General features: G+C 45.3%; 1 protein-coding gene and 1 pseudogene across 1 annotated transcript; one reads left to right on the top strand and one right to left on the bottom strand.

The window, feature by feature from the left end:
* Positions 1-43780: 43780 nt before the first annotated feature.
* Positions 43781-43886, bottom strand: LOC124527419 (uncharacterized; annotated as a pseudogene).
* A 379268-nt stretch (positions 43887-423154) lies between these two features.
* DSCAM (DS cell adhesion molecule) lies at positions 423155-1051633 on the top strand. The gene is made up of 33 exons (XM_047100488.1): positions 423155-423185; positions 424108-424425; positions 441690-441836; positions 741075-741221; positions 750669-750947; positions 754389-754664; positions 762886-763182; positions 764015-764290; positions 788202-788480; positions 802950-803069; positions 821557-821730; positions 913066-913262; positions 914289-914385; positions 915745-915873; positions 925056-925223; positions 936878-936948; positions 954346-954586; positions 956105-956251; positions 962160-962315; positions 972879-973012; positions 989906-990059; positions 994551-994668; positions 996039-996202; positions 997692-997790; positions 1001668-1001856; positions 1003271-1003561; positions 1006901-1007077; positions 1018271-1018301; positions 1025132-1025247; positions 1028858-1029007; positions 1036941-1037138; positions 1038465-1038767; positions 1051281-1051633. The coding sequence occupies exons 1-33, from the start codon at positions 423155-423157 to the stop codon at positions 1051631-1051633; spliced, it is 6027 nt and encodes a 2008-aa protein (XP_046956444.1).
* Positions 1051634-1067800: the final 16167 nt, after the last annotated feature.

Below are 1067800 nucleotides of genomic sequence, written 5' to 3'. Positions count from 1 at the left end.
TGGACATCCCTCCCTTGGGTCACTTGGGACAGTGGGGGTTTGGTTCCAGCAGGCAGACCTGCTGCTTGCCATTAGGACTGGACTTTGGGACTTTGGGGCTTGCTGGGGGTTTGGGGGACGAGCCCTCTGGGAGAAGTTTATCTCCTTAAAAAAAAAAAAAGTTTATCTTCTTGGGACTCGAGTTTAAAGGCGGCCAATCTCCATTATTTACCAGCGGCCATAAGCCAGGCTCTTACACGCTTTCTGTCATCTACTCCCTAAGCAGCTGTGGGCAGTGAGCATCAGCACCCCCAGTTTACAAGCACCCCCAGGCCACTGAGACTCGGAGAACAAGGAGCTTGCCCCATACTAAGCGAAGGGGTTGCTGCACCCCGGAACTTCAGAAAGAATTTGAGGGCTTTTCCTTCATCAACATTTTTAGAGCACGTCCACGTAAGTGAAGTTTTTCTCTGGTTTTGAAAGAAAATCCTCTAATGCATCTGTACTTAACAAGGGCAGGGAACAGTAGCGTTCCAGTCACGAAATGGAAACAATCTTGCCCTACTGGTTCTGGAAGGCTGGAGGCTGGCTGCTTTCTGTTTCCGAATGTCGCCATTGGGTGGTGAACTCGCCTTTCCGGCAAGTGACGGCTGCAATGTTTTTATTTTTCCAGCTCTTGGTGATAACCTTGGGCCGGGGCATTTTGTACTTGAAGGTGGAGGCTAAATAACTAAGTTCCTATCCTTGAGGACCTGTTGTCACCACATGGGACATTGAGCCTGATGGAGTCCCTTGATGGAAACCACGTGTGGACCCTGGGGACAGGCTTGCACAACCCAGGGAAGGACAGTCAAGGTTATGAAAATCATTTTTGGCTCGGCGCCCCAGAATGGAGTCTGGGGGCTCCCGCCTGACCTGAGCCCTCGGTAGCATTTGATCCAGGGCTGACCATCCCGCCTCCGGTCTCTTTTCTCTGGACTGTCTGCCACCCCTGCCCCGGTTTCCCTCTGTCCTCGGGCCTCAAGCCCAGGAGATGCCGGCTCCAAGTGGTACTTGGTCCGCCCTGTGGGGCTCTCCCAGAACCTTGAAGAAGGTGGCCTTCAAGTATCCCATCAGTGAGCAGGAGTCACCAGCTCAGCCCAGCCGTCTCTGCCTCAGCTCCCAACACGGAGACCCTGCGGCCTCTGCCCCCAATGGGACACCTCCGATTCAACATGGCGGTCACAATGGGGACTTCTTCCGCTCCCTCTGGACCTGCCCCTGTGACGACCCCCACACGTCACCCCCTCACTTCCCACAGGCCCTGCTCAGAGGGTGCCTGTCTTTGTTTCCAGTCCCAGCCAGCCAGCCCCCTCCCCACCCTGCCCAGGAGCCCCCAGACCCTGAGGCTCCCCTGCCATTTTGTGTTGCAACCTCCCTTCCCAACTTCCTCAATTTACCCCCTCCCTCCCTCTCCCTACTCCCCCTACTTCCTTCTCTCCACCCCTGCCCCTCACCCCCTCCCTTCCTACTTACTCTCCCCCTCCCTCCCTCTTCCTTTACTTCCTCTAACCCTTTCCCTCCCTCCTCACTCTCTCCTACCCCATCCTATTATCCCTTGTCCCTCCCTCCTTTCCTTCCCTCTTCCTTTCCCTCCACAGCGCTTACACTTTATAATAAACCATACAGATGAGTCCCTCATTCTCTTTGCAATCCACTGTCCCCTGTCTCTCTCTGGGGCACACCTCCCTCCCGCAGCACATAAGGTCCACGCGGGCCGCAGTCTTTGCCTGTTCTGTGTACGACGCATCCCAAAGGCCCAGGACAGAGGTTGGCACGCTGAGCTGCTCAGCGCATATTTATTGAACTAGTGAAGGAAGGAAGGAATTATAGGGGCCCCCAGATCCCCCCAGGTCTTCTCCTGCTTCCTGGAGTCCCAGCATATCCTGTTCCCCGGGTGGTCCTTAGAAGTCCTCTTGGCCCCTGTGGGCTGTGCTCGGTGCACCACCGTCTGCTCTCGGGAGTGGGAGGCCGCATCCCTCCTGGTGGGGTGCGAGGCCCTCTACTCTAGAACGCGGCAGAACCTTGGGCCCAGCACCTGTGGTTGGAACCTGTTCTTCATCTTCCGGAAGGAGAACAAAAGAAAAGACTCTCAAGGAAAGGCTAGAAGCAAAAGCTGAGGACACCGGAGCCTTGCTCCCTTCCTTCCTGCAGATGCTAACAAGAGTATCCTGGTAAATAAAACTTTTATTAAACATAACGTCTTGGAGGGGGTGGGGAGGGCACCTGGGGGGGCTCTGCCAGTTGAGCGTCAGACTCTTGATTTGGGCTGGGGTCATGATCCCAGGGTCACGGGATTGAGTCCCGCCCGAGTGGGGCTCCGCACTGAGCGTGGACCAGGCTTGAAATTCTCTCTCTCTCCTTCTGACCCTCTCCCTCACTTGTACTCTCTTGTGCTGTCTCTCTCTCTCTCTCTCTCTCTCTCAAAATAAATAAACAAATAACGCCATAGGAGTTTAAGTGATTTGCTTTTAAATATTTCTTTATTTGCTTATTTTAAATGTTTATTTGAGAGAGAGTGGGCGATAGTGGGAGTGGGAGAGGGGCAGAGAGAGGAGGAGAGAGAGAATCCCGAGCAGGCCCCGCACTGTCAGCACGGAGCCAGACTCAGGGCTCAAACCCACAAACCGTGAGATCCTGACCTGAGCCGGAATCAAGAATTGGACACTTAGCCAACTGAGCCACCCAGGCGCCCTTAAGTGATTTTCAAGTGAGTGGGCGTGGAAAGTTAATTTTTGGTGGAAGAGTGATACAATCTCTCACCACTTTCTCACTAAATATTAAGGGTATTCTGTAGCTCCTCTCTTACACGTTCCTACAAATGCGATTGAGTCACAGGTTCTGTATGGGAAACACTTTTCCTTTTTTTTTAAATGTGTCCTTATTTTGAGAGAGAGAGAGGCAGGCCAACAGGGGAGGGGCAGAGATAGAGGGGGACAGAGGATCCCAAGCAGGCTCCAGGCTGTCAGCACAGAGCCCGATGGGGGGCTCGAACTCACAAACCGTGAGATCATGACCTGAACCAAAGTCATATATTTAAGTGACCAAGCCACCCAGGTGGCCCAGGAAACACTTTTCTAAGTCATGGTTCTTTTAAGTCTATTTATTTCTTACTCTGACGATTTCTCATATGATATACGTTTGTCTTATACACTTTAAGTATACTTTATATACTCTAAAATATCTTTTAAAAAGTCCTTGGGACGCCTGGGTGGCTCAGTTGGTTGAGCGTCCGACATCAGCTCAGATCATGATTTCGAGGTCCGTGGGTTCGAGCCCTGCGTTGGGCTCTGTGCTGGCGGCTCGGAGCCTGGAGCCTGCTTCCGATTCTGTGTCTCCCTCTCTCTCTGCCCCTCCCCTGCTCGCACTCTCTCTCTCTTGCTCTCAAAAATAAACATTAAGGGGCGCCTGGGTGGCGCAGTCGGTTAAGCGTCCGACTTCAGCCAGGTCACGATCTCGCGGTCCGTGAGTTCGAGCCCCGCATCGGGCTCTGGGCTGATGGCTCAGAGCCTGGAGCCTGTTTCTGATTCTGTGTCTCCCTCTCTCTCTGCCCCTCCCCCGTTCATGCTCTGTCTCTCTCTGTCCCAAAAATAAATAAACGTTAAAAAAAAAAAATTTAAAAATAAACATTAAAAAAAATAAAAAATCCTTATGTTCTTTTGGAATTAAGATACGCAAGCTCTGTGAGTGGGTCTGGTCATGGAATCTCCGGGTACAAGGTTTTCGACTGTACCTGCCGCGGGAGAGAACACAGGAAGATGCTACGTGTACCCAGAGTGCCGTGTGCCTGGAAATCCCGCCGGGAAGGAAACAGAAGGGGAAAACAGAGACGCACTACGTTGCATATGGGCCCATTCCCAGTCTGTTTATCTGTCCCGTACGTGGCCCAGCTGTCTTCTTCCCTTTCCACTCCTTGGCACGTTCTGAGGCTCGAGCGGGTATCTTCTATCAACCAGACCAACCGGCCCTACGTGCAAACATCTGAAGTAAAGCCGAGAACCCGTGCGACGGAGGCGGGCTTGGGAGGCTGGCCAGCGTTTACGGGGGGGCCTCACCTTTACCGCGTCATTTACAAACCATCGACCCGGTGTCCCAGAAGAGGAAATTATGGGGCAGAGGGGTTAAGTCGGTAACCCCTGGGGAGGCACCTGGTGCGGGGTGATCTCGTGCCGAGAGCCTTTTGCACAATGTAACATCCTACACCCATTTAAGGAAGGCACCGGAGCTCCGGTATCTGTGCGTCTGTAGAGGAGAGGAAGAATAAGTTACTCCAACGCCCGAATAAAACATTCTACTGCATGAGTATTCTACGATATCTAAAAAACAATATCGCGAGGCATGGTGAACAGTATCGTTAAGGGCTTCGCTAGCTCTTACCCTGTAAGAGGAGCTGCCTATGTGTCCCCACTGTCACAAGAGGCCCAAGGTCCCCGCACCATCGCCCTACAGGCGAGGAGACCCCGTGCTGGGCCCCGGTCCCCTCTGCAGAGGCATCCTCGGCTCCTGCCGGCCAGGACTGCCCCCGTCTACATCTCCCAGAGAGCAGCGCCAGCCCGGCTCGCTCTCTCCCCTCCTGAGAAGCACGGCCGAGTCCTGACGTTACCCGAAGCTGGGTTCGCCTCCTCAAGCCAGAAGGCACAACAACCAAGCCCAAGAATAGGACAAGGAAGGCCGTTCTTGGAACAAGCGAAGGAGAACACGGGGGAACTGTCCCAGAGCAGCGTCTCCTCAAACGACAAACGGGGGCACGTGCTCAGCCAAGGATGATGCATGTGCAGGAAGGGGCTTGCGCCATAGGGCGTGCAGCCGGGAATTGGGGCGAAGGCCATCGTAAGGTGACAGAGTCCAGGTCCCCATGATGGAAGCCCCGGGCTGGCCAGGGTTTGGGGCCACCAGCCCATTGGCTCCCGCTGGTCTGGGATCTGAGCGCTCGAAGGGGTTTAGATCCTGCACTGGTAACTCAAGAACGTGTGGGGCCAGTCTGCACGTTGGAACCAGCGCGGGGGCTGATGGATCGTCCCTGATGCCATTAAGGCAACCTCCTGGCCTGATGGTGGCTGCTCGGTCTTGCCTTCTTTTCTTCCCTGGGAATGGTTAACTGCTGGGGGCTGTTCTGGAGTTCCAACATATCCCAGGAGGCTCTGCAAAAATGTGCTTTGGGCAAATAGCGCCCGTCAGGCATGTGGTGTGTGTCTCCATGGACGGGGGTCCCCATATGTGGGGTGACAGTCGGGTGGAAGCCGGTTTGCCCAGGGGGTCGTAGGTTCACTTGAGGTAGAACCAAGGAGACAGAAGTTTACTGAACACACCGCAAGGGATTGGGGGGCAGGACAGCAGAGGAGAGACGGCAGGGGATTGGGGGGCAGGACAGCAGAGGAGGGACCGCAAGGGATTGGGGGGCAGGACAGCAGAGGAGGGACCATATTTAAAGGGGAAGATGAGGAACTTTGGGGACAAGAGGGATGTTCCCTTCTTGGCAACTATGCCTGGGTGTAAGTAGCCCATCGGTCAGGTAGGGCTTATGGATACTTGGGGGTCGGTGGCCCAGTGGGCCCGGTTGTATTTAGCCGGGTGTTCGCCGTGGCCATTCGCCGTGGCCCTCTCCACATTCCGGCGCTCAAGCCTGTCGCCTAACGGTGGCCTCTCCCAGGGATAGACCGCACGGTGGCCGCAGCCTAAAATAACTGTTCTTACGTCTCGTCTTTCTCTTTCTGCTCAACACCAATGCCCTCGGGAAGGCTTCTCAACCCCCCCGTCCACAGCAACCTCTGCCCTCCTTTGTCACACACACACCACACACACACACACCCGACACAGACGATCTGTGAGTGATTGTAAGCCATGGGCCCCTTGACGCTGACTCTCAATGGGCTCTGACGGGGCAGAGGCTTCTCGATCGCAGAAAAGCAAGTCTCCCAAAAGCAGAACCAGCAGAGGCGCATTGGTCTGACTCTCTCTGGACGGGTCACGGTCTGGAACACTCAGGGGACACCGCAGGGACACGGTGGTGTCCTCCCCGACAAGCTGCACCCTTTGCCCCGCAGTGCAAGGGCTCAGCCGCCCCCCTGCCGTCCACTGCTGCCCCCAGGCCCACCTTCCACACGCCCCCAGCTCACCATCAGCAGGCCTGGCACTGAGCTCACCAGAAATGCTGCATTTGAGGAAACCTTAGCGTTCGTGAGCTCAAGACGCATCTACCCAGGGCCGGATCCCGTGTCGTCTGCAAGTGCTGCTGCCCCTTTCCGATCTCTTAATGGGCAGGCGTGGGGGGGCCAGGTCTCCAGCCCCGGTACTTTCTCTCCTGCGGGTCTGCTCGCCTGGAGGGGCCAGCCGGGCGTTGTCTGCACTCCACCTTCGGAACTGCAGAAACAGCACAAATGAGCTGCAGTGACACGAGGGCCCATTCCCGGAAATCGCTTTAGTGGTGGCTGTTCCCTTTCTCCAGGGGTCCTTCCTGGGGCCGCCAGGGTGCTTATGCATGAGGCTCCCCCTTTTTTCTAAATTTTTAAAAATGTTTTTTATTTGAGAGAGAGAGAGAGAGAGACACGGAGCAAGCAGGGGAGAGGCAGAGAGAGAGGGAGACAGAATCAGAGGCAGGCTCCCGGCTCTGAGCTGTCAGCACAGAGCCCGACACGGGACCCGAACCCACGAGCAGCGAGATCATGACTCATGACCTGAGCCGAAATCAGACACCCAACCGACTGAACCCCTAGGCGCCCCCACTGCCAGCATCGTTTTATTTTTATTTTTTAACGTTTATTTAGAGACAGAGCATGAACGGGGGAGGGTGAGAGAGAGGGAGACACAGAATCCGAAACAGGCTCCAGGCTCTGACCCGTCAGCACAGAGCCCGACGCGGGGCTCGAACTCACGGACCGCGACATCCTGACCTGAGCCAAAGTCGGACGCCCAACCAACTGAGCCCCCCAGGCGCCCCACATGAGGTTCCTTTTTAAAATATGGATGTGGCTATCAGATCGGTTTGAGTAAGTTCAGTCCCCAACTGGTTTTTCCTCCCCCGAGGTAAACTTTTTCTTCCAGATAAAATATATTTATCTTCCAGATAAAAAATATATTTAAAAAAAAAAAAAAAGGAGGCGTGCACTGGTCTGTGTCTGTGTGCGTCTCTTTCAGAAGGGTCGATGAATCCTTCTTTGTTCGTGGCTACAAGCCCGGGCGTTTTTGTCCCCCGTGGCTGTGTCCATGTGAAGCACTGTACCAGGTAATGAAAGGATTTTTCTAATGTTTCCGTGCTTTGTTTTCAAGGAACAACAGAGAGGGGGTATTTCTAGGCAAGTGAGTGAGTTCCCAGAAGCGAGTGGCCAAGGACCTTGAATCCTGGAGAGCAGGGCTGAGTTGGAGAAACCGGGTTCCACGTTTCCTAGGAAGCTGCTGATTTCCTTTCGTCCCCAAAGAGTGACCTCCCGCTCTCGTCACTAGCAGGCGTCCACGGGGTCGTTCTCCACCCTGAGCGGCTGGAGGCCAGAGGAGCCAAACTTGGAGATCCCCCCCTTCGGATGGAGTCTGGTGGCCCTGGGCAGCCTGGGGTGCAATTTCCCTGGGAAAGGGGGCACTTGGGCCATTGCAGTGCAGGCCCCACCCCTCAGGGGGGTCTCACTGGCTATAAAGCCTGGCTCTGAGCCATATGGAAATACCAGCTTATCATGCCAATTGGGCCAATGATCCATCGGCCTTTTGGGGCGGGGATTTGACCTCCCCGCTGTGCGCTGACGTCCTCCCAGGGGACCCCCAGCAGCCCATCCTGCCTCCACCCCCAGGAATGTGTCCAAAAGTCATTAGCTCCCGGGGGACTGTCATCTGGCCCTGCAACCCTCTCAGGTGTCACCTGCTTCATTATTCCCTCCTGGCAGGTGTTCCAGGATGCAAAGGTGACACCATAATTGCATTCATCTAGCGGAGTGGGATCCGTGAAAACAAGAGTGAGGGGTGACAAGGTTTGGCAGCTGCTGGCTCACAGATCAGGGCAGAAGGTAGGCAAATAGCTGCTCCTAGGACTTTGAGCCTAAAGGTGTGACAGGTGTTCACTGAGGTAGGACAGGTGTCTTCGAACTTGTCCTGCTTCCAGACCTTCGCCGAGCCAGGGGCTCCGGATACTCCTGTCCTCTGTCCAGGGAAGTCCCCAGCTCAGGGGCGTCCGGGGGTCCAGTCTTTGGAGGATAATGGTATCCATCAGGGCCCCGGGGACTCTGCTGTGTCCCCTGCGTGCTTGTCCACCTTACCCCCTCTCCTGGTTGTTACCCCGTCCCCATCCCGTCTCCCCGTAGCCTCTAGTGGCATTCCTGACCTCACCTGGCGGCTCCTGGACGCCACGGTGGCCTCCCCCTGGCCTCCACCCCTGAGGACAGACCTGACTGGTCTTCAGAGGTCACAGAAGGTTCCAGCCCCATGGCATTCTTTGTCACAAGAGCCACGTAGGAATAAGTAGACCCTGGATAGTGTCTATAGACACATTTATGAGCGTTTATTTAATAAACGCTTTGCTTTTCTCAGACATCCCGTATTTGAAAAAAGATGTGTGGTTGCCATTGATCGATAGCCGAGAAGCTCTCTCTGGGGGGTTGGGCGATCATCCACAAGACATCTTCGCGGTCACAAAACCTGGCACTAGACGGTGGCTCTAGTTACACCCATCCCTCCGATTCTCCCTTTACCTCAGGGCGAGCAAAAGAGACCCTGCATGCTTACAGCGCTTTAGATCAAACAACGTCAAAAAAGAGCCCATATTCAATTCACAATAATTGGATTGTCTTCACAAACTCAGGAGGCAAGGAGAGCAAAAATGATCATCTCTGGTTTCCGCACTGGGCAAACGGAGTCTTACGTAAGCCTAAGCGATCCGTTTGGACTCACAAATAACTAGTAGAGGGCACAGCTAGAATTTGATTGTAGATTTTCTGGCTCTTTCTACCAAAGACCCAGTCTCTGGTCTAAAATCACGGATTCCGGATGTAGTTACGTGCCCTACTACACCCACCCCACCCCCCCACCGCCCCCGGTGTGTTAAAAAACAAAATTCAACTAAGTACATTTGAAGAGCTAATTGGCTTTATCAAGCGATTCGAGAATTCGGCAGCAATTAGTTACAAAATGGAAGGGTTTTCTGGGGGGGGGGGGGGTGGAAGTTATTAGCAAAAGAAAAGAAAGGATCGTTCCGGCAAGGTCACTAGCCTCGGCGGGAAGGGCCCCGGGGTCTTAGCTCCCTTTGGGTGGGAGGGATGGAGAGGACGTAGGAGACCGGTTACCTCAGCGATAGGGACTGAAAATTCCTGACCGACTGGGTAAGACTACGCTTCTGGAAGGGGCCGGAAGTGCAGTTAGGTTAGGTATGGAGCCTTGGTTTGGTGGCTTGGCCCAAGTGCCCCCGTTTTCGGCCTGTGGTTGTCTTTCTAACACACGGAAGCCAATTCGCTGATACACACACAGCCTCGGGTGGCCCCAGTCTCCCGGGCGTGGCCCCCGAGGACGGAGCTGTGACCCCAAAGGTGGCAGAGTGTGGCCTGGCTGGGCTCACCTTTAGGAGCTGGAAGTGGAGCCTTTCTGGATAATCTTTATAGAGAACAAATGAGAACAGCTGTGTAATTGGGGGATTTAAGGAAATCCTTGTCCCAGCTTTTCCCTACTGGAGGCACGGAGGTGGGGGCAGGGTCGTGTCAGCAGCATGACGAGCCTCGTACCGGACAGTGACCAGGGGTCCACGCCGAGTGCCACGGTCCTGTGTCCCGGGAGCTCCTGGAGGAGGGATGGGGTGCCCGCCCTGTGCTCAGCAGACACGGGGCGCCAGGGACCCCAGGAGCCCATGTGGGCTCCCGGAGAGACGGCAGGGTTAGAGCAGGAAGGAACGCAAGCGAGGAGCAGGGCTGCTGGACCAGAGACACCCCAGGGACCAGGAAGGAGGGGGAGAAGGATGGACAGTCAGGACGGGGCTTTAGCAAGAGCCTTGGCAGAGGACCGGCTGGTGGCCAGGGGTTAGCCTGTGGACCATCAGTCCCAGCTGAGTGAGGAGGCCTGTTTTGTCCCCAGGGCCACCGATCACACTCTGAGATAGTAAGAAAATGCCAGAAAAACCGGTTTTGTGACTGGATATGCTACTTTCTTCTTGTCGCACTTTTTCAACTGAGTTCTGAATGCTTTGCTGCGGGAAACATCTGTCACCTGGCACAAAGCCGCAGGCCCTCTGCGTCCCCCTCGTCATGGTCCCAGTTGTTCCAAACTGGACACGCTGGGATTTCTTTTAACTCAGCCTTCCTCTCTTGTTTCCTTTTCTTTCTCTCTTTCTTTCTTTCTTTCTTTCTCTCTCTTTCTTTCCTTTTTTCTCTTTCTTTTTCTCTTCCTTCCTTTGCTTTTTTCTTCTTTCTTTCTTTCTTTGCTTTTTTCTTTCTTTCTTCCTTTGCTTTTTTCTTTCTCTTTTTCTTTCTTTGCTTCTTTCTTTCTTTCTTTCTTTCTTTCAAGTTTTATTTGTTTAAATTATCTCTGCATCCAATGTGGGGCTCCAACCCACGACCCCGAGATCAAGAGTCACATGTTTTTCCAATGAGCAGGCCAGGCACCCCTCCCGTTTCCTTTTCCATGAGACAACCCCACAGTCGCGTTTGTGAGGGGAGAATTCACTTCCCTTCATCGCGATTTCCCCACATGCATTTGCTTCCTGTTCTTGACTCTTTGGCCTTGAGTAGTGACACTGGCTTTGGGAGGCTCCTCTGACTTGCTGTGTCCCTTTCTCTAAGGGTGTGGAGGCGAAAATGTGCTCGGCACCAGGTTATAAATGGCTGTTTGGGGTCTAGGAAGGGCGCGGACTTGGAAGGCGACCACGACTTAGGTCATCCTGGTGCCAGCCTTTCTGGGCCTCGGTTTCTTCCTCTGTGAATTGGGACAATCGTACCCCCTTCACGGGACAGGCAGACGCGGTGTGCTGTCCCATAAAAGCTGGCACATGGGGCCTGGCACACGGGGGCTCCTCCAATGTGCCCTTGCTTCCCTGGCCCCCTTCCTACCACGTTAGCCCCGGGACTAAGGGCGCCGGGAAAACTCACAATTTATTCTGTGAATCATTTACAAAATTGTCCGTAAGAACACGCCTGAAATCAGGACGCAGGTCTGCTCCGTGAGGCTTGTGTGCAGAAAGAAAAACTCAGAAAACCTTCCCTTGTAGACGAAAAGCCCAGGTGCCTCAGAGGCCGCGGTTGTGGGCATGGTTAAAGGCGAGGAGAAAAGTCTGGAGGTTTGCTTAGACATCTGATTGGATTCTTCTCCCAAGTGCCAGGCTGTCAGCGCGGGGAGGCCGCTGGGGCTTGGAGTCCCGGCACCCGGGGGAATCGGCCCCGTTGGGCGAGGTTTTTCCACCGCCTACTGGCCGGTGCCTGTTTCTGCTGACCCAGGGCACACGGGGCCCTCTGTTCTGGTGAAGTCAGGTTCACCAGATGATGGCGCAGCGTGACTCCCAGTTTTGTGACTTGACAACAATTTCAGGACACACGGTGGGCTCCCCGGGTCCCCGGGCAGTCAACGAACACCTGAGCGTTGCTAACTCACACAGCCAGGACCTTCCGGTCACCCATGTGCTTGTACGGCCTGCCAGACTGTGCTATTTATTCTAACGTTTTCTGCTTTTGTTTTTTAATCTGTTTTAGAGAGAGAGAGTGTGTGGGTGAGGGGCAAAGAGAGGGAGACGTAGGCCCCAAAGCGGGCTCTGCGCTGACGGCAGAGAACCCGACGTGGGGCTCGAACTCACGAACCGTGAGATCGTGACCTAAGCCGAAGCAGGACGCTCAACCCCTGAGCCACCCGGACGCCCCGACACTGTGCTATTCACGGAAGCCACTGCTCACACAGAAGGTGTGCGATTTGGGGCCGACGTGGCAAAAGCTAGGCAAAGCCCTTGAGCTGAGTACCAGGGAGGTCACCAGACTCCCTTACTCAGGGGCCGGGAGGCAAGGTCTGTGGTGGGGCTGCCCCCGGGGTGGGGGGTGCTGCTGCCTGCTGGAATCTGCAGCGGGAGTCGGGGGTGGAGGCCTGGGGGGGGAAGGCTGCCCCGGGATGAGCGGGGAGGGGCGTCCCCCACCCCGGAGGAGCCCAGCGAGGCCTCCGTGCTCCAGAGGCTGGTGACATCCGCCACAGATGCTTCAACGGGAGAAGCCTGACCAACAAACGAAGTCCTCCAGGGGCCCCTGGGCCCGTGGAGGTTTACGTGGCTCTGGGCGGGAGGCCCGGGTTATTCCACAGCGGGACGCCTCAGGCAGACGGCAGGGTGGCGCGTCTCCAGTCAAGGGGCCCCCGAGACTGCTGGCAAAGCCCCAGAGGCTGGGGGAGAGCTGGAGTAGATGCTTCCTCCCTGCCCTCAGAGGGACCCAGCCCTGCTGACCCCTTGAGCTCAGACTTCTGGCCTCCTGAACTGAGAGACCGTAAATTTCTGTCGTTTTAAGCCGCTTGACTCGCGGTTGGCTTTAAGGCAGCCCCAGGACCTTTGTACAAGAATCCTGCCTGGGGGTCGGTTCTGGGCCGTCGTCTCCAACCCAGGGACAGGCACTACCACTGTCTTGGGGCTGGGGCACCCTGGCCTTGTCTCGTGTGCGACACGGTCCTGCCCCTTTGACCAACTGACCCCAGCATCAGGGTGGGGCAGGGGCTCCTGAGCTGTGGGGACAGAAAAGACCCCCAGCCCCCATATGGCAGAGGCTGGAGGCCGGGGGTGGCTTCTGGTCCTGAAACTTCCAGCTCAGCCAGGAAAATGCCTCCTGCTGCTGGCTTCTGAGTCAGATGTCCGGAAGGAAACGTTCCGTGGGGAAAAGTTGCGCGCAGTCGATTCAAGCCGTTCCTCTCTTCCCAGGGGCTGCGACTTGCCCTGGGCACCCTGCCACCTTCGTCCTCCCCCCAGGGCTGTCTCTGTCCTGTCCCATGGCCGCTGGTTCCCGCAGAGATGTGCTCCAGGGGCCAGAGCTGGTACCGGCCAGCCCCTCGCCCTGGCAGGCAGGAGTCCATTCTTTTTTTTTTTTCAACGTTTATTTTTATTTTTGGGACAGAGAGAGACAGAGCATGAACGGGGGAGGGGCAGAGAGAGAGGGAGACACAGAATCAGAAACAGGCTCCAGGCTCCGAGCCATCAGCCCAGAGCCCGACGCGGGGCTCGAACTCCCGGACCGCGAGATCGTGACCTGGCTGAAGTCGGACGCTTAACCGACTGCGCCACCCAGGCGCCCCAGGAGTCCATTCTTACGTGCAAGATTTGGAACTCTCGTTGTCGCCCCTTTCCTCCCTTTCTGCCTTGGACGCGTCTGTCCTACTCGTTCCTCTCCTCTTTTCTCCAAATGAAGACCGTTTTCCCTGGCTTGCTTTTCCGTATCAAGCTCCAAGTGGTTTTAAGGTCACAGTGCTCTGGGCCGGATAGCTATAGCTATGTGGGAAACCGATAGGCCTTTATAACCAAATAAATGCGGAAATTATCCACAAAGCAAACGTTAATGGTGACCAACAGCAGTGAAACCAAGGACATTGGAAACTGTGGCTTCCTGAGGGTTCCTACAGGATCTCTTGCCAAACTTTAGAATCTCAAGTACACGTGAGTAACCCTCCCCCCCCCAACATGCAGTGCCTGCCCCCCTCCCCCCAGCCTTGTCTGTAGATTTTCTAGAATGACGAGTGTGGTCACTCTACGCGTGACACAGGGGCCCCGGGGTGCATGTGTGGTGGTCGAAAGTGGTCAGAAAAGTCTCCTTCTGGGAGCCCTGCCCCTCAGCATGAAGGACAAATGGCCCCCGGTGACGCAGATGCTTCTGGAGACTATCTTTTCACTCCCTCGCTATGGCAGAGGGGCGATCAGACCAACGCCTCGACCACTGTAGGCTCTGGAGGGATGAGCTCAGGCTGGTCCGCAGAGCAGAGGCCTTGGTAGGAAGCCCGGCTCTGCGTGGGGTCTCAGGCAAGCTCCTGAATCGAGCCTCAGTGTCCTCATCTGTAAAATGGGTGTAATAATAATACCAACCTCACCGTTTGTACAGCGGCAATCAGAACAGGCTGACTGTAAGTCCTAAACACAAATGCCTGTGGGGTGAACGTGCAAAGCACGCAGCTGTCTGTGGGCGGCAGGGGGCAGAGGGCCGGCTGCCTGGGGCCACCGGGCGACGGGACGGGCGCTTGGGGAGAGGTGCCCGCAAGGGAACGCCGGGCGAACTTTCCCCGCTTCACGGTCTTTCTTTCCTACCCTGCTTCTCCCGATCAGAATGCGAATGTCATGTCAGACTCACACCGCGGATCCCTTTTCCTGCCAAAACGCCTCTTCTAAGCAGCGAGCAAGAAAGTCGTTTGAGCGAATCAAGCCAAAAGCCCATTTGGCAAGAACGCTGTTTTGGAAAATGATCAGCCGTGTGGGTTGGGATGAGGTTTTCTGTGCCTTTTCCATTATTTCTTCAGCTTCACGTAACCCTGACTGAGCAGTGTTCAGCTGAGTGAAGCCCGGCCGGGCAGCAGACGGACAGAGATTTTGCCCAAACGGTGCCGAGCCAATTTCAAAACACACAGAGAAGAAAAAAAAAAAACCAAAAAAACCCACCACCCCTTGTTTCACCTTTTCAGTGTTGAGAGGTATCACAGGCACACACAATTTTAAACTTCCCAATGAGATGTTGGGAGTGGTAACGCAGAAATGGGAGGGAATTGGTATTTACTGACGAGTTTCTCACCCCAAAGCCCAAACCCTTCCTGTACTTTTCACTGCCCAGAATTCAAGAAGTGGGCGGGTGGGGTTTTTGCCGAAGAGTGTGTGTGTGTGTGTGTGTGTGTGTGTGCATGTGGGAGACATATTATGCAGGGATGTTCAAAATGACGGCAGGGAGCACCCGTTTGGATTAATTCTGTGAGAGTAAATAGGCACTGTCAGGGTTTTTCGTCAGCTCAGTTCGTGGCCCGTCTGGGTCAGCCACCCAGTGATTGACTGATGGACCCATTCCAGTACTTACCGAGTGTCCACAGTAGCCAGACAGGAGTTGAGGCCCTGGGAATCCAGCGATAAACAAAGCAGGAGAAAAGCGTGGCTGTGTAGACCCGGCCTTCTTGGGCAGGGGTGGGGAGCGGTGGCCAGGAGATATCCTATCGCAAGCAGCCATAAACACGGGCCACAACCCATGGCAGGGGGCCAGGGACCTGTTTGGGACTCTCCTCGTCGTGTTTCCAACTTCCTCGCCGTGTCTGTCTCTGGCTGCACACCCTGGCTCCCCGTGCGGATGAACCCCCCCCGCCAGCCTGCCGCCCCCCACCGCCTTCTTCTGGGACTTAGAGGCAGCTGGGTTCAAAGTGGGGCTGTGCCACTAACCAGTGGTGGCGTTGGGCCAGTTCAGTCCCCTGTCTGAGACTCAGTTTCCACATATGTAAGAGGGAGGCGACGCCTTTGCATAGAGACGGCTTGAGGATAGAGACCGAACGCCCAGATGGGGGCTGGGGCGCGGTTAATGGCCAGGAAGCGCCCGTTGGGCTTGTGATTGATTCTCCCTGGCGTTGTAGACCTGAGGAGCTCCGAGGGCGGGCTCCGGCTCCTGGGGGCTGCGAGACCCTCCCTCTCCAGGATGCCTGGCAAGGTCCTGGGTGCACGGGATCTATCCTTTGCCTGGAACCCAGAAACAGAGGGATAGAACTGCGGCCACTGTCCGCCCTCGGGGGAGGGTGGCGACAGGTGAGGGGCTGCGCCCAGATCCCACAGCTGAAGGGGCTGCCCACCCCTTCTCTCTGGCCGGGAGAGGTCAGGGCGAGGAGCAAGGAACGTCCAGAGCTCTCTCAGCCAGCTAGATGGCGGACACCCTTCTTTTCTTGGACACGACATCTGTGCCCGGTGTCTGGGTCCACTTATCCCGGGGGTCTCCATGGTCCCGCTGCCCCTACCGCACTGGGGAGGGCCAAGCCCTCCCGAGCGGCCAGAAGCACCGAGGTCCACCTTCTCCGACCAGGACAGAGCCAGTGCGCGAAGGGGAACCGGCCTGCACCTGCCAGCGCTCGGACTCGGTGCGGGGCCGGCCTCCGCGGGGCCTGCCGGGGATGTTACACAGGTGGGAGGGCCGGCCCGCCTTCCCGGATTGATTGTTTACGGGGACACCACGGGCTGACCCGGGCTGGGTACCGCCTTCTCGCCGCTTCTCTCCTGAAAAGGGTCCGGGAGCACCCTCTGGGTTGCTCCCCAGCTCAGGGGACCGGCGAGTCGGGCCGTAGCCGCTTGCAGACCGCCGTTCAGCTGCCTAGTATGGGGAGAAGCCATCGACCCCCACCCGCACCTCCGACAGCGGAGCTCCCGGCCTGCCACCGGGAGCCCCAAATTCCCGCGACCGGAAGGGTCTGTGCCAAGGGGAATCAGACAGAGCTGGCAGCCAGGGGAACAGAGCTGCTCAGTAGACTGGAGTCTTCCCGGGGGCGGGGAGGACGCTCCTGCGGGCACGCTCCTTGGCCCAGGTGTCCTCACACAGCCCGGCTCGGTCCCCGCCTCTGTCGCCTGTGTCCCTGACTCCATCACCCGTGTCTGTGTCTCCGTCCCTTCCATCCCTGCCCCCGTCACCTCTGTCCCCACTTCATGACCTCCGCCCTGCACTCTGTCCCCCACATCCCTGCCTTCGTCACCTCTTGCCTGCAGGCGGTATTCTCCGTGAGCCAGCAGGCCCACGGGCAGTGTGTGGGGCGTTGCCACTTGCCAGGTATGAAGGTGGAGACGAGGTGACGGGCCCAGTGTGGCCTGAACACGGTGTTCTGCGCCATCAGCTCGGAGGCAGGAGGTAGGGCTCCGTCACCAGCAGCCGACGCCGCACGCAGATGCCCAACGCAGCCCGGCTGCCCTTAAAGGGTGGCAGGTGCTCCGGGTGACTGGGGAGGTCCGTGCACAGGCGGGCCCGGGGGATGGGCAGCGCGGGCCATCGCCTTACAGACCTCCGGGCTGAGAGAGGGTTTCTGCTGATAGTCTCCCGAGTTTCCACAAGGCACCATCCCCGGTCCTGAGTCAGAGCCCCTACGTGGTGGTCCTCACTTTTGAATGTACTTAAGGATCCACCAGGGTGACCGCAGGGGGTCAGATGCCCAGCCCTGATCGCAGGGAGCCCGATTCTGAGCTCCAGCTTCTGGAACCCAGGGTTCCGCACCTGGACCCCCGCCTCACGGGACTCTGCTGCAGGTGGTTCAGGAGCACCTTCCAGAAAGTTCTCCCAGCCCACTCTCTGAGAGGGATTATTGGGGCAATGGCCGGAGAGGGACACACACAGCCGAAACGTCAATGACTAAGGCAGGTGATGGCCGGCTTGTTTTCTGCGGCGTGCCACATTGAGAGTATTTTCTTTACGGTGATGAATATGGATAAAACAAATCATAAACCCTGTGCCCCCCTTCTCCCACCCTCCGTACGTCCCCTGCTGAACACCAAAGAGCTGAGGCTCTGAAGATGATTTGTGAGAATAAGGTAAATAGGTAAGTTTGTGGGAGGTTCCCATCCGTCCATTTCTTCCACTGGGGCTGCTCCCAGGACAGTGCTCAATGACCAGCGTCGGTCCGGCCAGTTGCAAGTAGCAGCATTCAATTGGAGACATAGCTGCCGGAGAGATCGGTACGTATCTTGATTAAAGCCTTAAAAACGAGGGGCGCCTGGGCGGCTCAGTCGGCTAAGCGTCTGACTTCGGCTCAGGTCATGATCTCACGGTTCGTGGGTTCGAGCCCCATCTCGGGATCTATGCTGACAGCTCAGAGCCCGGAGCCTGCTTCGGATTCTGTGTCTGTCTCTCTCTCTCTGCCCCTCCCCTGCTCATGTTCTCTCTCTCTCTCTCTGTCTCTCCCTCCCTCTCTCTCAAAAATAAACATTTAAAAAATAAAAAAAAATAAAAAAGGAAATCTTCTGGGTCTAAGGGGAAGAGTTTTCAGACTTGCCACCAAAAATCACACCCATCAAAGGAAAAATTGTTAGAGGTGGAAATTGTCAGAGGAAAAATTGGCTGAGGTCATGATCTCACGGTTCGTGGGTTCGAGCCCCGCGTCGGGCCCTGTGCTGACAGTTAGGAGGCTGGAGCCTGCTTTGGATTCTGTGTCTCTCTCTCTGTCTACCCCTCCCCTGCACGCACTGTCTCTCTGTAAAAAATAAATAAACATTAACAAAAAAAAGTGCCTCACATAGGTCTAGGGGCTCCAGGGTGGCTCAGTTGGTTAAGCATCCAACTTTGGCTCTCGTGGTCATCATCTCATGGTCCGTGGGTTCGAGCCCCATGGCGGGCCCTGTGCTGACAGCTCGGAGCCTGGAGCCTGCTTTGGGTTCTGTGTCTCTCTCTCTCTCTCTCTCTCTCTCTGCCCCTCCCCCTGCTCATGCTCTGTCTTTCTCAAAAATAAATAAACATTAAAAACATTTAAAAAGAAGCCTTGAAAATGGAATAAAAACTGAGTTCAGCATACTCAGGGAAAACAACGCCGCGTCTTTCTTCATTTTGAGGAGCTGTTACCACCCACGACCTCGCAGTGGCCGCCAGACGACAGTATAATGTAGGTGTCGCAGCCGCCTCTGGGCGGTGGGAACTGCTTCAGGAAAACCTGCCCTCAGACGTCGAAGGCCCTGAGAATAAAGGACTGGCCTAGATCTGCAAAATCATGGCAAAATCTGATATTCCTGCCTTTGCCGTAGCGTGAGCAAGTGTTTGGGGGGAAATTGCTGCCTATTTTAAAGAAAACGCAAGAGCTATTCAAAGGACTGAAGAAAATAGAAAGCAACAATTTACCTATATCGACCTCATTTGAAGGTCTTAACATAAATATACGGTTAAGAAAAGGCAAAGGAATCTGACATATGATATTCCAGAACCTTCTAGAAATAGGTCTGTGGCTATAAATGGTGTCCATAGCATATTGTTGATATTTTTACAAAATAGGTTAAATTAACATGTAAAATGTAATCCTTTAGAAAATGCACGTTCTCTACATTTTAGTTTAAAAAAATAAAAATATTTTCTTTTGTACAAAAATGAAGTTGGTAAAGAAAAGACTGTGCGGCTTCTCTCACACAAAGTTACACACAGGGAAACCTTTTTAAACTTTGTGTGGTGACAGGAGTTTCAGGCTGTCCTTCTGTCTTGGTGACCATCTCTCTCTGCGGCCAGAACGGGGGTAGACCAGGTGGTCCGTTTGTAGCTGGTCTCGTATTTCTTGACCTTAGATTTTTCTAGCCCAGCACAAAAGGAACACATACTTGAGAAAGGTTAGAAGAGTAAGATCTAATCACGCCCCAGAGGAACTTACACCCAGCGGGGAATACGTCACTCACACAAATAATCCCGATAAATATGGTCAATGTTCCTTTGCCTGCGATGCTCTGCTCCCTCCTCCTTCTTACCTGAATGACCTAGGCTTATGCACTAACATCTCCAGGAAGCCTTCCTGAGCTCCTTATGTCGCCTAAAGGCAGCATTCACTCTTGCACCTGCTTCTCTGTCCCAGGGCCTTTGCACAGCCAGAGCACAGGGCTATCTGAATGTGCCGGGTATAGGCGTCGGTGGTGGATGGGAGATGGTGATAAACACCCAGCTCCTAACCCCTTGGCAGGACACCCTGGGGGCACGTACCACACAGTCCCCCAGACATCCCTGGCGGGAAGGAGCTGGATGTTCACTGTGGCAACCAAGCACCATGCAAGGGCTCCTTTCCTTCTCTATCTTGTGTCTCTGTCCCCCCCCACCAGTGCTTCGTGGGACCACCTCCCAACTAAACGGTTAGACCAAATTCTTGTCTCGAGGTTTGCCTCTGGAGGAATCAAGCCTACAACAGGGAACGTCCCTGTCCTAGCACATACAGACCGCATTAGATATACCTGTTTTCTGCTGTGGGTCTCTCCCCACCCCAGGCTATGAGCTCTAAGAGAACGATGGTCTCTGGAATGTAACAGTCTCCCAATAATTTTTTATTGACCCCTTGAGTCTCTCCAGAACTCAATTATTGGCTTGAAAGAAGGGGAGCTTGGGATGCCTGGGTGACTCAGTCGGTTAAGCGTCCGACTTCGGCTCAGGTCATGATCTCACGGTTCGTGGGTTCGAGCCCCGCACTGGGCTCTGTGCTGATGGCTCAGAGCCTGGAGCTGCTTCGGATTCTGTGTCTCCCTCTCTCTCTGCCCCTCCTCTCATGCTCTGGCTCTGTCTCTGTCTCTCTCTCGAAAATAAATAAATGTTTAAAAAAGTCATTTTTAATAAATAACTTAAAAGAAGGAAGGGGAGCTAGCATGTCGCAGACATTTCTTTGCCTACTAATTGGAGGATAGTTTTGCTCAAAAGCTACTCCTGAGCAGAAGAGGCCAACAGATTTGTTTCAATCTGTGACCGATGAGAACTGTTTTCTTTTTTTTTAATGTTTATTTATTTATTTTATATTAAATATAATTTATTGTCAAATTGGTTTCCATACAGCACCCAGTGCTCATTCCAACAAGTGCCCTCTTCAGTGCCTATCACCCACTTTCCCCAAAGTTTATTTGTTTTTGAAAGAGAGAGAGAGAGCACACAAGCAGGGGAGGGGCGGGGCTGGGGGGGAAATCTGGAGAAGGTTCCAGGCTCTGAGCTGTCAGCACAGGGCCCCATGCGGAGCTTGAACCCACGAACCACAAGATCATGACCTGAGCCAAAGTCAGACGCTCAACCGACAGCCACTCAGGCGCCCCGTTTTCTTTTTTTCTTGGTCCATCCCATCCAAAATCCTCTCTTCTGGGTTTGGGCACTGACACCCCCCCCAAAAAAACACACCTGCCTGGGATGCCCCCTCCCCTACTCCTCCCTTCCCTGCCCTTGACTCCTACTCCTCCTTCCCAACCAGAGTGCCATTTTCTCTGAGAAGCTCTCTCTGAGATGTTTCTCTACATCTCTGTAGATGTTTCTCTACAGTTTCCGCACACACTGGCTGTGTCTGATGCACAGCATGAACGACAGCACCCTAGCTCTGCGAGGAGAGCCCCGTGACCTAATGGCTAAGAGTGTGAGCCTCGACCCTGGAGCCATACTGCCTAGGTCCTAATCTCAGCTCCCTCACCCACCGGCTGCAAGACTCGGGCAAGCTACCGAACCTCCCCAGGCCACAGTTTCTTTCTTTAGGATTGAAGACAATAATAGTACCCACCCACAGAGCAGTCGTGGGCTGTCGCGGGGATGAAATCAAAGTCACGGTGCACGTGAAACACAGGGGTGCGGAACCCAGCACATGAGGCCCTCGATATGCACCTGCTAGGACGTCACTGCTTCATAATGTGAGGATTTTTGTCAGTTTCCCCATCTAGCTGAAAACTGGGGATTCTGGGGGGACAGGAAAGAGGGTAGAGGCAAGAGACCGAGCTCCATGAAGGGAAGACATGTTGACCGAAAAGTTAAATGAAAGTGGGTGAACTTTTGTAACACACACACACACACACTTAGTACACACTTAAATTACGCACACTTTTTCCTTTTATTTTTTAAGTAAACTCTCCCAACGTGGGGCTCGAACTCACGACCCCGAGATCAAGAGAAGCTCACTCCACCCATAGAGCCAGCCAGGCGCCCTCAAAATGTGCCCAGTTTTTTCGCATGAACGCTTCCGCCCACATTCTTGGGCCCTTTGCACATGCTGTTCCTTCTGCGTGGAGCTGTCCCCAAGCGGTCTCCCCCATTTCTGTCACCCGTCCCGGCTTAGTTCTCCTTCAAGACTTGGCTTGCGCACCTTCTCTGAAAATGCTCTGTCAATACACAGGTCTGCAGCAGCCAGCCCACCTCAGGTGGCCTTCTCCCGCGGTGAGGGGGGGGGGGGGGCTCTGTTTCCGACCTTGACCTTGACGCCTTATGTTAACCGCCAGCTTCCTTTCTCCTTGGGGGTAATTACCTCCTGCACCGTAGCGGCTGGCATTTACTCCATAGGTTTGACTTCTTCAAATGTTACAAACCCCACAGTTAGAACTGTTGCTTTCCACAGATATTTAAAAAAAAAGAGAGAAGAAAATATTTAATACCTACCTCATTTTTTAAGGTGTTTATTTAAAAATTGTTAAGTTTATTTATTTATTTTGAGAGAGACAGAGAGAGAATCTCAAGCAGGCTCGGTACCATCAGCACAGAGCCCGACCCCAGGCTCTAATTCACAAACTGTGAGAACATGACCTGAGCCAAAATCAAGCGTTGGACGCTTAACCGACTGAGTCACCCAGGGGCACCAACCCACCCTCATTTTTGACTCACTTTTCCTCTTCTGGAATTCTGTATTTCCTCCAAGCACATCTATTTCCACCTGGTACCATTTCATTCTTTGACCAACTTCTGTGATATTTCTAGTTGTACAGGTGTGCTGGTGACAAACTCTCTCGGCTTTTGTTTGCCTGAACAGGCTCTTATTTCATTTTTCTTAATGGTTTATTTTCTCTGGATATGAAATCCTAGGTTGATGGATTCTTTTCCTGTTTTTTTTTTTTAATGTTGTTGTTCCATTAACATATGGCTTCCTTTTTTTGTGATGAGAAAGAGAGACTGTTCATATATCTTATCATTGCTTTCCCTTATGTGATGGATCTTTTTTTTTTTCTGGCTGCTTTTATTTATTATTATTATTTTTTGAAGTTTGTTTATTTATTTTGAGAGAGAGAGAGAGTGCATAAGCAGGGGAGGGGCAGAGAGAGAGGGAGAAAGAATCCCAAGCAGGCTCCATGCTGTCAGTGCAGAGCCTGATGTAGGGGTTTCATCCCAGGAACCCTGAGGTCATGACTTGAGTCAAAATCAAGAGTCAGATGTTCGGGGCGCCTGGGTGGCTCAGTCGGTTAAGCGTCCGACTTCAGCTCAGGTCACGATCTCGAGGTCCGTGAGTTTGAGCCCCGCATCGGGCTCTGGGCTGACGGCTCAGAGCCTGGAGCCTGCTTCCGATTCTGTGTCTCCCTCTCTCTCTGCCCCTCCCCCATTTATGCTCTGTCTCTCTCTGTCTCAAAAAGAAATAAAATGTTAAAAAAAATTTTTTTTAAAAGTCAGATGTTCAACCTACTGAGTCACCCAGGTACCCCTCTCTGGCTGCTTTTAAGATGATCTATTTATCACTGGTTGTCAGCAATCTGGTATCATGTGCCTTTGGGGTGAATGTTTGTGTTTATTCTCTCTGAAGGTTTGTGGGTTTCTGTTTTCATCAAATCTGGAAATAGTTTGGCCATTATTTCTTTCCTTTTTTTTCTTATTGAAATCTAATTAACGTACAGTGCTATATTACTTTCATGGGTACAATATGATTCAGCAATTCTATACAGTACTCGGTGCTCATCACGATAACTATACTCTTAATTTCTTTTATTTATTTTACCCCCACACCTCCCCTCTGGTAACCTCCAGCTTCTTCTCTGTAGTTAAGAGTGTGGACTTTTTTTTTTTCTTTTTTGTAAGATTTTATTTTTAAGTAATCTCTACACCCAACGTGGGGCTTGAACTCACAGTCTCTAGTTTAAGAGTCACACGGTCCACCAACTGAGCCAGCCAGGCGCCCCTAAGAGTCTGTTTTTTGGTTTGTCTCTTCGCTTGTTTGCTTCATAAATTCCACATATCAGCAAAAACATGTGATATTTCTCTTTCGCTGACTTATTTCCCTTAGCGCAATACCTTCTAGGTCCATTTCCACTGGAAATGGCAAGATCTCACTCTTTTTTATGGCTGAGCATTTGGCCATTATTTCTTCAAAAAATTTTTATGCTCTAATATCTCTTCTCTCTTCTTCAGAGACTCCAATTATTTGTGTATTAGATCACTTTAGGCCACGGAGGCCCTCTTCAGTTTCCTTCGGCCAGACCCAGCCAATGAGTATTTTATTTTACACGCTGTATTTTTCTGTTCTAAAATTTCCACTGTGTTCTTTTTTAAAACAGTTTCCTCTTGTTTATTGAGATGCCTCATATGTTCATCATTATGCTCATGTTTTTGCTTTAAGTCTGTGACCATAATGACAACAGTGGTTTTATTTTTTATTTATTTAAACATTTTTTAAGTTTATTTATTTTTGAGAGAGAAGCAGAGAGATTGAGGGGGGAGGGGCAGAGAGAGAGAGAGACAGAGACAGAGACAGACAGAGAGTCCCAAGCAGGTTTCACACTGTCAGCGTAGAGTCTGACACGGGGCTCGAACTCACCAACCATGAGATCATGACCTGAGTTGAGATCAAAAGCCGGACGTTTAACCGACCGAGCCACCCAGGTGTTCCTGATCTTAGATTTCTGGCTCCTGGGACTGTAGGAATAAATGTGTGTTGTTTTGAACCATAAAGTTGTGGTCCTTTGTTACAGCAACAATAGGAAACTAACTTAGCACCTTATAAATATGCGTTGGACGGACTTAAGTGGAAAAAGTCCTGAGGAAATTGAGGTCGTATGACACGAATGCGTTGGTGATAACTGGCTAACAATCCACTGTGGTTTGCAATTAAATTTTTTTTTTCTAAATGTTCATTCAGCTTTTGAGAGAGACAGAGTGTGAGTCAGAGTGAGAGAGACAGTGTGTGCCCTCGAGGGGCAGAGAGAGAGGGAGACACAGGATCGAGCAGGCTCTGGGCTCTGAACTGTCAGCACAGAGTCCAGCTCAGGTGTCGAACCCATGAAACGTGTGATCATGACCTGAGCTGAAGGTGGCCGCTCAACCGACTGAGCCACCCAGGGGCCCCTGCAATTTTTGACAAGTTGGATCTGGAACAAAGAGCTGAGAGGAGGCAGGAAAGGGTCCCGAATGTCAATGTTAATGGGGCAACAGGGTCTGGGAGGAGCTGTCATTCCCCTGACACGCAGCGTAAGGGAGGGGAACCCCAGTTCCATGGGGCCAGAATGTCAGCGACCTTTAAGGCAAAAATCCTGGACGGATCTACTACGTTAGTGGGGATGGAAACTTTTTCAGATATGTTATACTTCATAGACAAATTTCGGGGATTTGAATAGGCTCACACTGAGGTGGGAGTCAAACCCCGACCCGTCTGACCCCAAAGCTCAGCGCCTGAACCACCTTGCAATTTCAACCTCACAGGAGCATCGTGGGGCCTCCGCTCCCTGATTGGCTGCTGGATGAATGGGACAGGCAAGTCCTTCCACTCATCCCAGAGTGCCTACTCCGAGCAATAAACCGTTTGCCTACTTAACTTCTCAATTTCCCCTCCTCGGAAATAAACCCCAGCCCTGTTAGTATAAAAAGAGTGATTTTATTCACACCCCGGAGCCTCTGCCCTGTCCAAAATTTCTCTTTGGGCATCCACTCCTCTGCTCCTCTGCAAGGAACCAACATACTCAACCCGGAAAGGGAATCAAAGAAAAGAGGACTTCGTGCTCTCTCCAGACTCACCTCTCTCTGCCAAGAGTAGCTGGTGGTTTGCTACCGAAAGCCTGGCCCCACACAATTCCCGGAGGAGGTGTGTCCCTTTGTGCGAGGTGTCCCTCTGCCCTGTGGTCTGTGGGTGGTGTGCGCTTCTTTGCCTGTAACTGGCAGCTGCCCGTTTACATGTCAGTCCCTGAGCCACAGATTCATCCTGGTCCACAATTACTCGATTCCCCAGCCTCAGTGTGATTATAAATAGCTCTGTCTGTCCCAGGACGAGTAATTCAAGACTCACGCTCTGGTCGCCGTTTGATTGTAATTACATAGCCCTGTCTGTATGCACTGCATGAGTCAAAAAAAAAAATTGTTTTAACCTTTTTATTCATTTTTGAGAGATGGAGAGAGACAGAGTGTGAGCGGGGGAGGGGCAGAGAGAGAGGGAGACACAGACTCCGAAGCGGGCTCCGGGCTCCGAGCCGTCAGCGTAGAGCCCGACGCGGGGCTCGAACTCACGACCTGTGAGATCACAACCTGAGCCGAAGTCGGACGCTCAACTGACTGAGCCCCCCAGGCATCCCAATGCACTGCATGAGTCTGAAAGGAAACTGATAGATATTAGCTTCTGACACTCAAGATTGGGACCTTGGCTAAGGCGACTGTTTCTTGTCACCCCCAAGAAACTGATACCAGCCCAGATGTTCAGCAATTATGGAACGTTGTCCATAGGGTTCAAACCGCCGCTTGGAAAAGCTAGAAAAAACCTCTCGGGATATTGGAAGTCGATCTTTTCTGATGTAACTGAAACCATGAGAGGGAGAGAAAGGACTGGGGAATATTTCCCGTCAGGCCACATAGAAAAAAATTGTGCTGGGTGTGGCTTGCTGTGCTGACGGGGCCCTAACTTCAGAAAGCTCGTCATGTGCTTTGTCTGCGGACGGTAATTTTAATACTCCTATGTGCTTGACTTGTACATGTTTCACTGAAGATTTTATTAAGGGCATCTTATGGGGACACATATTAATTACGGGCCCGCTACAGCAACAGGTGCTGTGGGGTCCTAGGGCCTATTTCTGACTCAAGGGCAAAGCCAGTAGCCCTATCTCTCAGATGCTCATCTTTGCTTGATGTATGCTAATTTCTCGTCAGCATTTGAAATCGATTCCTTGCGTTGATTTGGTATTAAATATCGGGCACCCTCCGAAGGGCGGGGAAACGAACGAGAAACAGCTTATTCGAACACCTGATGGACTCATTCCCGACAGGAATGTAAACACACGTGGTCTTTAAAAGACGTAATTTCGAAATTTGAAAAGGGCAAGGCACTTGCCTCAGATGGATGACTCAAATGTGGTTTTTTCCTTATCCGTGTGGACAGCTCCGTCCACACGCTCTTGGAGGGTGGGCCTCACGGCGGGTCTTCGACCACCCCGTCCGGCGTGAACTCCCGAGGGGGAGGGGAGAGTTGCTCCTGGTGCTCTAGTTCATTCATTCGGTAACTAGTAAGCCTACTGTGCGCCAACTGGTGCTCTAGTTCATTCATTCGGTAAATAGTAAGCCTACTGTGAGCCAACCTGTGTTCTAGATAGCTCCCGACCACGTGGAGCTCACATTCTACCCGTTCTGTTTTTATAAGAGCGAAGAGATGTCCTGCACTACTTGGTCAAGGCCAGACCGCTTCCCGCCACACGGTCTCTGGGTTGTGGTCAAGCACGCGCCATCCCTGTCACCGCCGTCTTGAACCGCGGGCATTTGTTGCACGCCGGCCCACGCACATAGGGTTGGGTCGATCACAGCCATCACCGCGTGCGTGGTAACTGCACACACGTTTGACAGCCCCTTCTCTCGCTGTGTTCTTTATTTGTTAATGTGTTCATTTCTCTCCTGTCTTCACCCCCCCCCCCATCTCCATTTGCCCCCTCTCCATCCTATTCAACTGATGTGCTTAACGGGAGTATTTAATTGAGGGTGATCTTTTAAAAAGGTAGACTCTTGTCTTACGGGCACACGTTTTGATTTTCCGTAAATGATGAGGAATGCGGCCTCTCGAGCCCCACGGCTTACATTCAAACCCAAGCTCTGCCATGTATCATCTGTTGACCTGGATCTAGTTACACGACCTCTCTGGGCCTCTGTTTCATCGTCTATAAAATGGAGCTGATAATGGTAACCCGCATCCCTCGATCGCTGTGATGGTTAAAGTAGTTAATACAAGTAAGGTCCTAGAGGGGAATCCGGTAGGAAGTCACCTCCCCAATGCCCCCTAAGGGTTAGCTACGGTCATGACTAGTCTGTTTTTAAAGACAGGCTGATTGGGGCACCCGGATGGCTCAGTTGGGTGTCCGACCCTTGATTTCGGCTCAGGTCGTGATCCCAGGGTCGTGGGCTGGAGCCCCCCTCGAGGCGCGGAGCTGGACGTAGGGCCTGCTTAAGACCGTCTCTCTCTCCCTCCTCCCCCAAATAAAAAAATTAATAAAGACGGGCCGATGTTTGTATTCCCCACCAAATGCTGGAGAGAGACGAGGATTATTTTAGTTGATTGACCCTTGTTAATCAGGCCATTCGTTGTCTCCCACCAGCTGACCTGTGGCCCAGTGTGGGGTCAGTCGCTCTGCCCTGAGGCCAAATGCGTGCCCCGCTCTGGGCAGAGAACAACTTAACATTCCCTGAGCAGAGCTTTGGGGCAGGACCTTTGTGGTTAGAAATCTGAGTCCAGTGAAGCGACAGAAGTCACCTGGTGGGCAAAACAGGGCACATTTAATAGAAAGGACACTGGCCCTGTGATAAGAGAGTAAGTCTGAGTCACCAGGAAACACCACGGAAGGGCCGACTCAGTTCAGATCTGGCAGGAGAAGGGGCAGTTCGGCCACCGGGCGGCAGGAAGGTTGCTGGTCTGGCCAGGCCAGAGCCGCCGGAGCTGCTGGGCCAGCCGTAGGTCACCCCCAGGGGCACCAGTCCCGGGGTGGGGCGGACGTCCCCACACCGCCCAGACCGCTTGGAGGCTGGAAGCAGCGGGAAGCCTCTTCCTTCTCCGTGGCCCTCCAGCTCCCTCTACTGAGAACGCTTAGCACAGCGCTGCGTTTAAGGAGCCGCTTGAAGCCCTGCGGCCAACGGTCCCAGAACTTAATACACAGGAGGGGGAGTCGTCTCTGAGGGGCAAGGCGTTGGCGCCGGTAGCCACGCCCACGCCACGCTCCGCAGAAAACGCTGTCGGGCTGAGACGTGGGGCATCCACCCATCTGCAGCGGCACTTGGCCCTTCTGGAAAATTGCTAGACTGTGTCCAGTGTGTTTTGAGTGTTGGCACCCTTCTGGTGCTGAGGGGGCCAGCGGTAGAGATGGGCAAGAGGCTTGTGCTCACGGGCAGCACATTCTAGAAGGAAGGAGATAAACTAATATACAAGAAGATATTGGGTAAGGGTCAGTGCCGCGTGGAGTACAACGGGTTGGTGGGCGGTTAAGGAAGTACTTTCTGAGGGGTGAGCTTGAACTTGAGGTGTAAATGTCAGGAAGGGACTGGGGGGGTGGGGGGTGGAAGGGGTGAGTGGGGGGAGGTGTGGAGGAAAGGCATCCCAGGGCAGGAGATCAGCCGGAAATGCTAAAATGTATCCCAGAATCACAAATATCCGCAACGAACCAGCCCTTCCCGTTTTGTAGATAAGAAAATTATAGGGGCACCTGGGTGGCTCGGTCGGTTAAGTGTCCGACTTTGGCTCAGGTCATGATCTCACGGTTCGTGGGTTCGAGCCCTGCATCGGGCTCTGTGCTGACAGCTCGGAGCCTGGAGCCTGCTTCGGATCCTGTGTCTCCCCCTCTTTCTCTGCCCCTCCCCTGCTGCTAGTGCTCTCTCTCAAAAACAAAACAGAAATTAAAAAAAAAAAGAAAACTATACGTGTGAGTCGATAACTGAATATATCACTTTACATTTATTTATGTTTTATTTTGTGTGAGTTGATAACTGAATATATCACTTTACATTTATTTATGTTTTATTTTGATGTAGGTTAAAACTTACATCAAACCCTTGTGCCATGTTGCTGTATTTCCTTGGAGACTCTTAGATTTTCCGGGGGCGGGGAAATTTATTTGTGGCTCAGTTGCTGGCTCTTTCCACATGAGGGTATGGGTAAGAAGTGAGGAAGGGCTTAGAGGATGTGCCCCCGCCCCACCCCTGGCTTCGCAGAGACAGGCGGCAGTACCCCCCCTGCCTTTTTTCTCTAGCACCTTCCTTCCTGGCCTTCCTGGGAGAACCTGTGTTGGAGGAAACCTGTGTTCTTGGGCTGCGTTGCCACAGGTCTCCATTAAGTACTTTTCTCCTAAGAAGAGCGCCTGGGCGAAAAACTCTCCCTCACCCTCCCTTCCGTCTCCGCCATCCGATCTCTTGTGTAATCCATCACCACTTCTCAGACACCGTCGCAGACAGCACTGGGGCTGATGCGCTCTCTGTGCCGCCATTGAGATGACCAGATACTTTAATGTGTTACTTAGTCCCAGGCGTATCAGGGACAGAAAGAGAACTTTCTACAGCGATGCCTTTGGCATCAGCTGCAGACGGATGGAGGAGACAATTGTGGACCCGGGTAGGGGGTTTTTCCCTCGCGTGTGTGCTCAAGCCTGGTCCAAAATAAAGGAACGAGGCTGCTTTTGTGTCTTGCACATGCGTGTGTGATCCAACGATCTCATTTTATTTTCTGTTCCCGCTGGGCTTACTTGCTGATGCAACACATAAACAGCAGCCGAGGAACGGGTAAGTGAAATGCGGTGTGTACCTACAGCGGGGTATTTTCAGCCTTAAAAGAGAGGGAAATGGTGCCACCTGCCACCATGTGAATGAACCTTGAAGCCATTGCACGGAGCGAATCGGCCAGCCGCGAAAGACGAAGGCTGTGCGATTCCACCTGGATGAGGTCTCTGGTGATAGTCAGACCCCTAGAGACAGAGAGTGCTGGGGGCTGGGGGATGAGGGGCTGGGAATTAGGGTTTCGGGGGACAGAGCTTCAGTTTGGGGAAGAGGGAAAAGTTCTGGACGCGGACGGTGGTGATGGACAGTTCACCACAGTGTGAATTACTTAAGGCTACCGGTAAATTTTATGTTATGCATATTTGATCGCAGTCAGAATAAAGCGGGAGGGACGCGCGTCCTAGGCTGCAGGGCTCTGCTGGTTTCAGCGGGAAGAAGAGGGCAAGAATAGCATGAATTTATTCCCGACAGCCGGCGGGGACAACCTGGGGCTCTCTGGGGCAGCTGGTCATCCGCGGAGGAAGCACCGTTCCTCTCTCGTCCGCTTGGCCAGCGTTATTTTTGCAAACAGCTTCCCTCACATCCTAATGCCCTCCGAGCACCTCTTCTGCTGGGAAGAGGGGTGGCCTTCAATCCCAGCCCAGATTCTGGCGGAGCGGGGGAGCCGGACCCTTGGCGGGGAGAGCCTTGCCTCCTGGACGGTTACTGTCGTTGAGGAAGGCGAGCCCCACCCCGACGAGCAGAGCACGCGGGGGCACTGCCTTCGTTACTCGCGCTTCCGGAGAACGTTTTGCAAACGTAAGTGGCGGTTTTTGACAGATTGTACCTCTTATCGAATGCGTCTCGGGGCTGTGATTTGGCCGAGTCCCCAGAATGTTACAATATGCCTTCCCCCCAGCAGACTTTTCCTGGGCTTCTGCCACTTCCCAGAACGGGTATAACGAGATGACTATTCCCTATAATGACATCCCGCTCCGACGGAAGGAACGCACGCCTTCCAATTAGCGAGCCACAGATGGGTGGCCAAATCTTGAGTGTCTGAGCGACTGAAACCATCCCAAAAATCAGGTTTCACCAGGCCACGGATTACCGTTCCCTCTGATACCGGTAGGTTATTTCATATTTGTTCCGTGGAGACGTACAGAAGGAGGAAAAATAGCTAGGATTTGGAATCCTGGCACCTCTGGAGAAAGACACGGCCCCAAGTCGCAAGGCTTTGATGCTGGAACATTGCTGTGCACCTGAAGGAGCGCAGCGAACCTAAAACGCGTCAGTGCCTCCGGTCGCACAGCATCCCCAGCGCCAGTGTGGACGTGCCGTAGAAAATCAGGCGCACAGCCGGTGCGTTTCATTAGTTCCAGCTCGTTCCGGTTAGAGAGCGTCGGTTCGCGCTGTAAACGAGCAGCTGGGTTACTGTCGTTTGCAGGGCGTGGGTCGCACGCTTTCTTCTGACCTGTTCTTTATTTTTAAGAAGGTTTACAGAACAAAACCCCCCGAAAGCATTGCTCGTCTTTCCGATGCGGCGCAACCTGTCGGGCTTGGAGCCAGCCCTTCGATTTGGATGTCACCTGCCGAAGAGGCCGCGTCAGAACCCGCCTGCATCACCCCTCTCGTTGGCGGGGTGTTGGCACATGGCTCTAGGCTCTGGGACAGCGTTTTCGGAGGGTCTAGCGGGGGGGGGGGGCAGGTCCTGAGCTAGGATTTGTTCCTTGCAGTGGAGCTGTGCTCCCCCCCCACCAGCAGGGCGGCTCAGGATGTGATTTGTTCTCCCAAGCTTGCGTCCTGAATCTGGTGAGAACAGCCGGATACGCTCATGCATTCATTTCTTGCGTCCCCCAGTCAGAGGGCGATGCGCTGTGCGCAGCCGACCCCTGACTGATCCAATATCGTGGCCGCACGCACGTGATCAGGAAACATTGAAAGACCCGTTGGAAAAACGCACACCCAATTCACAGCGGTGCTTGCTTCTGGGGAGGGAGGGAGGGAGGGAGGGAAAAGAATGGAGTCAGGGTTGGTAAGAAGCAGACTTCAGTTCATTTGGCTCTTTTGTTCCTCTTACTAAACATCAAAGCGAGTATGAGGGGCGCCTGGGCGGCTCAGTCGGTTAAGCGTCCGACTTCAGCTCAGGTCATGATCTCGCACTTCGTGAGTTTGGTGAGTCCGAGCCCCGCGTCGGGCTCTGTGCTGACAGCTCGGAGCCTGCAGCCTGCTTCGGATTCTGTGTCTCCTTCTCTCTCTGTGCCCCTCCCCGGCTCGTGCTCTGTCTCTCTCTTTCTCTCTCAAACATAAATAAACATTAAAAAAATCACAAAAACTTAAAACAAATATGATAAATATTATTTAAATCTTGGCAAGAGACTATGGAAGAATTTGGTACGTAGTTTTTACTGTAAATTTAAAAATATCCATGGAACCACAACACAAAAAACTCAACAACACCCTGGAACAAGAGAGGCACAAAACATCGTTGGTGGCTGTGGGTGGTGATGGGTGGTGATGGGAGGGGAGGCAATAGTGAACAGGTATCAGCGCATGCCTTGTGCAGCCTACCACGCGTGCGCCCTAGATGTGCAGTGCGAAACCTGCACAACTGCATTTGGCAGCTCTGGGTTAGCCAGTTGGCTACGGGAAAGGATCCTTGTGCACAGGTTGTGGGAGATAACATTGAAACGCCAGACCGCCATTGGGTTGTGGAGCTGTGAATACCACGTCAAGATGCTGGAGATTTTCTAGGGGAGGGGAATGACTCCATCTAAAAAGTGGATGTTTGGAGAATGAGTCAGCATCTGCCGACCGGACAATTGTGGGCAGGGAATAGGAGCTGGGACACCAGTTAGATGTCACATTGACTGGTGGCAGGGCCTGGAAAGCCACATTACCCCAGTTAGGAATCAGAGGCTCAGGTTTGAGTGTCGGTGATCGTCAAACCAGAAAGCGTGTCCCCGGGCAGTGGCCCCTGTCCCGCTCTCTCTCTGAGAGACCCACACTCACAGACCTGGTAGCTGCTTCTGGAACATCACACACCCAGTGAATGTCTGCTCTGACCCTTGCAGGTCAGGCTCTTTCCTAAATGCTAGTTCCTCTGCCGTGTCTCAGACAAGGCCCGACACAAAGCTTTTGTTCCAAAGGCTCCTTCTTTTTAAGTTTATTTATCTATTTTGAGAGAGAGAGAGAGAGAGAGAGAGAGAATGCATGAGCACGAGAGAGGGACAGAAGGAGAGGGAAGAGAGAGAGAGAATCCCAAGCAGGCTCCGTGATATCAGTGCAGAGCCCGACATAGGGCTCGATCCCACAAACCGCGAGATCACGCCCTGAGCCCAAATCAACAGTCGGACGCTCAAGCTCCCGAGCCCCCCGGGCGCCCTCCGGAGGCTCCTCCCACTGACTCACATCTCAGCTCCGAAGGCACGAACCCCCCGGGCAGCGAGGAGCGAGGCTGGTGGGATGGTGCTTTCCCATTTCACTGGTGAGGAGATTGCATCCAGAAGGACAACGGCTGCGGCCAGGACTCACGGTGAAGCAGCAACGAAACCGGCACTGAAGTGTGAAACTGCTGTCCCCGGCGGTGACTTAGATGTCACGTGATGTCACTAACTCCAGGATTGCCCGAGCCCCAGAGGCAGGGCACGGATTCCCCACTCCGGCCACCCGCAGGAACCAACACCTTGCCCTTGGACGTGTGTCCTCCAGAGCTGTGACGCAGCAACGTCCCGTGGCCTTCAGCCCCCGGATGGTGGAAACTCTTTGGTGGCAGCCGTGGGAAGCTGACCTGAGTGAGACGCGAGTCTCGTGTGATTTTATGATAAAGCCAAAGTCCTCTGAGAAAACGTGGGCTGTGGTGCTTGAGTGGACGGCTGGGAGTAACTTTCATTCTCCGGCCGTGGAGATTCCTCCGTGGAAATGCGGAAGCCCTTCCTGATCCCATCTGGTGCCCTTGGTGGAGGAGATTCAGAAGGCTCCTGGGGTCCGCTGCCCTGGGAGTCCACTGCTCTGGGCTCGTGCGGGTCGCCATCGGTGCCCTCCTCCCTCACCGACCTGTCCGTCCGGCCCTCGGGATCCGGTCCGCGTTCACTCCGTGTACCCGTTACTCCGCGTCCACTCTCCCTCTGCCAGGAGTCGTGCCCCTCTCGGCCCTGCCGGGACCTGCTTCTGGCCGAGGCCCAGTGTCCCACAAGTGTCTCCCCGACCACAGGGCAGGGGAGTGGGCCATACGGTCCACGCCGGTCCCAGCCGCAGGCCCCGGCGCTGAGGGTGCGGGCCTCCCCGAATGGCATCCTTCGTCGCTTCTCCAGCCGTCCCCTGCTCTCCTCCCACTCTGACGCCTGCCGTCCTCACTCACGCCCCGGCTTCCTATCCTCCCCCCTGGTGGTCTCTCTCTCACCCCACACCAGCCTTCCTTCTCAGAGGTTGTCATTCCCAGAACCCTCCCCTGTTCTTCACAGCCAAACTTGGGGAAAAGTCACCCACGCCCATGGTTTCCATCCCTCCCCACCCTGGGCCGTCCCCAACCCTCTGTCACCGGGCATCCACCCTGTAGCGGCTGCTAACTCCGGTGAATCTGGGCCCGTCCTTGTCTCAGCTCCCTGCCCTGCAGCCTGGGCCACTGTGGACCTCACTGTCCTCAGAAGATGCTCGTCCCAGGTCTCTGACGCTTCACGCCTGCTTGGTTCTGTCTCCCTCTCCCCCGCTGCCCTTCCACGTGCTTGTGACTTCATCCCCCTGCCTGGGATGTTGAGGCCGGTCCAAGGACCTCTGTGCCATTCGCACAAACTCCCGAGCCACCTGTCATGTCTATAACATAACAACCCATCCTGATAACACCCCAAACGGCATCAACGTCTCAGACCTCCCCTGAGCTCCTGCCCCGGTGAGCCACCTTCACCCACGGGGCAACCCCACGTGGTTGCTCCTCAGTTTCTCCGACTCAAACGTGTTCCAAGTGAAAATGGACTCCCTGTTATCTAAAGCTATCTTACCTTCCAGAATTTCTGTCTCTGGGAATACAGTAACATCCTCTATCGAGTTGCCCAAGCCAGAAGCCTGGGCGTTTTCCTTGACTGTTCTCTCTCTCCCTCACCTCCCACATCCAATCCTTCACCTCATATTGTTTCTAGAAGAATCTCTAGAAGCATCCAGTTCTCTTCATGTCCCCAGCAACTACCCTTTTCCGCCATCTTGGGTCTGGACGATGCGACGGCTCCTCACCGTGCTTCCAGACGTGAGCCTCCCCAATGCACTCCAAACTGCATCCAGAATGATCAATCGATAATGCACATATGACCATGTCTCAGTTTGCTTAAACCCTTCACAGGCTCCCCATGTACTCGTTCATGCCGAAGGGTGCCTTCCTCTCCAATGCCCCCTCTTGGGTCTAGAACCCTGAGCCCTCTCATGGCGTACTGCTCACGGTACCCAGACATGGTAGCCATTCGTGTTCTCTTCCTCTCCTTGTCTCTCTAACTGCTAAGCTAAGTCCTTAGTTTCCCCCCTGCTGGGCAATCTGGCTCTCCCTCTGCCTCCATTCCTTGTTGACCAAGCCAACTCTTATCATCCACCCATCCGGACTGACTTCACCCTCTCTCTGGAATGATTCCCAATTCCTCAGGTGACACGATCCCACTCAGCTCGTTGTAACCCTTGCATGTACTTTATGATGCCTCCTCACGTGTTGTGCTCCCCTCCAATCTGTAAGCGCTAATCTGCACCCCTGCTTTGTCCACTGTTCTGTCCTTGGTGATCAGTATGTCACCGGTGTTTAGTGAGTATCTGTTCAATGGATGAATAAGTGTAAGTTGAATGGGTTAGATACCGTGTGGAGCTCACATCTAGCTCATCCAAAGACAGCGAGAGGGGCACCTGGGAGGCTCAGTTGGTTAAGCATCTGACTTTGGCTCAGGTCACGATCTCATGTTTCCTGAGTTCAAGCCCCGCATCGGGCTCTGTGCTGATGGCTCAGAGCCTGGCGTCTGCTTCGGATTCTGTGTCTCCTTCTCTCTGTGTCTCTCTCTTTCTCTCAAAAATAAACATTAAAAAAACCCAAGACAGATAGATAGACCATTTTGGATTCGTCGTCATATAAGTGGGATCATGTAATATTTGTCCTTCTGTGTCTGGCTTATTTTGCTCACCATAAACAGCCTCCAGGCTCACCCATTTTGTCACATACGGCAGGATTTATTTCCTTCTTTCTTAAAGCTGAAAGTCGAGGGGGAGGTTACAGGGTCTGGGGGGCTAGGGTCTGTTTAGTTAATGGTGACAGGTTTGTGGGTATATGCGAATCTCCAAACATTAAGGTGTGTAACAAATACATACAGGCATTTGTAAGTCGGTCATAACTCAATCAAGGGGTTTTAAGAAATAAAAACCCAGATGGATGGTGTCGTTACTGAGTGATGATACTGAGCCTGCACCCACAGGGGTCAGTGCACCCGCGCGACAGCACTCAGCGGGCACGTGAAGGTCGCGTCAGGACTCTGCCCGGGGGCCGCCGTTCCAGGGTCAGGGTGAGCGCCTGCAGTGGTTCAGTCGCCTGAAGAAACGGTTCCAGTCATAGCTGGATGCGGTTTTCCGTCCCTCCTGGGAAACGTCACCTTGCCTCACCTCAGTGCACGTGCCAGCCATCGCACAGGCTTGGGGCCCTGCAGCATGAGTGCTGGGAAGGGGCTGGGTCATCAGAGAAGACATGGTCATGGCCCCAGGGAAGGGCTGACCTTGTCACCTTCCGATGGCGCTGTGGCCCACGGGAGCTACTCAGGATCACTTTTAGGGAATTGAAGGACGCGGATAAGCGTTTTTAGGTCATTGTTTAACAGTGCCCCGCCTTGCTGTTTGGTTCTCTGATCTTAGACGGATTTCTTACATTGTGTCATGCTCAGTTTCCTCATCTCTCAGGTGGGACAATTTTTATTCATCTCAGAATGAGATGAATTTTTATTCATCATTCATCATTCATTCATTTTATTCATCATTCATTCAGAATTTTTATTCATCTAGACATCTGTCTAGAGTACAGGGCATGGAAGGACACATCGTGCCCCGTGCTGACTTGTGTTGGGTGCTTAGTTCTCTCCTAGGAACTGCAGACCAGCTCAGCATTGGGGATGGAGTCCACGGGTGCATGGAATCCCAGGCGGTACCTAGGACCGGTACTTGATTGTGTGGGGCACTGGGCCACACGCCTCTTTGATATGCAGGGTATCTTAGCTTGTGGTTAGGGTAACAAAAGGAAGCGTGAGACGGGATGAAGCCCAGCTTGTACCCAGGCTGTTGAGTTAATTGGTCGTAAGCAGATTTTCCCACGAGTAAGGAGGCAGGTTGCAGACCCCGGAATCAGGCGGCGGAGGCTCTGAGACCCTCGGCCCCTTCCCACTGTGGCCAAGCAGTGGGGAGCGGCTTCTTTATCTGCAAACCGGGAAGGTAATAATTTTGACCCCATGGGGTAGCTGTGAGGCTTAATGAACTCATATACGTAGGGCTCTTGGAGCACCGACTGGCTGAGGATTAGCACATGGCGGATGCTCGCTATCATCATCCTCCGCCTCACCATCATCAGGGTCATCTCCATCCTCGCCATCACCACGATGACCTTCCTCATCATTACCATCATCATCATCACCACCGTCATCAGCGAAAGAGCGAGAAAATCCAGCTTCGACGCAACTGTTATTTTCCTACAACGACAGAACCGTCTACGTTGTGACTCTTTCCTCGGGAGTCAGAGGGAGGTTAATAAATCACAGAAGAGCAGAGCGACGATTTAAAGGTCTCTGTGATCAGTCGCAAGAGAGAAGTACCAACTGAAATGTTGGGTGGGAGGAGGCCCCACGCCAGCAAGTCCAGCGGTAAAAGAGCAGGAGACACGTAGGCACGTCTTGTCCACGAAACCCAAGCGTCAGGATTTGGAGTTGTGGCCTCTGTTGCATTTGGGAACACTCAGCTCGAGTAACTCTGGGAAAGCAACGCTATACCCGGGAAGAAGCAGACACGCTTTTGATAACAGGTGTTCACCTGGATGCTGACATTCTACGTTCCTGTAGTTGTTTTTCTTTTTCTTTTTTTTTTTAATGTTTATTTTTGAGATAGAGAGAGACAGAGCGTGAGCGAGGGAGGGGGAGAGAGAGACGGGGACACAGAATCCGAAGCGGGCTCCAGGCTCCGAGCTGTCAGCACGGAGCCCGACGCGGGGCTCGAACCCACACACCGCGAGATCGTGACCTGCGCCGAAGTCGGACGCTCAACCGATTGAGCCACCCAGGCGCCCCCGGTGGTTGTTTTTCGTACTCAAAGTGGTAGTTGTTTTACTCACATAAATGTGGCCTCGTGTTTTCTTGCGGCCAAAGTGTGTTGCAAAAAATTTGCCTTGGAGGTAGGTCATTACGTGAAAGCCACCCATTTGTATCAGAGCTTTAGAGACAGCTTCTCCCCTCTCCCCCACATCTTTGCTTTTATTTTCCTTCATTCCTTTACTCTGACGGAACAAAAAATTAATTACTTTTTAAGTTAGATACATAACAAAAATATAGATATATAAATTCAATACATGACTGTTCTAACAAACCCAAACAGCTGTTCTAATGAATTCAAACTAATTCACATTTGGGGCGCCTGGGTGGCTCCGTCGGTTGAGCGGCCGACTTCGGCGCAGGTCACGATCTCGCGGTGTGTGGGTTCGAGCCCCGCGTCGGGCTCTGGGCTGACGGCTCAGAGCCTGGAGCCTGTTTCGGATTCTGTGTCTCCCTCTCTCTCTGCCCCTCCCCTATTCATGCTCTGTCTCTCTCTGTCTCAAAAGTAAATAAACGTTAAGAAAAAAAAAACCAACTAATTCACATTTAAGTAAAATGTGAGTTTTCCACCACATCCTAAAACACTTCCATTTAGTCTCTGATTTCTTAACTCCCTCATGGGCCTTCGTTCCCCACGGCCATGAACTTTTACACCTCCTTCTCTCTCCCCCACTCGTCCTCCTCCTCACCACTTACCTACATACTCACTCATCCGTCGTGACAATTTTCGTTCGTCGATAAGATATTGTAATCTTCCAACATTACCGCATACACATCATTTTGAAAACAATTGTATTTCTGTTCCTGGTACAAACGCAGATGATTCCCATCATCAGTACTCGTATTCACTGCCTCAATCAAAGCTGCCACGAGTGACCTTTGCACCTTATCTGGGCTCCCTTGGGCCGCTACTTCCTTAGGATACAAACGGCGTTGCTCCGGCAGAATGTGTACGTGTTTAAAATTTTGGAACTGACGCATTTTTTCCCCTGTATAACGTTCGCATCTGTTTATACTTTCACGAGTAATACGCGAGAAAGATAATTTCCTTAGAGCGTCGCAAACAGCAGTGTTTTCAATCTTTAAATTTTATGTCAATCTCATGGGCAAAAAAAAAAAAATTTCATCTCAGGATTGCTTTCATCACGCGTTGGTTTGCTTTTTGGCAAAAAGGCTGTGATGTGCAAACCTTTTTTTTTTTTTTTTTTCCAGCCCGCCATTTGTCACCTCGGTTAAGTTGGAAGTCTGTATCTCCGAATCTATCCTTGCAGGACACCGGGTAGAATTCACCAAAGGAGTTTACATGAGATGTGGGAGAAGGGCAGCCTCAGTCTTGCTCTCTTTCGGGGCTGTTTCTGTAGTCAAGAGGCGCACAGAAGTGGTGATGGTTGCAGGCCCCAAGCGATCTTTGCTCTCCTCTGCTCCTGGTTCGGCTCGTCCCCACCGACTGGGGGACGGCACAGCCTGGCACGAGCCGCCCTTCCCAGCCTGACTGGGGAGCTGGACGTGCTCAGAGTGGCTGGTGGCTGATACCTCTACCCCTCCAGCTTCTCCCCGACCACGCCGTCTGCGTCCCACCGCAAACCCTCGACCCCCAAACGCACATGGGTGACTCGCCTGCCGTGCCTGCACTGTCCTTTTCACTTTGGTCATGGGTCCTTTGCCGGGTAGGATTTTGCCTTTTTATTTCATTTATTTATTTATTTTGGGGGGTTTTGCCTTTTTAAATACTCAGCGTTGTCACTCTCCTTTAGGACTTCTGGCTTGTGCCCGGCTGCCAAAGATCCCCTACGCTCTGTCTGTAGAAAAAAAAAAGTATTTTCATATTTCTTCCAGTGCATTCGTGATTCGTGAAAATACGTAGCTCTTCGGTCCATGTACAGCATCCGCCTATGAGATGAGGTAGAGATTTAATTCATTTTACCTACATGATTAGCCAATGAGTCCCACATTTAGCACATCATCCGTTCTTTGCCACGCTACCGATGTGAGTTGCAAACCTCAATTCAAAGCCCTGCTTTGTCACTTACCATGTGACCTTCAAATCTCCCTGCCTCTGCCTGTGTGCCTCTGCCCTGCCTCTGTGACTTTCTCATTCGTAGGTTGGGGGCTGTTCCCAGACTTAGCTCGTAGGATAGCGGGGCTATTCTGAACGGGCTCGTTCATAGAAAGTGCCACGAGTAGACGCCAAATTCTCACTGAAGGACAACTCTTCTTAGTTCTGTGGTCACGAAGTCTTCTCGTTGAGGAATATCCATCTCACGAATTATTCCCAACTTCCTTTATGCCCCTCAGGAGAGATTTGTAGTTTCTTCCTATGTCTTGTGTACTGTCGTTCAGTTTATTCTCGGGTTTTTTTATTCGTTCGGTTGCTGTTGTGTGTGGTCTCTTCATTTTGTCACATCTTGCACTCAGTGATTCGTTGTATAGATATTATTATTTTTATTTTAATGCTTATTTATTTTTGAGAGAGAGAGAGAGAGAGAGCACGTGTGTGCAAATGAGTGGGGGAGGGGCAGAGAAAGAAAGGGACAGAGGATCCAAAGCAGTCCCCGAGCTGACCGCAGTGGGCCCGATGCGGAACTCTACCCCATGAACCGCGAGACCATGACCTGAGCCGAAGTCGGACACTCAACCGACGGAGCCACCCAGGTGCCCCTAGTTATACTTACATGTTTTAAAAACTTATTTATGGGGCGCCTGGGTGGCTCCGTCGGTTAAGCGGCCGACTTCGGTTCAGGTCACGATCTCTCGGTCCGTGAGCTCGAGCCCCGCGTCGGGCTCCGTGCTGACAGCTCAGAGCCTGGAGCCTGTTTCGGATTCTGTGTCTCCCTCTCTCTGACCATCCCCAGTTCATGCTCTGTCTCTCCCTGTCTCAAAAATAAATAAACGTTAAAAAGAAAAATTAAAAAAAAAAACCCAAAACTTATTTATTATTTAATTTACATCCAAGTTAGTTAGTATGTGGTGCAACAATGATTTCAGGAGTAGATTCCTTAGTGTCCCTTACCCCTTTGGCCCATCCCCCCTCCCACAACCTCTCCAGCAACCCTCTGTTTGTTCTCCATATTTAAGAGTGTCTTATGTTTTGTCCCCCTCCCTGTTTTTATATCATTTTTGCTTCCCTTCCCTTATGTTCATCTGTTTTGTCTCTTAAAGTCCTCATATGAATGAAGTCACAGGAAGTTCTCTGACTAATTTCACTTAGCATAACACCCTCTAGTTGCATCCACGTAGTTGCAAATGGCAAGATTTCATTCTTTTTGATTGCCGAGTAATACTCCATTGTATATAGATACCACCTCCTCTTTATCCACTCATCCGTCGATGGACACTTGGGCTCTTTCCATAGTTTGGCTATTGTCAATAGCACTGCTATAAACATTGGGGTGCGTATGCCCCTTTGAAACAGCACACCTGTATCCTGTGGATAAATGCCTAGTAATACAATCGCTGGGTGGTAGGGTAGTTCTATTTTTAACTTTTTGAGGAACCTCCATACTGTTTTCCAGGGTGGCTGCACCAGTTTGCATTCCCAGATATACTTATTTTTGTATATTTACTTGGGGTCCTGCCCCCTTACTGAACCTTGCTATTGGTTCCTCTTAGTTTTAAAACTGACTTATTTAGATTTCCTAGGTAGATATTATATGGAAACAACTATCCTTTCTTTTACTTTATATTTATATGTTTTCTTCTCTACTCCCACCCTTTCTTATGGCATTGATTAAGACCTCCAGGCCACAGCAGAAAAATTTCTGCAGCCCTAGAAATGTTCTCTAGCTGATGCAGTTTTTGAATAATGGTGGGGGTCCAGAGTTGATGGCGAAGAAAGAATTTTTGAAGACATCTTTGGTGCAAAAGGTGAATTTATTAAAGCTCAGGGACAGGACTCGTGGGCAGAAAGAGCTGCACCGGGGTTGTGAGGAATGACTGGTGATATGCTATGGAGTTGGGGGCGGGGTGGGAGGTACTGGTAAGGGGAAGTTTCCAAAAGGACCTTTATATGCTAAAGAGGGCTCATCAGATACTGGAGGCCTAGCTATTGTGGAGCTAAAGTTATTTTTCCCTCTCGGAAAGCATTAACATTAAGACAGCGGGCAGTTCCTGGAGAAATGTTATACTCCCTTTGCCTCAAATATTTGTCAGTGGGCTTCAGGTTCTAAAGAAATTTAATTTTATTTACATTTCCTTCTTGCCTTTGTTCCCCACATCACCATGGAGGGGAGGGTGATGTTAGGGCTCCAAGAAACTGACTCTGTAGGTTTCTGGAGACTGACTTTTTTTTTTTTTCCTTGTAAACTGATGGAGACTGTGATCTCTATCAGTGACCATTAATTTTTCCCTTTCCTTCGTTCTTGGGCAGCTGGGAGTGCCCGAGGAATGTCACACATGTGTCCCATGGGGGGGGGGTGGTGGTGTCAGCCTGCCTTTTCCTCATCATAGCTACACTGTTTGATAGGTGAGTCGTCAGCCACCTGTGCCTCCTGAGCACTTGCCACGCGATGGCTGCTACTGGTGAAGCGGGTTTTTAAATTTTATATTTAATTTTAAATAATTAAAGTTAACATTTATGTAGCCGACTCTCCCTCCTTGTGGCCCCACCATGCCTGCCCCGTGTGTTTCCATACCGCGAAGGTAGCATAAACTTGGGTTCCACAGCTATATGAAGCCCAAGCATGAGTTATTACGTGTCAGGGGGCCACTCAGGGTGCCGGTCTGGTGTCCCCTTCCTTGCTCCTCAGGAGAAATGGCCAGAGCGTTTCGAGTCCCATTTTCCCAAGCAGGGTGACTCCTGAGGGCTCCAGCCTTGTGGAGGGATCTCAGTTTTTGCCCTGCACCCCACGAGGTCATCGGGCCACCTCCCTGGGCCTCTGTTGGGAGGCTGATACCTGGGTCCTTTGGGCCAGGGTAGGGTCACCTCACGCTTAGTACTCTGGCTTACACTGTCCCCCTTGTTTCTGGCCTTTGATGGTTTCTCCTTCTTTATTTTGAGATTGCTGTGCATCTCAAACAAACAAAAAACCCCACCCAATTTATATATATTTATAACATTTTTTGACAGGAAGTAGGATTTATTGGTGGGCATGAACGCGGAGGGCCATGAGGGCAGACCCCACCATTTGTCCAAGGGCCCACAATTAGGGACGTATTTGACCCCACAGCTATTGGAGATGAGCCACTCTTCAGCCCCCATGTCTTCAAATTCATCCTCATTGGACTCGGTAAAGCCCCACTTCTTGGAAATGTGGATTTTCTGGCGGCCAGGGAACTTGAACTCGGCCCTGCGTAGGGCTTCACTCACATGCTCCTCGTTCTGTAGCTTGGTACGGTGGACGTGATGACTTGGCCAAGGTGGACCCTGCCCACTGTGCCCTGGGGCTTTCTAACGGCACCCCGCATGCCTGTCTGGAGCCTAGATGGGAGATAGCATGAGGCCAAACCTCAGTGTCCACCGGAAAGGGCTGTCTCCCAGGTCCCTGAGGGCCACCCAGACAATCAACAGGCTGTATACACTACCGAGGAGGCTGCTGTTCCCAGCCACTGCACACCCGGCTTTTGGATACATTCAGTCCAGCATTTCTCTGAGTTTTTGTACAGGGTGCGGGCGACGATACCACAGTCATCCATCCTGCCAGAGACTGTGCGTCCTTTATCATCCGGAATGTTATGTGTGTAAATCAGACTTGCCAGAGGCTATTTGGCTGGTCTTTGCAGGGAATTACCTCTTGATTTTATTTATTAACCTGCTAACTTTTGGGGGGGGGCTTCTATTTATTTTTTCCTCTTATCTTCATTAATCCTTTCCTTTAGGCTTCCTAACGTTTGGTTGTTTTGACTTCTTGTGTTAAATGCTTAGCTCATTTATTTTTAATTTCTATTGTTTTCCAATGAAGCCGTAATTGTTCCTTGAATTACTAATTTGTGGTATCCTATAGGTGTTCATAGCTGGCGTTGGCATGACAATGTCTCCTTTAATGCAGGAGCGCTTTAGCAAACCGCCTTTAAGATTTCCAATGACTAGACTTTGGGGGGGGTATTAATTTAGAATATTGTGACATTGAGATCAGAAATCCTGCTCATGTAAGATTTCTGCTACTTGGAAAACCGTGAGCTTTCCTTTGTGGACAGCTTTTTTTTTTTTTTTTTTTTGACAGGAGGGAAAAGGATGGGGAATGAAGGAAGGGTGAACTTGGAAAAGGAAGGAGGAGCAGGAGGTCTGGGGGAGACGAGTATATCTAAGCTTCCCCTCGTGTTGGGATTTGGCAGGTGTGGAGACAGAGAACATCCGCAGGGAGATTTATCCCACAGGCTCAGACGTCAGGGTCACTGTGGAAGTCAGGGAGAGCTACGGGCTCAGCTCTTTCTTCTCCTTCCCTTCCTTTTAAACTGTCCGCCCATCTCAGTGTTCCTGGTGCCGGATGCTGTAGGAGGGCACAGACTGCAGCCTTGGTGGTCGTGGGGGTGGCACCTGCTTTTCTTCCGCAGGGGGCACTGAGGATAGGCCACTCTTCCCCCTGTGTTCCCTGCCTTGTTAGAGCTGGAAGGCTAAAGGGGAGAACTAAATATGCATTCAACACACACACATGTTCCAGGCACCGTGTGCTGGACGGGAAGGACACCTCTGTCAGCTGCCGTGTGCCACACCTGTAGTACCGTGGCGAGCGAGCGTCTTCTTCAGGACTACAGGGCTCTGCGGTGCTGAGAAAGGCAAGGACAAGTCAAGCACGGACTGAGAGAAGCAGCATGGCATGGTCAGACCAGCCCAGGCCCACGTACCTGTCCACTGTGCACCTGCCGTGGGAGCGGCTGAGGGTCCTGAGCCTGGGTTTTCCCACCTGGAAGGATCTGCACATCATGGGGTCAATGCAAGGAGTCCTTGGCCTGAAACAGGAGCGTGGTTTGCACCCTGCTCAGGACTCAGCACGTGACTGACACGCATCCCTTGACCAGATGCGTCTTCCTCAACCTCCCCGCAGCGCTGAGCACTTCTGACAGCTGCATCCCCGGGAAGGTCTCCTGCATCCAGGATCCCGCTTTCCTACCCTCTCCTGCCCCTGCAGCTCTCTCTCCTGTGTCCTTCCCTGGCCCCGCCGGCTCTCCCGTCCTCTAAAGGCAGCCTCTATGAAGATCAGCCCGGGTCCCCCTCCTTTCCCTTGCCAGGGTCTCCTGTCCGCTCTTTGAACCTGCACTTGCCATTGGAGGACTCTTACTGGGTGTCCGTGGTTCTGACTTTCCCCCAGATCCTGCGCCTCATTTCCATTTTCCTGCCTGGTACCTCCATTCCTGCAGCCTGAGACCGAGCTGCCCCGTGCTTTCCCGGCCTGGAAACCCCGGAGTCAGACACACTTAACTTCTCCCTCTTCACGTTTTCCACGTTCCCTCAGCTGTCGCATCCCGTCAAGCCTGATTCTGCGGCCTCTCACGTCAGCTGTGGCATCTGGCCTCTGGTTTCCGTTCCCATTCCCATCCTTGTATCTCAGACCCTCATTACCCCGCACGTGGACTTGGGCAGCCGCCTGCTTGTGGGGCCCCGTTTCTTCCTCTCCCGCACCCTGCACCTCTGCTCACACAAATCTTTATCAAGTATGGCTCTGGTTAGATCTGCGCCCTGCTCAGGTATCTGTAGTGGGTTTTCTTGGCCGACTGGACGTGGCCTTCCATTCGGGTCTTCAGGATTGGAAGCCATTACTTGAGTTGAGTTGAGTTGAGTTCCTCCATTACTTTCTCCCCGGGTCTGTGGTCCGGCTAGACAGGCTCCTCCCTGTTTCCCCGGACACTCCTCAAGGTCTCCCCCTCTGTGTCATTGCTCATCACGAGTGTCCTTCCTTCACTCTGCACTTTCCAGATTCTCTTCCCTCCTCCTGAGAATCTGTCTCCAGGTACCCCACGCAGTGACAGCTCCCTCCCTGGGGCCCTGCCCCGAACTCCATCTCGCACACTTCTCAGAAAATATCAGGCTGTAGGGCACCGTCAGTGCCCTGGGAAGTCAGACGTATTCAAGTGTGTAACCCACCTTTGTCCCCGTCGGGCTGTGGGAACTTGAAGTCGCTTTCCTTCACCAGATCTATATATTCACCCCCAACAGGGTGTTATTTCACAGTGCTGTGCAGAGGAGTAAATAAGATAACATCTAAGACACGGGGCACCCAGAGCATCAGTTTCTTTCCCTTAGGGAATCTCTTATTTTGTGCCTGATATCATCATTCAGAGACATCTGGGCCTTCTCTAACTGGACTATGTATGCAAATAGCTTAGCCCAAAGCCTGCCATATGCTCCACAAGTTGTTCTGGTGTGGATCTTGTTACCTGTGAAGGTTGTGCTTTATTTCCTGGGGATAAATAAGAGAGAGATTAGAGCTTACTTGGCAAATGTAAAACTTTGGTAATGGTTATGAATCTATCAGTGTTTTCAAAGTTGAGTATTAGTTTTTGACTTGCTAATGTTAACTCTGCTAAATCCCTTGCAATTTATTTTCCTTTAAAATCTTTGGGGTTGATGGGGCGCCTGGGTGGCTCAGTCGGTTCAGCATCCGACTTCGGCTCAGGTCATGATCTCACGGCTTGTGAGTTCAAGCCCCACATCGGGCTCTGTGCTGACAGCTCGGAGCCTGGAGCCTGCTTCAGATTCTGTCTCCCCCTCTCTCTGCCCCTCCCCCGCTCGCACTGTCTCTCTCTTTCTCTCTCTCTCTCTCTCTCTCAAAAATAAATAAACGTGGTTTCACTCTTATGTGGATCCTGAGAAACTTAACAGAAACCCATGGGGGAGGGGAAGGAAAAAAAAAAAAAGAGGTTAGAGTGGGAGAGAGCCAAAGCATAGGAGACTGTTAAAAACTGAGAACAAACTGAGGGTTGATGGGGGGTGGGAGGGAGGGGAGGGTGGGTGATGGGTATTCAGGAGGGCACCTTTTGGGATGAGCACTGGGTGTTGTATGGAAACCAATTTGACAATAAATTTCATATATTGGAAAAAAATAATAAATAAATAAATAAATAAATAAACACTAAAAAATTTTTTTTAAATAAAAAAAAATCCTGGATTACTGAAGTGGGCCCAATGTAATCACAAGAATATTTAAAACCGGAAGAGGGAGTTGGAGTTGGAGTCGGAGATGTGGTAACGATTTTTAAGACCAGAGTCGTGTGCTCACTGTCTTTGAAGGTGAAGGAACCGGGTCACGAACCAAGCAATGTCGAGGTCCTCTACAAGCTGGAAGAGACAACAAAGCAGATTCTTCCTCAGAGCTTCCAGAAGGAATTCAGCTCTGCAGACACCTTGATTTTAGTTCAGTGGACCCATTTTGGACTTCTGGCCTCCAGAACTGTAAACTAAATACTTGTGTCGTTTTAAGTCCCTCCATTTGAATTAATGGGTTATAGCACCGATAGGAAACCCATACAGACTTGTATTATTATTACTATTTTTTAGAACTGTAAATGGCTTTGGAATGGGCAGTGGGCAGAGGCTTGAAGAATTTGGGGGAGTATTACACACTGTTTAAATAGAAATATGGATGTTTAAGAGTGCCAGTGAGGGCCCACAAGGGGGGTGAGACACGTGGGACAGAAGAAATGTAAATTGCCACGAACAGACTGTTGTTAGAAATATGGATGCTAGAGATGTTACTCGCGAGGACTCACGAAGAAAAGAGGAGCCCGTTGCTGGAAGCTGGATGGGAGGAGAACCTGGCCGCATAGTAGCAGAAAGCTTGGTAGAGTCATGTCCCACAGTTGGGTGAGAAGCAGAACTTGTACAGAATGGGGCGCCCAGGTGGTTCGGTTGGTTAAGCGTCTGATTCTTGATTTCGGCTCAGGTCATGATCTCACGGTTTCACGAGTTTGAGTCCCGCGTCCCTCTCTCTCTGCCCCTTCCCTGTCCCCCCCCCCCCCGCCTCTCTCTCTCTCTCAAACAAATAAATAAACATTTAAAAAAAAAAGAGCTTGTAAAGAACGAACTCGCAGATTGAGCTGAGGAGATCGACAAGCAAGGTGTTGAAGGTGCAGCCTGACTTCTTCCTGTCGCGTATCGCAAAATTCAAGACGAACGAGACAACTTCAGAGAAGAAATGTCTAAAAAGGAACCAGGCCTCAGTGGTTTTGAAGATTCTCATCCCACCCACGATGCAAAAGATGCTAAGCGTAAGGGATTTACTGTCAGGAAAACATGCTCTTGAGAAAATGCTGAGCGCATGGCTGCACAATTTTTCCTAATGTCTTCAAAAATAAAAAAAAATCCGAGTTCTCAGTCGTATGAATGTTTCCTGGAAGAGATTAAGAGTGTGACTCGTAGACTCTTTAGGTAAACCAGAGGACGTCTAGAAGGCTTCGGAGTATTGCCTCCCAGCCATCTCAATAGACGCGGAAACTGGAGGTAGGATTATTCAGGAAAGACTCGTGGATGAGCCTTTTGTTTAATGGGATAAATCCCCATGATATAAATGGGAGACCCACGTAGTTCTTGAGAACTTTATAGGAGTAAAAACCCGGCCAGTTTGGACTAAAAAGGAGAGACAGTCTGAAAGTAGAGGTCGCTGGTTCTGCAAAAGCCTAAGACAGCCTGCTAAGACTACTCATGCTACTTTTCATGAAAAAGGAAGGATGTCTCAGTGGGTGGACTCACGAAGGCTTAGGGCTTTGTACACGATGGGACTTGACTGAGTGGATTGCAAAGCTGACTGGGACCTGTGACGGTTTCTGTTGTCTCCATTTCCTCCCCTTTGAACTGAATGTCTAAGGCTGCTCTCCTTGCTTGTCCCATTGTTGTCTATGGGAGATAGATATCTATCTAAGATAACTTGTTTTCTACTTTCATAGATCTACAGATAGAGGAACATTCTTCCCCAGGATGAATTGCACCTGGAGCGTCACCCCTACTGGACTTAGATGATGAAATTTGGGACTTTCCATCCGACAAGAGTTAGATGAGGTTTTAGACTTGGAGCTGATTCTGTAATGGGTTGAGACTTATAGGGGCATGGGGATGGGGAGAAGGTACTTTTCACTGTTATCTACAAACAGGCCAGGCTGTGATAGGACAGGCAAGGTAAAAAACTCAGCTGTGTGGTGCAGGATTGTGGAGCATGGCAGATGCCAGGTGAAAGACTCCAGATTTCATTCCGTGTAAAGCGAGAAGTCTCCGTAGTGTGCAATGATACAAATGAATGGGATATAGCCAAGCCTATGGAGTTTTGGAGTAAACAACCCTCTGTATCCAGCCCTCAGTTTCAACCTCAGGAAGCAACAATCATTCAAAAGGAAGTGGCTGGAGTGTTATCTCAAGCTCCTGGAATATTTGACTTCTCTAGGCTTTCCCTCTGTCTAGAATAGATGCTCTGGTCAAAGAACTGAAGGCCTCCCAGAATATAAGCAAGAATGCTTTAATCATGGCTTTCAAGAAAGAAGATAGTGTGATTTTGATAATGATTATTTCTGTTAATTTATATCCAAGCTAGCATAGAGTGCAACAATGATTTTAGGAGTAGCTTCCTTAATGCCCCTTCCCCATTTACCCCACCCCCCCTCCCACAACCCTTCCAGTAACCCTCTGTTTGTTCTCCATATCTAAGAGTTTCTTATGTTTTGTCCCCTTCCCTGTTTTGATATTGTTTTTGTATCCCTTCCCTTATGTTCATCTGTTTTGTATCTTAAAGTCCTCATATGAGTGAAGTCATAGGATACTTGTCATTCTCTGACTGACTAATTTCACTTAGCCTAATACCCTCTAGTTCCATCCACGTAGTCGCAAATGGCAAGATTTCCTTCTTTTTGATTGCCGAGTAATACTCCATTGTATCTATATACCACATCTTCTTTATCCATTCATCCATCGATGGACATTTGGGCTCTTTCCATACTTTGGCTATTGTTGATTGTGCTGCTATAAACATTGGGTTGATAATTTTTTTTAATTTTTTTAATGTTTATTTATTTTTGAGACAGAGAGAGACAGAGCATGAACAGGGGAGGGGCAGAGAGAGAGGGAGACACAGAATTTGAAACAGACTCCAGGCTCTGAGCTTTCAGCACAGAGCCCGACGCGGGGCTCGAACTTATGGACCGCGAGATCATGACCTGAGCCGAAGTCGGACACTTAACCAACTGAGCCACCCAGGCGCCCCGATAATGACTATTAAGTGAGGGTCTGGAAGTCAGGGAAGTGGGCTGAGGGCTTCAGGTCCCTCAAACAAACACTCCCGTGTTTGGCACTGAGAGCCACCTTGCCACCTTGCCAGTGTTCCATCTCTGTGTGATGCTGTATTCTGCACTCTTCCCTGTCATGCCCTTCTTGGTCTCAGTCCCGTTGATTCCCAGGACTGTAATCAAATGTATGCCTACTTCCAACTCCTGTATTGATCAGGTGAATCGAAACAGGTGTTCCCCACCATGTCCTCACTCTGTCCCCCAGACTATATTGTCTCCTCCCATCCTTATAGTTTCTCCAGCTCCAGTCCCGGAGTAAACACATAAGACCTGCTGAACCTCCATCTGGAGACTAGCAGATGCCATTTAAATGCCAAACTGCATACGCGCCTGGGTGGCGCAGTCGGTTAAGCGTCCGACTTCAGCCAGGTCAAGATCTCGCGGTCCGTGAGTTCGAGCCCCGCGTCGGGCTCTGGGCTGATGGCTCAGAGCCTGGAGCCTGTTTCCGATTCTGTGTCTCCCTCTCTCTCTGCCCCTTCCCCGTTCATGCTCTGTCTCTCTCTGTCCCAAAAATAAATAAACGTTGAAAAAAAAATTAAAAAAAAAATAAATAAATAAATGCCAAACTGCATACGTCACCTTCCCCTGAAACCCACTCTCACCTTTGCCCCCTGATTCCTCCTAAGTGACTTCTCCATCCACAGGAACTTCCACGTTAGAAGCCTGAGTGTTCTCTTAATCTCCTTTTCTCTTTTATGCAGTTTGTTCACTCAGTCCCAGGTACTGCTAATTCTGCTTCTTAAATCTCTCTCGCTCCTCCTTCCTCATCGTCACTGCCTTTGTTCTCATCTTCATCGTGTCTGGGCACCTACCTGCTCAGAGAGCATCCGTCACTGGATCTCCCCAACAGTCCCCATCCTCTTTCTGCTCATCCCTGCCCACTGCTGTTCTTGGTTCTAGTGGGCAGCCCATCGTCCGACTCTGGCCACATGGATGCTACGGTGGCAGGAGCGTGCTCCGGATACTTTCCACATTTGAAAGGATGAATAAGCATCATTTTGTTGAATGGCGGGGCTTGTAAGACACAGGTCCAGGAACGGGCAGCTGTTCTTCCAGCCCCTGCAGAAGTGGGAGTGGGGGGACCATCAAGTGGCCAGAGATGGCACACACAGAGAGAAACCAAGGCCAGAGGGCGCAGAGAGGATGCAGGGCACTACGTCCTCCGGTGTTGGTGTCTTGGCTCTTTCCATGCTCTTCCTTTGTGTGTCAGCCGGTGTAGCAAGAGTCCTGCAAGAGTTTCTTCCATGCTTCTGTCGAAGTGTTAATTTGCCGTCCTTCTCCATTGCTTTATGTTTTGTTTTTTTTTGTTTTTGTTTCTGTTTTTGTTTATATTTGAGAGAGAGAGAGACAGAGAGACAGAGAGCGAGTAGGGGAGGGGCAGAGAGACAGAGACAGAATCTGAAGGAGGCTCCAGGCTCTGAGCTGTCAGCACAGAGCCTGACGAGGGACTGGAACTCACGAACTGTGAGATCATGACCTGAGCCGAAGTCCGACGCTCAACCGACTGAGCCACCTGGGCGCCCCTGTCTCTCTCCATTTCTAGACAGCTCCTTCATTTCCCCTTACTAGTAGAGAAGGTTCCAGCTCGTCAGCACAGCCAAGGTCCTTTTTATATGACCTCGGGCTTCCTCTTTGCCCTGCTGTCCTTGCACGTCGCCCACTTTTACTTTACATCTGAGGGAGAAAAGCAAGCAGGTTATGGTTTTCTGAACCTGTGTCATCCCCCAGCTGAGCTGTCTCCCCGCTTGAGGGGCCCCTTTCTGAAGCCTACCCCCCACCTCTGCCTGGGGAGCTCTGGGCTCTCTCTTCTGCTGGGAAATAGTTCTCTGTTCAAATCCGGGCTTCCTTTGACCAGCCACCCCCTCCCAGTCCCTCAGATCAAATTACTTCTTCTCTGTGAGGTGCATTTCCTTCTTTTGCTGGACGGCTCACTTTGTAAATTAACTTATTGGCTTAGCTGCCTGGTTCCCTGCCGGGAATGTAATGGGAGCTCCTTGAAGCAGGGGCTGTGCTAGAACACAAGGCTTGGCACATGGTGGGCGGTCAACAATTACTCACTTGAGGATTTAAGTGAAAAAGATGGTAACAAAACAGCTTTGGCGTGGTTCCTGTGAACTCATGTTGACTCCAGGGGATTGAGGCTCTTTCCTAAGTTCTCTCAAAGCCAGGGTGACCGTCCTCCCATAACTGGCATGGCAATCGGAGCTAACTGCACTGGTCCGTAGCTTCCATCGGCCATGGTCGGTCTGCTGACATCATGGGACTCACTGGGATCACTTAAGTAGCCCCTGGTCTTTATGGGCTGAATTGTGTCCCCCAAATTCATATGTTGGAGTCCTGACTCCCAGCACCTCAGAATGTGACTGTATTTGGAGATGAGGTCTTTAGAGAGGTAAAAGGGGTCAGTAGGGTGGCCCTACCCCAATGTGACGGGTGTCCTTATAAGAAGAGGACTTCGGCACACAGACACGCACAGAGAGACGACCCGGTAAGGACACAGGGAGAGGATGGTGTCTCCACACCCAGGAGAGAGGTGTCAGGAGGAACAAGTCCTGCCCACACCCTGACCTTGGACGTCCAGCCTCCCGACTGTAGGAGAACGATGTCTGTTGGTTCAGCTCTCAGGTCTGTGGTACTTGTTACGGACACCGAAGCTGACTGATACAGATGCTCTGTGACTTCACCCCAATTTCAGGATCCCTGGGGGACACTCAATCAGCTTGGCGAGGTGGCCCATTTCAGGAGTTCAAATTCTCTTACTGAACCCTAACCTACTCTGGGCTTTCTCTCCCTGGGCATGTTTATTCGCCATTTCGGTTTGGCCACAGCCACAACCAACTTTAGTGGGTTCCTCTCGTGTACAGTTTCTGCCAAAGCACATGATCTCATGAAATCCTCCCCACAAATTCTACAGCATGGATTCCATTATCGCCCCGAGCATAGAGATGAGAAAACGGCTTGCCTTAGGTCAGAGAAAGTAGCAGAATCGAGCTCCAAACCAGGTGTGTCCACTTGTGTCCTTATCCGTTGCAAATATGGATTCTCCTTGGAGCTCAACCCAGCAGGAAAGCTGGTATTGATTAATTATATTTTTTGCTCTGTCGTCTTACTCATGCAACACACACCTGCTCCCTCTGCTCCCCGTACATTCAGTGCGTGCTCTCTATATGTCAGCACCAGCCTATCCTTCCTGGATTTTCTTCTTGACCACCACGGCCATATGAAAACCCATCGGAGTTTTCACAAATGCTCACACTGCACTTTTGTCCTTGAGACATCAGTTTTGCCTCAACGTGTCACAGTTTGGGAACGTTCCTGGAGTACTGGTCTGGTTTGGGATGTCCCCTTCATCTTTCAGATGCGGTTTTTACAGTCCGTTTATCTGAGAGGCTGTGGGACAGTAGTCTCTTTTCTTCCAGAATCTCCGGCGGCAGGTGCATGCACATCTTCTCCGTGAGTTTTCGCGGCACCTCTGCTGTTCCATTCTCTTGTGACCTCACTGATGATTTTGTGTCTCTCCTGTGTCCAGGAAGAAATTGCCAAGGCCTAATGTGTATGTCTGTCCGATGGCCATGACACCTTCCCTTATTCTGGCTCTGGAAAACTCTTGCCAGGATGATTCACAATTTCTTCTGTAACAATTGCTTTCCCTCTCAGTGTGGCCTCTTCAGTTGAACCACACTCATGTCTGACGCACTGCTCCAGGACCCTTGCGTGTGCCATTTTCTCTGCTTAGAATGCCTTTGCCTCCTCTCTCTTACCTCATTTCCTGAGAACAGTCTTCCCAAACACCCTCAGACTATGGGTTCCCCACATGTCATAAGTTCAATTATGTCCCCCTCAGAAGTCATATATTGAAGTTGTCACCCTCTACCTCAGTAGGTGCCATTATTTAGAAAGAGGGTCATTGAATTAGTTAAGATGAACTCATGTTGGAGTAGGAGGAGTCCTTACTCCACCAATAAGACTGGGATCTTTGGGGCACCTGGGTAGGTCAGTTAATTGAGCGTCCAACTTCGGCTCAGCTCATGATCTCCCAGTTCGTGAGGCCGAGCCTCAGTCAGCCTTGCTGCTGTCAGCACAGAGCCCGCTTGGGATCCTCTGTCCCTCTCTCTCTCTCTCTGCCCTCCCCCTGCATAACCTCTGTCTCTCAAAAATAAATAAACATTAAAAAAAGAACCTCACAGACTACTGTGAGAGTTTGTTTTTTTTTTTTTTTAAAGACCAGGATCCTTATAGAAAGGGGACGTGTGGACACAGATGCACACATAGGAGAGACTGCCGCATGAAACGCAGGCAGAAATTGGGGTGATGTTTCTATAAGCCAGGGGACACCAAAGACGCCAGAAAATACCAGGAGCTGGACAAGAGCATGGAGCAGATTCTGCCTCACAGCCTCGGTAGGAGCCAGCCCTGCCCACACCTTGACTTCCAGCACCCAGAGCTGAGAGACAGTTTGCTGTATGGTTACAGAACCCCAGGGAAGTGATACACCGTTTACAGGTCTCTCTGCCAAACTACTCTTCTCCTGCTTGAGAGTGACCACGATTAGAAGCATTTATTCAACGTCTGTGCTTCCCATTAGATTCTAACCACCCTAAAGGCAAGGATGAAATCTGTATGCCACCAAGTATTCATAGAATCCAGCACGAGGCAGAGTGTCTGCTCAGTATTGTCCGTTAATGTGAAGGAAGTAAAGAAAGGAAGATAAATGGGAGTAAAGTCTTGAAAAAATATTTACTAGTTCAGGTTTTTTTCTCTAAATTATAAGAAACGCTATCATATTTGAACTGAACGCATTCCATTCAGTCCAGCTCAGAGGTCTGCAGTGTTCCACAGGAGCAGAGTTTGAGAACCACTGCTCCAAAAAAGCTGCACTGTTTACCTTTCCCCTGACCCCTTCATTTTCATGATTCTATCCACACTGTTCCTTCTGCCAAGAGTTTTCATGATTCCTGTTTCCCCTACCAAATTCTACCCATCTTTCAGGATTCAGCCCAAATGCTCCCTTTCGCCGCCATGATGTCTTCCTTGCTCCATTTGAGGGGTCTGATGTATTTTACCTCTAATGCACCTGAGCTATGTGGCACAGCACCATTAGAAGCAGAACCTGGGAAACACAGCCCTCCTCTGTGTTTAGAAGGAGAGAGACACGGCTTTGCTGAATAGTTTAGCCAGCCATTGTCCTGGTTGTTTCCAGATGATTCTGGCGTGCCTTCATGGTAGGGTTTCTCTTCACAGTTGAGAATCACTGCCCCAAACTGGATGTCCTCTCTCCCTTCTTCAATTCCCAGATAAAGTTTTTTCAGCCATTGTGTTCTAAAAATTGTTACTTTCAGCCTTCAACTAAAGGTGTTTATGTCCATGACATGAGTCTACTATATGAGAACAACGGGGCAAATGTGAATGCCCTTTCTACAGGTTCTCTCAACATGGTAACCTTCTTGTCTGCAGCCAGGGGCGTGTGTGTCCACACCTCACATTCACTCACTTAGCCACGAAATATTTCAGATGTGTCTTCATGATCTGACCCAAAGCATATACCCAAACCCTACCTTTTTTAGTGAGCTGGGACTGAATACGATTCCAGGAGACTGATGGATATGAAGGATGATGTGGTCAAACAGAGGGAGTTGGTACCTGGGCCACGTTAGCTGTTGACAGGGAAGCATCTACAGGGAGGGTGGGGTGCCTCTGCTCCCTCTGCACCCTCTCCTTTATGTTATGCCCTTCTGTACCTCTTAGTTTGCTTTTTTAAAGAAGTATTCCTAAGTCCAGTAATACACTATTCCATTTTATTTCATCGAAGTTACTCTCTGCCCAGATTGTCACGTTTATAATTACAGCGTGCACAAGGAGAGAAAGAGAGGATGTGTGTACACGGGGGGAGAAAGAGAACTTTACAAATTGTGTTGCAAGTCTCTGCTGGCCAGGGTGCTTCCATTATCAGCTAACTTTTGATTGATGTGTCACTGAAGTCACCTAGACTGATTATACACAGAGGATTTCACTAACTATGTATTCATTAGTCCCACCAAGAAGCCTGGTTTGATAGCCAAAAGCTACGCCGATGCTTCTGGAAAAATATTTTATTTAAAAAATCCTTTCTTCTGGGAAAACAAGAGAGAGATGCCCTATAACCCCATTTCTACTTATTTCCTAAAAAGTATCATCTTTTATGTTGACCTTCGAATGACAAATTTGGCTCCATGTTTTCTGCTCTTAGGGAGTCTATGAATCTGCGAATTAGTGCGTTTTTTCTATACCTGCAGACCTGTTAGGACCAGTAGTGTGATCATATCACCATGTGATCTGGAGGTTGGTTAGACTTGGTGGCTGTGTGCGATATTCATTGTGTGACGTAGATGATCTATTACACATCACATTTACTGGATCCATATATAGAGTGCTAATGCATTCCTGATGATTTTTAAGGAGCATTTGAAGACACTTACTATAAAAAACAGTGGTCTTGTATAAAAGAGTGAGACCTAATCTTATAAAATGAGGTGGGTTTGCAGCAATGGGGTAGTAGCCATAATGAGTACCTGAAGCAACACTGTTTTCTCTTGGCCGTGTCGCGCCCTGATAAGGATCCCCCTCTTCTCTTGCAGCGGGCCAGGCTTGGTCCATGGCCCCAGTTTCTACTCTCAAGGTTGGCAAGACTGTGGAATTTGATGCTGGCGGTGCTCCCAGCCCTGTGGGGAGGGGCTGGCTTGCATCCCTGAGCCAGATCCCCTTCCAGCTCATATCACAGTGGTTCTCAAGTGTCCCCTCCTTCTGTGCCAGAAGCAACCCAGCTCCTCAGCTCCTCGGCAGAAAGACATGGAGAGACAGTGGGGAGTTGCAATGGCCCCGTGCATTCCTGGGTAAAAACAAAACAAGGCTGGTTTCTGCCCTCACCCGGTTTGCAGCAGCAAAGCCAGACACGAAGGGGCTTTCCTTGTCTTTGGTTTTCTGGCTTCAGATAGGCCCACGTGTCAATTATCACCCGTACATTTACTTGGCTGGTTTTCAAAGAGCGGGAGGATCAGAGTTTATGATTGTTCCAGAGAGCTTATGCTGGATGTATGTTCCATATCTGCAGCGAAGTGTTGGCTGGTTGATAGCACCCACTGGCTCTGATCATAAGGGACTCAGCATCCCAAAGAAGTAAAAATAAGGAGTGACTGGTCTAGCTGGTGACAAGAGAATCACTACATGAAAAGGCAGACATGTGAGGTTTTGTTTTTTGGGGTTTTTTTGGTCATACTGAACGTCTGGAAGTTATATGTGGAAGCAAAAACAATTGAACATCAACAGAAGAAGAGAAAGACAGGGCACCCATCAGGCACTCTTGATCAATTCAAAGAGAAGTTTTAGCACCTTTCCATATCACACACGGTGTCTGGAAGTGGGCATGTCCACAGATGCTACACGTGGGTCCCCAGAGAGTCACGCACGGTCCTCATCTGTTCCAGGGGGGCCAGTGGAAGGGCTCCGAAGCTGGGTTCCAGTTGCAGAGCCGGGTGCAGGAGTCTCCCTCAGGAGGGCTGAGATTGGCAGCAGAGGCCACAGCCCAGGTGATGAGTAGGAGCGCCTACGAAACCAGACTTCTCTCTGAAATTGCCAGGGGCTCACCGGCAACTCATGGAGGCCCTGGCTAAGTCCAACTGGTGGCTCCCAAGGAAAGTGGGGCCATGCTCTGAGCTCCAGCCTCCCTGGTCTGCCTGCACCCTCATTTCTGCCTGCTTCCCACAGATTGTACTGGCTGTCTCCTAGGAACACCTTTCCTACCTTGGACATTTGATCAGATCTAGAATTCAGCTGACGTAGATGTTGTGGGAGAGACTAGCAAGGCCAGCAATACACCTTAGCCGACCCATCTCAGGGATCTGCCAGCTCCGGAAGGTGTCTTTCTTGGTCACCCGTGCCCTTCCCCACCAGCCTCATGTGAGCTGGGCCACCCTCATATGGGCCCCCAGGGCACCCTGTGCTTTCTCCATTGTGGCTCTTCTCAAGCCCTCTGCTGCTTGAGTGTCTATACCCCGGGATGGAGTATAGGCATTTGTAGGCATTTCTCCAGCAGAGCTCTGCATGCTGGTGGAAGCTGGAGGGTGGGGTGCAGCCTCCAGCAGGGTATGTTCTGGCACGTGCATACATATTATGCGACATCTTGACTTCCGCAATATGGAGGATCTTTCTCTCTCCCATGCCTGAGAAGCGGCATTCATTAAATATGTTTTCTTATCTGTTTGTCCTGACATTGGGGTGTAGGAGTGGACAAAGGACAGGGGATCTCACAGAAAGTTGTTTTGGAGTGGCCTCCACTGTGCCCATTCAAGGAAAGAAGTTCCGTAGAGAGATGTTGTAGGAACTCAACACAGACCTGCAGATAGAAAAACATGGTGTAGGGGCACCTGGGTGGCTCAGTCGGTTAGGTGTCTGACTTTGGCACAGGTCTGATCTCACCGTTTGTGAGTTCAAGCCCCATGTCGGGCTCTGTGCTGATAGCTCAGAGCCTGGAGCCTGCTTCGGATTCTGTGTGTCCCTCTCTCTCTCTGCCCTTCCCCCATTCATACTCTGCCTCTCTCTCTCTCTTTCAAAAATAAATAAACTTAAAAAAAAAAGGAAAGAAAAACATGGTGTAGACACACAGCTGGGGTTACTTGTGATGAGTCATGTCATGGAAATGACTCCCACGGAAAAGAACAGGAAGATTTCTAATCATAGGAGAAAACTGTGCCCAAAGCATTAAGGAACCGTCAGGCCAGAGATGATGCTGTTCTTCTGGTAAGAGAGAATATACAACTCTACTTCTCAGGGTCTGAGCTTTACTCATCTTTGGATTTGGGGGTAATTCAAGGGTCTTTCTTCCCTTGGTTGGAAGCACCCAAGTGGACTGCTTGAATTCTGTTATTCTTGTTAGAATTTTTACCCTCTTTCCTGGGAGCAGTGGGGACTCATAGCTTACTGGGTTGGGGCACTGGACTGGCATTTGAAACAAAAATTGGATTTCCTATGTGATGCTGCAGATGTGCAGAGCTGGGTGAGGTGGGCAGAGAGGTGGGAGTTCAGTGAGGAGGCTAAATCCAACCATGTGTGTGATTAATGTCTGTCCAGCATCCCTGCTTTGAGAGAAACATGCTCCCTTATTTCTTTTTTAATTTTTTAAAAATGTTTTTATTTTTGAAGGGGAGAGAGAGAGAGAGAGACAGCATGAGCAGGGGAGGGGCAGAGAGAGAGGGAGACACAGAATCCAAAGCAGGCTCCAAGCTCTGGGCTGTCAGCACAGAGCCCGATGTGGGGCTCGAACCCACGAACTGCGAGACAATGACCTGAGCTGAAGTCGGATGCCCAACCGACTGAGCCACCCAGGTGCCCCTGAAACACGCTCCCTTATGATTAATTGAATTATTGTATCATATTACAGGTACCTGCTGGGCTGTTAGGCAGGGTGGCCACATTGCTCAAGCAGAGTGGGTCACCCACTGCCATTTCCTGGATGCATGGATTATCGCAAGGGGGTGAGCTCTTCACTGAGCCTGATGCAATTAGAGTCCTGGTAATTTTCTAGACCAAAGGTAGAGGGCAGACTAAGGTTGAATAGCTTTCTCTTCCTTTTGGTTCATGGACTAGAAGAATGTTGTTTTGGGATTGTGGCAACAACTCTCTGCCATAGGGAGAGAGATTGCAGACGGAGCCCAGGGGAGACCAACAGATATAGAAAACCAGCGCAGGGATGGAGGATTCTGGCAGTACTGAGCCCTGAGTCTAGCTCCCAGGTATACAGACTGAATAACAAGACTCTCTCCCTTACTCTTCACTTCTCAAAGGTACCCGCATTAGTCAGGATTCTCCAGAGAACTAGAACCAATAGGATTATAAAAAAAAAATCAATTAATTATTTGAATTGGCTCACATGATCATAGAGACTGAAAGGTCCCGAGATCTGCAGGTGGTAAGCTATGACCCGGGAGGGCCATGGTATGGTTCCAGTCCAAAAGCAGGAAGGCTGGAGACCCAGGAAGAGCCAGTGTTTTAGTCTGAGACTGAAGTCAGGAAAACCCCCGATGTCCCAGCTCTAAGGTAGTCCAACAGAAGTAGTGCCTTCTTTCTCAGCCTCTCCTTCGATTTAGGCCTTCAGCTGACTGGACGAGGCCCATGCACACTGGGGAGGGCTCTTGGCTCTACTCAGTCCACCAAGTGAAATGCAAGTCTCATCCGGAAACACCCTCCTGCACCCAGAATAGCGTCTGAGGAAATATCTAGGTACCCCGTGGTCCAGTCAAGTTGACCCATAAGATTAATCATCAAAAGTCCACCCCATGTGAACTTAAAAAAAAAAAAAGTTTATTTCTTTATTTTGAGAGACATAGACAGAGAGAGAGAGAGAGAGAGAGAGAGAGAGAGAGAGAGTCATGAGTGGGGGAGGGGCTGAGACAGAGAGGGAGACACAGAATCCGAAGCAGGCTCCAGGCTCTGAACTGTCAGCACCGAGCCTGACACAGGGCTCAATCCCATGAACCGTGAGATCACGACCTGAGCCAAGATCAAGAGTTAGGTGTTTCTCCATTTGAGCCACCCAGGTGCTGGAGATGCTGCATTTAATGTTGCAGCTTACGGAGTAACAATGGACTCTGCCATTCAAACTGAACGGTTTCTTTGGTTGGTTGGCTGAAACCTGGACCAAACAGGGGCTCACAGTGAGCAAGTCAGAAATGCTTGACCTACCTTGGTTTGATGTAGAGGAAGGGATCTAAAGGCTTAGGGAGATTGGAGTGTTGGGGGTGGATTTGTCACTTAAGACCAACTCACCCACCCTGGGGGACACACTTTTTGTCACAACTGTGAGAAGTAAATTCATGAAGGGGGCAAACAACCTTGAAGATCTCCGTGATTGCTCTTCTGTGCAGCCCAGACCTCACAGTGAGAATCGCAGTCACAGGACTGGGGAACCTAAATGCAGTGGGAGTAATTGGGTCCCAGAGTGGCAGGGGCCAAGAGGTGGCTCTCGGCTGCCAAAGGCAAGGTGGGCGTAGACCATAGAGGACAGCAGGGTTAACGTAGCAATCAGAATAGTTTCACTCTCACGGGCCTGTGCCATTGATCATGGGGCTTTCAAAACTGAAATACAAAACCTACTCAATCTTACTTAATCTCCATTAGCAGGAAAGTTCTAGGTTAAGTGAAGAAAAGCCTAACTTGAATCATAAAACCAGAGACAGCCCCTCAATCAATTCCCAAACTTAAACAATTGGTAGATCTGAAAATGTGTATCATTCATCTTTCTTCTCGTCTTCCCCAAAGAGATCTATAGCCATTAACCTTGGTAACTGTGCATCAGTGAAGAGGAAATAATCAGATACTTCAGGGACTACTGGACACCAGCTCTGAACTGACACTGATTCCAGGAGACCCAAAACGTCACTGTGGTCCACTAGAGTAGGGGCTCGTGGAGGTCAGGCCATCAGTGGAGTTTCAGCATGGATTCATCTCACAGTGGGTTCAGTGGGTCCCTGAACACATCCTGTGTTGTTGTTGTTTTCCTTCCAGTTCTGGAATGCATAATTGGAACAGATATGTTCAGCAGCTGGCAGGATCCCCACATTGGCTCCCTGACCTGGGGAGGAAGGGAGGTTAGTGCAAACACTAAGGACGTGGAATATACAGGGGTGATGATTCCCATGACATCCCCATTCAGCTGGCCTATGTGGTCCGTGCAGAAGACAGGTAGGTCCTGGAAATGGCAGTGGACCATAAACTCAACCAGGTGGAGACTCCAATTGCAGCTGCTGTACCAGATGTGGTGTCATTGCATGACCAATGAACACATCCCCTGGTATTGGGTATACAGCTTTGATCTGGAAAATGCTTTCTTCATACCTGTTGAGAAGACCCACCAGAAACTAATGAGGCCAGCAATACACCTTCGCTGATCCATTTCAGGGGTCTATCCGCTCTCCAGCACTATGCCAAGATTTAGTTCTTTTTTTTTTAACTTGTTTTATTTATTTATTTATTTTTTAATTTACATCCAAATTAGTTAGCATATAGTGCAACAATGATTTCAGGAGTAGATCCTCAGTGCCCCTTCCCCATTTAGCCCATCCCCCCTCTCACCACCCCTCCAGTAACCCTCAGTTTGTTCTCCATGTTTATGAGTCTCTTCTGTTTTGTCCCCCTCCCTGTTTTTATATTTTTTTTGTTTCCCTTGCCTTATGTTCATCTGTTTTGTCTCTTAAAGTCCTCATGAGTGAAGTCATATGATTTTTGTCTTTCTCTGACTAATTTCTCTTAGTATAATACCCTCCAGTTCCATCCATGTAGTTGCAAATGGCAAGATTTCCTTCTTTTTGATTCCATTGTATATATATATATATATATATATATATATATATATATATATACCACATTTTCTTTGTCCATTCATCCATCGAGGGACATTTGGGCTCTTTCCATACTTTGGCTATTGTTGATAGTGTTACTATAATCATGGGGGTGCATATGTCCCTTCAAAACAGCACACCTGTATCCCGTGGATAAATGCCTAGTAGTGTGATTGCTGGGTCGTAGGGTAGTTCTATTTTTAGCTTTTTGGGGAACCTCCATACTGTTTTCCAGAGTGGCTGCACCAGTTTGCATTCCCACCAGCAGTGCAAAAGAGATCCTCTTTCTCCACATCCTTGCCAACATCTGTTGTTGCCTGAGTTGTTAATGTTAGCCATTCTGACTGGTATCTCACTGTGGTTTTGATTTGTATTTCCCTGATGATGAGTGATGTTGAGCATTTTTTCATGTGTTGGTTGGCCATCTGGATGTCTTCTTTGGAGAAGTGTCTATTCATGTCTTTTGCCCATTTCTTCACTGGATTACTTGTTTTTTGGGTGTTGAGTTTGATATGTTTTTTATAGATTTTGGATACTAACCCTTTATCTGGTATGTCATTTGCAAATATCTTCTCCCATTCTGTCGGTTGCCTTTTAGTTTTGCTGATTATTTCCTTTGCTGTGCAGAAGTTTTTATCTTGATGAGGTCCCAATAGTTCATTTTTGCTTTTGTCTCCCTTGCCTCTGGAGACGTGTTGAGTAAGAAGTTGCTGCGGCCAAGATCAAAGAGGTTTTTGCCTGCTTTCTCCTCGAGGATTTTGATGGCTTCCTGTCTTACATTGAGGTCTTTCATCCATTTTGAGTTTATTTTTGTGTCTGGTGTAAGAAAGTGGTCCAGGTTCATTCTTCTGCGTGTCACTGTCCAGTTTTCCCAGCACCACTTGCTGAAGAGGCTGTCTTTATTCCATTGGATATTATTTTCCTGCTTTGTCAAAGATTAGTTGGCCATACACTTGTAGGTCCATTTCTGGGTTCTCTATTCAGTTCCATTGATCTGAGTGTCTGTTCTTGTGCCAGCACCATACTATCTTGATGATTACAGCTTTGTAGTATAGCTTGAAGTCTGGGATTGTGATGCCTCCTGCTTTGGTTTTCTTTTTCAAGATCGCTTTTATGGTTCTGTGAAGAATGCTAGTGTTAATTCGATAGGGATTGCATTGAATATATAGATTGCTTTGGGTAGTATCGACATTTTAACAATGTCCTTCCTATCCAGGAGCATGGAATATTTTTCCATTTTTTGTGTGTGTCTTCTTCAATTTCCTTCATAAGCTTTCTATAGTTTTCAGTGTATAGATTTTTCACCTCTTTGGTTCAATTTATTCCTAGGTATTTTATGTTCTTTTGTGCAACTGTGAATGGGATCGATTCCTTGATTTCTTTTTCTGTTACTTCATTGTGGGTGTACAGGAATGCAACCGATTTCTGTGCATTGATTTTATATTCTGCAACTTTGCTGAATTCGTGAATCAATTCTAGAAGTTTTTTGGTGGAATCTTGGGTTTCCCATATAGAGTATCATGTCATCTGCAAATTTGCTCTCCTCCAGGCTGATTTGGATGCCTTTTATTTCTTTGTGTTGTCTGATTGCAGAGGCTAAGACTTCCAATACTATGTTGAATAACAGTGGTGAGAGTGGACATCCCTGTCTTGTTCCTGACCTTAGGGGGAAAGCTGTCAGTTTTTCCCCATTGAGGATGATATTTGTGTTGGGTAGTTCATATATGGCTTTTATGATCTCGAGGTATGCTCCTTCTATCCCTACTTTCTTGAGGGTTTTTATCAAGAAAGGATGCTGTATTTTGTCAAATGCTTTCTCTGCATCTATTGAGAGGATCATATGGTTCTCATCCTTTCTTTTATTGATGTGATGAATCACGTTAATTGTTTTGCAAATATTGAACCAGCCCTGCATCCCAGGTATAAATCCCACTTGGTCGTGGTGAATAATTTTTTTAATGTACATTGGATCCGGTTGGCTAATAACTGGTTGAGGATTTTTGCATCCATGTTCATCAGGGAAATTGGTCTATAGTTCTCCTTTTTAGTGGAGTCTATGTCTGGTTTTGGAATCAAGGTAATGCTGGCTTCATAGAAAGAGTTTGGAAGTTTTCCTTCCATTTCTATTTTTTGGAACAGCTTCAAGCGAATAGGTGTGACCTCTTCCTTAAATGTTTGGTAGAATTTCCCTGGAAAGCCATCCGGCCCTGGACTCCTGGTTTTTGGCAGATTTTTGATTACTAATTTGATCTCCTTATTGGTTATGGGTCTGTTCAAATTTTCTATTTCTTCCTGTTTCAGTTTTGGTAGTGTATATGTTTCTAGGAATGTATACATTTCTTCCAGATTGCCCATTTTATTGGCATATAATTGCTCATAATATTCTTCTTATTATTGTTTTTATTTCTGCTGTGTTGGTTGTGATCTCTCCTCTTTCATTCTTGATTTTATTTATTTGGGTCTTTTCCTTTTTCTTTTTGGTCAAACTGGCTAGTGGTTTATCAATTTTGTTAATTCTTTCAAAGAACCAGCTTCTGGTTTCATTAATCTGTTCTACTGCTTTTTTGGTTTCGATAGCATTAATTTCTGCTCTAATCTTTATCATTTCCTGTTTTCTACTGGTTGTGGATTTTATTCGCTCTTCTTTTTCCAGCTCCTTAAGGCATAAGGTTAGGTTGTGTATCTGAGATCTTTTTTCCTTATTTAGGAAGGCCTGGATTGCTATATACTTTCCTCTTATGACTGCCTTTGCTGCATCCCAGAGGTTTTGCGTTGTAGTGTTATCATTTTCATTGACTTCCATATACTTTTTAATTTCCTCTTTAACTGCTTGGTTAGCCCATTCATTCCTTAGTAGGATGTTTTTCAGTCTCCAACTATTTGTTACCTTTCCAAATTTTTTTCTTGTGGTTGATTTCAAGTTTCATAGCGTTGTGGTCTGAAAATATGCATGGTATGATCTCAATCTTTTTGTATTTACTTAGGGCTGATTTGTATCCCAGTATATGGTCTATTCTGGAGAACGTTCCATGTGCACTGGAGAAGAATGTATACTCTGCTGCTTTAGGATGAAATGTTCTGAATATATCTGTTAAATCCATCTGGTCCAGTGTGTCCTTCAAAGCCATTGCTTCCTTGTTGATTTTTTGATGAGATGATCTGTCCATTGTTGTGAGTGCGGTGTTGAAGTCTCCTACTATGATGGTATTACTATCGATGAGTTTCTTTATGTTTGTGATGAATTGATTTATATATTTGGGTGCTGTCACATTTGGCGCATAAATGTTTACAATTGTTAGGTCTTCTTGGTGGACAGACCGCTTGATTATGATATAATGCCCTTCTGCATCTCTTGATACAGTCTTTATTGTATTTTATTTTAGTTATTTTATTTTTTTTAATGTTTATTTATTTTCGAGACAGGGAGAGACAGAGCATGAACGGGGGAGGGTCAGAGAGAGAGGGAGACACAGAATCTGAAACAGACTCCAGGCTCTGAGCTGTCAGCACAGAGCCTGACGCGGGGTTCGAACTCATGGACCGCGAGATCGTGACCTGAGCTAAAGTCGGACGCTCAACTGACTGAGCCACCCAGGTGCCCCTACAGTCTTTATTTTAAAGTCTAGATTGTCTGCTATAAGTATGGCTACTCCAGCTTTCTTTTGTTGACCATTAGCATGATAGATGGTTCTCCATCCCCTTACTTTCAATCTGAAGGGGTCTTTAGGTCTACACTGGGTCTCTTGTAAACAGCATATAGATGGATCTTGTTTTCTTATCCATTCTGTTACCCTGTGTCTTTTGATTGGAGCATTGAGTCCATTGATGGTTAGAGTGAGTACTGAAAGATATGAATTTATTGCCATTATGATGTTTGTACAGTTGGAGTTTCTGGTGGTGTTCTCTGCTTCTTTCTAATCTTTGTTGCTTTTGGTATTTATTTATTTATATATATGTATATATACATACATACATATATATATATTTTTCATCTTTTCTCCCCTCAGAGAGTCCCCCTTAAAATTTCTTGCAGGGCTGGTTTAGTGGTCACAAACTCTTTTAATTTTTGTTTGTCTGGGAAACATTTCATCTCTCCTTTATTTTGAATGACAGCCTTGCTGGATAAAGAATTCTTGGCTGCATATTTTTCTGATTCAGCACACTGAATATATCCCACCACTCCTTTCTGGCCTGCCAAGTTTCTGTGGATAGGTTTGCTGCAAACCTGATCTGTCTTCCCTTGTAGGTTAGGGACTTCTTTTCCCTTGCTGCTTTCATGATTCTCTCCTTGCCTCAGTATTTTGTGAATTTGACTCTGATATATCTTATTGATGGTCAGTTTTTGTTGAATCTAATGGGGGGTCCTCTGTGCTTCCTGGATTTTGATGTCTGTGTCTTTCCACAGGTTAGGAAAGTTCCCTGCTATGATTTGCTCACATAACCCTTCTACTCCTATTTCTCTCTCTTCCTCTTCTGGGGCCCCTATGATTCTGATGTTGTTCTTTTTTAACAAGTCACTGATTTCTCTAATTCTTAAATCGTGCTCTTTTGCCTTAATCTCCCTCTTTTTTTCTACTTCGTTATTCTCTATAAGTTTGTCCTCTATATCGCTGGTTCTCTGTTCTGCCTCGTCCATCCTTTCTGCTGCTGCATTCATCCGTGATTGCAGCTCAGTTACAACATTTTTTATTTCATTTTGGCTATTTTTTTACTTCTTTTATCTCCACAGAAAGGGATTCTAATCTATTTTCGACTCCAGCTAGTATTCTTATTGTCGTGATTCTAAATTCTGCTTCAGACATCTTCCTTGTATCTGTGTTGGTTAAATCGCTGGCTGTCATTTCTTTGTGCTCTTTCTTTTGGGGTGAATTCCTTCGTTTTGTCATTTTGAAGGGAGAAAAGGAATCAATGAGGTGGAAAAATTAAAATAAAAGTTAAAATTAAAAAATTAAATACACACACACAAAATCTAACAAATGATGCTAGATTCTAGGTGTGTTTTGGTGTGGGTGTTGAAAGTGGTTTGACAGATGAGAAAAAAAAAGGAGGGGGAAGGAAATCGTTTGAGAATTTGAAATAATGAATACACTGAAGTAGACTAAAATGAGATGATGGGGGTAAAATAGAATTTGAAAAAATATGCACAAAAGTAAAGAATATAGTAGAAAAAATTAAAGAAAAATATTTTTAATAAAAGTTAAAAATAAATACGAAGTTTTGCGTTTTTTGTATTTAAGAAAAAAGAAAAGAAACGAAAAAGAGAAAAAAGATAAAGAAAATAAAAAAAGAAAAAAGAAATCGTTTGAAAATTTGAAAAAGTGAATACACTGTAGTAGACTAAAATAAAATGATGGAAGTAAGATAGAATTTGAAAAAATTTACATAAAAGCAAAAAATATCGTAATAAAAATTAAATTAAAATATTTAAAAAAGAAATTTAAAGTAAAAATGAAGTTTTTTCTCTTTCTGCATTCAAGAAAAAGGAAAGAAATGAAAAAGAAAAAAAAAGAAAAAGAAAGAAAAGAAAAGGAAATTGTTTGAAAATTTGAAAAGGTGAGTACAGTGAAGTAGACTAAAATAAAATGATGGAAGTAAAGTAGAATTTGAAAAAATTTACACAAAAGTAAAAAAATATAGTAATAAAAATTAAAGAGAGATATTTTTAATAAAATGAAAATAAAAATGAATTTTTTCCTCTTTCTGTATTCAGGAAAAAGAAAAGAATTGTAAAAGAGAAAAAGGAAAAAGGGGGAAAAAAAAGAAGAAAATTGAATAGATGAACCTGCTAACAGATTGAAGTAGGACTGAAATTGCTTCGTTTTCCCCTAGAGGTCAGTCCACGTATCTCTTTATAGCCCATAAACTAAGTAGGCGGTGAGACTTGTGTTCTTGAAGAGCGAGGTTGGCCCAGCTGGGCGGGGCTCCGTGCAACAGCTCCGCTCTCCACTAGATGGCGCTGCTCAGCTCACTGGGGTGGAGTGTTGCGGGGCTCGTAGGTGCGTATGCGCCTGCGCGGCCGTGGTAAAAATGGCGGCAGCCAGCTACCCGGTCTGTTCTCCCCATCAGCAATCGCGCACCCGTCCTCTGGCTTCAGCTCTCGTCCACTCCCTGCTTTTCCACTCTCTGTGACCAGGTCCCAGGCAGTACCTCTCTCCCGGGTTTTGTCCCAGATGCGGCTGTTTTCCCCGGCCCCTTACTTCCGAAGGACCTCGGCTTTGACCCGCTCCGCCCCTCTGCGGGAGGGTCTCACGGAGCCATGGCCAAGCGAGCCACGGCCGAATGTCGGCTGCAGCCAGGAACGCCCGCTGGACCCTGTTGTTGCCGGTGCCGCGAGACTGCGGCCAGGTGCCCGCCCGTCCCAGAAAACGTTCGCGAGACAGTGTAGCAGCAACGTTTGAGGGATTGTGGAAAATCACAACATGCGTCTGGCACCAGGCTTTACCCTTAACGACCTTGTTCGGGCACCAGCGAATGTGGCCGCCTTCCGGGGTCTGCTGGGACCGGGTGGCTTCAACGGTCTCCACCAAATGTCCTTCCAGCAGTGGAACCGCTTTTCCCCGTGTGGCCCGAGAACCTCCCGGACTCCACTCTGCTCCTGGGGATTTGCCCTTCCCACCAGAGCACCGCCAGGTAGGGAGCTGCGGGGTTGCAGCCTTTGCGCTCCCCTTGTTTACAGTCTTAATTGGAATTTAAACCTTCTCCTTTCTCCCTTTTTAGTTTAGTCCCTGCGGCCGTTTCCAATTTTCCACTTTCTCTCCAGCTGCTTTTGCGGAGGGGTGCTTTTCCCGTATTCTCCCCCCTCCCCAGCCTCCGTCCTCTCTCCGCTCACAAAAGCACCTCCCTTCCTGCGCCTTCTCGCTCCCCAAGTTCACTTCTCCGCGCCGAGTACCTGCTGAATTCTGTGTTCAGTTTGTGCAGATTGTTGTGTGAATCCTCCAATCAGTTTTCTAGGTGTGTAGGATGGTTTAGTGTTGGTCTGGCTGTATTTCATGGACACGAGACACACAAAAAACTTTCATGCTGTTGTCAAGATTTAGTTCTTGAGGATTTTGGCACCTTCCCTTCCACAAGGTATCACATTGGTCTATTTCATTGATGACGTCGCGTTGAGTGGATCTAGTGAGCAAAAAGGAGCGTCTACTCTAGACTTATTGGTAGACATCTGTGTGTTTGAGGGCGGGAAATAAATCTGATAAAAATTCATGGACCCTGTACCTCAGTAAAATTTCTAGGGGCCCAGGGGCGTAGGGCATGCCAGGATATTCCTTCTAGGTGAAGTATACCTTGTTGCATCTGGCCTCTCTTACAACCAAAAAAGAGGCACAATTCCTAGGGGGCCTCTTTGGATTCTGGAGGCAACATTATTCCTCGTTTGGGGGCGCTACTCTGGCCCATTTGCCAAGTGCCCCAAAGTGCTGCTGGTTTTGAGTGGGGTCCAGAACAAGAGAACGTTATGCAACAGGTCCAGGCTGCTGTGCAGGCAGCTTCTGCCACTTGGACCCTGTGATCCGGCAAATGAAGTGTTGCTTGAATTGTCAATGGCAGGTCGAGATGCTGTTTGTAGACTTTGTCAGGCCCGTGTGTGTGACACAGTGCAGAATCTTAGGAGTTTGGAGCAAAGTCCTGCCATCCCCTATGAACGACTACTCTCCCTTTGAGAAACGCTCCTGGCCTGCTGCCAGGCCTTAGTGGAGACTGAATGGTTAATGGTGGGCCAACATGACCACCACTCCCGCCAAGTCATAGAGCTGGGGCAAACACAGCACTCCATCAGCAAATGAAAGTGGCGTATGTGTGCGTCGGGCCAGGCAGGCCCTGAAGAGCACAGTAAGCTACGTGAAGAAGTGGCCGAAGTGGTCCAAGTGTCCGTGGTCCCCAACCCTACTACACTGCTTTCTCTCTCCCAGTCCTCATTTATGGCCTTGTGGGAAGTTTCTGCAACTAGTTGACAGAGGAAGAGAAAACTTGGGCCTGGTTGTCAGATTGTTCTGCGCAAAATGCAGGCACCATCTGAAGGTGGAAAGCTCCAGCACTGTAGCCCCTCTATGGGACATCCTTGCAGGATAGTGATGAAGAGAAATCCTCCCGATGGGCGGAGCTTAGAGCAATCTATTGGCTCGTCCACTTGGCTTGGAAGAAGGAATATACTTATTCACTGGCTGTGGCCAATGGTTTGGCTGGGTGGTCAGGGACTTGGAAGGAATACGATTGGAAAATTGGTGACAAGGAAATTTGGGGAAGCGATGTCTGGATAGACCTCCCTGGATGGGCAAAAACTGTGAGAATATTAGTGTCCCATGTGAATGATTACAAAATGGTGAGCTCCGCAGAAGAGGATGTTAATGATCAAGTGGATAGGATGACCCATTTGGTGACTACCAGTCAGCCTCATTCGCCATGCACCCCACTCTTATCCCGTGGCTCTTGCACAAAGTAACTGTACTACTCAGCTCAGGCCGTCACAACAAAATACCATAGACTGGGTAATTTAAACAACAAAAATCCATTTTCTAGCAATTCTGCACCTGAGAAGTCCAAATTCAAGGTGTCGACTGGTTTCATTTCCTCATGAGAGATCTCCTCCTGGCTTGCAGATGACTGTCTTCCTACTGTGTCCTCACATGGCTGAGAGAGGAAGCACTTTGGGGTTTCTTCCTCTTCGTGTAAGGGCACCAGCCCTACCAGATTATGGCACCACCACTATGATCTCATTTAACCTTTATCACCTCTTGACAGGCCCTTTCTCCAAATACAGTCACGTTGGGGGTTAGGGCTTCAATATATGAATTTGTTGGGGGGGAGACACAATTCAGTTCATAGCATTCCACTTCTGATCTCCCAAATTCATGTCTTTCTCATATGCAGAACACATTCATCCCTTCCAACGGCCCCCAAAAGTCTCAATTTATGGCATCATCAACTCAAAAGTCCAGAGTCTCACCTAAACATCATCTAAGTCAGACGCAGGTGAGACTAAGGTACAAATCACCGTGATACAAATTCTCCTTTGGCTGTGACACCGGGCGAGTGACGTGTCTCCAAAATACCGTGGGGCCACCATTGCCCTTTTATTGCAAACTTTTCATCTCTTCTTGCCTGTTTATTTTTCCGGATGAACTTGAGACATTATCAAGTTAAAAAAATATTTTTAGCATTTTAATTGGCACTGCATCAAATTTACAGATTAATTTAGTGAGACTGACATCTTTTTAGCATTCAATCATTTTATCTGAAGTATGTTTTTTTTTCAAGTCCCTGAAATAATTTTTATGATCTTTTTTTTTTTAAATTTTTTTCAACGTTTATTTATTTTTGGGACAGCGAGAGACAGAGCATGAACGGGGGAGGGGCAGAGAGAGAGGGAGACACAGAATCGGAAACAGGCTCCAGGCTCTGAGCCATCAGCCCAGAGCCTGACGCGGGGCTCGAACTCACGGACCGCGAGATCATGACCTGGCTGAAGTCGGACGCTTAACCGACTGCGCCACCCAGGCGCCCCTTTATGATCTTTTGAATACAAAATTTTTCATGTTGGTTCAGCATGTTACTTATAATGTTTATGTCTAGGTGTGTCATCTTTTTAGGTGACAATTATAAATAGAACTTTTCTTCTTTTGATACTTGCTAGTAATATATAGACTACATGTACAGGAAAGCTATTAATTTTGCATGTCAACTTTGTGGACTTTTATCAACTTCTCTTTAATACTTTTATTTTTCTTTAGTTTATTCTTTTGTTTTTTTTCTAGATGCAAAATAAAATTCAACAGTAATCGTAATTATGCCTCCTCACTTGCCATATTGACTTTTTATTTCTTGCATTTATCAATATTCCTAGGTCAAAACTAAATAATAGTGGTTATTTTGGGAATCGCTGTCACATCCCTATTTTTTTAAGCTTATTTATTTATTTTGAGAGAGACAGAGACAACCCAAGTTGGGGAGGGGCAGAGAGAGAGGGAGACAGAGAATTCCAAGCAGGATCCCACACCATCAGCATAGAGCCTGAAGCGGGGCTTGAACTCACGAAACCATGAGATCATGACCTGAGCTGAAACCAAGAGTTGGACACTTAACCGACTGAGGAGCCACCTAGGTGCCCCTACCACATCCCTAACTTTAAAGGGAGTACTTCCAATGGTTCCCCAGATTAAAACAATCCATATATATACATATGTCCATATATATATATATATATATATATATATATATAATTGTGGTAAAATATCATAACACAAAATTGGCATCTTAACCATTTTTAAGTGTACACTTCAGTGGCTTTAAGTATATTAACACTGTTGTGCAACCTTCGCCACCATCCGACTCCAGGGCCCTTCATCCTTCGAAACTGAAACTCCGTCCCCTTTCAATACTAACTGCCCCTTCTCGCCTTCCCCAGCAACTGGAAACTACCGTTGTGGTTTCTGCTTCCGCGAATTTGACTATGCTAGATTCCTCGTGTAAGTGGAATCATACAGTATTTGTCTTTTTGTGAATGGCTTAATCTACTTAGCATAATGTCTTCAAAATTAGTCCATGTCGTAGCATCTGTCGGAATTCCCCTCCTTTTTAAGACTGAATAATATTCCACTGTATGGAGTCTATCACCTTTTATTTATCCATACCTCCTCAATGGATGCTTGCCTTGTTTCCACCTTTAGCTGCCGTGAATAATGCTGCTATGAACGTGAGGGTACAAAGGTTCCCGGACCTTTTCATTTGAGATATATATGATCGGGGAGAGGAACCAGGGCTGTGTGGACTGAATTGAGACTTGGTGGGTGTGGATCAGATTCAGGGGCCGTTTTACAAATTGGAGATTGTCGTGGCACCTGAGGTTGGAGCTTAAGTGGGGTCCTGCCCTTATAGTGAAAGCTAGGGGGAGGTTGTGGGTTAAAAGCACGTAGATAAGTTAAAACTAGGACATGATGGATAGGAGGCAAGGATGGTCCTATCTGAAGTCCAGGAGGATTGGGAGTATTAACAAAGCCAATTAGGTAACGCGTGGAGACATCAACCCCAGGCAAGACCCAAACCACTACTTCTCCCCCAAATTTTATACATTGTCTCTGTGGCAGGAACAAAACCCTGAATAGCCAATGTAGGCACTGAAATTAGGATCAGGTAATTATTATTTTAAAACTAAGAATGATAACAGCTACCGATTATTGAACTCTTACTATATAGCAGGAAGTGTTTTACAATCCTTACCCGTTTAGTAATCCAAGAAGTTCCTGCACAGAGAAGAAAGTTAAATAACTAGGTTATGGTAATGAGCTGGCAAGTAGTAGTCAGATTCAAGTCCAGTTCTTTGACTTCTGAGCTGGGCTCATTTTTTTTTTTTTTTTTTGAGAGAGAGAGAGAGAGAGGGAGAGAGAGGGAGAGGGAGAATCCCAAGAAGGCTCCGCACTGATGGTGGACATGGGGCTTGAACCAACGAACCGTGAGATCATGACCTGAGCCAAAACCAAGAGTCAGATGCTTAATTGACTAGCCACCAAGGTGCCCCTGAGCTGGGCTCATTCATAACCAATGGGCTATCCCGCAGACGTAAGTTGAGTCAACTGGGGTCATTCAGATTGGAAATCAAGAGCCATAATACTTCTTTTTTAAAGTAACATTAAATTATATCATTGGTTCTTAAGCCTGGCCATACTTTAGGATCACAGGCCAGGGTGGTACCCTCAAACAATTTCGAGTCTCATGATTTTGTAGCTTGTTCTAATAGGTATACAGGAAATATTTTTAATAACACATCGTCAGTAAAAGACAGGCTCTAGCCTCACATTGACAGGTGTCATTGTTTTATGCCAGGTCCCTGGTACTCTAGAAGGAAACATGAGAAGAGCCTGTGTCAGGAGGAAGCAATGTTGAGGATCTAGGCTGTATCTACTGGAAAGACCATTTGGTTAATAGAATTCCACACCAAATTAATCAGAATTAGACCTTTGACTATATAGATATAACTTCAAGCAGATTCATGATTCCATGAAACTTTGAGATCAAGAGGAACACAGAAATATCTAACTCAGTTAATCACTCTTGGTTTTGAGGAGATATCTCCTCTCCTCACAATCTAGAATCAGTCATCTCTTGGACACAGTCATGAACATCAATGAAGCACAAGTAAGAAAGTCTGTTTTTATTGTCTGTATCTTATACTGTTCTTCTCTTTAAAGGAAAGAGAGAAGAAATTTGGCTTTGTTTTTTTACCTCAATGGAAGAAATGACTTATTCATTGGACCATGAAGGGAAAAATAACCTATGAGAGAAAGATTTTGTCCCCCGAGATAATGGACAGAGTGGACATCCTCTGAGCTCAAAAGAGCAGTGAGAGTTTTGTTGGGTAGGTTCTAACAGGTGCCTTTCCTAGAACTTAATTTGTGCTCAGCAGCCTAGATGTTGGGGTCCTCTGCTGGGAAGAAAACGGTTAATGTTTCGGTTTACCTCTATTCCCCCACTCTTTGTGAAAATGCTTCCATCTTGTTTAATTTAAATGCAGCTCTGCCCTTCCAGTCAGAGCATTCATTCCCTAAGATAGTGGCCAAGTGGGTAATTCCCAGTTTAGGCCTTGAACATCTGGTGGCCTTTGAATCTGATGGCATGTAATTACAGCAGGGGCAGCCGGACAGCTGGGGATTAAAGGGATGTTGTTTAATCTTCCACCATATGCTCCCATTTAACCCCACCTCCCTCTCCTCTGCACCCGGGTGCGCGGGAAGAATCTCATGGCTGCCCCTGAAGTCTGCCCCTTGGAGTTTACAGTTTAAAGACGGACCATCTCTGGCCTTCCAGCACTCAAGTGGTTCTGATTTCACTATCCCTTGTATTTCCATGCCCTAGTCATAAGTTTGTTAATCTAATCAGTATGATCGCGACCCAGAAAGCAAAAAGTCTTACAATTTATTGCCTCCCTGGGAAAAGGTACCTGTGCTTTATTACAGCAACTGCGACCTCATACGCAGCCAGACCTTGTTCACATCCTTTGTATGTCTTCATGGACATTGAGTGGGTGGATGGGTGCTAGGAGTTTTTCAGAGCTAGACGTGAGTCCTATGTTTCTGGGCTGAGGATGTTGGAGCTACCTGATTGGAGATGTGACATTTCTCCCAGGATGAAAGCCAGGGGGCGGACCCAAGCCTTCAGGCCCAAGACGCACTGTTAGGTGTCCAGCCTTCGTAAGAACCTCCGCGTCGTCTTCGTGTAGCTGTTCTTGGCACATGGTGGAGCGTGCGAACAGTGGCTATTATAGGTGCGAGGGAGCATGAGAGGGCTGAAGGGCGAACAGTTGCTTCGGGAAATAAAGGTAGCTACAGAATGTCAGTCAGCAAAGCCGAGACTCACACCCAAGTCTTTGGACGCTTTCCCGTTCCACCACATGTCCTTGGCGTTGGGTGGTCCGGTAACCAAAAGCTCGACACGTTGTTCCTCAAGTAATAAAAATTAATGATAATTCTTGTTTTCCACTTATATTCTTGGGCTTTATACAGAACAAAGTGCTGGGAAAATTGAATAATAAGAGTCCACAAAGCCATCAAGAAGACCAGACCATCGCTTGGTTCTCCTTGGGCTTCCTGGGCTCATTGGTGTGAGCACTGGAGACACGAGCCAGGGCACTTGGTGTCACAGGATGAGCAGGAGTCCCCAGAGCTCTCCAGAACCCTATCTCCGAGCTTGTCCTACAGTCTCTTGCCCTACAGGCTTTCTATTCCAGACTGTTGGACTCTGCCTACTGCTACCAAAAATGGTCCCACCTGTACCCTTGGAAACTTCCATTTTGATTCCTGTGGGCTGCACAGTGGTCCCTCAAGATTTCCACCTCCTAATTTCTGGAGACTGTGACTGTTACCTTAGATGGCAGATTTTGCATATGTGATTTAATAAAGGATTTTGAGGTTGCCCTGGACTACTTGGGTGGGCCTTCAGGGCAATAACAAGTGTCCTTGTAAGAAAGAGGCAGAGGGGTATTTGACACAGAAGGAAGAGGAAAGGCCCATGCGACCACAGAGGCGGAAATAAGAGTGATGTGGCCATCAGCCAAGGAATGCTCGTGGCTACCAGAAGCTGGAAGAGGCAAGAAATAGATTCTACTCTAGATATTCCAGAGGACGCGCAGCCCTAGCCACACCCTGGTTTCAGCCCAGTGGTGTCGAGTCCAGACTTCTGGCCTCCAGAACTGTGAGAAAATAGGGGCACCTGGGTGGCTAAGTTGGCTAAGTGTCCAGCTTCAGCTCAGGTCATGATCTCATGGTTCCTGAGTTCCAGCCCCGCATCAGACTCTGTGCTGACCACTCAGAGTCTTGGAGACTGTTTTGGATTCTGTGTCTCCCTCTCTCTCTTCCCCTCCCCCATTCATGCTTGCTCTCGCTCTCTCTCCTCTCTCTCTCTCTCTCTCTCAAAAATAAACATTAAAAAAATAAAGAGAAATAGAACTGTGAGAAAATAAATTTCTGCTGTTTAAAACCACCAAGGTTTTAGTAATTTGTTACAACAGCCACAGAAAACGAATACTCCAATAGGAGGTTAAGGGACTCGGGCAGTATTTTTTTCTTTTTTTTATGTCACATATTTGGCCATTTCGTTTTTCTATAAAACATAAATTGAGAGTCTACCATATACAGAGGATGGGCTAGATGCCAGGAGGTGGCAAGGCATAAAAATGACATAAAACAAATAATGTATTGAATCATATTAAATTGCTAATATTTGACCATTTTAACCTACAAAGTGGTACTTTTGTGAGGCTCAATGTTATACTTCCTCAGTGAGCTTGTTTGATGAATTATATTTTTTAAAAAATGGCCACAAAAAATCTCTTATTCTGTATGCTTTTCTTTTTAAATTTTTTTATATTATTTTTTACACACACACAGAGAGAGCATGAGTTGGGGAGAGGGGCAGAGGGAGAGAGAGAGAATCTAAAGCAGGGTCCACACTCATCATGGAGCCCAATATGAGGCTTGAACCCACAATTCTGGGATCATGACGTGAGCGGAAATCAAGAGTTGGACACTCAACCAACTGAGCCACCCAGGTGCCCCTGTAGGCTCTCCTTTAATGTGCCTTTGACACTCTTCTTATCAAGAGCTGGAGGGTCTGTATATTCTCCCTTGAATGCAGGTATTTGTGTGACAATGCAGAATGACACCACATGCCTTTTAAACATTTTTTGAAGTTTATTTATTTATTTTGAGAGAGAGAAAGCATGTGAGCAAGCAGGGGAGGGCCAGAGAGAGAGAGAAAGAGAGCGAGAGAGAGAGAATCCCAAGCAGGCTCTATGCTGTCAGCACAGAGCCTGATGTGGGGCTCGAACCCATGAACCATGAGATCATGCCTTGAGCTGAGATCAAGAATCAGACGCTTCACCGACGGAGCCACCCAGGCACCCACACCGCGTGCCTTTTAAAACTAAGTTGTCAGAGGCAATGAAGCTGCCACCTCGTTCTCTTAGGCATTTACTTTGTAGACCTGAGCCGACAGATACGAGGTCTGAGGCTGCCATGCTATGGGGAAGCCCAAGCCCAATGGAGAAGCCATATGTAGGTATTCTGGTCAACATCTCCTAGGTGACAGTGAACATCGACCCACAGACACATGAATGAAGATGCCTCAGAAGAATCCAGCCACCAGATATTGAATCACACCTGATCATCCAGATGCCCAGATGAGACATTCTGTAGCACAGACCTTCTACCCATGCTCTATCCCTTACAACTTCCTGACCCAAGAATGTGTGAGCATAATAAAATGATTTCTTTAAGCTGCAAAGTATGGGCATAATTTGTTACACAGCAACATGTAATCAAACAGCTTTTTTTTTTTTTCATCTGAAAAAAGGAAGCATGTCTACATCGCTCTTTTATGTTGAATAAGAGAGGAGAAAATGGTTCCGTATACTGCTATGGAACAATGACTCACACCATAGTGGTTCTCCTTTCTTTGGCATCAAAGATCTGATGATCTAAGGAATGAAACAGATGTCACAAATGAGAGGCAGTAGTAAGTAATGAGAAGTCTAAGCATCTGTAACAAAGAATTCCCCCAATACAGTGGCTTAAAAAGGATAGAAGTTGACTTCTCTCTCATGTAACAGTGTAAGACAGAAAGTAGCTTTTCTCTACATGATCTTTTCCGGAAGGGAGAAGTTTCTTTCATCTTTGTGTTCCACCATTCCCAAGGACCTTGTGCTCATCTGCAAGCTGATGATGTTGCAGCTTAAGGAGAGAGAGAGAGAGAGAGGGAGAGAGAGAGAAAGGGGGTAGCCGATTCCTTTAAACTAAATGATGCAAAAACCACATATTAGTTCTGCACATAGATGCCCATAGCCACACCTAGCTGCAAAGGAAATTAGGCATGCATAGCTTTTCAGGTTGGCCTCCATTGCTCCCTGTCACTCTACTTCTATGGACAAAAGGAGAGAATGAATTTCGGCGGGCAAGGCGCAATTTTTGACACAGAAAAAAATGCCGAAGGTCTATAATTAAAGTGAAAAGCACTGTAAGAGGACAGGAATTGTCACTAGTTTGGGCTTGAAATTTCGGGTTAGGCTTTCTTTTATTATTATTAGTTTTAAATGTCTATTTGTTTTTGAGAGAGAGAGAGAGAGAGAGAGAGAGAGAGACACTGAGAATCCCAAGCAGGCTCTGTAGCTGTCAGTGCAGAGCCCGATGTGGGCCTCAAACCCATGAACTGTGAGATCATGACCTCAGCCGAAGTCGGATGCTCAACCGACTGAGCCACCCAGGCGCCCACATCATAGTGGTTTTTAAGCAACCGACCCATCACCAAAAGGCTGACCCTCCCTGGTTCGTGATCCTTTGAGGCTCAGCTCATTTGATGTTGCCCTCAAAATGATCCCCAAGAGGCAAAGGTGCTATTGTCATGTAGCCCTTCTGAGGTCCTCAAGTGCTGAAGAATTACAGTGCCACAGTGACTCACCAGCTCTGATGTCTTCCAATTTCAGAATCTGACTTTAGACCTTCATCATTCTTTCCAGAGAAGCCACCTATGGTGCCAAAAGAGAAAGCCACAGTCAGAATGGGGGAACAAATAAACATATGATCATTACCTACGGGACTTGCATACTAGTAAACAAGGGAAAGAAAACTCCTGAAGCTACACAGCGTAGGAGAGAAGTTTTCGTACAGAATACAGCTCCCAAAGAGGATTTGGTAGATGATCAACATTTTAAGATGCATGCACAATAACAGGAAGATCAATTAGTTGCTTTAGGGGGAGTAAAGGAGTCTCTCTCTAGGGAGACACGTGCATGTTGGTGGAAGTTTGGATGCGTGCCTCAGGTTGGAAATGGAGCCTCCAGTTCCTGGACTCCCCTGTAGTCTAGGATTGAGGGGAGGGGGCAGAGTTGCTGTGCCTCAGGAGGCAGGTGGAGATGCCAGCTGGGACTGGGCACTGGTTGGCTGTGGGAATGACGGGAAAGGGGACCCTTGGTTGGTGAGATGAGAAGGAGAAAGGTATGGATTGTCGAAGAGTGCCCCGTAGGCTTGTAACGTAAAAGTTTTCCCAGCCCGTCTTGCGATGGAAATTCCACATTGCCCTTTAAAGTTCAAGGGAGGCTCCTTTATTTGTGGGAATTTGAAGAGGAGGGGTGGGATTAATAGCACCGCTCCCAAGGCTCAACCTCCGATTACTCTCAAGTATTAAGAAGTAGTCCCATGGTCACTTCTCAGTGCATTTCATTTTGGAAATGAACGCCTGTTCTGTTAAGGGAAACATGTTTTTGGCATGAAAAAGTAAATTTCAAGGATCTTCTGCTTCTGATGTTTCTTTGGGAATTCTCCTTCTCTGGAGGGAATGAGAGGAATTATGGAGGAAGCCTGGTTTACGAATGCTTCTGTGTCAGGTTCAGACTCCGAGGCGTGGGGTCCGTCTGTCCCCGAGGACGTCTGGTGTGCTGGCATGTTGCTGTGGAGCGGAGAAAGGAACATTTCTAAGTTGCTTCCTAAGAACTGAACCACCATTATTCCCGTTTTGCCTCAATTTCGTCACTGCTAAATCTGAGTCTCGTGATTTCAAACCTACCTGCTACCAGGTAAGCATACATGACTTTGTCATTTATTTTCAACAGAGAGGGGGAATGTGGGCTTGATAGAATACTATTCTATTCTGGATAAGCAAATTATTGTTAAAACAAATAACTCCCACATCCCAGTGACTTAACACCTATGAATCTGATGGGGTCCCATGGCTTTCCTGGGTGGCTTTCCTCCAAAGGCTAATTAAAGAATACAGGTTTCTACCATCCGGTGGCTCATCACATTTGATGTCATGGCTGGGAGAGATGGAGTGTGGACGATTATAGGAGATGCTCCAGGGGCCGGGTGGAAATGGCATTGCACCTTCATTAACTGACCAGAGCCTGATTAACTGGTCAGAGTCAGATGGTCCCAACCAAACAGCAAAACAGGTTGGAAAATGGAGACTTCCATGTGCCCGGGAAGGCAGACGGAGATTTGGTGTGTAGTTAGCTATTTCTGACATTCATAATCAAGGAAGCTTTTGTGTCATTGATGATTATCAGTCCCGTGTGTAATTCCCACAGGGTAGCACGCGCGTTGTTCTGTTCCTCTAAGGCAGAGTTGGGGCCACGATACAGAAGATCGTGGCACGCTCTCATTGCTGCGTAGGGGGCTCCTCTGTATTTACCTCCTCCCTCCCTCCTTATCCCAGCTCCCCTTCTCCCTCTCTCTCTGATAACTGTGCAATCTAATGTGTCTACTTTGTTCTTGGGTTCTCATGTATTCTGTAGAACAAGCAGTGTGGGATGGGGGTTCCCATCCCCCCACATCTTTTCCAATTCTTGGCATTTGTTTTCGATCTACGTTTGTACTGTGGTCTCGCATTGCAGTTGTGCTATTTTGGTCACTAGTGATTTTGATACCCATTTTTGTATATTCATCGATAATTGCTCTATAATTGCTTATTCATTTTTTTCAGTAGTGTTTCACTTTCCTATAGGGTTTTTTTAATTGATTTATAAGAGCCCTTATGTATTCTAGACATGGATGCATTATTGATTTTTGATGTAACAAGCGTCTCCTCTTAGCTTGTCTTCTGCCTGGGAACTTTGTGGTGTTCATCCCTAAACAAGAAGCTTTATGGTGCGTCTGGATGGCTCAGTCCATTAAGCGTTCGGCTCTTGATTTCAGCTCAGGTCATGATCTCACAGTCTGTGGGTTTGAGCCCTGCATCAGGCTCTGCACTGATAGTGTGGAGCCTGCTTGGGATTCTCTTTCTTCCTCTCTCTTTGCTCCTCCCCTCTCCATCTCTCAAAATAAATAAATAAATAAAAACTAAAAAAAAAAAAAAAAGAAGCTTTAATTTTGATGTCGTCAGTTTGATCCACTAACACATTATCTCATGGTTTATTCTTTTTTGGTTCCTGTCTAAAAAGTCTTGTGCTGGGGCGCCTGGGTGGCTCCGTTGGTTAAGTGTTCGGCTTCGGCTTAGGTCATGATCTCCAGGTCCGTGAGTTTGAGCCCCGTGTCGGGCTCTGTGCTGACAGCTCAGAGCCTGGAGCCTGTTTCAGATTCTGTGTCTCCCTCTTTCTCTGACCCTCCCCCATTCATGTTCTGTCTCTCTCTGTCTCAAAAATAAATAAACATTAAAAATAATAATAATAAAATAAAAAGTCTTGTGCTAATTTTGAGGCATGAAGATATATTCTTGCATTTTTGCAATTATCTTTAACTTTTAGGGTTTTAAACTGTCTGGAGGTGACATCTTTATATGGGATCATCTAGGAATACAGCTTTATTTTCTTCAGTTCCTTGCAAGTTACCTGCTAAAGAATTCCTTCTCCCCCCATTGCTTTGTGCTGGTGCCTTTATTGTACATAAAGCTGGTGTGGGACTGTCTCTGAGCTCCTTCGGGTGTCCCATTGGCCTATTTGTCCAAATCTGTGCCAGAACCATCTTACTTTCATTCCACTGGTTTTCTCAAGTCAAGTCTGTCCTGATCCTTACTTGTTCTCCATTTTCAAGAAGCATTTTAGCAATTCATGGAATCTTTATGGCTTCGTATAAATGTTAGAGTTCTTGTATTGAAATCATAAAAAAAAAATCCAGCTGGAATGCTAATGAGGACTGCACTGAATGTACGTATTAATTTAGGAATAATTGGTGTAGCTACTATATCGAATTGGTTAATTGCTATATTTACTATATTTGGTAAACCACATTGTGCTAATTTATACCAGGAACGTGGCATTGCATGTATTCAGATGATTACATTGAAAAATTTTCATAAAGGTGTCAAGCTAACTTTTTAAAGCATGGGTACTACTTTAACAGAACTTAATTGGGGACGCATCCGTGTGAGGAACTCTTGTCCCATTCCATCACAAATGTCTGTAGAAGTGCGTCCCTCCCAGCTAGAGTTGGCATGCCTCACTTCCATCCTCCCTCTTAGAGGGAGCTCTTCAGAAAACTTAAAAGCGCCAATCAATTCAAATAAACGAACTGCACCCTGGGGATAAGATTTAAGACACGAACTCTGCCCGAGTAGAAAAAATTCAGTATGTTTGCCGCCCAACAAGGCTTCGACAGCATTAACGCTCCAGGGGGCTCGGAAACCTTTATTTTCCTTATCGGAGTAACATGCGCTAAGAAATGCGAAAGCTGTAATGAGTGCTCTTTTGGAGAAAGACCCGGGACTCTTCAGGCTTCTCCAGCAGCGTAATTTGGCAACAGAGAAAGGAGAACGTCCACCATCGGTGGGTCCAGGGCCCAGCCGAGGATGGCGTGAGGCCAGTGCAGATCTTGTCTTGAAGGCCTGTGTTTAGTGAGAAAAACTTTATTGAAAATTTGGATCCTTCTCCAAAATGTGTTGATTACAACTTTTTTCTAGGCACAACACAGTCTGAAGTCAAATGGAGTCTGGAAGGTTGGGCCACACTTAACCTGTGTCTTTGGGCTTTGGGTACTTCCAATCCCGCTGTCCAGGGGCCCAATTTGAAGGGAACAGTGCTATATATACATATATATGTATATATTTTTAATTTGATAAAATTTTAATGCATTCCTTGTACATATAAGCCAACTTCAACAATTATCAACCAATGCCAATGTGTTTTGTATCTAACTTTAGTGACTCTCTCCTCTCCCAGATTAAAAAAAAAATCCCAGGTATTTGATCATTTTGTAAATAAATATTCCAGTGTGTACATTCAAAATAGAGGGATTACTTTTGATATAATCATAATACTATAATGTATAGTATATACATATATATACATGTATATATAGTATAATATACATATCATATACATATATACATATATATAGTATAATCGTATAATCACACTATCTAAAATGCATGATCCTTCCAAAATATTTTCAAATATCCAATCAGTATTCCTTTGTTTCATCATACATTTGTTTTATAGTTTCCTTGAATCAATATCTAAGTGTTCCCTTTATTTCCTAGAAGTTGTCAGTTAGACTCACAGGTTCAGATGAAACAAATTTGGGTTTGATTTTTTTTTTAAGAAGACATAAATAGTGTACATTTGCATCGATACATACACTTAAGTCATCTCTCTGTGATGTTAATAGTAGCTGAGGACCATTGCCAAATCATTATTCATTTGAAATGGTGATTTTCATCATCCTTTTTTCATTTAATTGCCACACTGCTTTTAAAAGTTTGTTTTTGAGAGAGAGAGTGTGAGCAGAAGAGGGGCAGAGAGAGAGGGAGAGAGAGAATCCCAAGCAGGCACAGAGCCTGTCAGCACAGAGGCTTGACATGGGGCCGGAACTCAGGAACGGTGAGATCGCAACCTGAGCCGAAATCAGGAGTCAGACGCTTAACCGACTGGGTTAACTGGGTGCTTAACCGACTGAGCCACCCAGGTGCCCGCCCAACCCCACTACTTTTAAAAAGACTAATTTCTGTTCATCAACTATTTAGTTACTCTGGGATAGAGTTTATTTTTATTTATTTATTTTTGCGGGGGATAGAGGTTTTTGTCTATTTATTTATTTTAAAAATTTTATTTAAATTCAAGTTAGTTAACATAGAGTGTAATAACAGTTTCAGGAGTAGAATTCGGTGATTCATCACTTACACATAACACCCAGGGCTCATCCCAACAAGTGCCCTCCTTAATAGCCATCACCCATTTAGCCCATTCCCCAACCTAATTTTTTTTTTATTATAATGTGCTAAGGGGTTGTCATTGGCTGGAGTGTGTCCCCCCCAAATTCATATTTGAAGCTCTGATCCCTGGTGCTTCAGGACGTGACTGTATTTGGAGCTAAGACCTTTAAGGATCGGTTAAAATGAGGTCATTAAAATGGACCCTAATCCTACCTGACTGGGTCCTTATGAGAGGAGAAGGACACAGAAGCACACAGGATGACCAGGTGAGGACACAGGGGGAGGATGGCTTCTACATGCCCAGGAGAGAGGCCTCAGGAGGAACCAGCCCTGCCCACGCCTTGACCTTGGACGTCCAGCCTCCAGCACTGTGAAGAAACAAATCCCCTGTGTAAGCCCCAGTCCGTGGTATTTGCTACAACTGCCCAGGCCACCTGAGCATCCGTATCAGGATAGGGGGCAGAATTGCAGGAATATGGGTTAGTTTAGTTTTTCTTCTGTTTTTTAAAAGTTTATTTATTTATTTATTTATTTAGAGAGAGTGCATGTGAGAACGGGGAGGGGCAGAGAGAGAGGCAGACAGAGAATCCCAAGCAGGCTCTGCACTGAGCCCAACGCGGGGCTCAATCCCACGAACTGTGAGATCATGACCTGAGCCAAAATCAAGAGTCGGATGCTTAACCGACTGAGCCACCCAGGTGCCCCGGGGTTGATTTAGATTTTTTAGAGCTGTGCGTGCAACCTGGTGGCTCTCTATCCTGGTTTGGTCCTTCTACAAACTACGGGGCTGTGGGTATCGACCAGCACAGAGATTAGCATGGGCTGAAGGAAGGAAGAGGGGCCCAGCAGGATTAGCGGATGGTACCGGGTACTTGATAACGGGGAGCCAAGAACTCGACCTAGAGGTGAAGTGGTGACTTTCTAGAGGAATCCGAGGAAAGACAGTGCACTGCTGCCACCATGACCGTAATTGGAGGATTAGCATAGTAAAAGGAGAAGGGTCAAGGGTTGTTCAGGTGGTGCCAGGGCCTGGGTGGTGGAAAGGGCTTGGGAGGGGGCAGCACAGCTCCCAGGGAAGGGGGCTGGGGCACAACACAGCTCAGGCCTTAGATGAAGTCCGATCTGGGAGCCGCTGGTGATCCACGGGTAACAGCTCAGAGAAGGTCAGTAAAAAATGGATTTCCCGGCCTGAAGAAAACATGGACCAGGGAAGAGGCCGGGTGCGGGCTGCCGGGAGCCTGCCCGGCACGGGGCCTGGGGTCTGGGGACAGGAGAGCCAAGCTGCTCACAGGAGCCTGGGAACGCACGCAAGCCAAGCGGGACATTTGCTCGCCTGCTTGTGCTTGTTCAGCAGCCTTTGGGAGGGCTTCCTCCTGACTCAGGCTCCGGCTAAGGTGCCAGAAGGGAAATGGACCATGGTCCAGTCACATCAGCTACTGAGCTGGGACGTCTTCACTTTCCCGGACACGGAGCCGCTCTGGGTGCCCGCGGTGGGGCCTGGCCTCCGGGCGCGGAAGCACCATCTGCTTCCAGAAGGAGAAGCAGGAGGTCCCAGGAGGAGGTCACGCGAGGAGGGACTTAGCAGCAGTTTGTGGGGTGATTTGCAGGGGGGACCAGCGACCCGAAGGAGCTGTCCCAGGGCGGCCCCGTGCCTGGATGTGCGGAATCTGTCCACAGCGAGACAGGAGGTTGTCAGTGACATTACAAAACCCCAAGCTGCAAGATTTGAAAACAAACAATTATTTTAGCAGAAAATGAGAGATCAGCTTCAAGTTTTCTTGTTAAGGGCTTGTTTCTAAACAGCTGAATAATTACTGTCGTCTATTTAAGATTTCCAGATGGTTTCTAAAATTTCCTGCTTTCTTCAAAATTTCTCAGTCTTTTTACACTTGTCTCAAAGATTGCTATAACATTTCTAATTGGATGACTGCATTTACAACAAACATTTCTGGAAAGCCCACTCTGCCTAACGCTGCTGAGTGAGACGCATAATATTCCAGGGCTATTTTAAGAAGAGACGGTGCCTGTATGATTTGGTGTTCTTAGGAAGTCTTTTTTTTTCCATTATGGTCACTGTTAAATCAATATTGACAAATCAAATGCTGATTTGATAAATCATCTAATTCTGGACAAAAGAGAACATTTCATACGTTTTCTGTAAAACTGCTATTTTAAGTTGACTTTAAAACACAGTTTAGTAACAACTTGCGCTTTCTTTTTTTTTTAAATTTTTAAATGTTTATTTGTTTTTGAGAGAGAGAGAGAGAGAGAGAGAGCGAGCATGAGAGAGAGAGGGAGACACAGAATCCGAAGCAGGTTCTAGGCTCTGAGCTGTCAGCACAGAGCCCGATGAGAGACTCGTGCCCACAGACCATTAGATCATGACCTGAGCCAAAGTCAGACGCTTAACTGACTGAGCCACCCAGGTGCCCCTAACTTGTGTTTTCTGATTCTATATAAGTAGGCTGGATTTTTCTATTCTTTTGCAGAAAAAGTCAGTCTTTTTGAGGATCCTCAAGTTTCTGATTTTTCATTAGGAAAATTAAGCAAATCTATCTCAAGTTCTTGGAGTGGTCACCCCAGTCCTGACACTCTTATAAATATTTGTCATTGGGGCTCCTGGGTAGCTCCATTAGCTAAGCATCCAACTCTTGATTTCGGCTCAGGTCACGATCTCATGGTTCATGGGTTCCAGCCCCGTGTCGGACTCTGTGCTGATAGTGTGGAGCCTGCTTGGGATTCTCTCTTTCCCTCTCTCTCTCTCCCTCTCTTTCTCTCCTTCTCTCAAAATAAATAAATGAAAAAAAAGTTGTCATTGACATTGTGTTTCGGGGCCACTGAGGGACAGAAGGGCTCCAGGGCTGTAGCCCCAACCCACCTTCTCAGCCTTCCTCACCCTGTTTGTACATCTTTCCTGAGGGTCCTGAGTATGTTTTTCTCCCTTTGTGTACACATTGCATTTTTTTTTTTTTTGAGAGAGAGTGAGAGCGAGAGAGAGTGCACATGAGCCAGGGGCAGAGAGAAAGAGAGAGAGAGAGAGAGGGAGGGAGAAAAGCGGGGCTCACCCAAAGTGGGACTCAAACTCAAGAACTGTGAGATCATAACCCGAGCCAAAGTCAGACACTTAACAACTGAGCCACCGAGGCACCCCCTCTCATTTCATTTTTAATTTTCTTTTGAGCGACTGTATTTCTATTTTGAATTACAAATATGTTCCTCTACAGATATGTTCCCATTCCTCTTGATAAATTATAATGTTTGAATAAAATATAATATAATGCTTGATAAGTTATAATATTCCTCTTGATAAATTATAATATAATATAATATAGCTGTTAAAGATAGATAGACAGGTGGATAGACGAACAGGGGTACAAATATAGGAGAAGATACAGAAGTAGGCATAACTCCAGGAACAGGTACAGATATTCCTTATTCCGTAGAATGTGTGCCCTGTGAGGACAGGGGTTTTTGTCCCCTGTGATCGCGGCAGCATTCGCAGCATCTAGAACACACCTGTCTGGGTTAAACGCCCACCTGTGCGTCCACGGCACACCTGGAGCGCTCCCTGGCGTGGCGTGCACTCACAGGGGGATGCAATCGCCTGTTCGCCGTCCTCCTCCCTGTGCTGCATCCCGTGCTTCTGAGGGCAGGTCTGTGCATCATTTATTGTCGTGTCTCCGGCTCTTTCAATACGTGATCAGCAATTACAAACACACGAGACATAGATGTATATGGCGCGTCCCCAGGAACTGAAAGTTGTATGAAAAGGAGGATCGGACGAAAATGTCACGGCTCAGTCACTCATTCCTTTGTGTCTTTACACAGATGTCACTTTAGAAGTGAGGTCTCCCTGGGCGTGCTGCTCTGTGAGTAAATCCAGTATGCTCCCCCACCCAGCACTCCATTTTCCCCTTTATTTCCCCCCAAAATACTTATGACCGCACCATATGCTTACAACTTTCTTTCTTGCTGTCTCCGTGAGGTCGGGGACTTTGTCTTCTCTCCTTGCACAGAGAGCAGGTGCTCAAAGTGTTTGTTGCAGAAGTGGAAGGCTGAAGTATGTTATCAAAATATATCTGAAGAATCATTAAAAAACTTTTTATGACTTTTTACTTTTTATTTTTTTTAAATATGAAATTTATGGTCAAATTGGTTTCCATACAACACCCAGTGCTCATCCCAACAGGTGCCCTCCTCAATACCCATCCCCCACCCACCCCTCCCTCCCACACCCCATCAACCCTCACTTTGTTTTCAGTTTTTAAGAGTCTCTCATGCTTTGGCTCTCTCCCACTCTAACCTCTTTTTTTTTTTTCCTTCCCCTCCCCCATGGTCTTCTGTTAAGTTTCTCAGGAGCCACATAAGAGTGAAAACATATGGTAATCTGTCTTTCTCTGTATGACTTGATTTTTTAAACTGTTTATTTATTCTTGGGGGGGGGTGGGTGGAGCGGAAGAGAGAGAGAGAGAGACAGGATGCCAGGCAGGCTCAACGCTGACAGCAGAAAGCCCAATGCGGGGCTCAAACTCATGAACCGTGAGATCATGACCTGAACCAAAGTCAGACGCTTAAAGTGTCTGAGCCACCCAGGTGCCCCAAAACTTTTTATGATTTCTAAAATAAACATTTAAAAAAATATAAGGGGCACCTGGCTGGCTCAGTCGGTTAAGCGTCCGACTTTGGCATAGGTCATGATCTTGCAGTCCCTGAGTTCAAGCCCTGCATCGGGCTCTGTGCGACAGCTCAGAGCCTGGAGCCTGCTTCGGATTCTGTGTCTCCCCCTCTCTCTGTGCCTCCCCCACTCACGCTCTTTCTCTCTCTCTCTCAAAAATAAACATTAAAAATTAAAAAATAAATTCTATATATTTACAGATATATTAAATACTATAAAAATAAATTTATATATAAAATACATAAAATACATTTAAAAAACTTGAAAAATGAAAGTGTAATGATAGCTTTACATCGATGCTATATATGTACCTCTCTACAGGGAGCAGTTAGCTGGTGAAATTCCATATGCTCTGGGAGGGTCGCTGGAGGGGGCCTTCCTGTTACCTGGATGGGGCAGCTGACATTGGGCACCCCCACCCCCAGGACAGTCTGGAACAAGGGCTGACAGGAGCTGGGTCACCATGGCAGCTCTTTCTTTCCCAGGACCGATTGGCAGTAACAGTTCCAGCAGCCTCGAACAGGTGGCAGAGTGGGTGCCTGGGCTTGGCGCATCCTCAGTAGATGTTTCGCGAAGGAGAGAATATTGATAAGAATAGTTCTCCAATGCTCTCCAGAAACATAAGCTTCACAAATTAAATTTGAGGCTTATTTATGTTATGTGAGTTCTTCTAAATTAAATGCAGAAAACATGATTGCGAAAGTGAACTTTGCGAAGGGTCTGCGGCCTGCGGGAGGGGACGCGCGAGGTGGGGCAGCCCGCACGTGCGCGAGGTGGCGTCTGCGTCAGGAATTAGGGCGGGGCAGGTCTGCCGGCGTCCACACGTGGGAACCAGGGGACGTCCTCCGTCTCCACAGGCACTGGAAATCCAGGTTCCGGGCAGCCCATTCGCGGGTGAGCCTGGAGCGCAGGGCACTTTCTGAATGGGTGCTTGGCGCTGACGTCACGCATGACCCACAGCTTCTGCTCAACACGTGTCTTCAGCCTAATTTTTATGGCGGGCAGGCTGTGCCCTTAGCAGACAACAAATACGAATTTCCGTGGAAGATGGGAATTTACCAGGATGTTGCCAAATTTCTCACGATCCCCTGTATTCCGGATTAAAAAAAAAATGACACCTCTTAAAAAAATAAATGATACCGTATTTGGGGCTACATGTTATATTTAGAGTTTAAAACAAGGGACTGCAGTGAAAAAATAAACTGAGAGATGGTTTGGTGATTTATTTTCTTTAATATGTGATAACAGCTAAAAACCCCAATGGCTTGCTCACTGCATGCACATTCACACACACAGGCGCGCACACGCACAGGTGCACACACACATGCAAATGTGCACACACAGGTGCACACACATCCCTACACATGCTCACGCATGCAATGCCCTTTGCACACTCTGAGACCACCCTCCCTGCTGAATCCGTAACCCAGAGGCACACCTTCTGCTTACACAGAGCCAAACACGGGCTCCTGGCCTGGACCTCACCTTGAGGTGAGGTGAGGTGAGGTGTGCGCACACAGCAGCCTGGCTGACCGCGGAGCGTGGGCTTCTGGGAGGAGAAGCAGGCCTCTCTCGCTGTTATCTGGTCCCTTTTGTGCTTTCATGTCTCTTCACTCTCCTTCTGTCCTTCCCACCACTGCCCCTCCCCTCCCCTCCCCTCCCCTCCCCTCCCCTCCCCTCCCCTCCCCTCCTCTCCTCTCCTCTCCTCTCCTCTCCTCTAGCTTCCTGTCCCTCCAGACAGATGGAAGGAGAGGCTGGTCTTTTCTCTGGATATACCCCAGACCCATTTTTTTTTTTTTTTCTGTTTGGGCTTGGCCTCCTGGTTTGAAATGTTCATGGAGGAAACTTCTCGAGGGGACTCTCCGGGGGGGGTCACCTGTGCCTTCGGTGGCTTCTTTCTCTCCCTGTTCACAGCATCTTGGCCCTTTCTCCAAATCTCCCTTCCACCCTGAGAACTGTGAAGATAATGGGGTTGGGTATGGAGGGTTCCTCAAAGGCCTTTACAGCTTCATTCTTGGGGATGCCAGGAGTCTCTCTTATACTCTGGAGGGGGGTGAAGGGGCAGACTGAGGGGGGGAGGGGACCATGACCACCCATGTCTGCCCCAGCCCCTCTGAGGCCTGGCCTCCTTTCCTCTGCCTCGTCTCCTCCCCAGCCGGGGACCTGGGTGACAGCTGTGACCCCTGTGCGGTGAGTGCATGACCCAGCTGACAGAGCCGTAGGAATGTTCCAGTAGATCAGGGCTGCACTAGACTTGGAAGCTCTTAATGTGCTTTTCATTTCACTTGTTCTCACTGGTGCCATTTTCCATTTGTGTCTGTCACCTTTTTATTGTGATGAAATACACATAACATGAAATGCACCATTTTAACCATTTTCAAATGTACAGTTCAGTGGCCCAGAGTACGTTCAGGTTGTGCAACCATCACACTATGTTGTGAGTGTCATTTTCCACATATGTGCCCCAAGACATTGTTTCCTGCTCTCTGTCGGTCATCGGGAATAGCTCTGGGCAGTGATGGGTGTGCAGACTAAACCAGAGGCTTAACTGGATGGCTTTGTGGGAAACGCACAACTTCAGCCAGCTTCTCTGTGGCTGGCTCCGCCGGGTCACTTACCCCTCAGGACCAGCAGAGGGGGCCAGTGGGCCAAGCCTCGTGGAACCGGTTTCCCTGCACATCCCCGCACCAAACTCGGAGGAAGACCGCCCGGCAGGTGCCTGAAGCAAGCCAGCATTTACCCAGCAGAAGCACCACACTATATAAGGAACACTGAGCCAAGCAATGTTTTAGTTGTTCAAAGTTAACTTTTTCTGCCAATTTCACTGGTGAGGGAAATCAGCAAGGAGGAACAATTCTCCCCTTTCTTCCGGGGGAGGGGGTGGACATCTTTCTTTGATTCCAGGCCTTTCTGCCCCCGGGGAGGGGGGTGGGCAGTTAGCAGCATTCCTCGGGTATTTTAAACTGGATGGACAGCCCTTGGGTGTCTCCTGAGGTCCAAGTCAGGGAGAAAGACCCAGGCTCTGTTGCCAACCTGGGCGTGAAATTTAATGTGGGTTAGAGAAAGATGTAGAAATGGAGTGGATGTCTTTTGTATCTGGAATGGTGTGGAGCACGCCCAGGAATGCTCGGGGTTGCCAGGGGTAAATGTCTCTCCATGGAACCCGCAGCCACTCACTACGTTACTTAGAGAAGACAAAGAAATCGGGACTCCCAGCGTCTTCCTTCCCAGAGTGAACTCAGCTGTGAATAACCGAAGGCCAGTCATCTGCACGGAGGGTCTATATGGGCCAGCCACGTTCCACCATCCACAGGCAGCTAGAACGTTTTTAGCAAATCACCCAAGGTATGTGGAAGAATTCTTTAGAAAATAGAACCCTGGCAATTATAGCCACAGATAGATACAGATAGATGGGTGTTCTCAACAAAGGAAGTTAAAAAGACAGCTCAATTATTTTCAAGCCTGATCACCTAGAATTAGTTGAGAAGAAAACTCAACACAAAGCTACAAAAAATCCAAGCATCCGCCCTCCCAAAAGCCATAATCCTTAATAAACCTTTACTAGAAAAAACTTGTTATCTTACAGATGAAGCAGTGCTTTTTCTCCTGGACCATTCTCTACTCCTTTTCTGTGGACACTTTCAGGGTTAAAGACAACAAAACAAAACAAAACAGAAAGCAGCAAGCCTGAAAAACCTACGATGAGTTGCTTTTTATCATCCTGTTTTGAATTGCACTTTATTTTCCAGACCATCTTGTTTTGATATTGGCAAATATTCACTGAACTTTGGAATTCTCTTCCTTTCTCATCCCTCCCTGGAAAATGAAGTTCTCTCTGCAAATTATTGCCTTATGTCTGACCATCTTGGGTCCGTGTAATGGGGTTGCTAACATTTCTCTGACCTCCTAGTGGAATAATTAGGTGCTCTGGTTACCAAGCAACAGAAAGTCGGATGACCCAGGAGCAGAGAGTCCTGGGCAGACTCAGAGATGGAGTCTGTTTCTGGAAGAGCGTCCACCAGACATGGGGGTGGCCATCTTCCTACCACGGTGGCTGACGCTCTCAGGTGGCCAGCTGGCCTCCGCTGTCCCCAGGCATGGGGCCGACAGGACGCCAGCCTGCCCATCACGGGTCCCTGAGCTCATGCTCGTCACACAGCAGCCTCTGTGCAGAGTTCAGGGAAACCTTTTGCATTTTTGTCTTTTGATTTACTTATTTTATGATGATAAATGCACATACATATACCATGAGGTCTGCCCTCTGAACAAACATTTGGGTGTCAGGTGCGGGATTGTTCCTGGAAGGACAGTGTCATGCGGCACATCTCTGGCACGTTTTCTTGCACGACTGAAACTGCTCGTTCAGCAGCGGTTCCTCATTGCCCCTCCCCCAGCTCCTGGCGACCACCGTCTACCCTCTGCTTCTATGAGTTTGACCACCTCGGGTAGCATGCACAGGGGCAACCATGCTGTATTTGTCCTTCTGTGGCTGGCTTATTTCACTCAGCATCAGGGCTGCTCAGGGAGCTCGGTCCCGGGAGGGACTGTTCATCGAGACCCACTCCATGCACTGACAAGTGGCGGTGGTATTTCTGATGGACGGGTTTTGTGATTCAGACCACAAAACCCCGAAGACGAAAACCGCAGCACCAGGAGATGTTGTCCTGCAAACCCAGTAGCTCCTTCATGTGGCGTCAGGAGCAGACCAGCGCTGAAAAGAGCATCGTGCCAAGTCATATACACGGAGTACACAGGTCTGCAAATGTACGTGCGCTTAGGAAGGAAACTCCCAGACTGTAAAAGCTGTGTCCCCAATATCAGGTGTGACTATGCCTGGTGTCGAGATTATGGGATTCTGAGTAACTCTTAATCATTTTTAAACCTTTATTTTTTTTTGTAAATGTTTATTTATTTTGAGAGAGAGAGAGCGCGCGCGCGCGCGACAAAGAGTGAGCACAAAGGGGGAGGGGCGGAGAGAGAGGGAGAGAATCCCAAACGGGCTCCGTGCTGTCAGCACAGACCCTGACTCAGGGCTTGGTCTCAAGACCATGAGATCATGACCTGAGCTGAAACCAAGAGTCGGATGCTTAACCGACTGAGCCACCCAGGTGCCCCTATTTTATACTTTTCTATATATTTCAAACGTTCTATAATTGATATTACTTTTATATTAGCACATGTAGACAAGCAAGCATGTGGATAATAAGTGTGCATCCATGGGCATTATGTTGTATGTGTGTATAATGCCCAGTGGTTTGCTGTTGAAAGGGTGATTCTCTTTGTAAAAATGAGTTATTACCACATAAATCTACTTATTCGAGGGAAGACATAAAAAGATCTCTTGAGCAGTGACGTGAATTGCCTGGAAAACAGAGGGGGGATTATCCACGGGACTCAGACTCAGAAGACAGGAGACCCTGTGGTTCTCTGCCTGTGCATTTCAGCCACCTTCCTGAGACAGACTCTCTGGTCTTAATTCGTATACCCGAGAGCCAAGGTCCACTGAGTACTCACCACGTTCCAGGCCTGCTAACCGGTTTTCCTGTTAATCCCGTACCAAGCCTGAGAAGGAGGCTCCACGATCACCGCCATGTTGCAGACGGGAAAACAGAAGCACAGAGTGATCAGGTGATCCGGCCAAGACGCCCGGTGGGGAGCGGAGTCCGGGAAGCGGCCTTCGGAAACCACGCCTCCACCACGGTGCTGTGCTGCCCCTTCCAGACGGGGGTGACGGACGATAGGATGACCTAGGGGATGTGTGGGGCTTACAGAGTCAACGGCACTGGAGACGCCCTTGGGAACTAAATGGCATTTCAGGATGAGTTATTTACGACTCGTCTAAAATTTTGATTCTCGCAGTACGGTCCCCGTACGTGGGGCTTTCTAGGCCTGGGATGGGAAGCTGCCTTCTCGTGGGATCTGCTTGGCCACAGTCACTGGCTGTCCAGGTGTCTTTCAACTGTGGCTACCTGCTGTTCCGGCGTCCATCTGGCCTCGGTGGGCGTGAGTGCCCGGGGCCTTCCCAAAGGCCAAGGGGCTCAGCCCTGGCAAAGGCTGGGGGCGCTTCTGGGAAGGACTCCAAGGTGATTTCCCAGGTGGCAGAGCCTCGATGCTGTGTTCACGCTAAGGTTTAGCACATACGTCTCCGGAGTAGGTGATGTGTTGACTGACTTACGTCCACATTCAAGAGCATGATGTCTCAGTTGGCTTGGGTTGTTCTAACAAAAGACCATAAGTCGGTTAGCCTGTAAACAACACAAATTTATCTCACAGTTCTGGGATCTTGGTGGGGGCCTCCTCCTGGTTTACAGATGGCCAGCTTCCTCCTGTGCCTTCGCATGGCAGAAGGGGAGTGGCCAGCTCTCTGGCCTCTTCTGACACGGGCATGCTTGTCATTCGTGAGAACTCCACCCTCCTGGCCCCGTTACCTCCCAGAGGCCCGCCTGCGAATACCCTTACATCGGAATTCGGGGTTCAACAAATGAGTGTGGGGGGAAACACAAGATTCAGTCCATAGCAGTGGTGGCTATGAAAAATTTCCCTGACGGTAGGTTTGAAGAAGCTTCCTATTAATAATTTTAATTAGCAACCACTCTAGAACAGGAATAGGGAAGTCAAGCTCGTTTTTGTCTGTCGTAGACACGGAACCATCTGTCCCTCTAAAAATACAGGTTCTTCAAAGATTCCGGCTCAGTCGACTTCAGACACGTCCCTCGCATTTGAAACAGCCGTGTGATCTCAATCCCAAGCAAGTCCTAAGCCACGTGGTCACGCAGTTTTGAGAGAGGCCCCTGGAATCCTGAGTTCTAGTTACTGCTGGTCATGGCGTGGCTCTCAATGATCCCAACTCGAAAATGTTTCTTAGTTTTAAATCAAACTAATCCTAACACCTCTGTTGTCTTTTGATCGTCGTGTGTGAAAAAAAACCAAACACTTTGTAGCTCTTTTTCCTTTTACACATCATGCCAAGTCTTTTTGGCCAAAGGAGACAACATTCAGGGGTGCTCCGTGGTCCGTCTCTGCTGGGAACTGAGCTCTCATTTACTCAGTTGACAAACACTGATTGAAATGCAAAGAGGGGGCAGAAGATACTTCTCTGCCCTGGAGAATCTCACAACCCAGTGGAGACACCCACAGCCTTGGAACAATGACTGTGGGTGCACACGTGTGTGTGTGTGTGTGTGTGTGTGTGTGTGTGTGTGTGTGTGTGTGGCTAAGAGGCAGCTCGGGTCAGGGTTTAACAGAATCAGTTTTGGACTAAATGCATTTTGCCATGCTTTTGGGGCTGGCCTGGCTGAGCCAGAGCTGAGTGCAAACAAGGTCTGAATTACGTGCAGTTAGAAACTTCCCTCCCCTTCATCTGGCTTTGTCCTCATCCAGCCCTGTTTCTTGCTCTTGTGGCCATCATCTGGCCTGGCATCCCCTTCGCAGAACAATGTCCATGAAATTAAATTCACAAAGGCCTTGGCGGCTAATTCGGAACCCAGCCCTGACATAGTCCCTGCCTGGGGCTGCCACTCACTGGTGGCCCTGGTGATGGGGACAGGGCAGGCGGCCAGCAGCCATCTGTAGACCCTCATGTGAACCCTGTGTGGCTGGGGCGGGGGGGCGGGGAGAGGATGGCAGGAGGCTAGGTGATGTGCAGGGAAACTGAGCGTCCTTGGAAACCCTCAGTCTCCTTCTTCTGGAACCCTAATTCCCTAGTCTTCAGTAGGGAAGTCCTGAGAGACACTTTTCATCAAGTCAGGCCCAGGGGTTAGTAAGTTGCTTCAAGGCACACAGTGCTCAGAACCCAGGACCCCAGGAGCTATTTCCATGATCTTCTCACTCTACCAAGTTACTTAGGCCCTGACAATCCCCACCACCCATATACTGTCCCTGCTACCTTTTTCCAGCTGAATAATTCGGGCTGTGCAAAACAGAGGTACGAAAGGTGATTGTTTCGAGCCTTTTAGGAAACGGGGCTACAGAAGGGACCTTTCAATCCCCAAGAAAATTGCTTGTTCTCTGCAAAATACATTGTACCATTCACTTCTCCACGTAGCCATTTCTATTCTGACACAGCCTCCTTTCAGATTCGACATACCGTATGTAAATGTGAGCCAACGACCAAAATCTCCTTTCTAAAATTGAAACTCTTAATATTTTTCTTTGAAGATCGTCACCTCTTTTGGGCAGGAAATTACTGTCAACCTTCTTGCTGCCTGACAAGTAGTTAACTGAGCATTTTCTCCCATTTTTTTTTTTTTTGAAAGGAAATATTATGCCAGGGACCATTTCTAGAAATACGTCTACATTTAAAAATCATTATCTTCAAAAATTGGCATCAGAAGTCACTGACGGTGCTGTATTCACGTCAAGTAGCTGGAGTACAGGTTAAACATCTTTTCATTGTATGTGAACTTGGTAACTCTTGGTCTATTTTAGAACGCTTTAGTTCAGTGTAATTACTACGGCTTCTAAAGGCGTTTCTGTGTAATTAGCACGCAGTTTATTTCGTGGTAACTATGCAATTAACTTGTCCCTCTTCTCTAAATGGAAAATACTATAATTCTGATAAGAATGCTTTGGATGCTCATTTTCTCAACCGTACTTTAAAAATATCTATATTTTTAAGTGCTTTCTTCATAATGTCCCTTCCCCTCCTTCAAATAACCTATCTGGTTTAATTAATTATTTCTTTCTTTTTTAGACCAAAAAAAAAAATAACAAGGTGAGATTGCTAAAATTTTGTGAGGCAGCACTGAATTTTCAAGAAGTCTTTTGAGATGTTAAAAAAAAAAAAAAATAGCCAGACTGAAATTATCCATACGAAGGAATGCCGAGTCGGGGTCTTTGATGAGTCTGTTGAGGTGTGATGGAAATCGGGTCGTGAGTCCGAAGAAAACGGCTACGTTTGTCTCTGCTTCTCATTAGCTTTGGGAGGAAATTGGCTGCATTTTGGGCCCTTTTGTATTTTCTGCTGTGAAGGTGAGGGTGGCGTTTGGAGAGTGCCCTAGGGGACGTTCACTCTTCTCGTCTAAGGCACAAGTGGGAGGGATGGGCCAGGGCACCGATATGAAGCTTTGCAAAGTAAAACCAACCCCAGTGCTAATTACAACCTAGAGGAAGATGGGAAACACCAGCCCACAGAGTTTTTCAAAAGTCATTGTGCTCGTTCCTGTCTGTATGACCAGCTTGGATGGCATTTGTATGGCTTATGGAGGCCGCTGATAAATTCATCTCCAAAAGCAAATCCTTTTACCTGTCACAGCATGGGCCCCAGGGCCAGCCATGGGCATAATTCGTATTTCCCTAATCTAATAAATCCATCTGTCCATCCAGCTATCCAGACATGCAGTAGAGAAGGACTGCCTAGGTGCTGGGGGTAAAGGGGACGTGTCTCTGCCCTTGAGGACTGCACACCCTTTTCGGGAGGCAGTGGGGCAACAATGATTACAATAAGACAAGAGAGCACCGTGATGGCAAAAGCAGATGTTTTATAACATGCTTGGCCATTCTGCAGATGTTCTACGAATGTGCTAAGTACCTTCTACGTGACCTTCAGTCATGGAGCTGTAACAAAGAATGAGCCTCATAAGATCCCGGTCCTAATGGTGGTTCCATTGTAGTAGGAAGACAGAAAATAAGCAGGTCAACCAGTAAAGATGGCACCAATCGCCGGCAGTGCCGTGTTCTGCAAGCGAGCGGGGGAAGCGATGGAGAAAAGAAGGTTGTGCTGGGCACGGTGGTCATGGGAAGGTTTCTCTAAGAAAGTGACATTTGAGCAGAGACATGAAGTCAAAGCACGAACCTCGTGGAGTCCTGAAGGAGCCAGTCTCCGAGGTGGGATCCGAAAGTGTCAAAGCACAGGAGTGGGGAGGCCAGAGAGGAATGAGCCAGGACGCATGCCACTGGAAATGAGGCCAGAGAGACGCTGAGTGTCAGCACTGCAGGGAGCTGGAGCTTTTATTTGTTGTGTTGTTTCTTTGTTTTTGCGTGGGATAGGAAGTCGTGAGAAGATTTTGTGCAATGGTCAGGCAGGATCTGATTTTTTTTTTTTTTAAAGCAAAGTTCCACTCTTTGGCTCCCATGTTAAAACCAGACCAAAGGAGGATGAAGTAAGGACAGCAGGGCCAGTCTGTAGAGCATTCTGTGGGAAGGATGATGGCAGCTTAGGCTGGAGTGTGCGTAGAGGGGCTGTACAAAGTACAGGGAGTCTGCTGGATATGTTTTGAATATACACTCAATGCTGAGTTGGGTGGAAGGGGGCAGAGAATGAAGCAGGCAAAGATGGCAGCTGGGATTTGGGCTTGAGCCACCGGAAGAATGGATTTGCTGAAGTCAGGAAGGCTTTGGGTGTGGCAACATTGGAGCTGATGAACCAGGGTTCATTCCCGGGCATGCTGTGTTTGTCATGTCTGGTTGACATCCAGGGGGAGACATTGAATAGGCATCTGGACACACGAGTCTGGAGTTGGGGAGGGAATATGAGCCAGGAATATAGATCAGGGAATTATCAGCTTGCAAGGGGTGCTTAGAGCAGCAAGACTGGATAAGCTCAGCAAGAGAGCAGGTGTAGGAAGACAAGGGGTGAGGGTTGAACCTGGAGCCCGCAATGTTGACACACTGGCAAGAGGAGGAAGAGCTCATATCAGCAAATGAGGCTGAGGAGAGGCTGGCAGGGGGGTGGGAAGGAAACTAGCAGGGCTTGAAGTCAAGGGAGGCAAGGGAAGGAAATATTCAAAAGGAAAGGGATGATCACCTATGTCCAACACACTGGGAGGTCAAGGAGGATGAGTGAACTGCCCACTAGGCTTGGGAAGATGGAGGTCACTGTCATTCCAGTTGACAACGGGGATCCAGGGACACATTTGGGAACAAAAACCTAAGTAGAGTAGGTACGAGGAACGGGAGGCTAGGTGGTGGAGACAGCCAGCACCCACCCCCTTGGGGGGAAGTTTGCCGTGAAGAAGGGGAAAGATGGAGGTGGTGGATGGAGGTGAGCATGGGGCCAAGGGAAATCTTTTAACAGGGAGGGTATTACAACACATCTGTGGGTTAAGGAAGTTGTTCCACGGAGAAGGAAGGACTTGACAATGTGCTAGTGAGGAGGCAAGCTCAGAAGGAAAAATGAGTCCCAGAGGAGCTGTGAACAGAAACGCGTCTCGGGGCAGGGGAGGCAGAGTATGTGGGTACAGAGGCATAGAGGGGGCTGGGGCTGGAGAAGAGAACAGAAGCAAGCTCAGCAAGGCAGGTGACCCGAGACCCACTCAGCCAGAGCCACAGAGGAAGGTGGCAACTGAGCCATCCTGCAAGCCGCCTCTCTGGGCTCCAGGCTTGTTCCTCCTCTTTCAAGTGTTCTCTACCACCACGGTCGGCAGCCTCGACCTCCTCCTTCTCCAGGCCAGTAGGATGTGCAGTCAGCCTCCACTTCCAAGTGCCTCGTACTCCTGTCTTTGATAGACAATTTTCATTCTAGATCTGCCCTTGTCTTGTGTGTGTGTGTGGTAGGCAGATCGATGGCCTCTCCAAAATGTCTGCGTCCTAATCCCCAAAGCCTGTGATTGTTAATTTAAGTGACAAAAGGCACTTGGCAGATGTGATTAAGGATTTTGAGATGGAGAGAGTACCCTGGATTGTCCGGGTGGGCAGACACAGAGTCTTTTTAGGAGCTAAGCAGGAGGGTCAGAGTCAGAAAAGAAGACTTGACAGCTGAAACAGAGATTGGAGTCAGAGGACGGGGCTGTGAACCAAGGAATGTGGGCCAATTCTAGAAACTCGGATAAGACAAGGGAATTAATTCTCCTCTGGAGAGTCCAGAAGGAACACAGCCCTGCAGAAACCTCGATTTTAGTCTCGTAAGACTCATTTCAGACTTCTGACCTCTAGAACAGACAGACAATTAATTTGTGTTGTTTTAAAAGCTACGAGGTCTACGGTCATTTGTCACAGCAGCAACAGGAAACTAGTACGTATTTTATGAGAATTTACGAGGTCTGAGATCCGTGCTTTCGGAGCCCTGTTCCCACACATGTGGTATACTAACCTTTGTGAAGACATTTAGGGGGCTCCTCTTTGGGAGATGAGGACAGGCTGGTCAGAGAGCAGTGGTGAGGGAACAGCTTCCGGCATCCATCATATCAGAGGCCAGTCAGGCTAGAGGCACAGCTACGCTGGCCCCAACCGTGACCTCCGCTTTGACAATGCTCATGGTAAAGGGAGGCATTTCAGTAGCATGGTGGCCAGGAAAACGGGGAACGGTTGCAGCTCTGCATTCTGCCCTGTGCCCCAGAGACCAAAGCTCTGACCCCATCTTTTAGCCCCTTTCACAAACAGAAGGTCTATGGGGGTCTGCGGGGCTGAGTCAGGCTTCAGGGTGACAGAAGAAAGTCCCTCCATTCCACCTCATTGGGGATTTACAGCATTTTCCTCTTTGTAAAGTTGGGACTTCTCCAAGGCAATCCCAAGAAGGCTGCCATTGGGTGGCTGTAGGTCACCCCTGCTGTTCTTAAACTATTTTAAGCTGTTAGTTGCCATCCTTCCCTAATGTTTTCGTTACTAAAATTAATGTGCAGATTTTCTTCACGTGCACCCTTGGATGATTTTGTCTTGGGTGGAATTTTAGAAAGCAGAGATTCACATGTATTGTGATCATCAAAGGGGGCATGAACTATCTGGCCGTGGAGCCATTGTAGTTTCCCATAGTTCTCCAGGAATGGGTGTCTTCATTCTTCCTCTGAACTTTCTACTTCCAGGGCTACTACGGAAGGTTAGAAACAGGAAGACAATAGCATTCCGCGTTCTCTCCCTCACAAGTTGGACAGGAAGCTATGGTCCTAGAGTAAATCCTAGAACTAAAATATTGTCCTATCATAGCTCTGCAGTCAGAAGCCCAGCCAGTCACGAGACCTTGCTAAATCTTATGAAATGAGATACATTTGCGATCTGGATTACAACTCTGGAGTGCTCCGAACGAGTCCATAAATTAAAACAAATGGCGTGCGTGTCATATGAGAGAACCTGAAGATGCTTCTGGGTAACTTACAGGTCAGGTGTGTGGAGACAAAGGAAGTGGAAAGGACACTAGTCAACTAAATCCATATCCTTTGCTTTGGTGTGCTGCGACTGGGGAAGGGGTCAAAGACACAGGTTCAAGTCATTAAGGATGAGGCGTTTCAGAACTGAAGACTCCTCTGTCTATGAGCACAGGATCTCCAGAAGAAGGACACGACTGTTGTGGGAAGCCCCCCCCCCCCCCCCGGTGGGAGACAGGATGGGCTACCCTAGGCCTGTCGGCAGGGGATAGAGGTAGCCTCTGCCCAGAACAACATATTTTCCAGTGGATCAGCTCTTTGGGCACCCGTTTCAGTGAAGGGTTTTTTTTTTTTTTAATGTTTATTTGAGAGAGAGACAGAGACAGAGCACGTGCGGAGGAGGGGCAGAGAGAGAGGGAGACACAGAATCCAAAGCAGGCTTCAGGCTCTGAGCTGTCAACATAGAGCCCTATGCGGGGCTCGAACTCACAAACCGTGAGATCATGACCTGAGCTGAAGTTGGACGCTTAACTGACTGAGCCACCCAGGCGCCCCCAGTGAAGGCTTTTTTTGTTTTGCACACCCTCCACTCCCACCCCCAGGGGAGAAACTGAGGTTCTGGATTTCCGTGGTACCGCTCTCACACTTTCCTGGTTCTGTTATTTGAATGTCACTGTCCTCATTAAAAGACAGGCTTCTTAAGAGCTGGGTCACAGTGTTACTTATCCCACATCCCCAGTGTGCCTCCCAATGTCTGGCTCATTGTTGACTCTCGGTAAATATTGTTTGCACGAAGAAGGGGGATCCTCTAAGTCAGGGGTTGCATCCTATGGGCCTTGGATCAAATCGGGCCTCTAGCCCGATTTTGTAAATAAAGTTTTGTTGGAACACAATTGTACATTTTGTCTATGGCGCACTACAAAGGCAGAGTTGAGTAGGTGCTACTCTACCACCCACGATGCCTGAAATATTTGCTCTCTGGCCCTTTACATGAGTTGTTTGCTCCAGGACAAGTGCATCTTCTCTTGGAGGTTCTATCTTAAGGCAATTTACAATGTTATACTGAGAACCTTTTGGAACTTTCCTAATTTATCCCTCAAACGAATCAGAGACCACCTAAGCCCAATACATTCAGGATTGAGAATGACCACAAACCCTTCCCTTTATTCAGGGATGGACTGTCCTTAGAATCTGAAGGATTTCCTGCCCCCCCCCCCTTCCCCAGTGTTTTGGAAGGGCTCAGCAAGGCTAGTCTCATACAGAAAATACTGAAAGCAGCTTTCTGACCTTAAATTATTTCCTCATTCACTTGAGCCCACCACCTAAAACTTCTTCAAGCACCCCTGTGAGAATTGAGGATGTTATTGCTTTGTGTTTCAGTTTTCAGTCAAAGTGCTTTCCTTTTCACTCTGGTCTGAGGTCAGTGACGGGGGCGAAAAAGATGCTCCGACAGTTGTATGTGTGGTCCCGGTGGTGGGTGGAGGGGAGGAAGACAAAGAGGCCACAGTGTTCCTTCGAGCTGGGACCTCTGGAGGGAGAAAGGCCTGAGTGGTCCCTTGGAGCTGGGACTTGGAGCGAGGTGAGCACGGCAGGTGCTGGGGGCCTGGAGAGGTAGGAGGAGGCATGTGGAGGGGGACCATGGAGATGGGGTGGGGGGTGTCCCAAGACACATCTCTCCACCTCCCATATGTGTCCTTTGTCAGTGGCTGTGAAAAGGGCCTTCCTACCAGCTGGGCAAATGCATTTAATCCAGTGGCTCCCAATGGGGGTGGGCGATTTTGCACATTTGGCAACATCTGGAAACGTTCTGGTTGTCAAAACGATGGGTGGCTGGGTGCTGTTGTCATCTATGAGCAGAAACCAGGGACGCCGTTAAGCATTCCACAGTGCACAGGAAGTCCCTCCCCACCGTCCCTCCCCCGACACATACACAGCAAAAATTCTCCTGGCTCCATATGTCGGTGGTGCTGAGGTTGAGAACCCCGATCAAATCCTTGGCGAGCTCGCACACTTCCTCTGACGTGATGAAAGACACTTGGAGCGGGGTTGCGCGTGGAAAGGTACCTGCTTGGCTGGGGCCTAGTGAAATCTTTTGCCTAGAAGATTGCAAAGTAATTAGGTGGGGCATCTACATTCTGTTTTGGGAGAATAGGAAGAATTATCTTGTCATCACAGGGCAATTATCCTGTGAATATTTTGGCTTTGCTGTGTAATTGCACATTATGCTTTGCTGTGTAATTGCAATTAACATGTAAGTGATCTAGCGATTCTGGTAGTGTGTCGCCCCCTCCTCTGGAAAATACATGACGAATGCCATGGTGACAGCCACACATGGGTGACATGTGTCTAAAGAAGGGGTGGCGTAGGAATCAGGCACATTGCTGCCTTCTTACCCAGCCCCCCAGCACTCATACGGCCATGTTTTCAGATGAATTTTGGGTAAGAATGTACAGCAGGCGCTTGAAAAGCAGTGGCAAATTATCCATATCGACAGCGGTTATGTGATTTTTCTGTCTCTGAGAAACACTTTCAGGTTCAACACTTTGCTCGTTTGTTTGTTGCAAGGCCAGCACATTCTTGAGGAAAAAAAATATTTTTTTTAGGGTTTATTTATTTTTGAGAGACAGACAGAGGGTGAGCGGGGAGGGGCAGAAAGAGAGGGAGACGCAGAACCCAAAGCAGGTTCCAGGCTCTGAGCCGTCAGCACAGAGCCTGACTGGGGAGGGTTGGGGCTCGAACTCAGCAACCGTGAGATCATGACCTGAGCCGAAGTCAGATGCTTAACTGACTGAGCCACCCAGGTGCCCTGAAAGGCCAGCATATTCTTGATAGCAAGGAATATTTTATCTCTTGTAACAACAGAATAGAATTTCTCTTCCCATATCTATAAAGGTTCTTTTGTAGATTAACGACACCCACACCCCCCACCCCATGAAGATCTCGTTTGTCCATTAGAATTCTTGGCTGTACATTATTCTCTAATGCTTAGCTTTGATGTACTTCCCATCATTGTGTGCATTTGAGTATCTACCAAAATAACCTTTACTCGGTTTTCAATTCTTTTCTTTAATGAGTAGGTTTTCTGAAAGTGTTTTATTTTGAACTGGATTTCTTGTCTCCTCTATGCTCATTTCTAGCAGCAAAATAGGGAAGTTATAGAGTGTGTTTGGGTGTTGAGTGGCACTTTGGCCAGACTCTGGCTTGCTGCTCAGTCTGAGCGGGGTTTCCCGGCTTGGTGTGTGTGCCCAGCTCCTGGTGCGCAGCTGCTTGGCATCACGGAGGAGGCCCTGGCTTATGCCAAACCTGGTTCTCTCCTCTCGCACGGAGCTGAGAGTCAGGCTGGTGGGGCCATCCTGGCCCCGCTACTCATCCTTCTGGATCTAGAAACTGAGTTTCATTAGAGTCTTTGGCGAGCCTCAGGCCCTTGGAAAAACCTTCCTCACATGTGCTAACCCGCACAGGGTGGATGTGTAAACCCTCGGGTCAAGATGCTGATTTCAATGATTCCAACACTTCAGCTCTTCCAAGGAGACAGAATTGGTTATGGTTCCCTGTCCCACTGTCTGGATACCCTAACCAGGACTCCCTTCCTAACTACCCCACCCCCCCGCCCCCGCTTTTTTTTTGGCAAGGACAGCAGTGTCTTTTAGTCATCTGGGCTCACTTTGGTTGGTTTCTGATGCCAGGAGTTTCTTTCTCCCGTATACGCTCAGCCACCCAACTGTGTGATGTGCTCACTGCTCCTTCCTGGTGTCCCCGCATCTCTGCGTTTCCTCTCAGCCGCCACAGCCTCATCACCTGGGTCAGGCCGGGGCTTCTGCAGTAAACGTGTGTTCGGGCCAGCACATCCCTGACTAGCGGCCGGTTCATCTTCTACGGCCCAGACGCACAAATCAGGAAACACGAGGGAAAGCATCATTGCGCAGGAGGATTCTTCATTTACAAAAGGGATAGTCATTATTTATTTTACTATCGTTGTCATTTTACATGTTAAGTTTACAAAAAACCAGAGCAGAGCTATGGCCACAGATGAGCTATGCAGACCTTGTTATCACCGCTATTTTTGTACTTGAACATTTTTTTCCGAAACATTTCATATGTGCATTAGCTCCCCTGGTACATTTAAGCACAATTTGATTTCCCAAGAATTAACTTGCACACAATTTTTAGAAGTGTCCACACCATACCTACCATGATTGCACAAAGTGGGAAGTGGGCGTCGTGTGCGAGCCCGAAAATGTGGCCTTTTACGGTCAAGCACAGGACTGCACATGAGGCTTCACTCTGAATCCAAACCCCTTCCCTAGATGCATTCACTAGCTCCGGATGCCCATCAGGCTTCCCGTACCCTGTCTAATTAGGCTCCAATCCTGCAATATCCCTTCTGTACAATCATTTCATAATGGTTGCATCGAAGCTGCTAGTTTAATAATCTAGATAATAACACACTTTGTGCAGAATCATTGATAATAGCTGTGCATTTATAATCCATGCTGTGAATGCTTTCGTCTTTTGAAACACGATAGCATATTTCTCATACCAATTTTGAATCCCTACATGATCTTATTTTCTTCTCAACTACTGATTTTTTTTTAAATTTTTTTTTTTTTCAACGTTTATTTATTTTTGGGACAGAGAGAGACAGAGCATGAACGGGGGAGGGGCAGAGAGAGAGGGAGACACAGAATCGGAAACAGGCTCCAGGCTCCGAGCCATCAGCCCAGAGCCCGACGCGGGGCTCGAACTCACGGACCGCGAGATCGTGACCTGGCTGAAGTCGGACGCTCAACCGACTGCGCCACCCAGGCGCCCCTCAACTACTGATTTTGTCCCGCTACTGTTGCTGTTGTCATCTGTCCCGGCGCTGCCGGGGACACCCCCCCACCCCCGGTCTGTCACCCGCACGCTTTGCCTTCATCTTTTCCAATCACGGACGCTCATTCCCCGGTTCAGCACTGGCTGCATTTGGGAAACACCCCAAGGCCTCCGGTTTTATCTTGCACATTCTAATTCTTGGAATCGAAAAATTCACAGCCCACTTTCTGCTTATTAGTGCTCTCAAATTTTTTTTGTTTTTGTTTTTGTTTTGTTTTTTGTTTTGTTTTAATAGGATGCCTTGTGCTCTCCCTTGAAAGGGGAGGCGTCCTACCTGCTGACGGGGAGGGCGCCCAGGTCATCCTGCCGACTTGGGCTGAGTAGCCGCATTCGGCTTTTTCCTGGCTCCATCCAGGAGAGTAATGACGAGCATGGCTGGCTGGCTGGCCCTTGGGTGGTGGGGGGGGGGGACGGCTGACATTTGTCCCCTGTGCATTGGCTGATCTCACCAGTCACACCTTGAATCATTTATTTAAAAAAATTGTAATTGTGGTTACTATTTTGTTCCACTCAGAGCTGGTGTAAAATGATTACAAAGATAACATTTTGTTGTCTTGGAGGAAAAAAAAAAGCACGGCAGTTTGGATCAGGCTGTTGTGAGCCGATAATAGGTAAAAAAAAAAAAAAAAAAAATCTGGGTGTAGCTAACCATTCTTTGTGAAGCTAATTAGCCATTAATCGGAAAGCCAAGAACTCATGTAAGAGTTGGCTAGCAGCTGGTTTGCAAATACATTGAAAAAGGAGTGTCCGTCCCCAGGAGCTAAATGGATTTGCTTCATACAAACCAGGGAAGGACACTGGATTCCTCCCCCCCCCCCCCCCCCCCCCCCCCGCGAGGTTAGGCAGGTGCAGCACAGGACACGCAAAGGACATCCCATGTCCTGCCTTCCCCTCAACCCATGTCCACTTTGGTTAAATGTCATTGCACATAGTTATGTGTTATTGTTATTTGAAGTTGTGAAATTTTGATGGAAATAAATAATTAAAACCAAGTCAAAGTTATAAATAAAATCCTGTGTTGTGCCTTAAAACATGAACTCAGAATCAGCACTCCTGTATTCTTTGGATAAATTCTCAGTAGTGCTATTCCTGGGTCATAGGGTAGATCTATTTTTAATTTTTTGAGGAACCTCCACACTGTTTTCCAGAGAGGCTGTACCAGTTTGCATTTCCACCAACAGTGCAAGAGACACTTAAATACGGAGAACAAACTGAGGGTTGATGGGGTGGGGGAGACAGGAAAATGGGTGATGGGCATTGAGGAGGGCACTTGTTGGGATGAGCACTGGGTGTTGTACGTAAGCGATGAACCATGGGAATCTACCCCCAAAACCAAGAGCACACTTTATACACTGTATGTTAGCCAATTTGACAATAAATTATATTAAAAAAAAAAAAAAGACATGAACTCAGAGCATTTACCATTGACCTGGGGTCTGGAGGGACAGTGAAGAGAATGGAAATTGAAACATTTGCTTTACAAATGTTTATTTTTTTTATCACGACGGAAATACATGGCCATGGCAGAATATTCGAAAGAGTACAGAGCCACCAAAAACCCACCACCTTAGAACAACCTCTGTTGACATTTCATACATTTCCTTCTAGCAGTTTTTTACAGGCTTTTTCCTTTATTTTTATTTTTTAATTTTCCTTTTTAATTTTTTTAACGTTTATTTATTTTTGAGAGAGACAGAACGTGAGCTGGGGAGGGGCAGAGACAGAGGGAGACACAGAATCTGAGCTGTCAGCATAGAGCCTGATGTGGGGCTTGAACCCACAAACCATGAGATCATGACCTGAGCCGAAGTCAAATACTTAACTGACTGAGCCACCCAGGTGCCCCAGGCTTTTTCCTTTTTTTTTTTTTTTTTTAGCAAAGTTGAAAAAAAATGTAGGTATTAATCCTCACAAGTGAAAATGGTTGGCAGAAACCAACCATTCACATACGGATGAATGGAAATTCTGATATTGTGTTCAGCAAGCATCATTACAGATACAGGTGTAGGGAGGCCTGGCTGCCCGTGAGTTGGAGTGCGGAATCTTGTGTTTGTAGTTGATTGCTGGATATGGGGAAATATTGCCAGCAGAATCTTAACATTAATTGAAGAAAGTACAGTGTCCAGCTCAAGGGAGATCATCTAGGGCGTTTTTGATCGTATACTACTGTTTGGAAATAACTTTGAGTGTGTGCTTTAATACACATATATTTATGTGTATATTTATTTATTAATCATACACATGCAACTCCAGTAATATATCTTACCTTTATGCATGATCATCTTTACCCATTACACACACATATATGCACACATACACAATCTAATTACATGCATGTAACTCTAGTAATATGGTATATGTTAGTATTATAATATAGCAATGTATTAATGTTTATTAACATAATAATATATGTTTATGTTGGAAATCAGACATCTAAAATAGTGTGGTCTGCTCTGGGCATCCCAGTATGTAACTCTCACTGTAGACCATTACCTGGGACAGCGGGGGTCTGCTTAGCAGCTCTGTCACAGACTCGAGACCACAGGTCACCGAAAAGCCCTGTGTTCTGGTACCAAGGAACGTGTCGGTTTCATCCCTCTCTGTACCTTTTTATCTCTTCTGTCACCATTCCATGGGTGTGCCATGTGAAATTTACATTGTATCCAGGCATTGCCAGAACAGGAGGAGGGGACCTGGTTAATCATTCTTGATATTAAAAAGACCAACTGCAAATACTACATAGGTGTAAAAGTGGCCCCAGTTAGCCAATCATTCATGTTAGAACTCCAATCATGTCCCATCCCCCTGATCAAGACACTTATTTCAAAAAAATCACATTCTCGGAGCGCCTGGGTGGCTCAGTTGGTTAAGTGTCTGACTCTTGATTTCGGCTCAGGTCATAATCTCATGGTTCAGGAGCTCGAGCCCTGTGATTTTGGTTCAGGTCATGATCTCATCATGGTTCATGAGCTCAAGCCCCGCATTGGGCTCTGCGTTGACAGTATGGAGCCTGCTTGGGATTCCCTCTCTCTCCCTCTCTCTCTTTCATTCTCTGCTCTTCCCCTGTTCATGCTCTCTCTCTCTCTTTCTCTATCTCTCAAAATAAATAAACTTAAAGAAATCGCATTCTCATTTCTGGAAATATTAGGCATAATAAGGATAGGGGAATTGATATGAAAGACCTTTCATATTCTTTAAAAATTTTTTTTTCTTAACGTTTATTTATTATTGAGAGACAGAGAGAGACAAAGCATGAGCATGCGAGGGGCAGAGAGAGGAGACACAGAATCCGAAGCAGGCTCCAGGCTCTGAGCTGTCAGCACAGAGCCCGATGTGGGGCTCGAACCCACAAACTGCAAGATCATGACCTGAGCCAAAGTTGGACACTCAACCGACTGAGCCACCGAGGTGCCCCAAGACCTTTGATATTCTTAAAAGATATGTCTTGAGATCTGAATACATACTCCAGTTCTCAGATGCAATGACAACACTTAGTTTTGCCCGTGGAAAAGCACATGGCGGGCTTGCCAGAGACCAAGCCCTGCTGAATTGTCACCTCACTCCTCAGTATGTGCTCTGTCCATACCCTGAGAAAGAACGAAGGCTCTCCGAGGCTACCTTTCTTCCTCTTCAGTTCGATCACCAGTACTCGCCAGTGGCTGGCCTTTGTGGTCACTTATTCCTCTAGGAAGAGGAAGGGTTCAATCAATTCATAAGAGCTACTGGCTGTGACAGGAAGCAGAGAACCACCTGGGTTTTTGCAAATGGGGATGCTGGGTGGTCAGCAGGCTCATTCCCCAGCCAAATGATTTGCTCCAACATGCCAGCTTCCTAACTGGCATCCAAACACGGGCCTTAGCAAAGTCGCAGATTATCATTTGTCATGGACACTGGAGACCAGAAAGAACAGTGAGCTCCATTTTTGAATGTTGAAGGACAAGTGTGATGCCTGCTGTTTCTCCTTGGTTACTGAGGCATCCTGGGAATGTCCTCAGCCTTCTTGAGAAGTAGTCATATGGTAGAAGAGGCTTAGGGTCGCTTAAAAATGCTCTTATTGGCCATCTCGTTTGGCAGAAAAGGAATTCTGGGCTGGAGGCTGTCATAGTGAATTGGTAAAATAACCCTAACCTCCATTCCCTCACCTGTACAGGGGTGTGGTGGGGAGGGGGTTAGAGGTAATGTGCACATGCCCAGAATTAATAAGACAGTCTATGGAAACAATCCTTCCTAAACTGGGATTAAAATCCAGAATTCCGAAGTCACGATCTTGGTATTTCTTCCAAGCCACAGCTATGGCCATCTGGCCAAAGCTTGACCCATGGCCATTGAAATGCTGTCTACAACTCTTAATGATACAGGGGCACAATCTTTCTTAAAAAAAATCATTATTTTGGGGCACCTGGGTGGCTCAGTCGGTTAAGCACCAGACTTTGGCTCAGGTCACGACCTCAGGGTCTGTGGGTTCGTGCCCCATGTCGGGCTCTGTGCTAACAGCTAGAGCCTGGAGCCTGCTTCAGATTCTGTGTCTCCCTCTCTCTCTCTCTGCCTCTCCCCTGCTCACACACACTCTCTCTCTCTCAAAAATAAATAAACATTAAAAAAATCTTTTAAAAATCACAATTTTGGGGGCACCTGGGTGGCGCAGTCGGTTGAGCGTCCGACTTCAGCCACGTCACGATCTCGCGGTCCGTGAGTTCGAGCCCCGCGTCGGGCTCTGGGCTGATGGCTCGGAGCCTGGAGCCTGTTTCCGATTCTGTGTCTCCCTCTCTCTCTGCCCCTTCCCCGTTCATGCTATGTCTCTCTCTGTCCCAAAAATAAATAAACGTTGAAAAAAAAAATTAAAAAAAAATCACAATTTTTCCATGTCATTTGTCTGCATGGTCATTTGTGGCAACCCTATATTCAAAGGGAATAATGTCACGGATGAGTTATGTTAAGTCAGTACAAAATTTCCTTTCAGTAAGATATGAATGAAAATCTCTCTGTAATAAACAAAAAGTATTGTGTATAATTTCCCACTGGTCTTTTTTGTTAATTGGGCTCTTACTGTTGAAGCCTTTAATGTAGAGAATAAATGAATAACCGGCTTTTATGCACAGACTCCTTTCATTATGTACAAGGGCTCAAAATTTAAAGTGAACTATTTTTAGATCTTACATTATGATATAAAAGATTGTTTATTGCTGGTAATGCAGGAAGCAAATTGCATTTCAGCTTCTGCCTGGGTTTTCCGTGGTGGGATTTGCGTGAGCCTCCTCCATTCTTGCTGATTCATTTGTTATGTCCCCAAATGACTTGAGTAAAATCTTATCGTTTTTCACGCGGAATGTGGTTCTCGAACATTTTCTGGTACAATTCAAGTTCAGATTCTGCTTTGGCCATTCCAGACGGCGATTCTTAGATGAATCAAATTAAAATTTTCTTCTGGGAACCCTGTTGGGGTAAAAACACAGGAAGTGGGATATCGTGTAAAGGGGGGGGGGACAAATCCTCATGATGGTGTTTGCCCCAAACACTGGTTCTCTGTACCTTCTCTCCTCCTCCTCCTCCTCCAAAACCCTTCTTTCTCTGCAGTGTTTCTTCTCTCCTTCTCCTTCTGACTCATGTTCCAAAATTACAACTCTCTTTTAATGTGACAAAATGTCACGGAATCTCACGGATGGCTCCTTATATCTAATGTGGTAGAAACAGGAAGAACACGCAGCAAATAACAGTGCACTCAACAACCTCTTACAATTAACTTTAATTCGTCACAATGGTTTCTTTCTTTTTAAATGTTTATTTAATTTTTGTGCGCGCGCGCGAGAGACCGAATGTGAGCAGGGGAGGGGCAGAGAGACAGAGGGAGACACAGAATCCGAAGCAGGCTCCAGGCTCCCGGCTGTCAGCACAGAGCCCAATGCGGGGCTCGAACTCATGAACCGAGAGATCACGACCTGAGCCGAAGGGGGACACTCAACCGACTGAGCCACCCAGGAGCCCCCACAATAGTTTCTATATCCTTTCTTGTTGTTATTTTTATTTAAGTTTTATTTATTTATTTTGAGAGACAGGAAGGGGGAGGGGATCCCAAGCAGGATCCACACTGTTAGTGCAGAATCCAATGCAGGGGCTCGGAATTCGCTAACCATGAGATCACGACCTGAGCCGAAATCGAGTCGGATGCTTAACCGGACTGAGCCACCCAGGCCCCCCTCTGTGTACATTTTATTTTAATTTAATTTAATTTTATTATTTCATTTTATTTGTGTGTGAGAGAGAGGACACAAGTGAGTGAGGGGCAGAGAGAGAGAGAGAGAGAGAGAGAGAGAGAGAGAGAAGTGGGGCTCGTGCTCACCCCATGTGGGGCTTGAACTCATGAACCGTGAGATCACGACCTGAGCCAAAGTCGGATGCTTAACCGACTGAGCCACCCAGGCGCCCCTAATATACATTTTAAAAAATGTTACATGTACACATATGAAATTTTTTTTTTTCAATTTGTGGGACAATATGGACCCCAGGACATCTCACAACACAGCTACGGCTGCTCATGGGTTGGGAACCAGTGCACTTACCATAGCTAAGTTTTCGTTTATTTATTAGCTGCTTACTGGCTCCCAGGGATGTCTGGGCACTGCCGGTAAGTAGATGGACGAGAGATGATCCTTGTCTGCGGGTGGACACAGTGTGAGCGAGTGAGAGGCGGGGCCCAGCTGGAGCTTGGTAGCTGCCTGACCCTGGGTAGGCTGGTTCTTCTCTCCGTATGCCAGTGTTCTCACCCATAAAATGGAGGTAACATTCTTCCTTCACCCGGTCGTGCCCAGCGAATTAAGGGAGTGACGGCACATCAAGTATTCGGAGTGGCTGTCGCCTAAGTACTGCGTGTGGCCGTCATTACTGGTTCCCAGTGGGAGGGGGTGGCCCTGGGTCCCGGCCCCACTGGCCTGCGTGTCTATGAGGACCTCACTGTTAGATGTATGATGACTCTCGGTCCCTTCTCCTTAGCAGGGACGCCCCTTCAGTCTTCCGGGAAGTGGCCACCGAGACGGCTTAGGAAACGCAAGAGGTTTACTGGGAAGTCAGGGCGAGATGCAGAGTGGTGGCGGGGAGTGCCCCAGACCCACAAAGCGATGGAGGTGCCAGGAGGATTGGGCCCGGGGGAGCCTCAGACGGCCACCCCCACGAGGCAGCCTCGGTGGCCAGGTGACAGCGAGCCTCAGAGCAGAGATTGCTTGCAGAGGGGGCCTGTGCTGGGCAGGAGGGCCAGGTCTGTAGCTCCCACAAAGCTCAGTGTTGCTGGGGCAGCCCGGGGAGAGCTGGCCTCGGGTGATGCTTGCCACGTGTCCTGGCGGTGCAGGCGCCAGAGGCTGGCCGCTCACGAGCTCCTCCGGGGCAGATTGTCCCTGGAGGGAGGTCTGAGCCACATGCACCTGCATCACAGCCTCCGGAGCCCTTCACCTTCCCTTGAACCCCTGGGTGTGTGTCAGGGAGGGAATGTCAGCCCAGCGCTCCTGTCCCAGCCCCTCTGGGCTTGGCTGCCCGCTGGCTCTGAGGACAGGAGGGCTGCCTTTCCTGAGTCCCCTAGACTTCCCTCTCTCCCCTGCATGGACACTTGCTTCGGTCCTGGGCCTCGAGGGTGGCCTCTTCTGCCCCAAGTCTCTCCAGATGAGTCCCCCGTGGGCATAGCCTTCGGCTCCCCATCCAGCCCCCCTGCTCAGGGCAGGAACGGGCACAGCCCATCCTTGGCTTGTACCGTCTCTAGCTCTCCGTCCGTTCCCAGGCGCCTCTGTCTGCAGTGAGCGAGCAGCCCCAGCCGCTCCCCTTTCCCACCCAGCCTGTCCCGTGCACGCCAACTCTGGCCACTGTGCATGGACCTCCAGCCCTCGGGCAGCCACCCTGGTGGGCGCAGGGCTCCCAGGGAAGGCTTCCCCGCAGAGGGAGCCCCTTCCTGAAGGATGGACGGCAGATAGTGGGGGAAGGTGCACTGGCAGAGAGGGCCTGCGGGGCCAAGGAACAGAACTACTTGCCCCTTCACCTCTCCCTTTGTCAAGCACGTGGCCATCCTAGCCTCTGTTTCTAGGGAACAAGTGAGGCATTTCTGCAGCGGGGACGAGGCAGCTAGTTTGAGATTTCTCCTGGACAAAGGCTTGCAACTCAAAGAACAAAAAAAACCAGTTTTTGCTTGCAGCACCTTTTCTGTTTTCTCTGTGGGCAGGTGTTAGTGTCGCCCCGTGGGAACGGGCATTAAAACCCAGGAGCTGTTTTTCCCCACAGGAGCCCTTGCTAGGAACGTAGGTGTACAGAGGTCCTTGGACTTGAGGTCCCGGCAAGCCACCTGGGGGGCTTGTTAAGACCCAGGTGGCCGGGTCCCATCCAGAGTTTCTCATTCCGTGCGTCTGGGGTGGGGCTCTAGAGCCCGCTTTCTTAGCAAGTTCCCGGGTGAGGCCGGTGCTGCTGGTCCGGGGACCACACTTGGAGGACTGCCACGTCCTCCACACCCCAGCCATTGTGTGGATTTGGGTCTTTCCATATCCTGACTCTCTGAGCCTACTGCTTCCCTGATGACACCAGGATGTTACTGCCTCTTTGACGAGGCTCATCGTTACTGATTTATAGAGAGCCCCTTCCGCTATTTCTTGAAGGTGTTCCTTTCTTACCCAGTTATCCCTTTCCTGGGTCTATGTAGACGGTTTAATTTCCCTCTTCCGTTAGAACACAACAGTGAAGGTTGTTTATTGTCTTTTGATTTCTGACTTTGTCCGATTTTAGGTCCAGATTCAAGGTAATAGAACCAATAGATTCAAACCAATCAATCCCTCCCAGTCCCCCCCCCTGCCCCGCCCCCAGCCAACCTCAGTTGAACCCGTCCTTCTCGAAATAGCTAATTCCACTGCTTGCTGGTCAAGACATAGTAAACAAGATTGGTCAGGTTAGTCGTTTGGCCAGATAAGACTCGAAGTCTAACGTGTCCGGTCTAGGAGCCCACTGGTGCGTCTGGGAAGGTACAGGAGACATTCTCGCCTCCCAGTCTTGCTGCCTGTTTCTAGAATGTACAGCTACCAACCTGAAGGGTCAGTGTTGTGGCCAGAGGGCTGTTCTTTGGCAAACATCCCTCCAGTTGTAAGAATATCCCAGGAGTGACCGAAACAGTGAGCTTCTTGGACATCAAAACATTCCCCGACCCAGACAACAGAAGCACTCTCTAGAAAGTGAGGTTATTTCTGGCGTTTGATGGGAGATCTCATTCAAAAGCGCTGCGGCATTGACATCATGAAATATTTACCATCCTTTCCATAATCTTCTGTTCTTGTATACAACCCAAAGCAACCCGTGGAGACGCAGATAGTTTAAAGAGAGAAGTGTGTGCTATGAAACGGTTAGCCTGACTTGGAGTCACTTCTGTGCCACATTTTGGTTTCCAAATGAGAGGAAGTAAAGTGGAGTGTGCGCATTAGCGCCCTGCTGATGGCCAGGTGCGCCCTGAATTTCGGGAAATTGCCAGCAGGTGGGACGGGAGTGTGGCTCCCTCCTGGAGGCAGAAAGCAGCACGCAGAGAGCAGAGAGAGCACTGGGCTGCCTCCGCCGGAGAGCAAGCTGCTTGGGGATGCAGAGAATATTGTAGGGTAGGTGCAGCCTGGTGACTTCAGGTGAGGCTCACGCCCCCCCTGTTGTGTTCCCGGAGCTGACTGCCGGCCCCCGGCCTCTGGCGCACCAGGCACGGTCCATTCGTCCACATGCAGGTGTATCTCGCCCTCGCACTATCTCCCTGTTCCCTCCTAATCCTACCTTCATTAAAATTTAAGGTATCCAATATCCATAAAATAATACAACTCCCTTTAGGAGGGAGGAAGCTGTGGCTGAGTTTTCACTGGTACCTGACTTGCGGTCATGGGGTTGTTAGGACGCCAGGCCAGACCAGCGACACCAAATGAACGCCAGCTCGAGCAGTCAGCGTGTGCCCTGTTGTACCCCGTGGCGCTGCCCTCGTTAGGGTCTGTCAGTGGCTGCATTCTGATGGCCCTTTTACGAGGGGCTGACCCTGCCAGCTGGTCACCGTCACCCACTCGGGGCCGTGGCATAATTGGCCAGTGTTTTGCATCCTTGGACTTTCTTTAATTTTGTAAATGCTGGTATTTGTCTTTTAGAAACGTGTGATTTTTTTTTAGAGAGAGAGTGGAGGAGGGGCAGAGGGGGAGGGGAGGAGAGAGAGAGAGAGAGAGAGAGAGAGAGAGAGACTCCCAAACAGGTTCCGTGCTCAGACTATTAATTAAATACTATTTACCTATTAGGTATATATAATAGTATTTATAAAAATAGTATTTACCTATTATAACTAGTCATCTCTTTCTCTCTTGAGAAATTGTAGCTCTTTGGGTCAAAAAGTTGTTTGTCTTAGGAAAGTTCCACAGAGCACAGGCTGAATGATTTTATTTAAAAATACAAATAGGGGGTGCCTGGGTGGTTCAGTCGGTTGAGTGTCCAAGTCTTGATTTTGGCTCAGGTCATGGTCTCGTGGTTCCTGGGTCCGAGCCCCATGTCGGGCTCTGCGTTGACATCGTGGAGCCCACTTGGGATTCTTTCTCTCTCTCTCTCTCTGCCCCTTCCCCACCTTTTCTCTCTCTCTCAAAATAAATAAATAAACCTAAAAAAATAAATAAAAATAGTGGTGGCTGGCTAGCTCAGTCAGTAGAGCACGTGACTCTTAATCTCAGGGTTGAGTTAGACCCTAGCGTTGGGCACGGAGTCTACTTAAAATTAAAAAAAAATTAAAATAAAGGAAGGAGACAGAGAAAGGAGATTCACGGCTACACGAGAGAGAAGAGAGTGGCCCAAAGAAAACAGACGTGGGTAGTTACAGAAAATTAACAAGGATCTAGGTTCATGGAGCAGGAAAGTGCCTTAGAAACAGTGCCGTGAGGGCCTGAGTTCTCTTTCACAGGGGCTGCGGTCAGTGGAGCCTCCCGAGGGCAACACGCTCGTTGCTGTGCATTTCCTCTGCATCTAGACCCTGCAGCCCCGTCCTCTCGGCTATTTCTTTTTCCGGTGAGTCCCTTTGGGGTGATCACAGTCAGCTCAGAGGACGTGGGGTAAGATGATCTATATCCTCAAGGATGTTCCCCCCTTACTGTGGCAGCAAAACTGTCATCCATGGGGGAGTATGCTAACGCAAGAGGAAGGGAGGCCTGATCACGGTGTGCTCCCTGGAGGAGGCAAAGGATAGAGTCCTTGTTCTGGCCATGATTCACATGAATCGCTGCTTTGTGCATTATTTACGTGTTACTCAACATCACGATGGGCACACCGGGTCTAGTGAGGGCCAGGCTTCCGGAACATATTACCCTAAATTGTTGAACGGAGCACATGACTTTCCTTTTTAGGCCCAAAGTGCACACTGTACCTCCTGTTGATGTGTGCAGGGATGTGGCCTGTTTGAGGGGCCTGTCCATTTTAATCCCCTGGGAGGAGACTCTCTGCATATTTTTGCCCAGTTATAATCCCCCCTCCTTTGACATTGATATAACTACTGACGTAACCTTAATAACCAATCAATAAGCACATAAACACAATGCAATGACAGCTAGTTTGCAGGAAGAGAAGTCCGTCATGTGCCTCAGTCTTGCCACGTATTAAATGGGGCTTGGGAAGATTAAATGAATTAATAGGAGTAAAGCTTTTATAGCTCGGTGCCTGGCACATAATAGATGCTCATTTTGTGTTGGCTGTGCGGATGGTGGTGACGATGATGGTGAAGAAGAAGACGAGGAAAAAATGGAGGAAGAAATAGGGGTGGGGGAGAGACACAAAAGCATAGGCTGGTAACAACTACATATACTTAAAACAAACACATGTGCATATGTGTGTGTATACATACATATATTTACACACACATACAAACACAGAATCACCTTCAATTTCATTTTCTTATCAAAACTTTACATACAGGGGTGTCTGGGTAGCTCAGTCGATTGAGCGTCCAACTTCGGCTCAGGTCATGATCTCGCGGTTCATGGGTTCAAGCCCTGTGTCAGGCTCTTTGCTGACAGCTCAGAGCCCGGAGCCTGTTTTGGATTCTGTGTCTCCCTCTCTCTCTGCCCCTCCCCCACTCACTCTCTCTCTCTCAAAAATAAATAAAAACATTAAAATAAAACTTTACATACATACACAGCATCACTGCGTATCACAGGTAATACAATATTGGACTTATTTGGGGGCTATGTTCAACGTTATGTGCTTGTTAAAAGAAATTTATCATTATTGTCTTTCCTTTGGGAAAGCTTGTACTACAGAATGAATAATTAAAGTAGAAATATTTTTAGATAATCCCAAATAGACAGCATTTGACTTACCTACTGCCCCACTACCGTGGTGACTAGGAGTACGGACTCTGTCCAAGAAATCGCTAAAGGGACACAAGACAGAAATCGCATAGCCCCGATGCACTGACTCTGCCAGCCCTTTGCCCAGCCCTCACCTGAATCTTCTCTATGTCTTGCAATGAATTGTGGGTGCAGGTAAATAACGTGCACTAATTCTTTGCAGTTCCCCCCACCCCCTGAGTCTGGGATGGCCCCGTCACTTGCTTTCACCAGTGGAACACAGCAGAAGTGATGCTATAGGAGTTCTGTGTCTGGGCCTCGGGGGCTTTGCAGTTTCTGCTCTCACTGCTGTGGAAGGCGGGCCGCCATATGCAGAAGCCTAGGCTAGCCGACTGGAGAGCTCCACTACTGAGCCCGTGGGTGTCATCATCACATACCGTCACCCCAGTTGAACTGTCAGATGACTTCATAACAGACCAGCAGAAGAACTGCCCAGAAGATCCCAGTCCACACCGCTGGCCCAGGGAATCGAGAGCAAAGAAAATGGTTGTTGTTTCAAACCACCGAGTTTGGGGATGGTTTGTTAGGCCGCCATCGGTCAGTGATACCAGGTTGGACCATTGGGATTTTCAGTCACATTGGATTTGCCAAAAGTCATGTCCAGAGTTCCGGGATTTTGAGATGATGGGAATTGAGGTTCTGGGACTTCAGTATGTTAGGACTTCAGCATTCCACAGAAATGCATGTGCCTGGAACATCAGTTGAAACAGGATGTGACAGGAGACAAAACTGAAAAAGCGAAGGGAGCCTCTGATGCCCCACTAAGGACATTGGACTTCTTGGGCAAGTGATGAGAAGCAGGATGTCTTTGGTAGGTGGGACAGGTGTTCCAAATCTGTATGCAGGAATCACCCCATGGTTCATGGGAATTGGACTGGGGAGATGTAAGCCCGGATGGACCCCCAGAAACACAAAATGAGGCAGGACTTGTGAGAGACTCAGGTGCTCAGGAAAGGTAACGTGGCAGAAAGGTGAAGCATCGCGTGTCAGGAGCCATTAGGTCTGCTCCTGCACCCAGGATCTAACTCCTGGGTACACATTCCAACATCTGGGAGACCCATCAAAAAGTGTCAATCTCCAGGGCCCATCCCAGACACTCTTGATCCGGGTGGACGGACATGAGACCAAGGCATTGGTACTTTTGGGAGGCAGCTTGGGTGTTCTCCTGTGCAGTCCTGGTTGAAAGCCATTGGATTAGATACATGGGTGGATCTGAAGCTCAGGAAAGACGTCAAGTCTGGTGGTAAAGATTTGGTTCCAACCCAGTGAGAGCAGGCAGAGGGAGGAAAGGAGCACCGGCTGAGAAATGACTCAGAGAAGCCAACCCTTAAGGGCAGGAAGAGGAAGAGGGGCCAGTCTTGGGAACAGCAGGGGGGTCGAACCTCCAGAGAGGAAGAGGGGGGAGGGGGGTGGTGGCGTCCTGAGCCAGGGCTGGAGCCCCGGGGCCTCGAAAGCAGCTGGTGCCACGGGCGTGTGACAGAGCCCTAACGGGAGGATGGTTGGCCGCCAGCCCAGGTCGACACACCAAGCTTTCCTCCATGTGACGCTGCTGTCCCAGTGCAAGTGAGAAATGCACTCCTGTCACACGCATGGGACGGTGGCTCTGCTATTGACCTTGTGCCGCTAATGATCTAAAGGACCGCCTGCCGAAGGGTGGACTTCCTTTGATAAAAACTCAAGGGAAGAACACCCAATGAAGTGCAAAACAGAATATTTAAATTCGGGGCAACGTACTGAAGGAAGGAGTGTGGCAGGCACAATGTTTATCAGAGGAAGGCCATTTCTAGTTAGATAGAAGCCTGGAAGTGACCATGATTTCTGAGACTGGACGGTTGCTCGGGAGACCAGATTTCTTTATTGCTGCCATTCTTTTAGTCGTCGTTTTCGTAGAATTGTGACCGCTTGGCTTTTGTTCCGTACCTACTTGGGTTTGGGAAGTCAGATGTTTCTATCCCCCACCCCCCGCTGCTGCCAAGATGCGTAACTGTTACTTTGAACAGGCAAACGCCACAATATACTTTATCGTTTCCGTCACTGTTCCACGTGGCCTCGTTCCCTCCAGCCTTGCTCTTGGATGAAATCTTGAGCAAGCCAATAACTCCTTGAATCTTTGACACACAAGGAAAAGGTGTTCTATGCAATTTTAGATCCCGAAGCGGTCTTGACTCAGTATTTAAAATGTCCAATCTATGGGACACCTGGGTGGCTCAGTCCGTTAAGTATCTAACTTCGGCTAAGGTCATGATCTCACAGTTTGTGAGTTAGAGCCCCTCGTCGGTCTTGGTGCTGACAGCTCAGAGCCTGGAGCCTGCTTTGGATTCTCTATCTCCCTCCACCCCCCTCCCCCCTCTGAGAAATAAACATTAAAAAATTAAAAATAAATAAAATGCCCAATCTGGAGGCTGGGTGGCTCAGTCTATTAAGTGTCTGACTCATGATTTTGACTCAAGTCATGATCTCAGGGTTGGTGAGCTCCAGCCCCATGTCAGGCTCTGCACTGATGGTGGGGAGCCTCTGTGGGATTCTCTGTCTCTCCCTCCCTCTCTCTGTCCCTCCCCCACTTGCCCTCTCTCTCTCTCAAAAATAAATAAACTTAAAAATAAGTAAAATGTCCAATCTAATTTGGCAGCCCCAAACCCAAACTGTATTCAGAATTGGAGGTTCTTCCCACCCCTGGGACAGGGGCGGGGGGCAGTGGTGGTGAGGTTTAGCCGACCTTTCCTGTTTCCTTTGTTGTTCTTTTCTCGTCTTCTCCACCCCACCTCACGGCGCTCCAGAGTCAGAGCTGAGTCTGGTGGGAGGAGGGGAGGGGCAGGAAGGTGACCGACTGGCATGGCTGAGATACGGACTTAGTGCTCCCTGGGCTTTGTCTGTGGCCATCATTGACCCTTGCCCTTGTGGGGTTCCTCAGACTTCCCACTGGGAACACCCATGGGCTGGTCCTGGGATGCGGGCTTGCTCATGAACCTCCCTCCACCCCCTCTGCTGACCTCGTTTCTCCCCTGGCTGGGGGCCCTCTGGGGTGGGTGGATCATTTGAAAAGGTGCTGCAGCTAACGTGTGGCACCCCAATTCTGTCTCTTGGGTCCTCATCATCTTAGTAATGCCTGTGACTCTGTCTCATGGTGGCCAGATGACAAATGCCTCTGCTTTCTCAGGTGGGCAGTTGAAGTGAGTTCCTCACATCTCTTTGTGGATCCCCAGCAGACACTGACAGAGTGAGTCAGACCCCCGTCCCTGCCCTTTTACTGGCAGCCTTCGTCCCCTTCCTGCACACACTCCCTGTGATCGCCCCTCGTGTAAACCGTTGCCCTCACATCTGTGTCTCTAGGTCCACTCTGGGGGACGCTTAACCTAAGAGGAGACACATCTATACCCCTCTTCGGTGGAGACATGGCTGGCTCCCACAGTGGCCCCCCTGCTTGTTCAGCTGCCAGAGTCTAGCTGTAGCCTCCCACCCACACACCTCCCAGCACCCAGACACCGGGCTCCTTGGGTCAAGGGACGTGTGATAAGATCTCTGAGAGGTCCCCTTGGGGCTCTCCTTTGGACTCTAAGCTATAGGACAGCACAGTCTCCCATCCTTTCTTCATGGGGTGTGGGATAGGGAAAATGCCATGGTGTTGCAAACTCCCCACCCCAAAGTTCTTTGGAAGGGACTTTTGTGTTAAACGTGCAATCAATCATCTGTCCATGAAACAGAGGGAGGGAGGGAGTGAGGGAGGGACTGAAGGAGGGAGAGAAAGAGAGATTCTAAGGAATTGGCTCTATGATTATGGAGGCTGCCAAGTCCCAAATCTGCGGAGCTGGTGTCCTGGGTGAGTCTGAAGGCTGGAAGCCGCTGTAGAACCAGAAGAGCAGGTGTTTCCAACCAAGAGCGGTCAGGTGGTCAGGCAGGGGACTTCCCTCTTACTCAGGGCAAGTCAACCTTCCTTCTGTCTGGGTTTTGCTTCCCCTGGACGTGGCCCATCCACACCGGGGAGGGCAATCTGCTTTACTCGGCCACTGCCTCTAATGTTGGCCTCCTCCTGAAACACCCTCACAGACATGCCCAGAACACATGTCCAAATATCTGGGCGTCCTGTGGCCCCATCAAGCCGACACGTAAAATTAACCCTCACAACTACCAAATGTTTAAAACCCCAGCAACTTCTAGGATCATTGGAGATGTTTAAAATCCAAACTTTTCTGAAGGATTCTGATGACTAGGAGGAGGGACCTTCTATTATGTCTTAGCATTTTCTTATAACTTTCCATTGAATACCTGGAGGGGGGGGGGCGTGAGGACCTGGGGGTGAGGATTATCGTTTCCAACTTCAGGGGGAGGAAACCAAGGCCCAGAGAGGTGGAAGGACTTGCCCAAGTGCACGTGATAGTGATGTGGGAGGGGGATAGGACCAGGCAGAGATTTTGGAATGGGGCTTTGGCACTTTTCAGAGCGAGTGCCACGTGCAGCCATACTTTGATCGTATGTGGGCTTGGTTTCCTAGCATGGCCATCATGGATTCCCACAAACTGGATGCCTTAGAATAACAGGCATTTACTGGGCACCTGGGTGGCCCAGTTGGTTCAGCTTCCAACTCTTGATTTCAGCTCAGGTCATGATCTCATGGTTCATGGGTTCAAGCCCTACATCAGACTCTATGCTGACAGCACAGAGCCTGCTTGGGATTCTGTCTCCCTCTCTCTCTGCCTCTCCCCTGTTGGCTCTCTATCTCTTTCTCAAAATAAATAAATAAACACTTAATAAAATAAAAAAAATAGATATTTATTTCCTTGCTGTTCAGGCCAGAAGTCCAAAATCAAAGTGTTGGCCAGGCTATGTTCCCTCTGAAGGCTCCAGGGTAGGGTCCTTCCTTGCCCTTTCCTAGCTCATGGGTGGTGGCAGTCTCCGTGTTCCTTGGCTTATAGGCACGTCACTTCAATCACAAGATGGTCTCTCTGTGTCTGATTCCAAATTTGCTTTTTCTTACAAGGACACAAGTCATGGATTTAGGGCTCACCCTAACCCAGGGTGACCTCATCCTGACTTGATTGCATCTGCAAAAACCCTATTTCCAAGTCAGGGCAGGTTCGCAGGAACCAGGGGGTTAGGAGATCAACTCTTCTGGGGACATCAGTCCCACCCACTTCTGGGGACATCAGTCCTACCCACTGTGTGTGTCGTCAGGCATTTTCTCCCAGAGACCAGGATCTGCTGTTGGAGGAGACAGAAGAAGCAGGCAGCCAGGGGAGGTGTGGGTGGCTGTGTGGTTTGAAGCCACAGGGCTGGGGTCACCAAGCCAGATTACTTGGAGCTCTGGGCCTTCACGCTCCTGAGCCCTGCTGCTGTGACAGCCCACGTGAATGTGGGTAAGCGATGTCCTGGCGGGATCTCGCCTATCACTTTTATCTCTGTCTGTGTCACAGCCTTCCCCAGGTGCAGCCCTGAACGGAATAGCTCCCCGCATGTGAGCTCACTATTCTCGCCTGCACACTGGCCGATCTAAAACTGTTTCACCGTCAGATCTGGAGCTGTTCAAAGGGAAAAATTTAGTGAGTTGATAAGAGTTCTCCAAAAGAGCATGTAGTGGTTTTCTGAATAGTCTGTGCACTAAGGAACAGAGTTTGCGTGCAGTTTGTAATTGATTAGCGCGTGTCTACGCGGACTCCATCCTTTCGGGTGAACCCATCTTGCGGAGATGTGATGTATCCCAGAGACCCTGATCCCTGGGCTCATGACTTTTCCTATCCCTTAATAGCTATAGTGAAGCGTATTCTGGAAAATGATGAAGCACTATGAGCAATGAATACAAAGGTCGCCTCTTCGGTGCAAACATACTCAGAGGTATCCGTGGTCGTGGGTGACTCAGGAAGGAGGGAGACTTGGTTGGATTGCCTTCCTCAAGTTCTTTCTTACCTGAATTCACTTTGGAAACATTCCCTTTAGGATAAGTACCAGATTTAAAAAATTTATTGTCTAAAAGTAAACGTGCTGGAAGGTTTTCAATAATTCAAAATATGGGCTTCTGGTGGAATCAGGGCTGGAAACTCCACGAGCCCCGTTTGGCAGTGTCTGCCTTGCTGATCACAGGTGCTGGGGATAAACTGGATGTCCCCTCAGTGCTTTTGCTGGGACACCCAGTGCGGGGTGGTTCATCTGTGACACCTCCTAGGGGGTTTGAAAGGAGGATGACCTTTAAGGTAAGAGCTTTGTGACAAAAAGATTCTTCCTATGAATATGATCTTGCTTTTCTTCCTCTTTTAAGAAAACGTTTGTTTATTTTTCAGATCAATTAATTTATTTTTTTAATTTACATCCAAGTTAGTTAGCATATAGTGCAACAATCGTTTCAGGGGTAGATTCCAGTGATTCATCCCCTACGTATAACACCCAGCGCTCATCCCAACAAGCGTCCTCCTCAGTGCCCCTCCCCCATTTGGCCCATCCCCCCTCCCACAACCCCTCCAGCAACCCTCAGTTTGTTCTCCATGTTTAAGAGTCTCTTATGTTTTGTTCCCCTCCATGTTTTTACATTATTTTTGCTTCCCTTTCCTCATGTTCATCTGTTTTGTCTCTTGAAGTCCTCATATGAGTGAAGTCATATGATACTTGTCTTTCTCTGACTAATTTCGCACAGCATAATACCCTCCAGTTCCATCCACGTAGTTGCAAATGGCAAGATTTCATTCTTTTTGATTGCTGAGCTATTTATTTATTTATTTATTTTTTAATGTTTATTTATTTTTGAAAGAGAGAGAGACAGAGCAAGAGCAGGGGAGGGGCAGAGAGAGAGGGAGACACAGAGTCTGAAGCAGGCTCCAGGCTCCAAGCTGTCAGCACAGAGCCTGATGTGGGGCTCGAACTCACGAACCGTGAGATCACGACCTGAGCTGAAGTCGGACGCTCGACTGACTGAGCCACCCAGGCACCCTGATTTATTCATTTTTGAGAAAGAGAGAGAGAAATAGAGGCAGAGAGAGAGGGAGACAGAAAATCCAAAGCAGGCTCTGAGCTGTCAGTGCAGAGCCCGATGCGGGGCTTGATCTCACAAACTGTGAGATATGACCTGAGCCAAAATCAAGAGTCGGAAGCTTAACGGACGGAGCTACCCAAGCACACCTTGCTTTTCTTCCTCTTACCCAGATGGGAAACCTGCTGTCTTTTATTAAGTGCGTACCCATGGCATCACAAAGGTTATTTTCTGCTTCACAACTTAGACCCAGTATTTAACGTGCAAACCCAGCTCATGTCACTTCGAAATCTTTAACATACTTTACTAGTCATCAGAACTTTACTAGTTAGTCATCAGACGTTTAGAACTATTCTTTGCTACACGGTTATGGACTCTCAACCTGTGTTGGGATGGGATCTTGGGTTGATGGCTAGTACCTCTGGGAACAGAATGAGGCCATCTATCTGGCGACAGATTCTTGTTCGCATTTGAAAGGATCACCTTGGGAGCCATGGTGCTCTATGCCTGGAAGGTTCATTTCTACCTTGACCTGCGTGTGGTGGAGGCAATTTGGAGACAGAAACACTAGTCATGGCTCTTCTCTTCAGCTCCAGTCCCGAGACTTTTGCAAATCGGGTTCAACGCACTCACACGGACCCACATCTGCTTGAACGTTTCAGTTTCCAGGCTGGCCGTGGGTCACATAACTTTGCTAAAGCATGGAGCTTTTCCTTGCTGTTTTGTTTTTCTCCCCAGGTTTATCCCGAGGCATAAAAATCAGTAATGACCAGTCAGAAGCATAAGTGAGAGCAATGTAATCGCATGCTGGGGGGCGGCCACAGGCGTCCCAGGCTTTTTGCCGCTGGGTGGGGGGGAAGAACTGGAAAGCGGCTGCCCCCTTCGATGCCCTGTGGAGCCTCAGGGTCTCGGGGTAACGGACGCTCAGTGGTGCTCACTCTGGCTCCGAGACATGGCAGCCTGTGACGGTGAGCCAGCCCTAATCTCTCGAGACCCGCCTCCCTTATCTGCAAAACCAGTAGGAGAACGACATCCACCCAAGAGAGTCAAATCCACATGGATCAAATCAAGGGTGGTAAGGATAAATCTGTGAGGAGTTGCAATCCTGTGTGTCTAGCCAAGTTCCTGATATACAGTGAATGCTTAATAAGAGACACAGGATTAATTCACAGATAGCTAAATGTAAGAACGTTTGGTCAGAGTGGGGATGCCTGGGGGGCTCAGTCGTTAAACATCTGACTTTGGCTCAGGTCATGATCTTGCAGTTGGTGAGTTCGAATCTCCTGTTGGGTGAGCACGAGCCCCCACTTTGGGTGAGCCCCGATTCTCTCTCTCTCTCCCTCTCTGCCCTTCCTGGGATTCCTCTCTCTCTCTCTCTCTCTCTCTCTCTGCGCCTCACTCACTTGCACTCTCTCTCTCTCTCAAAAAAAAAAAAAAGAAACTTATTTAAAAAAAAACAAAAACAGAATGAGGCAGGATTGGAAGCCAGGGACGCGTTCCGCTTTGCAGCACGGGGATCGGATGTGAGGCCAAGTATTTCTGGGCTCAGGGTTTGCTGCTGCAGCAGGAAAAAAACCAGAGTAATGTAATTTGGCAGGTGTTGATAAGGCGCCTACTACGTTCAGGGCCCTGTGCGAGGTGTGTTGGGAGAGAGGTGAGTTTCGTAGGGCAAGATAACAGCCTCTGAGTCAGGCACTCCCCCGTCACATCTGCCAAAGGAGATGAAAATAGCACGAGTCACAAAAATATACGACTCAAGGCAGGGGGGTTGCCGGGCAAGTGAGCCCGCCTGCCACACACTGGTCATGCTGGATTTCCTCAGTAAAATCGACGTGAATCGCACTCAGGCTGCAAAACGCATCTCTGAGTATTAAAATTGTTCCATCCATAACTGCTCCCCTAATTCCTTAGCACCCAGTGTCTAATATTTATCTCGTGCCGTATGTACTTGTGTGCGTGTCTGTGGCCAGCACAACCGTGCATGTTTCAGGACTACAGAAGCCCCCGTTAGCTGTCCCTTTTTGCCTCTGATGTCGGGGCACGTAGTAGGGATACGTGAAAAAGAACCGTGTAGGCAGGTCTGGGAGAACACATCGGCGACTTGAAAGAAGGCAGGTACTAATCCTTTTCCAGGGCTGGCATGGGGTGGGGGTGTCTCATTTCATGCCCCATCTGAACTCTCCCCCTCTTCATACACCATCCAACCTCTCATCTGACAGTCCTTTGCTTTTATATAATCATTATTTTTACATTGTGGTAAATATACATACAAAATTTTACCCTTTTAACCATATAGGTTGGCGGCTTTAAGTATGTTCACACGGCCGTGCGACCATCCCGGCCATCCATCTCCTGAACCTTTGTCATCTTGCAAAACAAAAAACTCTGTAGCTACTAAATGATACCTCTCCACTCCACCCCGCCCCTGGAAGCCACAGGTTTTCATGCGTGAGATGAAACATAGAAACAGTGAGGCCTGTAAAATACACAAATATTATGTAAATGACTGGATGAAATTTTGCACACCTGTAAACTATGCAAAACTACCAAGGGTGAGGTATAGAATATGCTCATCATCCCAGAAGGCTCCAGAATGATCCTTCCCAGGCAATACTCTCCCAAGAGATAAGCACCACTGTGCATTCAAACACCATTGATTAGTGTGGTCCGTCTGTGAATGTCAAATTAACTGGAATCATGAGGTGACCACTCTTTTGATTATGACTTTTTTCCACTCGGTGTAAGGTCTGTGAGATTTATCCAGGATGTTTTGTCTATCAGTAAATTGGCTCTTACTTATGGAATGGTATTCCAGTGCATGCATGGACCACAGTTTATTTTTTTTTTAATTTTTTTATATTAAATATAATTTATTGTCAAACTGGCTTCCATACAACTCCCAGTGCTCCTCCCAACAGGTGCCCTCCTCCATGCCCATCCCCCATTTCCCCCCTCCCCCACCCCCCATGGACCACAATTTATTTTATCCATTCATTTGGAATGTTTCCAGTTTGGGTCTAAGTAAAGTTGCTATGAATATTTGTGCACGCCTTTGCATTTGTGTGGAATAAGCACTCATTTCTCTTGGTATAAACCGAGGAATGGGATGGCTATGTGGTCAAAGAGTAGGTACGCGTTTACCTACAGCAGAAAATGCCACACCATTTTGTACACCGATTGTACATTTGCACCCTCATCAGCAAAGTATGAGACTTCCTGTTGTACCGTGTCCTTGCCAACATTTCCTTGACAGCTTCACTCTTGTTCATTTTTGGCTTTCTAGTGGATGTGTCGTGGTATGTGAAGTTTTGTATTCTTGGGAAGTAATTTCATTCAGCACACTGTCGCGTGCCTGTTGGCCAGTTTGACATCCTCTTTGGGGAAGGGTCTGTTAAAGGCATTTCCCCACTTTTTAAAATCTGATCCTTTGTCTTTTTAAAATGGACGTGTAGGTGTTCCTTAAATACTCTTGACATGGGTCCTTTGTCAGGCATGTGCCTCGTGAACGTTGCCTCCTACTCCGTGGTTTGTTTTTTACTCCTTTTTTCTTTACAAAAATTTTTTTAAGTTTATTTATTTATTTTGAGACAGAGAGAGAGAGAGCACGAGCAGGGGAGGGGCAGGGAGAGAGGGAGAGAGAGAGAATGTCAAGCAGGCTCCGTGCTGTCAGTGCAGAGCCCGATGGGGGGCTTGAACTCACCAACCTCATGCCCTGAGCCGAAATCAAGAGTAAACACTTAACTGACTGGGCCACCCAGGTATCCCTTGTTCTTTACTCTTTAAATGAAGTCATTTGATGAACAGAAATTCTTTTTTTTTTTTTTTTTTTTTAATTTTTTTTTTCAACGTTTATTTATTTTTGGGACAGAGAGAGACAGAGCATGAACGGGGGAGGGGCAGAAAGAGAGGGAGACACAGAATCGGAAACAGGCTCCAGGCTCCGAGCCATCAGCCCAGAGCCCGACGCGGGGCTCGAACTCACGGACCGCGAGATCGTGACCTGGCTGAAGTCGGACGCTTAACCGACTGCGCCACCCAGGCGCCCCGAGAAATTCTTGATTTAATTGAAGTCAATGGCTTATTTTTTTGTTTGTGCCAATTGGGTCCAATTTAAGGAATTTTTGCCAAAGTCATAAAGATCTCCTACATTTTCTTCTAGAAACCTTAGTGGTTTTGCTTTCATAATTTTCCATCTCGGATTAAAGTGTATGGATAATATGAGGTAGGAAGTCAAGGCTCGTTTTCCCCCATGTTGATATTCTATTACTCCACTACCATTTATTAAAAAGATCATCGTTTCTTCCCTAAATTGCATTGGTGCCTGTGTTACAAACCAGGAAATTGCATGTGGGGGTCAGTTTCCAGACACTCTATTCTGATCCATTGGTCTATTTCTCTGTCTTTGGGCCAATACCAAACTGCCCCGATTAGTGAGTTTTTGTATTACGTCTTGAAATCTGGTAATAGAAGTCCTCTGATTTTATTCTTCTTCCAGATTGTGTGGACCATTCTAGGTCCTTTGCTTTACCACATACTTTGTAGAAGCACTTTGTCAACTTACACACACACACAAACACACACACACACACACACACACACACACACACACACACACACACACCCCTACTGGGGATTTTACCTGGTATTGTGTTGAATCTGTAGATCAGTTTGGGGAGAAGGACATCTTAACAATATCAAGCTTTCCTGTTTGTGATCAAGGTGCATTTCTCCATTTTTTAAGGTCTCCATTAATTTCTTAGTAATGTATTTTCGCTTTCACGTCAATGATTTGGCCTAGCTTTTGCTAGATTTATTCCTAAGCATTTGATTGTTTTTTTGAATGCTATTGTAAATAGTATTTTTGTAAAATTTATTTTAAAATTATTGTTTTAGAAGCCTAGGCTTGAGTTCAGATTCTCTCATTTACTAGCTTTGTGTCTTTGGACACTTTCCTCTATCTATCTCAGTTTCCCCACTTATAAATGGAGCTACAACAGTTCCTCCATCAGTGTATCATAAAGAGGCTCCACTAAGATGTCAGTGCCAGACCAACAGATATTCAAACCCTGCTCTGCTTGGACATTCTTTTGGGCAAGTTGGTTGTGGGCCTTTTTTGAGGTCCAAGCTCTAGGAAGACTCAAGAATTATTAGCTCCTTTCCGCACATCCCCTTGGAAAGTGAGAGAATCTCTTTCTGTGAGAGAATCCAATTGTCAGATCTTTAAAGTGGGAGAGGCCCTGCATGCTGCCTGAATGGGCCTATGCTATTGGTCCAAGTGTCCCCATTTTTGGAAGGGGAGAGTAGTTTTCTCGATTTATCATTTTTGCAATTCCTTGCAAGGGTGCCATTTTAAGAGCCCACTTGTGGTTTTCTGCCGACCGCTTTGCCTCATGACCACCATTTAGAACATACTTACTGCCCAAATATACCGGGCGAATGTTCTGCATGAGTTCTCTCTCTAAGTAGATGGTTTCCTTTTGATCATAGTAATTGAAAGTTCAACCCTTTGAGGGGTTTCTGGAAAGTGTGCGTCTGGTGGACAACTGCTCACAGAGCAGGGGGAAATTATCTGAGAGGCTGTGCTTCCGGGTGGATGGTTGATTATGGAAAATAAGCTTCCTGCAAATAGGTTCTTCCCCTCAGTTGCCTCTTTGATCCCCACTCCCTGTATTTTTGTCCAGGTCTGACGGGGCCCTCACTACTCCCCTCTATTGCCTTCTCTGCCATGTTGGGCTTTAACTTCTCTGTGTACCATGCACAGCCCCGTGAGGGGATGACATACGAAGACCTACCTTTTCCTCCTTTCAGAAGTATTCTTTCCCTGTCCACACCCAGACCTGCCTTGCCACTGGGAGGTCCTCTCTGCCACAGAAGCTCCTGTCCCCACGGCCCGCCCCAGGGAAGGCAGCTGAGCACTGCCAGTGGCCCTCTGCATGCGGCTGGATGGTGCATTCCAGATCTCACATTCCCCTCTCTCCCCTTGGCCGTATGCACTCTCGATGCTGCTCACTGCCTCTCCAGCTACTAAACGAAGAGTCAGAATCTTGCTATACTCCCTTCGCCCACACAGGCTCCTTTTATGACCATCGTTGATGGAGATACCAGCGTCCCATGTCTAAATAGAGAAAAGGAAAATTATTCAGATTTGAAGTTCAGCAACTCAGAACATGATTGATGGTCAATCACGTTAAATTGCACCTCATTCCTAGAAAAAAATTTAGAAGATGCTCCTCCTTATCTGTAAAGCCTTGAGTTGCCGAAGACCCAGGGGCTGCTCTTGGCACAGGATGCCTGGTGATGCTGGGGGCAAGGGGGCTCGCCCTGGCACTCCATTTCAGAAACCGGATGCAGTTTCCACAATGTTTTGAGTCCGCAGCTAATGATAGGTGATGGCGAGAGTGACAGACAGTCCTGAGACAATGGCTCAGCAACGCCCGGTGCCGCAGGCCTGCGTGTCCCAACAGCTCATAATTTTACCGGTTCCACTTACTTTGGATCCCATGGTTAATCGGGACCGTGGGGATCTCCAAATTTTCCCTCCAGAGTCGGAATACTTGGTGAGGAGAAAGAGCCTCTGGGGAGTAGGATGTTCGTTCGATTGTGTCACAGGAAGCAAGACACCTGCCTGATTTCAGGGCTCCCCTGAGAAGGAGATCTGAGCCTGAATCTTTTGTGTCGGGGACACCAGGGTGCCCTGAGAAACGTTTTGACTTCTTCGTGAGCAGAAGAAAACTTGATTGTCTACAATCCCTAGCACACAGTTGACGCTCAGTAAAAGGCTGTTAAATAAAATCATGTGTGCTGGCTCCAAAGGGGGATCTTTGAGACCATCTATCCCCACCCCCACCCCCCACCCCCGGTTTCTGGATAAAAACCATGAGCCCCTGATCGGCTACCTGGTTGCTGAGCAGCTTGAGAATGACATCTGGGCTCTGGGTCTGCTGCCCACGTCCCCCCCTTGCCCAGCCAGACCGCATAGCCTCTTGGAGTCTCAGCCAGAAGGAAGTCACGGAGGCCTGGGTCAAGGTGAGCCAGATCCCCGGATGCCCTTTGGGCTCGCTTGCTTTGCATGGAAAAGCGGGAAGAGGGCCCCGCTGGCCTGGGCACGGGGGCAGCTGTGGGGGGGGGGCAAGCTGTCTGCGGGAAGTTAGGCTGAAGGGTTTGTGGCGACATTCACAGGACCATGTGCGTCCGCAGGCCCCTCTTCAATAAGTAGGGGTGCTGTAGGGGCGCCTGGGTGGCGCAGTCGGTTAAGCGTCCGACTTCAGCCAGGTCACGATCTCGCGGTCTGTGAGTTCGAGCCCCGCGTCGGGCTCTGGGCTGATGGCTCGGAGCCTGGAGCCTGTTTCCGATTCTGTGTCCCACTCTCTCTCTGCCCCTCCCCCGTTCATGCTCTATCTCTCTCTGTCCCAAAAATAAATAAACGTTGAAAAAAAAATTAAAAAAAAAATAAGTAGGGGTGCTGTAGCTCCCCGGCGCCCCCACGGAGAACAGACGCGCGCATCCAAGATGAAGATTTATCTGCAGTGGGTGTGACAAGAGTACTTGCTCGTTGGCATTGGTAAGGGTGTGTGGCACTTTCACAAGTGGCTGCTACAGAGCACACACTTGGTGCATCTTAGCCGTGTTCATTATTCTTGGTTGTAGAGCGACCTGGGCAGCACACGGCAGGACGGTGGAAACGGGGGGGTCCGCCACACGACTGGAGAGTCAGGAGACATTCTCTTTGTCAAGGGCGCTTGGAAGACAGCATATCTAATGCTTGCAAATGAACAACACGACCTCTCTGGGTGACTCTGGGTCTCCCCGTTTAAGATAATCTGTAAAATGTCTTCGAGAGAGCTAGCTTGTGTTGTCAGAGATTTTAAACATGTGTGTATTTTAATCAGACCCACGTGGCAAATACTGGAGACGTTCTGTTCTCTCGTGTTGGGGATATTTTGAAAGCTAAAATAATTCCAAGTTCTGATTTCCTTAAAAAAAAAAAAAAAAACAACCAACCCAAACTTTAAAAACCTTCATCTCCGTTTCCACTCTCCTTTTTCTGCTAAAGCTAAATTTTAAATCATAGAGTCAGATTATCAATGTTCACCCAGAGGATTGTAGCAGAGTCATTAAATCTTATTACAAAGCGAAGTGCAGAAAGTAATTGCACATATTTGTAAGTAGCTTAGAATTGATTAAAAATGCATAAGGAAAAGCTGCAAAATTCTCCGCAGGCCCAAGGATGCTACCTCCTCGGGGAAACCATTACAGCTGCTTATTCTCTGAGTAGCCTTCTCTGTTTCCCTGTGAACAGGCAGGAAGGCAGCTAGCTCCCGAGCAGAGCAGAGCAGGAGGCAGTCGAGAGGTTGCTATGGCTTAGCAAGCCCAGGGGGAGTGCAATTCATATTCCTTTCGGGAGGCGTAAGGAAAGCTCCTCGGAGTGAACTGATGGAGTCTTACCCATCCAGGCCTCCGAGGCTGCATTTTTGCAAGGTAGCATTTGCTCCAAGGGTGCACTGCAAGGAGAGAAAGGGAGACAAAACGCGGGCAGGAGGCTTCACCCACGTGCCTACGGAAGGCACAGCAGTTTCGCTGACGAAACTGCTGGGTTTTCAGCGAAAGTGTAAGAAAATGCCCTCGTATTTGTCTGTCCTGCTTGTACTCTCTTGGCAATCACTTTCTGCAGCAATCAACCGACCGTTACGCTGTTAGGTTCAGGGCCTGCCGTATACCAGCCGCTGTTTGGCACAGGAGGGCGAGAAGTGATGTCACTCAACATACATTTAATGAGCACTTGTTATGAGGCAAGAATTATTCTTGTCTTCATTTTACTAATTGAAGTATAATCGACACACGATGTTATATTAGCTTCAGGTGTATGACATCGTGAGTCGACAATTGTATACATCACATGATGCTGGCCACGTAAGTGCAGACACAATCTGTCACCGCGTATTGACTCTATTCCCCCGGCTGTACTCTTCATGCCCTGACTTATCTGTTTAAGAACCGTTTAAGGATTGAGGAAACATCCCCACCATCCAGGGGTTCACGCTATGGTGGAAGGAGGGGTGTGGGCTATCGATGGATATCTGTGCTATAGTACGAGACATGTCTTTAAAAAGAAGGGTCTTGAAGTATTTTGTTCTTTTTCTTTTTCTTTCTTCGTATTTATAAAATAGATAAGTGTTGAACAATATATACTGCGAAGCCCGTGAATACAGCAGGAGGAAATGTCCTAAAGAAACACACACCTGTAAATAGCACCCAGATCAAGACCTAGAACGCTTTGCACCTAAAGCCTCGATTTGTGCCCCCATCAGCCATTACTTCCCCTTAGAAATACTCTAGACTATTTTACTTGGATTTTGACCTTGACCAATAAAAGCATACTTTCCGCAAAAGAGGGTTGCAATACACATTTGACTGTGCACTGATTTTAAGAATGGCCACAAAAATCTGAATGCATCCAGGAAGGGGTGTTAACGCAACCGTCTAATTTGGCTGCAAAATCACAACTAAAGGTCGACACACTACCTGCATCACATTTTTTCCCTTGACTCTTTTAAAAGCCACGCATTCCCTTTGTTTACTCAGAGTTCAAGGTCTCCGCCCCTGGAATGCCACTTCTCTCCCCTCTCTGCCCTTTGGCCATTCTGTTTTTTTGTTTGTTTGTTTGTTTGTTTTCTGGCAATCCACATATGTTTCTTTTTTCTTCCTCTCAAAACCCTATTGAAAAGAGAGTTAGGGAATGAAAAATGAATTAGCTTACGACCATAAAGAGATTTGGAAGGGAGCCATTGTTGAATGACAGCTTGCTTTGCATTTCCTGAAGGTGAGAGCAGGTGGAGTCTTGATGTCTAATAATAAATCAGGGGCGGAGAGTCCAGAGGGGAATGTGACTGGAGAGACCCCACACTGCACACCTGCCCGCCGCCCCGCGGGACCCCACGGAGGCTTGCAATGGAGACACGCTTTGGAGGGTGGGAGTGAGATGTTGGGGGACGAACCAAAACCTGAGCCCTGACAAGCCCCTTCCTAACCTTCGGGCACAGAACAGCCACCAGGCAGATGTTTACCCTCCAGGCAAAAAAAAAAAAAAAAAAAAAAAAAAAAAAAAAGCAAAAGATTCTTCACTAAAGAAACAGCTAGCAAGGTCTGGCACCAAGAGCCGCGTTTGCCGGGTCCTGGATGGGAGGGCTGTTCCCATCCTGCTCGGGCAGCAGCGAAACTTTCCATGAGGGGCCTCGTTTGCAGACAGCAGCTCCCGGCTGCTGCAGTATTTAAAAAAAACATTTTTTTTTTACATTTATTTATTTTTGAGAGGCAGAGAGAGACAGAGCGTGAGCAGGGGAGGGGCAGAGAGAGGAGACACAGAATCCGAAGCAGGCTCTGGGTTCTGAGCTGTCAGCACAGAGCCGGACGCGGGGCTTGAACCCATGAACCGTGAGATCGTGACCTGAGCCCAAGTCGGATGCTTAACCCACTGAGCCACCCAGGAGCCCCCGGCTGCTGCAGTATTTAAACCATGAATGGACAACAGGATGTCATGGGCATATGTAGAGAGTCTGGAATGCAAAGGAAAAAAGCAAAGATAAATAAGCAAGGAAAATGACCCAGGAGGAAACAAATAATTCAAGGGATAAAAGAACACTTAAAAAAATCCCAATTGGTGTCCTCAGAGAGTGCGATTTGAGAAGGTATAAAATCTACACTCCATCAACAGGATTTAGCCTAGAAAGACTCTTAGAAAAGAAGAATGATCTCTTGGAAAGCCAAACACGATTTTCAAACTACAAAACCCGACAGAAGCTTTCAACAACAAAAGCCAGGAAGCCTCCCATAATGTAAGACAAAACCACAACAAAACAAAAGGATAGAAATATGCACGAGTGCCCCAGATGACGCCTATCAGTTTAAAAGGCCAACAGACGATCAGAATGTCCAGAAAGACAGGACAAAGAAAACACAGTTTTAGAAGGAATAGCACAAGATGATTTCCGGGAGATGAAGAAAGCATATGACCCTGGATGGAAATCATCCTCTGATCCCAGCATAACTCACAAGGAAGTTGACATCGAGGCACATTGTTACTGTGGGTCAAAGTACACCAATCAGTGGAAGGTTCTGAAAGCCTCCAGAGAGTATGACACCGTTGTTTTTCACCTAAGCTCAGAGTCAGACTGCCCTTGGAATTCCTACAAGCCCAATGTCACAGAACAAGGAGGAATGTCTTCTCAGTTCTGAGGTGACTGATTTACAGCCTCCAATCACATATGCAACAAAATTATCAACCCGGTGTGAGGACAGATTGTTCAAGAACCCAGACTTTTTTTTTTCCCTTAGACAACCATTGTGACAAAGGCATTCAAGGATGTACTCCAGCCAAACAAAGGGGTGAACCAAAAAAGGAAGGCTTAAGATCCAAGAATAGATTTTATACAGGATGATGGCTCTACGACGGAACTGGAGAGAGATTAGTCTAGTGCCGAAGGGCTCAAGAAAGATAAAGGAAGAAAGAATATTCTGTATATTTGAAAATGTCCTTGCAACAGATAATGGTAAGGGATGTGATGATAGACAGATAGATAGATAGACAGATTTTTAAGTACCTCAGGAAAAATAAAATCCATAGAGAAGGGGAAATTACTTATAATGTTATGTATACTTATTTCATAAGTAATAAGAAATTACTTATAATGTTACCAATTGTTACCTTTTAGAAGACCAGTTGCCAAACCAGAGGCCAATCACAATAATGGTTACAGAACAAAGTGTATATATTGTTAACCTTGGCCATGAAAAAGCAACAGTCTAACCATCTGGAAGGGTTTAAACCTGGATTTAAGATTAATCTTTATTTTTTAGTCTCCCCCCCCCCCCCTTACTCCTATTCCAGAGTAAGGAGATGAGGTGTTCTGACCACTGTGTTTTCTTGGAAATGTCCAAATGGGTACCAATGAATGCTACACGATGAGGGTATACACACGTGCGCTGTCACCGCCTTTCTCTGGGAGACAGCACATTCAAAGTGAAAAACAAAAGAGGCAATTATCCAGGTGTATTGACAGATGAAGGCGGTTGTTTTCGTGCAGTGGTAACGGGGCTGGGTGCACGTTACTGGGTTTTACTGCTGCCATATTTTATTTACCCGCAAAATTGAATGTTTTTTCCTTGGTATTTGAAACTGGTTTTGGCTAGGCTAAACAAATGTGTGTGCCTCTAACATAAGGCATCGTGGGCATACTTCTGTTTTCTACAAGTGGTAAAACCAGGCACCTCTACACTTATCCAACCAGACACTGTCGTGGGGACCTGTCTGAGCTGCTCAGCCTCCCAGCAGAGCACAGGACTACAGTAAGCTCGTGGGAGAGGAGGAGGGACCAAAGACCTGGTGTCAGTTACGCGTCACTTGGTCTGACCCTCAGGAGGAGGGGCAGTCTCCACGGCTCTGATGCGGGCAGGGCCCCTTCCTCTGATGGGAAGGCGGGACAGGACCAGTCTGGTTAGTGTTTCACAAACAGCCCCAGGGACCTCAGAACCTGGAGCAGTGCCTACTCCTCCCTTTCTCTTCCTGATGTCTGGGCACATGCACCAGTGTGCAGGTGTGCAAGGCATGTGGAAGATAGGTCAACGCACTGGAGGCAGAGTGTGGCCTATACCACATTATATGCATCTATCTATCTGTCTATCTATCTATCTATCTATCATCTATCATCTGTCTATCTATCATCTATCTATTGTCTATCTATCTATCATCTATCTATCATCTGTCTATCTATTGTCTGTCTGTCTATTGTCTATCTATCTATCATCTGTCTATCATCTATCTATTGTCTATCTATCTATCTATCATCTGTCTATCTATTGTCTATCTATCATCTGTCTATCATCTATTATCTATCTATCTATCTATCATCTATCTATTATCTATCTATTATCTATCTATCTATCTATCATCTGTCTATCATCTATCTATCTATCTATCTATCATCTATCTATTGTCTATCTATCTATCTATCTATCTATCTATCTATCTATCTATCGTCTATCATCTCTCTATCTATCATCTATCTATTGTCTATCTATCTATCTATCTATCTATCTATTTATCTAAATTTTCAAAATACACACGTTCATTGTAAAAAAGTACAAACCCTTCAGAGGTGCCCTTGAATGTCACGCTCAGAAGATCAGTGTATCTCCCTGGATGGTTTCCTCTTCTTGTTCCGAAACTTCCTTTTTTGGTCCTGTAGCATTCCTGCCATTGAAAAACACGTCTAAATCTGAAAGTGGCTGGTCCCCAACGTCCTCACCATGCGTGCTGAAAACTGCCTCTCCATTCAGCTACCTCTGCCAGCAACCCGCATGGCTCTTCAGTGCTGCGTTCCCTTGCTCCTGAGCTCCGGCTGGCATCCTGACAAAATGCCACCATCAGCAGTGTGCAGGGCTGTGCCCAAAGGGGACATCTGGTTGCCTCGCTGTGGGCGGCTCATTGTCCTGCTGCCCGGTATTCAAACCACACTGAATAATTTCCTTGCATCAACTTTCTTAAAGGAAGTAGGCCGCGGGGTGCGTGCGTGTGTGTGTGTGTGTGTGTGTGTGTGTGTGTGTGTTTATATGATGAGTTTGGAAACATTTAAAATAGGATTTTACTTACATACACACACAGACACTTCTGAGAAAAGGCTTCAGCTCCCTAAATCCTGAGATCTCACGCAGGCTTTTGGGGGTGCAAATATTGTACATATGCTCAAGCCAAATGCTCACTTGTTTCCAGAATATTCTTACCCTTCCTAGAGTGTCCCACATTTTATCCCCGGTCCCCAGCCTGCCCGTCCCGGTCTCTAGTCACTGGACTGCGGATGTCTGTCTGTGCCTCCCTTTCAGAGCATAATGATTTACGTGGAGCACAGTTCCTACTTTTCTCTCTCCTCCCCTGTGTATGAGTGATAAATGCTGGGAGGCGTAGCGAAAAAATATAACCTCCTCTCGTCTACTTGGGGGTAGGGCAGATTTGGGCAAAACTGCACAATCCCTACAACTTTCTGGGAAAAGCCTGTTTTCTCCAGCAGACTGGATTTAACACGTGGGGTGTGAGCTGTTCTGGAGGAAGGAGCCCTCGGCAGAGGTGAGTGAGTGCCATTGTGAAGGCAGTTAGTCGTGGTGAGCCGGGAGGGCACAGGGGTGACGCCTGTGATGTCCATGATGACGGCGGTGACCCCACCATCTGACACACGTCTGAGCCTGCAAGGAGCTCGTTTTCCTCTTATTTCTGGCCATGAGTGTCAGGGTAATAGAACAAAGCCAAGAACTGGTTCAGTCACATTCCCCCTGACTACGATTGTAGTTTACCAGGCTTGTTATTGTAAACGGGCTTATTAGATGTGCTCAATTTTTTCAACATCAAAGACTTAATGTTTTCCCTTTTCCAAAAATAATGCATTTTTAAAAAATCAGAACATAAAGACGAGGTACCATAACAACGTTCATCACCTCCCCCAGCTTTGGGCACTCTCATTTATATAATTCTCAACTTCCGTACATACTTACAAGTCAGGAAAAATTGCATCCTACAGTATAGTTTTGTAGACCACTTTGTCACCACAAACCAGCACGGGACAGGTGAGATCTGGATGTTGTTCTACAACAGTGGCGAGATCTGCATTCACCGTAGGAATATTCCATACTTGAATTAGTTCCCCTAGTCTGATATTTAGGGTTTTTCTTAATGTGAGAAATGAATTAGATCAGCATTATTACCGTTTTATGAATGATCCGGTCCAAATTCTGCTTTGACTTTAACGATTCAAATAACGAAGGAAGGAGAAAGAAGGTGCTATAGTGTGGCTCGTGTGCGTGAGGGGGCACAGTCTCTTTTCTGGTAAAATCATGTAGGTTCCCTTTCTTGCATCACCAGGTCTAACTGCCAGGTGCCTGGCCTCCTTCTGTTCTGCCTGGCCCGCAGGGGGCGCCACAGGGAAGTGCCCATCACGCTGTTATTTTGAGGTTGACATTCTAGAAACCTGCAATCAGGTTTTCTGTACATGAGATGCTGTTAAGTCAATGCGGCCCCTCAGCCAGAATCCAAGCACCACCTTCTCCAGAGCAGCAGAGCAAACATGTGTTCATGAAAAATCATGACTTCAGTGGACACTCTGAGCCCTGGGATACCCTAACCTTCGCAACCGACATAGGTACACAGTTGTAAGGTTTAGCTCAATAAAACCTTAATGATACGGCTGGATGAGGCCAAAGGTTTCCATGGCAACTGAACTGCTACACGAGCCCTTAGAAGAGGGTGTCCCACAGGCCCGAGAACCAGAGAGGAGGGTTGATGTGGTGTGAACACAGGAGATCCCACCTTCGCCGCATCAGAGGGGAGCTGGTGCTGGGCCACGCGGTCAAAGGAGGAAATTTCAGCACCTTCCTCATCTCCTCCCTCCCCTCTCCTGTCCTCTCTCAGCCCCACCCTGTTGGAGCATCTCGGAATCTCCACCTGGCCCCGGAGCTGGGAAGCATGCCACCGAGCAGCCTGTTTGTCCCTCCTTCCGTGTTACACCTGTCACAGGCTGTTTCTCAGCCACCTGTTTAAGGGCTGGTGGTGGTCACCTGGAGGCACTGTCACGTTGACGGCTGTGGAGGGTGAGTGTCCGTGGAGGAGATATCCTGGACAGTGTGCGACATCACCCCAGGACTGGCAAATAGGTTTCCCTGGGAGTTGAGATCCAGCCTTGATTGTTAGCTTCGGTGTTGAGAACGACGAGCCTGCGCACAGGATGGGAAGGAAGGACATTGTGATCAGCTCGTGACACATGTTGACAAACCAGATGATGAAGGAAAAGGAACACGCTAGTTGTCTCCACTGCTCACATCTACATGGAAAACTGGGTCTGAAAAGGTGGATTTTGCTTTTTCTGGTCATCTGGATTATCTTCTCGAGTCTTAAGAAAGTATGTTCTAGAACTCGAGTCCTTGGAAAGAAGAAGTCTCCTCTTGCTTTGGTCTCACGGAAATGGTTTATATACTCCGCAAAGTGTGCTTGTCATGTGCACAGACACTTGGAAGTTAGGGCCAAGTACCTCCCCCAATCAGACATGCATGTGATGTCTAGAATATGGTCTGTTAGAAGCTTAAAATTATCCTCAAATTTAGTTTCTATCTAGTTATGCTGCTATACCAAAAATGGAGCACGGGCCTCACGAATACCAATCACATTTCAAGAATGTACTGTTTGGGATGAGAAACTGAAAAGTCTGGAAAGACGGTGCGTGGGAGAAAGGGTGTTTCTCCTGCATCTAAATGGCAGGGACAGCGAGCCCACGTGAAGGGGGAAGCTGATGGCTGCGAGTGTGGAAGGGGCCTTCGTACTCTCTCGGGTCCTCCAGTGTGCTGCCTCCCTACAGCTGCTGTAACAATCCAGCACCAAACCAGTGGCTTCAAACAACACGCATGTCCCGTCTTACAGTTTTGGAGGCCACAAGTCCTGAAATCAAGCTGTCAGCCTGGCTGGTTCCTTCTCAAGTCTCGGGGAGGGGGCTCTGTTTCCTCACTTTTCCCAGCTTCTAGGAGTCGTTTGCATTTATGCCTCATGGCTTTTTCCTCCACCTTTGAAGCCCACCCTGTAGCCTCTTCCAGGGTGTCCCCCCCTCTCTGCTTCTGTGGTCCCATCTGTCTGTGTCCCTGACCCTCCTGCCCCCTTCTTTGTCCATCTCAAGACCCTTCATCACATCTGCAAATTCTCTTTTGCCATGAAAGGCAGCAAATTCACAGGTCCCTGAGATTAGAATGTGAGCATGTTTAGGGGGCCATCATTTTGCCACCACACTAAGGGTCAGGGAGTGTCCCCTGTGGCCTGATCCCAGCGGGGTTGAGCAAGCTGGTCGAGGTGCTGCCTGTTCTGTGTTGTTAGAGTCTGAGCTGCTACTTTCACCTCGAAGACAGCAACAGCCAGACCTTTCGATATTTTAATTTTTTTTTAACATTTATTCATTTTGAGGGACACAGAGAGAGAGAGAGAGAAAGCATGAGCAGGGGAGGGGCAGAGAGAGAGGGAGACACAATCTGAAGCAGGCTCCAGGCTCTGAGCTCTCAATACAGAGCCCTACACGGGGCTCGAACGCACCAATGGTGAGATCATGACCTGAGTTGAAGTCAGACACTTAACCGACTGAACCACCCAGGTGCCTCTGGCGCCCCCTGACCTTTCCGTATTTTAAAGAACAAGGAGCATCAATTCTGCAATTAAGAAGTAAATAATTTCTATCCTAAATACCAGCTGTGGCTCTGTATAAATTACAACAACTAGATCTTTAGAAACAAAAGCAACCCTTTCAAGACAGCCTGTTGACACAGACGAGTTCCTCCAAAACACAGTCCATGGTGACATTTGCACGAGCTTTCCGGCTTCAGAGGGAAATGCGTTTGCCTTGGCACGAGCCAAGTGGTGCTTGTATTTTGTTTTGTTGTGACTTTTTCTTTGCCGAATTCCTCCTCTGATATCAAGAGGTCTGATGTGGAGGTTCAGGGCGTTGGTCACAGCTGAGGGCACACCCATGGATATTATGCTCTCGTCTGCCGTTGCCTTTCCCCTAGCTGGAATCACTTTTCAACAAAACAGTAAGAGAGGTTTGATTGCCTTCGGAAGTCACGGGCTCAGGTATGTAATCAGGCCTTAATTGGAAGTGCTGAGTGCCGAGTCTGGCTGGAAGATGAGCAGATTCCCTCCCGGGGAAACGATGAGTGTGGACCTCTTCGCGGGGCCTCTCGAAGCCCCTCTGCGCTTAATAATAGAAGCGGAAGGCTCCCTGAATGGGCCCATCTAGGCAATCAACGCAGCTGTTTTCCGCTGCATAAAACAATTTCAACCAACTCAGTAAACTCAATTAATCCTCTTTAAAAGACACCGAGTGGGAGAAAAGAGATTTATTTTGAATATCCTCCCCAGAGCTGTCAGCACCGGGGCTCAGCGGGGCAAATATGAGCTGGAGATTGAATGACTCCTGCAGGCGTGGACCCAGCCGCGAATCATATTCCACAAACAGATACCCAAGAGCGAGACTCAGGGTTTGGGGGCCTCCAGGGCTGGGGGAGGGCTTGGGGATCCTCTCCAGTTTCTGTAGAGGGGCCTTTTTTTTTTTTTTCCTTCTCTGTGATGTGATTCTTCAGGTCTGGTCTCTGCTCTTTTTGCCTAGATTGGGGGGGGGGGCATGGGAATCTCCGCCTGGTGTCCCCAGTGCAGCCTTGCGAGGGGTCCACCAGCTGTCCCCTCTGGCATTTCCTCTTCTGGCTTCTGCTGTCACTTTTATGACGGTCCCCATTCTTCCTACATCAGCCCCAAGCCACAGCCTCCAGCACAGACGACGTTCCCACTCTGTCCTGCTTGCCCTGCATGAACTTAGGCTCTCATCAAAGACAGAACAAGTTGTGACTTTCAGTAGCTTCTGTCTTCTGGCCGAGACAAAGAAATAATGAAACCGGTCACCTTCCTTCAATAGAGGAGGAGGAAAGGGGGAAAAGAATCGAGTGTTTACACTGCAAGTGATTCTGCTGCAGATAGATACGGCGAACTGTATGTCACAGGGCCCCTGTGATGTGTAGAATTCCAGGTGGGCAGTTTCAGCCCCAATGGGTGGGAGGATGGGGGGGGTGGGGTGAGGAGAGTGAGGGGGACAGGGCCAGCCACCAGGGCCAGGCACTTGACAGCCATGTGTCCAGGACTTGAGTTCCTGAGAGGGTTGGTTGGAAGAAGGCTGGACTCAGGCACCCGGAAGTGGGACCCAACAGGAACTGGGCTCACTGAGATCCAGACCCTGAACCTGGGGCATCTGATGGGGATGTGGTCAGAAGATCTAGCCAGTTAAATGGAGGTGCAGGTTCCAAACAGAACAATAGCAAGGCCAACGATGCTAGGCTTCCATCTATGAGTTCCTGAAATCCTTGATGAGAAGCGTCATGGTTCCAGAGCCAGGGAGAGGGTTTCCCCATTGCCGTGTCCTATCCATGTTCCTCTCCACTCGTCATGGGCGACAGCTTGCTTGAGTGGCTGCTGAATGGTGTCACACTGCTTGGACTGTGAGTTGGCCTGTGTGGTAGATTGGACCACCCTGACTGCTGAATTAGCATCCCTCAGCACCCTCCCCCATGTGCCGAGGTGGTGAACACTTCACCTGGGTCCATCCCCTTTCTGCATGCCTGGTTCTTGATGTAAACAGCCATGCCTTGCTATATCCAAGACTCATCCCTCAATACTTTGCTCAAATGCCACTCAACGTATGAAGCCCAGGCAGCCCAATCACCTCCTAGTTCTCTCCATAGCTGTTACTTGTGGTTGTTTCCAAATTCCTAACAGATGATGAATCTTCGGGATTTGAGATTGAGAAATCTCAATTTGGGGGGATTCTTAGGAGTGCCACGATCCTAAGTTAGTCTTAAAACTCTTCCAATGTTCTTCATACCCTTTGCTTACTGTTAACAAAACCTAGAAAATGTCATAAGTAAGAAATATCAAGTTCAGCATTATTTTCAAATTACTGCAGCAAAGATTCAAACAAATATCCAAACAAACATTCAAGAGCAAATATTCAAACACCAGGAAATGCTGGTGAAGATTAGTAAGACTTCATGGAAAATTTGGATCTCCTATCCAGGTCCATAGAACTTTGCAAAATTGACAATTTAAGGACTTATTTTGCTTTCAACATTTATCGTTCCTCAACACACCTCTTATAAGATCTGTGGAAAGTAAGTACGTGATGAAGCAATTTCCAAGAGTGCCTCACTGTGCCCATCCGGGAGCACACACTGTTAAATACGGCAGGTGCAGACATGAGGAACTACGGATCACATGACTGTTTATCTCCGCCTACTCTGGCCCCAAGTCACCGGAAGTGTGTACCTTGGCTGTTGACTCCGGTGTCCGGGCTTTCTGCTCCCACCTTCAGTGGGATGTCAGTAGATGCCTTCCAAACAGTCACATCTTTATGTTGGTCGTACAGCTTATTGTCTCAGAAGAACTCTGATACTTCTTTCCGTTTTCCTATGTCTTGGCCAGTTTTTCCTTAACTTGGGGGTCTGGAAAAACAGATTTCTTGGGAAGGAATCCCTGCTCGGAAGAGCTTGTCAGGTGTATGTGTGTTAGCGCAGCGTTGTCCAGTTAGCACAGAAGAGTCGCCGTGTACCTGTGTGTGCATCGTACGTCCCTTTCCCTCAGTTCATGAACGCATCGGGAGCAAACCGATGCCATGATGATGTCAACAATGGCAACTGTGATGTTCTTATGTTATTAAGTTGTTAGTAAATAAGTGTTTCTGCTGAATAAAAGTTTTTGTGAAATAAATTCAACAACAAAAATTTCCTCTTCCTCCTCCTTTTCTCTTCCTCCCGTTTCCCTCCTCCTTATTCATTGAGCATTTGCCATGTGGCAAATGCAAGGTGGAGAGCTTTACATGTATTTTTTTTTAGTTTATTTATTTACTTTGGGGGTGGGGGAGAGAATCCCAAGCAGATTCCACATGGTCAGTGTGGAGCCTGATGTGGGGCTCGGACTCATGAACCACAAGATCATGACCTCAGCCAAAATCTAGAGTCAGATGCTTCACCGACTGAGCCACCCAGGTGCCCCTGCATGTATTTTTAAAATCAAGCTTATTGCAGTATAATTTATATCCAATAAAATGCACTCTTTGAAGCGTAGAGTTCAAGAGACTTGACAAGTCTATAGGTTGTGTCACTGCCACCACGATCTTGATGTAGGATGTCCTCATCACTCCTGAAATTTCTCTTTGCCTGTTGCAGTCTAGGTAGGCAATGACCTGCTTTCTGTCACTGTAAGTTAGGTTTGCTTTTCCAGAAACTCAGAGGCGCGGCTTTATCAGTATGTTCTCTTTTGGGTCTTAACTTCTTTTGTTTAGCACACCTGTGACATTCATCCAAGCTGCTGAATGTACCAGTAATCCATTCCTTCCTTTCCATTCCCCTTCCCCCCTCCCTCCCTCCCTCCCTCCCTTTCTTTTCACTGAGTCCTATCCACTGTGTAAATATACTGTAGCTGGTTTATCTACTCACTTATTTCAGACATTTGGGTTGTTTCCAGTTTTGAGCTACTATGAATAAAGCGGCTGCAAACGTCCACGTACAGGATTTTGTGTGGATACACATTTTTATCTGGATAAATAGTTAAGGTCGGAATTCTGGGTTGTATGCTAAATATATGATTCACTTTGTCCAAAATAGCGACACTGCTTTCAAAAGCGGTGGAACTATTTGACGTTACCATCAGCAACGGATGAGAGTTCCAAACGCTTTCCATCCTTGCCAATTTGGCAGTCTGGCTTCTTAATTTTGGACATCACTGGACCTGTAATGGTATCTCATTGTGGCTTTAATTCGCATTTTCCTAATGGCTAATGATGTTGAACATCTTTCAATATGTTTAACGTGTTTATCGGCCATTCCTGTATTCGCTTTTGTACTATAGCTGTTCAAATCCTCTGCTCATGTTTTAGTTGGGGTTTTTGCCTTGTCAATTCGTGCACATTCTTTATACATTCTGGATATGAATTCTTCATCACATCTATGTGTTATCAGTACTTAAAACAACGGTTTATCTTTTCATTTTCTGAAGAAGAACAGAAGTTTTAAATTTTTTTTTTCAACGTTTATTTATTTTTGGGACAGAGAGAGACAGAGCATGAACGGGGGAGGGGCAGAGAGAGAGGGAGACACAGAATCGGAAACAGGCTCCAGGCTCTGAGCCATCAGCCCAGAGCCTGACGCGGGGCTCGAACTCACAGACCGCGAGATCGTGACCTGGCTGAAGTCGGACGCTTAACCGACTGCGCCACCCAGGCGCCCCAAGAACAGAAGTTTTAAAATTTGATTAAGTCCAACTTATAATTTTGTCTTCTGTCCTTGCTCTTTCTGCTTGGCTAAAAAAAAAAAACCACTGCAAGAACACGAAACTCGTCTCCCATACATTCTTCTACAGGATTGAAAATTGTAGTTTTCAGGTGGAGGTCTATACTCTGTTTCAAACTCATCCCTGGTACGCTTTAGGTAAGGGGGGAGCTCCCCTGGCCCACCATCGAGGATACCCAGATGTCCCAGTGCCAAATGTTGCAACACTCTTCTTTTTCTCAGTGAATTGTCTTGATGCCCGTTGGAAAGTCAATTGACCATCTATTCGTGGGTTTATTTCTTAATTCTCCTTCTCTCTCTCTCTCTCTCTCTTTCTCTCAGTGAGCTTGTGATTTCTTGGTCATGCACAACGTAGCCCTTGGCCTAAAAGGTAAGCAAAGATTTGTTGAGCTAGTGTCAGTATATACAGTTGCTGCCGTAAGGGCGTCAGCTTATGTGTGGGTGGAGGGTCCCAGCCCTGCCTCCCCTCTCAGTGCACCTTACGGTTTCCTGGCTCATGGTCACGTAGCTACGGCTTGGTTGCTTCCCATAACAGGGAGCTTATTATCACACAAGGCAGCACACCCCATTTTGGGATCCTAATTAATGCCAAGTTCCCCAGCCAGGACACAAGTGGATACTAGGCAGATGAAAGCTTACCGAGATTTTCTGCAAAGGAGAAAAGGCGTAAAGCCGGGAACTTGGGAGCATGAAGGCAGACTTCCTTGATCATTCTTCCCAGCGTTAGCTCAGGGGTTGTTTATCTTCGAGCCTCCTGGGTCCCTGCCTCGTGCCCTTACGCAGCCGGGTGACAGCTCATCCAAGATGCTGTGTCAGGAATTTATGTATGCTGCGTGAGTGGTGGGCTGGGGCTGGGCTGCACTGGGTGACCTCCCAGAGTCTCCTGACTTCTCAGAGCCTTCGACTCAAGCTTCCTTTTCCTGCTTTTCTTCAGAAGGGTTATTTACAGCCAGGCCTACAAAGTCGAAAAGGCTAATCCCTGTGATTATGTCTTCCTGCACATCTTTTGGCTAGAACATACGAAGGGTTTATTTAAAGCGTCTCCACTATTGTCCTCTGCACTGTATGATCTAATTTCATTGGGCCGGTGTCCACATCTTCCTCCCATATTTCTGAGTCCTTGCTTCCACCCCTAAACTTTATTGTGTGCAGCTGGTCTGGAATCTCAGCGGCAACAAGACTGTTCTCAGTAGCAAGGACTCTAGAAATCCACGTCCCAATGTCTCCGCTTGGGCCTTGGACAGACAGCTGGAAAGTCAGGTCTGCTATGTATGTATTTGTAAACTGAGAAAGTTTTGTTTATTTTAATAGAGCATTTTAATTTCCTTTGAAGAAAACAAAAAAAAATCTAATTGAAGATAAAGAATGAGATGACCCCATGCCTGGCATTCCTCGATCATAGTGATTTCTGGCTTTGAATAACCTTGTTAATTCAATTCAACTGTGTGCCTGGGCTAGCTGTGCTGAGGCTTAATCCAAGGAGACAATGGAGTAAATTGGATAGCAGAAGACACTTCCTGTCCTGCTGGCCTGCTTCTCTCAAAGGACAACAGATGATGCAAAGCTCTCAGCTTTAGCCACGAATACACCACCTGCTCAACTAACAGAAAAATATATTTAACTGTCGGTATGGACATTTAGAATAAAATACCATTATAAATTACTTCTCATATAAATATTTCAAATGCAACGTACGTGACAAAAATATTGATTGGCAAGACTGATAGTATTGAACATCAAATGAGCCTTTGCCATGCCTAACAGACAAGCCTAATTCAATCATCTGGCCGGACTAATCTCTATGAGTTTACAAGTGTTTGGCCAAGGATTTGCAAGTCTATCAGCAATTCTGGTCGAAAGTCCCAATTTCTGGGATGTAGAGTCTGACTTTCAAAAATGTTATTGAAATATGTGACCTGGGGCGCCTGGGTGGCTCAGTCGGTGAAGCATCCGACTTCGGCTCAGGTCACGATGTCACGGTTTGTGGGTTCCAGCTCCGCATCGGGCTCTGTGCTGTCAGCTCGGAGCCTGGAGCCCGCTTTGGATTCTGTGTCTCCTTCTCTCTCTGCCCCTCCCCTGCTCATGCTCTGTCTGTCTAGCACTCAAAAATAAATGAACATTTGGGGAGCCTGGGTGGCTCAGTCGGTTAAGCGTCCGACTTCAGCTCAGGTCACGATCTCGCGATCTTGCGGTCCGTGAGTTCGAGCCCCGCGTCGGGCTCTGGGCTGATGGCTCAGAGCCTGGAGCCTGCTTCCGATTCTGTGTCTCCCTCTCCCTCTGCCCCTCCCCCGTTCATGCTCTGTCTCTCTCTGTCTCAAAAATAAATAAACATTAAAAAAAATTAAAAAAAAAAAAGAAATGCGTGACCTCTGTTTGGTTAGAAAACACACAAAGTTTCCCCAGTACTATTCTTTCTGCTTAATTTCACTACTTTGGTTTCCCACACCTGTCATTAACCAAACATACATCTTAACCCTCCGTATCAAGAAACTGATTTTGTCAGAAGTCTGACACGGCCTTGCATGAACACTGCCAATTATTTTTGCTGTTTATATTCCCCCCGCTAAGCCACATCCTGACTTTTTATCTCTTATTTTCCCCCTAAAGACTCAACCCTGGACGTGAAAACAAATTTACTTTTTTGAGGGGGAAGATAACTGAAGATCACCCTATTCATTGGGTTTTTGCTTTTTAAAACCTCGTGTTCTACAACATGGGAGATCCAGAGAGCCACGTAAACCCATGCAAAGCTAATTCATCACTGTAATGTGACAAAGTTGTAACCAGTACCCACATCAAAAAGAGCGCTTCTCGGGGCACCTGGGTGGGTCAGTCGGTTGAGTGTCCGACTTTGGCTTAGGTCACAATTTTGTGATTGACCAGTTCGAGCCCCGCGTCGGGCTCTGTGCAAACAACTCAGAGCCTAGAGCCTGCTTCAGATTCTGTGTCTCCCTCTCTCTTCTCCTCCCCTGCTCGTGTTCTGTTTCTCTCTCAAAAATAAATAAATATTTAAAAAAATAAAAGAGTTAACTATAAAAAGAGCACTTCTCTACCCACCCAGAAGTTTCTCCATGCGCTTCCTCTCAGCACACCAAATCCCCCCAAAGTAACCAGTATCCCGACTTCTGTAGTGATAACTCTCTTGCATTTCTTTATAATTTGTAAAGCCTCAGACAGTATAATTTTGTTTCACCCATTTTTTCCCTAGCTTGACAGTTTCTCAAGTCTCTTGTAATGTACAGGTTTCTCCTCCATCCCGTGTATCTCCTTTCTTATCCTTACAATTTACCTGTAGAGGCACCTGAGTTGTTTGAACTGTGGTGTTTCCTAGTCTTGATTTTGCTGGACATACATGCCTGGTACAGTCCAGGATCATGTACTTCTCTCATATTCCCTGCACATTGTGAGCTGGAACCTGAGGTTTGATCAGACACAGATTTTCAGATTCGGTCCCTTTGACAAGACTTGGAGAAATGGTGGAGTGTTCTTTCATCAGGAGGCACAAGGTGTCTGACTACCTTTTCCTTTTTTATAAATGTCTGTAGTCACTGGAGCTCATTGGCTCAATCTGTTCATTCATGTGGGTTTTTTGGTTTGTTTTATTTTGTTTTGTGGTAGGAGAGCTTGCCATTTGTTGATTTCTTTTTCATTTGTTAGCTGGGATACTTAAAAAGAATTTTTTTTTATTTGAGAGAGAGAGAGAGAACACAAGAGAGGGGAAGAAGAAGAAGAAGAAGAAGAAGAAGAAGAAGAAGAAGAAGAAGAAGAAAAAAGAGAGAGAGAGAGAGAGAGAGAGAGAGAGAGAGAGGGAATCCCAAGCAGGCTCCACACTCAGCACAGAGCCCAAATGGGGGGCTTGATCCCACAACCCTGGGATCATGACCCGAGCTGAAATCAAGAGTCAGACACTCAACTGACTGAGCCTCCCAGGCCCCCCTGAGATATTTTATAAAGAGATACTTCCTTACTGTACTATTTGGTTACCCAATAGTTTAGTTGATATATAAAAGGCAATTAATACTCTATTGTTTCTTTTATTTGCCAGTTTTCAAGGTAAATGCTATATTCTTCTTTCTTTACCAGTTATAAAAACAATTAATTGGTTCCCTATCATTGTTCAAAGGAGACCAAGTAGCTTTATAAAAAAAACGTCATTAGGAAAGAATCAATCTTAGTATATTTGCTAGGTTTCAATGCATGGTAATTTTTTTTAACGTTTTATTTATTTTTGAGACAGAGACAGAGCATGAGCAGGGGAGGGGCAGAGAGACAGGGAGACACAGAATCGGAAGCAGGCTCCAGGCTCTGAGCTGTCAGCACAGAGCCTGACGCAGGGCTCGAACTCATGAACTGTGAGATCGTGACCTGAGCCGAAGTCGGACGCTTAACCCACTGAGCCACCCAGGCGCCCCGCATGGTAATTTTTTAAAAATTAAAGTTGGAATTATTCCATCTTTGGCTGGTGGGAACTTTTTCAAGTTGTTCTTTGTTTGACATGATCCATTATTTTATGATGTGAAAAGATATTTTAGGCTCATCTTGTGTATTTCCTGTGCCAAACCTACATTAGCCATTTCTTTAAGAAGTCCTTGTATCTTGGAGGCACCTGGGTGGCTCAGTTGGCTAAGTGTCTGACTTCAGCTCAGGTCATGATCTCATGGTTCATGGGCTTAATCAAGCCCCATGTTGGGCTCTGCACTGACAGTGTGGAGCCTGCCTCAGATTCTCTCTCTCTCCTTTCCCTGTCCCTCTCCACTCTCTCTCTCTCTCTCTCTCTCAAAATAAATAAATAAACTTAAAAGAAAGTCCTTGTGTCTTTTAATGGAGAATATAATTTCTGGTCACGATACAACAATCAGGTTTGAGGGATGGGATTGTTTTAAGCCTGTAAGCCATTTTAGTGGAAATGTATAGGACACACACACACACACACACACACACACACACACACACATTATCTTATGAATACATTTTGACACTTTGATTCAAAATAAAACAACAACACACTCTCACAATCCAGCAATCATACTCCTTGGCCTTTACCCAAAGGGATTGAAAACTTATGCCCACACAAAAACTTGCACATGGATGCTTACAGCAGTTTTATTCATAATCATCAAAAACTTGGAAGAAACTAAAATGTCCTTCAGTGGGTGAACGGTTAAATAAACTGTAGTCCATCCAGACAATGGAATAGTCTTTAGTGATGGAAAGAAATGAGCCATGAGAAGATACAGAGGAATCTTAAGTGCATATCACTAAGGGAGAGAAGCCAATGTGAAAAGGCTACATACTGTATGTATGACTCCAACTATGCGACATTCTGGAAAAAAAGAACTATGGAGACAGTAAAAAAAGATGGGTGGTTTGCCAGGAGTTGGGGAGGGGAGGGATAAACAGACGGACTACAGAGGATTTTTAGGGCATTTATACAAACATCAAGAGTGATGTAAACGTAAACTGTGGACTTCTGTTTGGTTCATTATTTGTGACAGTTGCACCATTCTGGTGGAGAATGTTGCAGGGGGGCTGTGTGTATGTGGGGTGGGTGCTCTCTCTGTGCGGTCCCCTCAATTTTGCTGTGATCCTAAAACTGCTCCAAAAAATAAAGTCTTAATAGAAGAATATAAACAAATAAATAAAGGAAAAGGAGACAACCTATCTCCCTTCTCCCAAACTAAGAATACTCATTCTCAATGACAAGGGGATGATAGAATACCCAGAATTGTGTGTTTCTCCCCCTTTGCACACGCAAATCTCATAATACCGATGCTCATACCATCACAGGATTTTTGCTGGAAGCATCAAACTTCTTGTTTGCACGTGTTCTCCCTGTTTGCTCTGATACCAGATCTATGTTGTCGGAATGCACAGCCAGTTTGCACCACACTCTTTCTTTTTTATCCCCCATGAAGACTTCGCTCTAGAAGGAATGCTACAGTAGATGCTTGGCAATAATAGTCGCGTCTACGAGTCCTCTGGTTTTCTGAAGCTGTTTCCTTAGCAGGTTCCCCAGGAAGAGCTCACACATGCTGAAAACAGTGCTCCTGTGCCTTTCATACACAGAAGTCAGCTTGTGGATGGTAAACCTTGGACTCACATTTTTTTCTCATAGTCGTAAACGTGACTCCGTTTTCTTATGGCCTAAACCATTGCTCTGGAAAAACGTGTGAATGATCTTCTTTCGCCTCCTTACAAAGCACTCATTCTTTTTTTAAACTTTTTTTTTAATGTTTATTCATTTTTGAGAGACAGAGAGTGAGCAGGGGAGGGGCAGAGAAAGGGGGAGACCCAGAATCCAAAGCAGGCTCCAGGCTCCGGGCTGTCAGCACACAGCCTGACGCGGGGCTCGAACTCACGGACTGTGAGATCAGGACCCGAGCCGAAGTCGGATGCTCAACCGATGGAGCCACCCAGCGCCCCGCAAAGCACTCATTCTTTTCTCCTAGATGCCCAGATAACTTTTCATTATGTATTTATTTAATATTGTTAATTTTTCCAAATACATTTTTAAAGTTCAGTCATTTTGGGGAGGGGGGGCACTTGGGTGGCTCAGTCGGTTAAGCGTCTGACTCGATTTCGGCTCAGGTCATGATCTCACGGTTCATGAGTTCAAGCCCCGTGTTGGGCTCTGTGCTGACAGCCTGGAGCCTGCTGGGGATTCTCTCTCTCTCTCTCTCTCTCTCTCTCTCTCTCTCTGCCCCTCCTCCCTCTCTCTCAAAATAAATAACTAAACTTAAAAAATTATCAAATTAGGTAATCTTGGTATGTATTGGGAGGATAGGTTATATCTGGGTCGTATCGTCAGATACACAATATTGTCAGTTTTTGTTTATGGAAACAATGCTTTTCTGTGTACAATTTCCTATCAACATTTTAGTGGGACGGTAGCATTAGATTCCGGAATTTCGTGAACAAGGTTTGGGGAAGGTTCTGGGGCAAAGCTCACTGAACCACAGCCTGTAGGCCATACCCGCTGGCCACCTGGTTCCTTGGGGCCCACAAGCTAAGAATGGTTTTTACATTTTTAAATAGTTAAATTTGAAATGGTTACATAAGTGCCTACATAATATCTTACATGTTGCCTTTTGGACCTCAAAGCCCAAAATATTTACCATCTGGCCTTTAAAAAAAAAGTATGTTGACCCCTGTTCTACAGGAATTATTGCAATAAACAGGGGGAAAGTATCCAGGGAATAGGAAGGGGCTGCTCAGACCAGGAGATGAAGTGTATTTGTCCCAGACACTGCAGGCTTTGGTCTCCTAGCTTCTGCCTTAGACATTCTGCAGCGACACCGAACCCCTCCTCCCTTCCTCTCTCTCTGTGTCTCTAGAAAGCTTCTCTCACAGTGGGGACTTGAGATTTCATTCTCATTCAGGTGTAAAAACCTGCTGGGAAATATTGCCCATTCAGAGAATTTTCATCTTTATAAAAGGGGATAATAGCTTTAAGACAAAAGAACAGGTGCCCAATTTTTTAACCCCAGGATTCAGCCTGTCAGTGTGTGTGTATGTGTGTGTGTGCATGCGTGTGTGTGTGTGTGTGTGTGTGTGCATGCATGTTTGCACGTATGCACATGCATGTGTGGGCGATAGTGTGGCAAAATTAGATGAGTACGTAGGGGAGAAAAAGCCTGAGAATTACCTGGAAAATAATTAGAACAGTAGTGGGGGAAATTTATACTACATTTATTTAATGTAATCAAATCAATATTGTTTTAGCATAAAACAGATGAATTAATGTCATAGAACAGAGGATCTTGAAGTCAATTCCAGTATGCAGGAAAATTTAATTTATGATAAAGATAGAATTGACATTTATTTGGAAAAGTTGGCTTATTAAAAAAAAAAGGATTCTGGCACAACTTATTGACTGTCCATCTGGAAAAAAACAACATTAGACCTTAAGTCAGATTATGCCCCAGAAGAAATTGCAGGTTGATTAAGGAACTATGGTTTTTAAAAACCCAACAAAGGTTGTAAAAGGAACTCTAAGGGTAGAGAGACATTGTTCACAAAGAAAACAGAAAAGCTACGAAGTAAAGAAACCCCTATTTTTCTCTCTCAATGCTCCTATGGTAGGAAGATGCCATGAACAAAATAAAAAACGAAACATCTGGCAGTGTGTTTGCAGTGGAGGTGCCCAACAGAGCTCTGATGTTTTATAAAAATGAAAAGGAAAAGAGCACCAGTGCAAGAGGACAACGGGCTGGGATAGAACAGGAAGATGGGACTCTCCTGGAGCGGGACCAGGCCAGAGGAGGCTGGGACCAGGGCCCGCGTGGTGGAGAGAGAGTCACCACGCGCCTCGGGCACTCCTTACTGCTTTCCACGTCCCGTCACTCCTCCTGCCACAGGCGTTGGGCTCCCAGCGCGTCACCCCTGACTCGTGGCTCCCGCCTTTCCTCAGGGAGGGGTCCTACAGCCCTGCCAGGTGTCTTAGCTCTGACATTTTCCTGCAGTGACAAGTTTCTCTCTCCCCAATAGACTGGAAGCCCCAGAAGCTTCTAGAAACCCCGTGGGAACAGAGACCGTGACTGTCCTTTTCAGCATCTCGTGCCTAGACGCCACAGGGAGCCCAATCCACCTCGCTGTCCCGTGGGGGGTGTATGTTGCCATGTAAGACTGTCGTTTGCCCCCTTTTAAATAAATTGAGCCAACGTTGAAAACACGTAGCTGAAAAAGCCATTTAAAAAAGGGAAAATCTGGCAGCGTGTGTCTGCACCCCCAATGTCTGCAGTGGCAGTGCTGGAGCTGCTGGGTCCCTCCCCCCCCCCCCACCATTCAAACACCCCCCTGGCCTGCGGGCACTCCAGCTGGGAAGCTTGCAGGCTGGCCTCACACACGCTCCCCCCACCCCTCCCCCTCCCCATATACCCTTGGTTTTAGCCTGCTGCCCTCGGGCACCCTGGAGGGTTCTGGAAGGAGTCTACGTGACCATACCAGGAACTTTGATTTCGCTCAAACCTGAGTTTGCTCTGGTGGCTTCTGCCTTTAGGCTCAGCGGACCTGGCTCCTGTTTTCCCAGCTTCTGAAAATGGCAAGTTTCATGGTTTGTGTCTGTCTGTCTTTCTACCTACCTGCCTACGTGTTTCTCTATCGCTCACCCATCCCTTTATCTACCTAGTTACCGTCTATTATCAGTCCTCTATCCACCCATCCATACACACCCACACATGCACTTACAGCTGCATACAAATAGATGTACGTGTGTGTGCATATACACGTATTTAGGCACACGTGTATCTCAACATTTATATGCATATGTACATGCACTCGCATACTTACTGTACCCATGTATCTCAACCTTTTTTTTTAACATTTATTCATTTTTTGAGAGACAGAGACAGTGCAAGCAGGGGAGGGATAGAGAGGGGGAGACACAGCATCCGAAACAGGCTTGGGGCTCTGAGCTGTCAGCACAGAGCCCTACGCGGGGCTCGAAAGCACGAACCGTGAGATCATGACCTGAGCCAAAGTCGGATGCCCAACCGACTGAGCCACCCAGGCATCCCAATCTGTACCCAAATATCTGTACTCTAGATCTATACTTATATCTGTGTCTATACAATAGCTTTTAGACTATTTCTGTCCCAGGGATTAGGACTCAGTTTCCCGCTGCAGAAAACATATATGGAGACATCCCTGCTGCTCGTTTGGGGATCAGTCGTGCCCTCCTCAACACACCCCTCTATTTGAAGTCTGTTATCATGAGCAGCACAGCAGACCCTTGTGGGAGCAAGGCCTCAGGAGAGCCCCGGGCCTGAGCTCTGGGAAGGGGCTCTGTTCGTCCAAGCTCTTGCAGAAAACAAAAGCAGACCTGAACTTTGAAACTCATATGAAAAACTTAGGCTTATGTTAAAAAAAAACAGGGGCGCCTGGGTGGCTGAGTTGGTTAAGCGTCTGACTTCAACTCAGGTGATGGTCTCACGGGTTTGTGGGTCCGAACCCCGCGTCGGGCTCTGTGCTGACAGCTTGGAGCCTGGAGCCTGCTTCGGATTCTGGGTCTCTCTCTCTCTCTCCCCCTTCCCTGCCTGTGCTCTATCTCTCTCAATTAAAAAAAAAAAAAAAACAACAAAAACAAAAGCAAAGGCTTGTTTCCCCTTGTGATAAACCACCCTCCCAAGCTGCATTTTCTTATCCCTCGTTTACAGAAAAGTTAAAAAGGAAAATTATGAGATAAACCCCTTGAAATGTACAGATACGTTTATTTTCCAGTGTAAATTGTTTCAGAAAGCTGCCGGTCTCTGGTGGAGACACACCTGACCCACGATGCCAGGCTTCCGGTTCCGCAGGAACAAGCTGGTGACGCCGGGCTTCCCAGATGCGTCTGGAGAGTGTCACCTGGGTTCCGGCCGCCCGTCTCTTGCTTCTGGCCTGAGCTTCGGCCTCAGCTGCAAGACCCCCTTGGCTGACTTGTTCATTCCTACTCATGCTCAAGAGAAAGCTCGGTGGGGCTCATCTCCCCATTTGTGTCCTTTTGGGTGGCTGGAGCCCTCAGCTGTCCACAGATCTCCGGAAGGCAGTGCTTTCCTCCACTTTGCTCTTTTGGAATCACTAAGGGAGATGCAGGTTTTTTGAACTGTTTATTTATTTTTGAGACAGAGAGAGAGGGAACGAGCAGGGGAGGGGCAGAGAGAGGGAGACAGAGGATCCGAAGCAGCCTCTGTGCTGACAGTGGAGAGCCCCCATGCAGGGCTCGAACTCATCAACCGCGAGATCGTGACCTGAGCCGAAGTCAGACGCTTAACCGACTGAGCTTAACCGACTGTGTCCCAGGGAGATGTGGTTTTAATCGCCTGAAACCACCATTCAGCTGGCACCTCTGCTCGTCTATGCCCAGGAGAGGCGGGCGGCAGGGGCCTGTGGCTCAGGGGCATCCGGGAGCCGTCCTGGCCCCAGGGAGGCCAGCTCTCTGTGGCTGAGTGGTTCTGGTTTGTCTTCCACAGGCTCCGTGTGCGGTGTGGGCCCTGCCCTGCTTGTCCCTGCTGCTCTGGAGGAGGGGACCGTAGCGGCCACCCCCATAATGCAGTGCAGGGACTGACCTGGGGCAAGTTACTAAGGGTCACTGGGCTGAGCATTTTGCTTTGAACTCTGGTGACAATGCTGCCTTTTCCACGTGGGACATGTGAGCAACTGAGTCTATGTGAATGCAGGTGACTGGCTTGGCGGGCAGGTCTGGTCCTGCCTGTCTCCCCACAGAGGAGGGCCGGGCACTGATGGCCTGGAGGAAAAGCAGGTCCCTTGCTTCCTGGCTGGGTGACCACTTACCCCCAGTACCTGTTTCCTCTTCTGCAGCATGTGGATGAAAGAGTCTCTCCTCTTAGGATCGGTGCGAGCAGTAGTAACACGTTGAAACCCCAAAGCTCTCATGAGAGCCCGGACACATCCGAGGACTGGGTGTGGTCATTGTCCAGTCACCCCAGACAGGAAGACAGCATTTCTCAGGGAGAAACTGAGCTGATTAATTGTCAGGCATTTGCTACATCAGTGTCCGGATCACATTCTTTTTTCGTTATATTTTTTCCCTTTTCCTTGTTTGTTTTTACTGCTCTCAGATTTCAGTCGCACCCAGGGTCTGTTTTTCACCAACCCCGAACATCCACGTGCACAGTGATGCTGTTGGGCTCCCAGAAAGCACACCTGCATGCGTGGCGATTCGTTACCCACATGGTAGTTACCCTGCATTTGGGGGAGCTAGAGCTTTCGAGAAACAGTCCTCATTTGGGTAGTGAGCACATATTTCCCCTGGTGGTGAAGGAGTCTTTGTGGTGACTCCCCTGTCTTCTCCAGGAAGTCACGGCAGGAAGAGGCAGCTGGAGTGCCTTGGGTCTCCGACTCGGTCCTTAATTAACCCCTTGGTGTTTAAGCCCCTGCAGGGATCTTACACTCCTTCCCTGACCGTGGCCCTGGTTCTCCTCCTTCCCCACCTCCCAGTCTCTGCTGGGCGTCTACTCTGGAGGTACACCCAGGAGCCCAGGTCAGTGAGGAGAAGATTCATGTTGTATCTCTTCTGCCTTTTCTCAGTCAGGCTGTCTCGGGAACATCTACCCTTCCCGGCCACTCCCAGTTCTTAGGTCAACATGCCTCCACTTTTGTTAGGCACTATTATGTGCTGAATCGCGTCCGCCCCAAAATGCATAGGCGGAAGCCCTAATCCTTAAGTGATTGTATTTGGAGACGGGGGTTTTTACAGAGGCAACTGAGGTCAAACAAGACCACTAGGGTGGACCCTAACTCAAGGTGTCCTTAGAAGGAGGGCAGATGAAGACACAGATACACACAGGGACAACCACCAAAATACAGGGAGAAGATGCCCTTCTAGAAGCCCGGGACAGAGACCTCAGGAGAAACCAACCCTGCCCATGCCGTCCAGCCTCCGGGATTGAGAAATACCTTTCTGTAGTTTGAGGCACCCAGTGTGGGGACCTTTGTTGTGGCCACCTGACTAATCTGGGCATTCGGTGCCAGATACCAAAAGTCAGCTGTGACTCTGTCACTCTGAGTAAGCCGAGTGATGCACACAGAGCGGCCAGCCAGTGCCTTGTCTGCTCCCGGATGGTGTCGGGCACTGTACTTTCAGGGGGAGCGTGGGAGGGACGAAGGCGACCGCACGTTGACTCAGAATATTTTTTTTTAATTTTTTTTTCAACGTTTTTTTATTTATTTTTGGGACAGAGAGAGACAGAGCATGAACGGGGGAGGGGCAGAGAGAGAGGGAGACACAGAATCGGAAACAGGCTCCAGGCTCTGAGCCATCAGCCCAGAGCCTGACGCGGGGCTCGAACTCCCGGACTGCGAGATCGTGACCTGGCTGAAGTCGGACGCTTAACCGACTGCGCCACCCAGACGCCCCTCAGAATATTTTTACACTGAGTGATCCCCTCCCCACCCTCCAAATTACATTAAAATAGATGATACACAGGTTTTAGCAAGAAAAATAGTACTTCTCTTTCTCCTAATTAGGCATTTTTACTCTTTTTTTTTTTTTCCGAACAAAGAAAGAGTGATATTTAGAATTCTGGCGGTAAATTATAAGAATCCCCATTGAATTCAAAGAGAATAGCTCTTCAGCTGACACCTTTTTGCCTTTCGTCCTATTTTTTTTAATATGAAATTTATTGTCAAATTGGTTTCCATACAACACCCAGTGCTCATCCCAACAGGTGCCCTCTTCCATGCCCATCACCCATCCTCCCCTCCCTCCCACCCCCCATCAACCCTCAGTTTATTCTCAGTTTTTAAGAGTCTCTTATGGTTTGGCTCTCTGCCTCTCTAACTTTTTTTTTTCCTTCCCCTCCCCATGGTCTTCTGTTAAGTTTCTCAGGATCCACATAAGAGTGAAAACATATGGAATCTGTCCTTCTCTGTATGACTTATTTCACTTAGCATAACACTCTCCAGTTCCATCCATGTTGCTACAAAAGGCCATATTTCATTCTCATTGCTAAGTAGTATTCCATTGTGTATATAAGCCACAATTTCTTTATCTATTCATCAGATGATGGCCTTTCGTCCTGTTTTTTGAGAACGAATTAACCAGAGGAAAGATATAAACAGAAGACAACTGAGGCAAGAAGGAAAGTTTATTTTAACGTTCACAGAATTTTTTATTTTTATTTTTTTAATTATAAATTTTTAATGTTTATTTTATTTTTGTTTTTGAGAGACAGAACATGAGCAGAGAAGGAGCAGAGAGAGGGAGACAGAAAATCTAAAGCAGGGTCAGCCCAGAGCCTGATGTAGGGCTCGGACCCACGAACCGTGAGATCATGACCTGAGCTCATGTCGGACACTCAACCATTGGAGCCACCCAGGAGCCCCAACATTCACAGATTTTTTTTTAAAAAGAACCATGTGGCACTATGTTAATTCATTTTATCCAAGAAGGAAAATACCTTTCTGTAAAATAGCTCACCAGGTCCTCCTGAAACACAACATGTATTTCCAGGGTGCATAGATATGTTCAAGCCTCCAAACATGAGCTGCCTCCTGAATATTCTATGGCTTTGGACAAGGATGAGCGAGCAGATGACATGCACCTATCTCTTGCACCTGTCCTCAGCACATGCGTCCTCATTGCTGGGTGGTGCACGAACCACGGGACTTTGGCTTTCATTTTCTTACCGCCCTGAATATGCTAAGAAGAGAAACCGCATCACAAGAATCCAGTGGTTTAAATCTTGCTGTGCAGGTGTTGGAATGCCATCGAGTCTAGTTGCCCTTAGAAACCCAAGTTCATTACTGATACCCGCCCTCCACGTATCTTCCCATGAACATCTGATCGTAGAGCAATGCTGCCCCGCTTTACACCCCTTGGAGATTCTCTTCTGCACACAGAATAAGATCCAGACTCCTCACCAGGGCCACCCTTGATGGTGTCTTAGCCTTGACTTAGATTATTTGTCTTTAATGTATTGGTCTGAAGACCATTGGTGAGCTTTTCGAATATCCTAAGCCCTTTCCAGGTTCAGAGTTGTTCTGTCATCAGAGAGAACAGAGAGAGGTCACTCTCACCTTCCAACCTGAACCATGAGCCCTGTTCAATTGCCTCACGGTTTCCTAAGCTTTTCCTTTATGTCACCTGGCTTGGTTATGAAAATACATAATTTTGTGTGATCGTGGAACATCTATCTCCCCTAAGCTGTAAGTATCATGGAGGAGGGGCCCCAACTATTCTGTCCGGTTTCCCTCTGAGCTGATATGCACCCTTGCTGTCTCGCTACGTACTTGTTGAATATAGGAATTAATGAAGGCACAGGACTATTACCTGGCACCTGACTGTTGTTTTAATAAAAGTGTGTACAGACTTCCTGAGCCTCGCTTCTTTAGGAAAAGAATGCTATCTTGGGATACTCCGTATTTTGCTAACCGATACTCATTAGCCGCTGGGAATGAATTTTCAAGCAGTTTGAACTGGAGGACGTATTCGTCACCAGATGGGAGGAAATTACTCCTCCCTAGTCTTGAATGAGGTCTCCTAAGAACGATTGGTCTTAGACAGCTCCCTTGACCTTGGGCAATTGTGAATTACCTCACATGCAAATGAGGTCATGTGGATCCCCTTTTCCGGCTGTTTCCAGCCTTAACATGTGATGAGATCACAAACAGCAGTACTAGAATGCCTTTGATTGTGTAGCATTTCAGCATGTACAAAAGGGCAGTTTTGCCTTGCAGCTGGGACTCAGGGAGAAAGCCTTGCCGTGCAAACCTCACCATATCCAGGCCTCATCCTTGGGGGTCTTTCAGCCCCGCTGCCCACTGCTGCCCACGACCTCCTTCTCGGCTCACCTCCAGGGTCCGTAAACTCCAGGCCATGAGCCAGATTAGGTCTGCCGTCTGTCCTGTGTCACCTGTGAGCTAAGAATGGGTTTTACATTTTCAATTGGTTGGGAAAAAATATCGAAGGAAGAATAATTTGTGACATATGAAAATGCCATGAAATTCAGATTTCAGTGTCCATAAATACATTTTTATGGGAGCACATCCTCTCCTGTTCATTTACTGTCTGTGGCTTGTGCTATAATGGCAGAGTTGAGTAGTTGGGACAGATGTGGTCTGCAAAGCTGACATTATTTTCTAGGTAATTCTTCATGGGGGAAGTTTGCCAACACCTTGCTTATGTGGGGTACGTTCCAAGGTTATCGCCTTGCCTGCCTGTCCACTGAGCTTCTGTCCCCTCCTTCAGCATCTCAGAGTCACTGTCCTTGCTTCCCGGAGGCCCTCTTTCCCCTGCTTGGTGTAGGTCCCCAGTCCCTAGTCTCTTGTGATTCCCCTCCCCTCCCCCACCCGCACTGTGTCTCTGTCCTAACACTCGCTACCATTGATACTGGTGGGATTAGGGGGTTCACATCCGTGCTGCTCCACAGACTCAGCTTTGTGAGAAGACCATGTCTGTTTGGCCCAACATTGTATCCTCAGTACTCAACAGCAGGGAGATATTGCTAGAGTACATGACCGAGGTTTTGAATGCCCATCGCACACCCAGAACAACCTCATATACAAGAGAAGGAGCCTCCAGGAACTCAGACCATCAGAGCCTATTCTTCATACGGGCAACTCCTCCTGACCCTAAGCCACGAGACACGGCTAATCAGATCCAAGGGTGAAAACCTCCTACTTTAACTCAGGAAACCTCACAGAGATCGCTAATCAGAAGCAGAATAACCAATGTTTACACTTCTTGGCAGAAATTTGTGTTTTAGGTTTATTTATTTATTTTTGGGAAAGAGAGAGAGCACAAGCAGGGGAGGGGCAGAGAGAGGAAGCTACAGAATCCGAAGCAAGCTCCAGGCTCTGAGCTGTCAACACAGAGCCTGACATGGGGCTCAAACCCACGCACTGTGAGATCATGACTTGAGCTGGAGGCTTAACCAACTGAGCTACCCAGGCTCCCCTTCTTGGCAGAAATTTTACCAAATGATGGAACAGGCAGTACCGAGCGATCTAGATGGTGAGCTCACTTTAATGGACTTTTACGATACACACATCAGGGCTAAGTTCTACAGGCATCATGAGGAAATACCCTACGCCCATCTTACAGATGCAAAACACAGGCAGAGGAGTCATGTCCTTGTTCAGAGTTTGGATTAAAAACTATATCCACTTATCCCATTGTCCCGTGAGTGGGACAGGGTTGAGTATAAGGGTCCTTCACTAAATGTTAAGTCTAAAAGCTTGCCAATGCTTTGGCATCCCTCGGGGCCAGAAGGGGCTGTCAGATGTGCGGAAAATGGGCTCCAAGGAGCGGCTGAGAGAATGTCCCAGACCCAGTTGCTGCTGATGGCTGCGGGGCACCTTACCTGGAGCTGATGATATGTTTATGACACAACACTGTAAAAATGATCCACTTAGAAGGTATTTGTCTCAAGATTTCCCTTGGGTAATTCTGAAGGGCAAAGTCATTTTGAGACCAGAAGCTCACGGTGTTGACTGTTCCACCTTGTAATGGGAATAATTGACTGCTTGGGGCCGTTGACTTCAAAATCAAGCTAAGGGGGTATGTGTAATAGACTGTTTTTCTCACACTAGGTAATGCTTACAACCCACGAATACTGTATACAGTGAACACGACTTTTGGTCATCATCCGCTAAACAGTCCCCAATCAGTATTATTTTTTCCTCACCTCCATATCCAACCTGACAGGAAGCCTGGGTGTTTTTTTGCCTTCAACATAGAGGAGTTTGAAAGTCATTACTCCCAGCCTTACAACAAGAAAAATAGCTGAGAACCAACACGTTTCTCTGACCCCATTGGAGAACTGACGTTGAAGGGAAAATGGGCAATACAGAGTCTGGAGGGGTGGATGCACTTGGGGAGAGATACAGCCACGGAGGTCTGCTCCCCAGAAGCAGAACCGCTGTGGCCATCCACGGGCACGAACACTTGAATGGTAATTTTGATGAATTGCTGGAGGCTGAGTGTGCATAGTATGAGGGAAAGAAAGTCCTGGGAGTATCAGACTTCGGGGCCCCTGCTTCTGACTCGCCACCTGGTTCTCATGTCGAAGAGCGAAGGAAGATGTTCTTGTGTCTCTGGCGAGGGGAGGGGCCAAGTAAATGTGCCTGGGGCATCCCCCATGACAAAGGCACTGGAAAAGATTTAACCAGAACCTCATTCCAACATCCCAGCTCACCCCCTTTAGCCTTCTTGTCTCCCGGGAGGGAGGACAACCGCTAGGAAACACTTGTGAAGATCAGAGACCCACTGAAAATACTACGATGTAAGCGCAGGTATTGGAATGCGTCCTCCCCCACATCTGAGCATCACATCGCCAGGCTGCAGTGTAGTGACAGTGGTTTAGAGCGGAAAGAACCACCAGACACATACTCCACTTAAGGAAAAGTTCTTAGAGAAGCATAAGGACAACAGGGAAGGACCAAAATAAGGGCACCGGAGGAAGATGAAGTCACTAACACACAATAACACCAAAGAAGGAGGGTGAGGAGAAAGAAGACAGAAATACTGCGGTGTAAATCTAACAAAGTGGGGGTGCTGGGGGGCAGGTTTGTCACTGTTGAAGTGGTAAGTTTCTAGATAAGCAAGGGGAGGAGGCTAGAATGATCCACGTGGCGATGGGTGAGAGTTTGAGACATCAGTATACACTCATGTTTAGCTTAATATATGGATATAGATGGTGACATATAGGAGGATTTAGGAATATGTGTTTATACAGGATTAGCATGCACACGTATATTTCCTTGTTCTGTCTACTGACTGGGCTGAGAAGCAATGAAATCCCTGTAGCGAGGAGCACAGCTCGTGCTCAGATCTCGCGTTCTAGTGTCGTTCTCCAGGAAGAGGAACCAGCACTCCTCGGAGAAATGAGTAATCCTTTGACGAGTACAGGAAATATACCAGATGAGCCCGGAGCATCTTGAAGTGCCAAAAAGTAAGGAACATACACACACACGTACAGACACACTGATGTGAATTTATCAAAGGAACACGAGCACCAATTGAAAGAACTCCCAGGGATCAGAGCTGTACCCTAGTGAACACCAACACATCGGATTATAACTCAGAGTATAAAATAAATATCCATGAGTCCATACTGATAGAAATGTGAGATAGAATGAATATAAACAAACAAACAAATAAATAAAATAATAAGGAAAAATCTCCTATGGAAAGAAGCATACATCTATGTGGATAACACATCCTCAAGGAGATGGAACATAATTACTCCCACCTTAGGTGTGGACTATACATGGTGACTTCCTTTCAGAGAGGACACTAATGGAAGGGGAAGGAAGAGATATTTTTACCATGAAGGCAGCTGAGAAACATGACCTCAATCAGGTGACCAAGGTCAACATCAACAGTGGACACTTCATGTTAATGTTATGTGCCCTTGATATGAAGCAAATGGTACTTTACCTCTGTGATCTGCCTCAAACCCACAACCTAGTCCAACTGTGAGAAGGATATTGGGCAAATCTTTTTTTTTTTTAATTTTTAATGTTTATTTCCTTTTGAAAGAGAGAGAGGGAGAGAGACAGAGTGTGAGTAGGGGAGGGGCAGAGAGGGAGACACAGAATCCGAAGCAGGCTCCAGGCTCCAAGCTGTGAGCACAGAGTCGGATGCGGGGCTCGAACCCATGAACTGTGAGATCATGACCGACCTGAGCCGAAGCTGGATGCTCAACTGACTGAGCCACCCAGGCACCTGCTTGTTTATGTTTTTTCAGGCAAATCTTAATTGGGGAACATTCTGCAAGTACCTGCTGTGTGTGTGTGTGTGTGTGTGTGTGTGTGTGTGTGTGTGTGTGCAAAATCTGTCTTCTCTGCTCTCCTATATGACAATTCCCATGTCATATACAACCACCCTACCTCGCACAGAGAGAGCTGTGGACATCATTTCTCAGCCCTCGTTCACTCGCAGGGCAGCCCATCCACATTTGGATCCGTCCCTCCCACTGGTCTGTTATTTCCCTGTTTTGAACCTTGTAAATAATATGAGGGGGATGGTCCTAGGATGGTTGTGAATATTTAGTAAGACAATGTAGTATTGTAAGACAATGTAATATTGTAAGACAATGTAAGAGTATTACCATGTAAGACAATGTAATATTGTCTTACTAAGTACATATATATACTAAATACAAAGAGTAGATCATCAGTCCACTTTAGTTTCTACCATCAAAAGTGCTGTATTTGGCTGTTTGGCTCTGCGCTTGGGTCTTGACATCACTATCCTGACGAATTTCACCTTGTGTTACTTCCCACTCCACAAGGACGGTTCCTCCTCCAGCAGGAGGCCTGTGTTTTCTTCTCTGTGAAGATATCTTTCTCCTTCTCTAGAGGTGACATCACCGCTGGGTGAGGCCACCAGGGCTGCAGTTGACAAGATAATACGGAGAAAGTACGGTAGGACACGCCGGGACTCTGAGCGAGACGCACTGTGAGTCCGTACCCTTCATATTAAACAGCTGTCGTCACGGTGGTGCTTTTAACAGTAAAGACAATGTGTTACAGAGTGTGCAAAAGTAGAGTAAAATATCCGCTTTTCTCCTACATGAACAAAACTGCTTTTGGTCTTTTCCTTCTTCATTCCAATCCACGCCGTGATGCATCTATGTAAAATATCACCGACCTGAAATAGAAAGGAAATGTTTTGATTTAACTCATGCGTTCCTGCAAGCAGCCTCTATTTCCTTTACGCTGATGAAGATCTGAGGGCATAGAAGACAAACATTAGCACCCCTCTGATGGTTTCCTCAAGGCACGCGGGGATGACAGGACTTTTTCCGGTGTGGCCCTTTTCAGAGGAACATTAGTTTTTCCAGGGAGATCTGGAAAAGCTGAATCTCCGTGATATGCACGTGCAGCTTGTAATATGTCCCACTGTTTGGAACAATTCTTTTGCAAACACATGCTTTTCCCCACAAAAGCCTCTAGGGAGAATGCTACATGAATATTTAGGAAAAGTTGCCTGTACCTGTGGTCTGTGACAAGTCGGGAGACACACTTTTCCTGGATAAGGGGACCCTCCGCACCCCGACAGAGCTGAGCTGGAATAGTGATATTCTTTCTTTTTTTTTAAATTTTTGTCTATTTTTGAAAGAGAGAGAGATCGGGGAGGAGGGGCAGAAGGAGAGGGGCACAGAGGATCCAAAGAAGGCTCCACACTGACAGCAGAGAGCCTGATGCAGGGCTCGAACCCACAAACCGTGAGATCATGACCTGAGCCGAAGTCGGACGCTCAACCGACTGAGCCACCCAGGCGCCCCCAGTGACGTTCTTTCCAAGAAAAGCAACGAAGGCCTAACAGAGATCACTTCTTGGCCTCTCGCCATGCATCGGTGTGGTCACCACTGCAGAGGTCCTGTCTGTCTTCGTGTCCAGCCCCCTCCAGCTGGCCAGACGTCGGCGTGTGCTCCGGGCCGGAAGGAGAAGCCTGCCTTCCTTGACATCGACCTATGATTGGCTTCGTTGTCAGAATATTCTGGCATCCAAGGGGCCAGGCGAGGTTGAAAGCCGTGCTAGGTGTTCAGATTACGCCTTTGTTAAAATTACGAGAAGGTGGTCACGGTGCATCTCGGTCCCCCCTGAGGTGGCTCACGGGTCAACTCGGTGGGCTTGCTCTCTATCTTTAGGTAGGAAGCCCTTCCCATGACCTCTCCTGATCCGAGTTTTCGCCGAGAAAAGTTGGTGGGCACGCTTCAAGCAGATCTGTATTTCACGGCCTGCTGTCCCGCTCTGTCTCATCTAGTCCTCGCAATGTCATCTTACAAGTGGGGCGATGGGGGCGTGGAGAGGTGCTGTTGCCTGGAAGTGGCGGGCCGAGGGTCCCAGGCACCTGCTGCGATTCCAGAGCCTGGGAGGCCCCCGCGGCTGCTCTTCAAGGCAGCAGAGACGTTGCCCTGTCCTCCACCCTGACAGCCCCGGCGAGGCAGACCCCGTCCGGCGTTCTCGAACCGCTGCTGGCCATGAGCGTTCCCGGAGCAGCTGGGCCTCCCCACCACCCTTCCGGGCCTCAGTGTCATCCCGGCAGCGTCCGGAGGGAAGGGGGAGAATCCAGACCCTTCAGGGCAACTGTCAAGCCAGTGGTCTAACTCTCTTTCCATTCTGATGGGTGAGTGTGTGTGTGGTGTGTGTGGTGTGCCTACCGTGTGCATGTTTGGTATTAACATGTGCTGTGTGTGCACGTGTGGTATGTGTGGGCACGCGTGAAATATGTGGGGTGCGTTTCTGCGGGGCTGTGTTAGCAGTCTCGCCCTCCCCAGGTGAGGGTAAGAGACTCGCAGAGAGTAAGTCTCATGTCCTGGGGAACTGTTAGGAGGTCGTGACAGAGCCCTGGGAGGGCCCGTTCGGTGTTCCCTTCCCCAAACAGCCAATGTGCACGGTCCTCTTCCTGCTCCGGGACTAAGGCTGAGAGCTCAGATGGTCTTATCATCACAGAAGCGAACGTTTTTCTGCCAAGTAGCACACGAATTCGATCAAGTATCAGGCCGAAGAAAAAGCACATTCGACTCCTTTTATTGGAGAAATGTGTTTGATGTTGCACCGTAAAAATCTCGAATAGAATATGTAAACTCTACTTAATAAAGTAACAAATTGAAGAAGTCAGTTTCTGAACGTCCATGCTTAGAAGAAGGGTAGGAGATTCTGAAATGGAATCCTGAAGAAAGAGGGAAGGAAGCTAGTCAAGTCTGAAGTGTGCCTGGGCTCCGGGATCCCACCCTCGAGTTCTCATTTAAAAATTCTACAAATGTATTCCTTTCTGGTGGGTGGCACTCAACTGGTCTATCCTTGAGGTCGTATCCCATTGTCCTAATTACTGTAGCTTTATCATATAACTGAGTTATATATTTCATTAAATCTTTTCCAGTATTTGGTTTGCAGTGTAGATTTCATGCATATCTTTTGTTACATTTATTCTCAAGCATTGATGTTTTCTAACACGATTTGCAATGATATTTAAATGTTTCATGTCATAGTCTTTGTTGATAGTATATAGGCAAACATTTCGATACTTATATATTTACTGTTTGTCCAGCAAACTTGGCAAATTCACCTTTTAATGCCATTATTCTCTTTGTAGATCCACTCTGTCTTCTTAATGTACAATCATGTCATCTGTGAATAATGACAGTTTTATTTGATTCTTTCTAACACTTAAAATTTTTTTATTCCTTTTCTTGCCCTTTGCACTGTCCAGGACCCCTAGCACAACATTGGATGGGAGTGATGATAGTGGAATCTTTGTATTTTTTTCTAAATTTTAGAGAAAGATTTTAATATTTCATCATTAAGTATCATATTAGCTGTTGGCAAACATTTTCAACAGACTAAAGATTCCTTCCATTTCTAGTTTGCAGAAAGGTTTTTTTTTTTAATATTATGAAAGGTGTCAGATTTTATCACTGCTTTTTCTGCACCTACAGAGATGAACATATTATTTGTCATCTTTATTTTGTTAATGTGGTGCATTTAATCGATCAGTTTTCAATGTTAAACCATCTTTTCATTTCCATAATGAGCTTCCTATGACCATGATATTTTGTCCTTTATATTTAGGGCTGGATTCAATTTGGTAATTTTAAAAAAGACTTTTGCACCCATAGACATAAAAGAGATTGGCCCATAATTATCCTTTCTTGAAATGACCATGTCAATCAAGATTATAAAATTATTTGGGAAGAGTTCCCTGATTCTCTGTTTTCTGAAACTGTTTGTAAAAATTGCTATTATATATTCCTTAATATTTTTTTAAGTGTTTATTTTTGTGTGTGTGAGAGAGAGAGAGAGAGACAGAGTATGAGCGGGGGAGGGACAGAGAGAGGGAGACACAGAATCCGAAGCAGGCTCCAGGCTCTGAGCTGTCAGCACAGACCCCGATGTGGGGCTCAAACTCACAGACTGTGAGGTCATGACCTGAGCTGAAGTCAGACGCTTAACTGAGCCACCCAGGCGCCCCCCTCCTTAATATATATATTTTTAGGTTTACTCATTAGAGGGAGAAGGAAGGAAGGAAGGAAGGAAGGAAGGAAGGAAGGAAGGAAAGAAAGGAGGGAGGGAGGGAGGGAGGAAGGAAGGAAGGGAGGGAGGGAGGGAGGGAGGAAGGAAGAAAGAAAGAAGAAAGAGCGAGCGAGCATGTGTGCACCTGTGTGGGCAGGGGCAGGGGCAGAGAGAGAGGGAGACAGAGAATCCCAAGCAGGCTCTGTGCTCTCGGTGCAGACCCTGATGAGGCACTTGAGCCCATGAACCCCAAGATCATGACCTGGGCCGAAGTCGGACATTTAACTGACAGCCACCCAGGCTCCCCTCCTTAAATATTTTGAACAAGTTCACCAGGGAGGCCTTCTTAATCTAGAATTTTTGGTGGGAAAAATTTTAATGGGATCAACTCTTTAGAAAATACCCAATTCTTCAGGGTTTTCAATTCTTCTGACAGTGTTACTAGTGTGTGCTTTTAATATCTTGTCCACTTGAGGGGCGCCTGGGTGGCGCAGTCGGTTAAGCGTCCGACTTCAGCCAGGTCACGATCTCGCGGTCCGTGAGTTCGAGCCCCGCGTCAGGCTCTGGGCTGATGGCTCGGAGCCTGGAGCCTGTTTCCGATTCTGTGTCTCCCTCTCTCTCTGCCCCTCCCCCGTTCATGCTCTGTCTCTCTCTGTCCCAAAAATAAATAAAAAACGTTGAATATCTTGTCCACTTGATTTTTCAAAAAATTGGCATAAAATCATTAATAACATTATTATTTTTTTAATTTTATTTTTAATTTTTTTAAATTTACATCCAAATTAGTTAGCATAATAACATTATTTTTTAATGCCAGTAGGATTTATAGTTATGTTCTTTTTTAAATATTGATACCAAAAATTGGTAATTTTTGTCATTTTTCATTTCTCTTGGGTGGTCTTATAGAGGGCGTAATGACACCATTAGTCTTTGCAAAATATCTGTTTTTGGCTTTATTGATTTTCTGTATTAACTGTTTTCTTTCTATTAAATTGATTTCTGTTCTTAATTTTACTATTTCCATCTCTTCTGTCGGGTTGAATTTGCTTTTCTTTTTTCTAGCTTATTAAGATGCAATTTTAGATAATTAATTAACCTTATTTTTAAACACATTTATTAAAGCCATAAATGTTCTCCTGCTTCTTCGGCTTCTTTCTACAAGATTGGAAATGTTAAATCATCATTATTATTTAGTTGAAAATATTCTATAATTTCCGTTGTGATTCCTTATTTAACTCAGTGTTCTTTAGACACGCATTGCTTAATTTTCAAGTACCTGAGACTATTTTAGTTACCTGGTAGGGACGTGCAATTTAATACCACCAAGTTAGAGAATGTGATTTGTATGATTCTGACTTCTCAAAATTTGCTGAGATCTACTTCCTGGCTCATCCTAACGCCTATTTTGGTGAATGTTGCGTGTGAACTGGAAGCATGTTTCTTTTGTACGTCAGGATTAGGTTTCCACAGTGTCAGTTGGGTCTACTCAGCTAATCATATTGCTTAATTTTCCTATGGCCTTACTAAATTGATTCTTTTTTTTCCTTTTTTTTAAATATGAAATTTATTGTCTAAATTGATTTTCTGTTTGTTTCCTATTCTCTCAGTTACAGGAGAGGTTTGATAAAATCTCCAAACTTGACAATGGATTGTTTATTTTTCCTTTGTGTTCTGCAAATGTCTGCTTTAGGTATGTTTTAGTTACGTTATTAAGTACATACACATTTAGGAGTCTTTTTTTTTTTTAAGTTTATTTATTTATTTTGAGAGAGACAGAGGGAGTGCGACTGGGGGAGGGGCAGAGAGAGAGGGAGACAGAGAATCGCAAGCAGGTTCTGCACCATCAGCACGGAGCCCCACACGGAGCTCGAACGCATGAAAACCGTGAGATCATGACCGGAGCTGAAACCGAGAGTCAGACGCTTAACCGACTAAGTCACCCAGGTGCCCCTTAGGAGGAGTTTTATCTTCTGGCTCAGTGGATCCTTGTATCATTATGATAAAGTCCTTCCTAGTCTCTGATCTAATTGTTGCCTTACAGGTACGACACTAATATAGAATATGGCCACTACAGCCTTTCCTGGTTCTGTTAGAAGGGAGTTATACCCACATCCATCCTTTGACTTTTTTATGACAATATTCATCTGTTATTGTCTCTTGCAAACATTAAATTATTGGAGGGGCGCCTGGGCTGCTCAGTAGGTTGAATGTCCGATTTTGGCTCAGGTCATGATCTCCCAGTTGGTGGGTTCAAGCCCCGTGTCGGGCTCTGTGCTGACGGCTCAGAGCCTGGAGCCCGCTTCGGGGTCTGTGTCTCCCTCTCTCTCTGCCCCTCCCCCGCTCATGCTCTGTGTCTCTCTGTCTCTGAAAAAATGAATAAATGTCTAAAAAAGTATTAAATTATTGGAGCTTGTTTTTAATAAATTATTTGTCTTTTAATTCGACTGTTTATTCCAGTCATCAGGAATGTAATTAAGAAAATAGTTGACTTTGGGGAGCCTGGGTGGGTCAGTCGGTTGAGTGTCTGACTTTGGCTCAGGTCATGATCTCACGGTTGGTGGGTTCAAGCCCCACGTCGGGCTCTGTGCTGACAGCTCGGAGCCTGGAGCCTGCTTCAGATTCTGTGTGTGTGTCTCTCTCTCTGCTCCTCCCCTGCTCGTGCTCTGTCTCTCTCTCTCCTTCAAAAAATAAATTTAAAAAAATTAAAAAAAATTAAAGAATGTAGTTGACTTTAATTTTATTATCTTTTCATTGTTTTCTATCTGTCTCCTCTGTTTTTGATTCTTTTATTTGTCATTTCCTGACTCCCTTTGGATTAGGTGTATTTTTTCAAAAATTCTCACTCTTTAGGTTTTTGTTCTATATTCTTCTCATTTGTGTAGCGGTACTGTGGGAAATTAATGTTCATCCCAGAGGAGGATTTAGCCTCACCATGTCTGGGAGAATGGGAGACTCTTACCCCAGTGTGACCCCGTCTGTGCTCAGCACCTGCGTGAGCAGAGTCATACATTTGTACTTCTGCTTATGTGGTTAACCACATGAGACGCTATCATCACTTTTTGGATTAATTCATTATTAAGATTAAGTTATTGCTATTAAACAGTTAATGACATTTGTTTTCACCCCTGTATTGACTCCTCCCAGGACTCTTAACTCCTTTAGAACTTCAGTGTCTGGAAGCGAATTAATTCAGCATTTACTCTCCTAAACATATCTTTATTTCGTGCATTTTTGAAGGACATTTATGAATTTATGATGGAATAAAATGCTGGGTTGGAAGGTTCTTTTTTTTCCTTCTCTCAGAGATTTGAAGACATCACCCGTTGTTTCTGGCTTCTATATATTGTAGCTCTTGGAAGGTTATGTGTCTTTCCTTGTTGGAAAGATTTCCCTCCTGTATCTTGTTTTCAACATTTTAAATAAACCTGCTTTGGTACGTTTTTTTTTTTTTTTTTTTTTTTGGAAGGGAGTAACCACCCTGCTTATGTCGTGCTGAGTTACTACAATATATGGGTTGAGATCTTTTATCGGTTTTGAGAAATTCTTAGCCGTTATTCCTTCAAATATTTTTCTGTCCACCCTCTCTCCTCCTTCCTTTCTGGAGCTTCAATCACACATGTATTAGAGCTGTGGACTATGTCCTGACTTGTCTTTATGCTTTGAATTGGTTTCCCATTCTTTTATTTTTAATGTGTTTCAGCCTGGATATTTTCCATGCACTGTCTCTGAGCGCATCACTGCCATTTTCTGCTTTGCCAGCTCTCCTGTTAAATCTATACAACATCTTCTTAACTTCAGATATTTAAAAAATTCCAGAATGTCCATTTGCTTATGTTTTCTACTTCTACCTTATAGCAATATTTGCTATCCTTTCATTACTTTCACTGCTATTTTTCTATTATTTTACATATTAATTATAGTTGTTTTAAAGTCCTTGTCAACATTCTACAATACCTGGATCTTCTGTGAGTGTACCCCTAGTTTTTGAACATTTAGGGCCTTTTTTAAAATAAACTTTTTATTCTAGAATGGTTCTATATTTACAAAAAAGGGGGTATGAGAAGAATGCAGAGAGTTTTATGTCCTCTGAACCCAGTTTCCCTTATTATTAATATATCAGTGCAGTATATTTTTCATAATTAATGAACCCATATGGAAACGTGATTAACTAAAGTCCATACTTTATTCAGATTCCTTTTGTTTTTACCTAACGTCCTTTTTCTGTTCTAGGATTCTGCATTATATTACTTGTCACGTCTCCTTACGATCTTCCAGGCTGTGGCCATTTCTTAGCCTTCCCTTGTGTTTGATGACAGTTTTGAGAAGCTCTGGTCAGGTAGTTTGTAGAAAGTCCCCAGTCATTGCTGATTTGCTTGATGTTTTTCTCACGATTAGAGCAGACTTACAAGCTTGAGGGAAGAACAGATATAATGTGCCATTCTCATGCACGTGTCTAGGATACACATTATCAACATGACTTACCACGAGTGATGTTAACCTCAATCCCGCAGTGGTGTTCCACAAGTTACTCTATATTGCGCGCTTTGGAAGGAACTCCCTAAGCACAGTCCACACTCAAGCGGGGAGTTACGCTCCACTTCCTTGAAGGTGAAGTATCCACATAAATTATTTGGGATTCTTCCAAATAGGAAGACTGTCTCTTCTCCATGTAGTTACTTATTCAATCATTTATTAATATCGGTATGGACGAATGGATATATATGTTACATTTTAGGTAATAATCCAATATTACTTTATTTTTTGCCCCAGTTAACCTAGTTTTCACCCTTAGGAAATCTTCCAGTTGACTCTGGTGTTCCTTTGACATAAACTATCATTTGTTTTGCTTTTGAGCATTTCTTTACATTCTGGTAACATGCGGGTTTGTCTTGTGTATTTTCTGCTCTGGTCCTAGAATCAGACATTTCTCCAAGGAGCCCTGGTTCCTTTGATGAGAAAGTAGTATTAGAAACCAAGTTTTGGGGCCAGATGTGCTGCTTGATAACACGTCGACAAACATTTCCATATGTAACCATCTGGACTATAGTCTGTGAACTGTGAGTTTGCATTGATGGCTCTGACTCCAATCCATTACCACCCAGATCGTTCTAGCCTCCTCCCTCTGCTAATGTGTAAACTCCCACTACAACAGTGAGGCACCTACTTTCCACCCCTGCCACACTTGCTGTGTTAAGTCTAGTACACACCTGGATTAGTTCCAGAATTAATCCATAATCCCGTGGGAACCATTACCAACGAGAGCCCTCTGCCTGTGTGCTGTTTCTTTTACTTTTAGACTTACGGGCTTCACTCCTTTCCAAAGCTCCTTAGGTCAGTATATTTTTCACTCCTTTCTTCACTGGGGTTGTTTAATAGGGTTGAATATGCTTTGATCCTTTTGTTATATTGTACATTCCAGGCTGGGATCGCTGAACTCTGAAGTGATTTAAAATTTGTATACGTTATCATTTGCTCTTTGTGCTAGAAAATTCAGTGGGTTTTGGTAAAGGCATAGTGCCATATCTCCAACAATACAGTATCAGACAGTTTCAGATAGTTTCACCAAGTCCAAGAATAGGGCTATCCCGTCTATGGTATACTGCATGTTGGATTTCATCAAGGCCGGTTCTAACTTGAGTATACAACATGGTATAACATCCCTGAGTGCCCCTTCTAGACATGACATCATCTAAGTGTGTATTTTTGGGTGTGTGTCTCTTTTGAAGCATACAAAATACCCTATCCTATCCCATCTTTCACTTTTGGAGGGTAGCTTGCTTGTATATAATTATAAGTTGATTCTTTTTATTTTTCAAATTTAATGTTTCACTTCACATTCTTCTTACTTACATTGTTTCTGATGAGACACCTGCTGTAACTCTGATCCTTGTTCCTCTATAGGTTAGGTTATTGTTTTCCCCTCTGGCTTTTTTCCCCCCAAGATCTTTTCTTTGCCTTTGGTTTTCTGTAGTTTGAATTTGGTGTGCCTTGGTATTTTGGGGAGACGGTTGGTATTTATGTCATTTAGTGTTCTCTGACCATCCTGGATCTGTGGTTTAGTGTCTGCTTTTCATTTTGGAGAATTCTTGGCCATTATTATTTCAAATGTTTCTTCTGCACTGCACTCTATTTCCTCTCCTGTACCAATTGCACATATGGTACAACTTTGAAATTATTCCACCATTTTTGGATATTCTATATCGGGATTGCTTTTTTCCCATTCTTTTTTCTCTTTGACTTTCAGTTTGGGAAGTTTTCCTTGATCTGTCTTCAAGTTCGCTAATGCCTTGGCTCTGTTGCATCGACAGATGAGCCCATCCAAATAGCCTTAGTGTCTCTTACAGTATTATTCTTAACATTTTTTTTTATTCTTAGAGTTTCCAACTCTCTGCTTACATTACTCATCTGTTTTCACATGTTGTCTGCACTTTCTCTTATATACATCAGCAGAGTAATCATAGTTTTTTAAAATATCCATCTTTTCAGGTTTTGCTTCTTCTTGCTTTTTTGTATGGCTTGTAATTTTTTTGTTGAGAGCTGGCTGTGGCATTTCAGCCGGCAGGAACAGGAACTAAAGTGAATAGGGCTACGGTGCTAGGTGTTCTAATAATCTGGCCAAGAGTTAGTCTGCACTCAATGCTGGTTGCTGTAGGTTCCAGAAACTTCCTATTTCTTCAGTGTCGCTGTTTTTTCCTCCCCTGCTGACTTCGGGCTTCCCTAGGTACTCTTCCCTATATAAAGTCTGCATTCTGCAGCTCTTTCAGCTTTAATCCATTGTTCCATACACCACCAGCCCTGTTGGTATGGTGGTAAGGTGCAGGGGAGGGGAAGCTCTTATAAACTTATGATTAAATCTCACTGGTTAGCGGGACTGTGACCTTCACAAGTGTCTCTCTAGCAACCCACCTTTTCCTTTTTGCCCTTGCCTCCTACTCTGCAGCATTCCCAATCTGCCTCCTTGAAGCCTTGACCCTCGATGACTATGTTTTTTTCCCCTTACGTGAGGCAGGAAGGACACATGGGGCTTGACTGGGAGGGATGCCCTCCTCCCAGCTGAGCTAAGGTTCTGACACCTTTTTTTTTTTTTTTCTACTGAACACTAGTCCTGTGTTGTGAGGATTCTTTCATTTCACAAGGATTGCTTTTCCCTACCAGAGCCAGAAGGACATCTTTCTCAGATCTTTACCAGGGGAACCTGGTGTAGTTCCTGAGAGTAAAGGTCACAATCCCAATACACACACGCTAAAACTATGCCCCCAGGAATTTCTTAGTCTAGCAATTAATCAAAATTGCTGTTTAAACATTCCTACCAGTCTGCAATTGCAGTGGCTTCCACTCCAGATAAGCAGATTTCAGCTGGGATTCTCTAGAGTCTGAGGTAGTGGTTTAACCTATGACCTCAATTCAAGGATCAGTTCAAGGAAAGTCATTGATTTTCAGTGTGTCCAGACTTTTATTGTTGTTGGTAAGTATAGAATGATGAATTCCAAGTTCTTTACATGCCAGAACTGAAATCATATACTGCTAATTAAAAAAACACACACAGGGGCGCCTGGGTGGCGCAGTCGGTTAAGCGTCCGACTTCAGCCAGGTCACGATCTCGCGGTCCGTGAGTTCGAGCCCCGCGTCGGGCTCTGTGCTGACTGCTCAGAGCCTGGAGCCTGTTTCCGATTCTGTGTCTCCCTCTCTCTCTGCCCCTCCCCCGTTCATGCTCTGTCTCTCTCTGTCCCAAAAATAAAAATAAAACGTTGAAAAAAAATTAAAAAAACAAAACAAAACAAAACAAAAACACACACATTTTCTTGGTTGTTGGTCCAATTGCTTGTCGAGTGATGTGTGTGTATATATATATATATATATATATATATATATATCCCAGACGTTGCATCATATCCCAGACGTTGCATACAAATAGATCATGTGTGCTCTAGATAATACCTTCAGTCAGTGTGGGTTCCCTTTTCCTCTAGTGGGCATGTAGAGAGAGGATCTGATCACTCCAATGCAATTAAGAATACCTTGGGTTGGGGCTGGATTGTAATCTTGGCCAGATTTGTTCCTATCTGGTAAATCCTTGTTTCTTGGCTATAGTGTTCCTCAGCTTTTGCTTATCTCCTCACCCCCACCAGAATGTTCTCCCCTTCCAAGTTTTTTGAGCTTAGCTGTTGCCTCACCCAAATGAGACTATGGCCAATAACCTGAAAGGGAGACTGGCTCTGTGTTTTCTGCAGAGCTTCTCTCCCTAATGGGACTTAGTTTCTTAAGCACTGTACGAAATTTCCGTCTGTGTCAGTGTCTACAGTCCCCAGTTTCCAGCACTGCAGCAGAGCTCAGCAAATGTCTCAAGGGGAGACATGCTTGTTTGGGGGTTACTCTTTCAATCCATCACTCCATCCACAAGGGATGGCCCAAAGTCTTCTGGGAGCGTTCCTCAGTTTGGGCAAGCTTAGTCTCCAACTAATGTTCAGAATTGGCAACCACACCAGAAGAATAACACAGTCCGCGATCAGCATCTTATCTAGGAGAAGCTGTTGTATCTCTCTGGCTTGAGTTCTTCTGGTCTCCACAAATTCTATGCCTCTTCAATCCAACTTTCTGTCAAAAATATGAGTTGTGTAATTTGTCCAGTGTTTTTTAAAAAACTGGCCGTGGTGGGGGCACTTGGGGGGCTCAGTCGGTTGACCATCTGGCTCTTGGTTTTGGCTTAGGTCATGATTTCATGGTTTTGCGAGTTCAAGCCCCGCATTGGCCTCTGTCCTGATGACGCAGAGCCTGCTTGAGGTTCTCCTTCTCTCTCTGCCTCTCCCCTGCCCACACTTTCTCTGTCTTTCTGAAGAAAAAAAAAAGAAAGAAAGAAACTTAAAAACATTGCCATGGTAGTAGAGGTCTGCATGTATAGGTCTACCTGGAATCAGAAGATATAGATCATTATTTTTTCATAGGAAAAATTAGAATTCTTTTATTTGGCAATTTTCTGTATGTACCATGCTACCAGTGGGGATTGGCAAATCTACCTAATTCTATCTGTTGACTCACAAAGTAGCTAGATATCTGCAGTCATCTCCACATGCTTAGTGTTGAACTGTCAACAAGAGTGGGCATCCAATATTGGTGTTTCCAACTTTGAAAACTATAATAAATATACACCTATGGTTCTTACAGGAATTTAAGGCAGCACAGTGGAGGAGAATCCTGCATCTGTAAAAAGGAGCAGAAAACGTAATAGACAAAATTGCACAATAGTACATGAAGCAGAAGAAAACGGGGATATCCTGTGGGACACTTTAATTAAAGCCCAGAAAATTGCAATTTCTTAGAATCAACACAGAAAACAGGAAACACCCGGTATAGATTCACAAAGGACTACTTAGAGGTATACCAAAAAAATTATACTGGAAATGACGAACAGGGGAGGAAAACTTAGAAACAAAAGAAAAAAAAAAAAGACATGAGCTTCAAAAAAAAACATCTCAAAATGTTTCAACATTGTGTAATGCCAGTGGGGTCAGGGTGCTGCAGAAAAGCCAGAAACCCCCACATTAATGTCTCCATGTCCCTGGAAAGGATGTTAATTGTCAAGTCCTTGGGGGAAAATGTGAAACAAATAGTCTGTATTGACTTCAACTTGGTTGGAGTGCAGGATAGATGGTGGAGGTTAGTAAGGTTGTAAGTTTCCGACTATAAAGAGATCTTTGTTCACTTTTGATGTTCCTTAGCATCAAAATGCCTGCCTGTTCACAATGTAGAGTGTATTATACACATGTATTTGTGGCGTGCGTGTGTGTGTGGTGCGTGCATGTGTGCAAAGCCTGAAGAATTGTGTGTCACTAGGTTCATCCATAAATATGAGAACTCTCCTTCCCAAAACAAACGAAGATCAACCATCTGACGTATGTGCATGTGTACTAAGGGCTCCCAAGGGACACAGTGTCTAAAACCAATGATGTTCTGTAAAATTGGGATGCCATGCTGGAGCGGTAGAGAAAGTGTGGATTCTGTGGTCAGACTCGGGTGCAAATCCTGGCACCGCACTTAACTAATAAACGAGCATGAGAAGATCATTAACCTTTCTGAGCTTCAGTCTCCTCGAGTGTGGAGTAGAGATAATGTCCACCTCCTGGAGTTTTTGTGGTGACGAAACTAAGTGATACATGGTGAACACCAGGCACAATACTAGTGTATTGTGGGACTGGTGTACCAGAAATGATAACGCTCATGACTGCGCAGTGCACACGGAAGAAGAAAGATGGGGTTGTTGTGGCAGAGGCACGACTAGGAGGGACACCTCAGGTTGAGAGGAAGGGGCAGTGGTGGCTGTGCACTAAGTGAAGTCACTAGGAGATCAGAGGTGGGGGAGCAGAGGTAGAGGGTGAAGGATTCTGGTGCCAGTATTTCTAGAGAACATGGGTTCTAGGAAAGCAAGAAAAAAAATGATGAAAAATGCAGGACACAGGTGGGAACCCCTCAGAGGCAATTCCCTGAGTGTGGCCTCTTCTAGATTCTTCTAAGCTGTGGTTTAGTTGTGAGCCTGTCATAATGAGGTCACAACAACTGGTAATCCAGGGATCCTACACTGTGGCCACGTCTCCATGGTTGCCCTCCTACAAAGCTAGTACAGTGTCTGATAATTTCCGGATTCATGTGTGATCTAATCCTGCTCTCAGGAAAGCCACCATATGGGCTTTGGCAGGCCTTGCGACGGCATCGTTCCCACTAGCCTCATCTGCAAGAGGAGGGGTTGATATCTTTGAAGTTTCTTACAAAAGCTAAAAAAACCCCATAATATATAAGTTGAATAAATGCCTTGTAATGTTTTTAAAAAGGTCAAAATAAGAAAAGAAATGTACAAGTGTAATCTGCAAGAAGAGGTAAAGCAAATTACCAATTGTAAGAATAAGAGGAAAATGATGCAGAGGGTCATAGTGGGCTACAAGCCAGACACACATCCTTGTTTGTGGCCCTGCTGAAGAACAGAGGTTGACTGGGGGCAGGATAGGCAGAAGGAGCAATTTCAACTTGTGCAATCAGGTCAAATCACCCTTCTCTGAAGCCAGTGCTTCCAGGTTGAGAAATGGTGGCTACCTTCCTCTCAACAAGGAGCCATCCATAGAGAGTTTTAGAATGGGGTCCATTTTTGCTTCCATGGCTGGAAGTGCTTTCTCTCCTATGTTTAGCCTTTAGCCCAGGCATGCTTGGACTCGCTGAGTGACTGGCCTCTTAATTAAATTTACCTGATGAAGGAAACATTTTGTGCTTGGTCAAACAGTGAGTAAGGACCGGGTCTGGAAACATACCATCAGCTTGGAACAAACCTACTTCTAATGAGGTCAGAAAAGAATGAGGAACATTTAAGAGAAATTGGCCACAGTGGATGAGGGAAGGACCGGTCAGATTTCCGGGAGCAGAAGGTTGTATATGTGACCCCTCATTAAAAAAGATGTTAGCTATGATCAAGCTTCAAGTGAAGGGCTTCTGGTCCTGCCCTTCGGAAAGAGGGGGGTCAGTGCTATCTCAGTTTTCCTGCCAGGGAACAGTGCCTCAAAAGTTTACAAATTAACACCTCAGTATTTCATCCCAAGGTTTCTGAAAGGATGGTCTTTCCTCCCCTTCCCCCAGCCCCACTTTGTTTAGGCAACAGGTCACGGTCATGAATGGGTCGGGACCAGAGACCTATCACAGTGGGAGCCACTGCATGGGAAAGGAAACCATCCTTTTTCCTTTAACTTTCCCACCAGTGGGTAATGACAGAACTGTGGCAAATTGACGGTAACCATGTACCGGTAAACAGCTGCTGGGAAGCTGTGCTGGGGGAGAGTTGCTATAACGCTTTTTTATTTTATTCCCTCCTGTGGTGAGCAGATCCTAAGGTGATCCCCAGTGATCCCTGCCTCCTGGTGTTCGTGCCTTTGTGAGCATAGGTGGGATCCACAGCTTACCTCTGGTCACTAGATGATGGCAAAGGTGGTAAGATGTGTGTTCTGTGATTGCACTGTGTTGTGTAAGACTCTGTGGCATTAGCAGGCTCACTCTTGCTCTCCTGTGGGCCCTGAAGAAGCAATATGCCATGCTGTAGACTGTCTGTGGGGAGACCCATGGGACAGGGCACTGTGGGCACCTTTAGGAGCTGTGGACAGTCTCCGGCCAACAGCCATCAGGGGATTCTGCCCACCTCCTGTGCGCGCTTGGAAGTGAATTCCTCCTCAATCCAGCTTCCGGATGAGAACGCAGCCCAGCGGGACACCTTAGTTGCAGCCCTGGGAGACCCTGAGCAGTAGACCAGGTAGGCTGTGCTTGGAAGTCCTGAACCACAGAAACTGAGATAATAAATAAGTGTTGTTTGAAGCCACTAAGGTTGTGGTAATCTGTTAGGCAGCATAGAAAAAATTAACACACCTCCACAGACTATATTCAACATGGGGATTTTGACGTCTTCATATTGAGAGTCCTTGAGGCCTCGGGTGATGGCGCCCAGCCCTTCCTTCTGTAGGCTATCTACAGCAGCAGCTATGAGCATCTATCCATGATTGGATGACCTTCTGAAGCACGTCTATAATCTTGAGGCACAGCCAGCAATAGTGGTTCAATGAACACAGTGCTTCTCTTTGGCATGGATTCACCTACTTCATGATTCTCCCGATGTGTCAGATCCTGGGCTAACACCTCAGCAGAAATATTAATGGTGAAGATAAGAACTGCCTACAAAAATCTAGAACTCAGTGGAGGAGAGGAGTATTTAGATAAGTAGCCTCAATTAAAGGCACATCTGTTGTCCAGGCAGTGAGGCAATAAGGAAGATGTGGACCATTCCTCTCTGAACGTCTTCTTCCCCATTTTGGCCCCACTTGCTGGGCTGCCTGGCCCTCCACATTCAAATGTGCTTGTCTGAGCTGACTTTGCTGCCTATTCCCTTCTCTTCTAACACAGGGGCACAAATGAACCTCACCTCCCATGTCAGAGCCGGCTGATTTTTATGACGTTCTCAAATGTGCATTTTGTTTTCTAAATGATTCAGTATACAGTGGTGCTCATTCTCTGCAAAATTTTGTATAGGGTGAATCTGGTCTTTAGCACCACTGCTCTTTGGTTGCCGCATCTTCCCCTATTTCATCAGTCTCTCTCTCCTTCGGGACTCCCATCCTTCCCCTCTATCAAGTGCCGATCTCAAAACGACCATGCATCTGCTGGGTTAGTCATCCACTCTGACGGTCTTTCCCAAGTGGTCCTATACGGTGGTGGCACCTTTCGTGGGGGTATTTGCAGATTCAGCTTAATCACCGTGGATGAAAAGTTTGGTTACCATTTAAATGGGTTAATTATGGGGGTGTCTAGGAAAACCTCTTTGGACAAGGAGGAAACGATCTGATTGGGTTGGGTGTAAAACCAGTTTTTCCGATCTCATCTGTGACTGGGACCACGTGAAATGCACGGACTACGGTATCACATGTGCGTTTACCATAGTGGTTCTCAACCGGAGCGATTTTGCCCCCTACTGGACATTTGACGATGTCTGGGGACATTTTTGGTTGTCACAACTCAGGGGTAGGGGTGTTTCTATTGGCACCTGGCTTTCAGAGGCCATGACTACTGCTGAATGTCCCCCAGTGCACAGGACAGTCCTCACAATAAAGAATTATCTAGCCCAAAGTGTTAGCAGGGTTGAGATCGGGAACCCCTGATTTAATAGACTCAAACTCAACTCCCTATATTTGGCAAAGAAAATAGCAATGGCAACAAAGATACATAACGTGAGAATTCTCTCCACATACCCCATTTTTTCCCCTTCAGAACAATCCTTTCCTCCCCTGGACTCACCGAAAGTGAAGCTCAAAGAGAAATGAAGAAGGGTTTTTTCCCTTTGAATTGCTGTTAGGATTTAATATTCATCTTTATTAACTTTATCCTGAATGTGTACCTGAGGTGTTCTGGATTAGAGACAGATGATCATTATTCATTTAGAAAGCAAATAATGTCTGCAGGCTCCCGTGTTTTGATTCTCACCCCTGGGGTGACGTGGGGAAGTAGGCCAAGGCCACACACGTGCATGTACACAGAGTCTGCATCTGAGTGAAGAATGAATTCTCTCCTGATGCAGGGGGGCAGAGGGAGGGGAGAGGCAGCTGCCCTCCTGTCCCCTCCCCAAAGGAGGTACTCCCTAGAGGAGGAAGAGAAAGGATCCAGGGTTCTCTGTTCTGTTTGGAGTGTGAATTCATCCCTTCAAAGGCCAGGTGAGCCCTGGCGTCAGTTTTCATGGCTTAGCGGTGTTTCCAAGTCTCTGGGCTTGAAGTGTAGACATCCAGCCAGAGCTGGTGCATCCCTCTGGGGTTCTTGCCCTCGCCACAGTTGTACTTTAACTTCCCGGGGCTCTCTCTGAGCCCGGGCTCCCCCCTTTTGCAGACAACGGTGTTCAGAAAGCCCCAACACTGCCAGAACACACACATGGTTTCTTCCCACCCAGCCATTTCCAGGTCCTTTGGGGACTTGGGGATGGTTTAAGGACCTTTTTTGACTTCCTGTCCCGGTATGTTCTCCTGTCACACAGAAGAAGAGCAGGACGCACGTGAGCAGAGCCTTCCTGGGAATCACGTTGAGGTTCTTCCCACACATCTCATCAGAGAATTCTGCTGAGTTAGTAGAGCGCCCGCCATTTTGCAGATGGAGGGTTTACAGTCGAGAAGGAGCCTCCATTATGTCAGGGTGGGAATTTGGCCCTGGGGCCAACTGGGGTGGGAATATTCTAAGTTTCCCTGAAATCAGCCTAAGGGAGTTGACATTTGCACCCAAGCGACTGGCAGCTCTGTGGCCCCACCATGGCAGCCCTGGCTAGGAAGGACATCTGCCTTTTCTGGATTCTTTTCTCCCCTGCCATGCGCACGGCTCACACAGTCGGCGGCCCTGTTCGACAGTCGTAACACACTCCTGGCCTTTGGGGATTATTAGAAACAGTGCTAAAAATGAAGGGAAAGTCATTTTAAGATTCCTTCAAATTGCACTATCTGGGGGTAAATGTGCTCTAAATTATTTCCAAGGGGAAAAAAAATAAAGCCATCAAGTCGCTACTGTATATCTAGAATATAAGAGACCAAATAGCACATATTAGGAAGCAGGTGTTTGTAGTTTATGAAATAAAGCTCTAAGGTGAAACATTAAATATATTACTTACACTTCGTTGTGGAGGTTTAAGTATTCACTGGGGAGAAATTGGTAAGAAACCAGAAGCTGAGTTTGGATCCTGTCATCCATGCTGAACATCCCAGAGGTGAGGGGCCGTTTGGCCCAAGTCCATGTTCTAGAAGGTCAGTGGAAAAGCAGCCTGTCAGATTCCAGTGGTGCTCCAAGCCTCCTTTATCCAGAGAGCAACACAGACAATGGCGGTGCGTTTTAAAGATTAGCTATTGGGCACTGTATTCCGTGATTCCATCATGTGACATGAAACTCATTCTGTTTTGGTTTTTGTTTGTTTGTTTGTTTTTAAGTAATAAGTAGATATTTTCAAAGAGGGTGCCATTTGCACTGAAGCTCAGGGGTGACATGTACCAGTTGCCATCCAAAGGTGTCTATTGAGCTTGTAATTGTCCTAAGATGACACACGTTAAGACAGCCCAAGTCCTGCCTCCCAGAAACTTCCTATCCATGACGGGCACCAGAACTATTGAAAGGGAAATTGGGCATCTGCCTCTGGGTTTATTTTCAACTAGAGAGCTTCCCCTGTTTTAGGCGGGAAGGTGAGGTGTATTCTCTGGAATAGTTTAACTGACTAATGGTTCCACTTCTCCAAGAGCAGTGTGGACATGGCCCTGCGTGAAGTCACTGTTAGATTAGATGGTTTCAAGACTCTTCCATTTCACCTGAGTTAAATGTATGGCACTTGGAGCCCAAGGTTCAGAAGACTGTCGAGGCCGGGGAGGCAAGGAAGCTGCCCATGGACAGGTTGGTCACTGTTCTTTCCTCAAGATCCCCAGGGTTCAACCAAGCCATGTTTGCAAGAGCTCAGTACATGGTCAACCCAGGAAGACTATAAGAAAGGACACAATGTCCTTTGGTCTCCGGAGAACACAGAACCTGTAGGGCGTGAGCGTGAACGTGTTTAACGGGGCACTCTGAGCTCACTGATACGACGACTGTTGAGGGTCGACCAGATGGCTCAGGGAACGAGATCAGGAACATGACAGATACCATCCTTTTCCTCACAGAGTTTTACAATTTAACAGAGGAGAAAAGAAATTGCAAGACGGTGGTGGCCACATGTGACGAGCACCTGAGGGAAAGACCCAGCCTGTTTCCGAGGTCATGGGAGGTGTCCCTGAAGAGCCTCTGTCAGAACGCAACGTGAGGTTGGGGCAAGCCCACCAGGTGTGTGGCCTGCAATGTTGGCTGCTGCCCTGGGATGTGCCCAGCAGAGTGCAGGGTCCTGAGCACCGGGGGCTCCTCTGGTAAAATAGCTGGGGATTTATTCTTCGGTCTCTGATAGAGAAACCCACGACACCCCCTCCTACTGCAACCATGGACACCATTTTACAGGACGCAGTGTTTTTTGTTTGCTTGCTTTTTATAATTTCTCTCTTCCTCCCTCTTTCCCTTCTCTTTTCTTCCTTTCCTGTCTCTTTTGTAGAAAATATAAGCCAACCTCATTCATACCTGTGAGGGCTCACGTTTCAATATCTGCTCAGAACTGCTCAGCAAGAGACATGACATAGGGAGGCACAGAGACTGAAGGTTTGGCACTGAAGGGTGAAGCCAGCGCTAGGTGAGAGGGATGTATAGCGACCGCCAGAAGCGAACTCTGGTTGTGCGTGTATTTGATAGTACTTAGCAGCTGTTTGCAAACAATTTTTATCATGATCTTCGTTGCTTGCCTGGCTTTTGTCTGTTAGTGCTTGTGCTTTGTCTTGATGAAACCTGACGACCCGACCCCATTCCTGGTTCATGCAGAATGCAAACTAACAACTTCTTAGCTGGTGTGAGGGCCACTGGTCTGGTGTCCAGTGAAACAGCCCTTGTTACAAAATGGCATCTGCACAGGAGACCAGGAGACTATTCCTCTTTCCATTATGTGCTCCCGGCGTGGGTTTCCAGGGAGAAAAGATCGGGCAAGATGATTTCTCTTCTCTTCTTGCTCTGAGACCTTCGGGTTTGTGGAATGGGACTTTGCCAGTTTCGGGGCTTACCTAGACATGAAGGAGAAAACCCTACAGTCCTTGTAGGCACAACGGGACATCTCTGGAGATGCTCAAATGTAGGAAGATCGGGTGAAATGGCCTCATTAATTAGGGGGTGAAAAATAGGTCACACCGATCTTTCAAAATACGGTGGCTTACAGAAATTCAAATAGCACACAAATCAGAATTTTGTGCTACAAAATGATCTTGTCACGTAAGTTGGGTGTGCTGACCTGGACAGTTGTGGTGACATAAATACTTTTAGTGAGCACAACCTTTGAGCCCTGGGGTGTGACTTAATGGTCCCAGGCTCAGACTTACAATCAGTAATTTTGTGAGTCTTTTTTTTTTTTTTTTTTGAGAAAGGTAAATGTGGGCCATTATTCTTATGGCCCCACATTAATGTTGGCATGCCTTGCCAGGAGTCTCATTATATTACTTATTTCAGAGTCAAAGTGCTTATGTTATAAACAAGCTAAAATTTCACCTGTAAGAAAATTGGCACAATTTCTTATTTTCCCATCCTCAGTGCCAAGCATAAAAAATGCACTTTCTGTTTGGGCAATTTTGCACAGCAGGAAATTTAAATTATTTACAGCTTTCCTTGTCTGGAAGCAGAGGAAACACACCATTTTCCAGGCCACAATTTATACTGTGAAATGTTCTTAAGATAAAAAATGGGAGTAAATTACTGATGTGTGCAAGAATGAGAGAAAGAACAAAGGAGTGTCAAAAAACAAGGGGTGTCTTTCCCTTCCTCTAACCAAGGTGGATCTGAGGGAACCGCAGGGCAGGTAAACATCAAGACAACTGGAAATTGTACTGTTCTTGGAGGCTTCTGCAAAATGGTTCCAAAACAACTGTGAATGACCACCAACGGGAATGACGTGATCAAAACCTGGGTGTGAAATTGGAAGCCAGTGCTGGATGGAGGCGAGAGCTGGTGGCTAAGGGTGCTGCATGAAGGTTGGTCTGTGTCTCCTGGGGGCCAGCCGAGGACGTGCGTTTTGGGAACTCAGTGCTCTGAGCATTTGCGCACCTGGGGAGGCAAAAGGGAGGAACAAAAGTCATTTTCCTTTCCTCTCTTCCCAGCCTTCAGTGTTCCACCAGCCTCTTGCTCACTCTCCCTGCCGACCGAATAGCCTGTGTGCTCCAAGCACCCTCCGCACAGCGTTACTAAGCGTTGCCATATGTTAATCAGTGTTAGTCTCCACTGCTGATGAAGAATTTCACATCTTGGTTTGGAACTGATCGCCTGCCTGTTCAATTAGTGAACATGAGTCCATTAAGGTTAACATTCTGGACCTGCATGGTTGGAGACCTCACCTGACGGTGGAGAGAGGGGTCTATGCGCCACTCTTCTCGGGCTTTCCTTCTAGTTCTATTAATGGACTCATTTCAGCTAAACACAATAACAAAAATGGTTTATATTCACTGAGCAGCGTTATGATGAGTCTCATGGGGGTCTCCTCTCTTCATGCTTGTCTCCAATCTATAGACCAATTCAAATTTTACAGCTGGGGAGACTGAGGCTCACATAGGTAGAACGAGGTGCTGGTGAGATTCAGCCTAGGTGCTCTGCCTGCAGAAACCACCCTCCCAGCTGCTCTTCTGTCCTGAGGAGCAAGTAAACCCTCCCCGGCTGGAAGCTATCACTGGATGGATCTCACGGCGCCCAGACATTCAAGAGCACAGAAAAGAGCGAGTAAGAGAGACAACGGGAGAGCCGGTCTGGGGGGATAGCACGTCACCCCACTGCTAGCACAGCTACCTCCAATACTCTTTAAACTGGTTCAGGGTATAGAAAAAAAAGAACATCTTACTTTTTAAAAAAAAAAATGGAAGCAAACACAGCTTTGTTATCAAAGGATAAAAAAAAAACAGTATAAAAACAAAAACCACAGGCAAATCTCACCTAATAACAGCATCCAGCAACACACTGGGAAAAAATAATGCCGAGAGAATTTTGTTCCCAGAATACAGATGTCCTTCACTATTAGGAAAGGTTTTAGGGGCGCCTGGGTGACTCAGTCAGTTAAGCATCTGACTCTTGCTTTCTGTTCAAGTCATGATCTCATTGTTCAGGGGTTCGAGCCCCACATTGGGGCTCCATGCCCAGCATGGAGGCTGTTTGGGATTCTCTCTCTTCTTTCTCTCTGCCCCTCCCCTACTCGCTCTCTCTCTCTCTAAGAAAAGAAAAGAAAAGAAAAGAAAAGAAAAGAAAAGAAAAGAACCAATGCAAGATATAGCAAACCAAATGAAACTTGTGATTTATGATTATTTCCTGCCATGTAATCCATTTTGGAGTCATCTGGGCACCTTTGGAAATGTGAGTATTATTATAATAAAGCTGGGTATAATAATAATTATTAATTTTGTTTCATTTAATAATGATTTGTGTCCATGTAGACAAACAGCATACTTCTTTAGAGATCCGTGATTTCTGTTATTTGCTGGAAATCAGTCAACAATGTGTGTATATACAGATATGGTGTGTGTGTGTGTGTAAAACAAATAAGACAGGATGTTAGCAATTGCTGAATCTAGGTTATTGGGTTTATGATGTTTATTTTCTTATAATAAACATATATACTTTCTAATTTTATTCATGTTTTAAATATTTATGATAAAATATTTTTAAATAGACACCTCAATCCAAAAGGCACTTTCATGCTTCGTAGGGAAACACTAAAAACATCCCCATAAAGTCAGGAGTAAGACTGAAGGACACGAAGTGTTACTACTCTTATTGATTTTAACTGGACAGTCAATGCAACTAGAAAGGACAAGGAAATTAGACATGGAGGAAGTAACATTTTCATCTTGTAAAAAAGTGGAAAAACCAAGAGGAAACAGTTGGAAAGCAATTACACATGAGAGAATCCAGAAAGGGTCAGAACAGAACAATTAATATACAGGTATTAATTGCTATCATACCCCAGCGGAAGGAGGTTATGATGGAAGAGAAAAGCCACTTATAACATCTCCGAAAACCATGATGTAACTGGGGACGAGCTTACCAAGCAAGGGTGAAGATCATGAAGAAAACGGTCAAGCCTGTAAAAGGATATGACAGACTTGATAAATGGGAAGGCATACCCTGCTTGGACAGCACTCAGCTTTATGGAATTACCAACTTTCCCTTGGTGAATCCATACATTTCGTGTAATTACAATAGCCTAATGGCATTTTTTGCAAGAGGAATAAACAAGCATTCTGAAAATGAATTTTGAAATAAAATTGCAAGAATTAAATCAAGGTGCTGCTGGCATTAGAAAAGACAGACAAATGGAAAAAAGACACATATAATACAGATCCCATTAGGTAAAGAATTTCAAAACGTTATTTTAGAGAGGAAAATTTTCATTATTAAATAAGGATTGTATAGATAACAAGATAGTATTTGGAAGAAATAAATTGTGGAAAACAAATTTTCAATAGTTCAAACTATAACTATATATATAAATATATAAAGGATATATTTATATACAAATAATATATATTTATATACAGAATATGTATTTGCATATATACATAATATATATTTGGATATATAAAAATATATAAGAATATATAAAGAATATATACAATATAAAGAATATATTTGTGTACAAATAATATGTATTTGTATATATAAAGAATATATATTTGTATATATAAGAATATGTATTTGTATATATAAAGAATATATGTTTATATAAGAATATGTAGGGGTGCCTGGGTGGCTCAGTCGGTTAAGCGTCCGACTTCGGCTGAGGTCATGATCTCGCGGTCCGTGAGTTCAAGCCCCGCGTCAGGCTCTGTGCTGACGGCTCAGAGCCTGGAGCCTGTTTCAGATTCTGTGTCTCCCTCTCTCTCTGACCCTCCCCCATTCATGCTCTGTCTCTCTCTGTCTCAAAAATAAATAAACGTTAAAAAAAATTTTTTTTAAAAGAATATGTAAAGAATATATGTAATATAAAGAATATATATTCTTTATATAATAATATACAATAATATATAAAGAATATATAATATAAAGAATATATATTTGTATATATAAGAATATGTATTTGTATATATAAAGAATATATATTTGTTTATATAAGAATATATAAAGAATATATATAATATAGAGTATATGTTCTTTATATATAAAGAACATATATAACATAAAAAATATATATCCTTTATATATAAAGAATATATATAACATAAAAAATATATATTCTTTACATAAGAATATGTAATATAATATAAAGAATACATATTCTTTATATTATGATACATATAATATATAATAATATATATGATATAAAGAATATATATTCTTTATATAATAATATATAAAGACATACATAATATAAAGAATATATATTTGTATATATGAATAATATATATTTGTATATATATAAACAGTAAAAGCAGTGAAAGAAAGCACGAGAATGAATTTCTCTTTGGCTGTTACACTAGACCTGGGCTGATAAATTTCACTGCATATAGCCCTGAATCACAAACAAATTCAAAACAAAAATGACAGTCTTGCAAAAAAAATTGCAGTTTTTATCACAAAGGGTTAATTTTTCTAGCAAATCAAGAAGAAAATATTTGAAATAAAATAGAAATTGAGTAGGCCATAATACAGATAGTTTTCACCATTCCACCAAATACAAATACAAGAAGCTTCTAGACACTTGGATATGTGTTCTGCCTCACTCAAGTCGGGATTCGTGCAGATTCAAATGATATCCTGACTGTGGTTCACCCGTCAGGCTGACGTGGATCAAAGACAACAGCATTTGGGGAAGTTAGGGGGAGAGAGACAAGCTCTTGTTTGGGGCTGGAAATTGTCCTTTGATAGATCTTTTGAAGGTAAATTTGGCCATTTTTATTATGAATTCTAATTATGCTTAATTAGTCATATTTCCTTATATATTTATGATATTTGAGGATATGTCAATAGTATTATTTACTAATAATATAGAAGGTCTTTATTAGGGAGACTCTTTTTTTTTTTTTTTTAATTTTTTTTTTCAACGTTTTTTATTTATTTTGGGGACAGAGAGAGACAGAGCATGAACGGGGGAGGGGCAGAGAGAGAGGGAGACACAGAATCGGAAACAGGCTCCAGGCTCCGAGCCATCAGCCCAGAGCCCGACGCGGGGCTCGAACTCACGGACCGCGAGATCGTGACCTGGCTGAAGTCGGACGCTCAACCGACTGCGCCACCCAGGCGCCCCTTATTAGGGAGACTCTTAAGTCCATCATGACACGTTCATTTAGTGGCCGCCATTACAAAGGATAAGGTAAGTGTTTGGTGCTGACATTGAAACACCTCCAAAGTGAATATGAAGTGAAAACCAGCAAACGCAACAATATTGTGCCCAGCACGCTACGAGCTGGATACTTTTTCCTCACACGATTGTGTTGCCCAAGCCCAGGATACCCATTTCCATGAGGATCCGCAAGCAGCTGGTAGCCTTGCTCGCCTTGGGGGGCAGGCAGTGGAGAGGGGGTTGGGGAGAAGCTTACATCCTGCCGTACAACACTTCTACCTTAACTTTTGCATCATCTGCACTGTTTGTTTTTCAAATCATGACTACAGTTTTGAAGACAACGACCACAGCGGCGAACAGCACGTTCACCATATGCCAGGTGCTGCTCCCAGGGCCGTAGACATCTCGGGCCACACTGTCCTCCTGGCCTCCGGAGGCAGGTGCTGTCATTACAGACAGCGAACGGAGCGCGAGGCACAGAGTGGAACAAAAGATGGGGAAGCTTCGGCCATCTGCCTTGGCGTCTCTGCTGCATCAGGTGCTTGTGGAGGAAATCCCAGTAGAAAGGGGATTTCTCTGTGGCTGATGACGCTGGTTAAGAACGGGGCTACAGAGGATGGAGAGGAAGCCTTTTTCCAGAAGTGTGAGTGGATGGGGTCCAGACTCCAGGCTGGGTTGGAGCTGGTTCAGACAGAAGTTTCCTGCTCGTCTCAGAAGAGAAGGATGTGGGAAGGACCGATGCCGTCGGCATGTGATTTGCATGGCTGGTGATCAGATGCTTCAAGGTCAGCACCAAAGTCCTACCTCATCCTTTGTAACAGCTGCTTCCAAATAAATGCATCATGATGGATTACGTGTCTCTTCTTATAGGAATTTAGGGTTCGTTATTTTTTTCTGCGGGAGAGAGAGCAAGTGAAAGTGAGCAAATGGCGGAGAGAGAGAGAGAGAGAGAGAGAAGTGGGGCTCATCCGATGCAGGGCTCGAGCTTACCTGATGTGGGGGTTGAACTCACAAACCGTGAGATCGTGACTTGAGCCCAAGTCGGGTGCTTAACTGATTGAGACACCCAGGCGCCCTCGTTTGTTTTTTTAAACTAATTTTCTATTACAGTTTTATTATAGTTTATATGTTATATATTTCTATTATATTTCAATTTATGTTCTATGTAATATAATCGTATTATACTTACTATAATAGTGAGGTAAGGACGTTCAAGAACCTGAAGACCCACCGTGCAAATTAGAGCCGTGTTGACATGAAGATTCACCCCAGCCCGGAGGGCTAGAATCCACAAGATGAATACTGGGGGTGGGCCGCGATGTGGATGAACTGGAAACCTCGCACACGGCAGGTGGGAACGTACAATGGCGCAGCCACTTTGGAAAACAGTCTGGTAGTTTCTCAAATGGCCAAACACACCGTTACCCTATGACCCAACAATCCCTCTCCTAGACGTGTATACATAAGACAAATGAAAACACGTGTCCACACAAACGTCTGTACAAGAATGTTCATAGTGGCTTCCCCACCCCCAGTAATAGCCAAAGAGTCAAACAACCCAAATGTCCCTCCCCCGAGAATGGATCAAGGGTGGTACATCTACGTGACGGAGTAGTCAAGAACCAAGTACAATATGGATTGAAAACCACCTTGAAACATTCTGCCGTGTGAAAAAAAAAAAGCCAGTCACAAAGGCCACATATGGTATGACCCCCCCGGTCTTAAACAGAAGCTCCAAGAACGCAGGACTTGACTTTGCTTGCTGAGCACGGTGTGTCCCCCGCGGTGCGCAGGGAGCTGGCTGGAGCTGCGCCTGAGAGCATTCTGCCCTGATGACACAGGCATTGCCACGCCCACCGTTCCAGGGGGCCGGTGCACCCCCACCCTGCCCATCAGCCCAGATTCCATCCCGGCAGTAACCACCACACTGGAGACACATACACTGTGCCCTGGCTTTTTTTCCCCCCCTGAGGCTGTGCAAGCTCCTTTGCATAGATGGTTTTTGATGTCCACAGCCAGAAGTGTTATCGAGGCCACAGTACAGATCGTGGCCGGGACTCAGAGGTGGTGGGCAACCTACTCAGGCCCCTCAACTTGCAGGCTTTGAGTTTGAGTCTGAAGTGGGTCTGGCGTCCAGGTCGGTAGGACGGCCACGATCCTAGGCCACCTCTTCATTCATTTCCTATTTATTGCGCCCCCCGCCCCGCACACTGGGCACCCAGCTTGACGATAAGAACATAGAGATGGCCTCCAGGAACCTGCAGACCAGCTGGGGAGACCCCACTCTCCCGCGTGGTACCCCTCGCAGCACCCCCAGTGCTTAGGAACCAGAACTTTCATGCAGCTGTTAGACTTGTAGGACATTTTGACATCCCTGGTTGACATTACCTGGGTCATGATGACTTTGTCAACATGTAAAAATCGCTGTTCTTTAAAAATACCAAAAAACTGGGTGCCTGGGTGGCTCAATCAGTTAAGCATCCGACTTTGGCTCAGGTCATGATCTTACGGTCTGTGGGTTCGAGCCCCACGTCAGGCTCTGTCAGGCTGTCAGTGCAGAGCCTAAAACCTACTTTGGATTCTGTGTCTCTGTCTCTCTCTGCCCCTCCCCTGCTCATGCTCTGTCTCTCTCTCTCTCAAAAAAACAAATAAACATTAAAAAAAGTGTAAAAAACCCAGAAAACTGCTTGCAACAGGCATTCTTGGGTCTGACTACATCCCTAACTCCCACCCTTGCCGAAAGCTATTTCCGTAATCTATAGTAGCAAGTTCTAGAGAGTCCCTCTCTCTCTTTCTCTCCCTTTTTCCGTGGCAAGGTATTGCTTTTATGATCAGAAAAGTAGTAAAGGTTTTTTTTCAAAGTTGATTAGAACTAGACTCTCTTCTAAGCCTAGTTGCCCCAAAAATCACACGTTGTTAAGGGGGTTTTATGATATTAAATCTATCACAGAGAGTGTAGAAAGGACATTCAGTTTTTGAACTGAGGATTTCCTACTATTGCTAGACTCAGAATAAAGAATGATTTTGTGGCACTGATTTCCTTTCCTTCTCACTCGCCAGCCCAGTGGCCAAAGGAGGTGTGGTCAGTCAGGAGGAAAGGGTATTGTGAGCAGAACAGGTTCAGCAGCGTGGATAACTGGGTGGTTTTTTTTAATACTAGTTTTTTCAGGTGAACAGTTTTACCACTTTTGGATGATACGTTTACTTGCAAATGTTTATTGAATACAAAAGAGGCGAAGTTTCCCTGCAGTTCTGTCCTCCAGCCACCCAATTTTCTTCCCGAGAGGACACACAGGTTCCAGAATCCTGCCAGAGTTCTTACACACATACACCAGCTCATGGTTAGGCGTGAGTGGGTACAGAGACACAAACATGCGGACATGCATTTATGTGCATAATGCATGCACCCATAACACAGATGTAATATACATTACAGATAGAGATTATATATTTTTACGTGGATTGTAGCTTTGTTTCATGCTTTCCTCTCGTTGTTTCTCCCAAATCCTGCCTTAACGAACCATCTTCTACAAACCGACATCAGCTAATCTAAGATGCCTTGATAATAAGACATCCTATTATTTTATGTGCCACGAACAAGGGGAAAAAATGCCGCTAATTAAAACATGCCACAGTGTTGATTGTCAAACTCGGCCAATTTCCAAAATGCATCTTAAAAACTGATAAAATATAGCACACTGTCACTCAAGGCCCTAGGATAAACTTCCCGGGGTGGGACGGCACGTTGAAAATACAAGTTTATTTCTAGTTTTTAAATATCTAATTGTGCTCACTGAGGATCTGCTAACTTACACTTGAACGCATGAAAATGCTCGATTCCCCACTTCTTCTCAAATTCAGTGTCTAAACAGACTTCTACTTTTTTTTCAATATAATAAATTAGAAAATGGCATAGTTTTGTTTTGCTTTTTTTTTTCCTTAGAAATGATGCTGAACTTGACTTAACAGCCATTTGAGTTTTCGTTCCCGAGAACTGTTAAATTCTTCGTGCATTTTCCTATTGACTTGCTGCATTTTATATGACTTTCTAGGTGCTTTTTCTATTTTCAGAAAGTCAGCCAATTGTGATATGAGTTGCACATTTTTCCCCAGAGTTTTCAATTTGCCTTTTACTTTGTGGTGTTTTGCGTTGCAGATTTTTTTGGTTCACATTTGTTTATTTTTGAGAGACAGAGAGACAGAGTGTGAATGGGGGAGGGGCAGAGAGAGAGGGAGACACAGAATATGAAGCAGCTCCAGGCTCTGAGCCATCAGCACAGAGCCCGACGCGGGGCTCAAACCCACAGACCGTGAGATCATGACCTGAGCTGAAGTCAGACGCTCAACCGACTGAGCCACCCAGGGGCCAGATTTATGGTTTTAAGTATAAATTCATAATATGTATATTTTCTGATTGGCTATCAAGTTGTCCCAGTGACATGAAGCATCACCCTAAGTAGATAATAAAATCCCACTTGCATTTGGATCTATTTCTGGAATCCTCCCAAGTTCTTATGATATTATCACCTATTTCCGTTCTTTCTTGACTCTTGTATCTTTCTACTGGATCTTATCCTTTGACCTTTGGGCTTAGACAAGGTTTTTTATTTACCACAAAATAATACTCTCTCTCAACACTACATGATCCCACATCTGAGTCTATGCCTTTTCACCTTTTTTTTTATAGCCAAGCTTCTAGAAAGAAAACAATTTCATATTTTCTGTCTCTATTTCTCCGTGTTCTTCATGATCTGGATTCTACTCAATGCTACCTTAAAATCGTTCTTTTTTAAATTTTTTATTTATTTTTTAATGTTTATTTATCTTTGAGAGAGAGAGAGACAGAGCTCGAGTGGGGGCGGGGCAGAGAGAGAGGGAGACACAAAATCCGAAGCGGGCTCCAGGCTCCAAGCTGTGAGCACAGAGCCCAACTCGGGGCTTGAACCCACGAAACTGTGAGATCATGACCTGAGCCGAAGTCAGCCGCTTGACCGACTGAGCCACCCAGGCACCCCAGTTGTGTGCCAAGTTGACTTGTGTTTGATTCATCACGGCTGATTGTTACATTTTCCAGAATGGTGTGAGCTGGTTGTTAAATGCCAAATTATAAAAATGTGATTATTAAAAATCAATGTTATTAACTTCCAAGTAAGAAAGTTATACTAAAACAAAGGTAATAAATATTTGAAACCATCAGTTGCTATTATCTATGCTCTTGAGATTATTTTGCTCGGAAGTATCTCCCTGGTGGTAATCCTATCCCTCCTGCACATCTTCCCAGCCCTGCCTTCAGTGACGTCACATTGGCCACCTGAACTGTGCCGTGGCAGGAATATTTTCGCCATGGAAATTGGCAAACATTACCAACCAGAGCTGGATGTATTGCTTTGTTAGTTTGTTGGACTTAAAGTGTTGGAGGAAATGTCAATAATGTGGATTGTGCGTTAGAGGGCGTCATGCCTTTAACCGTTATGATGAGAATAACTCAAGCGTTTGAGGAAAGCAGCTTCCAGGATTCAAAAATTCCTGGCCTATTCAGGAAAGAAATAGGTCAGGTCGTTGACCAATGATTGAAGTCCTGACCTACACCGTCATTATTCCACTTTGTGTTTCTTGTAAACGAAAATAGCAACCAGTATTGGTGTGGGAAACTTTATCAGTTGGAACACAGGTTCTCTAGAGGTTTAAGGGTTCTGCAAAAATAAATAAGACATATTGTGAGAATCCATTTGCTATGTGGAATTGACAATAAAGAGTATTCTGTACATTGCTATTATTTGCAAATTGTGGGCTGCAGTTTCCTATGACAGTAAAATTCCTATCTTAGTCCAGTCACTGCCTCCTCCCAAATGAATTATCGTGCTGGACCCTAAGGCCTCTTTGGAGCCACTCCTGCTTGGCCTTGGAGCCGCTCTCCCCCAGCCCCACCCTGTGCATCTTTCCCTCATCCCCGTTCCCACTGAGCCAATGAGAAACCAGCCTGGTGAAAGCCTCAGGCTCAGAGTTTGCTTGAGAAAAGAATTTGAATAAAATCTGGAGCCTTATCCTTATTTCAAGTACAATTTGTTACCCAACATGATTGCTGCAGGGGAAATGTCTAGGGTGAACGAAAATGTCATCGGAAGTGCTCATATTTTAAATGAAGGAGGTAGAATTGGATTGTGCCGCACAGTGACTGTGTCACAGGAGCTGTGCCCTACGCAAATGAGCCTTTCTTTCCATGGTTCCACCTGCTGTCAGTGGGCAAACGATGGCCAGTGAATCTGCTATGGTCTGGCCAGTGGGAGGAGGGCCTTCTCCTTCACAGTGGTGGAGCAGGTGCATTAGTTTCTATTGCTGCTGTAACAAATCACCACTACCTCCATGGCTTACAGCACAAATCTATTGTGTCACAGTTCTGTAGATCAGAGGCCCAGCACCGTGTGGCTGGTTTCTCTCCCTGGGGCCTCACAAGGACGTAATCGACGTTGGCCAGGCTGGGTTTTTATCTAGAGGCTCTGTGGCAGAGCCCTCTTTCGGGCTTGCTCAGGAGTTGGAAGATTCTTTTCCATGCATTTGCAAGACAGAAGTCCCTGTTCCTTTACTGGCAGCCGGAGGTCATTCACAGTTTCTAGAGGCCTCCACTTTCTTTGCCTCACAGCCCCTTCATCTCCAAAGCCAGCAACGGCCTATCAAACACTTCTCCTGATTCAAATCTTTCTGCCTCTTTTAAGGGCTCATGTGATGATATTGGGTCCACCATGATAATGTAGCATAATTAGTCCACCTTAAAATTTTATTTATTTATTTATTTATTGAGAGAGAGAGAGAGAGAAAGCAGAAGAGAGGCAGGGAGAGAGAGAGAGAGAGAGAGAGAGAGAGAGAGAGAGAGAGAGAGAATCTCAAGCAGGCTCCACACTCAGCATGGAGCCCAATGCGGGGCTTGATCCCACGACCCTGGGATCATGACCTGAGCCAAAATCAAGAGTCAGACACTCAACTGACTGAGCCACCCAGGTGCCCCAATGTCTTTACGTTAGTAGCCTTAGTTACATCTGAAAAGTCCCTTTTGCCAAGGTACATAAAACATTCATGGACATAGCACCAGGGGTTAAAGTCACAATGACCAAAATCAGCCCCTCCCAGTCTGTCTGTTTCATACCCATCCCTCTCGCCGCCTAACGTCCTCAAAGGTCCCGTCTCATCACAGCATCAACCCGGAGTCCAAAATCTCATCTAAATTTCATCCGTTCTAGAGACCAGCACTCATCATCTGAATCGGGTGCAGCTCCCGGCACATCCTTCCCCATCTACAGGCCGGTGGCTAAAGACACAAGTCACCTGCCCCCCACACAGAGCAGTGGGACAGGTGTAGGCTAAGCGGCAAATATTCCCCTTCAAAATCTGGAAAATGGAAGGTCGGGTGGAACCCCCAGTCCCAGCCAGGTGAATTTTCTGAATTTCCAGGCCTGGGGCTAATCTTCTGGGGCTCCCAGCTCTGCACCTGGGCTCTTCCTCCCGCCCGGGGTCACCTTGCCTTTTTCACGCAAGGGCAGCTTGCTCTTGGCTCAACAGTTTGATCAGTCTGCCAGGAAGGAATAGAGTCTGTGGGGAGGGTCCAAAGCCTTTCATTTCATCCTCTTGCTGTTCCTTCTGGTCCCAACTAGCCGCACCTCAGCTCATCTGAAATTCTCAAGGACCGTGTGGGCCCGCTGGGAATACCGCAGAGTTCACACCATTGGATGAAAGTCTGCTTCGTGGGTCCCTCATCCTAAAATGCCAGTGTCGTCGTAAAATCATTATCATGGAACTGCCCGTTTAGAATGTCTTTGTTTCTCTCCCCCAATCTTGGCAAATTAATCAAGGAGTGACATGAGAGCACAGATGTTCATTTGTTTGAGGTGAACTTGATTTCTGGAAATCTGATTTCAGGAAAATAACAATCGAGAAAGCAACCTGACTCTCTTTTAGTCTTGTGGTTACAGAACTTAACACTGTTGCAGCCTTAAGCCCCTGTGGCTGATTTGCTCTTTGTTTTTCGCACCTGTGGATCATCTCATATCATGAATAAGAATATTACAAAATATAGGAGAGCCTGGGTGGCTCGGTCGGTTGAGCGTCCGGCTTCGGCTCAGGTCATGATCTCACGGTTCGTGAGTTCAAGGGCCACATCGAGCTCCGTCTGTCAGTCTGTCAGTGCAGACCCCCATCGGATCCTGTGTCCCCCTTCTCTCGGCCCCTCCCCTACTTGCACTGGCCCCAAAATAAAAATACAATATTAAAGAAAGGGAACGTTACAAAATATCACTCAAAATTGCACTTTGAGAACCCCTGGTTGGAGATAAATGCTAAAATATCACATTCATTTAATACACATTTCTGAAGTCCCTACTTCATGCCTGGGGTTGTTCTAGGCACTTGGGATTCAGTAGCCAATGGGACAGGTACGAAGACTCTTTGCCCTCATGGAACTTATTTTCAGTGTCGAACGTCACACCGTCTTAGGGTAAGGACCGACATATGCAGCTTCCTGTGAGTGACATTCTGGGGGTCCACCAGCGATCTGACTGGAGGCACACTCCAGCCTTGGGCTATCATCAGCTCAGAGCCAGCCACACCGCGTGCAACGGGCTGACGAGCAAGCGAGGCACAGGCTGACGTGGGTGGGTGGCGGAGGCTTGTGAGTCACGAGCAGACCAGCGGAGAATCACGGCAGGGATTGAGATGGTCCTGGCAATGCTTCCGAGGACACACAGGATGCATCCGAGAGAGATGAAGAAAACTTCACTGTGTCGCATGAGTTCCCTGAGCTGAGGAGGGCTGAGATACTTCCTTGTGAAATGGCGAGCTGGAATTAGGAGTTAGCCTAGTTAAGCTGGTGGTTAACCTGGTTTCCATGGACAGCCAATTTCTTGAGGAATTAGAGTCTTTTCTGGACAGAGAGAAGAGCCTTGCAGGGACCAAGGCTTGGTTCCCTCCTTTGGAATCACTGACAGACATACTTACCAGCAGGAAGTCCACAGCGGGCAGATGCCAGTCAGTGACCAGCATAGAAGCAGGGGTGGCTGGTGGCGAGGACTGAATTAGAGGGCACGGGTCTGCAGGAGGGGTTATGCACGGACTCGAAGCCACAGGACCTCTGTGGTCATAGCAGATGGCGCCCCTCCCAGGGAAGACGCACAGGAGGGGGAGAATCTGTAATTACCAGGAAGACGCCGTCAGACTGAGAATGTTTGGGTAGGGGAGGCACCGGCCTGACCCAGGATCACAGGGAAAGTTGGATCAGGTGAGACCAGGAAGATCCCAGCCCCAAATTCCCAAACCCCTCGAGACCTCAGCTCAAATCTGAAAGGGGTTTGTCTCCTCGAACTGATAAAAGAAATCGCCACAGACCGGGTGGTTTGGAACAACAGAAGTTTTCTCTCGCGCTTCAGGTGACCGCTAGTTGGAAATCCCCTAGTTGGCAGAATGGGCTCCTTCTTGGGGATTCTGAGGGAGAATCGTCCCGGCTTCTCTCCCAGCTCCTGGTTCCAGGCTATCCTGTGGACACCCCCTTCCAGCGTCTGCTTTGTCTCCTCACGGTGTCCTTCTAGCGTGAATATGTTCATCTCTTCCCTCACGAGGATGCCAGTCATTGGATTTAGGGCCCTCCCTAATCTGGGACGGCCTCACCTCAAGATCCTTAACTCCATCACATCTGCGAAGACCAATTTCTAAAAAAGTTCACCTTCACAGGAACGGGCGTTAGCGAATGTCTGTTGGGGTAGCAGTGGAACCTCGTACCTTGTCCTGATTGCCACTCTCGTCTGCCTTCTCCACAGGGGCGAAACTGGGTTGTTGGGGCGGTGGGGCTGGAGGGGGAGTAGGAAAGGTCCAGCTGTGCCAGGCTTGAGAGAGCTTGGAGGGGACAGGGGAGAGGACGGTGAGAGATCTGGGACGAGAAACATAGAAAGCGCCTCGGGAAGGGGGGATTTTAAAGTAGCAACACTGTGCTCTGCACATCATGAGTGGAATCTTCCTTTGCCAAGTTTGAAACTTCCTTACAGATTTAAACTGCATTTACATAATCATCTGGTAGCCAGACTGGGGATTCTTTGTGACATTGTTGCCACGTAGCGAGAGATGGTCTTCCCGGCAAGAGCGAGAGGGTCCGGTTTTATACTTTTGGAGCAGACCTGAAACGACTGTTCTCCCACAGGGTAGTATTCCAAAAACCCGTGTTTTTAAAAAATGTTTATTTATTTATTTTGAGAGAGAGAGAGAGAGAGAGAGAGAGAATCCCAAGCAGGCTCCACGCTGTCAGCACAGAGCCTGACATGGGGCTCGATCCCACAAACCCTGAGATCATGACCTGAGTCGAAATCAAGAGTCAGATAGTTAACCAACTGAGTCACCCAGGTGCCCCCCACCCCCCTGCCAAGCCATATTGATATAACTGTATCTTTCTACAGGCCAGAAGGAGTTAATTCCAAGGAGTCAAAAGGTATTGCCCAATCACCTGAAGGGTTTGAATCATAAATACTGAGTGAGGAAGATTCTGTCCCTGCCTCCTTTATCTCCGGGACACCAGGCTACATCTGTTAGTGTCTCTTCATATGGAGAAACACGTTTTCTGGAAGACTCAAGCTTCCGTCCCCTACTTTCCTCTGACGAGCCCCCGTGTTTGGCGGTCTGCGCTTCTCTTCTGGAAACTCCCTGCAGTAACCTGATGCACACCTGAGCAGAGGGCATGTGTCTTCCTGAAGAGCCATGACTTGACATTGGCAGAGAGGAGAGCCACATCTCAGTTTCAGCCACTTTACAAATAATTCGCTCAAGTTAGAGGCAGCGGGAGTGACATTACGTGCTGTATGGAACTGGGACGCTATCACAATTTCTTGAGGAGTCCTTACTTCAGTTTATTTTTCTCCATAAAAGCAAATATTGCATGGAAGAATAGTAATTAGAAATGTATCCCATGGATAAATCATTCCTTATAGTTCCCAATTTTAGTTGATTTTCATGCGTTCGCCCAGCCCATATTTCTTGAACTCCTACTATGTGCCAAGGTTGTCTGAACTGGTTGATCGAATACAGCTGACTCTGTATTTCGGTGTTTTTACCAGTTCTCTTTTCCTGTTTCCGTGCATGGCCACATGTAGTTCCTTCCCTATTTCTCAAGAAGTACATTGTTAAAATCTGAATTCCCTTCTCCCACTTTTCTAAAGCAATAGTAATAATGATTACAGTCAGAAGAGGTCAAGCTGATTTAATATATTAAAATATTAACTTGCTAGCCAATTTCAAGGCCAACATTTAAAACCGCTAATATAAAAAGGGTTAAATGTGACAAGAAAAATAGAAAACTCAGGTACATTGTGCCCGTCAATGACCTTGGGAGCCTGTTATAAAGTCTCTTAAATTTTGAAAGAGTAAAATAAATGATTGGAGAGAGACATTTAAAAAAAATCATACGCAGTTATAACAGTGGGGGCCTGTTTGCGGTAATGAACCAACCCGACGTCCATCAGCCACGCATCAGTCAGTGTTAACAATGGTGACATTGTGTGCTCGCGGGATGCAGAAGGTTGTGATGTGAAAATTATCCTTCTGTCGGCTCCTTCAACCCTGGTTCCAAATTGAACCCTTGGAGAAATATTTGGTTAGGCCTGTGCTTTTCAAAATAAAGCAAATGTACTTTAAAAACATTAAAATAAGTTAGAGACAATGGCTTTACCAGAACCATGTGGATTAGGGGGATTTTGCTGTAATTTTAGACGAAACAAGGTTAGCTTCAGGAAAGTCACCAACAGTAGTTTTAAAAAGTTAAAACCTGCCAATATGTTGGCGGTCCACACTGACTGCCTGGGGGTGGGATGAAGTCATGGCCTCAAACAGGACCACCTCAGAACTATAATGATGACTTATTAAGACCAAGGGAAATCAACAGGTATAGAGTATGCCTAGAGGTTTTAAAGGAGTTTAATGATTTGGGGACACCTGGGTGGCTTGGTTGGTTAAGCGTCGACTCTTGGTGTTGGTTCAGGTCATGATCTCACTGTTTGTGGGTTCAAGCCCCACGTGGGGCTCTGCACTGACAGCTCAGAGCCTGCTTGGGATTCTCTCTCTTTCTCTCTCTCTCTCTCACACTCACTCAAAATAAATAAACTGTGAAAAGGGGGAAAAAAGGAGTTTAATGATTTTGACTAAAATCATCGGTAGACAAAGATGAATTTGCACAAGGTCCACCAGTGGAAGGGCAAAGCAAGTTTATCATACGCAGCTCAAAAGGACCACCTCTCTGAAGTCAAACCAAAAACAAACTAGCTGATATCGAAGCAAAAAGGGGACCGTATTGCCCAGTGTGTGGAGATTAACGACAGGTACCAGCATCCCCGTGTGTCACCTCATCCCAGGCAGCACTTGGAAGGTCTTTACCGTGAGGCCGGATCACCACAGCAAGTTCAGTCCAAGGGTTTGCTGGTCTCCTGACAGCCAGAGAAAACCCGTGCTCTTTACCAGGTGTCCAAACCTGGGGTCTTGTTACTGGTTGTTTCTTCCAGCCTGTGTATCCCTGACGGCGAGGCTCCCTCTTACCCCTTTGCTTTTCTTTCTGTCCTTCTGGCTTTTCACTCCCCTCCAGCACCCAGCACATTCATTAAGGCCAGGAGTCCTTGGCTCATAGGAAATCTGAAAGCTTCTCTCCTGTCTTTATGAGTCTGACCCCCTTGAACTGAGTCCACTAGTTTCTAGAGGCTGCTGTAAGAAATGACCACAGACTCTGTAGCTCCAAACAGCAAGAGTTTGCTCTCGTACGGTGCCAGAAGTCAGAAGTCCACCAGGGGTCACCCAGGACAAAAATCAAGGTGTCACCAGTCCTGGTTGCTCCTGGAGACTCCAGGGGAGAATCTTTTCCTTTGCTGCTCTTATGGTCTGAATGTTTGTGTCCCTTCCCCCAAATTCATATGCTGAAATCCTAACCCCCAATGTGGTGGTATTAGGAGGCGGGGCCTTTGGGAGGTGAATCATCATGATGGTGGGGTCTCACGATGGGATCAGTGCCCTTATGAAAGGGAGCCACCCCCCGGCTCTTACACTTTCTCTGCCATGGTGGGGGTGGGGTGGACACAGGAAGACGTCTGCCATTTGCAACCCACAAGAGGGCTCTGCCCAGACCCCGACCATGCAGGCAGCTGGTCACAGACTGGCAGCCTCTAGAAGCGTGAGGAGTGAATGTCTGTGGTCCGGATTCTCGGTCTGTGGTGCTCTGGCACAGCAGCCCTGGCCAACTAAGGCACCCGCCTTTCTCAGCTTCTGTAAGCTGCCCTCGTTCTTTGGCTCGGGCCCCCTTTCTCACCTCACCCTGACCTCTGCTTATGTCATCACATCCCTGACTGTCTCCCTTCTGTCCTGCCTTTTATAAAGAAATTTGAGCTTACCCTGGACCCACCCACATAATCCAAGATAACCTCCCCATCACAAAACCCTTCATTTAACCACATTTGCAGGTTCCTTCACCAAGGAAGGTAACATATCCACTGGCTTCGGGGATTAGGATGCGGACACCTTCAGGGGCCATTGTGCTGCCCACCACAGGGCTGACTAAATTGTCCCCTACAAAATGTGTCCTGTCTCCTCCAGCAGCTGGGATCTACCAGCCTGCCTGAGAAGTTTCCAACCCCTCCTTGCGATGTGTGCTGGCCATTCAGCTCTGATCCTTAGTGGGGCAGGTCTGGTCCAGTAACCAGGCCCTCAGGCCTTCTGCTGGTGTCAGGCTGGGTTCCTGCAGGGGGAGGCAGGGAGGATCCAGGGCATTTCACATCCATCTCTGGGTGGGTGAGGCTCCTGGCATCAGTACATGGCCTCCATGGTTTCCCTCCTGCTGGTGGCCCCACTCTGGCTTTTGTCCCCTGCCCTAGCATCTCCAGCCCCAGGTGTGGCTGTGGCTCTGTCGTGCTGCTCCTCTCGGGGTTGTCTCACGTCCCCATGTGTCCTCTTCCAATTCTTCTCAGCACCTTTGTGTTCAATTCTCCCAGTTATATTCCTTCGATTTCATTTATCTGGTAGGATTTTGTTTTCCTGGTTAGACCCCGACGGATGCACTATTTCAACAGTGTCAGGGAGGTGGACATAGAAGTGGCTTGACTCTTGCTCTCAGAAGTTGACGGCGTGGCCGAGGACACATTGGATCAACTGGTGTCATGCAGTACGGGTGGGGCGAGGCCACAGTCCTGCACCAACAAGGCGCCATGGGGCGTAGAGATGGGACCCTTCTGGAGACTTGAAGCTTAAGACACCTTTGGTTTTGAAGGATGGGGAGAATTTCAAGACAACGGGCAGGGAGGACATTTCAGGAGGAGAGAGGAAATCAGCAGGAACACAGAGGTGGGACTGGGCAGGGGCACTGAAGAGGGGACAGTAGGCACGCGTGACTGCAGACCACACACATCCTTAGTGGGGGAGGGGAAAGGAAGGGCGGTGAAAGGTGGCAGGGCTGTCCATGCATGTCCTGGGGCTGCTGCAATGAATTCCCACAAACCCTGTGGCTTTAAGCAACGGAAATCTGTTGTCTCGCATTTCTGAAAGCCAGCGGTCCCATATGAAGGCGTGGCAGGCTGGGCTGTCTCAGACCTTTTCCAACTGCTGGTGGCTGCCTCTCTCCTGTCTCTGCCCGGGCTGTCACATGGCACCCCTGTATGTATCTCTGCGCTCTTGCCCAAATACCCCTCTTCTCGCAAGGACACCGGCCACTGGAGTCAGGGTCACCTGCTCCAGTCTGACCTGCTTGTAACTTCATCACATCCGGAAGGCTGACCTTTGAGCAACACACGTTTAAAATTCATGGGTTGGGGCTCCTGGGTGGCTCAGTCAGTTAAGCATTTGACTCGTGATTTCGGCTCAGGTCATGATCTCACGGTTCGTGGGTTCGAGCCCCGAGTCAGGCTCTGTGCCAACAATGCTGAGCCTGTGTGGGACTCTCTTTCTCTCTCTTTGCCCCTCCCCCATGTGCACTCTCTTCTCTCAAAAAATAAATAAACTTAAAAAATAAAATAAAATTCATGGGTCCACTTAGACGCAGAATTTGGGGGGGGTGTAGATACGGTACAGCAGTCTAAAGATATTTCCTCTTCCTTATGATTTTCTTTTCTCTAGCTTACTTTAAGAATATAGTATTTTGGGCACCTGGGTGGCTCAGTCGGTTGAGTGTCCGACTTCGGCTCAGGTCATGATCTCGCGGTCCGTGAGTTCGAGCCCCACGTCGGGCTCTGTGCTGACGGCTCAGAGCCTGGAGCCTGTTTCGGATTCTGTGTCTCCCTCTCTCTCTGACCCTCCCCCGTTCATGCTCTGTCTCTCTCTGTCTCAAAAATAAATAAATGTTAAAAAAAAAAGAATATAGTATTTAATACATATAACAAAACAAAATATGTGATAAACGACTTTTGAGGTTATCTGCAAGGTCAACAGTAGGCTCAGTAGAGAAGTTTTGGGCGAGTCAAAAGCTATGCCTGGATTTTTGGCTGTGCAAGGGGTCAGGGGTTGTTCAAGGGTCAACTGTATTTTTTTTTTTAATTTTTTAAATGTTTATTTATTTTTGAGACAGAGAGACAGAGCATGAACAGGGGAGGGGCAGAGAGAGAGGGAGACACAGAATCAGAAGCAGGCTCCAGGCTCCAAGCCATCAGCCCAGAGCCCAACGCGGGGCTCGAACTCACGGACTGCGAGATCGTGACCTGAGCTTAAGTTGGACGCTTAACCGACTGAGCCACCCAGGCGCCCCTGTATTTCTAAATAATATCACACTGACCAGTACTGAGGGTTAGGGTTTCAACATATCTTTTTGGGGGACACAAAGGCAGGTGATGGAGAGCCCCCAGGGCCTTGCTGAGGCCTGTATATTTGATGACGGATTATGGTTTATTGGGTCAGGACCACAAGGGAACTCTTGTCTGCTGCTACGTTTTCATGAGCATTTAAATCAACCAAAACAGAGCTACCTGATGACCCAGCAATTACACCACTAGGTATTTATCCAAAGGATACAGGAGTGCTGACTCAAAGGGGCACATGCACCCCAATGTTTATAGCAGTGCTATCGACAATAGCCAAAGTATAAAAAGAGCCCAAATGTCCATTGACTGATGAATGACTAAAGATGCGGTGTATACATACAATGGAGTACTACGCAGTGATCAAAAAGAATGAAATCTTGCCATTTGTAACAACGTGCATGGAACTAGAGTGCATTATGCTAAGCGAAATAAGTCAATCAGAGAAAGATAAATATCATATGATTTCACTCAGGGGTGGGATTTAAGAAATAAAACAGATGAACAGAGGGGAAGGGAAGGAAAAATAAGATAAAAAGAGAGGGAGACAAACCATAAGAGACTCTTGGATGCAGAGAACAAACTGAGGGCTGCTGGAGGGGTGGTGGGTGGAGGATGGGCTAGATGAGGGAGGGGCATTAAGGAGGGTGCTTGTCGGGATGAGCACTGGGTGTCCTATGTAAGGGCTGAATCACTGAATTCTACTCCTGAAACCAGGACTACACTGTATGTTAACTAACTTGGATTTAAATAAAAATTTTAAAAATAAAAAAAGAAACCAACCCAGTCTTTTATCAGCAAAAATAAAACAAGACAGCAACCTTCCCCAGCACCACGTGTTCACATGTGTGTCTCCCTCCTAGAAGACATCTTGTCCACACTTGCTGCCCCCCCGCCATTCACATCCCATCTGCTTCTCTACCCGCTGGCTCTGACTCCCATTACTTTCTTGTGCTCTCCGCGTCGTCACCCTCCACCCCTCCATCTGCTTGCTGATGGTACCCCACCCTGCTAAATAGCGGCACTTACCTGTTCTGGCCCTTGCCTGCGACTCAACTTCTCCAAAATGGAACCGCCTACCTCCCCGTCCTTGAGTCCCCCACTGCCAGTGAATGACCCTGCTAACCCGCTAGCTCTCCAACCAGCTCCAGAGTTACTCCCAGTGCCTTCCTCTCGCTCATACCGTGTCCCCTTGTCCTGGAAACTCACCATCTCTCATGGAGATTGCTCGACCATCTCCTAAATGATTCCCGCCCCTCAGTCTGGCAGCCCTGAAATCCTCAGAGCAGCCACGGGGACTTTTCTTGACCGTGAGCCGGCCGTGCACCTCGGACTACCTGTAAGGCACAGACGGACTGCTGGCAGGCTGCAGGGGCTGAGCCCGCCCGACTTCCGCTTCTCACCGTGCAGGGGTGTGTTGCCTGCGTGCACCCACTCAGGTACGACGCTGCTCACATTTCCATCCCCGAAATATGCTGCTGCTCGCCTTTTACCTCAAGGCCTCTGTGCAACGGAAGAACTCTCTCCCTTCCTTTTCACCCAGCCAATGACTACTCATTTCTTTTTATTTTATTTTATTTTATTTTATTTTATTTTATTTTATTTTATTTTATTTTTTTAACGTTTATTTATTTTTGAGACAGAGAGAGACAGAGCATGAACAGGGGAGGGTCAGAGAGAGGGAGACACAGAATCTGAAACAGGCTCCAGGCTCTGAATTGTCAGCACAGAGCCCGACTCGGGGCTCGAACTCACGGACCGCAAGATCATGACCTGAGCCGAAGTCGGCCGCTTAACCGACTGAGCCACCCAGGTGCCCCTCATTTCTTTTTAATGAAGCGGTGAGCAGAGAGACGAGTGAGAAACAGAGGATTGCAATTTTCCTTCTGTGACTACCTACTCCCTCCAATCCTCTCCACTTAGGACAAAACCCAGGCAACTGCTCTGCCCACATCACAGGACCGAGCCTGACGCGAATGCAGGCCCAGCCCCGGGCCCGCCTCCATTGCACGTCCAGTCTCCTAAATGATGGGAGCATTTCAAATACTCATCGGACCTCTAATGGAGAGGGTAGAGCTGGCAGTTCAAATGACTCTCTGATGTCCAAGCCAAGATGATCTAATTTACATAAGTGACAAAAAATGCATGCTCCTTTACATCAAAGCCCTGTGCGGTTCCGCGTGGACCTGACCATCTGTGAAGGGTTTGGCTAACAGAATCCACTTTAGAAAGCACATCCAAGGGAAATTCGCCAATTTCTATTTCGGGACAGACCAATAATATCCAGGCTGAAAATGGCCTTGGCCGTCACCTGTGCAACCACTTTGCTCTCTACAGGCCAGAGCAGATGGGTGCAGAGGCGGCTGACTCCCTCCAAGGTGACTCAGCTCATCATGGGACCGGCGGACACAGGGGCTGGATGTCACTTGCCCAGCACCTGTTCTTTCTGCGGGCAGTCCTCCCCTCCATCACAGCGTAGAGATGAAAAGTCAACCGGGATTTAGAATCTAATCCCCAAGAGTGGCTGGCCAGCTCCATGATCCTGGGGGAGCTATCTGTGGCGGCGCGGTACCCCATCTATCCCCAGGGGATAGAGATCTCTTTCCTGCCAACCTCAGGGGCCTGTTCAGTCTGCCATTATTCGTCTATCCCAGCATGCACTCCTTCTCTTGCTGGGCATTGGGTGCCGTGCTGTGTGGTGCAATCCAGACAAATAACATGTGGTCCCAAGAGGAGCCTCCAGAGCTATCTCCCCAGCTTGTGGAACCCCACGTTTCTCCTGACACACACTGGAAGCGCCATGGCTAAGGCCTGCTCTCAAAGATGCTCTCGGCAGGGAGAAGCTGGGCTGTGCCTCTGACATCAGGCCTGGGTCCCAGTGCTCTCCAGGGGCTTCTAGACGAGACTGCTGTGACCTCAGGTGTCGGTCTGCTCCAGCTGCCATAACGAAGTACCGTGACCTGGGGTCTTCAACAACAGACATGGATTCTGTCCGAGTGCTGGAGGATGGAAGTCCAAGATCAAGGTGCTGGATGATTAGCTTTCTGGTGAGGCCTCTCTTTCTGGGGGAAAGTATGGTACCTTTCAGATGGTACCTTCTTACTCCGTCCCCATGCGGCCTTTTCTCCACACGTGTCACACACAGAGGGAACCAGCAAGCTCTCCGATGTCTCCTCTCATAAGGACACTCATCCTGTGGAATCAGGGGTCATCCTCCTGACCTCCTTTAACCTCAATTACTTCCTTTGTGGCCCCATCTCCAAGTGCAGTCGTTCTGGGGATTGGAGTTTCAGCATACAACTTTGGGCGGGGAGGGTGATCCCATAAGTTCAAGGGCCGGAGCAACCACTAGGCTTGATGCCGTGATGTTCCTCTGCTGCCCAGACAGCTCATTCCGTGATGCACGTGCCTGAATCTTTGGGGTTCCCAGGGAAACGCATGGCTCTTGTAGGCTTTATTCTTTACTCATTCAGATGAGCAGGGAAGCAATCTTCAAGGTGTTGGTTTCTGTCTCCGGAATGAAGATTATTATCCTTCCATTCACTGAATCGACACAGCAGGGCCGTGACAACTTTGTCGGCCACCTCCCAGGCTCCTCCTCCTCTTCCGCAGGTATCAGGTGGGCCCAGCGTGTCCTGAACAAAGACTGCATTCCTCAGCCTCCCTTCCAGAGTGAAGGTGTTGCCCCTCGTGCGGATCCTGGCTGAAGGGGCAACGACAAAACACGTTTGGCAAAACAAAAGTGAATGGGGAGAGCCTGGGCTGCAAGTGTGCACAGAAGGTGCGAGAAGGCATGCCTACAATGGATTCACGCTGAGCTGTGAAAACAGCCATGTTTTTAGTTTATTTGTTTATTTTGGGTGGGGGAGAGGCAGAGAGAGAGGGAGAGAGAGAATCCCCGGCAGGCTCCACACTCTCAGCACAGAGCCCGATGCAGGGCTCCAACTTACAAACTGTGAAATCATGACCTGAGATGAAACCGAAAGTTGGACACTTAATTGACTAAGCCACCCAGGTGCGCCCACCAATTTTTAATGTTGATCGATGTGGATTTCAAGCTAGGCAATAATAGTAAGAGAAAATAACCTTCGCAAGAAGGGGTGGGATAGAGCTACTGAAGTGGGAGAGACTGAAATTCTATACTTTGTTAGAATTACAGGAAAGCTAAGGTGTTACCAATTTTAGAGCAACAACCACAAAACAGAAAGCAATTTCTGACTTCCTAACAGATGGGGATTAAGTGCTGGTGAGGAAAACAAGGGGCGCCTGGGTGGCTCAGTCGGTTGAGCCTCCAACTTTGGCTCAGGACATGATCTCAAGGTCTGTGAGTTCGAGCCCCACGTTGGACTCTGTGCTGACAGCTCGGAGCCTGGAGCCTGCTTTGGATTCTGTGTCTCCTTCTCTCTCTGCCCTTCCCCCACTCATGCTCTGTCTGTCTGTCTCTCTCTCAAAAATAAATAAACATTAAAAAAATTTTTTTTAAAGTGCTGGTGAGGAAAACTTAAAGAAATCAATGCAACAAAAGGCAAGAAAGGGAAAAAAATAATCAAAGAAAAAAAGCAGGATAAACAGAGCATAGGATGGCAGAAAGAGATCACAATAAATATTAGGTTGAATGTTATGAGATCACCATTTTGTGTAAGTTTATTTATTTTGAAAGAGAGAAAGAGAGAGAGAGAGAATCTGAGTGGAGGAGGCACAGAGAGAGAGAGAGAGGGAGAGAGAGAATCCCAAGCAGGCTGCACACTGTCAACGCAGAGCCAGACATGGGGCTTGAACCTACGAACTGTGAGATCACGACCTGAGCGGAAATCAAGAGTCAAAATCAAGAGTCAAAATCAAGACTCGAATGCTTAACTGACTCAGCCACCCAGGTGCCCCGCAAGATGGCCCTATTTTAAGTAAGAATATCTAAATATTAGTAACTGCATATGGCTTAACTTATTACAAAGCACGATTACATGTCCTCACTAAAAGATGACAAATAAGGGAATGGATTTTTTAAAATTCAAGTTGATGACGTTGAAAAAGGCGTACCTAAACAGAACGCGGGAGAAAGACTAAACGCGCAGAGCAGTAAAAGATGTGCAGTCAGTACTAACCGAAAGGAAGCCAATGCAGCTGCTGTCATTTCACCAAAATACACTTTAAGGCAAAAAGTGTCCTTAGATAGGGGGAAGGGAAGGAAAAATAAGATAAAAAGAGAGGGAGACAAACCATAAGAGACTCTTGGATGCAGAGAACAAACTGAGGGCTGCTGGAGGGGAGGTGGGTGGGGGAGGGGCTAGATGGGGGATGAGCATTAAGGAGGGCGCCTGTTGGGATGAGCACTGGGTGTCCTATGTAAGTGATGAATCACTAAATTCTATTCTCAAAATCACTAGTACGCTATGAAACCCAACTTGGATTTAAATTTTTTTAAAATAAAAACCAATCCATCAATCAATAATAAATGGAATTTTAAAAAGTGTCATTAGAGATGAAGAATTATGTGGTAAGGATAAAACCAACATTTTCCTGAGAACACGCAGCAGCCACAAGCCTGTGCATGTCTGAAAAATGTGTGGCTTAAGATACACGAAAAAGGCAAACTGTCAGACTAGTGCACTCACTCATCTATGTCTCTAATCCAGGAAACCGTAAGAGGAAGCAGACCTGTGCATAATCTTAATGGGAAAATTTAAGATAACTCTCTCAGAAATTGATAGAACAGAATAAAAGGTTGTAATGTTATAAACGGTACGAAAAATACCATTTTACACAGTGGATTGGAAAAAATATATATCCTTGCACTGAAAAAATGGAGGCTGTACATTCTTTTTAAGTTCATGTAGAATATTTACAATGGTCCTGCATGAAATCACCGAGAAAAGTCTTCAACAAATACAAAATAACGAATACTATTCAGATGGCAGTGGGATGAAATCAAAGTGGAAATTAAAAACCCCCCAAAACCTTACTTTGTAGAAAATTGCCCTGATGCAACCGTTGATCCTAAGTACACTGTTAGGGGGGGCCCTCCCAGGGATGATGCAACAGAAAGGAACACGGGCCGTATTCAGATGCTTGAATCACACAGTTTGTTAAACTCAACCTAAGTCACACGGAGGGAAGTGAGGGGAGAGAGGAAGGGTAAGTTAACACACTTCAGAGCAGGTGAAGTTCCTGAATCCTAGGTACACGGTGCTCATGGGTCCTGTTTCTCTCCCTGCTGCATCAACCTTCCCCCCAAGGATGCTGTTATGAGGACTGGGGCCGAGTTTTGAAGAAGGGGCTCCACAAATGGAAGCTTCCCTGGGTCACTGGCACCTGATATCTCTTCCTTGGAGAGACACAGGGGCAAGGAGGCTTGACTTGGCCGCAGCTCACTAGGCAGACTGTCGAGAAGTTGTGGTTTTCATCTGTGCTCCTCAGGCAGAACATCGGGGCTGCGGAGAGATCACCATGGGTGTCACTGATGGTTGGCCAAATCTGGGGGCAACACAGTTACCTGCCCAGAGGTGGCCTGATCATGACCTAATAAAGCATCTACTTTATTATGTCATATTTTAAGGATTTATTCTATCTAACCTTGATATATCTTACAGGTTACTAACCTTCCTTTCTGTATGTAACACACCTATTGATTTTACTGTATTTCACAAGCTACTTCAATATGCTTGAATATTCATGACCTATATTTAACCTTCCATATGATTTTACTCAATCTCATAAACTGAAAGCTTACTTAAGATCTATGTTTAACTCTTTTGTGAATGTCCTAAGAAAAGCCACATGATCTCTGGACTACCTGAATTATCTCCTTCTTCAAAGCACTCAAAGGTTTTAGTATGGGTATAGCCTCAAAGGACTGCACCACTGCTCACAGAAATACACACACACACACACACGCGCGCACACACGCACATGCACATTCGGATAGTTTTCCTTATGAAACAATTGAATATTTTCAGATAACAACACACACTTTTCTTAAAAAAGTTTTTCATTAATGGAAAAATCTCAGTGGAAATTATGAACTAGTTGGGACAACAATGGAACTCTGCTTCATAGGTCTTATGAGATGCAGCTAACGCCGTACTTGGGTATACATTTATAGCCCTAAATGCTATTATTGAAAATAAGACTAACAAGCATGAATTAAGCATTCAATTAAAGAAGCTAGATAAAGAAAAACCGAGAAAAATAAAGACATAAAATAGAGAAGACTTTGATTAATAGGAAAGCCTAGGTGGTTTCAGTTAATGAAGAGCTCCCTGGCCCCAGTGGGTGCTGAATTAACCAAACACAATGTGAGGCTTAATATAAATAAAATGCCATGTGCCAGTGGTGGTGATTGTCACAGAATGTTCCTTATTGCAAAGTTCTTCTCCTGGGCTTTAAGTTAGCAGACCAGTACGCAAGGAACACTGACTTGTTCAGAAATTACTGTAGAAACTGTGAGTGTTTCACCTGGATAAAAGATCTATGGGAGAATCTGAAGGAGAATGGATTAGACTCAACTTGTCCAGGAATTTAGGAATAATTCGTTTGGAATTACAAAAAGTCAAATGTCAGGTTGTCGTAAGTAAAGACACTCATCTAACAACTAGGCATTGGTGGCCATGTAGAGCTGCTTCTCTTGGTTCCATTCTGAAGGAGTCTATGGGGGCTGGGTTCCCTGCGAGTACCAGGGAGGAGCAGAGGTGATGGGGGGGGAGTCCTGCTCAGTTCAAAAAGTCTATTAATCCAGAATAATAATAGTCTGCTGGCATGGAGAAAACCCTGGTATTTAAATGTTGCTTTCTTCCACCAAAACTCTGTTAATTATAAAAGTTAGAAAATTATAATATCATAACATGCTCCTGGGACATGAGTCACCTTGGGCTGGGTGACTTTTGTAATGGTCAGAAACGATCTTGTGTCTTACTTGCTTATCCACATACTGTCTTTGTTCTCCCTGAAGGCAGGGACCATTTTATCCCAGACTTTGGACTACTTGGCACCTGGAAATGTGCTGGGACCTAGTAGGTGTTTGATAAATATTTGTTCAAAGAATGTGTCTAGGGTTCTTAACTCTCTAAATTATCCATGGGTCTGCTTCAGGGGGTTTACAAACTCGCCAAATTTGTGTCTAAATTGGGTTTCTGGGGGGAGAAGGCCCATAGATTTTATCAGAGGCTCAAATGAGCCCCAGATCCAAGCAAGGTTGAGAACTATGAGTTTAGTGATGCCAGGAAGAGACAAAGAGGAGTTTGTCTTTTAAAACATTATGGAAAATTTAGGGACACGTGGGTGGCTCAGTCGGTTAAGCATCCGACTTTGGCTCAGGTCGTGATCTCACAGTTCACGAGTTCAAGCCCCGCGTCGGGCTCTGTGCTGACAGCGCAGAGCCTGGAGCCTGTTTCAGATTCTGTGTCTCCCTCTCTCTCTGCCCTTCCCCCACTCATGCTCTGTCTCTCTCTCCCTCTCTCAAAAATAAATAAAACATTTAAAAACAAATAAAACATTATGGAAAATTTAGATTTCATGGAGTTTCAGCTGAATGTTAATGTGCTTGCGTTACTGGAAAATTATATGCATTTTCTAGAAGTTGATCATCTTTATAGGGTGTAAATCTGATAACTTAGCCTTAACCACAATAGTTGATTAGATGAATTCCTTCTTCTGCCCCATCAGATTTGTTGCAGATTCTTTTCAGTTTTCAGGAATATTTGTACTTCTTAATAACACAAAAAATTTAAAATATCTCTGGAGCACCCGAATCACCTTTTTTTTTTTTAAAGTACTCAAAGATTTTAGTATGGGTATGCTCCTGGGACAGAATTGCTGTTTAGAGAAATACACACACACACACACACACACACACACGCACACACACACACAGAAAACCCACATACATACACAGAGTCAGTATACCAAAGGGGGAACGAAAGTGACTTTGGGCAGTTTCCATGGGAAAGATGCATCCTTAAACTGCAACATTTTTATTCCTGAACAGGTAATTTATCATTATGTGTTTATGGGAATGGTTACGGCAAGTCCAACTCCGTTAGCGGTTAAGTACACACTTAAAATGAATCCTGCTAACAGTTGTGATTGGCGTACAAAAATAAAATAGATTATTTTATCATGTACATACCCTATTATTATCAGTATTTGCATTATATTATTTTATCATCATCCTATTATAATGTTGATATCATAAAATCTTACGGGTCTTTGACTTTAAATGAGTTACTCTGTCTCGGAATATCACTCATTGTCTCTTCCCTCACACCCGCTATAAAGTCACAGGGAATTACAATCCCACTCAGGACTATCATGCTGGCCCTCAAATGTTCACCTTCTTTCTTTCCGGCACCTGTTTTCTTCTTAGAAGGCTGGTGGGCCCTGTGATATACAACAAAATCAATCAGGCACATCTCACCATTCTGCCTAAATACAAGCCCTTGTCTCACCCTGAACCACAAAAGAGAGCCACCCCCTATCTCGGAGATGCTTCCTCAGGGTCTCACATGCAGGAAAGAGAGAGGGTTCCCTTACCTGTCCACACAGGTGAGTGTGGGCACCTCCTTGCTGTCCAGTATGGCGTCCATTCAAGAGGGAGAAAGAATTTTAAAAATGTGAAAATATCATCTCAGAGGGCTCTTTCCATCTTGTCCTTTGGTCTGAAGCTAGAAAATGAGTAAGAGTGACTTTTTTTTTTATTCAGAGGGCAGAGTTCAAGTGGGGAGTGGGGCAAACATCCTAGTGTCTGCTTCCAACTCGGAGAGACGCTTCCCAACTGGTTAGAAAAACAAATTCTGTTTAAATCAAGAACTCAGACTTCGAATTGGAGAGAGATTGCTTTTTCACGAGCCTTACCTCTCCCCGCCGCTCCCCTCCCCCGACACACAGCATATATGAATCTCTTTCCACAGGGAGCATCTGGGATTTTCAATTATTAAAAGGAAGCTCAGAGCCAGGCGCTTCCTTGGGGAGCCCAACGAGACTTAGGCTGCAGGTTCTGTGTAACCCCTGGCATTCAGTAACATTTCCAATACCTTGGCTTAAATCTGGACGTTTTAGATTTGGGGGTGAGCACTGGCATGGCGAACGCAAGGGGAATAAATAAATAAAGGCGTGAGTGAAGAGAGTCTCCCCCACCCCTCCCATGCAAGGACCATGTTTCTTGCAGCGATGTAAACAACCAACCAGCGGGCAGGCAGGTCGAGCGTCCAGCTCCAGCATCTTTCTGGCCGGGCCCCTCCTCTGCCTCTCCTTCCCCAGCCCTGCCGTGCCTCTCTCAGTAAGATCCAGAGGCCGTTCCCTGGCCTGACACGGGGATGAGCTTCGCCAGTGTCTGCTGCGCCTCCTTCCAGCCCTTGGGGTTGAACGGGGCTCTTTTCCTTGTTGGCTTCCTTTTCCTCTCCATGGCCCAACTCTTGTCGCCTCCTAACACTTCGGACAAATGAAGTTTGTGAGGTCATGATTTCTCCAGGGGCAAGTAGAAAGTCGCCTCCCACTCCCCAACACCACATTAGAAGGAGAGACTTTCTTCCCCCCCCCCCCCGTTCCGATTCATGGGATGGACTTGACTTTTCTGGCTGATATCTCTGCCGCCTTTCGAAGCCTCTTGGTGCGAAGAGGCAGCAAATGGTGGTCACCTGAACACTGAGCTGAAGGATGGCGTGTGCACAAAATTGTACCAAGGCGCCACGTACAGAGAAAAAGATGGCACCCCAGTGGTGTTGCACCTAGAGTCCGTTATCACCCCTAGAATTACCCTGCAGATTCTATGTCCCGTTGTGCCACTTAATTGCACAAAGAATCACGTTGGGTGCAAGCATGCTCCAACACTATCCCTCACTGTGTGCACGTCGACCTGCGGTGCGGGTCCAGGGGCAGGGGCTTCCACTCGTCTCGCACCAGGCTTTTTTTTCAGAATTCACCAGCTGGGAGCGTCAGGCAAGGACAGCCACCGACCCTCCTCCGTGGGTCCTCCCGGCGTTTCCATCCTCACTTGCCTATGAACATACACTCGTGTCCCCTTCCTCTCACCAAAGCCGGGCAGCTGGTCAACCTGGCGTTAAAGGGAGGTTAAGGCAAAGACGGAAATTAACGAGAACGGGAAACATTCTTCAGAGCCCCAAATCAAGAAACGTTATTTCCTTTCGCGTTTCTAGAGACATTCAAAACAATTCCTGGACGTGAAAAATCCATGCGGAGTAATTGAAATCGAACTGTGGAAGGCCTTACGTGGCGCTAATCCATTTACAGTGGTGTGAATTGCTTCTCAAAGCCAACTGCCAGACGGGCTGCTTTATTTAATGACTCGAATGCTCAAGTTCCCTCGGGGGAGGAGACGGTTTTGCCACCAACTGTGGCATTTCCCCACTTTCTCCTTTGTCCTGAGGTGGCCTGGCTGTGGTCCAGGCTCTCCTGAGATCTCAGCCAGCGGGAGCAGGTACCTGCTCAGTCTGCTCCCAGCACGGCACATGCTTTATCCCACACCTGCTGAGTCTCGAGGAGACAAAAAGGGGGTAAAGAACACGTCCTGTTTTGTTCCCATGCGCTGATGGCTCAATTCTCGTAATTTATGGGAATCAAATATGCATGGCTGTTACACCTGAAAAGAAGGAACAGGAATCGTTAGCAATTTGTCCACAAATAGAACCATCAGAGAAAGTGCCCGAACCAAGGGCCCCCGGGGGGAAAAGGTGTCAGGAAGACGGCTGTGGTTGAGCAGCTCCAGGCTCTGGGAACTGCTTCTCCTAAGAATCCAGGCACTCAGGGGCCGCACCAGGATGGCCCTCCTGTCTTCTTCCCCCAGACCCTGAGCTCTTCCTGCTGATCAGGTTTGATAGTGAGTCCATTTATTTGCCTCGTGGTGAAGATTTGACATTGTAGAGATGTCAGGACGAAAAGTGAGGACAGCAGTTTTCCAGGTGTGGGCCATGGACCGCTGGGAACCCCAAGTGCTTTCACAGTCCAGGATCACGTCATCGAAACAATCTTCTTTTTTTATTATCTTTATTTTTTAATGTTTTATTTATTTTTGAGAGACAGAAAGAGACAGTGCAAGCAGGGAGGGGCAGAGAGAGAAGGAGACACAGAATCCGAAGCAGGCTCCAGGCTCCGAGCTGTCAGCACAGAGCCCGACGCGGGGCTCGAACTCACAGACCACAAGATCACGACCTGAGCTGAAGTCGGACGCTTAACCCACTGAGCCACCCAGGCGCCCAAAAACAATTTTCTTAATGCCTTTTTCTTTGCCTTTTTCACTGAGTTGACCTTTGCATTGATGATGCGGAAGCATTAATATTAATAGGTATATTAGTCTCCAGAGAAACAGAATAGGGTGTGTGTGTGTGTGTGTGTGTGTGTGTGTGTCTGTGTAGAGAGAGAGAGAGAGTGAGTGAGAGAGAGAGAGAGAAACAATGCTCTTTGGTGGGATAATACGAACATATGTAATGTATATTAGATGGATACAAAGAGATAACACATACACACACACAAGAGAGAGATTTTAAGGAATTGGCTCACATGATTGTGGGAACTAACATGTTCAAAATCTGTAGGGCAGGTCAGCAGGCTGGAGACCCAGGGAGGAGTGAATGCTGTAGCTTGAGTCTGAAGGCAGCCTGGAGAAAGAATTCCCTCTTCCCCAGGGGACCTCGGTCTCTTCTTGTAAGCCTTCAACTGATTGGATGAGGCCCACCCACATCATAGAGAGTCATGGGCTTTACTTCATGTTCACCGATTTAATGTTAATCTCATGTAAATAATCTCTAGACTGGGGTTTGATGAGGCAATGGGGAACATAGCTTAGCCAAGTTGACGCATAAAATTAACCATCACAGCAGGTAAAACTGCTTGTGCCTTAGCATAAATGAAGGCCATGGTGTTAAACTGGACAGTAGTCATTGGCTTCTTCCCTACTGTGTACTCAGAGGAAAGAGAGAGAGAGAGAGAGACAGAGAGAGAGAGAGAAAGAAAGAAAGAAAAGAAAAGAAAGAGAAGGAAAGAAAGAAAGAAAGAAAGGAGGGAGGAAAGAAAAGAAAAGAAAAGAAAGGAAGAAAGAAAGAAAGAAAGAAGGAAAGAAAAGAAAGAAAAGAAAAGAAAGGAAGAAAGAAAGAAGGAAAGAAAGAAAGAAAAGAAAAGAAAAGAAAAGAAAAGAAAAGAAAAAAGAAAAGAAAGGAAGAAAGGAGGAAAGGAAGGAAGGAAGGAAAGGAAGAAAAAAAGAAAGCCAGTTTCACCTAAGAATATCTTTGATGAAATGCAGGAAAGAGTCAATTTCACTAAACACCCCCAAGAGACTGCTCATGACATCTACCGCCCACCGTCCGCAGAGGGCAGCCTCCCGCACTGCCCACCCTCCCGCCTGCAGGCCCACATCCGTGGGGAGCTGAGGCCCACTGCTAAGTAGTGCCCGCACTGCGCGACACCCACACGGGCTGCCTCTCCGCCAGCGACAAGCTGGCACGCCGGGTCGTGCTGGGGCTGGGTGGCGCCCTGCTCTCCAATTCCTGCCTCCCCTCTACGCCACCAGCCTTGTGCTGGCCGACCCCTGCCACGAACCACCCCCACCCCCACCCCCACCCCAACTCTGAGCAGGGCCATCCACACCTGGCCCAGCCTAGACTGGGTCTTGGGGCCGTGCCCGCCTCCTCCCTATGCCCGTACCACGCTGCGCCTGTTTGCAGGGCCCCTTGCGGCCCCCTTGGATCCTACCCCCAATGCCTGCCAATGCCCGAGCCTCAACTGGAGCCTGGTGGGGGGACACTGATGTCGAGGTTGTGGATGTGGGCACCGGCGCGTGAAGGCTGAGGCCTCCCTCGGGCCTCCCTCCCGCCTCTGCAGGGCAGCCTTTCTCCGGGGCCTTCCGCCAGGCTGCCAGAGCTCTCGGGAAGTCCTGCCTCCTGGCCTTGAAGACCTACGATGCAGCCAAGGCCGGACCCTACCAGGACGCTCGCAGGCAGCTGTCTCTCCTCCTGGACCAGCAGGGCCCGGGGGCTTGGCCCTCAAAACCAGTGGTGGACAAATTCAGAGTCTGAAACCCACCTGCTGAAGCAGACGAGGTCCCCAGGAATCCCCTGCATCCCGGGCCCTCCCTGTGAAACCTCGCGGTGCGAGCCCAGCCCCTTTAGCCTCCACAGCAGCTTTGACCTCTGCTGCCCTAGTTCCATGGGGACCGTCATCAGGTGCTCGCTGTTTCCGTGGCGCTCTTACGTCTGGGTCTGAGCACCGCCTCCCACCAGTGCAAGGATGGCGAAACCAAACTCGTTGACTTGCCCTCCGGGGAGCAATCGTCGTGTGCTGCCCCCCAAGGGGCCTGATGGGCCGCCCATCCCCCCCCCCAAACGCGCCATCCGCGCATGCGCAGCGTTACCGCGCTCGTGGAACGTCTAGGAACAGGAAGGACGTGCACCGCGTGCGTGCCCGCTGCTGTAACGGAAACGCACCCCTTTGCTGTCGTCGCCGAGATCCCTGCTGCGGCCACTGTTGATGGGCATATTGCCCAAATTCAGCTTCCGCAGGGCGGGGATTTTGTGGTCATGCTGTCCCCACGGTCTAGAAGAGCGCACGGCCTGTGATCAGGTGCTGGATTCCCACTTGTTAATGCAACAAATACACGAAAAGGGTTCAGGTTGCTTCGGGCTCCTGCAAGGTGAAGCTGCCTTAAGCGTTTTTGCACGACTGAGGACGATGCTTCTCTGCGCGCAGCCACCCTGCCCGCGCGGGTGGCCGCCGCGTGCCCCGCGTCTGCTCCTGTGGCCGGGCGGCCTCGGCTGCGCTTCCTCAGTTTGCTCCAGCGATTTCTGCCTTCCCCTCCTCCCCCGCTGCCCTCGGCCACCTTCCCGCCATCGCCGTGTCTTGTCAGCGGTGCGGCTTCTCATCTGATGTGGGACAGTCGTCGCCAGCGAGTGTTCGCACATAGCGCAGCCGGCAAGTGCTTCTCGCCTAGACGGTGTAACAGAGACCGACGAAGGAGCTTATTAGCGTTTTAAGGGCATTTCCTGTGATGTCTGAGGAGCCCCTCGGCCCACTGAGGACAAGCCTGGGGCCTGCAGAGGGCTCCGGAGGGGCCGGCCGAGCTGCAGGTGCACTGAGCACTGGCTGAGGACGGTGCAGCTGACTCCACCGTCGTGTTGGTTTTCAGCTGCGCGTGGACGTTGGCCGCAATTCGGACGGGAACTTGAATGGTGGTGTTCGTGCTTCTAAACAAAGAGCGCATTTATGAGAATGGGAGCAGGAGAGGGACGGCAGCCAGAAAGGAAGATGGTCTCAAACACTGCCTGGGGGAGGGGACGGCTTCTGGAAGCCTCATGCGTACACAGAGGAAGAGGGGCCTCTCTGTTATAGGCGGGGTGGGGCTCCCACCTGCTGGCCGCTGGGCCCGGCTGATGCCTCAGAGCTTCCAGTCGTCCTTGGTCCTTGGGCGGTTCTGGGTCCTCAGGAAGCTGTGCCCTGAGCAATTAGACGGGCAAGAGGCTTACGGGGGGGGGGGGCGGGGTGCGGGGAGGAGAGGGGGTGTCTGCGCGGATGAACGAGAGAGAGAGAGCACAAGCAGCCAGGGAGGGGCTCCCAGAAGCAGGGCTCCCATGCATGCAGAGCGGGAGGAGGGAGGGCTGTGTAGGAAGGGGCCTGGCACCGAGATGCTTGGCCAGGGAGCCCTGGTGCAGAGATGGCTTTAGAGCAGCCGCGTGTCGGGCAGAAATGGCCTGCCTCTTGCATGCAACGGGGGTGGCCCCGGGAGCGTGAAGCCTGCGGCTGGGCACGGCCACCCAGTTAGGCACCTTGCAGCTGGTTTCTCTCCAAGGGCGAGCTGAGTGGGGCATGCCCGTGGCTGCCTCCGGGGCCCCATGACCGCTCACAGGCAGAGGGGCCCCTGGAAGGTGGCCGCTCAGAGGCGGCCTTCTCTTCCTCCCTCTGGCTCCTCCTGAGCTGCCGTCATATGCCTGGTCCTGGTTGTGTGCCAGGCTGTCCAGCCTCTCCCAGGAGTGTTCTGGACCCCATTAGAGAGGGGGCCGTGGGGAGAAAGAAGACGCGGCTAAGGGGGAAGCAGTGTCATCAGGAAGGTGTCAGGGAAGGCAATATATTCTGGTGACGGTATTTTCAAACGCTCAGTTCCTGGGAAGGGACCCCAGGCCATAACCGAAACACCAATGACTGAGGGAGAGTGAGTCCTTTGAGGGAAGCCACAGCGGGGTTGGCAAAAGAGACACACGGGGGAGGGGACAACAAAGCCCCCGGTGGGTACAACTGGCATGATTGAAAAGCCACTGCCGGGTGAATCGTTACCCATGGCTAATAGCTTTTGTTGGTTTTCTTTTCTCTTTCAAGGACATTGGTCAAATTTAGGCTACCTTGCATAGAAAGGCAGTTTTTCAATGCCGGCTGGGCTGTGAGGGGCTGCCACGACTTTATACTGTGGTTCCTCCTGCAGTTATGCAGTGTGCAACCTGGATCACTGTGCCCCTGCTACCGTGCCCTGTGGGCAGCTGGGGCCTGAGCTGAGATTAGCGGTCACAGCTGTGGCCCATGTATATGTATGTATGTCTGTATGCCTGTATGTATGTATGTATGTATATGTATGTGCATATATGAATGCATATACTGCATACATATGCATACATATATATTGCATATATATATATATTGCATACATATACCATACATACCATAATATATATGCATACATATATAATATAATATATGCATATAATATATATGCATAATTGCATATATAATATGCATATATATAACTGCATGTATATTCATACATAAATGCATATATATAATGCATGTTATATATTATATATATAATATGTATATATTATATATAAATAAATATATATAATATATAAATATATATAATATATAACATATTTTATATATATAATATAATTTACATGCATAAATATATAAATGCATATATATGCATACATATATATTGCATATATATATATATACACACCATACATACCATAATATATATGCATACATATATATTGCATATATATAATATAATATATATTATATATGCATGTATGCATATATGTATGTATATATTATGTATATATATTATGTATACAATATATGTATGCAATATGTATGCAATATATATTCATTTATATTCATTATTTATTTACCTAAAGATGTGTATTTGTTCAGTGTAAATTTATTTATTTAAATGTATTTAGGCTCAAATGTTATCTTCTTTTGCATGTGTAACATAATTTCACCTTAATGCACATTTGATGTTTTCTAGGAACGTTTTGAGCACACCAGTTTTCCATTTTTTAAAGTTTATTTATTTATTTAGAGAGAGAGAGAGAAAGCACACAAGAGCAAGGAAGGGTCAGAGGGAGAGAGAGGGAGAGAGAGAGAGATAATCCCAGGTAGGCTCCATGCTGAACATGTTGGGCTGGAACTCAGGAACTGTGAAATCATGACCTGAGCTCAGTATGATCTCAATCTTTTTGTACTTGCTGAGGGCTGATTTGCGTCTCAGTATGTGGTCTATTCTGGAGAATGTTCCATGTGCGCCGGAGAAGAATGTACATTCTGCTGCTTTAGGGTGAAATGTTCTGAATGTATCTGTTAAGTCCATCTGGTCCAGTGTGTCCTTCAAAGCCGTTGCTTCCTTGTTGATTTTCTGATTAGATGATCTGTCCATTGTTGTAAGTGGGGTGTTGAAGTCCCCTACTATTATGGCATTATTATCAATGAGTTTTTTTATGTTGTGATTAATTGATTTATATATTTGGGCGCTTTCACATTTGGCACATAAATGTTTACAATTGTTATGTCTTCTTGGTGGATAGACCCCTTGATTATGATATAATGCCCTTCTTCATCTCTTGTTACGGTCTTTATTTTAAAGTCCAGATTGTCTGATATAAGTATGGCTTCTCCAGCTTTCTTTTGTTGACCATTAGCATGATAGATGGTTCTCCACCCCCTTACTTTCAATCTGAAGGGGTCTTTAGGTCTACAGTGGGTGTCTTGTAAACAGCATATAGATGGATCTTGTTTTCTTATCCATTCTGTTACCCTGTCTTTTGATTGGAGCATTGAGTCCATGGATGTTTAGAGTGAGTACTGAAAGATATGAATTTATTGCCATTATGATGCTTGTGGAGTTGGAGTTTCTGGTGGTGTTCTCTGGTCCTCTCTAGTCTTTGTTGGTTTTAATATCTCCTTCTATTTTGAATGAATCCAGCCTTGCTGGATAAAGATTTCTTGGCTGCATATTTTTTTTTACTCAGCACATTGAATATATCCCACCACTCCTTTCTGGCCTGCCAAGTTTCTGTAGATAGGTCTGCTGCAAACCTGATCTGTCTTCCCTTGTAGGTTAGGGACGTCTTTTTCCTTGCTGCTTTCATGATTCTCTCCTTGCCTGAGTATTTTGTGAATTTGACTCTGATATGCCTTGTCGGTTTTTGTTGAATCTAATGGGGGTCCTCTGTGCTTCCTGGATTTTGATGTCTGTGTCTTTCCCCAGGTTAGGAAAGTTTTCCACTATGATTTGCTCAGATAACCCTTCTACCCCATTTCTCTCTCTTCCTCTTCTGGGACCCCTATGATTCTGATGTTGTCCCTTTTTAATCAGTCACTGATTTCTCTAATTCTTAAATCGTGCTCTTTTGCCTTAATCTCCCTCTTTTTTTCTGCTTCATTATTCTCCATAAGTTTGTCCTCTGTATTGCTGATTCTCTGCTCTGCCTCATCCATCCTTGCCACCATGGCACCATTCAAGATTGCAGTGCAGTTGTAACATTTTTTTATTTCATCCTGACTAGCTTTTACTTCTTTTATCTCCACAGAAAGGGATTCTAATCTATTTTTGACTCCAGCTAGTATTCTTATTATCGTGATTCTAAATTTTGGTTCAGACATCTTGCTTGTATCTGTGTTGGCTACGTCCCTGGCTGTCGTTTCGTCCTGCTCTTTCTTTTGGCTAAATTCCTTTGTTTTGTCATTTTGAAGGGAGAAAAGGAATTAATGAGGTTAAAAACAATTCAAATTAAAAAAGAATTTAAATTAAAAAATTAAAAACAACACACACACACAAAATCAAATAAATGATGCTAGATCCTAGGTGTGGTTTGGTCTGGGTGTTGAAAGGTGCTTGATAGATTAGAGAAAAAAGGAGAAACGGAAAAAAAAGGAAATTTTTTGAAAATCTGAAAAAATGAATACACTGAAATGGAATAAAATGAAATGATGGAAGTAAAATAGAATTTGAAAAAATGTACACAAAAGTAAAAAGTATAGTAGAAAAGAAAATTACAGAAATGTTTTTAATAAAAATTGAAAATAAAAATACAATTTTTCTCTGTGTTCAAAAAAAAGAAACGAAAAAGAGGGGCAAAAAAGAATATTGAATAGATGGACCAGCAAACAGACTGAAATATGATTGAAATTACTTTGTTTTCCCCTAGAAGTCAAACTATGAAGCGCTTTATAGTCCGTAAACTAAGCAGGCGAAGAGACTTGTGTTCTTCAAGAGCGTGGTTGGCCCAGTTGGGTGGGGCTCAGTGTAACAGCTCCGCTCTCCACTAGATGGTGCTGCTCAGCTCACTGGGGTGGATTATTGTGGCGCTTGCAGGTGCGTATGAGCATGCGCGGGAGTGGTGAAAATGGCGTCACCCAGCTCCCCAGTCTCGAGTATCGGAACTCTGTTCCCCTCCATCAGCAATCGCGCACCCGTCCTTTGTCTTTGGCTTCCATCCGCTCCCCACTTTTACACTGTCTGTGACCAAGCCCCAGGCAGCACCTCTCGCCTGAGTTTTAGCTCAGCTGCGGCTGTGTTTGCTGACCCCCTGCTTCTGAGGGACTGCGGCTTTGACCCATTCTGCCCCTCTGTGGAGGGTCTCACGGAGCAATGGCCAGTGCCGGCCACACGCAGGAAAGTTCGCGGGACTGTGCTGCTGCCAATGCCCAGAGACTGCGGCTGGGCACCAGCCCGCCCAAGAGAAAGTTCACGCGATTGTGTAGCAGCAGCATTTCAGGGATTCTGGAAAATCACAGCACGCGTCCGGCGCCAGGCTTCACCTCCAACGACCTTGTTCCAATACCAGAAGATGTGGTTGTTCTCCGGGGTCTGCTGGCACCTTTGCCTGTTGGGGGTGGAGGGCGCCACACCGCCTCTACCAGATGTCCTCCCAGCAGGGGAACCGCCTCTGCATGTGGCCCAGAGACACCCAAACCCCACTCTGCTCCCGGGGATTCGCCCTTCCTGCCAGTGCACCTCCAGGTATCAAGCTGCGGAGTTGCAGACGCTGTGCTCCCCCTGTTTAGAGTCTTCGTGGAATTTAAACCCTCTCCTTTCTCCTTTCTCCCTTTTTAGTTCAGTCCCTGCGGCTTTTTCCACTTTTCCACTGTCTCTCCAGCTGCTTTTGGGGGGGGGATGCTTTTCCTGTATCCCCCCCATCCTCTCTCTTCCTTCCACAGCTTCTCTCTCCCCCAGTTCACCTCTCCACACCATGCACCTGCTGAGTTCTGTGGTTCAGGTTGTGCAGATTGTTGTGTTAATCCTCAAATCAGATTTCTGGGTGTGCAGGACGGTTTAGTGTTGATCTGGCTGTATTTCATGGATGTGAGACACACACAAAAAACCTTCCATGCTGTTCCGCCATCTTGGCTCCTCCCTGACCTGAGCCCAAATCAAGAGTCGGATGCTTAGCTGACTGAGCCCCCAGGCGCCTGGAACACACAAGTTTTCCTGATGTGCTACTGAGCGCTGTCTGCGGTGGTTTGGGTCTGGAACGGGTCTGTAATTGACACGTGCATCAGGAAGCTTAATTACCTAACGATGGCATCTATTTTTTCTGGTAGAGGTGAGGCTGTTGATGTCCACATTTCTCATGCTCCCGCTCCCCCAGTGTAATCACGGTGGTGGGGGGTGGCCGGTTAAACACGTCTCCACGAAGGCTCTGTAACCAGCAACAAATGAGACCTGGAAATGTTTCAGGAAGATTTTCATCCTCCAGACGCTGGCAGCCTGGTCAGAGAGGAGACACAAGGAGTTCTTTCTAAGGATAGACGCTGACTGGGTACCCAATGTGAGGCAGTGACGTTAAATTCCATGCGGGAGGAGTCAGTAACAATGCCACATTTGGCTTGTGGCTGTTCCTGCATAGAAGAAATTGCACTAATAATATTTAATTACTGTGATAGTGTCTGAGCGGAGTATTGCAGGGTAGGGCCCCCCAGATGGCAAGGATATGAGAAAGTGTGACAGGGAGGCACGTGGTGCTCTGGGCAGGGAACCACATAGAAAGGTGCTGGGTGACTGAGGCTGGGGCTCTGACCTGCTCGATTGAAGCAAAAGGTTCATTAAAGTGGGGTGATGAGAAATGAGTCTGGAAATTAGGACAGACACCTCAGGGCTGGTAGTTCTAGGACGCACTAATTCTCAAGTGCTGTGCTTTCAGCAAAGATGGCCAGCCTACCCGTAGCCTGTGACTCATCAGTGCCTCTGCCATAATTTTATGTAAAAAGTAATCCAATGTGCCCCATGGAGCCTTTGATTTGGAGTTACAATGCCCCAAGGTTTCAGCCAAAAAGGAAGGGGTGGTGCCTGATGGGAAAAGATGCATGTCCTAGAGGCATATCCAGGATGAGCCGGGGACACTCAGGACTTCTATTTCATAAGGATCTTCTAAAGGCTGAGCCTTTGTCCACTCGGGCTGTGATAACAGAGTAGCATAGACAGCGTGGCCTAAGACAACAAAAGTTTGTCACTCACAGTGCTGGAGGCTGGGGAAGTCTGAGGTTGGGGGCCCCTGTGTGGTTGGATGAGGTTGATCTTCAGGTGGCCGACCTCTCGTGTGTCCTCACAGAGGAGAGAGGTAGGGAAATCTGTGGGATTTGTAACAGCATGAATCCCATTCATGGGGGTGCCACCCTCGTGACCTGATCCCCTGTCAGAGGCACCCCCTGAAACCACCACCCGGAGCGTTAGGACGTCAGCATGTGAATTTTTGTTGAGACACAGTCGTCCAGACCATAGCAGTCTGAGTTTACTATTATTGCCAAAGGTGTTGTTCTTTTCCTACCAAATATTAAAACTATGCCCTTTTCTTAACCCTTCTGCTTGTTCTTACTTTCATCTTTGGCCGCATCAGAGTTAAAGCTGACGGCCGCAAAAGCCATTTTGTTTGGCAAATCAGTTTCGTTTCCTACAATATCTTGCTTCATGACAATTCAATGAGGAAGTTGATGTAACGATGTTAGACGCTCAGGTTTGGGACTTGCTCCTCTGGTCAGGTCCCGTTGGGGACAATGAGTGAGCCCACATGCCCGCTGAGCTGGTGACTGGAGATTGGCCCGTCCTGGGTGTTCTCTGCTCTGCTGTGCTGAGCTGACCTCCAGTATGTGTCTTCCCAGTGCCCTTGCCCACTGGCTTCTGATGGAGTCACCAGTAGAAAGTGGGGCAAAAGACTTGAGGGTAGAAGGGGAGAAAAGTTTAGAAGTGGCTTCCGGTGGTAGTCCCCAGGTACTCGGTAGCTTCCTTGTCTGCCTACATCTCAGAAGATGGTTCTTTAATTTAACTCTCTTCCAAGAGACCGATGAGAAGGTGAAGGCATTTCCCCCTCCTCTTGAGGGGGAGGGACTTCCAATGAAAAGAGACAATCCTTTCCACGTGCCACGGATCAGTACTAAGCAGCAGGCACCTCGGTGTTACACACATCACCTTCCTTCCTTTTCACAGCAACCCCTTGGGTTTCGAGGCCATTTGGCAGAGGAGGCAGGGAAAGCCGAAACCCAGGTCTCTGACCCTGTAGACCACATTCACCTGTATTTGTGCTTACCCTCTACGACTCTTCCACGTCCCGAGTTTTATTTGATTTTCTCAATGAGATTCCCCATTTTCGTCACATCCATTAATAGCCAAATGGACATCATTTTGAAATATTGAAGTCTGAGGAAGGATTTTTCCAGTTCAGATACGCGGGGGAAAAATATCATTTTTGGTCATTTATTTCATGAGTTTCTCAAGTCTATTAACATTTGTATTCAACTGCTCAAATGACCTGGCTTCGTTTTTCACAGGAGCAGACCTGGTACACACTGGACTTTGCTCTCTGGTGTTGTAAGCAGATAACAAGTAGCATTTCCGAATCTCATGGAAGCATTTGGAGAGAAGTTGTTTTATGAGGTTAACGAAACAGATTCAAAATGTAATCTACTGGGTGACCTGGCTGGCTCAGTCGGTCAAGTGTCCTACTCTTGGTTTTGGCTCAGGTCATGATCTCATCACAGTTGGTGGGGTCCAGCCCTGCCTCTGTTTCTGTGCTGTCAGTGGGGAGGTTGCTTGGGATTCTCTGTATCTCCCCCTCTCTCTCTGCCCCTCCCCTGCTCATGCTCACTGTCTCTCTCAAAATAAAAATAAGCTTTAAAAAAATAATATAAAATGAAATACATGCATAATATGCCATACATCTGGTCAGACTTACAAGCAGACTTGATTCATGTGCTTCTTTCTTAGTATAATGTATTTGTGAAAATTATTTTTATAAATTGGTCAATCGTAAATGTTTTATTTTTTAATTATTTTTATTTTTAATGTTTATTTAACTTTAGAGAGAGAGAGAGGCAGAGCATGACCGGGGGAGGCGCAGAGAGAGAGGGAGACAGAATCAGAAGCAGGCTCCAGGCTCCGAGCTGTCAGCACAGAGCCTGATGTGGGGCTTGAACTCACGGAAGTGAGATCATGACCTGAGCCGAAGTCAGACGCTTAACCGCTTAACCCGCCGAGCCACCCAGGCGCCCCTAATCATAAATGTTTTAAATACTGGGTTCTTTTTTTTGATTTAAACAATAGGCATTTATATTCTTTTGTACTGAAAGATAATACTTTTTTTTTATTTTTGGTACTATTGGGTTCTTATTTGAATGTGTTATTTATATCGAAGTCATGGTTTACCCTTCCCTTTGCACAAGTTGCCGTCCCTGAACTTGGACTTGAAACCAACATAAACAGGAAAAGAAAGCTCCCTAGCACCTTCTCTAAACATGTTCTTGTCTTCAAACCCATCATGAGTGACAGGACCCTTAACACCCAAATTTGTCACAACATGGCAAGAGGTGACACATTGTACCTTGGCTTTTAGCTCTGCCACCAAGAAGATTTTACATACGATAAGCCTATTTCGTTTCACTGGGACAACCTTTTTTGTTTTCGTCATGCATTATTTATTGTGGCAAAATACACGTAATAAAAAATATGCCTTTTAGCCACTTTGGGTGAGCAGGTCAGCGGCATCAGGTGGGTGCACGCTGTCGTGTGACTGTCAGCACCATCCCTCAGCAGACCTTCCCTCTTCCCCCACTGGAGCTCCGCCCCCATGGGAGCAGTGGAGTGTTTTTTTTCTCTTTTTCTTTTTTTTTTAAATGTTCATTTTCAAGAGAGAGAGGGAGAGAGGCAGAGCACGAGCGGGGGAGGGGAAGGGAGAGAGGGAGACCCAGAATCCGAAGCCGGCTCCAGGCTCCGAGCTGTCGGCACGGAGCCCGACGCGGGGCTTGAACTCACAAGCTGTGAGATCTTGACCTGAGCCGAAGCCGGCCGCCTAACCGACTGAAGCACCCAGGTGGCCCTCTTTTTCTTTTTAAAAGTATTTGTTTTTGAGAGAGTAAGAACCAGAGTGGCCAGGGGAGGGGCAGAAAGAGAGGGAGACAGAGGATCTGAAGTGGGCTCTGTGCTGACCGCAGAGAGCTCCATGTGGGGCTTGAACTCACAAACCGTGACATCATGACCTAAGCCGAAGTTGGATGCTCAACCGACTGAACCCCTTAGCACCCCCTGCCCCAGCAGCAGTGGTTTTAAAGCTCGATTCTGCATTGATGTAGGGTCACCTGTAACAGCAGGTGTGGCACGGACAGTCAATGAGCACACTGTCCTTGTCTGACTTGTTGAGGAAATACGAACGTGGGAAGTCAAGATCACGGCCCTTTAGTATGCCAGTAGAGAATTCGCCTGTCCCTGTAACAACCTGTAACCCCGCCCTCTGGAGACAGTGCACAACTGGCTACCATCGAACTGTTCAAGGAGTCTCCCGCTTATGACGTCCACTGTGTCACAAGAATGTCACCTCTTGGTCAAAGGACTTGCTGAAATCAAGCTAACATCCCCCTGTGATCTTGATCCCTGAGATTTGGCAGATTCTCCTGATCTAACAGATCAGTAATCTTGCCTTTTTTTTTTAAAGATGCCTTTTTTAAAAAAGTTTCTTTTGAGAGAGACAGAGCGTGAGTTGGGGAGGGGCAGAGAGCGATGGGGGGAGAGAGAGAATTCCAAGCAGGCTCCACACCGTTAACGCGAAGCTTGACGTGGGGCTCAAACCAAAAACTGTGAGATCATGACCTGAGCCACAACCAAGGGTCAGATGCTTAACTGACTGAGTCACCCAGGCTCCCCCTTTTTTAAAATGCTTCCTCTTCATGAGCCCGTGCTGGTTCTTCAAATACTCAGAGACACATCTGCAGGGGCTGTGTGTCCAGCGTGTTCCGTTGTCTTCCCCCGGGGAATTTGGAGGGCCCACTTGTCTGTGCTGTAAAGTGCCAGGTAGGGTCTCGTGGTCTCATCGCTGCCTGCCACACCATTAGGCATCTCCGCACCCTCCCAGCTGCCACCATCCCCTGCAAGTGTCCTGTGACGGTGTCCCTTCGGGTAGCTCAGATTCACCGAAACAGGCAGCTTTGTATGTCTGACTTATTCTCATAGAACCTACCACTTGCCAGGTATTGTTGTAAACTTCCAACCTCAGAACAATCTTTTGGGCTAAGTAGCATTTCCAACCTTCTTCTTTGGGCAAGGAGTTGGTCGTGGAAAGGCTGAGTCACTGCCCAAGAACGGGGATCACGTGAAGCTCACAGTGTCCCCGCTCCAGCCTTGCGCTCTGCCGAGACCCCCGATCAGACCGGTTGTGTGTTAGCATTTGTATTAGATGTCTTCTTGTCTCTTCTTAAGTCTCCTGAGATCCAATTTTCAGCCTTGCTGGCAAGGCGATGATTTATTAGATGTTGTCACTTAAAAGAATGAGATTTCCTGGGCGCCTGGGTGGCTCAGTCAGTTAAGCCTCCGACTTCGGCCCAGGTCATGATCTCATGGCTCGTGGGTTCAAGCCCCGAGTCCGGGTCTGTGCTGACAGCTCAGAGCCTGGAGCCCACTTCGGATTCTGTGTCTCCCTCTCTCTCTGCCCCTCCCCGACTCACACTCGGTCTCTAGCTCTCAAAAATAAATAAACGTTACAAAAAGTTTAAATGAATGAGACTTCCTTCGGATGCTCACACGATGGAAACCCTCCACGCTGTGGTTACAAATAATACAGCCAGTGCTCTCCTCTGACCGGGTACAGGAGAGCCCCTCTTTGCTCCCTTCCCCACATGCTCTTCATGGTTTTGTGGGCGTTCGGATAGTCACATGTCCTCTGGGCACAGAGCGCCACAACTTCATCTTCTCGACTAAATATTGAATTTGGAATGGAAGAAGGCAACAGTACGTGTCATAAGACCCAAAGGAGAAGTATTCGTATCTTTGATCTAAAATTCTAAGTGCTCCGGACCCAACGCCCACACCATCTCAGGTCTCACTGTGGACGCAGGCAGGGAGTAAGGCCGCTGCTTCCTAGGATCTCTGTGGAAGTAACCAGTGACGATCAATAATTTGCAAAGCGGTAACAGCAGCTGGGGCATCATTATTGCTCCTTCTGCTTCTCGCCGAAATTTTTTCCCCAGCGATTATTCCCCAAACAATTTTAACCTAAGTGCATCAGGTGTATTTTCTCACGAATTTATTTTTCCTTCAAATCGGTTTAAATAGCTGCTTATGTCAAAAGGCACTGAAATCCAGTCTCCCGTTAAGACTCGATCCCAGTAAAAAGAAGATTGACATCAGTACGTGTTGTATAAACACAACAGTTCTCGGAGATTTTTAGTAAGTTCAAAGAAATTGCTGGAGTTTTAAAAACCTCTTAAGTCTTACAGTCTTGGCTCTGAAAAAGCATGGGCTGAAATCCAAAGCTTCAGGTAACCAGACACTTTTTTTTTTTTTTTTTTTGGTGAGAGACTGTGAGCAGGGGAGGGGCAGAGAGAGAGAAAAGAGAGAGCCCACCATGGGGCTCAATCCCATGATCGTGAGATCGTGACCTGAGCGGAAATCAAGAGTCAGACACTTAACTGACTGAGCCACGCAGGCACCCCCCAAAATAAGAGTTTTTAGTCCACCTGGGCCTCAGAGGGGTTGATGGGCACTGCATGGCTCTGGTTACATTTTGGATAAATCTTGTGTCTCCATCGGACACGGTCTCTCCTTTCATGCTTGGAATTCTCTTTCTTCTTCCTTTTTTTTAAAATATAATTTACTGGGGCGCCTGGGTGGCGCAGTCGGTTAAGCGTCCGACTTCAGCCAGGTCACGATCTCGCGGTCTGTGAGTTCGAGCCCCGCGTCAGGCTCGGAGCTGATGGCTCGGAGCCTGGAGCCTGTTTCCGATTCTGTGTTTCCCTCTCTCTCTGCACCTCCCCCGTTCATGCTCTGTCTCTCTCTGTCCCAAAAATAAATTAAAAAAAACATTGAAAAAAAAATTTAAAAAAAAAATATATAATTTACTGTCAAATGGGTTTCCATGCAACACCCAGTGCTCATCCCAACAGATGCCCTCCTCAATGTTCCATCACCCACTTTCCCCTCCCCCCACCGCCATCAACCCTCAGTTTGTTCTCAGTATTTAAGAGTCTCTTATGGTTTGCCTCCCTCCTTCTCTGTAACTTTTTTTTCCCCTTCCCCTCCCCCATGGTCTTCTGTTAAGTTTCCCAGGATCCACATAGGAGTGAAAACATACGGTATCTGTCTTTCTCTGCCTGACTGATTTCACTTAGCATCATACCCTCCAGTTCCATCCACATCGCTGCAAAGGAAACAATCAACACAACTGAAAGGCAACCGACGGAATGGGAGAAGATATTTGCAAATGACATATCGGATAAAGGGCTAGTATCCAAAATCTATAAAGAACTCACCAAACTCCATACCCCAAAAAACAGATAATCCAGTGAAGAAATGGGCAGAAGACATGAATAGACACTTCTCTAAAGAAGATATCCGGATGGCCAACAGGCACATGAAAAGATGCCCAACACCTTCTCTTTCAATCAATGATCTGTAAGTTCACTTCTTGGATCAATAGTGTATGATTTTTTAAAAATTTTAAAATATTTATTTTTGAGAGAGAGAGAATGAGTTTGTGTAAGCAGGGGGGCGGGACAGAGAGAGAGGGAGACACAGAATCTGAAGCAGGCACCAGACTCTGAGCGGTCAGCTCAGAGCCCGACTTGGGGCTTGAACCCACGAACTGCGAGATCATGACCTGAGCTTAACTGACTGAGCCACCCAGGCGCCCCAGTAGTCTACAATTCTAAATTGCCAGAATGAAAACCTCCGTGTGTACCACATGGATTGGCCTCTTTGCCTTCTGGGTTTTTGTGTTCAATTATGCTTGTCCCTAAAAAGTCAGGCCTCAGGCTTTTCAAAAGCAAGTTCTGCCAATTCTTTTGTGGTTTGATTCGGAGGGGGTTGGGGTCACCCCTGCCCCCGTCCCAGCTCTCTTAAACAATGTGGGTTCCCCCCACCCCTTAATAAACTATTTTTAAGAGCAGTTTTCAGTTCACAAAAAAATTGAGTGGAAAGTTCAGAAAGTTCCCATAGTTCCCCTGCCCCCACACAGGTGCAGTCTCTCCCACTGTGGGGTGCCTTTGTCACAGCTGATGAATCCACTTGTCATTATCATCCAAAGTTCATTGTTACTTGCAGTGGGGTTCCCTCTTGGTGTTGCCCATTCTTCTGGTCTTGGCAAGTGCATAATGATACATATCCACCATTACAACAACATACAGAGTAGTTTCACTGTCCCCAAAATCCTCTGTGATGCTCTGTCTATCGTCCTTCCTTCTCCAACCCCCGCGACTACCGATCTTTTCACTGTCTCTCTAGTTCTCCTTTTCTAGAATGTCATATAGTTGGAGTCATACAGTATGTGGCCTTTTCAGACTGGCTTCGTTCACTGAGTGACGTGGGTCAGGTTCCTCCGCGTCTTTTCATGGCACGATAGCTCATTTGTTTCTAGCACCGAATAATTTTCCATTGTCTGGATTGATCGGTTTATTTATCGCTCCACCTACTGAAGGACACTGGTTGCTTCCAAGCTTGACGGTTATAAATAAACTCCTGTAGACACTGTCCACAAGTTTTTGCGTGGACATAAGCTTTTAGCTCCTTTGGGTAAATATCAAGGATGTGGTTTTTAAATGCCCAGTGACAAATGTCTGGCTCTGCACTGGGCAGAGTTCCTTGAGAAGTAAGGGCTTGTCAGCATCCTTCTCTGACCCCCTGGGTCCTGTCACGTGGTGGGGACTACAAAATGAGCCCCTACCAGGTGAACTGTGCTGTTTAATGCTGTGGGAGAGACAAAAGTTGTCCCATGTGGAGATGGCATCTAAGGACCTCAAAGTTTGGACTAGGAAACAAGACGGGGGCTCCCTAGGGTACACGAGTGACACCGAGAGTGGTTAGCCAGGATGGCTCGGATTGGGAGGGTGCAATGGTCTGGGCTGCAGCGAGCTGGAAAACTCTGGGAGTTGATGGCAGGCACCTGTGCCCTGGAGGATGAGGCACGCTGTGTGCTGGGCACAACCTGCAGGGTCCTTTGTGGGGAGGACGTTTACATTTTTTTAACATTTATTTATTTTTGAGAGACAGAGCAAGACAGAGCACGAGTGGGGGGAGGGGCAGAGAGAGAGGGGGACACAGAATCCGAAGCAGCTCGAGGCTCTGAGTTGTCAGCACAGAGCCTGATGTGGGGCTGCGAGATCATGACCTGAGCTGAAGTCGGACGCTCAACCGACGGAGCCACCCAGGTGCCCCCGTCGTGGGGAGGATTTTTAAAGGCAACCGGGGGCAGAAAGGTTGAAGACATCCGCCCTGCCCTCCTGAGGTGTCTACTTCCCTCCCAGAGTCACCCTCTGGATGTTGCCTTCGTCACTGGGCTGCTGATGGGCGTCAGGGTCTTGCCAATGGCATTCAGCCTGACTGGGTGGTCATAGTTTCCTTTCTCACCCGCCACATTGTCTCTTTGTCACAGTAAGCATTTTCTATCTTGTCCAGAAGTACCCATCAAAACGCTAAGACACAGTCCTGTATGGCCCTGGTACAACGAACACGTTTCGAAAAGTCATCTTCAACATTCCCCGTGGCCACGCAGAAGCCGCAGAACTTGATGTAGGACGTGGGTTGTCTTGCCTTCCGCCTCTTTCTCGGATGCAGTCAACAGTGAATGGTCTATTACTGCTAAGCTTGGCAAAGCCCGTGTGCCTTGGCAAGGTCCAATCCTCACCCCGCGGCAGCAGGAGATGGGCCGTGTCCCCGGGGGCCAGCGCACGGGGCAGACCCCCATCCGGCTTCTTTCCTTTGCTGTCTTCGGACGCACTCCCTGGAAACACCGTCTCCAGTCCCAGTGGTGAACGCGCTGTGGAAAAACACGTATTTGTGTAAAACCCCAAAGCTTCACAATCGTCATTCATGAGGAAACTACGGCTCGGGCGATCTGCCGTGATACACCAGATTCGGTGGGACAACCACGGGAATCACGACGATTCCCAAATGCTGCGGGAATCTACCATCTGAGGCCAGCATGGGGCGGGCAGTGTTTGGCAGTCTCGGCGTTTGGGGCCAACCCCGTGTCAACTTTTTTTTGTGCTTTTTGACAGACGATGGCTTCTGTGGTTTACCTGTAGCCCCACCATTCTGTTCGGTCTTCCAAACTTTATGCTTCCCGCCTGGTCTGAACTGGCCAGCCCCCCTCCTCCCCCCCCCCCCAGTGACAGCAGCCTGGGGTCCTCCTTGGGGACCCTACTACAAAGTTACCCGAAATCATTTTTGTCTATCTGTCGCCTCGTGTCTTTTCCACTAGCAAACGATAGCCATAAAGGCAGAAACCTCTCTCCCCGGTTTACCATGTCCTGTCCGGGACCCAGTAGGGGCTCTGCGACCACAGGTTGAAAGAATTATGTCATTACTGGCGGGCACTCCAATGTCCCCGAGAGAATGCAGGACAGGCTGTCACCCCACCACTAATGACACAGAAATTAGCGGACAAACCATTCTGGTGTGTGTGGCCTGTCTTTGGTTCAGCTCTCGGATTTGAAAGTCTGGCATGTGGATCTTTTGTCTCTCCTCCGGGCTTGGCCTTCCCTCCCAGAACACGACGTACCTTTTCTTCTTTCTGGCCTTCTGCGTTTTGAATGCAGTTTGATGACGCAGTGGAATGGAACTCTCTGAACCAAGCTAGGTCCCTTGAAAGGAAATCACTCTTTCTGCCGTATATATATGGAAGTATTCCATTTTTCCCCTTTAAAAACTTTGCCTGTTTCTGTTAAGCACCCAGAGAGGGTCCCGAATAGTGAATCCATACCCTTGTCTTCATGCCCTAAAAATCTGGAGACATGAAGGAGGGATGCAGGGCAGCTGCTTTCAAATCTGATATGACCGTTTACCTGAGTCCCTCCTGTGGGACAAACACGACACGCTGTGCGTGCCTCCGCTTGATGACTAGCGAAGCATCTGTTTACCGGAGATGATAATTCTGGAAAAGGAACAGCCTCTGTGGCCGTGAGCCCTTGTCATTCTTCGGGTTGAAGCGGGGAAGACCCCGGACCATTTTAAGCACAGAGAGGTCACTGGGGGGATAACAAGGTTGCACAAAGATAAGAAGGGTTATTTTGATTCTGGTCTCGGAGATCGGGAGGGAGGCTGCCATAACCACGTACAGGAGTCATTAGGGAGGTTGGACACAACACTCACACGCTTTAGGGCCCCCAGATAAAGCTGTGGCAGGTCACCGGGACAGAGTTTGGAGGGCACACACTATAGGAGCTTCACTGAAAAGAGCGGTTTCTCTCCCTGCCAGCAAAAAAAAAAAAAAAAAAAAACCCGAGTGGTACCAAGGGCTTTGTGTTGTATCGTTTGTTCTTCCTTATCGTCTGGCCTTTATGTGGGTCTGTCCTCTTCAAGGTTCAAGCAAATATGCAATCACCACAATACTCGAGTAGGCACCCTTTGAAAACTCCCCGCAGAGCAGAAATAAATGTCGCTGGTTTGGTGTTCTGCAAGCCACGAGGCTGGTAGGCCCCCCGCCCCCCCTCCGCCAGCCCGGACCTGGGTCCTGGCTACGGAGCTGGGTGCAGCTGGACCATTGAGCCCGGAGGTGGAAATCACAGCAGCTCCCGGGGCTTGGTTCTGCGTTGGCCGGGGTTGCCTGACCTCGGTGGAGTGCCCCTTTGGCCAATAGAAGGTGACTTCAAATTAAATCTCAAAAGCGTTCCAACAGCACGGTCATTTCCTATGCCTGCCCTCCCCGCACGTGCCCCATTTGGGTACCCAATAGCGAGGGGTCCTTGGAAACGGCCCCCTGCCTTTGCTAACTGGCCTTCCCTCTGGGTGAGCAAGTGGAACTTCCGCGGAATGTTCTGAGGATGTCATCTGTTAAGAGCCTGCGTATTCCTGCCATAGTTTTGTTTTGTTTTTTTAACCTTTACCTATTTTTGAGACAGAGAGAGACAGAGCATGAACGGGGGAGGGGCAGAGAGCGAGGGAGACACAGAACAAGAAGCAGGCTCCAGGCTCTGAGCTGTCAGCACAGAGCCCTATGCGGGGCTCGAACTCACAAACCATGAGATCGTGACCTGAGCCGAAGTCGGATGCCCAACCGACTGAGCCACCCAGGCGCCCCCCTGCCATAGTTGTAAACTCTCGCAGGGTTTTCTGTGTCCCCAAGCGGGCCGAGCGAGCCCGGCAGCCTCTGTCCAGGCCGCTGGGGGAGGCTGAGCTGTCCTGCCATTTCCCTCCCACGGTGAGTGCCAAGCCCAGGTTGAAGGTCCCGCCCGGGTGGGCCGGCAGCGCTGAGAATCACAACGAATGTATCCTAGCAGCTGACTCGGACCAAGCCGGGACCGCGTCCGCAGCTGTTCCGAGCTCTTTCCCGGTGCAGATTCGCTGCATCTTCTCCGTGGCCCCGGGAGGCCAGGCATCAGCTAGGGCTCGGCCGGGACCGTGGGGCGATGACGAGCCCGAGTCTCAGGAGGACGCCCGGGAAGCCCTGGCAGACCTCCGCCCCGGATGCCTGCATAGCCCCCGCCCGGCTCCGCCGCGTCTGTGCCAGCCTCTCCCGGGCAGAATCTAACGGGAACCCACCGGCACCGGGAGGGGAGACGGAGGCTACGGGCTTTGCTCCTGGGAGCCCTCCTGGGAGCTGGCGGGGGGGAGGAGGGTTTCTGAGGGCAGCCAGGTGCTGGAGGCCAACGCGTCAACATCCAGGACTAGGTGATGCCGCTCTCGCGTCTGCTGCACAGACGGGAAACGGAGGCACGGAGAACGCAACTCACGTGTGACTTGCCCGAGGTGTGCAGCTCGGAAGTGGGCTCCAAACCCAGGAACTCAGCTTTGCGGGCCACACTCCAGCCGCCTGGACCGTGTGATCTTTCTTCTAGAAACCACGCGAGCCAGCCGCTGCGGCCAGAGGGCTTTAGGGGGCCACTCCGTTCCTTCCTCTGGGCGGCGGAGGAGGGGGACAGCGGCAGAAAAGGGACCCTGGGACCGTCCCCGTCGAAGAGGTCAGGAGACACGCCAGGAGTTGTGTCTCCCCCGGGCGTGCTGGCAGCTGCCAGACAGCAGACAAGGAGCTGAACCATGTCCCCCATCCCTCTGGGCTGATGCTACAGAAGGAGGCTGGGCCGAGCTCCCCAAGAAAGGACTTTGCCCTCCCGGAGATGTCTGCTGTGGCTTCCACAGTGGCTGGGGATCACAGAGGTTTCTTTCTTTTTTTTTCAAAATTTTTTAATGTGTATTTATTCCTGAGAGAGAGACAGAGAGACAGACGGGGGGGGGGGGGGTGGTGAGAGAGGGAAACACGGAATCCGAAGCGGGCTCCAGGCTCTGAGCTGTCAGCACAGAGGCCGACACGGGGCTCGAGCCCATGAACCGTGAGCTCGTGACCTGAGCCCAAGTCAGACGCTTAACCTACTGAGCTGCCCGGGTGCCCCCATCACAGAGGTTTCTTGCCCGGGGTGGGGGGTGGCGGAGGGTGTGAGGTATGCTCTTGAAAAACCCATGAGATGGGGCACCTGGGCGGCTCAGTTGGTTCAGGCGTTGGACTTCTTGGCTCAGGTCGTGATCTCACGGTTCGTGGGTTCGAGCCCTGCGTCAGGTTCTGCGCTGACGGCTCGGAGCCTGGAGCCTGCTTCAGATTCTGGGTCTCCCTCCCTCTCTGCCCCTCCCCCGCTCCCCCCCCCAAAAATGCATAAACGTTAAAAAAAATTAAAAAAAAAAAGAAAGAAAAACCCATGAAAGCGGCCCTGAGGGAAGGAGATTTAGGAATTAGGCGAGGCCGACTTTGTAATATTTGGAAACGGAACCTTACAAATACCTGAAGGGGACGGAGAAGCGGTGTCCCAGAGACATCATCTAGCTCCAAGGGACGGGGATCTGAAAGCAGTTTGGAAGACGACGATGCGGTGAACGCAGCAGGACGATTTCCTGATCTACCCCACCCCCCACCCCCATTTGGCTCCTTCGGTAAACTGGTGGCCTGCACATCGTCACCTCGATCCTCTCAAAACACTCAGAGGTGACGTCATTACCCCCATTTCACAGACAAGAAAGCTGAGTTTTCAGCGTGAACTGAGTCACCTGCTGTAAGGTCACAGGCTGGAAGACAGAACCGGACGGACAGGTGTTCCCGTGGGTCAACGGGTTAATGCAGGTAAGTCAGGTGAGGACCTGCCTGAGGTCAGATGTGCTGATTGAATCCTCCTGAGAGAGTCCGTTCCCGGCTAGATGTTGGACACTTGGTGACGGCATTGTCATAAAACCTCGTGGAAGCCGTTATATCAGCGCTTAATGGGAAACTGGTGTGTAGTTAATGAATCCTTAATATTCCAGCGAAGCAGCCACTAATCGTGATATTTGGTAAAGAATCCACGTCTGCGGAGCTATTAATGCTGGAACCTGACATAGATTTCTTCAGAAGGGCACTAGAGTGGGATTTCATTACTGGGCATGAGAGAGACCTGGCCGATGTGACAGATCTGGGAGGCCAGTAATGCCGTAGGGATCGGTGATCAGCTGGGGGAAAAGAGGCTATTGCGGGAACCGGGATATAATATTGCAGACTCAGTTCCATGCAGGGTGATGCCCAGGTCGGAACGCGCTGCACTTGGGGGTGCACCTGATGCCTGGAGTCCGAGAGGAAATTGTAGTAAGTAAAGTCCTTGCAACCACGAAGGGCCACGGGTGGCCTTGGCTTTCTAGCATCTCCGGGTGACCGTGATGCCAGCTGGGGCGGTTCGGATCCAGGTGGGTCTGCCCCTCGCTCCCTGCTGCCTGCATGTGTTAGTTCCTCTTCCCTGTCTTCAGGATTCCACTTATCTGCATGTCTATTCATCCTAAATAGTCGCTCCCCGGATTATTATTGCCACGCTGCCCCCGTTACCGCTATCCCCAGCATCACCATCACTAATCACTATGTCGTTCGTGCCCCTGCCCCCAGAATGCCTGCACTTCGGTCACAGTCCTATTAAAGTCATGCGCGAAATCACATGATTTTGTCCCGTGGAACACTCTTACAACCTCTAAGCACAGCAGCCACGCAGAAGGTCCAAAAAGTCTACCCCGTAAATGTATAAGAAAACACAATATGGCATAATATAAAGTAGCACGTGCTGGGGAAGATAGTCCGGAAGGGCCAGGCGGAAGACGGAATCTTAGCTTCAAGATATGTTATTGTGCTGCTTTTTCATTCAGCCTTGTGTATTTGAATCCACGTGCCTGCCAAAAACATAAAAGAAAAGGCTCCTATCTTGGGGCAAAACTTCCTAACTTAGAGGAAAACTGAACAAATTAAATTTTTTTTCCAAATCTTTATGTTGGAGAGAGAGGGAGAGAGAGAGTGCGAGCAGGGGAGGGGGTGGAGACAGAGGGGGATACAGAATCCAAAGCAAAATCCAGGCTCTGAGCTGTCAGCACAGAGCCCGACGCGGGGCTCGAACTCATAGACCATGAGGTCTTGACCTGAGCTGAAGTCAGACACTTAACCCACTGAGCCACCCAGGCGCCCCCAAATGGAGCAAATTATATTAAGTCAAATAAAAGCATCAATGATTCATAATTTTGCGCCCCAGGCCATTAAGGAAGTTTCAAGGCGATGTGAAAACGATGTCTTCCGTGCCTCCAACCTGCAGCGTCGGGACGTGGTCATACGACACAGCCAGGGAGGCGCGTGCTGTCTGGTCTCTCGCCCCAAAGGCTCTGGGGGTCTCCGCCAGTGTGGGAGGGAACCCACGGATGACGGCCGGACTCGACTTCTGTTACCCTCGGGCATGAAGTTCCACGAAGGAATGACAACTTAGAAGTCACTTGCAAGGGTACCACGTAAAGGTTTGTTAGAAACTCCGCGCGCCCGTGCCGTGTTTGCGCCCCCCGGTGCTGTTAGAAGTGCAGACCGAAGGGGAGTAGCCCTGTGTGAACTCCACACTCAGCATTTCCTGTTTGATAGAACAGTTATTTGGTGGCGTGTGGGTCGTAGTGCCCTTTGCTTCCGGATCAGACAGGAGCTGTTTCCGGCCCTTGGAGCCACCCCTTCTCCTTTACGGAGACAGACGTCGTCAAGGCCAGGCGAGCAGTGACCCGAGATGAGTGGGATCGTGCGGAAGGCGCACCGTGGCGACTCTGGGGTCACAGCTGAGCCAACACGCGAAGCCCGCGCTTTGCAGGATACAGTTAAGACTGCAAGCCCTCAGCAGTGGATGAGTTTAAGACGATTTTCATCATCAGCTTGGGTAGGAACAGGGCAAAACTCTTTGCTGTTCTTATTATATCGCTCAGGAGTCTAAAATATCTTTTTGGGGGTTTTAATTTTTTCAAGTTCATTTATTTATTTTGAGAGAGACAGACAGCGTGAGTAGGGGAGGGGCAGAGAGAGAGGGAGAGAAAATCCCAAGCAGGCTCTGGTGGGGCTCGAACCCACACTGTAAGATCATGTGCTGAGCCAAAACCGAGAGTCAGACACTTAACTGACTGAGCCACCCAGGCGCCCCAGGCCTCAAATATCTTATTAAATCACCTAAAATAAAATCAAGTAATGTTTTAAAGCTTATTTATTTATTTTTGAGATGGAGAATGTGCGTGCGTGCGTGCGTGGGTACGAGCCGGGGAGGGGCAGAGGGAGGAAGAGAGGGAACCCCAAGCAGGCTCTGCACTGTCAGCACAGAGCCCTAAATGGGGCTCAAACACGCAAACCTTGAGATCATGACCTGACCTGAAACCAAGAGTCGGACGCTTAACCGACTGAGCCACCCAGGCGCCCCAAGCCCTGGGGTTTTAAACATAACAAGCTTACTGTCCGACACCCTTTTAACTAGAATTCTCTGTCAGCTTTAAAAAAAATCTCTCCTATGAAAATTGATGTTCAGAATAATGGCTGTGGAGGGGAACAGGTGAAGCTGGTTGAGTTTGACTTTGAGGGCCCTGGCCTGACGTTCTGGATTCTTCTCCAGAATGGTGTTTCCATTTTTTTTTCTTCCCTCAGAACTTAAGACCCTTTTATTTCCCAGTAAAGTTCTGCTTTTACATCAGTAAGTGTATGTGCTTAAGGAGATGCCTGTATGCCTCCAGGTTTAACTGAGATCTGTCTACAAGCAGGAGCTCATGTCACAGACATGAAATACTAAGAAATTCTAGCCACTGAAGAGTTGGAAAGGTATTTGGGAGGGAGACACAGTAATACAATCTTATATCCCTGAAGCCGTCTTACAGACACTGCTGTCCCATTCTGAAAATGCCCTTGGACTCATAAAGACGGAACTGTAGTCCAATGGTTGGGATGCAAAGTACTTTAGTGCAGTCTTCTGCGTTCAAAAAATAGCAATCAGCTTACATAGGATCATGGTTTTTTTTAAGAGTGCCTCAACGGAGTGCCAGCCATCGTGTTAAGTCTTTGCACGTTTGTTGTCTCGTGTAAGCCACCTTTTATACGTGCCCAGATATCACCACGCCCCTCCCTCCAACTCTCTCTGGACCCATGCAAGTCCTTGACCTTCAGAAACCCTCTTCTGACCTCTCCTGCCCCAGTGATGCTCAGTCCCATTGAGAGCATTACATTTGTGGTTAATATGTTAGTCCAGGGCTTAGGAAACCGCAGCCCACAGACCAAATCCAGCCAGCCACAATGGCTTTAACATTTTCACATGGTCGGAAAATCAAAAGAGGTGTATTTGTGACACGCGAAAATCATGTGAAGTTTAGATTGGTGTCCATGGGTAAAGTGTTGTCGGAGTTGCGTCACACGCATTCATTTCCGCGTTGTCCGTGTCTGCTTTTGTGCTACTAAGGCCTAGTTGAGCAGTTGAGACTGAGGCGTGGCCCACAAAATCTGAAATATTTCCTATCTGATCCTTTCAGAAGGAGTTTGCGGACCCCTGCGCAGGCCTTCACACTCCAGGTCTTTAACCTTTCAGTTCATGCTTGAATGTTTACTGACCTTCTCACATACTGACAGCACAAAGGGAGCGTGTGCTTTGGTCTGAGCGTGAGGCTTACGAAGTGATTCCCAAAAGAAATGGATAATTCAGAGCGGATAATCAGGATCTGACTCAATACTGGAAAATACAGTCAAAACAGTGCATAAGACTGGCTGCATTTACTCAGTGCTACCTATCATCTACACTCCTTACCGCTATCTCATTTAATTGTCACTTTGGTCCTGCATGTGAAGTATTATTTTGCACCCGTTTTACAGATGAGAAAACTCAGGCAGAGACTGGTTAGGGGATTTCCAAAGCTCAGCTAGTCCGATGTGGAGGTCAGCTTTGAAGCCAAATCAACCTGGCTCTGAAGACTGCCGTCCTAGCCACTTTACCCTGCTGGGTCAAACCTTTGGTGGAAAGTCAAAAACCGAGTTCAAATCCTGGCTCCCCCAGTAATTAGCCACGGGATCTTGGGCAAGTCCTTGACCTCTCTGGGAGCACGGAAAGAGTTTCCACACAGGCTTGCGGTGAGGCTAAAAGAGGTGGTGTCTGAGGACGTGGCTGGTGCACCTCATATAAAACATGGCGGTCAATGTCAATGAGCTATGGGCTTTATAAAATAGTCTAATGCCCGGCAACATTTATTCTTGATTTTAAGTGAACTGTTTCCATTAATCACAGTACTTTACTTATTTCAAGATTTTAAAAGTGATGTGGCTTTGATGTTGATCCACACCGTTGGGATAGGCACCTGCCACAGACACCAAGGCCCCGAGTCTGGTGTCTTGTGCCAGAACCCACGAAACAGTAACAGGCTAACGTGTCGGCGTGTGAGTGGGGTCGAGGGTCTCCTCCTTACAGTTCCTGACGTATGATGCTGCAAGTTTATCAGGATGCAGACAGCGGTAGATAAAAGTATGTGGACCTTTCGTTAGTTGTACTCAAAACGGTTTTCTGGGGCATGAGTAAATAATGATGATGATAATAATAATAATAATATCTGATGTGTACTGAGCCAAACGCTGTTCACTGTGCTTTGTCTGTATCTCTCTTTTTTTAAATGTTTATTTGTTTTTCAGAGAGACAGAGAGAGCATGAGCAAGCTGGGGAGGGGCAGAGAGAGAGGGAGACACAGAATCCGAAGCAGGCTCCAGGCTCCAAGCTGTCAGCACAGAGCCCGACGCGGGGCTCGAACTCCCGGACCGCGAGATCGTGACCTGAGCTGAAGTCAGACGGTCAACCGACTGAGCCACCCAAGCGCCCCTGTATCTCTCTTTTTCTTAAAGTTTATTTATTTATTTATTTATTTTGAGAGAGAGAGGGAAAGAGAGAGAATCCCAAGTAGGCTCTGCACTGTCAGCACGGAGCCCGACGAGGGGCTCGAACTCATGAACTGTGAGATCATGACCCTGAGCCAAAACCAAGTGTCGGACGCTTAACCACCTGAGCCACCCAGGCGAGGCGCCCCATGTCTGTGTTTCATTTATCACTAAAAGCACCTCTGTGAGGCAGGTTCTGTTACCACCATCATTCTGCAGATGAGGGAACTGAGGTGCTGAGAAGCTGTGTGGCCACCGCTAGGGAGCGGTGGAAGTGGAATCCAGCCCACTCTCCTGGCAGGGCCCTGCCCCTGAGCAGTCGGGTAACGAGAGGGTTGGGCCCCAGGGAGGCGTGGGCAGAAAATTATACTGGATTGTACGACTTTCAAGGAACTGTTATATACAGCAGTTTAAACCCGGGATAGAACTAAGACCTTAAGCGGATAGAGGGAATGATATAGATCTATTTGAAAGACCTGCGTTCCAAATACTGATTCCAAAACCTATACCGTGAGTGTGCCCACCTGTACACGGCGGCTTGACAGGTCTAGGAAGAGAAAGTTCAATTCAGTAACATAGCCAGACACGTGGTCTGGTTAAATTGTTTATTCTGCCCGTTGACGGTATTGGTATCGTAGATGCAACATGAGAAAAGGTCTAGCCTGACCAAAAGGGGTCCAGGAGGGCACTGGACCCCTGTCTCCATCCCACGCTGCAATGGTGCCTCAGCGGGTGGGGGTCATTGCCATCTTTCCCAACAGTGGGCAAACATTTCTCAGGCTTCTGGCATTTGCAGCCCCAAAGGGCAAGGGGGGCATGGAGTCTGGCCAGAGGAATTGACCGAAGTGCCTAAAATCCGAGACAAGAGGGTCCAAGAAGAAAAGGTACATGGAATGTGACACGGAGGAGAAGACCAAGATGTGACTTTAAAACTGTCCCCAAGGTCATCAAGGGCACTTTATGGACAATGATGCCTGTTCTAGAATTTTGCTGAATAAATGAATGCAAATCATAACAACAAGTTAGGGAAAGACATAAGACAAACATTGTTTTTTTCTGAAAGAAAAGATTTGTTAAACATGGACCTGATTAAAAAATATCATGCAATGTGCCCTTGGCGGCTAAAGAAATATATTGTCAACTTTTTCTTTTCTTTCCTTTTTTTTTTTAACTGAGAAAATGTGGCTTTACTATGTGCTAGAAAGTAGGAAGGGGAACCAGGAAAAGATTCCTGGAAGGTAACCCTTGGAGGGTCTAACGTTTGTTCTACTATGCACCATGATGTTGCTGGCTAGGCTGGGCTGGGGTGGTGGTTCTTTTCCCTCAGATATTTAGTCTTGGCTTATAACACTTTTGTCCCTTAAATGTTTTATTATTTTTATGATTTTAAGAAGTAATACGGTTACTAAGAATAAAGTTGAAACAGGAACTGTTGTGATTCAGTATTGAAAAGTGGCTTTAGAAAATGCAGGTATAACCTTGGTGGCAGGCAGTTCTGATTCTCTGTCCAGCAGAGGAAGGACCTGGGGAGAACGTTGAGACCAGAAGGGAAATGGCAGGAGACCCCAATTCAAAAAAGTAGTGAGATAAAGGACAGGTTTTTTGTTCCCAGTATTTCTCCAGTTCACCTTGCTTGGATCAAACCCCACCAAACAGGTGCCAGGTGCCTGGTCACCCGGAGAATCCAGGAATCGCCGCTACTTTCCCGGGAGCCCTGGAGAACCCTACAAACCCCAACTGTCCCATTAGTAGGTAATCCTGTGTAGGCTTCAGCCACCAGGTGGGGCCCAACTGCACAAAGGACCAGCCCGGATTTGGCCATGTGCCCAGAACCCCTGGGCAGGCAAGCTCACCCGGGATATTCATTAGCCTTGAAAGAATGCCTCCCTGCATTGACATCATTTATTTTATTTAATTTTATTTATTTATTTTTACACTTATTTATTTTTGAGAGACAGAGAAAGACAGAGCACAAGCAGGAGAGGGGCAGAGAGAGGGAGACACAGAATCCGAAGCGGGCTCCAGGCTCCGAGCTGTCAGCACAGAGCCCAACGCGGGGCTCGAACTCACCAACCGTGAGATCATGATCTGAGCCAAAGTTGGACGCTCAACCGACTGACCCACCCAGGTGCCCCTCACTGATTTATTTTAAACACTGTGTGTGTGTGTGTGTGTGTGTGTATTTTTTTCAATGGCATTTTACTCTGGCATTCCTGGATTATTGAAAAAAAAGGGTACCTTACGCCACCCTCCCCACCCCCAGCCTGCATTCCTCAGAAGCTCCTTTTAATTTTTTAAGCCTCTTCCCCATCTTCGTATTTATCTCCATATTTCTCAATAACCTGCTTACCTTGTGATTTCTCCATTTTGTTCAGGTGAAGACATTGTCTATTGACTTCCTTCCTGTGGCTAATGGGGTCTTGGTTCTCTAATACCTCTTTCTGCCCCAGAAGAGGGCACGGCCCTTCCCTCCTCGCTCCCGATATACTTGTGTACTGACTATGGCTAACTCAGTCCCAGAGTTCACATACTCACTGTGTAAACACCGGTCATGGTTGAGCCAATCCAGTCCTACAATTACATTTCCTTTCTTGTATCAGTTTTGTTATTCCTGGAGGTAACAGGTGCTCCGTTTCTTCTGCTTTGTTTTCTCTCTCCCTCATTGACCAGTTCCAGACCTTCAAACAGAACTATCCCCTCCATCCACTCAGAAACATCAGGCAATCTGCTAGTAACTCTTTCTCCCCGGAAGCTCTCTCTTGCAGCTCTCTGTGCCCCTGCTCCAGTGTGGACTGGCTGCCCTCGCCACGGTTGACACTCTTGTCCCAGGACCTCCCTTATCAGTCCTTCTGCGGGTTTCCTTGCCTTTCTCTTGTGGGGGTTCCTGTCTTCCTAAAGGCACAGAGGATGTCTCTATCTCCCATGCTTCACTCCCTCGTTTTGGTGAAGGAAGACTTCCGAGAGCTTTGGGAGAAGGGATTCATGGGTGTGTGTGTGTGGGGGGGTGGGGGTAACACCTCAGAGATCTGGTTTATTTTTATTCTACCCTTACACGGTGAGATTGGGTTAGACTACCAATTCTTTCTGCTCAGATTTCTAGACATTGCTCCTGTGTCCTAACATTTGGGACTGGTATGAGAAACACGATGCTCTTCTGAACTACTATCCTTTAATGTGGACAATTGTAGGAAACGTTAGCATATTGCCCTTATCCCTGGCAGTCAGACATTTTCTAATGAGTGCTTTGGAATTAATTAATTAATCAATTTTACATTTTTATTTATTTATTTATATTCAGGGTACTCAGTATGCCTTCTATTTTATGCCAGAAGCTCACGTGCTTCGGTCCTGGGAAACTTTCTTGGATGATTTCCTTGATGATATTTTTACCTCTAAATTCTTTCTTTTCTTGTCTTTTTCTTTTTTTCCTTTTTTTGGAAATTCCTATAATTCAGATATTGTATCTCCTTGATTCATTTTCTAATTATCTTTTTTTTTTCCTTTCCGTTTTCCATCCCTTTCCTTTTTGTTCTCCTCTCTGGGAAATTTCCTCACAACTTTTACCTTCCGATCATCCTACTGACTTTGTGAAAACGTTGCTGCTATCGTATTTCAGTGCTCAAGAGCTCATTCCTACTTTATAAGTGATACTCTCACAACGTGTTATTCTTGTTTCACAGTTGACAAGGTTTTGGTTATTTCTCTGGGGTCATCAATTGTAGAATTCTTTTTTTTTTCTTTTACGTTCCCTTCTGCCCTGTGTTTTGTTCCTGTTTCTTTCCACTTGTCTCTTGTCTTTCGTGTTGGAACTTGCCTACAAATGTCTGTTAATCCTTGGACGTACACTTATGTTTCAGAAAGAGAATAAACGTGTTCACAGGAAACTACACACCATGTGTGTGTGTGTGGTGGGATGGAGGACCCTGTCAATTAGAAGCCTTCTCTCGGGGCGCCTGGGTGGCTCAGTCAGTTAAGCGTCCGACTTCAGCTCAGGTCACGATCTCACAGTCCGTGAGTTCGAGCCCCGCGTCAGGCTCTGGGCTGATGGCTCAGAGCCTGGAGCCTGCTTCGGATTCTGTGTCTCCCTCTCTCTATGCCCCTCCCCGTTCATGCTGTGTCTCTCTCTGTCTCAAAAATAAATAAATGTTAAAAAAAAAATAAGCCTTCTCTCTAGTGGCATTAGTTGGCTTTTACCACTGGGGAGTTGCAACGCCAGTATCTGTGAGTCTTTTCACCTGAAAACATCACTTCCCCAAGGAGAAGTCTGAGTCTCACGGAGGGAGCAGAGGGTTCAGGCAGGGATAAAGTAAGTTTTGCTGCCTGTGTTCTGGAGCCGGAGCAAGCAGAAGGGAGGCTACCAGTGCAGGGATGTGGATTTCAACTGAATTACTTCTTTCTAGAGGGATGAACCATGGCTTTCTAGAGGCTTGTCCACAAGGATCCTGGTGACTGATGACTGGGTCCAGATGCTCCCTGGAGGTTTGCCTAAGTCTCCTGCCAGGATCTAGGAGACACCTGCATCAGGCTGCCTGGGGACGGGGGTGTCTGGGATATCACCTGCCCTTTGAAGACTCTACCTTCAGAGTACCTGTGCCCCAGGGCTCTCAGTCATCCCAGTGTCCTAGAGTCAAACCGTCTTGCCCCTCGTTGACCGCCCCCCCACCATAGGCAAAGGACGCAGCTTCTCCCCCTTGTGAGCCACACCAGTGAGCACACAACCTCCCTTTCCAGCCTGTTCAAACTACATTGGTACTTTTTGCCTGTGGATATCCCCTTCCATTCTCTTTGTCCTTTTGGATTCTTGAGTGGGGTTCATGAAGGGCACTTGTGTCCAGCTCTCCATGGTTACTGGATATCCCTTAGCTTCTATCATATCTTGCATATTTTTAGGCCTTTGGAGAATGAGCCACAAATAATTTAGGAAATGTTTGCTAAAAAAAAAAAAAAAAGTTAGGGACTGTGAAGACAATGTGAGCAAGCCACAGAATGGAACAAGGGCCCGGGAACACCGGCCGGCAGTTGGAAAGACTGAACTTTGCTTGTCAACCATTTGCTTATTTGTGGACAGGTCACATTTCTCCAAATCTATTTTATCCTCTGGAAAATGAGCCTAATCTACTAATAGCTGCATTATACAGTTACTCTGAAGATGAGGAGCAACTGGGAATGTTAATGTCCTCTGAAAAGTCGGAAGTGTTTTGCCGTAAGCAGCCTGTTTGGATCACCTATCTTGAAGATGGCGTGTTTATGAGTGCAATATAGTATTTGTTTAGCCTTTTGAAAAACATGCTAGAAACAATGATGTAAGGCTAGATTTCGATAAAGGACCTGGACTATATGCATAGAAGTAGACCAGTGCCCTTTAAATTTTTTCCGGATTGGCATGCCTGGGTGGCTCCGTCAGTTGGGGAACTGGTTTCACCTGGGCCATGAGCTCCTCCTGGTTTGTGAGTGTCAGCCCCGTACTGCATTGGGCTCACTGCTGTCAGAGCAGAGGTGGCTTCTGATCCTCTGTCCTCTTCTCTCTCTCTCTGCCCCTCCCAGCTCACACACACTCTCTCTCTCAAACAAACAAACAAACAAACAAACAAACAAACATTTTTAAAAAATTTATGGGGCACCTGGGTGGCTCAGTCGGTTAAGGCTTGGCTCAGGTCATGATCTCCAGGTGAGTGAGCCTGCATGGGGCTCTGTGCTGATGGCTCAGAGCCTGGAGCCTGCTTCAGATTCTGTGTCTCCCTCTCTCTGCCCCTCCCTTGCTCTTACTCTCTCTCTTTCTCAAAAATAAGTAAACATTAAAACAAATTAAATAAATTTATAAATTTTTTCCGGATTGAGTCTACTCCCTCTGCTGTTCCAGACTCCATGGCACCCTGGGCTCTCCGCGGCTGCTTTAAGACTGCAGAGCGCCCCAGCGGCCAGAGGCAGGGGAGGGGGTCCCCGCTCGCCTCCGCGCCGCTCGCTCGCTCGCTCGCTCGCTCCGCGCCCGCCCGCCCGCCTCCCAGGCAGGGAAGGTTAGCGAGGGCTCACTGCGATTCGGGCCGCGGGAGAGGAAAGATGAGCCTGCCCGCCCGCCTGCTGCCTGGATGTGGAGGCTGAGGGCCGGCGCACGGGAGGCCGCTTGCTGCGCAGTCGGGGCGCCGGGTGCCCGGGATGAGCTCACGCCCGCGTCTGCGGCTCCGTCCACCTGCCGACCTGCCGGCGGCCCCCTGAGCTGACGGCGCACCTGGGCTGCAGCCCCGCCGGCCCGCTCTGGCCGCAGCGTTGGGCGCGGCGCCCGGGAGCAGGTGTGCAGGAGCGCAGCGCGCGGCGAGCGCAGCCCTCGCCCCGGAGCCCGGCCGCGCCGCGTGCCCGGGCGGCTCGGCAGCAGCGGCGGCGGCGGCGGGCGGGCGGCGGCCCCCGGGCAGGTGGCGAGCGAGCGGAGCCGGGCGGAGCGCGGGGGGCGAGGCGGGGGGCCCGTGGGTACGCGGGCTCTCCGTCAGAGGGTGCGGCGACCGCGCCGCTGGCGAAGGTTGCTCGGCGGCTTCAGTTTCCGCGAATTCACGCGTGTCCTAAAAGGACACTGACCTTCTAAACAGCTTTCCACTGATTTTTCCCTCGTTTGTGTTACAGCTGAGAAGCTGCCAACAACCGTGTTCGCCTGCAAGCTGGATTCGCTAGCAAAGCCAAGGCTAAACTAACTTGTAGCGAATGACCCTTTGATTTTCTCACCACTCCTGCCCTTCGGCCTCCCAGCTCACTTGCCCCTCTCTCCCCCTAACATTTCGGAAGAGTCTCTATTTCTTACCAGGTTCCTCCTCGAGGTGGTTGGACAGGGACAGAGTCTGGGGTTGTGCACAATAGAGGCACTCAGTTGTATGTTGTTGAAAACTCACAGGGTAGAGCCTTTTGAGGGGGCCTATGGCGATGTCTTCACTCCGCTTCCACATTGGGCTTACATTAGTGCTGACACCCACCCATCCCTGATTTAACCCACTTCTTGGTTTTGCTTTTGCAGTTGGCCGAGAGCATCAGCGATGCGTCTTTCCTGGACAGAACAGGAAGTGAAATGAGCTGTTTCTGGTCATACTCCACTAAGGTTGGTCTTTTGTGGAACACAGGATGCCACAGGTTTGTTGGGCTCTTTGCTGTCTTAAAGTGCTGTCTGAGAAAGGCATCTTGATGAACCAGGTGTTTCAAGGTCTGGCAGAGTATTCCCTCTTTGGTGCCCCCGGCTGGTGTAAGTATCCTCTGGGGACACTCTTCTCAATGCTTTCTCTCACTACTATCTGTGAACAAACTTGCCATTCCTGACTGACTCATGCTGTTCCCTGCATGTGCCCAGGACAGAGAAGAGAGGCAACTTTTTATCCTCATCCAAAAACTGGTTCCTGTCTAACTGCCCCATGTCTGCCCTAACTGACCGATACACCTCCAGTGGAGCTGCCTTCTTTGGGGCATGATCAGTGATTTGTAATTCATATGTTTTCGTCACATATGTTGTCTTCCTACCAATAACCAGCCATCGCGGTTCTGCAACATTGCCTGAGCGCCTGCTGTGTACTCTGAATCCTGGGCTGGTACCCTGTAGGTATTAGCTCCGTTGATCCACACATGGACCTTCATAGGTGAACATTAACCTCCCCAAGGTACAGGTCCAGCACTGGTGTTGGTAGGTAACATGCGGGTCACACAGCAGTACATTATGAACATACATAATCTAAGAGAGTGGCTTATAGATTGATCTGCAGAAATCAGCCCTGACCCTCATACGTTGCTGGTGGAAATGTACAGTGGTGTAGCCACCTTGGAAAACGGTCTTCGAGTTCCTCAAAAAGTTAAAAATAGCATTACCATATGACCCAGCAAGCAGTTCCATTCCTAAGTTTCCACCCAAGAGAAAGGAAAAGGAGTCTCTGCACAGAAACGTGTGCATGAATATTCAGACCAGCGTTATTTCTAACAGCTCAAAGTGGAAACAACTCCAACGTCTGTAAGCTGATGAATAGAGACAGCGAACGTGGAATATCAATACAGTGGAATTTTATCCAGCCATTAAAAGGAATGAAGTCCTAGCACAAACTACTACATGGAGGAAGCCGGTCACCAAAGGGGACATACAGTACAGCTCCATTCATATGAAATGCCCAGAATAGGCAAACCCACAGAGAAGCAAGTAGAAAGGAGCTTGTCTATCGATGGGGGGTGGAGGGAAATGGGGACAGATAGCTAAAGAGTGCAAGGTTTCTTTGTGGGGTGATGAAAGTCTTCTAAAATTAGATTTGATGATAGTTGCACACCTCTGTATACATACAAAATTATTGGATTGTATAGTTTAAATGGGTCAAGTGTAAGATGTGAATTACCTCTCAATAATGCTATTATATACAATATCAGCTCTCTGAGTCATGATCGCTTGGACATACTGAATGTATACCAGTTGTCTCCCCTTATCTGTGAGGGATCTGTTTCAAAACCCCCAGTGGATGCCTGAAACTGTGTATAGTACTGTTCCCTATGTATATTATGTTTTTTCCTATATGCACATTCCTGAGAAAGGGGGGAGCAAGGGAGGGGAAACTGCTATAAGTCACTTAGGGCTTGGGAATAAAATACTTGTCCTTAAAAGGGAGGAACAGAAAATACTTGCCCTTTTGAAATCTCGGAGGTATTATTGTTTTTGTGGATTTATTGACACATAGGAATCAGGGTTTGAAAAATTGTAACCATTCTTTCCTGAGTAAAATATTCATCTGTATTTGCATGAACAAATGGGCAATGATCAATCCACACTATTTGTTCCTTAATTTGGTTCAATGAGGAAGCAAATAAACAACTACTTCTGGATCGCCATGGAATAAAAAAATTGCTTTAGTATTTGAAAAAAAAAACTGTAACCCTCAGAATTTAAATACTAATATGCAAAGCATATTTTCTGCTTTCTATTTCTTAATTCATAGTAATAAAAATAGAGAAATAATAACAATAATCAGACATTCCTATAAGCTTTCATAGATTCTTAATAATTTTTTAATGTTTTACTTATTCTTGAGAGAGAAAAACAGAACATGAGTGAGGGAAGGGCAGAGCAAGAGAGGGACGCAGAATCCAAAGCAGACTCCAAGCTCCGAACTGTCAGCACAGAGCCCGACGTGGGGCTTGAACTCATGAGCCGTAAGATCATGACCTGAGCTGAAGTTGGATGCTCAACCGACTGAGCCACCCAGGCGCCCCAATAATTTTTAAATATTCTATTTTTTGTTTTAAAAATATATGAGAAAAATAGCACAAGCGATTCTCATTCGACAGGTGCTTAATATCAAGGGTTAGAGATGTCAAGCGATTTATGCCAAATCAAAGAATTTGCTGAGGTGGGTGAGCCTAAAATCCAGGGCACCGCACCCCTGCTTTACCATACTGGGCTGCTTCATTTTAACGCAAAGGGATGACTTTGTTTCCCCATCCTTACGGACACTGAGAGACACATGGAGATTGTTTTATATTTCAAATCCCTTCTCTAATCCTAATCCTCAAATTATATATGCGTTCAGGCTCCTAAAAATCAAGTGCAACACTGGGGGCAAACACAGACACGTGCTCCTAGATAACTTATCTCCCTGTGGAACCCCCTGGCCCTGCCCCCTTTCCACGCCTGGAGAATAGACTGCTCCCTGTAGGAGACCAAGGGTCTGGAATGACTCTTCTCTTGGAGACCCACCTTATGGGCTGTTTTAATTCTGTCCCTGTTTATAGCGGACCGAGGGCTAGAGCTATAAAAAAAGGAGACGAGCAAAGTCATACCATGTCTCTGTTCATGACCCGTGGCCAGCCGTGGGCCCCACACCGAGAGAGGAGGTGCTGTGTGGGAAGCTGGGCGTGTGCACTGGGGTCAAGACGGCTGGCGTTGATCTCAGCCCCATCACTGCCTGGCTGTCATCTTGAGGGAACCCTCGTTGGTTCTGATTGTCTGTACCTATTGCTGAGGATCTTACCAGAGGCAGTGCGTGGGAAGGCAGTTTTTTTAAACTCTAAAGCCAAATGTGATTGTGCCCAGCGGACACTCTAGCGACGAAGCGGGACTCGGCATTTTCTGTGGTTTTAACAGGGTACGCAGCCCGGTGCTAACCGATGTGGTGGAGGGGTGAGGCTTATCCTTGATGTCCCTGCATCGGTGTCCTCTGGGCAACACAGGACCCCCCCCGACACTCACGCACCCGATCTCCACCCTTCCAGCTTTGGGAGCAAGGAAGGCATTCGCCGAATCTATGGAGTTTCTGGCACTCTGTTAGGAAGTTGACATCTGGTCACCCTGCTATGGGGTTGATAACAGAGGCTATCTCAGGTAACCTGGTGGAGGATTAAGCTTTATGAAGCCAACTAGCAGTCCTGGCAGGTCCCGGGGTTTGCACAGATAAGACGCTCACGCTGCCAGCCCGGTGAGGAGTGCGTGATTTGACGTCTGGCTCCCAGGTAGAGTGTGGGCACCCGGAGCTGGCCCGGCGGGATCAGCCTCTGGGCTCCAGTGGCCACTAGCCATGTAACTTTGGGCAAATGCTGCAGCTTTTCTGCATTTGGGGTTCCTGGTCAGTAAAACGGGGAAGGAGTTCCCTCTACCTCCTAGAGTATGAGGACACGTGTGAAAAGCCCCTCCACAAGGGAGGAGCAAGGAGTTCCCCGTCAAGAGCTGAGTTGTTGAGCGTGATCCGAGCATGGGGGCACTCGGCGGCCCCCCGACGTGCCGTGGGTCGACAGCCAGCTGTGTGGAAAGTCTGGGAAAGCAGAGAGGGTGCGGTAGCCCAGTCTGGGTGACGAGAGGTGACATTTGAACTGGGCCCAGAAGGGTTAGGGGCGGGCTCGCCTCAGACAGAGGGAAGAAGGGAATCTCTGGCAGAGACCGGCATGATGCCTTTGGTGTGTTTGGGGTGATGCCAGCACCTGGGTGACCTGGGGAAGAGGAGAGTCCAGGTTGGGATGAGTGTCCAAGGGCCTTCCACGCCATGGGAAGGAGTCTGGATTTTATCGTGGGAAACTCTTTTAAACAGAGCTCCCAAAATGTGTTCCTAGAACACTAATTCTTTAGGGCTGCTTTTTACCTTCTACATGCTGGATATTAAATTTCTCTTTCTAATTTTTTTTTAATATTTCTTTTTTTTTTTTTTTTTTTGAGACAGAGACAGAGGGAGACAGAATGTGAGCAAGGGAGGGGCAGAGAGAGAGGGAGGCACAGAATCGGAAGCAGGCTCCAGGCTCCGAGCTGTCAGCACAGAGCCCGACGCGGGGCTCGAACCCACGGACCGCGAGATCATGACCTGAGCCGAAGTCGGACGCTTAACCGACGGAGCCACCCAGGAGCCCCTTAAATTTCTCAAGACGAAGTACTTAAGTAGTACTTCTTGTTACAACCAGAAAAATGATGCCATGTAATGAATGGCAACAATCTCTCTCCTGCCAGATCCCCTCCGGCTCCACCCCCCAAGGTAACAAGCGTGGTCAGCCGGCCGTATCCTTCTCCACACACATGTGTAGACACACCCTTAGACAAGCCCCTGCTTGAAGGGATGACCCTGTCACCGCACAGGGACCAGTGGAGGGGTTGGTACTGTCTGACAAAGCTCTGCCTGGAGGTCCCTCAACCATACGATCCCCACGACTGACTTCTCTTAAAGTCGGCCTTTGTGGAGGTCACGAAGAGACAGGCTCATGATAAATGAAATGCCGTAAATAGTTCTCATACTGGGCCTTTTGCTTGCTGTAGCGAAAAAGCTTCTAAATACACCTTCAGCTGGCCCGAGGAGATCTGATATTACGCAACCTGAAGGAGGAGAGGCACCCAGACCATACTCACAGTCGATTCGCTTGGGAGGAAAAACTGGACTTTTAAAGTCCAACTCTGTTACTTCAAGGGCCTCTCTTGTCTGCTGGCAAACAGACAAGAGACGAGGCCACCAGGTGGAACCGCCTGACAACCCATCCTGGCCTGCCAACTCGAATCTGCGCGGCCAAGGGCTACTTGGTGTTTGTGGACACACAAACGCCGAAGGCCAGATGTGATGTGATGAGTCTGAAGGGTGGAACTAATGCCTCCTTTGACCCTAGAGGGTTTGTGTTGAGGAGGAAACTGATGTGAAATGCCCTGTCTCCACTGAGGCCCCCCAGCAGAAAATAGATGGCAGGCCCAGCGGACTGGGTACTGAGGCAAGGGCACCAATGAGAGATGAGGAGGTAACCAAGGCATGGTCCCAGGGGAAAGCTTTTGCATTTCTAAGAATGAAAAGGCTAGGGGGCCGGGGGCGGGGGGTGTTATAGGACGCTGAGACAGTTAGAAGTTGTGGAGGACAGTATGGTAGGGAACAGAAGTTGTAGTTATGACCAAATTGGTTATTGCCAAACCATGGTGTGGCTGGGAGGACGAGAGTTACAGGATCAGACCTCTCCCTTCCGGCCCTGTGGTCTCCTGCCCTTCTCTTTTGGCTGAACCTGGGGAAGCCCGGATACCAAGGAGCCTGGATGGTGCAGTCCACGGAAGTCAGCTGCTTGAGGCACAGGTGCAGGGAGGGGTGGAGGGGCAGGTGGAGACCATCCGGTAACGCTACACCTGGGGCATAGGCATCAAATCTGCCTTTGTTATGCTTTTAACGTTATAAATAAAAATGAGTTGAACCTATGTTTTAATTATTATGTTTCTAAGCCTGTATTTTCTAAGATTTTATATTTTTTATAATTTTTTTAATGTTAGTTTATTTTTGAGCGCGAGAGAGAGACAGAGTGTGAGCAGGGGAGGGGCAGAGAGAGAGGGAGACCCAGAATCCGAAGCAGGCTCCAGGCTCTGAGCTGTCAGCACAGAGCCCGACGTGGGGCTCGAACCCACAAACCGTGCGATCGTGACCTGAGCCGAAGTCGGATGCTTAACTGACTGAGCCACCCAGGTGGCCCCTAAGATTTTATTTTTTTAAAGTTATCTCTGCACCCAACTGGGGCTTGAACTAACAGCCCCGAGGTTAAGAGTCACATGCTCTACCGACTGAGTCAGCCAAGCACCCCATTATTTTTTAAAGTTTATGTTTTTTTTTTAAGTAATCTCTACACCCAATGTGGGGCTTGAACTCATGGCCCCAAGATCAAGAGTCGCCTGCTCTTCCCACTGAGCCAGACAGGGACCCCTGTTAACCTTGTATTTTTAAGAGATGATGGGCTATTGCTATGAAACATTTGATCTTACATGAAGAATATCATGGCTTCAGGGTGAAAAAAATGTAATCAGCAAAGAGTATCTATGCTCACTGAGAAATTTTGGTAAATATAGTCTGCAACATTCTATCTGCCTCTTGCTTAAGTATTTTTTAAATAGCGGTAATGAGATAGAAATCACGTACCGTGCAATTTACTCATTTAAGGTGTACATTTCAATCAAGGGCTCTTAGGATATCCACAAATGTACATCCATCATCAAATCTAACTTCAGGACATTTTTGTCACCCCGAAAAGAAACCACTTACCCCTTAGAAGTCAATTCCCCTTTCCTTATAGTACTTCCCCAGCCCTCAGGAACCATTCGTCTATTATCTCTATGATTTGCCTCATCTGGACATTTCATATAAATGGAATCAGGGGCGCCTGGGTGGCTCAGTCGGTTAAGGGTCCGACTTCGGCTCAGGTCATGATCTCGCCGTTTTTGAGTCCAAGCCCCATGTCGGGCTCTGTGCTGACAGCTCAGAGCCTGGAGCCCGTTTCAGATTCTGTGTCTCCCTCTCTCTCTGACCCTCCCCCATTCATGCTCTGTCTCTCTCTGTCTCAAAAATAAATAAACGTTAAAAAAAATTTTAATGGAATCGTAGAGGACGTGGCCCTTAGTGACTGGCTTCTCTCACTTAGCATGGCATATTTTCATCCTTGCTGTAGCATGTATCGGTCCTTTATGCCTTTTTATTTATTTTTATTTTTTTTAAACATTTATTTATTTTTGAGAGACAGAGCACGAGCAGGAGAGGGGCAGAGAGAGAGAGGGAGACACAAAATCCAAAGCAGGCTCCAGGCTCCGAGCTGTCAGCACAGAGCCCGATGCAGGGCTCCAACTCACAAATTGCTAGATCATGACCTGAGCCGAAGTCGGATACCTAACTGACTTAGCCACCCAGGACCCCTATGCCTTTTTATTTTTGAATATTTCATCAAATGTATATGCCATATTTTATTGATCTATTCATCATGATAGTTGCGAATTATTATGAAGAACATCTCTAAAATCTTTATGTACAAGTTTTTGTGGGACTTAAGCCTTCATTTCTGTTTCCAAAGAGGCTGAATCATTTTACATTTCTAGTGACAGTGAATGAGGGTTTCAGTTTCTTCAAGTTTGCAAACATTTGTATCATCTCTTTCTGATGCTTAGAGAAGTGGTTTCTCATGGAGGTTTTGATTTGTATTTTCCTGATGACTAGTGATGCTGAGTGTGTTTTCACCTGTTATTGTCCACCCGCGTATCTTCTTTGGTAGAATGTCAAATCGAGATCTCGTTAACTTAAGTGGGTTATTTATTCTTAAATCATTGTGCTCTAAGAGTTCTTCATCCTGGCTATGTCAGACATATGATTTGGAAATATTCTCTCATTCCATGGCTGTGTATTGACTTTTTGATAGTGTCACTTGCAGCACGAAAACTTTTATTTTTGATTTAGTCTGATTGATGCATTTTTCTTCTGTCCTTTGTGCTTTTGATGGTGTATCTAATAAGGCTTTGCCTCATGCAAGGTCACAAAGTGTTATTCCTCTGTTTTCTTCTGAGAGTTTTCTAGTTGCGGCTCTTATATTTATTTCGGTCTGTGATCATTTTGAGCTAATTTTTGTGCATGGTGTGAAGTCCGGGTCCAATTTCATTCATTTGCATTGTGACATCCAGTTGTCTCACACTATTTGTTGAAAAGATTATTCTTTCCCCCCTTGAATTGTCTTAACATTTTTGTTGCAAATGTAAGGGTTTATTTCTGGACTCTCAGTTCTGTTCCATTGACTTCCAGACCACACTGTCTTCATAACTGAAGCTTTGTTCTAAGTTCCTCCTCTCAGTTTTATTGAGATATAATTGATGTATAACATGTATAAGTTAAGGTGTACAGCATAATTATTTGCCATGTGTATATATTATAAAATGATTACCCCAGTAAGTTTAGTTAACCTCTGTCACTTTACATAATTACAATATTTTCCCTTGTGACGAGAACTTTTAAGATTTACTCTCTTTGTAGTAAGTTTTTGAATTGGGAGTGTGAGTCCTCCAACTTTATTCTTCCTTTTAGGATTGTTTTCACTATCCTTTTATATATGAATTTTAGGGTTAGTTTGTTATTTTCTGCAAGAAAGCCAGCTGGTATATTTTGAAGGATTGCATTGAATCTGTAGATCAATTTGGGGAGTATTGTCATCTTAATGATATTGTCTTCTTTTTTAAATTAAGAATTTTTTTTTAGTGTTTATTTATTTTCAGGAGAGAGATAGACAGAGCATAAGCAGGGGAGGGGCAGGGAGAGAGGGAGAAATAGAATCCAAAACAGACTCCAGGCTCCAAGCTGTCTGAACAGAGCCCAATGCGAGGTTCGAACCCACAAACTGTGAGATCATGACCTGAGCCGAAGTCAGACACTTAACTGACTGAGCCACCCAGGCGCCTCTTAATGTTATTGTCTTCTGATTTATGAGCATGAGATATTTTTCTTCTTTACTTTTTTCAATAATGTTTTATAGTTTTTGGAATGCATGTTTTGCATTTCTTTTTTTAAATAACATTTTTTAAAAGATTTTTTTAAAGTAAGCTCTATGCCCAACATGAGGCTTGAACTCAAGACCCTGAAATCAAGAGTCACATGCTCTGTTGACTGAGCCAGCCAGGCACCTCTGTATTTCTTTTAAATATATTAGCAAGCATTCTGTTCTTCTTTATGCTATTGTAAATGAAATTGTTTTCTTTATTTCATGGTCAGGTTGTCTATTGAAACCATATAGAACAAGATTGATTTTTGTATGTTGACCTCATAGCCTCCAAACTTGCTTAAATTGTTTACTTGTTCTAATAGCTTTTTTTTGGTGGATTCTTCAGGATTTTCTATATACAAGATTATGTAATTTACAAATAGAAACAGTTTTATTTTTCCTTTATAGTCTTGATGCCTTTTAATTCTCTTCTTGCCCATTTTCTTGGGTAAAATTTCCAATACCACATTGACCAGAAGTGGTGAGAGTATATATCCTTGCCATGTTGTTGATCCTATGGGAGAAGTATTCAATATTTCACCATTAATTATACTGTTAAGCTGTGGTTTTTGTAGATGCCCTTTGTCAGACTAAAAAAGTTCACTTTTTTTGCTAGTTTGCTGAGTGCTTTCATCATGGAAGTGTTTTGAATTTTGCCAAATGCTTTCTCTGCACCTATTGAGGTGATCCTGTGTTTTTGTCATTTATTCTATGGACATGTATGTATTATGTTAGTTGATTTTCAGATGTTAAACCGATCTTGCATTCTTGGGCTAAATGCTATTTGGTTACGGTGTACAGTTCTTTTTATATGTTGCTGGATTCAGGGGGGAGGGAGAGTTAAGATCGCAGAGGAGTATGGGGACCCTGGGCTTGTCTTGTCCCTGAAATGCAGCTAGATCAGCACCAAACCATTTTGAACACCTAGGAAATTGATCTGAGTATTAACACAACAATCTGTGTAACTTGAGCCACAGAACTCAGCAGGTGTGCGGTTGGAGAGGTGAACTGGGGGAGAGAAAAGCGGTGGAGGGTAGGGAGCTGTTTTTGCAGAGAAAGGACAGAGAAAGAGAAAGGGGGAGAGTGTGGCACATTGGGATTGTGCAAGAAAAGCACTCCCCTGAAAGTAGCTGGAGAGAAAGAGAGAGAAATAGTGAAAACGCTCGCAGGGGACTGAACAAGAAATCTGTTCTCCAAAACCTTTGATGGGAGGAAAGGAGAGGGTTTCAATGCCACCAGGATTCTATAAACAGTGGAGTGCAGAGTCTGACGTTTTGGAGCTCAGTGCCTGGTGGTGCTCTGGTGAAGAAGAGGGGCAAATCTCCAGGAACAGACAGAAGGGTCTGAGGGGTCTGTGTGCCACACGGGGAGAAGCAGTTCCCCTGTTTGGGGAGCATTTGGTAGAAGCGATACTGCCTCCCCACAGACACAGGTCCCAGCTCATCCCAGAGAGCAGCCACGTTTGCTAGTATTGGGATAAAGACGCCAGGGCGTGGTGAAGCCTGGCATCAGCTGTGTGTTGTGATTTGCCATAATCTCTGAACCTCTGCTGCAGCGCATTCGCACAAACATCTTCTGGGGCAAGCCGGGACCCGGCCATTGCTCAGCAAGACCCTCCTCCAGAGAGTCGGTGTGGGTCAAAGCCCCAGGGATCTCTGAAGTGTGGGGGTTTTGAAATACAACCCTTTCTGAGGTAGTATTTGCGAGGGAGGTGCCACTTGGTGGGCAGACAGCTTGGACATGGACAGGGTGGAGGCAGGGAGAGGAGGGAGGCCTGAGACAAAGAAGGGGTGCTTGATCACAGGTTGGTGAAAGTGCGAAATTCCTGTGTCAGAGGCTAGGGAAGCTGGGTGAAGCTATTTCCACCTCTCGCATGCAGGTGGATAGGCGTGCCACACTGATCCACTCCAGTAAGCTAAGCAGCGCCACCTAGTGGAGAACGGAATTGTTACACCCAGCCCTCCCCAACTGTGCCCTCCAAGCACATCCCCTAGAAGACCAGTACAAATCCCTCGGCCTGCTTAGTGTATGGACTATAGAGTGCTTCATAGTTTCAGTTCTAGGGGAAACTGGATGTAACTTCATTCAGGTTTCATTCTATTTTTGGTTCAGCTCTTTGTTCACTGTCTTTGCTTTTGTTTTTGCTTAAATTGTTTCTTTTTTTCTTTTCTTCTTATTTCTTTTCTTCCTCTTCCTCTTTCACAGAAAGTGAAAATTTTATTTTTATTTTTATTTTTCACTTTATTTTTATTAAAAAATTATTCCATTTCATTTTCTTTATTTCATTTTATTCTATTTTATTATATAATTTTTTTAATTTTTAAATTTTTTCTTACCTTTTTTTTTCCATTTTCTTTCCCTTTTTTCCCTATCCTATTAAGATTCTTTCAACAAGAAGACCAAAACACACCTAGGATCTAGCTTGCCTTATTTCATTTTTTGTTCTGTTTTCAAATTTTTAAATATTTATTTATTTTTGAAAGAGAGTGCAAGTAGGGGAGGGGCAAAGAGAGAGGGAGACACAGAATCTGAAGCAGGCTCCAGGGTCTGAGCTGCTAGCACAGAGCTTGACATGGGGCTCAAACCCATGAACTGTGAGATCATGACTTGAGCCAAAGTCAGATGCTTAACCAACTGAGACACCCAGGCTCCCACATTTTTATTTTGTTTTTAATTTTTTAATTATAATTTTTTTATTTTATTAATTTTTTTCATCCTCTAAAATGACAAAATGAAGGAATTCACCCCAAAAGAAAGAACAGGAAGGAATGACAGCCAGGGGTTAATCAACACAGATAGAAGCAAAAATGTCTGAACTAGACTTTAGAGCCACAATTAAAAGAATACTAATTGGGGTTGAAAAAAGCATAAAATGCCCTTCTGCAGAGATAAAAGAAATCAAATCTAGTCAGGATGAAATTAAAAATGCTATAACTGAGATGCAATCTTGAGGGATGCCATGATGGCAAGGATGGATGAAGTAAAGCAGCAAATCAGTGATCTAGAGGATAAAATTATGGAGAATAATGAAGGAGAAAATAAGAGGGGAACAAAGGCAAAAGATTATGATACAAGACTTAAAGAACTCAAAGTGTCTTAAGGTCACTTAAAGTGACTTATTAAAAAGGAATAACATCTGGATCATAGTTGTCCCAGAAAATGAAGAGAGAGGAAAAGGGGCAGAGGTTTATGTGAGCAAATTTTAGCAGAAAACTTTCCTAATCTGGGGAAGGATGCAGACATCAAAATCCAAGAAGCACAGAGAACTCCCATTAGATTCCCCAAAAACCGACCATCACCAAGGTATATCAGTCAAATTCAAGAGATACATAGACAAGGAAAGAATAATGAAAGCAAGGGGAAAAAAGTCCTTAACGTATAAGGGAATATAGATCAGGTTTGCAGCAGACCATTCCGCAGGAACTTGGCAGGCCAGAAAGGAGTGGCAGGATATATTCGATGTGCTGAATCAGAAAAATATGCAGCCAATAATTCTTTATCCAGCAAGGCTGTCATTCAAAATAGAATGAGAGATAAAGAGCTTCCCAGACAAACAAAAATTAAAGGAATTCGTGACCACTCAACCAACCCTGCAAGAAATTTTAAGGAGGACTCTTCAAGTGGAGAAAAGACAAAACTAAACAAAAAAGACCAAATGCAACAAAGACCACATATGGCTGGATTCAGTGTCTAGCATTTGGATACAACTTTTTACATCTATATTCATAAGTGACATTGTTCTGTAGTTTTCTTGTGACATTTTTGGCTGGTGTTAGCCTCAGTTTAATATTGGCCTAGTGTGAATTGGCAAATTTCTCCCTAATTTTTGGAGGAGTTTATGAAGAGTTAGTATTATTTACTCTTTAAATGTTTGGGAGAATTAACTAGTGAAGCCATCTGAGTCTGAGCATTGTGGGTTTTTGGTTACTAATTCAATCTCTTTACTTGTTGTAGGTCTGTTTAGATTTTATATTTCTTTTTTTTAATGTTTATTTTGAGAGAGAGAGAGAGAGAGAATGGAGCGGAGGGGGGGGGGAGAGAGAATCTCAAGCAGGCTGCACACCATCAGTGCAGAGCCTTAACATGGGGCTCAATCCCACGAATCTTGAAATCATGACCTGAGCTCAAATCAAGAGTCAGATGCTTAAACAACTGAGCCACCCAGACTCCCCTTCTATTTCTTTTTGAGTAGTGTCAGGAATTTGTGTTTTTCTAGGAATTTGCCCATTTTGTATAAATTATATAATTTACTCATATGTATTTGTTCATTATATTCCCTCAATATTTTTTAGTAGATCCACAATTTCCCGTTTATTTCCTAATTTTAGTAATTTGACTCTTTTCTCTTTTTCTTAGTCAATCTACAAAAAGCATACCAATTTTGTTGATTTTTTAAGTGTTTATTTATTTTTGAGAGATAGAGAGACAGAGTGTGAGCAGGGGAGGGGCAGAGAGAGAGGGAGACACAGAAGCAGGCTCCAGGCTCTGAGCCATCAGCACAGAGCCCGATGCAGGGCTCAAACTCACGAACTGTGAGGTCATGACCCAGGCTGAAGTCAGCCACTTAACTAACTGAGCCACCCAGGCACCCCCAATTTTGTTGATCTTTCAGGAAACTTTTCATTTTGTTGCTTTTCTCTATTGTTTTTTCTATTTTCTAATTTCATTCCTTTCTGTCTGATCTTATTACTTCCTTCCATTTGCTTTAGGTTTACTTAACTTTTTTTCTTCCCCTGTGTCTTAACGTAGAAATGTAGGTGACTGACTTGAGATCTTTCTTATTTTTTAATATAGGCATCCTCAGCTATGAATTTCCCTCTAAAACACCACCTCATCTGCATTCCACAACTTTGCATATGTTGAGTCTTTCATTTTCATTCCATCTCAAAATATTTTCCAATATCTTTTTAGATTTCTTCTCCAACCCATTGGTAATTTAGGAGCATGTAGTGTCATTTCTGAATATTTATGAAGTTCCAAAACTTCCCTTTGTTATTAATTACTCATCTATTTCATTTGTGGTTAGAGAACATACTTTGTATGATTTCAGTACTCTTTGTTCAGTCTCGTTTGATGGCTCTGTATATGGTCTACGTGGAGAATGTTCCATGTACACCTGAGAAGAATGTGTAATCTACTCTTGTTGGGTGCTTTAGAGATGTCTGTTAGGTCTAGTTGATTTCTGCTTCGTTGTTGCATCCATTATTGAAGTGAAGTATTCAATAATTAATTTTTGTATTATTTAATCCTTTCTTTAGTTCTGTCAGTCTTGCTTCACTCATTTTGGGACTCTGTCATTAGGACATATGTGTTTATAACTGTTATATCTTGTTGAAGAATTGACGTTTTATCATTATAAAATTTCCCTCTTTATCTCTAGAAACACTTTTTTTGTTGTTTTGGTTGTAAAGTCTAATGTGTATAATATTTATATAGCTGCTCCAGTTCTTTTATGGTTGTTGTATATCTTTTCTACCCTCTTACTTTCAAAACTTTTTTTTTAATCTTTGCATTTAAAATGTGTTCTCTAGATACCATGTAGTTAGGTCTTGTTTTTGTTTTGTCCAGTCTGACAATCTCTGCCTTTGGTTAGATTATTTAACCTATTCACGTTTAGTGTTATTATTGATATGGTTGAATTTATGTACCCTTTTACTTTGTTTTTTATGTCTTTTTTTGTTTCTTTGTCTCATTTACAGATTTCTTTTGCATTAAGTGAACATTTTCTAATGTTAATTTCTTTAATGGCTTTCACTATGTATTATCTAGGATTTTTTTTCTTAGTGATTGCTCTAGATTTACAATATATATCTTCATATCAGAATGTATTTTAGGGGTCCCTGGGTGGCTCAGTAGGTTGAGTGTCCAACTCTTGGTTGTGGCTCAGGTCATGATCTCATGGTTTGTGAGTTGGAGCTCCCCATTGGGCTCTGTGCTGACAGAATGGGGCCTGCTTGAGATTCTTTCGCCCTCTCTCTCTCTGCCCTTACCTGGCTCTCTCTCCCTCTTAAAATAAATATATAAACTTAAAAAATGTATTTTAGGTTTAGACTAACTCAATTCAAGTGAGATTATAGAAATGGTAATCCTATTTAACTCCACTTCTTCCTCCACTTTCTTATATAATTAGAAATTTGTTATATTAACCTTATTCACCATTTCTGATTTTCTTCATTTATTTCTGTAGATTTGAATTATCTTCTTGTGTCATTTTCTTCCTCCAATATAATTTTGTTTCCATTGGCCTCTTTTGTATTGTTATTGCCAAATATGTTATAATTTTGTATGATAAAAGACCAATAATGCAATTACATGCATTTTTTATGCAATTGATTTTTTAAAATCTTTTATTTTATTTTTGAGAGAGAGAAAGACAGCATGTGAGCAGGGGAGAAGCAGAGAGAGGGAGATACAGAATCCAAAGCAGGCTCCAGGCTCTGAGCCATCAGCACAGAGCCCGACACGGGGCTTGAACTCACGAGCTGTGAGATCGTGACCTGAGCTGAAGTCGGACGCTCAACCGACTGAGCCACCCAGGTGCCCTTTATGCAATTGATTTTTAAAACAGGAGAGAAAGGAGAAGATATTTGGAATTAACTACATATATATGTAACTACAATAACAATTAACTATGTGATTACCTTTATTGATACTCCTTGTTTCTTTGTATGAATTTGGATTACTGTCTGATGTCAATTTCATTCAGTCTGAAGTACATCCTTTAGTATTTCTTGTAAGTCAAGTCTGCTAGCAATGAATTTTCTGTTTGTTTTTCTTTTCTTTCTTTCTAGTAATGTCATTATAGCACTTTCACTTTGGAAAGATAGGCTTGTGGGATATAAGATCCTTGGTTGACAGTATTTTTTTTTCCAGTTAGCAATTTGAATATGTCACCCCACTGCTTTGGCCTCCATTGTTGCTGACAGTCAGCTGTTAATATTGGTGGGGTTCCTTTGTATGTGATAAATTGTTTTTCTCTTGCTGCTTTCAAGATTCCTCTTTGTCTTTGGCACTCAAAATCTTCTCCATAACAGATATGGGTTTAGATCTCTTGCATTTATGTGACTTGGAGTTCATTGAACTTCTGAAATACATGGATTAAAGATTTTCATCAAATGTGGGCTGTTTTTAGCCATTGTTTTTGAATATCTTTTGTGTTCCTTTCTCTTCTGATGCACTCATTACCCTTATGTTGGCATGCCTAATAATTTCCCACATTTACTGAGACTGTGTTTACTCTTCTCATTCTTTTTTAAAAACTTTTTATCATTTCTTAACAACTTATTGTCAAGTTAACTAACATACAGTGTAGACAGTGTAGTCTCATCGTTTTTTCTCTGTTCTTCAGACTGCATGATCTCTATTGGCCCATGTTTAAGTTCATTGACACCTTCTTCTGCCAACTCATAGCTACTACTGAGCCCATCTAGTGAGTTTTTTTATTTTGATTATTAGGCTTTCAACTCCAGAATTCTCAGTTGCCTTGTTTTTATGATTCCTATCTCTTTGTTAATATTCTCAATTTGATAAGACATTGTTATCATACCATCTCTTAATCCTTGAAGCATGGCATCCTTTAGCTCTTTGAACATATTTACAAGATATGCTTCGAAGTTGTTATTTACTTAAAACAAAATCTGAGTGGGAAGTGGGAACCTCATGTTCTTGGCTATATCTGCCTGAGGTAGGGCTGCTGCTGCTGCTTCTTCTTCTTCTTCCTCTTTTTTGTTTAAGTTTGTTTGTTTGTTTATTTGTTTATGTATTTATTTTTATTTTTTTATTTTTTATTAAAAGTTCTTTAATGTTTATTTATTTTTGAGAGAGAGAGACAGAGTGCAGGTGGGGGGGGTGGTGGTGGTGGCAGAGAGAGAGGGAGACACAGAATCTGAAGCAAGCTCCAGGCTCCGAGCTGTCAGCGCAGAGCCCGATGTGGGGCTCGAACTCACGAACCATTGAGATCATGACCTGAACCGAAGTCGGATGCTCAACCGACTGAGGCAACCAGGCGTCCCTTCAGTAGAGCTTCTATCACACTGAGGTTGGAGTGGGGTGGGGAGTGAGCAAATAATGGCTCAGATGCTACAGACACTCACTGTTCTTACCAAGATATAGTAGACTTTCTTAAATAAATGTTTCTCCATTTAACATATGTCTGCTGTAGTCCTTTAGGACAATTTCCAAAGACTTAATATTTTTTTAATAATTTTTTCCAATTATGGTTATTTCACTGGGGAGAGAGTATATGTAGCTTCTCAAGTCACCATTCCAGAAGTGTTCCTTTTTATGTTGTCTATTTTTGTTTACCATTTTAGTTATTTAAACTTTTTCTCATACTTACACGTGTACTACATTTGGAGTCATATAGTTTACAGGGTTTGCTGCAGTAACACTATTCCCACCCTTTTTCTTTTCTCCTCCACAGAGAAAAATCACTCAATTCTTTTAATTCACTTAAAAAATTATCTCCTTGTTTAGAAGTAACATGCTTATATAGCATCTTTTTCTTCTTATTTTTTAAAAATTTAAATCCAAGTTAGTTAACATATAGTGTATTAATGATTTCAGGAATAGAATTTAGTGATTCATCACTTACATATAACACCCAGTGCTCATCCCAACAAGTGCTGTCCTTAATGCCCACCACCCATTTTCACATCCTACCACCCAACGCCCCTCCAGCAACCCTCAGTTCATTCTCTGTATTTAAGAGTCTCTTATGGTTTGTCTTCCTCTCTGTTTTTTTTTTTTATTTATTTTTTATTTTTTTTTTTTAAATTTTTTTTTTTCAACGTTTATTTATTTTTGGGACAGAGAGAGACAGAGCATGAACGGGGGAAGGGCAGAGAGAGAGGGAGACACAGAATCGGAAACAGGCTCCAGGCTCTGAGCCATCAGCCCAGAGCCCGACGCGGGGCTCGAACTCACGGACCGCGAGATCGTGACCTGGCTGAAGTCGGACGCTTAACCGACTGCGCCACCCAGGCGCCCCTTCCTCTCTGTTTTTATATTATTTTTGCTTCCCTTCCCTTATGTTCATCCGTTTTGTATCTTAAATTCCACATATGAGTGAAATCATGATAGTTGTCTTTTCTAACTGACTTATTATGCTTAGAATAATACACTCTAGTTCCATCCACATTGTTGCAAATGGCAGGATTTCATTCTTTTTGATTGTCAAGAAATATTCATATATATATATACCACATCTCCTGTATCCATTCATCAGTCGATGGGCATTTGGACTCTTTCCCTACTTTGGCTATTGTCGATAGTGCTTCTATAAACTTTGGGGTCCATGTGCCCCTTCAAAAGAACACTCCTGTATCTTTGGATAAATACCTACCACTGTAATTGCTGGGTTTTAGGGTAGTTCTATTTTTAATTTTTTGAGAAACCTCCATACTGTTTTTTAGAGTGGCTGCACCAGTTTGCATTCCCACCAGCAGTGCAAAAGAGATCCTCTTTCTCCGCATCCTTGCCAACATCTGTTGTTGCCTGAGTTGTTAATGTTAGCCATTCTGACAGGTGTGAGGTGGTATCTTATTGTGGTTTTGATTTGTATTTCCTTGATGATGAGTGATGTTGAGCATTTTTTCATGTCTGTTAGCCATCTGGATGTCTTCTCTGGAAAAGTGTCTATTCATGTCTTTCCCCCATTTCTTCATTGGATAATTTGTTTTTTGGATGTTGAGTTTGTTAAGTTCTTTATAGATTTGGGGTACTAACCATTTATCTGATATGTCATTTGCAAACATCTTCTCCCATTCCGTTGGTTGCTTTTTAGTTTTGCTGATTGTTTCTTTTGCTGTGCAGAAACTTTTTGTTCTGATGAGGTCCCAGTAGATCATTTTTCTTTTTGTTTCCCTTGTCTCCAGAGACATGTCAAGTAAGAAGTTGTTGCGGCCTAGGTAAAGAGGTTGTTGCCTGTTTTCTCCTCTAGGAGTTTGATGGTTTCCTGTCTTACATTTAGGTCCTTCATCCATTTTGAGTTTATTTTTGTGTATAGTGTAAGAAAGTGGTCCAGGTTCATTTCGTGTCCAGTTTTCCCAACATCATTTGCTGAAGAGACTCTCTTTTTTCCATTGGATACTCTTTCCTGCTTTGTCAAAAATTTGTTGGCCATACATTTGTGGGTCCATTCTGGGTTCTCTATTCTCTATTCCATTGATCTATGTGTCTGTTTTTGTGCCAAGTACCATACTGTCTTGATGATAACAGCTTTGTAATACAGCTCGAAGTCCGGAATTGTGATGCCTCCTGCTTTGGTTTTCTTTTTCAGGATTTCTTTGGCTATTTGGGGTCTTCTCTGGTTCCATACAAATTTTAGGATTGTTTGGTCTAGCTCTGTGAAGAATGCTGGTGTTATTTTGATAGGGATTGTGCTTACCTAGCATCTTTAAAAAATATTCCAGTGGTACCTGTGTGGCTCAGTCAGTTGAGTGTCCCACTCTTGATTTTGACTCAGGTCATGATCTCAAGGTTTGTGGGATTGAGCCCCATGGTGGGCTCTGTGCCAACAGTGTGGAGCCTGCTTGGGATTCTCTCACTCCCTCTCCCTCTGCCCCTTCCCTCCTACCTCTCTCTCAAAATAAGTAAATAACAACCTAAAAAAATATTCCATATTCCAGTTTTGGGTACTATTAACTTCCCATGACGGATGAGGATTGAGCTTTAGTTCACTCTGACTTTGCCCTGTGCACATGTGCTTCCATCATGCATCTTTCAAGATAGTTGTAGTGTTGATTATACCGACATCCCATGTTTATATTTTCAATATCCAGCGTCTTGAGTACTGTCAATTTTCACAGCTGAGCTACACAGTATACTCCTTTTGTTTTCCTTCCCATTTTTAAACATTTGTTTTCCCAAGAATTAACATCCATTTGGGTCTTTTGTTTGCTTGGTTTCCTATGTGCTTACTGCTAATTCCACACCCTCTTCCATTTGTGTAATTCTCCCCACAATGTGTTCAAACACCCAGATGTCTTACCAGTTTTACCTCTCTGAAGACATCTCTCCAGGAGCTTCTGAGATACTGTCTGGACTCACTGCTCTCCAGGCTTGTGGTCCAGCTGCTCTCTGGGGTCCTCACCATGATCGATCCTGGAGACTGTCTGAATCTGTGACTTGTTTTAGACCTCTTATATCCTGTATGTCACATCTTCTTTCTTGGTTTCACTTTCATTGTCGTGAAGCTCATCCTTCAGTATGACCTTGATAAAGGGTGTCAGGGAGGTATATTTTTTGAAAGCTTGTATTATGAAAATGTATTGATGCCAGTTATTAATAGTTGGCTTACCTGGGCACAGGATTTTAGGTTGGAAATAATTTTACCTATGATTTTGTATGACATGTTCTTCTGCTTTCTAATTTCTAACACCATTTTTGAGAAATGCAATGTCATGCTGATTCTTAACCCTGTGTATTAAACCTGATTTTTTTTTTTTTTACTAGGAGTTTATAGTATCTTTAGTGCTGTGCTCTAAAATTTTATAGTGTGCTTAGGTATAGGTCTGTTTTCATCTTTTGTGCTGGATATTTGATGGTCCTCTTCAGTCCAGAAAATCATGTCCTTTGGATCTAACAAAGTTTCTTGAATTATTTCATTGATGACTTTCTTCTTTCCATGTGATCTTTCCTCCTTTATCTCCTTTAATTTAGATGTCAGCCTCCATGGACTGGTCCGCTAATTAAAAAAAAAAAAAAACTTTTCTCTAAATTTTTGTTTTGCTTTCTAGATCGTTCTTTCCAGCCCCTCTGTTGGATTTACCAATGTTGCTACCATATTTTCAGTTTCTGAGAACTTTGATTTTGATTTTTGACTTTTCCTTTAAAAAATAGCATTTGTTCTTATTTTTATGGATATCGTATCTTTTATCTTTTCTCCCCGAGACTATTGGTTGATCTAATGAAGTTTTCTTGCTGAAGAGTCTCTTTCCTCTAAGTCACTATTTTTTTCCTATTTGTTTTGATCACTCACTTTCATAAGTAATGCTCTCTTCACGTGTCTTTGCACTTTTGAATATTTAATCTCTGTATTTTTAAATGTTTTTTTTAAGTTTTATTTATTTATTTTGAGAGAGCGTGAGAGAGAGAGAGAGAGAGAGAGAGAGAGGCAGAGAGGGAGGTGGATGCAGGATCTGAAGCCGGCTCTACACTGACAGCAGTGAGACTGATGTGGGACTTGAATTCACAAACTGTGAGATCATGACCCGAGCTGAAGTCGGACATGCAACTGAACCACCCAGGCGCCCCTCTGTATTTAAGAGAAGAATTAGAAAGTGTTGTTTGGCAGCTCATCAACTCTCATTGAGAGTCATGGTTCTCAAAGTATGGTCCGTGAGGACCAGCTGTGTCGGCATTCCCAGGTGCTTATTAGGTATGGATGTTCTGGAGACCCTCCTGGACCTTCTGAATATGAATTTCTGGTGGTTGCACCCAGGAATCTGCATTTTAATGCCCCTCTCCCCATAATTTTTATTCGTGCTGAAGTTTGAGAAGCACTGAAAAGTATAGCGTATTCTGCCTGGATGGTTTCATTGGGGGAACTCTGCGTGTCAGTGTCTTTATGCCCTTTTCTTGGACGGACCAGGAATCCCAGGGTGATCTCTGGCTGCCAAACTGCAGAGAGCCTGAGTAGGGAAGAAGCTTGGGAAGTCCCAAATCAAGGCGTAAACGTTTCTTTAATGCCCTGTTTCCAATTTGTATTTAGTTCTCAACTGTGTCTGCTTCCACCCAGCCTAGAGATTCTCTCCTTCTCTAGAATTAAACCTTCAGTCGTCAGCTGTGTGGCCGAGGGGCTCTTCCCTTTGTCCATCTTGCTGGTTCTGCTACACCTCACCCTCCACGCCTCTGGTTTCCATCTCCCCATTTGGCTCCCCCATTCCAAATAAAGTCTGCCAGAGCCTTGCAGGATTGGGCGGCTGCCTGCACCACCACACCTCTTTCCCTTGGTTACCAAATTCCTGCTCCAAGGACTCCCAGCTGTTCTGTGAGTGTAGCAGCCCTCCCGGCCTGGAGCCTTGGCACAAGCTTCTTCTCTAGTGATGCTTTCTTCATCCTCCTTCACCTAGCCCAATTCCTTGCCACATGTAGTGGGTTGAGATGTGTCCGCCCTCCCCCAAAGCTATTGAAGTCCTAACCCACAGCATCTGTGAATGTGACTTAACTGGAAATAAGGTCTTTGCAGATGATCAAGTTAAGATGAGATCATTAAGGTGGCCCTAAGCCAGTAATCCAATAAAATGGGGGAAATTTGGACAGAGACAGGACTGCACAGAGAGTGAGAGCACTATGCAAACATGAAGGCAGAAATTTGGGTGATGCTTCTACAAACCAAGGAACACTGAGGATGGCCAGGAAGCCACCAGAAGCTGGGACAGAGGCCTGGAGCAGAGTCTCTGTCACGGCCCTCAGAGGGAACCAGCCCTGCAGACATCTTGATCTTAGACTTCTGGTCTTCAGAACTGTGAGAAAATACATTTCTGTTGTGTAAGTGGCCCGGTATGTGGTGCTTTCTTACAGTAGTACTAGCCGACCAGTACCCTACCCTCTGTTCCTCCTCTGTGATGCCTTGTCTGATCTCCCACCCTTGGTTAAGGACTCCTTTGGTATATCTCTAACTTGTACTTTTCCACCAAAGTATTTTCATCAGTGCAATTATTTAATTGTAATGGATTTATTTATTAAGTGAATACTTACTTAATTTCTTGTGCAGTTATTGGTTGTATTGGATTTATTTATTAAGTAAGTGAATACTTACTCAATTTCTTGTGCAGTTATTGGCTGTATTGGATTTATTTATTAAGTAAGTGAATACTTACTCAATTTCTTGTGCAGTTATTGGTTTTATTTGCTCCACATGGGTCTCCTGCATGCAGGGAATTGGGGCCATGTCTATTTTGTTCACTCCTGCATTGCAAAGTGTCTGCCAGTACATGGTAACCTCAGCGCTGGATGAAGGACTGAATTTGCTTTTGTTCCATCTTTCTACCTCCCTGGGGAAGCTAGGTCAGCTTTGGATTTATAAAGCAGTCTTTGACCTTGGCCCATCTATTGGATGGGACGTCCTGAGCCAGCCCTCCAGCCACACTTACTGCGGGTGGGTCTCCTACTGCACCTCCTCGGATGCCAGCAGAGAATGAGGGAACTGACCTTTACTGACAAAGTGGGTGGCCCACTGAACTCATTGGGCAACTTATGTCAGAGTTGCCGGAGCCTTGATCCCACTCCCGACCAACCTCCCTGGGTGATTCTAACATGAGAATCACTGCCCCTAAGCCCGTTTGCATCTGTCTTAAGTGGAATAGGAACTTACTTGGTCACCTGGATTCTGAGCTCATAGCAGATTGAAATATATGAATATGGAAGTGGAGATTTACCAGAAACTGCTCCCATACGCCAAACGATAGAGTTCCTCAGATGCAACAGGGCCACTAAGTACAGGGACAAATAGACCTCTGCCCTACATTGTGAGGCTCATAATGATGAGGTTAAGTTATCAGCAAAAATTTTAGAGCTCCACATGCATTCTGTAAGAAGTCAGGATGCAACAAATCACTGTCAAAAGTATTGCCAAATCAAGCATTTCTGATGTTTCGGGCACAGCCCTGAGCAGGGAGGATGCTTTGTTTAAACCTTACAAGAGCCTTCCGGGTCATGTTCTGTTGATGTTTGCATTTTGCAGATGAGGAAACTGAGGCCCTGAGAGATGGAGTGAGCTGCTTGAGGTCCCTTTACAAGTAATTGGAAGGACAAACCGTAGCCCTCATTTGTCTGAGTCTGAAGTTGGTGATATTAATCTTTATTTGAAGAAATTCCTTTTGTTCACCTAAAAGACAAATTTTGTTAAGAAAGTTAATTTATGAAGAACATGTCATCATTTATCAGCACGGTATTAATGAACCACTGTTACATTTACTTAAAAATTACCCACAGGAAAAGGGGCGCCTGGGTGACTCAGTTGGTTGAGCATCCGCTTTGGCTCAGGTCATGATCTTGTGGTTCGTGAGTTCGAGCCCCGCATTGGGCTCTGTGCTGTCAGCACAGAGCCTGCTTCGGATCCGTTGTCCTGCTGTCTCCCCCACTCATTCTCTCTCTCTCTCTGTCTCTCTCTCTCAAAAGAATAAATATTAAAAAATAGTTCACAAAATTATCCATAGGAATGGATTGGATAATGGTTGGCAAATGTGAACTTTCCAGTACTTATTTAATTTATAATCAGAGCACTTTGGTGGATAAAGAGAAAAACAGAACTATCGTGTTTCATTCCTTTGCATCTTCCGAACTGTGGCAGATCCACACGAGGGATATATGTGCTGGGTTTCCACAGTCTGCGTAGCACCGACCGGCAGAAGACTGCTATTTTCCCACACCTTCCCCCTGCTGGCCTGTCCGAGGCTACCCGGGGAAGGGGCTGGCCCGGCATAGTACGCTCCTGGTCAGCTGGGCGCCCCCCCACTTTGGCCTCACTTCCCCGCGTGGTGAGTTCAGATCAGGTTGTGATGATAAGCCGACGCTCACACGGAAGTGTGGGAATAAGAGAGAGGGGAGCTTGCAGCGGTGTGAGATTTACTTTCTTCTCACGGTAGCAGGAAGCTCCCTCTGGATCTCTGCTTGCAGGTACGACCGCAGCTTTGCGTTTTCTCTGCAGCCTGGAAGTTCTGTCCTCTAAGACAGGTCATCGCATTTTCTTCTAGGAAGTCCAAAGACAGGAAACAGACATGGAGTGAGAGAGCGTTTTGTATTCATCCCCACTCTTTCCTCTAGTGGTTGATTATGGAAACCCCCAACCTAACAGATGGTTGGGTGTGGGGCTCTGTGTTGAAGATACTATTATTAACAAATGACATGCACGTGTCCTCCACAGAGAGTTCCAGGAGGCCAGCTCTCCAGCCAGACGATGCTCTGATATGTTATTGTCTGGGACTAAGGCGGCTCCATGCACAGACGAGAGAATAAGCTGTGTTCTCTCTGAAGGGCAAGGATAAGAACTGAATGGCTTATTGGTTTGAATGGCTAGAAAATACGTAAGTTCCCACCGGATTGATTAAGAAGCACAGATGTAATTTTCAGAGTAGACATGGGTGGGCGATCCCTAACTGATTTGTTGGTTCTCTGTGTTTATTGAATCAGATATACTGATAGCAACCCTTAGGGCTCCATGGTTCCTCGAGCTTCACTCTTAGCTGGGATTATACTTGTGGCTTCTCAGAGTCGAGAGGGTCCTCAGAAGCCTAAATGAGTTAGAGAATGAGGGATCCAAAAAAGGGAGAAGGTTCCAGAATTTATACAGTAATGAAAAAAAAAATAGGATGATTTGGGGCTGTCGCTTATTTTTGGTACTTTATTCTTGCAACCAGCGTCCATAACTATTGATCAATTTAGGTTGCCAGGTGGCAAAAGTCCCCAGACGTGGTAATACTTAAAATATATATGAAATATTTTAGAGCTGTAAGTCATGACACTGTAAAAAGTTGTAGGGATGAGTTTCTCACGTTCCTGCTGGTTAACAAGGAGAGAGAGAGGGAGAGATGCACATTAATGCCTGCCTTGTTCTGTAATGCAAAATCCGTTCCCTAGTTCTCTTTTGCATCAATTCTATGAGGAACACTGAAGGCCGAGATATTTCAAGAAAAATTCTCTGGCTCTGGGTCCAGCACTGTCCGATGTAACTGTCCGCAATAATGGAAATGTTCTCTGTGTTCATTGTCGATGTGTTAGCCACTAGCCACGCATGACCGCTGGACCCTTGAAACGTGGGTAGTGCAACTGAGAAACTAAATTTTCAGTTGATTTTCATTAATGCACCTTAACACATAAATAGCCACATGGGGCTAAGAGCTAAGATAGTGGTTCTGACCTGTTGGACAGAGTTATGGACAATATCTTCCTATAGCTCACTGGTGTCTTTTTATGCTAGTGACTTTTAATTGAAAAAGTACAAATATGCATGTAAAGTGAAATAAAAGTAATCAGAAAACATCTGTTTGGTAAGAGAAGACTATTTCGTGAAATTACCCCACCCGACTTCTTCCGCTTCAAAACATCCTGACGGCGGTATACGGGCTATGAGGTTGCCTCATCTTTTTAACGGCGGCGTAGTATTCCATTGGCTAGCTGTACCGTATCTAACTGGGGCCAGTAGTGGATATATATTGTTTTCACTTGCAGTTCAATGACTTTCCATCCACTTACCTCTTTGCACGTGTGCGGGGCCGGTCTTTTCTGTGACAGCAAACGGCACGAGAAGAAAAGTCTCTAAGACAACCCCGGGATACAGATCAGTTAGGATTTAATAAGTGACCCTCCTTGCGTTGTTCTCCGGAACGAACCAGAGTGAGCAGAGTTTCCACGTGGTGGGTGTGACGCCGATTGGAAGCACCGCGAGAGAAGTGGTTGCCGCCCACTTGTGCCCACCATCCCAGTCCGTAACAGGAGCTCAACAAAGTTTGTTGAATGAACAAGGAGATGTTCCAGTTGTGAGTCGTACCCTGAGGTCTTTTGCCTACTTTGGAAAGCCTCAGCTGAGGACTGAATGGGTGCCCCTTGTCATGGAGAGCAAAAGCTATCACTAGCTCTGGCAATCAAGTATTAATTAATTAATTACTTTTAGAGAGAGAGAATTGGGAGAAGGGGCAGAAGGGGAGAGAGACAGAGACAGAGACAGAGACAGAGAATCTCAAGCAGGCTCCATGCTGAGCATCCCATGTGGGGTTCCATCCCGTGACCCTGGGGTCATGACCTGAGCCAAAATCAAGAGCCCGCTGCTCAACCAACCGAGCCATCCGGGCACTCCCAATATTATTTACTTTTTAATTGCCTCATACCCATTCCTGGAATAATATCCACTACTGTTCCTAGAGAAATAGTAATAAATAAGCTAAAATACTGAGAGTTGCTCTTCAAAAGTTTGCCTAAAATTTGGTAAAATCCCATGGAAACTGGTAGGAAGAAAGATGTCATTGCCCATTTTGTGCACTGCGAGTTCTGCTTAGCTGCTCCCGTGGGCCTCCCTAAACTGAAAGGATCCCGTCCCCGGCCAGTGCACGATGTCACATTTCTGCAAGGCAATGGACGGGAGCCGTGGCACAGAAGGAGAAGCCGAGTTTGCACGGCCGAACTTGGGCACAGTTTCCAAGTGGAAGGTCTCTCCTTTCCAGCTCTGCCCACCACAGAGCTCCACGAACACTCTGCCCTTTCTTCCATAACCACCCCATCTCCCTTCCTTTCCCCTGAGCGCTCACCTGTGCAGGTGCTTGAACCAGGTGAGCCCTGGAGACCGGCCTCCTTTTCTTCTGTCACCTCCTCTGGGTGTTGGCTTCTGACTCCTCCCCTACCCGATGGCTCAGCGTCTATGGGGCAGTGGGGAAGTGAACCTTCCCTAGGGGTTTTTATAAGAGACAGTCGGAATGAGCTTTCACTCAACACATTTTCAGTGTAACAAGGCAGGACCAGAAATTTCGGTCAGGAGGGAAGGAGACCAGCGAATGTGGACCTTTAGGGTCAGCACTCCTACTCCGCATGTGCCCTTTGTATTACGGCGCCCACAGACTGCGTCAGTCTTCCCAGTTGACTTTATTTTATTTCATTATTGCCTTTTAATATTTTTATTTTTATTAAAATTTTTTTTTAATGTTTATTCATTTTCGAGAGACAGTGACAAAGCGTGAGTGGGGAAGGGCAGAGAGAGAGAGGGAGACACAGAATCCGAAGCCGGGTCCGGGCTCTGAGCTGTCAGCACAGAGCCTGACGCGGGGCTCGAACTCACGATGTGAGATCGTGACCTGAGATGAAGTCGGACGCCCAACCGACTGAGCCACCCAGGTGCCCGTAATTTTAGATCTTCTTATCAAGAAATTAAAAAGGATCGAACAACTCAGAAAAGGTAATAAACAAGTAAAATATGGATCTACTGTTACGCAGACAACTACCGTTACGTTCATTGCAACCGATTTCACACAAAGAGCTCATGTTATACGTTGTTGTACTGGGTTTTTCTAAATCAACCTCTTCCTTTTTTTCTTTCAATGATTTTCTTGCTTCTTTCTCCCCGTTTCCCATCCTCAGCCCAGTCAGGGAAGAGATGTTTCTATCTGGTGTGCAACATTTTCCCACCTTTACGAAGTTGCCTGCACACACATATGCACTTACATGCACACACACACATATAGGCTTTCTGTTATTGTTTGAGTTATGAAATTAGATATTTTATATATTCCTCTGCATCTTTATTTTCTCAATTAAATGTGATGGAAGTGTCCTCACATCACTGATTTTTTTTTTTGACTGTGATGTTCCAAATGTTTGCATGTTCTAAAATTCATACAGCATCCCTCACTGATGGGCGCTCAGATGATTTTTCTCTTATTCATTCTTTCTTTTTCTGTCTATTGTCTCAGCAAACAATGCTCAGTGGATAGCATTGTGCAAATAGCTTTAAGTACTGGTTATTTTTTACCTCAATGGGAGAGATTCCCAAGAGTAGGATTGCTAAGTTGAAGGTAAGTGTATTTTTGTTTTGTTTTGTTTTTTTTAAATACATATTGCCAGAATCTGTTAACAATAAAGAAAGCTACAAACACATTGCATCGCCACCAGCAGTATCTGAAAGTGCCTTTTCTCCCTGCACCCCGCCAACATTAGGATTCCACCTGCTTACTTTTGGGTTTTGCGGTGAGAGGCAATGTGTGATTGTTATTTAAATTTCCATTTTGTTGCCTATTTACGCGATTGAGCGTCCCCTCAGGTCCGCTGGCTGGTGTTGTCTTCTGTGAATGGTTGTGTTCAAATCCTGTACGCGTTTTTCTATTGGCTCGATCGTCTTTTTGTTATCGACTGGTGAGTGTTCAGTCTTCTGTTGCTGTTGGGACATTAGCTATCCTGTGTGTGGAGACAGGGCCCCCAAGTCACTCCACCTTTGCCTTCTATGTTGTTTTGCTGTATTTTGCTGTTTAATGAATGCTCGCAGTCGACTGTCTTTTATTTTATAGCCTCTGGACTTTCTGTCGTGTTTACAGGTATATCCCTGGCCCCTCGGTCACAAATACGTTTTCCAGGATATTCTACTATCTGAATTGCTTGGTTCAAAAACATTTCTTTTTCATCTTCCCAACGTGGGGATTTTTTGGTTAGTTTTTCACATGAAGCATTTAAATATGTCTGAAATGAAGGAAGCGTCCAATTTTATCGTATCCCGTTTGACTCCTCTAAAGATGTCCAGTTTTGGTTCCTGTAAATCGAGAGGAGACCTTTGCTTGTCTAGTGCCGTCTGGATGTGCTGAGCTGTGGCTGGGGACACGGGGATCACCCGATGGCCCCGGACTGCCTCCCCGACTGCTGCCCTCAGGGCCGCACTGGGTCGCTGTCAGACAATGCCAAAGTCACAGGCTAACCCCGCGTGTGATTCCTTCTCCACGTCCAGAGCCGGGGCACCACCTGACGGGAGGCCCAAAGCCAGCAGCGTTGAACTTCTCAAGTCTCACCAGGGGGTGGTTTGTAACCCCTGGTTTCGGACTCAGGCCGACCTGCACGGGCTCAGCCGCAAGGGCTCTTGGGCTCCTGCCGGTGGACTCTGTCATGCTCTGCCGTCTCCCCTCCTCCCGGCCAGGCCGCCCTCCTGCACTGAGCCCGGGCCTGCATGATGCACCTGCTCCCACGGGCCCATGCTTCCCTGTGAAGCGTTCTCTGCTTCTGAGACGCCTCTGATACCAACCTGTTTTGACCTTTTCTTATAATTCAAATCTGTAGATTCGGGAACTCTTCGTTTGAAAATTAACTTGTTAGAGTGGCTATCAGCAAGGCACCTGCCTGGTTGGGAGTAAAGAAGGATTTATTTTGATGAAATGTTTACGCAGATTGAGATGAGTTGACGTGTAAGAAGGCTTTCTCCCCCTTCCATCTGGGGTCCCTTCCCATTCTTCTAATCCGCTCTGCCTCCCAGCAGGTGGATGAAATGTAGCGAAGGCCTTGGGGGGGGGAGTCTTGCCTCATGTGCGGTTTCTCTTGAAACCCCGCTTTTCTTTGTCGTCATTCAGCAGATGTCCACTGAGCACTTACTACATGCTGGGCACTGTTGTAGGGGTGCTGACTGCGACAGGGAAGAGAAAGACCAGGCCCCAGCCATCACAGAGGTGGATGTACCTAGGAATAAATACCTATGTGTGTAATTAAATATGGAGGGTAAATACCGCAGGGCAGAATATGCTGCGGTTTGGGGGCTTGTCAGGAAGGCTCTCTGTGGGCAGCCGAGGGAACGGTGTTTATGGAGAGGGTGGGGACGTGTTGGTTGTGTTTGAGGAGAGGCCAGGAGCCAATGTCCAGGATGGGAGTGGGGAGGCAGCAGGAGACCTACTGCACAGAGCAGGGTGGAGGTGGCGGAGTTGGTGGTAGTGGAGGGGCACAGGGCCTGCAGCCATGGTGCGGACTGAGCAAAAGATCAGAAGGCAATGGAGAGATGTGAACGGAGCTTCCCGTGATCTGGTGTGTGTGTGTGTGTGTGTAAAAGATCATGTTGGCTGCTTTACAGCGGTGGGTGTGATGGTAGAAGGGAACAGGAACATGAAAAGCCTCTGAGAGATGGTGGTGTCCCTGTTTTTGGTCAGCGGCTCCTCTGTCCACACAGGCACCCAGATGGATCCCGGGAGTCAACTTAGTGTCCTCCCTCTCCTTCTCATCACTTCCTGCTTTTCCCTCACCACTTCCTCCCTCTCTCTTACCACTTCCCCCCACTCTTCCTTACCAATTCCTCCTTCTCCCTCACATCACTTCCTGCTTCTCTGTCACCACTTCCTTCCTCTCCCTCGCCTTTCCTCCCTGTCCCTCACCACTTCCTGCTTCTCTGTCACCACTTCCTCCCTGTCCCTCACCACTTCCTCCCTCCCCCTCAGTACTTCCTGCCTCTCCATCTCCACTTCCTCCCTCTCCCTCACCACTTCCTCCCTCTCTCACCACTCCCCCTCCCTCTCACTACTTCCTCCCTTTCTCTGACCACTTCCTCCCTCTCTCCCTCACCCTTCCTCCTCCCTCACCACTTCCTCTCTCTCCATCACCACTTCCTCCCTATCTTTCCCTGCTTCCCCCTCCCTCTCACCACTTCCTCTCTCCATCACCACTTCCTCCTTCTCTCCCTCTCACCACTTCCTCCCTGCCCCTCACCACTTTCTCCTCTCTCTGTCCCCACTTCCTGCCATCTCTTCCCTGTTCTGAGGACACTGATCCTTACCAGACAATAGAGGGCTGTCCTTGGATTCAAGCTCTGCCCCTACCTGGATGTTTCTGGACCCTTCTGAGCTGAGGCTCCCCCAGCTGAAGAATGGGAATGACAGTCACGGCACTTATGTCACAGAGCAGAATTGAATTTGGTAAGCATCCACAGCACTGAATAACCACCACGATGACGGTGACGGCAGCTGTCATCGCCATCACTGGTGTTTCCGAGTTCGACGGTCTCACCTTCCTACTGTGTCCCAATATTACAGGACGCAAATGTCTTCGTCCCAGTACCGTGGCTCTCATGGGGTCTCAGTTGTTCTCCATCTGGACTCAGGCTAACTTTCTGACTGTCATCCTGTGACCTTCTCAAGTCCCCTGGCCGTTCTCCGCCGCGTCCCTAGCAGGGAATGCTTCCAAAGCATAAATCTGATCATAGCACTTCCTGCTTCCCATATGTCAGTGGCTTCCGCTCACTTTCACGATGAAGTCCAAACCCTTCTCGCACCAGTTCCTCTGTTCCTGTCTCGTTTCCTGCACACTGTTCCCAACACACAACCACTAGCTGAATCAATGTGCCACCCCCCAATTACAGAGTTTATTTCATCAAATTATCGTAACTATTATCCGAATCCCCCATTGAATTGTGAGGTTAGTAGGGACAGTGTCTTAGCCATGATTTTTTTTAAATGTACAGTCAAGTGTGTAAGTGCACTAATCTTAGGTGTACAGCTTAATGAATTTTTATGTGTGTACGTATCCTTGTGACTTCCACTCAGACACAGAGAACATTTCAAGCAACCCAGAGGCTGCCTAGTGCCCCCTACCTCCCTGCTCCATACTGACTCCTCTCTGAGCTCCCGGGGACCGTTCTAGTTGCTGTAAGTAGCAGGCATGCTCTGAGTATTTGCGGAAGGTGTCCATGAGCTCAGTGGAGGAAAAAAGGGACGGGCCCCGGACACTCTTGCCCCTCTCTACCCTTTGCAGTTCTCAGCAGTATAATAGTGCCTGATTTCAATTCAACCGAAGTACCAGCCTCCAGGATCATCAATTTACTCAGCATGTTTCTACAGGTCCGGCCTCAGACAGTAATGACCGTAGGTGGCGGTGCTCGGTGTAACCCCTATCAAACCAGCTCCCATACCTCATTTTGTCAGCTTGACAATCTGTAAGGTAAGAAGAACATATATGCTTATTTTCATTTTCCAAGGGAAGAAATCGAGGCTCCGGAGAGCCTGAAGTCCTTCTCTGGGCACCACGCAGGGGTCTCTGGTACACACAGCACGAGCAAGGGGTGTGGGGTCCATGGCCATTTCTGTCGGGACACCCTTCCCATGCCTTTTGCTTTTTGATTTCAGGCTTCTTGGGTCCTGTTACGGGGTCAGTTGTGTCTCCTCCAAACCATATACTGAAACCCTAACCCCTGGTATCTCAGAATGCAACCGTATTTAGAAGCAGGGTTGTTACAAGTTGCAGATGTCGGTAAGATGGGCCCATACTGGATTAGGATGAGTCCCTCAATGAGTATGACTGCCGTCCTCGTACAAAGAGCAGAAGAGACACGGTCACGCAGTGGGACGACGCCACGTGAAGCTATGGGCTGGCGTGCGGCACCTACAAGCCAGACGACGGGGAGGACTGCCTGCCGGCCACCAGAAGCTGGGAGAGGCAGAAAGGATTCGCCTACAGGCGTCAAAGTAGAGCTGTGCCCACACCTTAATTTTGGACTTCCATCCTCCAGGACTGTGAGACCAGACATTTCTGTGGCTTTCAGTCATCCGGTTTGGGCATCCAGAGGACGCTGCTGCAGGCTCACTTTGGGCAACTACTTGTCCCCTTGGTCAGAAAGGAGCGAGCCCTCCCACCGCGGCCACTGCTGACATTTCTAACCCCAAGTGCCTCCTCACCCATCCCATCTATGCGTCACCCCCAGCCCCTCCTTTAGAACGTGGCTCAAATGCCACCATAGAGAGAGATGCTCTTCTCAATCCTGCAAGAGAACATGGAGGAGAAACAGACGATGAAATCAGATGCTGCCGCCGCCCCCCCCCACCCCCACGGCCCTTGTTGCCTATTTAGCATAATTCAAGTGGGCGAAAAGTAGCCTCGGACGCTTTTATCTGTCTTGTGCCGGGGGTGGGGACGGGAAGACAATAACTTACAGAATGCTTTCATTTCAGGTCAGAGGTTGATTTTCAGGAGGCCAGGTGTTAACATTAAGTTGGAATACAAAAAAAGAATTCCATTGTTGGGAGAGGTTATGGAGAGGACACAACCTCTGGTAGACTGAGGGCTGGCCCGAGGCTCTTTTCCCCTCCACCTGCCCCGCCCCCCCAAGCACCTTCAACCATACAACCTGGAGAGAGTAAGGTGCAACTGAGACCATCTGGAGGGTACACGGAACTGGCTCTCTTCAAGGCCTCTCTATGAACTTTTAGGATTCTGGAAGGCTGGGGTAGATGTGGTTCTATGCAGGGGAGGGCAAGCCTCCCATGTAAGTTGCCTTGTTTATTGCACGTGGGGCAGACCCCGCTGAAGCAGCTGGTCAGTTTCCTCAGCCTCCCCTTGTCAGGGCACGTGCAGGGTGTCACTTTCAAGTTTCACCCTTTAGAACTGGCAGAACTCCTGAGGGGGTTTTGAAATAACACAAGTTAAAACCTAAGTGTATTTGGTCAAGTTCCTGGTGTCTGCTTGATCAGGGTAGAGCACCCCCTTCCCTCTGATTCAATTTTGCCTCTTGACATCTTAATGGAACCGGAAGGCTCAGCTAGATTGCCATTTCCCCCCAAAAGACTTCTCCAAGGGTGAGAGTGAGTATTCTCTTTCTCTTCTGAATTTCCACATAGCGTAATGTGTACGTATCTTAGAGCAGGCTTCGCTTGCTCCCTGCATTACAGATCTGCATTCCGCTTCACAGCTGTTTCCTGGGTGTGTACATGTGCCAGGCCTCGGGGACAGCTTCCTAAGCAGGAGACATAACGGCGCCTCCATTCACGGAGCTCACAGTTTTGTGGTATACGTGTGTTTTTATATTGAAATATGTTCTAGAAGTCTTTGTGGGAAGAGCTGCTCTGTTAAGCCTATTCTAGATCACTACTAACCTAGTCAATCTGGGGCAGGTGTGTTAGATAGACCGCCACAGACCCTTCATTGGCCTCCTGGGGGTCAAATCCCAGGCATTTGCACTGGGGTCCTGCCTCCCAGAAGGACGTGCACTTGGGGTTAAATGCTCTGCAGTTGCCATCTTGAAATGTTCATTGCTTTGAACAATTATGTTGATTTGGCATTTATGCCTCCTATGCTATCCTGCCACCTTCCCAGGAGGGGTTCTTGCCTACCCACTCCCTCACTCCCGTGGCGCCCTGGGTCTTGACCAGGCTCCTCCCCACCCCATCCCGCAGCCAGTGCCATCTGGGTAATGTGAGAAGAGGAGGCCTGGATGCTGTCACCCTCAGTGTGCCTGGTAGGGGCCTTGGGTGGGCACGCAGGGAGTGTTGAGGCTGCGCATGCACATGGCGTGGTATTTTAGGGGAGGGCCTAGCGGGGACTGCCCCTGCCCCAGGCTGCCCTTGCCGGGATACGGGATACATTCCACAGGTGACCTGACCGGGGCCAGACTCTCACCGCCCCTGATCCGGCTACAAGTGCTTCCCGGCTTGCAGGCGGAAGCCCCTTGAGAATCTTCTATCTACTGTGCACCGGGGCAGTGGCCTGTGGGAAAGGCAGGACCCTGGTGGGGGCACAGTGCATTGGCCCAGTGGAGGGCGGTAGATGGGAGCTCCTGGGGCTGTGCTGAGTCACACGCCCTTGCCGGGGGACCATTCCCAGGCCCGAGGGAGCAAGGCATTAAATAGGAAATAAAAACCGCCACGGTCGGTTGAGAGAGACTGAGAAACAAAGGGAAAAGTTTCATATTTTAGTCTCTAATAGCGATTCTTTCCCTTTTGAAAAAGGCACTCCCCGTTTTCATTTTGCACGGGATCCCAGCCCCAGCCATAGCCGTGCCATGATTTATTACAGGGACCACACAGGCTAAGGAGACGCACAACCACACGAGTTAGGAACCTTGGGAATGTTCGTTCTGCACGTGACAATAACCAGGCACAAGCCGCACCTCAGGTAAGTGGCCAAATGGTGCTCGGATGTCTGATCCCAGTGCCTGAGCGCCTGACTGTGAAGGCGGAGAGGAGCCTCACACATGGCCGCTGTGCAGTTAGCATTCTGTGCACTGAATGAATGGGTCGAGGAGCTGGACGTGGGAACAGAAATCACACCCTCCCCTGCCCTCCCGGACTGCATTTAGGAGAGCCCGGTGAGCGAGCACCCCACGGGTGCAAAGCCGGAGGACACCCGGGGGCCGGGTAGGGCAGGGCTGGGCCTGCGGTCCTGAGTGGGCGGCAGCACGTGACCACCTGCAGCTGCAGAGCAATGGCGAGCGCGCAGCATCACTGGCTCAGCTGGCCCTTCCTCCCACACAGGGCCTGGCCATCTTGTGCCCAACTCTGGTAAAGCACCATTTTGTTTCTGCCTCACCATTTGCTTTTCCTGTTATTTTGCGAGCCGTTGTAGGTGTGCTTATCCCTCCTTTTGCATATGGAGGGAACCATGGGGCCCACTCGTTTCCCATGAGCCCACCCTCCTCCACCCCGGACGCTTCTCCTCCTCAGGCCTGATTGCCCTGTCCCTGAGCATTCTACCTTGGATCCGAAATTGGGGTGCATTCCAGCTTGTTTTGTTTGTTTTTTGCAAAGTGATGAAACATGGGTGCATGTCGCTTTTAAGGCTTTTATTTTAATATTGTGACTTCAAGAACCATACAGAACACTCAGGAAATCTAATCATACTGGCTTTTCACAGTAACGTGGAAGGGGTTGTAGGTTTGGAATTACTCAAATTACCACCAATTTTAATCAGGCTTTTTTTTTTTTTTTTTTTTGCACCATCCAGAGAGCAAAATTAGAATTGCCTGTGTTTGTGTTCTACAATGTATTTGAGATAATTAAAAATTAGCCCGTGAAACCATCGAGATCATTATAGGAGCAGGAAGGATATGGAGGCGGCCTTTTCCCTCCGGGCAAATGAACTGGACTTTTATGAGAGTAAATACGAAATCTGAATCCGGCTGCACATTTTACTAAAACTGCTAACATCTCATGGTCACCTCTTGCCTAGCTGGCAGGCCTCCGGAATAGCCACCCCCGGCCGTGTCTTATTAGCAACCTGCAAGAAAATAACTAAAAATAATCGGCCGTTGAAATGATTATTTAAGCCTCTAAGAAACGCATCCTGATGACTGTGCGTGACTGTGTGGTGGCTGCGCTCTCGTCGCTCCTGCCTCTCCAGTCCGGCTCCACTTCTCCGCTGCTGCTTTAAGACTGCAGAGCGCCCCAGCGGCCAGAGGCAGGGGAGGGGGTCCCCGCTCGCCTCCGCGCCGCTCGCTCGCTCGCTCGCTCGCTCCGCGCCCGCCCGCCCGCCTCCCAGGCAGGGAAGGTTAGCGAGGGCTCACTGCGATTCGGGCCGCGGGAGAGGAAAGATGAGCCTGCCCGCCCGCCTGCTGCCTGGATGTGGAGGCTGAGGGCCGGCGCACGGGAGGCCGCTTGCTGCGCAGTCGGGGCGCCGGGTGCCCGGGATGAGCTCACGCCCGCGTCTGCGGCTCCGTCCACCTGCCGACCTGCCGGCGGCCCCCTGAGCTGACGGCGCACCTGGGCTGCAGCCCCGCCGGCCCGCTCTGGCCGCAGCGTTGGGCGCGGCGCCCGGGAGCAGGTGTGCAGGAGCGCAGCGCGCGGCGAGCGCAGCCCTCGCCCCGGAGCCCGGCCGCGCCGCGTGCCCGGGCGGCTCGGCAGCAGCGGCGGCGGCGGCGGCGGGCGGGCGGCGGCCCCCGGGCAGGTGGCGAGCGAGCGGAGCCGGGCGGAGCGCGGGGGGCGAGGCCGGCGCGTCGCTCGCGGGAGGCCGGGGAGCAGCAGGGGCATGTGGATACTGGCTCTCTCCTTGTTCCAGAGCTTCGCGAATGGTGAGCCTTTCGGTTTGTGGTCAATTTCCTTGCTTGTATTGACCGGAGCGTGGGGGGCATCGGATGCATGGGGGAAGTCTTTCCCTTCTCCTTCCCCCTATCTGTGCTTAAACTGTCATGCGTTTCTTTCTTTTTTTTTTTAAATATTATTTTTATTTCTTTTGGGAGGAGAGGAGGCAATGTAGAGAGGCCGGGGGGTGGGGGGGGGATTGCTCTGTAATCATTTAAAGGAGCTTACCTAGCAAAGTGACAGCTGCGAGCTAACTCCAGGGCTAGATAGCTACCTCATTCAGAATAAACCAGGTTTGGCGAGAGGAGGAGAGAGGGGAGATCGCCACTTTGACACATTACAACCTCAAAGGGACATGACATTCCAAGTGTGGGCAGGTGGGGGGGTCAATTAAGAGCGGCTGGCTTCGCATTCAGAGCTTTTTGAGCTTTGAAAACATGTGCTTTAAATCTGCTACAATTCGTCTCCGGCAGCACTGAAGCCTTTAAGAAAGATCTGTCCTTCCTCCCCCCTCCCCCCTCGCTAGTACATATCCCTCACAGTCATTTATGTAAAATTATGCACTCCTCAGCATTACATCATCTGAGCTGTTGACAAATTTTTAAAAACACCTGTATAGTTGCACAAATGACATCAGCGAATATTGTAAAGAGGTTCCTTTCCTCGCGCCCATCAGTGTCACATTTTGAGATGCTTTCTTCCTGGGGATTCGAAAAGCTATTGCTCTTGCCTGAGTCAGACCCAATTAGTAAGTGTGCCTGCACCTCAGTTTGCCTGTCGCTGTGTAAATATGAACTTACATGTATGAATGGCTTCCTCTCACTTGGGAACTAAGGGAAACTGTCCTCATTTGGTATTGCCCGGGAGTAGTTACAGCTTCAATTCCCGTTCCAAATTTTGGGACACAGAGCTGCATCAAATGTATGACTTGCTGACAGTGAAAATTAAACCATTAAGCAGAATCCCCTGCCCAGGAGAGACAGAGGGTGGGGGTGAGGGGGTGGGAAGGAAGAAAGAAATCTCGCCCTTGTGAGAAAATACCAGAAGCCAAGGGGAGGCTCTCAGATTTTCTTGAAAGATGCGCACGGGTGCATTTTCTGTGCTGTCTAGATAGTGTCTAAATCATGCCACTGACAGGCCAGAGGAAACACAAGAAACTTTGTAAAATTAATAATAAAAAAAAAAGGCGATTGAGAACAGGTAGAGAAGAAGGCACTCCTGAAATTAACAGGGAAATGATGCTTTGCTCTCTAATATAACCTACAGCAAAGTGTGCACAACTTTCATTTGGAGGTTTCCCAGCAGGAGAGGATTGCAACAAGTTCTGACATGACCCCATCTTTCCCAGAGGGCACTCTCCCTCTCCTGCAGCCTCCTGGGAATTTACCTTGGGGGAGAGATCTGCTGTAGCTAATGTGTGCTGATGCATCAGGAAAGTCGGCCCTTTATGCTGCTCTGCTAATGTGAACCAGGAGAAGACGTAAAAATGCTCACATACATGTCCCTGTGCCTCAGAGCGTTGACGGCCTGTCTCACCTGTCAGGGCGTACCTCTCCGGACTCCTGGAAAAGGCCGGGATCATAGGATGAAATAAGGTTTCCATCCTGTGGGGAAATATGTGTTTCAGGATGACAGACGACTTTGTGCTTCTGAGTGTCAGTCTGTACCTGTTTTACGGTTTTACTGTTAGAGGTGACAGAAATAGTGTGGAAGAATTTCTGGAACAGTCTCTGATGCAGGGATGCTATATGTGCGTATGACTTTTAAAAAAATCGATCTCCATACTGAAATGATAAGAAAATCATAGTGAGACAATTGTGGAAAACCTCAAATATGCTACAGGGAAAATCTGTGCAAAGAAATGCATGCACATTTTGAGCATTATCCTCTTACACCTTTTTCAAGACCTTTAGGGTTGATTGATGACCACCTTATTGGCTCTGTAATGAATGCAGGTAGATTTCACAATATAAGGATGCATATGCAAATGAATATTGGATGTGGCTGTATTACGTGGTCTGACGCTATCTATCAGAAGGCTGTGGAACTCTTATATAAAAACGGCCCTCTCTTTTTATGACCAAGCATTCAAAAAAAAAAAAAAAAAAAAAAAAAGGCCTGACTGTAGAGCTTTGGGCTCCTTTATTCGGCGGCGGGGGGGAGGAATTAGCTTTAAAGAGTTTCTCGATGAATGATGTTCAACGGATGCTGTGCAAAAAGGATCATAAAATACATAGTCATGTGAAAATAGAGTAAGAGTCCAAATTGGAATGCTATCTGTTCATAGGACCACATTTCAAAAATGTGAAATTAAATGGTTCCTACCCATCTATCTGAATGAGACTTTAAAAAAAAAAAAAAGGATTTTTTTTTTAACAACTATCATAGTTTGGTCTACCTTAATTTCGAAAAATTCCTGAATGTGTGTGATAAAAGATCTGTGAATTCTAATACCTAAGCTGATTACCACTAGGCCTCAAATAGCAAAATGTCTGACAGGATTTACACAAATATATTTGTAAAGGATTATGCAGTTTGATAGTCTGGGGTGCTAGCAACATAAGAACCCCACAGTGCATTTTACCAGTAGACAATAGCGTTTTTCCCGCTGATGTAATGCGGTGCACATGTATTTCTTAGTGAAAGCACGGTTGCTGGAGAGGCTGCAGACGGTATTTTGGGTGAAAAATAAAAGTGAGCGAGCAGTCCCTTCATGGGTTAAACGCTTGAATGAATTACCTCACCTGATCAGGTGCTGTCATCATGTTTAAAGCAGTCAACTTGCTCTGCAACGTTCTGGAAATACTCACCGGAGACCTTCTGTTACAGTGTGAGGAAACGGGGTCCATATCTGTGCAGACACACGTCCCTGGATGTCTCTTCAGGACAGGATCACACTGCATTGTGCTTGGCCACAATGTCTCTTGGTTTTAACCCCCCAGAGCACATTGTAGTTTAAGATTCCTGTTAAAAGCAGGAGCAGGCCTCTGGATAAGCTGAATAAGGAACAGTGAGCATATTTATTGCATAGAATACATTTTTGCTAGTATCTTTGCGTCTCTTTATGTACACACGTGTCCCTGACATCTTTTCCTGAGCCGTGGAATCTTGACCTTTGTGGCTTTGCTGTTTTCACAGAGCTCGTGGAGATTACAGGAGGTGGGTGCTGGGAGAGAGACAGGTGCTCATCAGAACAAAAGTAGGGTGTCAGCCCCTTCCCGGCATCACGGGCTCGTCTCGACAGGATATTGCATGCTGCAAACTGGGCATTTTATTTAAATTTAGGAGCAGGCCTTTGTGAGTACAAATGCACCTTGAGACTTTTTAAAATGACTTTTATTTTATTCGGGTAAATAGACGTAAGTAAACAGTGTTGCCAGGTGAATAATTTCAGGGCCTCCTGCCCTCCTCTCCTTCCCCTGTTTTTATTAAGCAGGTTCAAATTCTATCTCAGAATTTCAGAGCTCATCTAAAATTTCTAGGTCTCTTAAGCTGTGTGCCCCTGCCAGATGCCCTCTGTAGGAAAACAAAATGCCATGCAGACCTTTAATAAATGCCAGCCCATCCTTCTCGACTCTCTCCTGGATGCCCCTTTGGTGTGACGGCAGTTCATTGCTGGCCCCGGGGGAATCAGGGGCCCACTGGGCAGGAAAGGGTTCCATATACAGAGGTGCTGGTAGGGGAAATAATGTTGACCAAAAAAAAAAAAAAAAAAAAATCCCTAATTCCTGGACCTCCACGTAGCTATCAAAGTGTTCTATCATTGATATGTCTGAGATGGGATGCAGTGAGGCTTTCCTGAAGACACTCCATGCAATGTGCGTTGAAACTCGATATAAGAGGGCCGAGAGAGAGAGAGAGAGAGAGAGAGAGCGAGCGAGCGAGATGGGGAAGGTCATTTTATAAGGAGAGACCTATGAACACAGCAGGAGACTAGAAATTTCTGTATGACAAATTAAAGAATGGATTTCTCAGTGGATGCATTTACAGAATCGATGGCATCCGAATTTCACAAAATTAGCTGAATTCTCGGGGTGAGATCATGAATGTACCTCATCAATAATGAATAGGCAGTGAAAATGATACATTTAGCGTCAGGTTAGGCAGGGCAGCGGCAGCGTTTGCGTGGTGTGCGTGTGTGCGGGGCGCAGCGGGCAGAGCGCGCAGGGCCCTGGGGCGTTTCTCGTGCAGACCCGCCGCGGCTGGGCATTTTCTCGGCTGCTGCGCGCGGAAGTGCACGCTGGCTCCTGGTGACCGGCTCCCTCGGCAGGCCCGGGAGGGAGAGAGGTGCTGGTACCTGCATGTCAATTGTGTCCCCGCCATAGGACACTAGTGGGCGGCAGACCTCGCAAGACTGCTGCAGCCAGCCTTCCTCGGCAGAGCAGGCAAAACGGCCGCCTCCGGGGAAGCTCTGCCGTGTGTGCGTGGCGATCGGAGGCCCTCCTCCCCGCGGTTTCTCCGGTTCCAGTGCCCAGACCCCCGTGGCACGGTGCACTTGCCCGGGGGCAGTGCGCAGGCTGTGGCGGGGAGGCGGTGTCCGGCCGCGTTTGTTGCCGATTTTTACAAAGGAAGACCGCGTTCGTTCGTTCGCAGCGCTCTCCTGAAACCTAGAAGGTGCACGGCGAGGAAGGTGCATTTGCATAGCCCCTTCCAAACTGGCGGGGGAGCCCGGCCCAGGCGTGTGTGCGTCTCCTCCTGGAGGTGGCGGCTCCGGGAGCAGCCCCGCGCCTGATTGGCTGACCTTCCAATGTCATTCCAGGAGGCCCTGCTCGCTTCTCCTCCCGCTGCTGGCGACAGGGGTGATGCTGCCGCTCCTCTGCAGTCCGGCTGTCTCACTGCCCTGCCTGCGGGACTCTGCGGCCAGGAACCCCCTCCCCCGCCCCCCACCCCCACTCCGCGGGCAAATTGGGCAGCACCTGTTCACCTGGACCAGGATTAACTCTTCACCTCCCCGAGGGCCAGGTCGCCCCCGCCCCCCGATTTGTGTTCTTTCCTTTAATGTTTTGAAAATAGAAAATTCAGAGTTGTGTTTCCCTCCCTGAGTTTATGGGTTAAGATAAGACAGTGGGCATGGAAGATTCCAGCAACCCCACATGTACTCTGTGGGTGCAGCCCACAGGGTGCCTTCTGCAGGCGACACCATCCACGAAGGTGGCAGGAGGGAAGTGCCACGGAGCGGGTAGATTACTGGTTTCCGGTTCAGAAGTCAGACAGCTTCTGGCCAGGATGTTGGGCAGGGCTGGATGCAGAGACCTCCTCCAGATTCGGTCCTTACATTTAACATAGAACCTTGGACGTTCCCTCCACGGTGTCTAGGGCAGCAGATAACTTTATTCCTTTGCTGCTTATGTGGCTAGTGACTGTGTCCTCTCTAGAAGGTGAGACTCACGCAGTGCTCGAGTGTGCCCTTAGACACCCTGTGCTGAGCGTATGCACAGAATAGGTGGAAATAGATGTTGGCTGACTGGAAGGAGGCCCAGATGATGGGCAGAGCCCTCCTCCCCTTTCCTCCTCCCCTCCCCCTTCCCTCCTCCCCTCCCCCCTTCCCTCCTCCCCTCCTCCTTTTCCCTCCTCCCCTCCTCCCTTTCCCTTCTGCCCTCCTCCCCTTCCCTCCTCCCCTCCTCTCTTCCTCCTCTTCCGTCTTCCCCTCCTCCCCTCCTCCCCTTCCCCCCTTCCCTCCTCCCCTCCTCCCCTTCCCTCCTCCCTTCCTGTCTGCACCCTTCTCTCCTGTCCCCACCTCACCCTTCCTTTGCTCCTTCTGGGCCCCTGTCTCTAAACCATTGTGAGAAAGGTACCTAAGTCACCGTCAGGATTCCTTGGCTCCTGCCATCTCGTTCTGACACACAGACCTGATGGCTGAAGAAGGGTTTATTTGCTAGAAATGCGTCTCGGGCATTTTCTGCTCTTTACTGAAGTGGATTCACATCTGGAGTACACGGTGGGACTGCATCACGGGGTCACTGTGGTGATGCAGCTGTTTGAGGTGCTCTTCCTGGTGTGGATTGGGTCAAGTGTCACAGAAAGTAAGGTTACAAACACACCGGCCCCCCTTGTTCTCAAGCGAATGCTGCTAAGTGCACGATTCAGAAACCCTATACGATGTTTACTGCCCTGTTGCATTCTGAAAGCCCGTCAGAAGCGTCAGATCCACACAGAACTTTCCCTCGGGATTCTTGGGAATTCATTTCTTCATCAAAGGGCCACCCAGGACATCAAAACAAAGCTCAGTGTCTTAGGCCTTAATTGACTTAAAAAAGTCACATTATTATTTTCTTAAGTGTCCCACTGATTCCAGAGTTTCTCAGCATTATCTCTCTTTTTTTCCATTCTCATTTTGCAGCAGTTGGTTGCTTCCTCAAAGTAGCATGAAAGGAATACGTTTTATTCATTATTGAAATTTCAACTTCCGTTTAAACGAAAGAATCACGTTGGGTGTCACGGTGTACAATATTTATTATCTTTTGATATCGGGAGATCTGTGTTCTGTGTTGATCAGTAATTACAGTATTTAAAAAAAAGTCATCCAGGTGGACTAATTTTTGGTCTCGAAGCCCCCCTGGATTATGTAAATGTATATCGTAGGTCAGCAGAGGGGAGAGAACGGGGGTCGACAAGATATTTGTTGAGGTAAGAGGGAGGAAGGGTCTCCCGCGCAGCAGAATGACAGAGATTAATAAATCTTGCTCGCATCCCTATTTAAGTTATTTTTACGCAGACAACAGTGAGTAAGATTTAAGAGTGAGCCAGCAGTCCTATTTATAGAAAGCCGTTTTTAAATGCAGTGGTTCAGACAGTGAAAGAAAGCGCTGAAAACGTGAGAGATCACCTCCATACCGAATGCCGGCTTCCTCTAACTTCCCAGCAGGGTGCAGAATTTTTGGAGGAGACCAAAAAAGGCATCCCAGCTCTTGCTGAAGTACTGGGAAACCGCTTCGGATGCTGCAGAATGTTCTAGAAATGCTCTGCGGGTTTAAGGCCGTGTCTGATTCGGGGAGTGGGGCGGGAGCCAGTGTATATACTGCTTGGAAACTGGGCTTGGGTAGGTCTGGGGGGTGGGTAAGGGGACGATGTGGAGCGGGCTGCATGGCCACAGATACTCATTGGGCGGCGTGCGTCGCCTCTCTCGCAGATGGTCAGCTGCAGAAAGGGAGAGGGTTGGGTCCGCGTGCGTGTTTGTGGCAGAGCAGTTAGTGAGAGAAAGGTTCGGATGTAGGGTCTTGTGATTATCACAGGTTCGTCCGTGTTACCTAAGTTCTGGAGATTTAAATTGTGCTGTGCACTCCTCTAGATGGTCAGTTCAGATGGGCAGGCCAAGTCACCACCAGCTGACACGGTTCGTGGGTTCGAGCCCCGTGTCGGGCTCTGTGCTGACAGCTCAGAGCCTGGAGCCTGCTTCGGATTCTGTGTCTCCCCCTCTCTCTGCCCCCTGCTCCCCTGCTCACGCTCTGTCTCTCTTAAAAATAAATGAACATTTAAAAAAATTAATAAAACAATAAGCAATTATGATGTAAGTATAAGTTTCCTGTTAAGAATTCCTGGGGGCGCCAGGGTGGCTCAGTCGGTTAAGCATCCGACTTCAGCTCAGGTCATGATCTCACAGTCTGTGAGTTCGAGCCCTGCGTTGGGCTCTGTGCTGACAGCTCAGATCCCAGATCTTGCTTCGGATTCTGTGTCTCCCTCTCTCTCTCTCTGCCCCCCCATCTCAAAAATAAATAAACATTAAAAAATAGTTAAAGGGGCTCTGGGTGGCTCAGTCGGTTAAGCGTCTGACTTCAGCTCAGGTCATATCTCATGGTTCATGGGTTCGAGCCCCATGTCAGGCTCTTTGTTGACCACTCATAGCCTGGCGCCTGCTTCGGATTCTGTCTCTCCCTCTCTCTCTGCCCCTCCCTGCTTGTGCTCTCTCTCTCTCTCAAAAATAAATAAACATTAAAAAAATAAAAAAAATATTAAAAAAAATAGTCTTCCTTCCTAGGACTGCATCTGTTTCTTGTAACATTTTGGTTTTTCTAGTCCCAAGTGGGTTGTCCTTTCTATTAGGAGTAGAACTCTATTTTTTTTAAATAAAAAGTCTTTATTTTACTTTTAAAAAACTTATTTAAGTTCAAGTTAGTTAATATACAGTGTAGTATTGGCTTCAGGAGTCAACACAGCGATCCATGACTTCTATGCAACACCCAGTACTCATCCCAACAAGTGCCCTCCTTGGGAGGAGAACTCTTTTTTTTTTTTTTTAATTTTTTTTTAACGTTTATTTATTTTTGAGACAGAGAGAGACAGAGCATGAACGGGGGAGGGGCAGAGAGAGAGGGAGACACAGAATCGGAAACAGGCTCCAGGCTCTGAGCCATCAACCCAGAGCCCGACGCGGGGCTCGAACTCACGGACCGTGAGATCGTGACCTGAGCTGAAGTCGGACGTTTAACCGACTGAGCCACCCAGGCGCCCCAAGGGAGGAGAACTCCTAAATTTGCATGGAAATACTGCTGGTTTACAGGTTGTAAATCTGAACAAAAGCCAAGTTCTGACCTACCCTTGAGCCAGATGCTGTGAAAAGCATTTGCCTTTCATCTTGTGAAGAAGTCTCTGTAAAATGGGTCATTTTGTAGCCAGCTTCTCCAGACTGCATAATGGCCACGTTTGCTGAGGTGATAGAAAGAGATTCGAAGCCTTTAATTACCAATTTTGATTGATGTGAGCCTTGTCTCTTTTATTATTGGGATGAGGAACCAGGAAATGGCTTTAAGCTTTATTTTACACAGAATTTAAGCGATTCTTGTTGGTGCCCACTGTGCACAAATGCAGCGAAAGCTTACAGTTTTTTTCTATATTATGCAAATTCTCCAATTATTGGCTACTTCTGCAAAACTACAGTGGCCATAACGCTCCCAGTGAAGATCCTGATGACCTCGGGGTCCCCGAGTGCCCTCTGCATCCTCATGGGACCTCCATGAGGATCACGTTAAACTGGGACTAGGGCCTCCCAGAGGCAGGATGCTTATGGAGGGACCAGGCCGTGTGAAACGGCCGATGGCGGTGGGAGACCCTCACCGTTCATGCCTCTTCCTAACCTTGAACGAAGCACTGATGTACCTCGTGAAATCCCCATTCACTGCACGAACTTCAGGGTGATGGGAACATTTCTGTGATTATGTCCGAGGACAAAAGCAAAGCCCGAGGATAATGAGAACCACTGCATTCCTATGTGTTTTTAAATTGTATTCCTTTTTTTTTTTTTTTTTTCCTACATAAAGGACCTGAGTTGTAGCGTGGAAACTTCTGAGTAAACACATTTTTCTCAGTCGAGAAACCCGAGATTCATTTCTTCTCTCCATGGTGGCCTGATCTGATCTTGGGCTCCCACGGGACCCCAAAACCTCCAGATCCCAGCCTGCTTCATTACAGTGTTTGTTTCTCAGTGTTGGCTATAGAGCATTTTTATTTTTATTTAAAAAAAATTTTTTTTCAACATTTATTTATTTTTGGGACAGAGAGAGACAGAGCATGAACGGGGGAGGGGCAGAGAGAGAGGGAGACACAGAATCGGAAACAGGCTCCAGGCTCCGAGCCATCAGCCCAGAGCCCGACGCGGGGCTCGAACTCCCGGACCGCGAGATCGTGACCTGGCTGAAGTCGGACGCTCAACCGACTGTGCCACCCAGGCGCCCCTACAGAGCATTTTTAATAACTTGATTTGTAGCTGCCAGGGTAGAAATAACAATGCTTGGTAATATTACGTGTGAGACTTAGGGGTGAGCTGAAGACCCCCAGCCACAGTGGCAGTTGGCTCTTGCAGACGACTGGGCGACTTGACCGAGAGAGGGCACCGGGGTTACTCTGTCGTCCACCTCGGACCTTGCCATTGCGGTGCCTGCAAAGGGCAGTCATGTGCCCATCTGGTGGCCAGTGAACAAGAAATGCACAAAAAATCATTCTAAGAAAAAGAACCATTCCTTCGTAAATTCTTCAGGCCGGTAGAACCCAAGTTAGCAGACTCTGTCTGGTACCTTGACGTGAGAGCAGAAAGCAAGAGGGAATAATTTCCAGATGTGTGCGTGCGTCTTATGATCCACCAGAATCAATGCCTATTAAGCCTTTGGTGGCTGCTGTTCTACAACAGACTTGCTGGGTATTTACGTAGAAAACCGGGAAGACAAATTTTGACCTACACGTGGTGTTGGTATTTGCCCTGGCTACTTACCTTGATCCGTGGTTCCTCTGTGTCTTGTAGCATCTCACATGACCAGCCGCAGCCACCCACCTTGTTATTAATGGTCACGAGAGACCCCTCTTGCTCCCCCTTGCCCTGTCGCTGATGAGGGGAGTGGGCGGATCCTCTTTAGGCTTCCGTGGCATCAGGTGCTTAAAGGCAACGGGAGGACAGGTTATGGGAAGACCACGAATATGGAGGAAGGGGCTGCACCAGCCCCCGTGTCAAGATAAGAGGAATAGACGGGGAGGAAGGAGGATACAGGCTGCCTCCAGGCCGCAGTCTGTTGACATCTTGGGTCTTGTTCTAGTTAACGTGTCTCCTTCTGGATCTTCTCAGCTAAGGATCGAGGCCGTTGGTTCTCAGTGCCCATGTGGGCTGGGTCAGGGAGGAAGAAGTTACAGAAATTTCCCGGAGGGTTTTTCCCCTCACGAGTCTCGTACTGGAGATTCTAATGCCAGCACCATTTTGGGAATGGACCATGATTGGAAAAGTTCCTCAGGTCTCCTTCCAATGGGTACCTTTGCCATCTCTCCTCCACCCCTGTCGGCCCCCAGCTTTGTGCAGAAGCCTCAGATAATAGTTGATATGGTCTCCCAGCTCCGGCCACCAGGGAGTCTGGTTCTGCAGCCCTGGGGAATGTATGGTTTGGGAAACTGCATTGTTTTTCTAGGTGGCCCATAATCCACCTCTGGAAAACACCTACTGGGCAAGGGGCTTCCCGGCCCCTGTTTGACAGAGGGCCAGACACGAGCTAGAAAGCCAACCCAATGAAATTCCAAGAGGACCTCAATTCTTGGGGAACTCTGTATTGAGTAGTGATTCTTTGGGGGGTGGGATGTGTGGGGTTACGTAGTCACTGACTACATATGGTAACAGGGATTTGGGCAGGTTTAGGGAGAGTTGCGGTAAAAGCTGGTGACAGGGAAGCACCTGCATGCGGGGAGGTGTGATCCCACCAGGGACACTTCTAATTTGCATTCTAGTCGCTGGAGAATCATTTATGGCTATATCGAATCTCTGTTAGCATCTAAATGTGGATATGTGTGCCTATATATGTGTGCCATTTTTCCGGATTGTTTGAGTTCGTTGGCTGTTCAGGTTCATTGCTAGGTATGCGCTTCACTTAAGGACTTGGTTCCGTTGTGTTTTCTCACACTGACCCCCTCGTTGCAGCTGGGGTCCTAGCAGGGAAGCCTTTTGGAACCTGAGTGTAGCGCCACGGCTCCAAGCAAGAGGCCAATAGTGTGCAACCGTTTGGGTCCCTGTATTGAGCAGTCTTGAGACATGAGCGAGAGTGGATTGAGACCGGACAGCAGAATGGATCTGTTTGCAGCATGAGGTTTTACTTCGGTGCCAAACTGGGAACATTACATGCGCCTTCATTCAAATGTCAGTGCCCAAGCTCCTTCCAAAGCCACATATAAACGACTTGGGGATCGTCTACTCTTTGGGTTCTCTTGGTCTCCGCTTCGTCCTTTTAGGCAAATGACCCCAAATTGACCGTATTTATCACATGAAGCATGTGTTGTCATGCTAAGTTGTCATAAAAAGGAAAAGTGGCGTATAGGGACATATATGCATTTTTAGACCTTGTCACATGCATGATAAAATCGAGGACAATTACTGGCGGCAGGATAATCCTTTCAAAACACCGTGTCCTTGATTTTTGCACTAAAATAGACTTGAATGTGTGCCGGGGAGAGGCCTAAATTCAGAGCCTTAAAAAATACCCTTTTGTGTCCTGAGATCTTATTTTAGATAATATTAAAAATAACTTTCCCTCCTAGGCATCTTAAACAAGTTTGATGTTATAATGCTCTGGCGATTTTATTGTGATTCACCACAGAGATGATCTTTCAGAGCGGCTGTTTTGATACTTTGCTTTAGAAAACGGTATGAAAGACATAGCAGGCCGAAGAAATGGGATTTCTGCTTACTCAGAACTACACGAATTAGGGGAGACCCTGTCTCTCTACAACAATAGGTTCCTACTTCTCCATTCCTTTAAAAGGGGGGCATTGTGTTAGGAAGTCACAGGCTCTGCCCCGGGGATTTCTGGAAGAAGGAATCAGTCTAAAATAGCTCCTCGTCCCTCTCTGATCTGGAGATTTCACAACCTGCACGGTTTGTACGGACTGTTCTCTTTAAAATTTTGTAGTTGGCCTAGGTCACTCTTTCTTGATCTCTCCTCCCCCCCACCCCCCGGAAAGGGCATAAATATTTCCATCATCAAATTTAATGACCTGCGGGAGACTCACGAGTCATTGCAAATGGTTAAACACTTTCCTTAGAAAAAATACGAACGAGAGGTCGTGTGACTCAGATTTATTATTAGAATAAATCACCTTAACTCATAGAAAATATTTATTACACCCTGTAGTACGTGTTGAGTGTTTTTTTCCCCTAGGTTCCCAGCATCTGTGTCTGTCCACGAGCACAAGCATCATTAGGGCTGGTCTGTCTAGTGGCCCAGCCGCTTTGGGCAGTGCAGTGAGCCTCCCGTAGTGGAGACAGATTCGCAGGGAACGGAGGAGCTTTCTGCATTTAGTCTCTTGTCATTATTTTCACCTTCCTCTCTCCCTCCTTGGAAACTGGAGCAAATATCAGAACTTAACGTGCACACAACCGGAGTGTGGGAAGAGAGCCGTATTTCCCCGGGGTCTGAGGCTTTTGCTGGCTGTACGGATTTCACAGGGGGTTTGCTGTCACATGGACAGGGGTAGGGATACCTGCTGTGATCCCTCAGCTGAAGTCTGGAAGCAAGGGACAGTGTCCTTTCAGCCTGTGGGTGACCCACTCAGGGGACCCCGTGGAAGTCTAGAGATCATTGAGTGGGGGCAGGCTGGTATTTAAATATTCTTCTAACGTGTACAGGCCTAGGCATTATGGGTTGTTGTAGAGCTCCAAACGGAGCCATGAGGTACAATTAAACTCCATGGCGCTGTTATTTTAGGCTCATTATTTTTGGCAGATGGAAATACCACCCCCCCACCCCTCCCGCTTTTATGATGTGATCATTTTAAAAAGGGGTATGGTCTTGACAAATGTGTTCTTCAGTTAGATCAGTAGTTCTAACTAGGGGCGATTTCACCTCCCAGGTGACGCTGGGCAGTATCTGGAAAAATCTGCAGGTGTCGCAATGCTTGTGGGGGAGGAGAGGCCACTGGCGTCTAGTGGGTGGAGGCCCGGGGTGTCCTCAACATCCTGGAATGTGCAGGACAGACACCCCCGCCTGCCATGACAAAGAATTATCTGGTCCAAAATGTCAATAGTGCAGAGGTTGAGAAAACCCTAGGTTAAACAGCATAGAGCCGAGATACTACCATAGAATATCAGTTTTGTGCTTTTCTGTGGATGCTGGCGTGGCCCTGGAGAGAGAAAGCCGGAAGGGGGATGTTCTCAATCTCGGTTATAATTCCTTGGCTACAAAACTCAGAGCTGGTGATACTCGTCATTGATGAAGCTTTCTTTACGATTTGCTTTTTCTTTCTTTCTTTTTTTTTTTCACGAATAACAAGAAGAAAACCAAATCTGGATCCCCTTTTAGGCCAAGTCGCTAAGAGCAGGAGCACCGAGGTGTTCCTGCGGCCACTTCTCCCCTCAAGTGGTTATGCTAATTAGTGTTTGATCAGATGATTAAATTATAATTCGATTAATCCGTGCGGCGTGCTCTCGGGATGCGCGTCTCTCGCCGGGTTACCTTGCGCCCGAAGCGCCCTCCGTAGGCCCGCTCTTCCTGAAGACGTGGATTTCTGTTTTCAAAGCGCACTGCGGATCCTTTGTTGCCTGGTCAAAGGGAGAGGGGATATTTCTGTCACCTGCTCACCCAGGGAAGAGGCCTCTGGGAAACGTGGGAAACCCGGAAACCCTGATTAGAAAGCACCAATTATTGGAAGACGTTGGATGCAGAGGATCTGGAGGGGCAGGGAGCGTGCCTGCCCCAGGGCGTGTGGCCCCCAAGGCTGCCAGCCAGGCCTCTTGCTCCTGGAAGGGGGGAGGGCACCTTCCCTGCCGCCTCCCTCCCCCACCCTGCAGCTGTGAGCTGCCTGTGTGCACGCTGGTGGTGGCCCCCGTTTTCTGTGTTTATTTCAAGTGTGTATTTCCTTAAAGGAGGGTTCCACCATTTTGTTTCTGTGTGTTTCAGCTTTTAACCCGAGGCTTGAGGTGTCGGTGTTGTTTAGTGACTGCTTTTCCCCACCGGGCACTTCGGTCTAGGTGACTTTGAGGTTTGTCCAGGTAGATGCTTATAAAATGCCCTCTGACAGGAGGCACTTGAGGTGAATTGGAAAGAACGTGAGTGGGAGCTTCTGAAGGCCAAGCTGCTGTGAATGGATTTCGCCTCCAGGACTCGAGGTTGCCATGGCTCATTTTGTGGTTCCAGGAGATTTAGCAGTGGTTGGATTTTCCTTTATACCCTGTCACTTTTTTCTCCCATTATGTTCTTGTAATGGGGGTCGTCTGGTTACCGGAAGCATAAGTATTTGGGATAGGTTTTCTTTTTAAGTTTATTTTATTTATTTTGAGAGAGAGAGAGAGAGAGAGACTGGGCACATGTGCATGTGAAGGGGGGAGGAGTGGAGAGAGAGAGAGAATCCCAAGCGGACCCCTTGCTGTTAGCGCAGAGCCCGATGTGGCACTCGATCCCACAACCTGTGAGATCATGACCTGAGCCGAAATCAAGAATCAGAAGCTTAGTCGACTGAGCGTCCGAGGTGCCCCTGGATTTTTTTTTTTTTTCTATCAGAATGTGTATGTATTTGGATCTGTCTGGAACTTACAGCATTTGCATTTAGGAACAGGCCAGAAGGTGATACGTATATCACCGGCCCCTCATACCTCATCCTGAGAACTACTTGGGACCACAGAATTTATGACAATATAGGGACTACATACCTGCTTAGGTTTTCACATCTCCCCTACTCTGAAAATCTTGCACTATCATTTGTGAGAGATTACAGTCTCTTCATTGAGTGAAATTTGGCTTGTAATTCTTCCCAATAAAAAAATGAAAGTAAGAGGAAACTCACTGAGCATCTGAAGTGTGCAGGCACTTGGCTTACTGTCTTGGGTGCACTTGCTGTGTTTCTTAGTAATAATAGTGAGGATAATGTCGGTGGTAATCGCTGGCATTACTTATTGCTAAGAAGCAGGTCCTCCTTTAAGAGTTTAGGGTATTTCCTGTAATGCCCGGAGCTGGGAGGTAGGCATTATTACCAGCATCATCTCCAGAAGGTGGGGTTAGATGGTTTGCTACGAGTTCCATAGCTACTAAATGGCAGGACAGGGCCTGAGCCCAGGTTGTGTACAAACCCACGCGGCTGTCGGGCTTCCGTCCATCCTTACACGGTTGAATGAGGAGGTACTTCAGTGCAACTTTTGCAGAATAAGATGCGGGATTTGCAGATGCTGGATGTGGACCCTGGTCAGGTGGGGGCCTCTTGATTCCAGGTCCCGGTTATCTCTGTGTTGGGAGCCTTTTCAGAATCTCCCAACGAAGCCACACTTCCTCCTCTGACTTTTTTTGAACTTCAGAAATGATGATGTTAAGTTTCCTTTGGAAGTTGAGCGGTAAAAAGTTGTCTTGAGAGAGTGAAACATCAGCTTTGAAGAATGGGTGTGTACATGGGGAAAATCCATGTACTTTCCCTTGTCAGCCTCCATTAACGCATGTGCTAAGTTAGGCAAGTATGGGACAGGTTAATTAACTTCTGTCGCCTTCAAAGGTAGAGCTCGTTCGCGGTATCGTGTTCTGTTGTTGGCGCGCTTAAGAGGGACATTTATGTTCCCTTCATGTTACGTTATGTGCTGGGACCTTCCCCAGCCCCCAAATTTAGATCGCGTAGCTGTTTTTTTTTTTTTTTCAACATTTATTTATTTTTTTTTGGGACAGAGAGAGACACACAGCATGAACGGGGGAGGGGCAGAGAGAGAGGGAGACACAGAATCGGAAACAGGCTCCAGGCTCCGAGCCATCAGCCCAGAGCCTGACGCGGGGCTCGAACTCACGGACCGCGAGATCGTGACCTGGCTGAAGTCGGACGCTTAACCGACTGCGCCACCCAGGCGCCCCTTTTTTTTTTTTCAACATTTATTTATTTTTTTTTGGGACAGAGAGGCGTAGCTGTTTTTAAGTACATTACATTTCATTTGTCCCGAACAGGTCAAGGTCAAAGTGTTAGAGTAAAACTAGTTTTTGAAGTTGGGAATTGAAGACTGGAACAGGGTGTGAGTTTGGTATCCGCGGGACTGTCGGGGAAAAAGACACAAATTAGTTTTGTGCGCGCAAGTCTGCACCTTCTCAGTGCAGCTGCATTATTTTCCTGGCTCGTCCAACGTATATCTGGAGTCGAGACGTTCACACTGACGGTAGCTGAGAATAACACCTGTGTGTGTACACGGTAGCCACCTCGCAGACCTTGGGTACTGGTCCCCCAGAAGACGCGACCACAGAGAGACGAGAAGATATCGGGCGTCCTCTCTACTGGCCAGGCAGCCTGGCGTTTGTGGCCAAGTATCCCTCTACAGTCCCTTTCGCGTGGCATGCGGACCGAGCCTGTGCATAATAATTGCTGATACTTCCGGAACGCCGACTACGGCACCAGGCGCTGTGCTAGTAAGTGCTGGATTGTATCATCTCCTTTAATCGCGAGTCCTATCTTTGAGATACTTACTCATATTATCCCTCGTTTTATCCTTGGGAGGAATCAAGGTGAGTCACCTTGTAAAGGTGAGTCTTGTAAAGGTGAAGAGACTTTCCAAAGTCCTATGTCCAGTGAGTGGGGGAGGCAAGGTTTGAACCTGCGCAGTCTGCTTCCAGAACGCGTACATCGACTACCTGCCTATTCTCACCCTTTAGGGAGCTCCTAATATCTGGGCTGGTTCCTGAGTGCACACGCTAGCGTAAGCGGCAGTACTCGTCTGGAGATCTGGAAATGTGGGGTGTATCACTGGAGAGTTGCGACGGGCCGGTTTAAGTTTTCTTGGAGGAAGATGCTGGAAAAATGTGGCAATGTGGGACTTTCGGGGTTGGGTTGTTTTAATCCCATTTCTAGAATCTCCACTCATTCCCGGATTCGGATGCTCAGTTGCCAAAGTGTCACCAAGCACACGCTGCCTATCTCATGCTACCAAGCACCAGTCAGCACCATTTCCCAGCCTGGAGCACGTGACCCGTGTCTCTTCATATCTATCACGATGGCGTTCGGATTGAAAATTAAACTCTCCGAGGGCACCTGACTGGTTTAGTGGGTTCAGTGCCCAACTCGTGGTTTCAGCTCGGGTCACGATCTCACGGTTTCATGAGTTCGAGCTCTGCGTTGGGCTCTGCGCTCACCGTGGGGAGCCTGTTTGGGATTCTCTCTCCCTCTCTCTCTCTGCACCGCCCCCAGCTCCCAATCCCCCCCTCTTTCTCCCCTGTCTCAAAATAAATACATGAACATTAAAACGTATTAAAAAAAGAAAATTAAACCCTCCAGATTTCAGTAGACGATGCCCAAAGCCTTGTCTGGTACAGCACCTGATGGCTGGCATTGCTGTTTTCTCTCCAACACGCTTTCCCTCTGATCCCTTTCACCCAGGTGCTCAGGCCTTCCTTGACTTCTCCTTGCCTCAGAGACGTTAGACTTTAGGGTACCCCTGATAAACCCAACCCAGCCTCTACGCCGCCACGCTGGGGCAGCTGGGCTTGACCAGAGGAACACACACACTGCTGTTCTCGTTGGTCTTGTCTTATGTTGTGACCACACACCTCAGCTGAGCCCTCGGATCTGTCCTCGGTCCCGCCTGACTGCCCCATTGCCTCCGGCTTCCGTGGGAAAACTATCTTCCACCTTCTCCCTCCTCCGCGAACCTCAGACTCCCCTTCCTTCCCCACTTCCAGTCGATGACCTTGATTCCTTTACCAAGAACCTAGAAGAATTGAGGGAACCGCTTGGAATATCCCCTCCTCCCACACCCAGTTGATCATTCTGTCATGTCTGTACCTGCTTTGAGTTTCCCTTCCTGGTTAGTGAGGGAAGGGTTCAGGTACGGGGACGTCTGGACACCCGACACTGGACGCGGTAACAGGTGAGGTCGACAGCCAGTCTCTGGTCGTGTATGCCCATGGCCCGAGGGCTGAAGACGGCCACACGGGCCAGGCCACGCTCAGGAACAGACGGAGGGCGGAGCAGGCTGTGTCACGTCAGGAGCGTGAGTGCCCCCTGGTTCACACGGAGGACAGAGTTGGCTCATTGAACGACTCCGCAGGTCCACAGGCTGGCAGGGAATCAAACCTTGCTGCTCAAGGGATGGGCAGGAACTGTGCCCGGTCCCTCAATAAGGAGGCTTATTTGGTGGTGGGGGTGGGTGGCTGGGGGAACTTGGCCTGTGGGAGCAGAAGGAGACAGAAGAACTACTGGCCCGGCCGTTTGTAGCCCTTCTGATTTTCCCAGGTGGGGAGAACATTAATTTCAGGTCTTGCGCCCCGATACCCACATACACTGCCTTCTGCCCCTGACGGCGGAAGCACCTGCCTCGATCCCCCCAAGGGCTGAGGCCTCCGTCCGAATCCAGAGTCTGAGCGTCTCCCATGCACTCAAGAACCTTGGCTTCACATCCGTGATCTCACTCCCCGGCACCTCACCTGTCTTCTGGGTTGTGTGCCACACGACGTTCTCTCACCCATAAACACACCAGCACGTGGAATACACCAACTGATACACCTGTTCCTCCCCCCCCCCCCCCCCCCGCCCCCGTCCCGCCGCTCCCCTCGCCTACCTCCTTTCTCGGACACTGTTGATTGAAAAACTACCCAGAAGAGTTGCGATTGCCAGTACTTGTCCCACGACTGGGGTGGGGATTTGTTTCAGTGTCCAGTCGCCGCAGAGTGATGTGACGTCCCGCGGGACCTGGCTAGCACGCAGGTGGTTGTGCACGCGATTTCCACGCGGTTTCGGTGCGCGGTTTCCACGGCGCTTGGAGCTGCGTGTACCCCTCTGGCCGGGATCAGAGGCGGGCCACACGCTCTGGGACCGTGTGGCATCTCGGGGTCACACGAGGGGCGAATGCTTGCAGGTCTGCGGAGGGCCGTCTGAACCCCCCAGTGCCTCCGTCGCTCAGTCTCTCAAACACGATCCCATCCGTGTCGTCTCCCAAGCTCCACGGAAGCTGCTTTGCGGGGGTCACCGCTGACCCCCGTGTGTCTGGTCTCGCCTCGTGAGACCCTCTGCAGCCTTTGACAGAGGAGGCCCCCCTCCTTCTCGAGGCACCTTTCCTGGGATCCTGGGTGCCCTAGTCTTTAGGTTTGTCTTTGCGTCTCTGGGTTCTCCTTCATGTTGTCTTTGCTAAGTCTCCTCTCCAGTCAACGCCAAGGGCTGGGATGCCCCAGGGCTCCGTTCGCAGCCTCCCCTCCCCATCTATGCTTACTCTTTCTGTGATTTAATGTAGGCTGAGGCACAAAATACCACCTGCATGCTGATGACGTCCGCATTCGTCTCTCTGTCCGTGGCTTCCCCTCTGAGCTCCCATCCAGACCCTCAGATCCAGTCGCCTACCCACCATCTCCCCCTGGAGATCCCGTAGGCGTCTCCAGCTTTGACCTAACACGGAGCTGCTAGATTTTTCTCCCCGCGTCGGCTCCTGTCCCAGGTCTTTGTCATCCTCACTGAGCACTGCTGTTCATCCACTGCTCAGGAGCGAGCACCCTTGACTGCTGTCTTTCCTCCCTGACTCCTGTGCAAACCACCAGCAGGTGCCAGTGACTCTACCTTCAGAATATGACCATTTCTGGGGCACCTGAGGGGCTCAGTCAGGTGAGCATCCAACTCTTGATTTCAGCTCGAGTCATGATCTCAGGGTCGTGAGTTTGAGCCCCATGCTGGGCTCTGTGCGGAGCACGGAGCCTGGTTGGGTTCTCTCTCCCTCTCTCTCTGCCCCTCCCCTGCTTGCTCGTGCTCTCTCTAAAGATAAATAAATTAATCAATAAAAAAAGAGAACATGGCCTTTTCTTCTGTTTCCACCTCAATTCACGCCACTGTCCTCTCTTGCCGGGTTCTCTCTGCACCCGCTCCCACCCCGCAGTTGGATTTAGTAGCCCCAGGGGCCTGCTGAAATTATAAATCAGACCACGTCACCCCTCTGCTCAAAGCGCGTAGGGACGTCTCCCATCACTGCTAAAATAAGCCCAACACTCCTTACTGCGACTGGAGGCCCCTCTAGGATGTGGCTCAGGCTGACCACACGGGCCGCCTCCTCTCCAGCCACCCCAGCCTCCTGGGATTTGTTCCAAAGTGCTGAACTGTACGTGCCCAGCAACACTCGCTGCTTTTCCTTCCTGGGATGCTCTCCTCTGGACCTTCCATCGTCTGCTTTTTCACGTCATTCAGTTCTCTGCCCAGACACCATCTCCTGGGAGAGGCCTCTCCCACGATCACACGAGCTAAGGCGAAGCGGCCTTCTCGATAACTCCGTTCCTCCTCACCACACTCCGGGTTTCCTCAGAGTCGCTATGGGTGCCTGGAATAACAGAGCTGTGTGTCTGTTATCTGTCTCCTCCAACCGGGGAAGCAGGGACCTTGTCTCCAGTGCTCACCTCTGAGTCTTGGGCCCCAGGAGAGTCCCTGAACACCTCAGGTATCCAGAAAGTATTTGGTGATTGAACGATTAAGTCAAGGACTGCTGTTTTACAGCGATCTAACCCTGAGAGCCTTGATGACATTGCTTTTTTAAATTTGACTCTGTTCTGTTTTTCCCCAGTGCAATCACAGTATCTCTCTGCACACAAGGAGTTTCTGGGGAAGATTTAGACGTGCATATTGATAGAAAGATCAGCAAGCATCATGCCCTACAATTTTCAACCCTGACCTGCTCTTAGAGGCTTAACAATAAAAGATGCCTTAATTAGAAAAAACAAGACAAAAACCTTTGTCACTATACTGAGGATTGTGCAGAAAGGAGACTGTTTTTTGGGTCTTCTGTCGGTCATGGCAAAGTCCCAGGGAAGAGAGGACAAGCTCACGAGTGCAGAAGGACCTGGTAATTATCACCACACTGGACATGCAGAGAAGGTTCTGCAGTGTTTATGGAGGCAGAAACCACTTCCCATTCGACTATTTAAAAAGTGCTTTAAGGAGAGGGAGATTTCAAGACTTGGCTTTTAAGGATGTGTATATTTTCTTTTTTTAAGTGTTTATTTACTTTTGAGAGAGAGATTGAGAGAATCTCAAGCAGGCTCCGCACTGTCAGCACAGAGCCCAACGTGGGGGTCAGACTCGTGAATCGTGAGGTCATGACCTGAGCTGAAGTCGAGAGTCGGAGGCTTAACCGACTGAACCACCCCGGTGCCCCTGGGATGTGTATATTTTCACTGGGCAAGGTGGACCGCAAAAAAATGTCAGGAGTTACGGGGAAAAGCAGTGGGTCCATTCAGCTTCTGTGTGACATCAGAGTGGAAGGTACATCTAAAAATGGGGCAGGGAGCAGAATTCAGAGGCCCAGTTTATAGTTATGTTCAAAATCTTTGTGTTAAAATCATAATCTAAGTCCCGTGAGTGATCAGTGCTGTATTTTGCCTGCGGTGCGCGGGAAAGGAGAGGACATCGGTGGGAGGGTGGCCAGGCAGAGCTACGTCTGTGGTGCAGGAAGGGGCCAGTTGGCTGCTGGGATGGCAGTGGATGTCTGGGTGCTGACAGAGGGGCAGGAGGGGTGAAGAAGGAAATCAGCGGGGATAACCTAAGCTTGACTACTAGCAAGGTGGGGTCTAGATTACCCCACGGGCCATCTTACTATGTGGAGTCGCCAGGAAGCCAAGGGCGTGAATGGGTTTGTAGCTTTTGTATAATAGTTATGCTCAGACTATTCCACTTGAATATACATATTTTTGAGACTCTCTGGAGTTTGCCTGCTGGAGAACTGTATGCCATTGGCAGGGTTTTGTAGCACCCGATGAGGGCCACTGTGTCCTGGAGTTATCACAGCGTAACCCGAGAGAGGCTGGAAACTGGACAGCGGTCTGTACAGATCAGGGCCACATCCCGAGACGTGAATCAGTGAAGTTAAACCAGCGGAAAACCAACAGTCTTCATTTCTTTCAGTTTTCATATTTCTCTCAAAAGTAGATCATATAAAAATTTAATATCGACCATGGGTTTGAATTCTAGTTCCACTGGAGCGACCGCTGTCTATTATTTTGTGGGTGATTGAGCTACATTTTGGATCCGTTTCGGGTGAACCTGTTCGGGTTCTAGAGTCACCAGAAAAGGAAGGGTCAAGCAGAAGTAGGAAGATGTATACTTTCATGTAATCTAACTAAATTAAACTTAAGAGGCTCCAGTGTGGAATGTCATCACCCAGAAATCCATTTTCTTTTGCTTACGTACTGTGTTCCACAGAAATCCTCGGTATGGTTAAGAAATTGTAAGTGTGATGGCTGGGTGGCTCGGTCGGTTAAGCTTCCGTGTCTTGATTTTGGCATGATCTCACGGTTCACGGGATCGAGCCCCACGTCCAGCTCTGTGCTGACAGTGTGGAGCCTGCACACGCCCATACTCCTTCTCTCTCAAAATAAATAAGTAAACTTAAAAAAATTATAAGTGAAAAATTTTCTTCTGTGCTGTGAGTTTCCTGAAGTTTCTCCATTTTTAAAAAAATTATTGTCAAGTTAGCTAACATACAGTGTAGTCTCGGCTTCAGGAGTAGATTCCCATGATTCATCACTTACGTACAACACCCAGTGCTCATCCCAACAAGTGACCTCCTCAGTGCCCATCACCCATTTTCCCCATCCGCCTAACCGCCATCAACCATCAGTTTGTTCTCTGTGTTGAAGAGTCTCTTATGGTTTGCCTCCTTCTTTGTATCTTATTTTTCCTTCCCTTCCCCTATGTTCTCCTATTAGGTTTCTCAAATTCCACCTGTGAGTGAAATCGTATGATATGTGTCTTTCTCTGACTTTTTTCACTTAGCATAATACCCTCCAGTTCCATCCATGTTGTCACAAATGGCAAGATTTCATTCTTTTTCATTGCCAAGTAGTATTCCATTGTGTGTGTGTGTATACGTATGTATATATGTGTGTATACATATACACACACACGCATATGCATACCACATCTTTATCCATTCATCAGTTGATGGACATTTGGGCTCTTTCCATCATTTGGCTACTGTTGAAAGTGCTGCTATAAATATTGGGGTACATGTGCCCCTATGAATCAGCACTCCAGTATCCTTTGGATAAATTCCTGGTAGTGCTATTGCTGGATTGTAGGGTAGTTCTATTTTTAATTTTTTGAGGAAACTCCACACTGTTTTCCAGAGCGGCTACACCAGTTTGCATTCCTACCAGTAGTATAAAAGGCTTCCCCTTTCTCCACATCCTCACCAACATGTTGTTTCCAGAGTTGTCAATTTTCTCCATTATTAAGTCAAATTTAGATTCAACAAAATTCAGCTTAGTATTAACTTCAGCCTCAAAATGATTTACAGTCCAGTTCATAATCCACATTCATGGTCTCATTTCTTGTGCAACTTACAGGGTGTCTTTTATGGTTTATCTCTTTTGCCAACTTCTTTCCTCTCTTCCTTTCTTTCCTCATCTTCTATACTTGTTCACACACACACACACACACACACACACTATATGTGTCCTTATTTTAAGAATTATTTTTATAATTATTAAAAATTTTTTTGCTTTTGAATTTGCTGGTAAAGAGTTGTGTTTTCAGAAATGAAAATTGAAAAATTCAGTTTTCAGGCCTGGAAGTCATATATATATATGATTATGATGAACTGTGATCATCTTATGTGGTTGATTATTGCTAGCACGTTATTAATGACCGATCATGAAAGCAACATGAACTCAAAACTCACCCAATGGGTTTTCTTTGGGGAGGATTTCTTAATTAACCAGAAAATATTTACTGTGCATATTTTATGTCCATTGGGAATATGGAATAAGAGAAGAAAAGTGTGAAGAAGATTTCTGCCCTTGAAGAATTGACCATTTCGTTGGGAAATCGTGACATATATAAGTATAAGGAAATAAGATCTTTCTAAAACCAAGAGAAGATAAACTGGGTAATCTAATTTAGATTAAAAGATGAGCTGCTGATGGTTCAGAAAAGGCATTACATTTAAGAAAAAGAGAAGAGAGTAAGCTTTGTGAGGTGAAATCGGGGAGGGCTTTATGGAAGAGTGACTTCAACAGAATCCGATGAGGTGTGGATCAGTGCTGGGCAGCAGTTTGAGAGTGGGCTTGGCTTTGGCAGCAGTGGGGTGTGTGTGTGTGTGTGTGTGTGTGTGTGTGTGTGTGTGCGCGCGCGTGTGTGCATGTGCCTGTGTGTATGCACGGGCATGTGTGCACGCACAGGTATGCATGAAGCTTGCAGGCTTGGAAGTAGGGGTGAGTGTTATAAATTTGGAGACTGACCCATGGTTCTGTTAAGAGGCTGAGAAGTAAAATTCAGGCTACAACAAGAAGTTGTGAAAGACTCTCAAAAAGTTAAGTTTCCCACGAGAGCGAGGCGTTTAGAAATGGTCAGAAGCACCCAGGCGCCTGGGTGGCTCAGTTGGTTAAACATGTGATTTCTGCTCAGGTCATGATCTGGTGGACCGTGAGTTCCAGCCCCGCATCGGGCTCTGTGCGGACGGCTCGGAGCCTGGAGCCTGCTTCGGATTCTGTGTCTTCCTCGCTGTCCGCCCCTCCCCCACTCATGATCTGTCTGTCTCGCTCTCAAAAGTAAATAAACGTAAGAAAAAAAAAGAAATGGTCAGAAGCACCTCTGGGGGACTCGGACCCATGGTGAATGGCTGTGGCGTAGAGGCAGCAACGACCGCAGCTATTTCAAACCCCAGGATTGGCCCTGGGTTTTTACAGCGGGGAAAGTAAAGGGTTCTTATTTAAAGCAGGGCGAGATAAATGGAAGAAATAAAATAAGAAAAGAAAAAACCCAGTGAATTCCCCATCAGTTACAAAGGAAGAGCTTTACAAAAGGTAAAATTTATGACCTCTCTGTATGCTAACACCAGCCATGTTTTATGATCCTATAATTATCTCAAATATCTTGTGATGTCTATACACACACAGAGGGGTTTACACTGTCGATAAAATGAGGAAAGGCAAAGTCTGTGCTAAGATTATTTGCCCAGAAGAGGGTCTTTATCACCCAGCAGGAGTCTCAGGGGAAAAAAAAAAGATCTTTAATTATTCATCAAAGTTATAACCTAGTCAAATTTAGTCTTATTTGAGACTTTCACCTCAACCTTTTAGGACGCAGACTGGGTTTATATTTTAGTTCTCGGACTCTATTTGAGTTCATGATGTCTCTTAGCTTTTGTGATTTGCTGTATGTTTCCTTTAGTTACACGTCCTTCCTGAAGAGAAGCTTACGCTTTTTCATATCTTCCCTCCTTAAAGAGAGTGATTCTGTTTTTTAAAATTCTACTGTGGTGACTCATTGAATGGTGGTTTTGGAAGAACATTCTGCAAATGGCACACAGGAATGATGGACCCTGGGGGGACTTGAGAGGGGACAGCGAGCTGGGCACTAGAAGGCGAAGCCCAGAGTGAGGGGTGAGCCCTGCCGAGAGGGGAAAGGAGGAGATTGAAAATGCCCTGACTTCTCGGATGGGAAGAATAAAAAAAAAAAAAAAGTCAGCGTGATAAAATCAAAATGCAGAGATGTTTTGAGAAATTGGAATAAACGTGTTTGCCACGTTGGAGTGAAGATGCTGCCCCGATTATTGATAGTGGAGTGATTATTGATATTGATAGTTAAAGGCATATAGAATACAATCTGTTATTATGCTTTAAGGAAGTTATTGCGTAATGAGGGAACGAATGTTAATTCGCACATGGAACGTGCGAGGCCCCGATGTTTAGGGTGGCTTAGAGCCTAGACAGAGCTGGGCTTCCCGTCTGAAGACGCTGCTTCTTTTTCTTTTCTTTATCTTTTCTTAAGCCTGTGGAGTTCAGCTTTAAGATAATTTTTTTCCCTCAGTATACACTTGTGACTATAATCTTTAACTCAGGTATTTATTTATTTTTTACTTTGTTGGCCACCTGCAGAAAGCCTTCATTTATTTGTATGTCCCCCACGCACATTATCCTCCACAAATTTTCACCTTCCCACCTCCTCACGTTCTTGATAGTGACACCCTGATTTTGATGCTGAAGGCCTCGGCGTCCTTGGAGCCATGGACAAGGAGACAAGGAAGGGACCCTGGCAGCCACCTTGGAGAGGCCCGAGGGAAGGGGACCAAAGAGAGAGCAGACTTCTTTCCTAAGACACATTATGATTTGGACAGAGCTAACATTCATCCAGCTGACCTGCCTCCCAGGTACAGATAATTTCCATCGTGCTGAATACGTGAAGGGGAAGGACACCAGAAGAGACTGGAAAGTCACATATAGGTCAAAGCAGATCAAGATGTGCGTACTCTCTTGTGTGATCTCACAGCTTGGCTCATGCTCGACTGTGATGGGTTCCTTATACCAGGAGTTCATGAGGATTAGCAATTGTGTGGCATTAGCTCTATGTCCTTAAATTTGTGGCTTCGTGGACGGTAAATATGGCTGCGATTGGAAACATGTCCACCGCTGGTGTGTGTTTAATCCTTGCGTTTTTCTCCCAGGACTGAGTGTCTTTTGTGAAAGTCCGGAAAGATGTTCTACTGACAGGGACACCCCCCCTGTTCCTGGGAGGGATGAACATGGGGACGGAAGGTGCCCATCCCTGGGTGCAGCCCAGCACAAGACTCTGGCTGCAGGCGATCTGTGTTCAGTTACGGTAAAACGTTAAATTAGCTGAAAGAGAATTTTTCTGGTTACTTGAGTTTGCCTGTTGGACTCCATTAATTATTCAGTCATTAAATCATTTACATGAACTCTTTCTTAGTCTGAAAAATAATCAGCCTTTAGGCGGCTTACTGTTTGTTATTCCTCACTGGAGCTTTTGTGGACAAGTAGCCCTGGGCCATGGAAAAGAATCCAACACAAATTAAGGTGCTCAGGGTCGATTGAATGGAAGCAGATCCATTAGATCACATGTTCTGACTTCTTTTCCTGCTTTAGTGAGGAATACTCCAGGTGCGTTTCAAATCTAATTTTTATTTTAATCTAGGAGAAACTCTTCTACAGTGGTCATTTTATTTAATTTTATTATTTTATTTTTTAAATTTTATTTTAGAGAGAGTGAGTGTGGGGGGAAGAGGCAGAGGGGCAGAGGGAGAGAAAGGGAGAATCTTAGGCAAGCTCTCGGCTCAATGAGGGAGGAGCCTGATGTGGGGCTCGAACCCACGACCCTGAGATCATGACCTGAGCCGAAATCAAGAGTTAGATGCTCAACCGACTGAGCCACCCAGGCGCCCTCATAATTGGTCATTTTAAAGTCATGGTGTCTCATTCAAAACAAAAACAAAAAAAACCTCCAACCCTACATCTGTTTTCTTTTTTGTACATTCATTTCTTGTTTCCAAGGCGTTTTAGTTGTTACATGAATTTGGTGTTTCTCTTAGGGATTACCATATCTTCTAGAAATGAACTTTCATTTTTTTTTTATTAAAAGAAAAATTTTTTTAATGTTTATTCATTTTTGAGGGACAGAGAGAGGCAGAGCAGAGGCAGGGGAGGAGCAGAGAGGCAGGGAGACACAGAATCAGAAGCAGGCTCCAGGCTCCGAGCTGTCAGCACAGAGCCCGACGCAGGGCTCGAACCCACGGACCGTGAGATCATGACCTGAGCCGAAGTCAGATGCTCAACCGACTGAGCCCCCCCAGGCGCCCCTAGAAACGAACTTTGAGAAACAAGAATGTTTTCAGTGCCATTCCATCCTCAGCCATCTTGGTGGGGAATTGGAAAAGCAAATAGGAAGTTGGGAATCTCCAAACTTGGAGTCAACTTGGGCCATTCTAAGAGCAAACCATCCTGCTCGCATGTGAGCACAGAGCACACCCCCATCTGCCGTGGCTCTGTCGTTTTGTTCACAGAGAAGCCTTGTGTCGCCAGGGGAGGGGCTGCGTGCCTGCGGGGCCCACAGGGACAGGCCGCTGTGTCTTTTCCCATCCGCGGCCTGGGGACAGCTTTCGTCACCAGGAGGCCTGCGAAGTGATGAACTGTGCGGCATCGTATTCTTACCTTCTTCCCTCTCCTATAAATGATGACAAATTGCCTCGCTGTAAATTTGAAAGTCCCTAAATGGCGTTTTTGTCAAAGCCTTTAGAACAAAATGCTTACTCAGAGAGATTTTTAAGTATTGGGAGCTGGGGTGGCTGGGAGCAGGCCTAATTATTATGCATCATGACACAATGCATTATGCATCACCCTCGCATTTCTGCTTCTTAAACACTTGTTACGGATGATGAAACTAGTTCCCGTGGACAAACGGGGCGCTCTCCTGCACGTCGTTCCTGTGATGTCATAGTCGTCTTCCAGGGGGCTTCAGTGCCGCCTCCCACGGAAGCCCCTCACACATGCGCATTTTAATAAGACACTTTAATAATTGGCTCGGAGATAATTGTCAGTCAAGGGAAAATAACCTTTTATCAAAGGTGCCTTGGAGGTGGCCTGTTCAGAGAAGAAACAAGCGATCTCATTTGCACTTATCTGGCTCCCCTTTCCCTCCTGGCATTTATAGGGAATAAGCTACCTCGAAGGAACGTAAAAGAAGGAAGGGTGTGGGTGTGGAAGGGAAGGGGAGCTGTCAAATTGTTAAGACAAATGGGGCTTTGAGAATCCTAATTAAACCTCAAATTGCTTAGAAACGGGAAGTATGTATTCCTGATCATTGGCACCAGGGAAAAAAAGGTCTAATTTACCACATATCTTTAGATAAGGGTAGCCCGCTATTTGGCTGTGCGAGGTGTTGGCCTCACCTGTCGTGTAGGTGAAGGTAATGGCTTCAAAGGCTGTGAAATCCGCGTCCGAGGCTCCGCGTCCGATGTCATGGATACATTGACAAGCTGGAAAGTATGTGTAGAGTTCCGTTTTGAATTTTCTTCTCCTGGAAGCTTTCTGGTTGTGTCCTGGGAGAATTTTAGTGCATTCAAACCGTCCACGGTGTTGTTCGGGTATCAGAAAAATACAATAAATAACAGGTCCGTATTCTTGAGACTCAAGGTATATATTCGCAAGAAAATAGGTTTGTTTGGAAGACAGCCCTGCTTTCAAGGGGCGCCTGGGTGGCTCAGTCAAGTCAAATGTCTGACTCTTGATTTCAGCTCAGGTCATGATCTCACGGTTCGTGAGTTCAAGTCCGGCGTTAGGCTCTGTGTTGACAGACCCTGTGATTCTCTCTCTCCCTCCCTCCCTCTGCGCCCCTCCCCTGCACACACATGTGTGCATGCTCTCTGTCTCTGTCTCTGTCTCTCTCAGAATAAATAAACAAACTTAGAAATCCTAAAATGATTTTGGTTCCTCTGGAGGTGCTGACGGTCTCTGATGCCGAGGGGGACCACGCTTTCTCCTGTTACTCACCTCGTGATGCAGAGCATGAGCCCTCCTTTTCATGAGGGAGGCCGAAAAGGCTTCCAGCATCACAGAATCTTGACTTCATCCTGATACAGTCAGCAGCAGAGCTGAGGACAACCCACTCCCATTTGTATAGCCTTCGCTCAAGCTGCAAACCATACTTCTCTTTCTATAGGACTTTGGCTTCCATTAATTTAAAATACACGTTTAATACAAAGCCCCGCCCTTTATTTTATTTTATTTTTAAAAAAAAATTTTTTTTTTCAACGTTTATTTATTTTTGGGACAGAGAGAGACAGAGCATGAACGGGGGAGGGGCAGAGAGAGAGGGAGACACAGAATCGGAAACAGGCTCCAGGCTCCGAGCCATCAGCCCAGAGCCTGACGCGGGGCTCGAACTCACGGACCGCGAGATCGTGACCTGGCTGAAGTCGGACGCTTAACCGACTGCGCCACCCAGGCGCCCCAAAGCCCCGCCCTTTAATAAAACTTATTTTTTTTTCTTTTTAAAGTTGTTTCCTTGGTACAACTTGGATTGCTTTTGGAAAAAGCAATCGTCCTGGAGTAGGAGGTAGGGCAGTGTCTCTAACTTCGGGATCCTTCTGTTTCTAGTTGAGTCTTCGCCTCTGGGATCTGATGGGATCTTGGCAAGTGTCCTCATCTGTGGGGAAAACAACACCCATGCAGAATATAGTAATGAGGGTGACAGTCTGCTGAGCACTTGCTAAATGCCAGGCGCTGTACTAGGACTATCCCACGTGACTCTCGCTGGCAGTCCTTTATTTTACGGCTCTCTGTCCTTTACGACGAGCGCACTCAGTCGCAGGAAAGTTGAGAAAGTTGCTGAAGGTCCGTTGGAACCCAGATCTTCTGACTCAGGACCAGTGTTAGTGCCCCAGATCCCCAAATTCTGGCTCATGCCACCTTTTTTTAAAAAAAATTTTTTTTAACGTTTATTTATTTTTGAGACAGAGAGAGATAGAGCATGAACGGGGGAGGGGCAGAGAGAGAGGGAGACACAGAATCGGAAGCAGGCTCCAGGCTCCGAGCTGTCAGCCCAGAGCCCGACGCAGGGCTCGAACTCACAGACTGAGATCGTGACCTGAGCTGAAGTCGGACGCTTAACCGACTGAGCCACCCAGGCGCCCCTCATGCCACCTTTCACACGTACCTCATGAAGTCATTGTAAACATCGAACCAAATGGTCGTAATGCCTGTGGGAGCACCTCGAAAAGAGGACATTACCCTGGCGTCTGTCGTGCTGCCGTTCTGACCACTTTCTCATCTGGGAAGCAGACACAATCACAGCTGCCCTCGAAGACATTGGTGCTCGTTTAAGTGGAAGGGAATTGATTAGCGTTGGGAAATTCTGTCTTTGACTTCTTCCAGCAGAGGTTGGTGCCAGCTTTACCCTGGGAGATAAAGGGACCTACATTTGCTCATAGTCACTGAATAGGTTCTTGGGTCTCCGGGAGGCAGCAGCCCGCCTTTGAGGCATTATCTATACCAGCCCAGGTTGTGGGCTCCAGGAGGAGAGCTTTGTTTGGGGGAGAAAAGGGCCTTATCTGGTGGAACTCCGTCCATCCCTATCTGTCCTGAGGACGTTACCCAGCAGCAACTGATGGGCCCCTCACCGTGTGCCAACGCGGAAAGAGACAAAATGGCAACAACATGAAGGTTGAGGCTGGTGACAGCTGGTCTCTTTCCTCCGTTCAGCCCCTAAATGGTCGGCTCGAACTTTCGGCCCCATCGTGGTGCTGTAGCATTTGAGCGTGGTCTGCAGAAGCAGATCAGTTCACGTTTCGAGGGTTTGACACGTGGCTCTTGTCAGGAGCCCGTTTTCAATTTGTGCTTATTTTAAGCTTGTACGTTGCCATCAGGTTTGTAAACCTGGCGATTGCTGGTTCTTACTGAGAAGAATATGGGATAAATAGGCCTTCGTTTGCCATCTCATAACCAAAGGTCAGTGCACGAAGCTCCTAGGCGGCTCAGTTATCTGGTCTACCTCTCGTCACCCGGATGGCCTCGTTGCTTCTCGTGGATGGTACTAGTATTTTTATTTCTATCCGTTCACCTGAAGGACTGAGACTCCGCGTCAGTCTCCGGGTCGGCATTTCATCTTGTTCTTCCGTTCTTTCCTTTTCTCTCTTTGCCCCAAGACGAGCTAAAATCTCTCGACGTCCGTGAACTATTTGTCCGTGTTGCTGCTAAGCCTTTGGTGCCAACGTGGTAGAGATGAACAGTCTCCTTCCTCATCAGTGCGTATCTTTGTGTGAGCTTTGAAAATAGCTCTTAGATGTAACTGAGCAAAAGCAGTGTTTCTTTTCATGGCCTGTCTTTGCACAAGAAGTTCCAGCATCTCTAACTTTGATCCTTCCTCTACTATGCCAGGAGGCGGGGCTCCCACGCTGATCATTCTTAAGGTTTCAGTGACAGCGCTGGTAAAGCTATAAGCTTGGTAACTTCAGGTCAAACATCGGACGCGTTTTCTAGAAGGGTTCTGGAAGGTGCGCCTGGTCGTGGACACAGCCGGAGAGGCGGCATGGTTCTGTGGCCGGCTGTCCCCGTGCAGGAAAATTGTGCAGCTGGCACACCCAGCCCCTTGTTTGGGGGCACGAGAAAAGCGGTTTTTCAGAACGTTCTAGTTGCATTCTGGTCACAGCTGCTTATTTATTAGTGCCTTTGCTCCCCGCTTCCTCCGGGGTATCATGTGGTCGCTTGGCAAGTGGCAGTGAATTTCAGCTGCGTCCGTGTGACCGCTGGCAAATCGCCAGTGACCAAAAGATCCATGCATCAGGCCTGCTTCACACCCCTGTTTGCATGCTTCACGGTGTTTTAGACTAATAAGCACATGCATGGTCTCATCACCCTCTGTTCTTTTACCCCACCATGGCCTTCAGGTCAAACAGCGTGGTTTCAACTTCCTTTTTATTTTTAAAAATTTAAAAAATGTTTATTTAGTTTTGAGAGAGAGAGAGAACATGAGCAGGGGATGGGCAGAGAGAGAGGGAGACACGGAATCCGAAGCAGGCTCCAGGCTCCGAGCTGTCAGCACAGAGCCCGATGCGGGGCTCGAACCTACGACCAGTGAGATCATGACCTGAGCCAAAGTTGGACGCCCAAAGGACTGAGCCCCCCAGGCGCTCTTTCGTGTGACTTCACATTCACTCAAAATCCCTCAGCCTTTTTGTGGAATGAAAATCACATCTCCATTACATTCTTTAGAATATACTCGATTTGGCTGCATTTTCATGCAAATTTGCTGTTTGTCATTTACCCCACTTGCTACTCCTCTCTTACCTCCCTTTATACTTGAGGCAGAATTTCCCTCTGCAAGTCTACGTTCACTGCTCCCACGTCCTCACCTTGGACTCACTCAACACCTCATCTGTCAGTTCCATGCGGCCCTTTCTGCCCTGTCCCTTCACTGGAACGGACCACTCCCAGGCCACCGGGGACTTCCATAGCACCAGATCCAGTGGCCAGCTTGCATGCGGTCCTCACAACCCTTCTCAGTACCGGGGAGGCCTCTGTCCTCGCTGGGACAACCTCTTCCTTGGCTCCCAGCTTCCCACACTCTCCTTTCTCCTGCCTCCCCAGTCTTCTTGGCCAGCTCATGCCTGGCCTTTCAGCATTAGGCTCCCCTAGCACTTTACCCCTCTGTCTTTATCCCCCACTCTTGTCCCGGCTGATAAAATGCATGCCCAGGATGGACTGACGGTTTCCTGCTCTCCTCTGAGTCTCATACCTGTCTGCTCAGTTGTTGAGGCTCATCCGCTTAGAGCTCAGAGTCACTTCTAAAGTGAGTAGGACCAACCAAAGGCCGTCTTCTCCCTCTGTCCCCCACAAATAGGCATGCCGTAAGGTGCGGGCAAAGATAGTTCAGATGCATCTGCAAAGAGCGCGCAGGAGGTGGGAGTGAATTCGGGTGTCTTGGGAGCCCTGGGAGTGATTGACTTTGAGAGGCATGGTGGCAGGGTTGTCTGAGTGTTGAGGGATGGTTCAGGGTGTAGCTTGTGGGCTCCTGAACTCAGGACGTGAGGCTTCCTTACCTGGGAAGTCTGGGGTGCTCGTCCCCTTCTCTCACATGCTCCAGTAGGATGGTCTCTGCCCTGAGAGCCCACGGTGAAAGTGAAAAGGTTCGTTTCTTGTTAAGAGTGGCTGTTCAGGGTGAGGAGCTTTGTGAAGTCAAGAGCTGGGGATTTCCGGATGTTTCTGTTATATTTGTTATATTACTTGGTACTGCTTTCTGTCCCTCCTCGGTTACTTTTCCTCATCTAAATTTCCGCCTCCTTGTAAGACATTCCTTCTCCTGCCCAATACCAGGAGATTGGAGGATGGAGAAGGAATGTTCTATTTTCACTGGAGCATCAGCTCTGCAGATGGAGAACATAGTGATTGTGAATCAGAAGCCAAAGGGAGTGAGAAGGGAGGAAGCCAGAACCAGCCAGAAAGTTGGACTTGGGATAGCCCACATGCCTGTCCTATAGGAGATGCCATACGAGTCTTCGAGAAATCTGCTCTGCTTGGTTCAGCCCAAAGAGAGGGTAAGTGGGAGATACAGATTTCTCAAGACGAGAAAGTAAGGCCAGACCTGAGAAGTGACCCAGAGCTGACTGGCCATCTGTCTCGGTCTCCAGACTCACAGTGTCTCACCTGTTTCTCTCTGAGTATTGGATCAATCCCCTGTCTGTAGATTTCCTCTATCTGTTCTCTAGCCCGGGTGCCCAGTTCTGCAGTTCTGGGACTTTCTTTCCAATCCCTGGAGGAAAGAATCTGTCCCCGGTTAGGCCTATCTTTGGGTGAAATTTAAACCTCTTTATAATATATGTTCTGTTCATGATTCATGTTGGCGAACTGGGGGGAATATTTAAGTCAATGAAAGTTCAAGGAACAGTTTCGGGCATTTGGTCGGTATCAGACACTTGGCAGAGTGAAGTCTGGATTTATTCTTGAAGGGTCAAGGTTTGAAAGGGAAATGCGCACTTGAAATGATGGCTCTCTAAAATACAGAGCCGCAGATGCTAATTTGGGGGTTCTGACTAATAGAGAAATCCCTCAAAAAGTCAGTCTGAGTTTCATATATCATACAGCGCTCTTTTCCTTCCTTTCTGAGTCTGTGTGTTCAAACATACAGTGATGAATCAGACTCTCCCGTCTCCGACAGACACCCACTGGAAAGGGCTTTGGAGACCCTGGTCAAGGGCACACCAAGCCTTCCAGTCTTACTTGATGACAGGCTGTGCCAGGGCCTCTGTTCATTTAGCTTAATGACATGCCGTCCCTGGGGGGCTCACAGCACCTAGCTGAGTGTTTCCCCGCACAATGCCATCAGTCATGGCACATCTCCTTTCAAACCTGCAACGGACTTGTGCACAAGTGAGGAAACTGAGGTCCAGAGAGGTTACAGATGGGCAGCTGGTAACGGATGGGGCCGGGACCCAAGCCCAGATGTCAGACCCCACAGTCTGGACACTCTGCTCACCTGCCTACATTCCTGGTTCAGAAACTCCCCAGCAAGAGTAGGCTGGGCCTCCTGGGCCTGGGAGAGCTCCCACATGAGTCCTCTTTTGCTCTGAGTCCCTTTGCAGGAAAAACCAACCTGGGTTCCTCTAAGAGAACTCCCCTCCCCAGAATATGCCTGTGCTGTCCCTCCTGTGTGCGTCCCTGCTGGTCCGCAAGGACATGTGTGCACAGCAGCCTCTGGACGAAAATGCAGAACCGCTTCAGCTGTCTTCCCTTGGCCCCGAGTTCAGCCATGTGGGCCGTGATCTGACGGTTTTGGTGGAAGAGCCAAGCAGCCTCTGGCTTCTGCGCAGCAGCGGATGGATGGCTGCCCCTTCTGGAGTGCCACTGTCATCTGGCCCGAAATCAAGAGGCCACACCACATTCGCTGCGGATGGTTGTTTTTTTGTTTTTTTCTTCTCCCCGAAGACTGATTTGCTGGGTCTTTAGCTAAATGTCATGTCTGCTTCTCACACCCACATCGTTGCATTTTTCCTAGACGCGGTGAGTCACTTACAAGGGGCCATTTGGGGAAAGGATTTTGTAAAACCTTTTTTTAAAGCATTGTAACTGATGTCCACCAAAATGCCCCCCCACCAACCCTGCCCCCCGCCTCCACTAGGATTCAACTCAACAAATAATTGTTGAATGGTTGCTATAGGCAAAGAGCTCTGAATATAACAAAGATGAAAATGCCATTTGACAAGTGGCCTTGAAGCTCCTCGGGGACACGGACACATACCGATAACTCTAGTCTGAGGTGGGCGGGGTCTGTGCTGGGCGATCACAGCCTCCGTCTATTAACTACCTACCTACTTTCTAATTTTATTTTTTATATTTTTAGCATCTTTACGGGGGTATAATTTACATGCCGTCTGATTCACTTGCTTCTAGTGTCTAAGTCATTGATTTTTAGGAAGTTTACAGGGTTGTGCAGATATTTCCACCATCTAATCCTAGAATCACCCCAAAATACTCCTGCGCCATCCAAAAATAGCCTTCGTGTCTGTTTGGCAGGCATTCGCCATTCCAGCCTTTCCCCCTAGTCCCAGCCTTGGGCAGCCGCCTCTGCTCTACCTTGTTTAGAGATTGGCCTTTTCTGTATATTTCATACAAATGGAATCATGTAATATATGGTCTGCTGCCTGGCCTCTTTCACTTACCGTTATGTTTTTGAGGTTCACCCACCTATCGGCCCTTCATTCCATTTTTATTGCCAAATAATACTCTGTCATATAGACGGACCACATTTTGTTTATCCATTCTCCAGTTGATGGACGTTTGGGTTGTTTATGCTTTTTGGCTATTGTGAAGAATGTGGTGCTATGAAAATTCATGCACCAGCTTTTATATGGACATATGTTTTCATTTCTCTTGGGTCTAGACTGGTGGTAGACTCGCTGGGTCACACAGTAAACTTACATTGAACTTTTAAAGCAGCTCCCAAGCTGTTTTCCTAAGGGGCTTGCCCTACTCTGCCTTCCCACCAGTAATGTTCGAGGGTTCCAGCTTCCCCACTGCTTTGCCAACACTGGTATTGTTTCTCTTTTGTATGATACCATTCTACTGGGGGTGAATTGGTATCTCATGGTGGTTTTAATTTGCATTTCCCTCCAGACATAACGTGAAGCATATTTTTGTATGCTTCCAAGCTATGTGTATATACATTTTCGGTGAAATATTCACTCAAACTGTTTGCTTGTTTTTTTTTTTTTCCCTGTTGCTTTTTAAGGAAAGTATGGAGAAAGATGAGCGACACAAAAGTCTCCAGGGGTGGGTGGTCCATTTTAGAAATTAGCACCAACACAACATTCCCTACATTCTGGCTTATCCTGTCTGGTTGTTGACGTCTATCATGGCACCTACGTATTTCAACGGCCACGGTAGGGTGTCAGACTTAATCAGTCTACACCATGGCAGGAGAGGGGATGCAGTGGACAAGATGCAGGCTGTGTTGGCCATCTGACATGCCACCTGGCCCTAGCAGATGCTGGACTGATGCCCACCCAGGTGTCCAGATCTTTCTGTGTCAGTACACTCTAGAGATTTCCAACTGCCAGCATCTGCCGCCTCCTGCCCGTGGGCTTTGCCCACAAGCTTGGTCCGCCCATATAGGGCAGGCTGGAAGTTTCAGAGGATTCACATCCGCATAGCAGCCCTCAACCAACAGCTGATGATTGGGGGTGGGTCTTACCAGTATAGGTTTTTATAACAGAGCACTATAGGCATGATATCTTTTCAAAGGCTTAAATATCATCAGATATTCACCAGCTAAACTTGGAGAGATGAGTTTGTTGGTCACCACTGTTTACTGAGATCTTACAGGGCTTAGTAGCAGCAGGAATTTTTTTCTCCTAGTTCTGGAGGCTGGAAGTCCGAGATCAGGAGGCCAGCATGGTCAGGCCCTGGTGAGGGCTCTCACGTGGCAGAAAAAGAAGGAGCGAGAGCTCTCTGGGCTCTTTTGCATAAGGGCACTAATCCCATTCGTGAGGGTTCTTATTACCTCCCAAAGGTCCCACCTCATAATGCCATTGCATTGGGGGTTTGGATTTCAATATGTGAATTGGGGTGGGGGGGGGCAGCCCACAGATACCCAGTCCACGCCAATGGGTATATAAATAACCTGACTCCCTTGAACCACAAGTACGAATTCTGGGGTATGTGCTTTGTACTATGTCCCAGAGTTTTTCTGCAGAATGAAGCCTCAGGAGCACTCTGACAGAGTCGACAGTGTATGCCCCCTGGGGGGCAGGGGCAGTAGATGTCATACACTTGAACTCTTGGGTTAGGATCTGTCTCAAGAGAACCCACACCCACACTGCCCGTGGTCTAGTCTCATGGGCCGCTGGTCCTGCCTGGGACACGGGCAGTGATTGTGCTGGCCTGGGGCACCCTGAGCGTTTCCATACGTATCCCGACAAACCAGAGCTGGTTGGATGCAAAAGGACTGTTAGGGTGGGGGCAGGGCTCTCACCCAGTGGGCAAAGGAACATCGGAGATTGTTCAGGAAAGGCCAGGTGGCACTGGGAACGGTCAGCCGAGAGGGTGTAGGGCGGTCTCTGGGATGAAAGTTAGAGGCTAGACACAGGTTGAGGAGGCTGGGCTTGATGATCTGGAGGGGTAACACCACGATGCAAGGCAGAGGGCCGGCGGCCTGTGGACCGCATGTGCTCTGGGCACGATTCCGACTCACGCCGGGCAGCAGGTGAGTGTGTGACCCCAAAAGTCTCTTTCAACTTTAATATTATAACAGCTTTGTCAAAAGGCCAAGACTTCTTAGGATCTCAAGGTCAAAGGTCATGTTTAGTGGGCGTCTTTGGGCCTGCTGGTCTCCCTGGGGCCTGGTAAGCAGGGATGCTGACTGATAGAAGGACAGTGAGGACGGGGCCTCCGTTGCCCCAGTATCGGAGCAGGGAGGGTTTACATCCTAGGTCACATCCAGGGAGACAGATCCCGGGAAGATGTGCGTGCAGGAGATTTGGGGGAGATGTTCTCAGGAGCCACACCTGTGAGCAAATAAAGCCAGGAGGGCTGGGCAGAAGAGAAGTGCGGCGGATCTTGGGAGAAACCCTGCAACCCAGGTGTCCCTCGGACTTTTCCCGGTTGGGCTGGGCTCCCACACCGCCTCTGACCAGTCTTTGGATAAGTGACGTCTGCGGAGACAAGGTTTCTTTTGGTTGAGGGCAGTTCTCCCTGCAGGGCGTCTGCTCTGAGCTCTCAGCAGGTAGCGTGCCTGGGAAGTAGGGTCCGAGTACCCGAGTCCTGAAGCAGATTACAGGGTCCGCCACAGACAGCAGACCAAACGAAGCCCCCCTGAGACACAACAGCCCCCACGATCCTACTCAATGGACCGGTGCCCCTGTGGCGGATACTAGAGGAAGGTGGATGGAATCCAGGCTTTTGTCCCCTGCCTCAGCACCCGCTTCTCGCTTCTCCTCCTTCCCCGGCCTGTGGGCTGAAGCTTTTCAAGAGAGGTGGCCGGGAGGATTGTCCCCCGGAGGGGGTCAGGGTGGGAGGACCAAGAGGCTGTAATTTGGCGGATAGCCGGGCCAGGCACTCAAAAGACCAGCGACAAGAAGCGGTTCCTGAGTGGCCATCCCAAGGCTCAGGAGGCTGACCTGGAGGAAAGCAGGCATGAGGACCCATATTTAGCCTCCAGGTTCATAGGACACAGATATTTCCTTATAGCGAAGAGACTGGGACGCAATAGCGTCAGGTGGTCAGCCCGCCATAGAGTTCAATAATAATCAACCACTGATCACATAATTATAATGCTTTTCATTGTATATCGCCTCACGTCTGCGCCTCTGCAACACTAATTTCTTAGGTTGATAAAATGAATGGGAGCCAGCCCTTAACTATGTTCCTACTGAGGTCCAAAATGAGGGATGAGTTTTGAATACCTCTAGGGTTTAAAAGTAAATGATGTCACTTTTTACCTCAGACTATCCAAAGGTATTTATGTAGCAATGCTATATTATACGAGAGCTAGATTTACTGTATTTAAAAAAAATTTTTTTAATGTTTATATATTTTTTGACAGAGAGAGACAGAGCATGAGCAGGGGAGGGGCAGAGAGAGAGGGAGACACAGAATCCGAAGCGGGCTCCGAGCTGTCAGCACAGAGCCCGACGTGGGGCTCGAACTCACCGCGAGATCATGACCCCAGCCGAAGTCGGACGCTCAACCGACTGAGCCACCCAGGTGCCCCTAGATTTACTTTAAATATCAGATATGCACCAGGTAAACTTGGAGAGACGAGTTAGTCGGTCAGCACTATCTACTGAGCTCCTACAGGGCGTCAGGCACTGAGGGAATTGGGTGTCACCCACACGGTCCCTGCCCTTGTGGGGATGACGTTAGAAAGTTACAGGAATGGGAGCATTTCTAAGGGCATCAGCACCAAAGTAGACCCCACACTGGGAGTATGTAGTAGGGGGCTTCATCTAGCCTGTGGGTCAGGGAGGGCACAAAGACCAGCCTTGGTTGTGGCCTGGCCTCCGGGGATACAAAACGTGGCCTGCTGAAGGATCTGAGAAAAGCTCAGCCGGGCTGGAGAGCAGAGGATGAGGGTGTAACAGGCAGGGTCCCAACAGGAAGGTGATGGCACTCGACAGTTAGAAAGCACCAGGAATGTTTAACGAAGAGACCGCTTATGAAAGTGTGGGCTGCGTATCAGGCGGGCACGAAGGACCGTGCAGTGCCCTGGGTCCCGAGATGGCTGACATGTCCCCGTGCATAGGCCCGGTCGGGTCAGGGTGTGAGGGACTGGTTCCCGGGACCTGGAAGGAGATGGCCACCTTGACAGGGTGGGTGACCGTTAGTTGACAGAGGCACAAGCCAAGGAGACCCGTCCGGGAGTGAGCCAGGGGGTTAATACGTGACCCTGCTCTCCTGCCTGCCTCTGACCTGCTATGATCTGAGCTCGCCAGGAGTCAGAGGGCACGGGCAGCTGCTGATGTAGTCAGCACTCGTCAGCAAACCAGGTAGGGATGCGATGTGGACGAGCAAATGGAAGGAGTCTTCCGAGAAGGAGAGGGATGCAGATAGAAATGGGGGTGTGGGCAGTGGCCAGATTAAAAAGAGATGGTTAGCTCATATCCAGGATTCCATTTCATTCAAAGGCTACCAGGCAGTGTTTTATGCATTGAAGCAAGGAAGTAACGTGAGCGTGTTATCGTAGAAACATAACAGCGTAGCAGAGTAGAGGATAGACTTTGGAGGAGGAAGAAGGGATTTTGGAAGGCTGTTTAGGAGGTGGTGACAGCTCACTAGGAGGCAGAGTGGGGGCTTGGACCAGCTGAGCCATGTGTCTGGGGAGAAGTGAGCCAATTCGAGGTGTCTCATTTGGGCAGCTGGGTGCATGTTCCTGTCACTGATGCGGGGAACATTGGAGTCAGACCGGTTTGTAGTAGCAGCTGGGTTTGCAGATCTGGAACTTGGGAGATGGGCGTGGGCGGAGTGGACAGGTGGCTTGTCGATGGTCGTTCAGGCGCGGGCTGTGTGTGAGGTCTCTAAAGAGCAAGTATGAGTAGGGTTAACCAAGAAGAGGGCCCAGGTTAGAATCCCTAAAAGCACCAGGGTTGGGGGATTCGGCAAAGAGCGATGACCCAGTAAAGAGGGCTGAGAAGCGCTGTCTGTGGATGGTAGAAAATCCACAGGAACAGGGCAGGGGAGAGGGCACACGGGGTTGTGGAGCGTCTGAGCAACGAGGACACGGAGCCTGGGGTGTTTGCGTCTCCCCAGGGGATGTCTGCTGGGAACGGGGAGGCGCGAAATCAGCCAGTAGTGGGGGGAGGGGGGACAGGGGGAGCACTGTACTCTGTGAGAGGACTGGAGCATCCTTGATGGTGCCCGGAGTCGGCAGAGAGGCAAGGAGCCAGGAGGCCCCCAACAGTCGAGAACAGGGTGGAAAGGAAGGAGAAGCCAAGCCTTGCCGCCCACAGAATATCCGTCCCCAGGCTTCATCACCTTCTGGAAGCATGGCTGCCGTGCTTCCGTATGAAGGAAGGTGTGCAGACTTTGGGCTCTCCTGATTCCAAACCAGACTCAGCACTGGCAAGGCCACGCCCGCTCTCAGAACCGTGGGGGCCGGTAGAGGTTAGTGACCACACATCGGTAACGGCACCGGTTTGCCCACTTGTGGGATTTTCAACAGCCACACTCGAGGGTCTGATACAGGCATGAAGGTGGCGTTTCCCCATCCTCCCTCCCTCCCTCCCTCCCTCCCTCCCTCCCTTCCCTCCCTCCCTCCCTCCCTCCCTTCCCTCCTTCCTGTGAAGTCAAAACCGGAGTTCGAAGTGTAAGGGTCTCTGTATTCTAGGAATTACCAACTCCCTGGACAGCGCAGAGGCTTGGCGATCACAGAAACACAGAATGTTCCCTTTACAGGTGATGAGCTTACGAGGAGAAGCAGAAGGGAAAGGTGGAGGCGTGGGGTTGGTCATGGGCGAGGTCCGCGATGGCAGAGGTGTCTGGTGAGGGGACGTCTCTGCATCCCGGCTCCTTTAGGCCACAGTAAAGCCTAAAGGTTTTACAGTTTTCTTCCGTGGGGTTTCAGACATGTCTGTGGTTCTCTTTGATTGTCCTTGTTTCCTCGGGCTGGGAAGGGTGACGGGGTGGCGCATGCGCGCTCACGGGGCAGAGGGGCCATGGGAAAGTCAAAGGCATCATTTGCATTTGTGAAGCAAAAGCCGCTGCTCACATCTGTATCTGCCATATGGCACACGTGCCATAATTGTTTCTAGAACGTGAGTTTTCAGCTGTGCAGCACTCAGCAGAGACTTGGGGAAAGAGCAAGGAATTTAAGAATGAATATTGCTTTCCCTCTTAGAAACCCACTCGTGTGACTTACCTCTAACTTAGTGCTTCTGAAGAGAATCCTGGCTTATCGGAATTCTAATATGTCAACAAAGACCTACCAAGTTGCTCCTCTGAGAGGCGGGATTCTGTAGGTTGGGCCTTGCCTAGCTGACTGGCATGTATGGTAACCTGAATTATGTGGCCACACCCAGCAGGATGGACATGTGCTAACCCCTAGAACCTGTGCACGACCTATTGCATGGCCAAGGAGACTTTGCAGGTGTATTTCAGTTAAGGCTCTGGACATGGGGAGATTATGCTGGATTATCTAGAAGGCTTGATACATTCACAGGGTTCCTTCTAGGAGGGAGGCAGGTGGTCAGAAGGATAGGAGATATGATGTGGAGCAAGAAAGGGGAAGGATGGGAGGAGGGGCCGTGAGCCAAGATGGTGCAGGTGGCCTCAGGACACTGGAGAAGTCAAGGGGACAGATTCTCCCCCAGAGCCTCCAGAGGGAGGTCTGCTGATACTTTCACCTTAGCCATGTGAAACTGATCTTGGATTTCTGGCCTCCAGAGCTATATGAGAATACATTTGTGTTGTTTTAAGCCACCAACTTTGCGTTAGTTTGTCAGATTGACGAGATATTAGTATTGTATAATTATTTGGAAGTCCCCCCCCTTTTATTGCACTGATCAGTTGCCCTGATGAATTTACATGTTTGGTTTCCCTAGATCAGAGGAGGTGATGCAAGCAGTGAACTTGAGTTAATGTGCTAGCTCCCATCTTAACCTTTCGGAGGCCTATAGATCAGAGTTAGTGACGAGGAATTTCCAATGTAAAACACCAGCAGCCTGATCCTGTCAACCCAGCTTGCTCCAGAATATAGCAGGTGTTCTGGAAGGAGGGTCACCTTGCAAAACCGGACTCTGAATTTAGGAAGTGGAATTTTACTTTGGGTCCAAACCATCCCCTTACATGTGTGACTCGATATTGGTATCTAGAAATGTCTGTGTGGATGAATGGCATTTTTCAAAAATATGCCAGTTTACTCTTGGAAGTAAGAAATATCAGTGGTTTAGGGTATAATTTGATGGGATTGGAAAGAATGTTACCCCTCATTTATGCTAAAATGTTTTATCTGAACTGCTTCAGTTTTAAATTATTGTATTTTTTTAATGTTTATCATTTTTTTCTAATTGAAAACAATATATACTGAATGTGTAAAATTTGTAATACACTTGAACACAAGCCGAAAAGGCAGGAAAACATTTGTAGTTCTACAGTGTGGAGATAGATACTGTTAACATTCCAGATATTTTTGTCAGATATTAATAATCAGGTGCTTGCCCGATTGTTTTACTGCTTCCTGAGCATTTCCACACGTCAGGATATATTCTTCTGCAACGTGGTTTTGTAATAGCAGCATTCTATTTTATTATATGTATCTTCCACAATTTACTTAGCCAATCTCCCTAATGTGCATTTAGGTTGTCCCTGAATTTTTATTGTTGCCTGTTCATGTGCATTGCCCATTTCTTTTTTGGTGTGTTATTTGAAAAATAGGTTTGCAAACTTTTTCTTGTTGTGTGTTAGGGTTATTAATTTTTAAACAGGTATGTACAATTTTGAAGGCCATTGTTTGCATTTTAATTTTGTTTATGGTGAGCTTTTTTGGACATATATGTATTATTAAGTTTTATGTACTCTAAACTATTTAGCTTTTCATTTCTTGGCATGTCTCTGGCGATTTCTGTTCTCTACAATTTACAGATTGATTTTCTTCAGTTCTGATGGCATGCCAGATCTTAACCAGCTTTTCCTTTTAGATCAAAGGCAACTTTCCTTCTTCATGGGGGAGCAGTGGTATTTCTAATCCTTAACCAATGACTTAGTTCATTTTAGGTTAAGAAGTTTTTTTTTTTTCCCTTTAGCGTATTTTGACCCATAATCTCCTCTATTGGATAATTTGATTGTTTGGCCATGTAATCTCATCTTTTAGCAGCTCCAGGCCGAATTCAGAATACCTAGGGATCAGTATTATGTGAGTTTGTGAATGTGTACATATTTATATTGTGAGTTAAATACCTATGAAAAGTAATTTGCATCTAATGAAGAGCTGCTTTTCCCCTGATGATAATGAAAGAGAAAATACCTAGTATACGGCTTCCATTTTCCACATTAAAGTGATGTCCCTACTCTTAACAACATAAACTGATAAATTAGAAAAAAAAATCAGATACTTCCAATTGCGTTAAAATTTGAAGAAAAAGAAATGATTTCTTTCTAACAAGGCAGGAAAAAAAAACCCAAGCTGAATAAGCTCTGGGCTTCTGGAATTTCACATTCAGCTCTTTCTCTGCTTATGTTCCAAACAATTGCATAAAAGCAATCCTAAACAAATGTTTATAGAGGCTGCACTCTGAAATACTGATAATGAATTCTACATAACAAGCACACTCTTTCCCCCGGCTGTTTGAATTTAAAGTATACATTTTGCAGTAATTTTGATGACTTCATTTTGAAACGGTTCTTAACAGACATTTTGGAAATGTCTCATGTCATGAATTTATTCATAAACCAGCCTGTCAAAACCCTTAGCTTTCACCGGGGAGAACGTGTCTCAGATGCATGGGTACTTGCTCTGCCTCTGTCATCCGCCATCTTGAAAGATCATTACTCATTTCCGTTACTACTTGGATGTTCTGGCTCACTGCCACTGGGTTTTAGGACGTGTGGAGGAGATCATGGCTGAGTTTTCAGTTATGTACCATCTGGTAAGGACTATATTCCTCTTCTCATTATTACAGTAACTTGTACTTGGGAAGCTGTGGTGTGTACTGTTATGTTTAGTGGTCAATGTCACTCAACAAAAGGGTGATAAACCAATAATGGGGTCTTGGAACAGGAGAGTACAGCACAATGTGTCATTTTTTCACATGTTCACAGTCCCTCATGAGGACTAATAGGCACTCATGTTTATTTGTTCAATACACAAGCCATTGGGTTGTGAATACGAGGTCAGCATAGCCAGTCATAAGGTGTGAGCTGCTTTATCAAAGAGCATTATATGGTGGCTAGAGCAAGTACTGGAATATATTAGAATGCTGTCATGGTAGTTACCGCACAGATCACTCCCCTTCTAATTGGGGAGGGAAATAAGGTGATGCTTCTGCTTCTCTCTCTCTCTCTCTCTCTCTCTCTCCCTCTCCCCCTCTCTCCCTGTCTCTCCCCTTCCCTCCTTCCTTTCCTTCCCTCCCCTGCTTCCTTCCTTCCTTTCTTTTTAGTGAGGGGGGGGCAGAGGGAGAGAGAGAGAGAGCAAGCATCTTAAGCAGGCTCCACACTCAGCACAGAGCCTAATGTGGGGCTCGATCCCATGACCATGGGATCATGACCTGAGCTGAAATCAAGGGTTGGATGCTCAACCCACTGAGCCACCCAGGTGCCTCTCTGCCTTTCCATTTGTAACTCATGGCCTGTTGATCTTGCCCTTTCATGAAGCATGACATCATGCAGGTGTGTTAAACCAGAACTTCTACTTTAGTGTAAACATATATCGTCTGAAGATTTTGTTAAAATTCAGACTCTGGAGTGAGAGACTGAGATTCTAGATTTCACCCAACTCCCAGGTGATGCTCATACTGTTGCAGGTCCCCAGATCATAGTGAGTTGTGTGCTCATTCTGGTCTGCAGGACAGAGGGTACAGAGCCCAACCCAGGTAGATTCAGTGCTTAAGGGGCAGTGGAATATACTGGATAACAGTGTTATCCAGTGTAATCCAGCATTAACAGACTCTGGATGTGAATCCTGGCTCTGCCATTGCTGAGTTTTGGGTCATAAAAACCATAAACAGAAAGAGGAATCATGATTACAAAAATGGCTTAGGTGAGGAGGAAATTATGAGTTCGCTATGGAGCATAAATTTATGTTGCCAAAGGGAGAACCTGACAATGAAGTTGGAAGAAGTGTTTCAGACAATCTATGAACCAGCTAACCAGATTCACCAATTGACGATCCATTAACTAATACATTCTAAAGGTGTATCAGTCTCCGTGTATAGAAGGGAGAGTGTAGACCAAGGCATATGCAATGCTTGAGTGGTGAAGAAGAAGATCTTTATTAATGCAGTGGCTTATCTTACCAGGTGGGTAATCTTCTTGTCCAGTTTGACTAAGAATAATAGGCACAGAGTATTCATGATTGTCTGTATTTGGAGTGGTATGTTGCAAAACAAAGTTAATGCATTAAATTTAACTGTGATTTAAATCGATGTTGCCCGAGTCCCCAGAGACCAATGAAACCCAAGTAGGGTGGGAAAAGCAGCCACTTCTGTTGTTGCCTAATGATAGAGAAGATTTGAAAATCAAAGGCATTGGTTTCGCCTCACTGTGCAGCAAGGAACAAAACCGAATTAATTATAAATAAGATGAATAAATAATTCAAATATATCACTTATTGCCTCTTTATTGCTCAACCCTTGAAAAATTATTTCAATTAGAAACTTAAACTCAGTTTGATAGACGACGAAGAGTGTGCAGCTGAAGATAAATGTAAATCCTTTTGTGATATAAAAATTTGATTTTCAGTATGAGGTCTATTAAAATGAAATTAATAATCTCCAGAAAAAAGAGGTAGTGACAAGAAAGGTTGGCTTTTTCCCACAGAATATGGGTTATTTTAAGAGAAAAAAAATCAATAAGCTTATTATAGAGATAATTAAAAAAAAAATCAAAACGACAACATCCTAAGCACCAGCCTTCCAAACAACAAAACTAGTAAGTATTTGTTTCCCTGGGTTTCATATTAACATCATAGAGGGGATGTGCTACTTATATTACACGTGATCTCACTTTTCTGTGCTCAAGGAAGCAATTCATTTTCTCTGTGTTTGTTGGCTTTGTGAAGCACAGTAGAGCACTGTTCATCTGTGGCACCCGCAAAGCGAGGGATTTGTCTGTCTGGAGCCATACTGGATCCTTTTCAAGGCAAGAATGTCCTAGTAAGTTGGTTTGATCCCTGTGCTTCCATGTTCTGGTGCTGCAAAGCTCTCCTTCTGCCATCCCTGATGGGTATGGCTAATTGATAAGAGCGCTGTCTTTTGTGTGTTCAGTCTAAACCTCATTCCTTCTCATCACAGACTCAAGGCAGTTACTTCTGAAAGTTGATCAGAATAGGCATGAAACCTACCTGCCATCTCTCTGAGGATCTAAGAATTTGGTAATATTTATCTGGCATGTTAACAGTTTGCCTCATTTGTTAATGACACGCAAACGTCTTTCACCTTATGCTTTAGTTCAGGCTGTAGAAATGAGTTCTTTCTGTCCTCTATATAGACAGTCTTAATATGTACTGATCATCAGCTTCCCTTCTGCTTCTCATCCCATAAGAAATGAAATACTCATTACCCAACAAAGAGTAAACACAAAACACGCAAACAACTGCTGGGTCACCAGTGCTGGTCCAGACAGTTTTCAACTGATTTGGAAAGTTGCCAGAGCATTCAAGGTGGCAGTGTCGGAGATCCTGAGCTCACCTTCTTCCATGGGCACGACAAATCTACAACTACCTTTGGAATAATTCTCTCTTAAGGGGATGTAGAAACTGGAAGAACAGAGCCTCTATGACAAGGGGCAGTGCTGAAACAGGTAAGGGAGTCAGAGATACAGTCACAATAAGGAGAAAACTACACTCCAGACGTGGAATTCCGTTGTTTGGAGAGATCTCAAAGGTGTGGAACCTCTCACTGTGCAGCAAGAAATTTGACCTGTACATCAGACACCCCAATCCATAGATCCTGTGATGGACAGATGAGCCCCCAAAACACCTGGGTTTGCAAGCCAACAGGGTTGCAACAGGGACATATCCAGGAGAAGTATAGAACTCCAGGGAAGGGAAACCCACTCTTAGAGGGCTCAGTGCAGACTCAGCACTAGAAACCAGCACAAAAACACCAGATTGAAAATTGCATAGACCACAGGTTAAGGAGACCTACGTAATAGTCTTAGAGCTACTGTCAGAGAAGCAGGAGGAAGCTGGGCCTCTGCCTGGGGACGAGGACACCGGTGGTAACCATTTTTACTCCTTCTTTCTACCAGCTGATCCCAAGGCTGGTGGACACCATTTTGGAATTCTCACTCTAGACTTTTCACACCAGGGGGCATGTCTCACTGCGAGCCGGGTGCAACCCTGCACCTCTGCCGGGCCTCACAGCAGATAGGACAGTAACCGCACCCTCCAGCACACAGCAGTCATACCTGTCACAACAAGAGGTGTGTGCAGTCCATACAGGGGACCCCTCTAAAGCATCTGGCCATGGTGGTCAAGGGAAATTGTGCTTCTGGGTCCCACAGAACATCTGCATAAGGCCACTCCTTCAATACTGGGAGACATAGCTGAACTACCTAACACACAGAAACAAACAGAGTTAAACAAAATGAAGAGAAAGAGGAAGAGGTTCCGAATGAAAGAACAAGACAAAATCTCAGAGAACGAAATGAAATGGAGATACGCAACCTACATGATAAAGAGTTCCAAGTGATGGTGATAAGGAAATTTCAGCATACTGAAATTGTGTGAAGTCTGGATGAACACAGTGAGAGCTGCAACAAAGAGAAAATATAAGAAAGTACCAGCTGGAGCTGAAGAATATAAGAACAAATGAAAAATACACTAGAGGGAATAAACAGATTAGGCGACACAGAAGAATAGATCAGCGAACTGGAAGATTGGGTTCATACTGAACAAGAAAAAAGAAAAAAGAATTGTAAAAAATGAAGATAGTGTAAGTCACCTCGTGACAAAATCAAGCTACTAACATTTGCCTTATAGGGATCCCCAAAGGAGAAGAGAGAGCGAAAAGGCAGAAAACTTACTTGAAGAAATAATAGTTGAAAACTTCCCAAACCTGAGGAAGGCAGCAGGGCTTTTTTCCAGGTCCAGGAAGAACAGAGAATCCCAAACAAGGTGAACCCAAAGAAATCCACAGCAAGAAACAAGTAGAAATGCCAAGAATTAAAAACAAAGAATCTTAAAAGTAGCAAGAGAAAAGAAATTAATTACATAAAAGGGAAGCTGTGTAAGTCTGTGAGTGGATTTTTCAGCAGAAACTTTGCAGGACAGAAGGACATGGCATGATGTATTCAAAGTGCTGAAAGGAAAAACTTAACCACCAAGAATACTCTTACCCAGAAAAGTTATTATTCAGAATTGAAGGGGAGGCAAAAAGTCACCAGGCGAACAAAAGCAAAAGGAGTTCATCACCACTAAACCAGCTTTGCAAGAAATATTAAAGGGACTTCTATAAGTGGAAAAGATAAGGCTATAACTACAAATAAGAAAATACATGCAGGAAAAATCTCATTGGTAAAGGCAGATGTATAGGAAATGGAGTGGATCAACCGCTTACAAAGATAGTATGAAGGTGAAAAAACAAAAATAGTAAAATCAACTGTATCTACAATAAGTAAGGGAGTACACAAAGTAAAAGTATGTCAAATACGATGTCAGAAACATAGAACGTGGGGTGGCGAAAGTAAAAAACAAAACGTAACACTACGAAGGTCATCAAATCACAAGGGAAGAGAGCAAGAGAAGAAAGAACAGAGAAGAAATACAAAAACAACCAGAAAGCAGTTAGCAAAATGGCAATAAGTAAATCTCAATAATTACTTTAAATGTAAATAGACTGAATGTTAAATCAAAAGAGATAGATCCATCTATATATTGCCTACAAGAGACTCACTTCAGATATAAAGACACACACATACTGATAGTGAAGGGATGGGAAAACATATACCATGACAATTAAAATGTAAAGAAGGCTGGGGCAGCACTACTTATGTTAGGCAAAGTTTAAAACAGGATGTGACAAGAGAAAAAGAAGGGACTTACGTAATGATAAAGAGATCAATTCAACAAAAAGATATAACACTTGTAAACATTTAGGCACTCAACATATGAGAACCTAAATATATAAAGCAAATATTAACAGACCTAGGGGGATAAATTTAAAGTAATACAATAATAGTAGGATACATTAACACCCCAAGTACATCAATGGATGGGCCACCAAGACATGAAGTCAGTAAGGAAACATTGGCCTTATGTTAGTGCTTGAGCTCTGCTTCAATGATGAGAGTGGTGAGGATGTTGAGATCCCATTTATATGATACTCTGTCTACCGACTTCCCAATCCACAGTTCATTTCCAGATCCCTTCTAGTTGGGGCAAAACTTGTGCCTACCCAGGCACATAAGCCTTACATCCAATTGAGAACTTTTTTTATTGACACTTTCTACTGTTTAGAATTGGAATTCTTAATAAAGAGTTATTAATGCAAAAAAGGTAACATTGGCCTTAAATGACACATTAGACCAAATGACTTAACAGATATATATGAAACATTCCATCCAAAAACAATGGAATACACATTCTTCTCAAGAATATGAGGCACATTCTCCAGGATGGATCACATGTTGGCCCACAAAACAAGTCTTGATAAATTTAAGAAGATTGAAATCAGATCAAACATCTTTTCCAACCACAATGGTATGAAAACTGGAAAAAAAACCCAACTAACCCATGAACACATGGAGACTAAACAACATACTATTAAATAAGCAAAGGGTCAACAAAGAATTCAAAGGGGAAATAAAAAAATACATGGAGACAAATGAAAATGAAAAAACAAATGTCCCAACATTTTTGGGACACAGCGAGAGAGGTTCTAAGAGGGAAGTTCATAAAGATACGGACTCACCTCAAGAAAGAAGAAAAATCTCAGTCTAACCTTACACCTAAAGGAAATAGAAAAAGAACATACAAAACCCAAAGTTAGTAGGAGGAAGAAAATAATGAAGATGAGAATGGAATAAATGAAATAGAAACTAGAAAAAAATTAGAAAAGATCAATGAAACCAAGGACTGGTTCTTTGAAAAGACAAACAAAATTGATGAACCCTTATCAAGACTCATCAAGGAAAAGAGAAAAGACTCAAATAAAATAAGAAATCAAAGAGGATAAGTTACAATTAATATCCAGCAATGTAAAGGATCATACAAGACTACTACAAATAATTGTATGCTAACACACTGGACATTCTAGAAAGAAATGGATAAATTCCAAGATTCATACAATCTTCCCAAAGGGAATCAGGAATAAATGGAAAATCTGAACAGACCAATTGCTAGTAATGAAATTGAATCAGAAATAAAAAAAAATTACCAACAAAAGCCCAGCATCAGACAGTTTTACAGGTGAATTCTATCAAAAATTTAAAGAAGAGTTAATGCCTATTATCCTTAAACTATTCAAAAAATTTGAAGAGGAAGGAATGCTTCCAAGGTCCTTTTATGCCACCAAGAATTACCCTGATACCTGAACCAAAGACACTCCCGCCCCCCCAAAAATTACAGGCTAATATACCTGATGAACAGCAATGCAAAAATCCTCAACAAATTATTAGCAAATATTTTGCTAATATTCAACAATGCATTCAACAATACATTAAAAGGATTATACACCATGATTAAGTGGGATTTATTCCAAGGATGCAAGGATTGTTCAGTGTCCACAAATCAATCAACATGCTGTACCATGTTAATAAAACACAGGATAAAATCATATTATCATCTCAAAAGATGCAGAAAAATCATTTGACAAAATTCAACATTTATTTATAATAAAAACTATCAACGAAGTGGACATAGCGGGAACATACCTCAACATAATAAAGGCCATTTATGACAAGCCCACAGCTAACATTGTACTTAATGGTGAAAAGCTGAAAGCCTTTTTTCTAAGATAAGGAACATGACAAGGATGTTGTGCACTATTGCCATTTTTATTCAACATAGTATTAGAAGTACTAGCCACAGTAATTAGGCAAGAAAAAGAAATAAAATGTGTCCAAATTGGAAAGAAAGAAGTAAAACTGTCACTATTTGTATATTGAAAACCCTAAAGCCTCCACTAAAAGACTATTAGAACTGATAAATGAATTCAGAAAGTCACAAGATGAAAAATGAACACGGAAAGCTGGGTGCCTTTCTATACACTAGTAATGAAATATCAGAGAGAAATTAAGAAAACCCATTAGCAATTGCCTCAGAAAGAATAAAATACCTAGGAATGAACTAACCAATGAGATGAAAGAATTGTACTCTGGAAATTATAAGACATTGGTCAAAGAAATTGAAGACAGCATGAATAAAGTGTAAAGATGTACTTTGCTCATGGATTGGAAGAATTAATTTTGTTGAAATATTGGTACCATGCAAAGAAATCTTACAGGTTCAATGCAATCCCTGTCCAAACATCAATGGCAGTTTTCATAGAACTAGAACAAATAATTCCAAAATTTTTATGGAACCACACAGACCCCCAAAAAACCAAAGCGATCTTGAGAAAGAACAAAGTTGGAGTTATCAGACCCGCAGATTTTACACTATACTACAAATCTGTAGTAATCCAAATAGTATGGTTACTGGCACAAAAACAGACACATGGGTCTATGGGACAGAATAGAGATCCCAGAAATAAACCCACACTTAATGTGGTCATTTAATCTATGACAAAGGAGGCAAGAATATACAATGGGGAAAGACAGTCTGTTCAATAAATGGTGCTGGGGAAAACTGGATAGCTACATGCAAAAGAATGAAACTGGACCACTTTATTACACTGTACATAAGAATAAACTCAAAATGGATTGGAGACTTGAATGTACGATCTGAAACAGTAAAGCTTCCAGAAGAAAACTGTAGGCAGTAAACTAGTTGATGTTATTCATACTGAATTTTTTCAGATCTGTCTCCTCAGGCAAGGGAAACAAGAGGGAAAATAAATAAGACTACCTCAAACTAAAAGGCTTTTGCATAGTGAAGGAAACCATCAACAAAAAGGCAAACCAATGAATGAGAAGAGGTATTCACAAATGATATATTTATATATAAGTGTACAAATAAGAGGTTAACATCCGAAATATATAAAGAACCCACAAAACTTGGCATCAAAAACCAGTCTGATTGAAAACTGGGCAGCGGATCCAAAACAGATATTTTTACAAAGAAAACACAAAGATGGTCAACAGGCACTTGAAAAGATCCTCAACATCACTCATCGTCAGGGAAATGCAAATCGAAACCACAATGAGCCATTACTGCACACCAATCAGAAAGGCTAGAATCAAAAAGGCAAGAAATAGCGATTATTAGCGAAGATGTAGAGAAAAGGGAACCCTCGTGCACGGTTGGTGGGAATGTACATTGGTGCAGCCACGGAAGACAGTATGGAGGTTCCCGAAAAACTAAAAATAGAAACACTATACAATCCAGCAATTCTGCTTCTATATATTTATCCGAAGAAAATGAAAACACTGATTTGAAAAGATTTTAGCATTATTTAAATAGTCAAGATATGCAAACTATATATATATATGTGTGTGTGTGTGTGTATATATATACACGCATCATATATATATATATATACATATATATGATGCGTGTATATATATATAAAGATATGCAAACTATATACGTATATGTATATACGATGTGTGTATATATATAACACATGTATATGTGTACCTATACATATATGTACATGGAGATATGTACATATATATGTACATACACACAATGGAATATTTAGCCACAAAAAGAGTGAAATCTTGCCATTTGTGATGACATGGATGGACCTAGAGAGTATTATGCTAAGTGAAATAAGACAGAGAAAGACAAACATCGTATGATTTCACTTATACGTGGAATCTAAAAAACCCCACACAAAACAAACAAAACGGAGACTCACAGAACAAACAGGTGGTTGCCAGAGAGCAGGCAGGTGGGGGAGGTGAGCAAAATAGATGAAGGGGTTGAGAGGGACAGTCTTCCAGACACAGGGATGTAATGTACAGCAAAGGGAATATAATTAACAATATTGCAATAACTTCATAAGGTGATGGATGGTAATTATACTTATGATGAGCACTGTGTAATGTACGTGAATACCAAATCACTATGTTGCACACCTGAAGCTAATGCAATTATTTGTATGTCGGTTCTTCTTCAACTAGAAAAAAGGAAGTTGCCTGAAAGTGTACAACAGGGGTTGCAGACTGTTAGTGCTCAGCCCCCAGATGTGTTTTGTTTGGCCCGCGGGCTGCTTATGTCTTTAATTTGCGTGTGGGGGTCCCCGCTCCGCAGACATCACAGGCTCCTCCCGTGCCTGTGGCTTGATCCTGATGATGCCTGAGGACAGCTGATGTTGTGACTCCTAGCAGCAGACTCTGTCCTTCCTTTATCTCAGTCGCTCCTCCTTCCTGTCATGGATTAGAAATGTGTCCTCCCCAAATCCATGAGTTGAAACCCTAACCCTGCAACATGACCAGATTTGGGATGGAGCCTTAAAAAAAGAGGTAATGAAAGTCTAATGAGGTCACAGGGTGGGCTGCTAATCCAGTGGAACTGGTGTCCTTAGAAGAGGGGGAGACCCCCGGGATGCATGTGAACAGAGAAGAGGCCACCTGAGGACACAGTGCGAGGCGGGCCACCCACAAGGCAAGGGGAGAGGCCTCTGGGGACCTTCATCTTGGACGTCCAGTCTGCGGAACTGTTTAAGCCACACACTGTGTTCGTCGGAGTGGACTCAGACACCTCCCGTACTCCCGAAACCACGGGTGGGACTGTGGTAATCTCTGCCCGGTGCTGAGAGGGGACCCAAATCAGGGTGCTCTGTCCCCAAGGGTCCCCTCAGAATTCTTCCTGGTTTTCTCTTTTTCTGAGGGTCTAAAGAACCACCTCGATCCCTGAGCCAGAAGGGACTCACCCGCGAGTCCAAAAGACCTCAGGGCTTCTTGCAAGAAACCAGATTTTTTTTTGAAGGGGCAATATTTTTTTACTTTGAATCTTTGGCCAGGTAAAAGGAAAAGACAGCGTTAAAATTAATTTCATTTTCTCCCCATGCCTCACACCTCCTCCACCCTCCACCTGCTAAGGAGACACCTGTGTTGGACAGGAAGATAGTGACAATCTGGAAGGCGTGGGCAAGGGAAACAAAAGTTCGAGAACCCAGAAAACGAGGTGTTTCATATTGGGAAGGGCAGAGAGCTGTTGGTGGAGGAGGAGAATCCCTGTTGTAAAGGGGGAGAGATGTGGAGAGGGGTTGTGTGGCCCAGAGACCACGTGTTTGGAGAACTCGGAGGGTGATGGGAGAGCAATCTGACAGATCAGCCTCTGCGTGTGTGTGTGTGTCTGTGTGTGCACATGTGCCTTTGCACACATGCATGCACATGTACGTGTGTGTGCCCATGTGCATGTGTGTGTGTGTGTTGGGGACCGTGTGATGGAGAATGAGGACTCTGTCTTTGTGACTTGGCATGATGAGTGCAGTTGCCCTTTGCCACGCTGCTAGAGATTTCTTTTTTTTTTTTTTAATGTTTATTTATTTTTGAGAGAGATGGAGACAGAATGCAAGTGGGTTAGGGGCAGAGAGAGATGGAGACACAGAATCCGAAGGAGGCTCCAGGCTCCAAGCTGTCAGCACAGAGCCCAACGCGGGGCTCGAACTCACGTTGTGAGATCCAGACCTGAGCCGAAGTCGGACGCTCAACCTACTGAGCCACCCAGGCGCCCCTGCCACGCTGCTAGAGATTTCTTAAAGCTTTAATCTTACCCAAATTGTCTTTGCCTGTCAGCCTGGTGTTCTTTTGATTCGTTTTTCCCAGTAGCACTGACTTTTATCCATTCAGGTTACGTCACCTAAGATTGTTACCTGTTGGGTTTAAAGTGCTCATTCATGTAAATGGATGAACAATTTCAGTGGATACTCCATATACCACATAGTTAAGTCAGCCTAAAATGTTTTTTTGGTATTTCTGTGCTCATGCCCATCATGAGTGAAAGCATCCTAGCAGCATATACGCAGGTATGCATATATATGTATTAATGCACATACACGTGCATATAAACATATACACACATATATGTGCGTATGCATCTATATAGCAGGTTAAAATGGTTTTGGCTTATAGTGGTCTTAATAATAAACGGGATTTGACCCGTATTATATCAAGCACAAACCAAAGCAATGGCTTCCCAGTTTATAATTTTAGACAAGTTCTTATTTTAATCATGGTTTTCCTCTTCATATAATTTTGAGTCAATGAAAACTGGTCCTTGGTCCTTTGTTCGTGGGTCGTGTTCACTTTTCGGGAGGAAATACTTTCCTTTGCAGCATCATTGTGTGACAGCGATCTCACGGGATGTGAGGGGCCTGCTTTTATCAACGGTGATAATGTCGCTCTTAAACTTGTACGGAATGAGAGGCCAGAGCTACAAGGGGTCTGCTGCTTGAAGGTGGTTATTATATTATAACGAAATCAACCAAGAACGTACATGCAGTGGACGTTTGCCAAGACTGTCCCAGCACAGTCCCACAGACACTTGCTGCCTCCCGGTTCTGGAGGCTGCAAGTCTGGGAGCAGGGTACCAGCGTGGTTGGTTCTTTTGGAGGCCATGAGGGACGATTTGTTTCAAGTTCTCTCCCAGCTTCTGGTGGCTTGCTGGGAATTTCAGTGATCCTTGGCTTATCTATCACTGCTTTCATCTTTGCTCATCTTTCTCCCTGTTTGCATGTCTCCGTGTGTTCAAATTTCCACTTTCTTTTTTTTTTTTTTTTTGTAAGGACACCAATCATACTGGGCTAGGGTCCCACCCTTCTCCAGACTAATTATATTTGCAATGGTTCTATTTCCAAACAGGGTCATATTCTGAGGGAATTGGGATTAGGACCTCAACATAAACTTTTAAGGGGACATAATTCAACCCATGACGCAAGTTAATTTATTTACCTAACAACTATTACGTAAGGCTTTTCTGTCCATCTAAAGAAAATCAAATGCACCTCCAGAAAAATGAGTATTTCTTTTCCCTTTCCAGTTTGTGCTCTTGAAGGATGCCTTATTCAGCTTCCTTAACTGAGCAGTGTGAGGGGTGATGGGACAGGACACTTGGGAAGCATGCCTCAGTTAGTCCGGGAGCTTGAGGACATGCCTGCAGTGTGTGCTTCATGGCTCAGGTTTCTGAGCCTGGGTTTAAGACCATGTACAGAGAAGCACACTTATTTATAGTTCAAACAACGATGTAGCCCCTTAGGAATAGGACAACAAACGATTTCACTCTGTCTGGACTTCAAGAATGAAAATGGCGTATGTTGATATTTTATTGTTCCATTTATTATACAAATAAGTAGCAACACGTGACCGCTTAAGAGTATATTGTCACAGTACTGCATGCTATTTTCCTCCTTGATTTATTAGGGCTTCTTAGAAGACAGGCACAAAACCGTCCCACCCTCCATCCATCTACATGAGTGCTCGTAAAGGCAGGCAGTCAGTGCTAAACATACCTCCTTAAGGATGTTTTCCCATTACATGAAGCATCAAGTGTGTCCTTTTGGCTAATAACAAATATGAGTGGAATATTTACTGTTTATTTCTTATGTGATTCCCTTGGAAATTTCACAAATTCTCATTTAACTTATTTACTGCACTCTATTTTATAGTATCCCAAACATCTTCAATGCTTTATTGCGCTAGAATCAACATGCTCCCATGTATACGTGCACATATACACACGTGCGTGTACACACGCACACACACATTCATGCCCTTATTTTCTTCGAGAGTAAGCCAACCTCAATAGCCTGTGCAACTGATTTCATATAACAGGATGGGAATATGAATCTCAGAAGGCCATGATAGAAATCATTTACATGAATTTATCCCATATAGCATTCTTTATTTTTTATTAAAAAATATTTTTTAAGTTTATTTATTTTTGAGAGAGAGAGAGAGAGAGAAAGCTCATGGCAGGGGAGGGGCAGAGAGAGAAAGAGAGACAGAATCCCATGTGAGGCTCGAACTCCTATGAGATCATGACCTGAGCTGAGATCAAGAGTCAGATGCTTAACCAACTGAGCCACCCAGGCACCCTTATTTTTTATTTTTTATTAAATTTTATTTATTTATTTTGAGAGAGGGAGAGAGAGATGAGGAGCAGGGAGAGAGGGGGAGAACGAGAATCCCAAGCAGGCTCTGCACTGTCAGCACGGAGTCCAACCCAGGACTTGAACCCACGAACAGTGAGATCATGACCTGAGCAGAAACCAAGAGTCGGAAGCTTAACTGACTGGCACCACACCATATAGCATTCTTTAAATTTCCAGCACTTGGAAGGGTGAGGAATTGTGAAAGAAGGCAAAACCCGTTGTCCGCACCAGTATGGGTTTTGTTACGTCTGGGATACATTGGACTTGAATCAGGGCCCATGGGAAAGGCCACCTATAGCACTCCATCAAGGCAAGCATTCATATCCTGGGGGTGCTTTTTAACTGGAAGGTTTGAAGTTTTCCTGTGAGTTCTGGATAGTGGCTTGTGGACCTCTGATCCTGGGAAAAAACAGGAATCCTGCATCCCAAGATCAAGTCTTAAAAGTAATGGCTTGGCTATAGTGGGGAGGGAGCTAGATCGGCTGGGGAGCCCATCACAGCCACGCGGACGACGCGGACGACACGCAGATGGCCCAGGCTCCCGGCGCTGAGGCTGGGAAGGAACGTCTGACTTTAAGAAGTAGAACAGAAAGAATCCATCTACTCTCCTGCATCATGTGTGACATTTTAATTACCTAGGCAGCTTATCAGGACATAATGAAGCAGCTGCTATGATTATGGCATTTTGTCCCAATTATTTACAAAGCCACACAGCCACTTAAACACCGTTGTTGTCACATCTAGCAAGTTAGATTCTCGACTAGGTGTTAGGCCTGATTTATTGTCCGACTCAGATAATTATTCTATTGCTGTCACTTTTTTGTTTTTGAGCCAAAGGATTAAGATTTGAGTTATTCTCTAAAAATGGGATTGATTTTTTATCTCAGTTGTCTTCTTCTGCTCTCCGTGATCTTCCCTCATGTTCTGGATTGTCTCAGGGCTTCTCTGGTTTCATTCTGTCTTCTGGAAGAAACTTCCAAGTCAGATGCTCTGGAAGTATACTTAGAGCAGAGGGGTGCACGGTATTCTCTAAGGATCCCAAAAGGTAGGGTGAAGCATCCAGGAAAATACTTTTTGTAGGTTCTTGGCAGTAGGTGGCTGTTTCAGCTTTAATGAGTGCCAAGCAGTGACTGAAAAATATTAATATTTTTCTAGTAGACATTCTAGGCCTACATTCTGATTGCTGAAGAGAAAACAATTCTTTTAATGGTCAAATCTAAAACTATAGGATTATTGTGTTGTTCCATTGCACCATAAAATAGGGTAAAAAAGACACTTAGCTGAATTAATCCTTTTGCTTGACTCTTCATGCCTTCCTAAATAATCTGGTTTAAAATAAAAGTTGGATTATGGCTTTAGACTTGAATCATCATGGGTTCCCCTCCATATGTTTTTACAGTAAGTGGATTCTCATATTGAAACAAAATCCACATGTGATCTTCTTTAGGAAGTTAGACGTACTGTGTGTCCAAATCGTTGAATTAATAGGACGCTGGAGTTTGGAGAACGTGGCTAAAAATAGCCATGGCCAGAAATCACTTAATGTGAAGAGCCCCAGGGCAGGGAAGTTGGAGACCAGAACCAGTGATCCCAATTCAAAATGAACCAGAAGAAATGGACTGACGCGGGTAAGACATGTGCAGGTTTATGAGGCCAGGCTTATGCTCCTGTTTTGTCGGGAAATGCCAACATACGGCATTTCCCCCAGCGAAGCTATAAAATGAAAAGTTCTTTGTCCTCCACTCCAAAATTACACTTTCCTCCAAAGGGGAGCCAGATTTATTTACGAACACGTAGGATAGGTAGTGTCCTATCCCTATTGCCTGAATTCCATAATGTTCTTTTAGGTTGAAAAGAAATGTGTCCTGGGGGTGCCTGGGTGGCTTGGTCAGTTGAGCGTCTGACTCTGGATTTCGGCTCAGGTCACGATCCCACAGTTTGTGAGTTTGAGCCCCAGGCTCTGTACCTGACAGCGCGGAGCCTGCTTGGGATTCTCTCTCTCTCTGTCTCTCTCTCTCTCTCCCTCTCTCTCTTCCCTTGCCCCTATTTTTTTAAATAGACTTTAAAAAAATGTGTGCTGGTTCAACATTTATTTTTATTCAGAACGCAGGAAAAAGATGTACAAACCAAAAATCAAATTATGTAATGGCATTTTCTTAGTTAAATGGCATGTGTTCGTGTCAGAACTAAGCACCTTTAGTTTGTTGTGAGTGGTTCAGGAATTCTTGGAAGAGAGGTGAGGGAAGGAGAAGGCGTTTTGGATTCTGGTGTCAGTTTTCTTGGTGACCCACGCAGATGGACGGTCCGCTTTCTGTGGAGCAAACCGAGTCTTTGACTCTGGGTCAGCAGGGTCCATTTTTTGGTGGCTTCTTTTCCTACTTCACGTTTGCTGTTAATGATCATTTAATACCAATATCCTCAGCATGAAATTGGGGATGCAGAGGAGAAGGTGAATGTTGCGGCCTGTTCCCATCCCCCTCCGTAATCTTCGGGATCTGACCTAATTCTGGTCCTTCTACTCCCCTCAGCGTGATTGGCTGCCGTTGCTGAGTTCCGTTAATTTTGGTTTGAGCAGTTCGTAATTGTGAATGTGAAGAGCTTCCTGCGATATTGCACTGCTTCTTTGTGTGTAGCAGGGACTCAATATATAGATCCAGAGCGGGTGAACAACCGTGACCGTGTATGGAAATATCAGGACTGAGCGGATTCTAAGATGAACCACAATTCAAGTTTAAGGAATACGAGATAATCCACGAGTGCTGACATTATAAGGAAGGTGGATCTTGAGAAATGGTGTGGGGTGTGAGTCCCAAGCATGATATGAGCACATGGTGGGTCCATTTGTACCAGCTATTTAGGGACAATGGGAGGAGATTTACAGAAGTCTGCTGTGTGTCTCAAAGGATTTTTATGTCATATATGGTAGTGGCATGCCAATAAAGACAGAATCGAACAGGATGTAGCCAACGTGCTGGGTCTAGAGGTAATCCTTAAGTTGTTTTGTGACCCACTAAATGGCCGGAATGTAAGCCTTACATTTAAAATTGACTTTGGGGTGCCTGGGTGGCTCAGTCGGTTCAGGGGCCGACTTTGGCTCAGGTCATGATCTCGCGGTCTGGGAGTTCGAGCCCCGCGTCAGGCTCTGTGCTGACAGCTCAGAGCCTGGAGCCTGCTTCCGATTCTGTGTCTCCCTCTCTCTGCCCCTCCCCTGCTCACACTCTGTATCTCTCTCTCTCTCTCAAAAATAAATAGACATTAAAAAATTAAAAAAAAATAAAGGTATTTACTAATATTTTTCTGATAAGAGTGGCCGGTCAGTGAAAACCATTCCTGCCCCTTATTTTAGAAACTTCTGGAGCAGGTAGGACCATGAAGGCAGTTTTCCATGAGGGTAGTTCTGCAGTGAGGCCACAAGAGGTGCACGAATACCTCTGGTTGTTTCTTCGTTTACAGCCCCTCAAGCCCTCTGCACAAGAGTGCTTTCTTATTAATGTGTTATCACAACTCCTGGAGGAGCAACCAACCAACTGGGAAGGTCATGGAATCCAGATTTCCTACATACGTGCCTGTTTGTATGTGCAGGTTCCTGTGTGCAGCGTTGAACGTCACCAGAAATAGTTGATGTTTGTAGTTCAAGACAAATTGCTTTGCCCTAATGTGAATTCATCTCCACCTGAATTGTACTGGTCTCTACTTCTAAAAATATTTTCAGTGCGGAATCATTCAGTTGATGTGGAAACTGCCTGTCCATGTTTTGAGACTTTTTGAGCTAGAATACTGGCTGATGTATTTTAAGTGGGTAACCAAAAGCATGGAGTTAATAAGATGTGCCATGGGATGGCCTCGTCTAGAATGAAGGTGTTTATGCAGAGGTGATTCTGATGAATGTCGACTTATTTCTAGAAATTAATCTGAAGATGTTTTGTATATTTGCCAATAAAATACACACGAGCTATACATACACACACACACACACACACACACACATATATATATATATATATATATATATGTATATGTATAAAAACCAACACTTGCCTTAAGACAAAATTTTTTTCTAACCTCTCCAAACACTGCATGTTCATTAGATGATATACAGAATCAAATTTGACCTTTTCAGTATTTTAAAGGCGTGTATAAGAAGAGAGAGGGAAAGCAATTTTGGCAGTGGCTTTGGGATGTGACCCCAAACAGATGTCTGTGGAAAGCAATAGATTCTTCCAAGTGGGATTGTCAAAGCGTGCCAACAGTTTGCTCTCAACGGTTTCGTGCTCATGCACATAAGAGGGACGTTTTTAGGCAATTGTGTGTGTGGTGAGGTGAGTTAAAAATACCATCCAGGAGCTGCGTCATCCTGGTCACATGTGTGCCGTCCGTTGCTCCAGCTCACGGTGCAGCAACTGCAGACGTTTTTTGGCAATTTACTCTCTGTCCCATGTGACTCCCTGGGTGCCTTTCCTTTGCGGAAATGGCCTTTCCATTTAAAGTCGTCTTAAAGAAGGCCCATTCTCCAAGAGCCGAACTGAGGACTTTCCATGGCTTGCTATTTTACACACACACACACACACACACACACACACACACACACACGGTGGGAGGTTTCAAGCTACATGTACAATATCCAGTCTCACCCCACCTGCTGCTTTGCAAATGCTGGGTGCAGCTTGGTGATGACGGATAGATGTGTTACCGTAGGTCATTCCTGGCAGTGACACGTGTTGCCGCTGGTCAATGGTGCGAGAGCTGGCGCCCACTCCTCTTCTGCTGTAAATCAACCCCCTGGGCTTGTGAGGAATTGCATCCTGGTGTGAGAACTGGGTGTCACAGTGTCAGCAAGTTCTGCCTCCTTCGCAAGAACATCATCCTTTGATCGGGCTTTCTCGGCTCCCATTTTTTATCCTGTTTCCTCTCTCTCTTCTTACAGTAATTTGGTTTGTCTGCAGGATGAAGAACAATACCAGTAAAACCACCAGATGCCTCCCTGGCAGGTTCAGGGCATGAGCACCATGGTCTTAACCTGTCACACGTGTGTCATGAAGGCAGGTGACCGAATGGCTGCTGTGGTCAGCCTCAACTAAAGCGTATCATACAAAAATAAGCGGAAAGTATTCCTATTGAGTTATTTTTAAAACACTGATGATAATTGAAGAGATGAATGTTTAAACATCTATTTTGGTTTCATGGAACTTAATAAATCACCTTCAGTGGCTTCAGAAATGATTATATGAATATATATATGTATACACACACACACACACACACACACACACACACACACTCCATGTATGAGTTTGCTTGGGCTGCCATGACGGAGTGCCCCAGACGGGGGTGGTGGGGGCTTTGTCAGCAGACATTTATTTTCTCACCGTCCTTGAGGCTGAAAGTCTGAGGTCAAGGTGTCTAGTTAGGTCATTTTACCTCAATTACCTCTTTCAAGGCTATACCTACAAATACACTTATAGCCTAAGGTCCTGAGGGTCAGGACTTCAACATATACATTTGGGGAGGACACAAATCAGTCTGTGACACTGATTGTCTGAAGTGTTACGACAGAAGGAGGGACTGTTGCTATGGAGGAGCAGTTAGAGTGGTGGACCTACCTTGGGTCTTGTTGGCTGGGACTATGACCGCTGGATTCACAGCAGTTAGTTATCCTGGGGAAGGGTCTTCTCGGTGAAGGTCATAGACTAAAGATGGGCATCTGGAATTCATTCTCTACTTTAAGGTGACCTGGTCGCACCTTCTTTGGGATCACGGAAATAATCCCTTTAGTTTTTGATTGTTGTTTCCTCCTCTGATGGGACTCTGAAAGGGCCACCCGGTGTTAGAAACAGGTTACCCAGCTTGCTGTTCCAATCAGAGCTCCCAGCCCTGCTCGTCCATCTCCGGGCTGCATCGGACGTAGCCGTTCGGCAGTGATTGATTACCGCCGACTCTCTCCTTATCGTTACCCCTGGAAAGCTGGTTCCACAGCAAAGAGCAGATACAAAGGAAAATCAGATTGTTGTAAACTCAAGTCATGCATTTAGATTTTCCCTCCTTTTCCTCCTTTCCCCACTGTGTTCCCCTCCTTAATCTCCCTTTAAAGAGAGGGAAAAACATCTACCACGCGTCCTTTGTTGCAGCCTGCAACATTAACGTTGGAAGGTAGAAACCAGCGTTTTATTTTTTTGCAAGGCTAAAGAACATTTTCTGAGCTCAGTCGTTCTCAGTGAGGGAAGCCATCTATCCAAAAGATTATAAAACAGAATACTCTGCTCTTTGGTGCCCGCGCGTGGCAGAGGGAAGATAAATCACTTGCCCGTGCACAGGGAGTCGGCAGCGAATTTGGTAATTTGATCTCCTCCCACTTTGCTCTTTCTGCAACTCTGTTGGGTTAAGGTGGACGTTTGGTGTAAATAATGCATGACACAAATTTAAAGTGAGGCCTCTGACGTTTTTCGTAAATGCAGATGGATGACGAGACACTTGGAAGTCTTCCCAGTCTGATTCTGTGGCAAATGAGACGGTATTCCATAATCATTGAACGAATGGGTCCATGTCCGCCTTGAGGTGGATGACAAGTGGCGGCTGTAGTCAGCACATGCTGAGGTCATTCTTGTACAAATAGAAGAGTTACTGCCAGTAACGTCCCCCTCCCCCATCCCGTTTTACTCAGGAGGCGTTGCAGCGTGGGGTTAATGAGCAGGGTCCCTGGCTTCAAATCCTGGCCTTATCACCGAGGAGCTAGATAGCTTTGGGAAAGTTACTGAGTCTCTCCGTGCCTCAGGATTCCGTCCATAAAAGCAGGTTATTAATAATAATAATACTCCCTTGTAAGGCTGCTGTGCTTGTTGAGTGAGAGAATATATAAAACACTTAGAACAGTACCTGGCACGTGGTAAGAAATAACACAAATACTGGCCACTGTTACAGTTGCCTGTTGGCATAATGCCTCACCTTGATGCTTCAGACTTGCCAGAATATTCTAGCACTCATATAGATCGTATGTGACAAGACCTCCAAGAAACGATGATTCCTATCAACGTGTCTTGACTTGTGAGGATCACCTTTTGGGATTTTATTTTTATTTTTTTTATATGAAATTTATGGTCAAATTGGTTTCCATAGACCTTTGGGGATTTTATATCCTACAGCTAATGAGTCTTTACTGGGTCTGTGCAGTCACGGGACTGGCATGTTTATTGCGTGTTCATTCAGGCTAGGAAGACTTCAGAAACACAGGAATGCAGCCAGAGCTCGGTTCCAACTCTTTGTGTGCACACATAACGCTTATTAAATTTAGCTAACATTCAGAGCAGTTAAATTGGAGATGAGATCAGGTCACAGAGCTTTCTGCCCCTAAACCTGAATGTACTAGGTAAAGCACAGCAGAGTGTACATGGGCAGAAACTAACAATAGGCGACGGTCTGACCTTCAAGCAGTGGGTCCTTTCTGGGTAAGGAGAGGCAGGAAAAATCTCAGGAAATACTACATCCCTGAGCAGTAGCACCAGGGAAGGAGAATAGACAAGGTTCTGAAAAACCTCAAGAGCGTACACATCTCCACCAAATTTGGAGAGAAGCAGACTGGTGGTAAAATCCAGTCAACCAAGCTGGAATCCAAAAGAACTCAGGAATGGAGGAACAGGGGCCGGAGAAGTGCTGGAGAGCTTTTAAGGCTACCTAACTTTAGAGTTGTAGTTACAGGATTTAAATGTCATTAAACATGAAAATGTGGAATAATCTATATTAAACTGGGGATGAGGAGGAATAAGGAAGGGCAGGTAGCAGAGCTGATGGGACACTGCTTGAAGCCACTGAACAAAGTAATGAGCACTTAATATTATAACCTCCAGAAGGACTAACACTACATATAAAACTTCAAGATTACCGAAGGGGAAATGCACACAACAGAGTAACATCCATCCAGAGGGACAAAGATGAATGGCAATGATGACAGTCATAGGGATTGAGTGCTTACTGTACCTGCTATGTGTGAACTGCTTTCCATCAGTCACTCCTCAAAAGAATCCTGTGTAACAGGTTCTGTGCAGGTTAATACTGTATACGTGAGAACAGTAGGGGAAAGAGAGGAACTTGTAGTTCCTTAGGGCCCGTAAGTACAAGAGCTGGGATTTGAACCAGAGTCCAGTCCTTTGGGGAGAAGGCGAGAGAATTTTGTAAAAGAATTAGGTGGGTGTTACATGACTTGTACCCTATTTATTCAGCTTGTCTTGGATGCAGAGGCAGTTGATTAGAATAGAAACAAGTCTGGAAATAGGTTCAATTACATGTGGGGATTTATTATACAACAAAGGTGGCTAAAATCAGGAAGGGAAATATGAATCTTCAGTGAATGAAACGGGAGCCTCTGGTTATTATTTAGGAAAAAAAAATAAATCTGAATGTGCCCCTTAATTCTTGCACCAAAATCAGTGATAAATGAAATAAATATTTATATCTAAATGTGAACCAAAAAAGTGCTAGAAAAATCGATCTTCAAATAATCCTGGGAAAATATTTGTAATAGTAATAAGAAAGAGATATAACAAAGAACTTTCTTCTCTTACAAGGAATGCTTAAAAAGAGAGAACGATGAGTCACTCAGTAGAAAAATGAGCAAAGCATATGAACAGGCAGATGCACCAAATGAAATCTGAGTGTCCAGTAAAGACATGAAAACCACCAACTCTCATGATTGACGAAGTGCAAATCAAATCGACACCATGCCGTCTTTTATTTAGCAGATGGATAAAAATGGAAATCTGATGCTGCACTAGCATGGATATGGGGACAGGCCCCTTCACTTCCCACTTCTGGTGGGAGTGTGGATTGGAGCAGGAGGCACTGGGAAATGGAAACACCCAGCATGCCCTCTGCTTGGAATACTCTGTGATATTCTCACACAAGAGACATGTGCAGCGATATTCATGCAGCACTATTGGTAATGATGAAAACAGGAAGCAACGCTGTGATAAAATATATGGCCATTTATATTTTTAAATGTCTATTTTTGAGAGAGCGAGCGAGAGAGAGCGAGAGAGCATGATGAGTGGGGGAGGGTGAGAGAGAGAAGGAGACCGAGAATCCCAGGCAGGTTCCACACTATCCGCACAGAGCCCAACACGGGGCTGGATCCCACGACTTTAGTAAGAGCATGACCTGAGCCGAAATCAAGAATTGGATGCTTAACTAACTGGGCCACCCAGGCACCTCAAAATATACTGCCATTTAAATTAATGGAGTGAGGGTGTGCCTGGATAGCTCAGTTGGTTAAGCATCCAACTTCATCTTAGGTCATGATCTTGCAGTTTGTGGGTTTGAGCCCCGTGTCAGGCTCTGTGCTGACAGCACGGACCCTGGAGCTTGTTTAAGATTCCGTGTTTCCCCCCCACCTCTCTTTCTGCTCCTTCCCCCTCTCTCTTTCTCTCTTCTCTGTCTTTCTCTCTCAAAAATAAACATTAAAAAAGTATTTAAATTAATGGAATGAGGGAGATCTATGTGCATTGACATAAAACAAGAAATTATCAAATGACCAAAATGAGGTGCTGTTATAATAGCATACATATTTTAATCTTGTTTATGCATTTCAAAAGTACATATTATGTACTTTTACATATATATTATACTTCTGATCTGGAAGAATTCATAGGAAAATATTACCCAGTGGCTTTTTCCTTTTGTACCTAAGTTTGGGAGTCATAAAGGCAAATTTTTGCTCTTAATTTACAACTTTCCCATACTTTAAAAAATGTTTTACTGTAAGCATCATAAAAGTATAAGTCATCAGTTTTAGGGCATTTGGGTGGCTCAGTTGGTTGAATGTCTGACTCTTAATTTTGGCTCAGGTCATGATCCCAGGGCCGTGGGATTGAGCCCTACATTGGGCTCTGCATTGAGTGGGGAGCCTGCTTGGTATTCTCTCTCTTTCTCTCTCTGCTCCTCTCTCTCATTCTCTCTCTCTAAAAACAAAAGAGTAAATCATCAGTTTCAAAGAATTGAATGAATCAATTTAATGGCCACTACTAAGAGGTTTGGGGTTCACCCATGTGTGTTGAGGGCAGTCCTGCCCCTGGAGTAGCTTCTGGGGAGTACACCCCAATAATGGTTCAGAAAGGTAGTAGTGTCCCATCAAGGCTCTGCCTCTTCTCAGTTTCTCCAGAATTCTTTCCAGCTGTTCTTCTGTGATCCTGCAGAATCTAGAGTTCAAATCCATCTCCTATAGCCAAAGACCATGGCTTGGGAGATTTTTTTTCACTAGGATTTGCTAATTCTTTTGTTGAATGATGGGCCCAAATCTTTGTTGAACTCTTCCCCCTGTTTAATTATGCAAACATTATTCCTTTAAAATGATCTCCCAATGTAGTCAACCCTGTGTTCAAAATCGAAACCCTTGCACTACCTGATATCATGTACTCCTACTTTGTTGGAGTTTCCTTCAAAATGTTTTCTCAGATTTTCTTTTCAACTAATTATGGCTCCTGTGTTGGGTGAGGATCCTTCAGACTCCTCTGCACCTGTGGGCATGGCTAGCGTTCCTCTTCCTACTCATTAAAAAAAATTTTTTTAATGTTTATTCATTTTTGAGAGAGAGAGAGCGCGCGCGAGGGAGCATGCACAAGCGGGGGAGGGGCAGAGAGAAAGGGAGACACAGAATCTGAAGCAGGTTTCAGGCTCCGAGCTGTCAGCACAGAGCCTGATGTGGGGCTCAAACCCATGAACCATGAGATCATGACCTGAGCTGAAGTCAGACGCCCAACCAACTGGGCCACCTAGGGCCCCTCTTCCTGCTCATTTGAAAATGTTTGCAAGCCATTGGCAATCACCCACTTCTGGCTTATGTATCCCTGACCCGAAAGTGCTTCTATAAGCACCATTTTCTCTTTATTTTTTAAATTTATTATTATTATTATTTTATTTCAAGGAGAGAGAGCACAAGAGGGGGACAGAGAGGAAGAGAGAGAGAATCTTAAGCAAGGTCCACGCTTAGTGCAGAGCATGATGCGGGGCTCGATCTCATGACCCTGGGATCATGACCTGAGCTGAAATCAAGTCAGATGTTCAGCTGACTGAGCCATCCAGGAACCCCGCGCCGTTTTGTCTTTTAAAACTTACCATGAGATCGTAGCTTTCAGTGTTACCATTCTGAATTTAAAGATCAGTTGGCAATCATAAGCGGAGTTTATTATCGCAGGGAGTAACAAGACTATCAGACAACAATTTCTAGTTTGAGTGTAGACGTAGCAGTGATTACCAGGAACTAAATTCAATTCTTACTTGTGATGGCTGCTTCATCATAGGATGCTGCCATACTTAATTTTCTCTGCTCTCTATAGTTTCTCGTAATAATTACTTTCAGCTTATATGCAAGATGTATAATAAATAGTGTACACATAATTTGCATGTAGGTGGCTCATAAAATCACAAGTGGTCAATAAAGCTGTAAAAACCATTTCCCCTTTACAAGTTTTACATGCTCGAGTGGTTGTATGTCAGGGTCTCAAGCCTCATCCCGGCGTCACCGCAAGACGATGTCTCTTGGCTCATGGTGGGAATAACACGAACTTTGGAAGTCAGCCCAATGTGGGTTTAAACACTCTGCTTCTTGGAAGCCGTGTGACTTGTCTTGCTCTGACTCTGCTTCCTCAACATGACGGTGGAGGTGATATTGTCTACATGTGCCATTTGTTGTCGTAATTGGAGAGATGGTGTGTATGAAGTCTAGAGCACGTAATAATGCCCACTAATGGCGCGATCCCTGCCTTGTGTGAAGGAAGACACGCTTACGGGTGTGACATACTCAACAGTGTCTTTGTCGCTGCTCCCTTCCTCACAGACATGGGTGTGTATATAAATCTTGGCGATCTCTTTGAAAAGAGCCCAGTCAGCTCCTCACTCATCATACATGGGCCACGTGGGCATTTTTCTGTCCCTGGGCTCTGCCCTGGGAGTTCCGCTTCACAGATTACCCCCTGCTGTCCCTCTGCCAGATGCTGTTCTCTGGGTCACTCAAGTCCTGGCTCAGGAGACCTTCACTGACTCAGACCGTCACCTCACCGGTTTTATTTTCCTCCTAACATTTTATTATCTGAAATGATTACTTCTTTTTTTAAATTTTTTGTAACGATTTATTTATTTTTGAGAGGCAGAGAAAGAGAGAGAGGGAGAGGGAGACACGCCATCTGAAGCAGCCTCCAGGTCTGAGCACAGAGCCCCAGGCAGGGCTCGAACTCATAAGTTCATGAGATCGTGACCTGAGCTGAAGTCGGACGCTCAACTGACTGAGCCCCCCAGGTGCCCCAGAAATGATTATATCTTGACTTAATTTTTGTGTGAGTTGCCTTCCTGCCTGCATGGAATGATAGGTCCACGAAGATGTGGATTTTGTCTGAGTCAGTCCCTCCTAGGATCTAGAACAGTGCCTGCCCTTGGTTCATATGCAACAAGAATTTAGCAAGACTATTTATACATAACGTGGGGGCATCGAAGGGGGCAGACTTCCTGGAGAGAAACTTGAGCAGTGCCTATTAGAGATTATAAACATTCACATCTCTTTGACCGCACAATTTCTCTTCCTCAGAATTTAGTCTGTGGACACAGTTGAGCATGTCCTTGAAAAGTTGGCTGGAAGGGTGTTTGTCGTCACTCACGTAGGGTTGCCCTCATGACCTCCTGATAGCCAGCCTTGCATCTCTCCATTCTCTTTTTTTCATACTCAACCCAAGAATGTTTTCTTCCCCTTTAGTCGATATTCTTATCAAAATGATCCTGGTTAAGAAGCGAAAGTCTGGTAGACTGGGAACCATTGGTTTGCTGTCCCATCTCTCCTGGGCCCTTCTTGAGACAGTTGTGCAAACTCTAGCTTTGTCTGTGTGTGTTCGTTGTCACAATTGGTGAGTTGAACTTCTTTTTCCTACCTTACTTTTTTCCCAACTTGACTATATTTATACTCTCTCTTATCTTTCTTTGTGTGATGCGTTTTTCTTTTTTTCTCTGCTTGTTTAGGATTTATGTTTTCTATTTCTTAAAAGTGTAGATGTCACCTTGGAATTCTACCGTGTGTATCTAAACCAGCAATGTCTACAGTTAAAGAATAGCCTAGCTATTCTCTATGAGACACAGCCCAGTCTGCTTGTTTTTTTTTTTTTAATGTTTTTATTTATTTTTGAGGCAGAGAGAGACAGAGCATGAGCAGAGGAGGGGCAGAGAGAGAGGGAGACACAGAATCCAAGGCAGGCTGCAGGTTCCCAGCTGTCAGCACAGAGCCTGATGCGGGGCTCAAACTCATGGACTGTGAGATCATGACCTGAGCCGAAGTCGGACGCTTAACCGACTGAGCTACCCGGGCGCCCCAGTCTGTTGTTTTAAAGAACATTCTCATCATTATTAACCTCTTGCTGACAGCATGCTAGTTGCCTGTAGAACAAAGACCAGGATCCTTGAGTTGGTCTCCAAGGTTCTTTTTTTAAATTTTTGTTAATGTTTATTTTTTGAGTGAGAGATTGACAGAGTGTGAGCAGGGGAGGGGCAGAGAGAGAGGAAGACACAGAAGCAGGCTGCAGGCTCTGAGCTGTCAGCACAGAGCCCAACACAGGGCCCGAACCCACGAACCGTGAGATCATGACCTGAGCTGTAGTCGGAGCCTCAACCGACTGAGCCACCCAGGTGCCCCAGGTCTCCAAGGTGCTAAATCGCTTTCTCCCCACATGGGATTTCAGCCTCATCTTAAATCATGGTCTGGCTTGCTTTCAGCACTCTTCTTGTTTCCGATGGTGTCTCAGGGATTTGCACACATCCCATTCTTTCTGTGCGAAGGGCCTTCTCCCTCGGGCCCTCTCAGCCTCTGACCCTCTCCTCCAACTCCCAAATAGATAAAATCACCCTTGCACATAGCCTCATAACATCATGGATCCTTTGTAGCACTTATCAGAAAGGTCATTTTACTTCCATTTCAATGATCGTTTGATCAAATCTGTCTCTCCCACGGGAGCGCCGTAAAGATAGTAATTACATCTGACTTCGCTTCCCAGCTCTTCCCCAGTCTCTGTTGAGTGAACAAATGCATGAAGGAATGAGAGCTGAGTAACAGCGATAAGAAATCTTGGATGGTCCATCTCGGCCTGTTTTTTGAGGCTCTTGAGGAGATCGGAGTTGAGCCCGTTGAGTGATCGCGGCAAGATGTTTAACCAAACTGACTCTTTGATGTGTCTGAGAAACAAGCAAGACTAAGGAGTGATCCGCGTGGCTTCCAGGGTCAAGATGCTTTATTTATGTCTCAGGCTTTCAACGTAGTGTCCTCTTAACTTCACGCGATACTCCCTTGGTTCATTATAACGCGCTGCCATTAAGACTGACTCATGTTGGTGGTAAAGGATGTGTTTGGGTGTGAGGATGCTGGGATCCTCAGCTGCCCGGGCAAGGAGTGGTTGCCCAGGCGGACCTTCCAGAGCTGCAAGGCAGCGGAGGCCCCCAGACAGCTGTGGAGACCATGTTGTTTCCTTGGTCGTCCAGGTGCAACTCAGGGATCTTCACTCTGGCTCCCACCATGCACTTCCGTTAGGTTCTGGGCATAGCTGCTCTTACCCGTGTCTCTCTCGTTTCACTGCCCACTATGCTACCAGTATGCTTGTTCCTTCTTTTTATTGCTTTGGTGCTCTTTGACTCAGTGTTTTATATTAGACTCTCAGAGAGGAAGAAAATATGGGTCTTAGGGCAGAGCTCTCAGAAACAAGTCCTGGGTGACTGTCCTCGTAGCATGTGGTGTGAAGGGCACGGGTGTCTGAGGCGCTCGGGGACGTCTCTCCTGTGTGCTGGACAGTGTCGCTGCTGGTGCTGGGGGCTCAAACCAATTTCAGCTTCCCGTGGGACCAGTGGCTTCCTTCTTATTGGGGGTGCACCTGAGCCCAGCTTCAGGGGCTCCCCAAGTCTCCTACGTGCTGGATATCCAGCCTTCCCAAACCACTGGCATGGAAACCCACGCTCCCTGTGCCCTGGTTGCCTGGCTTTTCCCTTGCTGACAAGATTGCTGTCACACTTGCCTTGTAAGGGACAGCGGCACAGTGAAGGGGAATGCCCTGGAAGGTCATGTCCGTCAGGGTTCTGGCCCCACGTACCTTGCTGTGGGGTCAGAGCAAAGATCGGGCGACTGCTGCCTTCTGTTGCGGACTGTGGTTTGTAGTACTTGCTCAGTTGTCTTAGTTTGGTAGAATGGGCTGAAAAGTATCCCCCCCTCCCCCAAATCCACGTTCACCTGGAACCTCAGGATGTGACCTTGAAAATAAGGTCTCCAGTTCGCGTAATGATTTAGAGAGGAAATCGTCTTGGATCAAGGGTGGCCTCTAAATTCGATAACCGGTGTCCTTATAAGAGAAAGTAGAGGGGGATTAAGACAGAGGCACAGGGAGAAGGCTGCGTGAGGGGGGGGTGGCAGATATTGGAACGACGTGTCCACAAGCCCGGGTCCACCAAGGATTGCTGACAGAACCAGAAGCTGGTTCCTTCCTCAGTCTCCAGAAACCCAACTCTGATTCCACCTCAGTCTCGGATCTCTGGCCTCCAGAACTGTGAGCGAATAACTTCCGGATGTTTTAAGCCACTCCATTTGTGGCGATTTGTCACGGCCACCCCGGGGACCCCATGCTGTTGGTTTCCAAGAAGCGGAAAGTGAGGACGGGTTTCTTGGGCAGGTTCCCGAAGGGTTCGTTGAGGAGAGGCAGCACGAGGAGCAGGTGTATCAGGGATGTGGTTCCTGCTGATGGCTGGAGGTCAGTCCAGGCTGTGAGTGGTCCAGCCTGACCCCCCAGGGGAGCAGAGCATCCACAGGGTTGCTCTGCCCGTGGGGCCGACCTCTTGAACCCTCGGTCAGCCAGAGATGGGCTGTGGGCCGTCAGGGAGGACGGGGAGGCATCCTCCAGGGTGATCTGGTTCCCATTTGGTGTAGACAGTTCTCTGGGGGCGAGGAGGCATCTGGGCAAAGCTGAGGAGCTGTTAGCTGCTAACTCTCAGCAGGAAGATGGGCGCACTGGCTCGTGCCTGGGTACCACTGCTCCGACCGTGCCGGTCATTATTTCTCTATCCAAATCCTGATGCGTGACAAGTGGCAAACGCTTTGCCTGACTGGGGACACCCACAGAGGATACCCACCAAGGACACTGTTCTTCCAACTGTCTGCAGTCGGGAGGGGAAGTCATTGGCTACAGACAGGTGTCAGGGACAGACAGGTAGCAGGTACTGGGAATGTGGCTGGGCTCCCGAGCTGACAGGGACAGCTGGGAAGGTTGGGGCTCCTGCTGGGGGAGGACGGGGGCACCTCCTGAACCTGCCTTGAGCTCCCCGCGGAGCCGCGAGTAGCAGAAAGTGTAGGACCCAGCTCTGAAGGAGCGAGAGAGGCTACGATCGCCAGATTGCTTTTTCACGTGTTACTCACAAAACGTTTAATAACCAAACCTAGGAATCGAATTTGCCTTGACACAGCAGGACGTTGTCTCAATCCATGTTCTGAAAATTCTGTATCAATTCCTGTCCATCTCATGTTGCCCGTTATCGGCACAGGGAACACAAATGACTATTTTTCATGGCCTCTTTCCCATTAACGGGGTCACGTTTTACAAAATAGTAACGAACATTCCCACAAAGATGACATCATAAACTCCAGTCTCCATTTTTATTTTCCCTCCACTGTGTGCAACGTACGCATTTTCCCCGGACATAAAACATGCATGTGAAATCAAATTAGCTGGCTGTGTTAGCTTGCATTCCCGGCGTCCCCACTTGGAATGCCTTTCAAAATCAAAAGCAAGGTTTTGAGGCAGTAACAGTAGCATCACAAATCAAGCAGATCGGTTTCAGAGTTTTACCTACAGTAATTGAGAATAAAAAATGTATTGTCCGGGGCTCCCCATTGTATCTTCCTATTTCCATTAGCCTGCGCTTGATCTGCTTAGAGGCACAGTCTAGGTGGCAATGAACCGCGCACTGAGGGACAGAGGAGGCGGACTGAGCAGGTTCTGGCATTCGCTTCCCTCGGCCGTGGACGTGCGCCGCGCAGAAACGGGGTCAAGGATTTGCCTTGTCTCACCCAGTGGAGGTGCCAAGACATAACTTGGTCACGGTCCTAGGCAGTGGAATGCACGGTTCCAATTGTCAAGGAGTTCTGCTTTCAAAACTCCACGTTTAGAAAAAGCTTCACGGGCGCCTGGGTGGCTGAGTCGGTTAAGCGTCTGACTTCGGCTCAGGTCATGATCTCACGGTTCGTGAGTTCGAGCCCCGCGTCGGGCTCTGTGCAGACGGCTTGGAGCCCGGAGCCTGCCCCTCTCGTGCTCTGTCTCTCTCAAAAATGAGTAAACGCTTAACAAGTTTTAAAAAGCTTCCAAAGGCACAGTGTTCTTTGTGGTGACCTTCAGGCTTTTCCATTCCCAGTACTACCGCCAGCATCCCGTTCCCTCCATCTCAGCAGCCTGCCCATGACCGAAGCCGTTGGAGGACACCCAGCCCAGTGCCCGCTCAAAGAGGCCACTGGCTAAATGAGCTGTGTGGGTTTTGTCCTGAAGGCTCATTTCCTTACGCAGCCCGTTTGTCCCGCCTGCGCTCAACCCACCCAGCCAACCCCTTTCCTACCGCTTGGAGCCCAAGCCTCTATGTCTGCCCAGCCCCACTCACCACTGATGCTCAGCAGCCCCTAGCAGGTGCCTCGGAAGTCGGCCGGCTGGCCTGGGAGCGCGTGTCATGTTCACGCCCTACCCTCCCGGAAGCTGCCTTATGTTCATCCCATCCACTCGCCTTCCATGGCTGCTGCTTCTCTTTCTAGACGTTCTAAATCTTTCTGCGAGTTTCCAGAAAAGACTCCCTAGGTCCTCACGTGCCCCTCAACATGGCAACTTTTGACCTCGTTTATTTTTTACGCGTATGCCCTCAACGTGGTTTTGCCTTTGCTGAGTAACTGCGAGAAGGTTTCTTCCTTAGGCTATAAATATCTCAGGGTCAGGAGCTCTGTTCCCCTTCATTCTGTATGGTTCTGGCAGCTTGCCTAATGGTTTTGTGCCTCTGTTTTCTCATCTGGAAAGTGGGGATGGTAATGATGTGTGCCTCCCATAGGGTCGCTGTGAATTTGTGCACTCTAAACAGGTTTAGAGTCGTGTCTGGGCACAGGCAGCTGGTCACTGCTGGTTTTCTTCCTCCTCTGAGACAATACAAAGGGCTGTGTTACCTGAATTGGCCACACCGGTGACTTGGGCAATATTAAACTCTGATTTCATGGAGAAAGTCAAATAAGGGCTACTCAGGGGTGAGTCTCTATGTTGGTGCACAACCACCCCCGTATTTCTGAGCCCCGGACTCTGGTGGGATGCTTGCACATGAGTTCACCACACTCCTGGGCACTGAGTTGTAAGCCCCAGCATGCTACCCTGACACTGTGACCCTCACGTGCCAATGGAGAAAAAAATGTTGAAAAGTATTGGGAGCTGATTCCAAATTTGGTTTCCGTATGTCAATAAATGTGAGGACAAACTGAAAACATTGAGAGAAAAGGCTCTTTAAAAAAAATGTGAGGGGTGCCTGGATGGCTCAGTCAAGAGAATCTGACTCTTGATTTGGGCTCAGGTCTCGATCCCAGGACCCTGGGCTCTGTGCTCAGTGTGGAGTCTGCTTAGGATTCTCTCTCTCCCCCCCTGCCCCACCGCCTCCTCCCCATCTCCCTCTGCCCCTCCCCTGTGCTCTCTCTCACTCTCTCCCTCTCCCTAAGAAAATAAATAAAAACAAAATAAAACCGTGTGAAAGGCGACCTCCTCTTGTATCCCGGGGATAATGAAGACCAGTTATGTAACACCTCCTTTTGATTTTTAGGAAGATGTAACTTAGAGGATGTTCCCTGGTTTGACTTGGGGAAGAGCTCAGGGTTCTCCGGGCCTGCACACAAGCTTCCCAGGTGTGGTTGAAGGGGGCCTGGCCTAGGATTCGGGGCCCTCTGCAGGGCTCTCGCTCTGATGATGTCGATGCTGGTGGTGCTCCTCCTGTGCTGGGGTGGGTGGTGGGGGGACTCACCTCCTTTGCCCCGTGGATGCAACACCACAGGCCCGCCTCAGTGCCGGAGGTCATCTGTGGGTCTCTGGTCAGGACCCCCCACGTTCCCCAAGAGGACAAGGGGCTCTGAACATGTAAGGTGCTGCAGTATCTTTTCTAGAAGCCTGCTCAGAAAATTCAAACTATGAAGAATATTTATGGGGCGACACGCGGTTTATCACAGGTGTAAATGTTACTCTGGTTCTGGAATGGTCCTGGGGAGGGGAGGGATGTGGCACTGATCACGGCCACTCAGAGCCTCGGGGGAAATTGCAGAGGGCGGGGGCAGGACACCCGAGATTCTAAGGCATCTACTCCAGGGAGTCAATATGAGCCAACATCCCCCAGCTGCCCTCTAGAGAGGGGTCCAATTTTTTTAAGTTTGTTTATTTTTGAGAGAGAGAAAGAGTGCGAACTGAGGAGGTAGAGAGAGAGAGAAAGAGAGAAGGGGGGCAGGGAGCAAATCCCAAGCAGTCTCCGTGCTCTCAGTGCAAAGCCCAACATGGGGCTCAATCTCACAAACCATGAGATCATGACCTGAGCTGAAATCAAGAGTCAGATGCTTAATAGACTGAGCCACCCAAGTGCCCCAAGACAGGTCTAATTTTTTAGCTGCGAAATGACTTCACTTTGACATTGAAGGAGGCCTTTAATTGCCATATTTAATATCAATCCTCCGATAACCTCCCCTTTTGGAGCAACTTCAGCCATACCCCACGCAGCTCTGTGCCTCCCTTTCCAAAGGAGAGCAGTTTTTGTCTCATTTGCCATCAGCCCTCCCTCCCTCGGGCCGCACCTCTGTTCCTCACTCCTGGTAGCTTCTGGCTTCACTCTGATCACAATTACCACGGTTCCTCCTTCCTCGGGAAGCCTGCTTTTACCTGCAAGCACTTCCAGACGGGGCAAAGTGCATGGGAGCCTCTAACAGCAGATGGATTCCTAAGTTTGCCAGGGAAAGACCGTCCCGTGGTGTTCCCTGAAGCTGGCAAACACCGGAAGTGGAAATTGTGTGTGATGAGAATGAACTCAAATCGGGTGGATTTATGAAGCCCGAGATATTGGTTGGCCGCTGGTCTTGTCCTCACCGGGACTTGCTGGGAGGGATGGCGAACAGTCGTTTCCATTGGTGGAAGACAGGACGTAATGGTGGTCAGCGTCAGATCAGACCCATAAAGTCATGGGGAAACTTGCAAAAAAAACGCAGGACAAATGTATATTATGATGCTGTTCTCAGGTTGATCACCCTGCAGCCCCAGAGGGAGTGTCACCGTAGACTGGTGGGGCAGGTGGGCAGGTCCCCTCTAGTGGCCCAGAGCTTAAGTCTGGGGTCAGAGTAGACCCGGGGTGACCTCATTTCCTTTAGTGGAGCCACAGCCTATGTGCTACAAGCCCAGATAAATTTCTAAAACCCACCCCTGTGTTGTCTGCCATTAATCAGCACCAAAGTGGTTTTTTTAATGTTTATTTTTATTTAGTTTTGAGAGAGAGAGAGCGAGCGCAAGTGGGGGAGGGGCAGAGAGGGAGACAGAGGATCTGAAGCCGGTTCTGCATGGACAGCAGAGAGCCCCATGTGGGGCTTGAACTCACAAACCTGTGAGATCATGACCTGAGCCGAAGGCAGACGTGTAACTGACTGAGCCACCCGAGTGCCCCTAAATGTTTATTTTGGGAGAGAGAGTGCTTGAGCGCATGAGTAGGGGAGGGGCACTGAGAGGACGGGGGAACAGAGGTTCTGAAGCAGGATCTGTGCTGTCAGCACAGAGCCCCATGCGGGGCTCGAACTCCCGACCCAGGCGCCCCATCACCAATAAGTAGTTTCCCACTCAGTCACATTCTTTGTTATTTTTGTTTTTTTGGGTTTTTTTTTGCCCGTCACCAAGCCTTTGCATATGTAGGAAAAATAAAACTTGATACATCTCTTGGTAAAACCACAGAGGGAGGGAGAGAATGAGAGAGAGAGAGAGAAGGAAGGAGGTGGGGAGACGGAGAGGGAGGGAGACAACGGTGAGTGATGTACCAGGACCGTAATTGGCAGACTGGTGATGTGAAGTCTCTGTGTTGCTCACAAGATCCCAAATGTCACACGGGGCCGCCATCAGCAGAACTGGTAGTTTATCCCGTCTGTTACCCGTGATGTCCAGAACCAAATATTAGCATGGCTGGAATTAATAATACCAAGTGATCATTTGCATTTGAAATGTAGCGGGAGCCACCGTGAGATACCCAATCCCGAGGTGTCGCTGTTCTGAACATCGGCCAGGCTGACACTTGGACGAGGGTTTGCGTTCCCAAACGTAGACGGGGCGCGTGTTCTTCTGTGCATTTTCCTAGCTGCGGAAGATTATGCAGACGTGTCAGCCTAAAGGTCAGCCTTCTCAGGCTGAGAGAGAAAACAGGCGTCGGGCGAAGCCGAGGGCTGCTGTGTGTAGGGAGTGTCTGGCCTGACTTGGTGGGTGACAGGAGCCCCAGTCACCCTCCGTCCGGCACCCGCCGATCGTCCGGCACCCGCTTTGCGCTTGGCTGTGTTCTTGCTCCGAGGGATTTGGACCCCGAGTTACTGGCAAGGGCTGTCAGCACCCTAGTTTTGCCTGAACGCGCCCCTCCCACCGGGCTGCTAGCGTGTTTGAGGTGACAGTGAAACCCATCTGTGAATTCCTTTCCTTTTCTCTCCCCTCTCCAGCATCCCCCGACCGTGAGTCTTCATATTCTTAGCTGAGTATCTTTGCTTTCAAAACAGAGTGCAAAATAATTAAGAGGCTTTTATTGTTGTTTATATATATATGTTTCTATATATATCTACACACACACACACACACACACACACACACACACACACACACACATATTAGCGATGGTTAAAACTTGGAAATTGTCACTTCCGTGAGGCTTTCAAGGTTATGTTTCTCTCCATTTGGTGCCTTACCAGCAGTCATTTTCTTGCAGTAAAAATCATATGGGAAAAGAATTCTAAATGACCTACTTTATCATTGAGATCAAGCCTTAATGCTCATAGTCAGTTTCTACGTAGTATCCCGCCTTCCATCAAGTACGAGAATGGCGTATGGCAGATATTCTGTTCTGATACATATTGAGTTCTTTCATACACATCCATAAATACCAAAACACATATAAAGTGGGAAGGGTGTACGTTGAGTTTGGATACATGGGGGGAAATGGGGAGAATTTCACCTGACTTTGCAATTTGGCCCTACCAGTTCATTATTTTTAATAAGTAGCGATCTTACCCATAGCACTTTCCCATCGTAGATTTAATTAGTCTCCCCCCCCTCCCTTTTCCTAGTTGACAGAGCTGAGAGGAGGGAAACGGCGGCAATTTGAAACCTTGTTAGAAATTTATGAAGTGCTAAAATGTTTTATTCCCAGAGGGTGGCTTGCCAGCTGTCACCGGAACGTGCTCGCTGGCTGCCCCCCCTCCGCGGGTCGGGGAAGCAGGGTGGAGGTAGCCTGCCCTGAGAGCGGGCACGGGGCTGGGTAAATGATGCCTTCCGTAATTAGCACAGGGTGGAGGGAAGCTAATTATTTCCCCTGAAATTGACCAGTGGTGTGTAAGATGAGAAATGAGGGGGCATCTGGAGAAGAAAAGGCAGAGCCTGAGCTCAAGACCCTGGGCTGCCTTTAGCAAAATGCGCTGGCAGGGCAGTGAGAGGGGTCGGCTTTGAGTGTGGACATCAAAACAAAGAAACGCCTCGCTCGTCGGTGGCTTCCAGCAGATACTGAGCCTGTTTCTGGCAAAATGGCCCTGAATTCATTTTTTTTCTCTGGAGAAAACGCCTTCTTGCAAACCTCACAAAGTGTTCCGGATGGTCTTGTAAAGGGGCTGTATCTTACCTGCAATGTGTTAACACCCGCCAAGTCCTTCCCCCACCATCTCTCCAGGGCCCCAGATTTCTTCCTCAGGGGACATTTTGTAGTGTTCTTAGTTGGAGATATCACTTGTGACCACAGACACCCTGGAGAATAAGCAACTCATAATAAAGGTGCCGTGTGGGACGTGATGGAGACTGGGGATCCCGCAGAGGCAGCGGGGGGAGCCAAAGGGCTGACCGGGGACGAGAAGGGGGCCTGGCTGCCCCCTCACAGTTTGCCACCTAGCCGTGCTCTGTGCAGGGAGGAGCTGATGGTCCCGGGGACGGCGTCCTGGGCTGCGGGAGGCTCAGACCTTTGTTTCAGTCTCCAAGCACTGAGAGCTGGCAAAGACGGGGGTCAGGAAATGATGCCCTAAGTCGCCCCTCGCCCAGCCACCTCCCCTGCCTCTCCAAAGAGTGAAATGTTTTTGGTGGCACAGAACTTTCTGACAAGTTAATTTTTGAAAAGATCTTACCTGGGGTGTAGCAAGACACTCTGATTAGGTTTACTCTCTGTGTTCGTTTGCTGGGACCCTTGAGACAAAGCACCATGAGCTGGGCACTGTAAACAATAGACGGTCAAGGTGTCGGTGCTCTCTGGCCCGGGAGGCAAGAATAGGGTCCAGGCCTGTCCCCTTGACCGGTCAGTGGACATCACCATCTTCACGTGGCCTTCTCCCTGTGTGCGTGTCTGGGTCCAGATGTCCCCCTTTTTATGAGGAGACCAGTCGTTTTGGATGCCGGCATACCCCAATGACCTCGTTTTACCGTGATTGCTTTTGTAAAGATCCTGTCTCCGAATAAGGTCACGTTTTGAGTTAATGGGGGTTAGGGTTTCAATATATGAGTTTTGAAGGGAAACTACACCGTCCATTCATTTATCCAAGAACTGCATGTCAGGTGGCCATCCGGGACAAGGCCCTTCAAGATCTAAAACTTCAGAAGAGACAGCTTCTACCTTGTGAGTCCGCACAGCAGACCCGGATGGGGCATGGATTATGACCCAGGTGGAGACTTACAGGCTGAGTGATAACTACCTGGAACCTGCCTGTATGCCACCTTGCATGACAGTGAGGACTTTGCAGATGCAATTAAGTTAAGGATCTTGAGATGGAAAGATGACCTGGGTCCTTAAAAGGGGAAAGCAGAAGGGAGAGTGGGATGGAGGGGGAGAGGGAGAGAGAGAGAGAGAAGGAAGGGGCCGCAGCTAAGGACTGCATGTAAGATTTGGAAGCCAGGACAGGAAAACATCTTCTCTTGTAGCCTTTGGAAGGAACGTAGCCCCGCCGACCCGTTTCATTTCTGACCTCTGGAACCATAAGATGATAAATTTGCATTATGTGAAGCCACTAAGTTTATGGTTATAACAGCAATGGGACGCTAATACAGGTCCCAAGCTGGTGGGCTCGGAGCAGCCTGGAGCTGTACCTGGGCTTACAGAACTGCACGGAGTAAAGGTGATAAAGTCCAGGGGCGCCTGGGTGGCTCAGTCCATTGAGCGTCCGGCTTCGGCTCAGGTCATGATCTCGCAGTTTGTGGGTTTCAAGCCTCACGGGCTGTGCTGACAGCTCAGAGCCTGGAGCCTGCTTCGAATTCTGTGTCTCCCTCTCTCTCTGCCCCGCCCCCCCATTCTGTCTTTCTTTCTCTCTCTTAAAAATAAACATTAAAAAATTTAACAAAAAGGTGGTAAAGTCCACTGCTCAGGAAGAGGGTGGATGACGCCTGCTGCTCGACTTAGACAACTCCCTGGCAACATTCAGGCCCCTGCCCAGGTTGCATTCAGTTCAGATACCAGACCAGCTCGTCCCCTGGGGAGTTAGCTGGTTGCAGACCGAATGGAAGCTCCACGTATCCACACACACACACACACACACACACACACACACACTGTGGGGTGTAAGTGGGTTGACTTGGGGAACCCTGTTCTGATTATGCTGGAACTCCAGCTGAGAGGAGGACGGGATAGATGGAGGGCAGTTTGGGGTCAGGCAAGCAGGGCGCACTGTTCCCAGAGGCCCTGGGAGAGTCACACCCGGCTTCCCAGGGACAGGAGACGACCAGGCGAGGCCTCGGTGAGTGGACTCCCGGAAAAGCCAGCTTCCTCCACCTCTGTGGGAAATGCCACCGCTGCGGGGACTTCCCTGGCGGTTGCCTGTCCCTGCTGTGGACACAGAGCATCTGTAGGCGGCCCTCTCCTGCTTCTTGAAAGGTCTGCGGCTGGGGCCTCTGGTGAAAAGAGCTGCGTCTTTGGGGTAAGGCTGGCGGCAAGCAAATCCAAATTCTGCTCGAAGGGCAGATTTTTGTGCAAGATCAGCACCCCTCTCAGCCTCAGTTTTCCCATCCGAGAAATGGGAACGATCCTATAATGTTTGGAGCAGGACCAAGGCAAGGACCAATGGAATGGAGGGATGTGAAATTTCCAAAGGCAGCGCCGGGTTTTCTGTGGGGTTCTGAAAGGTGGGTGCCTGTGGGGTGTGGAGGGCAGTGGCTGGGATAGCGATGGGAGGGGGGAGGGCAGTGCTGCGGGCAGGGGCACCCCCCCTGGTCTGCACACTGACCTCCTCCAGGGAGCACACTCAACAAGAGATCCTGCAGTTGGAGGAACTGGGCTAGTATTTGAACCAGGGTTAGCTGGTTCTCGTGCCCATTTCGCGAGTGGTCTGGGCGCCCCACCAGCCCCCCCAGCAATCTGAGAACAGCAGTGGGTCTGTGCCGAAGGCGGCACAGAAGGGTGTGTGTCCCCTTGTGTCTTGGATCTAGAAGAGGAAGGGGAGGAGATAAGTGAGCCAGTGGGCTGCCCTCAAGAATATGGGCATTTGCCAGCGACTGGCAGGGCAGAGAGGAGACACAGGCTCCAAAGGTGGTTCGACTAGTTATTTTATTCGGATTTCCAAAAAAGCACACCTGGAATCCAACCCACAGAGACTCCAAAGGGCGGAGGAGAAGCCAGAGAGAAGTTGGCTGTCAGGCCGCCCTGATGTTGGAAGAAGCGGGGGCAGTTGGGGATACCCGACTGATGGGGTTTCAGGCAACGGTGGGGGTGAGACGGGATGGACAGGATGGGGTGAGGGTGTGGGAGAGTTTGAGAGCCTGGGGTCCACCTGGGCTATTGGTTGTTGTTCCCTTGAAGGAAGACCCGACACGGATGGAGTGGGACAGGCTAACGCCCTGCTAGGGAGGAGCGCTATTTTCCCCTGTCCATCCCTCCTCCCGCTGGCCCTCTCTCTGCCCCGCTTCTCTCTCCTACATGGCTCCGCCCCTCACCCATAGCCGGCACTGCTTTCTAGCAGCCCCGTGCAGCCTAGACTCCTCTCCTCTGAGAAATGTCCCAAATGCACATCCTGGCTCCTTGTTTGGGGTAGTTTACTCACTGGGATAAGTGTTGGGATGCAAAGCCAGATGAAGGGCTGCAGATCAGAAGTGTTCCTTCCCATCACCTGCTGGGATGGGAGAATGTCCCAATCTGGCCTTGCGAAGAAACCCATTTCTCCTGAATTTCTGCCAGATGTGTTTTCGCTGGTAGGAAGACGACTTGGGATGTACTGTTTTGGGGTAAAGGCTCTTTGAGGAGCCGGATTAGCTTCTTGGTCTCCCAAGGTCATAGAGCCGACCCTCCTGGCCCTCACCCGAGCAACAGCTGACGCGAAACCAGAGGTGGCCCCAGAGAAGAATGGGTGTGACCAAAATGGTTTATCCATTTGATTCCAGAAGCTACTGCACCTCCTACTTTCTGTGTCTCAGTTTTGGTTCCTCACTTTGTGTTTTCCTTCTTTCATGCCCAGAACATGTATGTGTCAGTCTCCCGGGGCTGTGACAGAGTGCCACAGAGCAGCTTTAAACAAAAGAAATCCGTGATCTCACAGTTCTGCTGTCTGAAGTCGGAAGTTGAGGTGCTGAGAAGGTTGGGTCCTTCTGGAGAATCCAAGGGAGGATCTGTTCCATGTGTCCCAGCTCTTGTGGTTGACGGCAGCCCGTGGTTTGTGGCCACCTGACCCCAGTCTGTGCCTCTGTCATCCCATGGCATCCTCCCATTGTCTCTGTCCCCGCATCCCTGGGTCTTTGATTACATCCACAAAGACCCTATTTCTGTACAAGGACACAGAAACAGGGACTGTGAACAGGGACTTGAACAGCCCTTCTTGGGGGACACAGTTCTGTCCACAGTGCTGTGTATACTGGGTCCTTCATGCAAGCCAGTAGCAGGTGCACAGGAAGGACCAGATGAATCCCAAGACCAGGAATCAGAAAGCAATGGGAAGAAAATCCTGCAGGCCATTCTCTCTCCACTTGGTTTAAATAAAGGGATTGGGAATATTCTGTCACCAAGGCGCAGATAGAAGTGTCACATTTGGAAAGTGCCCCCTGGGTGCTCTAGCTGCCCATCCCGCCCAGCACCAGCTGGGTGCTTTCCCGGCCACTCCTCTGGAAGGACACAGCTCCTCTGTGGTTTTGCTTGCGAGCTTTTCACGCCTCTGATGAAAATGTTGGCTTTCTCCTTGATGGGGGGATTACTGCTTCATCGTAGCTAGGTTGAAAAGTATGGCAATGTTAAATATTTCCCTGAGGGTTTGGGAATGCTTCCTGGCTGTTTCGTTTCGTTTCTTTTCTTTTCTTTTCTTTTCTTTTCTTTTCTTTTCTTTTCTTTTCTTTTCTTTTCTCTTCTCTTCTCTTCTCTTCTCTTCTCTTCTCTTCTCTTCTCTTTTTTCCTTCCTTCCTCCCTTCCTTCCTTCCTTTCTTTTCTTCCAGGTTTTTTTTTTAATATAATTTATTGACAAATTGATTTCCATACAACACCCAGTGCGGCCGTTCATAAATTCGCCTTTTGACTTAGACCTGGAGGAGGTGGCAGTTTGAAAGCTTTCTAGGTTTAGTTTTTTCCTTTGAGCTATGCTGGCTTGGCCCCGAGCATTTAACTCTCCCTTTAGACACCAGCGATTTGCTCAGGGCGTGAGTGAGGTGTTTGCCTTCAGACTGTTGTCAGTCAAGGCCATGGTATTTGTTTGCTTTAATTTTTTGTATTTATGTATTTTTAAAAAAATGTTTATTTTTGAGGGAGAGAGAGAGTGAGCGCAGGGGATGGGCAGAGAGAGGGAGAGAGAGAATCCCAAGCAGGTTCCGTGCTGTGAGAGTGGAGCCTGACGCGGGGCTGGAACCCACGAACTGGGAGATCGTGACCTGAGACAAAGTCAAGAGTTGGGACCCTTAACCGACTGAGCCACCCAGGTGCCCCCTGCTTTAACTTAAAAAAAAAAAAAAAACAACAGAAAAAAGTTGGTTCATTTATAATGACTCTTTAAGTTAAATTTTGGTAATTTTTGATTATTTCGCTGTCATTCCACTGTTACCATGAGCTCATTTTACAGATGAAGAAACTGAGGTTTAGGGAAGCCTGGTCCCTCAGCACTGGAGGCAGGGCTGGGGCAGGAACAGTGGGAGAAGCCAGAACTCAGGGCTGTGGGCCAGCAGAGCGGGCTCGGGTTCGTGTGTGAGCGTGCATTTGGGGTAGTTTTGTAGTGGGGTGGGGTGGGCTGACCCAGACACGAGTAAGACCTTACCAAGGAGATACCGGGTAGAAAGAAGCAACAAGAATATTCCTCACCTGCATCAGGCGGTCAGGCTGACGTGGAGGGAGGGTGGGGGGTGGGGGGTGGGGGTGCAGAGAAGGAGCCGTGGCTCCCAATTCCCAGGACCCGAGGGGGCTTCATACGACAGGTGGCACATCTGTTTCCTGCGACTGTTCTAACAAACACAGATTTGTAGCTGGAAACAACACAAATTTGCCATCTTCCCATTCTGGAGGTCAGGCATCTGGAAATAGGTTTTATTGGGCCAGACCCAGGGTTCCAGCAAGGCGGTGCTCCTCTCCAGAGGCGCTCTGGGAGAATGCGTTCCTCACCTTCTCCAGCCCCTGCAGGCCGCCTGCAGAACCTTGGCTCATGGCCTCCTTCTGGTGATGGCATCAGTCTGACCTCTGCTTCCACTGTTTCCGCGCTCCCTCTGGGACGGACCTTCCTGCTTCCCTCTTAAAAGGACCCGTGTAACTACAGTGAACCCACCTGCACCCTCCAGGATGCCTTCTATCTCAAAACTGAATTGCACCTGCGAGGTCCCTTTTGCCGCATCAGGTCATACGTTCCCAAGTTCCAGGCATTCAAGTGTGGACATCTTTGGAGGGGCCATTATTCTGCCACGCACAGATGGTAGGGTTGTTTAGCCAAAGGAGATTTCTAGGCTTGGAGATGAGCCTGAGGCAGGAGACAAGGGGAGGCACAAGATGCATTTGGGAAGCGGGGATGGAGCTGTGCCCGGTGGGCAGAGCATAAGGAGGGAAGGACAGGGAGACAGAGCTGGAAAGTAGGGCTGATCCGTGGAGGGTCTTGAATGCCAGGCTAAGGCCAGAGACGGGGGTCACTGCAAAGTTGCAAAGAGGTGTATTAGATATTTATTGTTGTGAACAAACCATGCCTGGACTTAGTGGCTTAAGGCGGCCACCATGATGATTTCATGACTCCGTGGGTTGGCCGGGCGGTTGTTCCAGTAAGAGTAGGCTCTGCTGGGAAGTTGCATTCGTTACTTGTCCGGGTGTCAGCTGGGACGGCTGGGAGAGCCGGGGGCCCCCCCACCCCCCGTGGTCTGGCCCAGCTTGTACACATGGTGGCCGTCCCACATCTCCATCCCACATCCCCAGGCATTTTCAGCCCTCTGCTTGTGTTACGCTTGTCAGTGTCCTGTTGGTTAAAGCAAGTCACGTGGCCAAGCCCAGATTGAAGGAATGGAGCAGCAGAGTCACATCGCGTAGGACGACGTGCACCCAGGAACAGAACTTTCTAGGCCATCTCTCACAAATAATCTACTACAGAAGTTGAGTGACATGATCTCGGGTATTTGTAGTGTAGTAAACATAATGCACATATCGGCCCTTGTCTTACAGAGCTGTAGAATGTTCTAGAAATTAATTGCACAGGCTTGTGAGTTACATCACCGGGCACGCAGTTCTGGTTCCAGGACGTACAAACCGTATCACCTCTGACCAACTTTTATGTGGCTGTTTCCTCATCTGCAAAACGGGAATGATAATACCTCCCTCCTAGGGATGTGGGTGCTAAGGACCCAATGAGTTAAAATCTGGAAAGTGCTTATCACAGTACCTGGCATACTGCAGCTGCTAAGTAGATGCTCTTTGTTGTAGTTACGATTTCATTTTGCTCTTGAACTCGCATGTCCGCTAATGTATTATGGTGCGTGCGTGCGTGCACGTGTTGGGGACTGCTATAGACACCGCAACCAGCCATGGCAAACCATGATGTTACCTCGAGCCTGCTCTTCCGTGTCCTTCCATTCACCGTGTCCACGCTGCTGTGCTTCTCAGGGGAGCTGGGCCTCCCTCTCCTCTTTGGGTCACCCTCAGCCCACACAGGGTGTCTGTTGTCTCAAACTACCCCTTCCCGCGGGGCTAAGCCACCTCTCAAGAGCCGACATGACGTCTTCACTTCAGTCTTATCCCCCCACGTCTGTCCGTGTCCTGCATGCTGCCACCCTCACCTCTCTTCAGGATGCAGGATCTCCGTCCTGAGGTCACATCTTTGGTCTTTTCCATGCCGTGTCTTATAGCTGGACTCCACCACCAGACCACTTGGCTTTGCTTGCTCGGATGGATTTGGGGATTTAGAAAATGCTTTTTTCTCTCCATTGCCCCTTAAGACCCTTATCTCAGACTTAAGAAACAAAATCGGGAGCTCAGGGCTGAATCTAGGCTTATCTGTCCTCTCTGACCCAGTAGCTATCATGTTCTTGGTGGTTAAAGGAGCCTTGGGTCAATTAGTAAGTGAAAACGTGCGGTTTTGTAGCATAAGCTCTTGGTGCCCGCCCAGGCCCGCCCAGTCTTTAGCATTTCCGGGCAAGTAGTCAGACTTCTGGCTGCTGGCAGGAGCCACGCTTTGCCTAAGGGCTCAGCCCGGAGCACTTGGGAATTGACTCCCAGGAGTAGCCTTGAACCCATGTCTGTAGGAGTTAATAACACATACCTGAGCCTCTCGGGCAGGCTGACTGCGGTGTGGTTCTATACTGGGTCTCAACGTGTCCCAAAGCGTAAGTGACCATTGCTCCTAGTGGTGAGTTCCCTGAAAACTCACGCTTGACTCACTTGCCTCCTTCAGTGCCTCTGTTTCCTGCAAACGCCTCCCAATAGACTACTTTCACTTGGGTCCCTGTCTCAGGGTCCCTGTCTTCTGAGGGGATCCGGAGGTGAAGCGATTTAACGTGTCGCGTGCATTACTCCTGCTACAATTTCACCTGTTGGCACCGTGGAGAATGGATTGGAGAAGCGTGGAAGGGGAGGCTGTCCCGGTGGTCCTGGAGGAGGGTCCTGTGCATGCACGGGATGGTGATGACATCACCAGGAGGCTCTCCCCCGCCCCCCCGCCAAGAGGACAGGACAGTGGCGGGGCAGCAGGAGGATGGGCTTGGGTCCACGGTGTCTGGTGCGGTGACTGAGAGGGTGTCGGTCCCTCCAGTGGAGCTGAGCACGGCAGGGTGGAGCTGGCCTGATGGCAAGAAAGTCTTGGCCACTGTTTCTTTCCCTTTCGTTTCTGCCACATTCATAGATTCACTGCCCATAGCAATGGAAAGAAATGTCAAACACACAATTCCCTTCGAGTTGCAGTTGGATATTTGAAGTGCGGAGAGACGGGAGCCGCAAGCCCAAGGTCATAAAGCTAGCAAGCTGCGGAACCATGAACCAGTACATGAAGGCTGGGGCCAGCTTTGCTCCAAGGGCGCTGCAGATGTTTGTCTGTCTTCATTCATTCTACAAAGCTTCATTTTATCTTATTTTTTTTTTTTTTTACTTTTCACTTCTTGATTCTGTCAGTTGTCCTTTGTATGCATATGAGGTGTGTGTCCCCCATTAGGTTGATCTGTGGCATAATTTCTACAATAGAAAAGGGAGTTAAATGGGACATTTGAGATGACTGTCCTCATCTTAAGGTTATTTAAAAGCAATTACTACCACCAGTTGGAAGTGCTACCTCGGGCTCCACTGATAGTAATGTGCACCTAAGAATCCAATTAGCTTATAAATGGATTAGTCTATTTGTTGACCGATGCATTTGCTTCAAATTCAGCACAATTTAGGTCTAAGGGGTATCAGTTTTATCTGTTTAACCTTTGTTTAAAGGTGTGTTTCCTTTTTAAGTAGAGGATTTACTCATCCCCTTTCCCATTGAATGTTACTTCATTTATATTTTTGCTTCCTCAACTATGATTCATGTCTTGATTCCATAATTCTTATTAAATCATTTCAACACCTTCTGTTGTTTTAAGGTGTATCCGCAGAGATCCCAGGCGAAGGTGATGCTGTAACATCAAATCACATGCTATCTTGGTACTCTCTGGTCCAACTTTCTGTGACGATAGAAGTATTCTAGAACATGAAGCCGTATAGTGGCTGGTAGCCACTCGGAAGATTTGACTACTGAGTCCTTGAAATGGGGATAGAATGAGTGGATAGAATGAGGGGTGGAATTAGTAGTTTTGTTTAGTCTTGGTGAATTTGAATTTAATAGTCAAGTGGCTGGTGGCTGCCATATTGGAGAGCGTAGTTCTGGAGGACAGAGAACCCTAACCTAACCCTAACCCTAACCCTAACCCACAGAAGGTTTTGACCAACTCACAGTCTTCGTAGTTCAGAGATACCAGTCTTCGCATCGCCACGTTGGACTTGCCAGGTACAGCTAGATTTTCCACGGAGCGAAGTCGTTTCCTGGAATCTAAAAGACCAAAGAAGACTTCCTGATAGGCTACATTGGATGGATGCTTGTAGATACTCTCCTAAAACATAAGTTGATTAATATGTGTTTTTTATTCATCAAGCACCTGCCATGGGGCAGGAGCACAGACAGGCTGGCTTCCAAAAGAGAAGGGCCCGGGGTCCAGGAGACAGAGGCAAAATGTGTGTTTACGTGAGCTTTGCCACATAGCGGAGACTGAAGGGCCGGTGTGGATTCAGATGTAGGATAATAAGTGTTAGAGATTTTGGACCGTATTTTATCCTGTCGTTTGACATCCGTCACTGCATTCATTCATTCGACAGGTATTTATTGTCTACTATTTAATAATTGCTGGGGGATATACTAGTGATCAAAGCAGACTCCCTTCCTGTCTGTCTGTCTCACATCTATTTATCTATGTATCGATCTATCTGTCTATCTTCTATCCATTATCTATTGATCTGTCTTCTCATTTAGCTATCAGTTATTTATCAATCAGTTATCTATCTATCGTTTGTTTATTTCCTTGAGCTTTTTTCACAGGGCTTTATTTGACAGTTTGAGTTCTTATCCAGTCTTACAACAATATTTTAAAAATCAGGGCATGTTTTCTCACGTATCGCCTCTAATGTTCTTGGTCTTCATGCCGAACGGTCAGCTATCAGTGGAGCCACAGGTTCCACTGATTTTCCTAAGGAAGGACGGCAGGGGAGTCTCTGCCTCATGAAGCAGTTTTCAGCTGCTTTCAGCAGAAAGCCCCTGCGTGGGAGAGGGGCTCAGCAAGAGAAAGGGTGGGGGGTGTGGCAGAAAAGAAAGCACCCACTTCGACAGAGCCTCTGGGAACTGCTCCTCCTTTCTGGGAACAAACCCTCACGGTACTAAGTAAAACCTGTGGCTTGTATAATTCATCATTAGGTATTTTTTCATCATTCCCTTGTGCAAAGCGTTGTCGGGGTTCAAAAGGACAGATAGCCTTCGCTTTGTTACCTTGACTCTTCTTGGAGGTCAGTCATCTGGTGGGGGGGAGTTTCGCCATCCAGTTGGGCTGTGGACCTAAGAACGGGTAACCTGGTTTTGCTGCACGGTCAGTTTGTAGTACAGCCACAGAAACAGAGCAGGGCATCACATCAGTGACGGGGCCATTTATATATGAATATCGGATTCCAAAGAGGTGATGTGGTTGGGTGTGCTCTACATGATTTTTCTTGCCTTTTTAAAATGTAATTTGGGGGCGCCTGGGTGGCTCAGTCGGTTGAGCGTCCGACTTCGGCTCAGGTCACGATCTCACGGTTCGTGAGTTCGAGCCCCGCGTCAGGCTCTGGGCTGATGGCTCAGAGCCTGGAGCCTGCTTCCGATTCTGTGTCTCCTCTCTCTCTGCCCCTCCCCCATTCATGCTCTGTCTCTCTCTCTCTCAAAAATAAATAAACATTAAAAAAAAATTTAAAAAAATGCAATTTAAAAATTTGTTGCGCCGGGCGCCTGGGTGGCTCAGTTGGTTAAGTGTCTGACTTTTGATTTCACCTTGGGTCATGATCTCATGGTTTGTGAGTTCAGGCCCCTGTGTCGGGCTGTGTGCTGGCAGTGTGGAGCCTGCTTGGGATTCTCTTTCTCTGTCCCTCTCCCTCTTGCACACATGCATGTGTGCTCTCTCACTCTCTCTCAAAATAAGTAAATCAACTTGGAAAAAAATGTTACGTCGACGGAATGCAAGCATGCGTAGAACCTGCCTATGTAAAGAAACATGAGTGTCCTTGAAAAGCCCCTATGTGTTCCTCTCCGATGACTCCCCTCCCCAAGGAGGGAGCCCCTCCTGAATTCTGTGTTAGTTAACCCCTGCCTCTCTCTCTCTCTTGTTGTACCTCATGCGCGTACAGCCCCGAGTTGTACCTTGCTGTGATGTGCATGGTCTTGAACTTGAGGCCATTACGGTCACAGAGGAGGTGTCCTCGACACCATTGCTTTGAGATTTTTCCATGACAACCCGTGTCATTTGTCCATCGTTAAAAACAAAAAGTTTTCTGGGCAACGAACGTGTGCCACATGTTGATGCTGGGTGCTGGGGAAACAGAGCGAACAAAATAGGCAAACCCCATGCCCTCACGTAGCTTCGTTCAAAGGGACAGGGGAGCAGCACACAAGAGGAACAGAATGTGTAGCACGTAACTGGTGTGAGGAGAAACCCGAGGCAGTGAAGGAGAGACATTGTGGGGAGATGTGGAGTCTCAGGTGGGGAGGCTAAGAGGGGGGCTTCTGAGTGAAAACTTGGAGGGGGTGAGGGAGAGAGGCTTGGAGACGCTGGGGGGAGCACTCCAGGCGGAGCAAACAGCAAGCGCCAAAGCCCTGCAGCAGCCTTGTGTCTGGCGTTTCAAGTAGTTGGGGGGGGGCAGGGTAAGTGGCGGCAGGGGTGTGTGGGGAGGAGGTGAGTTCAGAGAGGAGGTGGGAGATGGATGCCACCGGAAGGGTGTGAGCGGTGACACGGGGTGATATTGCGCATTGGCGTTTTGGCATCGTGTATGTGGCTGCTGTGTTGAGAGGACGCGGGAGGACATGGAAGCAGCCCCCAGGGAGGAGTCCCTTAGCACTTTGAGAGATGGCACCACCCGTGAAGGGGGTCACCTTGTCGGCGTAGACATATGAAGGCTGCGTGTTGGGATGTCCCGATGCTTGCATTGAGGCTGGCAGAGAAAGTGACAATTGCTTTTTAATTCTCATCTACTTCTGATGGCTGTGTGATGAGCAATACGATGGCGGAGGGGCGGGGTGGGGGGTGGGCAGGGAGAGAGGAGCCAGTGGAGGGAGGAGGGAGAGACCTGGGCTCAGCCGGGAGCCCGCTCAGTTTGTGATGCGAAGCCACATCCTGTCCTGGTGAGCCTGGAGGGGGCTTTCACAGGGGAGGTCTGGGCTGGGACTGGAGAAGTAGGAGACGCCAATCTAGTGACACCGCTGAAACCCTCAGGGTGTGCGTGAGCGCAGGGAGCAGGTGTGCGGAGGGTAGAGAAAGGTCCGAGGGCTGAGTGCTGGGACGCTCAAGTTCAGAGTCAGGAAATGAGCGGGAACCAGGCATCATCAGTTGTGTATACTGTCCCGCCTAGGGTGATGCGTGTGGTCACTGGTGACTTTTGTGACGGCAGTTTTGGTGGAGCGATGGGGACAAAAGTCTGCCAAGAATGTGAGAAGAGGAGGCCGGAGGGAAAGGTGAAGCCAAGGGAGGACCTGAGGGGAGGAATAACAACACTTCGGGTGTGTGTATGCACCTAGGAATGATCTAGTAGAGAAGGGAGATGTGATGATTTAAAAAATAAGAGGAAATAAATGGTTCTACAGTCTCTCTAGTTCGATAGAAAGATAGGTAGATACATATATTGACATGAGTGGGTAATTGGTAAAGAATATATTCTGTTGTTGACAGGCTTTTGGTTAGTTCACCGATTTGGGGTTTTTGTACAAATACATACCAGCAACAGAAGCATGTTTTCATTTCCATTGTTTCAGATCCTGGTCAGCACTTGGTATTGTTAAACTTCCTAATTTTTACTAATTTCATGTGAAATCTACATTCCACCCCCTTTTTTTTAATGTTTATTTATTTTTGAGAGAGACAGAGACAGAGCTTGAGCAGGGGAGGGGCAGAGAGAGAGGGAGACACAGAATCGGAAACAGGCTCCAGGCTCCGAGCTGTCAGCACAGAGCCCGAGCGGGGGCTCGAACTCACGGACCGTGAGATCATGACCTGAGCCGAAGTAGGACGCTTAACTGACTGAGCCACCCAGGCGCCCCTACATTTCCCTTTTAATGAGGCTGATCATCTTTTTAAAAAAATTTAAAGTCTTTTTTAGAGAGAGTGCTAGCGGGGGGACATGAGACTCTTAAGCAGGTTCTGTGTTCAGCACAAGGCTTGACACGGGGCTCGATCCCACGATCCCGGGGTCACGACCTGAGCCGAAATCAAGAGTCAGATGCTCAACCGACGGAGCCGCCCAGGTGCCCCAGGGGCTGAGCATCTTTCCACGTGCGTGTTGCCAGTCGTGTGAGGTGCCTGCCTGTGTCCGGCGCGCTGACTGTTGTCATCGTATTTGTTTACTTCCCCCCTCTTTGTTTGTTTTTTTTTTTTTTTAAATTTTTTTTTCAACGCTTATTTATTTTTGGGACAGAGAGAGACAGAGCATGAACGGGCGAGGGGCAGAGAGAGAGGGAGACACAGAATTGGAAACAGGCTCCAGGCTCCGAGCCATCAGCCCAGAGCCCGACGCGGGGCTCGAACTCCCGGACCGCGAGATCGTGACCTGGCTGAAGTCGGACGCTTAACCGACTGCGCCACCCAGGCGCCCCCCCTCTTTGTTTTTAAATGTTAATTATACATTGTTTATGCTGATCCCGTGTTAGTTGTATGGCTATAAATATTTTAAATGTTTTCCCATTTGTTGCTTATATTTTAACTTTTTGGTTCTCTTCTTGATGAATAGGTGATCTTAGATTCATTTCACTATTTTTTAAAATTTAATTTAATTTTTTAAAATTTATTTATTTAAATTCAAGTTAGTTAACATACCCCATAGTCTTGGTTTCAGGAGTAGAACCCAATGAATCATCTCTTACACATGACACCCAGTGCTCATCCCGACAAGTGCCCTCCTTAATGCCCATTTAACTCCTCCCCCACCCACCTCCTTTCCAAAAACCCTCAGTTTGTTCTCTGTGTTTAAGAGTCTGTGGTTTGCCTCCCTGTTTTCATCTCATTTGTCCACGTCACCATTTTTGATTAGTGTTTTGTGCCTTAAAAAATGGCTTCCTACCATAAGCTTTCCTACCTTGTTTTCTAGAATAGTTGGTATTGGGTTTTCTCTCCTGAAGCCCTTGATTCATCTGGGGTGGACTTTTGTCTGGTGAGAGACAGGGATTCGATTTCATTGGCCTCCATCAAGATCACGAATAGTCCCAGCCTCATTCAGTCGGCATTTCCTCCTTTCATTGTCCATAGCTTCCCTCACGCAGGTGGGCTTCCACACGTGTGCAAGGTCTCTTCTGGCCTCTGTCGTCTGTTCCAGAACCCACCCGTGTGGCCCGGCATCAACACCACACTGGCTCCGTGACCATGGCTTCATAAGTAGTCTGCTTTTCTGGAAGGGCGAGTCCGTGCTCCTCTTGGCTCGTTAGGCTTTTGTGTAAATTGTGAAGCAAAATATCCAAATTTCTCTGAACGTCCTTTTAGGACTTTGTTGGAACAGCAAAACATTGTGTTTAAGAAGACCCTGGAGCCCATATCCTTAGCACAGAATTCTGCTTCTTACTAACTGTGTGCGTCACTTCCTTCCCCAGCAAAACAGAGATGGTAGAAGGGTTTTCTCACCATGGGAAGAGTAAGGAGTTGCTGTCCACGAAGCCCTGGAGGGTTGTCTGGTATTCAGGAAGTGCTAAGTAAGTGTAAGGTATCCTAATTATTGTGATTTTTTATTGGGCTTACTTTTGATCTATTGATCAGTTTAAGGAATTTTGACCTCTTTATATCGCAAGGACAAAGATCAATTTTGAGGGATGATAGGGAGAGTTCTCTAGATCTAGGACTCGTGAGAAATATTGAGAACTTTTGACCAGACAGGAACATCGTATCTGAGTCACTCTCTGTGTCAGGAAGTCAGGAAGAGCTCTTATTTATGAAAGTATAAATTATGAATTAAAATTCGTAAAAACTTATGTATTAATTTTTAAAAGTAATTTTTCTTTATCTTAGACATTTTACCTTTTTGTAAAAATTGGATTTTCCCCTTCTTTTTTTTAAAATTTTTTTAACATTTATTTATTTTTGAGACAGAGAGCATGAACGGGGGAGGGACAGAGAGAGAGGGAGACACAGAACCAGAAGCAGGCTCCAGGCTCTGAGCCGTCAGCCCAGAGCCCGACACGGAGCTCGAACTCACGGTCTGTGAGATTGTGACCTCAGCTGAAGTTAGACGCTTAACCGACTGAGCCACCCAGGCGCCCCGGATTTTCCCCTTCTGATACGAGCAAATCCTCTTTGCTTTTTTTGGGGGGGGGTGAAATTCAATCTTTCTGGTAGGTTAACCTCTTTTATTATATCAGGGTAGGGAAACAAGTACAGAAAAATTTAGCTTGTGGAGAAAAGTCTCTCATTTTCTGGGACTCGTAAAGACCTTATTTGTTTCAGGTGACAGGCCCCAAGTGCAATCAGAGGACATTATTGTCAGAAATGGCAACTGTGATGTAGCAGAGTTGCTGCCAGGAGTTGATGATGCAGAAACAATTCATTTTGGGTCAGATGGTGCTGAATGGGGGGTTAGTAATAGCACTTTGCCATATTAATTTCTGTGTGAATAGAGTCTGTGGGACCACCCATTACGTTCATTCGTGGGATTGATTGCTCTTTGCAGGTTGCTACCAACCATCCTGCCCTGTTGCTTTTCAAAAGTGAGTGCTTCACCACTTTGCTTTCAGGCCGTAAGGACCATTAATTGAGATCCTGATCTGCTCCAAGTGGAGTAGGATTTTATAACTCAATGCAAAAATATAAAAGAAAAATATTACTGATAAAAATAATGATGATGATGAAGATGGAGGTGGTGATGATAGTTGTGATGATGGTAATCATGATGATGGTGGTGGTGATGGTACGAAGTTGGTGATGATGATAATGGTGATGATGGTGAAGATGGTGGTGATAATGATGGTGGTGATGATGATGGTGATGTTATGATGATAATGGTTATGTGATGGTGATGATGATGGTGATGGTGAAGATGGTGATGATAATGGTGATGATGATGGTGAGGATGGTGGTGATAATGATGATGGTGGTGATGGTGAAGATGGTGATGATGATGATGGTGATGGTGGTAATGATGATGGTGATGATGTTATGATGATAATGGTGATGATGAGGTGATGATGGTGGTGATGATGGTGATGATGATGGTGGTGGTGGTGGTGGTGATGGTGGTGATGATGATGGTGGTGGTGATGATGGTACTGAAGATGGTGATGATGATAATGGTGATGATGATGGTGAAGATGGTGGTGATAATGATGATGGTGATGATAGTGAAGATGGTGATGATGGTATGATAATGGTTATGGTGAGGATGATGGTGATGATGGTGATGGTGACGATGATGGTGATGATGGTGGTGATGATGGTGATGAAGGTGAAGATGGTGATGGTGGTGATGATGATGGTGATGATGTTATGATGATGATAATGGTTATGGTGATGGTGATGATGGTGTTGGTGATGATGATGATGGCGGTGATGATAGTGGTGGTGATGATGATGGTGATGATGATAGTGAAGATGGTGATGATGGTGATGATGTTATGGTGATGATGATGGTGATGTTGGTGATGGTGATAGTGAAGGGGGTGATGATGGTGATGATGATAGTGAAGATGGTGATGGTGGTGATGATGTTATGATGATGATAATGGTGATGGTGATGATGGTGGTAATGATGATGGTGATAAAGGTGAAGATGGTTATGATGATGATGGTGATGGTGGTGATGATGGTGATGATAGTGAAGATGGTGATGATGGTGATGATGTTATGATGGTGATGGTGATGATGATGATGGTGATGGTGATAGTGAAGGTGGTGATAGTGATAATGGTGGTGATGATGATGGTGATGATGATAGTGAAGATGGTGATGATGATGATGATGTTGTGGTGATGATGGTGATGATGGTGATGGTGATAGTGAAGGGGGTGATGATGATGGTGATGAAGGTGAAGATGGTGATGGTGGTGATGATGTTATGATGATGATAATGGTTATGGTGATGATGGTGATGGTGATGATGATAGTGAAGATAGTGATGATGGTGATGATGTTATGATGGTGATAATGGTGATGGTGATGATGGTGATGGTGATAGTGAAGGTGGTGATGATGGTGTTGGTGATGGTGATGATGGTGGGGATGATGATGGTGATAAAGGTGAAGATGGTTATGATGATGATGGTTATGGTGATGATGATGGTGATGATGATAGTGAAGATGGTGATGATGTTATGATGGTGATGGTGGTGGTGATGATGATGATGGTGATGGTGATAGTGAAGGTGGTGATAGTGATGATGGTGGTGGTGATGGTGGTAGTCATGATGATGGTGGTGGTGATGATAATGGTGATGATATCACCTTTCTCATGTGGTTTTGTGAGGTTGGGACCTAATCCGTGTAAAATAACCAGCACAGAGCCTGGCCCACTAAAGGGGATACATTAAATCTCAGCTGCCCTGAACTTCTCTCCCAAACCTTCTATTCTATATCTTCTGTGTTGTCTGGATTTTCTTTATTGGGTTAAATATATCGGTTTTACATTGTTGCTCTATCGAATAATTATAAATTTGATGACTTAAAACAACATACATTTGTTCTCTTACAGTTGGGAGGTCAGAGGTCTGAAATCAGATCTCACGGGCCAAAATCAGTGTGTCAGGGCACTGTGCTCCCTCCTGAGGCTGTGGGAGAGAATCCATTGCCTTGTCTTTACTTTCTTCAGAGCTCCTTCGTCCATATATAAAGTGAGCAGTGTAGCATCTTGTTTTAGTGGTCACATTGTTTTATTCTATATCAAATATACCTCTGTCTCTCTCTGACAAGGACACTTGTGATTGCATTTATGGCCTACCCAATAATCTCCCCATCTCAGCCTTTAACTTAATCACATCTATGAAGCCTTGTTGGCAGATAAGAAAGTGCTCATAGGCCTGGATACCTTTGGGGGCCATTGTTCAGTTTACCACAATAAGAATAAAATAAATTCAAAATGAAAACACTTCATATTGGTGCCAGTTTATTACAGAATAAACCTATCATGCTCAGCAAAGTCATATTTCACACAGTGTCCCTCATTCATTAGTAAATGTAGGAGTTATACATAGAGTGATAGAAATCAATTCACTGGCCTTGGACTCCCTGTGAAGATTTCGGTTGGCATAGCCAAGAGTTGAGGGTAAAGCTGCTTGGAAGTTATGTATTCTACGTCTTATGGTGCCAAAATTACCTTGGGTTTTGACCGTGGATGTTATGTGTGGCTTTACAGGTTAGATATAAAGATATGCAGGGCACCCACTAGAGTTGTGCAGTGCACAACATGTGTGGCTGTAAATGGTGGGCTTTTTGTGATGCCCACCAGATTCTAATCTCCAGAAACGTGAGATCCACGTCTGTCTTGTATCCCCACTACTTACTGTAGTGCCAGGCATAGAGTGGGCATTCATATTTAGGGAAGCAAAGCAGTGAACAGATGCGAATTCGGTGTGAGAGCCACCAAGTAGCTCCTCGTCTGTGGTTCCCAGAACAATGGCTTCTCAACATCGGCTGCACATTAGACTGACCTGAGGGAGATCTTAAAAAAGAAAGTTCTTGTCCTGGATCCTGTTCACAGAGATTCTGATTTATTTGGTCTGGGTGGGGCCATGGTATTAGTACACTTTAGAAGGATCCTGGGTGCCTCCACTGTGCAGCCCGGTAGCTAACCATTGTTCCGATATTGTGATTCTCAGATTTCAGTGTGCATTAGAACCGCCTGGAGAACTTGTTGGAATGCAGGGTCTGGAGCTGGGGGCTGAGCTGTGCATTTCTAACAGGCCCCCAGGTAAGGCTGACGTGGTTGGTCTGGGGAACTACTGACACTCAGTGCTCTGGAAGGTAATAGAGAAGGTAAATCCCTCCAGTATGCACAGGAGAAAAATAGTTGGGGATGCCGTTTTGGAAGTGTGTGTGCATGTTTAATGCGGAAGTAAGACACGTGGTAAGAACCTACGCCGTGAATTTACAATAAATGATACTGTTCCTTTCATCCAACAGCCTTTCAAAGTAGGTATTTTAAGTTTTTGATTTTTTTAGGGTTTTTAAAATTTGTTTTTTGTTTTGTTTCTGTTTTTGTTTTTAGCCAACAAACTAGAAAGAGAAGGAGATGACTAATTTTGCTCAAGCTACGTGTGACCTTTCCGTGTGTCCCAAAGTCACACCCTGTGGGCGGCTAGAGGCCATTTGCACTATCTTGGGTTCACCTTTCTCCCCTTCTGATCACTGTCCCTGCTCTGACCTCAGGGGACTGTGTGATGGGGCCCATGGAGCTCTAACCGGATTTTCTCGCTAACTTCTGTGTAAGGGGAGCATCCTTGGTCCTCCCTGCATGGTAGCAATGCCTATCCAGCTAGGACATCTTTGATTAGCTTGAACCAAAAGTCTCCACACCGACTAATACACGCTTGGAAAGTGACACCAGCCTGAGATTTGCTGACCTTCATGTCATTCTCAACTTCTGATATTTGGACCAGGACCTTGTACATCCCAGGAGACATTTTTCAGAGCTGAGCCACTTTTCCCGAAGCCTCCTTGCTGGCTGTCCTCCCTATCTTTCTGAGTCCTCCTCTGACCCCAGTGTCCCTACCACCCAAGTCTGTGGTCCCCAGCCCGCCTTGCTTGGGTCAAAGACCTTGATGTCATCCAGAGGGACCCAAGACTTCCTTCCATTCGCTTTATCCAAACTGATACTGTCTGTTTTTGAAACACACAGCAACACTCAACTAACGCAAAAGATTATATGATTAAAGTAGTTTGCACTCCGATGTAAGCAAGGCTTGATGGACGTCTTGCATTTTAAAGAGGAACTTGTCATGACTTTCAAATGTGAGAAAATACTGGCAAGGGAGACATCTGTGGACAGAAAACGCCACGGGCAATTTCCCGACCTTCTTCCCTGGGCTGCCCTTCACTCGGGCAGGGAAGAAATCCACAGCTTTAGGATTCTGACCGGACCATCCCCTCAGCTCCCTTTAGCAAGGGGCAGGCGTGGCTGAAAGCTGGCTGTGAACATTTGAAACTTCACGTCTCAGATCTGGAAGGAGGCCTCCTGTATTCGTTTGCTCCTCCCTACGAGGTGTAAGTTTCATTTATGGCAACATTTACGGCGCACTGTTTTAGGTGGTTCAGGCAGGGGCTTTCCAGGGTTGCTGGCTGTGGGGTTGCCTCCGCTCACACACAGGTGTTCCTGCTGTTCTCTAGTTAGAGACTGGTGTGCGTTAGCTTGTAACGGTTTGCTGTCGATGATGGCGAGGAAGCGCCTCACGCACATCTCCCAGAGACGGTCTGCCTGATGAAAGTTTCCGCCCGGGGACAGTGGGCTGGCTGTTGGAAATCAGGTTCGAGAATTACAGGCTAAGGTGAAGGAAGCAGCGGAGATCAAACTCCACGCCAGATTTAGATCTTCTTTGCTGGAAGAAAACTTTCACCTACATGCTGTAAGTGACACAGCAACCGTGGGACATAAAAGCTGTATTTTATCCGCGGCGTTACGGGCTGAGTTGTGTTCCCCGCCCCCAATGCTTACGTGGAAATCCTGATCCCCAGCACGTCAGCCTGTCACTGGGTTTGGAGACGGGGCCTTTAAAGAGGGCCTTAAGTTAAACTGATGTCATAGGCTGGGCCCTAACCCAGTGTGATCGGCGTACTTACAAGTCATGGGAAGTAGGACACGGACACATGCAGAGGGATGGCCGTGCGAGGACACAGGGAGAAGGTGTCACCCACACGTGTACCAGGGAGAGAGGCCTCAGGAGCTACCCAGCCTGCCAACACCTTGATGTCACTTTAATGTCAGACGGCTGGCCTCCAGGACGGAGAAAACAGATCTCTGTTGCGGAAGCCCCCGGGGTGCGGTGCTTTGTTATGGCACCCAGCAAACCGATGCACCCAGATTTAATGAATGAAAGGAAGGGAGCAGTGGCCAGTGAACGCACCCCTTCCCTTACAGGCTTCCCCCGGTCACCGCCCCGGCCCCACGCAGGTGGAGTTTCTCTGTCGGGGTCCTCAGCGGCTGACCCCGAGCCTTCGCTCCCCGGTGCTACAGCAGAGCAGGCTCCTCCCTTTGTCCTGTTTCTGCCTGCCTACATTTGTGCATCCCTTCTTTCCCTGTGTCAGCGGCTCAGATAAAGGAAGGTGACAAGAGGGAACGTAATCCTCAGCCTAAGTAGGCAAAGCAAACACCATTTACCTAAGATCTGGAGAACGGGAAGGCAGGCTTCCAGGAGGATTCGTGGCCAGAACACTGGTTCTGTAAGAGAACGGCTGGACGCTGGTGGAGCTGGTCCTGCCCCTCGGGGCGGGGGCTGGAGGGTCCCCTTGACCAGCCCCTGCAGAATTGATTTGAATTGAACTGATACCACTCCTGGCCCTCGGTTAAGCAGGAGATGTGTGTCTCTGTGCGCTGTTGCCTCTCCGTTGGCTGGATTTGGGGCACTGGTTCTCAAAGTGTGGCGCCCCGACCAGGTACATCGGCGTCACTTGGGCGCTCAGTGCCCGCTTCTGACGCACTGAATCAGACACTTTGGGGTGGGGTTCAGCGATCTCTTACCGAGCCCTCCAGGGGATTCCAGTCATCCTCCAGTTTGAGAGCCACTGGGTTAAGGAATGAGGGGCCACTAGAAAATCCTGGAGAGCCTGAAGAGAGAGACACTGTTGCTGCATTCAAGGTGCTAATCCTTGAGGAGTGTTCTCCTGGGAGAAGGTGTAGAAGGGCGAGTCTGTGAGCCCAGAGTAAGGATGCCAGGATCAGACAAGAACCACCCTGCCCCCCTCCGTCCTTTGTGAGCCAAGCTGGTTTTGAGTTCGTATTAGTCAGGTGTACACGGAGAAACAGAACCAACCATGTGTGATGTGCATATTTGTGTGTGTGTGTTTGTGTGTGTATAGATAGGCATTTGTTTTAAGGAATTGGTTCGTGGGATCGTGGAGGCTTGCTGAGTACATCCGCAGGGTAGGCTGGCAGGCTGGGGGCCAGGGCCAGGGGAGAGCTGCAGTTCAAATGCAGTGGTCGTCTGCTGACAGAATTTCCTCTCAGTTAGGGCGGGTCCTCTTTGGTTGATTAAATCCTTCAACTGCTTGGATGAGGCCCACTCCCATTGGGGAGGGTGGTCCGCCTGATTCACAGACCGCTGATTTAAATGTTAACCTCATCAAAAACAAAACAAAACAACAAACACCTTAATAGAAACATCCAGAATACCGTTTAACCGAATGTCTGGGTACCGTGGCCCTGCAACTTGATGCTTAAAACTAGTCATCACAAGCTTCTTGTATTCTTTTTATTTCTGTTCCCTTTTTGTTGTCGACATAAGTGAAACCTTTTTAATAGCTGCAGCCTGTCTCCCTGTTATAAGCAAACAGCATCTTGACAAAGACAAAGGACAGCACCGAGTGACCATGCTGTTCTGAGTGCTCCCCCGTGCTGGCGAAGTCAACTCTCCTGTTATCTCAATCTTTTTTTTTTTAAAGTATATTTATTTATTTTGAGAGAGGGAGAGCACAGAAGGAGCAGAGGGAGAGAGGGAGGGAGAGAGAGAATCCCAAGCAGGTTCCCCACTGACGGTGCGACGTGGGGCTCGAACTCACGAACCATGAGACCATGACTGGAGCCAAAACAAAAAGTTGGACGCTTCACCAACCAGGCCATCCGGGAGCCCCTGTTATCTCAATCTTAAAGACATGGAAAGAGAGGCGCCCAAAAGGTCAATAAGCTGCCTGAAGTCATGTGTTCAGAACGTAGTAGAGCTAAGATGCTGAGGAGTTTAGTTCTGGAATGTTCCTAACCACAGTCTGAGGTCTTGTAGGAGGAATCAGGTGTGTGTGTGTGTGTGTGTGTGTGTGTGTGGCCAAAGGTAGAAGCAGGTGTGTTAAAAGGTCCCCTGCTCTTCAAATGAAGGGAGGGAGGGAGAACAGATCTGGAAACAGATTCTTGCTGGGTAAACAACATCCATCAATAATAGCACTGGGCCCCCTGAAATGTGCTAATTTTTAATCAGGTGGCTATGTTATCAGCGGCAGTGTTTTCTTTATTATTGCCACTATGTTAATGCTAAAAATAGTAACGACCCCTCATTAAACATTTATTGGCCAGAAATAACTCTTTAAGTGCCTCATCTAAATATAAGCCAGTTACGATCAGTCCCATTTTCGTGATAAATTCTTTGAGGCTTGGGTAAGTTAATTCTCCCTAAATTCCATGGCTGATAAGCTAGATAGAGATCAAACAGAGCTGCCCAGCAAATAGAATGGTCCCAGAAAACTTCAACGAGAAGCTGGTAAAGGACCATAGATGTCAGTTGAGGCAAACATACAATGGGGAAGAGGGAGCCCCAGGCTCTCTCCTCCGGGGAAGTTCTGGCTGTTTGGTTCATCAGAAGGGGAGACAGAAGTGATGCTGAGCCAGGATCATTCTTGCCACCTTGCAGCTTAGTGCTGTCGCCCTATAATTAGGTGTTGATCCGTGACATATGAATCACCTGCCACTCAAACTGCTGAGCTTTTAAGTGCAAACATCTCCGGTAACAGGAGTAAAGTGGTATTTCCTTATAAAGCTCTGTGTCCTTTTAACAAGCATCACATAATCCTGTAATATGCATCATTTCTGCCTTTCGGTGAAATCAAAACCTGCCTTTATAACTCACAGTCAAAATTCAAGAACTACAATAGTGAAAACAAGAAACTGGAATAAGGGAAAATATCTTTTATAGTCTTAATTGCCATAATTCTAGAATATTCCTTACCATTTTTTCTATATATAAACTTGTTTTCTAATTGAAATCACATTGCAATCACAATTTTGCTTTGTGTCTAACATTGTATCTTAAATATTTCCTATCGTATGTCATGATCTTTTTAAATACAATTTTTGGCCCATAATATTCCTTTAATGTCTCATAGTTAATTGTTTTCTTCTGTGGTTTATTTAGATCATTTCCAGCTTTGTGGATTTTTTTAAATGTTTATTTATATTTGAGAGAGAGAGAGAGAGAGACAGACAGACAGACAGACAGAGCATGAGTTGGGGAGGGACAGAGAGAGACAGAGATAGAGACAGAATCTGAAACAGACTCCAGGCTCTGAGCTGTCAGCACACAGCTAGACATGGGGCCTGAACTCATGAGCCGTGAGATCATGACCCAAGTGGAAGTTGGATGCTTAACCGACTGAGCCACCCAGGTGCCCCTAGATTTTTTTAATGTTTATTTTTTATTTTGAGAGAGAGGGGGGGGGGAGAGAGAGAGAGAGAGAGACAGAGGCAGAGAGAGTACATGCAAGCAGGGGAGGGGCAGAGAGAGAATCCCAAGAAGGCTCCATGCCATCAACACGGAGCCCGACGTGGGCTTGAGTGCATGAACCTCAAGATCATGACCTGAGCCAGAATCAAGGGTCAGACAGACGCTTAACCAACTGAGGTACCCAGGGGCCGCCCAGCTTTGTAGATTTTTAATAAATAAGATTGAAACGAACAAGCTGGTGCAGAAAACATGTGTGCTGTTTAAGATTATAACCTTGGGGGCGCCTGGGTGGCGCAGTCAGTTAAGCGTCCGACTTCAGCCAGGTCACGATCTCGCGGTCCGTGAGTTCGAGCCCCGCGTCAGGCTCTGGGCTGATGGCTCAGAGCCTGGAGCCTGTTTCCGATTCTGTGTCTCCCTCTCTCTCTGCCCCTCCCCCGTTCATGCTCTGTCTCTCTCTGTCCCAAAAATAAATAAACGTTGAAAAAAACATTTTTAAAAAATAAAATAAAAAAAAAAGATTATAACCTTGGAATGCAATAGAGAAGAAGATGCCCACAGATCTGGTTTGAGTCGTGACTGTGTCTCCCCAGCCGCGTGGCTGTCGTGGCCTGCCCTACCTTAGCTAATGTCTGGGGAACCTCTGCTTCTCATCCCTAAAACGGGGGTACTACCTGCGCATGAGGTTGTTGTGGTCCTTGTCTCTTGAGGCTCAAAGGATACATTTAAAGAGTCTCATCACAATTGCAGTGAGGAAATTCATCAGTGGTGACTATTAGCATCGGGCTTTGTGCTGACAGCATGGAGCCTGCTCGGGATTCCCTCCCTCCCTCTCCCTCTGCCCCTCCCCACTTGTGTGTGTGTGTGTGTGTGTGTGTGTGTGTGTGTGTGTGTGCGCGCGCGCACGCGCGCTTTCTCTCAAACCATTTATTTTAAAAAATAAAAATAAAATGGTTTTCTGAAAGCAGAAATATTGGGTGAAAGATTACAGCGTTTTTCCGGGTCTTGTTCACAGGCGTCTGCTTTCATTTCAAATGAAGGCAGGTGCGTTTGAAACCCGTCGGCTACGTGTGGCATTTCTTTAATTGCTAGAAATTCTATATGCCCCTTAACTAGTTGCATTTCCTCCTCTGTGACTTGTCTGTTCCCGTATCCTTTGAACTGAATTAAATTCAGTAAACAACACTAGAGTAGCTCCCGTGTGTCAGCACTTCTTTAGATAGTAGCCGTGCAGGGGCGAATGGGATTCGATCCTTGCCCCTCTGGAACGGTCGGTGAGTCCAGTGGGGGTGTGCGTTTGCACTGCCCTACACACAGTGACAGGCATGTGGCCGAAGGAAGTGGCGAGAGTGCTTAATTCCTTTGCCGACTTATCTCTGGATGCCTTAGCGCTTTTTCAGATTGATTTGTGAGTAGTTGACCCGCTTACACTTCAAGCCAATGGGCATTTCTCTTTTGTGTCATGGATGGAAACAAAGGTGGCAAGTCAGTACTCTGGATTCTCTTACTTTGTCTACTCGCGGCTCTTGCAAAAGCACGTTTCGTTTTTCTTCTTCCTGAATAAGTGAGGCCACACCTCGCCCTCTGGAGGCCTGGACCGTAGAGCTGGGGAGGGAGAAGAGGGGTACAGATGGCTTCTGTTAGCAGAGAAGCCAGCTCCATAGTCTGCATTTGGGCATTCTTGAGGAAATAAGATATTAACTGCAGAGAGTGTTCTGGAAAATCAAGGGTGAACCACCCGTATTGACGGCGGGCTTAATTGAGTTTTTAGAGCCAAGACTGCCGTATAATATCCTCATATTTTGCAAGCAATTCCATTTACCTTCAGAGAGCACGTCAGGCTCCCACTGCTGTGGGCAAAAAGAAAGTGCAGTGGTTTACATATGAGAAGGGACTCCCTCGTACTCCTGGCTTGACTCCAGGCTCTGGCCATTGTCTCCTACAGTGGCCTTTTCCTACGCGGTGGATCATTCAAAAATAGAGTTTTAAAAGTTTTATTTAAATTGGTTTTTCACTGAGATACAACTGACATGCGACATTGTGTTAGCGTCAGATGTGCAACGCCGTGATTTGATATTTGTATCTGTTGTGAAACGACCACCACGGTATGTCTAGTTGACATTGTCCCCATGCATAGTGACATTTTTTTTTTTAATTTAAAAAATATTTTAAAGGTGTTTCTAGAGTAGTATTACAGTCCTCTCTCTTTGGTGGCTATTAAAGCTAAGACCCTCTCCTTAAGGTTTCTTCGGATTTGAGGTCCTTGATTTCACTCTCAGGCCTTCTTCCGAATTCCTTAGGCTCCCGTGGATCTCCTGAGGACCCCAAGTCAGTGCACCTCTAATTCAATACTCGCCGAGCTCCATCAACTCGTAATTTATTAAGCGCTGATGTTTGCAGAATTTAGTTCAGGCCTGCCATACATTTCAGATTTGGGGGTCACTCACTGATGTTGGGATTTTATTTTTAGGAAGCCAATGAGACATTCTAGTTCTGCTCCTACATCCGGAACTGATGAAGAGAGACATGGGAGAGAGAGAGAGAGAGAGAGAGAGAGAGAGAGAGAGAGAGAGGGAGGAGTCAGATGTAACTCAAAATAGCATCTAGAATTCTATGACAGTTTTCAGTTTGAACCCCAGAACCGGGCCGAGCTGGACCCCGCTCAGTTTACCATGGGGGTGAGAGCAGAGCGGAGGAGGTGCTCCCTCGTGGGCAGAAGGGGGCTGGCAGGTGACAGGTGCCAGCAGGTGAGGGGAAGAGAAGGGGATGTGCCATGCTTCTCCCAACTCCCCTCTCGTCTGAGGGAGGGAGGGTCCCGAGGCTCATGGGTGTTACACTCCAGCACGGGCTTTGTCATCTGTGGACCGCTGATGTTTGGGGCTGGATCACCGTCGCGGGGGCCTGTCCTGTGTCTTGTAGACATTTAGCAGCACCGGGGCCTCTGCTCACTAGATGCCATAGCACCGTGCAACTCTGCTGTGACAATTAGTGCTGTCGCCAGGCGTTGGCCGCTGTTCCCTGGGCGCAAAATAGCCCTCAGTGGAGAAGCGATTCTCCAGTACAGGGATCCTCCCGGAAGAAGAGGCAGAGTATCCTTCCCAGTGTGCTTCCTAATCCCAGCACATAGGGTCTACGGCCTTCTCTGCTCGTCCCAGCTCCCTGCGTGTGCCTCCTCCCTCCCATTTTCTCCATCCTCCCCTCTCATAATGACTGCCACCGGCGGACTGTTGCAGGGGCAGCAGCTCCCTGGCTTTGTGGCCCTCAAGGGCCTACCTGCACCTCTGTACCCCTCCCAGGGCCCCCGCACTGCCCTCGGCACGGCGCGGCCTCATGTGCATGGTGGTAATGACTTCAGAGAATGTTGTTCAGATATTGGAAGGAAAACGGGTGTGAACATTTTCCCATAAATATTTAGCTGCCAGTGTGATTCCCTCAAAGCATTTTATGCATTCATCTGACCCACCAGACGCATGGATCTTACCTAGCACAGAAAGCAGAGACTCTTAAAACAGCGGAGAGTAGTAAGTCATGTCTGTGCTGCTGGCTGTAAGCCCAGTCTGAACTAGCACAAAGTGCCATTAAAAAGTGATAATAGTCGCATAGATTACCTTCTTCACATGTGATTCCTCTGAAAAAGGGTGTTTTATTCATCATTCTTATGCTGTTATCTTGGATTCAAACTACAGTTTTCCAGCTATGTGATACATGTAGCTAATTAGGACTAGTTGGGGGGTCGAAAGCAACTTATTTTGCAAAGCGTGTTCACTTGAAATGATCTCAACAATTCTATAAACTATTTTAGGAATTAGGGTTCACATGTCATTAATTACAGGACCCTTGGTCACATCACTCAGAAAAGCAGCTTCCAAGGAGATGTGAAATAACAAAAATTCAAGCGAGTAATTTGAAGATCTGACAGGCTTTATTAAGCCACTCATGAATGGGGCAGCGCCCCATCCAGCGAGTACAGGGGGCTCGAGTTCCAACAAAATGGAAGGTTTTTGTAGGAAGGAGGGTGGGACAAGGAAGTTATTAGCAAAAGAAAGGAAGGGTTGTTTCAGGCCGGTCACCTTCCCTGGGTGGGTGGGGGTTGATCCCGCAGATCCCCTCCTCTTCCTGGGGTGGGGGCAATGGAGAAGGTCCAGGAGACCGGTCACCCCATCTGTGCCCACCGGAGAATTCCTGACTCCCAGGCTGAGACTACATTTCTGCGGGAGGCTCCACCCACAGTCAGGTCAGGTGTAAAGTCACCCGGCCAAAGTGACACCACTCGGGGGCTGTGGTTTTCTTTTTGACAGGGATCAAGTTATGGAACCCATAGATCTTTTCCAAGGCACAGAAATAGGCATCTCTTCAGTTATATCGTGCTTCTTAATAGAAAGGTTTAAGAACCTAGACCTCGTCTAATCAACCTTCAGCACCCTCGGCCGCACCAATACATCCTCCCCGTTGAAAAATTGCAACGCTAGCCTCAGTCATGGGCAGTTCTAAGTGTCAGAAGATTCTACCTTACGTGGAGGCAAAATCTGCCCGCCTTGAACTTCCTTCTGGAGGGTCCTGGGGCCACAGAGAACACCCCATCCTCTCGTTCATAGCAATGGTTGCAGGATCTCCAAGATTCTTCTGTCACATTGTCCCGAATTGCCTCTCCTCATACCTCTACCTGGTATGGGATGGATTGTGCCCCTCCCCCAACAAATTCGTCTGCCGAAGCCATCGCCTCTGACATCTCAGGGTGTGGCTATAGTGGACATACAGCCTTCAAAGGGGTGATTAAGTTAACAAGAGGCCTCAACCTGATCTGACCGGTGTCCTTGTAAGAAGAGGAAATGTGAATCCACGGAGAGACGGCGGGGATGCACGCACACAGAGGAAGGGCCGTGTGAGGACGCAGCAAGAATCTGGCCATCTACAAGCCATGAAGAGAGGCCTCAGCAGAGCACAAGCCTGCTGGCACGTTGATCTTGGACTTTCGGCCTCCAGACCCTGAGAGAATAGATGTCTGTTATTTAAGCCACCAAGTCTGTGTTTTGTTACGGCCGCTGGAGCTGACTTATACATCCTCTATCCCTGACCCCACTATGAGTGTGACACGTTAGTGTCCTGTCTCAACTTCCCGCTGTGTAATCAAGATAACAATAGCACCTGCCCCGTGGGGCTGGCGAGGGATTACCGGAGGTAATGAACAGTGCTTGGCACGCTTTGATGAACGTTACTTCTTGTGAACGTGCCTATCCTTATGTTATCTTTAAGTAATAAAAATATTAAATGCGACAAGGTTAGGACAAATCTAATAGCACGATACTTCAGAATTTCTGTAAGGTTGACTTCGATCCATTCCTAAATACATTCCGACATTTGTACTTACGGCTCACATCCTTGTGCCCACACCTTCCTGGTTGAAATTTAGATTTGCTGCCTCTGACATTTTCCTAGTTTACTGGCCTTTTATGTTTTAAATAAATGATTAAAAATATTTAAATTATTTTGTTTTTAAGTGTGTAATGCTGGTCAAAATACGCAAATGGGAAAACTGTTCTTGTGGGATGGTTACTTAGAATCATGAGTTTACTTTCTATTGGCTACAATTTTTCTAACAGTAATAGACTTGCTTTGTCGTATTTTGTAATGGCACCCATGTTGGGCTTTAGGAATCATGAGTGAATTGAATACACTATGTCGTTAATATACCGTGGACCCCCCAGATATGTAAATGAAGACGCTACTGACCTGGAAGCTGGAGTCTGGGTTCTAGACTCCTCTCTCCTTCTGTCCTGCACTTTGCATTGCTCTGGAAACCTTCTTGGATCTCACACCAGGTTATTCTCATGTGGAGACAGACATGACAGGATCAAGGGCACACCAGGCTTGTGGTCCTTTGATAGGCTGTGCGGATCTCATTTCCTCCTTATCACACCATCTGGGGTCAGAACTCTTTTGTCTTTACACATAAGATTTGATTTTTATCCACCACTGGGAAGTGCTGTGGCTGGCAGTGTCCTCATGCTCCCTCTTGGAAATGAGTGAGGTGGGGTTGGTTTAATGTAAAACGTTCCAGTAATAACTTTCAGACGTTACAACTCAATTTGATTTTCTGAAGTCATCATGGAGGGAATATTTTAAAAGTCTTACTCCTTTAAGTTTAAAAATGCTCTGCAGAATTAATGTGGCAACAGCCAGCCACCCCGTCCAACCCCAACCTTCTAGAAAAGATATGCCTCCAGGACATTTCTCCAAATGAAGTGTCAAATCCAAATCAAGTCAAATTTCCAGTGTGGGATAATGGGCTCTATTTTATGACTTTCTTCTGTGCCCCAGGGGGTGCTTGGGCCCATTACACAGCTGGTTGGTGTATATTAGGTATATTAGCAGAGGGACTTTGAGTGGCTGTGGGCTCTTTGCTTGGTGAAGCCCAAGCCACAATTCATAGGTTCTGGGGTTATTAACAGTGCGCCGGGTTTCCCCAAGAATGCTCAAACTCCATTCTGTTAGGAATACTTACTAGCAAGGAGAATGTGATTCTTCTCTTTTTAGGGAAGTTTCTGTGACTCAGCGAATCCATCCCAGTGTGATAGGCAAACTGTCAAAATTAATGAATGCCAACTGAGATGTGGTCCCTACAGGGAGAAACCCGGCGCGGTTGTGAATTAGCATTAACGCCCCCATGCATCTCGAACATGCTACATTTTCACCACGGATTCAGGCCTAGGGGATATCTTTAGAGGAAACCACAGTTTTAATTTTGGAGAAGCAGTACACCAAGGTAGATAATTCGGATTTTTCTAGCACCAAAGGAAAAAGAAAAGAAAAGAAAGAGGAACTGTAGTCAAAGACATTTCGATGGTAGAGACTTGTTTTGGTTTTCGTGTGGCTTCAGGTTGAGGCTGTCATGGCTGAGCCTTACTCTGTCTAGGGTAAGAGATGACGCGAGGGCAGGTGATTTCGAAGGCCTTGGAGTGAGCCCCCGGAAATACAGTGCACCAAGGCAAACGCATCTGATTATGAGAATTGTACGTCGTTACTCTGCAGTGGTGTTTCGATTAAAGGTGTGTAACTTGGGGATTTTGGCCTTTAAGGGGCTGAACGCAGAAAGGCAGGTGCCTTGCCTCCCTTCTGAGAAAGAGCACCCAGCCTGTGCCCCACATTTGTGGGGGAGTCTGGGTCCAAACACAGTCCCTGCTGAAATGACTCCTGTAGAGCGAACCCCAGGTCTGTGTCTCCCTGCAGAGTTCAAACGTCGTACGCGTTCTCATCTCTAATGTGAAAACAGCAGTAGTGGCTGCAAGATGGGCTTTGAGAATTTGTTTTCTACTAAAATACTTCACATAATTCGTGTTCAGTAAATATCAGTCATTCAGCTACACCCAAAACAAAAGCAATGATCGTCGAGTTAACAAAATTGAAAGTTGGGTAACGCACTTGGTGCCACCGTCTTGGCAGATGTGAGGCTCGCGAGTTGAGATGACAAGAATGTTGTGTGTGGGTGCAGCCAGTAAGTAAAGGGGACACAGTCTCATCTTTGTACTGCCCAGAACACGAACGTGAGATCTTGGATAACTCACTCCCTTCCTTCTTTTTGGCCTTTGTTCTCTGACCTCATACGGTGTGGACCAGCACACCCTCCCAGGGATTTAAGGAGATGGGGGGGGGGGAGGTGTTGGGGGGGGATGCACTGGTGTGGGTACCATGGTCTATAAAAGTACAGGTGGAATTATTAATCATGTACCACGAAAGCCTAATTTTAGAATGTTATATTTCACTGAGATTTACTTATTTATAGTTGGTTGAACTTAATCAAGCAGCCATGTATTCAAGAAGCACTTCCCGGGATTCGACTCCCTGCTCGAAATTGTTGGAGGGGTCACAGATCTATCAGGGAATTCGACCAACCAAGTGTTGACCGTTTAGAAACTCAAACTTTAAGGAAGGGGAGAGACAGATAATAAAAAACTATAACGAATAAGTACATTAGGCAGCGTGCTACAAAGTGATCAACATTGTGGAGAGAGACCGCAGATGAGGGCAGTTGGGAGTATTCACCGTGGCGGAGTGCGGGGTGAGAGCAAGCCTCGATGAGGAGGGGCTCCGCAAACACTGGAGAAGGTGGGGGGAACCAGCCCTGTGCTCTCTGCGGGAGGAACATCCCAGGCAGAGGGAGGAGTCTGCGGGGACGCTGTAGGGACTAGAGGCGGGAGTGGAAGGAGCAAGGGGGAGGAGTAGGAGGTGACAGCAGAGAAGGAACAGTGAGGATGGATCATAGGGAAACAGAAGCTTTTGTGCCAGAGAATGAAGGCCCTGCAGGGTTCTGAGCAGAGGAGAGAGATGACCTGATGGGCTTGCCTGGATCGCTCTGGCTGATGGGTTAGTGAGTCTGTAGGGGGCAGAAGTGGATGCCGAGAGAGCCACGGGGCATCTTTGGGACAAGGATGAGAGGTGGTGGTTTGGACCAGGGAGGTGGCAGGAGAGATGGCCAGGAGAGATGGCGAGGTGAGCACATTTTGGAGGTGCAACTGACAGACCTCCTGATGCAGTGAATGTAAGGACTCAGAAAAAGAGGGACATTGAAAGGTTTGGGCCCGGCACCTCTAAGAATGGATGGACCTTAGATCTCTTATTCAAAAGCAGGTATTTTACAGCTCTATTTTTTTTTGTACGTATCCTTTGTGGTTTTAATTTATCTCTTTCTGAAATATTAACAGATGTGAAAAAGAATCACGTGGGAAGAGGAGGATGGCCAGAGAGCTTCATGAATGTGATACGTTCTGAATGGTGGATCCCAGAATAGGGGTGTGATGGAAGGAACCAGGAAATTAGAGCAACAATTTACCAGAGTTCCAGTCAACAGATTTCCACCCCCTAAAGTCTTAAGTGTTTGAGCCTCCCAAATAAAGCCGTGTAGGTGGTGGGATTCCTGTATCCTACGTTCCGTCATTCAGAGCCCGTGGGGGCTGTTAGGTTCCATGCTGGCCGATACGGGGTGAGAATCGGTTTGTACACGGGAGGACGCACGTAAGGGTCGGTTAGGGCTGCTGCTTCATGTGATGGAATGAAACACACTCTCCAGAAGCACAGTCACCTACTGACTTTGCTTTCTGTATTTTTTTTCCTTTTTAAGCTTTTTTTCTCCTAGTATTCAGATCTGTATTTTCAAATGCTCTGTTTACACTGAAATACTTAATTTTTGAGGGCTAGATATCTATTTAACTTAATTTTATGGACTATGAATGGCTGCCCTCTCCATCTTCTCCTACTTTTCTCGTATAATGATATTACCATTTTGGGTTAAATCAATATTTAGGGTTTACATTATTATAACCATGTAAATATTAGCTACAGCTGAGCCGCATAGCACCTTATGAACGCTTTTCCTTTCTGCTATAGCTTTGTGTTTTCCCTGGGATTAATAATCACTGACTCTTTTGTTTACTTAGTCTTCACGGCATGTGTAACTAAATCATCCCCCAAATTCTCCAACAGGACTAAGTACTCCTTTTAATACATTCCGATACATCAGGGTCTTTGAATGTTTATTATTTTTTTTTGAAACATGTCTGGGAGCCTTTTTCCTGCAGGAGTCTGGGCTAGTTTCCACTCTACCACTGTTAACTGGGAATCTTACAGTTTTTTTTAATGTTTATTTATTTTTGAGAGAGAGAGAGAGAGAGCGAGAGCGAGCAGGGGAGGGGCAGAGACAGAGGGAGATGCAGAATCCGAAGCAGGTTCCAGGCTCTGAGCTGTCAGCACAGAGCCTGAACCCATGAACTGAGATCATGACCTGAACCGAAGTCGGCCGCTTAACCGACTGAGCCACCCAGGCGCCCCTTCTCTTGGAATCATGGAGTGTCACTCTGGAAACTGCTTTTCTTGAATTCCTCACCTGCATTTTAGTCTCTGTTTCCTCTGTACGTCATATATTCCTCTCCCTTGATTTGCTGCTTTATGCATTCTAGTAGCTTTCTGAATAGGGTGCATGAGAGGTAAAATTTTTTGAATTTGCGTTATCTAAAAATGTCTTTGTTTATTTGCTCAAATACCCTGGGTGTAGATTTCTAGGTCCACCCCGTGACTTTTTCTATAAATGGGCACACCAAGGTTCAGAGGTGAAAGAAATCACCTTCATACTGTTCCACGTCAGACAGCAGGTTTCAACGATGGAGAACCCCAAGGAAGATGGCACCTTTGGTCCATAGAAATGCCTTTCTCCATCGACGGAGCCCCGATTTGAGTTATAGTTAAGTGTCCGCTGCATTATCTTTGTACTCAGTGCTGTGTAAGCAGGTGGTGTACAAGGATGATAACATCCCCTTTGTTGCATACGTGGTATAAATGTTTGAGCAATGAAGAAAGTCACATAAACGAGCCATATCTTGGTGAAGCAAGGGCAAAAAAGTGAGAAAAGTGACATCAGCGGGTATGAAGGTTCAGATGATGATGGAGGCAGGTGAGTTCCGTGCAATATTCCCCAGTGTCACGTGGGAAGAGAGAGGGGTGTTTCATACCTGGAATCCAGACCCTGGTTCCTCCCATCACTGCTTTGGAGATAGTAGGTATTGCTGATAAGACAGGGCAACTGAACATCTATACTCCGTCACTGCTCATTCATCCTGCTCCTGGAACTCTACTCAAGTGGTAGGAAAGACATTTGTACATAATCCTAAGGACAAGGAGAAGGAGGTAAGATGGTGGCAGCCATGAGTTGGCATGAGTTGGTGGTGTGAGTTGTCCGTGACATAACATACTGGAGAAAGCTGAAGAAAGTCACCTGAAAGGAAGCCAGTGAGCAGGGTGCTGAACTGAAGGGGCCAGGTTAGACTAGAGCCAATCCTCTGGGAATCCTTCTGATTGAAAAATCTTGTTGTCACTTGCCACTTAGGCTACATTTTCAGTATTTGGAATGGTCATTCACTTGATTACCGGAACACGAAGGAAATCTGTGAATTACCTGGAAGAATACAGTACTTGAAGAAGTAGGCTTATGGAAGTCCTTAGGCCAGAGCAAAATGGAAAACTGAGCGGCCCTGAGCTCGGTAAAGTGATGCTGAACGATGGAAAGTGATGCTAAAGAAAATGATGCTGAACGATGAAATTAACTAAGAAGAATTTTTTTTTTTTGGTCATTACCCTTCAATGCTTTCACTTAATACTGGAGCTTAAGGTTTCACGTCTGGAATTAGATTCTACAGTTTTCTGTTGGGGTCCCCTTGCAATCTCTGGCTTTAATTTATTTTGTTCTTTAATCACACGACAGGTAATTCAGTTGGCCTCAGTTAATTTCATTTCACCCCTCCCTTTGATAGTGTTATTTTATTGCTTTGCTGTTCTGTTTGTTTCTGGTTCACATCACTGTGCTTTTGGACACGCCGCTCGTTTTTGTAGTATTTTCTCTCTCTCTCCAAGTCTTTCAATCTTCAGGAAACAGTTCTGTCAGCATCGTTATGAGGCATCATTATTTCCCACTCTTTTTTTCCCGAGGATTTTCTTAATTTCCAATTCCTCGTATGAGTCTGCAGCCATACTTTTTAAATTAATTTGTGCTATTCTTGTTCCCGCCTTTGTTCCCACGTGTCGCCAAATGCCGAGGAGTCCTTTACATCATTTTGGATGATGCACGTGCTGTATTGCTGTGATCGTAATTCCCGGAGTGCCTTCTGCTCCTTCCCAATCACTGGCCGCTTTCATGCCTATGGGAGAACTTGGAGCTTTAAGTGTAAATGCTGGCACATAGCAAACTACATACATACAATTCATTACAGTGTCTGTGCTCTTCTCTAAAAATGTACATTTAACTGCCAGCAGTGTTACTGAGAGTGACAGTCATCCATCCAAAGGGATGGAGAGACTTTATCTCTAAATGAATTCCCTCTGCACATATGGAAATACTTCTCTAGAAGGATATTGCGAACAATACCGAGACATTTTCTGAGCAAAAACATTAACATTTTTCTTATTTTTTTCCTCCAGAGATTTGTAAAATACATAGCAAAATTGAACTTTTTTTTTCCTTTTGAAAAATCGGTATAAATATTGGATAAAAAGAACCCTTTTACACATGGTAGCTAAATCTCATAAACGTGTTCTTCTTATAATATCTGAGAAGTTCTTTCTCTCAGCTCCTCATTCTTATTGTCCCTTGACATCTATATAATGGAATTTTGATCATAATAGATGATGCGTATGACATACAGATTAAATATTGTTCCTTAAAAAGATTTTTGGGGGCCTCATACAGTATGAAAGTCATATTTTTCTTTTTGAACATTTATTTATTCATTCCGTAACAATTGGAGAGCCTCTGTTATATACTAGTCAGTACACCAGGGAACGGGAATAAGTTGCGTCGCGTGTATGCAATGCCCCTCTTGTGGATTATAATTCGGTGTGGGGTACACACCAAACAACGAAGAAAAGAATTATCAGCGAATCAGGCAGAAAGAAAAGGTAGGACCTCAGGTCTACTCTGAGAGGTGGAAGACCAGGAACACGTTTCTAAGGACTTGATGTATAAGCTGAGATTCAAAGAATGAATCATATTCAAAGTATGAACAAAAGTATCCCAGCAAAGGGCCCCGGATCTGTGCTGTCCCTTACAAGGGAAGATGCTTGGGGACCCAAGGCAGTGGGAAGTCCAGCGTGGCTGGACTCTAGGGAACCATCACCGTGAGGTAAGATTGAGTTTTTTCTATGCATAATGTATTACCATCAAAATAAAAGAAGGCGGATCCAATCTCAACAAAAAGCACTGATAGGCCACCCCCATGGAGATTAGCGCTGCACAAGAAAGAAATGTTGTTGTGTGCAAATTTGTTAGGAGTTGCTGAACTGTTTTCCAAAGTCATTGTATAATTTTACATCCCCACTATCATATATGAGAGTTTCAGTTGCTCCAAATCCTACGAAAATTTTGTATTGTCTTCTTTTTAAATCTTTTATTGAAATTCTAGTTAGTTAACATACAATGTGATAGTCGTTTCAGGTGTACAATATAGTGATTCAACACTTCTATACAACACCCGTGCTCATCACGGTGAGTGTAAGTAACCCTTAATCCCCATCACCTATTTCACCCCCCACCCCCCACAACCCACGTCCCCTCTGGTAACCATCAGTGTGTTCTCTGTAGTTAAGAGTCTGTTTCTTGGTTTGCCCCTCTCTCTTTCTCTTTCTCTCCCCTTTGCTCATTTACCTTGTTTCTTAAATTCCATATATGAGTGAAATCATATGATGTTTGTCTTTCTCTGACTGGCTTATTTCACTTAGTATAATACTCTCTACCTCCCTTTATGTCATTGCAAGTGGCAAGATTTCATTCTTCTTGATGGCCGAGTAATATTCTATTGTGTGATTTGTGTGTGTGTGTATGTGTGTGTGTGTGTGTGTGTGTCTGTGTGTGTCTGTGTGTGTCTGTGTGTGTGTGTGTCTGTGTATCAATCTGCTTTATCCATTCCTAAAGCTATGGAAACGGGCTGCTTCAGTATCTTGATTATTATAAATAATGCAGCAGTAAACATCAGGGTGCATGTGTCCCTTTGGATTGGTATTTCTGTATCCTTTGGCTAAATACCTCGTAGTGCAATTGCTGGATTGTAGGGTCATTCTGTTGAGGAGCCTCTGTACTCTTTTCCACGGAGGCTGTACCAGTGTGCGTTCCTGCAGGCGGTGCACGAGGGTTCCCCTTCCTCCTCCTCCTCTCCAATTCCGGTTCTTCCAGCTTTCACTACCTTTTTTTTTACAGTGGCGGTAACATGGGATTTTCATTTATCCTTTTAACCTACCTGTTTCGTCATATCTTAAAAGGAATTTCTCCTGGATAATGTATAGTTAGGTCTTGATTTTTCATCCAGTCTGACAATTTCTGCCTTTTACTTGGAGTGCTTAGCTATTAATTAATTAATTAATTAATTTCACAGAGAGAGACATGAGCAGGGTTGAGGGGGAGAGGGGAAGGGGGGGGAGAGAGAGAGAGAGAGAGAGAGAGAGAGAGAGAGAGAGAGAGAATGGATCCCAAGCAGGCTCCGTGCTTAGCATGGAGCCCCATGTGGGGCTTGATCCCATGACCCTGGGATCATGACCTGAGCCAAAATCAAGAGTCGGACACTCAACCAGCTGAGCCACCCGGGTGCCCCCGTTTAGCCATTTATATGTGATGTGAACGTCAGTTGTTAAGATTTACATCTACTGTCTTGTTACGTGCTTCCTATTTATTCCATCTATTTTCTGTTCTTTTCCTTTTCTTGTCTACTTTTGGATTAGTGGAGTATTTTTTTAATGATCAAATTTTTTATCTCTAATGGGTTAATATCTAAGTTTTGTTTTGCTTTACCTTTTGTTTTTTTTTTAAGTGGTTGCTTTAGGGTTTATCATATTGAAACTAACATGGCCTAGTTTCCAATGCTATTCTAGTGCTTCATATGTGGCAGAAGAAATTATAGCAGTAGATTGTCATTTCCCTCTTCTCACCTGCCTTTGTGCTCTTATCGTCACTCATTTTATCCCTATATATGTTACAAACCCCACGATACGTTAGTATCATTTTTGCTGTAAACAGTAAATTGTCTTTTGATTTTTTTTCTACAAATGGGTAAATACATATGTTTTTTTAAATTTTTACTTACATACTTACTATCTTTTGGCTCTCTTCATTTCTTTTGTGAAGTCATAAATGTCTGTCTGGCATTTTCCTTTTCCCAGAAGACTTCCTTTAACATTTCTTACAATTGCTGATCTATTGTCATTGAGTTCTCTTAGCTTATGGATATGTGAAAAATCGTTATTATTTTGCCTTCATTTGTGAAAGAGTTTTTTTGTTGGGCTGTGTATAGAATTTTATATGGCAGGGCTTTTTTTCTTTATTCTCTTTAAATAATGTTTTAATTTTTTGCTCTACTGTCTTCTGGTTTGCACTGTTTCTGAGAAGTCAGTCATCGTGCTTGTCTTTACTCTGTATGTAGTGTGTATTTTACTTAGAAATCTGGCTGCTTTTAAGATTTTTCTCTTTATCATCCGCCTTCAGAAATTTATGATGTGTCATGGTGTGATTTTTTTTCATGTTTCTTCTGTTTGGGGTTCATTGAATTTATGGGATGTTTGGAGTTCTAGGATTCATTCAGTGTTGAAAAATTTGGATGGTAATTTTTCAAAAAATGTTCTGTCTCACTTTCTCCTTCTGGAACTCCAATTATACATATATTAGGTCATGTGATATGGCCCCTACATCTCACCGATTTGTTGTTCATGCTCTTTAAGCCTATTTTCCTTTGCTTTTTAATTTATTTAGTTTCTACTGCTCCAATTTGGGTTCATTGATAGTTTCCTCTGCAAGGCCTACTCTGTTATTCATTCCATTTGCATGTTTTTCATTTCACGTATCATATTTTCAATCTCCAAAAGTTTCATCTCGGCTATTTGTATAGCCTCCATTTCTTTTCATCAATATGCCCTTGCTTTTCTCTGCTGTCTTGAAAGTGTTGGGAGATTGTTTATAATAGCTATTGAGTGTTTATGGCTGCTAATTCTGTCATCTGTCATTTCTGTGTCTATTTCTATTGAATCAATTTATTCCTGATAATAGATCATCTTTTCCTGCTTGTGTCCAATTTTTTACTGAATACCAGACATTGAAAATCTTACATTATCGATTATTAGATTTTGTTCTTTTCCATTAACTAGTATTGAAATGTGTTTTTTGGGCAGTTAAGCTCCTTGGAATCAATTTTATTCCTTCTGAGATCCATTCTGGGATCCCTTTTAGGCTCTGTTATGATTAATTTGGCCCCCACTGTTATGCTGATAACACTTCTAAGTACTTTATCTGATATCTGATATCCCATATGTCAGTTCTTTCCACCCTGGCTGGCAAGAATATGAATTGGTCCCTCCTCCATGTGAATTTCAGAGCTTTTCCACCTGTTCCTCTCTGGTGTCTCTTATCCAGCACTGGCCGTTTCCTCACATACATGCAAACGTCCATACACAGCTAAGGCTGTGTGTGAAGACTCATCCAAGGAAAACTTCTTTGGGTCTCTTGATCTCCCCATCTGTGCAACTTCCTTCTCTCTGCTTTGTAAGTCTGGCAGCCTTGGCCTCCCCACACCTCACATTTGTGCTTCTCAGCTCCAAAGTTCCACCAAGTTCTACTTGGGTTTCCTCCTTTTGGGAGGATCTGGGACCTCTCTCCAGGCAGTAAGCTGGGCACTTGGGGCCCACCTTGTTTGTTTATTCCCTTCTTTTGTGCGTTACTGTTCTGTATCACCTGAATGTCTCCTTGTGTGAGGGCAAATCTGGTTCCTGGCCTTTTGGTTCGTTTGTTTTGTTTTATCATGGGTAGAAACAGAATTTTGTATTTAAAAGTTTTATGCCGCTGTGAAGTTTTATCCAACTCTTATTCATGAGAACAATTTCACCATTGCTTCAATGCTGGGGAATAGATAGAATAATTGAAATACATTAGCGTTAAATGCATATACCATCTGAGCACATTTTTAGAACCTGACTTGGAATTAGTTTATGGAAGTTTGAAATGCTTTTCAAGTCATTATGAGACCATTCATTTATCTGCTTTCAGATCATCTGATAAAGACAACACTAAATTTCAAAGCATTTATTCAAGCATGAAAACATTTTGTAGTCTCTGAATCAGTGAAGAGTTCTGCTTTCTAGATAATATTTACCTAAGGCTAAGTTATATCCCTTTTCATTTTGGGAGACCTTTACAGAAGCAGTTCATTTTACTAATAAGCACATTCATTGGCATATTCCTGTAGAATCAGTAAACGTATTTCAGTCCGAAATGGCATTTCCATTCAAAATGAATATATCCAATTTGCACATCTAATGGTCTGTTTTGGTTCTCATGTTTTCTGATCTCTCTGTAGCAATTGCCACTGTTGAAAACAACTGGTTGACTTCCTAAAATACTGTCTTTTTCTTTCTAAGGCATAATTCTTTCTCTGATTTGGGCTCCTGATTTCATAATTTCCTCTTTATCTTCATGATGGCTTTTTCTTTTTTCATTACTTTAAAAACATTTAGCTTCTTTTTTTTATTAAAATTTTTTTTTAATCTTTATTTACTTTTGAGAGAGAGAGAGAGTGAGTGAGCGAGCCGGGAGGAACAGGGAGACACAGAACCCGAAGCAGGCGCCAGGCTCCGAGCTGTCAGCACAGAGCCCGACGCGGGGCTCGAACTCACAAACTGCGAGATCATGACCTGAGCCGAAGTCAGACACTTAACTGACTGAGCCGCCCAGGCGCCCCCAAAGTATTTAACTTCTTAATGAAGTCGGGAATATGTACATACAAGTGTACCTATCACAGCGTATAGCTCAGGGAAGTTTTCATTAGCTTAGCGCATCAGTGTACCCAGAACCCAGATCAAGAACATGTATGCAGCTGGCAGCTGGATGCCACCCTGTCCTTTCATTCTCTAGACCCACCCTGACCTGTGATTTCTTTTTTTCTTTTTAATTTTTTAATGTTTATTTATTTTTGAGAGAGAGAGAAAGAGAGACAGAGAGTGAGTGGGGGAGGGGCAGAGAGAGAGGGAGACAGACTCTGAAGCAGGCTCCAGGCTCTGGGCTGGCAGCACAGAGCCCGATATGGGGCTTGAACTCCTGAACCGCGAGATCGTGATCTGAGCTGAAGTCGGATGCTCAACCGACCGAGCCCCCCAGGAGCCCCAGCTGACCTGTGATTCTTAACATTCTGGATTAGTGTTTCCTATTTTTATGCTTGATATAAATGGAATAATACAGCGTGTACTCTTATTGTGTCTGTTTGCTTTGCTTCAGCATTATGGTTGTGAGATTTATATATTTTTTGTAACTATAGATTGTTCATTCTCACGGTTATGTGGTGATTCAGTGTACAAATACATCCTACTCTATTTGCCCGTTTTTCTGTCGGTGGATATTTGAGTGGTTTCCAGCTTGGGACTCTTACAAATGGCGCCGCTAGGGACATTCCAGGGTGTGCTCTTTTGGTGAGGGTATGCATACATTTCTGTTGGATAAACACCTCGCAGGTGAATTGTTGAGTCATAGGATATGCATATGTTCCGCTTCGGGAGATATCGGTGAACGGTTTTCCACAAAGTCTGATTTTATCAGATTCCACCCCCATCTGCACCGTAGGAAGTTCCTATTGCTGTATGTCCTTGAGCCCCTCAATATATATAGTCTGTCGTTCCCACTTTAATCATTCAGAAGGCTGTTTAGTGCTAACTCCTTATGCTTTTAATTTCATTTGTTTGTTGACTAGTTACACTCAGCATTTTCTCATGTGCATATCGGCTATTTATATAATGGCTTCTGTGAAGTGACTGTCCAAGCCTTCTACTTTGTAATTGGATTCTCTTTTTCTTACTGGTTTGTAGGAGTTCGTTTTGTATTTTGCACACCAGTCTTTGGCCAGGTATCTTTTGCACAACTCACCTTTTGTATATTAACTGTCCCTGAGGATCCATCTCTTTGTTGTTTTTTTTTTTTTTTAAATTTTTTTTTTCAACGTTTTTTATTTATTTTTGGGACAGAGAGAGACAGAGCATGAACGGGGGAGGGGCAGAGAGAGAGGGAGACACAGAATCAGAAACAGGCTCCAGGCTCTGAGCCATCAGCCCAGAGCCCGACGCGGGGCTTGAACTCACGGACCGCGAGATCGTGACCTGGCTGAAGTCGGACGCTTAACCAACTGCGCCACCCAGGCGCCCCTTTGTTGTTTTTTTTTAACTTTTTTATTTTATTTTGAAAATTTTCATTCCAGTGTAGTTGACGTATGGTGTTCTCTCAGTTTCAGGTGTACAATACAGTGATTCGACACTTCCCTGTACGAATTACTCAGTGCTCATCGAGATAAGTGTACTTTTTAGTCCCCCTTGCCTATTTTACCACCCCCCCCACCCCGCACCACCCCATCTCTGGTTTTTGTATCTCCTTGTTCGTTCCACTCTCCTTGGTATGTCTCAGCCAGTGGTGAGCTTCGGTTTCCTGGACTATGGCGTCTCTCGCCGGGGACTTAGAGCCCTATTCCCACCTCACTACTGAGTGGCCCAAGGGCAGCGCCCCCTTGACCTTAGTAAAACTGACATTGTTGTGTTCTCTGCCCACCTCCGTTCTGCCTTGTATGTTCTCTGTTTTTGTTCATGGGGCACCACGCGACCAGGCATATGAGCTGTTGAATTCTGACCATAATGACTTTTTCCGCTTCCTCTTTCGCATTCCTTTCATGGCCCTGCCCACAAATTCTGGCGGGGTCACATCAAGACACATTCATATAGGCTTTCTCCTCCCTTCACCCCACCCATGACCACGCAGGTCTAGGCCACCCCCGCAGCAGCCTAGTTGGACTTCCAGCCTCCGCTCCTCATAAGCCCAGTGTTAACTTTCTAAGACAGTTTGGAAAATGGCTTGCCCTGCACCAAAACGTTCACTGTTTCTCTATTTTTGTTTAAACCGCTTTCTTGAGATGTAATTCACATGCAATAAAATTTACCCATTTGTATAATTCAGTGGTTTTTAGTCAGTTTGCAGATATGTACAACCTTCATCAAAGTCGAGTTTAAACCTTTTGAATGACCTCACAAAGAGCCCCTGCATCCCGAGGTTACCACCCTATTACCCCACACCCTCACCGCTAGCTCTAAGGAAACCACTCCCTTCTTTCTGTCCTTGTAGAGTTCTCTCTTCCGGAGAATTCATGTGCTGTAATTACAGAGTACACGGCCCTTTGTGATTGGCTTTTTTCACTTAGCATAATGTCTTCAAGGCTCATCCATGTCTGTATCAGGTGTCAGTATTTCATTTCTTGCCATTACTGGAGAAACTTCCACTGAATGCACGTACCAGATCATGCTTATCTGTTCTTCGGTTGATGGACGCGCTGGTTGTTCCCACACCTGGCTATTATAAATAATGCTGCTTCAAACACCTGTGCACAGGTTTTTGCAGGGACACGTGTATCCATTTCTCTTGGGTATATACCTATGGATGGGACTTCCTGTGGCCTGCAGAATTAAGCATATGCTTTTTAGCATGAGATCTGATATCACTTAGGATCTAGACTTTATAACAAGTATCTGAAATAGAAGCTTCCTGAGATCACCCTCCAAGCCTTGGTTGTAGTGTCCCCGGGCCTTAGCACAGTGCTAGGCCAGTAGGAGGTGATGGGTGAGTGTGTTCAGAGTGAGTGAGTCTGAAGACTCTCAAGTTCCCTCGCTCACCTTGTGCATCACTCTTATTTCTGTCCTGAAGTTCCGATTATCCGGGATCTTCTCGCTTCTCTCCTGCCTGTGACTGACTCCGTGTCCTAACTTGTTTATGCCCCCTGCCTAGAATCTCCCTTCCGCTTGTCTTCTTGAGAGTTGGCCTCATCTTCCCCAGGTCAGGGTAGTCTCTCTCATCGATGCATCCGTAGCATTTTGTGAGTAGTTCTGCCACAGCGCTCAGCAAAGAATTTTCATCCGTCTCTTTACTGACCACGGTAGCCCCTGGACGAATGAGCGATTGTTTTCTTTCATGTCTCTTCACCTCGCCAGATCTGAATTTTCAAGAAAGCAATGTAGACTTATTTTTTTCTTTTTAGTGTAACATTCTTCTTTCTGTTGTCACTGGAGCCCTGCTTATGCCATCTGTTATAACGTGATAAAACGTGGAGAAATCTGTACATGAAAGAACAATCCTCCAAAGCCCCTTCCTTCGGCATCCTTGGTGTCCGTACCCCGGGATTTTATACGCTGAATGTTGGAGCGAGATTATGCCAAATGTTTTGTTTAGCTTTCTGTTATTAAACTGCAGTTGGTTTCTGGGAAGTTTCACACGCACGTAATTCACAGCGAGATCGCCTGTGCCCTTACTGGAGGGAGCAAATGTTGCTGTATTTAAAGTATGTGCAGCATGCTATAAAATGAACTACTATTATTTAAGCAGATGGATGGTCCCTTAGATGGAAGAAACAGAAGCTGCTGGAATGTAGTTTGGGTTTTCTTTTGCCTGTGGCCATATGATGTGTGTCTTAGAGAATGAGTTTATGTTTCGTTATTAAACCCAGTGGTGTGAAATACAAAGACTAAAGTGAAATACCTTAAAAATGTAAGGAGAAGTGACAGTAATCCCCCGTGGGTCACTTATCTCCTTAACTATACTAGGATTAAACATTTATTTTGCATTTTTTCTTGCAGGCATTTGAATAATTTCACATTTATATATGAAATATTTCTCACATACATTCATGTGTTCAAAGACTATTCTTAACAAGGCTAACTTTCGTGAGACCAGAGAACGAATTCAGATATGACTAAATTTTATTTAGTTCAAATTACCTAAATCCAGTTGACAGAAGAGTAATGTGGGGTGGGAACAAAAAAGAATCTGGTGGAATTAATTAGCCTCAGAGAGTGACAGTTTCCTCCCTCCTAACAACGTGTTTGGGGTGATGTCAGTTTCCTAGAAAGCTCAAATGTAAAATCACCGTGCTACTCTCAGCATTTTTATTTGAGTTGAAAGCTGTAATGTTTAACTAGTAACTGTGCTTCCGATCTGAGCCAATTTCTTAGTTAGCAATAATTTTCATATTCTGATTTATGGAGCATTGCTAAAGATTTTAGTTATGGTTGGGAGAGGAAGCCATCAGAGTTACTACTTGATGAACACCCCCCCCCCTTGCCTGTCTTCTCTTTGAGTGAGTCTGTCACTTTTACAAAGTGGCTTTTTCTCCACCATCTTCTGGCATCGTGGTGTCTCCTCCATGGTGTCCCCTCTTTTCTCAGCTCAGAAGTAGTCAGCACTGGCTCCCGTGGGCAAGCTGGTGGACGCTTCCGCTGAGACAGATCAGCAGGAAGCGGGTGGATGTTCAGATGAGCTACCTGGGGGATGCTTGAATGTCCTAAACACAGCTTCTCCGGGATTCGGCTTTATAGAGGAAAGGCAGCCATATGCTCAAAGTAAATCTTCATCAGAAAGACCGAATCTGGCCTCTGTGAGCTCCTAGCCCTGAATCCACGGTCAAGTGACAAAATCCCCGTCTTTTCTTCCGTAAAGTGGAGCCTGTACTCTCCTGGCAGAGCTCCTGTTCACAAGGCTAAAAGAACACCTTGAGGATCACAGCATTGCCTGGGATGGTATAGCGCTCAGTAAATGATACTCTCATCTCTGCCCAGTGAGATTAATTCCAGGCGTCGAGGGTGTCTTTTCTCGCGTGAATATGTGACTAAGAGTGCGTTTGTTTTTAGAAAGTCACATAGAAGCACAAATGTCTGCGAGGTAGGTCTTCACAGCGTTTTAAAACCTTTCGTTAATTTTTGGATTCTAGAAGTTGTTCCCTTTGTTCATGGAAGTGACACTCTGTGACTACTGGTTACCGAGTGCAACACAGGCACTCAGTAAATGAATTAAAAAGCCAACTATGTGTGAAGAGGTTTGCAGATATCTTACTCGTAGCAATGAAAACAGTTTAAATAAGATCAGGAAAATAGTTCAGAGAATCGTGTTATATAAAATGTGCATCCACTCTTTACTTGGAAGGTCTGTATAGAAATATGGAATCTTGTATATGAAACGGTGTTAAGAGAATGAAGCATAGCCTATAACAATTGCATGGTTTATGTATTCGCATTATTACATAGAATTATCATAGAGGTGCATACGGCACGTGGGCAGATGGACCAGAAGAGGAAGCTGCCACGGGCCGGTGGGATTGAATGATACACCTCTCAAAGTTCTCATTATCACCGCTGCCCATTTTTGAGTAAAAAATGCCCTGTCGAGGGGCGCCTGGGTGGCTCAGTTGGTTAAACGTCCGACTTCGGCTCAGGTCATGATCTCACAGCTCGTGAGTTCGAGCCCCGCGTCGGGCTCTGTGCTGACCACCCGGAGCCGGGAGCCTCCTTCGGATTCTGTGTGTGTCTCTCTCTCCCCCTCCCCCGCTCATGCTCTGTCGCTGTCTCCCTGTCAAAAATAAATAAACATGAAAAAAAAAAAAAACAAATGCACCATTGCTTTGATGCTAGTTGTAGAAAATCAGTTGTGCTTTTCAAAAAACGTTTTACATACAAACGTAGATTTTCATTTGTAAAAATTGTGACCAATTTCGTTCGAGAATATGTCTCCGTGTGCCTCCCCCCCAGAGCAATTTAGTCCTAGCAGCTGGATCCAGTCCTTCATCCTTTTAGCTTGTGCTTATCGAGCGCCTGCTGGCTGCCAGGCTCTGCACTCTAGGTGACAGTGTGAGCGAATCATGACACTTTTCTCAGGGGTCTTACGTTCTAGAGGGCGAGACAAACAATAGAGGAATACGAAACACAGAGCATGATTCCCAGTAGTGGTCATTCCTGTGGAGACAGAGCAGGGTGTGGGGAACGGGCTGGTAAGTAACCTGTCACAAGTTAAGGTCCAGGGTAACTTCGCAGTTTGTGTACAGAGCGTGTGAAATGACGTCGACGCCTTATTTGTTCGTACCGGCCTCTGTGTCCGTAGTTGAGCAATTTTGAATGGTTTCGTTGTAGTCAAACCTGGCGATTGTTTATCAGAACGACCTTCTGAGGCCAGGCTGATTGAAGGCCAAGTTCAGAGCGTGCACCTCCCTGACCAATTCTTGTGTTGTCTTCTTGTAGTTTTCAGTGAGGACCTTCACTCCAGCCTCTACTTTGTCAATGCATCTCTGCAAGAGGTAGTGTTTGCGAGCACCACGGGGACCCTGGTGCCCTGCCCCGCTGCAGGCATCCCTCCTGTGTCTCTCAGATGGTACCTAGCAACGGGCGAGGAGATCTACGATGTCCCCGGGATCCGCCACGTCCACCCCAACGGCACTCTCCAAATTTTCCCCTTCCCTCCTTCAAGCTTTAGTACCTTAATCCATGATAATACTTACTATTGCACAGCTGAAAATCCTTCAGGGAAAATTAGAAGTCAGGATGTCCACATCAAGGCTGGTGAGTACGTTTCCTCTGCTTTGTTCCTTCTGTGCCTGCTTTGGGGGGGTTGGGGGAGGTGGGTGTTGACCAATAGGAAACCATCATCAGCTGAGGGACCAATGAAAACCCTGTGGTCGGATCACTCCGGCACTCCTGACAGCTTCTTTGAGACGTCAGAGCATCCCTTGATGGACTTTCAAAATGCCTTGTGTCGCTGGAGCTAAGACGTGGAATTCGCGATAGCAAGTGGGCGAAGTTCAAGCTGCAGACGTATTGTGTTTTGACTGATTGATACTCTGACTCGGACTTTCAGTGTCTCCAATCCACCGTGTTTCCTTCCTGCCCTGTCTCTGCTCTTTCCTCCCCTAGAGGCAGGCAGTGTGGGGGCGGGGAGGAAAAGGGGAGAGAGGAGGGACACAGAGCTGAAGTGGAACAGCACTTTGGCATCAAGGTGTGATGTAACGGGAAATGAAACACACAGTAGGTCTAATATTCTTGTATTCGTGAAATTAAAAAAGGAGCATTTTAAACTTTTTTCGCTGTGTCGCAGGTTGCTGGAATATTGTCAGTGAATAAATCCTGAATTGGTTGTATTCTTTTTAATACCATACACACACACACACACACACACACACACACACACACATATATACATATACACACACATATACACACAGACACATATATATATATATATATATATACACATATATATATAAATGTTATTTTATTTTCAAGGGAGGGGAGGGGCAGAGAGAGGGAGAAGAGGACAGAGGATCCGAAGTGGTCTCCAGCAGAGAACCCGAGGTGGGGCTTGAACTCACGAGCTGTGAGATCACAATCTGAGCCGAACTCAGATGCTTAACCCACTGAGCCGCCCAGATGCCCCAATTACATTTCTATAGGTCAGCCGAGGAATACAGTCTGAGATCCACAGACATAAAAAAGTTACACATACAGGACATATTGTGTCATTTTACAGATTGAACAAAGCCCCGAAAGACTAACTCACAGCTAGAGTCTGGTTAGCAAACAGCATTTTGGGTTTTTTTAAGCTTCACCCTACCAATACTACAGGAGACTGACACAATACAATGTCAGGGCAAAGAGAAGGTGGCTCTGATTGTTATCTTAGGCCCCAGGTAGCTGGGGGAGCCTGGTTATAATTTCTGTGGCAAGTAAGGAGATGCTTCTTGAGGGCTTTGCAACATGAGCAAATTATGAGATGTTTCTGGATTCCTGCATATGATCTCTTTGATGTAAGCAATCAAACGTTAGACTACAGTTCATTCTGCTAGTGACTCATTTTCCCAACTCTGTTTTGATCTCTGTGACACGCTCACGAATCCCAGCACCTGAGCAAGAACGTACTCGAGAAAGGAAGAAAAAGATGGGCTTTAATCAGCAGATATGAAAAGCTGATGCCCCGAATAATTAAAATAAAGCAAATGCAATTTGTAGGGAGACCTCTAAACCTGACAGTCAGGAGGACATAGGGAGTGCCTTTTACTTGACAGGCTGACAGTGTTCATGATGTGTTACAGAAACATATTTAGAGCCTACAAAGCGCCACTTACAGAAGAACCTGGGACTTCAAACAGCTATGCTTGTGTGTGTGTGTGTTAATCCGCTGTTTCTGTCTTGGGTTTCTTGTCAGATAAGGAATTAAGTGCTTACTCCTGTGTAACTGCCATTTTTGAAATTCGTCATGGAATCGATTGCTTTTGCGTGCCACTGAATGTGTCAGGGGGGTGGAGATCGCATCGCCTTGTCTGGTGGCTGTTCCTTCCACTTCCGCAGAAGTGCATTCTTGCTGTTCACGTGCTTGTATTCCCGACATCGAATCGTACTGAGTACGCGTGCAGCAGACGTGTGTTTGCTGCCTCAGTGTGGACTCACGAGATGGATAGGCACGCTGCCCAAATGCAATTTATTTTCCCATTTGACTTTCCTTCTTGTTGTGAAGACATTATGACTGTAATGGTCTTTTAGCTTTTTTCATTGGATGCTTGAAAATCTGGTTTCCCCATTTTTATGTAGATGCTCGTGTGGAACCGGATGGCCGTTTGCAAGAGCAGGTGGTGGGTGACTGGTGACACTACCCAGTGACAGGTGTAGGGTAGAGTTGAGCAGAATGGGGGCTGACCCCCCGGGTGGTGCCTCATCTCAGGTCTGCGTGCCTCAGTGTCCCTCTGGATTGGGGCTGGGATTTTCGCGGAGTAATCCTTTAGGTAAAATGGCCTCATAATCCCTCCTTTGGTGGTTCAGGGAATTCTCATTCTTCACATTTTTCAGTGACTTTGACTTAGGTGTTGGTGTCACCAAAGCGGGATGGTTCCTCTGTCATGTTGCGGGAGTTTTTACGTCAGTACCCAGGATTCACAGTCTCGCTGCTTAGAAGAATGAAGTGGACACAAAATGAGCTCCAGGCAGAAGTTTATTAGACTGTGAGATTAAAAAGTAAGGATAATAGGAAAGCTCTCTTTACAGAGAGGGGCCCTTTGAAAGTGAATGCCCCAGGACCACAGGATCCTTGTCGTAGAAGGTTCCGGTCAGCCCTCCCCCCTCCCTTTCCCCTCGTTCCCTCTCAGGTCCCACCCTGTGGGCCTCATGGCTCTAGGTGCTGAGTGGTCCATTCCTGATTGGCTCATTTCCATTGTATGAGGGGTGGCCTGTAACCATAGTTAGGTCTCTTGTCACATTCCTGAAGGAAACCTGAGGGGGAGTAGGTGGGTCTGTTACATTCGTAAGAGGAGCCTTACGCCTGGGTCGGGGAGGGGGGTTTCTGTGGTCAGATACTCCCAGCATTGTTCCAAAATAGGACTCCCCCCACCCCGGGACCTCAGGTCCTAATCCTCCCCTCTGGGCCTGTTTTATCCTACCTTTTCCTATCATAATGTCACATGAATCTGCAAGGCTGGTCACCTGGCACATCAAAGACCTTCTTCCCCTTTCTGTTCCAAGGACAGGATGCAGAATGCAGCAGTACTTCCCCTGGCCTGCCCCTGGCCCCTAGCAAATAGGGGCCCATACTGCCCCTAGCAGTATGACCTTGGGCAAGTACAAAGAAGTTCTAGTGGTTGTTTCCTCCTTCATTGACTGTGGCTGGGGCTCGAACCCAAAACTGTGAGATCATGACCTGAGCGGAAGTCGGAAGCCCAACCCACTGAGCCACCCAGGCGCCCCTCCCCCAGCCCAGTTTTAGTAAAACTCCTACTATTCAGTCCTCCCCTCCCTTTGACATCTGGCCACTCGTAGTTCTGATCAGGTTCCTCATTCTTACTTTGATCTGTGAGTCTGTCCTACCTTTGGCCTTGATGTATCCTCTTGGTAAATCTTCCTCGTACTGAGACCCGCGCTCTGCCCTTTGGCTAGAAAACCCCACTTCTCCTCGCTCTATTTGGAGTTGAGAAAAATTCCTCTCCGAGCCTGCTGGAATAGTCATGAGTCCTATTACAACAGTCTTGAATAAAGTCTTCCTTTGCATTTTAACAAGCATCAGAATAATTACAATTTTTTTCTTTAACAATAAACAAACTATGGTGAATCTATACAACGGAATACTATTAAGCGATGTAAAGAAACAAGCTACCAAGTTTTGAAAAGACAGGGAAGAACCTTAAATGCGTCTCACCAAGTGAAAGAAGCCAATCTGAAAAGGTTACAAACTGTGTGATTCCCACTCATACACATTCTGGAAAGGGTGAAACTATAGAGACGATAAAAAGATCAGTGGCTTCCAGGGACTCCAGGGGAGGAAAGGAGGGATGGGTAAGTGGATAACAGGACATTTTTAAGGCAGTGATGCTTCCATTCTGGATGATACCTTAATGGTGGATACATGGCATTCTTTTTTTTTTTTAAGTATTTATTTATTTTGAGAGAGAGAAGAGAGAGTGTGCAAGTGTGAGTGGGGGAGGGGCAGAGAGAGAAAGGGAGAGAACATCCCAGGCAGGCTCCCTACTGTCAGCACAGAGCCCAATGTGGGGCTCGAACTCACGAGAGCCGTGAGGTCATGACCTGAACCAAAATCAAGAGTCAGACATTTAACCGACTGAGCTACCTAAGCGCCCCTACATGACATTCTTCATGGAACTGCACAGCATAGAAAGAACCTTCATGGAAACTATGAGCTTTCGTTAATAACAATGTATAAATACTACTCATGAATTGTAACAAATGTATAACACTGATGCACTAATGCAACTTGCTAACCATGAGAGGGACTGCAGGGGTGGGGTGAAGAGAGTGTACGGGAACACTCTGTACTTTCTGCGAAAGTTTTCTGTAAACCTACAAATGGCTCTAAAAAATAAAATCTATTCCAAAAGGAATGAAAACATATTTCGGGTAGCTTGGTATACAAATAGAGTCCCCAAAGGAATGGATGGGAAAACAAACAGACAAAATAAATGAAGAGTGGAAATACTGGCTAAAATTTTTCAAATTTGATAAAAACCATGAACTTGAAGATCCAAGGAGCTCAACAAACCCCAAGCACAAGGTACACGAAGAAAATTCCGCCGAGGCCCATCAGAATCCAATTTCTCAGGACCAGTCTAAAGACAAAATGTTAGAAACGGCCAGAGGAAAAAGACACGTTACACAGGGAAGAATAAAAACGGGAACAGCAGCAGATTTCCCTTCAGAATCAATGTGAGAAAACAGAGAAGCAACACCTTTAAAGTACTGAAAGGAAGTGTAATTTGTAAATCTAGAAATCTATGCCCAGTAGAAGTATTTTTCAAAAATAAAGGTGAAATAAAGGCTTTTTTTTTTTGGACACACGAAAGCTGAAAGAATTTATCAGCAGCTGACCTGAGCTTGTAGAAATCTTAAAGGAAGTTCTACAATCATAAGACAAATGGCTCCTGATGGGTTCTTGGATCTACTGGAAGGAAAGAAGAATGACAATGGTAGCTATATGGGTAAAGAAATTACGTTTTTCTAGAATTAAAGTATAACCGACATACAATATCCTATTAGTTTCAGATGTACATCATAGTGATTTGATATTTTTACACATTAAAAGATGATCTTCCCGGTAAGTCTAGTTACCACCCATCACCACAAAACGTTATTACAATATTATTGAGTCTGTTCCCTGTGGTCTACATTATATTCCCTTGACTTATTTATTTTATAACTGGAGGTTTGTACCTCCTAATCCCCTTTACTTAGTTCACCTCCCTGCTCTGGTAACCAGCAGTTTGTTTTCTGTGTCCATAAGTCTATTTCTGTTTTATTTAGTTTGTTCATTTGTTCTATTTTTTTTGTTTTTTTTTAGATTCCACATATAAGTAAACTGATGTGCTATCTGTCTCTCTCTGACTTATTTCATTTAGCACAATACCCTCTAGATCTGTCCATGTTGTCGCAAATGGCACGATTTCATTTTTCTTATGTCTGAGTAATATTCTGTTTCATACACACACACTCACCCCCCTCCCCCTATATTCCTTATCTTCCTATCTGTGGACACTTAGGTTGCTTTCATATCTTGGCTATTGTAAATAGCACTGCAGGGAACATAGGGGTGCATATATCTCTTTGAACTGGTGTTTTGTTTTTGTTTCAGAGAAACATCCAGAAGTAGAAGTATTGGACTGTATGGTGTTTCTGCTTTAAACTCTTTGAGGAACTTTCGTACGGTTTTCCCTGGTGGCTGTGCCATTTTACATCCCCACCAACAGTACATGAGGGTCCCCTTTTCTCTATGTCCTCGCCAACACTTACTATTTCTTGTCTTTTTGATAATAGAAAATCTGAGCAGTGTGAGGTGATACCTCATTTCCTTGATGATTAATTATATTGAGGATCTTTTCATATGTCTGTTGGTCATCTCCATGTCTTTGGGAAAATGTCTTCCCAATCTTTAATCAGATTGCTTTTTTGTGTTTGTTGTTTGATATTAAGTGCTATGAGTTCTTTATATATTTTGGGTATTAACCCTTGTCAGATGTTTGATTTGCAAATATCTTTTCCATTCTGTGGGTTGCCTTTTCATTTTTGATATGGTTTCTTTCACTTTGCAGAAGCTTTTTAGTTCAATGTGGTCCCACTTGTTTATTTTAGCTTTACTTATCCTTGTATGAGGAGACCGGTCCAAAAAAATATTGCTAAGACAAATGTCAAAGAGCTTACTGCCTGTGTTTTTTTTTTCCCCCTTTTCTAGGAGTGTTGTCTATGTTTTCTTCTAGGAGTTTCTTCTAGGAGTTTCTAGGTCTTACATTCAAGTTTTTAATCCATTTTGAGTTGATTTTAGTGTGTTTATATGGTGCAAGAAAGTGGTCCAGTTTCATTCTTTTGCATGTGGCTGTCCAGTTTTCCCAGCACCATTTATTAAAGAGATTGTCTTTCCCCCCTTGTATATTCTTGCCTCCTTTGTCATAGATTAATTGACCACAAATGCATGCGTTTATTTCTGGGCTCTCTGTTCTATTCCATTGATCTATGTGTCTGTTTTCTTGTGAGTACTATACTTTCTGGATTACTATAGCATTGTAGTATAGTTTGAAATCAGGGAGCATGATACCTCTGGCTTTGTTCTTTCTCAAGATTGTTTTGGACATTCATGGGCTCTTTTGGTTCATAAAAATTTTAGGATTCTGTGAAAAATGCCATTGGAAATCTGTAGATGGCTTTAAATCATAATTTTTTGGTATTTATAATAGATTATAAAAGATTTATAATCTTTTAAAAGACCATCTGACTGTTTAAACAAAAATAATAATAATGACTTGTGGAGTTTGTAACATATGTCTAAATAAAATGGATGATAATTAATAGCATTAAGGCCTGGAGTAGAGATGTGGCAGTATAATATTGTAAGGTTATTTTTTTATATGTGAAGTTGTATAATATCACCTGACTATAGATTGTGATAAGTTACAGATGTATAGTCTAAGATGTACAGCAACCGCTAAAATAGCAAAACAGAGAATTATGACTAATAAGCTAATCAAGGAGGAAAAAAAATGGAACGACTCAAAAAAATTTCAGTGCTAAACATATAATTAAATTTTTTTTTTTCAACGTTTATTTATTTTTGGGACAGAGAGAGACAGAGCATGAACGGGGGAGGGGCAGAGAGAGAGGGAGACACAGAATCGGAAACAGGCTCCAGGCTCCGAGCCATCAGCCCAGAGCCCGACGCGGGGCTTGAACTCACGGACTGCGAGATCGTGACCTGGCTGAAGTCGGACGCTTAACCGACTGCGCCACCCAGGCGCTCCTCTAAACATATAATTAAAAAAATAGGAAAAAGGAAACAATAGATGGTGAAAATAGAAATAAAATAACAAGATGATGAATTTAAACCTCACCATACCAATATTCACATTAAATATAAATGTTATAATTATCCGAATTAAAAGGCAGCAATTGCTAGATTAGATTCAAATACTGTTTAAAAGAAGTGTCCTTTATTTTTAAAAAATGTTTAAAATATTTATTTACTTTGGTAGAGAGAAAGTGAAAGGGAGAGTGCATATGAGTGGGGGAGGGGCAGAGAGCGAGGGAAAGAGAGAATCCCAAGCAGACTGTGCGCTGTTAGCATGGGATTCAATCCCATGAACTGTGAGATTATGACCTGCGCTGAAATCAACAGTCAGATGCCTAACTGAATGAGCCACCCAGACACCCTGAAATGTACTTTAAAGATGCAGATATGTTAAAGGTAACAGGATGGGAAAATATGTATTATGCTCATCAAGTCAAATACATTTAATCAAAAATATCGGAAGAAATCTAGAGTAAGTACATTGATATCAAAGTGTATTTCATAGCAAAGAATATTACCAGGGCTAAAGGTCATTTCATAATATAAAAGAGTCATTTAATTCAGAAGATATTGACCATTCTAAATGTTTATGCCCCTTATGTCAGCACTTCAAAATACATGAAGTAAAAACCGGTCATGGCCAAATTATGGAAAGAGCCCAAATGTCCATCAACTGATGAATGCATAAAGGAGATGTGGTGATATATACATACACACATACACACACATACACACACACACACACACACACACACACACACATGCAATGGAAAACTAATCAACAATGAAAAAGAATGAAATCTTGCCATTTGAAACAATGTGGATGGAACTAGAGGGTAGTATGCTAAGCGAAATAAGTCAGAGAAAGAAAGATACCATATAATTGCATTCATGTGGAATTTGAGAAACACAACAGATAACATTGGGGAAGGGAAGGAAAAATAAGATAAAAACAGAGAGGAAGGCAAATCATAAGAAACTCTTAAATACAGAGCACAAACAGGATTGCCGGAGGGGAGGTGGGTGAGGGGATGGGCTAAATGGCTGATCGGTATTGAGGAGGGCACTTGTTGAGATGAACACTGGATGTCCTATGTAAGAGATGAATCACTGGGTTCTCCCCCTGAAGCCAAGACTACGTCGTATGTTAACTAATTTGAATTTAAATAACAAAAAAACAAGAGTAAAATTTCTAGGAGAAACAGACAAGTCAAACTTTATCATTGGAGATTTCAATATCCCTTTTTTATTAAGGAGCAGTAGACAGAATCAGCAAGAATAGAGAATACTTGAAGGGCAGTGTTAGATATTCGACCACATTGACGTTTAAATAGAGAACATTGAATCCAACCGTGGCACAATACATACACTTTTTAAGGTCACACGGAAATTTACCAAACCATATTATGAGAAATGAAGCAAGTCCGAGGTGGATTTTTTATTTTTTTTAACGTTTATTTATTTTTGAGAGACATACAGCACGTGCACGAGTGGGGGAGGGGCAGAGAACGAGGGGGACAGAGGATCCAAAGCGAGCTTTTACAGCAGACAGCTTGGTGTGGAACCCATGAACCCGTGAACCACAGGATCACAACCGGAGCTGAAGTCAGACGCTTAACCAACTGAGCCACCCAGGCCCCCCTCAGATGAATTTTTTTAAAAATAAAATTATGTAAAATATGTTCTTTGACTGTGGTGGAATTAAGTTAGCAGTCACTAACTCCAGGAAATCCCCAAATACTGGGATACTAAATAACACACTTCTAAATAGTCGGTGTAAAAGAAAAAGCAGAAGGAAAACTAGAAGGTATTTTTATTTAAGTTTATTTTTGAGAGAGACAGAGACAGCATGAGTGGGGGAGCGGCAGAGAGACTCTTGAGAGAGAATCCCTAGATTCTTCCCTAGATTCTTTTTTTTTTATTTAAAAAAAAATTTTTTTTTTACGTTTATTTATTTTTGAGCCAGAGAGAGACAGAGCATGAACGGGGGAGGGGCAGAGAGAGAGGGAGACACAGAATCGGAAGCAGGCTCCAGGCTCCGAGCCATCAGCCCAGAGCCCGACGCGGGGCTCGAACTCACGGACCGCGAGATCGTGACCTGGCTGAAGTCGGACGCTTAACCGACTGCGCCACCCAGGCGCCCCTCTTCCCTAGATTCTTGAGAGAGAATCCCAAGTAAGCTCTGTGCCACAGAGCCTGATGAGGGGCTCGAACTCACGAAACCATGAGATCATGACCTGAGCTGAAACCAAGACTACCTAACGGACTGAGCCACCCAGGTGCCCCAGAAGGTATTTTGAATGGAGTGAAAATGGAAGCACAATATCTAAGAAAGAATTTTGGGGACACCACTAAAACAGTGCCTGGGGGGGCATTTATTGTTTAAAAAACCCCAATTAGAAATTAAAGATTGTCTCAAATACTGATCTTGGCTTCTATCCTAAAACAAGAAGAGCAAATTAAAACTAATATAAGCAGGAAGGAAATAATATAAGTCAGAGTCAAAATCAATAAATTATAAAACATAGCAAATCCAGGAAGCCAAAACTTTTACATGGATATTCATAGCAGCTTTATTTGTAATAGCCCAAAATGGGTCAAAGCCCATCAACAGATGACTGAGTAAACAAATTGTGTTTCAACCATAAAATGGGGTGAAAAGGAATGTATTACAGAGCTCCCCCACCTTATCTACGGGGGATGTGTTCCAAGATGCCCAGTGGATGCCTGAAACCACGGATAGTAACAAAGTCTACGTATACTGTGTGTTTTCCTATACGTACATTTCTGTGATAAAGTTTAATTTATAAATCATGCCCAGTCCGAGATGAACAACAAAAGTGATAAAACGGAATGATTAAAACAATGTGCTGTGATAAAAGCTATGTGAATATGGTCTCTCCCTCAAAATGTCTTATTATAGTGTCCTCCCCCTTCTTGTGACGTGAGATGATAAAGTGCCTCTGAGGTGACATGAAATGGGGTGAGTGAAGTACGCATCGTGATGTAGCCTTCGGCTTACCGTTGACCTTCTGATGACACGTCAGAAGGGGGATCATGTGCTTCCAGACCTCGGTTGACCGAAGGTAACTGAAGCCATGAAGAAAAGGAAAACCACAGATGAGGGGCGGAGTGCTGTGTTGGTAAACACAGCAACAGGGGAGGAATCTCAAAATATCTATACTGAGTGAAAGAAGCCAGATAAAAATGTATGCACTGTATGACTCCATTTATATAAAACTCGAAAATGTGTCACCTAGTCTGTAATTATGGAAAGCACACCAGTGGTAGCCTGTGAAAGGGGGTGGGGGTGGGGAGGGAGGGTTTGCAAAAGAGAACAAGCGAACTTTTTGGGTGATGGGTCTGTTCCTTATCTTGGTTGTGACCTCATAGGTGTATACACATACATCAAAACTTGTCAGTAAACATGCTGTTTTATCGTATCCCAATTTTATGTTGATCAGGTTGTTTTAAGACAAAGCAAGTACTAATATCTGGCTGACCTATTCACCTGAGAGAGTTGCCTTGATGTTAATAGAAAAACAGTAGCTGATAGGGACTGCACGTTCGGTGGGCACCTCCGTGCTTCTCTGCCCAGCCCACAGGAAGCCTCTTAAGTATCTCTTGGCATCCACGTCACTCGAAAAAGTCTTGAGCCTCTGGTGACAGGTGATTGTCCTGAGGGAGAGCAGCCAACCACTCTGGTTCGTTGGTTTCTCTGCTTTCTGCTTTTGAAATTGAAGTCCTGAGAGAGTGTCCATCTATCCTCAGGACGCTTGGGGACCTTCAGGTGGGTGGGGCACCTTCCATCCTCCATGGGAACCAGAAAGCCAGAGGAAGCCTGTCTGTGGAAGAGGAGAAGGGTGAAGCCAGAATCAAAGAGGAAGAGGTTGAGGTGCCCTTCCCAGAGCTCACTTGCAGGTTCCAAAGCAGTCGTGTCTTCAAAGTGTCTTCTCTTTGAGCCTAAGGTAGTTCAGATCAGCTCCCCTTGCCAGCGATCAGAGAGATCAGTGAATAAAACGGTTGTGTGCTAGACATTGTGCCAAGCACTTGAAGACATTCTCTCTTTCATTTTGTTTTTAAATTTTTAAAAAATGTTTTATTTATTTTTGAGAGAGAGAGCACGAGCAGGAGTGGGGGAGGGACAGAGAGGAGGGGGGACAGAAGATCGAAAGCAGGCTCTGCACTGACCGCAGCGAGCCCAGGGAGGGGCTCAAACTCACAAACTGTGAGATCATGACCTGAGCCGATGTTGGACGCTTAACCGACTGAGCCACCCATGTGCCCGGCCATTCTCTATTTTAATCTGCACGACCAGGCAAGGTAGATAGTATTTCCATTTTCAGGTGAAGGGAAGGAGGTCTCTGTGGGCTTGTTGTTGGTTGTTCATAGGAATTGCGGCCGGGAAGTCAGTTTAGCTAAGAGGTATGGGGCCAGTCCTCACGGTTTCTGGAATGTTCCCTGCTCATATCACCTTCACTCCTCTCTCTTTCCTCTCCACCTCTGCATCTTCCTGTCCTTCGGGGCCAGCTCAAGCGCCTCCTTCCCCACCAGCTACTCACAGTCTCCATGGTTCCGTCCTTCCCTAGATTGTTATTCCCTGTTGTGACTTTCACCTGTGCCCTTGGCTCTGTTTTCTTCTAGTTCTGCCGCCTGAACTTGCCTTCTTCAGTTAATTGTTCCATAGATGTTAGGATCTCCGTAGTCCCTGAGACCGTGCTTGACATGAGGGTGTGTTCAAGATGTAATTGTTTGAGGCAGATCTCTTAATTTATTAAGTAACCAGCTACAAAATACAATAGAACAAAAACCAATTTCTATACAACTAGTGTGGCTTGAGGTCATGTTGTGCCTCAGATTGCCATTTCCCGAACAGGAAAGACGGACATCAACCCTCCTCCTGGCCCTAAGTCTTCTGGTGTTCCCGAGAAACCCACGTGGGCATTTGTTAGTGGTTTATCACTTTGGACGGAGAAATCAAAGGGGTAGAAACAGTCTGAATCCAACCCATCAGGGGAGGAAGGCCACCCAGACCTACCTTCCCCCCCCGCAGTGCCCAAGTCTTCACTTTCCCCTCACTCACGTCCACCCCATCGTCCCCCATTGTAGGTGGGTCCTACAAATGCACGCCATCGCCCCATTGCTCCATGGATAGAGTCTGTCTCAGGACCAACCTCATGGGATGGGAGCAGTTCAGTCACATAGGGCCCAGTGCTGAGAAGGTCCCAGAGCTTAGGGTTAAACTTCTCCCATTGCCATCTTGAGACATTTAATGCTTTCTGTGTTTAGTAAGTGAAGTGTGATAGGGCACTGGAATGTGCTCTGGGAGCTTGGGGCCTCGGCTCTTACACGGTCCTGCCTCATGTCGCCTCCCCCAGAAGGGGTCTCAACAGTCCACTTCCCAGTTTCTGGGTGCCCAGACCCCCCACTTAGCCTCCATCTCCCTAACCCCACTATGTCCACTGCTGCCCCTCTGATCTCTGGTGCCCTGGCCCTGCCTGGCCTCTGCTCCCTGTCCCTGTCCCTGTCCAGCAGCCACTGCCCCCTTCCCCCCTGGCCGGGGCCCGGGTGGGGTGTGGGTAGGAGTGGGTGCAGACACTCCCAAGTGGGGTATGGCAGAAGCCACCCTTCCCCCAGCCAGCATGGAGGCTGCAATCTCTTAGAGATCGCCTGATCGCTGTGGGTTGAGGCAATGGAGACGGGAGATTGTCTTTCCCACCCCTGGCTGGGGCTTCGCACTTCTGCCCAGACGCTGGCAGAAGGGAGCCCTGCAGCTGGTGGGCTGTGTGTGCCCGGTGAAGTGTGGCCCAGATCACCCGTGGAGGCCTGCACCTGCTTAGTGCCTCAGTGGTTGTTCTGTGCCCCAGGCAGTGCGTCATCGAGCAGCGAATGAAAAACACCGTGGCAGGGTGAGAGAAAGACCACAGGAAAAAAGAGCAAGTTTTCTAGTTTTAGGATCCTTATGGCACTTTTCCCCTCCTTGGTAAATAAGAGGTCCTGGATATTCAATTTGCCCTGGGCCCCACAAATTAGGTGCTTGGCCTGACTTGCTTAAATTTAGTTTCATGGTACACTGTGAAAAGAGACTGTTCCTTGTTTACTAACACTTAGGTTTGAAAGGGTCTTTCCATTTGGAAGGATGACGTCTAACAGGGAGGGGCGGGTCCTACAAAGGCACACCAGCTGTGTGATCTCTGCTCACCATATACGCCTGATTTTCCCCCAAAGCCGCGTCACTGCAGATTGTCTCTTCTGATCCCTTTTACCGCGTTAGATCTCAATGGCAAGATTTCAGAGCTGGTAAGTTTGACTAAGGCGGACTCCCGTCGGTAGCCCTGGAGTCACGTCCCCTGGCTCTGCGTGCTGGTTGCTGAGAACCCACACAGACAGGCTTCAGAAGACTGTTCGTGCCCCGGACCCGCTTCACACACAAACAGAGTGGGAAGTGCCTGGGAGTGCCTTGCCCTGGGACCAGTCCCAAGCCAGGGACAGACTGCTCTAAGGATAAAGTCCCAGCTCCTGGCACGGGATGATGGAGCTCTGAGGCGGGACTCACGTTCACAGCTCCTCTCGGATCAGGTGGAGGCCGGGACTGCCCTGAAGTCACACTCTGGCTTAGCTGCCCGCCCTGTCCTGCGCTCCTTCCCCAGCCTCTCCCTGGTTCTCCGGGGATCCTGTCTACAATCAGCCACTTTCACCCAGCTCCTGTCTGCTCTGGGGAGAGCCCAGCTTAGGACCCAGGGTTGGAGACCTCGGTCACACTATTTTGTGATGCAAATGTCAGTCGTGTTTCAAATAACACTTAGTGTTTGCCTGGATCATACTCTTGCAGCCTGGTCTCTGTTCCCATAATTAGTTGTAGTGACGCCTAGATTTACCCAAGTATCCTGGGAGGCTCGCTGTGACCTTGGGAGACTTGTATTGTAATATGAGACGTATATCCTGATCGATAGTAGTGTTGGCCTCTTAAGCTGTGGGGGCCTCAGGAGTAAACATTTTTACTCACAAGGGGGAGATCTATCGTGAAAACCCGGGTCGCTTTTTAAAGATAATAGGTAATGACTACAGAATCAAATGTAGAATATGTGTATATTCTACAATAGGGTTAGAAGTGTGGGTGGTGGGCATTGAGGAGGGCACTTGTTGGGATGAGCACTGGGTGTTGTATGGAAGCGATGAACCACGAGAATCTACCCCCCAAAACCAAGAGTGCACTGTGCACACTATATGTTAGCCAATTGGACCATAATTTATATTAAAAAAAAAAAGGAATTACATCATTAAAAAAGAAGTACATGTAAAAGGGAAGCCCTGTTACGTCTATGTATTCATTCTCCAAGCATTTATTGAGTACCGACTGTATGCCAAACATTGTTAAAAGTTCTACAGTAATTTTTTGAAAGGCCCCATGCGTGGTCTGTCTTTGCAGAAGGAAGAATCTAGTGAGGGAATGGAGCATTTCCGTTGACGTCTGTTCTCTCTGAGCTGGGTGGGGTGCGGTGCACCCAGTTTGTAGCCCTGATTCAAGGAGATCTGGGCTCTTTGGGGCTGGCTTGGGGGATGGAAGGAACAAAAGTCCCAGACATTTGACCCTGGCTCACGGGAGGCCAGCGGGAAGCTGTGTGTGAGGCCCGGACTGAGGGGTTCCGAGGCTGCAGGACTTTGGGTACAAACAGGGCAAGTCGTTAGTTGGTCACCGTATGTTTGTGGCTCCGGTGACCAGGCCTAGTGCGTGGCCGCAGGCCTTTTAGGAAGGCACTTCTTCTGTCTCCCTATGGGCACCTTCCCTTGTCCCTGCTCTTCCTGGCTGGGACAGAGAGAGAGGCGCCCTGTTTTTGATTTGCATTACAGATTCCTCCACCTGAGCCATTTATGCGCGTGAAGTGGGGTTCACAGGAAGTGTGGGGAGCCAAAGTGATTTTATGGCTTGTAGCAAACATCCTACAAACACACAGACTTACGTTGGACTCCTACACTTTGCTCAGGTGGCCTTGTCCCTGTGCCGAGGGACTCTGCGGCTCTTGGCCATGTTGTCCGGTCCCTCCCTCTTCTCTTCTCAACCCCTTTCTCTCTTCTGTCTTCTTATCTCCACCACTCCCACATTCTCGTTCATTGATGACTTTGGTTACTTTGCCTCTTTGTCGCCTTTCCGTCCTATGACTGTAGACCTCCACTCTCCCCAGAGTTTCATTTATCGAGGTATTTTCCGGTACAAAGTGAGCTCCTGCCCCTGTGTGTGCTGATGATGTTTCTGAGGCCAGGCCCTCGGTCACCCTGAGCTGGTGCCCGGTGGACGTTTTTGCAAGAGGTGTCGAATTGCCCCCTGGCACATCGCACGGGACCGCGATGGAGTGCAGGGATGGAGGTCTCAGAAAAGTCCCAAACCTCTGAAAATCTGTTTTGAGACAGGAATGAACAAATTCTCCAGGTCGGGAAAATAATAAATACTGATATTACCAGTGGGGTTTGGGGAGCAGTACTCTGAGTAGTGGCATACTCTAATACTAAAATGCATATCACAGAACCAGTGCCAGTCTTTTTTTTTTTTAATTTTTTTTTTCAACGTTTATTTATTTTTTTTTGGGACAGAGAGAGACAGAGCATGAACGGGGGAGGGGCAGAGAGAGAGGGAGACACAGAATCGGAAGCAGGCTCCAGGCTCCGAGCCATCAGCCCAGAGCCCGACGCGGGGCTCGAACTCCCGGACCGCGAGATCGTGACCTGGCTGAAGTCGGACGCTTAGCCGACTGCGCCACCCAGGCGCCCCAACCAGTGCCAGTCTTAAAGATCATTCTCCTTGAGCATTCACCTATGCCTATGGAGAGGTTCCCCTTTAGAAACTCATTCCTATTTTTGTCGGCATGCCAATTTCTTTAAAAGTTAATTTCATGGCCGGTTTTCTTGGCACACATTTGGCCAGTAGATGACTAAAAACATCAAGAGAGCCGGTTAGATGATGAGATAGTAAGCTGTCTCTGGGGCTGTTGGAGAAAACCAGAGACTTCTGAAATTCAGACTTTGAGAATCTTCCTGTCCCAACGCCCTCATGTTAAGTCTGAGGAAAATAAAGGTCTGCAGAAGTGAGGCTTGCTTCCGTATTTATCAAGCTGGGGGGAGGCACAGCTGGGATTAGAGCACTGATTTCTCCTTATCCGGGAGGCAGAGGCCTCCCGCCAACATCCAGTTCTGGCTTTTGGTCCTCGTAGCCTCACCCAACCTGCTCGTGGCAGGTGCCGTTCTGAGTGCGGTATCCACCTTAACGGACTGAGTCATCATGCTTGCCCTCGTGGTAGATGTCTGTCATCAAAATCCCCATTATGTGGGTGGTTCGGGCGCTCACTCGCTGTGCAGGTGGCTGGGCTTGGGTGTGAACCCAGTCAGGTGGACTTGAAGGGCGGGCAAAGGGTCCCACTGCCACCCCACCTCTAACCCAGACACCTGGCTCATGGATGTCTCCTCTGAAGGTTTTCCGGGTGCTCCTAAGGTGCTTGGGCAGAGGCTTCCTCATCAGCCTCCTTCCCTAAGCCACGGGAAGTGGAATAATTGTGTCCAAAACTGCTTTGCAGCTGGCACGAAAGATTACTTATGAGGAGTTATTTTCATCGTCAGATAGTCTTTAAGAATTCTCAGGAGAGGTTGCCTTTCTTGATTTTTTTAACGCCTTCTTCTTTATAGTCAGAAAATTCTTCCCTCGTCCTCAAAGGACACGGAGAGCAGTGTCTTATGATCGTGGCTCCTTGAAGAAGCTACTTCTCCCTTCCAGGTGTATGTAAGGGGGCAGATGAGCTGTTTCTAGATATGCTCTTGCCGTTTGGAAAATACATTTGTCCAGGGAATGAAGGTTTTCAGGACACAAACTGCAGGTTTCTCTAATTTATTTTGCAATAGCTGTAGTCGATGCAGTCACTATATGTAAGCAACCATGTGTATATTCGAATGAGGTTGTCCCAGAACGAGCCCCTGCCAAGGTCTTACCAACGGTCCTCTCCTTGCCTTCCAGTTTTACGGGAGCCCTATACAGTCCGTGTGGAGGACCAGAAAACCATGAGAGGCAATGTTGCGGTCTTCAAGTGCATTATCCCCTCCTCGGTGGAGGCGTACGTCACCGTGGTCTCATGGGAGAAAGACACCGTGGTACTCATCTCAGGTAGGCTGGGCGTGTCCGGGGCGCAGGGCGCCGGGCTCACCTTCTCAGTGCTCGTTTCAGGTATTGAATTGGGTCTCTGGCTATGTGTCCATCATAGCTAAGAATTGGCCTACATCTGATTGATGCTGTCTGATGATTGTGTGACATCAGTGCTTTATATCGGTTTCCCGACTCGATGCAGACATTCCTCAGTGAATTGACTGATGGATGGGTAGAAGTGAGTTACTGTGCGTACCACCGTCATGTTATTCTCTGAGGCAATTTTGGCTTATATCTGCTGGTGAAAATAGGGCAGTATGGTTATCGCGTCTGGGAGAGTCATCAGTAATATGCTTAGGACTGATAGCCTCCAACTATAATCTGGAAAACAGAAGCTCTGGTTTCGATTGTTCTGACCCTTTCAAATGCCTTGAGAGCTATGTGATGTCTCTGATCTCTTTGTTGAAGATTCTACTCAGAATATATATTCAGCACTGAGATATATATATATATATATATATATATATGTATATATATATGGAATATATAACATAACATTATATATAGGTATAATTTATTATATTAAATATTTATTATTTAAATTTTAATTTATTATTTAATTAATTATTTTAATTTATCATTTAATTATTTTAATTTATTTTTTAAAAATTATATATACACACACATACATATATATATATATATATATATATATATATATATATATATATATAAAATACATAATTTATTGTTTTTTTTCCGGAACCTGGAAGTGACACGACTGAAATTTTAGCTTCTAAGAGGTGCTAGTTCTTTTCTCATGGTTTTTAAGTAGATTTCTTGCCTCCTTGCTGGAAAGGCCATATGGGCGGTACCCACGTTTCCTGTTTTGCTCGTCTTTGGAGAGTAAGTGACTGTGGGCTGGTCTTGGAGAAGAGCGGTGATGAGTACCAAGTCAGCTAAAGCTGGTTATAAATGCTTGCTTTCCTCTGTATGTCTGTGTGGATGCGTGTTCACATGTGCACACACACGTCTTAGGCAACTCTTGAATACCGCCAAAATTTTGCCCGTTTACAGAGATAGGAAATTAGAACTCAGTTCTCATGGTGACCTAGCATTTATGCTTCTCGGCTTTTTGGTTTTCTAGACAGTATAGGTTACTATTCAGGGACGATTAAAAAAAAAACAGACAAACCACAAAACCATTAGAAAGTCCAAACCAAAAATTAAATCTTTGGTCTTTAAAGTACGTCCAGTAAACTATCACATAATTGACGTTTTCAGGTTTTCTTAACACGTTCAGCTCAGACTCCCTCTAACTTCGGTGAACATTAAATGTCTAAACCACCATGATTTAACTTAAAGTATTAAAAAAATAGTAGGCTTAATGACTGAAATATGATTACACGTAGTCAGAATGGACTCACCTGTGCACTTTTATTTGTTGTGGTGTTTTTTTAAAAAAAATTATTTATTTGTGTTAAGCAATCCCTGCACCCAACGTGGAGCTCCAGCTCAGGGCCCCAAGATGAAGGGTCACACGTGCTCCCGCTGGAGCCAGACAGGCGCCCCCTCTTTGTTGTGTTTGGTGAAGGGTCTTACTGGCTTCTGTGTAGAGGTCATTTTAGTTTCTGAATGGCAGATGGAGAGATTTGATGACGAGTCCATCTGGCTGAGCCCAAGGCCAGAGTGGAAGGGCATTCACATGCACATGTTGAGGGCGGGTGGGCTCACTGAGGGCGACAATGCAGGACTGTATTTGCAGTCTCTCACACTCAGGGGCCTGGGCTGAGGGAGGTGCGACCGTCATAGAACAGCCATGGGACAACTTCTGGGGTTTGCCGTGGAGGGGGAGGGAACAGGGGAGGATTACAAATGGATTTTTACTTGAGGAGACATATGTCATTTCTGTTAATATTTGATTGGCCAAAGCCAGTCACATGACCTGTCTGACTTGAGTGAGACGTGCCCAGGAGAGAACGACTGGAGATCTGAGTGGGAGATAGAAATAATCTACCAAGGTTTTATATACCTGTTGATATAGACATCTATATCGATAGGTATGTTTTATATGTTTGTAATACAGGTTATATATTAATATTTATCAATTTATTATTAAATATATTAATATTGTATGTTAAATAATTATGTTATATATAAATTATATACCATGTATAATTATATGTGAAATGAAATATATTTAAAATATATTAATATTTATTAATTTATTATTACATACATAACATTAATAAATATTAATAATACAGGTTATACATTAAAAATGTAATGTGTACATTCTTATGTTTCCTAGGCATCTTTTTTTTTTTTTAACGTTGATTCATTTTTGAGAGACAGAGAGAGACAGAACATGAGCAGGGGAAGGGGCAGAGAGAGAGGGAGACACAGAATCGGAAGCAGGCTCCAGGCTCCGAGCGGTCAGCACACAGCCCAACACGGGGCTCGAACTCACGAACTGAGAGATCATGACCTGAGCTGAAGTCGGGCGCTCAACCGACTGAGCCACCCGGGCACCCCCCTCGGCATCTTTAATTAGCGGTTTACCCATGCAGATTTCATCTTTTTGCAATCTATGTGAATAGACTTGTTTTCTTCAAACATGAACCTAATTAAATTAAAGGAATTTTATATCTGGCGAGCGGGAGAGGGTGCTGATATGCAAACCCAAAGCTGGTGTCTTCCTAACAGGAACTGATGACACTCTTGTCTCCTCGGTCACGCCTTAGAGCTTTATCCTTTGGCAAAATTTTGAAAACAGTGTGTGCCATGGATAAGCACTTGGCCTTTTTTTTTTTCCACAAAAGTATCCACAAAAACCAATATAGTATAGGCTTTTATCTCATCAAGGAATACTTCAGTAGCAAGTTTTTGTTGGTTTATAAGCTAGCCATTTCATCAAACACGAGGTATTCCCAAGATACTCAGTGTGGTTCCCATGGCGTGTGTGTGTGTGTGTGTGTGTGTGTGTGTACGTTTGTATACAGAGAAAGAGATGGGGAGACAAAGACACAGAAACAGAGAGACTGAGACACGCACAGAAAGAGAGTGAGTTAGAGCTGTTTTCATTCTCAAGGAGTTTAACCTGAGAACAGGGCCCCGATGCAGCGTTATGACCTGTAAATAGAAGTCTGGAAGTTAACCTTGTAATGTAACTGGTGCACCTGCTCCCAGCGCCTGGCCCCCACCCAGTGAGGCTGTCAAAAATGCCCAGGGAAGGAAGTCACGAAGCCACTGAAGATGACAAAATGGTTAAAAGCATTGGGGATCTTAATCAATAAACGGGTTTTGGGTGATTTTGGTGGAGAAGGATTACATTTCTTGCTGGTGGCCAGGTCCCCACGTGAGGCAGGGCACAGGTAACCACACGTAGGAGGCAGGGAGGCTCAGAAGCTGAGCCTGGGGCCTCCCTCCTCCGGGCAGCAGTGGGGGCAGCCTCACACAGCACTGAGGTCCCAGGGACCCAGGGGCTTTTCTGAGTGAACTCTCAGCTCCAGCAAAGGCATCCCAGATCGTGTGCACGGTAGATGGTCCGCAAAATGTTAATTTGTCTGTGATTTGTAAATAAACCGATAACCTCGGTGGTCCCTTGCTGATCTGGTTTAGGTTTGGTGGTTGGCAGGGGCGGTCACCCGCCTCAGTCTTCCTGGGATTCCGAGACAGCCCAGCCTACGGTGAGTCTGGCTGGGAAATTTGTCCCAGGGGACATGCCTCCTCCGTACACGTCGCTTCCTTTGGTGGAAGAAGGCAGTGAGCCAAATCCGCCGTGAAAAGGAGCCTGTGTGCATGTCTGCCTCAGCGGGTAGAGTGGGAAGAGAAGACCGGCCGTGGGCTGATCCCAGAAAGCCGGAGCTCCCGCAGGTCACCGAGGGCCTGGCCGCTGTCCCCGCGTGTGCACATGGTGCTAGTGAAAGGAAGCTGCCTGTTCTCCGGGTCCCTGCTGTCCTCCCACCGCTCTGTGGGTGCCACCACTCAGCCTCTCGAGTCCAGAGCACCCCGGGCAGAGGCCAGAGCGCCAGGCCTGCTCCTGGTCCATGAGTGTCAGGCTTATGCACACGTTCTAGGCCAGGGGTGTTTGGAAATCCAGGCTGAGGTAAGTGGGTGTCTGTCGCCTAGGAAATCCTTCCAGTGAAAAACATATTTAAATATTCGTGTGTTCCTATACAAAGAAAGGGCACGTCTTCCTAGTTTTTGCTCTTTAGTTTGGTTGAGCAGATTGGTGACTGGGCTATGTTCTTCCAGGGGTGAGAGGCACCAGTCATGTCTGTCTGGGTTTCGGCGTGAGCTGCATGGTCTCATTAGCTTACTGCACATAAAGTCATTGATTTTTTCCGGGGGAGGTTTCAGTTGGCCTGACTCTAGACTCAGGCATCAAGCAGTGCCTCTCTGGCAGATGAGGTCATTAGATCACCCCTAGTACGAGCATAAATGAGTGCATTTATTCTAAATGATCTTTGGAAAGAATCGTCCAGTGGTCTTGTTATGGACTACATGTTCATGTCCCCTTCAAGTTCGTGAGTTGAGGTCCCAGCCTCCAGTGTGATGGTATTTGGAGGTGGAGCCTTTGGAGAAAAATAGAGTTAGAGGGGGTCGTGGGAGTGGGGCCCCCGTGATGGGATTTGTGTCCCTAAAAGAAGAGACACCAGAGCCCTCCCTCTCCACCAGAGGAGGGCAGTGAGCAGGTGGCCGTCTGTATCCCAGAGGAGGGCTCTTAACAGAACTTGACTGTTCAGGCAGCCTGAACTTGGACTTCCAGCCTCCCAAACTGTGAGAGATAAAAGACTGGTGTTTAAGCCCCCCACTCTATGGCCTTTATTTTTTAATTTGTTTTTTTTTTTTGCTTGTTTATTTATTTTGAGAGAGAGTGAGTGCATACATGTGCAAATGGGGGAAGGGCAGAGAGAGAGAGAGAGAGAGAGAGAGAGAGAGAAAGAGGGAATCCCAAGCAGGCTCTGAGCTGGCAGTGTAGAGCCCGATGCAGGATTTGAACTCACAAGCTTTGAGATCATGACCTGAGCTGAAACCCAAGAGCTGGACGCTTAACTGGCGGAGCCACCCAGGTGCCCCGTGGTATTTTTTTTAATAGCAGCCGAAGCTGAAAAGACAGGCTGAGAAGTAAGAGCCCCAAAACTCCCCCCGAGGAAGGAGGGGCACATAATGTCTGATGTTGCTGTGCTCTCTGCTTTGCTGTCTCCCTGGGCTGTCACCCGGCCACAGGATAGCACTTGGTTGACCTTCACTCTCGTACTCTGGCAGATGGATGATAGGAACCGGGGAACGTGTGGTGGGAGGGCATCTCAGGGACAGGCACACCCTGTGCATCTAGTGTCCTCCGTTAACCCCGTGGATCCCGATGGGGCGCCTTCTTACCTAACGAAAATGATCCCGGAAGAACAAGAGCGATGATGTCCATACTCATTTTCGAACATCCTTATCACCTCCTCTGAGCGCAGACGAGAGCCTTTTAAATATCAGAATATTAAATACGGCCCAATGAAAACATAGTCGGGTGGATGGCGGTGTGCCTGGGGAGGTACGGCTGATGTGGAGATAGGGAAGACGCCGTCCCGGCAAAGAACAATATCGGCGATTTTATATTTGGGTTTCACTCAGTGGCCCGTTGTGAGTTTCTTCCCGATTAGGGAGGCTGGCGACGAGCGAGCCCAGTATTCTGTGTCTGTTTCCTCTGATAAAATTCTGAGAGTCTCACTGGGGGTTTAGCTACATTAACATCAAAGACACAGCCCAAGGGTAACCGGATTTGGAAAATGGAAAAAGTGAACATTTTACTATTCCCAGAGATCTGCCTCCCTCTTTAGCGCTGGCCCAATTTTCCGTTAGGATATTTCCCATCTGAACACCTCTATTACTGATGACTCAAGGAGAATTTTATCTCCGAGGATCAATGAGTTCAAGTCCACGGGTGATTATCTTTTTCCTGTATTTTGGGTAAAAGTGAACAATTTTCTGCCCACATTAAATATCAAAGCCCCAGCACTTGACATGAAACACTCACTGTAGTTTACAAATGCTGTGTTTGGGTCTGGTTGCCGTAGATAAGGCAGGATCTGGGCTTGAAGACCCCCCCCCCCACTCCATGGAGATGACTTCTCCCAGGGAGCTGTGGGTAGAGGTTACGGTGCTGTGTGTGGGGTGAGCTTGGTGACAGGCAAAGAGGTAGACACCACAGGAACGCGTACCTTCGGCGTTTCTGCCTGGGGAGGTGTGGAAGGTTTCACCAAAGAGGTGGCCATTTGAGAAAATGGTGGTTTGCATCTTAGGGTGAGAAAAGCAGTTGCATCATAGGTAGAGTCACCCCAGTTAGGCTGGGTTTTTCAAGTTTCAGCAAACTTAAACTAAGAGAAGATTTGAGGTGCCCTGTTCCCTTTTGGAGTTGGGGGCATAGCTGCTGGGGGCAGGGAGGGCTGCGATGTGGCTGGTTGTCTCTGTATTTGTGCCTCCCCCCACCGGCTATAAGAGAGTCCATGTTCCCGCCTTCGAAGGCACTTATAGTTTAATTTTACTCCTGGTCGCTGGGCATTTTCAAGGCAATCTCTGCAAAGCTGCTCAGGTTGCCATGGTGATAAGACCCAGTTCTGCCCTCAAGGTGCTTATGAGTAAAAGGGAATGAGATCAACATCAAAATGATTTCAGGGACCTAAATCACCCATCGTCACCTGAAAGCCCCGTCTTTGATTCTAAAAGTACTAGGATGTTGCAGGAATAAAAAGAAGCATTAATTTAACATTCACTGAAAAAGACATTTTTAGGACTAAATGGAAGCTGTTAAAGGGACATTTTCCTTTCTTTCTTCTTTACTTCCACCCATCCTTCTATCTGTCTGTCCATCCTTCTGTCTATCTGTCCATCCGTCCATCCATCCATCCATCCTTCTGTCTGTGTATTCATCCATCCATCTATTCATCTGTCCATCTATCATCTATCATCTATCTATCTATCTATCTAGATTCTAGATTTCTGGCAAGTCAGAGCCTCATTAAAAACACTGGAAATGATTCTTAGCACAGGAGGGATTCAGCAGACTAGAGTTGGAAAGGTGGAGACATGTCGTCTTTTCACTGCGCCGTGTTTTGGGGGAGTATGACAACTAAAAACTGGGCAGGTGCACAGGAAGTGGGGAGGGACCTGGTCTCATTCCTTTTTAAAGCCATTAATTGGTTACACTTCTGCCATGTAAGTCTGTTCTCACGAAGTAAGTTTTTGCATGTTATTCCACCGCCACCTGAAAGTGATTCTCAACAGGGCTGTTTACAACGCAGAGCAAACTCCACCTGACGCTGGGAATGACAGGTATGTTAGATGAGCTGCTCGAGTCTGCCATTCCAGAAAGAACCCACCAGTGGGATCCTGAAAGAGCCAGAGTAAACAGAAGGTCTACTAATGTCAGCCTTCAGAGAGACGACACATTCCTCATTCTCAAAATTAGAAATTGTATTGAAGATTATAGCTTGAAGCGAACAAAAAAAATATGTTTTTGAGTTTTGAACTTCTGAGACAAGTAGACACATGGCTAAAGACTTGTTAACATAATATTTAAAAAACATTTATATTGGAGCATCTCAGTGTGTGTGTGTGTGTGTGTGTGTGTGTGTGTGTGTGTGTGTAGAAAACACACCTTCTGCCATGAAGGTATTGGGTCAGCCTAACATGCCCCTTGGTTTCCTACCAAGGATCACCAGAGGAATATGGCCTCACCGCTGTGATGTATTACAGCGAGAGGGTGCAGAGTGACACCAGCAAAGGGAAAAGGCGCGTGGGGACAGGTCTGGAGGAAACCAGGCCAAAGCTTCCAGCACTTTTCTCCCCGTGGAGTCTCATAGGACACACTTAATCCCCGCATGCAGGGACTAATGACGGCAAATGTAAAGTACTGTCTCCCAAGCATTTTAGAGATGCATTAGAGGTTCAGTGTCCAAGGATTTTCCTGGAGGCTGGTCACGTGGGCACCCTCTGACTGGCATGTCCCAAAATTCCAGACTCCCGGAAGGAGAGCAGGTGTTCTGGTGTTCAGTAAACCATATTGTTTGTATAGTTTAGGCACAGGAAGGTGGTGGGGACTCTCCTGAAATTCCAGTTCCTAGACATCGGCCAAGAGGCAGCCTCACAAGCAGGCTTGTCTAATGAAAGCAGCTCTAGACGTTCCACGTTGACTCCTTTGTGTACAGGGCCGTTTTCTCAGAGATGGCGGCTCAGTCAGTCCACTCAATCACGTTCTGAATGTGCCCAGCATCAAATGGGCAGGTTCAAAAAGCAGGTTCCAGGCTCTGAGCCGTCAGCACAGAGCCCCACGCGGGACTTAAACTCATGAACCACAAGATCATGACCTGAGCCATCCAGGCGCCCCTGCTCAGTCTATAGTTTCAAGGTTTTATCACCTCATATCCATATCGCCGCCATCTTTAGGCAGATGTCACCCCAGTTTTTTAAATATCCCCAAACACGTTGACCCGGATTTTCCCCTTGCCTCCACCTAAATGTAAACATAGTTTCATTTTGTCTTCTGCTAACAGGGGCCTTCTGCCTGCTCTCTCTGTGATGTTGGGTTCTTTCTAGATAGGAGAAACAGATGGTCAGCCAAGTCAGTCAGTTCTAATTTGGACCCAAGTGCATTTTCTTCTGGTCTTTTGTTCATCTGTGAGATTTTATTTCAGGAACGCTGAAGAGAACAACAGGATCATTTGCAAAATAATATCAGGCAGTGATGGCGATAATACGGTCATCGTTATCATCAAGCTAAAATCAGATGTCATGAACCGAAATATGTTGAGGCAGTGCGCCATTCTGTAAGAAAACAGGATTCGCAATTTATAGATGTAATTTTTGACTCAGAATAAGAGATCAGGGTGAATTCAAGGTCAGGACCTGAGTTAAGTGCAGATTATATTGTATGGGGCTTTTGGTGCTTCTTCCTGTGTGCTAGGTTAACCCAAGTGCAGGAAAGTCCCTCCCTAGGTGGTTTGGTGGCGGGAGCTCCAGAAAGCCACCGGGCAGAGTCACAAGGCCTGTCAGCCCTTTGTGACTTCGCTTCTGGGCAGATGAGACAGGACAGCACATCTCCCAGCAGCCTAGACTCCCTCTCTCCTCAGTAATCCCATGACCAGTAGAATCCCCAGTCAAGATGGTTGCCACCATTTTATTTTCTCTTCTCCAGCCTGGGGAGAAGCCAGAGGCCAGGTACCCTGACCATTTGCGCCAGTCAGTTTTCACTGGCCCTTCATCGTTTCCCAAGATTTGGGGGTATTTCTGTTGATTGCTTGTACGTTACGGACAGTGGGTTTCCCAAGCTTCTCCTCGGGAGTCTGAAAATTTCCACTCCTAGCCCCTCACGGATCTGTTCTCCAGTCCTCAAGAGGTAGTCACTTTCTACTTTTGGAGCCTGAGCCCTGCTCCTCCTACCTCAAACGTTGTCTTTGTGTCAGGAAGACACAGACAGACACAGACTCTCCTGTCCGCTCTGATCCCCCACGTGTGCTGCTGTCAGGACGCCTCTTGCTTGTCTGGGACCTTCTCCTCTGGGACCTCTGCCATCACCTCTTTGGTGATTATCATATTTCTTTTTTTTTTAATTTTTTTTATTAAAATTTTTTTAATTTTTATTTTATTTATTTTTGAGAGAGAGACAGAGTGTGAGCAGGGGAGGAGCAGAGAGAGAGGGAGACACAGAATCTGAAACAGGCTCCAGACCCCGAGCTGTCAGCACAGAGCCCAACGCAGGGCTCGAACTCACGAACCGTGAGATCATGACCCAAGCCGAAGTCGGGTGCTCAACCAACTGAGCCATCCAGGCGCCCCTGATTGTCATATTTCTTATGACACCGATGCTCAGCGGTTATCGCAACTTTCATGTTACTGTTTCCATTCATACTTTTTTTTCCCCTCTTGGAAAGCTTATTGAAAGGAGAGTCTGAACCCCCTACTCTTCCTAATCCCGTGTGGTCTGGGCTCTACCACTTGCATGGTACTGAAACTTAACATTTTCAAGGTCACCCATGACTTCTAGTATCACGTGCCAAGGGCAAGTTCTGACTTCCTTGAAGAATCTGTGCCCTTGACCTTCTTCCTCCATTGGTTGCCCTCCTTTGGTTGGCGAACTACCGTACCCTGTCCTGATTGACTTCGTCCATATTTCTACATTATCTCTTTCCTTATCTTTTCTTCCTTGCTCAGAAGTGTAAATAGACCCCCGAAATCAGTCTTTACGCCCTCTCCTTTCAATCTCCACTTTCTTTACTGGTCATTTCATTTCTTTCCCAGGGCTTCATCCACCACATCTGTGTAGATGACCCTAACCTTGGAACTGTCTTCTTTCCTGGGCTTGCTTATTCCCCACTGTCTGCTCCCCTCCTGCCACCTCTAACAGCGTAACTAAAGCAGAATTGAGTATTTCTTCCAACCAGTAATTCATTTTGCCTTTGAATTGCTTTCTCTTCTCTTCTCTTCTCTTCTCTTCTCTTCTCTTCTCTTCTCTTCTCTTCTCTTCTCTTCTCTTCTCTTTCTTTTCTTTTTTTTCCAGATTGTACCTATTAGGCTCCAAAGTATCACAAACTAGGTGATAAATAACACACATTAAAATAAAAGAAATGTGTTCTATCACAACTCTAGAGACCGGAAATACAGGGTCAAAATGTCAGCAGGGCTATGCCCTCTCTGAAGGCTCTGGGGAACAATCCATTCTGCGCATTTCTCCCAGCTTCTGGTAGCCGAGGTGGTCCTTTGGGTTCCTCACCTTATAGATGCATCACTACAATCTCTGCCTCTCTTGTCACAGGGCCTCTGTCCTGTGCGTGTGTCTCTGTGTCCCTTCTCTTCTTATAAGGACACCAGTCAGATTGGATTAAGGGCCCACCCTCTTCCAGGATGATCTCATCTTAACTAATTACATTTACGATGACCCGATTTCCAAATAAGGTCGTATTTCGAGGTTCCAGGAAGGACATGACTTTTGGGAGGAGGCTCTTCAGCCCAGTACACGAACAAATCCTTCTGATTCCTTTTGACCCTCTCTCACACCTATTTTCCATCTTTTTATCTCCTGCTTGACAACTGACGGATGTACATTAAATGAGATCCTTAAATGAAAATAACTTGGAAAGGAAGGAAACCACAAGCAGAGAGTTTCAGGGACGAGTATCCACACCTGAGTGAGTGTTCCTGTGCTGGCCTCTTTGCCCTGCCCAGCCGTGCTCGAATGCCAGCTGGTAGCCACACCATCAGCTGTATTTGGCCCGCCCTGGTGTCAGACTGGGCCGGGGGCCAGGATGGGGACAGAATCAAGATGTTCCAGAGCCAAGACACCAGGGACTGTAGGCAAACTGCTTGATTTGTATTTTCAGATCATGCTGTGGACTGAAAGGTGCCCCCACGCTCAGCAGCCCTAACCCCTTATAGGGTTTCTAGTTACCAAATAAGGTTAAATGAGGTCCTAAAGGTTGGGCTCTCATTCAACAGGACTGTGGCCTTATGAAAAGAGGGAGGAAGACATGTGACCACACAGTGAGAAGCAAAGAGAGCTCTCACCAGACACTGATCATGCTGGCACCCCAATCTCTGACTTCCAGGCTCCAGAACTGTGAGAAGCACATTCCTGTTGTGTAAGCCCCTCAGTCTATGGGATTTCGTTACGGCAGTCTGAGCTAATACAGATAATATGCATATCAACTCACTTTCTCAGTCTAGTTCTGCAACTTCTGAATGTCACGTGTCACCTTGCTCCCTACCCAGCTTTCTTTGTTGTACAGACACATGAGTAAATAACGTATATGAAGCAGTCTGATGATAAAATGAGCTCTCACCCTTTTGATGAATGATTCTATTTTCAGGTGCGGTGTTTTCTTTTGTGGGGGGGGAGAAATTTAAAGTCCAGGCTTCCCTCCTCTAAGGGGAAAGGGGGACATTTATGACTGGAAAAATGAATGATAAATTTCCCAAGTGACTAGTCATCTGAAAACTTATACGCAATATAAAATGTCCCATGCGAGTGAAATCATATGGTATTTGTTGTATGCCTGAAACCAGCATAACATTGTGTGTCAACTAAAATAAAAAAATTGAAAAAAAAATTTCCTCCCAAAGAACCCCAGATTCAAAAGTCAGTCCCCAAGTAACTGTATTCTTTTTTTTAATTTTTTTTTCAACGTTTTTTATTTTTATTTTTGGGACAGAGAGAGACAGAGCATGAACGGGGGAGGGGCAGAGAGAGAGGGAGACACAGAATCGGAAACAGGCTCCAGGCTCCGAGCCATCAGCCCAGAGCCCGACGCGGGGCTCGAACTCCCGGACCGCGAGATCGTGACCTGGCTGAAGTCGGACGCTTAACCGACTGCGCCACCCAGGCGCCCTAGTAACTGTATTCTTATTGGATAAGCAATCATTTAGGATTGAAACATCTACAACTAAGCCTGGTTTGCATTGACTGTGCTATGTCTATGTGTGGGGAACTGCTGAGAATATTTACAGAATGTTTTAGTCTGTTTAGTTTCTGGAAATAGAGTGATGATGCACACTATTGAGTGTCCAGAATTGGGCTTTTCAAAGAATTGAAGATCTCCAGTGCATGTTGCTCTGCGTGAGCGTAGTCAAGATGTTCTCTGTAGAGAAGCTAATAAGCAAGTACAGTAAAGAAGCAGATATAGACTGTTTTTAAAATCTCTGGTTGGGTCACATGCTCTTCCAGGAAAGGTTTCAGGCTACTGTTCACCTTTCGCTTTGCCAACAGTCTGCGTGAGGTCTTGGATTTGAACTTAGAGAGATCTGGCTTTGGGTCCTAACTTCATAGCTGTGAGGGATTTAACAGTTAATTACTTCTCTGTGGAATTGGACTCAGTGTTTTTATAAAGATTAGATGCCAGGGGATGTGCTCCATGAGTTATAGATACCTGACCAATTCTTGGTCTCTAGCTGTGCATTTGTCTTTTTAGTGTAAAGGCAAGAGGGTTGACCCTCAAGCTGAAGTCTAGGTCCATGTTCCCAACCTATCATAGACCACACTGTGACCTTGGGCTAATCATATAACTTTCCTGTGCCTCAGTTTCCTCGATTGTAAAATGACAGCAACAATAATAACTACATCAGAAGATTGTTGTAATGATTAAATGAGTGAATATGCATAAAGTAAAAATTACAGAAATATAAATCTATTTAAGAAGAGTTACTAAAATGCCAGGTGTACTGAATGATGAAATCCTGTGATGTCAACATTAAGGTGCTAGAATGCTACTGAACTAATCTGTTGTATTTTATCAAAGTAAACACACTTCCTTTATTAAATGTTTACTATTTTTTTTCTTTTAGAGAGAGACAGAAAGTGCGAGCAGTGGGGGGAGGGGCAGAGGGCGAGAGCAAGAATCTTAAGCAGACTCTAGGCTCCGTGTGGAGCCTGACATGGGCTCAGTCCCACGACACTGGGATCATGATCGGAGCCAAAATCAAGAGTCAGACACTCAATCACTGAGCCACCCAGGCGCCCCAAATGCTTACTTTTCTTAAACAGAGATCAGTTGATGTAAAATGAGCAATACATTAGAAAAAAGGCTCTTACTTTTTGCCTTACCCCGGAGGTAAATCAGAAGACATGTTTGAAGGGGCGCCTGGGTGGCTCAGTCGGTTGAGCGTCCGACTTCGGCTCAGGTCATGATCTCACGGTTCGTGAGTTTGAGCCCTGCGTCGGGCTCTGTGCTCACAGCTCAGAGCCTGGAGCCTGCTTCTGCTTCTGTGTCTCCCTCTCTCTCTGCCCCTAACCCACTTGCATTCTGTCTCTGTCTCTCTCAAAAAATAAACAAACATTAAAAAAATTTTTTAAGATAAAAAGAAGACGTGTTTGAGGAGAAGTTTGAACTTACATCGAAGCACTTGCAACACTTTTGGGTCAGTAAATAACTGACAATGTATGTTAGGTTCTATAGAACAGCTCCAACTGTCCCCGTAGGTGGTGTCAGCAGCCCCCACTTCCCAGGGGAGAACACTGAGGCACACAGTCCTTGGTGCTCTCACCCAGGGTCTCCCCTTGCAATTTTTCCTTTCTAGAAAGTAGAGATTCTGCCTTCTGAGAAGTCTTCCGGTTTTTTTACAGCACCCAAGTGTGTAAGCGTCGACAAAAATTGTCACTTGAATGACAAACAACTTGTAACAGCTGTAACTTGAGTGTAGGGACTTACTTAAATAAGAAAAACATTTTCAAATATGGTATGATTCTGGATAGTTGACACATCTAGGACATTTCATGTGGTTTGGGGACAATATGCTTAATGTTTTTTGTTTTTTTTTTTAATTTTTTTTTCAACGTTTATTTATTTTTGGGACAGAGAGAGACAGAGCATGAACGGGGGAGGGGCAGAGAGAGAGGGAGACACAGAATCGGAAACAGGCTCCAGGCTCCGAGCCATCAGCCCAGAGCCTGACGCGGGGCTCGAACTCACGGACCGCGAGATCGTGACCTGGCTGAAGTCGGACGCTTAACCGACTGCGCCACCCAGACGCCCCAATGTTTTTTGAAACAGTATCCTGCAACTAAAAAAAAATCCAAATAGAGGAAATTGCCTAGGATAAAAATAATTTTCTTAATTTCAATTTTATTTAAAATCATCCCTTCCCACTGGCCCCCAGTATAACATTAGGATGCCTGGCAGACCATAGTAGCTTGATTGATATTTATTGAACGAATGTTGAATGAGCAAATGTTCCATCGAAATTGTGGTATTTTCTTTCAAATTAGTCGTAATGCTTTAAGAAGTGTTTTACTTTCCTGTATATTTTTCCTACTACTCTGAAGCACAGTTTCACATCACCTTGTCCTCCCGTGCAAAGTGTCTGGGCCGGCCAAATCCCAGGCAACATGCGCTCTCACAGCCGACTTTTCACCAAATGATGCTGTTGTAAGGGAAACAGATAGTCCAGAATCCTCAGTATTTATTAGTCCCAAAGCAAAAGCGATCGCCCGTTATTTTCACGAAATGATTTTATCTTTATAACCTCACAGTTTTATGCTGTGACGTTTGTTAAAATACGGCACTAATGGACAATGGAGACCCTTACACGCCAAGACCTCTAGAGGCATTTTAGAACATTTGTGAAGGTACCAGGCCCACAGTCAAGCCATTCTTCCTCACATCCTTACTCATTTCTCTAAAGGGAGGCACGCACATGTGCACACACACACACACGCACACATGCACACACACGCGTGCGCACACAGATACACACACACACAGACATACACACAGACACCTTCAGTAAACACAGCCAACTCTTCCGTATGGCTTTTGCGTGTGGGGATGCTTGTTTCAAACATGGATCGGCGTGCTTCACCAATTTATGACGCTGTGTCTGAGATCGATAGATTTCTGTGTAGCGGACGGTCAGAGTATCTTCCTGATGCAGACGGTGGAGCCCAGGAAGGGTCCCCTGGCAGGGAATGGCGGCTGTCTCACTGGCGGGCTCCCCTGTGTGCGTCGGGGTGAGGGTGGGGATATTGCCTAGAGCATCAGTCCTCTCTGTCACAGGATCAGATGTCGTGTTGGAAAATTATTTCATGGGGGAAGGAGGAGTCACCTGAGCTCTGGATGGCAAAGTGGGGGCTCAAACCTGGGATTTTTTTTTTTTTTGGCGTGGTTGTTTTACACTAGTAACTTAAAGATCTTCTGTTAATTTAATTTAAGTACTTACTGTACGTAAGGCATTGTTTTTAAAGTTGCCGTTTGGAATGATGTGACCTGCGTAAGAGGCACACAGGCAAGAAAGAGGTACCTGCTCAGGATTTATTTCAAGTCAGTGTGTTTACTGTAGTAAAGGCGTTGGCCCCGCTAGCACGTCTTTGGAACTGTTGATTGAAAAACAGTTCATGGAAAACTGTGAATTTTACATTTCTGAGGGGTGCTTGGGTGGCTCTCAGCCGGTTGAGCATCTAGCTCTTGAGCCCCGCATCAGGCTCTGTGCTGAGTGTGGAGCCTGCTTGAGATTCTCATTCTCTCTCTCTCTCTCTCTCTCTCCCACTCCCTCCCCCCCCACCTCTGCTCCTCTCCCCTGCTCACATGTTCTGTCTCTCAATTAATGGGTGGTTGGTTGGGCGTCCAACTTCAGCTCAGGTCACGATCTCGCAGTTCGTGGGTTCGGGCCCCGTGTCGGGCTCTGTGCTGGCAGCTCAGAGCCTGGAGCCTGCTTTGGATTCTGGGTCTCCTCTCTCTGTTCCTCCCCTGCTCACGCTCTGTCTCTCTCTCTCTCTCTCAAAAATAAATAAAGATTAAAAAAAAATTTAAATTCTGAGTTTCTGAGTTTTATTTCAATATGCAATATTTAAAATGCATTTTGATGCAAACAAGATGTTATATATCTGGGGATGTGGGTAGTTTCTAAACTCTAAATATATTCCTTTAGAGGTAGAAATGTTCTTAGCTCAACGTTTCTAGACTTTTGGATCAGGACCAGCTGAGGAAGTAATGCGAACTATAGAACAGTGGATCCCCAGGAAACACCTACGCACCCAAACCCGCACGAATTCTAGGCCTTTTCTACCTTGCAACTCATCTACACCCTCAGCTACCCTCACCCAGACTAACTGGGTGTTCATCCAGGTGACGCCTCCTGATAGGTATGTTGAGTAGTGCTTTTTTTTTCTTTTTTTAGCGACGTTTGACCTTGAAATCTTAAGCCTCATCCTTTTTCTGCTCTCTTATTTGCCCTCGTTCCTTCAGCTCCCTCGGTTAGGCGTACATTTCCTCTGCTTCTGTGCCCATCGCCTTGTACCAGTGGTTTTCAATACAATAGTTCGTGTACCGGGAAAAGTGAGAGGCTTTTATAAAAAGCCTTCATCAAGTCATTTTCAAACTACAGATGATTAGGAAAGAAAGGCCATACTGAGTCTCCCCCTCCCTAATTAGATGGTGAAATTTTTAGTTCTTGGCATTGTTATCTGTTTGAATCGAAACCCTATCATTGAGAAAGCCAAAATGAACTCGAAACCGAGGAGGGCCATTTCCCAAAAGGGAATGCAGCCAGACTTGAACCCTCCGTGGAAAGCCAAAGCACACGCCATCTGGACACATGTGACACGTGTCTACGGCTCCGGTTTCTGAGTTTCAAGTAATTGGTTCTTTAAAAAAATTATTCTAGATTTCAGGAGTTAAAAAGAAATTGTCTATATTGCAAATACCCACCATGAATAATCAAATGTGGAAGAGAAGTGTGTCTCAGCTTTGTAGATATTCTTTTTTTTTATTTAAAAAATTTTTTTAACGTTTATTTATTTTTGAGACAGAGAGAGAGCATGAACGGGGGAGGGTCAGAGAGAGGGAGATGCAGAATCTGAAACAGGCTCCAGGCTCTGAGCTGTCAGCACAGAGCCCGACGCGGGGCTCGAGCTCACGGACCGCGAGATCGTGACCTGAGCCGAAGTCGGCCGCTCAACCGACTGAGCCATCCAGGCGCCCCTGTAGATATTCTTTAAATGACCCGCACACGTTATCCAGGTCCTCCAAACTTTGCATCGTCTTTATTTTCTGTCACTCTGTGTCCCAATCTGTGTCCCAGTCATGTCCCTCTTTTGCTGAGTTTTCCTCAGTCTCCTGCCACTAAGTGGGGAGAAAATGTGCCAATACATGTTTCAGCTCTTTCCTCTTCTGCTGAATTCTGTGCCGTCCCATCCATCAGCAAGGGAAGGAAGCCTGAGCACCTGCTTGCTGACTGTGCCTTCAGTGACTCTCCAGCAAAATGTTTCTACAGAACTCCGAAGTCAATTTTATGTGTGAGATGCTCAGGACCTCTGATTTCCTTGGGGCCTGATGAGTGATTTTCATTGGTCTCCTTGTGTAATTTATTTATGGTCCTCAACACGTGAACCTGGGTTTATTTTCCCGAATCCCTTGCTCTTTGTTTACTGGATTTGATTTCATTGCTACAAAAGGTGAATTCATATATGTTCCTCTCTTCCTTATCAAAACTACCAAAGTCTTTATTTATTTTTAAATTTTTTAAATGTTTGTTTATTTTTGAGAGAGAGAGAGAGAGAGGCCGACCACAAGTGGGGAAGGGGCAGAGAGAGAGGGAGACGCAGAATCCCAAGCAGGCTCTGGGCTCCGAGCTGTCAGCACAGAACCCGACGACGCAGGGCTCAAATTTGTGAACCGTGCGATCATGACCCAAGCTGAAGTCGGACACTTAACTGAGCCCCCCAGGCACCCCCCAAAGTCTTTGTTTTAAATGTCTTTAATTTTATGTTGAGATTTTTAAAAAGAAATCCTTTGTAGATGGTGAGGGCATGCATAATTACCATCTTTCAAGGAAAAGTGATGAAACTGGACAACCCATTTTCTGTACTTAACATGTACACGGAGTATACATTCATCACTGATGATCTCAAATTTTATACCTGTTTGCTGTACATGGGAAAAATATACATCTATAGTTGCCTTGGTTTAGAATCTAAGATTGGGTTACTTCTTAGTAATGGGGGCTGTTGATTTATAGATGTTTTGTATGTACCCTTGTGAGCTAGTTACTCAGAAGTAGAATTGGAAGTCCTGTGGATGTGTGATTTAGGAGATTTCTGTTTTGGAGGGTCATTAAATGGTGACGGCATGAGTGTCGATGTTCTTAAATGCCGTGTGTAACAGCAGGATATCCAAGGTGGTGGGAGTCTGCACCCATGTAAAGGTTCAGCAAATTCTTTGTGTACATAAGGTTATTAGGTGAGATGTAAAATCCAATTTTGCAGAGAAGTGTATTTGTTTGTTAATAACCATCATACGCAACCAGAATTCAAAGCAAGTTAGGATGTACTTTTTCCTTTAATGTAGATTTGGCTCGTTTATCTCCCGTCTCAAATCCTTTTCTAAAAGAGTTAGGGGGGACAGAAACTATAAATTACGGGCAGTCACTTGCGCTCAGGTATTGGAGTGGGTGTCCTGGACCAGGGCATGCACGCCAGGTGGAAATGAGAGAAAAACACAAGAAGTTAACCATACGTATATGCTTCGTCCTGCTCGCCCACATTCTCCCTGACAGCAGCATGATTCATTCAAAGGTTTATTGATTTTTTTTTTCTTTTCTGCTGACCTGCTTTGTTGACAGGTGTGTGTGGATCACAGCGATTTGACAGGCCAGAAGTATGCTACCCCATTAGTCCCTGTGGTCTGGGAGAAATATTTTATACCTAGTAGTCCTCATCCACAGTAAGAGAGATCCATTAACACACCTTCTTCCTATGAATTCATGTCATGAGTTCAGAGTTGGCAGCCTGAAACCAGAAGCAGCTAGAATTACTTGTTAGAATGAATGTGCAAGGTGTAGATGAGTGTGTGTGTGTGAGTGTGTACGCGTGTGTTTATGTATGACTATAGGATGGTTTGAGAGCTGTGGCTTTCTCACTCTTAGCAACAAACATTAGCCAATATTTCATTCTTTAAAAATACCTTTTTGGGGAGCCTGGGTGGCTCAGTTAGTAAAGCATCCGACTGCGGCTCAGGTCGTGATCTTGCAGTCCGTGAGTTCGAGCCCGCATTGGGCTCTGTGCTGACAGCTCCGAGCCTGGAGCCTGCTTCAGATTCTGCGTCTCCCTCTCTCTCTGCTCCTCCTCCCCCACTCATGCTCTGTCTCTCTATCAAAAATAAATAAGCATTAAAAAAAGAAACCTTTTTGATACGTGGGATTGGCTTCAAATTAACCCAGTGTGCGTGGGAGACGGGGGCTGGATGTGGCAGGAGGGGATCATTGCTGAAATGGGTGACAGATATATGGACGTTCCTTATGGTCATATTTATCTTTTGTGTATGTTTAAAATACACTCTAAAGAGAAGCTGAGGGAAAAGCACCTGGCTAACAACCCTAAGACTTTTTATTTGAACCTTCTGAGTACACGGTTACACATGAACTATTGGCACATCATCAAGCCAGAAGTCGGCAGATTATGAATGTCATATTTTAAAAATTAATGATACATTAAGTGCAGTGTTGTATTCCTGCTGGTTATGAGCTCTGAAATTCTGGGACACCACTAGAACCATAAAAAGAATGTCCTTTAAAATTAGTGATGCTTCTCCAAGTTGAGAGTGTTCCTTCTCAGTTAATGAGATGGGATATTTTTGACCAGCATCTCCTAAGCTGTGTCCATGGAGAGGTTGAGAGCATAGAAAACGTTCATGGATTCTGGGCTTAAAAAAATTCGGGAAGAATGTATTAAACAATAGGACCATGGCTCTTTATGATAGGACCATGCACTGTGAATCCTAAGTGATCATGGCAATTTTTATTTTTATTTACTTTTATCTTCTAAGACCATCTAGGATATTCCTTAGAATGCAGTTTGGGAAACAGTATGTTGGAATTTAAGGCCACTAAAGCTGATCTGTATAAAAGTGTTCCTTTAGGGGTGCCTGGGTGGCTCAGTGGGCTAAGCATCCGACTTCTGCTCAGGTCATGATCTCACGGTTCGTGGGTTCAAGCCCTGCGCCGGGCTCTGTGCTGACAGCTCAGAGCCTGGAGCCTCCTTCAGATTCAGTGTCTCCCTCTTTCTCTGCCCCTCCCCTGTTCATGCTCTGCCTCTCTCTCTTTCTCTCAAAAATAAACATTTAAAAAAAGTGTTCCTTTTAAAAAAATTGTTTTATATTTATTTATTTTTGACAGAGAGAGAGAGAGAGAGAGAGAGAGAGCGAGCGCGCGCACAAGTGGAGGAGGGGCAGAGAGAGAAGGAGACACAGAATCGGAAGCAGGCTCCCAGCTCCGAGCTGTCAGTACAAAGCCCGACGCGGGGCTCGAACCCACGAACTTCGACATCATGACCTGAGCCAAAGTCAGACGCTTAACCCACTGAGCCTCCCAGGCGCCCCAAAAAAGCGTTCCTTTAAACCTTAGGTTCAGTGATTAAGGGTTAAATATGGACTGGATGTTTTCATAGGATCAAATGCCACCCAGGGGTAGAATAAATCTGAAAATTCTGTTTTTCTAGTATCTAGGGTGTAGGTGTCTCTGATTTTGTTGGATTCTGATTCTATTTTGTACCTCTAGGCATCATTTGTATCCTTTGGACTGTAAGGCGAGGCACCATCATGCCCAGCTCCAGAACAGCCCGGTAGAGAGTGGGAAGGAAAGGGCGTGTGCTTATGCTGAGTTGGAACAGCAAGAGGGGGCCAGCCCCTTGGGGTCCTCAAGTGAGTCAGGGACACCTAAGAGGGACAAGCATGGGAGGTGGGCAAGGCTAGTGCATCAAGAACCTTCTCAGCTCAGTCAAGGCGATTGGATTTTTTGTGGGGATGATGGAAAACTGTTGAAATCTGGGCACGGGGCTGATGTGACTGTGGCTGCTGTATGGACAATAGCGGGAGGGTAGGGAACAAGTGGATGGTTGGATGGGTGAGCACGAGACACGTTGGAGACTGGATCGGGTCAGTAGACATGGTGACAGAGAGAAGAGGACAGATCTGGGAGACGTTTGGGGAAGATTTGGTATGTTGGCTAGGTGCAACGGGAGACAGATGAAAGACAGTTGTTGGCATAGGGAGTTTACCGGATGGCACTACCATGAACAGGTGGAGAAACCGTATTGTTTAATTTCATCAACCAGAAATTGATCAGCTTGCATAACAGGGAAAACCCCTCAGGAATTCTCTTCTTGAGGGCGGGTGGGAGAGGAGGCCTGTTAGCCCCTTATGCTCACCAGAAACGTCTTCAGGAAGCGGCTCAAGACCACCTGCTTCTCCTGCCTCTTGGTTTCTATTCCAGTGTTATTCTGTGTCGCCGTGGGCTTTACGTGGCTTACCACGCTCCTGCCTCGCCCCCTGACCTCACCCTGTTCCCCGGGGCTCATACAGGAGGGTCCACACCAAGGCGAGTGAACGGCGGAGGCATCTGAGACAAGAAGGCTGCCCTGCTCTGGACCCCGTACAACAGCCGACCGCGCACAGCAGTGGTCAGCGACCGTTCAATTTCACTGAATTGATTTGAGCCCAAAGTCAAAACCCCATGGCACCTTCCCACTCTTCTGTGTGGACGCGGTTTCTCAGAGAAGTGCTGTCTCGCGTCCACTCACCCACTGGTGACCAGCTACCACGCACGGGGCCTCCGCGGTCGGCTGGCTTTGGTTCGTCTTCACGACCTTGAACTCTTCTGCTTTGCCCACGGTCGTCCCCTTCTCTGCTTTTGTTCCATGAGTGCAGACTTTTTCTTTTCCAGTCTGCTCCATTAGAGCAGTCTCTTCTTCAGGAGACCTTCTTTCCACCTCTTCTGAGTTTTCCAATTTCTAACCTTCGGGTCATTTTCTTTGCTGCCTTTGATCTCTCTCCAAATATTCCTTCATTAAGGACAGCACGTAAATTTTCTTCTAAACTCATGCCGGGGCGGGGGGGAGAATAAAATTTTACGTCTCTGCAAGAAAGTAAGTGCAGTGAAAGACCGTACTGGAGTTTCTTAGCAGAAACTTTATGTGGTCATGTTTCTAATTAGAACACGGATGTAAATCTTGCCCTCCGCTCACTTGTCTCATGCCATGTCCCGCAGGAGGCCTGCCTCGCTTCTGCTTTAAATTGAGGGATGCGCTCTCTCCTAAGGGAAGAGCCGTATTGCTTGATGAACACCAAGCATTGTCTCTGGCACGAGTTACATGAAAAACACCCACTGGACTTGTCTTCTGTTCATTCTAACTGGTGGTGTTTTCAGGAGAAATGCTGTCACCTGTGCGAAAGCAGTCGGAGGCTGATTTTTAAAAATAAACTGTGGTAGAGGGGCGCCTGGGTGGTCCAGCCGGCGGAGCGTTGTTTCGGCTCAGGCCGTGATCCCAGGGTCGTGGGGTCGGGCTCTGCGCTGAGCAGGGAGCCTCCTTGGGATTCTGTCCATCTCTCCCTCTGCCCCTCCCCCACGTGTGGTCTCCCCCCAAATAAATACATATTTTAAAAAAATGGTTAAGAAAGTAAATTTCATATTATACATACGTAACCACAATTTAAGACTCGTTTTAAAGTAGATTATTTCGTCTTCTCCCTTTAAATAATTACATGGGGAAATGGGAAAACTGATTTTGTCCATAGAAAAGACCTAGGTGAGTTAACAGTATCATGTGTAACACTGTATTTTACAAACAACGTTAAAAATCATAAGAGTTGTTTTGTCCTAGTATTTTTAATTTTTTTAGTTATTATTATTTTTTAATTTTATTCAAGTCCAAGCTAGTTAACTAGTGTAAACATGGTTTTTGGAGTAGAATTTAGTGATTTGTTACTTACATAGGACACCCGGTGCTCCTCCCAACAGGTGCCCTCCTTAATGCCCATCACCATTTAGCCCATCCCCCCCTCCAGCAGCCCTCAGGTTGTTCTCTGTATTGAAGAGTCTCTTATGGTTTCCCTCCCTCTCTGTTTTCATCTTATTTTTCCTTCTCTTCCCCTATGTTCATCTGCGTTGTTTCTTAAATTCCACATATGAGTGAAATCATAACGGTATTTGTCTTTCTCTGACTCATTTTGCTTAGCGATACACACTCCAGTTCCATCCATGTTGTTGCAAATGGCAAGGTTTCATTCTTTTTGATTGCCAAGAAATACTCCATTGTGTATACATACCACATCTTCTTTATCCATTCGTCAGTCAATGGACATTTGGGCAGTTTCCATAATTTGGTATTATTGATAACGCTGCTATAAACATTGGGGTGCATGTGTCCCTTCAAATCAGCATTTTTGTATCCTTTGGATACATTCCTAGTAGTGCAATTACTGGGTTATAGGGTAGTTCTATTTTTAATTTTTTTGAGGAACCTCCATACTGTTTTCCAGAGTGGCTGCACCAGTTTGCATTCCCACCAGCAGTGCAGGAGCATTCCCATTTCTCCGCATCCTCGTCAGCATCTGTTGTTTCTTGAGCTGTTAATGTTAGCCACTCTGACAGGCGTGAGGTGGTGTCTCCTTGTGGTTTTGATTTGTATTTCCCTGATATTTAGCATCTTTTCATGTGTCTGATACCCATCTGTATGTCTTCTTTGGAAAATTGTCTGTTGATGCCTTTTGCCTATTATTTTCTTTACTTTGAGAAAGGGGGAGGGGCAAAGGGAGAGGGAGAGAGAGAATCCCAAGCAGACTCTACTGTCCGAGTGAGCCTGACGTGGGGTTTGATCCCATGAACCGTGAGATTATGACCTGAGCTGAAATCAGGAGTCAAACGCTTAGCCAACTGAGCTACCCGGGTACTCCTGTCCTAGTATTTTTTAAAAGAATGTGGTTGATGACATTGAATTTGTATTTTTAAAATGATAGCCATATGTTGGAAAAAGCCCTTAGAAAACAAAATACAAGTAAACGGTAGACTTAACAATATGGAGGTTCCTCAAAAAACTAAAAATAGAACTCCCCTATGACCCAGCAATTGCACTACTAGGCATTTATCCACAGGATACAGGTGTGCTGTTTCGAAGGGACACAGGCACCCCCATGTTTATAGCAGCACTATCGACAATAGCCAAAGCATGGAGAGAGCCCAAATGTCCATCGAGGGACGAATGGATAAAAAAGATGTGGTATATATATTCAATGGAGTATTACTCGGCAATCAAAAAAGACGAAATCTTGCCATTTGTGACTACGTGGATGGAACTGGAGGGGATTATGCTAAGTGAAATTAGAGAAAGACAAAAACCATAAGACTTCACTCATATAGGACTTTAAGAGACAAAACAGATGAACATAAGGGAAGGGAAACAAAAGTAACATAAAAACAGGGAGGGGGACAAAACAGAAGAGACTCCTAAATACGGAGAACAAACTGAGGGTTGCTGGAGGGGTTGTGGGAGGGAAGGATGGGCTAAATGGGGAAGGGGCACTAAGGAATCTACTCCTGAAATCATTGCTGCACTAGATGCTAACTAAATTTGGATGCAAATTTTAAAAAATAAAAAATAAAATTAAAAAAATACCTTTTTTTTTAAAAAAGAATGTAATAATCTAAAAAATAGAGTATTTTACTAGTGTTTATTTTCTTTATCACTGTGGTTGCCCAAATGGCATATATCTGGGGTACAGGCTACTAGAAGGCAGGGATTTTGATCTGTGTTGTTAACGTCTAGAATAGTAGGTGGCCCCAAGTGTCAACTCAGTGAATATTTGTTTAATGAGTGCATCTGGGGGATCTGTGCCAGTCGGCACTCCAGTGTGTGCCGTGTAAACCAGTAGGTTCCTCAAGCAATCATATGGAACTTCTGAGAGGGGAGACGGGGAGCTGTTGGTTATGGGGGACACAGCGTCAGTTTTGCAAGATTAAAAAGTTCTGGAGATGGATACGGTGGTGACGGCGATCAGGAACCTTCCCTGTGTCTAGCACATAATTGTTACCAGTGAGCTTTCAGTTGCTAAGGGTGTTGTATCTCAGAGTAAATAATTTAAGCAGACGCTGCAGATGAAAACACTGAAAAGCAGTGGGGCGGAGAGATTCGTCCATTGCCTCAAATTAGATAAGTAACAGGGCAGGGCCCTCACATCTGTATTTTAAAAGCCCTCAAGTGACTAAATGAGCGGCCAGCACTGAAGGCCAGTGCCCTGGACTTGTCTGTCACCCCGTGTAACTGGGTCCAGCGATGTGATCTGTGCAGACCAGTGTCGCTTGGGGTCTAGGGAAGGCGGGGAAGTTGTCATAAGACAGCGCCCAGCACGGGGACTAGTGTGCAGAAATAAGTATGCTGGGCAAGCGAGTGGTCCTTTTCGGACATTGTAGATTACGGCGAGCAACTAACTTGATCCCACGGCTGTGGCTCTGGTGCTCCAGGCCCTGACTTCATGGAGGCAGGAAGGGGCCTTGCCCTCTGAGATGGAAGTTGGGACAAGTACTGGAAAGAAAGTGGCAGAAAGATAACTTTATATCTGCGATAGATAGGTGGGTGATGGATGATAGATGGATGGATAGTTGATGGAGGGACGGATGGATGGATTATGGATTATGGATTATGGATTATAGATAAAATAAGGTAAGAAACGAATGAAATGAAGAATGGAGACCATAAATCCATGGTAACTTGCCAGGCAGTGAAGTCAGAAGAACAGGTAGACACAATGCGCACGTCATTTCAATATGCTCAGCGTATTAAGCAATATAAGCAAGCATTTATTTTTCGGTACTAGGTCTCAATCAAAATAGAAACCGAGCCTTGGGGCGCCTGGGTGGCTCAGTCGGTTAAGCGTCTGACTTCGTCTCAGGTCATGATCTCGCGGTCCGTGAGTTCGAGCCCCGCGTCGGGCTCTGTGCTGACAGCTCAGAGCCCGGAGTCTGCTTCGGATTCTGTGTCTCCCTCTCTCTCTGCCCCTCCCCCATTCATGCTCTGTCTCTCTCTGTCTCAAAAATAAATAAACGTTAAAAAAAAAAAAATTAAAAAAAAAAAAAGAAAATAGAAACCGAGCCTTAAAAAGTTGCTTCTCGATAAAAATCCATTTCTCTTGCTCAGGAGTGCTTCTCAGGTACTGTTCATTTGCTTCCCAGCCCATGACAGCGTCTCCAAGAGGCGTGACCTTGCTGTGCGGGTTGGGGGGTGGGGACACGCATTGTTCCGTCTGAGCAGAAAGCACTTTCCGGCTCTGTCCCGAGATCTCGTTTTCACTGCGTTGTCAGATCCAGGCAGGAAGTGGCTTTCATGGGGTTTTGTCGTCCTGATTGTGTTCCTGACGTCCGTGTTGGGAAACGTTTTCCCCGACGGGAGGCGCAGCTCAGCAAGGTCATGTACTGCCAATGTGGCTCCGAGGGTGACCGCATGAGGTGGCCCCTGCAGACAGGAGGGCCACACGGGAGCTCTGCAGTGTCCCTCTCGCAAAACGCCCGCCGTTCTTCGTTCACGCTCGGGATAAAGTTGCAGGGCTGGCCGAGGAAGCCAGCTAGCTGGGAGACGTGAACTTGAGAAGAGAATTAACCGGCCACGGTGGCTTTCGGCATCTCTTGGGCTCTGCCCCACACACTGCTTTGAACCAGTCTGTGGACTCCTGGCTCCGGGCCCCTGGAGCACCGGTTTGGCTTTGTATCTCTCAGTGGTCCTGGCAATAGCTGGCTCCCTGGAGCGGACCCGAGGGACAGAGCAGGGCCCGGCCAGGAGTGCTGGTGGCTTCACCACTCCAAGGGGACATTGCGGGATGTGTCCCCTAGAAAGTGGCAAGGAGTCCTTTAAATGGGTGAGAGACAAGGTGGGAAAGGAGCATTCAGTCAGGGAACAGCATGTGTGGGGCCCCTGAGGCAGGAGGTGAGGGCAGAGGTGATGAAGCAGGAACAGACAGCAGTCAGGAGGAGCTTGAGGGAGGACAGAACGGCCCTTCCCTGGTCACGGAGTCCGGTCTTGTCCCCTCGTTCCTGCTTTGGGGATTTTTTCCCATGTGTCTCCCGCCAGAATATTCTGTCCCCAGATATTCACGGGCCTGTTTGATCCCTCCTGGCCACTCAAGTCATGGTTGGGGACGCACCTTTCTTCTGTACTCGCTGCTTCATGGTGGTTACCACCGTCGGAAGTTCTGTTGTTCCCTCGTTCCTTTGCTTGTTCCCCACCTGTCATCCCCCATCTAAGTGAAAGGCCCTGGGGGCGCCTGGGGGGCCTAGTGAGTTAAGCGTCCGACTCTTGGTTTTGGCTCAGGTCGTGATCTCACGGTTCGTGCGCCCGAGCCCCACGTTGGGCCCGGCACTGGGTGTGGAGCCTGCCTGGGATGCTCTCTCTCTCCCTCTCTGTCTGCCCCTCCCCCCCAAAAAACCAAATAAATAAACTTAAAAAAAAGAAAGTTCCTGGAAGCAGGTCCTTTGTTGTGTCCAATGCCCTTCCCGGTGTTGAGAACAGCGTGTGGCACGCGCTAAGCCCTCTCTGTTTACGCAGCCGCGGACGAGGGTTTCCAGTCTGGCCAAAGTTCCGGAAATATACCAATGTGAAAAACGCCTGCTCTCGTAGGCGCCAGTTTGCAGGGCAGTTCTGGGCATGGCTGGCCTGCGGCAGCTGCTGGGCTGGTCCAAGTCACCGATTTGGGGACCTTGAGCCTGCCAAGCGGGAAGGGGGGGGTGGGCTTGCTCCCTCAGCCCGCTTGCAGTCTGGTATTTTTCTTAGCGTTTGTAACCCTCGGATGGTTCCCAGGTGCGCCTTCCTCCCTGCATGGGGGGGGCCCTTACCCTAATGAGAGGAGGGTCCCTCCAGAGGGTGCTCTTGTCAGGAAAAGGGACCCCAGTCTTAAGGTGGCCACTGCTCTGGTCCCTCAAGGCCCACACTCATGGTTTTTGTCATTTTTTCGGAGGCAGCTTTGTAGTCCCCATAATCCACACCTTCATCCGTAGGGACACCCAACAACCTTCTTCTCCAGTGACTAACGATGCACAGAAGCAAGCTTGAGGCTTGATGAGGAGGGTGACCAGATCTTTACAAATCTGATGAGAAAACCCGTGAGTCCCTGGTGGAAGGACCCCTCTCTCTCCTTCCATGAAAGTACAGATTTTCCTTCAGACTTCACAGCTGGTTCTATGGAGACCAGGTGGCATTGGGTCGCTCCTCTGCCTGTTGGAAGAACCCACTTCTCTTATCTCAGGCTGTGGACAAGGGGTCGTTTGCAGATGGAGATAGAATTCTGAAGAGGAGGAACACTGGCTTTGTAAATCTGAATATGATTTGTGCGTATGTTGTACTCAGACAATACTTGGGCAGAGTGACATCTGAATACATAGTTACAACATAGTATAAGCTTCTCATTTGAAAGTATTATACTTAACAGCAACAAACTGAGTTCAGGAGTTCGCAGTTCTTTGTATTAGCCAGGACTATTTTGATGGCAAATGACAAAGAACCCAAGAGGATGTTATTGGCTCACATAACCAAAAAGTCCAGCAGTAACCACCTTCAGGTCCAGCTAGATCAAGGTGTTCAAGCAACTCCAGTGGGAGCACATCTCACTCTTGCTGTCAGGCTCACTACAGTGGGATTTCCTCTGGGTTAGACTGGCCCCTCAGCACGCAGGTGCAGCACACATCTTATTACCAGGAGAGCAGCTTGGCAGCCGAGAGGAAGAGTTGTCTTTCGCCTGTCCCTGAGATGGGCTCACGTCACATGCACGTCTATGAACTACTCGCTGTGTATAGAGATATGATGGTGGTGACCTTGGCCCCACGTCAGTGATGGAGGGCTCCTCACAGGAAAGCCCAGGTGCTCTTACCTTGAGAGGGGGAGACGGATGCCTAGAGACAAAAGTGACAGATGTGCACAGACGGTGTTTAAGGGGCAGGAAGAGAGTGTTGGCGACGTGGATGATGCCGTGATGTGCGGGATGGCCCGTGAATGGCTGGGTGGCCCTGGGCCCTCGCGCTGGCAGTCCACACACACACACACATCATTGACGACCACAGTAAGCCCTTGTGTATTCCGAAACCCCCTAAAACTGGGCTTCTGATGAACACTCTTCTACTTCTGTGTTTTTTTTTTTCTATTTACTTCTATTTTCATTCAGTGCCTCGAAAGGGAGCTAGGCCAATCCCAGTGTTCCATTTTGGGGTAAAGGAAAACTTGGGGAGGACCATCCCTGACACCTGTTCTCCACCTGTGCACGTGGAGGGAAGATTTGGATCTTGTGTTCCCTGTGGGCCAAGGCGCGACACTCCTGTCTGCTCTCAAGTTCAAAGGCACCACTGCCCAGGGAAAGCATGGGACTCATTGTGTTAAAAACAACACAAACTTAGATTGACAGCTCTCGCAGGAAATACATTTTGAGAGATGGCAGATAAAAGGGAAACGTCTGTAGACCCGAAGAATAAGAGATAGCTGGGATTGGACCTTTCAAGAAAGAAATATCAGCAGCGAACTCCCTTTTGACATTTGTTTCTTACATAATTGTAGGTGCTCATAAATTCGAATGCTTTTGTCTCCTCGCAGATTTTTTTTTACAACTTAATGCCATGAGTTTTACAGTTTTAGGATCTCTCTGTGACACTAACCAAGCGCCAATTCCCAGGGGCTCCCAAGAGAGCGATTACGTGATTTTATGCTCCACTCCTGCGTGCATAATCACTTTGAAAAAAAATAATATCTTCATAGGAATAGTCTGAGTAATAAATACCTCAATTTGATGATCTTATTTCTTCAAATATTTATTTGCTATATCATTTGCATTTATTTACCAGGCCAAGAACTTTTGCTCAAAGAATTGGCCCACTCGTGGAAAATGGGGCTCGGCACCTGTCTGTTTTCCTGTTACCTTCTGTCCCTTTGGGGACCTATAGAGCAGAGGTACGGCTTACCGCAGAGGCCCTCACGGTCTCCTGTCCCTCTGTCCTTCCCTCGCTCCCTGGTAATACCTGACGTTTCTGTACGGTTTGAGAATATGTCCATTTTGTTAGGGAAACCTGCTCTCATTTGCAAATCAGCAAGCCAAGCACTGTTCTCACCCATGCTGAGAAAAGCGTGTTTTCTAGACCTAAGAAGACACAGTAAATTCATACAAGTTTTTTCTATTAACAAAGCCTTTCAAGTAGGGATTTTTGTCTGTTTTCTCCCTCATCTGCTCGATGCCTGGTACAGGGCTGGCATTCACTGAGGATTGTTTTTGTTGAGACAAATGTTGAATGAATAAATGCACTCCAACCAGACAGAAAAAGACAGAGAATAACGAAACAGGTGCTTCAGTCCAGCACAGAGATGGACGTTTGTACTTTGCCACGTTTTATCCATTCTTTTCGTACATAATACTGTTAGAACTGGGGTCCCACTGATGTTTTCACGTGCATGTTCATACTTTACAATATGTTTATAAATCCATACATCACAGAAGCTACGACTTGTTGGGTTTAGAAATGTGTAAACATGCTATCATACACGTTAAATCTGCCCTTCTTCTAAATCATTTCTCTAGACCCTTCTCTGTTTTCCTACAGAAGCCATTGCACCAAAATATTGCACTTCCCAGTCGGGGGTTGGTGAGCCTGGGGGTGGGGGTTGGGGGCACAAATGTAATCAGGGTCCAGAAGTGGCTGTCCTTGGGCTCAGACCAAACTGGGTTATGAAATTAGCCTGGAGGGGAGAGAGGATGATGTCAGATCCTAATGTGATAACATTGCCATGGGCTCTCCTGGCAACCGAGCGGGCTGCTCGTTCTTTTTTTTCCCCCATCAGTTATTGAGATGTATGTTCCTTTTGTCATTAAGTTTATGTCATCGCTGGTTTGACTTTGGCCTCGAGTCGTTTCCTGGTCCCTCTGATTGCGAAGGACATCTCATGGGGGGGGGGGATTCTCTGGGTCAGTGGACACTATGTGCTCTCAGCCCTTGTACAAACCTTGGGGGCTGAATGTGTTTCGGAACCCTTGGATTTCACACAGGCGACGGTGTGCACACCCTGGATGTTTTCTTCACCGCCCCCCATCTGCTCCCCCCTGCCCCACTGTGGAGCGCGGGGCACTATTGCTCTGACAGTTCTCTGCAGCAGAATGTTGGACTTTTCATTCTGAGTGGGATACACAAGGACCAAATGGAGTCTCCTGTCCGTTCAGGTTTTCCTGGCAGGTGAATCAGGAAAATTCTTTTTCGGTTTTCAGACAGTTTTCAATCAAGGAACTGCAGATAAGAGATTGTAGATGTTTGTTATTATGCTTATGATGATGATTCCGTTATAAGTTCACATACTTTCTGGCCAGTTGATGGCATCGTCCTCTGTTTATTAGCACTGACTCAGATTCCTTTCTTCCTCCCTTCCTCCCTTCCTTCCTTCCTTCCTTCCTTCCTTCCTTCCTTCCTTCCCCCTTTCTTTCTTTCTTCCACCCTTCCTTCCTCTCTCTTTCCCTCTCTCCCTCCTTCCCTTCTCCTTCCCTCCTTCCCTCTTTCCTTCCTCCCTTCTTCCTTTCTTCTCCTCCTTTCCTTCCTTCCTTCCTTCCTTCCTTCCTCCCTTCCTCCCTTCCTCCCTTCCTCTTCCTCTTCCTCTTCCTCTCATTATTTCAGTAAGATTGGGAGAGACACAGCAGAGTGTATGGTCTTTCAAGACTCAGGTTTTCAAGTCAAACAGATCCATGGCCCCATCCTGTTTCTGCCGCTCATTCTCTGTGTGATCATTGTTCCGTGTAACTCCTGGGACTTGAGTCCTGAGATAATCATCACATCTGCCTCCTCAGGGATATTGTGCAGACACAACAAGGGGATGGGTGTGAAAACACTTAAAATGGTTCCCAGCACATAGCTAGTGCTCGGTGGACTGCAACGGCCATCGTGGCTGCTGTTGGCCTGGTGTACAATATCCCACCACATTTGCTATTCTCTCTTGAGCAGTGAATTTACTCATATTTAATTGTTTTTAACTGGCAAGTGAATTTGGTCTTCGTGCACATGTAAGTTATTTGGCAATAACTGTCTGAAACTGTTCTCCATCATGGTTATCTCCATCAGCCTTAGCTTCAAACGTTATGTGAGAGTTTGTCGTAAATAGCCATATGCCTGACCACGTAAGGGTGCACAGCTGCTGCATCCTGTGAGTTATAGATGGATGATAGATAGATAGATAGATAGATAGATAGATAGATAGATAGATGATGGATGATAGATGGATGATGGATGGTTGGATAGATGGATGATTGATGGATGGATGGGTAGATAGACGATGAATGGATTGATGCATGGATGATAGATGGATGATGGATGATGATAGATAGGTTGATAGATAGATAGATAGGGATGATACATAGGTGATAGATGGATAAATGAATAGATAGGTGTTCATCTGAACCCCGAGAGGTTGTGAACAGGAAATGCCATGAAATACCCCGGGATTCTATGTTTACTATGAGCCCAAGCACACCAGAGAATCTCTCCAAAAGGGGAAAAAGAAGGATTCATACAGGCAGAGGTCATTTCTTTGCTTGGCATTCGTAGCCCTGCCGGAGTGAACTGCCTCCGTTTTCATCAGAGAGTCGGACACGCGGAGGTAGCTGTGGTCCCGCAAGCCACGCTGGCAGGTCCGTGTAGGCACAGCGCTGCTATGGGGGTTCTGTCCCTCTGTTGCCGAAGCCCCTCAGCCTCGGTTATTTCAAGACGCTTCTTCCCCCTCCTCCCCAGAGGAACACTTAGGATTTCAAGTTGGTTAATGCAGGGGCTTCAAGACGGAGCCTCATTGGGACCATTAGCGAACAGATGGGACGCGTGTGCAGCCCTCTGCCACTTCGTACTCATCCCTGTAACGAAAACGTGTATTATCCGTAGGACTAATGTCTTAAACTTGTGATTTTATTTAGTTCTTTCTTCGCCCATTTGAATGTTATGGTTGATGACGAGTGCATAATAAGACCCGTTCTGTGATTGGCCTTTTCATTTCTCTGGGTAAGTGGAGTGCCTCTCGATGTGTTTTTATTTGTCCTCCCTTCCCCCCCGAATTCCCTCTCACGTGTGCCCTCTCTGCACACACGGCCGGGGTGTCTCAGGGGGACCGTCGTCTCCTTGTTCGTGTTTCATACTTGAAAGTAGTATTCAAATGCAGCCGTATTTTACAGATTGGCAATTTTGCTATAATTAAGCTTCATGAATATGAAGATTCTTGTAGAATTCCCCCGATGCCCCATGCTGAGGGTTTGCAATAAAATTCCTTCTCAGCTCACTGTGCCCCATTGGAGTGTCAGTCTGGCTCAATTACAGCATGATGTTTACTCCCAGGAAGGGCGCACCACGTATTAGATCGTTTTTAAACCTTGGCAGAAACGGTCTGAGAGGCACATTTGTTCAGAGGGCTTGACAAACAAACAAACCCAAACCAAACAAAAACCCCAAAACAACAACAACAACACCCCCCCCCCCCCCCCCCGCGGCCGAGAAGGTCAGTATTTCACAGATCCAGGGATGTTCAGAAGTTCAAGGCTAAAGTTAAGGACCAGGGAGGAGGCGCCATTTGTGGAATGGCCTGTTGGGTTTTCTTCTGATTGGCTTCGTCCCTGCAAAATCTAGGAATGAGCCAACCTCTCTGTAACTGAAACGGGCTTCCTCCTCCTGGGTGGCTCTTTTGTGACGGCCCCGGGCAGCTCCTGAATTGGAGATCACTGTTGGTTTGTTCTTGTTCGTTTATTTACTTTTGTAAACAGGTGATGCACTTGTAATCCAGAACTCGAGAAGCGTTTTATTTTGTTTTATTTTATTTTTTATTTTTTGAGAGAGAGAGAGAGCACACGTACACAAGCAGGGGAGGGGCAGAGAGAGGGAGAGAGAGACACCCACACACACAGAATCTGAAGCAGGCTCCAGGCTCTGTGCTCTCAGCTGTGCTGAGAGCACAGAGCCTGATGTGACGTGGGGCTCGAACCCATAAACCACGAGATTGTGACCCGAGCCGAAGCCAGATGCTTAACCCACGGAGCCACCCAGGTGCCCCCAAAAGTATTTTTAAAAAGTACATACAGGAAATTCTAGTCTCACCACAGACCCTCACCCTAATTCCCCCGTAGGCATACCCCACCCTCAAGTAGGTGCCTACTGTCATTCTCGTTCCTTTGTGTTCTGTCCTTCTAGAAATTTCTCTGTGCATACATGCATGCACAGATAAACGTGTACTGCTTTGCACCCCTAGTACTCACCCATCAGCACGGCGTTGGCTCTCTGACTGAGCACTCCCTAATCTAACTGCCACATTCTGTCTGTCGCTCGGATCTCCAGGAAGTTTTGGCCACGTTGTTTCAGGATAACCTTGGACTTCGTCCATTTCATTTTTTTTTTTTCCTTGCAGTTTGAAAGGCACTTGAACCAGCCCCCTGATGTTGCTTTTAACATCTTTTACATTTTAAAAAGAGTTGTACTCTGGTCTGTTTGCTTTTATCCTTGGTGAAAATGGCCCGAATAATTAGGCCAACAGAGAATTGCGTCTTAAGGGATAATTATTGATGTATTCCTCATGTCAGCCCGAAAGTAACCTCTGGGGGTGAATGATCGGATGGGGCCTTCTTGCCTGTGAACAGCAGCGTCTCATGACTCCGAAAGCTTCAATCCATCGAAGATCACGCTGCTGTGGTTTGGGAAGATGGCCACCCATGCGGAGCTTGTGGATACCATGAAATCAACCCACTCCTGCGCAAAACCTTCTTAGGCTATAGGCTCAGCCAGAAAACCTTAAAACGTTTTATTAAGCAATAACAAGTTTTATCTTAAAAATCTATTTAATTTTTTTTTCAACGTTTATTTATTTTTGGGACAGAGAGAGACAGAGCATGAACGGGGGAGGGGCAGAGAGAGAGGGAGACACAGAATCGGAAACAGGCTCCAGGCTCTGAGCCGTCAGCCCAGAGCCTGACGCGGGGCTCAAACTCCCGGACCGCGAGATTGTGACCTGGCTGAAGTCGGATGCTTAACCGACTGCGCCACCCAGGCGCCCCAAAAATCTATTTAATTTTTTTTTTTTTAATTTTTTTTTTCCAACGTTTATTTATTTTTGGGACAGAGAGAGACAGAGCATGAACGGGGGAGGGGCAGAGAGAGAGGGAGACACAGAATCGGAAACAGGCTCCAGGCTCCGAGCCATCAGCCCAGAGCCCGACGCGGGGCTCGAACTCACAGACCGTGAGATCGTGACCTGGCTGAAGTCGGACGCCTAGCCGACTGCACCACCCAGGCGCCCCTAAAAATCTATTTAATTTTTAAAACAGTTGCTTCTATTTTTTTTTGATAGACATAAAATTTGGGGGGTACCCCACTTGTATTAGGGGGTTAGGTGAAGGAGTGCTTCCTCTGCAGCCGGGACTTAGTATTTTCACCTCTGGTCTGCATTCGTTACTATGAAATGAGGGGCATCCTACCATCACACCCTTACTTAGGGTTCCGTGGGTTCCTGTGTCCTTGCTTTCATTCGCTGTGGGTGTGGAATGACCGGGCTTGGCCGTTTTGTCCCAACCGCATCACATGCAATTAAACTCCAGGCTTTAAATGGCCACCATCAAAGACAGCTCGGACAAAAACTCACATTGTTGCAGTTCATTGTCTCGGGGTAGAAGCCACGACAAAAGTGGCCCAGAAATGTGGCAGCGAGAGTGCGCGGGATGATCTCCCTTGTTCCATTACAGGCTTGTGCCGGCGAACACGCTTTTTACGGAAGCGTCTAGCAGTGCATCTCGGCTCTCCCTGTCAACTGGAGGCCGGAGCCAAAAAAACAACACAGAGCCCGTTTGACAGTGCGGCTGCTAATGCAGCAAGCGACAATAGCTTTCGCTCAGGCACGACAGGGCTTGGCGACGGGCTTTGCCAAAACAGGTGAAAACCGTTCACGTTAGGATCTGGACGGCGCCTGCGAGGAACCTGGAAGTCATCAGCATGGGTGTGCGGAAATAAAATAGAAACGCTAATAAAGGATAGGAGGTGACCTTAAAAAGGGGTGAAAAGGACAAAATGAAACGAGAGTAATGTTTTGGGCTCCTGACAAAGGGAACAAGCCACAGGCATAATCCTCGAACGCCCAGTTTCTGGCAGGACCTCGACACGCGTGGGGCACGTCTGGGACCGTGCGCGGCAAAAAGGCAGGAGCCCGACTCTCTGTCTTCCTCTGGCTGCTTCAGAGGCTGCTTAAACCAGTGGTCACACGGCATGAGTTTGGGTTCCCGTGGTCACCTCCCCGGTGGGACCGAGCCCCTTGACGGCAGAGATGGTAATTTCATTCACGAGGCTGCAGCTTAACCCCTGGGCTAGAGTCTGGTACTTACTAAATGTGGACAGCAGAGTGATTGGTCCTAAGGATCCCCACGTCCTCACTTCCAGGACCCGTGACAACGTTAGCTTACACGGTGGAAAGGACTTTGCAGATGTGATTGAGGCTCGAGATGGGGAAGCATGTCCTGGATTATCTCCATGGGTCCCAGGTAATCACAAGGGTCCTTTCAAGGAAAGGAGGGTGGGGGGCAGGGTTAGATGCAGAGGGATCCCAGGTGAGAAAGACTGTTCCCCATTGCTGGCTCTCAAGACGGGGCCACGAGCCAGGGAATGTGGGAGCCGCTTGAGGCTGGAAAAGGCAAGGAACAGACCTCCCCCGGAGGCTCCAGAAGGAACAGCCCTGCCAACAGTCAGCGAGATCCATTTATGATTCTGATCTCTCATTCTGTAAGACAGTAAGTTTGTGTTGTTGTTTTTTATATATAATTAAATAAATTTTTAATGTTTATTTTGGAGAGAGAGAGAGAGAGAGAGAGCGAGCGAGCAGGGGCAGGGGCAGGGGAGGGGCGGAGAGATGGAGACACAGAATCAGAAGCAGGCTCCGGGTCTGAGCTGTCAGCACAGAGCCTGATGCGGGGCTTGAACCCAGGAATGGTGAGATCATGACCTGGGCTGAAGTCGGACGCGTAGCCATCTGAGGCACCTGGACGCCTCTAAATTTGGGTGGTTTTAAGCCACCAAGTTTGTGGTAATTTGTTGCAGCAGCCGCAGGGAACTAATACAGTAAGCAGTCAAGGTGGCACAGGTCCCTTGCTGCACATGACCTGTGACGCGTGCTGGGACCAAAGCACTGCCAGGAATCACTGCTCTTGGTTCTGTACCAACACCGGAAAGGCAAAAATTCGACCTAGAAAGCCGTTTCTATCGGAGCAGTTACATGGGGCTTCGTCTCGCGTATATTGTGTTTGTGCTCATTCTCCTGATGGCCTGTGTGATTTGTATGGAAAAACAAGAGGTTTACCGGCCTTAAGACTATGTGTAGGTGATTGGGCCAAAAAGGAACATCTTATAGGGCACCTGGGTGGCTCAGTCGGTTGAACGTCGGACTTCAGCTTGGGTCATGATCTCACAGTTCGTGGGTTTGCGCCCCACGTCGGGCTCGCTGATATCGGTGTGGAGCCCGATTCGGATCCTCTCTCTCCCTCTCTCTCGGCCCCTCTCCTGCTCGTGCTCTCCCCCCCCTCTCAAAAATAAATAAACATCAAAAAAAGGAACATCTTTTTATGTGTGTAATGGGTATGTGTGGCATATTCCGGGCTTCCTCCTTGGGGGCCGGGCGTGACGATGTAGGTAAACGTTGCCTAAGTACCTCTACCCCGTTGAGGTGAAACACTTAGATAATGATGAGTGGGGATGTTGCCTGTAGAATAATGCACAAGGTGATAGGTGGGTGGTAAGTGCTCACAGATGCTTGGATGGAAAAGAGGCCCTTCCCCCAATGAGAGGTTTTTGTTTTCGTCTTTGGGCTCTGGAAGCAGTTCTAGTCAAAAGAAGAAGTCCCCAGCCACGACTTTGTGGCACCACATAAAATGCTTCCTCACCCCTCCCCTTCTCCAAGCCCCCAGAAAGTGGTGTTCTTTGTCCCGCGGGCTTGTCACCACTGCTGTTGCAGCATGGGACACGCTGAAGTGGCCCTCCACCCCCCTGCAGTCTCTAGGGGTGCACCTGGACCGGACGCTCCTCTCCCTCCGCCAGGTCTCTCTCCAGAAGGCAGTGCTAACAGGTAGAGCAGGTGAGGCAAAGTGACCCGGTGCCAGCTGATCCAGAGAGGACCCAGCCTGGCCTGCGGTGCCCTACGCGCAACAGTCTCTCTCTTCGGTGACGTCACGGCGGTGGCCACCTCTCAAGCTCCTTCCTAGACTCCCTCTCACCTGGAGCTTCCAGGCCCTGTGTTTTTCCACCACTGCTTATTACTGTCTGCACGCCATTGTTCTCATTTCCAGCTGGTTCTACCGGGGTTTCATCGCCAGGGCAAAAGGGACCTTATATTCAGAGTGGACATTCAGCTGAGAGACAACCATGTGACATTATCTGTTGTTAAATATGTATATTTTAAATGTTTATTATTTTGAGAGAGAGAGAGAGAGCGTGAGCAGGGGAAAGGGCAGAGAGAGAGGGAGACACAGAATCAGAAGCAGGTTCCAGGCTCCGAGCTGTCAGCACAGAGCCTGACGCGGGACTCCATCCCATGAACCAAGAGATCATGACCTGAGCCAAAATCAGGAGTTGGATGCTGACGGTTCCCCTGTTGCTAAATATGTTTTAGAAAAATCTTCTGTACCGTTTGGGAAACAGAAATCGTCTACTTCTTGAGACTACAAAGGATGTAACGGCATTGCCCCGTGGAGGCCATGGAGGTGGTGAGCACGTGACAGTGGGGATGTCGTAGATGTGGACAGGGATGGGGGTTAGAGGCGGGGATATGTGTGATGCCCCTGTTGCTTGGGTGTGGTCCAGAGTGGAGGAGACGTGGATGGCTGACGGGCCAAAGGTGGTGGAAGGGAGCTGGGATTGGGGTCAAGATAACGGTCCGTTAAGTCCGGGCCATGTGGAAACTCCTGGCGTCTCAGGCACACCCAGCCCAGATGCCTCCTCCGCAACCAGGTACAGGGACCCGAAGACAATCTGCGTAGTGGGAAGCTCGTGAAAGTGATGCCAAATCATGGCTTATCATTCAGCCGGGACACGAGCAGCCAACGAACCATCACACCGGCAGTTTCTAAAAGTCAGAAGTGTAGGAGTTATTCGGTGAACAGTTGGTGCTCCGGCTTCGGGGACCTGCCGAGTGGTCGCCGTGTGTGTGCCTGTGTGTGCAGACGTACGTGCTCAGGAAAAAGGGTGGGGGGAGGTGTTCACTTATTTCATGTAATTAACGATTTGTGTAATTGTACAGGTTGTTGAGTATTTTAATATCACCCCGGGGAATATGTGCCGTGCAGTAGCTCCTGAGTCTTTTCCTTTTTTCTACTTTTCCAAAACCCTACTGTTTTTTGGTTGTGGCAAGCACGCAAAATACGCTTTTGCCAGTTTTGCTTTTCCGTGTACTGTTTCCTCACTCTGTGCGTCTTCTCTTCCATGTACCCCCTTAACTCATCGTACCTCTCTAGGTAATGGTTAACTCTAACCTGAGGAGTTTGGAAGGTAAAAAGTTGCGGCGGGAATATTTGCAATGGACGTGATTTGTTAGGTGACATACAGTTTACATTCCAGCTATCCCAAAGGTTCTGTCTTATAACTAGGCTGGCACTGTTAGATCCTTGTCCTGGCCCGAGCAATTTTACCATTTTAGGTAAGGAGAACAGACCTTGGGCAGTGGTTTATGGAATGGGATTTCTTGGAGGTCAGTCAAATTTATTTAGTAATAATAAAAACTCACATAAAATTTGCCATAGCACTTCAGATGTTACTCTGTATTATTAATTGAAAACTGATGTTTGGTCAGATTTTTATTTGAAATGTCAGATTCGAAACATTTGATGGGCTACTTATGGCTATTTTCTCAAATATGTCTGATGGAGAAACAAAAATTCAGAATCACTTTGCAGAAAGAAGGGTATAATTATCAGAGAAATGGTACTTATACACGTAGGGACTAAGGCAAAGATTGTTCCATTTGTAATTCAGGAGCAAACAGATTGGCCTTTCTAAGCTCTAATGATAGTGCATACATCTTTGCAGTAACATTTGGCTGATGCCAGTCTTGTGAATTTTAACAACTCCTATAATGCAGAAGCCAATAAAGTGATAATTATAGGGTTGGAAAACTTACCTTCACAATGCTAGATCAGGTTGGCCCCGTGACTATTCTTGGCTTGAACTTTTCCTCCTTTAAAAAGCCAGAGCACAATTTAAAACAACTTTGTGTCTTTAAAGGGTTATAGATTCCCAGCGAGAACACACAGGGCCATAGCTAAGAGCAAAGAGAAGCTTTGGAAGATGACCCGGGGGCTGGGCGGGCTTGCGGCTTCCCATCATACGTGTGCACCTGCACGTTGGGGGGCAGACACTGAGCTTCTCAGAAGCTCTGGTGAGGCCTTGGGGGGGCAGTCCAGTTCTACCTGGAGAGTCTATAAGGGACTGGAAAGAAGAATCAAAGGTTTTGTGCTCCCTTGTCTTTGGAGTGGGGAGGACAGCCCCCCTGAAATTCAACCACATGCCAGGTCTCCCTATACTGTTGATTTCGTGTTCTGTTTTCCCTGTAATCCTTTCTATATTTTATGTTTGAGGTCACTCTTCCTGTCCTCTCTAAATATTTTATCCAAGAAAGAAAAACTAAGTTGAACTCAGAGAAAAGAAGTGAAGTTGGGAGGAAGTTCAGTGGGCACAGAATAGACTCTAGACCGAGGCAGTGACTCATTATTTCTCTTTGGGAAAATGAAATCAGAAGTCAGGGTTTCAGGCGAACACCTGCTTCTTTTGGTGAGTTGCAGGGTAGTTACATTCTGGGCCTTAGGCTCTAGCCATGCCTCTCTCTTCAGTCATGATGCTTTCCCCAGCCGAGTGGCTTCCTTGACTGGGACAGCACGGTAGCAGTTTATCCCCAGCCTCCTCCCTGACAAGGTTCTCTCTGTGGCTAACACAGTTATTTCATGGCCCAGAGCATCATGGCCCGATGTGTACTTTTCATTACGCGCTATCTGCTCTGTGTCCCTTGTAGTCCATAGACAGTATGTCTTTAATGTCACAAGACTTTTTTTTTAATGTTTATTTTTATTTTTGAGGGAGAGAGAGAGGAAGAGAGAGAGAATGAGTGGGAGAGGGGCAGAGAGAAGAGGGAGACACAGAATCCGAAGCAGGTTCCAGGCTCTGAGCGGTCAGCATGGAGCCCAATGCAGGGCTCGAACTTACGAACCGCGAGATCGTGACCTGAGCCGAAGTCGGATGCTTAACCGCCTGAGCCACCCAGGCGCCCCACAAGACCATTTACATAACCCGTTGCTTTGGAATATTCCGTGTGTAGAACAACATGTTTTTTAGGTTAAGGAGCATTTTCTTTCCTTGTTGCCTCCACCCCTCCTCCTTCCGCACGAATTACCTTTAGTTTACCAAGAAACTATGGTAAATACACTTCCATGTTAAAAGATTCCTTTTTTTTTTTTTTTGTTTTAAGCCAAATTGAGTTGGATGTTAAAGTGAATGGGATAAGTTGCCTGTATAATAACTACACGGTGTTTAGACCCTTGGCCCAGTACCACCAGATAAGGACTATGTTTTGCTCAGACAGAGAAAAGGATGCATGTTTATGAGACGAAAGAGGAGTGGGGGGGCCTTGCGGTCTTGCCAAATGGCTGTGAGGTTTGGGTGCCCCTGTTCTCCACTTGTTCTCGTTTTACTGTGGGTATAAACTAACTAGTGCATGCCTTGAATAGGGTGGCATTGAACCCTCACAGCGCTCCATATATATGCACGGGTTTCCATTTTCACTCCTCTCCCGTAATTCAGCTAACAGGCTTCTACACTCCGTCCAGCTTTCATCTTTGTGTCTCATCATCTCTAATAAAATCTTTTGCTCTTGGCACATGACTTGCGAGGCTGTTTATAGGGACTTCATATTCAGTTACTACATCTTCGTGGCTCCAAATGCCTCTGTAGCGTATTAAACCAAAACCACGAGAAACTCTGTGGATTGTTATTCCTGAGCTTGACAGTTTCCTTAATTGCTGTAGCTTCCAGGGCATCAAACAATCACCAGAGAAGGAAGAAAGGGGGAGATGTTAGGGAGAAAAGTTGTAGGGAAAGAGTGCATAAAATCTTCATGAAAGACTCCATTATACTGTTATACTAGGAAAATGTCATCGCTTTGACAGCTCCCACTGTGTGTTTCTGTGGCCAAATCTGGAAGAAAACGAAACGCCCCCCGCCAACTCTCCTTAGTTGTAAAACGTAGTAAAAGACTGTGAGTTGTGTGGCTTTTAGTTACTTCAAAAATAATTTTATAAATCTTGAAGTTTTTTTTTTAAATCTGTTGTTTTGAGACAGCGAAGTGGGGGAGGGGCAAAGGGAGAGGAAGAGAGACGGAATCCCAAGCAGGCTTCCTGCTGTCAGCACAGAGCCTGACGTGGGGCTTGATCTCATGACCCGTGAGATCGCGACCTGAGCTGGGATCGAGAGTTGGGAGCTCAACCTACTGAGCCCCCCAGGTGCCCCTTAAATCTATTTTCAAATGAAAAAATATCATAAATCCCCTCAGGTTGGAAGTTGTGTATCCTGTGGTTTCACGTTTCAGGATTTTCGTGTTTGTACACGTGCTCGTGAGGGTGTTGACTACAGACAGATCACCTCAGTCCTTCCCCAAACACTACTTGCCACGGCGAGAAACGTCATAAAATCTGAGTTCAGCTTTATACTCTTATTAGAAAGAGTTAGTTCATTCATCCCTCCAGAAAGTGTTTATTGAGCATGTACTATGTGATGGCTTTTCTTGCTCTGTCAGCCTATCAAATCTAAGCAGAGCTCTGAAACCACACACATTCTGAGTCTTCGTCTTGGACCAGTTGAATCAGAACCGCCGGGCTGGGCCTTGAGAAGTTGGGTGTTTAATACCCAAATGACTATTTTTTTTTACTTTATTTTTTTTCCAGTTTGATTAAGAAATCATTGCCATCCATCACTGTATTGGTTTAAGGTGCACAGCGTGTTGGTTTGATTACATCTGTTGTGAAACGGTCACTACAATAGGTTTAGTTAACAGCTGTCACCTCTTACGGATACAATGAAAAGAAATAGAGAAAAAAAGTCTCCTTGCGCTGGGAATTCTTAGGATCTCTCAGCTTTGTTGTGTGTCACACAGCAGTGGTAGCCTATCACGTTGTGCGTCGTATCCCCTCACGTATTTATTTCTTAACTGGAAGTTCGCATCTTTGCACCACCTCCCTCCAGGTCCCCCTTCTGTTGCTTCCACAACGACTTGTGCGCAGTGAGCCTGATGGCCTCAGCAGAGCGCGTGTGGACCAAAGGGAGTGTGTATTAGTTTGCTTGGGCAGTCGGGACAAAAGCACAGACTTTGTGGCTTAATCAACCCGAGTGCATTGTCTCAGAATTGAGGCTGGATGTCCAAGATCAAGCTGTCGGCAGGGATGATTCTTCCCGAGGGCTATCTCCTTGGCTCATAGACGGCCACCTTCCTGGTGTCCCTTCATGTGCTTAAATGACCTCTTCTTACAAGGACACAGTCAGATTGTATTAGGACCAACTCCGGTGCCTCCTGTTAACTTAAACTCTGTAAAGAGCCTGTCTCCACAGACGGTCACATTCTGACTGTCACCTTCTGTCACATTCTGTTGGGGTCAGGACTTCAGCGTACGAATGGGGGATCGTGGGCACCGTTCGGCCCATGACAGGCTGAATTGGCTGCACTCTTAGCTGGTGTTCTGGTCCGCTCTGTGGAATGCTCTGTGTGGATGTGGTTCCCTCTCTCGAGAGCCTCGCGCTTCTGTTACGGCCCTCGGGATTCCTCCCAGGGAGGCTTGTGTAAACTGAATCGAACCCAAAGTATCTCAAGCTATTGGATCGTGATGCTGCAATGTTTGCCAGCTTCCTGTTGATAACACGTTGCTCACTCATAAAATATGTTGTCCGTCCGAGTTAGAGACAATAAAACAAGAAGTCAGGCCCTTGACTGAAGGCCACCCAAGTGTGAGTTAGAGTTGAGAAGTTGTTTTACTTAATTCAAGATTTTGATAAATACGAAGTGTCTGTTTACACATAGTAGCCATCACGCACATCCACCTCGTGCAGATATGAGCTGCGTTTAAGAATAATTTTATTATATTCCTCCCGACACTTTCTCCATCTACCCACCCATCACTCACCATCTACTGGAAAACATTTTATTCTATTCCAGATGCTGTGCCGCATGCCAGAAAGGCATGCCACAAGACAGCCCTACTCTGTGCAGTCACAGAGCACAGAATCCAGGCTCTAGGCTCTTATCAGAGCAACTATGACCCCTCACTGGCTGGCTGGGGGGCTGGCCCCCAGGATCATGGCAGGTGTATCAAGGTCACAGGAGAGCTTGTAAAAAGGCTTCCTCGTAGACTCAACACTCATCTCCAGAACAACATCTTCTGTGAGTGGGGGTGGAGACTGGGGTTCTAGACTGTGAGTCTCTACAATTTCATCTCTCGTGGCTTCTAAGGGGAGCTTTAGACCGTGACCCGGGGCAGTCCTTCCCTGCCATTTGCCTCCACTGCAGTGTTCTTCCCCTGGGCGTCTCTTCATCCCGTAGCCCAGCAGCCGCCCCTCCCGCACCATGAAGCCCGCTTAGTGGCTAGAGCCCATGTAGAGATTTTCATCTCTGAGTTCCTTCTGGGTTATGGAGTGCTGTGTAACAAGACATGTGACCCCGGACAAATTACTTCACCTCTCTGAGCCTCCATTTTCCCATCCAAGAGCCTAAGTGTGAATAATAACCATTATATTGTAATGACACCATAAGGATAAGTGAGAGAACGTCTCTAAATCATCCTGGCGATATTAACACCTAGCGGGCCCACTAGGAAATGGTACATCCTCCCGTGGTTTGTGCCAGCACTGAATTTTGCGACCTTCTTTGATTCTCTAGATCAAAAGAAGTAGAGCAGCAACCACAAAGATTAACAAAAAAAGAAAAAGAAAGAAGGTGAAACGTTAAAAAATAACAGTGTGAAACGTTGGTCTTTTTTTTTTTTTTCCCCTCGAAGTGCAGTATAGATTTATTCAAAGGAGCAACTTTTGCACTTGGTTTTGGTCTCACGGTGTCTGGCAAAGAGAGCATTCTGCATGTAGTAGATGTTTAATGTCCGTTATTAAAGGGTCTTGCCCTGAAAGCATCCAGTAACGAGCCTCAGAGTGCAGCGCTAACATGGGGAACGCGTTTTCCTGAAGTTATGCTCCCCTCTCCAGTTTAACTTTGTACGACGTCCTTTGCCAGTTGATGGCATGTCATATATGGATATTTCTTGAAAACTGATACTATTAACGTATAATTTTCAAGTGTCCTAGTCGTGATTCAACTATTACTATTTTTTGCTACTGCACATCTTTGAAATGCATGCTCACTTGGCTTCTGCCAGTCGGTAGGTATCTCCATTTGGGAGCAGAAAAGTCTGCTGAATTGGGAATCAAATCAATTCTTCTCTGATGTCTTAAGATCAAGGTATTCTAGAACTTGCCTTCTAGATATTTTCAATCGTAGTAAGTCTTTTGTGATACATACTTAAAAGAAGGGAGGGAGAACGCTTCTTTTGAAAGCCAGTGGCCTCTGATGACCAAAATGGACCACCGAGAAAAGCATCTGGTTCGTTTCCATTGAATGTCTGTCTGCCTGACTTAGATATGACCTGTCTAGTGGGTATTAGCACATGACACGCGAACCCTTTTGGAGCATTTAGAGAAAGAGGAGGCATCCTTGAATGCTTAGTCAAGATACCTTTTCCTACAAGTAGCCCCAGTGTCTTGCCCATCTCCTCTTTTCTGTGTCCAGCACCTGTGGCATTGCGGTGACATAAGCTTAAATGTCCAGCACACGGACCGCACTGACGTGGCCACCAAGACCATAATGTGGCTTGCCAGATGCCTCTTCTCCACGCGGCCACACCCTGTCCACCTCTGTAGAAGAACCAGGAGGAAGCACAAACACTGACTTACACATACAAAACTTCATGCCATGGGTTCCTTACATATTAATGGGGGCAAGGATTTCACGTGAGGATGGAATCTCCCTCCTCCCTAAGCCATAGGGTTTCCTGCGCTCACACTCTTCCCACATGGGCACAATGGAGTGGGTAGCAGGGACTGTCTGTATTTCTTGCAGAAAGTAGAAATGTTTTCCTAAATTGCTTTCACATACTGTTTGAAAGCACTGTAGAATTTTTTAGCAGCTTATCCAACATCTCCCCCTCTGGAGTGTGTGTGTGTGTGTGTGTGTGTGTGTGTGTGTGGTGTGTTTGGTGGTGGGAAAGGCAGGGCAAGCAGGACAGAGAAAAAGGTGGGGGCTATTTGATCTGTTCTGTTTCTGCCTTCTTCCTTTCTCTGTACACCATTTTGGATAATTATGGCAGACTGGGTCCTTGCACACACAACAAGTGTCTAAACCAGTGTCTCCCACCCACACCTTCTTTTCCTTCTTTCCCCTGGTCCCTTTGCCTCAGCAGCTGGCTTCCTAGAAGACCCAGCCCCCACCCTTCTCACATTCGCATCCATCAATCATTGGCTAGCCATGAACCCAACTGGCTTTAGGTTATTTACTTCCTGTACCACATCTCTCGCTCAAATTGTATGACACAAGTTTGCACACTGATGAAGGCGGGGATGCCTCACCTTCCCCTCTTCCCCTCGTTTGCGGGAAGCTGTGGATCAGGGGCCGATTAGGGTTACACAGATGTAAGGGGCACGGACCAGAGTCGACTCCGGATCCGTCTGACGTCAGCCGATTGTGGAACTGCTCATGGTCACTGCTGTGGAGTGGGGTCTGCGCATCCCCCCCACCCCCGCCCCATTTCCCCATTGTCAGGGAGGAACCCTGGGGAGCAGCAGGTCGCAGCGTCTCCTACAAGAGAGGAGGTGTCTTTGCCTCCAGCTCTGCTCGCAGGTTCCACCCCTCCCACGTTTTTCTGCCACTTGCTCTTCTCGCCTCCCCTCTTGATGGCTGCTCCGAGACAGGTTTTCTCCAGTCGCACACTTGCCCCTGCTTTGCATGCTGCATAGTGGTAACAGCACGATCGGAGGCTCATTAAGGGAACTAATCAATTCCACGCGCCGCACCAGCACAGCAGATCGCCACACGGGCAGAGCCATTAGCAAGTCGGTGCATTAACACATGGCATTTCCGTGAATCAATATGGAGCCCATGTAGCACAAGCATGTGTGTGCCTTTTCTCCCATTCAGGAAAACTGATGCCAGAAACAACTGTTCAGATGTTTTCAAGTATGCCTTCTTGGAAGGGGAAAATATTTTTTGTTTTTCTTGAAAAATCTTGCTTTTGCGGGGGCCCGTTGTGGACCGTGATGGCTTTTATTTCTCCTGGGACTGTGTCATCCAGGGCTGAGGATTTGGAGTCAGACCCTCAGCCATCATGATTCACAAAATGCTTTGTAAAGCGTCACAGAGACAGCAAAAAAACCCTGTGCAAATGGAGAGCCCATTATTTTACACACGGGGACTTACTCTAAAATAGGTATCAGTTTTAATATTAGCTAAAATCTATGCTCAAGGAATGGTCATTCAATATGGGCTCCTCTGTCATTAATAATTCTCTCCAAATAGTATAATTTTCTGGCCCACATAAATTAAAAATTAATAATACTGGCTAGAAGCATGGTTGCTGAAAACGAATTCAGGTGTATTTCCCCACTGGTGAAATCCTGCTCACGCCTTGTCGGGAACTAACATGTAAATATCGTGGGATCTGACAAGTGATGTCACTTACACTGAAGGGCTTCCGAGGAGAACCTGAGTGAGGAGCTCAGTATTCCTGTTTCCTGGACAATGTGTATCATTTAACAGCGGTGGGAGGGAAATGGACTTCTAGTCCTAAAATCCACGAAGACAATAGCCGCGATGTGTTTTCGCGGTCCTGGCTTCCTCCAGACACAGGTGAATCTCTGCTTTCCTTGGTCACTGGACACAAAAGGAATGAGCGTGAGGGGGAAAACGGGTGCCGGTATTTCAGGTGCCTGTGACGGCCCGAATAATTAGCACACATGGAAATCCCCTTCTGGAAAGCCACCACAGAAAGGAAGGCTGCCTCCGAGTATTTTAAGAATACTTCCATCATCTCAATAGGATCTAAAATGAGCATTCTGTCAGTATAGATCAGGAAGAAGGGCCTCCTTCTATTTTTAAAAAAATACCCAACATTCCTATTTTTCATATTTTTCTAGCCTGTAATTACTCTTAATCAAAGTACAACAAATAGTAAGCAGTAAAAATGAAATAAATGTGGAGACAGTTTGCCAATAACGAGGAGAAAACGCTCCATCTGTCTAGCCGCGAGTGAAATGGGTGTAATTACTGCTCATTTTTCTCGTAATTGCTGAGTTATTAGTTTAAAGCTTACACCCAACTGGTGTGCAGTGAATGGTACCCATTCCCTAATTACACCCCAGCCTTGCCGAGCTTGGAATCAGGGAACACAAGAGCCGAGAGGACGACCTGAATTAACCCTGAGTGCTTGCCTAGCATTGCGACTGTCTGCTTAATTTGAATTTGATAAACTCTGGGTTCCCTCGCCACCCAAATACCAAACCACAGTGCTTGTCATTCTGTTTCCAATTGCAATTTACTTTTGGCCAATAATCTTGAATCCCTTTCCAGTGACAAACTCACGAGGTTATTGTTGCTAGAAATGATCCAAGCCGACTTCCGCCTTTGCATCACACATGTCCTGGTCATCCACGGTTTCGTTGCGTGCAGGGTTATAGTCGCGCCTTGTCGTCAAGGAAATTCCATTGGAAAGTTCAGGATTACCCGTGGGTGGAGATATCTGACGGCACAGATTGCGTAGCGGGGCGCATATAGAAAAGAAGACTTCCTTCCTCATTTCTGTTTAATATGAATTGGAGCCCTGAAGGCAAATAGAGCTGTGATTTGTTTATTCTTCTAACACGTTGTCTTATCTGTGAGGCTCACGTGAGAAACACTAACCTCAGTTATAGTCTCATCAGAAAAAGGAAGTCTGTAGATACTTCTGCCTATGACTGTTACAGCAAGAGTGGATTTTTCTGGGTTAATTCTATCTGGATCCCTCTTTCTGTCTAAACTCACCATTACTGCCTTTGGACAAAGACAGCATTTGAGTGACGGAGGTAGGCTTGATCTGTATTGATCACTGGGGTCTTGGGGCGTACTTAATGAAACCTGACTTTGCGGCGTGCTGCTGAGGACAGGGATGACAGGAACATTTATTTGAGGGGCGTATTCTCAAGCCACGGAGTATTTGTTGAGCGAGATGCTACGTGTGGAAGCCATGAGCTTCCTAGACCACAATCCTCAGACTGGCGTGGCATTTCTTTTCTTAGCAGGTCATTTGAGTTACAGAGGAGGAGACAATGGAAATATAGCACATTATGTTCATTTCATTCCCCTTAGCCTAAGCGATAGCAAGGCATATTTTTCTATGCTGGAGATACGACTCTGAAAAAAAGAATCATTCTGGTGAAATTTGGTATGGCATATTCCCTGGTGTAAACCTCACACTTTGAGAAAGAGGGGAGATGAGCAAAGGCCTTAGTGGTTATTAGAAAACCTAAAATCAAAGAATCAAAGTCATTTTCATTCCTGGCTGCAGGAGCAGCAAATCCCACCCCACCCCCACCCCCACCTCTCTCTGCAGAAGAGAGAGAATATTTAACCTCTTGGTTGAGATAAGCTGGTGAAAATCATGGAACTGTATTTTAACAATCTTCCTTCTAAGCCCCCGAGACCTGCAGTATCCCAGATCCTTCTGAGCTCCGCATAAATGTCTTTGCTGCCGGATAGGGAGTGCATTACGCATAATCCTTTGGTTGTGCTCGCCAGCTGGGTAGCAGAGATAGGGAATGTTGGGGGCTTACAGCTTTAAAATGGTGCCGATACGTCACCCAAAAGCAGAGAAATGAAATGAGTATTTGCATAATCTATCAGAGTTTCCCAGCTTTCTTTCCATCTTCTTATCATGTTTAAAAAAAATCTATTAAGAGAATATTAGAACAAAATGTATTTTCCTCTTCAGAGAATTCATTTTGCCTCTGTCTTTGGACCTATAGGGCTTTTCATTGGTTTTAATTTTTTACGCAGGCTTTTTTTTTTTTTTTTTTTTTTGCTTTGTTCCTACTATTCTCTGTTTGAGTCAACAGCACGGTTAGGTCGATTCTTTTGACCTGAAGACTTAGTTCTGAGCTGTCTTAAAATTATTATCAGAAAAGGTCCTAAATAAATGCAAGTGTGGACGTGGTGATATCTTATCTCCTGGAATTGAAATAGAGAAACCAAAATTCACTGTGTCAATGGCATTTTAATTCCATGTTAATTTCTCCCGCCTCCTTAAAAGAAAATGTGGTGAGTGAGGTCAGTTCTTGAGGCATTGAAGGGACTCCTCCCGGGTTGTCCACCACCCCGTCAGTCAGCCACACATTCAGACACACAGGCACCCCCCACCCCCACACTCAGAGATGCACACTCGTCCATGAACGCTGACACGCACTCACACGTATTTACTCAAGACATACAGACACACATTGGTGACATACACATGCATACGCATGCACACGCACGCACACACACACACACGCACACACACACACAGCTCTGAAGGCAGTAAGCCTTCTTTCTAGATCCTGGGCTGCTAAGAACGCTGCCCAGCCTGCCTCTCTCATTCCCTCTTTCTCAGTTAGATTATTTTCATCAACTCTGTTTTCTAAATCTTCCCTTTAACTTCTTAGCAATCGGCAGTCTGGACCGTCATGCTGAAAGTGCTCTCTTGACAGTCACTGATGATGGTTTAATTGTGAAATCCGGTGGTGGCCGCCCTGTTGGACCTCAGTCGAGCGGTTGGCCTCATCTGCTGTCCTGCCCCTCCCCTTCTGAGACCCCTCCTGCCCTTGCTCGTTTCTGTCCCACTGCTCCTGATGGGCTCTCTCTCCATTCTCCTGCCCTGGCTGCCCCTTGTCTGCGTCCTGTCCTCCTTAAACTCCGACCTCCGTAGAAGGTCCCCAGTGCATTCATCGCTTTGTTCCCCAAGTATGTACTAAGTCCCTTGCATATGCCAGGGGCTGCGGATACAACAGAGAACAACCAGGATGAAGCACCTGCCCTCAGGGCGCCTGCCTTCCAGTGGGGGAAGAAGACCAACTAGTATCACAGAGATCACGTACACTGTGGTGTCATTGCTGATAAGTGCTGCAGAGAGAAGCAAACGCAGTGTGATCAGAGGTTTTAGACTATTTAACACTTGCAGTAGGATGGTGGGTGAAGGCCTCTTGGAGATGCAGACGTCTAGACAGACGTGAAGGGAAAATATGGGAGTACATGTGGAGGAAGAGCCCTCCGGGCAGGCGGGAAGTGGAAAATTAGTGCTATTATGTTTCGATAGCAGAAGCCACAGAAGGCCCTGTGGCTGAGACCATGAGAGTGTCACGCTGCAGTCACAAGGTCCCACTGTGTGGGCACAGATAGTGGGCACAGCTCTGTGGGCAGGTGCAGAGAGCTGTCATTGCAGGTGGTGTGCACGCCAAGAGGAACGGCCATTCCTAAGTTGATTTAAATAGAGAAGCTTACATTTTGTATCTTTGAGACTTTTTTCTATTATTTATTTATTTTTTATTAAAAATGTTTTTAATGTTTATTTCTGAGAGACAGAGAGAGAGAGAGACAGACAGATGATGAGTGGGCGAGGGGCATAGAGAGAGGGAGACACAGAATCGGAAGCAGGCTCCAGGCTCTGAGCCATCAGCATAGAGCCCGATGCGGGGCTCAAACTCACAAACCGCGAGATCAGGACCTGAGCCGAAGTGGGACGCTTAACCAACTGAGCCACCCAGGCGCCCCTTTGAGACTTTTTTTTTTAAGGAATGTATCCCAGAGAAGAAATAACTGATGTTTTTTGTTTGTTTGTTTAATTAGTCCATATTCCTGGGTCAAGAAAAAGATGGCAAATCTATCACGTCCTTCCTTTGGAGGAAATAAGCTTGTGTTTTCCATATATGGTTCTCTCCAAGGTACACGCTCAAAGATCTTCTGTTGGACCTTCCCTCCCACAACTCACTCATCTGTCGTGGATTTGCTCTATTTGTCCCCATCAAATTGTCTTTCCCCTACAGTCCTAACTGTTGCTCTTTATGGGTAATCCTCTTATCCCCAATTTCTAGCTAGTCCCCTCCTTCCTTCCCACTCACTTAACTGCCCAAGTGGAAAAATCAGTACGTGTACTTTCTAAGGACATAAAGACGGATATAAAGGCTTCCAATGAATATATTGAGATGAACCCATTTCTTGACGCTGGGATTTTTTGAAAGAATTGTTTTAGATTTATTTATTTGGTTTATGCATATTTTATTTTACTCATTGCTTATGTCATTTATCTAGGTGCTGTTTTATTTCCAGGACCTATTGATAGCGAGTAGTGGGTGACAGGTTTGAAATGACGGCTGTCCTGTTGCATCCGAGCTGTGGCTCGTTGTGCTCCCAGAAGTGATGTGAAGGCAGGTTGCCTTCTTATCTTGCGGGGTCATTGCCTGCCTCCCAGGGCCACCGCCATTTGGTTGTGAGGACTGTGTGTTCCTCCATGGCCGTGTGATGGATGCTATAGAAGAAATCATTTCAGGCTGTTGTTCTTTCCTTCCGAACCAAGAACCACATCCAGAGGTGTGATCTATTAAAGTAATTGTCATTCAGCAGTTAAGAACAAAATTCTCTGGTGGTGATACATTAAATAAGAGATGAAGCACAGACTGGGAAGATATCAATAAACAATTTAAAGGCTGTTTTGGATAACAAATCGATATGGAACAATGAATGTAGGCAACACGATGAAATGGGTAATTAACTCCCCCACTAGCTCTTTTGCAGGATCTCTGGGAGTAAATTCTCTGAGGAGAAATAAAAGGGCAAGGTGATGCAGGTGAATGCCTTCAGCACATGATCTGAGCGTTGGTACCGAACATGATTCAGGTACTTGTGGATCAGGATGTGAGAGTGGAATTCACGCCCCCTTGAAGGGGTCTCACCCTTGATCGCTATTCTCAATCTTGGTTCCAGAGCTGCTGGGCCTCATGTCAGTCTGATTTTGTGGCTCCCTCTTTCCAAAACTACTACACAAAGTCAGGACTGAATAGAAACTATGGGCTTAGAAATAAAGAGTGAATGAGAGCACTTGTGTATTCCAAGTGAGCAGTTTCAGTTCTATAATACGATCAGCCGTGTCCTCCCGGTAGGCACAGCGCACGATTTCGGGTTGGACTTAGTATTTGGTACATTAAGGGCGGTTATAATATCCCGTGTTTGTGGCACACTCACAGGGACCCTTAGGCATTTTATACGTCTTACCTCTTTAGTGTGTGTGTGAAACAACCCTTGGATATATGTATGTATACAAGACAATTCTATGTGTGTATGTATGTATATATCTGTATCTATATCTATCTATATCATCTATAATGCACGTGTTATATTCATGTATATAACACAGTCCATTGTTATGTATATATATGCACGTGCATGTGTGATCATATTTGCACGTATGCATGTATATATGTGTACACATATGTAAGGGAGTGTGTGTGTGTGTGTGTGTGTGTGTAAAGTGATCCTGCTGAATCGCCACTGTTATTCTTCTCATTTTATGGATGGGGACTCCACTTGCTGGGGCGCCCATGTCTACCAGATGAGGACCTGTGGGAGCACCAGGGACCCCTAGCCTGTAGGGACTGTACTTTTTCCCTCTATATGGATAACTCTGATGGCCCATTATGTAAGCGAGTAGATTTTCTCTTCAGTTATGCTTTCAAATTTGGCCGTTGAAAAACATGTCTATCAGGGCGTCTGAGCGGCTAGGTTGGTTAAATGTCCGACTTCAACTCAGATTATGATCTCATGGTTTGTGAGTTCGAGCCCTGCATCCAGCTCTGTGCTGACAGCTCAGAGCTGGGACCCTGCTTCGGATTCTGTGTCTCCCTCTCTCTGCCCCTCCCCTGCTTACGTTCTCTCTCTCAAAAGTAAATAAACATAAAAAAAAATTAAAAAAACGTCTGTCTAATCAATGCTTAGAAGTATTCCCAGGATGGTCCTGATGAAGAGGTAGAAAGAAGAGCTGTGATTTCACCTCCTCCAGCCACTCCCTTCCCCAGCCCTTAATCCTGCCCTCCTGCCCCAGATCAGGACTCAAGGATTGCCTTCACTGCCTGGAAGAAATTCAGGGCTTTTCCTTGGTTAATAGTTACAGTCTCAGTCTGTTATTCATCATGTTTTTGTGATATAGTTGGTACATCAAAGTTTGAAAGATTTTATACTTAATATGATTTTTCTGATTCAACCACAAATAGCTATAAACTCTCCTGACCTCCCATATTCTATCCAGTGTCTCTAGGTAAACATTTATTGAATGCCTGCTATGAGACAATCTGTTCCAGGGTCCAGAGATGGTGTCCACATGGTTCTTATGGTCCAGGAGATAAATAAATTGCTACCAGCCATACACTGATGGATGTCTTGGGTCTGTGAACATGGCTATTGGTGACTGCTGAGACCAGCAGTCACTGATAAATAGGTACTAATCAGGAATGCCAGAGAGGAAAGGACATTGGGAATGTCAGAGCACTGCTATCTGCAGATTCATGGAATCATGTGTGTGAGATGTATCCACAGTAACATATTTATTCGTTCTTTGTTTCAAAGCTAAGTTTTGAGCACTAACTTTGTATAGTAAGGCCTTGTGTTAAACTTAGTTGGGTGACAGAGTCGGATACAACTTAGTCTCTGTCTTCAAGGAGATCAGAATTAGGTGGGTAGAAAATCAGAGGCACTCACTAACTATAAAATAAAGTACTAAGGCACTTGTATGGGAGGAGAGGGGAGTAAACAACCAGGGGAGCTCAATGCCACATGCCTACCCCCATGGGATAGCAGGGAAGGTATCAGAAAATGCTGTATTTCTCTGGGGCTTTTATCTCTGCTCCTAGATTCTGACATCTCTTTTTTTTGCCGCAACTTTGTAACAGTCTTGCACTCTCTCACTTTGTGGGTTCCATTCTCATTGTCACTTGAAATTTTTACTACAAACTAATTCCATTGGAATTTTGCCTTATTCACTCACCTCCACACCCTGACATTGTCTGTTGAATAAAGTATTGGGTCTGTTAACCTTAAAAAATAAAACAGGCAGTTATCATACCACCAAAATGCATTTATTCTGGAATAGCAGGGAACTGTAATTTTCAAACTATGGCAAAACCATAAACAAGTCCAACAAACTAAGGAGAGGGATGGTGTTTTATGGAGAAGAAGGTGGAGGTTGCTTTGAGTAAAACTCGTTTGGAGAAAAGCAAGTGTTCAAGGTGATGATGGCTTCTTGCTGGCTGATTTGCAGGGGTGGCTGACTGCTTGTAGGAGATGCAGAGTACATCTTTCCCTGTTGGGACCGGTAACAGATGATTCTTTACTGTTGAAGATTCTTCTGTTGAGTCTGTAATTGACAGCTCTTCCTGTAATTGATGTGGATTGGTACAGCTTCCCCTCTGGCCTCCCCTTCTGGCCTTCTAACTCCATTTTAGTGAGGTTTCCCTTTATTAATTTTCATGGGTCACATCAGAATTTGCTTTAACCAATGTGTTTCTAAAAAGAATTTTGACTCGGTATCAAACCTCAGACTTTGGAGGAGCCATTTACCTTTAAGGTTTTTATATAAACTGCTAATTTAATTAAATGTGTTGGTTTAAAACATATATGAGTGAGGGCTGGGGAATTTTGAAATCTCTGAAGTGTATCAAAGTGTGCTCTTTTGGCAAAGAACATCGACTTTGGTTTTTTTTATTCAGACCGGCGGCAGCACTGTTGCAGCCCTTTTTTTCTTTTCCTTTCTTTGTCACAAGGTTAGCAGTGCCGCAGAGAACGAGGGGACACTTAACAGAGACCTTGCTACATAGGCACATGTAGAAAGCCAGGCTGGACCCCTCTTTCCTGCCATGCCTGTTGATGGGGTGCACCGAGGTTGATAAAGGCTATGTGGTGAATCGACTGCCTAAGAGGCGTTACTAAAAGGAAAACAAAGGCCACGAACAAGCTTCCAGCTTTGAGCCAAAGCAGCCAAGTTCCAAAGCCAGGGTCAAGTCAAGAAGAACCCGGTTCACCAAAGTGCCGCCGGGGTGTCCAGGGCCATCCATGCTCTCAGGTGGCCCAGAAGGGCCACGAGTGGACAGGGCGGCCTTGGTGGGGGAAGCACCAACGGCGAGGTGAGGAGATGCCCATAGGGGACACCCAGATGGGCCCGACTCAGTTGGGTGGCACCGAACACCTTTCTTCTGGGCCAGCGGATGGCTGCTGTGGCGGATGCTGACAAACGAAGGTCTTGTTGAGTGCTGGGAGCTACAGCTGGTTCCTGGGTGGGCTTTGGGCAGGAGCAGCCCACATTTCCAAGTATGAAAAGGTACACTGTTCCCAGACATTTGGACCATGCCCTTTTAGGGGTCCTTGCTTAAGTCTGCCTACTCAGCTGCTCCTGGCTTTCCTCCCCTTTGTGTTTAGCCTCCTAGAGGGAGCCCCGGCATCTAGGGCCCCACTCTCCTCGGTAGCCTCTCTCTTTTCATCCCTCTCTCCCTCTAACTCTCTCCTGCCTCCCTTCCTCTCTATCCCCCCACTCCTTGCTCAACTTCCTTTTAATCTTGTGAGCTGCTTTCTCTACATCTCCATTCGTGTAGAGAATGATACATATTAATACAACCAGGCATAGGCAGATTCTACAGTGGGCTATAGTCCTGGACTCGTTTGGGGGCAATGTCAGTTATTACTTCTGCCCTCCTGTGTCCAAAAGGCCTTTGAAGCCTGGTTATTGCAGTCACCCGGCCTCGCCCAGGAGCACATCCGTCAGCATTGGTGTCAGCAGTTCTGGAAGCTGGCACAGCTCCTCGGAGGCCTCACGCACAGCCAGAGCTACCCTTGCAAACTCCAACCTGTAAAGGGGCGCCCACTTCCGCTGCGTGAACACGTGCTTCCAAAGGCCCACTCTTCTAGAACCTTCCAGGGTGCAGGGAGGCAGGCATTGCTGCTGTCCCTGTTCGACAAGCAGAGTTTGAGGAACCTGTTCACAGTGGCAGGGACAGTGTCACAGCCTGGTTTCCATCCCTGGGAACTTCTGTCACCATTGGTCCTTTTTCTTTGTCTGCACTGGAAGCTCGTGTCTCATGTTAGACTGGGAGGCTTCGTGGACATGAGGTCGACAGAGGCTGTGAATGACTACATGTTGTCATAAACGCCTAGTTTAGCACAGAGATAATCATTGAGATGTCCCCGGCTCTCCCAGCTCTGAGATTCTATCATCCAGTTTCATTTGGGTAAATATGGAAAACCATCTATATTGTTTCCAAGTGAGCAGAAGTGATCTCTTTAGATGGCAGATTCCAGTGTCTTAGCTCCTTCTCATCATTCCCAACATTAGGGCACATGAGAGAGAGGACAAAGAAAGAAATGATACTGGGAAGTAATTTGGAGGTCACGAAGGTGCAGGGTCCATTGGAGGAAAACTGTGCGTTCACCTGTATGAGCAACCCGACTATCACATGGGCCCAGAGTCCCACCCAAAAGCCATGGCCAGGAAAGCCAACAAGTTTTATTTAGAAGAAATAACAAATGTGGTCAATGAGGAAGATGTGGGAACAGTTTACTAGAACTGATCTGAAAGGCGGGAAAGGAGATACGAGCCAGTAGAGCAGGTAAGCAACTGGTTTAAGTATCAGGTGGAGTAGTTTGCCAAGAAGAGTCGCTTAGGAACCAAGAAGACAAATGAGGGGTTGCAGGAAGCGTGGCCTGGCTGAGCTGACCTGCAGGCCCATGGAGGTGGGGGTGAGAGCCTTCTGAGCCATATGGAGAGGGCATGGGGTGCCCCTAAAAAGGAGCACCTATGAAGTAATTCCAGGTGACTTGGAATAAATGTGTAAGAGCAAAGGGTCAATTCAACACTGGCATACAAACTTTCTACTTAGTAATGTGGTGTATTTAGGGGGTGCCTGGGTGGCTCAGTTGAGAGCTGGACTCTTGATTTTGACTCAGGTCATGATCCCAGGGTTGTGGGAGGGAGCTCTGTGTTGGAGTCTGTGCTGAGCCTGGAGCCTGCTTAAAGATTCTGTCTTTCTCTCCCTCTGGCCCTCTCCCCCACTCATGCTCTCTCTAAAATAATAATAATAATAATAATAATAATAATAATAATAATAATAATAACATGGCATATTTAATGGTTATAACTGCTCAAAAGCATGGGAAAAAGTTTTGTTATCTAATTTTGGAAAATCATAGTATTTTCACTCTCCAGATTTACTACAAAGATGTTCCAACTTCCAGGGTCTTTCCTTTGTCAGCTGCTTGACCTGGGTTCTCTGCAGGGGCTCCTCTCGCTGGCCAGCCTCAAAAGCCCATTCTTTTTGTCTGACTTCCCAGGCATCCTGCCTCCCCAGGGCCCATTAGCCCTGACTCCTCCTCCTCCTCCAGATGGCCAGAGACAAAGGATTGCATCCTCCACATTTCTCAACTGAATGTCCTCAAGAGTCCCAGTTAAACATCAAATTATGTTGTAATTCTTTGTCTATTTAGGCATTACTCATCATTGGCCAGACTAAGTCACATGGCCAGTCGTGATGTCAGTAGACTGTGAGCATGTGATTTTTCCCCAGAGGAGTTTGACTTGTTGTCATTTAGCTGCATATGCAGTCTGCACACAAAAGATACACAGTTACATGTTTCCATGAGACTCACTCCTTCTTTTTTTTTTTTTTTTTTTTTTTTTTTTTTTTTTTAAATTTTTTTTTTTTTCAATGTTTATTTATTTTTGGGACAGAGAGAGACAGAGCATGAACGGGGGAGGGGCAGAGAGAGAGGGAGACACAGAATTGGAAACAGGCTCCAGGCTCCGAGCCATCAGCCCAGAGCCTGACGCGGGGCTCGAACTCCCAGACCGCGAGATCGTGACCTGGCTGAAGTCGGACGCTTAACCGACTGCGCCACCCAGGCGCCCCGAGACTCACTCCTTCTGAAGAAGTCCTTTCTGTTAATTTTCTTTCAATTTAATTTTGATTTCCCTGAAACTAAAGGGCTCAAGGAATTTTATAAGGATAATCACATCCAATTCCAGGACTGTTTCACCCATGGTTCCCAACCTCTGGGCCTCTGTGTGGGGATAGGGAATGAATGACCTTGGAGAGCTAGCACTACAGCACATATCCTAGTACTTCCTGCCAACTAATATGTATGACACACACACACACATGAAGCTAGACAGGCAGGCAGATAGATAATAGACAGATAATCATGATAGATGGATGGATGGATGGATGGATGGATGGATGGATAGATGAATGGATGGATGGTTGGATGGTTTGATGAAGAGATATAGAGATAGATGGATGGATAGATGAATGGATAGATGGGTTGATGAAGAGATGATAGAGATGGGTGGATGGATGGATGGATAGATAGATGGATGAATGGATGGATTGATGGAGAGATTATAGAGATAGATGGATGGAAGGATGGATGGATGGATGGATAGATGGATGGATGGATAGGATAGATAGATAGATAGATAGATCAATAGGTAGATAGAGTACTTATGAGACGCCACTGACTGTTCTACACCTGATCTTAGCCGGAAGGCTGAGAAGCAATGCCGGTGACTGTTCTAAGGGCTTTACATATATTAACTCAAGAGTTAATAAACTTTTTCAGGGAAGGGAAATATGCTAAATCTTTTAGTCTTTGGGGACCATGAGTTCTATGTTTTCACTACGTAACTGTGCCATTATGTAGAGCAAAAGTGATTGCAAACACCCTGTAAACAGTTGAGCATGGCTTTGTTCCAATACAGATCAGCTTACAAAAGCAGGACATGAACTGGCTTGACCCCTGGGCTATATAGTTTGTCATATATTTGCTTATTTTTTCCTTACGACAACCTTACAGTTATTCTTATTTTATAGGTAAGGAGACTGAGGCTCATAGAGGTACAGTAACTTATTAGAGGTCACCCAGCTGGTAAGTGGGGAAGCCAAGTTTTAATGAGGCAGCCTGGCCCCAGGGCCCACGTTTCTAACCACTGGAATGAACTGCTTCTCTGTGACGCGGCTCTGGTGGGTTCAGATAGGCTGTTGAAGTGTAGATCAGATAAAGAGGGATCGGCTTTCCAGGTATTTAATAGCTTGGTCCTTTTGCTATGTAAACAAAGACGCAAATTATTCAAGCTCCCCTCATGCTGGGGTTGTGTGCCCTGGTTAATATAAGCACATGAGACCCCAAACTGGAAAATATGCAGAGTGGTAACAACGTACCATCTGAATGTTTTTCACCGTTCACTTACAACTTAGGGGACCTTCAGGTTTCTTTCTGGTGCCTCTCCACAAGGGGGGCATAAAAGACAAAGTCACCGCAGAGGCGCTCCACCCAGGAGCAAGGAAAAGCCATTGTGGTGTGTGGGAAACAAGTACGGTTAGAAGGGCTGAATGTGTGTGGCCGTCAGTCATTTCTGCTGAGGGACCATGCACCAATCACTGTGCTTCTCTAAATCTGAGTTTTCTCTTATGAAAAATGGAGGTAAAGATATCTAGCTACAGTTGGGTGGTGAGTAATTGAGGAGTTGAAGTAAATGTAACATAACACCTCACAGACACGTAAGGAATCCTCTGTCTTTGTCGCCTTCAGGGTAGGGTTTTGCTTTTGTTGTATTTCTCAGTTGATCGTGTTTAGAGAAGGCTCTGACCATGTATTAACTGCAAATGAGAGTCATTGAATTCCAAGTTGCTCATACCTGTTTAAGGAAAATGACTAGCTCTTTAAATTTCAAGTGATTTTCTAGAAAAGTCAGAATGTTCGGGATCTCTGGAGCATTTTCTTGTAAGTGATGGTACAAGCCATGTGGTCAGCTTTCTTTACTTTTTCTGCTTATTCTAGTGCCACATAACATTCAAGACTTGGCCCTCCCAGTTGTTGTTATGATCTCCAAGTACATGTATCACTGATTCTTCTGTCCTTACCTGGTCCTTTGTCCTTCCCTCTGTTTACAAGAGGTCACTAGGTTACCTCTGTCTACCAGAGGTTACATTTGTTCGTTCATTGATTCAACACATATGAAGCTGTCTGCTATGGGTCAGACAACGTGCCAGCTTCTGGGGAAACAAAGGCATGAAATAGACATGACTCCCGTCCTCAGTACATCTCTCTCTTCCCAGCATTGGAATGACTTGGCACGACAGGCGCTTTCCTACTTTGCTGAGGATCTGAAAACTGGATGTCCGGTTTATTTTAGTTATTATGTCGCTGGTATATAAAGAGCGAATCCAAGAACTCAAGGTACTTTTTATGAATAAAATTTTTAAGTTTGATCGCATTGGCTTTGTACTACCTGTTCTGACCTTGCTGAGAAGTTTTATTTCTGTTAGCATCCTAATTCCTTATCATTCTAGCAACAAATACTTACTTAGCATCTGCTATGTGATGATCAGTCTGGGAAAACACTGGCAAATTCTAGTGATGGTCTCCTGCCTTCAAGGAGCTTACAGTCTAGCAACAAAGATAGGCAGGAAAAGACCTCAACAACTTAAACGTAATGAATGAAAATAATGCCATCAATGTGAAGGATGAGTTGGAGGCGAGAGAGACAAGGCAGGCAAGGGGATTATTCAGAGGGTTATTGTAGACAAGGCGGAATAAATAGAAATTATCCAATTTTCCAAATACAAAAGTAAAAGGTATGACTTCACCGCAAGAACTATTTGAGTAGAATAAATTGAAATAATTAAGGTTTGTTGTAAATGTTCCAAAGGAAACAAACAGGGGAGAGAGGTAGAGTGGTGGTACAGGGTGGGAGAGCATCTATTTTGAGTTAGGGAAGCAGGAAGGTCCCTCCATGTCCTGAGGAATGAGAAAGGACCAACCACTTGAAGAGCAGAGGGTGACATCAATGAAGGATGCAAGGAGACAGTGTGGCTGGAACTGAGTGAGACTAAAAGGAGACAAGGTCACAGAGAGAGGCGATTTAGACTTCCTGTTGCTATTCTGAGGCTGGGAGGCAATGGGAAAAGTTTTGATTTTACTTCAACTTCAATGGGAAGTCAAGTGAAGGACTTTGATAAGGAACATGACCTGATTCGATGTTGGGTTAAAGAGGTCACTCTCACTAATGAAGATCAGAAGGAATAAATTGTAGAAGAGAACGTGTGAATGCAGAGAGACTAGGTAGGGAGCTATTTCAAATGTCTACCTAAGAGATGATGGTGAACTCAACTGAAGTAGAGACACATGGACTGACATGTGAGCTATGTTTTGGAAATAGAATAGGATCTGTTGAAAGATGTGCTGAGGTAGAATGAGAGAAAGGAAGGAACGTAGGGCAAGAGGACGGTGAAATCAAGAGTGATTCCTGGTTTGAGGGATTGGGTTAATGGCGGTCCATTTCCCTGAGAAGAAGAAATGTGTAAGAGGTTGTGTGGGGGGAGTTAAGAATGCTTTAAAACAGATTAGGTTTTAAATACAATAGACACTCATGTGGAAGGGCTGGGTTGGCAGTTAAATATGTGGATTTTATGTGGCCACATAAATCCGTGAGTTATCAGCTATATAATTGTATCTAAAGTGATTGGACGAATGTGATACTCTATGAAGGGAAGGAAAGAGAGCCCAGGACAAATTCGTGAAGAACACTAACATTTAGAGATGAGACAAAGGGGGAGGAGACGTCAGTGCAGCACCCAGTGGATTGGGAGGAAATGTAAGAATGTGGGGTGTCATGGATGTCATGACAATAATGGTAGAGGGAGGCTTTAGCTGTATCAGATGCTGCTGAGAGGTTAAGATGAGATCCATGAGATTGTCACCTGGACAAGGCCAGTGTCTTGAGGGACATAAGTTATATTGAAGAGGTTGAAGGCAAATGGCTGGTGAACATGTGAAGATGAATATTGGACCCGCTCCTTTGAAAAACATGGTTGTGCATGAGAAGCAAAAAAAAAAAAAAAATGGGATAGTAGTAAAAGAGAAAATCTAGTAAAGGGAATTTGGTTTTATTGTTGTTATTTGTTTATGTGTTTGTCGTAGAACAAATAACAAGCATGGTTGCACGATGGTCACAGTGATCCAACAGAGGATAAGATACTGAGAAGCAGTTACAAAGAAAGAAGAAGGCAGAAGGACCGAGGTCCTCAAGAAGCCCACAAGGTGGGGGCTTCTAGAGCTCCGGCCGGGGAGTTTGTCTTAAGAGGGAAACTGGAGATGGGTGCAGAGTTGAGGTTAGATTCTAACTGAGAAAGTTTAAGGTGAGATTTCTGTTCAGAGAAAGGGTGGGGAAGGCCTTGGGAGAGCTTTTAGGAGAGAAGGCGGAGATGAGAAACTTAAGGTTCTGTCTCAGGGAGATGGGAAGAAGCTCGTTAGACACAGGGTTGTGGACCCTTGTTGAGCAACTTCTTCAGGTGCGGAAGACTCTGGGAGAGCTGGGTTCTGGAGAATTTAAGTGTAACTGTACAGGACTTGGTAGTGCCTCTTGATATAATATTTTTCTCTTGATCCCCACGGTTTTTTATTTTCCTTTGGAGAACCTGGACGAATTGGTCTCCATGTTTATCTCTGTAGTGTTTCCACTCCTGGGTAAATTTTACTTGAGGTTTGGTATCTATTGAATTTCATAAACATCTCTCATTTTTCCATGCCACCCATGTCTCCTTCAGAAATTGTGTCAGTGTTCGTTTTGTCCATTTGGGAGACCTAAAAAATAAAGATTTAAAATGAAAGTTTGCTTAAACTTCAAGATGTAGATATTATTTGCATCTTTTATGATATATTTGTATAATACATAATCAAAACAGTAACAACCAACGTAATAAACACACTCTTAGATTACAAAAACTCATTTTAATTTATATAAACAAAGATTATTTTTCTGTATGTTGCTTGAGAAATGATTGGTATGAATAAGCTCTTTGGAAGATTATTCCATTAATTATACTGTCTCAGCTTTTGAAAATATATTTGAAATATTTTATAATTTAGATTTGCCTGTAAAATTGACTTGTATGAGTGTGTATGTGTGTGTGTGCACAAAGATGTCTTCTGACATTTCCTTGGAATATATAACGGTCAAGGTCACTAAAAGCCAGTGTTTAGGAACACAGAAGGCGCCAGTATTGACGTTCCATCTTCCTCCGTGCTTCTGTCCTTTGTCTGGAAGTTTCTTCTGCAGACCCTACTCTGCTCATCTGTAGTATGGCCATGCAGTTCAGGTGCCCAACACCCCATCTGGAGACGAGGCTGCTTTATTTCCCTACCTTGTGTAATCTTCTGCCTCCATTCTAAGGGTCTGGGGAAAAAAATAAACAATCTTAGGAGTTGTTGTTGTTGTTTTTTTTAATCTGGTTGTTTTCCGACAACGCTGGGGATATCTTCTTCTAGATAGATGTTCAGATAAGACAGGTCTGAAAAAAAGGTTTGCTATCTCTGTGCCTTATTCACCTGTTTCTAACTTGTATTACCAGAAGCTAACTGAGAGCCAGTTCTGTTTTCTTCCATGTGAGGGCAGAGGTAGAGGAAAGGACATGTTTCCATGTTGGTGATGGATGATGAGGAGGGAGGCTGAGGGGTGAAGCAGGGTCTGTCTGGATAGCGAGCTGGTGAGTCCAGTGTTCTGTTGGGATGCTGTGCCGTCGGGGTAGGCGGGCACCCCCCTCCCCCGCACGACGTAACTTGGAATGGGGGGGAAATGTGTGTTCAGAACGTGGCCCCAAATCAGCGTCAGGGCCTAGCCCCACAGGAATACTGGAAAACAAAACACAACAAAAAAACCCTCTGAGAGTGAACTCATTGGAAAAACCGTGTGCCTTAAAACATTCCGAGAGGAGACCACCCCTTAGGCTGTAGGATGACGGGTGATCAAGGTCATGATCAGGCCAGTTAGAGGTAAGCTTTTTGGAGCACAAAGTTGCAGTACTTGGCCATACCTTAAACAACTAAACAAGACAAAAACACCCGCCATGCCCGGGCCCAGTGTTTTCTCCTGACCCTGTATTCACATATACAAGTCTATTCTGGGGGAGGAACAGGACAGAAAATGATGGCAGAGTCGCCTTTGGAACCTCTAGTTGCTTTCAAGAGGCCTGTGTGTCAAGGGTGAGCCCTCCACACCTTTGTGTTTGCAGAGCCTCAATTGGTCCTGTATTTATTTAGTCTCTTATTTGAAAAGACGCTTCCCTCTTGCCTTAGAAGAAGCTCATTACAGATAGACTTCACCTTTCTGTTGCCAAAGATGTTTCCTTGAAATGAACATGTAAAGAATGTTAGATCAGTAGCATGTCGCTGCGAGGCTATCCCTTTGATCCAGTTCGGAATGCATTTGTTAAAAAGCCGCTTTATTGATTTTTTTTTTTTTAGCTGCTTTTTGCTGTGTTTGGAGCATTTGTACATATGCACATCACAATTTTTGCTACATCAAAGTGCTTAATAAGTTCACTGCACTCAGGAAACAGCATGCAAAACAGAGCGACTTTTCTCCAGGAAGATTTCTGCCACTTAACCTCCGGTATGAAAGTTGTTTTTAATGCGGTCCTTCTGAGTAGCTTCAGAATAGGGTATGCAGTCTTCCCTGGAAGAGGCAGCCTGACTCCACCCTGCTTCTCGGAAAAAGGTGCAGTGTTGAAAAGGGGGAGTTTCATAGAGCCAGGCGATGCATCTGATGGCCTTCTGTTGGACAAGAGTGATTTCACTTCAATTATTTAATTGCTGACATTTGTGGGTGTCACTGGCTTCCAGGGAAGTGTTGACAGTGTTCGATGTATATGAGGCTCGTGCTTCATTTAGTAATAAATTGAAATTTATTTAGGTGACTAAGGTGATGTTTCTGTATTAGGTCCAGTTATATTATTAGGCATGAGCACGGTGGGACCCTTATTTTTATTTATTTATTTTTTGTATGGGGTACTACAAAGCAGTGTAGAGTGCTTTTAATTCAAAATAAGGAGGGCGGGGCGGCTCTCACAGATGCGGCTGTTACAGACACCTCATGCAGGTATACAGGTGAACGCGTGTTAAAGATGTAACTTCTTTAATGAGGGAGCAGAGAAGATGTTATAACCAGTTCCAGTATTCATCAGGAATATTGAAATAAATGCGCCAGTGCCGTCAAAACTGCCTTTTCCATGGGGAGGAGGGAGGAGGGCTGGGGAGGGAAGTCAATTAGACCCCTACCAGCTAAGGCAGAATTTGTGTCTATCAGTTCCCGACAAACTATACGATTCAAAAGTAGCTCCAAAGTGATGAAAGCCCAGAATAATCTCTGCACATTTTGCAGTTTTTTCAGTGAAGCACACATTGGTTTTTTTTTTTCTCTGCACCTCCAACAGAGTGGCTGATCCTCAAATCCTTTATTTGGCTTTAATACTAGACAAGCACCTGACTTGGGGGGACTAGCTGAAGGTCAAGGAGTAAGAAAAGAGCAGAATAGGTATACGGAGCAAAAGAAATTCAGCCTAAAACAAGCAACCCGTCAACTTAGTATTTAAACACCTTTGTCTCTTAGAGATTTATTTTTATTTCGTGTTCATTTATTTTTGAAGAAGCCGGAGACGGAGCGTGAGCGGGGGAGGGGCAGAGAGAGAGGGAGACACAGAATCCTAAACGGGCTCCGGGTTCTAAGCCGTCAGCACAGAGCCCGACACGGGTCTCGAACTCATGAACCGTAAGATCATGACCTGAGCTGAAGTTGGAGGCTTCCAGGTGCCCCTGTCTCTTAGAAGATTTTTTTTTATTGTGCTGGGAATTGAGGTAAAAGGTGGCTTTCCTTATTTCTGACTCCTGTCTCTTGGACTGTTCTTGCGGCCAACCCGTGACTTGGCTCAGTCCCCGCCCTTACTTCCACTCTGATGTCTCTCTGTGCACCAGACTCTCCACTCTCCGTAAAAGCCACCCCTAATTGCGCCGTGGGATGGGCATTTGGGGCCCTCTCTGTGCAGAGCCTGCAAATAGAGTGACCAAATGCCCTTGATGCAGAATCCAGTCCCTCCCGGCAGCTTAAAGAACACAGAGGGGGGCGCCCAGCAGCCCAGGCCTGCTGCCTGCCGCTCGGGCATTGTTCTGTAAATTAGAGCTTCTGACTACCGGATCCTCAGGCCTCTTCCAGCTGCCTCTTGGGGGTGATCCACATCCGGAGACATCCGCCTTCTTGCTGTTTTCTTCTTGGCCCGAATGAAATCTTACCCCAAGTGCTAGAACATTGAAACGACGTCCACAACAGGTCTCACGAAAGGCTCCTTGGGAGTCCGGTCGTGAACCCCGAAGGCTAAAATGTGGGCGAGAGGGTCCAGAAGAATGTCTGGTATGAGGAGAGCACCCCATGTCACTCTCTGTAAGCTCACCTCACCTCAAAGTTGCTGGCTTTGTTACTGCATACGGGCCAACCGGTTTTTTTTTCTTTTTATGATGCGATAATTATATATATATAACAAAATTACTTTTTAATGTACACTTCTGCAAGTTTTGACAAATGCCTGGAGTCGAAAAACTGCTGCCACAATCAGAGAGGAAACTTTGGCACTGAACCCCCCCAAATACCGTGGGGGTTAGTCAGTTACCTCACCTCTCATCTCCCCGTTCCCCCACCTGTCCCCTGCTGGTGCCACCTTGCCTCGGAGTGTGGCTTTTTTCACTTTAGATCTGCCCCTGTGATTACGTATATCTTGTGTGCTGGGTAGTGGCACCCTGCTGACTGCAGTGGAACACGGTGGCTGATAGGTGTTCCATTGTGGGGACGTACAGCGTTTTTATTGTCACGCTCGTAGAGAGACGTCGTTTTGTTTTGTTGTGTTTACTTACGGGAGATTATGAATACAGCCATTATAAACATTCATTTATAGGTTTTATATGAACGTGAGTTTTTTTTTTTTTAATTTTTTTTTTCAACGTTTATTTATTTTTGGGACAGAGAGAGACAGAGCATGAACGGGGGAGGGGCAGAGAGAGAGGGAGACACAGAATCGGAAACAGGCTCCAGGCTCTGAGCCATCAGCCCAGAGCCCGACGCGGGGCTCGAACTCACGGACCGCGAGATCGTGACCTGGCTGAAGTCGGACGCTTAACCGACTGCGCCACCCAGGCGCCCCTGAACGTGAGTTTTTATTTCACTGGGGTAAATACCTAGCAGTAGCATTTCTGAGTTGCAGGATAAGTGAATGTTTAACTTGGTAAAGAACAAATAGTTTTTCAGAATGGCTAATTCATTTTGAGTTCCCACCAGCAACATGAGAATCCCACATGCTACCTGTCCTCACGTCCTAACCCCTAACCAGTACTGGGTACTATTAGATGTCCTTCCCTTCCTCCCTCCCTTCCTCCCTCCCTTCCCTACTTCCCACCTTTCTTCCCTCCCTCTGTCCCTCTGGCTCTCCGTCCCTCCATCCTTCCTTCTTTCCTTCCCTCCTTCCCTCCCTCCCTCCCTCCCTCCCTCCTTCCCTCCCTCCCTCCTTCCCTTCCTCTGGCCTGCCTGCCTTCCTTTTTTCCTTCCTTCCTTCCTTCCTTCCTTCCTTCCTTCCTTCCTTCCTTCCTTCCTTCTCTTCCTCCCTCCCTTCCTCCCTCCCTTCCTCCCTCCCTTCCTCCCTCCCTTCCTCCCTCCCTTCCCTACTTCCCACCTTTCTTCCCTCCTTCTGTCCCTCTGGCTCTCCTTCCTTCCATCCTTCCTTCTTTCCTTCCCTCCTTTCCTCCCTCCCTCCCTCCCTCCTGCCCTTCCTCTGGCCTGCCTGCCTGCCTGCCTGCCTTTTTTCCTTCCTTCCTTCCTTCCTTCCTTCCTTCCTTCCTTCCTTCCTTCCTCCCTCCCTCCCTCCCTCCCTCCCTCCTTCCCTTCCCTTCCCTTCCCTTCCCTTCCCTTCCCTTCCCTTCCCTTCCCTTCCCTTCCCTTCCCTTCTTCCTCCCTTCCCTTCCCTTCCCTTCCCTTCCCTTCCCTTCCCTTCCCTTCCCTTCCCTTCCCTTCCCTTCCCTTCCCTTCCCTTCCCTTCCCTTCCCTTCTTCCTCCCTTCCTTCCCTTCCCTTCCCTTCCCTTCCCTTCCCTTCCCTTCCCTTCCCTTCCCTTCCCTTCCCTTCCCTTCCCTTCCCTTCTTCCCTCCTTCCTTCCTTCCCTCCCTCCCTCTCTTTCTTTGCCATTCTGATAGGCATGTAGTGTTGTCTCACATGATTTAAATTGCATTTCCTTGGTAACTAATATATTGGAGCTTTCCCCCCCATTTGCTTATTTACTATTTGTATATTTTCTTTATTGAAGTACCTATTCAAATCCTCTGACTGGGCTTTTTTAAAAATAGCTCTCCCATCCCCATTTTATCTTTCATAAAACAAGAATGCAGTTTCGGGCCTCGGAACAACTACAGATTGGCACGTCCACAATGCCTCTGGATGTGGTGGGAAAACAAACTGGGAGGACAGATTATTTTGTGGATCCTTGAGGAGCAGATATTAAATAAAGTCGTAATCAACAGAAGCCTTCACTAAAAATAAGTTATGCCAAAGGGACCTGATCTCCTTCCTTTCTGATGAGTTAATTAAATTGTATATTAAAATAATTTCATAGATACAATATTGTGTTTCAGGCTTGTGAACAAAATGGAGAGATGTGGACTGCATGACAATAAGATTAGAGTGAATTATATTTTGTTGAAATAATATTACCCTAAGATATTGATTTTTCTGTCTTTCTTTCTTTTTTTTTTTTTGAGTCTGCCAACCTGGAGGGATGTTCCTGGCCCAACATCACTTACTCATCTGTAATATTCAAATTAAGTCATCCAGAATTAAGTGTTCTGTAGATTCTATCTGACAGGGCATAAATGTGCCGCAAAGCCTTAGGCAGAATGGACCCAGATGTCCAGGATGTGGATCTGTGGTCCTCCCTGCCCTCCCCCCTCCACTGCCCCTCCCCGGGCCATCAACGGGAAGGTAGCGGTGGTGCCTGCTAGGAGGAGAGCTTTGAGGTGCCACCCCCAAGTTCAGCCTGCAGATGCAGGGGTGGCTGTCCTCCTGCCGCTCTCCTCCCCTCTTTCCTTAGACCACGTCCAGCGGATGTCTTTTTAAGGGCCGAGACCACAGAGAGTTTATCTGTGGATTTCATGAGGTGATGTTTGCAAATGCATTTATTCATTCTTCATTTAGATTTTATGAAAAAGGAGCACACGTTTTGAGAGGCATGGAGAAGCCCATTGATTTTTGGTGTGCCAACTAGCAATTTTCTTCTTATCAGAGATGTTTATTGAAACGCGATGCTTTAATTTCTTAAAGCAATGCCATATTTTAACCAGTCCCACGCAGCTCTTCATTCAGGAGCCAGAAAGTGAGGAAGGAAAATGTTCTTTGGAAAGCAGACGTGACATTTCTGTTGCTTTCCACTCTTTACTGTGACAAAGATCCGAGGTTGTTTCCAAGTGGACGGACGCCTCCCATTGGAACGTCCCTCCTCCGTCTGGGGGTTTCTCTGGCATCGTTTTGGCGGAGGGAGGAACTGGTAGGAGCTGTCAGGAGAGTCTCAGTCTCTGGCTGTGCTTGTAGCTACCACCGGACCCCTGGCCCAGCTGCTTCCAAGTCAGTGGTTCCCGACCGAGGGCCGTTTCCCCCCAGGAGTCCCGAGGCAACGTCTGTAGACGCTTGATGGTCCCAATCCGGAGGGAGTTACTGGCATCTAGTGTGTAGAAGTCCGGGCACTGCTAACGTCCTACGTTGCCCGCAACGTCCCCACAACCAAGAATTATGTGGCCCCAAACGTCTACGGTGCTGAGGATGATAAACCCTGCAGTCCCCGGGGGCCAGCGATGTCACGATGTAGGGATCTCAGGTCCATTCTGACTGCGGGTCATTGGGTGTCCAGAGCAGTGATGGAATCTGGGTCTTGACTTCTGTTGGGCTCGTTTTTTTTTTTAATGTTTATTTATTTTTGAGAGAGAGAGAGAGAGAGTGCTAGAAAGTAGGGGAGGGGCAGAGAGAGAGGGCAGCAGAATCTGAAGCAGGCTCCAGGCTTTGAGCTGTCAGCCCGGGGGGGGGGGGGGTCTCGAACTCCTGGACCGTGAGATCATGACCTGAGCTGAAGTTGGACGCTTGACCGACTGATCTCAGTGACGGATGCCCAGGGTCCCAGGCCGGGGAAGCCACTGGGCTCCCAGAGTCCGTGGCTCCTGGGGGGGGTGTGGTCACATAGGCACACACACGACCGGAAGGAATGCTGACGACCGCCACCCATCACACCGATGGCACCAATAAGCCAGGTAAGCTCGTGCGGCATGTTTGCAGGCCCCCGATGTATCAAACCGCCTTATTCACGTGTAGCACAGGGAAGATTTCAAGGGTTCAGGCCAAGGTCAGTTGTGTAAGCAGGCCCCCCGAAGATGTGGGAGGTGAGCGGCATCATCCCGTGTTTCTCACACGCTGCAGTCATCAGTACCCTTCTAGCCAAGTCCTTCTGTTTCGGTCAGACAGGGTTGGTTACTGGTGCTCGCAGCCCACAAGCGGGAGCTGGCTTGTGCATGACGTCATTCACAAAATGACAACCAAGGCCACTTCTGTGCTTTGCATTGATCGATTGCGCACGTGTGTGTGTGTGTGTGTGTGTGTGTGTGTGTGTGTCATTTCAAACTGTTATCTTCATCATTTACATCAAAAGTGAGCTCTTTGGGGGCGCCTGGGTGGCTCAGTCAGTTGAGCGTCCGACTTCAGCTCAGGTTATGTCCTCACGGTCCGCGGGTTCGAGCCCCGCGTCGGGCTCTGTGCCGACAGCTCGGAGCCTGGAGCCTGCTTCAGATTCTGTGTCTCCCTCTCTCTCTCTCTCTCTCTGCCCCTGCCCTGCTCATGCTCTGTCTCTCTCTCAAAATAAAATAAAATAAACGTTAAAAAATTTTTTTAAAAGTGAGCTCTTTGAAGGCTCCACTGGAGACCGTACCTGAGTCAGGGAAGGGTATAATAGGGAATGCCATTTACCTCCCTATGGCTTTAAAAATTTTATATTCAAAATATTTTCTTTTTTCTTTTTTTCTTTTATTAAAATATTTGTTTAATGTTTACTTATTTTTGAGAGACAGAGACAGCGCGAGCAAGGGAGGGACCGAGAGAGGGGGAGACACAGAATCTGAAGCAGGCTCCAGGCTCTGAGCTGTCAGCACAGAGCTGGATGCGGGACTCGAACCCGCGAACCGTGAGATCATGACCTGGGCCGAAGTCTGACGCTTAACCGAGTGAGAGCCACCCAGGCGCCCCTCTGTCTTTTTAAAAATAGACTAGAGTCAGCAGCCTTGCAGAGGTGTTGCCTACATCACATTTAGACCTTTGTCAGTGTGCAGCTCTGTGCCTCGGGGTGCCTTTAGCTCTGGTGTCTGGGTGTTGGTACCGGTCCCAGGCCACCTCAGGGGTCTGCCGTTGCGTTGTCTGAGGCATCCTGGTTTTCTTATGTGCGTACTAAATGTAACTCACGTATGTAGTGCAGATGACAATCTCCAAGGAAGGCAATGTTACCACCCGCAATAATGAAAGAGCTCGGTGGGAAACGTTTGGCCATGGCTGGGGCACATCGGCCTGATTTTCTCCCGCACCAGGCTCCTCTCTCTCTCTTGCGGATTTATCGAGGATGACGATGAGACTGCTCTTAAGATACTTTTTCCCCTTTCTTTCAGATTGTAAAAGTAGTTCAGAGTTATTATTTAAAACCTAAAAACACAGCAAGATGTAAAGTTGGTCATGAAAATAATTCATAATTCTGTTATTTAGAAAATTGTTGCCATTTTGGTGCATAATATCCCCACCGATTTTGAAGGCATCTAGATGGGGACTGTAATGTGTGTGTACGTGTGGATATACATACACATGCCTATGAATATGCATCCACATAGTTGTAACGTATATGTAAGTGATATCCTTTAGATCCTATTGATGTCCTTCCGTGACATGCTTTTCACTTGTTCTATTGACACTACGTCAACATTACATATTCATCCACACTTTTGAAGGATGTTACGTGGCCTCGTGAGTCTCCATCCCATGGCTGTGCCATAGTTAGAAGTGCTGGCATCGACATACGGCTGCGTCCATGTTTTATATCACGTGTCATGCTGTGATGAGAATTTTCCATCAAATCTTGGTACACATAGGATTTTCCCTCAAGAATATGTTCTTACGGGTGGCATTTCTGAATGGAAGGACAGGCACGTTTTTCCAATTTTAACTTGTGGTTTTGGTGGCTCAGTGGGTTGAGCATCCAACTCTTGATTTCAGCTCACATCATGGTCTCACATTTCGTGGGTTTGAGCCCCACGTTGCGTTGGGATTCTCTCTCTCTCTCTCTCTCTCTGTCTCTCTCTGACCCTCCCCCACTCACAGTCTCCCTCTCCTTCCCTCAAAATAAATAGACTTAAAAAAAAGAGAGAGAAATTTATGGCCAGTGTCCTCCATAGAAGTTGTTCCAAATTTCACAGAGGGCCTACTTGCTCACAGATTTACCCATCTTAACGATTAGTGTGTGTGTGTGTGTGTGTGTGTGTGTGTGTGTGTGTAAAATCTGAACACTTGGTGTACGGAAATGGCTTTTCATCATAATTAAAATGTAAAATAATTTTCGCTAGTAAGGATTAGCCAGAAAACCTTGAAATGAACTCTGTTGGCTTCTCTTTTAATCAGAATGTCAGCCTGGTCAAATGTACCAAATAACACGAAGTAGCAAACGAAGTAGCAAAGTGGTTTCTTGACCCTAAAGAAGCTGTTGGTGTGGATGATCGCCTGACCCCCCGCACTTTTGTGACCTTGGGTCGGTTACTCCTGCAGGAAGCCCGGGGCCCGTGGGTGCTGAGGGGGCCATGTCTACACGGCCCGGCTCTTGGGGCCGGGACTGGATTCTGGTTGACGGGGTGCCTCTCAAGGGCTCTCCGAATCTCAGGGGGGCAGTCTCTGTCAGTATGCTTTTCTCCCTGGGCAGGACTGGTTTTCGGGACCCACAGAGACTTTTTCTTCATGTGCAGGAGAAGTAATTTGTCTCCCAGATTTTGATTATGTCACACTTATTCCTTTTCTAATTATCCCTTATTTGTTCAATATAAGATAATAAATTCTGACAAACAATCAGCGAATGGGTACCAAGCGATGTGCTTCATTTTAATTGGCTTGCTTTTTTTTTTTTTCCTTCTCTGCTAAATTATAGCCCATCAGCATGAGGTTCCCTGTGGTGAACAGCTAATAATATGCCCAGGTGCAGCCAATTTTACTTCCTAAATAAGAAATAATAGCTACGGATCCCCCAAATGTGAAGTGGAAAAGTGGGCCTTAATATCGCTTCTCAGCAGTATGCTTGCTGGGGCAAATTTTACATCCCGATCTCTATTCTAACAATGTGGCCTTCGGTGAGGCGCAGATGGCTTTCTTAGAGACGTCCGAGAAATCTCTTGTTTACAGTAGGTGGCCTTAGATTTCGCAGTAAAAAAAGCTTCTTTAAGACTCGAGAACATAAAACTACTCGAGATAAATACAAATGAAAAGATCCCCGTTAAATGACCCACTTCAACAAAATTTCACCCCATTTATTTCCCAGAACGGTGTTAGGAGGTGGGGTTGGATTCGTGCGACGACCCCAGGCAGATCTATCCAGTTGCTGGGGACTCTTTCCTCTTGTCACTTGACCACTAGTAATACTTGTTCCGACTTAGGGACACTGTCATGGGTTTTAATTAGCTACAATGGGGTGAAGGTAGATGGTTGTAATTTTTTTCCAATTAACTTCATTATTTCTTATGCTGCCTGACTCAAAGAGGTATGGTTTCCGGCAAATCCAAGCATCCTCTTTCCGAGGATAGGTTGACCGGCATTTTCTCTAGGCAATATGGATGTTATTTTCATGGCCAGGTGGCTACAGACACTCTTGAGACCCCTCCTCCCCCCAAAACATAGGGGAAGGGTAGCAAAGGAGAAAGAATTAAAGATCCTTATCTTAGTTCTCCGATGCCGTAAGTACAATTATGGATGCGAAAGCTAAAATGAAAAGAATAACATAGGTTGCTGACCCCTTCCCTCCTTACCTCCTGCAGATTTCTGGCTCACGCACTATTTTCCACATGCCCTTGTTCCCTTGTCGGCCACCTCTGCACCACAGCCAAAGGGATTATCAGAAACCATCCAAGTTATCCATGGCCGTGAAACAAACATTTCCAAACTTGGTGGCTTAAAAGAACTACCCTTTACTTGGCTCATGGGCAGGAGATTTGGGCAGAGCTCAGCAGAGAAGCTCACCTGTCCTCTGAGATGCGTGGACCTCAGCTGTGATGGCATGAATAACCAGCAGGATAGAAATCTGCTCTCTCCTTGGGGAAAGGCTGATTTGGAGACTAGTGGAGACTGTTCTCATTCACAGGATGACCTTTCTCTTTAGCTCATCACCTTGGGCCCTCTCCCCTTGGTATCGCTCTTGATTTGGCTCTCTTGCAGCAGCTAGACTTCTTACGCGGTGGTTCAGGGCTCCCAGAGAGAGTGTGTCCAGTGATTAGGGCAGAGCTACAAGGCTTTTTATGACCTGGCCTTAGAAATCCCAGAACTTGACATCCACCAAATTCTCTTAGACCGCTGAGGTCAACTTGGATTCAAAGAGAGGAATTAGACTCCCACTCTCAATGAGAAGCATAGCCAAGAATCTCCATCTATCTCTCTAATTCCTCATAAAAACACAGTGGATATTTTCTTTGGGGGGGCTTAAAATACATTTTTATTAGATTACAGTATTTGTAGTTTTCACCACCCTCCTATTACCAGGAAACCAGATAGGATTAGACAGGTTGACCACCCCCTCCCCCACCTTCCAGCCCCTTTGATATTTTCACTCTCTAGCTTAAAACCCTCCAAGGCTTCCCAGTGCTTTTAAGATAAAATCCAATACTGATTCAGAGCCCCCTACGTGTTTCTGTCAACCAGGCTCATCTAACATGGCTCTGCCAGGGTCTGCGGTCTGTATTTTAATATCCCACCTTTCCTCCCCTTTCTTGAACCAACCACCACAGTGGTGGTCCCCACCTCATGTTCTTCTCTTTATACGTCGTCTGTATGATGCCTGGCTAAAGCCAAAGTATCTTCCAGTATCCATTTAAATGTCACTTATTGGGAAGCCTTTATTTACCTCTGGATGCAGTCAGGTGTCCTTTCTTAGCACTCAGTGTTAAATGTTAGTTATGTAATCCAATGCCTGCATACCTCAGTGGAATGAAAGTCTCATTAAGGTAGGGTTTTGTAAAAAAAAAAAATACTGTCCAGTACCGTTTGTATAGCACCTAACCCAGTACCTAGTGTACAGTAGGCATCTAACAAATATTTATTAAATGAGTTAATATCCTATTGGCCTAAATCCAGAAGTAGTGCTTACCTGTACATCTCAAATCCTACCAAGTCCGTGAAACAGTGGTCTCCCAAGATACTTGTGGATCTGCACCATCCAGTAGGGCAGCCACGGCCACATGTGATGCCACACCGAACCCTGGACATGTGGCTGGTCTGAACTGAGAGTGCCCCAAGAGTGACCTACGTACCGCATTCCAAAGATGTAGTGCGGCAAAAAAGAATGTAAATGTCCTCATTCATAATATTTAATGCAGATTATCTGTTGAAATGATAATAGTTTTGCTCTACGGTGCTAATGAAGTATATTAATGAAATTAATTGCACCTGCTTCTTTTTACATTTTTAGTGTGACTTAATCTTAAGATCTTGAATCACATACATGGCTTTCATTTGGGGATCGTGTTATGTTTCTATCGAACAATGCTGCCCTAGACAGAGGGCTCGATGGTGAAATCTGCTGGGAGAAATGCCACCAAATTCTCCCCGTTTAGAAGATTTAGAATGAATGCACCAAAGGTGCCGAGAAGTCTTGCAATGGCACACCTGTTTCCTTTAAGCCAGTGTTTTTGGAAGTGATTTGACCACGCATGGGATCTATTTTAGCACCCTAGGTATTCATTTTCCATGAAGCACCCTTAGGGAAACATAGCTAGGTACCTGTCCCCAGAATGCCTGATCCTGAAGTCATGGAGTGTGACTTTCTTAAAATCTTGAATCACCTACACGGCTTTCGTTGTTGGTAGGAGGTGGAGTGGGAGACATTGAAGAGAAAGCCAGATTTAGGGACCCTGCCCAAATTGCAGAACACCTCGTAAAGCCACGTAAGACCTGCGTGTCCCCCTGGGCGGTGGAAGTCATGTCCATTCAGGTAGACAGAGCCTCCCCAGCCCCGGAGGTAGGAACAGCCCACTCCGGGATCTTCACAGAGGTCTGGGCTGTTTTTGGATTTGCCTTATTCAACTAGTTTGTTTTAGTTTGCTCAAGAGGTGAACCAGAGGTGTGGTGTACAACTTGGCCAGATACAGTGTGTGTGCGGAGGCGTGCCCAAGGGACGGGGCGTAGGGGGAGTAAACGTGTCACAGTCACAGTGCCATATCGTCCTGCGGTTGCCTTGAACTGGCTGCCAGAAATGTGGGCGTTTTATTCTTGCCACCGTCAACGATAGATGTTTTCCTCCCTGGCCATTCCACATTTTGGTCTTGAGGGGAGAGACAAGAGATGGAAATGTGCCATGTATCAACACGGAATCCTCCAGATTGCCTCTTGGACTCTGCCGCAGGCCTCGTTTCTGTTTTAGAGGTGTTTAGTCCTTGCGAAATTGTGTTCTGCAGCTCTCTGAAACTGGGAAATCATCCTTCTCTCCGTAAGGAAGAACTATGGCATCTTATGAATTAATCTCCAGAGGACTGGGACGCTCTTTGATGGACTGTTACTGGAGCACAGATGTAAGAAGTACTAAGAGCTCTAACCAGAGCTTGACAAGGTCTTGACAGGCTTGCCACCTTGCTCTCATCCTGGCACTAGCCTTTCCCAGGAAGGCCGGCCTGCCCTTTGTCAGAGCCAATACTGGGCTCTCATTGCCACCTAATTCCAATAAAGTGTCTCCAGTTTAGAGCTCTCCTCCTCAATCAGCATCTCCAATGCTATTTTCATCCAGATCCCCAACATTTTTCTCTTTCTCATGGAGATTTGGCTCCCCTCCCCACTGTGTGATTAGAAGGAACATTGCACTGTGTTATTCTACACAGAGCAGAGCGGCAAAGCATTTCCTATAAGCATAAATCTTAATTGCTATCCTTGCTCTAAATCATAAATAACCCTAGCCCAAGTATCATCCCACACAAGAAGGAAGAAAGCCAGGCAGAACATAATAAAAAGGTATTAATTGATAACTAACCAGGTGCTCTATCTCGCTTCAGTATAAATTTTATGACAACAATATTGTATAATTACTTCTTCTGGCGTTGAAAATTCCATATGATGTGCATACTTTAACTCTTTCTAGACCCAGCTGGAAAGAAAGCACTGATTTGGAAATCCGAAGCAATTCAGCATATTCAAGATATTTGACACAGAAAGAACATGAGAATTGCACTGGGAATGGAACCACAACCTTGATTTAAGGAAGGAGGGAAGAAATGGTGGCCTGGTACCCTTATAACCAAAATTGTGGCATCCTTTAAGAAAATTTCAAATTTAAATTCTTTATATATGAAGTTGTTATTTAAGCTTGCCAACAGTTAAAATAGACCAGTCTTTCCCAAATTATGCTCCCTTAAACGCTTCTTTGGGGGAGAGTTTATAATTTGTTCATTTGCCTACAGGCTTTGATGGCCAGCAAATTTGACAAATACTTTCACAGCAGAGAGATGTTATTGAGGGTGCAGCGTATGAAGCATTGTAAAAAGCCTGAGAGATTTTATAGTAAAAATACCTGTTTAAATTTATCTAACCTGCATTTCCACAACCTGTTGGGGCACAAAACAATTTATTTTGAGCCACCTGTCTTATTTTTCTTTAGAATACCAATTTAGGAAATGTTGAAATATACAGCGATGGGGGGTGTGTGTGTGATGGGCTGGTTTCTTTTACGTTACTCTGCCCGGTAGACCCAGCCCTCTGTCCCCAGTTTTATTGAACACATTGGATCACAACATTTTATTGTTCTTTCCAGCTTAAAATATATTTTTGAAACATCCAGTCCTAACACCTGAATCCATTAAAAAAATACTCCAATGGCAGTCCAAGATTATAGCAATGAAATATAACGTGATGTCAGCAGGTTTTTAGGATAATTCTTTTTTTCTGCTGTTGACATGAAAATCTTTCCATTGAGTTCATTATGATTGTGTATATTTGATAATCAGTCTCTACCAGTCGTAGAGCCTTTCAGAGTCGATACTCTTTTGAAAAACTCCCAGTCAAGGGGCGCCTGGGTGGCGCAGTCGGTTAAGCGTCCGACTTCACCCAGGTCACGATCTCGCGGTCCGTGAGTTCGAGCCCCGCGTCAGGCTCTGGGCTGATGGCTCGGAGCCTGGAGCCTGTTTCCGATTCTGTGTCTCCCTCTCTCTCTGCCCCTCCCCTGTTCATGCTCTGTCTCTCTCTGTCCCAAAAATAAAAATAAACGTTGAAAAAAAAATTTAAAAAAAAAAGAAAAACTCCCAGTCAAGAGCTCTAGATAGAAGGTAACAAGAAACTGGAGGCTGGCCTCTCTGTAAGTCCCCCATTGAAAGCTTTGTTCTCCTCCCTGTCCCTCCGTCCTCCGCCGTCAGCCTCCATGGAGTCACCTTGGTCCTACCCCTTTGTGCCAACTTCCTGCTCCATCTGGGATAGCGCACAGTGGGTGGGAACATACGAACCATTCTCTTGATCTCATTTTGCCCCTGAAGTCCCTAGAAAGATGAATGCTTTTGAGCAGCTCAGAATTAAGCAGGACTGTGTTACACAGGAAAGTAGGATATGAATAACTTGAAGCACATTTTTTTGAATAAGATGTTCTTTGCAGACTTCCTGTAACTGATTGGGATCATTTATCTTGCTGTGATTTCACAGCACAAACATAATTGTGGTTGTTGTTCTTTGCTGATTTAAGTGAAACATAATTGTCCTCTTTGAAAAAAATGAAAAAAAAAAAAGATGAAGTTGGTTAATTTAAAAAGCTACCTGGGTTTGTAAGCATGGAGATTATTGATATTGTGAGAAGGAAGTGACACCATGGCCAGACCAAATACAGAGCAGGGGACGCTGATCCTGTAGAGGCTAAAGGTACATTTGATGGGGGATATGAACAGACCCAGAAGTGGTTACTTGGCAGCTACAGCACATATCCCACCTGGCCATCTCAAGGCTGTGTGACCTTGGGAAAGTTCTTAGCTCCTAGGCTCCGCGTTGAGAAAACTTGGAGTTGTCCTAGACTGGAGGACAAATTCATCCAAGGGCCAAGTTCAGCCGGCTTTAATATTTGCATTTGGTCTAACACACTGTTGGCCTGTATGATGTTGAATGTTTATTTTGAGTAATTGGCCACATTGAACATGGTGAAGGTGTGCTATGAAATCTAGATTTCTGGCTCCTCTTGAAAAACTGTAATTCTGGTGTTGGAGACTCGTACTCCCATGGGGTTGCAGCTGGCTACTCTGCTTTCCAGTTCATCACTGTCCCCACCAACCCCAGTGTCCCTGGCATTGAGGCAAACCACCAGTCATCAGTCATATTCGCCACGTGTGCTGTTTGCTTGTAGTAATTTAGAATTACTGAATGATCGGTGGGACCTGCATTTCTATCCAAAGTAAAATATTTTCTCAAGAAAAATGAGATCTGCCCTATTTCTTTGTATTAGTAAACAGTGTGTATTTCATATAAAAGCCAAGTGCATTTTATTTTTTATTGACACGCATCCAACTTTGCTCATGTTGGCTACCATCTTGTCCTTTGGAGCATTTCAGTTCGTGACCTGGTTTGGGGCTGCTAAACACATCTGCCTACTTTTTTTGGAAACAAAGTTTTATCGGGACGTGACGTACCTATTCATTTGCATGCTGTCTGTGATTGCATTCACATTCCAGCTGCAGACTTGAGTCGCCGCAATAAAGACTATATATTTGACAAAGCCAAAAACATTTATTATTTGACCGTTTATACAAAAAGCTTGATGACTTTTTTTTTTTGAAACTTCAGCTCTGACATATATAGAACCTGGAAGTCATTCAACTTCTTATAACAAGAAAAAAAAAAGAGAGAGAGAATGTGTGTAAAAGAAAGGACAATAAACATCATACTCGCGTCTTGTTATTACAAAGTAAGAAGAGCAGAAATGATAAAAAAAAAAAACACAAACAACTCAACAACCAAAGACCGATGGCTTTTCTTAGATCCATCAGAGAATTGAAGTCATGGGGCCAGCTGCCACTCTGAAATATTGAAGCGATAGGTTGAAACACAGAATGACGGCTAAGGTCAGTTTACTGGGAGAAGAATTGGTCAGAACATTTCAATGGTAAGTTTGACAAATTGCAGGGGGTTAAGCATGGATGGCTAAAGAGGTAACATTTTCTGGACGCTCCCATATACTTTCTTCAGTTTTACCTCCAGGAGCCTCATTAAGTTCTCACCTGGAGATCAGAGAAAATCCCCTTTGTGTTTTGTGCACAGGGAGTGGAAAAGCATCATTTGAAATAAGCCTAGTGCCTTCTCCATAACAAAGCCTTGTCTTCCCAGGGAAGTTACTTTACCAGAGCCTTATCTAACCTGGGAAAGACCACTTAGCCAACAGCGGACCCCTCTAGGTTCCTTCTGGTCTTGCAGGGAAAGGGAGAAAAAAGAGATTCAACAAACAAACAACAACAACAACGAAAACAACATTTGAAAGTTACAACGCTAGGACTCAGGGATACTGAAAACTGAGATTCAGTTGTAAGATTATAGAAAGCTCCCCCTTCTCAGCCCCTTCCCATCACATCAACAGGGCTCCAAAGTAAAAGCAGTGTATTACCACTGAGAAAGCTACAAGACACAAACTCCAAGGAGTTCTACAGAAACACAGAAAACAGAAGAGAAATAAAATACGATAAAAATAAAATAAAATAAAATAATAAAATAAATAAAATAAAATAAAATAAAATAAAATAAAATAGAAACCCAGAGCAAGCTGAAGTCTCTGGCCCCTATAGCCACAACAGTATTAAGTATAGGCAAGCTGCTTCTCAGACTTGACATAAAATATCACACTAAAAGCCTAATTATCACAGTTCCTATTACTCAATATACCATGTCTATCGGTTAAGAAAAATTTATGAGGAATGCGGTACAAGTAAAGACACACGTGAAGGGACAAAGCAAGACTTAGGGCCAGACTCAGGTATGACACAAATGTTAGTTTTATCAGACTTGGAATTTAAAATAACTTTGGTTAATGTGCTAAGGGATCTAATGGAAACAGTAGGTAAATGCAAGAGCATATGGGTGGTACACACAGAGTTGAAAACTCTAGGGGCGTCTGGGGGGCTCCTTCGGTTAAGCGGCCGACTTCGGCTCAGGTCATGATCTCACAGTTCGTGAGTTCGAGCCCCACGTCGGGCTCTGTGTTGACAGCTCGGAGCCTGGAGCCTGCTTTGGATTCTGTGTCTCCCCTTCTTTTGGCCCCTCCTCCACTCATGCTCTGTCTCTCTCTGTCTCTCAATAATAAATAGATGTTAAAAAAAATTAAGAAAAGAAAACTTTGAGAAAGAGGTAAAAGAAATGCTACAATAGAAAACAATGCAACAACAATGAAGAATGCCTTTGATAGGCTCATTACTAGAATAGGCACAAGCAAGAATGAACAATGAGCCTGAAGATATGTCAATAGAGACATCAAACTGAAATGTAAAGAGGAAAAAAATGAAAAAGGAGCAGAATATTCAAGAATTGTGGGAAAATTACAAAAGGTAACATATGCAAAATGTGAAAGCTAGAGGAGAAAAAAGAAAAAGGTACAGAAGGAATATTTCAAGAAATGATAACTGGGAATTATCCAAAATTGATGGACACCAAATCACAGATCCAAGAGGCTCAGAGAATACCAAACAGGATAATCATTCCCAAATTTGACACCCAAGCATATTATATCCAAACATCAGAAAACCAAAGAAAAAGAGAAAATAGTAAAAGAAGTTGGCGGCGGGGGACCTTACCTGTAAAGGAACTGGGATAATAATTATATTGGACTTTTTGCCACAAACAATATAAGCAAGAGAGTGGAGTGAAATATGTAATGTATTGAAAGAAAAACAAAAGCTATGGACACACAATTCTATATCCCACATAATTATTCTTCAAGAGTGAAGGAGAAGTCTTTTTTTTTTTTTTAACGTTTATTTATTTTTGAGACAGGGAGAGACAGAGCATGAACAGGGGAGGGTCAGAGAGAGGGAGACACAGAATCCGGAACAGGCTCCAGGCTCTGAGCTGTCAGCACAGAGCCCGACGAGGGGCTCAAACTCACGGACCGCAAGATCATGACCTGAGCCGAAGTCGGCTGCTTAACCAACTGAGCCACCCCAGGCGCCGCAAGGAGAAGTATTTTCTTAGACACGTAAAAACTGAAGAAATTTGTCAACAGTGACTTGCCTTGTAAGACATGTTAAAAGTTGTTCTACAGAGAGAAGGAAAATAACATAAAGTCAGAAACCAGACCTGCGTACAGAAAGAAGGCATATCGTAGAAGGAATAAATGATAGAAAAATAACATTTGGACGGCAAAACAGACAAATCCACTATTATAGAGACTGTAATACCTCTCTGTCAGGAATTGACAGCAGGCAGAAAATGAGTAAGGATCTAGATGACCTGAACATCGCCATCAAACAAGCAAATCTAATTGACATTTATAAAATACTTCATTAACAGCAGAATACACATTCTTTTCAAATGGAATGTTCACCCAGATCACATTCTGGGCCATAAAACACACTCCACCAAAATTAAAATCATAGAAACCACACAGAACATGGTCTCACACCACAACAGAATTAAACCACAGTGGAATTAAATTTGATTCAATTAAAGATAGTTAGAAAGTCTCTAAATATTTGGAGAATAAAAACACACTTCTAAATAACACATGAATCAAAGAAAATCTCAAGGGAAATTTAAAAACATTTTGAACTAAATGAAAACACAACTTATAAAAACGTGTAGAATACAATGAGAGAGTATTACCTCAGCAGAAACTTACAGTATTTAATGTGTATGTCAGAAAAAGAGGACTGTCTGAAATCCATCATATAAGCTTCCAACTTTGGAAACTAGAGAAGTAAAATATAAGCCTAACACAAGCAGAAGAAAAGAAATCATAAGAATCAGAGCAGAAATCAATTAATTGAAAATGGGAAGCCAATAGGAAAAAGAAACAAAAGTAAAATCTTTGAAATATCAATAAAATTGGTAAACCTCCAGCTAGGTTACCAAGAAAAAAAAAGTGAGAAGACGTAAACAACTGATATCAGAAATGAAAGAGGGGTCATCGCTAATGATTCCATGACCGTTAAAATGATAATAAAAGAGTATTATAAAAGACCCTATGCCCACAAATTTGATAAATGAAAAAAACTAATTTCCTGGAGGACACAAACTGTGAAAATTCATGCAAGGAGAAATAGATCATCTTAATGAGGCTATATATATTTTTAAAAATTGAGTTGGAGTTAGTAACCTTCCAAAAAAGGCAACAGCAGGCCAAAATGGTTTCACAGGTGCATTCTACCAACCAGTTAAGGAAGAAATTACATAAATTCTCTGCAACCTCTTCCTAAGACTAAAAGCAGAGGAAATATTTCATAATTCCTTCTAGGAGACCAATATTACTCTAATACCAAAACCAAATAAAAACATCACAAGAAAAGAAAATTGCAGACAAGCGTCTCCCATGAACATGGATACAAAAGTCTTCAATGAAGTATTAGCAGATCCAATCCAACCATGTATAAAAAGGATTATAGTCCACAACCAAGCTGACTTATTCCAGGTATGGAAGGCTGGTTCCACATTTGAAAATCAATTAATATAATCCATGATGATTAATAATCTAAAGAAAGAAGTCAACTGATCATAACTGATCATAATAGATGCAGAAAAAAACATTTGATAAAACTAACATTTATCTATGATTGAAAACTTTCAGCAAATTAGGAATACAGTGGAACTTTCTCATCCTTTTTTCATAGCCACAAAAAATATACAACAAACATTATACTTAATGGTGAGAAAGTACTTTCCCTCTCAGACTGGGAACAAGACAAGGATGTCCCCTCTCACTGATCCTGTTCACGATCATACTGGAAATCCTAGCTAATTCAGTAAGGCAAGAAAAGGAGATAAAAGGTATATAAATTAGGAGGGAAGAAATAACACTGTCTTTGTTCACAGATGACATGATTGTCTATTTAGAAAATTCAAAAAAAAACAACAATAAAACTCCTGAAAGTAATGAGCAGTTATGGCAAGATTTCAGGGTACAAGATTAATATACAAAGTCAGTTACCTTCCTGTATACCAGCAATAGGCAATTGAAAATAAAAACACAGTATCATTTATGTTAGCATGAACAAACAAAAAAAATTAAAAAAAAAACTTAGGTATTAATCTAACAGGATGTATACAGGATCTGTATAAAGAAAACTATAAAACTCTAATGAAAGAAATACAAGATCTACATAAATGGAAAGATATCCCATGTTCATGAATGGGAAGATTCAATATTGCAAAGATGTCATTTTTTCCCCCAACTTGGGTCTATAGATTCCATGGAATCCCAGTAAAAATCTCAGAAAGTCAATTTTTGCATATCAAATTGATTCTAATTGCATATCAAATTGCATATCTAATTGATTCTAAAGCTTATTTGGAAAGTCAAAAGACTCAGAAGAATCAATACAATAGTGCAGAAGAACAAAGAGTACTACCACTACTTGACTTTAAGACTTCCAATGATTATGACGGTGTGATTTTGGCAAAGGGATGCCAAATACATTAATGGAACAGAATGAGCCGAGAAGTAGATCCACACGAATACATTCAAGTGAGTGTTGACAAATGAGCAAAGGTAATTCAATGGGAAGAAGATAGTCTTTTCAACAAATAGTGCTGAACACAATTGGATATTCATATGCAAAATGAATAAACAAACAAAAAACAAAACCAAAAACCCCCTGAAAAACTAGGCACAAACTTTAACAATAAGAGTACAGAATTTACTTTCACGAAAATTAACTCAAAGTGGATTGTAGATTTTTAATATAAAATGCAAAACTGTGCAGTCCTTAGAACACAGAAGAAAATCTAAGGGACCCTTGAATTTGGTTATGACTTTTTAGCTTCTGTGTAAGCACAGAAGCACAATCCATGAGAAAAAAATGATGTAAGATTTTATTAAAATTAAAAAATCCTACTCTGGGGGCACCTGGGTGGCTCAGTTGGTTAAGCGTCTGACTTCCCAGGTCATGATCTTGTGGTTCCTGAGTTCGGGCCCCATATCAGGCTCTGTGCTGATAGCTGAGAGCCTGGACCCTGCTTCAGATTCTGTGTCTCCCTCTCTCTCTGCCCCTCCCCCACTTGCACAACTCTCTCTCTCTCTCAAAAATAAACATTAAAAAAAATCCTACTCTGTGAAAGACGCTGTTAAGAGCATCAAATGATAAGCCACAGACTGGGGGAAAATCTTTGCAAAACATATGTTTGAAAAAGACTTGTGTCTAAAATATACAAAGAACCTTTAAAAATCAGCAATAAGAGGGGCACCTGGGTGGCTCAGTCGGTTAAGCAGCCGACTTCGGCTCGGGTCATGATCTCGCGCTCCGTGAGTTCGAGCCCCGCATCGGGCTCTGTGCTGACAGCTCAGAGCCTGGAGCCCGTTTCGGATTCTGTGTCTCCCTCTCTCTGACCCTCCCCCATTCATGCTCTGTCTCTCTCTCTGTCTCAAAAATAAATAAACGTTAAAAAAAATAAAAAAAAATCAGCAATAAGAAAAACAATCCACTTTTAAAAAGGACAAAAGTGTTATGAACAGACACTTCACCAAAGGAAATATACATAGATAGTAAATAAGCATGTGAAAAGATACTCATCATCATACATCACTGGGGAATTGCAAATTAAAACAACAGTAAGATACTCGTACGTATCTATTAAAATGGCTAGAATCCAAAAACCTGATAATACCAAATGCTGATGAGGAGATGGAGAAACAGAAAATACTGGTAGGACTACAAAATGATAGAGCTACATTCAAAGACAGGCTCTCAGTTTCTTTCAAACTGCATGAAGTGTTACCATACAATCCATGAATCACATTCTTAGGTATTTACTCAGTGGGTTGAAAACTTAAGTCCAAACAAAAGCCTGCAAAAAATGTTTATAGAAACTTCATAATTGCCTCAAACTGGAAGCCACCAAAATGTCCTTCAAAATTGAATGAATAAGCATACTGTGGGGCATCTTGACAGTGGAATATTATATAGTGATGAAGAGAAATGAGCTATCAAAGTATGAAAAGACATGGCCAAACCTTAGATGTATATTGTTAAATGAAGACAGCCAGTCTGAAAAAGTTACATACTGTATGATTCCAATGATGTGACATTCTAGAAAAGTCAAAACTGTAGAGACAGTAAAAGGACCAAGGGTTTGGGGTTACGGGCAAGAGAAAGAAAAGTAGGTGAAATATGGAGGATTTTTAGGACGGCGAAACTATTCTGTATGATACCGTAATGGTGAATATGTGACGTTATGCATTTGTAAAAACCCATCGAATGTATAAGACAGAGTGTTGCTTAATATAAACTATGGTTTTAGTTAATAAAAATCAATAGAGCTTCTTCAGTTGAATCAAACACACTGATACAAGGTTTTCACAAGAGGGGAAACTAGGGGGTTGGGGTGGAGAGAGAGGTATATGGGAACTCTGTACTATCTGCTCGGGTTTTTCTATACATTTATGACTGTTCTAAAAAAATGCAGTCTACTAATTTTCAAAAGAAAAGTGAAAAAAAAAAAGTTGGCCATTCTTGATCTGGAGCCATGAACCTTTCTGTCCAAAAACTCTGTGGGATGCGTGGTATCCCATTTCTGTAATCACTCCAACAGAGGAGATCTTACATTTGTTTGAAGAGGACATTTTTCCAAGAAATCAACCTTCAGTGTAAAATACGCAAGGTCATCTTACATTGGGAAAGTAGGTTATTTTGATTTGCCCTATATGCTGTTTACACTTGAGACATAATGGTGATGTCTTATCAGGCAGAAGCTCATTTAAGCCAGCAACAGCCAAATTAGCTTAGACGGGAGACTATAAATACATTCTGTACGTTATGAGTGCTTACAGTGTATTAAAGGAGCACTGTGTTATTTGAGTTATGTGATTGTGGATTCTTAAAATATGTTAAAATATTGAAATTGGTAAAAAAAAACTGGAAAAAATATGAAAAAAAACACACACTCCCACAGAACCTTAATGACAAAGAAAACTATAAGGTGTTTTAAGTGTGGGGGAAAATGCAAAAGGCAATGCTATTTATTTTGTTTTTAATATAGCCTCACATTGACTCACCTGTTATCTTGTGATAGATTCTAGAACATGGAGCAAAGTGAACACATGTATATATTTATATTTATATACATGTACGTGTATAGTTTCACATATTTATATTCATTTGATATATTCAAGAAACGAGGCACCTATGAGCTATTTCATTTTTCCTCCAGAGTGATTTTCAGCTATGAAACTGTCATGTGAGCCAAGCCTTAAATCACAGAAGAAAGCATTATATTTCCCTTAAAGATAGCGTGAATAGAGTTCAGCCACTTAATGTGCACATTTAGTATAACCTAGATTGTTTTGGAGGGCTGATATTCAAGAATATTTTCTTGCTGAGAGGCAAGTGGGTGGCTCAGTCCGTTAAGCATCTGACTCTTGGTTTCGGCTCAGGTCATGATCTCACAGTTTTGTGAGTTCGAGCCCCACGTTGGGCTCTGTGCTGACAGCATGGAGACTGCTTAGGATTCTCTCTCTCTCTCCTTCTCTCTTTCTTTCTGCCCCTCCCCTGCTCATATCTCTGCCTCTCCCAATATAGATAAATAAACTTAAAAAAAGAATATTTTCTTGTTTCAAGGAATTACCACAATAATGTATTCTGTTTTCTTTTGTCGTTGTTTTTTTTCCCCTGAGATACCTACCTGTCAAGCATACAGCATGTTTGTTCTTCCCACCTCTCCAGTAAAGACTCTTGGTTTCCTTGTATTGTAGAACTTTGAAGAGCAAAGAGGTTTCTTGTTTTTAATAAATTGATAATGGAAAATGGAATCAGCTGTTGGACAAGGAATGGGCATTGAGAGCTTCTGATTCACCAGCTCCTACCCTTCAGTGAATATCAGAATATTGACTCTACTATGCTTTGAAAACAGTAGTTCCTTAAAAGGTTATCATTCGGGGAGCAATTTTGTATTTGAAAGTATCCGACAGTTCGATATTGCAACTAATCCTGTGGATAGAAAGTTATTTTGGTGATTTTTCTAAAACACCCATTTTTATAAGTAGTAGTTATGCATTCTTTTTTTAAAATGTTTATTCATTTTATAGAGAGAGCACAAGCAGGGAGGGGCAGAGAGAGAGGGAGACACAGAATCCAAAGCAGGCTCCAGGCTCCGAGCTGTCAGCACCGAGCCCGACGTGGGGCTCGAGCTCAGGAACGGTGAGCTCATGACCTGAGCCGAAGTCGAACAGCTTGACGGACTGAGCCACCCAGGCATCCCAGTAGTTATGCATTCTCATAGAACAAGTGAGCCAGCTGTAGTCCTATGGCAATGGTAGGGGGTGTCTTGTTCTACACTCTTGTGCCGTTTTAAGGCTTGTGCTAGTGCTTGAGCTCAGCAAACCAATGCAGGAAAAATGGGTTTCTCAGAGTGCCCTGCCTTGTTAGTCTTTGTCGAAAGTAAAACCGGAGGCCAGCTGGGACCTAAGAATAAGGCCAGATGCACACACACTCAGAACAAAGAGGCCACAGTTTGCTGCAGCCTATATCCCATTAGCAATGGGGCGGGGGGGGGGGGGACATTAGATGCTAGGACACCTGGTCTCATAAATTTTACTTTGCTGAAAGAATTTATCATTAGCAATGTTTGTGTCCTAGGACCATTATAGATGTGGATCTCCTTCCTTCCTCCCTCCCCCCCTCCTCCCTCCTTCCCTCCCTCCCTCCCTCCCTCCCTTCCTCCCTCCCTCCCTCCCTTCCTTCCTCCCTCCCTCCGTCCCTCCCACCGTCCCTCCCTCCTCCCTCCGTCCCTCCCTCCCTCCTTCCCTTCCTTCCTTCCTCCTCCTCCTCCTCCTCCCTCCCTCCCTCTCTCCCTCCCTTCCTCCCTCTCTCCCTCCCTTCCTTCCTCCTCCCTCCCTCCTTCCCTTCCTTCCTTCCTCCTCCTCCTCCTCCTCCCTCCCTCCCTCTCTCCCTCCCTTCCTCCCTCTCTCCCTCCCTTCCTTCCTCCTCCCTCCCTCTCTTCCCTCTTTTTAAAAATGTTGCATTGTCAGACATTCCTTTCAGTATAACATTAAACAGAATTTGGATCTGGTCCAAATTCTTACAAACTGGGACCGTAATGTGGTTGCCTTTTGCCTTTTCTTTCCTGTTGATAAGCATTCCTTCTGTAAATCGAGTTGGCAGAAGCGATGAATTAAACATTAGCTGATCTGATAAGCAAACTATTGAAAGCTTTCCCCTCAAAGAAAGGAGGCATTTCACTTAAGAAGTACCTGTAAAATTCACAGTCTGTATGGATTGAATAGAAGTGAACAAGTCAAATGTTACTTTTTTCTGGGGCACAAAGGTGTTCCGGCAAGTGTGTGCAGCTGTTCCAACGTAAACAAATCCATGCACACATAGGCGTGTGTTATCTGTGTAGTGTTGATCTTTTCAGCAACTCAGTCTGTTTTGAATAATCTTGTTCCCAATGCACCCAAGTACCACGGTGCCGTTATTTCACAATCACATTCAGTTGAAGTCGGGGGGTCTTTAACAGCAATTTCATGTATGTGCATCGACGTATTTGGGCTACCCCCCAAAAGAACGTTCATCCCAGATTCGGAGGGATAAAAAGAATAGCTCTGATGGTTTGTGGTAAAAAATCTATTACGAGGAAGAAGAAACTATGTGGGGGAGTTTCTGAAGAAGTTACTGACTTCTGGGTGGGAAGGGTGCGTTCGTATTCCGTAGCCCAGCAGAAGCCACTGGCCGTGAGCTGCCTGGTGGAGCTTGGGTGTGCTTCTAGCAGTATGAGCTTGCGACGTGCCTTTGAGTGGAGATGGCTCCTTAAAACCTCAGTATGTTCCGTTCCCTGGAAAGTCCCTGATGCAGAGAAGGTAAACATGATTATCCATTCATCCGTTCATCCGTTGTGGCATACCTACCACGGACCTCGGGTTGTTTCAGATGCAATTTCGAGAAGAGGCGACTTCTGGTACCTACAAGGTGGATGGGTGGATGGGAGAGATGATGGGGGGGTTGCTGAAGTCACTGGTGAGCACAGAGACACATCGTGACACCAGACAAGGCGTGACCGGTGCTCCCTGGGACCGGGGGCACTCTAATGAGCTAGCATTAGAAGATGCTAGCGAATGTGGGCTCCCTCGCCGAACCCAGTGTCATCAGACAGCGCACAGAAGTGGCACCAGGGGCCTGAAACGTTCTCCAGTGGTACCGTGAGCATACGTATGGCCTCCGGACTGCGGTTGCCTTGTTGGCATCAACCTCTGAACAACACCACTGTCACGGTAATTTGTTCCTCCTCCGTGGCTTCCATTGCTGTACCCCGTTGAGACCTCCCATCTCGGGACTGCAGATGGCCTGGGTATGTTGGAATGAGCATCATTCCTCCGGTCGTGACTCTGTGCTCTGCCGTCCCCTTGACATCATCGTCTCCGGGACTGGCAGAGAAGCCGTCGTTTATTCATCCCCCACCCGATGCCAAATACAGTGGGACAGCCTCACAAATGCCATTTCAGTTCATAGTCCTAACGATCTTATGAGACCATCAGTAACGTTTTTATTTTTCAGACGGTTAAAAGGGAGTTTCAGGGGAGCCCAGGTGGCTCAGTCACTGAAGTGTCCGGCTTTGGCTCAGGTCATAATCTCGTGGTTCGTGAGTTCAAGCCCCACGTCGGGTTCTGGGCTGACAGCGTAGAGCCTGGAGCCTGCTTTGGATTCTGAGTCTCCCTCTTTCTCTCCCGCTCTCCCAGTAGTGTGCTTTGTCTGTCTGTCTGTCTGTCTCTCTCTCTCTCTCTCAAAAATAAGTAAGCATTAAAAAAAAAAGTGAGTTTCAAAGACGTAAGTGTCTTGCCCGGGGCATACTCTGCCCGCCTGTGTGAGTTGAGTCCAATCCCGGGCTCCCACCTACTACAGTGGCTCACCGGCCTCTGCCCCCCTGTACAGCATGCACGTGTCCTGGTCACCTTCCAGTGACTCGTGGCTCTGCAGACTCTCTGTCAACAACACATTTCCCAAACCCATTGCCTCGTGCATATTGCGCCCAATCTCATATTGGGTCCTGTTGCCCTCGTTTGCCTTTTAGCACGTAACCCCTTCCTGACCTTGTTCCGGTAATTTGGTGCGGAGGGGGGCAGGGGCATCTTCCTGAAAACAAAACAAGCAATGATACCATCCGGTTTAACCTGTGTTTACACAGGTTTAGGATTCCATTTTGGAACGTCAGATTCAGTGGAAAACACTTGCAGCTTAGCTACTGAATGTTAGCGGCCACCTAAGACCTACGTCTAGCTTATTCACTCTTGACCGTCGGAAATGGGTCACTCGGATATTCAGCCTGCCCGCCAGACGCTCAGAGGTGCTCAGCTTGCTCAGATCTCTCCACCTCGGGACACGTGCCGTCTTGAGCCACGCCAACCAAGTTCACCAGTTAGAAGTTCACAGGGCACGGGGGACAGCCCAGCAGCCGCGTGCCTGGTCTGCACCCCTTCCCCTCCATTCACGTTAAACACGTTAACAACTTGCAACTCTAACACCTTTGCTGTTCCCTCCCTCAGTTTCCCCACATTTTCCCTGGCCGTGCTTCGAGCTGACCGTGACTCTGGACTGTCATTTTCAGTTTTGGAGTGTCTATGACTCCTCCCTTCACGGTTATGGGTTTGTTCCCTGGTGTTGCATGACAGTCCTGTGCAGCCCCGGAGAGGGGAAATCCCTGCTTTGTGCGGTCAGCCCGGACAGACCAGGGGTCTATGCCTGTCTCCACCTGCCACTACCTGGGGATCTTGATCAAAGCACAGTCCTCCACGTTGATCAGCTGGGGCTCCCCCAGAGGCTTAGCACTGAATGACATGTTCAGATCATTTTGTACGGTTTTGTAATATTGAAGCATCTCACGCGAAGGTGAAGATCGGAGGGCTGACAGGTGACATTGCCAGGTCGTGACTCAAGTCCAGGAGTTTAGACTTTATTCCATGGGTTAGTGATTTCTAATTTCTAATTACTAATTGCTATTAATAAGACTTAAAATAACCTGTAGCTCTTTAATGAAGTTCTAATCTAGAAAACATATGCTTCAATTCATAAGTAGTGTGGTTTAAGTTAACTGAAAGATATCTAAGGCAGCTCTAAACTTCAGGTGGGGGCAGAAAATATTTTTGTTTTTGTCCTACTTTTGAACAATTCAACACCTGTTCTGGTTCTTCAACTATTTAAAATTGTCGAGTGTATTTTGTTTTGCACGTTTTCTTACCTTATTTCAGTTTAACCGCTGACAAATGATCTGCAGCTCAGTGACTCAGCAAATATTGAGTACCTGTGATGAGTTCCTATGAACTCTCTTAAGGGCCGGGGACAGCAATGGGTTAGAATGATGTGTGTGCCCTCATGGGGCTTCTATTCTGTGAGAAAGGCGTTCATATGCAATCAGAGGGGATGCCCACATTGCACTGAAAGATGACCCAGGGTGTGGGTCTAGAGAGGACCTGGGGTGGGCTGATGGAAGGGGCTATCAATGAGAGGTCTTTAAGGGTTTCATCAGGACTTGAATGGAAAGGATCTTCCTTTCCAGCCTGGCAGAGGGAACAGCATCAGCAAACGCACAGAGGCAGGAAGGGGCTAGGTGTCCTGGAGGACAGAGAGAATGTTTGTTTCAGAAAGACCAGCTGAGGAGGAGGATGGTTTAAGGTGACGTGGGAAGGACTTCAGGGAATCAAGCTGAGCCTTGTAGGTGAAGGGGGGCATTTACATTTTATTGTAATCGTGATAGGAAGCCATTGCCCTTTTGTTTGTTGACAACTGGAGTCTTGTTCAACTTATTAAAAATTCTGAGATACACCAGATCCTGCAACCCTGTGATATTTGATAGACATTCAGCTAATGGAGTTTCTTTGTCTGCCTATATAGATGGTGGATTCTAGACTGTTAAAATATCCTTCTCAGGGGGCGCCTGTGTGGTTCAGTCGGCTAAGCGTCCGACTTCGGCTCAGGTCCTGATCTCACAGTTCATAAGTTCCAGCCCCGCGTAGGGCTCTGTGCTGACAGCTGGGAGCCTGGAGCCTGCTTTGGATTCTGTGTCTCCCTGTCTCTCTGCTCCTTCCCTGCTCGTGCTCTGTCTCTGTCTCTCCCTGTCTCTCAAAAATAAATAAATGTTGAAATGTCCTTATCAGTACCTTGACTTAGGAAAAAAAAAAAACCCAAACATCAGAATTCCCCGGGGAACAATCATATTTTAAGGGTAATTCCTTGCCTGACAAACATAATGTTAATGTATGTAATAGATTTTTTAAACAATTACATTTAGTGCTAAAACTGTAGTAGTGTATCTGTCATCTCCTTCCTGGATGGCGTAGATCTCCTTGAATGTGTCGTTTGTAGCGATTCTGAATGCCACGGAGCAGCTGGGCTGTGATGGAGAGTCCTGAGCGAGGTGGGAGGAAGTCCTGCCGCTTCATCGCTGTGGTTTTCTTGGCCAGATCGTGTCATTTCTCTCGTATGGGATTCCTTGCTTGGTACTGAGGGGCCAATGTCTGCTTCATGGATTTAGCGCGGTCTGGTGCATAGGGAAACGAACGGTAAGCTGTTCACGGATGTAAAAATCCAAGGCATCTTCTCCAGATATCCTGGACCATTCATATCCTCAACACATACATGGCATATGATTAAGGGATTGAGATGGAAATTATTAAATTAGAATTCAATATGGCCCTACTGTAGCTGTGAATGCCTCTGGGGAATAACTCCGGAGTTAAGCTGTGTCCACACTCTGTCAGCTGACCTGGTTCTTTCAGAACTCATCTGGAAGAGAATTCCTCCAGGACCCTTCGCCTGGAGGGGGCGCTCCCAGTACGGCCCCCTACCCCTCTCATGTGTTTATAGTACTGTCACGGTATATAAGTATTTCCCAACTCCAATCACATTGAACGTATGGGCCCAGACAATAAGGGGGCTTTTAACGCATGATAATGATGTAAAAATAGTGTTGCGTCTAGATGGCACATGGCTGTTCTGTTCTTCATGGCCAATGGTAGTCATGACTTACTGCCCACTCAGTGGCACCAGAGAAACACCTTTTTACTACGGAGGATCCGTGATGTCTTTTCTGTCCCCCTTTCTCAGGTCTACCCCAGGGAAAGCTTTAAATGATTAAAGTTGGTAACGATGTTCCCCTCCACAGGGTTTTCTGCACATGAATCCAGTCAGCTAAAATCCTCTGTTAGCATCTGTCTTCTGTAATATTCTGTAGTTGTGTTTTCTTGTCCTGTGGAAATCGTTTGTGGAAATTAGGCTTTCAGCCTGGTTCCCTCCTGGGGTGGGAGCCATCCACGTTTCACAGATACTCTCCTTTCTTACCTAGGTGACATTTCAGCCAGTGAGAAAGCCATTTCCTCTGGGGGGCAGGCAGACAATGAACCAGACGTGAATGGGAAACCCGGGGACTTGAGTTCTGGCTCCCGCGTCCCGGGCCAGATGTGTCCAGCCCCGGCAGATGTGCAGTGGCTTTCCTCCTCTAGGTGTGCACTCACCTGAAACAAGAGAGCCACCGGGCTGGAAGATGGCCATGCTTCCCCCGCCCACCCTGCCCCCAAGATACCATAGTGTATCTGGGATTCTGTTCCTTCACATCCCCCTTCCCACGTTGAGGATGGTGTTTAAGAACTGGCGAAGTTAGAAAATGACATAAAAGGGGAGATTGAAGAAAGAAGAAAACCCCGGAAGGTTCCCCCAGACTTTTCTCTTGCACTGTGCAAAGCCACTGCGTCCTTCCCGTGTCACTGCGTCATTCGTCGTCCCTTCCCGGAAGCCCCCACTCCCTGCCCTGGCTGCCAGCACCCCTCCACTCTTCGTCCTGCCCCTCAACACGGCCACGGCTCTGTGTGTGTTTATTTATCCTCTCTAGAAGGGAAGTCCCCCGAGGGTGTGGGTCTGCTGTGCTTAGGCCACCGCCGTGTCCCCGGCACCCAGAAGAGTGGCTTACTAGTGCTCGTTTATGTCGGATGCACGGCAGCCGGCTGAGGGGTTTGCTTCATCGCTGCCTCTTTGTGGAAGGATGCTGTGAATACCTTGCTCAGAGTTCAAGGTGAGGAAAGGGAAAGACCTTGCCCCTGCTACACCCCCCTTTCCCACCTCCGGATGAGGCGCGAACATTCTAAGGTGATGTCTGGTCTGAGAAGTGAGGCTGACGATATTGCACAGGACTTTTACTTGTGAGAAAACATCCAAAGACTTTATTTATTTAATTTTTTAAGTTTGTTTATTTTGAGAGAGAGAGAGAGAGGGAGAGAGACGATCCCAAGCGGGCTCCATGCTGTCAGCCCAGAGCATGAGGCAGGGCTCGAACTCACAAACTGTGAGATCATGACCTGAGCTGAAATCAAGGGTTGGATGCTTAACCGACTGCGCCACCCAGGCACTCACGGCCAAAGGCTTATATTTAAAGAGGAAGACGCAGGGTGCCTGGGTGGCTCAGCTGGTTAAGCATCCGACTTCAGCCCAGGTCATGATCTTTTGGTTCGTGCGTTCGAGCCCCGCGTCGGGCTCTGTGCTGACAGCTCGGAGCCTGGAGCCTGTTTCCGATTCTGTGTCTCCCTCTCTCTCTGCCCCTCCTCTGCTCATGCTCTGTCTCTCTCTGTCTCAAAAATAAACGTTAAAGAAATTGAAAACAAAAAAGAAGACGCCAAGTCTAGTTTCTTGTTAGTTTTTCAGGTTTTTGACTTTGAGACCTATTTTCAAGGTAATACTAAGTTATCACTTATATCTTATTGCAATATCTTATTGCCATTACTAACAATACCACCTGCTGAGGGCTATTACCTCAGTCCAGTGCTGAGCCTTTCCGGTATATTTCATCATTTACTCTTCCGTGTGACTCTTAAAGCCAGGGCTGTTTTCCCGTCTCGTATCGATGAGACATCTGAAGTCTGAGAGTTTAGTCAACTCCTTGCTGTTTGCACAGTTTGCAAAGTGGAAGGGCTAGGATTTGATCCCAGGTCTCCGTGCATTGAGTGGGAGACCCATGGAGACCCCGTGGGTGGTTGACATGCCCATGCCTGGCTGAAAAGAGTGAACGTAATGGTAGAGCACCAAATAGGGGGTATTAGAAACTCACATTTTTAAACTGTGGTTTTCCACATTATGTTAATATTCTTTATTTACATACTTCTGAGTAATCTGCAGACTCAATATATGAATGTAGGCTTTTGATTGCAAGCTTCGGGTATGAATGCTGTTTCGTTTTGGGTTTATTTCATAGGAACACTGGAGCTTCAGTTCAGGGATGTGGGCTCCCTTCTGAGTTGGTGGAAACCACCTGCCAGCCTCTATTTAATTCTGTTCTGGGGAAGAAGAGTTCTATGTTTAGATTTATTTTTTGCATCCTTAAAAAAAAAACTGGTCGGTGGAGGGAAAGAGGTTAATTTATAATGGTGGATTAAAAAAAAAAAAGCCATCCAGGGGCACCTGGGTGGCTCAGTTGGTTAAGTTTCCGACTCTTGACTTCAGCTCAAGTCATGGTCTCATGTTCCGTGAGTTCGAGCCCCGCATCAGACTGTCAGCGTGGAGCCTGTTTAAGATTCTCTGTCTCTCTCTGTCTCTGTCTCTCTCTCTCTGTGCCCCTCCCCTGCTTGCTCTCTAGCTCTCTTTCAAAATAAATAAAAATTAACTAATTAATTTAAAAAAGCTATCCAGACATAAGCCACCAGGTGATGAAAGAATACAGTGTATCCATTATGTTTTAACTAGTTTGTATTCAGAAATTTAGTAACGAGAATAGTTTTGTGGGGCGTGTAGTTGCTATACTGTAAGCTCTGTACTTCACCATTTGTATGCATTTGATGTCCTACTTGTTGCTGCGGATGATTTCAAAAATTACAAGCTTGTTTTTTTCTTTTTAAACTTCTGTGTAATACCTTCTGTCTTGAAAGGAGGCAATTCACTTCTGTTTATTCTGTTTGGCCAGAAAGTGTGAATAAAACATTAATCTGAAGTTTATAAATTGTATTTTAGAGGCAAGGACTGCAGGCTGCGTTGCTATTTCTTCATGGCTTCTTTCTTTTTTGTGTGTTTGTTTATTTTTGAGAGAGAGAGAGAGGCAGAGAGGCAGAGAGAGAGGGAGAGAGAGGATTGGACATGGGCTCTGCACTGACAGCAGAGGGGCTAGAACTCAGGAACGGTGAGATCATGACCTGAGCCGAAGTTGGACCCTCAACCAGCTGAACCACCCAGGCTCCCCCTTTGTTGATTATTTCTCTGGAAAAAGTGACTTGTTGATAGATTGCAGTTCTGTTGTGAGTAACAGTTCCTTTCATGGTCTTCGAGGAAAAATGCAGAGGGGGAGAGAGGGCCACACTAGCAGTGTTGTGACATGTCACCTCGGGTTACTTGCCAGATCTCCATCTTTCCATACAAAAGCAGTCTTGAGTTCCTAATTAGGAAGATGAAAAATTCGGCTTGTGAAAATACTACTACGGAATAATGATAATTGATTGCAGTTTCTTTTTCTTCACATAAATGGCTTCGCTTTCTTTTCTACGAGAATAAGGTTTTCCTCTTCCTCAGGCAAAATAATTTCCTTTGTTCTTATTCAGTTATTTTTCTTGTGAAACATTTTTCCACATGTGGAGTGGCACCAACTGAATAGTACGCCCAGAAAAAGAACATCCTTTTTTTTTTCTTTTGTCTAAGTCCTGGGAGAATGAAAGACTAGAATATTTGTGAGTGTTTGATAGTATAATTGTATATATTAAATTATTATTATTTATTATTTTGCGAATCAATCATTTTTATCCATCATTTTTTAAAATGAACTTGTCGTAAGACAAGAATAAAGATTCAATCTCCAGGATTTCAGCAAGGAGAGTCTGTTGCTCTAAAAATGACAGTTCCTCTACAGTTTTTCCCCATCACGACTAGCTTACAAAATGTTTTACCACCCTGGTCCCCTGTTCGAGACTGTTACAAGCATATCCTCCTACTTAAACATGACCTGACCACTGTTGATATTAACCAAGTGATAGTCACAAGGTAATTTTTCCTAAGAATATATAAGATCACGAGGTTATGTAGTGCGGTTAAAAGAAAGTGGGCTCTGAGGTCAGATGGACACCTTCTCTTCCTGGAGGGGCCAAGGGGCCCCCCAGGGTCCCGAGGTAGGAACCCGAGGACTGTGGCTCAGCAATGATGTGAGCCCATGCTCCACAAATGTCGCTCACTCACCAGGCAGGAAGAGAGGGGAAGGCTTTCATCAGTGTTTTTCTGTCACTGAATTCGGAGCGCTAGCCTGCATTTTAGATTCTCCTTGTATCAATTTTGCAAAATCTCTGTGATACCTGGAACCTGTGCGTCCCAGGCAGGTGGAAACAAGGCCGTATGAAGTCGTAACCGTGTGGGCAGCGCTGTGCCAGGAGTGGCTCTTTGTACTCGAGAATCAAATGATTGACTGTTGGCAAGGATTAAAACCGAGGCTTTCCGAGCGCAGGGCTTTGATCTTTGCCAAATCCGCTGAGACAGCTGAAAATTCATGGGAAAGTGACAAGGATTTCCTAAACCCAATGCAAATAGATGTTTAACTTTCAACTCAACCTCTTGCCCAAAGGCATTGCAAGTGCACGAAAAGAAAACCCTGGTTTGTAAATGAGAAAATGTTGATTTTTACAGCATATTCCAACTTGAACAAATTAAAACTGGAATTGTGGCATCCTTAAATTTTTTTTTTTTTAGTTGTTATATAGGTGATGGGTCTTTTAATACAATTTCAATGATAGATATCTATAAAGTAGACACAATGTTCTTTCTGGCTTAATACAATTTGGAAAGGAAGAACTTACCAAATGGCAGATTTAACCTTTTGTGATAAAGACCATGTACCCTCATTCTTTGGGTAACACAGCCAGTTATGAACCAGGCATCATCTTTTTTCTTTGATTAACTGATGCTAATGAATATTACATAAAACTTAATAACATACAAAACATTTTCCAACATGAATATGTGTTGTAATGAACCTATAATTGTGAGTGCCTCATTTAAAAAACATCAGCGTGTAGGCTAGCATTTATACTGGTAAATATATGTAGTTTTGTGAGGTGTAGCCCAGGTTTTGTCATAAAAATCATGAACTTTAGGCCTGGCCGTGGTCCTAGTTTTCTGGTCAGAAAAAAGAAAGGGTAATCAAACATTAGGTGATTTCAAGGTAATTCATAGTTAGAAGTCTGCAGGCTGTGATCTTTCCCATTTCTCCTCCAGTGGACAAGGTTATCGTATTACTAATTACTCTTACTAATTTCCTCCCAAAGCTCTCGTTCTCCTTTGTGTGTGTGTTCTTAGTATGTAGTGTACTTTCTAGGTAAATTGATTGATTAGATTTTTTTTTTAATTTTTTTTTTCAACGTTTATTTATTTCTGGGACAGAGAGAGACAGAGCATGAACGGAGGAGGGGCAGAGAGAGAGGGAGACACAGAATCGGAAACAGGCTCCAGGCTCCGAGCCATCAGCCCAGAGCCCGACGCGGGGCTCGAACTCACGGACCGCGAGATCGTGACCTGGCTGATGTCGGACGCTTAACCGACTGCGCCACCCAGGCGCCCCTGATTGATTAGATTTTTAAAGAAATTTTTGGACATATCGTATCCTCTGTGGACCCTTTGAATCACCTACCTGCTCTTTGTAATTTTTGTGTGGAGGAATTAGCGTCTTGCTTGTTATCCTGGACACCGTGTCATATGGCTGCCACGCAAGATGTCATCTCTGCTGTCACTTGGGACCCAGCCTGCCTTTGTGGTTAAATTTTATGATCTCATGATTGGAACATGGGGTTAGGAGGCACAAGAATTTGCTTTGGCAAGAAATTGAGGATGGCACAGACATTGAGGAGACAGTGATCCTTTCTGCAGCGGTTAACGGAATTGTGCCTGTAAGTCTTGTCCACATACTTCCTACCCTCCTGGCAGATATTTCCTGCCCCCTGAAAGGGTGTCTGTGGTTGTTGGCATCCCCTGGAAGCTGGTCAGAAGTGCAGAGTCTCAGGCCCTGCCCCAGAGCTCCCGAGTCACCATGTGCATGCTGTCAAACCCTCAGGCGATTCTCACGAACACGTTGGAGTTTGAGAAGCATGGCGCTAAAATGACCTTGTCCTTTGAGTCAACCTTGGGCCAAGCATTTCCGCATGCTCCGGCCTACCAGCCAGTTTTCCGTTCTCCTTAAACAGTCTCAGAGGCATGGAGTAATCAAACACGGCCCTTTCATTTTATGAGTCAACATTGGTGAGAGCTGCATGGGGTCCTCTTGCCTTTAGTTCTGAACAGGGGAAAATAAACCCTCTCCCAGATCATCCATGTGTTTTGCTGTTGCATTGATACACTGAGAAACGAAAAACAACCCTGTAGACCTACTAATTCTTAGGTCTTTCTTAAATATAGGTCTTTTGATATAGGTCAGTTTAAAACATTTTTAAAGGCATTTAATAGAATTTCTCCTCCTCCTCCTCCTCCTCCTCCTCCTCCTTCTTCTTCTTCTCCTTTTGCTTTTAAAAACTTTATTTTATAAGTGCTTTGCTGTTTGACGCTGTATCTCCCTTGTCAGACTCACTGTAGAACTCAGCCCATTTCACATTTGCTCCCCACCCCCAATCTACTCGCATTGTACATTTAACGAGAGATCTTGCAGAGAGTGGGAGGTAGGTGTTGGGTTTTCATCATAAACTTACAGCAATTTATTTATTCATTCATTCATTCATTTATAAAAATTTACATCCAAGTTAGTTAGCATATAGTGAAAAATAATGGTTTCAGGAGTAGATTCCAGGGATGCATCCCCAATGTAAAACACCCAGTGCTCATTCCAACAAGTGTCCTCCTTAATTCCCCTTGCCCAGTTTAGCCCATCCCCCCGACCCAAAACCCCTCCAGCAAGCCTCAGTTTGTTCCCTGTATTTAAGAGTCTCTTATGTTTTGTCCCCCTCCTTTTAAAAATATTTTTTGTTTATTCATTTTTGAGAGAGACAGAGTATGAGCAGGGGAGGGGCAGAGAGAGAGGGAGACAGAATCCGAAGCAGGCTCCAGGCTCTGAGCTGCCACCACAGAGCCCAAGGCGGGTCTCGAACCCACGAACTGTGAGGTCTTGACCTGAGCCAAAGTTGGCGGCTCAACCAACTGAGCCACCCAGATGCCCCAAGTTTGATAAGTTCTTTATAGATTTTGGATACTAACCCTTTATCTGATAGGTCATTTGCAAATATCTTCTCCCATTCTGTCGGTTGCCTTTCAGTTTTGCTGATTGTTTCCTTTGCTGTGCAGAGGCTTTTTATTTTGTTGAGGTCCCAATAGTTCATTTTTGCTTTTGTTTTCCTTGCCTCTGGAGACATGTCAAGTAAGAAGTTGCTGTGGCCAAGATCAAAGAGGTTTTTGCCTGCTTTCTCCTCGAGGATTTTGATAGCTTCCTGTCTTACATTGAGGTCTTTCATCCATTTTGAGTTTATTTTTGTGTATGTTGTAAGAAGGTGATCCACGTTCATTTTTCTGCATGTTGCTGTCCAGTTTTCCCAGCACCATTTGCTGAAAAGACTGTCTTTATTCCATTGGATATTCTTTCCTGCTTTGTCAAAGATTAGCTGGCCATACGTTTAGGGGTCATTTCTGGGTTCTCTATTTTGTTCCATTGATCTGAGTGTCTGTTTTCGTGCCAATACCATCCTGTCTTGATGATTACAGCTTTGTAATACATCTCAAAGTCTGAGATTGTAATCCAGCTTTGATTTTCTTTTTCAGTATTGCTTTGGATATTCAGGGTCTTTTCTGGTTCCATACAAATTTTAGGATTGTTTGTTCTAGCTCTGTGAAGAATGCTGGTGTTATTTTGATAGGGATTGCATTGACTATGTGGATTGCTTTGGGTAGTATCGACATTTTAACGATATTTGTCCTTCTCATCCATAGGCATGGGATATTTTTCCATTTTTTGTGCATTATTCAATTTCCTTCATAAGCTTTCTATAGTTTTCAGTGTATATAGATTTTTCACCTCTTTGGTTAGGTTAATTCCTAGGTATTTTACGGTTTTGGGTGCAGTTGTAAATGGGATCGATTCCTTGATTTCTCTTTCTGCTTCTTCATTATTGGTGTATAGGAATGCAGCCAATTTCTGTGCATTGATTTTATATCCTGAGACTTTGCTGAATTCCTGGATCAGTTCTAGCAGTTTTTGGACCGAATTTTGTTGGGTTTTCCACATAGAGTATCATGTTGTCTGCAAGGAGTGAAAGTTTGGCTTCCTCCTTGCCGATTTGGATGCCTTTTATTTCCTTGTGTTGTCCGATTGCTGAGGCTAGGACTTCCAACACTATGTTGACCAACAGTGGTGAGAGTGGACATCCTTGTCGTGTTCCTGACCTTGAGGGGAAAGCTCTCAGTTTTTCCCCATTGAGGATGATCTTAGCATTGGGTTGTTCATACATGGCTTTTGCGATCTTGAGGTATGATCCTTTTATCCCTACTTTCTTGAGGGTTTTTATCAAGAAAGGATGCTATATGTTGTCAAATGCTTTCTCTGCATCTATTAAGAGGATCATGTGGTTCTTATTCTTTCATTTATTAATGTGATGTATCACATTGATTGTTTTGCAGATATTGAACCAGTCCTGCATCCCAGCTATAAATCCCACTTGATTGTGGTGAATAATTCTTTTACTGTATTGTTGGATCAGGTTGACTAGTATCTTATTGAGAATTTTTGTATCCATGTTCATCAGGGAAATTGGTCTGTAGTTCTCCTTTTTAGTGGGGTCTCTGTCTGGTTTTGGAATCCAGGTAATGCTGGCCTTGTAGAATGAGTTTGGAAGGTTTCCTTCTGTTTCTTTTTTTTTTGGAAAAGGTTCAAAATAATAGGTATTAACTCTTCTTTAAATGTTTGTTAGAATTCCCCTGGAAAGCCATCCAGTCCTGGACACTTGTTTTTTTTGGGAGATTTTTGATTACTAACTCGATTTCTTTACTGGTTATGGGTCTGTTCAAATTTTCTATTTCTCCCTGTTTCAGTTTTGGTAGTGTATATGTTTCTAGGAATTTGTCCATTTCTTCCAGATTGCCCATTTTATTGGCATATAATTGCTCATAATATTCTCTTATTATTGTTTGTATTTCTGTTGTGTTGGTTGTGATCTTTCCTCTTTCAGTTTTGATTTTATTTATTTAGGTCCTTTCCTTTTTCTTTTTGATCAAACTGGCTAGAGGTTTATCAATTTTGTTAATTCTTTCAAAGAACCAGCTCCTGGTTTCATTGACCTGTTCTGTTTTTTTGTTTTGTTTTGTTTTGTTTTGTTTTTTTTATTTCAATATCGATTTCTGCTCTAATCTTTATTCTTTCCCATTTTCTGCTGGTTTGGGGCTTTATTTGCTGTTCTTTTTCCAGCTCTGTAAGGTGTAAGGTTAGGTTGTGTATCTGAGACCTTTCCACCTTCTTTAGGAAGGCCTGGATGGCTAGATACTTCCCCCTTATGACCACCTTTGCTGCGTCCCAGAGGTTTGGGGCTGTCATGTTACCATTTTCATTGGCTTCCATGCACTGTTCAGTTTCTTCTTTAATTTCCTGGTTAACCCATTCACTCTTCAGTAGGATGTTCTTTGATCTCCAAGTATCCGTCATCTTTCCAAATTTTCCCACCCCGAGAGCTTCCTTTGGACCACAGAGCCCCAGGCGCTGGTATTTGTGATGAGCTTCTGGGTAGAGGGGTTTCTGGTGGTCTGTCCTGTCTGGAGCCTATTGACCTGATGTTACAGAGCCCCTGTTTCTTCTCTGAGTGGTGAGTGTGGCATGAGGGCCAGTTCCAGGGATGACTGTGGGGCACTTCACAGACTACCCACGCTGCCTCCCATCTCCACGGGCATCCTTTGCTTTCTCCTTCCATCCTGCACCCCTTGCTGAGTCCCTGGGTCCCTGCTCTTCCGAGCAGCTCCCTGCCCCACCGCTGACGCTTGTGAGATAGCTGACTTCAGTCCTTGTCAGTATAACACTCGAGCTTCGTGCCTCAAGCTCATTCCAAATTGCCTTCCATCTTCCTGCAGATGAATTTGCAAAATATATGTAATTAATTTATTCCCCAGCCCCGACCCAGTGATCTCCACCACCAGGTAACTCACATCCAAGGCTTTGAAGTTAGAGCCATTGGTGCGTTAGTTGAACCGTGCCCAATCCCCCCATAGCATCAAGGAAAGGAGTCAGCGGGAGGCTTACGGGAGGAATATCACATTTCCTGTGCTCCCTTTCTTACGGATTTCTCTGGGACACCCATGGGCAGTGGAGACCAAGCTGCAGTCTTCTTCTGACTGATGTAGAATTATTTTTCCTTTCTGTTTTCTTGAGGCGTAATTCCATCCACACAAGCAGCTTTGCTCATTCCTTAGTGCATAGTAATCATGCTTTTCAAAACACAGAAGAACGCTTTCATCACTGAATTTTACTCCTTTTGATCCTTAACTGTCTTTTTTTTTTTTTTTTAACCAAGCTCAGAGTGATGCCCGATGGTCAAACTCTGAGATGCTTGGAACTTTGAACATTCATTCACTTTCAACATGAATCCACAAACTCAGTGACCTGACCTAGCTGATATGAGCCCCAAACATTGCCTCACTACAGAGAGTGGATCTTTTCCAGGTCACTTGGGGCTCTAGACATCTTTAAGAGCGTAACAGAGGTGGGGCCATGCAGTGATGAGAACATTGGGATTTTCTTTAGTGTTTTTTATTTATTTTGAGAAAGTGTACACATGCATGTGAGTGGGGGAGGGGGAGAGAGAGAGAGAGAGAGAGAGAGAGAGAGAGAGAGAGAGAGAAAATCCCAAGCAAGCTCTACACTGTCAGCACAGAGCCCAACACAGGGCTTGATCCCATGAACCATGAGATCATGACCTGAGCTGACATCAAGAGTTGGATGCTTAACCACCCACCAAACCACCCAGCTGCCCCGGGGATTGTTTTTTAAGTTGGTGATTTTCCTTCACAAAGGGGATGATTTTCTTCCATGTAAAAGAAGGCTTTTTCTTCATCACTGACCATATTAATGGGCTACACAGCAGCACACTAAGTAAGAAAATAAAGACTGAGTCAGCCAACATTTCTGGGATTTAACTCCATCATCTATAACACAAGGTGACAGATACAACCAGAATGTTCTATATTGTGCCTTCCGGGCTCTACAGGAGAGCTCATTCTGCATGCATGTGAGCACGGTTCTTCGATATACTTCGGAGGCTATCTGTTATTATATTGGTTTCTTTGAAAGTTCTGGAAAGACTCTAGGATTTCCTTTAGAGCCAGTTAGCCAGCCAGAAGGAAATTTGGATATTCTTTTGCTCTTTGCTCTTTTCTGTTTTCTCCTGCCCATTTCTCTGGTTGGTTTGAGGGCCCTCAGAGTTGGGGTAAACTTTGGCAGAAAGCACTGGGGACAGTTGAGGCAGACGTAGGGGGGTGTGGGAAGAAAGGAGGGCAGAGGGGGAGCTCACATTCCCTTCACATGCCCACCCAGAAGCATATTTGTTTCTGTGGGTTCATTTGTAGCCTTTATTTCTGAAAACTGATATGCCACAAATGTGATTCTCTGAGAGTTGTGTGACCAAACATTAAATCAGTGGAAATCAAACCCAGCCTGGAGTTGTGAATATAATCTGTCTTCAACCGAGAAACCAGCGACTGCTTTGGATGGTACAACGAATATACGCTGGTACCCAAATAGCCTTTTGCATGGCTGGCTGTGCCCACTATATACCATTGCTTTCCATTTATAAAATGGGTCTCTTGAAAAATACAGGACTGGTTTTGTAAACATCCTTTTGTGATTCCATCTTGTACTTTTCGGAGTTCCTAAGTGGGTCTTCCTTCAATACTTCATAGTACGTTGTCCTTGCCTTTTTTTTTTTTAATTGCTTTCTAAAATTTTGCGGTAAATTTAATTGAATTCCCTCATCTAGTCATGACCTTAATAGTCTGTTCCAAATATTGCATTGCTTTTCGGTTGCTTCAATACCAGTGTGCAGTCTGTTTGAAGATAATACCTTTGCTCACTTAGGGACGGTCTCTCTCTCCGCTAAACCTGTTGTGCCATCTGGGCCAGGGTGTGGGTCCTGCTCACCTATGCTTTCTTCTGAATCTAGAGTACTTTGTTCTAAATGCTGGCATTTTATTTCCAGTTAGGCAATGTTAAGGACACCATTTCAACTTCTAGTAAGTATTTATGAGCGCGACCCTGTGTGATCTAACCAGAGTTCATTTTCTCCGGAACTTATCTTCATGTGCATGGGCTAGGTGCAGAGTCCCAGTGGCTGGAAATCCCTGCAATATTTATTCTGTGTGTCCATGTCTATTTCTTCAATTACTCTCTCTCTTCCTCTGCTTACTGGCACATTTTCAAAACACTCTCTGAGAACTGTTGCCAAGTCTGTATGTTGACCACACATATGTTTATGACATATAACCTGACAGTATTTTGTTTCTGCTCCTTCCTGTTGGGGATGTTATCTTGCTTTCTGAATCTGGACTGTGTGTGTATGAGATTATGTGTTTCTTTGTGTGCTTTGTCCCATCTTGGCGCTAAAAGAAAATTAAATACCTACAAACAAAATCAAAGTGACAACATTTGATACAGGTGCATATTGACAATGTGCCTTTCGGGTATGCATTCTCATTATTTAATTTTTAATTTATTTTTTATTTTTGAGAGAGATAGGAGAGAGAGAGAGAGAAAGGAGGAAAGAGAATCTTAAGCAGGTTCTATGCTCCGCATGGAACCCAACGTGGGGCTTGATCCCCCAACCCTGGGATCATGATCTGAGCCGAAATCAAGAGTCAGATGCTTTAACTGACTGAGCCACCCGGGTGCCCCACATTCTCATTATTTAAACACAATTGTGCCTGCTAGTTCTTCTCTTCTTGCTGCTTTCTGATATAAAGATTTGGATTTAGACGTGAAATCATCCCTTGGGATAGATGCATCAGAACTGACTTATGAATGAGTCACTTCGTAGGATTTTGTTACATACAGTCCCCAGGACTATATGGCCAATCCAACGAGGTCTTAATTGGGTACCATTAAAAACTGGACTTATGGCCAGAATCCTAAACCACAGGATGGCATTTATCTAAAGTAATTACCTGTGACTCACCCACAGTTCACTATGATTTGCTCCTCTCACCAGCATATGGGATCAGGGAATTAAAAGTAAGATGTGGATCAAATAAATTACATTTTACAGTTGCCTTAGAGAATAGTGTGAGACTCTAGAAGTGAACGTGTATTTTACTGAGTTACTTGTTTATTTGTTTTTTGAAGAATTAAATGAATTCTACGAATATGAAGGTGTCATTGTTAAGCTTTAAACGAGAGAAACACGGAATTCATAGTAGCTATAAATTACCAGCTTTAATGCCTCTTCGCCTGTTTCCAGGTGAGACCAGTGTTTCCAGATTCTAGTGTTCTCTGGAAGGTGTGGGTGCAAGTGGCCCCACCTGACAGAAAATGTCAGCGTTGTCATGACAGAACCGGAAGGTCACATTTTGTCAAGAGTGAAGGAAAACTGAAATCCTGACCTTACATTTCCTCCTCGTTTCTCTCCCCATCCCAGCTCCCCTACCCTCACCCCTGAGAGAAACGTAAAAGGTGATGCAATTTTAGGATTATGAGTTTTGGAAGGAGACAAAGCTGAGCTTGGATCCTGGTGTCTTCACCAACCAGCCGAGTGAACAGGGTGGGTTATCTGATGTCTCCAGGCCCGGGTGTCCTCACCTGTAAAACAGGGGTGACAGTGCTTACTCACAGCTGCTAAAGATTTAAAAAGGTGATAAGTGGACACTTCTGGCTTAGCACTTAACACAGAGCCCCATAGCTAGGGCAGCGTTCAAGCAGTAGCACTGGCTGTGACTGGCAGAAGGTGGCCCCCGTGCATTAAGAAGGAAATGGGGGGCACCTGGGTAGCTCAGTCGGTTGAGTGTCCGACTTCAGCTCAGATCATGATCTCATGGTTCGTGAGTTCGAGCCCCACGTCAGGCTCTGTGCTGATGGCTCAGAGCCTGGAGCCTGCTTCGGATTCTGTGTCTCCCTCTCTTTTTCTTCCTCCCCAGCTCCCACTCTGTCTCTCTCTCTCTCTCTCTCTCTAAAATAAATAATAAAACAGTTAACAAAAATGTAAAGAAGGAAGCTGGATTTCCTGCCACTGCAGGATACTGCGTGACACCAAAGTGTCATCATCTCCTTTGAAGTATTTGCTTATGATTGAAATGGACCTGGTTGACCCATAGTTGGGTCTCCTTCTTCATCCCTGTTTAGTATTTGTGCCTTGTTGAAATATTTTTCTCTATTAGTCTCTTTAAACACATAACTTTTCTTTCAGTTTAATTTATTGTTTTGTATTTTATTTATTTAATTTACTGTTTTGTATTTGTACATCTTCCTTCTAATGTCTTTGAGTTTCCTTTATTTTTCTAGCTTATAGAATTGGATATTTAGCTGACCTGTTTTCAGTCTTTCTCTGTTTTAAAAAGAAATACATTGAAAGCTATAGATTTTTCCAATGAACACTGTAGCTACACTCCCCAAGATTAATATATGTATATTTATATATGTTATATATTTATATATATAAAAAACATTTATATATGTTTTTAATAGGCCACTTAAGCCTGCTTATATTTCCTTGAATTTCTGGTACGTTTGGTATTTTCCATTTATCACACTTTGTCATTCATTTTCCTACCCTACGGAACTTCCCTGCCATCTGTTAAGTTGTTAGCATTCTCCCCATTTCTTCTACTGGTGTGAAAGTTACAAATCCATGTCTGGTATTTCTGGGTAACCTAGTGACCTTGACATCTTTAGCTCATTACAGAGGTTGTGGTTGGTGATTATGTCTATCATTCTCCTGAACCTGACTTTGTCATTCTGATCTCTTTCTCCTACTTTCCACATTGTTTTGTCTCAAATTTTAATTCTGCCTTCTTAACATGCTCATTTGTTTTTTTTAAAAGTGAATGGTTAGGGGCGCCTGGGTGGCTCAGTTGGTTAAGTGTTCTACACTTGATTTAGGCTCAGGTCATGATCTCAAAGTTCGTGAGATCAAGCCCCAAGTCGGGCTCCATGCTACAACACAGAGCCTGCTTGGGATTCTCTCTCTTTCTCTCCCTCCCACCCTCTCTCTCTCTCTCTCTCTGTCCCCCCCTCCCCCACTGTTGCTCTCTCTATAAAAATAAATAAATAAACTTAAAAAAAGTGAATACTTATTTAAATTTACCAGTGTATTCATGGAATTCTTTATTCATCATTGCTTGTGGTGGGACGGTCTGAATAGTTAAGATCTGGTATGGCATGTTGTCTAGCCAGTTGGAACAGAGGCCTGATCGGGCAGAGTGGGCCTAGCAGGCTGTGTCTAGCAGCAGAAGACCCACCTGTTACGGCAGGACTCATTTCCTTCTTGCTGAGGTATAATCTTCAATACTTTCTTCAGTGACAATCTGGGAATAGGACGTTCTCATATTCTTTTTATATCTCAAAAGATTTTTGTCTTGCTTCAGTTGGGGCTGATAATATAGCTGGGTATAGAATTCTGTATTAACATTTATTTCCTTTAGAAGTTCTGTGGTACCTTCTCATGATTTTCCTACATATTTTATTGCTGGCAAGCAGTCTGTTGTCAATGTATCAGACCTTACTTTGCTAGTAATATTTTTCTCTCCAATAGGATCTAATATTTTTCTCTGGCTCTGTGATGCTGTATAGTTTAATATAGTTAAGACATGTATTTAAAAAAATAATTGTTCTGCTTTACTTGTAATATTTCTGGAATCTGAAGATTCATGTGATTCATAATTCGGGAATTTCCTTTAGGAATATTGTCTTTCCTGTTGTCTTCTTCTAAGATTCCTATTAAAAATGATTTAGAATGTGTTACTCTTTTCTCTAACTTCTTTTTCACAATGTTCAACTCTTTACCTCTCTGCTGTACATTGGGTGATTTCATCATCCCAACTTTTTTCTGTATTATTCCCTCTTCTCTGTTTTTGTGAATTTTTGTTTAGTTTTATCTTTCTGGTTTGGTTTCAGAGGACTCAGCTACTCTGATGTCATTTTGTGGCACACTGTGGTCATTGGTCTTAGTGATGACCATAGGTCTTCTGTTGTTCATTTTCTTTTATTCCCATCACCCACTTCCTCCTAGGCTTGTCCCCGTCATTTGAAAGGTCCCAATATGTTTAATGTGCATCTTTTGATATGTATTTCTGTACATGGTGCAATGTTATTGTGTGCAAATGTTGGTTTTAGTTCATATAATCAAAAAGTGTAATATATCTTTTAATTTCAATCAATGCTATGTTTGGGATTCATTCATGTTGCTATATATAAATTGAGTTTCTTATATCTTATAGCTGTATTGCACTCAGTGGTTTGGTAACCACCACATTTTATTTATATACTTCCCCAGAGATAGACACCCAGATTATCTTCAAGCCTCACCAGCACAAATTTTACTACAGTGAATATCCTTGTATTCCTCCCTTTCTGGACCTGTTCCAGAGTTCTTTGGGGGCATAGATACAGAATTACTTGACTGACTGTCACCAGATTACTTTGTACCGTGGCTGCATTATTAGTCTATACTTTTTTTTTTTTTTTTTGGCAAGGCATGAGGGTTTCCATATTCCTGTATCCTTGCCAACTCTTGGATATATTTGGTTTTCTAATTTTAGATAGATGAAAAAGCTGTAAAATAACATCTCATTGTTTTAATTCTTAGTTTTTTCTGATTGGTAATTAATTTTAGGATTTTTTTGTGTTCATTTGAGCCTTATGGGTTTCTCTTTGAAAACTGCCCACTCATAACCTTTGCTATGTTACCAGTGATATTTCTGTCTTTTTCTTTTTGATTTTCAAGAGTCCTATATATATTCTAATATTAGGTTTTGTTGACTTTAGACATTGAAAATATCTTCTTCCATTCTGTCACTGTTTTGACTTTGTCCATGGTCCCCTGCATTAAACAGAAACCCATACGTTTTCTTAGTGCATTTTTTGAGTTGTAATCTATGTGTAGTCAAATGCACTCATGAAAAATTTTCGGCTTAATGTGTTTTGTCATTTGAATATACTTGTATTAACGCCATCTGAATCAAGATATAGAACATTTCAGTTAAGTACTATCATGGAAAATTTGCTTGTTCCTATTACCAGTCATGTCCCCAAACGCAATCCCTTTCTGATTTCTATCAACAGAGTAGTTTTACCTATTCTTGGACTTTATATAAATAGAACGAAGCTTTGCATTCTTTGATGTCAGGCTTCTTTTTCTCAGTATAATAATTAGGAAATTCACACATGTTGTTGCCAGTTTCAGAAGTTTGTTCCTTTAATAAAATTTTTTTTCATTCTGTTGCTAGACTTTTGAGCTATTTCCAGTATTTGACTAATATGAGAAAGACTGGTTAAGTAATTTGGAGAAGTATTTTTGTGGACATATGTGTCCTTTTATGGGGTAAATAGTAAGAGCGGGATTTCATGTTTTTAACTTTATAAGAAACTTCAAAAAGGTGCCATTTAAACTCCTGCCAGAAATGTATGATGGTTCTCACTGCTGTGTGTTTTCCCCGACTTTTAGTATAACAGTGTTTATAATTGAATCATTTTGATGCGTATAAAATAGTATTTTATTAAGGTTCCAGTTTGCATTTACCTGATCATTGAATGATACTTTTTCATGTGCTCATTTGCCACAGTATATCTTCCTTTGTGAAGTGGCTGTTCCAATGTTTTGCTTAATTTTAATTGGGTTGTTTGTATTGTTATAATTGAATTGTAAGGTTCTTCATAGATTTTGGATGTGAATTGTTTGTGTGATGGGATATTTTGTTTCTTAGTTGTAGTATATGTGTTTTGTCATTGGTGCTTCTCAGTTTGCAAATGAAGAAAGCATTGATAAAATCTAATTCGTAACTTTTTATGGTTAGTACCTATTTTTTTTTTTTTTTGCTTATTCCAAGGCTGTAAAGATATTCTCTGCAGCTTTCTTTTATACATGTATGGTTCCAGCCTTTCCTTTTAAATCTTATGATTCATCTTCTATTAATTGTTACGTAAAGAATGAGGTAGGTCTCCAGGTTCATTTTCTTCTGTCTATTTATCTTCTTCTTACGACAATATTTGTGAAAAAGACTTTCTTTCCACCCCCAACACCCATTTAATTGACTTTTCACCCTGGTTTAAAAAATTCATCAATTATACACGTGTGGATATTAATTCTGTTCCCCTGATCTCTTTGCTTATATGCATGCCAATTCTACACTATTTTAATTATATACAGTTAGTCTAAAAATCAAATCCTGTAATTTTGTGGAGGTGGTTTTGCCTATGTTGTCTTGATTACTAAAGCTTCATTATAATCTTAAAAATCAGGTACTATGAGTGATTTCTTTTGAGATTGTTTTGGCTTTTTACATTTTATTTTCTTGCTGTATTGCACTATCTAGGACTTGTAGTACAATGTTAAGTGTTGATTAGAAGTGAATAAATGTAATAAGGATGGGTAGCTTTGCATTGTTTCCAATCCTAAGGGTTGAAAATATTCAGTATTATTTCCACATTAGATATAATGTTATTTGTGTATTTTTCGTAGATGCCCTTTATCAGATTGTGGAAGTTTGTTTCTCTTCCTGGTTTTATGATGGTTTTTTTCATAAATGCAGTTAGATTTTGTCCAGTGATTTTTCTGTATATACTGAGATAATTATATGAAATTTTTCTTTAGGAATTATTTTTTATTGGTTTTTGAATCTTAAATCAATTTTGTATTTCTAGGATAAACTCTACTTGGCCATGATGTGTTATACTTTTTATGTTTATAGTATGTAATTGCTAATATTTTATTTATTTGTTTATTTTAATTTTTTAAATGTTTATTCATTTTTGAGAGAGAGAGAGGGGGGGGGAGGGGCAGAGAGAGAGAGAGAGAGAGACAGACAGACAGACAGACAGACAAAATCCGAAGTAGGCTCCAGGTTCTGAGCTGTCAGCACAGAGCCTGACATGGGGCTTGAACTCACAAAGCTATGAGATCATGACCTGAACCGAAGTCAGATGCTTAACCAACTGAGCCACCCAGGCGCCCCTCAATTGCTAATATTTTAATGATTGTTTTGTATAAATGTTTATGGTGGATATTGCTTATTATTTTTTATCTTGTACTGTCTTCGTTAGGTTCTAATGCCAGGATTATGCAGCCTCAGAAAATTATTTGGGAAATGTTCCTTCTTCCTCTGTTGTCTAAAAGAAATCTGTGAAGGATTAGTATCACGTCTTCCTTAAATATTGATATATAACCTGAAGATTGTTTTCTTTTGTGTTTTGTTTTTATGGGAAGACTTCTGGTTGCAAATTCCATTCCTTTAGCAGGTATTGAACTACTTAGATATTTTTTCTTCTTGTATCAGTTGTGATGTTTCTCAAGGCACTTGTCCATTGTTTATAGTATCTTTTTATTAGCTTTCAAATACTTGTAGGAACTGGAGGTATGTTAATCTCTTTTATTCCTAATATGGGTAATTTGCATTTTCTATCTTTTTTTCTTGGACAGTTTTGCTGGAGTCATAGCAATTTTATTCATCTTTTTAGCAAATCACCTTTCCATATTGTTGATTTGCTATAGCTTTCATCTGTTTTTATTTTATTAATTTCTGCCCTATTTTTTATTTATCCTGTTACCTCTGCTTTAGCTTAGATTTTTTTTTGTTTACTTTTTTGCCACTTGTTAATCTAGAAGCCTAGACTTTTTATTTTATAACATTTTCGCCCTATTTGAACAGGTGATTACAGCTAGAAATCTCCCTCTGAGCACTGCTTTCATTGCATTCCATATGTTTTGATATGTTGTGTCCACTGTCATTCGATTTAAATGTTTTCTATTTTTCCCTGTGTTTTTTCTGTACATCAACACCTGTTTAGAAATATGTGGTTTAGCTTCCAAATATTTGACCTCTTTTATTTTTTTAAATTTCTTAAAAATTTATGTATTTATTTTGAAAGAGACGGGGGGGAGAGAGAGAGAGAGAGAGAGAGAGAGAGAGAGAGAGAGAGAGAGAGAGAATCACAAGCAGGCTCCGTGCTGTCAGCACAGAGCCCAATGCGGGGCTTGAACCCACAAACTGTGCGATCGTGACCTGAGCTGAAATTAAGAGCCAGACACTTCACCAAATAAGCCAACCACGTGCCCCCAAATACTTGAGTATTTCCAAAGTTATATTATTATTATTGATTTTAATTTTAATGTTTTGTTGTCAGAGAACACACTTTGTATGAATTAATATATTTTGAGGTTTTTTGAATAAAATGTCCAAGAATATGATTTATTTTAGTGAATGTTTCATGTGCCCTTTGCAAGAATCTGTATTATACAGTTGTTAAATGGAATGTTAATTATGTTAAATTGGTTGAAAGTATTACTCAAGTCTTCTATATTTTTGAATTTTCGGTCTACTTATGTCATCAGTCCACAAGGAGAGGCATGTTAATTTTTCCCATCATTAACGTGAGCTTAATTTTAGCAACTCTTAGTTCTGTCAATTACTGTATCATGTGTTTTGTAGCTCTTTCATTAGGTGCATACAAATTCAAGGTCGTTATTCTTGAGAGTGTAACTCTTAACATTAAAAAAATATTTTTTAAATCTCTGCTGTTACTATTTACTTTTCTTTTTAAAAATATTTATTTTTGAGAGAGAGAAAGAGCAGGGAAGGGGCAGAGACAGAGGGAGACAGAGAATCCCAAGCCGGCCTCGTGCTGCCAGCGCAGAGCCCAGTGCGGGGCTCAAACTCATGAGCTGTGAGATCATGACCTGAGCCGAAATCAGGAGCCGGACACTCACCCGACTGAGCCACCCAGGTGCCCCTGGTGTTACTATTTTCTTGAATTGTATTATGTTGGATATAAGCATAGCCATGTAGATTTCTGAGCACAGCGATTGATGGTAGGTTGTTTTTCAACATTTTATTTTTAACCATCTGTGTGTGTGTGTGTTTACCTGTGTTCTAAGTGTGTTTCTTGTAAGAGGCATATATTTGGGTTTCGCTTTTTTATCTAACCTTTAAGTTGTATTAAGTCTGTTTTTATTTAATGTAAGTATCAATTTAGTCGTTTAAGTCTTTCACCTTTTTCTATGGTTCTCTTAATCTTATTTCCTGCCTTATGTTGAATGACCAAGTAATTATTTAACTCTGTTAACTTTTTTGGGTTGTTGTTGTTTTAGAATGGTTGATCAAACCATTTTTTCCTATTGAATGTATCTGACAAAGTTTCAGTTTCACAATTAAATTAATGTAATTTCAAGTAAATGGTTAGGTTGTTGATCAAATCTGACACAACTTCTATCAAGTTTTTTCATAAATGAGACATCACATTTCAGGACATTTTAAGATTTTCTTGTGCAGCAACTAATTTTAGATACTCAGTACCCAGTTTTTCACCAATGTCCTGTTGTAGTGAGATGCGTTTTCTGTAATGTTTGTAGATACCATTATTTTGTGTCAGATCAGCAAAAAATCTGTATATTTTTAGATGTTCATTGTTGTGTTATTTTTTAGAAGTTGCTGGAAATTTAAACACATATAACTTAGCATCATCTAATTTCCAATTACATTAAACTCTTTTTTTCTTTGAGAGAGAGAGCGAGCGAGAGCGAGAGCATGCATGACTGGGGGAGTGGCTGGGTGGTGGAGAGAGAGAGAATTTTTTTTTAAACTTTTTTTAATGTTTATTTTTTGAGAGACAGAGAGAGAGAAACAGAGCATGAGCGGGGGAGGGACAGAGCAAGAGGGAGACACAGAATCCAAAGCAGGCTCCAGGCTCCGAGCCATCAGCACAGAGCCCGATGCAGGGCTCAAACTCATGAACTACGAGATCATGACCTGAGACGCTTAACTGACTGAGCCACCCAGGCTCCCCAAGAGAGAGAGAGACTCTTAAGCAGGCTTTATGCTCAGTGTGGAGTCCAACGTGGGGCTCAGTCCCATGACCCTGGGGGATCATGCATGACCTGAGCTGAAACCAAGAGTCAGATGTGTAACAGACTGAGCCACCCAGATGCCCCATTAAATTCTTTTTAAAAAGTTAAGAACCTCATGGTTGTATAATTCCGTTCCTCCCCTTACCCGTGTTCTTTTTTCCCTCTGTGTTCCATAAACTCTACAACGTGTTGTTACTATTTTTGTTTCGAACAATTGGGGCCTGAATCCGTATATATAGCCCATATATTAGAATCTGTATACATACACACGCGTCTTAAAGATAATGAACGGGTCCTTTCTTTTTACCCATATATCGCACTGCCTGTGTTTTAATTCTTTCCTGCAGACTGGAGGTTCTCTCTGGTATCACATCGCATCCCTCTGAATAAATTCTTACGGCAATTTTTTGTAGCACAGGTTTTCTAGCTGCAAAAATCTCTTGAGTTTTTCTACGGCCAAAAGTGTCTTTACTTAGCTCTCATGTTTGATGCATCCTTTGGCTATATATACAATTCTATACTGGCAGCTTTTCTTTTCTCTTGGCACTTGGTAAATTCCATTCCATGGTGAGAAGTTCAGCCCTCGTTCTTTTCATGCTTCCCTTGCGTATGACATGGGTTGTTTTGGGGGCTACTTTTAAGAATTTCTTTCCATTTTCCAGTTTGCCTCTGATGTACTAGGTGTAATTTGCAAGTTATTTCTTAAACATGGTGTCCATGGTTGGCTGAGCTTTTTGGATATGTATGCTGATGTATTCCATCAATTTAAAAAATTACTGACAATTGTCTCTGAAAGTACCTTCTCTTCTGCACCTCTCTCCTCTCCTTCTGCGACTCCAGTTATTTATATTGCTTGGTAGTATATTACAGGTATTGGATGCTTTGTTTTATTCTATTTTTTCACTTGTTATCCTCCTTGTTCAGTCTGGATGGTGTCTGTTGGCCTACCTTTGATTGCACTGATGTTTTTCCTCTCTTGTTCCCAGTCTGCTAGTAAACACATCAACTGAATTCTTCCTCTCTGGGATTATATAATTTCAGTCGCCTAGTTCCATTTGATTTTTGTCTTTGCTAGTTCCCTTTCTCTGCTGGAATTCCTCATCTGTTCACACTCGTCAACATTGTTCTCTAGATCCTTCCTTATAATGGCTTTCAAAATCCCGGAGTGACTATCCAAACACCTGGGCCTTTTCCACATTTGCTACTAGGGACGGTTTCGTCTTTGTGTGTCTTGTGATTTTTATTTTATGTTAAACATTGTTTTGGGTAAGGGATATTCACCTGCTGAGAATGCCATGCCACTCTGTCGCGCTGACGGTGTGAGGCTGAGCCACTGCAACAATAGCTGAGCTGGTCCTGGGCTCTGCTGCAGAGTCTGTGTCTTTAGGGGATTCAGTTCACCTGTTGTGAAGGTGGGTATGAAACGTTGCCTTCAGAAGGGCCTGGGATCTGAGCACCAGCCAGACTCTTTGGATCTCGTCACACTTGGCAGGGCCGGCCACCAGCTTTCTAAACTATGGGAATTCTCTTTCTGCCCTCTAGCCTGCCTGCCAGCCTTTTGAGTTTCTGGAGGCTTCTCTTTGGTCTCTAGATCCGTTCCTGGCTTTCTGCACGCGGGGGCCCTCTCTTTTTGCTTTAGAGCACTGCCCTCAGCCTTTGCAGAGCCACCACAGTGTCGTGGATGAGTGTCCGGGGATCTTTGTAGGGTTTGTCTCAATTCCCCTGACTTTCTCCCGGCTTTTGGCATTGATTTTGTTGGCTAAATAAATTCTTGTCTCCTTGTTTTCCTACTATAACCTCCCTTTTGATATTTGATAATTATTTGGTAATAAATATTCTGTGTGTTATTTTTATATTTAAAATGTATTTTTTTCCATTAAAATTTTTTTAATGTTTATTTGTGTGTGTGTGTGTGTGTGTGTGTGTGTGAGAGAGAGAGAGAGAGAGAGAGAGAGAGAGAGACAGAGAGAGAAGGAGGCAGAGAGTCTGAAGCAGGCTCTGCACTGTCAGCACAAAGCCCGACATGGGGCTCAAACTCTCAAACCATGAGATCACAACCTGAGCCAAAGTCAGATGCTCATCTGACTGAGCCACCTAGGCGGCTACCCCCATATTTTAAATTTATGTTAATAAATTTAACATTTGCTATGTTGATATCTTAAATCCTTGCTATGTTGATATCTTAAATCCAGACTGGAAAGGGGACATGAAAAACAAAAAAGCAAATTAAGTGTGTGGTGGGTGGGTGGGAGAAAAGTTTCATAACGTTTATCTAAAGAGGTCATTTTTCATTTGTACAGAGCTTAAGCTTATGAAAAATATTATACAGCTTTGATGCAAGGTGAGTGTACCAGTCAAGGTCTGCAGGAGAAATAGAACCAGTAGGTTATACAGATAGATGGATAGAGAGCTAGATAGAGAGATAGATACATAGATGGGTAGATAGATAGGCACATACATACATACATAGATGATAGATACATAGATGGATACATAGATGGATGGATTTCAAGATATTGGCTCACACAAAAATATTGGAGTTGATTGGGCTAGACAAGTCTGAAATCTCTAGGGTAGGCCAAAGTCAGGCTGGAAACTCTGGGGTAAGAGCTAACGTGGTGATCCACGTGCCGAATTTGCTCTTGGGCAGGAAAACCTCTTAAGGCCTTTGATTGCTGATGTTGACCATACGTGCAAAATACCTTCACGGCAATGTCTTGACTAGCGTTTGACTGAAAAACTTAGTGCTGCCGCCTACTTATAAGTTGATGCATCAAATTGACTGTCACAGCGGGAAAGGGCATATTGCACGATATGGTACAGCGTGCTCTAAGGAATAATCTTTAAGGAAGAAAGTAACTGTAAGCAAGAGAAGGAAAGAGTTCCTCATTCATTCATGCTCTCCTGGGAGGCATGCTGGGGCTAGGTATCCTGAACAGTGGGGAGGGTCTGTGTCCCGTTGAGGGGCCCCTCTGCACTCCCCGATCGGCCTTTGTTACGAACCCAAGAGAAATGCTAGTAAACGGGGAGACAAGCGTTCCATCTGGGTTTAGGCATCAGCTGCTACTGGAGTCGCCTGGAGGAGCCAGATGTCTGGCACCTAGAGACTCTGAGGCCCGTGGGAAGGAGCTGTCCCTCTTGTCAGGGGAAAAGAAGTCCCGCTCAGATGCGACCTCTCATCATCCAGGCTACTGTGAGTGAACTCCCAGGGCCACCTCCGATCATTCTGCTCATTGCACTCAAGCAGTCCGTAGGGCATACATCGGCATGTTAACAGAAGGCATTTTGTTTTTGCAAGATGTAATTATGCAATAATGGGTCATTTTTTCCCACCTTTCCATGTTTAATACAGTTTTTACAGTGAGTATTTCAATGTTATAATTCAGCCAATACAGCTGTTAACATTTTCGATAAACCAGGAGATGAGTTTATGTTCTGTAAGGAGGAAAATAGGATTCTTAATAGTTTGCTTTTTTCCATAAGTCTCCACCTGTAATTACCATAAGCGTCTCCTTGAACGTACGGTGCCTTGTGGTCGCAGTGGTTCGTGGGGATGACAAAGGATGTCCTAGTACTTGAGAGAGCCCCTCTTTGTGGAAATCGGGCAGCTTCTATGCTCAGGATATTAGAAATAATTAATCCAAGTCATTGCCTGTTTTTTCCTTAAAAATTTTTTTTTAATGTTTATTTATTTTTGAGAGAGAGAGGGAGACAGAGCATGAGTGGGGGGGGGGCAGAGAGAGAGGGAGACACAGAATCTGAAGCAGGCTCCAGGCTCCGAGCTGTCAGCCCAGAGCCCGACGTGGCACTCGAACCCATGAACCATGAGATCATGACCTGAGCTGAAGTCGGATGCTTAACCGACTGAGCCACCCAGGCGCCCTGTCTTTTGTTTTGTTTTTCAGGTAGAGAAGCCATTCTTCGAGAAAAAATATATATATTTGAGCCATATTCTCTCTTTTTTTTTTCAATATATGAAGTTTATTGTCAAATTGGTTTCCATACAACACCCAGTGCTCATCCCAACAGGTGCCCTCCTCGATGCCCATCCCCCACCCTCCCCTCCCTCCCACCCCCCATCAACCCTCAGTTTGTTCTCAGTTTTTAAGTTGAGCCATATTCTCAAATACCTTGTGCTTTGATAAAGCTAGCCCCGTAACTTTTTAGTGATCTCTTTGTTCTTCTCGCTTTATCAGAAACTGTCAAATTGGTGTAAAGTTTAGATAAGCAATTCAGGCACAGAAAGAAGAACTTGGCAGGGGAGAAAGGAGGTAGCACATATGCACTGCTGAACGTTTCAGTCAAAAATAGTTTATGTTTGAGAAATGGAAGAGGAATAGACCGAAAAATTATTATTCTACACTATTGGGAATACTTGATCAAGAGTTGTAGTTTGCAGAAAAGAAGTTCTCGTAGAAAGTGACAAAAATATTCTAACGGGTGAATTTTAATGTTTTTCAAACTAGCGTTCCCGATGATTTTCACATCAATTCAGTTGAACGAGTCATATTGGCTGAGTGCTTCTGTTGTGACTGACACCAGTCTAAGTGTCAGAAATAATAACACAGCAGTAAACAAAACCTACCAACTGTTGCCCTTCCAGGGCTAAGGCACCAGTGAGGAGAGACAAATGATGGACGGAATAAACAACTCGGTTATAAAGTATTTTTTAAAGAAATAAGGAAAGGAGATAAAAGCTGGGGGGGGTGCAGAGTTTGGTGTCCAGTGAGAATTCTTTCAAGGGGCGAAATAAAGACCCTACGTCTCTGTTCCTTGAAGTGGGTCCTGTATGGTTCAGCGCACTCAACAGCAGGTAACTGATGAGAAACAAGTCCCACTCCGATGGGGCTTGTTTGGTCTGGATACTCTTATGTTTCCCGAGCCCCAAAGGGAAGACATCTGTGATCCCGCCTCTCTTAGCGTTCAGTGACTTCCCGGGGGAGTTGTTGTTGTCATTATTGGCAAGAGAAGGAGAAGCAGACACAGAGTCCTAGCTGTGTCCCAGACAGTAAGCCACGTGGTTTCATTTCCATGTCCCATCTTAGCAGGGGAGACAGGGGCACAAAGGAGTGAGCTACCAGGGGCAAGGGCATCGCTGTTAAGGGTGTTGGAAGACTGGGGTGCCGGTGTGAGTGACCCCAAAGCTGAGACCGACGTATTCGCGAGCACTGTAAGCACAGTGTCCACGGGCCATGATGATTTTAAGAGTCCATGAAAATGTTTTAATTTCTTTAAAAACCAGAAAGAAAAAATGAACATAATGCCCCTAAGATTGTATTTGCTTTTATACTGATGCGGCTGTAAAATATAATTCTTTAACAATTTCTTTATGGAGAAAGGACCCAAGGATGTCCTAATGTGGCCCTGCCCACAGCCCGATGTCTTTCATGGTCCTATGACCAATACCTCCCTTCTGTTCTAATATTGTTTGGCATTTCTCCTTCACCCCGAGGAGCCCAGTGTGTCCCCCCTCCTTGTGTGCCATAAAGGGATGTCTACAGAGGAGCCAAGAATGTCATTTTGCACAGTTCCCAGCACGAGGTAGTCATGTGATGCTTATGTGTCAAATGAGTGAATGAACAGGTGAGTGAATGAATGCTTCAGGGAACGAATGAGTGCATTCTTGAATCGATGAAGTCTTGAGTGAATAAATGACAAATGAATGCTCGATTGAATAAGTGAAAGAGTGAATGAGTGAATGAATGAATGCCCGAATGAGCAATGAATGCGTAAATAGATAAGTGAGTGAATAAATAAGTAAATGAATTAATGCATGAATGCGTGAGAGAATGAACCCTGCCATGCCAGGGTTGGTGGCAGTGGTGATGTTATTTCTCTTTTTCCCTCGCTGACTTTTCTTCCCAGAAAAATGTGGCATCAGCTCGCTGAATGTTTCGGACAATGGATTTGTTTTAAAATCATTCTGTGCCACATAATGCATACTGCCTTGAACCGGAGGGAGAGTTAGAAATAATTTGGAACTCATTTCAAAATAAATTCACTAAATCCAGTCCATGATAAATCCTGATTGCTTTTGAGCAGTGAAGAATGGATGGTGGGCATCTGTGTACAAGGCTAAATCGCGATGTACCCAAGCCTTGACGGTCGGTGCGCCTAGAGAGTCTTAAGCTATTTAGCAACTATTGAGGGTCGGGGGTTCAGCCATTTCTGCCTTTTGATGTAGAGAAGTTTACATGGAGTTCTCTTGGTTTTGTTACTAAGATTTCATTGTATTACTTTGGATTGTCCCCCGTGTCTGTGTGTTGGGCTGTGGCATCCGGCCGCCATCTGAGAAGGTCCTTCTGGACAGAATAACTCTTCCAGCCCCAATAGTGCCTCACACATCTGCGCTATCTCCTGAAACACATGCTTATGGCTGGCTAATTGGAAAACATCAGCCCATGAAATTCAGGACAATAGTGACATGTGAGTGTGGGGACAGGATGAAAGCAGAAGGACCCGTTGAGCAGGGGAAATGAAAATACTGGTTTTCAATCTGGACTTTGATGTCTACCATTTTGGTTTGAGAACTCGAATTTTAGCTTTATTTATGTACTCCCCCCCTTTTTTTCCCTCAGGAAGCTTCTATTAGCTGGTGTGTAATGTTTATCTAAAAGGACACATGTTGTAGGTGTGTGCGCTGGGGGTGGGGACACCCAGGTGTGGAGTTGGCAGGAGTTATAAGGGTCCAAGTTCCAAAGTCAGCTCGGAGCCTGAAATTTGGGAGCAAGAACTTTATGGTTCCCTAAATGTGGATGACAGTGATTCGTTAGGATGTATTTTCCCTTTCTTAAAGTTACATTTTGCCTTTTTGTATAATGTCAAATAACAATGTGAAGGAACCATGAGCCCTTCCACAGATAAGGAAATCTGGCTGGTGTTTTTGTACATCTTGGAGACCCCAAGGCACTGATTGCAAACATATGGCTGGCGATGATAATTCAGAAGCTATTTACATGGTGGGGACAGAAATTGAGTTTCAGAGAAATAAATTCCAATTTAAATCGGGTATGTTACTCATCCCAGAATGTTCCTTATGTGGGATTTATTTCTATGACAAGTGTCACAAGGCTTCTCCATGAACACACTCGCATCATGGCATTCTTTTGTGGGAATTGACATCAGCCAAATAGATGACCGATATCCTGGATAGTATAAGGTCAGTTTGAAGACCCACGATCACCCCCCCCCCCAGAACACGGAGAGTTTCTTATGTAGCAATGAAGGGCTTCTTCTCCTTTCTGTGAGAGTAGGACCTGTCCTTTGTTCTTTTCTCCAAGTTACAGTGTCTTCTCATCTAATTGTCTCAGATGGCTGCTAAACCGTCAGGTGATATGAACTTCATTGGGTGCATTGGTCATACAGCCATAGATGCCTAGCAGCTCAGGGACACGAGAACAGGTGTCCCGCCCGTGGCTGGCAGAAGAGAACACATATACAAAGGCTACATTCCTTGGCTCTCGTCTTGTGTCTTCACTTCATGGTCTTAACAACCTTAAATCTTAATGAAAAGGTGCCACGTTGGTGTAATGTGCTTTAGGGAAGAAGCATCCTCCTTATACTCTGCCCCTGCCTGCCCCACCCCTGCTTCACTCACCTCCAGCTTCCAGGTACCCACCTTGGAGGCGTGGGAACCACCTGAATCAATATGGTGCATCTTACAGGCACACCAATTTTCCTTAATGCCAAGTAATTTCTCACCCTAATTCTGTGTTAGAGTAAGCTTACGTATATTATGTGTAAAATGTGGTCTCATGTGTTTTTAAGCCATGACGCAGAACTTCCAGAAACGTAGCTATGCCAGAACACTTGAGGTGGTCTTTGGCCATTCCCATCCCTGTCTCAGAGCTGCATGAGCGCATCCGGATTCTTCGGCCTCCTTGTGACTCCCTCTCCCCTTCCTGCCAAAGCCCACTCTCTTCTCTTCTCCCCTGTCAGGTCATCTACTACCTCACACATCTACCTAGCTGCCTTTCAGCTTCTGCCCCATCCACGTGTGCTTCTAGGCTCTGTAGCTCACCTGTTCAGCCTCCCCAGACAGAGGGTCTGATGTTCAATATGCCACACAGGGCACACCTCTCCCCATTGGCCGGGATCAGGTCCAAACAGGTGTGGCCAAGGAGGTGAGACCCATGGTGCAAGGCCTGACCCTCCAAAGGAAATGCTGGGGGCTGGGGAGATCCGGGAGCTTTTCTGAGTTTCTTGGGTGGGGCTGGGGAGCTACAGGTCCCACCACATAGTCTGACCACCGTGACTTTGGATTCCACTCAGCTCCCCAATTTGCACTCCCAGGGGCTGTTTCTCTCCTGTTCTGTGCCATTTTTATCATCATCCCCACTTTCCGCTGCCAACGTAGACCGGGAAACTTACCCTTGAATAAGCCTGAGAGCCAAATGTCTTTGTCCAACAAAACCAGGAGAGAGTTGCATGCTTTAGGAAGCATGCGCGTCTTAAGACGTGCAAAGATGTGTGTGGTGATTGGAAGAAGTAATGCTACAGTGTCTCCTGCCGCTATCAAATCCGACTTCCCTTCTGATAACAGATACTTTGGAATAACCCTTTACTTCCTGGTGTGAAATTTGTAGATAACATCACCCACCTACAGACACACTGGATCTGTGTTCACAGACGTCACATTCACAGCCATTCAGTGAGGGGACAAACCTCTGGCCTCTTGTGTCTGAGCGTGTACCTGGTGAAATACACATTTTCATTGCGTGATTTTTATTTTTATCTTGTCATTAGATTATAATTAACTCATTATATTGAGTTTTTAAATAGCTTTATTCAGGCATGATTTTCATATCACTTCCTTTCCTTCTACATGTTCAGTTCAGTAATGTTTATATGTACAGAGTTGTGAAACCATAACCAGAATCTAGTTTTAGAACATTCTCGTCAACCCAAAAAGAAACCGCATGTGCGTTAGCAGTCTTTCCTCATTCCATGCTCAGCCTCAGGCAAACCACCAATCTATTTTATATCCTATAGATTCGTCTTCTTTGGACATTTCATGCACGTGGAATCATATAATACTTGAGATCTTTTAGGTCATGTTTTTTTCACTTTCCACAGTGTTTTTGAGGTGGTATCAGTACTTTGTTCCTTTGAAAAAATTTTTTTTATCATTGATTCATTTTTGAGAGACAGAGAGAGAGACAGAGCATGGGTGGGGGAGGGGTAGAGAAAGAGGGAGATGCAGAATCCAAAGCAGGCTCCAGGCTCTGAGCCATCAGCACAGAGCCCAATGCAGGGCTCGAACTCACAAACCATGAGATCGTGACCTGGGGCAAAGTCGTACGCTTAACCAACTGAGCCACCCAGGCGCCCAATACTTTGTTCCTTTTTATTGTCAAATGGTATTCCGTTGTGTGGCTATATTACATTTTGTTAATCCATTCACAAGTTATAAATGGGGATGCTATGAACACTTGTATACAAGTTTTTGTAAGTTTGTTTAAACATTACATGGGTAGGAAGGTCACGTTATTTATTATTTTTCAAGAGCTCCACTGGTGTCTCTAAAAGGTAGAAAGACCCTTTGGAAAGTTCTGGGCTGAAAGCCATACATGGCGATCACGTTCTTGAAACATTCACTACAAATTAGAACTGGGTGCAAAATATTCACGTTTATAAGCCAGATAGATTTTTAGAGTCTGGCTCCGGTCATGATCAGCAGATCTCTCATCTAGAGAAACATGCCACAGAACGTGGAAACACTTGTGAAACTGGGCGCCATTATTTGCCAGGTGGGTTGGCCTGCACGGTTAGGACGTCGAGAATCCTTGCTTCTCCCTCGCATTGGCAGCCACGCCAGGGCCCCGGTCATAATGGAAACACAGAGTCCCTATAGATTTCCAAAATGCCCCCCAGGATGGTACCAACCCATCGAGATTGCGCCGATAGAATCCACAAGTGCAGAGAGTTCTTGACCGTTCGTCATGTGCCAACCATCCTGCTCGTGTTTCACGAGCTCCTTCCATGTAGTCGTGACAGCAATCCCATGGACTAGGGCAGTCTTGGAGGAGCAAAGTGGCCCAGAGGAGCCCCCTTGAAGTACCCGGCACCGCCTCGTGTCCCAGTGGGTGTCCACCACAGGACAAGGGCGAGCAGAAATGGCGATGGCAGGGCACAAGAGCAAGAGGGTGGCGGGAGGCATGCTGAACGAGGAGGTAACCCTGCCTCCTTCTCGCTGGCACATCTGTGTGCAAAGCCGGCTCTGTTTCCCCAAGGCTACTCATTCACCTTCGGAGAAGAACTTTGAGGAGGCAGACTTACTGTAGTTTTCATTTCTGTTCCTCACAGGGAAATGTGTGCTTTATCATCTTCTGTTTTTGTTTTTTTTTTCTCCTGCAGATGGTGTGTTTAGGAGTATACCCTAAAGTACCCTCTTTCTGGTGTGACTGTGTACTTCACTCTAACGCAAGGCTTCGAAGGGGAAAACCTGTCAGAGATGTTTTAGGGTGGTTTCTTTTTCCGTATTTGGGAAGCCTAACCAAATACACTTGCTGTGGTCATCGTTAAAGGGTTGATATTTATTTATTTATAATTTTTAAAGTTTATTTTTATTTATTTTGAGAGAGAGAGCAAGAGGGGAAGGGGGACAGAGAGAGGGAGAGGGAGAGACAGAATCCCAAATAGGCTCTCTACAGTCAGCACAGAGCCTGATGCGGGGCTTGAACTTACGAACCGTGAGAGCATGACCCGAGCCGAAATCGAGAGTCAGATGCTTAACCTACTGAGCCCCCCAGGGGCCCCTAAATGCTTGATATTTGAAACCCGATAGCAGGGCACAGTGTAGGCCTCACGTTGGTAGATAATAGCCGGAGAGCTCTAGCCGTTGTCTTGTGCAGTGTCTGGGCCTTGAGATCATAGCTTCAGCTTCTCATTCCAACTCCTGGCTTCTCCTTTGGGATGTGCTTTCTCAAGAGGCACATCAGCTAGAGGTATTTATCCACTAGGAAATGTTATAATACATCTATGTTTTATATATATATATATATATATATATATATATTTTTTTTTTCCCCCTGAATTCAGGTAATATCATTGATCTGGTAGAGTTTGCCAACTCCTGGAATGGTCTTCCATTGCTTTCCTAGCATGTTATTAGGTCTCATGGTCTCAGGTGACTTTAAACAGGAGGACCGACCATCCTGGTTAACCAGGGACAAAGGAGGGAACCAGGATGTGTGACTCTCAGTGCAAAAACCTGGACAGTTCTGGGCAAATCTGGACAGTCGGTCACCCTAGAGATGGTTTTAGTTGGCAAGAGAACCTTGACAGCTCTGTCATTTTAATATGTTGTGTTCCTCCCCCCACCCCATCTCGGACGACAGATTCTCTTCCACTTCTGTGTAAACTTTTCTTGGGGAGAAGTCAGCCTGCCCAACACCCGCTGGCCACTGCCTTCGTATGCGAGATTCTTGACATGCTTTATTTTAGCGTCTCTCTCCTGTGGACTGTTGATTTTCAGCAGCACGTGGGCTGCGGAAGTCCCACCGCTGAGACCTCCAATGGTCCCTTTTCTAGGGCAGTGTGCGGTAAAAGATGACATTCTGTGTGAATTGCAGCGAGAGATCATTTCCCCTTTTCCCTTTGAAGGCCATCAAGGTGACCTCCAGCAGCTTGGGGTAGGAGAATTCAGGGCTTCGGTTTCCCAGGTTCAGACACAGAGTTGAGCACCTAGTTTAAGCTCCGTATAATTTTGTGTAATTGCATTCAATTGCTCGCTCAATCTCTGATCGCTTTCTAATGAGCTGTTATTTTCAGAGGTAGGAGAAAAATCAGTTCAGGAAGAGAGGACGACACAAAGTAAGTGACGGGGAAGGGAGACCAGGCCTGCGTTCCCTGAGCAAGGGCTCTCTGGGGAGGGGCGTGCTACGCAATGCTGGAGGACATCGAACAACACAAGATTATGTTATGGGAGCTGGGCATCCCTTAGAAAGTGAGGCTAATACGTGGGGAGAGTTGGCAAAATGCACAGGTGGCCAGGTTTGTTCAGTCTTTGAAGAAGTCAGCAAAGTCATTGTTCAAGACTTTAGTTTTTTAAATCTTTATTTATTTTTGAGGAGGGGGGAGGGAAGTGAGAGAGGGGGACAGGGGATCCATAGCAGGTTCTTCACTGACAGTAGAGGGCCTGATGTGGGGCTTGAACTCACAAACCCTGAGATCATGACCTGAGCCAAAGTCAGAAGCTTAACCTACTGAGCCACCCAAGCGCCCCAAGACTTTAGTTCTTTAGAGTAGTTTTTGTTTCACACCAAAAATAAGGGAAAGGTACAGAGATTTCTTTATTCCCCTGCTCCCACCCATACAGAACCTCCCCCACTATCAACATCCTACACCAGAAGGTGCATTTGTTACCAGTGATGAATCTGTGCTGGTACATCATCATCACCGAGAGGCCATAGTTAACGTCAGGTTCACTCTTGGTGATGTGCTTGCTACGGGTGTGGATAAATGGGTCATGGCAGGTGGCCACCATGAGTAGCTTCACTGCGTTAAAAATCCTTTGTGCTCCGTCTTTTCATCCCTCTGTACCCACCCCGAGTACTGGCAACCACTGATCTTCCTACAGTCTCTGTAGCATTGCCTTTTCTAGAATGTCACGTAGTTGGACTCATACAGTGTGGAGACTTCTCTGATTGGCTTCTTTTGTTTAGTAATGCATATGTAAGCTTCCCTCATGTCTCTTCCCAATTTGATTGTTTATTTCTTTTTTTAAAAAGTGTTTATTTATTTTGAGAGAGCAAGTGAGTGAGCAGGGGAGAGGCAGAGAGAGAGAGAGAGAGAGAGAGAGAGAAGTAGAGAGAGAGAATCCCAAGCAGGCTCCACACTGTCAGCGCCGAGCCTGATGTGGGGCTCGAACCCACAAACCACGAGATCATGACCTGAGTTGAAACCAAGAGTGAGACGCTTAACCAACTGAGCCACTCGGGTGTTTATGTCTTTTTAGCGCTGAATACTATCCCATTGTCTGGGTGTGCTGTTTATCTGTCCATTCACCCCCAAAGGACATCTTGATTGCTTCCAAGTTTTGGCAGTTATGATTGAAGTTAATTTAAAATAATGACAAAATATGTGATATTAAAAGTGAGATGTGCCTGGATGTTATCATTGAAATGCACGCAAAGGGCCTCCAAATCCAGGCTCCCTTCACGCTTTTGCCAGTGGGTCTGTTCTCCCCTAAGCAATATCAGTAACTCCCTGTACATGCCTTCCCATCTCCAAACACGGAAACAACTACTTGGTCCACTTGGTTTTGTCATTATTACATTTCATGAAAGAATATCATCATTGTTGGGGGACCTAGGATATGAACTAATATTGAAACCAAAGAACAAACAAATGAGAGAGAGAGAGAAAAGAAAACCGTCTCACTGTGACAAATCTTCACAAACCCTGCATTTTATTAAGATGTAAACCACTTGAAGAAAAGCCAGAGGAAAATAGAGGGAATGAGGTGTCATTCGGCCAAACAAACGCTGAAAGGTGACCATATAAATGGTCTCAAATGGCAGCCCAGAAAGCAGGGATCTGTCACTGTGGAAACAGAGTTAGCAGAAACAGACTTAAATGAAAACGAAGCAGTTTATGTTCTTCCGGAGACACTCCGCACGTGAGAAAATGCTAGAACAACGTGTATTCGGAATACACCGCTGGACACATTTTTGTTGTTTATACTTTCCCAAGATTTACGTTCGTCCCAAGAGATCTGTTGTGTGTGGGATATGTGGCCACCAGGGGGCACTGCGTGTGTGCGTGCACAGTTAGTCTGGGTGACTGGGTTTCCATTGTAGACTCCCACCAAGGCCACCAGCCCAGGTCGGTGGACAGGTGTGGAAATGGAGGTCACACGCCAAGACTCTGGCCCAGCTCCTCATAGTCCAAAGGCTTTCATGTCTGTTAACTCATGACCTCTAGTGTCATTCCCATAGACAAAGAGGACTGAATATGATATTAACAGTGGATTGACTGAAAACACCCGTGTGCTCACTTGGTTCAATGCGCGCTGGACGCCAGTGTGAGGTGCTCGTGGATGTTCACGGGAACGTGGGGCCACAGAACCTGGAGCTGGCCAGGAATTTCCAGATTGCGTCTCCCAAATCCCCACCCAATGCCTACCTGACTGCTTGTCTTCTAGCCATCTCTGAGATTTTCTAGGCAGATCTTACTTCACACGGAACTCATTCCATGGAACAACAGAAGGTCCCTCCTTGTATTGAGGCCACATGGGAGGACTCTGTAATTCTGCCACTTGACTTTGACATCTTTTTTATCTAACTGCTCTAAGAACAGTGGTGGATGACAATTATTGAGTTGAAAACACTGAAGATCTTGAAAGTACAGAAGGTAGCCTTAATAAGGTGTCAACAAAATACTTAAGTATCATTGTGTTGCCCCATTTTGATAGGTGTTGTAATAAGATGACTTCTTTGTGACTTACACATCCTGAATCATATTTTAAGGCTGCAGATTTCTGTGTGTTATGTAAATGAGGCCATCAGGCCCCAGATCTACAACATGAGCTTCTAATGAACTTCTAATGAGTTCTGTTTCTGCACACAAGGGGGAAATTTTCATCATTTCCTTCTATACTTCCTACTGATGGCCACAAAGACAAAAGCTATCAACTTACAATGCCACCTACACTTTATAGCAAAATGGAAAAAACAAGACAATTTCAATGGTGAATTATTTTATGTAAGTATAAATATACATACACACACATACTCACTGTGTTAGCATGTGCCACAGGAGAAATAAAGAAGAAAATAATAACTAAAAGCGATGGTGTAGTATAATTTCCCCAAGCTGGTGGTTCATGCAATTCCAATTTGTTTTGGCTGTGTAAGGTATATGATAAATAATTTTCTCCTCTTGACCATAGGCTGATATCCAAGAGACAAGAAAGGTAACAAATTGCCTATTGTTGCCTTTATTAAGCTGACATCAAAAAACATGAGGCTAGTTCTAGTATTTGATTTGGCTTAATTGATTGGCAGAAAGAGAAACACAGAGGGAGTTTCCCTGTAACACTAGGTTTTTAATCCCACTGGGGGGGAAAAAACCCATAGAGAAAGGGTCACACTGGGAATCCTCAAAGATGGCTGGTGGAGAAGTCAGAAACTGGTTCCTTTTTATATCCAGTGCCTCAGAAGAGCCGAGGAGGAGATTGGGAGGCTGCACTCAGTGCAGAGGTGTCCATAGCTGAAATCCCCAGGCTCACGTCTGCTCAGAGGACAGCCCACATTCACGTCTTAATGTGGGCAGCCCTTCCCAACATCACTTGCAGGAATTACATTGCCAGGAATTCACGGTTAGATAGTGTATTATTCTCACTGGAAAGAAGGAGCAGGTGGAAGGTTGTCTGGAGTAGAGCTTCCTTCACCTTGAGGTGACCTTCACCTGCCTGGGGTGGGGAACTTGGTGCTTCTCAAGTGAAAAGCTGCCAGGTGCGTGGGTCTTGGCAAAGTTCAGGCTGAGCTTTGGCCATCTTTGAAATGCTTATTTTTCAAAGTGCACAGCAATGACCTAGAGAACTCTAGAAATGCCTAGGCCTGCTCTCCCACCACACAACCCCACCCCCCCCACACGCACGTGTGCACACACACGAACACACACACGCATACCGCACACACACGTGCATGCGCAGGCATGCAGAATTAGCCTTGGAAAAGGACTAGGAATATGGATTCGGGCTTCCCACTGAAACTTCCGGGCTCTACCCTTGATCCTTTCTGCTGATTAGGACTTGCTTTCTTTATTTCAGACATGATGTCATCTCATTGACTGTTTAAAAAATAAACACATGTCTGTCTGTGCACATTTATACATTCGCGTATATATCCTTTTAAAAGATGCACACTTGGGAATTGGGGGGCATACAGGTTGTGAGATGGTTGTACCTGCTTTTTAAAAATGTTACCAAAAATACGTGCAGTGCGTTTGCTCATGTGGTTACCATTACTGTATGAGTAAATCGTTTCTTCTCACTTACTCTCTTGTGCCTATAGTCCTTCAAACACTGTATTTTTTCCTTTTCTTGTTAATTGCTTGTTTTAGACCAGATTTTTCTGTTACTAGATTTTTTAATTTCTTTTTTTTTCCAACGTTTATTTATTTTTTTGGGGACAGAGAGAGACAGAGCATGAATGGGGGAGGGGCAGAGAGAGAGGGAGACACAGAATCGGAAACAGGCTCCAGGCTCTGAGCCATCAGCCCAGAGCCCGACTCGGGGCTCGAACTCACGGACCGCGAGATCGTGACCTGAGCTGAAGTAGGACGCTTAACCGACTGCGCCACCCAGGCGCCCCGATTTTTTAATTTCTAAAAGAAATAAAACATGATGTAACATGTGTTGTCTCTCTCTCTCTCTCTCTTTTTTTTCTCCCGAAATAGACAGTACTGGGAGAGACACTCACCCTGGCCGTCTCTAGTAGTTTTACTGGACAGTCCGGTCTTACTCACTTGGGGATTTTATGATAAGCCTCAGATTCTAAACACGACTTTGACTCCAGATCTACTGAGGTTCTGTGTAACTTGGGAAAGTATGGATTCACTGTTACAAATTGACAAGATTGTGGACCCCGTGAGGCACTCAAAATATGAGAGGGTGTTTCTCTCAGTTTCTTATTCTGCTTATAATCATTTGTCTCTACTTTGCTGTCCTTAACTAGGCGGCTTTATTCTCCATATATTTTCCCCTGGTATGTTTGTGGCTTTGCTTAATCGCATCTCTCTATGCTTTAAGGATTTCCATTTTAACTTTAAGTTTCTTATAAGGTTACCTTAAAAAAGAACGCCTATTTTCTGGAGTGACATAGGACAGATTGTCAGGGGACGATGTGACTGTCCTTTAATCGGGCACTGTTTTATGTACATAATAAAAATGATTTCTGCCCGCTTATCAGATCGATGTATGGGCTCATAAATTCACTTTATCCTGGCGTCCCTAGTGAAGGACATTTCTCCATGTGCTGCTAAGAACAATCAAGGTTTAAAATCATTTTCAAAGGTGATAAAATAACCAGGGTGGATTATGAAAAGGGATGGAAATTTGATAAAAATAGCATGACATCTCTCACCATATACAGTGAGAAAGCCCATCTCTTTTAAAATGTAGAGATGAAATGTTCTAATATTTGTTTTTATCTAGATTAAGTTACAAAGAGAACCATGATTGTTTCCGTCCTGCTACAAATGAGATGTGTCTGGTGGGACATCATAACTTGGTTGTCAGCTTGAGGTCTGGCTGCTGTGTGATCGCACACACAGTCACCATCTCACGCTACGCGTCACCCTACTGGATAGCAGTCTGGACTTTATTAATGTAATTAACTTAGATCACTTTCGTGACAACTGATATAGCTACAATCGAGTGATGACATCACTTCTTCTTTGATATAAATGTTGGATGGAAAGGTTTGGAGACCGAAGAAAGGAATGGACGTTCATTAGTCTAATAATCCTTGGATACTAGTCATTTAGGTTGACTTGTGTCATCTATACAAAGACACAGGATTTTTTTTTAAAAAATGGTGTCCTTGGATATATGCCCCAAAACACTTCTGTTCAATGCAGCTATAAATCAGAATATTACTGGATCATGAAGTAGGTATTCCTGATACTTACAGTCAAAGCATCTTGATCCATGTTGGATCTTTCTGACATGTTCCCATGACATGTCCATGTATACATGATCACATGTCCTGAAGGTTACGTCATCATTAACGTCAAACATAACTCTTTCCTTAAAGGTGGTTCTATATCTTGATTTGGAGGTAGAAAAACATTGAGAGCAATTCAAAGCAAATATTATATATCACTTTTTGTTCTAGACATTCTGTTTTTTTCTTATCAACAGACGTGTTTTCTTCATATCTAACAGTATTATCCAACTCATACCCCTTTTACTCAACTAATAAATTTTCTACTATCAGAACAAAACTTAGTTTAAAATTCGTTGAAGTGTCCTGCATTTACACTTAGAATAATAATTTTATATAAGAAAATTAAACTATATTTCATCTTCTGTAAGTCAGTAAAATGTTTTGGGGGTTAATGATCAAATTTTCATTCTGCTTATTTTATTATCAGTGAAAGTGTTAGTGCAACTGAGTTGATTTTAAGCAGATTTCAGAAGCCAATTAAATTCTGCCTTCAATAACTCAGTTCTGTCTATAGAGGTGATGTGTGATGGGTCTCTGGTAGTGAAAAAGGGTTACTTTTGCTATTTGGGTTTTACCATTAAAACAATTTTATATACGGGGCACCTGGGTGGCTCAGTTGGTCAAGCGTCCGACTTCGGCTCAGGTGATGATCTCGCGGTTGGTGGGTTCGAGCCCCGCATCGGGCTCTGTGCTGACAGCTCAGAGCCTCGAGCCTGCTTCGGATTCTGTGCCTCCCTTTCTCTCTGCTCCTCCCCCGCTCATGCCCTGTCTCTCTCTCTCTCTCTCTCAGAAATAAACATTAAAAAATTAAAAAAAACTAATTTTATATATATCTGCCTGTGTAAAGTGTTTTAAGCACTCAAGATCATGTGCACTTTTATCTTCGTGGGTTTCCCTGAGCGGATAGAGTGTTACCTAGATTCTAGCTTTCACCTGTCTGAAAAGAGGAGGCAGTAAGGCCTGAGTATTTGATTTTAAAATATTCATGTCAAGAGTTGTAAAATATTCATGTCAATTTTAAATAATTTTAAAATATTCATGTCAATAATTTATGGTGTTTTAGAATATAAGGTATTTATCATTTCATTCCCTCATTAATGGATTCATTAATGGAGTCATTGATTCATTCACATGTCAACCATATATTGAATGCCTTATGTGTGCTAGGATCTGGGCTTGCTTCTTAAGTACTAACAAACAAATAAGATACTGTCTGTAGAGAGCTTCGAGTGCAATGGGGGAACCTGAAAAGTAAATACCTGATTCTAACACAATGTGTTGAGTGATAAATTCCAACACAGTGTGTCCATGGTTACAGAAAAGTCATGACATACCATGACAGTAGGGAAATCATGCTTGGTATCCTACAGAAGTTCACCCTAAAATGAATTTCACACCTCACATCTCGTTGGGTCTGCCATCTTTCAAGAACACCTAAAAATAGGAATCACTTGCGTAATTTTTGCAAACGTGATTCAGTGCAATACAGCCCTGAGGAGAGTATGCATCTCTGTATGTGAGCGGAACTATCTCTGTATGATTTTCTGAATGAGGATTACCGTTCACATTATTAACTCAATACCATATTCAGCACACAACGCTGGTCAACTGACTGTCAACATTGGGCCGATTTCCCCAGAGTTGCCCACATGGCGAGATACTCGAGGGGCCCTGAGTGGCTGGGATCACACAGCAACACCCTCTAGGGAACTGACCAGAAGCAGAAAATGCCTGCAGCTGGTGACAGGCACTTCTAAGGCGCATCAAGCCTGAGTTTTCACTCATAGATAACCTGAGTCTCTTCCACCTAAATAAGACTTTCTTAAATAAGACTTCGCCAGAAAATGGTCCAGTTTTGTTCAGCTTGCAGTTATGTTCTAGAACTTCTTAAGTTAGTTCAATAGAACTGTTTGAAGTATCATAAAAAGCCATACCAACCATCAAATGAAGAAACAAAGCCGCAGACTAAGAACACGGCCACAAATCACATTCTACAAATATGAAGATATAAGCACCCTGTTTTCGCTTTGGGATTTTTTGGTTTCCTCTCAGCTTGGCTCTGCCACTTGCTGTGGCCCAGACAAGTCAGGTGACCCCTTGAGACTCGGATGTGTCCTATGTTAAGGGAGGAAATTGAACTGTCATTTTGCAGGAAGCTACCGTTTCTAAGTCTTTTGGGTGCACGCTTGATGTGCTGTGCTGAGAATTAACGGTGAGCAGGGTTTCGACGGTTACCACAATTCTTGGTTGAGAGAGGACTGGTTGGAGAACGTGGGTTTGGTTTAATAACGTCAAAAATATACCTTATTTGTTTGCAAAAAGCTAAGAAAAGAAATACCTGCATTTCCCTCAGTTACATGTTACAAAACAGGGGCTCCCTGCTCATTCCACACCGAGAGGTGCTGTCACAGAATGATCTCTCAGGAGCCCCGGTGGACTGGCTAATCGCCACCGGCCCCTTCCACAGCAAATGCTGATTCACAGGAGGTGCTGTTATTATGTGGGTCCCTGGAATTCAGTGGAAATTCTCAGAAGGGAGGAGTTGATCAAAGACAGTGCATATGTCCTTTCTGAGATGTAAAAGATAAGCCTTTCAGTACTTTTCGTAAACACACCTCTCCAATATAGCAACAAACACTCTTGATGGAGTTTTAAAATTGGGAAAGAAATGTTGGGATATGTGCTCTTTCTCCTTTCATTTTAATTTTATTTACTCATTTTAAAGGTTTTAAATTTATTTTGAGAGAGAAAGAGAGAGAGAGAGAGAGAGAGAGAGAGAGAGAGAGAGAGAGAGAGAGAATATCCCATGCAGCCTCCTTGCTGTCAGTGAGTGTGGAGCCTGATGTGGGACTCGATCCCAAGAACTGTGAGATCATGAGCTGAGCCGAAACCAAGAGTCAGATGCTTAACCCACTGAGCCACCCAGGAACCCCTATTCTTTAGTTTTTAAATCCCTCCAAGAGACTGTTTCTAAGAGGGTTTGCCCTTTAATCCTAGCTGATACATGATTTGTTGTCTTACAATTAAGTGCAGATGGTTTCCAGCAGTAATCAGATAAACAGCGATGCAATTTAGGGATGGTTCAATTTCCGGGTTGGATTTGCATCCTAATCCGGGACTAAAAAAAAATTAGAAAACTGTTTCCAGATGACCTGTAATGTTCTTTTACAACATTCGCTTCAGAAGCCCTTAAGCATGGCAAATAATGCCCATGGTTACGTTGGGCGAAGAAAATTAGTTCACAGAAGTAGGTAAAAATGTGGAAATGCCTACAGGTTGTGCAAGGGCCAACTCCTCTAGAAAAAAGAGTGGCCAGTCATAATAGATTGAAATTGGTTTGAAATCCGGTTCGGATGGAACGTTGACGGAGCACTTGACCCTTGTCAGCAGTGTGCAGGGGGGACTGCTGAGGTGGACCGTCAGGTCCTGGAAGACGAGGGGAACATTTCTACCACAGAGGAGGGCAGGACAAGGTGGCAGACTCTTAGTGTCGCCTGCACCGGGAGCAATCGGGAGACACACGTAGGTTCCTCGGTGAACTGTCGCCTCACAGAGATGTGAGTTTCTGGCCGAATCAGAGCTGAGAAACGCAGTGCGCACACGGAAGGCCGCCCGACCCAATTCTGATCACAGATCTGAAGATGGGTCTGGGGAGGTGGGGATGGGCTCTGTGGTTTTTCTGGCTTTCTCATTTTGGAACTTCCGCTGTCCCTTTTGGCTGTTTCTCTTTCCGCTTCTGGAGCCCTGGTGCATCTCCAAGGACAGGGTGGTGACGGCTTGCTCCCGGAGCTGTGTCCGCTGGTCCTCATCAGTTCAGCTTTGCCCCTCAGTCCTGTAAAATGGCTAAAGAAGAAGAATCATCCTTTACAAGCTGACCTAACATCGGCTCGCGTAGTGCGATCTTCACGTGAGGAGGGGAGACGGATGTGGCCTGCTTGGCTCTGGGACACTCAGATCGTGCTTGTGCACCATGGACCCTGGTGGGATCATCGGGGGCCATGAGAGAGGGCAGTGGAGCCTCCCTGCCCCCACCGTGTAATCTTGTACTCACACTATTCCAAGAAGTTCAAGCTTTGATCTGAGTGCCTTTCTAATAAGAATTTGGCTTTAACTTTTATTGGAACTTAGCTTGGGCCCACCTTGCATGCCCAATAAAATTCCCTGGGAATGCTTGAAATTCTTTAAAAGAAGAGAAGGGGTTTCCTACAACGCTGGTTGCGGTAGGCAGAAGCCTTGCTGACCTCCAGACACCCTTGCTCTTGTCTAATTTCCTCCCATTGAGAGTTGAGAAACCTGCCAGTGATTATGTTGTATTCTATGGCGAAAGGGGTTTTGTGGATGTGATTAAGGTCTCAAATAAGCTGACCTGAAGGTAGGGAGATTATCAGGATGGGCCTGACCTGAACGCATGATCCCTTTAAATCTGAGTCGGAGGTCAGAGCATGAGAAGAGATTGGGGCGGGGAGGACAGGTGTGAGCCACCAGGTGCTGAGAACAGCCTCCAGCTGGCAGCCAGCAAGAAGATAGGGGTCTCTGTCCCCAAACCCCAAGGGACTGAATTCTGAAAACAAGAATGTGCTTTGGGAGTAGATTTTCCCCCAGAGCCTCCTGATGAGAACCCAACCTGGCTGACACCTTGATTTCAGACTCGTGACATCTTGGGCAGACAAGCCAGCCATGCCCCGGTGAGCGTCTCATGCACAGAAGTGTGAACTCATAACGGGCATTATTTCCAGCTGCTGAGTGCAAGGGCGTCTGTCTGCCATGATAGAAAGCTAATACATAGGCACAACTGTAGTCAGTTGGACCATTTCATTTCTTTGATTAAGGATTTGATTTCGGCTCTGACCCGCCCTCTCTGTGTGTTGATGCCAAGGCTGGGATCCTGCAAATCCACCTCTCCTTCACCAGCTGTGCATCCGGGCTCTGCCGTCAGGGCCCCTGGGTGTCTGGAGGCTGGCAGAGAGGGCAGGACGGGTTCCCAGCTATCGATTCCTGGTTGTCTCAGTAGCATCTAAACTTGACCCAGCTGGCAGTGGGCTCCTGAAGTCACATTCCTGCACCTGCAAAATCAGCCTTATTGTACCCCCTCTGAGATGCAAATGCCACCCAATAGCATCCTCTACTTACAGGTCTGAATTTACAAGGTCCTTCTTTTTTTTTTTTTTTAAAGTTTAATTATTTTTAAGAGAGAGAGTGCACGCATGCACGGAGTGGGGTGGGGCGGAGGTTCCTCGCTGCTCAAGCAGAGCCAGACTCAGGGCTTGATCCCGCGAAGCGTAAGAACGTGACCTGAGCCGAGATCAAGAGTTGGCTGTCCAACCAACTGAGCCACCGAGGCGCCCCTACAAGGTCCCTCTTCTGAGCTCCTGAGGTTCGAGCATCTGCCGGTCACCAAGATGGCCCCTCGTAGGTCCCTTGGAGGCTGGAGTCTGGCTCGGTGGGTCCTTTCCCCAAGCCTCCAGGTTCTAGTAACTCTACCCCTTCTTTTCTGTTCTCTCAGCCCTGAAGTTACCAACCCTCCGAAAGGAGGCAGGGCCTCCTTTTGCCTTTCTTTTCTCCAGTACCTGGTTAGTAATTCACTGTGTTAAATTCTTCTTGTTAAGATCACAGAAGATCTTCTGATGTCCTGACTTGACCCTGACTTGATACAATTTTCACTGTCTCATTGAGTCTTATGTGGGGTGGACAGGAATCGGAGGCACAAAGCCTCCACCGACTTCCACTTCCCCTCAAGTTGCTGGCCCTCCCGTTGAAGGATGAATATCTTTGGAAACACCCTCTCTTTGGGAAGTGTAGACTCTGAGGAGCACTGAGCGTTAGTCCTGATGTAGGGACATCGGCACTTTCCCCCTCATCTGTGAGCCCCCAAGTGAGAATTCTGGGGTCTGGATGCTGGTGGGGCTGGTGGAGCCTCGGGGTGCAGTGTAGCCCTGTGCACCTGCCACAGTCTGTCCACCCTCAGCCATCTTCCATGACCCCTTCTTGTGAACCTCAGGTCCCTGACCTTCTGGCCTAGAAAGACCATCCCGGCACGTCTTTGAGGCCTGTGGCTGCCGTGGCCACACATTCTGGCAGCTGGTTCTCTACAAAAGTGCTCCCTGAAGAGAGTGGTGTGTTGGGAATGTCTCCTCCAGTGGCAAGAAGGGGGCATCCTAAGGGGGAGTAGAAAGGGTCCAGTCTTACTTGGCAGGGATTTTGATGAAAAAGCAATTTTTGCATGCAAAGGGATGTACAAAGGCTGTGCGAAATTTTTACTAAACTTTCAGTAAAATTGTAAACTATGTATGTATGTATTTATTTATTTATAGCAAGTGGGGAAGGGGAAGACAGAGAGGGAGACGAGAATCCCAAGCACGCTCCTCACTGCGCTCCGTCAGCGTGGAAACCGATGTGGGGCTCGATCTCGGAGCTGCGAGATCATGACCTGAGCTGAAATCAAGAGATGCTTAACTGGCTGAGCCACCCAGGCACAACCTCAGCAAAATATTTTTAAGCCAGCGTATGGGAGGTGGAAGTCACAGGCAGAGCAGCTCAGAGAAAGGGTATGGAGTCAAGTTGAGTCTCAAGCTGGCGTCTGCATGTCGGTCCGGAGCGGGGATCCAGATGCCCCCCTGCCAGCTGGTCGGTAGTGGACATTTCCTGTAATCGGGACCGGCGCTCTGATGGGGTTCTGTTCGCAAGTAAAGGAGATGAAGGGCAAAGGACCAAGTACGGTGCCTGATACTTGGTAGACGTCCCATAAAACCGGGCTCTTTACTTAGCATCTTGGCACGTCATTCGTGCCAACAGTTTGTTCAGTAACTTGTGCGCTTGTCAGAGCGTGGCAGGTTTGGTTGAGGCCAGATTTAGCGGGTACCTTTGTCAGCCTGTAGGTCAGTGCCTGCCAGCAGCGTCTTGCGGGGCACACCTCCGGCGGCTTTGTCTCCTGTCCCCCTCTTCACCCCACCCTCGCCTCCATTGGTGTGGCTGGGGGTATGGAACCTCAGCATGGCAGACGCGGTCTCTTTGTTAAATAAAGAGGGATGTGCAGGTGACTTATCCCCAGATCTCACATCTTCTGTATGAAAGGGGCGGGGCCGGGACCTGCGTCTTCTTGTACCAGGGTGACCCCTCTCACTGTGCCTTGCTGCTTCCGTCCTATCAAAGTAAATTCATAACTTATCTGACTGGACAGCACGAATAAACCTTTCAGAGAGCTTTAATTTATCTAGAGAGACGGTCCCATAAGGACCACCCTTACCCTTCTCAGCTGCTCAGTTTGTGTGCACGGCTTCACAACCTTGGGCGCATTTTTTAACCTCCACGTAGGGGACCAAAGAACCTGCTGAAATTTTCTGGAATGAAAACTTAATACCTTGACCTGTTTGGAGCTCAGTCAGTCCCTTAGGAATGTTCTGCCAAGCTTGGTTGACTTAAAAATTGAGTTTATGCCTTGATTCATCTTTAATTTTTTCCTGTGTGTGTTTTCTCAAAACGAGAAGATAAAAGTCATTCCTTCCGTTGTGCCTTATTTCAACTCTTCGATGGCTTTTGGAAAACGCATTTGACTTTTAACTCTCTGGACCACTTTCAGATACGATTTCAATGTGTCCTAATCTTGACATGTTAATTGTATCTTTTAAAAGACGAGTATATATCCCGAAGTTGTGATATTCATGGTACTATTTCGTGGTACTTTGGAAGAAAGGACTAATTTAATGATCGCTGTATAGCGAGTGAAGGAACCCTGACCTTCCCCTTGCAAACCTTCTTCTTTCAAGTCAGTAAATTGAGAAAGAACTTCAAGAGGAGAGGGGCCTCTTTTTGGTGTCAGAATTAAATAACTACTCTAATAAAATCGGAAGTGATTTCGGGAGCTAGCTTCTGCTGTTGAGCTCTTTCCCTGGTAATTCAGATGAGGAAATAAAAATTTAATGTGGATTTTAATATATATGATAAATAATGTATATTTTTTACATAACAGACTCTAGTTTATTTTATATTTATATGTGTACATATATATATATGTACACACACACACATATATATACGTACACATTCTACTGTTTTTTTTTTTTTTCAACTGGAAATTAATTACCCCAGGATTCTAGATTGCTCATGGCTCATTACCACACCTACACTCTTGCCGCCAAGCGGGAAATCAGACGCAGGCGCTTTAAGCCGAGCCGGTTTGGCATTTACTTACTTAGTTAAAGATCATCACCAAGCAGAAACCCCTTGGGAAGAGTGGCTGGCTCATTGGGCCCCATGGGGAGGGCGGTAATTAAACTCTGAAGGCAGCACTGATGTTCAGCTAAAAGCTTGTCTTTAAATAGTAATACGCTTGCGTTGTAAAGTGGTAGGCCCTCGGGTGGCTGTTGACACAGTGTGAGGAGCTGGCGCTTTTTTATATAAAAGCTAAATTGAAGAAACTGTTATGAGCTCATCTGCATAAAGCAATATGATTCTGCCTGAGGGTGCAGGCAACGGGGAGTGATTAGCCAACCGGCTCTCTGCCTGCTTCTCCACGGCGCTGCTAACACGCCGCTTGTCACTAAAAAATCGGAGGCCCCATATGCCAGGCTGCCTCTGCCGGGCGCCCCTTCTGACGACACGCCGAGGAATTCCTGCCCGGCCCCGGGTACCGCGGGAGCCCGGGCGCAGTCTGCAGAGGACGTGCGTGTGTGCGTCCTGCCTTTCCCGGGGACGGCCCAGTGTTCCGGGGAACGTGGCAGAGACCTTGTGGGTTCGCCTCACCGATGGGATGCACGTTCGAAGGACGGGGAAGCTTTGCTCCGGAGCCCTGCCAGGCGCCCTGGGCATCTCCTCCGTGTGCCACTCGGGGTGGCGGCGTTGGGAATGGGGTCCCCGGCCAGAAGCACCTGCTTCCGATTCCGCTGGTCTCCTGGGAGCTGAGCAGGACGAGTCAGGAGGCCATCCTCTCCCCTTCGTGGACTGTTTCTCTTTAAAACACGTTTTGTGCTCCGGCTCTCAGTTTTCTGTGCTTTATTAATTATGCAAACCTCTTTTGCCTCAACGTGTAAACAGCGCATTAAAATTTTAATCTTGAGGCGAATGGCTTTTATGCGGCCTGACAGCTGCATCCCAGGGCTTTGAAAAAGGAGACGCCTCCATTTGGCTTTTGAGGAATCCCCTTTCAGGTCCCTCCAGGTGATGGGTTTGGGTGCGGGGTGGCTTCTGGGCTGATCTGATTTCGAGCTGCCTTTGCAGGTTTCCCACTGTCACTGGGATCAAGACCTTTCTCACGGCAGGTGCTGGAGAAGGGAGAGGGAGTTTTAGGGAGGGCTTGCGCCGCACCAAGGCGTACAAAAGGAAGGAGCTGCCTTCCTGCCCAGCTGGACCGTCACCCCAGGGACGATGAGGTTATATCCTCCTGGGATGGGTGGGGTCGGGGAACGAGAGGTGGTAAGCTCCCTCCCTGACCGATGGTGCTCTTGGGCGCCATTTTGGTTCTGCTTGGTCTGTTGGGGGAATGTGGAAGGCACTGACTTAGGCCTTGAGAAAAAATGTTCTCCAGCCACCCTTCTCCCCCATAACTAGGTGTCAGCCTTCTTAAAGTATCCAGACCCCACCCCAGCCACCAGAACAAAGCCACCACCGGCTCACTAGTGCTGTCCGGAAAAGGTACTTCCGGGAAGGGCAGGATGTGACCTTCCTTAGGAAGACCCACACTTCTCTGTTTTCTAGGTGGGTTGTGGGATGGGGGTGGCAGTGACTTGATCCCAATAAATATTACATGAGTCACAACTCCAACATCCAAATGTCATCTATAGACTTTTTAAAAATTCAACTTCCTTTTTAAGTGAATAGGCTGCATTTCAAAGGAATAAAACTAACGCACAAACCAAAGGCCATTTGAGGCCTGTGCGTGGCCTGGGAAAGGGGAAGCCCGTTTATTTACTCTCCTCCCTATGCCGGGGGCTGTGTTCAAGGGGACCAGGCCCTGTGAAGTAGGTGTTATCATTGCATTATCTGCATGTGCAAACCAAGGCCCTGAGAAGGTCCAGGGGCTGGGAGGTGACTGTCATTCAAATCCAGGTCTGTCCCACCCAAGCCTGTAGTCTTTTGACCACTTTCCATTTCGCTTCTGGCCAGAGCTTGCCCGGGGTGCTGGTGGGGACGTTGCCGACCTGGCAGGGGCCTTGACCCAGTGAAATGCAGCCTCCTGGAAGCCACTCCCTGCTCCCCTCCATGGTTCCCAACCCCAAAGCTCTCCTCCACAAACACCTGAAATTTATTTTCCCTGGGCCATGGACTCTTCCCCCACACTGGCTCTCTTAAAATGTCTGTGTCCTAGAAGAGAGAGAATGTCCAGTCTGAGTTTGTGCAGGGAGTGTTGGAAGGGGGATGGAAAGGAGCACGCGTTCTATCGCAGCCCCCAGGCACTGCATCCCATCATTTGGGTTCCAAGACCTTTTCACTGGGGATTATCATCCCCAGCAGATGGGGGTCGGGGTGGGGAAGGCTTAGCAAGGCTAGGAAAGCTTCCAAGGTCACATGCCTGCAAGGGAGACCCAGATTGGGTCCGACTCTGCCCCTAAAGCCCTTGGCCACTGCTTTCCTCCACAACAGGCTCACCCAACCACATGAGGTCTTAGGATCTGAGATCACTGCAGTGGACAAATGGGGACAGACATTCAGAAATGCCACGGATGGCTAGAGACACACATCCTGCCCCCGAATTGCGTCTAGCGTCATTTGGGGGGTTTCTCCTACAGCCCTGCCTGCGTTGTATGGCACGGTGGCCACACCCCCCAGAACGGCCCTTGCGGCTGAGGAGACCGAGTCTCCCTGGAGTCGTGGCAGGTGCACAGACTGTGCTCTGGCCTCCGCTCTGCAGTCTTTCTGGTTCTCATGCTGTTTTCTGTCTTCTATAAACTGTTAAAGACTTGGCAGAATTGGTGGGACTTGCAAGTGAGGCCTTTTGATTTGCGAGAGGGAAGTTCCGGAAGTCACGGGGGCCTGATAGCTCCGGCGGAGGATCTCAGGCCAGAGGTGTTTTCCCCTATCCGTGAAGATCAATGGTAGGCTCTTCACTTTTGAATGCTGGCCCCCCAGTCTGCCTTGTTTTGCATGCTTTTAATTAAACGATAGTGACCGCGTGTCTCGCTTTCCTTATTTGGAAGAAGAAGGACGCCTGCCTCCCATGTTCAATGTGGCTGTCAAATGCAAACTGAGAGTTTCCATTTGGGAAGGTGTAACCGGTAGGTCAAGAGCAACAACAACAACAATAAAATGGCGACCCTGTGAGTTTCCCACGGCTGCCTTGACACATTAACATGAACCGGGCGATTTAGAACAATAGGAATGTGCTCTCTCACGGTTGTAAAGACTAGAAATCCAAAGTCAAGGCACCGGCAGGGCTGGGCTCCCTCTAAAAGCTTGAGGGGAGGATCCTTGCTGCCCCGTCCAGGGTCTGGTGCCTCCAGGATCATTGTCGTTCGTTGGTTTGCTTCATCACTGTTCTGTCATCGCGTGGCCCTCTTCTCTGTGTCTCTGTGTGTCTCTTCTTCGTATAAAGACCGTTGTTAAGTTAACCATTTTAAGGGAAAATGAGCAGCCTCCGCCAGAGGAATAAAAACCTACAAACCAAAAGCTATTGGAGGCTTCCTGCCCATCTTCAGTGCACACCAAGTAATGTAAAACAGTTAAGAGGGCTGCTCGGGCTGAATCACCGTGAATGTTCCCTGCCACAGTCCCTGTGTCCAGAGACCCTCCTCATTTCCCCGAGACTCCTGGGAATGCACCTTGAAAGCCATCAATACTGCTTCTGTTTTGTGTGAGCAAAGGCACCGGGCCAGCAGATGTGTTCCTCGTGGCATCTTTAACCCTAAACATTTTTCTCTCATCACAGCTTCAAATTCACAGTGAATAGGGCATTTCTACCCATGTCTGCAAATAATCATTTTCACTTTTATCTTCTTTTGAGATTCAATGTTTATTTTTGAACAGTTCCAGAGAGGTCGAAAAACCAAGCCCCTTTTCTAAAATCAATTAGTCTAGCAGAGAACGCTGGACAGGTGGTCGCAATGAGAAGGAAAGGAAGCAAAAATGCCCTGTGTGTTTAGAAAACTGGTTTCTCTTGTTAAGTCTCTGAGCCACTGTGCCTCTTTCTCCACCTTCCTTTGTGGGCTTTGCTCTGCTCTTTGTTTCTGGCTACTGATGGACGCAGGTGACATTCCTTGTGAGCACAGAGATACAATTTTATTCCAAACTAACTTCTCTTAAGAGGCGTGCTTAAAAACCATAATCAAACACAGTTGTTCTCATTGTGGCACCTACCAGGTCTAAAGCAAATATAACTTGAAATTTACCCCAAATACCTATTCTATATATTTAAAAAAAATTTTAACGTTTACTTTTGAGAGAGAGAGGGAGAGCGAGCATGAGCGGGGGAGGGGCAGAGAGAGAGAGGGAGACACAGAATCTGAAGCAGGCTCCAGGCTCTGAGCTGTCAGCACAGAGTCTGATGCAGGGCTTGAACTCACAAACTGCAAGATCATGACCTGAGCCGAAGTTGGAGGCTAACCCACTGAGCCACCCAGGCGCCCCTGTATTCTATATTCTACTGACTTCAGGGCAGTGTATGTACCTGAATTTGGATGCATTTCTTCAAAGTCTTTCTGGACATTAATACACAGAACAGATGATTCTTCCTTAATGATTCACTAAGTCTTATTGTTTTACTTGTTAATGTGTGTTTGATAGATTTAGTCATAAGGCCACAATGTTCAGAAAGCTGGCCTTAGGTCTTCTAATGCATATATTTCTGTGCATACATATATGCACGCATATCTTTCTCTGAAAACCCACAGGACTGCAGGTGTTAGTACAAAGTATCTTTCTCCTTAACTGTGTCTTGATTTCCTTTATTATTTCTGGCTCCCTGTATTCTTCTCTCAATACTTTTCAAAATTCATATATGCAGAGTGCCTCAGACTTAAGACCCTACCGGAAAGAAAAATCCTTTCCTGTCAATTATAGAAACCCGCTGCCTAATAATGGTAAGCACATATTTCAAAGTGTTTTAGTGAGTGTGTTTAAAAGTTCAGCTCTGGAAAAGACCTCTATTCATTTAATTAGCAAGAAAACAACTCTTAATTTCTGAATAGAGTAGACTGAAAGCACAGTACAAAGAACCGTTTGGGACGAGGTTGTTAAGATTCCTCTCTTAAAATACTGGCACTTAAGCTTTGCAGTTTATTCTTGCGGATTTAGAACATTTTTTATCTGATGGTTATTTTATGTGCCTTATTCTGTTTGTAAATTCACCCTCCACCTGACATGTTCAAAGCATGCAGCGAATACTGCCGTGGACCCCTCTTCAGACACTTCTGGGTTAGTTAGAGTGTAGTAATGTGAATTACTTTTCTCTTATTGGAAGTTTGTACATCTTTTGTAATGTGTAGAAGACACAGATAAACGGAAATAAAAAATAATGGTGGCCTGTAAAAATTGTGACGTTTGTCATTATTTTGATGTATAGAAAGGCCTCTCCTGTGGCAACATGATATTGATGTGATGTGCAGCTGTATTTTCTTCCAGAACACTCCTTGCTTCATTGTTAACATACATTAACGATTTCTTTTGATAAAATATGTTGTCAGTGCTTTGGTGGTTCGCTCAGTATTTGTGGGTGGAGTTCATGTGGCTAAAACCAGACCGGAGTGCGAGAAAGGAGGGGGACCCTTTTCAGACATTTTGGCCTAAAGAGAAAGAGATACAGTGCGGGGGAGAGCATATATCAAAGGGAAGGCCGTTTCTTTTTGTAAATACTCGTGTATTATCCGTCTTTTTCTGATTAATGCTTTCCAGCTTTTGTATCCTAGAAAATTGCACTTGTTGGCTCGTTTACCAAGCTTCATATGATTTGGAGGGATGAAGCCCATATCTAATGAGAGAAGAACACACAAAGAAAATAAACCATGGTCCTGGTGCTCCAGAAACCCAGTCCCGTGTGGGGGTGATGGAAGGGATAGACTTGGTAATTAAGATCGACAGGAAGCAGATCGTGCCTGTGTTAAAGTGGAATCTCCGAGTCCCCGAGGAGCAGGGAGAGAGAGATTGGTTCTATCTGGAAAATCGATGGAGGCTTCTTAGAGGAATTGCTGTCTGATCTCTACTCTACCTTCTCGAGAATCTAAACGTGCCTTAATTAATGTTTAGTGAATGAATTAATGAATAGAGAGTGTTTTGTTTTTCTGTGTTTTGGTTGTGCATGTGAAGGGGGGGCGAGCAGGCTTCTGATGTAGAAGGGACAGCCCACAAGCCCGACGGCTGATAATTGGTCAATATTTGTTAAGAATTCATGAATCCTAATAAGGATATTGAGGCTGGATCATACATGAAAGTAAAGCATCCCTAAATGAATAATGCAACTCTGTATAACACCATTTGCAAAAAGTTATCCATACTAAAATTATACGTGCTCTGAGCCTAAAGGCAGTGTCTTCTTTATCGCGTTTTCCCCATAGCACTAAAAAAAAAAATAAATAAATATTAATAAAGCCATTATGTAAAGAGAGAGCCACCAGGAATGCCCTGGATTATGTCCGCATACAGGGAATACACCTTAATCTGAATGTAGACAGCTATGCCATATTTCCCTTTTGCAAAAAGCCTACAAATTGATTTTTATAAATTTACCGATGACACCATCCATCCTTTCTCATCCTGGGAAAAGCATATGCACAGGAAGGAAAGCATGGCCTTGCCTCAGCTTGGCCACTAATTATAGGTGACTTTAGCTGTATTCCATCTTGCTGTGATTCTGTTCATTACATTTGCAAATGGTCACAGGATTGCAAACTTGTTATTAAGCGGTGAAATCCTTTTCTTAAATAAAATCTCATTTGCAGTCTCAGTATTTCTAACATATAATCTGGTTGAGCCCGTGTGAACGTCTGGAGACCCAGAGTCCAGCCTGCTCAGCGCCTGCCCCCAACGCTGTCCCCGACCCCCACACCTACCCTCCCCCACCTGCTCCTCCCCTGGGGATCCCTGGGGACTCTGGGGTGTGGAGCTCCCCAGACAACCACTGGACTGTGATCATGAGGTTCCTCCCTGGCCCCAAATCCTGATCTGTAATAAATCTTTGTCTGGATTCCTTTTCATGCTATAAAGGGCAAGTCTTCTCTCCAGTGTATGAGTTAATTTACCTTAATGGCGTCTTTATCCTCCACCCCTTTGCCTGTGTGAGAAAGATGCAGCCCAGAGAAATAGATCTCAACCTTTATTGTGTACGAAACACTTGAACAGTTCATTGAAATTCAGGGCGCTGTCCTGTTTCTCGCTGTGTATGCCCCTGCTTCCCAGTCTTACTGAGCAAGTCCGTCTGAGAGGCCATGGATCTGATTTGAAAACAACATCCCTGATGATTTTAATAGCAGGCGGTCCACAGACTACACCAGGAGAAAAGAAAACAAAACAAAAATAAAGTAAGAGCATTGCTGTAGGATTCAGAGGATGGCAAACAGAGAGAGTAAGCACCGTGTCAAAGCGAATTTTCATTTCATGCTTAGGGATAGTTCCCTTTTATGTTTGGGCCAAATTCTCCGTGATGGAGACATCGGGATCGTTTATTAAGGTGGAATTTTTTTCCAAGAACACTTTAAAACTGGGGCACTTTACGGTTTGGAGCTGTTACAATAAGGAATAAGTTTGAGGAAGCCGCATATTATGGTGTAGCCACCAGATCCCATTCCTGGAGGACGGTGCCGGTTGGATGCAATGGGTCCTGCTGGGTTCAGGCCCCTCTCTTCCGTATTCCTGGTGATTTGCTTTGGGCTCAGTGAGGATCCCCTTACATCTCTGAGCTAGGCTCCCTATCAGAACCGTGGGGGAGCCCCTGCTCTGCCCCAGCGTGAGCTGAGCCCTGCGTTTGCCCCTTCTGCTGGTCCCTAGCCCACCAGCTCACTCACTCACCTAATTAGCATAGACGGAACACTTTCTCTGAGGCCCCAAAATGAATACCCGCTGGGCCCCACCCCAAGGAGCTGTAAAGCCATATGGAAGAAATGGGGGTACTTTACATTATGCAGAAGTGCTTGGGACGTGTTTCAGTTTGCTAGGGCAGCTGTGATAAAGTCCCACAGACTGATGGCTTACGCAACAGAAGTCTTGTGTCCCAGTCCCGGAGGCCTGAAGTCCAAGGTCAAGGTGTGGGCAGGGCTGGTTTCTCCCGAGGGCGGGGAGGGAGAATCTGCCCATCCTCTCCCCTGGCTTCTGGTGCTCCCCAGCATCTTTGGCGGTCCTTGGCTTGTAGACACGTCACCCCATGTCTGCCTGCATCATCACAGGGAGCTGAGCCCCTCCTACTCCAGATGACCTCATCTCCGATTACCTCTTCGGGAATCCTGTTTCCAAATAAGGGTCTGATGTACCGGGGATTTAAACATATCGTATTTGCTCAACATTGACTTGGTCAATACGTGTTAACAAAGGAGGTGGTTGGGGAGAAAGGGAGGAGCGAGGGGAGAGGGAGACTGACTTACAAATGGGTGAGTATTGACTTCTGTCCTTGCAGATGTTTCCGGAAATGGGCAGTGCTTTCAAATAACTGTGAGAAAGCTAAAATTGTTCTTTCCCTTGTGGCCGCTCTAATGTCATAAGACGGGATTAATTAAGGGAAGAGCATGCTATCTGAGAAAGACTGAATTGTGGCCCCCAAATTCACACGTTGAGAATAATTCCTCCTTCCCTGGGCACTTCAGTGGAACTGATGGATGGATGGAGTGATTCTGTAAAAATGTGAGGCAGCTCATACTCTCTGCTCACATCCTCTGGTGGCTTTCCCTTTCGTGCTAGGAGAAGCCAAAGTTCTACAAAGTTCTTCCTCCCCTGTGCTCTGATTTCCCATAACCTTAACACCATTTGACACAGCACGCCTCTTCCTCAGTTTCTTTCTGGCACCCCATCTGGAAGGTGGGCACCATTCTGTCCACTGATTGCTTGGCTGTTCTGTCCCCAGCATGTGGGGCAATTCCTGCACGGAGTGAGTGCTTTCTCAAAGTAGCTGCTGTGTCAGTGAGTGGACCAAGGACTTAGAGACTGAAGGGACACAGGTCAACAACACACAGTCTGTGACAGCCACTGCGGGGAGGCGGGTTGTACAGAAAGGATATTATGTAAGTTATTCGGATTTGTAGACCACGCTTCTCGCCAGCGCGATGGGCATGCTGATTTCTCTGGGCTTTAGTTTCTTCACCTGGAAAATGGGGACAGTAATTGTGCCAGTCTCTTGGGTAACTGAGAGGGTTCAGTAGCTAATATCGTGAAGTTCTAAGTGCTTAGGTTAGGTAGAAACAGTCAACTTAGTACATTTCAACATCTTTATTCCTTTTCCTGTTTTTTTTTTTTGAAGTTTTCTATCATGAACATGAATTGCCTTTATGATCAGAATTTTAAAAACCCGCCTTCAAAAGAAAACAAAGGGAATACAATGCTCACATATGTCTGGTTTAAACGTTAGTGCCTGAGAGCTTTGTTCTGGGCTCAGGTTTGCACCAGAGGACTTGGTGGGCAGGTCAGGACTCCCAAATCTGCTATAGCTCCCCTCTACCGGAAATAACAATGTGCCTCACCAATGTAGATCGCTCTGTCTGTGCACAGTGGCTCCTCTTATCATATTTTCCAATGTGTAAGATTTTAATTTTTTTTTTCAACGTTTATTTATTTTTGGGACAGAGAGAGACAGAGCATGAACGGGGGAGGGGCAGAGAGAGAGGGAGACACAGAATCGGAAACAGGCTCCAGGCTCTGAGCCATCAGCCCAGAGCCCGACGCGGGGCTCGAACTCACGGACCGCGAGATCGTGACCTGGCTGAAGTCGGACGCTTAACCGACTGCGCCACCCAGGCGCCCCCCAATGTGTAAGATTTTAAAAAGCATATATTATCCTTTTGCTTCTCAAAACAATCCTGTAGGGAAATTAAACCATTTTCTTTAATAACATGGGATCTGATGCTGAGATTTTTGCCTCAAATCGTATCCATGGAAGGTGGCAGAAATAAATACCAGCTGATCCGGCTTCAGTCATTGTCTTTTTGCTCGAAGCTGCCTCCTTTCTGGCCACAATTCCTCCTGACAATAAATCTTTTTAAAACCATGTCCAAGTAATTAAAACAAAACAAAACCAATAAAAGGATCTCCCAAGATGGAATAATATGAGGGAGGTAGGATGTTTAGGAGACAACTTTGCTCTCTTTTATAAAATCCACTGGCCTTTCTGAGCTTTGACATGAGGAAGAGTTTTAGGAGTGAGCGTAAGGTCCACTAACATTTCAGTTAGGGGCGCCTGGGTGGCTTAAGTCTGTTAAGCGTCCAACTTCAGCTCGGGTCATGATCTCATGGTTTGCGAGTTCAAGCCCCATGTCAGGCTCTGTGCTGACAGCTCAGAGCCTGGAGCTTGCTTCGGATTCTGTGTCTCCTTCTCTCTCTGCTCCTCCCCCGCTCACACTCTGTCTCTCTCTCTCTCAAAAATAAACATTAAAAACAAACAAACACAATTTCAGTCAAATGCTCAAAAAATCCAATTTTAATTCTCTTTCCATCCTGACAACAAACAAACAAGCCATGTCCAGGCCTGCCAAAGTGGGATTCTGCTCCAGACAACCTGCAAGGCATATGTGGGACAGGTTGAGAATTCGTGCTCTGCTCTAATCCAGGTGTCCTGTCCAACACCTGTGTGATCTGCCAACTTGTCTGTCTCCCACCCACCGGCCCAGAGTGTGTTCTATATTTGTCTGCTGGTCATTCCCACTAGACTCTGAGCTTCTGAAGAACAGAAACTGGCTCTTATATATCCCCATATCCAGCTCCTGGTACATAGTAGATGTTCAGCTCATGTGTGTTGAGAATTGAGTTGAATACAGCTTTGAAAAATATATTATCACATCTAAACTGAATTTCCACAGTATTTATGGTGACAGTAGTTTATTTTTTGACCCTATAAAACGTCATAAATCTCATGTGCTAATTAGCAAATGAAGACAAAGGTTACAAGGAAGTTAGTGCACACTAAGACGGAACGAGCATCAGCTGGCATTTGCTGAGGACGAATCACGTGCTGTCACAGCTGATCCTTGCCCTAACTCCGTTCCTGTTTTGCCAATGGATGAGGACACGAGTCTAGGGGACTTATTTGCCCAAGTTCCTATGTATTATAATAAGCAGAGCAGACATTTCTTTTTAGTGCTTACCCTGCATGCACCGCTCTTGTAAATCTTCTAATATGTATTATATCACTCGATTCTCCCCTAAACCCTTAGGATAGGAAGGATTGTTGTATTCACGTTACAAATAACTAGGCACAGAGCATTAAGCAAAGATGCAGATTAGACTAGAATAAATGGTGGACCACGATCAAAACCCAACTTCTTGGTATAAAAGGTCATACTCTTAACCCTGACCCCCTCTTGGGGAACCAGGTCTATCCCAGGCATAGTCTAAAGCACAAGTCCATCCTTTTCCCCAAAACTAGAACTTTCTATTTTTCTTGTCCTATATTAGCTGACCTCACAGAAATTCAGAGACTACATCATAATGCTATGACAACTTTAGAGGTAATGCTGGCAGAGATCATTATGGCCACCCATAATGGGCCATTCTATACATTCTATACATTATACATTCTATACATTATTTCCAAATCAGAGAATAAGAAAAAAAATAGATAAAAGAATACTATGGGCTAATTACCCTGTAGAAAAGTATTGCATAAAATGATGAATAAATTTTAAAAAATCTACACATATTCCACTCGTAAATAATTATCCTGGATAATATTATTTTTAAAGTACTCTTCAAGTGAAAATAATGTTGGTCAAGAAGTACGTTCATGAAAACAAGCTCTTGGTGATGAATGTCATTGGCCTGTGAGTAAAAGGGGAAAGCTGATCTCTGCCTGTGGGGTTCAGGCTAAGTATCTCGGAGCCGGGTCTGTGCACCCTGATTCCCGTGAATGCTGTCCAGATGTCAGAGGCCCCGCCAGCTACACTTGAGATGCATGTGTTTCCTCGTCGATCTTCTTCTTTTTCCTTTTCTTATAGACGAGAGAAAGTACAACCTTGACTTTCTTCTGAACTGTCACAAGTGACATTTACTTTTTTCCCTGTGGAAACTACTCAAAATAATTAATATCCAAGAATATAGTCTTTATACAACTACTTTGCTCCTAGAGAAATTCGAAGGTTAGAAAATGTCAAAAAGAATCTGAATTGATTTTGCCACCTGGGGTGAAGTTTTCTATTCTTGTTACAAAAGTCAATTTTCATAAAAAAAATTTTCGTATACCATACCTTGGGAATATCTTAATTTCAATGGATAAAAAAAGCATATAGTTGCCTGTTTACAGTTTTACTTTAATATAGAGCATTGGTATTAAGTGTTTATCATCTACTTTGTAAATTTCTGATCTTCTGTAGGAATAAAGTAAAAGCAGAGTCACTCAAGTAAATTTTAAAATACTGACTCAATGCTTTCAGTCATGTGTGGGTGAGTAGCTAGATGGGTGGATGGATGGATGGTTGGATGGGTGCATGGGTGGGTGAATGGATGGATGGGGAAATGGATGGATGGGGAAATGGATAGATAGTGGACTCATTTCTTTGAACAATGCTGATACATTGGTTAAATGTTGTGCTTGTGATCTTAAGGTGGGATACTGGAGAGAGAGAACAACTTTTAAATAGGCTTGGGATATTTAAAATATCATGTCTGTATGTTTATAACACAATATAAAGAAATGGTTTTCACGTGCATTTGTACATGTGTGGATACAATGAAGAGGATGAGAGTAGTTTTGATCATCTGTAAGCTTTGATAATGAAGTACCATTGTCTTTATGATATCCGGAAGCAACCTATGGATGCTTAAAATCATTTTTTATTCCACTTCCCTGCCTTTGCTGACCAGCTACAAGTGAGATTTTTTTTTTATCCTACTGGTAAAGTCAGTCAAATCAAATGAAATTCTTTCTCTTAACACATACACAGATCCAGGCTGAGGTCTGACTCTATAACACCATTAACTGAGGCTCTCTTGGTGGTCCCTAGGGCACCGTGAGATGTCCCCTTGCCCTTGGACTTTCCCTTCTATTCCTGTCTCTTTGACTTACTCCACAAAGTCTTCTGGATGTTTCCAAACACTCCCCACACACTTCTGCCTCAGGGTCATTCCATTTGTAGGTGTCTCTGCTCAGGATGCTTTCTCCCCGGGTGACCACTGTCTCTCCCTGTCTCTCCCCTTTGGGTCTGTGCTCCTGGGTCACTTTATCAGGATGGCCCTGACCATCTCATTTCACAGCACACCTGTCACCCTTGATCTCCTTTCCCCCATTCTTTTTTGGTCAGGAGCCTCCTTGGCCCCCTCCATGTGACCTAGCTGACCACTGTATTTAAAATCATGACCTTGTGGGACATCACTTCTCACTTCCCTTTCTCTTTCTCTGTAGCATCCATGCCGCCTCACACACTCCTTTATCTTGTTTGGCATCCGTGTCCCTCTTATCCGGGGGGGGGGTGTGTGTGTGTGTCTCCTGATCCTTCAGTGACATATGCCTAGTGCCTAGAATAGATCCAGAGGGATCTGCTGCAAAACAGTGGAGAGGATTTAGGTGTGTGTGCCGGGGGGCAGGCAGATAGGATTAACCATTGGTTTTACTGGAAACCATAGCTGCCTTATCTGAAATCTGTTAGTATTTTAGCCTCATTGTTCATTCTCCTTGTTGCCCACCATTGTGAACCCAGAAGGAATTTCTTTATATAAAGTGTCTACAACACCTTTTTTATATAAAACAACATTTATTTGGAGCCACTCAATTTACATGACCTTTTTTCTTAAGCAGCAATGAAAGGATAAAAGAGTTGACTAAAACATAATGTAAAAACTGTCCAGTATTTGAAGATGTTCACCTTGAACAGATCGTTTTTTTTAAAAATGTTTATTTATTTATTGGGTGGGGGGAGGAAGGGGAGAGAGAGAGAGAGAGAGAGAGAGAGAGAGAGAGAGGGAGAGGGAGAGAGAATGAATCCCAAGCAGGCTCTGCACTGTCAGCTCAGAGCCCGATATGGGGCTCAAACCCATGAGCCGTGAGATCATGACCTGAGCCAAAATCAAGAGTTGGAGGCCCGACCGACTGAGCCACACAGGCGCCTCTCATCTTGAAGAGATTGTAGCTATTTCAGTTGCCGGGTTTTGGAGTCTGGGCTGGTTGGACCCCAGCTCTGCCGCCTGGTGGCCCGATGTCCTTGACGCCACGTTTGCCCTCCCTCAGCCCAGTGCCCATCTGCAAGTGGCACCCACGTCAGTCACTGGGGCAGAGGACTGAGTGGGGTGCTGAATTGCACTTCCTTGTTGTTGGTTCATCAGTTTCATTGAATTTCTGTCTGGAAGGAAGGCAGGGAGGGGGAAGGACCAGCACTGCCCACCACGTGGCTCGGGTTCTAATGGCCAGAGCCCTGCTTCCTCCCACGCGTGGGGCCCCCTCTGGTGGAGAAGGCTCGGGGATCAGGGTGGACACCTCTGCCTGCTTCCTTGCCCTCCCTGGAGTTCTGGTGGAATTCTGGTGGAATTCTCTGGTGGAATCCACGTTGTCCTCCGTTTGCCCCATGCTTCCTGAGCAGCCCCCTCCGTGAGCCAGAAGCTTCCAGGCATGGAGCCCAAGAGTGGGAGACACTGACATAGGCCTTGTCTGCAGGGCAGGCGGTGACACCTGCAAGGCTCCAGTGAGACAGTGAGGTGTGCTGATGCCAGGAGAAGAAATGGTCAGGACCCGTGGGCATGTCCCCTGTGGGAAAAGGCAGGCGCACTCACGTACAGGGGGAGATGTGGAGTGAGACAGATATGGGGACGTGGGCAGGGTGTCAGGCAGAGGGGACCTGAAGGAGAAAGAGAGTGTGGTGTGCTTGAGGTGGGGAAGGGTGTGGGGGAGGGGACGGATCAGGTTCAGAGAGGGAGGCTGTGGATGCCAGCGGGCACTTGCCCTGCAGCGTCCCGGGGGCCACAGTAATGGTCCTGTTGGCGTTAAGGAGACACAGACACGTCACTGCTGGGGAGACGCAACCACGTTTGCAATATAAACCTCCACTCTGCCTGCGGGGGAGCAAGGGGCTGGCCAGCTCCCGAAGTGGGGTGATGCTTGAGTCATAATGCAGGCGAGAGCTGTGGGGAGCCTGACCCAGAGGACAGAGGACAGGACTCCGGCAGAGCCGAGAGATGACGTGGCAGAGAGTGGAATGGACTTGGTGGCACCACGGATGCTGACGGAGAGGGAGAAGGAAAAAGAGGGAGGGCGAGGTGACTTCTTTACTGGGAACTGGGTGGGAACCCCCACGGAGGGAACCAGGCGAAGTGTGGGTTTCGGGTGGAGAAGGAGGAGTGTGGTGTTGGAGGTTGATTTTGAAGTATCTCCAGGATTTCTTGGTGGAGGGGAGACTGTCTTTGTATGTGAGACAACACATTTTCTCTAGGAAAATAGGTTATTTGCTATTGTAAATCAGGCAGTTGAGTCCTTTTATAGGGTGGATGTGGGATAATTCAGAATTTTCCTAACATGGCGTAAAATGGGTCAAAGGGTTTTACTTTCAGTGCAAAAGCAGTTAGAGGGATCCCCTGAAATCAGAGTTTCCCAATGGATAAATCGTAGACAACTGGTCACCTAAAAGGGTGGCAATCCTTTCTCCACCACAAGAAAGGGTTTTCTACCACACTCTTATTTACCAACAAGGGTCAGATGGAGACCCTTGGTCAAGTCTGCGTGTGATTCTAAAGAGAAGAGGACGATCAAGTCCAGAATAAGGACGGCTATTCTAAAAAGATAAACAATATTGGGAGAACTGATGGTGTTTTCTTTCTTCGAACTGAATTTGTATTTCACAGTTTCCAGGTGCTGGTTGGTGTCTTCTGCTTGGTCCAGCGCCTCTCGAGGTCCAATTATATATGGAGCTGGGGCAATTGTCAACAGTTTGGTGTGTGTTATTTCATCCCGTTGGTGAGGCATCCCTTGAAAATAAACAGCACCCTCAGAGTTAAGACAGTATATCTCCAATGTAGAAACTGTCTCTTCAAAGTATTGCTGGGGGCAGTAGCAAATAAAAAATGGCAATCCTGTTTCCATAAACTTTATTGCATCCTGTAACTATGCTTTCTAGGTAGATAAAGGTTCTTAGTTTAGTTTAGTTTTGTTTTTCCTGCATAAAAGAGAAGAAAGACAGGTACCAGAGGGAGAGACGGCCGAGGGTTATCCTAATCCTCTGATATTTTATAGTGAAAAAAAAAATATTCCCTCGAAGAAGCAAGGTAGGTTTTTAAGGTGGTTATGAACATTTCTTCCAAACTCAGACACGCTGGCAACATTCTTAAAGCCCTTTTATACCTAAATGGCTAAGGAGCTTAGAAATTTACCTCGAATCTTTCTCATCCAGTAAGATTAGGGTTGGGTAGGAGCTGATGTGAGAGAGATGATTGTAACATATCCACTGACAGACAGAAATGACCACCAGTCTCTGAGGGTCCGGATACAAACCTTTGATCGGCTGAATTCTTAGTATTAAGGAGATCCATGTGGCTTTGGAAGGCTTTGAAAGGATCCAGGACTTTTAAGATAAGGTTGCTCCTAATCAACACAAGCAAACATTAGACCTTGGAGTAAAATCTCTGCAAACATAATTCCTATTCAAGAGGAAAAAAAAAAAAAAAAACAAACTATTTTAGCAGCCACCAAGGAACCCCACCACGTTCTGTAATAGAAACACACAAAACTCGTGATGGATGTTTGTCAGTGCCTTTTAGCCCTGGAAGGTGTGGTAAAAGCTTTCTGGTGACTCGCTCAGGAACCTTCCCGAAGGTGAGTGTCATGGCATGCTTTGAAAAAGAGGGGCCCAAAATGGAAAGCCTTGACATTGCTAAGGGTAAACTATGTCTCGAAGCATACCTATGAGGATTCTCTGGCTACTCACCCCGACTGATTGTTGCTACACCAGCTGTCTTCCTGGATTCTGAAACCAGAGACATTGCTTTACAAGGTGATTTCTCGAGACTAACTCAGCAAAAGCAAAGGACACAATAACTGTCCCGCAGCAGGGGAGGAGAGACATAAGGGCATTTCTCAAGCCTCTGGCTTTAAGGAACCGAGCCTGGAACTAGAAATATGAGGCACGAACACTCACAATTTATCAGTAACGTAGGGCAATGGTGCCCACAGTATCTAAACATGAAGATCGTAGCTAAGCCGTCTTTCTTTTAGGTCAAGGAATAACACCATCCGGTAAATACTGGGAAGGGATATTTTAAGCCAGGGCTGTCCTAGAAAATCCAGAGCAAATGTTTATGCATATTCTATTTGTAAAAAAAAAAATGCTTATATTTTACATTTTCTAAATACGTGTAACAATATATCAGAGGCCGGGAATTAATATAACAAAGCGATCCCATGATGTTCTTAGATGTACTGCTTTAGTCCTTAGCTTCATGTGGTGAGTCTTGCCTTGTGTCTCTTGTATCTTATTTGAGCCACATGCGAGAAAGAAGAGAATTCCACATGGAATGGCATTCTAGCATTCAGCGTTCACCGTGGCCCAGGAGTCGTGGCTTTGGCCACGCGCGCATCATGGAGAGCTTTGTGAACGAAAATCGATGGTAACTTACCAGATCGTCCTGAGGACTTTGAGGACTATTGTAGTCTCTGGCACTGAAGCAGCCCAGTGCTGAAAGATCACTTTTGGGCTTGGAGCTTTAAAATGGGGCCATGATATTTTGGGACACAAAGAGGGAGCGTGGCCGCAAACCTGTGTCACTAGACACTGTGGAAATCTCGGGGATGTCTGGACGAGAGGCTTGCTCTCACGTTCTCATAGCTCCGAGTAGCGCATTCTTCAGAGAGAAAGGAGAGCCCCACACGGGGGTCCTGTCTCAGGCTTTCACGCAGGATTCCTCCCTGGGAGGCAAGAGTGGCTTCAGGCTTCCTTTGAACCAGTAGCTATGACAGCCAGAACCAGCACTGCTGGATGAAAACGCTGGATTTGTGCCAGGGCGTTTCGGTGCCTTTGCAGGTTGGCGGTTTGGGCTGGGCTCACCCGGGCTGGGGCATGCATGAGTCTGGGTCCAGCCGCTTGTCAGCAAGGTGGCTCTGCTTTGGGGGATGGCCAAGCTGTGTTTTGGCGTGATGGAAGGAACCGCTCCATTCGCTTCTTGTCATCAGCAGCCTAGCCCGGGCTCGTCCGTGGGGCATCTCAGCAAGGTTCAGGGAGAGAGAAGGTGTTGAAGGTCTCTGAAGGTCCCGGTTGGGGGCTGGCTTCTTCCTCATCATACAGGTCATCGTGAGACACAAAGCCCCTGTCTGTGGTTCTCTCCAGAGTGTCTCAGTCAGCATAGTTCCTGGCTTTCTAGCTGGTTCTCAGACTACTTTCATTATCTCCAGGACTCCAAATCCCATCCACCTGCCATGCCAACCCTCACCCCAACCCTCTCCTGGAAGATGGCCTTGTCTCGACATAGCTAGAAAGGGGAGAGCAATGGAACAATTCTGTTTAATTAATATTCTGATCACAGGACCAGGGTCCATAAGGCCAGGACCCCATGAGTAGCCCTCACATCCCTGGCCTGAAGAAGCCAGGAAAAGGGGTGGAGATCATTTGGGGGCAGTAGAGCTTCCCTGGAAGGCTTGGCCTTGTGCTAAGTCACTTGCAGCGTGAACAATATCCTGCCCTCTCCTCCACATCCAGGTCTCTCCTGAAAACACACGGTCCCTGCCACGTGATCAGCCGTAGGGGCATCACAGCTCTGCATCTAGAACCAGTCCCATTTGAGCAGCTGATGGGGCTTCCCTGAGACCCCAAGATAAGAAATTGAGTGCAAGCAGTTCATTTCAGAGGCAGTCCCAGAAAATATCCTAAGGAATTAGGGAAGGGAGACAGGAAAGGAAAGAAGGCAACGACATGAGTGTTGTGCAGTGAGTTACTGCCCTTTGTAACCGGGGCTCAGTCCCACCTGGGGAACCCCGAGAGACCTGGTGGATTACCCTTAAGGAATGATCATACCTGACGGACAAGGAACCTCCCGTATCTGTGGCTGAGAGCTGTTCCCGGGGACTTTGACCCCCCAACGCTCGCTGTCCTGACTGCTGGCAAGAGAAGGCTCTTAGGTACAGGGGTGCAGCTGTTCGCAGTAGGACCCCTGTTGGCCAGAACTGGAACACAGGTGCCTCACAGCATGAAGTGAACTTTGTGAGGCCACACAGCCAGGAACTAAATCTGACTCTAAAGTCCGTGCTCTTTTTGGCTGGACGAGGCGCCATCCCAACCACGGAATACGTTGCCCCCAAAGGGAGAGGATAGGCCAGAGGAACAAAGTGTGCTGGGGAAAATGCACTGAGCTCGGCAGGGCTGAGGGCCCAGAGGATGGATGAACATTGTGGAAATGGAGAGCAAGTAAGCAAAACAGGAAAGAACAGGAGAGAAGAGGAAATGATGATCACACCAGTAGTTGCTGGGATCCAAGATGTTGTTGGGTGTGCAGAAGGCTGGGTGATAAAAATCAAAGGCCACCAAAAACTGACTGTTTGAATATCTTAGCAAACCACTGATGCATTCAGGGAAGAATTTATCAGCAACGTATAAATGTTCTTCTTACCCAAATAGTGTTTGTTTCATGGCAGTCTGGGTCCTGTGACACAAAGCCCCACATTCTGTAATGATCTATTCTGATCTGTTCTAAATGCACCCCTGCCCTCTGCTAGACAGAAAACAGGGAGACCGACTCTTTCAAACCCTGGGGGCATGGCGTCGCTCTTTAGTTTTATGTTCCCAGGTATGTTTATTGGATGCCCTATTATATGCGTATATTTGCATGAAATAAATACACCATGAATAAAGATCCACTTTGGGAACACCATCTGCCAACACAAGTGGTGAAGTGCACATTCTTATTTGTGAAGTTTTCATGAACTTTTCTGGGATCTCGGGAGCATTATTACTTGTATCAACGTCATGTGGATTAACATAATATGCTTAAATTCCATAGGTATCTATGAAGTTTTTTTTTTTCCCTGAGCCAAATAAGTCACCTTTGACCAGAAAAACTGAATAAAAAATGAATGAGTAAGTTTGCTGGCCCAAATTCTGTGTTTAGCTGACATATTGTATACCAAGAGATTGCACTGATTATTAATAAATGGCAACACCACCCCCCGCAAAATGCTAGAAAAGCTTAACTCTATAAAATGCTTATATTTTATTGTTTATATTTATGTGTATCTTAACATAGAGTTAAGATTTTATATATTAAGAGAAGTTAATTAAGATTTATATGTATATATAATACACATGCAGTACAATTTTTACAATTATCTAAACTTTAACAAAATCTAACATTGTAAATTCCTTAATCAATCACAGAAGAAAAGAGGGGGGAAGACTTCACTCTACAAATACTCATTGTGTTACTTCTTTGCATTAGTATTTTTGCGCTAGTAATACTGTGGAGAAGTTCAGAAATAAAGACATAGAAAAGGAAGAAAGAGAATTCTCATGTGTGGTGTTCTCCCATAACCACACTAACAATAAAAGTTTTTTAATATCTCTTTGTTGCTTTTCCCGATTTTAGATTTTTTTTTTTTTTGATTACTTGTGTTGAAAAATACCAGATTTTTAAAAAGTTTACTTTGGGAGAATTTGTTCATGAAAATTCTAACTTTTAAGTTGTTCATGATCAGTTTTCTTAAGGACCCAAACTGCCACTAGTAATTTTTTTTAAGGTAGATGTGACATGTTTTGTTATAAACCAAATTCTGTTCATCAGATTAAGCTCTCACATTTATTCAAATTCTTGAGACACTCTTTGCGTTACTGACTCTGTTCCCTGTGCTCTGCTTTTTATCTTCATGACTTATTTTAAAACTGGAAGTTTGTGCCTCTTAATCTCCGCCACCTAATTTGCCCATCTTCCCATACCCCTACCCTTTGGCAGCCACATTTGTTCTCTGTACTTATGAATCTGTTTCTGTCTTTCGTTTGTTGGTTGCTTGCTTTGGTTTTTAGGGTCTGCATATGAGTGAAATGATAATGGTATTTGTCTTTATTTTATAGTACCCTTTAGGTCCGTCCATGTTGTCATAAATGGCAAGATTTCATTCTTTTTTATAGCTGAGGATATTCTCTTGCACATGTGTATCCCACATCTTCTCTATCCGTTCATCTACAGATGGGCATTTGGGTTGCTTCCATATCTGGGCTACTGTAAATCAAGCTGTAATAAACATAGGGGTGCACATATCTTTTCAAACTAATACACAGCCCCCCTGAAGATGTAGAGATGAAATGAAAGTTGTTTTGCCCCCGACCAACTATAGACATCAGTTGATCAATTTTGTTTCCTTTCCAAGGGAAGATATTTGTCATGCACCAGCAAGGGGCTGTGAACTCCAGTTTGAAAAGACTCACCGAGTACAACTCTCCAGTTTGAAAACTGGGGAGTTGAAGCCCAAAGAGATAACGTGACTTAGATTTAGTTATCAGTGTTTATTGTTTCAAAGGGGAAAAATTAAATTAATGAAGGCATTGAAAACTACATTGCATTCTTATTAAATACATTTTGTAGGATTTGTGGTTGATGATCGTGAACATCAAATCTGACTTCCCTGTTGAGCAAAATGAACGATAATCAAGTGGAACAAATTGCATTGCTATTATCCCTTCTTGTTGATTTGAGCTAGCACATGATAACTGAACTGACATGGGCTTTGTTTGCTTAGCTCTTCTCCTAAGGAGACCTGCATGCATTTTGCACTTTGAATTTATACCAGTTTTCTATCTACTAACTGCCGAGTCCCGACCTCGATTTAATCAAGAGTTCTGTCTCCCTCTTCAGTTTAATTATAACACATACCCATGGAAAGCACATATTTTATGCCTAGTTTTGTTCTAGAATGCTTGTCAACCCGAGCACTGTTGACATTCGGGGCCAGATAATTCTTTGCTAACGGGCCAGGGGGGCTGTCCTGTGCATTTTACAAGATACTTAGCAGCATCCCTGGCTTCTACCCACTAGATGTCAGTATCACCCGTTCTCCCACTCCCACTTGTGACCAAAAATGTCTCCAAATATATTAACCCAATGTCGTCTGGAGTACAAAATTGCCCCCCATTGAGAACCCGTATTCTAGGTACAGTAAGGGTTGTAAGAGTATTGTAAGACCACAGAGAGAGAGGGTGTTTCTAGAGCCTCTTGGGGTCTTATTTTGTTAGAATCTGCTAGAAGCTAAGCAAACAAGGGCCATTTCAGCTCAGTTATCGTGCGCTAATTCAAACGTAATCATTGGTGATGATTTACATACACACCATCTTCATCCAGTCTCAGTTTGTTGGTGTTTTTGTTTGTGTGTTTTGCCCCCTCAAGAACGTATAAAACTGTAAATACATTTAGGACATTTAAATTGTTGACGGCAATCTTTGATTTTGACACACTTTCATGGGAAAAGTATTTGCTGGAATATAGTAGCATTGCGTTTAACCTCACCCTCCATTTGACTTGCTATGATTATAGAGCATCACTTTCTCTAGAAGGAGGAGGATATTTACAGTAAGGCAGAGCTACCGACACGCAAGCCTGACACACGTATCGATGTGTGGGCATTTCAGGTCACCCCTGAAATTTAACTTGAAGTTTATAGGTCCGTGGCTCACAGAATTTCTTCTGGTGGAAATTTATCCCTGCGTTGAGAAGAACTAATCTACTGCATGCATAATGTAGGGCCAAGGCTAATGCCATTCGGGCAATGTATTGGCTCAGAGTAGTTATATGTCTTGAAATAGATGAGAGGTCTGAAATAATATACGTATTCACGGGTATTAGGAGTCAGGAGCTATAAATGTTGGGATCCAGAGAACGTAAGAAGGGTAAGGCACATGCTTTGTGATCTAAATTACCCAGGTGATGGAAGTTTCAAAGGTGCCTGTTTGTTATTGTTGCTTAGGTTTGTTGTTCAAGCAAACAAGTATCCTATTAGGGTTCTCCAGAAAAATAGAACCAATAGGGTGTGTGTGTGTGTGTGTGTGTGTGTGTGTACACATACCTGCCCCACCAAATTCTGGGCATACCCTCCCTCTGCATTAAATGCCAGTATCTCTGTGAACCAGAGTTTATCAACCCAGAGGCTGGGACTATAGCTGAGGCTCAGGGCCACCTGCAGGGCCAAACAGGTGCTTCAAGGTGAGACCAAGGGGCTGGATTCAGGAAAGCAAGAGCCGGCTGCCGCTACAGGTACCCAGTGGCAAGGGAATGGAGAGCCCGATTGCACAGACAGCACGTGTCCAGCGTCCCTCCTGTGTCTCAAGAGCTAAGGCTCAGGCCAGCACAGGGCTGCAGGTCCCGAACCACCACAAAACAACAGGTTTTGTAAACCCGAAGGCAGGAGGAGGGCAGGGGGGAGTTACCTTGTATTTATTTGCTGTTCTTATATCCACGGCCTTTCAGCTGCTTAAGTCGTGATGTTTATGTTTAGGTCCAGACAGAATGGGCTAATGCCTATCCACACCGAAGACAAAGGGACGCCTGGGTAGCTTAATTGGTTGAGGGTCCAGTTCTTGATTTTGGCTCAGGTCATGATCTCATGGTTGTGGGATCGAGCCCCAAGTCGGGGCTCTGCACTGGGCATTGAGCCTGCTTAAGATTCTCTCTCTCTCTCTCTCTCTCTCTCTCTCTCTCTCTCTCTCTGCCTCTGTCTCCCCTCCTTCTCTCTCTCTTTCAAAAACTGACTGAAAACAGAACATTAAATAGCATCGTGGAAATGCTCAAATTGGATGGTTTAGTTATCACCTGGGTTGATGTTATAGGGCAGGCCAGCAAAGGTTGGTCTTAGGTTCTAGGGGGAAAAAAGAGCTAACAGAAAAGAGAGAGGGAGAGAGAGGGAGGGGGGAGAAAGAGAGAGCGCTAGAGAGTAAGAGAGACAGGAGAGAGTAGAGAAGAGAGAAGGAGAGAGAGAGAGAAAGATGGGATGAAAGAGAGAGAGAGAGAGAGAGAGAGAGAGATTTGGACCCTAAAGGCAGTAACGTGTGTGTATCTTAGCAGAAAGAGCCATTTGGATTTCTCCCAACACCGTAGGGCGCTGCAGAGACCCTCCCCTCCTCCTGCTTCCTCCCTGGGCTGGCGTTTCTTTCCTTTCTGACCCCTGCCTGGTCACAGAGAGAGATGGATTTTGACAGAATCAGGAAGAGTTGTTCTATTTCCATGGCAACGTCAATTCACATTCTGCAGGTATATCGCGGCCACTTAGGCCACCGACTAAATGAAGGCTCCTGAAGGTTCTGGCCAAAAATAACTTGGCAGGCCACCGTTCCTCCCAGCCCCACGGAGATGGGCATTAACTGACGGGATGCCAGCTGTCAGCTCCGCTCCTGTCTCCCTGCTAAAGAGGAAGGAGCAGGACTTGCCAGTGCTTGGGGGAGGGGTGCCAGCCAGGGGCTGCTCCATTGTTTCCACGGGCTCAGAAATAGCTGAATGGAACATGAAATACATTCTAACTTGTTCACCCCAGGGGCGCCAGATAATTTGTATTTCAGCACAAGTATTATAATTACATAGCTTAGAGTTAGAATTAATTAGCATTTGGGGAAGTCGTGATAAAACCGAGCAGTTATTAAAAAATTAATTTTAATAGAAATCAGTTTGGAGAGTGTTGCTTGTCTTTTGAAAGAGGATTGATTGATTGATTGATTGGTTTATGATAGTGAAGGGAGGGAAATGGGTAACATGATTCAATAGTCCCATAACCAACCTAGAATAATAACTGCCCTTATCATTGGGTGTTACCCAGGGGTAACTAACTCTCCAGGGATAGTGGATAGATACTAAAAACCCAAACCAGTGGCACAAATGCCCAGCACGTTTAAAAATAACTCAAGAGTTACGGTAATGTTTGAGGGTTACCTGTGGGGGGAAAAATGCTTAGTATTATCCTTTAAAAAAAATACATCATCTCCCAAAGAGATGGGTTATGTCAACGTTACTGATAATAAACACAGTGGAGAATCGCTTCCTATATTTGTTCTGGACACACAAGATGCTTGGCAGGCATTAGCATGGGTCGAAGAGTAACTCCCGCAGTCAGCAAATACTGTCTGTGCATGTTCTAGGTATAAGGCTGTCCTGGGGCTCTGGGGGAGAATACAGAAGACACATCCTTGCCCTCAGAAGCTTTTACCCTGTGTGGTTCCTTGGCATGGGGAGTCAGAAAAGACTGGTTTATATGAAGGAAAAACATTTCGACCTTAGGTTGGAATTTAATGACACCACCTCTTAAAACCAAAGACACTCCTAATAAAATCTTAGTTTTCTGAAGTTGTTCATCTTTCCGTGGTTCTCTCTAAGCCTATCCTTACTCTTAGGAGATAACGTTGAATGATTTGAGGTAAAACGGGCATCAGGTGCGCAACATACTTTTTAAATTGTTCGGCAGCAGCAATGGCTGTGTCACTCTTGGAGGAAGTGACAGTGGTGATGCAGGTGGCACTTTGTCAGCGAGTGGCCAGGCTAAGTGAAAGGTATACTGCGGATCACCCTGCTATTTTCGTAACCGTCCCTTACTTTGTATGTTTTCAAAATTGTAAGTTAAAGAGTAGTGGGAGTACATAGCTTTTGATGAAGTGACCATTTTCAGATTTTCAGAAACAAAGGTAAGAAACCATTGCTTTGGAAATGATTTCCACTTCAGAAAAGGGATGCGTTCAGAAAAAGCTCTTTCCTATTTCACAGTAACAGTAGAGAGGTTTCTGCTGTGTGACGAAAGCCATAGAAGGGATGAACTTGTAAGGACTGGAGGTCTAGCTTTTTCTAAAGGCTGGGAACTCGCTCTTTAAGCAAAAATAGAAATAACTTCTGCACACTGCCTCTTCTTGGAAACACTATTTCACCGTCTCTTCCCAGACTGTACCCTTGCCACTGTTTCAGGATTAAATGATCAGGTGTCATACTCAACGTTTTCATATCTAAGATGGATTGTTCCCTTCAGAAGGTCCTTTGGAGAAGAATGTCTGGGGTTTCAGAAGCTCTGTGTTAAGAATGGTCTAATAACCACCATTATTTAACACACATTACGTATTTAGGTTGTATTTACTAGTACGAGAGAGAAAACAAGGAATAAGAGTAAATTCTTCTGCAGGGTCTGTTTGTACATGCTATTACCGTGCTCCATAAAGAAAAAAGAACTTTAATATTTCAATCCATTTTGGCATTTTTTATCTTATCACTGGATATTGTCATAGAGCATGAGAATACACACACACACACACACACACACACACACACACACACACATACGTACCGGTGCAGCCTACATTGTCTGACTATTGTTTGTTGAAAATTCGTATTGGTTTTATGTAACATCTAGAGGAGAAAACAGAGATCCAGAAGTTCCATGGTTTACTTTGAGTAAGGAGACAATAATCTCTTATATTCTGATGTGTTGAGTTAGAGCCTGGGGCATTTTCTTAATAATCCAGAGTTTTAACCATGAGCCACGTTTTAAGAGGAATGAGTACGTATCACAAAAATTAATAGGAGAACCTCGTTCATGTTCCCCGGACTGATGACGCATCGCATGGCTCCCTGGCTCAGTGACGACACACGGTGAGAGAAAAGGTGATTCAGGAATTGTAAACAGAGTACAAGGGACTGAGGCAGCAGCTTTATCCTAATTCTTTGGGAACAAGGAGGATGGTTGTTGGATTTTCTTCGTACTTGCCCTGTTTCTCTTAAATTATTTCAGAAGGATGCTTTCATGTTTTGAAAGGCAAATTTTTGAAGAGAATTGTGTGCCTCCTAGATCACACCCAGCCGATGCCTGCCTCCGCTTGCACAAATGGCCTCGGATCTTCCGTGTGTATTCTCTATACCGTCTATCACTGCGTTGTTTAGCGAGCAGTTCTGAGACCAGAGTGTTGAAAGTTTATGAAGTGCTTTTCTGTTACCTCTTCCGGTGTAGAGTTTGGTTTCTGGAAAATACTTTATTTTCAACTGCACTTATGTTTTCTTCATTGTTGCATACATTTTCCAGTTTTTAAGTTCTCCTTCTAAATATGTTATTTTTCTTGTATTCTCTCCATGTATCCAACACCCATATGCGTGTTTTTGCTCTTAGGTTTTTGTTTGTTCCCAAGATGGAGTTTATTCTCTTAACCATTGTGGTTCCTGCACTGGGATGTAAATAGTGTGCACATATGTTTGGAGGTGGTAATTTCCATCCTGTCTTGGCAAGGTGCCCTGAAGCGCCCACCTCTTTCTGTCCAGGGGCAAGTTACATCTCTTTATTTTTTTTATTATTTTAGATGTTTATTTATTTTTGAGAGAGAGGGGAAGAGAGGGAGAGCACAAATAGGGGAAGGGCAGAGAGAGAGAGGGAGACCCAGAAACCAAAGTAGGCTCCAGGCTCCAAGTTGTCAGCACAGAGCTCAACATGGGGCTCAAACTCATGAACCGTGAGATCATGACCTGCGCCGAAGTCAGACACTTAACTGACTGAGCCGCCCAGGTGCCCTACAAATGACATCTCTTTAGAGACACTGTGTGACCTCACCATCTACCACTATGATCTGTGTTCTCTGTGGTTAAGAATTACCTCTCTACACAGCGTGAGATTTAGTGGTATCCATGGCAAAGAAGAAGAGACAGGAAGAGAAGGTACGTTGAGTGAATTGGAGTATGTAATAGAAGACAGAAGCATGCCAGAAGACAGACAAACGCTAGTGAGAGAAAAAAAGAAAGGCGTAGTAAGACACAGGTAGAGGAGGGGAACATGAGAGCCCCATTGATGCCCCATCGGGCCTTGTTGTCAGAGAGAAATTTTGGAGGAAATAGTCAGCACTGGACAGATCTGCTGTCCCCTCCCTGAAGTTCTGAGAGCGGCCACCAGGGACGCAGTTCATTGTGCTAATGCACAGGCGCTGTCCAGGCGTGACCCAGAAAGGCTAAAGACTACTACTCCCAAAGCTTATAACTAGAAAATGATATAAATTCACTACAAAAAAGGTAAAATGTGCAGTAATATTTAAAGATTATTTAAAACTACAAACTGATGAGTCTTTCCGTTAAAATAACCAAGTAGTCAGAAGCTGATGCTTCCCAAACGCTGTCCACTTAGAGGACAGATCTATAACATTTCTCCTGGTGATCAGTGACGTGGAATAATGCGGTGTGAAGAAAGCCTGGCACGCTCTCCTCTTCCCTTTCTTTTTCAAGCTTTGACGACTATTGAATTTTGCTCTCTCTGCCCATTTAGACTCCAGAACATCACGAGATGCCCACATTTCCAACAGCTCTAAGTAATCGATGTAAGATTGGGAAGGACAGTGAGGATGCCTGTCTACTTGCCATTGTATCTCCAACAAACAGCAGAGGGACTACACTGAGTAGGTGTTAAATTAACACTTGTGAACGAATAGATGAGAAAGAAAATCGACTCAATCATTTTTGTGAGTGACAAAGAACAGGGCTCAGTTAGGGTAGGATGGACAAAATGCCTTTCTTCTCCTTTGCAATCACTGAATGGAGTTCGGTTGGAAGGAGATCTTTGTGCGATTGATTCAAACACATCCGCCGTCCTATTGCAAAACCGTGCAGCCTGTCTCCCTCTCTGTTCTCATTCTAGAGGACTTCTTTCTGTGTGCAAGCCCTTTTTTGATAAAAACAATACCTCAATCTGATACCTGCTAGGTGGCAAAGTGGCAGTTGATATGTAGTCAGAGGGGCAAGGGGCTAGTTTTGGTGGAAGTAAAAGACCCTGACTTTATCCGATGAGAATTATAAATTCATAAACTTGTGGGGTGTTTGAGCTGAAAGGGACATTAGTGATCTGATTTTGGTTCAGTCCTTTCCATTTTTTTGTAGTTGATGAAAGCTTTTCCTTGAGGAAGTGGTAAAGTTGCTCAACCCAGATCATGTTTATTTTGCTTATCTGTGTTAAGTAACATGCATGGCATTTAGAGTATTTCTTTTTCAAAGGGAACTCTCACGTGTTACTCTGATAAAGAAATTCATGTAATAACTTGCCTTCAGCTTAATTCTTTGAAGTTTTAATTGTATTTATGTGAAAATGTATTTTTAACATCAGTTCTTAACAGCTGTGTTTCCTTGGGGCTGTCAGAAAATTTCTACTATATTTCTTTATCTGTAAAATGGACACAGAAATATTTGCTCTTTTCCATTCTCCTTTCTCGGGTGTAGCTGAGGACCTGTGAAAACACTTTATAAGCTGTAAAGTAATATACCACATACAGAATTACATAAATTCATAGAATTTTATTATCTATACAAATAAACCTGATCTTTATTATTAATACATGTATGCACAATACAAAATGTTTCTGATAAATTTTTTTAAATTGGAATTTTGGGGCGCATGAGTGGCTCAGTTGGTTGAGCATCTGACTCTTGATTTCAGTTCAGGTCACGATGTCACTGTTCATGGATTTGAGCCCCACATTGGGCTCTGTGCTGACAGTGTGGTGTCTGTTTGGGATTCTCTGTCTCCCTCTCTCTCTGCCCCTCTCCTGCTCACACTCTCTCTCTCTCTCTCTTCCTCAAAATAAATAAGTAAACTTAAAAAATGAATAAAAATGCGAATTTTATGGAGTGTTTGGACTGTAGAACAAACATGATGTGATTTTTCTGAAACCAAAATTTCTGACTTTTGTTTTAATATGTAAATAAGCATGATACTCTTTCTTGAACAACTTATTATTTAAAACTTCAGCTCTATTTTGATTCCAAAAAGAAAGATTAGGGGTGCTTGGGTGGCTCAGTTGGTTAAGCGTCCGACTCTTGATTACGGCTCAGGTCACGATCTCACAATTTGTGAGTCTGAGCCCTGCATCGAGCTCCATGCTGACAGTGCAGAGCCTGCTTGAGATTCTCTCCTGCTTTCCCTCTCTCTCTACCCCTCCTCACCCTCTCAAAAATAAAAAATAATAAAAACTTAAAAAAATAAAATAAAAAAAAGATTAATTAGAAGGCAATATCTAGACATGTCTGACTACATAGCTAGAAGATTAGTGATACAAGTACTAGCCCCACCGAAACTAATAAACTTCCCCCTAAATTTGATTGCCTTTGATTGAAGTATGGCCCATACTTTATTACTATATTAGGTTTAGCTCTGTCCATTAGCGATGTCGTAGTGATTGTTTTTTGTTGTTGTTTTTAATGTTCAGGGGTTGGTTTTAGAGTCCTTCAGAAAAAAAAAAAAATTCCAAGCATTTCTTACAAATTTGCTTTCCGGTCTGGTTTTGTTTTGCTTCGAAATGTGCATATGCCGTTTTTATAACTTCACAGCTTATGAAGTCATCGTGCTTGAGCCTTTGTTCCTGGTTTTTAATGTGATCCTCTTTGATCATCTAACAGTTTGCACTGGCTGGCCTCTGTATGTGAGGCGCTGCGTATCGAGCGGGTCTGCGTCCGTGTCCGTGTCTGGTCTTCCTTGTCAATCTGCACCCACTGCGTGTTGACATTTGCCCTTGGGGTGAGCATGTGCAGGCCCCCTGGGAAATCAGGGACAGGCCCCTGGCTCTGAGTGAAGTGCACAAAGAGGAGACGTCATTCCTCCTTCAACGCCCTCCCGGTGAAGAACGGAAAATCAAATCTCCTAAGGCCACTGAAAGTGGGCAGATGTCTACCCGCTCTTTCTCCAGCCTTATGGGTAAAAGAGAAACAGTCTTGGAGAAAGACCTTTTGCTAAGCAGTAGGTTGCTGGGGAATGGTAGCAAGGCTTTGTTTTATTTTGAAATGTTTGTTTATTTTGAGAGAGACAGAGAGAGAGGGAGAGAGAGAATCCCAAGCAGGCTCTGTGCTAATAGCTCATGCACTGTGAGATCATGACCTGAGCCAAAGTCAAGAGTCAGATGCTTAACCAACTGAGCCACCCAGGCGCCAGGTGTGACATCATCTTGGGTGTCTGGGCTTACTGTCCGTACTCCTTTTAAATTCTGCTTGGTGCTTTATTTTCTTGGCTTTGTGGCTATAGATGACTGTGCTCTTGGAAACAGGGTCGAACAAAAGCCTTTCCGTTTCCCGTGTAACACGTGAGTCTCGTTGAAAAACATCATCTTCCAAAATAGGTAGAATCCAAGAGAGCAGGGAATGACAATTTCTCATGAGAACGAGTTGCAGTTCGAAGAGGAAGCCATGACAACTCTGTGTCTCAGACATTAGCAGCTTAACTTCTTCAGGCCCTGGTTCCATTTTTACCAATCCTTACTACTTAGTAACCAAACCTTTACTCAGAAATGCATCATTCTGCCCTTATTTCTTCCATTGAACTCTTGTTTCTCTGCGCGTTTAAATGCCAGACTATTTAGTCAGCATATTTTAAATTTGATTAAAGTAATCTATCCTTGGGATCTTGGTACCATTACTAGTTTGCACTTAGCAATTATAAATAAGTTATTCTAATAAGCAAAAACAGGCTCTTTGGATCTTCTACTTTGTCCCCTTGGGTTAGGAATAGCATAGTAGTTCCCCTTTAAGGTGTGGATAAAGCGTGAATCTCAACATATTCCGTTTCATCAACTTCATTATTCATTTATTTATTTTCCAAAAGTTACAAAAACAAATGCCCATTTACGTTCCCAAGTCAAACAGTTCCAACTGGTGAATGCCCAAAGAGTCTCCTTCCGTTCCTGTTAGTGTGATCCCTACGCATGCTTCCCTACGCCAAGATTAAATATGGTAGCCCGATTTAGGATTGTTCCACTTTAGGGAAAAAAAAATGGGTGACACATTCATCTCCACTCATTTTTTCCCCAACTACATTTAGCACATAACCTGTGGATTTCTGGCCATGAAGTTCCAGGGTTTGGTGCTTTGGTAGAGCAGTTCAGTAAGGAGGCATGGAACAGACTGTCTAAAGGGCACATCTGACCATCTCCTATAAATGAAAATTATTTTAAACAATGAGAAGCACACATTCGAAATGCATGAGTTTACTACATGAAAACAGCAGGTGTATGTAAATATCTCAATGTGGTGTCTGTCATCTCGAAGTCAAATAGGAGAGCTGCCTGTCTCAATGATAAGACTATTGTCTGAAATCAGACCCTGGTATTTACTAATGATTGATGCCATTTTAACAAGGAAAGTCTATTTTCAAATCCAAGTATAGCTTCTCTAATGATATGCTTCATATTTGTGGATAATGTTTGAGTAACAGTGGGGCAAAAATGCATTGTTTTCCTCCTTTGCTACCAAATCAGTATCTTCTACATTATACTTGGGGTTAATATTTTGCTAATACAGTGAGGTCAAAATATGTTTTTCCTCCTAGAAAACCACCCTTTCCTTTGGCCGTATATGTGGACAGATTTTGGTGAGCGGACATGGTGTTAGAAGTGTAGAAAGGGCTACTAACTCTTCCAGAGTTGCTGCTTTCAGTCAATAATTGATCCTCAAATACGGTTTCGTGCTTCCTCTTTGCTCTACGAGGGCAGTGGGTCAGCAGCTCCCATTGGCGTTTTCTGTCTTTATCAGGGAATCCACGGGCAGTCATAGGTTCCAGGAGACGGTGTGAAACCTTCAAAGGGAGGATCTTATTTGCTGGGATACCCATTCTTTATTGCTTATCTGAAAACCAGATGCCATAGGTGCTGTCGCTGCCCCAGTGCACACGAGCTTGGCGGTTGAGACGAGTGGTGAGGAAGCCTTGACCATGCCCGTTTGACTTTGAGATGAGCCACAGAGCGGTTCACAGGATTGGTTGCACGTTTTTGAAATGCAGTACATCCGCAGCAAAGCTTCCGTAGTGAGCCTTGAAGAGCCCTGGAAGAAACACAGGCTGATTCAAGAGTATTACATTCGAGTTTTTACTCTACGGTGGATAATTTGGTCTCTCTCATTTTTTTAATGGTTCTCTGCATTGTTTTTAGCATCTTCCTGAATGAAAAAGAGCCAAATATAGCTACTTGGCTCATTTCATAGATCCGCACTTTGATTAATAGTGTTACTGGCGAGGTGCTAAAAGTCAAGGATGCTGTTACCACCATGCGCACGGGGACTGGCTCCGTGAAGCGGGGTGGGATTTCACGTGAGGAGTGCTGCGTATCGCATTCATCAAGCGACCCCCTGTGTGACCTTGTGTGATGAGCGGAGATCCCCAAAGAGCAATTGAATCAGCATAGCTCAAGCTGGAAGTTTCTGACGGCCGCCTCCTACCTTAGCAACAGCCTCGTCTCTCTGGAGCACAAGCGTTCCTGTAAACAGGTGGAGAAATTGAGGGACCCCAAGCGTTTACCAAGTGGAGGGAACTCACGATAGCATTTGCCACTTAACGTGTTCCCTGAAATCCAGAAGGCAGAGTTGAACGGCAACCGGCGATTGTAAACCGACTGAGAAAGGTCTGAAACAATAGAATTCTCTTTAGACACCAGCAGGTTTTTTCTCCAAGTGGTAGGAGTGAATATTGCAGGCGTCTCTACCCTTCCCTATTCTAAGCAAAGGGCAAATAAACCAGTTAAAAATAACCGGACAGAGGTTTTAGCATGTGAGGATACTTGCCTACTCTGTCCCCTTTGTCCACCTTTATGAGGTACAATGGCACAAGGCTACAGGTTTATACCAGGGCTGAACTTCTGACAGGTTCTGGCTTTAGCCGCACATAGGGTTGGGATCTCGCCGTACTTCACGCGGGATGGGCTCAATCCTTTTCCAATGATCCTCAACCTCTCTCTTTTCTGGGTGTCTCAAAGCCTTCCCAGCATATCCACCACCTGTGAAATGGGAAGCCGGTCATGGGGTGCCGTCACAGCCACAAAACTAAATCACGCACGGGGCCTCACCCCGTGTCTTGCAGAGGAGAACACGAGAGCTGGTGTGGGGTAATGTGTTTCACTACCTCTTTTTTTTCTTTTTTTCAGTAATAGGATCTTTTTATTTTCTCTTTGTCTTTCTAAAAAATATTCAAATAATTTTCGTCTGATAACAAAATACTACGCGTCTCCCTTGCATCATTTAAGAACTGCAAAGAAATCCCTCTCCTTCTCCCTCCCCTCTCCCCCTTCCTTTCTGTTCTTTCTTCCGTCTTTTTCTTTTCCTCCCTGTTCCAGGCCTGGGGCGTGTGAGCTTCCAGAACTGGCCAGAGGGGACAGCGAGCGTGAGCGTGAGATGTCCCTGTCCCGGGGCTGGTTCTTCCAACACTCTTAAGAGCTTCTAATGGGAAACTTGAGCTGTTTTGAAATATCCAAGAACAGTTTTCCTTTAACAGCCGGGAAGAGAAGTTCCGCCAGTCAGTGGCCTAGTGGTGATGATAAACTCTAGTGGTAACCAATGCTAATCGGTCCACGACGACGATAAATAAATGTTGAACTCAGAGCCGAACCTCAGTGAGTCCACCAGATTCGAAGTCACACGGTAAAGATGCTATCTGGCTGTAAAGCGACAGCAACACCAGAGCCAGATCTTATCTCTGTGACTTGAACAGTCCAGGGGAAATGCAATCCTGATTAAATACTTCAATGAAAGAGAGCACTCTCTCTCTACAGTCTCTCTCCCTCTTTCTCTCTCAAAAATGAATAAACATTAGAAAAAAGGGGGAGCGCCTGGGTGACTCCGTCGGTTGAGCGTCCCACTTCGGCTCAGGTCATGATCTCGCGGTCTGTGAGTTCGAGCCCCGCATCGGGCTCTGTGCTGACACCTCGGAGCCTGGAGCCTGCGTCGGATTCTGTGTCTTCCTCTCCCTCTCTCTGAAAAATGAATAAACATTTAAACATTTTTAAAAAAAGACCAACCATCGGTGACAAAGATTTGGATTCAAGATTTCAGGGTATTTTTGTCGGTGAGTTCTTAAAGCTACCTGAGGGGGAATAATAGGTGGCCACAGCAGTGGCCGTGGATGGCGTGGGCAGCGTGGGGCAGCCCCTGGAGAGCATTAGCATCTGTTTCCTGGCTCATCTGGCTACAGCGGTCAGCTAGGGAAATGCGCTGTCTTGTCACGAATGCATGTTAATACAGTCTTGTTGGATAATGCGAGAAAGCTAGCAACAGAGGTGACTGCAATTTGATTTTCAAGAATTGTTCCCACCTCTGGTCAGATAAATTAGTTAAGAGATGGAAAAACACTATATGCTGATATTAACACTCACTTTTTCTTGGTTGGTAAATGAATGCACTGTGATGGAAAAAGACTTGCAGGGGAATCCTCAGCTTAGTGGATAGCTTCTTTTAAAAATATAATTTATGGGAAAATCGGCTAACATACAGTGTGTAAAGTGTATGTTTTGGGGGTAGATTCTTGTGGTTCATCGCTTACACACAACAGCCAGCGCTCATCCCAACAAGTGCCCTCCTCGATGCCCGTCACCCATTTTCCCCTCTTCCCTGCCGCCCCATCCACCCTCAGTTTGTTCTCTGTATTTAAGAGTCTCTTATGGCTTTTGCCTCCCTCCCTCTCTGTTTGTAACCATTTGCTCCCCTTCTCTTCCCCCGTGGTCTTCTGTTAAGTGGATGGCTTTGAATTCAGCACTGCAACTCATTAGCGGTGTGGCCAGGAGCAAATCTCTCTCTGCCACCCTAGTTTCATCTTCTAGAAAAACACCTACTAAAGCCTCTTATTGTGGAAGGTTGCTGGGAGGTAGGAGATTTCTATCCCAAAGACGCCTGTGTCCTCCCCAGGACCTGTGAATATGTTGGGTTCCATGACACGCGGGGGGTGGGGTGGGGATGAAGGTTGCGGGTGGAATTAATATTGCCAATCAGCTGTCCTTCCAAGAAAAGAACAGTTTCATGCAAGATTCACAAGTGATCATTGTTAGATGACCCTCGTTGCCTCAGGGCCGGAAGATGGTTAAGGTGGGCCACGGAGGGTAGTAACCAAGTGTCGTTTCTCACATGAAGATGAACAGAAGCTGATATATCACTGAAGCCAGAACACAGAGCACAGGGCTTACTGCTTCCCTCAGACCAGAGCTCGAGTGTTCAATTACGGTGAATTACCTGACCCATCAACAAGAATGTGGAAATACACAGACAGGGCAATAAATCTAAATCTAGACGACTAAAGCGAAAGATGAATTAGCTCAGAAGTGACAGATTTTTCCATCTTTTTCTTATCACCTGATGAATGCTTCCCCAAATGCCAAAGAGGTCTTCTTTGATAAAGCCATGCCAGCAAGTGGATTTCTGCCCTCTCCAAGGCAGCTGGCCCAAACGTCCATCGCTTTCCTTCCTGTAGATCTTGATGTAAGACCAGCAGGTGTTTAGCGATTATAGACCCTTTAGCATTGCACACATAAGATACCAAGTTGAACATCTCAGACTATGTGGTTGTAGTGAATTCTGGCGATGAAGATAATTTTTTTAAATTTTGAACTTAAGAAAGCCTAAGTCCTAGGCACTAGAAAGTCTCATCTTGGTCTTTGAGTTTGGCTACCATGTCTCAGAATCACCTGGTTCAGTAAGTCTGGCCATGATGGACTCGATCTGTGTTATGGGGTTAAATCCTATCCCCACACCTGATTTGGGTATTGAAGTCCTAACCCCCAGACCTCAGAATGGGACCTTATTTGGAAATAGGGTCATTGTAGAAGTAATTAGTTAAATTAAAATGAGGCCACGTTTGGGTAGGATGGGCCCCTAATCTAAAAGGACTCATGTTCTTGGGGTGCCTGGGTGGCTCAGTCGGTGAAGCATCCGATTTCTGCTCAGGTCGTGATCTCGCGGTTCCTGAGGCTGGGACCCATGTCGGGCTCTGCGCTCACAGCCTAGAGTGTGGAGCCTGCTTCGGATTCTGTGTCTCCCTCTCTCTCTGCCCCTCCAACCACCCCGCCCCCATGCCCAGGCTCTCTCTCTTTCTCTCTCAGAAATAAAAACATTAACAGTATTTTTACCTTTCCGAGAGAACTTCAGGGGGAGCACAGCCCTGCTGACTCCTTGCTCTCTGACTTCTAGCCTCCAGAACTGGGGGTAAGCTACTGTATTTACAGTACTTAGTCATGGCATTCCTAGAAAGCCATTGTCACCGCAGCAGCACACGCCCGTCTGTGCTCAAGCAGCTCAGACACTTAGGCACATTATCCCATGAAAAACAGGAAAGGCGTGACATCTCGTGAAATAGCTAGTTCTAACATCTTTATTAATCATTTAGCTTGTCTGGGGCTTGAGTTTTATTCATCTGCTAATTGAGGAGGCTTAGTTTTTCTGAAATCTTTCCATTTGCCTACCCCCGAGGGCAATATAACATAAAACCCCAGAGAGTTGGGATTTGCCCAAAGCAGCCCACTCCCAGCTTAAGTGATCTGTGAAACCCTGTATTAAGTCTTGAAGACTCGTGTGGATCTAATTCTTTTCCACATGATATGTGTTTGCTTTCATATTAAATAATATTTGCCATTGCTTATCATCACCTAACGTTGAAGCACTAACGTTATGATCTGTACTTATACCCTAGATCCATATTCCTTTACACATTATCACATGTCCCAGTTCCTGGCACCTCTGTTGGAGAACAGTAGGGCTGCACTATCTGTGGTCCCTTCCAGCCCTAAAACCCTGGACTCCTGGGACTGTTCATACATGGCTTACATCATTAAAGACCAGATTGTGTCTCTGTGTGTGAGGCCCCCAGATGCGTCCCCCTTTGTCTTTGTGGATGCCAAATGCACACTTCCAGAACGAGTTAATATAAAATTAAAAGTACCACTCATTGAAATGATTTCACTGGCTTGTATGAAAAACAGGTGTCTGCTGGGTGGCTTCCCCCTAAGGCACTTTGATTAGGGCAAATTGCTGAAGGGATCTGTTCATTTTGTGTATAGAAAATTAGGATAGTGGGGGAAGATGCCTCAAATTAGATTCTGTGATCATCTGCCACTGCTTTTGCCACTGAAGTCGCTTGTGACCGAATCACTTACTGACAGAGACATCACACACAGCCTCACAGCCACAGTGAGGGAGGAGCCGCCCCTGGAACTGGGCGTTGCCTTTAGCTCTGCTCAAACCCCTCTCAACTTGGCAAGTTTCCTCCTCTGTGAAATTGGGGAAACAATTCATCTTGGGTCTGCTGTGAAGGCTAAATACAATCATGCAGATCAAATTTCTTTTATAAACTTGAAAGGACCAGATAGCTATCAAAATTACTATTTTGTCACTCTTCCTTCCTTCCTTCCTTTTTTAAAGTAAGATTCATACCCAGCACAGGGCTTGAACTCGTAACCCTGAGATGTAGGCCTGAGCTGGGATCAAGAGTCAGACGTTTAACCAGCTGAGTCACTCAGGTGCCCCTTTTTGTGCATTTCTAAATAGACCCAAAAGACATTGATGGGATTGCCAGTGGGGCTGACATGCCTTGTGCTCAGGGCCCTTTAGTCTGTAATGAACTTAACCAAGAAGGATGAGATACCAAGAACAGGAGTCTCAGGCTTCAATTAATGTAAACATTTTTGGGGAAAATAGCGGTGACTCCATGCTAAGACAAAAGCAGTGTAGACACCTGTCGGGAAAGGGGTGAATAGGTGTCAAATACACTTTTCAATATAGGACAGTGTGACCAATCATCTTCTGAGGAAGACAGTGAGTTTGCATTGTTGAAGTACCAGCAAACTCAAAAGGGATAATGCAGTGTATTAAAGGTGAAATCGAATGCACAGAAAAATTGGGTGGACTGGTTACTTGTCTACAGGTACCAAGACTTTGATGATGGTAGCATCCAACTCCAACTCAATTTGATTTTAGTGATTATTAAAAAAAAAGAAGGAAGGAAAGGAGGGAGGGAGGGAAGAAGGAAAGAAGGATGGACGGACAGACAGGTCTAGTTCTTTTGATTATGTGGAGGTGAACTCTTCAAGTATTGGACACTTACAGAGTCAGCAGGTGAACACAACATATGTGTCTTTCGAATAAATGTGTAGTGTGATATCACACGGGATGGGGACCTCACAGCAATTTGTTGGGGTCTCCATGTGTGAGGGACCATACTATAGATACTAGCTATATACCATTAGCGAAAAAAATAAGAGAGAGAAATACATCGTCTCACGAAACTTATATATGTTGTATACAGAAATATAGACAAATGATCACCTAATAGTGAGGTGATGATATATGCCCGGAAGAAAGATAAAACAGGTAAAAGGCTGAGGAATGGTGGAGTGGTACCATTTTAAAGAGGCTGGTCAGGGAAGGCCATAAAAAGTGAGGGAGCAAGGAAAGGGGCCTTGGGAAATGGAGGAACAGGTTTGTAGGGAGTAAAAATAGCAGGTCAGGAGCCCGGTCATGGTCCTAGAAAAGCCAGGACCCCCAAGGAGGTCAGTGAGGCTGAAGGAGAGCAAGTAAGAAAATGAAGACAGAAGAGTTGAGATCTGAGTGTGACAGGACCAGGTCATGACAAGTCCTGTAGGACTTGAGGCAACACTCTGAGTGGGATGGATTTCACCTGGGGAGCCATTGAGAGGAAGATGGGGAGGAGAAGCAAGACACCATCTCTGTGCCCTTCCACAATACCAGCGTCTCCCTCTTCACCCAGCTGTGGCCATGGTGCGTCCTCTTCTCCCGTAGTGTCTCCCACCCTGGACAAGTGAGGAACAGTGATGGTCCCGTGAAAGTAGAGTTCTGAGAATGTTCATGCTGTAATCCATCCTAAAGATGACCTTTCTTTCACTGACCCCCTAGAAGCCTTTGGAGCTGCGGAACCACTGTCTTGCTTGCTCTTGTATTAGTTCCTATAGATTCATATGTTTCTTATCTTTGGAAACCTACTGAAGATGCCTAAATGAGGGCCTGCTTTTAAAACCCGTATTTCGCACTTGCACACAGAAGCCATGTAACAAAGCTTCGCTACCGTGCAACAGAACACTAAGTTTAATGCCTTTTTAAAAAATGTATTCTCATGAGAAAAGAAGCAATTCACGGATGACCTCAATGAGAATAAAATCGGTACATTCTCAATGGAGACAGTCTTTATATATCACAATGAATAAAAATAGAGAACATAATTTTTTAAAAGGAGAACCCAAGAATTAAACTGGAAAGGGAAGCAAAACTATGAAACTCACGAGATTAATACTAAATATAACATACTTGATGGAAACTCATCGTTTGCCCTCGTCCTCTGGGACAGAAGTCATAACTTTATGCAAAAACAGAGGGCTGCCGGATTAAATGCGGGATGCTCTGTTAAATTTGAATTTCTGACAAATAGTAAATAATGTCAGTATAAGCATATCCCGAGTGCTTACACTCAAAATTGCACATCATCCGAAATTCAGATTTAACTGGTGTCCTGCGTTTTTGTTAGCTAAATCTGGCAGTCCTACAAAGAAGAGGCAATTGACTCATGGTCTCTAGACTACGAAGAGTAATTGCTGAAGTAGCAGCAAGAGGTTATGTTGAGTCTTCTGTATCCACCATTGTCTTTGACCTTGCTCTGCTTAGGAAGAGCAGCCTTGGCTGCACTCCTTCCATATGCCTCTCCAGGTCCCCTCTGTCACCTGTCTCCACCCTGCTTTGGGCACCTGGTGGCTAGTTGCCACAATGGGCTCCCTGGTCATCTTGTTCCCATTGGGCTCAGCTAATGGGAAACACCAGTAGGAGACAGGAAGGCAGGGAAAGAGTGCTGTCAGGGTATTTAATTTTTTTCACCAGTTCCTTCCCTGCCATGTTGTTGTGGCTCCTTTTGGGGTCTCATTCACTCTTTGGTCCTAGAACAGGTAACAGGTTTGAGCTGCTGTTAGCCCGAGGGCAGTACTTTGTAAATTGTCCCTTTTTAAGATTCTCCTCAAATTTCTGAGCCTAGGGTGTTGTCTCTTTCCTGCTGAAAACATAATCCAGGAAAGGATATGCAGTAGATATCCAAGGTCACGTGTATGATCTGTGAGCGTGAAAGCGTGAATTAGAAAGAAAAAAATAATAATAAAGAATTGGAAAGAAAATGGCAGAGTTGGCATTCTGGCTGTGCCATTCAGATGGTGAGGTCCTGGTGGGCACTTAATCTCCTTTATAAAATGGATATCTGCTCCTGAAAAGTTCCTGGAAAAAATGAATAGAAATAGAAATCTTAACCAGCTACAAAAATAAAAATAAAAATAAAAATAAAAATAAAAATAAAAATAAAAATAAAAATAAAAATAAAAATAAAAAATGAGCTCTGTGGAAAAAAGCAATTTAGCACTAGAATGCCCACGTCCCCATAGAATAAGACCGTAAATCCTGTATTTATAGAACATGGGTTTTTTTTTTTTTTTTTAAATTTTTTTTTCAACGTTTTATTTATTTTTGGGACAGAGAGAGACAGAGCATGAACGGGGGAGGGGCAGAGAGAGAGGGAGACACAGAATCCGAAACAGGCTCCAGGCTCTGAGCCATCAGCCCAGAGCCCGACGCGGGGCTCGAACTCACGGACCGCGAGATCGTGACCTGGCTGAAGTCGGACGCTTAACCGACTGCGCCACCCAGGCGCCCCTATAGAACATGGGTTTTTAAGAGGCTTTTTTCAGAGAATCTAGAAATTTAGTAGGTGAAAAGAAAAAATCGACCATTCACATCTTGTCTTATGCCATTCTTTCCTGCAACCCCTCCTTCCTGCTTGTCCCTCACTGTGCTACTGAGTTCTCTTCCCTAAAAATGGTGCTCAGCACTTCACCTCTGGCTCAGAACTTGGATGAGTCCTTTCAATGCAACTAGTAGGTTTTCGAGAAATATTTGCTAAATTTAATTGCATTTCTGCTCCTTTGACCAAATTGTCTTAGATGCGGTTGGGAGACAAGCAAAAGAGAAATAGCTAAATCCCCTAATAATTATTTCTCTAAACTTTTGCAGAGAATTAGCCAGCCTATTGAAGCATGGCTGATCCCACACAGTAGAGAAGACACACACCAGGCCAGTGGGTGGATTCTTAATTAAGATCGGGGCTCTTTTATTTAGAGGCTGGCCCAAATCAGAAGATCCTAGCTACTATCATCATAGATGTAGGAGGGTTTCAGGAGTTCTTTGGTTTTGTTTGGTTTTACTTTGAGTATCCAGGCAAGGTTGTTGAAGGGCAGGAGAGCAATCAGTGAAGAGATTGACTGTTCTTGTCAGAATTCTTCAGCCCTGATAAATTTGAGGGCTAGAATTTCTTTGTACTGTTGAGTGAAGATTCCTTAGCAGATTTCTCCATATCTGCCATATTGTGTTTTACTCTCTCCTGCCATCTGATTACATAAACAGATAGAATAGTTTCTTCTTAATCTTTTATAGTTTGCAAGTATCTGTAAGTGTATTTCATTGTAGTCTGTTTTCTAGCTTAGTAAATTTAACTGATTTCATTTTGTACCGAATTGGTCTGTTTTATTCCCAGCTAATTTTTCCAGGAATTATTACCCATCCCAATTATGTACAATGTAAAGCTCCAGCTCTCTTACTTGGTACAGGATGGGCTGTGTATCACATTGTTATACTGAGAAACTCTCTTGTGTTCTAATCAATCTTCCCTCTTAAGACTGGCTTTTTGGCATTCTTTGGGTTCTAAAATTCTTTTTGAGAATTACTAGAGTGTTTATTCTCCTTTTAATATTTTCTACCTTTTCTCAACACTAGTGATGGATACTACGTACAATCTTTTGTATTATAATGTAGGCATATAAAACCTTAAACTATTTCTTTTAGATCTGCCTATAAATTCTGAACAACTGTTCAGCTGTTTCTTGATCATCTCCACCAATTTCTCCCAGTTTTCTTCTGGTCTTGCAGAAATTGTGTGTCCAAAATACCCTTGTGTAAAGGGAAGGGAAGTCAAGACCCTCTACCTTTGAAACCTCTACCATGGGTCATTCACTACGTTCAGTTCTTTATATGCATTACTTGGCTTAGTCTCCACAGGGGTCTTGCAGAGCAGATGGTGTTATCATTATTTTTTTTATGAGGAAACTGAGGCTCACTGAAATAGGTAGGATAAGCCTTCCAAGGTCACTGAGTCAGTAATGGTGGGATCAGTGCATGACCTAAAAGCGATCATAGCAATCCTTATGATGACAATAGCTAACATTTCCTAGATTCCCACTGTGACCCAGGCTCTGTGTTAAGCATTTAGGAAACCCAACAATGACCAAATGTTATTAATCCCATTTTCCAAATGAGGAAGCTGAGGCTAAGCAAGGTTGAGTCCCATTGGATCAAACCCAGGCTCAACACCAATCTCACACACGTTCTTCCCCTACATCCTGTGTCATACCCTGTGCTCAACTTTTATGAGTATCTTGGATGACACCCCAAGGATTATCTCCTTGAATCATATTTCATAATTATAGTAGTTTGAAATTTCATGGCATTTCAACAGAGCATGGTGGCATTTCCCAATATTAGCTGGAAATCTGGTAGAAATATTAAGCTTCTGTTTGGTGACACAAAGCTGTGCAAAGGCAAATGTATATACCTGAGTTTTATGGGGAGCGAATATCCTAATTACCTTTAGATCTGAGTTCCTTGGAGCACAAGTGCGCAATGTTGAAGTTTTGTTGAGAGAACAGTGACATATATGATAAGTGCTAACTGTAGCAGATTTTGAAAGCATGGTTTGCATTGTTGATGTGCATTCAGTCATGGAGAATAAATGAGTTAAATGCTTGCTGGAGGAGGGCCAGTTGGAAGTATACCATTCAAATGATTTCTGGTATGCTCCCATGAAAAGGGAATGATTGCCTTCTAATTAAAACATTCATTGTTATCTTCCGGACACTGGATGCCCCACGGTTTAGATCTAAAACCAGCTGACTTGGGAACCCTGTACTCCGCCTTTTTCAGCTTCTCTACCCTATGGAAGTGGCATGGGGGCCTCTCACTGGTGTCCCATGGCAGGGCTTGAAGGAAAGATACATCCTGCCACTAAAGACACAAGCAAGGGTAAGGGATCAGAACAGGTGGGAACCATCTGTTCTGGGGGTGGGAAGTGAGCCTTATGCTCAATTATTTCCCTTTTCTTATTTTTATATAATTGGTCTTCACTGACCTGCATTACTGTTCAAGGCATACAGATACAAAGCAAACCAAGTTTTTAATTTAAATGGAACTGATCCCCGTTATGTGTAATACATACCTAATAATTTATGCATTATAAAGTAGAATTTACCAGTGACACTGGAGCTCTGGAATAACATTTTTTTTCTTAAAACAATGAAAAAATTTGATTTATTAAGACGACATTTGTTGAGTGCATATTAAGCACCAATCACTGTTCTAGGTGTCTGGGATACTTTAGTAAAAAACCAGACAAAAATCTTCCCTCCTGTGACTTCTGCTGGGGAAAAGCGTACCTCCATTAAGCACAATCAATATACAGATGATGTATATTGTATTGTCTGTTGGGGGGTGAGCACCGTGGGGGAATGAAAGGCACAGGGCTGAGAAGAAGAGTTGTGAATGACAGTGGCAGGGTCGCTGTACTAAAGAGGGGCAGGCGGCCAAAATGGGCCTCATTGAGAAAGTGGTGTTTGAGGAAATGCAAAAAGGAGAGGTAGAGGAAATGTATTTGAGGGCAAGGGGCAAATCGAGGCAGGCCTTAGAGCCAGGATGTGACCGGCATGTTTCAGAAATGACACAGAGGCTGGCAGGGGGGCTGGGTTGAATGAACGGAGCGGGGCGGAAGTGGAGGGCCAGGCCTCATAGGGCATTGCAGCTCTGTAAAGTCTTTGTGGCGTGGGGAGCCACTGCGGGAATTTGAGCAGGGGATTGACTCTGTTTTAGAAAATACAGTGGCTACTGAGTGGAGAAAAGACAGTGGTGGGCACGGGCATGGCTGAGACTAGAGATGGGGGACCGTGGGCAGGAGCCCTAGTAAAGGACAGGATGGTGGTCACGGCATCGAGGTGGGCAGAAGGGTTCACATTCCCAGCACAATTTGATTGAATGGGGTTTACTGATGACCTGGGTATGAGGCGTGGTCACGGCATCGAGGTGGGCAGAAGGGTTCACGTTCCCGGCACAATTTGATTGAATGGGGTTTACTGATGACCTGGGTATGAGGTGTGAGAAAAAGAGCTCAATTAACAATAACTCCTGATGCTTTCGATCATTTACTGTCAAGTGGGAAAATAGATTTTTTTTTCCTGGGAAATCTTTATTCTTGTAAAGAGAATTACATTTGAAATGTGCATAACCCCAGGGCGGGGGCAAAGAATATGGGGCCAGGAGGAAAGCAAAGAAAGATTAATGGCTAAGCCAAGTCCTGCTCTGTGCCAGGAGCTTCGCCTACACTTGCTCACGTGTCCATTTCCTCTGGGCCATCCAGCTGGGGTACGTTACTCCAGTTGGAATCCAAAGAATTCCAGGCAGAGCTCAGATCTTTTCTCAGCAATGACCTGGCAGTAAAGTGAGGGTAGGGCAGAGGGAGGAGGGGCCCCAAGGACACCCCTGCCCTTCCCTCCTTCCTCTTTACTCACTGTCCCTTGTACCTCCTGACCAGGAGTTGGATGGTCCACCTTTGGCCTCAAAGTGGCAAAGTCATGGTGTTAAGATCCATGTAATGGAGCCATCCTGTGCAAGTTTGGTTAAATAAAAAATAAAAATGTCTAGACTCCAATTATAGATCTAGATTTTTTTCTAAAGTTTGTTTATTTTGAGAGAGAGAGAAAGGGAGAGAGTGCACATGAGTGGGGGAGGGGCAGAGAGAGGGGGTGAGAGAGAATTCCAAGCAGGTTCTACGCTGTGAGCGCAGAGCCCGACGTGGGGCTCAATCCCATGAACCATGAGATCGTGACCTCAGCTGAAATCAAGAGTCGGACGCCTAACCAGCCAAGCCCTAAAGGTTCCCCTCGATTTTTTTAAAATGAGCCACATTTATCATGCACAACACTGTTCTTAGCAAATCAGACAGACCTACAAAGTCTTACATTGTATCCTGGTTGAAACAATTCATCTTTCATCTTTGTTTATATTTCCAAAATATATGAAATAGAAGTTTGGGTTTTTTTTGCATATTTTATGGCATGATTTTTTTTAAAGTGTAGATCTAGAGAAGAGTGCCCCGTGGTTTCTGACTATCCAATTACACATGAGTATAGCATTGTGGTAGAATCTCATACAGTATTCTTTGCACATAGCTGGCGAATCTCTGTGAATTTTCTTTCAAATCTCCGGGAACCATCCTGAACACGTCTTTGTTGCCTTTTGCTGGGGAGATATCTGGAATTTAAATTGTGTTTGCTGAGGATGATTCTGGAAATGGAACCAAGGGAAAACAAGCCATTTTATTAATCTTTGGGTGTGCGTGGGAGTTGAAGCAGAGAATAATAAAATTAAGGTGTTCTTTTTCGCTGTGGAAGCTATAGTCAGGACAATTCTCCCTCCCTGCCAGGTTAGAGGTTTCCCAGCAGTAATCTCGAAGGGAACTGTCATCAGAATGGTGTCCATGTAGGATCATTTTCCTTTCCTGTCTTCTTTGGGTGGATGGATTTCTCCTCTTGTTTTCTTTTCTTTTTTTTTAAATTTTTTCATATTTATATTTGAGAGAGAGACAGAGACAGAGACAGAAAGCAAGCAGTGGAGGGGCAGAGAGAGAGGAAGACACAGAATCTGAAGCAGGCTTCAGGCTCCGAGCTGTCAGCACAGAGCCCAACACGGGGCTCGAACCCACGAACTGTGAGGTCATGATCTGAGCCAAAGTCAGACACTTAACTGACTGAGCCACCCAGGTTAACCATTTCAAAATGAACAGTGCAACGGCATTTGGTTCGTCCACCATGTTGGGCCGCCATCTCTCCCCACCCGCGGTGCGTTCTGTCTTCATGGGCTTACCTGTCCTGGATGCTTCCTACAAGCAAAGTCAAGCAGTGTCTGGCCTCTTGCATGTAGCATGCCTCCTTGCTCACCTCGTACTGTCTGCCTGCCAGGAACAGAAAACGAGGACAAGCCTGGTTGCTAAAGCCAAACACCGATGCCACCAAGGCAAGGGAGCAGGTGTTCAGAAGGAGAGGAGACCCAGTGAGGAGCAAAGCAGGAGCTCAGAGGAGCCCCTCAGGGGTGCAGCTGCTTCTCGAATGTCCGCCCTGATGTGGGCTAACTTCAAGCACTGTTTGAGGACTTTGCCGTTGAGTGCACAGGCTGAAGGCTTGTGCCGCTCAGGGGATGTTAGAAGGTGAAAGGAAGCATTGCGTGGCCTCCTGGTTACCCGTTTACTCCATGGAAACTCCAGCCTTCATTTTAATGCCAAAGCACTTCTCTGCTGCAGGCGAGAGCACAAGATCTGTGTGCATTTCGAGGTTAAAACATAAACTTTAAAATACTACCTTGCACGGTTGTGGGCCTCTTTTTACACTCTGACCCCAGACCCCAAAATAAAGCCAGGTAATCACAGTGGCCTTATGTCATAGTGTTTTGGGAAATCTGTGTGTCATGCTTGGTGTCATGCCAGATGGACAAAGGTCAGCAGCTACAGAGGTGACATAGCCAGCAGGAAACCAGGGCAGAAAGCTACTCAAAACGCTACTAAAGGATTTTTTGAAAGGAAGTAAAATCATGATTCATGCAAACATGAACACGAGTCAGGGATTTTATTTAATGTATTTACTAATGAGGGAACTGGCAAGGCGTTACCTGGTTCCGTTGAGGATTTGGCTCATGGGACTTGTATTATCTCTAGGACAGACTCTCCCACACTGCCATGAACAGACAGAAAATGTTTGTATTGCTATCAGTCTTCTAGTAACGTCTTCCTAGGTTGCAAAAGGTTAGTCACAGGTGAGCAAAGGTATGGACGGCCAGGATGGGTGAACTTGGTAAGACACCCAGAGCCCATTTAATCATTTTTTGCCCATCTCAGTCCTTCACAATTTTTCCTGACAACATCCTTGAAATGGAGAAATGTTGGACTTGACCACTCACAGTCCTTAGATTTGGTCTGTCTCCAGGTAGGCTGCCTGCTGAAGGTCAGAAGATATTCTGGAAAGCAAGAACCATGCATGCCCAGTCCTCCATCCACTAGGATGCCTCTACTCCATAGAATTACTAATCCATACATGTTGGGCAATTGCGCAAATATTGAGATTAAAATAGCCTGCTTCCTGGAAAAATAAAAAGTGCTTGCTTGGTGCCTTGATGGGGAAAGGAATGCATGCTTAAATACCTAATATTTAAACTTCCCATTTGAATTTTATTTTTTTTATTTTAGTATTACAGTTTTTTTTTTTTTTTACAAAGAGAGAGAGAGAGTGAGCGCGTGTGAGCAGGGGAAGAGGGCAGAGGGGCAGAGAGAGAGAGAGAGAGAGTGCGCGCGCGAGAGAGACGGGGAATCTCAAGCAGGCTCCACACTCAGCAGACCCCAACGCGGGGCTTGATCCCAGGACGCTGGAATCATGACGTGAGCCGAAGTCAAGAGTCAGAAGCTCAGGAACCCCTTCCATTTGGCTTTTAAAAGAGCTACAGTCATGGAACTCCTTTCACGGATAAATTACCAGTTCTTGAGATGTCTCCACCAGGGTGACCAAGACATGTTTCAATTGAGCTCTGGTATTAAAATGATAAGGAAACCAGCTATGTTTTCCTACCCAACCCAGAGATGAGACTCTCCGTGGAGAAACTGTAATCTACGTTTATTCATGGATGTTCGTAGTTGCTAAATGAGTTATATAGAAATGTTTCTGCTAAACAGCATAAGCAGTTTTATTGTATATGTTTAATTATAGTATGTCTCTATCAGGTAGGAAATGAACAGATGTTATTAAGGAGAAATTTTTCGTAGTTCTTTAACTGAGTAAAAACATCATGGTTTGTCAATCCACATAATACATTTTTAATGAAAAATGGCTAATAAAGATACAATTCCCATTGTAACTTCTCTCCAGAGTGTTTAGGTCAGTGACCTTACAACCAAAACAATGTAACTCTTAAATCGATGCTGCCCATGTAGCTGGATTTTCTCTTTTAAAAACTGTAATAATACTTTAAATGACTAAAACCACACTTCTCCATAACAGGTTTCCAGTAAATGTTTCCGCTTCCCTCCTTACGTTGCATGCAGAATCAAAATTGAATTAAAATAAAATCTCAGGGCAGTGAAACACTTCTGGGAATTTTTAAACAGATCATTGCTGTTTTCCACGTTATGCAGAATCTTTTAGAATTCGTCCATCCATGTGTATGCACACGTTTGCTTTTTCACAGAACTACCTTTCATTATGTTTCTTATCTAGAAACAAAGAAGAGTCATGTGTTTTTTTTTTTAAATTAGTGACAACTAATTTATTGTCAGATTTTAGGAGATGTCTTTCACTGACAGAGTCCATCAGTATATAGCCAGCAAGTCGGATATCTTGTTGAAAATAATTCCATCCACAGGACAGCAGCTCTGCCTTAATTACATTTTCACAATTAGGCAGGCTGTGTGTCATTAGTCTCCTTGATAGCATCCCATGCATATCACCTCATTTTCAAGCTCAAGTCTGTTAGAGGCAGGCCACTCTGCACCCGCCATTCTTCTCTGTTTCACACCTATGGAAGGTGCCGAGACTTATAAATGATCTTGCTGAAATGCTTTGGGAACAACACAGGGGCCTCACACAGGATATAAACAAAGGGAATCAAACATTCTAGAATCAGAGCATTTATTGCCCTCCCGTCAGGCCCAACCTCTGGGACCATCGGATACCTTTTGCTCTAATTCTTTGTGAAATGGTTCCAGAGAATGGGAAAATGCCGTGATTTCTCTGGTCTTGATTCTCAAAACCAATAACGTTTTCCTTTTGTCCAGTTTCAGAAACATGAAATTGTTTCACACGATGCTTGAGTTGTAGTAAGAAAAAATTTTTGAGTGGTTTTCTACTTAAAAAAAGAAAGAAGACAGAGAAAAAGTTGAGCCTGGAGAAGACAGGGAGGGAAGGCCAGTGTAGAATATTTACATGTAACCAAAGCAATTATGAGTTTTATAATTTGGGGGTTAAGCAAATGTGTTTTAAGTGTGTTGAAAGAAAACATGCCCAATTTAAGTGTGCTCTTCTATAACTGTAAGTGCATAAAATTCAGTTTTTTTATGTTTTATTTTATATTTGAGAGAGAGAGAGAGAGAGAGAGAGAACGTGAACAGGGGAGGGGCAGAGAGTTGGACAAAGGATCCGAAGCAGGCTCCAGGCTCCGAGCTGGCAGCACAGAGCTCAATGCAGGGCTCGAACTCATGAGCAGTGAGATCGTGACCTGAGCCGAAATCGGGTGCTGAACCGACTTGGCCACCCAGGCGCCCTGTAGGTGTGTAAATTAAATATCGACTAGAAAAGGTACTTCATAGGGTAGATATGTATGCAGTAGCTATGCTTAGAATACTGGTTAGAATGGCCATATTAAAAAAAAATTAAGAAATAATAGGAGGAAATTCACTTATGTGAATGAAGAGGCCAGGAATGATCACCGCTGTGCCAGCGTGGCCACAGCAGGCTGGTGGTGAGCGTTTCCATGTATGAACAAATGAGTGGCAGTCTCAGCCAGGAGAGGGCGCTCTCGTTCTTCCCGTGGGAGTTGCTCTCGTAGTAATTAGAGGGACTTAGCAACTTCTGAGACTTCCTGTTTCCTGCTCAACAGGGGACCAGGAATGGACCCACGGGGGTGAGAGAACAGCCTTGTATCAGTAGCAGGTGCAGTGGCTCCCCGTTCTTGCTTTGTCCTTCATTGGCTTGTGGCTGCAGGACATCGCTCTGGCCCTCGCTGTGCTGCCCGATGACCATCCTGTCCGCCCCTCAGGGTAGTTAGTTACGGTGGGTGGCCCTAAGCCCAAATGCTGATGAAATGACTGGGCATTGCCCCCAAGTTAGGACGGTGCTTCTTAGTGTCATAATTTACTCTTTGCACTATTGAAGGTGGTTCTGGTTTTATCGCACATTTTTTAAAAAAGAAGAAAATCATCCTCTTCGTAGTTTTGTTGAACCATTTTGTTCATTTCCACCGATACCGAATGTTGGATATTTGAGTGTATTTCAGTATTAATCAAATATTCATGTTGGATATTTTAGTATATTTCAGTATTACTGAGCAAGGCTTCCATAAAGTGAATTTAATGGGGTGCCTGGGTGGCTCGGTCGGTTAAGTGCCTGACTCTTGGCTTCGGCTCAGGTCATGATCTCCCAGTTTGTGGGTTCGAGCTCCGTGTCGGGCTTTACTCTGGCAGCATGGAACCTGCTTGGGATTCTGTCTCCCTCTGTCTCAGCCCCTCCCCTGTTCATTCTGTATCTCTCTCTCAAAAATAAATAAATAAACATTTCACAACATTATATACATTTCACTACACTCAACACGATGAGTGTAGAAACCATCTGTCACCAAAATTTTTACAATATTATGAACTATATTACCGATGCAGTATTCTTCATCCCTATGACTTATTTATACCTGGAAGTTTGCACCTCTTAATTCCCCTTCACCTGTTTTACCCCACTCCTCTGGCAACCACCAGTTTGTATTTATTAGTCTGTCTCAGTTTTTTGTTTATTTGTTTTGTACATTCCACATATAGGTGAAATCGTGTACTATTTGTCTTTCTCTGTCTGACTTATTAGCATAATGCCCTCTGGGTCCCCCCCCCCGTGTTATCATAAAGGGCAAGATCTGCTTTTTTATGACTTGAGAAATATTCGTGTGTGTGTGTGTGTGTGTGTGTGTGTGTATCACATCTTCCTTATCCATTGATCTATCAAGCGTATTTATTAGGTTGCTTCCATATCTTAGATAATTTAAATAACGCCATAATAAACATAGGGGTGCCTGCATGTCTTTTCAAATCAGTGTTTTTGTTTTCTTTGGATAAATACCCAGTAGTGGAGTTATTGGATCATATAGTGTTTTTATTTTTACTTTTTTGAGAAACCTCCATACTGTTTTCCACAGTGGTTCCACCATTTTGTATTTCCACCAGCAATGGACAAGGACGGAGACATCCTTATCTTTTTGATACTAGGAATTCTAATAGGCATGAGGTCATACCTCGTTGTGGTTTTGATTTGCATTGTCCTAAAATTCACCCCAACCATATCCCAGGTATGTAGAAAACAAAATCTATGATATTTCTACCAATGGCCCCAATTTTTTATACATAGAATTTGACTTAATGTACATGAGCCTACGAACAAACTATATGGGTCCTTGATACGCTACTTGTTCACAAAGAATTTAGATATTTAAAGGGAGGGACACAGGGGCAAGGAGATCTATCAGCCCAAAAGGACTTGTGAAATGCTTTGTCTCATGCTTTAATAATTCCTTAACTTTTATGAATGATGCCACATCTCCATAAAGAGACCTCCCCTTTTTTAAAGGTTGTTTATTTTTGAGGGAGGGAGAGAAAGAGAGACAGAGACAGAGAGAGACAGAGTGTGAGCAGGGGAGGGACAGAGAGAGAGGGAGACACAGAATCCAAAGCAGGGTCCAGGCTCTAGGCTCTGAGCTGTCAGCACAGACCCCGATGCAGGGCTTGAACTCACAAACCAGGAGATCATGACCTGAGCTGAAGTCAAATGCTTAACTGACTGAGTCACCCAGCTGCCCCAAGAAACCATCCCTTTTCTTTTTTTTTTTTTTAATTTTTTTAACGTTTATTTATTTTTGAGACAGAGAGACAGAGCATGAATGGGGGAGGGCCAGAGAGAGGGAGACACAGAATCTGAAACAGGCTCCAGGCTCTGAGCTGTCAGCACAGAGCCTGACGCAGGGCTCGAACTCACGGACCGCGAGATCATGACCTGAGCTGAAGTCGGCCGCTTAACCGACTGAGCCACCCAGGCGCCCCGAAGCCATCCCTTTTCTAAACAGGAGCCCAGGCCTAGGCACAGGAATTTGTGTGGGGGCTCTGAGGCTGGAGCAGTGTCTAAACACAGACTCTTAAAAAAAATGGCTCCTGAGTTTCCATTTGACCCCACGTCCTGCCTTCCTCCTTCTTCATATTGTATGCAGGCAGTTTCTGTCCGAGCTCACCAAGCTGAGAGGGGGAATTCCATTGCACAGCACTCAGTTTTGCTAAGTGAAATAAACAGCATGGTAAAGGAAGCCTGACTTTCTTTATTTTCGCTACAGCTCACACGTATTGCTATCATTTACCTAATGCAAAAGACCATTAGGTGTGTGTGTTGTGTGTGTGCGCGCGCACGCGCGCGTGTGTAAATACAATCTAAAAATAGTTGCAACCCATTTCTCTTCACTGCTGGAATTCAAAGTTTTCCAGTTAAAAAAGAAAATGATTCTCGGCAGCCCATGCAGAGGATCCCATAGGAGATATTTCTAGAAAGACCAACGAAATAACCACGTGAGGAGATCCAGAAGGGCGGTACGTCACCCTTGCCTCCCTCTGGGTGGTGATCACCACCCGTGTGCTTCCCAGAGCTGCCACAGGAGTTCTTGGCTTCAGAGGCCAGTAAGAGCCGGGTTTGGAGCCCAGCAGACCTGCGTGGGAAGCGTCTCGATCCTGGTCAAGTTACTCCTGCTGTGTGTCTGGTTCCATCATGGATAACTGGGGACAATGGGAGAAGCCACATGCTTAGCAAGAGGATCAATACCTTATTGCAGTAAAGCTCCTAGCACAGTGAGTGGTACCTAGAAGAGCTTCAGTTACTATTTCGATTGCTGTGGGCACTGTAATCAGTTGTACTTGTGGGAAGTTGTGGTAAAATCATGACATGGCTAGATTTGTACGTTTTTGTTCCAAATCTCAGCGTACCACCTGAAATGACAAATCTTTCTTGTTGCCAAGAAGTGATTTTTTAGGCTATTGTCTATATTTCGAAGATTATACGTAACAGAGAAATGGCCACCGTTTTAGTATGACATAATCTTTTTTTTATACCTTACTCATTTAGTTGGCAGATAACAAATAAAGCGAGTACAACCACTATGGAAGATGGTCAGTACCTTATACAGCTGGTTACATGCTGCCCTATGACAAAGCCATTCCGCACCCAAGTGTGTCCCCAACACAAACACCTTTGTTCACAATACACAAGAACTAGAGTATTCTTAGCGGCATTCTGCCTTAAGAGCCCCGAACGAGAAGCCACCTGAATTCCCCAAAGAGCTGAATGGAGAAGAATGAAGGCATGTTCCCACAATACGTGACACCACAAAGAAATAAGGATGAAGAGACACCAGCTATACACAGCATGGACCAGTCTCACAAAGGCAATGTTGAGGGAAGGAAGTTAGACACAAAGGGATATATACTGTGTGGTCCTATTTATATACAGTTCAAAAACAGGCAAAACTAACCTGTGTTGTTAGAATTCAGGGGATGGGTGACCTTAGAGGGTGATCACCCCAAAGGCGTACGGTTTTGCGGGGGGGGGGACCCCTCAGGGGTGGTGCTCATTTGTTGTGTCTTGACCTAAGCATTTCTTACGTGGGTGGGGTCGGTTGGTGAACATTCAGTCGAACTGTTCACTTTTAAAATAAAAATAAATGTACTCTCTTTAAAGTATATTACACTCTACTAGCAAGTTTTTTTAACAAAAATAATGGGGCAGAGGGGCGCCTGGGTGGCTCAGTTGGTTGAGCATCTGACTTTGGCTCAGGTCATGATCTCACGTTCTTGAGTTCCAGTCGTGCATCGGGTAAATAGAGCCCCACTTCGCGTGAGCTCGAGCCCCGTTTTGGGTGGACATGAGCCCTGCTTCTCTCTCTCTCTTTCTGTCTCTGCCCCTCACTCACTGGTGCTCTCTCCTTTTCTCAGAAAAAAAAAAAAAGAAAAAAATGTCAATACAGAAAATGTATCATTTGTATCTTTTAAAATCCTGAATACAGTTTTAACAATTTAAATGGAAATGTATGCTTGGGTTTTAAATTAATTATGTAATTTTGATAAAATTCGAAAATAGTTTCAAATCTGTACTCACATTAAAAGCATACCTCTCCATTTTGATAGACATTTTACCTAACTGAGCACACCGTGTAGGGTGGGTTATCACTTCCATCCAAAACAGAAAAAGTGAAACAGGAGGTTTGGAATGCTCCTGCTAATGGTAATGGGTAGGTTTGTCGGAGGGGATGTGAGTACATACAGTGGAAATAATTGTGGGAGGTTCGTAAGCATCAGCAGAAATTAAACGTTCCTTTGGAACTCCAGTGGCGAACATCAGAGAAGCAGCCAGCTCTAAGACTGCAGAGAACACTAGTGGATTAATGCTCTTTAGCCATTATCAGGTTCTGATTTTGTTTTTCACTTTCTTCACCTTCTCCTCCTTCTTCCTCTTCTTTCTCCTTGTCCTTTGTTCTTGTCCTTGTCCTTCCCTTCCCCTTTCTCCGCCTCCTCCCATCCCTCCTCCCCCCTTTCCTCCTTCTCCCCTTCCCTCCTCCTGTCCTTCCTTCCTGCTCCTCCCCCCTCCCCCCCTCCTCCTCCTCCCCCTCCTCCCCCTCCCCCTTTTTCTTCTTATCTAGAATCTCTTTTCTCCCCATTCCTTTTTTTTGGTTCTTATATTTCATTAGGTCAGGTTGGAATTTTCCATGGCACATAGAGAGCCATTTTTATTTTTCTAGACTGTTAAGCAAAAAGGGATTAATTTTTATATTCCTTTTAACTTGTAAGTATGTCTCAATGAGATTTGAACAGATGTATTTTGAAAATATACTTATGAATTAAAATGCATTTCATATTTTTCTTATTTTTAATTTTTTTAACGTTTATTTTATTTTTGAGACAGAGAGCAAGCAGGGAAGGGGCAGAGAGAGAGGGAGACACAAAACCTGAAGCAGGCTCCAGGTTCTGAGCTGTCAGCACAGAGCCTAACGTGGGGCTTGAACTCACAGACTGCGAGATCATGACCTGAGCTGAAGTCGGACACTTAACCGACTGAGCTGCCCAGGCACCCCTCGTATTTTTCTACATTGAGGCCCTAAACGCATGTAGACAGGCTTCAGTCCTCACTAAGATACTTTTTAACTCACTCGTGGAGAGCATAGCGTAACGTATACTTTGTCAAATCACTAGGTTATACGCCTGAAACTAATGGAACATTGTGTGCCAAATATACTCAGAAAAAAATTAAAAGAAATTCACACGCACAAAACTTGTTACGAAGCTCTAGAACTTTTGTTTTATTCTTTGGCCTCTTCCACATACCTCAGTTTTATGCAATGAAAATACATTGTTCTTCAAATTGAACTTAAAGATAGGTAAATTCAGAAATAAATAGCTGGTGTTCGTGAGGTCTGGCGCATCAAAACTGAGGTCACTGGATGAAGGTGAGGGAATGAACTTTCTCGTTGCCGCCCTCTGAACTTCCCATCAAATTTGCTTCCTAGTTCGTGGTCATGCGTTGACATTCTGGTTTGACCCCCATAAACACTGAAAAGCTCTTTGGTTGGTTGGGCCACAAATGCTTTCGCTGGCAAAGTTGTGAGTAAACTCTGTTTAAACACCCAGTTTACTAAATATTTGCAATCATCATTTCTTTTTTTTTTTAATTTTTTTTAATGTTTATTTACTTTTGAGAGAGAGAAAGAGAGCGAGCATGAGTAGGGGAAGGCCAGAGAGAGAGACACAGAATCCAAGCAGGCTCCAGGCTCTGAGCTGTCAGCACAGAGCCCGACACGGGGCTCGAATTCACACACTGTAAGATCATGACATCTTAAGATCATCTGAGCCAAAGTCGACGCTTAACTGACTGAGCCACCCAGGCTCCCCAGTCATCATCACTTCTGTCCTCATCAATGTGATCATTATAAATTGATTACCACGTGCCAGGCACTTGGCTGTGCATTTTACATGGGTTATCTGAATATTTAAACATTATAACAACCCAGTCGATGATATTAGCCCCACGTAACAGAGGAAGAAACTGAGTCTCAAGAAACTTAAAATTAAGAAATGGTTCTGGGGTTTCTGAGTGGCTCAGGTGGTTAAGCATCCAACTCTTGATTTCTGCTCAGGTCATGATCTCCTGGTTTGTAAGTTCAAGCCCCGCACAGGGCTCTAGGCCTACAGCACGGAGCCTCCTTGGGATTCTCTCTCTTCCTCTCTCTCTCTCTGCTCCTTCCCTCCCCCACTCTTAAAATAAACTTAAAAAAAAAAAGAAATGGTTTAACTTCACGTCAGTAACAAATAGTTGAACAGATATTGAGACTCAGAGTTGATTCTGCTTTCCCCATACTGTATTGCTTTTCAGAAATGTATCAGTGTACCTTGACTAAGTGCTTTCTAATGGGGCCACTTCAATAGAAACAGAATAAATCTCAGGTATAGTTCCTTCTCCCGTAAGGTTCCTAGTCCAGCTGTGACGTGAAGGAGCATCTATAGCAAGATAAAACATGATGTGGGATGGGGCGCCTGGGTGGCTCAGTCAGTTGAGTGTCCAACTTCAGCTCAGGTCATGATCTCATGGTCCGTGAGTTCGAGCCCCTGTGCTGACAGCTCGGAGCCTGGAGCCTGTGTCTCCCTCTCTCTCTCCCTCCCCCACTCAAACTGACTGTCTCTCTCTCTCTCTCTCTGTCTCTCTGCCTCAAGAATACATAAACATTAAAAAAAATAAAAAAAAAACATGATGTGGGATAAAGCAGCCTATAGTATTGGATAATTAAGAAACAACAATGTGACAACACTACAAAATCAAGGATGAAGTAAAAGACCAAAAAAGCCAGAAACTACCCAAATGGAATGGGCAGGCCATTTTGTATGTAAAAGGAAGCACATTCGTTAATGAACACATCGATAATGCAACCGAGGGTGACCTGATCCACGTAACAACAGGACTCGAAAGAAGGCAACAGAAGGAGCCCCTGACTCTAACCTTCAATCGCAAGAATGGCCCCAGTCCCATTCTAAGAGGAGCATCCCTGCACCGTCTAATTAAGAGTTTTACAAGAGAAGGAATCTTGCCGGGTCAGTCAGCCCTCAAAGATGCGAGGCACCACGCACACGTGTCCTTCTGAAGGACACTGGTCTGAATGTGAAGACCTAAGCCAAAGCCTAGTTGGAAGGTTTAAATGCGGAAAATAAACTCCAGAGCGTCCCAGAAGAACTGACTGAAGAGCTAATGCCCTAAGAAATGGAAGCATGTCGTTAATTGTGCATGGCTGGCTAGAAGAGTAATGCAGAGCGCCTGACCGCTGGAGAAGCTTCTCCAAGTTGCAGGTGTTCTTCAGAATCCAGGGGAGGTGAGGCAACCTCCAGCCTTGCCATTGCCGGGATGCTGGGGGTTTTTGTGTCTGTGGTGATGGCACGTCTTCCGACGCCCTTGAGAGCCTGCAGAGTGAAGGTGAAGGTTGTAGGGCCAGGGAGTGTTGGTCTACCTGCTCTGGGTGTATGCGGGGTCAGGCGTCCTGGGAAGGGTCTCGGAGGACCCTCAGAGGACATGTCAAGAGCAACTTTTCCCTCTGTCTCTATGGACTCGGACTCCGCTTCATAGGCGTGTATGCAAGCTCACACACACACACACACACACACACACACACACACGCTCTGGCTGCACAAGCCTTAAGGTCATCATTATTTATTATGTCTGAGGGAATGCTCCCATCCCCCGTGACAACTGTGATTAATGATAATGTGCAAACCTGAGGTAATTTGCTGACATATTAGATCTCTGTGAGGCACCAGAATGGAAGCGGCATTTTTCAAACCCCACTCTGCTGGAGCCCCAGGGGCTGCGCTGGCTCACGGTGGAAGGGGAGGGGGGGCAGCCCCGTGGCTGCTGCTGCATTTTGAGCAATTTTCTGTGTTTATTCGTGTATAGCTGTTCGTTAATATTTTGGATGAAGAAAAGTAAGTGCTGTCTACAAAAAAAAAATGTTAGAAAACAATAGGGTGGAATATTACATGTGGGCAGAGAAACGTACCAAGGGAGTTCTGGGGATGTTCTCTAGAATCTTCTAGACCTTTGTGTGTATGTGTGTCTGTTTTGATGATCATCGGTCCTTGTTTGCTCAGGTCGCCGTAACAAAGCACCGCAGGCTAGGGGCTTAAACGACATGAATGTGTTTTCTCATGGTTTTGGAGTCCAGAAGGCCATCATCAAGGTGTCTGCAGGGCTGCTTTCTCCTGAGACCTCTCTCCTTGGCTTGTGGACGCCATTTTCTCCCTGTGTCCTCACATGGCCATCCCTCTTGTGTCTGTGTCCTAATGTACTTTTCTTATAAGGACACTAGTCATTGGATTAGGGCCCACACCAGAGACCTTGTTTTAATTATCTCTTTCTTATTAATGTTTATTTATTTTTGAGAGACAGAGAGAGAGAAAGCATGAGCGGGAGAGGGGCAGAGAGAGAGGACGACATAGATCCAGGATCTAGGCTATCAGCACAGACAGAGCCTGACGTGGGGCTAGAATCCATGAACCGTGAGATCATGACCTGAGCCCAAGTCGGACGCTTAACCAACTGAGCCACCCAGGCACCCCTAATTATCTCTTTAAAGGCCCCATCTCCAAATACAGTCACATTCTGAGGTGCTTGGGAGTTAGGACTTCAACGTATGATGGGGGGGGGTGGATACCATTCGGCGCATTGTCTAAAAAGTTGTCTGTGGGTATTGTGATCACAGAGAGCGTGTATGATCTGCACAGCGGTGACCCCTGCCCCATTTCAGAGCCCTCGCTTGGGTCGTGATTTACCTCCAGCATATCAGAAAGCCAGGCTGCCTTAGGGGACCTGCTTTGTTGTCAGAGGATTTCTTGCTCATTCTCCCCTTTATTTAGTTACTGCGTATTTCCGTGGGAGGTCCTCAATAAACCTTCTCAGCAAATCCCAATATTTGTCTCATTATATTCAAATTACATATTGGATGGAACTTTAATCATCTGTAGGTCCTATAACACCTCTCTGCCACGAATGCAGGCCATTCTGTGTTTTCTGTATCCGTCTGGCTGACAAGTTCCTAACTATGAACTGAGATTGGCTGGGGGTTCTTGCTGGCAGGTAAACTGAGGGATGATGCCTGCTTTTTAGCAAGGTCTCTGCCAGTTTGCTGAACTTCCCCCTTCGTTCCCCCAGAATGACATTGATACTTCTCAAAGAAATTAGTGCCCCATATGGACTGTCTTGTTTGCTGGGAAATAGGTTCATAGCCCACTGTGAGGGCTGACCGCAGTGACCTTTGCAACAAAAATGTCAAGTGCACTGCTGTGTTCGTGCTAATAAGCATTGAGAAGCTGTGCGTTCTCCCTTCTCATTTCTCCCTTCCCGGTGGCATACGTTAGCCTGTACCCAGTTTCCTCATTGCGCGTGCATCTGGGAAGTGTTAGTGTTCTAGAATGACTGGATAGGAGGCACGGCATCTAATTGTTTTGAGAAATGAGTCCTACTGGCTTTTTTTTTTAAATTCAAAACCACTTTAACACACAAAAATTAACCATCCCCCAAATAACCCACCCCTTCCCAAACAAACGGACCAACGAGTCAAACCTAATCAGCTCTTCTTGTGTTTGATTTGGAACTAGTTCCAAGTTCCCACAAACCTGGTATTTAAAAATTCCAAGACAAAATTACTTCCAAATGAAGTCTTACCATTATTTTTTTTTTTTCCATTTAGGAAACAATTATGTCCAGCGCAGGAAGATGCATGAGTATGTCAGTGAACTAAAACGCACTTATGCAAGTTAGAACCGACACACCCATAGCTTAAAAGAGGATTACTTCTGAAACGTTTTCTTTAGTTAAAAAAAAAAAAAAAAAAGATTTACTTCAGGCTTGCTTTAAATAGCCTTTGGTGAACGTAAACTATGATTCGATGTGAAAAAACGTTCACACCCTTCTCAGAAACATATGTTTTGAAATGCGGTGTAATCTTGTGTTCTGAATCGAAGGATCGAAGAGCGAAGCGTCCACATTCCCTGTTTTTATGCAGACACGCTCGTTTCCTTGACACGTGTAAGTGACATCCCAGATCTAAAAGCTGCCACGGAGAGGAAGGGTTAGAAAAGCGAGTTGAGTCCAGCTTTGTCCCTGGACGACAGGTGCCGGGGTACTTGGACAGTCTCTGCTCCTCTCGGCTTTCCCCGTTGGTGAAATTGTGGCACAGGTCGCTTCTCCCTCCAAGCCCGGGAGGGATGTGATGATGGTAGCTCCTTGGGCTGTGGAGCCGGGTTGCCTGGAGGTGAAGCCGCGTGTCCTTGGGCACGTGGTTGGCACATTCCAGTTTCTCCATCAGAAAGGCAAGAAAAAAAAATAGTACCCAGCTCATCAGTTTGCTGTGTAAGATTAAATTATTTAATCCCCGCAGAGCACCGAGATCAGGAGTGGGACCCAGTGCCCCTCCATACACAGTCAGTTGACAAGCACTGGGTTAAAAATCATGGTAGCTGAGATCTAACTAGCTCGTGGCAAGAGTGTAGATTTTCCTCAGTTGTGTCACAGGGAGTGGCCGATGGCCTTGACCCCATTAAGTCAGCTGGTCCCTGCCTGTAGTATGAAGTGGTTTCTCAGCATTGACACGCGCTTGGTTCTCTGGGACATGAACAAACCACCTTCTGTGCATCCGAGGTCAGAGCTTCAGCAAGGAGCTTATTAAATTGCCGGGATAATTTGCCACTAATTGGTCAGAGTTCATGTTGATTCAGCCTAACCTCTGAAAAGAAAGTTGCCACTTATGGATCTTTACCAATTACATTTTACCCCTCTCAGATGCATCCAAGGGAGAAAAATACCAGAAATGAAATGACGAGATAAAATTGACTATGACAGCCGAGGTCTAGGGAAGGAAAACCGTGAAATGTCCATGCTGAAAATAAAGTTGCTAAACAAAACCAAAATAATTCATAATAATTTTTCTTACATCCGTAGCATTCTGATGGTGGTGGTTTAAGATTCTGGGCTCTTTGTTAATATTGAATTAATCATATGAATTAAAAGAAAACCCAAACTCTTCAGGCTTCATGACTTGGAGTAATCATAGTGCTGGGCTCAAAATGCAGGACGCCGAAGAAGGGCTAATGGGAAACTGACCTGCGGTGTCGTTTTGCACTTGACCCCACTGGAGACCAGGCAGTAGAAAGCTCTTGAATTCTGTGAACCACCTTCAGCAGGCACACCTTGTTTGGGTGAGGGAAACACGGAACAGTGCAGGTGGCTTTGGTGGGACATTATTGTAAGCCTACCACTGGCATGAATTATAGAATTCAAGGCTCTCGCATATTCTGGGTCTGTTTTTCTTATAGGCCTGAAACGTGAAATTCATGGCCTAATAGGACCCTTGATTTTCATTGTATGTACTAATCTCTCATTGCTTGGAAAACTCTCTGTGCTGTGTCAAGGTACAAACCTTTTCCTTTTGCGGCCAAATTTGAAATAAATAAAACGTATTGGTTGCGTTATTTTTACTGATTATGACATTTATATTAATTATATCACTTTTAGGTTAAAAAATACAAAAACAAAAACAAAAGCTAGATACACTATAAAATATCTAGAAATAGGACTAATTATCAAAAAAGTGAGAGGCCCCTATTATCCTGTGCCCCAGAAATGAACATTTTCAAACTTGTTGGGGTAGACTTATTCAGGTTTCTTCTTCCTGTGATAATATGTGACGCTATCTTATTATAGATTCCTACGGAAGGTATTAACATGCTTTTCCATAGAGTACATGCGCCTCACTGGTATTTTCTCAATCAGACACCACATATGAATAGTTCCAATGTCATATGAATGTAAAGAGCTCAGGGGCAGCTGGGTGGCTCAGTCGGTTAAGCGTCCGACTCTGGCTCAGGTCATGATCTCATGGTCTATGAATTCGAGCCCCACATCGGGCTCTGTGCTGACAGCTCAGAGCCTGGAGCCCGCTTCGGATTCTGTGTCTCCCTCTCTCTCTGCCCCTTTCCTGCTCTCTCTCCCAAAAATAAATAAACATTAAAAAACTTTTTAAAAAGAACTCATATATGGCACACGCCCCCCCCCCCCCCATTTTTGTCCATAGAGGCAATGACTGTCACCGTTGTTTTACTAGTCCTTTGGTATTTGCTTTGATTTTTCTAAATCCTGTTGAGGTATCTACTGACTTCATGTTATGAGGGATGCAGAGTTTAGTCACTTACCCCGTATCCCCATGCTCCTAGAATTTTTACGGTTTCAGCCCATCCATTGTAACCATGGAAATGCCATCAACTATTGAGGCAGGCAGTGGACCATGTGTTGAGGGGCAAGGACTCACACCCTCCAGGGTGCAGCACCGTTGTGCACCTGGTCAGGTCTGGCAGGTAAGGCTTCGGTCCCAGCTTGTCTCGCCAGCACAGGGGTCGCCTGGCACCCCCCCCCCCCCGGCTTCCATTCTGAGCTGCTCCCCCTGGGCAGCCCCAGCCCCGCATCTGCCTGTGTTCTTATCTCCTCTCCGGAACTTGCCCCCCTATTTCCTAAGTCCCGCATCTCTGCCCGAATTCTCTTTCTCTCTCCTTGCGAGAGGGCACATCCTCTTGGATCCTCTTGGGAAAGTAGTTTCCCAAAAAGGGTGTGTGAGAAGTGCATTTTGAAGAACTTCCATTTGCAAAAAGAATTTCAGTTTGAGAGTACTGGTTTTTTTTTTTTTTCTCTTGGAAATTTAAAATGATTTTATATGAAATCATTTCTCCATTGCCTTTAAGCTTCCAGGATAGTTAGCATTCTGATTTTTGATCTTCGGGTATAAATTCATTTTCTTTTTCTTTTTTTTCCTCTTTAGAAACATCTAGGCCCTCCTCGTAATCCCTGACATCCCATAACATTATGAGGATGTGTCTGGCCCCGCTTCCATTCGTGGTGCTGGCTGTCGAGGGTGCACAGCCCTGTCCGTCACGGTGGGGCCGCTGCCTCCCACTGCTTTTTGGATAATTCCCTCCTCGCTCTTTCCCTCCTTCTGTCCTGCTGGGACTCCTGTTGTTCAGATGTTAGACCTTCAGGATGGAGATACTAGTGTTTTAAGCCTTTATTCTTTTGTTGTCCAGATGTTATTGTCCTTGTTGTCTGACAGTCCACAAATTTCCTCAACGTTTTCTTCTTGTCTTTCTATTCCCCTAACAAGGAATTCTCCACTTCGCTTTATAAATACCCCCACATTCTGTTTCCATTTAGTAGCCAGAGAATGAAACTTTGGGCTCCTGAATTAGCAGGAGAAGGTTGGTCCCAGGATGCAGGATCGGGGATTTTCAGGCAGTGTCTCCTCCTCCAAACCTCAGAAGGATCTGGAGCCTCCAATTCCTGAGGGGTGTGTGTGTGTGTGTGTGTGTGTGGGTGGACAAAGTCTCCTCAGCTCGCCTTCCTCCCCCGCCCTTCCATGTACAGCCCGCTGCCCTTCCATCTACATCTGGCCTCAGAGAGTGGCGCTTGCGTGTGTGGACACATCACAGTGGCCTTGGAGCACTGAGCGTCTCTGCAGTGGGTGGTTTTCTTATCACCCTTCCTTCATAAGCATCTCGTCGCCCCCCTGTTGCTCTTCCTTCCTCCCTCCCTGCTGCTCCCCACACCCCCCCCCCAAGGAACTGTGTTTTCTACAGCTACTTTCTTATAGGAATTTCACTTATAACAAGTATGTACAAGAGCTTTCACTCTGCTCCTTTCTTCCCGGAAGGAAGGAAGGAAGAGCATGAGCTCGCCTTTTGTCATCTTCCATGTGATCAGTAAATTAATTTCATCAAATTGTCATCGCTCAATCGCTCACACTTCTGCCTGTGCCTCCAGATAGGTACGTATTTCCTAAAATAGAGCATTCACTCTTTCACGGAAAATTGTCACAAGGCAGTTTCTACAGATATAGACAGCGTATCATATCATCTTAAATAAAGTTATGGATAAGGGGCGCCTGGGTGGCCCAGTCAGTTAACCATCCGACTCTTGATTTTAGCTCAGGTCATGATCTCATGGTTCATGAGTTTAAACCCCACATCAGGCTCTGCGTTGACAGCATGGAGTCTGCCTGGGATTCTCTGTCTCCCTCTCTCTCGGCACCTCTCCGCTTGTGCTCCCTCTCTCTCTCTCAAAAATAAATAAATGTTTTTTTACAAAGTAAAAAAAAAATCAATAAATAAAGTTATAAAGACCAACTAACTGTTCAGTTCCTTTAAGGATTAAATCTGTGTGTGTACATACATCTGTAAGAAAGGATACAGTGTGTTGAGGCTAAGAAACGAAGACAAATAATTTAAAACTTTTTTGATGCATCTTTGTGTCAATAGCTGATTATGTTTAAATTTGATTACGATTTCCTCAAATCACCTTTATTTTCTTAATTCTTTAAACATAGGTGAAGTACTAATGACCAAAATATGGGAGCCCTCTGGTGGTGGTTGGTGGTAAAAGTAGCTTTAGATAAAGACTAATGTGTTTATCCTCAGGCTTAAATTCTAGTTCATGTGATCTGGTTATTTTAAAGTTTCTGAAAATGTAGGAAACATTTAAATAAATAGATGAACAAAGCCTGCTAAAAGTTTTAAAACATTTAAATATAACTGCATTAGGAAAAAAAATATGATTTTGAAAGGTGATTATCGACTAAGTTCTACCAGGTTCTTCCGAGTATTCCTGGAAGCCAACAGAAATCACAGAGGAGCCCCGATATTCTTGGGGCCCTGCTGTCCTTTCTCAGCAATTCAAAGGCCTTTGGGATGGCCCCGAAGAAATTACTACCACTTAGCCTTGAAGGAAGTGAGGGTCTGTAAACTAGAGTAAAGAAGGGTTGTGTTAGTTATCTTCTAGGGTCAGAAGGGACATATTTGTCATGCTGATTTCACCCCTCACCTGGCCAGGGAAGGCAGAAGTAGAAGTGAGGTGGGGGAAGGCAGTTTCGGGTCCACATAAGGAAGAACCTAGTAGCAAAAGCAATATCAGAAAAATAGAATGGGCTGCCTTAGGAAGTAGTGAGTTCCCCACCACTGCGTCATCAAGCAGAGGATAGAGACCTGCTTGTCGTAATTGCCATGAGGGGATTCAGCCTTCCAGGGGTTGTCCTGGATGCCACGATCCCTTCTGACCCTCCAACTTGGGACTACGTGGGTTAATCATCAACCGTCATATGGGAGCCGCTGAAGGCACTGACGGCTTTCTGTTTAAATCAGAGTTTCAGGAATGGAAGGCAGTATCGGCACATGAGGTGGGTCTCGGCAGGGATAAATGTCATTTGTTTCCAGGTCCAGGAGGGTAGATGTATCCAGGCTATGTGTTGCCTTCTCTCTGAAGGGAGAGCAGCACAGATCACTCCTGATCTCTGGGAACTCTCTAGCTGTTCAGGAGCCACGAATTTAGAATCACAGATGGGGTTGTGCATATGTCTGTGGGATGCTGGCGTTTCTTCCTGAGCAACAGTTCCATTTATACTGTGCTCCTTGTGACCACATCTCTGCATCCTTCACAGTCTTTTTGAGATTCTCGTAGGCATGGTTCCGTCACCCAAAACAGCGAGGATGTGCTCCTCTTTTATTTTTATGCTTTCCAAAACAAACAGACCTTAGAACTTGACAAGCTTGCAGAAAATATTTTCCACCAAATGTGTTTATAATCCAACAAGTTGTTACAGCAGGGGGTCATTGTTCCTTCCTCGACTAGCTCAAGACTTAGCTGGGAGTTAGCTGTATGCCCTTTGAAGAGAGAACATAATTTTATTCTCCAGAAGGGGAATGCGTGAACTCGTTATTTTTTTTTAAATTTTCTAATGTTTATTTATTTTTCGAGAGAGAAAGAGTGCGAACAGAGGAGGGCCAGAGAGAGAGAGAGAGAGGGAGACACAGAATCTGAAGCGAGCTCTAGGCTCTCAGCTGTCAGCACAGAGCCCGACGCGGGGGCCCAGACTCAGGAACCGTGAGATCATGACCTGAGCTGAAATTGACGCTTAACCGACTGAACCACGGAAGGACCCCACCAACTCATTATTTTCAATAGGACACAGTTTCTAATGTTAATCTATATCAATTTGAACAACTTATTGTGCTGGTACCGACCTTCCACACCGAATCATTCTAACTCCATTGGTCTCAGGTACAACCAGGACACTCAGAATTTTTCAAAAGCCCGAAGTGATTCCAATGTCCTGTAAAGTTTGGGAGCCAGTGCTCAGCCTAAACCAACAGCTACCTTAAGCCAATTCTGTTCTTACCCACCGTATTAATTTCCTATTGCCTTAACGAATTAGTATAAATTGAGGTAGCTTACGACAACACAGAGTTATTATCTTACAGTTGCGGATGAGGGCTACATGAGCCTCCACGGGCCAAAATCAAGGAGTTGACAGGGCTGTGTTTCCTTCTGGAGGCACCAGAGGAGAACGGAATTCCTTGCCTTTGCAGCTTCTCTGCAAGACTACCCGCACTGCTTGCCGCACGGCCCCCTTCTGTCCTCAGAGCCAGAAATGCTGGTCCAGTCTTTCTAACATCACGTCATTCTGACATCGTTCCTCTCACTTCCACTTTTGAAGCCCCTTGTTATTACGTTGGGTCAGCCTGAATCGTTCAGAATAATCTTCCTGCTTTAAGATCAGCTAATTTATTCACAGCTTCTGGAGATTGGGATGTGGGCACCTTCTGGGGCTGTAATTCCTCTCTCACACCTGCCTTCTGGATGCCCGACTCCAGAGACAGAGGCTTTATTGTGAAACTGGCTTCATGGCATTAAAACCGGGCTGAGCGGGGGCAGGATATTGAACCTCTCTAAATATCTGGAAGTCAAAGAATTGAAGTGTTTACCTCACAGTATTAAGACAGTATTAAATATGTGAATATCTAATTAGATAGATAGCAGATAGAAATAGGTACGCTGGATGTTGGCAAAGGGATGTTAGAAGACCTTAGCTATTCTTTTTTGTTTTTTTTTTGTTTTGATTAAAAAAATTATCATTTTTATTAAGAGTTGTTCACCTTTCTACAGTTCCCCAGTTCTCCACTTTGAAGGCAAATACTTTTACCCATTCTTGGGATTTCCTTTCAAAGATGTTCTATGCATTTACAAACACGTGCAAATACATAATTGATTTGCACGAGTGGTAGACGCCAACACACTTTTCTGAATAATAATTTAACATCACCCCCCGAATATACATCAATTTATTTAGCCAGTCCTTTGTGGAGGAACATTCATTTATTATTATTATTATTATTATTATTTTATCGGTGAACATGGAATATTGTTTAGTTCTTTGCAACTACGACCATGGCTCTAACTAATATTCATATAAATTAATCATCTTGCATGTGGTCTAGGTATCTTTATATAAATTCCCAGAAGTGAACCTTCTGAATCAAAGATAATCATGTGCATTTAAACATTTGATCTATATTGCCAAACGTGGCTTTCGCGATCTCTTATCCATTTTCATGCCCATCAGCATAGCGTGTGTGTCCACACTTTCTTGGCTGGTTCATGTCACGAAGGAATTTTATTTCCACCACTGTGACAGGTGAAAAGAGCAGTATGCATTAGATTAGCATCTCTCACTGTGAGTGAATCAAGCATCTTTTCATATATTCCTTTGTGATCATATTTTTTTTCGATTAACATTCAATTTACGTCCCTCATTGATATGTCTCTGGAGTGTTGCAGTTTTCCTTAATGATTAATTGACAGGATTTCATCACAGTTTAGAACTGTCTCTTTTCTATGATATGAATTAACAAACATTTTTCTCACTTTGTTTGCTTTTCATTTGGCCTTAGACAAATACTTGATTTTTATGTGGTTGAATTTATATATTGTTTGTAACATGACAGTTTTCTATCATACTTAGAAAAATGTTTCCTATCTTTGGTTATAGAGGACAAAAATTTCCTATTTTTCTTCTAATAATGACATTATTTTGTGTTGTTTAAATTCCGAAGCTTGTTTTGATTCAATGAATTAAGGTAGGGATATGTTTTCAATTTTTTTCCAGAAAAAAAAAAACCACCATTTGTTGAATGATTGATTTTCTTTCTACTGATACCCAATACCATTTTTATCCCATACTGAAAGATTTATATACATATATGTATGTTTTGTGTTTTTTTGGTCTAGTCTTTCCTTTTTGTTCCATGCTTCTGTCTATTGATGCACCCTGCTATAACCTTGAAATACATTTAAATATCTGGTAGATCTACTTCTGCTTTATTGACTCATTTTTTGAAGGTTTTTTTCTGGCTGTTTTTGCATGATTGCTTTGAAATTAGATTATCTATCTGTCTGGAAAAAAATGTGTTTGGTGTTTCCTATGTGTGGTCTGAAATGCGTAGATTAATTCAAGAACTGCCCTCCTTGGGATATTGTGTTCTCATCTTAAGTAGGGTCTGACATTACACTTGCCCAAATGTCCTTTTGAGTATCTGAGAAGCAATTCAGCATGTTGTCTGTGGGTCTGTACACATTCGTTACCTCTTTACTTCCTGTTCCTGTTGTGAATAGGATCCTGGCTTCAGAGGAGAGTTGTTTGCATGTACTTAGGCAGTCTGGTGTCACATTTTTTTACTCTGTCATCTTACAGAGTTATCTTTACCATTTGTAATGGTTTTTCAATTGATCCTCATGGATTTTTCAGTTGCGCAATTATATCGTGTGCGAGTAACGCTAAGCCCCTTCTCTGTCTTAGGAGACTTTGTTCTAATCTCCTTCCCCCATCACATTGTGCACATTTAATCTCATCACTATCTGTGCCTCATTCCCCATTGCCATTGTCAATTTTGTGTGTTTTGTTCTTCCTCTCCCTATTAGCTGAACCATTTTTCTGTTTTGTTATCTTAAAACTTTAGATCTATTTAATACTTCTAACATCAGTCTGCTTCCAATACGTTGATTCTTGCATTTATTTTCAGTTAATTTCCTCTTTTTGCTTTACTTGTATATATTTTATTCATCCTTTTTCTAATTTTTTTTTAAATTGGATGCTTAATTCCTTTATTTTCATTCTTTCCTGTTACTTATATAAGCATGCAAGGCTTTAAAATTTCTTCCAAGTCTTGCTTTTGCTATGTCACATAGGTTCTGATATGAAATGTACTCATTACCATTATTTTTAAGATGTTCTCCAATCTCTGTTTTGGTTTCTGTGGTGACTTAGGAGCAAATTCCATGTGGGAAATCCTGTTTAGTTGTAGTTTTGTGTGGAGTTTAGAGACTGCTCTGCTCCACACCATTTCTACTTGCAGAAATATAATGAATTTCTCTGTGATCTAACGTGTCTTTAAGATTGGCGATGGTTTTCCATGGATGGTGGAAAGGAGGATGGATTATCTGTCTTCAGATTGTGGAATTACGTAAATTACATATAGATCTAACTTATTAACTGTGTTGTATACATCTTTATTGTCCATTTATGTGTATTTGGTCAGTCATGCGCTGAGAGAGGTAAATTAAAATCTGCTACTTAGAATATTTCTGCCTATGTTTTCTTTTTCTTGTAGGTTTTGCTTTATGAATTTTGATGTGATATTTGTATTATATATTGATATCCATTCTTCTTTTTTTTTATTTTTTTAACGTTTATTTAGTTTTGAGATAGAGAGAGACAGAGAGCATGAACGGGCGAGGGTCAGAGAGAGAGGGAGACACAGAATCCGAAACAGTCTCCAGGCTCTGAGCTGTTAGCACAGAGCCCGACGCGGGGCTCGAACTCACGGACCGTGAGATCGTGACCTGAGCCAAAGTCGGACACTTAACCGACTGAGCCACCCAGGCACCCCTGACATCCATTCTTCTTTTATGTTTGTTGCAGATTTAATAAAGGGCCATTCTTTGTCACACTAATGTTCTCTATCCTAATTTTCTCTTTGTCATGTGACCAGTGTTTTCACTTTGTACTTGCCTGATATGCCTTTCCACATTTTTGATATTTAATACTTTCAATCACTTTAAAATTCACCAAAATGGTATATAATTACATTTGTGATGCAAAATGGGAGTAAAATTAGCAAATTTACATTGTTCTGTATCATATTTCATGTTATGTTTTTATTCCATATGATTTCTTTTGTTTTCTCCTCTTTGTTTCTGTGTGTGTGTGTGTGTGTGTGTGTGTTTAGTTTTATTTATTTGTTTGTTTGCTTATTTATTTTTTAGTTTCAGGTGTGGAATTTAGTGATTCATCACTTACATACAACAGCCAGTGCTCATCCCAGCAAGTGCCCTCCTTAATCCCCATCACCCATTTAGCCGGTCTCCCACCCACCTCCGCTGTAGCAACTCTCAGTTTGTTCTTTATTGTTAAGAGTCTGTTTTCCGGCTTACCTCTCTCGCTCCCTCCATCTCTCTCTCTGTCGTTATGGCGCTTTGATGGACTGTTTTTAGTTCTTCAAAGGCTAACTCTATAAATACAAATTTATGTGATACACTTGATCTTCTTTTGCTAAAGACAGCATCAACCCTCCATAATGACTTGTGAAGAAATTATGAAATATTTCCTAACAATTCCAGTCTCCAATTTTATTTGATTACATTTATATTGGTTCTTCTAGTGTTTACATTTGTATCTGGACTAATTGATTTATCCGCATGAAAGCATCTGTATTTGATCCCTGATTGTAAACATTCCTCCACCACCTATCTCCTCTCTCCTGTGAATTTGTGTTACAATAATTTTAAATTGCCATGATGTAAAACAGGGGTTTCTGTTCTATAATTCCCAGTTTATATTCCTAATCCTATGGTTAAATGAACGAATGCAGAGTCAATGCTTTTCATATGATTTCTTGATTTATTTTTCCATCACTTTACTATGAACATTTTAAACATGTAGAAAAATTAAAATAATTGTATAGTGAACACTTATTAACTCTTATCTAGAGTCTACAATTGATATTTGCTATATATGTTCTATCACCTATCTGTTTAGATTCACCCATCTTATTTCTTGATGCATTTCAGAATAATTCGCAGGTATCAGTAGACTCTTGAACAGTTCAGCCAACACATCATTAAGCAGAGTTCAATAGTAATAGTCTTCATTCGGTTTTTCCATTAGCAGTTTTTTTTCTAATTGTCAGAATGATTTCACAGCAACTGTAATTTCTGACTCTGTTTCCATTTGAAAATGTGTTCTGAAGTCTTTATAATTGAATGCTACTTTTGCTTTGGTATAACATTTTATTCCCATGAATATTTTACATTATCCCACTAACTTCAAACGTGGGATGTCATTGTGAAAGAGATGAGTAATTATGATTTACTTTCTTAAGTGACTTTCTGTTTTTCTTTTTTTTTTCACCCAACTGCAAAAAAAAAAAAATGTCTATCTTCAAAAGTCCTGTGAAATAAATCTTAATAGAGATAGGGTTCTTGTTGGCTTTTCTATATCAGATATTCTTAGGACATTATGACCAGTTCAGTCCATATATTCAGATCTTCTTATTCTGATATTTCTGTATTGCTTCCAAAATAACATTTAACATTTGTTTAATGTTTATTTATTTTTGAGAGGGAGAGAGAGAGACAGAGCATGAGCAGGGGAGGGGCAGAAAGAGAGGGAGACACAGAATTCAAAGCAGCTTCAGGCTCTGAGCTGTCAGCATAGAGCCCAACACGGGGCTCAAATCCAGGGACCATGAGATCATGACCTGAGCAGAAATTGGATGCTTCACCAACTGAGCTACCCAGGTGCCCCCCTAAATAACATTTTTAGTACTTCTTAGTTCATTTATATGCTTCTCTTACCAGCCATGTGGATTTTGGATCTTCTCTTCTTCCCTGTCTGTCTCAATTCATTTTTAATCATCTATGTATCTGTCTGTCTATCCATCTATCCATCCATCCATCCATCCATCCATCCATCCATTCATCTAGCCATCTAGCCATCTATCTATGCATCTATCCATCTATCTACTTATTTACTTAGGCTATTTTCCTAATCTAATCCTACAAGTTATGGACAAGGTCGACTTTCCTTGTGCTGATCACAACATGACAGTCAGTTTGTGATTTAAAAAAAAAAAATCCCTTCCTTTACTTTCCTTTGATTTTGAATAGCTTATATTCCATCTCCTTGTCTACACTGAGCCTTTTACCTCTGCTTGAAGCTATCTTAGTGTTTCCGTACGTTATTTTCACCCATTGTTTTATATTTTGTTTAAATGATTCATTGGCTCAGTAACTACCTTTTCTGGTGAAGTGTTGATGTTTCATTTGTTTTTCCAGTGTTTTTCCTAACCTCATCTTACGTTATATTTATAGAGACAGTTCCATGCTGGGAACTTTTTGATTTATTTCGTACCTTTTAATGGAAGGCCTTCCTAAATTAGGTACCTGTAAAAGGCATATTCAGGAGTGAAACCATAACCAGGTTCACAAGAATCATTCCCACTTTATAATGAAGCATCTTCTGACATTGGCTTATATTCATGTGTGAGCTCTTTTGCCTTTACTTCTCCCCAAGCTACAGAAGTCAGCAGGTCCTGGGCCACTTCTAATCCTTTAGAGATGGGGGTAGAAATTACCCAGTCCTACCTCTCTTGCTGTATCACCGTGCCAGACAAGCTCTGGAGAAGACCCGACTACCAACCCACCATCGTATTACCCCATTTAGTGATTAATGAAGCCATTAATTATTCTTGTAGTAGAATTCCCACACTCTGACAAGGATGCTTGGTTGGCTCTGCCTGGGTCGCTACAGATAACTTTTTATGGCCACTTGCCACCTTTTTAATCTCATTCTCCCTGCTTTTGCAAGGACATTTGAGTTCATGGAAATCTCTTTCTTTGTTTTTACTTGTTTTGTTTTGCTTGTTTTTTTGAAGACAGATAATATATGTAAAGAGCCTTTTGGTGAATTTCTTCTATTTAGAAACTCTTCTCCCTGTCCATCCTGCCTCTTCTTTGTGGTAGAGCTCCTTTGTTCTATGTAGTGTCTTTAAAGTTGTGGTACTGCTTTTTTTTCTATTTTATTTCTACATTTGAAAAAATTTTATCCGTTCATCAGTTGATGGACATTTAGGCTCTTTCCATAATTTGGCTATTGTTGAAAGCAAAAAAAAAAAAATTATGTTTATTTATTTTTGAGAGAGAGAGAAACAGAGCATGAATGGGGGGAGAGCAGAAAGAGAGGGAGACACAGAATCCGAAGCAGGCCCCAGGCTCTGAGCTGTCAGCACAGAGCCCGACGCGGGGCTCAAACCCACGAACCACGAGATCATGACCCGAGCTGAAGTCGGGCGCTTAACTGACTGAGCCACCCAGGTGCCCCATATTCCTACATTTTTAAAGGCAGGAAATTTGGATAATTGAAAAGTGGGTGTTTCCTTCAAAGTGGTCCTGACAGAAAACTTCCATCTGTATCGTTTAATTTCATCTTTTCGACAATCCTTCAAAGCAGGCACAGTTACCCTCATTCTGTAGGTGAACAGAAGCAGCTCTGGTAGAACACCTGCCTTGGCCAATGTCACCCGGTGAATACACAGCAGACTGAGTTCCTGACACCCCTCTTCACTTCAGCGCACCAGCCCTCCTAGCTGGGAATGGCGAGCAAACACAAGGAAAGAAACAGCCCTCAGAACTTGGTGAGAGCTTTGACATTTGAAACAGATTAGAGAAAATAGAAAATTGCCCTTATTTATCATGAGCAGGCTTTGCCATGGTGACAGACTGTCTAATTGGCTCATATATATCTTTCCATTTCAGTATATGATTCCGCTCATTAGTATGCAATTCTCTTCATCCCTGCTGGGCAGGGATCCGAGGGCACTTATGGACCGTGTTCCCACCACCGGGGCCCTGTTGGAGAGTGGAATGGCTTTCATGTGATATGAAACGTCTCAGCCAAGGACTCCCTGTTTCTACACTTGGACATGATTTGTGCCTTTGCTAATCCAGGGACCAAGGCTTTTACTTCTTTCTCAGTCTTATTAGTGAGTGATCGGTTGTTCCCCTGATCTTTTCAATTAAGATAATTTTATAGGAGGGCCAAGTCTGTTTGCTCTTCATACACCTCAGTGCTTCAAGCGTTTTCACTGCCGTATAAATGTTTCTTTAATTGACTGTTACCTGTTCTTAAGGAAAGAGTTGTAGCACTTTTGATGGTCTCCTTTTATTTATCTTGCATCACTCTCAAGAATACATATTTGTTGACATTGTACCAACCAGTACTCAGATGGGTGGTAAATTTCCCCTGGATCAGGAGATGGGCAATGATCCCCAAGAATGGCTGGAAGAAGGCTGGGGGCGAATGAAGCTTTCTGGCCTGTTTGTGAAAACACGAAGGGAAACATACATTTTGTTGCCGTAAGCACTTTGTGCAGTGAGAACGTAAACTCACCCGCCAGTCATACTAAGGATTCCTCCAGAATCGCAGCTACCAGCCTGTCATCGTGACCTTTTCTAGTATCACATGCCGTGGAGTTTTATGTTACCCAAAGACAATGTGACAGAAAACTGTGCATTACTTCCTCAGTAACTTTACCCCTCCTCCTTGTCCTCTCAAGAAAGAATATGTTCCAAAAGAGAAAAAGGCACATACTTACCACACATCAAGCTCATGAGCTCAGAAAACGGGGGGAGAGTTTACACATTAATTAAGCTTCATTTTATGCCATTAGCTGCATGTGTGTTAGATAGTACTTGTGTGCGTATGTGGACACCTCATGTGCACACGCATTCACGTGCTCACACACACAGCCCGTCAAGTTCAGAAACAGACCCAGCCATCCTTCTGCCTCCGAGTAGAAAAGGAAAGATTAGAAAGATCAGAATTCATCTTAAAGGGCATTTTGAATGTAATAGGAATTATCAAATTAAATCTAATTGAACAACAGAGACCTACATCACTAATTGCAGCCCCAGCCAGAATTTTGCAGATTTGTCCCATTTTCCTGTGTAGAATATGTCATTTGGCACAAATCCTAGCTCAGACCTTCTATGCAGCTGCATAACTGTTAGCCTTGATGGAGAACTGTTTGCATCGTGCCCCAGAAAAAAAGAAATCCTGCCACATCGGGTTTCTTCTCTTCTGCTGGTAGAGAGCTCTCACACTCAGTGATACCGTGTAACCTGGTAGGTCCCACTGGTTACCTGAGCATGGACGCCATCTTGTGTGCTTTGTATAAACAGAATGTGAAGGCTCACTCTGACCAGTAGGCAGGTAGCATATTTCCTACTCTGTATCGTAGTCACTTTGTCATATAAAAAGTTGTTCACACAGTACAACAAGAACTACAAGAGACAGGGGCGCCTGGGTGGCGCAGTCGGTTAAGCGTCCGACTTCAGCCAGGTCACGATCTCGCGGTCCGTGAGTTCGAGCCCCGCGTCAGGCTCTGGGCTGATGGCTCGGAGCCTGGAGCCTGTTTCCGATTCTGTGTCTCCCTCTCTCTCTGCCCCTCCCCTGTTCATGCTCTGTCTCTCTCTGTCCCAAAAATAAATAAACGTTGAAAAAAAAAATTAAAAAAAAAAAAGAACTACAAGAGACACCGTCTTATTTAATTTCCTTCATTTCATATTTTAATGTCACTGAAGTGCCTTAAATGGATGCATGTCTGTGTGCACAACATCTCTGAAACCAGCTTGTATAAAATGATAAGTGTTCTCGGGGCGCCTGGGTGGCTCAGTCGGTTAAGCGGCCGACTTCGGCTCAGGTCATGATTTCACGGTCTGTGAGTTCGAGCCCCGCGTCAGGCTCTGTGCTGACAGCTCAGAGCCTGGAGCCTGTTTCGGATTCTGTGTCTCCCTCTCTCTGACCCTCCCCTGTTCATGCTCTGTCTCTCTCTGTCTCAAAAATAAATAAATGTTAAAAAAAAATTAAAAAAAAAAAGATGATAAGTGTTCTCAAAGCCGCTTTGAATACTGAAGTCACTTGACAAGTCAGATTTCTGAATTTACTGGTATTTTCCAGGATGGCTGTTTTTCTCCGAATATTTATTGAGGGCTCTGTATCTACCTCTCTCACGCACTTTCCTCCATATTTCAATCATCTTGATTTTATGTCAGTAAAATAAATTGTATTCATTTATTTTTTTTCTTTCATTAAGTTTATGTTAATTCCACCATCGTTAACATACAGTGTTATATTAGTTTCTGGTGTCCAGTATGGTAATTCAATAATTCTGTACATTGCTCGGTGCTCATTGTGATATGTGTGCTATTTAATCCCCATCACCTGTTTCACCCCCGCCCCATCCACCTCCCCTCTGGCAACCATCAGTGTGTTCTCCATAGTTAAGAGTCTGTTCCTTGGTTTGTCGCTTTCTTTAGATTTCCTTTGCTCCTTTGTTTCTTAAATTCCATATGTGAATACAATCAAATGGTATTTGTCTTTCTCTATTTCACTTAGCATTGCATGCTCTAGCTCCATCCATGTTGTTGCAAATGGCAAGATTTCATTCCTTTTTATGGTTGAATAATAATCAATTTCAATTGAAGTGTGTGTGTGTGTGTGTGTGTGTGTATCACATCTTTACCCATTTGTCTATCAGTGGACACTTGGGTTGCTTCCATAATTTTGCTGTTGTAAATGATGCTGCTGTAAACATAGGGGTGCATGTATCCCTTTGATCTAGTGTCTTTGTATTTTTGGGGGGCAAATAGCCAGCAGTGTGACCACTGGATCATAGAGTAGTTCTATTTTTAACTTTTTGAGGAGCTTCCATACTGCCTTCCACAGTGGCTGCATCAGTTTGCATTCCCCCCAACAGTGCACAGGGATTCCCCTTTCTCTGCATCCTCATCAACCCTTGTGGTTTCCTGTGTTTTTGATTTTAGCCATTCTGACAGGTGTGAAGTGATACCACATTGTGGTTTTGGTTTGCATTTCCTAGGTGATGAGTAATGTTGAACATCTTCTCATGTGTCTGTTGACCATGGCCATCTTATGTCTTGAACAAACAATTCTAAAACTTGTATGGAACCACAAAAGACCCCAAATAGCCAAAGCAATCTTGAAAAATAAAAACAAAACTGGAGGTATTACAATTCCAGACTTCAAATGATATTACAAAGCTGTAGTAAAACAATATGGTACTGTCACAAAAATAGACACAGAATCAAAGGAACATAATAGAATATCCAGAATAAACCCACAATTATATGGTCAATTAATCTTCAACAAAGGAGGGAAGATATATAATGAGAAAAAGACTTTCTTCAACAAATGATGCTGGGAAAACTGGACAGCTACGTGCAAAAGAATGAAACTGGACCACTTTCTTAAACCATACACAAAAATAAACTCAAAATGGATTAAGGATCTAAATATGAGACCAGAAACCATAAAAGTCATAAAAGAGGGTACAGGCAGTGATTATTCTGACACTAGCCGTAGCAACATTTTTCTAGATATGTCTTGTTTGGCAAGGGAAACAAAAGCAAGAATAAACTCTTGGGACTACATCAAAATAAAAAGCTTCTGCACAGAGAAGGAAACAATCCACAAAACTAAAAGCCATCCTACTGAATAGTAGAAGATATTTGTAAATGACATATCTGATAAAGGGCTAGAGCTAGTATGCAAAATATTTATTTTTTTAAATATGAAATTTATTGTCAAATTGGTTTCCATACAACACCCAGTGCTCATCCCAAAAGGTGCCCTCCTCAGTACCCACCACCCACTCTCCCCTCCCCCCCACCCCCATCAACCCTCAGTTTGTTCTCAGTTTTTAAGAGTCTCTTATGCTTTGGCTCCCTCCCTCTCTAACCTCTTTTTTTTTTTTTTTAAACAGGGATCCTGGGTAGCTGAGCATCTGACTCTTAATTTCAGCTTAGGTCATGATCGCGAGGTCATGGGATCCAGCCCCATGTCAGGCTCCACGCTGGGCCCTGAGTGTGGGGCCTGCCTGGGATTCTCTCTCCCTCTCTCTCTCTCTCTCTCTACCTCCTCCCCCTTACTCATACTCTCTGTCTCTCTCTCTAAAATAAAAAAAAGCAACATACATAAAAAAATGATACAACTCAACACCCCCAAAACAAATAATCCAGTTAAATAAAAAGGGAAGAAAACATGAATAGATTTTATTTATTTAAAAAATTTTCTTAATGTTTATCTTTTGAGAGAGAGAGAGAGAGAGAGAGAGAGAGAGCAAGCAGGGGAGGGGCAGAGAGAGAAGGAGACACAGAATCTGAAGCAGGCTCCAGGTTCTGAGCTGTCAGCACAGAGCCCAACCCAGGGCTCAAACTCATGAACCGAGAGATCGTGACCCAAGCCAAAGTCGGACGCTCAACCAACTGACCCACTCAGGTGCCCCTAGATTTTATTTCTGAAGTTCACCTAGTTGAGTGGCTTCTCGGTACTTCGGCGTCTTGGGAGGTAATATGATTGGTATCTTTCAGCAGCAACACTAACTATTGAGGGACCTTGCTGTCATAACCAGCATTCACAGTGAAGTAGTAATTCCTTGTTAGATATCACATTTGTGTTAACCTCTGAAACAATTTCTGGTATGCATACGTATTATAGCTATCCCGAAACTGTAACCGCAGTGATTTGATTTATTTGTACACTTGAATGAAGTACAGCACATAGTCTGCTGGAAACACTTGTGGCCAAATTGCTATCATTACTGTGCTTTACCACACTGATGTTTGATGTAGTTGAAAAGGCAATTTTAATTTAGTTTATTCTGACACCTATATATACCTGGTACAGACTTAATATGATTCAAGGCACGCGTGCATACTCACGCATGATTCTTATGAATACACCACATGATGGGGACCAAGAAACACTCAGCATCTCACGCATTTGGTGTGGAAATTCCTTTGCTACCCCAAGTATGTTACCTTTGATACACCACTAAGGGAACCCTACTAAGCTGTTATGAAGATTTATGTCTCTTTCAATGAGAAGGGGTGTCAAAGCTGTAGAAATGGTTATGGGGAGCTGGACTGTAATACTCTCCATTCGTTAAAATAATATCTGCTTTCTTTTATAAACACTGGAGCCTCTCCTTCTCTTTCATCTGGCCCTTTGGAGTCTGAACAGTTCAACCTCAGCTATTCAGTGGGAGACCCAGATTCCAATTGGGCAGTCTTTCCATGAGGCTGAATGCCCAGAGATGGCTTGCTAAACATCGCAGAAACCTTCTCCTTTCCTGCCTTCCCCTCCCACTCCAGTGTGCTGTGTGATAAATGAAGGATTATTTATAGACCAGGCCTTGAAAGAACGAGACATACAGACTTTCATGTATCCTGGAATGGCCCAACTCAGCCAACTGGCCAGAACACCCAGCAGCAGGAAAAAAACATGAGCAGCAGGCAGGTAAACCACAAGAGATTCACTGATTTACAAAATACAGTTGAGATCCTAAGATGCAAAAGAAAAAAAAAAAAGATAGGTATAGAAATATAGCTGTAGTCCAGCTGTTGCCGGAAATTTCCATATGAATTGTATATGAATTAAGCAGCCTCCTAAATACTTTATTTCAGAGCTGCAGTAATGTCCACAATTAAAGAGCAGCAGCTATAAAGCATTCCTTCAGTAAAGTGTCAATATGCTTCATGAAAACCATGCATAGCCCTGATAGCTTTGATAAACTTAATAGGTATGAAAGATAAAGCCTCAAAAATTTGCAAATAAACTTCACTCCTGAATTAAAACCTGGGTAAAAACGTAGGCAATTAATCGAATATTTGGAAGTCATTGTCCCTGAAAACCCCAAGGAATCTTCAACCCAGAGCTGTATCCCGGGAAATACTCTTCTTCAAGGTCATCAAGATTGCCTTTATTGGTAAATAACATTTATTGTGTTACCAAAAGCAAGGTACTGAGTATCATCCTATAGCTGTGAATGAATAAATAAGATTCTGGCTAGAATTTGAAGCAGACAGTGGTGTGTCAAAGACATGTGGGGTCCATTTTCAAGCGCTAGTCTGGGTTCAGGACATTCAAAAGATTCAGACTCCACACAGTCCTTAGCAAAACAATCTGGTTTGTTCTGCTGGTTTTCCCAGTATTCAAGGCAAGGAGAAATCCTCACACATATTATTTTATGTTATGTGGTTTGGTTTGATATAATATATAAAGCTGCTGAGTCCTGTGTATACCAGGAAAAAAAATTCAAAAAAGAATGTCAGAATAACTTGTTAACTAACGCCTGTATAGCATTCTAGAACATTTTAATGCTAATTAACATCTATGTTGCTGTACATGTAGAAATGTCATTAACCATTTCATTGACTTCTTATTCTGTATATCCCAATCAGAACTTGCTTAAAAGAAACAAAAAAAGTCACACTTAATATTTTTAATTTTGTTTTCACCTTATGGAATGGTTCTAATTGCTGGCGGTGATTTACAGCATTAATAAAAATAGGCTTATATCAAATATATTACGGTGGGAAGTGTCACTAGGAAAAGGAAGCCTAACCTTTATTAAGAAATCTAAGGGGCGCCTGGGTGGCTCAGCCGGTTAAGCGTCCGACTTCAGCTCAGGTCCTGATCTCACGTTTGTGAGTTTGAGCCCCACATCGGGCTCTGTGCTGATGGCTCAGAGCCTGGAGCCTGCTTTGGATTCTGTGTCTCCTTCTCTCTCTGCTCCTCCCCCAATTTGTGCTCTGTCTCTCAAAAATAAATAAATGTAAAAAAATTTTTTTTAAAAAAGAAATTGAAAACAGGTTCATTTATTAAGGAACTTCAGTCAAAGTTGGGCAGGAAAGAACACAGTAGATTTTAGAAACACTAATTATTTTAGTCTTTCATGTCTTTGCGCCTCCAACGAAAAATACCAAGAGAAGGATATGGACATAAGCTTATGTGAGTCAGTAAAAATGCCTTTTTTCCTTAACTGTCTCTTTTATTTATTTGTTTTTAAGGTTTTATTTCAATTCCAGTTCATTAACATACAGAGTGTTATATTAGTTTCAGGTGTATAATATAGTGATTCAACACTTCCATACATTCTCCGGTGCTCATCACAAGTGCCCTCCTTAATCCCCATCACCTATTTCACCCGTCTCCCCCTCCGTCTCCCCTCTGGTATCATCAGTTTGTTCTCATAGTTAAGAGTCTGTTTCTTGCTTTGCCTCTCTCTCTTTTCCTTTGCTCATTTGTTTCTTAGATTCCACATATGAATGAAATTATATGGTATTTGTCTTTCTCGGACTTACTTCACTTAGCATTATTCTCTAGCTCCATTCGTGTTGCTGCAAATGGCAAGATTTTGTTCCTTTTTATGGCTGAGTAATATCCCATTGTGTATATATGCCACACATGTCTTCTTTATCCATTCATCTATCGATGGACACATCTATCAAAAGCTTTCCCAACTTTCCATAGTTTGGCTATTGTAGATGATGCTGCAGTAAACATAGGGGTGCATGTATCTTTTGGAATTCTTTTGTATTCTTTGGGTAAATATCCAGTAGCACAATTGCTGGATCATAAGGTAGTTCTATTTTTAACTTTTTGAGGAACCTCCATACAGTTTTCCAGAGTGGCTGCACCAGTTTACATTCCCACCAACAGTGCACAAGACTTCTCCTTTCTCCACATATACACCGATGCCTGTTGATTCTTGTGTTGTTGACTTAACCATTCTGACAGGTGTGAGGCGATATCTCGTATTCGTACCTCCCTCATGATGAGTGATGTTGAGTATCTTTTCGTGTCTCTTGGTCATTTGGATGTCTTTTTTGGAGGTATGTCTCTTCATGTCTTCTGCCCATTTTCTTAATTGGATTATTCATTTTTTGGGTATTGAGTTTTATAAATTCTTTATCTATTTTGAATACCAATTAACCCTTTGCCAGATATGTCATTTGCAAATATCTTCTCAGGTAAAAAATGCCTTTTAAAAAAATCTGTTCAATTACTGTTTAGAATATAACGTTAAAGAATATATCAATGATAACTTATGAAATCAGTTATCTTGGTCACACATGAAAATCTGTGGCAGGTGAAGCTTTACTTTGATTCCTAAATAGTGATTGTGAAGACTTGATGTTTTCTTTCCCATCTTTCACTTCTGAGACTATGAGAATACAGATTGGTATAATGAGCTTATACTTGGCATTGTGGGGTACACAATTTTTATAGGTCGGACATTATTTTGAAAACATAATTATATATATAATGATGTTGTGGTAGGCAGAAAAAATGGCTTTCCAGAGGTGCCTATGTCCTAATCCCCTAAACCAGTGACTATGGAACATTACATGGCATAAGGGAATTGGGGTTACAGGTGAAAGTAAGTGACCTTGAGATGGAGAGATTATCCTAGATTACCCAGAAGGACCAATCTAATCACACAAGCCCTGACAAGCAGAAAGCCTCTCCCAGGGGTGACCAGAAGGAGATGTAACCACAGAAGGGTTGGAGAGAGGCAGGGGGGTGCTGAATTTGGAGATGAGGGAGGAGGCCACTGCCAGGAAATTCAAGTGGCCCCTAGAAGCTGGAAAAGGCAAAAACGATAGCCTCCCTTCAGAGCCCCCAGAATGAACCCAGCCCCACCCACCTTGGTTTTAACCCAGCGAGACTTATGTCCAACTTCTAACTTCCAGAAGTATAAGATAACGAACTTGTGCTGTTTTAAGCCACTAAGTGTGTGGTAATGGGTTACAGCAGCGACAGGAAATCTGTACAGATATGAATAAGATTTAGCATTTTCTCCCTCCACACTGAGAGAAAGTGCTAAGAACTATAAGTTGTTATGAGGGTGGGGTGGGGAATATAGCCCCTCAGAACAAGAGAAACAGGTTTTATGTTTGCACAGGAAATAGACTATAACTATAGCACAGTTGATAGAATCAAGGAGCTCAGCCTTCCTATTGTCTGTTGTTCAAAAGACACAAGAAACATTTAATTTTATTAGGCCAATATTCCAACAGCCATGGGGATGAAAATGTATGCGATCAAGAATTTGCTCTGCTAAAGCAAATGGGTTTTTAAGAGTAGAGCAATCACATAAAAAATCAGTGTTGACTTTTTTTTCCCCCCTTAAAAATTTCAGGTAGGTTGAGGTTGGTTGATGTACATATCACACCCCTGCTTGTTAAGCAGCTATACTTTGTGGAATATCATATGTGAGAAAAGACTTTTTCACAAATAAGTTGTTTTTTAACAATTTTTTTTTTAATTTTTTTTTCAACGTTTATTTATTTTTGGGACAGAGAGAGACAGAGCATGAACGGGGGAGGGGCAGAGAGAGAGGGAGACACAGAATCGGAAACAGGCTCCAGGCTCTGAGCCATCAGCCCAGAGCCTGACGCGGGGCTCGAACTCACGGACCGCGAGATTGTGACCTGGCTGAAGTCGGACGCTTAACCAACTGCGCCACCCAGGCGCCCCACAAATAAGTTGTTTAATGTAGGAGAAAAAAAACCTGTTGGCCAACACCAACAGAAATGTGGTTGTTTGGGGCACCTGGGTGGCTCAGTCGGTTGAGCGTCCGACTTCGGCTCAGGTCATGATCTCGCGGTCTGTGAGTTCGAGCCCCGCGTCGGGCTCTGTGCGGACAGCTCAGAGCCTGGAGCCTGCTTCGGATTCTGTGTCTCCCTCTCTCTCTGCCCCCCCCACCCCCGCTCATGCTCTGTCTCTCTCTCTCTGTCAAAAATAAATAAAACATTAAAAAAATTTAAAAGAAATGTGGTTATTCTTTCAAGGGCAGTTATTGCCGCCGAAGTACAAATATATCTCATTCAGGGCATACCGCAAGCACAGTGATGTGTTGTGTGACAAGCATGACCTTAAGTGGAAAGCAAAGAGAGGGACAGTTGTCCATGGCATTTGCCTGTGTAGGTCTCCGAAGTTCTGGAACGTCTCAAATGTTTTTCCCCAATGTGAGCAGTGTTTTTCCTTATCATGCATTACTTCTTATTTCCATTCTACACAGAATTTTTAAATAATTTTTAAACCATAAAGTACATACAGGGCCCCCAGTAAGGAAAGAACAAGTCTTTCACTGGTCTGTGGAAAACGCTATACAATTTCAGTTGTTCTTTATTTGCCCTAGACATTTTAGAACCCAAATGGGAATTCGGGTTTTTAGAAGGAAATCGTGGGTCTTAGGTTTTGAGTTGGTAATACAGAGGCCTTCCATGCCTTCCACCAGGCAGCCCCCACTTGGGTGGGAGAGCCCTGGTCATTGAACGGGCTGGACTGTATTCACTCACACGTCCAACCTTAACCCAATGAGTAGTCCTCCATTCCGAGGAAGAGTTGACATAAGGGGTTCCTCACAGCGACTGCTAAGGCTGCCTGGAAAGACATCCCATCAACATTGTGTACCAGCCCTGCCAGAGCATGAAGGGGTCAGCCGAACATGGGGCACAGGGAGGTGCTATAAAAGGAGGGCCCTCCTGATGGGCAGGCCCCCCACCGTCAGTAGAGGAGGAGACCCCAGGTCTTCGGTACCACTCAGTCCTTACTGTGAGCTGATGTGCCACACAGTCTCTTGCTGCACTGAGAGCCAGTACGGATGCTGGAATTTTCCAACAGCATTTTCAAAGCCATGAGGATTTACCAATATAAGACTTCCAGGTGTCTTTGGTAACATACAGCTGCTGTACCTCATTGGTTGGAATGAATGTTGTTCATTTTGGGGTCGTCAGTAGAATTAATTACTTTGGGGAAAAGCCACATCCATGAGTTGCTGGGAGTGATTCTTAAATGAGATTCACTTTGTGACTTGGTCAGAGTCCGTGCTGGCCATTGCAAACTACGCACTGAGTGCACTTGCTTTGTTTGCTAATTTTGTTGTTTCTTAACAGCAACGGTGACTGGGAATCATTTCTTCTTTTTTCTTTTTTTTTTTTTAATTTGGGTTTATTATTTTTTTTAATTTTATTTTTTTAAATTTACATCCAAATCAGCATATAGTGCAATAATGATTTCAGGAGTAGATACCTGAGTGCCCCTTGCCCATTTAGCCCATCCCCCCTCCTCTACCCCCTCCAGTAACCCTCTGTTTGTTCTCCATATTTATGAGTCTCTTCTGTTTTGTCCCCCTCCCTGTTTTTATATGATTTTTGTTTCCCTTCCCTTATGTTCATCTGTTTTGTCTCTCAAAGTCCTCATATGAGTGAAGTCATATGGTATTTGTCTTTTTCTGACTAATTTCACTTAGCATAATACCTTCCAGTTCCATCCACGTAGTCGCAAATGGCAAGATTTCATTCTTTTTGATTGCCAAGTAATACTCCATTGTGTATATATACCACATCTTCTTTATCCATTTATCCATTGATGGACATTTGGGCTCCTTCTATACTTTGGCTATTGTTGATAGCACTGCTAGAAACATGGGGGTGCATGTGTCCCTTTGAACAGCACACCTGTATCCCTTGGATAAATACCTAGTAGTGTAATTGCTGGGTCATAGGGTAGTTCTATTTTTAGTTTTTTGAGGAACCTCCACACTGTTTTCCAGAGTGGCTGTACCAGCTTGCATTCCCACCAACAATGCAAAAGAGATCCACTTTCTCTGCATCCTCGCCAACATGTGTTGTTGCCTGAGTTGTTAATATCAGCCATTCTGACAGGTGTGAGGTGGTATCTCATTGTGGTTTTGATTTGTGTTTCCCTGATGATGAGTGATGTGGAGCATTTTTTCATGTGTCGGTTGGCCATCTGGACGTCTTCTTTGGAGGTGTCTATTCATGTCTTTTGCCCATTTTTCACTGGATTATTTGTTTTTTGGATGTTGAGTTTGATAAGTTCTTTATAGATTTTGGATACTACCCCTTTATCTGATATGTTGTTTGCACATATCTTCTCCTATTCTGTTGGTTGCCTTTTAGTTTTGCTGGTTGTTCCCTTCGCTGTGCAGAAGCTTTTTATTTTGATGAGGTCCCACTAGTTCATTTTTGCTTTTGCTTCCCTTGCCTCTGGAGACGTGTCGAGTAAGGAGTTGCTGCAGCCAAGATCAAAGAGGTTTTTGCCTGCTTTCTCCTCGAGGATTGTGATGGCTTCCTGTCTTACATTGAGGTCTTTCATCCATTTTGAGTTTATTTTTGTGTATGGTGCAAGAAAGTGGTCCAGGTTCATTCTCCTGCATGTCGCTGTCCAGCTTTCCCAGCACCACTTGCTGAATTGCTCCTTCTTAATGCAGTTGAGCATGTGCTACATGGTACAGGATCCCAGGGTGCTTGATAGAAGGTGACTGGGAGGATGTTGGCTTGTGTATGAGAACCAGTGAAGCACTGTGCATGGGAAAGATTTCCACTGATGACATCTGAGACCAGCCAACATTTCTTGGCCCAGTGCCCTTACAACCGAGCCCTCCCGTTTGATGGATCCCATGACATGGCCTTAGCAGAGTCCACTGTGGCCCTGACTGATGAAAGTAGAGCAGAAAGGTGGGAATGTCAATCCAATGTGAGCTGACTGTCAACTCAGCACGACTCTTTAAAGTAGACTTGAGTTTCTTAATTTGTATAAAACAGTGACTTGGACTACCCTTTCTATGACTAAGTGGATCACACAAGGCACAGAAGTCCCAGCATCTTTTGTTGCCATTTCTAGATGGCCTGCTGACAAGGGAGACCAGGGAGGGATGGTCTTCAACAAGGTCTTTGGAAGAACAGGTGCTCCAGGAGTGAGTGGGACCAGTGGTCTGGACAGAGGGATGTTCTAGCAGTTGTTGGTATTCCATTCTGTCCATTTGATCCAACTCCTTGGTATGTTGCCTGGGTCACTCAGTTTCTTCTTCTTATTTGTTTCTCCTTGACCAAGAGCAGATGGTATGGGCACCTCCTCTGTTGAAGGATAAACCAGGATTCCTAACTGAATCCATCAGTCCCCTGATCTGGCCCCAGCTGTTCTCAGGTCCCCAGATCACCAACCTCTTCTTTGACTTGGTCTTCACAAATGTGGCCCCAACTTCTCCCTTCCAAGCCCCTCTTGTCTAGCCAACTCCTCCACTCAGCCTGGAGGTCTCAAAGAGAAAGGCCCTCCATGATTGTTCAAGTCCATCATTTTCCCCTTGCCAGTATTGTGACCTTTAATTATGGAGTAATTTACAGGAGCAAATGTTTACATTCTGATTTTCCCGTTAGATGCTGTGCTCCATGAAGGCAGATCCACATCCATCCCCCTTATGGGGAAGAGCCCAGCATGTACCTGATGGCTATGCCAACCTTATCTGCCAGGGACCCTACTCAGTGCCTGGTCTCCCCCTCTGGCCTCCAGTAGTGCCCTTCAGTGCCATTTCCAGCCAGCCAGGCTTGGCTGACCCAACTCTGGACCCACCTACCTTCCTGACCCAGGAGCTCCAAACATACACAGACGAGGGTGTGCTAAGATGAGCTCTTAGCCAAAGTAAGCTTCTGGTGACTCCTCAGAAATAAGCATTTTCTAGAGTCTAGAAGCGTATATGTTTAGACTGAGCATGCATGGCAAATTTCACTTAGTCTAGCCACCTTCTTTAGGCAAGCAGAGAAGTGGGGGGATCGCCTCCACTGTGCTCACATTGTCCACCCCGTCCCTACCATCCTGCCCTCCCCTCCCCCACCACCGCGCCCTCTCCTTCCCCCACCAATCTGCCCTCCCCTCCCCCATCACCCTGTCCTTCCCTTCCCCCACGACTCTATCCCCTACTCTGCCCTCCCCTCCCCGACCACTCCATTCACCTTTTTCACTTGTTCCTTGCATCTGGACGGTATCACTGCCCTATGGCACTCTGGACAGTTATCACTGACTTGTCCCACATCTCCCACATCTGCCTTCTGCGTCCAGATACAGCAGTCTGCAGGCCATCCCCTGAAGTTACCACACCCCCACCATAATGCATGTTTCCTTCTTTGGGGAGACAGAAAGGTGACTGAAACTGAGCGGGAGGACAGGTCCTCATAATGGCCCAGCAGCACCGGGACATGTGTCATGTATCCATCACCCAGCTTTCCAGCAGTTACTCATCCAGCCGAGTGCTTTCTTGTGCCCACCTCAGCAGTGTGCCCACTCTTGTGCCCACCTCAGCCAGGCCCTGCCCCTGAGACCTGGAGTCTGCCCGGGAGGACACAAGACTGCCCCTTCAGGCACCGGCCTGCTCAGCTCCTCTGCCCGAGCCATAATATTTTCCTTTCTTCTGATGGTCATGTGCTGTTACCAACACGTAGTACCCTGGGTTTCTCTAGAGATAAAAGGCCAGTGCTAGCAGAAAGTCAGACGGATAGGAGCACAATTGAAGACACAAATGCTTGCTGCTATTTGCCAGGGTGCTTGTAAGATCTGGAGTGAAATCAGCTCTAAACAGGCACTCGGGCCTCCTTGGCAGTGAGCCCTCACACAGGTGCCCGAAGTTGTCGTGTCTGAACCATCCACTTCCGCTGGAGCTTTCAGCCTTGGCTCCTTGGCCGCGTCCCCCCTGCCGCCCCAGGAGTCCTTAAGTAAGATCGGGATGTCTTAGTTCTGTCCTACCCACAAAGGAGTAGGACACTATAAATTTTCTTGAGAAAAGACCACATAAAGTAAAGACATGAAGACGTGAAGATTTTTAAAATCTTGTTAAAAAAGGGGGCGCCTGGGTGGCTCAGTCGGTTGAGCATCTGACTTCGGCTCAGGTCATGATCTCACTGTTGGTGACTTTGAGCCCGCGTCGGGCTCTGTGCTGACAGCTCGGAGCCTGGAGCCCGCTTCGGATTCTGTGTCTCCCTCTCTCTCTGCCCCTCCCCGGCTCACACTCTGTCTCTCTCAAAAATAAAATAAACATTAAAAAAATTTAAAAAACCCTTTAAAATCCTGTTAAAAAGATTGTCATAGTAATGTAACTTAAGAAATCTAAAAGGCTGAACCTCAAAATATTCACATAGATGATGCTAATGACCTTGATAAGCTCTGTTTATTTTTGAGTGTCAATATCCATTATTTGAATCATTGAATAATCTTTCAGGAGCACTGCAACAAGCTGTATTCAGCTTAGAGGCATTCCTGGCCTATACAGCTTAGAGGCCACTTCTCTGTAGGACAGTAAGATCCCAGGCAGGACTACAAAGCTAACTATTCTGTTTAACTTTGTTTCCGGGGCAAAAGGAATTTTGCTAAGACATTAATATACAGGCAAGTTGATTGATTCTTCATTAAGTAATGTGTTCCTCTCAACAGATACACATATATCTTATTACATTATACATCTTTAATATATATTTTTTATATTTTTCCTTAATACAGAAATGAATTTCTTAGACTATTTGGACATCTTTGCGTTGAAAGCATAAGAGTCTGGCAAGATCTCATTTTTTTATTGTGACTGAGATTATATATATATATATATATATATATATATATATATATGTACACACACTACATTTTCCTTATCCACTCGTCTATTGATGGGCACTTGGGATGCTTCCATATCTTGGCTATTATAAATAATGCTGCAATAAACATAGGGGTGCATGTATCTTTTCCAATTAGTGTTTTTGCTTTCTTTGGGTAAATATTCAGTAGTGCGATTACTGAATCATATGGCAATTCTGTTTTTAAAAGAACCTCCATACTGTTTTCCACAGTGGCTGCTTCAGTTTACAGTCCTACCAAAAGCATATGGGGGTCTTTTTTCTCTACATCCTCGCCAACATTTGTCAGTTTTTGTCTTTTTGATTCTGCCCACTCTGACCGGTGTAAGGTGATAGCACATTGTAGTTACAAAATAAGTAAGTCACAAAGATGAAAAGTTCGGCATAGGTGATACATTCAGTAAGATGATAATAATGTTGTCTGGGGATAGAGGGTCACTGTGCTTACTGTGGTGGCTACCGGGTAACATATAGAATTGTTGAATCATTATGTTGTACATCTGAAACTAACATAACCCTGTATATTAGCTACACCTGGATTAGAAAAAAAAAAGAAAAAAAGGAAGTGATAGAGTCTCATGATCTTTATTCAACATAAACTGTACAATCTGAATCATTAGAGAAAATAAGAATATACTTTTCTTTCCAAGAAAATCAAACAAGTTTTATGTATTCTTAGTTGCAAAGTATCACAGTTATTGCGTGATGACGGTTACCTGAAGGAGATGGAGATTCTTCGAAGTAAGGGTTAACTGATGTCCGGAAAGCAGCTCATGTTAAATCCTAACTGGATTTCTGGAGGAAACTTGGAGGGCCTTGGGGGCAGCAGATTTTTATATATGATCTCATGTTCCAGATACACATAGCTGAGCTCTGTTCTCTCTTACCTATAGGAAATGAGTTGAGGGAGAGGGGAATCATCTGTGAGAAAGGACTTTTATACTGAACTGTAGATTCTACCCAAATATGAAATCGGCTGTCTAGTAATGCAGTACACATGACTGGTTACAGGCTTCCTAGCTAACACACCCCAAAGGGTTTAACAAAGACTTCCGGTACCGTTAATTGCTTACCAAAAAAGGTGTTCCATTTTGCCTTTTAAATAATGCGGGAGGCGAGTGGCAAATCCAGTAACTTGGAGAAGGAATTCTGAAAGATGAAAGGAAATTTGCATTTAGAAAGGCAAAGATGAGAAATTAGGCAAAACCCTTTAACCTTACGGTATTTCAGAGAACGTTGGCAAACCTGGGTGCTGGGGACATAAGGAAGAAAGCTGGTGCTGACTGTTCCAGTATGGCGCAGGAGGTTCTGACTGCCAGCTTCCGGTGGGGAAAGGTGCCCCCTAGTGGCTGCCTGGTCTGGATGCTTTTTAAGACAGCTCCAACATAGACAGGTGGGGAGACTGTGCAAGAAAGATCTTCATTCTGAACAAACGTGAGTAGTTTGACATCATAATCACTATCATAAATATAGCACCACTCAGGGGCTGTCTTGTGCATTCTCCTACCTCTGACAATTTTCCAGGAATACTATGAGACGTGTGTGCCCAGTTATTGGGAGGAAACTCATGTTAAATAAATTTCTCAAGATCGTATTGGTGTTACAGGAGAGAATAAGATCTAGACTTTCTGCCTCCTCCATCTGGCTGCTTCTCGCATTTGGGAACCCATAGCGTGGTAAATGTGCAGGCGGCTGATGAAAACATAAACCCGCCAAAACAAGTGATTAGGTAGGAAGGGAGGCAGTGTATGCTGTTGTTTCTCTTTTGCTTGGGGACTGCTTCAAGTTGAGAGTGGGGCTTTTGACACTCATTAAACCAAGAAAGGGAGAGGATTCATGCATAGGACAAAGTTGGAGACACGGGTTAGAGAGGAGTATGGAATCCTTAACTAATGAGATCACTGGGTGAATCTGTTGGGGGTCAGCACACCTGGTAGGTCGACTCAAGGGACGTGAGCTGGTCTGAGAGATGCAGTGAACTGTGTGGCTTTGTTCGCGCACAGGTCAGAGGACATTTCATAAGGCATTTTATGAGCAGGGGCACCACGTGCAGAGTAAAACTTTGGCTGTACTGAGTACATTTTTAAAGAGAAGTATTACTTATTTGGGGGAGCCCACTGTGGAGATTCTTGAAGGTCTTGAACTATAAGCTTCAGCCCTAGAGAGAGTAATGAGGTGATCAAAGAGAAGCTGTACAGGGATAGAAAAATGTTCAATGCGCTGAGCTATCAAAGCAATGGCGAGAGAAGTGGTTCTGGTGTGAATAGTATCACTACTGCTATACTTACAAAGGAAAAATCTATTTGTGTTGGATTTTTACGAACTTCCAGACATTTTGACTCAGGCCTCAGATATGTTAAGAACTCCCCCTCTCTCTCCCTCTCTCTCTTGCTCCTAAAATAATGGGGAAGGTGTGGGATGAGACACCCTCAAGACTCCCTGCAACTATGAGATTCCGTGACTCTAAAAATTAAATTTGAGATTTGGAAGGTTACTTAGGATAACCACAAACAAATAGAACGTACGGAAAGACACTGTTGACAGACCCATATTCATGTTATCCCAGAGTGAGCTGAGTCACCTCACAGCCCAGAGGCCAGCACGACAAAGGCTTCTGGGGTTACCAGGTGGAAATCATAGCAAACTCTGAGGACAAGTATAGATCTATGACGGAGAAGCACAGGGATGGGAAGGAGGGAGGAGAGTGGGACAGACAGAGTGAGGTGCGTGTGGAGCGGCAAAGTGGGCAGTATAACCTAGAGCTCATGAGAAAATTCCATGCCACTCTGGAATCTGCCATTACTCAGTCAGGAAAGGCGTGGATATCAGGAGATCTGGGTCCTACTCCCTTCTCTACTTTGGAGCAAGTTACAAGTTTTGAGCCTCAGTGTCATCGTCTACCAAAAGAGAGGAGCAGGTCCACATGATCCCTTCAGTTCCCGTTTAGTCTTTGAACATATTGTACTTTTTGTTTTTAACAGATTGTGTATTAGTCAGCTACTTCTTCAATAATGCAGTATAACAAATAGTCCCCCGGATCAAAAACCATTTATCTCTCTTTCCCTTGAGTTCCTAGTTGGCTGGATATTGACTGGCCTCAGCTAGGTTAGGCTGGGCCGGGCTTGTCTCCAGGTACCAGATGGGGCCAGGTAGGCTCCACTTGATTCTGTTCCTCTCGGGACCAACAGGGATGTGGGGTTTGCTTTGCTCAGGGCAGAGGGCAGCAGCATCAGAAGCATGGAAAACCGAGCACGCACGCTGAGAGCCTCTGTTCCAGACACTTGGCTGGCATGATCTTGGCTATAAGTCACATGTCCAAGCCTAACTTTAGAGCCATTAAGAAATGCATGCTTCCCTCCACGTGAGGCTGGCAATGGAAGGGAACAAGAAAGGATCAACTGCAGTCTAGTATCCTGAGGCTTCCAGTTCAGTTATCGATCCTCCCGTGAGCATGTTTTGGCATATTTTAAAGCTGAGAAAGAAAGAGTAGCTTCTGTTGATATTACAAAGGCAAGAGGGGAAAAAGGAAAGGAAAAGCCACTTTTCTCCAGTACTGTATGTGATCTCTTGTCTCAGGAAATCTTCGATCTATACAAAGTCAAGGTATGTGTTTTTCCTTCACACGCTTCTAAATTCTCAATGAAAATATTAGGGTAATAGCTGCAGAACTTGACATAAATGCCTGTTTGTCAACTTTGTAAAGTGAATAGGAATATAAGCGTGATGTGGAAACCACCGTAAATCAGGCAGAATTATTAAAACGTTAAAATATTTCATGCTGTTGTCACCTGTAATGGCTACAACATTAGGATGGATGGAAACCAGAGGAAACAGTACCCGCCCTTCCTCTGCTAGAATTTGTGATGAAGATCTTGCCTTTCTTTGTTCTTGATGTTTCCAGTGGAATTACGTTGACCCAAATGAAATGTCATAGATTGCCAATGTGATTTTACTTTTTCGAGATAATGTTCAACTCCATTTGGACATGCACGTAAAGATGTAAAGCTAGATTTTATTGTGATAATGAAATAGCCTCATGATGGGGAGTGGAACCATGGGGAGCTGGCTTCCCCAGCAGGGAAACAGATGCAAACACAGACCCCTTGAGTGGAATCCTGTAATCCACCTGTGGCTTCAACCCTCTAATTTACCTTAAGGCCGAATGAACATTCTTGTTAATTAGAAGATGTTATAGGGACACCTGGGTGGCTCAGTCAGTTAGACATCTGACTCTTGATATCAGCTCAGGTCATGATCTCATGGTTTGTGCGTTCAAGCCCCGCGTCAGGCTCTGAGCTGACAGCGCGGAGCCTGCTTGGGATTCTCTCTCTCTCTCTCTCTCTCTCTCTCTCTCTCTCTCTCTCTCTCTCTCTCTCCTGCCCCTCCCCCACTCACATGCTCGCTCGCTCGCGCTCTCTCCCTCCCTCTCAAAATAAATAAATAAACTTTAATAAAAAAAATAAGAAGATGTCCCAGTATGGCCAGATACGAAACATTGCCAAAGTAGAGAAAGGATTTTCAACAGCTTTACTGATCCTCCATTCCAGTATAAATCCATTGACCAAGAAAGGAGCATCGTGTGGATTTATGCCCATAGCAATACAAGTGTGAATTAAAACCTTGTTTAAAATTTTTATTTTGGAACGAGTTAGCATTTTACAGCGACATAAGAAGTTGATTAAATAAAGTACATAAATTAGCCAATACTCAGAAGATCTGCACAGCCTTTCTGCCACTCGTACAGATTCCTGCCTTCAGCAGCACTGCTAGACCTAGACATGTGTGAGCAGACACAAAGAAGGAAAACAAGGAGTCTATGGTGCTGATTTATGTGGCTCGGCATTTTTCCATCCCTGGTTTACAAGAATAGGACTTATGCTCTCTCCCTGCTGTTTTATGAGCTCTCATTTCATGCTTATACACACACATACTGGGGGAAAAGAAGGGGTTCATAGATGTATCATGTATGGTTTCTTGCAAAAAAGGACGTATTCCATTCGGGGAGTCTAGACATTCATCAATAATTGAATAGCAATTTAAAATCTGCATTTTTTTCTTTAAAAGATGTTTAATACATAAATGGTACACATCCATTACTGAGAAATGAAGAGGTACAGATTAGTAAATTAAAAAAAAAAAAAAATAAAATAAAATAAAATAAAATAAAATAAAATAAAATAAAATAAAATAAAATAAAATCGCTCTATGCCAGCAAACTAAGGTGGATAATGTGAGCATCTTGGTGTCTACGTCTAGACTTTTGTGTTTTTTTTTTCATGTATGTATATAACTTCCTGTAAAAGTCCTACACATGGGTATTTCATACATATCTCTTAAAAGAGATCACACAGTATCTGATGCACTTTTCTAATGTACTTTTTTACTCAACAGTATATTTTGAACCACTTGTCTCTATCAACAAATGTATTTATCGGTTTGCTCTTTCTGCAGATATTTTTTGGTCCCTTCCAACATGCCCTCCCTGTGGGAGGTGAGATTACTCAGTTATGTTCATTGTGTTTATAACCCCCATCTTCTGGGCCTGCAGTTCAGAGGAGAAGACAGTTGTTGATGAGCAAACAGATGAGTGCATAATTACAAGTTGTAATAAATGTTATGAAAGTAACGTAACAAGAGCACAACAAGAGAGAAAGTGTCAAGGTGGGGTGGGTGGTGAACAGAAGCTCCAGACAGGTGGCCAGGAAACTCAAGGGTAACTCAGTCAGGGGGGACCCACATGTGCGATGGTATTTCTGCTTCAGGACATCTTCCTTTCAACTGTTGAAGTGTCAGAATATACAGATTTTTGGAATCGGCCACACTATGGCCATCTTCCAGAAAAAAGGTCATAAAAAGCTATGAATTAGGAGGTCAATATCCACAGTGTGCAGGGGTTGAAGCTAGGGAGCTCAACTCCAGCCCTGCACTTTGTGCCCATATTATGCGCCTCATGAGAGAGTAAAGGTCTGCTCATTATCAAAAAGCCCTGGAAGACACACTGATTATCGAGAGCGAAAATATGTCATCTCGCTCAGTCCCCACTTCTTATGTTGTTGACACCAAATGAAGGCCAAGTGCAGCTCTCCCTTAGGCTGACATGAAAGCTTTCACCTCAGAGACACTGTGTGGATCCTGCTTGTGAGTTCCCGTTACCAGCAATATGTCGGGTAACTATAGGCTGGTAGGACTTCTGACATTGAAGTTGACCAAGACCAAATAAAATTGCAGGATTCTGTTTGTTGTCATGATTCGTGAGGCTTCTAAAAATACGTGATGTTCCTTTGCTCTGTGTTGGGTTACTGAATTCTCTCATTTACTCACTATTCATTCATTTACTTATTCATTCATTCATTCAACTCAATATGTATTTGAGAGCCTACTGTGTGTCAGGCACTGTTCTAAACTATCAAGACACCAAATAGAAGACATGACCTTTGCCCTCAAGAAATTTATATTCTAGACTAGTTTCACCTTGGACAAAACTAAAAGCTAGGTCTCATTGTGTTTGATCATTTAAATTTTTTTTTAATGTTTATTTTTAACAGAGAGAGAGAGAGAGAGAGAGAGACAGACAGAGAATGAGCGGGGGAGGGGCAGAGAGAGAGGGAGACACAGAATCCGAAGCAGGCTCCAGGCTCCAAGCTGTCAGCACAGAGCCCGACGTGGGGCTCAAACCCACAGACCATGAGATCATGACCTGAGCCGAAGTTGGACACTCAACTGACTGAGCCACCCAGGCACCCCTGTGTTTGATCATTTTAGAGTTGAAAAGGACCTACAATATTATTTTATCCTCCTCATTTGAAGCTCAGTGATAGAGTGGCTTCCCTAGGATCATGGAGTCAGTCCATGTCAGAACCCAGATTACGCTCTGTCCTCAGGCTCCTAGTCTTGGGCCTGTTACTACTGTCAAAGATTTAACTTTAATCAGGTCCTGGATTCGGGGACTAGACTCCCTGAGCTTTTCTTTCTAGGTGTGGAACTTGAGAAGGTTATTTAATCTCTCTGTGCCTCAGTTCCTCCCTTGTAAAGTAGGGATAATTATAGAGCTTGCCTCATAAGATTCACACCAAGATTATGAGATGGTTTCTGGGATGACTTAAGCCTGTCCCATAGTCAGCACTTGGTGAAGCTTGGCTGTTGTTGTTGTTGTTGTTGTTGTTGTTGTTGTTTTATTCCCCGTGACTGTGTGAACACCCTCGTGTGGGCTAGAGCTTGAGTTCTCCCTTCTTGGGATTCTACAGATTCCCCTGTAGACTCCTCCTTGTTTGAAAACCATCCTGAACATGAACTGACTGGTGACCATGTCGCAGAGCCTGTTTCTATCCCTTCCAAAGAAAGCCATCTATAGAACATTCATTAAATAATTGAATGGTTTTGACCATTTTCAGGAATTCTGAAAATAAATTCCTACATTTTTGGTCAAATGTAATCCATTTCCTGTGTCTCTAAGTACTATATCTCATTACAGGTATACAGAGAATTTCTGTAACAATTGTGATGCAGTCTTTCACAAAATACAGTCCCAACACACACACACACACACACACACACACACACACATGCAGTCACACACACCCAAATTCATCTGAAAAATACTACAGTCCCTTTCTGGAAACTCAAAATTTACAACAGCTTATTAAAAACTCTGGAAAGTACTGAGGTTACAAGAGCTGAATTCTAGAACTTACTTGAGCAAGGAATACCTCAGGGCCAGCTTCACTGGGTGTGTGACCTGTGCAGTGGCACAGACCATGTGCCTAGAAAGACCTGGCAGGGCTTGGCTTAATGCTGTGTTTTTGTCATCTTGAAATCCTTAGTCATTTTTAAACAAACAGATGTGCATTTTTATTTTCCACTGAATCTTACAAGTCTTGTAAGTCATGTAGCAATTCTAAACACCCCCATTCATATCCCAAAGAGCTGGCATTCTGTCACACAGTCTCTGGCGAGACCCCCCAGTGCCTGCATCTGTCTAGGGCACTGCACTGCCTCTGTCTGGTCCCCAGGTGTGCACTGTTTCCTGTCGTCTGGGTCAATGAGACAAGCTCAATGAAGAGTCAGGACTCTACCTTGATTCTTAAAAATATGCACCAGATTTCCAGATCTCAAACATACATGCACACACCAGTAACTAACAGCATATACCAGCCAGGGTACTGAATGCCAAGCTGAGTAGAATTTAGCTTACCCTTGTTTTGATAACCAGAATTCTAAGTTCTTCCCCAGAGGACTAGAACTGGTCACTTAAACCAGAAGTACATGTTTAAGTATAATCCGTATAAGCTAAGCATCTCAAGGGGGTTGTTCCCCAAATTCATCTTTATATAATTGCTGAGTTATAAGACTATTTGTAGGTGAAGAAATACTTGGCTGGGGTGCCTGGGTGGCTCATTCAGTTGAGGGCCGACTTCAGTTCAGGTTCTCACAGTTCATGGGTTCGAGCCCCGCATTGGGCTCTGTGCTGACAGCTCAGAGCCCGGAGCCTGCTTCGGATTCTTTGTCTCCTTCTCTCTCTGGCCCTCCGCCTCCCTCCTTCTTTCTCTCTCTCTCTCAAAAATAAATAAACATTAAAAAAATAACACAAAACAAAATCCTGACTTAGTCTTCAGAACCTTTGAGTCTCCTTTTAAAATCTGAACCTACAATGCAAATAATCATTTTTAGCTACTTTCTGGAAACAAAGCCCTCTGCCTCATCAGTGCACTTTTGTTAAGAGAGTCCACAGACTAGGGTGCCTGGGTGGCTCAGTCAGTTAATCATCTGACTTCAGCTCAGGTCACGATCTCACAGGCTGTGAGTTCAAACCCTGTGTTAGGCTCTGTGCTGACAGCTCAGAGCCTGGATCCTGCTTTGGATTCTGTGTCCCTCTCTCTCTGCTCCTCCCCAGCTCACGCTGTCTGTGTCTCTCTCTCAAAAATAAATAAACATTAAAAAAAAATAAAAAAGAAAAATATATGGCCTATAACTGATAACAGAAGCACTTTTGAAATAGCACAAAGGTGAGTTTAAAATTTCTACAAGTTGGTGGAGGGATGGACACACAGATCAGTGGAACAGAACCTGGAAACAGACCCACACACATGTGCCCAGCCCATTTCTGACAAAGGTGTAGAGCAGTTCCGTGGAGGAAAGATTGTCTTTTTTTCAACAAATGTTCCCAGAGCAATTAGACATCCGTAGGGGAAAAAAAAAAATAGACCTTGACCTAAGCCTTCTATCTTGTACAAAAATAAACTCAAAATGGGTCACGGGCTGAAATATAAAGTGTAAATGCATATTTCCAACTAAATCAAACAAAAAGTATAGAAATCGAAAGCCTGGGAGGACTTTACAAATTATCTAGCAACTACCTTTTACTCTGACCCCAGCCATTACGAACAAGGAACTGTTGGCTGACGAGGCCTTCTTTCAACTGAGGTTTCAGCTCAGCAGCTGTAAAGCAAGGCCACCAATAGGCCATGTCACCTTGTTCCTCAGCCACTAAGTCAAAGAGCTGGGAAATACGGATCCTGGAGTAGTCTCACCCCGTCTCCTGCCTAATGGAAGGCTCTTGTCTGTGCCCTTGACATTCTGTTATTGCTGATACATCCCATTATTGGAAAGCTTTCTAGAGCATTATGGTGGGGGGGGGGATGCGGGTCTTTAGAGACAGTAGTCCTAGGGTCAGACTTTTCCTTTATCTCCTATTAGGCCCAATCTACAAATGACCATACTTGTGGCTTCTATTCAACATTATGAGAAAAAAACCTAGTGACTGATAGCCAAAATAGGTTTTGCAGACAGGTTTAGTAAATGGTTCTGCTCCCCAGAAGATTTTGATATGGCATCTAATCAGATGTTTCTTGTGATACCTGGTGTATTGCTGATGATTAAGTTTGCTGAGAATGATAAATAATTACACAAATCCAAAAATCCCTTCACTTCTCCATACACAGTGCATATCGGAATTGGCTTTTTGGAATCATAATTGAGGTGCTGCCGTGTTAGTTTGTTTAATTATTTCCACTTGATGGCCTGATTAGCAAAATTGCTTACACTGTTTCCCTTGCATAATGCACCATGATGAGGAACAATTACTGAAGAGTCTGTGTCCCAGACCCAAGCTAAGCAACCATCCCAAAGCGAGGGTGGCCTTGCAGGCATCCAGAAGGATGTTTGAGTTCAGCCACTTGATTTCAAGATTCTGAGCTCAAACAATCTGTCTTTCAAGATAGGTATTTTGGTCAACTCCAAGACATTGGGAAATTGATCCACTGCTTTGCATGTGCTGATGTTGTACTGTCTTTGCATCCCAGTGTTAGACAATGCCATTCTCTTCCTGCCTTCAAGTTGTTTGTTCACACATGCTCCATCTGCACTAGCTGGAGAGGTGGAGATTTCTTCTGCATATGTCCGTCAGTGTGATTGTAAATATATTTATCTCCTGGTGGACTTGGTGTGGCATTAATGTTAGGCAATCCGTATGACCTGCCACTAAATTACGTGTGCATAAACCCTCTTAAGAAGGAAAATAGTGAAGTGGTTCAGAAGGAAGTTTGTGGTTCTGTGGGCTGAGTAACATAGTAGGTTAGGACAAGAACCCAAGGGAAGGCTAGAATGAACGGCCCGGTTAGGAAGTAGAAAGATAGTCTAGAGACACCCTGATGGTTACCAGCTCCTCCCAAGAGGAACCTTGTGCCTTTGACTGGGGTGATACTTTCCAGTCTTTACTATTTGCCTAGACCTGGGGAAAGGTAAGGAAGATCAACCTACCAGCCAGCGGCACGAACAAACCCAACCTGCTCCCAGATTTTATTTGCTTTCATTGATAATTAGACTTTGGGAAAACACTTTCCGAGAAAACTAAAATTGTGTGCAGGGATCTGAGATCTGGGCAGTCCAAGAAAAGGGCAGCATGTGAACCAGCAGGTGCCAGGCGTTCTCTGCCATGACCACGTAGCACCTTGAACAGCCAATGTCCTGTTTGGTACTGGCACTTATTTTGTTTTTGATGGATGCATTCATAGAGGAGAAATGTGAATTTTGTTGTGCCTACAGGGTGCTGGTGACTTGAGACAAATAGAAAATGTGTAGCAGTCACAGAAGAAATCGTGCTTTCCACAGCCAGGAACAAAGAATAAACCAGAGGGGCAGTGTGTGGTCCTGGTTATGAGAACAGGCTTTGCAGTCACATGGCCTGAGTGCAAACCCCAGCCCAGCAGCCCTGGGCAAATGACTGAATCATCTGGGCCTTGGTTTCTTCATCTGAATAACAGAGATGACCACACCTAGACCACAGGTTTGCCTTGAGGTTCAGTAAGGTGATGTGTAACAAATGAAAGTTATTTGCTGTTTTTATTATTTTATTTTTTACTGCACCTATTCGGGGCTCATTTTGTGGCTTCATGATGCAAAAGGGCTTTCTGCTTTGGGCCAAGATAATCAGCTTTCTCCTACCTGGTAGGCTGAGTGATGGCCCCCTGAGTATGTCCACATCCTAACTTCCAGAAACCTGTGGATGTTACCTTGCATAGCCAAGAGGACATTGCAGACATGATTAAGTGAAGAATCTTGAGATGTGAGAAGATTATCCTGGATTATGGGGTGCAAGAGAATCAGTGAGAGAAAAAGTGGTGTGAGGATGGGATCAGAGATGGATGATGGCCAAGGAGCCAAGGAAAGCTGTAGCTTCCAAAGGTGGACGAGGCAAGGAGCAGGTCCTCCCCTGGAGCCTCCAGGAGGAACCAGCCCTGGTGCCATCTTGACTTAGACTTCTGTTTTTCAGAACTGAGAGAGCATGAATTTGCCTTGTTTTAAGCCACTCTGTGGTAATTTGTTATAGCAGCAAGAGGAAGCTAGTACATCCTATTACATCAGATTTCAACTAGTATAGATGGAGTTTTTCTGAGAGTTATTGCATAATATCAACCTTTTATTTTTGTTTTTTTATGTTTATTTTAGAGAGAGAGAGAGAGAGAACAAGTGAGGCAGAGGCAGAGGGATAGGAGGACAGTGGATCCAAAGCTGGCTCTGTGCTGATGGCAGAGAGCTTGACGCGGGGCTCAAACTCATGAACCGTGAGGTCATCACCTGAGGCGAAGTCAGCCGCTTAACCCACTGAGCCACTCAGGCAGGCACCCTAATATCAGCCTTGATTAAAGGAAATGATGAAGGCATGACAGAGTAGCTACTTATGTTCTGCCTGTTTCCCTCCATACACATTCTGTCTGATATAATGATGCTCAGGTTGTTTTGCGTTTTAAGCTACTAGTTCTGCCTTGGAAGGTTTTCCTGTTGTAGTTCTTCTCCAGTCATCTCAGGATCTGCTTCTACTTACCACGGCCCCACCCTTATCATTGCTGGTGGTTGTACAATTAGATAATAAAGTAGCAGTAACAGGGAACATGTACCTGCCATGAGCTCAGCCTAAGTGCATCACAAGCTTTCTCTCTTTTAATTCTGCAGCAACTTGTCAAGGTGGGAGCTGTACTGACCCTATGTATAGATCCTGAAACTGAGGTCCAGAGAGGCCAAGTGGGCACTAATTCCACCAGGGATGAAAATGAGCCCAAGCTCTGGAAGATGTTCTAGGCTGCCTCTTGACATCAACTTCCCAACAGTGCTGGCTGGCTGGAACCGTCCCTAAGAGTTCTGAGCTAGGCTGTGAGTGTAGATGTGGTTAATTCCCCATCAAATACGTGTGCGTGGAGTTGTTTAATTACATAGGTGCTGATTTTGGTAACAGGTGGGGGTGCAGTGGCCACCCCCTCCAAGTGTGGGAAGACATTCTTTAAACTCTTGGCATTACAGAAACATTAATTTTTGTTTATTTGTATTTTGAGCATGTACTTAATGACTTTGGTTTGAGTTGCTCTGTTCTTAGCTAGGTGTTAGTGCATTTAATTCTTACAGGGTGAAATTCCATTAAGGGCGGCAGTCATGCCTCATTGTCATCTGTCTCTCAGCATCTAGATCAGTGCCCAGCATGGGAAGGCCCAGAAAGTGTTTATCAAATAACTAAAATAGGTGGCATACCTTGTGGTTTTAATGGCAGCCAGCATTACCTGAGCACTTAACTGCGTGCCAGCCAGGAAACCAGGTGTGGTTCTTGTATTAACTCACGGATCCTCCCATCACCATTATGAGAGTCCAGGTACGTGGGGGTTGGTAACTCTCCAAATTGCTGTGGGAGCTCTGAGACGCAAGCCCAGGCTGCCTGCATCCACAGTTGGCACTTTTAAAGCGGTTGCAATACCACCTTTCTAGAGTCTGAAAATGTAACACCGTATGTGATACGTTGCAAAAATTTGCAAAGCCGCGGTTTTGTTTGCACTGAAATAAATCATTTTCTTCTGATACCATATAATAGCACCTAAAGTTTGGGTGACTGTAAGCTCCATGAGAATGAAGATTTTTGTCTTGTGAGCTAGTTTATCTCATAAGCCTAGAACCCCATATATAGTGTATGCTCAATAAATGTGGGTTGACTGTAAAAATCATCATATCTCAAGGGGTTCCAGTGATACTTGTGAAAGTGCATAAGAGTAAGGCTTCTAAAACATTGAGATGATTTCTGGTTTATATTTTATTTTTCTCAACGAAAGGACTCATGTGATACAGGTTGTGTCTCTGTGTGCATGCCTGTGTGTGTGTGTGTGTGTGTGTGTGGAAGGGGTTTTGTGTGTGTGTGTGTGTGTGTGTGTGTGTGTGTGTGTGTGTGTGTATCGGGCCGTTGTATGAAAAGGGGAGTGTCATGGTATTCCCAATACTAAAATAGAGTGTTTGCTCTAGAGGGAATTTATGTTTACATATCACGTTGGGAGATGGCTTTGTCTTATACAGTCCTGAGTTACCTTAGATTCTATATAAAGACCCACCCACACTCTAATAATTGATCAAAAGGTAGTATTTGCACTCATTGTTGGCCTACCTGAGGGTGGGTGCCTTTGTAGAGAGAACAGAGCGTAAGTAAATCTGTGGTCAGATAGGTATGTGGGGGAAGACAGGATGAGCACACCAAGCCCTCCTCTAGAGAGTGAAATTCAAGTGGCATTTCAGGAGTTTAGGAGGGAAATTTGCCTTCATCATGATCAGATGGAACCAGAACTATGAGGAGTAACATGTGGGAGGTGTTTCCCTCTGGATGGATGAGGCAGTGTGGTTTGAGATGTAATTGGTAGAAGGCTAGAAACATTTGCAATCAAAACTGAGCAGATTCATTGATGTTATTTGGAGAATTCCCTTGGAAGAATGGGTCTTCCTGTCTAGAGTGCCAATACTCAACCTGGAACACGATAGCTTGGCTGACTTGATCACCTCACCAGTCAAGTCTTACAGAAAAGTAATAGCACTCAGGGCAGCATATAGCAGACAAAAACCGAGGATAGCCTCCCTGGCCTTTGTTTTATTTAGTCTGATGCATCGGGATACGAATCCGTGACATTCTTCCAGAGGTGGAGCAGGTATGGGGTGGTCGATCACGCCCCCACTTCTTTGCCTGTGTCTCCTGCACTGTTGAGATCTGGAAGAGAACGCTACAAGAGAGGCAGCAGTATAGGGGCAGAGGTCTTAGTCCTCTGGGAGGGCTGTGGGGAGGAGGGATCCTGGCACTCACTCACTGCAAGGGGCCAGTGTGTTTAGTAAATCTCTCTTGCCTTGACCTTCCCCTTTGAGGATCAGGGAAGCCATCCTGATACTGCCCCAGGTCTGAAGGGATGTGGGAATTCTGCCTCACGTTAACAAAGCTGACAGGAGCTCTGAGTCGTCCAGCACGCCAGCATATGAACGGCTGGATCCAAGGCTGGCGGTCAGCTGGGACCGGGAAGCCCACTCCTGCTCTTGAGGGAGGCTCATGGCACAGAATCTGCTTGGCCACAACTTCTCAGCCAGCCTGGAATCCCAAGGTGAGGGCGGCTTGTTCTCTCCAATGGCTGATGACACCAGGCTCCTAGGCTCACACCTAGCAACGGTGGGCGTTCTTCCACCAGATGGAACTGTAATAAACATCCCAACAATGGAGGGTAGTGAACTTGCACATTGCATTTCTTTCAAAGGGTTAGCACTGATGAAGAAAGACCAAACATGAGCTAAGAAGGCAGTTAGGGTTTGACAGAGGGAACGACTGTGGACGTTATCCCATTTATGCTGCTTCAGGCTCCTATACGGGCGCCATTTTGGTTGTCACGTTGACTGTGGTGATGAGCTGGTGTTTCCAGGAAGCAATGAGGAAATCTCTTCAAGTGCATGCCTCTGGGAGTATCTCTAGTTCTTCACTTCATCTCTCGTGTCATTGTACTCTCTAGAACAATTATCTTCAATGGTATTCATGTTTAAAAACTAAATCATGAAGCATGATCCTTGATAATGTTAATGTGGCTATTTACATTATTGTTATTTAAATGTTTGCAGTATATTGGAAGATGCCAAGTCCCTAAATATTTTGGCGAGTAGTAACAGGGATATAGATACTCTTCATCTGTTTTTACCGTATGCAGTTTCCATCCAGGTACATCCACACGGGAACCACCTCGCCACATACTGAATGTCCAATGCAAGGGTGAATAGAGACAAGGAAGGGGTCAGAGGCTTCCTAGAAAACTGCCCACCAGTCTTGTGAGGTGGGAACCTATGTGATTGTCATAGGCAAACATGTCTGTGTTACTTACAGAAACCATGACTGCACCCTGGCTCTTGGGGACCAGACGTGAGTCATGATCTCTGCACTGGTTTTGCTAGACATGCTCTTGGGCTGCCCTTTCATTCCAGTGCTGCCAGCGTGTAAAACTGGCTTTCCTCCATTCCCACACCCAAGCCCACAATTGCCCACAAATATATAAATTGACGATAAGGTTCAGAGAAGCTATTTTTGCCCAGCAGGCAAAGTAATCGTTCTAAAGACCTTAAATTATTTGAAAAATTTAGAGTCTTGATCCTTTCCTTTTCTGAAAACTCTGTGTGTGTGTGTGTATTATATGTGCGTACGTATGCTGATACACATATACATATATAATATATATATGCTTAACATATATACCTGTAACCTATAAATGTACTGTATAGACATACATTGTTCATGTACATATATGAGTGGATGTTTGTGTATACGTACGTATATACATGTATCCGTTTATGTGTGTTTGTGGAGTGTGTGTATATGTATACAAATAAGGTTGGTTAGGAAAATATATACTTTAGAATTTAGTAGAAAAGATGCTGGGCTCCAGTTTTATGATTGAACAAGAAACTTGGGCAAGAAAACTTTAATCTCAGCTATGTCGTTAACGTTTTGACCCTAATCTTCATGTCAGTGACCCGCTGTCACTTACTACATGGTAGGTGGCATCGTTGTTGAAGCCTGGACTGGCATTATATTCTGGAAGTAGGTATTTTATCTTTAATCCACGGTAAATTGTGTTAGTTTCCTGTGGCTGCCAAAGCAAGTTACCAAAAACTGCATGGTTTAAAACAGCAGAAATTTATTTTGTCACAGCCTGGAGTCCAGAAGTCTGACATCCAGGTGTCTGCAGGGCCACACCCCTCATGGCTCTCGCGGAGGGCCCTTCCTGCCTCTTCCAGCACCTGGTGTGGCCAGCGGGTCCTTGGCAGGCGATCCTTGACCTGTAGACTGGACCCTCCAGTCACGTGGCAGCCTTCTTCTCCCTGTGTCGTCACATCCTTTCCCTCTGCGTGTCTGTCTCTGGGTCCAAATTGCCCCTTTTTTATAAAAGCATCAGTCCTGTGGGATTGGAGCCACCTCAGTGACCTCAACTTGGTCACGTCGGTAAAGAGTCTCGTCTCCCAGTAAGGTCCCATTCTGAGGTTCTGGAGTTAGTGCTTCAACATATTTTTGGGGGTGGGGAAAGGAACACAGTTCAACCTATAACAAAATTCTAAATGGAAAAATAAAAGAAATAGATTTTAAAAGATATGTTGCTAAGGTATCTGCCCATGAACGAGGTTCCAAGTCTGGTTATCTATGTCTACAAATTAAAAAAAACAGATTAATTACATTTTTAACTTCATATTTTTTGAAATAAGTTCTTATTTTTTTATATTAGTTTATTAAAGTGGAAAAACTGGCATTTGCTATTTCTAAAAAGATAAAGGAAGATGGAAAAGAAATGAAATATGAAATTTCGTTTACGAGATTTCTCGATTTTTTTCTCTCTTTTTAAAAAATTTTAATTCAAGTTCATTAACATACAGTGTAGTATTGGTTTCAGGAGTCGAACTCAGTGGTGCATCTCTTACATAGGACACCCAGTGCTCATCCCAAAGAGTGCCCTCCTTCATGCCCGTCACCCATTTAACCCATCCCCCACCTACTCCCCTCCAGCAACCCTCAGTTTGTTCTCTGTACAATATTTGTCTAAATTCTTATCGCAACATCCCACCTCTATCCGCCCCACAACCTTCCCCTCTTAGATTTTTGCCCTACGAGATTAAGAACAGGAAGTTATAAAGTGCCATTATTAACTTTATTTTTACTACAGAGGATGGCCCAAATAGAGGCTGTCAAATTGTGTGTACATGTTTTCAGGTATGATTCTGACCGGAAACTGAGCTAGAGTTGATTCTGAAGCTGAAGGGGGTGGGGGTGGGCGTCTTCTCTAATGTAGGAGCCCTGGTGCCTTTGTACGTGCTCTGGGTTTGTAGCAAATTCCTTCCATTTCAAGCATAGCTGTAAATATTCCCCCTTGGGATGCTGTACTCCAAAAATGTGTTATTTGAGACATGGGCTGTAGGTAGCACTCCATTAAAATTACTTAATTTTAGTGGAACATGTAGCATTGTTTAGGGATATTCATTCATGTAAATTTCTGAAATGGAGAAATCTATATTCTGTTTACATATATGTTTTCTTTCTCTCTTTGTATCTTTCACTCTCTTTTATGCCTTATGGATGGTGAATCAGTTCACAATTAGCGGTTTTTCTTGTTAATGAAAACCTGTACACAGTATTTCTGTTCAAAATGTTCATGAGCGGAGTCACCATTGAGAGCAGAAGCCCATTTGATGTAAAACGCCTCGAGATTCTCACATATGCCACTGCCTGGCAAAGTCAGAAAAGGGTAAATAAATTATCCAGGCAATACCTTCTATGCCCTCTGGACTTGTATGCCTTGTTAGTGTCTAAGGTTACAGAAAAAAGAAATGGAACGCTGGGGTTGCCACGGAGACACCCAAGTCCTGTCAACAGCTCTTGCTCTAATAGTGACAAATGGTACTTATTACATCAGGACTAATTTCATCGGATTCTGCTCAGATAAAGATACTTAACCTTTACTGATAAAATTGTGTCATTATAATTACTTAGTCAAAGACCTTATTAGACAACAGTAGTCTATGTCCATAGATGCACATTTTATTGAGGTTTATTACATATTATGTTGATGGCATATTGGGAAGTTTGCTTTTTCTGCAACACCTCTAACTCTTGGAAAAACCTGCAGCAATGATTTTTGGGTTTTGTAGCTGCCTCGTTTGGAAAACATGAAAAGTGTGGTTTCTGCAAGTTCTGCTGAAGGTTTTTGTTCCATTTTATTTTCATTCCCTTCCTGTATCCTTTTTCTCTTAACTTTTTTTTATATATGACTTGTTTTCATAGCCACCTTTTCTCTAGAAATTTGAAAGGCATGTGTTCAGTACTTACTCTACTGATGATTACTCCCAAATTTATAGAGAAGCATACAAACACATTTTCCTAGTCATAAATGCCAAAAAAATTAAAAGGTATCTGTATGTTTCTCGGGTATAAGATGAGTAATTTGGTATGCTTGTAAATTTGTTATTCTCCTGACAGAGCCTTATTTTGATAGCAACAGTCTGGGACTTTCCATCATGATGATGGTGGCAACAGAATTGCTTTTACCATTTTGTCTCACAAGAATATCAATAACACATATTTGGACCTAGTTTATATTTAACTGAGTTCATTGAAAGTCATGCCATATGTCACTGAGTTCTTTATTTTATCTTTTGATAGTCTGGGATATAATAATTTTTCCAGAAGGGCTATGTGGGTGGTGTATCTAAAATGCAATCCTGAATGCAGGCAATGGAAGACAATATGGCTAGGTATAGACATTTACTCACAAAGCTGTACATTTTGCTTCATTTAAAGATGATGTGTTTTATCTAGTTAGAAGACTTTCTTTATCCTTATTTTTTTAATGTCTTCAATGTATGTTTAAGACTTTTTCTATTTTCTTGGGCGCCTGGGTGGCTCAGAAGGTTGAGCATCCGACTCTTGATTTCAGCTCCAGTCATGATTCCGGGGTTGTGGGATTGAGCCTCACTTGGAGCTCTGTGCTGAGCGTGGAGTCTGCTTTAAGATTCTCTGCCCCTCTCCCCCACTTTCACACTCTGTATCTCTAAGAGAATTAAAAAATTAAAGAAATAATTCTTCCGTTTTCAATACAGTTGCCTGATACTTCATGAGCTCTTTCTATCTGAAAGCACAGGATTTTGTGGGCTCCTGAATAGACTTTTAAACCATTTTTCTTAGTGTTTTAAATTGCATCAGTGTTTTAATTTTTCACTCTTTACTGTCAGTGCAATTTAATTTTTTCTTTTATCCCACCAATTCAATTTCATGCAATATTTCATTTTCTATTTACAATGTTTAATTCAGGAAACATATTTTTTAATCCCCACCAAATCAATTTGTCTTTATGCTAGTTTGTCTCTTTATTTTAGCAGTTCTAGTTTTGTATATGCAATGTCTTTTTCATTTATATTGGGATTAATAAGACATTTTCTAAAACCATGTACTGTGTGTACTTTCTGCTAAAATATTCATGCTTTGCCCTCCAGTCCTTCCAGTCCGCAGCAAAACAGACCTTTCCTTCACTGAAAATAAATCCCATGTTCTTGTTGCCACAGTCCCCTTCTACCTTCCCTGGAATGGTGTAAAATTCTCCTATGTCCGGGTATGGAACTGTAAGATTTGGATTCACAGATACTGTAGTTTACTTGGGCATCTTCGTATTTAATCTGAGCTTCCATCAAAACTGACTGGTGGCTGGGGCGCCTGGGTGGCGCAGTCGGTTAAGCGTCCGACTTCAGCCAGGTCACGATCTCGCGGTCCGTGAGTTCGAGCCCCGCGTCAGGCTCTGGGCTGAGGGCTCAGAGCCTGGAGCCTGTTTCCGATTCTGTGTCTCCCTCTCTCTCTGCCCCTCCCCCGTTCATGCTCTGTCTCTCTCTGTCCCCAAAATAAATAAACGTTGAAAAAAAAAATTTAAAAAAAAAAACAAAAAACTGACTGGTGGCTTAAATATGAACTCGTTTATGCAGGGTGTTTTGCTGAGGTAGCCTGCGAAAGCTTAATTTCATGGCCAACCTGAGTTTCCTATCTTTCCAGCTGCACAATTTGCCAGGACGTGAAGTAGATAATGTAAAATCTTCTCAACACACTTGATTCTCTGGTGTCATTTGACCTCTTCATGTTCATGGAGTTTCTTTACTCCCTTCTGGACCCCTGTGTTATTACATCAGGGGCTATTCCCAAAGGAGTTCTCTCATCTTTTACTGAGAAACCTTCATGTGGAAGAAAGAGTCCTATACAGTCAAGCAAAACATCTGTGTTTCAGTGTGGATGAGTCATGGATACACCGAGTGATTCTAGGCAAGAGATTTTCCCATTTGGGACCTCATTTTCCTCATTCGTATATGGGGATCATAGTGGAGAGCAGACATTTTTCTTAAGAATAAATGACATAATATATATGACAACATTTCTTATCTTTCATCACAATGATCATCCATATCCTTGACTTAGGGTGACTTACTGTCTGACGGGGATGCTTCTTCAAAAATCTTGTGACTAACATTTATCAAGCACAGTGATTATTATTTACTGAGTTAAACTGAATGAAGTTTAACTAGAGTCATACCCAAAAAATCTGGGTGGCGATTGTAGCTACATGTCACTCTACTACTGTAAGATAAAATCTGAGTTATTTACTCTCTGATATGGACATACTATGTGGTTCTATATATGCTCTTTGTTTTTCTTGTCTTTATCAAATATCAAATTCAATATTTGCTTAGACTTGTGGTCGTGTTTCTGAAATGAATTCTAATGTGTTTTTTGCGGTACTCAGAAATTCAATATTTCTTTGCAAAATCTTTACGGTTGTTTAAAAATCACTTATTCCCTCTGTCTTTTGTCTTCAAAAATGGCTTTTAAGCAAAAGGAACAAAATCTTTGTGAAATATTTTAGGTTGTCAGTAAAAATAAAAGCAAGCATATAGATATCAACTCAATTCTTATGACTCTATAATGCTATTAAAAGAGTAGTTCTGGAAATTGTCTACTTATTTAAGAATGGTTGGTTATATAGGAAATGAAAATATGAACACCAGCATTATATATATATAACCAGATGCCTCAACCGCATCGGACCAATGTCACCTTTTCAGATGACAGAATATTGGGTCAAGTCTTGAAGGAGCATGAAGCATTTCAGAGTCCTTTGATTTGTCCGTACAGTAGTAGTTACATGAAACGTTCTTGAATTTTAAAATTATACAGTTTTTTTTTCACGAAATGTCCATTAAATAATGATATTTTGAATGTTACATATATTGCCCTCTCTGCCTTCCTAAAAAATTCTACGTTTATTCTGCAATTATCTTGCTTTAAATCCAACCACTAGAGAGTACTGTAACACCTAGACACCCATCAGTCGTGAAATATTATTGTAATTTTTCAATATAGTATCTTCATTATTTTATTTTACTAATTCGGGCAATTCAATTGACCTGAATATCAGTCCCCATAATTTTCTTTGCAAATAGCTGAATATGATCCCTCCCCCCCAAAGTCCTGAGTTGGTCAAATTATTATTTTTCAATTTTGATCTTACTTTGTCCTGAAATAGAAAGCATATGTTTCTGTCCTGCCTCCATACTAATCGCCAGATCATTTTGGAAAAACATTTATGCAAGAAATGATCAGAGGAACGTCAGCTTTGTTTACGAGATGTAAATTCAACAAGCATCCATTAAATGCCAAGAACCTACCAAGCCCAGGGCACTGCTTAGTATGTGTGTCTACAAACAATTGCAAGGCTTCCCCTTAACTTAATAAAGTCCGTGCAGACAAATGAAGACATGACCTTGGGCTGAGCACGTCAGGTCAAGAGATTGGCACAGAAGAGGGTGACCAGAGATTGGGGATGGGGAAGAAGGCAGCGCTGAGTGGGGAAGTCAGGAAGACACCCCAGAAGAAATAGAGAAGTGGGAGGGAACCGAGTCTAGAACAACAGTTTGGAATAGAAAAAATTAAGTCAAAGATGCTCAATACGGAAAAAAGAATGATCCTAATGCCCACACGGGGCAGGACTTTTCAGGTTATAAGTGGAGTAGAGTGTGCAGGTCATTTCGTTAAAAGGAAATGTTTGCATGCCCAGACTGATGGGGTCTGGATTGTGAATGGCCTCTCATGCCAGTTTTAGGAGTTTAAATACAATCCATTGTGCCACAAGGTCGTAACCTTTTCATCTAAAAAAAAAAAAAATCCACAGTATGACAGACACACATTATTAATAACACTGGATGGTACTGTATAATTTAAATATATATATAATTTTTATTTCTCAGTTGTACCTCAATAAAACTGGGGGAGGAGATGTGGATAGTATAACAGGGATACATGACAAGGTTGTGCCCTCCAAGGGCTGGGGTCGGGTGGAGGTGTGTATAGGAATGATAGTGGGGGTGGGGAGAAGAAAGAGAGGAAGTGGCCTATGGAGCAGGAGAAGGCCTCCCACGGTGGGTCTCAGATGCCCCCTAGGGAGCTTCTGTGAAAGGTGCCTCTTAGACCTTACCGGGATGTGGGCTGTTGTGCAGATCGGAGCTTATTTCTTTCTCTGGGCCCTGGACAACTTCCTTGTCCAGGCATGGGTCAATTCCCTTGTGCCCCCAGGACTCCACACCTCTGTTCTGGCATTCCTCACAGTCTCCTACTCATTTGGCATCCCCACCACACTGTGCTCCTTGCAAACATCTGGTCTGTCCCTGGCATCTTGCGAGGAGTCATCCGGCCCCGGGAAATTCTTTGGTTTCTCCACTGTTTCTTTGCTCCCTCTTCAGATAGGTCTGGAAGTCAGTACAGAACTCCATCTAAGTATGAACAGCCTAACAGTGGGGCTCCCACCTCTTGGAGAGCCCTACTGAGGGGACCATAGACAACAATAGCCTTTGATATTGAGCCACTTACACTGTTATTTTGTACTAGAATGTGAGTTAAGTTCTGTCTTTTCTTATAATAACTGTCATAAACTCATGACTCTCATTTAATTATAATTATAAAAAGCCTTCGGTTGGAAAAAAAAATCCATCTCTTTTTTTAATAATAATCTTTAGTATTAACACTAATAAAGTTTATTGAGTGCCTAACATGGACAGAAATGTCCAAATCACATTCTAGGTGTTTTCTCTTTCTCCTGAGTAATTTCGTCCTTGGCTTCCACAGATCACACCTCGTGTCTGTAGACTCGATCCTGGAGAAGTTTCAGGTGTATATCACAAATCATGCCATATGTCACTGTGGATATACTTTTGTTGAGGGTGAGAAAATTTTCTCTCAATTACTCAAGAATATTTATATGTTGTGTAAAGCTGTAACTGTTGAATATGTCTTCCTTCCTTCCTCCTATGCCTTGATAAATCTCTTTAGCTTTGAGGCCTTGCCATGTACCTGGTGCCTTATCTGAACACTGGGTGGCCTCAGGCAGGTCTGTGTTGGCAGGCGAGTCATTGGTTGAGGATCTTCCCTGCGCTGTGATTATAATAATCTGTGGTTTTCAACACGTGCCTCTATTGCTAACTGGATCTGTGTTTCTCACACTGTAGGTTTAATTGAGATGTTTGCCTTCTTACCATTGCACTCTAAGAATTCTTTATTATTGTAGATACAAGTCCTTTATCAGAGATTTGCTTTGTAAGTATTTTCTCTTACTCTGCAATGGGACTTTTCATTTTTTTAAATAATGACTTTGGAAGAGTAAATTTGGAAATCGTGATGAAATTTGTTTCATTGGTATTTGTTCTTTTGTGATTTTGTGTCCTTGATGGTTCGCTTCAGTTGTCTTCCGTGTCTTCCAGAAGTGATAGTTTCAGCTGTTACGTTTAGGCCTGTGATCCACTTCAAGTTAATTCTATGTATATTTTGAAGTAATAATTGAGGCTCACGTTTGGCATATGGATAGCTTACTTATTTTGCATATCGATAGCAAGATCTTTTAGCACTGTTTTCTGAAAACATCTTTTCTTTCCCTGTTGAATTACGTAAGTACATCAGTCAAAAATCAACCCATCATGTATGTTAGAGGTCCTGGCTTCTCTTCAGTTCCATTGACCTACATGTTTATTTTTATGGCAATAATATACTGTCTTGATTGCACAATTCTGTAAATACTCTGCAACCAGACAGCCGATGTCCTTCGACTGTGTTCTTACCAAAAGTTGTTTTAGCTATTCTGTAGTTTTTAAATGTCTTTATGAATTTTAGAATTCACTTTTCTCCCAGGTTTATGATTGGGGTTGTGTTGAATCCAAGGATAAATTTAGGAAGAAGTGACACTTTAATAATATTGAGTCTTCTTACCCATGATTGTGATTTAACCCTCTATTTATTTAAGGCTGTTTTCATTTCTCTCATCAATATGGTATATTGGTGTGTGTGTGTGTGTGTGTGTGTGTGTGTGTGTGTGTGTATTTAAAATTTTTTTTAATGTTTATTTTTGAGACAGAGCATGAGTGGGGGAGGGGCAGAGATAGAAGGAGACACAGAATCGGAAGCAGGCTCCAGGCTACGAGGTGTCAGCACAGAGCCCGACACGGGGCTCGAACTCACAAACTGTGAGATCACGACCTGAGCCAAAGTCAGATGCTTAACAGACTGAACCACCCAGGCGCCCGGGTATATTGGTATATTGACCGGTATATTGATATATTGATTTGGTAGATTGATTCTGTAAACTTGTTAGACTCACTTTGTGGTTCTGGTGTCTCCCCTAGTAAATTACTTAAGGGTTTTGTTGTTGTCGTTGTTGTTTGTTTTTCATGTAGACTATCATGTCACCTGTGAATATAGTTTTACTTCTCGCTTGCCAATCTGCGTGCATCGTATTTCTTTGTTTTGTCTTATTGCACTGGCGAGGACCTCTATTGCAACACTGAATGGAAGTGCTGACAGCGGACATCCTTGTTGCTCCTGATCTCAGGGGAAGGGCATTCAGTCCTTCTTATTTTGCATGTGTTCAGATGATCATATGGTTTTCCTTCTGCAGAATGTGTGTCCTCTGGGGTCTTCTAAGAAGCTGCCAAAACGGAAGCGAGTTGCAAAACATGTTTTAGGGGAAACGCTTGTTAAATAAATAGGGCATCGGGAACAGGAGTGGGTGGAGAGGCTTTCAGACCACAGTGCGAGTCCGATATCTGTGAAAGGATGGAGAGAGTGGAAAGAGCCTCAGATGGCTGTGCATGGCTGAGAAATTCTCAACCAGGCCAGTGAGGAACCCCAGAACAAGCACTGCTCGTCAGACGTGTCTTACATCTGGCCGGAAATGGCCCGTGTACTGCCCCCACCCCCACCCCAATTCTTTGCTAGGAGCAGCCTGAGTACAGTGTGGCTGCAGCATTAATGCTGTAGTAGATCTGAGGTCACTTCAGGTGGTGGCATTTGGTGAACTGCATCACCCAGGGCAGATTCTCTTGAAGAGGAATTGACTGGCACACCTCAGTGCGAGTGCCGGCCGCCTCTGCAAATCTAGCAAATTACACCGGTTGATTTTCACGTCTTAAATCAGTTTTCCCTTAGCAAGATAAATCTCATTGGCTATGGTATATTATTCTTATATCTGTATATCTAGATATCTAGATTATATATATCATTGGATTCAACTTGCTAATATTTTGTTTGAGGATTTTTTTTTCCTATAATGCCTTTGGTTCTGGAATAAAGTTAATATTGGACTCATAAAATGAGTTCGGAGCTGTTTCCTCCTCTCCTATTTTCGGAAAGACATGGTATAATATTGTGTTATTTCTTTCTTAAAGGCTTGGTAGACTTCACTAATTAAACCATCTTTGCCTAAGCATTTTGGGGGAAGGTTTTTAGCTGTAAATTCAAGTACTTTGATAGTTACAGGATTCTTAAAGTAATCTATTTCATATCAGGCAAATATTGGTAGTTTGTAGCTTTTCGAGAAACTGATTTCATTTAAGTTGTTGAATTTATGTGCGTGACGATGTCCATATTATTCCTTTCCTATCCTTTTAATATCTAGGAGGTCTGACTGATATTACTAATATTGGTAATTTGTGTCTCCTGTCTTAATCACATTGTCAGTCTTGCTGTAAGTTTATTAATTTTATTTGATATAATGGTATATCAATGGTCTGGGCTGGGCTAGCTTTCTGATGAATAATATTGACATGTTTATTTTTAAACTATCTCTTTGCTTTCGATCTTTCTGTGACTTAAGAATTAAAGTGCATTTCTTTTACACGGTGTTTAGTTTCTATATCTTGTTTTCTTATGCAGTCTCACAATACCTGCCTTTTAATCGAAATATATAGACTGTCTATATTTAATGTGACTATTGACAAGGTTGGGTTTGAATCTATCACCTTGCTATTTGTTTTCTGTTTGTTCGATTTATTCTTTGTTCTTTCCTCTTTTATTGCAATACTTTGGATTAGGTGTATATTGATCATATTCATAAAATTTTATCTTTACTCTTAGCTTATTAGTTGTGTTTTGTTTTTGTTCGTGCTATTTGTTTTCATTATTTTGTTTATTTGTAGTGTTTTCTCAATGATTTAAATATACCTGTGGAAGACATCACTCTGTATCTTCAACTAACATTTTCCCTGTCATGTGTTCCAACTGCGAACTGTGTGCTTGCAACTCACTGGGAGAGCCCATCAGGTCGTGCATTGTGGCTGTGGACCTGTCTCCAGGCAGGAAGCTAGGGCAGTCGTAGAGGCCACCCCCCTGGATTTCTTTCTCTCAGGTCCCGCTGCTCCATGCTGCCCGCTTTTCAATCCTACAAGCCATTATTTCAGAGATCTTGCCCATTTTCCGGGTGGTTTAAGATGAGAGGGTAAATATGGATCTTGTTACTCTCTTATGGCTGAATGTGGAAGGGATTATTACATATTTTAACACTTCAAAAGCCCCAATAACTTTCTAATGAAGCTTTTTATCTTTTTTATTTTTATTTTTCTAATGAAACTTTTTAATTCCGAACTTCTCGATATCCAAGAACTGCAGGTATTGCTAGCATTTACTCTCAAACTTTTATAAGAATGAACATCTAAAAGTGTGGGTGATAGGTATTAAGGAGAGCACTTGGGATGAGCACTGGGCGTTGTATATAAGTGATGAATCACTGAGCTCTACTCCTGAAGCCGATACTGTACTATACATTAATTAACTAAAATTAAAAAAAAAGTCCATCTAAAGTATTTAAATTCCCTTTATGGTTGCCATGTTTTTGTTTCACTCCATCAGTGAATTAATATTGGGCCATAACACTGTTATTTAAGGAAATACGAAGTGATTGCTCAGTGAACAAATTAACCACAAATCACCTGAACATCTAGACAGGTCAGAAGGTAATATTCAAATCCCATTCATAACTCACGGAAAATGGGCTATTTGCAATTGCTACCCGATAGAGGACAAATGCCCCGTTAATCAAAACTATGGCAGCCTCAGAACACTAGTTATGTCACTGAAAGGGATGGCTGCATCACGGAGCATTTGGCACGCCGTGCCGGACGCACGAGTGAGCACATCTTTTAGCCCTCACTCCGCGTGTGGTGTAGACAGGATCCTGTACAAATCTGCCCGTAACAGTAAATAGACTCAGGAAAGGAAAATGCAGAGCAAGCTGACGAGCAGAAGTGAAACCTACTAAATACCCATTTCCCTAAATTGTTTAGCTGAATCTTAGAGTAAGAGAAACCTCCAGTATGAGCGAATACCAGGTTAAGACTGTTGAACGTCTGCTCTTAGGTCAGAACTAGAAAATATTCAGTGTTCAGATTGCCAGTGTCCCTCGTTAAATGTGTCCTCAAAAAGAAAATATTCGGTGTTCAGATTGCCAGTGTCCCTCATTAAATGTGCCTTCAAAACTGGACATGATGCTCAGCAGTGACCTTCAGTCCTCCTTCATTCTGAACCCCAGAGCTTTTTCTGTTAAATACTGCATACCTAGCATTTCCCTTCATATTATTTGCAAATGCTTCTCCATCTCTGAAACCTTGCAGTTCCCATTGTATTACTTGCTTTTACTTCTGCCTCCCATCCATCTTGCTAAGTGACCTTAAGTTCCACCTTGCCTTCCAATATGCTGTCCACCTGCCTCGTAAGAGAGAACCCAGCTATACCACGGATGAAAATTGCCCATGTTAGCTAGCCTGGAGTCTAGGCTTAGTGTCCTTTATTATTTCTCTCATTTAAAATATTCTTTATTAACATTTCCTTATTTTTTTTTTATCCTTTACTCTCATGTTGGGCAGTCAGTGGCCCAGCGCTCAAGCTGTTCCATGTCCCTCAGTGGCAGGGCAAGCCTACCGCCAGGCACGATGTGCAACATCTTTCGTCGTTGTTAATAACTCGGTGGGCATAAACCCACCAAGTAGCCGAAGAGCCTTATAAAGAACTGGGTGCCTTTAATGGGATCCTTGAAAGGTAGTGTTGTACCACCACGTTGTTCATTTGGATCCGGTTCATATACAGAGGGCTCACGCAAGTTATTCATTGATGCTTAATAATCACTCTGCAGCTTAGTTCCTAAGAGAAGCGTTATTCTATGGCTCATGATTCTTTGGGGCAGGAAGCCGCAGAGCACAGGGAGGTTTGCTTGTCTTGGCTCCTTGTGCTGTCTGCTGGATTCAGACTGAGATGTCAAAGGCAGCCTTCCCCCACCCGCCTACGCCTTAGCTTCCATGGCTCAAATGACCCAGCCCACTCGCTTTCCTTTCATGTGACCTTTCTGTTTATATGGAGCGACTTGTCCCTCCGGGTCTCCCTCCCATGTGGTTTCTTTCCATCAGGGTAGCTTAGACCCCTTTATGCGGCTGCTGCATTCTACCTGGGCCAGAGAGAAAGCTGTAAGACCTCTAAATGGATGGCCTTGAACTCCCATGATGTCACCTGCATGGCACTCTTTTGGTCAAAGCAAGTTATAAGACCATCTGAGATTCAAGGGGTGGGGAGTATAGAGTTCCCCTTTGAATCTGGGATTCGAGGCAAAGTCACATCACAAAGGGAGTGTTGACACAGAAGCCTGACTTACTGGGGACCATTTTGAACAGGTATCGCTAAGGCTTATCCCAAGACTGCACCAGTAATTATAATTCTAGGTCACGATAAATAGCACAACTTCTAAATTTAAACATGACTGTTATTCACGTGTGGTCTCAGAAGGATAAGATGATCAGATAGCTTCTCTGGTCCCCCTTAGATGGGCAAATGGCCCCTGTTATGTTTTCTGGGAGTCCCGTGTGCTCCGTGCCCCTAGAATATCAGTATCACTCAGTAGGAAAATTGCCTTCTTCCTTGACTGTCTTTGCCACTAGACTCAGTTCCTGGGGGCCATGGGCTGTGTCCTGTTCTCCTCTGAATTTCCCAAAGTTGGCATGACACCCTTTATATAGGAATTATTTATTCATGCAATGAAAATAAATACCTGTACTTAAATAATATATATTTTGTATGGAGCTAAATTAAAATCCTTACTGTCTGCACATTAGATTATTTTTCACATATCCTATGTCTTATGTCTAGTAATCTAATAGATGAATGAAAAATAGTCTTTTAAATGCAGCTAAGATTTTGTTCTGTTTTCCCCATATCGCGTAGCGGGCTGCCTGTCTCCTCCTATGACTCAGAAGGTTCTTGCAAGTCTCCTCTTGATCTAGGTGACAGTCAGGGCTGAAATAGAATTTCATTCAATGATTTCATTCTGCCATTTAATAAGCATGACTGTATGTGTTGGGTATGCCTGAAGACCATATAAATATCAGTCATTCTAGGAAAGAGGACCCATTCACTGAATCAAAATGGAAATGAATACAAAGCAAACGATGGCAGGGGTGCCAGCTGCAGAGCCTTTCCTAGACAGTTACAACATGATAACCTCCAGTCAAGAAGAGACCACACCCTCCTCTGCTCGTCCTATTCCTAGCTGCTGGCATAGAGCCTGGTGGATGAGGGTCCCTATTTGTTGCATAGGGTTTTAGTGATGTTATCACTTTCTGAAGAGGATACCCTTAAAGTTGAATTTTTCCCCATGTTTATTTGTTTAAATGAAGGACAATTCATAGAGCAGATTTCGAGACACACAGCAGGCGCTTGGAAAATACGTGACGTCCAAAGGGGCCTATGCTGTATTGAAGAAGCACCTTGTTTCCAAGGAAACGCTCTTAGCTGTGTGCTCAACCTTTGGTCTCCAGTCCTGAGAGGCCATGTGAGCACATAATAGTCTCTAACTAGTCAAAAGACTGGGTCTGAGGGGCTTATTTGCAAAATTTTACCCAGTGTCACAGACTTCCTCTAAAATCTTTAACAGATCTGCAACCTTTTCTTTGTTCAGAGAATCTGAAAGATTAAGGTGAGTTTAGTGTCTAAACCCTTTCCCTTTTGCCATTCATGTAAATTTCCAGAGCACTTGGCAAATGTAAAGTGTTTTGCTGCAGCATTTTGTTTATGCCACAGATGGATGCCTTTGAAATTAACCCTCAGTGAGACAGCTGTCGAGTGATGTGTTAGGAAGTCGTATTCACAGAAGACAAGAAAGGTGTAAGATAGCAGTCTTGATATAAGAGGGAGTCAACGTGAGAAACTAAAATCCATCGCGGAGCTTTTTCACTTAGGTTTGTGAGGAATTGTCTATCAAATGTTTATAGCCCCCATATTCATATGCTGAAACCTAGTGCCCTGTGTGATAGCCTTTGGAGGTGGGGCCTTTGGGAGATGATTGGGTCATGAGGGGGAGCCCTCATGAATGGGATCAGTGATCTTATAAAAGAAACCCCGTGAGCTCCCTTTACCCTTTGTTGCAAGAGGAGAAGCAAGGAAATAGCCATCTATGAACCAGAAAGCAGGCCTTCACCAGACATTGAACCTATAGATGCCTTGGTCTAGGACTTCCAGCCTTCAGAACTGTGATAAAAAAAAAAAAAACTTATGTTGTTTATAAAGCACCCAGTATAGGATATTTTTGTTATAGCACCCTGAATAGATGAGACATCGGAGAATCGATCATCGATGTTCATTATTTGGCACAGTGCTTATCGGGTAGTTGAATAAATGTTAGCCATGATGGTCATGGTGGTGGTGGTGATGATGGTTAATATTATAAAACAGAAATGCCCGAATTTCACATTATTTTCTGAAATATTTTATTAGTCAGATTTCCTGAGCATTTAAAATTATAACTGCCATTCCCTTAAAAAATGTCCAAGAAAACATCCAATTCTCAAGCTTTGATAAAGAGCCTAATGTGCTTATCAGCTTTCAAATCTAAGGTCCCCTGAAAACATTTTAGGCTCTAGTGGATTCTGCCTGCTTTGTGATTGGCATTGTCACGACAAAATCTGGGCTCCTGATGGGGTAGAGGTACGTGTGTACGTGTGTGTGTATGCTGTGTATGTGTGTGCGTGTGTGCATACACATTAATGAGGAGAATGATGTCGGTGTCACAGCGTGAAGTGGATGTCACTGTGGAAGGCAGGTCATACCTGGAATGCCTCCCTGTTGTCTTGCAGGCAAACCTGTCCTACCTACAGCTGCCAGTGTATTAACATCAGACAGGCAAACCATCCATGTAAGAATAGGGCGTAGGTTGATAAACTACGGATCTGACTTTTAAGGTATCTAATTCCAGGGAAAATTCCAGCGAGCATTGTCTTTAATTTGTTCTTTTGGAAAAGTAGGTTTGCTAACCACTTGTATTTTAAAAATTGTTGTCATTTGATGTTAATATATGAATGTGCATTCTCTGTTAGAGCATGCTGTTCTGTTGGTACATTTCCCTTTCGGTATTTTAAAGGATCCTTGGTAATATATAATGGTGATTTTCATTTACCACTTGGTATATACAGACATATAATTATGTCCGTTCTGATGATTCTGCATCACTGAGCACTTTGTTGAATACACCTACACACGCCGTATGTCAAGTAGGTGCTTGGTGAAAATGACACAGTGATGGGCACGTTATAGGAGGTGCCTCTTTTCAGCAGCTGGTGGGGGGGAGATGAACACCTAATTAAATGGACTGTGATCAGAAAGGACCGTGACAGGGAGACAGAGGCATAATGTATTCTCCAAATGTTCTCAAATTTGTTTAATTCATATTTTCCTCAACTTATCGCTCTCAGGTGATGTGAAGAGATGATTTATTACCTGCTGCTATACTGCTCTGAGTTTTAGCATTAAAATCAAGCCTTCCATTTTTGTATTTCAAAAGGTGAAAAGAAAGGTTAATATCGTAAGAACCCATTTTCCTAAAATTCAAATTCAAATACATACGTTTGAGTCTATTGAACTTAGGACTTTCCCCTTAAGAAATAGTTACTAAAAACAAATGGAGAGATACAATGCTAACGTTGAGGTAGTTCAGTTGTTTCTCCTTTCTCTGGTTTAATTATTTTTTAAAGTTTATTTATTTTTGAGAGAGAGACAGAGCATGGGCGGGGGAGAGGCAGAGAGAGAGGGAGACACAGAATCCGAAGCAGGCTCCAGGCTCCGAGCTGTCAGCACAGAGCCCGACGCGGGGCTCGAACCCACGAACTGTGAGATCATGACCTGAGCCTAAGTCGGACGCTTAACCGACTGAGCCACCCAGGCGCCCCTCGTTTCTCTTGTTTGCCTGCAGGGAGCCATAGTCTGCCTAACCTTCCTATTCCTTTGAAAATACACACGTGTTTTACCCTCTTTGGAAAAATTGCCTTTTCTCCATTTAGAAATGATTTCGTATTTAAGCTCTCCAGAAATTTTCTTTTTCTCAAAGCAGATACCTTTTAATAATAATCTGAGATAGCTCTATCTACTTATTAGGACCCACATATCATGTGTCCTAGAAAGAATAAAACTCACATAGCCATCCAGATGTTATAACGGTCCCCTGTCAACCACACTGGGTGTTTTAAAAAGGTGAGCCATTTGATTATTTTCCAGCACCGTTCCACTCTCTGTGTGTAAAATGCCTCCAGCAAAGCTGGATGGCCCTCTGTAGAAAGAACTAGGAGAGCTAGCAAGGCTGGTCCTTGGTAGGTCACCAGAGACACGGATGGGGCAGGTCTGGGAGGCAGAGCTTTAGAAGTGCTGGGCCTTCATGTGACCCCGATGGAACCATCCTGACTCCCTTCTCATGTCTTCTAAACATGATGTGATCCCATCACAACCATTCTCAATATGTGGCCCTAGACCCCTGAGGGTCTCCCACACTCTTGTAGGGATCTGCAGTGTCTAAAGCATTTTCAGAGTAATACTAACATGTTCTTGGCCTGCTTCACCACCTTGCAGTTTGCAACGATGGGTAAATCGCTAGTGCCTTAGCACAAATCAAGACCGGGGACCCAGTCACACTTGTGTTGTACAGGAATTATACTGTATTCTTCACTACCACACACTCACAGGAAAAAACTATTTAAGAATGTCCCTTCATGGGGCGCCTGGGTGGCTCAGTTGGTTAAGCGTCTGACTTCAGCTCAGGTCGTGATCTCACGGTCCGGGAGTTCGAGCCCCACATCGGGCTCTGTGCTGACAGCTCAGAGCCTGGAGCCTGTTTTGGGTTCTGTGTCTCCCTCTGCCCTCCCCCACCTCATGCTCTATCTCTCAAAAATGAACAAACATTAAAAAAAATTTTAAAAAAAGAATGTCCCTTTGTGCAGCCATCAAACTATTAATTGTGTTAGATCTCAGCCCTTGAGTACATGACTTCTTAATACTCCATGTGAAAAAATGGAAGTTCACATAAAATACTTCGGGAATATACACAAGGAGAATGAATACATTAGGGGAGAGCACTGTGCACTTGAGTTGCAAGCTGAATTATTGGGTTTTATTTTGTTTGTTTTTGGTTTTGCTTTGTTTTTTACTGGGATACCACTTTTAACATAAAAGAATAATGAATGGAAAAACTATGATTATTCAGATTATAGATGTTTAGCAACTCTTTTCTTAAAAATGAACCAAGGTGAGCCCATCACTTCTCATGTCACTTGAAGGAAAATAACTGAAAGAATTTGGTCCAGTGGTAAAATTCGAACTTTCAAGGAAAAATTTTAAATTTGGGGAAAGTTTTATCCACCACTGTGTGCCTGAGAGTCTTCCAATAGCAGAAAGACTTTTCTGGTGAGATCGGTGATGATATTCACAAAAACGATTTTTTTGACATTGAATATCGAAACGTGTCAACATTGAGAAGATCTGCCTAATTCAGCGAAAGATATTTTATAAATGACTAAGCATGATGATAACAAAAGTCACGCGTCAATAATAGATCCACTCAGATTTGAGGCAGAACTTTGGGCGATGAACTTTAACAGAGTATGAAAACACCATTGCAACTAACCTTTCAGAAACTAGCAAAGAGTAGCCACCGTGATCCACAAAAGCAATTCAAGCACTTTTTTCTTTGCCAGCTACATACACGTGAAGCCGCTTCACCTTGATAGACTTCCACCAAAATGGCACGCCGCAGGAGACTGAATGCATGAGAATTGCACGGTCTTCTATTAAAGCAGACATTACAAAGACTTCACAGAAATGGAACGGCGTCACTCTGGTCCCCATTTTTTTTTTTTGGTTTTAGAAAATATAGTTATTTTCATTAAAAGAATGCTTGTTTATGTTAACGTGTGATGGGTTACTATTTCATTTCTTAGAGAATTAATAAATAAATATTTTACAACTTTAAAATTTTCTGCCACTCTAAATATCAGCGATTCTCATAATCAAAGTCTATTTGAGGTACTCAATAATTTGTAGGGTTCTGAAATGGGGTCCTGAGAGCCACAGCTTTAGACCTGCTGCATAAGGTATCAGAGGACTGTGCCTCTGGGATGGGAGCACCTCTGACCCACTATGCCTGCTTCAATCACAGTAGGTTAACTAGTGACTATTTTTCACCTGGGATTCTATGGAAAATCCCACTGGGAGAATCCATCACATACCTATGTAAAATTTAGAAATATGTCCTCTGGAGCAGAGAAATTCCGAGACAAAAAAAAAATCTTTACTTAATTTCACTTGTCATGTCACACACACACACACACACAAAAATGGGTATGATTATGTCACATTCCCCCCCCCCTTTTTTTTTTTTTTTTTTTACTTTTGAGAGAGAGAGAGGCAGAGCGTTAGCAGGGGAGGGGCAGAGAGAGTGGTATACACAGAATCCGAAGCAGGCTCCAGGCTCCGAGCTGTCAGCACAGAGCCCGACGCGGGGCTCCAACTCACGAACCATGAGATCATGACCTGAGCTGAAGTGGGACGCTTAACCGACTGAGCCACCCAGGCGCCCCTATGTCACATTCCTTTTAAGGTCAGTGTGAAGTTGATGTGAGTCAGTGTTGGTAATGCACTTAGAATACACCTATCACTACTAAGTTTATATAAGTATTTGCTGAATAAAAAATTTCTAACATCAGCAAGTGATGACATATTTGCAGGTCACATTGCTAGGCAGGTAACCAGGTTGATGTGACTCTTGACCCCTGGGATTCAGGAAGCTTGTCCAAACCAGGCGGTTCAGGAAGGACACCTTTCGGTGTTTGCGTTCCAAGGGCCGTTCTCGGTACACACGGTGACATATAACGGCCATACAAGGCCGCACTGATCAACTGCGGATTGGACTGAGCACATAAGGAATTAGCGACCCTGACTGTGCAATTTAAGCGGGCTGGTCCTCCCACGAGCCCTAAGTCTGTTTAGAAACTAAAAGTAACTCAGCTTCCAATACAGAGCTCTCCACCCACACCCCTAAGAGCCGTGTGTGGCTGGGAGATCTCTGGCTTCTCATTTGACTGACCCCTTCACTCCTTAAGCAATGAGTGTTTATGGGCGATGTAAAACAAAACAAAATAAAACAAAACACCGCCTTTTCTTGACTCCCGACTTCACTGTGCAGAATTCGGTATGTATGCACAATTCCAAAATGAACACGGCAGGCAGAGCATGATGTTGCAGCCCTCGAATCCTGGATGCTTACTTACGTCCAGCTCTAAGGATTTCTTAGCTGAGCCACCATCAACAAATTGTTGACCATTTTAACATGAGATGGGGAATTGGTGGCTTCTGAATGTGGGGGGAAAGGAAATGAATAGCGACAGTGAAAGCTTTAGCCTAGGGGGAAAAACACGCGGGGTGTGTTGTAGAGCCATTTGGAGTCGGCTTCAAAAGGTTAGGATTTGGGATAAGGTCGAGTTTGAGGTGACCTTGAACTTTAGGATAACCATTCACACTTTGCTCAGAAGCACTGTGGGACCATTATAATTGAATCACTTCTTAAAACAGCTGAATGAGGGGCCCCCAGGTGGCTCGGTCGGTTAAGCGTCCGACTTCAGCTCAGGTCATGATCTCGTGGTTTATGAGTTCGAGCCCCACGTCAGGCTCTGTGCTGACAGCTCGGAGCCTGGAGCCTGCTTCGGATTCTGTGTCTCCCCCTCTCTGTGCCCCTCCCTGCTCATGCTCTGTCTCTCTCTGTCTCAAAAATAAATAAAAAAATTTAAAAAAAATAGCTGAATGAAAGTGGCAGGTCACCGAAGAGGATGCGAGTGCCCAAAGGGCAGGGACTCTGTAGGCTGTCTGTGGCCCTGTGCCAGGGAATTTAGGTAGGTGTTTTCACCAACAGCCAGCTGAATACAAACATCCTCAGTGAGGTATGGTTCGTGACACCGCCATGTAAAGTGAATTTGTTATCAAGATATATTTCATTGCTAATGCTGCCACTGGTGTTATGGAAGTAGGAGGGCTAAAAGGCCTTGCGAGGGCTAGTAGCAGGATTTAGGGGCCTTCATTCACCGTGTTTTCCTCACGTGAAGGGCCACAGCCATTTCAAGTTAGGTATTTTACTCATGGTAGCGCCCGTTCTGGAACATTCCAATGGGCACGGATGTCAGTTGCTCCTAGCCAGTGTATTTTCACTTGTAATCTCCCTCATCACATAACCGAAACCACCAAAAGCAACCAACACCGTCCTTACATTTGGAAATCATCCTTATTATAGTGGATAAATGAGCACCAAATCTGATCTAACTAAATTTAGCTAATTCCCAAGGTTAGAAATTTGGGGTGGGGGGGTGGGGATGATGCACCTGGGTGGCTTAGTCGGTTAGGTGTCCAACTTCGGCTCAGGTCATGATCTCACAGTTCGTGGGTTCAAACCCCACATGGGGCTCTGTGCTGACAGCTCAGAACCTGGAGCCTGCTTCCACTTCTGTGTCTCCCTCTCTCTCTGCCCCTCTCCCACTTGCTCTCTCTCTCTCTCAAAAATAAATAAACATTAAAATTTAAAAAAAAAGAATTTTTTTGGAAAGTAGGCAAATTGTGAAGAATCTCTTGTACATAGTCTCTGTTATGCGTGATTTTCAATGAAATTCCATTACATTATTGTTTGCCGTCTAAACATCCTTTTGACCTGTTTTTGTGAACTAAATATATAATTTAGGATTTGAATTAGAGTTGCCTTTTGGTAAAAGATGTGGTAGCGATGAAGACAAAAATAAACAAAATCTCTCTAGTAAGTTCAAACTTAAAATTGCAAACGTCGTCTTTATTTAGGAAATTAACACCATCAATGCTATTCTGAAGCATAACGAGTTGCTCTGGAGTTGGAAGGTTTGGTGAGGTGCATTTACATCATGCAGACACCAAGCCACAGCTTTCCCTCACTAATGGCTTGGAAGGGGCTTCAGAGAGAGTCCTGGTAATCAGGTTTGACATTCTGAATTGATGGCTGATGGAGTGTAAGGGCCAAGGTACAGAGTGATCTCAGGGACTTTTAATAAAACTTGGCAAATGATCAGGATGTACAGTCAATCACACAGCAAAAGCCCATATTCCCCACCCCCATTCTTCCCCAAGAGGGCCCCTGAGCAAACAATAAAATAAAATAAAATAAAATAAAATAAAATAAAATAAAATAAAATAAAATAATATAATATAAAATAAAAGTAAAGTAATACCACAAACATAAAGAATCTTTAACAGAATTTGGTCCACAGAGAGTGGGATTCTTTCTTAGAACTGCTTTATCATTCAGTTTCTTTGAGTTCATTAATTTAGAGAGAAAACAAAACTAATAGCGAGGTCTCGATATTTCTAAATTTTGTTTTTGTTCGTTTGGTTTTAGTTTTGTGACTTAGGAAAAAGAAAGCACAGTAATTCCCTGCAAAGACCACTATGGCGTCTGCACAGAAGTCTTCAAATTCTATTATCAAATCAATTGTCACTAATTTCAGGGATCCTGAAATATGAACTTACACATTGCTCTCAGCCCTTCCAACCGAAAACAGAGGCAAATGTTATCATCTCCAGGTAGAAAACTTGCTTCATTTTAAAGCTGGATACCAAAGATACTGAATTTTTGATCAAAAAAAAAAATTGAAAGTAAAAATAAACCTGACCTTTGAAGAGAGGAATTTCTTGCCTTCAAATCTGACTTTCATTTTTTTTTTTCATTGAAATAGAAATAAACATAAAGTAAAAAAGAATGTCCCAGAATAATCTCTTCTCAAGTTAAAAATACGGAGCCACATCAACTTATTTTTGGAACCGGCCAAGAAAAGAGAGGGAGGAAGAAGTTCAAATGTAATGTCTTACCATTTCTTTTTGGAGTTAGGTTTCGTGAAAATCTTGCACTTCTTTTAGCAAATTAAACTACCTTGACTCCGTGTAGTTGTATCACCTATGTTAATAAGCATCTCTTGACCATCTCCCGACCCCAGTTTATCCATGTTATTCTACCTTTCATTTCTTTGAAATCGGCCTTAGGGTCTCCTTGGGAAGTAAGTAGCATATATTAAAGATTCTGGGGTTCGCTGATGTTTAAACCACTCTCCCATCTAAGACCGCCTATCTCTCTATTCTAATCTCTCTTACCGCTCCACAATTCCACTAAAAAACAAAACAAAACCCAAATGTGAACTTGTGAGCGGTGGTGCAGGATAATTGCCCTCTACCCTTCAAGGTTCTTTAGCTGGTCTAAGAATCAAGCTGCCATGAGACAGACTAACAGGAGAAAATCAAACAAGTTTAATAACGTGCATTCCTCCTGGTTACATGGGAGAAACCCAGGAAAACTGAGTAACTCTCTGGAGAAGACGAAGCCATCGCCTTAAATTCCATCTTCAACTAAAACCAAAAGATTTGGGGGATGGGGAGTCCGTTATGGGAGGTGATTAAGAAAAGCACAGTGAGTGGAGTCAGGTTGTTATTCAGATTTAAGTCCCTGTCTGCTCCAGTGAGCAATTTCTGAGATTTAGTCTTCCCCCCTCTTCCTGGTACCATGGGGGAATACCTTACACGGGAAGATTTATCTTCTACATGGAAACCTCTCTTACAAAGGGTAACGTCTACTCAGTTTCCAGAGCTTCTCTTCTGTCTGCAGTTTCTTAAAAACAACCAGCTTGAAATAATCAATATGCCAAAGAAACAAAGGTTGGAGGGGCCAAATGTGCTCCCCTACTTGTGCCTTTGGTCCTGTAGTTCTGTGTTGAAAATCCTTCTCTCCCTGTCCTTTGGATGAAAATCTTCCATTTTTTAAAAATTCAGCACAAGATACAGGCTCTCCCAATCTGTCCTCCTCTAGGAAAGACATGGTGTTGCCATCCTCTGTGCTCTCTCTTCTGTAAATATTTCTGTCTGAACAAGGGCTTCGATTACCCAGTGTGTGTTCCCACCTCCTTATGGTTTGTCGGCGAGGTTGAGACTCAAGGAAGCAGAAAGCTACCTTCTGAGATACCTTTGTAGCCAGGACTCTGGGAGGGGTTAGGATGCTGTCAGAGGCATAGGGGCCGATACAGGTCCGTGTTCTATCATTTTTCACCTTAACTGTATGAAAGTCATCTGGTCTGGTGTAGTGGAAAGGATGTGACATTGAAAGTCGGGCAAACCTGGGTTATGTGACCTCAGACTTCACGTTACATGACCTTGCTGAACCTCAGATTCCTCATTCAACTCATAAGAGCGTCGTGGGGATTGAATGAGATAATAGGCAAAATGTCTGGAAGATAGTAATCAATAAGGGTCACTTGGTCTCCCTCACGTTGATAAACAGAATATTCTGAGTGAAGTAGAGTACGGATTTACTGCTGTATTTAGACCCTTACAGGTTGCTGTTGTGCTAAACCACTCAACAACTATATTGTAGAATTTATTTGTTAACTGTTCTAAAACGTCATCAATTTAATGCCTTTCTTTAAAAAAGTATAGGTTTGGGCCCAGAAACTTTACCTTGAGGAGCTAATTAAGGAAATAATTAGAAATACAGATAAAGATCTATGTGGAGCGTTTTATTTTATTTTATGTTAATTATAATGGTGAAATATTAGAAGCCCCCAAGAGTAGATAGGTTAATTATTGTATATCCACCCAGTGGATTATTACACAGTATTAAAATGATGTATTAAAACCTTTTAGTGATAGGAAGTCATGATTTAGTAATATTTATACAATATCCATTGCGTATACACGTGACAAAAATATTGAGTAAAATATACTGCATGAAAGATATTTAAATACCAATATAATCTTAGTAATCTGGATGTACATAATATATGTAGAAGAAAGAATAGAAGGGCTATGCAAAGAGATTAATCGTGGTCAGCTGTAGCAGCCAACTCTTCCACTGGTAATGGAATTATGAGGGATTTTTGTTTTATTCTTCAACGTTTCTTTATTTTTTAGATTTTTCACAGTGTGCCTATATTTGTAATCAGAAAAAAATGTAATTTAAAAATCTATGAAAATATGGATACCTGTATACCTTGAGTTTTAAATATATACATATAAAGATATACATTTAATAGTTTTTCTCAGACTGCAATTTTCTTTGTGTTTTCTCCGAAAAAAATATAAACTCCCAAGCCTTGGGAATGTATCATTTTATATTTAGATTCCAGCTCACTTCTTGGGGGAAATTTATTCATTTTTCGCTTCTCTTATAACTAATATTTATGGACTACAACTGTGCCAGATGCTGTGTGCTTGGGTCCTGAGAGGTTCTCAGACATGAGGGGTTCTTTGGATGTGGCTTTCAGAAGTGGGTGAGATTGAGAAGTCAGTTTACTTACTACATTATTACTTATCTGGATGTGAACTTGATTTGAAGGTATCCTAAACCTTTCATCCAAGAAGACTTTAATGGTCATAATCTGAAGTCGGTATTAGAAAACCACACATTGAGTGCTTTAAATGTGGTCTTACATTCGATGTCCAGGAAGCAGGGTTTGAGTGATGTCTAACTAATGCAGTAATGTTCAGTTCTGTATGTATGTAACATCTCAGGGCTCTTTTTTTTTTTTTTTTTTTTATTAAGATAATTCTTTTTTTTTTTTTTTTTTTTTTTTTTTTGTAGAACAGCCAGAGATTTTTAACAGTGGAATTTCAAAACTTTTTTTTTCTTTTTTTTTTTATATGAAGTTTATTGACAAATTGGTTTCCATACAACACCCAGTGCTCATCCCAAAAGGTGCCCTCCTCAATACCCATCACCCACCCGCCCCTCCCTCCCACCCCCCATCAACCCTCAGTTTGTTCTCACTTGTACCCCAATGTTCATAGCAGCACTCTCAACAATAGCCAAATTATGGAAAGAGCCTAAATGTCCATCAACTGATGAATGGATAAAGAAATTGTGGTTTATATACACAATGGAATACTATGTGGCAATGAGAAAAAATGAAATATGGCCTTTTGTAGCAACGTGGATGGAACTGGAGAGTGTGATGCTAAGTGAAATAAGCCATACAGAGAAAGACAGATACCATATGGTTTCACTCTTATGTGGATCCTGAGAAACTCAACAGGAACCCATGGGGGAGGGGAAGGGAAAAAAAAAAAAAAAAGACGTTAGAGTGGGAGAGAGTCAGGGCTCTTTTTAATGCTTGGTTTGGGGCTGGTAGATTTTATTCTCTTTTAAATGTTTGTACTTTTATATACGTTTTTATTTATTTGTTTGTTTTTATTTTTACTTGTTAGAGAGAAAGTGAAACTGTGAGCAGGGGAGAGGCGCAGAGGGAGAGAGAGAATCCCCAGCAGGCTCTACTCTCAGTGTGGAGCCCAATTCAGGGCTCAATCCCATGACCCTGGGATCGTGACCTGAGCTGAAATCAAGAGTCAGTTCATCCAACTGAGGCACCTGGGTGCCCCTTATAGATTCATTTTGAGAGAGAGAGAGAGAGAGAGAGAGAGAGAGAGAGAGAGAGAGCGCATGTGCACACGGGGGGGGGGGGAGAGAGAGAGGGAGAGAGAGAATCCCAAGCAATTTCAGGCCCAGCACAAGCCCAGAGCGGGGCTCTATCTCACTGCCACACGATCATAACCTGAGCCGAAATTCGGAGTTGGTCGCTTAACGAACTGAGCCGCCCGGGTGCCCCGGATGTTTGTACTTTAAAAATATTTCTTCATTATTAAAGATTATCCTGGTGGCTCACCTAACATCGATACTATCTCAGGAGCAAAAGCCTCTGGCAGTGCTTAGCGTGTGTGTGTGTACTTTGTTTTTCACCTGTGTCACGTTTTTAAGAGCCTCACAGAGTCAGGACCACTGTTTCCGAGGTCATATGCACGATGAGGTTGCGGTGTGATCCTTCCTGGGAAGCATCTCTACGGTTGCGTTTCACGGAGCTTGGGGGGAGCCAAGGGAAGGAGCTCCTGGTCTGGAGTAGACCCAGAGGCTTCTCCCGCCCACACATGGCTGTTCCTTTCCCTCGAGTCACGATGCATAACACAGTCTCCATCCTGGAACGGGGGGCATTACAAGAACTCGCGTGCTGTTCTTCTCTGCGACTCAGAAGAATATTCAGAATAAATTCATGTGATTATTCCCTTCTAAGTTTTCTTGGGGCGGTTTCTTAGAAAAACAGCTGCAAGTTTATGCCATACAGGAGTATTGTTTTCTAATCCACGCTCATCCTGTAACTATTCTGAATTTTTTTAACGTTTATTTATTTTTGAGAGAGAGAGAGAGAGACACGGAGCATGAGCGGGGGAGGGGCAGAGAGAGGGAGACACAGAATCCGAAGCAGGTTCCAGACTCTGAGCTGTCAGCACAGAGCCCGACACCAGGCTTGAACTCACGAACCGTGAGAGCATGACCTGATCCAAAGACGGACATTCAACCGACTGAGCCCCCCAGGCGCCTCTCATCCTGTAACCATTTTAAATGTATTCCATTTTGGGAAGGGTATGGCTTATAGACGACTGTCCGATCTTGTCATTTGGGGCTGTTTCCTGGGTGTTTGTGCTTTCCAAATGCCTACAAATCTTGTTTCTCTGTAGTGTTTATCCACACTAGGAACACAAATAATTTTTAGGGTCTTGAGCCATATATATGACTATTTCCTGCTTACAGGCATTTTTATGGCATTAATAGCATTCATTATTGGATTAACAGGATTACATGTTAGAGAAGCAGAGTACTGGTTATCAGGGATTTGTCTTGTTTATTCACTGTTCAACTATGAGGTTTGGATAGGTATGGAATGTTTGATGGCGACATGTCATCATGGAGATGAGGGCAATTGGAGAGCACTCTTGGAAGGAGTGGTGAAGAGGTGGGGACTCATCCTCTGGTGGTTGTTTAGTAGGTATTAGTCCCCACAGCCCAAACTTCCTTCTCTGCACATGCACTGCCCCCTCAGAGGGGAGGGAGGAAGGGATTGCCCACAGCTCCTTTTCTCTGAGATGACCCAGGCCACATTCCAACTCTTAGGATATGCACATTATAGTCAAACGCTCTACCCAAGTGACATGATAGAGTTAGCAATTCTTCAATTTTTCTGTAGCAAGGAACTTCCAGTAAAAGCAACGGAACGGTAGAATGATATGCTTCTCTAAATGCTATCGATAAGCAAGTATTTACTGAATGAACGCATTCCATGCTCTGTGAGGTACTATGGGGGATAGCAGCAGACACCAGTTCGTAAGAAGCATGTGTTCTGGGGATGTCCTGCGTTGACATTGTAGTCAGTCTCACACTTGCCTAGAGAAAAATTCCGTAGTAGGCGTGAACATTGGAGAGAGAGAGAGAGAGAGAGAGAGAGAGAGAGAGAGAGAAATCTCAGTACGAGCTAACAAAATTAAGTGTTTCTCCCAAAAGAAAGAAAATTAGAATACTTTGTAGTGGTACTTTGAAATCACTCACAGGCATATTATTTCATTTGATTAAACTGAGCAGGGGGTTCTTTCATGTTCTTACTTATTTGTACTTTTTTTTTTTTTTGCCTATAATTTGTATTAGGAACTATGGCATTCTTTTCTCAAAGAGGAAGTGGGTGCATTGTCTAAAATTCAGCATCCCTCGAGATTTCTGTGTTTTGTGTTTATACACCCAGAGACTTTTTAACATAACATTTGCTTGTTATTTAAAGCTCATCTGAACGGGTAAATAAACACTGATGCTCATTCTAAAAGCTATAAGGTCTACCCAGGGTAAGAGCGCCTATGTGTATGCACATTGCTTATATATAGCAGTGACTGCTGATGTGACCCATGCTCCGTGGAGTGTGTTCAAGACTACAGTGATTTCATGCAACTTGATCTATCTGATAGGAATTGTTATAAATCTTGAAGTCATTTTCCATGATAAAGCCATTCTCTTAGGAGAAACTCTTTCCCTATCTCCCCTCCCTTGTAAAGAATTATCGGTATAGTTTGTGCCATCTTATTTTAACTGTGTTCTACATGAGATGGGAAGAGGTGAGCTTGCTTTGAGATGACGCTGTTATAGCTTAAACTGTGTCCTCTAAAAGTAAACGTTGAAGCCCTTACTTGCCAGCAGCCCAGAACGTGACCATGTTCGAAACCGGATCATTAAAGATGTAATTAGTTAAGAAGAAATCAGACTGGAGTAGGGTGGCCCTTGATCTAGCATGACTGGTGTCCTTGTGAGAAGAGGGAAAACTGGACACAGACGCAGAGGGAACAGGGTCATGGGAGGACAGCGGTAGAGGCTGGAGTTAGATGGCAGCGAGCCAAGGAATGCACACGGCTACCAGACCTGGAAGAGGTAAGGAAGGATCCCGGTCTAGAAGCTTTGGAGGGAGTATGGCCCTGCAGACAACTTGGTTTCATACTCTTGTTCTCTAGAAATGGGAGAGAAGGAATCTGTGTGGTTTAAACCACCCAGTTTTTGGTACTTTGTTATGGCTGCCCTAAGAAACTAATACAGACGCCATATTGAAAGATGAAGCCAACGGCAAAACACAAAACAAGGGGCATTGGCAATCAACTCATCAAAGGCCTTCCGTCTTCCTGCCATGAATTATTCAAATCTCCTTCCTGCACCTGTCAGTTTGAAAACGAAGATGGTCTTCTCTTGGTTGGCTATTACAGATCCTCCTAAAATGGTTGCTCACAGATGACTGGTAGACTCCATATTCTTTATTTCTATGCAGTGGAGAAAAAAAATGAACAAACTTTGAGCTTGGATGGAATATTGAAATTAGTCTCAGACGCCTCCCGAGAAGGTCTGAATTGGAAATTGGGCCAGAGAAGTGAGAGGGGTCTTGGTTCATGTTAGTGAACATCGTGTGGGGTAAGGTGTGTGGGGCCAGTTGAATAGCAAACTGTGTAGGCAAAAAGGTTGGCCAGTGCACATGGAGAAGACCTTTTTGGCAGGGCTTGTTCATCCAGGGATTATACCTCATTATATTTTCTTTTTAGAACAAGAGTTAAGGGTATGCTTTTCTCATTCCTTTCATTAATCTGAGTTAGTTGAATACAGATTACTGTTGCACTTCAGCTATGCTTTTTTGGTTTGTTTTTTACGTGAAGTCAACATTTTCATGTTATTCATTCAAAAATAGCATTGTATCAAGGTGACACTTGGGCTATGGTTTTGGTGCTAAGACCCTCATCAACTTGGTTCATGTGGTTAAAAATGATTTCGGGAATTTAACAAAGAAATTGTTTTAATATACGTGGAAAGCATTAATGCTAAAATATCTGTGATGGAACCTCATCACTCTTTTTGTATAATCCTTTGTGGTATTTGTTATATACAGTGGGTATCCTTAGGATGAGCCAGGAAAAAGTAGTACCCAACAGTCAGATGTCTTTTTTTGTAACATTAGCTTTTTCCTTATGGCCTTCATTTTATGCTATTTCTCTCTATAAAATATCAATTACTTAAAAGGATATTCTCTAATTAAAGTTTAATATCCAGAAATGAAAGAAAGATGGCTTCAATGCTAGACATTTATAACGACTTTATTATATCCTTGCTCAAACGGCAAGTTGAAGTTTTCACAGCATGGCATGAGAATAATTTATCAGAAGATATCAAAATGAGTAAAATCTATGTTGGAGAAAGCCCTTTTGTACTCTCTCAAGAAGAGAGCAACTTATCTTAAAATGCAAGGAATTTTCATTCATCCTTTTTAAAGGACTACCCTACTTTGATGAAGCGCATGTTGAATTAGATTGAAGGAAAGGGTAGATTTACCATGTTGTGTTCCACTGATGTGTGAATGGCAAAGGATGTTTAACTGTACACTGTATTTATTGTGAGAAACGCTTGTATCAGCTAATATAAAATGAACATGTTCCACATGGAATTTGTAAACAATTACTAGGGGAGAAAATGTGGGAAGAAAATGTAGAGAATTTAAGAAAAAAGAAAGATTTGCTTACCTTAGAGCAGTGAATGCATGCAACTGTACTCCGTACTTCATTTGCATTGGAATGCATCCTAATAGGCCTTGGTAAGATTGGACACACTTCTCAAAATGTAAAGTTGACATTCCTTAGAACTGTATCAAATATTTTGAAAGAACCCAGCTTAAGTAATCGATGGGAGAGAATGGGAGAGGGTGTGTGTGTGTGTCTTAAAATGGCATTTATTTATGTGGTTTTGCAACGAAGATTCAATGAAATAACGGCCATAAAACTTCTCTGTAAACTGTTAAGCCTGTTCTGGTGTCTCATATAGTAAGTCAATGCCTACCAGGGTAAGACGCGGGTGGGATGGCATTTACGGATCCATATCGTAAACAGACTAAAGTGATTACCTTCCTTTGGGTGCAGATATAATGCTCCTGACCTTCCTCATGCTGAAAGACACAGGGCTTGAGAACACCCTAACTCCTGTAACATCCCTCCCATCTTACAGGCTATTGCCCAGTGTTTTCACTTCATACAGGCATTATTTGTTTAGAGTTACCCATGCACACCAGCCCCTTTGCTCAATATTCCGTTGGGCTCTCCTTTCTTCCTTGAGTATCTGGCCTTCCTGGGAGCACATCCCGGAGTCCCAGGAGAGTGAGTGTTATTGGCAAATTCTCTCTGTTCTCATCAATTCTGGGGTGTTGTCAGGTCTTTTTCTCCAAATATTGATGTCTGCCATTGATGTCCTGCTTCCTCTTTCTGGACTATAGCCATGTAGATCTCCAACATCTCTCTTCCAAGCCTCTTATACCTCTCATTCATATTAATGCTTCTTTTTCTCTTTAGGAAATATTTTGGGTAGTTTCTTTGGATTTATTTTACAGTACACTGATCCTAACTGTGTCTTATCTAAATATTTATATCAAGGATTACTTTTTATTTCTAAACATTCAATTTTCTTTATCTAATTTCTCTTTTCTGATGATGTCTTACCTCTTTTTCTTATTCTCGATTCAATTTTGTATTTCTGCAGACATTTCAGAAACACCTAATGAGTAATCTGTACCCTGTTATTCCACTGTCTGGGGTCTCTGTCGTTTCTTCTGACTCCTCTTACAGTAAATTGTTCTTTAATGTGTTCTGTGGTTTTGGATTGGGAGCTCAGGAGTGGAATGGAGGAGTGGGTTTCAACATCCCTGGTAGCTCAGTTCTCCAGGGAAGATTGACTTTTGCTTCTGGAAACTGGGCCACTCTGTGCTAATTTCTTGTCATGACGTTTCCTAGACCCTGCAGATAGTGTAAATCTAGCCCCCAAACCTGAGCAAGCATCATGCTGCGGTTAGACATGTTTCCTACCCAAAGCCCAGGTAGGAATAAGCAAGGGTATTTGCTAAGAATCGTGCTCTTCTAGTCTGCCCTTTTGGTGGGGGGGTGGGGGGTGGTGGTTAAGTTTCTGCAGAGGCTTCCTCACCTTGTATGGTACTAAAACCTTCTCCTTTCCTCGTTGTCCCCTGAGAGAGCAGATGTCCCATAACACCCACAGCATCAACAAGATCTTTGCTCTCGAGTCTTTGGTTCTCTCCTCATGTATAGGTCCCTAAGGATTTTCCTCATCTAACAGCTCCGCTGCCCATTTAAATGGATGTTCATAATATATAATATAATATAATATAATATAATATAATATAATATAATATAATATAAATCATATACTATATGTTATATATATGTCATGTTATATATGTATATTATATTGTATCATTATACTATATATTATATATGTTATGTTATAGTATATATGTTATATTGACCCACCATCTGTAGTTCCTTATACCTGCAAGCATTTCAAAATAATTAATATTTTACATCATCATAAAGGAGTCCTGCTACAACTCACATTTGACTTGTCGACCATATATTTTTTTTAACGTTTATTTACTTTCGAGACAGAGAGAGACAGAGCATGAACGGGGGAGGGTCAGAGAGAGAGAGGGAGACACAGAATCTGAAACAAGCTCCAGGCTCTGAGCCATCAGCGCAGAGCCCGACGCGGGGCTCAAACTCACCAGCCGTGAGATCATGACCTGAGCCGAAGTAGGACGCTTAACCGACTGAGCCACCCAGGTGCCCCGATTTGTCGACCGTATTAAACTATTTGAAAGAAAAACAGGAAAAGAAGATTCTAAATGATATGCCAATAGTGGGTGATGGGCAGGGAGGAGGGCACCTGTTGGGATGAGCACTGGGTGTTGTACAGAAACCAATTTGATAACAAATTGTGTTAAAAAAAAGTAAATAATATGCCATATTTTTATGGCAGAAATGACTGAAATGAACCCAAGGAGGGATTTTACCTCAGTATTTTAAAAGAAACGTCATTAGATGGTTGTTTAACAATTAAAAATAATAATGAAAAGGCTGGTCTGAGTGCAGTGGTGTTTACAATTGATCACAGGCAGTTACAGATTTCTTTGTTCCTTCTCCACTCACACTGCTTCACTAGACTAGCCTAAAATAATAATAATAGTAGCAATAATAATAATAATAATAATAAAGAAATATGTGTGGAATTGAGAATCCTGATTGCTTAGACTTTAAACTGAGAAGTAATCTGATAGGGCCCCATCAAAAAATAGAATTCTGCTGATCACTAGTTTCTATCAGAGCTCAAGAAAGAGTAAATGGGAATTGGTTAGAGGATAATAAAGTGGAAATCACGTGTCATTATGAGGAAGTATTAAGGTAGCAGAAATCCCACAGGCATTCACTGTTTTGTTTCTGAGAGTGCTTCCCACACGGTGTTTCCCAACACATATGGGTTCAGTCCTGTCCCCTAGGGCGAGCCTCTGGGGCTCATGTGGGTTCCGTCCTGTCCCCCAGGGCGAGCCTCTGGGGCTCGTGTGGGTTCCGTCCTGTCCCCCAGGGTGAGCCTCTGGGGCTCGTGTGGGTTCCATCCTGTCCCCCAGGGCGAGCCTCTGGGGCTCAGACAGGCCAGCAGGGGCACCAGGTATTCTCCAGGTAGTGCAGGGTGTGGGCAAGGAGTCCCCTTGCTACCCCAGTGCCTCTGCAAGGAGTGACACCTACACATGCTCACAGCGCGTCTCAGAAAGAGCCTCGTATGTTCTACAGTTGCCTTCAACTGAAGGCTCAGTATTTGGAAATCTTCGCAGAGACTTTAGGTCCTGGGTCCATTTTCCTTTTAATTGTTCCTAGCAGGTTACAAAACCCATTAAGAGTTGCTTTGAGATGAAAAATAAATAGGTTCTATTCCAGGGTTTATTCCTTTTCCAAGGCCTTATTTCATTTATCTTCGCCTGGGAGGTGGCCTAAGGAAAGGCGAACTAAAAGCTCCCTGTTAGGATCTAGAAGGCGACTACATTGCCACGGGTGTAATTAACGGGGCATGATATTGCTTTTAGGCAGTGATGTGCATTAACGTTTATCCAGTACCCTCCTGGCGTGACGGTAAGGGCTGGAGCCACCCTGAGCTCCTTGTTACCACTGAGAGCCCTGGGGGAAGGAAGCTCTGCTTTAAGGCAGCGAGGCTGGTATTGACAACAATACCCCATCGGCCCAGAGAGGACCCCCCCCCACCCCTTCCTGGCTGTGAGTCATGATAATCACTTATTTTCTATTCAGGCTTATTTCATGATTTGGAATAATGCAACCTCTCCTTTCTCGTAAAAGTTTATCCATTTAAAAATGTCTGCTATACTTTTGAAGGAAAGACATAACCTGATCCAAGGCTGCAGTAGATGCATCGTAAACCCAACAGCGTGAACTCTGACCCCGTCCTCCTCCATGGGCTCGGGAACACCCGTCCTCTCCACCAGAACTGTGGCCCACGGTGCGGCTCGTCAGGCCTTTCAAAAGTCACACGGCATTGCAGAGGACCCAGGAAAATTGAAAACACAGCCTCTCTCCCCAGTAATTACATATGTAGGAAGACACGTTAGTGAGACGTTGTCTGAGGAACTTTCTGTAAGAGCGGAATATTGACCTCGCCGAGGCCATTAAGTAGTGCGGTGGATGGATCCCTTCATTCACTGGACGTGTATTTAATGAGCAACTACTGTGTGTGTGTCTCGCGCTGTTCCCGGGCGCTGAGGCTACAACAATGAAAAGAATAAAACGGAAAGATACATGTCTCCACCGAGCTCAGTTGTAGTGGTTAGCCTGACTTAATATTTATACAATATGATTTCATGCTTACTTTCAAAAAGAATGAACTAGATTTCTCTGCGTTAACCTGGAGAAAACTTGAGAAGCATAATGTTGGGTGGAAAAAAGCAAGTTTTTCCATGATAAACAGTAGGCTGTTGATGCAAATTTGAAAAAGGAAAGAAGATACAGAACAATAGGTATCTGGTTCATGCATGTATGTGTGTGTAATGGAATAAAATCTGTGAACAGAGCACATACGCTAGATTCCTGATAACAGTGACTTTTGGGGAGAAAAAGATAGGGCAGGGGAGGGAACAAAGAGAAGAATTCATCTTTTTTCTGTAAAGTGTCATTTCTTTCATGAAAATAAATAAAGCAAATAGTAGTGCTAACTGATCAATTCTGAGCAGTGGGCACATAGAGGAGCATTTTATGTCTGTGTGGGTCGTTTAAATACTTCATTTACCCAAAAAGACGGAAGGAGGGTGAGGGACTGAGGACACAACGGGGGGGGGGGGGGCAAGTCAGAAGAAAATAAATCGTTGTGAGACCAGGACTTCCTCTAAAGGACTTGGTCCCTTGTAAACCAGGGACTCCTCGTCGTGAAGCTGAGCCCGCTGCCCCGTCTCTGCCCTGGGCTCGTGCTGCCCTCCGGCTTCCCCAGCAGCCGTCCGTCTTGCTGCCTGGCTTTGGCGACATCGTTTACATCTTCCCAGCTCTGCTCCCCGAAGCATCCCGTAGTCAGCCCACAATTTGACCTCTGCCTCGCTTGGGTTTACCTCTTGCCCCGTAATCTGAAAATCATCTACCGCTATTCTGGCGCCAACCCCCCGGCCGTCTGGAAGCCCTCCTGTACCCTTCATGACCTCACTGGTGTGACCACAAAGTTCCTCCACCGAGGGTCTGCCCTGTGCTTCCCCAGATCACCCATTGTGCTGCTCGCCTGGCCCTCTGTGAGTCCAGATTTCTCTGGCCATCCTTTTCTCCAAGGAACAATGTATATAACTCACCTCCTTGTAAGCATCACGCATACATAGTTCATCTCAAATTCTGGCCAGTCACGAACCACCTTTATGATTTCTGCAGTCACTGAATGTCATCTTCGCTATTATTTATCTAAGTAACTCATATTCTTTTAAGGCGATGTAATATAAAGCAAATGTGCGTTGCCGACTTTAAGTAGTATTATTAGCTGCGTGTGTGTTTTTGTGTATCACATACAAATATAGAGATAAATTTCACTCCTATGTGGAATGTAAGAAACAAAACAAATGAGCAAAGGAAAAAGAGAGAGAGAGAGAGAGGCAAACCAAGAAACAGACTCTTAACTATAGAGAACAATCTGATGGTCACCAGAGGGGAGGTGGGGGAGGGGAATGGGGGAACAGGTGATGGGGATCAAGGAGGGCACTTGTGATGAGCACCGGATGTTGTAAGGAAGTTATAAATCACTATATTCTCCCCCCAAACCAATATAACATTGTACAATGGCTACATTGGAGTTACAATTTAAAAACTTAATAAAAAATCTCAGATTAAAAAAATACAAAAAAACATATAGTGAAAGCGAAACAATGCTATTAAAATCTGGCCAGATACAATTGCTTTCCAGAGGCTCTTAGCCACTGGCTTACTTTTCCTATGTTAAAAAAAAAAAGAAAAAGAAAAAGAAAAAGGAGATCAGAAATTGTTGCAGGAGGAGCAGAGAGCATTCATGCCCACAAAACACCCCGAGAATCATGGCAGAGGAAAGCTGGGTGCACAGAGCTGGTGGGCAGGTCAGGGGAACCCTCCAGAGGCTTTCCCTTGTAGCTTTCCCAGCAGTGGTTCCTGTCCCACCCTGATTAATTACAGATACGTTATTTTTCAGTCTTCGTTTACCTCCACACGTATGTATATTCAGCTGGCACTATTTCACCCTGCTTTGTATGGTGGTGGGTTTTCTTTCCCTATAACAATGGGAATTTAGTCAAACAACAGCCTTTAGTCACGGGGTTGTCTTCAACCCCATTCGTAGCTCTGCGCGTCGTGGGCAATTGCTATGTGACTGTATCAGTAATGTTTTGTTAGAAAAGACCTTGCCAGGCAATGGGTTTCACGATCAGCTGGGTCTTGAGAAGCCAGTTGGGGAACTGAGTTAGCCTCACAGTGGAAGGCTCTGGGACATGGAGACTGGTGTTTTGGCTTCTACCCAATCCCAATGGGTCAGGCCACTTAAAACCAAGAGGGTCTGGGGGTGGGGGAGTGACACTAGGCGCTGTATCTGACACGATTTCTACCATTGTGTGGAGGGGGGAGCTTTGTAACTATGTTACCTGCATACAGATTTGCACAAAAGCTCAGTACACTCCTTGCAATTCCTGTAGACATCTTCGTGCATTGTCAAGAAACAGACATAATCCAAGACCTTCAAGTGATACAGCTTAGAAATGATATCAGCTGCCTCGTCTGCCACTGTTGCTGTAAATGCAGCCACGTTTGTGGCCTCTACACACTTGGCAGTCCGCATATGTGAAAGGAAGATGTCGAGAATCCCAAATATATGAAGTCTATTAGACTTGCCCAGAGGCGGGAAACCTAGTGGGAAAAAAACAACACAAACATTTTTTTTTTCTTGACTCGCTGTGAGAAGTACACAGTGAAAAATACGTTTTATAGTGGAACCCAGTGTGCACAGAAGCACGCATAGACACATGCATACACACAGACGTATACACACACATCCACAATCTTATATGGGCGCCTGTGAACTCCAACAAAGCTTTCCTAAAGTTCTTACGCCTCCTGTTTGTGATGCATGCCAATTCGTTCTGTCTACTCTATTTTATTTTTAAAAAACAAAGTTACAGTCCGTGAAATTGACTTCACAGCCCATTAATAGGTCACTGCCCACCATGGGAAGAACCATTACCCTGTAATATTAAGTGGCCACGACGTCGTGTCTATTTTCAGTTTTAACGGTTCCTATTTTTCTAAATTCTTTCTGGTAGCCATATGTCATATTCATGAGGCAGACCAACTCCATGATTAATTTTCACGGCATTTCAGCAGTAAGCCCAGGGACTCCAATTCCACTTGGGTCCATAGCACGGTTAGACCGCGTACGCACCATCAGCGCGGATCAAAGTGCCATGCTTTGTTCTTGCTGCTCTTTCTTTTCTTTCTGAACATGTTGCTTTTTAATGAGAACTGTATCACATACCCACAACTGCAGCGGATGATCAACATGAAATATGCATTCCCTTCAGCCTCAGAGTCAGAAATCTCGTGGGAAAGGGAATACGGTTGGTGCACTTCTCCAAATATGAGTTACACCCCATGGCATTCTTATTCTTCCCTTTCCCCACAGTCTATAAGGGGGCCACTTTGCATGCCCAGAAATCCAAAACAAGTCACCCACGAACAACCAGTGCCATGCCCCAAGGCTTCTTCTTCCCAGCAAAGGCTTTCCTCTGTGGCCATCCCATGCCCCTCTCCAGAACCTAGGAGTCGCCTTTGACCTCAGCCCAGCATCCAGGCCACGTTTGCATCTGGTCAATTCTATTTTCAAAACGTATCTTATTTCAGTCCCCTGAACATGCCATCATTTCCCTACCTCAGGACCTTTGCACATGTTTTTCCTGTCTTCCTTGTTCTCAGCCCTGCTCTCCCATCTACGATGTCTCTTCTGAAACCCGCCCCCCCTCCCCTGCCCTGCCTAAACAGCCGTTTTCTTCATGTGAATTCAACTTCCATGCCTTAATCCTCTTAAGAGCACTTACCACCTTTTGTAATTATTTTCTTGGTCTGTTTACTTGTTTTGATTCTCTCCCCGACCAAAATTTTTGCTCCTAGATGTCACGGCCCAAAACTGTTTCGTCCAGCATATAAATGAGTAAATACAATTTAAAGTTTTCTAAGCTTCTCTGTTGGCCCTTTATAAAAACCCTTAAAAGAATTCCTTTAAAAAAATCAAATTCTATTCTTTGTAAGGATTTATTCCTTTAAAATAACCAGGAATCTAACTAGAGGAAAGATTAATGGCATCCTGGAATATCTGCTCAAGAACGAAGATGTGATCATTAAGAGACTAAATAGGGTAATTAGGTATACAGTCAGAATGCAGGGTGCAGGCTGAAATTAGTAGTGTATAATTGAGCCTCATTTAACTGCAGGAGAATTTCACTGAGAGAATTTTATTTACATAAGAAAAATGTCTTAGTGAGATGGCTCTGCGAGAATTTAAACACATATATGCCGAATCACCCTGTCCTTCTCAAATCCAGCCCCGGGTCGCTAGCTTATTCTTCTCGCCCTGTGTGCAGAAGCGACGCCATCCTCTCTGGCCACGTGATTTCTTCCAGAGAGCCCAAGGTCCAGGCTGGAGCCTCACGACCCCTTGAACATCTTGGTGACGATTTTGTAAACCTAGCAGATCCTGACAATATGATGCCCTACGTCCTGCGCCTGTTTTGGGGGAAAATCCCAAATAAGTGTGTCATCAGTGTCCAAACAAGTATTTAATCCAGCCCTGTGCGAGGTGAAGGGGCACCGCAGGGGAAGAAAGGCAAACGTGGGGATTATCCTGCCTCAGAGAGGCTTCTGTCCTTGGGGGAGGCAGTGCCAACCCACATAAGACTAGACTTGAATGCACTTAGGTATGAAGTTCCGTGTTACCAAATGGGCCGGAATCAGGAGATCCGCTCCATCCTGGCTGAGATGTGGGGTTGGGTGTGCAGAGGGGAAGGATTACAAAGACCAGGGTAAACATTGAGAGCCCCCCTTCTGCTGTGACGCACGCGCAGATGTGATCCGATCGAAAACCATGCTAAACAGAAGGCCATCCTCCGACACATTTACTCCCAACATCAATATTATCCTGCATTTCTCTCCTTCCCCTCTGCCGTGCCGCTCAAATGAGTTTGGTCTACGCCTGCTGCGCCCATATGCTCGCCACCCACTGACACCTTCTTCAAAATAAATTTCAGCCGCACAAGTAATGCAGCAATAGAGTCTTCTTTAGACATTTTCAAGTACGTGAGACCGTGGGGCAAAGCCTATCGCTCTCCCTTCCCTTCCCCTCGTCCACAGGTGACTTCACAGGCAGCTATGGCTAACGTTTTGGTGGATGGCTTCTGACACCTTCCTCTCTGTCCGTTTACACCCACTGATTTATACACACATGCACACATTCCTGGCCTTTTGTACAGAACATCGTGTGTTGTTCTGTACTCACTTTATCGGACGTCTTGCAGATCTCAGCCTGCACTACGCATACATTTACCTTACTGTCTTTTCAATGGTTGCATAGTGTGGCTACACCCTAACTTGACTCACCCCCTGATTGGCATGTAGGTTTGTTGACGGTTTCTCATTTTCACTTTTTTAAAAATATTTTTAAAGTTGGTTAATTGATTTTGAGAGAGAGAGGGAGAGGTGGAGAGAGAGGGAGAGAGAGAATTCCAAGCAGGCTCTGTGATGTCAGCACAGAGCCCGACTCGGGGCTGGGTTCCGCGAACCGGGAGTTCGTGACCTGAGCCGAAATCAAGAATCAGCGGCTTAAGTGACTGCGCCACCCAGGCGCCCCGACGGCTTTTCATTTTTAAACAAGGCCTCCGTGCACTTCTTATGTGTACCTTGGTGTGTGTGCATGTATGAGTGTTTCCACGGGGTAGACTCCTTGAAGGGTCCAGCTGCTAGAGCAAATATGCAGTTATTTCTTACATTTGAAATATGCCACCAGAGTGCCTACCAAAAACCAAGACTTCACCAGTTCACCTCCTCCTCGTAGATACGCGTTCACCCGTGCAAATACGGGTGAAGACCAATATTATCAAATATTTTAATTTTTTTCTAGTTTCCTGCATAAAAAAAATTACATCGTGTTTTAATCTGCATTGATTTTGTACAGTTCTAAATGAATTCAGTTCAGAAATCAAAACGCAATCGATTTCATTAGTTAATTAATTAATTAATGCAATTAATTTCATTAATTAATGCAATTATTTTCATTCATTAATTAATGCAGTTAATTTCATTTGTGGAAGATGGAATATTTTGCAGTATCAAGCTGTTTGATGCTGGACTTTGATATGCTCTTTATTTCCCCAAGTATCATTCCGTTACACCCTTTGGTAATGATGTTTAGTGTTCTTAAAGTGTACTATATATATTACTCACTGCTTGTAGCTAGATATTTAATGTTTGTATTGATCTAGCAGGTGAGATACGTTATCAATATATTTTATTGCAGATTACAGCTATTCCTGAATTCCTTTTACTAGCAGGCACCTACACGGACACTCTTGTTTAACATCCCAATATTCTCCGGAAGGTATTACTGCCCCGTTACACGGAATAGGACACCGAGGCCCTTTTATGTGACATGGGTATTCTAGTTTATGCTGGAAGAGAGACTCAGAGCTGACGTGAAAGTCCTTTGTGAAAGTCCTCCCTGCCGTGGTTTTCATAATCCCACACCCTCCCGGGTCTCTGTCCCTCCTTCTCTGGGCTGTGTCTCGCTGGCCCTTTTCCTTCGCTCCCACACAGGGGGTCCTGGACACCAGTTCCCAAAAAGGGCTTCTTGACATGCAGAGCTTGATTCCCGCAGCTCTGTCCCCAGCTTGACTTGCATCACACAAGCAAAGTGACCCAGCACCTCCTCCCTAAAAGTAGACACCCCTGCCCAGCTTCTCTGCCTGCTGGTGCCACCACCCCCCACCCACCCATCGGGACCACAGATGGAGGGCTTGGAGCATTCTTCTCCCCAGTCAGGGCCTGTTGATTATTTAGTTTAAATGATTCTGGGCTTGTCACTTCTGTTCCATGGGCCCTGGTGCTGTGCTCTGCTCACTCACGGGGGCCGTGACCCAGTGCCAGGGAGCACGGCGCCTGAGCGTGTGAGCTCCCAGCCAGGACACCAGGGCATCACGCTGGTGGGATGTCAAAAGTTGTGTGAACACAGGCAAGCCACTTAATCTCTGTTCCTCACTTTTCTCATCTGCAAAGTGGGAATAATACCTGCCTCGTGAGGTCATTGTGAGAACAAAGTTTAGAGCAGAATGTTTAGAGCAGTGGTGGTTCTTCCTAGGCTTGTAATAGCTGTTGGCTCTGATTAGGATTAGTACGCATACCCAGATGTCTCTGTGTCTAAATTTCCACTTTTTTATGACAACTGTCACATTGGATTAGGGGTGCACCCTACTTCAGCCTGACCTCATCTTTTTTAAATTATTTTTTAAGTTTCATTTATTTATTTTGAGACAGACAGAGAGAGTGCATGAACAGGGGAGGGGCCAGGCGAGGGAGAGAGAGAATCCCAAGCAGGCTCCGTGCTGTCAGTATGGAGCCTGGTACGGGACTCAGACTTATGAACCGTGAGATCATGACCGGAGCCGAAATCAAGAGTCGGACACTTAACCAACTGAGCCACCCAGGCGCCCCTCAGTATGACCTCATCTTAACTAATTACACCTGTAACGAACCTATTTCCAAATAAGGTCACATTCTGAGGTCTTGGGGGTTAGGACTTAAGTTCTGAATTCTGGAGGGGACACACGTCGACCCATAACACCGGGGTAGAAGTCTTACCTTAAGGGCCTCCTCCTTTCCCTTATATGTGGCTTTCAACATAGTTTTCTTTGAAGAATCCTTTTTATCAGGCCACCCAGCTGCTCAAGAAATAACTGCCGCTCCTTCCCGCCTGCCTCTGATTACAACTTGGCCCCCACCCATCACGTCACAGAACAGACATACCTGAGACCCAGGTGAAGAGTTAGATTCTGTTCCAGTCTACATCTGGATTAAGAGAAAGTGATAACTTGAAGGTTACCATAGATTATATATATATATATATTTTTTTTTTCTGCTTCCACTTCTGTTTTAGTTAATGCTAATTCAAGTTTCAAACTAAAAGATGTGAGATACTCATTTAGAGGCTCATCTCGTTTCTAGCGCCATATACTTAGAACTTAGAGTTCAATCTTGCGCTTATTTCTTGGAGGCGGTTAGGAAAACGGCTCAGGACGAAGCTGTTTCATTACACAGTTGGCTGTCAATTGGAGGTGGCAGGCACAGCTGAGGAAAGTTTCATTGTGTTTTACTCTGCCACTTGGCATCTTATTAGAGGAACCATCTGTTCTTTTAATGACTATTAACTCAGTTCAGATTGCAATAGCAAAAGGAAAAAAAGAGGGAAAAAAAACCCTAAGATATATTTCTGACTAAGTGAAAAATCAGATACGCTTTAAAAAATCTTCCTGAAAATAGTGTCATCCCTACTGAAGATTTAACGGCCTGACTGCGTAGGAAAAAGCCAGAAAGCATAACGCAGGAGGAATTAACATCAAAATCCGAAAATATGCTCATTTTCATATAAGAATATATTATGGTTTCTCCTAGAGGGGGGAAATACTGGTTTTTATGTATTATACATGAGGAAGTTTCACGTTGAAACCTAGAAGGAGGTATTTCAGCTTGCTTTCTTGTTGCCCAGGCTTAAGAAGAGACATTCTGTATACACGTGGTGATAGACTGTTTGATCACCCATCTCTCGAACAAATATTTTCAGCTAGCATAGCTAGGCGCAGCTTGGTGTCATGGAGATGAAAAATTGAGCAAGACAAATCAAGTTTCTGCTACTCTGGTTGGAGGAGAGAAAAGCTAAGCCAACCTTAAATTCACAGAAGGCAGCCTCACGTTGATGTGATAAAATCAAGTCCCACGAGCATGAGTGATGAGGGGTAAGTTAACGCGGGCTGGCATTGTTGGAAAGTTGATTTAGAAACTGAGGCCAGAAAGATAAGAAGGGGCCAGCCAGGTAGAGATACAGGCTCAGGGCCCTTCCGGTGGAGCGACTAAGAGAACAGGGTGGCTGGTGCATGGTGGCAGAGGGAGAGAGGGGGCGAATGGCTTTTGGAAATATGATCAAAGCCTGAAGCATTGTAGGCCACCATGAACAATTCGGTCTACTGGGACCTGGTCAACACGAAACCATCTACCCAATCTACTGCGCTGCATGACCATGGACGCTGCGTGGGGAGCAGGCTGAAAGGAGCAGGAATGGAAACAGAGAAGGTGGGGAGCCCCAGACTGGGCTGTCTAGCAGAGACAGGGAAGTGGACCATTCTGGAATTTTTTTTTTTAATTTTTTTTTCAACGTTTATTTATTTTGGGGACAGAGAGAGACAGAGCATGAACGGGGGAGGGGCAGAGAGAGAGGGAGACACAGAATCGGAAACAGGCTCCAGGCTCTGAGCCATCAGCCCAGAGCCCGACGCGGGGCTCGAACTCACGGACCGCGAGATCGTGACCTGGCTGAAGTCGGATGCTTAACCGACTGCGCCACCCAGGCGCCCCTGGAATTTATTTTAGAAGTCAGAACGGAAGGGCCTTGTATTAGATGAGATACGAGAGGTGAGGAGTGGTTAATTTGGAAAACTTCAGAATATGCATCTTGTGTTCGGATACTGACAAATATACCGGCAAATATTCCTATTCAAATTACATTTTAATGATTATGGAGGAAGACCTCAAGCTTCCATGAACGTCCCAGTCCACTGCAAGAAGGATTTCTGAGCACAGTGTCTCTATTGCCCTTCCTCTCCCTACAGCCCCTCACTGGGACATAGGAAGCGACTCTGAGAGCCTTGTTCTGTTTCTCTGCACCTTGGTCGTACCCTGTGGTACATACAACCTGTCTCACAGGGGGTTGGGAAATGTTTTTCCTGTGGCGACACAGCTCCAAGTGGCAGAACTGTGACATAAAACTCAGCCATGTTGCTTCCACTTTGATGTTTTTCCTGATACATGAGGCTGCGTCACATAAGTTAGCGAATAAATGAACAATTAAATATTACGTTCATGTCCATGTGGGCTCTTCCCTGTCTGGCTCAGGCACGCCGATGGCCCTGGGCAGCTATGTGCATATCTTGTCGACTGACGACTGACCTATCAGAACAGAATAGCAAACATTACGCTTGCTTTTATAGATCCCCTACGTAATACATGGCTATCTGCTGGATGACGTCCTTGCGTTAATCTAAACTTCAACCCTGGAACAGAGAGGATACTATTCACCATCTGTCTTTAATAGACAAAGTTTAAAGAGGCTGAGTGTCTCGTCTGAGGTCACACAGCTGGAAAGTGACTTGGACAGGTCTGGAATTCAGATCCACTGGATTCGGGACTCCAGCTTTTTTTTTTTTTCCTCCACGATGAGAAGTCTTTCCAGGGGGTCAGCTTGTTTCACCTGGTACCAAGGAAAAGATCTTTTAACTTGATTGTAAGAATGAGAAAAAAAAAATGGCTGAGTAGACTGAACACGCAGGTTGGTAAAGGATGCTTGGACATATAATGTTAATTATTTATGTCCGAGTAATCCGCAAGGATATGTAGCAATACATAGGTCTGGTAATAATACACATTTCCTCCCTGGGTATTATCGGTAGTTACCTTCATGAAGGTGAGACGGGTTTCCCGATTACACTTCTCTCTCCCATCCTGTTTTCTCACCTTGTTGCCATGTGTCCAACCCTAAGACTGAAATCTCTTTCGATCGTAAGCGCCCTGAAGACAGGGGCCGTGTCTCCCTCCGTTTGGGACTCCCAGAGCCCAGGAGAGTGCTGGCACGAAGAACGGTGGACCATTTGGCTCCGGTCTTCCTAGAATCAGCTTGTATACGCTTTCTTCCGGAGGTCACGTATGCCTGCTTTCTGCAGCTCAGATCTTCAGCTACCCATAGTTGCACCAATGGGTTTCTAGAACTGTTGCTGTTTTAATTTCTGCCTCTGATGCTTTCACATAGAAAGCTCAAGAAGGCATTGTGTCTGAACCTCAGGAGCCGGTGCTGTCTGAGCCTACTCCGCCGTTCAGCACAGCAGCAGCGGGAGGAGTGTGGCCGTGGACTTACACCCTGAGTGTTCCTACGACACTCCCAGTTGTGCAGACATCCCATTTTCCTTGCTAGTCTTGTCTCTGGATAGAAATATCCTGCCAGGTGCTGTGCTGAGCTCGCGCAACTGGTACGAAGCTGTGGGTTTATGTTCACGGTGCTGACGTACAAGCTCATGTCAATAACGCTGGAGAACCGCACCAGCACTTACTCGTGACCCATTAACTCTTAGTTTCTGCCAAGTTCTAACAGCTGGGCTATGTCTGGTTTCTACCTTTCAGTGTACTGAATGCATCACTTTGTGAACGTATTGACGAGGATATTGACGGCAGAGAGAAGTAATGATTCTCAGTTTGCCCGGTTGCAAAGGAAGGAGCAGATAAACCGTTAGAACCAGGGGTTTAAACATCTGGGAACCGGTTAGTGCATGTTGAGAAGTCAACAGAGCTACTGAGACCCCCCTCTAATAACTCAGCAGCGCCCCTCCATAATTGATGTCCACAGTGGTGATCTGGAATCCAAACTCATTCACTATTGTTCAGTTGACCGACTGATTCGCGATGCGTTTGACATGACAAAAAGTATGCGCTATGTTTTAGAAATGTTTTAATCTAAAGCGCTAATAGCTTTCCAAGGGAGAGAAAACTACCTATAAAATTTTGGCTTTGCACAGTTGTATGCTACAGGACAGATGTGAGTAGTAAAGGGGTGTGTGTGTGTGTGTGTGTGTGTGTGCGTGCGTGGATGAGACAGAGACAGAGAGTTTGTGTGTGTGTGTGTGTGTGTGTGTGTGTGTAGTTTATGGACATCGGCATTTTGTATCTTGCTGTTGGAATATTTTAATAGAAGCACATTCTTCAATCCCATTTAGGGATGTGAATGAACCATTTATTCTGTATGACACAGAAGGCTCTGATGACGTAAGGCAGGAAGCGGTGTGCCTTGGCAAGTTAGGGAGCAGTTATGATTTCTTATCACCATGGAGACAAGACATCTGGGGCTCCAGAGACTCTGTGTGCTGCCCCTGAAAATGCCATGCATCTTGGGAGTTCTGACTGTTCCCCAGGACCCTGGGTCTTCAGGGCCTCTCTCTTAGTCAAAGGCTCCTGTTCTTTGTCTTTATTTTGTTTTAAAATGTCGATGGCCTTCGAAATGGGTTTCGATGAGAAATGAGGGGCGAGACGGAGATGGTTCAAATGACGTACAGTAATTAAGTCAATTCCCTCTTCTTGCGAACGTCTCAGGAAGGTTCAATACAAACAAGGTTCAAGTTCTTCTGAAACAACACGTCTGAACAGTCTTCTTTAGCATGCTAAGTGAGTAAAAAAAAAAAAAGCGAGATATTACAGGAGCAAGTGAGTGATTAAATTAAATGTGCCTGAAGAATGGAGCCCTCTCAGGAGTCAGCATGCTGAGTAATGAATGCACACTGCTGTGCGGCCCTTCCGCATTTTCTAGTACTCCTGAGCTGTGCTACCCAGAGTGCTCCCACTTACGTTTTACCACCGCTGATGGCCTGCCAATTCTAATGAAAATACCCTGTGTCAGAAAGGCGACAGGAATTATGTGCATTAGCTTTTGGTTCCTCTTTTCTGTCCACTGCTCAGTACTTAAAAGAGGCTCGATATTAAAACATTATGTAAGTATGCGAAATCTATTGCAAGAAAAACGTTTTGGCTATAAACAATGTCTCTTGGCAAGGAATGCTGGTGTGCGATGACATAGGAAAAGTGGTAAAATGTATTTTTAGCTGCTTTCCCTGGGGAGAGGGGAGGCTAAGGCAAAAATATCTAGAATGCAGAGCATTTGATTTTCTAGCTATTCTAATACATAGCGTATTGGTGGTATATTTTAAAATATGTAACTAAATAAAATTGTTTAAAAAGTGAATTTTTTACTTAAAGATTTCTATAGTGTTTTTTCGGTTAATTTGTGTCCTTTCATTTATTTTTATTTTTATTTTTTTAATGTTTATTTATTTTTTGAGAGACAGAGAGAGGCAGAGTGTGAGTGGGGGAGGGGCAGAGAGAGAGGGAGACACAGAATCTGAAACAGGCTCCAGGCTCTGAGCTGTCAGCACAGAGCCCGACGCGGGGCTCGAACTCAAGTGCTGTGTGATCAGGACCTGAGCCGAAGTCGGACGCCCAACCGACTGAGCCACCCGGGTGGCCCCAATTTGTGTCCTTGTAAAAAGCTTATTCTAGATTGGTATTTCTTTCATGATTTTTTTTTCTTACCCACACCCTTTTGAATTGCTCTTTCTTGCAGAAGAAATCATAAACCATTTTTATTTTATGTGAACAACTGATCGATGGATAAAGTGTAGTCCTTATAAGAAATTAAAGGGTTGTGGGCATTATGTTCAGAACTTAAATATTGGAGACTTAAAATTATTGCAGTCAAGACTCCTGGTCAATTCTGATTAAAGTAAACCAAAGGAAGTTTCAAATGAACATAGGACAACAAACAATAAAAGAAGGTGATTTTTTGGCATTTTTAGTCTTTTCCCAAAGAGACAAGATCACATTATCCCCCAAGTAGCCTTGCATCCAGTGGTGGAATATTCCATAGGAGGGTCTAACAGTGGCAGGGGAGTGGTATCCTCAGTCATTCCCCATGGGGGTGCCACAGCTCACTCTGGGGTTTACTGCTTTGCCCTTATTTGGCTTATCATCAGATTATAATTGAACAGTAAAAATTGTCTCCAGGTATTTACATTTTCAAAGGGAAAATTATCTCTATCCTTCTTAAAGCAGCACTGACATTTGATCTCTTAATGTGGATGGTTCGGTACAGGTAGAGCTGTACAGACAAACGTCTAGGGATGTAGAGAGTGCATCCCCCCAATGAAAAGTAGGGATTGATCATTGTTGGGGTAGCAGTTAAGTAACCCCAGAGTTTTCCAAGACACTGATTACAGGAGGAATTGATCTTAGTCTTAGAATCAAGGATCAGGTGTTGGCTGTTATTATGAGCAGGTTAAGGCAGTCCTTCCTGGGAAGTTTCCACAAACTTTATATTTTATGCATTATTGATTTATAATCTAACATTCATTATTTTTTTAAGTTTTATTTGTTTATTTTTGAGAGAGACAGAGAGAGTGAGTGGGGGAGGGGCAGAGAGAGAGGGAGGGAGAGAGAGAGAGAGAGAGAGAGACAGACAGACAGACAGACAGACAGAGAGAAAATCCCAAGCAGGCTCTGCACTGTCAGCACGGAGCCCGATGTGGGGCTGCAACTCACACGCCCTGAGATCATGACCTGAGCCGAAACTAAGAGTCGGACTCTTAACCGACTGAGCCACCCAGGTGCCCCTATAATCTAACATTTATAATTTATATATTTATTGATTTATAATCTAACATTTGTGTGTTTAACTGAAACACTTCAACCAGAGACAGAAGTTCATACATATATGAGGTAGAAATTTACTAGACAAAGTTAATACTCCTTTGATGTGTCACATTCTAAGAGAAAAGTGGTCAGCAAGGAAAATCTGCTAAATTAGCTCCACAGCAATTATATGCCGGGTTTGTTGCTCAAAATATAAATATGTGTGGGACGCCTGGGGGGCTCAGTCGGTTAAGCATCTGACTTCGGCTCAGGCCATGATCTCACGGCTTATGGGTTCGAGCCCCACATCAGGCTCTGTCCTGACAGATTGGAGCTTGGAGCCCGCTTTGGATTCTGTGTCTCCCTCTCTCTCTGCTCCCCACCCCACTGCCCCCCCCACCACTTGAACTCTGTGTCTGTCTCTCTCAAAAATAAATACACATTAAAAAGTTCTTTTAAAAAAAGATAAACATTTGACCTAAAAACTTAATTCATGAGATGTGATTTTCTAAGCATATATTTAACGTTTAGCATACTTACTAAAAACTCCTAATTTAGGGTAATTGAAAAGTTAAAATAGCTTGGACCCTTAAGGTAACCGACACACTCCTATCATTAGCCTTTGTTTCAGGTTCTTTCAGTTGCGGGGGTGGGGGTTTGAAAAAATTCCACGTCTTTGTTTATGTGGTTGGCTTGCTTTTGTTCTATGTTAATTGCGTAATCATTCTCTTCTATTTCAGGATCTAGATTTCTCATCACATCCACGGGAGCCTTGTATATTAAAGATGTACAGAATGAAGATGGGTTGTATAACTACCGCTGTATCACGCGGCATAGATACACCGGGGAGACCAGGCAGAGTAACAGCGCTAGACTGTTTGTATCAGGTAAACACCCATCCAGCCCGTGTTTCCTATTTCCGTTACACCTTCGTTAGTGCTCTGAGCTAAGTCAACCGAACTTGTAGGACTCATGACTCAAACAAAGGCTTCTTTTGTTTTTTCTTCCAAAACAGTTTAGCAACCAAAGGTTTGCCAATGCTGAACGCTACAAATATAGGTATTCTGAGTGAAGTCATCTCGGGTTTTCCCAAATTCCACACTCCTTTGAGCCAACATGGCTTCTGTTTTGAAGGGAACGCCTCCTTGCCCTGGATGTGTGTGTTCCGTCCAGCAGCACCTTGAGGCTGCCTATGACACAGAGCTCCGAGGGAGAAGAGCGGGGACCCAGGGACACACCTCTTGTTCCCCATATTCCGTCTAACAATATTGGGGAAACTGCCCACATCTCAAGTTAAAGGGCTAGACGCTCCCTCCCACCTCCTGCCAGGATTATTGTCCAACGGAGGAAACCCGAGGGCAGTTGATTCCACTCTTGTAAATACGCCAGCTTTGTGCCTTCCTTTATGGGATTTATACTTGGAGAAAATATCAGCCGCTTGCATCATCGTCACAACTGGCTCGTCACTGGCCCACCTGTCCCACAAGTAAGCAATCCGCTCACGCGGCGATATGCCAGCTCTTCACGGAGCGGTTTGGAATGTGAGATGTCCCTCTTGGTCCTAGAAATGTAGCGTGGAGTATGTGACATTTGCCCTTGGCGGCTTGAGAAGGTAAAACCGTTCCCCGAAGTGACCCTCTTTGACCTATTTGTAGTGATACCTGTTTGAGGGAGAAGCGATGGAAAGCTGTTGACCGTTGGGGTAATGAAAAACATTTTGCCCGAACACCCCCTTACCGCACTTCTTCTCTATCTTGGTTCCTGTTCCACGTTCACGTCCTTACGATAGCCAGAGACCACGCGCGCTCTCAGGGGCTGTGCAAACACAAGTCAGAATTCAGCCGTCTCCCCTCTGCCCAGGGAGACATTTTTTCTTTACCTGTTGACATGGAAAAGAGATTTATTTATTTATTTTTTTTTTTGCAAATTTTTTTTTCAACGTTTATTTATTTTTGGGACAGAGAGAGACAGAGCATGAACGGGGGAGGGGCAGAGAGAGAGGGAGACACAGAATCGGAAACAGGCTCCAGGCTCTGAGCCATCAGCCCAGAGCCCGACGCGGGGCTCGAACTCATGCACCGCGAGATCGTGACCTGGCTGAAGTCGGACGCTTAACCGACTGCGCCACCCAGGCGCCCCTGAAAAGAGATTTATTTTATCCCTTGTTTCATAGTGCTGTGTTTTTGTCTCTGTAAGGGCAAGACGATCAGTACACTAAAATTACACTGCGTTAAAAAGAAAGAAAACCCGGACAAAAGCGAATGAACGAGAAAGCGAATGGCATCTGTGATCGTAGTCCACGGTGGCTTTAATGACAGCACAGTGTCCTACTGGCTCAGAATATCCTAGGAAAGGTCTTGTGTGCAGTGAGGAGAACATGGTAACAGTATTGGGACAGGAAAGGAGAAGGATGGAGGGGTGGATCTGGGTACAAGATTAAATTGAGTTTTAGCAAAAGAAGCAATACACATTTCTCCATCCAAAAAAAGTGAATGAAGTGATGAGAATCTGGGAGCCCATCTTTCTTGGAAGAGAAGACTGAAAAAAAATCTGAAAAAAAGAGAAAACCAGGAAAAGGAAGAAAGAGAGAGAGAGAGAGAGAGAGAGAGAGAGAGAATCCTGAAAGGTGGAACTGTTTATCTCTACTCTAAATTATTAAGTACTTATTTTCAAATTCGACTCTCAGGGATCAAGAGGCAGATTTACTTTTCTTAATCCCAAGTTTGTTATTGTTGTTGTTTTGTTTCATTTCATAGAACATTCTGCTGATGCTTTAAACGTTGACAGCAGGGCCCATGAGCATTTGGTCACCATGGAAGTGAGGGGGGCCATGAGGCTGTCCAGCAAGCATTTGTGACGGGAAGTGAGGTGCTTCTGGGCACAATCTGTGGGGGAATGTCCCACACTAAGACACTGAGCATTTGGGGTTAGAGGTGTAGCTGTGGGGTCAAGTGAGTCAAGTGTCATGGAAAGGCACTTGAGAGAGTCTACTGTGTGTGGAACATAACTGCTAGGACTTTTGTCACAGAAACATTAATAACACAGTTGAGGGGGGGGGAATTGTTAATGCTAGAAAATGAGACCATGAACGCTGAGTGAGGATGACTATTCTAGAAATCTAAGCCCTGGGGGAGCCTGGGTGGCTCAGTTGGTTAAGCATCTGACTCTCCGTTTCAGCTCAGGTTATAATCTCACAGTCGTGGGATTGAGCCCTGCATCAGGCTCTGCACTGACCGTATGGAGCCTGCTTGGTATATTCTCATTCTCTCTCTCTCTCTCTCTCTCTCTCTCTCTCTCTCTCTCTCTCCCCAAAATAAATAAACTTTTAAAAGATGTTTATTTATTTATTCTGGGGAGAGAGAGAATGTAAGCAGGGGAGGGTCAGAGAGAAATGGAGAGAGAGAGACTTCCAAGGAGATTCTGCAACATCAGCACAGAGCCCAATGCAGGGCTCAAACCCACAAACCATGAGATCATGATCTGAGCCAAAAACCGAGAGCCTGACACTTTACCACCTGAGCCACCCAGGGGGCTCCAATAAATAAACATTTCTTTAAAAAAGAAATATTAGCTCCGAAGGAAAAAGAAAAATCAATTTTACTTTAGATTTAAATGCATTTAAAAATGCACACATGGGGTTTGGGTCATGTGGGTAGCAAGGTTTTTAATGATCTCAAACTCACCCTGAAACTAAAACGGACGAACTATGATGACAGAGGAAAAAGCACGTGGACGAGACCTTCGGCAGCACCCAGTGGAACGTGGACATGAGTGGGTGTGGATGAAGTGTGGACAGCAGTAGGGGCACGGGAACAAAGCAGTGTCACAGAAGTGGCGGGAGGCGAGGTGGGGAAGACCTGCGAGGACTCCACAGTCGCAGATCGGCAAAATAGTCAGCAAACAGTTCTCTCCAAAGCAGAGGGCCAGCCCTTGGGTGGGCCCCTGGGGCAATGGGTGTAGGAGTATTCACGGCACTCAGATAGACCTACCCGAGTTTTGAGTTGAAGACGAGTGTGGAAGGACCATGAGAGTAGTCTGTGGTGATTGCATCGCTCAGTGGTGGCCCAGCTCCTTGAAGACCTCACAGGTGTTCATTCAGCAAATACTCCTTTCAGACTCCTTTCAGAAGAACAGGAAGTCACCCTGATGGAAACTGCTGGGTTTAGCAGTAAAATGGAGTCAGAGTGACTCAGCATTACTAAAGGTGACAGAGAGAGAAGGCTCAGGGGAAGGCCTGGAGGAAGCCCATCCTCTAAAATACTATAATGGGGTGCTCTCTAGACCCTAGTGTCCTTTAAAGATCCCCAAAAAAGGGACCATGGCTCCTTAGAAGAATGGTGGATTGCAGTGTCTGGGACAGGAAATGGATAAGATGAACCTGAAACATTAAGATTGTCAAAACGAGACAGGGGACATCTTCTGAAGGCATTCTCGTTGGCCCAAAGTGTGATGAGTTTAATTTCAGAAATAACCGATGGCACGTGATTGGTGACCATTAAACATTTTAAAATCTTTTGAGTTCATTACGAATATGCACACGTACACACATATGCAGTAAAACCTTGGTTTGCAAGCATAATTTGTTCTGGAAACATGGTTGTAATCCAAAGCACTTGTATCTGAAAGCGAATTTCCCCATAAGAAGTGCTGGAGTCTCAGATGATTCGTTCCACAACCCAAAAATATTCATATAAAAATGATTACAGGGCTGTACTATAATACAAAATAATAAAGACAATATAAAATAGGGGCGCCCAGGTGGCTCAGTCGGTTAAGCGTCTTGACTCTTCATTTCAGGTCAGGTCATGATCTTGTGGTTTGTGAGTTCCAGCTCCTCATCGGGCTCTGTGCAGGTAGCGTGGAGCCTGCTTGGGATTCTCTGTCTCCTTCTCTCTCTGCCCCTTCCCCCCTCATGCTCTCTCTCTCTCAAAAATAAATAAATAAACATTAAAAATATATTTTAAAAAAAGGAAATACAAAATATAAAGAAAAATAAACAAATTAACCTACACTTACCTTTGAAAACCTTCATGGCTGGTGTGAGGGAGACAAGAGAAAGGAAGTTTATTGTGTAGGACGACTTTCACTATCACTAACAGAATCACTGCTGCCTATTAGCTCAATGGAATCTTTTTCTTTTTGTGCAACTTTAACAAAGAACGTATCCAATGACACTTGCTTTTGCTTCCTTTTGAGGATTTCGCAGAAATGTGACATTGCATTGTCGTTAAACAGATTCATTGCTTGCACTGCTACAGCCTTGCTTGGGTGGTGCTTTTCTACAAAATCTTGCACCGTTTCCCACATTTTACACATCTCCCTGATCTCATCTGAACTGAGGGATTCCTCTGCCTTTTTCTCCTCCTCTGCAGATGAGATGCAGACATAGGCTTCTTACAAAATCTTGCAATTTTGGCCACTCACATACCTCACTCATACTTCTTGATCATTTCCTTCTTAACTTCCACCATAATCATCTCCTTCTTGTTACCCCTTTTCTTTTCAACCTTTGTTTGCATGGGGGCCATTGTATATGCTCACACACATGTTGACTACAGTACAGTATTAATAAACTTGTTATATGCTGTATTTAATGTAGCTGGCAATAAGGCAGCAGAGGAAAGGGTCTATATCTGCAGGCAACCTGAGCTAGAATGAAGCAAAGCATCCCTAGCTTACTCTTGTACAGAAAAGTAAAGGGCTGTCCAGAGGTGCTTTGAAGTGATAAAAAATACACCAGTGCCAGTTGTGGGCACCTTCCAACGTTCTGAAAAATCACTGATTTCTGCCAAGCACCACGGCCTAAAGTCAAGCATCTGAGCATGGGAGACGATCACCCACAATCCTGCAGAGAGAGAGAGAGAGAGAGAGGGAGAGAGAAGAAGAAGAAGAAGAAGAAGAAGAAGAAGAAGAAGAAGAAGAAGAAGAAGGAGGAGGAGAAGGGAAGAACCATTGGCTCAGTTGTGATCACATGACATTCAGCATCACCTACTGCTCGTATTACAAACATCGCTCATTTATCAAGTTAAAGTTTATTAGAAATATTTGCTCATCTTGCAGAATACTTGCAGAACAAGTTACTCACAATCCAAGGTTTTACTGTACTTGCATACTTAAGTTCATATATATACTTGGATACATGCACCCATATCTATTTAATGACAACAAAAGCAGCAATAGGAATCTCATTGGTCTACACAGAGGAAATTAGGGCATCACCACTTGGTTTTGGTAAGTGGTAGTTTAAAGAGAATCACAATTCTCCTGTCTTACCTATGACTACTGTATTTCAAAATGACCAAAGAATCCTAGTTCAGGAAGGATAGTTCTTATCTGCCAAATAATCACATCTACTGAAGTTGAAGGAAATATGACAATTAGAAAATCATTTAAACTCCTAATGAAATAGTCCAGATAAACTTTATTACCTGAACTTGCTGATGAACTTAGCATGACCAAAGATGAGAAAGCCACACATGATATGGGTGCAAAGAGAGAGAGGTTGGGTGGCACATGGGTGGCTCAGTCGGTTAAGCATCTGACTCTTCACTTGGGCTCAAGTCATGATCTCACAGTTTGTGGGTTCGAGACTCACACCGGGCTCTGTGCAACAGCGTAGACACTGCTTTGGATTCTCTGTCTCTCTCTCTCCCTCTCATGTGTTTGCTCGCTCTCTCTCTCTCAAAATAAATTTAAAACAAAAGAAATAAAGAGGCTGAACCTGATCTAATCATATCATTAGAACTAAATTCCAGTTTATGAGGAAAATGGCCACAGAGGAACCCATTGAACATTCAGAATTTGGGATTTGCTGCAAAACAGCCCACTGGCTTCTTCAGTAAGTTGAAGACATGAGAGAGAAAAGAAGGAGGACCTTCTCTGGATTAAAAGAGAATCAAGAGACATAGCTGTTAACCATAGAACAATCCAGACTTAATCAGATCAATTGTAAATAATAATAATAGTTAATAATGATGTGTTTTTAGCCCCTTGGGTAAAAATGAATTTGGAATAGATACTAAATGGTACCAAGAGGTTATTATTACTATTGTGTGTTACCGACCTTGTGGTTTTATGAGAAAACTTGTGTTTTTATTAGAGAAGCATACTAATGATATAGTGATAAGATGACAGACGTTCTATGATTTGACTCAGTGTGTCAACACCAAAAGCAAAGACTATAAAGAAGTAAACAGATAGATGATAAAAAAATTTTTTTGCTGCCTCTTGTGTCTGGGTGATGAATATGTTGGATGCATTATATTATTTTTTTCTAATTTTGGCGAGTTTGCAAATTTTTGCGATAACTGGTTTTTAAAATGTAGATATACAGTTTGAAGACAAGGGGATGAAAATTAAATACGATGCTGTTTGTACTAATTTTATACATGAGCAAATATCCCTCCAAGAGCCTGTCACAAGGGTTGCTTAAATTGTATACTTAAAATACAGAAGAAATGCCCCACTCCTTTTTTGTAGTTTTATTGAGATTTAATTTACCATCCCTAAACTTCACCCACATTAACTATACAATTCAGTGATTTTAGTAAATACAGAAAGCTGTGCAACCATGGATGTCATCCAATTTTAGAACATTTCCGCCACCCAGAAAAATCCCTGGGGCCCATTTGAAGTCAATTCTAATTCCCATCTCCAGCTCCGGGCAACCAGTAATCTACTGCCTGTCTCTATAGATTTGTGTTTTCTGTATATTTCATATAAATTGTATCTTACAATTGTGGCTTTATATCAGGCTTCGTTCACGTAGCATGATCTTTTAAGGTCCATCCGTGTTGTAAGATGTATCCGTAGGTCACTCTTTTTTATGGCTAAGTAATAGTCCATTGTATGTATATACACATCTCATTTATCCCTTCACTGATGGCCATTTGGGTTGTTTCCACTTATTGGCTATTGTGAATCCTGCCTGAGGATCTAGTTTTTTCTCTACTTCCACTTGAGCCCTTGTTCTTGTTTGTGGTTTTTTATTAGAGCCATCCTAGTGGGTATGAAGCAGTAGAAACACTGTAGTTTTTTTTTTTTAATATAATTCTAATGTGTATTACCCTAGTGGCTAATGTTATGGAGCATCTTTCCATGTGCTTATTAGTCATTTGTGTGTCGCCTTTGGTGATTTATCTATTCAAATCTTTTGCCCATTTTTTGAGTGAGTTGTTTCTTCTTATCATAGAGATGACAGGGTTCTTTATATTTTTTGGAGATAAGGCCTTAATCAGAAATACTACTTGCAAATATGTTCTTCTAATAGGTTGCTCCTTATTGTTTTCTTAATGGTATCTTGGAAAATATAAAATATTTTAATTTTCATGATGTTTAATATATTGATTTTTTTTTTTGCCCCTGGTGTTTTTGGTGTTGTATCTAAGAACTCTGCCAGACCCAAGGTCATGAAGATTTGTTTTAGCTCAAACGTTTAGATCTATCACCCACTTTGAGTTAATTTTTGTAGGTGTTGTGAGGTAAGACTTCTAAATTCTTCTTTTTGAAATGGATATCCAATTTTCCCATCCCTTCTTTTTAAAAAGTCGTTAGAATCATACAATGCTATCTTAAAATTTCTATCAATGATTAGTTTCAGAATTATAAAATTTAAGTGAAATAATTGGGTATTGCTTTTTTGTGACTAGTGTTAGAAGTGGCAGCTTTTGGGGTGCCTGGGTGGCTCAGTGGGTTAGCCTCCAACTTTGGCTCAGGTCATGATCTCATAGCTTGTGAGTTCAAGCCCCACGTGAGGCTCTGTGCTGACAGCTCAGAGCCTGGAGCCTGCTTCGGATTCTGTGTCTCCCTCTCTCTCTCTCTGCTCCTTCCCCACTCATACTCTGTCTCTCAAAAATAAATAAATATTAAAAAATGTAAAAAAGGAAATAAAAAGGAAAGAAAGAAAGATAAGAAGTGACACCTCTTGTTTCCTGGGTTGTGAGCTTCTAACTCCTCCTACCAAAGGAGTGACACCTTCTTTCTGTCACCTTCTCCAGCACCAACACTACATCCCACTCTAAACAGAGCAACAGATTTTATAACTCTGTAGTCCATAAGAAAGTAACTTCCTCTTCAAGACTCTTCCAAATCTGTCTGTAACTTCCATCAGGAGGGTATTGAAGCAATAAGGCCTCTGCTGGCAAGGGCTCCTTGCTGTTGTGGGCCTCTTAGGTCTATAATCCCTCTGGAGCCCATACCCAGACAGTGTAGGAAATGTGAGTGTAAGTAATTATGGGCTATGGAATTTTTCAGTTACAGTGAATGAACCACAGAAGAGTCCTAGAAACTCGGTTGGTCACATATCCTTTACGAGATCATTAGGTTCCCTCATTGTATCCCATGAGAACATTCACGTTGTTCTTATAAAGCTCCAGGGAGGTGAGAAGAGCAGCGGGTTTGTCATGGATTTCATCTCTGATGATTGTAAGGGAAGCAGCTTCGGCTCAGTGGGTCTGCCATTTTCCCATGGTCTATTGGTCGTCCCTGGTGGCTATGGAATCACAGCACCTTCAAGAGGACATTCCACATGGTTCTTGGATACAATAGAGGGTATCCAGCCCTTTGCTTTGAGGGTTACTGCAGGTACATTGAAATAGGCACAGTGCTTTTCTAACTAAGGCGAAGATAAGAAGATTTCAGGAACCAGGAGCCCATATCTGTTCTTTATCCTTACGGAGACCAGTGTGACCACCCATGTGTGTGGTCCAGTGCAAGTTCAGAGCAGGAAGAATAAAAGAGCAAGGAGACTTTTATTTTGGGCACCCAAAAGGGGATCTCTGTTTTTACATTCTTAATAATATTCCTTGAGAATATCAATTCCTCAAAGCAAGCTTAGACATTGAGCTGGGTGGTTTCCACTGACCCACTTCTTGAGAGTATTTGGTCCCTTTCCTCATTGGGCTCAAGAGTTTATAAAACCAGCTAAACATCATTTGGGAGAACAGGTGAATTAGACACTGTCATAATGTCAAACAACTATTTCTGCTACTGTTGTTCTTTGGAAAGGAGAAGTCTGACATCGTCTGGTTATAGAACAATCCAATTTCTGGCCTGGGCCAACAATTCCGGTAGAAGCTTGCTGATTCTAAAGTTCTTCATTATTTAGTGGGAAATGAAAAGTAGAACCCTTTCTGCTGCCACCTTCTGAAGATTTTGAGCAGAAGAAATATATATGAATACGGCTTTTCTTTCTGTTCTTTAATAGAAACTTGAAGATCTGTCGTCAATAGTTAGTATGACGTATAGAATTTAACTTATACATGAGGTCCTCTGATTCTAAATGGCCACTCCAACTCATTCACTGTGTCTAATAAGAGTTTTCCTTTCTTCCTCAGACCCAGCGAACTCAGCCCCATCCATACTGGATGGGTTTGATCATCGCAAAGCCATGGCAGGGCAGCGTGTGGAGTTGCCTTGCAAAGCGCTTGGGCATCCTGAGCCAGATTATCGCTGGCTGAAGGACAACATGCCCCTGGAACTTTCTGGAAGGTTTCAGAAGACCGTGACAGGGCTGCTCATTGAGAACACTCGTCCTTCAGACTCAGGCAGCTATGTGTGTGAAGTTTCCAACAGATACGGAACTGCTAAGGTGATAGGCCGCCTGTACGTGAAACGTAAGTTGGAGGGTAGCTTGGAACAGTGATGTTGGCTGCCATTGATGGAGCTCTTGATACAAGATGACTTCCAGGCTCTTGCTATAGCCTTCCATTAATCCTCACAACAGTCCTGCTGAGACCAATATTACCCCATTTTGCAGATGAGGAAATGAATGCTCAGACAGATTGCTCAAGATTACACAGCTGGGGTGTTTGGATTTAGGATGGGAATTCAGGTTTATCTGAACCTCCAAGCTTTCCATCAGGCCACAGACTATGTATCTGAGATCCCATTACCTAGTTGTTGAATTAACAATGGCCAGCCTGTCTGAACACTGACGGAGGAAGAGGGGCGGGCTTGTGATGTCCCTGCAAGGGATGGTAGTCCGATCACGGTGGGTGTCCTTGGCTGGCTTTCAGATGCTACTTTATGTTCCTGAATGGGGCTATTATCCACAGAAATATGGAGCTCTAAATTATCAAAATATTGGACTTAGACGCATTATTACATATCATTTAATTCAAATATGGTGGGTGTATTTCATCTCTAATTGGTTTGTAGTGACTGTCTTGAGAAGGATGCTGAAGGCAGACCCCAGAGGAAGGAGGGGTGTGACCACAGTGAGGAGCACTCTAATCTAGTCAAACACCCTCCATTTTACTCACGCAGAAACCAAATCAATGCGAGTCACATGACCACAATTGAGCAGCAGGGCTTTGGTCAAAGCAAGTGGCTCTGAGATGCCACTAGAACATTCTTTTCATAGTGTATGATTTTATATATTACATACAATAAAATATTTTTTTTATCTGATGAACTGACTGATCAAGCTAAGTCATAAGAGTTGGCATTGAAAGGGAGGCATTCTCTTGACCTGGATTTTTCCAACCCCATGCCTATTAATGCAACTGCCTGTTCCAGTGTCACTCTGGGTGTGGACTGTTCTAGCACAATACCACCCCAACAGAATATGTTAAATATCCCAGTGACTGCTTGGAACCAGCTGCCCAGGGTGAGTCCTGAGAATATCATGAAAACGTCTTTAGGCTGGGCTTCAGAAGAAATGGAAGATAAGTTCCGCACAGCTCTATTTCTGAAGCTGAAGAAACTTCCAGATGCAATGATGCAGTACTGGAAGGCAAGGAAGAAGTGTCCCCACAGGTTCAAAACCTCCTCTGTGTTAAAACACCTTTCATGGCTCCCCATTTCCTGCTGAATAAGTTTACATCTTAGGGTATTATCAAAATCATTGTAAGTAAGCCTGTCTGGTGATGATATTGCCCATACTTTTGCTTGAAAGAAAACTGACCAACTCCTGTTACATTTAAATTCTTCCTATTCCATGTATAAAGCCATCCCTATCCTGACCACAGGTCACACTCCTCCCTCCACATGGAAGAGGGTTTTCAAATACTTGAAGGTCTAAACTTTCTGTCTTTCTAACCCCAGTGCAGTGCCCTCCCCAATGACACCCCCTGTCCCAACCATCTCAGGCTGAGCTCTCAGTGTTTAATTTATTGCTTTCTCATTTATCAAAATCTACACTTTAGAAGTTATTTGCGGAAAAGTGTTAATTCTGACTGTACTTTGTCTTCACCCTTGTACTCTTTTGCCACATCTGGACAAGTCCTGAAGTGCCCCTCAAATGTTCCCCAACTCCCTCTGACTTCATGACTTCTGTCTTTCTTCTCTAGACGGAAAGCATTCTCTTGGGTTCTAAATCCAAAACCCTCTCTTCTCCCATCTCTTCTCCTCTGGTGCTCTCTTTATTCATAGGGCTCTAGATTCCTCCCCTCTGAGAACAAGCCTGGATCTGCAGCCTTAGCCTGGCTTCCTTCCTGAGTGTTAGACAGCATGTCTCCCAATTTTAGATCAGATGTGCCACTGGCATTTCAACACAGCAGCATCGCAAAACAAACTCTCCACCATCTCTACCTGGTCAATGGCTCTTCTTATTTGAGATGTCTTCCCCACTCCCGAGCCCCCTAAATGCAGGCTTTAAATCCTGGATCCTCCTTAAGCCTTTCCTTTCTGAGTCCAAGTCGTGCCAAGTCCTATAGATTGTAGCTCATGGTGCTTCTTAGCCACCCTCCCCACGCCCCTCCTGTCCTAGATTGAGACTTAACTGCACCTCACCTAGACATTTGCAGTGCCCCCTTACTGAACCAATTTCCCCACTCCACTTTGTGCAATACGGTATGATCAATCAATTCTCCTAAAAATGCGTTTGACTATAAACTCACTTGCAAAAAATTCTTGAATGCTTCCTTTAGCCCCCTCTGACTTAATTCCAAGATCTTGAAGCCTTTTGAAATCTTGTTCCAGATTGCCTTCGGAATTTTTCTCCCATAATTTTCCTACAGAGATTCTGTGTCGTGTCCAAAGTGAACAGGCACACTCTCCTTGTGACAACGGCTATGCTTCATGCCCTAGTTCACAAAATGCCCTTTCTTTCCAGCTGGCCTCAGCTCTGTTCATCATTGGTATCTAAGGAATTTCCTGATCTTTCTACCAATCCCCTTCCACATGGTATATGTCTCTGATGGACCCCGTATCACTTCTTGGCTACTATATTAACTCTTGTATTTGTCTCATCTGCCGAAAGACCGAACTTCTTGGAACCAGAGACTTCGTGGTGTGGTGACAGGAGATGTCAGGAATAATTGGGGTAAAAAATGGTTTTAGCTATTTACCGCTTGAGTGGATTTGCTTCAGTTAATTAATCTCTCTGAACAACCACTTCTTCTTCTGTAAAATGGATATGATAAGGCAAAACATGCAGGACTGTGGGAAGACTGACTTATATAATGTACAAAAGAAGTGTAATAATTTTATGGCACATGCCAGGTGCACCATGAATATAATTCATCTCTGTCTTACCTGTAGCATTAACCCTACTTTTGGCTTCTATCAGATGTTCAGTGAATGAACTTGCTACATAAGATTGGGTTTGTTTTTGTTTCATTGGTCACAAAGTCTAATATCAACCTATTTTCTTACAGCTGTGTGTCATGGGCCTTGGTTGAGCCACAAAGGGGGTATGAGCAGGTGTTATGAGTGTGTGAGAATGGTCCAGAGAAACCCGTCAGTGCTACCGTGGGACAAGGCAAATAGGATTTAAATGTTCCAATACCTGTGTCCTTATTGGTGGCCAGAACTTGGCATTTCTTATTGTCAGTGGGTGAATCTCCACACTTACCCAGTGAGAAAGCAGTTTGACCAAATGTTGGTCTGTTTGCCACACAGAGAAAAAAGACCAGAAAAAAAAAAACAAAACAAAGAGTAAAGAGGGTGCTCCTGAACAAATGGCGCACTATGGAATAATCCAGAACATAAGAACTGTGTAGCATTGCTTACAATGATGCATTTGCTTTGTCAGAAGCTCAGGATGTTGTTGAAATGATGTCTACGTATGTGATGTTCTTACCTTCTTTTTTTTCTCTCACCAAAATTTCCAGAGCCACTGAAAGCTACCATCAGCCCCAGGAAAGTTAAAAGCAGCGTGGGTAGCCAGGTTTCCTTGTCCTGCAGCGTGACAGGCAGTGAGGACCAGGAACTCTCCTGGTACCGAAACGGTGAAATCCTCAACCCTGGAAAAAATGTGAGGATCACAGGGATCAACCACGAAAACCTTATAATGGATCACATGGTCAAAAGTGACGGGGGCGCATACCAGTGCTTTGTGCGCAAGGATAAGCTGTCCGCTCAAGACTATGTGCAGGTGGTCCTTGAAGGTCAGTGGGCCTTGTTATAGGGTTCAGCTGCAAAAGAACCCAAACGCAGAGCACTCAGAAGAATGATGAAGCAGTGCTGATAACTCCCAGTGTTAGGATTTCTGTCTGTCTGGCTAGCTAATAACTCGGCCCTGGTTTCTCAGGATACGCCGGGCTAATAAGAGACCAAGTGTTGGTGAAAGTTATAAATGGTAGAAGTCATAAAAGTAACTTCACATAAAGTTAAGTAACATAAATGTCGCCCACTCATGTGTTTAGTTACTTGTCAAGTTACAGACCTCAGAAACGTGGAACATACAGTTTGGTTGACGGTGTGTTAGCCCAGACTGGAGTTTCTCGATGATGCTTTGTTGGAAGAGCCATTTGATGTTACAGGGTGGTTACCAGCATCTCTGGCCTCTGCCCGCTAGATGCTAGCAGCATCCAAGTTGTGACAACCGAAAATACCTCCAGACATTGCCAAATATCCCAGGGTTGGGGGTGGGGAGAGAAAAGGAAATAACAGCCCCCAGCTGAGAAATACAATTTTATGGGCAAAGTGTAGGGTACAATTTCAGTATAGTACTTGGTGGAAAGAAAAAAAACAGCGTCTGGTTTGCACAGTTGTCACTGATCGGGTCCAGATATTCACCAATTTAGGTGAACAGAATTTGTGAGGAATGACCTCGGGTTATTATAGTAGGTTTCAGGTGTGTTGTTTTCTTTTCTTACTGTCCTGCTTACATCTTCAAGGTTATCAATCAGCCAGGGAAAAAAAGCTATCAAGGTAACATTCAAGTGCGACATACATTTGTCACTGGATAATTGAACAAGCTTTTGTCTGTGTATGTGTGTGTGTCTTATTGGAAATTCTGTCTTTACATATAATTTAAAATTCATTTGATGTCAGTTGATTAAAATAATGACGTGACTTTCGTATAGTCTAAAGAGAAAAAATATTTACATGTGAACGTTAATTTAAAATATGCCTTGATGCTCTTAGGGGATATTTCTGTTATTGTTTTTTTAACCTTAGCTTATTTTTAAGAAGAAGCGGTCTTAGCAATGAGATTCTTATTTTGATTCGGGCATTTTCTTGCAAACGGTTTTGTTTTTTTTTTTTAAAGCAGAGGCGAAATTACCAGAAGGCTTGGGACTCATATTAAATGCCTGACACTGTGTTCCCCGTAATAATTAAGTACAGAAAGTAATCAATTTGTACAGAGCCAGTTTGGTGCCGCTGATGCACTATAGTCCTTACACAGCCACTATTTTTAGATTCTTTGTAGAAGAGGGACAGAGTACCTGTCTAGGCCTAGTTACCTTGGCAACTATCTCGTGTGACTAAGAAAACCTAAAGAGCATATTGATAATCCGTAATGATGTCGAAAGATTTCAGGTTATCAGAGAGTGACAGCAAGAAAGATTTCAAAGACATTCAGGTCTCACTGGGAAAATAATGTCTGCTTTCATCTCCAAAAAAGCCTGTCACTTGAATAAAAAAAAAAAAAAAGGCGGGGCAGAGGAGCATAGCGAGCATTCTCATGGATTTATTTGTCGCGTGTCAGTTTCCATTCAGGACAAGAAGCTTCACTTTATTTTTTCTCTTCTGAGAGATGACAGTACGAATGTAGCAAAAGAGAGCAGAAGTGTAGTTATAAATACATATCTAGTATGCCTTAAAATGGACTCTAGTATCCTTGGCTATCACCTCCTATTATTCCCATTGAAGTAGCTTTAGGTTAATGTAAATTATAAAAACTCACAATACTGTGAGCTGAGAATGACCACTGATATAAACGCAGAATCTGGGAGTATTTTCTAGGAGGCCAAAGAAACTGGGAGTTTTAAAAGAAACTGGAAGTCTGAAGAAACTGAAATCTGATAATTAGAGATTCAAGATCAAACCAGAGTAACTGGAGAATGGAACAATAAAAAAGAATAAGAACAGTCCTTACTTCAGAAAACGATAGAATAGCATGTATCAGATTAACCTGGAAGCAGATCAAAATTATGAACTTGGGGAAAAGCAAAACTGTATGTGGACACGGGAGAAACACGCAAGAGCGGGTGGAAAGGATTTGACCCATGAAAGAAGAGGAAAGGGTTAGGTGATATGTGCACTGATACCACTTTTCCCCTGAGGACAGTCCCCAGGCTTTGTGAGGTAGGAGGGGAAACCTCGAATACTAGAAGAAAAGCAGAAAGCTATAGTTCTATGGGATTGACATACAGAAGGACAAAAGGCTGCAATGTCAAATCACCTGCAGTTGAGGAAGATAAGTTGAAATTCCAGTAAGGAGGGAATTCCTTAAATTCCGAACAGTGGGGAGTCCTAAAATCTAAAGATAAACTTCCCTGAAAAGCTTACTTGACACCCGGACTGGAAAATGTGGAAGATAATCCCAGTAAAAATTAAAAATAAAAATAAGTAGACATACAAAAAAGAGAAAGTAGGTAGTAGAAATAGACCTTGAGAGAACCCAGATGAATGTTAGACAAAGACTTAAAGACTTCTATTTAAAATATGGTCAATACCTTAGGGTCACCTGGGTGGCTCAGTCGGTTAAGCGTCCAACTCTTGATTTCAGCTCAGGCCATGATCTCACCATTCCTGGGACTGAGTCCTGTGTTCAGCTCTGTGCTAACAGCATGGAGCCTGCTTGGGATTCTGTCTTTCCCTCTGCCCCTCTCCCCCACTCCCCCACTCATTCTGTCTCCTCTCTCTCTCTCTCAAAATAAGTAAACATCTTAAACGAACAAACAAATAAATAAAATATGTTCAATAAGGAAAATACGGGCGTAATGAATAATTATCTGGGAAAGACCAGAAGAGAAAATGAAAACTATGAAAAGGAACCAGTAGAAATATAAAAATTCAGTGTATTGGCTTTAATGGAAGATTGGAGAAGGAAGAAAGGATCAGTGAATTTGAAGATAAATTAGAATACATTATCCTGTTTGAAGCACAGAGAGAAGGAAATCTGCAAAGGAAGTGAGCAGCGTCTCAATGACATGGGACATTCATTAGATGGTCTGATCTCCATATAATTAGAAGTCCAGAAAAACAGAAGATTGAGACTGGGGAAGAAAAAAAATATTTGAAGAAATAATGGTGACAGTTTTCCCAATTTTGGTATTAAAGTTACAGAGCCAAAAATCAGTAAATCTCAAGTATAAATATAATCACATGCAGACACATTATAAAGAGTCCTGTTGCTGAAAACCAAAGATAAATAAAAAAATCTTATAAATCTGAGAGAGGAGAACTCTTTTCTGTTTTTAATTTTTTTAAACATTTATTCATTTTTGAGAGTGAGAGAGACAGAGCATGAACAGGGGAGGGGCAGAGAGAGAGAGGGAGACACAGAATCTGAAGCAGGCTCCAGGCTCCGAGCTGTCTGCACAGAACCCGACGTGGAGCTTGAACTCACAGACTGAGAGTTCATGACCTGAGCTGAAGTCGGACGCTCAACTGACTGAGCCACCCAGGCGCCCCTGAGAGAGGAGAAATCTTAAGTAAAGGGAGATATCAGTACAAATGATGGATGACTTCTCATCAGATATTTTGGAGGACAGAAGACAGTGGAACAACATCTTTGAAATGTTGACAAGGATAAAAAAAAAATCCCTGTTGACCTAGGTTCCTATATCTGTGAAGAATAGTCTTTAAAAAACAGGGAAAGTAGATATTTTCAATAAACCAAAGCTGGAAGAATGTGATAGCAGAAGTTTTGACACATGAAGTCACTGAAGGCAAAAAGGAAATGACCTAAAATGGAAATTCAGATCTATAGGCATAAAGCCCCATTAGAAAAGGCAGGAAATATGTTAGTAAGCATTCAGAATTTTTTTTCTCTTTTAATGTCTTTAAATAATAATTGACAAATTACAAAATTATAACACTGTTTTATAGAGTTTGGGTATAAATAGATGTAATAACACAAAGCACAGAATATAAATGAAATTATTTGTGCTAGGGTTTTTACATTTCACATGAAGTAACATAATTTTCACTTTTAGTACATGAAATCAAAATTATATAGATGCACACACACATATATTAGACATATGAATATTTATGTGTATAGATCTCTACATAAATATGTGTGTGTATATATATATATGTAGTGTGTGTATATACATGTATACATACACACACAAATATGTATATCTGTATCTATATCAATATAAAACTGAGTTCGAATTTATCCCATAAGCGTACGATTGGCAAAACATAAAATCAAAATTTATGTATGTATAAGGCATCATGTTAATAGAATATAGGAGAAAAACCAATTGATGACTTCAGTATATTCAGAAAACACCATTTGACAGGATTCAACATCCATTCAGAATAAAAATTTCTCAGGAAACTAGAAATGTAAGGAACTTCTTTGACCTAATGGCATTTATGAATTTATTTACTTAAATGATTTATTTATTCATACTTAATGGTTGAGGACTAAATATTTTTCCTTTAACATTGGGACTGAGGATGTTCACAAATACCTCTTCTATTCAACACTGTTCCAGAAGTCCTAGGTAGGCATGAATAATAAGTAAAATGCATAAAATTTGGAAAGGAAAAGTCTCAACTGTCTTTAATCACAGACCTTGTTGTTTACATAGAAAATTCCAAGTAATCTATAAAACAGTTCCCAGATAAGTTTAGAAACTCAAGATACAAAAACACAATTTTTTTTTGTCTTTATGTAGTAGAAACCAACAATTGGAAAATAATATTTTAAAATTTCCATTTATATTAGGATAACACAAAAGATACTTGGGAATAAATTTAACAACAGATGTGAAAGATTTCAACATGTGAAACTATACAACTATACATTGCTAATATAGAATTGTGATGACCTAAAAAACTGGAAAGTATACCATATTTAAGGACTAAAAAGCTAAATATTTTTAAGGTAGCAGTCCTCTGTAAGATAATCAATGTAATCCTAATAAAAACCCCAACAGCGTAGAAAAGTGAAAGTCCGGGGACACCTAGGTGGCTCAGTTGGTTAAGTGTACAACTCTTTATATCGGCTCAAGGCATGATCTTGCAGTCGTGAGCTCGAGCCCCATGTTGAGCTCTGCACTGAGCATGAAGCCTTCTTGGGATTCTCTCTCTCCCTCTCTGTCTACCCCCCGCCCCGTCTCTTGCTTTCTTCCTCTCTCAAAATAAATAAATAAGCATTTAAAAAATAAAGAAAAATGGAAGTCCTATAGTCTAAGTTGATTTAAAAGACATGCATGAGAAAGTTAAAGGACTGAGAATTGTGCAATCTTTACAAAAGAATAAAGTTGGAGGACTCATACTAGCTACATTAAACAATACAGATACATAACTCAATAGAACATACTGGATGGTCTAGAATATGCCCACACACATATATGATAAATTAATTTGCAAGAGAGTCCACAATATTCCAAAGGTAAAGGAAAGTCTTTTTGACAAACAGTACTACACAATGAATGTAACAACAACAACAACAAAAAATGAATATCAATCCCTATCTCACACCTTATACCTTACACAGATTTAATTTGCTCTAAAATATAGACTGGGATGTAAAATCCCAAACTATGAAGTCTCTAAAAGGAAACATAGAAGAATTATTCATCGTCTGAATGGTAGGCAAAGCTTTCTTAGGATAAAGAAAGCAGTAAAAGTCAAATACACCATTAAGAAAATAAAAGGCAACTACAAACTGAAAGAAAACATTTTACATATGCAAAAACACACATCTCTAATATATATATATATATATATAATGTCTGGCACACATTTTATGTAACTAATATATCTGACAAGTATTTTCACCATTATAAGATACATGATAAATATTTGTTTTCAACATACATAAAGAACTCCTACAAATCAATAAAACGTAGTCTAACATAACCACGGACAAAAGATTTGAGTAGATATTTCACAAAAGGAGATACACAAATGGCCAATAAGCACATAAAGACAACATTATTTCCATGATACCCTTGCCAAAAAATGCACAACCTGCATCTAATCATGACAAAACAGAAAAAACCTGGTGTGAACAACTGGCTATGGAGTAATTCTTCAAAATGTTAAAGCCAAAAAATACAGAAGAGACCAAAGAATGATCCAGATTGAAGGATGCATGCTAAGGAAGCATGACAGATAAATGGGATGTGTGGTACTGGTTGGGCTGGGAGAGAGAGCTGGGAGGGACATTGTTGGTCGGCAGACAGACTTGCCATATGGACTGTGTGTTAGGTGATAGAACACTTCCAAAGTTTCATTTCTTAATTTCGCTGCCTGTCCTATGGTAATAGTAGAATGTTTGCAGGATAGAGAACCCACACTCTAGGATTATATGGATTTGAAGTTCAAGAAGAGGCAAACAAAGTCACATTGAAAGAAATCAGGACAGTGATTCCCTCTGGTGAGAGGGGATTGGTTGAAAGGAACCCTGGGCAAGTTGTGGGGTCCTGAAACGCTTTATGTTGCAGTCATTTGGGTGGTTACACAGTGTACATATTTAACAAAACATTCTGCTTGTACACTTAAGATCTGTACGTGTCACTCTATGTAAACTATATCTACAAAAAAAAGGTGTAACTGAAGAAAACAGTTACAAAACAGATTTTTAAAAAAGACACGTTTTCAGTGCATAGTGTAAAAATCAGTGCAAAGAAATATACAGCTCTGCACATTCAAAAAAAAAGTTGAATTGTAAGATTAAATAAAATAACATTCCTCAGCATCGACAGCCGATTACGTACAAAGAATAACAATCATGGTGACGTCTCACTTCTCCGTAAATAAAGGCAGAGCATGCTGAAGCAGAGTGTGTGGTGTTTTAAGGGTAAAAACACAGGTTCTTTACTTTAATATTATGAAGCCCTTTTTTTCATCTTTGATACTAAAGCAAGATGCTTGCGACTCAAGAACACTGCAATACTCCACTGTGGTTGCATGTGGGGAAAAAACATACTCAAGGGCCTTCTCCAGTCACCCAGGAGTTGGAATGAAATTGACATTCAGGAATTTGCAAGAGGAAAGACGGTAGAGGGCTCAGCAAAGCACCCCCATCAGGAGAACCCTACATGGCTGGTCCCTCTGGCCACAGAAATAGGCTTCCAGGTTTCCAGGGAGGAGGAGTGGGTGGGGCGGGGAGGGGGGGGAGGGCAGAAAGAGAAACTCTTCAGGGGTACTTGTAAGTGTTAACAGTTATCTTTCTGTGAATGGAATTGTGAGCTAGCTTCAGGTGTGTTTCCTCCATTTGTTTGCTTTCCGATTTGTCAGCAGTGAATGTGTGTGTGTGTGTGTGTGTGTGTGTGTGTGTGTGTGTGTGTAAATATATATATATACATATATGTGAATATGTATGCATATATATGCATGCATTTATGATTGCTACCATACAGTATGAGGGAAATGGTTCATATATATGATGGAAAGACAATGGAGTATGAAAAGTTTGTCTTTGTTGAAAATATTGGAAATTCCTGTGGAAAACTCCCTACGACCTAGATCTTACTTTGCCTGGGACAGTCTGAGGCTGTGCCTGCCTCCCTGGCATAATTACTTCTGGTATCTGTTTTGTTCTCAAAACGGTCCCATGTTGGATGATAAATTTGTACAGCCACCAACTTAAGACACTTACAGAGATATTTCTTACACACTGGAAGACTCAAAGTTTATTTGGCTTTGATCCCACTCTCAGAGTTTCCATGACATTTACATGGACTTCCCACTTATCATTAAAACTATAAAGGATGATTTTTTATGAGAAAATAAATAAGGTGAACCTATCCGTCTGTCAGTCTTTCCTTTACTCCTCTGAACAAGTCCCTGGGGCATAAGCCCTAATTATCTCAGAAGTGGAAGGCTAAAGTGACCATTTGGAGGGGTGGGTTTCCTCTGTGTTTATAACATGTAATAGGGACCTAACAGTTCTAGATTGTGGACTTCTTGGGAGCTGACGTTGTGTAACGTGAGCATCTGGGTTGCATGATTGTTCTTAGGACAATCAGCAAATGTATAGAAGTAATTTATTAAAGGTTGCTAACACTGTTGGCCTATTTTGAAAATGAAATCTTGCTCTGCTTGGAATTTAGCTCTAGCCATAAAACCAGACTTGCCTGTAGTGTTCAATGACCAGCATGTCTATCTCCTAACCATTACACAAATGTACTTGGAGGTCGTTTAATTATTTGTATGTGCCACTTCCTTCCATCCTTTGTCTTCCTGCAGACGGAACTCCCAAAATTATTTCTGCCTTTAGTGAAAAAGTGGTGAGTCCAGCAGAACCAGTCTCCCTCATGTGCAACGTCAAGGGAACTCCGTTGCCCACCATCACGTGGACTCTGGACGACGACCCGATCCTCAAGGGTGGCAGTCACCGCATCAGCCAGATGATCACGTCGGAGGGAAACGTGGTCAGCTACCTGAACATCTCCAGCTCTCAGGTCCGGGATGGGGGAGTCTACCGCTGCACTGCCAACAATTCGGCGGGAGTCGTCCTGTACCAGGCTCGAATAAACGTAAGAGGTGCTTGTCAAATCAGCTCCTCAAAAAAAACAAAAAACAAAAAACAAAAAACAAAAAAAAAAAACAACAAAAAACCCAAAAAACAAAAAAAAACACATCTAACTCACTGTAGTGGAGAAGAAGGTTTCTGCATGCCCTGAGCTGAGTCTCGGAATGCCGAAAACAGATTCGCCGTTGCTTCCCATTTCCTACCCTCTCCTTTCGGCTCCAGAATGGCCCAGATTGGGTTCATGTGGGAAGTGGCATTTTGTTCTTTTCAGTCAGCTTGTTCTCTTTGTTACTCTTCGATTTGTCCACTTGATCTTTTCTTTCCCGGTTTATGCTCTGCACACTCTTTTCCTTCCTCCTCCTCTTCTGTTCTTCCACATTCATGGTAAAGCTCCATGTACCTGGTATTTTAACTTACATTCATAGTGCACCATGGCATAACCTCCATCTTGATAAACCTACGTCATAGAGTTTGAAAATTGAATTGCTCCTGGTGTTTTCACAAAAAACAGCATGATTGTTCAGGGCGGACTAATTACTTTTTGTTGAAGAAATTGCCTCTTCTCTTGTAATTCAAGACGTTTTCATAGAAGTAGTTGATACTTAGAGTATTTAACACTCCTTCGATCCATTTGAAAGTAATGAAACTAAAAGGAAAAAGAAGGACGGCTCAGTAGAAGAATCCAAATGCAGAGAAGATCGTGTAATAGAAAAGTTGAAAAAGATATTTTTCACATGAAAATAATCTACGTTGGTTTTCTTTTACTCAAGGAAAAGTGTACCCGTTTCCACACATGAGATGTACCCTTAAATTATTTTCAAGAGTTCCTTTGTGTCTCTCTAGGGCCTGCAAGCATTCGGCCAATGAAAAATATCACAGCCATCGCAGGACGGGACACGTACATCCACTGCCGTGTGATTGGCTATCCGTATTACTCCATCAAATGGTACAAGAACTCTAATCTGCTTCCTTTCAACCACCGCCAAGTGGCATTTGAGAACAACGGCACTCTAAAACTCTCAGATGTGCAAAAGGAAGTGGATGAGGGAGAGTACACGTGCAACGTGCTGGTTCAACCGCAGCTCTCCACCAGCCAGAGTGTCCACGTGACGGTCAAAGGTAAGGCTGCTCTCCCTGTCCCCACACGTCTTGCCCTTACTCAGCTCTTTCGCCAGAGGGCCGATGAAGAGCAGGGGGGATCTTAGAAGCTGCATGTTTACAGTAGGACAGTTCCAAAGACAGGAAGGATAGAGCACCATGATTTTCTTTTCATGTGGAATTTTTGGTTTGGTTTTCCAGAGGACGTGTGTTGTCAGTATTACCACAAGAAGAGAGAGAGAGAGAGAGAGATCATTGGCTTCGTTACCTAGTTGTCCGACAGATCGTTTTAAAACACATACAGATCTTCCTCCACTTACGATGGGGTTACGTCCCAATAAACTCATTGTAAGTTGAAAATGTAGTAAGCCAAAAATGTATTCAACATATCTCACTACCAAACCTCGTAGCTTAGCCTAGCCTACCTGAAACATGCTCAGAACAGTAACATTCGTCTGCGGTTGGGCAAAAATCATGCAATGCAAATCTGACTTTATAATAAAATGTTGGCTGTATCCTGTAATGTACTGAATACGGTACAGAGAGCGAAGAACAGAAAGGTTGTGTGGGTGAAGTATGGTTGTCCGTTTGGGTTGTTTACCCCTGTGACTGCTGGCTGACTGGGAGTCGTCTAGCATCAACGTGAGGGTATCTACTGCATAGCACCAGCTCTGGGTGGCGGGGGGGGGGGGGGAGGGGAAAGTAGGTTCAAAATTCAAAGTACAGTTTCTACTGGATGCACTCGTCTTCTACACCATCGTGAAGTGGAAAAATCATAAGTTGAACCATCCTAAGTTGAGAACCATCTGAATCTTTGTTTTCCTAAAAAATCCTGAAAGCACGTTCTTGCAGAATCCTACCAGAAGAGGTTTTCTGTAACAGATCAAGACTTCAAACAGACTTCTCATGTTGAATAGATGATCAGGTCAAAACAACAACATAGGAATTATATGATTAATGAGCTCCACAGAAAAATTCCTTGATTTTTAAATGATTCTTTACATCTTGGTTCACCAGGATGAGCTTTGGGGGATGAACAAAGTTTTCCACGGCCTTCCCCAACCTTTTTCCCCTATAAACCTTGTTAGTTTACCTTTCCAGGACACCTATAAATACACATACACACACATACACACACACGCACACACACACGCACGCACACACACACACACAGATGTGCATGCACACATATAATCTATGTAATATATCATATATGTTATATAATATGTAGCATATATGAGGTATAATTTCACATTAATAATTTTGAATCTTTTAAAAATAGCCACATATCTTAAGACTTTTCTCAGATCATTAGAATTTCTTGGTAAACCAGACTGTGATAGCTGCATAAAACTTCATTTTGTAGTTGAATTTATTTCTTCAACTGCCATTCCTGAAACATCCGCTTGATGCTGGGCTCTACTCCAGGCATTGAGGGAAACAGTGATGAAGAAGGTAGACAAGTTTCTTCCCCTGTCAAACTCTCTTTCCAATCACGAGAGACAAACAGTAAACAAACAAAACAAGCAAATAAACCAGAAAGTATAATACAATGTAGAGAATTAAAACATGTCAGTATCTTAAATATTAGCTGCATTGGAGAATTAGAAGCTAGATCAATGAATGTTTGGTGCTTTTCTGTCTTAAAATTCATTTTCTATCTGAATGAATGTCTTACCCACACATTGTTTTGTAACATAGTAAGTTGATCATTTGGAAATTATTGGTTTGCTGAGTTAGGTAGATCTTTGAAACATTGACACAATTTATAATGTCAGAATATCACCATGGTTTCATCAGAAAAGTATTTCAGTATTGGGAAGCTGTCGAGTTCATAGTGACAGATACAAGTCTTACAAAAGTCTATTCTTTTGCTTGAAAGTTTCAATTTCATTGTTTGCAGCAAATACAGTCAGTTGTGATCATAGGAGTGACAGGCTTATTTCTTTTTTTTTCTAGGAAAATGTCTGCTAGTTACCCAAGCCTGTATAGCTATAGCTTTTAGGCAGCCAGTCTCTGTGGACACAATGGAATTCCATGAAAAGAGTGGCTAGTTGAGCTTGTAACTCAGACAAGTGCACAAGTACTTTGCTTCTAGACAACCTTCCTGCTCAGCAGACAGATGAAGTGCTTTGTGCATTTTCCCCATTTTGTTACACAGAGCATAGAACTCTGGAAATGTCATGGGCTTATTATTTTTATGGCTCCATAAAGTGTCCTTAGGAACTGCTTTTGACAAAAATTGGGACTGTGTGGTGGTAAACAACACAGTGACAGCTAGTACATTTTGGTGTCACTGCCATGATTTGTGTGAAGGCCCCAGCAGTCTTACCCACCGTTACTTTTGTGTATCTATGCAAATGTCACCCCAATGAGAAAGGTGAATAATACCTTAGTGCTACAGTGAAAATGATTATCTTTTTGCCATCTCCCTAAAATGTTCTCAGGGATTCCCAGAGGTCTTCAGATTACATTTGGAAAATATCTTGGTGCTAAATATTTCTTTCTTTCTTTTCTTTCTTTCTCTTTCTTTCTTTCTTTCTTTCTTTCTTTCTTTCTTTCTTTCTTTCTTTTCTTTTCTTTCTTTCTTTCTTTCTAAATTAGCTGCCACCAGAATATAAGCTTCTTTTTTAATTTATTTATTTAAATTCAAGTTAGTTAACATACAGTGTAGTGTTGGTTTCAGGAGTGGTACCCAGTGTTTATCACTTACACATAACACCCAGTGCATCAGCAGTCAAAAAGAATGAAATCTTGCTATTTGCAACAATGTGGATAGAACTAGGGTGTATTAGGCCGAGGGAAATAGGTCAGGCAGGAAAAGACAAATATCATATTATTTCATTCATATTTGGAATTTAGGAAACACAACACATGATCATAGGGAAGGAAGGAAAGGAAAAATAAGATAGAGAACCTAGAGAAGGAAGCAAACCATAGGAGACTCTTAAATAAATATTTCATTTATTTCTAATATTTAACCATTTTGAATGATGTGTCAAATGCCCTTCTCTATGCATTGGCCTTTATCTACTTGTAAGATGATTTATTTCAGGAAAATTTGCCAGGAGTGTGACCGTTAGATAAATGGATACAGATATTTTAATGTCAGGTTTTTAGGAGACATAAATTCAAACAAAGACCATTTGAATTATTCACTTATATTCTTAAAATGTTCTCGACCAGCAGAAATCAATGTATTAATCTTTATCCTTTTAATTTTATGTGACAGAAACTGACTCAAACTGGCTTATACCCAAAAGGAGAATTTATTGGCTCTTAATAACCAAAGTATCGATCATTTTAGGAAACAAATCAGATAGTTTTGGTTTCAAGAATTTCTTTTCTTCTAAGGATATATTATGTAGAATAATCATTTTCAGGTTCTTGGCGAGGATTGTCAAATGAAAGAAGGAACATATTATTTTGTGCAATATTTCATTATAGTTGCCTGGTGAGAAATAGCTGTCAGTGGGTGGGGAAGTTGAAGGGATTTGGGATCTGCCCTGCTACAGGGAGGTTGGGGAAGGCTTCTCTGAGAAACTGACATCTGATCAAGGACACGGCGGTGGGCAAGATAGCCAAACATATACCCGGGACAAAGAGCATTCTAGGCAGAGGGAACACAAATAGTCAGGGGTGGGCCTGGCAACCTAGAGAACTAGTAGAGAGGCAATATGGCAGGAACAAAGTGGACACAGGGTAGAGGTATGGTCAGAATTAGCAGGGTCCTCTCATGTAGGACCAGGGCTGGGCTCAAAGCGTTTGAGTTTATCCTTTGAGTGAGATGGAGGGGTGATCAGAGATGTCAGATTAAACAGAGATGTCACCTGGCCTGGGTTGTAAAAGGGTATGCCTGACTTCTATTGCTGAGAAAAGGCTGAAGCCCAGAAGGGACAGAGAGGGGGTGAGGAGAAGACAGATTCTGGATATATTTTGAAGGTCTCCTCCATGGGATTCCCTGATGGATCGGATGTAGGTGTAAGAGGATAAAATCTGGGCCTGAGCGATGGAAAGACTAGTGCTTCTGTCAGTTGAGCCAAGAGAAGATGCGGTGAAGCAATTTAAGGGAAGAAATCAGGAGTCTAATTTTGGATGTACTGAGCTTGAAACATTAAGTGGATCCACTAAATAGACAGTTGGATAGATAAGAGTGGAATTTAGGACAGTGGAATCTTACGCAGTAGATTTGGAGACGTCGGTGAATAAATAATGCGTAAGACACGGGCCTACATGTGACCATCAGGAGACTGTGTACCTCACTGCAGATTTTCACTCATATAGACAGATTTATCAATCCCTTAGTTAGACTCACAGTAAAACCTGTTCACCAAATATCTGAAGCTAAAGTCTGATGGAAATTCGTACAAGAACTGTTTGAAATTTAAATCCGTATCTTTAAATTTCCTCAATGAGGACAGATCAGTGTATCAACCATGATCCTATCGATTGCAAAGCATAGGAGCTCAAATCAGACTGGTTTAATAGCAACTACTACAGTGTATTGGGGAGGTAGGGGTGGAGGTCAAGGTTGTATTGAACTAAACTTTGGGAGGGACAGAGAGAACGTAGGCCTTGGGGGAGGCCTGGTCTAGACTTTTAATTACCATCTGAAGCTTCTGATTCTTTGGTGTTTCCCTCTACACATCGGCTTCGTTCCCTCTGAGTAGCCCTTCCATTCGGCAAGAAAACTGGCCCTGAGTGTCCCTGGGCTCACATGCCCTTTCCCCAATGGTTCCACATAGGAAACTTGTAGGGAGGGATTCTGGCTCCCTCCCAGGAATAGGCCACCACCCATTCCTGGACCAGTCACTGTGAGCAGACCTATGGGGTGCCTGGACAGGCTGCCCACTTACCCCCATACCTCCACACCAGGAAGAAGGTTGCACTTATCTAAAGAAAGAGGGACATGAAAGCAACAGACATTGCAAGCTGTCTCAAGATAGTGAATTAAAACATGAACGGAGCTGATCATGACTTCTGAATGTGTATTCACTTTACTTAGTAAAATGTGCTCGGTAAACAAAGGCCCCCAAGCAGGTCAACACCTCAGAAAATAAGTTCTGTCCAATAGCTAAGAACTCTCCCTAAAGGAAACCAGCCCCAGGGTCCAGAAGAATAATGTTAGGCAGCAAACGCCAAGTAAAGACCATTGATAGAAAGCATGGGGGAAGGGGCCAGGTGGAAGGAAGACGTCAGGTGCTGCAGGAAGTCAGACGGACGAGGGAACGAAGAAAGCAGAAAACCCTCTAGATGCGGGATGACGTTGAAACCAAGCAGGTCTTGATGAAACCTACAATAGACAAATGAACAAAGCAGACGACGTCCCCGGCAGTCTCTGATGGTAGCCTTCTGGATGGCAGGTTACATCTCCATGGAGCCCACCATATGAGACTATCACACACTAACAAACATTTGATGGGAAAAACCTTAACAGTGGGTTTGCCAAGAAGCCTGGACTACTGAACTTGCTCAAAGAGGTGTTGAGTTGGTGTTCATTGGATGTATATAGCTTTTCGCGCAGATGTCTTGGCAGAGGAGAGAGTATAGACTTTTGGTTAGTCGTTGCTTCAAAGCATGTTTTAAGAGGAGCATCTTGTGAACTAAATACAGTCGTCGGCTATCAGTACTCTAGCACATCCCCTTTACTTTTATTTAATTTCATCTCTTCTGTGTTGACAGATCAAACTGTAGACACCAAAGGAGGAAATTGCAGGCTGGGTGTACAAGGATAAGCCGGCGTATGTCTGTGTGGGACTTCCCAGATGAAAAATAATACATTCTGGGTTTCTATGTATCACCTGACATCCCCTTTCATTTTTTTATTCATTGGTCACAGTTACCTGCATTGCACTGCAGCGCAAATATTTAGAGTAATTCAGTTTAAGACACTACCTGCATTTCTTGCTTCAGATGACTTCTAACTTTCAATATATAGTAGTAATTATACACCATGAGCAATTTTAGCCTTTCCTCAGATGTTATTAGAAAGGTTGTAACCGAATTGACTTCTGAACATTTACATTTGGATTTTAAAATGTTTTGAAATGAAATATGTAAATTAAGTCACACTCCAGTGGCCGGGATTGTGGTCTATCAATGCTTTTAAAAAATTAATAACCTTTACTGATTTCAATTAAGATAAAGGTTATGATAAGGGAAGAGATAAGAAATCAACTGAATGATAGGAAAAGACAGATTTTTTTTGATTTGTGAATCAGGATTGAAAGACAGTCTTTTCTTATTTTATTTATATAAATAACAGCTCGATTACCTTTCTGGTTAGACTGCACAGTGAATATTTTATTCGGATAATTTCAGAAGAGCAAGTGTGATCCCTCACACGTCGGCTTCTTTGGAAAGTGGGCACACTCATTGCTGTCAATAATGCCACAAACTTGGGGGGGCCACACCATTTCTGTCTTGTTTCCAGGAGGTTCTTTTTTTTTTAAACACTGAAAGCATTGTGTGTGGGGGAGGGGGGTGCGTGTCTGTGTGCGTTTATTTCAACAACATTTGGAAGCAATATTATTTTCCAGCCATGTCCTTTTTGCTAATAGTCTTGGCCCTTTGCTTATTCTGTAGCATTGACTTACAACTTTGAAAAAAAAAACAAACTTCAAAGATCGATTTAAACACCACGTTAACTATTGATAATACCTAAAACGTAAGCAGTTCTGAATTATATTAACCAACTAGAAGCACCATTGTGCTGCTTTCGAGCATGTAGGGAGAAATGAAAGTCAAAATCCCTTCACTTCATTTCAATTTAACAAGCAGGGTTATATTTAACACATTTCAAAGCTTTTTCTTCCTCATTTTAGGTGCCACATTGAACTTGAACAGTGCCTAATTGAGTGTTTTAATTGCTAGGGACCAGCACTGCCAGGAAAGTTAATTGGCTGCTGCATAAAAATGTCACCTTCTATTTATATTTATATAAAACTTTATAGTTTACAAACACTCTCATATGTGTAACCTTAATTAATGCTCACAGTGACTCTGTAATGTACATAAAGCATGAGCAGAGAAGCGGAATTAAGAGCGTGCGGGAGGCTTGCTCAAAGCTGTCCAGTAATGTGTTTGGGATTCAAATACACGTCTTTGGATTCCAGTGCAGCCCTGTAGTGGGCCTTAGAAAAGCAATCGGCATTGCAGTGGGAGGCCATGGTGGAGGGGAAGGAAATCAAGGCAATGAACCCAAGAAGAAAGCTCCTTGAAAAGTTAAGAAAGAAGATTATTTAACAATTCGGAAGCGCGTGAGGTTATTGAGGGCTTAATTTAAGAGAGAGAATGAGAACTAGTTACATTGATGAGAAGTAAAAGGACGAATGGATTTGGAAAGTGAGGGTGGGTAAGGACCCGAGGCGACTCCAGAAGTCCTCGCCTGGGTGACCGAGAGGCTGAGACAGGGAGCCTACGGTAGTCATGGCTTGGGAAGGGCTTTTGGAGAGTGAGGTTTGGTTGACAGCCTCTGGACCGCCATTCTGGATTCGGACCACAGGGACTTTGGAACATGGGTTTGGAGGGCTCCAATGAGTAGAGAGCGACAGTCAACACTGTAAGAGGTCAAGAGTGACTGAGGAACATCAGGCTTTCACAATGCTTTTTCATGAGTTTTTATTTTTTTTATTTTTTTTTATTTTTTTTTTTATTTTTTTTTTATTTTTTATTTTTTTTATATATATGAAATTTATTGACAAATTGGTTGTAGCAACGTGGATGGAACTGGAGAGTGTTATGCTAAGTGAAATAAGCCATACAGAGAAAGACAGATATCATGAGTTTTTAAAAATCAGTGTTGGCCAATAATGAGATGAGATGATGATGCTCGAAACACAACAAGAGCGATCACGGACGTTAGCTCCCCCTTAGCTCATTTCACCGTGATCGTGGTGGCACTTTCCCATCCTAACGGAAGACACGCCTTTCTCGTGCCCTGCTTCAAACTGAGGGAAGAATTAGGCGCCGTTGGCAGTGTTTCCGGCCTGACAGTGAGACCTTTTGCATTCTGCTCCCTGACAGGGACAAGGCTCTGCACCAGTTGACGCGTTCTGCCCCCGGCACAGCTCTTTGTCCTCCCGTGCACCTGCTCTGTGGCCACGGCGATCTGGCTAGTGCTGCTGTGGGTGCAGCTGGGGAGGTGGAGGCTGAATTAAAAATGGGGCTCGGCTCCCATCTCTGAGCGAGCAGTCAGGAGTCTGCCTGCCGATGACATCATTCTTTGGGGGCTCCTGACAGCTGATGCCGTTTGGCCCCTTGGGCCCCGGGAGAGGCACGGCTCTGTGCGCGGCACCATGGGCAGGGCCATCCACTCCGGACATTTGCCCCTCTGCTGTTCCAACGAGGCTCGGGACCCACCTCTGTCAGGGATGACGTTCTTCTCTCTTTATCAGCTCCGCTTGCTGCTGGGGTCATCGTCAGTATTATTTGGGGGGAAACGCGGCGTTTCCAGGCTAGTTTTCTCTTCCAGGTGCCTCATTAAAGTTGAGCGGCGTTGAATGTAGGGTCCTATTTGCTGGGTCTCGCGTGGCCTTAGACTGTTGTCATTCACAAAATTTTTGCACTGATTTTCAGCAACTGCTTAGGGAAGGTATAGTTTCTCTTATGAATAATACGGGAGAAAATAGACCTAGTAGAGGAATGTAGGGTAAGGTGGTAAATGTGCATTCCTTTTGTGGGACTTTGTGGTTTCAAATGGAGATTTACGTTCTTTTGGTGACTCCCAGTGTGACAGAAGAAGGCTGATGAGGTGGGGGACTTGTACCACCCCTCCCCTTGATCAACTACCAAGGAGGAGTTTAATGGGTGCAGGTGGCTGCATTCACTCCCCAGGCTGACGATTTACGCTCTCAAGCTCCCGCAGGAGAGAATGACTCTCCTTTGGTTATAGGATGTCAGAATTGAGCTCTGAAGTCAGTTTGACTGTCTTCTTCAGACAGGTTTGTCCTGGAGGTGGAAGACCTTGTAATCCCCCCTTTGATTCTGGAAAACGAAGCTGGTACCTTTCTTCAAGGGAATCCTTCGTTAGATTTTTTTAGAAATGACACCCCAAATTGTTTTTCTCTCAGTAGAGGAAAAGGAAAAAGATTATGTATTGGCTTTGTTACTAAGTCAAAGAATGCAGGCTTTTACTCAGTTAAAGCTAAGATTGTGGAAGAAATAATATTTTGCAATACTTGGGCTTGTTAAACATGGGAACATGGAGAAGGAGAGAATTATGTAGGCATGAGAAAAAAAAGAAAGGATGACAAGAAAATTATTGCACTTTCCCTGCCTAGCCCATAATCAGTCTCTTTGCAAATATACACAAGTGTACGTGTACCTATATCCAGCACACGGTAAAAGACCCTCAGGTCGTGCTTAAGCAATATTGTTCCAATAATATTTTAAGTCAGGAAAAAAAAAAAACACCTCTCAATTATTGAAAACCATGCAGTGGGATCTTTCATGTGGATTGGTACATATTATAACTATATAACTTTGTGCATATGTGATATATAACATAAATAATGTTTGTGTATTTTATTGATACTTATATATAAACATAAAATATATGCATGGGTTAAAATCATGTATAAATATTTCTATTTATATGCATTGGGTGCCTGGGTGGCTTAGTCAGTTAAGGTTCCAATTCAGCTCAGGTCAGGTCTTGATCACAGGGTCACGAATTCAAGACCTGAATTGGGCTCTCTGCCGGGCATGAAGCACAGAAAGGAGGTTATTTAAAAATTAAAATTATTTAAGATTATTAAATATATATATATACACACTATATTCATATATAGATAGACATATTTGAGTATATATAAGAGATGCCTGCATATGCATAAATAGATGACACAAAGGTAAAGCCTTAGGGATATTAATGAATGTGGAGTTCACCTAGATGAGACTACCGTGTGATACTCACCTTGCCCTGGACTGAACCCGCATTTTTCCCGACTCTGTCTGCACAGACTTGTGCAGTGCCCCACCCTAAGCTCTGAGCCCATCCTGATTCTGCACAGCCCACGATCACCGTAGTTCTTCCTCCTATCGGATACAAATCTGCCTCCTCTAGCTGTTCCCTTTTTCTCTGGTCCCACTATTCCCTCCAGGGTGGCACCGAACAGCTGACCCCCACCTCCCCAGAAGCTGCCTACTGAGTATTTATGTGTGTATTTATTTATGTGTGCACTTATTTATGTGTGTACTTAATATACTTATTTTAAATCTACTTTTTAATGCCCTTATTAAGATAGACATATAAATGGGGGCGCCTGGGTGGCTCAGTTGGTTAAACATCTGACTTCAGCACAGGTCATGATCTCACAGTTTGTGAGTTTGAGCCCCGTGTTGGGCTCTGTGCTGACCGCTCAGAGCCTGGAACCTGCTTCCGATTCTGCGTCTCCCTCTCTCTCTGCCCCTCCTCCGCTCACGCTCTCTCTCTCAAAAATAAATAAACAAAAAAAGATTTGTTTTAAATAAAAACTTTAAAAAAAAGATAGACATATAAATATATATTAAAGCATGCAAAGTAAACCTTTTTGCTGTTGTCCCCCAGCCCTTTGACACTGTGCCTCGTGTTATGATGAATATTCTAGTAGATGTGCCCCTGTGTGATATTAACTTGGTATCGCTAATGACTGCAGAGCGCCCTCCAAAATACACTTTAGGCTGCTACCAGCCACACACAAGAGTCCACATCTCCCCATATCTGTGCCAGTGCTTGATATTATCTGCCTTTCAAAGTGTTGCAGATCTAATGCCTGGGGATTTTATTTTAATTTGCTTTTATTCCATTACTACTGACGTTGAGCATCAAACTCTTCATTATTAGATATCTGGGTATCCCATCTGTGAATTTCCTTGGCCCACCTTGACATCATTTTTCCTGCGATTTTTTCCTGCTTTGCTGTAATTCTTCCATGTAAATTTGAATCTCTTATGACATAGAAATGGTTGTGAGTACCTTTTTCACGGCTGCCTCTCAGTTGTCTTCCATGGGGTCTTGATTCAGAAGTCCCCGAGCTCATGGAAGATCTATCCCTACACTATTTTCTGTGTTCACTCTATGTTTATATTTCCACTGTGCACATTTAGGTCTTTAGTCCACGTTGAGAGCTGTAGATACAATAGAAGTGGGTGTCAGTTTCTTCTTTCTCTATATATTGAGACAGGTTTCCTAATACCATTAACTAAATGACCCATACTTTCCACTCTTCTCCATATACCGAGATACGACGGTGGTGTCATCACAGACAGTCTTAGTTTTGTGACATGTGCTAATGCTTTCTTTGTGGATCTCTTATCCATTAAAAAAAAATGTTTCTTCTTACATTTGTTGGGCGTAAATCTGTGTATATGTGTTCAATTACATTTAATAGTTGTGTTATGTGTCATCTCTAGCTTTTTTTTATCCCCTTCATTGATCAGTTATTAAACTGGGTGTTAATATTACTAAGTATAATTGTTGATTTACCTATTTTCTGTCATAATCTCTGGGTTGTTTTTTTTTTTTTTTTGTCTTCAATTATCTACTGTATGACTCAAAAGTTCCTCTTCTTGCCTTCTTTGTTTCACATTTTTCCTAGGAGATCTTTTCTCATCTTTAACTCCTGTTTTTCTGTAGCCTTTTGTTTTATGATGTTTGGAGCGAATTTTTTTAAATGTTTGTTCGTTTTTGAGAGAGAGACAGAGCATGAGCATGAGCAGGAGAGGGGCAGAGAGATAGGGAGACACAGAATCTGAAGCAGGCTCCAGGCTCTGAGCTGTCAGCACACAGCCCAATGCGGGGCTTGAACCCACAGATCATGAGATCATGACTTGAGCTGAAGTTGGACTCTTAACTAGCTGAGCCACTCGGGAGCCCCTGGATCTAAGTTTTAATCATGTATGTGTGTGCATGTGCATGTGCATGTACGTGTGTGACTTTTGACACAGGTTTAACACCTGTATGTTTATTTTAATTAATCTGATATCAAAAGTTATTTTAGATTTTAATTACATTGTTAGCCCCATATTTTCCATTTAATCTCTATTTCCTGTTCTCTGCTTTTACTTAGAACTAGATAGACTCACTCCAGTACTGGTAATTAGATTTATAATATGATCTGTTTAGGCTAAATGGTCACAAATATGCCGCAATCTTATTTCCATACAGATGAAGTTCTTTGCCCTAGCTATTCACTTCAGTCACAGAATTTGTTAATTTATTCCAGAAAGAATCAGTTGCTTGTGTTGTATATTGATCTAGGCGCGGGGACAGCATACCTTGGTTCTGCAGACCTGACTTGTTCAAGTTGTCTATGAGTGATAACAAAACCCAGAGGGTTTTACTCTACCTTTCACTCAAAGACGAAGAACATGTCACTGCTGATACCCATCTAGTGTGAATCCTCACCATGAAGAAATTGACACAGAGAGTTCCAGAGACTGATGCATGGACACACATCTGGTCTGACTACGTGGAGAACTGTCTGTGTAATCAGTTCTGCAAATTTACGATGATGTGAATATTGTGTGGACGGACTACCAAAACAAATATGCTGTTTGTCTATTTTCAGGCATTTAACCATGTTGCTCCTTCATTATATCACTAGTTCAGTGCCCTGAAATTTGTCAAAGAAATTTAATTGACTTACAGCTTCATTGCAATGGTATAACTACCTTTTTATACCCTTGTTTCACCATGACGTATTTCGACCTGTTGCTCAAGAAATGTAGCAACTTGAAGTCAGTTATAATTAATAACCAAGCTTCTGAAGAAGGGTGACCTTTCCTAAGTCAGGGTCATGGAAAATACTCCTCAAGTAAATAGATGACTGACAATCATTATAAAACAGCTGCTTGGAAAAAAAGGAACAGGAGCTAAGTTTTAAAATGAATGCCTGTGCTCTTGAGTCTTGCCAGTTCCTGTCATGTAGCTTCACTGTCATCACCTCTGGTTAGAGCCACATGGCTTTGCTTCCATGGATAATTTATATAAGGAAAAGCAAAGTACTTGCGATCCACCTGGATGAGTCTTTTCTCCATCTGGATTAGTAAAACCTGAGCTAGATTTCATTTTCTTTTTTTTTTTTTTTAAGTTTCTTTATTTTTGAGAGAGAGAGCACATGCACACATGGGGGAGGGGCAGAGAGGAGACACAGAATCTGAAGTAGGCTCCACACCATCAGGACAAAGCCTGATGTGGGGCTTGAACTCATGAACTGTGGGATGGTGTCCTAAGCCAAGATCAAGAGTCGGACGCTTAACCAACTGCACCATGCGGGTGCCCCTAGACTTCATTTTCTTGAAGCCATGATGATTCAAATAGCTTTTCTTTAAATATTGGAGATGCAGTCTACTCAGTTTTATTACCAAGTGTAAATGTGTTGCTGCCCTTCACTGGGGGAAAAGCAACCTGACACCCTCCTCGGTCCAAGGTGACTCTTAATTGTAAAATACAGAAATTCTCATGAATTCTCGAGTTGTTCATCATTTGTAAATGTTAAATGAACTATTTATTTCAGCATGATATGGTTATGGCTATGAAACACCTTCCAGGAAGAAACATCTCACACGACTAGGATCTAGAATCTCCTCTGGAAACCACCCAGCTCCTTCCAGCCACGGGTTGATGATAGCATAGGTGACCCGTTCTTCTTGAAAAGTGCTTTTGAAGGAGACACTGCCATCCTTCTCAGAGTTGGTTGTAGTGTTTTTACATCCCCAAATTCCAAGCAGTCTGTCTTTCCTTTATGTCTAATTTGTATCTTCCTAGCTGACGGGAACAATAGTTTCTGTTTCTCTTCATTATGATTCCGCATTATGCCTTAAGGATGTTTTTTCTTCCTGAAATGCTTTAAATGTATTTACTCTCATGGGCTTTAATTGGTAATTTTAAGCAATTTTTGAAAAAAAAAAGTTATTTCTCTTACCTATCTCCTTACGTTGTCACATTTATGGCTCTATGGTTATCACAATTTGGCAGTCCAAAATACCTTGTTTAAAAATCATTGTAGAAGAGTTACTCTTATGTCTGCACTCTTCCAAAGTTGTACTATTTTTATGTCAACTGAGCTACTCTGTTGGCAGGTGCTCAGCTTAGGAACCTTTTGCTTTAGGCCTCATCTGCTAGGAACACTTTACCTAATATATGTAGTATGTAGATATGCTTGGGCACTCATACCTATGTGTGTTTTGATTTATATTTGCCGTGCTTTCTTGTATTTCTGAGTTGAGGCTTTTGCGAGTTCTTGAGTACTGATTCCAGTATTAGCACTGAATTCTTACTCATTTTAGTTCTATTTTACGTATATTCGTGAGCTTATGAATATCCATAACCCCTTAGGATAGACAAAATTTCAGTTCTGAACATCGGCTGAACTTGGGATACCGAAATGAATACCAACCAACCAACCAGCAAAGGAACACAGACTATTGTTTTAGGTAATGAGTAACAATCTTAAAATTACACTTCTAAACTATTTTTTTTTCTTGTGCTTCTATCAATGACAGAATGTTTCTATTCTATTCTGAAAGGAAGATACTTTCAGTCAAATACAGAGTGGTCTCATTAAAAGAGAACCCAGCATACATGATAATTGTCTTCTGGTCGCAATCTGAAATGAATAAAAACATGGATGGATGGACGGGTGGATGGATGGACGGATGGATGGATGGATGGATGGATGGATGGAGTATATACTGGCAATGTTACATACAGATTTGGTTTTGTTATTAATAGTAGATCAATTTTCACTGTAGGTGAGTGAGACTGTTGCAGGTTCAACTCTCCAGGAAGCAGTCTCTGAGAGAGAGAGGTTTTAGTGTGTATGGTGTTTATCACGGTGTGTCCCAATAACCAGCACTATTGAAGGAGGGAGAGGAAGAAGGACTGGGCACAGGGAGGAGAGGAGCTGTGGTGCAGGCTGATGACAGCCTTACCATCCCTGCAGGGAGCTCTGGAGAAAAAAGGACTTTCAGAGCCATCATGAGTTGGGCAGAATTGTCCTTTTCAGCCAGTCATTGGACATAGGCCACCCCAGAAAGAGTCTGTCCTTGGGGAGATGGATCTCTGCAGCCGGAACAGTCTTCAGAGTGGCTGGTAACTGAAGGGTGCTGCCTGACATCACTCCCAGCACTCGGGGCACACATTCGTTCTTGAAAATGAATCTGGGCCACGTGTCACCGGGTGCATCAACTTCTACCACTTAAATAGATGCCAAACAGCTATCGATGTGCATCGTAAACGCTTTTCCTGAAAATATTTTTCCTTAAAATGCTCCCACTTTCTATAGTGACATTAGTCCAATATTTCAAATAAGAAATGACAAGGATCACAGTGTATGATGATAGCATAATCGAACTAGACTTTTGTCATCAAGATAATTTGTAAGCCAGAGGACCTCTTTAGTTCTTTGATTCTGTAGCAGGATTCTCACACAGAGAGTCATGACACCGAGGCCTTTTTCTTCCAGGAAGCAACTTCATTTGTGCCGGCATGGCTCAGTTGGGTTCCTACCCGAAGAACTGAGCCCCGAATGCCATGTGGCGTGGTTTTTATACATTTTTTTACGTTTCGTCTCCCATATATGGTAACACACAAACATGCAATCTGATTAAGTGGTCTCATGTTACATGGTGGTGAGGGATGTTGTCATGTACACGTATAGCCAGGTTACCTTGAGGTTTGTTTTTTTTTCTTTCCTTAGAGAGGAGACCCTCTCTACCACAATTCCTGTGCCTTATTGAATTTATTCAGGGAATATCTGTGCATTTACTGTGAATGGGCTGCAGTCAGTGGAAGGACCTGCAGACAAATAACCATTACGCATCAGCAGGTACCAGATGTCTTGAAAAGGGAGCAGCACGGGATGAGAAATATTTCCGCTCGCCGTGGGAGAGCAGTGGATAGACAAATAGGAAAACACTGATTTCAACACAACACCATCAAAGAAATGTGTATGTAGGAGGTCTTTTAGGGACAGAGAAGATGGACATCTAACCAGTTCTGGTGCTAAGGTGGGATGGGAAGCCTGGAGTCAAGAAGAAGTCTCCAAGAGAAACTGACTTGAGTCTCAAAGGGGCTCTGAAGCCTGAAAAAGTCTCCGAAGCAGCTGGCAGTGGAATTGAGTGTTCACCGCAGAAGATGGTGGGAGTGGGAATGGGGTCCTGGGGGGACATGGGGCAGAAATGGGATCAGAGGATAGTTCCCTACATTCAGAGTCAATCAGCCCGAAACAAAGAATCCCCAAGCAGCATGAGTCAGCACAGAGACAAGCATCAAGTTGCAGTGTTTGTTACCTTCTACTCGATCCTAAAAGCAGTGAAGGAATTAAGGCAGAGGGATGCGCTCACAACTACGTTTTAGGACATTAATATGGTGGAGGTCTGTAAGATCAGTTGCAGTGCAGAAAGATTAAAAAATTAGGGAGACCTGTTAGGGCACAATGGAAAAGGTTTTAATAAAAGATGATGGTGGTGTGTTTGGAAGAAAAGGAGCCAGACCAAGAGATACTGAGAAGTGAAGCAGAAGAGACACCGTAGCCCGCTGATCGTGGCTGGAGATAAAGAGAAATGCACAATGAGGAAGGCTTTTATTATCCTAGCTTCTTGTAGCTGGGAGCTTTTGTAAGCGCTAACAGGAACAAACACTGAACATGAAGCTTAGATTAAGGGAAACCTGATACTTTTGGTTTTGGATTTCACATGCTTCTGGGACATCAAGATGAAAATATTAGCAGACATCTAAACAAGCAGGCATGAAGCTTGTGAAGGAGTTTTTGGTTGAAAAATGTAGAAATAAGTCAGCCGGAGAAAGACAAGTATCATATGACTTCACTCATATGTGGAATTTAAGAAACAAAACAGATGAACATATGGGTGGAGGGGAAAAAGAGAAGAGAGGGAAACAAACCACAGGAGACTCTTAATGATAGAGAACAAACTGAGGGTTCATGGAGGGAGGTTGGTGGGGAGATGGGCTAGATGGGTGATGGCCATTAAGGAGACACTTGTTGGGATGAGCACTGGGTGTTGTGTGTAAATGATGAATCACTGAATTCTACTTCTGAAACTACATTGTACTGTATGTTAACTAACTAAAATATAAATAATAATATATAATGAAAAGTTAGGGGGAAAAAGAAAATGTAGATCGGGGAATCAGCAGCATGGAGTTAACATCTGGAGTGGAGGGACAGATGAGGTCATCAGGGAAACAGGAAGGAAGCAAGGCCAGGACCGGCGGCCAAGGAATGAGGTTTCCACCAGTGTAGGGTCAGTAGGGGGCACACAGTCTCCAGTGAATTGGAAGCCTCTGGTTTCTTTGGCATCTATTGGCCCCAACAATGCCCTTCTTACTCACACACGCTGCCCTCCTGAATCTCGGCCTCCTGCCTGTCCTTCTCTGGCAGGCATGGGCCCAGGACTGACAGCCTAACTTATGGTGAGTCCAGAGCAGCTCTGGCTCAGGAGATCACGCTCACATAGCAGTGCTCCATTGGCCCAGACGGCCATAACTGAATAAGTGAGGCCAGATCTTGACTTTATCTCCCCAACTCGCCCTACCAGTAGGAGTAGAGATGGCTCAGCACAACCTCAAATTAGAAGTCCTGGGCCCTTACGCTAATCAGACTGTGAAACAAAGCCTCACCTTTGTCCTTATCATCTCATCGTTATTGTATATTGGATCTATTTTCCTTTCTACTCCCTAACTCTCGGCTTGTCTAACATTCAGAGTGTAAATACATGTTCATTATCACCTGGAAAAGATATTTTTCAAAACCATTATGCAACTAAGACATACAAGACATTATTTATTCCACTAGATGTGGGAAGTAGGGATGAACGTGATACAGCTTCTGCCTCCTGGGTCATTCTACTGAAGGGAAGAGGCATGTCCAAAGACTGCTGTGCTCATGCGCCATGCTGTGACCCTTTCCTCTATAGGATCTTAGCAGCAGGCTCGTGGAGCGGGTAGAGGAAGAGTTTAATCTTGTGGTGTGAATAGAGCGGAGAACTACATCACATGGGGCTAGGAATCTACAGTTTTGGAATCTAAAGCATGTTGTAAAGTAGCAGAATCGGACAAATAATCAGTCTTAGGAGTGGAGAGACAATTGAGTGACATGCTTCTCTCGCAACGACGCATGCTCCTCAGCCTCATTGTTTTAGAGTCACAGCTTGTATTTCAGCAGACGGCACGGGGCGGTAAGCCTATGCTGGTCCTGGGCATCTCCAGTGGGCATGTGGGCACCTCAAGTGCATGTGTAATCAGGACTGAGCTCCCAGAGATCAGCTATGGGCTTTGCATTTCCATAATGGACAGGATCCGCAGATGCGGTTTTTGGAGACTTTGTGAAACAGGCAAGATATAAAACAAGAAAACTTCTTGAAGGATAAGGAGAGAGAGTTTGTTGGACAGAACGGGGAAAAGGACACGGGAAGATGAGAATATTCATTGCTGTAACCAAGAAGACTGGCTTGAGGTAGGCTCTTGGAGCAGCCGAGACCAGAAACTGTCAACCTGAGACTGTCTGGAGGCATGGGGAATTACAGCACAACTAGAAAAGAGATGATAAATGTGGAGTTGATCAAATTATATATGGCGGTGTAAACTCAGCCCCCATGCGTCTCGACATCCGTGTAACATATTTGATTTTTCCCAGTGAGCTGTGGGCCCTGGGGCCAAAGAAATGGTAGGAAAAGGAAAGAAAGGGCGATGCTTGCTCACTGAGCAGCTTCTGTGCACCCCTGGGGCTCTGTGCCTGTGTGTTCCATGAAGCCCTCACCAACGCTCATGAGTTGTGCTCTTTATCGTCACCTTACACATGAAGAAACTGAATCACAGACCTAAAGAAAGTGGATGAGGAAAACACTGCAAATTACCCAAGATTGGCCAACACCCAACCCATGTATCTTTCATGTCATACTTCTCTCTGGGAAGAAAATAACAGCTCTTTTTTCCCCATAAAGAAGAACATACAACTAATTTTTGAGGGACAAGACAAAAATATATGAGCCTGACTTTATTTATTTATTTTTTTATATATTTTTTTTTCAACGTTTATTTATTTTTGGGACAGAGAGAGACAGAGCATGAACGGGGGAGGGGCAGAGAGAGAGGGAGACACAGAATCGGAAACAGGCTCCAGGCTCTGAGCCATCAGCCCAGAGCCCGACGCGGGGCTCGAACTCCCGGACCGCGAGATCGTGACCTGGCTGAAGTCGGATGCTCAACCGACTGCGCCACCCAGGCGCCCCTAGTCTGCATTTTAAAAAGTACATCCTGATGTGGCAAGTAAAACAAATAACAAACCCGATTTTGACGTTTTTCTGGGAAAATGACTTTTCCCACTAACCAAATCCTCTTTTTTATCATGAAAATCTTTAACTCTTTGGGGTGGTTTTTTTTTCCTAAATATATTTTAAAATATTTTATTTTATTATTTTTTTCCTTTACAGATATACCACTCAACACTTTGTCACTAATATTATGTTTCTATATGTTGTATATCCATTAACAGAGTTTGACAGATTTTATGCTTTTGTGTTATAAATTCTATACAAGAATTAAAGGTGGACTTACACATCAAAATTGCAAAATACAGCATTCTATACTTGCCCATAGATTTAATTTTACCAGAGAACTGCATATTTCCATATGGCTATGTGTTGCAATCTAGTGTCCTCTTCTTAAAATTTTTTTTAACGTTCTTATTTATTTTTGAGAGACAGAGAGAGACAGTGCACACAGGGGAGGGGCAGAGAGAGAGGGAGACACAGAATCGGAAGCAGGCTCCAGGCTCCGAGCTGTCAGCACAGAGCCTGACGCGGGGCTTGAACCCACAAACCTTGAGATCGTTAGCCAAAGTCAGATGCTTAGCTGACTGAGCCACCCAGGCACCCCAGGTGTCCTTTTATTTCAACTTGATATTTCAAGTTGATATTTCCTTTAGGATCTCCTGCAGGACAGCCCTGGTGACCTCCCTCTGTTTTGTCTATCTGGGAAAGTTCGTCTCTCCTCAGTTTTTGAATAACAGTTTTGCTGGGTTCAACATTCTTGGCTGGCTATAGTTAATCTATTAACTATAACTTACGATTCGGAGTATGCAACTTTAGGTATGTACTATGATTGTGTATTCATTGCGACCATGCTGGTGATGAAGGGCAGTTTGTCCCAGCTCAAAATGTCCCCCAGCTGCTGTGCATCTTGCGCTCTTGTGTCTACATTTTATAAAGTTTATGCCCGGTCCCTCACCCCCTTGCTTGCCAACTCTGCCTTCTCACTGAGCCCGCATCAGTGTGTCTGTATTCTCAGCACCAGGTTTGGGCTAAGAATGAGATTGCTAAGAGTGTTATGATAGTTCAAAATGCAGTGTTGAGGGACACCGGGGTGGCTCAGTCGGTCATGAGTCCAGCTTCGGCTCAGGTCGTGATCTCATGGTTTGTGGGATGGAGCCACTCATTGGGCTCTGTGCTGACAGCTCAGAGCCTGGAGCCCGCTTCGGATTCTGTGTCTCCCTCTCTCTCTGCCCCTCCTCCCATTCACACTCTGTGTGTGACTCTCTCTCAAAAATAAATAAACACTAAAAAAAAAAAAAACAAACCAGTGTTGAAAGCAAGAGATTATCCTTTGAGCACTGCAGGTGAGGGTGAGCATGTGGGCTTCCGGGAGCTTGCTTTCACTGCATGGGAGGCACAGGTCTTCAGCAGTGTCTCTCTGTGGTTCAAGTTTCTGAAATTTACTCCCGGGACTATAATTACATCCCTTAGAGTTCTATAAACCAATGAATTCCAGAAACTTTTAAATGAATCTGTTTTTGCATTATTCTTAAATTCTGATTCCTCTGTAGCTACTTCTTGCCTCTGTTCTTGAAAGTAACATGTACCTGCTCTGTCTCTATTCTAGAACTTTCTTTTGCTCTTAGAAGTAGACATCCTTGCGACACCTGGGTGACTCAGTCAGTTGAGCGTCCGACTTTGGCTCAGGTCATGATCTCACAGCTCGTGAGTTCGAGCCCTGCGTCGGGCTCTGTGCTGACAGCTCAGAGCCTGGAACCTGCTTCGGATTCTGTGTCTCCCTCTCTCTCTGCCCCTCCCCACTCATGCTCTGTCTCTCTCTCTCTCTCTGTCAAAAATAAATAAACATTAAAAAAAATTTAGAAGTAGAAATCCTCAAAATGAATAATCACTGACAGTCTACATCCTACATATTGTGTTCTTATTAGGCAAATCAAAAATATGCTGTCTAACCTTTCTTGATCTGGAGAATAGAAAGTCAGTCCTATTTTTCTTCTCCCTACTATAACTGGTAGAAATGGAGTCCTTTCCTTTGCCAAGTGACCTTTCAACTTAACTGTTTTGCTTTTTCCTCATCTGAAAGGCTTACAAAATAGAACCAATGCTAAGCAATGGATTCAGGTGTCCTCGGATGTTTGTAGACCCCAGTGCTCGCATCAGCAGTACATATACTAAAATTGGAAGTTCATAAACTCCGTGCTAACTCATTCACACCTAACGGCAACCCCCTCCTTCTACAAATAAGGAAGTGAAGGCACAGAGAAGGGGTTAAAAACTTTATTTAGTAGCATGGCTGGACTTAAACCCAGGTAGTCTGGCTTCGAAGTTCTTGTCTCAAAAAAAAGAAAAGGAAGGAAGGAAGGAAGGAAGGAAGGAAGGAAGGAAGGAAGGAAGGAAAAGGAAAGGAAAGGAAAGAAGGAAGGAAGGAAGGAAGGAAGGAAGGAAGGAAGGAAGGAAGGAAGGAAGGAAGAAGGAGGAAGGAAGGAAGGAAGGAAGGAAGGAAAGAAGGAAGGAAGGAAGGAAGGAAGGAAGGAAGGAAGGAAGGAAGGAAAAGGAAAGGAAAGGAAGGAAGGAAGGAAAGAAAGAAGAAAGAAAGAAGAAAGAAAGAAAAGATCTACAATTCAGATAATGAGCACCAAGCTCCTGAGTGCCTACATTTGCCTCAGTGGACTGACACTCAGGTTCCTATGTGTAAGGAACTAAATAAGAGGAAATGTAGTTGCTTTTTTATTTAAAAAAAATGGCAGTTTAAGTGTCAATAATAGGTACACGTGTAATAAACATTTATGCCGTTTGGGCAATATTTAGAGAAACATGAGCACGTTTGCTACAAGTTGGTACTTCCCCACCCAGTGTCAACTATGAGTAATCACAGCCTAATCCAGCCTGATCGTTTCTACCAGCCCCAGCTAGAACCACATCCCGAGATCTTTTTCTCCTGGTATCAGATTGACTCGTTGCAGATTCACAGCTGTAACTTTACCTTGAGAATCAGCAAACTGTCAGCTGTCACCAGTTTTGACATTGAATGCGCCTGGTACCTTAAGCTATTTTTGTTTGTTTGTTTGTTTGTTTGTTTCTCTGGTGAGACCTAACTTGAACCATTTATCCTCTCACCGGTCTAACTCTGGCTGTATTTGCAGTTCTGAGTTCTCTCTCCCAAATGCTTTTGAAAGCATATAGTAGGAGTAATAATAATATGGAATAGCAGAATAGCCACAGCTATGCTCTGTTGACATCTGCTGCCTATGACTATGCTTGAAAGCTCCACTGAACAGAGACCGAGGTGTTATGGTCATTGCTGTGTGGCCGGCACACACGGTGTTGTCACACGTATATCAGGAACTCAGTAGGCACTTCTTGTGTGAACGAGTGAATGAATGAATGGATGGATGGTGTCCGTTCAGATGTTTCTCAGCTTGATCTCTTATATCTCCCCAAGTCTGATCATTGAAATGTATCTATAATTGATTTAGTGAACAAACTGTAGATATCCTACTATTTAATAATTCCATATAAAACCATCTGGTATAATAACTGATTTATTGCATGCATAGTAATCTCAGTTTACAACCTTGTATATTTCCAAACTTTTGAAATAAAATTGGTAAAATCTGAGCCCTCACTCCTTAGTGAACTAGTCCTATGGCCAAGGGCAAAGTAATATCTTTGAATAAGTTTCCCTCTTTACGACTTGAGACTCTGAATAACAACCCCATAAGGCCGATGGGAAGAGCATATTGATAACTTGCCCTTGATCCCATAACCAAGAAGTAACCATGGTAGGATTCAAAGTTGGCTTCTCTGGCTCAGTTTTAAGCATTTTATGACTCTGACACCCTGTGAGACCATCCAGGAGTGGTCCTGAGGCAAGAAGGTAAACAGAAGCTTATCAGGGAGATTAAATCAGAAAAGAGCTTTCCAGACTGAGCTTGGCTGTGTCCATGGCTGGCCACGTTGAAGGCTATAACCTTGTCCTCATTAGCAACACATCTCAGCAACTCAGGACATTGGCCATGGGACAGTCCATAATTTAAAGTCATGCACATGGCATGTGTAAAAGTGAGGGTATAGAATGAAGACATGGTTATCCTAACATAAAATAAGTCTCTTTCATTAACACTTGCTGTTAGTTGGGCATTAGTCCTAAAAAAGCATGTTTAACAATGAAAGTGGAATCTCTTCTTGAACAGGCTGAAAGTATACCCATTAGCAAGGCATGGGATGCATTAAAGAGGGAACAGTAATTGTTGCGGTAGTATTAGTGAAACAGGAGAGAAATCTTTTCTTGTACATATCATTTTCAAAAGCTTCTAAGGAAAACACAGACTCAAATGCCTCTTTCACAATGAATAGTACAGAGTCTGAAATATTTTTATTCAAAAATGATTATGGTATTTTTTAAAGTTTGTCGAAATAAATTAAGCTTGTTTGCCAAAGTACAAATTAAGCCATGCTTTTCATTTAGAACAATGAGAAAATTCAAGTAACAGGATGGCACAACTTCACCTCTTCTCCCAGTGCATGTATTTACATGTTATGGAAGTGACTCTGTTACTCTTTCAATGTCATGCAAAAGGGTAAAAGGAAAAGAGAACGTAGAGCGTGCGTGCAATTCATTAGCATCTTTCCTCTGTTACGTTTTCTTTTCTTTCAGTTCCACCTTTCATCCAACCTTTTGAGTTTCCAAGATTCTCCATTGGACAGCGGGTCTTTATCCCATGTGTTGTGGTCTCAGGGGACTTACCCATCACGATCACTTGGCAGAAGGACGGCCGGCCAATCCCAGCGAGCCTCGGGGTGACCATCGACAACATTGACTTCACAAGCTCCTTGCGGATTTCCAATCTCTCCCTCATGCACAACGGGAACTATACCTGCATAGCCCGGAATGAGGCAGCAGCTGTGGAACACCAAAGCCAGCTGATCGTGAGAGGTAAGGAGAGGCAAGTGGGACGTGTGGCATCAGCACAGTCAAATTCAACGATGCTCATCGAGTGCGTTCACTTGGAATAACGTGAAAATATTAGACTTTGCAGAATCTGCTCTCGTCCCATTCAAATAAAACTCACAGCTGTAGAAGCCAACTACAAACTCTGCTAACACCAAACCAAGTCTTTATTTACCTAAGATATGAAGCTCCAAATAATTAACAGCTATGAAATGCATGCAGGGAGAAGTGAGAGTGGCATTTAATTGATGAGTGAGGCTTTCCCTGAATTAGCCCCCGAAGTCCATAAGCTCCTGCTGTATTGCATTCACTCTAAATGGAACTTTTTATAAGAGTATTATTTAGATTGATGGCCTTAAAAATAATGTTTGTCGAATATCATTTTTCAAATCACACCTTTTCCAAAGAATCATAAAAGGGTAACTTTTCTTTTTTTGTTATTTTTTATTATTTGTTTTACTGAAGTGTAGTTGACACATAGCAAAGAGTAGCTTCCTGTATTTTTTTAGTTTAGTTCTAGAAATGCAAAATTAGTTTCAGTTTAGAAATATGTTTTGTTCCTCTCTTCTGTTTAGCATCAGACCTCTCATTAATTTAGAAAGCTATGATAACATTCATCAAATTAAACGAAGTGGGTGGTATTTGTTTAGAAATTAAAATAGGGTAGTCCAGGGGTGCCTGGGTGGCTCAGTTGGTTAAGTGTCCGACTTCAGCTCAGGTTATGATCTTGCAGTTCATGGGTTAAAGCCCTGTGTCAGGCTCTGTGCTGACAGCTTAGAGCCTGGAGCCTGCTTCGGATTCTGTGTCTCCCTCTCTCTCTGCTCCTTCCCTGTTCATGCTCTGTGTCTCTTTCAAAAACAAATAAACATTAAATTTTTTTTTAAGAAATTAAAATAGGGTAGTCCAGCTTGTAGAAAATATTGGCAGAGGACTTGATGCATCTAAAATGTAGGCACCAGTCTACTTCACATCTCTCTTCTAGTCACCAAATTCCCATGAAGGCTCCACTCCACATGTGCAAAATGAGCAGCTAGTATTCTCTAATGTGTGTTGGGCACAGACATGTGGTTTTATGATTCTCCAAGAGCACTATGCATTCATCTCTCAGCACAGTTTTCACCCACATTGTAAAAGCAACCGTACGAAATTTAAAGGCTTATGTTAATGTTGATTACTTGCATTTTAAAGTCTCCAAATATTGGGCTCTCAGAGTAAGTGTTGGGAGAGATTGATTTCCATTATCTTCCAAACATCTGAGCAGATCTGAGCAGATTGTTTCTTGATCAACAGATGCCTGTGGCTTTCCTCAGTCTTTGAATCTTGTCCCCATGACATCCTTCCTTCCTTTCTGGCTGAAAAGTAATGCATTTTCTATGTAATGGCCAACAAAAGAAACTGAAGTATACTTAGAATTTATATGAAGAAACCAACTTTGTATTTGTAAAACATATTTTCCCTGAGTAAGACAATATATTTTCAGTCAGATACTGAAAGTAAGTGTTGCAGATGAGAGGAAGCACACCTTTTGCTTAGTAAAGTTAAAAAGAAGCGTCTTTAACAGAAGTGAAGAAGAAGCAAGGAGTAGCAGTGTGACATGGGAGAGAAACGAGAAGGTCCAGACCCAAGGCATTCCAGCATTTGAGGTTCCAAAATACGAGAAGGAATTAGCAAAGGAAACAGAGAGGGAAAAGGAGAAGCCAGTGAAGTAAGAGGAAATCCAGCAGACTATGAAGTCATAGAAGCAAATTAGGAAATATATCCAGAAACACAGGTAATAAAGTATATACAATCCCACTGGAAATAGAAAAAGGCAATCCCAGAATCGGCCATTGAGTTTAGGGAGATGGACATTGTTTGTGACCATGAAGAGTGGTGTGGTTGCAGTGAATGCCTAATTAGAAGGACTAAGGAACAGACAGGGAGGTGAATAAATGTGTGGGAATTCAAGAAAAGACAACTAGTTTCATATTTTCAGACACATTGCTATGATGGGAGGCAGAAAACTGGTGGGGAAGTTGGAGGAGGACATGGGACAAGGGAAACTTACATGCTGATGGGAATGAGCCAGTAGAGAGGAGAGAAACGTGGCAAAGATAAAGAGGAGATGATTACAGGATCAAAGTCCTTGAGTTAGTAAATTGGAATTGGATTCTTTGCACCAATGGAGTATGTTAAAAACAGTATATAAAGAGCCATTGTGGGGTATTCTAGAAGATTGAACCAACAAAAATGGTTAGAAATTTTAGGGAGGCGGATTTTGGTTCAAGTAACTTGAAAAATAAATTTAAAAATTTAATGAATGGCACCATTGAAGAGTAACAGGCAATGGATTTGTCCACCTTTCATTTAAAAAAAAAACCTATAAAACTGGTAAAAAAAAAAAAAATATATATATATATATATATATATATATATATATATATATATATATAAAACAACCATTTCCAGGCAGTGGAAGGCAGGAAGCAGAGGGTTGTGATCCTGGAGAAAATGGAAATACAGGAGTTGAGCTCCAAAATGTACCCCAGCTCTCTGAGGCACTTTCCAAACCATGACAGAGGGATGCAGAGCCCAAGTAGATAACTGTGATCTTGCTGGATGGAGAAAACAGATAGAAATTTGGAAACCATCGAAGTGGGAGATTTTGCAGTGCTGGGGAATAGGGAGCTATTCAGAGAGCTCTAAAAATCTCCTTGTGAGTCTTTAGCTAAATACTACACTTCACATGCATAGGACGAGACTTCATGAAATCTATCAGAGAACAAGTACCAGGTAGACGTGAGATGAATGAAGAATTCAGAGGCTACACAGCGCTGGGATGTATTGGAGTTCTGAACAGCCAGAATAGAGAACACATGGAAATTCAGTTAAAATCTCAGAGGGGACACTAGGAGGAGAGCTAATCTATCCTTGGAATAGGGGCTATTCTAGACAAACCCTAAAAGAGCCTAAAAAGATCCTTGGTTGTATAAAACTTTGCCAGTGAATTAACTGCAAGAATAACATTCAACACTTTAAGTCCACAAAACCCATACTCTCAATAGCATAGCATATCCACAGTGTGTTACACATACTTACTAGATATGTAAAGAAGGAGGAAAATGGGAGCCATAAACAAAAGGAAAAACAATTAAAGTAATGGACTAATGGACACACAGATGTCCCAGTTAGCAGGCAAGGGTTTAAAGTGGCTGGCTACCCTCTTATTTCAAGGGTTCAAGTGAAAAGATACATGCAGTAAATGAGTGCACAGGGAGCACAAGAAAGGAAATGTAAAATATTTTTTAAAACAAGAACCAGAAAGAAATTCTAACTCTGAAAGGTATAATGTTTGAAATGAGAAATTCACTAGATCTATTTAATAAGATATAAAGAAATTGTGGTTTGTATATACAATGGAATACTACTTGGCAATGAGAAAGAATGAAATCTTGCCTTTTGTAGCAACATGAGTGGAACTGGAGAGTGTTGTGCTAAGTGAAATAAGTTATACAGAGAAAGACAGATACCATAGGTTTTCACTCTTAGGTGGATCCTGAGAAACTTACCAGAAGACCATGGGGGAGGGGAAGGGAAAAAAAAAGGTTAGAGAGGGAGGGAGCCAAAACATAAGAGACTCTTAAAACCTGAGAACAAACTGAGGGTTGATGGGGGTGGGAGGGCGGGGAGGGTGGGTGATGGGTATTGAGGAGGGCACCTGTTGGGAGGAGCACTGGATGTTGTAAGGAAACCAATTTGACAATAAATTTCATATTTAAAAAAAGATATTAAATACTGCAGAATAAAGGATTACTGAACTTGAAAAGAGGGCAAGGGAAAATACCAGATATTTTCACAGAGAATTACAAGCTGGAGAACAGTAAACAGTGCCTCACTGAGCTTCGGAAAATGTCAGCCCTTCCAACATATACGTAGTTAGAGTCAGAGAAAAAGGTTCAGGGAAAAAATATATATTTGAATAACAATGATTGGAAATTTTCCAAATGCGAAGAAAAATGTAAATATACATATCAAAATGGTCAATGAAACCCTCAAAAAATAAGCACAAAGAGAAACCGTATCAGGGCTCATTATAATTGTATTGTTAAAAACCAATAATAAAGTATTAAAAGTAACCAGAGAGAGTTACCTGGATGGCTCAGTCAGTGAAGCATCCAACTTCGGCTCAGGTCATGATCTCATGGTTTGGGAGTTCGAGCCCCACATCAGCGTTTTTGCTGTCAGCACAGAGCCCACTTCAGATCCTCTGCCCTCCTCTGTCTGCCCCTCCCCCAGTCATGTGCACTCTTGCTCCCTCTGTCTGTCACAAATAAATAACCATTAAAAAAAAAAAAAAAAGTAACCAGAGAAATTAAGCTTGTTACATTCAAGAGGACCAAGTAAGAAAACTTTAGACTACTCATCATGAACAATTCAAGCCAGAAGAGAATGGAACAGCATCTTTAAAGTGCTGAAAGAAAGATGTGAAGGAAGAACATTTATCAATCTAGGATTCTGTAACCAGAAAAATATATTCTTTTTCTTTTAGAAAAATATATTCTTAGAAAATGGATGCCAAATAAAGGCATTTTTAGACAAGTAAAGGTTGAGAGAATTAATTACCAGCCAGATTTTACTACAGTAAATGTTAAGGAATGTTCTTTAAGCTAAAAGAAAACAATTCCAGATGGAAACTGATCTTCAAGAGGAATGAAGAGCTCTTGATAAGATAAATTTATGGCTAAAGATAAAATATACCATATTATCATTTTCATTTCTTTAAAAACATTTAGATGTTTAAACAACAATAATTTATAACATGCAAAAGTAAAATATACAACAATAATTTCACAAACAGGAAAAAGGAAAGTGGAATTTTACTTCGTAAAATTTATCCTATGTTATACATGAAGTGGCATGAAATTATTTGAACATAGATGTTGCTAGTTAAATACATACAATGCAACCTCTTGAGGAATTATAAAAAATGAAACAAATAGGTATAGATGTGAATGCAACAGAATAGAAAAACGAGCATTAAAATACACTTGATCAGTTACAAAAGATAGGAAGAGAGAGACATAATACAAAGAAGAAATGGAAAATAGATGGAAAACTCAAAGACAACTATATCAATACTTTCATTAGGTATAGATGGACTAAACATACCAATTAAAAAGCAAAGACTGCCAATCTTAATTAAAAAGCAAGATTCAAGTACATATTACCACATTTTAAATATAAAAGACATAGTAATTAAAAGTAAAATGATATAAAACCAATCACGAAAAGCTTAATTGGATGCATTAATGTTAAATAAAATAAGTCTCAGGACAATAAATATTACTATAAGCAAATAAGGACATGTTATAATAGTAAAATGGTTAATTCATCAAGAAGACATATACAACTGAAATCTGGATGCACCTAATAACAGAAATCCAAGCACATGACTATGAAATAGAACTGAAAGGAGTAACAGACAAACAACTCATGACAATTGGGAGTTTCAGCACTCCTTTCTTAATACTTAAGAGAGTAAGTAGAAAAAAGAATCAGTAAGAACGGAGAAGATTTAAACTACCTATCAGCCCATATAACCTGATTGATATTTATAGATTATAGCCAACAACTTCATAATGCACATTCTAGAATTCTGATCACCTGAAGAATAAGAATGTAAGTTTTATTGTTTAAAGCCACTAAGTTTGTTGTGATTTATTCCACCAGCTCTAGAAAACTAATGCCAAGGCAAATATCACTATAGCTCCTACAGACATTAATTAAAAGGGTAGTAAAGAAATCTTTTGGACAATTTTATGGCAGTCTATTTGACTATTTAGATCAAATGGCCAATGATTTCAGACATAAATTATCCAAATGGGTACACGATAAAAGTGAAAATTTGACTAGCCCTATAAAGCATTTTCTGTTTTAAAGTCCTTCTGTGTAGCCATCTTTACTATGTTTTTTTTTTTCTTAAAATTTTTCAGTCTGGTGAGTTCAGTATTTTCTTGTTTCAGTTGCCTGCAAAAGAAAATAAATATTCTGAGCTGCACCTCTTTGAACCATCAATGGGTAGATACAAGTACATTCTTTTGCACCCATTCCCAAATGACTGCATTTTTTCTGTCTTTCATCTTTCACTTATTCCATCATTAAACAGCGGTGTCTTTAGCACATACTTGTAATCGCTGGCCTTGGACTAGTCGCTGGGATGAGGAACGCTCATTTCTTCCCAGTGAGAGCTCCCGTCTAGTGGGAGACAGGTGACAGCCTTACATGGTGGTGTGACAGGCCACAGGGAAACTGTGAAGGAAGACAGGGAAGTTACCTTATTTAGGTTAGGACACACATGAGGCAGATACCCAATGGGAGGGAGGGATCCTGATGGGTTAGAAAATACAGCGTCGAGTTAAAAAGAGACAAAGGAAGGCAATGTGTTCCTGGAAGAAGGTCTGTCACCTGCAGTGGCATGGAAGGCTTGAGACAGCAGGTGCATTTATTTCCCTGGTGTGGTAGAATGGTGTGTCTGGGGAGCAAAATGAGGAAGGATGAGACTCTAGAGCTGACTCTGGCTCACAGTTTGTAGATTCTGTGCCCTAAGGTCTAGAGGCCATGGGAATTGATGAGGGAATCTAAAGCAATAAAACCACACAGTTTATGGCAGGACGTTCCATGCACTGAAATAAAGTGAGACCATGAGCCCAGAAGTCCAGAGGGGAGGCCTTTGTGGACTATGTGAGAAGGGGTGATGGTTGGAGCCAAGGTGGTGGTAATGGGGATGGCAAAGGTGGGGCTAATTCAGAAGACAATTTGCAGGAATTGATGGTCTACTCTTTGAGAAAAATATGTGAGAAGCCTTGATGACAGACGTTCTCCCCAGAAGTAGCTGTCCAAGGGCCATGCTGGGAGTGGGGAGCTGCTCAAGGCGTATAATATCTCAGAGTTCTCCTCCGTTTCCCGTCTGCCCTCAGTACATAATGGTTGGGACAGGGAGGTTTCTCTGTGGATGGTTAATGCCTGCTGTGAGTGACAGCCTCTTGTTTTTGATTGCTAGAAATCAGGCAGCTGCTCAGATTGCAGCTTTTAATTTGAAGGGTCAAGTGGTTGAATTTGGTCGTCACTTCAGCTGGATCATATTCTGAATGAGCTAAATAGACACTGTAGTCAGATGAGGAATCTTATTCATCATTGCCATTTAGAATGGAGGAGCATTCCATATTGCAAAGCGTGGATTTACCAGTTAACTTTGGAACACGGCTTGTCGTTTGGTTCATGAAAAAAATATGCAAAGGTATAGTTGGGGAAGCGAAACCAACATGAAAAGAGCAAACAGCATTAGAGAATGATTATGTGGGTCTTTATTTAAATCTTTAACTGGAGCTAAGTGGTTTTCTCTTGGAGGCTTTAAAGCTTTTGGTCTGAGATGTAGTTTGGGGAAAAATAGAATGAGGAGTTTAGAGACCTTGAAATTGCCTTGTCACAGTGAGGGTGGTTTGGAGGACTTCAAGTGACAGACTATTAATTACAAGAGCAAAATGAACTCTAATAAGGGGGAGATCAGTGATACGTTCAAGGGAGGCTTCATGGAAGGAGTGAGCTCCATCAGCCCTGATGTGCATAGGGTTTAGAAAATAAAAATGCAGCACTCTGTCTCCCAGTTAGAAAATCAAGGTCCCCCTTTCTGCTTTTTCATTTTCTATGTGACTTTGAAAACATGAGTGAATCTCTCTGATCCTCAATTTACTAACCTATAAAATAGGAACAGGGAGACTTACTTCTTGGAGCTGCTGAGAAAATTTAATTAGGTGACAAGGTAACAATTGGTATGACCTTTGCACCTGGCTGACAGCAGAGCACTCTGATTACTGTCCATGAATGGGGGGCGGGGGTGGGGGTGGGACGGAGGTATATGTTCCAGGCATATGTTCTGAGGTCGGAGAGTGATAGCACCAGCCAAGACGTAGAGGCTGTGCCATAGCCAGAGTTGGCCCGTCTGCTTATTTTCAACAAGTGTGTACTTGACATAGGAAAGGCTGGGGAACTACAAATGTCCTTGAATGGATTGTCTTGAGGGAGGAAGACCGTCTGGTAGCCGTTGATGGGCTGTGCTTTGCAGACACGAAAGCCAAGGAAAACCCACTGGCCTGCAAGCCTGCCTCCCCAGACCTCTTCCCTGCTTCTCTTCTTTCCGTTTTCTTCCTTTCAGCCCTGTGATGATGTGGACACCTCTTAGCTTTGTGACCTTGGGTAAATTCCTTAACCTCTCTTTATCTCCATTTTTTATTCATAAAATGGGATACTACCTAGTAATGATTTCCAAGGGCTAAATAAAATAATGTATTTATCATAGTGCTTGGGACATAATAAACACTCAGGGAGTGATGACACTCTTCCACCCTTGTCCCTCTGTATGCCCCCCTTCCTGCTACATGATTTTGGAGCATGACTGAGGGTATACTGCATAGAAGGGCCATGGGGCAATCCAAGCATTAGGCAATTAATTAGAATGAAGGCCTTGGGAATATGGCCAAAAAGGTAAAAGTACAATATAGTTTTGGGATACCACAGCAGCTGGGACAAATTGCACATGGGAGATGAAGGTAACATCTAAGACATTTCAGCTGAGGTATGGAATAAATGGGTATGACAGCAGTGGAGTTTGCGAGCCCAATTCCTAGTTATTCGTTCTATCGCAACCTTATGACCCAGAATCATTATAGAACTTAGCACAGTTTTTGACTTGTCAGGTAATTGGGAAGATTTATAGAGACTTAATTTAAAATAAATTAGCTGTTTTCCTACAGGAAGTTAAAAGAAAAAAGAAAACAAAACAACCCTTAGCTCTTACGTGTGTGCCTCATGGCTTACACTGTCTGTGGACCAATGATCTTCCTAATGTCATGCTCAGTGGGGTGACCTTGGCACTAAAGAAGCCATTTGGAGGGAAAGTACTAGACTTAATGACTGAACACACCTGCCCTTTGGTTCCTAATATTGGCTCTGCATCACTGAGAGGAAAGCTGCAGATGAGATGATTTTCTATCTGCGGCTCCATAGGAGGTCAGTTTTCTCACATTTCTTTATGTCCTATGATGTAGCTGCTGTTTCTGACTTTTAATGATTAGCTGCCCCACAGAAAACAAACACTACTCAAAAGGCCTCTAGTTAACCTTTATTTGTCAAGGAAAATAAAAGTTATCCAGGGCCACTATCTTATTGCTGTGTTTAGTGGTCTAATTTTTGTGACATATTTCTACTATAATTTTATTTCATCCATCGATTCTTCCAACAAATATTTCTGAAGCCTCTATTCTGAGTGCTGGAGTGCAGCGGTGATCAAAACAGAGATCTCAAGTTCCTGGCCCATAAGACTCACATTCCAGTGGAAGAAAGAGACAACAAACAAACAAACATGCAAACAAACAATGTCAGGTATCTGCATGTACCATGAAATTAAAACTCAGTAGGAGCATTGAGAGTGATGGGGATAGGAAAGGTATGTCAGATAGGATGGACAGGGAAATCCTTTCTCGAGAGATTTTTGAGCAGACTTGACTAAGGTAAGGGAGCAAGTCACAGGGCTCTCTGCAGGAAGTGAGCTCCAGGGAAGAGACCAAGCATGAAGGCCCCAAGTCAGGAGTGAGCTTTGTGTGTTCAAAGAGCTGCAAGAGACCAATGTGCTCAGTGTTACATAAGGGAAGAGGCAAAGGAATGAGGGCGAGGGCCAGACCATCTTTCTGGTTGTGACAGGAAGCCATTGGATTTTAGTGTCTGGTGTCATAAATTAAATCTTACCTAGACTTTGACCAATTACCATCTTGACTAAATGCCATCCAGTAGAGAGTGGCAATATTTATGTACATATCCCCTCTTCCCCACCACCGCCACCAAATACCTCCTAGTTTTGCTTTCAGTAAAACTGAATCCTTGTTCCTGGTGACAGCTTAGGGCAGCTTACATCCATTCTTTGGAAATATATAGCTTCTTGGAGGCCATGAATTTTAAACATAAAAAAAAACATTGAATCACGCCTAAGATTGAAAAGTACCTGTCCTATTACAAACATATTACTATTCCTCTCTTAAAAACAGCAAAAATAATCCTCCCTCCTTTAACAAACAGACCAAGCCAAAGAACACTGCATTTTAAACAGCCCTCATTTTAGACAAGGTGACAAGAAGGGATCCCTTGGAGATTTCAGATGTTATCAGACTACATGGGTCCCATGACACAATTTGGGTATTTTGGAACATATGTATCTCAAATTTCTCTTTCTGGAGGGGCAGATGTAATATTTGTGTAGTTATGATTCAGACAGGTATATGGTACAAATGACCTACCATTGCCTTTTGGGGGTGTGACATAATTATTTGGTTGAATCCTTCCCTTCCATTTCCTTAATCACCCTCCTCCCCATTGGAAAATCCTTCTATTGGCAAAACCAACCATATTGGCAAACACGCTCACTACAACATACAAAATAAAGTGTTACACAAGTTAAAGGAAAGCAAAATACAATTTTAAGAAAGGAAACCAGCAACTTTTGGGAATTAAAACCTAGACAATACAGAGTACTTAGTCTTTGGGTCCTATAGGAAGTTTTAGCTCAGATTGCAACAGTTCCACCTCTAGTCTGTTTCTCCTTGGCCAGAATCCTCCCATAGTGCTTTCTGCTGTCTTCCCTCAGAAGAAAATAGGTCCGTCCTACTCTCAAGGGCTTTGGGCGTTGGGGTCACTATGATCTGTGTTATGATCTTAGCCATGACACTTTGGAGAAAGCCTATTTCCCTGTTCCGTAAAGCGGGAGTAATATCCATTTGTTTTTCCTTTCAGCCGATATTTTCAGAGTGCTTTCTATGTTCCATTGCTGTGCTCTGTGCTGGGGATACAATGGTCAGTGGGAAAGGAATGGTTCTTATTCTTATATGGTGAAGAGCCTGATGGGGGAGGCAGGCAATTAAACCAGCAACACCAAACAATTTTGATAAAGGCTATGGTAGGGCAACAGAGGGTTCTGTGGGGGCATTTAATCTCATTCATAGCACTAGAAAAGGTGTCTCAGACTAAGTGGGCTCTGAACTGAGATGCAAATAATAAGGGAGAGTTTGTTAAACAAAGAAATGCAGAAGCATGTGTGAAGTCCAAGCAGCAAGAACAATCATGGGGACTGGAGAACAGACAGAGTTTTAGAACAGCTGGAGAAAAGCCTGCAAAAGGGGAATGTCAAGAGATGAAGCTGGAAACCAGGGACGCAAGTCATAAAGAACCTTCACGATATTGTGTGATTCTGGATTATATCAAAGGACAATTGGAATGCACTGACGATTTTAAGCAGCAGTCACATCGTCCAGTTAGTGTCTTGGATTCTTCAAGCTACTGTGTGGAGAACAGACTCAAGAGGGGCAGTAGGTGCCAGGTAGACAGACCCCAGTGACGAGGCTACTTCAAAAACCAGATAAGAACCAGTATTGGCCTTTGTCTCCGGGAAAGTTCCTCCAAAAGCAGAGTGTGAGGTACGTGATTGGCTGCAAGTCACTAATGATATGTGATTCCTGGATTCCAGAGTGAGGGCTGGATGGCAGGAGTAAGATCAGAAAGAAAGGGAAAAAATCAATAAAGTTCGTTTCAATGAGCTTGTTGCCACTTTGGGCAGTGGGGGATCCTTTATACTGGGAATTCTCTGAGGAATCACAGATAACAGTGGTTCTTAAAGTGTTGTCTCTGGACCAGCAGACTCAGCATCCCTGGTAGCTTATTAGAAAGGCAGTATCTTAGATCCCTTCTCAGATCTACTAAGTCAAAACTTTGGAAGATACGGCTCAGCAACTTGTGTTTTAGTCAGCTCTTCAGGTGATTCTGATGCCCTATAATGTTTGATCACAGGCATAGAAAGAACATGCCTCAGACTCATCCCATGGGATTGGAGGATGGAGAGGAGAGGCATTTCCCTCCCCCAACTCCTGTCCCTCATTGGTATATGTTTGTCACCCACATTTCTGGGTTGCATCAGGGAGAGTAAGCATTTGTGACACCAGAGAAGGCCCTGGGAGAGCAGAGACTCATGCTCCTGGTGTGGTACCTTGGCAAGTGCATGGAACTGTCCAGCCCCTGGTGTGCTGAAACCAGATGGATGGAGGGTATGATATGTGGCAATTTACCACACACCTTGTTTACCCATGGTGACTAGGATATGCAATAAATATGGAGAGATTTTGAGGCTATGTGATACATTTTCGAGGAAGAACCATCAGTGCCAGATATAAGGAGATGAAAGAGGAAGTTATAAAAGATAATTCTCAGTTTTATAGGCCATTTCCATCTATAATTACCTTACACTTACAATATGTCAATGGCTATTTCTCATGTAAACCTCTTTGATCAGTTTTTAAGTAGTGTCCCTTTGGATTAGAACCAAATTGAGGGGAGGGGTCATGGATCAATTATAATTAGACAGGCTTCCAGAGAAAATGCAAGAGAGTAGTTATCCTGTCCATTTGACAAAAGGTTTCCTTCTCTTAGCAGAATTTGAGCCAAATAGAGCATAGACTATAGATGACTGCATATTTACTTTCCACCTGGCCAGAGTGATTTTGGCATTGTGCCTTAAACTTTATAATCTATCCTCAAGATTTATTACTTTTACTAGAAAACTTTGCTCTATATAATCTCCAGCATTTTTCCTAGAAATAGTTTTCTCAGCTTGAGACAGCCATCCCTTATCACCTTATTTTAAATATATTTACATTTTATTGAATATATTTGTCTCAGAATACCATCTAAATGAAGTAAAATTGCTTGCTAGTTAGGCAATATTGAGGAGACCCATTGGCTGCATACATGATTTAATTTGCAAGTTGGGAATTGTATTTGTTAAGGATATGTTAAAGCTGGACATACCTGCATTTATTAAACTAACAAGCACTCCCAGAGCACTTAATATCTTCCAGACACTGTTCTGAGAACACTTGTAATCTTAATTCCTTTGATCTCCACACCAATCCTATAAAATGAGTACTGTAATTATACCCAATTTAAAGATAAGGAAATTGAAGCCAAGAGACATTTGATAACTTGCACCAAATCATCCAACTGGAAGAAGCAAAGTTGGAGCTCAAACCCTGGTATTTAGTCCTTGGTCCTGTACTCCTAGACATCACTGTTGTCTCTTTCAGAAACACAGCAGTGATTACAATCTCCAGCTGTTTCTTGTGTCTTGATATCATTCCCTCCTCCTCGACTGTTTTATGGACAAAATGATCTTCGCTGTGATTCATATCATTCCAACGTGTTTTGAAGCTTCTAGCAAACATGGACTCTTATTTTTCTCCCAGTCCATTTCATGTTGTGGCTGGAATTACTATTGATCTGTAGCATATAGGCCCATATTTCTGTCTCAAAATAAGAATTTTGGAAATTGCAAGGCAGACAAGACTAGCTTTACCAGGAATTAAGGAAAGGAGATGAAGAACACTCACATTTGCTAAGTGCCTGGCATATGGTGGACACAATCTATCTCCTCTCATATAATGGACTGCCTCATTGAAAGTTCATCCCATAATTAATCATTGATTTTGATGGAAAAGATTCTGAGATTCTAATACCTTCAGATGCTGCCTTTCCTAGAAGTATATGTATCTTCTCTTTAAGAGAAGACTCAAATACTCTTACAATGACAATAACTTAATTCAAAGCATTTGCTTTCTCTTGGCAGGTGTGTTTCAGGACAGAGTGCATGTGTATGATTTGGGTAGGGATGCATTTTTTCCAGCACTTCATAAAACTCACCAAATATGCAGTTATTTAATATGCTTTTTTAATATGTACATGATAAAGTCTTCATGGTACCTCACTTCACTTAGCTTCCATCATCCTCTCTTGGCCCAGAAGAGTGCTTACTGACATCAGGAATAATGGTCTGTGTGTCTTCATCAGATTTTGGGGAAAAGTTCAATACCATGCTGTGTTCTTTATTGCCTTTAGGGGATGCCTATTAATTTTCCCTTCATCTCCTACTAGAATAAGAATAGATACCAAATGCTTTGAGCAATGCACACCCAAGAGGAATACTTCCTCTTGATAATTGCTCTTTGTTCCTTAAATTGTGGTCCTGATTCTATTTGCCATGGAGTGGATTGCTCAAGATCTTCCATAACCCAAGTAAAAACCAATGTCCTATTCCCTTGGTTTATTCAACTCCCACACATAAGAGGCCACACCTAAGAGGCCAGTTTTTCCCAGAGCAAATTAACTTCAGTCTGCAGAATCTCACTGATCTAAATAAGAAAATTTTCCTACACTGAGGTCACTTTCCTGATTTATTCCAGATCACATATACTATTTTTCAGTCTTCCATATAGGTAACTTGTTGTTTTTATTTTAATGTCCATTAAAATTATTGGCATTATTAAAATCATAGCTTTGAAAGTTGTGTTCTTGTCCAAATTAAGGGTGACATTTCTCTCTTTTCAGTTCCTCCGAAATTTGTGGTTCAGCCACGGGACCAGGACGGGATATATGGCAAGGCTGTCATCCTCAATTGCTCAGCTGAGGGCTATCCTGTACCCACCATAGTGTGGAAATTCTCTAAAGGTATGAAGTTACTTGATTTGCTTGTTACCTGACAAACATATGTTAGAATCTAAAGAATTAGATGAGCATTTCGAGTCCTTCCAGATGTGTTTCTGGCAAGTAAATATGTTCCCACCTCCACCAAGTCTTTCCTCTCAAAAATAACCCTACTCCACTGAAATGTTTTTATTTGCACCAGGAAAGTATCTGGTCTTGCATAGCATTCCCTGGGAAAGATCACAAATGGGGCAGGTTATTCCATGGGAGCTATTTCAGCACCAAGGATAGCTCTGCATTGCCTACAGGAGTTGTGTAACCATAATCCACTTGGAGAGAACTGCATACCCCGACATGTGCAGACACAAGGATGAATTGTCAGTATTGCTCATTGTTTGGAAAGTATTTCCCTGCTGTTTATACATTTGTGGTTAAGTGGCTTTAGAAGGTTAAAAATAAAAACACATCCATGCCCTATTTTCAGCATCCAGTGTTCTTTGTTTTCACTCCTAATCATGCTTTCTCTGTGCAAAGGCAAAACAGCCTCCCCAGTTTTAAGGTAACACCGTCAATGTTGCAGGAATAGAAACTTGTAATGTGCAGACTGATGGGGAACATTCTAGACACCATGAAGATCATTTGTGTCCATCTTATTGTCTTCTCCAGGAAAGCATTCTTAACTGTGCTTATGAACATATTGGAATTCTCTCTCTTTTTTCATTCACTCACCTTCACTCATTAATGTGTCAAGCAGTTGAAGGCCAAATACACACTGGTGGGATAAACAAACAAATAAATCATGGTCTCTTTTCCTAACAGTCTAAGACCTACTATATGTGTTTAATTGTTCTGAGTCTGTTACCTATTTGTTTGCTTTATTATGGTTTGTATTCCACATACTGCTTTTTAAGATAACATGCTGTATTTCTTATTATGGAAATAACAACAATAGAAGAAAGACAAAATGGGTCACTTACCACCTCCTTCCTGGTATATTTCCTTCCAGGGAGAAAGAGAAGAGGGAGGGAAGAGAATGCTAGAAACCATTTCATTGCAGGAAGGAATCAATTACATTTTTAAGAATTCCCCGAGCCTACTCTCCTATAGCCTGCCGCATACATTGTCCATACCAAAGCACTTTATTCAAAAAGCAAATCCTGTTGTTCAGAGTAACTGCCCACATGACTTTTTATTTTAGGCCATATTTGAAGCCTCATGTTGCATCACATGGAAACAAACAGTGTGCATTTAACTTAGTTTGCATACATGTTCATATATGATATTATGAACATTTTCCACAACACTTACCTTCTTCAAAATTATTTCTAATGTTTGCCATTGTGCAAGGCTCCCTGTCTCTCCTTGAGATTGTTTTCAGTTTCTCCTATACACTCTGCAGACGAACATCCCTGTATGTGCATGCCATCCAGTGTACATGTGTGTGATTGTTTCCTTAGAAGTAAAGTGGCATTTAAGGCTTTGGGTCTGTATGGCCCAGGGTGCTTGGGAAAATATTGTGGCAATTTGCACACCCACCAGCAACGTGAGGCTGTGTGTATCCCTGTGTCCTCACCAGATAGAAAGGATCTTTTTATTCTTAATCTTTACAATACGATGGGTGAAATGGCTTTCTGTTTTAATTTGTATATTTGGATTACTAATGATGCTAAACATGTTTATCCTATGTTTACTGCTTCCCTTTGGGGGAATTTCTTATTCATGTTACTTGCACACTTCCCTCCAAATCTTATTTATTTGTAAGAGTGTTATTCTTAGATGAAATAATGCTTTGTCTGTCATGAATCTGGTAGACATTTTATTCCTTCCCATCACTGATGTGTGAATGAAGTTATAGTAGCCTTTTTTATTTTAAAATTTTATGTGCAATATGAAATCATCAAAGAAACAATGAGAGACTTCAACAAACAAATTTTTATGAATGTGTTTTAAATTCCCCTCAAATAACACCATTCAAAGATAAAAAAGGATAAGTGCTCTTAACGTTTTTGGCTAGCCTTTCAGACCTGTCCCCTGGAAAATGCATATATCTGTGGGTATACCTGTAATTTTGTGGGCTCTTTAAATTGATCATATGATTCTCCCTCACTTATAATCTTCCTTCTTCAGTTACCAATATACTGTGAATGTCTTTCCCTGTGAATAAACATGGGTATTCACTATGACTTTTTAATATCTGTGTAGAGCTTATATTAATACATCCATAAGTCCATCTAACTATCTCTTACCTTTGTTAGGATTGGGCTCAGTGACTTAAAGCCACAAGGGTTTACTCTTTCTCGTATGAGGAGTCTAGACAGACAGTTTAGGACCAGTTTGTTTTTTCCTCTAGGTCGTCAGGGACCCAAATTGCTTACGCCTTTGATCTGCCCCTCTCGACAAGCAGTTAGCGCCTCTGAGCTCCGTGGCCACTTCCCCTTTCCCCAGAAGAGGGAGAGCAGAGCTGCCACCCAACCTGAGTCACTTCCCCCCAAGGACCTCTCTGAAATGTCCTTAAATCAATTCCGCTAACAACCCACCACCCAGGTCTCCCCAGCTATAGGGGGTCTGCAAGCTGCATTGTAGCTACGTGCTGAGCCACCATGCCCACAGCTTGGGCTATTTACTAAGAGGGGAATATGGAGACTTGGCAACTAGGTGTGTCCAACACAATTGTTGGATAGTGTTTGCTTTTCCCTGGGTTTTCACTGTTACAAAAACATCACAGTGACTCTGTCTCATTAATATTTGTACGTGTTCATTTTTTTTCCAGGGGTAGATTTCTGGAAGTAGAGTCGCTGGCTCAAAGAGTAAGCGATTTCTATAGCTTTCAATATGCCTTGTCCACTCGCCAGAATTTTATTCATGTGCACATCCTTCCGCAGTTTACAATGTTGCCTGGTTTCCTGCAACAAAAATAATATCGTGTGTTAACGCTTATTTTTAAATATCTTCCAATGGAATAGAGGGAGATTGTGTAATATTATTTTAATTATACAAGTGACACAGATGTTTCTTAAGAAAAATTTAGCCTTGCTGATGGAACGCGTTTCTGGTAACCAAATATTCACTGAGAGCTTAAGGGCACCTTCGTTATGTGTGACCAAGGGGGGAAAAAAAAGTTGTAGACACAACAGACTTGGGCTGTTTCTCTGAGAGCTGCAACAGTCTAATCCTGAGGCTGTAGAATTCCAGCGTAAATCGCAGTGGCTTAAGGGCGACGATTGCAGGAATGAAACAATCTTTGTGGGAAAATAACGTTATTAGAGTCTTGACCTTGGGTCCAGATGCATGAAGTCTAAAACATTCAATTCTGTCTCCTGTTGTTTTTTTTTTTTTTTTCTTCCCTTTACATGAACAAACGAGGTCTCTGGTCTAAAGAGATTTTTTTTTAATCAGGGCTTAATACCATAGTGGGCCTCACCTGTGTTCCCAGAAATCCACAACAAAGCACACGTATGTCATTTATAGTGGAGGGAATGGGTTTCAGTCACTGTCCTAGGGACCATTCCCTTGTTAGCCACTAAGGCCCAAAGAAGGGCTGCTAAGGTAAGATACAGCTAGTGCACTGGCCCGTGGCCGGCCTGGGTATCCTTTGCTCTCTGGCTGCCCATGGACAGGGCCACTTCTGACCCCCCAGGGAAGCGTGGTCATGGAAATGTTTAAGGGCAAGGGTCAGAGCATGCCTGGAGGGGGGCACAGGGGAGTGGGGAGTAGTTTGCATTTCAAGTAAGGTTGTCATGGAAAAGGTAATGTGAGTAAAGCCTTAAAGAAATGGGAGATGAGGTTTGTGTGTGTCTGCAGGGGAAGCACTGAAGGCCTTAGTGCCAACTAGTATCAAAGCCAGGGGCAGAAATTTGTTTGTGCCTGGAATGTTCCAGAAACACTAAGGAAGACACTGAAGCTGGGGCAGAGCGAAAGGAGACCTCAGAGGTCCCAGGAGGTCAGATCTCTCATCAATCATTACAAGGGTGTGATGGTGCCATGGTGGGGATGAGTAGGGGGTCACAGTAGTGACAGTGACGCTGTCCCTTTTCTTACACTGCCATGCTGAGCCCAGAACTAGAAGGCTATTGGAGCAATCCAGGAGGGGTGGTGGGTCTGCCCATCGGCCCTGCTGTGTTGAACGTAGACCATGGGAAGGCAGGACTCACGGTAGGAGCCCATTAGGAGGCCTGAGCTGTGACGTGGCTTGGATCAGGGTGACCACAGTGCAGGAGGATCAGCAGTTCAGAATCTACAGCCTGATGGGCTGGTGTGGGTGTGGGTGAAGGGACAAAGCCTCTGAGAATAGATGGAGCCATGCTGGGGGGACAGATTGGGTCATGGTCAGTATGGGAGTGTGAGCCTCTCTGTAGACATACTCCTCAATTCCCAAGATAAGCAATGAGGAATTTCCCAGGTATACTTTTTTTTAAATGAGTGCTTTCTCTGCTGTCATAGCTTTTACCTTCCACCTGTTGGCCGCCATATACCCAACTTGAGATTTACATCCATTCTGTGACCTGGACCCTGTGCTATCCCTATCCTTAGCCATAGTTTTTCCAGCGAGCAGTATTCCAAGCTCTGCTTTACTCAGAATGGTATGTCTGTGTCTTTTCACGCATAAATCCAGTTTGGCCTGTAGGAGATGGATGGCTCACATTATCTAGTCCAGGAGGAAACCGAGGCTGCCTGACTTCCCGGTAGAAGGGACTTAATCATCTTCCTGCATGTACCGAAGAGCTGAATTTGGGTCTGGTGAATGTACAGTCTGTGCCTTGATGTCATTCATTTGGGGTCAGTTTTCCCACAGATGTGGTGTGCTATTTAATATTTAGATTCTTAGCATCTTTTATTTAAGAAAAAAATCTCTTACGTTACATCTGTAAATATTTGTTCTCTTCCCTTTTCCATTTGCTTCTGCAGGGTCTCCAAATTTTTACCTTAATGTATATTTTCTGTATCTTTTACTCAAGCAAATTTGTTCTTCTTTGCACTGTCTCCAATTTTTCCTTCCCATTTGTGATTTTACTTTTTCTTCTTCTTTCACCACTTCTGCCAGTTCATATTTCACTCTTTCTGGGGCTCTCGCTTCCTAGGCAAGTGACTGGTTCACAGCGTTCATCTAACTCACGGCAGCATTCTTCTGGTGTGATCCCATGACCCGCTTTCTTTTCCTGTGTCTGTCTTCCAGTGTTCTTACAGTGTCTTTGCTTCCTTTTGAGAACTCCCATTTGAGGAAAATTCAGATCCCAGAAAGAGAACGCTGTGTGCAGCTATCTGGTTCTGCACTTAATGCTGCCTGTCTGATTCTAAGAGCCACAGCAGGTGCAGGGAAGCCTCTGCCCAACCCAGCCTGGGCACACTGGTGCTGGTTTTGCCCCTCGCTGTGCCCCCACCTTAACAACGCGTCCTTTGCTGATGCTTGCCCACATTCACAGCCGCAGCCGTCTGTCCTTTTCTTTCTGCATGTACCTCTGCTCGTGTACACTTTTGGTTGTCCATGTACCTCCCTTGTAGCTCACATTTTCTTTCCCTCTGTGTCCTGATTGTTCTTGTATGGTTTCCAAAAAAGGAGGAAATATTAGTTTTATGCTGCCATCTTTAAATCTTACACCCTATTTGTTTATATACTAAGCTATGTAAAATTTGGACTTTCTGTAAGAAAAACAAGTAAAGTGGGAATCTAGGAGGAGGAGTTAAGAAATCGTCAGTTAAGAGAGTCGGCGGAGCTCGGACCCAAGACACAACACTGGCTGTGTTACCACAGGAAAATTACTTAACCTGTGTGAACCACAGTTTCCTCGTGCGCGCGCGCGTGTGAGAGAGAGAGAGAGAGAGAGAGAGAGAGAGAGAGAGAAAGAGGTAAGATAAGAGGATTAACGTGGTGGTTTAGTAAGATGATTCATAGAAAGCATTCATTCTGGTGCCTGGCACATCGCAATTAGTCAATAACATTAGCTGTCATCAGCAGCAGCTCACATGGGAAGCCAGTTGTCCGAAAACCATTTATTGGATAGCCCAGCCTTTCCCCCACTGACATGAACTGCTTTATAGTCTACGAGAAAAAAAGGTGTCCACCAAAGTCCGATGCTCTCTTTTACTCCCATCTGTCCATTCTGGTATCAGGACCACGTGTGTTAGAGGCTTAGCTCTTCCAGACACATTTTAATACCTAGTACGACACCCTCCCCATTCGTTTTCCAAAAGTGTCCTGTATTTCTCACATGGATATTTGTTTGCTTATTTCTCCTAGATGAATGTTAGGATAATTTTGTCAAGTTCTAAAAAAAAATTATTCTGAAAACTTTGGAAGATTGTAATAAATCTAAAGGTTAATATGGAGAACAGGGACTTCATTAAAATATTGAGCCTTCGCAGCCAATGGCATGGACATTCTCTGCATTTATTCAGATTTCGTGTGTGTGTCCTTTATAATTCAGTTGCTTTCTTTCTGTGTGCCTCTGGCAGTGAGTATTTGTAAACTTCTGTCTGCAAGTGTCTTTGATTGTCTTCGGTTTTCTGGGTGGAAACGGGGCCCATCTATAGCCAGGGTTTGTTGGCTCTCCAGGGCCACCCAGCGAGGGAGAGGTTGTCCTTAATTTGGCAGAGTTCCTATTTTCTTCCACTCTCCGGAGCACACAGAGGACTGCAGTTGGCATGGGGCTTCCTTGCCCTGCCTGCTTCTCTCAGATTGCCTTTCTCCCTGCCTTTGCCTGTGTCCTTCCTCCCTCAGCAAAGAAAGGCATGTTCACACAGGAGTAAAGCTTCTCTGGCCCCAGTTTTCCTTGGACGCTCAGATCATCCATACCACTTGGCGCATGGCAGTTTCGCCCGTGCTCTGGTATCTCCCCCTGTCCCCAGAAAGCTATTCCATGTTGTCATTTCTGTAACCACAGGTGCAGTCTACCAGAGAGCCTAGCTGTCCCTTACCACCAAGGTCCCAGAAGTTTCCTCTTCTTCTGGGTGTCTACCCCCCTGCCCAAACCCTCCTCGCTCGTCATATATAGGGGCCATTCTCTGGATGTTTTCATGCACTGAGTTCAATTCCAAATTAAGAAACAAATGCTGCACTCAGTACCTGGTCCAACAGCTCAGGCGACCCCTTTGGAGCCTCCTCCTACTTCAGGGGCTGACCCTAGAGTGCTTCACCTTGATCCTGCTCACCCCTTCTCTCCCAAGGTCGAGGTAGACATCCCGGGGCCTGTGTCTAGGGATGACACGAAGAACACACAGCATGGGGCAAGCCTCAAGTCCCTCCAGTCCTTCTGGGCTCACCACTTCCCTGCCCTCTGTGTGGTCAGAGCGCCCTGAGCCTCTGACCCCATGGGTTCACCCTCTTCCATGCCATTGGTTTGCTGGACCTGCAGCGATCCTCCCAGCTCCTTCTAGCAACACCTGCTTCAAGCTCATGCATCAGGCTCATCCAAGCTATTGGGGCCCAGTTGTTATCCAATGTCCTTGTCCCCACTAGCACATAAATGGGTGATGAGAATCTGGGAAATGCAGATTAATGCAGGGAAAGGGTTCAAAGAATCTAAAAAAGGAGAAGACAATGCCTCCCTGTGCTGTGAGTGGTGAACACAAACCCAACTTCAAGGCTGAATGTGGCTCCCCGTTTACGACACTTGTGTGGTCCCCACATGGGGACACTAAGCATAGTGAGTTCTTGGGGAAGGACTGTGAGCCGAACAGAGAGGATAGATACTCAACTTAGTGTTTTATTTTCTTCCTTTGATGGTAGAATAAAACTCACTGTGGATGAAAATCTGCCTTCCTCTGCTAAATGGGTGGAGTATAGTGGCCCTGGGAGCTCCTCCGAGGTCCTTCCCCCTCCCAAGGAAGCTGAAATTCCGACCAGCCTTGGTAGAGTCACCAGGACGACAGGCCCCGGGCCCTTCTTGTGCTCCGTTTCTTTCTTTGTCTCTACCCCTCCATCTGCCCTCTTCCTCATTGTCTTCCTCACTGCTCTTCTAGATAGAGGCAGCCACACCCAGGGCAAATATGCAGGGGTCTCTTGCTGCAGGGAAAAGGTCACTGAAGGCCTTTTACTGCAGATACGGCTGCATGATCCCAACACTCAGCGATGGCGACCTCGAGCCGTTTCAACACCCTGAAGGAGAGATCATGTGTCCTGTCAGCAAATGCAGACTTGGGTCAGTTCATGGTTACATCTTCTGCTAAGTGACTCGAGGGCATAGTGTTCTGTCTTTGTGATTAAAAAAAAAAAAAAATCCTTGCCAGCTAGGGATAAAGTCATGCAGTTGGCATGCTGAGCTAGTCAACTTCCGAATTGTAGTCACCCGGGGGCAGGCATGAGCTCGCCCACCTAAGGGAGGTGGTTTTCTCTGGATATGGGCCTTCATTATAGACATAAAGGAATTAAGGGAAGGAAACTGAATTCCAAGTGAGCATAATTGATGGCCTTGATGCTGACCCAGTTAGGGTGTGGTGTTTTATCAAGAAAGGATTTATGGGGTGCTTGGGTGGCTCAGTCGGTTGAGCGTCCAATCTTGATTTCTGCTCAGGTCATGATCTCATGGTTCGCGTCAGGGTCTGTGCTGAGTGTGGAGTCTGCTTGGGATTCTCTCTCTCTCTTCTCCTCTCTGTCTCTCAAAATAAGTAAAGAAACAACTTATGCTCCCTCTCTGTCTCTGTCAATGAACAAACAAACAAACATTTTTTTAAAAAGAAAGGATTTAATACCGGGAAGTAGAGGCATGCAAAATTTTGGCAAGGGTAGGAGAAACTCAGCTTCCTTTCTGGAACCTGACAAATGTGACAACTTCGAGAAGCCACTTCCGTCTGTGGTTGCAGCTGCCTCCACACCAGGGCAGTGATTTGTCCTCCTGGAAGTCACCTTGGCATCTGCCTGTGCACTGACTTGTTGCTTCTCAAGGAGAATGATGGCTTTTCCATCCCTGCACCTTCCAAACTGTATCCAAGTGCCTCTCACTGGTGAAATACAAACCAGAACCTGGTGACAATTCAGCAGGAAATGGTTTTTCTCAGCTTCCAGTCCCTGCAATTTAGGGAAGAGATCAGAAGTGTTCCAGTAGGCTGAGGATAGACAGACCATCTCTGATGCAAGCACATGGACAAAATGTCACATGCACATCCTGTACAGCCTGGAAGATTCTTTCTTGGGAATAGCTTGGGCTTGGGAATAGCTTTCCGGCCTGGACCTGGACCAGTGCCTCAGGACCCTACCTCTGTCCACTTCTGGGTTCTTCTCCAGAAGGAGACACCAGAACTTAGCACTCAGTCACTGAGCACCGGTGCCATGGGCGGCTGCTCACCTTGGAGCAGGTGCCATCCTGCTGTTGGTACTTGCTCTCCCCTTCCCATCTCTGCTTCGATCTTTGTGCCCCCTCACTCCCTGCAACCCACCGACTATTCCCAGACAAGGAAGACCACCTCCCTGAGCAAGCAGAACATACTCATTCTTCAGGGAAATACCACCCTCTCCAGAAGGACAAGAGGGATTGTGTTTTCAATTCCTTGGTGGGCAAAGGGACACGCTTCCTACTTTGCCATTGGGTGCAGCCCAGGGAATATAGACAGATCTCCTTTCTGCCGTTCTGCTGTTCGACTTCAAATCAATGTTATTTCAGCCCGCTAGGGAGACCCTCTGAATGTGCTCATTGACCAACTTCTTCATTTCTTATGTGGGCATTTATGTGCACATTCACACGGCCTTGCTTCCTTTGGTGAACAGTAATCTGTAGAGCATGGAAATGCATTATTCTTCCTGTTCCATATACGGTGAAATTAAGGATGCAGAGAGAATAAGCTACTTGCTCAAGGGCACAGTTCGTAAGTTTCCAATGCTTCTGACTCTTAGCCAAGTGCTCTGGCTACAGACCAGCAAAGACTCAAGAGTGGTAGAAAAGATGAAACAATCACCATCTTCGCTGCTGCCTTCCAAGTGGGCGTGCTTGGTGACACTCAGCTATTCTTCCCCCCCCCCCCCCGTGCCCACTCCTCCAGTCCTTGGGAACACTGCTAAGTGTATCTTTCCATAAAGAAGAAAGGTCACATGGTATTAACACACCCAGTAATTCCGTATGTGCCTTACATAATGCTTTAACATTTTCTTTTCATGTAATAGAGCATTAAAATTGTCCCCACTTGACCCCAGCTATCCACAGAAAATTGGCAGCTTTTTAATTAATGACTTCTGGCTGCTACAGTGTATCTTCTAGCTAATTTCCCAGAGCACTCACCTCATGCCAACAAGATTACAGAATTCTGAATATTGTATGCACCGTGTTATATTTTGCTCTTTATAATAATGATGAACAACCTAACGTGGGTGGCCGATAATTTTATCAAGCTGTGACAAAGTCTACTTCCCTCCAGCTGAACAAATGGGTAACCCTTGGGACTGTTGTTCTTATGGTAGATGAATTGGTTCACTCTTCTGTTTAGCAAGCGTGATCAGATTTATAAATTGTGTAACTCTTCCAGTTAGGTTCACTTCCTCATGAAAAAAAGATTTAATGTTTTTCAAATGCATATACTTTATTCCTGTCTTTGTTAAGACCTTTTCATAATGAAGAGGCTTCTCTTAGTCTACACAGGAATTAATAGATAATCCTATTCAGTGATTTAACTGAGACAGCTGAGCTTAACACTAGTTAAATATTATGTTGTAATGCTTTAGTATAAATGTGTCAAATGTTGTATTTTTCTGGTGAAAATTCTTTAAGGAGAGGAAAGCATACGTGTTTTTGACGTCAATGATCCTATTAACTGTCTCATATTCTATCAGCATTTTGTTAGATTTTTTAGGGTGTTGTACCCCGTTTTACATAATTTGTAAATCCCATTGCATTTTCAGATTTCCTGGTTTTCTGCCTTATGGATGTATTTTTAAAATCCTACGTTTGGCTGAATTTTTAGGTTGTGTGTATTAAACTACATCTGGCTCTCGGGGCGCCTGGGTGGCGCAGTCGGTTAAGCGTCCGACTTCAGCCAGGTCACGATCTCGCGGTCCGTGAGTTCGAGCCCCGCGTCGGGCTCTGGGCTGATGGCTCAGAGCCTGGAGCCTGTTTCCGATTCTGTGTCTCCCTCTCTCTCTGCCCCTCCCCCGTTCATGCTCTGTCTCTCTCTGTCAAAAATAAATAAACATTGAAAAAAAAAAAAAATTAAAAAAAAAAAAAAAAAAAAAAATAAACTACATCTGGCTCTCTTACTGCAGTAAACTTTGGGAAAGGCATCAATAGCCTCGACAGCTTCAAAACATGGACTAAATTTAAGCACTTAAATAAAAATTAAAGGCTTTTTCATTAAGTTCTAATAGTATCCTTTTATCCTTGCCCAAAAGAACACGTTATCCATAAAAACGAATTTTATAATTGGTAAAAACTGAATTTTTAAAACATACCGTCAACTTTTACAGGAGAAAAAAAACATATGATCATTTCAATAAATATTGAAAGGCAGTTGATAATATTCAACATTCAGGCCTGACTTTAAATGAGGGGTGGGGGTGGGGGGAAAGTGGGTGATGGACATGGAGGAGGGCAGTTGTTGGGATGAGCATTGGGTGTTGTAGTGGAAACCAAATTGATGATAAATTATATTTTTTAAAAATAATAAAATAAATAAAAATAAAAATAAATAAATAAATAAATAAATAAATAAATGAATGAATAAATAAGCAAAAATGAATTTGTGTAAAACCGGAGTATAGAAATGCTTTATAAGACCCAAGTGCTTTGGCAAATGAAGGAGGAAAAGACAGGAAGTCCAATAGATACATAGGCAAAGGATGTAGATGGGCTGTTCACCAAGAAAACAGGTATAAATTGCCAAAACATGAGGATATGAAAAGATGCTCAAACTTATCTACAGGCAAAACAAACAAAAAATATCAAAAAAAAATTGTCAAAGCATGCAAATTAAAATAATGATGAAAATCAAAAAGGTCAGTCATGTACATGTGTGAGGAAAAAATAACCCTCAGCCAACACTGATGGAAATGAAATCGACGTGTTTCTTAGGAAGCAGCTAAGCCATACATTTCAACACTAAATGCGCAGAATTCCCCTTCGAGCATTAATCCAAGAGGCTGCCTACCACTCTATTGACTGACTGATAAGTGGAGAGATTCCTTGCAACATGGTCCTTCTTCTTGTGGAGTAAGAAAGACAGAAAGTCAACTAATCATAAAATCGTCGTAAGGAGAAATCTTTTAAGAAGGAGTATTGTGGGCTTACTCTATGCCATACCATAGTTAAAGAATTTCAATGCCTACCTCACCTTATTAAGGGGATTCTATATTATCTCCACTTTTACAGGTGGAAGAAACTGAGGAACTGAAAGATTACCTCATTACCTAGTTATTCGGTGTTACTGATGATCTGATGCCTTGCAACAAATTATCCCCCAAAATTAGTGGCATGAGATAATGCACATTTATTACCTCCTATGTCTGGGGGTCTGGAATCTGAGTATGGCTTAGCTGAGTCCTCCTGTTCAAGGTCTCTCCCAGCACTGCAGTTAAGGTTTTGGCCAGTGATGCAGTCATGTCAAGGCTCAGCCTGGGAAGAGTCTCGTCCCCCAAGCCCACTCGTGTGGTTGCTGTGTTGTATGGCAGGATTCAGTCATAGACTGTTGGTTGGAGAACACCCTCAAGGGAGCCTCTCCATAGGGTAGCTACATTCCCCACAGTGAGGCCACTAGCCTCAGAGAGGGAGGGATTGAAAGAGAGACCACAGAGGCTCCTGGGTGGCTCAGTCCGTTGAGCAGCCAACTCTTGATTTCAGCTCAGGTCATGATCCCAGGGTCGTGGGATCGAATCCCGCATGGGGCTCCATGCTAAGCACAGAGCCTGCTTAAGATACTCTCCCTCCCCGTGCCCCTCCCCATTCACTCTCTCTAAAAAAAAAAAAAAAAAAAAAGGAAAGAAAAAAATATACGTATGTATGTGTAAAGAAGAGAGGTACCTGGGTGGCTCAGTCTGTTAAGTGCCTGACTCTTGATTTCAGCTCAGGTCATGATCTCAGGGTTAGTAGGATCAAGCCCCGCATCAGGCTCTGCACGGACAGCTCAGAGCTTGCTTGGGATTCTCTCTGTCTCTCTCTGTCCCTCTCCTGCTGGTGCTTCCTCTCTCAAAATAAATAAACTTTTTAAAAAAATGTTGGGGCACCTGGGTGGCTCAGTCAGGTAAGCATCTGACTTCAGCATAGGCCGTGATCTCACGGTTCGTGAGTTCAAGCCCCATGTCAGGCTCTGTGCTGACAGCTCAGAGCCTGGAGCCTGCTTCGGATTCTGTGTCTCCCTCTCTCTCTTCCCCTCCCTAGCTCACACTCGCATTCTCTCTCTCTGTGTCAAAAATAAATAAACTTGGGGCGCCTGGGTGGCGCAGTCGGTTAAGCGTCCGACTTCAGCCAGGTCACGATCTCGCGGTCCGTGAGTTCGAGCCCCGCGTCGGGCTCTGGGCTGATGGCTCAGAGCCTGGAGCCTGTTTCCGATTCTGTGTCTCCCTCTCTCTCTGCCCCTCCCCCGTTCATGCTCTGTCTCTCTCTGTCCCAAAAATAAATAAACGTTGGAAAAAAAAAAAAAAAAGAACAAAGAGAGCCACAATCCTTTGTGATCATAGCTACATGCCCAGTATCTGCCCCACAGTGGGTGCTCAGTAATCAAACAATAAATCCCATTTATGTAAAAATAGAGCACATCTTTATATTCACTTATAAAATATTAGGAAGGGAAAATTATGAGATTGGGGTCTTGAGAAGAAAAAGAGGGCATTTACTTACTTACTGTTTGAATTTGGGGCCCAAAATTCTCAGATCACTAATCTGAGATTCTCATGTTTTATACTATAATAAGTAAACTAACAGATACCTTTCATTAATTACTTTTCAAAACCAATCACTCATTTACTGGCATGTTCATAATTCATCAAACACTTGTTAAAAATCCTCTGTGAATTTCATGTGAATTAGGTTTCTAATGATCCACATTACACATGTTTCTAAGTTTGCATTTTTTACATTTTGATGATTTCTCTATTCCCCAAGAGCAAACAGATTAGGGGTCAGAATGTTTTTCTTCATTTTGTCTCACTTTAGAAAGTATTCAGAAGCTGATACTGGAGAGAGCAACATGTTGCGATTATGAAAGAAAAGTGCTGTTACTTACATGTTTAAAACTTTCCATCCTTGATTTTGAATGCTTTATGAATGAGACATATTTTTAAAAAATTCTACTTAAAATTATGTTATGATATTTCATGCATCAGCTGTGTGATAAAATACTAACCCAAATGTGTATTATTTGTATATGCTCCTCCTTCCAACTTTGTAGTGATCTTACAGATGTGGGCTTCTTACAAACCAGATGTCAGCCACGTGTGGGACATGAGTCAGATCCTACCCACACCCAGTCTTTCCATTGGATACTATTAGAACACAGGCTGCTTTGTTTGGGTATTTTCTCTGGCTACTTTTGTGCCTTATTGGCAGAAGTATGTAGTTATATAATAGTGTGGCCTGCAAAGCCTACAACATTTATTATTTGGCCCTTTTGGAAAATGATTTCCTAGTATTGGCTGAAAAAATTGAGAATTTTGATCCATGAACATTTCTTTCGGTCTTCATTAATTGTTAGCAAGAACTTTTATAGTTTTCAGTGAGCCAGTCTTGCACATATCTTGTTTAATGAATTTCTTAGCATTTCATGTTTTGATGCAGATGTATCATTTTTTAAATTTCAATTTCCAATTGCTTTTTACTAATACATTTATAAACAAAATTAACTTTGAGTTGTGTACATCGATGTATCCCATGACGTCCCTAAATTCACTATGTTTCTAGCAACTTTTTTGTAAGTTCTTTTTTATTAAGTATGACTTAGTTATAGTTTTTTTTGGAGACACCTTTATCAGGTTAGTTCATTGTCTTCCTAGTTTGCTATGAGATTTTATCAGGATGTTGAATTCTGTGAAAAACATTTTTTTTTGGTATCTACTCACTCTATTTCTGTTTTTGTATGTTGAAGTAGTGAGTTTCTTTCATTGGCTAATTCCTGAATTCAAACCAACCTTGCATTCCTGGAGTAAATCTCACTTGGTCATAATACATTGTTGTTTGTATGTTGATATACCTGATTTGGTAATGTTTGGTTAAGGATTTTTATGTCCGTGTCCATTAGGGATATTGGTCTCTAGTTCTCTTTTCTCTTAAGATTCTTGTCTGACTTTGGTATCAGGATAATTCTGTGTAAAATTGGTTTTATTTCTTCTTTAATTATAGGTAATATTTACTAGTGAAGCTTCCTGGGTTTTGGGTGTTATTTGTGGAGGGTTTTTAACTATAAATTAAATTTATTTATAGATATGACTATTAGATCTACCTCCTTTTTCTTGAGCAATCCTTGATAGTTTGTGTCTTTCAAGAAATTATTTAATCTAAGTTGTCAAATTCATTGGCACAAAGTTATTCCTAATATTTTGCTATTATGCTTTTAATTAAAGTAGAGGCTATAGTGATGGTTATCTTTTTATGGTTATTTGTAACTTGTGTCTTCTGTCTTCTACATCAGTCCTAGAGGCTCACCTACTATGTTTTTTTCCAAAGAGGTAGCTTTTGGTTTTACTGATTTTTTTTTTTATCTGTTGTTTTTCTGTTTTGTATGTCACTGATTTGAGTTTTCCTCCTTATTATTTCCTTCCTTCTTCATACTTTGGGTTTTTCTTGCCCTTCTTGTAGTAGCTTCTTAAGGTGGGTGCTTAGATAGTTGATTGGTGACCTTCTTCCTTTTCTAATACAGTAATTTAATGCTACACACTTCTAAGTTTTGCTTTTATCTGTATCTCACAAATAATGATATGGTGTTTTTATATTCATATGTATATATTCTTATTACTCTGGTGATTTCTTCTTTGACTCATGAGTTATTTAGACATGTATCATTTAATTTTCAAATATTTGGGGTTTTTTTTTCCAGATGTATTTGTGTTATTGTTTTCAATTTTCGTTTTGCTATGGAAATAGAACATAACATGTATTATTTTTATCTTATAACATCTACTGAAATTTGTATTATGGCTAACAATATTGTCCCTTTTATTAAGTGTCAAATGTGCCCTCAAAATCAGTATGTATTCTGCTATTTAGGGTGCAGAGTTCTGTAAATGTCAGTTAAGTCAAATTGATTAATAGTGGTATTAAAGTCTTCCATATTTCAAATCTCATTTCCTCTGCCCCCCCTTTCTTTTCCTTTTGAGACTATAATTTTCAGTGTTAGAATATTTGATGTAATTTCAGAATTCCAGGATAACCTATTTCATATTTTCCACTTTTGCACTTTTTTTTTCAACTTTGGATGTTTTCCACTGACCTAGGTTTAAATTCACTAATTTTTTTCCTCTGTCTAACCTGCTGAGTAGCTTGTTTAAAGATTTATTCATCTCTTACATTGTGGTATTTGTTTTTATCATTTTGTCTTTCTTATAGTTTAATGGTTTTAATATTGCTTCTGAACCCGCCCCCCCCCCCCGTTTATGGATATTAATCATAATTATTGTAAAGTCCCTGTGGAAGAGCTCCCCTACCATAGTTATGTCGATATTTTTTTTTCTGGTCCTTTTTTCTTGCTTTTTTGTGTGTCTCGTAATATTTTATTGAGTATGGCCCTGGTGCATAAAAGGAAAGAAAAGTAGAGATTGCGGGAGGTTATACTTACTTCCGGTCCTTGTTATCTGCTTTTATGCCGAGGTCCTGGTCCCCCCATCCTCTGCCAGAGATGGGATTATTTATCTCCTTGTGGGGCTTCTAACTTTTTGCAACTAATTTCACTTAGTTGTCTGTGACTTCGACTTTCTGAGCGACTCAGAGAACAGTATGATTTTGTAGATGAACAGCCTCTCCTTTTTGTTGTTAGAATGGAAGCGACATTCCTTCGTGTCTCTCTCCATCGTCAGCAGAAATGGAAATCTGTTCTTTTAATTGAAGTCTTCATATGTCCTCTGTGGCAGTTCTGTGTTGGTAGCAGCCACCTGTTGTGGGGATTCTGCTTGTCCTTCTTGTTCGGTGTGAAATGTCCCCTCGGTACATTATGAATTTCCCTGGTCTCTTTGGTGGGGCTGGGTTACCTGATCTAGACATGAGGGAAGGGAGGGCACAGCCACGGTCTCTGCCACTGTGAGCTAAGGAGTACCAATAGATAAGTGATCAGTTTGGCACGGAGATAGCATGAGAAAGTGTGTCCCTTCTCGTGTCCCCAGATGCAAAGCCTGAAGTTCCCTGCAGGTGGGGTATGGTGACAGTGCAACAGTGTGCATGTTCAGCTCCCACGAAGGATCTGGGGCCATGGAGACCAGCATGGGGCTCACGCTGTGGGCTTTCTCCAGGAAGATGGAATTGGTCCTCACCACTGGGTCCTCTCCCCAAATCCTCAGACTCCGGTCACACAGTAGGGAAGCTCTACCAGCTTATCAAGGCTTAGATCACACTCTCCCAGTCTCACCCAGGGCCCCTTGCACAGGGATAAGCAACATAGCAAGTTAATCCAAACCGCCGTCTTCCCAGAAATCTCCCTAGACCACCCTTGGTCCTGCTTTTTATTATTTCTAAAAGATATTTTTTGGGGCGCCTGGGTGGCGCAGTCGGTTAAGCGTCCAACTTCAGCCAGGTCACAATCTCGCGGTCCGTGAGTTCGAGCCCCGCGTCAGGCTCTGGGCTGATGGCTCAGAGCCTGGAGCCTGTTTCCGATTCTGTGTCTCCCTCTCTCTCTGCCCCTCCCCCGTTCATGCTCTGTCTCTCTCTGTCCCAAAAATAAAATAAACGTTGAAAAAAAAAATTAAAAAAAAAAAAAGATATTTTTTTTCAGAACAGTTTTGTAAGGATCTTCCATATGAGTCATATCACATCTCTGTCCACGGCACATGTCATCGGTGGCATTTTCTCCTTGAACGCCATACTCTGAGGAGAGAGGTGTTTTAATTCTGTGCTGTCTTACTGGCACCATCTGACTTATTTATTTAAATGACATTAAGTGATACTAACATGCACGTGTGTCTAGACTGCAGCGTGACTGTGCTTAGAAGACAAACCTGCGATACTTGTATTCTCTTTGTAGACTCACCGCAAGCAAAGTCTTCAAATGCCCTGTCCCTGGAACATTCCTTGTTTACATTCATGGTAATTCCCTGGGAACACAAGGCTTCTATTTAGTCTCAGGAGAGAAGTCTACTCCTGTGCTGTTCCACTGTGATGTCTTTGAATAATTTATCAGCTACTTAACACTCATCAAATTTGGCTTTTTGTGTAGAAACGACCTGTAACAGTCTCTTACTCTCTATCTCAGAGTCTGAAGCAGTGTCATTTTAAATAAATGTGCTTCTCTCCAAACAAGAATTTACATGTTGGGGGGAAAAAAATTCCGCGTATCCCACGACTGCCCTCTAGATGTTAAATACCCCTCACTTCTCTGTACTAAGCTGCGTGAACTTGAACTCACTGTCTCCCCTTGTGTGTTTCTGTTGGCATCATTCTTCCTCCTTCTTGTTCTACTCCAGGTGCTGGGGTTCCCCAGTTCCAACCAATTGCCCTGAATGGCCGAATTCAGGTTCTGAGCAATGGGTCCTTGTTGATCAAGCACGTCGTGGAGGAAGACAGCGGCTACTACCTGTGCAAGGTCAGCAACGATGTGGGTGCAGACGTCAGCAAGTCCATGTACCTCACGGTGAAAAGTAAGGAAGAAGAATGCTTTGTTTTACCTAAATAGGTCTTTTTGTGCTTAAATTTGCCATTGTCTCCGCACACATCTGTTTAAAACAAAACAAAACAAAACAAAATGTTGGTTGGCTACAGCTGAGGTTTGAGGTTTTGCTCGCCTGGGACACAACCGAAGAGGAGGGCAAAAATCCAGCCGGTTGCAATAGCCTGACCGTGTGCCTGGTGTCTGGGCCACATGCTCGTGTCCCTTGGGTTCCCTTGGCCATGCATACCTAGCAGGTGAGTGGGCCTCTGCCTTTAGTGCCCACATTTCTATTCTGCTGATTTTACTGTGGAAAAGCCTAGCATATGGTCTTGTATGTGCTCTTTTCAGACGTCTGTTTCCACACATTTTATGATTTGCAAGCTGGCTTGTCCCTAGGTTTCCTTTTAGAGATCCTTATGAAATCAAGCAGCCGGAAACCTCATTACCAAAGACACACAACTACAAGACAGGAACATGTAACACCCTGTCTAGGGTCCATGTTGCTGACCCGTTTTATAGGGGAGGGCAACTTACAAGGAGATTATTTTTCTACTTAGGTAAGTAAACCACCAAAGGAAGGACGTAAAATGGGCCAACTTTTGTAAAGTTGCTGCTTTTTAGCAAATGGTTGGGCGCCTAGTTTACAGCGAATTACTTATGTCTTTGTCCATTTGTGCAATTTTCTGTTAGATAAATTGTGATCTCTTCCAGATAAGGCTTTGATCAGCCTTTCTCTTTTTTATTTTAATTGTGTTCTCGGTAGGCTGGAAAAGACCTCTACCGTATCACTCATTAGAGGGATTGAATTTAAAAGTGAATCTCAGTGGGTCTTATGTATATGTGTGTGTGAGAGAGAGATATTTAAGCTGACTGCACAAATACTAGTATCCGCCCTATTTCACTCAGAATTTATTCTAGTCCGTTATTTCCAACGTAACGCTGAAAATATCAAGCTATTTATTTGCTATACTTTTATACCATGAAAAATTACAGTTTGAAATAGCGTTGCTTTAAAATATGTTTTGTAGATATCCAATACATAAATTTGATTCTAAATTTTATACTCTGGAGGAACTGATTTGCAAGAATCTGAAGACAAATTGTCGTTTCATATAAATCCAAAGTTGAAAGGATAACTTAAAAAATTATAAATTGATGATATTTGAAGGAAACCCAAGAGCTGAAGACCAGTGTTGGCCAGTATTGATCCATCTTTCCCCAATAAGAGAAATATATTTTTTAATTTGATTATATTTAATAGAATATGTTTGATTCTAAATTTGGTTATATTTTGCCACTTTGAAATATTTTAAAATTATAAAAATTCCACAAGTCTACATCTATGCTGTAATAGATACAGGGCCCTGTGAAGGATGTGAATACTTCATCCACGGACTTATGTTTTGGAAGAGGAGATAACAAGGAAGTATATAGAGCTTACTAATATTAATGCAAGATGGAGAGTAATATAATATGTGCCATAGTTGTACCTTTCAGAGGAGGATATAACTTTCATTTTGCAGGGACTAAGGAGCGTTTCATGGAGAAAAAGTCTTTTAAGTGGGTGGAATTTAAAAATACAAAAGCTGGTTTTCCCCAGATTTCCTCTCTACACACCTTTGATGCTCTTAGTGTGGGGCATGGGAGAGGACCACGGAGATGTCTTTCTGCCCTTAGCGACCTTTCTTTCTTGTGGGTTGATGGGGAATGGGTGTATACAACTGCCATCCAGTGGAATACACTGGGAAAGAGTTCCAAACACAAAGGCGCGCAGACGAGGGCGTGATTTACATTTGTGTGTAGGGCCAGCGACTGCACAGTGACAACACATGGATTTAAGTTCAGTCTTAGACGATGCAGTGGGTATCAACAGGTACAATCCTTGAGGGTGGATAGGGACGCTTGAGGAAGAGGGAACAGAGAGCAGAGACAAGAAATTAAAACTCCCAAGGCAGGAGGTAAACTCTCTGCGTGTTGTACCCTGTACATGGAGGGGGTTAGACAGGGAAACGTTTAAAGTGAGCAAATGTCAAACAGAAATGGTTCTTAGAGGTGGCCAAGTTTAGATTCTCTCAAACCATACAAACTATTAGCAGAGAGATGCTTTTGGGTAACAGCTAATTCTACCAGTTTTTAACAACCCTTGGTGGGTTTATAAATGTGTTCAGTTTAAGTGTCTGGTATATTTAACCCTTTAAAATCATACTATTTGAATTCTGGAAAGTAAAAAGAATAATTTAAGAAAGCTATAGAAGCACAAAGACAGGAGATATACAACAAATAGAGGTGTTACTCAAATGATACCATAAAAAAAAAAACAGTAACAACAAACAGGGATAACTTCGCTTTTTCTGTGTGTATTTGTGTGACCAGACTACTTAGTGGATTAAAATGGACTTGTGGAGGCAGCACACAGCAATGCAAATCTGCTGCTTGGTATTATCTGTTTTACCATGAAAATAGGGAGGAAGGGGGCGCCTGGGTGGCTCAGTCAGTTGAGCATCAGACTTCGGCTCAGGTCATGATGTCACGGTTTGTGAGTTCGAGCCCCGCGTCAGGCTCTCTGCTGTCAGCACAGAGCCTGCTTAGGAACCTCTGTCCCCCCTTTCTCTGCACTTCCCCTGCTCGCTCGCTCTCTCTCTTAAAGATAAATAAATAAACATTAAAAAAAGGAAAGAAAATAGGAAGTTTGAGCACAGAGCACACCCTGGCTGACTTTATGCCCCTATGAATGGTAACATGTTTTATTGTTACTTCTGTAGAGGACAGAAGAGGAGCACTAAGCTGTAGACACACACCCACATGCACATGTGCACTTACAGTGTGTGCACAGCAAACCCAGATGCCTTCCAGGTAGAGGCAAGAAGAGAAAGAACCATCATCCCATTCTCTTTTATTTTAATCTCTTAACATGGCCCTAAAAATGGCATGCACCCACACCCATGTACACACACACCACACACACACACACACACACACACACACACACACACACACACACACTGCATTCCATACAAACACAGAAAAATCATCCCAAAGGAACTAAAGCTACCTATTCAAACTGCAGCCAGGAGAGGAATGAGAGCATAACAGGGACACTACTGGCCAATCCCTGGGAAAACCATTGCATGGTATCACCAAAAAAAAAAAAAGGAACAAAGCGTCCTTCCCCTCTCCCCCAAACAGTTGATTCCAATATTTCACACACTAAAGAATTTCTCTGTATTGTTGGAATTGATTCCATAAAAGTGGTAACAAGTTTTCTTTGAGGTGGTAATCGCTATTTTGACAACCTTCAATCAGTTCTGTCCCTAAATGAAGACTGTCTTGGGGAAAAACAAGGAATCCTACATTCTGGGTCAAAATTAGGAAAGTCCTCAAAGCCTGTGTGCTGTGGACATGGAGGGCTGAAGTGTCATGTAATTAACAGGGAGCCCAGGGTAGGGTGAAGAGCCCCCCCCCTACCGCCCCGAGGTTGCAGCCCAAACAATCTGGTCCTTCTGGTTCTCCACTTCTCATTAGTGATCTCAAATTGCTTTACTTCTCTGACCCTGTAAAATAAGAAGAATCACACCTTTCCTGGGGAGGGGGGGTATGAAAATTAAATGGGATAATGTATGTGAAGATACACTGTAAATCACAAAGCACTCTATGCACGGATTTAGCACATACACATAGCAGGTGATCCTGCTGGTTAGAGAGAAAAAAACCGTAGATGCTGATGGTGCTGCACACTGGAATACTTCCAGAAAATCATTCTGAACAGGAAAATTAAAAGGTTGTAGGGTAGGAAGAGGAAGAGGAAACATGACTTCCAAGATCCAGGCGGGGGGTACTTTCACTGTCCCTGTGATGCTGACCCATGGGGGTGGTGCCTTTGGAAACTCTTATTCCTGACTCCAGCTGTTTATGAATCATCAATAAAATGTTTGGGGATTTCAAACTGAAAAAAAAATTGTTTGAGTAGAAAGGAAATTTCACGGCTTTAAATAAAAATTTTACGTACTCTCTCATTTTTATAATTCATATTTTTAAAAAGTGGGCTGCAAATATTTCTAAATGTAATAGGACAGAACTTTCTGCCCGAACAAGCATTGTCAGGAAATTAAGGCGGCTTCTTGGACAATAGTCTGGATTCCCAGGATGGCTGGTGCTGGTTTTACACACATTTTAAGGACCTGAACTCTCCCAACAGCGCCGGTTGCCAGGGGCTCACTGGGGACGCGAGAACCGTGCGCTGCCTGAGCGAGCCTCTTGTCTGGGAAGTTCTTTCACTCGGGTGCTTTCAAAAACCACTACTGCACTAGCAGAGCAATTTGATGGTGAACCCCCACCCCCACCACACACACACACACACACACACACACACACACACACACACACACGTGTTTTTGACATCAGACACTTGGAGGCTGGGGCAGAGATGAGGCAACCAAGCTTGGATGAACCATCAGGAACAGCGACCAGTGGGATAGAAAAATAACCCTTCAAATCCTTCAGGTTTGTTGGTCTTGCTGTTTCTGGAACAACATTATTCATTATTATCCCAATCATAGCTTAGCTTTTACCAAAACGCGTGCCCGGAATAGGGACCCGAAACATCAAATGTTGTTGAGGACTTCGGCAGAAAAGACAGAGGGACCGGGCTGTCCTTTCCATCAGACTCTACTTTCCAAACTTTCTGTTTGGCCTCTGGTGACAACGCTGCACCCTCGCCCCAGGCCCACGGGGGCGCTGCAGAGCGTCTCCATCCCCAGACCTTGTGCGAGCTGGGAGATCTGGTTGGTTGCAGTAAGAAAAGAGCTGCCCCAGACCTCTGGATCTCTCAAGGGGATGAGTCGTTGTCCCGCGTGTTTCTCCCAGGTGCCAGAATCACGTCCTCCCCTCCCCACCTTCTGTCTCTGGGCCCGCATGCTCCCTGGAACTGATCTCTGCATGGATCTGAGGCCCCGAGGCACAAACAGCTCCTCTTCTGTCACTGCATGCAGGATGAAAGAACATCCCTTACCAAACAGGAGCAGGGTGCTGCCCGGAGAGGTGGTTGCTCTCCGGATCCAGTGATGCCACTGCCTCTCGGAGCCAACCTGCAGGATGTGGTGGGGCCTTGGTCCCCAAGCCTCCCTCAGGCTCAGCCCAGGCAGGTCCCTGGGTATCATGCACACATCTCTTTTTCCTCCAGGATTCGGGCACATAGGCCTTGCAGCTCATGTGCACTCACTGTCAGCTTTGGTCAGTCTCCTGGACCTTGGCCATGATATTTCTGGATAGACCTTGGTGATGTGATAGGATCTAGGCCACTCAAGTCCTGCCTTTGCTGGGGAGGATATCTTGGGGTAGGTGTTCAAGAATCTACCGCCATCTCCGAGAATCCGTATGTACCCCTGGGTAGTCCATTCAATTTCTGTGACTTCCTACCCTCACACTGTGTCCCCACCGATCTTTACCCTACACCTCGTTAGCTAAATAAAAATCCCCTCTAGTCTTTGCGATTGCTCTGTGAGACTCCTAAAAGAAGGAGCAGGGCCCCCAGCTGGCCCTCTGTGAGGCTGTGATGGCCTTAATAATTCCTATAAAATGTTTTCCAGGCCCCTCACAGTCACTTTGACAGGACACCCTTTCCTCTAAAAGCAAAATAAGGTTTGTTTTCAGGCTGCTTTGTTCTTAACAGAGCAAGAGAGGACAGTTTTGAATATATAGAATTACTAAATTATAATTTTTTTGTTTCCTAACGTGCCAAGATAGCTGAGTGGGTCCAATGCTGTTTTCCCTGATATTTTAATTCAGGAGCTTCTAAATTTTTTTTTTTTAACATTTATTCACTTTTGAGAGACAGAGGCAGAGCATGAGCAGGGGAGGGGGAGAGAGAGTGAGACACAGAATCGTAAGCAGGCTCCAGGCTCCGAGCTGTTTGTCAGCACAGAGCTTGATGTGGGGCTCGAACTCACAAACTGCGAGATCATGACCTGAGCTGAAGTCAGATGCTCAACCGACTGAGTCACCCAGGTGCCCCTTAATTCAGGAGCTTCTAAATCACACTTTGACTCATGGGCCCCTGTAGGCAGATCCCGTGAGGTTCTGGGACCCCTTGATATCAGGTGCAAACATGTGTGTTTTTTTGCTGAGGGGAAACACTGTGGCCTTCGTGATTCCCTCAAAGGGATGCATGATGGAAGAAGATCAAGAACCACTGTTCTGGAAAAATCACACCCTGGATGGCCTTGTGTATTTTCCTTGCAGTGTCTCTCGGAGTATTGGACTGGAAGCAGCCAAGCACACAATGAGAGGTTAGAAGGGGCTAAGGAGGAGTAAGCAGCCCTGAGTCAGGCAGCAGCCTGGGTTCTGTTGAAAACTAGGATTTTCTATTTCACTACCTTTGCTTCATGTCCACACTGTTACCGCGGCCTTACGCCACGTGTGACATAAATGAATCAAAGCGATGTAACTCTGTGGTTGCCAGTCAGGCTCGAAGCTCACACAGCCTGGGCTCCCTCTCTCCAAACCTCTGTAGATTAGAGTCACAGAAAATACATCTCTCGTGGGATCCCTATAAGGCTGACATGACCCATCACTGAAGCACTCAGTAAAAATTCCTGACATGGTTGTTGCAGAGCAATGGCGGCTACTGTTGTGGTTGATGTTAGGGGTGTTATTATAATTATCATCATCATTCCTGAATTACAGCTTATGACTCCCCCCAAACAAGCCACATTAGTGTCTGTTATAGAGTATGAGGTGTCCCTGACTCAAAAACATCCAGGTAACACATTTTCATGACTGTAGAGTCCGCCAGCCCCCACTCCGATGTATTCTACATGTATGCACACACTCATATCCCTCACCCTTCCCTTTTCTGGTCCAGCTGTCAAAAGTATCTACACTTTTCATGGCAATGCCTGGGTGCAGGAGCAGAGGATGGGAAGGGGCATGGGAAAGTAAGAATGGAAAAGGGGGGGGCCACTTGTCAGCCAGTAGACGACGCTCCACGGCTGTAATTGCCAATGGTGGATGGCGGCTCCTTCCAGGGAGAGCGTCTTGTACTCCACATAAACATTCGCATTTCACTTCTTAAATGAGCCTGGAATTCTACCAGCTGAAGATCCTTTGGGGTTAATAAGGAATTTGTAAAATGGGAAGACTAAATCACTGTAATTTGTTGCCAGCTCCAATTTCAGCCTCGTCTCTCAGTGGTAAGTGTTGAATTGTGTGCCCCCAAAATTCATATATTGAAGTCCTGAGCCCTAGTATCTTAGAATGTGACCTTATTTGGAGATGGCGTCCTTGCAGATGAAATTAGTTAAAATGAGATTTTATTAGAGTAAGGTGGCCTTTAATCTAATATGACTGATGTCCTTATAAAAAGGGAAATTTTGGAACTAGTCATGAGGGCACAGGGTCATGTGAAGACAGAGACAGAGACAGGATAATGCTGCCACCAGCAAAGGGAAGCTGGAAGAGAAAAAGAAGGATATTCCCCTAGAGTCTTCAGAGGGAGAACAATCCTACCAACACTTTGATTTCAGACTTGGGGCCTCCCGAGCTGTGATAGAATACATTTCTGTTGTTTTAGGCCACCCAGTTGGTGGTGCTTTGTTGTGGCAGGCCTGGAACACGAATGCACACAGTGATAACAGAGATCTTCTGTAGAGTCTTGTGTTTGAGAGAAGCACACTATAACTACATCACCTGCTCCAGCAGGTAAATCCTAATCTGTCTAAACCCATGGATATGAACTCCAGTCTGAAGAAACCACGAGCAGCCTATTCCCTTTGGACATAATTGGTTTAAAGATGGGCATGAGACCCAGTTTGGGCCAACAAAATGTAAGAAGAGACCTTCTGGAAAAGATTTCCTTATTCTTAATAGGCAACTGTGCCAGAGATGCTCGTCTCTTTTGATTCTTGGCCCCGCCTGGAGGTGACACCTTGATCCGTGGCAGCCATTTTGGTATTGTTCCCAGGATACAACCAATACCTAGAAGAAGGTAGCATTAAGAAAAGAGGAAAAGTGGAGTTTTACCCCTACTGTACTGCATCTTGAATCCTCTGAACTCATAGTTGTAGAAGACTAATTACTTGGTTGCCTTTCTGTCTAAACCAATGTGGGTCAAGGCCTTCTTGTTTGCAACTGGAGACATCCCAGCACAATAGGTAAGGAGACAGCATCCTCAGAAATTCCTGGGACTTGATTCAGCCATGCTGCCCTCCTCAGCAGTCGGGCTGAAATAAACACCTCTGAGGGACTGGGGAGTTTTATTTGAGTTGAGGAACTATTATAGGGACTCATAAAGCCTGATGCTTTGGGTCGGGGTAGAACAGGTCAGAGGGAAGAATTGCAATGGAGGGTCAAGGACAGCATGCAGGTCTGGGGAACATCTGGTGTCCCCAGAGCAGGGAGGCCAGTGCCTGGTGGAGGGAAACTGAGAAAAACAAACAGGATTTTTAAAAATGTTTCTCAGGATGGTACTCTTCCGAGGCGAGGCGAGTATATTTTTCTCTTTTATTTAGTTGCTTCATCTTCCTCCTCCTTCTGTTTAGAGGCTCCCTTCTACCCAGCAGCTGAGAAGTTATGTCTTGCCTCTTTGGGGTAATCTCAGCTCTTTCGGGGTTTCTTGGTTCATTAAGATCCTTCTTCCCCCACGGCCTTCTGTGGGTGTTGGCATCAGTCTTCTGAGTCCTCAGTTAGCTGTCACCCTCCACGCCGGCACCCACTGAGACGCCTTTATTCCCATCTGGCCCTGGGCCATGGGGTCGCTGCCTAGCTGCCCCCTTAGGTCCTCTGGCTGCCCCTTGTCCTTTCTGCCCACTCGTCTGGTCGGCAGTATTCACTGGGCTCCTGCTAGCCTCCAGGACTGTTCTAGACACTGCACATTGGATGAACAAGACACAACTAGTTTACATCTCCATGGAGAGAATGACATGTGCATCGGTATTTAGCATAAAGCCTGGCAGAGAACAGAATGAAGGAAATGGGTTGTGTGTGTGCTTGGAGAGAACATTCCAGATGATGGAGTAGCAAGCGCAAAGGCTCGAGGTAGAAATTGGTTATGTTTGCAGAGCAGCAAGGAGACCATGTGCTTGGAGTACAAGGTACATGGCGGGGCCAAGAGACCTGGGCAGGGGCTGGACCCACAGTCAAACTTTGAACTTTATTTCAATGATGATGAGACACCATTGGAGGATTTTGAGCGGAGGAAAAGTATCGTGACAATAATATTCTCATTCTGACACCCACACTCAAAGTTCTATATTACATCTGACTTATGGGAGGAGCGCAGAGAGGCAGGAGAGCCAGCCGGAAGAGCAGGTGGCAGTCTTGTGACAGTCCCAGGAGACTGGGGGTTTGCGTCTGTCTCTGGGTCTCAGGGGTTCTGCTTCCCATGGCCTGTGGTTAGAAAGGCCACCTTTTAGAAACCCAGAGAGATCCCTCCGGCCCCCATGCTGAGCTGGTGGAGCCCAGAGCTCCTTGATGGGACCGTCCCCAGTGGCCAGCTCCTTCAGCTCCACCACCACTCATTTTCCTAGTGCGCTAATCTCTGCAATCCTTCTAGCAATGGGGCTTTAATTTCTGGTTTGCTATGCTGATAAGAAGAGGCAGTTCTCCCGGCGTCCACTTGGCCTTTCCTATCATAATAGCCCTCACTCAGCAGTTTGAGAACCATGTGGGCATTCTGCCAGTTACCAAGTGACACATTCTGGAACGGGGGAAATAACCACAGGATGGGTTTGAAGATTCATTGGGTCCACTGGAAACCAGACCTATGCCAGAATGTATTGCCCCCTGACCTATAGAAGCCCCTGACTGGGGGACCAGGGTAGTGTTTTGGTTCTCCAAGAATTAGAGTCAGGTCAGGGTTACCACCCCCATACTTGATGGGTCATTTTTCTCTGGCCGCTTTTAAGATTTTCTTTCTCTTGGGATTTCAGAGTTTGACCGTAATGTACCTATATGTCGTCTCCTTTGTACTTGTGTTGGTTTGGATGGAGGAGCTGGTAGGATCTTTAAACCTGAGAAGTTTTCAACCATTAGTTCTTCACATGATTTTGTTGTCATCGTTTTATTCTCTCTTAGGTCTCATTCTAGGACACATCTGCTAGTCTATTGGATACGGCCCCAGGACTAAGGTTTCTGATACTTCTGACACATGTTTCTTCAGTCTTTTCCCTCTGTCATCAAATTGCCTATTTTTAAATCTATTTTTATCATTACTGACACTTTCTCCAGCTGTCTCCAGTGTGCATTAAGCTCATGCACTGAAGTTTTCATTTTAGTTAGTGTACTCTTCAGTTCAAGGATTTTATTTGTTTCCTTTTTTATATTCTCTATTTTTTTGCTCAATTTCCAATCTGTCTACTCATTACGCACATGTATTAAGTTACAGCATCAGCCATATTTACAACAGCTGCTCCAATCCTTGTTTGCTATTTGCAACATCTGAGTGCTTTTATGGTCAGTTTCTATTGATGGCTTCTGTTTCATAGAGAACACATTTTACCTGTGATTTTACATGTCTGGAAGTTTTTAAAAATCATGTACTTGATAAGTGATACATTGAAGAGACTCTGGATTCTGTTATGTTCCTCCAAAGACTGACTTTTGTCCTAGCTGGCTTTCAGCTAGCTGGAGTTGAACTCCAAGGTCTCTCTCTCCCTTGCAGTGGGCAGCAGCTGAAACCTTGATCAGCCTCTAGTTGATGCTTTTCCCCTGAGCCCACTGTGAGCTTCTGCACTCTTCAGTAGTCATCCACGATTTGGGCTCATGTGAAAATGGTGGAACTTACACTCTCTGTGACTCCCTTCTCTCTAGGGTGTCCCCCTAATGTTCTCACTGCTCCTCCAGACCTTAAGTGTGCCCTCTGGTAGATGGAGTAATTGGCCTCTACAGCTAATTCATACTCCAATCTAGAGAAGTGTCCAGTAAATTCACAGATCTCACCCACTGAGGTTTATCCTTTAAGGGAAGATACTATTTTAGCTCAGCTAATTCAGTTTCTGCTTGCTTTCAGTGCCTGAATACCTCTCTCTGTCTCCCTCCCTCCCTCCCTCTCTGTCTATACACACACACATATATACAAATACATGCATATATACATACATACCCAGAATACAAAATCTAGATGTTATAGTTATAGGAGGAAAGGTTAGTCTATTCCAACTCTGCCAGTACTGCAAGTCTGAAACATTTAATTTTATTTTATAGTGTTTTGATATATAGTTTAATTTTTTTATGTAGCTAAATATAACAACTTCCCAATGTTTCCCCCCCCCATTTTGTACCCTGATTAAAAAGTTATTATCAACCCAAGGGATATTAATAGTCTATATTAAATATGTAATATATAAACTTCTTTAATTTCTGTAAACATACAGATTTCTATACTTGCCATTAACTTTGTACTACTTAAGAAAGACATTGTGATGTAGATTGTAAGAGTGAATATATTTTCTGCAAATGGTTAGTCAGTTGTCCTAACATTATTTGCTGAACATCTTGTCCTGTCCTTACTTTTTGAAATGGAAATTTCATTTTAGGAAAAGATATTTAAGAAAATGGCGTCTCAAGTCAAACTTTCCAGCCAACAGCATACATGACATAAGGAAAAATGCATAACTTGGACTTCATAGAAATTAAAACATTGCATGCATCAAGAAAATGAAAAGACAGTTGAAGAATGGGGGGAAATATGTGTAAATCCTATATCTGTTAGGGTACTTGTGCCTAGAACACTTATAAGTCAACAATAAAAACAGAGCTAAACCAATTAAAAAGTAGATAAAGGATTTGAAAAGACATTTATCTAAAGATGGTATACAAGTGGCCAATAAGTACATAAAAAGGTGTTCGATATCATAGTTCAGTTAGGGAAATGCAAATTAAAACCCCAATCACATATCACTTCATACCCATTAGGTTGGCTTAAAAGAAAAAAAAGCAAAGTCCATCGTCAAGGACATGGAGAAATTGAAACATCGTGTATTGTTGGTGAGACTGTGAAATGATGCAGCCACTTTGCACAATGGTTTAGCAGGTCCTCTAAAATTTAAACATGGAGTTACATATGACCCAGTAATTTCGCTCCTAATCATATACCCAAGATAAATGAAGACATATGTATACACAGAAACTTGTACATAATGCAACTATTCATGATAGCTAAAATGTGGAAACAATCCAAATGTCCATCAACTGGCAAATGGATACTCCAAATGCAGTATGTCCTGACAGAGTACCATTCAGCTACACAAACGAAGTAGGAATACATTCTACAACATGGATGTACCTTGAAGACATTCTGCTAAGTTAAAGGAGCCAGACACAAATAAATTACTGTGTATCATGTGGTCCCTTTTATATGAAATATCCAGAACAGGCAAATCCACAAAGACAGAAAGTAGATTAGTGGTGACCGAGGGCTGGGAATGTGGAGCAAAGGTGAGGGAGTGAAAATGGGTAGAAGGTTTCCTTTGGGGGTGATAAAAATGTTCTAGAATGTTCTAGAATTAGTGGTGAATTTTGCAGAACCCTATATATATATATATATATATATATTAAAAATCACTGAACTGTACAAACTATACACTTTAAAAAATGAATTTCAGGGCACCTGGGTAGCTCAGTCAGTTAAGCATTGACTCTTTATTTTGGCTTAGATCATGATCTCACAGTTCTGAGATCAAGCTCCGCATCAGGCTCTGTGCTGATAGCAGATAGCATGAAGCCTGCTTAGGATTTTGTCTTTCCCTCTTTCTCTGCCCCTCCCCTGCTCACTCACTCTCTCTGTCTCTCTGTCTGTCTCTCTCTTTCGGAAATAAATAAACATTAAAACAAACGTGAGGGGCGCCTGGGTGGCGCAGTCGGTTAAGCGTCCGACTTCAGCCAGGTCACGATCTCGCGGTCCGTGAGTTCGAGCCCCGCGTCGGGCTCTGGGCTGATGGCTCAGAGCCTGGAGCCTGTTTCCGGTTCTGTGTCTCCCTCTCTCTCTGCCCCTCCCCCGTTCATGCTCTGTCTCTCTCTGTCCCAAAAATAAATAAACGTTGAAAAAAAAAAATTAAAAAAAAAAAAACAAACGTGAACTTCATGGTATGTGATTTATACCTCAATAAAGGTATCAGTTTTTATTTTTTATTTTTTATTAAAAAAATTTTTTAATGTTTATTTTTGAGACAGAGAGAGACAGAGGATGAACGGGGGAGGGGCAGAGAGAGAGGGAGACACAGAATCTGAAACAGGCTCCAGGCTCTGAGCTGTCAGCACAGAGCCCAACGCGGGGCTCCAACTCACGGACTGTGAGACCATGACCTGAGCCGAAGTCGGACGCTTAACTGACCAAGCCACCCATGCGCCCCAAGGTATCAGTTTTTTAAAAATCCCAAAATACCTAGCAACTTCTGATGAGCCTGTATAATAGTTGTTAAGAGTCTGGGTTTTGAAATCAGACAATCTGGTTTCAAATCGCATTTCTACTACTTTTGTTTAAGTTTATTTATTGATTTTGAGAAAGAGAAAGAGTGGGGGGTGCAGAGAGAGGGAGAGAGAGAAAATCCCAAGCAGACTCCACGCTGTCAGTGCAGAGCCCAACACCAGGATCAAACTCACGAACTACGAGATCATGACCTGAGCCAAAATCAAGAGCCGATGCTTAACCCACTGAGCCACCCAAGTGCCCCTTAGTTCCACTACGTCTTACTTATGTAGACTTGGGCAAGTTCCCCAACCTTTCCAAGCCCCATCTTCCTTATCTATAATGAAGATAATTGTGTATACTGCCTAGAGCTGTGGGCAATAACTGATAGAATATTCTGGCAGTAGAGTGTCTACAAAAGTGTGAGATAGCCTCTTAATTAGTGCAAGCTGTTGAGCTTATAGCCTACATGCTCATGGATACATGGAACTTTTAAGGCCCACACCCACATTGTGTGCTTAAATAATCGAATCTTTGTAATATGATAAAGGTATGATGGCATAAGTGTGGCCTCTCTCTGACCCCTCCACTTCCAGCCCTTCCCTCCACAGTTACTTGGAATTATCTTTGTTCTGCTCTCGTGTTTATCCTTCCAAATAAACTTTGGTCTCTTCCAGAAGCAATTATTGGGGGTGGGTGGAGATTAAACTTTAATTTATAGAACAGAATGGGGTGGAGAACCCGCAACTCTACAGTATGGAGTCCTCACAAGAAGAAACATGACACTTCCTTCCAGGCTCTGCAGTTAGTTGTAAGCCTCTCACTAGAGATGCACATTTTTTCCCATTTGAGACGCAGACATATTTCATTGTTTTTTCCCACAGAAATCTGAAGTCCATATGCTATTTTAAATACATATTTTGCCTTCCCCTTTTATTTTTACAAAGCCCACATTCCTAATAATTTTGTATTATTATGGGACTCCATGTGTGAATATTTCTGCAGCATTAACAGTTTCAGGGTGAGACGGTGAGTGCATGTAGATCAGTTTTGACAGCCGTTGCTTAGGTCTTTCATTAATTTAACAACCATTTGCTGAGTTGCGTGCCAGGGTGTCAGGGTGTCAGGCAAGCATCTGAGCTGGATTACCACACTTCTGCACTCCCGCCTCCTTTCTGCCAATGCCCTTCAGCCAGAGCCTACCAGCCACACTGGTAGTGTAACGTGTTGGGTTTATGGTTGACTCGAGGGAGAACGAACACCACGGGGTGCTGGTGGGAGGCTGTCTCCATAAGAAGGTGTCCGAAAGGATGTATTATATACTTGGGCCTGTGTTAGGTGATTTGTGCAAAGGGTCAAGGACGCAATGTTTGGCTCTAGATTGGGTACTATTGGGAGTGGGGGCAATTCTATGATCCGGTGTCTTAATGAATCCTAAGAGAGGAAGGACAGAGCCAGACCAATGCTTAGTAAACGTGTGGCAGCCACTCATTAGTCAAGATGGTGGATATTTAGCCATGTAGTGGTTTATTTGGACAACAGTCATGCTGTTGTCTGTGTTCAGACATGATGGAGAGGGCTTGTTTTGTCTCAATCCATCTCAGCCAGAGTGGTCTGGTCTGATGTCGGTATTTTGTGAAACTGTCAAGGAGAGAATACCAAGGCCCACCTGGGAGTTCCCAGCCAGCTCCTGGACATCAGGGGCTACTTTCCTCTTCCTCCTTTCTCTTAATCACTGCTGTCACCTCATTGGTTTTAATGTAATTCATCTTGAAAAGGATGCAGAAGACAATGGACAGTTTTGTTTAGGCACGACTAAAGAAAAGCAGCTACAGATAAATGTCCTCAAGGGCCACGGACCAGTTTCTTTTTTGCAAGCTCAGCTGTACAAGCTCAGGAGTCATCCAGTCTTCCATGGGCCTCTTGAACAGGTGCATGGAAATAAGCTTACAGAAAGGTGAGGCTTGGAGGTTCCCCTCTGATAATTTATCGTATGTAGAGGATGCTCCCTTTTCTCTTGGGGACACCAGGTTTGACCCTCTGCAGGGACAATCTGAACTACTCATGTTAGGGTACATCCAAAGACAACATCCCCGGAGAGGAGTTGCTGATGAACGTTCGCAATGCAATGGTAGGTCATGGCAGGATGCCCATGGCCACCAGGGCAGTGACTAGCATCTGTTTTCTGCAGTTCCAGCTATGGCTGCAGCAGAAACAGAGACGAGTTGACAGTGGGCCTTTGAATATACTGTTTCCCCACCTATGCATTTAAATCCCCATGCCCTCAGCCAGTTGATTCTAGCACCTCAAGCTAGGTATCCACATGTGTGCATTTAGCCGTTGACTTTAAGGCCCATCATGGAGGAGTACAGCCCATATACACATAGGCCGAAAAGAACCTCTTCATTGGAAGAGGTCACTTGAGTTTTAGCACATTCTGGGCCCCAGAGCGTGACTGTAATGGTCAGTGTTTTATATTATACATCAAAGGACTGTACATGATTTTATAAGCATGGGAGAAGCATTGGTGGAGAATGGCTGTCTCAATACTCTTGTTCTCTGTAAAGAGAACTTTAAGATGAATGGTATTCATCTGATTCTGATTTTAGTCTTCTCTCTAAGGAAATGGGGAGAACCCATAACTTGGGGCCCAGAGGCACCACTTCCTGCTGATGTGACCGGTTTCTCAATGCTGAGAGGTCCTGTGGGATCTGGTCCATACTCAGTACTCATCTTGTTCCCTGCCTCATTACTTAGCTTCTGTATTTGCTCAGAGTGGAGTCTTAACTGAGTAGGGAAGAAGTTGTGTGAGTTCCAGGAAGAAGGCACAGCCAGTGCAAATGCCCTGAGGCAGGAGACAACTTGATGTGTCCCCTCAGTGGTGCTGCTGGTAGAAATAACAGAATTCAGGGCACCTTTGTGGCTCAGTGGGTTAAGCATCTGACTCTTGATTTCAGAGCAGGTCGTGATCTCACAGTTCACAAGTTTGAGCCCGTATCCAGCTCTGCATTGACAGCACAGAGCCTGTTGAGGATTCTCTCTCCCTGTCTCTCTGCCCCTCCCCTGCTCATGTTCTCCTTCTGTCTCTCTCTGGGAAAATGAATAATAAAATAAATAAACATTTCTTAAAAAAGGATAATTAAAAAAAAAAGAAAGAACAGAGTTCAAGAAGAGGGGACAAAGTCTTTACGGGGCAGCAGGGAGGTGGTGTTGCAGTCTGGGTGAGCAGCACAACCTCTTTTGTTTCTTCTCCTAGTGGGTACATCTGTATGTGTCACCTTGTCCTTTAAAAAAATGAAAGCATGGGGGCGCCTGGGTGGTTCAGTCCATTAAGCGTCTGACTCTTGATCTCAGCTCAGGTCATTATCTTACAGTTCTTGAGATTGAGCCCCGCGTTGGGTTCTGCACTGACAGCATGGAGTCTGCTTGGGATTCTCTCTCTCCCTCTTTCCCTCCCTCCCCCATGTGCATGCATGTGCATGCACTTTCTCTCTCTTTCTCTCGAAATAAATAAACGCACTTAGGAAAAATGAAAGCACACAATGTTTGTTGGTTTGATTTGCCTTTTTCAGTTAATAGAATAGCCTAGTTGTCTCTCTGGATAAATACACATACCTCCTGCTCATTCCTTTCTTTTTTTAAAATATAATTTATTGTCAAACTGGTTTCCATACAACACCCAGTGCTCATCCCAACAAGTGCCCTCCTCCATGCCCATCACCCACTTTCCCCTCTGCCCCACCCCCCATAAACCCTCAGTTTGTTCTCAGTCCTTAAGAGCCTCCTTCCAATGGCAACTCATGGGGCACCAGGTGCCTTGGCATCACTTTGGAACCCATTTCTTACTGGACATATAGCATGGAAACAACTTCATGGGTTCATTTCCTTTGAGAATAACCTACTCTGAGCCTTAAGTCATAGATTCTCACCCCTACTTGCAGCAGGAAGTGTGCAGGATGGAAGGAGGAGGAGAGCTGAAGCCAGATCGTAAAAGACACTGAGGAGGGAGTTTCAGACTGTATATTTTTGGGTTTTCATTCCTTCTGTACATTTTGTATACTGTTGAGTACTACTAAAGAATGGTATCTTTCTCCAGAGATGCAACACAAATGCCCCACCTTCTGTGGCTCGTTTATAGATTTGATACAGAATGGGCCCTTACTGGCAAGTGGAAACAGAGTCGAGGCAGGAAGTGCCTCACAATTCTGAGTCCACAGCCATTCGTCCTGGATGGGAGAGAGGAGAGAAAAGCAGTTTTACGTAAAGCCTTCAATAGGCACCAAGGGGAGGGCACATCCCTCTGTGAAGAGAATGAGGAGAAAGGGGCCTCCTCTGACCTTAAGTTGCGTTAGTAAGGACAAAATACCCTGCTTGTTGTCACTGTTATCACACACCGCACTGCCAGCTCTGTCACCTTGGCCGTGTGCTGAAGGCAGGAGAAAGGCATGGGAATGTGCGTGACCATTAAGACAATCGTTGTTTCCTGTGTGGTCTCCGGGATGAGTTGCTGACACTTCCTGTGAACGTCACTTTGTCATGTGCCGCTGGGAAGTCATTTCTTCAGCTGTAAAAACTGGGAGCAAAATAATTACCCCACAGGTTGTGTTACCGTGTTGGTATTATCTAAGTGAGCCCCTTCTGTTCATGCAGTTCTGTCCCCTCAGGACAGGCAGGGGCCAGGCACTGAATTTGGCATTTGTGTGTGTTTGTGTGTGTGTGTGTATATAACATATATATATACACACATACATATATATATATGTGTGTGTGTGTGTGTGTGACATATATATGGGGGGAGAAATACACACATACAACAATTATCTTTGTTTTCTTCTCTCTCTTATGCCTTTATCATAGGACATACGAGGTATTGAGTTTATATCATAGTATTTCATTTACAGGACAGCAAAGAGAAGAATGAACATCTTCCAGGGACTTTGCATCCTCTTTTCAGGGAGGGATTAGTGTTTTTGGTCTTCCACAGGATAGTTGCATCATGTTAGGTGGAAATATGACCTTACTATCACTTTTATTCAGAGGTGAAGTGTGGTTTAAGGAAATATGGGTGGCTGCCATTGACAAGCAGTAGACTTTGAAGATTAATGTTACATGTCAACTTGGCTGGGCCATGGTGCCCCAATGTGTGGTCAAATGCCAGTCTAGATGTGGCTGTGAAGGTATTTTGTAGACGTGACTGACACTTGAATCAGTGGTCTTTGAGTAGAGCAGATTCCCCTCCATAATGTGGGTGGGCCTTACCCAATCAGTTGAAAACCTTTAGAGGAAAAGACGGAGTTCCCTGTAGGAAGAAGGGATTCTGCCTCCAGGCTACCTTCAGACTTGAGCTACAACATCAACTGTCCTCTGGGCCTCCAGCCTGCCCTGCAGATCCTGGACTGTTGTGTGAGCCTGCTCCTAACATCAATCTGTCTATCCATGTATCCGTCCCATCGGTTGTTTCTCTGCAGGACCCTGACTGATACAGACCTGGGAGCAGGAGGGTTGGCTGCTCTGGAAGGATGGCATTTCCACACACGTGGCTTGCCATGCTCACAACATAAACATCTCCCTCCACAGAACCGTATGCTTTAACGTGCCATGGGGATTCCACCTTGTTTACTAAGAGTTGGAACTGAGAATGTTCTCTCTATAAATACTCAGGGTCTGCCTCTGCCTTTTAATTTGGGAATACCCAGTTTTAAAAACTCAAGTCGGAAATATCCAGTGGATACCTACTGTCTTCGTTCTCTCTCGCTGCCATGACAAATTGCCAAAAACTTAGCAACTTAAAAAAAAATACCCGTTTATTCTGTCAGGGTTTGCAGGTTTAGAAATCTGGTGGGCTTGGCTGGCTTCTCTGCTTTGTCTCTCGCGGAGCCAGAGTCAAGGTGTAGAGGCTGCATTGCTTTCTGGAGGCTCTAAGGCAGAAACTGCATCCCCACTCATTCGGGCTCTTGGCAGACTTCCCCTCCAAGTGGCTGTAGACCAGGGGGTCCTTGTTTCTGTGCTGGCTGTCGCTTGGGGTCAACCTTAGCCCCTAGAAGCCTCTTTTTGTTCCTTACATATAACCACTTGATCTCAAAACTGGCAAGTACAGGTTGAGTGCTTTTATACTTCAAAACTCTCTGACTCTCCTTCTGCCCCATTTCTCCTGCCTCTTCTACAGCTGAATCTAATTAACTGATGCTTATCCTTTCCTCTTCCACTTTTTCTTAATGTTTATTTATTTTGGGGAGAGAGAGGGAGAGAGGGAGCACACACGAGTGGGAAAGGGGCAGAGAAAGAGGGGGACAGAGGATCCAAAGGGACCTCTGCACAGACAGCAGAGAGCCCGATGTGGGGCTTGCACTCAAGAACCGTGAGATCATGACCTGAGCCGAAGTCAGACACTCAACCAGTTAAGCCACCCGGGTGCCCATCCTCTTCCACTTTTAAGGGCCAGGGCCTATGTGACGATGCTGGGACCACCCACATAATTCAGAATTCTTCCTATTTTAAGATCATCTGATTAGCAATCTTAATTACGCCTGCAAAGTCACTTTTTCCCTGAAAGGTAACATACTCATGCCCCAGAGACTAGGGTGTGCACCTTTCTGGGGCACTATTATTCTGCCTATTGTACCTGCTGTGAATTAGGGCAATGAATGTCCCTGCCCTCACAGCCCTGACCAGCGCATTGGAGAAAAGAGCCATATGCTAATGACAGATCTGTCCTCACACCACACTAGACCAAAAGGGTGAGGCTCAGAGTAGCACCTAAATCGCACAGCAGTAATGGAGCAAAGCGGTCTGAGTTCACTGCTACCTGATCCATAAACCCAGCACACTGCAACACATGACAGCAGTGCTCAGTGATTGAATGAATGGAGGCATAGAAGGGAATATGGACCCAGAAAGCTAAATCTATTGGAATTATCTCTTCAATGTGATTTAACATCTTTTATTGACGTGTCCATTCCTTAATTGTATGTTGAAAATGCACTCCATGCTGCATTCTGTGCAGGGCCCTACAGGTGTGATGGTGAATAAACCAGATGAACAGGTGTGTAGTTAACCACAAGGCTAGTGGTGTGAGAGAAATGCACTAAACGCTCTGGCACCACTTAGCAAATGTCACACGCGAGATACGCGAGGAGACTCCGAGGAAGCTGGTTTTTAAATGGAAAGCCAAAAACCAGAGACAGTGTGTCCTAGGCTGCCTTCCAGAGGAGACAGACTCCAAGGTGGGGGTTTGGGGGCAGGAAGCCGGTTGGGGACTGCTTGGGATCGGCACCTATTAGCACCCACGTAGGAGAGAGTCCAGGAGGTAGCAGGGGCAGAGGGAGATACTGGGGTGTGGGTGCAAGCAGGGCACCGGCTGATGCTACAGAGGGCTCGGAGGCTGAGCTGGTCCTCCAGAGTTGTCTAGAGCTGGGGCTGGAGGCCTGGGGTTCATGCCAGTTACGTTAATCCTTGTGTTAAGTTGCAGTGTGCCTCAGATTCCTTGGGGGTAGATATGATATATGCCCTCAGTGATTAGAAAAGCTCACAATTGCAATAATCAAATACAATTAATACTGCCAGCTGTACATATTATAATCACGAGCATGCTGGAAAGTCTGGTCTTGATGGGGGGATGTAGAGGTATAACGAGTCAGTTTTCATTTTCTCCCATCATGATGGTCTTCAACTGGGTTCTGTTGAAGCTACTGTAACAACTTCTTGGACACGTCTCAGAGCTTTCTACCTACTCCTTCGTGTAGTAGGAGTCAGACTTAAGCTGTGACATTCCACACTCCCCCTGGCTAGAGGTTCTGGTCTTTTATTCTGGGGGTTATAGGAGGAGATAGTGAGAGTCAAAGGAGCCCTTATTATCTTAGCTATGGATATTTCTCTAATACTTGATGACTGTCAAAGCCTATAGCCTACATTGTAACGCCATTCTCTGACACCAACGGGGTGTCCTATGATTCAATTCAGTTCTGTCGCTAACTACCTACAGTTAGTGTCTGATCCCAGAAATGAAAGGACTCGGTACCTCAGAACTGTTCTAACTTCTGACATTAAGTGGAGTCTCCAGGCCACCTACTTCTGTATGGCCAGCTACAAATTAGGGGTTTCCCAAGACCCTATCAGTTTAAGCGTTCTCTAGAATGACTCAAAGAACTCGTGAAAGCACTATGCCTAAAAATTGTTGTTTTATTGAAAAGGATATGAACGAACAGCCAGGTGAATGGGTACATAGGCGAGATCTGGAGTCATCCTGGGTGCAGGAGTGTCTGTCTCTGTAAGAGTTGAAGCAGGTTGCCGTCCCAGTACATTGATGTGTTCAAAACCAGCAAATTCTCCACGTCTTAGTATTCAGAGTTTTTATAAAAGTTTCACTGCTGAGGTATGATTGATTACATCATGATGGGACTCAATTTCTAGCTCCCTACCTTCCACCAAGGTCAGGGGTGAGACTATGATTTCCAACCTTTAATCACATGCTTTGGCCTTCTGGCATGGCCAGCCCCTACTTCACGCTACCTGAGAGCCCACCATGGATCACCTCATTAGCATAAACTCAGGTATGGCAGAAAGGGGTAGAAAGTAGTAATTGGGGAGTCTGAATTTCATTCTCCACTGTTTTGGCACTCCCAACATCTGTGGGTTCCTCTTATAGCCTCCTTCGCTTGGATTTGGGTGGGGGGGCAAGTGATTCAAGCCATAGCACTCTCTCATGTCTCGGTACAATTGCCTCTTCCATCTCTGTGCCCCCCAATTTTGTTTTCTGCACTAGGAAAGAATGGGTACTGGATTAATGGTTATAAGTAGCAAGGCTTAGTAAGTCCTAAGTGGAAATCTGGTCCTGGTATTCTTTAGGAAATTTAAGGACAGGGCACTTTGATTCTTAACCTTGAGTCATAGAAACCAAATCTGAGGCCATAGCAACATGCCTTCTTAGCACCTGCTTATATCTTCTAGCTGGTCCCTTTAAGTAAAATACTTTCTTTTTTTCTGATTGTAATAAGTACCCTTGTCCCCAGATCTTTTAAAAATGGAATAATAAGTAAAAAGGTAGAAAAATCTTCCCTGATCCCAACATTCACATGGGGTGTTTTAAAGGAGACCTCATAGAAGTATTTTTCTTTTTCCTGCCCAAGAAAAGTACATCTGAAAAGTATGAAAGAGGCAAAAGAGTCAAACAATAGCATCTCATTTGTTGATGACAAAACAGATATGGGACAGGGCTGCTCATATCTCTGGGCAAAGAACTTCCTAACTTGAGCCGAGAATTCAACAGACTTACCCAGGCAATCCTGTGCATCACTGGGCTCCTGATGGCTTTTGTGCCTTACCAAGGCATGGACCTGTCATGCATGCCTCACTGCCCAAAGGTGGACATTCGTTTCTGTCGCTTTGTAACCAATTATCCCAGACTTAGTGTCTTGGAACAGCACACATCTATCATCTCCCAATGTCCATGGGTCAGGAGGCCAGGCATCACTTACCTAAGCCTTCTTCAGTGTCTCTGAAGGCTGCAATCAAGGCGTGAGCTGAGGTCTCATCTGAAGGCTCACCTAGGGAAGGCCTTGCTTCCAAGTTCATGTAGTTGGTGTCAGGATTCATTCCTCCAAAGCTGTTGGACTGAAGACCTTACCTCCTTTGTGGCTATTAGTCAGAGGCTGCCCTACATTCTTTGCAATGGGGATATCTCCACCACGGTTGATTGCTTTACCAAAACACACAAGGTGAGGAGGCAATAGACAGTCACAAGATGGAAGTTAGAATCTCATGGGGCCTGTGCACAGGAGCAACGTCCCATGAAATTTGCCACGTCTGTTGGTTACACTCACAGGTACTGCCCACACTCAAGATGGAGGGCTTCCATGGGGGCATGAGTACCAGGGCCAGAATCACCGGGGGCCATCACAGAATCTGCCCACCACAGGTGCATGTTTCTTAGGGCTGCCAGCTCCCAAGAAAAGGCAGAGGAGAGGACAACTTACTTTTTACAATTTTTTTTCATGTTTATTTATTTATTTTGAGAGAAAGGGAAAGAAAAAACACACATGCGTGTGCACAAGCTGGGGAAGAGCAGAGAGAGAGGGACAGAGAGAATCCCAAGCAGGCTTTGCCCTGTCAGTACAGAGCCCGACGCAGAGCATGGTCTTGTGAACCGTGAGATCATGACCTGAGCCGAGATCAAGAGTTGGACACTTAACCAACTGAGCCACCCAGACACCTCAGAACAACTTACTCTTTTTTTTAATGTTTTATTATTTATTTTTGAGACAGAGACAGAGAGAGAGAGAGACAGAGACAGAGTGCAAGCAGGGGAGGGGCAGAGAGAGAGAGGGAGAGAGAATCCAAAGCAGGCTCCAGGCTCCGGGGCTCTAACCCATGAACCACAAGATCATGACCTGAGCCGAAGTTGGCCGCTTAACCGACTGAGCCACCCAGGCACCCCTGGGACAGCTTACTCTTGGAACACCTGCCCAGTTCTACCTACATCCTGTCAATATTTTTCTGCCATTCAGTATTCTTCTGCTATATGCTTTGTAGTGGCCTTCACTCTCCATCACATGCTAGTCCTGTGTCTGTTCAGACCTGTCTTTGGCAGCCAGTTATGCCTTATCATTTCCAAGCTGCATAAACAAAATGGCATCCTGCATATACTGCACTGATTAACAAAGAGAATATAGGCACCGTGTTCCAGAACCAGGATGCGGGAGCCCAGAAATATGCCACAAAGCCTGCACTGTTTTTCAGGGTGTGGCAAGACAGAGATCGAGCTGGATCTCGGTGGCCTCCGCAGCCCCTGAACTGGTGTGATGAACAGGGCAGGGCTGGGAAGGAGGAGGTCTTGGGGACGCTGGGCCAGGTAACACACGCTCACGGCCCCTCCCTCACTCGTTGGCCATTCAAGTCTTGGATGTGCCAACGTAGCCCTCCACTGAAGCTGTGCTTAATTACTTCCGGCAGCCTCCGTGGACACGACATGTCAGTAATCTTTCAAATGTTCTCATTAGCGGTGAGGCTGGGAATGGCAGCCGCACGCAGTGCCACACAGCAGCCGTCACCAAGCCGGCACTGGCACTTTGGCGGAGTCTTAATGTGAGTGCTGCCCTTTTACTGATTAGCAGCGGAGATAAAAGGAGGCCACGGCGAGGCTGTCTGGGGATTCAGAAATTCTGGGTTGATCCTTCTGGAGGAATTGTAAAATGCCCGCATTTTGCACTGCATTAGCAGGCCATCCATCACGTATGTCCACTGTGGACATGGGATTTTAAAACAAACTATAGACGATGCATCAGGCTAACCTAAGATTTCCGTTCCCAAGCTCACCATGCGGCACCAAATCTCTACTCTCGTTCCGTCTTGCCTGTCCCTCCCCTTTGATAGCCTTTGATGCAATTCCCCACACTCCTGATCCATGCCTCTGACCTTTTCCTTAAAACGCCAGACTCCTTGCCCTTGGAATATTCCATAGATCTTACAAGATGCTGCATCTGTATGGATTGAGCTTGTTACACAGTCGGTGAATCCCCAAGCTTCTATAGGGTGTTCTGCCTTTCCCAACCCTGGAATTGCAGGACCCAGCCAAGTACAGGAGCGCTCTTGGATTGAAATTCAAAGGTTATGAAGTCAAGGTCATTGTGAGCAGGACCTCTTCAAAAACAGCACAAGGTGCCTGTGTGCTGAGGCTTGAAGTCAACAAGGAGGCCAGAGCATTGATTCAAAACCGTTCCACCCAGGCCTGAGACCCAGGTCAGCACAGGAGCCTCTTGCCCAAGTGGCCTGGCCCAGCGTGGCCCATCTGCCAGAGGACAGTCCCCTGATGCAGCCTCCAGAGGGGCTGGAAGCCCCCACTCACCAGCCAGAGCCATCTCTGGGCTCACGCACCACAGCAGACAATACGCCTCAAGGCTCCTTCCTCTCCTGGAGCTCCATGACTTCCCCCTCCACCATGCAGCGTGGTGGCTTACTGGCTTCCTCCTTACTTACTGGCTGCTGTCACAGAACCACTGTGTTTTCCCACAAGGTCATGACCACCTCAAGTCTGGGCTCCCCAAACTTAAGTCTCAGTATCCAGGCTGCAAAGAGAGTTCCCATTTCACCCCTGTGCCTGGAAATTCAGCTCATCCCACATGTCCATGCAACATCTGCCTCCATGGACAACCTCCTTGAACCTTTTGGAAATGTTCATGTATGTCCTCAGTCACAGCACTGCAGCCTGGAAGTCCTGGGCTCTCCAGTGGGAGGGGACGTCACCCGGTCCCCTGGTCCTGCATGAGGCTTCAGCTCCTTTCATCAACCCGGGAATGTCTTCACGAGTGATAAATCGGAGAATTAAACCCGTGTGTCAGAGGATGCACAGGCCTTCCTCTGGGGTCATCCGCCTTGCCCAAATGCAGGGATGGGAGCCCAGCCGGCCGGGGACAAACAGGGCTCCCAGGAAGGGTCATCTGGCGTGGGCTTGAACGTGTCCGTTGACAGAGAGCTCACTACTTTCAGAGACATATTATTCTAACGGAAATATCATGACTGCTATTTTTACACTATCGAATCCCTGGGTTGTTTGATACGTTTATATGCTAATGAGCAAAAACGCTACAATCCGGGCCCCTGCATTTGCCATGTTTCAGATGATGAAAGTAGTGTTCGTCAAGGTTAAAGACGGACTCAAGGTCACATATAGGGTAATCAACCATCCCTGTTGGCCTGGGATTCAAACTCCGGCATCTTGGGGATTCCTCACTCAAGAGGAAGTTAAGGAGCTGACATGTGAACCTTTGCTCATCCAGGCTGAGCACTATCAATGTCTGCCTGCTTTTCTCACTCTGCTTTTTACTGTCTTCCTGTTCCTGCTTTTCCCTCATGTTGGCCCCCTCTGCCCCTCAGTCCTGAGTAGGATGCGTCACCCGCAGCAGAGCCCTGCTCCACTGGGGCCTCCCCTTTTGGCAGTTCCTGACCTTGGGGACAACACTGGCCACTTGGGAAGTGGTCAAGCACTCTTGCTCGTGCTCACAGAGGCCCCCTGGACGTGCTTCTTGATGAGACTTGAAGGAGCAGGAACCTGGGTCTCCCCCCGAGCTTGAAGTCTGTTCTTCCCCTGCCGCCCCCATCCCTCCCCCTGGCTGCATCTGCGTGACCGCTGGAAGCCTCGGTGGTCTGTCCAGCTTTAGGACGCTGCAAAGCATCGGAGCCACAGCACTCCAGATGCACACTTTCCCCGGCTCAGAGAAGCCTGTGGAAAATGACTTCCTCACTCATTGACCCCTGGGATGAAGCGGGAGGAGAGGTTATGAGCTCCACCTGCTCAAGCCACCCTCTCTGCCAGCACCAACCTGAGAGGGAGGGCAACAGAGAGAGACCGGGTGAAACTCCCCTGTCTGATCTGTGCCGCATGTCCCCCAGGGCCTCCCTGCAGGAGGGGTGAAGGTGGGGGTCTGCAAAGCCATGCTGATGCCCAGCAAGTGGGGACCGATTGGGCCTGCTCCCAGCCCTCCCCTTCTCTTGGGCACTGGCGAGAGGCTCAGGTAAATCCTGCAAGCCCCAGAAGGATCTGTTAGGATCTGTTCAGGAGAACAGTCCCCTTTTTGTCCTAATGAGGTGCCCCCACTCAGAGGGGTGAGCAGGCTCCGAGGGCTGTCTGCTGCCTTTTCTGACCATTGACACAGCTTCGATTTAAGGACATGCCCTTCGATCACCCATCATGTGTCATTAGCCCGACAGGCGGCAGCAGTGAGGAGACACAAGAGCCAGTAAATCGCGCTGAAAGTCACCGGAGCCACCCTTGGTTGATTTTCCCTGAGCGATTCCGTGGCAGCCTGGACATTGTTGGGATGACACAGTGCCTTCTGCAGCGGAGGCGAAGGGAACAGGTTCGAGGTAGCTGGTGAAAGCAGGAACATCCCTCCTTCTCTTGATTTCCTTCCTGTGGGTTGGACTCTCACGAGGCCGAGCTCCTCATCAAGGAGCAGAGATGAGCACTGCTTCGTTAAATAGCGGCCAGGACAGAATTTCAAGCACTTCTGCATGTGAATCGGGATGGCACTGAGCTTTCTTGCTTTCTTTAAGACCCTGCCTTCATCCACCCCACCGCTGGCTGCTGGAGAAAGTCAGGCCTGTGGCAAACTGCACGTCTGGTGACTTCTGTGGCTTTTCTGCCTGGCTTTTCTCTCCTCTCGCACCCCCCTCTGAGCAAGGCTCCCACCTCCAGGTGATGCTCCTGGGTAGCCTCCTGCTTGTCGAGCTTTGACAGAGCGCACCCTAGCTTTCGTTCGGCCCCCGTTTCTCCGGAATTTATCTGAGACCTCTTAGGTCTGCATCGTGAAAAATGAAACGCAAAACAGGCCCAAGGTCTTAAGGAAGTGATTAAGCAGAGAATAGTCCGTGGCAGCACAGTGGTGAATTGTAAGAGCTGTGGGGCCGCAGCCCGGATGATAAAAGATGTGGGGTGTGAGACCACCGGGAGAGAATGGCCACTTCCCATACAGCAGCGCACCAGCTGAGGAGAGGTCTCCCCCACGTGTCGTCTGAATGTGAAAAGGAGAATCCATTCGGGCCCAGATGCGCATTTATTTTCTGCTCTCCTTTAGCTGTGCGGTCTGGGGTTGACAGGGCTGAAACGCACACAGCGGATGGGAACTGCAAGGTGGACCCCTGTGTGGATCCCTTGTCACCGCAGGCCTTCTCCGTGACATTGCGAGAATTGAATGGGATGACAAGTAACGGTGGCTGCCAGATTGGGGGGGGGGGTTCCTTATTTTCTTTGCGTTATCCCTCTCCCCTCCAGAGATGCTGGTCTCATTCAGCCGTCACAGCCCCACATTCGCCATGGTCAGGGACTGCCGTGCACGAACAAAGTACACGAGAGCAAGACGTTTCTTAGAGTCTTGCAAGGCGTCTGTGTTACAGGCAGGGCTGGCTTCACGGGGGAAGTGCCCAGCACCCAGAAAGGTATCATGCTGGAGTTAGAGTTCTGCTGTCACTGTTTGGAAATTCTTAGGGATTTTTCAAAAAAGGGGCTTCACATTTTCATTTTGCATTGAGCCCTGTAATTCGTATCTCCCGTTTATAGGTAATAGAATATGAAACTAGCCTTTTTAAAAAATACTCATTTCTTGGGTGGCTCAGTCAGTTAAGTGTCGACTCTCGATTTCTGCTCAGGTCATGATCTCATGGTTTGTGGGCTTGAGCCCTGAGTCAGACTCTGCACTAACAGTGCTCAGGATTGTCTCTCTCCCTCTCTCTCTCTCTCTTTCTTTCTCTCTCTCAAAATAAATACATTACTTTTTAAAATGTTTTAAATGTTTACTCATTTTTGAGGAACAGAGAAAGAGCACAAGCAGGGGAGGGCAGAGAGAGAGAGAGGGAGACACAGAATCTGAAGCAGGCTCCAGGCTCTGAGCTGTCAGCCCAGAGCTCGATGAGGGCTCGAACTCACAGACCACAAGATCATGACCTGAGCTGAAGTCAGACGCTTAACCGACTGAGCCACCCATGCACCCCAGTAGATAAACTTTTAAAAAAGAAAGAAAAAGGAAAAGGAGTTCTGGATCTCTTTACCAGAGTAAAACAAGCCAACAAATCCAGGGCCCATGACCCCTGAAAATCTCCTCCCCCAAAGACTTTATTTTTCTCTCTGAAAAAAAAACCATTTTGTTACTTTTCTTTTTTCTCTTTAATTATGATGTGTTCATTTGCTTTAATTCTAAACTGTGAAATGTAACAAGACTCTTGCAGGAAGACCCTTCTTCCCGAGCTTCAATGTTCCAGAGTTGGCATGAACATTCAAGAACATTAGCTGTATGTACGCATTCTCGTTAGGGGTGATCCCAGAGCTTGGGCACACAGACGGCCCAGCTGTGAGCTGGGCCCAGAGGTCATTAGCTGTAAACAGAAAATAAGGCGCAAAGACTCAGAGACAGGGAAGGGCTGTCAGGTTGCCAAATTACGATGGTGATGAGGGGTCACCACCAAGGTCATGGTTATGGTTGGAAGGGTTCATCGGGAGGTAGAAATGAGCAGAGAGGAAGAGAGCCCCAGGGGCTTGCACAAGTTAGGATAGAGAGGCTATGCCCCAGTAACAGGTAACCCCCAGCTCTCAGCAGCTTAAAACAGAGTTTTCTTGGTTTGTCATGCACATGATAAGCCCACCATAGGGAGAACATGGGGCCCTGCTCCTTGTAGTGGGAGTCTCTCAGGCTCCCAGATGATAAAGCAGGCACTATCTCAAAGTTGCCTGTCACCATGCCAGTGAGCAAGTGTGTTCTCAGTTGTTTCATCCTAGTAAGTAGACATTCCAGCCTGGAAGCTACACGTCACTTTTGCTCACAACTCAGTGGCCATAGCTAGTCACCTACCAACTGTCTCCTGTCATCACCAACCACAAGGGACCCAGAAGAGCAAATCTCCCAGGTGCTCAGAAGGTAGAAGACCTGAGGCCTATGGTGAACAGCATTAATGACCCTTACAAAGGCTAAAATATGACTTTTGTACTTGATTGTTTTGACCATCCATCCATCCATCTATCCACCCACCCACCACTCCATCACTCCATCTATTACTCCATCTGTCCATCCATCACTCCATCCCTCCATTCATCAATCCATCACTCCATCTCTCCATCCGTCCATCCATCCATCCATCCACCCACCACTCCATCACTCCATCTATTACTCCATCCCTCCATCCATCCCTCCATCCATCCTTCCATCCATCAGTCCATCACTCCATGTGTCTGTCCATCCATCCATCCATCCATCCATCCCTACATCCATCCCGACATCCATCAGTCCATCACTCCATCCATCCGCTCATCCATCCATCCACCCACCACCCCATCATTCCATCTATTACTCCATCTGTCCATCCATCCTTCCATCCATCACTCCATCCCTCCATCCATCCATCAGTCCATCACTCCATCTGTCCGTCCGTCCGTCCATCCATCCATCCACCCACCCACCCACCACTCCATCACTCTATCTATTACTCCATCCCTCTATCCATCAATCCATCACTCCATGTGTCTGTCCATCCATCTATCCATCCATCCATCCATCCATCCATCCATCCATCCATCCATCTCTCCATCCATAACTCCAGGAGTCCATCTAAAAAATAGCCATTTTTTTTGTGTGCAGGATGTGATGCTAAACCTTAATGGAGTCATCAATATCTCTGCATTTAAAGAGTTTATGTTTGTTGGAGGAGCTGCACATACTTTGTTAGGAAGGGAGCCTTGTGTCACAAATGTCATGTATACCATGCAGGCAGTTTGCCATGGGACTTTAGAGAAGGAAAGCCAACATTTTTTCATAGGCACATCAGTGGATGCCTTCATAGAGGAGGTAGCATTGGAGCTGCATATTAAGAATGTATGCAGTTGCAGTAAGCAGAAAGATAAGGAAGTTGGTGGGAAAGGCATTTCTGACATGGGGAAGAGCCTGAACAAAAACCTAGAAGGTAGAAAACAAGATATTTTAAATAGAAAAAAAGCAAACATGATCTACTGTCAACCTGTGGAAGATGCTGAATACTTGTGAGAGCAGAGAAGACATCATCAGAGAAGTTCTTATGGAAAAGTCATTAACATCTGTCTATATGCAATATGGTTGGGAATACATGGAGTAAGTGGGAAAAAAATGGAGTAAGCTAGTAAGGAGACTGTTGCAATAATCTAGACATGAGGTGATAAATGTTTACTCCCCACAGGTAAGGTGATAGGAAAGTCAGGACAGAATAAGAGCTGTCAGGAGGGGAGGTCAATAAAAATGACAGTGACCAGACAAGAATGGAGGAAGGGGAGCAGGTAGCACCCATGGAGGGCAACTGTATGTTCAGCCTCAGGCCAGACTCTGAGCACTCACTGGCCTCTTCATTGTTACAAAAAGGGAGAAGTTACAGATAACATGGAAGTTTCAAGACATGGCAGTTATTGGAAGGGTAATCACCTGCATGGTTAGTCAGAGTTCCCAAGAAACTGAGCCAAGAGAATATATAGACGTAAATGTAAATATCTAGGATATCTATATCTAATAGGATATCTGGGTAGGTAGGTAGGTAGGTAGGTAGATGGACAGCAGACAGACAGACATACAGGCAGACAATGAGAAGTTGGCCCACATAATGGAGGTTGAGAAGTTCCACTATCTGGCATCTGCAAGCCAGAGACCCAAGAAAACCAATTCCAGTCTGAGGGGCAAAAGGGGGAAATCCCTTCTTCCTCCACCTTTTTGCTCTCTTTAGACCCTCAGGGGATTGGATGATGCTCCCCCCCACACACTGGGGAGGGCAGTCTAGTTTCCTGATTCCACTGATTCAAAGGCTAATCTCATTCGGAAACACCCTCACTGGCACACTCATAAGTAATGTTTAATCTGGGCGATGTTTAACATGGGCCAAGTTGACGAACCATCACAGGAGGTGAACGTCAGGGGTGTCAATGGTGATACAGACCTTGCTGGGGTGGAGGTCCCCATGGCAGAGGCACATGCAGGTGGCAAACTTTCACCTCCTCAGGTTGAGCCTTAATCATGATGGTTCCCTCATATAATCATACAAAGTGGGGTCTAGGGACCCAGAGCATCAGCATCACCATTACTGGTGTCTGTAAATTCTCTTGGAATGGGGCTAGGAAGTCTGTGCTCTGTCAAGATCCCTGGGAAATTTGTCTGCACATTGAAGTCTGGGAAGCTATGGTGTGTTACTGTACTGAGGAAGCCAGAACAAAATACAGTAGACTAGGGGCTTAAACTACAAACATTTATTTCTCTTAGTTCTGGAGACTAGAAGTCCAAGATCAAGGTGCTGGCCAATTCAGTTCCTGGTGAGGGTTTTCTTCCTTGTTTTCAGATATCCATCTTCCTGCTTTGCCCTCACATGGTTTGTGTGTGTGTGTGTGTGTGTGTGTGTGTGTGTGTGTGTGTAGAAAGAAAAAGATCTCTTCCTCTTCATATAAGTCCACCATGCTGACAGTTTAGACCCCCACCTTTATGACTTCATTTAGCCTTCCTGACCTTCCAAGAGCCCTGATACAGTCACCCTGGGGAGAGCACAACCAGGACCCTGCAGATAGACCCCTGAAATTGACAGAGATTAGGCAAGTTCTGAACACATTAAAAAGTGGCCAGTATAAGAGCACTCAAGGTCGCTGTTAAAACATCTCCAGCATCTAAGTCCTTCTCCATTTGCAATGACCAACTTTTGGATGCTTTGTGGACCCTTTCAGAGCTGGATTATATAACTACTGCCATTGGCTATGCCACTTCCAGGGCAAGCGGCCATATTGAATCTCGCCTATCCTAGGTCAAGTGCCTTTGGAAGTTTCCTGTAAGAATCTAGGCAGTTATGCTCAGTCAAGTAACTTCTTACCAGCATAGGACAGCTACCTAATCTAAACAATATAATCCACCTGAGGCTGGAAAAGGCATTACATTTTGTTTCTTCTCCTCCATAGTTTATTTCATTTAAAAACTTAGAAGGTGTCCCTTAGTTCAGCATTGCTTTTTGCTGGTTTTATCCTGCACAAAAAAGCGACTAAGTCATATTTAAGAAAGGATGTCTCTGAAACGGGCCCCCTTCTTCGTCCTGTGATCTAAATCAAAGTCACTGTAGCCTTGAGCCTTCTTTATTATTGCCTTCTCTTCCTGAGAGATTTGTGATGTCAGAAATCCTGTTTCTAGTACTTACCGTTGTTATATCTCCTCACTTTGTAAAAGACTAATTTCTCTCTCCTTCACTAGAGCCAAAATTATCTTTCAATATCTTAACAATCTTAATAGTATTTAGGATTTTGACATCCTGAAATGTTGCCTATTCTTCTCTGCAGAAAAGACCTTTGAAGCAGACCTTCTAGAGATGGGGAAATCAGTGAAAACCCATAATAATTGCTTGATTCCCCTCTGGACACATAAACTGTTCTCCGTATCTGAGGTCGTTCATGGGGAAACTTTAAAGGATTATAAATTAGAAAATGAATGGTACACGTGATGAACATATTAAAACTCGCTCTTTTTCAGAAAGGTACTTCTGCTTCTCCCAATTCCAAGGAAATGGGAAAGTCACCTCTAATGGGGACTTGTATCCCTGTCAGAGACTCAGGTGAGAAGGGTGCAGGCATGCTCCCCCTTGAAAGTGGTAAGGTTCTGTTTCTTTGGGTAATTACCCCATAGTTGAATTACTGGATCATATGTTATTTCTGTTTTTAATTTTTTGAGGAACCTCCATACTGTTTTCCAGAGCAGCTGCACTAGTTTGCATTCCCACTAACAGTGCGCGAGGGTCCCCCTTTTTCTGTCCTACACCTGAAAGTAATGGAACCTTGTGTGTCAACTATACTCAAAGAAAAGAAGAGAAAAGAAGGGTAAGGTTCTAGAAAATCATGGAAGGGCTTTTATTTTTTTCCCAGACACTGCACTGTCATCTCTGGTGGCTGTCACAAAAAAAGAACACCAGCATCCCATTAGGCCCATGCAAAGCCAGTGGTTAGATTTAGGCCTCAAGAAAGAAGGACGTGCTGCCTGATGTTATTGTTTATTTAGACAATACACAAATTAGTTAATTTTCCTTTTTTCCTGCTGCCATGAATGCATCCCATGGAGTGGATGAGAGGCAACAGAAGCTTACCCACTTAGAGTACCTTGTTCATTCCTCTCCCTCCTAGAGGCCAGCCAGGCCGACCCTGCATGTTTCGTGTTTATTCAAGCCACCAGCTAGAGTTTGGGGGTTAAACACCTCCTCCCTCTCCCCTCATCACCATTAGACCCAATGTCCCCAACAGCTATCCAGCTCTCCCAACCCCAGAAGCAAGGGCTATGAACTACCACTTAAGCAGGAGGATCTCACAAGGGTCAGGCTGTAGACCCCCGGCGTGGAAGAGGCCCACAGTCCCAAACCACCAAGAGTCATGTGTCCATCAGGCCAAATGAACACAAAACACAAGAAAAGGAATGACTGGCACTTCCCAAGGGATCTCTAAGACAAGACTTTAATTTTTTTTTTTCAACGTTTATTTATTTTTGGGACAGAGAGAGACACAGCATGAACGGGGGAGGGGCAGAGAGAGAGGGAGACACAGAATCGGAAACAGGCTCCAGGCTCTGAGCCATCAGCCCAGAGCCCGACGCGGGGCTCGAACTCACGGACCGCGAGATCGTGACCTGGCTGAAGTCGGACGCTTAACCGACTGCGCCACCCAGGCGCCCCTAAGACAAGACTTTAGACACTGATGGCACTTTCTCCTCATACTTTGTTTTCAATAACCCCCAAGAATTATGTATAATCAGCTTTATCTTGTACATAGTCCCTCTGAAACCAGCTCTCAGAGTGGTGACGTGATTTTCCCAGTCACTCAGCCCACAAGAGGTGAAGTCGGATTTCCCAACCGGGTTTGTTGAAAGAGATTCCGTGATGACCGTCCTATCAGCTGTTCGAAGTCCTCGTGTTCCTAAAGGAGAAGCTCTGTACTTGAGTCAGTCTAGTGTCCCTTCATGGTCTCGCCCCAGTTCTTACTAATTATTCCTGAACAAGAGTGTGGTTTGATATACAGGCTCCCCACCCACCATGCTGCACTGGTCAGGCTCCTACTTCCGTTCCTTCCCATAGTCTCCATGTTTGCCACAGTGGGGAGCTGTGACCTCCCTTGTAGGGTATGCCTCCCACATTTACAACGTATGAAATACATTCAAGACACCAAATGATAATGCCATAAAAGATATTCAAGGGGCTGCTGACCATACCCAGACTGTGTATTAAATTAATTAAAGGTGCCCAGAAATACATTGCTCAAACAGTCATAAAGGTCTCCTGAGTGTTCCTTCTCTCTCTTCTCATTATTTGGTTTATCTATTGAACCTGACCCTTGAGGTCGCTGTTTTTGCCCATTTGACCCTAGTTCCTTCATTATCTCCAATCTCTCAACTCCTCTGTTCCTAGAGAAGAAGCCTAGACCTGGCTGTCAGTCATGTTGGCTTTGGGTGAAACTGCACTCGTGCGCCCACGTTGACCTTCATCCACAGATGCACCAATAATTGGCCTTTTTCTGTTTGAACACTCAACTCTGAATCAGTCTTGTCCTCAAAACTCCATATTTCCATTGTTTACTCCCACAGAGACCCATACAAATTGATTTTTCTCTCAAACTTGCAAAACTTCTGTGGTGGACTCTGGTGGACAGGGTGATGACCTTCCCAAAGATGTCTACGCCTCACCCATGGAATCTGACAGTACATCACCTTGCGTGGCAATGTGACTTTACAGCTATGATTTACTTAAGGGTCTTGATATGAAGAGATCCCTGTATTATTGGGGGGGGGGCGGCAGTGTAGTCATAGGGGTCTTTATAAGAGAGAGGTAACAGCATCAAAGTCAAAGAACAGGATGTGACAATGCAAGCAGAGGTTGGAGTCGAGGGTGGGGTGTTGAAGATGGAGGAGGGGCCAAGAGCTGAGGAATGCTGGTGCCTCTAGAATGTGGAAGAAGCAAGGACACATGCTTTCCCTTAGAGCCTCCAGAAGGAACATAGATAACCCTGCTGGCACCCTGAATTTAGACTTCTACCCCACCAGAAGTGTAAGAGAATGCATTAGGGTTAAGTCACTAAGTTTGGGATACCTTGTCACAGCAGCAGTAACAAATTAATATAACCCCCTAGCATTTTTGCAGCACTGTTTCTGGCAAAGCTTGATGAACAGTCTTCATGCAACAGACAACATGCAAGGTCTGGGAGTGAGGGATGGGCACTGGGGCTCCGGTGCTCCTGGCATTGACAGGAGAGTTGGACAGGTGTCCAGTTGTTGTGAGATGTTTCATGGCAGCACTCAAATAAAGCTGCCCCGTGTGCTTCCCATCCAGTTGTCCCAGATGCCCAGCCCGGTGACATTGGCGGCCATGGCCTCCTCTCAGACATTGCTAAAATAGAGCATCTGCGACTCACTGATAGTAATCCAGTGGACACTTATTTAATGCTTATTTAATGACTGTGTACCAGTCATTCCCCCAAGCTCTTTAGCAATATTAACTTATTGAATCATTATTCCATCACGATGTTGTAGGTACAGTTATTAGCCCCATTTTAGGGGTGCCTGGGTGGCTCAGTCAGTTAAATGTCTGACTCTTGATTTTGGTTCAGATCATGATCTCACAGTTCATGAGTTCCAGCCCCATGTAGGGCTTTCTTCTGACAGTGAGGTGCCCACTTGGGATTCTCTCCCCCTCTCTCTCTGACCCTCCCCCACTCATGCTGTCTCTCTCTCTCTCTCTCTCTCTCTCTCTCTCTCTCTCTCTCTTTCTCTCTGTCTCTCTCTCTGTCTCTGAAAATAAATTTTGAAAGAAAGAAAGAAAGAAAGAAAGAAAGAAAGAAAGAAAGAAAAAAAAAGAGGGAGGGAGGGAGGGAAGGAAGGAAGGAAGGAAGGAAGGAAGGAAGGAAGGAAGGAAGAAAAACTGACAGAACTGAGACTCATAGAACTTACTTAAGACCACTGGGCTTGATTGAGGCAAAGCCAGGATGCATGTCTGAGTAGCATGTTCTCAGGGGTCTTCAGTTGAACCCTGGTTTGCCACATCCCTGCTGGCCTGGGTGATGTCCTTCCTCCAGCCACAGGGACTGAGGTCTAGATTCTTACTGCATATGTTTGTCCCACTGGAATAGTACCCTACAGAACCAAAAGTTCCATAAAATTATGGAATGACAAACTAGCCCACACCTGCTGACAATCATCGGAATAGAAAAGAGCCAGGAAGCCATTGGCGAAGGTGACCGTGTAACATGATAAAAAGATGGCAGAAGCTCAGACACCCTTCACAGTGGGCACTGTGGGGAGAGCATTTTGACTTATCTGCTCATCCGATGTTGGTTGAGCCTACACTTTGTGCCAACCCTTGGGCTCTGTGCTTGGAATACCATACAGAACGGGGAGCCATTTCTAGAATGTGGGCAGGAAACATGGCAGCCAAATTCAAGGTTTAGAATTCCATTGTAATATACGTAGTTGTGTAGAAAGAAACAAATTGTTTTCTATTATGGTGTACAGATCAGAGAAGACATACAGAAGAACTATGCTGTTTCCAACCCCAATATAATGCTTAGTAATAGATCCCCACGGGTACTTCGTTACCTGGGGCTTTGGTAATTTTTATTTGAGCACGACAACCTTCCTTTTGAGTAATGGAAAAATTACCCATGTGATAGTGAGCTTTCTTTTCTTAGTTCCATTCATGGTGCAAACATACGTTTATCATATCTAACGTGACAGAGCTCTATATATAATGATGATGGCCTCTAGCAAGGTGTAAATAGATCTGATTTTTTTTTCCTGAAAAGAAACGCAAGCCTGATGCGTTATCATTAACTTTTTGGTTGCATTGTTATCCAGAGTGAAACTGAATTTGCTTGCAAATGAACACATTTGAAGAAGTGACAGAAGAGGTGGCCCTAAGCAGGGGAAGAAAAGATGAGATTTGAATGGAAGGCAGTATTTGACCCTGATGGATGTGGTTCCATTTTCTTCCCTCCAAATGGACTGAATTCTGTTTCCCATCTCATTGACTGAGCTTTCTTGCTGAAGAGCGACAAGGTGAATTAAGGGGTCAGAAAGAGCCTTACATAGTTTTAAATAGCAGCTCTTTTAGTCTTAATTATTGGAATTTCTGTAACATTCTTCACATGAAATATGACAGAAGGTATATCATATTTTTGCTGACCTGACATTTTTCTCTCATGTTTTCCTGCTTTGTAAGTAAAATGTATTTCACTATGGTGGGCCTCACAGATGATTACCATGGAACATAAAGCCGCTATTTTGGGTTTCACGTATATCTTGGTTCTGTGGCCACTCTTGGCCCCTAAATATGTCCTGTTGTCTCAGTGGGATAAAGGTGAACAGTTCCACAGTAATATGTCCCCACCCCCACAGAACAATATGAAAATGTCCAGTCTGCTGTGTGCAGTCCATAGGCGGGTTTCAGCCACAAAGGCATGTCAATTATCCCCAACACTATCACATTTCTGAAAAGGCCAGTTTCATCAGAGTGTGGACAGGTGAGAGTGATCTTATTAATAGACTCAGGCCAATGAAGTCATGATATCTCTGGTGTGCATGTAAAGGTGTGGAGCTGGAAAGGGACTGAGAAGTTGAGCCGATTGAAGCCTCTTGTTTGAGAGAAGAGGAGAAGACCCACCCTTGGGATGTATGACCTGCCTCTAGTCCTGGGCTTTATATGGATATGTCATATTCCCATTGCACGTTAGGAAAAACAACTCGTGGAGGCGGGTCAGGATGTGAGAGGTAGAGTCACGTGAAAATAGAAACACGGATGCACCCAAAGAATTGCCAGTTGAATTCTTTGAAATGCTCCAGGAACTGGAGCACCTGGGTGGCTCAGTCGGTTGAGCGTTCGGCTCTTGGTTTCGGCTCAGGTCATGATCTCACAGTTCATGAGTTTGAGTACCACATCGGGCTCCATGCTGATGGTATGGAGCCTCCTTGAGATTCTGTCTTACCCTCTCTCTCTGCCCCTTCCCTGCTTGTTCTCTCAATCTCTCTCTCAATAAATAAACTTAAAAAAAAATGTTCCAGGAAGGATGACAGGGACTGGGACATCACAGAAAATTGAGAGAAGATGGGACAGTGAGCTGGATCAAGGAAAACATCACAGAGTAGCAAGGAACAGAGAGAGGAAGCAGGAAACAGAAGCAATAAGGTCACTGCAGACAGGAGTCAAGATAGTCACAGAATTTTTCACCTGCCTTATTTTATAAAAATTGGAAAACCAACCACATCTTGTGCCAACATTACCAAGAATGGAAAAGCACATAATAGCTTCATTTACTAATTGTCCACTAAGGGTCAGGCCCAGTGGGAGGTGGTCTGCTTATCATACCCATGCATCAGCCTCTTGAAGTGGTTGTGGCCATGACCTCCGTTTTACAGATGAAGAAACTGACTCAGAGATGTTGAGCAACTTGCCCAAAGCCACAGAGCGATTCCATACCGCAGACTGGATTTGACATCGAGGCTGCACGGGTTCAAAGCCCACCCTCTTGACAACTCATCTGGACAACTTAACTCGACTGGATTCCAACTCAGCAGGATAACTTCATTTGCCTTGACACGTAATACTAAGTGATCCAAAGAAAGTACTTTATCCTAAAGGGGAAACATTAAGCCATAGATATTGTAAGACAAATATGATGTTATGAGAGCACAGGTACATTTAAGCCTCCCTGGTTCCGCAGGCTGACTTTGTGCAAGGACTTTTTTGTGCTTCTGTGTGTGTGTGTAAGCGTGGGCCTCTGGGTATCAGCTGTGGTCGTGTTTCGCCTGAGAGCTGAGACAGGAGGCATGAAGAGGTGGACGGGGCCGAGGGGGTCATACAGCGGCCAGAGTGAGGCAGAGAGGAGTGTGCAGTCTGTCCCTGAGGCTGTCAGGTGTCTGCGCATCTGGAAGCATCTTCATCTGCAAGGAATATTGCGCAGCAATGAATGAAAGGGAAGCGGGGCTGTACCAGGGTCCGTGCAATTGCCCTGAGCTATAGCTGTGTGGGAAAAGCAATATGCAGAGAAATATGTGCAGAAGATACCCTTTTGGCAAGTGAACCATGACCAAAACACTGCACTGTGCACATATGTGCTGTGCGTGTGTTGGGGGGACTGTATGGATACAGAGAATAATATAGAAAGACCTACTGGCGGTTACAACAGAGTGTTCTCAGGGCAGAGGTGAGAGAGAGTGTGTTCCTGTGGAGGGAAGAGAAGAAAGGAAATGTATGTCATTAGATAAACAGGATATAAGATGCATCTGCATTTAATCAAAATTACGTAATCGTGTGTGTGCGCATGTGTGCACCTGCATACGTAAAAAGGGCTGTGAAAATATGGTCCCCAGAACTTGGGCGGTAATTGTTTTGAGGTGGCTTAGTTTTATTTTTTATTTTTATTTTTTTTTTCAATATATGAAATCTATTGTCAAATTGGTTTCCATACAACACGCAGTGCTCATCCCAAAAGGTGCCCTCCTCAATACCCATCACCTCCCCCCCCACCCCCCATCAACCCTCAGTTTGTTCTCAGTTTTTAAGAGTCTCTTATGCTTTGACTCTCTCCCACTCTAACCTCTTTTTTTTTCCCTTCCTCTCCCCCATGGGTTTCTGTTAAGTTTCTCCGGATCCACATAAGAGTGAAAACCTATGGTATCTGTCTTTCTCTGTACGGCTTATTTCACTTAGCATCACACTCTCCAGTTCCATCCACGTTGCTACAAAGGGCCGTATTTCATTCTTTCTCATTGAGGTGGCTTAGTTTTAAATGATCTTCGTTTTCTTCTTCAAGTGTAAGTATGTGGTTAGGGTTCTTGCAGCCTTCAGCTACTTTTGAATGGAGAAAAAGATGGTTTAAATTATTACTTTGGTCTTAAAAATTAATATGGCCATTTATTAAAGTTATCAGTGCAAAAACCCTCTATCTTCCTTTAACTTTTAGTCCAACTCAATAATCTTACTGTATATATATGTATATATATGTTACATATATATGTTATATACATATGTGTATAATATATATACATGTACATACATATGTATATAATATATGTATAATATATATATGTAGCATATATATACAATTTGAACAAGTACTTTTAAGGGACTTTTGATTAATGTTTTCTTCCATTAATAAATTCAGTTCGTTTTTCATCTTTGTGGACTTAACTATGGTTATAAATTAAGTGTACTTGATTTCCTTTTTAAGTCCTCCAGTGATCTGACTAACTAAAGATTTCCAGGCATCCAAATAACTTTTGTAAATCAAATACATTAAACTTACAAGTAAATTTAGTTATTCTTGTAATTGCTTCAATGTTATATGATTGTACCCAACCTTGGTAAGCGTCCCACCTACTCTTGCCTATCTAAATCAATTACTCCATTGTATATTAGAGTTAGAATTAAAAGTCTGATATGGAATACTAATACATCTCATAAACATAGAAACTGCACTTATTCTCACAAACATAATATGTGAATTTTCTTCTCTACAACATTGCTATACTGTATTCTAGCTCTTTCTGGTGGTAGAGATATTTATTTGCTGAGGAAACATGACATGTCAACGATTTAGGGGGAAGCTTCCTCGGAATCTTCAGGGGCATTTTCTCGGTGGACTGAAGTTTCTATTTTTCTTCTCTTTTTTTTCCTTTATTTTCATTATTTATTTTGAGAGAGGGAGAGGCAGAGAGAGAAGGAGAGAGAGAATCCCAAGCAGTCTCCACACTGTCATGGAAGAACCCAGTGCGGGCTTGAACTCATGAACCCTGAGATCATGACATGAGCCAAAATCAAGAGTCAGATGCTTAACTGACTGAGCCACTCAGGCGCCCCAGTGGACTGAAGTTTCTTTATCAAGGAACCCCCTTGTAGATACACTGGCTGGTTCTTTGATTTTGAAACTCACTCCCACCCTATTCTATGGCTGCTGACTTAAGGCTCCTCAAATGGGGTTTGTCATACTCCATTCTCCCTAAAGTCACGTTACGCATTGCCTGACTCCATGGCTGTGCCATAAGTCTGCCACTCTTACGCTGCTGAACCACTTGATTTGATTTAACAAATCCATGTTGGGCTCTATTATATTTGAATTTTTCCACATCCCTCTGCCTTTAGGGTCATAACAACAAATATAATTCAGTATCTTAATGCATAATGCATGACTTTGTCAGACTCCTGTTCAGGGTATAGGTCTGCTGATACAAAGGGAGGAAATTCCATTTTGTAAACATGTGTTATTGTACACTGTTGAAGGAAGGAAGGGAAGAGAAGAGAAAGAAAAAAGGGAAAACAGTAGTGGTGGTATGTCAGAGGGACGCTGGAGTCAGCCAAAATAGTACTCAATGGCTAAATCTGGAACAATTTGAGAAAGAAAATCAATAGTGTTGGATTATAATCCAAAGAATAAAATAAATATCCTTGAGTCCACAGTGCTATAAATAAATGATTGAATAAATAAATAAGAATACACACACACACACACACACACACACACATATATATATATAATGGAATATTACACAATAATCAAAAAGAATGAAATCTTGTCATTTGCAACAACATGGATGGAACTAGAGTGTATTATGCTAAGCAAAATAAGTCAGGCAGAGAAAGACAAAAACCGTATGATTTAACTCATGTGTGGAATTAAAGAAGCCCAACAGATGAACATGGGAGGGGGAAGAAAAATAATATAAAAACAGAGAGAGAGACAAACCATAAGAGACTCTTGAATACAGAGAACAACTGGGGGTTGCTGGAGGGGAGGTGAGTGGCGGGGGGGGGGGTGGGCTAGATGGGGGAAGGGCATTAAGGAGGGCATCTGTTGGGATGAGCACTGGGTGTTACACGTAAATGATGAGTCACTGGGTTCTACTCCTGAAGCCAAGACTACACTGTATGTTAGCTAACTTGAGTTTAAGTAAATAAATTCAAATAAATAACTAATAAATAAATAAAGTGCTTCCTTGCAAAAAAAAAACAAAGGAAATCTGAGTAAACTATGAAATTAATCATGTGAAAATGGTCATTTAATCATTGTATAATGTAAGATGTATACATAGCAGGAGAAGCTGGGTGTAACTTACATGAGCAGTTCTCTGTATTATCCCAACTTGCCTATAAATCTAATTACCTCCTAAAATGTGAAGTTCATTTAAAACAAAACAAACAAACAAAAAATAACAGCAAAGCAGAGGCATCCTCCCCTAGGTGGATGAGTTAGGTGGGAGTGGGGAGAGTGCAAGGACTTTTAGCTGCAGTCTCCACAAACAGGTCTGATCTCAGGATAGAGTGGAGGCATTCCGGATTCTGAGAAAATTGACAGAATGATCCTGGCACAAATGCTGGGCATTTATGAAACAGTTTGCCCTACATGCTGTCTAGTGTAGCAGCCCTTCCCATAAACTTCAGTTTTGTGAAGGGCTACAAAAATGGCCCTTTTTGAAAGACTTGGTTAAAATGTTTTGAGCTGCCTTCCACCACCTTCAGGAAGCTGGAGTTGGGGACTGTGCTGTTACACTGTGGCCGTCAGTCTTCTCTGAAAGCCTGGAACATTCCAGTGCTGCTTGTTCAGGGATGGAGCCTCTACATGAGCCGTGGCTCATCACCCCCTGCTCATATGAGCATCGGTCCTTGATCCTTAAGTGGTTTCTTCCCTTCCAAAATGCCTGAGAGAGCGTGCATGATCGGGACCAACAAAAGTAGCAAATGCACCTTTTAAAATATATTGCTACGCTTGAAAGAGGCTCCCGAACATTTGAGTATGATTTGGGTTCCCGTGTTACAACTTGGCACAGCTGGTCAGGTCTTTGTGGACGGCTGCTTCACGGGATTGGAACATTTTGTGGCCTGCAGGCTTCTTACGCTCAGCATGTAGCTGTCTTCCTTGCATTTTGCAGCCAAGTGGAATAATCAGTATCATTTTAATACCACGTTTTATCTGCGGCTTGATAATCTCTCTCAGCAGTGAAATATGGCTTCCAAAAGAAATGCGAGGCAGTGGACCTAGCTACTGTAAAGTCAGTATTCATGGGGGAGTTTTCTGGTTCAGCCCGAGAAAGTGCTGGCAACCCATGAGTTACAAAGAATTACTTACCAAATAGGAAGTGAAATGATGGATTCTGCATTTACATCTGCATTTTGTCCTCCAGTTCCCTGTGCGTCTGACCTGCATTCTTAATTTCATAGGTAGCCGTCATTTAGAGATTACAGTTAGATAATCATCAGATTATCTACTCATTAGATTATCATCATTAGATTATCATTCGAGATTATCATCCGGAGGTAAGGTCAAGGGCACAGATTGTAGGAACCAAACTGTCTGGATTGGTATCCCAGGTCTGCCGTGTAGTAACTTTCTGTGCCTCCTGTTCACCTCTACAACAGGAATAATGACAACCCACCTCATTGGACTGATGTGTGGATATACAGGAGAAAGTATATGTAACACACTCAGTAGATAGGTTCTACTGACATGTGAGAGGTTATTAGCGAACCTATGTAAGAATGGATGTGTTTCTGTGTTGGAATCAGCATCATTCAAAATTGGACTACGTCAAAGTGATGATGGGACTGCGGTTTCATGGCCGGTGCAACAGCACCAACATACTGGTGTCTGATTCCAAGAAGGTGTTGGCCCAGGTAGAGCTTAAGGAGGTCGGTGAAGGGGAACACTATTTGTCACGCCCCCCCCCCCACCATCCCAGTGAAATGCAGTAGACCCAGGAGCCACAGGGGTAGAGGTTGAGAAGGAAGGAGCAGCAGCTTGCCTCCTGGGTGGCAAAGACCTTACCCCCAAGCTTTGCACTTTAGCAGGGCTTATGGGTGGCCTCTTACCTGAGGGACCCGGGAGGTGGCTATCGAGCTCACACAGACAGGGATGGGAAAGAAGATGCCCCCGTTTTTCGCACATGTGGTCGACCTTAGGCGTTTTGAAGATGTGAGAAGGAGGGTAAGAAAGGGCATAAGGGTAAGAAAATGGAAGGTAGAAACATGAGAACCTGTAGAGTGTTGGAGAAGCAGTGGTGTGGGTGGCTGGGGGTGTTGAGGGGCCATGACTGGGGTAACTGGGGGTTGGGGTTCAGTTGGAGATGAGCTTCCCAACACCAGGTGAGTCTCTTGGGCTTGACCTCGAAGGCCACTGAGTGTTGGTGAAGTCCAGGTAGTCAGGGAAGGTCTTGCAAACAGGAACAAAGACAGTAAACAGGAGAGAAAAACATATATGTACATGTATGCATGTTAATTTCCTATGGGCATTGTGGGAGGGAAGGTCTGTGTCTGAAAACGGGCGGGGTTTTTTACCCATTTGGCCTGGCCAGACTCCCTTGAACTGGCAGCTTTCGTCATTTACCAATAAGCAACCTGAGTACATCATGTATGTATGATACATGTATGCTGTGTACCAGCACATCACAGCACATAACGTACTACTTTTAAAGGGTAGTCTTTATGGGGCGCCTGGGTGGCTCAGTTGGCTACGCATCCGACCTCGTCTCAGGTCATGATCTCACGTCTCCTGAGTTGGAGCCCCGTGTTGAGCTCTGTGCTCTGTGCTGACAGCTCAGAGCCTGGAGCCTGCTTCAGATTCTCTGTCTCCCTCTCTCTCTGCCCCTCCCCTGCTCGCTCTGTCTCTCTCCTTCAAAATAAATAAACATTAAAGTAAATAAATAATAAAAAGGTAGTCTTTAATTCAGTCCAATTGATGTTATCAAGAGCCCATGGTCAACCACACTAGAGATCAACGATTTCAGCAACTGACAATTCAATTAAGACAAGAAGCATTACTTACTTATCTTTTTCAAGTAGGTGGCATTTTTAGTTTGGAAACTCTGGCGTGTTGTGTGTGTGTGTGTGTGTGTGTGTGTGTGTAGCCCTTCAGACAGTTGTCCTAATTAATGTCACTTGAAGTGATATAGTCTCAGATACCAACTTTAGAAAACAGGAAAGTCAGTTTTTAACTTTTTAATTTGTGACTATACCGAAACTTCCAATAAGAATTCGAGGGATTTCTTTACCGCCAGTATTGTACTTTGCACATTTAAGCATCGATATTTATTTATGGAATTAAACTCACATTCATTGATGTTGAAGATAATCTTAGTGCACACAGGGAAAAGCTGGGTACCCTGGCCCATCTTTCCCAGTCAGAAGAGTCTCCCTGTAGGTGTCATGGGCTCCGCCCTGACACCTAGAATTTCTCATGAAGTGTTGCTGTAAAAGACAGACCCATTTCAAAGTATTGGTTTCATAGGCAGTCAAATCAATTTCTTTCCTTTCTTTTTAACGGTCATTTAAACTGTTGACTAAGTTCAAAACTACCAGAACGCTTAAATGTATATCTGTGTGTCCCCAGATGTATTCTCCCATGTAACTTAACCAAATCCTCTTTGAAACAATGTTAGCTCTAAATAGCACATCAGTGGGGGTGCCTGGGTGGCTCAGTCAGCTAAGCATCGGACTTCGGCTCAGGTCATGATCTCGCGGTCTGTGAGTTCAAGCCCCGTGTCTCGTCAGGCTCTGTGCTGACAGCTCAGAGCCTGGAGCCTGTTTCAGATTCTGTGTCTCCCTCTCTCTCTGCCCCTCCCCTACTTATGCTCTGTCTCACTTTGTCTCTCAAACATAAATAAATGTTAAAAAAAAATTTAAATAACGCACCAGTGATTAGCTAATGAAAGATTATATGCCCCAATGTCTTGGGAAGGAAAATAGATTGGGTTGTAGGATATTTAAAGAGGTTTTCTTTTTAATTAAAAAAAATTCCCGTCGTATCTGTACTTAGGCACATGTTTTCTCAATTACCTTGTGCAGATGTTGTGAGGGTCCCGAGGATTTTGCTTCCTCCTCATGTGGTTGTTTCTTCTTTCTGAAATTTAGGAAATGCACAGGGACCCCCAGCATGGGGGGCGGGGGGTGTGCATCTTGAAACTTTCCATCCTTCACAAACCCCCAGCCTGTCTGAACAGGTGGGAGGTACCTCTCTGAGCTCTTACCCAGGGTTAGGGGCTCCGGGGGGAGGGGGAGCTCAGGGGGAGACTCGAAGGCCCTCCTGCAGAGCCTGCTGCCCACATGCCCAGCAAGGCAAACATCATGACTTACAAAGCTGTGGGGGATGGGCCCAGGGCAGGAGAGAACCAAGAACAGTCCCAGGCGTTAAAGTTTAATTGGAAAAACTTCCATGAGGCTCTAAGCCTTGGAAGCACATCAAGACAGAGTTTGAGTTTGTAAGCCTTCCTGATTACGTAGAAGGGCACTCCTCAAACATGCTGGTCTCAGGATAGCTTTATACTTTCAAAAATTATTGAGAACCCCAACATGCTTTTATTGATGTAGGTTATATCTATCAGCATTTATTGTATTAGAACTCCAACTGATGGGGCGCCTGGGTGGCTCAGTCTAAGGTTAAGCAGCTGACTCTCAGTTTCAGCTCATGTCATGATCTCACAGTTTACGAGTTCGAGCCCTGTGTTGGGCTCTGCACTGACAATGTAGAGCCCGCTTGGGATTCTCTCTCTCTCTCTCTCTCTCTCTCTCTCTCTCTGCCCCTCCCCTTTTCATGTTGTCTCTGTCTCTCTCAAAATAAACTTAAAACAAAAAACAAATCTAACTGAGAATTTAAAAGAAAAACATTTAAATGACAGTAATAAGCAGACCTATTACCATAGATACCACTTTGTATTGAAAAAAATTTATATTGTCAAAAACAAAATTTAGTGACAAAAGAGACATCACTTTTACATCCTGAGAGTCTGGCTACAGCTGGACAGCATAGCAACTTCTGCGTTCAGTCTCCTGTGACACGTTATTTTGGTTGGAGTATGTGAAGAGAATATAGCCACACGCCGAGATGTAGCTGTAAAAGGAAGGTGTAATAATAGCCTTGTGAGATCATTGTGGCCGTTCCTCTTTATACGCCACCAAAATTGGACAGGTGGTAGTCTTTAAAGGTTAGTTGCCACACAGAATCAGAAACGAGGGGCAACCTAAGGGGGTGCTCAGTCGGTAGAGTGTCCGACTTCAGCTCAGGTCATGATCTCATGGTTCGTGAGTTTGAGCCCCACATCAGGCTCTGTGCTGACAGCTTAGAGCCTGGAGTCTGCTTCAGATTCTCCCCATCTCACACTCTGTTTCTCTCTCTCCCCCTCTCTCTCAAAAATGAATAAACATTAAAAATAATAATAAAAATAACCAGAAACCATATCAACAGCCTTATTTGCACTATTACATTAAAATCTATTGGTTTACTTTGCACTTGGAATGGATCTTTTTTTTTTAATTTTTATGTTATTTATTTTTGAGAGAGAGAGAGACAGAGCATGAGTGGGGGAGGGGCAGAGAGAGAAGGAGAATCAGAATCCGAAGCAGGCTCCAGGCTTCAAGCTGTCAGCACAGAGCCCTATGCAGGGCCCTGAACCCATGAACCATGAGATCATGACCTGAGCTGAAGTGGGATGCTCAACCGACTGAGCCACCCGGGCACCCCTGGAATCGATCTTTTGCACATGCATGGTTTTGTGGCACCCAACATTGGATTTTGGGGAAATATTGATTTGAAAAATTTGTGTGGGTATTCCAAATGTTGATATCTTGCATTAGACAACATTTCTTAAAGGCACAGTTTTTAATATCATCACTAAAATCATCCAAAAGTCTTTAAATATTAGGAAATTATATTATGTGCATGATGGAGAATGCAAGGTTTTCAAAACTGAATTTCGACTTGAAAGCTCAGATTTTTTGTCCGTGGCAACAAATACATTCTCTGGTTTTCCCTGAAGTGACAGCCCGCTTCATTCATTTCGAGAACATGTGTGTCAAATACCCAAACAAAAAATGGCTTTTCAGCTTCCTTTCCATAAAAACGCAGTTGCACGATGAAAGCAGCCAATGCGTCTCACAGCAGCTCTTTCTCTTGACCGCCCGCACGCGCTCACGTCATGCGTGCTTGCCAGTCTGTCACATGGAATATTAAAGGGACGTGTCCTCGAGGGTCACAATGGAATGAAACGAAAGGATTGTTACTGCCTTGTCAAGGACATACTTAAGTGGAGCTTAAGTGGTAAGCACTGCGTTTGTTTTTGCTGTGAGTGTTTTTGCTGGCGAGGACACGGGCCACCAAGGCAGGATAACGTCACCACTTGACTGCCGCGGCATGGCCACGATCCATTTCTTAGTCTTATTCTGAAAACACCTTTTAATCTCACAGGTCCCCTGAAAGATTCTTGGAGATACCAGGTATGTGCTGACCATACCCAAGGTCATCTGAGAACAGTTGATAGAGAAAAATCCTACCATTGTTTTATGTGCGTGTGTGTTTACAAATACATATTTATTTTATTTTATTTATTTTTTTAGAGAATTTATTGACAAACTGGTTTCCATACAGCCCCCAGTGCTCATCCCAACAGGTGCCCTCTTCAATGCCCATCACCCATTTATGTTAATATTTTTCAGGTTATACAAATCTCAAATCTGAGCAATCCAACCAGGTTGGATTTTAGGGTTCTCTGCAGGTTGTAGGGTAGGGGTACGCCATAGGTGGGCAGGTAGCATAATGCCAGCGGGACCATTCTGTTATTCTTGTGACACTAATGAGGCTTCATCCTTTTGCATAATAATGAACAGAGGTACTGGAATCAGAGAAAAATGCACTGACGTCCTGACTTTCCTTCTCATCCGCTGGGTGATTTGTAGCATGTGTCCAAATGCCTCTGAGCCTCAGTTTCTGCATCTGTGAAGTGGAGATAATGCAAAGCCAACTCCTAGGACTGCGTGAAGATTAATGAGATGGAAAATCCTCTGATGGAGAGGTTTCAGAAGATACCTTATAAAAGTAGTCTCCTCCAGCCTCATGGTCCTCTGAGCGCAGAAAGAAACACAGGCGGCATGGCCCCCCTCGGGCTGAGTGGAGGGGTAGGCCTGTGGGTGAGGGCTTCTCCCATTGCCTCCAGCCTTGGGTCTGTGCACAAACACCCAGGGAAGAATTGTGTGAGGGAAGAATTGGGCCCCCCACCTGTTTCCTTGGTGACAGAACAGTGAACTCGCATGGAGACAGTGTCATACTTTCTCATCATTGTATGGCACCAAGATTATGGAGACTTTTTATAAATAGGATTATGAAGCATTAGACTTTATCACAGCAGAGTATACAAGACATCCAGTTCCTTACACTCGATATACATATCATGGAGAAAAATACCTTTTTTTAAAAGTTTATTTAAACTTTATTTTATTTAAACTTTATTTATTTAAACTCTCTCAGAGAGAGAGAGAGAGAGAGAGAGAGTGCAAGTGTGAGCTAGGGAGGGGCAGAGAGAGAGGGAGACACAGAATCCAAAGCAGGCTCTGAGCCATCAGCACAGAGCCTGACGCGGGGCTCAAACCCACGAGCCGTGAGATCATGACCTGGGCCGAAGCTGGATGCTTAACCGACTGAGCCACCCAGGCGCCCCATAAATACTTTTAAGTAAAAGGTAGAATTAGTTCATTTCCCTCTTGAATACCAAATACCTTAACCTCAAAACCCAGGCTGAGACTGATACACGGACTAGTACACAATGTTTTTAGAGAAGAGAAAATGGCAAATTCAGTTAATATTTTATTGCGTATTCAATTTGGCATCTTCAGGTAATTAGAAATCAAATTCAACGTGTATATTCACTCTGTACTTTTCTGATTCTTGGCTTAGCTGTGTTTGGAGAGTAGCCACCTGAGGTCGGTTATGGAGAAAGAAATAGCTCGCTGCACACAGACATTGGTCCACTCTTCCTTGAGCGTCCACATCTTCCTTCCATGGTGTCCACATCATCCTGCAACTGCCCCCAGGAGTCCAGTGCCCGGGAGGGAAGAAACGAGGCAAGGCTTCAAGGCAAATTAGGGATATGTTTTTAATTTTTTTCATGTTTATTTTACTTTTAGAGAGAGAGAGAGACAGAGACAGAGCATGAGCAGGGGAGGGGCAGAGAGAGAGGGAGACACAGAATCCGAAGCAGGCTCCAGGCTCCGAGTTGCCAGCACAGAGCCCGACGTGGGGCCTCAACTCACAAACTGTGAGATCATGACCTGAGCCGAAGTTGGTGCTTAACCAACTGAGCCACCCTAGGGCTGCAAGGCAAATTAATATCACCCAGTCTTTCCTGTCAGAGGAAAAAAAAGAAGAAAAAAGAAGAAGATAGAATAGAACTTAGCCCACCAAACACTGTCAACCATCTACAGATGTTAGAAAAAGCACATTAACTCCTTAGATCCAAGTGATTCCAGTCTCCTCTGTCTCATCGTGACGCATGACTGAGACAATAGTGCATTAACACCTTAATGACTTTACGGAAGTTCCATAGATGCTTAAAGCTAATTTCCCCAAACTGTTCAATATCTTTTATGGAGAGAAAGAAATTTCATAGTTTGGTCTCCATCCAGCCTATCCCAAAAATATTATTCGGTATATATAACAACGTAAAACATGTGGCCAGTCTCAATATATTGAAACGCATATTAATTCACAACAACAGATATATTGCTTATGAAGTTGAGTACTATCTAAAAAGAATTTTACTTAATTCCACAACTTACGGAGCACTGGCTTGACTAATAAACACGTAGGGAAACTTTAAAAAAATTGATAAAATGGAATGCCGGCAGGAATGTACAAAGGTACGCGTTCGGATATGGCGTTCAGCAGGAAACTTTCTCTAAGGCAATTTGACAACATGTATCAAAAGCCATAAAAATGTTCATTTCTTGTGATCCACTAATTTCATCCTTAATTATCCATACCAAAGAAATAAAGTGTGTAGACTAAGATTTATGTAGGAAGAGTCAACATGGCCCTTTATAATAATAAAAAATGTCTCTTTGCATAGCCAATTAAGTGAATGTGTATGTGAACTTTATGGTGCCTCGACCTAATTAAACAGATAATTTTAAATGATGCTTTTCAAAAGTTTCCTCAGTGTCGGGGAAAGTCATATGGTACAGCTAAATTATTAAAAAGCAGGACATGGAAGGCATAAACGATACAATAATCTTAATAGTGTGAGGAAAAGTGCATGGAAAACACGAGCAGGAAATGTCAGTGTTAAAAACATTAGCTTCTACGGATCAGGATTACGGATGATGTATTTTTGTGCTTCCTTGTGGACTGAGCTGAATGAATCCACCCCAAATCTGTATGTTGAAGCCCTGACCCCCAGGCTGATGGTGTGTGGAGGCGGGGCCTGTGGAAGGGAAGTCCGTTTAGAGAAGGTCAGGGAAGCAGGACCCCCACGAAGGAATTAGTGTCCATAAGATGAGGATGAGACCAGACCTGCCCCTGGCTGCCAGGGACGGGCCGCGAGAGGGTTGGCCCTCTGCACATCAGGAAGGGAGTCCTGATCTCAGACTCAAAGCCTCCAGAGCTGTGAGACATACATTTCTGCCATTTAAAACACCCCATCTCTATGGGGTGCCTGGGTGGCTCTGTCAGTTGAGCGTCCAACTTGGGCTCAGGTCATGGTCTTGCGGTCCGTGAGTTCAAGCCCCGCGTCGGGCCTGGAGCCTGCTTCCGATTCTGTGTCTCCCTCTCTCTCTGCCCTTCTCCCGCTCATGCTCTGTCTCTGTCAAAAACAAATAAACATTAATAAATAAATAAATAAAACCCCCATCTCTGGTATGTTTTTTATGGCAGCCCAAACTAGGACATGCTTCTCCATATTTTGCTGCATTTTCCAAATTTTCTAAATCACTCTTCCGGTTTGCCATCAGGGAAAATTAATCAAGAAATGTAATAAAATATTATGAAATACGCATTGTCCTCTGAGTCACAGGATATGAAATAATCTTGAAATAATAAAAATCTTTGTCATAATATTTTTTGAAAAAGGGATAAGGAATGTTCTCTTGTAGAAAGTCGGGGTGTTTTTCGTAGTCATATGAGAGAAATCTGTCTGGGCCTTTCTCCCCACAAAGAGGGGCGATCGTTAGTTCTGTTGAGTTTTTTCAGATCCAGCGATCTTTGTTTTCCACCTATGGAAACTGACTTTGAAAAATAAGGCAAATGACATTAAATTCTCAGCCGGGAAGAGACATTTGTCATTAGGCCCTGCTGAGGCATCTCATCTCTACTGTCACCCTGGAGCAGGACAGTGGCTCCAGGCAAGAGACCAGGCATCCAACCACCTTCTCATCCCCAGTCTGCCCTGGTCATCTGTACGAGTGGTCCCCAGCCACACTGCTGGGCATCACCCGTGCTAGTCGATAAGCCAAGTCCTGTCTTCCAGGTGCAAAATTCTGTGATCCTCTGATGAACTATTCAAATGAGTTCACTCATGGCTGTACAAACTTAGCTGTCAACAGTGGAGTGACATTTTCTACCCCTCCCCTCTCACTCTGGTAGTATAACGGACTATAGATTAACAGAAAGTGTTGATTATAGGTATCCACATATAGAAATCGCTGTGATTTCAAACATTCTAAAGTCAGCTGACCTTGCCTCCAGATGTTTCTAAGAGCTTTTCAGGAAGCAGCTGATTTCATATAAATTTCATAAAAAATGGATCATAGGTCTGATAGGAGTCCGAGAGAAATCATGGCGCACCTTAAGGCACTTATGCTTATCACTGTTCTACAGAAGGAATATTGGAATAAAATGCATTTTAATGTCTGGTTCCTTCTCTAGAAAGACTCTGGAAATGATACCCTGGGACTCAAGAAAGATGGCTCAGTAAGAAAAAGAAAAATTCAAAGTCCTCCTGGAGATAGGGAGCCTATGTTCTGAGGATGCCCTTGGTCCAGAAGTAGGTAGGCAAGACTCAAGAGTGGATATGTACCTAAGATAAAATATGAAATGTGGAGTCTAGTGTATTTGAAAATCTATAGTGAATGACTGTGCTAACAATATGTTAGGAGTCTCTACAGGAGGATGGCTCCAGGTGGCGAGGCTGGTTGGCAGTTCTGACTGGCTGGGGAGAAGGCAGCGATCCTATCCAGCCAGAGTGGACTGGGCAGCAAACTACCTGAAAAACATTATGAGCAGGAGCGAAAGGGAGGGAGGCTTTGTTTTGCAAACCCAGGTATCACTGACTACCCGACACCTCACCCTATGTGTGTGGGTTGTTTTGCCGTCTGTCTAGGAAGGGAAGCTGCAAAGGGATAGAGACTCTGAAGACCTTGACCACTGCCGTGGTGCCGGCACCTGGTGCAGTGCCTGACACAGTGGGCGCCTGATGAATACTCGCAAAGTTGAAGGAATGATTGAGTGAGTAGATGAGGAGCAAGGCGGTTGAGTTGACTAGCTAAATGAGGGAGTGCATGCCCCATAGTGAGGCCTCACACACCAGCACATGCCTACCGGCGGAGACCAAGCTACTGCCCAGAAGAGCGTTTGAACCCAAAGCAAATTTAAAAAAACCCAGAATGTCTATAGGGGCAGTGGGACAGAGCAGGGTCAGAGCTCTGACATGTTGTAAAGGAAAGACACATGCAGGGAAGATGGGACCCCCAATGGCAGGGGTGAGGTCTTCAGAGGAGAAACTTCCCTGCTCCCACCCTAGAAACATGGGGTGAAACCAAGACGAAGACAGGTAGTGGCACAAAAATTAGGACACGGGTTCGGTAGCAATTAAAAACAACCAAAATCAATAGTGGTTTGAGAGAAGAGTGTGGTTCTGGCTCATGTGACATCTGCATATCCACAGTTCGGTCTCATAGGAAGCTGCAGAGAAGGGAAGGGGATGTTTGTTGAGCAACTGCCCTGCACATTAGGGCTAATCATGGGGAAAGTGAGAGGAAGGTGAGTCTCGCATCAGGACTCCTACATGAACCATAGTCCATGGAGCAAAGCAGCTCTAGGGCCAATGAACTCAGACTAAAGTCAGAAGCAAACCCAGTGTCCACACCCTTCCAGTTCACATGTGGTGAGTTGCAGGAAGACAGGATTGGAGGTTAATTGGGTGGAAGCGGAAGAAGCATGAACTGCTCCCTCTGTCCCCGCCACCTGCCTCTACCTAGATGGAAGATTCTGGAAATAAAGTGGAAAAGGAAGAGCATTGTGCCATGTTGTTGGAAGCTAGGGGGGCAGGTGCCTGCAGCATCAGAGCTTGCTAAAGAGACTTTGCCTTCCAACTTTCAACTTTCCAACTTTGCCTTCCAACTTTGCCTTCCCTTAGCTGCAGGTTGGAATGACCCTCAATGACCAGGCCAAGGCCCTGAGGTGCCCCTAGAGGACAGAAGCTGAAAGGTAGAGACCCAGGGGTTACACCTTCAGGGGAGAAACCCTATAGCACTCCTGGAGCTGGCCTCCTTATCTCCCTCCTCCAGGAACCTTCTTTGTCTCAGCTTATTTTTAAGAGAAGGAGTCCGTCCTTCCGTGTCTTCTCTAATCAGTTCCATCCTAGCCTTCTTCTCCCCTCCATCTCCACACCAGCAACCCAGCAGTGTCTCTTACCTTCTGGAAATAATCTGTAGTGGCCACTAAGACACCTCCTACATAGGACCCAAGTAAGAACTCAATAAGTTAAATGAGACTTCTCTACAACTATCATATATTACTCATGGCAATGCTACCTACAGGTATCCATATCTATGTATCTCTGTCTATCTATCTTTCATCTAAGTAAGTGAGTAGGAATGTATGGTGGAGGGGCATTTGGGGGGGCTCAGTTGGTTAAGCTTCCAACTATTCATTTCAGCTCAGGTCATGATCTCATGGTTCGTGAGTTCCAGCCCCGTGTTGGGCTCTGCACTGACAGTGTGGAGCCTGCTTGGGATTCTCATTCTCATTCTCTCTCTCTCTCTCTCTCTCTCTCTCTCTCTCTCTCTCCTCCCCCTTAAACATTAAAAGAAAGAAAGAAAGTAACGTATGGCGGAAAGAACTTCTTAACATGTATTTTGGTGGCCGCTTACAAGCTGTTTCTAAAGCTGCCTTGTTCATGCACCTTCCTGACATACCTAACACCAGAGCCTGATTCGAAACCATTGAGGTACCCAGGGAAGCAGAGGCCATGAAGAAGCAGTAGGTCACTTCACTTGGTTGCTGGCTCAGGGTGCACTTTTTTAACCACATCTGGTTATTACGTTCATGCTCCTAGGATTAGACACAAAAATACCTCAGAAACCCTGATACACAAAATAAAGCAATTCGTATAATAGGAAGTAAAAAACACAGAATAGTAAGTTTTCATGAAATGATATTTAAATTATTTGGGGGGTTGCCTTCATCTTCTAGGGCTGCCGGAACAAATTCCCACAAATCGGTGACTTAAAACAAAAGAAATGTATCCTCTCACAGTTCGGGGGACCGGAAGTCTGAGATCAAGATGTCACCAGAGTTAGCTTCTTCTGGAGTTTCTGAAGGAGAATTCATTCTTACCTCTCCCCTAGCTTCTGGTGGCTTCCAGCAACCCTTGGTATTCCTTGGCTTTAGATGTGTCGCTCCAGGATCTGTCCCTGACCACATGTGACTTTCTTTCCTGCATCTCTGTGCCCTTCTCCTCTTCTGTCTCTTACAAAGACACTCGGCATTGGATTTAGGACCTACCCTAATACCCATCTAGAGGGCCTTACCTTATTTAATCTGCAAAGACCCTTATTCCAAATAAGATCACATTCTGGGGGTCCAGGGTTTAGGATGTGGATGTATATTTGGCAGCTCACAATTCAACCCCAGGCAGGGATGAAAATTAAAATGGAAAACAGGGGTGCCTGGGTGGTCAGTCTGTTAAGCGTCTGACTCTTGATTTCAGCTCAGGTCATGATCTCACAGTCGTGAGATCAAGTCCCGTGTCGGGCTCTGTAATTGGCATGGAGCCTGCTTAAGATTGCTCTCTCTGGGGGGCGCCTGGGTGGCGCAGTCGGTTAAGCGTCCGACTTCAGCCAGGTCACGATCTCGCGGTCCGTGAGTTCGAGCCCCGCGTCGGGCTCTGGGCTGATGGCTCGGAGCCTGGAGCCTGTTTCCGATTCTGTGTCTCCCTCTCTCTCTGCCCCTCCCCTGTTCATGCTCTGTCTCTCTCTGTCCCAAAAATAAATAAAAAACGTTGAAAAAAAAAAGATTTTAAAAAAAAAGATTGCTCTCTCTGGCCCTCTTACCCTCCCCCATTCATGTTCATGCTCTCTCCTTCTCTCTCTGTTTTATGCTCTCTCTCAAAAATAAATACGTTAATTAATTAATTAATTAAAATGGAAAATATCGACCCTCCTAAAGGATAGTTTTATTGCCGGGGTGCCTGGGTGGCTCTGTCGGTTAAGCGTCCGACTTCAGCTCAGGTCATGATCTCATGGTTCGTGGATTCGAGCCCCACGTCAGGCTCTGTGCTGACAGCTTGGAGCCTGGAGCCTGCTTCTGATTCTGTGTCTCCCTCTCTCTCTGCCCCTACCCCCCCAAATAAATAAACATTAAGAAATTTTTAAAAAGAATAGTTTTATTGCCAATGATGTAAACGCCTCAGCATCACGGCTCTGAGAGAGGCCTCACAAAGCAGATTGTGCCCTTGTGTGAGAATGTGTGCCCTTGTGTCAGAAGCAGCTTAGGATGTGCAGAGGGATGTGTCATCCTGTCGCCATGAGTGATAGGCATTCTCACAGCTCACGAAGGAAAGCAACGGTAGCTGTCTTAAAAGCATTTCCTTAAAAGGATGGTGTCCTGAGAACTCAACACAGAATGCTGGGACAAGTAGGACATTTTCAAGCCTTATTTCCTAGTTCACTGTCTCCTCCCTTCTGGCACCATGACGACTGTCTGAGCAATTTAACTTCATTAGGTTCATGGGGAAATGAGCGGGATTGATGTGCCTTGAGGATACCGTTGGGAGAGAGTGACAGAGGGCTTGACGTGTGTTTACGGTGGCGTCCCTGTTTCTGATCTCCAGAAATCCATTGTTACGGATTAAAAAATCCCTGTGAATGTCAGGTTTGTGAACAGCAATAGATTACCATCACGATATAGCACCCCTTGGTGTTGCTCCGTCACAGAAGTTTCTAGAAAAGGCACTGGCTCCACAACGATACGAGGCACTACTGATAGCACCTCCTTCCGAGAAATCCTACAGAGAGTCGTTCGATGCTGGTGAGATGGCCATGACTCTCGCTTCTCAGCTCAGGACTGCATTTGGGCATTGATAGTGGGTTTCTCCTCAGATCAGCCAAATACAGGAGACTAATTACTTCATGAGAAGAATAGCTGTTTCCCCTTTCAGTAGATGGAGCCACATGAGAAGACAAAGGACTGCCAGAGAGGGCTTGGCATGATGACTAGAATCACAACAGAGGGCCCTAGAAACAGAAACCTAGAATTTAACAGTGCTGACCAACAGGACCGCTCTGCATTGCCTTCTGCTGTAGAAGCTTTGCCAGTCCAACCCTAATCCTTGACATTTTGGGGTCCAGATATCTCTGTTCTGGAAGGAACATGGGCAGCTCCTTCCCTGCTTCCATGTGCACTTTCTTGTTTGCTTGCATAGCTGTCAACTCGCTTCATAATGACACCTTTTTTCTCTAGATTTCTGTATAGGTTTATAGTTAGGTCATAGCCAAAGCCTACAGCTCTGGAACAATCTGGGGCTTTAAAGCAAAAATTTGGAAATTTGGGGGCCAGGGACTCTTTGAAACACTGGAGGATAGCTCTGGCTTCTTCCCATAGAAAATCAACCATATCCATACAAGTTGGAATTCTATTTGTGACCCCCTAAGGACCTGCGGAGCCCTATCATGAATTCCTATGATAAGTAAATATTTCTGTTCTGTGCTGGCATAGGCAGCTTTACAAGTGCTGTATCTCTTGGATTCTTGGAACCCTTTGTGTTTGACCCTATATACTCCCTCTACCAGTAGACAATGTTGAAGAAATAGAAATAGTAGCTTCCTTTTGATTGTTAGATACATAAAATATATTACATGTAATAAATTTATTTGTGCACAGTTTACATTTGAGTGTGGGTGATAGAAGAAAGAAAGCTGAAACTCTTGCTTGGGAAGATAGTGCAAGAGCTGAGGTATAATTTTAGGAAAGAACATTCTGGAAACAGAGTTAATAACACCTCCCACAGGGTTCTAGATGGACAAATGTGAACACTTTATCATTGTACTCCTCATCGGTGTGTGATACATGTTCATCATATGTTTGGCCATGGCCAGCTGGTCCTGAGATTTGAGTATATGCCATAGATAGGGTTCGTTCCCTCTGTTCCTGCCCCCCTCCCCAGGGAAAGCCAGATGGAATGGACTAATTCCTTGAAAGATACAATCTGCCAAAACTCACTCAACAAGAAATAGACAACTTGAAAAGGTCTGTATCAGTCAATAACAACCTTCCAAAACAGAAAGTGCCAGGCCCAGAGGAATTCACTGGTGAATTATATCAAACATTTAAAGAATAAATTATACCAATTCTCTACAATCTCTGTGAAAGACTAGAAGCAGAGAGAATAGGGGTGCCTGGGTGGCTCAGTTGGTTGGGCAACAGACTTTGGCTCAGGTCATGGTCTCGTTGTTCATGAGTTCAGGTCCCACATCAGGCCTGTGCTTACAGCTCAGAGCCTGGAGCCTGCTGCCCTTCCCCAGCTCACACTCTGTCTCTCTTAAAAATGAATAAATATTTAAAAAATTGAAAAAAAAAGAAGCAGAGATAATAGGAGCAGCTGAGTGGCTTAGTCAGTTGAACATCCGACTTTAGTTCAGGTCATGATCTCATGGCTGATGAGCTCAAGGTCTGTGTGCTGACAAATCAGAGCCCGCTTCTGATTATGATTCTGTGTCTCTGTCACTCTCTGCCCCTCTCCCGTTCATGCTCTGTCTCTCTTTCTCAAAATAATAATAATAGTAATAATAATAATAAACATTAAAAAAGAAGCAGCAGCAGAAAGAATACTTCTTAACTCATTCTGTAAGACCAGCATTACCCTACTACAAAAATCAGACAAAGATATTCCAGGAAAAGAAAACTAAGACCATTATATCTTATAAAATAAATGCAAAAGTCATCAACAAAATGTTAGCAAATTGAATCTTAAAAAGTTTAAAAGAAAATAATTCTATACCATAACCAAGTGGGATTTATCCCACATTTGAAAATTAAAAAATGGGGGCGCCTGGGTGGCGCAGTCGGTTAAGCGTCCGACTTCAGCCAGGTCACGATCTCGCGGTCCGCGAGTTCGAGCCCCGCGTCGGGCTCTGGGCTGATGGCTCAGAGCCTGGAGCCTGTTTCCGATTCTGTGTCTCCCTCTCTCTCTGTCCCTCCCCCGTTCATGCTCTGTCTCTCTCTGTCCCAAAAATAAATAAACGTTGAAAAAAAAATTTAAAAAAAATAATAATAAATAAATAAAAAAAAATAAAAAAAAAAGAAAATTAAAAAATGTAATCCATCACTTCAACACTCCAAAAAAGAAAAATCACGTGATTATTTTATTTTCCCTACATCATCAACAGATGTAGAGGAAATAAAAAGAGCATTTGACAAAATTCAACATCAATCATGATCAAACTCTCTGTAAAGCAGTAGAGTAGGAATAGAGAGGAACTTTTTTTCTTTTTTTTTTTTTTAATTTTTTTTTTTAACGTTTATTTATTTTTGAGACAGAGAGAGACAGAGCATGAATGGGGGAGGGGCAGAGAGAGAGGGAGACACAGAACTGGAAGCAGGCTCCAGGCTCTGAGCCAACAGCCCAGAGCCTGACGCGGGGCTCGAACTCATGGACTGTGAGATCGTGACTTGAGCTGAAGTCGGACACTTAACCGACTGAGCCACCCAGGCGCCCCGAGGAACTTTTTTTCAACTTGATAAAAGATTATCTATAAACCAAACTTTCAGCTAACATCATACTTAATGGTGAGAAACTTGAAGCTTTCCAGATCAGGAACAAGGCAAAATGCCCTTTCTCACCACTCTTTTTCAACACTATTCTAGAAGTCCTTGATAATGCAATAAGGCAAGAAAAGGAAATAAAAGGTATATAGATTGAGAAGGAAAACATAAAGTTGTCTTTGTTTGCAGATGTCATGTTCATCTCTGTAGAAAATCTCAAAGAATGGACAAAAGACTCCCAAAACTAATAAAAGTTTAAACCAGGGTTTTAAAATACCAGTTCAATATATAAGTCATTTCTTTCCTATATACAAACAATGAACAGGTAGAATTTAAAATTTAAAAATACAGTGTCATTTATATTAGCATCCAAAAACCGAATTACCTAGGTATAAGTTTCACAAAATATATGCAAAATGTATATATGAGGAAAATTCCAAACTCTGATAAAATCAAATAATTAAATAAATGGAGCGATATTTCATGCTCATGGTAGGAAAACCCAATGTCAGTTCTCAAATGGATTTATAGATTCAGTGCAATCCTAATACATATGTTAAGAAGTTATTTTATGGATATTGACAAACTGATTCCAGAATTTATATGGACAGGCAAAAGACCCAGAGTAGCCAACACAATATTGAAGGAGAAGAACAAAGATGCAAGACTAATGCAACCCGGCTTCAAAACTTACTATAAAGCTACACTAATCAAGACAGTGTGGTGTTGGTAAAAGAACAGACAAATAGATGAATGGAACAAAATAGAGAGCCCAGAAATAGACCCACATTAATATTGTCAACTAATCTTTGACAAAGGAGCCAAGGCAATGCGGTGGAGCAAACATAGTCTCTTTGACAAATGGTGCTGGAATAACTGGATGTTTATATGCGTAAAAAATTAATCTAGACACAAACCTTACCTCCTTCAGAAAGATTAACTCTAAGTGGGTCATGGGACTAAATGTAAAATGCAAAACTATAAAACTCCTGGAAGATAACACAGGAGAACACCTACATGACCTTGGGTATGGTGATGACTTTTTATCTATAATACCAAAGGCATGATCCATGAAAGTGACTAATTGATAAGATGGGCTTCATTGAAGTTAAAAAATTCTTGTTTTCTATTAACAGTAGAAATACAATTAGAACACAAGCCACAGACTGGAAAAAAATATTTGCAGAGGTCACATCTGATAAAGAACTGTTACAAAGAATTCTTAAAACCAGCAATAAGAAAACTAACAACCCAACTGAAAAATAGGCCCAAGATCTTTTTTTTTGTTATTTCTTTTTTTTAATATGAAATTTATTGTCAAATTGGTTTCCGTACAACACCCAGTGCTCATCCCAACAGGTGCCCTCCTCAATGCCCATCACCCACCCTCCCCTCCCTCCTACTCCCCATCAACCCTCAGTTTATTCTCAGTTTTTAAGAGTCTATTATGGTTTGGCTCCCTCACTCTCTAACCTTTCTTTTTTTTTTCCTTCCCCTCCCCCATGGTCTTCTGGTAAGTTTCTCAGGATCTACATAAGAGTGAAAACATATGGTATCTGTCTTTCTCTCTGTGACTTATTTCACTTAGCATAACACTCTCTAGTTCCATCCATGTTGCTACAATAGGCCATATTTCATTCTTTCTCATTGCCACGTAATATTCCATTGTGTATATAAACCACAGTTTCTTTATCCATTCATCAGTGGATGCACATTCAGGCTCTTTCCATAATTTGGCTGTTGTTGAAAGTGCTGCTGTAAACATTGGGGTCCAAGTGCCCCTATGTATCAGCCCTCCTGTATCCCTTGGGTACATTCCTAGCGGTGCTATTGCTGGGTCATAGGGTAGATCTGTTTTCTATTTTTTGAGGAACCTCCACATCTCCGCATCCTCTCCAGCATCTGTAGTCTCCTTGTTTGTTCATTTTAGCCACCCTGACTGACATGAGGTGGTATCTCAGTGTGGCTTTGATTTGTATTTCCCTGATGAGGAGTGACCAGAGATCCTAACAGGTACCTCACCAAAGAAGATACACAGTTGGTAATCAAACCTATGAAAAGATGTTCTACATCTTATGTCATCAGGAAAATGCAGGCGAAAACATCAATGAGATACCACTACACACCTGTCAGAATGGAAAAAACCAGAACACTCAAGAGTACCAAATTCTGTCAACAATGGGGGACAACAGGAACTCTCATACATTGTACGAGCTGTCCATATAAAACTAAACATAACCTTAGCCATACCACCCAGCAGTATCTCTCCTTTGTATTTGCCCAAAGGAGCTAAATATTTATGTCCACACACACACACACACACAAAGCACTTAGATGTGTATAGCAGCTTTTTTCATAATTACCAAAACGTGGAAGCAACCAAGAAGTCTTTCAGTAGGTGAATGGATGAACAAATAGTGGTATAACTGGACAGTGGAATGTTATTCAATGCTACAAAGAGATGAGCTGTCAAGCCAATAGTCATGGAAGAACCTTAAATGCCTATTTCTGAAGGAAGCAAGTATGAGAAGGCTATGTACTGTATGATTCCAACTATATGACATTCCTGAAAGGGAAAAACTATGAAGACGATAAGAAGATCAGTGGCTGCCAGGGGTGGGTGGGGAGAGAGATGAACAGGCAGAACACAGAAGATTTTTAGGGCAGTGAAGATAGTCTGTGTGATGTTATAATGATGGACGGATGTCATTATACATTTATTAGTCCAAACTCATTGACTGTACAACACCAAGAGTAAACGTTGGGTAAACTGTGGACTTTGGGTAATTATGATGTGTCAATGTAGGTTCATCCTTGGTTAAGAACAAAATGTATGATTCTGGCGAGTGATGTTGATAATGGGGAGGTTGTGCAACTGTGGGGGCAGGAGGTATATTGGAAATCTCTGTACCTTGATCTCAGTTATATTGTAAACCTAAAACTGCTCTAAAAAAACAAAAATCTCTTTTAAAAAAACTTAGCACATGAGAATATTGCAACAATAAATATTTTGTGGTTGCCTCTCACTGTGTAGCCCCCAGAACGAATGGCCCTGATGTCCCGATAAAAACTAAGGGTCAGGAGAGTAGAGGTGAGCAGTGACCTGGGGCCACATGATGGCAGTGTTTATCCATAAAGGCATATGGATGTTCATTTGTTATTCTGTGTTTCGCTGTACGGGAATGAAATATTTCCTAATAGATTGTAAGAGTACATATAACAGCATTCAATATAAAAATATGACGAAATTCATATGGGTTCATGCTGCCACTGGAAAATGTGATCACCCACCAGGATAACTCCCAGGGAGCCATACCTGGTCTGTAGGAAAGCTGCTGGCCTACAGACGGACATCTGGTATACCAAGCACTCGGTTGCCTTCACTGATAACTGGAATAGCAGAAGGTCACTTTGACCTGCTATGTCAACTTCTGGGATTCAGAGACACTAGGGTCTGATGGAGCATGTCCACTGGAGGTGTTTTGGCACCACAGACTGACTAAGGGAAAAGAAGCAGGTAAGTTTGATGAGGGAATAAAGCCATAGGCATCTCCAAAAGAACATGAGTCCAGTATCTGCTGACCTGATGGACTGGAATCAGAATCTCAGGAGGTTGGAAAAGTGCTACAAGAAAAAAAAATGAAACGAAAGAGCTATATCATCAAATCTCTAAGATTTGAGGGTGGAAGGCCATTCTTCAGTGCCACAGTGCAGAGAGGCAGTGGTCTCTGCCCTTTGGTGGAGGACTCAAAGAACTTCAGTACCTGGAAGAACCCAAAGAACGACATCTTTTCTTTGTACCTCAGAGAATCTGCCGCGTCAGAAGCAGAAAGCCTCTCAGGGGAGAGAACAGCTTCTCAGAAACAGTGGCAAAAGCACGTGGAAATGCACACACATAAAAGCAAACCGTGCAATCTTTGTCTCCAGCAAAATAGAACCCAGGAAGAAAGCACTTACCCAGAAAAATAAGATGGTCCTTTGTTGAGCAAATGGATGGACGATAACCCACAGAGTGAGGCAGGGAGACTTTATAAACTAATTGCGGTATCCAAGCGTGAAAAACCAGCTAGAATATAGCAGGAAATGACAGAATCGAAATGCTGAGGGTTTCAGCACATGCTTCCCAGCAAAAGTCCAGTGGAACCTAACAAAGGTCAGGCCGTATGTGGGAGTCCCTGTGCTTTCCCCTCTGATCTGCTGTGAACCTTTGCTCTTAAAAAAAAAACCTCAACATAAATTTAAAAAAATAAATGCTCACATAATGCTATAATAAGTAAATTAATAACAATATCAAAGGCAAAGGAGAAACTCCATTTCAAACCAAAAAATCAAATAAAATGCATGCTACAGTCTATGTTCTTTGACTACAATGCATGAAAACTTGGTTGTTTGACTCCCGCTTCAAACTCTGAAGTAGATCTTCACTTCCTTTATGTTCAATCCAGATACCCTGGCCTGTCCCAGAGCGTGCTTCATGGTCTTACCCCTTTTTAATGTTTTACTCTGCAGTCGGTTATAGGGAAACCCCTTCAGCGGCTCACCTGAGCCACACAAGTACACGTCTGTGCCTTTGAATGCCTGCCCTCTCTGCCCTGAACACCTTCCTTTGGATACAAGTTCTAGTATTTTCTCCTCATGCAACAAACGTCTGTATTCATATAGCAGCTACCATATGCCAGTCACTGGAGTATATAAAATTAAGACAAAATCTTTGACCTCAAGGAATTTATAGTCTGGAGGGGAGAGGTAGCAAGAAAGGAGTGAGGCAGGAGCCTGGGTGGCTCAGTAGGTTGAGGGTCCGACTTCAGCTCAGGTCATTACTCGCAGTTCTTGAGTTCAATTCGAGCCCCACAACGGGCTCTGTGCTGACAGCTCAGAACCTACAGCCTGTTTCAGATTCTGTGTCTCCCTCTTTCTCTGCCCCTCCCCAGCTCACTCACTCTCTCTCACTCTCAAAAATAAATAAACATTAAAAAAAATGTAATGCCTCACCAAACATGTATAAGAACAGCAAAAAAAAAAAAAAAAAAAAAAGGCTATAATACCACATGCTGGCAAAGATGTGGAGAAATTGGATCTCTCATACACTAGTGGTGGACATGCAAAATGGTGCAACCACTCTGGAAAATAGCTTGGCAATCTCTTATAAAACCACATGTATACTTACCACACGATCCAGCAATCACATACTTGGGCGTTTGCCCCAGAGACATGAAAATGTTCACAAAATGTCCACAAAAATCTCCACTCATGAATGTTTGTAGAAGCTTTATTAATAGTAGCCAAATTCGGGGGGCAGGAGGGAATGTCTTTTAATAGGAGAGTGGTTGAAAAATCTCCGGTCCAACCATACAATGGAATAGCACCCAGCGATAACAAGGAAGAAACTATGGGTGAATGCAACAACCTGGATGGACTTGAAGGGTAGTATGTAAGCTTAGAAAAAGAGTTGGTCTCAAAAGTTGGTTCTGTTTTGTAACATTCTCAAAGGACAAAACCGTACAAGTAGAGAATAATTTAGTGGTTTCTAGGAGACAAGGAGAGAGGTTGGGGTGGGGCCAGGTGCAGATACAAAAAGGTAGCAACAGGGACTTCTTTTGTGGTGATAAAACCGACGGTGGGTGCCCAGCTTTATAATTAGATAAAGTTACATAGAACTACACACACGAAAACACACACACACACACACACACACAAATGTGGGTTTAACAGTGGCGAAACACAAGTAAGGTATGTATTTCAGTTAATAGAAATGTCCCAGGGCCAGTTTCCTGGTTTTCACATTGTGCCCCAGTGACGTAAAATCTCAATATTGGTAGAAGCTGGGTTGAAGGCTGCACAGGACTCAACACTAGTTTTGCAATCTCTGTGAGTCTGTATTTCAAAGTAAATTTTTTTAAGTTTGCTTATTTTGAGAGAGAGAGAGTGGGGGTGGGGTGGGGTGGGGCAGAGAGGGTGGGAGAGAGAATCCCAAGCAGGCTCCAAGCTGTCAGCGTGGAGCCCCACCTGGGGCTTGATCCCACAAACCATGAGATCGTGACCTGAACTGAAATCAAGAGTCAGACGCTCAACCGACTGAGCCACCCAGGCGCCCCTCAAAATAAGTCGTTTTTAATAAGTAATGTCCCCAAACACATAAGGCCAAAAGAAAAAAAAAAAAGATAGCAGGTGGATATGTAGCACATTTGTGGTGTGGACATGACAGTGTTGGGAGAGTTCAGAGAAGACATCATCTTGGAGAGGTGAGGTGGGGGGCGGGGAGGAATGTGAGTTTACACGGGAGGGTTGGGTGGTAGTCGGACTGGAGAAATGGGGGTGACTTGGGGAAAGCTAGAGCAATGCCAGCCAGCTGTGCTGGAAAAGGGAAAGTATGTTCCCATATGGAATCGGGGAGGTGGCAGAACACTCAAAGTGAGTTCGAGTGCGAAAGCAGAATTTTTGGTTGAAGGAGGAGTTACCTGGTCAGTGGAAACGCAGTCTGCAGGGAGATTGCAAACACCTTGGACTTCAAGCTGTGGGAACAGAGAGCAGATAGTAGGAGCCGCCGTAAATTGCAAGTGAGAGACTGTCATACTGGGGGTGGCATTTTGGGGGGGCTGAACCCGGCGGAGGTGGGGAGTGGATCGGAGTGGGGTGAGACGAAGGGTTCGAGCGCCGTTGTCACAGCCCAGCACAGGCTTGCACGGAAGTGACAGTTGTGTGCCAAGGACGTGAACGATGCTGTGAACATTCACCCAAGAGCACCAGGTCCCTGATGAGCATGGGGACCCGGAGTGAGTCCAGGGTCGATCCCGGCCGGGATGCAAGAATAGGGAGGAGAGACTTTGGGGGGAAAGCCGCCACCTCGCGCTTTGTCCACGTTGAGGAGGTGGCGTGCCCTCCGTCTGCAGATGTCTGCGGCTCGCTTCCCGAGGTGTGAGACAGCAGGTGAGCCACTGTCCCGGAGTAACCCGCCGCCACAGCCCAAGCGGATGAGACCTGCAAGGGCGAGACTGGACGGGGCGATGCAGAAGGGAGGAGTGGAAGCCTCTGCACGTGCAGGCGTGCCCGCTACAGGGTCTAGAAAATACGACGCCCTTCCTCGCCCCACCCTTCTTCTGTCGTTTTGCCTGGCATCCCCCTGGACAGGACCAGGCCTGGCTTCCTGCTCTGCCTGAGCGCTCCCTCACCCCCCTGCTTCCTTAACGAGCTCCTGGCACAGGCTGTTGTCAGGTGCACGTCGTCAGCCATAGCAACCAGCCCTGAGCGTCCCCGGCTCCAGGGATGAGGGGAACACCGCTCTTTGTCCAAGTGGCTACAGGCAGTCTAAACCCCAGAACCTCGGCTCCACAATTAACCCTGATTGCAAGTTCTCGAAATGGTGCCCCCTCATCTAGCTGTCAGCTCCCTTGCACTTAGAGCTTCCAGAAAGAAATCACAACAGCTCAGACCTGATCTTCGGGGCTGTTTGTTTTGAGGGCTTTTTCCTTAGCTGGAGAGGGAGGGCTGCTTCCCATCGCCGGCAAACACTTCTTACGTCTCCGTAGAGGATCAGATCGCCCTGTTTTATGTTGCTGTTGGGTTTTTAATAAGAGGGTGAGAAGAGGGAGGGAGGACAGATGGGGGGGGGGTCCAAACAGGCGGCTGCAGCTGTCTCTCCCTGTGTGGGCTGTGCGACCCACGAGGATTTCATTCGGTGCTAAATCGGACCTTCCTATAGACAGTGGTTATCTAAGGATCACTTTGTTCGTGTTCTCTCCGTGCCCGAAGTGTTCCTTCACGTGTAAGATGGAAAGGGACTGTTGCCGCTTCTCCCAACAGGATGGGAATCCCTGACCTTGCAGCAATCTGAGCTCCTTGGAAAAAAAAAAAAAAAAAAGACACAAAGTTCTAGCTCAATGGGAGGGTCTGTGTGTCCAGCCGGAGACCTCTGGAGATTTTCCTGTCATTTGTTTGACAGTGGAACTGTGGTCTGATTCAGCGCAGCGATGTGGCTTCCAGAAGAGTCTTCAGCTAGGGCTTGAAGACGTGTTGCTGCACCTTTTTTTCCCGGGTGATCCCTGTACTGATCACGCTTGAATCTGGGGTATTTTACTGGGACCATAAACTCAAGCCAATAAGGTCATATCATGTCAAAAACAAAAACAGAACAAAACAACTATGTCTTCTGCTTATAAAAGTAAATGTGTTTATCGTAAAAGATTCAGAAAAATCAAAGAAATAAATGAATAATGAAATGAATATACCTATCATTCCTCCTGTTAACATATTGACTATCTTTTAGGACATTTAAATTTTTATTCCTACATAGAGATATATAGATTTGTCTGTATTCAAAGAGAGAGGGGAGGAGAGAGTGAGAAAGAGAGGTTCTTAAATACATTTTTAAAAACAAAAAATGACTATGCCTTATAGGCTTTTTTATCCAACAGATAATATGTTATTGGTATTGTGGACTGAATTGTGTCCCCCGCCCCCTGCCAAAATTCATATGTTGAAGTCCAGCCCCCCTCAACGTGACTGTATTTGGGTGAGGGCCTTTATTTTTTTTAATGTTTTATTTATTTATTTTGAGACAGAGAGAGAGAATGAGCAGGGCACAGAGAGAGGGAGAGAGAGAATTCCAAGCAGGCTCCATGCTGTCAGCAAGGAGCCAGACGCAGGGCTCGATCCCCTGAACCGTGAGATCACGATCTGAGCTAAAATCAAGAGCTGGACATTTAACAGACTAAGCCACCCATGTGCCCCTGGGAGAGGGCCTTTAACGGGTAATTTAGGTTGAATGACGTCATGAGACTGGGGGCCTAATGAAATAGGACTCGTGTCATTGTAAGAAGAGGGGAAGGCACCAGGGGTGTGGCACACAGAGAAAAGGCCGGGTGAAGACACAGGCGGCCGTCGGCAAAGCCAAGGGGGGGCCAAATCTGCAGACACCTTGATCTTGGACTTCCAGCTTCTAGAACCGTGAGAAAATTCGTTCTGTGATTTAAGTCACCAAGTCTTTGGTGTATTGTCATGGCAGCCCAACGAAACCAGTGCAGGTATCTTTTATTTAGTGTTTTAATGGCTGATTCCTAGTCCATTCTATGGCTGTGTAGTTACTTATTTAAACAATCATGAATATTTGTTTTTATGACGAGCAAGGTGGAAAGAAGCATCCTTATACATACACGTCCATCAAATCATTCTTAGGGTGAAATAGGAGAAATTGTATTGCAGGGTCAAAAGATGTGTTTGTGCAAAATTGTGTCACATGTGGCCAAACTAAACTGGCTCCCCCCCCCCCAAAAAAAAGCTGTGCCAACTGGCATTTCCATTTGCAGGATTTAAGTACCAGCATCCCCACCTCCTAGAAAACCACACACTTTCGGTCTTTGACGTGCTCTACGTTCGTGGGCAAAAAATGATCATTTAATTTCCTAACAGAAAAGGTTGAGTATCTTGATACTTGCTGAAATTTTAGTTTCTTCTTTTTAAATAATTTCTCTGCATCCTTTTTCATTTTCCCGGTATGTCTCGTTGCTCTTGATATTTATCACGTGATAATCCTTTCTCTGGCATTTGTTACAGTATCTTTTCCCACTTGCCATTTTCCTTTCACGTTTTGCTTAGAGGTTTGCTTATTTATCAGTCGAAAGATTTCTTAAATTGTTGTGTAGACAGATCTACGAAGCTATTACTGCACGGTTTCTGGTTTGGATGTCGTGCACGTAATTTTTGTTTCTTCTTCTCAAAATATTCGCCTAAATTTCTTGCGAGTGAATATCATAAGGAAAACCAAGGTTAAGGAAGTTTGGCACACCATTATTTGAAATGAAAAACAACAGGGGCACCTGGGTGGCTCAGTCAGGTGAGCATCTGTCCGACTCTTGATTTTGGCTCCAGTCATGACCTCAAGGTTTGTGAGTTCGCGCCCCATGTGGGGCTCTGCACTGACAGCTGGGAGCCTGCTTGGGATTCTCTGTTTCCATCCCTCTCTCTGTCTCTCTCTCTCTCTCTCTCTCAAAAATAAATATATAAACATTAAAAAATATTTTTTAGGGGCGCCTGGGTGGCTCAGTCGGTTAAGCGGCCAACTTTGGCTCAGGTCATGATCTTGCGGTCCGTGAGTTCGAGCCCCGCGTCAGGCTCTGTGCTGACAGCTCAGAACCTGGAGCCTGTTTCAGATTCTGTGTCTCCCTCTCTCTGATCCTCCCCCGTTCATGCTCTGTCTCTCTCTGTCTCAAAAATAAATAAACGTTAAAAAAAATTTTTTTAATATTTTTTTATTTTTATTAAAAAAAAGTAAACATTTAAAAAAATTGTAAAAAAAAAAACCCACTGTTTATACTTTTTGGTGTAACACATCCAATTAGCCATGTCAAAGTGGGTAGGACGTATTTGGTGCCAGAGTCACCCGGTCCTCTGGGCCAGTGGGTTTCAATATGTGGTGGCCAGGAACTTGCGGAGCATACAGGCTCTGGGGTCCCTCCCTAGACCTGTAGGATCAGACACTCAGTGAGGCCAGGTCACCTGGACTGTGACACACCCGCCATTGATTGGGAAGCAGGCTCAAGTCTGAACACCACTTCTCTGGCTGTGCAGACAGCCGCCTCCCTGCCGGGGACCTCAAGTGCCTTTCCCCCAGGCAGCTGCGAGCGGTGTTTACACCTTACATTCCGTCCCTGTCATTAGGGACACATCATTCGGATGCGGGCGTTTTCATCACAGCTCATCTGCACGCACAAACACACATGTGTTTTAAAGCCCTCATTACATGCATGCATTGACATTACTTATTCTTAGAACCAGGTGGATTTCAGAAAGAGGGACGCCCTTGCAGGACAGGTTGAATGTTGAGCCAAAACTCACCATCCCTCCTCCTTGTGCACCCAAGACTCTCTGAGAAGGAAACCGGTGCTGCGGCCAGTGCCAGGATGCATCTACAGACTTGATGCTTTCATGTTAAATATCAGAGGCCAAATGAGGTAAAGAAACAAAACAAGGGGCGCCTGGGTGGCTCCGTCGGTTAAGCGTCCGACTTCAGCTCAGGTCACGATCTCGTGGTCCGTGAGTTCGAGCCCCGCGTCGGGCTCTGGGCTGATGGCTCAGAGCCTGGAGCCTGTTTCCGATTCTGTGTCTCCCTCTCTCTCTGCCCCTCCCCCGTTCATGCTCTGTCTCTCTCTGTCCCGAAAATAAATAAACGTTGAAAAAAAAAATTAAAAAAAATGTTCTTTAATGTGCCTGAATCTCTCATGACAGGCTTAAATACTCCCTATACCTGTTTTTCTCCATTTTTCTTTTTTCTCGTCTTTTTTCCTATGCCTGTTTTGTATATGGATAAGGTGAAATACACAATATCAGTATGCACCTATAAAGACAGCAAATTGGGGCCATCCTAAAGGAGAGGTTTTTCATGCGTTGGTTAATATTTCTCGTGGCTTTGCAGCTCAGGCCGTGTGCTGCGGGAGCCTGACCCCCGTGCTCAAGTGCACACGTCTGTGCATGAACGAGCAGTGAGTGAAAACCGCGAACGTCCCGGCAGCACTCACTTCGCCCGAGCTGAGTCTTCTAGCGGGTTTCTGCTTCATTTAGAGCTGTCAATACCTCAATTAGTGCCTGCTCGCCTGCCCCGGGAGGGACGGTTACGCATTGCACTTCCCAAGCCTCTGCAATCTAAAAACCCCCTGAGAGCCGCTCAGTCATAAAATATCTCCTGATTAACAGTGCCGTTTGCCAAAAAAATCCCCTGCTCCTTTCTGTTTCTTCCTTCGTAAGATTTATCGACTGCCGTAAACAGAAGACAGCAAGAGGTGCCACCTGCCAGCAGCTGACGCTGAAAACGTCCCCCAAGCATGCCATGTGAGGGGTCACTGATTTTATGCCTGGATCTGAAACTCACAAGTCCACAGCACAAAGCAAGGAATAGGCACCGATTTCAGCTGTTGTGTGCGCCCGGGTGTGCACGTATCCTGGCGTTTACGTGTGAGCTTGGACGTGACCTCCACCCTTCCGTATCGTTAACCCTACAATTCAGTACGTGGAGAGAATTTCCCTCGCCTGGAGTTAAGAGAGGGAAGGGAGCTGGTTCAGGCTCCCACAAGGCTGTGTTTAGCAGTGCCGCTGGCTCCTTCAGAAAAGGTCTTTTTCTGTCTGCAGAGTCGTCAGTGCGTTTGGTATCTCCATAGGCTCTTTTCCCAGCAGATGTTGCCTTAGCAAACCTATCAAAGAGGGCAAGAGACCATCTGAGCACTTTATTTGTTTTTGCTTCTTGAAGGAAAAAGCTCTTAAAAAGGAAATATATCATGGCATATTTATTTTCTAATAAACATTATTAAAAATGCATGTCATTTTGGTTTTCATATAAAATTTGGGAGAAAGAACTTAAAATAATCAAATGCTCTAGTGGCTTCGAAATTGCCCCGGATGCCTCCAACACACACACACACACACACACACACACACACACACACACACGTGATCGCACATGTGCACATACGCATATGCACACTGTGCACATGTCGAATGCATGCACATATACACAATCACACGGGCACACCTGAGTACACATGCACCCACACACCTGTACAAATATAGACTCTTCTGGTGATCTAAGGCAATAATCCCTTTGAAAACAACCCTCAAGGGGTGCCTGGGTGGCTCAGTCGGTTAGGTGTCCGACTCCAGCTCAGGTGATGATCTCACAGTTTGTGGGTTAGAGCCCCGCATCGGGCTCTGTGCTGACAGCTCGGAGCCTGCAGGCTGCTTCCGATTCTGTGTCTCTCTCTCTCTTTTTTCTGCCCCTCCCTGACTTATGTTCTGTTGCTCTCAAAAAATAAACAATATAAGAAAGAAAATAGCACTCAAAACCTTCTTCTTGGAAAGTAAGCAGTCCATCACCCCATTTTCTTCATATCAGGGGACCAGAATTTAGCACTTAGGAAGCACTCTCTTTTTCCTTTTTTTTTTTAACCTGTGCTGTCAATTATCCAGGTGATGTGATGGATACAGCCATTATATTATTTGCCAAATCCATAATATTTCATTTAGAACCTACAAAAGGGAAATTTACTTTTAAGTATGTTTTATTTATCGCTCAAATGTTATATAAACCACATGGCATAGTTAGATCTTTAAAATCTCTACAATCCCTTCACCCTAATGCTGTGTTTCCCACCCCCCCCCCTTTCTGGTCCTTGCCTATATACATATATAGAAAAGCTCCTTCAGCCTTGGTGGAATATAAATCTAATTGGGAAAACAAGTCATGGATGCAGATATTAGCTAGAGAAAAAATAACTAACATTGTAAACGCTTAGAGTCTACAAAGGACTTCCTGTGCATTTGATCTTTGCAGCTGCTCTGTACTGAGGCGGCATCACCATGGCACCCACTGAGGGCTCGGGCTCAGAGTATAAACACTCCCGGAAGTTTATAGTCCACAAATCGGTGGAACCAGAGCTCAGTCAGCTCTTCTGATTCCAAATCCTGCACTATTTCTGCAGAACACTTTCCCAGTGATTGGGAGTGATTGGGTTGGGGGCGGGGGTGCAGGGGGGATGCCAGGAATAGCTCTAAAGCCATGGTGCTCCTGTGTGGCATGCACCAGAATCTCATGGAGAGTTCTTCAGGCTGCCAGCCCCAGGGTTGCATTTCTAGAAAGTTCCCAAGTGCTGCTCCTGCTACTGGTCCAGGAGCGACTCTTGAAGAACCACTATTGTCGACAAATGAATAACAAAGATTGATGGTGAGGCTATAAATCTGTACAACTGTTTTTGAGAGCTGCTTGGCACTGTCTCATAAATTTAGAGAAATACACATACCTTAGCTGGAAATTTCAGTCCTCTCTACGTTCCCTAAACAAGTTCGTGCATACTTTTCCAGGGGTCATAGTCGTATGGAATCTGAAACTTCTGAAATAAATAAACCACGGAATATTCATACAAAGAAGTATTATACATCAGTGAAAACGCCTGCAGGCAATGCGTATATGTTGTAGCTGTCATATAAACACAGAATAAGGGTGCCTGGCTGGTTTAGTTGGTGGAGCGTGTGACTCTTGATCTCAGGGTTGTAAGTTTGAGCCCCTTGTTGGGCATAGAGGTTACTTAAAAATAATTTTTTTTAAACTAATAGGATAAAAGAAGGAAGACACAAAACAGTGCAGACAGTATGATTCTACTGTATAGACAACTCAAGAACAGGCGAGACTAAACCCAGTTGCTCATGGATGCAAAACCAGGTAGGAAAAGTAGAGGCTGCCTACATCATCATTCTGGTTCCCCTGCTTACTACCTGTGTGACTGTGAATGAGTCACCCAGTTTGTCTTTGCCTCAGCTCTGCACACCTGAAATCAGGGTATTAATAGCACCTCCCTCCTAGGGTTGCTGTAAAAATGAAAAGCAGGTAACATTCTCAACATAGGGCTTAATACATGCTAGCTATAATTACCATCATCTTTATTACGTGAGATGTTTTTCAAAGGGCATTTTATGTCCTTGATATTAGCATAAACAAATGAAAAAGACATGCAGGGAAAAATGGATAAGCCAAATGACAGAAACCAAATCTTACAACCAAATCCAGATAACCAAATTAACAAAAACACGTACGCATTTATACAAGCAAGTGGAAGCATACATTAGAGGCCAAATAAAGAAGGCTCCGTGAGAATGGATGTTGAACAGGATGAATATCAAGTGGACAAAATAGCTTCAAGGAAAAGGCAAACCATCTGAAATTAAAAATAGGGTGGGGATTGCAGGGTTCAGGGCAGGATCCGGGTCCTGGGCACTGGCCCATCTTGGATAAGAATCTTCCAGTGGAGAAGCCCCAAGGATGCTCTACAGAGGGAGGTGGCACTTCCGGGAGACACTTTCCTGAATTCCAGGGAGCCACAAGGCAATCTGCTGTTGCAGCTGATAGCAGAATGTGGCTGAGGCCGCCACCACAAGTGTAGTGGAGATAATGGCTTATCTTCTCCCTTGGAGCTTCTTTTGAAAACTGGCTGGACAGAAAAGCATTTGCTCAAAAGTTAGAACATGGTTTTGGACCCAGCTATTCTGTGTATCCATTCCCGAGCCACGGGAGCTCCTGGTTCTGTTTCCATGGAAACTTGCTGCCTTCCAAGAACTATATCAGAATATGTGAGGAGGAAGAGGGCTTGACTGGGGGACATCCATTTCCCAGATCCCACATGGGTTGTTGGCCAGCCTGGGATCTTCACAGGCTATTGGCCAGAAACTTACATTCCTCATGGTCCTCTCCAGCCACCTGTATGTCCTGGTGACATGATGGAAGGCTTCCATGGAACAAGTGATCAGACACACACACACACACACACACACACACAAACACACACAGGTGCTCCAGTGCCCAAGATGAAAGCTGCAGTCTAATCTGAGTGATTTGCCACCACTTCTGCCAGATTCTATAGTTCATGCAGACCAAAGAGTCTGGCAAAATGTGGGAGAGGCTATACAATGGTTTGCAAACCAGGATTCGAGGACCACTGGGAATCACCTTGGGGGACAGTCAATACCGCTGATTTTTTTTTTCTAATTAATATTCTAGACCTCATCCAATTTTTCATGATGACATAGCCTATTTTCTTATATTTTTAAACTTATTTTTTACTATCACTGTCAGCAGGAAATCAAAGTTTACTTACCATTTTCCTTCTTTCTAATTACCTGGAAGTCTTGTTAGGTAAAACATAACATCTATGTGCATGATCAGACAGGAATAAAAAAAAAAAAAGGAAGAAATTTCTGCCTATATCTATGTGAATTGGAGGAAAATACTGTTTTTAATAAATTTGGTTAATATTCACACTTGTCATGCAAAATAAATCAACTTTCTTCCTATGTCACTTGAAACAAGTTGAGAGTGAATAGAATATGAATCCTAAATGTTTTCTGTCTTTACCCTGACACATTTAATCACGTTAGGAGACCCTGGCAAAGCTTCCAGAAAGAGGAAATGTTGCCATTCTTGTTAAAGTTTAACATCAAATAAAGCCCACTGTAGCTTGGAAACACGGATTTGATTAATGGTTATAATCAAAGTAACTTCATTATGTAAGCATAATAAGCCAGCCAAGAAGATATTTTAGTGTGTGCTAAGAACTTATTAATTCCTGGCTGGAGAAATCATTTTCTTTATGGGGATTAGAGCTGCCCAGTAGGTAGCCTTACTTGCTAAAACTTTTATGAACAATAAGTATTTGGACAGGAGGAATTTTTGATTCAGCAGCAGTGATAATAGGCACTTTGTGCTTCTGCGGGGCCTTTCTGCCGACACACTCAGTGGGTTCCACTAACATAATCTCATTAATCCTGATCACAGCCTCAGGAGGCTGGAGGTCTCATTGTTCTTACAGATGAGGAAATGGAGAAGAAGCTAAGAGGCAGAGACCCCAAATGGAGAAAAAGCCACTCGGCCTTTGAATGAAGCAGACACAGGATCGCAAACCATTTTCTCTAGCAAAACGCTATAGACATTTTCAAGAATAATACTTTGTACACCAATGATCATAGAAGCATTATTCACAATGGCTGAAAGGTGAAAGTAACACAAGAGTCCGTGGATGGATGGACGGATGGATGGACAAAATGTGGCGTATAGACACGATAGAATGTTACTCAGGCTATAAGAGGGAGGATTTTCTGACATGCGCTACAGCATGGATGAACCATGATTACATTATGCTAACAGATTAGCCAGTCACAGAGGGACAAATACTGCAAGATTCCTCTTGTACGAGGCCCCTAAAGAGGTCAAATCCACAAAAATGGGAAGTAGAATGATGGGTGCCAGGGGCTTGGAGGGAGGAAATAGAAGTTAGTGTTTACTGGGGACACGCTTTCAGTTTGGGAAGATGAAAACGTTCTGGAGATGGATGGTGGGGATTGTTGTATGACCCTGTGAGTGTGCCTAACGTCACTGACCTATACAATTAAGAGTGGTTAAGATGGTAAATTTGATGATAGGTGTGCTGGGGAGAACATGTGTTTGCTGTGCTTGGGAAATGTGACTGTGGGTTCATTGAAGGTCCCAGGTGATGCTACGACAGGAACCATAATTACAATGAAAGATAATGTCGATAGGTTTTACTGTATTAGAAAGGAGACTAACCACTCAGGGCTTGCCCTGTATGCACACATGGCAACAGAGAAAGAGGAGGTCAGTGGCTCCCTGTTCCCTCTTCAAGACTGTGGTTGGTCATGTCCAAGTCTTGCCCAAGAGACCACCTCCTCCCAACTTCTTTGCCCCCTTCAGGTGACTAGGTGACAGGAGTGGCTGCCTAGGAAGCTGAGTATTTATCCGCTTCCAGGGCCAGCGTCCTGGGCAGGTGACCAGTGCAGTGGCATGAACCCCTGAGCTCTCAAGAGCCCTGTGCTTGGGGTTTCGTGTTCTTCAGCTGCCATCTTGAAATTCTTAATAACTTTATCTTTAAATTTGTGTTTAAATTTGTGGACTTAAGTAAAGTCCAATGGAAGAGTGGAGCTTGAACTCCCCAGTTCACTTGAGCCTCAGCCCAGGTATCATCCTCCTCCCACGGCCGCCTGTCTCTCCTTCCTCTGTCTCCCTGAGCCAGCCCCAGGCTCTCTACCCAGCAATCCCTGAGGTCCTACCCACATGGGGACCTTAGTGTGTGTTGGAAGAGAAAGGTCAGGCTCCCCACAGCATCTCCTTGCTCTCCCTGCCTATAAGTGGCAACACCAGGAGCTTTCAGAAGGTGACTCAAAATACCATTGGGGCCACCCACTCAAGACCTGGGTATGGCTGTCATTCTGGTGGAAAGGGGACCCTGGCAGCCAGTGTGGTGTGCACATATGCAGGCCACCTCCCAGGCCTGTCCTCATGCCTGAAAGGGCTGCAACTTACCCAGCCCCAAGTCCAGGGGAACATAACATTAAACAGAAAATATAAACCCTCATGATACGTGGTGGGGGGGAGAATGAGAGAGAGAGAGAGAGAGACTGCAGAATAAAGAAAAAGCCTTATATTTTAGGGGGGAAAAGTTAGAGAGGGAGGGAGCCAAACCATAAGAGACTCTTAAAAACTGAGAACAATCTGAGGGTTGATGGAGGGTGGGAGGGAGGGGAGAGGAAGTGATGGGTATTGAAGAGGGCACTTATTGGGATGAGCACTGGGTGTTGTATGGAAACCAATTTGACAATAAATTTCATATTAAAAAAAATAATAAAGTGAGGTACACCCCCCCAAAAGAACTTTAATGGCACCTTTTTCCTGCTTTTTGAACAAGGGCCCCACATTTCCGTTTTGCTCTGGGTCCTACAAATCACATAGCCAGTCCTACCAAGCAGTCTCAAATATGCAGTGGGCTTACAGAAGGCATGTTATTTTGCATCTGAGGAATTGGAGCTATCAAAGATGTCATAGGGAGTCTCCCCTGAGTGGACCCAGCCCCGGGGTCAAGGGGCTTCCAAGGATGCCCTGGCTACCCCATGCCCTGTAGTCAGAGGTGGGCCAGCCTCTGGTCCAAAGAGGCTTTGCACTTGGATTCAGGAGATCTAGGGTCTCCTTCTAGATTTTCTACTTACCTCCTAGTTGCATGGCTCTAGGCTTATTACGTCCCTTCCCTGATCCTATTTTGGTTCATGTAAATGGAATTAAGAATTCTCTGCTCTACTGAGAACATGGGTGTTGCTGTGAGATCATGTTTGTGAAAATGGTCACGCAACTGAAAGAGTGAGAGGCATGGATGAATTATGAATTTCATGTGGCTTGGCTTAGACCCGCTTAGCTTCTCCAGGCCCTGGAAGAAGAAAGGAAGAACCAGGAGGGAAAAGACAAAGCAGGGAGGGGAGGGGAGGGAAAACTGTTCATGTTAGAGATTAACATGACTACTAGATGAAGCAGACCTTTGGATTAAGGGTAAGTAGAGGCACAAAGAGAACATGTTCCAGTTTAGCCAGTCATAAATCTTGTTCTCTGTTTCCTTGCTTATAAATAAAGGCAAAGGGGAGAAGAGGCCAGATATTAAATGAATCCTTGCATTCACTTGGGCTCTATTCTTTATTTTTCCCCACTTCAAAATAGGTATTTGGTGTCTGGTTCTCTTGGATCATCTGCATGGACATCTGTTAATATAAATTTGAATCCAATGAATGTGCTAAAAATGTTATTTCTGCATCTCTCACACATCTTTATAGCATAATTTAGAATCTACTTACAGTGGAACTTATAAATAGGTCTTGGGCCATTTCTATGACCAGAATGTCTATCCCGTCCAGTTGCTATATGGGTTAAATACATGCAGGGAATGTGAAAAAGTTCTAGCACAGATGTAAGTCAGCACTCATGCAAGTTAGCAATGATGATGGTGATGATGATGGAATTATGAGAGAAAGAGAAGAAGGGTAGAAAAATAAGGAAGGAGGGGAGGGGGATAAGGGGACAAAATGGAAAGGAAAGGGACAGGGACAGTGGAGGAGAATTAGGGCTGTCACAGACCCCTGGTCACCCTGTAGAGTTGTTGCAACGCAGGCTGTATGTGAGAAACCCTTGGAGAGCTTCAAATAAACCCATTCCGGGGCCCTGCCCCCAGAGACTCTGACTCCGTTGGCCTGGGGTAGGGCCTGGGCACTAGTCTATTTTAAAAACTACTCAGGTTGATTCCAGCTTCTGAGGTGTTGCCCAGGTTGACAGCATCTGGTCCCAGGCAGCCCTCCTAGGAGTCACGCGAGAAAAAAGAGGCTCAGGACAGTCAGTGGTCTTGCCCACTCATAGCATGTCCCGGGCAGTATGAGGCTGGAGCCCAGGCGCCTTGCTCCGAGTCCCCTTCACACCTCTTCCTCCGATATGACACATGTGAGAGTGGCACCAGACCTCAAGTCACATCTGCAGAGTCCAGAGTGAGGCACGTGCCGTCCGTCTCCCCCCAGGGCAGCAGATTTCAGGAAGAAGGCTGCCATCTCAGTGCCTTCGCCATCTTCCAGATGCTCACTGAGTCATGCTTTCACCAGGTCTATTTTAAAATAAAATAATGAAAATTCTGTATTCAGTAAAGTTTGATTGGCTGATGAGAGAACACTGAAATAAATTTAGATTCAAGTCTGCGCATGAAATATTCATTGTGGAATCCAGGCAGTGGGTATATGGCTGTTCAGCTTTCTGTATGTTTGATTTTTTTTCCCAGACAAATGTTGAGGTGGGGGCAGGGGGAGGTGGGGGATGTTAAAAAAAAATGTACTTGAAGAAGTAGGTTTAAAATATGTGTTCATGTCTCACAACATCTGCCTCCCTGGTCCTCCCAAGCATAAACCCTTGTGTCCCTGACTCTGTTTTCCAGTTTGGGCTTTGTTGCTTCATCCTTGGACCATACCCTCTTCTGCCACCTCTGTTCTGACAGAGTGGAGGCACTGAGGGGGACCCCCAGGAGACAGGGCTTGTCTGCTCCAACAGAGGGAGTCCTGGGCACCCAGAAAGATCGGCCACTTTCTATGTTGGGATGATTATTGACGATGGTAATGATGGGGCTAGAGTAGACTTCGTGTAAGTCAGATCCTGGTTGACTCCTCTCCTGAAACTTTGACACCCACTTCTCTATTCCGGGCTCGTCTTTCCTTCTCTGTAAAATGAAGGGATTGAACCAGACGACCATGACAGGCAGGTTGTCTAGTTAGAGATTATCTAGGCTTCTCGGTATTTCATTTTGTTCCTTTTTCAGTGCTAGTTTCAGCAGAGCTGGGGAGGGAGGAAAAAAGACAAAAATGTATTAGAATTGGTTCTGTGCCGTTAAAAAAGGAGAGTAATGTTTAGAACTCGTCTTGAATATCAGCAGCTTATTAATATAACTGTCCCCTCTTCTGTATCCCTGAGTTGAAAAAGCAACGTATGTGTGGACTCTTTGCTGAATTACATGTCAACACACAGTGATGAGCTGTTCACATCGGTAGGGTTTACTCTTATGAATAAGATTAGTTACTGTTCTCAGGTGAACTCACCGCCTCCTCAGTGCCCCCTGTATTATGGGAACACTCCTTAAAGTCATCAGTATAGTGACACACTCCCCTGTGCAGTTTTGTGGTCTGTATTAAAGAGGAAAAACTGTTGTAGGTGGAGGGAAGGAAGAGAGTCCTGATTTCTAGGGTTTGCCAATGCCTGTGGTGTAAATTCTCCCACTGTTCACACTTCAGGCTACCTAGCTCACGTCCCACGAGTGTGAGTTGGGCTTCAGTGCGCACAACTTTTCCCGACCAGTGTCAGAGGCCCCACCGGACACCTGCATCTTTATGCTGCAAGCAAGTAGGTCAGATGATGCCCCCTTGTGCCATAAGAACACAGATTTCCTAAACAGGGAGGTGCTATTAGATGGTATCGTGGTGTATGATGGAGATCTACAAGCCAACATATCACAATGTAAAAATGGCACCTTCCGTAGTGGGTAACTTGGCAGGAAAAGCGCACAGCACACACTCTCTGAACAAAGCTTTCCTGGTCTGGCTTTCCTCTGCCCTTGCTAGCAGGGTTTGCCCACAGCCTCTGCGTGGTACCAATCCCTGTTAAATTACCCCATCCATTTGTTACGCTTCAGAAATCCTTGCAAAAAGCACTGCTCTGCTGATATGTTGTCATCTCTCAGCGCCCATGACCGTGACAGGTGAAAAGGTCATCCCTTCAAACATTAGCATCGCAAGGAGCCATGGTAATGATCCTTTTTTTTAAAAAAAAAATCCTTTTGACCATTTCTTTAAAAGGCTGAAAATATGTGGGTGGACCAGGGAAACATGAGCTGGCCATAACATTCGTGACTCAATACAGAGTTTATTCACCAGAGCTAAATACCTATTTTGGTGGGGCAGTCTTCCAAAGGGCAAATGTGAGTAGAAAGAGAGCATCTTTGGAAGAGGAAGACGGGCAAACTATTAAGAAGCCAGAGGCGGGTGGTTTTGTCAAGGCATCGCTCCCATGTGGAATGCAATTAAACCTCTCCTTACTAGGAAAAGGAAAGAACAGAAAACAACTTCTCAAAGCGATGCTGTGTTTTTCATGGGGAGCAGTAACATGTTCTTCCATGGGTTTTTATTTTTAAGGAATAGGAAATTACATTCTGGGTGAACAGCAAGCTTCACCGAGCATTTGCTTCCCTGCATAGCAGCTCGTGAGGTAAGACAGAAACCCTTATTTCAGAACTGGTTCACTCTCCAAAGAAGGAGAAGAAGGAGAAGGAGAAATGATAAAACGCCCCGATCCAGGGAATAAAATGCCATATCCCCATGGGAACTCTCTCTGTTTTCCTCGTCTGGCATTTTACAAACTTTTTTTCCTACCCAGCAGGGAGCCCTCTCCGTTGTAGCCTTTACACACCCCTGACACTGTGAGGCACTAATATGTACTCGTTTCTAGAACCCAGCTCTGCCACCAAAATTTCTCCATCCTGTGCTCCACTCAGGGGTCTGCGGGAATCAGGCTCCTGACTGGAGGGACCAGGGGGTCATGTCTCAAAGCTAAATTATATGTGAGTTTCAGTTTCTGATTCATACTCCCCAGCTTGGAGAGGAAAACGGAGAAGTCAGTATATTCTTCTTCTTGGACCTACAACGGATTTATTCACAGTTTTTTTTTCAAGGTCACTTTTGTGGCCCTGGAATCTTTAATTACCATGAATTCGAACTTGGCACTTGTGAGAAAAAAAATCTTGGTTAATGGATTTGAGCCCAAACTGAAAATGTCTTTGCTAAAAGATGTGCCCCAAGTCCTGAGCAGACCACAGACCCCAAACAAAAGTCCACATCCATTCCTCATCTGAAGACATCACAAGTCCCTGCCATCAGACACATGGGGATGCCATCAGTATATGCTTATCTAGCACTGACCTTGCTGCGGGCTGGCCTCTTTAATCCTCTCAACGATCATTGTCTCCCTGGGACAAAGAACAAAACTGAGTGAGGCACAGTGTAGTTAAGTGACTATCTGGGGCCACTCAGGAAACAAGTGGCACACCTAGGATTCACACTTGGGCAACGACTGTGTTATATAGGCTGATGGTAACCCATCCTATAACCATGAGTTTGCAACTGAGGATCACTTTGGAAACTATACATGCTACACATTGTATCTTTCTCTGCAAAGCCATCCAATAGAAATTGTTTTTTGGGGTGGTGCCTGGGTAGATCTCTCGGTTGACAGACTCTTGATTTCAGTTCAAGTCTTGATCCCAGGGGCGTGGGATTGATCCCTGCATCAGGCTCTGCACTGAGCATGCAGTCTTCTTAAGATTCTCTCTCTCTCTCTCTCTCTCTCTCTCTCTCTGTCTCCCCCGCCCCTCTCCCCTACTCGTTCATTCTTTCTCTCTAAAAAATTTTTAAAAAAGAAATTGTTTTTTTCGGTATAGAACATCTGCCATATCATCCTAAAGAGTCAAGACCCATGATTAAGGTCAGCTCAAAACAATTCTTAATCTCCTATTATAGAAAAGCCCCAAATAATAATAAATAAACATAATAGTTTGCTTTTTTCTCATATAAATGTTTTCTGGAGTTAGGCGGGCCAGCTTGGGCATGACAGCTTCATGGTGTCAGCAAGGACCCAGGCTCCCATCTCCCGAGTCATCTCAAGGTCCAAGATGGGAGCTGGAACTCCAGGTATCAGACCCTGATGTCAGGCTGGCACAGGAGGAAACAGAGAAAGCCTAAAGGGAGCTCAACTCCTAGGACACCTGGATACATCATTGCCTTGAGCTGGCAACACCCAACTACAAGAAGAACTTGGAAATACATTCTTTTATTAGGGTATATTTTTAATAATGTCTCTTGGTAAAAACTGGGGAAAGAGGAACCTGGGCTTCCAGAGGTAACTAGAAATTTCTGCTTGGTGAACAGTCCATACCTACTGTCACAGTTTAAGAGGGCCCCCCAAAATAATACCCCTGAGTTCAGAATCAAGCAAGAGATAGACACAGAAGTAGAGTGGTTGGATACTAGCTTTCTGGAAGATGTGTGTTTGCAGATGCTACATTCTAGAATTAGGGAGACTTACCCCAATCTCTGCCCAGGCTGGAGATGCACACACCTCTCACTCAGGCACATCTTCTTTCACTACAGGAAGTTTGTAGATCGGAACACGTGCCCTCTGCCAACAGATATCTGGAAGGAACTGGGTCACACTTGTCAGTTCCTCCCCAACCCTCAAGTCAGGTTAGTCATTGCCCCTCCATTCGGGGGAGGGGTTAGAAGTGTTGCTTTCATACAAGGTCCCCCCGACACGGAAGAATTTCCCCCAACAGCCACCTGCCCATTTTGACAGCTGGTATTATTTTTTCTGTTCTGCAAATTTTTCTGCATACATCCAACAGTACACTAGGAAACATTTAACCACCAGATCTCCAAAAAAAAATGTACAAATAATAATAAAATAGGCCATATCAGCCTCATCAATTCCATTGAGCCAACTCCTTCTCATAAAATACGTTAGCTGCCTTTCTGTGAACCCTTGTGTCTGTAGCTACCACATGGCTGTTCCTACTGAACAGTGTTGTTCCGAGGCAAAGGTTTCTTGGTGCTTTTATTTGTAGTAACAAGGAAGACGGAAGTAAAACAGGAAGACGTATTGGGGAATGTCATTCATTTGTCAATGGTGCGAGGGAACTGTTTGCTGAATCAGATGCATCAGACTTCTTTGCTGAGCCTTGCATCCTGGAAGGATGGTTTCGCAATACTTGGCACTATGTAAAATGTAATAGCTTCAGACATTTAATCTTTGCCATTAACTTTTTCTCCATCCCTTTTTTAAATCCAGACAATCCACAAAACAATAAACCGAGCCTGATGGTGTAGCATCTATAAGAGCGGACAGGCACTGACTCATTAACTCCTAAGTCCCACCCTCTGTGGTTCTATACAAATCCACTGGTGTCTGCTTGAGATGCCAAACAAGCCCATCCAGGGCCCCAAATCCCTGCAGCCCTGGGCGTTGCTGCCGAGGTCTCCACCTGGCGTTGGATTTAAAATGCAGAAGCCACCAATCAACATTACACACGTCCCCACCAGTACACCTTGGCTCACTCCCTCACCCCAGACGCCCCCATTGTTCAACATCTGTTACAGTGAGGTCCACGATGGTTGTCACAGACCTAGTGGATGCAAAGCCACCAAGTGACCCTTTGCTTTAACCCCCAGATAAATCCACACATCAACATACATCCAAGTGAGAGCAAATATGTTGTTATCTACGTGTCTTTTTTAGCAACAAGTTGACAATTATGGGTTAGACATAACAGAGACTGTCTTGATCTCGGATATTTGAATCATTTTTCCTATTTCTATCCACATTTTTTGCCCTCAGTTTTATCCAGTGAGTCTTACAATAGGCAACCAATTCCTGTCTTTAAAAGATCGTGTGGTTGTTGGAGCAAAGGAAAGCCTCTTGGGAGATTCTCAAATAATTTGGCTCCTTAGAACATTTTTTTTTAAATTGAAAACTCAACTGCATTTCACATGTCTAAGTAATTTCATAACATACACAAATACGGAGTTTACCATGATCGCAGAAAGGAATTTTTCACAGTGGCAAAGACCCTGACTTAATGCATTAATGAGCATGCCTGAATACATCCTACGTAGCCAGCACCCCACCGCTGAGGACATTTGCCAAGGGTCGACGTTCTACTGACACTTCCAGTATTCAACAGGTGCCCCTGATTCTTTCTCCAAATCTCTTGGGGGAAAGTGGTTGCTACCACCTTCCTTCCTGGCCTATTTTCAAGGGAAGACATCGAGGGATGCTTATAGAGAGATAATGAGTTCATCCCACGCCTTTGCATGAATAAAATGTCCACATAACTTATTTCTCCTACCCTCTTGGACACTTAAAATGTTTTGATTAACCATTTTGGAAAGGAATCTTCTCGAATACTTAAAATAGTCCTATCTCTTATTAAGCAAACCACACCAGGCCAGTGAACATTTTCTCAATGGTTGAGGGTTATCATTTGGAAACCCATGATGATGGATAATGGTCTTCTTGGTATGGGGGCATGTTGAGCACAGGGTGCAGGGAAGAGAGACATCGTGTTTGCAAGACCCACGTGGACCTGGTCACCATGATCTCGGGATTTGTGTCATTCCGCCATCATCTCTCATGTCAGCTCTTGGGCAGTTCCGCTTTTCTTTCTGGTTCTACCCGGGGAATAGCCAGCTTCTGCCCTCAGGGAGGGTGTTAATCTGCTGTAGGCAGGAAAGTAATTGAACTATACTCATCTGTCCTGCCCATGAACATGAAGAGACTTGGAAAGAGCATCCAGTTTCTCCTACTGCTAACATGTTTGCATTTTATAGATATTTTAGGGCTATTTGGGCGTTCTTAGACACAATTTATGATTGCTTCCTTTTCCCCATAAATATATTTCCTGTGGTTGGGGTTTTCTGAAACGATGCCACTCTAAACGAAATCCTTACTCTGTGCTTAAAGGGAAAGTGATAAGGAGACATATGGGAAGAGCCTCACAGGCTGGTCTGGCCTCTCTCCGTAACTGTGTTCCAGAAAGTGGTCCCCTGCACCATAATGAGCTTGCATCACAGTGCACTGGGCAGGGTGGGATCACACACAAGGCTCCATGCAAGAAAGCGGATGTCCCCCGCACTGCCCCAGGCGCAAATATTCAGTGCACCTGTCCACTTCCCCCTTGGTCAGGGTGGGAGTTTTCCCTTTCAGCTGCCCTTCTACACACCAGATGTCCAAGTTCCATGCCTCCTGTCCTGTGCAGAGGTTTTCTGTAGCCTTCAAACCCTTGACAAAGGATGGTGCAAAGTTGCAGGCAGGAGTATCAAATAAGAGGGAGTGGTCCACTCTACTGCCTGCTCCCCCTAGGGCTTCCCCCTGGGAGGATGCCCTTGGAGAGGGACACCGTGTCTCCCTTTGGCCCCTCCAAATGGTATGCACATTCAGCCCTCTGTCTGGGTAGGGCCCCTCAGTTGGTGACTATCTGGACCAGCGAATGGGGCTGGTGAACTCCCAGGGCTTTAGTCCCTTCCCCTCAGTGGGGTGAGGAATTGGAATATGTTGAGAAGGTCCCCATCTGTTGTCCCAGGATCACAGCTCAGTGGAGCCTTCTCATGCTGCTCACAGGCCCTGATCTCAGAGAAGGAGGGGCTCCATCCCCTGTGTTTGCCTCATTCTCCCAGATGGCATGGGTCAGCCTCTCCTGGAACCCTCCTCACCACCCCCACCTCTGCGGTGGCAGCACTGGGTTGGCGCTGGGCTTTCTACAGCTGGGCTTTCTACAGCTGGAGCTCACCTATAGCTTTACCCTGCTTTTATGGTTCAAGGGAAACATTCCCCCCATTTCCTCTTCTGTGCTCCGTCTTCTGACACAGAGATTGTAAAAATGGTGAAGCCACTTGGGATGACAATGTGGCCGTTCGTCAGAACGTGAAACGTAGAATTTCCGTGTGACACAGCGGTTTCTCTAGTAGAGATCTACCTGGGAAAAGTGAACCCATAGGTCTAAGCGAGAACCTTCATGCAAATCTTGGTAGCAGCATTATTCATAATATCCCAAAAGTGGAAACAATTCCAATGTGCGTCAACTGTGAATGAATAAACGAAATGTGTTAATCCTGTGCAATGCAGTATTATTCAGCAACAAAAAAGAAGAAGCTCTGATAAGGGCGCCTGGGTGACTCAGTTGGTTAAGCGTCCGACTTCGGCTCAGGTCACAGTCTCACGGTTCGTGGGTTCGAGCCCCACATCAGGCTCTGTGCTGACAGCTTAGAGCCTGGAGCTTGCTTTGGATTCTGTGTCTCCCTCTCTCTGCCCCTCCCTGTCTCACACTCTATCTCTCTCTCTCAAAGATAAATAAATATTTTTTAAATATATAAAAAAAAATTTAAAAAAAAGAGAAAACGCTGATACATGCTACACTATGGCTGAACCTGGAAAACATTCTCAGTGGGGGGAGAAAAGGCAAAAATTAGACACAAAAGAATACCTACTATGGGATCCCATTTGTAGGAAATGTCCAGAAAAGGCAAATCTAGAAGGACAGAATATTGATTACTGTTTGCCTGGGATGGGGAGTAGGAAAGGACTATAAATGGACAGGGGAATCCTTTTGGGATAATGTAAATGCTCTAAACATTGATATGGTTGGGGCGCCTGGGTTGCTCAGTCAGCTAAGCATCTGACTCTTGATTTGGGCTCAGGTCACAATCTCACAGTTCATGAGATAGAGCCCCACATCAGGCTCTGTGCTGTCAGCTTGGGATTCTCTTCTCCCTCTCTCTCTGCCATCCTCTGCTCTCTCTCTCTCTCTCCCTGTCTCTCTCAAAAATAAACTTACTAATTTTAGTAAGTAAGTTTTTTTCCTTTAAAAAAAATAAAACCAAATTTTATGTGGTGGTAACTATACAACTGTATGTACTTCTGTTGGGTTGTAATAGTGTGTGTGTGTGTGTGTGTGTGTGTGTGTGTGTGTGTGTTGGATAATACAAATATACGTGTATTAGCCCCCCCAAAAAAAAACTCATGCCTACATGAACCTCAGAATGTGAATTTGTGTGGAAATAAGGTCTTTGCAGATATAATTAGTTAAGATGAAGTCATACTGCGTGAGGGTGGGTCCTAAATCCAATGACTGGTATCCTTATAAGAAATCCACATGAAGACACGGGGAAACCCTTAAGGAAGAACATGACGTGAGTGTGGGCAGAGATGGGAGAGTTGTGGCCACAAGCCAAGGATCGTGGGGGCCAGTGGAAGCTGGAAGAGGCAGGGAATGATTCTTCCCTAGAAGTTCGGAGGGAGCATGGCCCTGCCTTCACCTTGATTTTGGACTGGCCTCCAGAACTGTGAGAGAACAGATTTCTGTTGTTGGAAGCCACCCAGCTCGTGGTGATTTGTTTCAGCTCTCCTAGAAAACTACTACAATGGACAAACCCTTTCCCCCGTGCACTTAGGTGAATATTATGGCATGTAAAAAGCTGTTGGTAAAGATTAAATTCTTTTCTTGAAGCGGCTAGAGGAAGTGAGTGATCGGGACTGAAGGCTGGGGCCCATGCGCCAGTCTGGCTTTCCCTCAGTTGTGCTGGAAGGGGGATCTCACCACCAGCGAGGATAAAACGCGGGGCCCACGGTGTTTCTTCCCTTCAGTTAGTCTGTCCACTCCACGCCTCCTAATCTCTGCCACACACCTGCTGACTGTAGAGAAACTTCAAAGTGTGGGTTCTCCTGCGGGCGTCCAGGCTACGGAGCCGGTAGGTTTCTTACTCGTCGTGGTATGTCTCAACCCACTCTGGTACACTGTGGGGAAGACGGGACCCGGCACGGGCCAGGAGAGATCCAATGGGCATGGATGGAGTGTGCCTCCCACTGGGGTGTATTTGTGTTTCTTTCGCTAGGATCTTCGGGCCCACGGCCCAAGTAGGAACACCAGCGTATTGCCCCTTTAGCATGAATTTAACCCCAAACCCACATAGAGGCAGACCAGCTGTGGGTTTTCAGGGGAGGCTTTTTTTTTCTCTTCATCCATAACACAAGCCAAGGCTGTTTGCTTTTCCCTTCCCCCCGTGTGGGTCTGGTTGTCCTTGTTGCAGGTCCTCGCTCTGAAGGTGGGGCCCTTTGAGCAGCCTGGTTTGAAGGTCCCACTTTCAGCTCCCTGCCTCCAACATCATAATACCTCTGGCCTTTCAACAGCCACTTCTGCTTCAGGCCCCTGGGATTTCTCTCACTTTCTTAGAAGCTGCGTGCGCATTTAAAAGGATGCTTGTTTTGTGCCGCCCTGCATCTCTAAGTGGTGTATGGAGTGGGAGCAGAGTCCTATGTCACCCAGCACATGGCCAAGAATGGAGGTCTTTAGATGAATTTTGAGGTGGGAGACAGGGAACTTGAGAAGTTGCACAAAGAGAGGTTTCTGTTTTCTTGGTGCACTGGGGATGAGATGGCCTGCCATAGGTTACGGGAGAAGGGTGGGTCTGGGGTCTCCAGGTGACGGTGACAGTTTGTAACAACGGTGGGTATATCTAGAAGTCACTTCGAGGATGGGTCAGCAGCGATCAGGGCCCCAGCCTAAGTTGCTCGATAAGGTTTCAGAGTTCCACAGTTGAAAATCAGAGTTAGAAACTGTCATTTGCTACTGGGAGCCCCCTCTCCCATCTATTCAGCAAGTAAAATTGTTTTCCTTTGTGTCCTCGGGGACACAGGCTATATTCCGTGACCGACGTGTGCCCTCGGTGGGCTGGGAAGAAAGCAGCGCCCCCTGAATATGAAATCCCATGGCAACTTCTGAATGAATGAGCTTAGGGCTCATTTCATCAGGTTTCACTTTTCTGCCACCTTGCCCCTTTTCTGTTCATGATTCGTGCTCAGCGGTTTCTTGAATACATTTTATTTCAAAGAAATACCTCTTATTTAAAAATGTTTATTTATTTATTTTGAGAGAAAGAAAGCACAATGTGGGTGGGGAGGGGCAGAGAGAGAGAGAGAGAGAGAAAATTCCGAGGAGGCTCCACACTGTCAGTGCAGAGCCTGACGCAGGGCTTGAACTGACAAAACCGTGAGATCGTGAGCTGAGCCAAAACCAAGAGTTGGACACTTAACCGACTGAGCCCCCCCAGACGCCCCTCAAGGAAACACCCCTTTAAGCCAGATTTAGCTGAGTGTTGAGGTGGGAAGTCAAGAATCCTGCTTTGCCAAATAAGTCGTGTCCTTCTTGGATTTTCAGTTCCTGCGATGATAACGTCCTATCCAAATACGACCCTAGCCACTCAGGGTCAAAAGAAGGAAATGAGCTGTGCAGCCCATGGCGAGAAGCCCATCATCGTCCGCTGGGAGAAGGAGGACCGTATCATTAACCCCGAGATGGCCCGTTACCTTGTCTCCACCAAGGAGGTGGGAGAGGAAGTGATCTCAACGCTGCAGGTAAAACGCGTCAAACACAGCCGATCAGCATCTAACTTTGTCGGCAGAATAATCCTGTCCTTTCACCTAAGCGGGGGCATGTGGGTGATGAATAGCAGATAATCTTCCGGGACTACCATTTCTTCCCCACTTCTTAAGCAAGATTCCTGAGCAGCCTGCAAAAACAGTGCTTTACTTTAAATGTTATTAAGAATAAAATTACAATGAGCATGGCAGGGAACCCAAGGGTAGTAAAAACCAAAAAAAAAAAAAAAAGGTAGGAATCGAGTCTCTTAATGATAATTAATCCCAGAAAAATGGCATCTTATGCTGTGCACATGTTTTAACATGCTGTAAAAAGAAACAAATTGGATGGGCTTTCTAAGGAAAAGTGGTTTGCTTTTCTTGGACAAATCCAACAGAAAAGCTTCTGTCTTTCACATAGGATCACAAAAACTAGAAAAAAAGTATTGTAGTCTCTTAGATTTTTTTTAGTACTAGTGGTAGTTAACTGAGTGGTGTTTTTAGTGGCGGGGGGGGGTGGGGTGAATGATGCTATAGCCCACACAGAGAAAAAAAAAAAAAGCCCTGTGTTTGAAACACTGATATTGATTCACTCACAGGTCCAATCCTGGAGTCCTTCTAGAGAGAACTCTAATGAGGGTCCTGTAGGACCAAGCATTCACTGCAGGATTTATATATCTGCATCTTTAGGCACTCTGGATACTCTAAGCACACACCATGAGAAAAAAAAAAAATATATATATATATATGGAATATACATCAACCTGACCATGGCATCCTACATAAATTACACATCCAATTTAACGAGCACCAGCTGACACTGATAACGTACGTCGAACCTATCCATCTACACCGTTACAATTGCACTGAAATAATTTGCTCTCGGGGGTGTGTGTGCACGTGTGCGGGTGTGCTGGGGACCGGAAGGGTAGGAATGGAGAGATTTTTATCATCAAAAGTCCTTTTAGTTGCTCTTGCTCCGTACTACTGGATAAGATGGATTTCTTTCTGCTTTACACATAGATTTTGCCAACTGTTAGAGAAGATTCTGGCTTCTTCTCCTGTCATGCTATCAATTCCTATGGGGAGGACCGTGGAATAATTCAGCTCACAGTGCAAGGTAGGAAGGAGACCAAATTGGGGGAAAACACGGCTTTTAGGACAGTAAGTGAGGGGGTTTGGGGATGGTGGTGGGGTGGTCTGGAGCTGATGGCCAAGAAAGAATCCTTGAAGGCGTCTTTGGTGCAAAAAGGTGATTTTATTAAAGCACGGGGACAGAACCCGCGGACAGGAAGAGCTGCACTGGGGTCGTGAGGGGTAGCTCGTTCTCTACCCTCAGGTTGGGAGGGGGTCCAGGATAGAGTAAGTCTCTAAGGTATTTTGGAAGCAAGGTTTCCGGGACCTTGAGGGACTAGCTGTTTCTAGGGAAATGCCATTTATTACTGTTTAATAAAACCTCCGTCACGAGCCCCTTCAGATCTATATCAGGGGCCAGAAGCTTGGAGTAGGGTCACCAGCGTATATCTTGGGGGAGTTGAGATAAAGGAAGCAGACTTACAGGGTCCTCGAGGTTGGGACAATGTTAAGGCAAGATTCCCTTTTGCCCCCAGCAAAGTGTCCTCATCCAGGCAGCTCAACTCCTAGAGGGAAGGCACTCTGCTGGTCTCAAGGACTTGTCAGTGGGCTGTAGGCAGTAGGGAACTTAATTTTTCATTTGCCTTAGTTTCCCCACATCACCATGGCACGCACTTCAACCCCTTTCCTTTGTTCTTGGGCCGCCAGGACTGTCCGAGGAATATCACACATATTCCACTGGGGGCGGGGGGCGGTGTGCCAGCCTGTATTTTGCCCTCAGCTTGTCCCATGCCCCCCCCCCATCCCTAAGTGTATGCCCAGGCTCAGACCCCTGTGTGGGCTCAGCCTGCTACGTAACAGCTCCTGATTCCCAGAAAATGTTGAACATGCACACAGCTGGTGTTAAAACAGTTTCTTGCAATGCCCATGATGATGTCAAGGTGCAGCCCCTAAAACACAGGGAGCAAAGTCCTTAAAGGAATTGGGTCAGGTGACCCTGCGGGCCCACAGAGTGCACCACGTGTAACAGTGTGCCTGGTTAGCCCACCTTTAGGAATCCTTACGCCAAACGGTGCAAATGACAAGGGAAGTTTAACATTTGAAGCCCAGACATTCTTTTGAGTTCGAGATTCCAAACCAGAAGAGTGACATCCTCGTTTGGTGGCCCAGCCCCGCGATAAAAGCCTGCTTACAGAGCCCTGCTGTAAACATTGGCGTTTGGGGAAAAGTGGAATTTCTCGTCCCTGCTATGCGAATAGGAAAAAAAAAAATGCTTCCAGGTAAAAGTTTCAGCTGCTGTCAAAGGCTGGCAGGGCTTTTCGGGAGCCGTACTCAGCATTTCCACCCGCGTCCTCTGTCTGAGCCATGTTTGAACTAAGCCCGGGTTTTCCTGTCGATTGCGCAGAGCCCCCAGACCCTCCCGAAATTGAGATCAAAGACGTGAAAGCTCGCACCATCACCCTCAGGTGGACCATGGGGTTTGACGGCAACAGCCCCATCACGGGCTACGATATTGAGTGCAAAAATAAATCAGGTAAGCTCTTTATTCCCTCCAGCTTTACTTCACTTCAAAAGGCCCTGTTACTGCTCTCCTTTGTTATCCATGATCACCTGTAAGAATAAACCTGGACTCCACGGAAACTCCGAGGGGGCTCCTTTTACCGGTTTGTCTCTCTTCTCGCACAAAGGACTCCACGTTTCCTTTCTGGGGTGCGGTCTGTGTGCAGGGGCCCATCTCTGCCTCAGGGCCCCCTCCTTTCTCTCCGGGCCCCGGGCTTGCTCCCTGCCCGCCACCCTGGCGTTCTTGCCACCAGCCGGCAAGGGGGCAGGTACGGACAGCACCTGGCCACTGGCCACTGATGTCCTCTTTCCTGCCCCCCCTTGCTGTCCTCACGTGCCATTTTCCCTGTGGCTGCTCGCTACGGGGACTCCGTCCAGAGCCTGGGCTCCAGCTGTGCTTGGAGTCCGTGGGCCGAGTCTGTGCAGAGGCAGGAGAGCTGCTCCTGGCGGAGACGGGCACTGACCCCGCAGGGGACGTCCTGGAAGGACCGCAGGGACAGGCCCGCGTTCGGCCAGGTCGGCAGAGGGGCCACGAGTAAAACAGACCCAGTGTCAGGACCGTGACAGGTGTGTCTGTTTATCCCCTTAAAGGGATCACGAATGCCAGGGTCACTTGGAACTTTACGATCCATCAGGCCGAGGGGAGAACACCTACCTCACTGCGGCCTCTGGCGGGAACTTCTCCTGCCTCTCATAAGAGGAATCAGAGCCTCGCCAGCATGTGTAGGGTTAACAAGTTCCTCGCAGACCACGCATAGCCTTATTGTTTCCTTTCCGGCCACCAGACTTTAGGTGACACTGTCCGTGACCTGCACAGTATCTTTTGAGCTGAGACCTTGGTGACAACCAAAGCTCGGGGCAGCTGGAGGCAGGTCGCAAGTGAGGAATGCTTCAGGACGAGTGAGCAAGGGGCAGGACGAGAGGGTGGCAGGAGCTGGAAAGGACGGCCGAGGGTGGAGTGTCCCCGAAGCAATGCGTGAACGCTAAGAACCCCCAAGAACGGGGATTTTCGAAACAGCACTTGAGACTTGCAGTGCGCAGCTGGGTTGGGAAGCACGCTAGAGCGGCTTGTGACCCAGAGTCCCAACAGAGACCTGGCAGTGAGCCATGCATGCACAGGGCCCGGGGGGGGGGGGGGGGGTTCGGGAGAGGCCCTCCATGGCTGCCTGGGGCACTGTCATCAGCGGATAGGACAGCCAGCGCAGGCTGGAGGCGGGGGCACAGTGATGGCGAGCAGGCTGGAGACGGTGCTGGCCCAAACAGGGCTCTTTCAGGAACTGGGAGAAACGGGTTTCCAGGGCCAAAGGGAAGCAAGGAGGCCCTGCCTTTGTTCTAAAGACCTAGGTCAGGAAGGAGCCCAGGGATCCCAAGGTCCGCCATGCCCGTCTTGAAGGAAAGGAAACACTCCTTAGTGAAGCCAGCATGTGCCTAGCAGAGAGTGGCCCCGAAACTGATGGTAACAGTGAGCTCTCCAGAGAAACGCACGCACACATCATGGGGACAGTCCACAGAGTCCCGGGTGGGGGAGGGATGGCCCCGCCAGCCTCTGGCCAAGCACTGACTGCGGGACCCTGGGCTTCTGTGCTCTTGGCGTGGGTCCCCAGGCGGGCTCCCAGGACAGCAGGATCAGTGCCTCGGTGCCGGTGTCCAGGTGCCAGTGATGGTCCAGTGGTTGCACAACCTGTCCTGGCTCCACTGCTGGCCCTGTCTCTACCTGGCCGTGTGCCTTCACTCGTCCCCTGCCCTCAGCATTCCCCTCTGTGACATGGGACACCACAACCTCTCCCTGTGATGAGTCCTTCAAAGGTCACAAGCCGTCCTCCGGCTGGAGAACCGCCCCCCTTCCCTGGACCACACGGTTCCCATGCTTACCCCCACCTGCTCCTTAGACCCCACTCCTCACGTCACCTCTGCAAGGACGCATTTCTGGCCTCCCGCTCGCGTGCTCCTAGAGCATCATCTCCTTTCTTTCCTGGCTGGGCTGTGGTGGGCAGTTTGTTTGTGTTTTCTGTTCCCACGTTTATCAACATTTCCTTTTATCGCATCTGGATGTCGAGTCAAGTTAGAAAAGCTGTTCTCTACAGCCGGGCTATAAAACGATCCCCCCTGCTTCCTACGTGTATGGTTTCTTTCTCTTGCTCTTTAAAATTGAGATCTCTAATCCATTTGGAGTTGATTCCTGGGTATGCTGGGAGATTTGGCTCTGCTTTGACCTTTTCCCAGATGGGAATCCTCCTGCCCCAACATGATTTACTAAAAAGCCCACCTTTCCCCAGTGGTTTCAGATGTCACTTTTATCGCCTCCTGGCTTTCCACGTGCACCTGTGTCTCTTTCTGGACTTTCTAGTCAATGCCACCGTTTTGTCCATCTCTGCCTCGGCACTAGATTGCGGTAGTCACGCAGGCTTTGTGGTTCAACTTCTGGTGGCCCTGGTTCACCCTTTCGACTTTTCCTTTCAGTGTCTTATTAGCTTTCTACACACGGAGCCATCGCATCAACCTGTCTAGCTCCATAAAAATATTTTTGGCATTGCTGCTGGGATTGCATCAGATTTGTTAATGACCTTAGGGAGGACCGACACTTTTATGACACGGTCGTGGGTTGCGTTTTGCTCACCGAGAAGTTCTAAGCCCTGCTACCACAAATGCCACCTTCCGTGGGATGAGGGCCATTGCAAGTGTGACTTGCTGGTGGGTGTGCCATGTTCACTGGGCTGGAAGTCCCCGTGCCACCAGATTGAGTTTCCCCCAACCCGTTTCCCCAACACCTAGCACAGCACCCAGCATGCTGTGGGCACCCAATGCGTATTTGGTGAATACTCTTTAAAGACGGGAGCTGCTTTAAAACACTTGCCCCTGTGTCTGGCAGATGGCAAACCTCTATTAAATAGCAGCTTTCACTCTTACTCTAGCGTGCACCCAGTGCTTATGAATCGAATGCCTCCAAAACCGTCGGTGTCCCCCATTTAAGAGTCCTCAGTGCGCCCCCCAGCGCTCCCCATAAGTTCCCGGAAGGCAGGAACTCTGGGATCGTGTGCCCCTAGGTCCCAACATCTAGCATGGTGCCTGTCATGTTGGGGGCACTCAGTGAATACTGGTCGCACTTAATTTACCTGCGACCCAAATCGAAGAATCCTCTCCACGGCATTTCCAAATTACAAACTGATCGGGCTCTACATCACGCAGGTAGGAGAGCTCCTTCTCTGTGATGTGGCTGCAGTCAGTTTCCATCCATCCGTCATACTCTCTTTCAGCCACACACAGGACCAGCCTGGTGGGTGGCTGAGATGTTCACGCAGCCCTGGAGCGCGGTGAACCCAGTTTGAGGTAGAATGCGTCCCAGGAGAGTCACTGGGGAGGAACCCGGACTCCATGACCTCAGATTTCCAGGAGGGCCCTCCAGACCGTCCACCTCTTTCAGTGCGAAAGGCCTGGACAGAAGATCTGCGTTGGCAGCTGGCAGTAACTGTATCCACTGCTGTAAAAAAGCATGTTGGTCTGGGCTTTTCACGTATTTGTTGCCTCCACATTAGATTTTGGGTGTATGAAAGGGACAACCATAATTTAAGATAGTTTTAAGCCTGCGTACATAGAAAACTGTCCTTCAAATCACAGCGTAAATGTCACTTCCTCCAGGAAGCCTTCCCTGACCACCCATTTTGTAGTGTGCTCCTTTGTCTACTCATAGAGCATCCTAAACGCCTTAGAACCTTTGGTCAGCTTCTGGCTGCTTCTTTAGTACCTGGATCCTCTACTGGGAAGATGTTTAAGATCCGTCTCCCCTGCTGGGAAGTTGTCCCTCTGAGGGCTCTCTTGGCCCCCTGGGGGACCCCTGCAATCCCCCTGCAGCCCTGTGCTATGAGCCTGCATCCCCCACAGCGAGCATCATACAAATGAGACTTGTAGTAAACATTTGTTAGTGTGTTGATTCTCATTCTCTGTTTGAAGCACTGAAATCACACCCAAAAGGCACTTTCCTCTACTCTTTGCTAATTTACGTATGGCTGTACTTTGTGTTCTTTTTTTTAAATTTTTTTTTCAACGTTTATTTATTTTTGGGACAGAGAGAGACAGAGCATGAACGGGGGAGGGGCAGAGAGAGAGGGAGACACAGAATCGGAAACAGGCTCCAGGCTCCGAGCCATCAGCACAGAGCCCGACGCGGGGCTCGAACTCACGGACCGCGAGATCGTGACCTGGCTGAAGTCGGACGCTTAACCGACTGCGCCACCCAGGCGCCCCTGTACTTTGTGTTCTTAACAGAGCGGGTCCCTGCAAGCCGTCATTCCATCTGTGCTTGGACAGTCCCAGCAGTGGGAACTCACTAGCCCCAAGGAAGCACCATTCTGCCTTGGCCCAGCCACGACTGTCAGAATTCTTACATTTCTTGCACCAACACAGACCTTCCTGAGTCCGGTGGCCCTCTTCCCACCCCTGAAACCTTTGGTCAAATGCTATCCCTTCCAGGATTTGAAGGCAGATGACTCTCTTGGTTTTCTGTTTAGCAGGGAAAAGAAAATATCCCAAGTCCCCTTACTGGTGTCTCCTGCGACACCCTCCCGACCATCTCAGTCTGGCCATGCCAGTGTCATCGAGTTCTCTTCACGTAGTTCAACCAGTTCCACTGGCTGCTTTGTCTTCCACGTTACTTGGTTCCTAATGACCATTTCTCCTCCGGATGGACACAAAGAAGCCCTTCGCCAAGCAATTCCAGCATCTCGCTCTGTGTGTGCCACCAGCTCAGCAGCTCACTTCCTTCCCCTCTTTGGAAGGTAGCCTGCCTCGTGCCCACGTCCCCTCTTCTGGTACCCATCTCCTCCTCCACCGTGCCCCACAGATTGCCCAGCGGGCCCCAGTGCCCTGGCATGCTCTCTTGTCCCAGAATGTAACCACCCAGCCCCCAGGAAGCACAAACTCTCTTATGCAGGTAGGTGCCGTCTTCCAGAACTTTCTTCTTTCTCCAGCCTCCCTTCTCCCTCTCACCCCAAGAACATTCTCTTCCATGGAGCAGACAGGGCAAAGGAGGCTTTCCCTATGTGCTACGTCTCCCTTCTGTTAACTAATGCAGTAGAACTGGTCCTTCTCTGAGCTGCCTCTAAATTTTTAAGCATTTAGTGTCATTTTGTCTGCAGAAAAGCCCTTCTGGTCACCGTCATGCCTCCTGGTCTTTGGCCTCTAACAACGAACACTTCTTTAGATCAAGTTCACCCTTCTTAGGTTTGTCCTTGGGGATCTGCTGACCCCCTGGCTTAGGGTGTTGGACCCCCAAGTGGGGCTCCCCAGCGAGCACCCCTAATCGCGTACAAGCACTCTGGTCCCTGTGGGCTCCCTCAGTCCTTTCCCACAGGGATTGCTTGGAGTTTCAGAGGCAGGAATATGACTGTGAACTTCTCCATCTCTCTGGGGCAGGTCAGGGAACCCTGCCCACTGTTTCCAAGAACGCTTCTGACATGCCCTGTCTAAACCATCGTGCACAGCCCTCCGGACCCTTGTTCTACATGTCCATAGGCACTACATTCATTCTTGGCCAGAGTCCCCTCTCTTGCACTTGGCCAAACTCCTCATCAGTCAGCCAAGTCACACACTTGTCAGAAAGCCTGCATCTGAACATAAGAGATGTTCAGCACGTGTCTGGAAAATTGAAACCCAATCTCATTAGGTGTTCTGCAGAGAATATGTGGAGGTGATATGCTACAGGAAAATGACCTGGAGCTTCAAGGTAACACAGGTGAGGTCAAAGCCCAGCCCCAGCTCAGAGCAGCCGTGTCAATGGCCTGAGTTTCTGGACCTTCACGATGAAAATAAAAATCCTTACCTCACCAGGATGTTGTAACAATTCAGCCAAATAAATGACTCCAAACTCTAGCCATGCATCAGAATGACCCAGAGAGAGGCTTTTTATTTTCATTTATTTTAATTTTTCTTAATGTTTATTTTTGAGAGAGAGAGAGAGCGCAAGCAGGGGAGGGACAGAGAGAGAAGGAGACACAGAATCCGAAGCAGGCTCCGGGCTCTGATCTGTCAGCCCAGAGCCCGACAGGGGGCTCGAACTCACAGTCCACGAGATTGTGACCTGAGCCGGAGTCGGATGCTTAACAGAATTAACCACCCAGGCGCCCCAGAGAGAGGCTTTTTAAAAGTACAGGTTCCTGGGCACCATTACCCGGTGATTCTGATTCAGTAGGTCTGAAAGTGCCATTGTCAGAAAGTTCCAGGGTGTTTCCACTGTGCCCACACATTTGGGGACTGCAGGAGTCACGTTTGTAAATTGCCCTGCACAGTGCTGGGTGACCAGGTCCTACTCCACAAACACGAGTTCCCTGTGCCGCTGGTTGTTCTCTGGCTGCCGCCTTGACCCGCCGCACAAACCCATCGTCTGCCCTTCTCGGGGAGGCTGACCTCCAAGACTACAACACAGATTTTCTTCCCTCTGACCTCCCCTTGGCTTCACCCAGTGCCAGGCACAGAGAATGATCAGACAAGGATCCTGGCAGCCGCTGCGTTCTGTGTATGCAGCTTCTATTGGGCTCTTCTTCTGAGGTTCCAGCCCTGTCTGGACTCCGACCACGCTGTCCCATCCCTTGGCCCTCCCGACGCAGAGGGAGCAGCTCCACACTCTTGCTAGATGCTGGGAGTGTGAGCAACCTCTGCAAGCTCCTGTAGCCCAGCCCACACCTTGGTAAATGGTCCCTCGTGAACAATCTTCCAGCGTGACTTATAAACCCTCCTTACACTGCGTTCGTTCTCTGCATCCGGACAGAACCGTCCCCTTCCTCCACTGGGCAGGGAGACCCGTGATAAACTCCCCTGACAATTTCATTCCTTGCCTCTTCCCATCCGTGCCCTTAACCAGTCAGTACTCTCCATTCATGCCTGCATCCCAGGCCTCTCAGATTCCCCAGCCTGCATTTCTGTTTGTGACGTACCCCTAAGTTTCTGTATTTTGTTCGTGGTAACCCTTCCTAGTTGTATTTGCATTTCGGTGTGCATTTCCATCCTCCCAAGTGCCAGGATCGCTCTGTGGTTGTTTGTAACGCCCAGGGTTACATTCTCCAGCACACTCTGCTAATAATCCACGTCCTGCCTGTCCACACGTCGGCGTCTGAGATCAGAAGCCGCATTTCCAAGCCCTGTCCCGACTCTTTTCTCCTGGGTAGTCACCCCCTTGTTTTTATTCCTCCTTTGATGCTGTATCATTTGCCAGAGGGTGTCTGGCGGATTGAACTACGCTTTCTTCTCCTTCTCCACTCGGTTACTTTCAAATCTTCCGGGATAAAACATTCTTTCTCATCTTCTTGACCTTCAGCTCAAAATCCACCCTGTGTTGTTTTGAGCCTTATTCTAATAATCATGATCGTTGACATCATCCTTTTTTCTGCGAAAGAGTAAGAACTGTAAGAAAGAAGCTAAAAACACCTTCTGCTTCCAGCCCATGACCCCCGGCCTTGGCCACGACCCCATGGACTACTCATGAATTGATTGGCAGGAGGAGGAGGTGGTCAGTGGGTGTCACTATGCCTCTTCGGGCTCTCAGCCACCTCCCAGACACGTCCTGGCAATTCCAGAAACCTCCACATGGCCCTGGGCAGAACCATCAACCACCACAAGTATCTGCTTCCTCCCAGGGCTGGTTAGCTACTTTCTCTGCACCTTCTAGTGCCTGGGCGTTCCTCTCTTGTTCCAGACGTCTTCTCCAGGAGGCTTGGCTTTCTCCTTGCAGGACAAGGCTCGTGTCTACGTGGGAGGCCACTGGTACTTAATCCCCTCACTTCAGGCTCCTCTGTTGAAACCCACTCTTCCCTTCCACCATTGGAATTTTTGTACCAGCTTCTTCTACGTCCGAGTTCTTCTATCTTCAGTCTTCTTGACTCAAGTGACAGTTTTCCTTTTAGGTGCAATGGATATTCATTGTGCTGTGTTCTCTGATAAGATACAGCATTCCAAGGCCACCTTGAAGAAACCTATTTTGGTACAAGGTCCAGAAGACCTCTTAACATTCACGGCTACCTTTAGGCAGACCAGCCCTCTTAACGTCCGTGCTCATCATTAACGTGGAAGGGGGAAACGAACCCAGGGCTCGGAGGTCTGTGTGTGTGCCATTTATGTATCTATCTGTTAAATATGCATTTAATCGTGGCTTGTCTGCTGTGCATCAGGCACTATGCAAACACTGGGGACACGGCATTGAACACGGCGAGCATGGTCTCTGCTGTCATGGAGCTCAGAATCCAGCAGGGAATGCAGAATCTCAGTGAGGTTCCTGCAAGCGAACGTCACCCTAGGGGACCCCGGGGGCTGTGGGAGTACATAAGCGTCATCTGTGTCCACCACCTCCTGTCTTTTTTCTCCCACAACTGATGCTATCTCTTGATCCCTCACCCCCCCGCCCTTAACAACCGCCCAAATGTCTTCTGAAATAAGAATTGTTTGCTCCTTATTGGTTGAAGCCTAAATATCAGCAGGTACAAACTGTCACCTCTCCAATGCTCCCTCTTCACATGGGGCATGGGTTCTTGTTAATGTTACTGTGGTTGAAAAAGAATCCCTACAATAAATTCTTTGAAAGTAAACGTTGACGCTGGAGACTGAGATTCGTGTTTATGGAGGTATTTCACATTCACCCCTCTGCTTCTGGAGAAGGAAGGATCTGATATGGCTAGAGGTCTTTCTGCTCTTCAAATGCCTTTTAGAACCAGGGATTTGGGGGGGGGGCGCGGGGGGCAGTGCCTGAACCGTAATCCCCTTTGCTGTTCTGTACAATGAGTGCCTTGCTATGGCTGTTTACCGCCTCACTGACATGTGCTTTTACCGCGTGTACTGTCCTCCTTCATATCCACCGGTACACGGGTGGGGTTGTCTCAGAGGTCCTCCCGGACTCAGCCACCCACGGCCCTTGTCCCCGTCAGCGTGAACGAGAGTATGATGTCCCCCTCTGGTGGCCAGCCCGCTGGAACACACTGGGAGCATTGCTTTGAGAATTCACTTAGAGTTGTTAACTTTTCTTTCTTCCCTTCCTCCTTCCTTTCTGTGTGTGTGTGTGTGTGTGTGTGTGTGTGTGTGTGTGTGTGTGTTTAATTCCTACTTGTGGACTGTCAAAGGCAGAGAAAAAAAACTCACGTCTCTATCTCTTCTTTTTTGAAAAACAAAACCCAAAAGACTCCTGGGATTCTGCTCAGAGAACCAAAGATGTTTCCCCTCAGCTGAACTCGGCCACCATCATTGATATCCACCCTTCCTCCACCTACAGCATCCGCATGTATGCCAAGAACCGGATTGGCAAGAGCGAGCCCAGCAACGAGCTCTCCATCACCGCGGACGAGGCAGGTGCGTGTGACCGGGCGAGGCCCACACCCCAGAGCCCCCCCAGCCGGCCCTCAGGGCTCAGGCAGCTAACAAGGAATCAGGCCTTTGCCTGTGTCTGGCCTTTGAAGGGTTCCCTCCGTGGCGCCAGGCCCTGTTAGAGACGCGGGCAGTACCTTGCCTCCTGCTTTGAAGGCGCTGCTCTTCAAATAAGACTTCGTTCAGGGTTCTCGTATCCAAGAATTAGAAGGCAAACCTAGAAGACTAACAATCTGGTGATATTTAAAGAGCTGCACGACCACTTTTACGATTGTTTACAGTTGACTTGTACAATTGTAAAAGCTGCCATTTTTACACTTCCTTGGTTTGGATGCATGGAGCCCAGGCTGACAGGAGAGCCTTGAGTGTATGTCTTGCCCAAGGCCCTACGCAGCCCAGGTGTGAGAGGATCGCTTCAGTAGAAAATGGCAAGAAAACTCTGTGCGTGAGGAGTTGGGGGGACAGTGGTAGGAGATATTTTGTTGGCTAGAAATGTCAATATTTCTATAGCACACTTTACTGTTCTTTTTCCTATTACAAAGAATTTCATAGTCAGTGTTGAAAATTAAGAGGCTAGGGGCTCTTGGGTGGCTCAGGCGGTTAAGCGGCCGACTTTGGCTCAGGTCATCATCTCGAGATTCGCGGGTTCGAGCCCCACGTCGGGCTCTGTGCTGCCAGCTCAGAGCCTGGAGCCTGCCTCCGATTCTGTGTCTCCCCCTCTCTCTGCCCCTCCCATACTCATGCCCTGTCTCTCTCTGTCTCTTAATAATAAATAAATGTTTGGGGCGCCTGGGTGGCGCAGTCGGTTAGGCGTCCGACTTCAGCCAGGTCACGATCTCGCGGTCCGTGAGTTCGAGCCCTGCGTCGGGCTCTGGGCGGATGGCTCGGAGCCTGGAGCCTGTTTCCGATTCTGTGTCTCCCTCTCTCTGCCCCTCCCCCGTTCATACTCTGTCTCTCTCTGTCGCAAAAATAAATAAACGTTGAAAAAAAAAATTAAAAAAAAAAATAATAAATAAATGTCAAAAAAAACTTTTAAAAAGGAAATTAAGAGGCTAGAGATCAGCATTTTGTAGAAGGTAAAACCGCTTCCATAATCCCACCACCTAGAGCTACTAGTGAACATGGCGATACCACCTCGTAAATCAGTCATCTCACACACACACACACACACACACACACACGTGCACGCTCCCCCACATGCATGGCTACCGGGGGGTGAATTAACCAGTTTGTAGAGGACTGAGAAAGCTGACTGTCAACCCACCCCCTGGCAGGAGAGGGGGAAGGAAAACTAAGGAATCAAGGCCAGGCTCATCTCTTGGGAGGAAGAGTGTCCAGCCCCAAACCTAGCTTTTCTTTCTCTGCCTGAAATTGGAGATAATCAGCTACTACCCACCACTGCCATAAAGTTGGAAACGTAGTCTCAGATCCCTTCTTCATCACCAGGGTTAAGAGGATCATCCCCAAATGAGTGAGAGCCCACGGGAGATCTGTTTCAGCTTTCACCGGGGGAATTAGGGCTGTTCTTGACTTTCTTCCTTCCACGCACTTCTCTTTGGCCCTCATTAGCGGCCTCCCAGAAGGACATCACTCTTGTATACCCTTAAGTACTCGTCTGCGATTCCTAATGATACCTTCCACCATCTACTTAACAAATCGTATCTTATTAGATCTTATATAGATCTTATTAGATAATAAGATAGATCTTATTATTAGTAATAAGAAATTTGCCATTTCTTATTACTACAAACACCACTGTGATGAACATCCTTTCTGGTATATCTTTTGACATTTAAGGCTATTTTTTTAGGTGAAATTCCAGGAAGTAAGGTTGCTGGCTCAAAAAAAAAATTGCAAACATGTATTCTTCTGATTACGTCAATACCGTCTTCTGTCAATACTGGGTTGGAATGGACAGCTCTTCCCGAACTAGAGATGAGCACTTTTTCTCAACCCAGGAACACATCAGTTCTTGAAAACCGTTTTTAAGGGCAGGCAATAGGATAGCTTTATGCTTGAGTGTCCGGGGCTGAGCCATTTCTATTACTTAGAAACTCGGTGTGATTGCTCATCTGCAAAACAGATGTAATGATGGCTTTCTCCTCCTGACCCCAACCGTGTGGGTCACTGGGGGGAAAAAGGCCGGCTGTGAAAGCACTCTGTAGGTCTCAAACAAGTGAGAAATGCGCATCAACACGCTCCTGCAGAAATAGAATTTTATTTAAATATTTCAACAACCCACTAACTTCCTGGAATGTCATCACGTTGTATATTTAGGGAAGACACACTGTCCCCAAAATGTAATCTTTGACGCACTGTGCAAACTTCTCCTTCCTTCCTAACGCTGCCCCGTCTTGACAGCCTTCTCAAGAAAACTGTATTTTCCCCTGGTGCATTTTGGGGCTGCCTTCCTGATCGCCGTTATGAATCCTGCTGCTTTTCTCTGGCTCTGCGTGGCCTCTGCTGCAGCTGGCCGTTGCCATGGCAGCGCGTCCCTCCGGGCTGGGCGGTCAGGCGAACAGCCGCTCCGGTCACCGGCCTGCAGTACAGATTCCCAGCATCTCTGCAGACGCTCAGATGCAGAAGCCACCTCCTTGGCTTCCAGGGCGGCCTCTTGGATTTTACCTGCACGCTGGCTGCTGTCGGCTGCTCCTTCCCGCCAGCCTCGCTCATTTACTATTCAGATGAGCGAAGGGAAGATGCAAGGAGAGGAGCAGGTAGAACAGAGGGAAGCTTCAAAACAGAATTTGGCTTTGTCTGGGTGCATAGGTTTTGTGGCTGGAATTTTAAAAAGCAGATTTTCTCAAGGGAGCCTGGGTGGTTCAGTCGGTTGAGCGTCCAACTTCCGCTCCGGTCACGATCTCGCGGTTCGCGAGCTGGAGCTCCACATCAGGCTCGCTGCCGTCCGCACAGAGCTGCTTCAGATCCTCTGTCCCCCTCTCTCCCTGCCCCACCCCTGTCTGCGTGCTCTCTCTGTCAAAAATAGATTAAAAAAAAAAAACATTTAAAAAATAAAGGAAGAAACAAAGCGGGTTTTCTCACACGCGAACTCACGTAGGAAGAAAGGCAACCGTCCTGACCAAAGATGCCCTCATCAGAATTGCCTGCGGTGGCCGCAGGTTGCTGCGGCTTCCCAGCAGGGATACCCAAAGGCTCATCTTCTAGGAGATACTGTCATCTCCAGATGACCATCTTTCGTGCCCACTTTACCTACGAAAAAAAGAGGCCGCCTCTCAGGCAGTAAGAATCCTCAGATGGAAACTTCTGGAATCTGTAGACCCACTCATTTTTGTGGTGAGGCATTGCCCAAGTCTGAGGTACCGGGGGACATCGGTCAGTACCCACCTGGGTGGGGACATGAGTCGGGGAGGTGGTTAGTTAGGTACGGGTCTCCCCACACCCCCTGTACTTGGAAGCCACACTCGGCTTCCTCTGGCCCTTTCCTGCCCCCCACCTGCCATTCTCTGCATGTGTGCCGAGTCCTCTGTCTGGAAGGGCAACCAAGTTCCCGTCTCCCTGGATGACATCAGGGCTCCTCCCCAGCACAAGTAGGAATCCTTCTGGCAATTGCCTTTGAGGCATATCATCATTTCTCCATGGAGCTCAGTGTCCCGGATGATGCCGTGACCCCCCCTCATCATCAGGGGCTACACGCTGCTCAGGTCTCATTCTTCATGTGTGGCTGGCACAAGGCCAGCCTTTCATGGAATTCCATACCTTTCATGGAATTCTGATGTGGGAGGAATATTCATGAAGATGCCTCACAGGATTGTGGTAGAGTGGGTATAACGGTGAACCCCTGTGTGTGCGATGAGGATATATTTGCACTGAAGCTTTGAAGGGCCTCATGAGGAGAGAAAAGGAGAGGGGCACCTGGGTGGCTCAGTCGGTCAAGCGTCTTCACTCAGGTCATGATCTCACGGTTTGTGAGTTCGAGCCCCGCGTCGGGCTCTGTGCTGACGCTCAGAGCCTGGAACCTGCTTCAGATTCTGTGTCTCCTTCTGTCTCTGTTCCTCTCGCACTCGCACTCTGTCTCTCTCTCAAAAATAAGTAAAGATTAAAAAAAAATAAAAGAAGAAAAGTAGAGAAAGGCAAAAGGGAAGAAGGGGTGGAAGGTGGAGGAAGAGGAAGCCACACGTGTCCGAGCACCAGCTAAGACACGGGAATCACCAGAGCCAGCAGCCTGAGATTCCTGACCCTGTCCTGATGGGCTGGGCCTTGTTCCCGGTCACAGACTGCAGCCCACAGCACAGCAGGCCCGAGTGTGTGTTCGGCTTGGGTCTGCCTATTAGCGTGCCAATCTTTGAATTTAGGTGTCAGTTTTTAAAATCTGGAAAAGTCAGCTCAAAATCTAGTAACAGTTCCTCTTGAGTGCCTGCTTGTCAAGAATCAGCTGGGGCCAAGGGTACAGAGGTTACCTTGAGGCTGACCATATGCTCCCCTGAGTTCATCATCGCCCCACCCTTCTTTCATGTAACGGTTCAGCAAATTACAGCCCATGAGCCAAATCCCACTTACAACCCTCAAGCTAAGAATAGGTTTTTCATCTTAAAAAGAAGAATATGTCACAGAGACTTCCTGTGGCCTGCAAAGCCTAAATATTTACTACTTGTCCCCTTACGTAAAAAGTTTATAGATCCCAGGGGCACCTGGGGGCTCAGTTGGCTAAGTGCCTAACTTCAGCTCAGGCCATGATCTCACAGTTCGTGAGTTCAAGCTCTGCATCGGGCTCTGTGCTGACATCTTGGAGCCTGGAGTCTGCTTCCAATTCTGTGTCTCCCTCTCTCTCTGTCCTTCCCCCACTTGTGCGCTCTCTCTCTCTCAAAAGTATTAATAAATAAAATTGTTTTAAAAGTTTACAGATCCCTAATTTAGGCCGTGGTGGGAATGTGGGTTCTGGACTCCTGCTGTATCTTCCGTCACAAAGCTTAGTGCAGAAGGTGTCACTGCCACCTACACAGTGTCCTTACCCAACATTAGAAAATAGCACGGTTCCAATGCCACAGTCCCAAGTGTGTTTTCATGTGAGGGCTCACAGATGCGTTTGTCAGACACCCTGGTATATGCTTGACATGCATCAGGGGTCTCACTGTCTAGAGCTGTCTTCCTGACTTCCCTCAGCAGCCTCTAGGCCCTCAGAGAGCAGAAGGAGAGAGAGGAAGTAGGGACACAGGCAAGAGTTAATGGGATTAGATCCTAATGGGCCGGAGGCGCACTGTCTTACCAAGTTCCTTCAACACCGATCGTCGCATCACGTCCACAGCTGACCCTCACCCAAGACCAGCTTCCCCATTAGCAGCTGTGCTCCGAACGCTACGTGTCACCAGCGCCGGTGCCTGAGGTTGGGTGGCTGATCCCTTCACCGTCTTCGTTATGAAACTGCCCATAGAATGCAGAAGTTCAGATATGCAGGAGCTCGCGGAGAAACCACTGAATTTTTTCCAGACGCACCAGAGGAGAGAAGGTCAGGATGACGGAAGGGTCACCACATGGAGTCGTTGCGTTTCCATTGGATCTGGTGCTAAGTTAACAGCCCTGGGCGTCAGCCTTGATCACAGTCCAGAGAAGCAAGATGTGATCCAGAGGAAGAGTGTCCTCTTTGTGCTGAGCTGGGGCCTGAGAGGGAGAGGATATGATGAGGGCTTAAGGAATAAAAGGCATCCACATGTAACAGTATGCATGAAGGTCAGTGCACAGTAGGACCCAGTGTGGCATCAACCGTGTTCTTCCAAAAGACGGTCAAGTGCACAGCGTCTGCCCACAGGGAAGAACCAGGCACGCCCTGCCGCTGAGCCTTTAGCAATCTGCCCCCATGGCTGTCGTTTTTCTTCAGCTTCCTCTGAAAGACTTTGAGAATTAAACCAAACAAATCACTGGCTGCCTCGCTGTCCCTCATCCATGCCCTATAGTCACTCCCTGGCTAACCTAGAATGTTCTAGAATGGTTTGGAATGTTCTTCCCCCTCCTCCCACACCTCTTCAGGTGTTTGGTCCAACCCACTGCCTGCTCAAGCATACTAGGTCCCCTCCCTCCCTCAACATTCTCATTTTTTAAAAATAGCATCACTCGCCATCCACATAGCATACAATCTACCAATTTATTTTGTTTATGAGCTATTTTTAGTCCCTCCCACAAGGTCAGGAATAGTTGCCTGTTTGGTCCATTGCTGCATCCCAGCCACCTAGAATACTGTTTGGCACATAATAAGTCTTAAATTAAAAAGTTAATAAACTATTCACTTGATAAATAGTTATTAAATGAATTCCTTTTTTTCCCATGTAGGGGTCAACTGTTCTTTGTTTAATTTGATTTTTATTAAACACTGTCTTTGTCTCCTTCTCCCAGCAAAGAACATTGCTCTCATGCCCAATACCTCCATCAGAAGTGAATGTGTGGTAGAATTGTGCAGTTGCCCCTCAGGCATTTTTTTTCCTTATTTTTTTATTTTTCTTAAGTAGGTTCCATGCCCAGCATGGAGCCCAGTGCGGGGCTTGAACTCAGGCCCTTGAGATCATGACCTAAGCTGAGATCAAGAATCAGGCACTCAATATATTGAGCCACCCAGATGCCCCCCGACTTGACATTTCTTAAACCCATTTTTATACCTAGTCCTTGCCTGCTTTTGGACCTGTGCAGAGTAAGCCCTCAGTAAATTCCCCAATAAGGGAACCAGAGGTGGAAACTTGGAACAGATTCCCACTGGGACGGTTCAGCCACGTTAAATGATTGATTTGGTTCCAAGAGTCTGAATGAAGCCAGGAGATGGCTTTGTGGAGGAGAGAATATTCCGAGGGTAGAGGGGTGTGCCATAGCTGGAGTCTTGGTATCTGCTGATGGGAAGTGAGAGAGAGGACTCTCTGTGGAGACTGTCCATTGAGAGCCACAAGGGGTCAGGTTAGCAGGATGAGGGAGAGGGGCTGTGTCAGGAGGCAGGGATGAGAGGCCAGCCCTGGTGCCCGTAAGAGGAGATCAAGAACAGAGGTCTGCGTGTCTGGAAGTTAGGAAGGGTCCGTCATCATTGTGTTTTGAGCCAGACAGAATTAGTAAAGGCTGCCTTGCCTAGGAAAAACATGAGGAACTGAAATACCATTTTCACTTACTATCGTTTTGCAGATTGAACAGTTTGGGCTTCTATAGAAATACAAAGAGTGTTTGTTTTGAAAAATCACATTCATTCTTAATTCTTACCTCCCAGCTTGCAAGAAAAAGCTAGAAAGAGAAGAAACTATGCTTTCTATATATAGTGATAGCTTCAGTTCAAGAGCATGTACATAAATTCTTAAATGTCAGATGTCAACACAATTTTCAAAGTTAGTTAAATAAATGAGGACCTAGTGGTTGATCTTGAATACTTTCAGCATTTGGGATTTCAATCTGCCTTGGATTATAACTTTACAGAAATCATCTGTTTGCCATGAGATGAAGACCCAGGGGCTAATTACAGCTCAGGAAACCATGCAAATTCCAAAAGCAGACTAATTTTTTCAATAAAGGTTTTTCCTATAATGCTTTAGAAACTTAGAGTGGAAAATTCAATGCTCAAAAAACCAAAAATGCATCCTAGTTTAATTGGGCGTGGCGCTAATGTGTGTGTGTGTGTGTAGGTTGTTCTTTCCTCCCTTGTCTTTTTTTTTTCTATTACTTTGTTTGTTTGTTTGTTTGTTTTTAATGTTTGTTTATTTTTTGAGAGAGAGAGAGAGAGAGAGAGAGACAGAGCATGAGCAGGGGGAGGGGCAGAGAGAGAGGGAGACACAGAATCCGAAACAGGTTCCGAGCTGTCAGCACAGAGCCAGACGTGGGGCTTGAACTCATGTAGCGTGAGATCATGACCTGAGCTGAGTCACACGCTTAACCGACTGCGCCACCCAGGCACCCTTCTATCACTTTATTTTTAAGAGAGGGGAGGTCAGGGGTGCCTGGGTGGCGCAGTCGGTTAAGTGTCCGACTTCAGCCAGGTCACGATCTCGCGGTCCGTGAGTTCGAGCCCCGCGTCAGGCTCTGGGCTGATGGCTCGGAGCCTGGAGCCTGTTTCCGATTCTGTGTCTCCCTCTCTCTCTGCCCCTCCCCCGTTCATGCTCTGTCTCTCTCTGTCCCAAAAATAAATAAACGTTGAAAAAAAAAAATTTTTTTAAAAAAGAGAGGGGAGGTCAGAAACCATTCCCTTCAGAGAATAGGCCAACCAATAAATGAGTTACTAACAAACCACTAGGCTACATAAAAAGGTGCCATGTTCTTAAACATGGTCAGGTCTGTCCTAGAGACAGGGACAGGGGCGGGGCGGGGGGGGGGGGTCCTTCAGAGAGTAAGGGACCAGCCTGGAAAAACAAATCCTCCCCAGTTCATGACTGCATCATTGACTTCATGTTTTCTGATAAAATCCAGGCCATTTTATAAACACTGTCCTCACGTCTTTGTTTTTAAGCCTGACTACATGTCGTCAAGGATGTGAAGCCTGAGACTGTGTGCCACGACACCACAGGCCACGGCCCAGACACACCCAGAGGACGCAGAATGCGGGGCTGTCCCCACACTGCCTCCTGTGCCTCTCAAATGGGATCCTCATGATATTCGATGTAGCACAATTAAATTAAAATAATTCAGCACCAGTATATAGCTGTCAGACCTCAAAGTAATTTTTCCAAGAAGGATTTTCAGGCTCGAACCCCGTGCTTCCCGATGACCACAGAATCATCAGTGTGGGAGAAACCTGTCCCACGGCTTTCCATTGGAGCTGCTGTCGAAGGCGCCTGCATTCAAGGCCTGACCCTGTGAGCAGAATCTAGGTGCAGAGCTATGACAACCATTATGGCAGGTGGCTGGAGGCCAGCCCCTCCCTTGGTCCCTGCTCTGGAGTCCCCTTCAGTGCTAGCACACTCCTTTCATTGGAGGATCATCGATGGATCCAAGAGGCCACAGCACCCATGGCGAACCAACCGTCCCCATGACCTGCTGGGGAGAGAGAACCGTGCTCTTTGTTTCAGTGTCTGCACGTTTCTTTCCCCTTCAAAGCGGGTTGCTCTGGACCCGGGTCAGGAGGCTGTTCAGCTTAGTGTCCGCTAGGGGAAGACAGTCTACGTGTGTGCCCAGCACCACAGTGACTGTGACGGTCCCGATGCTGAGATGGGGTGCGCTGTGGGCGTCACACAGGTGCAGGCAGGCAACACTGACAGAGGGAAAAGAAAGCTCCGGGGGAGAAGGTCAGATCTGCCTAGGGCAGATGTGGTTGGGTTCCACTGAGATGTTGGTGGCAGCTGAGACATGAGGGTGTGTGGGGGGTGGGGGTGCAGAATGGAAGCGTGCAGAAGGAGGCAAGACACAGGACACAGAACACAGGGAAGTCAGTATGATGACTGAGTGGTTTGAAGGCTGCTCTCGGCCCATGTCCCCTTTGAAACTGGCACCAGCCATAGATGAGGGTCTGGAGCAGGCTGTCGGGTGAGGCTGAGAGCCTCCGTGGGGACAGAGGCCGACCAAGCACAGAAAGGAGACCCGCAGGGCAGATCTCAGGGCTGGCGTGAGCAGGACGGAAGGAGACATGGGGAAGGAAGCCAAGTGCAGACTCAACTCCTCCTCTCTCTCTCTTCTGGCCCTTGTAAACATTTCCAGCTGCTCATTGCACACCCAGTATCTCCAATTCCCTCCAGGTTCATATTTCTAAAACGCGATGAACCATTTTTTCTGGAAAATCGTCTTCCCCTCTTGGCATTCTTACTCTCTCCTGGTCCCACCAGCCCTGGCCTCTGGAGTCAGCTCCCTACCCCCGCTTCTCCCCCCTGTATGGAGTCATAGGGTCCTGCTGTCCGTCCTCCAGTAGAAGTTGGGTGCCAGCTTCTTCCTGCCCAGTGCACTGCTCACCCCAGCCCACCTGCACGCTCCGTCTGCACCTGTCGGTGGCCTCATGAAGGCCCACACGTGAGCTTCTCCCCATGTCATGTTCATGTGCCAAACTGGGGGTCCCTGCTCCTCTGTGCTGTATGGGGCATGCTTTTCCACAGGCCATTCCTCAAGCCTGTGTGTTCCTAAAGCCCACGGCCCTCCTTCCTGCTCCAATTCTGATTTCCTGACCTTGCCTCTTATGATTTAGCTGGGAAAATGCAATCAGGTTTGAGCCTGCTTCCCTCACCCAGCAAGTCCCCCGAAAGCATCCCCATTCTTTCTTCCCTCCTCCCACCCGGAGGTGGTTGCTCCGATGCCCCCTGGGACCCCTACCACCTCTGCTCCTGATAGAGCCCTTGTGTCTGTGCTCACACGTTGTTCCTTCAAGTGTACCTTTTCTTTTCATTGTGTGAATTTCCCCCTTTACTTCCCCTTATGCAAAACACTCAATGGCAATAACTATTATTGCTTGTATTTAGAGAGTCCATGATTTTCATAGCAATCCTAGGACATGAATTTTATTGTCCTGTTAAATAACGAGGGAAACAGAGAATTAAGTCACCTGCAAAGCACCACACAGCTACTAAGTGATAACAGCCAGAATTTGAACTCAGGCAGAAAGACCAAAACACCCACCAGCTTGGCAACTCCATCCGAGTATGGCTCACGCTTCTCCTGAATCAAGGGAAACAGGTTTCCCTTGACCTCCCTTCTCCCCTAATCTGACCTTTATCTTAGCCCTGCCATTGACTTGCGAACCCTTCAGACCGGTTCACATTCACTGTTTCTGCTTTCTTATCTGCCACGTGCTCCTTCCCCTGCCACAAAGTGGCATCTCCAAGTCCGTGGATGTGGCCCTTGTGCAGCTCAGCAGGGATCACAGAATTGTCATTCTGACAGCACGTTTGCATCCGAGGGGGTCTCTTCCTCTGAGTCCTGGGTTACCAGTTGCTTCCACTTCTCGGAAGACACTTGAGTATCTGGTCTGCCGTACGGTGGTGTTTCTCCCAGAGCGTGCATTCGCCATTCTGATAACACGTGAACTCTCGGCGGACAAAAATATTTTCCGACTCTGAGTTCTACGCTGTGTGCTTAGTGCCAGCACGTCGCTCATGCTAGTGACCGACTGGAACTGGAACGTAATCGGAATCTCTACAACCGTTGAAAATAAGGTGATACGACTTGCACGCTTTGACTCTTCAACTTTGCTTCTTCTGCCTTCCAAGGCGACAGACTTTGGGTAACGAGAGTTTTTTAATCAGAGAGTGCGAAAAACTAAAGTCGTCTAAGAGACTCAAAGGCAGACGAATCCTGATTTTTTTGTTTTGCCCCAATAGCTCTGAACAACCTGCATGGCCCCAATACCATGTCACTAAACACGAGCTTCCAAGGGAAAGAGAGGGCGCTCCAACAGCCACCGCAGAGGTTTATAAAAGAAATACTGTTTTTCAACTTCCTGTTTTACCTGTGAACTTGCTCAGACTTAGGGTTTATTAATCACGTTGTCAAAGGCGTGGTGAGGAGGTGACAGAAGGACGGGTCCCCAAGGTTCATTGTTCCTGGGACTGGGTAAACACGGGGTAAATTTAGGACCCAGTGACTCTGCCAAATTGAATTGCTTCCTGAAGCTGCAAACACGTTTCTCTGTGCTTCTGGGAGGTGTGGTGAGGGGCGGGGGGCGTCTTCTGGGCCTGCATGTTGTGTAGACTTCAGTCAGCTCTGGAACTCGGCTCTAACGGGCCTGTGGGCTTTGGTCTTCACAGCTCCTGACGGCCCACCTCAGGAAGTCCACTTGGAGCCCATCTCATCTCAGAGCATCAGAGTCACCTGGAAGGTAAAAACACTTGCATTCCTGACGCTTTTTGTGCGGGGTGTGCCCTTCACTCGTGTTAAGTGGTAGGATGCTGAGACACTCACATTTCGTACAACTTTTGTTTTGCGAAATGAGATAAACAGCCCTTTTCTTGAAATCGAATATGCGTATCCCCATTTTGAACACTCGTGCGGCTGATTCTGTACCCACAAAGAGCGAGGTCGTTTTGCCTTGTTTCCATGCGTGGAATTTGATGGAGTCCTAAGAGCTGGTCTCCACACAAAGAGTGAAACAGATGTGGCCAGCGCGTCTCATTTCTGTCTGGTGGGGCGGGGGGCTTTTTCTAGTGGCTTTTCTCCCAGCGGCACATCAGAGACTGGCACAAAGCCCACTGAGCTGGTGGAATGGACCCCTGCCGGCACTGTTCCACCAGCTCGCGGTGTCCCGGACGGTGCCCGTCACGTCCCCTCAGGAGCCAGGTGCCATCCTAGGCAGCAGTGACCGCACGTGGCCACAGGTGCGGACCGGCCGCTGGTCAGCCGGTCTCAGGGAGACACAGCTTAAGCGACAAACTGAACAGCTGCCCACTCGGCACAATTTCGTCTGGCTGGCATGTTTTTTCCTAGCAAAGCTGTTGGCGGAGGAAGCAGAGTTGGTGAATGTCCTGGAACAAGCCGGTCACAAGCAGCCCATTGGGTGCACTGCCCGACATCACTAACGTGGTGGGGGAAACTGTCTAGGGGATTAGTCATCCCTCGATGTGCTCTTACCATTGATGACTGTAGGTCCAATCCCTTTTATCCAGAATATTCTTGCTGGAGCCAAACTTGTGTAAGTTGCACTGGCTCTTCCGGCTCTGGTTTCCCTCCCTGCGTTCCATCTCAGAGGAGAAGTCGACAACCACAGCGGGGTCCTTAAGGGGCTCTCCCCTGAAACCCGGGAAGACCTAACTCATCACACCTGCTGTTGCTGTTGTCCTTCCGGTCCCAGCTCCTTAGAAAAGTGAGCTGCGTCCATAACACAAAAGGATCCTCGTTGTCATGGTGGTGTTGACGCACTTTAAGGCCACAAGCCCTCCTGCGGCGAGCTCTTATATCCCCTAGCCAGTGCTGTGGCTCCGGGGGACAGCAAGCCAGGACCGTTTAGCCGGACGGATAGTGCAGGCCAAGCAGCGTGGGACGGGGATGGTGTTTGTCTCTGTGAGCACGTCCGCCAGCTGCGAGCATCACACACTGTGTAATAAAAGGCACTCAGCAAGCCGTAACCCTGTACGCATCCCAGCCACGCTACAGACGGAATGCTGACTCACTCGGGCTCAAAGGCTCTGTGAGGCTTCCTCCACTGGCCCTGCAGCATCTCACACTTTGCCACCGGAAAAGTGCTATTCCTGTGGTCCCTAAAGCGTTCTGGTCCCTCATGAGAAAGGTGTCTGTCCACAGAGCTCCTACGCCGAAAAATGGAAACTTTTGAGACTTTAAAGGGCATTGCGTCCTTTCTGTCTCTAGAAGAAAAAAAAAGCCAAAGTCGGTAAATTGCAGTTACGTTTCTTCCTAGTGTCAAAAGAATGACCATGTCGTGGGCTCTTAGAAGAAAGCCTTGCTTCCGTTAGGTCATGAGCCGGTCGTAATGCATGGTTCAGTGTTTTCCCTCGGAGCAGCGGGCTGACGTTGTGTGGCCCGTCAGCACGCGGACAGGTGCACAGGTGACTTAACAGACCGAACGAGGTAAGGGCCGCCGTTCGCTGACTTGGCATTTCCTGTTGGCCTGATTATGTAATGGAAGTGCGTCCCCGATTCAACTAAATTATGCTTTTATCTGCAACCCAAAGTATATGTAAAGGATGATACATTGCAGAAAATATGCCTTGATGTTATTATGGTGTAAAAGTCCCAGATTTATATCTTGTGTATGGAGACTGATCAGAAAAGGGAAGAGAGAAGGAAGTAAAGAAAGAAAGAGAAATCACATTTCCCCAGAGAGGGAGCCCCACGCCAGTCAGCGGGATAGAAATCCCCCAAGTTGTGAGAGGACTGGGCTGGACACTCATTCAGGGTCACGGGACAGCTGACGTAAGTAGAAGGTGAGCTCAGTGCAGAGAAGACAGAGGAGAGAATAGCCCTGGGGCTTTGGTGGGAAAACAGCCATTTTAGGCTCTCGACCTCTTAAAGGTCGGGGGCACTTTGGCAGCCTTTCTTTAACACTGAAGCTGGAGACTAAGTTCATTTAATTACTGTGTAAGCAGTGCTTCTGTGACATGCCCCTTCTGTTGAACAAAATAAACAACACGGCTTTCTTTTTTATCCACCCATGTCTTTCACCAAAGAAAAGTCAAATTTTAAAATTTTCAAGTCTGGTGAAGTTTCCCCAGGGCCGACTGAATGGTCTACTCATAGGGCTCGCCAGGCCACTCAGCACTGGCTGCAGGCTGTCACCCTGCTTTCCTCCAGTGACAATGGTCCCTTAACGTGCCCACAGCTGGCCTCTGCCTCCTCCTTGCCGGTCATGGCCAACACCGTTTGTAACGTTCCCCCTTCTGCCTGCTCGGTCCCTCTGACTCGACTCTCTGTGAAGATGTGTGCATCTCCGAAGTGGAATTAATTATCGGAGCGTCTGTGCCACCCTCACTCTTGGTGACAGCTCAGTGAGACCCCCATCACACGGGTTCTACGTTCTGTTCTACGTTCTGTTGTTCTGTGAGCTCCTGAAGGTCAGGGAGTGTCTCATCCATCTTCGGTCCCCAGTGACTGGCACCTTGGCATGCATGAATGAGTGAATGAACAAATGATTGGCGGAGGACATCTGTGAGCTGAGAATGATGAGGTCCGTAGCATAGATGTTCCATATCACAATGGCCTCTGAAGCCTTCCATCATTCAGCACCTGCCGTGGAGAAGGCACCCTAGCTATGAGGAAATCCGAGCCTCAGGCTGTACTATCATGAGGGTCTAACCCATGCTACAGTGAGGTTCTCCCGAGCCTACCGTGGGAGGACACCCAAAGATGTGAGCCCTGCTCTGTGGGGCAGACGGACGGCCAATGGGCTTCTCCTGTAATTTATTGAAAACCGAGTGGCCGTAATGGTTCACAAATTTTGTGATAGGTGTCAGAGGAAATGGCCCTTTGCACGTCACATCAAATGTCAGCCTTCGGGCAGATGTCCGAGAACCAGGGCCATATTAAATCGGGCTTTTAATACTTTTACGTATTTGGAATTAAATAAAAATGCTGAGCAGCGCCTTGGCAGCAACTCTAGAGGTAACATCAGTGGTTCTAAATAAATAAAAATAAATGATACTAAAGGTTCATGTTCTAGCTCTGGCTCCCCCCTCAACCCTTTAAAGGACAGAAGGGTCTGCAGAAGCAAATACAATTTACTGCATGTTTTTGCTGGCGTTCCTTAAAATCAGAACAAATATGTAAAGCTACCAATTATTGATAACAGATTTGATAAAGTACCTGCAAAATCATAAAACTTAAAGGAGAATTCTTTGGTTTGTCAGAAAACTGCGGTTTCAGTCTGTGTCCATAAGTGTCAAAATACCGACAGAACAAGTCTCTTTTGAAAGTGCCCATCACCTTCTCTTCTGGCCAGTCTCAGAATCCACGGATTCCATTTTATTGCAAATGCAGGACAGTTTGATTGCCCGCTATTTGCATGTGCTTATAACAGAAAACCTTAAGCATCTGGAATATTTAACTATCACAGGTATTTTAAAACACTTCTCCAGAGGATGCAATTTAAGGCAGAGGTTTTTTGTTTTTTTGTTTTTCCTATTGACGTAAATATTTCCTTTTGTTTAAAAACGAGAAGTCCGTTTAGAGCCGCAGGCCATCCGAAAACTACGGAATTTTCAGCTGTTTCAATATGGCCGTGCTAAAAACAGCTGTCAAACTGATGACTCCAGAGAGGTCCCTGAGAATGACTTTGCCACTTTTCTTGCCCCTTCTGTGTCCACCCCTCTGGCTGGATTTCATTTAGAATGAACAATGTTGGAAAAGAGACACCTGATTTCCATAAAATATGAACATCGCGTATTTAGGGGGTTAAATTTCAGTAAGCTGAAGAATGCTTTTAACCAAACACCACATCTCCACAATCCCCAGTAATTCCCACCGATTGAAGCACCACTGCAATCTATCTATCGTATGTTTCTGAGATGAGCTCTTCCAATGAGAAAATGGCTTAGCTCGTCATTTAAAAACAGAACTGCCTTCTTGCCAGTGACTTTCATCATAATGATTTAATAAATGGCAGGTTCCCCTTGACTCCTGCATCTAAATCCCCCTACCCAGGAAATGGCTTGCTGTGTTGGAAAAGACAGCCTTCTAGAACAGTATTCCCTGGCTGGGATCCCTGAAGCATTTGCCCTCTACCAGGCATTGTGTTCAGTTTTGCATACATTATGCCATTAGATCTGTGTATCAAGTACATCAGGTTTTGTACAAACTCCTGACGTTAAAGGGATTTGCCCAAAATCTGAGGGCTGGGGACTATCCGCTTGAGGACCCTCATGCAGCTTTTCCAACTGGTTTCTAAGCAACCGAAAAGCTAAGGTACTTGAAATGCCAAGATTGCAGCTTGGGCCCAAGTGAAGTTCAACAAATATTAGTTTCTTGTCCTGTTCCTTCCAACCTCATGTTACAAATTTTACCCGACATTAGTGTTAGAGGAGAGAAGAAAAATGTAACTTTTACCTTCTCCCTCTTTCTTTCCAACTGTAAACTTGAACCTTAGCGTAACTGGACCAGTAAGTCAACACCCCTTTTTCCAACATCAGTTGAAATTGAAAAGGGTTGCCTTGAAATTAATTTTACTTCATTTCTTGCTTCTCACTTGAATCCTCAGGCTATGAAAAATTACAGAATTTACATTTCTTAATCAATTTGTTCTAGAGTTGGATTTACAGCAGCTTTATTAAAAATCCCGGTGACCAACATGTGTTACAAATATTTAAGTAACTATCAGCCCTTCTCATATTAACAAGCCAGGCTCTTTCCCCTATAGTAAGAGAAGAAAAATCCAAGCTGATTTAAAAACCTTTTGGGCATCCACATAGCCTAGGAGTATTCTCTCTCTCTGGGAGGATAGAGGGCATATCTTGTCTTGTTTTTGTTTGTTCACTGTATCCCCCGTAGAATTATATTTAAATATGTGTTAAATGAACACATGAACAATTTCTATTGCTTGCATTCATGTTTAAATATTCATATCAAGAGGAAGTACCTTGTTTTTGGAAACCTTTTTTTTTTTACTGTGTTCACATCTTTTTTGTACATGTATAACATACACAAATCCCTTTAACAACCCCATCCACTGCTTATTTGCTTCATTGGGCATATATTTGGCATCTCTCTCCATCTACCCCTTGGGTTAGCCTTCCTGGTTTAGCTGTGTGATTGGCCTTCACCACTGACCCTAGTTCTCTGTCCCAGAGAGAGCCTTGATCCAGACTGCCCAAGGGTCCTGGCTGACCTCCGAACCTAAGCAGGCAATTCTCTTGGTTCCCAGCCCCCATGTGCAGCAAAAAGATGCTGGCCAGCTTTCCAAAGACTGCTTAGTGGCCAGGAGTGTGGGTCCAGGTCTGACACCAGGCATGCTGGAGAGACTGGCTGGAACTCAGCATAGGAGGGACATCCCATTGTACGGCTCCAGTTAATTGACCCTGACAGGACACAAATTGAGCTTGGACTAAGGACTAGGATCAAGGCCATCTCCATTCACCAGCTGGCAATCCTTTCAGATGGCTTGTTCTATAAGTTTCACACTGAGGCTGGATGAACATGACACAATACAAGACGTCAGAGGCACTTTCGTTGTTCTGTTTCAAAGATGTTAGGTGATAAACTGCTAGCGAAGAGTGTTAGGAGGCAGAGATGGTATTTTTGGCTTCATAGAGAACATTATCAAAAATGCAAAGAAGAATAATGATGACAATCACAAAGTTAGAGCTAAAAGAGCGTTCTGGACATTTATTGATGACCAGCTACAGGTCTTTCTTTGTCTAACACAGCAACATCATATTTTACAAGTGAATTAGGTTGTAAAGGTGGGACATTAGGGGAGAAAAGGTGGGGAGCACCTGGGTGGCTCAGTCGGTTGAGCGTCTGACTCTTGATTTTGGCTTAGGTCATGATCCCAGAGTCAGGAGATCGAGCCTCGTGTCAGACTCCTTGCTGAGCATGGGGCCTGTTTGAGATTCCGTCTCTCTCCCTCTGCCCCTCTCCCCCACCCATGCTCTCTATTTCTGTCTCTAAAAAAAAATAAAATAAAATAACTAAGATGGGACATTAGGATAAAAATTGCTTATGAGTGAATAATATTAAAAATTACTTAATTTCCTATTAAGTACACTATGCATAATTTTAGCTATGAAATTTTACAGGGACATATGTGTATGAATATATACTACTTCTAGTGAAAAATTAAGAGTATATGCAAAAATATCACTTGACATTTCATCATGCATCAAGGAGGATTAACATAAGTTAAATGTCTCTACAAGTAAATTGCATATAATAAGAATACTTGGATATCATTTAAAAAGTAATAGATTAGACTTCAGGAAAATCACGTATTACTCCCATGACCACACCTAATAAAAATGACCTCAAGCAACTTACTTTGTCTTTGCTGAAACTCAAACCCTTTACACTCGTTCCATTCAGAGAGTTTTTCTTATTTTATCATAAACGAATGGACATGTTTATAAGTATTATCTTCCCTACTCATCTGTCAGTACTGACTTGATAACAGAGAGGATAAAAGACATGATGACACTTTAGAATATGCAGGTTGAACCCTTGAATGACAGCCTCAATTTTGATCCCTATGCAGGATGCTGGCCCCCAGGTGGCTCTGGGTAGCACAGCCCATTCTGCTAACAATACATCCCAGTAAATATAAATATTGTGAAATTTGCCTTACCAAAAAAAAAAAAAAAAAAAAAAAACACAAAAAAACAAAAAGCAAAACCAAAACAAAACAAAACAACAGCAACAACAAACAAATAAAAATTTTATTTTAAATAATCTAATAATGAATGACTAGGTAGTAACTTTAAGAAAAATATTCATAAGATTGCCTCGTGTTTAGTTTTACTGGTTCTCATAAAATACTAACTCTGCTTTTAACAGAGAGCAAATCAGATCAAGCTACAGTGAGTATGGTTCTAACCATTATAAAACCAATTGGCACCCATCAAGTGAGTGAATGAAGATACACCATTTTATTTGCCTGATTTTCCTAGCGAGCAGTCATTAAGCCATCTTGCTGATGACATTTCTCATCTTATCAGAGAAATCAAATAAGGTAGTTAAGTTAATAAATGGGGCACCTATGTTAGAATGAAAAAATCAAACAAATAAAGGAACACATGTCCAACCAAGAATTGCACAGACATCAGACGACACCTGTAATGTCCTGGACATGTCTCTTAAGGCAAAGGAAGAAATATGATGCTGCTTTTATCATTTAAAACCAGGCTGGACAAAGTTCTTTGTGGTCTGTTTCAGGAAGAACTCTGGCCAGGACAGCATGAGCCAATTGCTGTAGGAGACTGTCCTGTATCCAGTTTCCACATTCTATGTTCAGGATAACATGAAAGCAAACAGAAAAACACAATGTATGCTTTCAGATTCATTTCACCACTACAAATGCATTTAACTAAATGCAGTAAGATGTAACCAATCAACTCCACCTCGTATAATTTTTTTTTAAAGCCAGCTCCTCTTTGTAGAAATCTCTTTGAAAACTAGTTTTATGTTCTTTCAATTCTTGTGATGGATTCCTCCCGTTAGCACCTGCTTTTGAAAAGTTTAAGTTGAGATGTAAAATAAAAATGCTATGTGCTTTGAGTAATCACAGAAATATGGGCAATGAAACAATTCTACCTTTTAAAGATATGTTATCATTTTTTTTGTGTTTTTTCTGGAAGTTAACCATCTAAAGTTGAAAATAAGCCCTGTTTTTATATACATAACAGAAGAATTCAGGAGGCATATTATTGACTTCTGGAAGTCAGAATCCCCAAGGAAGGAAAGTATGAGGTATAGAATGTGCAGGGTCACTCCAGGGTCAACACAGGACCTGTGGCTCTCTTTGCATTTGGGCATGTGTCGGCCTCATCCCCCATCTGAGAACCAGACTGGTCCCTTGGGGGTCCCATGTCCAGGATAGCATGTTCCTGGCAGGGGAGACTATCCTATTGAACACTCTCTCAACACTTCTCCTCCATTACCCATTCGTGACTGTTCATGCCCATAGGTCCTTCAGTTGAGGCCAATGCCTCTCATTACCAAAGCACAAATAAAAAGCCAAGTTTAATAGCTCTGTGGAAGCAATGGGCCGTATGCTTCAATCATGACATAAAGAGTAGATGGTAGATACTAAATCCATGATCGAAAGTGCACTGTTGATGCGGGCACTGCTGCTCTTCTCATAGGACCCCAGTTAGAACTTTGCCATCCCCGCAAGAAGGAGGACTGACTCCATCAAACACTCAGCCCAAACCCTGGCCCCTCTCAGGCCCTCCTGTCACAGAGGTGCGTCTCCTCACACCATTGCTCACCTCCCATCCCCGCCCCGCCTCCAACCCCAGCGCAACCCATGAATTCTACCCTGCACGTTGATTCAGTCCACAACATTGTGTCCCACAGGGGTCTGTATGCCGTTTCTGTCAAGGGCCAAAGAGTAAATACTTGCAGCCTTGTGAGTCCTATAGCCTCTGTCTTAACCATTTAGCTCTGCCACTGGAGGGCAGAAGCAGACAGCCAAATGAGTGCAGCCAAGCTCCAGTAAAACTTTACTTAGACATACTGACCTTTGAAGCTCACGTAATTTTCACACGCCACAAAATATTCTCCCTCCTTTGAATTTTGCAGCCATGTAAAAATGTAAAAAGTGTATACGTTCTTAGCTAAGGGCCATATAGAAGAAATGCCCAAAGAGACTTGGCCCCTGGACCATAGTTTGTCAACCATGCTTTACTGAAGAAGGCAAGGCCTGGGAAGCAGCCGTATGCAATTGGAACACATCACAAATAAGCTTCCTGTCACTTGGCTCTTTGAACCAAGATTTAAAGCACTGAAGGACTTCCTTCTGAAGTTTGGATCTTCTTTGGTTCTTCTGGATAGAAAATACATAGCAAAAGTTACAAAAACTGTGACAGAAGCAGCTCTTCGTATGGTTGAGGCAGGCCATTTCTCTACAAAGACACTAATACCTTTGAAAACACTGCCTTTTGCACTTGCTTAGCAGATCTGGACCAACTGTGCCCAGATCTCCTTGGCCACCCTACCATCCCCAGGGGCTCCCATTACCTACAGGGGAGGTAGCCCAGGTTGTCACCCTCTAGTCCGCATAGGAGGACCCAAGCCCTTTGAGATGACTCAGGTGTTGCTAAATAGTTGGGGTCCCAGCCCTATGTTCACAAACTGGTACACACTCTCTTTCGACATCCTAACCAAAACTCCTTTCCCTCTACATCCCCATTGCCTGCACAATGTCTAGACACTCAGGTGGGACCCGTCTCCCCAAACATCACAGTCTCCAGGTTCATTCTTTCTTGCCTGGGCCCTGGCTACATCCCTTGTGGCCAACGGAGATGTCTCCTACACCCCTCCCCACTCTATCCCTGCTCATTCCCTCGTATGAACCTGGGCACCTTCATTCTCCATGCCATTTCTCTCCAACAGACTCCACTCGCAGAATCTGGGACACTGTGAGTCATCACCCTTCTGGCCAACTCTGTTTCTCAGAAACATCTAGACATCTAGAGGCCCTGACATTAAATGTGGGATATTCTGGAGACCAGCTCTCAGAGCCAGTACATATAAAATCAAGTAGGGTCTGCGTGTGTGCTGTGAATTCTTTTGTTAGGTCTTTGGTAGAAACCGCTGGATAAGCCTCTCTGGCTGGTGAGAAATGCTGTGTGTGGTTATCAGACAGTGTAGGATGGAAGGGACAGTGACATTCCGAAAAGGGAGGGGACCCAGCAAGAGGAGCGATAAACAAATGTTTATTGGCTGGATGAATGAATGACTGAGTGAATGAATGAATGACATGAGAGCCACCCCACACTTTAGAAAGTAAATAAATGAAGTCCTGTTATGCAATAGTTAACCTCAATTCGATCCCATAAAATTGTAAGAGCCTGTTTCTAAAATTCTACATGTGTTTTCCAAGCCTGCGCATACACTTGGCCCCTGCATCTTCCCCAGCTGCCAAATCTGACTGGAATAGTAACTACCAGCTACAAGTCAGAGTTCCTGGCCTCTCAATACTGTGTGTATTTCAGAGTTCTGTCATTCACCGTCAATTTCTCAGCCCTGAACTGAATAGCTTCTGTGTTCCAAAGCACATCTCATGGGCAGATCACATGTCCACTTTGTATTTCACAACATGTGACCCTTCATTCTGTCCTGACCACTGGATGACAGTAACTTTTGGGGAGGGTGCCACGTGGCCATGTGTACCCCTCATAGGAGACACACGGCGTGGACACTGTATTTCGTGCAGACAGAGACAAGGTGCAGACCTCTTCTCTTGGACATCGCTTCCTCAAAACCCACCGTCTATTTACTCAGAGCGGCTGCTCAGCCAGGGGTCTGTGCAGCAAGGCGTGGTCCCTCTCCAACTGAAGCTGCATGTGAAGCAGAGCCCCTTCCATGCTGTGCCACTCACGGGACTGTGAAGGTCTGACAGTCATTATTTGCTTGTGTTCCCTTTGGTTCCACAGAGAGACCAGGAAAATGGGTTATTAGTGACCTGAAATTTGAGGAATCAGTGGTTGTTTAACTACATTGTCCATCCCAAGCAAGGCCAATATTCAACTCTGTAAAGACTCCCTGAGACAACAACAGTGGTTCTCAGGCTTGAGCATACATCAGGATGCCCTGAAGGGCTTGTGAAAACACAGATCACCACCTCTACCCCTCAGCAGGTTTCTGATTCAGAGGGGATTCCCTAGCTTTCTCCCCACTCCAGACATCCCCACCCCCACAGTCATCACAGATCCCTCCTGAAGGGTCCCTCGGAGGTATTCCTCCCGGGGTCATCTCTTGTGATCTCGCCTGGGTGCAGCAGGGAAGGTCGACTGCATTCCAGCAACAGCTGGTCTTCCTCTAGGCTCAGGTGAAGTGTTCCTTCTCGGGAACCTTTTTGCCCACAATGGGAAAAGGCACCTCTCTCTTTTCCCTTCCATGCTACCCAGTGCCAACCTTGGGCACCACAAGCACAGTGCTCTGCTTTAATCACGGATTCACTTGCAGGTGTCCACTTGTATGGGAGAGGCACCAGCCCGTACTGCTCTATTTAATGCATCCGTTCACTGCGCAAGCTTACTGAGTAGCTGCTATTTATGGTGGGGAGCAGGGAAGGGGGCTGGAGGGATAACATGAACGAACATGAGAAAAGACAGACCGCCACCCCTGTAATAAAGGGAAATGAGGACAGGTTTCATTTTAAGTGAATTTGGAGCAACCTAAAAGGAAAATTTGCGATTCATTTTTCACCTGAGTTACTCAACATGCCTGAGCAATGTGGTGTTCCTGGAATGCAGAAGTCTGCGGTAGAGGTTTTAGCTCTCATGGTTGGCCGGCAGGTGAATCCTGGCAGTGAGCAGAGTCCATTCACCTGTGGTGGGAAGGGGGAGGGGAGCGTGCCAGAAACAGGCCCCGGCTAGTGGTTTTCTAAAGAAGAGATGCCTGTTCTCATCACTCACGTCCTTGATGGTGCTGTGAGCATTTGCACATCCCTGTTTTCACCAACTTTTTAAAGACCTCTACATCTGCCACTGCGGCTCCCAGGCTGATTTGGATGAATGCATAAAATACTGGCACTTGCAAAACCACACAGATCCATTGACAAGGTGCTACTGTTGTCATGGAGATCAAAAGAGACAGTTTCTTAAAGGAAGTGGGGGTTGGCAGGGGGGGATCGGAGGCTGGAGAAAGGGCGCCTAGAAGGATGAAAGAAGGCTGTTTAGGGAGACTAAAGGAGGAAGAAAATACCAGGGCCAGAAAGGGGACAGAGTACCCCAGATGGCAGATAAATGAGGCACATGGAAAGAAACCGGGCTCATTACTGGATCCAAAGGCAAATGAAAGGAAGAGTAGTATTCAACGTGGAAAAATAATTAACCCCTACATGAGAAACGCAATAGTGAATAGAGAAGGGCTTCTCGTGGAACTGTAGCACACTCTGAGGGGTTTGAGAGAAGGTAGGAACAGAACCCCCCGTAAATCAGAGCCGTCTGTAAATAACAACATCTTCCAGTGCGGAAAGGGACTCAGAATGTTGAATTCTACAATATAGAGTGAAGGGGGCCCTGCTCCACTTTAGACTTCCTTCCTTTGTTCTTTTTTTCTTCATTTTTCCATTCACTTACTCTCCAGAATCTTCCTTTAATATGTATTAAGAGGACTGGTTGGCAGGTGAGGTTTGCTCTAAATCTGTGGGTCTGCCTTAAGTGATCCTTATTGTATATTTTTTAATGTTCTTATTTATTTATTTGTTTGTTTTTGAGAGAAAGAGAAAGAGAAAAAAACACAAAACACAAGTGGGGGAAGAGCAGAGAGAGAAAGGGAGCTCCAGGCTTGAGTGCACAGAGCCCAACGCGGGGCTCAAACCCATGGACTGTGAGATCATGACCTGAGCTGAAATCAGCCGTTTAACCAACTGAGCCACCCAAGTGCCTCAGTTGATCCTTATTATGAAAACATGTAGCCCATCAGCTGGCTAAGGAAGTGAGCAAACTTTCTGGAATACCTGTTTTAAGAAGGAAAATAAAAAGATCACTTTGTCCAAATAAGTTGGTTCTTTGAATGCTATTTGCTGCTTTAACGGGGCCTGGAAAATGAAGCCAGACCCTTCCAAATCCTGCCTGGATCTCTCATCCTGATGCGTGAGCTGCCACACTAAGTGACCACGTGGAAGCCAGCTCTCAGCTTGAATCTAAGTTGCACGGTGCTCCTGAGACCTTCTTCCGTACTGGCCCATCCAGGCCTCTGATCAGGCCTGTATCGTGATTCCTGATTCTGGGCATCCCGTCCATCTTTAAGCCTTTCCCATTAGCCCTGGACCCAGTCAGATTATATAACCCTGCAACTGAGGTCATTCCTACCCGTCACTTTTGTTGAGCCTCATCTGTGCTCAAAACCCTTCTCTTCTGCAGCTACCGTAACATTTTCTGAGAATGTCCCCTGTGCTGAAGTTCCGTTTTAGATGAGTGAGTGGGTGAGATTTCAGGCATGCTTGTGGGAATCCTTGTGCGCTTGGAGCTTGCATTCAAGTCCTTGGAAACCAACATTCGATACAGACCGGTGGCCGCAGGAGGGGATGGAAGTGATCAGTTCTTGCTGAGCCGATGGCTGAAGGAGAGAGAACAAGAGGCTGAAGGAGAGAGAACGTGGATGGAGGCAGTCGAAGGAAACCGATGAGCTGGAGAATGAGTTGGGTTTTGACAGAGGAGGGAGAGGAGTAGTCTCTGATGCGGGGGAGCAGCGGGGAGAGGCTCATGAGATGGGAAAATGCAAGAGAGTTAGAACTTCGGTGCTTGTTCAGCAGCCCGAGAGAACCCTAGGTCATCAGGGAACGTCCAGGAACATCCTTGTTAAATCTCAACTACAGGTACAGCTGAGATTTGGAGAGAAGGGGCATGATCGAAGTGGTTTCTTAGGAAGTTTGCCTTCTTCAGTAACCTGCAACCCAGATTCAAGATCTCTACCTGATTTCCTCTTTTTCCTTTCTTCCACCGTTAACTCCATTCATTTAGTTTCATTAAACAAATGAAAACATTTTTTTTTCGATCACAATATGATGCTATTTAACATCAAACTGGTTGATGGTTCTGAAACCATCTTCCACATTAGGATTTCTTCTTTACATACATCTACCTTTATCCCAGGTCAACACATGCTCCAAGGCTCAGATGTTTAAAGCATCATTGCAAACAAACTTGAAAGTAAAGGGTATTATGTACTAACTTGCCTTGGGATGATGTGAAGCTCATTGCCAGACAAATGGATTCAGGGGCCACCACTGTTCCACACCCCCTGCCCCCACTGGCCTGTTGCCCATTCAAATCAGAGAGAATCTCCAGGGTCACTTTCAAAACACTTTGGAATGCTCACCACAGTCCCTAACATTTCCTATACTGAATGTACAAAAATCCTGTTTCTATGGATTTGTAAAAAGGTAAGAGTTTTTTCAGTGTTTCCAAGGATTTCTTTCATGTAAACACATCCCTAAGTTGAAATCTGACTGCCCAGCATACAAAATAATGATAAAACATAAACTCTGCCTGATATAGTTAGAATTTTGTCTTGTTTTTGCGCATGCAAGCAATGCTTTCTCTTCATGTGATTTGTTAAATGTTTCTTTGATTTAAAAATGTCTAGCATAATTATGCTAGTTAGAATGTATTCTTACCCATGGGAGGGAAAAAAGGAAGATTTCTCCACCCTACCCATGCAGCCAGATCACAGGCATGATTAATCTCCCAAACCCAAGGAGCTAAAAGTCAGCAAGCAGGTTCCTCTACTTCTGGAAGGTTTAGCTAAATTGGTTGCCGAGCTATGTAAACGTATTCTGTTGGAAATCGCCTTTATTCCCTCTCTCGCTTCTTGATCCGATGCGTAACCACCGTATTGGGATCCTGACCTAGTGTCTGAGGGGTTCTTAAACCTACACAGTGAGTCACTTGAAAAATTAGAATAGGGGCGCCTGGGTGGCGCAGTTGGTTAAGCGTCCGACTTCAGCCAGGTCACGATCTCACGGTCCGTGAGTTCGAGCCCCGCGTCAGGCTCTGGGCTGATGGCTCAGAGCCTGGAGCCTGTTTCCGATTCTGTGTCTCCCTCTCTCTCTGCCCCTCCCTCGTTCATGCTCTGTCTCTCTCTGTCCCAAAAATAAATAAATGTTGAAAAAAAAATTATAAAAAAAAAGAAAAATTAGAATATTTAATGAGTCTAAACCTAATCTTAAAAAATATATATCATTTATATTTGGGTCACTGTATTTAACATTAAAAATGTTTTAATGCTTATTTATTTTTGAGAGAGCATGTCTCTCATATTGAGCATATTTTGAGAGACAGAGAGAGAGAGACAGGGAAGGAGCAGAGAGAGAAAGGGAGACACAGAACCAGAAGCAGGCTCCAGGCTCCAAGCTCTCTGCACAGAGCCCAACGCGGGGCTCTAACTCACGAGCCGTGAGATCATGACCTGAGCCGAAGTCAGACATTTAGCCAACTGAACCACCCAGACGCCCCATGCTGTATTTAACATTTAAAAACTACATGAAATAAAAGAAATACCTGTTTTAAATTTGACTTAGAGATGACTCTTGCAGGGAAATTAATTTCATTAATTAATTAAATGATATAAATGCCACTCAGGGGTTGTGGTAAAACAATTTCCATGTCATCAAATTCTCAAAATCTAAAATCTTTCGATCCGATTTCATACAAAGTGAAAAGTCATAGCTCATCACTGGAAAAACAAGATTGCATAGAGCTGTGCTTATAAAAAAGATCTCGAGTCAGGATCCAACGGTGACTATGAACGCACTGGTTTACATGCCTGTTTCGTCGATCTCTGTCGGATCTACGTATTTGCCTGAAATCAGACTGCTTGTTGAGGAAGACAGCTGCAATCCAAGAAAACCAAATATGAGGAAACTTGCTTTAAAAGATATGATTTTACTGCTCCTCTATGGCTCAGACTAACACTCCAACGTAACCTGCGGTATCTAATCCCACTGGGAGGGTGCCTATTAGGCAATTCATCAATATTTGCTGAAATTCATTCATGCTGCCCAGAACCTCCTTCTGCCTTCTCCCTGTGTGGATGCCGCTGCCTCGCGCTTTGCCCTTGATGAAGGACTAGCTCACCAGCCAGCCCCGCCCCATCTGCTCCCTAGCCACCATTCCTGTGCTGGACACCCTTGCTCTCCTGCGGCCACCCTGCCTCTCCCAGCCGCTTTCTGCAGGCACCTCGCACTATGTCCTCACCTCCCAGGCCCGAGCCCTGGCCACCCTTCCAAGTCCACGGGGAACGGCCCCTTCCAACCGCTCCGAGTTCACCGCTTTCTGGACGCCTGCTGGCCTTCGCGGCCAGGGCCGGACACTCGACAGTTGAGAGTCTCTCTGGTTTCCTAAGTGTTTACTCCCTCTCTCCAATTGGATTGTCAGCACTTGGGGGACAGAGAAAGTCCTCATGCTCCTGAGGGCTCTAAGCCCACGGTTTGTACTGAAATACAGACACACAGATACTCACACGCACACCAGACAAAACACAAATATGCACACATACACACTTGCACACACTCGTATGCAAACACACATGTACTCACACACAGACATAGCACAAACAGACATACACGCTTGCACATACACTCACATACACACTTGTGCTCACACATAATGCACACGCAGACATACAAATACTCATATATGTACACTTGCACACAAGTAAGTATCTCTTGACTGCCTGAAAGTCTGCAAAACCTCCCTGCAAAATCACCGTTGTGTTGCTCTTATAATTGTAAAGAGTTTGGCTTCTTTTAAAAATCCAAGATGTTGGCTAACATGTTCTGTCTTCGACTCAGCAGACCCTCTGTCATTAGCAGAGACTAGCCAACTATAGCCTTATCCCTGCCCAGGTTACATCCCCATGAAATGATTCCGAAACGATTTGTGCCTTAAGGAAAGAAGTCTTCCTTCTTGTCATTGGTGGACCCCCTTCACATGCAGCTCTCAATTGGAAACACCTTTATTCTGGAACATTCCATTAAAGTGGAAGCTCCACGAGGGCAGGGACCTTGTTTTAAAAACTCATTTCTGGGGGCACCTAGGGGGCTCAGTCAGTTAGGGGTTCGAATCTGGCTCGGGTCATGATCTCGCGGTCCGTGAGTTCAAGCCCCGCATCGGGCTCTGTGCTGACAGCTCGGAGCCTGGAGGCTGCTTCGGATTCTGTGTCTCCCTCTCTCTCCGCCCCTCCCCTGCTCACACTCCGTCTCTCTCTCTCTCTCTCTCTCTCTCTCTCGCAAAAATAAATAGTCAAAAAATTTTTTCTAATAAAATAAAAAAAAAATCATTTCTGCTCCCTGTCAGAGCAGCTCTTACTCAGTAGATTTTGCTGGGTGAAGGTGTGAAGATTGGTGTCCCCGTGTGATGGCTGGTGGACCTGGGGCACCACATGCGTACGTGGTGTTTCCGACCCCCGAGAAGGAGTACGCGGCCAAGGGCGGCTGCGCATGAGCTCACTGCAAACATCCCCGTCTCGACTCCTGTTAGGACACCTCCTACCTTCATCACCATGGCCGTCCAACTGTATTCCGCTTCCCTAAGAGGCGGGTGGGTGCGGGCTTCCCTCCTGTCCTTCTCAAGTTTTCCTTAGTGCGTTCTTTTCTTCTCCTCTTCAGGCTCCCAAGAAACATTTGCAAAATGGGATTATCCGTGGCTACCAGATAGGTTACCGCGAGTACAGCACCGGGGGCAACTTCCAATTCAACATTATCAGTATCGACACCACTGGGGACAGTGAGATTTACACCCTGGACAACCTCAATAAGTTCACCCAGTACGGCCTGGTAGTGCAGGCCTGCAACCGGGCCGGGACGGGACCTTCTTCTCAGGAAATCATCACCACCACCCTCGAGGATGGTAGGTTCTGGAGGCGGCCGCTCGGGCCTTTCCTTCCTCAAGCGTCTGCTCTGGTCTGGTGGCCACTCTGGCCCCCGACAGCCTGGCTCCTGCTGGCTCTGCCGTGACAAAGGTGCCAGGCCCGGGCCGGGGACTGGGGGTTCCAGGGAAACTTGCCTTAATTCACTCACCGGCTGCAGGGACTGGGTCTCACCCTTGACTGCAGAGCCCAAATCTGTTCCTCTCCAGCATCTCAATCATTCCAAGCAGGAGAACTGGGCTTTTCCCGAGTGCATCCAAGGCTCTCCCTAGGACCGACTAGGATGTAGAAATCTGATTTTCTAAGAATTTCTTCCAAATCAATGTTAAAGGGGATTTTTCTTTATTTCTTTCTTTTCTTCTTCTTCTTCTTCTTATTATATTATTATTATTATTATTATTATTATTATTATTATTATTATTTTGGATTGCTTTCTATTTTCAACCACTCTGCACCAGAGAAAGGAATGAGCAGGGTCCTGGAGCAAATCTCACGGTGACCGAGCACCCCCTAGTGACCATGAGGAGTTACTTCACCCTTCTCCCATGCCTTCCAGTCGTGCTTGAAAAGCAATAGAGAACTGTGTCCAGAGGCCCAAGGTTAGGGACAGAGATAAGGCATGGGATTCATTGTCACACTAAGTGTAGATTTTTAAGGCGGCAACTTCGCACGCTGGGGACTTGCATCCATAACTTCTGACCATTTTTACAGGGAGAGAAGTCTTACAAAACCAGGAACCCTAAAACTGGGATTTTTCTTTCCGACTCCACGGTCTTTGCAATCATGGTTACGTATGCCTTTTGGTTTTCACTTCAATGCTCATGGTGCACTGATGTGTGTGTTTCTGTTGATACTTTGTCCCTTCTCCCAGCCAGGCCATTTAAGCTTTGCATAAACTCAATGTGAAGAAAACAAGACCTCAGACATCCTTCCGGCCTCTGTCTTAATCCATTCTCCCTCTTTCCTCTGACAAAATATTATACTTTTGAAAGGGGAGGCTGGCCTGGGAGGAGGGGGACAGTGAATAAGCTATATGACTACATGTCTGCACTGTAGCACTTGCCAATAGCTAGGCTTCCAATTTACATGCCAGATGCATCTAAATACAGAGGGTCACTTACAAGAGTGATGGGGAAATAAATCGGACAAGCTATGGTGTTTTACTCATGCAGTAATATCAGAAGCGTTCCCCATTCCCCAGTCCCAGTCCAGCCTCCTTCAAAGTGAAGCAATTAACTCAGAAAGGGAGACTGTGGAAGTATGTTAGGACATAGACTCATATTATTTTACATAAACTCATATTATTTTACATTTTACAGAGTTATAATATTTGCATAGGGTAGTGGTACTCGGGGTTTTTTTTCCTTAATTTTGTGGATTGAGTGCGATTTTTTTCTTTTCCTTGCACGTTGCAGTGTTAAACTAATGTTGCTTATTCGGTATTGCTTTGCCAGTTAAATCTCCCACGGTTGTTACAGATTCTAATTGTTTAATTTCAGTGCCCAGTTACCCCCCTGAAAATGTCCAAGCCATAGCAACATCACCAGAAAGCATATCAATATCCTGGTCCACACTTTCCAAGGAAGCCTTGAATGGAATTCTCCAGGGGTTCAGAGTCATTTACTGGGCCAACCTGATGGACGGAGGTAAGAGGGCTAAAAGAGCTGTTGAGTTTGCCCCCGAAGGATGTGTGCTGGGATTAGCAGGCCCTCCTCCTAATGTGGGATACAGGCTACGGAGGGCACATCTTTATCAGTGGACACAGTCTGCTTTCCCCCTGTCGTCCTGTTCTTGCCTCTCCTCTTATGCTATCACAGGTGTGCACAGCTGTTTAAAACATCATGTATCCTCAAAAAGTGATGTGAGGTAACGGAGTGGGTGGCATTTGGGAACTCTAGGCACGGATGCATTTTCCTAGATGAGTATCTATGCCAAGCCCCCGCCTCCACATGCAGCACCAAGATGTTGATTTGTATCTAGAAAGTTCTATGTGACGTGTATCCCAAAAGGCTGACCTCTTCCAAATTCCCAATAGAGCTCAGCAGGGAAACTTCTTAAGTGCCTGTAGCTGACCCAGGGGAGGGCTCAGGAGGAATGCCGGAATATTCCTCACAAGGAGCCATTTAATCCCAAACCTCCTTCTGTCTTTTTCCCCTTCTCCTTCCCCACCTCCCGTTTCTCTTCTGTCGTTCTTCTTGTTTCTCTGTGTTTGTTTTTATTTTTCTTCCAAGTTACAGGACAAAATCCTTCTGTTGGTTTGGGCAAGACTCTGAATGAGAGCCTGCTCAGATAGAGGCGAGGTTGGGCCCAGAACTTTCTTGGGGAGAGTACCTCTCGGTGTGCCTGCTTTCAGAGGGTGGGTGTCGCTGAACCAGACTGAGCACCTCTCCGTGAGCGGGATAGACACACACCCGTACCACAGCCCTCACGGGGAAGCTACTAAGGCCTGCATCCCAAGACCGTGTGGCACACGCTCCCACCCTCCCCTTCAGTCCAGTCTCAGCCTCCTCCTGCACCTCCCGTCCCAGGGCAGGGGGTGCCTCTCCCCTTGTGTGGGGCTTCTTTGAACCCCTCTGACTGCATGTGGCCTCCTGGCGCGTGCTTGCCTCTGAGTTTGGGCAAACACAGCCAGAGCCCCCAGATATATCTCGAGTCTGCTCTGCCAAGCAGGTGGCTGTCCCCACCCAGGTGAACAGAGCACACAGGGCCTCGGAGGCCACAGGGGGCTCTAATACTGATGCCACAGTACAGGAAGGAAGACACGTTAATAAATAAGCTAAGTAAAGAGCAGTTTGGGGAGCCTTAGTTATTTATGTCTTCATCAGACCTGCTTCTCAGGGCTCAGTAAGGATTCACCTGCTCCATCCGGGGCAGGCGCACTGAGTATCTACTCTGTTCTGGCCTCGTGCTAGACCAGTGAGCCCAGAAGAATCTAGTGAACATAGAACCGCAAGCCCGGTAATGCACAGCCATCCTCCACAGAGGGACAGAACTACGTAAATGATTCTTTGACAACTTCCCCCTCTTGTCCCCCAAAAGAGCTCTTTTAAAATCCCATAGAGGTAAAGTGTAGAGCAAAAATATTTGTAAAAAGTATCTATTTTGTTGACAGTGTCATACTATATCATCGTATATTCTTGTTCTGGTTTCTCGTCCTCCTCTTGAATGACGTGAAGCTAGAACCCCTGAGCACACTCCCCTAAAGGCAGCGTGACACCGAAATGATTTTGTTGTTCTTCCTGTTGGAAATGTTTTACAGAACCCGGTGGTGACGACTCATCCGTATTTTCACACATCGCTCCTATTCGCTAATATTGCCTATTAACACCTTAGCTCTACGAAGGGTAATGTGGTGAAGACGGTTCTTTTGACTTGACGCTTCTAAGCGTTAAATACTTGAATATTCAAAAACATGAAAGGCTTTAAGTAAAGACTGCTTAGAAATGCATACGGTTCCTAAAGATACATTGGCTCACGGTATTCAGATCAAAGCGATGTGCTTAATGCCTAATGTAGGAGTTCTACACTTAATCTCCGAAAGATGAGAAAGAAACCCTTAGAGACATAAACCTGCTACAAACACTCACTCCTTACCTGCTGCTTATAAGAAGTGACATTTATGAATTAGCAGGTGATTCCACGGGATCACTGATACTTCTGCAAAAACTTCTCAGGCTGCGGCCCGAGGCTCCCACGGACGTGAGACATCGTGACTGTGTAAAGGACTGGACCCACTCACCCACACCCCCACAGCCACACTCGCACGCACCCCCACACACTCACGCACACAGACTTACATGCAGCCTGACACATACATCTACACACTCATAGGCACACACACTCGCAGACTGGGAGACCCAGGTTGTCACTACCACTGTGATTAGCAATTGCCCCGAATACTTTCAAATATGTACATCAGAAAAGCATTTGTTATTGTTAACGTGATCAGATAAAGCTGGTTAATATATCTGATAGGACAGGCGAGCCACACACCACGTTGGTGAAATTTCCGAGTGTCTTATCATCTGAAAGCTCAGTAGTTTGCAAGACCTCACAAAGCCGTTCATCTGAGATTGCTAGAAAACTTGTGCACGCCGAAGTCCCGTTTCCGTCTGAATCCGAACCGCTTGTCGTCTCTTCCGTCTTTCCCCAAGACAGCACAGTGGATTCTGAAGCGAGGTGGCATTTAGGTGCCATCCGGCTGTTAGCGTCGATGGTGGGCCAGTTCACGGCACTTCAGAAACATTATTCCCACCCCCATTTTTTGTCTTAAAACCCTTTGAGAACGAGGGAGGGCATCGATACATAAAACAGTTTGTTTTCCAACAGAAAGTGAAAAAAAATGTTAGAGTAGAAATGATACCTCTAAATTCATTTCATGTATTTATTTCATGTTATTTTAGTCATGATTTCACCTGAGCGTTATTCTTCAGTTCCTGTTTGTTTTTTAATAACCTTACTGAGGCTGTAAAAGGTAGATGATAGAAATCCTCCTTAAGCCATAAAAAAAAGTACAAGGGCTCAAAAGAATGGCAAATGAAGCATGCCGTTTTGATTGGGCTTTTTGTCATAATTGTCCTCTTTAGTTTCTGCAGATCCACTAAAGATCAAGTGTCTGCCAGGCAGGACCATGCCCTTCCCCTTCGGTCATCGAGAGTGAGGTGCACGTGTGGCACATATTAGGAAGGTCTGGGGGGTGATCTTGAACTGGGGTTCTGACCGCAGTCACATTCCTGGTTCATGAATAAATCAGTTCCTCAAAGCAGTATGAACCCCAATACGAGTAAACATCCAAGTGTTCATTCTGATCTGTCTCATGCTTCTTGAGCAGATGGAATTCTTCTGTTTTAACTATTGCTTGAAAAAGATGGGGGCGACCCCCTCCACCTTGTCCCTCTTAGCCGCCCTCTTCCCCATCACTGTCTCTCATCCAGGAGCCGCACTGATGAATCAGCACCTCTGTCTCTCGCAGCAAATGACTGCAGCCTGCTTTCTCCACCAGGGAGAGACTCCCGGGTCCTTCTTAAAGATAACAATTGCAAAAAAACAAAAGCAAAAACCCAGAGACCCCAGAGGTTAAATAATTTAGACAAGGTCTCATAACTGGCTGTTGGCATGCAGCCCTGTGAAACCCCATTATCCTGGTGTGTGTGTGTGTGTGTGTGTGTGTGTGTGTGATCTTTGGCACAGCATAGAAATTCCTAAATCTGAAAAGATCTTGATGACATCTATACTTAATGTTTTTCCCATTAGCATTGAAGTGCTTATCCTCATCCTACTGACCCCTATTAGATATGTTTAGGAAAATGAACGTTGCAAGTGCATAGGACAGTATGAAGAGCCATGGTGGTCGCCAGGCAGAACCTTCCTTCGGGGGGAGACTTCCTCACCCTTCTGGCCTGACAGTTGTCCACTCTCTGAATGTGCGGCGACCCCACACACGAGCAAGTATCTTTTTACCTTTGTAAGCCATCTCTTGAGGCTTCCAAATCGTGGCCCCAAGAAGTCTGCATACACTGCTGACCTCCCCAGAAGACACCCGGCCAAAGACCCCTCCTGGGGACCCCCCTCCTTGCCCACTTTCTCCCCCAGGAAAGCATCCTGCCGGAGAGCTGGCCCACAGTCTGCTCAAGGCGGTGACGGGCCTCTGGCTCGTGTCCAGGTCTGCAGCTGGGTCTGTGACCCAACATCCCTCACATCCCCCACAGCCCTCCCCCCATGCAAAGGCCCCAGCACGTGCGTGACAAGCCTTGGCCACCCCATGACTATTTTAGATTCAGCTTTTCTCCTATGTCCAGCTCAACCTTGATCCTTTGAGTGACAAACACCAAAGAGACAAGAAGACACTCTGTGGTCTTCATAATCACAGAATACGTGGCTGTTAATTACTAGGTGGCCTTCTGTGCGACGTGTGAGAAGGACAGGAGGGCGGGAAGAGAAAGCCACGCTGGTGGAGAGCTCAATAATCTGACCGACATGATGTTTTTCACTGAGTGACCACCGCAGAGCACGGAGACCGTGGTCTGTGGACCTGAGGCCGTGCACCGTGGCTCCACGGCCCATGCTCTCGGCCGCTCTGCTAGGCTCCGTGACCTTAGGCAAGGTACCTCCCTGCTGTGGTTTCCTCGCCTGTAACATGCAGGCCAATAACAGGATTGGTGTGCTGGCTAAATGAGTTAGCATCTGAAGGCAGAACAGTGCTGGCCCGTAAGTGGGTCCTACTGCTTGTCGACTGTAAGCACAGGTGCACAGGTGGCCTTGGCTACGGCCAGCCGCCCAACGAACAGTCCCTCCTGGACCTGTGCTCCGCCCATCCTCTTAGTAACTGGGGGACCCAGGCTCGCAGGCAGTGCCCATCCTCCACGGCTGGCTGTGCCCGGGGGTGAGTGGTCCTCAAGCCTCTCTCTCCTGCACCAGCTGCTCCGTAGGTGGCTCACTTCAGAACCTAGAACACCCGTGGAGGTACTTAACACATCATTGTAAGTTTTCTCAAATTGCCCTGTCTGATACGCCTAAGAAGGGAGAGCAAAACGTTCCCTCTCTGAGTATTATTAGCTGATCCCACTCCAGAAAATGAAGCATTTTTAGCTGACGCCAGGTTTCTGACACATCAGCGTGTCACTTTGGCAAAGAAGCTCGGGGGGTGGGGGGCAGCGGCGGGGGTTCACTCCAGGGAAGAGGAGCCGTTTCCTGAGCCACCTCGTCTCAGCTCAGACACCTGAGAAGTTAGGTACTTAAAAACACATGTACGTTAAAGTACGATTTGTTTGTTTGTTAAACAAAAGACAAAACTCGACTTGCAGAAGTTTTTTTTAATGTACTTTTTAACTTTATTTATTTGGAGAGAGAGAGGGAGAGAGAGAATTCTCAAGCAGGGCCTGCACTGTCAGCACGGAGCCTGACGTGGGGATTCGATCTCAGAAACCGTGAGATCAGGGCCTGAGCCGAAACCAAGAGTCAGATGCTTAACAGATTGAGCACCCAGGCGCCCCTGACTTGCAGAAGTTTTTTGATGAGCAGTTAGAAATGCACCTGCAGGGGGCGCCTGGGTGGCTGGGTCCGTTTAGCATCCAACTCTTGGTTTCCGCTCAGGTCATGATCTTGCGGTTTCATGGGTTCGAGACCCACATCAGGCTCTGCGCTGGCAGCACAAAGCCTGCTTGGGAATCTCTCTCTCTGTCCCTCTTTCTCTGCCCCTCCCCAACTCGTGCTGTGTCTGTCTCTCTCAAAATAAGTGAATAAACTTAGCAAAGTGAGCCCTGTACAGCCCCAAGCTCCCTGGGTTGAGTGTGGGGGGGCACGCTTGATTGGCTGCTGGCCCCGGCCGTCGGGTTGGGTGGTAACACTTGGAGTGACCTGCTCCGTTTTCCAGACTGATGTTCTGCCGTGTTCCGTGGCAGTTGCACATGAATGAGTGTCGGTGCCGTGTGCAGGCTGTGCACGGTCCCTCTGAGCCATCTCAGGGTGTGGCAGCTAGAGGGCGAGCCCCAGGGCTGGCCAGTGAACACGGCACGCCCACAGCCAGTCACCGGATCCTGTTCTCTTGTCCTCCAGAGCTGGGCGAGATTAAAAACGTCACCACGACGCAGCCTTCCCTAGAGCTGGACGGGCTGGAGAAATACACCAACTACAGCATCCAGGTGCTGGCCTTCACCCGTGCGGGGGACGGCGTCAGAAGTGAGCAGATCTTCACTCGGACCAAAGAGGATGGTAAGAGACGGGGCAGGTGTGGATGGGACTCCAGGGGACACATAGGGCCCCACAGAGTGACAGCATCCCGGGCAGAAGCCAGTGTTGGGAGGGCTGGGTCCTGCAGACCAGTGTTCCTCTATCAGCCTGACCTTGACTTTGCTCTGGACAAACCTTTTGCTGCCCTGCAGACTATTCCAGCTCAATTCAGACCATTGACTCCCTGTGTCGCCTTTGTTCGTTGTATCCTTTGTCCCTCTCCCCTATAGTTTTTCTTCTTTTTAAAAATTTTTGGCCAAGTATTATTTAAACAAAAATGCCTTTATCCCAGAGCTGTAAAACAGGTCGTACCTGTTTTGTGTCCCATCAGAATAATTTTAGTGATGCTTCGGCTATGAGTGTAGGCTCTGATTGTTTCCATCCTTCCACTTGAAAATTATGTGATGGCCTAAGACCAATTATTCTGTGCCAGCTTTAGAATCACTTCAGAATAAATCCTTAATTTGAGATCTTCATGTTAATCGTTTTTGACTTCTTAGAAGAACTGATAATGATTTAGTAAAATTTTAAATCATGGCTCACTTCAGCTCAGACCATTAATTCTTGCTGTTCCACACCATCTGGACTTGGTTGTGTGACTCTTTCCCCAACCTACCAAAACTCTCTGGCAAGTGGTTTTTTCCTAAGTTTTTAAAAGTTTATTTATCTATTTTGAGAGAGAGAGAGCGCGCGTGTGGGAGGGTCAGAGAGAGAGGGAGAGAGAATCCCAAGCGGGGTCCGCACTGCCAGCGTAGAGCCCGATGCAGGGGCTCGAACTTGGCAAACCATGAGATCATGACCTGAGCCAAGATCAAAAAGCCAGAAGCTTAACCGATTGAGCCACCCAGGCGCCCCTTTGTATTATTTTAAGGGAAACCTGAGGGGCCATATCTGAGCCTATCTGAAGAACAGCTGAAGTTGTGATAAATGTTACAGCAACAGTGAGAAAAGCAAGTCTCCACCTGGAGAAAGGAAAGAGCAAAACGGATGTCCAATGATACCCATGTGGGACTCTCCAGATGAGAGCGCAGAATTGTACCAGAGGTAGGGGCGGGATGAGGCACCAGTGCACCTACATTCCGTGCAGGTTTGGGCTTGCCGAACTGTTTTGTCTTCTTGCCAGGACTCTGCTCCCAGGAAGCCGGGCAGGGTGCAGGGGGGAGGTGTTACCCACATAGAACATGCAACATCAAACACACTGCGGTTCCATCCACATCCGTCCTGTGGAAGGCCCAGGCTCAGAGGCCTGGATGGACTCTTCCTTCAGCCTTTTCTGTCCCCTAACAAAGCTTCTCTGACACCCGCAGCATACTACCTCTCACCTTACTCTCTGCCCTCCCCTCCGCAAACCCAGCCCTTCTTCCCCCCAACTGGTCCCATCCATCTATGCTCACACATTATTTTCACTGTCTCTGTTGCCCTTCTTGCTTTATTGGGGGCACACACAAATTCATCCTCATTAGCTGTAGCTTTTCTAGAATACACAGGCAGTTCTTTCCAGGAATGTGCAGGTGTCAGCCAATTCTGCCCAAGGAAATGGATTATTAGGGCAATCCGAGGTCAGAATGAAATGCCATTAGAAAGTCATACATTAATGGAGAGATCTACAAAGCTATGTCCTAAGTGAAGGGGGTCATAATTTCATTTTTAGAAATGCGGTAGACAAAGAGCTGTGTCTAGAAGCTGGCTGTGTCACTTGCTGCCCAAGGGACTTCGGGCACCTTACCTCACCTTCTCTGAACTGATGTACAAAATTGACATCATAATCAGACTGCACAGAGTTAAGATATAAAAAGTCAAGTGATGTCTGCAAACACCCAGCCTGACACATAGTGGGATGGTTCTGACACTAGATGTTTGATTATTTGATCTTCACTCCTTCGGAGTGGGGGCGGAACACTCTTTTGCCCTGCTAAGCAATAACACAAATGTCACTGGAATTATTATTTAAAGAGCAAATTGATCGGCAACACAAATTTTGACACCTGCATTTTTTAGACGAAGGTACAGAAATCCGTTAAGAAGGGAAGGCTCGCCACGGCTTTTTGACCGGTAATTTGGATCAATTTGTAATTAATTCTCCACTTTTAGAAATCATAGGGTTCTCTCTCAACACTTGACCCCGACGCATAAGGTCTAATTTGTCATTCAGCCATTCTGTGCTTTTGTACCCAAAGCTGATGGTATATGGAGGTGCCATTGATTGTAGAGGGCCCTGCCCTCCCCCAGGAAGGAGGTGAAGGACCCACTGGTCCAGGTGTACCTCCAGACAGAGATGCAAGCCCCGAATGTCAGTATTTACTCGGGATGAATCGCCAGCATTTTCAAAACAAAGCCGAGCAGAGATTCGGTAGAAATCGAGAAAAACTGGTATAATAAGCTTATCTCCCGGATTCACATGAAACATTCACTAATTTAAAATGGTGAAGAACTGAGCTAGTCACCATGGTTAACTCAAGACCTAACATAAATAGGCACTCGAGCAATTGATAGAACTGAATGCAAGTTGGTGTCTAATTGAAAGAAGCAACAAGGCTAATTACCATAGAAGGAATGCTTAATCAGATTGAGAATACACAACCTGTTTAAACTTGTGCTACAAAATCTTACAGTTTTGAAGTTTGGATTAACCTGCCAGGTTCAATTAAATTATGTAAGATTGTGGATAAGATTCCAGTAAAATAATAATTGCCAACATTCATTAAGTTCTTCCTCAGTAAGGCACTAATCTAGGCACAGAGTAAAGTTTCAGTGTTTGTTGATAGTCTCACAAGGAAAGAAATATTTATGCATTGAAAGCAAGCATTAAATTTGGTTCTCTCTGCCCAATTTCTTTCTTTTTTTTTTAAGAGCTGTAGTATTTTTTGAGAGAGAGAGAGAGTGTGTGTGTGTGTGTGTGTGTGTGCACAAGCAGAGGAGGGACAGAGGAGGAAGGAGAGAGAATCCCAAGCAGATTCCACGCTTAGCACAGAGCCCTACACAGGGCTCAATCCCATGACCACAAGAGCATGACCTGCACCAAAGTCGAGTCAGACACTCAACCAACTGAGCTACCCAGGCACCCTGGCCCAATACATTTCTTTTTTTTTCTTTTAATTTTTTTATTTATTATTTTTGAGAGAGAGAGAGAGAAAGCACGTGAGCAGGGAAGGGGCGGGGTGGGGGGTGGGGGTACAGAGGATCCAAAGTGGGCTCTGTGCTGATAACAGAGAGCCCGATGCAGGGCTCGAACTCACAAACCGTGAGACCATGACCTGGCCAAAGCCAAACGCTTAACTGACTGAGCCACCCAGGTGCACCCCCCGCCCATACATTTCTTAAATGAGGTTCCTAAACCCCCCGTGTCAGGAGGCCTAGAGTTTAAGTTGTGTCATTTGGTCACTGATCATCTTTTTTTTTTAATGTTTATTTATTTTTGAGAGAGAGAGAGACACTGAGTGTGAACAGGGGAGGGGCAGAGAGAGAGAGAGACACAGAATCTGAAGCAGGCTCCAGGCTCTGAGCTGTCAGCATAGAGCCCGATGTGGGGCTCGAACTCACGAACTGCGAGATCATGACCTGAGCTAAAGTCGGACGCTTAACCGACTAAGCCACCCAGGTGCCCCTTGGTCGCTGATCATCTTAAGGAGGAAAAATGTATCACTTGCTAATAAAACATACAAAAATAGGATAAAATAATAACTAAAAATAGATTAAATAAATAAATCGAATCAAAAATTAGAACATTTTTTATTTATTTTTTTTTAACATTTATTTATTATTGAGAGACAGAGAGAGACAGAGCATGAGCATGATGGGGGGGGGCAGGCAGAGAGGGGAGGAGACACAGAATCCGAAACAGGCTCCGGGCTCTGAGCTGTTAGCACAGAGCCCGACACGGGGCTCGAACCCACAAACCACGAGATCATGACCTGAGCTGAAGTTGGACGCCTAACCCACTGAGCCACCCAGGCGCCCCTAAAAAATTAGAACATTTTTTAAAAGTTTATTGCTGCCAGGGATAATTTGCAATTGAAATGTTTGCTGAGAGAACAAGTTTCCAGTTTCTTCAGTAGTTGCTCGGCCTGTATAAGGACTCTTGGGCCAGTAGACATATTCTTAAATCTGTGCACATATTCTTGGGTCCACAAACATATTCTTGGGCCCACAGACACCACCTCCTGCGGTCCGTGAAAATTGCTCAGGCTTCAGATTCTCTTTCCGGGACTGCTCAATCGATCAGAACTTGGACCTTCGTTATTCCGCAGGAACACAAAAGATGATTTGCTGATCTGGCTTTGTGTTTTTGAACACAGGACAACCAATTCTGAATTCTAAAGGGTTTGTGAAATCCTAATGCCATTTTATTTGCTGAGACTATAATCTGAGCAAAGCCGTGGGGAAAGAGAACACAAACAAAACACAATCTATTAATTTTCCAATTGTTATTTTTATTCTGCAGGCATCAGGTAGTTTCCACCCTGATCCTTTTCTGCAAAAGTAAACACTGTGTGTGTGTTTAAGTTCAAATATTTACTGAGTACATTACTAATGCACATTACTCTGTAAATCATTTTCTATGCGAAGGAGGCCGGCGGGAGGTGCAATATGTGATCTTTGCTCTCCCGCCTCTTGACTAGCAATCTCTTTGAGGGGGGCCATCTGAAAACAGAGCCAAGAGTGAGTGAAGAATAAACAGACATCAGGCTATCTCTGAATCCTCAGGGCCCCCCCATCTTGAGCCCTACGTTCTCTTGGAGGCATAGATCATACATGCTCAGGTGATCATGTGACCACCCCTCAGCGCATCTTAAAAGCGATGGACTTTGAGGGCGTGTGTCTGGTCTGTTTGCTGATGCACCAGAGGCGGCGCGCCCCAGTAGACAGGTATTGAGCGCACGGCAGTGCTGGGCTCTGTGCAGTAGCAGGGACGGCAACAGCACAACAGGCCAGGGCGTCCCAGAAGGCCTCCCACCATGAGGATGTCAGAGCTCCCTCCAATGGCGTGCTTCTCATGCAGGTTCCTGTGACCTCCCTGGGCTCCTGGGTGGGCCCCTGAGGTGCCCAGTGGGGGGCTCCACACTGCACGCTCTGCTTCAGGAAGAGCCACTCCTGTGCTGCGTATTGGTTCCCCCACACAACGCCACCGTAGTTAAAAGATTTTGTCTACTTTGAAGAATGTTTAGGAAATATCGCTCTTGTAGGAGCAAAGGCCAGAGATATTGGCGTCTTGTGGAAATGGGAATGGAAGAGCGACGTGTGCCTCGCAGGCCCGTGATGACAGCCACAGTTGTGGGTGGTTCCATCCAGCACCAGGCCATCTACACATGGCTCAGGGGGGCCTCTGTGGGGTGTTGGGCTCAGGTGGGTCTGGCTACCGTGGTGGATCACATACGCAGCAGGCTATCTCACACACACACACACACACACACACACACACACACCTGCCGAAACCTGATCAGCAAAACCAGAGAAGTGATCGTGACGTTAACTGAAGTATCTGTGTGTGTACCTATACTTCAAACCAAGGCAATCATCTTTCAAAGCACTGACTTTGAGGCTTTACATTAAGATACATCATTAAAAGGCCCTAACTGAGTGGATTCATTTTCTGTGGTGTATAATGCATCACCTGAAACCTAATACTTAAAATGGCACAAATTTGTTGTCTCACCATTTCCTTGGGTTAGGGGTCCAGGTACCGGTCAGCTGGGTCCCTGGCTCAGGGCCTCATAGGCTGAAATCGAGCTGTTGGCTGGGGCTGTGAACTCATCTGAGGTCAGGTCCCCCCTGCCCAAACTCACTGGTTGTCAGCGTCTGGTTCCTTGTGGGCGTGGGGCTGGGACCATCTCCTCAGCTCCCAGAGGCTACCTACTGTTCCCTGTCTTATGGCCCCTCCACAGCAAGACAGTTTGCTTCCTCAAGACCAATGAGAGAGCATCTCTACTGCTTTAAATCTCTCTGACTTCTTCCATCTCTGACATCTAGACCCTCTTGTAAGGGGCTTCTCTGATTAGGTCAGGCCCACCCAGAATGCTCTCCTCTTGGTTAACTTAAAGTCAGCTGGTTAGGACATTAATTATATATGCAAAATCCCTTCACCTTTGTTATGTGACATAACCTGGTCATGGGAGTAATCCAACCATCATAGCGACAGGTACTACCCACATTCAAGGGAAAGAAACTATACAGATATTTATATCAAAGGATAAAAATCTTGGACACCATCTTAGAATTCTTCCTACCACCCAATCACTAGTGGAATCACTTTTCTATTCACTTAGAATATCTGCATTGAGGGTTAGTATGTTCCAGATACTGGCCCAGGCACTAGAGATACAGCAGAGAACAGGGTGGGCGTGGCAGGGCTTGCAGGCTGGTGGAAGAGACTTAAGTGGATTCTGACATGTTCCATGAAGGAGAAGGGTCTTAAGAGAAAACACGAGAGCCCTGGCTTTATCTAGGCTACTGGTCAGAAAAGGTTTTCTCAAGGAAGTAATGTTTAGTAGAACCAGATAAAGGAGTAAGAGTTGCCAAGATAAAAAGAAAAGAGAGAGTGGGAAAAGATTTCAGACAGAAGGAACCCAAGATCCTAGATCATCATGTGTCAACGTCCTGGGATGGGCTAAGAATGCCACTTCCAGTGTTGCAGAACAACACTAAGCCATAGGGACAGCTCAACTACTGACCACGTCCACATGGAGGTCTAAGAAGCTCTCCAACCTTACACATCCTCTGGGAGGGATAAGAGAGAATTCTAGGTTCTGGCTTTTGCAACCAAGAAGGTAGCTGTGCCATTTCTTGCAATGGGGTACAGGAGGAAGGGAGGTTTGGAAGGGAAGATGGTGATCCTGGTTTGGGACATGGTGTATCTAAGATACCTATGAATCAGATTGGAGATGTCAGTGGCAAGTGGGTATGTGAGCTCTAAGAGCTTCCGCAATACAGAAAGGAGGTGTAGGCAGATTGGAATAATATAGAAGAAATGGTTCTCCGGACCTGTGTTCTTTACTTCAACCAATTAAATCTGAAGTCAGAAATTCACTCAACAGTGTCTGGGAATTTGTGAAAACTGCCTAAGCTTGCCTGTATTACACACACACACACACACACACACACACACACACACACACAGAAATCAGATTACCAAAATGTGTTCTGATGACTAAGAATGTTTTAGGAAAATACGTCCCAGACAGACCATCCTACACCATCTCCGTTTTCTGCAACTCTCAACATCTGGTGTTTATAGTTCAACACTGGGTCACAAAGTAAAACCCAGGATCCTTTAGTGATGCACAACATAAGGCAATGATGACTGCCATTACGAATGATAGCTAGAATTTATTTGGTGCCTGCTGAATGCAAAACTCCATCTAAATTCTTTAGATGAATTATCTTTTGTAATCCTAGCAATAAAACTGTAAATAGGTACAATTATTGGTCTGGCTTCATAGAGGAGGAGACTAAGGCTTGTTGGAGAAGTTAATGAATTTGCCCAGGACGTGGACCTAAGTGCTGAAGCTGGACAAAATCCCTCGGTGGGGCTACAGGGCTCACACCTTGAACCATTGTGGGATAATCCAAACCAGAACTACAATTTACATTCTAACTCTTAAGATAGTGGCTCAGCGATGCAGAAAACTTTTCCAGAATGTCTTGTTCCTCAAAGTTTCTATGTAGCTATTCCTCTGTGGTATAAAATTCTAATAACCCTAGAAAAAAAGATTGCACGAGATAGATCATGCATCAAGTGTATGAGGAGTCAGATAGGGATTTACATGGTAAATGCCCTTTGATATAATCGAGACAAGTCAATGGAAATAATCAAATAGAGGAAGGAGTGTAAAGTGGCCAACAGACATACCTTAAACATTCTATTTTAACTCAAAGCAGACAATACAGATTGATTCTCTAATCATTCTTTAATTAAATAATACAGTCTAATTTCTATTAAGTTTTGGATGAAGAGATTAGGAGTCTATGTCATTGTTTCCATAAACTGTTTTCATCGTGGATCATCTGCCATTTCCAGTTTAAGTTCTCTGAGAGTAGAGTAAGGCATGATGCCATTTGCCAACAACTTATGCTTGATTTTTTTTAATCTGTTTGTCTTGATATTTGCTACATGTGTCATCTTTCTCAAGGGTCTTGGCCCAAACCTAGCCGAACCTTCTTTTTTTAACTTACCTTTAAGAAAGCTTTTCCAAAGAAGTCCCATTAATTGTCATGGAAACAGCTCTATTTGGCACTCCTATTTCATTGGTTTGGATAATGAATTAAATCACACTACCACGACAGGTGTAATTGTCACAAACAAGGTAGAAACAAATATGACTGACTTCTGTCGAGCAGCCACTCAAGTGGTTGTTGCCCAAGCCCTTGGGCTTCTAGAAAGAAGCTGGCCAGAGGGAATGTTGGGTATGGTGAATGCCAGCCAGGTGGTTGCTTTAGAGAAGGAATGGAGTGTGTTGGAAATCTGGGGCATCCGTTAGGATGAAAATGTCAAACAAATGTCCACTCTACACTTGGTGTTCAGGAGGAGCCCTTGTGGGTCTCAACCAGCTTGTGGATTTGGGGGTGTCTTGGCTGTTCCCCTCACCAATAGGAAACCTAAGCACAAGTGCCCTCCATACTCAGCACAACAGTGCCTTGTTCCCAAAGACTTAGTAATCCTGGTGTCATCACTTACTTGTGTCCTCTTTTCTAGACCCTCTGCCACCAACAGGATGTGTCAAAACCTGATCCCAAGATTTTATATTTTCAAGTGGTGGTGATGTCACACCCACATTAGCTCTCATGGTGATTGCTGGTTTTGTTCTTTTGACCTTAAAGAGTCAAGATGACCATCATGAGACACATAGTCAACTCCACAAATATTTAGTGAGCAGTTATGTTGTTACTGGAGCAGGAAGAGACTCAAAGATTCCTCCAGGGGCTCACAAGGGATGTATATCGGTTGGAATTTCAAGACCTCCATCAAGGTGGGAGCCACCCTCCAGGTGGACAGTTAGACCAACGAGGAACAAAGCAAGATCCTTAAGGCTTATCCCATAGCAATTTTAATGCTCTTTTCTCTTCTCCCCATGTCTTGTCCACCTCACTCCATCCTCCCTCTTCCACCTGGAAAACAGAAAGATGGGGGGAAGGAATACATGCATTTGATCTCATTGACAAATTATGCTTAATATTGTTAGCACCATTTCCTTCTTTCTTAGATGGCTTACAGAGGGGTATTTCTTGTCTATACAAATGTGAATCTTTGACACAAAAATCCATCCTCGTACAAAAGTGTTTCTGTACCTCCCCTGAGCCAAAAGAGATGTCATTACAAAGTGTTTTGGGCAAGGAAGAGTGGTCCCTAAAGACCAAGATACTTTGCCCTCATTCGTCTCTAACTCAGGAGGCAAGATGTACATCCCCAGCCTGTTCAAAGCCAAACACTATAGCAGCACAAGAAACTAAATTCTCCAGCTGTTCAGAGGCAGGAACTCACAAGGGACTGGAATGGGTAAAGAAGGCTCCCAGGAAGTCAGGGACTTGAACTGAATGTATTAGTTCTGTTGAAGCAACAGTTATTCATGGCACTTGTTAAAGAGCAGCAGCAGGCACACTTCTCAGGGGGACTGCTGTGACGTGAATATGTGGGGTCGACCTCAGTGGGAGTTTGTGGCAGGGGAGAGAGGCCGGGCTCGACTTCACGTACAAGTGGGAATTTACAGCCAAGGAGTGGAGGGGAAGGATGGGGCTGTGGGTGGAGAATTGCTGATAGGAGACCTTGGGGGTAAGGGTATTCTGACTAGAGTGATCAAACAGGACTCTGGTCGAAGGCACGCAAGGATGATCGGATAGTACCTGGGTGTGGAAGAGAATGAAGTCTTTGATCATGTATCAAGTGACCCGATATTGAGGGGATTCTGGCTGAACTGACCGAGCAGCGTTCTTGCTAAAATTAGGCCGTTAGAGGACATGCCCTTGGACAGGGTTCGTGTGGAGCACGGGTCACTCGTCAAAGAGAGGCTCTGTCAGCTCCTAGGGCTGCTGGCGTAGGGCCCCGCAGAGGGAGGCCTTCAACACCAGAAATGGGTTGTCCCATGGTTTTTGGAGGCCAGGAAATCCAAAATCAAGGTGTGGGCCGGGTGGGCTCCCTCTGAGGGCTATGAGGGAGAGTCTGTTCCAGGCTTCTGCCCTTGGCTTTTAGGGGGCCATTCGCCCCTTGTGTCCTCACATGGTCTTCTCTCTGTATACGTCTTTGTGCCCACATTTCCCTTTTTTCATAAGGACACCAGTCACATGAGATTAGCGCCACCCTAGTGACCACAGTTTCACTTGGTCATCTCTGTGGAGACCCCTTCTCCAAGTCAGGTCACATTCTGAGCTTCTGGGGGCTGGGGCTTCACCACGTGGATTCTGAGGGGACGCGGTTGAGCCCACAGCACTGACCCCTGAGGAGCTGGCCAGAGAGAGGGGCCAGGCCTAGCCGGAGCGGGGGTTGTGTTGGGCAACGTGGGCCAGAGCGCCTGGTCGGAAGCCCCATCGCTGTGACTAAATGCCCGGCTCTTCCAGTTCCAGGTCCTCCTGCGGGAGTGAAGGCAGCGGCGGCCTCAGCCTCCATGGTCTTTGTGTCCTGGCTTCCCCCTCTCAAGCTGAACGGCATCATCCGAAAGTACACTGTATTCTGCTCCCACCCCTATCCCACAGTAAGTTGGTAAATAACCAAGTGCCTTTCAAGCACCTTCCAGAAAACGAGCTGCGAGTGCTCCTTTGGGACACGTTCATTCCTTTGTTTCCCACCTACTTGGGTCTTTCCAGTGGTTTTATTCCCCGCCCCCCCCACCCCCCGCTGTTGTCTCTACCACAAAGCAACATCCTCATTTACACCTCACTTGAAAATACACATCTGAATCATTATAAGGGACACAGTCATCTAGAAGTATTGTTTAGTTGGTGACTTCCCACAACACCGCCAGCCGGCTTCCCAAAATCAAAACCCAGAGGTCTGAATTGTGCCTTAATTGGTAGTCAGTGGACAACGCTTATTGATTTTGCTCTTGGACGCGTCATTCTGTGCCCGCCAGGCCCTCCCTGCCTCCCCCCCTTCCCTCTGACCTCCCTCCTGTGCCCCCACCTCCCGCCCCATCTTCCTGCCAGGTCCCGTCCCCCACTAAGAGAAGCAGGCAAGCCGCTGTCGGGCCAGAAACGAGGGCCTGTGCTGAGGATCTGTGACCCGACGATCGCATAGCCCACCTCATTCACTGAGACAGAGTTAAAAGAGTTAGTGTAATTAATACTTCAGCGTGCTATATTTATTATCATTAATATTATTACTACCGGGTCATAATTATAGAGCTAAACTGTTTCTTAGACCAGCTACAAAAGCATGTCGAAAAGGGAAATTTTAGAGGAAAGAAAGCCAGAGTAGGACCACAAAATTCATGCTATGTTCACAGGAATATTTACGGCATTTTCTGGGGTTGGCACCACGTGACCTGTCTTTCTGTCCTCCTGCTGGGGTATAGAAGGAGACCTGTATCGTCAGTCAGTGTTTGTGGAGTGAATACACGGATTAATTTTGGTTTTTATTGTGATAAAATACCGTAACGCAGAATTTGCCATCTGAATCACTTCTAAGTGTCCAGGTCAGTGGCATTAGGTATATTCACATGGTTGTGAACCATGATCCTCCCCTAGAACGTCTCTGTCTCCCCAAAGTGAATCTCTGTCCCCGTGAAACACTGACTCCCCGTTCCCAACTCCTTCCAGCCCTGTCACCTCCTTCATCTGTTTGCTGTAGGACTCACATTTGCTGTTCTGATTCCACCAAGCTAGGAAAAGAGTTCAGGGTACCCAGAACACCCTCAATCTGCTCTTTATCTCTAAACTAAAACCTCAGCCTGGCTTACTTGACATTAGTCCTGATGGACCGATGCTTGGATGAGATAGCCCCACAGGTGGCCGCTTTGGGCCATGTTAGTCTTTGTCCCCCCAGCCTGTGGATTTCACACAATAAAATAGGAAGAGTTACAAATCCTAAAAACATGAGCCAACTGTCTATAAGAAAGAGTAGAAAAGATTTGCCCAAGGATTCCCACCATCTCTCCACTTACGCCACAATAGGATTCAACCACCCAGTACCTTCCCAACAAGACCCTTCCGAAAACAACAATCGTAAGATCGAACTAACCAGAAAAGATGGGAATTAACAGCCAAATTTCTCACCTCCTTCATGTCTGACTGCCACTCACCGGGTGTCTCTGTGCTGCCTTTGACTCTATTATAAAGCACCGTAGATCTAGAAGTATGATCGTTACAACGCACTGTGGTCTTCTGGGTAGCGTCATGTAAGTTTGGCAAAGAGGGTCCAGAATCCCAGGCTGTGTGCAGTAAAGTGGAGGGAACCAGAATCAGGCCGAGTCCATCTCTAGAGACAAATGGCTGCTTATGCACGTCAAACATCGTTTAAGACCCCAGGGCCTAGTTTTTTCTTTAATAGACTTTATTTTTAAAGCAATTTTAGGGTGACAGAAAAACCAAGTGGGAGGTACAGACATTTTCCCCTAGGAGACCTATTTTTAAAATAAAATAATACCATTATAAGTGAAGACCAGAGAGAACTAATACATTTCTCTTAGGAAGGAAACATTGGAAAATCTCACCCATTGCTTTGTGGGGCTTTCTTTCACATGGAATTAGTAAGAGAGTACAAATTGCTGGAAAGAAGGGTATTTGTTCCATCTTGGGTTTCTGGAATTTGACTCTAAGTTAGAAGAAGGGATGGGATGACGTTTTGTGAGGCTTTCACATTTCCGCCCATGTGTCAGAATGAACACCAGAGGGCAGTGCTAGCTGCGTATGATATTCTTGCTCGGCTGAGTATTTCTTTTCTTTGAAATGATTTCACAGTGGAATGTAGAACATGGCAGGATAAATGAGGACACAGCACAGCCTGTAATTTAATCTTCTTTAGAGGAGTCCCTCGGCTGACTTGCTCGCTGATGTAAATTTCCTCTTAAGACCCCCAGTGAATGGACCTTGTTACAAGACCCACGCTCTTCTCTCTAATGGGTAAAGCCCATTGTCTAAGAATAGACGCTGGTTTCACTGCGTTCTCTTGGGTTAGCCTAGTAAAAGGTGTTGGGATTTAAAACTTTGTGTGGCCAGATAAGAAAGTGTAAATGGATCTAAAGTCTGGTGGCGCTAGGTAAACGCAGAGTCTCCCCGTGCCGGACCAGCAGATGCACGGAGACATTAACCGCCCCAGGCAGAGATTCGAGCAGCAAAATCTCAAAGTTCATTTGCTTCAAGGAACTCAGGCATATAATTTGGGGGGCGTGACTCTGAATTTTCATAGATGACAGTTTGAAGGATCAATTCACACACTACCTTGTAAGGTCCCAGGGAGAGAGTCTCGAGGCTGGATCTCCCCTCTGGCCCTCCTCCCCTCATGAAAGCAGCCTGTGGGGAGTGCCCTAGATTAACCAAGGACAAGGATAGAGAAAGTGTCTCTTCTACAGCGCTGAGCCGATTGAGATGGGACTTAGAAACGTGAAATCAGACAGCATGAACCTCTCAGCAATGAAGAACAAAATCAGAAGGCTTGAAACGATCATATCAGTGAGCTGTGACTCACCTCAATTATTCCAGTTTCAAACGATAAGGTGATCCAGCCCCTGCACAGGATAGGTGTTCCGTCGACGTTGCCGAATGAGCAACTAAGAATGTTCCAGTACCCTTCTTCTCCAGAAGACAGCTTTCAGCAACAAAACTCCCCACAGTGTAGCCCGCGACTTAGAAGTAAGCAAGTCTTCAGAGACACCAGGGAAGTAACCTTCGCCAGGTCTGGGCAGCTTCCAAACCAAAACAGCAGGTGTGGGTTTTCCTTGGACCCGCCCCCCAGGACTGCATTTAATAAATCATGGGGCTGAGGACAAGAGAGAGTGGCTTTAGGAAGCCAGAATTGTTGAGGAATCTCAGGTCAAACCACGGTGCCGTGATGGAATTGTCAAGCGGGGTCAACTTGACCATCTGTATTATAATGCTGTCCATCTCACTGGCCACTGCTCCTGTCTCAGAAGTCACCGTGCACCCTCTGGGTGTACAAGGCTATTATTCCCTTTTGGGGAGGTGGCACTCTTCCCATTTCAGGCTGCCACGTAACATGCCATTATTATACAGCTATCTGTGTTTAAATTCTGACTTAACTTCCCTTCTCTTTTTAGACTTTCTCTTCTCTTGGGCTCCCTCTCCCTTGACAGCCACCCTTCAATGTAGGCATTTCTCAATACTCTTCCTTTATCCTCTTTTCCTATTCTTTATTGTCCCCATGAATCACTGAATCTTATATACTTTTTAAAGTATATTTATTTATTTTGAGAAAGAGAGAGAGCACAGGGACGGGGCAGAGAGAGAGGGAGAGAGAGAATCCCAAGCAGGCTCTGGGTTGTCAGTGCAGAGCACAATGTGGGGCTCAAACCTATGAACCGTGAGATCATGACCTGAGCCAAAATCAAGAGTTGGATGCTTAACCAGGTGCCTTTGAATCTGTTTTTATAATTTAACTATCATCTGAAGTTACAGAGATCAAAAATGTTTCTCTCCAACCCCGACTGACCATCTTAGAGGACCAGGCAACCCCATATTTCCAAATTCCTTCCATCCGTGTCTTCACGGAGACCCCACCGCATCCAACGTGTTCTGAATCAAATTCATTCTCGTCCCCCTTCTCTTCCTGTTTCCCAGCTAAGCCACTGATCTAACAGTACCCTTTGTCCTCTGACCAGAGTCCTAAAACCTCAGGGATTTACACCAACAGTTTTATCTTTCTTCCACATTCACGTCTGTTGTGAGTTGTAGTAGCTCTGGTCCATATTATCCGTACTCTGGGAAGCACCCATGCAGGTTTTATGGCAGAGGGAATACATCTCTGGAAGGTCTGGCATAGGCATAACGTGGCCTCCCCCAACCACAAGGGGGCCAGGAAGCACAATCCTAACAAGTACCCAGAAGACAGGAAAACCAGGGCAGCTGGGAGAACAGCTCCAATGGCGACCGTGGGACCGCGGTGATAAAGGATAGTGTCTGCCTTTCTTTGAGGAGTTCCTGGTTCTAGGGAAGTCAGAAAATGCCAGGGATTGTCACTGTCCTTGTGACGTGGCAAAGGACACGACTGTGACCTGCAGAGCACAGGACACTGTGGCAGAAGCCACAGGCAAGGGGGTGTTTCTCAAACAGTGGGGTCAGAGACAGCTTCTTGGGATGCACCTGTAGCCCTGGCTTGTAGGCAGGGAAGAGCTCTACCTTATGAAAAGGTATTATGACCAGAGGAAATAGCATCTGCGAGGTGACATTGTGTCATGAGAAGTCTCTCCCTGCAGTATCTTTTAATCTTCTCCCTTCTTTTCATGCCCACTTGGGGAAACAAACCAGGTCAGAAGTCCTTCCACTGCCAGGCTCAAGGGCCTATCCATTGTCCACATTGCTGCCATAATCATTCTTTCCCATTCTGTATCTGACCGTGTCACTCCCTTGGGCAAATTCTTGGATGACTTCTCCCTTTTTACCTAAAACAAAACTCAAAATCCTCAAGATGACCTGAACAGATTTCCATAATCCAGCTCTAACTCCTGTCCAGTGTCCTATCTCCTATTCCGTTAACCTATCCATCTATTCCTAAGCTGTTGCATCGTGTGTGTGTGTGTGTGTGTGTGTGTGTGTGTGTCCTCCTCCCACTAAAAGTCTTTATTCTTAAGGCTCAACTTAAATGCTTTATTATTTATTCCACCATTTTTGAGCATTTTCTATATTCTAGCCACTGTCTGCTAAACACGTTATGCCTATGGTTTCCAAGCTCATTCTTTCATGACTCACAATAGGAAATGCATCTTATAATCACAACCCAGTACACACACAACAAAAGCTTCATAAACAAAACTTACACTTGCCACACAGGAGGCGCTATGATATTTTCCAAACCGTTGGATTTTTTTTTCTCTTCTGTTTTGCTCTGTAAATGATTGTCATAACTCACAAAATTGCTTCAATGACTCACATCTTAAAAAATCCTGGTTTTCATCAGTTAATTCCAGTGGTTATCATATGCAGGTGGGGTTATGATTACCTCGTTGTAATGGTACTGAAATGGAGAATGTACTGTCTGCCAGGACCATGCGGTTAGCAAGGTAAAGACAGGGTCTGCAACCCACAGGTGTCTGAGCTTAGAGTCCAGGCCCTTCACGGTGACAGCCTATGGCCTTCCCTGGGAAGCATGCTCCGTCTCACCTCGGAGGTCCCCAGCATTGATTTCCAACCTCACTTTGGTGTAACCACCACAATCCCTTGTGTTATCGTTAGGTGGGGACATCGTTGGGCCCCCAGTTCAAGCACACACCCCACCGTTAGTCACCCTTATTCCTTTAGAAAGCCTGGTATTATGCTGAAATAGCGGATGTTCATAAAATGTTGTGTTGAATTAAGTTGTATGGATTATGGCAGTTAGTCATGCAATAGAAGTTAAACTGTATAATGAAGTTCCTGGTTCATGACGCAGGAAAGCATATCCTCTGCTTGGGGAGGCTTTTCAGTCTCAGCAGGAGTTATATACAGTGCCCATGCTTTTAAATCACTGACATGGAGATCATCCTTCCATAGTTCTGTCTAAAAGACCTGATGGTGGATCTCTTTTCTGTGATGGCAAAGCCAGAAATTTTGGAGCAGCCAAAAGTTGACTAAGAGTGCATGGGTTTCTTCCATTTACACATGTGCGATGAATTACTTGTGCATTACCGAATAAGTGATAGTGATCAAGTCAGCTTAAGAAAGCACTTTTGCAGATAGATCATTGGTACAGCAGATGGGGTGACAGCAGAGAAGAGACCAGGCAAAATTGTAGTGAGTGGAGGTGACTTTGTTCAAAAGAGCCTGGGAACTATAAGGACCCTGTAATGCCAGTTTGGCTAACCGGACAAAGCCCCGATTCTACATAGGAACATGGAGACACCAGCTCCTTATAAGCATCTGGGTGTCAACTTTAATGCACTGGCAAAATAATTATTTTTATATTTGAAAGGCCCAAAAGTAAAATATCTTCTGTTTGGAAGACTTTTTTAAAAAGTAGCCAACAGTGGAAGATATAATGGTGGTTACAGGCATCTCAGTCAAGTGCAGAAGAAACCACCAGAACTGACTTGCATAAAGCAAGTAGCATTAATATGCTGTTCCCACCATGCAGGCTCCCCACCCTGGTCTGTCCCTTTAGGATGGTCTTCATTGATCCATTATCTTCTGTTAGAGGTGAAAATACTGAAATAAAATGAAAATCAGGGCAAAACGTCTCATACATAAGAACAAAGACAAACCTGAAGTCGATCCAGCCAACTACTGATTCTGAACGTAATCCAGATCATTTTCTCTGCCCCTAAACAGAAAGATTTGATGTGGCCTCGGAGTGTCCAGTAATGCAAAGAGCTGCCTATTTTGTTTATCTTGCTTTGGGAGAGGTTTCTTTAAATCACTGCTGTGAACATACTATCTACAAAATCAGAACATTCGAGTCTTTTTTTTTTTTAATAGTTAGATATTAGGGCTTTTTAAAGCACCATACTTCTTTGATAGAATTAGTTTTTCATTAAAAAGTTAATTGAAATTTTTTAAGTGGAATTCTTTTTATATCCGTGAGATACGCTGAATAATTTGATCTGAGCGGCCTGTGAATCCATAGTCATTCTCTACACAGTTTTTCTTGATTGCATTCAAATCATTTCTAGGTCATTAGTCAACTTAATGCAACAGGCATTTCCTCAGCCCATTCCACTTTGTGGTCTGTGAGCCCTGATTTTGCAACACTGGGATCTAGGGTGTCCGGGGCATCCATAAAGGGAGGGCCACTGCAAGGCCACCCTCAAAGAACCTGAACTCCATCCAAGACCACAAGGGTGCACCAAGACTGTGCAAGACCACAATCCAAAGTGGGATAAAGATAAGGACCATGCATGACCTATAAACAAAGGGCAGATGTGCCTTGTTGAGGGGATGTGAGAAGGCTCACAAGACTTTGCAAGCCACCCATCGAGCTAAATAGTGTGAGGGATTTGGAAATGAATCCAGCAATTATTGGTTAAGCATCCAGTTTGATAGAATTTGCTAAAGAGCGTTTGAAGTAATTCATTGTGGCTAATTTCATCTTATTTACTGGTTAAAAAGTGTCTTAAATATGAGGGAAATTATTGCACCAAAACCACAAGGCAAAAAGAATTCTGTAGTGAAAGCAGCGGGCTCTTCACGGGTGACACTGGAGCACAGGGAGAAAACCGAGCTTCCAGCAACCTCTACATTCTTTGGAGGAGTATACTGTTGGGTCCCTCAGAAATCTACGACTCCATCCACCAGACCCGAAGCAATAATAAGAAAGGAATAACACATGAACATGAGCTGCCTGGCTTGAGGATTGCGACGTTTATATCATGAGCTATGTTTTCCACTCTTGGTACAATTTTAGGGAAGCCAGCATGTCTGAGGCTTTATAAAAACAAACAAAGAAACAAAAAAGCTTTGCCATGAATATTTTTTTAAATCAAACACATGCAGTTTTTTATTTATTTTCCTAGGTATTTTGCAAATATGAATCATGTCCTTCGCTACAACTGGAGTAGTTTTGGCAAGGGAATTCAAATGATTTTTATTTCTAGATTTTAGCAAGAACTTACCAGAATTTTACTATGCCTCGTGTAATTAATCCTCCGTTTGCCAACCCATGATCATCTCTTGTTCCCTTGGGGCAGGAACTTACCTCACAGTCTACACACTGGACTTGAACTCAGTAAACGCCTGTGAATTCAAGCACAGCAACTATTTATGAGGTTTCCCCGTTACAGGCATGGGGCTAAGAGCTCTTACGTACCTTTTCTTTGCAAGACCCAGAGGAGAGATCTGTAGTCCAGTGAGTTTACATGGCTGTCCCCAGGTGTCCTATTCCTCTGGCCATCCCTTATCAGCCCAGTTATAGTGATCCATTCAAGATTAATTTGCATCGTAGGCATAATCAAATCTTCTAGAGTGGCTAATATCTCTGTCTTAACTTTGAAGATGAGACGACAGAGTTATAGATCTGCCAGCAGGAAATTAAATATTTAGAGATTTAAATATTTAAATACTGAGAAAAGTGTCTCTCTTCCTCCTCCCCACCAGTTTCTCCTTCTGCCACTTTTGATTCATTAATCCTAAGAACCTACATTTGGGGGGTGCTTTTCCTTGACTGTAATTTTTCTGTCTCGCTGCCCTTCAGAGAGAAGCCTTTCTATTCCCTCCACACTCTCAATGCTTCAAAGTCTCTGATGCATCATTGCAGCTGGAGTGTTCGGAGAAATCTGGAAAGAAAACGGAACCCTTCTCACTGACCATTCCCAGAGTGTGGGAGGGAGTGACACATGATGGAATGCACATGGAAATTAGCAAGTCAGCTCAAATGTGGTTAGATCATTGTGTTGAGAAATCTAGTGTCCAATAAAAAGACAGTTGATGGAAGGTAAATATAATCAGTTACTTTATCTCATATAGAATATTGAGGAAAATGTTTCATAAGGAAGCAATATTCATCCCCCCTCTTTCTCAGCACCTGTATTTTTAACTGAGCATCAAAGGGAAGGCTTTGAACAAACAGATTTGCTTCACTACCCTGAGTGGACGTCTGATTATCTTTTTTCCCATTTGGCTCTTTTTCTCTTACCTGTTGCCACCTCTTGGACTTGTTAACGTTGGTTGAATTATACGCACCATCTACGGATAAACGATTATGGAATTTGCAGTACACCCCTCTGTAGAAGGCATCTTACACTCCTGGAGGCAGCCAGTCTTGCTGTCTCCTTGAAGGGCCTACATGGAAGCATCCCTAACCCACCATGATGGAAGTGACAGCCAGCCCCAGGAACCTGCTCTCCTGCTGGGAGCAAGACTAGCCTTTGCCACCCTACATAGCCTTTGGCCTGATTGGTGATTCACCTATCTCTGTGTTCTCCAAACTCCAAGCTCTCTGAGTGGTTTGCTTGGAGCTCCTAACCTCCTGGAACCGCTAGGTGGGCATGGACACGGACTTCTGTCAATGAGAAGGGCACCTGTTGGGATGAGCACCGGGTGTTGTATGGAAACCAATTTGGCAATAAATTTCATGTTAAAAAAAAGAATATCCTATTCTTGACTTAGCCTCTCATGGGGCCCAGAGATGGATGATGGACAGGTCATCAGAATCAGAAAGCCCTGCCTGATTGATCTCACGTCTCTTGTTAGGAAGGAAGGTACCAGCATCTTTGAGACGATTCTCACTTGTGAAGCTCATTGCTAAAACTTTAAGACAACAGGAAAAGTCGCATTTAATATCCAGTTACACATATTATGAAGAAAACAAATCAACTCTTCTATTGTTTAAATTGCTCATTTGGCAACCTTCTGTTTTGAGAGACAAAAAAAATTGTGCCTAATTATGGCAGCCATAGGGAAATAGGCTGGTATCAGAGGGAGATCACACCAGTGCAACTAAATTTCCCGAATAACCAATGGAAACCCCTGAACAGCCCGACTCTTATTTCTCACCCTCATCTATAGAGAAATTTCATTCCAGCGGGAAGAATTTTCTATAAACAAACCTTTTTACTTTGGCTTTGGATGATCTATCATATAAATAGTGAAACAAATATTATTGCATAAGAAATTGTATTTTTATCATTGATTTTATCCATGCCTTGTGTTGCAGATAAAAATTCAATAAAATGCCTAGTTTGGAGGTAGTCAAGAGCAAATTGTACCTTCTAGACAGGATGCTTATTGAGTTTTAACTAAAAGCTATGCGCCCTTCACAGAAAACCCTTATTTTGTAAATATATTTTAATGCTCTGTTGATGCTTAATGTTCAGTAGGAGCGATTGTTATAATTTGCACATCATTAAGCTTTGTAAAATTAATTTGGCAACAACATAGCCTTGGAACATTACAGAATACAAATACACACAGTCTTGGGATTGTCTCGTCGAATTGCTAGGAAACAAGCCAAATTCCCCCTGAAATTCTAGAAGGATTTTATTTCCCCGTGATCTTCTGAACACAAGACAGGACTGGTGTGTGTGAGAGGGGTGGGGTGGCAACGGGGGCAGGTAGGGTAACGATAGTGCATGCACATGAACCTATGGGCACACCTGAAGAACTTCTCCAAGAGCCCTATCGTCTCCCTTTAATCATCTGACACTGTGTATATACAGAAGTCAAATACTGGACAATGGGAAATTCTCTGGCTTTATTTCTTATTGAGTGAGCATGAGATCTCTGACAATGAACAGGTATAGTTAACATTTGCACCCCTTGGTTAATTATAGAGCTGGGATTGCAGTTCACACAGCCTAATGACCTACAGCTTACAGGGATAAAAGTAAACCCTTCCCGTGTCTGGTTGCTTGTAAATGGCAGTCCTGGACTTGGGCCAGAGGCACTGAGCTTGAACCTCTGCTCACCATTTCTGCCACTCTGACCTTAGTGAGGCACTTACTTTGTCTGTACCTTAGTTTCCTTGCCTAGGTCTCACTTTTATATCAAAATACCACACTGGGTGGCTTCAATAATAGATCTTTATTTCTCATAGTTCAGGAGGCTGGGAAGTCCCAAGATCGAGGCACCCTCAGATTCAGTGTCTGGTGCAGGACTTTTTCCTGAGTTTTCATTGTATTCTCACATGGCAAACACACACACACACACACACACACACACACACACACGGAAGAGAGAGATAGAGAAAGAGATCTCTTGTTTCTTCATCCCCTTATAAGAGCACAAATCCCGCCCATGAGGGTTCCACTCTCATGACCTAATTACCTACCAATGGCCCCACCTCCTAATATCACATTGGGGTGTTAGGATTTCAACATACGCATTGGAGGGGACACAAACATTCAGTCAATTCTGCCCCTGGCCCCAAAAAGCCCGTGTCCATGTCAAGTGCAAAATACATTCGTTCCATCCTAGTAGCTCCCCAAGTCTTAACTCATTGCAACATCTACTCTAAAGTCCAAAGTCTCATCTACATACTGGCTGAATCAGGTATGGGTAAGACTCCAGGTACATTCATCTGGAGACAAAATCCACTCCAGCTATGAACCTGTGAGACCAGGCAAGTTACGTGCTTCTAAAATACAATGGGATATGCATTGGGTAGACATTCCCGTTCCAAAAGAAAGAAATAGGAAAGAAGGAAGGACTGATGGCCCCCAAGTAAGTCTAAAACTTAGCAGATCCCGCTGGATCTTCAGAAACAAGAATAATCCTCTTTGGTTCAATGCTCTACCAGTGACACCTCTGGGATTGCAATCTCTCCCCGACTTGTCAGGAGGGTTCTGCCCATGCTGTGGCTCTATGCAGAGGCTCTGTCCATGTTGCAGTTCTGCAAGGCTCTGCCAGGCAAGGCTCTCCCCCACTCAGCTCTGGGAGGTCCAGTCCTCATGGCTTTAGGTGGAGGCTGTCTGGCCTGTTGAAACCAAGGCCGTGACCCTGATGATCTCTGAATATCCTTCAGAGCTATTCTTCCCTCTTCTTGAAGAACAGCATGAGTTGAGGGCCACGTAGCTCTATCATCCTGTCCTGTAGAATCTAGAACTCAGCTCTTTTTACTTCTATCCCATCTCAGTCTCCTTAGGTTCAACTGGCAGTGTTCCTGCTGGTGTGGCTGTTTTCAGTCCATAGTTCTCACCCACACCAATCTCCTCACCACAGGGCTGCTAGGCCACACCCTTACTGTTCTCATCCAAACACACTTTCTCCTGTTTTTGCCATACGGATAGGCTGAGAATTTCCCAAATCTTTAAGTTCTGGTTCTTCTTGGCTTCACAATTCTTTCTTCAGTTCATCTCTCTCTTTTTGCATTTTTCCATAAGCAGTCAGGAGGAGCCACACTTACAACAGCTAAGTGTCCAAAATCATCGCTTGCACGTTTGACCTTCCACAAAAACACTAGAACATGAATGTAATTCAGGCAAACTTTTTGTCACCGTATAGCACAGACCATCTTTTCCCATTATCCAGTAACACTTTCCCAATTTCCATCTGAGGCTTCACTAAAATGGCTTTTTTTTTTTTTTAATTTTTTTTTTCAACGTTTATTTATTTTTGGGACAGAGAGAGACAGAGCATGAACGGGGGAGGGGCAGAGAGAGAGGGAGACACAGAATCGGAAGCAGGCTCCAGGCTCTGAGCCATCAGCCCAGAGCCCGACGCGGGGCTCGAACTCACGGACCGCGAGATCGTGACCTGAGCTGAAGTCGGACGCTTAACCAACTGCGCCACCCAGGCGCCCCTAAAATGGCTTTTACCACCCACATTTCTACCCACACCCTGTGTGCCATCATTTATGTGTTCTCTAAGAAGAGGCAGACTCTCTCTCCAGTTCTCCCCTTCTTTGTGAGCTCTCACCAGTGTCATCATTAACAGTCCCTTCACAGGATCTTAGCTTTTTCTAGCATCAGCCTCAAGACTTTTCCCACCTCTGCCCAGTTCAAAGCCACGTCCATGTGTTTCTGTGCTTGCTACAGCAACACCCTACCTCTCAGTACTAATTTTTGTATTTGTCTGCTTGGGCTGCTGGAGCAAAATACCACGCTGGCTGGTTTAAACAACAGACACTTATTTCTCAGAGTTCTGGAGACCAGCCTCCACATCCAAGATCCGAGATCGAGGTCCAGTAGATACAGCGTCCATTGTCTTCCTGGTTTCGAGATGGCTACCTTCTCGCTGTGTCCTCACATGGTAGAGAGAGAAAGCTCTTGGGTCTCTTCCTTTTTTATATAAGAAAGGGTATTAATTATATAATGAGAGCCCCACCCTCATGACCTAATCTGAAGCTGATTAGCCCCAAAGGCCCCACTTCCAAATCCCATTATTTTAGGGATTAGGATGTCGACATATGAATTGTAAGGGAACACACACATTCAGTCCACAGCATTCCTCATCTGAAAAATGGATCTGATATCAGCCTACCTGTCTTATATGGATTCTTTAAGGAAGAGGTGTGACCTCTCTGAGCCTATGCCTCCTTGACATTCCCTGGTTCTTGCTTCATGTATTTTGAAGCTTTGTCATTAAGCTCATAAATGTTTAGGATTGTTATGTCCTCTTGATGAATTGATCCCTTTATTTTTATGACATTACCTTCTTTATCACTGGTAAGATTCTTTACTCATAAATCTATTTTGTCTGATATGAATATAGCCACTCCAGCTTCCTTTTGATTAGTATTAGCACGGTATCGTTTTTCTGTCCTTTTACTTCTAACATACTTGTGTTTTTATATTTGAAAAAGATTTATTGTAGGCAGCATAGAGTTGTGTATTGCTTTTATATCCATTCTTACAATCTCTGCATTAATTAGGATTTTAGATCATTTATACTTAATAGATTATTGATCTATTGATATAGATTTAAATCTATAATCTTACTACTTGGGTTTTTTATTGTCATATGTTTCTTTTCTGCTTTTTGGGGTTTTTTTTTTAATTAACTGAGTATTTTCTATCACTTCATTTTATTTATTTGGTTGCATTGTTTTACTATTTATTTTGTAATTTCAGTGATTTTTTAGGATTAAAAAGCAGATATATTTAACTTATCACTTTATACTTTCAACTGATGTTATACACTGCACATAGAGTACAAGGACCTTATAATAGTATACCTCCACTTTTTCTTCTTAATATTTGTGCAACTGTTGTCATACATTTTACTTTTACATGTGTTATAAACCCCACACTGTGTCATTATTACCTTTTGATTATCAATTATTTTTAGTGAGATTTAAAGAATAAGAAAAAATCATATATTTACCTTTGTAGTTACTGCTTCTGGTACTCTACATTCCTTTGTGTACATTTAATTTCTCTCTGGTATCATTTTCCTTCCGACTGAAAGACTTTCTTTAACATTTCTTGTAGTGTGGATCTGCCGATGGTTAATTCTTTCAGCTTTTTACATTTTGAAAAGTCTTTATTTCTTTTTAGTTTTGAAATATATGGTTTTTTTTTTGAGTATAGAGTTCTAGGTTGACTTTTTTTCTTTTAGTGCTTTAAAAATGTTGTTCTACTGTCTTCTTACTTCATGTCTTAATCAGCTCAGGCTACTGTAACAAAAATACCATAGATCAGGTGGCTTATAAATAACAGAAATTTATTTCTCACCGTTCTGGAGGCTGAATATCTAAGATCATGGTGCCATCATGGTGGGGTCATGGTGAGGGACCTCTACTGGATTGCAGATTTGTCATTGTGTCCCCACATGGTGGAAGAGGGCAAGGGAGCTCTCTGGGGTCTCTTTTATAAGAGCACTCACTAATCCCATGATCTAATCACCTCCCAAAGGCCCCCGCCTCCTACTGTCATCACCTTGGGGGATTAGGTTTCAATGTACAAATTTTAGGAAGACATTCAAAAGCACTTGGATTATTTTTGACAAGAAATGTTCTGACATCATTGTTTTTGTTCCTCCACACATAATGTGACCCTTCTCTGACTACTTTTAAGATCTCCTATCACTGGTTTTGAGCAGTTTGGTTATGATATGCCTTGATGTGGTTTCCTTCATATTTCTGTGGCTGAGGTTCATTGAGATTCTTGGCTGCCTGTGTTTATGGTTTTCACCAGATTTGGAAAAATTTCATGGAACATTTTTCTGTCATGCCTCCCTTTCCTCCTTTAGTGATTCCAGCTACATGTATGTTAGACTGCTTGATGCTGTTCCATAGCCCACTAAAGCTTTGTTAAGTTTTGTACTCTGTTTTCTCTCCATGTTTCATATATTAATATGTCTTCATGTTCATTGACCTTTTTTTTCTCTCTGCAGATCTAATCTGCTATTAATCTAATCCAGTGTATTTTTCATTTCACATATTGTAATTGCATCTCAAGCTTTGACTTGGGTCTTTTTATATCATTCATGAATCTATTTAAATTCTTGAATATCTATGGTCATAACACAACTATAACTGTTACAATGCCCATTTCTGCTGAATTTAATATCTAGGTCAATTATGGGTCAATTAGGATTGATTGAATTACATTTTCTTTATGAAAGAAATGTTTCTCTGGTTTTTTCCATTCCTGAATTTTTTTTTCTAACAGCTTTTTTGAGATATAAGTCACATATAAAAAGATTCATGCTTTTAAAGTGTTCCAATCAGTGGCTCTTTGCATATTCACAGAGTTACACAACCCCGACTATTATCTAATGTTAGAACATTTATCATCATCCCAGAAAGGAACCCTATATCCTACAGCAGTCATTCCCCATTCTGTCCCAACTCTACTCTGCCCCTGACAGCTGCTAGTGTACTTTCTGTCTCTCTGGATTTGACTATTCTGGAAATTTTGTAAAAAGGGAATCATAAGTATGTAATCTTTTGTGGTTGACTTTTCTCACTTAGTATAGTATTTTCAAGATTTATCCAAGTTAAACACGTATTCGTACTTCATTTCTTTCTATTGTTGAATAATACTTCGTTGTGTGGATACAACACATTTTGTTTATGCGTCCATTCACCAGTCGATGGATATTTGGGCTGTTCATATCTGGAAAAATTTTACGGGATGTCAAACATTACAAAATTCACCTTGTCTTGTACTGGATATTTTCACTGCTATAAATATTCTGACTTTCGTTCTGGGATGCAGTTAAGTTAGTTAGTGACAATATCATCTATATGAATTTTGCTTTTAATATTTGTTAGGCAGTACCAGTGTGGTGTTCAGTCTAGACCTAATTATTCCCCACCACCAAGGTAAGACCCTTATGCGTTGCATCCAATGCCCTGTGAATCTTGAGGGCTTCTAATCCGGCTGGTGGAACAGGCACTATTCCCAACCCTGTGTGAATGCTGGGCACCTTGACCTCCAATCCATTCAGGGAGTTGTTTCCCTAGTTTCTGGTAGTTTACTCGAATACCTGCACAGATCTGCTTGGCGGCATACCCAGGTGGGACCGTCTTCAGAGTCCCAGAGTGCTCTCTCTGCGTAGCTCTATCCTGTGAACACCAGCCTCTTCTCAGTCTCTCAGGTGCGAATCCTTAACTCAGGGAAGCCGCTGGGCTCCTCCTGGACTCCTTCTCTGCGCCACAGCCTGGAGACTCTCACAAAAACGTAAAAATTCTGCAATCATAGGCTTACTTCATATGTTTTCCACATCTCAGAGAGCTCTGTCCTTCATTACCTTAGGCAATACCTTTGAGACTGTGGTTATACTCTGTGTGTTCTCTGGTTGTTTGGGGTCAGAGGGAAAATCTGTTTTTGTTACTCTATCTCAGCCAAAAACATTTGGGCCATGACCCATCATATAAATGGTTAAATTACTCATTGGTGGCTGCCAAAGCTGCTGCATAGAGAAATGTAAACTCTCTATGTGTATATGTGACATGTCAATATCAATATCAGTATCAATATCAATATATCCCAGCCTTTTAGAAAAGGATTAGTGGTGACTTTTGTTTCTGAGGATCGATAATATGTTGGTAACGACGCCTTTAGGAAATCCCTTTGTGCCATTTGCCTCCTTGAATGTGGGAACATTTATGTCTCCTTCCACAGGTGATCAGCGAGTTTGAAGCCTCTCCTGACTCATTTTCCTACAGAATTCCCAACCTGAGTCGGAACCGTCAGTACAGCGTCTGGGTGGTCGCGGTGACTTCAGCTGGGAGAGGAAACAGCAGTGAAATCATCACGGTAGAGCCATTAGCTAAAGGTGTGCCACTGTAGAAAAGACCTCATTTCCCATCGTAATTGGACTGTTTTTAAATCCCTGTTCTATCAGAAATAAAGCTTACGGTGCCCTAAAAATCCCCAGAAAACCAGAACATCACGTGTTATCACATTTCAGCGTAAGAAATAAGGTTGCTGCTAGCTGGCACTGGGCTTTTGCGCAAATCAGAAAAGACTCCACCAAGGGTTAGTGGCTTTACAACTCAAAGTGCCTTAAGGAAAGTAAAGACAAAGAGCCCCCACTCACCCCTTGGGGTAAGTGAAAATCACCCCATAGTAACTCCTCAAGGAAGTTCTACTTTCATCAAAATCAAGCATCGTATTTCTTAAAGAGAAATGTTTATTTTATTGTGGAAACTTACAAATATAAGAAAATCGTCAGTTCTTCTTGTATTGAGAGAACTGCTGTAAGCAAGACCTTAATTAATAGTGGGAAGTCCGAGTCCCCAAAGAACAAAAGGTTCCTAAAAATGAATACAGTACCTTCACACTGAGACGTTATACTGGTCCTTAGAAAGCACATATAGGCGCAGAATATTCTTACTCTACTTCTGGTAATTGCTCCCACCCAGTGTTTAGGGTACCGCTGTATTAGCACTTTTCACAAGTAAATGTGCTAACATCACAATTCCAGGGCCAGCAGGAGGTGGCCCCTGATTTTGGAATGCACCACATTGGCAATGTTTTACTAACAAGGCTGCTAGGTGCCCAGAAGAGGACAGAACACTCCCAGATTCCGATTTTACCTCTCAGAGCTCATGATAATGTGCTTATTAGTGTGATACTAAGAAACAAGCAGAATAGAGTAGTGAGGGAAAAGGAGAATACTGTCACATTTTGAGCACAATTACAGTTAGAGAGTAAATGTATTGTTGCTGAAGAAAATAAATTCGTGGATTTTTTTGGCTATTAGAATCTTTGATTATGATATCCAGCCACCCCTAACGTACCCTCTCACATTTAGCAACAGTGATTATCAGTGGACATAAGGACTGCACCGTGGGATAAAAGCAAACCAGCCCATGAAATGCTGCAGTGGCTTTACTTCTTCTCTCCTGCTGTGTGTTCAGTGTCAGGCAGGTGGTTGGAAAAGTCCTTTTTCTCAAGAGACATCTGGCAGGAGGCAGAAAGGGAGAGGGGTCGGCACTCAGACACCCCCATACCTGGGATGGGAAGAGCCTACCGGGGAGACAGAGTCAGGTCCAGGAGTAGCTCTGCAGAACACCAGCTTTCTCTGGGGAGGGTGAGGCACAGGGGATGCCAGAGAGGAAGGGGCGAGGGCAGACAGCAAGAAGAACCAGGAGCGTAAGGCCAGGAATAACAGAGATGTTTCGGAAAGGAGGGAGTGGTCTGCCATGGCAGCAGCTGCTAGGAGGTCAAGGCAAACAAGACTAGAAGTGCCCTTGGGTTGGCCACACAACCTCGCTGACCTTGAAAGCAGTTTCCTGGGGATGGGAGCTGGTTGAGGGGACAGAGTAGATGGGAGGTGAGGAAACAGGTCTGCTTGGCAGAAAGTTCTCCAAAAACACACACCACCTGGAAGAAGCCACAGGCCAGAGTGAGGATGGGTCTCACCCAAGGAAAGGCTCTGGTTTCACTGTGGGCTAATGTGTTAGCCAGCAGAACATGTTTGTGTGGTGATGGGAAAACCCAAGTGGAGAGGGGGAGGTGATAATCCAGGAGGAAGAGCACGGCCACAGGGCTGAGGTTTGGAGGAAGAAGGCCAAGGGGGCTTATAGGTTTGGTGGCAGGAAATGCAGAGTTCCCAACCTGGGTTTTCTATTTCCTCTGCCAAGCATTAGGCAATTTGGGGTGTGGTGGAGAAAGGAGTTTGAGAAAAGGAAGGACAATAGGAAATCATCACTGTAGAGAAGCGGGAAGGAACTTACTAACAAAACAGTAAGATTGGAAGGGAGAGCGGACAGGTCAGCCGAGGTCGGTGATTGTAAATGTTTGGTGGGTCCTAAATTCTCTGTTGTATGGATTTCTCCAGAAATGTTCAGCTTCTCATGTTCCAGTGGGGTTCCCTCAGAGTTAGGCTTGATCCAGATGGGTTTTCCAAAAAGGGACTGAGCTAAGGAACCTCTCAGGCACGGAGCAGATGTTCTAGATAAAAAGCTCCACCCAGAAGCCCCAGACACTGGCAAACCACAAAGGCTGACAGGATCAAGCTGGAGAGGTGAAGCTTCCGGCAACCCAAGGAGACTGGTCCAGGTTATCCTGTCATTGCTGGGAGATGGGTGCAGGCAGCATCAGTGCAAATCTGTCAGTGGGAAGCAAAGTCCAAACTCTAGAGTTCGGGACTCCAGAGTCCCCGCAGACAGGACTGCTGTTTAGCAGATCAAGTGGCAGAACGGAGACATGGACCCAGTCCCGGAGGCACACCATCCCGAAGGAGCCCAGGGCCAGGGTCGAGCAGTACAGGACCCAGGAAGGACGTCCAGGTGCAGGTGGATTGATTCTTGGAATCACCTGAGGTGCGCGTTAAGACTCCTTAAACCCATCAAAGAGCCATTGAGTCACAGGTCAGCATAGGAATCTGCATTTCTAACAGAGATTCTAGATGATTCTCTTGCCTGTGCCCATTTGAAAACCAGTTCTGGTGAGCTCTGTAGCTTATTAGTCTTGGAATTTCAGATGAGGACCCTTGACCTTCCAGCTGCCCCCAGTGGGCATTAATTCTACACACTGGGTGTGTCGGGCTTCAAGACAAAGTGGTTCTGGCCTCTGTTTCTCAAAATGCTGATGGGAAATTATTCATAAGGCCTGGAATTGATTTTAAGGGTTATAGCTAACACATGACAGCACTAAAATGGAATAGAGTCACATAGTCTAGACTGACTTGAAAGGAGAAAAGTACAAAAGATCGGAATGCATGAAACGTGGCAAGTATTAATTTGGGGCACTTTGTTTTCACTCACGTCCCAATACGTGTATAACTTCTGGATTCAACGTGCGGTTTGTTCCTTACAGTAGGAAGGGGGATGTTCAAAAGCTTGGAAGTCCCTACCTCTAGCTGGATTTCCTGATCATCCCAATTTTGCTGCAAAAATACTCCTCATCCTATAAAAAGATGGTCTGAAGGGCTTGAAATGGAGCATGCCACACCACCAATGCCAGAAGTTCAATGCGACCTGACCAAAATATTTTTGTTACAATAAAAAATTAAAAAACGTCAATGACTTGAAAAGTGGCCTCCACCTTAGAATACCATGGAGAAAGTGTGCCGTCCATGAGCCGTCTCTGAAGGCTCTGCTCTAAGGAGGAAGACCTTGCTGTAATATTTGCTGCACAAAACAGGCTCAGCTTCTGAACCCACCAGCATGTCGTTTCAGTTCTGGCCCACAGCACTCCGAACAATGAAAATAAGAGTTGTTTGGTAGACTTTAATGACCAAGGCTGGTGTTCTAGACCGGGATGCCTCTGTAATGACTTGACTCCATCTTTCCCGAAATTCTAGGGCTTTCCTGGAGAGCCTGCTCCCCATGCCCATTGGCCAGTCCAGACCCTCAAGTCTCAGATGATTCAGGGTCCCAACACTGGTCCAATCTTTACGGGTCTAGAACCAGACTGGGGCTACCTTCCATATGTGGTCTCTGTGTCTATGTGTCTGGGCCTGGCTGAGCTTCCAGAGGGTGTGTCCCAGAAAGCAGCATCCCGATGTGTGGCAAAGGTGGGGCACATTGTTTCGCTTCTGCAAGACTTATGTCTTGGGGTCAGCTTCCGTGTCTCACTCAAGAAGATAGCGCTAGGAACCTGTCAGGGCCAGCTCCTCGGTCTTCACGGAGGCCCCTGCCGACACAGGTGCACCCGGGCTCTCTCCTGTCTACTCCTGCTGCTTTGGGACCGTGCCGATACCAGATGCCTCTGGCAGATGCTTCTGTTGGAGCATCCGAATCACTGTCCCAATCAAACAGTGTTCCTCGAGAGAAGCCACTCTGAAAACAGTCGCTGTCCTTAACGTTTGTGCCGAAGACCAAATTGATACAATAAAGCCAGGAAAGTACCACAGAATTGATAAATAGAAGTTGTTCCGGTTTACCTCTCCATCTTTGGGGGCTTTCTGCCCTGTATTGTCTATTCTCTCCGATATTAAAAGTATATTGAATGTGCATTTTTGGTGTTGAGATAAATTGCTTAATAACGTGCCTTGACAAATAATTGGGCTCATAGAAAACACAGCTTGGGGCTGCTGGGCTTATGAAGGCCCAAATATTTAATTTCGGCTCCTCACATTTAGTCAATTGAAGGGGAAAATGCTCCAGTAGGGATTTTCAGGTATTTGTATGTTCTTCCAAAGACAATCCTTTATACACATCCTGATACCAGGGAATAGTGTTGACAGGTGTGACATCAGTTGGCTGTGATGCATTCACCCTTGTAGGGGGTGTTACTATATTGGGAAAGGTCATTTTGGCCTTTATGTCACTAAAGCCATGGTGCAATTGGACTTCTGCTGTGTTTGGTGCTCCAGCTCCGGCACGAATCCTGACCTTCAGTGGCACAGTGACTACCCCATGGATGAAAGACATCGCCTTACCTTGTAAAGCTGTTGGGGACCCTTCTCCTGCAGTAAAATGGATGAAAGACAGGTAACCAGTAACCTAATGTATGCCTTTAGTGAAACTCTAAGACAGTACATCAGACATACCAGGATGGGACTAGTGGTCTAATTCTAATTCTCCAGGAAAATTCCAGGAGACATCAAGTCTTCTGATGGAGAGGAAGTTGGGGTAGTGGGCAGAATCTCGGCTTCAGCACCAAAAGGGTCTGGTGTATTGTATCAATCTTCTGTAAATTCAGAGCCTTTCAATTCATAAGAGAATGCTTGAGAGGAAAATAATCTAACCAACCCAATGATCTCTGCACTTCATCATGTAAATTTCCTCTATAACCAAGATGAACACTCCCACCCTCATATGAGATCGGGTGGCCATTTTTCTCCTTCTGAGATAATGGTCCAACTAACCCTACCTCCAGTGCTCTGAGAAATAACTTCAAGAAATGGAATGCATTAGGACTTCGCTAATAGAAAATCTGGTTTTCCACATTAATAGTAACTATTAAAATAATAGCAGCCAAGATAGGAGGGGGAAAGTGGGTGAGATGTGTTCTGTCCTGTAACTTTTCTAAGTGCTTTCTCTATGTTCAGAAGAAGAAATTGGAATATAAATAAAGGGCTGAGACTTCACTAATGAGCATGGAGATTTGATCTAAAATGGGTTCAGAAGAGTGCTGATTTTCAAAGAAAAGCACTTAAAAGATATAAACTATTGAAATAATGGTCTTGGCCCAGGGACCACTTTTCTCCTCTCTTTTAAAATCAGTTAATCCAAATAAAAATAAGTAAATAAAAAAATAAGTAAATAAAATCACTTAATCCAAGGAAATGAATAAGCTCCCAAGGGTCAAGAGGCATTCTGCCTGACGAGAGGATGACCCTAGGTGACTGGGCAGCTGCCACCATGGATACGGTTATGATCACAGGGAGCTCCCTTTACACTGAGACCAGCTCATCACCCTCTTGAGAGACCACAGTCCACTTTCTTTGTCAAAATCATCAACACCTGTGAATTTAAGCAGATCTACAAGAGACCCTCAAATTTAGTTGTCCCTATGCGACTGGGTCCAAATGGTACTTCTGTCCCAGAAGGAATTTTTACAAGAGGAAGTCGCCGTGCGTACATGGTGGAGGAGAGAGGGAGACACCCATTAGGGATGTGATGGGCCCTGACAGATGTGAGAGCCAGAATCCAAGCCCCCGGCACAGAGCTAACTTCCACCATAGCCTGTTTTTTTACAAAGAACGAAATTCAGCCGTTTGATTGTTTATGTCATGGAATCACAGTTTAGTTCCAAATGTGTTATCTACTTCAGAAAAGACTCTTTATGCTTTTCCCCAGTCTCAGCTAATTTGGATTGTAATTTCTTTAATCTGTGCCCTTTTCTTCCTGTGAGGCAGTAACGGGACACCCAGCCTGGTAACGGTTGATGGGCGGAGAAGCGTCTTCAGCAACGGGAGCTTCGTTATCCGAACCGTGAAGGCAGAGGACTCCGGCTATTACAGCTGCATCGCCAATAACAACTGGGGATCAGATGAGATTATTTTAAATTTACAAGTACAAGGTACAAAACCGGGGGACTCTTTTTAATGGCTTCTTTAGATGCGTGCCTATATGCGAAGAGTCACATCGACCTGATCTAAAAATCAGCCTTTCTAAGGAGCTCATTGCTATTTTCTAGTACAAAAATAGATAAATGCATGCTCATTTTGGAAAATGGAATGCTGCCAATCAAAGAAAATAGAAACGTTCATCGTCCCAAAGATAACACTATAAAAAGGATAAAAGATATATCGTTATTATCTTTTACTAACATTTTTGCATCGCGGAGAAAGTTCATCTTGATAATGTCCGCCAGTTGCATGGCTTCCTTTACATATGTGTAAGTGTAACCCAGAACACATAAACAAAAGATAGGCCTAAATTGAGGTCTTTTATCTGCTAATTGGCTAAACTTTTCTATGCAATGTACATTAAAAGGACTCCACCTAAGCAAACTGCTATAATATTTAGTGGGGTTTTTAATACAGCGTATATGGTTTTTCTTGATATCAGACACCAAAAGTACATGACAAATCCAAGATGGCCAAATTAAAGCCAGGTGTAAAATCCCAAGTGGTCACCGTCTGGGTTCAGGTTTGGTTGCACAGTGATACTTTATCAGTAGAAAAATCAAAGGGTATGCTTCTTTGGATTTAAGTGGTGTCACATTAATAAATCACAGTGAGTAACAATAAAATTAGTATTGTCCTCAGTGAGAGACGAGGGGAAGAGAGCAAGTACATTTTAAAAAAAATGATGCAATGTCGATCTGCAGTTTTCCCCACCTTCAATATATATGGGCCTCTCTCAGAAGAAAAGAGATCGGCATTTTATGGGAAGCTTTCTATATCATTTGGATAACATGATTCTGAATTTCTTCCATGGTTCTGTCTTCGGTGCTGATCCAAAAGAATATTGAGGTCCATTGGTTGGAAGTTATGTATTCTTCAAACCTTGTATGAGTATGCAAGTTCTTGTGTAGCCACTCAATGGCATGCCTTTGATTTTCAGAGTTTTGTGTGTGTGTGTGTGTGACATCTTGGAAGAGTAGCTTAAAAAGTGGAAATTTTTGCAGTTCTTTTTCTCACTAGCCATTCTCGCCTCCCCCTCCCCCTCCCTGAGAACAGAACAGCTAAGTGGGTGCCACTTATCTTTCTCACTTGAATCATGGCTGAAATTCAGAGTAATGCATGCATCCTTAGTAAGTTGAAAGAAGATTTCAATCAGCGACGAACAACTCAGAAATTCAAGGAATCCGAGCGGAAATGTGTTAGATATAAATCCAAGTAGAAATGCGGTTTTTCGTTAAGTAATAGATTCAGTCTGCTCTATCTCTTTAACCCAGGACATCGACTAAATAGACACTCTGACAGAAGTGAATTGCGTATTTTGGCACCCTAAAACACTTATTTAATAAATGGTTGTTAAAAATGATTTGGTAAATGGCTGTTAAAGCAGATGAAAGATGTGAAAAACTGATTCTTGTTTCCTAAAAACTGTTCCCTATCTAGTTCCACCTGATCAGCCTCGGCTTACAGTGTCCAAAACAACGTCTTCTTCCATTACCCTCTCGTGGCTCCCTGGAGACAATGGGGGCAGTTCCATCAGAGGTAATAAGCAGTAGGTTGTCCACAGTCATTAATTGTCATTATCCCCAGGCCAATAAGTGACACATCTTCATCAAGTAATCGTTATGTGTTAGTTATAATTAATTCTCCCACTACCTCAACAGCAAGCCACACATCTATTTTTATGGTATGTACTGAAACTCATCATCCATCCAAGGCATCTCATTCACAAATTTATCATTATGCATCCAATTTGAGTGAAAGATTAACAAAGGCAGAAGAGAAAGAAAGAATTTGGTAATCTCTCCCCCAAGATTCTGCATACTGTTTCTTCCCCATGTTGTCAACACTCCGTCATTCATTCACTCTTGTACTCAATCATTCATTCAAATAACCACAGTTTTTGTTCTAACTTCTAAAACACGGAAAGATGGAGAACCTAGAATTTATATGGGAAATGATCTATTTGCACAAAGCTTTTGCAATTAGTCCATAGCAGAAAAGAGTAAAGGATGTTTGTCCTGAGGAACAAAGTAGCGTGATATTTCTAGCCGGCGTGAAGTTGGGGAGAGCATCACTCTAAGCAAGCTGTGGCCCCAGGAAAGGAAGAGAATCTGGAGGAACAGACTGAAGATGCACAGGGGTGGGGGGCTAGTCCTAGAGCACATGGGAGGGGATAGCCGGCTTGGATTTCCAAAAGCAGAGACCATCCCTTCTTCTGAGTAAGGAGCAGACAATTGGAAATAGGGGCCATTTCAGGGCAAAACCAGTGGGATGCTGGAGTCAGCTCCTTCCAACTCAAGAGAGCAAGCTGTCCTATCTCTTCCCCACCTTGCACTTACTGACTACACCCAGGGGGATCTTTATACACCACAGAAATCAGAAATGCTACTGGTCAGGGCTCCATTTCTTTCTTTCTTTTTCTTTCTTTCTTTCTCTTTCTTTCTTTCTTTCTTTCTTTCTTTCTCTTTCTTCCTTCCTTCCTTTCTTCCTTCCTTCCATTCTTTCTTTCTTTCTCTTTTTCTTTCTCTTCTTTCCTTCTTTCCTTCCATTCTTTTTCTTTCTCTTTTTCTTTCTTTCTCTTTCTTCCTTCCTTTCTTCTTTCATTTCTTTCTTTCTTTCTTTCTTTCTTTCTTTCTTTCTTTCTTTCTTTCTCTTTCTTCCTTCCTTTATTCCTGCCTTCCTTTCTTTCTTCCTTCATTTCTTTTTCTTTCTTTCTTCCTTTCTTTCTCTTCCTTCCTTCCTTTCTTCCTTCCATTCTTTCTTTCTTTCTTTCTTTTTCTTTCTTTCTCTTTCTTCCTTCCTTCCTTCCTTCCTTCCATTCTTTCTTTCTCTTTTTCTTTCTTTCTCTTCCTTCCTTCCTTTCTTCCTTCATTTCTTTCTTTCTTTCTTTTCTTTCTTTCTTTCTCTTCCTTCCTTCCTTCCTTCCTTCCTTTCTTCCTTCATTTCTTTTTTTCTTTCTTTCTTCCTTCCTTTCTATCTTTCTTTCTCTTCCTTCCTTCCTTCCTTCCTTCCTTCCTTCCTTTATTTCTCTCTCTCTCTCTCTCTCTCTCTTTCTTTCTTTCTTTTTGAACAGCCAGTTGTTAAACATTTATCAGCACTCCACTGAGTGAAAGGGAGGATCTTCCCTTTAAAAAAATACCACTTGTCTTATTGGGTAGTGAGGATGTGTTTGTGGTTTTGAGGGAGTGTGGGGAAGTGAGGAAGATTTGTAACAGCTGCCATGTGAAATGCACAGGGAGTCATTAATAGACCAACAAAGTCATTGCCAAGAGGGAACAAGGCCCCAGCTGCAGATAAATAGCCCAAATTGTGATGGTCACAATTTTCAGTTTAATGACTTCCTCAAGTGGTGCCGGACAGCTGGGAGGAAAAGTGGATCTCAGGTTACCAGAGCTGATGACTGGCCCAGTAAGTGTGGACAGAAGTCATAAGAGTGAGTGAAACCAAGTTCCTGGTGAAAATGGCCTCCTGAAGAGTCTAGGCTGGTTAGAGAACATTGTTATGGGGAAAAAATGGGGCATTGAGGTAAGAGTTCAAGGGATTCTAGGACCCCAATCTCAAATGAAATGAAGTTTTGGTTCTGTAAGCGTGAGAGCAGGGGAGAGGTAGTACAGAAAGTGTCAGAGTGGAAGGTCTTGGAGATGAAGCCAATTTTAGTAATGAAGAATTTCCAAACAAAGACAAATGGGGGTCCCTGAAACACAGCGGTGGCCAAAGCCATTGGCATGGGGGATCCCATTGCCAAGGGTTAGAAAAGCTTCCCAGATGTGATTTGGATGGAGGAAATTAGAAGGAAAGTATACTCCTGGTTATGTCCAGGGCAGCAAGGAGGTGGTTTGGGCAGGGCTGGAGGGGAAGCCAAGAAGTGATGTTGGGAGCATGGGGAACACAAACCCTCAGCCACCTGCCAGGTACTGAAGGAGATTTGAGGGGTGCAGATAGGAACCCTCAAAGAGAAAAGAAGGCTGGGAAAGGAAGAGGGACCCCAAGGATGCAGAGGACCAGAGGGGAAGGAAGGAGCAAAGAACAGGGAGGTTGCAGACCCTGACCCCAGAAGGAAGAATCGAGGACAGGGGACCTCCATGTGGGAGGTCTGCAAAACACTTAATGCTGCCATTGTGGGGTTAGGAACCTCTGTAGCGCAGAGCTGAGAAGTGTCTTGCCTGTGTTAAAAATGGAGCCCCACGGGCTGGAGGAAGATACAAGCCCACTGGTGTGGAGGCACCATGCACCAGGCAGACTGGTACCTGGGTTGTCGGGGTATGAACGTGGAGGAGACAGGGACAGAGAAAACCAGACATGTTTGACCCCAGGAATTGGCTGGGGCAACAGGGGTGAAGGCCATACCAAGGAGGAATGCCTCAGTGATCACAAGGGCCAGGAGTGCTGGCTTCGGAGTCTGAGGTGGGTTTTGAATCTTACTGATGGGGCTCTAGGATAGTCCCCTAACCTCTCTGGACTTCAGGGTCTTCATCTCACTGTGGAGACAATCACTGTCTCAGAGGTCCAGGTGAGGTAACGAAAGGAACGGGGTGAGGCCAACGAATGGCACATGGTGAGCACTCAAGAAATGGACGGTTGATGTTCGTGGTAGTATGAGTGCAGGTAATAGTGGTCAAGTGTGGAGATGAACTGTTGGAAGGATTTTTCAGACAAGCAGAGGCAGGTTGCCGTTGAAGTGTTGGGATGGCTACAGGATTTAGAGCCGGTTCCCTTTGTGGTTGTGGACTGGGTAGGGGTTCGTGGATGAGATTCCTACCCCCTTGATCACATCGGTCCAGCTTTTCCAGAGCTTTGGTTCTCTTGAAAATAATTCAGCTTCAGATCATGATGATAGCCCAGGATTCAGGCACGTGTGCTCTGAAGCCAGATGTCTAGAGATTTCGTGCCTACTCCCTGCTGCCCGCGCCACCTTTTTTCTTTCTTAAATTTTTTTAATGATGTATTTTATTTCTGAGAAAGGGAAAGAGAAAGACAGATTGCGAGGGGGGGAGGGCCAGAGAGAGGGAGACACAGAATCCCAAGCAGGCCCCAGGCCCCAGGCTCCAAGCTGGGGCTCAAACCCACGAACCGTAAGATCATGACCTGAGCCAAAGTTGGATGCTTACCTGACTGAGCCACCCAGGAGCCCCCACTACACCATTTAAAAGGAAATGGGGAGAAAGTGGTTTTATTTTCACCATCCCACTTAGCGATACACTATAGTAATGTCGGGTATGGCCTAACTACTAATGAAAACATCATCATGGCACTCCTCCTAGCCTAGGTTCAATTTCCTGCATCAGGGAGACTTCAGATGTTCTCTTCCAAAGATGTGTGAATTCTGAGAACTTTCACCCCATACAAAATGCAAACGTCCACCAGCTTCTAGGAGAACGGAAATAACGCTCTTTTAAATATCTCGTGCTTTCTGTAGGATACATATTGCAGTACTCTGAGGACAACAGCGAGCAGTGGGGAAGTTTTCCAATCAGCCCAAGTGAGCGCTCTTACCGCCTGGAAAACCTGAAGTGTGGTACTTGGTACAAGTTCACTCTTACTGCGCAGAATGGAGTGGGACCAGGACGCATAAGTGAAATCATAGAAGCGAAAACGCTGGGGAAAGGTACGTATGCCTTCTGGTTTCTACATTTCCTGTTTTCGAGATCGAATGGGGGATCGGAATCCCAAAAGATGCATCATATATTTGCACGCTCGGTTGTGAGTTTGAACCTTGTGGTTCCCGAAACAGGTCTGGAAGTGTTACAGTGAAATGAGAGAGGTGGCCAGTCTTTAGAGAATATCCTGGATCTCTTTTTTCATTATCTCATTTGCAGTGGAGAAAAGGAGTAGCAGTTGAAGATCAAGGGCTTTGGTGCCAACATAAAGTGCCCCGGCTGGGTGGCCATGAAATAAGGCATTTGCCCTGTCACCTTCTTCTCGTGTGATCGTCTTCCTCAGTCACCCATGACCCCTGTATCCAGAACTTTTCACATTGCCTCAGAGGCCCCCCCCCTTTTCAGGTGGGAAGTGAGTGGGATAGACTGTTGGCCTTTAATGTGAATTGGGTTTTAATCTGAAACATGGACGTTGGAGGAGATGAACCCCAAGAGGAAAATGACACTCAGTGGTGTAATTGCAATCTGGGGACACCAGTAAGAGGAGGGGTACAGTGGCACGTGGGTGTAGGTGAGGCAGTGAAGAGAGAGTCTCTGTGGCTCCCCCTCACATCTGACTCCCATCTGGTGCACGGGATGGCAAAAGAGGTAGAGATGGGAAGACAAAGGCGCTGTTTGGATCTGGCACCAGAGTTGCGGATAAGATGCGGCCAGGGTTCAAAGGGTGAGGTATCGATTTATGCAGAAATATATCCATTAGGCTCTGGGCTCCAGCAGGAAGTGCTTGGATAGCAAGGGATACCTGCTTGCACTTCCCAAATTCAACTAGACTTCTCTTGAGTCAGATCTGTCCGCATGAGAGTAGAAACAGGTCAGCTCGATACACAACACTGATTCCTTCAGAACCACTCAAGGAGGGGCTCCTGGGTGGCTCAGTCGGTTAAGCACCTGACTCTTGATTGTGGCTCAGGTCATGATCTCACAGTTGTGAGATCGAGCCCCACATCAGGCTCCGTGCTGAGTGTGGAACCTGCTTAGGACTCTCTCTCTTTCCCTCTCTCTCTCTCTCTCTCTCTCTCTGCCCCTCCCCTGCACTCTCTTGCACACTCTCTCTCTCTCAGATAAATAAACATTAAGAAAAGAAAGAGAACCACTCAAGGAAATGCATTCATGAAAATAGCACTGTTCTTCAAGAGCTCTAAGATACACAAAAATAACCCCTACCCACCCAGTTTTCCCTCTCACACCCAGGTTATTATGGTTGGAGACTGCCCATTGGTCCATAGGTCCCTATAAATAGCAGACACATTGCAAGTGGCCTATGATACAGACTTGGGCCGAACTCCTCCCCCAGGTGGGGAAGGCAGCCCTTCATGGGTGTATCCCGTGAGCTGACCCCCCGCACTGTGCCTTCCCCCTCAGAGCCCCAGTTCTCCAAGGAGCAAGAGCTCTTCGCCAGCATCAACACCACGCGCGTGAGGCTCAACCTCATTGGCTGGAATGATGGCGGCTGTCCCATCACCTCCTTCACACTTGAGTACAGACCCTTTGGGACCACGGTCTGGACCACGGCTCAGCGGACCTCTCTCTCCAAGTCGTACATTTTGTACGACCTTCAAGAAGCCACCTGGTACGAGCTGCAGATGAGGGTTTGCAACAGTGCCGGCTGTGCGGAGAAGCAGGCCAACTTCGCCACGCTGAACTACGATGGCGGTAAGCCGGCTGGCTTCACGGCCCTCCTGTTTGTGCCGCAGGACGTGTGCATGTGCTTACTGTCCCTCTCCCATTCGGCATTCATCCTTGGCACGGGGCGACCAGCGCCCACAGAACCCTTTAGGCGTCAGGGCCATTCCGTTGGCTCCCTGTGAGGCTCCCTAGTTGACTGCGCTGACGTGACCATGGCTCTGTTCCAGAAACAAGGGGCTGAGGGCCAACGGGAATCTCCTTAGGGCATCTTGGTGCAGGAGTGATTTGTCTTCGGGCTGAAGGATTCTTAACGTTCACTTGCCGAACACGTGGTTCTCTGCCTTTGTCAATGACCGTGAGCTAACGCTGCCTTTGTTGTCTCCTCACCCCTCCCCCACCCCATCCCAACCCACATAACTTCGTCTTTGCTCTCATTTAGCCCTTAAATTGCATGCGCAGAAACAGTTTTCATGGTAAAGGAGCTTATGTCAGGCCCTGAATGGAAATGGCACTGATGAAAATAGAATAGTGTCGTAAGATATTAGTGTGTGTCCCGCCCCCCTGCACACATACACACACATGCAGTTCGCATGGCCTTTCTGAAAACCAGGCGAGGTGTCTTGTGATGTTTAGTCAATCAAAAATAACTGATACAAGTTTTTATCCTTTTCTTTTTCCTACAACTAGTATCAAAGGCCATTTACTGATATCTGAACAAATGCCCAGCCCCGTGAAGCTGAAAGGTAGTGTGTCATTGATTGCTCTGTGGTTAGGGAACTTTAGAAAGTCTTAAATAGCAGCATATGGGTGCTGATTTCTGCAGCTTTGTGGTGACTTTCACTCAGGGAAAAGCAGTGAGTAAGTTAGGAGCTCAATCACAAGACCCACCACAGTTCATCCGGATGCTTGGAGCTCCTGGCTTAGCATTCCCCTCGCCCCTCTGAGCCTTCTGGCCAACACCACTGATTAGGTCAGACCACAGAGCTGGATGGCTTAGCCCAGAAAGTCTATACTGGAGCAAATACCCCAATGCTTTATTCATCACTAGGCAGGCTAAAGGGTGTCCCCTCCTCTGCTCATGTGTACTTGGGATCTTGCTTAATTAAAGCTCTAGCAAGAACCTCTTTGGGGTGGAGGCTATCCTGCCCTAAGCAGAGTGTCCGTGAACCCACAGACCCTCAGAAACAACCAAAGGAAGCCGACAAGGTGACGTGGGCTAGGATCCTCATTTGCCCGTTTTCTGTGGACTGTGCTAGATGGCCCAGAACGAGTTCTTCCTGCTCTGGAACACTGTAAACCCATCCCCAAGTCTCCTTTCCGGGGCCGTCTCTCCACAAAGTCCCCCTCAGCCGGAGTCCAGACCATGCACGTAAGAAGGCCCTGCGGTGGAAGCCTTCCTGACATTGGTTACACCAGCCCTCAGTCATAGGCAAGGGATGTCGTTCAAGGGTGTCCCGTCTCCAAGCATCACCCACAGGCAGAGAGCAGCCTTTCCTATCGGCTTTCTCTTCCAACATGGTTTAAGTCTTTGATCTTACAAAATAAAGGACTTTCGAGTACCAAACACCTTGCTTTGTATTTAAGAGTTCCCCCAAAGCCCTCTGCTAGCAGGTACATTTTGGGGCGGTAAGCGTACTTCTTATTTTAGCGTGTAAGTAAAATAAGTAAGTATTTACGCTTAAGTAAGCGTACTTCTTATTATCGGCTTACAGTAATTGACTGAAGATAATCACATGCCGGCACATCGCTTCTCTGTAATCTGTGGACGTGCCAGAGCACTGGGCCTCGGCGTGCACATTGGCGATATGGTCACGCCAATCTTTGAATTAGAAACCACTCACATGCAGAATTGGAAACTATGATTCAAACTTACAAAGCAATGTGCAGATTTTAAATGCTTGCCTCCAAAAAAAAATTTAAAAAAAAGCAATGCTCTCATTTCATCCGACGTCTTAGATTACAATCACGCAAAAGTCCTGCGAGCTACATTTGATTTTCTGAAATCTGAAATAATTTTATTGCAGTAGGAAACAAAAATACATGCTTATATTTTCCTTGAAAAGGATTATGGGTTTCTTTGAACTGATCCCATGGATCTATAGCTTCGACATCTCTTTTGTCATATCTGGATGAAGGTTTTCCTTTGATTTTTGGAGAAATGGACGTGGGCAATTAGCCTCACACCCGTGCCAGTCAGACCTCAGATGCTTCCCTTTCTTTCTTTGACTCTTTCTTCTGCCATTTCCTTAGCCAAACGGTAGCACGTGTCCTTCTGCCGTCTTGCTTTTGCAGACCATCTTCACTGCATCCTCTTACATGGGTTCTGAGAATCCCAGACTCGGGATTCCAGCTAAAAACACTGCACAGTTGGAAGAACCCTTTTCTTGGCCTCGGCAGATAGCACAGGGGACTGGGATTCTGTTATCCCTGCTCTACTTACGAAATGCAGGCTGAAGACCATTGGTGTGCAGGGACGAATTGCATTATCTTTGCATTATTTTTTCCTAAGCCCCTGACTTCCTGGCCCTTGGTTTACCTGGAAAATACAGTGGGCTGGAGAGTCTTACATGATGGAAGGTGCCAGAATGCATGCCCCATGAAGTGAGGATGTATGTTTGAATCTCTGCACCCATTGTATTCAGGCTCTACGTAGAAAGCAGCTTGAGATAACTCAGAGTTCAGTCTACTTAGGCGTTTCCTTATAATTCTAAGTAACTTAAATTTCATGACACTGTATCATAGTGCCTGATCATTAAGGAGCTTGCTTTGGGGACCTGGATGCTTCCTCTTTTCCCACAGCTCTTGTACCCTAAAAGGAGAGCTTCTAAAGTAGAGTTGGTCTTAAGCCTGTGATAAAAAGCAAGGGGAGAGCCCCACAGAAAGGGATGTTAAGCTTCTTTAAGCCAGTGTGGCTGGTACAGTCTCCCTTCAGACTCCTGTCCACTTGCCAGACCTATTGTTCCTTCTTTGATGTGCAGCTTTTCAAACAGCCTCCGTCAGTTGCCCTGAGGGTGACAATTCCAGGTAGATGCATGTGGCTTTTTAAAGCCCCTCGCCTGGACAGTGTGGTCTTCAAGGGCCTGCGCCCAGCAGTACGTTGCAAAATGAAGTCCCTTTCAAAGAAACGCGCTTCACCCTTTGTGCAGATCCCGAGTTGATGTGCTGCCGCATAAGTTGAAAGTTGGGCAGAGGAGGGGCGTGAGAAAGTAAACAAATCAGCAAGGACCTAGATAAAGAGTTCCTCTCATCTCTCATCACCCTGGACACCCCTGGATCACACAGCGCGCCTCTTGTAACCGTCATCCCTAAAACCTCCTCCATGCTGTCTTCATTAATAGCCATCTAACACCATGGCCCTGCTTTCAGGTACAATCCCTCCACTCACTAAGTCGGTTGTCCAAAGCGAAGAAGGGCTGACGACCAATGAGGGGCTCAAGATGCTGGTGACCATCTCCTGTATCCTGGTGGGGATCTTGCTTCTGTTTGTGCTCCTGCTGGTGGTGCGGAGGAGGCGGCGGGAGCAGAGGCTGAAGAGGCTGAGAGGTGAGTGGAGGCCCCGCGGTCACCCGCACGCGCCGTCGCTGGACAGCCAGCCTGGCAGCAACCCGGCGAAGGTCCCCCAGCTGCCTGACTCTGTGACGTGCCTTCAGCAGGACCGCAGAGCCTTGGAGGAAAGCTGCACACGTGTCACCACTCGCACGATCAGAAACTGAGCAAGGGTCAGCCACACCCCGGTCTCCTAAATCCTAGACATTAGGAGGCCAAAAAATATATATATATGTTTTCTCATGGTTTTGCAACTCTGCGTGCTTTCATTCTCAGCCCATTCCAACGATGCCGTCAATTATGGCTTCCTTTTCAAAAAGCCCTATCGCATGTGCTGTGGCAGTGAGAACTGTTTTATTGCTGGGAAGCGGAAATTGAGGGCTTGTGGTAAAGCATTGTGAGGCAGAAGACACACACTCCCAAATTAGAAATTTGAGCTGAAGCCCAGTGTAAGAGTTTCACTCTAACTAAAAAAACAAAAAAACAAAACAAAACAAAACAAAAAAGCCATGGAAAACAAGAGCCTAGGCCAGACGAGAGCCATTGTTAGCAGGCTGGTCCCATTATTACTCTGTCCCGCTCCGGGAGGTCCTGGTGATGAAGCTATTTCCAGCTTCTGGCCGAGGGCCCGTCCTTGCCCTTGCCCTGCGGTGTGAGGACAGCGAGCCCTTTCAAACATGCAACCCCCTACAGGAAGAGCATCTGAGTCCTTGGCTTTTCACCTGTCAGGGTATGTAAGCAGGCCACTTTTTTTTATATAAAATGCGGGGACACGATGTTCTCATTTTAATGTCAGTCCAGGGTGGAGTGATGTCACGCAGCCTCCTGCATGCTCCTCAAAGACACGTCTGCGGAACAAGTAGCACCGTCCCCAGTACGTATCTGTGACGTCCCCAGACAGCGCTGATGCGCACGGAAAACGTTGACCTCTTCCGTAAGCGCTCCAGTTGACCATAATCCAATTAGAGCAGCAGAATGTGGTAATATTTTCTCCAGTCTGCGCTTATGCAAAGCATCCCTCTTTATGTGACCCTAACACATTTTCCCCTCAAGTTGCTTCCACCTTGCCGACAAATTAAAATATCTGAAATACGTTGCACTCCATGTGTACACATTAATAACCCTTCCACTTAAATCTCCTGTAGCCCCATAAAATTTCAGATGAACCGTCGATCTCATGGAAATATCTTTTCTAAATGGCGTTAACCACCTACTTAATTTTGCAGGCTTACCTTAGTAAACCCCACATCCCAAGCACTGTGCTTGATGCCTTGATGTATCAAGATGAAGAGAAAGAGACTTCTGAACTTTGGGTTTAGCGTAGGAGGCAGACATATGAGCATCTACCAGGAAAAGAACAAAAATGTCACGAATGCTAAAATCGGGCTTCAAACAAATCCTACGTAAGCACAAAAGAGGGAGCAATTAATCCCAACTGGGGAGAGACCGGGAGGCCATCTAAGAGCTCTCTAAGAGCAACGTATTGCTTAACATTTGGAGAAATCCAGGATAAAGGGAGCTGTGTTGGATTCTTTTCACAAGTGCTCATCACTAAGATACCGAAAGGATGTTTCTATAACCCTGTCACAGAAAACAGAATCCCACATTCTGGACTTCGGGGACAATGTTATCGAGGAGTCAATAACTGACAGACCGGCAAAGGTCTGTCCTTGTCGCGTTTCGACAGCCAAATCCAACTAGCTGCATTTCGAAGGCTATGAATTGTTCATGGCACATCTTATAAGACCCACAGTAAAATTTTTGGATTAGTCATTTCTATTTGACCACGAGGGTTCCACAGCAAATGCATTAAACGTGAAGGCACTCCTTCCCAGCATGCTACAGACCCTCCGCCAAATTTATCGTTCCGCTCTCCCCCGGCCCCATTGTGTTCTCCTTCTTGCCCAGTTCAATTTACCCTATGCTGCTTGTAATTTAAGCACCCCAGTCTCCAAAGATGCTAAGGACGCTGCTGACTCTTCCCAAAGCATGGGGCTGGACTGATGGCAGGCCCGTGCTTCCTTTATTTTCCTTCTTAACAATGCCTTGTAATTCAGTAATTGTTTTGCGAGGGCTCCTGCCAGAAAATATCCAGGGACTGGCATTTTTATTGTTGGCATCTCTACCTCTAGACACCAGTATTTTGTGGTGGATCTTGGTAGAGAAAACAATACATCACATGAGAGAGCACAGCCTTTCACTACCCGGGAACGGTTTTGTTTTCTTTATGCCTGAGAAAAAAACAGAGCCAACACAAAGGTTTCAACAGGAAGAAGATAAGTGCCGTGGCAAAGAGGCTGTGTTTATGCAAGATGCCGAGAAGACAGGGGTTTCAGAGAAGTAGACTGCCGTAATACAAAAGTCACTGCAATCTTGCATTTTGTACACGCCTCGTAAGGCCTTCCTGATCCAGAGTCAGACAAGAGGGCAGCAAGAACGCAGAGGGCTTGGGCACCCGCTTCTACCTGCTGCGTCACGGCAAGTTTTAATGTGGACGCACAGAAGGAAATCGAATTCAACAAACCATTCTTGAACCATTATCTACCACGTGCTGGGTGTAACTGCTTTTCAAACCAACGTAAAATGTTCTCTTTAATTACTTCCGTTTGATCACAAGGGTTTGACCAGGTCCCAGATGGAAAAAAAGATGACTAAAACCCCATCCCAGAACTGTAGAAGCTGACACCCTAGTGGCAGCGAGTAAAGGCTTACAAGAGACAGACATCTGCCTATAACTGTGAAAAGTGTAGCATAAAAGGACAGAGTAAGTGTCATGGGTTATAGGGGAGGGGGTGGGTAGTTGTTAGTGAAAGGCCAGGTCTTGTCCCCAAAATATCTGTCTTTCAGCCCAGCAGGGCTCCTGAAATGTTAATTAATGACGTGAAATGTTTCCAGTTCAGTCATAGAGGAAAACTATAGCCAGAGCTTAAAGTAGTAGGTGCCTACCTATTAAACAGAGCTCATTAGTAGAATCACCCACTTACAACCTGACCCACATAAGGCACAGGTCCTGTGCCTGGATTAGAGTGAGTTCAAATATATTCACAGATTCAACAGAAGAGTTGCTTCATAAAATATTTTTACTGCCCCCAAATAAGGGCACTTCTAATAATATGTCGATGTTGCTTGAGCAACCACCAATTAAGATCAAAACTGGAAATAAAATTTAGATTACAGAAAAATATTGTGATTTAATGAACACTCTAGGGGGTTACTATTTAGGGTCACCTCCATTATTGTTGACCTTGTTTGATTTTTAGAAACTACTAAAAGTTTATAAGCAAAGTATGCTTTACCATGTAGACAAGCAACCTAGTTAGGTGAATATAACATAATGTTCTTTATGTAAAAGTGAAGGAAGGAAGGGAAAGGGCAGGGAAGGGAAGGGAAGGGAAGGGAAGGAAAGGAAAGGAAAGGAAAGGAAAGGAAAGGAAAGGAAAGGAGAGGAAAGGAAAGGAGATGGAAGGAGGGTAGGGAGGGAGGGAGGGAGGAAGGGAGGGAGGAAAGAAGGAAGGGAAGGAGGGAGATGGGATATAAGCAATTGAGCCAACCTATATTTTTTCTTACCTGAGAACTTTCCCAATTTTAGAGCATAGTGACCTCCTAAATCTAAATTGTCTACAAGTGCTACATTTTTTAAAAACCTGTAACCTTATCCAGGAGGCCAGAAGCCACATTTTTGCATGTAATCATACCCTAATTTTTTCCCCACTTCTAAGTCTTTCCAAGTGCAAGATTGCAGAACAAATTCCTGGCTGGGCCCATGATCCCAGAAGCCCTAACCTTGTAAAAATGCGATTCCCACATCAAGTAATCGACTCCATATCACTAAAAACCTCCTTTAGTGTGAGTCTACCCAAAAAGGGGCAAAGTTATGTTGACACCAGCCAGTGCGGGTCAACTCACAGGCCAAGTCTAAGAGCTACTTCCGGGACTTCAAATAAGCTGTAGATTAAAAAAAAAAAACAGTGGATATCAAATTTGACCATGCTTCTGTGGCAAAATGCCTTTCTTCCTTTGAACAGAAGCATAGTTATTTTAAGCATGCTTTAAAATGGGTTAATATTATAAAAACAGATCAGTTCCAGAAGGCCATTCCCAGAGAGAATCTGGCCTCATGGTTCTACACGGGCACAGTTTAAGGTGGGGGGTGGGGTGGGCATGAGGAATTGTCATCATTTTCTGAGGTCTGACATTCCATTCATCTGTTCTGCAAATGAGCTCGAACTCTCCTCCTTTGTAGGAACAAAAGTCAGCTTGAATTTTAACAATCTAAAGGAAGAGCAGTAAAGAGACGTCATCACCAAGCTAATAAATGCCCAAATTGCAGTTTATTTGGGATCAGAAGCATGTGCTCTGAAACTTTATTCCTATGCTTTGCTTGCTTCCTACCTACTTTCCTTCCTTCCTTCCTTCCTTCCTTCCTTCCTTCCTTCTTTCCTTCCTTCCTCCCTCCCTCCCCTTCCTTCCTTCCTTCCTTCCTTCCTAGCTTCCTTCCTTCCTTTCTTTCTTTTCTTTTTTTTACCTTAATTTCTTAATAAAACTATTCTTTCAAAACACCAAATTTGCCACAGGAGAATCGAGTAAAAAGAGGCCTCTGTATCAGAGAGTGGGGAGCAAAGGAACGTTGGGATGGCGGCAGGGCCAAGCCAAGGGCAGCCCATGGAGTGAGGGACCGAGAGGGGGCGGTCAGGAGAGAGACAGTAGCCTCAGCCCTGGAGCTGTGCCCCGCCTGGGTGGTCTACTTGGCCCATGTCTGTACTTGCAGTTTTCTCAGATTGCAAGTATATATGGCTTTGTTTTTTTGGATATTTAGTTAGCCATGACTTTTGTGTCAGCTTTCATAGCATGCCAAGGGTTGGAAGTCCTGTTCGTCATCTGGTAAAAACATAAATGCAGGCTCATAGCCCTTACAAAAATAGCTACTTTATGAGACCCATTTCAATGCCACAGAAGGGCGGAGATTGTTGTGAGGGAGCCTGCAAGTAAGAACTTTTGATAGATAGTAAAGCTGGGTAAAATCTGATGCTCCCAAGCTGGTTTTTTGCTTTTGTGGGTGCGTGCAAGGGACTGTCCCACGGAAGCATGAACCTGAGCTTGTCCCATTTTGCCGAACTAGAACTTCACAAATGAGAAGTGTGGTCATATAGCTATGAGTGGGATTTCTCCTCTATAAGAAAACATCTGGGCACACAAACCAGGAGGCAACTCAGACCCTCCCTGGGCACAGCTGCCACACTTGATGCTTGCCGTGAACCCTCCTGACTCACCGTTCGTGGTGTTGTCCAGTGGATGAGAACCTCCGTGCAGCACACGGACCCACAGTGGGAACGGTGGTCTGCAAAAAGAACAAGGGAACTGGGCGAGACCACGCCGTGACATTCGTAACCTAGCAGGGGCGCTTCTTCCCAAGAGCCAACCGAATCGTGCATGCATCAACAGAGGACTCATATTTTCCACTTTTTTGCCTTCCTCCTCCTCTGTAACGGCCTTGTATTAGTCTCTCCACAGCGGTGCAACAGCTTAAGTATAAGCTTGGCGTTATTATGCCCTGTTGTGCCGACGTGACAAAGGAACTTGTCCAAAATCACGTATCAGGACCAAGCTAGCGAGAGCGCCCAGATCACCGCTGCTTAACCCCGGCTCTCTTTCCATGAAATTTCTTGGCATCAATATTGTTGGCTTTGAAAGAGTTATCAGTGAAGCCTGAAGTCAGAAAGATACATTAACACAGAATCAACAGCTACTGTATAATTTTATTTTTTCCTCTTGAAAATATTTCACTTATCCATTTTCTATCTCTATGTTCACTATCTTTCCGGCTTCCCCTATATTTAAAAATATATGTTCTTTCTTGTTTGCACATCTTCTACCTGATGCCCTTCTCTCTACTGCTTTTCCTCACTGGATTATTGAAAGGGGATTCTATACTCAGACGCATCACCTCTCACTAGCTCCTGAATCCTCATGGTCTCACTTCCACCCCCCACCTTCCAAATGCTCTCCTGAAGGCAGATGACCAGTTACCTTCTGATCACCAAATTCTCCTTCCAGCTACCATTTGCTAGCCTTCTTTGCACGTTCAGAGTGTTACCAAATCTTATTTTTTAGAGCCCCTTTCTTCTGTGTTTCAGTATCATTAGACCATCCTGATGATATTTCATATTTCTCCATGCCCCAACCCAAAAGAGTAAGAGGGAAACACAGAGCCAAGGATAGATATGTAGGAGTAGCAAAGGGCTTTAGGCAAGGTGTCACAAAGTCTAAATCTCAGATTGAGCTGAAATTTGTGGGGGGAAAAATGTGACAGGCAACACAAGAGGCTGTTTAGCAAGAGAACAAGGCTTGAGATGATGTTCTCATGTTAACAGATGGCAGGTAGAAAGAACGACTCAGCGTCTGCTTCGCTTTGATGTGCACCAGGAGGAGTGCTATTCAAACCATAAAACGTGGAACAAGAATTATAAAAAAGGAAGGAAAGGACGGAAAGAGGGAGAGGGAACAGGAAAGGGGATAGGAGGGGAGAGGCAGGGAGGGAAAGAAAGACTGGGAGAGAAAAAAGGGGAGGGAAGGAAGGGGAGGGAAGGGAGGAAGGAAGGAAGGAAGGAAGGAAGGAAGGAAGGAAGGAAGGAAGGAAGGGAGGGAGGAAGGGAGGGTAGAAGGTGCTTGAGAAAGTAATCAGAGCCCCTGATTATTTAAATTGATTTTTTCTTTCAAAATCTACTATATTCTAGTATTATGGGGGCAAAAGAGGGGTTACTGCATAAAATAATAGTTCTGATCTCTTGCTGACAAGGAGGAAGCCATGTTTACAACAAACTATTACACAAATTCTGAATCATCAGCCACATACCGTGGACACCAGTAAATGCTATGAAAATACACTGAAAGGAAAGATTTTTTCCCACTGGAAATATTAGGAAGGGTATCACGTGGCACTGGTCCTTAGACCCCAAAGGATGATGTCTTGGGGTTCTGGACAAAAATTTCCAGACACAATCCCCAAATCTTTGTGAATAATCTTTGAACCATCGAAATTAGAGGTGTTGGAAAATAGTCATACTCCATACCTCTTTGCAAAAACAACAAATTCTAGAAATTATAGACTGAAATAAAGCAGGTTGTAGAAAGGAGGGTTTGTGAGCAATCAGAAATTATGGGGATCAGCCGAGGCCCAGACAAACCCCATTTGCATTTGGACAGGGCATAAGGGAGTACCAGGCTGAGCCCATTTTTGATGTGGCAACTCTCCCAGAGAGAAAGCTAGTGTATTAACGGGAAGAATCCAAATGTTAAGAGATTTTGAAAGGCTGGAACCAGAGATAAAATGTAGTGGGGAGAATTGTAAAGTCTTCTCCGTAAGTTGTAAACATTCATTTGCAACACACATAATGAGCGTTGTGTTCTCACGGGTGTGTGATAAAGAGAATATCAAAACATAAGCAGTTTCTGTGCTCTGCCTCACTTAATAAAGGACAATAAGAAAGCACAGGTCTTTCACAGAGGAGAGTCCCAGGTAGAGGATTACGTAGAAATTATGCCATCTGAGGAGGGATTGAGGAAATGAGAAACTTCAACCTGGAAAAGAGACAGATGGCACGCAGCTGCACGGAGATATTCACGTGGCTTTTGAATGGAATGGCTCCAGGTGTCGTCATTGTATCCAGGCAGAAATTACATCAAGGGAGTTCAACACAAGAGCAGGAAGATGTTTCCCACAATTAAGCATATCCTCAGGGAAAGCTTGTGTGGATGCACCGTCTAGCAGGGACTGGGCTGAGCCCGGAGAGGAAAATGACTCAGCACATGGAGAACAGGAAGCCACCGTGTGAAGGTGGCAAAGGCTGCATTGGCCGTGGTGCAGAGGTGCATGAAGTCCAGAAAAGCAAAGCACCAACTTCACCTGGGGAGCTTGGGAGGGTGCACAGGGCGAGTCACATCTGCATGTGGTGCTACGACAGAGGACGCCTTACAGGAGCCAAGTCATGGGGTCTGCAGACCAAGTCATGGTGTCTACGGTGAATGCAAGAGGGAGAGCCTTAGAGAGAGTGCTGGAGGCCAGATGCAAGGGGCAGCAGGGCAGGGAAAACAGCTTAGCATCAGCATGTGAAGGTTCTTGCTCTGCGCTGAGTCCTACTGGCAGGGAGGTCCCTTGGAGAGTTTCAAAGCACAGGTGTGACACCATAAGGGGGTGTGTTCCCAATCCATCACCCTTTGGGTGGATGTCGCTTAGAAGACCGGCGACACTGAAGGTGGCAAGGCCAGGGAGTGGGCTGCAGATGAGTAATGAGATTCGAACTGAGAAGATAGGGAAAAATAAAGGTCCCCTGGGGCCATGTTGAGGATGACAGATCAACAAACTAGACAGTGGGTCAGAACTGAGAGCAGGAGGTAGGGCGCTGTACAAGCAGTGACAGCATCGACCCCTCTCTGGAGCACCTAGTGGCCGGGCACATTTTAACATCTGCCCAAGATACTGTGGGAGGGAGGCAAACATCTACTGGGGACTGACTTGGAGAGTCTTTAATGCTCTTAAGATTCTATGATTTCATGATTTTAAAAACACTCTTCATTTGTCCCAGATTCTCTCCTCACCACTAAACAAAAGGTTTCATCATCTCTTTGCACTGTCCCTACACCTATACGAAGAAGACCCCGAACCCCAACTCAGCCCCGACATCTCTCTCAAACTTGATCCCAAATCGGCCTTGAACGGCCTCACCTCATGTCCCCCAGCTTACCATCCCCCTCAGTCAGCTGACACTAGGTGTCTCTTCCTCTGTGCGTCCCTTAGGATATGACACAGATCCCGCTCTATGCATAAAGAACCTGAAGGATAGTGATGGAAAATAAGTGTGGTTATGACATTTGTTATGGATTCCTGCTCGGCTGCCACAAATTACTGAACATGTTCTGGGTCTGTTTCCTGGTTTCTGAAGGAGGGCATCATAGTCCCCAGGCAGAGACTGGCACAATGCAGATGCCTAGTGCTCCGTTATGACTGCAGCCCACCCCATGCCCACTCCCAGAAGACATTCATGGACAGTCGCTGGTGCCACCTGTGCTGTCCAGACCCCATCACTGGGCATAAAACTCCACCAGCGGTTCTCAAAGGTGAACTCACACAAGAAGTGAATTTCAATTAATGTCGTTTTTCCCACAATTTCCGATGAAATCAGGAGGAGGACATAGCAGCTAGGCAGAAAGAGAAATGGATCTGCTCTAAGACGATAAGCACAGGGAAGCGTGGGCCAAAATGCCTCACGGCACCTGCAGCTGTGGACCAGCTGAACCCCAGCGAAGATGCCTGCTAATTTTAGATGAGGGGAACTTGCAGTCAGAGCTTGTCGGTATTTGAGGGGAGCTCTGTTCCCACTTGGCCGGATGCTGCAATTCCTTGCACATGGGTATGAAAAAGTCACGGGACAGAAAACTGCACTGACTTCAGGAACAGAAAGAAAATGATGATGATGAGCAAAACAAGGACACCCGGTCCAGTCCGAAGACGTTTGAGACTGAGTTACCTTCCAGTCATGAGCCGAAGTACAAAGCATACTCCTTGAAATTTCCCCTTCTCTTTTACACTGTTGAGCTAGCCACTGCTTGGCTGTTACATAGAGCTCATTAATCCCACACTTCTGACATTATATATACATTGACTTTGCAAGTGTTAAGTCATTCAGGAAGAGAAGAAACTCATATTTGCTTGGTCTCCGCAGAGAAAGACACGAACTAGGAAGTTAAACGCTGTTTTGCTTTCTTGGCTTCACCATATGGGCAAGAGTAGAAGGGAGCTGGAGCTGCTTCCTTTTCCAAGAATGAACCCATCTGTGCATAAAACCAGGGTCCCCTTGTGAGGTTTCCAGTGGGAACTGGCATAGCTGACTTTAAGAACTGAGCTTTGATTTCCGGGGGTGCCAGCCCACGTGTGGTTACCCCTGTGACTGTCCACGCCCCTTGGTAATACCACGCTGCTTCCCAACGTGACGGTGATTGCACTTAAATGTCAGCCCCCAAAAGATAAAAGATGAGATAAAAGTGTTCCAACATATGTATTTTCTCCACTATACAGCCAGTCACATCGCTGCATCCATTTCCGGAAAGTTCTGTTCATTGAACGCTACATTTAACATCAAGACGTTATAGAAAGCAATGAAAAAATAATAATAAAGCACGAAGAAGGTTTTTGTATTCTAAGAAGGGAAACACTCATTTTTGCCAGGACAAAATGTGTAAAAAGAAAAACAAATTATATTTTAAGAGAAATGAGAATTTCAAAGCAATGCCACCAAAAATGTAGAATATTTTTTTTCTACATCATTTTTAGGCAGAATTGCTTTTGTCAGGAGTGGGAACCAGGTCTTGGCAAGCAATGTCCTCAGAGACAAAAAAATAAAGAAAATTTTTACTTTGGAGTTTGAAATAAACATCTGAGTTTCTAGATGTAGTGATATGCCATTTATACAATTATTTGATCAATCTAAGGGACTCGCAGCTCTATAATAATGCCTCTTTAAAGTGATCTATGGTGTCATAAGTTTTCAAATTTTGGTATTTTGATACGAATAGAATTTTTGCTACATAAATTATTTTCAAACTTAGTTTTCTGACTACTGAAAATAAAATTGGGTTTTCTTTTTAAAATTTTTTTTTCAACGTTTTATTTATTTTTGGGACAGAAAGAGACAGAGCGTGAACGGGGGAGGGGCAGAGAGAGAGGGAGACACAGAATCGGAAACAGGCTCCAGGCTCTGAGCCATCAGCCCAGAGCCCGACGCGGGGCTCGAACCCACGGACCGCGAGATCGTGACCTGGCTGAAGTCGGACGCTTAACCGACTGCGCCACCCAGGCGCCCCTAAAATTGGGTTTTCAAAATGTGGCAAATAAATTCACCGTAAGAAGACCTTTAACAGGTGTCTGAGAATTTTTATGGCCCCAGAGTGTTATACTTTCTGTAATATATATATTTTTGTAATATATATTATATATATAACATACTATATATATAAAATCTGTCATGTAGAAGAAATAAGGAAGCCATTAAACTTTTGGTTATTAGTAGTGATATATATACAATTACATTTTAAACTGGCTATTGTCATCTGATTCTGTAGAAAATTTGTCATAAATGCCTAAGTGAATGTCAATGAGTTATTTATCATGTACTAATATTAACTTTCTTTCCCCAGATGCAAAGAGTTTGGCTGAAATGCTCATGAGGTAAGAACAAAACCTAGCATTTTCAGATATCAAGTTCAAAATAGTAATTTCCAAGTTGCTTTAACGGTTTTTAAAATAATTGTCTGAAATTGGTGGCACATTTTGTTTGTGACATATAAAGTCCATTCTGTGTACCAAAATATCCATGTTATGCCTAACAGGAGACATGTAGATAACAAATATTATAGTACTTTTATACACGGCATAGGTAGTTTTCCTGTTGACCAGACTGAACCAGTGGAATGTTTCCCGTTATACTGGGAATAAAAAGGCACATTAGAAGTAAATGGCTTTGGTTTTGCTTTCACCCAAATATACCACCTTTGAGGCTGAGGCTTCTTCCTAACAGAGTTAGCCAAGGGGAAAGAAAACCAAAAAAGGAAATGTAATGTGTGCTTCCAAGGAATTGGGATGGTCAAGAAAGATCCTTCTTGCCGTCAGCTCCCATGGCTCCTTGAGCACCACTCCACTAGAGCACCAATCACCAACTTCTGCAAATATCTAGTCAACATCTGGTCTTGAGGTCATAGCCTCATACATCAATCTCATATTAGAAGTACGATGAATGACTAGTTGATGAATGACTAGTGGTAGTTGAATGAGTAAGTGAATGTTCACCCCTGTAGAAGACACCCCAGTATTTGCATTTAAGTATTTTATATTATTATGATTAAACCAAAAGTGAAAAAGGATAACCAGAGTCTGGAAATCAGATAATAGCAATGTCAGGGATTCCAATGGTGTTGCCATTTTAGGATATTTACTGTAGGAGAAAAACAGGATGGGGTATGGGGTCTCTCCTACTCCCCACCTCACCATAGGTGGATTTTACTTCCTTCACCATTTTTGCATATAAAATTGGTACTTTTTTGTTATTCACAAAGAACCAATAGCCCATATCACTAGTATCTTTGAAGACCTAAGACAGAGATTGACTACCATTGGCCCATGGATTACATGTTCCACAGATATGTCTGTTTGGCCATGCTGTGTTTTAGTTTTGGTTTTTAATTTTTATTTTAGAGAGAGAGAGAGAGAGCACATGAGTGGGGGAGAGGAGCAGAGGGAAAGAGAGAGAATCTCAAGCAGGCTTCCCCCTCAGCAAGGAGCCAGACACGGGGCTCGATCCCACGACCCTGGGATCATGACCTGAGCTGAAACCAACAGTCAGACATTCAACCGACTGAGCCACCCAGGCGCCCTGTCCATACTGTGTTTTAAAACCATGTGAATTGTAGGTAAAGACATGGAGGACTCAGGCTTACTCGGAAATATTTTGTGTGAGCAAGTAAATAAACATGGATGCCATTTGCCAACAAAGATGATGAAAACCTATATGAAATGCCATGACTTCATGCTCTAATGAAAGTGTGTACTTGTTTGCTAAGCAAGTCTGGGACATTTTTGTGGTCACTTGGAAGGCATCCAGACACATAGGCACTTGTGCAGAGCAAATCTGACAAAACATCTGGAAAACAAAAAAACAGACAGAGTCATAAGGTTTATAATGACTTATCCGCCAAATAAAGTAAATTTCCCAATGTAGACTTAAAAACATGGATTAATTGATGACATTTGGAAATCAAAAGATTTCATATGAAATTGTAGCTTTCTGACTTCTCTTGAAAATGCTCTGGTCGTACTGGGTATAGCTCAGAGCTAATGGCTGTCTGGAGCCACATGAAGTGCTCCCTTTAGACTGGACGTGACTTTTGCTCAGTGTAACAGGTCACCATCCCCCTCCCCATCCCAGTCTACTTCACTGGTTTATACCCCAGCCTGGGTCCCACAGCCCCCTCAGAGAGCTTTGGGCCACTTCCTTCAGCCACTCTCCAACCGGAGATCATGCCTCTGTCTGAATCCCATGACATTGGAACCTGTGACTTCTGACATGCTCAACATTTGTTTGGTTGGAATGAGATGGTATCAGCTTTTCTGAGGTCCTAGAATGCATCCTTCCCCCTTCTTATTAGCTCCAAGCAAGACATCAAAAAGCATCTTCTTCATTCATAGGCCAATCATGGTGGTTGAAAAACCACCTGTTGAGGAAAGCAGGCATGAATAGTGGTATTTGAGGCTGACAGTTGCCAACATGAAATTAGGAACATCAAAACTACCAGTTACTCCCACTGAAGGTAGTTGAGGGGATTTTCCTCCCAAGGGTACAGTGATTGAAAAGGAAGAGAATTTCCAAGCTCCTCAAATAGGCAGGGTTTTATGGGATTTATTTAGAAGTAAAAGCAGGGCTTTTAATCAGTTCAGTCTGAGTTTGGCAGGTTAGTGGGGCCACGCAACAAATGTGTTGCCATCTACCTGGAGATCTGAGGGCCAACCATGTTGAGAATGTAGTCTGGAAAATCCAGGCAAGTCCTAGCCATTGGTAGGAGGAGGCTACCGAAGTCCTGTCTTGGATCTTCACCGCTGCTTGCCTGGGAAGCTGAGGACTGAGCCGGCTGGTGCAGAAGAACACGAACCACAAGCCTACGCTGTAGCCCCATGTTACCACCGGCTGGTTTGTGATCTTGGGCAAGTTATCTACCCTACTCTCCTCATCTAGAAATAACAATTTGAAATCGCTCCCAGCTCCATCATTATGTGATCTTGGTGAAGGTAACGTATTATCTGACCATGTTCCACAAAAAAAGTATCTGTGTACTTTAGTGGGATTAGCTGTCCTAGGGCCAGAAAGGCATATGTGACTGTAGGACAGACACCTATAAGCTGGTGCTGGGGTGTCTCCCACAGGGTGTCATCTCCCATCACTGGGCTTCGTGCTTCTGGACACTCATCTATTTCACCCAAGCAAATCGCCCCACAGAGAGAGAGAGAGAAGAGAGACTTCACCTACCCTGGCCAGATAGAAAGAAGTTTCCTTTTTTTGTGATTAGGCAAAAAAAAAAAAAAAAAAAAAAAATTAAAGAAAAATACCAGACTTCTAAGAGATAAGACTAGCCCAGTCTAAGGCATTAGCCAATACATGGCTAATATCCTAAGACCAGTATTTTATTTTTAATTTTTTTTAACGTTATTTACTTTTGAGACAGGGAGAGACAGAGCATGAACGGGGGAGGGTCAGAGAGAGAGGGAGACACAGAATCTGAAACAGGCTCCAGGCTCTGAGCCGTCAGCACAGAGCCCGACACGGGGCTTGAACTCATGGACCGCGAGATCATGACCTGAGCCGAAGTCAGACGTTTAACCGACTGAGCCACCCAGGCACCCCTAAAGACCAGTACTTTTAAGAGCTAGCTGTAAGTGGAAAAGGGTGAAGAAAGGTTCAAATGGAGAATTTAAATAAATGTTGCTTTTTTAATGTTCATATTTTTATGCACAGAGTAACAATCATCACCCACTCAACTATTATAATGAGGTATGGCCCTGAGATCCCTACAGTTATTCTAAACTTAAAGAAAGCTTCATATGATATTTGGGAAGGCGGGTGATGTGCAGCTTCCTTCATTTGTTTTTTATTCCCCATAAATCTTAAGGAAATATTAACTTTAAAGAGTTGTAACAACTATGAGTAGTTCATTGGCTAAGCCAGAAATACCATCCTCTGTGAACCAGGGTCAGCTCTCTGTCATTTTAATCCGACAACTAGATAGCAAGTGGATGGTGGAAGATTATATTTCAATAATAACTAACAAAAATTTAGCATGACCCCACATCATACAAAATGTGCAGTTTTGTTTCCGCAATGAAAACATTCATAATCTTTTCTCTAGGTCACAAAGGAGGTTTCTTCTAGTAGCCTTTTTTTTGAAAGTTTGTTGCTGTTTTAATGACCAATTATTGTAATTTTGGAGAATCAGCTTTCCTATAGCAATAGACTATAAAATATGGCAGTTGTATTAAGGTGAGACCTAATAAACCTGTAGAATGCGAAGAATGTTACTGCCTCTGGGACATATCACTCCGGTCCCACTGTACCCCCAAAACAACCTGGTTTATTCAACAAGCGTCAACAAATATTTATTGAGCACCTCCTTCTGCCACATACTGCCCTAAATCCCAGGGATTAAAAGGGTACAGAATAGAAGGAAATATCCCTTGTGGAGCTCATATTCCAGTGGGAGAGACAGATCACAAATAAGTCAATTAAATGATGCTCGACAGTAGTAAGTGTTGAGGAAACAAAATTAAACGAAGGATGGGGAGGCGGAAAGTGTCAGCAGAGCCCATAGCTGGGCAAACCTGGCTGCCACCTGTATCATCAAGCCCTGAAGCAAGGGAGGGAGCCAGCCAGGTGGCTATTGGGATCTGGGTAGGGGACGTTTCCTCCAAGCGAAGGGAACAGCAAAAGGAGAGAAGAACAATTAGCTCCTGAATCTCAAGGCTTGTTGGGCCATCCTCTTGCCTTCCCACTGCAGGGCTTGACAGCATGCGCTCCTTCAAGACGGAGGGGAAGTTTATCTCCAGCTTAGATTGTCTTTGCTCATAAACTTGAACCATATTCTAAGTCCTTGGGCCAACTGCCGTAGTGCACAGCAGTCACGTAGCCAGCTTCCTGTGACAGTCTGACAGTGGACCCCTTATTGTTAAGTAGGGTCTGTGCTTCGATTCGTAGTGTTTAATGGAACAGCCGCTGGCTGCCTCATAACTATTCATGATGAGCAGAAGGAACTAGCTCACGTTTCTATTTCTGGTGCAAGGACAAGCTCAAGTCCCTGGTGGAGTTTCTAAACAGACCTTCCGGATACTCACAGAGGAGTAGTTTCCCATCTGTTTTTGTGGAAATAGAGCTTGTCTAAACATGACATAACTACAGCCCCCAAGTCACCAATATGTTCTTCATCTTATACTAAGTATGTGAATCTTTGCTTTAAAACACACACACACACGTGCACACACACACACACACACACACAGTGAAAACGTAGTTAAGTAAATAATTTTAAAAAGTATATAAACCATGTGAAAAATTCAGGCCACACGTTTGAATTTGGGCTCTGCGTAATTAGCATGATCTAGCTACATAACCCACTTACTCATCTGCAGAGCAAGAAATCTGGTTCAAGATCAAGTCCTCAATAAGGAAGATGCACCTTTCAGAAGCTGTTGCTTTTGTAGGTTGTTTTGTTTATACTCAAATGAAGGAAGAGCCATTATAAAATATTCAGAATATTAACACAGACTTCAACATGCAGATGTCTTCAGGGGGTGTTGGGTGAACTTGACCTTCAGAGTATTAATATTCCTTCAGCCACAGGGTTCAAGGGTGGATGAGTCCTCATCAACAAAAAAGGATCTGGGGTTGCTGGTGAATGCTTAGTTGGGAAGAAAAGCATTTAAGATGTAGTATGGATGCCCCCTTTATTATAATCTACTGAAAGCAACTAACACAAAAGTAAAGCATTAAGTGAAGTAGGCTCCAGAAATCTCTCTCAAAGTAGATTTTGGCAATTATTGAACTAGATTTATGGATGCCGTAGTTTATCATGATAAATTATTCTGAGTGACTGCTGCTCCTTAGAGGGTGTTCTAATATGCAGTTGACCCTGGACAATGCAGGGGTTAAGGGCACTGGCCCCCCTACACACAGTCAAAAATCCACATAGAACTTTTTGATTTCCCCAAAACTTAAGTACTAATAGCCTACTGTTGACCAAAAGCCTGAGCAATAACATAAACAATCAATTAACACATACTTTGTATGTTATACGTATGATATACTGCATTCTTATGATAAAGTAAACCAGAGAAAAGAAAATGTTATTAAGAAAATAGAAAGGAAGAGAAAATATTACAGTCCTGGAATGTATTTCTTGAGAAAAATCCACACGTAAGGGGACCCATGCAGTTCAAACCCATGATGTTCAAGGGTCAACTGTGCATTATTTTAAAATCTTCTCAATTCTTACAATTCTGTAGAAACTGAACAGTCACTCCTAGCATGTAGATTTCTCCTTTTTTTAACGTTTATTTATTTTTGAGAGACAGAGAGAGACAGCGTGAGCAGGGAAGGGGCAGAGAGAGAGGGAGACACAGAATCCGAGGCCGACTCCAGGCTCTGAGCTGTCAGCACGGAGTCCAACGCAGGGCTCGAACTCACGGACCACGAGATCATGACCTGAGCCAAAGTCAGATGCTCGACCGACTAAGCCACCCAGGCGCCCCTAGATTTCTAATTAAAGCCTTTATTGACTTTTTTGCGTTTTTGTGAAACATGCAGTGTTTTTTGTTTTTTATTTTTTTTTTTTATTGTAGGCTGTAACTGAATTTGATTATACCATGCCATTTTAGTACCTTTTTACATTTACTTCTAGAAGACAGCTCTCTCTAAGAGTAATTTTCTGGTACACAAATTCTTACAGTAGTTTGGGTTTTTTTTTTTTTTAATTTTAAAACGTGATATCAGTTAGGATAAACTAGTGCCAGGGAAGCCAACAAGGTTTATGATTTGTTACTAGAACAAAAATAAAACGACACCATATATAAATACAAATCCATTAGTAGATCCCCTACCCAATGAGCAGCGAGCACAAATGCTTCCTCTGTTGCCATCACTGGAATATCTCATGTCTGACAAATAAAAATGCTGCTGGTTTAAAAAATCATTTTTTTTTTGTTTTACTTAGCTTTACACGAGAGAGGGGAAATTCTGAAGGTTCCATCAATATGGAACCAATGCCTATTGACAATTTTCACTTTCTGAACCTCACAACCAATTGCTGAAACTTAATAAATATTATTTGAATGAAGGAAGAAATCTTTTTTTTTTCTTTCTCCTTTTCCCCTTGTCCTTCCTGGCTTTTTTCAGTTGATGTACAAGCACAGGTTGGCATCATGTAACTCTGTTTGCTAAGGCACCCTCTGTCTTGTATTCCCAGTAAGAATACCCGGACTTCGGATACCTTGAGCAAGCAACAACAAACCTTGAGGATGCACATTGACATACCCAGGGCTCAGCTTTTGATCGAAGAGAGAGACACAATGGAGACCATCGGTAAGGTGCCCTGTCTGTGGTTTCACACAGTGTGGCTTCTATGGCCATGCCCTCTCAGCCAAAATCCTGTAAGTTACAGGAATGTCTTGAGGGCCACACGAGCAAAGTTAGAAGACAGTTCATTGTTACTGAGGAGAATAATAAATACCAGCAAATGGGGGTTGGGAGAAAGGAACTTACACATACCTCAGAGGTCACCTAAAACAGGAGTTCCCCAACTTTGATCCGTGTTGGATCTTTCTTGGGGAGACTATTGGTGCCTCTCCAAAGAACAAACACCTGCAAACAAATAAACCTAGAAGGGCCATGCACGAAAGCCCCATCTTGGAAATCCACTCAGTGCCACCTTCTGCTCCAATAAGGCCTCCATTAAAGAAAATGTCCAAACTCTATTTAGCACTTAACACACAATGGTCTTTGACGTTTATTTATTTTTGGGACAGAGAGAGACAGAGCGTGAACGGGGGAGGGGCAGAGAGAGAGGGAGACACAGAATCGGAAACAGGCTCCAGGCTCTGAGCCATCAGCCCAGAGCCCGACGCGGGGCTCAAACTCTCGGACCGCGAGATCGTGACCTGGCTGAAGTCGGATGCCCAACTGACTGCGCCACCCAGGCGCCCCAACACACAATGGTCTTTGTACAGACTGTCTTTTCTCTATCCCTCAGCACCCCGTAGACACCCTGGAATGGGTTCCTTCACAGTGCTTTGGGAAATTCCCAGGTCCCCGTTTCACAATCGCAAAACAGACACCTGGAGAGTTTTGTGGCTGGTTTTCTCAGAACCCTGCTGTCTTGACTTCTTCCAGCCTTTTCCATTCGAAGTCTGCCATCCCACACTGCCTTCCAACACAGTGCTATTTACTCCAGAATCAGAGACTTTGTATTTCCACTGCAAGGATGATCAGAAGAATAGCTAACATCTACTGAGGCCTCTCTAATGTCACATGCTTGTAAAAGCACTTTATGGATGTAATCTCATTTAACCCTCAATCAACATAGGAGAAAGGCACTCCTTTATAACTGGGGCATCGAGAGTTTCTATAGCTTCCAGGTCACATAGACAGGAGTAGAACCCGCTCCCAGCCACCAGCTTAGCCTCCTGTAACTGTCACCACCTACTTCCATATCAACAAGCTACTTCCCAGAACCCCTCCCCTTTAAAGTATCACTCAGCTTTCCAGTAGCCATGGAAACAGACCCAGAGGCAGGTCACCCAGTCTGCCCCTTTGCAAACTTCGCTCTGTTTGTTCTGGACCGTGTTCACTGGCACTTGGTCCCAGGGCAACTCTATCCTGTGGTTTGGCTAAGACTACCCAACTCCTGGAACCTATTCTAGGAAGCTCCTGCCAGAAAAACAGTGGTAAATGGCCAGATGGGCAGAACATCTATGCTATTCTTTACCCCTTCCCTGCTTGATTATGTTCTAATAGACTTACAGTCTCCTAAATTCTAAGGCCTGGGATGCTCTTGCTGGATTTAAGTTTGGTCCAGGCATCATAGCTCTTGGGGAAGGTTGGTCAAGCCCAGTGTGGCCCTCAATCAACCAAATTCAGTTAAATACCACCCATGTTGTATGAGGAATCACTACTCATCCTAAAATACCCGAGATTTTATTAGCTAGCTCACATCAGGACAAAGCACCCTGCCTTGTTTTTTATAATCTTTACTTTTCAGTAGTAGAGCTGAAATCTCTTTTATTGAACTCAATAGGTTGGGCATTAAAACCAAAATTTCCTTTGAAACGTGAGTTCAAAAATCAAAATGTACTTCCTTTGACCTTATAATATACTTACAACATTTGGTAAATGTTCCTCATCAGACTTGTCAATCATTGTACCCATGGTGGTTAAAATAGATAGGTAGTCGTTACTGGCCTAACACCAGAGAAGGGTCTGCCCACCATTTGCAAACAGAACAAAGTTTGCAAAGGGGCAGACTGGGCAACCTGCCTCTGGGTCTGTTTCCATGGCTACTGGAAAGCTGTACTACCAACCTTTAGCCAGCGATGTGTCATAGTCTTCATGGGATCATCTACCGCCAAGAGTCATTTATCTCCTAGTGATGCCTGACAGTTGGTGGTTGGCACTTGCTAATTATTGGGAAGTAGAAATGTGATGCTTTAAAACGCCAGGGTCTGACTACCAGCATCCAATACAAAAGTGCCATTAATTTCTAGCCAGAATGAATGGTTAACCTCACAAACTGACAGGCACCTGAAATTTCCCATTAGAAGTTTGTAACTTATCCCCGCAGATAATCTGCAGGGCTCTTAACGGGGCTCCATGTTAGAGACCATAACATGTCAGTGTTATTAATGAAAAATGAGTGTAGCTGTCAGGCTTCTGATGCCGGGTCCAATTGTAGGGACCTATTTCTGTAGAAAGGCCACCTCAGTTGAGGGCCGGATGAAGTCTGTGGCACGACCCCCACGCCGAGCCCAGGCTCCTGCCGCAGGACCAACCCATGCTGTATCACACGCTGTGATGCCAGCAGACATCCTGGCAAGGTTTCCTCTATTTCCCTGCCAAGAAATTTTATTCTAACTTCAAGAGGCTTTCCTCTCCTGCCAGAGCCTGAGTAATTGGATTTTGCAAGGTTCATTCTGTTCAGAGCCTTTTTTGGGCACAGAAGTCTAGCTGTGTTGTTTATGACTTCCACGTCACCGCTCCGTGTCAAGGCACGCTCTAGCGTGGTCCCAGCTGACTGATAAACTCATATGAACAGCATCCCGGGCTGCGGTGCTTGAAAATGTATGAATATATCCATATATCCTAAGGGAAGTTTCCCTTGGAGTAAAAAAGCTCTTAAGAAAGCGTGAAAAGTATCACAACAAAGTAATGAAAAATGTTGAGGCAACCGAATAATGACACGCAGCTCAACCAACTGCTTCCTTCCCAAGCCCTAGAATGCTCCAGACTCATCTGAACCCGGGCTCCTCCTTGTCTAACCTTCAAATGCCAATTGGGCTTGGAAATCTGACAAGTGAGTCATTCTGAAAAGTCAATTAAAGGATATTCTAGGGTAATTAAAGCTCAGAAGAGGTGGGAAGAAAAGGAACGTAGCTCAGAACCTTTAAAACAGAGGAATCCATAAACTCTGAAGACCAGCCCTTGTCTTCCCCTCCCCTCACCCCAACCGCAAACATTGGCCAGGTTCGGCGTGAGAGCCACCCGAGTGTAGACAGCCTCAGCAGTGTTTTTCCAGTACTGAAAACAGGGCTTGTTTTTGATGGCAGCCTCATCACTGGTGGTGCCACCATCTCTGGTGACATCTCAGGTGAGCTTTTGGCAAACACATAAATCCCAAACTCTGTCAAACAGGTGGCTCCGACAAGCCTTCCCAAATGAGTGTTTGTTTGGTAAGAAGACCCTTCTCTGTGGTCACCCTCTTTCATTCACACTTCGAAAGCCAGCTCCTAAAGATAATCTATATTTAGCATTCGACAGTGATTCCAATACGGTGCTTGAATTTGGGGGTTGTTTCTGCTCCTTTAGATGAGGTGATAATTGTTGCCATGAACAATCACACAAGGAGCTAGGGGAGAGAAGACAAGGGAGCCGTTTAAAGGGGTAAACATGTCTGGTTTCCTGTGTTCCTGCTGTTCTGCAGACGATCGCTCCACGGTCCTGTTAACGGATGCTGACTTTGGGGAGGCGGCCAAACAGAAGTCTCTGACGGTGACACACACAGTGCACTATCAGTCAGTGTCACAGGCCACCGGGCCCCTCGTGGATGTGTCGGACGCGCGGCCGGGAACGAGTAAGTGGTCCGACAATACAAACTGTGTGGGTGGTACCGATGCTGAGAAGATGCTGACGCTCTGTCCCTGTCCAACGAAAGCAGGGCTCGTTGGCCCTGTGCCTACGAAACAAATACGTACGATAATATCTCTAATTGGGACATGGGAGTTTTTACTGTTTGATCTAAGCTGGCGTTCAAACTATGTCACTGGAGGCCAATAACCCTTGGTGTCGATTCACTATCAAAGTGCCAGAAATTTCAGGTCAAGGTAAGTTTTTTTTTTATTTGGACGACGCGGGAACGGGGAAAAGTAATTAACATCAGTGAGTATCCACTCTGCGCCAGGATTAGGATAAGCAGGTTATGGCAAGTGTGTTATCTGTAAGGCAGCCCTGCAAGGTGCCTACTTAGAATAGATATAAATAGATATGATAGCCGCTATGTTACAGATAAGAACATGGACTCTCAGAGCAGTTAGGTAAACAGCCTGACATTGTACACACGATGTGTAGGGAAGCCAGGGTTTCACTGCGGGATCCGTCCATCCCTGGAGTTTATGTTTTCTCCTGAACACACTATTTGAGAAAAACTGCAGTTCTGGCAAATCTGGGGATTATATTTGACTTAGTTATTAATATCTGCATTCATAATATACAGGAATTAATTACTGCAATGAAATTAAATACCCTAATATGTATCTAGAGCTTATTAATTAGACATTCTTATTCCTTCATAATTGAAATTGTTTCTAAATCTCTTTAAGAGACTGAGAAATTGATGTCCCGATTATTATCTTTCGGAAGCTTTGATGTCTAACTTTTAATCTCTAATCGCTCTGCAAAAATTTACATTCTCGGAGTGTTATAATTAGGAAAATAAATAATATAATGTTAAAGCTGTTATTCATACATTCTGACTTGTAAAGCATTTGTGAAATGTACTGATGTCATGAAGCAAACCAGGTGATTCCTGAATAACTTTGTAATATGCAAGAAAACAGTTTCAGCTGTTACTGAAATTCATTTCAAAAACTGTCCTCAACTACAGGCTGAAGAAATCTTCTGTTTCCCCCTTTCGTCTAGCCTCACCCCTTCCTTCCTTGACGACATCAGCACACGCTGAAGACATGAATGGGCCATGAGTGGGAATTAACTTTGCTTGGGGGTGTGTGAGTGAGAGCTTTGCTTTAGAAAGTGCTTCATGGTCCTTGACCCTCTCTCCGGCCATTGGCTTTCCCATCATGATCTGCCTGGTCCAGCTTCTGGATGCTTCAGGACACGGCACTGATGGATTTCTGAGACACTTATTGCTATTCAGTGAGGGAAGAATTACAGACCCAGGGGGACTGACCTCAGAATTCCCTCAGCCCAGTCAGCGTGGAAGCTAATGGAGACATGGGCAGGAAAATAGGCAAGAGGCAGAGAAAACATGACAGATGCCCAGACAGTGGTTCCCAACCTTTCGTGGGCATCAGAATCACCCAGGGTGCCTGTTCAAAATACCCATTCCAGAACTCCATCTCCAAAGATTCTGATCCACTTGGTCTAGGGTGGGGCCCAGGAATCTGCATTGTAACAGACATTCTGGGTCATTCTGATGCTGATTTTCTGGAGCCCTCACAGAAAAATACTTCCCCAAGTGTTAGACATGGGTCCCTGCCACTTAGCACAGGGGGACAGGACCTCTCAAGCTTGCCACTCTCATAGCCCGTGACTTCTTTCTGCCAGGTAAAATGAGCGAGCTTCCCCACCTTCCTTTCAATGTTCAACTAGCAGAGGGATGCACAAAGGCCAGTCATAATAGGAAGGAAACAGTCACACTAAAGCACTGGGAACATCCCAACTTCATGATCACCACCACCACCTCCCCAACTAATGGAAATATTGATTCAGTGACATTCAAAATATCAACAGAGGTGTGAATGTTGGTCATAAGCAGAAGCGATAACCAGCAAGAGGCAAGTGGCAGGGCCAGAGGCACATGGAAGGGGAGTGTCCGAGTGTCTCATACCTATAATGCTGTAAGCATAGTTGGGGAACTTTAAGGATTCCCGCATTCAGACTCAAAAATATTTATTAAGGTTTTACTTTCCATATGGCCCAGTGATGGGGGTACATCATAAGACGCAAAAAGGCATTCATTTCATCTCAGTAGAGGAATTGGACATTAACCAGGGAACTCAAGCATTTTTCATTTACCTATAAGGACTAGGACTAGGACATGATGGTGAGTGGGGGGAGGGGGGGGGGGGCGTGTGGGGATGATGGTGGGAGGGGCTACTTCAGATCCAACTCTGGGAAGATCCGTCATGGAGTTGAAAATCTGAGTCCAGGCTCTGAGTCCGGAGCTGGCCTGCCAGGCAGGGGAAACAAGAGGCGATGGCTCCCAAGGCACGTTGGGGCAGTAGCATCACTGGAATGCCATGGGCAACGGGGAGGAGCCAGAGGAAAGAGCCAGACTGGTCGCCAGGCCTCCTGGTCCAGCCTCATGAGTTTGCACTCCACTCTGCGAGTGTTGGGATGAGTTGGCAGAGTTCAGTCTGATGATCACATCACACTGAAGCATCCACAGCTTACAGAACGATGCTTCTTTCGTTTGTGACGAGCTTCATCCAGTAATGTTTACAAACATTAAGCAAATCTACTCAACGTCATGCATCAGTCTCTAGTTCAAAAGAAAAACACAGAACTATTCATTTAGCATCTGCACCACATTCTCTACTAGGGATCATTTTTACATTAAATGTTCCCTCTGGAACCACATTACCAGGCCCTAAGAGCCTCCCATTTCCCATTTGGAAGTGGAAACAGTGGGTGACTGGCCCCCCAGCAGATGAGCCCCAGCAGAAGTCTGAAGCTGGGAGCTCTGTGAAGCCCGGTTTACTGCTTGTGTCCTGCACCCCAGAGCTTGTCACCTGTGCCCGGTGGTTCACCTGTGTCATCTCAGATCCCGTGTGGCAGTCTCTGCACACTGCAGTTTGGCACATTTGCAGAGGCCAATTTATGATCTATTTCCTCGACTGCAAAAGACACTATTACTCTGTTCTAATTATGCTAGGACTGTGTCACCATTGTGGGAATTCTTTAGTTATAAGTAGAGCATCTACAATATGTTGTCTGCACATTATAATGGCTGCATGATAGAAGTTGTGTTTCTAGGCATTTTGTTTAGTTTTCCAGAGTTGCAACAAAGATTCATTATGAGGATAGGAGAAATCACAACAATTGACTGTTGAGCTCTCCAGCCGGTGAAAACAGATGCCCTGGCTGTATCTGCAGCTCTGTTCGCGTCCCTGTTACTCCTGTGGATGAGGGTACACTTGAAAGTGGGGGTCTGATGGTGTCCGTGTCTGTGTCCACAACCCCCACCCCAACTCCAGCCACAGGGTCTGACACATGGTAGGCACTCAATAGATTTAAATATCAACCAACTGCCAAGTTCTGAAATCCGAGTAGAAGGGGTGGAAAAGAAAGGATGTTCAGCATTTTAAATAAACAGGACTCGGGAAGTCCATTTGGCCCCTTTCTTTGTTCTCCATTTCCTGGAGATCCTGAGGAGATCCATTTCCTAAGATGTCCTGAGACATCTAACCGGCTAAGTGTCTGTTTGCTAGATGATCAGATGTTTGTAAGTATGTACACAGTCTCTCTCCAGCTCACTTTGTGGAGACTTACCAGTGAGCTCATCACAGGAGAACTTAAATTAACTTTCTTACTCAAAAGATGTGCAAGGATACAAAGACACGTGAAATGATATGTGTTTGACTTGGTCCAGGTTTTGGGGTCATATTAACCTGGAAGTCATCCCTTGGTTCACCATCCACCCATCTGGGCCGAGAGCATGTACAAGCGCCCTTGATGCATGAAAGGGCTAGACCAGGAATGAGTGGGAGCTCCTGTCCTCAGCAGCTCTACTTTTCAGCTCTTTTCTGAAGCATGGGGAACTCTCCAGCATCTGGCTTTATGATGTTTAATGGGTATTTTTTTTTTCTGCCAAACCTTCTCTAAATTGAGTTTCGAGCCTTCCTGATCAACCTACCAAATGTCCCTCCACCCTCTTCCCAACAAACAGAATGTGTTCCAATCCTTACCAAGTGTTTGGCACTCAGGAATCGTGGGCCAGGCCCCAAGATCTACAAGGCCCCATCACCACCATGTCTCACAACAGCCCTGCGGGTGGGTGAGATGATAACCCCACTCTCAGAGATGAGGGAAGTAGGCACGTCTGATGAGCTCACAGCCAGCGAGTAGTAAAACTGAGTCAAAGGCAGACAACCTAACTCCAAAGCTCCTCCTCAACTGCTCCGTGTTACTGTTGAGTGGAGACCATGATTCCCAGGGGATATCTACGGACTGAGTAGACTTCCATATCTACATAAGAAGAGTTTACAACATGGATGGAATCTTTTTTTGTTTAGACTTTGAAAGCACATGCACACTCCAGCCGTCACCCGGAATGGTACTAGACATCGTCCTGCAGGAAAATACCTGATGGGGTGAGGAGTGTGCCATGTGTAATGAGCCCTTGATAAATACTTGTTCGTTACACAATGGGAATGTTCAGGCCTCCACAGCGTCATCACCATGTGAAGCTGAGCCCACAGCACCTACAAGATAGGACTGGGAATAGCAGGGAATAAAAACAGATTAATACCTAGATCACAGTACACATGACATGTTTTATAACCCTATTATCCCCCAAATCCTCTCTTATCCTGAATTCAGGATGATTAAAATAATTTGATTCAATGGGCAGAAAAGCTTAATTTAGGTTTAGACCCAGTGTTCAAAAGCCAAGAGTTATTTGTATCACTTACCTTCTAATTTGTTAGCTGTTTAGCAAGCATGATGGCTCATCACTAAGTTTTATTTATATTAGAATCTTGGGGAGCCAAATAAAATGCTTTCCATGCAAGGACAGCAAATCTCAATGTGTATTTCCTTAGTAGCTTAGCTGGTAAGACCTACAAAGAAGGTTAGCAAGTGGAATCCAAGTCAGATTTTTATTTTAGCTGCTATCATAGGAGTTATCATACAGAAGAGTTCAACTGAGGTACAAAACAGCTCCCAAAACCTGATTATTTTTAAAAAATGTGTCAACTACCTCAATATTCTACCAACTGAGATCATTTTGCCTCTAGGAGGCTTGCTTAGAGCAGGACAGAACTGCAAGCTGTGGTTCAAGGAAAGTAACACCATGACCTATATTCCCAACATTATCAGGCCATTGGTAAAACTGTCCTCATCTAGAAGAAAAAAAAAAGGATAATGAACAAAATTAACTTAAAAAGAGTTCTAGCTTTGAATAGAGACTGACATGCAAAACTTGACCATGGAATTTTCCACATAGGGAGATCTCAGTGAGAAAGGGGTAAGGTCCTGCCCCACTATGGGTGGGCAGGCTTGGTGGGAGGAAACACGGCAGGGGGAGAGGGATGGGAGTGAGGAGATTTCGTCCTTGAAGTGAGAAGATCAAACTGACATCCCCGCCCCCGCCCAAGCATCCATGCCAGGAGTAAATCTGATCCACGACTGTCTTTGCAAGAAACTGAAAGAGGAATAAAAATGTGAATCCTCAAATCTTATGTAAGGGACTGGGTAATTTTCTGGAAAAGATTCATTAGCATTTAAATAACAAGCCCCATTTATCGAAGCTCTACTTATGAAGTCCATAGTACCTGGAAGATATTTAGCCTCCTACCCATGAGAATGTTTTTCTGTCTCTTTGAGGACCTCTCTCCTAGCATTTCAGTGGAGAAAATGCAATTATCATTCATACCTTGCTGTCCAGAGAGCTTGGAGCTCGAGCATAACACATTTACATTCTAATCAAGGCAAAAAAAAATATCTTCCAATAAAGTCTTCTGTGGAATTTTGCAAGTAAGTGATGAAATGTGTCTTAAAATCAATGCCCCAAAGAATATGCACCAAGACGAAGCATTTTGATGACCCAGGAAATCTTAAAATATATCGATTTGGCTGCCATCTTAATGCTTCTCTCCAGCATTGTAGAATGATGGATTAGGTTCAAAGCCCAATAACTATAATTTTCCAACAAGAAGAAAATCTTCCATTTAAAAAGAAAGTCATTTCACTGCATTCAATTGTCTGCCTCCCATGATCCAACATGGCATTACACACAAGCCAGTGTCATGGCAGACACTGTATTAGACACTTAGATGTCCAGCATGAGGACATGTGTGGTCAAGTGATGGGCAATCTCTGAACCAAAACATGGAGTCTTGGGCTCCATTTTTACCACTTAATAGCTGTGTCACTTTTCCTCTCTGAGCTTCCATTGTCTCATCCATAAAGTGACCCTGGGCTGAGTGTATCCATCCAGGGGCCTATGTGTACTGGAGATCATCATGGGCTCTGTGAATGGACCCAAGGATGAACATCCTTACCCCTACCCTGGAGAAACTTCCAGGCCCATGAAAACACATAAGTAAGTCACTGTAACAATGCCAAGGAATGGCCCCCTCGGCGTTGATCTGACACTGCCTCATTAAGGTTGAGCAGTAAATATAGACTGTTGTGTTTAGAAGTCTCCAGGACATTTTGAAATATAACTGCATAAAATTCCTTTTTTAGAAGCAGAGAATTCAGTGGTGTAAAAGGCCCATCTAGGACCTTATGTTGCCTATAGGCCAGAGCCCAAGAAAAGGTAACTGAGCCTCTCTATTCCCTATTCCACAGGGTTCTAGAAAAGACAGTGTTGCTTGTCCACTCCAGTGTCCCCCCAAAGAGCTGAACTAAGAACTCTGTCCACTCATTGACCTGCTGTCTTTGGTTCCAGATTTAGAGAAAATGAAACCAATCTGGTACCAGCCTCTGTATATGTAAATCTCTGGTTTTGAGGAAGGCAGACGTATGAAATCCAGATACCCATTAACCATGTGTTCTCCACATTGAATGACCCACATCTTTGACAAAGTTCAGTTCCATTGAAGACATATGTTACCATATGCAAAAGACTAAGTGAGTATTAGGACAAGAGGGTATCACCATCTCGGTCTAGGAACTTGAAATTTAGTTGATGAGTAAAACAGCCCTGATCAAGGCAATGAGTAAATAGAAAACCACAATAACACAGAAGATGCCTGGAGCTGCTGTAACAACATACCACAAACTGGGTGGCTTAAAAGAACGGAAATCTGTTGTCTTCTGGGAGCCAGAAGTCCAAATTCAAGATGTCAACATGCTCCTTCTGAAACCTGTCAAGAAAGATCCTTCCTTGCCTCTTCCTAGTTTCTGGTAGTTGCTGCTGACAGTCTTTGGCATTCCTTGGCTTGTAGCCCCAGCACCTCAATCTCTACTTCCATTGTTCCGTGGCATTCTCCTCTCCTGTTCTTATAAGGACACTAGTCCTGTTAGATTAAAGGACTACCCTGGTACAGTCTGACTTTATCTTGACTAATGACATCTACAGTGACCCTATTTCCAAGTAAGGTCACATTCTGAGGTACTAGGGGTTAGGATGCGGACATACCTTTTGAGGGGACATGAGTCAACCCCTAACAACACCTTAAGGTAGGAGAACCATTAAAAAACAGACCATGTTAGAGCATATTTGGCCACGCGTGGAAGATGGTGGCTATTCTCTGGAAGTTTAAGTGATGTGTGTTGAGCCACGAAAACATTAAGGGCCAAGAGAAAGGTTTGAATCCATAATTCCTGAGTCAAAATCTAACATTCTTTACCCCACAGGACTTTTTAGAGTGCTTAAGTATCACATAAATGTCTCAGACCACAAGAGAAAAGAAATGAATCCTCTAGACAAAAACAGAAGGAAAGGCTTCCAGGATGCATGAGTCTTACAGGGGCGTCTTAAGGCTGGCGGCGGGGGGGGGGGGGGGGGGGGGCAGGGGAAGAACCACCCTCAACACTTTGATCACAACTGATCATACTCCTAGAGACTAAGACATACATTATTCTTGGCCTCTTCACAGATCCTACCACCAGGAGGAATGCCAAGGCAGGACCCACAGCAAGAAACCGGTATGCCAGCCAGTGGACCCTCAACAGACCCCACCCCACCATTTCAGCACACACCCTCACCACAGACTGGAGGCTGCCGACGCCCAGGGCTGCGGGATCAATGGACAAGGAGAGTGACAGTTACAGTGTCAGCCCCTCACAAGACACAGGTAGGGGTCTGCACGCCTCCTCCTCAACCCTGGGGATGGGCACAGCCCTCAGATAGCCTTCACAGGCTCCTCCTTATGCTCTTTCAAGGCCACTTTCAAATTGTTAGGCTGTTTTTTAACCAGTATTAATACAACCATGCAGCACTGATGATATCCAGGGCCTGGTGATTTCTGCAGGGCAAAACCAACGGGCATCTCAGATGTCCTGAATCTCAGACTCATGCTGTCCTCTCCTTTTAGTTCCTACCCCACTGAGAGAAACACAGATGCTTTAAAATGCTCACCCAAACTGTGGCAGTAGTTTCTGAATATACTCTGAGGGCACGTGACCCGCTACCGTCTCTCGGTTTAAGACGTTGCACTGGAGGTGTCATGGCAAGGTCATGGCACCCTCTATAGGGAACATGGGCTGATCCTTTTGACAATTCAACAGGGGTTGATTATAAGGTAAGTCATCCAGTCTGTGCCATCAACCACCAAGATTTCACTTCTGAGAGAAGACAGGACCTAAGAATAGCGCTCGGTTGCCCCAGCCCCCAACCTTAACTCTAGAAAAGAAATTATATCTAAACCTAATAGCTGTAGGAAATTTGAATACTCATTTTCTTTTGTTCTGGCTGATATACTTCAAAAATAATGTTCCAAAGGTGGAGTGTTACCCTGTGCATTTATTTTTATGGCTGTTATTTCTCTTAGAAGAGTCTCAGAGTTGCACAGAGGTGATTCAAAACTTTTTCGTGTGTAAAATACAGATTCTTCTGGCCAAGATGCGCCTCCTTTTGCCCTGGGGGTTTCCTGGACCCCACAAAGGGTGGCAGTCCCAAAGGATGAGTCCGAGGGATCAGGGGCCATTCTTCCCACTGGCCAGTTTCGTGCAGAATCACGGCTTCGTTTCTAACCACTGTCGTGTCTTCCTCGCAAGCTGAACTGCAGAGCTCAAATCATTCGTGTCAATTAAAGTCCCTGCGGAACAGAGTGATCCGCAAGTCAGAGCAGGGGGTGGACACGGCCATTCATTTACACGACACTCCCAATCATCTTAACTAAACGCAGAATTTTTTAAGCATTGCTGATTGACGGGCGTGTCCCAGGCTGGGAGCATCTGACTAACACGATTGAGCTGAAACAAAGCTTCCTGAGCCCACTTTACTGAGACGTAAAACACAGGCCCCACGGTGACCGAGGCAGTTCTCGGTCAATGACCCAGGACCCTGCCGGCGTGTACCATGATCTGGGAGAAACAGCCACAAGCCAGAGAAGGCCATCCAGTCGGTGCGACCGTAAAGCAATAATTTATCCGTCTCGTTCTCTCTTTTTATGCTATAGATCGAGCGCGAAGCAGCATGGTCTCCACAGAAAGTGCCTCCTCCACTTATGAAGAACTGGCCAGGGCCTACGAGCACGCCAAGATGGAAGAGCAACTGAGGCACGCCAAGTTCACCATCACAGAGTGCTTCATATCAGACACATCATCTGAACAGTTGACGGCAGGGACAAACGAGTACACGGACAGTCTGACCTCCAGCACCCCTTCAGAATCGGGGATCTGCAGGTTCACTGCATCCCCCCCCAAACCTCAGGATGGAGGTCGAGTGATGAACATGGCGGTTCCAAAGGCACATCGGCCAGGTGAGAAAAGAAATGCGCGGACCACTGTTTAGGAGACTTGTCTTCCTGATTCGCTCTCGTGTGCTATGAAAGCCCATCCTGGTGTTTGGACTCAATGCTCCGTTTGTAGGTTGCTGTGTAATGAACCACCCCAGAGCTTATTGGTTTGCAACAGCGACCATCGCTCATTTCGTGTACAAATCTGAAATGTAGTCAGGGCTTGGTGGGGCAGCCCATCTCTGTTCCAGTGGTGTCAGCTGGGCAGGCCCACTTAGGTCTGGAGGAGCCCTTCCCAAATGGCCATGTGTAGGATTCTCCACCAGGTGGCTTGGGCTTCTTCGTATCATGGCAGCTCAGCTCTAAAGCAAGTGTCCCAACAGGCAAACAGTGGACGTAGCTGGTCTCTTAAGGCGGGGCCTGGAAAATGACACATCTTTTCCACCATGTTCTGTTGTTCAAGCAGTCAGAAAGCCCAAGGAGCCCCGATGGGAGAGAAGGAGATCCCACTATGTGAGGAGAGGAGGCTCAAACGCAGGGGGCTTGTGTTGTAAAGCTGCTGTACTTAAGGCTTTCAGAAGGAGAGAGGTCTTACCAGGGGGCCGGTGCTTGGGCCTTGGTTTCATTGAGTTACCCAAAGTGACAGTAACTGGCTAGGGTTTGGTCAGCCACTGGTTCAGTCTTTGTCTTGAGCACATGAGAGGGGTCTGGGTGTGTGGATGGCAGCTCTGAGCCCTAAGGCCTACAGGGCCCGGCAGATCATGTACATAAGTGAAGAGAATGGAGAGCAAGGGGAAAGGGGAATGGTGCAGGTGGAAAATTTAAGAATTCACAGGCTATCTAGAGGGAAGAGACTCCAGCGTGTTCCTGCCAACTAATCCCCAGTGGAAATGGGGGGTTAGGATGAGTGACTTTCTCAAGAGAAGCCAGAAAGCTTGGTTTTATACGGAGACCCACAGTTTTCAAGTGTTGGGCCAGATACTTGCAAACCATTATACGGGGCAAATAGACACATCTTTAGATGGAATCCGGCCATGGCAGCCAGTTGTACTCGTCATCTGAAGAATCCCTTTTTCTTCTTCACCCTGAAATAGTTGCCTGTAGACTTTCCTTTGTGGATGGCCTCTCCATTCTTGTTGAATCCAGTTTTATTTCTCCTTTTCCCATTTTCTGAACCTCTCTACTAGTCCTATTTCAAAAATTTATCTTCACTTTTAAATTACTGCAATTCCCTTGGGTTTTATGGCATATAGCCCAGCTGAAATGAGCCTTATAAATGCATAAAAATATATAAAAATAAGAATTGTCTAGCCAGCAACTAATCTTCCAAACTGAGTCAAGATTCATGCCAGCTTACAATAAAGAATGATGGCTTCATTTATTTTCATTCTGTCTACCTCCTCAGGGAGAAGATGAGCTGTGATTTGTGGGTGTTTTTATTTCCAGCATTTTTCGTTGTTGGCATTTATTTGCAAGGCAAATGCGATAAAAACATAAGCTCTTTATGGCTGTAAAGCCTGAGAGTGAGGAAGATAGGAGAGGAGAAAATGTGCCTCTGGACATGTTTAACCTTGGTAGCCTTCAGTTGCTGTCTCTATAAAATGGGCATTGACATGGGTGCCTACCGTATGGGGTTTGTGTAAGACGCGTGTGGCATAATTTGGGTAAAGTGGTTACTTAGCAGTTGTTTCTCTTGTTGCTTTGTTGAGGGGTTCTCGTGGTGACTCCAGTGTGGTCTCCAGATGTGCGGCTGGCCCCTCTCCTCCCTCCCTCTTTTGTTGGTCTCCCTTCCGTGGCCACTGAGGTCCTCAAAAGCATCCGCCTTATTTGCATATCACCCAGTTACTACGCGACGCTTCCATCGGCAACCATATTCCCTTGCGTACAAGAGCTCCTGGGTGACATGATGCTCCTATATGTGCAAGCTTTGAATTAATTAAAGGCTTGGGTTTCTTTTTGATGTCTTGTTTGAACAGAAGTTCAAAAAAGTTTGCACTTCTGTTATGACATTGTTGCTTGGATCCATCAGAACAATCGAAAGATCACAACGAGGTCAGGTAGTAGAGTCTTCAAATGCTCTTTAGACTAAAATGAGTTTATAACTTTAGGTAGGAGTAATGTTTCAAGTCAGCACAAGTCCTCATGTCCACAAACTTTGCTTTGTCCACCCTAGATGACTGTATTATTATTGAATATTTCTCAGGCTTTTAGGAAAGCCTTTCAGTTGTGTCTTTATAAGGAGACTACATTCAACACCAGGCACCAACCCCAAGGTTACAATTTATCACTCTGCTGACTGGAGGCTGCCTCAAAATCATCAGTTCCTTGAGTGCTTTCAAACCTCATTCCTACCTGTGTTCCCGTGGTTCTAGATGGTATCAGTCAGTGTCAGCAAAGCCTCCCCAGTCTCTGCCCATCTTTCTCCTCACCTTCGTGTCTTCTTGGGACCCAAAGCTTTTAAATGCAAATCAAGTCAGGGTCAAGTTAAATCAACTTGGCCAGATCCTGGCTCCAGGAAGACAGAAGACATGTCTTAATTGCCTCCAAACTTCTCTCCCGGTGTGTAGCAGATAATCTGGCCGCATAGTCAGAAATATCTTGAATGACTTAATGGCACTGAATATATGCTCCCACCCCTGTATGTGACACCTATGGTAGGTGCTTAAAGATATGGAATGGATGCAGATCGCTGTGATAATCACATAGCTGTTATGATGACAAAACTCACCAAGTGGCTAAGATATTACAATTACTAGAACTTGTTAGTAAAAAGAACATTTCAGTCCACCCCCTCTTCCAGCCTAACTTTAAATAAAGTGATTTATTTTCTGTTCTTGCTCTTGACAAGTGGAAAGGAAGTCTCTTCCACAGAAGGGGAGCCCCCCATGCAATGTGAAGGCTCTCACACATGGCAAACATCAGATCTAGCTTTCGATGTTCAATAGTACTTGAACTCTGCATTTACTGAATTTTTAGGATGTTTATATTTTATGTAAAATGCCAGTTGTGCTATTGTTTCATTTTCTGCAATAAGGGATGGTTATTTCCGTCTTTAAAAACAAAAGACAAGCCAAACTCTATCTTGCTCTGAGAAACAGCTGGAAAGTTTAACAGCTTCTTTCCCTCTTGGTCAAGGCAACTTCCAATACTTTGATTACAGTAGCTGTTCTTGGGTTCGGGTAGCATCCTGAACCAGTTTCTAATGTTCTTGAATTACTGCTCCTCCTTTATTCATGAGATTTATCCTCATGCCATCAAGAAATGCCATTGCACGAAGCTACTAAAATCCATTTAAAGGTTCGCATAGGCCACCTAATGCATCCTGGCCTCGGGAGCATCTGGAGAAGGGTTGGTCCACTTAGATCTCTGCTCTCACACTCTGGGACCCCAGCCTTAAATATATACCCATCAGCCCCTCCCGTGATGAATGCACTTGAGGTTTTCCAGCCGGAAGTGGCCACTGCCTGCTGTTGACTTGTTGGTTCTCTGAACAACCAGTTACATGAAGCAGTTTGGGGGCTTCAGTGTTCGGATCCATCTATGCCCTCCTGGATGTGTGCATTTATCCAAAGAGAAGAGCATGGGCGAGAGGTGCTTACCTGAAGGGCAAGCCATCCTCTGCTCCCTTGGCGACCTCCAAAGAAGGTTTCTCTTCCTGCTCTCAGCTACTGCGATCGTGCTGTCTCCTCTCCGAAGCCCATGTGGTTCTCGTGCTGGCTCTTGAATCAGAATTACACTCCAGAGAGAGCTTCACTGCCCCAAATCCCCCTCTTCAGCCTCATTCTACCTCCATCTCCCTCGCCCTCTGAGGACGTGGCTCTGCTCGGGGAAGGTCACCTGGTGCAGACTCCCTCCTCCTGATCCAGGGTGCCACACAGTTCCTCTCAAGCAGTTCTGCCTCCCACCTCCCCTAATCCCTCTGGGTTGAGCGGCTGGGGCCCCATGCCTCAGACTTGCATCGTTCTCTTTTTTGCACTCTTAAAATTAGATTTTCAAGTTTCGATCACGAATGTTATTCTAAGAGCTATGGAAAGGGTCTCCTTTCAAGTGCAAGTATCTCTGATATTCCCACACGCTCACACACCCTGCACACGTGCGTGGTTCTGGCCTCCATCCTTCCAGAGATGTCCCTGACCCTTCTCTCCCGGCCTCTCAGCCTCCTTTTTCCCGTCAGCATGTATTTTTTGAGTGCTCACTCAGTAACTGGCCCCACTTCCAGAGCTGGAGATACGATGATAGACGAAACGCACAAACACCCCGTCTTAAGGCAACTTGCATTCCTGGAGGTGGAGACAGACACTATTCAAGTAAGCAAATAATACAGCTTCAGATGGTGGGGAGTTCTGGGAAGGGAAGTAACTGGGGAAAGGGACAAAGCCTGGCAGGGGTCAGGAGTTGGGGAGAATGGTCAAGGAAGGCTTCTGGGAGCAGTGAGACGTGAGCTGAGATCTAAATGGTGGCTGGGGCAAAGAAAGCCTGACAGACACCATAAAGGGACAGCGAGCGGTCCAGGCAGAGGGAAGTGCAAAGGCAGGAGACTGGAATGAGCTTCACATTCACCTCGTGGAACAAGACTTTGCTCTGAGCTGACAAACTCTCGAATGCTCCCATAGTATTTATAGTTAGAAGGACCCTGGGGCCATTAGCAACACCTCTGAATACTGCTGTCCGCCCTTGCCCTGGATAGACCTAAATATTCCAACGAGCTCTTCCTGGCTCCCTGCTGGGAAACCGAGGTCTTTGATGTGCATTTGTGATTTTGTCTTCTTAAGGACTGACTTGTTATTTTAGTGTGACGTCTCCAGAACACAGGAAGTGATGGTGGACTTGTTCTGAGGGGCTCGCCTTTTGCACCGGCCTCCTCCCTTTCACTAGTTCCAGGTGCCCAGGCTTTCCCATCCTTCCGAGGGCTCTCACGTGTTTATCGTAGGTGCTGCCGTCGTATCTGTCCTCCAGTTCCTAAGTGTGCGTTCTTTTGTTCTGACTGCCTGTTCTCGGACTCCGAGCCCTTTAGCTCAGTTTTTCTTGGCTGGCTTATTGGGATTCAGCTTGGGTTGCTTAGGAGCCAGCCCACAGGTAGTGCAAGGTAAGGAGGAGACCCGTGCCTGACAACGTGTGAGGGAGAGGCAGGAGGCCCACCTGTGTCCTGCTGAGCGGCCAGAACGAAGGTTCTAGATTCCAGTGCCGTGGATGACAGGCAAAAAGTTTTGCCACAGTGCGAGTCTGGTATCTCCAGAAAGACACAAATGTTTTACACTCATTTATGCAACCCATATTTATTGGATATCTTCTCTATAAAAAGATACCACACCGGGTATTATCCTAAGACATAAAAGTGTTAACATATTAAACCAACACTTCCCACAGTCTCCTTATTTTATCAGAATAGCATGTAGTATAATAAACAGCAGACAAAGAAACCTGAAGACACAAGGCAGATAAATGAGGAGATCCAAGAAACAAGGTCCAAATCCAGCCTATGGAAGACAGGGACACCCCCCCACACACACATACACACACACACACACACACACACACACACACACACACACACAAGTGAGATGCCATGATAAGCCAGGAGCAACTCAAAGGTGCTGGGAATATACAAAAATGTAAGAAGACAGCAAAGTCCTGTGTGGACACAGCTGGCCCCAACTTCTAGCGTATCTTATATCCCAAACTTGGAAGCAACAAGCTTTAAATTCAAGTGATACAGTCAGTCCTCTCATGTTGAAATCCCTTGTGTGGTTGCCCATTGCTCTCAGGATAAAGACTCATGGGGCTTTGAGAAGCCAGTCCCGTCTTCCTCACCCATCAAGACCCCTGCTTTCTGGGCTCCTCAACTCCACAAATGTCTATTTCCTCTGCCTAGAATCCTCTCACGTCCGGATTAACTCAGTCCTCCTGTGGGATGATTCAGGGCACACGGGTCTGCCAGCCCCCTGGTGGAGCAGGTCTAAGACTCCAACCGGGCCACCCTCTCAGTAGTCCCCAGCACGTGGGTCCTTGTGGATCTTTTGTGAGAGCTGGAGCTTCCTTGAATCTCACGGCCCCCTCCTCACCGGGTGCTCCAAACACCCTGCTCAGTGGTCCTGACCTTGCCCAAATGCTGGGGCAGGTCTTCTGATCCTGTTTTTTATTCAGAACTACTTGATTTCAGAGGAATCAGCAGCAACAAACTCAAAGCCCCGCTTCATACCTCTGTGTAGTTTTTAAAGTTCACCAGTGAGTAGGAAGATCGCGGTATTGATGAGCTCTTAAAAATGCATGAAGCCTCCTAAGTACAAGCCAAGAATGGTAACAGAATCAGCACACACGGGCCTCCGCTATCGGTCTCGCATTATTTATTTAGGGGTTTTCCTGCTTGCCTTTTGGGAGCGAAGATTCATTTACCAAGAGAGGTTCATTTACAAGTTTTCATTACCTTGCTTCAGCATTAATATTAAACTCAAAAAGTGTTAGATCTCGTTTGGCTCCGGAGTGGGCAGACTCCAAGCTCACCCTTTGTAAGTAGCTCTTTGATGTTGTAGCATCATTACAAGCCTGATCTGTGTGGTTCTTAGCGAAAGTGCTGGAAGCATTCTTTGCTTCTTACCTTTGCATCAATACCCAGCCCCATCCAAGCATAGAGATGAAGCCTTGTTAGAAATTGATGAAAGTTCCTTTGTATTTGGCCCCAGAGGACAGCCAAGCCCCCCGGGACTCTGGTTCACTTTCATTCCCAAAGGATTTGTTGTGAAAGCATCCGCGTGCTCTCTTAGGTGCATGGAGGGGGAAGAGGGCTATTGCAGTGTGAATTGGAATCGTAGCCTCCCCAAAATGCATTTGTTTGTTTCATACTTACCCCCGGATTCCTGATACAGATGTGCTTACCTAGTGTCCACAGGTGAGATAGTGAAGAGCATAAGGAAGGCTTAAAGATGCCCTTAGAACTCACCGTGCCCCCTTCTCTTGACTACAGATAAGAGGCAAACACCAAAAGGGTCACAGCACCGTTTCGAGGCAAAGGCAAGAATTTTGCGTGAAACCCAGAAGTTGCTAGCTCATGCTCTTACCCCATCCTAATCTCCCACTGCATCGGGCCACGTCAGAGGCAGACCCCATGGCCACTGTTGCATGGGAACCGTCCCTCGCTCTCTCCCAAGAACCGAGGCCATAACTCCTTGTGGACCAGTAGAAGCTGAGCAGTGAAATCCCTTATTCTGATTGAGTTAAATGGTTTTCAGATAACATTAAAGAAAAATGAGGGTCCACTTGGAATTGTGAACTTTGGCCCCTTTAAACTATGGTTTCTCAACAGCACAATGAGCACTGGAAGCAGGGTCACTTTTTCTGGCGGGGGGTGAAGGGGAGGGGTTGTCCTGTGCTTTGTAGGGTTTTAAAGCAGCATCCTGAGCTTGTGTGCAGTAAAGGCCAGTAGCAGCCACCTCCCAACTGTGACATCCAGATAGTCTTCAGACACGGCCTCCTGCTTCCTGAGGGGTAGAATCACTCTTTGCTGAGAACCACTGGTCTAAACTCTAGACGTTTCCTTCCCTGGTGTGGGGTATGCCAAGTGGCTGGAAGCATCGCCCGAGAATAGATTCATGGAAGGCACATCATTATAGATTTTCTGAATCAATGCATTCTTGCTCTTTTTCCATATCGATTTTGCCATCCTTCTTCCAAAGCTGAAGTGCATTCAAACTGTGTGTGCGTCTGAGTATCCTGAGAAAGTTCGGGAAGTTTTGCTTTCCTGATAGGAGGGAGCGTCTTCTGGCTTCAGATAAGTGACACAGGTTCACTAGAGCCGTTTTCGCAAGGCTGGGCCAACCATGGCTGGAAGCCCCCTTGGGGGTGATGGCAGGCTCTGAGTATGCCATGCACCTGCTGGGAGGTATAGGGCCATCAGAGGGTCTGTGCTGGTTCACGACTGGCATCAGTAAGCAAGGTGGTTAGGGACAGAGGGAGAAATCAATGCCACTCGTTCAGTGTGAACTTTCAGAGAGACTAGTGGCGCCGAAGGTCCCAGGGGCAGTGACAGGAAAATGAGGAATGGACCGTTATGTCAACAATAAGGCATAACATTGAACAATGGCTGCGCCACCCCCTCCCCCCTAGTCCCTGGAGGTGGATGTCTCAGGGGCACAGGAGGGACAGCCTGTGATCTGGAGTTTGCAGGCTGAGGAAGTATGCAGAGGCCCCGAGGTAGGTGGGTATGGCCAGGAGAGGGGACAGGGCCACACCCTCACCTGTGATCTGCACGCTGGGGGCCCATGTGGCCGTGTCCTCCTCCACTCCTCTGTTGCATCCCATCTGCTATGGCTCTTTGTCTCCCATTTTCATCCCCTGCCCAAGTTCTCTGTCTCGTGTTTCTTCCCTCTGCTTCCCTCTGTGTGTGTGTGTGTGTGTGTGTGTGTGTGTGTGTGTGTGTGTTACCATCGCTCATTCCACCTCTGTCTCTCCATCTTTGTCTCTGTCTCTCTCTGATCGCTCTCTGATCTCTCCATCTCTCTCTCTCTCTGCTCTCTCAGCCCCGTTCCCCCCACTCACCCCACCCTGACCACCCGTGTCAACCCCTCTGACTGTGGTCTGGTCCGGCACCTGAGCCCCTAAGCTCAGCCCCTCAGAGCACCTTTTCCCAGGTGTCCGGACCCCTCCACCCCCACCCTCACCCCACGTCTCCGACACAAGGGCCAGGCCTGAGGAGCAGGGCACAGTGGGGAGACTGCTCACAACACACAAATGCATGAATTAAAACCCACAAAAATCAGTGGGCAGAGTGTGCCCCAAAGTTCCATTTGGGACTCTTCCCCCATCACCGTGTTTGCATTCATTCTGGGTTTGGGAAAGTAGCTAACAGGATCTAGCTAACTAGGAAAGTGCTAGAAGTGTAGGCCGTTATGGAAGTAGGGCAGAAGGAAGACGTGGAAGGCGGCTTTGGGGCCCCCATATCCTTTCCCTTCCAGCCACCAGTATGTGAGCCCGGGTCCTTCTACCTGTCCCTTCTCCTGTGCATTTCCACTTCTCCTTCGGTGGCAGCTTCTCCCCAGGGCTTCCTCCCCTCTGTGTGTCACACACACACACACACACACGCACACACACACACTCACACATGCATACACACATACACGAGCACAGACACACACATAATCACATGAAAACATGCATACACACATGCACACACATACACATAAACACATGCACACTTACACTCACATGCACACACATACACACATACATATACACACAAACACATATGCACCCACCCGCACACACAGACCCATGCACCCACATAGATACACGCACACACACGCATACACACAAACATGCACACACAGTTACAAGCACACACACATCCACACATATAACACACACGCGTGCGCACGCACCCCACTTTCCTTGCCGTCTGTGCGCTGGTCACTGCATTGCGTGTCGCTGCCACCCCTGCCCCCTCCTACCCGCACTATTTCACCCCTTCCCTCTGCTCTTTACTTCTTGGAGAAGAGGGTCCACATGAGGGAAACAAAACGAGAAGGAGAAAGAGGGAAAGAGGAGGGGTGAGGCGGAATAAAGCAAAGAAGAGGAGTTTAAGTAACAAATGATTGAATCCTCCTGAAAATAGAGGCAAACCCCACTGAAACTGGTTTTACTGGAAACAGCGCTAAAGCCACGCTTCGCCTCCGCCCGAGTTTGTGGCCACAGTGGGTTGACACGCACAAGGATGCCAAGGGCCACGCGTGCCTGATGGAGGTGACTGTAGACTTGAGCTTCTCCGGGATCACTGGTCCTCTCACACATGCGGGATGACTCCAGAGGGTTCTGGTGGGTTCTCGTCAGGGTGTATTGCTCCACAGAACATTAGAGAAGATACAGCGGCTGGGGGTGGGTCAGCTGGGGAGGCTGGAGTGTGAGGGGTTCAAAGACCTGCTCGCTGTGGAGACAGATGCCTTCAAAGAGGCTCTGCTCCCCGCTGAAGGAGATCCAGCCCATCCCAGACGAGATTTAAGGACATCTGTGTGAGTGTCCTGCGGCCGCCATAGCAAAGTACCACGGACTGGCGGCTCAGAACAACACAGATTTGTGCTGTCACGGTTCTGGGAAGGCAGAATTCCAAAATCGGTGTCAGCAGGCATGTGCTCCCTCCAGGAACTCCAGGGGAGAACCGCTTCCTTGCTGCCTCCAGCTGCTGGGGGCTGCAGGTGCTCCCTAGCTTGGGGCAGCACCTCTCCACCCCTCCTCCCTCTTCACATGGCTCCTCCCTCTTCTCTTGTCTCCAGTCTCCCCCTGCCTTTCCCTAGAAGGACACCTGTCCCCAAACTTGGCACCCACCCCAAGTCCTGATGACTTCATCTCCAGATCCTTAACTGAATTACATAAACGGAGACTTTCTCCAAGCAAAGTCACGCTCACAGATTCTGAGGGCTGGGACGTGGACATATCTTGGGGAGTAGGGGGTGGGCACTAACCAACCCACTGAAGACAGAAGCCAAGGTAGAAAGAAGAGTTCCCAGCTCATTCCCCTGGCAGGTCTCCAGGCCATTAACTTCAGACCTTCTGAGAAGGGAGATGTCTGACAGTAAAGCCGCTTCACGTGCATTATCTAATGAAATCCCCACCACGAGTCCGTGTGGTGGATTCTGCGAGTACCCCCATTTTATGAGTGAGGAGACTGAGCCCAGATCAAATGCAGGCAACGTCTTCCAGACCTCTGCTCCTAAATCGCTCAGGGAAACGAGCAGGTGGAGGGCAGGACGCTAAGAAAAGCGGGTGTGCCCCTATCCAGATTGTCAGCATCATCAACCCATATTCAGGTTTTCCGGTCCCCTTGTCTCTCGCTGGAGTGATGAGTGCATGAGTTCTCTCGGATCTGCAGGCATCTGAAGAACACAGAAGACGGAAGGGTGCGAGAACTCAGTCTCCCTAGTGGTACTTGGATTGGCACGTGGGGTGGGATTTTAATGGACATAAAGTGCCTTTAATAAACACAGCTCACCACCGATTACTCGGGTGCTTTCTTCCTCATAAGGGCACGAATTATTAAGAAAGCTCATTTGCAGTATTCACACTGTCAAAAGGGCTAATTAGAGCATCATACAACTTAATAAAGCTTTGCCTGAAAAGTGGATCACTCAGAGATACTGGATAGTCACAGAGAGTTGTCAGACCTTCAGTAGGAGAGCGCGGGCAGCCTTCGTACACAAAGTTGTGGGGGCTGGGCTCTTTCCGTTACTAAGGATTTGCAATTCTCCCCCACCTTTCTCAGCTACCCCAACCCTCTGATCACGAAATCGAACGTGAGAGCCCTTGCAGGCAGAGAGCAGCTATCATGGGCTTTGTCTTTTCATTTCAAACACATTTGTTCTACCTCATCTAGGACCTGAGCACCCTGCAATCCAGCTGGGACCAAGAAACTACTGCTTTGCAAGGGGCTTAATAAGTCCTGTTCATTCAGTGGGGACTTAGCGGGATAGACAGCCATTCCCGAATCTGTCGCAACACTTTGCAAATATGCCACGGGTTCAAGATTCAGTTGGATCTCAGAAACAGCACGAGGCATTCTTGACCTACATTTTCAAATCACCCTGGGGGTAAAGGAATGCCACGTTTCCTTACGTCTGAGAACAAAGTGACAAAAGAATAATAGTCATGTAAATAAATAAACGAGCAAATGAATATAATGGGCTTATTCAACTCTCAAGAATAAAGATGGGTCACTGCTTTTAGGAAATGGGATGTGTAAACACCCACCCACACCGTCCTTCCCTTTCACCATGAGGCCACCCTCCATTCAGAAGCCAGGATCCTTGGGCCCTTTTCTAGCTCACTGTTCTATTCCCTCTTACATTCCATGGACATCCTCTGAGCTCAGACCATCACCATGCCTCCCGCACCTGAACATCCTCCCGTCTGGCATCCTGGCTCGAGGACAGCACGCCCCCAGCCCGCTTTCTAACCAGAACCGCCCACCCACCCAGTGTGCCATGGAGAAGTTAAAAGTGAGCCAAAACAGTGAGCCCCTCGGCCCCCAGATGGCCGGGAAGAGCCCCCCGCATTCATCCCAGCTCGTTGCTGCACAAACACTTCTTGTCTGTGTGCGTCCTGGAGAAAGAAAGACCCAAAGCCCTGGGCTAACCGATGAGCATTATCTTTTCCTTGGCATCGCCGCCTCCCTCCTCAAGCCCTGTGCTCCCCCCAGTGCTTCCAGTCACCACCCACGGCGTCCAGTGTACCACACTTTGTACCTGGGGCGTGCTGTCGCCTTTGAGGTATGTTTTTCTTTCCATGGTGGGATTTTGAAGGATCTTGTTACCTCTCTTTCTCCTGCTGAAGCATGACACTTAAGAGCCTAAGCCAAGGTGCCCTAGAAAAGCCAGTGGGACGCCTGGTGGGACGGGTGTCAGGACAATTCCACCTGCTTTGGTAGTGAGCTCTGACAAGGGGTCCTGCAAAGCAGTGGCGAGGTCCAGTGACATCTCCGGCTCTAAACGCTGAACGACACTAGGCACCTGCTTAGCAGATGAGGAAGCCAACTAACCACTCTGTGTTTCCTTCCAGGTGACCTCATACATTTGCCTCCATACCTTAGAATGGACTTTTTGTTAAACCGAAGCGGTGCCAGCACCAGCAGGGACCTGAGTTTAGGGCAAGCGTGCTTGGAACCTCAGAAAAGTCGGACCCTGAAGCGACCCACGGTCCTTGAACCGATCCCCATGGAGGCGTCCTCCTCCACGTCCTCCACGAGAGAGGGACAGCAGTGGCAACAAGGGGCTGTGGCCACATTACCTCAGCGAGAGGGAGCAGAGCTGGGACAGGCAGCTAAGATGAGCAGCTCCCAAGAATCCCTGCTTGACTCTCGGGGCCATTTGAAAGGAAACAATCCCTACGCAAAATCCTACACCCTGGTATAACAAATAGCATGACTGGACAGCAGTTGTAAATACAATTTAAAAAATTCAATCAAAGCTACCTTTTTTTTACGGAATTCCAATATTTATAATTAAAGAAAATTGCCAAAATATATTAAAAAAAAGAGAAAATACTGAAACCACAGACAGTGCAAAGACTCTCCTGCTTTTTTTCTGTCTGAGTGTGAGCTCCATCTGCCTGGGCATCTGATTTTTTGGGAAAGAAGTCCAGTTTTATGATCTTCACAGGCTATTGCATTTTTACTGATTTTCTACAAAGTGCATGGGGGACTAATTAAACCTTCTGACTGGAAGTTCTATCACACAAGATTTAAGAACGAAAACAGGAAAAAAAATTTACCCTCTTTGTGAATTTAAAAGGAACCTTGATTTGGGGGCAGGGGGGGAGACTTCAGTCACGTTTGCACACCTTTCTTTCCCATTAGAAACTGGGTCCTCAATTTGACCTCCTTCTGTTGTTAATTAGGATGAGTGCCGTCAGTGAAGGGGTTGGGGGGGAATCAATTTGATTTTCTTTTTTTCTTTTTGTTTATTTTTTAATTTAATGAGACACTCTTTGCATTTTGTCTAAGCGAAATAAAAAAGGAAAGGTTGTCTGCCTTTATTTCGGTGTCTACCTCTCTTGTCTCCTACTGATCACTGGGTCCTCCTTCCTCTTGACTCTCGTGTTTGCAAACACCAGGACTGACCCAGACAGAGCCCAATTTAATGAACCAGAGAAGATAACAGCACTCCAAGCTCCTCAGGAATGGCTGAGAAGAGCACAGAAGACACAGCTGGTCCCGACCATAACCGGGGGCTGGCCGGGTGTTCTAAGCTTCCCAGATGTTCCATTCCTTCCTTGCCTTTCCACAGCACTTCGCCCTCTAGCTACGCCAGGGGTCAGCAAACCATGGTCCACGCGCCAAATCCAGCCCGCTGCTGCTTTTGTAAATAACATGTAATTGGAACACCGCCATGTGCACCATTTGCATTTTGCCTATGGCTGTTTTGTGCCACGATGGCAGAGCTGAGTGGTTACAACAGAGATGGTATGGTCTGTAAGGTGGAAAATATTACCATCTGGCCCAGCACAGAAACGTTGGCAGACTCCTCCTCTAGAGTCCCACTGATAGCACCAGCTTGCTGGAGAAACGAAGAGAGGACCAGGGAATTCTATGCACCCTGCCCTCCGGGACCTGTTCTGTCACCACCATGACTGGTATCTAAATTTGCAATAGACCATGTTAGAATATGTTGCCTCTGATTCACTCCTCTGTACCCGGAGGAAAACCAGCCAATAGTAAGTGAAGTTCCTCTGAAATTCAACGTTTAATTTTTTTTTTCCTCCAAGTTTAAATTATTTACCACGTGGCTCATCCTACCAGAAAACGTACTCTTAAGGAGTCTGAACTTCATTCTTCATCCCATGACACACGGTGTGCTTTAGAAAGTGCACATCATCCGCACCCACACCCCATCCCAGACTCTCTTAGGTCTTCACAACAGGGGTCTGGCATTGATCAGAAAACTTGATCAAATGCCCATGGCAGCTCAGTTGCCCAGGTAACACGCTACACAAGTACCTTTCTCTCTCTTAATAGTCTCTACAGGCTCCTATTTAGGCCACCAGCACAGACTGGTGCCAGTTATTACCATCTGAGGACATGTTCAGAAATGTCTTTCCTGTTCTGCCCTCCTCCTTCCTTCCTTTCCTCCCTCTTTTCCGTCACTGCTTCCTTCCATTTATTTTCCAGGTAGGCACATTGACCTACCTAGCCTGCAGACCAGGTCCACAGCTCATCTGCCGGAACAAACATTAGATGACTCCGTGCTTGTGAAGTGTGCTTTCTTTATTCTTGCCACAGTTTCAGAATTTGATCCCTGTTGACAGTTTATTTTCTGCACCCTTACAAACCCTCACAGACTGCTTTTTTATGCAAAGGAAATTAAATGCTACTTTCTGGGAAAAAATTAAAACTATCTTTCATCAATTTAAAACTTCTGTAGTCCCCAAACTTAGAAGCTTACCATTTTTTTCATTTTCTCTCAAGCTGTGCAAAAATAAAAATTCTGCATCATGACTGCCTCTCTAATGGATTACTTTCATAATCCTGCCTTGACGATGTTCGTTAAAATGAATTCAACACACAAGCATTGTATCAAAAAGTCCACTTCTCTCTCTCTCTCAGGAAGGAGCCTGGAATTAATGGCCACAAAGAGATCCAGATCTATAGATGTAAAAGGGGTGCTGTGTAGTAAAACAGGCATTATCCAGGGTGACAATAAATTAATTTTCCTCTGGACCTCTGCCTGTCTCTAACCTGATTTATAATGTCTTTGAGAGGTCATCTCGTTAGGCTAAGTCTGAAACCAGAGTGCTTTATTTTAGATCAATGGGACGCAGGTAAGTTCTTTATCCTTTGCCAATATCTAGAGGGTCACTGGACAATAGCCATTGGGTCAATGGGCTGGGTTTCTTCGGGGGCATCCATTCAGCTGACAGTCTAAAAAAGGCCCACCTTCCTAAAGTGAACAAGGCCTTTGCTTAATACATAGCCAATAAACCACACAGCATTAGTACACATATATCTACACGAACCCTAGTGCTTGCATTCGGTTCGCATGTCTGCCTGCCCACTTTCTTACATCCACATCTGCCATGACCTTCCACGAGGAGGAGAAGGTGTAGAAGTGGAGGTGAAGAAAGATGAAGGGGTAAAATGATACAAAGCTTATTGTAGGTCAGGATGGATAAGCTCCCATCCCACCATGTTTGTGCCCCTGCTACAGAGAATCATGATAATACTTTAAGACACCGAAAACACACTGTTGCTTAAATTGCTCATAAAATAAGCAGGAAATCACACTCAGTTAAGGCCCTTCTGATCTGGGACTTTGATCTCCATAGGCCAAAAGCTTCATGTGACTTTTAAGGAAATGACTGAGGCCTTCCAGAAAAGCTGTGAACTCTGTAAATCTATTTCTAGCAAAGGTGGACAGCCTCCGTGGACTAGGATTGCTAATCCAAGAACTAGTTGATTATAATCACCTACTCTTGAAGGTTCAGTGGGAGCTGATGGTATGTCCGTGTTCAAAAGTGTTCCTCTATTACCTAAAGAATGTGGCCCAGAGGGCATCATCAGCTCTCTGAAGATCACTTGGGAAGATTAAGTATCAATAATTTAATATCCAAGGGTCCTGAGCCCCATGTTACTTTTTCACTCATTGGCTCAAAGTGACCTGTCAAACAACAGAGTCAGAGGAATAAAGCTGGAGCGAAAGAAAAGTTTTCCTCAGTTCTTAGAAACCAAACTGTTGCAATCCTAACAAGGGCATAAGTCAAGGAGTCTTCAGGCTTATGTAGAACTGTGTCTGTTTGCTCTTGTATGTTGTTTATTTGAGAAGATTCGTGATGGTAGAGCTCTTGAGTAGCCTAAGGAATTTCTGAGCCTACCGAGCCGTGGCTAGGACAGAGTTAGGTGGTAACTAAGGATGGGATCCTGGCTGAGCCCCTCTTCCCTCCACAAGCTGGGACCAAAGATGGGATGGACCTCAGTGTTGGCTGGGTCACTCAAGTATCAGCAAGCATGAGAGTGGGAATTAACGGTTGAGAGACAATCCGCCATGAGTCCCTTGCATTTGTGCATATCTGCTGAGAGGAGACATTAATGGATTCTGTTCTGTACTATATTTTCAAGGATGTCTGCATAACAAATAGCTTTGGAAGATAGAGATATGTCTCCCTTCTGGGCAAGAGGCAGTTATGTTTGCTGACCAAGATAATAAAAACAATGTCTTTCTCTGAGGCAAAATTTAACAGGCTTGCCAGCAACCCTTTTTTTTTTTTTTCAAGTTTGGAGTTTCCTAGGCATTAGACACAGGCATTCACACCCTCAAGCTTCCCTGCCTGTCTGCGTGGCCTCAGGCAGGTCCCCTGGTGTTCTACCGTCTTCACCCCAATTTCTCGTCTCAGCCCGCTCCCAACATTCCTGCTGCCACATTGTCTATGGCTCTCGGTTCATACCCTTCTCATCTGACTTACCGTATAATTTAGTTATTTATGATGGTTGTCTATTCCTACAAGGTCGGCTGCACAAGGACAGAGCTCCGTTTTCTCAGTGTGTTCTTCATTCCTAGATCAGCACCTGGTCCATTGTAGGCATCCTATGATTATTTGTTGAAATGGAAAAGGAATGTTTGGTGCTTCTTAACTTCATGGTTCCTCGACTGTGACCCAAACCTACTGTGTGCACAGTCTACCTGGCTCCTCTGTATCACCCCATGGGCCTTGAGGGCACAAGAGAACTGATGGGGTCGTGGCACTCATGACCTTCTCTGTGCTGTGAGTAATACCACACTGAGTCTCTGACTTAGGAGACTGGAGTCCTCTGCCATGGAACTGTGGCAGACCAAGCTATTAGCTTTTAAGTGTGATACAAATCTGAGACTCTCTACACGTCCTGACAATAGCAAACCAGATGTGGGCAGCACCAGCCCCCTCCTCAACTCCCTAGCAGGACCCTTGCAGGTTAGGCTTCTGGGTGTGATCCACTGACTCACAAACTTTTTACAATTTGATGAGAATGTTGTTGTTATAATTGTTTTGCTTTTCGCAATCTCTCACCTTCAGAAAGAAAGGGAAAAGGCTGGGGAAAAGTAACTTTGAGCACATGGCAAGGAGTGCCTGTTTCATCTCCCAAGACAAGCTTGGCAAAGCTGGAAAGCTCTTTGTGTTCCAGAAACTTCAAGCCAACTGTAAGAAGAAAAGGCAGTGTTTATTATCACTGGCATCGTGCCTCCCCACAGAGGGTTGTGTTCTGCCTCAAAGAAATAACCCTTCCGTGGAGAGAAAAACAACTGGGATTTACATTCATGTGTGTATTGAAGGGAAGGTGCTCAGAAGTATCCTTGAGACAGCAGGGCCCAAGGCCAAACCACCACCAAGGGCGTTACCATGACCACCTGGGCATCGCAATCGGAGGGAAGGCAGCCATTTCCAACAATGCTGTGTGTGGGCACAAAGTTCTGTTTGCAAAGAGTTAATTCGTGTTTGCTTCAGTCTCTCATTCTCTGAGGTTCCCCTAAGGGCTGAATGCCTCAAGAAAAGAGAGGGGACCTCTTCTTGACACTGCATGGAAAAGTATTTAACAAACTATTAAAAAGATTCTTTCTGTTTCTAGATCTAAAATGTTAAGTGTCTTACAAAGATTCAACTTCTAAGATGGAGTAGTAATGGTGCCAGCATGCTGACCCAGCACTCAACCCCAGGTAATGTGAAAAAAAGACCTTGACCTGAGTAAGAGCACAATGTTCCATCAACCACTGTGCCCATACTCAATGACACACAAGTAGGACACATCCTAGACACCACATCAGCAACCCTCCAATGTCTATTTTCCCATCCAAGGTAGAAGGTTGCTCTGCCATTAACCAGGAAGGGAACCTGATGACAGTCCGAAGACGTGCACTCTGCACATGCAGAGCAAAGCACCAGCCAGGTAAAGATGTACTGTTAGCCCAACACTACCTGTTTTTCTGACCACTTGGCCCCATGGCAAGAGAACACCCCTGTTCCATTGAAACCGCCATTTCTTTCATTATCTTTAGCTTAGTGGATCTTGGTGGAAGACAGCCCAATCATGTGGCAAGAGTTAACCTTCAACATCAAGGAGCTGATGTTTTCATTAGTAGTTAAGAGTCTTTTGTATCAAACCAAGCATCCAACAAAGGCTGTCAGAGCAGGCAGCAAGGGGATGTTCTAATGGCTAGCGAGCTAACTGGAAACTCTCCAATGTCCATTCTTGTCAAAGACTGTTATCAAGATGTCTTTGTCTGTTTGCCTCCCTATGTGCCCATTCTGCCGAATATGAAACATGTTGTGTGTTTAATGATGTCGGGTAACAGGAGGATTTGGGGCTGACAAGGCACATGGTATAAATAGCAAGAACACTGTGCAGAGAGGCTCAGCTCTAGCACCAAGTCCAGGAACTCACCGTGAGATCTCGTATTTGGCCATCTGGTTTGGACATCTGCAAACAGACCTGATTGGATCAGCTCTTCAAGGCCCTTCCAGTTCAACAAGGGGATGATCCTCCTTGGTGTCAATCTCATTGGGTAAATATCCGAGCTCCTTAGAAGTGTGTGTGAGAGGTGAGAGTTGTATTGCATTCTTTTTTCTTTTTTCTTTTTTTTTTTACTCCTACATCCAGCTCAGGCATCAGCCATACCTGGTAAATGTTTTCAAATGATGCCTATGAAGTAGGTGTGCAGTTCTTTTGTAGAATGTGAAAGGATGCTCTAAATATACATTGGCCCTTTTTAATAAACTCCTAAATTTTAACCTTTTTAATAAACTCCTAAATTCAGCTAATTACTGTGTGTGTATTCTTTATTCTGGGGGAAAGGGGAAATAAAGAAATGTGATTTGGACTGCTTGGCCACAAGGCAAGAGAACATGCCTGTTTCACTGAAACTTTCACTTGTAAAGGTTTTATGTAGTAGAGATTTCTCTGCATGTTGCATAAAATCTCACATACTGGTGTTGAAGAGACTGACCTTCTCCCAAGTCCTTCAAAATAAAAACTTTTTTTAGGTAGTCTGTATCCTCATATTTAACAGATTTCTAAGTTTGTGCTGATAACCCTTGTGTGAGAGTCAGCAGAAAATTGACTTTTATTGTAACAAGCCTGTTGGTAACAAGGCTGGTATCTGTCCTTCGTGGGTGCAGCCCCAGTGACTCACATTTGCCAAGATATCACACTTCTCAGTCTTGGAAATGTAAACCAGCCTTCTGTAGCTGAGGCTCCTGGGAAGCCAGCACTTCTGATGCCGTCCTAGGTCCACTGGGTTGGTCTAACCCTTCAGGACCCTCTCTAAAGCCCAATGCTCTCCCCTGCCCTCACTCCCAGCAAACAGACAACCAAGAAAAAGTCTTCCTTTTTCTGCAACACCCCCAAACTTTTTAGAGCCTACACCCTTCCTTACTCTTATCCTCCCAGGACAGTAGTAAAAGTGTCCGCCTCCTACCTACATCTCATCTGTCCATCTGTAGGCTGGATCTCCACCCCTCCCACCTTTCCAAGACCTCCCTCCCCCACTCACTCATGTCTCCTCTCACATTTGTATGATATTCAAGTCTTTCACATCAAGAAAAAATAAATCTCTCCTTCCACCCACCAACCACTGCAGGCACTGTCCTGTCCCCACTCTCTTTCACAATGAAGCATCTTGAAAAATTGTACACCATGGTCACACGCCCATACCACCTGTTTTCCTCCCATCTACTCTCTCCCCTGAAGGTGACCTCCTTGAGGACATATAAGAATTCCCTGTGGCTTGATCCCATGACCCTTCTTTCAGTCAACCTCTTCTGCAGCACTGGAGAAATTGTCTTCTTCCTGGTTCCTGGTTCTTCTACTCTTTGGGATAATTCTTCTCGATTTCATTGATAAGCCTCTCATTCTCCATAAGTCCTTTCAAATGTCCATTTTCCCAGATGTCCACCCTCACTCCTATACATTTATTTCTCACCCCGAACAATTTTAGTAGCCCATCTGCAATGATAGCTTCAATTATTACCGACATTCTGGTGAATCTTTATATCTCCAACCTGAACTTCTGCCCTAAGCTATCAATCCACATCCAACACTCTCCTGGACACCTCCACTTGGATGTCCCATGCAAAGCTCAACCTCACCCTACATTAACACTTATGACTGTATATGATCTCATTGCTCCTGGCTCCCCTCCTCCTGAGTCTCCACCCCAATGATGGCTTTACCATCCCATCCAGGACTCTTCTTCACCTCTGCAGTCACTAATCGTGTCTCTTATTCTTTTACACTTTTCCCTGTGCTTCTTAATCTCTCCACAACTGCTCTGGCTCAGGTCTTTCTTCACATAGACTATAGAAATGACTTCCTGGAATAGGTCTTGGTATCTCCAATATTATACCCTTTCCAGTCTCATTCTCTATACCAGTGCCAAACTAGTCTTCCTAACATGAATTCTCGTTGAGCAATTTATTGCTAAATACTTTTCCATGATTTTTCCATTGCCTTAAGTAAAACATCCAAGCTCTTCAGTAGACCATATAAGGTCATTCATGATCTGGTTCTTGTTAAGTTTAGTCTTTCTAGACTAGACTAATTCATCTCTATCAATACCCCTTTGTCCCCACCACCACCACCACCACTCTACACACATTCAATGTTTCTATCAGTGTTTTTTCAACACTTGTACTAACTCTATCACCCTGTGACTTTTCACATGCCTATTTGTCTATCTGGAACGTCATATCCCCTATCCTACTTGTCTGAATAATCTTTGCCCACCTTTCTGAGCTCAGCTGAGAGGTCACTTCCTGGGGCATAATTGTCCTTTATCCCTCATCACACTGTTAAACTCAAAAAAAAAACAGGTTCAGTGACCCTGGAATCACCTATCGTTGCCTCTGCTATGACACTTACCACTCTGAATTATAATGGTTTGCTTAGGATTTGTCTCTCTCCCTAGCTTCACTTCATCTAGAACTCTTCACTTCCCTTTTACCACATCCTCTGTGCCAATCCTATGGCTTCAAGTGCCTATACATGTAACTCTTTTGGGAAGAACTCCCTTCGGCTGCTGGAGTCATTTTACACACAGGTGAAGAGAGTGACAAGTGCCTAAGATGTCCGCTGGATGAAGGGCCTTGTCCAATGACTGGCACAGGAGTGTGGAATCGAAGCTCCTTTGCTTACGAGCAGGGAAACCAACCTGATGATCTGTACCTTATTCTTCAGTCTTCCTGAGACACAAGTCTGAGCCCAGGATTTTGCCTGAAGTTATACTCTACTTCACATCTTCCTTACTCTTCTCTGGTTTTCAAAGGGCAGCAATCGTGATCAAGATTCACGTACGTCATTTTTCCTTTCCTGCCCCAGTGCCAAGGTTGGACACAACATCAGAGATCTCATGGAGTGTTAAATGTACCAATATGGACTCCTGCATAACAAAATGTGTGGAACAAAGAGACCACTTATGGAAAAGAAAGTGTGACATTGGGCACATGATGATGGGTCTACTGTCCTACTATATCTATAAGTAACAATAGAGTATGATAATAGTATCTTGAAGATGTCGCCAAGATGCTACAATGGACACAACGCTCCATGAGGTTGGGGTGCTATCATATGGGATGCAGCACATATCGTAAACCAACATCCATCATAGGGTGCTAAGTCCCCAGGGGTAGAATACATGGATCCAGAGACCAAAGTTGGGAAGCAGGAGCAACCTTACTGATCATGACTCTCAACAACTCACAAGGAAAGGTATGATTTACTCCCCACAACTTTAGGTTCTATGGGTGTAGGGGCCCACTTACCAGAGCAGAGCTGTTTCCAGCAGAAGACGCAGTAAAACTCACATTAAACTTACAATTACAGCTACCGCCTAGTCATTTTGGGTTCTCTTTAACAGCAGATCAGCAGGCAAAGAAAGGTGTTACCATCCTGGAAGGAGTGTTTGATCTGACTCATCATGAGGAAGTAGGATTTCCATGTCATGAGTGCAGACACTCACCAATGGTCACCAAGCAGTTGACTCACTGGGGTATCTCCTGGTGCTCCCATGCCCATTTTTAACCGTGCATGAGCAGTTACAGCAGCCATAGTCTTAAATAGATACAGCCACCCAGGGGGTCCTTCCTCTCTGGGATGAGGGTCTTGGCAACTTCTCTAAGCAAACCACCCGGGACAGTAGAAGTGATCCCTGATGGTGAAGTTTATCTAGAATGGATGACAGATGAAAGAGATAATGAGGGGCGCCTGGGTGGCGCAGTCGGTTAAGCGTCCGACTTCAGCCAGGTCACGATCTCGCGGTCCGTGAGTTCGAGCCCTGCGTCAGGCTCTGGGCTGATGGCTCAGAGCTTGGAGCCTGTTTCCGATTCTGTGTCTCCCTCTCTCTCTGCCCCTCCCCCGTTCATGCTCTGTCTCTCTCTGTCCCCAAAATAAATAAACGTTGAAAAAAAAAATTAAAAAAAAAAAAAAAGAAAGAGATAATGAAAAGCAGATTCTGCTTTGGGACCAAGTACAGCAACAGTGGCTATATCTTGTCCCACTCACTCTCCTCTTGTAGGGTTTTCCACAGAAATTGAACCCAACCACAATCTGGAAGTAGCCATGACATGTTGGACTGAATATAATGTGAGAAGAAAGTAGATCTAATCAGAACATGGGGTGGACTGAACGGACCTGTTGGTTCCCCACCCAGACCCTTCAAAATTCTTCTTAATCTTTCCAGGTGCCCACACTCCAGCTTCTGTGGACCTCTTTCCTAGAGGCACCACCTCCTTCATTGCACAGCTCTTGAGCTCCTGGGGTTGTCTTTCCTACAAGAACAGAGAGCCAATTTGTCTAGGAATTGACATCCCTGGAGAGAGCTTAACCAGTAACTGACGAGACAGGAATAAGGAAACCCAGCTCCCTTGCCTCAACATGAAGCAAAATCCCAACTGCAATTCATCCTCCAGAACTCCATGCAGACCAGCCTAAAGCTGGGACTTTGCCCAATATCACACCCTTGCTTCTTCTCTTTTCCAACTTTCCTCCCCACTCCTTTTCTGCTTTCTTTTGGTAGCATTTTAACAGATCATTTGAACATAAACTCACATCTCAAGTTCTATTTCTAGGGAGGCTTACCTAATGTAAGGTCCCACTTCATCCTACCCTTGTACCTGTCCTAGTGTCTAGTATATAATACATGCTCAATAAATATTGAGCAATAAATGAATAAATGAATAGATAGCATGACAAGTGTTAATACCTCTTGGGGGCAGCTGGGTGGCTCAAGTAGGTTAAGTGTCCAACTTCAGCTCAGGTCATGATCTCACAGTCATGGGCTTGGGCTCCACGCTGAGTGTGAAGCCTACTTAAGATTCTCTCTCTCTCTCTCTCCCTCCCTCCCTCTCCCTCTCTCTCTCCCCTCTGCCCTTGCCCCCCAACAAATAAAATTTTTAAAAAAGAAAGAAAGTTTTCCCACCCAGGCCTTCTCACAGATGAAGAACTAGCAGGACGCTGTGAAAGCAGCGACTCTGCAAAGGATATTTTCAGCTGTATTGACAGGCTGGGGGAATAGGTAAATCGGTTGGGCTTTGAAGTCAAGGAGGAGAAGTCATTGGTTTCTTCAGCAGGGTTGGACTCAGCTAGGAGGCACCCAATTTTAACTTTTATCTTTTAACTTTGATGACAAAATCCTTTCCAGGCTTATAACCGAATGAGGATTAACATTTGGACTAGCAGTAAAGGTTTTCAAAGATAGAAGATGAGATATTTATAGGTCTTGCAATACATGTGGAACCTTTAACACCGTTTCCAGAAATCTGAGTCTGGTTTTCTTTTAAGACTTATTCTGTGATGCCCCACATTGTGGCTGATGCATCCTCCCACCTCCCTGCTAAGATGGACCCAGTGTTGCTAACACATGGGGCAAGAGGTTGTTGAGTTGAGCACAATATTTTAAAAGAGGGCCAAAAAACCCCACCATTTCACACAAAGTTAATATGACCTAATCTTTGGACCAAAAATAATAAATACAGGAGAACAGTCTTCATTAGAACCTGCCCCATTATACAGATGGAAACCACTGAACCTTGAACACATACCCCACCAGGATTTTTCATCAAGAAATTAATATTGAGACTTAATGAAACAGCTCAAAGAGGTCTTACTTTTCTTTAGGTCATTTCAAAGACTCTTGTGCTGACCTGTGTATATGCACTAACACTGCTGGAAAGTTAAAACATAGTGATTAAGACAAATCAAAACCACACTGAGATACCACCTCACGCCAGAGTGGCCAAAATGAACAAATCAGGAGACTATAGATGCTGGCGAGGATGTGGAGAAATGGGAACCCTCTTGCACTGTTGGTGGGAATGCAAACTGGTGCAGCCGCTCTGGAAAGCAGTGTGGAGTTTCCTCAAAAAATTAACAATAGATCTACCCTATGACCCAGCTAGAGCACTGCTAGGAATTTACCCGAGGGATACAGGAAGGCTGATGCGTGGGGGCACTTGTGCCCCAATGTTGATAGCAGCACTTTCAACAATAGCCAAATGATGGAAAGAGCCTAAATGTCCACCAACTGATGAATGGATAAAGAAATTGTAGTTTATATACACAATGGAATACTACATGACAATGAGAAAGAATGAAATCTGGCCTTTTGTAGCAATGTGGATGGAACTGGAGAGTGTTATGCTAAGTGAAATGAGTCATACAGACAAAGACAGATACCATATGTCTTCACTCCTATGTGGATCTTGAGAAACTTAACAGAAGTCCATGGGGGAGGGGAAGGAAAAAAAAAGGTTAGACAGGGAGGGAGCCGAACCATAAAAGACTCTTAAAAACTGAGAACAAACTGAGGGTTGATGGGGGGTGGGGGAGAGGGGAAAGAGGGTGATGGGCATTGAGGGGGAGGGCACCTGTTGGGATGAGCACTGGGTGTTGTATGGAAACCAATTTGACGATAAATTGTATTTATATTATAGTATAAGATCTATAGTCAGACTACTGGATTCGATTCTGGGCTCTACCATGGATAAGCTTGTAATCTCTGGGCAGTTACTTTCCGTGTCTCAATTTCATTATATGTAAAGCATGGGAAATAACCCTAACTTCTTTCAGGGATGTTATGAGTATGAAACAAGTTCATGCATCTAAAAAGCTTGGAACAGTGTCTGCTTTGTATAAGTTATTAATAAGTGTTAACAATTACGGTTAGCTATTCCTTTGACCCATTTAAGACCATGCGTGCTGAGTCATACCTGTCAATGGAGAATGTCCCAACAAGCATCCCTCTCACTTCCAAACACTGTTTCAACATTTAGGCTGAGAAGGGTCACTTTGTTATAGTTGTTTAGATCAGCATAAGGCAAACACTTTTGCCAGGAGCTTTTGATTAGGTGAATGTCCATGGTGCTGAAATCAATTCCTAGCCCAAGAGCACACATGTAATTGTGTCTAATCATGTTTACATGTTTAATTATGCAGTGACTTTTTTTTTTAATTTTTTTTTCAATGTTTATTTATTTTTGGGACAGAGAGAGACAGAGCATGAACGGGGGAGGGGCAGAGAGAGAGGGAGACACAGAATCAGAAACAGGCTCCAGGCTCTGAGCCATCAGCCCAGAGCCTGACGTGGGGCTCGAACTCCCGGACCGCGAGATCGTGACCTGGCTGAAGTCGGACGCTTAACCGACTGCGCCACCCAGGCGCCCCATGCAGTGACTTTTCAATTTTATATCATGTCTTCTGTTGTTTGAGCCAGTTTGTTTCGTAAAGCTATTATATTAACATATATTAAAGAAGAAAGGAGAGACTGCCAAAAGGGAGGGGAGGGAGACAAAGAGGGGCTAATTAAAGCCACTTCTTAAAGGGTGTCTACCAAATATCTATAAATGACAGCATGTATGGATTCAACTTCAAAAGAAAGTTCCATCACTCTACAAGAAGCATGTTTAAATTTTTTAAATAGTCATTAATGTCATGTAGCTACATGTTCTCATGTATTTCTTATTTATTAGACATAATAAAAGTAATAAAAGCAAGTTCTTGTTTCTCAAATGTTTTAGCTTTTTTTCATAGCCGAATTACATTGAGTAACACTTGAATAACCTCAGAAAATCATCCATTTGGACCCTGGTGATGTCTGAAATGGCAACAGCTCACACCCACCTGGAAGCCGTTCCTTCCTGCACAGCCTCTAGGGTCCTGTTCACCCGAATTTTCCCATCCTTCAACAGTGGGACAGCATTTACACAGCTTCTATGTAAAGCTCCACAGAGAGGTTCTGTAACTACTATAACCTTAAGTTATGAAGTTTAATAGAACTTCATGAAATTGGCAAGACTTCACTGAGAACCGTTGAACTCGTATGCTGGAATGAAAGCTATATGTAGCCAACAAAGTGGATACAGCAAGTTGGAAGATTTACATACGATAGCAGAGAGACCCTTAGGTGATCCCCCATGACCCCTGCCTTCTGATATTTATGCCTTTGTGCAATCCCCTTCCTCTGAGTGTGGGCATCCCCTGTGACGTTCTTTCCACAGAATGTGGCAAAGGTGACTGTCCCTCCTGTGACTACATCACATAAGACTTCACCTGGCTAGCCACCTTGCTTTCACATTCCTCCTGGCCTTCAAGAGGAGTCATGCTGTGAACTGTCCCTGGGCAAGATAGCATAGCAGGAGACTGTGGGGACCCCCCGCAAGGGGGGCAGCCTCTGGCCAACAGCCAGCCCTCAGTCTTGCACTTACGAGGAAATGTGTTCCACCAATAACCCTATCAAGCTTGGAAATACTTTCTTCTCCTGAAGAGCGTTCTCAAGAGACTTCAGTCTCCGTGGCCCTTAAACCCCTTCACTGTAGCTTGGTGAGACCCCCAAAGCAGAGAACCTAGATACTTCATGCCCCAAAGCCTCATTCAAGAAACTGTGAGGCCGTGACCGTGCGTTGTCCTCAGCCACTAAATTACACAGCGTAAGTAACTTTACACACACTAAGAAGCCAGACGTGTACAGATGTAGCCATCCTGATTCTCCAGAACTGCATGAAGCCTCCACTTAAATTGGTGATTAAAAATTAAAACTCGGGGCGCCTGGGTGGCGCAGTCGGTTAAGCGTCCGACTTCAGCCAGGTCACGATCTCGCGGTCCGTGAGTTCGAGCCCCGCGTCAGGCTCTGGGCTGACAGCTCAGAGCCTGGAGCCTGTTTCTGATTCTGTGTCTCCCTCTCTCTCTGCCCCTCCCCCGTTCATGCTCTGTCTCTCTCTGTCCCAAAAATAAATAAACGTTGAAAAAAAAAATTTTTAAACTCAATCCAAGGAAATTGACCACTTCCAATTTGTGACTCGGCCTGTTGAGGGTAAGTACTTATCCAAATGAAGGATTCCTTCCTGCCCCTTCTTTGTGTCTTCGTGGCGACCTAAGTTCTGGGAGCAGTTGTGTCCTGAGGAACACACACACCCAGTTCAACACAGGCTGGCTGGGGTGAGGGTTGGCCTCCAGCTCTGCTGCAACCTGAGTCTCGGTGAAGCTGCCGCTCATGGCCTTCAGTATTCTATGCAGACAGTGCTGAGCCCCGTGGTCCCTGCCACGGCCACTGTGTTTGCCCTGTTCTGACTTAACAGGCACTCTGGTCCAGCTGGGGGCCTGCTCCTCCCTGGAATGTGTGGGGCCTTGAGATTCCCTTGGGATCTGTCTGGTTAAATGCCTCCCTCAACCTTAGGTCATCTACATAAGGGTCTTCTTAGGTCATCCTAGGAAGCTTGCAGTGTTTCCAGACTATGCTTATTGGGCTCCTCAAACCTGTGTGCACAATTCTTGCCTCGTTAGAATTTAAAATTGCCTCTGGGGGGCGCCTGGGTGGCGCAGTCGGTTAAGCGTCCGACTTCAGCTCAGGTCACGATCTCGCGGTCCGTGAGTTCGAGCCCCGCGTCGGGCTCTGGGCTGATGGCTCAGAGCCTGGAGCCTGTTTCCGATTCTGTGTCTCCCTCTCTCTCTGCCCCTCCCCCGTTCACGCTCTGTCTCTCTCTGTCCCAAAAATAAATAAACGTTGAAAAAATAAATAAATAAAATAAAATAGCCTCTGGGAAGAGTCAGAATGTGGACGGAGATGTTCTCAGACACCAACGAACAGATCTGTTGTAACCTTATTGCCTCCTGAGCCCCTTGCTTGTTCAATCTTTATTTCCCTTTGCAAGTAGTTGAAAAGCTGCCTTTGCATCGTATTCTGTGTCTTCTCCAGAAATCCAGCTTATTTTATACTCTCTGTAGTCCACCCTCCAAGCTTCCTTAACAAAACTCACAAATCCTTTTGTCTTTCAACACAACCCAGCTCTCACAAATCAAAAATCCCTTGGTTTTTAGAGTGTTATCTTTTACAGTGACTTTCAAGAGCCAGTTTTGGAACTCCAAGTCAAGAATTTGGCCTTTGTTCTACACATTATCATCTTTTCCCTTGAGATCCGAGAGACAGAGTTTGCCTGAATGCTTGTGGAAAGATGGAAAAGAGGAGACAATATCAAGATAATCATATGCCATGCATGGCCATGTGTAAGGGGACAGTGGGCAGAGCATGTCCTCCCCCAAAATATGTTGAAGTCCTAACCCTGATACCTAA

The sequence above is a fragment of the Lynx rufus genome, unplaced genomic scaffold, assembly GCF_022079265.1.
Source record: "Lynx rufus isolate CCGP_SWC_20201006 ecotype Redwood Valley unplaced genomic scaffold, mLynRuf1.p SCAF_5, whole genome shotgun sequence".
NCBI classification, from domain to species: domain Eukaryota; kingdom Metazoa; phylum Chordata; class Mammalia; order Carnivora; family Felidae; genus Lynx; species Lynx rufus.
The sequence above is the reverse complement of the archived record's forward strand: the minus strand, read 5'-3'. Positions and strand labels throughout refer to the sequence as shown.

What these genes read in the sequence shown, in the direction of transcription:
- DSCAM (XM_047100488.1), top strand. Translation starts at nt 423,155, where the DNA reads ATGGACCAGAAGAGGAAGCTGCCACGGGCCG. An exon ending in TGTGCAGGTGGTCCTTGAAG is followed by an intron (nt 754,665 to 762,885) that starts GTCAGTGGGCCT and finishes GTCTTCCTGCAG; the next exon opens with ACGGAACTCCCAAAATTATT. An exon ending in AATTCAGCTCACAGTGCAAG is followed by an intron (nt 914,386 to 915,744) that starts GTAGGAAGGAGA and finishes TCGATTGCGCAG; the next exon opens with AGCCCCCAGACCCTCCCGAA.